Source organism: Daphnia pulex, chromosome 10 (assembly GCF_021134715.1).
Source record: "Daphnia pulex isolate KAP4 chromosome 10, ASM2113471v1".
NCBI lineage: Eukaryota > Metazoa > Arthropoda > Branchiopoda > Diplostraca > Daphniidae > Daphnia > Daphnia pulex.
The window spans coordinates 1,900,678-2,971,377 of NC_060026.1; the positions used below are offsets into that span (position 1 = coordinate 1,900,678).

The 1,070,700-nt window shown below is 41.0% G+C and overlaps 172 protein-coding genes, 41 long non-coding RNA genes, 6 other non-coding genes and 1 pseudogene across 361 annotated transcripts; 108 read left to right on the forward strand and 112 right to left on the reverse strand.

The window, feature by feature from the left end:
- Positions 1-5,669: 5,669 nt before the first annotated feature.
- On the forward strand, positions 5,670-9,161 carry LOC124206242. Its single transcript, XM_046603950.1, has 2 exons — positions 5,670-8,302; positions 8,388-9,161. The coding sequence occupies exons 1-2, from the start codon at positions 7,535-7,537 to the stop codon at positions 8,442-8,444; spliced, it is 825 nt and encodes a 274-aa protein (XP_046459906.1). The 5' UTR covers positions 5,670-7,534; the 3' UTR covers positions 8,445-9,161.
- A 5,387-nt stretch (positions 9,162-14,548) lies between these two features.
- LOC124206243 (coiled-coil and C2 domain-containing protein 2A-like) lies at positions 14,549-22,150 on the forward strand. Its single transcript, XM_046603951.1, has 22 exons — positions 14,549-14,785; positions 14,876-14,950; positions 16,456-16,522; positions 16,605-16,745; positions 16,844-17,139; positions 17,218-17,558; positions 17,621-18,047; positions 18,152-18,402; positions 18,473-18,724; positions 18,793-19,108; positions 19,172-19,378; positions 19,443-19,648; positions 19,714-19,889; positions 19,958-20,072; positions 20,137-20,212; positions 20,296-20,415; positions 20,486-20,620; positions 20,685-20,978; positions 21,040-21,294; positions 21,358-21,593; positions 21,661-21,775; positions 21,842-22,150. Exons 1-22 carry the CDS (start codon positions 14,744-14,746, stop codon positions 22,019-22,021), a joined length of 4,323 nt encoding a protein of 1,440 aa, XP_046459907.1. The 5' UTR covers positions 14,549-14,743; the 3' UTR covers positions 22,022-22,150.
- A 1,018-nt stretch (positions 22,151-23,168) lies between these two features.
- Positions 23,169-24,825, reverse strand: LOC124206244. Its single transcript, XR_006879649.1, has 6 exons — positions 24,670-24,825; positions 24,330-24,490; positions 24,118-24,258; positions 23,571-24,053; positions 23,360-23,496; positions 23,169-23,292 (listed from the first exon to the last, which is right to left on the reverse strand). It is a non-coding gene; the product is annotated as an uncharacterized LOC124206244 (long non-coding RNA).
- Positions 24,826-25,132: 307 nt separating this feature from the next.
- Positions 25,133-25,241, reverse strand: Trnai-uau. Its single transcript has 2 exons — positions 25,204-25,241; positions 25,133-25,168 (listed from the first exon to the last, which is right to left on the reverse strand). It is a non-coding gene; the product is annotated as a tRNA-Ile (tRNA).
- A 500-nt stretch (positions 25,242-25,741) lies between these two features.
- On the reverse strand, positions 25,742-29,429 carry LOC124206246. Of its 2 annotated transcripts, none has more exons than XR_006879650.1 (6): positions 28,726-29,429; positions 28,422-28,625; positions 28,208-28,348; positions 27,955-28,121; positions 25,978-26,070; positions 25,742-25,920 (listed from the first exon to the last, which is right to left on the reverse strand). XR_006879650.1 is itself a non-coding variant. In XM_046603959.1 (6 exons), the coding sequence occupies exons 4-5, from the start codon at positions 27,964-27,966 to the stop codon at positions 25,986-25,988; spliced, it is 1,776 nt and encodes a 591-aa protein (XP_046459915.1). In that variant the 5' UTR covers positions 27,967-28,121; positions 28,208-28,348; positions 28,422-28,625; positions 28,726-29,429; the 3' UTR covers positions 25,742-25,920; positions 25,978-25,985. The 2 variants fall into 2 exon arrangements, 1 of the variants encoding a protein (XP_046459915.1); XM_046603959.1 differs by having other exon boundaries at positions 25,978-27,749.
- Positions 29,419-31,556, forward strand: LOC124206247. Its single transcript, XM_046603960.1, has 7 exons — positions 29,419-29,603; positions 29,694-29,798; positions 29,967-30,180; positions 30,236-30,390; positions 30,456-30,657; positions 30,718-30,969; positions 31,033-31,556. Exons 1-7 carry the CDS (start codon positions 29,475-29,477, stop codon positions 31,524-31,526), a joined length of 1,551 nt encoding a protein of 516 aa, XP_046459916.1. The 5' UTR covers positions 29,419-29,474; the 3' UTR covers positions 31,527-31,556.
- LOC124206248 lies at positions 30,788-33,512 on the reverse strand. Of its 2 annotated transcripts, XR_006879651.1 has the most exons (6): positions 33,148-33,512; positions 32,995-33,048; positions 32,882-32,935; positions 32,660-32,813; positions 31,853-32,558; positions 30,788-30,915 (listed from the first exon to the last, which is right to left on the reverse strand). It is a non-coding gene; the product is annotated as an uncharacterized LOC124206248 (long non-coding RNA). The 2 variants fall into 2 exon arrangements; XR_006879652.1 differs by lacking the exon at positions 32,660-32,813.
- A 553-nt stretch (positions 33,513-34,065) lies between these two features.
- Positions 34,066-34,174, reverse strand: Trnai-uau. Its single transcript has 2 exons — positions 34,137-34,174; positions 34,066-34,101 (listed from the first exon to the last, which is right to left on the reverse strand). It is a non-coding gene; the product is annotated as a tRNA-Ile (tRNA).
- A 618-nt stretch (positions 34,175-34,792) lies between these two features.
- Positions 34,793-34,901, reverse strand: Trnar-ucu. Its single transcript has 2 exons — positions 34,864-34,901; positions 34,793-34,828 (listed from the first exon to the last, which is right to left on the reverse strand). It is a non-coding gene; the product is annotated as a tRNA-Arg (tRNA).
- A 1,602-nt stretch (positions 34,902-36,503) lies between these two features.
- Positions 36,504-45,359, reverse strand: LOC124206245 (vascular endothelial growth factor receptor 1-like). Of its 6 annotated transcripts, none has more exons than XM_046603954.1 (21): positions 43,999-45,359; positions 43,706-43,930; positions 43,492-43,649; positions 43,238-43,412; positions 42,997-43,163; positions 42,767-42,923; positions 42,528-42,698; positions 42,320-42,466; positions 42,098-42,204; positions 41,768-42,034; positions 41,513-41,657; positions 41,220-41,447; positions 41,005-41,146; positions 40,833-40,945; positions 40,652-40,764; positions 40,467-40,589; positions 40,250-40,379; positions 39,367-40,179; positions 39,119-39,261; positions 38,388-38,522; positions 36,504-38,335 (listed from the first exon to the last, which is right to left on the reverse strand). In XM_046603954.1, the coding sequence occupies exons 1-18, from the start codon at positions 44,339-44,341 to the stop codon at positions 39,800-39,802; spliced, it is 3,291 nt and encodes a 1,096-aa protein (XP_046459910.1). In that variant the 5' UTR covers positions 44,342-45,359; the 3' UTR covers positions 36,504-38,335; positions 38,388-38,522; positions 39,119-39,261; positions 39,367-39,799. The 6 variants fall into 6 exon arrangements, with proteins under 6 accessions (XP_046459910.1, XP_046459911.1, XP_046459913.1 ...); XM_046603955.1 differs by having other exon boundaries at positions 39,363-40,179; XM_046603957.1 differs by having other exon boundaries at positions 39,119-40,179; positions 40,845-40,945.
- A 1,452-nt stretch (positions 45,360-46,811) lies between these two features.
- Positions 46,812-48,402, reverse strand: LOC124206249. The gene is made up of 5 exons (XR_006879653.1): positions 48,333-48,402; positions 47,830-48,126; positions 47,662-47,762; positions 47,313-47,596; positions 46,812-47,238 (listed from the first exon to the last, which is right to left on the reverse strand). It is a non-coding gene; the product is annotated as an uncharacterized LOC124206249 (long non-coding RNA).
- Positions 48,403-48,731: 329 nt separating this feature from the next.
- Trnai-uau lies at positions 48,732-48,841 on the reverse strand. The gene is made up of 2 exons: positions 48,804-48,841; positions 48,732-48,767 (listed from the first exon to the last, which is right to left on the reverse strand). It is a non-coding gene; the product is annotated as a tRNA-Ile (tRNA).
- A 431-nt stretch (positions 48,842-49,272) lies between these two features.
- Positions 49,273-49,381, reverse strand: Trnai-uau. The gene is made up of 2 exons: positions 49,344-49,381; positions 49,273-49,308 (listed from the first exon to the last, which is right to left on the reverse strand). It is a non-coding gene; the product is annotated as a tRNA-Ile (tRNA).
- A 102-nt stretch (positions 49,382-49,483) lies between these two features.
- Positions 49,484-53,929, reverse strand: LOC124206251. The gene is made up of 2 exons (XM_046603967.1): positions 52,742-53,929; positions 49,484-51,563 (listed from the first exon to the last, which is right to left on the reverse strand). The coding sequence occupies exons 1-2, from the start codon at positions 53,265-53,267 to the stop codon at positions 50,317-50,319; spliced, it is 1,773 nt and encodes a 590-aa protein (XP_046459923.1). The 5' UTR covers positions 53,268-53,929; the 3' UTR covers positions 49,484-50,316.
- A 66-nt stretch (positions 53,930-53,995) lies between these two features.
- On the forward strand, positions 53,996-54,637 carry LOC124206256. The gene is made up of 3 exons (XM_046603973.1): positions 53,996-54,232; positions 54,298-54,461; positions 54,536-54,637. The coding sequence occupies exons 1-3, from the start codon at positions 54,073-54,075 to the stop codon at positions 54,635-54,637; spliced, it is 426 nt and encodes a 141-aa protein (XP_046459929.1). The 5' UTR covers positions 53,996-54,072.
- Positions 54,638-56,343: 1,706 nt separating this feature from the next.
- Positions 56,344-57,591, forward strand: LOC124206255. Its single transcript, XM_046603972.1, has 4 exons — positions 56,344-56,609; positions 56,675-56,838; positions 56,912-57,009; positions 57,242-57,591. The coding sequence occupies exons 1-4, from the start codon at positions 56,450-56,452 to the stop codon at positions 57,474-57,476; spliced, it is 657 nt and encodes a 218-aa protein (XP_046459928.1). The 5' UTR covers positions 56,344-56,449; the 3' UTR covers positions 57,477-57,591.
- Positions 57,592-60,422: 2,831 nt separating this feature from the next.
- Positions 60,423-61,466, forward strand: LOC124206254 (glycine-rich RNA-binding protein 3, mitochondrial-like). The gene is made up of 3 exons (XM_046603971.1): positions 60,423-60,508; positions 60,575-60,656; positions 60,721-61,466. Exons 2-3 carry the CDS (start codon positions 60,584-60,586, stop codon positions 61,311-61,313), a joined length of 666 nt encoding a protein of 221 aa, XP_046459927.1. The 5' UTR covers positions 60,423-60,508; positions 60,575-60,583; the 3' UTR covers positions 61,314-61,466.
- Positions 61,467-62,397: 931 nt separating this feature from the next.
- On the reverse strand, positions 62,398-63,920 carry LOC124206253 (transmembrane protein 33-like). Its single transcript, XM_046603970.1, has 6 exons — positions 63,545-63,920; positions 63,305-63,483; positions 63,165-63,229; positions 62,967-63,103; positions 62,644-62,897; positions 62,398-62,586 (listed from the first exon to the last, which is right to left on the reverse strand). The coding sequence occupies exons 1-6, from the start codon at positions 63,724-63,726 to the stop codon at positions 62,555-62,557; spliced, it is 849 nt and encodes a 282-aa protein (XP_046459926.1). The 5' UTR covers positions 63,727-63,920; the 3' UTR covers positions 62,398-62,554.
- Positions 63,921-64,004: 84 nt separating this feature from the next.
- On the forward strand, positions 64,005-66,457 carry LOC124206252. Its single transcript, XM_046603968.1, has 9 exons — positions 64,005-64,459; positions 64,532-64,668; positions 64,734-65,002; positions 65,058-65,216; positions 65,278-65,485; positions 65,551-65,706; positions 65,772-65,956; positions 66,026-66,182; positions 66,248-66,457. Exons 1-9 carry the CDS (start codon positions 64,308-64,310, stop codon positions 66,313-66,315), a joined length of 1,491 nt encoding a protein of 496 aa, XP_046459924.1. The 5' UTR covers positions 64,005-64,307; the 3' UTR covers positions 66,316-66,457.
- A 20-nt stretch (positions 66,458-66,477) lies between these two features.
- On the reverse strand, positions 66,478-76,077 carry LOC124206250. Of its 5 annotated transcripts, XM_046603964.1 has the most exons (18): positions 76,013-76,077; positions 75,726-75,774; positions 75,492-75,547; positions 75,227-75,299; positions 74,970-75,033; positions 74,664-74,797; positions 74,406-74,492; positions 74,113-74,178; positions 73,897-73,944; positions 73,636-73,712; positions 73,436-73,486; positions 73,210-73,257; positions 72,084-73,037; positions 71,062-71,973; positions 68,885-69,229; positions 68,149-68,231; positions 67,627-67,816; positions 66,478-67,294 (listed from the first exon to the last, which is right to left on the reverse strand). In XM_046603964.1, the coding sequence occupies exons 14-18, from the start codon at positions 71,966-71,968 to the stop codon at positions 66,981-66,983; spliced, it is 1,839 nt and encodes a 612-aa protein (XP_046459920.1). In that variant the 5' UTR covers positions 71,969-71,973; positions 72,084-73,037; positions 73,210-73,257; positions 73,436-73,486; positions 73,636-73,712; positions 73,897-73,944; positions 74,113-74,178; positions 74,406-74,492; positions 74,664-74,797; positions 74,970-75,033; positions 75,227-75,299; positions 75,492-75,547; positions 75,726-75,774; positions 76,013-76,077; the 3' UTR covers positions 66,478-66,980. The 5 variants fall into 5 exon arrangements, with proteins under 5 accessions (XP_046459920.1, XP_046459921.1, XP_046459918.1 ...); XM_046603965.1 differs by having other exon boundaries at positions 71,062-73,037; positions 73,636-73,709; XM_046603962.1 differs by lacking the exon at positions 72,084-73,037.
- Positions 76,078-77,123: 1,046 nt separating this feature from the next.
- LOC124206257 (neuropeptide F receptor-like) lies at positions 77,124-79,172 on the forward strand. The gene is made up of 2 exons (XM_046603974.1): positions 77,124-77,481; positions 77,564-79,172. The coding sequence occupies exons 1-2, from the start codon at positions 77,240-77,242 to the stop codon at positions 78,468-78,470; spliced, it is 1,149 nt and encodes a 382-aa protein (XP_046459930.1). The 5' UTR covers positions 77,124-77,239; the 3' UTR covers positions 78,471-79,172.
- LOC124206258 (C-type lectin 37Db-like) lies at positions 78,883-81,341 on the reverse strand. The gene is made up of 5 exons (XM_046603975.1): positions 80,746-81,341; positions 80,329-80,441; positions 79,966-80,074; positions 79,758-79,873; positions 78,883-79,471 (listed from the first exon to the last, which is right to left on the reverse strand). The coding sequence occupies exons 1-5, from the start codon at positions 80,810-80,812 to the stop codon at positions 79,340-79,342; spliced, it is 537 nt and encodes a 178-aa protein (XP_046459931.1). The 5' UTR covers positions 80,813-81,341; the 3' UTR covers positions 78,883-79,339.
- Positions 81,342-85,874: 4,533 nt separating this feature from the next.
- On the reverse strand, positions 85,875-86,982 carry LOC124206259. The gene is made up of 4 exons (XR_006879654.1): positions 86,789-86,982; positions 86,514-86,616; positions 86,113-86,325; positions 85,875-86,035 (listed from the first exon to the last, which is right to left on the reverse strand). It is a non-coding gene; the product is annotated as an uncharacterized LOC124206259 (long non-coding RNA).
- A 19,054-nt stretch (positions 86,983-106,036) lies between these two features.
- LOC124206260 lies at positions 106,037-106,668 on the reverse strand. Its single transcript, XM_046603977.1, has one exon. It carries the CDS (start codon positions 106,657-106,659, stop codon positions 106,135-106,137), a length of 525 nt encoding a protein of 174 aa, XP_046459933.1. The 5' UTR covers positions 106,660-106,668; the 3' UTR covers positions 106,037-106,134.
- A 4,686-nt stretch (positions 106,669-111,354) lies between these two features.
- Positions 111,355-114,430, forward strand: LOC124206262 (cytoplasmic dynein 1 light intermediate chain 2-like). Of its 2 annotated transcripts, none has more exons than XM_046603979.1 (9): positions 111,355-111,553; positions 111,904-111,977; positions 112,050-112,166; positions 112,254-112,484; positions 112,557-112,732; positions 112,814-113,043; positions 113,104-113,464; positions 113,521-113,641; positions 113,712-114,430. In XM_046603979.1, exons 1-9 carry the CDS (start codon positions 111,468-111,470, stop codon positions 113,921-113,923), a joined length of 1,608 nt encoding a protein of 535 aa, XP_046459935.1. In that variant the 5' UTR covers positions 111,355-111,467; the 3' UTR covers positions 113,924-114,430. The 2 variants fall into 2 exon arrangements, with proteins under 2 accessions (XP_046459935.1, XP_046459936.1); XM_046603980.1 differs by having other exon boundaries at positions 111,380-111,553; positions 113,536-113,641.
- A 438-nt stretch (positions 114,431-114,868) lies between these two features.
- On the forward strand, positions 114,869-123,219 carry LOC124206261 (tudor domain-containing 6-like). Its single transcript, XM_046603978.1, has 9 exons — positions 114,869-115,008; positions 115,072-116,571; positions 116,646-117,216; positions 117,280-117,876; positions 117,938-118,488; positions 118,554-118,802; positions 118,865-118,997; positions 119,067-122,402; positions 122,474-123,219. Exons 2-9 carry the CDS (start codon positions 115,078-115,080, stop codon positions 123,007-123,009), a joined length of 7,467 nt encoding a protein of 2,488 aa, XP_046459934.1. The 5' UTR covers positions 114,869-115,008; positions 115,072-115,077; the 3' UTR covers positions 123,010-123,219.
- A 1,243-nt stretch (positions 123,220-124,462) lies between these two features.
- LOC124206266 (rhophilin-2-like) lies at positions 124,463-149,336 on the forward strand. 5 transcript variants are annotated; one of them, XM_046603988.1, is made up of 17 exons: positions 124,463-124,566; positions 124,967-125,164; positions 125,268-125,734; positions 126,021-126,057; positions 128,927-129,153; positions 138,602-138,717; positions 141,928-142,141; positions 142,260-142,337; positions 142,579-142,703; positions 143,224-143,482; positions 143,606-143,716; positions 144,295-144,652; positions 145,114-145,308; positions 146,483-146,709; positions 146,784-146,942; positions 147,062-147,332; positions 147,444-149,336. In XM_046603988.1, the coding sequence occupies exons 5-17, from the start codon at positions 129,037-129,039 to the stop codon at positions 147,746-147,748; spliced, it is 2,535 nt and encodes an 844-aa protein (XP_046459944.1). In that variant the 5' UTR covers positions 124,463-124,566; positions 124,967-125,164; positions 125,268-125,734; positions 126,021-126,057; positions 128,927-129,036; the 3' UTR covers positions 147,749-149,336. The 5 variants fall into 5 exon arrangements, with proteins under 5 accessions (XP_046459944.1, XP_046459942.1, XP_046459943.1 ...); XM_046603986.1 differs by having other exon boundaries at positions 124,493-124,566; positions 124,818-125,164; XM_046603987.1 differs by lacking the exons at positions 124,463-124,566; positions 124,967-125,164; positions 125,268-125,734; positions 126,021-126,057 and adding an exon at positions 128,635-128,846.
- LOC124206268 lies at positions 148,987-151,017 on the reverse strand. Its single transcript, XR_006879655.1, has 3 exons — positions 150,705-151,017; positions 149,134-149,335; positions 148,987-149,067 (listed from the first exon to the last, which is right to left on the reverse strand). It is a non-coding gene; the product is annotated as an uncharacterized LOC124206268 (long non-coding RNA).
- A 606-nt stretch (positions 151,018-151,623) lies between these two features.
- LOC124206264 (mast/stem cell growth factor receptor Kit-like) lies at positions 151,624-179,314 on the forward strand. 2 transcript variants are annotated; one of them, XM_046603983.1, is made up of 25 exons: positions 151,624-152,313; positions 152,954-153,045; positions 153,280-153,456; positions 165,786-165,913; positions 166,262-166,455; positions 166,641-166,745; positions 166,924-167,101; positions 174,158-174,475; positions 174,547-174,771; positions 174,833-174,990; positions 175,066-175,240; positions 175,315-175,481; positions 175,559-175,715; positions 175,784-175,954; positions 176,013-176,159; positions 176,274-176,374; positions 176,443-176,706; positions 176,796-176,940; positions 177,007-177,234; positions 177,319-177,463; positions 177,523-177,623; positions 177,712-177,824; positions 177,889-178,011; positions 178,077-178,206; positions 178,277-179,314. In XM_046603983.1, the coding sequence occupies exons 7-25, from the start codon at positions 167,071-167,073 to the stop codon at positions 178,654-178,656; spliced, it is 3,279 nt and encodes a 1,092-aa protein (XP_046459939.1). In that variant the 5' UTR covers positions 151,624-152,313; positions 152,954-153,045; positions 153,280-153,456; positions 165,786-165,913; positions 166,262-166,455; positions 166,641-166,745; positions 166,924-167,070; the 3' UTR covers positions 178,657-179,314. The 2 variants fall into 2 exon arrangements, with proteins under 2 accessions (XP_046459939.1, XP_046459938.1); XM_046603982.1 differs by lacking the exons at positions 151,624-152,313; positions 152,954-153,045 and having other exon boundaries at positions 153,397-153,456; positions 174,547-174,777.
- LOC124206267 lies at positions 167,131-170,162 on the reverse strand. The gene is made up of 3 exons (XM_046603991.1): positions 169,409-170,162; positions 169,224-169,336; positions 167,131-169,168 (listed from the first exon to the last, which is right to left on the reverse strand). Exons 1-3 carry the CDS (start codon positions 170,012-170,014, stop codon positions 167,587-167,589), a joined length of 2,301 nt encoding a protein of 766 aa, XP_046459947.1. The 5' UTR covers positions 170,015-170,162; the 3' UTR covers positions 167,131-167,586.
- Positions 179,315-179,837: 523 nt separating the features above from the next.
- On the forward strand, positions 179,838-181,730 carry LOC124206270. The gene is made up of 3 exons (XR_006879657.1): positions 179,838-180,176; positions 180,328-180,430; positions 180,555-181,730. It is a non-coding gene; the product is annotated as an uncharacterized LOC124206270 (long non-coding RNA).
- Positions 181,731-183,655: 1,925 nt separating this feature from the next.
- On the forward strand, positions 183,656-192,207 carry LOC124206265 (vascular endothelial growth factor receptor 1-like). Its single transcript, XM_046603985.1, has 21 exons — positions 183,656-184,670; positions 184,739-184,945; positions 185,006-185,163; positions 185,236-185,410; positions 185,481-185,647; positions 185,720-185,876; positions 185,945-186,115; positions 186,187-186,333; positions 186,445-186,551; positions 186,616-186,882; positions 186,982-187,126; positions 187,185-187,412; positions 187,486-187,630; positions 187,697-187,797; positions 187,878-187,990; positions 188,051-188,173; positions 188,234-188,363; positions 188,434-189,344; positions 189,674-189,713; positions 189,920-189,959; positions 192,114-192,207. Exons 1-18 carry the CDS (start codon positions 184,280-184,282, stop codon positions 188,811-188,813), a joined length of 3,312 nt encoding a protein of 1,103 aa, XP_046459941.1. The 5' UTR covers positions 183,656-184,279; the 3' UTR covers positions 188,814-189,344; positions 189,674-189,713; positions 189,920-189,959; positions 192,114-192,207.
- Positions 191,640-249,982, forward strand: LOC124206263 (vascular endothelial growth factor receptor 1-like). Its single transcript, XM_046603981.1, has 46 exons — positions 191,640-192,401; positions 192,471-192,677; positions 192,736-193,023; positions 193,092-193,298; positions 193,359-193,516; positions 193,592-193,766; positions 193,835-194,004; positions 194,073-194,244; positions 194,313-194,483; positions 194,551-194,697; positions 194,796-194,902; positions 194,965-195,231; positions 195,331-195,475; positions 195,540-195,767; positions 195,854-195,998; positions 196,069-196,169; positions 196,258-196,370; positions 196,433-196,556; positions 196,624-196,752; positions 196,823-198,247; positions 198,436-198,597; positions 198,739-199,148; positions 209,906-210,003; positions 211,385-211,533; positions 211,999-212,145; positions 212,334-212,428; positions 212,633-212,812; positions 216,290-216,426; positions 216,841-216,979; positions 217,124-217,213; positions 217,414-217,575; positions 227,458-227,590; positions 227,997-228,145; positions 228,296-228,401; positions 228,602-228,770; positions 236,969-237,096; positions 237,193-237,245; positions 237,322-237,502; positions 237,613-237,693; positions 241,784-241,932; positions 242,399-242,529; positions 242,718-242,814; positions 243,015-243,188; positions 249,183-249,321; positions 249,521-249,689; positions 249,812-249,982. Exons 1-20 carry the CDS (start codon positions 192,059-192,061, stop codon positions 197,191-197,193), a joined length of 3,768 nt encoding a protein of 1,255 aa, XP_046459937.1. The 5' UTR covers positions 191,640-192,058; the 3' UTR covers positions 197,194-198,247; positions 198,436-198,597; positions 198,739-199,148; positions 209,906-210,003; positions 211,385-211,533; positions 211,999-212,145; positions 212,334-212,428; positions 212,633-212,812; positions 216,290-216,426; positions 216,841-216,979; positions 217,124-217,213; positions 217,414-217,575; positions 227,458-227,590; positions 227,997-228,145; positions 228,296-228,401; positions 228,602-228,770; positions 236,969-237,096; positions 237,193-237,245; positions 237,322-237,502; positions 237,613-237,693; positions 241,784-241,932; positions 242,399-242,529; positions 242,718-242,814; positions 243,015-243,188; positions 249,183-249,321; positions 249,521-249,689; positions 249,812-249,982.
- A 17,343-nt stretch (positions 249,983-267,325) lies between these two features.
- LOC124206269 lies at positions 267,326-270,069 on the forward strand. Its single transcript, XR_006879656.1, has 3 exons — positions 267,326-267,439; positions 267,629-267,721; positions 267,914-270,069. It is a non-coding gene; the product is annotated as an uncharacterized LOC124206269 (long non-coding RNA).
- Positions 270,070-277,684: 7,615 nt separating this feature from the next.
- Positions 277,685-301,207, forward strand: LOC124206271 (low-density lipoprotein receptor-related protein 2-like). Of its 2 annotated transcripts, XM_046603993.1 has the most exons (24): positions 277,685-278,445; positions 282,458-282,676; positions 283,223-283,354; positions 283,712-283,960; positions 284,192-284,446; positions 284,709-284,828; positions 284,919-285,118; positions 285,704-286,394; positions 286,462-287,495; positions 287,571-288,096; positions 288,171-288,757; positions 288,964-292,577; positions 292,653-293,001; positions 293,085-293,546; positions 293,708-294,215; positions 294,282-295,985; positions 296,064-296,639; positions 296,707-297,114; positions 297,176-297,745; positions 297,822-298,373; positions 298,446-298,760; positions 298,825-299,354; positions 299,419-299,560; positions 299,637-301,207. In XM_046603993.1, exons 1-24 carry the CDS (start codon positions 278,199-278,201, stop codon positions 299,804-299,806), a joined length of 14,160 nt encoding a protein of 4,719 aa, XP_046459949.1. In that variant the 5' UTR covers positions 277,685-278,198; the 3' UTR covers positions 299,807-301,207. The 2 variants fall into 2 exon arrangements, with proteins under 2 accessions (XP_046459949.1, XP_046459950.1); XM_046603994.1 differs by lacking the exon at positions 282,458-282,676 and having other exon boundaries at positions 277,686-278,445.
- A 126-nt stretch (positions 301,208-301,333) lies between these two features.
- LOC124206274 lies at positions 301,334-304,344 on the forward strand. Its single transcript, XM_046603998.1, has 8 exons — positions 301,334-301,893; positions 301,970-302,160; positions 302,245-302,334; positions 302,416-302,526; positions 302,607-302,690; positions 302,783-302,959; positions 303,086-303,259; positions 303,326-304,344. The coding sequence occupies exons 1-8, from the start codon at positions 301,607-301,609 to the stop codon at positions 304,039-304,041; spliced, it is 1,830 nt and encodes a 609-aa protein (XP_046459954.1). The 5' UTR covers positions 301,334-301,606; the 3' UTR covers positions 304,042-304,344.
- Positions 304,345-304,996: 652 nt separating this feature from the next.
- Positions 304,997-305,503, reverse strand: LOC124206276 (histone H3). Its single transcript, XM_046604001.1, has one exon. It carries the CDS (start codon positions 305,457-305,459, stop codon positions 305,049-305,051), a length of 411 nt encoding a protein of 136 aa, XP_046459957.1. The 5' UTR covers positions 305,460-305,503; the 3' UTR covers positions 304,997-305,048.
- On the forward strand, positions 305,469-306,140 carry LOC124206279 (histone H4). Its single transcript, XM_046604004.1, has one exon. It carries the CDS (start codon positions 305,770-305,772, stop codon positions 306,079-306,081), a length of 312 nt encoding a protein of 103 aa, XP_046459960.1. The 5' UTR covers positions 305,469-305,769; the 3' UTR covers positions 306,082-306,140.
- Positions 306,141-306,678: 538 nt separating this feature from the next.
- On the reverse strand, positions 306,679-307,126 carry LOC124206277 (histone H2B.3). The gene has a single exon (XM_046604002.1). It carries the CDS (start codon positions 307,090-307,092, stop codon positions 306,721-306,723), a length of 372 nt encoding a protein of 123 aa, XP_046459958.1. The 5' UTR covers positions 307,093-307,126; the 3' UTR covers positions 306,679-306,720.
- Positions 307,127-307,427: 301 nt separating this feature from the next.
- LOC124205078 (histone H2A) lies at positions 307,428-307,808 on the forward strand. Its single transcript, XM_046602394.1, has one exon. The coding sequence runs from the start codon at positions 307,428-307,430 to the stop codon at positions 307,806-307,808; it is 381 nt and encodes a 126-aa protein (XP_046458350.1).
- A 403-nt stretch (positions 307,809-308,211) lies between these two features.
- On the forward strand, positions 308,212-314,006 carry LOC124206281. 4 transcript variants are annotated; one of them, XR_006879658.1, is made up of 6 exons: positions 308,212-308,316; positions 308,542-308,646; positions 309,262-310,344; positions 310,415-312,177; positions 312,922-313,271; positions 313,363-314,006. It is a non-coding gene; the product is annotated as an uncharacterized LOC124206281 (long non-coding RNA). The 4 variants fall into 4 exon arrangements; XR_006879661.1 differs by lacking the exons at positions 308,212-308,316; positions 308,542-308,646; positions 309,262-310,344 and having other exon boundaries at positions 310,820-311,133; positions 311,254-311,371; positions 311,476-312,177; positions 312,911-313,271; XR_006879659.1 differs by lacking the exons at positions 308,212-308,316; positions 308,542-308,646; positions 309,262-310,344 and having other exon boundaries at positions 310,820-311,133; positions 311,254-311,371; positions 311,476-312,177.
- A 1,573-nt stretch (positions 314,007-315,579) lies between these two features.
- Positions 315,580-316,339, reverse strand: LOC124206284. Its single transcript, XR_006879666.1, has 5 exons — positions 316,310-316,339; positions 316,038-316,226; positions 315,866-315,967; positions 315,702-315,806; positions 315,580-315,637 (listed from the first exon to the last, which is right to left on the reverse strand). It is a non-coding gene; the product is annotated as an uncharacterized LOC124206284 (long non-coding RNA).
- A 383-nt stretch (positions 316,340-316,722) lies between these two features.
- On the forward strand, positions 316,723-317,326 carry LOC124206283. Its single transcript, XR_006879665.1, has 4 exons — positions 316,723-316,826; positions 316,899-317,000; positions 317,074-317,177; positions 317,258-317,326. It is a non-coding gene; the product is annotated as an uncharacterized LOC124206283 (long non-coding RNA).
- Positions 317,327-317,817: 491 nt separating this feature from the next.
- On the reverse strand, positions 317,818-320,442 carry LOC124206282. Of its 3 annotated transcripts, none has more exons than XR_006879662.1 (5): positions 320,129-320,442; positions 319,891-320,008; positions 319,085-319,786; positions 317,990-318,339; positions 317,818-317,898 (listed from the first exon to the last, which is right to left on the reverse strand). It is a non-coding gene; the product is annotated as an uncharacterized LOC124206282 (long non-coding RNA). The 3 variants fall into 3 exon arrangements; XR_006879663.1 differs by having other exon boundaries at positions 317,990-318,350; XR_006879664.1 differs by having other exon boundaries at positions 320,294-320,441.
- Positions 320,443-320,710: 268 nt separating this feature from the next.
- LOC124206272 (jouberin-like) lies at positions 320,711-330,808 on the reverse strand. The gene is made up of 9 exons (XM_046603995.1): positions 330,679-330,808; positions 329,786-329,840; positions 329,580-329,723; positions 327,341-329,515; positions 327,101-327,271; positions 326,290-327,003; positions 322,613-322,720; positions 320,918-322,000; positions 320,711-320,847 (listed from the first exon to the last, which is right to left on the reverse strand). The coding sequence occupies exons 4-6, from the start codon at positions 329,197-329,199 to the stop codon at positions 326,565-326,567; spliced, it is 2,469 nt and encodes an 822-aa protein (XP_046459951.1). The 5' UTR covers positions 329,200-329,515; positions 329,580-329,723; positions 329,786-329,840; positions 330,679-330,808; the 3' UTR covers positions 320,711-320,847; positions 320,918-322,000; positions 322,613-322,720; positions 326,290-326,564.
- LOC124205089 (histone H2A) lies at positions 323,454-323,834 on the reverse strand. The gene has a single exon (XM_046602415.1). It carries the CDS (start codon positions 323,832-323,834, stop codon positions 323,454-323,456), a length of 381 nt encoding a protein of 126 aa, XP_046458371.1.
- Positions 324,134-324,583, forward strand: LOC124206278 (histone H2B.3). Its single transcript, XM_046604003.1, has one exon. The coding sequence runs from the start codon at positions 324,170-324,172 to the stop codon at positions 324,539-324,541; it is 372 nt and encodes a 123-aa protein (XP_046459959.1). The 5' UTR covers positions 324,134-324,169; the 3' UTR covers positions 324,542-324,583.
- Positions 325,122-325,557, reverse strand: LOC124206280 (histone H4). Its single transcript, XM_046604005.1, has one exon. It carries the CDS (start codon positions 325,490-325,492, stop codon positions 325,181-325,183), a length of 312 nt encoding a protein of 103 aa, XP_046459961.1. The 5' UTR covers positions 325,493-325,557; the 3' UTR covers positions 325,122-325,180.
- LOC124206275 (histone H3) lies at positions 325,777-326,266 on the forward strand. The gene has a single exon (XM_046604000.1). It carries the CDS (start codon positions 325,803-325,805, stop codon positions 326,211-326,213), a length of 411 nt encoding a protein of 136 aa, XP_046459956.1. The 5' UTR covers positions 325,777-325,802; the 3' UTR covers positions 326,214-326,266.
- Positions 330,269-333,397, forward strand: LOC124206273 (carotenoid isomerooxygenase-like). 2 transcript variants are annotated; one of them, XM_046603997.1, is made up of 12 exons: positions 330,269-330,680; positions 330,741-330,962; positions 331,035-331,122; positions 331,197-331,343; positions 331,432-331,576; positions 331,641-331,991; positions 332,052-332,234; positions 332,321-332,546; positions 332,608-332,669; positions 332,749-332,791; positions 332,852-332,907; positions 332,977-333,397. In XM_046603997.1, the coding sequence occupies exons 1-12, from the start codon at positions 330,587-330,589 to the stop codon at positions 333,148-333,150; spliced, it is 1,791 nt and encodes a 596-aa protein (XP_046459953.1). In that variant the 5' UTR covers positions 330,269-330,586; the 3' UTR covers positions 333,151-333,397. The 2 variants fall into 2 exon arrangements, with proteins under 2 accessions (XP_046459953.1, XP_046459952.1); XM_046603996.1 differs by having other exon boundaries at positions 330,269-330,962.
- A 5,636-nt stretch (positions 333,398-339,033) lies between these two features.
- On the forward strand, positions 339,034-340,520 carry LOC124205348 (zinc metalloproteinase nas-14-like). The gene is made up of 7 exons (XM_046602738.1): positions 339,034-339,232; positions 339,303-339,464; positions 339,564-339,687; positions 339,763-339,950; positions 340,026-340,094; positions 340,166-340,275; positions 340,346-340,520. Exons 1-7 carry the CDS (start codon positions 339,034-339,036, stop codon positions 340,388-340,390), a joined length of 897 nt encoding a protein of 298 aa, XP_046458694.1. The 3' UTR covers positions 340,391-340,520.
- A 684-nt stretch (positions 340,521-341,204) lies between these two features.
- LOC124206289 (alpha-crystallin A chain-like) lies at positions 341,205-342,171 on the reverse strand. The gene is made up of 3 exons (XM_046604020.1): positions 341,891-342,171; positions 341,591-341,824; positions 341,205-341,524 (listed from the first exon to the last, which is right to left on the reverse strand). The coding sequence occupies exons 1-3, from the start codon at positions 342,092-342,094 to the stop codon at positions 341,399-341,401; spliced, it is 564 nt and encodes a 187-aa protein (XP_046459976.1). The 5' UTR covers positions 342,095-342,171; the 3' UTR covers positions 341,205-341,398.
- A 192-nt stretch (positions 342,172-342,363) lies between these two features.
- Positions 342,364-343,535, forward strand: LOC124206290 (alpha-crystallin A chain-like). Its single transcript, XM_046604021.1, has 6 exons — positions 342,364-342,515; positions 342,581-342,794; positions 342,877-342,952; positions 343,019-343,064; positions 343,126-343,235; positions 343,298-343,535. Exons 2-6 carry the CDS (start codon positions 342,588-342,590, stop codon positions 343,378-343,380), a joined length of 522 nt encoding a protein of 173 aa, XP_046459977.1. The 5' UTR covers positions 342,364-342,515; positions 342,581-342,587; the 3' UTR covers positions 343,381-343,535.
- A 1,930-nt stretch (positions 343,536-345,465) lies between these two features.
- Positions 345,466-365,627, reverse strand: LOC124206288. 2 transcript variants are annotated; one of them, XM_046604019.1, is made up of 4 exons: positions 365,441-365,627; positions 365,308-365,369; positions 365,129-365,245; positions 345,466-345,903 (listed from the first exon to the last, which is right to left on the reverse strand). In XM_046604019.1, the coding sequence occupies exons 1-4, from the start codon at positions 365,485-365,487 to the stop codon at positions 345,710-345,712; spliced, it is 420 nt and encodes a 139-aa protein (XP_046459975.1). In that variant the 5' UTR covers positions 365,488-365,627; the 3' UTR covers positions 345,466-345,709. The 2 variants fall into 2 exon arrangements, with proteins under 2 accessions (XP_046459975.1, XP_046459974.1); XM_046604018.1 differs by lacking the exon at positions 345,466-345,903 and adding an exon at positions 364,527-365,059.
- On the reverse strand, positions 346,033-354,245 carry LOC124206285 (platelet-derived growth factor receptor alpha-like). Of its 10 annotated transcripts, none has more exons than XM_046604015.1 (16): positions 354,114-354,245; positions 353,854-354,034; positions 353,636-353,774; positions 353,070-353,439; positions 352,525-352,725; positions 350,606-350,841; positions 350,255-350,513; positions 349,440-350,182; positions 349,204-349,369; positions 348,966-349,136; positions 348,760-348,906; positions 348,535-348,641; positions 348,203-348,469; positions 347,961-348,087; positions 347,661-347,888; positions 347,445-347,590 (listed from the first exon to the last, which is right to left on the reverse strand). In XM_046604015.1, exons 10-16 carry the CDS (start codon positions 349,132-349,134, stop codon positions 347,574-347,576), a joined length of 1,062 nt encoding a protein of 353 aa, XP_046459971.1. In that variant the 5' UTR covers positions 349,135-349,136; positions 349,204-349,369; positions 349,440-350,182; positions 350,255-350,513; positions 350,606-350,841; positions 352,525-352,725; positions 353,070-353,439; positions 353,636-353,774; positions 353,854-354,034; positions 354,114-354,245; the 3' UTR covers positions 347,445-347,573. The 10 variants fall into 10 exon arrangements, with proteins under 10 accessions (XP_046459972.1, XP_046459971.1, XP_046459970.1 ...); XM_046604014.1 differs by having other exon boundaries at positions 347,961-348,105; positions 348,966-349,199; positions 349,282-349,369; positions 354,114-354,244; XM_046604007.1 differs by having other exon boundaries at positions 347,961-348,105; positions 354,114-354,244.
- On the forward strand, positions 361,284-362,567 carry LOC124206293. The gene is made up of 6 exons (XR_006879668.1): positions 361,284-361,406; positions 361,474-361,667; positions 361,735-361,928; positions 362,054-362,148; positions 362,213-362,292; positions 362,492-362,567. It is a non-coding gene; the product is annotated as an uncharacterized LOC124206293 (long non-coding RNA).
- Positions 362,638-363,247, forward strand: LOC124206294. The gene is made up of 3 exons (XR_006879669.1): positions 362,638-362,684; positions 362,747-362,856; positions 362,929-363,247. It is a non-coding gene; the product is annotated as an uncharacterized LOC124206294 (long non-coding RNA).
- Positions 365,628-365,705: 78 nt separating the features above from the next.
- Positions 365,706-368,232, forward strand: LOC124206292. Its single transcript, XR_006879667.1, has 7 exons — positions 365,706-365,982; positions 366,049-366,109; positions 366,995-367,344; positions 367,412-367,605; positions 367,673-367,866; positions 367,992-368,086; positions 368,151-368,232. It is a non-coding gene; the product is annotated as an uncharacterized LOC124206292 (long non-coding RNA).
- A 63-nt stretch (positions 368,233-368,295) lies between these two features.
- LOC124206291 (protein lethal(2)essential for life-like) lies at positions 368,296-369,186 on the forward strand. 2 transcript variants are annotated; one of them, XM_046604023.1, is made up of 5 exons: positions 368,296-368,505; positions 368,579-368,624; positions 368,687-368,796; positions 368,869-368,972; positions 369,036-369,186. In XM_046604023.1, exons 1-4 carry the CDS (start codon positions 368,415-368,417, stop codon positions 368,949-368,951), a joined length of 330 nt encoding a protein of 109 aa, XP_046459979.1. In that variant the 5' UTR covers positions 368,296-368,414; the 3' UTR covers positions 368,952-368,972; positions 369,036-369,186. The 2 variants fall into 2 exon arrangements, with proteins under 2 accessions (XP_046459979.1, XP_046459978.1); XM_046604022.1 differs by having other exon boundaries at positions 368,869-369,186.
- A 1,280-nt stretch (positions 369,187-370,466) lies between these two features.
- On the reverse strand, positions 370,467-371,567 carry LOC124206296. The gene is made up of 4 exons (XM_046604026.1): positions 371,381-371,567; positions 371,248-371,309; positions 371,069-371,185; positions 370,467-370,999 (listed from the first exon to the last, which is right to left on the reverse strand). The coding sequence occupies exons 1-4, from the start codon at positions 371,425-371,427 to the stop codon at positions 370,647-370,649; spliced, it is 579 nt and encodes a 192-aa protein (XP_046459982.1). The 5' UTR covers positions 371,428-371,567; the 3' UTR covers positions 370,467-370,646.
- A 189-nt stretch (positions 371,568-371,756) lies between these two features.
- On the forward strand, positions 371,757-378,863 carry LOC124206295 (protein timeless-like). The gene is made up of 17 exons (XM_046604025.1): positions 371,757-371,922; positions 371,989-372,049; positions 372,935-373,284; positions 373,352-373,545; positions 373,613-373,806; positions 373,931-374,025; positions 374,091-374,152; positions 374,220-374,409; positions 374,496-374,792; positions 375,665-375,814; positions 375,888-375,945; positions 376,024-376,218; positions 376,296-376,500; positions 376,577-376,728; positions 376,793-377,562; positions 377,630-377,909; positions 377,975-378,863. Exons 5-17 carry the CDS (start codon positions 373,704-373,706, stop codon positions 378,436-378,438), a joined length of 3,021 nt encoding a protein of 1,006 aa, XP_046459981.1. The 5' UTR covers positions 371,757-371,922; positions 371,989-372,049; positions 372,935-373,284; positions 373,352-373,545; positions 373,613-373,703; the 3' UTR covers positions 378,439-378,863.
- Positions 378,864-378,978: 115 nt separating this feature from the next.
- On the forward strand, positions 378,979-388,947 carry LOC124206301. Its single transcript, XR_006879670.1, has 8 exons — positions 378,979-379,089; positions 380,198-380,350; positions 380,705-380,863; positions 384,058-384,196; positions 384,270-384,378; positions 384,793-384,970; positions 388,262-388,374; positions 388,448-388,947. It is a non-coding gene; the product is annotated as an uncharacterized LOC124206301 (long non-coding RNA).
- A 1,283-nt stretch (positions 388,948-390,230) lies between these two features.
- LOC124206302 lies at positions 390,231-391,056 on the reverse strand. The gene is made up of 4 exons (XR_006879671.1): positions 391,034-391,056; positions 390,828-390,916; positions 390,662-390,743; positions 390,231-390,466 (listed from the first exon to the last, which is right to left on the reverse strand). It is a non-coding gene; the product is annotated as an uncharacterized LOC124206302 (long non-coding RNA).
- Positions 391,057-392,055: 999 nt separating this feature from the next.
- LOC124206299 (ionotropic receptor 93a-like) lies at positions 392,056-392,787 on the reverse strand. Its single transcript, XM_046604029.1, has 2 exons — positions 392,645-392,787; positions 392,056-392,571 (listed from the first exon to the last, which is right to left on the reverse strand). The coding sequence occupies exons 1-2, from the start codon at positions 392,776-392,778 to the stop codon at positions 392,205-392,207; spliced, it is 501 nt and encodes a 166-aa protein (XP_046459985.1). The 5' UTR covers positions 392,779-392,787; the 3' UTR covers positions 392,056-392,204.
- Positions 392,788-396,109: 3,322 nt separating this feature from the next.
- Positions 396,110-397,914, reverse strand: LOC124206298 (ionotropic receptor 93a-like). Its single transcript, XM_046604028.1, has 4 exons — positions 397,725-397,914; positions 397,233-397,651; positions 397,005-397,153; positions 396,110-396,933 (listed from the first exon to the last, which is right to left on the reverse strand). The coding sequence occupies exons 2-4, from the start codon at positions 397,272-397,274 to the stop codon at positions 396,582-396,584; spliced, it is 543 nt and encodes a 180-aa protein (XP_046459984.1). The 5' UTR covers positions 397,275-397,651; positions 397,725-397,914; the 3' UTR covers positions 396,110-396,581.
- Positions 397,915-400,952: 3,038 nt separating this feature from the next.
- Positions 400,953-401,959, reverse strand: LOC124206300 (heat shock protein beta-1-like). Its single transcript, XM_046604030.1, has 6 exons — positions 401,894-401,959; positions 401,636-401,815; positions 401,498-401,573; positions 401,394-401,439; positions 401,219-401,328; positions 400,953-401,153 (listed from the first exon to the last, which is right to left on the reverse strand). The coding sequence occupies exons 2-6, from the start codon at positions 401,807-401,809 to the stop codon at positions 401,071-401,073; spliced, it is 489 nt and encodes a 162-aa protein (XP_046459986.1). The 5' UTR covers positions 401,810-401,815; positions 401,894-401,959; the 3' UTR covers positions 400,953-401,070.
- A 491-nt stretch (positions 401,960-402,450) lies between these two features.
- Positions 402,451-403,486, forward strand: LOC124206297 (small heat shock protein OV25-1-like). Its single transcript, XM_046604027.1, has 4 exons — positions 402,451-402,747; positions 402,817-403,050; positions 403,132-403,391; positions 403,423-403,486. The coding sequence occupies exons 1-3, from the start codon at positions 402,526-402,528 to the stop codon at positions 403,339-403,341; spliced, it is 666 nt and encodes a 221-aa protein (XP_046459983.1). The 5' UTR covers positions 402,451-402,525; the 3' UTR covers positions 403,342-403,391; positions 403,423-403,486.
- Positions 403,487-404,034: 548 nt separating this feature from the next.
- LOC124206304 (protein lethal(2)essential for life-like) lies at positions 404,035-405,203 on the reverse strand. The gene is made up of 6 exons (XM_046604033.1): positions 405,106-405,203; positions 404,769-404,969; positions 404,633-404,708; positions 404,512-404,557; positions 404,332-404,441; positions 404,035-404,259 (listed from the first exon to the last, which is right to left on the reverse strand). The coding sequence occupies exons 2-6, from the start codon at positions 404,961-404,963 to the stop codon at positions 404,174-404,176; spliced, it is 513 nt and encodes a 170-aa protein (XP_046459989.1). The 5' UTR covers positions 404,964-404,969; positions 405,106-405,203; the 3' UTR covers positions 404,035-404,173.
- Positions 405,204-405,537: 334 nt separating this feature from the next.
- On the forward strand, positions 405,538-406,477 carry LOC124206303 (small heat shock protein OV25-1-like). Its single transcript, XM_046604032.1, has 3 exons — positions 405,538-405,806; positions 405,883-406,116; positions 406,190-406,477. Exons 1-3 carry the CDS (start codon positions 405,618-405,620, stop codon positions 406,331-406,333), a joined length of 567 nt encoding a protein of 188 aa, XP_046459988.1. The 5' UTR covers positions 405,538-405,617; the 3' UTR covers positions 406,334-406,477.
- Positions 406,478-407,116: 639 nt separating this feature from the next.
- LOC124206305 lies at positions 407,117-409,876 on the reverse strand. 2 transcript variants are annotated; one of them, XM_046604034.1, is made up of 5 exons: positions 409,707-409,876; positions 408,197-409,639; positions 408,107-408,139; positions 407,885-408,037; positions 407,117-407,791 (listed from the first exon to the last, which is right to left on the reverse strand). In XM_046604034.1, the coding sequence occupies exons 2-5, from the start codon at positions 409,548-409,550 to the stop codon at positions 407,304-407,306; spliced, it is 2,028 nt and encodes a 675-aa protein (XP_046459990.1). In that variant the 5' UTR covers positions 409,551-409,639; positions 409,707-409,876; the 3' UTR covers positions 407,117-407,303. The 2 variants fall into 2 exon arrangements, with proteins under 2 accessions (XP_046459990.1, XP_046459991.1); XM_046604035.1 differs by having other exon boundaries at positions 407,158-407,791; positions 408,197-409,864.
- Positions 409,877-410,501: 625 nt separating this feature from the next.
- On the reverse strand, positions 410,502-412,887 carry LOC124206306. Its single transcript, XM_046604036.1, has 9 exons — positions 412,704-412,887; positions 412,556-412,639; positions 412,187-412,486; positions 411,974-412,121; positions 411,783-411,904; positions 411,580-411,714; positions 411,382-411,521; positions 410,910-411,303; positions 410,502-410,830 (listed from the first exon to the last, which is right to left on the reverse strand). The coding sequence occupies exons 1-9, from the start codon at positions 412,885-412,887 to the stop codon at positions 410,691-410,693; spliced, it is 1,647 nt and encodes a 548-aa protein (XP_046459992.1). The 3' UTR covers positions 410,502-410,690.
- A 50-nt stretch (positions 412,888-412,937) lies between these two features.
- On the forward strand, positions 412,938-426,128 carry LOC124206307. Of its 4 annotated transcripts, XM_046604040.1 has the most exons (24): positions 412,938-414,319; positions 414,390-414,560; positions 414,669-415,477; positions 415,949-416,245; positions 416,314-416,542; positions 418,203-418,388; positions 418,468-418,673; positions 418,736-419,125; positions 419,195-419,319; positions 419,388-419,510; positions 419,579-419,804; positions 419,880-420,484; positions 420,556-420,886; positions 420,955-421,048; positions 421,115-421,307; positions 421,921-423,047; positions 423,117-423,253; positions 423,318-423,466; positions 423,531-423,679; positions 423,965-424,080; positions 424,186-424,886; positions 425,273-425,498; positions 425,597-425,954; positions 426,047-426,128. In XM_046604040.1, exons 7-12 carry the CDS (start codon positions 418,617-418,619, stop codon positions 419,994-419,996), a joined length of 1,038 nt encoding a protein of 345 aa, XP_046459996.1. In that variant the 5' UTR covers positions 412,938-414,319; positions 414,390-414,560; positions 414,669-415,477; positions 415,949-416,245; positions 416,314-416,542; positions 418,203-418,388; positions 418,468-418,616; the 3' UTR covers positions 419,997-420,484; positions 420,556-420,886; positions 420,955-421,048; positions 421,115-421,307; positions 421,921-423,047; positions 423,117-423,253; positions 423,318-423,466; positions 423,531-423,679; positions 423,965-424,080; positions 424,186-424,886; positions 425,273-425,498; positions 425,597-425,954; positions 426,047-426,128. The 4 variants fall into 4 exon arrangements, with proteins under 4 accessions (XP_046459996.1, XP_046459995.1, XP_046459997.1 ...); XM_046604041.1 differs by lacking the exons at positions 412,938-414,319; positions 414,390-414,560; positions 425,273-425,498 and adding an exon at positions 417,367-417,400 and having other exon boundaries at positions 415,342-415,477; positions 418,468-418,552; positions 418,615-418,673; positions 423,531-423,844; positions 425,608-425,954; XM_046604039.1 differs by lacking the exons at positions 420,556-420,886; positions 425,273-425,498 and having other exon boundaries at positions 423,531-423,844; positions 425,608-425,954.
- Positions 426,129-428,862: 2,734 nt separating this feature from the next.
- LOC124204254 lies at positions 428,863-429,686 on the reverse strand. Its single transcript, XR_006878797.1, has 5 exons — positions 429,599-429,686; positions 429,425-429,526; positions 429,247-429,351; positions 428,985-429,166; positions 428,863-428,920 (listed from the first exon to the last, which is right to left on the reverse strand). It is a non-coding gene; the product is annotated as an uncharacterized LOC124204254 (long non-coding RNA).
- Positions 429,687-429,778: 92 nt separating this feature from the next.
- On the forward strand, positions 429,779-430,839 carry LOC124205090. Of its 2 annotated transcripts, none has more exons than XR_006879196.1 (6): positions 429,779-429,906; positions 429,972-430,107; positions 430,168-430,292; positions 430,450-430,553; positions 430,613-430,717; positions 430,782-430,839. It is a non-coding gene; the product is annotated as an uncharacterized LOC124205090 (long non-coding RNA). The 2 variants fall into 2 exon arrangements; XR_006879195.1 differs by having other exon boundaries at positions 430,191-430,292.
- Positions 430,840-432,851: 2,012 nt separating this feature from the next.
- Positions 432,852-436,305, reverse strand: LOC124205099. 8 transcript variants are annotated; one of them, XR_006879199.1, is made up of 6 exons: positions 435,738-436,305; positions 435,532-435,667; positions 434,923-435,038; positions 434,116-434,818; positions 433,024-433,371; positions 432,852-432,932 (listed from the first exon to the last, which is right to left on the reverse strand). It is a non-coding gene; the product is annotated as an uncharacterized LOC124205099 (long non-coding RNA). The 8 variants fall into 8 exon arrangements; XR_006879201.1 differs by lacking the exons at positions 435,532-435,667; positions 435,738-436,305 and adding exons at positions 433,481-434,010; positions 435,158-435,310; XR_006879200.1 differs by lacking the exons at positions 435,532-435,667; positions 435,738-436,305 and adding exons at positions 433,481-434,010; positions 435,158-435,310 and having other exon boundaries at positions 433,024-433,382.
- Positions 436,306-436,345: 40 nt separating this feature from the next.
- LOC124205100 lies at positions 436,346-438,344 on the reverse strand. Its single transcript, XR_006879205.1, has 4 exons — positions 437,901-438,344; positions 437,739-437,832; positions 437,480-437,672; positions 436,346-436,866 (listed from the first exon to the last, which is right to left on the reverse strand). It is a non-coding gene; the product is annotated as an uncharacterized LOC124205100 (long non-coding RNA).
- A 325-nt stretch (positions 438,345-438,669) lies between these two features.
- Positions 438,670-444,075, reverse strand: LOC124205095. 7 transcript variants are annotated; one of them, XM_046602432.1, is made up of 14 exons: positions 443,846-444,074; positions 443,563-443,668; positions 443,220-443,367; positions 442,456-442,745; positions 442,159-442,387; positions 441,298-441,331; positions 440,399-440,584; positions 440,235-440,319; positions 440,114-440,172; positions 439,662-440,051; positions 439,468-439,592; positions 439,277-439,399; positions 438,983-439,208; positions 438,670-438,907 (listed from the first exon to the last, which is right to left on the reverse strand). In XM_046602432.1, exons 9-14 carry the CDS (start codon positions 440,168-440,170, stop codon positions 438,791-438,793), a joined length of 1,038 nt encoding a protein of 345 aa, XP_046458388.1. In that variant the 5' UTR covers positions 440,171-440,172; positions 440,235-440,319; positions 440,399-440,584; positions 441,298-441,331; positions 442,159-442,387; positions 442,456-442,745; positions 443,220-443,367; positions 443,563-443,668; positions 443,846-444,074; the 3' UTR covers positions 438,670-438,790. The 7 variants fall into 7 exon arrangements, with proteins under 7 accessions (XP_046458388.1, XP_046458387.1, XP_046458385.1 ...); XM_046602431.1 differs by having other exon boundaries at positions 440,114-440,319; positions 442,456-442,559; positions 442,621-442,745; positions 443,846-444,064; XM_046602429.1 differs by adding an exon at positions 442,894-443,163 and having other exon boundaries at positions 440,114-440,319; positions 443,846-444,064.
- A 189-nt stretch (positions 444,076-444,264) lies between these two features.
- On the reverse strand, positions 444,265-444,645 carry LOC124205357 (histone H2A). The gene has a single exon (XM_046602750.1). It carries the CDS (start codon positions 444,643-444,645, stop codon positions 444,265-444,267), a length of 381 nt encoding a protein of 126 aa, XP_046458706.1.
- Positions 444,646-444,965: 320 nt separating this feature from the next.
- Positions 444,966-445,406, forward strand: LOC124205098 (histone H2B.3). Its single transcript, XM_046602437.1, has one exon. The coding sequence runs from the start codon at positions 444,979-444,981 to the stop codon at positions 445,348-445,350; it is 372 nt and encodes a 123-aa protein (XP_046458393.1). The 5' UTR covers positions 444,966-444,978; the 3' UTR covers positions 445,351-445,406.
- Positions 445,407-445,944: 538 nt separating this feature from the next.
- LOC124205096 (histone H4) lies at positions 445,945-446,369 on the reverse strand. The gene has a single exon (XM_046602434.1). It carries the CDS (start codon positions 446,318-446,320, stop codon positions 446,009-446,011), a length of 312 nt encoding a protein of 103 aa, XP_046458390.1. The 5' UTR covers positions 446,321-446,369; the 3' UTR covers positions 445,945-446,008.
- Positions 446,370-446,606: 237 nt separating this feature from the next.
- Positions 446,607-447,087, forward strand: LOC124205097 (histone H3). Its single transcript, XM_046602436.1, has one exon. The coding sequence runs from the start codon at positions 446,619-446,621 to the stop codon at positions 447,027-447,029; it is 411 nt and encodes a 136-aa protein (XP_046458392.1). The 5' UTR covers positions 446,607-446,618; the 3' UTR covers positions 447,030-447,087.
- A 445-nt stretch (positions 447,088-447,532) lies between these two features.
- On the reverse strand, positions 447,533-453,907 carry LOC124205092. 2 transcript variants are annotated; one of them, XM_046602418.1, is made up of 11 exons: positions 453,090-453,907; positions 450,592-451,049; positions 450,315-450,517; positions 450,035-450,227; positions 449,740-449,927; positions 449,488-449,650; positions 449,045-449,422; positions 448,826-448,965; positions 448,557-448,755; positions 448,138-448,494; positions 447,533-448,021 (listed from the first exon to the last, which is right to left on the reverse strand). In XM_046602418.1, the coding sequence occupies exons 2-11, from the start codon at positions 450,650-450,652 to the stop codon at positions 447,897-447,899; spliced, it is 2,007 nt and encodes a 668-aa protein (XP_046458374.1). In that variant the 5' UTR covers positions 450,653-451,049; positions 453,090-453,907; the 3' UTR covers positions 447,533-447,896. The 2 variants fall into 2 exon arrangements, with proteins under 2 accessions (XP_046458374.1, XP_046458375.1); XM_046602419.1 differs by lacking the exons at positions 450,315-450,517; positions 450,592-451,049; positions 453,090-453,907 and having other exon boundaries at positions 449,740-449,974; positions 450,035-450,208.
- Positions 453,908-454,003: 96 nt separating this feature from the next.
- On the reverse strand, positions 454,004-458,335 carry LOC124205094 (zinc finger MYND domain-containing protein 10-like). Its single transcript, XM_046602426.1, has 8 exons — positions 457,953-458,335; positions 457,721-457,829; positions 457,030-457,140; positions 456,561-456,829; positions 454,925-455,264; positions 454,596-454,855; positions 454,322-454,531; positions 454,004-454,227 (listed from the first exon to the last, which is right to left on the reverse strand). Exons 1-8 carry the CDS (start codon positions 458,021-458,023, stop codon positions 454,113-454,115), a joined length of 1,485 nt encoding a protein of 494 aa, XP_046458382.1. The 5' UTR covers positions 458,024-458,335; the 3' UTR covers positions 454,004-454,112.
- On the reverse strand, positions 455,607-455,680 carry Trnai-aau. Its single transcript has one exon. It is a non-coding gene; the product is annotated as a tRNA-Ile (tRNA).
- A 491-nt stretch (positions 458,336-458,826) lies between the features above and the next one.
- On the reverse strand, positions 458,827-468,633 carry LOC124205093 (uncharacterized protein DDB_G0271670-like). 5 transcript variants are annotated; one of them, XM_046602423.1, is made up of 6 exons: positions 467,249-467,366; positions 466,717-466,865; positions 466,419-466,579; positions 463,691-464,109; positions 461,993-462,214; positions 458,827-461,925 (listed from the first exon to the last, which is right to left on the reverse strand). In XM_046602423.1, the coding sequence occupies exons 4-6, from the start codon at positions 464,000-464,002 to the stop codon at positions 460,861-460,863; spliced, it is 1,599 nt and encodes a 532-aa protein (XP_046458379.1). In that variant the 5' UTR covers positions 464,003-464,109; positions 466,419-466,579; positions 466,717-466,865; positions 467,249-467,366; the 3' UTR covers positions 458,827-460,860. The 5 variants fall into 5 exon arrangements, with proteins under 5 accessions (XP_046458379.1, XP_046458378.1, XP_046458376.1 ...); XM_046602422.1 differs by lacking the exon at positions 466,717-466,865 and having other exon boundaries at positions 467,255-468,633; XM_046602420.1 differs by lacking the exon at positions 466,717-466,865 and having other exon boundaries at positions 467,249-468,633.
- Positions 468,634-471,296: 2,663 nt separating this feature from the next.
- LOC124205091 (U3 small nucleolar RNA-associated protein 4 homolog) lies at positions 471,297-474,515 on the reverse strand. The gene is made up of 11 exons (XM_046602417.1): positions 474,445-474,515; positions 474,259-474,388; positions 473,949-474,192; positions 473,804-473,888; positions 473,598-473,734; positions 473,358-473,538; positions 473,140-473,277; positions 472,947-473,017; positions 472,566-472,832; positions 471,835-472,431; positions 471,297-471,629 (listed from the first exon to the last, which is right to left on the reverse strand). Exons 1-11 carry the CDS (start codon positions 474,458-474,460, stop codon positions 471,336-471,338), a joined length of 2,160 nt encoding a protein of 719 aa, XP_046458373.1. The 5' UTR covers positions 474,461-474,515; the 3' UTR covers positions 471,297-471,335.
- Positions 474,516-478,109: 3,594 nt separating this feature from the next.
- On the forward strand, positions 478,110-483,401 carry LOC124205102 (tyrosine-protein kinase transmembrane receptor ROR2-like). Its single transcript, XM_046602441.1, has 8 exons — positions 478,110-478,600; positions 479,442-479,597; positions 480,335-480,492; positions 480,570-481,293; positions 481,484-481,605; positions 481,720-481,908; positions 481,989-482,147; positions 482,243-483,401. Exons 1-8 carry the CDS (start codon positions 478,570-478,572, stop codon positions 482,543-482,545), a joined length of 1,842 nt encoding a protein of 613 aa, XP_046458397.1. The 5' UTR covers positions 478,110-478,569; the 3' UTR covers positions 482,546-483,401.
- Positions 482,782-486,725, reverse strand: LOC124205101 (nuclear receptor coactivator 5-like). 2 transcript variants are annotated; one of them, XM_046602438.1, is made up of 7 exons: positions 486,599-486,725; positions 486,207-486,463; positions 486,038-486,145; positions 485,550-485,967; positions 485,192-485,478; positions 483,992-484,390; positions 482,782-483,904 (listed from the first exon to the last, which is right to left on the reverse strand). In XM_046602438.1, exons 2-7 carry the CDS (start codon positions 486,454-486,456, stop codon positions 483,453-483,455), a joined length of 1,914 nt encoding a protein of 637 aa, XP_046458394.1. In that variant the 5' UTR covers positions 486,457-486,463; positions 486,599-486,725; the 3' UTR covers positions 482,782-483,452. The 2 variants fall into 2 exon arrangements, with proteins under 2 accessions (XP_046458394.1, XP_046458396.1); XM_046602440.1 differs by lacking the exon at positions 486,038-486,145.
- Positions 486,726-486,889: 164 nt separating this feature from the next.
- LOC124205103 (transcription initiation factor TFIID subunit 2-like) lies at positions 486,890-491,974 on the reverse strand. The gene is made up of 21 exons (XM_046602442.1): positions 491,715-491,974; positions 491,585-491,637; positions 491,362-491,519; positions 491,088-491,304; positions 490,951-491,028; positions 490,718-490,878; positions 490,469-490,654; positions 490,153-490,402; positions 489,838-490,086; positions 489,568-489,776; positions 489,250-489,501; positions 489,060-489,186; positions 488,864-488,989; positions 488,643-488,783; positions 488,366-488,562; positions 488,084-488,295; positions 487,803-488,022; positions 487,572-487,740; positions 487,390-487,494; positions 487,199-487,312; positions 486,890-487,134 (listed from the first exon to the last, which is right to left on the reverse strand). The coding sequence occupies exons 1-21, from the start codon at positions 491,833-491,835 to the stop codon at positions 486,964-486,966; spliced, it is 3,516 nt and encodes a 1,171-aa protein (XP_046458398.1). The 5' UTR covers positions 491,836-491,974; the 3' UTR covers positions 486,890-486,963.
- A 219-nt stretch (positions 491,975-492,193) lies between these two features.
- LOC124205105 (venom allergen 3 homolog) lies at positions 492,194-494,917 on the reverse strand. 2 transcript variants are annotated; one of them, XM_046602444.1, is made up of 10 exons: positions 494,796-494,917; positions 494,611-494,712; positions 494,186-494,540; positions 493,894-494,072; positions 493,517-493,783; positions 493,206-493,382; positions 493,036-493,117; positions 492,828-492,966; positions 492,651-492,747; positions 492,194-492,586 (listed from the first exon to the last, which is right to left on the reverse strand). In XM_046602444.1, the coding sequence occupies exons 4-10, from the start codon at positions 493,948-493,950 to the stop codon at positions 492,437-492,439; spliced, it is 969 nt and encodes a 322-aa protein (XP_046458400.1). In that variant the 5' UTR covers positions 493,951-494,072; positions 494,186-494,540; positions 494,611-494,712; positions 494,796-494,917; the 3' UTR covers positions 492,194-492,436. The 2 variants fall into 2 exon arrangements, with proteins under 2 accessions (XP_046458400.1, XP_046458401.1); XM_046602445.1 differs by having other exon boundaries at positions 493,894-494,077.
- LOC124205365 (venom allergen 5-like) lies at positions 494,742-495,871 on the reverse strand. The gene is made up of 5 exons (XM_046602762.1): positions 495,779-495,871; positions 495,181-495,357; positions 495,013-495,082; positions 494,796-494,937; positions 494,742-494,751 (listed from the first exon to the last, which is right to left on the reverse strand). The coding sequence occupies exons 1-5, from the start codon at positions 495,869-495,871 to the stop codon at positions 494,742-494,744; spliced, it is 492 nt and encodes a 163-aa protein (XP_046458718.1).
- A 710-nt stretch (positions 495,872-496,581) lies between these two features.
- LOC124205104 (venom allergen 3 homolog) lies at positions 496,582-498,529 on the reverse strand. Its single transcript, XM_046602443.1, has 7 exons — positions 498,372-498,529; positions 497,871-498,266; positions 497,572-497,748; positions 497,403-497,484; positions 497,190-497,328; positions 497,004-497,100; positions 496,582-496,934 (listed from the first exon to the last, which is right to left on the reverse strand). Exons 1-7 carry the CDS (start codon positions 498,426-498,428, stop codon positions 496,785-496,787), a joined length of 1,098 nt encoding a protein of 365 aa, XP_046458399.1. The 5' UTR covers positions 498,429-498,529; the 3' UTR covers positions 496,582-496,784.
- A 483-nt stretch (positions 498,530-499,012) lies between these two features.
- LOC124205107 (venom allergen 5-like) lies at positions 499,013-500,516 on the reverse strand. The gene is made up of 7 exons (XM_046602448.1): positions 500,381-500,516; positions 500,228-500,302; positions 499,954-500,130; positions 499,782-499,863; positions 499,547-499,685; positions 499,365-499,464; positions 499,013-499,293 (listed from the first exon to the last, which is right to left on the reverse strand). The coding sequence occupies exons 1-7, from the start codon at positions 500,435-500,437 to the stop codon at positions 499,108-499,110; spliced, it is 816 nt and encodes a 271-aa protein (XP_046458404.1). The 5' UTR covers positions 500,438-500,516; the 3' UTR covers positions 499,013-499,107.
- LOC124205108 (venom allergen 3 homolog) lies at positions 499,013-502,540 on the reverse strand. Of its 2 annotated transcripts, XR_006879206.1 has the most exons (8): positions 502,453-502,524; positions 502,283-502,357; positions 502,011-502,187; positions 501,823-501,904; positions 501,612-501,750; positions 501,449-501,545; positions 501,159-501,378; positions 499,013-499,081 (listed from the first exon to the last, which is right to left on the reverse strand). XR_006879206.1 is itself a non-coding variant. In XM_046602449.1 (7 exons), the coding sequence occupies exons 1-7, from the start codon at positions 502,507-502,509 to the stop codon at positions 501,229-501,231; spliced, it is 777 nt and encodes a 258-aa protein (XP_046458405.1). In that variant the 5' UTR covers positions 502,510-502,540; the 3' UTR covers positions 501,090-501,228. The 2 variants fall into 2 exon arrangements, 1 of the variants encoding a protein (XP_046458405.1); XM_046602449.1 differs by lacking the exon at positions 499,013-499,081 and having other exon boundaries at positions 501,090-501,378; positions 502,453-502,540.
- Positions 502,541-503,181: 641 nt separating this feature from the next.
- On the reverse strand, positions 503,182-504,830 carry LOC124205106 (venom allergen 3 homolog). Its single transcript, XM_046602446.1, has 7 exons — positions 504,672-504,830; positions 504,401-504,583; positions 504,102-504,278; positions 503,946-504,027; positions 503,732-503,870; positions 503,550-503,646; positions 503,182-503,476 (listed from the first exon to the last, which is right to left on the reverse strand). The coding sequence occupies exons 1-7, from the start codon at positions 504,723-504,725 to the stop codon at positions 503,327-503,329; spliced, it is 882 nt and encodes a 293-aa protein (XP_046458402.1). The 5' UTR covers positions 504,726-504,830; the 3' UTR covers positions 503,182-503,326.
- Positions 504,831-514,439: 9,609 nt separating this feature from the next.
- Positions 514,440-518,340, reverse strand: LOC124205109. Its single transcript, XR_006879207.1, has 7 exons — positions 518,168-518,340; positions 516,838-516,959; positions 516,540-516,710; positions 515,419-515,601; positions 515,250-515,340; positions 515,104-515,174; positions 514,440-515,031 (listed from the first exon to the last, which is right to left on the reverse strand). It is a non-coding gene; the product is annotated as an uncharacterized LOC124205109 (long non-coding RNA).
- A 386-nt stretch (positions 518,341-518,726) lies between these two features.
- LOC124205115 (ectodysplasin-A-like) lies at positions 518,727-519,614 on the forward strand. Of its 3 annotated transcripts, none has more exons than XM_046602461.1 (3): positions 518,727-518,954; positions 519,040-519,291; positions 519,368-519,614. In XM_046602461.1, the coding sequence occupies exons 1-3, from the start codon at positions 518,771-518,773 to the stop codon at positions 519,427-519,429; spliced, it is 498 nt and encodes a 165-aa protein (XP_046458417.1). In that variant the 5' UTR covers positions 518,727-518,770; the 3' UTR covers positions 519,430-519,614. The 3 variants fall into 3 exon arrangements, with proteins under 3 accessions (XP_046458417.1, XP_046458419.1, XP_046458418.1); XM_046602463.1 differs by having other exon boundaries at positions 519,046-519,291; XM_046602462.1 differs by having other exon boundaries at positions 518,728-518,954; positions 519,043-519,291.
- Positions 519,615-520,616: 1,002 nt separating this feature from the next.
- Positions 520,617-521,672, forward strand: LOC124205114 (collagen alpha-1(II) chain-like). Its single transcript, XM_046602460.1, has 3 exons — positions 520,617-520,841; positions 520,925-521,134; positions 521,222-521,672. The coding sequence occupies exons 1-3, from the start codon at positions 520,658-520,660 to the stop codon at positions 521,491-521,493; spliced, it is 666 nt and encodes a 221-aa protein (XP_046458416.1). The 5' UTR covers positions 520,617-520,657; the 3' UTR covers positions 521,494-521,672.
- A 1,125-nt stretch (positions 521,673-522,797) lies between these two features.
- On the forward strand, positions 522,798-523,915 carry LOC124205113 (collagen alpha-1(X) chain-like). Its single transcript, XM_046602459.1, has 3 exons — positions 522,798-523,011; positions 523,137-523,367; positions 523,448-523,915. Exons 1-3 carry the CDS (start codon positions 522,831-522,833, stop codon positions 523,717-523,719), a joined length of 684 nt encoding a protein of 227 aa, XP_046458415.1. The 5' UTR covers positions 522,798-522,830; the 3' UTR covers positions 523,720-523,915.
- A 256-nt stretch (positions 523,916-524,171) lies between these two features.
- On the forward strand, positions 524,172-525,987 carry LOC124205112 (putative Dol-P-Glc:Glc(2)Man(9)GlcNAc(2)-PP-Dol alpha-1,2-glucosyltransferase). Its single transcript, XM_046602458.1, has 5 exons — positions 524,172-524,465; positions 524,537-524,725; positions 524,786-524,951; positions 525,015-525,160; positions 525,223-525,987. Exons 1-5 carry the CDS (start codon positions 524,289-524,291, stop codon positions 525,955-525,957), a joined length of 1,413 nt encoding a protein of 470 aa, XP_046458414.1. The 5' UTR covers positions 524,172-524,288; the 3' UTR covers positions 525,958-525,987.
- A 79-nt stretch (positions 525,988-526,066) lies between these two features.
- LOC124205367 (YEATS domain-containing protein 4-like) lies at positions 526,067-527,508 on the forward strand (the record flags this gene model as incomplete). The annotated part of the gene is made up of 5 exons (XM_046602763.1): positions 526,067-526,282; positions 526,606-526,691; positions 526,748-526,940; positions 527,009-527,189; positions 527,256-527,508. Coding segments are annotated over 5 exons (849 nt in total), but the record flags the coding sequence as incomplete, so codon positions are not given.
- LOC124205110 (5'-3' exoribonuclease 1-like) lies at positions 527,446-533,769 on the reverse strand. Its single transcript, XM_046602450.1, has 16 exons — positions 533,489-533,769; positions 533,293-533,424; positions 533,090-533,236; positions 532,871-533,032; positions 532,650-532,814; positions 532,415-532,582; positions 532,080-532,349; positions 531,679-532,019; positions 531,307-531,610; positions 531,066-531,240; positions 530,826-531,004; positions 530,433-530,761; positions 529,573-530,368; positions 528,324-529,500; positions 528,138-528,253; positions 527,446-528,070 (listed from the first exon to the last, which is right to left on the reverse strand). The coding sequence occupies exons 1-16, from the start codon at positions 533,561-533,563 to the stop codon at positions 527,621-527,623; spliced, it is 4,986 nt and encodes a 1,661-aa protein (XP_046458406.1). The 5' UTR covers positions 533,564-533,769; the 3' UTR covers positions 527,446-527,620.
- Positions 533,770-533,956: 187 nt separating this feature from the next.
- Positions 533,957-538,414, forward strand: LOC124205111 (uncharacterized RNA-binding protein C660.15-like). 6 transcript variants are annotated; one of them, XM_046602451.1, is made up of 8 exons: positions 533,957-534,822; positions 534,897-535,066; positions 535,136-535,279; positions 535,352-535,556; positions 535,634-535,987; positions 536,512-536,676; positions 536,777-537,487; positions 537,557-538,414. In XM_046602451.1, exons 1-7 carry the CDS (start codon positions 534,582-534,584, stop codon positions 537,475-537,477), a joined length of 1,980 nt encoding a protein of 659 aa, XP_046458407.1. In that variant the 5' UTR covers positions 533,957-534,581; the 3' UTR covers positions 537,478-537,487; positions 537,557-538,414. The 6 variants fall into 6 exon arrangements, with proteins under 6 accessions (XP_046458407.1, XP_046458412.1, XP_046458408.1 ...); XM_046602456.1 differs by having other exon boundaries at positions 536,512-536,637; XM_046602452.1 differs by having other exon boundaries at positions 533,958-534,822; positions 535,637-535,987.
- A 2,648-nt stretch (positions 538,415-541,062) lies between these two features.
- LOC124205116 (collagen alpha-1(I) chain-like) lies at positions 541,063-548,191 on the forward strand. Of its 5 annotated transcripts, XM_046602468.1 has the most exons (7): positions 541,063-541,257; positions 541,343-541,540; positions 541,619-541,756; positions 541,826-541,915; positions 541,980-542,015; positions 547,797-547,823; positions 547,908-548,191. In XM_046602468.1, the coding sequence occupies exons 1-7, from the start codon at positions 541,104-541,106 to the stop codon at positions 547,940-547,942; spliced, it is 678 nt and encodes a 225-aa protein (XP_046458424.1). In that variant the 5' UTR covers positions 541,063-541,103; the 3' UTR covers positions 547,943-548,191. The 5 variants fall into 5 exon arrangements, with proteins under 5 accessions (XP_046458424.1, XP_046458425.1, XP_046458422.1 ...); XM_046602469.1 differs by lacking the exons at positions 547,797-547,823; positions 547,908-548,191 and adding an exon at positions 542,080-542,320; XM_046602466.1 differs by lacking the exons at positions 541,063-541,257; positions 541,343-541,540; positions 541,619-541,756; positions 541,826-541,915; positions 541,980-542,015 and adding exons at positions 543,884-544,106; positions 547,149-547,355; positions 547,422-547,538; positions 547,608-547,733.
- Positions 548,192-548,457: 266 nt separating this feature from the next.
- Positions 548,458-549,290, forward strand: LOC124205149 (WD repeat-containing protein 35-like). The gene is made up of 3 exons (XM_046602512.1): positions 548,458-548,571; positions 548,645-548,769; positions 548,837-549,290. The coding sequence occupies exons 1-3, from the start codon at positions 548,491-548,493 to the stop codon at positions 549,003-549,005; spliced, it is 375 nt and encodes a 124-aa protein (XP_046458468.1). The 5' UTR covers positions 548,458-548,490; the 3' UTR covers positions 549,006-549,290.
- A 707-nt stretch (positions 549,291-549,997) lies between these two features.
- LOC124205142 (histone H3) lies at positions 549,998-550,504 on the reverse strand. The gene has a single exon (XM_046602505.1). The coding sequence runs from the start codon at positions 550,474-550,476 to the stop codon at positions 550,066-550,068; it is 411 nt and encodes a 136-aa protein (XP_046458461.1). The 5' UTR covers positions 550,477-550,504; the 3' UTR covers positions 549,998-550,065.
- A 142-nt stretch (positions 550,505-550,646) lies between these two features.
- On the forward strand, positions 550,647-551,146 carry LOC124205155 (histone H4). Its single transcript, XM_046602518.1, has one exon. The coding sequence runs from the start codon at positions 550,778-550,780 to the stop codon at positions 551,087-551,089; it is 312 nt and encodes a 103-aa protein (XP_046458474.1). The 5' UTR covers positions 550,647-550,777; the 3' UTR covers positions 551,090-551,146.
- A 617-nt stretch (positions 551,147-551,763) lies between these two features.
- On the reverse strand, positions 551,764-552,218 carry LOC124205154 (histone H2B.3). The gene has a single exon (XM_046602516.1). The coding sequence runs from the start codon at positions 552,184-552,186 to the stop codon at positions 551,815-551,817; it is 372 nt and encodes a 123-aa protein (XP_046458472.1). The 5' UTR covers positions 552,187-552,218; the 3' UTR covers positions 551,764-551,814.
- A 249-nt stretch (positions 552,219-552,467) lies between these two features.
- Positions 552,468-552,955, forward strand: LOC124205147 (histone H2A). Its single transcript, XM_046602510.1, has one exon. It carries the CDS (start codon positions 552,523-552,525, stop codon positions 552,901-552,903), a length of 381 nt encoding a protein of 126 aa, XP_046458466.1. The 5' UTR covers positions 552,468-552,522; the 3' UTR covers positions 552,904-552,955.
- Positions 552,956-553,305: 350 nt separating this feature from the next.
- Positions 553,306-557,921, forward strand: LOC124205157. The gene is made up of 9 exons (XR_006879218.1): positions 553,306-553,783; positions 553,968-555,046; positions 555,116-555,215; positions 555,308-555,619; positions 555,729-555,845; positions 555,949-556,087; positions 556,157-556,633; positions 557,371-557,747; positions 557,840-557,921. It is a non-coding gene; the product is annotated as an uncharacterized LOC124205157 (long non-coding RNA).
- Positions 557,922-560,114: 2,193 nt separating this feature from the next.
- Positions 560,115-560,473, reverse strand: LOC124205161. Its single transcript, XR_006879222.1, has 3 exons — positions 560,416-560,473; positions 560,233-560,336; positions 560,115-560,153 (listed from the first exon to the last, which is right to left on the reverse strand). It is a non-coding gene; the product is annotated as an uncharacterized LOC124205161 (long non-coding RNA).
- A 757-nt stretch (positions 560,474-561,230) lies between these two features.
- LOC124205159 lies at positions 561,231-561,933 on the forward strand. The gene is made up of 5 exons (XR_006879220.1): positions 561,231-561,288; positions 561,368-561,470; positions 561,543-561,644; positions 561,704-561,808; positions 561,873-561,933. It is a non-coding gene; the product is annotated as an uncharacterized LOC124205159 (long non-coding RNA).
- A 2,011-nt stretch (positions 561,934-563,944) lies between these two features.
- LOC124205146 (histone H2A) lies at positions 563,945-653,741 on the reverse strand. 9 transcript variants are annotated; one of them, XR_006879217.1, is made up of 11 exons: positions 568,295-568,543; positions 566,808-567,886; positions 566,639-566,738; positions 566,400-566,546; positions 566,008-566,124; positions 565,766-565,904; positions 565,220-565,696; positions 564,905-564,962; positions 564,592-564,820; positions 564,119-564,493; positions 563,945-564,026 (listed from the first exon to the last, which is right to left on the reverse strand). XR_006879217.1 is itself a non-coding variant. In XM_046602508.1 (2 exons), exon 1 carries the CDS (start codon positions 653,701-653,703, stop codon positions 653,323-653,325), a length of 381 nt encoding a protein of 126 aa, XP_046458464.1. In that variant the 5' UTR covers positions 653,704-653,741; the 3' UTR covers positions 652,700-652,728; positions 652,810-653,322. The 9 variants fall into 9 exon arrangements, 1 of the variants encoding a protein (XP_046458464.1); XR_006879216.1 differs by having other exon boundaries at positions 568,283-568,543; XR_006879215.1 differs by having other exon boundaries at positions 568,274-568,543.
- On the reverse strand, positions 568,891-569,384 carry LOC124205148 (histone H2A). Its single transcript, XM_046602511.1, has one exon. The coding sequence runs from the start codon at positions 569,329-569,331 to the stop codon at positions 568,951-568,953; it is 381 nt and encodes a 126-aa protein (XP_046458467.1). The 5' UTR covers positions 569,332-569,384; the 3' UTR covers positions 568,891-568,950.
- Positions 569,630-570,085, forward strand: LOC124205153 (histone H2B.3). Its single transcript, XM_046602515.1, has one exon. The coding sequence runs from the start codon at positions 569,668-569,670 to the stop codon at positions 570,037-570,039; it is 372 nt and encodes a 123-aa protein (XP_046458471.1). The 5' UTR covers positions 569,630-569,667; the 3' UTR covers positions 570,040-570,085.
- On the reverse strand, positions 570,705-571,206 carry LOC124205156 (histone H4). Its single transcript, XM_046602519.1, has one exon. It carries the CDS (start codon positions 571,074-571,076, stop codon positions 570,765-570,767), a length of 312 nt encoding a protein of 103 aa, XP_046458475.1. The 5' UTR covers positions 571,077-571,206; the 3' UTR covers positions 570,705-570,764.
- On the forward strand, positions 571,348-571,879 carry LOC124205144 (histone H3). Its single transcript, XM_046602506.1, has one exon. The coding sequence runs from the start codon at positions 571,378-571,380 to the stop codon at positions 571,786-571,788; it is 411 nt and encodes a 136-aa protein (XP_046458462.1). The 5' UTR covers positions 571,348-571,377; the 3' UTR covers positions 571,789-571,879.
- On the reverse strand, positions 572,564-577,322 carry LOC124205120 (WD repeat-containing protein 35-like). Its single transcript, XM_046602477.1, has 14 exons — positions 576,903-577,322; positions 576,577-576,839; positions 575,996-576,499; positions 575,632-575,914; positions 575,348-575,567; positions 575,171-575,260; positions 574,962-575,109; positions 574,668-574,881; positions 574,440-574,611; positions 574,012-574,348; positions 573,718-573,930; positions 573,283-573,651; positions 573,085-573,209; positions 572,564-573,017 (listed from the first exon to the last, which is right to left on the reverse strand). The coding sequence occupies exons 1-14, from the start codon at positions 577,219-577,221 to the stop codon at positions 572,849-572,851; spliced, it is 3,426 nt and encodes a 1,141-aa protein (XP_046458433.1). The 5' UTR covers positions 577,222-577,322; the 3' UTR covers positions 572,564-572,848.
- LOC124205117 (adenomatous polyposis coli protein-like) lies at positions 577,461-587,439 on the reverse strand. Of its 2 annotated transcripts, none has more exons than XM_046602471.1 (11): positions 587,347-587,439; positions 585,757-585,945; positions 585,562-585,673; positions 585,135-585,464; positions 584,807-585,044; positions 584,406-584,732; positions 584,031-584,341; positions 581,641-583,965; positions 580,827-581,555; positions 579,160-580,757; positions 577,461-579,087 (listed from the first exon to the last, which is right to left on the reverse strand). In XM_046602471.1, exons 2-11 carry the CDS (start codon positions 585,897-585,899, stop codon positions 577,623-577,625), a joined length of 7,578 nt encoding a protein of 2,525 aa, XP_046458427.1. In that variant the 5' UTR covers positions 585,900-585,945; positions 587,347-587,439; the 3' UTR covers positions 577,461-577,622. The 2 variants fall into 2 exon arrangements, with proteins under 2 accessions (XP_046458427.1, XP_046458426.1); XM_046602470.1 differs by lacking the exon at positions 587,347-587,439 and adding an exon at positions 586,722-587,095.
- Positions 587,813-594,826, reverse strand: LOC124205119 (maternal protein tudor-like). The gene is made up of 10 exons (XM_046602476.1): positions 594,670-594,826; positions 593,195-594,611; positions 592,850-593,131; positions 592,483-592,789; positions 591,858-592,415; positions 591,242-591,789; positions 590,930-591,178; positions 590,737-590,869; positions 588,146-590,678; positions 587,813-588,069 (listed from the first exon to the last, which is right to left on the reverse strand). The coding sequence occupies exons 2-10, from the start codon at positions 594,590-594,592 to the stop codon at positions 588,030-588,032; spliced, it is 6,048 nt and encodes a 2,015-aa protein (XP_046458432.1). The 5' UTR covers positions 594,593-594,611; positions 594,670-594,826; the 3' UTR covers positions 587,813-588,029.
- LOC124205130 (rhomboid-related protein 2-like) lies at positions 595,972-598,532 on the forward strand. Of its 2 annotated transcripts, none has more exons than XM_046602491.1 (7): positions 595,972-596,123; positions 596,397-596,572; positions 596,636-596,671; positions 596,739-597,068; positions 597,143-597,285; positions 597,362-597,575; positions 597,644-598,532. In XM_046602491.1, exons 2-7 carry the CDS (start codon positions 596,447-596,449, stop codon positions 597,947-597,949), a joined length of 1,155 nt encoding a protein of 384 aa, XP_046458447.1. In that variant the 5' UTR covers positions 595,972-596,123; positions 596,397-596,446; the 3' UTR covers positions 597,950-598,532. The 2 variants fall into 2 exon arrangements, with proteins under 2 accessions (XP_046458447.1, XP_046458448.1); XM_046602492.1 differs by having other exon boundaries at positions 596,005-596,123; positions 596,406-596,572.
- Positions 600,380-603,375, forward strand: LOC124205135. The gene is made up of 3 exons (XM_046602496.1): positions 600,380-601,001; positions 601,852-602,123; positions 602,530-603,375. Exons 1-3 carry the CDS (start codon positions 600,973-600,975, stop codon positions 603,216-603,218), a joined length of 990 nt encoding a protein of 329 aa, XP_046458452.1. The 5' UTR covers positions 600,380-600,972; the 3' UTR covers positions 603,219-603,375.
- LOC124205128 (nuclear speckle splicing regulatory protein 1-like) lies at positions 603,323-605,146 on the reverse strand. Its single transcript, XM_046602489.1, has 5 exons — positions 604,965-605,146; positions 604,611-604,788; positions 604,400-604,552; positions 604,122-604,329; positions 603,323-604,031 (listed from the first exon to the last, which is right to left on the reverse strand). Exons 1-5 carry the CDS (start codon positions 604,982-604,984, stop codon positions 603,391-603,393), a joined length of 1,200 nt encoding a protein of 399 aa, XP_046458445.1. The 5' UTR covers positions 604,985-605,146; the 3' UTR covers positions 603,323-603,390.
- Positions 605,978-607,527, reverse strand: LOC124205131 (ubiquitin carboxyl-terminal hydrolase 30-like). Its single transcript, XM_046602493.1, has 4 exons — positions 607,071-607,527; positions 606,719-607,008; positions 606,459-606,656; positions 605,978-606,391 (listed from the first exon to the last, which is right to left on the reverse strand). The coding sequence occupies exons 1-4, from the start codon at positions 607,384-607,386 to the stop codon at positions 606,047-606,049; spliced, it is 1,149 nt and encodes a 382-aa protein (XP_046458449.1). The 5' UTR covers positions 607,387-607,527; the 3' UTR covers positions 605,978-606,046.
- Positions 607,607-609,580, forward strand: LOC124205129 (sin3 histone deacetylase corepressor complex component SDS3-like). Its single transcript, XM_046602490.1, has 8 exons — positions 607,607-608,004; positions 608,074-608,140; positions 608,207-608,320; positions 608,385-608,586; positions 608,653-608,957; positions 609,015-609,125; positions 609,187-609,268; positions 609,337-609,580. Exons 1-8 carry the CDS (start codon positions 607,821-607,823, stop codon positions 609,430-609,432), a joined length of 1,161 nt encoding a protein of 386 aa, XP_046458446.1. The 5' UTR covers positions 607,607-607,820; the 3' UTR covers positions 609,433-609,580.
- LOC124205121 (unconventional myosin-XIX-like) lies at positions 609,586-613,437 on the reverse strand. Its single transcript, XM_046602478.1, has 11 exons — positions 613,029-613,437; positions 612,678-612,937; positions 612,310-612,615; positions 611,730-612,243; positions 611,518-611,661; positions 611,354-611,451; positions 611,066-611,284; positions 610,868-611,005; positions 610,603-610,799; positions 609,868-610,540; positions 609,586-609,808 (listed from the first exon to the last, which is right to left on the reverse strand). The coding sequence occupies exons 1-11, from the start codon at positions 613,081-613,083 to the stop codon at positions 609,710-609,712; spliced, it is 2,703 nt and encodes a 900-aa protein (XP_046458434.1). The 5' UTR covers positions 613,084-613,437; the 3' UTR covers positions 609,586-609,709.
- Positions 613,774-615,627, reverse strand: LOC124205126. Its single transcript, XM_046602485.1, has 2 exons — positions 615,523-615,627; positions 613,774-615,450 (listed from the first exon to the last, which is right to left on the reverse strand). Exons 1-2 carry the CDS (start codon positions 615,529-615,531, stop codon positions 614,152-614,154), a joined length of 1,308 nt encoding a protein of 435 aa, XP_046458441.1. The 5' UTR covers positions 615,532-615,627; the 3' UTR covers positions 613,774-614,151.
- Positions 616,891-619,380, reverse strand: LOC124205122. The gene is made up of 2 exons (XM_046602479.1): positions 619,235-619,380; positions 616,891-619,051 (listed from the first exon to the last, which is right to left on the reverse strand). The coding sequence occupies exons 1-2, from the start codon at positions 619,262-619,264 to the stop codon at positions 617,111-617,113; spliced, it is 1,971 nt and encodes a 656-aa protein (XP_046458435.1). The 5' UTR covers positions 619,265-619,380; the 3' UTR covers positions 616,891-617,110.
- On the forward strand, positions 620,724-624,721 carry LOC124205124 (rhodopsin-like). 3 transcript variants are annotated; one of them, XM_046602482.1, is made up of 8 exons: positions 620,724-620,780; positions 620,985-621,187; positions 622,557-623,088; positions 623,163-623,230; positions 623,289-623,380; positions 623,446-623,677; positions 623,737-624,166; positions 624,229-624,721. In XM_046602482.1, the coding sequence occupies exons 3-8, from the start codon at positions 622,765-622,767 to the stop codon at positions 624,658-624,660; spliced, it is 1,578 nt and encodes a 525-aa protein (XP_046458438.1). In that variant the 5' UTR covers positions 620,724-620,780; positions 620,985-621,187; positions 622,557-622,764; the 3' UTR covers positions 624,661-624,721. The 3 variants fall into 3 exon arrangements, with proteins under 3 accessions (XP_046458438.1, XP_046458439.1, XP_046458440.1); XM_046602483.1 differs by lacking the exon at positions 620,724-620,780 and having other exon boundaries at positions 620,882-621,187; positions 622,809-623,088; XM_046602484.1 differs by lacking the exon at positions 620,724-620,780 and having other exon boundaries at positions 620,882-621,187; positions 622,854-623,088.
- LOC124205123 (rhodopsin-like) lies at positions 629,786-634,118 on the forward strand. Its single transcript, XM_046602480.1, has 8 exons — positions 629,786-630,000; positions 630,247-630,693; positions 630,776-631,935; positions 632,017-632,084; positions 632,215-632,306; positions 632,377-632,608; positions 632,672-633,083; positions 633,149-634,118. The coding sequence occupies exons 3-8, from the start codon at positions 631,615-631,617 to the stop codon at positions 633,614-633,616; spliced, it is 1,593 nt and encodes a 530-aa protein (XP_046458436.1). The 5' UTR covers positions 629,786-630,000; positions 630,247-630,693; positions 630,776-631,614; the 3' UTR covers positions 633,617-634,118.
- On the reverse strand, positions 635,416-635,878 carry LOC124205141 (histone H3). Its single transcript, XM_046602504.1, has one exon. The coding sequence runs from the start codon at positions 635,864-635,866 to the stop codon at positions 635,456-635,458; it is 411 nt and encodes a 136-aa protein (XP_046458460.1). The 5' UTR covers positions 635,867-635,878; the 3' UTR covers positions 635,416-635,455.
- On the forward strand, positions 636,147-636,775 carry LOC124205138 (histone H4). The gene has a single exon (XM_046602501.1). The coding sequence runs from the start codon at positions 636,174-636,176 to the stop codon at positions 636,483-636,485; it is 312 nt and encodes a 103-aa protein (XP_046458457.1). The 5' UTR covers positions 636,147-636,173; the 3' UTR covers positions 636,486-636,775.
- LOC124205150 (histone H2B.3) lies at positions 637,154-637,601 on the reverse strand. Its single transcript, XM_046602513.1, has one exon. It carries the CDS (start codon positions 637,568-637,570, stop codon positions 637,199-637,201), a length of 372 nt encoding a protein of 123 aa, XP_046458469.1. The 5' UTR covers positions 637,571-637,601; the 3' UTR covers positions 637,154-637,198.
- LOC124205145 (histone H2A) lies at positions 637,849-638,893 on the forward strand. Its single transcript, XM_046602507.1, has 2 exons — positions 637,849-638,783; positions 638,865-638,893. Exon 1 carries the CDS (start codon positions 637,890-637,892, stop codon positions 638,268-638,270), a length of 381 nt encoding a protein of 126 aa, XP_046458463.1. The 5' UTR covers positions 637,849-637,889; the 3' UTR covers positions 638,271-638,783; positions 638,865-638,893.
- On the forward strand, positions 641,324-643,256 carry LOC124205158. The gene is made up of 5 exons (XR_006879219.1): positions 641,324-641,418; positions 641,512-641,822; positions 641,915-642,014; positions 642,086-642,405; positions 642,507-643,256. It is a non-coding gene; the product is annotated as an uncharacterized LOC124205158 (long non-coding RNA).
- On the forward strand, positions 646,113-646,790 carry LOC124205160. The gene is made up of 5 exons (XR_006879221.1): positions 646,113-646,151; positions 646,231-646,333; positions 646,406-646,507; positions 646,567-646,671; positions 646,736-646,790. It is a non-coding gene; the product is annotated as an uncharacterized LOC124205160 (long non-coding RNA).
- Positions 653,742-653,988: 247 nt separating the features above from the next.
- On the forward strand, positions 653,989-654,439 carry LOC124205152 (histone H2B.3). The gene has a single exon (XM_046602514.1). It carries the CDS (start codon positions 654,023-654,025, stop codon positions 654,392-654,394), a length of 372 nt encoding a protein of 123 aa, XP_046458470.1. The 5' UTR covers positions 653,989-654,022; the 3' UTR covers positions 654,395-654,439.
- Positions 654,440-654,814: 375 nt separating this feature from the next.
- Positions 654,815-655,510, reverse strand: LOC124205139 (histone H4). Its single transcript, XM_046602502.1, has one exon. The coding sequence runs from the start codon at positions 655,417-655,419 to the stop codon at positions 655,108-655,110; it is 312 nt and encodes a 103-aa protein (XP_046458458.1). The 5' UTR covers positions 655,420-655,510; the 3' UTR covers positions 654,815-655,107.
- A 195-nt stretch (positions 655,511-655,705) lies between these two features.
- On the forward strand, positions 655,706-656,168 carry LOC124205140 (histone H3). The gene has a single exon (XM_046602503.1). It carries the CDS (start codon positions 655,718-655,720, stop codon positions 656,126-656,128), a length of 411 nt encoding a protein of 136 aa, XP_046458459.1. The 5' UTR covers positions 655,706-655,717; the 3' UTR covers positions 656,129-656,168.
- A 1,077-nt stretch (positions 656,169-657,245) lies between these two features.
- On the forward strand, positions 657,246-659,070 carry LOC124205133 (retinol dehydrogenase 11-like). The gene is made up of 6 exons (XM_046602494.1): positions 657,246-657,591; positions 657,797-657,904; positions 657,980-658,153; positions 658,223-658,430; positions 658,496-658,697; positions 658,776-659,070. The coding sequence occupies exons 1-6, from the start codon at positions 657,480-657,482 to the stop codon at positions 658,965-658,967; spliced, it is 996 nt and encodes a 331-aa protein (XP_046458450.1). The 5' UTR covers positions 657,246-657,479; the 3' UTR covers positions 658,968-659,070.
- Positions 658,982-666,112, reverse strand: LOC124205127 (N-acetylglucosamine-6-phosphate deacetylase-like). 4 transcript variants are annotated; one of them, XR_006879209.1, is made up of 14 exons: positions 665,970-666,112; positions 665,697-665,896; positions 665,492-665,631; positions 665,298-665,432; positions 665,103-665,235; positions 664,953-665,041; positions 664,739-664,883; positions 664,481-664,657; positions 664,172-664,415; positions 663,833-664,085; positions 662,791-663,764; positions 661,859-661,920; positions 660,512-660,600; positions 658,982-660,421 (listed from the first exon to the last, which is right to left on the reverse strand). XR_006879209.1 is itself a non-coding variant. In XM_046602488.1 (9 exons), the coding sequence occupies exons 2-9, from the start codon at positions 665,893-665,895 to the stop codon at positions 664,198-664,200; spliced, it is 1,236 nt and encodes a 411-aa protein (XP_046458444.1). In that variant the 5' UTR covers position 665,896; positions 665,970-666,112; the 3' UTR covers positions 664,137-664,197. The 4 variants fall into 4 exon arrangements, 2 of the variants coding, with proteins under 2 accessions (XP_046458444.1, XP_046458443.1); XR_006879208.1 differs by lacking the exon at positions 662,791-663,764; XM_046602488.1 differs by lacking the exons at positions 658,982-660,421; positions 660,512-660,600; positions 661,859-661,920; positions 662,791-663,764; positions 663,833-664,085 and having other exon boundaries at positions 664,137-664,415.
- On the forward strand, positions 660,311-661,786 carry LOC124205136 (dehydrogenase/reductase SDR family member on chromosome X-like). Its single transcript, XM_046602498.1, has 6 exons — positions 660,311-660,444; positions 660,514-660,621; positions 660,721-660,894; positions 660,962-661,166; positions 661,236-661,437; positions 661,511-661,786. The coding sequence occupies exons 1-6, from the start codon at positions 660,333-660,335 to the stop codon at positions 661,700-661,702; spliced, it is 993 nt and encodes a 330-aa protein (XP_046458454.1). The 5' UTR covers positions 660,311-660,332; the 3' UTR covers positions 661,703-661,786.
- LOC124205134 (retinol dehydrogenase 12-like) lies at positions 662,317-664,177 on the forward strand. The gene is made up of 6 exons (XM_046602495.1): positions 662,317-662,533; positions 662,892-662,999; positions 663,070-663,243; positions 663,319-663,523; positions 663,587-663,788; positions 663,854-664,177. Exons 1-6 carry the CDS (start codon positions 662,422-662,424, stop codon positions 664,046-664,048), a joined length of 996 nt encoding a protein of 331 aa, XP_046458451.1. The 5' UTR covers positions 662,317-662,421; the 3' UTR covers positions 664,049-664,177.
- Positions 666,113-666,502: 390 nt separating the features above from the next.
- Positions 666,503-668,951, forward strand: LOC124205137 (glucosamine-6-phosphate isomerase-like). 2 transcript variants are annotated; one of them, XM_046602499.1, is made up of 6 exons: positions 666,503-666,639; positions 666,875-667,159; positions 667,296-667,353; positions 667,510-667,636; positions 667,755-667,928; positions 668,604-668,951. In XM_046602499.1, the coding sequence occupies exons 1-6, from the start codon at positions 666,516-666,518 to the stop codon at positions 668,676-668,678; spliced, it is 843 nt and encodes a 280-aa protein (XP_046458455.1). In that variant the 5' UTR covers positions 666,503-666,515; the 3' UTR covers positions 668,679-668,951. The 2 variants fall into 2 exon arrangements, with proteins under 2 accessions (XP_046458455.1, XP_046458456.1); XM_046602500.1 differs by lacking the exon at positions 668,604-668,951 and adding an exon at positions 668,132-668,208.
- Positions 668,873-704,495, reverse strand: LOC124205118 (serine/arginine repetitive matrix protein 2-like). Of its 3 annotated transcripts, XM_046602475.1 has the most exons (10): positions 698,501-699,226; positions 688,908-690,101; positions 680,559-683,106; positions 678,711-678,769; positions 673,291-674,060; positions 672,656-673,218; positions 672,303-672,430; positions 671,363-671,552; positions 671,014-671,286; positions 668,873-670,867 (listed from the first exon to the last, which is right to left on the reverse strand). In XM_046602475.1, exons 1-10 carry the CDS (start codon positions 698,581-698,583, stop codon positions 670,601-670,603), a joined length of 6,075 nt encoding a protein of 2,024 aa, XP_046458431.1. In that variant the 5' UTR covers positions 698,584-699,226; the 3' UTR covers positions 668,873-670,600. The 3 variants fall into 3 exon arrangements, with proteins under 3 accessions (XP_046458431.1, XP_046458430.1, XP_046458428.1); XM_046602474.1 differs by lacking the exon at positions 698,501-699,226 and adding an exon at positions 704,425-704,495 and having other exon boundaries at positions 672,303-673,218; XM_046602472.1 differs by having other exon boundaries at positions 672,303-673,218.
- On the forward strand, positions 678,604-679,665 carry LOC124205162. Its single transcript, XR_006879223.1, has 2 exons — positions 678,604-678,675; positions 678,844-679,665. It is a non-coding gene; the product is annotated as an uncharacterized LOC124205162 (long non-coding RNA).
- A 3,845-nt stretch (positions 704,496-708,340) lies between the features above and the next one.
- LOC124205167 (cysteine and glycine-rich protein 1-like) lies at positions 708,341-713,182 on the forward strand. 2 transcript variants are annotated; one of them, XM_046602529.1, is made up of 7 exons: positions 708,341-708,679; positions 709,578-709,735; positions 709,852-710,009; positions 710,139-710,280; positions 710,351-710,488; positions 710,554-710,667; positions 712,536-713,182. In XM_046602529.1, exons 2-6 carry the CDS (start codon positions 709,639-709,641, stop codon positions 710,628-710,630), a joined length of 612 nt encoding a protein of 203 aa, XP_046458485.1. In that variant the 5' UTR covers positions 708,341-708,679; positions 709,578-709,638; the 3' UTR covers positions 710,631-710,667; positions 712,536-713,182. The 2 variants fall into 2 exon arrangements, with proteins under 2 accessions (XP_046458485.1, XP_046458486.1); XM_046602530.1 differs by lacking the exon at positions 708,341-708,679 and adding an exon at positions 708,949-709,413.
- A 44-nt stretch (positions 713,183-713,226) lies between these two features.
- Positions 713,227-723,130, forward strand: LOC124205166 (homeobox protein DBX1-B-like). The gene is made up of 5 exons (XM_046602528.1): positions 713,227-713,338; positions 713,453-714,388; positions 715,442-715,861; positions 715,924-716,054; positions 722,597-723,130. The coding sequence occupies exons 2-5, from the start codon at positions 713,953-713,955 to the stop codon at positions 722,855-722,857; spliced, it is 1,248 nt and encodes a 415-aa protein (XP_046458484.1). The 5' UTR covers positions 713,227-713,338; positions 713,453-713,952; the 3' UTR covers positions 722,858-723,130.
- An 843-nt stretch (positions 723,131-723,973) lies between these two features.
- Positions 723,974-740,256, forward strand: LOC124205164 (broad-complex core protein isoforms 1/2/3/4/5-like). 7 transcript variants are annotated; one of them, XM_046602521.1, is made up of 6 exons: positions 723,974-724,442; positions 730,909-731,804; positions 731,877-732,727; positions 733,498-733,584; positions 733,678-733,729; positions 734,168-740,256. In XM_046602521.1, exons 1-6 carry the CDS (start codon positions 724,315-724,317, stop codon positions 735,061-735,063), a joined length of 2,910 nt encoding a protein of 969 aa, XP_046458477.1. In that variant the 5' UTR covers positions 723,974-724,314; the 3' UTR covers positions 735,064-740,256. The 7 variants fall into 7 exon arrangements, 6 of the variants coding, with proteins under 6 accessions (XP_046458477.1, XP_046458476.1, XP_046458478.1 ...); XR_006879224.1 differs by having other exon boundaries at positions 723,975-724,442; positions 730,909-732,727; positions 734,168-738,297; positions 738,369-740,256; XM_046602520.1 differs by having other exon boundaries at positions 723,975-724,442; positions 730,909-732,727.
- Positions 740,257-740,315: 59 nt separating this feature from the next.
- LOC124205165 lies at positions 740,316-747,886 on the forward strand. Its single transcript, XM_046602527.1, has 7 exons — positions 740,316-740,393; positions 744,394-744,568; positions 745,512-746,140; positions 746,206-746,292; positions 746,368-746,419; positions 746,487-746,686; positions 746,780-747,886. Exons 2-7 carry the CDS (start codon positions 744,538-744,540, stop codon positions 747,329-747,331), a joined length of 1,551 nt encoding a protein of 516 aa, XP_046458483.1. The 5' UTR covers positions 740,316-740,393; positions 744,394-744,537; the 3' UTR covers positions 747,332-747,886.
- Positions 747,887-748,884: 998 nt separating this feature from the next.
- LOC124205169 (glyoxylate reductase/hydroxypyruvate reductase-like) lies at positions 748,885-752,940 on the forward strand. Of its 4 annotated transcripts, XM_046602534.1 has the most exons (8): positions 748,890-749,133; positions 749,195-749,325; positions 749,380-749,569; positions 749,639-749,811; positions 749,889-750,053; positions 750,144-750,269; positions 750,364-750,452; positions 752,844-752,940. In XM_046602534.1, the coding sequence occupies exons 1-8, from the start codon at positions 748,961-748,963 to the stop codon at positions 752,871-752,873; spliced, it is 1,077 nt and encodes a 358-aa protein (XP_046458490.1). In that variant the 5' UTR covers positions 748,890-748,960; the 3' UTR covers positions 752,874-752,940. The 4 variants fall into 4 exon arrangements, with proteins under 4 accessions (XP_046458491.1, XP_046458490.1, XP_046458489.1 ...); XM_046602535.1 differs by lacking the exons at positions 749,380-749,569; positions 749,639-749,811; positions 749,889-750,053; positions 750,144-750,269; positions 750,364-750,452 and adding exons at positions 751,793-751,982; positions 752,058-752,230; positions 752,290-752,454; positions 752,536-752,661 and having other exon boundaries at positions 748,885-749,133; positions 752,755-752,940; XM_046602533.1 differs by lacking the exon at positions 752,844-752,940 and having other exon boundaries at positions 748,891-749,133; positions 750,364-750,694.
- LOC124205168 (probable serine/threonine-protein kinase nek2) lies at positions 752,657-755,451 on the reverse strand. Its single transcript, XM_046602531.1, has 5 exons — positions 755,138-755,451; positions 754,916-755,073; positions 754,632-754,848; positions 754,420-754,553; positions 752,657-754,351 (listed from the first exon to the last, which is right to left on the reverse strand). Exons 1-5 carry the CDS (start codon positions 755,282-755,284, stop codon positions 753,076-753,078), a joined length of 1,932 nt encoding a protein of 643 aa, XP_046458487.1. The 5' UTR covers positions 755,285-755,451; the 3' UTR covers positions 752,657-753,075.
- A 214-nt stretch (positions 755,452-755,665) lies between these two features.
- On the forward strand, positions 755,666-762,349 carry LOC124205171. Of its 2 annotated transcripts, none has more exons than XR_006879225.1 (5): positions 755,666-755,894; positions 756,764-756,932; positions 760,535-760,640; positions 760,698-760,823; positions 760,910-762,349. It is a non-coding gene; the product is annotated as an uncharacterized LOC124205171 (long non-coding RNA). The 2 variants fall into 2 exon arrangements; XR_006879226.1 differs by having other exon boundaries at positions 761,596-762,349.
- A 1,633-nt stretch (positions 762,350-763,982) lies between these two features.
- Positions 763,983-766,948, forward strand: LOC124205173 (calcium/calmodulin-regulated receptor-like kinase 1). 6 transcript variants are annotated; one of them, XM_046602542.1, is made up of 4 exons: positions 763,983-764,098; positions 764,331-764,407; positions 764,734-765,147; positions 765,218-766,948. In XM_046602542.1, exons 3-4 carry the CDS (start codon positions 764,757-764,759, stop codon positions 766,606-766,608), a joined length of 1,782 nt encoding a protein of 593 aa, XP_046458498.1. In that variant the 5' UTR covers positions 763,983-764,098; positions 764,331-764,407; positions 764,734-764,756; the 3' UTR covers positions 766,609-766,948. The 6 variants fall into 6 exon arrangements, with proteins under 6 accessions (XP_046458498.1, XP_046458495.1, XP_046458496.1 ...); XM_046602539.1 differs by having other exon boundaries at positions 763,986-764,098; positions 764,734-765,153; XM_046602540.1 differs by having other exon boundaries at positions 763,991-764,094; positions 764,734-765,153.
- A 381-nt stretch (positions 766,949-767,329) lies between these two features.
- LOC124205174 (histone H3) lies at positions 767,330-768,167 on the reverse strand. Its single transcript, XM_046602546.1, has one exon. It carries the CDS (start codon positions 768,125-768,127, stop codon positions 767,717-767,719), a length of 411 nt encoding a protein of 136 aa, XP_046458502.1. The 5' UTR covers positions 768,128-768,167; the 3' UTR covers positions 767,330-767,716.
- Positions 768,168-768,253: 86 nt separating this feature from the next.
- LOC124205177 (histone H4) lies at positions 768,254-768,744 on the forward strand. The gene has a single exon (XM_046602549.1). The coding sequence runs from the start codon at positions 768,418-768,420 to the stop codon at positions 768,727-768,729; it is 312 nt and encodes a 103-aa protein (XP_046458505.1). The 5' UTR covers positions 768,254-768,417; the 3' UTR covers positions 768,730-768,744.
- An 855-nt stretch (positions 768,745-769,599) lies between these two features.
- Positions 769,600-770,031, reverse strand: LOC124205176 (histone H2B.3). The gene has a single exon (XM_046602548.1). It carries the CDS (start codon positions 770,011-770,013, stop codon positions 769,642-769,644), a length of 372 nt encoding a protein of 123 aa, XP_046458504.1. The 5' UTR covers positions 770,014-770,031; the 3' UTR covers positions 769,600-769,641.
- Positions 770,032-770,347: 316 nt separating this feature from the next.
- On the forward strand, positions 770,348-770,728 carry LOC124205368 (histone H2A). The gene has a single exon (XM_046602764.1). It carries the CDS (start codon positions 770,348-770,350, stop codon positions 770,726-770,728), a length of 381 nt encoding a protein of 126 aa, XP_046458720.1.
- Positions 770,727-777,920, forward strand: LOC124205180. 2 transcript variants are annotated; one of them, XR_006879228.1, is made up of 11 exons: positions 770,728-771,229; positions 771,311-771,422; positions 772,045-773,162; positions 773,232-773,396; positions 773,490-773,744; positions 774,459-774,568; positions 774,673-774,833; positions 774,903-775,551; positions 776,292-776,645; positions 776,737-776,817; positions 776,882-777,920. It is a non-coding gene; the product is annotated as an uncharacterized LOC124205180 (long non-coding RNA). The 2 variants fall into 2 exon arrangements; XR_006879227.1 differs by having other exon boundaries at positions 770,727-771,229; positions 773,232-773,744.
- Positions 777,921-782,742: 4,822 nt separating this feature from the next.
- On the reverse strand, positions 782,743-789,765 carry LOC124205182. 3 transcript variants are annotated; one of them, XR_006879231.1, is made up of 12 exons: positions 789,278-789,765; positions 789,085-789,196; positions 787,345-788,462; positions 787,111-787,275; positions 786,763-787,017; positions 785,943-786,052; positions 785,678-785,838; positions 785,233-785,608; positions 784,961-785,158; positions 783,867-784,220; positions 783,695-783,775; positions 783,427-783,630 (listed from the first exon to the last, which is right to left on the reverse strand). It is a non-coding gene; the product is annotated as an uncharacterized LOC124205182 (long non-coding RNA). The 3 variants fall into 3 exon arrangements; XR_006879229.1 differs by having other exon boundaries at positions 782,743-783,630; positions 784,961-785,608; XR_006879230.1 differs by having other exon boundaries at positions 782,743-783,630; positions 784,325-785,608; positions 786,763-787,275.
- Positions 789,766-789,778: 13 nt separating this feature from the next.
- LOC124205377 (histone H2A) lies at positions 789,779-790,159 on the reverse strand. Its single transcript, XM_046602790.1, has one exon. It carries the CDS (start codon positions 790,157-790,159, stop codon positions 789,779-789,781), a length of 381 nt encoding a protein of 126 aa, XP_046458746.1.
- A 310-nt stretch (positions 790,160-790,469) lies between these two features.
- LOC124205175 (histone H2B.3) lies at positions 790,470-790,902 on the forward strand. The gene has a single exon (XM_046602547.1). It carries the CDS (start codon positions 790,494-790,496, stop codon positions 790,863-790,865), a length of 372 nt encoding a protein of 123 aa, XP_046458503.1. The 5' UTR covers positions 790,470-790,493; the 3' UTR covers positions 790,866-790,902.
- Positions 790,903-791,720: 818 nt separating this feature from the next.
- Positions 791,721-792,382, reverse strand: LOC124205178 (histone H4). Its single transcript, XM_046602550.1, has one exon. It carries the CDS (start codon positions 792,087-792,089, stop codon positions 791,778-791,780), a length of 312 nt encoding a protein of 103 aa, XP_046458506.1. The 5' UTR covers positions 792,090-792,382; the 3' UTR covers positions 791,721-791,777.
- On the forward strand, positions 792,369-792,874 carry LOC124205179 (histone H3). The gene has a single exon (XM_046602551.1). The coding sequence runs from the start codon at positions 792,380-792,382 to the stop codon at positions 792,788-792,790; it is 411 nt and encodes a 136-aa protein (XP_046458507.1). The 5' UTR covers positions 792,369-792,379; the 3' UTR covers positions 792,791-792,874.
- A 986-nt stretch (positions 792,875-793,860) lies between these two features.
- Positions 793,861-798,705, reverse strand: LOC124205172 (hemocyte protein-glutamine gamma-glutamyltransferase-like). Of its 2 annotated transcripts, none has more exons than XM_046602538.1 (20): positions 798,483-798,705; positions 798,217-798,258; positions 798,101-798,142; positions 797,798-798,022; positions 797,633-797,736; positions 797,324-797,549; positions 797,129-797,262; positions 796,926-797,061; positions 796,617-796,843; positions 796,367-796,544; positions 796,139-796,304; positions 795,973-796,076; positions 795,801-795,907; positions 795,642-795,733; positions 795,426-795,568; positions 795,021-795,355; positions 794,825-794,948; positions 794,591-794,751; positions 794,388-794,524; positions 793,861-794,322 (listed from the first exon to the last, which is right to left on the reverse strand). In XM_046602538.1, the coding sequence occupies exons 2-20, from the start codon at positions 798,251-798,253 to the stop codon at positions 794,181-794,183; spliced, it is 2,820 nt and encodes a 939-aa protein (XP_046458494.1). In that variant the 5' UTR covers positions 798,254-798,258; positions 798,483-798,705; the 3' UTR covers positions 793,861-794,180. The 2 variants fall into 2 exon arrangements, with proteins under 2 accessions (XP_046458494.1, XP_046458493.1); XM_046602537.1 differs by having other exon boundaries at positions 795,801-795,910.
- Positions 798,706-802,043: 3,338 nt separating this feature from the next.
- On the forward strand, positions 802,044-803,496 carry LOC124205380 (gustatory receptor for sugar taste 64e-like). The gene is made up of 5 exons (XM_046602804.1): positions 802,044-802,499; positions 802,564-803,076; positions 803,144-803,227; positions 803,295-803,384; positions 803,443-803,496. Exons 1-5 carry the CDS (start codon positions 802,044-802,046, stop codon positions 803,494-803,496), a joined length of 1,197 nt encoding a protein of 398 aa, XP_046458760.1.
- Positions 803,497-803,934: 438 nt separating this feature from the next.
- On the forward strand, positions 803,935-805,385 carry LOC124205381 (gustatory receptor for sugar taste 64b-like). The gene is made up of 6 exons (XM_046602805.1): positions 803,935-804,207; positions 804,253-804,390; positions 804,459-804,965; positions 805,037-805,102; positions 805,180-805,269; positions 805,332-805,385. The coding sequence occupies exons 1-6, from the start codon at positions 803,935-803,937 to the stop codon at positions 805,383-805,385; spliced, it is 1,128 nt and encodes a 375-aa protein (XP_046458761.1).
- A 25-nt stretch (positions 805,386-805,410) lies between these two features.
- Positions 805,411-809,104, reverse strand: LOC124205183. Its single transcript, XM_046602553.1, has 9 exons — positions 808,741-809,104; positions 808,382-808,540; positions 808,167-808,311; positions 807,859-808,093; positions 806,848-807,263; positions 806,602-806,778; positions 806,031-806,534; positions 805,819-805,969; positions 805,411-805,753 (listed from the first exon to the last, which is right to left on the reverse strand). The coding sequence occupies exons 3-9, from the start codon at positions 808,200-808,202 to the stop codon at positions 805,542-805,544; spliced, it is 1,731 nt and encodes a 576-aa protein (XP_046458509.1). The 5' UTR covers positions 808,203-808,311; positions 808,382-808,540; positions 808,741-809,104; the 3' UTR covers positions 805,411-805,541.
- A 6,607-nt stretch (positions 809,105-815,711) lies between these two features.
- On the reverse strand, positions 815,712-819,896 carry LOC124205184. The gene is made up of 7 exons (XM_046602554.1): positions 819,765-819,896; positions 818,643-818,745; positions 818,332-818,551; positions 817,261-817,694; positions 817,013-817,189; positions 816,437-816,940; positions 815,712-816,365 (listed from the first exon to the last, which is right to left on the reverse strand). The coding sequence occupies exons 2-7, from the start codon at positions 818,673-818,675 to the stop codon at positions 816,210-816,212; spliced, it is 1,524 nt and encodes a 507-aa protein (XP_046458510.1). The 5' UTR covers positions 818,676-818,745; positions 819,765-819,896; the 3' UTR covers positions 815,712-816,209.
- An 8,141-nt stretch (positions 819,897-828,037) lies between these two features.
- Positions 828,038-829,595, forward strand: LOC124205190 (nuclear inhibitor of protein phosphatase 1-like). Its single transcript, XM_046602562.1, has 7 exons — positions 828,038-828,113; positions 828,179-828,239; positions 828,325-828,414; positions 828,486-828,549; positions 828,615-828,838; positions 828,899-829,111; positions 829,186-829,595. Exons 1-7 carry the CDS (start codon positions 828,085-828,087, stop codon positions 829,588-829,590), a joined length of 1,086 nt encoding a protein of 361 aa, XP_046458518.1. The 5' UTR covers positions 828,038-828,084; the 3' UTR covers positions 829,591-829,595.
- A 474-nt stretch (positions 829,596-830,069) lies between these two features.
- LOC124205188 (carcinine transporter-like) lies at positions 830,070-832,703 on the forward strand. The gene is made up of 11 exons (XM_046602560.1): positions 830,070-830,321; positions 830,379-830,516; positions 830,576-830,679; positions 830,743-830,897; positions 830,997-831,165; positions 831,232-831,358; positions 831,440-831,576; positions 831,639-831,853; positions 831,923-832,104; positions 832,172-832,350; positions 832,427-832,703. Exons 1-11 carry the CDS (start codon positions 830,082-830,084, stop codon positions 832,626-832,628), a joined length of 1,848 nt encoding a protein of 615 aa, XP_046458516.1. The 5' UTR covers positions 830,070-830,081; the 3' UTR covers positions 832,629-832,703.
- LOC124205189 (alanyl-tRNA editing protein Aarsd1-B-like) lies at positions 832,619-834,612 on the reverse strand. The gene is made up of 10 exons (XM_046602561.1): positions 834,517-834,612; positions 834,318-834,446; positions 834,000-834,252; positions 833,804-833,922; positions 833,625-833,741; positions 833,423-833,553; positions 833,295-833,361; positions 833,081-833,221; positions 832,918-833,009; positions 832,619-832,842 (listed from the first exon to the last, which is right to left on the reverse strand). Exons 1-10 carry the CDS (start codon positions 834,553-834,555, stop codon positions 832,719-832,721), a joined length of 1,212 nt encoding a protein of 403 aa, XP_046458517.1. The 5' UTR covers positions 834,556-834,612; the 3' UTR covers positions 832,619-832,718.
- Positions 834,613-834,679: 67 nt separating this feature from the next.
- LOC124205185 (E3 ubiquitin-protein ligase Su(dx)-like) lies at positions 834,680-839,941 on the forward strand. The gene is made up of 16 exons (XM_046602555.1): positions 834,680-835,031; positions 835,113-835,312; positions 835,377-835,521; positions 835,583-835,739; positions 835,811-835,959; positions 836,039-836,362; positions 836,430-836,585; positions 836,649-836,757; positions 836,834-837,000; positions 837,081-837,209; positions 837,341-837,583; positions 837,693-837,852; positions 837,978-838,252; positions 838,328-838,553; positions 838,640-838,736; positions 839,090-839,941. Exons 2-16 carry the CDS (start codon positions 835,219-835,221, stop codon positions 839,260-839,262), a joined length of 2,604 nt encoding a protein of 867 aa, XP_046458511.1. The 5' UTR covers positions 834,680-835,031; positions 835,113-835,218; the 3' UTR covers positions 839,263-839,941.
- A 5,463-nt stretch (positions 839,942-845,404) lies between these two features.
- Positions 845,405-854,882, forward strand: LOC124205186 (TOX high mobility group box family member 3-like). Of its 4 annotated transcripts, XM_046602557.1 has the most exons (8): positions 848,670-848,930; positions 851,499-851,711; positions 852,131-852,700; positions 852,767-852,912; positions 852,980-853,115; positions 853,201-853,620; positions 853,654-854,060; positions 854,130-854,882. In XM_046602557.1, exons 1-8 carry the CDS (start codon positions 848,850-848,852, stop codon positions 854,197-854,199), a joined length of 2,043 nt encoding a protein of 680 aa, XP_046458513.1. In that variant the 5' UTR covers positions 848,670-848,849; the 3' UTR covers positions 854,200-854,882. The 4 variants fall into 4 exon arrangements, with proteins under 4 accessions (XP_046458514.1, XP_046458512.1, XP_046458513.1 ...); XM_046602558.1 differs by lacking the exon at positions 848,670-848,930 and adding an exon at positions 845,405-846,070 and having other exon boundaries at positions 853,201-854,060; XM_046602556.1 differs by having other exon boundaries at positions 848,511-848,930; positions 853,201-854,060.
- Positions 854,883-858,446: 3,564 nt separating this feature from the next.
- On the forward strand, positions 858,447-861,128 carry LOC124205382 (collagen alpha-1(I) chain-like). Its single transcript, XM_046602807.1, has 13 exons — positions 858,447-858,482; positions 858,539-858,671; positions 858,760-858,888; positions 858,959-859,012; positions 859,087-859,176; positions 859,240-859,500; positions 859,577-859,717; positions 859,780-859,824; positions 859,880-860,032; positions 860,098-860,283; positions 860,340-860,492; positions 860,560-860,631; positions 860,708-861,128. The coding sequence occupies exons 1-13, from the start codon at positions 858,447-858,449 to the stop codon at positions 860,974-860,976; spliced, it is 1,722 nt and encodes a 573-aa protein (XP_046458763.1). The 3' UTR covers positions 860,977-861,128.
- A 173-nt stretch (positions 861,129-861,301) lies between these two features.
- LOC124205191 lies at positions 861,302-863,164 on the forward strand. The gene is made up of 7 exons (XR_006879232.1): positions 861,302-861,730; positions 861,798-861,852; positions 861,915-861,997; positions 862,104-862,419; positions 862,487-862,746; positions 862,853-862,974; positions 863,044-863,164. It is a non-coding gene; the product is annotated as an uncharacterized LOC124205191 (long non-coding RNA).
- Positions 863,165-863,409: 245 nt separating this feature from the next.
- On the forward strand, positions 863,410-864,893 carry LOC124205192. Its single transcript, XR_006879233.1, has 3 exons — positions 863,410-863,521; positions 863,615-863,713; positions 863,785-864,893. It is a non-coding gene; the product is annotated as an uncharacterized LOC124205192 (long non-coding RNA).
- Positions 864,894-867,064: 2,171 nt separating this feature from the next.
- LOC124205193 lies at positions 867,065-867,423 on the reverse strand. Its single transcript, XR_006879234.1, has 3 exons — positions 867,371-867,423; positions 867,192-867,314; positions 867,065-867,111 (listed from the first exon to the last, which is right to left on the reverse strand). It is a non-coding gene; the product is annotated as an uncharacterized LOC124205193 (long non-coding RNA).
- Positions 867,424-867,720: 297 nt separating this feature from the next.
- Positions 867,721-868,942, forward strand: LOC124205195. Its single transcript, XR_006879237.1, has 4 exons — positions 867,721-867,835; positions 867,904-868,040; positions 868,121-868,300; positions 868,368-868,942. It is a non-coding gene; the product is annotated as an uncharacterized LOC124205195 (long non-coding RNA).
- Positions 868,943-868,959: 17 nt separating this feature from the next.
- Positions 868,960-870,921, reverse strand: LOC124205194. 2 transcript variants are annotated; one of them, XR_006879236.1, is made up of 5 exons: positions 870,811-870,921; positions 870,354-870,439; positions 869,980-870,075; positions 869,728-869,908; positions 868,960-869,502 (listed from the first exon to the last, which is right to left on the reverse strand). It is a non-coding gene; the product is annotated as an uncharacterized LOC124205194 (long non-coding RNA). The 2 variants fall into 2 exon arrangements; XR_006879235.1 differs by having other exon boundaries at positions 869,736-869,908; positions 870,811-870,916.
- Positions 870,922-872,218: 1,297 nt separating this feature from the next.
- LOC124205196 (pinopsin-like) lies at positions 872,219-876,715 on the reverse strand. Its single transcript, XM_046602564.1, has 9 exons — positions 876,584-876,715; positions 876,282-876,461; positions 875,830-876,218; positions 875,007-875,074; positions 874,850-874,941; positions 874,549-874,771; positions 874,347-874,479; positions 873,628-873,972; positions 872,219-873,555 (listed from the first exon to the last, which is right to left on the reverse strand). The coding sequence occupies exons 3-9, from the start codon at positions 876,202-876,204 to the stop codon at positions 873,283-873,285; spliced, it is 1,509 nt and encodes a 502-aa protein (XP_046458520.1). The 5' UTR covers positions 876,205-876,218; positions 876,282-876,461; positions 876,584-876,715; the 3' UTR covers positions 872,219-873,282.
- LOC124205383 lies at positions 876,645-879,810 on the reverse strand. Its single transcript, XM_046602808.1, has 4 exons — positions 879,724-879,810; positions 879,073-879,150; positions 876,779-876,883; positions 876,645-876,734 (listed from the first exon to the last, which is right to left on the reverse strand). The coding sequence occupies exons 1-4, from the start codon at positions 879,808-879,810 to the stop codon at positions 876,645-876,647; spliced, it is 360 nt and encodes a 119-aa protein (XP_046458764.1).
- A 3,575-nt stretch (positions 879,811-883,385) lies between these two features.
- Positions 883,386-888,007, forward strand: LOC124205197 (cyclin-dependent kinase F-4-like). Of its 5 annotated transcripts, none has more exons than XM_046602567.1 (8): positions 884,627-884,738; positions 884,803-885,047; positions 885,104-885,660; positions 885,742-885,892; positions 886,063-886,296; positions 886,374-886,864; positions 886,943-887,055; positions 887,135-888,007. In XM_046602567.1, exons 4-8 carry the CDS (start codon positions 885,762-885,764, stop codon positions 887,750-887,752), a joined length of 1,587 nt encoding a protein of 528 aa, XP_046458523.1. In that variant the 5' UTR covers positions 884,627-884,738; positions 884,803-885,047; positions 885,104-885,660; positions 885,742-885,761; the 3' UTR covers positions 887,753-888,007. The 5 variants fall into 5 exon arrangements, 4 of the variants coding, with proteins under 4 accessions (XP_046458523.1, XP_046458521.1, XP_046458522.1 ...); XM_046602565.1 differs by having other exon boundaries at positions 885,124-885,660; XM_046602566.1 differs by having other exon boundaries at positions 885,124-885,892.
- A 6,954-nt stretch (positions 888,008-894,961) lies between these two features.
- On the forward strand, positions 894,962-896,806 carry LOC124205384 (annotated as a pseudogene).
- Positions 896,807-897,149: 343 nt separating this feature from the next.
- On the forward strand, positions 897,150-897,622 carry LOC124205200. Its single transcript, XR_006879243.1, has 2 exons — positions 897,150-897,239; positions 897,399-897,622. It is a non-coding gene; the product is annotated as an uncharacterized LOC124205200 (long non-coding RNA).
- Positions 897,577-899,228, reverse strand: LOC124205199. 4 transcript variants are annotated; one of them, XR_006879241.1, is made up of 4 exons: positions 899,008-899,228; positions 898,856-898,946; positions 898,737-898,792; positions 897,577-897,681 (listed from the first exon to the last, which is right to left on the reverse strand). It is a non-coding gene; the product is annotated as an uncharacterized LOC124205199 (long non-coding RNA). The 4 variants fall into 4 exon arrangements; XR_006879239.1 differs by having other exon boundaries at positions 899,066-899,227; XR_006879242.1 differs by having other exon boundaries at positions 899,005-899,023.
- A 1,930-nt stretch (positions 899,229-901,158) lies between these two features.
- Positions 901,159-903,391, reverse strand: LOC124205201 (protein bicaudal C homolog 1-like). Its single transcript, XM_046602570.1, has 9 exons — positions 903,005-903,391; positions 902,722-902,934; positions 902,435-902,662; positions 902,174-902,371; positions 901,954-902,110; positions 901,768-901,881; positions 901,557-901,700; positions 901,380-901,490; positions 901,159-901,319 (listed from the first exon to the last, which is right to left on the reverse strand). Exons 1-9 carry the CDS (start codon positions 903,050-903,052, stop codon positions 901,174-901,176), a joined length of 1,359 nt encoding a protein of 452 aa, XP_046458526.1. The 5' UTR covers positions 903,053-903,391; the 3' UTR covers positions 901,159-901,173.
- Positions 903,392-904,008: 617 nt separating this feature from the next.
- LOC124205203 lies at positions 904,009-906,133 on the forward strand. Its single transcript, XM_046602572.1, has 8 exons — positions 904,009-904,263; positions 904,455-904,521; positions 904,605-904,724; positions 904,813-904,930; positions 904,990-905,133; positions 905,200-905,358; positions 905,425-905,653; positions 905,734-906,133. The coding sequence occupies exons 2-8, from the start codon at positions 904,467-904,469 to the stop codon at positions 905,950-905,952; spliced, it is 1,044 nt and encodes a 347-aa protein (XP_046458528.1). The 5' UTR covers positions 904,009-904,263; positions 904,455-904,466; the 3' UTR covers positions 905,953-906,133.
- Positions 906,134-906,295: 162 nt separating this feature from the next.
- LOC124205202 (vacuolar protein sorting-associated protein 13D-like) lies at positions 906,296-909,038 on the reverse strand. The gene is made up of 5 exons (XM_046602571.1): positions 908,735-909,038; positions 908,483-908,673; positions 908,221-908,421; positions 906,977-908,155; positions 906,296-906,910 (listed from the first exon to the last, which is right to left on the reverse strand). Exons 1-5 carry the CDS (start codon positions 908,829-908,831, stop codon positions 906,476-906,478), a joined length of 2,103 nt encoding a protein of 700 aa, XP_046458527.1. The 5' UTR covers positions 908,832-909,038; the 3' UTR covers positions 906,296-906,475.
- A 7,064-nt stretch (positions 909,039-916,102) lies between these two features.
- LOC124205204 (putative ankyrin repeat protein RF_0381) lies at positions 916,103-919,163 on the reverse strand. 2 transcript variants are annotated; one of them, XM_046602573.1, is made up of 8 exons: positions 918,631-919,163; positions 918,286-918,357; positions 918,155-918,212; positions 917,910-918,079; positions 917,544-917,837; positions 917,222-917,474; positions 916,906-917,153; positions 916,103-916,842 (listed from the first exon to the last, which is right to left on the reverse strand). In XM_046602573.1, exons 2-8 carry the CDS (start codon positions 918,355-918,357, stop codon positions 916,528-916,530), a joined length of 1,410 nt encoding a protein of 469 aa, XP_046458529.1. In that variant the 5' UTR covers positions 918,631-919,163; the 3' UTR covers positions 916,103-916,527. The 2 variants fall into 2 exon arrangements, with proteins under 2 accessions (XP_046458529.1, XP_046458530.1); XM_046602574.1 differs by lacking the exon at positions 918,631-919,163 and having other exon boundaries at positions 918,286-918,361.
- An 88-nt stretch (positions 919,164-919,251) lies between these two features.
- On the reverse strand, positions 919,252-923,472 carry LOC124205390. The gene is made up of 7 exons (XM_046602818.1): positions 923,462-923,472; positions 923,153-923,404; positions 922,905-923,083; positions 920,471-920,685; positions 919,854-920,400; positions 919,584-919,775; positions 919,252-919,507 (listed from the first exon to the last, which is right to left on the reverse strand). The coding sequence occupies exons 1-7, from the start codon at positions 923,470-923,472 to the stop codon at positions 919,374-919,376; spliced, it is 1,530 nt and encodes a 509-aa protein (XP_046458774.1). The 3' UTR covers positions 919,252-919,373.
- Positions 922,745-939,471, reverse strand: LOC124205206. Of its 2 annotated transcripts, XM_046602577.1 has the most exons (10): positions 926,192-926,296; positions 925,920-926,109; positions 925,645-925,861; positions 925,336-925,569; positions 925,119-925,279; positions 924,803-925,052; positions 924,233-924,732; positions 923,462-924,171; positions 923,153-923,404; positions 922,745-923,083 (listed from the first exon to the last, which is right to left on the reverse strand). In XM_046602577.1, exons 5-8 carry the CDS (start codon positions 925,266-925,268, stop codon positions 923,707-923,709), a joined length of 1,365 nt encoding a protein of 454 aa, XP_046458533.1. In that variant the 5' UTR covers positions 925,269-925,279; positions 925,336-925,569; positions 925,645-925,861; positions 925,920-926,109; positions 926,192-926,296; the 3' UTR covers positions 922,745-923,083; positions 923,153-923,404; positions 923,462-923,706. The 2 variants fall into 2 exon arrangements, with proteins under 2 accessions (XP_046458533.1, XP_046458532.1); XM_046602576.1 differs by lacking the exons at positions 925,336-925,569; positions 925,645-925,861; positions 925,920-926,109; positions 926,192-926,296 and adding an exon at positions 939,415-939,471.
- On the reverse strand, positions 927,287-931,911 carry LOC124205205. The gene is made up of 13 exons (XM_046602575.1): positions 931,531-931,911; positions 931,347-931,466; positions 930,063-930,211; positions 929,762-929,997; positions 929,477-929,694; positions 929,247-929,414; positions 929,057-929,178; positions 928,828-928,993; positions 928,493-928,755; positions 928,272-928,428; positions 927,816-928,205; positions 927,507-927,747; positions 927,287-927,428 (listed from the first exon to the last, which is right to left on the reverse strand). The coding sequence occupies exons 1-12, from the start codon at positions 931,643-931,645 to the stop codon at positions 927,590-927,592; spliced, it is 2,262 nt and encodes a 753-aa protein (XP_046458531.1). The 5' UTR covers positions 931,646-931,911; the 3' UTR covers positions 927,287-927,428; positions 927,507-927,589.
- On the forward strand, positions 930,501-931,326 carry LOC124205211. Its single transcript, XR_006879244.1, has 3 exons — positions 930,501-930,572; positions 930,628-931,053; positions 931,112-931,326. It is a non-coding gene; the product is annotated as an uncharacterized LOC124205211 (long non-coding RNA).
- Positions 932,919-934,760, forward strand: LOC124205209 (cathepsin L-like proteinase). Its single transcript, XM_046602579.1, has 4 exons — positions 932,919-933,048; positions 933,105-933,231; positions 933,364-933,519; positions 933,609-934,760. The coding sequence occupies exons 2-4, from the start codon at positions 933,142-933,144 to the stop codon at positions 933,813-933,815; spliced, it is 453 nt and encodes a 150-aa protein (XP_046458535.1). The 5' UTR covers positions 932,919-933,048; positions 933,105-933,141; the 3' UTR covers positions 933,816-934,760.
- Positions 934,327-936,297, reverse strand: LOC124205208 (protein PTCD3 homolog, mitochondrial-like). Its single transcript, XM_046602578.1, has 9 exons — positions 936,175-936,297; positions 936,011-936,108; positions 935,751-935,952; positions 935,617-935,684; positions 935,401-935,552; positions 935,221-935,329; positions 934,880-935,145; positions 934,624-934,810; positions 934,327-934,533 (listed from the first exon to the last, which is right to left on the reverse strand). Exons 1-9 carry the CDS (start codon positions 936,227-936,229, stop codon positions 934,384-934,386), a joined length of 1,287 nt encoding a protein of 428 aa, XP_046458534.1. The 5' UTR covers positions 936,230-936,297; the 3' UTR covers positions 934,327-934,383.
- On the reverse strand, positions 936,784-939,323 carry LOC124205391 (hemocyte protein-glutamine gamma-glutamyltransferase-like). The gene is made up of 13 exons (XM_046602819.1): positions 939,256-939,323; positions 939,139-939,180; positions 938,839-939,063; positions 938,674-938,777; positions 938,392-938,572; positions 938,197-938,330; positions 938,000-938,135; positions 937,910-937,917; positions 937,693-937,842; positions 937,443-937,620; positions 937,215-937,380; positions 937,049-937,152; positions 936,784-936,986 (listed from the first exon to the last, which is right to left on the reverse strand). The coding sequence occupies exons 1-13, from the start codon at positions 939,290-939,292 to the stop codon at positions 936,925-936,927; spliced, it is 1,527 nt and encodes a 508-aa protein (XP_046458775.1). The 5' UTR covers positions 939,293-939,323; the 3' UTR covers positions 936,784-936,924.
- Positions 939,472-939,529: 58 nt separating the features above from the next.
- LOC124205210 lies at positions 939,530-940,297 on the reverse strand. The gene is made up of 4 exons (XM_046602581.1): positions 940,261-940,297; positions 939,990-940,178; positions 939,719-939,931; positions 939,530-939,647 (listed from the first exon to the last, which is right to left on the reverse strand). The coding sequence occupies exons 1-4, from the start codon at positions 940,295-940,297 to the stop codon at positions 939,571-939,573; spliced, it is 516 nt and encodes a 171-aa protein (XP_046458537.1). The 3' UTR covers positions 939,530-939,570.
- A 452-nt stretch (positions 940,298-940,749) lies between these two features.
- Positions 940,750-943,045, reverse strand: LOC124205393. The gene is made up of 9 exons (XM_046602820.1): positions 942,897-943,045; positions 942,562-942,824; positions 942,340-942,496; positions 941,883-942,272; positions 941,572-941,814; positions 941,249-941,493; positions 941,054-941,192; positions 940,829-940,986; positions 940,750-940,779 (listed from the first exon to the last, which is right to left on the reverse strand). The coding sequence occupies exons 1-9, from the start codon at positions 942,916-942,918 to the stop codon at positions 940,750-940,752; spliced, it is 1,647 nt and encodes a 548-aa protein (XP_046458776.1). The 5' UTR covers positions 942,919-943,045.
- A 31-nt stretch (positions 943,046-943,076) lies between these two features.
- Positions 943,077-945,948, reverse strand: LOC124205394. Its single transcript, XM_046602821.1, has 7 exons — positions 945,567-945,948; positions 945,377-945,496; positions 944,100-944,248; positions 943,799-944,034; positions 943,514-943,731; positions 943,285-943,452; positions 943,077-943,216 (listed from the first exon to the last, which is right to left on the reverse strand). Exons 1-7 carry the CDS (start codon positions 945,682-945,684, stop codon positions 943,077-943,079), a joined length of 1,149 nt encoding a protein of 382 aa, XP_046458777.1. The 5' UTR covers positions 945,685-945,948.
- Positions 944,531-945,356, forward strand: LOC124205212. The gene is made up of 3 exons (XR_006879245.1): positions 944,531-944,602; positions 944,658-945,083; positions 945,142-945,356. It is a non-coding gene; the product is annotated as an uncharacterized LOC124205212 (long non-coding RNA).
- A 1,092-nt stretch (positions 945,949-947,040) lies between the features above and the next one.
- LOC124205213 lies at positions 947,041-952,668 on the reverse strand. Its single transcript, XM_046602582.1, has 9 exons — positions 952,529-952,668; positions 950,966-952,465; positions 950,350-950,890; positions 949,689-950,285; positions 949,433-949,626; positions 949,239-949,371; positions 948,259-949,169; positions 947,805-948,198; positions 947,041-947,679 (listed from the first exon to the last, which is right to left on the reverse strand). The coding sequence occupies exons 2-9, from the start codon at positions 952,457-952,459 to the stop codon at positions 947,444-947,446; spliced, it is 4,500 nt and encodes a 1,499-aa protein (XP_046458538.1). The 5' UTR covers positions 952,460-952,465; positions 952,529-952,668; the 3' UTR covers positions 947,041-947,443.
- A 443-nt stretch (positions 952,669-953,111) lies between these two features.
- LOC124205214 (cytoplasmic dynein 1 light intermediate chain 2-like) lies at positions 953,112-956,138 on the reverse strand. Its single transcript, XM_046602584.1, is given in 10 exon segments — positions 953,112-953,830; positions 953,900-954,020; positions 954,077-954,437; positions 954,499-954,624; positions 954,626-954,733; positions 954,815-954,990; positions 955,062-955,301; positions 955,401-955,517; positions 955,590-955,663; positions 956,023-956,138. Coding segments are annotated over 8 exon segments (945 nt in total). The 5' UTR covers positions 956,109-956,138; the 3' UTR covers positions 953,112-953,830; positions 953,900-954,020; positions 954,077-954,419.
- Positions 956,139-959,285: 3,147 nt separating this feature from the next.
- Positions 959,286-959,974, forward strand: LOC124205215. The gene is made up of 4 exons (XR_006879246.1): positions 959,286-959,434; positions 959,514-959,620; positions 959,699-959,802; positions 959,870-959,974. It is a non-coding gene; the product is annotated as an uncharacterized LOC124205215 (long non-coding RNA).
- A 3,365-nt stretch (positions 959,975-963,339) lies between these two features.
- LOC124205218 (histone H2A) lies at positions 963,340-968,328 on the reverse strand. Of its 5 annotated transcripts, XR_006879247.1 has the most exons (6): positions 968,098-968,328; positions 965,156-965,353; positions 964,235-965,096; positions 963,856-963,965; positions 963,635-963,780; positions 963,376-963,565 (listed from the first exon to the last, which is right to left on the reverse strand). XR_006879247.1 is itself a non-coding variant. In XM_046602588.1 (2 exons), exon 2 carries the CDS (start codon positions 965,064-965,066, stop codon positions 964,686-964,688), a length of 381 nt encoding a protein of 126 aa, XP_046458544.1. In that variant the 5' UTR covers positions 965,067-965,096; positions 965,156-965,356; the 3' UTR covers positions 964,382-964,685. The 5 variants fall into 5 exon arrangements, 1 of the variants encoding a protein (XP_046458544.1); XR_006879249.1 differs by lacking the exons at positions 964,235-965,096; positions 965,156-965,353; positions 968,098-968,328 and adding an exon at positions 964,048-964,228 and having other exon boundaries at positions 963,348-963,565; positions 963,635-963,783; XR_006879248.1 differs by lacking the exons at positions 964,235-965,096; positions 965,156-965,353; positions 968,098-968,328 and adding an exon at positions 964,048-964,228 and having other exon boundaries at positions 963,352-963,565.
- LOC124205219 (histone H2B.3) lies at positions 965,394-965,854 on the forward strand. Its single transcript, XM_046602589.1, has one exon. It carries the CDS (start codon positions 965,460-965,462, stop codon positions 965,829-965,831), a length of 372 nt encoding a protein of 123 aa, XP_046458545.1. The 5' UTR covers positions 965,394-965,459; the 3' UTR covers positions 965,832-965,854.
- On the reverse strand, positions 966,610-967,255 carry LOC124205220 (histone H4). The gene has a single exon (XM_046602590.1). It carries the CDS (start codon positions 966,996-966,998, stop codon positions 966,687-966,689), a length of 312 nt encoding a protein of 103 aa, XP_046458546.1. The 5' UTR covers positions 966,999-967,255; the 3' UTR covers positions 966,610-966,686.
- Positions 967,284-967,776, forward strand: LOC124205217 (histone H3). The gene has a single exon (XM_046602586.1). The coding sequence runs from the start codon at positions 967,301-967,303 to the stop codon at positions 967,709-967,711; it is 411 nt and encodes a 136-aa protein (XP_046458542.1). The 5' UTR covers positions 967,284-967,300; the 3' UTR covers positions 967,712-967,776.
- A 1,237-nt stretch (positions 968,329-969,565) lies between the features above and the next one.
- LOC124205216 (long-chain-fatty-acid--CoA ligase 4-like) lies at positions 969,566-972,949 on the reverse strand. The gene is made up of 13 exons (XM_046602585.1): positions 972,806-972,949; positions 972,585-972,720; positions 972,276-972,494; positions 971,895-972,215; positions 971,625-971,811; positions 971,418-971,555; positions 971,068-971,344; positions 970,812-971,002; positions 970,500-970,738; positions 970,241-970,430; positions 970,003-970,172; positions 969,886-969,917; positions 969,566-969,822 (listed from the first exon to the last, which is right to left on the reverse strand). The coding sequence occupies exons 1-13, from the start codon at positions 972,811-972,813 to the stop codon at positions 969,771-969,773; spliced, it is 2,160 nt and encodes a 719-aa protein (XP_046458541.1). The 5' UTR covers positions 972,814-972,949; the 3' UTR covers positions 969,566-969,770.
- Positions 972,950-975,055: 2,106 nt separating this feature from the next.
- On the forward strand, positions 975,056-999,191 carry LOC124205221 (Down syndrome cell adhesion molecule-like protein Dscam2). 5 transcript variants are annotated; one of them, XM_046602591.1, is made up of 35 exons: positions 975,057-975,291; positions 977,882-977,999; positions 984,511-984,900; positions 984,974-985,138; positions 986,000-986,161; positions 986,456-986,573; positions 988,426-989,003; positions 989,068-989,224; positions 989,315-989,577; positions 989,702-989,866; positions 990,015-990,353; positions 992,001-992,120; positions 992,199-992,417; positions 992,956-993,106; positions 993,190-993,268; positions 993,347-993,419; positions 993,497-993,531; positions 993,596-993,698; positions 993,782-993,882; positions 993,954-993,996; positions 994,142-994,298; positions 994,398-994,576; positions 994,650-994,961; positions 995,024-995,141; positions 995,707-995,921; positions 995,995-996,282; positions 996,366-996,550; positions 996,614-997,131; positions 997,210-997,268; positions 997,342-997,527; positions 997,600-997,703; positions 997,789-997,940; positions 998,007-998,176; positions 998,309-998,465; positions 998,535-999,191. In XM_046602591.1, exons 2-35 carry the CDS (start codon positions 977,912-977,914, stop codon positions 998,830-998,832), a joined length of 6,447 nt encoding a protein of 2,148 aa, XP_046458547.1. In that variant the 5' UTR covers positions 975,057-975,291; positions 977,882-977,911; the 3' UTR covers positions 998,833-999,191. The 5 variants fall into 5 exon arrangements, with proteins under 5 accessions (XP_046458551.1, XP_046458547.1, XP_046458548.1 ...); XM_046602592.1 differs by having other exon boundaries at positions 992,202-992,417; XM_046602593.1 differs by lacking the exon at positions 990,015-990,353 and adding an exon at positions 990,858-991,187.
- An 849-nt stretch (positions 999,192-1,000,040) lies between these two features.
- LOC124205223 (multiple PDZ domain protein-like) lies at positions 1,000,041-1,033,132 on the forward strand. Of its 8 annotated transcripts, none has more exons than XM_046602599.1 (34): positions 1,000,041-1,000,203; positions 1,000,278-1,000,340; positions 1,000,417-1,000,865; positions 1,001,391-1,001,506; positions 1,006,926-1,007,532; positions 1,008,675-1,008,809; positions 1,008,908-1,009,066; positions 1,009,657-1,009,890; positions 1,009,975-1,010,215; positions 1,010,292-1,010,767; positions 1,010,887-1,011,049; positions 1,011,183-1,011,571; positions 1,011,701-1,011,943; positions 1,012,078-1,012,353; positions 1,014,270-1,014,362; positions 1,016,544-1,017,004; positions 1,017,568-1,017,705; positions 1,018,516-1,018,536; positions 1,020,249-1,020,561; positions 1,020,643-1,020,795; positions 1,020,899-1,020,994; positions 1,021,172-1,021,297; positions 1,021,371-1,021,377; positions 1,021,417-1,021,634; positions 1,021,706-1,021,819; positions 1,021,908-1,021,998; positions 1,026,300-1,026,742; positions 1,026,857-1,026,958; positions 1,027,059-1,027,130; positions 1,027,205-1,027,301; positions 1,028,103-1,028,848; positions 1,028,942-1,029,343; positions 1,029,437-1,029,543; positions 1,030,612-1,033,132. In XM_046602599.1, exons 2-34 carry the CDS (start codon positions 1,000,325-1,000,327, stop codon positions 1,031,156-1,031,158), a joined length of 7,851 nt encoding a protein of 2,616 aa, XP_046458555.1. In that variant the 5' UTR covers positions 1,000,041-1,000,203; positions 1,000,278-1,000,324; the 3' UTR covers positions 1,031,159-1,033,132. The 8 variants fall into 8 exon arrangements, with proteins under 8 accessions (XP_046458555.1, XP_046458556.1, XP_046458552.1 ...); XM_046602600.1 differs by adding an exon at positions 1,029,854-1,029,894 and having other exon boundaries at positions 1,021,371-1,021,634; positions 1,030,612-1,030,716; XM_046602596.1 differs by having other exon boundaries at positions 1,021,371-1,021,634.
- Positions 1,013,954-1,015,780, reverse strand: LOC124205224. The gene is made up of 2 exons (XR_006879253.1): positions 1,015,326-1,015,780; positions 1,013,954-1,014,596 (listed from the first exon to the last, which is right to left on the reverse strand). It is a non-coding gene; the product is annotated as an uncharacterized LOC124205224 (long non-coding RNA).
- A 2,707-nt stretch (positions 1,033,133-1,035,839) lies between the features above and the next one.
- LOC124205225 lies at positions 1,035,840-1,037,309 on the forward strand. Its single transcript, XM_046602604.1, has 4 exons — positions 1,035,840-1,036,328; positions 1,036,393-1,036,456; positions 1,036,521-1,036,613; positions 1,036,679-1,037,309. Exons 1-4 carry the CDS (start codon positions 1,036,326-1,036,328, stop codon positions 1,037,290-1,037,292), a joined length of 774 nt encoding a protein of 257 aa, XP_046458560.1. The 5' UTR covers positions 1,035,840-1,036,325; the 3' UTR covers positions 1,037,293-1,037,309.
- Positions 1,037,310-1,037,713: 404 nt separating this feature from the next.
- Positions 1,037,714-1,040,258, forward strand: LOC124205231 (nucleoside diphosphate kinase 7-like). 3 transcript variants are annotated; one of them, XM_046602612.1, is made up of 11 exons: positions 1,037,776-1,037,911; positions 1,037,987-1,038,035; positions 1,038,125-1,038,238; positions 1,038,298-1,038,464; positions 1,038,536-1,038,697; positions 1,038,761-1,038,968; positions 1,039,035-1,039,128; positions 1,039,209-1,039,342; positions 1,039,403-1,039,498; positions 1,039,569-1,039,676; positions 1,039,781-1,040,258. In XM_046602612.1, exons 3-11 carry the CDS (start codon positions 1,038,131-1,038,133, stop codon positions 1,039,817-1,039,819), a joined length of 1,116 nt encoding a protein of 371 aa, XP_046458568.1. In that variant the 5' UTR covers positions 1,037,776-1,037,911; positions 1,037,987-1,038,035; positions 1,038,125-1,038,130; the 3' UTR covers positions 1,039,820-1,040,258. The 3 variants fall into 3 exon arrangements, with proteins under 3 accessions (XP_046458567.1, XP_046458568.1, XP_046458569.1); XM_046602611.1 differs by having other exon boundaries at positions 1,037,714-1,038,035; XM_046602613.1 differs by lacking the exon at positions 1,037,987-1,038,035 and having other exon boundaries at positions 1,037,797-1,037,911.
- Positions 1,039,737-1,043,909, reverse strand: LOC124205226 (5'-nucleotidase-like). 3 transcript variants are annotated; one of them, XM_046602605.1, is made up of 11 exons: positions 1,043,687-1,043,909; positions 1,043,075-1,043,608; positions 1,042,628-1,042,885; positions 1,042,234-1,042,445; positions 1,041,823-1,042,032; positions 1,041,555-1,041,756; positions 1,041,289-1,041,492; positions 1,040,955-1,041,221; positions 1,040,534-1,040,896; positions 1,040,327-1,040,470; positions 1,039,737-1,040,258 (listed from the first exon to the last, which is right to left on the reverse strand). In XM_046602605.1, the coding sequence occupies exons 2-11, from the start codon at positions 1,043,538-1,043,540 to the stop codon at positions 1,040,149-1,040,151; spliced, it is 2,436 nt and encodes an 811-aa protein (XP_046458561.1). In that variant the 5' UTR covers positions 1,043,541-1,043,608; positions 1,043,687-1,043,909; the 3' UTR covers positions 1,039,737-1,040,148. The 3 variants fall into 3 exon arrangements, with proteins under 3 accessions (XP_046458561.1, XP_046458563.1, XP_046458562.1); XM_046602607.1 differs by lacking the exon at positions 1,042,628-1,042,885 and having other exon boundaries at positions 1,043,075-1,043,603; XM_046602606.1 differs by lacking the exon at positions 1,042,628-1,042,885.
- A 133-nt stretch (positions 1,043,910-1,044,042) lies between these two features.
- Positions 1,044,043-1,046,194, reverse strand: LOC124205228 (dipeptidyl peptidase 1-like). Its single transcript, XM_046602609.1, has 8 exons — positions 1,046,011-1,046,194; positions 1,045,645-1,045,802; positions 1,045,416-1,045,559; positions 1,045,263-1,045,355; positions 1,045,025-1,045,191; positions 1,044,500-1,044,965; positions 1,044,296-1,044,422; positions 1,044,043-1,044,238 (listed from the first exon to the last, which is right to left on the reverse strand). The coding sequence occupies exons 1-8, from the start codon at positions 1,046,192-1,046,194 to the stop codon at positions 1,044,183-1,044,185; spliced, it is 1,395 nt and encodes a 464-aa protein (XP_046458565.1). The 3' UTR covers positions 1,044,043-1,044,182.
- Positions 1,046,195-1,046,321: 127 nt separating this feature from the next.
- Positions 1,046,322-1,047,600, forward strand: LOC124205232 (thioredoxin domain-containing protein 15-like). Its single transcript, XM_046602614.1, has 5 exons — positions 1,046,322-1,046,448; positions 1,046,513-1,046,778; positions 1,046,848-1,047,050; positions 1,047,112-1,047,242; positions 1,047,308-1,047,600. Exons 1-5 carry the CDS (start codon positions 1,046,391-1,046,393, stop codon positions 1,047,529-1,047,531), a joined length of 882 nt encoding a protein of 293 aa, XP_046458570.1. The 5' UTR covers positions 1,046,322-1,046,390; the 3' UTR covers positions 1,047,532-1,047,600.
- An 11,177-nt stretch (positions 1,047,601-1,058,777) lies between these two features.
- On the reverse strand, positions 1,058,778-1,060,692 carry LOC124205230 (rRNA N6-adenosine-methyltransferase ZCCHC4-like). Its single transcript, XM_046602610.1, has 8 exons — positions 1,060,499-1,060,692; positions 1,060,081-1,060,409; positions 1,059,827-1,060,021; positions 1,059,527-1,059,761; positions 1,059,356-1,059,466; positions 1,059,134-1,059,300; positions 1,058,928-1,059,074; positions 1,058,778-1,058,864 (listed from the first exon to the last, which is right to left on the reverse strand). The coding sequence occupies exons 1-8, from the start codon at positions 1,060,584-1,060,586 to the stop codon at positions 1,058,790-1,058,792; spliced, it is 1,347 nt and encodes a 448-aa protein (XP_046458566.1). The 5' UTR covers positions 1,060,587-1,060,692; the 3' UTR covers positions 1,058,778-1,058,789.
- LOC124205227 (protein PTCD3 homolog, mitochondrial-like) lies at positions 1,060,646-1,063,649 on the forward strand. The gene is made up of 13 exons (XM_046602608.1): positions 1,060,646-1,060,803; positions 1,060,874-1,060,997; positions 1,061,073-1,061,394; positions 1,061,452-1,061,596; positions 1,061,666-1,061,799; positions 1,061,866-1,061,963; positions 1,062,022-1,062,223; positions 1,062,290-1,062,357; positions 1,062,422-1,062,573; positions 1,062,645-1,062,753; positions 1,062,832-1,063,097; positions 1,063,165-1,063,351; positions 1,063,446-1,063,649. Exons 1-13 carry the CDS (start codon positions 1,060,745-1,060,747, stop codon positions 1,063,593-1,063,595), a joined length of 2,016 nt encoding a protein of 671 aa, XP_046458564.1. The 5' UTR covers positions 1,060,646-1,060,744; the 3' UTR covers positions 1,063,596-1,063,649.
- Positions 1,063,650-1,064,225: 576 nt separating this feature from the next.
- Positions 1,064,226-1,066,276, reverse strand: LOC124205233 (allatostatins-like). The gene is made up of 3 exons (XM_046602615.1): positions 1,066,104-1,066,276; positions 1,065,321-1,065,779; positions 1,064,226-1,065,233 (listed from the first exon to the last, which is right to left on the reverse strand). The coding sequence occupies exons 2-3, from the start codon at positions 1,065,767-1,065,769 to the stop codon at positions 1,064,858-1,064,860; spliced, it is 825 nt and encodes a 274-aa protein (XP_046458571.1). The 5' UTR covers positions 1,065,770-1,065,779; positions 1,066,104-1,066,276; the 3' UTR covers positions 1,064,226-1,064,857.
- Between the last annotated feature and the right edge of the window lie 4,424 nt (positions 1,066,277-1,070,700).

Sequence of the window (1,070,700 nt, forward strand, 5' to 3'; positions counted from 1 at the left end):
AAATTGGAAATTTTTGTATTTTCGCGGGACTCAAATTTTTCAAATGAGAGAAAAATTGCGACAGGCGGGAAAAAAACAAAATTCAAATATAATAGTTTGATATGCTGTGTGTGTGTGTGTGAATTATGTACACAGTGAAGAGAAATGAAATGAGGTAGTTATCACAGGTGAAACAAAATGAATCCGAATGGGATGGATGAGGTAGTCGAATGATGAGATGATTCCGGAATTCGGATGAATTAACAGGTCGGACAATCGGCCGACGAGGAGGTTTCCATGACGATGGGCAGAGCGCAACCGTTGACCAGGTTGTTGTTGTTGTTGAGGGCGGCAGCCGGATGCTGGAGCTGATCCAGGAGGGCCGTCTGGAGGTCGCAAATGTAGTCGATGACGTTGTTGATGACTTCCACCTTGGAGACTTTGCGGTTCTTGGGCATGTTGGGCACCAGTTCGCGCAGTTTGCTCAGGTACATCTGGATCTCCACTTGCTCGTGATCGGCCGGATGCTTGCGAACTTTGCCGTCCAGGACGGATCCGCTGGATGATGCAGACGATGACACTGGTTTGCGTTGGATAGCCTTCACCATTTTTGAGACTTTGAAGTTTGTTGAAAGGAGAAACTTGAGATACAAAATTTCACTCGAGAGAGTAGAGGAGAGTTGTGTAGTAGTCGACGGCTGGTCGAGTTCTGTGCTCAAACATGGCCAAGGGCCGGCCTTTTTATAGGTCGGCCCAGACCAGGGGGGGGACTGGAAGGAGGGTCCCTTTGCAGCTGTCGGTTTCTCCCACGGGTGTTCCTCCCTCGTCGTCGTCGGACTTGGTGGGAGTTTCATTTCTCTCTCTCGGTCACGGGGATTTTCCATATTGACACGACACAATACTCGCGCAATTGCACATGTCTATATCTCATAACATAACTAGTTCAGTCCTCCCCGAGTTGAACAACAAATTCCAATTTTTGATTTTACCATTTAATCCTCCCGAAAAATGCCAATCTGTTTCACATTTATTTGTTTTTTAAAAAATTTAAATGTTTTCTAAATTACAATTTCCCGGTAGACTTGGGTAAAAATTTCCATAGAAATGGACTTTTTTGAAATTTAACTATGTTACAGTAGTGCGAAACAAATTTTTTCCTTTCAAGAAAAAATAAAGAGTCCGTGCCCTATCCTTTTTTAGTCTTTTTTGGAAATATAAAAGAAAAGAAGAAAAAAAACAAGTCTGGGGCTGGCGACAGCCAGTCGGGTGCACACCTGTGTTGTCTGTTGCCTCCAGAAGAGAAGTCTGAGGAGAGCCTGGAGGCTATACAGTGACGGCGGCGGCGGTCTTATTCCCCTTCACCTTTTATATTTCCATTTATATATCTTTCTTTTTTATTCTTAGACGTACGTACATAGTATAGAAATATCAACCTTACAAGTTCTTATCTTTCCTTCGACTGCGAAAAAAAACCCATTTAACCAAATATCAATTTTGGCTTTTTTAATTTGAAAAAAAGATTCTCGGGATTCGTGATATTATAGGCCACCTAGCGTGAAAAATCAGCGCTTTGGCTACTAAACAGGATCTTTGATTTATTTATTTGCGTTAATTGCGCTTGGAGGAAAAAGAAAAAAGCCAAAAGAATGTCAAATAAAAAAGAATCAAAAAAGAGTCAGATAAATCGTTTTCCCACGTAGAGCGCACACCTGTGTAACCTTTTTTCTCCGAAAGAATATCGTAGAGCTAGCTTACTCACTCACACACATATCCTTCTCTCTCTTATTTTTCGAGTGTGGCAAACACAGGTGTACTAGACACACACACGGACATGATGTACCTTCTCGTCACGAACAGAACCTTTTTTTTTCTCTCCCTCCTTCTTTCCCTTTTTTGGTGGGGTGGGAAGGAACAAACACAAGAAAAACTGGAAGAAGAAGAAGAAACGGCACAGCCGAAAAATAAAAAACAAATTCTCAGACTACCAGGCGCCATCACACACACTTAAAAAAAGCTCCGCCCACGCGTCTATCCACCTTGGTTTTCAACTCAAAATAATGAATCAAATTGAAACAACAACAAAAAACGCTTAAGATTCTTTGGGATTCTCGGAAAGATTCTTTCGGAGAATCTCGCAAGATATTTGATTATAGATTAAAACTGTTCCTAGAATATCGATTACTTTTTATACACAGAAAATTTTTATCAAATTGTTTTATTTTTTTCTATTCCCAAAAACCAAAGAAGGGTGTGTACTATCCTCCCCCTTCTTCTTCTTTTATTTCCAGCCAGTCCCCAGTCCCAGTCCCCTCCCGTATCTATTTGTTTAGTTAGATAAGAATGAAAAAGTACTGGTGGTGGTGGTAGAGCGTGGGAAAGACGTTGTCATCGAGAGCTCCACTAGGGTTTGGCATGTTCCAGTACACACATATCGTTCCTCCTCTACTAGCCCGACCCCCCCAAAAAACCCATAAGAAGCACAAAACTACATACGTACTATATACTATGCAGTACTACACACCCTTTGCCCAGCTGTTGACCACCTGCACCAGCAGCACCACCACAAGAGAGAGAAAACCCGTTGGGCTTCTTCTTCTTCTCTTATTTCATACTGTACTACTACACCATTTAAGGATTTCTATCTTTCTCTCTTGTTCAAAAACCAGCCTCTTTTCTTTTCCTTATTGTTGGAAATCCGCGCAATCTTCTGCTTCTAGCTGTATGGGACCCGAGATTATTATGTACCAAATGGTGGTGGCTGGTGGTTTGCTTTTCTTATTCTCTGCTAACGGCCTTGAATCAGCCGGATTATTTATTCCAATTTCGGATTTAAAAAAAGAAAAATAAGATATAGTACTACGCGAACGGGTGTGTGTAACACCCCAGCACAGCACAGATGGCTGATGACTGGTCCTTGGAGGGATTCTTCCAAGAATCCTCGACCACCACCCGATTTAATTTTTCTGTCCAAACAAGAAAAGACAAGTCTTGACCACACACTTTCCCTTTCCATTTGATTGTTTCGCCTTGATAAGTGTCAGTTGTTGTTATCAATTTAAACGAAATTTGATTTAAACCCAACCAGGTGGTCGGCATTGAAAAATATTTTTTTGATTTTTCAAATTTTCGCGCGCTTCACACACGAGCGTGTTTTCACTTACGTTTGGTGAATAGGGGTGGTAATCATCCCCCTACAACAACAACCCCCCTCTCTCCACACTCCACCCAGTGTGTGTGTGTGGGAAAGTGAAGGTAGCGTCGTTCACATCCGAGGGCGTCGGTCGCCCCCAACATTTTCATCCGCAGCTGAAAACCCCATCCAGTGAAGCCCCTCCACCGAAAACCGATTGACCAAGGGAAAGAAAACCAAAATGGCCGCACTGTTGAATGATTTATCATTTGAATCTAATCATCATTCCATTACCCCTCCGTCCATCTTTTAAAAGCCCCCAACAACAACAACAACAACCGAGAAAATGAATTTTGATAAGAAGAAGAACACCTGTGTGTGTGTGTTATTTCTACCCTCAAGATGGCCGTTCTTATAACTTCAAATAGATTCATCATTTTCTTCCATCTCTCTCGTGGTAGTTTGCGGTGTGTGGTGGTGGTGGTCGGTTAAGGAAATTTCCCTTTTTTATTTGAAATATTTAAAGCGACCACCCTCTCGTCAAAGTCCTTGTACACATCTCTCCTCATTTGAATAATGCGCCGCAACAACAACAACAACATTCTGTAATGCAGGTGGTGTACAACTCCGTGAAATAGGAAAGAAAAATAAAACACACGAAGAAAGAAATGTTTGTGATTCCTATGGTCGAGTAAAATAAAATTTTAAAAAATATAAGTCAATAATAGCATGTGTGTTCCAGACATGTTCCAAAACGAACAAGACAAGAGACAAGACAGATGTGTGTGTCTTTTATTATGGGGGAAACACCAAGACAAGTTTCAAATGTAACCGAATACCCTTAAAAATTGAAACTCTACCGAAGAAGTGGCCATTTCGTTTAACTTTTGACCAGATGACCAAATTAGCATCTGGTCAAATGATTGTCGAGAAAACGTTTAGCGCGCGAAAATTCAAACGTCATAGAAGAGAAGAAATTCCTTTTTTCGTATTTTTTCAATAGGAGACGTTGAATAATAGCGTAGTAGACGAGTGTACATAGAAATACGCAATGGAATGTATTGTATATTGTGCCCCTATATAGAGCCCCATACAAATAGGTTGATCCGTGTCGCCCCCATTTAGGCGCTTACCTTCCATACGTGGCTCTCTGTGTGTTATATCCCCAGAAAGTAAAAATTGTATTACAACAATACAATAGCTGCATTCCCACTATACTATACACGTATATATGGTGTACAGCGTATAACCCCCCTCTGGCTGCGTGTTAAAAAGCCTATATCGTTAGTCAGCTGTCACCCACCAGGCCGGATGAAAATAAAAATTCCGTGTTAAACTTTTTCTTTCTTTTTCTATAGAGAGAAAATTCCTCAGAATCTTCTTCTTCTCCTCCTTTTAAACCATTCAAGAGATTTGTTGAATTCACATCCGACCGCGGCCAAGAATTTGAATATCACAAGGACTATTTTGTATAAATTTATAATATACATTTCCCCCAAAAAAATTGAATGTAAGAAAATTTAAAGAAATAAAAAAACCGGTCGGCCCGTTTCTCTGTTGTTTTGACACCTGGGGGATTTGGAAGCCGGACAAAAGCGGATGAGTTTGTCGCCACAGTTCAGTTCAGTGCAGCTCAAAAAGGCAAAGTTGTCGTCGTCTAGTCAGTTTGGCGGAATGACTTAGAATTTCGAATTTAAAAATAGGAAACTGGAACAGAGAGATAGATCCGTCCGTTATTATTATTGTATACTACTAGGCACCTTCATTCCATTATTGTCTGGCCTTATAAAGAATCCATCCGTTTTTCCACTGTCTCTCTGTGTATGTACATATACATAGTACACACGCAGAGACTATATCCTCGGCGCCAGACACTCGACGGGGTTTCGTCGCCTCGGCTCTGGCTTCTTGATACAATGAAGAAAAAAGGTAGAAAAAATAAAATAGAAATCAAAGAGGCTCTATATATGTATAGGTCTACAGAGTACAATACCTTTTACCCTCTCATCATCAGACCCCGGGGTCGGCCAGCCCCATCGTCTTTTAAGACCTTTTTTAGGGCTGGGACGAATTCCCATCTCGACCCGATGGCAAGGACAATTGCTTATTATTATTTAAAAAAGAGGTGCTGAAATTCACCTTTTAACAACAATATTATTTAAAAAAAAAAGTCAAATCGGACACCAAACATTGAAGATTATTATAAACGAGCCATTTCGTTTTTAACTTTGACATTTTTTAGGTAAAATTATTCCAACAAAATTTTTAGTCTGCTGGTTGTCCCGTGACGATTATCGAGCATCATCCGGCCGTGACAAACAGGAAGGAAGGGTGTAGACGGACTCTCAATTGTGTTGGACGTTCTTCAATTGTTTGCCGTTCGTAAAAAAAAAGTAGATTGCGCAACAGGATATGCAACACATTTCAAATGGGGGTGGAGTCACCGGGTGGGGCCTTTATTTTTCTATCGTTTACGGATTGCTAGTTTGTCCCGATTTCTTTGTCCTCAAGGAAAAATAAATAAAACAAATTGAATCGAAATCATTTTGGGGAATTTTTATATTCCGGCGGATTTTTTTTTTCCTGGGGTTGGGGGAAGTAAAAAGGTTTTGGAAAATTCTTCGTTTTTTATTAAATAAAATTTTTTTTTCGGGGTAAAAAATTCTCCGCCAGGCACTACTACCGCCGCCAATCAGGAATTTTTTGATTTAGAAAAGAAGAAGAAGAAAAGAGAGATGGGAAATTCCCGGATGGATGCGGATGGATGGATGGCGCCAGTAATAAAGACAATGGGTTTTCTTGTCGAGGGGGGCTTTCTAATTTCCAGGGGATTAAACAAGAAAAAAAATTTCAGTTTCTTCATGAAATTCGTAGAAGAAGAAGAAAAAAGTTCAAAATAAAAAATTCCAAATAATTAATTTTTATTCCGACTTGATGATATGATGATAAAAATAATTTTGACAGGATGGATCGGAAGTATCCGGATCTTTCACCTTTCGACCAACGTAATACCTTCCGGATTTTACAACGCCGGATTTTGTTTTAGTCGACTGACGCGAGGGCGTTCCTTGTAGGGGTTTGTTGTGTACGTGTACGGAAGAAGGGAGGGGAAGAGGATTGGACGGAATGAATTGCTGCTCCACACACCACACGTCGTCTAATTATACAGGTACACCCTTCCTCTAGCGTTGAAGGTGTTTGCATATCATTTCCGTGTCGTCGTCGTCATCGTCATCGTTCGCTATCGACAGCGAATCATCACTTCCCCCCTTTATACTATTTGTCAGGTGTTATTCAGAGTTGAAATCATTCCGGAAGTTAGTGCGTTTCCTTCCGGAGTCAACCGACCAGATTTTACGACCGTCCTAATGTTACATACCTCTCCCCACATAATTACAGAGTAGGAACCAGGCTGCTGCTAACTACCGAGTTGATTTATCGACTCATCTAACGTCACACTAACGTCATTTCTATTTGTGGAATTTTGAATCAAAAGTGGAACAACAACAACAAAAACTGAATTTAAAAAAAATGTTATTGTTCTAATTTCAAATAGATTATTGGAGAAAACAAATGTTTTTCATTCAAATTTCAATGAAATCCAAGAAAACTATTTTCACTAGTTAAATTATTAATCAAAATAAAAAATAAAATAAAATGACAAAATTCGAGAAAACTAAAAGTTTTGGTTACTTGAATTTTTAATTCAAATAAAAAAAAAATTCGAAAAATTCGATTGTTTATAAATACGAGAAATGAATTATTTCAAATTGAAACTAAAAACGACAAAAAAAACTAAAAAAGTCAATTAGATTCGAGAAAAACAGACGGGGGGTTTATGTCGTACGTGTCAAAAACACCTGAGCATTACCCGAATGCGCGTTGTGTAATCCGTCGTTCAAATAGTAAACGACAAAAACGACGTTGGCAGACGTGCCGATAACGCGTGAAATGACGTCTCTCTCTCTCTCTCTCGTAGATAAAACAAAAAAATAAAAGAAACTTTTCGGTTATACTTTTCTCTCTGTGTAATATTCCGACCGAAATAATAATTACCCGTGCGACTCACTGACTCTCTCTCTCTCTCCTCCTGTGTGAAACAGAAAATTGGGTCCCCCCCACCCAACCCGCCCGAAAAATGCACCTGCTCAATTCTCCCACGTTCGTCAACCGATTCCTTATCAAAACGACAAGACCCGAGGAAATCGTGAGAGACTTTTTTCTTTTTCTTTTTTCTTCATCATCGACAGATTTCTCGGGAGATTTTCATTTTTTTTCCCCCAAACCATTGAAAACAACAACAACAACAACAACAAAGAAAAAATGGACATTTTCCCGATCGACACCTGACCTACTACGTGAAAAAAAGAAGAAGAAGAAGAAAAGTGAACGGGCCCTCATTTTTTTGTATTTTTCATTTTCCCGATGATTAAACGAAACCCCAAAAAAGGCGATGGTTGGCAGCCGATGCCGCCAGAGTGGGCGGGGCTTCCTGCTGCCGTCGGTTCCACCCCTCCCCCTTTTTCTCTATATAAGAAGAGACGATTGCAGGGCACGAGACCCGTCATTCAGAGTTTGTTCGTGAGTGCAATCACACGTCGCCATTACAGCGGGAGACAACAAATAATTGACAACAGAAATTACCAACGAGATTTCACACGTTGGACAATTGATCGTCGAGGGATTATTGCGAGTTCAAGTGTAAAAACCGGAGAAAGTAAAAGCCCCAAAACAGAAAAGAAAATGGTGAAAGCCTCCAATCGTCACCCGACATCTTCGACGACGACGAGTTCGACTGCGACTGTGCAGCAGCAGCAGCAATCGGATCCGCTGCGCGGAGTGATGGCGACCAGCAAGGAGCAAGTGGAAATCCAAATGTACCTGTCCAAATTGAAAGAGCTGGTGCCGCACATGCCCAAGAATCGCAAAGTTTCCAAGCTGGAAGTCATCCAGCACGTCATCGACTACATTTGCGACCTGCAGAGCGAACTGGAGCAGAACCATCCGGCCAGTCTCAACCGGAACCGGAGGAAACAGCAGCACTCGGCAGCCGTGTTGGCCGCGCGGAGGGCCACCACCGACGCCTCCGTCATCGCCAGCGGTGCCAGTCTCTCGCATCCATCCGCCGCCTCTTCCGCCGTGCACAGACAACCCCTCGGCCTACTCACCTCCATTCCCAACACCTCCATCGAGGTAGAAATTTTAATTTCAAATTAAATAAAGAAAAAAAGGAAAACAGAAATTTAACCCAGAAAATTATTTGAATATTTTTCCCCAGGTGAATAACACGACAGGGGATAACAAGAGCATCAGTGACGTCATCGTTCCTTGTTAGGATTCTCCCACAGTGTAAAAAAAAGGGGCGGAGTTTCCCTGCAACATCCCCGCAAATTTCTTTCCAATGGACACGACGACAACAACAACAACAACAACACTAGTCCTCGATTTCTCTTTTTTTTAATTTTTTAGCAAACAAAAAAAGAAAACCATCAATCACACAAACACCTATAGGCTATTATTATATGACGTGGAGACAAGTGTTTTGTTTATTTCTCCCATTTTGATTTTGGGTCTTGAATTAATTTTTTTATAGAACAAAAAAGAATCCCCTCCACTTGCTACCAAAATGTCGAAAAACGATTTAAAAAAGAAAAAAAAGCTTCAAAAAATATATTCTATTATATATGTTTCGTCTGTGATACCTTCTCCACCAGCCCACCCAATTTAATCATTTTTTTTTATTCATTAATTATTGACTAAACAAATCTCCCACCCCCCATTTGTATATTATTACCACAACAAAAATAGTCGTCGACTCACACAGAATTATTGTTCCTTTACCCCCCTCACAATCGTGTCACATTTTCTTTAATTTAAAAATATTTTTTTTTCGGCGGGGAATTTGAAAAAAAAAAGTGGAAATTCTTTTCGATTATTATTTTGATGTGTCGTGCGTCTCTAATTTTGCTCTTTTCTTTTTCAAAACAAAAAAATCGAACATGTGACATAATACCTAACACCAATACAAAGAAATTTGGAAAAAAAAATTTTGTGTCTTTTGTGAAATTTTTATACAAAAAACATGTACAACCCCCAGGAGGTTTGTAACAGCTGGATTGCGCTTCATGTCCACCTGGGCAAAAAAAAAAATCATCGGCCTTCCTTCGATTGTTACACGACAATCGACCAAAGAAAACAGATGGACAAGAAAATGTTCGTTTGTCTTTTCTCTTTTTCCAGTTTTGTGTGAAAAATTTCCCCTGCAAATAATCAGAGAACTCACGACGCCCAACCAAAAAAACTTTCCATTGTCCGTGTGTGTGTGTTCCAACAAGGGGCCTTATTTCTTTATCGATTTTTATCGGTCGACCGGATATGTAACATACACACCACAACCGATTTCTATGTAATGATGGCCGTGGTGGTGGTGACCGTTTTCTCTTCTATACACACAAACAAATTAAATTCACCGCCGGATATGTGCGTAGTAAAAGGAAACAAAAAAAATTAGAATAAATAATATTACAGCTTGTAATATAGCGTAGAAAAAGCAGGGATTACCAATGTAATATCAGGAGAAAAAAGACGGTTAGTGGTGGGGGGGGATTATTGTACGAATCCCCCCCCCCCTACCCAACCGAGTAAATCTTTTAATCTTGGCAAGAGAAGAAGAAAAATAGCCCCCGATAAACATTTTTCTGCAACAATTTCCGGGGGGACCCCATCTCAGATTTTTATATGTGTACGTGGGACGTGCTCCCTGTCGACTTTGACGCATCTAACGCAATGCTGCTGCACTTGTGCATTTGGTTGCCCATCTATAGTCGCGCGTAATAATACCCGATGACCTCCCCCCAGTGAAAAAAAACCTCCACCCAAAAAAGGAATGGTTTGAATTTCCCTCCAAACTCAAATAACGAAAAAACTGGGGAAGAGGAAAAAAGGAAAAATTTCCGTTTGATTGTTCCAGTCACGTACATTTCTCCCAAATCCGCACGAAATTTAAAAAGAAAAGAAAAATTTTTGGAACTATCCAAGTTTGTCAAAGAGAAATCAATCGAATTTAGAAGATTGTACAAGCAACTTCATTAAAGAGTCGATTTTTGTTCAAATTCGGGTTAAGGTTAGAAAACATTTGGGTGAAAATTGGAACGAAAAATAAAATAAATAAATTTAAAAACACAAAATCCAGTTGTTATTCATTCCGGTCACGTAGGGGAATATAGAACGAGATTGCCATCGACCAAAAAACAACTTCTTTTTCTCAACCAAAATCAACAACAACCGTGATGACTTCTTCTTTTATAATACCAAATAAAACTTTGTCCGGCCGATTAGTCTCTTTGACATTTGGTCCAAGTTTCTTTTTCGCTTTCAAAAGAAATAATTTCCAAACCCAAGAAAAGGATGGCGTCCTTATTTAGCAAGGCATTTCTATATCATCTTGTTGATTGCCATTATCGTTCGTGTTTGCTCCGATTCAATCAACAGCCCCCAAAAAAAAAAAGCCGCCAGAAGAAAGAAAGAAAAAGCGTCGCCAACTTCTTTTTCCTTATTGATTTTGATTTATTAGCTGCGCACACCTGGGCTGCCAGCAAAATTGCCCAGCGACAGTTGCGCGCGCCCGTCTACGTTGCCTGTTGTTGGGTTTAAAGAGAAAACGCACGTGTTTTTTTCCCGTTTCCTTTTAAACGGAAAAAATAAAATAAAAACCTTTTTCCTTCCAAGACATCAACATTCCCACCCTTCTGCAATTGCCAACAGGATAGGAAACCCCACACACACACACCCACACAGCCGTCTTATTTTTCTTCCGGTTATCCAGCGCGGATCACCTGGTGTTTTTTTTTAATACAAAAATTCCTTATCGCCAAAAATCGATAAACTTTTTTTTCGACCCCTTTTCAAATTTCCCACCAAAAATTTTTTTAAAAATTAATTTTTTTGGGTTGTTAACAAATTAATTTCCGTTTTCCTCGAAAATTTATTTCCTACCCTACCTCCTACCTACCCACCCCAGAAAACTGTTCCATACGGAACAGCTGCGCCTTTGAGAAGCCTTCGGAGAGCACGTGCTGGAGGAGGTAACCAAACAGCACACCCGCATATCCGGAAACGGTTTTTTTTTTCTTTTTCCTCTTCTTCTTCTTCTTCACGCGTTTTTCTCTGTGTGTGTGTGACAATCACGTCTTGTGTGTAGCTGCTGTTTCTGCTCTGTTCAGCAGATGACGGGCACACTACTGGGCCGGCTGTGATTGTATTTTTTTTGGGTTGTTGTTGTTTGTCATTCTTTCCCCCTCTTTGGTCGTCGGGAACCTATCCGTTAACATTCACACATTTTCCTTCTAAATTTAGGAAGAAGAAGAAGAAGAAGATCTTTTTTGGTCGGATTGGATGTGTGATAACCGTTGGCGGAAATTATTGTATCAGCGGCCATATAGGTATAGTTGCAGTCTATCTCTCGGAGAAGAGCAGAGCGCCAGCTGGGCCGGCTCGCAACGACGACGGATGATGATGTGCCATTTTCCCCTCCTGCCCGTTGGCCGTCTGCTCCGCGGCAGCCGGGCAGATGTCCGCCAAAAAAAAAGGGACACACACACACAGAAGAGAACAGATCTGCCGAGTCAGTCGATCGAATAGAATAGACCCAAATCTTTTGATCGGCGCAATCGCGAGTATCAATTTGAAATTTCCCGCCAATTTTTCAAACAATTTGTCAAACGAACGGCGGTTGATTTTTCAACACTCGGCCAAAATCACCAATTCATTTCATCTTGAAATCATAATGGTGCGAATGCTACTTTTACTCATGTTCTTAGTAGACTACTACACCATACCATAAGTACCAGACGGCTGATTATTATTTATTGATGTATTTAAGCTCCCGACAGATGTTGGGCAATCCCACTAAAAGGGATACTGTAAGAGTCTATATTCCTTGGAATGGAGAGTGTGTGTGTGTGTGTGACAGACTGGGCGAGGGAGGGGACGACCCACACTCCGCCCGGAGTCTATTCCAACGGATTGACTCTCTCACGGACTCTTTATATAGATTGCAAAAGGGGCGACCCTGGCAAACACATGGGGAATACGTTACACACACACACAAGCAGCCGACAGACACGCCCAACTTTTTTCTTTTTCAAAATTCCAGCCGAAAATTAAAATTTTCGAAAATTTGATTTTTTGGAGGGAAATTTGAAAATTCAAAAATTTCATTTTAAAAACTAAAAAATTTTTAAGCTACCGCGTGTGTTCACACACACACAACGATTTTTTCGGGGGTATAAAAATATAACACGACTGGTGCGAGAGAGTCTTCCCCTCCTCCCGCTCACTCTCCTCTGGTGTGTGTGTGTGTGCGGGACAGATGGCCGCCACAACACAGCAATCCGCACACACGGCCGTTTTTTTCCTATTTCCTATTTGGGGAAAACCTTCTTGTGCTCCCCCGTACAGGCCGCGCCGTGTGTTACCGAACGTATCAACTGGGAACAGCAGCAGCAGCAGCAGCCCAGGGAGGAACCTGGGAGAGCAGAAGGTTCTCTCACGGAGGGGGGAGAGAGACAAGGTCGGGGTGGGCGATATGGTAGTGTTGTCGGGGGTTACGCTAAACTTTTCTTCTCACAAGTATAGAAATATATATAACAGCTAGGCCATCGTGTGTGTGTGTGTGCAGATGGCACGTTCGATTTCCCAACTGAATTTTCTGGCGGATTAATAGACAATTCCGATGATTGCTGCTGGGCCCCAAGTCCAAGACAAATGAGATTACATACCCCACCCACCCCAGGGTTATTTATTCATTTGCATACCTAACAACTTCATCTAGAAGTGGAGGGGGGGGGAGACAGAGAGAGACCAAGAGTCACGACAGGATCAATGATGATGGGATCGTGCAAAAAGCGCAGGCGCCGTCAATAAATCCCCCTTGAAACGTGAATGGGGGGGGGGGGGGTGTACAAAATGTCGACCAACCCCATTCGGCTTTTTTTTTTCAAAATGGCCGCCAAATTTTCCCGACATCAACCAAATCATAAAAAAATAAAATAAAAAATTCCCGATGAGAATTGGAGTGAACGGACAATCCGTTTCGCATTGAGTCTCTCCCGCTTTGACTGGGTCCGTGTGAATTGTGGAATATAGACCCTGATGCTAGACCAATGATTATCCAACAATTTGGGGTTTTCTCAAAAAGAATTCAGCCGATGATGGCCGACAAAATGTACATGACAAAAATCTATACGGGTGTGGTTCTTGTGTCTAGCGCTATAAAGAGAAAGAGAGCTCTCTATAGTCACTCACGGTGCCCACACTGGCGGATCGTTGTTACCATGACGACGCCAGAGTCAACAGGGGTGGAGCCGAACAAAAGAAGTCGAGTGAGTACGTTAAGCATTTTTCTTCTCTCCCATGAATGTCAATTAAGACAATGGAATGTGCGTTTTGCGCAATTCCAGCGGAATCTTTCAATCAAAAAAATCAAAATTTGTTTTTTCTTTTATTTCATCAAAATAACTATGGCGGCGGAACGGGCCTGGGCTGCATGGAACTTGTCCGTCATCGACAGTTTCGAGAGGTACAGATTCGAGCCTGTCCTTCTTCATCTTCTTTTCTCTGTTTCTAACCAGACAACAGCACCCAAAAAATAAAAAGGAACCAGACACGCCCAACCGCGGGAAAAAGAAAAAAATTCCAATCGATACACAAACAAAATGTCCAGCCAAAACTTATTTCGTGTCTGTGTTGTAATAGACATTTTCTAAGGCTGCATCAGTCGGGGGAAAATATAAAAAAGGCCGATGACTCACACGAGTATCGATCCCAAGACACAACCGAGTGGGTGGGGTGGGGGTGGAAAAGAAGAAAAATATTAAATAGGAGCCAGGAGCAAGCCAGGAGCCGCGGGACACGTGACTCTGGATAGTGCGTACGTCCGAGGGGGTTGTTACGGCCATCCGCACTAATGCCGGAAGTAAAAAAGAAGAGGAACTTTTCCTTCCAGGAGGGGGTAGAGGGTGGGGTGGGATGGATATTTCCAACAAATATTTAATTGGCCAAGACACGTGACTTGTGCGTATTATTTCCACCCCATTCAACGGGGCTCACCATAGTACGAGTGCGCAGCTACATACAAGTTTGATTCCGGCGGTTTTAATGAGACCTTTAATCCGGTCGATGGCTCATGGTTATAGCACGTGCCCAACTTAAACCCACCCAACCCCCACCCAACCCTTATTCCCTATAGATACTATATTTAAGTTTGATTCATTTTTTGTGTTCAGAGAATGATCAAAATCCAGTTGGCCATTTCAGTCGAGTCTGTGGGGCCTTTTCGAAGCCGCCCGGTCGCCATGACGACAGATTTGTTTTGAAAAGACAAAAAGCAGAAAGGCTGCTGCTTCTGCTGCTGCTGCTGCTGCTCAGACTGTTGTCGAGTGCTGCGCCCAAGTCCGTCAAGTTCCGTCTCTCTCTAGCTCAACTGAACTGCTGCTGGACATCGTCTGCAGAGACTCTCCGTTTAGTAAACAGTGCGGAATAGTTTCCATTAGCAACTTGAAAAACATCCAACATCCGAAAAATAAAAATAAAAAAGAAGAAGAAGAAGAAGAGCAGCCCCATCGACTTTTGCAGATGGAAGACCAGATACAAACACTCGACGCAGCCGAGACGATAGTAATACAGCCCCCAACTGCTGCCCAGCACTTGTATATATATAAATACTTAACTAACAGTTGATTCATTTCACACACAAAATACCAACAGGAAGATGAGGTCGCAGCTTCCGATTCGCCCAACGGCAATCCATGGCAGCGTCTTTTCAACAAGATGCGCCACCAGGTAAAAAACAAAAAGGTGGAAACTTAGTCCACATAGAAATAAAAAGTTCATTGTCTTTTTTTTTTAAATAAATTCTAAGACACAAAAAAAGGAATTTTGGTTGAACGGACTGGCAAAAGAAGGGGGGAAGTACTACAAGAAGAAGTAAAGCAACTGCTGCTGCTCTTGTTGTGTCCGGGGGATGAACGGTCCGTTGGATGTAGCGAGACACACAGCCGGCCGTGCCCAGCACCTTGATGTCTAATATACAAGACACACACAACTTGTTTCAAAAAGAAAAAAAAGAAGTGTCTTTTTTTTCCATCGTTGACTAATCAAGAGACACCTGCGTCCACGCAAGACTGGCGTACCGTAGAGTTTCTGGGGGGGAACCTTCTTCTTCCTCTTCTTCTTCTTGCAGAGTTAACATTCTAATCCGTTTACATACACACAGACACAACGGAGGTCTCTCAAACGCATCACGCAATTTTCAAAGAAACAGCTGGGCTTACAGAAAAAAAAAAACTCTTTTTTTAGTTTGGTGGCTGGCACAATCGATAATAGATATCGCCCGTCTATTCTAATTGTAGTCGGAAGTCAGTCGACTATGGGCCGTCCTCAAACAGACGATGACGGCCGGGACATCTGCCCAAAAAGTTGTTGCAGATGACCAAAGGGGCTCACAGCAGAGCGCACACAAGACGATGACCGAATATTTTCTTTTTTCTCTCCAGACAAATTGGGTGGTATAGAAGGAAGTTGGACACAACAAAAGGTGTCGGAAAGACGGCCAGAAGGCCGGAAGAAAAGAGCAAACGGCTGTCGATGCGCCGGCGTTAGACCGAGCGGATCAAGAAAAGAGAAGAAAAAAACAACATGGGTTGTGCTTGGATCAGTGGTAGTGGTGGCAGGTGGGTGCGCTGGGCACATCGGGCTGGCCGGCTGCACATCCAACTTTATTTTTTTATTTTGTAGGAGTCTATTCAACTTTGAGAGCAAAAAAATAAAAAAATAAAAAACGAAAATTCGAAATTTTGGCGCGGAAATTGTTTGAAAAATAATCGAATTGTTTGATTCCATATAACTGTTAACCGGAATTGTTTCGACGGGAGTGACGGGAAACGATGTCACGGAAAGAATAGAACAAAAAAATAAAATAGAAACCCGTTTTCATCATATCGTGAAAGTTCGTGTTGCAGTTGCGGTCGGCTGAATTTTCGTTTTTTTTTTTTTTTTTTTTTTTCCCCCCAATTCGTCACTTCATTCATCGCCTTCCAACGACGATAAGACTACTTATAAATATACTCTGGATATATATAAATAAAGTAAAGACTCGAATTCAAAATGGAGGACGACCGAGCGTGACTGTAAAGACCGGAAGTCACGAAAAGAAAAGCCGAATTTGAGAGAAAGACGTGATTCGTGGAGAAAATAAGCTTTCGCGTTGCCAATTTATTGACGATTATCGAATAACGGCGATTAGATAATAATGATTTTATCTTTTTTTATTTTATTTTTTTTTTTAGCCATCAACCACAGACGCTATAGATTTCTTCCTATCGCCAGCGGGGGTTCACTGTTCAACCGACAAAGGTAAAAAGTAATTTTTTAAAATTTTTAAGCAAAATTCAAAAATCCCGCCAATTTTTATTTATGAAAATGTGTTGAATGACAGAAGACGATTCAGTTGGCCAGTCAGATGATCCGAATAACGTCCGTCTCGACATCAGCGACTCGATTCATCATTACTACCAGCCGGCGTTTTACTATCCGGCCAGCTGGACAGGCCTGGTGACCATCACGTCACAAATTCCAGGTGCTGTTGTTACCAAGACATTTTGGCTCCATTCATTCATTTTTAAACATCTTTCAAAAAAAAAATAAAAATAAACGGGCGGGTGGGGATTATATTAGTGAGCCTCGATGAAAAACTGGACGATGTGACGCAATTGTGGTCGCCGGAAGAAGACGGCCTTTACGTCGGCTCGCCGCCCAAATGCTCCCGTCGCAGGTGGGAGATTCTCGAACGGCGTCTGGTGACGACGACCAGTCAACAGCAGCAGCAGCAGCAGCAAACCACCAAAACAAAATGGTTCCGCTCCGACGGATCGCTGGCCGTTCTACCTGATCCATTACGCCCTTATCTCATCCGCAACATCATCCCGGTCCTGGATTCTCCAGCCGACCAGTTTCGTCCAATTTACCTTCCCGTATGTTACAGTTACAATTTGTTTTTTTCTTCTCACGCCAATTTTTTAAAAATTAACCCGCGAATTTTTGAATTTCAGAACGGCAAATTAGTCGAGGGTCAAACGACGGCCGGTCCGTTTGCCGAGCGGCAGGTTTATCCTCTGCACGTTTTCATCAGCGGAATAGAGTTCCATCATCACTGGCTGTTTGGCGTCGAAAATGTTCTAGCGTCCCGACTGGGCCGACAGTGGGCCGATTACTCCTCGACCTCGGCCGATTCGGCGGCCATCACCGCCGCCCAAATGGACGTCCTGGCCCGCAAATTGCGGGCCCTCTACCAAGCCCACGACGAGGCCGTCGAACTGGTCGAGCGGCTCCAATTCAACGGAGCAGACGAGGCCGTTATGGCCGCCCAGCTCCAGCGCATCGCTTCCTACCGGTTCGAGAGAAAACAAAAACTCAAAAACTCAAAAATTCGTTTTGGCTGATTTATGACTTTAGGGAGGCCATTGGTTGGACCCGAGGGGACTACTACGCGGCCAGTGGCCGCCGAATAGCATTAGTCCGCTCAATGATGGCCGACTGGAAGCGCTTGAAAGACATGCGCACCAGTCAGGGATTCGCCTGCACCAGCTGTCAACTGTCGGACGGGCCAAAGAAGAAGAGGAAGAATAAGAATAAGAAGAAAATGACAAGTGCTGCTGGTAGACTGGCCGCAGAAGAAGATCAACACGAACAACAACCACCGCCACCGCCGCCACTCGATTGGGATGAAGAGATGGAGCGACAGATGGACGAATCCCGTAGACTCTTCCGCGAGCACGTCCGCTCAGAGTCTGATCGATACAAGCGTCAAAAGGCACAATGGAGGCACAAAAAGTCGACTCAGAGGACGAGTGCAAGTACCAGAAGTACCAGGAGGAGAAAAGTAAATTCTAACAAATCAGAAAAAAGTGGGAGGCGTATGAATGAATAATAGGACGATGAAATTTCATTTTTCATTTTTCCCCCTATTCAATTATAAAATTCCAGGAGATGACGAAGCGATCCGATTCTTCTTCATCTGAAGAAGATGAAGAAGAAGAGGAGAAAAGAGATGAAGAAAAAAGTGAAACTGACGACGAGCCGGAAGCGCCAGTGCAACGTCAATTTGACGAGGAACAGACACGAGCAGAGATCCTCAAAAGAATGCAAGAATCGCTCGTGCCACCTGGTGAGACGATGCCTAACCTTTTGTGGACTCCCAACACTACCGCAAGTCCGTCTGATGTCAGCGACGCTCGGTAGGTGTCTCGTTTTGGTTTTTAAATTTTGGCGCTAAATTTGAATTTGAAATTTTTTAAATCGACAAAGAGAACAGAGGAGGATCGACGCAATCAAGAAATGCGTTTACCAGGTCAAGATTCTAGTCAATCAAGAAGAAATGGCCGTTTCAGACGTCTTCCACTTGGCGGAAGACTTTACGGCGGATGAGATTCAACAGGCCTTTCATCTGTGGATCAGAGACAAACCGCGAAACATTTCCATCCAATTGTTCTACAGAATTCGGAACAATCAGAAAAAATGGAGTTTGCTGGCCGACGTAAACGTCCCCATTCCATCCGCGTAAGGAAAAAAACAAATTTAAAATTTTCATTTCCTAAATATTTTGAAAATTTCTGTATTCTGTACAGAAAGACAAGTTTCGCCGGACAGCCGGAAACGCCATTGAAATTCAAAAGTGGTTTGGTTCAGCAACCCATCGTCGATCTCGCCAGCGTGGGTTGCGGAATCAAACAACCGGGACGGGAAGAAGATGGCGAAATGTGGACGAATGGAACGCTAACAATCAAAACCGGATGGGGGACAGACAATCAGGGCAACGTTATGGCGCCAAACAACATCGATCATTTGCCAACAATCATTTCCGAGCCGTCAGAATGGGTCAATCCCAAAGTGCAACTGGATCCAAACGATCCTGCCAATGCTGAGACGTTGGACAAGATCGAAGTAAACAAATCAAATTAGTTTGAAGGGAATTTCTAACTTGAAAATTAATTCAATTATATTCAGAAAATGAACCGGCTGGAATGGAGGGCCGGCAAAACGGTGGGGGAAGTCATTAAAGAAGACGATGGGGACACATTCTGTTCCAAGGAGCAATTCGATTCCAACGTTCGTTTCCAGCTGCTCCGGCGACGGGCAGATGAAATTAAACCGTTCGGTCATTTGACTATGATACCCAGTCGACCGGATGAAATACCCAATCACTTGATTCACGTAATTTTCTAACACGCCCGTCACCATTTCAAAATTGATTCAGAAAATTAATTCAAACTTTCAGTTGATAGATGGCAGTGCTAAAACGGGTTCGTCATTCGATCGGCTGGAAACGGAAGAGTCCGTCAATCCGCTGGATGCATTAAGGCGAAGGGGTCAGCGAAAATGGCTAGAAATTTACCCAACAGTTGCCGATCGACTATCATCTTCCAGCCAAAAAAGGCTCCAATTAGCCGATTTGGTCATGGAAGATCACATTCCCGACATCAGGTAAAATCAAACTTATCCGCAATTGATAATTCATTCAATCAAACAAAATCGTGTCGTCCATCCAGCACATTTGGCGGCCAGTTGATGCCCGTCTTCTTCAAAGCGCATCGACCTCTACGTCCGGAAAGAAAAGAGCGAAATCCTGTGCCACTTCTGGCCGGCCTGGCCATCCATACGACGGAGCAAGTCAGCCTGAGAGTCAACGTCATCCGAGCGCTCAATTTACCTCATAAAATCGAAAGTACTTGACAAAAATTGAATTCAAAATAATAGCACGATTTTTAGTTTTAAATTTCCCGCCTAAATCAGGAGATTCAATGGTCCACCCGTTTGTCGAAGTGTCTTTCCAAAAATCCAGCGCTCGAACAACAGCTGGAAACGGTACCAGTCCCACCTGGAACCAAGAACTTTGTCTTCCAGTCAAGTATTTAAAAAAAAATACTCTTTTAAAATTCGTTAAATCTAATCAAACAAATCGAATTTGACAGTTTTGCGGAAGGAATTCGTTCACTGGCTTATTTGCAATCCATCCGAGACGATTTGTTCATTCAACTTTTTGACGAGGTTAGGCTACTTAAAAAAATATTTTAAATGGTTAAATTCAACAAGAGATAAACATCGATAAACATTCACAATTTTTTGAACAGGTTGTGGTCGATATTTTGGACGACGACCGTCAAAGGGATGTGAGCGTCCACCAGCGGTACGAGAGGCACTGGCTGGGTGGTTTTAAAATCCCGTTTCAAGTCGTCTGCAAGTGGAGCAAGGTTTAATGTTCTTTTCCTTATAAAAGCAAGTTGAATTCAAATTTGACCTGAATTTTTCAAATGCAAATAGATCGAGGGCACGTTCGCGCTGAATATTCCAATGGTGCCCATCGGCTACGAGTACAACCACTACAATCACGACGGACCACTTCTGACAGTTTTAATTTCAATTCACCCAGCCGTCAGTCCCCCCAGGATCAATCAGGTGAACAGAAAATTCAAAGAGCTGAGTGTGTCATTCAGGACTAGAACGCCTATCCATTGACTAGATCAACGGACCAAGTATGGAAGACCTGGGCTTCTTGGAATACGTCAACGGATGGCGGAGCGGATTAATCAAGGAATTTCCATTTCTGGACGGCCTCATCAACCCGTTGGTTGTCAACGAAAAAGCTTTGACCGTCTACATCGGTCGCTACCTGACTCCACTGGAACCGCCTGAACAACTCCAAGGTTCCAGTGACGAAGAGACTTTGAAAAACCTTTGCCAATTCGTGGCAGCCATACCGCAAGAACCAAATAACCGGCCCATTCTGACACCCAGGATTTGGTTCACCTGTCAAGTAAAAATTTTCAGAAAAAAATAATTCTTTGGAATATTCAAAAATGTAAATGTTGAAACAGACGGTGCTGGGATGGCTGGTGGGCGGGGACGAAGAGCGGGCAATACTTTTACACAACTACCTGGCCGCTCTCCATTACGAGGTGTACGTTATGCTGGGAATGGCAGTGCCCGAAGGAGAGACGGCCTTTGTCCTTTATCGTAATAAAACCAACCAGACGATGCGAGTCATCAATCCTTCAACCGGAATCACAACAAACGTCACAGATCCCACGGGCGCCATGCAACAAGTCTGGGCTTTATTCAACCAAAACGACGTAATTATTTACTAAATTCAAATGATCAATTTCAAAAGTAATTTCATAAGAAATTTGACACAGTTTTGGGTCAACACTCACACCAAAGTCCACCCGAGTCAACTGCAATATCAAGTGACAAAATCAGCCGATTGGCGGCCGTTGTTCTCACGCAAATTCCCCAATCCTCGACTGACAACCATTCAGACACCAGAGAGGCTGGTCTACCCAGCAACAAACAACAAAGACGTCCGGCAATTGGAAGAGTCCGTCGTTGACCATCTCAAACAGTCCTTCATGAAGTGGAGGAAAACTGTTAGGTAAACGGACTCAACAATATGAAAAGAGATTGGAAAAAAATCAAAGTTTTTTGAACAATTTTTGAAGGACGAAATGGAACAGACATGCCGGCCAAGTCTTTCGTGAAATTCTGACCCAAGCGGCCCAAGGAGACTTGACGCCCACATCAGACAACTTGGAAGAATTATTGGAAACGTACAAAGTAAATGTGACGGAATTTTCTCTAGTTAATGAAAAGCCAAATTAACTTTTCAATTTCTTTTTAAAGGTTTTTGGAGTCCCGCTCAAAACGGCCTATGTGGACTTGGAAGGACTTGGCGATATGCTCTATGCAACGGGCCTTCACCGACATCACGGCTACGAATTCGCCCTGTCAGTTTTCATCAAATCGTATCCTAATCATCTGCTACATGTTTTCATATTTGGAGCTTACTTGGAAAATCTCTAACCCACTAAATAAGTTCTTTAGCTAAAAAAAAAACGCAATAATAAACTTAAAATTCGCCGAATAACGAATTTTTCGTTATTTCTCGGCCAACAAATGGCATTTGGAATCAAGTAGCCTGAAAAGTTGAAAACTCACTTTCCCAGAACGTTGTGCACAGTCGAGCCCATTAATAAAACAAAAGTGGAAGGTCCTACCTTTGATGGCTGACGGTCATGTCTGGAAACGAACAGTTTCGAAGCTTGGTGTTTTCCTTGCTGGGCGTGATAGAATTTTTGTAGATGAAGAAATGTTCTTCTCCTTCTAAGGGACCACGAGGACGTCACGACAAGAGAAATTAACACAACAGGCGGACCACGGATGAAGATGCCTTGGAATCACGATAACTGCAAAGTAGAATTAATAAACATTTTGATTTTAGTTCTACGGCTGTGAATTGGACACTACACTTGCACTAAATAAGAAGCCGAAAAGAAGAAAAAGAAACGCTATTTGTCTCTCAGAAAAACTGCATTGTGAAAAACGACAACGCCCCCTTAATTTGAGAGAGGAGGAAAGGTTTGGAAAAGGAAATAGGGCCATCATAAATGATTTCATGCAGTAATCCTATGACCTCCATTCGTCCCAGGACAATTGTACAATTAGCTGTAACCTTTAAATAGGGTTAACCGCGAACATTTTGGAACAACAACAAAAAGTAGGTTCCTTTAATTCGCTAAATTTATTCAGGGAGGAAAAATGGTATTGCACCGTGCGCCTTTCAGTCTTTCAAGGGACAGAATGAGAATCGAATGTTTTTTTTTTTTTTTTAATTACATTTACTTACCTTAACTAGGAAGTGCGGTAACGATGTGCGATAGTACTACACAAGAACGGGGGATTCGCAGAAAAAGGGGGAAAGTGGAAGGGAGAAGAAGATGCATCGCCTTGAAGAGGAGAAATTCCGCTCGACATCTGTAATCGAATTGAAATACAACTTGACAGTGTTCACCAAGTCCACAAATATCATAGAATAATTTCCCAAATTACCTGGAGAATTGGAGATCCCGATTTAAATCATAAGAGAACTCATTGGACCTTAAGTTTGAAAAGAAAAATATTTTGTAATCAAAATGTATAATAGATGAATTAATAGCGAGAACATACAGGGAGAAATTCTGTAAGATTGTCTAACAGTCTCCAATAGAGTACGTAATACACCTATTGGATATCCAAACGGAATTCGTGAAACTGAGCTGTTGCTCCAATCCACCACGACGAAAAATATTCTAGACCTCATTTTTAAAATAAGAAGGGGAAAAAATCATGAACAATGCAGGTAAGAACGATGCAATTATCTACCAGCAGCGCAAATCTCGAAGAGCGCATATTTCTTCTAGAACTTGATTAGACGTCGATCTCCAATTGTAGCCCTCGTTGGATGATCTCACCAGATAGTGTTGTATCTTCTGCCTAGCTGCATGGTCACTACGAATGCTCTTTGGTGAACAAAATTCAATAGACTCATCAGTGCATTACTTCAATGAAAAAAGAGTAAAATTCGTTAACTTACTGGCTTCTACGTTACGTATGGTGTGTACGTTACGACACAACTGTCGATTTTTATTTTGCTGTCAAACGTGAGTTCGTGCCAGTTAGGAATGTACTGCATTATACACGTCCTCAATCTTGCAATAATCCCATATGGAGGGTTTCGAAAGCAATAACTTAATCCTTCTAGAGGAGCCAAAGTTTTGCAGCGAGTTGTTTAAAGACTGTTTCCATATCCGATTAATTGAACTTCCACGACTTCAACTTGGAGATGCGGAGCTGAGTTGATTAAAGCCGGAAAATTTTGTCCGATGAATACAAAACTTCGCAAGCTGTTACACGTTTCTATGATCCGTGAAAGGGCTGAGACGGTATCGAGGTGTCAAGTTTCTTTCGTAACCTCAGGAACTCGATGGATTCACTTCTCAGTTGCGTACTTACAGCTAATGAAATTCACCAAGAATGTTGTGTCGTCCTTTGGAGGGAAAGTCTTAAGTCACGAACACTGCAATAGAAATATGTAATTGTTTGTGAGGTATTGAGAATACTGAATGATAATGAATAATCACGGTATGTTGCTGGTATGGCGAACGAAGGCGATGCTGTTGTTGGTTTTCGTGACGCTACTGGCAGCTGAGAAGGCGTCAAAAGTAGGTTTCTCATTGGCAGGATGTTTTTCCATGGCTTTCACGGTGCAGCAGCTCAAAGTCCTTTTATCAAGATTGTTGCCGGAAGCTGATTATTTTCATCAATCAACTTCACACCTTAATGTTTACCATACCCATGCCCATGGGTGCGGCTTTCTAAGCACAATTCCCCACATGAACTTTTATGCAGCTTGTACTTGTTCACCAGCCAGAACATGATCCAGGTTCAACCATTAGCAAAAATGATGTTTGTGGCTACTCTTTCTCACGAGTTCTGCTTCAGTTCCAGGAATATCTAGGGTCAATACATAAATAATAATTAGAAAAAGGCATTTACGACCATGAACAGAGGCAATGGATCTCACGGACTAACACAAACTCATAGCCAACTTCAGACTTGGCTATAATTGGGTGTAATATAATAAATTAAAAAGAGTACCAACTGAAAAAGAAAACAATATCTACTTGAATTACCAAATCCCGTATAAACACAATTTTACACATCAAAAGATAAAAGAAGTAAGGCCCACGTGCGAATTACATTCTACGGATGTAAGCGGCAGATAATGACTAATGAAGCAGACGCCGATCCCGATAAAGCGATAAGATGAGATTCCGATTAGCAGTTCACAATTCCTCCACTAGGTGTCGATACTTCTACTCCGTTTTGATGGCGGCATTTTTGTTTTGGACTTTTTTTACGCTTATAATTCGGGTATTCCCGTTATCATTTGTTCGATCGTCCTCTGGGAATGGAAATTATAATTACAATATATCCTGATTCAAGAGCGACCAAAGGGCGACGGAAGACTTTATCTGGGCGCACTTGTACTAGGAGCAAGACCCATGGGTGGGTGGAACTTTCTTTTATTTGAGCAGTTTGCTTCCATTCCATGCCTATATTTATGCGTATTTTTTTTCTCATTTTCAAAATGAATTCTCCAGGCGAGGCTCGAACTCGCGACCTCGGCATTACTTTAAATTGCTAGCGTATTCGATTTACTGTCTTATAAGTACCATGCGCTAACCAACTGCGCCACTGGAGATATTTTTTCAATTTCTATTTCATTTCCCGTTTAAAAAATTTACGAAACTAAAAATTGAATTGAAACTTAAGTGAAAAAATACACTGAATCTAAATTCAACTATACAGAAAACACATTGCATTTTAATGACTTAGAAAAAGTGTGAAGCTGTACCAAGAATAACAAATAGTAGCACACCCAAAAAGTTGATATTGCAGGGGAAGGACTTCATGGATTTTTTCTCCCTACCTCTTCATCGGCGTAATACCCTTTAGTGTCGATTCACACTTCGCAAAACATTTGGATGGGATTTGTTTTTTGACAGTTTTTTGACAGTAGGTACTTGTTACCGCCACGTTTATAGGGCAACTAGAAACTAATGCGCAAGGAAAGAGATCGAAGTAGAACTAGTATTCTACGAGTCCCTTGTTTCAACGCAATGCAATGCATTAGGCATTGCTGAATACAGCTCAACGTTTTTGAAGAATGCAATGCACAAATGGAAAAAAAGAAAATAATTGTTAAGATCATTAATAGTTTTATTAGTTAGCTATCGATATAAAACTTAAAGTGTATTGAAAATCACTAGCTTCCAACAGCAGGGCATGTCGCGCATTTCTTTAACTTGGTACTGTTAACGTCGGTCCATGTGTGTCAGTTCCAGGTAGTACTGTAGTCATAAGACAGATTGCGTTGAATCCTGGTCGAGAGACAATATTTAATTACGTAGGAAGAATAAAAATGTTGAATTAAATACCTTTTCATTCATGTTTTTTTGAACTCACTGTGGAGTAGGACGAACGATTTCAATCTTGGAGGCAATTGATTTTCAAACGGGATTTGATTTTGTCTGATAAATTGCGCACAAGAGCACGAAAGCGGAAGAACAGAGTTAATAAAAGAGTCAAAATAAGGATCATGACGGAACTTGTCAAATCTCAATCTCCAGTCTTTCTTTTCTTTAATTAAACCGATAACCGTTTTGTCCGAAGAAGTCGCTTGATCGAGATGGCCTCCAGCATCCAACATCGCCTTGAAAACTGTTTTAAATTCCCAATGCGTAGATTCCCAGTGCGAACCTTGAAACAACCAGTGAAACGGAGTTCTGCCATAACTGCCGGTAGTTTGGGGATCCGCTCCAGCATCCAACATTAGCTGAATGAGTTGAACTTTAGTTGAAATAGTCGGACTCCCTCCATAGCCTATATGACATTCATGAACCGCCAGCTCAAGAAGGCCGGGAGATCCGTGATTTGAGTTATAAATGCGGAAAAACGGGACAAGGCTTTCCTTAACATTTTCAATTTGCTCTTTGGTTAAGCTGGATAGCCATTTTGATAAGAGAACGTAAATTTTCTTTTGAATATTTCGCTGCCAGGTTCTGTTAAGAAGTTGGAAGTGTGGACGCACCGACGACACGTTAGTTAAAACTGCTAACGTATACTTCACGGTTAGCACGAGACTTTTCGATGCTATTTCTCCCGTTTTCGGATGGCCCTGATCTGTCCATAATTGATAAAACAAGTCGAACAATCTATGAACTGCGGTAACGAAATGCTCAATGCATTCAAGCGGAGAAGATGAAGTGAACCCGTATGACTGATCCAGGATGAATAGACAAAGGTGGAATGTACGACTGCAACCAAATATAGAACATAGCACCAAATTTTTCAGGTGAAAAGAATTCAGGCCAATGCTGGTTTGCCTAGTAAAGATGCAATGACCAACGAGAAGGGCCTGAGCATCGAGGGGCTGGTAGGAACACCGTTGTTCCAATTGCTCCAGTGCTTCCACTGTCGTCATTTCGGCTACGTCCCCAAAAGCATTGCGTAACACTTCAGACTGTTCGCAGGGAACTTTGGGTATAGCTGGTTCACCATCTGCCGTCGCATTTCTCAGGATCAAGGCCTCTTTCCAACAACGTGGTCCACGCCAAAATCGAATTTCATTGAGCACGTTGAGATCTCGAATTTTTTGATGAATATTGTAACATGTTTGTTTGAAGATGAAGACGATTCCCATACATTCTAGCGCAACAATTTTATCTGGCCGGGGGATTGAACTTGCCATTATTGAGCGCAACACAAACTCTAACCATAGAGGCTCGTCATTCGTAACATCAACGATATATTCCATTAGTTTGGTAATTGGCATTTGATGGCAAATATCGCGAATGAGCGCAATGTCAGGCGACAGTACAAACGGCTCTGTATCTTCTTTGAAAGTACACGTTTCCCATGAAAATGGACTAAAGATTTCTATACATTTTCTCCATGTATTGTACAATCCACACATGATGCGCCCTTTCAATTGGAGCACTAGAAACTTGAGCACGTCGTAAAATTCGTTTTCAACAGCCACTTTAAGACACGTATCACCTTGTTTGTTGCAGGGAGTTTCCATCAAATTGGCAATGATTGCTTTTCGCCCGTGAATCTGACGTAAGCCTTTTAATTGAAGTACCGAACCCTCGCTGACAGCTTTGCAAAAGAGATCGGACACACTAGGAGCAGCCATAACGACTAACGACTAAGGAACACAAATAATGAAATGATTGAGAATGCAAACAGCACAGAAGAGAAAGAAAAAAACTTAACAGAACAAAAATAAGTGCAAGACTGTCGACATCTGGTCGACATGGTCATATTTCTGTCGTAGCATTAACGACGCTTTTCTTAATACACGACGTTGTTCATACTCCAACGTTGTACTTTCCCAAATTAGAAGGTCCTACCTTTGATGGCATCGGCGGTCATGTATGGATCGAACAGTTTCGAAGCTTGGTGTTTTCCTTGCTGGGCGTGATAGAATTCGTGCTGTTGAAGAAATGTTCTTCTCCTTTTAGGGACCACGAACGACGTCACGACAAGAGAAATGAACACAACAGAAGGATCACGATAGCTGCAAAAAAGAATCAACAAAAAAATTTAGAAATTGAAATTGAGTTAAGCACGACGTGGTGCAATCACTGTTGGTCACCAAAGTACCTGAGCAGGTGTAGCTGGTTTTGAAAGGGGTATACGCTTGTGGCGTGCTCGGTGGTGCTGTAGACCGGCTGTCGGCTGTCCAGTTAAACTGACACCAACTTGTTGAACGTAAGTGGCCGATCCGGTGTTGAGGTTGGTTACCTGATTGGTGTGAAAGTTATAAACTATAGAGACCGGTGGTACAGATGCCGATTAATATTTTTCGTTACTTAACCTGGTAAATGGGGTAGCCACTAGCCAGTGCTCGAAGTTCCAACTTTGAAGACGCACGGTGTTTGTGACAAGTGTTCCACAGCAAGTAGTTATGGGGGAAGTAGTTCCGCATTATAGGTGGAGGATGTGCTGTAGATAGTCGTGCCACTGGAGCTCACGCCGGTCTGTGTCACCTAAGTGGTGGTTTCGGTGTTCTAGTTAGTCACTATGGATGGGATTTCAAAAACCAAAATAATAATTTAAAAAGATTATAGTGATAAATAGCTGGAATTTTAAAAAAAAAAGTTGCAGTTTGGTTCACTTACAGCGTAAATTGGATATCCGAGGTCTATAGAGAAGGCGGCAGCCTAAAAACGCGGTAGCTAAATACCTATGGCTACTTACCTATTGTCACTTTATTCTTGTTATTGATTATTTCTCTATTGTAGCGTATCGGTTTTCTTATAACCTGATGTTGGGTAGATTCCCAACGTTTTTTCCCAAGCTATATTTCCGTTGATTGCTTATTAATTAGTGACCGAAAGCTACGGGAAAATGAACAAGATTCGTCCTCTTTGTTATTTTTTCTTACATTAACTTTAATTTAGAAGCGAAACTGCATTTTTTTAAAGCAAAGGCCCTTCACTGCCTGAGTAGCTTTATTCTGCGCTTTGGATTTGATTAGCAACACCACTGATTATTTCCATTCCAAACTCTATAAATGTGATACTAGTGATTGTTGAAATTCCGTATGCTTAGTGAACAAAGCTCACGAGCGAACAAACAAGATTCGTCCGTCCTCTTTAGTTTTGATTTCCTATTTTTACCTACAAATGGAAATAATATAATCGATTGAAACAGAAAGCATATTGGTTAGCAACAAGACTAAATATTTTGATTCCAAATTCCAAAAAAATTATATCAGTGTAGACTGATGGCCTTCTTTATCTTCAGAATCAATAGATTGCTCAATTCAAAAAATTTGGGTCGGCCTATATATTGAGATACGTGACAATGCGCCATAGACAGTTAACGCATTCGTCTAATACCATAGCATATATTCAGCACGAAAATAATGGGTAGATTTTCGACAATATCAGCATATTTCGCAATTAGTGTCTTAGTTTTGGTCAAACCAAATTTTTCCTCTGCTGCCACCGTCACCACAGCCGAGGAACAAATTAAACAACTATGGAAAAGCTACGTAAGATATTCTTTCAACTTTTACAGTTGTCTGATTTAACGTTATAAATACTAATAATGACATTTCTTACGTCCGTACTATACCTACCAGAACAATTTCAAGCAAACAGTAGAAACTAAAAATATTCAGCTTGAGATGAAAATTTCTCAACTTGAATTAAAGAATAAGCAACTGGAAGAAAAAATTCGACATCAAGTAAGCGCCTTTCTATTATTCCCAATTTCCATTCTAACGTTTACGTTAAGTACAGTCAATTGTATTTATTACTTTGGTAAAGAGCAGGCAAATAGTTCTACATATACACTTCTGAATCGATTTCGAATTATACTATTTATTACATTATTATATATATTTTTTTAATAGGACATTTTGGAAGATAAACTTACCCGAATGGAACTTGTCCTTAGTCTTGCAGAGAAGAAAACAACTCGACAGAGTGGGAGAAATGTTATTTCACGTACGTGCAGAGAGGCTCGCTTAACTGATCCATCCCTCAGTTCGGGAATGTACTGGATCGATCCCGATGGCGAAGGAGTTGGGGATGACCCGATTTACGTCCACTGTGACATGAAATCAGGTACGAAAAAAAAATTATTAAAAAAGAAATCGGTTTAATGACATTGTGAACACAGGAACGACATCGATCCCACACAATAGCGAGTCGTCTATGGATGTGGGACATTGCGCCGATCCCGGATGTTATTCCAGGGCAGTTAATTACAATGCCACAAGTAGACAAATGTCAGCATTGGCCGAACTCTCCGCCGAATGCCACCAGTCAATTAAAGTATAACTTACAATATTTCACAAATATTAAGTTCATCAATTATTTTCCAAAATTGATCGAAATAGTACGATTGTAATTTTGCGCCGTTGGAATTCAATTTAATATCCTACTCCTGGTGGAATGACAGAAATGGAAATTCCAAATTTTTCTGGACGGGTGGCAACACGGACGTTCATCTTTGCCAGTGTGGATTGGATGGAAATTGTGTCGATCCTTCCGTTCAATGCAACTGCGACTCCGCCGCTCCAGTGCCATTAGTTGACGATGGTGTTCAGATTGAAATATTTAAATTTTTGATCTTAATTTCATTTGATAATCTCTACCTAGGTACGATCACGGACAAAAATGTTCTGCCCATCACTCGACTGAACTTTGGCCGAACGCAATTGGAAACTTCGTCCGGTGTCCATACACTGGGCCGCTTCGAATGTACCGGACAAGTGGCCGTCAGTGGAATGCCAACTTCGTGTGAAGATCTATGGCGGATGGGGCACACCTTGAGTGGATTATATTCCGTTGTGGGAACTAAAATGGTCGAAAGCGTTTACTGTGATTTCACAAAGCTCCCTGCTGACACGGGTAAAGCTTAAGTGTGATGTAACGAAACGTTAAAAGGTGCATAACTGTATTTATCTCTAACAGGATTCCAGACCTGGATCGGTTTAGCAGATGTAAAGTCATCATCAACTTACTTTTATGGCCAAAGAAGCACGGTTTTTAATCAAACTAACACTCCGATTCCATTCGATGTTGTACGATTGAATGAAGGAGGAGCATTTAATGGAGCAACTGGAATTTTCACAGCACCCGCAAATGGAAAATATTTTTTCTCGTTCGCTGGATTAGCTTACATTCCAGTTACTTCATCATCGCATTATTTAGGAATATCTTTGTATTTAAATAGCGGTGAAATCGGAAAAGCGTTCATTGAAGAGGCGGGCAACAACCCCACTAGTGAACGGGTTCCTTTAACCCTTCAATCAACGCTATATTTAAAAAAAGGGGATCAAATCTGCCTCAAGATTTTATTACAGACAACTGGGACACTCCTGACCGACGACGGAAACCACTTCAGTCACTTTAATGGTTGGCTTTTAGAGGAAGATATTTCTCAGTCACTAAAAACAGTTGTATAGACCAGGAAATACATTTTGCGTACGTCTATACTTGATTGAGTTTCCGAATTCACTTATATGGAAGAGAAAAGAAACAAACAAGTTAATTATCAATTCTTAACAAATAATATTAACCCAGCGCTTGGCTTGCATAGATACCGATGTAAACAAGCAACACGCAAATTTCGCAACTTGACTTCTTAACTGAAAATACGCTATTCTACTCTTTCTCTGTGATCTTATAACTATTTACCTATGCTATGTTACTGTACGTTTTCTAATGAGCAAATTAAGTCTTTGAGTACTGTCGAAGCATTTAGTTGAATATGAGACAGATTTGGTTTTACCTTAGGTTTCTTGTTTTCGCGACAGAATCGGATGGGTGTGTTCTCTGTGCCTGTTGAATGTTGATACACATCATTATTGTTTTGATTTCTATCTCGTCTACACCTGTAAATATGATGGACTGTTAAATAAATTGAAATTCAAACTTCAACATTATAAGTTTCTGTTCTCTTGATTTCTTCTCTCTGGAGTAGTCCCAAGCTTTGTTTTCACAGCCATTTTATCAAGCACTAGTAAACTAGAAAGGCAACTCAAGACAATTATAATTACAAATCTAGTGGAATACTACCCAAAACAGTTCACGGTAAGACATCGAGTTAACAGAAACTGAACTTTGTAGACACTAGACCTCAGGCATCTTGGATTATTATTATTAATTCTCTTAAGGGAAATATTGATAATGATAACCATTCAGCTATAATGTCTAGTTTTCACTTTGTGCACGTAGTTGTGCTATAAGATTAATAGCTATAAGATTAGAGTGTTCAATAGCTGGAATTTTCACTAACAGCGTAAATCGGGTATCCGAGACTCCAATTTGGGTAACGCAGGAAGTTGTGCCGTCGCTGTTTTTCACTAAAATGGCCGAGCAGATGTTGCAATAGGTCGTCATGGAAATAGTAGCTAGTCACGCTGTAAACAGGTTGCCGTAAATGTTGTAGTCGGTCTGTGTCACGTAGCTGGTAACGGCAGTGGACAGGTAAGGACCTATATTTATTACGAAATGCGTAACAAAACGGAGAAAAGACAATTCGCTAGTAACTTGTTGGAACGAAATTTGAAATTTAACAAATTTTACATCTATTTACTTTAGAGATGGGCAATAAGCTCCAAGAATTCTCAATATTTGTCCCCATTTGAACACCGTGAAAATTCAAGAATTTCCAAATGTGTGAACTTTGAGATGCAATTTAAATATTCTGGTTCAATATTAATGCATCCAAGCTTGAGTGTTTTCAGATTCTTTAAATTTTGAAACACAAAATTGCATAATAACACAGATAATTTACAATAAGCAATTTATTTCTTACTTGACTTCTGATTGACCCAGCGTGCAAAAACACTGCCTTTTCTTCCTGTTGGCACTGAGATAGATCCAAAGTACAATGGTTAATGGATATTAGAAATTCCACACATGTTTTACCTAGACGGCAAGTCTCCAACAGCACCATCACAAGTTTGTCCAAAAGAAGAGAGGCTGGCAAAGTATTTTCCAATAAGTAAAAATATAACAATAAGCATATCAAACTGTTTAACTACTTATAAATATTGTTTTGGAAGAATCGGTAAAACTTACGTAATCGATTGCAGGGACTATCGCAAAGTTCTGCAACGTTTACGTCTACTTCGCCTAATTGCTTCTTGGCTGATTTAATACAAAACTTGTCTACATTTTTTACGATGACAACTAAACACTTTTCTGAAAGAGATACACTCTTAATTCAAGGCATTTTTAGCGAAATACTGTTGAAACATGTTCTAACTTTTAATGGACTGTGGAAGAATCACTCTTTCTCAGTAAATGGTAAATGATACAAAACGTCAAAAACTCAAAAAGTCAAGTGAGCAGACGAACAGCACTGCCATTTAAATAAAAATAAAATTCGTCAATTTCGTCGTTGGCAAACCAAAGAAAATAGTGAAAATAAGAATAGAAGGAAAAAACAAATAACCAGAGACCATTGCTTATTCATCTCTGTTATAAGCGAAGAAATTAAACCCAAAATGCTGGTCACTATCTACCAAGTTTTTTGTTTTTGTAAACATGTTACTTTACTGACCATAGACAACAAAGTTGTTGTTGTCCATTTGTAAAAATATCAAAAATATATTTACTACTAAAACAATATTTAAGAGATACGAATGAGAAGCAGCTTTTGCTTTTTTTCTCTCTTCCAAGAGAGGGTAAGAGGGTGATGATATCTATTCATTCTTTGAATGAAGAGCTCCATTGGTTAGCCGTTCGAGTGGCCGTATTCTCGTTACCATTGGGTGGTTCGATCGTCTATCACAAGGAATTATAATTACAATTTACCAAGTGCGACCAAACGGCGACGGGACGACAGAAGACTGTACCCAACTGAACTCGGAGCAAGACGGAACAATGCCCCGTTGCCCGTCTTGCTCTTGGGTGGAACATTTTTTAATTTGAGCTGTTTGCTTCTGTTTCCATGCCTATATTTACGCGTACCGTGTTCTTTATTTTCAAAATGAATTCTCCAGGCGAGGCTCGAACTCGCGACCTCGGCATTGCTTGTCGATGCTAGCGTATTAGATTTACTGTCGTATAAGTACCATGCGCTAACCAACTGCGCCACTGGAGATGTTTTGCACCTCTGCGGGCATTCACGAAACCGTAGTGGGTTTCTTGACTTAAGTCTGAAACAACAATTTGGAAAACAAGCAACATAAAATCCTTCTATGATGGAAGTCTATTTGGAAAAATTCGTTGCCGATTCGGATTCAAGTGCCGACCCGGAACTTGGTTTTTTTGCGTTTATTGGCTGAAAATGGTGAAACAACCGTTTCCCTTGGTCAGGACTTTGACTTTTCTTTCTACTAAATCAAATTTTTCATGAGAAGTGTTAAAGATACCAGATAAGTTAGAAATAAAGTCAAATATCCAGCTTACTTCATGATTACGAAGGTTAGTGTAGTTTAAACCTTTTCGAAGGATGAAATCGGATAAAAGATAATTTAGTTAAGAGCTTTAACTAAATTAATTAAAAACTAAATTACTACTTTTCACTAGATGATACATTTTCGTGCGTTCTGTATACATAGGGGTGGGTCAGGATTTAGGATCTAGTTGTAATTATATTTTACTTCAATCCAGATCAATATCTCTTCTACTCTTCTGAATTACTCAATAGTTTACCTTATTGCCCCCATGTTCATTCGAATCCAATTATCTATAATTCATCTGATTTATTACAAAATATTTCTCCAGGCGAGGCTCGAACTCGCGACCTCGGCATTACTTGTCGATGCTAGCGTATTAGATTTACTGTCGTAGAAGTACCATGCGCTAACCAACTGCGCCACTGGAGATGGTGACACACTTCCTAAAAACACGAAATAATCCATGCAAAAAAATAGGTAACCATGACGGAGATCGGGATTCCAATTTAGAATGCAACATTTTGGATGAGAGTGATAAAACAGCTCAATCTCCCGCTGTGAGAGTGTGAAAACTTACATAAGTCAAGATTTAAAAAATCACTCGATTTCAATAAAACTATACGCTTAGATATTGCATCCTTGAAACAGTGTGAAAACGTAATACAGATTAATAAATAATAGCACACCCAAAAGGTCTCCATAAAGGGCAAGGACTTGGAAGGATCGGCCATCATGGATTTCCTCTCCCTACCTCTGCATCGGCGTAAATCCTTTCAGTGCCGATTCACATTTCAGAAAACAATTAGGTGGGATTTCCGTTGGACTGTTCTTGTTACTAAGCTACAACGTTTACGGAAAGTCTGAAACGATACAAACGCGCAACAATAAAGAAATTGGTGGAAAACACTGTACTAGTTCATTGCATCTGGATGATAAAAATTTAGTTTACTGTTATCCATTTAGTCCGCATTTAGTTACGGTACGTTAAGCTACGTTGTAACTAGGCAACCAACCACCCACTCCGCAATAAGTCACAATAGCAATATTTTATTGATAACTTCTTAAAAAAACAACATTGCCAAACATTACTGATAGTCCCAAACACGATTAAGCCTACATTTATTTGGACAACTTTCTTGATGTAATATACATTATCTGCTTAACCGCACAAAGCAAGCGTGTCAGTCGGTTCCAGGTGGCGACACGAGACAGATTTCAAAGATGAACCGGTTGAATGCTAGTCGAGACAAATCAGACAATAACTATCATAAGATTTCATAACAATTATGAATAATTGAATTAAATACCTTTTCATTCATGTTACTTTGATCGCGCTGTGGCGGAGGACGAACGATTTCAATCTTGAAGGCAGATTTTCAAACGGGATTTGATTTTCTCCCATGACTTGCGCACAAGAGCACGAAAGCGGAAGAACAGAGTAAACAATCGAGTCAAAATAAGGATCACGAACGAGATCGCCAAAAGGCAATGTCGAGGTTCTCCAGTCTTTAATTAAACTGAAAGCGGAATCCCCATATTTATTCACTTGATCAACATGGCCTCCAGCCTCCATCAATGCCTTGAAAACCACTTTAAATTCATAGGGCTCATAGGCTGACCAACCTTCAAACAACCAGTGAAACGGAGTTTTGCCTTTTCTGCTGATAGTTTGGGGATCCGCTCCAGCATCCAGCAGTAGCTGAATGAGTTGAACCCCACGCCCACGACAGTGTCCAACGAACGACTGGCGAAGAAGACCGGTATAATTGTGGTGAAATGTTGGGTTTGAAATTCGAAAAAAAGGAATAAGGCATTCCTTAACATTTGCAATTTGCTCTTGTGTTAAGTAGGATAGCCATTCTGATAACAGAACGCGAATTTTAGTTTGGGCATTGGAGCTGTTACGGTGGAAGTATCGCGATATTGAAAACACGTTTGTTAAAACTGCTAGCGTATACTTGACGGTTAGCAGGATGTTTGGCGAATCTCGTGGAATATGGGCAAATTTGGCATATTCAAACAATACATAAATTGCTGCATCAAAATGCTCAATGTATTTGTGCGGAGAAGTTAAATTGAACCTGAACCCGTAAGACAGATCCAGGATGATTAGACAAATGTTGAACTTGCGAACACGGTATTGCTTTAACATCCATTCGCTGTCGCGAATGTGTTTGAAAAATAATACAAAATTTTCCAGGTGAAATGAATTCATGCCGGTGCTGAGTAAAGATTTTTGCTGAGTAAAGATCCGATGCCCGACGAGAAGAGCTTGAGCTTCGAGGGACTGGCGTAATCTTTGCCACTCTTCGAATTCTCTACGTAAGGACCACTGTTGTTCCAATTGCTCCAGTTCTTCTACTGTTTTGAATTCGGCTATGTCCCCCAACGCATTGCGTAAAATTTCAGACAATTCGATGGGAACTTTGGGTATAGCTGGGTCACCATCTGCCGTCGCATTTCGCAGGATCAAAGCCTCTTTCCAACAACGTAGTCCACGCCAAAATATAAATTCGTTGAACTGAGTTTTCCAACCAATATTGTAACACGTTTGTTTGAAGATGAAGGCGATTCCCATACATTCAAGCGCAATAATTTTATCCGGCCGAGGGACTGAACTTGCCATTATTGAGTTTAAGACGAACTCTAACCATAGAGGCTCGTCATTCGTCACATCAACGAGATATTCTATCAATTTGGTAATTGGCATTTGATGGCAAATATCACGAATGATGGCAATATCGGGCGATAGTACAAACGGCTCTGTGACTTCTATCAATTTAAACGTTTCCCATGAAAAAAGACTTACATTTTCAATAGAGCTTTTCCATGTACAGCACATTATGTGCTTTTTCAGCTGGTGCACCAAGAACTCGAGCACGTCGTAAAATTCGTTTTCAACAGCCACTTTAAGACACGTATCGCCTTGTTTGTTGCAGGGAGTTTCCATCAAATTGGCCACGATTCCCTCCGGTCCGTGTTTTCGGTATAACACGTTTAATTCATCTAACGAACCTTTGCTGACGGCTTTGCAAAAGAGATCGGTCACACTAGGAGCAGCCATAATAACTAATGATTAATCAATAAGGAACACCAATATAATTGGGATTGCAAATAGAATAGAAGAAAAAAATTTAACTCAACAGAACAAAAACAAGTGGAAGACTGTCGATACATTGTCGCATTTCTGTCGGAACGTTGTTTTTGCAAACTTGACGTTGTCCTACTCCGATTCTGAAAATCGACGTTGTCCTTTGCCCAACGTTTGCTCGCCACCCAAGTTGATATATTTCCCCGAAAATGGTTGCTGATGAAACCGAAGGCGAGCCATTAAGATCCACCCTCTTTATTTTCAAACAACCTCGTCATGGGAGGTATTTAATCCCTTTATTTTTTACAAAATAGGGGACAAAAGAAAACAAGCTAAGAAATGTTAGAAAGATTTACTGTTGCACTGCATGGAACAAGTGCTATGACACAGGGCGAGCTTTCAGTTTTGATTCTTTTTCGTGTGACTGTTGCAGCAGAAGGGCGGCATTCATCAAACGAACAAGATATCGAAATAAACATCAAACCCTAAACCATCGTTGGCAACTTTATCGACAAGGAATCCACAATCTTATCAAACTTCTACGAAAAAATGAAAAAAGAGCCAAGAGAAGTCGAAGTGATGACAAAAAAGTTGATGGACTATTTTCCATGATTGTTTGATTCGATGGCCCCAAGAGTTTATCTACCATTTAGATGAATAGTTATGAGAGATTTTATCTTACCTTTGATTGCTTGTCTTCACGAAGTGCCCCTTAGGCCAATGTGCTTGTAGATACAAATAAGTATTTCATTTCTGTCTCTGCCTTCTGCAACTATAAATGAGATAAATAAATTGAGCTGAAAATTGGCATCATAGACGAACACCTTTTGTTCCAGAGCTGATGGAGTAGATGGTGGACCCACTATGAATTCAGCCATGTCCTCAGATCTCTGCCTTTTGGCCTGATGGGGAGCTGTTCGATGTCTCTCTTTTTTAAGTCCTCACTATCTGTTAGATACCTGTATATAAAACAAAACACATGATAAAGGAATACAATTAAGACAAAGAACAAGTACAACCATTCAACTAAATAGCGTAACCCGTCCGTAAACTAAAGCATGATTCCATGATCGCAAACTAAAGCATGATTGAATCAGCTGTTTTTATTTTGTTGAGCAACATCAATAAAGCCACCTGGCGGACAATTTATTAACCCTGATATGAACGAATTTGATTAGCGCTAAGTCGCTAACTTCAATTTGTTTTCATTAGGCCTAAACCTTCCTATTCCCTTTCTAATTCAAGAAATATGAAAAGGAATCTAAAAATGTACACTCTTGGTAACGACTACGAGATAGGAATTCAATTTATAAAAAATAAACCCAGTGGTCACAGCTCCTATAACAGAAAAAGCTACGACCTGCAACCGACTACGACCGACTACTGGAAATTTGTCAACCCAATGAGTCAAAGTTAGTAATTTTAATAAAAATTTTGAAAATGAGCTTAGCTACGACATCAGTGATGTAATCATTTCAAATATGTGCCCTATGTTGCAATGAATAAATCGGGTCAATACATAAAAATTAGAATGAAAACCTTGTCAGTTTCATACCTTCAGGATAAAGTTGATGAAAAGGGAAGCTATAAGGATGGCGGTAAAACGACAAACGGAGACGCGACGACAGAAATAGTACCGTGACACGCTTGGTTGCTCCCGTTGTCACTGTGGTGTAGGCCATCGTCCCGGCCATCGAACTAGTAAAGATTTTAGATTTTTAAAATATTGATCTATTGTCGCTTGTCCAAACTCATATTCCCTTCAGAATTTTTCAACGATCTAAAAACAACAAATTTACCCACATTTAATCCAAATTCTGACACCTGACAGCTTCAATGAATCGATGAAGGAAGAACGGTTGTAATGGCCAACTCTCAGGATAAGGAATCAACTAGCCTTTTGGGGGGTTCGTAACCCAATACTCATTTGCAAATTTGTCTTGCCTATAAACCAACCAGTCACTGATTAACACACTTTGAACAGGATTTACGCAAAACTCTTAAGGTAAAAATGTCACTTTCTATACATATTTCAAATCTGATGACAAGTGACATCGTCAATTCCACAATTCGTCATTCTGGTGAACACGAACATTTTTTTAATGCAACAAATAAAAGGAAGAGACAGTAAAATAGACAAAAAGAAAATAAGGGTAGGGGTGACATAACAAACTACAAATGGGTAAAAACATTGTACTGGGACTACCGCCTGGACTCGGTGCAGCACATTGCCCGGCTACAGATCGGAATCCGCAATTTTTTTGGAAGATCGCATAGGAAACATTGAATTTCGTGGCGTGGCGTATTTTTTCGATTTAGTTCCCGAATTTTCTCTCAACAACTTGGCCAATCCAAAAGTATCCATTGGCGTTGCGTTCTCCTTTTCTTCGTTGAGCTTGGCATATGACGCGTTCATATTAAAATAGTCCGAGCTGACCGACGACTCCATGTGGCTGCAGATAATCTCCTCCATTTGACTGAAGGTGGGTCTCTCTTTCGGATCCGATTTCCAGCAATCGGCCATCATTTCACTGAAGAAGTTGGGCGCCAGTTCCGGTTTGTCCATCCGATATCCTCTTAGAATTTCTTTCATGAGTATGTGCCCGACGTCCATACCTAAATCACCAGAAAAATATTCGTAATTACATAGAATTAATTATGGATTAGGGAAACGTCAAATTCATACCTGGATATGGAACTCGGCCCAAAGAAAAGATTTCCCAGAGGACAACTCCGTACGACCAAACGTCGGATTGGCTGGAAAAGATACGGTCAACCAAGGATTCAATCGCCATCCACTTCACCGGCATCAAACCCTAACATTTAAAATATTATTTTAAAAAATAAAATTATTATTTTAAATATTATTATAAAGAAAGGTTATAAGTTTAATTTTCAATTACTTGTCCGCCTTTTTCGTAATTTTCATCGTAATACATTTTCTTCGCCATTCCAAAGTCGGCCACTTTTGCTATTCCATCGTCAGCGAGCAGAATATTTCGGGCGGCCAGATCACCATGGAGGACCTATCGGTAATAATGCGAGTAATTTCCAGTGAAGATATAGATATTTTTTTTATAAGACTTACTTTTTTGCTAACCAGGTAGTCCATTCCTCGAGCTATTTGAAAAGACCAAGATATGAGATCTGTTGTTGACATCGGCCGATCTAAGTTTCCGTCCAGATCTTGTAGGTTGGAATCTGACAGACAAACAGGAGGATTCATTTCATGCCGGGGTAATTCGATAATCATTTAAAATTAATCTGACATGTGCTTTTACTTGAAACGTCTAAAAATTCAGAGGATGAATTCACGCCAGGATGATCGTCAGCTTGCAAATCGCTCGTCTCGACTTGCGATGAGTTTTCTTCCCATTTTGACCTGTGGATTTTAATTCAATTAAACTTTTTTATTACGTCAAAATGAAGAAAGTTCTTTACCTGGTGAACTGGCTTTCTAATTCGTCTTGCGTTTTCAGGTTCCCAAACTCGTCCACCAAATTAACAAAGTTAGTCCTGTGGTTAATCAAAAACGATTGCAAATTCCCAAATCGACAATATTCAACGATCACTAAAAGTTTTCCTAAAAAAGAGAGATAACAATTTATACCTAAACAAGAAACATGTGTTTCAAACACTTGAGATTAGTTTATTACCTTTATGTATTTGTTTGGTGCAAGCTCCCAGCAGATTGACGACGTTGAGGTGCGATCCCAAATAGACGAGAATTTTCAGTTCACTGATAAGAGCTTCCATTGCGGTGACGTTGGCTTCCGACCGGACCATTTTGACGGCCACTGTTTTGACAGTTTCTTCAGACTCTTTGAGTCCCACTGCTTCCGCTTTGACTACACGACCAAAGCACCCAACTCCAAGCTGGCCTCCTAAAATTACAATGAGAATCATTATTCAGTTTTCGAAGTCATGAAACTAGAAAATAAGAACGAACCGAGTTTCAGTCGACTTCTTGGAAATTCCCAGCGTCTATCATAGGGAAGGAACTCTACCTGGTCTTCAATTGGTGACTGGTCATTAATTTGATTGGCATTTCCATTCAGCAATTTAATTAGCGCTTCCTGTGAAACTCGTTGGTTCTTTTGTTTGATATTTCAAATTTAGCGAAAGAATGAAAGAACATAAGTAAGATTCCATACACATACATGAGGCCTACTTGTTAATTAATTAATGCATAAAATATTTATACCTTGTCGTAATAAAATTTAACTCCAACGATGACAATTAGTACCAAAAGTAAAACTGCAAATGTTGTAAAAACGGCGATGACGACGGTCTTGTCATTTTCTGGAATTCTGTCAAGGTAAGAGACCGTGAAATTCCTGTATTTCACATCACCTGGAAAATTGACTTTCCACTGACAAGCGTAACGTCCATTTTCCTTTATATTCCCTTGCAGCGGCAAGATTGAAAAGGTGCTATCGGAGTAAACTTTTCCTGTATATTCTTCCCCATCCTGTAAATGTAATTCTTGGTAGATGTTTTAAATGAAAGAATTTATTGAAATAGAACCATTCACCTTAAACCATTTGATGCGAGTATTCTGAGATCCTTTGAAGCAAGTTAAGTTTTGGGCGATATCCTTTTCCAGTTGAACATTGTTAAGCATTGAGTCGCCATTTAATTCTGAAAGTTTACAGACATAGTCGATATTATAGTTAACGTAAACGATTTCATTGCATTACATTAACGACTGAAAATTTTCATTTCAAAAATTAAAATAGAAGGAGAAATCATCTACCTTTAGCGCGAAATGAAATATTTTCAGTGAATCCACTTCCTTGGCATTGAAACGTATAGGCATTTGGACTTATGTCGAAAATGTAAAGTTGATTTTCGTAAAGTGCCTTACCACCATAGTCAAATTTCTCGCTTGTTATTTCAATACCTGAATGATTTAAATTAATTTCTCTAGATACTGCGAATCAAGGAATCCAAAAATTTCGAACCTTCAGGTGGATTGATTTCATCAATAATTTGCATTTGTCCTTTTCCGTCGATTTGGTAGGACCATATTGGTGGTGTGGAGGACGCAGCATATTGGTAAGTTCGACAGCTTAAAGTAACGTTACTTCCTTCCAAAGGGTCACCTACGCCATCAATTCTCGCCAATTCCATTCCTATTGCATTTGAATTTTTTAAATTAATAATTTCGTATCGCTTTGTTAAAATCTAGAAACACGCCTACCAGCGATAAACAAAAATAAACCACTTGTATGTTTCTTATTTTTATAGGTCCCAATGCAATTGAAAATGCCATTGTCGTCAATCTTCGATTTCTTGAGTTTTAGTCCATTTCTTATTTCGAAAGACCAATTTGAATTTGGATCTGACAGCAAATCGCTCTGATAATAAATTAAACCCCATTATTAATTAATTGTCAATAGTTCGACAAAGAGCTTTTAAAAATGTGTTTACTTTTGGTTCCGGCAAGTTTTTAGCTCTTGCTGTATATTTTTGTTGGTAGATGAGAGAAACGTTGACATCCGGATGGTTTGATTTGCAATTGATAGGGTAATTAGAAACACCGAGAGGAATGTCGAAGTAATACTCATTAGCCTCGACTATTACAAGTTCCGTATCATCTAAAAAAACATAATTTAAAAAATGACAGTCCGTCAATGTAGTTTTTTTTTAATAATTAATAAAATTAACGAACTGAATACATAGACGTATTGATTCACTGTAAATGTGTTTTCAAAGCCGTAAGGGATACCCCTGCAACCGAAGTTTCCAGTGTCTCTGGCTCTTGTGTTTGCCAGAGACAACGTCGATGTCATGTGGGTCTCATTCCTTCCAAAAGTTTTGCGAAGGCGGTTGTCCAAGTCGCTCAACTATTTAATCAAATGAGAAATAAAATATTTTAGTGAAAAAAGAACGGCTGTAATCTGCATCGCAAATTGTTTTCTATACTTCCGCATTTTTGGATAAGTAATCTGGAATTTCCCACGAAAAATTGAAAGTGTTCCTTTGATTTTCGTTTTCAAAGGCGTAGACGCACGTCAACGTGAGGGTTGTTCCCGCGTCGATTATTCGTTCACCCCCACCAGGAATCATTCTAATATATTGGGCTAAAGTCAAATTAGAAGAATCAATTTATAGTTCATTTAACAGGACAACAAATTACTTTCTTTAGAGATCTCGGTGAGCTTGGGGATCTCCGGGCAACAAGATCCTGAACTTCCATCTGCTAATTTACAGGCTGTTGAACCATTAGTATGAAGAACCTGTTGGTACCAAAAGGAGCAATCTTTGGCCTGTCGGCACTCTGTCGTCAAAATCAAACTGTTGTTGCCATAAAAACCGCAGTTTTGAGTACCACTGCCGTTGATGGATTTCCAGTCATCTTTCCCTGTATAAGAAAAAAGGTGTTAACATTAATTTAGATTCAATTTCATTGTCATTTTTGCTAATAAATACCCGATTCAGATCCAAATCTCCAGGGAATGAAACCACAAATGTCTTTACCCTCATTATCGACATCTTGACGAGGTTTCGTCAATGGCGCCTTCTTCATGTAACAATTCTGTCCATAACCATATGCAAAATGGCTGCATTGCGGGTTAGCAATACAAAATCGACCACACTCTTCTCCGAGAGCAGCCGTAAGAGGCAATTGCCCTATATCGTCATGGTAAAAGTCACAGTTGGTCCGCCATTTGAATCCACCGTCGCCAGTGTTCCAATCTGTCGAAATCTCTGCATCCACTAGATTCATTAAAGATAACAATGCGATTCCAAGCAGAATGTAAATTGAAGACATTTTCACTTTTGTCGTACTAATTACACTTGTTTAGACCTGTACTCGCATCAATATTATTCAAGCTCATGATATCAACTCTAAAACAATGTCGGATGAAATGGAAGAGTCAAACTGAATGTTCAAATAAAATGTGAGATGACAATGCACTGGATTCCAAGTCACTCAATTCCCAACCGTTGTTTCACTTCAGGCAAAAATGGTTGCGAAATGAAATTTTCCAAGTCAGATTTCGCAGTTAGCTGCCGAATGGATTTTCCCACAGATAAATTATGTAAGGAAGAAAATTGTGTGTGCGTCTCTACGGATCTCCTTTCGTTCGCACACTGCCAGTTTTTATTTCTTTTCTTTCAAACTAGATTGCGACGGACGTGGAATACTAAGGTGGAAAAGATTTCACCTTCGGGAGCACAGCATTATTTGGCCTCTAAACAGAGCAACAAAAGTTCTTGCGTGGTTCGTCTAGTTTCTGCGATTTCTGCTTTTATGAATACTAAAAACCGTCTTTTCCTGTGTACATTTAACATTATCCTTAACCGATTTGGAACTTGGAAACCATATCCTGGCGTGTTGAAAGCAACAAGCCGAAACCGCAAATTGATTTTCTCTTCCTACTTTATTCTGAAAGAACAAGAAACTGAACGACCACAATAACACCACAAAATCACAACATGTAGTGAATTCCCGGGTTAGCAGTTATTTTTACTATGCTTTTGACGGTAGCAAAAACGTAAAGCAATTGAATTAATCTCCCGGATGAGGATGTGGATTTCCCTTTCTCCAATTGCACAATGGAGATAAGTAATTGCTGATCATCTTTTGAATCCATATGCAATACGTCAACATTGTTATCACTTAGGCTAGGTTGATGTTATCCAGTTATAACTTATAACCCATACTAGTAAAACTATCTTTTTGAACTCGGAGCAAGACGGGACGACGGGGCGAGTGGAACATTATTTCATTTGAGCAGTTTGCTTTTCTTCGATGCCTTAAATTATGTCATGGTTTTCAAAATGAATTCTCCAATTCTCCTTACTTACTGTTACTTTTCTGACCCTTGATTCTTTTCTGACTCAATTCTCGAACTGGACACAATTGAACAAATACGCTTAATACGTTTAAATTTTGATCATACATCTAGATGTCTATGAATTTCTCTGGGCTGACTGGGATACGTCATGTGATGACGCCATGGTTCCTCCTTCAGTTAACACCCATTTCCCTACCGCCAACGTTATTCCTTGACATTCGTTATCATTTAGCCTGATTAGTCTGAAGGGTGCGCTATTTCGTTTTTGCCTTTAAGTTGCGTGGAAATAAAACAGTTGGAATTTTAGGAACTCAATATCTTTGGGAGTTTGACGGACGGAAGAGGTTGTGGTTGTCCCTGATATTTTAGCTGGCGGATGGATAAAACCATTTCTCCATACTAGACAAAATGTATCGAGTCTGCAGTAATGGCTTTTAAGTGAAGATAGCAGAACAAATTCAAATCCATCGCGGGCTTTTTTTTAGAAGGCAGAAAATGGTTCCAGAAAAGTTTTGAATTCTTTGCCTTACCTCAGGTGAGTTTCAAAGTTTAAATTAGACTGTCAAAAAAGCCCAGAGCGCTGAAAAGTGCATCGCTCATACTTTTCCAAATATGTGTACTAATCGTTATGGCTTTTAACGAAAAATTCAAATAGTGATAGCACTGAAATGCAAACGGTTCAAAAGGTTCACAAAGAAGTGATCTTTGTGAACCGCAATTCCCATGTATCCCCGATCGCAATTTATAGGCTAAGAAGTGGTGACAGAACTACTGATTGAACTGACAGTAGATAACGTTGAACAATCTTTCGACACAACAGAAAAAGAGCACGCAGAAATTTTAGCCCATTTCCAGCGGATTGAAAGCGAATTGGAAGGGCAGAAGGAAGAACTGCAATCCATCAACAGAGAAATTAAAATCCTTGGCCTATCTGTCGGCTACTCCCAACCCGAAGAGAAAATCAAAAACAGTTTCCTGGCTCTGCATCAATATCTGGAATAGGTCATTGAATTTTTCACGCAAGAGGCGTCACAGTTGTCGCAGAGTCTCACTGCCATAGTCGACGGACTACTAGGCCAAAACGCTTTCAATCCGGACATCACGGCCGTCTTGCAAGACGCTATAAGAGTAAAAGAAGCTTAACAATTTTACTTCCAAACAGTTTAAATTCATTTCTAACCTATTGATGCTGGTAACAGTGTCATGGCAGACGATTGCATAAGAAAATCAAGCCCATCATGAAGATAGTAATGACTGGACTTTGGGTTCGCGGTGAATGCCAACGAATAAGGAACGTGTCAGAAAATGGAAGGTCTTATTGCTCAATATTTCAGTGGACCTTGACTAACAAAAATAAATGTAATTCGCAATTCCATTTCGCTGTTCAATTTTCATTGCTATTTTTTTTTAAATAAAAAACAGCAACAGATGCTAATTGGGTTGGAAAAAGCAGAATGTAACTATCCATGATGTACTTCACGATGGCTATTATTCCATGATTATTTCGATTTGATAGCGATAATATCCCCCAAGAGTTTGACTACCGTTTCGATAAATGTGTGTGGCAGATTTTGAATTACCTTGTCTTGGTGGATTAGTCCGCTCAATGATGGCCGACTGGAAGCGCTTGAAAGACGTCATGCGCACAAGTCCGGGATTTGCCTGCACCAGCTGTCAACTGTCGGTGCTCGAGGACGGAGCATAGACCCGGGGTTGCACATCTTTTGCGTTGGGGTGAACGTAGTGACTTCTACCAGCATTCCCGTTATCATTGCTGAAACTATCATTGTTGTTCGCTCTGACTGTTTTTGTTTTTTCGATACATTTTCAACTAGGACTGGTGCATGGTCACTGCACATGCTCTGTACTGCAAATTATAAAAAAAAAATTGCAAAAATCATCCATCAACGTCACTAAATATATACAAATGCCGATTTTTACCTTGCTTTCAAACACAAGTTTGTGCCAGTTGGGAACGGACTGTATCATACCCCCTTCATGGCCTTCAATCTTGCAATAATCCCATGAGAATTTCGAAAGCACGAAGTAAATTCTTCCAAAGATGCCAACATTTTGCACCGCGGTATTTAAAGACGGTTTCCATAGCCAATTAACTGAACTTCAGCATCGCTGACAAACTCTTTAGTCGAAATCACGAATTCGGTAGTTGTTTTTGTCTTCATCCCAATGGACCACGCCAAAATGCCCCAAATGGTTTTTCACGTCTGCATTGAGTAAGGAAGAGTTAGGATCGGTAGAATAAGCCATCGTTAGCGTTTAGATCCTTTACTAGTATCTGCTCGAGCTGTCAAAAAAAAATCCAGGCTCTTCTGGTAAAATGACTGGTAAAATATATCTCCATGAGCTATAGCTTAGCGGAGTGATATGCAACTAGAAATAAATAAAATAATATTGTAAAATCATAAAATGAAAATAGACCATGAAGATTCAAAATTACCCTTATTGCACACGATGGACCGGCTTTATGTAACATAGGTGGTGAAAGATTAAGGGAAACAGGCTGTGATGCTACTTGTAGCTGAGAAGGCGTAAAAACAGGTTTTTAATTGGCAGCCAGCTTGTCCATCATCTCACCCATGCTGAAAACTTAGTACTGTAGCAGGTTTGTGAAGCCATTCCAAGTGAGAGGCCAATGCTCCAGGTCCACCAGGCACAACCAAGCCAACAAAAATGATCTTTGTGGCTAGAGGAGGCCTATATCTAATGTGTTCTGCTGCTTCACTTCCAGGAACATCTAGGGTCAGTACAAAAAAAAAACTTAGCAAACTTAGGCCTTTACGACCACGAACAGAGACAGGGATCTCACGGACTATAAACTGAAACTCTTGACTGACTTCAGACCTGGCTATAAATGACTTGTAATATAATAAATTTTAAAAAAGAACTAACTCTAATAAAAAACAATATCTAGTTTAATCTGTGGTTTAGTTAGTTAATTACCAAATGCCGTATAAAGACAATTTACACCAAAAGATTAGTAGTCAATGTGCGGAGGAATTCGGTCGGGAATAAAGCAGACGACGATGAGAATTGAGATTCGAATAAGCAGTACGCAATTCCTCCGCTAGGTGTCGATACCTCTGCTCCTAGTGATGGCGGCATTTTTGTTTGGGACTTTTTTTACACTTATAATTCGGGTATTCCCGTTATCATTCGTCCTGGGAATTGTAATTACAATACCAAGAACGACCAAAGGGCGACGGAAGACTTTACCTGGACGCCATTTGACTCGGAGCAAGACGGGACCATGGGTCAGGGGGAACCTTCTTTTATTTGAGCAGTTTCCTTCTATTTAATCCCTAAATTTATGCGTACCGTAATTATCGTTTTCAAAATAAATTCTCCAGGCGAGGCTCGAACTCGCGACCTCGGCATTACTTGTCGATGCTTAGCGTATTACATTTACTGTCGTATAAGTACCATGCGCTAACCAACTGCGCCACTGGAGATGTTTCAATGCTCTGTCGGTATCCATGAAATGGTGGTGGGTTTCTTGATTTCAACAACACAGAATTTGTTGGGGGCATATTTGAAAACAAGCAACACAAACAACTTCTAGGAATAATGTCTGTTTGAAAAAATTTGTTGCCGATCCGGATTCAACAGACGACACGGAACTTGACTTCTTGGCGCTTCTTGGCTGGAAACTGGAACGTCGGCCTCTGTTTGGATAGCTTTTCTTCTACCAAGTCAATTTCTTCATGGAGAGTGTTAAAGAAACAAGATAAGGTCGAAATAAACTAAAAGAACCAGTTTGCTTCATGATTACAACGGTGATTGTAGTTCAGATTTTAGTACACCTTTTCGAAATGGGAAATGGAAAGATATATGTTTATTCCAATTCAATTATCTTGATGTTATCTATTTTATTACAAAATATTTCTCCAGGCGAGGCTCGAACTCGCGACCTCGGCATTACTTCACATTCGCTAGCGTTTTCAATTACTGTCTTATAAGTACCATGCGCTAACCAACTGCGCCACTGGAGATGGTAAATCAAATGTCATAAAAATTACCTAATTCAAAAATTAAATGAAACTAAAGTTAAAAAGAAAATACTTTATCTCGACTACCAAAAACTAACAAATAGCAACAGATCAAAAAGGTTATATTGCAGGAGAAGGAATTTGGAAGGATCGGCCATCATGGATTTTCTCTCCCTTTCTCTTCATCGGCGTAATATCCTTTAGTGTCGATTCACATTTGACATTTCACAAAACATTTGGATGGGATTTGTTTTTGTACAGCACTTCTTACCGCTACATTTAGAGCAAGTCTGAAAAGAAAGATACAAATGAGCATTTGCGCAACAATGAAATCGAAGCAGCACATTATACGAGTCCTTTGTTTCAAGAACGACCTATTTTTGGGGTACAAAATCCATTTAGTTTAGGTAAAGTTTAGCATATGCCCATAGGAATGCCCCCTCCTATTCACCAATGATTCAGATCTTGACACATTCTTAAAAACAGACATACAATTGAATTGTTAAACGTTATCATTACTAAACACATGTTTGTATTTATTCGGTAATTTTTTTGAGAGTACTTACTTTATCTTGTGCACAGCACAAGACACTGCAAATTTTATCAACATTCAAAATGCAGGCAATGCTGAATACATCTCAACATTTTTGAAGAAGGCAATGCACAAATGGTAAAAAGGAAAATAATTGTTTAGGTCGTTAATAGTTTCATTAGTTGGCATATGGATATAAAACTTTGAGTATCTTGAAAATCACTAGCTCCCAACAGCAGGGCATGTCGCGCATTTCTTTCACTTGGTACTGTTAACTCAGGTCCATGTGTGTCATTTTCAGGTAGTATTGCAGTCACAAAACAGATTTCAACGTTGAATCCTGGTCGAGAGACAATATTTAATTAACGTGGGAACAATAAAAATGTTGAATTAAATACCTTTTCATTCATGTTATTTTGACATCGCTGTGGAGTAGGACGAAAGATTTCAAACTTGGAGGCAATTGATTTTCAAACGGGATTCGTTTCTGTCTAATGACTTGCGCACAAGAGCACGAAAGCGGAAGAACAGAGTAAATAAACGAGTCAAAATAAGGATCACGAACGAGATTGGCAAAAGGCAATGTCGAGGTTCTCCAGCTTTTAATTAAACTGATAACCGTACGTCCTGATGAAGTCGCTTGATCGAGATGGCCTCCAGCATCCAGCATCGCCTTGAAAACCGTTTTTAAATTCGAGCGCGCACAAGTCCAAACCGAACCATCAAACAAACAGTGAAACGGAGTTTTCCCATTTCTGTCGGTAATTCGGGGATCCGCTCCAGCATCCAACATTAGCTGAATGAGTTGAACAGTGGTTGAGTAAGTAGTCATGTAAGTCGACGGTCGATCAAAATTAACCACCATGTGAAGAAGGCCGAGAAAGCCGTGATTTGAGTTATAAATGCGGAAAAACGGGACAAGGCTTTCCTTAACATTTTCAATTTGCTCTTTGGTTAAGCTGGATAGCCATTTTGATAAGAGAACGTGAATTTTCTTTTGAATATCTTGCTGCCAAGTTCTGTCAATTAGTCGGAAGTGTGGCGATGCTGACGACACGTTAGTTAAAGCTGCTAACGTATACTTTACGGTTAGAACGAGATTTTTCGATGCTATTTCTCGCGTTTCCGGGTGGTCTGTCCACAATTTATCGAACAAGATTAATAATCCATAAATTGTCCTAACGAAATGCCCAACGCATTTGTGAGGAGAAGTTGAAGTGAACCCGTAAGACTGATCCAGGATGAATAGATAAATGTTGAATGCACGGCTGTTTTGCTTGTTAAAGTTATTGGAAAATAACACCAAATTTTCCAGGTGAAAAGAATTCAGGCCAGTGTCGGTTTGTCGAGTAAACGTGCGATGGCAAACGAGAAGGGCCTGAGCTTCGAGAGACTGGCGTAATACTTGCCACTCTTCTAGTCCTCTAGGTAAGGACCACTGTTGCTCCAATTGCTCCAGTTCTTCTACTGTCGTTATTTCGGCTATGTTTCCAAAAGCATTGCGTAACACTTCAGACTGTTCGCAGGGAACTTTGGGTATAGCTTGGTCACCATCTGCCGTCGCATTTCTCAGGATCAAGGCCTCTTTCCAACAACGTGGTCCACGCCAAAATCGAATTTCATTGAGCACGTTTCTTCGTTGAAATAAGTAATGTGTGTTGTTTTTTAACCTTCTCTCTACTTCTGAGAATGTTTTCTTTCAATGTTGCTTCAACGTATTGTGTGATACGTATGTCAACGTTTGTTCTCCCCCCCTTTTCTTGAGTCGAGACTAGTGTCGTCTTGCTTGCTACTCACTCACTCTCTTTTGTCTCAACAAAGAATGCAGTTCATTCTTTCTTAGCACCAAAGTATTTCAACTAAACTAAAAGGTATTGCACCATAGTTTCTAATCTCAACAGGTTATGGGCCCAGAGATTGACGTTTATTTACCACTGTCGTATTTATAATCTGTACAAGTTCCCCAGTTGAACGGAATACTCAATGACACCATTGAATGCCCAAGTTGGACGGAATACTCAATGCACCATTGAATGCCCAGTACACATTCTGGATGACAACAAATGCCCCTACATTTAATGTCGAGGGAAGATCAACAGAGCAAACACACCCACACTTGCTGTGCTATATGGTGACCGAAAAAGAGTCAAACGTCCCAAGTTGAAGAAAAAGCTAAACGAATTAAAAACAGAGTCAACGTGTACGCACTTTTACAATCTACTGAACAAACAAGAAAGAAAAATGATAGCCAAAATTTTACTTGCTGAATCCATGTTTGATCATCGCGAATCTCAAGAGTAGGCCTAATCAGGACGTGAAATGGCTCTGTTTATTGCAGCACAAACGTCGACGTCCTCACAACTCACATTCGCAAGACTTAGCCTATGTTCTTTCTCTGGTTTAAATAATCATGTTCTTGCCAATTGTCACGAGCGTAAACGCGAACAAGGTGAATCTCACGAATCTCAGCATGTAACAAACGCAAACCAAGTTCAAAAACCAAGAAATCTAAAGTAAAAATTGGATTTAGTCTAAATCAAACATTGAATTATCGTTTCTCACGCTCCGTTCAGTTTAAGGGGTTGTGTTGTTTTTTAACCTTCTCTCTACTTCTGAGAATGTTTTCTTTCAATGTTGCTTCAACGTATTGTGTGATACGTATGTCAACGTTTGTTCTCCCCCCCTTTTCTTGAGTCGAGACTAGTGTCGTCTTGCTTGCTACTCACTCACTCTCTTTTGTCTCAACAAAGAATGCAGTTCATTCTTTCTTAGCACCAAAGTATTTCAACTAAACTAAAAGGTATTGCACCATAGTTTCTAATCTCAACAATGTGTTTGTTTGAAGATGAAGGCAGTCCCTATACATTCAAGCGCAACAATCTTATCCGGCCGAGGGATCGAACTTGCCAATATTGAGTTCAAGACAAACTCTAACCATAGAGGCTCGTCACATCCAACGTCAATAAGATATTCTATCAATCTGGTAATTGGCACTTTATGGCAAATATCGCGAATGATGGCAATGTCAGGTGATAGTACGAACGGCTCTGTGACTTCTTGAAAAGTGTACGTTTCCCATGAAAAAGGACTAACGTTTTTGATAGAGGCTTTCCATGTTTTGTACAATCCAAACATTATGTGCCCTTTCAATTGGTGCACTAAGAACTCGAGCACGTCGTAAAATTCGCTTTCAATAGCCACTTTAAGACACGTATCACCTTGTTTGTTGCAGGGAGTGTCCATAAAATTTGCCATGATTGCCTTCCGTCCGTGAATCTGACGTAAGACTTTTAATTGAAGTACCGAACCTTCGCTGATGGCTTTGCAAAAGAGATCGGACGCATTAGGAGCAGCCATAAGGACAAACGAATAATGAACCACAGGAATTGAGAATGCAAACAGCACAGCAGAAAAAAGACGACTCAACAGGACTAAAGTAAATGGAATACTGGATCTATAGATAGGGGTATTTCAAAACATAAATAAAGTGGGTCAAGGCAAAAGGCTACGCAGAAAATAACCTTGGCAAGTTTTCGATACTAATCACACATTTTTCTAAGCCATCTTTAATTACATAATCACCTAGGTCTCTTGAGGGGATCGTAAAATATGACCGGATTATATCCTCTAGGGTCTCACCTGAGCATTACCGTATCAAAATGGGTTCAACGAGTTCATACCTCAGTTGGATATTACTGCAAAAAGGGCGTATTTAATTTTCTTGGAAATCGGATAATGTTTTTTAAAACTTATTTAAACTTTAACTGCTGTAAAATTTTCCAGCTTATTTTGTTATAGGTTGCTTACATCATCGAGTCATGGCTTCCTGTTTCATTTAGCCAGTCTCAGCTCGGAAGTGCGGCTCTGGGAAATGTTTGTCGCACGAATCTCACGTCCAAATCAACAGTTAGACAAACCCAAACACGTACATAACATGACCTGTGACGTTATCCGTCTTGGTAATTATAAACTTGAAATGTTTCCTCTTCAGAATCACTAATTTCCCGTTTATAGGAAGACGATGTCAAAGCGGAAGGATCTAATGCGAGCCTATATTTTTGTAGCGGCCGTTACGGAGGCCCGAGTCGGCTTTAGTTTTATCCTCGCATCCTCGACGGAAGGGTCACTCTGTAACACCCCAAACAAATCAAACCAAATCACCATGGCCGTTGCTAATCTGTTAAAGTTGGCGGTACTCTTAATCGGTTTCTTTGGATACCTGACGGGAAGTCAACAACCATCAGAAGATACTCGATCTGTTATCCACAATTACAGAAACAAACGAAGCATTTACCTAAACTCTAAAGCCCCAATTCTAATAGGTAACTTGAGTAAAAATTGGAATTTAAAATTTGATTCTGCTTTACTGGTCATTTACGATTTACAGCTGCCTTTATTACGATTCCCATTTCTGTGGCTCTTCCGGCTCTAAAAGGCCGTAGCGCCCGATCGCAAACCAATTACAATGTGACCCAAGTTCCTTATTCTTACGACGACCCGAAATTCGCACCCCAACTGCAGAAAATCGACGTCTACATGGACTATCTTGAGGTACGATCGACATTTCTTTTTACGCGTTATCATTCTAAATTTTAAATGGTTTTTCTGATTGCGGGCGGATGCAGATTCCGGATGACATGTGCCGACAGCGTTTTATCTGCGAAGTCGCTTCATCTCCCACTGCCTATTCTCCTCTGTACAACGTCTTTGAAAAACAATTGAGGTAATTCACGTTTTTCGGAAATGTCTGGGAATGGTCCCAGTTAAAATCTTGGCTGTTCTAACGAAATTCCGGGTTAAACTGGTGTTAACTTAACTCAGTCTAACTGTATTCGGACGTGCCTGACGCTTCGTTAATTATTGTTACGGGGAGTGGCTTCTTCCGTAGGTCACTGCCGGTCTTTGATACTTTCCTATTAACCTTTCAATTGTGATTTCAATCAGCACCCAGTTGGAGGTAAAGAAATCCTACTCTAGCCGCTACTTCCGCTACTTCAACGCCCTGCAGGAAGGCAAAAGGTCGGCGACTGAACACGCGGACGATAAAAGCGCCGGTTGTCGGGTACTGTACGGTACGTGTCCCAACGACATTGAAGAAATGATCAATATGGACGTGTTGCACATCATGCAATTCTTGAAGCAAAAATTCAAAATCGAGTTTGCTGACACAACGGCCTAATAATTTTTGAAGTTAATTTCAACCTATTTATTTATTTATTTATTTGTGTTATTGCTGTTATCTCTTGCCTGCTATTTACACGCTTATTAGCCAATAATACATCGGTAAATATACCAACTTCCAACACCATTACATTTTGGGAAAAGAAGAGGAAGACGATAAGCTTTGTAAATTACCATAGATGATGTGAAGGTTGTCGAGTTCGCTGGATGTCACAAATGCTCCGACATTTCCGTAAACCTAACGGCGATAGTAGGTCATGATGACGACACCAGGGCGGACAACCGGAAATGATGTACACGAAAAACAGTCCAACACAATAGGCGATATGATAACAAACTGGAAAATATGTTCAAGAATAAGGTTCGCCAACTTTTCTCGGGTGTAAAATTTTGACCAACATACGTACTGTAATTTTGGAGATGAATGGATCTATAACGTCGCTTGATGCTGCTTCATTCTTTTGGAGATAAGTAAACTGTCTGTAACGGAACTTTTAACTGCAATTGGAGAAAATAAAGACCACCAGCTCCGATATCGGTTGATTTTCCTTCGTGTTCTTCATCTCCGTATTTCTTGGCTGTCTCTCTAAAATGGGTTTTAGGCTGATGCTGACGTAATCGTACAATCAAATTATGGAAGTATTTCACATGCTCTTGCATACTGAATAGGCAAGTGAGGTATCGACAGCGATTCTTAGCTGTTGTTCAACATGTCGTTTCCTCTTTGCTTATATACTACCAGACTGATAGTTAACTATTTCCAATAAGGAGGGAAGGAAAGGGGTATTTCATGAACGTTCAAAAGGTACAAGTTGGCGGACAATAAAACAATCTGTATTTTCTCTGGGATTTCCCTTCACTTAAATGTCACACGATTAAATTCTAGACATGGTTCGCGGTTATCAATTGATAGTACAGCTAATTGTTCCTTTCACCAGTTGATTATCTCAATCGGCACTACTAATCAGTCGTTCAAGGAACGAAAAAATTGCCGTTATAATTTTCTATTTTCCAATCGATATGTACGGTAAATTCATTTAACACTTTTGAAAGTTTTTTTTTGCTTGTTTTTAAAATGGGAATACTCAGCGCATTTCTACAGCTAAACACGTTCATAACATGACCTGTGACGTTATCCGTCATGGTAATTACTGTATAAACTTCTATGTTTGACCGAAGAGGGCCCTCCAGAATCCCTAATTTCCCATTTAAAGGAAGACGATGCCAAAGCGGAAGGATCTAATGTGAGCCTATATGTAGCAGCCGTTACGGAGGCCCGAGTCTGCTTTAGTTTTATCCTCGCATCCTCGGCGGACGGGTCACTCTGTAACACCCCAAACAAATCAAACCAAATCACCATGGCCGTTGCTAATCTGTTAAAGTTGGCGGTACTCTTAATCAGTTTCTTTGGATACCTGACGGGAAGTCAACAACCATCAGAAGATACTCCATCTGCTGTCCACAATTACAGAAACAAACGAAGCATTTACCTGAACTCCAAAGCCCCAATTCTAATCGGTAACTTGAGTAAAAATTGGAATTTTAAATTTGACTCTGCTTTAATGGTCATTTACGATTTACAGCTGCCTATATTACGATTCCCATTTCGGTGGCTCTTCCGGCTCTAAAAGGCCGTAGCGCCCGATCGCAAACCGATTACAATGTGACCCAAGTTCCTTATTCTTACGACGACCCGAAATTCGCACCCCAACTGCAAAAAATCGACGTCTACATGGACTACCTTGAGGTACGATCGACATTTCTTTTTACGTTATCGTTCTAAATTTTAAATGGTTTTTTCTGATTGCGGGCGGATGCAGATTCCGGATGACATGTGCCGACAGCGTTTTATCTGCGAAGTCGCTTCATCTCCCACTGCCTATTCTCCTCTGTACAACGTCTTTAAAAAACAATTGAGGTAATTCACGTTTTTCGGAAATGTCTGGGAATGGTCACAGTTAAAAGCTTGGCTGTTCTAACGAAATTCCGGCTAAAACTGGCGTTAACTGTATTCGGACGTGCCTGACGCTTCGTTAATTATTGTTACGGGGAGTGGCTTCTTTCGTAGGTCACTGCCGGTCTTTGATCCTTTCCTATTATTACCTTTCAAGGCTAAAGAGTAACGTGATTTCATTTGTAATTTCAATCAGCTTCGAGTTGGAGGTAAAGAAATCCTACTCTAGTCGCTACTTCCGCTACTTCAACGCCCTGCAGGAAGGCAAAAGGTCGGCGACTGAACACGCGGACGATAAAAGCGCCGGTTGTCGGATACTGTACGGCACGTGTCCCAACGACATTGAAGAAATGATCAATATGGACGTGTTGCACATCATGCAATTCTTGACGCAAAAATTCAAAATCGAGTTCGCTGACACAACGGCCTAATAATTTCCCGAGTTAATTTTCACCCTATTTATTATATTTATTTGTGTTATTGCTGTTATCTCTTGCCTGCTATTTACACGCTTATTAGCCAATAATACATCGGTAAATATACCAACATCACTACATTTGGGGGAAAGAGGAGAAAGACGATAAACTTGTCAATTACCATGGATGATGTGAAGGTTGTCGAGTTCGCTGGATGTCACAAATGCTCCGACATTTCCGTAAACCTGACGGGAGTGTAGGTCATGATGAGAAGACGAGGGCGGACAACCGAAAATGATGCACACGAAAACAGTCCAACACAGTAGGCGATATGATAACAAACTGGAAAATATGTTCAAGAATAAGGTTCGCTCGATTTTTCTCGGGTGTAAAATTTTGACCAACATACGTACTGTAATTTTGGAGATGAATGGATCTATAACGTCGCTTGATGCTGCTTCACTCTTTTGGAGACAAGTAAACTGTCTGTAACGGAACTTTTAACTGCAATTGGAGAGAATAAAGACCACCAGCTCCGAAATCGGCGAATTTTCCTTCGTGTTCTTTATCTCTGTACTTCTCGCCCGTCTCTCTGAAATAGGTTTTATGCTGATGCTGACGCAATCCTACAATCAAACTATGGAAGTATCCAGTCAAAAGATCACTTTGTCCTGAAAAAAAAAAATAAAGAAATTGATTTAATTTTACACGTGGGTAAAACCAAAAAACATGATTTTTAAATAAAGATGAAATCGTAAAAGGCACTCACCTATCGAATTTCCATTTCCCTTTAGTACATTTGCTGCAGCACTCTGATGAATCAGTATTATCATCAGCGATAATCGCATAAACAGCATCTTTAGATTGTCACCTGTTCAGCTTGAAATAAATTACGTACAATGTTAGTGCACTCGATCAATTTTGCAAGAAAATTTTCGCAGTGGAAAATTTAAGACTTAATTTATTCGGGACCAACTATTTCAACTGCTCTTGCATACTGAATAGGCATGTGAGGTATCGATAGCGATTCTTAACTGTTGTTCAACATGTCGTTTCCTCTTTGCTTATATACTACCAGACTGATAGTTGACTATTTTCCAATAAGGAGGGAAGGAAAGGGGAATTTCATGAACGTTCAAAAGGTACAAGTTGGCGGACAATAAAACAATCTGTATTTTCTCTGGGATTTTCCTGCACTTAAATGAGGCACAATTAGGACAAGCTGGTTCGCGGTTACCAATTGATAGTACAGCTAATTGTTCCTTTCACCAGTTGATTAGCTCACTCGGCACTACTAATCAGTCGTTCAAGGAACGAAAAAATTGTTGTTATAATTTTCTATTTTCCAATCGATATGTAGGGTAAATTCTTTAAACACTTTTGAAAGTTTTTTTGTTGGCTTATTTTTAAAAAAAGGGAATACCCAGCGCTTTCCTAGATCGAATACTGGCCTCCAGCGTCGAATAAAATAATAACATATGTAGCTTAGTTAATAAAAAAGAAAATTATCGAGACGTCAAAGCTGTTTGAAATTGACATGCTGTACATTTTCCCAAAAGATAATCGCTTATTCTGTTTCAAAATGTTCCTTGCATAGAGATCCCACAAAATGTTTAGCCTGATTCATCATTGTCGATAAAGTTTGTTAACTACTTTGCGAAATCTGTAATGACATCTTTCTATCAATTGCCTTACCTTGTACTTAAGTGTACTAAAATAAGTTGACTCCTGTATATAAGCTGACTGAGAAAGCAAACACTGACTGTGTTGAAAAGTTCAGAAGAAGCTGCTTTTATACTGGACACGCTCATCTGCTCATGATGGAGATGGTCAGAGACCAAGAGTTAATGGGATGGAAATGAAAGTCAAATGGACATGTGTGACGGTTAAATTCAGTCTCTAGTAAATATTTTTATCCGTCAAGTGTGAACTTTAACTTTCGCTATATTTTTACATGAAATATTACTAGTGTTTCTTACTTTACGCTACATTCTACGATTTTACGACCTTTACAAGGAATATCAGACACCCCATTCTAATATGTTAAATGACCAATGTGCGATGAAATTTCATTCAGCTGGAAGATAATAATGAAACCAAGCTTATTGTGATTCCATTGAAGTGCTAATTGAATTAGGTTAACGCATTAAAGTAACGCGCCGACTGCTGATAACTTTTAGAAAACTGTAGAGAGCGTACAAAACATTTAGAAAAAGTGAGACATTCAGTTTCTCGTAGGGAAAAGAAGGGGACAGGGTCTTCCCCTTGTCTGAGTCAGCCAAGCTCATCATCTCAATCATGTTATTAGTCTCGGAAGCAAATCGGGCCGGTCACTGAATCTTGATCGAGACAACGGCGAGTCGCAGAATTTTATAGCAAACAATAAAACTCACATAACTACAAGAAAATCGGTTTTCCTAGCCTCGTAATTTAATTGCTCCAAGCTATAGCCTCTTCCAGTCAGTTGTTACTTGTTAGTAGTAAACGGTAGTTAAACATATCTAGCCGATACATGCTATACTTGTGGCGGCTTTGGAAACTTTTTCTTTGTTACTCGTCATTATTTACAAATAATAGATTTGAAACTCTCACTTTTAACAAGACTACCTGCAGTGTTAGCCTCATCTATTTAAGCCTACAAAAAGATTTTTCAGCGAACTTGCTATGCAATCAAAATTTCACCATTCATAGAAAACTGGGTGAATTACGAAGGGTTTTTCTACAGGTTTTTCCCCCCGTCTGGATTCAAACAATTAAAAGGGAAAGGGTTGGTTCTTGGTTCGTCACGATGATACGTGGAATGATTTCGTACGCTAGATCCTTCGTACTTACGATTTATTAGGCTACTAAAAAAAGTTGAATCGTCACATACCTTCAGCTGACTTTCATTTCCATCCCATTGAGTCGTGGTCTTTGATTCTCCACCAGGAGCAGAGTGTGTCCAGTATAAAAGCGGCTCGGGGCTTATCATTTAAGCACAGTCAGTGTTCGCTTTTCACAGCAACTATAGTTTGTACAAAAGTAAACTTATTTTAGTACACTCTAAGGTAACACATATAGTTCCATCTTATATTAAGCGAATCAAAAATTACTAATTCAATTTAATCTAATAGATTATCGATATGAATTCCATTACCTATTTTCTGATGTTTTTGCTGGTCCTAGTCTCTGACATTGAAGCAACTAAAGGAAAAGGTAAGTAGTCAAATAATTTAATTAATAAGTTAATCAAACAAGTTAACTAAAAATCTCTGAAAAGGTGGTGGTGGCTATGGAGGTGGTGGCTTTGGAGGTATGAGCTATGGAGGAGGAGGAGGAGGTTTCGGAGCTGCTCCTCAGCAAGTAATTTACGTACCTGCTCCTCAACCAGTGTTCTATCACGTCCCAGCACCAAGACCAGTTTCTATTCCGGCTCCTTCTTATGGAGGTAGTCAAGGGGGATATGGCGGAAGTCAAGGGGGATATGGCGGAAGTCAAGGAGGATATGGCGGAAGTCAAGGGGGATACGGCGGAAGTCAAGGGGGATACGGCGGAAGTCAAGGAGGTCACGGTGGGGGCCAAGGTGGATACGCTCCTCCCGTTAGCAGCGGATATGGCGGTTCTTCAGCCGGCGCACCAGTTCACGTGCACGTTCATTCAGCACCGACCACAGTTTCATCGTCTTATCAATCAGCCCCGATCGCCCCATCTTACCAGCCAATTCCAGTAGCTTCTTACGGAGGAGGACATGGGGGCGGCCAATCCGGTGGATACCAAGGATCAGCAGGTTATGGTTCTGCTCCAATTTCATCTTACCATCAGGCGCCATCTGTGGACTCATACGGCCCTCCTCCTCAATCAGGAGGTTACTAAGAGATTCTTCTCTGCATACTAGTTGATAAGATCCTCATCTATAGGAATATTTCAAAGAGAGACAAATATATAGCAATATTATGATCATCCACATCTCCTCTCACTTCATGTAAAACTGAAAGATTAAATATACTGCATGTTTAAAATCTCAAATGATGACTGTGAATAGTTTAAGTTTAATCTAATGACTTTCGTACGAAATTATCAAATGTAATACCGATATTAAGAGGGAACTCCACACTCGGCGAAATAAGCATGGGAAGAACTCAATCTTGTTGACAAAAACACTTGTACAAATTTTGAGATCAGTCTTGAATACATACACACCTAAGGAGAAAATCCTCTTACATTTGTTAATTTCACACAATACGATGAAGTTTCTAAAATAAATCCTCGTTATCTCTAGGGATTTTCAAAGCTACAGTCAGCATATCGCGTAGTCTTAGTACATAGTCCTTCACATTCACAACTTAACCTACACTTGGCAATAAGCTTGACGTTACATAAAACATTCTTCGCTATAAAAAATTATTTTAGATTTTTATATTAATGAGATTGCGGAAAATTACGGTTTTCAAGAATCTAGGCATTTAAGTTTAACTAACTATTTTAATATGTCAACGCGCTTGTCGCTGTGAAAACCTTGTTATTTATAAAGAAATTTGTTGATGGAGAAATAATCGATCTGTTAGTCTTGACAGCCTATTTGCTAACGTCCGGAACCCCTCCATTCTTGTAGCCTTTCGTCGATGTTAGTCTATTGTATATGAACGGCAAAGGAAAACTTGAAAGGAATGGACCCATTTCCCGAGCTTATGCGCAATACAATCACTTTCCGACATCCCTAGACATATTGATCGGAATTCTCGCAACTGTTAAGAGCATAACAGTTCGTATTAAATGGTTCCCCTTCATAATCGATCCTTGGAAAGAAAGAAAAAAAAACTTTTTCATTATATGCGACGTGTAGGCAGAACACTTTCAAATATTAAAAAGAAGGTGGAAGAATACATGCATTTCAATAAGGGGCAAATAAGAAACCTCGGTATCGTTCTTTCTTACTTACAGATTCCTATAGTTCATCTTGCAAAAGGATTTTTCCTGTATTAAATTTTTGTTGTTATTTCAATTAACAATACATCCGTGTTTCCTCAAAAGTTAAATGTAGTATAAATCAAGGTCGGGTTTTTCCAAAACATTACTCAGCGGGGAGAAATTTAAAGTAGGAACGGTGGTTGCGTTTAAGCCAATCCCGAAAGGAAACTGTTCTTCCCTGCAGGATTAATATTAGGATTAGTAAAGATCAATGATGTCCAAAGTTTAATCTTACCAAACAATGGCTTTTCCGAACAAATAAAATGTTGCAGTTCGTTTCCACCGACTCGAGGCGTAAACAAAGACGTCACTTCAGACAACAACAGAGTGCGAAGAGTTCTTGGACAGGATGGTTCCAGTGCAATGTTTTCAATTTCGTCTCTGAGTTCACTCAAAACGATCCGAGTAAAGGGATTTAGTTTTGAATGAAAACGCATAGTCAAGAATTTGTGATACCAAAAGATGGTAAACAAGGTCAATTCAATATCGCTGAAATTTTAAATTGTTTTCATTATAGTTGAACAAAATTGTGTGTACATTATTGAAACTATCTTTTACCGAAATGTCCAACCCTGAAGATGAAATGGAATAAGAGCAAGTATCAATATTTCTGTGACGGCAATTATCCTCAATAACGCAATGCTCTGTGATTCCACAAATGATGTGATCCTCCCTATTAAGCCAGATTCATCCATCTGTGATGCAAAACACATAGTATACTGAATGGACCAATGGAAAAATTTCAAACATTATTACCTTGTCAAACCAAGGGTGATTAGCAACCTGTAGAAAAGAAAACAAAAAAATTGGCAGCCACACATCTAAAAAAAAAGCCGAATAATTACTTATGTTAAGTGAATATTACAGTGATGATGTTGTTATAAGACAAAACTTACATGGGAGTGGAGGGTAATGAAACAAAATCACGGAATATAGGGCGTTGTGAAAACGGTCATCTCGCAACATCCTTGTCAGGTATTGAGTTTCTGTACAAGACAATCGTAGTTGTACGCAAATAAAACTTGCTGCAGAGTTAGCCAGCAATATTTTGTAATACAAGTCTCCGAATATAGGCCTGTGCAGAAAAATATACCATTACTGAACTGACATCATTTTGCTTTGTTAGACAACTATACCAAGGGAGCATGTAGAATAAGACAAGGAGAATGATTTTCAATCGAGCTAACCACAAAGAAACTTCCACTTTGAAATTTTTACTAGGCGCCATTTTTGCATTAGCAGGGTGACCATGTGGGATTCCTCTATCCAAAACGTTATCACTGCCAAAACGATGGTTTCCATTTTTATTCTCACTCATTTTTCTTCAGTACATCAAACGAAAGAATACAAAGCAAAGGCTGTAACTGTTTAAGGAGCGATTTGCCCTGACAAAATGAAAAAACTTAACGAAATAGGGAAAAGAATTAAGCATGGCATGCAGCATGCTCTTGTTGGCTTGGCTGTGATGCTTCCTTCCCTTTAGCACAGCCTTTAGGCGCTTTAGGCTTTTCGAAACTGCCAACAGCGCCTCACAGCTGCAACGTCCAACTTTCAAACTACCAGTTTCTTTCAAAATATTTGTTCGTTACCCAGTCGTTAACCTCGTAAATAGTAAAACAAGCACTAGAAAAAGATTACATCACTCACCAATAAATAATTCGAGTGAAAGTTTCCAAAACAAAGTTTCCAACGGTTTTTTAAACGCCATTAAGGGCATGGCTTCTCAGTGGGGGACGGCTTTAGATCGAAATGCTGGTGTTCTATTGCCATGGAACAATCTAAAAAAGAAGCAAGGGAAGCCTTGCCGGCGTCTCTCAGTCAAAATTCTCGAGGCTTTTCCACGAGACAGTCTTCAAACGTCTGTGAATTTGTCGAAATATTTCAAAATTCTAAAGCAAAATGCACGATGAAAATGGTAATCAGTATACTGAGGGATCGTTTGTCGTTCCGACGAGTATTTTTCCGACCTCAGGACGTTCACTTAAACGATCTAAAAGTATCAGCAAACCTCGCAGCCCATGCATTGACTTGTCGCCAGCACCAAGCCCAGAGTAATAGCCTCCACTTTTATGAGCACTTAACAAAAGGTTTTATTCGTGTTTTGTTGTGTTTTTTGTTTACAGAGAGATAAACAGCAACCATGAATCTTCTCTGCCCATTTGTTTGAGAAGATCGTCTCAGCTGATAGGACTAACTCCTTGTGGATGCTTTGAACAATTGCCCACTGAACTCATCTATTACCTTCTACAATTTTTACCACGTAATATTTCTTTTTTACACTTTCAGTTAATGATGGTATTTGTTTAACTAATTACTGTCATCCAGTGACAAGCATAGGAAAGCTGGGTCAAACTTCCAAGGATATGCGAAACATCCTTATTCGTTGGATTGGCAGTTCGCGTATGCAAAGTCGGCTTATGGACACGATCTTATTGACGCCATTTACTTCTACGGAAAAAGCATGGAGCGGAAGGCTCTCATTGCCATATGAACTTCACCGTGAGTGTAAATGTACGGGCATCCTTATCAAGCAATTGACCTGCCTCTTTCCCACATCCCAAAGGCTGGGACTTTACCATCAGTTGATCACTGAGGTATATTTTTAAAGTTACCTTGTAACAATCTTAATGCCATTCTTGTTTTCTAAAGGTAAAGCAAAGTATCCTGCAAAAGCGTCCTGAATTTGAGCAACACTTAATCGCTGCAGCTTCCGGAGTAATCCTCCATTCAATGATTTCCGGTTGGGACAAAGGCGAGTGCATCAAGGTCCACGCTACCATATGCTATTGGAACAACATCACATTCCTGGTATTGTAAACAAGTTATCAAAATACTAGACGCAGTAATAATCTTAAGCTTTCTTTTCTAGCTGTCCGAGTACCTGAATAACCCTGTCTCGACAAACGTAAATATTGAAAGAACTTTGCGTCTATACATGCGCTCTCTTTTCTTGGATTTCTGCGCGTATTCTGACCGCCTTATCTGGATCGAAATCATCTTTGATTGTTCTCAACTGTCGCAACATCTCAATTTGGCCAAGTTACTTCTCCTCTTGTATACGCCTCTTCAAACTGGAGGTAAGGTTAAAATCTTAAGCCTTTCAGAAGATAGAAGATTCAGATTTTCTCTTCTTTATATGCAGGTTCTGTCATGTGGGATTTTTTCGAAGGGGATGTGGATTGTTCTTCTTATACGGAAGAATACAGGATGCTAGGCGAAACACTAGCTTACATTATTGCGTCTCCTCAGAGATGCTGCGCAACCAACGAAGCGGTGGACATAATTCAAACGATAACGAGTATACTACCTTGAAAATCAACTAGACTGGAACTTTTCTTTCTAATAATAGGCATTCTTTTCTAGAGATGCCAACTCACTGGTCGAATCGATCGTTGGCGGCCTTGTTACTCTGCATTCACTGTGTTGACAACAAACCTGTCATCTCTTATTTTAAACATCTTTCTTCCGACGCCGAAATGGGATTGGCTATAGAAGTGTTGGGCAATATCTTCTTCATGGCATCAGAGTTTATATCATCTAATCAGACGGTAATTTCCCAACAACTAGCATCAAATAATTCTAGGACTTTGATTAATGTTTGCTTAACTTACTTGAAGGACAATGTCGGATTTAATTATCGATCCGTGTTCAACCTTATCCGCAATGCTATTAATTGTGGCTGGGGGACTGATGAGAGGCGAACGATGGTGCAAGAGTTGTGGATTGATATCAGAGAAATGTGCTCAACCTTGCTGGACGATGCTGTAATGATAGGTAAATATCAGGTGAACCAAAATTGAATGAATTGAAACTTGGAGTTTTTCTGTTTTCTTCTACAGGGAACGCCAAAGACTTGCACAGTCTCATGGAGACATGGAAGGAGATTTGTATACATCTTACCTTTTAATGTTTCCTTTTATTTTTACATATTTTTCTTCTTTGGTTATGTTCCAAAAAGTGCAGTGAATGTTTTTGATTTCATTATCTGAAGTCCAGTTTCAATTTGGCGTTTGACAATATAAAAGCAATCCTCAAACTTCAATCATCGACTCATTCAGTGACAGTCACGTCCTTGTTGATTTAATTTGTATTGAGAACGGAACCAGATTTCATTCAGATAACTGAAAATAATTTCCCCCAAAATTGTTATTTTTAAGAACACCGAAAATAATTCTTAAGACAGGGAAATATTTAAATAATGCGATTATTATGTAGCCGATGATATCACGCCGTTCCCCAGAGAGCAGCTGCTTTTGCTTAAAAAAATATCAAAATAAAAAAATGGGTGATCCTTTTCTTCGGTCTTTAGGCCTACATATTATTGTCTTTTGAATAAACATTAACCATTTGCAGGAAGGATAGAATGGGGAAGCTGTTTACTTAGCTGTTGAAGGCACTTTAGCGTGATATAGAGTGCCTTCCAAAAAAAGAGATGACTAGAACTTCACTTTTTTTTTTTAGATTTTTCCACCGTTATTCATAATCTAACAGGCTTTGTTTTCTGAACGGGAGGTTTTTGTTTTTTGTTTGTTTTAAAAAGAAAACGCACACGGGAATCTTTTTTTTTCTTTTTCAAAGGACCTGGAAGTTTTCACAATTGGCGAGCTGATCGTCGTCTTTGCCAAACAGCCACGTGAACATTTGCTTGGCTTTCATGCTGGCTCGCACTAGACCCTTGTTCCGTATCCAAGAGCTGGAGGAGCCCTGTCCGTTGGCACCGTCGAGCGTCGATGGATCGACAAGCCCTTCCGCTATCTCTTTCTGGAGCTCTTCCTTCAACCGGATCTGTGTCAGGATTCCGACCAGCAGTTCGTCCACGTTGTGATTTATGACTACGGATACTTCCATGAATTTGGCTCGGTAGGCGCAGGCAAGACATTTTCCATCTATGAGCAGAGGCGATAAAATGTCATTCAGAGACGGAATGCAGCTTTTTTAAAAAAGTATTACGCCTAACGTGTCGTAAATTTAAACGGTAGGAGGAGAATCTATTTTTGAAAAAAAATTCTTTTGAAAATAGACAAAGGCTTCTGTTGTACGAAAGGAACGACATTGACAAAATGACGGTTCGTTTCAAAGTAACAATTGGGAGACTATAGAGGAGCGGTTGTTGACAGATGGCAGGGCCGATACTGTTTAAAACGTAAACAAACACTGGCTATAGCTAGCTAGACCAGACACATGCTGGTTCTGTGTGTAGTATACATTTTTAGTTTACCTTGCGTTGAAACGGCACGACTGCGAACGAGGTCAATCTTGTTTCCGACAACTATAAGTGCCCGGGAACGGAGTGCGTCCCAGTTCTGTAAACGTGCTAATTCATCTTCAGTCGTCTTGAAACTGGTTTTGTCAATAACGCTGTACATGATGAGAAAGGCATCGGGGAGTTCGTTTCGATTCATCTCGACCTACGACGACCCAAAAAAAGAAAAGAAAAAAAGTGAAAAGGTCTTATTATTATTATTATTATTATTCGTTGAAGCCCCTAAAATAGACAATATCAAAGGGGGGAAGTAAACAAGTCATGAAGCAGTCGGGGGTTCTTGATAGTCTATTGGTTTACATGAAAAGGAGGCTGTGATGTGGGGTTGTTACGGAACAATCACTCTGGCAGAAAGGAAGGGATGGTGCAGCCAACTGCATAATATTGGCAGCTACAAAGAACTACCGTGCTCTTGTGTAATATTGGGGAAAGAAAAGAAAAAGAGGAAATGTAATAAAGCATCTTTCTTTCGCTCACCTTGATGTTGTTGCAGAAGGTGAACACCAGTTCTGACTCCTCCCCGTTGAGCATGACAAATACAGATTCTGGATCAGTGTCATCTGCAAACAAGAAATATTTGAAAGACATTTAAACATTTTTGAAAGCTGACGTCATTCAATTCTGAAATTCACGCGCGATGTCCACCAATTGATTTGCGTCTTCAACCGCCAACGTTCCGCACGACCCAGTTCCGGCACAAGTCTATAAATAATGCGGCCCAGTCATCGTCTGGGAAAGTGATTTGACATCGAGCCAAAGAAAATCTGTCAAATGACCTGTTGACAAACTTGGGTCGACTCGACACCTATTGGACACAGACCAAACCTTGACCCAATTTTTTCCTCCCCTGCTGTCGCCTTGATTAGATTTCAAATATGTTTTCAAGTCGCAACAGAAGAACCAAATTTTAATGCGCTTCAAAGTCATTTGGTGGCGCAAGCAATTTCAACGTGACCTCGTTGGAAACGGTTTGTCACAGTTGGCACGGCAAAAATCCTTCTTCTTCCTTTTATTTACAGTCCACACAACACGTAGACAAGAAAACATCGATCGAGTCTCCTCTGTCCTAAATTGGCTGTTTCACCTTTTCCACCAGCAGCCGCAGGAGAGAGGTAATAAGCTCCTTGATTCCAGTTGCTGATTGTGTTAACCTTTTTCACTCTATTGGCCACTACTAGATGGATATCGATTTGTTTGTTGGGTAGGGGCTTACCGTTCCTGACTCGGTCGTAGGCGTTGATGCAGTCGGACGACATGAATTGTCCGACCAAGGCGGATTTGCCGACTCCGTGGGCTCCTATGATGGCCACACGGTAAGTCCTGACGTCGCTGTGATGGTGGTGATGCTGCAGCTGGTGCTGCTGTTGCTGCTGCCCACGCTGCTGCTGATCCGTTCCAGTGACTTGCAGATTGTCTCCCGTCGAGGCCCCGTTATTACCGGGAGCCGTTCGGTAATTTTTCGTGACATCACCGGTCGAGTCGTGTTGCACCGTTCCGGGGGCCAAACTGTTGCTGCGGGAGCGGCGTCGCCGGAACGAGTCACCCCTATTCACCACACCTGAAATGGAGAAAAATATTTAAAAAACTTTACACTTGACAAAACACATCACGTCTGCACGATTGCGGGAAAAGAAAAGTTTCGATTACCGTCTGCTACTACCCTCCCCAATATCTCATCAATTTCGATTCGGTTGTTGTTGTTGTTTTTCCCTTTTCTTTCACGCTATCAGATTGTCTCTCTCTCTCGTCAGATCTCGCAGAGTAGATTAAACCCCCCCACCCAATCTATATACTCTTCAGCATGGCTCTTCCTTTAACGGCTGCCAGCTTTTATTTGATTTGGGATTTAGTAGGAGGGCAAAAAGGAAGAAATAACGGAGAGAGAGTCGGATGCTATTTCGGTCTGCGACGACGACGAAGCGCACGCATCTCCTCGCGGCATAGTAGAGAGAGAGAGCTCCTTGTTTATTGATAGCTCGAGAGTGGTTTTCAAACTAACTTTATAACATCGGAAGAGAGAGAGCGGGGGATACCTTTCAATTATTTATTATCATTGCTGGTTATCAATTGACGTCACTTTTCGGAGCTACTCAAAACTCCCGCGTGTGTTTAAATGGATATACAAAAATCTTCTTCTTTTTATTATATTTTCCCCTAGCTCTCTCTATGTGTACAGAAACGAGTGTGACTAGCATCGCGGAAAATGTGTCTGAACCCAAGAGAATTCCGATTCGACTCGACGGACATGACTCGAATGGATAAAATAACCGGGCGCACACTACTACTGTATTTCGTTTCCTTTTTTATTATTTTTCCAACCATTTCTCTGATTCTCCAACTGTGTGTGGCGCTTGGTTGCCGACCGAGAGAGACCTGGCCACTGTGTGCTGTTAACAAGAATCTAATTTTAGCTGGTGGTGGGGAGAAGAAGAAGAAGAAGATTTGAAGAAAAAGAAAAGTGAAGCAAGCAGCCGCGCTCCAAGCCGATGATGACAAAAGAGTCAAAAACTAAGAAGCTAGTTTACTACTTTTGTGTTATTGCTAGGTGATCCGCTTTAAGATAAGACACACACACACAGTATATCTCTTTCTGGTGGTGGCTATTTCGCCGGCTGCAAAACAAAAGATTTTGTCCTTGATGAGTCGGACCAGAGAAAGCGGATCGATTGTCGTCAAAGGATTGGTTTTTTTTTCTCCTCTCTTTCCTGTTTGTTCTTTTCTTTCACGTGACGCGCTCCTGGAACGTATACACACAGAGAGAAGGGAGGGAGGGACGACTGGCGTTTGGCCGTTTGGCTCTGCCTCGCCGCTAAATTTAGACGACGGCCACAGAGAGAATAGAAAAGGCTCCTTATTCCTTTACTGTATACTACGCTACTTACTTTTTTCTTCTTCCTTCCTTACAGAGGAAAAGGGGAGGGGGCTATAAATGATTTCGACGCTAGTAAAAGACGGCCAGCTGCTGCTGCGTACCAGCCCTTGGCGACTGACTTTCTGTTGTTACAAGTCCCTCAAAAAATGTGGTACGTCTAAACTTTTTCGACGATCGCCTTGCAAAGTTTTTCCTGCCTCAAATGTCTTTTTTTGTTTTTATGGGAGAAGAAAGTCACGACGGAAGGATCGCATGTGCCGATCTGGTAACATCACAATATTTAGCTCGAGATTGGCAAACAAACCCTGGGCGATCCGTGTTGCAAAAGATTTTCGACGCTCAAGGAGGAGCCCCTGCGCTAGAGAGATTGTTTACCCTAAGGGGATCGTGTTCCAGGTGGCCATCGACCGTCAAAGCGGCCCGTCGAGTGACATACGATCCAGTTTTCAGTCATACATGTAGAAGGTAGGGGAGAGAGACTCAAATGTATAAATAGGAAAAGAAGGAAGGATCGAAACCTTTGCGAGTCAAGTCGAAGGAGCGAAGTCGGTAGGAATCCTCGTCCACGTTGCCCGTGGCGTTGTCTTCATCGTTGCCGGGACTGTCGGGCACGTCGAGGTAAGTCGATCGACGCAGCGACGAGTTGGTGACGTGAAACGCCGAAAAGGAGCTCGAATTACTGGCGCCGTGAGCGCGGACAGAGTTGGCCCGTTTGTTGAGCGGTTGATCCTTGTTGGCCGACGTCGAACTGCCGCCAGGCCGACCGACTTGCGGTGAATTGCGATTAGCCAATTGCGACCGGCTGCCACTTGCGCCAATGGCTCGCTGGACACCAGCAGAGTTGACTGTGGCCCGTCTAATGAGAGACGGCGATAAATCCGGCGTGGAAATGGCCGGCACGTTGCTACTCACTCCGAGTGGCGGCTTAGAGTTGCCGGCAGACTGGCGAACGGATCGCAAGCCTCGAGGAGATCCATCCGGAGTGTCGTTGAACGAAGAGTCGTTCATCAATCCAGCGCCGACGCTGGGAACTTTACGCAGAAACGATTGGTAAGGATCGTCTTGCTCCTTGTTTCCAGTCAATCCGCCGGCTAAGCTGCCACTGTTGGCCCGGTCCAGATCCAGCGCCAAATCCCGTCGCTTCACACGCGGCTTGTTGGCTCCTTGGAGCCGCTCGCTTTTACTCCGCCGGGCATTCTGCCGCGTTTTGCTACTCCCGGAAGGACCCGGTCTGCCGCTACCGCCGCCGCTGCTGCTGCCGTAGTTGCTGGTAATCACTTCTCGACGGACTTCGGGCGAATCCGATCCGGAAGAACTCTCCCGGTTGTTACCACCGACACTGGCCTTCATCGCGTCGAATGTCTGACTGCCGGAAAGACAAATAGATGACGAACGTTGATTCCTTCCCACGGCCGCCGCAGACATTTAGCCTTAACGAAAGAAAAGTTTGAAAACTAATTTGGGTTTGGCAATCAAGAGACAATTGGTCATCGACCAGCACCGGAAGTTAAGAGGAAGAGAAACAAACTTCGGTGCTCACCGACAAGAGCCAAAGATTTAGACTGACGAGTCACCAGGAAAGAACCTTCCTCTACTTAGCGTTCCACTGCCGAAATCCCTCCCCCTTTTGGTCCCGAACAGAAGAGGTGTAGCACACACAAGCACGAAGAGTGTGTAATAAGAGAAAAAAGCGGAGCAACGCTAGCGACATCCAGCGACCGTCACGACTCCTTTCACACCAGTTGCACAATCTCACAGAGGCCCTTCCGCCGCCTCCGCCTGTGTATCTCATCACGGAGTCGATCCACAATTTTCGACGTGAATCTTTTCAGGATTGTTATTTACTTTCTGAACCCTTCAGAGACCGGATTCAATCAGTTTTCGTCAGTGTCTTCCAGGAATTAAAGAACACAACACGGAAAAAATGTTTCGACGGCTCCGGCATTATCGATCGAGAACGTCCCGAGAAAAATATGCGATGACGATCGATCCTACTACTCCCCTCACCCCCCAAACCTTCGAAAACTTTACGGGGGAAACGGAATACGGTGGTAAAATGTTTGAGCGCAGCCGTGTGTTTTTACTAGACAGTTGCATACGGACAATTTACGCACAGCTGGCAGCGCGTACTAATGAGCAATCGCCCGTCTCTCAACTCCATCCACTGTAGGCCAAGACACCAATTAAAACAACCAATTACTGCCGACCGGGCCACTACTCGCCTTATCTCAAGACAACCAAGATTAATCATTGCGTTACGAGGCAGATGTCCAAATTCGATTACAAAACCCTTAATGTCGCTTGCGACAGACTAACAAATGATTGAGCACGTTTCAAAATTTTCGTCTAAAACATCCACCATTCCAACAACTTTGATTTAGCGCACGAAAATGTGTTTATTTGGCGACATTTAGTCAATAACGGAACATTACACAGAAGCGTTATTGAAGAAATGATGCAATCCCACGTCAATGTTGCGCAGCCCCGGTAAAACCTACGATACAAAAATACGAATTTGAGAAATTTCACAATTTCAAGAAACGAAAGCTTAGGGAGAAACACAAGTCATAGAGGATAAACCAATCTACACTGTCCTTCAGACTGGGGCGGTATATAAATAATCATTCGAAATACAGAAATAGAAAAGGCATTAGTCAGCTATATACCTGCAATCGGCTTGGCGAGCGAATATGATGAGTAATTTCAGACGGAACCTTAAAGAAAAAGAAAAACATACAATCAACACGGAGTTTTGACAGTAACTACATTTTCAAAATTCATGTTCTCAGAGAATGTAGGTAAGGATAAGTGATGCATCATTGTGCCTCAGAAATAAGTATTTCCATCATTTACTAAGTCGACCAAGATTAAGTTGTAGAGAAGGTATAGTACCTCGGAATAGATCCTAAGAAACCAACACTCGTTGCAACTGATGGAAAGAACCTAATAAAGCAACTCATTAGAACCAGTAAATTACTAACACATTTAAGACAGAAGCTCAGTATCCTCGTTGACTTCATAACCTTTCGGTATATCAGCCATATGCTTGAAAAGACATCATTGCTCCTTAAACTCTAGGAAGGAGAACTTACCAGCCAAGTTCGCCGTAACTACCCCGTTGCCTGACAATGTTTAGTGCAAGGACAGTAGACCGTGGCAACGTCATCTTCTAAAATAAACAAGGGAAATTAAGAGAAATTTCCAGACCAACCACTTTGTGAATCGTCATATTCGTATCAGTGAGGGCAAGTGATTTCACAATTTTGTTGCAGAGCCATCGCGTATAACGGTTGCATCAACGGAAAGCTATCATCATGTTGAGAATTTTTAATACAAATAAATCCACAACTTACCTAGTAACGACGGCACACCAACGTACGTCAGAACACCGAAATTCGAGTCTACAAGGAAAAATCAAACGCAATTAGATCACGTATAGACACACGAGCTTCGCACAGAAGAACTAACGTCATTGATGATAAACCAATCCACACTATCATTCAGACTGGGGCGGTATATAAATAATCATACGTGCAAAGAACACGAAAAAGACTCAACACAACCAGTACCTGATCGTTTCCTCTATGGTAAATATCCTCCATAGCCCAGCGAACCAGCAACAAGAGCAAACCAACCTATTCAGAAAAATTAAATATTAATTCGGTACTAGTGAGTTAGAATTAAGACTTCAAATTGTCGCCTCCGTTTAAGGCACAACCTATAGACTAGGTAAGATCTCGGTTGCTTCCTACGTGGCCTTTTAATATTCCCGTTCGTAATATTGGCACCTCAACTCCCATTGTTAGAGAAAGAGGCGTGGCGATCGGGACAGTAAATGCATAAAATTGAAATGAAATATTACCTCACACCATTTCTGCAACAGCACTATCCTCGCTCAGCAGAAGAACTACCAACACTTCCACAGGGGCAGTTGGACATATCCACCAAACTGAAAACAGTTGAACGCTATTAAAAACATACAACACTTTTTTTGAAGACATATACTACTAGATCTCAGAAATTTAAAGTTACCATTGTTAAATTGTCACCAAAATTTTGTATGACAGGGATAACAAATCATCATATCAAAAGAAAAGCAAGAAAATTGTTTTTCACACACCTCTTAATTAATTTCAAACATCCCCAACTAATGCAGCAAGTTGATAATCCTTGTTAATGTTGTCAGACAGATGGCAAAAGCTGCTTAATGGACAACCAAGCACTTTTAGGGAGATTCTTCTTTGTCCAAGTATCCTGTAGAAAACATAATATTGAGCACAGGGTCACCAGAGTAATAATAACAATCTGAGAAACAAAACTTCAGAGAATGTAGGTAAGGATGAAATTAATATACATCATTGAACCTCAGAGTGGATAAGTTTTTCCATCATATTCTAAAAAGTCTGCCAACTAGAACCATAAATACCTAGAGGATTTGCAGTGCTGAAAACCAACGTACAACTGGAGATTCAAATCCATACAACACAAACCTGCAGAGAAAATTCCTGTTAGTATTACTAGCCATTGAAAGATTAACTTAAATTATCAATTCTGAGCTCAGTTTAAAACAATTATCCTCATAACTTGTTACACAGCTAAAGTAGCTCTGTTAAGTTAATCAGACATATGCTTGTTAAGGAACATCATTGCTCACAAATCCAGATAAAAAGTGCAACAACTCACCCCAAGCAACCCCTTGTCAGATTTTTCATCCTAACTGATTGTGAACATGGAGATCCAAATCCATAGCGTAAACCTGCAGACAAATATCCGATTAATATTAATGGCCAGTGAAGGATTCACTTGAATCATCAGTTTTGAGCTCAGTGAAGAAAAATTATCCTCACAACCTGTTACAGAGCTATAGTAGCTCTGTTAAGTTTATCAGACATATGCTTGTCAAGAACATCATTGCTCACAAATTCAGGTAAAAAGTGTAACAACTCACCTCAAGCAACCTCATGTCAGATTTTCAAAGATGAATCCAGCGGTGTCAATGGAAATCTAATAGAAAAAGAAACAATTAGAAAAGCACAGCTACATATAAATCAATTTTTTTCCAATTTGGTCAGTGGGAGTTAATTGTGGAATCAGGAAATTGGCCTTGCCAACTCATACGAACGAGACTCGAATGCTCATCATTGCTTTATTAGAAGTAATGAAAAACAGCTGAATGACTCACCAGTTCAAACATGAAATAAATTTCATTCTAGCAATTCGAATCCAATACCCTGCAAAACAAAGAGAATTTTGAATATAAATGGAAAAATACGAATGCACAAGATTTACTCTGTTTCCCATGGGACTTATATATGGTATTCTTGGAAAACTAGTAATTTTTCAAATGCATAACATACAATCATCAAAAACTAAATTTATAGATACCACATTGAAAAGCTTCTACACAGTGGAGCCGATTGCAAAGTTCACTCAACGATTTAATTGGATATAAAATAAAATAAAACTTACCAAGACGAGAGTACACACTGCAGTAGAGGGAGTCGCCATGCTGGAATGCCATGTACACACGTCACACCGGCTTGCTTATATAGACCATTCAACATTGCCGAGTGTTTCTTGGAAAATTTAATTTAAAAAACCGAAAAGGACATATATTTTTTTTCTTTACTACACAAGTTGATAATATGCTTTTTATAATTACCTTATTCAAAGTAGCAACGAAAAAAAAAAAAAAAAAACATAAAATACACGCAGTAAATTCTGTTCAGATTCCATGTGCCACATGAATACGAACGGCAACGTTCAAGTAAAAAAAAAATGTCTAAGGGCGGAATGCTTGAATGTCTTGAATGGATGTTTCGATTCGGTCGACGAATGGATTGGTTTTTTCCTTTAGACAACCACTTTTAATCTTGTCCACTCTGTTCCCTAGTATCAGATAATAGTGGAATTCATCTTGGCCTATGGGCCAAGAGAAAAGAGCTTTGGTTCTGATAGACTTAAGAGTCACAATCAAGATTAAATATCGATCGAATTGTAGCGTATGTTTCATCTCTTTTTTTAGCTAATCAAAATGAGCAGAGAAACTAAACAGAGCCTTCCTGGCAATGCCATAATAGTATCAACCCAGAATTTCAATTCTAATCCATCTAGTTTTCTATTATTCAATAATGATATAAAAGCCAGTGTGTTGACTTTTGTATAGAAAGTTGGTTATTCTGGTTATCCGCACCAAGCATCAAAATAGAAGTCGAATCTATTATTCCACTGTGCAGTGTGTGTCAGAATGATATCCGCGCTTTCCTATAAGAGAGCTGGCACACATGCGTGGCAAACTGTCTGGCGCGCAAAGACTTTGATGCTAATTGGGAATTTTTGAACTTTCACTCGTATCTAAGCGGACTTGTATTCCTTTTTGGGAAATGTGGGGAATGACAAGTCATCTTAATCAAGATTTGGACGACACTGCATCGAATTTAATGTAATTATCAACTGCGGAGACAAGCAGAAAAACTTGCAAATTTGAAATCAAAGATTTGAAACTGCTCTACAAGAAATCTCTTTTCGGGTTGCCGGAACTATAAGTGCGCTTGCGCGGAACCGGCGCTCTACATGTTATATCCGAATAAAAGATGCGGATGGCATCTGGATGAGCTCCAGTCGCCGAAGAAACCTCCACTGTTCAAGGACTTGAGTTTCTCATAGTTGTTGGGGTTTATTTGAAAAGAAGAGAAAATGAAATCCGGAGATAAAATGGATAACTACAATAATCTCACGCAAGATCACTACTCACCTCTTCCGGAATTCCAGCCGAGAGTCGACATTGAGATGATGGAATGGCTGTCTCGATTGCAAAACAATCGCCGATTGCCCAATTCCATTTTCTATCCGCTTCTACTGGCCTACGCCGTCATGATCCTGTTTGGTGTCCTAGCGAATGGCCTCATCATCGCCCTGGTCCTCCGCCAAAGATCCAGGTGAGTTCAAAATAGCCCAGTTCAATCTATCAGCAAAATGTGTGTACTTAATTCGATGTGTGGACCAATTTTTCTGGAACAGGCACCAACTGCGTCACCTGTTGATGATTAATTTGTCCGTCTCGGATTTACTTTTGTGTCTGGTGACGATGCCGTTGACATTTATGGAATTGGTCTGCTTCAGTTGGCCGCTGGGCAACTACCCGCTTTTGTGCAAGTTGGCCGGCTCGATGGAAGGCGTGTCGGTTTATTGCTCGACTTTGACACTGGCAGCCATCGCCATTGATCGCTACCATTTGATCGTTTTCCCAGTCCGGCGAGAAGGTCCCATCGGATACTGGACAGTGTCGTGTCTCCTGCTCGGCATCTGGACGGGCAGTTTACTCTTCGCTTGCCCGCTCTTCTTGTTCCGCTCGTTGAAACACGTCCCCCTAAATGAGAAGTTGCTGGGCGTGTCGTCGATCGAATTTTGCGTGGAAGAGTGGCCGGAATCGTCGCCAGCGGCTCTCATTTACTCGGTGGCCAGCACTCTGTTTCAGTTCCTCATCCCGGCCATCATCATTGTCTTCGCCCACGCTTCCATTTGCGCCCGTCTGCGGCGTCGCTTTCAAGGCACCAACCGCCGGCCGGGCCTCCAACGACCCAAGACTCACCAACTCTTGTCGGCCATCGCATTGACGTTCGCCCTGTGCTGGATCCCGCTCAACATGTTCAATCTCCTCGACGCTTTCTTCTACGTTTTGTCCGGCGACCAGGAACTCAAGTTGACCGTCTACGCCGTCTGCCACTTGGCCGGCATGAGCTCGGCCTGTCTCAATCCCGTCTTCTACGGCTGGCTCAATCACAACTTGAGAGCGGAACTCGTCCGGCTCTTCCCGCAAATCATCCGCTACACCAAACCATCCGCTTCGGGCACCAACACGACCGGCAACAACAACACGACCATCCAAGCCCAGCTCACCTTGGCCGACGCCATTTCTTACGTTTGAAATTTTCTCTTTTTTTCTCTTTTGCCAATTTGGTGCGAATAGAATTTTTTGACACATGGCAGTCCCCCGGTGACTCCCGAAATTTATTTCATTTCATTTTGAAAGCGACTGTGTTAAATATTACATCATGTTGTCCATAAAAGTGTTTTATTAGAAAAGATGGTTCATATTTCGCGCGTGGTGACGGTGAAGTGACGTCAGACAAATTTCGCTGCCTTTCTCTCTCTCTCTCTAAAATCTTGGAAATGTTTTTTTGAAATCTGTACAAGACACACACAACTGCTCTCTAATCCTATCAAAGAAAAAATCGTGTCATTATATTACCGTCTATAACATTATATTCGTTTTTGGGTTTCTTATTTCTCAACTGATGGGACTAAAAAAGTAAAAAAATATGTTAACCGATCATATGTGAAATTTAATAACTCTTGTTTAATATCCATCCAGATGTGAAATCATTTTGTTATACAAAATAAGAAAAAAAATATTAGTGAACGATGAATTGAAAAAATAAAAGAATAAAATTTGTGGGTCAAACTTTTCGACGAATTTGAAAAAGTTTTTTCCCTTTTAAATCGATGAGGTGTGTTATGTGAGATGAGAGGAAGAAGAAAATATCGATAGGTTGACGACATCCATTCATTCTGCGAGTGTGCGAGTCCCGCTCTGAATTGAGCTTGTTTAGTAGTTTGTGTGACAAATTAAAAAAATCAGCAGAGATCAACTTTTTGAAGATGATGGAAAAAGCTGGGCCGGCGGGGGTGTTATTATTATTTAAAAATACCCATCAACTTGATCTCTGATAATATTTTTGTTTCTTTTATTTTTTGGGTTAGTCCGTGATTATTTTACTTCCAAAATTGATTCGTTTAGAGTGGCGCTTCACAAACAAAGTAAGTTTCAAACGAGCACGGACTATCGTTCCACTTCAATCCCTTGCCGTCACGATTCCACAGCTCCAGACAATGTTCCTCCTCTCCGTTCTCGTATCGGAAATTGTTCTGTTTCCAAAAAACCAGAAAAAATCAGAAGACAAACAAAAAAGGGAAAATGGCCATTCATTTTCGTCAAGTGACAATTGGAAAGTTAAAATAAAATAAAAACAAAACGCTGGCGCACGCAAGGAGAGTAGATTGCCTTGATTCTTATTCCGTGATTGACACTCGGAAATTTGTCGCCAGACGTTCAAAAGGGAAAACGACTAAAGAGTGTCTCGTGCTACTGCAGAGTCTGCTGCTCGCAATTGTCACGTTGTACACATTTGATTATAAAAATGTGTTTACGTACCGGTTCTCCGGCGTTCCAGTTTGTGAAGGTCACAGGCCGCCCAGTCGACATCCAGAAAAAGCTGCCCTCTTCTCCTTGATCGGTGCCGGCCGTCCAGAAATGTTCATTCCCGAAACCTTGGAATCGGAAAAAATGTTTTGAAAAATGTTTCATCGTACGGAATTTTATGGGAACAAACGGCCTTAAGTTCTAAATGGGACACACATACCGAATTCTTTGATGTGTTTCTCCAGCTGGTCGTTTTCGATTTGGCTCTCGATGCTGGCCAACTGCATGCCGTGGTAATTACAGAATTTGGCCGACTTGTACCAATTGGCCTGTTCGTTTTCCCGTTCAGGATGGCCGTCAAAAATGGTGGAAAAAGTAAAAGTTGGAAAAAAATAAAAACCGTTAATGAATTGATGTTGAAAAGTTGCGCTTCACTCGTCAGAGACGGGCTTCTTTGGCCTGGGCGTCACGATTAGAAAGGTATGAAATCATCGTCATGTTTGAAAAACTAAACATTCGTCTATTGTCGACGAGCTATTTAGAAGGGGGGGGGTTGCACAGACTGGCATCTGCTGCTGATTACCTTGAAAAACGTGCCAAGGTAGTATCTTCTTTCGCCCAGTTTACTCAACGGCATCGTCCAGTGGGCCGTCAGAAAACTGCTCCTCGACGGCTCTTCGACACAGTTCAAACATTCTGTATACGGTACAACCAAAAAGAAAAGAAAAGAAATGACATTCCTATGGTAATTTTTTGATCTATGGGTAAAGGTGTTGCGCACGCTCCTCTTCCGACTATGGGAGGAGTTCACACACGCAGAAAAAACTTGGAAGAACACGGAGGAACTCTGCGTGAAGATGAAAAAGGGAAATCTGGTAGAGACTTGATACGCGCACTCCACTAACCCACTGACCCTTTTCGGGTCGATCGAAAAATAGTCACGCGGGACTGTTGGGGGGGGGGAACTATAGGAGAAATGGCAGAGCGGGAGAAAACTTACTTTCGTCCCTAGGCGCAGACTGGCCGACGCAGGCGAGAGCCAAACACAAAACCAACAATTTGATCATGGCGGAATGGAAATGGAAATATGGGTCAGAAAGCCAGGACACTGTTTGCGAAGAAGAGGCGATCACGATCGACGAACGATAACAGACGATCCCGAAGACGAAGAGACGAATAAATCCGTAGCGTGAGTTAGTCCCGTTTAGGTAGCAATAACAAACTGGAGGTGCACTTTAAGAATTGGGAAATCAGAAAAGGAGAAGGACAAAACGAGTCGACTTTTCAGGACGAAGGTCTGCGGACCATTGGAGCTGACGGCCAACGATGGCGAGAACTTTTACCTGACACGCACCACACTCGACTATGGGCAGCACCTGCTGGAACACTCAGCTGGGCTGGCTTTGGCTGTGTGTGTAGTACGTGCGGTTATTACGTCAAGTGCTGCAGCAGCAGCAGCAGGGAAATTCGGTTGGTGTTGAGAGTCTGCCACTTTTTGAGGGGAACCAGTTTCTCCGGGCTCGTACATGCGCCCGCCTCCCGTCCCGCAACCGCGGCTGCACAACTCTCTCCTTCTCCTCTCTCTCTCCCGCCCGCCAACTGCACAGCGTAAGCGTGGTTCTTTTTATTCTTTTCTTTCTTTGCCTTTTCGTTCGAGGAACAAAGCAGCGCACACACAACATTCATTTAGACGAAAGAACCAACAGCAACAACAGCAGAGACCAGAGTTTTATGAGACTCGGTGGAAACGAATGGACAAAACAGCAGAGAAGAAAGTTGCCGAGAAATTCTTGGCCGATTCCTTTTCACTTTCACTTGACGCCAATGTTTTACGATGGGGAACTGGCCAACGATACGAGTGATCGATAACAGATGAATAGGCTGTAAACTCTCAAATAATGTCAGTTTGGCGAAGAATCGTGTCATTTCTTATTTTATTAAACCAAAAAGAAGATGATAAAGTTTAGCCTAGCGTGAAATCGACTTGTGTTTTTCATTTTGCTCGGAAACAAATAAAAAAAAGCTGGAAAACCCAAAGAAGCGAATGATTTGTCAACTTGTGACTAACAATTGAAAATGCAACAGTCGGTGACATAAACGAATTTGCCTTTTCCAGTTTTCAGTGCAACAAGTTCCATAAAAGGAACTTGGCATTTCAAACAACAGCAACAAGGCAAGGGCACACGAACTTAATATTATTTTCTGTTCCAGGAATATTATTGGTTATAGCAATGCTATGCCATGTCATACAATCCGTTTGAAAACAAAACATGGGTGAACATTGGGTACATGTAGAGTCAAGTTTCATAGTTGCAGAGTCGGTTCAATTGATTTCAACATGTTCGCCGCATTGTCGGGATTGACAGCGTCGATTTATTTCAATCGAAAAAGGAAATGGACGCGATTTTCTATTGGGTCGCTCCTACGGTTTCTTCGATTCCAACAAAAAGAAACCGAAATAATCGAAATAAAATTCTAAAAAGTCGATAATAGAACCCCACCCGAAAAAGTTAAACAAATAAAATGCAGAACCTTCCCTTCAGTTGCACTTTGCCTCATCCAAATCTTCAAAGGGAAAGTTATTTCTACATCAGTTTCCTCCTACGAACGGGTCGTTATCTTTTTTTGAAGGTTTTCTTTATCAACTATCTCTGATTGTTGTTTATGGAAGGCCATTGAAAGGAAGAGAACGGGACGAGGAGTTATTTGGAAATTTGAGTCAAGTGGCCAATTTTATTCAATTTTTCCCCCGTCATGTTGGTGGAACAATTTGAAAAATGTGTCAAAGTCAAAAGCTCAAAGTTTTCAGAGGCTTCATAAGGCTCAATGTCCTGTCACCACCAGTCAACTAAAGAAAAGGAAACTGAAATTGCCGGGTGAATAAATAGAACCAAATTGGAACGGTAAATCGATCACTTAATCTCGTCTCTTTTCATTACTCTGAGTATCACGGAAGGAGAAACCCAGAAGAAATTTAATCATCGCAATAAAATGGTTCACTATATGGGGACCGGAAACCAACAGCCGCTCAACTTTCTCTCCTCTCCCAACAACAAAACCGCAGCCGTTTACACGAGAGAAGAAGAAGAAGAACGTGAAAAAGAACTGAACAGTATGTTTGTCTTTTTTCCTATAGAGTTGAGTCTACTAGGGAAATAAGGACTTCATTCTGCTCCCGTCGAGTGTTTTCACGCGGGACAAAAGGGACTCTATCCTTTCGCTAGAGTCGTGAGAAAGTCTCAAACCGCTAAACTTCGGCAGAAAATGCGCTAAACCAGCGGAGAAAGTTTTCTGCGCCGGCATTATCTTTCCAACTTTGTCAGTTTTCCCCCTTGTAAGTTATTGGAACTGTTGAATGAATATAAAACAGCCGATGGGAATTATACGCATCTCCACGTGAGGCAGTTGTTCATCTGACATTTTTCTATTTGAATATTTAAAAAAGAATCACGAACGGGAAAAAGAAACGAACGAAAATCCAGCACATACAAAAAGTGAACATCCAAAAACAAAATTGTGTACACACATTGGGCACGTGTCACGAACTCACGACACGTCCCCAGTTCATGCAAAGCAGGTTGTTTCCAGTGCGATAGGTTATGCAGTCTGTTTACTTTCAGACATGTGCCGGATGTTTACGACGCTATTATTATTATTACGAAAATAACTAAACTGTTTCAACATTTTCTCAACTTTATTAAGGACGATAATATTTCTAATAGTGTTACTCGTACAGTACGGGGCCAGGAATACCCCAACGTCGTTACGCAACAACAACTTTTTACGAGCCAAACTTATTTCTTGTAAAAATATTTTCGCTGGGCCGTCAACAACTCGAGAAAAACATTACGCGCGATGACCCACTTTCTTCCACGTTTTATGGACACAAGAAGAGAAAATCGAATAAATAAAAAAAGTCCAACCCTTTTCCCTTTAGATGTTGCGGTGGCCTCGGCTGTCATTATAATCCGCTCCCGATCCATTTGCGATAGGACCGACCGAATTTATCCTCACTCACCCCAGCACAGGTATTCGATTCAATGTGACGTCCATCGAGTCTCAACCCAATTCTGGCTGGCGCATTACGTAATTCAGCCAAATCATCTCATCTTTTCTATCGAGTCGTTGCCTTTGCATTTGACTGAAATTGCAAAATGCACAGTTGTCCTTTTTACGTCAAATATTCATTTCATTACTGGCAGAGGAAATTAAAAAAAAAGGAATTTCGGCAATTCAGATGGGGCAAAAAAAGGGAAGATCTTCAATCAAACCAAGTCGAGTCGGTTGATTTTGGGTTGGTGTGGAGCAGGTTCGTTGCCAATGCGAATCCGCCGAGGGAAACAAAAGTCACGTCCTTATGCAACCACCGGGAAAAATAATGGGCTTCACTCAAGTTGACAAGACACGTCATTTGATTTTGTCTAGGTCTTATTGAATTTCTTCCGAACCTGCACATCGTCTTTCTTCTTATTTTCTGCAATCTTTTCCACAGCACTCAGAATAGTCAATCTGTAACCGACGAATAATAATAAAGGCTGCACCTTTTGGCCCATGAAATCCGATTGCGACGTCACAGGACGAATGACTCAACTTCTTTATTTAAGGCTTCTGCATTCAAAAATATGCGTTGGGTTGGGTGCTGCACGAATATAGGAGTACTTGATCTACTTGAAAGATAATAGCCCCCCCCCCATTCCAAAAGGCCAAATAAATAAAAGTGACAGGTTCTTTTTTCAAATTTTGTCTGAAATTTGTCTGAAATGATACCATCAAAAGAAAAGACTTTCTCGATTTTCTTGAACGATATCACGACGGAATGCGGTTGAAAAGGAGAGTCCCATAGCCTTTATGCTTTATAGTAGCTACTATAATAGACTCGGCAGCAGCAAATTCTTTTGTTCAACGTATAGACCTGAATACCTTTTGATTATTCCAGTCCGAGCAACCTTGTAACTTTGCACAAGGTCGCTCAAGATTATTTTTTTTTAACAATCTCCAGGCTGTCTTATAACATTCAGCTGGGGGTCCTGGGCGTGTGTATATAATAAGAGCAGGAAGAAAATGGTATTGACACGATTTTCTTTTCTTTTTTTCAAAAATGGTTATACTGGTTTTATCAATCATTCCAAGCTGCAGCGAACAAAACACCAAGACAGCTTTAAGGTCAATATCAAGCACAGCGTGCACAAAAGCCCAAGCGCCGCATGACTTGGGTTTCTTCCCAGTTCAATTTATGCGGGATGAAAACCGACACATAGATATATATAATGAGGGATAGCTCGGAGCAATGTTCTGTTTGGATGTGAGCATTTTTCAAAAAGGTTACACAAGCGAATAACCCACCCAACGATCGATAATTGAAAAATGATTGTCGCTATTAGACGCGGAGGAGTTTAAAAGGCCGTCTTGCGAGTGACGGAATCCCATTATAAAAATAACGAGACCCAAGCGAAATTGATTTTGACGTGAATGGGAAGGATCGCGGATGTGTTTAGAGCGCCATTGGAAATCAATAAAAACAAATGAAACTTATTGTTGATTTTAAAAAAAAAGAAAAAGTCCCGAATAACTCCGGAGAGCAGCAGGTAATGGAGCGGATGACTCACTACATGTAGAAATGAGTGGGGAATAAAAAAGCCTCGAATGGCCAAATGAAAATGGTGAAGGGGGGAAAAGATTACACAACATTTTCCGTTTAACTGGAAATTTTGTGGCGTTGAGAAAAATGGCTCCCTCGCGCGCTAACAGATTCGAGGGAAAACCGATTATCATTCAAACCGGTCTGTTCACGCAGAAACTCTTTTTTTTTTAATTTAAAACTGATAAGCTGCTAAAGGAATATCCCATCACAGTTGGTCGCAGGTGCAGCCGTGATTTCAAACAAAATAGTCAACCCGTTTGGTTTATTCACCATCAACGCAGCAGCTACTTAGCAGGCTGTGCGCGTAGGATTTATCGCGACAGATTTTCAGGAAAAAGAAATCATTAATTCAATTAATCGGACCCAGATAGATAAGTGAACTGAATCAAAGTAGCCAAACCAACCATGGCCAAACAAGTGAACAGGATTTACAATCTGAATTCTCGCGAATTTTTACGCTTTGAATGCATAAACGACGCCAACAAGTGAAATCATTTCACCGTGGAAGCATTAGAAGCTCATCAAATCACAAACAAGCAGCCAACACAGCACTCCCAGAATGATTTGGAACCACCAAGGTTAGCCATTTCAATGGACGACCTCGAAAGAGTGGATAGCCTCCTTTGCAATGTCCTGTCTCTAAAAGTTTCTATCGATATGGAGATGATGCAACGGTTCATAATCAACGCCACCAAATAACAGTGAAAAAAGGGATAATAGATGTACCTTTTCCCTACTTTTAAGCCTGGGAATTACGGCCAGGCATCCACAAGTGCTAAGTCAGCAGAAAAGTTGAAAACGCCAGGCGAGAGACGAGTCCCACGTGAATATACACCCACACTCAGAGTATAGGCGTGCACGAGGACAGACGGGATTCAGAGAAGGGGAGAAGAGATCCAGGCATTGTTAGATACTCCAGTCCAATGGGATGCTGATTATCTAAATAAAAAAAATAAAAGTTATGGAAACCACAAACATGGAAAAGTTGAAAATGAGACGGTGGATGTCAACTCAAATTTTTAAGAAACGAGAAAATGTGAATTTCCACGTAACCTGCACCTATGCAAGTCATGCATTACTAAAATATCTACGACAGATTCCAGGAATAAAAGTAACAAAATAATTACCCTAGCGATGATATACTGAGATTGTTGCTGATGGCAGGTTGATACCAGCACAAGTTAAACTTGCATTTCTGGTTGTTGATGTTGGCTGCCTCAGATGTCAAATCTGTAAAAAGTTAAGGGTTAACTTACTTTGGAAACAAACTTTAGAATGCATCGACAGGGAGCTTACATTTTTAAGTGATAACCATGAACCAACAAGTTTGGAACAGGTTTCTCCTCTTATTTAAGCTCTCATAATCACACTATTTGTTTTCTTAGTTTATTCAGTTATTTACCTGCTAACCAGCACGGTGTGTGTGTTTCAAGCTGTTCTGTTATGAAGAGACGCAATCAGAGATTCTAACACGACGGACGACCTGTCCTGTCGACCAAATTTTTGTAATTTTGTGCTGATTTTCGTGCAGCCATTAGCGCCGTTGCCAAATGTACTTGTACTCTTTCCCGCCAAAAAGGTAACAAACTCAAAAACTGTAAAAATAGTAAGTTAACAAATTTGAATCAAAATAAGATATCCGAGTTTTTAATTCAAATGAGCAAAAATAAAGGTGATATCCAACTAGTGAGCACATTAGATTGTGTTACAAGCACTCTATAATCCGAATTAGAACTTGTGCACGTCGAAAAAAGACGTAAATATCCGCGCAATTACATTTGATTGCTAGCCAAAACAAAAACACAAAACCCCCTATTGGCTTGGCCAAAATATCGTGAAGAAAAAAAAATCCACAGGAAAAAAAAAAGTGTCGATGATGGATGAGATCTGCGTTGTTCATACGAAGCGTGTAAAGGATCGTTGACTGATATATAGGCTTCTTTGCCCTCCTTACATCAATACATCCATGCGGAATATCTTTTTTTTGTACTCGATTGATCGATGGTCCCGAACAACTGACGTGAGGCGGATGTTGCTGGGATTGTTACTATCACTATCCGGTCAAGAAAAGAGTAGATATACCCATCCGCTGGATGTACACTCCGGACGTCTAGCATTTATCGATCGAAAGTGACATTGGAATCAACTAGATACTATAGCTTCGCGTGCTTATTACATGCTGTACAAATAAACACCTATATGTAGCTAAAAGATAACGAAATTATCTTTTATGTGGTGCATCATCAGTGAAATTCCGCAGCTCATCACTAATGGGGGTTCAAAAGTGGGGTATATGTTCTTACATCATCACCACTATCCAGCTAGCCTATTAATGAAACTAATTGGGGGGGCCATGTAGCTCAACTTTCTACATGTACACACAGCACACAACCGGTAGGGGGGACCGCAAAACCCACACAATACAACATCCGTGTATGTTGTTTGCTGGTGGATCTGTCTCAGTGATCATACCATCAATAAGCCACACACAAAAGATAAGATTTCTCTCTCTCTCTCTCGTAGTATAATAGTCGCCCAATTTTCTTGTTTTTAAAACCATAATAGCGGAACTATGACGGCACTTTCTGACGCCATTTTTAATGAAAGAAGGAAAAGAAACGAAGCGTAGTTATAGATGCACGCAGCTGCTAACAAACTGGCTCCTGTTTTTCCTTTTTTAAAATTTTGGATGGCCAAGGTAAAATGTTTTCACATGACAACAAAAAAGTTAAAAAAACACCCCAGTTATACGTGTGGTGGTGGTTGCCGTGATATGGATGTATAACTTTCAATGACTGCCCGAAAAAAAACCCAGGGAGAAATGGAATAAATAAAAAGTCTATACGTGTATTTAATACTTGGGCGTATCCCTTCGCTCTGTTTCACGATGGTAACTAGTCTAAGGGAAATCTGTTTTGGCGCGATGATCAAGTGTACATGTACAATCGAATGATCGATTTTATTTTGTTCTCGGTGAGCAATTGGGTCTGATGAATAAAATGGAGCATCATGTGCAATGATGCGTCCCAACGTGTACGGATATGATCTATTGTCAGTCTGATTAATCTAGGTCGACCAAACTTGCTGGGTAAAATAAAAACATAATTTATCGACTAGGGAAAAAAACAAACAAACAGAAGTGAAACCCGACACCGGACACTGAAAATCTCTCGTTGAAACAAGAGCAAAAACACCAGAAATTCAACTGGTTGAATTTATATCATTTGTTTGTTTTTTAGTTTTAGCTTTTTTAGCTTTTCACCTGGATTGGGTTTTTCGACAATTCACCGAATTTGTCACCGGTTGGATTTTTATTGACACAAATGACCTTAAAAGGAAAAGAATTGACAGCAGGCGGGTGTAAAATGGATTGGTGGGAACACACAGAGAAAATCCAAAAGTCTAACTTTCAATCCAACGATGGATTATATTTTCCGTCACCTGTATAAAATAAATCATTCATTTCTTTCCAAAAACAAACCAGCAGGGACTGTATACAACACTCTACTGTCTATTTGAAACTACACAAGTCCCGAAGGATCGATTTCCAGTATCACAAGTATACACAAAATAAAATGAAACACATTCTCTAAATATGTCTATTTCGACTTATATGTTTACTTTCACTTTATATTGTTATATTTATTGCAAAAAGAAGGGTTGACTTTGCAACTTGCAAGAGGTATGTCGACCGTGTTGTTACGTATGCAAAAAAGCCCTTTCATCTCCCATGCAAATATATATCTTGACTATTCTATTCCTATTTGGAAAATGTGTACAACCTTCATCATAACACACAGAATTCGGGTAGGCGTCTTCTTTTAGATTCTCCGACTATCTCGACTTGCATCTCTCTCCCGAATTGTGTATGTGTGTGTGTACAGAACACACAAACCGGTTATGGCTATAGTGTTGCTGTTTTGCATAATCAAGATTCTTGGGGGACGTCACACGCATTATTACTTGCAAACTTGGAGAATTTGTGATCATTAATTTCCTACGTCAGCGCATCGTTTGTTATTTCGTTTGCACTCAAAACTTTTATATATATAGACATATAGACGATCGGCGTAGGTAGATAAAAGACGTCAGCAAATTATACGTCATAGTCAAAATACCTAATTCAACTAGAAAAATGACGTTGATTAACTTAATATACCTTTTTTAAAATTATTAAGTGCTGCAATGTGTATAATAATCCTATTGGCATCATCCCAGAATTTTTCTATTTCTGATCGGGGATTTATATATATAAAACTGTTAACAGCCAGGCTTGGTTGCTTGGGAGTTGCAAAAAGTTTTTGTTTGAATGATTTAAAAGCATACGCAATCTGTTCGCAATCTATAATGATTAAGCGGAAAACTGGTGGGTGGCTCTTGATTTAATTGATGTTCGCATGCGTCATACTAGAGTAAGTAGGCGGTTCTCGAAATCAAAGTTGATTTTCTATAATATCTAATTCAAAATGCCTAATATAGTAGAAGTTGACGTAGAGTTCCTAGTCGAGTAGTTTTCAAGTACAAAGTTTAAACTTTTCTCAAAATCTCAATAAAACTGGAAGATGACGCATAGCTACTTTCGGAGTTCTCTTTTCCCATCAATAGCAGCCAGTTCAATTCCTGTTTTATTGAATCTATTTAACTCTATTTGGCCCTGGTTCCTTTTTCATACAGCTGCCAACATCAAAGTTAAAATGTAACGAATACGAATCGACTAAACTCAAAAGAGAGAAGAAGAAAAATGTTGGAGCGCATCAGGAGCCGTCGATCGATTTCACACAAGTCGCCAAGGATTCCATAATCCATCCTGGTTGCCTGGGGAGGAGGTGACATCGGAAGTCACCCACCGGAAACGAAGGAACTTTCCTCGGTCATCACTCTCCAGGCGAGACGACGAGTGTCGGGCTGCATCTCACATGACAACTCAGCTCAACACAGTCCACAAAGTCCTCACAGAAAGGAGCTAAGAGATCCGTCAAATGTTTCAGGATTGTTGCCACACCACCATCATTTGATCTCCAACACACAAAAGGTTGATGGTCTGATATTGTTGTCCAAAGTTTGGACGTGGGATGTCAACTTGGCTGTCAACTTGGCTGCCCTTTAGAACTTGATTTGTCCACCAAATAGAAACCGCACCGGCAGTTGCACATTTGCATAGACAAGTTCCCTCTATAGGACCGGTTTATTTGTTTGGTTATTTTCTGCTGGATCCTCTTGTATTGCTGTCCGTTTGGACACTTTAATAGTTCAAGTTGTTTATATCTCAAGAACTTTGATAACTACCGGCCCGTATTGCGTCTGTCGAAATTGTTTAGCAAAAATGGACCAGATCACCTCGACCCCGATTATAGCGTATAGTCCTTGGTAGAAGTCCCACACGGTTTTGGTCTTGGGTGTAATTGGCTGATGGGGGATGTTGCTCAGGGATAGACGCCATTGACTTACACGGTCATCAGCGGATAGCTTTACATGGCGTCCACCAAGGAGATGCTTTTATAATTTGATTGGACAGACACAGCCGAAAGCTCTTCCGTTATTTCCGGGCAATAAGGAATTATTGATCCGTGATCAACTGGCACAGCTGTATAGGATAACATGATCTATATGATTTATTTTGGAAAACATCTAAAACATTTCCATCAGATTTTGTTTTTCGACATCCGGTAGTTGGCCGCAACATCCGGATATCGCAAATTCTATTTTTTCATTCGCTACAAGGAATACACACAAAGACGTAACGATTGTTTATCCAATTGACATGGCGTAAAGGACTGTGCCTATTTAAGTTATGCAACCGCACTCTTTAAAAGGAAAAAGTCTTTCAAATTGCGCAATGTGTATATAAATGTAAATGCGACGTCTAGAAAAATCGATTGACAATTGATTTGTATAGCCTACAGTCAAGGCCGTCGCATTCCAACTGCATCCGGCACTACACTCGATTGCGGCGACGGGCAGACACTCGGCCGAAACCTCTTCAAACGTGATTGCCATAGTACAATGTCGCCAACAACTGGGGCGTGGCTGGTTGCCCAGGTGCAATCAGTCGACAAAAGTCGATCGACCGCAATTCCAGAAAAATCTCATCTCAATAACCCAAAATAAAATAAAAGACATAACAATTGCAATGATGGAACAAACCATCCGTCGCTAAAAGAATAGATCATATTCCGCGCTCTAAATTTGAAAATAAAAATCCTTTTTTGTTTTTGTTCTAGAAATTTTTTGTCTGGTCCATTTGCGCACCGACTGCTGCTGGACCGACTCAGAGAAACGCACGCAGCGGGTAGTAACATTACATCTCTGCTCTCAGACTGTGCTAGCACTGCTAGCTGCTACAGTAAACATTGATGATGTTTTTCACCGACCGGGGCAGCTCCAAGGAACCGAGACAATCTCGTGAAATCTTTCAAGAGAGCCTCTCAGATGGACTGTTGCGGCCGAGGTTTTCAATTGAAAGAAATTGATCCGCCGCGCGGATATTAGAAGATGCTGTAGGTACACACTTGCGTCACAACAACATCAGCCTCTGTGTTTCCCTTTGGTGAACTGAACCAAAAGATGATTTCACCTTCTGGCATATCGACAATTATATAAGGTACAAATATAGAAGACGACTGTTGGCGCATTTATACAAGTTTCAGTGAAATAGAAAATATTATACTTTTATCTAATAATAGATCTCGTTGGCCATTTAATCCTAATAGGCTTACACACAGGTGTGGCAGCAGCACGTGAAAGAAGCATTCAATGTCACATACAACATTACTGAGCGGTAATTACCTAACTGAAAGTTTCGTTGATGGAATCTACACTTGTATATTGCCTGAAGGGAACTTTGCGCTACTGAGCGCCAGTTTTATAAATTCAAAAGCGTTAATAAAAAAGGTGGGCTTTTCGTGATGATTGTTATGCAATATCGACCCGACATGCGAGATGAGTTTAAGTTTGAAACGATATGATGCATAAGCTGCGTCGTACAACTGGTAATAGGATTGCATACATGCATACAGCAGACGGGCGCAAGTTTCTATATTGTTTCGGCTGTATGAAAGGGCTCCTTTCCCAATTAAATAAGCTTTTCTATTGAAACTCTAACTCTATCTCTCTCGACAATAGAACAAATGTTCTGCATATTACAAAAGGCCTAGGGCTTGATTGTTGTTTCATGTATAGGATACAATGGCCAAAGATTTGGCATGGTATCTCTTTGATCGTCAGTATATACGGATGTAATTAGATCATTCGAGATGTTTTGTTTCCAAACCAATTTCCTGAGCGTCTTTAAATGCCACCGAAATTGCGTCAATTATTTATCAAACTTGATGATGAACAAATATGGAATGATTGGCCAGGGTCGATATCCCATAAATGGATGGGATGTTTCAAACCCAAGGATGTTGGTTTTTTGATTATCTGCCATATTGGCACAAAGCAAATGGTTGGGGAATCCCTGACATTGACATTGATTCAAAATCGCAACAGATAACACGCGGGGAGAGAACTGGAACAACACAACGCCCAGGCTTTTGAAAATGCCCTGTTCAATCTGACATTGCATCGACCTTGCATGGTCTATTACAATTTTCTTTTTAGCGCGTATCTAATTTATGTATCTTTATACTGGATGATAAGCAGCAGCCCCATGCATATTATAATGGCGATGCCAACGGATAAGACTCCCCTCTGGTTTGATTGTGCCATGGGGCTCTATTAATTAACTGATGCATATGTATGAACTTGATATTAATATTCAATCTACTGTAATCTGTGGCTTAATTTCTCCAAGAAAAGAAAGAATGCGATTATGCAGTCCTCTTAAATGATTGTCGGAATTTTCATCGTGCGTCATTGCGGACCCGAGACACAAGTCTGTTGGCTACATTTTGTAGGGTTCGTAAGGATTAGGTAATACAAGTTCGGTGTCACATCATCTCCGACGGAATATATTCGTATGATTTGGTTGTCGGAGATTAGGCGAACTGTGACAGGATTCATAAAAGATATAGCAAAGCCTTTTTTGTTGCTTAAATTTATATTTAATTTTATCTTTTCGACTAGCAGATGTGGAAGATAATCATGGCATTGTGTTGACTGCCAACAGTGTGGCCATGTGCTGGAAAAAAAACAATTTGAGCGTCGAGATGGAGAGAAATGGGTCAGCAGCAAGTTGCGTAAAGTGCGAATCACCCAAACTAACAAATAGAATTGTTCAACAAATACATAGTAGTTGATCTTATAACAATGGGCCCATCAAATATAATAAACCCGCAACGTCAGCAGTCCCGTTAAGGTTGCAATAACAAACTGGAGGTGCACTTTAAGAATTGGGAAATTGAAAAAGGAGAAGGACAAAACGAGTCGACTTTTCAGGACGAAGGTCTGCGGACCATTGGAGCTGACGGCCAACGATGGCGAGAACTTTTACCTGACACGCACCACACTCGACTATGGGCAGCACCTGCTGGAACACTGAGCTGGGCTGGCTGGGCTGGCTGGGCTGTGTGTGTGTAGTACGTGCGGTTATTACGTCAAGTGCTGCAGCAGCAGGGAAATTCGGTTGGTGTTGAGAGTCTGCCACTTTTTGAGGGGAACCAGTTTCTCCGGGCTCGTACATGCGCCCGCCTCCCGTCCTGCGACCGCGGCTGCACAACTCTCTCTCTCTCCTTTTCCTCTCTCCCGCCCGCCAACTGCACAGCGTGAGTGTGGCTCCTTTTATTCTTTTCTTTCTTTGCCTTTTCGTTCGAGGAACAAAGCAGCGCACACACAACATTCATTTAGACGAAAGAACCAACAGCAACAACAGCAGAGACCAGAGTTTTATGAGACTCGGTGGAAACGAATGGACAGAACAGCAGAGAAGAAAGTTGCCGAGAAATTCTTGGCCGATTCCTTTTCACTTTCACTTGACGCCAATGTTTTACGATGGGGAACTCGACATGGCCATCACTCGGTCGGATACGAGTGATCGATAACAGATGAATAGGCTGTAAACTCTCAAATAATTTCGTGTCATTTCTTATTTTATTTTAAACCAAAAAGAAGATGATCAAGTTCTGTTCTAGCGTGAAATCGACTTGTGTTTTTCATTTTGCTCGGAAACAAATAAAAAAGCTGAAAAACCCATGAAGAAGCGAATGATTTGTCAACTTGTGACTAACAATTGAAAATGCAACAGTCGGTGACATAAACGAATTCGCCTTTTCCAGTTTTCACTGCAACAAGTTCCATAAAAGGAACTTGGCATTTCAAACAACAGCAACAAGGCAAGGGCACACGGGCGGATTATTGTTTTCTGTTCCAGGAATATTATTGGTTATAGCAATGCTATGCCATGTCATACAATCCGTTTGAAAACAAAACATGGGTGAACATTTGGGTACAAGTAGAGTCAAGTTTCATAGTTGCAGAGTCGGTTCAATTGATTGCGACATGTTCGCCGCATTGTCGGGATTGACAGCGTCGATTTATTTCAATCGAAAAAGGAAATGGACGCGATTTTTCTATTGGGTCGCTCCTACGGTTTCTTCGATTCCAACAAAAAGAAACCGAAATAATCGAAATAAAATTCTAAAAAGTCGATAATGGGACTCCACCTGAAAACGGCGTGTACAAGAAACAAATGCAGAAACCTCAACTGATTCCAAACTCATCCAAATCTCCAAATGGAAAGTTTTTTCTTCGTTAATTTCCTCCTACAAACGTGTCGATATCTTTGCCAAGGTTTTCATTATCAAGTTTCTACTATCTCTGATATATGGTTGCTCATGGAAGGCCATTTGAAGGGAAAAGAATAGGTCGAGTCATTTTAAAATTTGAGTCAAGTGGCTAATTTTTGTACAATTTTTCTCCCGTCTTGTTAAAACTATTTTAAAAATATGTCAAAGTCAAAAGATCAAAGGTTTCCCTCCACTAATTTTAATATAACCAGCTCTCAGTTATAACAACAGAAAAGCTTAAAGTTTTCAGAGGCTTCATAAGGCACAATGTTCTGTCATCACCTGTCTACAAAGAGAAACTGAAATTGCCGGGTGAATAAATAGAACCAAATTGGAACGGTAAATCGATCACTTAATCTCGTCTCTTTTCATTACTCTGAGTATCACGGAAGGAGAAACCCAGAAGAAATTTAATCATCGCAATAAAAAGGTTCACTATATGGGGACCGGAAACCAACAGCCGCTCAACTTTCTCTCCTCCCAACAACAAAACCACAGCCGTTTACACGAGAGAAGAAGAAGAAGAAGAACGTGAAAAAGAACTGAACAGTATGTTTGTCTTTTTTCCTATAGAGTTGAGTCTACTAGGGAAATAAGGACTTCATTCTGCTCCCGTCGAGTGTTTTCACGCGGGACAAAAGGGACTCTATCCTTTCGCTAGAGTCGTGAGAAAGTCTCAAACCGCTAAACTCCTCGGCGGAAAATGCGCTAAACCAGCGGAGAAAGTTTTCCGCGACGGCATTATCTTTCCAACTTTGTCAGTTTCCCCCCTTGTAAGTTATTGGAACTGTTGAATGAAATATAAAACAGCCGATGGGAATTATACGCATCTCCACGTGAGGCAGTTGTTCATCTGACATTTTCCTATTCAAATATTTAAGAAAGAATCACGAACGGGAAAAAGAAACGAACGAAAATCCAGCACATGGGTAAAAAGTGAACATCCAAAAACAAAATTGTGTACACACATTGGGCACGTGTCACGAACTCACGACACGTCCCCAGTTCATGTAAAGCAGGTTGTTTCCAGTGCGATAGGTTATGCAGTCTGTTTACTTTAGACATGTGCCGGATGTTTACGACGCTATTATTATTATTACGTACATAATAACTAAACTGTTTCAACATTTTCTCAACTTTATTAAGGACGAAAATATTTCTAATAGTGTTACTCGTACAGTACGGGGCCAGGAATACCCCAACGTCGTTACGCAACAACAACAATTTTTTACGAGCCAAACTTATTTTCTTGTAAAAATATTTTCGCTGGGCCGTCAACAACTCGAGAAAAACATTACGTGCGATGACCCACTTTCTTCCACGTTTTATAGACACAAGAAGAGAAAATCGAATAAATAAAAAAAGTCCAACTCTTTTCCCTTAAGATGTTGCGGTGGCCTCGACTGTCATTATAATCCGCTCCCGATCCATTTGCGATAGCACCGACCGAATTTATCCTCACTCACCCCCAGCACAGGTATTCGATGCAATGTGACGTCCATCGAGTCCATCGAGTCTCAACCCAATTCTGGCTGGCGCATTACGTAATTCAGCCAAATCATCTCATCTTTTAGATCGTGTCGTTGCCTTTGCATTTTACTGAAATTGCAAAGTTCGCAGTTGTCCTCGTTACGTCAAATATTCATTTCATTACTGGCAGACTGGCAGAGAAGATAAGAAGAATTTCGACAATTCAGATGGGACCAAATAAAAAAGAAAAGATCTTCAATCAATCCAAGTCGAGTTGGTTGATTTGGGTTGGTGTGGAGCAGGTTCGTTGCCAATGCGAATCCACCGAGGGAAACAAAAGTCACGTCCTTATGCAACCACCGGGAAAAATAATGGGCTCCACTCAAGTTGACAGACATTTGATTTTGTCTAGCTCTTATTAAAGTTCCACCTAACCTGCTCATCCTCTTTCTTTTTTCTGTAATCTTTTCCAGAAAGCTGCGATTTTTTGGCTCATGATATCCGATTGCGACGTCACCAGAAAAAATGACTCTGGAAGTCTAGCGCCTTCAAAATATGCGTCGGGTTGGTTGTGTACGAATAGAGAGCATACTTGAGAAGATAATAGCCCCCATTCCAAAGCCCAAATAAGTCAAAGCCCTAATGAATTTCCATATTGTTTTCAGTTGGTTCGGCCCCTAATTTTATCAATTACCAGTAATTGCCATCATGGAATGTTTTGTACGATGCCGCAAATTAACAATTTCTTGTATTACAAATACCCACACACTAAGCTAGCAAAGCCAAAGAATTTTGTTTTTTGTTCCCATAAGTATAATATTGTTAGCAACTCGTGACAAGGTCGCTTATATGTTTTTTGTAGGTCGCCCTATCACTCCAGGACCCCGAGACTGGATGTCTGAAATACCCCAAAGAGACTAAGAATGCTGGCGCATTTGTATTATTGACATGATTTCATAATTGATTTTCTGGTTTTCATAATCGCCTTTGTATACAGTCAACCAATCTATCATCAAGCAAACAACAAAAAAGTCAAATATGCGAAAGAACTTTAATATATCTAGAAGGTCGTACACACATTATGTGCACACCGAGCAACCAGATATTGATTTCTCCTTTGATGTCTATTATACCGTTAACGATGCCATCATGCCAGATTACATAATACATACATCAAGGAGAAGAATAATAAAAAAACTAAATCGCTCAGCGCTAATGTTCTTTCCGTGTTTCGCAGAGGTTATACGAACTCTCGGGGTGGAAATGCATAATAGTTAAAGCCGTACGGCAGTCAAAAGATTGTAAATGCTTTAAGATGTTATTAAAGAGCGTAAATCCTAGCGAGCTTATAACGTCGCAACTGCTGGAATTCACGACGAAGCTGAAATCGATATCGTTCAAAATGTTGTCAACTTATTTTAAAAAAGATAAATCGGAATTTAAATAGAAAACGAAGGCTGGGATTTGGTATAGCCATGACTTCGAGAAACGTCGAATGAAATAATAACGTGGAAACTCAAGTGAGTCCGTACACGTCATTATTTGAATCGGCGATATAAACAAGTTGACTTGATTAAAAAATTCGTAAAGAAAATCCTGATTGGCTAATTTTTTAAGTTTTTAAAATTTAAAACAAACAAACCTGTCCTTGGTTATACACACATATTTGGTTTTCGGGAGTCGATTTGAAACTTTAATAATTGATTTCACTCCGCTGCGGGAATTTGTGAACGAACGACACCATTATCAAGTAAGTTTAATGGGTTTTTCCAGAAAAATGAAGTTGCGGGTTTATTCGATTGCCACCGAAACTTCTGGGTATTATTACGGACCCAGATAGATAGTAAGTCAATCAACAAAATCCTGGTGGGAAAGTAGATTGAGTGTCAAGCGTCCCTTTTGACATTCGTTGGCTTTGCGAAAGAGATTTTTGCCAAATAAAAAAGAAATTTGATCCGATATACGATCCAAAGTTCGTGCTCAAGGAATTGTAGCTACTCATCAGAAAGCTGCCGGCAGCACTCCCGCCGACTCCCGCCCCGATTGTATAGTTCACTGCTGAAAGGGGTTCGGTATTATATTATTATACATACCAAGGTCTTTTGTGTGTTTTGTCTGAGCTATTATTATTATTTGAGCGGCGACCTCGAACATTGTTGCTTTTTATCGGTACTTGGGATAGTTGTCGGGGATCTTGGGCGAAGGCGTATACACGAGATATCCAAATGTGATTGAGTAAGGGCCCGATAAATCCCAAGGGCACCATATGAATGAAGCAAATTCTTATATATATTTTGTTTAAGACCCTTTATTCATTTGGGTATGAAAGTTTTTCTTTTAAAAAACAAAAGAATGCGCTCAGTCAAAAAAGGGGAGTGCTGCAAATGGACCTCGTCATTGTCACATAACGAAGAAAAATTCAGAAAATTTTCTAGAATTTAAATTTTGCTTGAAGTGTTTAAAATTAAAATATCTTTGAATTCGATTGTTTAGACACCACAAACAAAGTTGTAAGGTACAAATTCAGGCCTGACCTGACCTGCAGTCGTTCTACAAATGAATTTTGAATGAACCCTGACTAAGTCAACAAAAACGGCAAGAGAAAACAGTTTCAACAGCCTAGCTCAGGAATAATCGTATTCCGTATTATCTAATCATTTCTAATCAAGGCCACCGCCACCCAGTAGTCAGCAAGAAGGAAGAACAGAGAATTATGTGTCCTACCTTTAAGCCTGGGAATTACAGCCAGGCATCCACAAGTGTTTTATCCATCCGCTAAAAAGTTGAATCTGCCAGGTGGGATAGGAAAAAGGGCGTCCTCGTGAATACACCCATACTCACATGGGCGTACACGAGGACATTATAAAAAAAAAGGGGAAAATGAGATGAGTCGTCAGATATATAGGTGGATTCTCCAATCCAACGGGATGCTGATTATCTAAATCAAAAATTTAAAAAAGGGGTAATGGAAAATATTGATGGAAACCACAAACATGGTAAAGTTGAAAATGAATTTTTAAAAGAGAATTGAAACGATTGATTGATTGATGAATTGAGATGAGAAAATTGAAAATTTCCACGTGACACACTGCATGCTAGAATGTCTCACTGCATTCATGGAAGTCATGCATCATTAAAATGTCTCAAACAGATCACAAGAATAAAGTAACGAAAATCATTACCCTTCAGCGATGATGCTGGGATTGTTGCTGATGACAGGTGGCCGTGGCTGGCTCAGGCCTCAAACCTGAACAATAGAAAAAAGGTTACATAGTGCAAACAATTAAACTGCCATGCATCGACAGGTGGCTTATCTGATAAATGCTAGTCAGGAACCAAAAGCTAAAGATTTCACAAACTTGGAACAAGTTTATTAACTCTGCTATTGAAGCTCCCATAATCATTCCTTTTTTTATTCCTAGTTTTAATTTTATACCTGGCAATCCATGAAGTTTGGAGAGCATGGAGAGCTGAAGGCGATCACATTTTTGTAAAATTTTATTCGTTTCAACTACTTTCAACAGCTATTTTTCGTGCAGCCAATGTCTCCACTCTCCAAACTTGTAAATTAAATGGAAGCAGACGACACTCATTTTCTAATTAGCTGCCAATCTTAAGATATCGATAGAAATTATTTTAAATAATCGAACATCAAATGTTACCACAGTTAGGATAAAATAAAAAATTTGCAGTACCTAATTGCTTTTAATAGAATCCTCCAGATCTTCTTGGAAGCCAATAAGAGGGAGACAAAGGTTGTTCACTCTTAAACACTGCGCGGCCGGTGTCATTTTTCCTTTCTATTTACAGGATATCCGATCGGCGATCAACCCACATTATATTACCAAAAGGTAATGTTATAGCACGCTATACAGAGGTAAATCGATCGACAGCGTGACATTTGAATCAAATTTCCCTTTTTTTTCCTGATCAGGATTTATTTGACCTGATTTGATGGACGATCCAACTGTAATTATATTGTGTAGATGTAACAACTATTTCTCGAGTATCACAGCGTTGATTCTCCACCATCAACTAATGGGATAAAAAGTATATGGATAAGATTTGGGCTCTTTTGCTACTACTACACACACACAGCTGGCTGCTGCTGCTATTAATGAATGTAATTAGAGCTCTCTCTCTCTGTGCTACTGTGATGCTATTCTCTTGTCTTGTATTGTACAAAGTACACAGACTATGTGTGTGTGTACATCCTTAATGCACATCTAACAAATAAAAACATCCGCACCGAAAGGCGTGGTTGTTGTATTGTATACTTCGTGTCTGGGTGGTATAGTAATTTAGCAACTTCATTATATACATGTATACATATACCCAAAGGATATCAAGGTGAAAGGTGAAATCTCTATCCCTCTCCTTTGGCGGCAAACTTGATTTCTTATAATTCAAAAAGACGGCGCCATATAAAATACACAGACAGACTAATAAAATGTAATAGTTTGATACCAATATTTGCAAGTTACTTTATTTGGTTTAGCTACTGATTCTGAAATGGAAATCAAGAAAACGAGTCTATTTAAAACATTCGGCAGCAAAAGATTTGACTGGTGAGTGAGCCGGAATCAAAGTTGTATGTACACAGCACAATCGTGCCAGCAGTGCGAAAAGTTTATTATACCGAGAAACATGTGATAAGAAAAAGTTGAACTCGGAGTTCTCCAACATGTGTAGATCGGTAGGTTGAGATAAGAGACTTGGGACAACTTTTCGGTGTGAATTCAAACACACAAAAAAAGTTGCGGGAAAAATCAAAAAGTTATTGCGACATTTAACTTCTTCTTTGCGGGGACTTTTTCCTGTTTCGCTTTCAGTTTTATATACTTCAGGGCGTGTCCCGTTACGGTTCTCTATACTTGGCGATGATGTAACCTGATTAGAAGAAGTGAAATCTCGATGAAGAAACCCAGAATCGTAAAATGATAGTAGACCCCCAACAAAACCAGGTAGCAATTATCTTTGATGGCAGTCGCTTAAGGGTTGCGCCACACATCCATCTGGCCGTCTGCTATTATAGAATCTAATTGAATTTGTTTTATATATTTTTTTAAACCCCCTGTCGAATAAGGAAAATAAAAAGAGAAAATATTTGTAGGAACTGGTCGCTAGGTGACGTTAGTTTTTGCGTGCCAATATTTGAAAACGGATATATCTTTCACAGCAACAACAGGTTATCAATTTCTATTGAGGTTTCTAATATTTTTCTGATTTGTCACGATGGAAATTATCGATACAAAATGGGTATAGTGAGAGTGTGTGTAATAAGTTGGACAAAGTATTACACACACACACCTAATAATTCTGGGTGAAGTGAACTGACCGAGTTATGAGAAAGTCTTATTTTGGGTATGTGAAAGCTGAAACATATATATTTTTCGGGTCCGGTGATTGTATATATTGACCAGTCAGCAAATGGCAGGCTTTAAAACAAATGGAAACATTTAAAAGGAAAAAAACGAGATGAGTCTGCATGAAATTGTGAAATGGAAAGTTGTTGTAAAGCTAGGACTATATATATATGCCAGACTACTTAAAGTTCTATAGGTTAATTAATGGCTGACCAGCAGCTAAACACATGTTCCGTGTAAGGGACTTGTGTTATATTTCTGATGACTTGATTTCTATCAGTTTTCCTAGGAAACTGAAGGGGGGGGGGTACACTTTCGCTTTCATTGATTAACAACTCCGGTGCACTTGTCGGTCGATCACCAAACGGACGGAATTGAAAGTTTTTTTAAAAATCCTGTTTCTCCACTGCTGTGTAAAATGAAAGTTCATCTATTTAATCACGTCGGTTCTCCTGTATATTTTTGGGGGAAAAGAATCCTTGATGGTTCCATATATGTATAGCATCGGTGGCATATAATAACTCGTCCAACACCCAGCCAAAAAGCCGTTTCAATAATAATACAAGAATAACCGGTTGCGCAATCAATTTTCGCGGGTTGTGTGACGACGATGTCCGCATAATAATGATCTCATTTGGGGGACACCACATGACTTATAACAATTTTGGCAAGTGCTGGAGATATCGTTAACAAAAAGGAAACTGCTGCACATTTGATCAATGCCATGTACATCTTTATAAAGGTAAAATAGAAATTATATTTCCTTGTGATTATTAAATCGAGCTTATGAGAAATAGTATAATGCTCATTAATTCAATGCCATGGAAAATGACGTCAAATTGCGCCGGTTGACGTCAGCCGTTTGTTTTATGCACAACCCGATCGACTATATTTCCATTGAATGTTTTGTTTTTGTTTTTCTTTGTTTTCCTTTATCCTATAGATACAAAATAACAATTTTCCATATTAATTTAGAATCGAGATAGAAATCCTGCTGAGAAAACAGTTTCTAGTTCCATGACGATATAACAACAAGTTCAGCCCTCCGTCAAATTGGGTTCAGTTTTCGCTGTTTGAAAAATAAGCGACCGGACGGAAATGTTTTTGTTTCCTGGCCCAAATCAAAAGCAATCTAATCAAAACAGCTGAGCCTGCACTATTATATTACATCGATATAGACAAAAGGGTATTATAGATATACGTGAAATAAGCGAATCACAAAAAGAAACGTCCACAGCATCGATTTCTCTATAATAGTCATATGTATCACATATCAGCGATGTATAAATCATTTTTGATGAATTCGGCATTCCAATCTGAGAAAACCAATCAAATTAGATTCATTGATATTACCGCTGTACCCTTTTACCTTTTTTAATTTGGCGAAAAAAAAGAAGAATAGAACGTCAAATGGACATGGACATACCCAACAATAAGGCTGCCTTTACGATGTCGTCGTCTATAACAAAAGATGAACGACCGAGAGAGTAGTATTATTACATCAATGACCTTTGCACATCTCTGTCCCCATTCAAAATGGTTTAGATCTAAAGATAATGATATAAATCCAATATAACGTCTATTTCGGTTAACCATTCGGCCTGGCCAACGAAACACATTCAATCCGATTGATAGGTTCTAAATGATAAATGTTGAGGTTTTTTTTTATAAAACAACTTTTGATTTGTCATAACCATGGCAACCTGTCGCTCTTGGTTGGTCACGTCCGCCATTCCCGATGAATAGTGCACCTATTCCAAAAGGATCGATTCATTTAGCGGAAAGCCGGAAGATTCCGATGTTGCCCGGCATTCCGTCGCCAGCAGCGCAACACACGCGCAGCTAAACAAAATTTTTTAAAAAGAAATGCTGTGACATCTCTTGTATACGTGCAGCGACTCTCATCGGGGATTATAATTTTCGAAGCGCGTGCTGTGCTTGTTATTATCAAGAGGGGGGGCAGGGCAATTTTATCCCTTTTTAGTTGGGTTTTTTGGAGCGTTTGCATATTATTCTAATTCTCCAGTTCAGTTCGATAATGTTGAAAGTTCACGCGACATTTCTCTTCTATTTCGTTTCACATTTGGCTGCTGCGCTCCGGCGGCGCGATGGAATATAAGAAATTGAAAGTTCACAGTCGGATATGTACGACCTATACTTTCGTGATTGGCAATCTGTCAACTCTCACTTGGAAATAAGGCGACGAGTTTCACGTCACAGCAGAGTTCGCTTTGCGGGAAAACACGTTCAAATAACGGCGCTCGAGTGTGTTAATCCATCAGCGGAACAAGTGTTGACAGTGCGTCTACAAATGTTGGCTTTGTATAGACCTTTTATCGCTCTTTGTTTGGCTAGACGAGGCGTCCAAAAAAATGCGAATAACATTTTCATGTTGTTGGGTCTAGTGCGTCGAGTCCGAAAGGTTATTAACGTAACAGCTAATTATTTTAATTCGTTCTACATCACCCTTTAATTATTTTAATAATTTTTAATTGTTGAATATAATAGATAGTTGCCAGGCTCCAGAGGAACATACCACTAATTGGATTGGAAATACGCAGATGAATGAATGATGTATAATACCCTTGACAATATAATATGTTTGATCAACGAGTTATATAACTCGTTTTACTACCCCAAAGTTTCGGTGTCTGCCGAGTTGGATGAGACGAACGAATAACTGACGCCTTTGAAATTCAATAATTAATGGGCGGGTCCTCTCTCCGCCATCTGCTGTCGCCGTTGTCTGCTGTGGTGTGCAGGTTTTCGGTCTTTTTGCTTCATTAACGGTGGGAATACTAAAGGGTCCCGCTCCCGCTCTATCATCAAAATCTAAAGTGAACCAGCTGCTGCTTTGAAGCACCATCTCGAATAGCTTATATAATTGCGCTATAGCCAAGCCAAAAGCGTCCACGAATATAGCTCACAATGTGTCGCAATTTTTTGACACAGCCACCGCCCAGTGGTTCCGCATAATAATAAAGGGACGAGAATAGCTATCCGGATATATCGTCGTCACTGTTTCCCATTCACAGTCAAGGAAATTGAATATTCTTCCGGGCGGAAAAAAGAGAGAGAAATATTTAACTTCAGCTGGATGCTGCGGATTCCGTCACGCGGAAGCCAAAGCTAAACTCGCACCAGGGTATGCTGTATTCATCTGTATACAGCTTCAATAGGACTTCCTGCTGCGGGTCCGGAATCGATCAGCTGTTGTGTGTACTGTGTACACAAGTTTATACCATTTGACTGCTGGCGGGCAGTCGGACCCGCTGGCCTCCTTTTTTGTAAAACATCCGCGTGTGTTTGCCAAGACAACTGGTTTGTTTTGGCACACACAGCAGAGAGAAATCCCGCATCCGTCGGCGATTCTTTTATTCCAACTAGACAAAAAGGGCGGATGCTGACCACTCAAGGTCACAGGAAATGAAAGAGCCTTAGATAACATATTTTTTAAATAATGGCACAATCTATAATAAGCGATTCGTAATCAAAATTGCCTATAGCCGATACAACACAAATGCATATTCATTTGATAGAAATATGAAAACCTGCTGACTGGATATTATAATTTCAAATTTTATTTTTTTCTTCCACCGGCGGATTGCGTATGTTATTCATCCGCATACATACAGCGGTTGTCCATCCGTCGCCATTTATTGCGGATGGATTTTCTCGGTATCTCATTTGTGGGATGACATCATATACCTATCCTTGACGAGAGATGGAAACGTTTGATGACACAAAGGAGGGGGGAGGGGTATGTCTTCAAAGTGCTTATCGTTTGTTTAGATCAATTTGTATCTCTTCCGCTTTTAACCGATAGACTCCCTGCTGCTACTCCCTGCTGCACTGAGCCCAAATAGACTGGAAGGAAATGGCTGCCGGCCATTTCGGAATCGTAATGAGAACATTATTGATTTGTTCGCCATGCATCCCATATGTTTTGAGTCACTCGAGCAAATCAATCGGAAGAAGAAAAAAACAATTCCGGACATCCGGTAGTGACAGGAATTTCTAATATGACATCATGATGGAAAACATTCGTTTCCTATACGTTTGACGTAATAAGCAAAAACCAACCTGTTTGATTCTCCCGTGGGCTTTTATTTGTTGAACATTGAACGTGATGAAAAAACGTGAGCAAATATAATATTGTATAACGTCAAAATTATTATTGATGTATTATTTTACAACGGTGGCAGAATTTGATCGGCTGTCGATTGGAAATAGTGCTGGAAGAGTTCATCTTCCGTGTATGGAGTCGTCGTCGTCTGCTGGGTGTTATCCTCAAACGGGCGGACATATCCGGCCGGAATGAAATAATCCGGAAAGACTAATTCCTCTTCCGTTTTGACCAGCGGATAAGGGACGTAGATGCGGAAGTTGAGCGACGATCGGATGCTGTGCCGGAACACCTTGAACGGCTCCTTGCACGTCGGACACTCCAACTTGATCCGGCACCAATCAACTAGGCACTGGTAGCAGTAGACGTGGCCGCAGTGCGGATGCGACTTGTTCTCGTGCGGATTCAAACAAATGGCGCACTGGCCGTCGTCGAACTTGTGCGGGAAATAAAATCGCTCCTTGTCCACCAGAAATTCGTAGATTTTCCGGCAAACGATGACCAGAATGGCCACGAAAATGATGATGCAAATTCCGACGATGAAACCAACGCTGATGGGGTCCATGTTCCTCGCTACTGACGACAACATTTATGCGATACAACAACTGAAATGAAGACTGAAACATCTCTCGTATATAATATCGCTCCATCTCCAACTGACGTTGGGAAATCGACATATTGATTCAACACCTCGTAAACGTTGAAACACAAGTGAATAACCCTGTATAACTGAGCTGATTGCTCCATAGAACAACTGATTATTAGTCGTTAAAAGAGAAAGGGTATAGACAGGAGAATCAGTCAAACAACAATGATTTGGAGAGCTGTCAACCTCCCCCAAGAGACGGCAAGGTCGTTTACCTGTCGAAAGAATCGGTTTTTGTGTTAGCTTTTTATGATTTGTTGGAGATGGAATTCCTAGGAAAAACAATCGAGGACATTTCAAAAAGGTTTGTTTCATCTGTCACGTAGGCCTATATACGCTCGACGAGCTTTGATATCAAATATAGGCACTCGAACAATACAGTCAAATCACGGGGGAAATTCATTTTTTAACATCACAGGACTATACTAATAATTATCTTTCCTTGTTGCGAGTGTTTCTAGGAATCATTTCAAATTTTCAAAGTCTACGCGCCAATTTTGAATGACAAGTTGCCAGCACTCAACGTCTTTTGTAAATTCAATTGAATCAATTATTTTTCCCACGATAACAATTTCCCTTACTCAATTCAATTATTGTATTATTCGTCGAATCTCTTGTCGTTGTTCTATTTCTATTTCCGTACGCGCGCATTTCTAATTATTTTACAACCTCCAAGTTATATAGATTTGAACCACAATATTATATTTGTTTGAAGTTGTGTATACCATATACATGAGCGTTATATATAGCAATAAGTCCCGAATCAAAAGTCTTATTGGATCCTGTCGAGCGACAGCAGGAGTGCGTACACACCAGAGATCAATGAAGCAGCAACAGCAGCAACGAGTCTGGCGCAATAATCTTAGCTGTTGGTTATACAACAACATCTTCCCTTATTCTCCAAAAACACATCAACAACTATGTCGAAAAATCCGTTCACCGATAGAAATGAATAATCTGCTAGCTGCTAATATTATGTAACTCACAAAGTTGATCAAGTTGATCAACCAAACTTTTGCGCTTTAATTAATGGCGGCTGGCAGCGACGTACATTCCCCGGGTTATTCTCGTGTCCTCCGTGACCGGACTCTGTCGGAAGAAACCGGATACGCACCGGCACTCCCGGAAGATCACCGGGAACCGGCCCACCCCCCAAAAAAAGAAAAACAAAACCCTCCGATAATAATGAGGGATAATTATATCGTTCTTAGAGGCTGTGATGCTAGTTGCATATCTAAACAAGCGAGTTCAGCTCACTTGTATTATATAGGTTCTATTCGACCTGAATTTCTGGTTTGTAATAAACGCAATCAGCTCTAACAAATGCAACACTTCGGGGCTTTTTCTTCTTCTACTACTGCCAGCGGCGGATCTTGTAACGGGATAACATTTGATACCAACGTGATTAGTAGCCAGTCGTGAGAGAGAGAGAGAGGCTAATAATCATCTAACCGGAATATAATGAGACGAGTGGATGTGTCTCTCTTCCGGCCGGCCAACAACCGTGTAATTCGGTCAAACAAGCACGTCTTGGGTTTATTTATTTTTTTCCTGATTATTATTATCAGGTACTCCTCCTAGAAACTCGTCTCCCAAACACACGGAATACCTGTTGCAGGATGCGTAATAGGATTAAATTCCTTTATTTCTATTTTTCGGTTAGTATTAGATGCTTATAATTCTATAAAAGCTGATGTCATATAGGAAAAACGATTGCTGGTAGTACATATCAAATTCAAATGGACGATGTATGACCTTGATGGGACTTGCATTATAATGCAGGATTGTTATTGAGTTTGGACTCGTCTGTTTGAGGAGTATTATTATTTCATGAAGCTACACAGCGTCAAATAATGACTAATTCGCAGAAAAGTATATTATTATTTAGCCTAGTCTACTACTTCATAACTTTTCGTACGCGTACACGCATCTATTGCAACCCCTGAAATGAATATTTCATGGGAAAATCCTGCAGGATTGATGACGCACAAAGGAGACCAGCCGGCACCAGCCTTCGGGAATATATGCATAAGAAGCTTATATCTATCACGAAAGTCTATAGAAAATTCGTGCAAACTTAAAGACAAAGTACAGTTATAGCTGAAATAGGACACGGAGTTGATTCCGTTTGGGTTGGCGAACCGAACCCCGAAAATTCCGGCGGAAGGCTCTCAGACTGATGATCTAAAGCAACTCTTGTCAGAATTTCGACTCTTCATTCCGTTTGATGTCGACAAGTTTTAGATTTTGAACTCGATGAAACAGTTCCAGGAAAATCATGTAAAGGTTGCCGAATAATCATTGGCTTATTACCGAGTGCTCCTGAGCGACAAGTAGGCGTCTTCCGGATGATGGAGGAGAGACTCAAACAAGATGTGAACTAAGTTGATGTCTCCTCTCAAGGATCGACGTCGATAAAATCAGCATTTTAATAATTATACAACAAAGTCAAACTTTGAATCCGATCGATCCTCGTTAGCGCGTTTGACGACCCAGCACTCCAGTTTGAATCCGCATCCAATGGCGGGGGTCCCACGGCGTTATTCGAAATGCCAAATTCAACTACTAATAATGTCTCGACCGATGAGTAGCACTCACGCAGCATTTCCTTCCAGCGGATTGTCGCAATGACGTTCCGGCCGGATGAGAACTGGCCTTTCTAGAGGACTATATACAGGAATAAGTCTGGCAGCCGGAAGAGGTAATTGATTGTCATTCGCCGTCATCTGATTTGATGGAGAATCATTGGGATGGACCATCAGAATCAAAATGGATCCCGGCCGCCGTTTTCCATCCATTAGACGACAGGATGACGACGAGCACCGGCTGATGATATTGGGCCGGATTTGATGGATGGAAAGTGATGATGATGGCCTTGTATATCGCGATGCAAACGGAGTGTGACAGATGTTCCAGACACTCGTCGTTATACAAAAATAAAAATAATCAAAAGATTTTCAAATAACGCGCCAAGCGATGCGGTGGTGGTGGCATATTGAATTCGTGCAGCTCAGTGGAACTTTGGTATACATACTAGACGCTTAGTTGGATGATGAATGGCTGTACACGTCTATTTGACATCCGCACTTCCCAGGACGGATGTGTTTTCGCCATATTGCCGGTCTTTTGTGAAGCTCTGATGAGCCCAGCAACTTCCGTCCTTCCGGGAATTATAGCAGCAGCAACTAATGAATAACTATTGATCCAGCAAAGCGACCAGACGATGTCCGTCGCCAACGGGTGTTCCCCGCCTCGGCCGCTATACATCAATCCAGTCAAAGTATATAATAAAAGTCGCAATAGAAAAATAGTAATCGCCCTTTTATATTTTTAAGGAGAAACTTGTTGAGTGCCGAAAGTATTAAATTGGAGACTTGATGATTTCTGGAGAGCTGTCGAATAATAAAATCACAGAATGCACCGGTTTTGACTTTATAAACAACTGAACTAGAGAATTAGAGTGCAACCGCTCGACCGGAATTAATACGAAGATATAATGGCATCAGCGTGATAGCGACACGGGCAGCTCTTAGTAACCGGACAATATAAGAGTCACACCCACACAATACTAGATTGGTTTACAGTGGTACACTATAAGTATAATCGAACCCGTTCATACTGGATTCTATTTACCAGTGTTTATTTTGGAATCCCAACTTTTCTTTTAAGTCAGACATTAAAGAAGGACCGTCAATGGACGGATTTGTAACGGGTCGCTGGACAGAAGATGTTTTTACACATATAGACGGACCGACTTGAGGGAATAGCCGCCAAGCCTTGCGCCACCCTTCCGCAGTAAGCCGAGGTCTTTCAATTCAATTCCAACATTTTTAACTTTGAATTTGTATAGAGGAGTTGATTTGAATTTGGTTTGGTCGATCGATCGCTTTCGAGAAATTCAAATGAATTTATAACATGTCAACAAAGTTCTTGTTGAATTTCTCCTCTTTCAAGGAAAACCTATTCAAACTGCTCTCTGCGCGCTGTAATCAAGTTCTTAATGCATTCGAAAAAGCTTTTGTCGTTAATTCAAGTGAATCATTTTGGGATAGTATTTGGTTGCGAATTAATTTTCTTGGGAAAATGTCACATGACTCATTAAAAACTAAATGAACAACCTTTCTATACGTGACTCACCTTGTGCGGGGCCGAAAACATGTTTATTACTACGTACCTATTGACAAATGGAATGCCAGATATTGGTGGAACACAATCAACCTGGCAACGATCTCCAGCTGCGTCTTTCTAGTCTACATGCTGAGTAAACATGTTCTTGATGACAGGTGCGCAGTATTATTATTACAATCTATTATTTCCCATTATACATTTTCCGAATTCAATCAAGAGGAATGCTCACAATCCAATCAAGCAATCAATTTTCTCGTGCATTATTTTTCGATAGTTATCAAGCAAACGATTTCATCAAGTTGCGCACGCGCCATGGAATGACAGAATTTAATAAAAAATTTATTGCCAGCGTTAATCAGAATTCTTCCACCTTTTTTTTTACATCGTGTTGTCCAACAGCGACTGTTTGTTTTGTTTGACAGAATTTACCGTAATAATTTAACTCTCTTTTGTAAATTTCTTCCGCGTTTGGCAACGCCTTTCAACCAATGCCAACGAGTTACACAATTGCTGCAGTGGCGCTAATGCCGGAAAACCCGTCAGCAGAGAGGGGAGGAGGAGAATGTGTGTTGTGTAGCCAGGGAAAAGGGAACACAGGGAATACAGTACGTCAATGAAGCAACATGGCTACGGCTAGCGACAGGAGCAGGCAAACGGCTGCTCAAATGAAGGACGAAAAAAAAGATGGCAATGAAAAGGAGAATATTTGGTAAGTTGTCGTTGAACGCTTTAGGAAATCGTGAGCTTAACTTGGCCGTCGTTGTCGAGCAAACCAGGTCTACTGTCATCATTTTATTTACTTTCAACAGTCATGGGTGTGACAATCCCTAAAAATTTTTTTTGTTTGACTTTGCTGCTTTTGTATTCTGTACAATCACAATAAGTTCTTTGGCTGGAAGTTGATTTTAAAAAAGTATTGCGGTCTTTCTAGTTCAATTAGTTTTTGTTTCTTTTTCTATCGTGTCATTTCATTTACTAGTGAAACCTTACGTTGACAGCTGTCTGAAGGATGATGAAATCACCATCTCATTTATCTTGATTTTGTTGGATATATTTTAGGGCATCTGTTTTGAGTGAAGTGCAACTGAAAGGAACCAACAAACTATCTCCAAATCAGCAAGTTGTTGTCATTGGTGAGTCATAATATCAATTATTGCTTCCTGTCTGCAATTTTTCTTTAACATTTTGGTAATGTCTCGTGGCAGGTGACCGAGAATCAGGGAAAACCACACTTGTTGCTAAGTTACAAGGCAATGTTGATCCCAAAAAAGGTTCTGGCTTAGAATATGCTTACATTGATGTTAGGGATGAATACAGAGATGGTAAGTCAAGTTTTGTCAAAATCATCTCACTAAAAACTCCCTTCGGTTTCTATGATTATTTATCTCAAAAATTATTCCGCTTTACAGATCACACCCACTTGGCTGTCTGGCTGCTGGACGGCGATGCGAATCACGCTCACTTGTTACGCTATGCATTGACGGAGGAAACCTATTCATCAACCCTTCTGATGCTGACCGTTTCGATGACAACCCCATGGGCTATGCTAGATCAGCTACAAGAGTGGGCTTCTCTATTACAAGATCATATAGACAAACTTCCCTTTTCAGCTGAAGCCATCAGGGAATATCAGCACAAATGTAACAATAGCCATTTTCCAATTTCTCCTTTGTGCTTGTCGAATTGAGCGTTTTGTTTTATTTCATCGGTAGATGTCCGACGATGGCAAGAATACGTGGAACCGGGCGATGAACTAGAAACGGCTCAACTGAGGCGGACATCTCGTCATGTGGATGGAGAAGAGGAAGGCATGGATCACCTGCTTCCTCTTCCGGAAGGAGTCCTCACGCGCAATCTCGGCTTGGATATTGTCGTAGTCGTCACTAAGGTAAAGCCATGATTCCCGGTTCAACATTACTTTTGGTTTTACGACGTTGTCGTAATAACGGCCACCATTCTTTTTATATAGACCGACTACATGGCGACGCTGGAAAAAGATCTGGACTATAAGGAAGAACATTTTGACTTTATCCAACAACACCTGCGCAAATTTTGCCTGCAATACGGAGCCGCCTTGTTTTATACGTCGGTGAAAGAAGACAAGAATTGCGACTTGCTCTACAAATATCTTGTGCACAGAATATACGGTCTGGTGTTTCCCACTCCAGCCCTGGTGGTTGAAAAGGATGCGGTTTTCATGTATGTTTTATTCATACCTTGCAGTTCTGCTTATTTTTTAACCGCAATTTCTTATGTTAGTCCTGCTGGATGGGATAACGACAAGAAGATAGGTATTCTTTACGAGAACCTGCAGTCCATGAAACCGGACGATGATTATTCGGACGTCATCAATCGACCGACGGCGCGTAAACCGGCCCCGCGAGAGGCCGAGCTCCACGCCGAAGATGAACAGAACTTTTTATCTCGTTTACTGCAACAATTGCAGCAGCAACAGCCAGCTCCTGTCGGCATCACGGGTGCAGTAAACGGTTCTACTGCGTCACCCACACCCGCTGGCACAGGAGTCAATTCACCTTCTGCCGGGACGCCCATCCGAGGCGGAATTCAAGTCCAGAAACCTGTCGATCGTCGTAGTTCCTCTTCGGCCATTCCTAATCAAGTACGTTGTCAACTAACTGATCGTTATTCTTTGATCGAATGCGGTTTAATCGATAGATGGATCCCACAAAGACTGGAATCAGCGGCACTTCCGAAGGCGTTTTGGCCAACTTCTTCAATTCGTTGTTGAAGAAGTCATCTTCGACAGCCTCGCCAACAGGAATGCTTCAACCTGGAGGTAATTTCTGTAATGCATCTATTTTTCGAATGAGACATTTTGATTGACTGAAACCAAAATTGAATTGTAGATCGAGTCAGCGTACCTAACTCTGGCGCTCCAGCGTCTGGAAGTGAAGGCTCTCCGGTTCCTGGTTCTCCCGACAAGCTGAACTTGGTCAGTCGACCGGGAGAAGTGGCCGCTGAGCTAGACCGGTTGGCTCAATCCGCTTCTTCCCGGCTCAATCCAATACCATCAGTGCCCGTCTCGACCAATGTGGATAACTCTTCATCCGACTGCTGATCTTGTTTAGCTGCACCTTTCTTTTTTTCGTTTCCCCTCTTCTCTTTCAACACCCGAAACTCAGATCGGCGTAATTGTTTATCCCCCCTTCCTAGATATTTTTTTTTTTTCTAATTTAATTCAAGTCGCGCTATTTTGGATTGGAAGCATTGGGTTCACAATCTTTTCCCTTCCATGTCTGCTCTTGTATTGTTCAATATTTTTTTTTAATTACGTGCCTAACCAACAAAGCCGGTCGTAATGCTAAAGGTAAAAAAAACCCAGACGCGAGCCAAGGGAGAGGTTAACTAATTAATTTAATAATTCTGCAGCTTATTCTATTCAACATTTCTGTAAATAACCAGAATGAGAAAACATCAACATGTCCTCAATCCTTTGATTTTCGTCTTGGATTTTTGTGTTGTTGCCGGTGAGTCCATGTAGTGCCACTCTCCGTGTAATTTGCTTGCAAACTGGCGGATGATCAAGTATTACGGCCCACTGAATATACATAGATAAACCAGTCTACACCAAACCAAATTCCCCATTTTTTTTTTCTGTAGATGGAAATCGAAGATGATTGGACGACAATTAATTTGTTTGTTTCATTTTTTGTTTCCAATTTTTTTTCCTGCTTGTTATTCAAATTGTATTGATTTAATTACTTTTTTGGGAAATTCAAATCTCAAAAAGGGTTAGGCAAAAAAAAAACTATCTTTGTTTACTTATTGATGGGCGGCCACATTGGCAGCTCCATCTCTATTTTCACACTTTCAGCTGCGGCAAATCTTTCAGACGTTGGTAAAAAAAAAGTTAGTGGAAATCAATGAATAAATTCTGTTTTGAATGGAAGTTTATTCTGAACGCTGTTTTTTTTATTTTATTTTATTTGAAATTTGAAACGATAGGGATTTTCAAAACTTGGCAACGTTGCATCATTCACCGGATGTTCCCCTTCCTCCTTTCGTAAACGTTTCTTTTCTGGCTTGGCTTTTCAGATTCAGCCATCAGTTGGTGAAGAGCATTTTTTCTCTTGGCTCGCGGAAAGTGTTAAGTCTTTTCTCATTCGAAGTGTTATCTAAGAAGGTTTGCCCATTTCACAGTTGGTAAGTTATTAGTAATTTTTTTGTTGTTGAGTCTGTGCTAATTTTAAGTTTATAACATTACAGTGTTTCATGCGAATACAGCAACTGTTGAACATGGCCGGAGCTAACATGTTGGTCCACGTGACGCACATTGACGATTCCGTTCGTGGACGGCAAGGCCCGTGTGTCTACTTTTGGGGTATGACCCACGATCGTAGCTTGTATTTGCTGATGGAAAAATATTTGGAGAGCATCAGGCACTATTTGGAAGCAATTTCACCACCGCTCAACCTTAATGTACTGAATCAAGTCTGCTGTGTACTCATTAATCACCAGTGGCATCGAGCAAAAGTGCTGGAACTTAAATTGAGCCATGCAGGGACAATTGATGTTTTTTGTATCGACTCTGGAGATACTCACACAGTACCCTTAGGTTTTGTTCGTACTCTTGACATCCCTGCAAAGGAAGCAGAGCACATCAGGGATTGGCCTCCTCTAGCCACTAAGTTTATTCTTGCTGATGTAGTTGCCCCTCGAGGACCTGGATCTCGTTCCCACTGGAGTGAACCAGCTGTGATGTTCTTGAAGATGCATGTGGAGAATCACACTTGGAAAGCTTCACCTATGGGCATGTACGGTGAACATCAGGGTGTAAGGTTGTTTGATTCAAATAATCAACTTCTGGCCACAACCATGATTCAGCAAGGACTTGGAGTGGCTGCACAGACCTATCACGAAGCTTTAAGCATGTGTGAGATGATGAACAAACAGCCTGCCTACATCCAACCTGCTTTTAACACCTTCTCAGGTAGATTAAACCTACCGACCCTAAACAACACCCTGCCACCTGCATTCGCAATTCCAGCAACATACCGTGACCATCATCCGGCGTACCCAATGGCAGCAGCTCGCTCTCCAAATCAGTCACCTATTCCTCCTCGAGCGTACGTGACTAACGACATTCCTTCCAAGGGGCGACACGACGTTATCGTCACACACATTCCCGATGGGCCTCATAAGTTCTACGTGCAACTCAAAAGTGAAGCCAGCGATTTTCTGAGGTTACGCAAGAAACTCGATTCGACAGCACCTCCCGCCTTGCGCGGAGTACCGAAACTTGGAACACCTTGCGTTGCATTGTCTCCAACGGACAAACTTTGTCATCGTGGATTGATCACGGCAGTGGGTGATTACGGCGATCAGTGTACTGTCTACTTCGCTGACATCGGGACCCAGGAGCCAGTAAACCTTGATTCGATTTGTGAGATCTCTGACGAGCTGTTGGTTCCGCGCTTGTTTGCGTATCGCGTTTCTTTGTTTGGCGTTGAAGAAGTCACCAAACTCGTTGGCTTGAACGAAATTTTCACGTCTTTAGTCAATTCAGCCCCGTATCTCCAAGTTGAAGTCGTGGAAGATGACGAGGGCAAACAAAAAGTTAATCTCTACGACAACCTTGGACGCAGTATCCGGGAAATGCTCAGCACGATTCTGGCTAACTTCGGAACATCGAGGGTTTGCTCGCCTGTTGCCCCAATCCCTTCGCCACCCAAATTAAATAAAGCAGCTACTGCATGTGTAACCGAGGTAATTTTGACCAGTGTGATGATTGTATGTTTTCAAATCTAACGGTTTTCTGTTTTATTCGATCAAATCTACAGATCCCCTCTGCTATTTTAGCTTCTGAAGAAATGTTGTTTGTCATTTTACCGGAAGAGCCCGGATGTTTTTTTGGACAGCTCGAGAAGATACCAGTAAAGGATCTAAATGTTATGGTCGCTGAGCTAACGATGGCTTACTCTACTGATCCCAACCCTCCCTTGCTGTATGCAGACGTCAAAAGCCACTTGGGGCATTATGCCGTGATCCATTGGGATGAAGACAACAAATTCTACCGGATTCGTGTAAATAAGGAGTTGATCAACGATGCTGAAGTTCAATTCATCGACTACGGAAACAGTCTGCTGATACCACGCTGCAAAATTTTGGCACCTCTAGAAGGGTTGACTTGCTTCCGAAATCCTCCTTACGGCATTCATTGCAAGATTGATGGTGGTGTGATGCAGTCTATTCCCAACTGGCGGGAACTTATGAATGAAAAGCAGATTAAAGTAAAAATTGGTAGTTTGGTAGACGGAGTCTATTCAGTGACTTTGACTGACGATCCTTGCAATAACGATATTGCAAAAGCGATTTCTTCAGTGAACCTTCAAAAAAAACCCGTTGTTAGCGGTAAGTTGACAAATTTTTTTTTGGCCATGGATGAATTAGTACTTAATGTTCTTTTATTTTCAGTTCCAGAACAGAGCACTCGTAGTGATAATGCACCAGTCCAAGTTGAAAATGTATCGGAACAAACAGCCAGAGGGAACAACGATCGTTTCAGGAGGAACACCGATAACGGCAATTCTGGTAGAAGTCACTACGTTCACCCCAACGCCAAAGATCCAAACTGGAGAACAGCTGGGACGGAAGATACGACGCAATCTGGGCAAGTGAGAACATCCAGCAAGGAATGCAATTGGAGATCGTCGTCTAATCAAGTTCAAGAGGTGATTCGCGCTCCTCGAGGACCTCCTCCCTCGACCGGGAATGGAGAGACTAAAGGTCCCATGGGGTTTCAGAGACTTGGACAGGTGAACAAATCACAACCTCCTTTGTTGAAGCCTATAATTGAAACTTCGCCACCTGCCGTGATACCCGAGAAGCCGAAGATGTCACCAACTTCAACTGTTCAAAAGCAGTATACTTATTTGCATCAAGCTCTGCCAGTTTCGAACAGTCAGGTGGAGATAACTTGTGCTGTTGACCCAACTAGTTTCTATGTTCAGCTATCAGCTAGCTCTACTATTCTTAATGAATTGGTTGAGAAATTGAATCTAGTTTACTCTGGTATGTTTATTTTTGCTTTTTGCTTTATTTCTTATATCTAAAATTTTTCTTTGTGATCTAGATGAACATAAACCTTTCATTCAAAACGCAAAGCCCGGCTCTGCTTGTGTGGTGCAGTATGAAGAAGACAACCAATGGTATCGTGGACAAGTTCTTCAGTTGAGCGACTCCCCTGCCACGATCCAACTAGTCACTGTGCTATTTGTTGATTATGGGAACACTCAACGTAGCTCTCTCAAACAACTGAAAGCTATCGATGAAGAATTCGTTCAGTTACCTCCACAAGCATTCCACTGCAGGCTCAGTGGAATAGGCAATTCTAAAACTTGGACGGTCGAGGACAGGAACAAATTGGAAGCATGCACCGCGGATAAACCTGTCGCCGCAATGTTCGCTGAGAGAGATTCTAATGGCAAGTTTCCTGTACGCCTAGTGGATGGAAGTAAGGTCATCAACGAAGCTTTTGGTGCCCCGAGCTCTACGTCTGTTCCTCCGCCTAGCGCTGGATATCAATATCTGCCCGTTACCCAAGCACCGATAGATGTCAGCATCGCTTGGTATTACAACCCTGGTCGAATTTTTACCAGCCCAGTGGACTTGTCAGCCTATCAGGTAATGCGCAATTTTTTACTCAGAATTTTCTATCTTTGTGTTGTTAACATATTTTTTCTTTCTAGAACGAACTAGATGAGCTCGAAGAGTTTTATTCTTCACTGTCTGCCGATGAATTACTGGAGGACCAGCCGGTTGTGGGATTACCATGTGTAGCTCGTTTCACCGAAGACGAGCGTTATTATCGCTCGAAAATCCTATCCGTTGTCGATCAGGTCGCAAAGGTTCTTTTCGTAGACTACGGAAATGAACAAGAAACACCGATTTCACAGTTGAAGCGGATGGTCCCGCGCTTCATGCAGTGTCCACAGTTGGTAAATTCAATTTCTTTCTTCCCTACTTGATGCACCACATCTTACACGTAATTTTGTTTAAGACTTGGCACTCGAGATTGAAGGGAGTCAAGAAGATGACTTCCGGACCTGTCAATCCGGAACCCCAGAAACACATTGCTGCCTGCTTTTTAACTGGACAGTCGCTTACAGCATTGTTTCATTCTACTAGTCCAGGTAAAAGTTTAGATTTTTTATTTATTTAGAGTGAATGCAAGTATTCAGTTCATTTTTCTTAAAATTTAGATGGAAATAATGGGGTGTTTGAAGCGGATTTCAAAGTTCCTGGTATTGGTGATGTTGCAAACTATTTGATTGAACAGAAAGTCCTGGACCGCGTCGTGTTAGATACTCAAATAACCTTGGCGCCACAAGATTTGAATTTTGTCTCAGGCCAGACGATTTCCACCAGCGCCATTGTTCCTTACTACGAATCACCTGCTGAATTCTGGATTCAGATTCAACCAAAGTTAGTAGACGTGATTATGGAACGCATAGAGAAATTGGCCCTCGACCCTCAATTTATCAACAAGAAGGACTTCAAAGCATCTATTGGCAAGCCTTGTTTGGCTTTCTTTGAAGATGATGGTTGCTGGTATCGTGCTCTAGTTGAAGCTGTCGACGGAGAAACTGCTAAAGTTTACTACATCGATTACGGTAACTGCTCCGTGGTTAAAACTAATGATTTACGAGAATTGCCCGAGGAGTTTGCTCAACAACCAGCCTTTGCATTTAAATGCTGCATTCATGAAGTGATTGTCTTCTCTGAATGTGTTGCCAAGGCTTTCGAAAATTGCGTTATGGATCTGGACTCTATAATGGTAAAGTGCTTCAACGTAGTCGATGGAGTCCTTCACGTCCGACTCTATTCTTCTGAGGCGATCGATCTTTATGAACAGCTTATTCCCAAAGTATCAGTTGAAGAAATTGTCGAAGATGCTATGCATATCCTTCCTTTGATCCCAGAAGATCCCCCCATTCAAGACTTTCCTGAGCAAGTGGATACCGTTTTACAAGAAGAAGTCAAAAGCCCTTATGTGAAAGTCTACATCAGTTACTCATTATCACCAAACCAATTTTGGTTTCAAATGAGAGAGAACGATGACAAACTCTGCGAAATGTCCAATCAAATGACGGAGATGTACAACGCTGATGTCGAGTCGTTCCGAATCGCGGAGAATCCAGTTGTTGGTCAAATTTATGGAATGAAGCACCCCTCTTATGATGGCTGGTATCGTTCACAGATTAAAGAAGTCGATGGAGACACGGTAGTTGCTCAATTCATTGATTACGGTGATACCCACACGATTCAAACTGGAAATATCTTCAACTTACCACAACGGTTTGCAGAAATCCCAGCAATGGCTATGCCGGGTACCCTGAAGACAGAAAGTTCGCAAGCGATTGCGGATAAATTCATTTCCCTGTGTTACGAGCCGAACAACATTCATTGGGTAGTATTTGGAACCGACGAAAACGGTGAGCAGTGCATCGAGTCCCTTTTCATCAATGACGACAACGTTCTCGACTTGTTGGCGGTTGAAACCGCCCAATCGGCCCCTACACTATGTGAAACGGTCAACAAGGATGCGGGTCTATCCACAATTTCGGAAGTTTTATTGGAACAGTCTTCTCGTTCCACGGAAGATGAGGGAAGCAAAATCATTTCATCGACCGGAGATTCTTCCAGTGTTTTCCTCCCTTATGAAGAGTTGTCATCCATTTGCCCTTCAACGCTAGGAGCAGAAGTGACCGTTGAAGAGTCGACAGCAGAGATGACAATCGAAGAGTCGGGGACAGAAGTGACCGTTGAAGAGTCGAGGACAGATGTGACCGTTGAAATGTCGGTAGCAGAGGTTACCGTTGAAATGTCGGTAGCAGAAGTGACCGTTGAAGAATCTTCGTTTCTGCCTCTGATGGACTTAAACTACGCTCCAGGCCAAAAAATGTCAACGTACGCATTGGCTCCATTCATCGAATCTGCCACCGAAGTTTGGCTACAGCTGGAACCTGCCGCAGTCGACAGTCTGATGGGAGAAATCGCAGGTACGGATGTGTCACAGTTTGCAGCTCTTGAGCCTCAAGATCTGCAGATCGGCAGCCACTGTCTGGCGCTGTTTCCTGACGATGGATTATGGTATCGAGCTCTCGTTAACAGCACAGACGGAGCTCAAGCTAACGTGACGTACATTGATTACGGAAACTATTCCTCGGTTAATGTTGGAGATCTACGGGTTTTGCCAACTCGTTTTGCTCAGCAACCTGGGTTAGCTCTGAAGTGCGCTCTGGATGGAACCCAGCAAAATGTGATGTCTTGTCCCACCCCCGACCAGTGTATTTCGACCATCTGTGAAGAAGTACTCTCCGTGGTTTTCGTTGGTCGGACGCCACAACATCTCTATGTCCGATTATTTGAACCCTCTGGATTGGATCTCAATGAGAAATTGGGGTTGCCGGAAAGTTTTAAAGTCGAGTCCGTCGCAAATAATCTTCTGGAATTCAACTCTCTAGATGACGTGGAAATGTCTTCCCCGATGTCCAGAACTTCTGAGCCTGCACTTTTCGATACTTTTGATGACGATGTCACTTTGCCATTGGAGGTGGAGGTTGTTCGCCAAGTAATCGAAGAACCTCTGGTTGCGATCCCGACTGTTATTGAACATTCTGAAAACGAGGAAGTAGAGCTTGCCGATCGGATGGAACAAGTAGCCGTTCAAGAAAAAGAGTTTTACCAATCTTTCGGCGAATCGGTTAGTTCTTTCGTCAACGAAGCGACACCGCCACCAATTATGGAACTGAAAGAAGCAGAAGTCATGGAGCAGTTGGCAATCCTCGATGAAGAAGTAAAAGTTGCCGGTGATGTTACTGAAAATCTAGTGCAGGAAATAGTGGATTTCGTGTCGGATGCTGGGAATGCAACCAAGGATTTAAATGTTTTAGAACCCATCGAGGGTTTAAACGTTTCCGCCCTCATCGAAGATCTTAACCTACCCGAACAGAAGTCGTCGGGCGATGACGTCAGCTTCAACTTAATCAGACAATTGACTGACGCCCCGTCATCTACATCACCTTTGGAGTCTTCTTTAATCGACGCGACACAGTTGATTGATGAAGATCCTGATGTCACTCTCCTCTCGGAAGCCGCTGGATTAACGGAGACCACTGGAGTGATGGAGATAGGAGAAGTTGAACAAATGCATGATGAACCCGTTCAAGAGGTTACCAGCGAAGTTGCAGATGCCTTGCATGATGAAAGAGTTGTGATGGAGATGAAAACCGAGATGATTTCCAACGAGGGAACCTGCAAAGTTGCAGATGTCTTGTATGACGAACGGGTTGTGATGCAGATGAAAACCGAGATGATTCCCAACGAGGGTGAAATGCCGAAAGGGTGCGTGTACTTGTACGTCTCCTACATTGTATCTCCTGGCGACTTCTGGATTCAGCTTGCCGAGGACGAGCATGCTATTGGAGATATCGATCGCAAACTGGTAGAACTGGGAGTTGAGAATTCGCATCAATATTTTCTGACTGATCCGCCTATTGTAGGCAAACTGTATGCTGCGAAACACCCCGAGTATGGTAAGTTAAAAAAATTGTGAGGCTCCTTAACTTATTCTTTCACTCATTATTTTTATTATTATTTTTTTAAGGCTATTGGTATAGGGCCAAGTTGTTGAAAATTGACGTCGATCGAGCCGAAGTAATATTCATCGACTATGGAGATAAGCAGATCCTGCCTGTCGCTTGCATTCGTCAGCTTTCGCGGATCCATCAATACGTACCTCCAATGGCGGTCCGGTGCAAACTTTCTGCTGTGCATTTAGACTGCTGGCCTGATAAAGCTACTGAAGTCATGAAATCTATTTGTCAGCCGGAGTATCGCTGCAAAGCAGTTTTCAAAGCTGAAACTGGCCCAATTCACGAAGTGGAGTCGCTTTCTTACGGCGACATTGATGTCGTTAATGCAGTTCTCTCGATCCTGGAATGTGATCGTCCAGTTGATGGATCCCCTCAAAAGAGCATTCCAACGGAGTTGCAACCTCTCTCGCCTCCCCAGAGTCAATCGTCCGCCGTATTGCCTCAGTTGGGTGCTAAACTGATCTTCATTCGCGTGGATCCCGAATCGGAATCCACCAAAATCAGTCAAGATCTCAGCGAGGACACTAACCGTCTTCCAGTTGACTGAGGTACTTTGTGGTGTCGGAAATTTCATCCCTAAGTTTTTTTTTTGTTTGTATCTTTCGCTTTTGTTTATTCATTTTCATCTTATTTCACAAACGCGAATTCTAAGAATATTAACTAAGCCTCAACTGTTAGGAGGCAATTTTGGCCGAATTCTGTTTCATAGTCGAGGATCATACAATCTTTTTTTGTTTTTGAAACCTTTGAATGCATACTCATCGTCTTTGTTCTGTTAACCAAGAGTCGACTCGAATAAAGTTTTCAAAAAAGTTTCGTCTCCCTTCCTGGCGTTTTGAAATGTTGTTTAAATTTGGTTCCTTGTCCAAAATTTTGAGCTTAGTAGAATTTTTTTTTAGGGTTTCAATGTTGGGTTCGGATCAGCAGGCAACATTTGGCGGACTTATCAATCAATCTGTCGTTATGTAAAGTGTTAATTCTAGGTTCTAGGTGTGAAACTATAGGGCTTATTATTTTTTTTTGGTTTAGGGATTCGAAGCTCACTGTAAACTAGAGCTGCCAGACATCTTAATTTACACTTGTTAGAAATGGCTAAGAGTACGAGAAGCTGCTTCAATGCACTTCTGAATGGGTCCGTCTACCGATGGTATTATAGACAGGATTAAACCCCTTTTCGAGAACATTCGATTTTGTAGTTGAAACATGCATGTGTGTGACTTGTGTTTTCGAGGGTTTCCCCTTTTTTTTTATAAATTAGCTTTGCAGTTTAATAGTGTGTCATGATATCAATGTTATGTGTTTTCATGGCGACCAATTTTCTTCTGGTAACTACAGTATACTAAACATTAAATCGTAAGAGACTCACGCTACAGCGAATTACTACACAAAGGGAGGTTGCTTGGAGTCGTGTCCGACCTCAGTGCACTTCTCATACCTACTTCATTGCACTGCATGCTGGGTACTGTTTAATTAGTTGGAACGCTTTGCGTTATCGAGATAACGGTAACGGTCCACGATGTTTAATCGTACGTCTGAACGACCCAACTAGCCGAGACACCGGGAATTTATGGGTTACGAATTTACGATGACATTATTTTCATTATTATTGAGAAGGAATTAAGAAGTTAAGAACAACCAATGTGTCCCCCGGAAAACCGAATCCTCAGCAACTGATTGAATTTCGTACCATTCCCGCATTCCGCAAATCCAAATTTAGATTTTAGATTTCTCAGATTTCATAACATTCAAAGCAGGTCGATCCTAGAAGGAAACTCGTGCGCGGTAAGGGATTGTTCCAAACATTTGGTAAAAGTCTTGTAGATTCTTTCTTTTTTGCTTCGTTCAATGTTGTTTTTTTTCTGTTAAAAAGATAAAGAATGTTATTATGTATTATCCACATAAAGAAAAAAAAATCGCAATCAATATTTTTATAGTATCGATCACTGAAAATGACCACGTGATCCTTAATCTATCGATTGTCATCTTTCGTCTGCTTCCTTCGTTTCTGACTTTTGAATAATTAATATCCCACATTGTGTTCACGTGCTTGCAGTGTAGCACATGTTTCAAGCTGCTTCTAAAGGTTCAGAGCACATGTTTCAAGGTAAAAAACAAACAAAAAGCATTTGTTTTTATGAATTTCTATTTACATTACCCTTTTTTCTGTTATTATTTAAATGTATTTTTCATACTTGGTAACATGCATGTGATTGATAGTTAAGACTTGAGACAGTGATTTATGTGATTTTTGATTTATTTTATAACAGTATGAAGTTTTCGCTCTAACACTGCTCATAAATAAGAAAACAAGGAGAGAAGGTGCTTTTCCTAACATTTTGTCATTGATATCCGTAGGGGCATACTATTTCAAACAAAAGATTTGATTAGATTCTTTCACACCTTTCCTGATACTTCGCAACATTGAAGACCCCTAAGATCATCAATTTAATAAAGGAAATGCTGATGGAATGCAACTCAAAGTCTTTTTAACTTGTGAATTCCAGTCGGCCTGAGCCTGCTAACGTGTACGTTTCTCACGTGGCGTCCACCGATGACTTTTGGATTCAGCGAACCGAAGATGAAGAAGCCATCATGATTGAAACGACTCAACTGGTCGAAATAGGAGTCGAAATGTAAATGCTCAACTCGAGAGAAGATACTCGTGGTGGTCCAGCTTTATGCAGTCAATCACCCCGATTGAGGTACAAAGTCATTTTCGCTCTCACGTCTTGGTTTCAACGATTAAATGATGTTTCAATAATTTGCATATTTTAAGATTTTATTTTTATTTTATTTCGTACATAGCCCATCTGTTGAATATCGACGGAGAACGAGTGTATAGCTTTTGTCGACCACGTACACAAAGAGATCGTGCCCATTGAATCCAGCATCCGCCAGCGATTCAGCTGTATACAACTCTCGTTCCATCCTTGGCGTTTCAATGTTAGACTCTGACTGTGGCTCTTCATCTGGATCACTGGCCTGAGAAGGCCATCGACGTCATGAAGGGAAGGCCATCTGCTCACCGGCCCACGTCTGCAACGCAGTTTTCCACCTAAACGAAACAACTAAAAGAACGACGAGGCCCTTCAGGTGGAATCGCTCTTTGTCGGCGACATCAACGTCGTCGTCGATGCCCCCTGCTCATCCAACTTGGCATGCAAACTTAGCCGTGTGATCCATCCTTTTTGGTTTTTTGAGCTGCAGCCCCCGTCAACTCAACGACCCATCTAGCCATGGCCCCCCTTCATCCATCCAAGTGACTTCCCAACGTAAGTAATTCTCCTCAAAGTTCAAGGCTTAATTCTCTTTTCAGCCCATCGATCCTTGTTCGTAAATTTCCCTTTTTATTTCAACCATTAGAATGTCAAGCTCTCCATGTTTAAATGGAAGTTTGGCTTAACTCGAAATAGTACTAAGACAAAAAACAAACGAACCAAGGTTGGAAAAATGTGTGCAATAATCTTAGCTCATTTTAACATTTTTTTAATGTCTCGTCTGGCCGTGTTTGGGTATTTACATGTCGTTTCTCTTTTTCTTTTTTGAAATTATTTTTAGGGTTTCGCGCGTCTGCCTCTCCTTCACAACAACACTGGTAAGTCTTCCGGTCGAATTGCGTTCGTGAATACCGAGTAACCTTCCCCCCCGCTCGCCCTCACGCCACCACCACCACCACCACTGCCTTTTTGCCTCTTGTTTTCTATTCTTTATTATTATTTCTGACAGCTCTTGCGTGGTGGTGTTCCCCCATAAAATAAGAAACAATTCCATCGGGAATGACGCGGAAGGGAAACCGAGAAAGGGAAAACATCTATTTTTACGGAATGAAAGCGAAACTTTGTTTTCTTCTTCCAACCCAAAAAAGTAGAAAGAGAAAATATTCCCTTGATTGTGTGTTATAGCCATTGTAAACTAACGATGGGAAGGGTGTTGTTCTGCCTGCTTTCCTTCCCCTTTTAAAAGCTCAACTGGCCGGAGCACGTTCACGTCAATTCGTGTCCGCTGGACGCATCATATTTCCTATACACCTTGACGTACGTACAACAAAACACACAAGACGAGAGGGGGGGCCTTCCCTATTTTACTCCTTTCTCTCTCTCGTTTCTCTTTCCCCCCCCCCCCCCCCAACTTGTTTCGTTTGCTTTTAGTCAGGGTTGTTAACATTGATGGCAACTTTGGGAAAAGCAACTCGGCGTGCAATTTACTTGCTCTGCCTATTGTCGCGGTGGAAATGACTTGTAAAAACTCTTCGGTTAGACCGCCGCCATCCACCCACCCATCCACACAATCGTAGACATGAGACTACTAGTACGTGTGTGTGTGTGTGCGCTCGACCAGGGCGAGTTCATTCGCTCCGGCTAATTGTTTTGAAAAAGGAGAGAGTAAAAGCAGATTATACACATCTACAGCGAATTTTCGAGGGGGGGTAATATGACACCACCGTCACTTCCACACCGCGGATTTTTCTCCGGGAAAAAAGAGAGTGTGTGTATGTGTTGTTTCTCTTTAATTTCCAGTAGTTAACGATTTTTGGGTTTTTTGGTTTCAAGCAGGAAAAAAAAAAAACGAAAAATGGTGAATGAAAGTGTCTTAATTGTTTCTAACCATTGTTGTGTTTTGGGGTTTTTTACAGCTTTGCTTTTTTTGAAAGGGAGAAATGTTTTTTAATGATGAGCTTCGGTCATTCGGCGGTCAAGTTTCGCCCACATACTTTTCTCGTGTTTCGTCGTTTTGGCGAGTTACGCCTTTCTCTCTCTCAGCGTTGGACGCGGACTTGATAGCCTGGCGGCCTGATCGATTTGTGTGTGCAAGCCCCTGTCGAAATAAGACGTCCAGTAGAGCAAAAGGGTTTCGCCGTATATGTTAATGGGAGGCAATGTCGGTAGTTATAGTGGTTGTAGTAGTTAAAGAAAAAGAAGACTTTAATGTGGATGACTCTCGATGTGTAGTTGCACGTTGGGTTGAGCCAATTAGCCAACTCTAGACCGGTTTTCTCTATGTGTGACACACGCGCGTGCACACACACGTACACACACACACTGTGTGTTTAGCTGTACGATATCTAGGGCTTTAACGAATGGCAATCGCCAAAGAACTCGATCTTTTCAGTCACGACTTTGCCTTTTTGTCATTTTTCTTCTGGGGGGGGACCTAGTAACTGGTCCACTGTGTTATCACCAAGCCCCCGAGGTCTCCATGAAAGAATGTGTGTTCCAAAACAAACAGAAATGTGTGTGTGTGTGTTGCCCCTCTGCACTTTTGGAAATTTAGTTTTTGGGACATCAACAACTGGTGACGTCTTTTTCTTGGAAATTTGACTTGATTGAGACGTGGAAGAAATATTTGAACCGAAATTTCTCTCAGGCATCTGGGCCGATTCGCTCCCGCACGAGAGAATGTCCAATTGCCGCCGTTGGGAGGGGGTTGGATGTGACAGGTGAAAACGACCTTGTTGGTTTTAGGGTTCCATGATCGATTTGATCATCGGTCATTCCTCCGGGTTAACATTATAAATTATTTGGTAACGTGATCTTCTATTATCCTCTGCGGGCGCATTGCCAAACGCATTGATTTGGGTAATTGACTTTGAAGACTAACCCATTTCGCTTTTTATTATTATTGATGAAATTCAAAAACAATTTCTGACGATGATGAAACGTCGAAATGTGCCCCCCGCAGTTCCGGCCAACCGAAAAAACTCTCAACATTCCATTTCATTCTCTCAATCAATTTCCTTTTTCTTTTCGATTGTTATATTATTCAAAAAAGAAACACACATGTTCCAATCCCGTGTGTATTAGGTAACATATGGAGGCGCCCAGATTACACACACGAAACACGCATAGAGAAATAGGAGAGAGGGAAGCACGACGAAGGGGATTCGGACTTTATTTTTTTGAAACTCCTCCTTCGTTCCCTTTCAAAATTCTCGTCTTTTTTTACCTTATTACACCTCCTCCTTATTTGTCCACCTCCTCCTCCTCCTGGCTGTGCATATCCAGCAGCAGCTGTGTGTGTGTTCCTTGTGTGTGTTTTTCGGTGGAAGCGCTTGTAAAACGAGGAAGAAAAGAAAGAAGAAGTAGTAACTAAGTAAAAATGAGGGGGGAGCTAAAAAAGCCAAAAAATGTGGAAGAAGAAGAAGGAGAAGCAAATACACATACAGAGGCGAGTGTGTGTGTGTCCCAAAGTGAAACGGCTGCACAACTAATACGGCGCTGGCAGTTGAATCTCTGCTGGACGACAGGTCGGACACACCTGAAAATCGATCGCCTTCATTAAAAAAGTGCAAGAAGACAAATACTATAGAAACCCGGTGTGGGGGCCGTTAGCCGAATAACCAATTGTTAATTAGCTATAGGGCTTGTCGTTAAAACTTATTCACCGGTGTGTGTGTGTGTTTTCTTTTGGTTTTCCTTGAGAGTTTTTTGTTGTTTTTCCCATTTAAGTTTCTGTTTTTCTTCTAGTTTTTCCGCCACTGACCGGTCAGCAATTGTTTTGTGAGTGTCGAATTCGACTGACACGATTCGGAATTAATTCTGCCGCCTTGAGGGGTGCGTTGGAATCATATCCCGGAATGGCTAGCGCCACGACGTCGACGTCGGCCACGGACCCGACGTCGTGCAAATACACAAAGTACAAGACCACCGGCCGGTCCGGCACCGGCGCCACAGGATATTTCGATCGTCCCAGGGTAAGTTGAAATCTGATTTTATTATTTCGTTTTGGGGTTTTGTTTTCTCATCGGAATTTTATCGGGGAGGGTAGAAAAAAAAAATTATTTCAAAGTCGTAAAAAAAAGGTGGCGGATAGCGAAACATTGGAAAAATGGATACGTGCGTGACGCGTTGACACAGGTGTGTGTGTGTGTGTGTGTGTGTGTGCGGGGATGATGTGCGCAGCACCTGCCAGACCACGGCCACCGTTGCGTGTGACTCGGAAAGGCACCCAGAACACCTTCCAATTAAGAAATTGAATGTTTGGCCTGGTATAATAAAAATTGAGGTCGACATTTTCGCGTGAAATAATTACATTTTTCATTGGTGAAAACTAAAAAAAAAAAATCTTCAAGGAAAAATCCGATATAAGCAAAAGTCGACTCGAATTTGGAATGGATGGGTCGTCAAATTGTTTTCAAACGAAAACGACAGCCACGCGAAAATGATGAACGACAAAATGTGGGCCAAGGATTTGGCTTATGACGAGTCTCATTTAATTTTGTTTTTTTTTCACGAAAGAAGTTGAAAACGATTTTGGAGAAGAATCGGTAATCATTTTTTGCCACCGCCTATCCTATATTGGCTTCGACAAAAGAAGAAGAGAAATGAAACATTATTTTATATTTTAACAAGGACCCCGACGTGTACGGTCACGTTCTTCGACGTTCATTTTTTTTTTAAACCTTCCACCTGAGAGTTTCTTCTTCAGGTGGAATAATTTAACAAAAAGAAACAAAAACATTTGAAAAATTCGCCGTCACGTTCTTTTTCTTTTCCTGTTTTTTCTTTTCTTTCCACTTTTACGTCATTCCATTGTTTCACCGTGTTATGGATCATTTTCACGTACGTAGTCAAGCAACGACTAGTGCTACTACTATACACAGCCCACACTGTGTGTGTGTGTGTGTAATCATATTCTTTTGCCTTTTTATACTTTGAAAGAAACGATGGTTAGTCGGCTGGAAAATTTTTTTGTTCTTCTTGCAAGTGCCGTATAGACGCCGCATCACGTTTCGACCTTGTTTTTCTTTTCTTATCCCCAAACAAATCTAACAGGATCTTCTTCTTTTTATCCTTGTGTGTGTGTCACACTCGGAGAGCAAATTTTCTCGTATATAATATATAAATGAACGGTTGTCCAGGCTGGCGGCCGTTGTTTAATGTTAAATTCTTATTTTTTTATTCAAGTGAAACAGACCGTGATGAGTTGCTGGATGCGACAAAATGTCTTTCGTGCGTCTATTTCTCATTTTGTCAAAGTCGCGGGGAACAGAAAAAAAAACCCAAACAGATTTTTGGTGTGTGTGTGTGTGTGTGACTCATCTCGTTTGAATTTCCCACCAACTGGGCGGGGGGGGGGACTGGTGGGAGGTGGTATATTTCGCATCTGGGCTTTTTCCTTCTCTTGCGTCATAACAGAAGGTAGAGAAAAAGGATCTAATTAAGTTAGATTGCTGCGTGGAAACAAAAATAAAAATGGTGGAACAAAAATCCTGGCGGATGACCCAAAGCCCTGCCGATGTTTCCACGTCCCGCCCCATTTGTTTCGTGACGTAATTTTTTTTATATCAACCAGAAGGGGGGAAGGAAGTCTTAAGAAGAAGAACGACAAAGTTAATCGCTAAAAGAATGGGGCTCTATAGCGTGATCGGACGTTTAGAGACCTTGACATTTTGACAAGCAAGACGAAGCCTCGGGACTTTGTGCTGCGTTGCGCCAGTGACATTCGTTTCTTTTTGTATTTTTTTCCACATCCGCAACGCATTCCGACATTTCCCCGCCCGACCCGCGTCCATTGTGCTGCAAATCGGGAGAGAGTTTGGTTCCGTCACGACACACGAAAATCTAAACTGTCGTCTTTCATTGAACCGAAGGATTTCGAATAAAATTCCTGAGCCTAAAAGGGTAGACTTGTACACATAATAAATCTTTTTCAATGAAAACATTGAAATTCCCTCCAGACGAGTGAGGGGGAGAGGCCAGTCTGCCCTGTGGATTTATATCGACCGAATTTCGTCGCGCATAATTCCTGGGATCAACTTCTTTTCCCCCTGGATTTTTTACCTGGAAGCTTAAACTCCCATTTGGGACGACGTGGCGGGAAGCTTAAAAGTCGAGTCGGGGTTTTTTCTTCTTTTTCCTGGTGACGGGTTATGTCACCGTGTTGTTTCGACTCTAGAAAACAATAGAGATGTGAGCCTCGAAGGACGTGAGGAGGGTCGAAATTGTTGTGGGTTAACCCCTCCATCCACCTCTTTTTCACCTGTACACGCCAATCGTGTTGCAATACAATTCCCCCCTGGGCTGGCAACAACTTCCATTTAAACCGCAAAGCAACAACACACCCCATGGAACAGAACAGAAAAGAAAAAACGGTCTCTTGTGTCTTTTATTTAAAAGATTTTCTGGAAAAGGTTTCGACCTTGCGACCTCTATTGCAGTTGTTTCTTCTTTTTGACTGGCGGGGAGAGAAATAGAAACGACACCGAGAGACTCTTGTTGTTGTTGTTGTTGCCTTTCATCACTCCCGCCTCCCTCCCTTTGGTCGTGAATCGTTTTTCCGTTTTTACCTGCGCGTCTTTTCAGCAGTGCCGACTGGTAACCGAGACGCTTCGGTTCGAAACCCTCATCTCCTTTTTTTTTAAAATTGATTTAAACCCCTCAAAAAATTGAACAATGCCATTCGTTTAACTGATTTTTTAAAAATACTCTGTTGCCATGGATAAACCGGAATTAGCCGCCGTCCTTCGCCGTACAAGTTTCGCCGTAAGTCAAATTTTTGTGTTTCTTTCTTTTGCCTTTTAAAACGAACAAAAATGGTCAACAAGATTGTAACAGCAACGCTGGGAAATGTTTAGTAAGACACAGAAAAGAGGGTGAAAGTAAAAATAATTCCGGAACAAAAAAGCCTCCGCCATAGGCGGAGAGAGTCGCGTCCTTTTTGTTTTGTATTTTTTTCGGCGATAAGATTAAAACTTGTGTCGAGCGACCCCCAGTCGTTTTGATTTTTTGTTTTATTTGAAAAACCAAATTTCGTGATGGCCGAGACGAGGGACACAATCTTTTAGGAGCTGCCGGGAAATGTAGGCCAGACGATGGTGATGAGCTGCAACGACAATCAAATGGTCGCTCCCGTTTTGTTTCGCTTTTTTTTTTGGCTGGCGCAGATAAACGGTGGGGTTAGGTGATGGCGGTTTTTAAATAGGAATACGGCAGGATCGCGTGAGTGTCGCGTGATGAATGGCGGTAGAGAAGGACGAGCTAATTTCAGTATTTTTGTCGCTGAATAAAAATAGAATTTTTTTTACGACATCTCGGCGCATCTCATTTTAAAAAGTTTAAAAAATAAAACCTGCTTCTTTGCTAATGTATAAAATTGTAAACTCTCTCTCACTTCTCGTATAGTGTCGATTCGGGATAGCGCGTCGGGTTTATTTTTTGATGTGGGTCACCCAAGCGCCATCTTGTAATCCGGAATAATCGCTGAACTCTTTTTATTTTCTTTCTTTTTCCCGACACGTCTAAAAGAACGTGGAAGTCGCGCTGAGAGTTGATGATGATGCGCCCAAATAGAGTGGCTAGATTTCCAATACATTTGCATACTATGTTTGATGGCGTTTGGCGAGCAGTGCGCGCACGGCGAGCGGCCGCCAACGAGTTGGTTTTTCGGTGTGTGGGGAATTATTTAAGGTCTGCCCATATTGCGGAGGAAACACGCTCTAAATATCCAAAAGGAAAAAAAGAAAAAGAAAATATAAAATCTCGATATTCCAGTTCTTATATTTTTGGCCATAGAATTTTTCTCTGGAGAAAATGATCTTTTCTCTCCCCATTTTTGAACAAGGCGGAACAGATGAATGAACTTGTGTGTGTGTGTGTCTTTTTTTCGCGCTATTTATTTATCGCTGCGCAACTTTCGTCGGCTGCTATTTCGGGAATGTTCTGCCCAAATCTTGTTTTTTTAAACGCCAAATGGTTTCACTCCAATTGTTGGCCTTTTTATTTTTATATCTAATTCGATTGTGCCCATTACTGGGGAATGGACGTTATGTATTCCGGATGGATGGGGAGAGAAACCATCAAGGAAAATGTTGGACAGGCTTCTTATTATGTGATTTGACCTTTTTGTGCTGTTTATTTTGTAATTGATTTGGCGATTAAAAGACATTTTGGGCGAGTCAACTTGGGCTTCTTCAACTTTGGGCTGACCTTTCTTTGACACGGGAAACGGCGCAGCACTCGGCTTCTTTCACGCGTCGTCCGGGTCGCGGGAGGGGGGAACAAGTTAACCCCCCCCCCCAACTCGACATACACGTCGTTCATTTCAGAGTCCTAGAAAACAAAACAAAACCGCAAAAGAAATTAAAAAAAAAAATATAAATTCATCCATCTTGTTTTTTGGGGTTTTGTTTTGTTTCCCGAATTCAAACGAATAAAGAATTTCCTTTTTTATTTTTGAATTTCTATTTTTGTTATTTTGACGTTTCGTTTTCATCTGACATTTCATTTCATTTAAATAAAATTTTTTCGTCTTCTTTCACCGTCTGACAAGAAAAAAAAGGGTCGGAATGTATTTAGCTCGCAGCAGCGGCCCGAACGAAGTATCGTGACCCACATTTGGTATTTTCCGAGGTTTCGATCCACGCGTGTGTTGCTGTTTTTGTTTTTAAGACGAGACGAGTTCGGAGAGTGTGCCACGCTAAAAAAGCCTAGAGGGGGGTTAAAGGAATCATCATCTTTTTATTTAAAGTTCATTTTTTGAAAAAAGCCAAAAACTTTCCCGCCACTACTACCAGTCGGTCGTAGAGGCCAATAATATTTCGCTAGCGATTTCTATAGCCCATCATCATCTTCATCATTATATTGTCCTTGTTTTCTCTCTCATCTTTTTATTTTTCTTCGTCTTTCCAACACGCGAAGATGACGACCATGGGGGACCCTTTTACTTCTACTGGACCGTCCAAAGTAAATTTTATTTTTCACCAGGTGGGAAAAAACGAAGAAGAATCTCGAGTGTGCGACTGAAAAGAATAAGAGACTCTCTCTCTTTCTCAACTTTCACCCGAGGAGAAGCTCGATGGAGAATCGGGAGTGGTTGTGTCGACGTTTATGTATACGTGACCCTCTAGGCGTTGGGAGAAGACAAAAATGTTATGGTGTATAGTACCTTCCTGCTTTCTCCAGACGTCCATCTTTGGGCTCTAGCTAGAAAAAGGACGACGACGCTATAGAGCCCCGTGAACGAAAGGCACGCACGCACACACACACAGGTTCTTCTTCTTTTCCCAATACCATAAAAAATACAGGATAGATAGATTGGTAGATATTTTATTTTCTTTTGCATACCTAACTGGAGGGGGGGGGGGGCACCCGTCCAGGATGAAAGCGAATTCCCACTTACTGGCTCTCTTCTGTCCGGTTTTCACTGGACAAAATTCAGGCCCAGTCAAGGACCTGGGTCGTCGTCGTCCATCATTGGATGAATCGTATTATGTATTCATAGTTTTAAGTTCACAACTGTTTTAAAGAGAGAAACAAAAAAAGCTAGAAGGAACAGCCAGCAGCAACAGCTTCCATATCTTTTGAATGATGAGAAACATTCACGCTGCAGCAGCCCTGGACAGAAAGAGATGCTGCCAACTGGGCATATTTTTTTGCACACGCAGTGAAAGCTCATAGGTATTTATTATTTTTTTACAAACTTCGTAGTAACTCTACAAACGACACACACACCCAGAAGTTCTTTCTCTTTTCACGGCAACTCTTACGACGACGACTCTGGAAGGATCAACGCACTTTAACAGCTGTAAAGAAATGTCGACACATTCCTTTTACCTCTGCCAAGAAAAAGAGAAAAGAGTTGCGCCATTTTTTCACGCGGAAATATTTGAGCTTAAAAGGTCTTTTTAACTTTTTATTCAATTATTTAATCGGGGGAAGACTTTGTGTGCGAGCTGCCTTGTTGATTGGGCGTCGGCCGCCATTGTTCAATGTAATTTCGGGCGTTGCTGGATGAAGAAGAAGAAGAAGGTGTACGAGTCAATTTTGCGATGAAGATGACAGGAATTACCAAAAAAAAAAGATTTCAACAGCAACCTGGTGGTGGTGGTGGTGTTTGAGCCCAAAGAAATATCTCATCTTCTTTCGGCCAGACAAAAAAAGGAGATGTCAAGTCACCGTGTTTGATCCTCCCATCTTTTTTTTCTTATTTTTCTTGTCAACAAATCTGCTGTTTGTCGGATGGCAACGAGGAGATTATAAAATCCCGTAATAACGGGATCGTCCCAGCCCAATACAATACTTGATTATACTCTACTCACACTCAGCCAGCCATCTCGGCCCCATTGAAATGTCATCTGGCGCTTGTCGCCGGGCCTCTCCTGCTGGCTCCAGATGAGATGACATTTTCAAACTTGTTTATTTCTTTTTGTCTTTTTTTATGAGATTTATAACAAGCCGGAAGAAGATGTTTTATCATCCGGTCTACCGTAAAATTAATATAATTGAATTTTGAACATTGAAAAGAAAAAAAACACTTTCCACTAATTTGTTGTTTCCACAACTATTTTTACCAACGGTTCAATTCACAAATGAAAGTTTTGCGGCTCTTCCGCTCATGCAACTCTACACACATTCGCGCGTGTGTGTTTGTGTGTGTCCTGCGGTTTCCCTTTGGACTTGACGCCACTTTTCTTTATTCCAGAAAACTCTGCGAACCGGATCGAAAATAGAAAAAAAAGGACGAAATAGATTACATTTGTTATTATTAAAAGGTGAAAGAGACGGCACAAACTCCGTCACGGTCCCCCCTCCTTGGGCGAACGTTCGATCCGTTTGACTGGCAATTTAAAGTCTATAACGGGAGTCGTCCAGCACGCCATCCATTTGAACGTAACTCGTCTCTTGTTCTTTTTATTCTATTTTCCAATTCACTTCTCCTTTTTTTTTTGTATTTTTTGATCCAAAAGGAAATGGAAAGGAAACATTTCCCGTTTTTTCTTTTTGATCGAAATGGATGCCATATTTCACAATCAACTCCGAGTTGTTATTTTCTCTCCCAACCTTTATTTGAGGGTTGATGTGGAAATTTTATTTTGGTCTTTTTCAAGAACATCCCGGGCACGTGTTTGAAATTGTTTTTCTCTGGAAAATCCAATTGGGCGATGAGAAATGAAAGTCACGTAAAATTAAATAACGCTTAATTCGACTGAGCTGGGGCTGCTGATTGGGAGCGAGGTGATTTGGGGGAAAAGAGTCGATTAATATTCTGCCAGCTTTTAGCTGCTGGATTCGGAATCTTGATGAATACGATGACGATCTGATGATCGCGTGATGCAATCGTATCGTGAGCAAACCAATTCTCGACCAAAGTGACCCAACACAATTTATTTTTTATTGTATAAAACACGCCTTGAATTCCATCAAGAGAAGAGAAGAGAAAAAATTATTATTGGGCAATAGAATCAAGTTTCATTCGGTTTGCAGGTATGCTAATGAAGTTTATGAGCCGCTAGATATATATTTCGTTAAGAAAGAAAGTGAAGTGGAATGAGAGAGAGAGAAGGTATTTTTCGTTCAGTTCTATGGTGTGCCGTGTTTACAATCAAATATGTTGATGATGACGGCCTCGGGTCAAATTTTGAAACGAAGAAAACGACAGGACTTTTGAAGAAAAATATTTTTTTTTTTGTAAATATGAGCGGTGGTTTTATTTAAAAATTTTTTTTTTAAACCCACAGCGGCAGCAGGCGGTTGCCGGTGGTTGCCCACCGGCTTGTGCCCGGCCGCTCTTGGCTACACAGTACACACCTTGCGTGTTTGCGCAGGTGGGGGCGGAGCCTCGTCGCCTTATTCGAAATGGTTTGGGCAACAAGTTTTTAAAATCTCTCGAACGTTCTTCTAATTTTTTTCAACGATAAAATATCTTCCGTCCGTTTCACAAGTTTCTGATTACTTTGATTAGCGATTCCGATTCATTCCCGGAATACGTTAGAAGGACGATATTTTCATTGCGGCCCATCATTAGCGTGAGCCGGCTGGAAATTCCAGGAATTTTCATAACTAAAAGATTTATTGGGTAACCTCATCAAGAAATAGTTGACCTTGTTCTTGTTTTGATGAATGCGATCATCATCGAGCATCATTAAATAAATATTCATCTCCTATAAAAAATACAAATCAATTGAAGGACGTTTGCCGAAATTTTTGAAAAAAAAGTTGCCGAACCCGATTTCATTCCTTCCTCTTCTTTTTGGTTATACACGCACACATGCAGAAGGGGAGGAGGTAAGGGGGGGGGGATTATTACATATCCAGGTAGTAAGAAAAAAAAGCCTGAGGCTATTCTCCTGGTTGGTTTTTTGTTGTTCAATTCTCTCTCTCCTACCTACCTGTGTCCCCTCCCCTTCTTTCTCTGTTTGTCTCGCGGGAAAAGAGAAGAGAGAGAACGAACGACGTAACAACGGAACGACGAGCGCGCCACACAGCCCCAGCCAGTATAACAGAGAGAGTTTGGTTGATTCGGTTTTTTTTTGGTGGGGAGTATAGTAGTGTATCTCTATCGCTCCCATCGGCGACTATCACGCCAGTTCAACATCGACCGCTGTCCGGCACAGCAGCAGCAGCTCCGACAGAAAAATTAAGAATTTTTCGTTTCAACATTTTTTTTTTTTGGGCCAATTGATTTTGGATTAAAATCCAAATCAATTCATTTTGAATTTGACCAGCCATCTCGACAATTGGAACATCTTTTGTGTGGCTGTTTGACTGACGTGTTCTTCTTTTTCGCCCAAGTTTTGTGAACTTGACGTACTCGTTTTTATTTCTCTGTGTTTGCGTGTGTGTGTTCCAGTGCAGAGTGTGTGTGTGTGTTTTTTTTTTCGGTTAAATTCCGTGTGTCGTTGGTGGGGTGTTCGTGACTGGGGTGAACTCTCACGTCCTCGTTTCGTTCCCTTTTTTTTCGCTTCTCCCAACATCAACGGGATTTTATTTTTTTCCGACGTGTGTTTGTGTGTTCGGATTTATCCGGTATTAACAGAAAATCTGAAAAGGCTCCTGTGTGTGTCTATTCACGCTGGACAGGAAAAAAAGAAACTAAAATTCCCAAACGTTGAAATTTGATTCGTTTTGAATGAAGTAGACAAAATTTCGATTCGAATTTTAAAAAATAAAAGATCTATCGGATCGTTGTCGAGTGATTCCGGAAATAGACACACGACATCATGGCTCACGTCGCCATATTGAAAGCCCATAACAAGGCCTACCATCGGGTATATATATTTCATGTTTAAATTCTGATAAATGTTTGTTTCTGATTTGAGGGTCTTCTCTTATTGCCACCGTGTCGACATGACGAATTGTCTTATTCACACGTCAACTAATAATTGAATTTTCTTTTCTCTTTTATTTTTGGTAAAAATGTAGGGCTCGGATCCGAGAGCCGCCACATGCCGGTCGAAACTGCAATCGAAAAGGGCCAAATTGAATCAAGAGATCAACAAAGAACTTCGTTTGAGAGCCGGCGCCGAGAATCTATTCAAGTAAGAAACACAACGACACTGTGACTGTGTGTGTCTCTCTATTCTTTTTTCTTTTCTATTCTTTTCTAAAGATCAAAAAGGAATTTTCTCCTCCATTTCACTTTTTCCACCCCCTCGTCGACCGAATTTTCTCTTCCATTCAATCGCCAATTGTTTTCATTTTATTTTTTTTGTTAAGCCCAAAAATTTATTTTTATTATTTTTCTGGAGCAGAAATTTCTCTCTGCAGATTCTTTGGTGTCATAACATTTCATTATCTCATTTCTACTCAGTTGGGGTACGTTTCCCCCCCCCCTCACATTTTCTAATGGTGAAATCTCATCGCTGGTTTGTTAATTCCGGATGGCGGTCGAGCGTAGATGAATCGACGATATTTTTATTTTATTTTTTCTTTCTTTGGGGGGTCTCAAACAGAATTTGTGAGTGGATGGATTGAATAACGCATAATACGTCGTAGTCGTCCCCCCCTCCTGTGGCGTCATGTCTCGTTGGTCAACTTGTCATCTGTTTGAATAATTATTTTCTTCTTCTTTCTACTTGACGTTGATGATGAGCGTCGTAGCTTGACTTGACACACCTGCTTGTAGTTTTTTTCTTTTTCTTTGGGCGGATTCAAAATTTTTTTAAAGAAAAATTTAAAACAACAACCGACGGTCACGGCTGGAACTTGTCTATTTCCAGTGGCCACCCACTGACACATCGGACTGTGTCAAATTCACAAAAAATGAGACGATTCTCTCGGCACTTGGTGTGAGTTTTTCGCTCACCTGGAAATGGCGTTAACGCGCACACAGTCAAGGTCGGAACACAAATCATCCCAGTGTGTGTGGTGGCGCAATCAACGAATCCGCACCCACATAACAACAAAAAAGTTTGTTTTTATTTCTGTCTCTCTTGTTTTTTCCCCCATCATTCAAATTGCTGGACACCGGATACCCCCCCAAAAATATCTACACCTGGATTTCCATCGCTGATTGTGTGTTGACAGTTGCTTCTTCCTTTCTTTTTTTACCTGCCCATTTTATAGGGTAGGGAGTGTCATTTGAATAGCGATAGGGGGAAAACATGTCGACGGTGACATTTTTCAGATTTCATCAAAAAGCAATTCTTCACTGTGGAATTAAAAAAAATGAATAATTTTAAATATTTGGTTGATTTCGAAACGTGTCGAGTTGGTTGTTATTCTGGCGTGTGAAGCGGAGGTGTTTGACCGTTTAATCGGGTCCGTTCAACTTCCTTTTTCCTATTCGATACTGGCCGAGAGATTCTTTTTTTGTTTGGTTGCTGTTTCATTGCTTTCCCTCCCCAAAAAATTGCGGTGTCGATGCGTGTATGGCTATCGACTGGCGCTGGCGCTGGACTGGCCGTCTCGTTGCTTTTTTCGCACGGCTCACCTATTTCATCGATATTCACAGCAGCACATGCCGTCGCGCAATCATCTGCCCGGCGACGAGTGTAGTGGGGAAAGAGGGGAATAGAACTCACTGCTGTAGATGCTAGTCTGGCTGTGGGAATTCTTCCATATCCCGCAGCCCAAAACCCACCGTCCCGTGTCAACAACCAAACATTTTTCTTTCTCACGTTTGGAAATAAGAAGAAGAACAAGCTTCTTTTTTGTGTGTGTGTGTGTATTTCTTTTATTTTTGGCAGCCGTTCCAGACGCTAGACACACTCTATGATACATGGATGGCTTGTATGCTACACTATTAGCGCTCTCTTTCTGTTTTGTAATTTTTCTATTTTATTTATAGAAATGTTTTTTTCTAGTTTTATTTTATTTTTTCCTTTCGGCGGGTTATTATGAACGACTTTAATTGTTTTTCCTTCCTTCCCTTTTTTTTTGTAGACAACGAAAAATGGCGAAGAGGAAATGAAGAATTTGGTGTGAAGGAGACGTAGTAAAAAAAAAGGTCAATGACGGCTTACGTATACACGCTGCAGTAAATCCGGCAAAATTCTTTTCAAATTTATTAGACAATTAAAGTTAAAAAGAAAAAAGTTTTCCCTATTTTTGAACGTGCCAAGTCGTTTGGAAGGATGGCGTCGTACCTAGTAGTAGTGTCGGGGGGGGGGGACTAACGTTGATAAGTGATGATATCCGGCAGCGATTTTCGTGTTATTCCGCTTTAGAAAAACGCACGCCGACAAAAAAAGGAGAGAGAAAGTAGTAAAAAAAAAAAGAAATGTACATCAGATAACATCGTAGAAATAAAGGGCTCCTTTATACAACTCTGCTAGTGTGTGTGCCACTGTCGTCGTCGTCAAACAAATTTTATTTGAAATTGTCTTTGGGTTATCGCCAATATCTTACGAGGTTTTTCACGGTTTGAATATTTTCGCGCGCCAAATTCAAATAGAATTAAAAAATACAAGTTGAATTATTTTTTAAATGATCGTTGTTGGGTCGAGAGAAAAAAGAAGATCGAGGTCTGCTCGGAATTAATCTTTCACACCTGGAGGGCTAAAGAAACTGCAGTTATGATCGTTACGTTGATGATGATTGTGCCACATCTGGCAAATGAGTTTTTTATTGGCCAATACTCGGTAAAACTTTTTTTTTCTTCCCTTGTGGGTGAGTGTCTTATTCTATTTGCTTTAGCGTTGATAAGAGTTCCAGATTTTGTGCACCCCCTTTCTTCAGGGTGTTTAACCTGAAGCCCCTTCTAGTCTACAAGACTGGAAGGGAAAATCACTGCTGCTGCGGTCGATCAACTCGACCAACAACAAAAAAAGAAGCCACAACCAATTTTCTAAATAGAGAAAAAGAAAAAAAGAAAAACAACTAGTTCACAAATCGTCCTGGATTTTGGTTTTCGGGGTGGTTCCGATGGTATTGTCTGCCGGATGATGATTCAGGTTGCGCTAATGTCGCCTGCATTTCAGATTGGGAATCTTTCTAGACTTTCGATGCAATCATCAGCCGAAAGTCGTACAACTACCGAATGATTTTATTCTTTTTCCTGGATAGATCGGAATGACTGGGCTGCTACAATCATGCGATTCGCTTGGCGTCTTTTACTCTTGGGTGCCCATTATTACCCTCATCTTCCTGGATAAGAAAAAAACCCCGTTGATTGTCCATCCCTCGTGGTTATATATTTCTCCTGGGGTGGCTCTTGTTGTTGTTATTGCCCCGCATGTGTGTGTCTGATGTCAAATGGCGTTTACAGTTAACCTAACGTGTCCGTTTTTTTATATTTGATTGTGTAGAGCCACGAGCAACAAGAAGCTGCGCGAGACGGTTTCGCTCGAGTTGAGCTTTGTCAACTCTAATCTGCAGCTGCTCAAGGAGCAACTGGCCGTTCTCAACAGCTCGGTCGAGGTCTACCAGGGCGACCAGCACGGCGGTCTCACCCATCACATCCCCATGATACCGCTAGGTCTCAAAGAGACGAAGGAAGTTCCATTTCACGATGCTCTACACGTACGTATTTTTTCAATAGGCTCCACGCTATTATTATTATTATTGTTATCCCCGTTGGATGCGGAATGGCCAATTGTTAATGGATTCAATTTGGGTCTTTTCTTTTCTTTGCCAACAGGAATTTATCGAAGACCATTACAAAGGCAAGGCGGATGAATACCTGGAAGCCATTGCCGAGTTGTCTGACTTGCGCCAGGTAAAGAAAAAAACCAAACTAGAGCAACCCAAACCCGTGTCTATTGGGGTCGTCTGCCTTTTATTTTTATTTTGTATTTTTAAAAAAAACTTCCTGTTAATAATGATGTTGACAAAAATAGTGAACAAACCTCAAAAACAAAATAGAAATCATTTTCTTCAATTTTCATTTTATTAAATAATTTTAAAAAATTTTGTTGCTCTTTTTGTTTTGGTTTCATTTTGTTTATTTTCATAATCAGGCCATGAGGACACCTTCCCGAGACGCCACCGGCATCGGTTTGTTGTACGAGTATTACAATCAGCTCTACTTTTTCGAACGACGATTTTTCTCTCCCGAACGAGGCCTGGGCGTCTTTTTCGACTGGTAAGTTTTTATGTTATTTGTTTGAATCTATTATTTTTCTATTTCTTTATTTTTTCACCGTTTCGCCCATTTATTTTTTTACTTCAGCTGTGAGACTTTGTACGAATGCAAATGCGTTGAATGGATATGTATTATTATGCAATTTCGAATAGTCAACGTGTCGTTTTACAGCGTGGCACTCACGACGGGTAGTAGGAGGTGTGCCGCTTTCAATCATTAGAAATAAAAAAAAAAGTCTGGTGGACTGTGGCCAATTTGAAGAGAAAAGAAAAATTGGAGCGTAACACACCTGCTGCTGCTGCTTATTCTCAGATCTATATTTGCATAATCTCTTTCAACAGAAGAAAACTTGGTCGACCGTCTCCCGGGCCTTATTAGAGTTGATTGATATCTTTATTTTTCTAGCTTCCTCCATTTTTGTTTTCTTTTTAATCCGATTCTTTGTCCTAATTGTAACGGTCCCGCGAATTTTCAAATTGTTCCATACTGACTTGTAATTTATTTTATTTTTTCTTTTCAGGTTTGATTCGTTGACGGGAGTGCCCAGCGCCCAGCGGACTGTGGCTTTCGAAAAAGCCTGCGTCCTCTTCAACCTGGGAGCCCTGCACACTCAAATCGGGACGAGACTGGAACGCGGGACGGGTGACGGGCTCGATGGTTCTGTGGATAACTTTTTACGAGCAGCTGCCGTCTTCCGCTTTATTGTCGACAACTTTACCAACGCTCCGTCCATGGACTTGGCCCCGCAAGTCCTCGAGGCATTCATCTTGCTCATGATTGTGAGTTATTATACATTTTTTTTTGGTTCGGTCCGTCCTCGACAGCGTGACGGACATGATTTATTTTCATCTGATTATTAACTTTTTCGGTTTGTTGTTGCTGTTGTTGTTGTTGTTGGCCAGGCTCAAGCTCGCGAGTGTCTCTTCGAGAAACTGTTGCTGAGCTACCGCGGAGAGTCGGCTCCTGCCCAGGACATCGACGCTTACCTGGAACAAGCCCAAGAGGCAGCCGAGGTAAAAACACAAAAACAACTCTATTTCCTCCCTCCTCGTGAATTTATTTATTTAAATTATTATTCATCACATGAGTGTGTTCGGCTCGTGGTTTTTTGGGTTTCCTTCGCCGCTGGTTTCCTTTTTGGGTTGGTCGGTTTCCCCCACTCCGCACAAAATAGCCCGGCAGTCCATTAGTTAACTGTATAAAACTCTGAACCCACACCGACAGACGGACAGACTTCACGGGCTCATTAACATACGAGGCAAACCCGAAAGAGAAAAATTGGAAAAGAACCTCATTTGCCTGGGCGATGATGATGATGATGATGATGATATGCGCGCACGTTTCGTAATAATTTGACATTGATCGTGACCAGCAAATTTTATGAATTTGGTCTCTACACATGAGGAAAAAGAAAAACGGGCGGCTTCTATTTTTGTCTGCCAATAAATTTTTGATTCCCCATTTCCTTGTGCGTGCTTTGGATTTGATGGCTTTCCCATTAACCTTGGCTTGTCTAGTTTGATTATTCGAATAATGTACGGAACTAATCGATTTTGATATTTTTCGATCCTTTTTTATATTTTTTGGCCAGTTGTCGGATTCGTACCAGCGAGTCTACGAGGCTCTGTCGATCGAGTTGGTCAAGGACTACGTTCCCGATTCGTGGATCGCTCTGGTCCAGGTCAAGAGCCAATACTACGAGGCGACGGCCCACCAGATGGTGGGCTCTGGTCTGGTGGCCAGCATCGACGGCCGTCCGCTGAGCCTCAAGACCAAAGAGACGCTGACGTTCATGTACACGGAGGACGAGAGGGGGGCGTCTGGCGGCGATGCCAACGCCTCGTCGACCTCGAATCTGAATTTCTCGGCCAGTAAAGCCAGCAAAGACAAAGTCAGCACCATCATCGACATTCGGGTCCCGAAGAACGGCGCCGAGCAGCTTCAATTGGGTAATAAAAAAACAACAACAACAACCGATTTTTTTTTGTTCTTTCTTTTTGGCTTAGATTCCGTGGGAATTGTCCAACCCACAGACACAGAGAGACACTAAACAAACAAACGGTCGTCTTAATGAAACGGGAGACGGAATATAATGACAGTTTTAAGAGTTAGAACTTGGTTCCGCCAAACGTTGGGAAAACTTTCGCCCAATTCTTTTTGGTTTTGTTTCGTGATGAACGGAGGGGCTGTTGTAGTAGCGGTCGTAGAACGTCCTTGTGAAACTTTCACAACAACAAGCGAAAAAATAAGAAAACGTCGATAATTTAGTGTTTTGATTCAGAGCGGGAAATTTGAAAAAATGCCCGTGCGAACTAAAACGCCGTTGGGTGTCTTTGTGAATTTTCTTATTCTTAGCCCAAACTGATTTTTTTTTGTATTTTCTTGGCCTTTTTATTTTTGAAAAAAACAGGTTTGAGTCACATGCGGGAGTCGGTGCTGCTGCACGAAGAGAGCCTGCGGCTGCAGCGCATGTGCCGCGATTTGAAGAAGCGCGACCACCTGTCGACCTTTTTGCGACGCGCTCACGACGCCGCTCTCAGCGCTTACACACGAGCCCTCGGAGACGACGAGTTTGGCGAAGCTCTCGACCCGCCACCCATTTTGGGTAGGTTTTCTCTTCTCTTTTCTCTCTCCTCTTCTTTTTATTCTCTTCTTTCTATGTACCAGCATTTCTAGTAGTAACAAAACTACGTGAGGTTGTTACTACCACACACAAATTCCTAGTACTACACTACGACTACGACTACTGCTGCTGCTGCTGCTGCTGCTCATTTGCATTGGAATATTTTTGATTCTGGACGTTGTGGACGTTTCCAGAACGCGCAGAAATGAGTTGAAAACGTCCGTTAGATCGTCCGTGTTTTGATAGCCGGCCCATAATGATTCAGTTTGAATTCTTTTGTTTTAGAATAACCAAAAAAACACCAGTTGGTTATATGTATTTCTTTTTCTTTCGAATGAAATGCGCTCAGTCCGATGGGCCCGTTTGTGTACGCTCTCCGAGTGTACTGCGGTACCGTTTGAGACGGTTATAATCGAACCGTTTAGTCGCTGGAGAACCGAGGCCGCGCGCTCTTAAAAGCCCGGGCCATTAAGAGTCGGGACCGTATCATCATCAACTTCTTTCTTGTGTATTTTTATGGCCAACAATCGAGTGCTGGGGGAACTTTGCGGACCTCGCCATTCCGAACACACGAAAAACAGAATGAACCGCAAAAGGTCTCTGGCGAGGAGGAAGAATGCAGCTTTTTTTGAAACGATCGTTTCTTTCTTTCTTCTTAGTTGTCCTTTAACGGTTGATTGGAAGAGTTTTTTTTACGACAACTCGGGCGCCCTATAAACTCACGATATTTATACCAAGTCATGTGTTAGTTTCATATTTATGCGATTTCCCGCTCGCTAACGGCACACTATACGCCGGGGTTTCTTTTGATCGAAAATGGGTTGTTCTAATAGCGTATAGAAAATAGAAAATAGCTCTCGGATGGATAGATGGATGGATGGATGGATAATAATTATCGGTATTATAGCACAGACAGTCTGATAGCCTAGTTTCTTTATAGCTCGGACACTATATACAGGAGCGCAGGGGGGTGTGTGGGAAAATGAGATCCCGCCCGGATGAATAGTTGTTTTTGATTACGATTTATGGCTTATATATAATGGTCGTATTAATCGTGTTTTTTTTTTAAGTTTATTTTGATTCGTCTGGGTTATTATCCATTTCGTGATTTATATATATTTTTTGGGTTTTTTTTTTCTTTCTTTGGAAATTGTAGCATCGACGAAATTGCAGCTGTCGTTCGGCCAGCCGGATTTCGGTCAGCATCCAGTGGATGATTTATTTCGTGGACTGGGTCCGCTGACTTTGTTCTCGGCCAAGCACAAGTGGAACCCGCCCCGATTGGCCAATCTCCGCAAATTGCACGACCAAGGCTTTGGATTCAGCGTTCGAGGCGACGGGCCAATCATCATCGCCGGAGTCGACGGCGGATCCATCGCCGATGTAAATTCCCACACCCCAATTTATTTTATTTTATTTCACCCAAATCAATCAAATATTTTTTTATCTTTTTTTAGTTGGCCGGAGTGAGAGAAGGTGATGTAATCATAGGAATCGGTGATGTCGATGTCAAGTGGTCCACCCACGAAGAGGTGGTCTCCCTCATCAAAAACGCCCGCAACGACCTCTCTCTCAAATTGATCCAGCCCGTCGAGAAACCCACCCAACCCTCTAAGGTATTCATCCTCAATTGATCATCGTCGTCAACTCCCCAATTTATTCTTTTATTTTTTTAAATCGTGTTATTTTCCCGCCATTCAAACTTACAATTTTTTTTAATTTTTGTTTTGGACAGTCAATGATGAAATCGATGGCGAAAACGCTGCCGGGCGGCCGTGGATCGACCTCGCCCACGTCGACGACCAGCTCCAGTTCGGGCGTGTCGTCGGCGGCCAGCCACAGTTTGTCGAGCACGCTGGCCGGAAGGAGCAGCAGTTCCAAGAACAACAGCAAGAGCTGCGACCGGATACACGCCATCGGGCGTAACCTGCCGGGCGTCAGGCGGCGTGACAAGAGCCTCGACAGTCACGTCAAATACAGGACGGACGCCAAATCTTCCAGCAAAGGTCAGCACCAGTCAACTGTCACACGACACTCTCGCACAATGACCCATCTCACTATCCTACAAATTTGAATAACTCATCATTTGAAATTAAATTTCAAAAATTTCAAAAAAGGTGGTCGAAGTCGGGACCGGACCATCACTGGGCGACTTAGTCTGGCCGCCGATTTCTTCAATTTGAGCCTGCACTCGAACAAGGATCGAGACAGGACTGTGGACAGCGGGACCAGCAGCCAGGCCCGTTCGACGACAGCCGGAAGCCGATTGACGTGGAATCCCTTCCGGACCAAGAGCCGGGAGCGCCAGAATAACCACAGCCACAGCCTCCACCAGCAGTCTCATCACATGATGGCCCTCAAGACGCCGGCCACGACGCCCGGCAGCGGAGAAGTCATCTGCAAGAACATTATCATGCGCTGATTTGATTGATTGACAAATGGAAATGACGTAAGACAATTTTTTTTGGTTTTCCTATTTTTGTGGGGGGAAGATTCAGCGCCACTTTTTGATTTCGGAATTATTTTTTTTGTGTGTGTGTGCAAGAAAGGTTTAAAATGATGATGATGGAATATCCATTTAGGTATATAGCAAGACGTATTACCCCTCATCTTTTAACACAAAAAAGAAATGAGAAAAAAAAAACACATTTGAAAGATAACAACTTTTTAAACCTGAGCTGCTGCGTGCCATATCGCTTTACAGTGTAACCGTAAAATGATTTTGACTTTATCTCTCTTAACTTTTTTTTTAAATTGTTGGTGAACCAGACAAAATATCTCCCCGATGTTTTCTTTAATGACTTTCATATTATATAAATATATAAATAAATTGACTGAATTTTAAAAAAGAAAATTACAAAAAAAAAATAGTTTCAGATATGGTAAAAAAAAGATAAGGCTAAAAAAATCTAATTCCTACATTTTTATCATTTTACGTCATTATTTTCCAAGAAAAAAAAATAATTTTGTGTGTGCCTGACTGTGTGTATGTGTACAAAATGATTGGAGACTTTTTGATTGGAAAATTAGAAAATTGGATATAATAACAAAATGAGAAAAATTTCACATAGCCCTCCAAAAATAATTTTACTGTTTGAAATTTATAACAACTTTTAACGGACTCTAATCTTTAAAGAAAAAATTAGATTGTGATTTTCAAATATTCCTTTTTTTTGTCTACTTTAGTTAAATGTTTGTCAAAAATTCCTCTTATAAAATTCCCCAAAGCTCATTTTATGTGTATATTACCTTTAATCTTGCATGTGACTGTGTGTGTGTGTAACATCAATAAACCAAAAGACGAGAGATAAATCGGAAACAATGAAACAACATTTTTTTTTATTGAATTAAAAAAAAGCTTTTGAGGGAATAAAGTAAAAAAAAAACGCGTAAATGTATGTTGATTTGAAGCTAAAAATAAGAAAAGGAAAAAAAAATTCATTTTCATTTTAATGGGTAATATAATGAATATATGATGTGTGTGAAAAATTGAAATTGTTGAATGGCAGTTTCTTTGTCTGCTGGGGGATGAGCCATCTGTTTGGTTGAAGCCCAAAATAACTTTTTCAAATTCTAAAATATTTTCTTCTTTTTAAAAAGGGCTGAAAAACACATTGATGATGTAGAATCTCCCCCAAAAAATGTCGTTTTGTTTTTTTAAAATCCTGATTTTCCGGCCATCATGTTCTCGGCGCAGGTTCTCGGGAAATGGAATCCTTTGAGCAGGATCTCTTGAATACCCTGGAGATGAAAAGAGAAATCGATAACGATGGCTTTTGAAAGGAATTTTTTAATTATTTTAATTACCGAGCATCCCTCAATGCAGACGGAGAAGGGCTGGAAGAGAATGTGGAAACCTGCGCAGAAACCGCCCAGCCAGAAACCGACAAAGATGAGAATCAGGAACCAGATGATGCTCCAAATGATCGATCCGCCGTCTCCACCAGCTCCGCCATTGCCTTTGCCTGCCATTTCCTTTTGAATTGAATTTTCTTTAAATTGGACGATCCTGTTGATCGAGAAATAAAAAAACCCGCACAAGAGAGTCAACAACAAGCCAACAGAGAGTAAACTAAACGAAATGGTCCGTGTGTCCTGCTGTTTTGACACCCGTTGGGCCTGGCGCTCCCTCACGTCGTTCCACCCAGTCCCGCACAACAAACTATTTTCGAGACATCTATTTCGGTAGATTCTTTTCGATCGGTCGCTTCATGTAACTTTAGATTTTGTTTCAAGAGAGGAAACCCAATGCTCTACAGAGACCAATACACTGAAACTGCCTAGCTGTGAGATTTTGTTTTCCATGTCTGCGGTCCGTCCCTGGTTGTCATAACAATCGCGAGGCTGAGCGCGCCAGCCAGTCGCACTTTGATTCGTATAGAGTAGCTAGCCATGGTATATAGCGGGAGCCAAGCCTTTGCGGGCGTGGCATTTTAGCGGCCAAGATGTCTCCCAGTCATACAAACATATGCTATACACACACCAGACAAATTTCCAAATGGTTTTTTAAAACTTAGACTTTGGTTCTAACCACCGCAATAAAATTTTATCTTATCTGTAAAAATTTGAAATTCTTGAACTCGACCGAATAAAATGTCAATCCTTTTACAAGTGTTGGACAAAAATTGGACAGAAATGAGTAGATGTGCCGCCCTGCTCAATTACTGTACAAAATACTCGAGTGATTAAGTTAAGGTATACAACCAAAAAATAATTCTAAGGTGTTGTGTGACCAACGGAGCGAACCTTTAGACTTCCGCTCTTTGTTTCCCCCCTCTGCGCACACAATCGCTTGTTGCGTTATCAAAGTAAAAAAACGGCTGACTTATCTCTGCTTAGCTAACTACACACCTGTGTGCTGAGGGTCTTGGATTACCTTGTACCTGTCGTTTTGACTTTTGGGTGTTGAATTCCTTCTGGAAAAGAGAGAAACGAACTTGTTGGCTTTAAACGAAACAGACGACCGTTGCCAACGCGTCGCCAACCTACGACTGTTTAGCAACGGACGAGAAATGTTTTAAAAAAAGACCTGAACTCTCTTCGTTTTCGATCGCATATGTGGACGACGCGCTGTTCACATGACGTCACGCCGAATAAATTTTGTTTGGGAGGAAAAACGAAAAAAGTTGAAAAAGGAACGCAACCAAGTGGCGGCACGGCGGACGCTTGGCGCGTTACTTGCGATATTTGAAAAATAGCGAATTCAACCGGAGAATTAAGCTAGGGAAATTATGTTGATGTCAATTTTTGGTTTCCCTGTTACTATACTTATATACTGTAAGACGTGCTCTTTTGTCGGATTCGCTTTGATGGGCGTAACGTTCAAATTCAGCGCCATTTCAAAATTCAAAAAATGGAAGAAGAAAAGTTCAACTTACCGAAAACAAAACTTATTTTGCGGTTTGAAACGATGCGCCTTGTTGCTTGCAACTTTCTTCTTGTACCGAAGATACGTATACGCAATGGAGAGAAACTGAGACTCGACAACAACGCAACACTGTGTGTTGTGTTGTGAGCGTTACGCCAGCGAAGGAGAGAATGCTGACCGGAGGCGGACTCTACTACGGAGTAATAGAAGCGAAGACTCGGCAGCACGGCACCGGGGTTCTTCTTAGCTCTCTCTATCGCATACGTTGATGTGACTTGTGTGGGCGCCCCAACCCTACTACCTCCGGGGCAAATGCTGCCCAGATATCTGTAGGTATAATACGTGTGTGTGTGTATATGGTGGATCTGTGTGTGTGGGAAGGGAGTTTTTTTTTGGGAGGGAATTTGGTTGTGGGTTTCAAGATAAGGAGTGTAAAAGCCCATAAGGGCATTGGGAAGAATAGTAGTTACTGTGAGAGGAGAGACCCTGGGTTGTGGAATAATAAACTTAGCAACTGCTGTGTGACGTCATGTCCGGCTTTTAGCTTGAAAAAACAAAAGGTGAGATAGAAGCAGGTAAGATTAAGTTGGTTTGGCGACAGCTAGATGGCTGTCACTTTTTGTGAGCGTGAGTGTAATAGCGTGACTGGCGGGATTGGAATTTAATTTTTTCAGATTGAAAAAATAGCTGAAGCCTATTTTGTTATTCGGAAGATTCATCTTTCATCCGCCCAAAAGACTGGACCGTTATAATTTTACATCACGCCACCTTGGGACGAGTGAATCTTTGGAATTGTTTTGGCGCATGTCCTGCGCATGTCTTATCGTGTTATCAATCACTGGCGCACTTGTGAGGTTTGACTCTAATCTAAATGGTGACGCACGAGATTTCTCGGAAAAAGGGGGAGAAGTATCATTAAAGGAGGTCATTTAAATGTTTCTCGATATAGGATGCAAATAATAAAAGTTTATTTCTTAGTATCTAGCCTTGCTCCGGCTCAAAATTTGATAGTTTGCTATGTTCTAACTTGATTTGTTGCCATTTTTTGCGGGTTTAAATATTTTTGAATGGTTTACATCATCTTCTGCTTCTCCCTTAATAGCCCATTTCATTTTTCTTTTTCTTTTTTAAAAGGGAAAAATACGCCCCATAATTGCAACCCGTTCCCACGGATATCCCATTCAAATATGCAAAAACACCCTTGGGTTGGTGTAACCAGGTAGTTCTAAATGGTAGCGTAACTATGGTAATCGTACCTTCCCCAATGAACTGGAAAAAAAGGGGGGAGTTATTACGACGGATTATAGCCTAGCCTCTTTTTGAAAAATTTTAATTTTCTACCAAGATGTTGTTCGATTCGCCCGTCACCGTTATTTTACTTCAGTGATTCTAGGTGTGGCTACAGCAGTGTACAATTTGTATATTTACAGAGTAAAGGAGGTGTACGTGTTCTAATGGGCAGTGAAACAGTTCAAAATGTCGGTGACGTCATAGCGATATTAAGTGTGTAACTGACTGCAGGTGTTTTTTTCCACAGTGAAGTGTGAATAATTATGATTCCTTTCACCACTATAGTCTTCATCAAGCCTTCGCCCGCCTTCACAGGGATAATATTCGAGGTAAAGTCCATTTATTCGTATAGTTAATGGGAAAACTATTAGAGTTAAACTTTTGTGTTATTCAAGTCAGGTAGAATTTTCTCAAAAATCCATTATCATATTTCTATAGCACATGCACAGATATGTTTCAGTCGAAATAAATTTTGTTGGCGTGTTTTTTTTAAGTATCGATACCTAACCTAATAATAAAAAAAAAAAACAGATGGTATTAGATTCCAATTAAAACTTATTCCCTCATCTTATTCCCTTATCGTTTTTGAGCGGTTTGGATTTTGAGGGGTTTGATTCTTTTTTTATCTTTGAATTTCTATCGATATCGTATTATTGTAAGCATGCTGATTAGAAGCATAGAAGAAAATAGGACAAGTGTCGTCTGCTTTATTCGTTTAGTTAAAAATTTCGAAAAAGTCAGAGACAAAGTTCAAGAATTATAGTGTTATGATTGTTATAGATTTAGTTGTCTTTGATGATCGTCATACTCCATGCTATATACCGGGTAAATAATACTACGAAGTAAGAATACTATTAGAATGATTGTGGGAGCTATGCAAGAGTGGAAACCATGTGATTGCTCTGCTGATGTATGGCAGTTTGTTTGTACTATTGGTACTATCACTATGTAACCTTTATTTTTTTTCAGATTTGAGGAGAGCCAGCCATCATAAACCCACAGTATGCAAGTTTTCTTGTGCAGGTGCTAGTCACCAGCAAAAATCTCAGGACATCACTTGGGTAATGATTTCGTTTACTTTAATTGACCTGTGACCTATAGATATTTTTATGCTGCATTACCTTTACCTGCATCAATGCAGTGTATTACATGTAAACCTTTCATTCTCATTCATACAAACCATTCATTCTCCCATTTATTAACAATTCGGCTTTACCCAGTGTCTCATTTCCAACTTTTCCTGACTTGTTGTTTCTGTCAATAATTTTCGTAACCCAATTTCTATTTTTAATTAGATGAAAACATCCCATTGCACTGGAAATACTACCAATGTCGAGTTACGGATCTCTTTTTCCCCTTTCTTCAAATGTTCTCGTGTACGCCCATGTGAATATGGGTGTATTCACGAGGATACTTGTCAGCGGATGGATGGAGCAACTGTGGATGCCTGACTTCATTACCCAGGCATAAAGGTAGGACAAAATTGATCTCAATTTTTCCTTTTTGACAATTTTGGGTGGTGTTGATTATAAATCAGTCACGGAGTCTTGTTTATTCCTGAGCTAGGCGTTTGAATGTACTGTTTTCTCTCTCCGTTTTTTTCTCATTAAGGGTTCACTAAAAATCTCGTTGTTTTTCTGTGGGTAAATCATCACATACGAAAATGTTTGAACTTTAAACACTTCAAGCAAAGTGCAACAAGACAATTTTTTTACCAAGCCGCCACTCCGGCACCTCCTCTTTGTTTGATTCGTATTAATTAACACTGTGATGCTAGACATCAGGTTCAACAATTAAACATGAAAACACGCTTTTCAAAATCCATTTAAAGGAGAATTTATTACTGCTGTTTGAATCAACTGCGTATCAATCACGCTAGATAACTGAGTCTTCCTTCGCCGATTTGAGTTTTAACTTTTAACTAGCGTTATTTAAAATTGATTTTCACCCGAGGTCAATCTTGCGTATATTTTTACTTCAGCGGTCTTCTCAATTTTAGTTCAATTCTCTCAGTTTAGTCTATTTTTTAACGTTGGGCTCGGCTTTCAAGTGACGATCAAACAATGTATCTTTCTTGGGAATAACAAGTTCTGCAATCAGCCCGAGGGTTGTTTATAAAATTTATTCGAAAATCAATTCGAAATCCGGTCAATCTGAACGGTTTTTGGGCTTCTATCTTTAACTTTAATAACATTTTGATGTCCAAGTCAATGAGCACGTCGTACTCGTGATGGTGCACTGGGTTTTTGGTATAATTTCTAAAGTAATTAACACCGTTGGTTAAATTTAGCGCTTAACAGGAGGGGGTTATTCACATCAAGGGTTGGCGATGACGATGTGCTTGTAAATGACATTAATTTTCTTGGACATTGTCTGGCGCTGTGTGGTTGCAGGTGGAAAAGAATGATTGAAAATTCAATTCTTTCAGAGTTTGTATTTCATATTTTTTTCCGAGCAGAAACTCGAGCGACTCAAATGACAACTTGTCTGGAATGAAACAACGTGAAATCTTTTATCCTAGATGAGTAAAGTCTATATGAACTACGAAAATCCTTGTCAACTATCTTGTTTCATGAATCGAAATAGTTTAGGACCGTGATTTTTTCTTATCAAATATTCAGCTTGGATATTATATGGGTGGTGTTCTTTAAAAGGAATTTAAATCTGATTATAACAAATGAACTGATACTATTTCATCTTGCAATACTGCCGTCAATCCGTTTTGAAGTTATTTGCGGTACTGAAATGGTTTCCCCTCGAGGCTCTAGAGCAAATTTCACGGGAAATTATAAAAAGCGCCGAACAGATGAGTGTCGTACGCAAATTTGAAGGGAAGTGGTACTGGAAATACCGTGACACATGAGAAATTCTTTTAAAACAGAAATGTTGGTTCATCGACAACGAAATTTGTTTTTTTGCCAAGAGAAAGGGGCGGTTTCATTCTTCTTCTCTGATTCACCCCAATCCTAATTTTCTTTTTCTCGATTTTTCTTTACTCTTTTGTCTTTTTTTATTGCGTCACAAAATTGTATCAAATCCACCTGAAATCACGCATAACAGCCAGTTGTGGTTTGTCAGGTTATTCCTTTTTCTATGGCTTTATTTTTCTAAATTTTAAAATGCAGTTCCATAAGTGCTTGTTTTTTTTTCTTACACTGGTACTTGACTGTTGCGGGTGATGGGCAGAGTTTTGATGTAGCCTAATATGCTATTGAAAACAGTCTGCACAATCCTCCATCTAAATTTTAATAAAAGTAGAATCGCTTAGTCCCGCTGAAGATTGAATAGTGGGTGGAATGTTTGTGCCTAAATCAGTACCCAATTAACAGAGCACCATTTATCTGTCATTTACGTCTTTCAGTCTTTGTTGCCATCAGCCTGTCCTTCGTTCGGGACATATTTACACCAAACATAACGGAGAAATTTTTCACTACACTGGCTGCCCGCACTTTGTAATAGGGAAGGGAATCCTAATTTACATATAATCGCAATGAAGTATTTTTTATTTTTTGTATCAAGCAGTTTTAAAATTTCATGCCATTTTTACCTTCCGGTTTCATGACAAATGTTGAACGAAGTTGGATCGGGGCAGAGGGCGGGCGAGGGCGGGCCGTTAAGTGTGATGATACCAATTTGTTTTATATCGTCATAGTAATAGCCGATGCTTGTGACTTATTCCAGATTTAATGAGTGAACATTAATTTGTTAATTGCAATTGACAATCGTCTTTTGTTTATTCTCAACCTTCGCTGATGCTTTCTGATGTTCCAAGCATTCTCGATTTGTCATTTTTGCTTCCGCCGCCTTTGCTACCGATGGGTTAAAATTCTGTGCTGTAACACAGTTTATTAAGAATTCCTTCTGCCTATACCACGCACTGTCGAGAAGCAGTTGAAATCGTGCTGATTAACATGTTCCTCACATAATTTTGGCAATTAAATCTGTGACGGCAAGGAATCATTACCAAAATTGATAAATTTAACTGGTTGTTATGGGCGTTGGTATTTAGAAGATGAGAGATACGATCTCTCAACCGCTTACTCGAAAATGACGTCACCAATGTTGGGCCAAAGCTTTGGAGCTAATCATATTTGTCTCGTTATGTGTCAATCTATGAAATTCATTCATTTATTCCGCGAATCTACAAACGGAGTAATTAATTCCTGGGATGAAACTCGCCAGCGACTTTCGTTTGCAGTTGCGCAACCGATACGATTCGTCCACAGTCGCGTTCTTTTCCCGTATTCATATCTTCGCTGTAATAATTGTCATTATTTCTCCTAGTTGTTCTATCGTCATATCTAGTCGCCGAAGCGTATTAAGCAGAGGGCGAGCCGTTAAGTGTGGTGATGCCCCAATTTGTTCCATATCGTCATAATAATAGCCGATGCTTGTGACATATTCCAGATTTAATGAGTGAACATTCATTATTTAAATGAATTTGACAATCATCTGTTGTTTAACTGGAAAATTCGCTATTGCTCTTTGGTGGTACGGGGTTTTTAATTTCTTGTTTTTCATGCCGACGACTTAGCTACCTATAGAGTTAATATTCTGTGCTGAAACACATTTAATTAAGACTTTTTTCCTGCCTACTTTTCATATTGCGATGATTCATTGGGCTGGCTCTTGAATTTCCATAATTCTATGAGACCGATGGTAATTGTTGAGAAAGGCGCAGATTAGTAGAAGGAGGCAGAAGGAAAAGGCAAAGATTAAGAATTAAGAAAATATATTTGCCTCTTATAGGCGTTTGCTTTGTAAAGATGAGAGAAGTGATCGCTCAACCGCTGGCTGGAAAATGACGTCACAAATGTTGGGCCAAAGCATGGAAAAGAATCAAATCTGTCTTATTGTGTGTCAATCTATGAAGTTCATTTATTCATTTTGCGAAAGTACCACCGGAAACTCTTGGGATGAAACTCGTTAGCTTCTTTCGTGTGCAGTTGCGTGATCCGATGAAATGCGTCCACAGCTGTGTTATTTCCCCCTTATTCATATCTGCGCTGTAATAATTGCTATTATTTATCCGAATTGTTTTATCGTTATATCTGGTCGCCGATGCTTGTAGCGATGTAGCGTATTCTAGTTTTGATGCGTGAACATTCATTAGTTAAATGCCATTTACAATCTTCTGATTTTTATTCGCAATATTCTCAATTGCTTTGTGGTGATTCGGGGATCATGAGTTTGTCATTGCCGCCGTCGCCTCTGTTAACTAGATGCTTATCATATTCTGTGCTGGAGCTCAGTCAAAATTTATATGCCTTCTTTCTAATTCATCTTCTTTTGATAACACTTCTTTTTAACCATTTCTTTGTATATATGGCAAACGGATGGCAAAGTATCTTGGAACAAATGAAGAAGGAAATAGGACCACTAATAATAAAGAAATGAAAATGTCTGATATGGGCGTCTGTAGGTGACGATGGCAGATGTGAAGTCACAATCGCTGGCTCAAAAGTGACGCCATAAATGTATGGCTGATGCATTTAGAGGAATCATTTCTGTCTCAACATGTGACAATAATTAAAGTTCATGAATTCATCTTGCGACACTATTAACGAAATAATTGACTTTTCAGGTGAACTCGCTAGCGCCTCTCGTGAGTACCGTTCCTGCACAGCTGCTTCGTAGCTTCGTAGACTAATCAAATCATTCTGGGCTGCTGCTTTAAGGTAGAAACAAGTAGCAACTGAGTCATTTCTTAATCGTGAACAATGATGTTTTATTGACAAAGAATCCGATGCAATTGACCGTTTTCCATAACTAATAGTTTTCATTATAGTCAGTACTCATTTCCCAGTAGTCACTTGTCAGGTGTTCAGCAGGTACGATTTTCTGCGGCTTTATTTTTGTAAGTTATAAAATGCAGCTCCAAAGTGTTGGTTGTTTTTCTTACACTGGTACTTGACTCAGTTGAGTGTTGCGGGTTGATGGGCGCGGCAGGCTTTTCGCGTAACACAATGGGGATATCGACGGCGTGCGCGTGCCGTGCGTTTAAATTTTAAGAAAAGTAAACTAGTTTTGTCCCGCTGAAATTTGAATAGTGGGTGGAATGTTAGCGAGCGGTAATCAACGCCGAATTAACTGACCAGCGTTTGTTTGCCATTTACCCCTCTGCTCGATGTTCCAGCTCTTTGAAAAACTTTTCGTTGTCGTGTCCCGGGACTGTACTTTCATATCTCCCAGCCCGTCGTTCGTTCGGGACATTTCACACGACGCACCGGTTTGGTAATTGAGGTGGACTTACTTTGATATGCCAATTCAATTAGCAAAATTATCGGCAGTTCGAAAATGTTCTGTGGATGGACATTGCGTAACAATATACTCGATCCTTCTTTCCTGATTCTCTACTTTTTATTCGTTTTTATTCTTTATATTTTTCCCGACTGTTTCTTTCTTGCTTGCGTCTCTACTCCGTTTAATTTTTCGAACGTGAAATTTTGATTGCAGCAATTGCTGTATGCGAATTCTGTTGAAAATGCCGACAGCAGTGACTATTGTTTCCCTACGCTGGTGATTAATGGACGGAGTGTTCAGTGTTCACGTGAAAAGATGTGCGTTTAGCCTACCGACACACCTCGTTTGGAGACATCTGTGAAAAGTGTCTTTTTCCGCTACTAAGTGAAGAGAGTTGATTAAATCTAGCAGTAATCGCTTTGACTTGACGAAAATGCCCTTTTCCGTTTCTGAACTGCGGTGATCAAGGTGTCCGATAACGATTGCGAGACTAAATGTCCACTCAAGTCATCTGTTTGATCATTTGCCATAGTCTTATCTTGTCGATATAAAACCACCGTCAATAGTAAGTGAGAGAGAGTTTTTATTCTGCGCAGAGACAGTTAGGAGGTCATAAATTCTTGTCCAGATTGCAATGAAGGAATCCGTTTACTTTTAGCTGTTTCTCGGCGCCTTCATTGCGATCGCTCTTTTGGGCTAAGCTCGTAGAGGACGACAAGAAATTATAAAACAATTAAAAATTTAACAAATGTTTCAAGGTCCCTTGTGCTTGATTCTAAATGATGATGTTGCTCAACAGCTGACTTGTACGGAATAGTAAAAATGGTATCCATTGCGCTCAAAGTAATAAATTCTGAAAAACGGTTCTTCACAAATAAAGCTCGTGGAAATTCGTCGCCATATTAATAAGGGAAAGCTTTTTATTTTCACCAAATATAACGAAGAAATCTTTTTACTGTACCGGTGCCCGCACTATTTAATAAGGAAGGGAACTTGATTGTATAATCGAACTAATTCTTTTTTTTTTGTGTTTAATTTTTTTAATTTTCTCATTTTTATTTTATCAAGCAGTTTAAAATTTTATGCCATTTCTATCTTCCGGTTACACAATAAATGTTGAACGAAGTTGGACCTTGGCAACAGGAGCGACCCGTTAAGTGTGATTATTTTATCCCCAAATGGTTCTATATCGTCATAGTAATTGACTAAATTCCCCATTCAATGCGTGAACATTCACTAGCTAAATTCGTTTGACAATCATCAGTTGTTTACTCGTTTTATTCTCAGTTGCTTTCTGATGACTCAGGGACTATCAATTCGTCATTTTTGCTTCCGCCGCTTTTGCTACCGAAAGATTTAATATTCTGTGCTAATGTACAGTTATACAAGGTTTTATCCTGCCCACTTCCTATATATATGCTATATATATACTTTCTGGTTCAAAGCAAATAACCCAAAAATTGAAAATTTCAGGCTATACGAAATATTCATAATGGGGAGGGCAAGGATTCACTAGAATAATGGATGAATTTAATTGCGTGTAATGGGCGTTTGCATTGTGCAGATGACAGATGTGATAGCTCAATCGCTGGCTTGAAAATGTTGTTATAATGTTGGGACAATACTTTTAGAGAAATCATATCTGTTACGTTGTTATTCAATCGATGTAGTTCATTCATTTATATCACGTATCACGAAACGATCCATGGAGTAATTAATTTTTTAGATGAACTCGCTAGTGAATTTTTTGTGCGGTTACGCAATCCGATGCGATGCGTCCACATCTGCGTTCTCTCCCATTCATATCAGGGCTAAAGTAATTGCTGAAAATTTGGGTTACGTCGTTACGGGACAGGATTGCAACTTGGCAAGGCCACGATTGTTCTGGAGTTTGTCATCTTTTTATTCTTGGGTGTGAAGACGGCTGATCGAATCGCCGATTTGACACTTGTAGGCCTACTTGTTTGAGAAATGTTTAACAAAGTTGAATAATGGCAAAAGGGGCGTGTTGTTTAATGTAATTTCTCAAAATTATTCTTTCGTTATATCTGTTCCCCGATGCTTGTTGTAGCGTATTCCAAAATTTGATGCGTGAACATTCACTGGTTAATTGCCATTGACAACCTTTGTTGTTTATCCGCAATATTCGCAATTGCTTTTTGGTGATTCGGGGATCCCCAGTTTTTCAATGCCGCCGTCGCCTCTGCTACCCAGAGGTTATTCATATTCTGTGTTGTGGAGCACAGTTATAATGTATTCCGTTCTCTCTCATCAATTGGAATAATTCATCATTTAACTTTTACGGAAAGACGTCTATGATGGTAGTCGTTCCAACGTTAATGAAGTTTGTTGGTGAAACCGGCAGAAACCTCAATGATGAAGAGATATTTGGGACTTACTAAAAGCTAAGAAATAAAAATGTCTGAAATATAATCGTCTGTAGGTGATGATGGCAAAGTGAAGTTGTAATCACTTCCTCTTAAATGACGTTCGTAAATGTTGAGGCAATGCATTTAGAAGAATCATTTCTGACACTTTGCGTGTCAATAAATAACGTTCATAGGTTTATCTCGCGATACTATTTCTCTTGGGGGTGGGGGGAGGGGAGCGAATGAAAACATGCCAGATCAAGCAGCTTTAAATTTGTTATGTGCCATTTTTACCTTCCGTTACATGAAAATTTTTGAACGAAGTTGGATAGTGGCAGAGGGTGGGCTGAGATTTTCTCCAATTTGCTCTATATCGTCATTGTAATCGCCGGTGCTTGTGACTTATTCCAGATTGAATGCGTGAACATTTATTTGTTAAATTCATTTGACAATGTTCTGTTGTGTACTCACAATATATGCAATTGCTCTCTGGTGACGCAGGGATTTCTTAAAAGTCGTTTTTGCTTTCTCCGCTTTTGCTACCGATACATTTATTATTCTGGGCTACAGCACAGTTTTTTAAGATGTAATCTCCTGCCCACTTACGTTTGAAAATTTGAATGTCTGGTAAACCGGTGTTCCCGCCGTCTACCACGATTCTTCGGATCCTTGGAACGTTTCGACAACATGTTTGTAAAAGAATTTGATGGGCAGGGATTCGTCATCGTTAGTAATAGAAAAAATTAATTGCCTCTAATAGGCGTTTGCATTATGAAGATGACAGACGTGTTGGATCAATCGCTGGATTGAAAATGTCGATATTTAATTTGGACCAATGCCATTAGAAGATTCATATCTGTCAAGTTGTGTTACAATCAATAGAGTTCATTCGTTAGTTTCGCGAAATTACCCATGGAGTAACACACTTGAAAGATTGCGATACAATGCGTCCACAGCTGCCTTCTTTCCCCCGATCCATAACTGCGCTTTAATAATTACCACTATTGAATATTCGGGTAATGGGACATGGTTTCAACTTGTCAAGGCCACGTATGGTGTCGAGTTTGTTATATTTTTATTCTTCGGTGTGAAGATGGCTGATTGAATGATGACTGAAATTTTACTGACTCCCTGCCTGTCCTTCGTTGGGAACATTTAACACGACGCTATAGTTGAGGTTTACATAATTTAATATGCCAATTAAATTGTCAAAATTCTCGGCAGTCCGAAAAATTTCTATTGGTGGACATAATTAACGGTGTAGCGTAACAGTTTACTCCATCCCTGTCTCTCAACTTTCAACTTTTTTTTATGTCGATCTTTCCTGACTCTCCTTTTCTTTAATGCATCACAAAAATTTACCACGTCCACCGTGCATCAAATTCATTTCTCTTCTGAGTTGAATTTTCCTGAACGTGAAATTTCATTTGCGGCAACTTTATGCGAATTTTGTTTCTAAATACTGACAGAGGTGACTGTTTCCCTGCACTAGTGCTAGTAGTATTAGATCGCTGTGCGTGATGGACGCAGTGTTTAGTGTTGTTCACGTGAAAAGATGTGCTTTTAAAATGTTAGACGTTGCAGCGGTTCGGGAGCATCCTAGACTCGTATAGTCCCGTTTAATGATGACACTGACCCACCTCGTTTGGGGACATCTGAGGAAAAAAATTCCATTCAGAACTTTTCCTTTTTTTTTCCGGCGAGTTCGTTAAAAAAGTTGAATAAATCGAGCAGCAATCGCGTTGTCTTGTGGAAAATGCCCTTTTCTGTTTTTGAAGTTTGAACTATGGATATTAATCAGTCCCGTAGCGATTACCAAATACAATTTCTACACAAGTTAACTGTCTGATTATTTTTCAAAGTCTATCTTGTGGATTTAATACCACCGTCATTAGTCAGTGAGCTAAAGTTTTATTCTGCGCAGAGACAGTTGTTAAGATGTGAAATCTTGTTTTTGATTGCGATGATCGAGTGAACGGTGAATGGGGCACAACACATCATCACTTCAATCATCCTCAAATCCAAAATGTGGCAAGATAATCCGTAATGAATGAAAATTTTAAGAAATATTTAAAGGTCTCTAGTGTATGGTTATCACTGATGATGTTACGCAACACCTGTTTAGAACAGAACGCTGGGTAAGCTATGAAAACGCTCTAAAAGTAATGAATTCTGAAAAACGTTTGACAATAGCTCAAGCTCATGAATATTCGTCGCCATATTAATTCATTGATTATCTTCTGTTGTTTATTCGCAATATTCGCAATTGCTTATTGGTCTTTCGGGTAATTTCAGTTTGTCACTGTTGCTGCCCGCTTGTGTTACCGAGAGGCTATTGGTATTCTGTGCTGGAGCACAAATCAACTGCGTCTTTTCCTCCTGTAGAACCCGTTCTTGTGAAACTTAAGTTCACTTCCTGCTGATAGCTGATAGGTGTTTCCTTCATCAGTCATTCTTGATGTGTGGAAATTATTAGAAGAAGACGGGAATATTTAAGAAGTGTATAGGTCTGTCAAAATCGGTCAAAATTGAGAAATTTTAATGTCTGATAAAAGCGTCTTCAGGTGATGATGACAGATGAGAAGTCGCAATCACTGGCTCTACAATGACGTTTCACAAATGTTGGGCCAATGTACAGTATTTAGAGGAATCATTTCAATCCCTCAATACAACGAACTTGAATCACGGCAAGAGGGGCGAGCTGTTTAGTGTGATTAGACCGCAAATTGTTCTATCGTCCGAATAAATAGTCGCCGATGTTTGTAGCGTAATCCAGATTTGATGCGTGAGCATTCACTGGTTAATTGCCATTGACAACCTCCTGTTGTTTACCCGCAATATTCGCAATTGCTTTTTGGTGATTCGGGGATCCCCAGTTTTTCATTGCCGCCGTCGCCTCTGCTACCCAGAGGTTATTCATATTCTGTGTTGTGGAGCACAGTAAAAATGTATACCCTTCTCTCTCATTGATTGGAACAATTTATCATTTACGCTTCTCAGATAGACTTCTTTGATGGTAGTCGTTCCAACGTTAATGAAGTTGTTAACCGAAGCCGCAATGATAAAGAGATAATTGGGACTTAACAAAAGCTAAGAAATAAAAATGTCTGAAATATAATCGTCTGTAGGTGATGATGGCAAAGTGAAGTCACAATCACTTCATCTTAAATGACGTTTGTAAATGTTGTGGCAATGCATTTAGAAGAATCATTTCTGACACTTTGTGTGGCAATAAATAACGCTCATAGGTTTATCTCGCGATACTATTTCTCTTGGGGTGGGGGGAGGGGAGCGAATGACGGCATGCCGGATCAAGCAGCTTTAAATTTGTTTTGTGCCATTTTTACCTTTCGGTTACATGAAAACTTTTGAACGAAGTTGGATAGTGGCAGAGGGTGGGCTGATGGTGAGATTTTTCCCAAACTGTTCTATATCGTCATTGTAATCACCGATGCTTGTGACTTATTCCAGATTCAATGCGTGAACATACACTGGTTAAATTCATTTGACAACCTTCTCTTGTTTACTGACAATAAACGCAATTGTTTTCTAGTGATTCAGGGATTCTCAATTCGTCGTTTTTGCTTTCTCCGCTTTTGCTACCGATACATTTATTGTTCTGTGTTAAAGCACAGTTATCTAAGATTTTCTCCTTACCACTTCCGTATAAATTCGAGTATCTGGCGAAAACGGGGCTGGCGTCCCACGCCTGCTTTTCCGATTTCCGGATATTTCTACGAGAATAGATTTGTAAGGAAATATGGTGGGCAGGAATTCGTTTCTCGTTAGATAATTAATAGCGTTTAATTGGCGTGTGCATTGTGAAGATGACAGATGTGATAGCTCAATCGCTGGCTTGAAAATGCCGTTGTTTAAGTTGAACCAATACCTTTAGAAGAATCATATCTGACACTTTGTGCTACAAGTAATTTAGTTCATTCATTTATATCACGAAACGATCCATGGAGTAATTAATTTTTGAGATGGACTCGCTAGCGACTCTTTTGTACGGTTACGCAATCCGATACAATGCGTCTAGCTCTGCGTTTTCTCTCCCTATTCATATCAGCGCTAAAATAATAATTGTTGAACATTAGGGTTACGGGACACGATATACAACTTCCCAAGGCCACGATTGGTCTGGAGTTTATCTTTTTATTCTTCGGTGTGAAAACGGCTGATTGAATCGCCGATTTTAACACTAAAAGATCAAAGAATCTTCTTTTGAGAAATGTTGATCGAACTTGAATCACGACAAGAGGGGCGAGCTGATTAGTGTGATTACCGCCAATTGTTCAATTGTCCTAAATAGTCGCCGATGCCTCTGAGTTATTCCAGATTTGATGCGTGAACATTCACTAGCTAATTTCATTTGACAATCATCAGTTGTTTCCTCGTTTTATTCTAAATCGCTTTCTGGTGACTCAGGGATTCTCAATTCGTCACTATTGCTACCGCCGCCTTTGCTATCGTAAGAATATATGTTCTCCCCCGAAACACAGTCATTAAAGAATACTTCTGCACAGAAATTTTCGTTTGTTTTCACCTGACTTCGCCTCAGTCAAATATTCCGAATCCCGGAATTTTTGATTTGAGTTGTCGTCAATCAAAGTGAGAGCAAGAATGGGTTAGATCAATGGATAAATTTTATTGCGCTTTGTAGGCGATGGCATTGTTAAGATGAGAGTTGTGATATTTCAACCGCTGGCTTGTAAATGACGTCATAATTGTTGGGCTATTGCATTTAGAGGAATCATATCTGACACGTTGTGTTACAACTAATGTAGTTCATTTATTTATATGGCGAAACTACCCATGGAATAATTAATTTTTGAAATGAACTAGGCTAGCGTGCGGTTACGCAATGCGATACAATGCGTCCATATCTGCGTTCTCTCCCCCTATTCATGTCAGCGCCAAAATAATTGTTGAACATTTGGGTTACGGTACGGGACATGATTGCAACCTGCCACGGCTAGATTGGTCTGGAGTTCGTTATCATTTTATTCTTCCGTGTAAAGATGGCTGATTGAATCGCCAATTATAACACTTTCAGACCGAAGAAATCATTTTTTGAGAATTGCTGGACGAAGTTAAATCATGGCAACAGGGGCTAACTGTTTATTTTTCTTAATAACAGTTCATAGATTCATCTTGCGACACTACTAATGAATTAATTGAATTTTTAGATGAACTCGTTAGCATCTCTCGTGAATGGCGTGACTGCACAGCTGCTGGTACTTGAAGACTTGTCACGGCGTAAATATGACTGATCGTAGCCCAGCAATCAAATAATTCGTGACTGCTGTTTTAAAAGGTAGGAACAAATAGTGCTAAATAATTTCCACTTCGTGAACAATGCTGTTCTATTTACAGTGTATCCGATGCCATTGACCGTTTTCCTCATTTCTTTTTTTGACGCGATTCAAATCTGTTAATGCAGATTTATTTTCGCGCTAAAAATATTGATAGGGAGATATTTAAAAATTGCTTGATATTAGGTGATATAAAGAGATCCAGATATTTCCATTAAAATGTTAAATGTATACTTTAATCGTGTTCTCCCTTTTTTAAATTCAGTTAATTCCTGTGGAGTTAAATTATGCATACTCAATATCGATATATTGTGTGGTTAATTATTTGTGTCGTCTGCTTTTTTTCACAGTTTCGAAACAGCAAAGACGAAGTTTCAGAGAGTTTCAGAAATAATATTTATTGAAGACTGAACGGATCTGGTTAGTAAACGACTAAACGTGTACGTGGCTGCATTGTTGCAAGAAAAATAGCAGAACAAAATAAAATATGGCTGTCGTGTGAACGTTAGTGTCGTGACTACTAGCTCCCCATGCTGTTTCTCAGGTAAGAATATGAATGGAATGATTTTGGGAGCTTATACACAAGAGTTAGTTTTAACCAGTTCTAAATTTGTGAAATGTTGGTGCCCGAATACAGAGACTAGCATAGACTTGCATTTATCATGTATGCTTGTTGTCGATGCATGGCAGAGTTTTGTTTACTCTATGTAACCTTTACCTTTTGTGTAGATTTCAGGCCTGAGCCAGCCATCGTGTTGCACACATATTGTAACTTCAAGATGTGTCCCAGTTTTGATTCTGACCTGTCATCGCTAACAATCTCAGCATCAATTGGTAACTAATGGTTTTTGTTATTTTTGTTAACCTGTGACTTGCTGTAGATTTTAATTGTGCCTGAAACTTGCATGAAAGGGTAAACCTTAAGTAATCCTAATTTCAACAATAAGAGGTTATACCCACTGTCTTCTTTCTAACTTGCTGCCTCTGTAACTCATTTTATATTTTTCTTTAGATAACCAGCTCCTATAGTTTAATTGGAAAAACTCTGTACTCAACTCCTCGTGTACACCAATTTGAAGGTGAATGTAGATATTCACGATGACCCCCTTTTCTTATCCTGTCTGGCCTCAACTTCATTGAGGATGGAGCACTTGCTGGAATGCCTGGCTGTGGATTTCCCAGGCTGAAAGGTTAGACAAATGTCTCTTCTCTTCTTTTTTCTTACTGTTTGGTGGCGTTGGTTTTAAATCGTTATACGGAGTACGATTATTCCTGAGCTAGAAGGTTGACTGCAATTTTCTCTTGCCGTTTATGCCATCAGGGTTAATTAAATTACTCATTTATAGAGGGATTGTACGTCAGGCTTGTTAAGTAACGCACAACTGTCTGCAGGCAAACATTCAAATTTAAAGAAAAAATTTAATGTTGTACACTTCAAGCAATGTGCAAACTGCAAAGTTTATGAAATTGTAGTCAAAGTCCAAGAGGGACCTGCCACCAAGCCGGTACCTCCTCGTTATTATTCGTGTTTGTTCAGTCGAAGTAAATTCTGTTAGCGTGTATTTCTGAAAGGTCGATAATAATCCTTGTTGCATAGTCTCTTAATATTTTTTTACAAAACTAATAATAAGATGTCATGATAAAATCTGGGTAAATTACATTTTGAATCAAATAGCTAATGCCAACGATGTTCAGGATCGTCTTTGCAATAATCGTAAACAACGTAGCCCTCTTTGTTGCTCACACTCAAGCAGTAACCCTCTGCGCTAACGATTTGGCTTTTCTCGTTGTACGTCCAACGTTTGGTCTTGTCGACTCCTTCACACTCGACTTGCAGGGCGTGCCAACCTTTTCCGGCCAAACATTTCCCGAATCCGTTTCTGAGTTGACCGTGAACGAATTTCCAATATTGTCCCGGATGATTACCCCAGGGTTTGTGGTACAAATAATCTTCACTCTCGTACACACTCAAATAGCGTCTGGAAAATTCCTTGCGTAGCGGTTGACTCCCGTTGTCTGAATAATTAATCCCGAAATCCTCGCAGTCCATATCCCAATCGTACCACAAGAACGGCGGAGCGAAATCACATTTTTCTAGAATGGCGTACATGGTGTCGTCATCTTTGCTACCCACAAAGGCTAGGCACATGTCATTTAAGAGTCTGGCTCTTAAAGGATTGATGTTATTAGTGACGATTTGGAGTCCCGTACGATGCCAGGTCTGCCTCATCTTATTATAGGCCGTGTAGGAAAAATTACAACTGCGCTGAAAGAGAAACGAAGACAAAGTAGAGACTGTCAGGCATTTTCCATGATCGTTTACTAATTGATTGTTGATAAATTTCCATCTCTGTCCGGAACTGTTTCTCCATTGTCGATCTAAAATCACGTAAGCCCCGTCTTGGCTGGAATCGCCCTGTACCGACAGGTAAGCTTGGCCGAATTCATTACGCAACAGGCCAACCTTTTCGCCGTTTTCATCTTCACAGATCAGAGAATTTAGCGTCGAAGAATTCTGAGCGGATGGTGAATTAACAGGTACAACTATCACCAAAGGATCGACGCACCATCCATTACTTTTCCCGTAATCGTCGAATTCGTCGCTCTTCCATTTCCATTCTGTTCCGTTGGAGCCGACGATAGTCACCAGTTCCTCGAATTCTTTTCGGGAGTTTGTGCACGGCGTCTCGATGACTAGCGACTCGAAAATCAATCGCTTGCGCACCGGTGCCAGAAACAGTTGCAGATTTTCGTGAATCATTAAAAGGCGTCGGTTCCATCGATTCAAATATCCTTGAGCTCGTTGCGGAATGGTACGCATTCCGTATTGGGCGGAGGTGTGTATGGGAAATTGGAATTTTTCCAGGTAAATGTCGACCAATTTGATCACATCGACGGCCGGCGGGTCGACTGAAATGGCGGCCACGAAAGATCCTTGCACGGAGACGATATGAAATTTACCCGAGTGAGTGAAATGCACTTTATGTGCCGAAAGGAATTCGAGATGAGATTTTCCGGTGGTGGTTCCGACATCCGGAAGTACCGCAACGATCCATTTTTTAGTGTCGTACTTGTCCTCGAGGAAATCCAGCAGATATTCCGCCAATTCTTTTTGATCGCGGTACGATTGGGTTTTCATGATGTACCGCATCTCTTCTTTAACGTTTTTCTCATCCGCTTGGCATTCGACGGCCATTTCATCCAGTCTCTTCGCCAGTTTAGTTGTTGACGTCATCATGAACTTCTTGAAATGCGAACTGCGTTTTTATTTGTTAGTCAATGTAGACATACATTTTGATCAATAAGACTCACCTGTCGCTTTCTGACACGTTCCTTATTCGTTGGTATTCACCGCGCACCCAAAGTCCGGTCATTACTATTCTCATGATGGGCTGGATTTTCTGATGCAATCGTCTGCCATGACACTGTTGCCAGCAAAAATAAATTAGAAATTTTATTTAAACTGTTTGGAAGTAAAATTGTTAAGCTTCTTTTACTCCAATATTTTCTTGCAAGATGGCCATAATGTCCGGATTGAAAGCGTTTTGGCCTAGAAGTCCGTCGACTATGGCAGTGAGACTCTGCGACAGCTGTGACGCCTCTTGCGTGAAAATATCTCGATTGCGTTCGTCCGGATGTTCCAGGTATTGATGCAGAGCCAGGAAACTGTTTTTGAGTTTCTCTTCGTGTTTGGAATAGCCGACAGATAGGCCAAGTCTTTTAATTTCTCTGTTGATGGATTGCAGTTCTTCCTTCTGCCCTTCCAATTCGCTTTCAATCCGCTGGAAATGAGCTAAAATTTCTGCGTGCTCTTTATCTCTTTCTGCGTTGTCGAAAGATTGTTCAACGTTATTTACTATCAATTCAATCAGTAGTTCCGTCACCACTTCGATGCTCTTCGTAATGGCTATTTCCATGACGAATCGTTTGCCTCTTGTTGGATTAATTGCGACCGAGGACATACTGTGGTTCACAGAGAACACTTTTTTGTTAAACATTCCTATGCCATCACTATTTGAATTTTTTGTAGAAGCCGCAACGATTACACATAATTGAAATATTATGAGCGATACACTTTCCAGCGCTACACATAGTCTGAGCATTTTCGGCAGTCTAATTTAAATTTTGAAACTCACTCAAAACTTTGCTGGAACCATTTTTTCTGCCTTCTAATAAAGAACTCGCTTGATGGACTCGTTCTGCCAACTTCACTTACAAGCCATTACTGCAGAGTGCAGACTTTATCCATTTTGTCTAGTCTGGAGAGATGGTTTTTCCATTCGCCAGCTAAAAAATGATACTCACGTATTTACGCGCAGTGCATATTTACGTGATCAAATTTCAGTTGATAACCCCTTCCGTCCATGAAACTCCAAAGATATCGAGTTGCCAAAAATTTCAACTGTTATTTCCACGCATACTTAAATTAATGATAACGACTATCAACTTCTACCAACGTCGGTATTTAGGCAAGGTCAGCACAACGAAACGAGGCAGCATTATTCCTTTAAGGGTTAAAATCAAATTGATAAATTCAGATGTGGTTTTTCTTATCAGAAATTTATTAGTAATACCACCACCGATATGCTGCGGAATCTTTACAGTAAGTATACGATACGTAACCTTCCTTATCGCCAACGCCCAAGCAGTAACCCTCAGCGCTAACAATTTGTCGTTTTTCGTTCAGCGTCCAACGCTTGGCCTTGTCACTTCCGTCACAATCGACCTGCTGGACGTACCAACCTTTACCGATCAAGCATTTGCCGAAACCGTTTCTCAGCGTGTCGTCGACGAACGTCCAATTTTTTCCCGGTGAATTGTTCCAGGGTTTGTCGAAAACGTACTCTTCGTCACTGTACACGCTCAAATATCGTCTGGAGAACTCGTTGCGGAAAGATCGGCTTCCGGCGCCGGAAGGAGGAGGAATTAGGTTAGGAGTGTCCTCGCAGGACGTATCCCAGTCAGCCCAGAGAAACGACGGAGTCGAATCGCAGTAATTCTGAACAACTCTCATAGTTCCGTCGTAGGTAACACCTTCGTAGTCTAGACACAAATTGTAACCGTTGACGATTTGTAGACCGTTGCGGTGCCAAATTTGTCCGACCCAATCACGATGGCAATCGTACTGGTAGAGTAAAGACGATCCTTCAGTCCAGGCCGTCAGACATTGATTGTGATCGTTTATCAGTTGGTCGTTGACGAATCGCCATCTTTGTCCGGAGCTGTTCCGCCACACCCGATCCAAAATGATGGGTAGACTTTCTTGGTTTCTATCGTCATAGACGGAGAGATAAGCTTGATTCCATTCGTTGCGCAAAAGACCGGGCTCATTTGAATCCTTCGTGAGACTGTGAGCGCAAATTTGTTGATTATTAGCAGCGGGAATAGAATCTGAATCGGAGAACTTGATTATGACCATCACCAAGTGACAGCAATTGAATTGATTAGACAGTCGCAAATATTCCGTTCCATTAGAGGCCGCGATAGTCACTTTGGCAGGATCCACTTCGACCACAAGAGTTTGGATGTCCGTTCGGCTCTTGGCTCGAAGTGGCAACAGGAAACGGTTGAGATGTTCGTGAATTTGTTTGGCATTCACGTAATATCTTGGAATTCCAAATAGTAAACCAGGGGACGTGCTTATAGGAATGTCGAATTTTTCTAGAAAATGACTGGCCGATTGGTAGGATAATGTTGACCAGTCGCTTTGATTCACCGAAACGGCCAGAGCGATTATTCCTTTTTCGAGAACGTAGTGCCATTTTTCGGATGTGATTCCAGACCAATTTCCATGTGTGGCGATCAAGTTTTCAGATAAATTTGGTAGGACAAGGACGATCCACTTTTTGGTATCGTATTTGTCTTCGAGGAATTGAAGCAAAGAATTGGCAATAGATTTCATAGCACGGGACGTTTGGCTTTTCATAATATTGCGCATCTCTTGGCTGACGTTTTTCTCATCCGCTTGACAGTCGATGACCATGTCGTCGAGCCTCTTAGTCAATTTAATCGTTGACGTCATGATAAAATTCTTGAAATGCGAACTGAATTTTTTAAAATTAGTCGACGAATTTAGTTTCAATTGATTCATGTGAAACTCACCTGTTTAGCTCTGTTAAGTTCCTCATTCTTTGGTATTCACCGCGCACCCAAAGACCAGTCATAACTATGCTCATTATGAACTTGATTTTCTTGTGCAATTGTCGCCCATGGCACTGCCCATAATTAGGGAAAATGAACCAAAAGAGAAATGAGAAATTTTGATCATTTAATTTTTATCTTGTACGTTACTTACTCCGATAGAGTCTAGCATGACGGCCATAATATCCGGATTGAAAGCGTTTTGCCCCAGCAATCCGTCGACAATGACACTGATGCTTCCGGTGAGATGGGTCGCTTCCCGCATGAAAATGTGTCGATTGTTTTCGCCAGGTTGTTCCAGGTACTGATGCAAAGCCAATAAGCTTTGCTTGATTTTCTCTTCGTGTTGGGAGTAGCCCATGAGCAATCCCGTCAATTTGATTTCTCTGTTGATTGTTTTCAGTTCTCCTTTGTGGTATTCAAATTCACTTTGGATCCGCCCGAAATGCGTAATCTTTTCTTTGTGATCTTTAGCGTCGCCCTCATTGTCAAATGATTGTCTGACGTTTGTCGTTATGAAATCGGTTAGAGACATCACAATTTGTATCACCTCCATGTTTAAATTTTGCCTTGATGTTAGACTTTGGTTCGAGGAGGAACGAAGCACCGACGTTAATTTGAATTTACCATAGCCCGAATCGGTCATCAACAGCGATGACGCTAGACAAGTTAGTAAAACCCACGCTTGAAATAGGAATAACGTAACTTCAGTTTGAATCACAGCCATCACTCTTGTTTTTATTCTAAATGCGTCAATACGTTCACTCGATATGCTTGGCGGTAACAGAACAACGAAATTTCTGTAGACTCGGACTGGACTTAAAGATAATGCCAACGTTTGTTTGGGTTCTGGGAAAGTAATCGGACGAGTTCATTAACACTTGTCGTGTTTTCTACAGGAGAAAAACTAAGGTAAATTATTCTCGGGGGCTTTTTGATGGAGGTCGGGTCTATCTTCTGCTGATTTATTTGAGGAAAGAAAATGATTGGGTTTTTCTTCTGAATTTGACATGACAGCGCGTGCCAAAACAAGGAAAATTGGCCGATATGTGTTGACGATTGTGTTGAATAAAACCGAATCAAACGATTGGTTCTGCAAACTCTTAATCAGGAAAGGAAATTTCCTTCCAATTCTGTTCCGCTTCCGATTAAGAACTCGTTTGTTCAAATTCACGCTTCTTTTTTTTCGTGGTTTCATATTCTAACACACTGCGCACAGTATTAATAACTGCAAATATTTCCGCCACTTGAGAACAACTAAACAAATCGAAAGTGTCAGACGAATGACGGACTCTAGTCGTCAAAATAAATTTAACCTTGAAGTAGGCATCTGTGGGAAACACAATCTCCCTGTTTACGTCAAACGAACTTTGCGGAAGTAGAATTTAAACTTTGAAAAGAACTTCCATTCAATTAAAGACACAGCTATTGTGGATTATGTTATTACGAACAAATAAAAGGGGAAGTAAATAAGGGGTATTCTTTTAATGAATTCATTTAGAAAAGCAAGACAAAAAGAAAACAACAAAAAATTAATTGGTTGATTTCAACCGCTAAATATGGTCGCCTAAGGAAAATATGAGGGCAATGGTCACAGTCGCTACCGTTTTAGTATTCAAAAAGGCACACAAGACACGACTCAAACTTGATAAAACACGCAGGAACTTGTTAAGTTTGGAGGCCAAATTCTGCCGCAGGAGAAACGACTACTTTCCATTTTTCCCGGCCCTATTATCTGAACTTTTTGGAAAATGAACAGGCACATACAGTGCGAAAAAGGAACGAGATAAAGTAAAGACGCTAAAAATTTTCTTCCGGATTATTTTGTCAGTCATTGTGGAGAAACTTATTTGGTTGGAAAATCCGACTTCGCTAAACACAATTCGTGGGTGAATCAACAGTTTAACTGATTTTAACTTAAATGGGAACCAGTGTACTGTCGGATAGCTAACATTTTTATGTTCAGTCATTAGACTCTTCATTCTCCAGTGTTGCTTAAAGATGATGGAAAGTGCTTGAATAAGATTTTATGCGATTAATTAAAGTGTAAAAAAGGATTGTCAGTCGTACAACGGTGAGAATGTCTTCGATGTACTTTCTGCTAGGAATCGCATTGTTATCTGTGATGCATCTAGTGGACGCCGAGATTTCGACAGATTGGAACATTGGCGACGGCGGATTCAAATGGCGGACCAATTGTGACTTCCCCGGCGACGACATAGGACAAATTCCTATTACGGTTGCAACCAGAGAAGAGTGTGGTCGACTTTGTATTTCCAACCCGCAATGCAGCCATTTTGTGTTTGGTTATTTGGAGAATTGTTACATGAAGAAGGCGCCATCAACGACAACTCGTCAAGATATCGATTATGAGAGTATAGCCATTTGTGGCTTCATACCGTGGAGATTGGGATCTGAAACTGGTATTTACAAGCATATAAATGAAAATGAATTTGAATCTAGTTAATCGTTATTATTTTCTTTTTCTGTTCAGGGAATGATGACTGGGAAACTGTCAACAGCAGTGGTGTTGAAAACTGCGGTTTTTATGGCAACGGCAGTTTGATTTTGACGGCTGAGTGCCGACAGGCCAAAGATTGCTCCTATTGGTACCAACAGGTTCTTTCCACTAATGGTTCAACAGCCTGTAAATTAGCAGATGGAAGTTCAGGATTATGTTGCCCGGAGATCCCCAAGCTCACCGAGGTTCCTAAAGAAAGTACCGGTAATTTGTTGTCCTGTTAAATGAACTATAATTGATTCTTCTAATTTTACTTTAGCCCAATATATCCGAATGATTCCTGATGGGAGCGAGCGAATAATCGACGCGGGAACAACTCTCACGTTGACGTGCGTCTACGCCTTTGAAAACGAAAATCAAAGGAACACATTCAATTTTTCGTGGGAAATTCCAGATTACTTATCCAAAAATGCGGAAGTATAGAAAACAATTTGCGATGTCGATAAGAACTTTTCCTTTTTGACCAAATTTCAACCTCATTTAATTAAATAGTTGAGCGACTTGGACAACCGCCTTCGCAAAACTTTTGGAAGGAATGAGACCCACATGACATCGACGTTGTCTCTGGCCAACGCAAGAGCCAGAGACACTGGAAACTTTGGTTGCAGGGGAATCCCGTACGGAATTTCTAACACATTGCCAGTCAATCAATACGTCTATTTTTTCAGTTCGTTAATTTTATTAATTATAAAAAAAAACTACAGTGACGAACTGTCATTCTCTAACATATTTTTTTTTTAGATGATACGGAACTTGTAATTGTCGAGGCTAATGAGTATTACTTCGACATTCCTCTCGGTGAAACTAATTACCCAATCAATTGCAAACCAACCAATCCGAACGTCAACGTTTCTCTCGTCTACGAACAACAATACACAGCAAGATCAAAGAACATGCCGGAACCAAAAGTAAGAACATTTTTAAAAGTTGTTCGGCAATCTAATAAGTTCCGTTAATTAATATTGGTTTTAATTTATTTTATCAGAGCGATTTGCTGTCAGATCCGAATTCAAATTGGTCTTTCGAAAAAAGAAATGGACTAAAACTTAAGAAATCGAAGATTGACGACAATGGCAAGTTCAATTGCATAGGGACATATAAAAATAAGAAACATACACGTGATTTATTTTTGTTTATCGCAGGTAGGCGTGTTTCTAGATTTTAACAAAGTGATACGAAATTATTAATTTAAAAAATTCAAATTTAATAGGAATGGAACTCGCAAGAATTGATGGCGTAGGTGATCCTTTGGAAGGAAGTAACGTTACTTTAAGCTGCCGAACTTACCAATATACCAGGTTCTCTACTCCACCAATATGGTCATACCAAATCAACGGAAACGGACAAATGCAAATAATTGAGGAAATGAATCCATCTGAAGGTTTGAAGTTTCATTCGATTGGAATCATTATTATTTGCATAAATTTAATAACATTCAGGTATTCAAATAACAAAGGACAAATCGGACTACAGTAGTAAAACACTTTACGAAAATCAACTTAACATTGTCGACATAAGTCCAAATGCCTATACGTTTCAATGCCAAGGAAGTGGATATACTGAAAATATTTCATTTCGCGCTAAAGGTAGATTATTTCTCCTTCTATTTTAATTTTAGAGATGAAACTTTTCAGTCATTAATGCTATGGGATCGTTTACGTGAACTATAATATCGATCGATTATGTTTGTAAATTTCCAGATGGCGACTCAAAGCTTAAATCTGTTCAACTTGAGAAGGATATCGCTCAAAATTTAATTTGCATTAAAGGATCTCAGAATACTCGCATCAAATGGTTTAAGGTGAACCGGTTTGATTCACAATTAAATCTTTCATTTAAAATATTAACCAATAAGACTTGCGTTTATAGGATGGGATAGAATATTCAGGACAAGTTCACTCTGATAGCACTTCGTCAATCTTACCACTGCAAGGGAAGATAGGGGAAAATGGAAGATACGCTTGTCAGTGGAAAAACATTTTTTTAGGTGAAACTGGTTACAGTAATTTCACGGTATTATACCCAGAAGTTCCAGTAACAAACAAGACTGTCATCGTCGCCGTTTCTATAACATTAGCAGTTTTACTTTTGATCCTAATTGCTTTCGGTGGAGTCAGATTTTATCAGGAAAAGGTATAAAAATAACAAATTTATCATTTAACAAGTAACGTGTGTCAAGAAAGTTGGGTGTTTTTCATCCTTGGCCGATTGTCAACTAAAAGAAGCGACAGGTTTCACAGGACGCGCTAATTAGATCGTTGAGTGGAAATGCCAATCAAATTAATAACCAGACCCCAATAGAAGACCAGGTAGAATTCCTACCCTATGATAGACGCTGGGAATTTCCAAGACATCGACTAAAACTCGGTTCGTTTTTATTTTCCATTTTCATGCTTTTCAAAAACGGAATAATGGCTCTCATTTTAAATTTAGGAATCCAGCTTGGAACTGGTTGCTTCGGCCGTGTAGTCAAAGCGGAAGCCGTGGGACTCAAAGGGTCTGAAGAAACTGTCAAAACGGTGGCCGTCAAAATGGTTCGGTCGGAAGCCAACGTCACCGCAATGGAAGCTCTTATCAGTGAACTGAAAATCCTCGTCTATTTGGGATCGCACCTCAACGTCGTCAATCTGCTGGGAGCTTGCACCAAACAAATACATACAGGTAGACAACGGTAGATAACGATTTCGAGATGCTCCAAATATCTTGGTTGTTTTTTTTTATAAATCGTCGTTTTCTATTTATTAGGAGAACTTTTAATAATCGTTGAATATTGTCGGTTCGGCAATTTGCAATCGTTTTTGATGAACCACAGGAAGAACTTTGTTAATTTGGTGGACGAGTTTGGGAACCTGAAAAAACAAGACAAAATGGAAAGTAGCAATTTCAACAGGTAAATAAGTTCCTTCATTGTGACGTAATTAAAAATGTAAATGGAATTACAATCCACAGGTTAAAATGGAAAGAAATCCCATTGCAAGTCGAATCGAGCGATTCGCAAGCTGAAAATCAACCTGGCGTGAATTCATCCACTGAAATTTTGGACATTGAAAGTAAAAGCACAAAATAAAATCCCAAAATAATTTTAAATGATTATCAAATGACGCCGGCATGAAATAAATCCTCCCGTTTCTCCATCAGATTCCAACCTACAAGATCTGGACGTAAATTTTGATCGGCCGATTTCAACAACAGATCTCATTTCTTGGTCTTTTCAAATAGCCCGAGGAATGGATTACCTGGTTAGCAAAAAGGTAAGAGTCTTATCCAATAAATATCTGTATCTTTACTGGAAATTACTCGCATTATTACCGATAGGTCCTCCATGGTGATCTGGCCGCCCGAAATATTCTGCTCGCTGACGATGGAGTTGCAAAAGTGGCCGACTTTGGGATGGCGAAGAAAATGTATTACGAAGAACATTACGAAAAAAAAGGACAGGTAATTGAAAAAGTTTAAATAATAATTCCTTCAATTCCGTCAAATAATATTTTGTTGAATGTTAGGGGTTGATGCCGGTCAAGTGGATGGCGATTGAATCCTTAATTGATCGCATCTTTTCCAGTCAATCCGACGTTTGGTCGTACGGAGTCCTTCTCTGGGAAATCTTTTCTTTGGGCCGAGTTCCATATCCAGGTGTGAATTTGACGTTCCACTAATCCATAAGTTTTTGAAGATTATTACGAATATCTTTCAAGTGATTCAGGCATCAACGTTGGTCACGTACTCATGAAAGAAATTCTAAAAGGATATCGGATGGACAAACCGGAACTGGCGCCCAACTTCTTCGGTGATATGATGGCCGATTGCTGGAAATCGGATCCGAAAGAGAGACCCACCTTCAGTCAAATGGAAGAGATTATCTGCAGCCACATGGAGTCGTCGGTCAGCTCGGACTATTTGAATATGAACGCGCCATATGCCAAGCTCAACGAAGAAAAGGAGAACGCAACGCCAAAGGATCAATTTGGATTGGCCAAGTTGTTGAGAGAAAAGTCTGGAGCTCAATCTTATAGACACGCAACTGCACGAAATTCATTGTTTTCTATACGATTTTCAAAAAGTGATGAGGATTCTTATTTTTAGTCAAAGGGAACTGAGCAATCTGCTAGCAATAATCGATTATTAATTAAGTACAGAGCAATTATTTCCAATATGAAATTATTGCGTATCATTTGCTTTTTTGGGTAGGCGGTAGGCCTAAAGTTATTTTTCCTTTATCGTGGGACAGCAGTTATGTCTAAGTTATCTTTTTACATATTTGAAAATTTTACAGCTTTATACATTTTTACATTCACCACCATAACTGATTATTCATGCTGCAATTTTGTGGTTTTTAACTTGTTATTCCATGGGAAAGTTGGCGTGGGTTGGGTAACAATATGGATCGCTTAATCGTGTTCAAACGGAAAAGGGGGCGTTTTGAGCCTATACACTCCTTCTCGACCATTTTTATTTTTGTCTGATTTTGCCAACGGTTTCCTCTTGACTGCTCCACTTAAGTTTTTCGTGTCTAGTAATGTGGCGTTTAGTTAGGTTTACTGGTTCAGTGACGTCGAGTGAAGTCAGTCTCATTCTCAATTTATTTCTTTTGTTGTTGATTGTATTTAAAAAACAATCCGTTGTGATAAATACAACGTTCGACAAATTGCTTTGCAGAGATATAATACTAGTATATACAGCAGGCTATCACTAACAGTATGTTTCAATTTGAAAAAAAAAAAAAAAAATATGGTTATTTGAATAACAACGATGACAACTTAGCAAATTTGCCATTGTATTATGTGTTGATTATAAAATTTATAGTCCTTTCTCTTCCGGATTTCACCGGATTTGACAGGCCAGTAGGAACTTACATGCATAAAATTAAAAGGAAAATAATCATGACAGTCAAACTATTTGTCACGATCAGTTGCTATAGGGGTGCAGCTGGTTTTCGGGTAGTTGCTTTTGGTTTTGGTGTAGTAGCTGCCTGTTTTCGGGTAGATGCCGCTGGTTTTGATGCAATAAGTCGAATATAAGTCATACAAATAGTTTCCCGGGAAACTGTTTCCCATTAGAAAAAATGGCGCTTTTCTGAGACGGCCGGGACTAGCCCTTAAATATTAGGCAAAACACCACAATATATAAAGGCAAGAAAAAACAGATTTCATAGGTACGAAAATTAGCTGAATATTATTTAAGAGTATATTACAACTTTTGTATCAAAATATTGAAAGATAAGCCCGTTTTTTATCGTTTTTTACTTTTTAGAGGTTTGGATTTATTTGGGGTTCGATTCAGATTAATGTCGTCTGCTTTCCTTAAGTATCAAGTTCACCAGTTTCCAGAAACACCAGAAACAGACAAAGAGTGAAAGATTTATGCTGGACAAAAGACATTCTTAATTCTGTGTTTAATTAGGCCAATGATTTGTAGACAAAGTTTAATACTTAAGAGTTGTAAGAAAACGAAACAATCGCTTTTTGGGGAAAATGTCGTAGCTGCACGAAAAATAGGGCAACTAATTAAATTACAATTACAAAAATGTGGCTGTCGTGTGTCACGGCTCTCCATGCTCTCAACCCAATGCTGTTTCTCTATAAAAAATAACTAAGAATACAAATGTAAGTACACAAGGATCACGGGAGCTTAAAGAGAAGAGTTGTAAACCTGTTCCAAATTTATGAAATGTTCATGACTATAGCATTCTTCATGTAAAGCGTCCATGCATGGTAGTTTGTTTGCACTGATGTAACCTTTTTCCTTTTTGCACAGATTTGAGGCCTGAGCCAGCCATCATAACAGCACGATATTCAAAGTTTGACTGGTGTGCTGGTGTTGACGTTTTATCAGCAACAATCTCACCATCATTGCTTGGGTATTATGACATGTTGTTACTTTTATTCCTGCAACTTGCTAGATATTTTAATGGTTTCATTTTCAACTTCTCAATGTTGTCTGTCAATGTTTTTCGTTTAAACCATTTTTTATTTTTCATTTAGATAAACAGCACCCCGTTGAATTGGAGAAACTACTGTTGTCGACTGAATTCTTCTTCTTTCTTTTAATCCCCTCTGTCCTCGTGTACACCCATGTGTGTGTGGTAGTATTCACGAGGACCTCCTTTTTACCCTTTCCCGCCTGGTGAATTCAATTTTCCTTTGGATGGATGGAGCACCTGCTGTGGATGCCTGGCCATATTTTCCGGGCTTAAAGGTAGGAAAAATGATTCTCTTTTCTTCCCTTTGAGTATTAGATAGCGTTGATTTTGAAATACGGAGTACAAATTATTCCTGAGCTAGGCGTCCGACTAAGACTGTCGGAGTGTCGGACTTGTCGTTTTTGTCGACTCAGTTAGGGTTCATTTTGAAACTAATTTTGAGAACAACAACTGCAGATCAGGCTTGTTTTGTTTTGTACCTCACAACTTTTGTCTGTGGGTAAACCAAACTATTTAAACTCTTTACACTTGAAGCAAAGTGCAGTAGGAAATTCAAAGACCAACCGTGAAATGCCGTAACGCGAGAGAATTGTGATGTCGCTCTGTAATATGCTGTGATGTCTATTACATGGTTGTTGGAACCATCAAGTATGTTGTTGCCTGTAGGGGCATTATATAGACGTGAGCTGAAGCCCAGCAGCACCTGCATGTGCACTCCAGTCAAACAATTCAATTGTATTCCACACGCATCAGCTTTAATAGAGTTTCTCAGTCTTTTTTAGTATGATGTAACAACCTCACGCCGACAATGTCAAAAAATGTTGTAGACCGATCAAACCCATTTTATTTAAATTTACTCAGATATATATTGCATTTGAGTTTGGCGGACGATGCAAATATTCATGTTGGTCGCATCTCACTGATGTCCACTCGGCCTATATCAAAGTCTTTTATACTTTTGAAGTGAAAACCAAAAGGAAATGGAACTGACAAGGTTGCTGCTGGACGAGGGCTGTGGAGCAAGTTTCTTCGTATTATAACTGTTTGAAGCAAATCCAGTTTTAACAATCAAGAGACCCAAGGCAGACGTGATGGAGCGTTGCGACATTTTTATAAACAAGGCTCTGATTCCTATAATTGAAACGTTTTTATGTGCATGGTCCTTATAGCGATAATCTCGTGGCCTTTCCCCCAGAGCATTTGGAGTGGCGTAACTTAAAAAAAAGTTAACAAGGAAAGTTCTAAATTGTTGTTGATTGTTTCCGCCTTTTTAGTCAGTGAGTACACGACGTGTACGTCGTAGCGAACAGCAGGGAAAATCCCATGACATCACCAGCGTGTTATCGGTGTTGCTCGATGAAAATAGTGTTGCTTTTCTCAATGAAAGCATAGACAATTTCCATAACAGTAATCCTTTAGCGGTTAGCGTTTTTTTTTTTTTTTAATTAGCTTCAAATAGATCTGGTTCTCTTCGTTCATATCCGCCGGTAACAAAAGACTCATTGGTGTTGGCTATCGTCTCCTCGTCCCAAAACTCTGATGAATCTTTATATTCTTCGATTGTGTCAAAATGAAAGCGAACCTCTTCCTGATCTTCCTCGTTCAGATGGAATCAACTAAAACAGGTCTTCTCGTCAATTTCGCCCGACGAATTTGCAGTTACACTACCCTCACCGTACTGCTGAAGGACTAGTTCTTTCACTTAATTGCTACCATTCTCGTGTTTCTCAGACACTATTTTTAAAAATTTGCCCATCCTTTTCGGCAGTGTTTTTGCTTTAAACCTGTCACAGTATTTGAAATAGTAGCTACAAATACTGCGTTTTTTTCCTGTCATCTTCATGTTTAATTTCCGTTAGACATTGGCCGTGATCGTTTATCAGTTGGCAGTTGACGAATCGCCATCTTTGCCCGGAGCTGTTCCGCCACACCCGATTCAAAATGATGGGTAGACTTTCTTGGTTTCTATCGTCATAGACGGAGAGATAAGCTTGATTCAATTCGTTGCGTAAAAGACCGGACTCATTTGAATCCTTCTCAATGCCATGAGAGGATTCCGATGAATGAGAGGCCATATCGACTATGACACTGATGCTAAGATCGTTGTCATGTGCATTGTCAGCACAGCACATAACACTGGTGATGAGATGGGCCGCTTCCCAGTTCCAACCCAACGTTTGCTTGGGTTCTGGGAAAATAATCGGACGAGTTCATTAACACATGTCGTGTTTTCTACAGGAGAAAAACTAAGGTAAATTATTCTCGGGGGCTTTTTGATGGAGGTCGGGTTATCTTCTGCTGATTTATTTAAGGAAATAATATGACTGGGTTTTGCTTCTGAGTTTGACCTTATAGGGCGTGCCAAAACAAGGAAAATTGGCCGTTATGTCTTGACGATTGTGTTAAATAAAACCGAATCAAACGGTTGGTTCTGCAAAAAGCAGGAAATTTCCTCTTCCAATTCTTTTCCGCTTCCGATTCAGAACTCGTTTGCCGAAATTCGTTTTTTTTTTCATTTTCAAATTGCTGAGAGAATCTTACTTTCAGAAAGATGATTCCAATTTTGCTGGTGGGATTTGCTAGAGCTCTACGCTTCTCTTTTTTCATGTTTTTTTGCTGAGTTGGTTTCATATTAACATGCTGCGCACAGTATTAATAACTGTGCACATTTTTCCGCCACTTGTGAACAACTAAACAAATCAAAAGAGCCAGACTAATAACAAACTCTCGAGTCGTCAAGTGGTTCTGCGAAAGAACCTTGGAGCCTGCATCTGTAGGAAACACAATATCCGCGGTTACGTCAGACGAAGTTGGCGGAAGTTTGATTTAGGTCAGTAAAGAATTTAAACTTTGAAAAAAAAAAAAACACAACTATTGCCCGTAGATTATAATATTACGAACAAATAGAAGGAAATGCAAATAAGGGATATTCTTATATCTGTGGTCGCCTAGTATAGGTGTAGACGATAAAGGAAAATATGAGGGCAAGGTCACAGTCGCCTATCATTTTAGTATTCAAAAAGGCAAAGGACACGACTCAAACTTGATAAAAACACGCAAGAACTTGTCATGTTTGGAGGTCAGATGTTCTGCCGCAGGGGAAACGAAAACTTTCCCTTTTTCCCGGTCCTTTTCTCTAAACTTTTTGGAAAAATCTGACTGCCACTAGCAGTGTGTGAACGGAAAGAGAAAAAGGAGAGACGCTAAAAATTATCATCCGTGTCGTTTGTCATGATTAATTGTAGAGAATCTCGCTTGGCTGACAAAATCCGACTTCGAAACACAATTCGTGAGCGAATTAACAATCTTAGTGATTTTAATTAAAGTGTAAACCAGTGCGCTGACGACTAACTAACTCCTCATTCTCCTGTGTTGCTTAAAATTGATTAGATGTGCTTGAATTAGAATTATGTGAGCAGTTGCGTTGTCCTGTTTGGAGACCAAATGCTGTGCCGCCGCAGGTAAAATACTTTCCCCCTTATTATGCCCCGTCCTTCGCTGAACCTTTTGAAAGAAAAGAAATAAAAACTAACAGTGTGTGAACGAAAGGAGAACCGCAGAGACGCACATAATTTTCGTCCTTGCATAATTATCTGTGGGGAAATTCAATCGGATGCAAATCTGACTTGGAAAATTTTAAATTTCGCAACCATTATTACCTAAAGGAAACAACGGTTGGGATTTGTAGTGAAGTGAAAACCAGTGCACATTTTGTTTGAACATTCAGTTTGACTCTTCCTTCTCCGACATTGTTTAGAGTTGATATCATGAGCTTGAATAGTATTGATGCGAGTACAGGTCCAAACAAGTGTAATTAGTACGACAAAAGTGAAAATGTCTTCAATTAACATTCTGCTTGGAATCACATTGTTATCTTTAATGAATCTAGTGGATGCAGAGATTTCGACAGATTGGAACACTGGCGACGGTGGATTCAAATGGCGGACCAACTGTGACTTTTACAATGACGATATAGGGCGATTTCCTCTTACGGCTGCTCTCGGAAAAGAGTGTGGTCGATTCTGTATTGCTAACCCGCAATGCAGCCATTTTGCATATGGTTATGGACAGAATTGTTACATGAAGAAGGCGCAATCAATGCCCCCTCGTCAAGAGGTCGATTATGAGGGTAAAGCAATTTGTGGTTTCATTCCCTGGAGATTTGGATCTGAACCGGGTATTTATTAGCAAAAATGACAATGAAATTGAATCTAAATTAATGTTAACATCTTTTTTCTTACACAGGGAAAGATGACTGGAAATCCATCAGCAGCAGCGGTGTTCGTAACTGCAGTTTTTATGGCAACAACAGTTTGATTTTGACGACAGAGTGCCGACAGGCTCTAGATTGCTCCTTTTGGTATGAACAAGTTCGTCCCACTGAAGGATCATCAGCCTGTAAATTAGTAGATGGAAGTTCAGGATCGTGTTGCCCACAACTCCCTAAAAGAAGTATCTAAGTTGCTTACCTGCTGAATGAACTATTAATTGATTCTTCTAATTTTACTCTAGCCCAATATATTAGAATGATTCCTGGTGGGAGTGAACGAATAATCGACGCGGGAGCAACCCTCACGTTGACGTGCGTCTACGCCTTTGAAAACGAAAATCAAAGGAATACGTTCAATTTTTCGTGGGAAATTCCAGATTACTTTTCCAAAAATGCGGAAGTATAGAAAACAATTTGCGATGCCAGTTAGAGCCGTTACTTAAAAAAAAAAATATTTCTTTTGATTAAATAGTTGAGTGACCTGGACAATCGCCTTCGCAAAACGTTTGGAAGGAACGAGACTCATATGACATCGACGTTGTCTCTGGTCAACGCAAGAGCCAGAGACACTGGAAACTTTGGTTGCAAGGGCCTTCCGATTGGATTTCCAAACACATTTACAGTCAACCAATACGTCTATGTTTTCAGTTCGTTTAATTGATTTTAAAAAAATCACTTTACTGAGTGTCATTCTCTTCTCTTAACAATTTTATTTAGATGATACGGAACTTGTAATAGTCGAAGGTAACGAATATTACATTGTCATCCCACACGGTAAAACTAATTACCCGTTCAAATGCAAACCAACTCATCCGGATGTGAACGTTTCTCTTATACACGGACATCAATACACAGCAAGAGGAGAAAATTGGTTGGAACCAAAAGTAAGAAAAATTTTAAATCTTTTCGGCAAACTAATGACAAACAACTTATATTGGGTTCCAATTTATTATCAGAGCGATTTGCTGTCAGACCCGAATTCAAATTGGTCTTTCGAAAAAAGAAATGGACTAAAACTCAAGAAAGCGAAGATTGACGACAATGGCATTTTTAATTGCATAGGGACCTATAAAAATAAGAAACATAAAAGTGGTTTTTTTTTGTTTATTGCTGGTAGGCGTGTTTCTAGATTTTAACAAAGCGATACGAAATTATTAATTTAAAAAATTTAAATTAAATAGGAATGGAACTCGCAAGAATTGATGGCGTAGGTGATCCTTTGGAAGGAAGTAACGTTACTTTAAGCTGCCGAACTTACCAATATACCGTGCACTCTACTCCACCAATATGGTCCTATCAAATTAACGGAAACGGAAAAATGCAAATAATTGATGAAATTAATCCACCTGAAGGTTTGAAGTTCCATTCGATTTGAGTCACTATGATTTGCATAAATTTCAAGAAATTCAACTAAATCATTCAGGTATTCAAATAACAAAGGACAAATTTGACTACAGTAGTAAAACACTTTACGAAAATCAACTTTACATTTCCGACATAAGTTCAAATGCCTATACGTTTCGATGCCAAGGAAGTGGATTCACTGGAAATATTTCATTTCTCGCTATAGGTAGCTGACTTAATCTTCTATTGCTATTTCAGATATGAAACTTTTCAGTCATGCTATATAGAATCGTTTTTGTGGATCATTTATACATCGAATCTGTCTACAAATTTTCAGAATTAAATGGCGATTCAAAGCATAAATCTGTTCAACTTGAGAAGGATATCGCTCAAAACTTAACTTGTTTTCAAGGATTTCAGAATGCTCGAATCAAATGGTTTAAGGTGAACTCTTTGATTCAGGTTTCATTCTTTTATTTTTAATATTTACCAAGAATTACATTAACAGGATGGGGAAGAATATACAGGACAAGTTTACTCCGATAGCACCTCTTCAATCTTACCGTTACAAGGAAAGATGGAGGAAAATGGAAAATACGCTTGTCAGTGGAAAGTCGGCTTTCCAGGTGATGTGAAATACAGAAATTTCACGGTTTCTTTCATCGATAGAATTCCAGAAAATGACAAGACCGTCGTCATCGCCGTTTCTACAACATTTGCAGTTTTACTTTTGGTACTCATTGTTGTCGTTGGAGTTAAATTTTATTACGACAAGGTATAAACATAAAGCAAAAATTATTCAACAAGTAGTGCGTGTCGGGAAACTTACTAATTGTTCTTTCATTCTTTCGCCATTTAAAATATCAAACAAAAGAACCAACGAGTTTCACAGGAAGCGCTACTTAAATTGCTGAATGGAAATGCCAATCAAATTAATGACCAGTCACCAATAGAAGACCAGATAGAGTTCCTTCCCTATGATAGACGATGGGAATTTCCAAAAAGTCGACTGAAACTCGGTTCATTTTTATTTTCCCCTTTCATGTTTTATATAAACAGCTCTTAATGCAACTTTAGGATTCCAGATTGGAGTTGGTTTCTTCGGCCGTGTAGTCAAAGCGGAAGCCGTGGGACTTAAAGACTCCGAAGAAATTGTCAAAATGGTTGCCGTCAAAATGGTTCGGTCGGAAGCCAACGTCTCCGCAATGGAAGCTCTCATCAGTGAACTGAAAATCCTCGTCTACTTGGGATCGCACCTCAACGTCGTCAATCTGCTGGGAGCCTGCACCAAGCAACTACATAAAGGTAATAAACTAATCTCATGTGTTTGAAACATATGTTTCTTGTTTAGGTTTAAATTGTTATTTCCCTTTTTTAGGAGAACTTTTAGTGATCGTTGAATATTGTCGGTTCGGCAATTTGCAAAAGTTTTTGATTAATCATAGGAACACGTTTATTAATTTGGTGGACGAGTTTGGGAACCTGAAAATGCAAGAGGAAATTGAAAGTAACAATTTCACCAGGTATAGAAGTTCCCTCATTGTGATTTGTGGCGTAATAAAAAAGTTTAATTGAATTATAATCCACAGGTCAAAAACGGATGAAATTCAATCGCAAGTCAATCCGACTGATTTGCAAACTGACGATCATCCTGGCGTGAATTCATCCTCTGAAATTTTGGACGTTTCAAGTAAAAACACATCCCAAAAAATTTTAAAATAAATATCAAATGACGCCTGCATTTAATTAATTCACCTGTTTATCTGGCAGATTCTAACCTACAAGATCCGGATGGAAATTTTGATCGGGCGATTTCAACAACAGATCTCATTTCTTGGTCTTTTCAAATAGCTCGAGGAATGGACTACCTGGCTAGCAAAAAGGTAAGTCTTTCTAGTGAAGACATAGATATTACTGGATATGACTCGCATTATTACGGATAGGTTCTCCATGGTGATCTGGCCGCCCGCAACATTCTGCTCGCTGACGATGGAGTTGCAAAAGTGGCTGACTTTGGAATGGCTAAGAAAATGTATTACGAAGAAAATTACGAAAAAAGAGAACAGGTAGTCGGAAAATAAAAATACAACATCCACGTTTCCGTAAAATAATATTTTAAATGTCAGGGATTGATGCCGGTCAAGTGGATGGCGATTGAATCCTTAATTGATCGCATCTTTTCCAGCCAATCCGACGTGTGGTCGTACGGAGTTGTCCTTTGGGAAATCTTTTCTTTGGGGCAAGTTCCCTATCCAGGTGTGAATTTGACGTTTGCCTCATTCATATTTATTTCTTGGTAATTGCAGATATCTTTCTGTTGATTCAGGTATGGACGTCGGTCACATACTCGTGAAAGAAATTCTAAAAGGATATCGGATGGACAAACCGGAACTGGCGCTCAACTTCTTCGGTGATATGATGGCGGATTGCTGGAAATCGGATCCGAAAGAGAGGCCCACATTCAGTCAAATGGAGGAGATTATCTGCAGCCACATGGAGTCGTCGGTCAGCTTGGACTATTTGAATATGAACGCGCCATATGCCAAGCTCAACGAAGAAAATGAGAACGCAACGCCAATGGATCATTTTGGATTGGCCAAGTTGTTGAGAGAAAAGTCTGGAGTTAAATCCAAGAGGGGCGGAACGAAACGAAATTCAGTGTTTCCTAAGCGATCTTCCAAAAAAGATGCGGATTCTGATCTTTAGCCAGACACTGAGTAAGAATTGTTTATGTGGGTTTGGATTACTTGGTCGAGTTTTTACCAAGAAAACGACGCGTTTCGCACCTACTCTCCTTTTCGACGTTTTTCTGTTTCAGTCGAATTTTATCGACCCTTCCATTCTTGATTGCTGTACAAAAATTAGTCTTGTTTGGAAATTTGACGCGCGGTTAGTCTTAGTTGCTGTCATAATACGAAATGTAAAGCAGATTTTTGTCCCTACGTTCAGTACGTACTCACTGTAAAATTTTAGATGAAATATTGATTACAAAATTAAACGGCATTTAGTGTTTACATTTCTGCTTTAAATTTTAACATAAAATAATAATAATTAATTCCGATTTCCGAAAACTGTATTTGAATTATGTGCAAAGTTTTGGCAACAGTGTCTGTATTTCTGCATTACTTCTTGATCGGTGTGTGTGTGTGATGGACGGGGTGAGTGGTGACAACGGTTTCGGATATTTTGGCAGGCCATGATTTTGGACATAATGGAGCTAGATCGATTTCTTCTTCGGTATGTTGTGGTTTGTTTAGTTTTTGTGAATGCCTTTCCCCCCCAAAAAAAATCCTTTATACATTGAAGTAGACGGTTTTGCTGAGCTTTGTTTATCTTGTGGAGTGGAAGACATTTTTGGTTGATTCACGAGAATTCTGACTATAATTTACCAAATGTTAGAAAAGATTGTTGTTGCCTTTGGTTGGTCATTTGAATTTGAATTTGAATCAATTTTTAACGAGACTCCATCTTTTACTTTTTTATGAGACCTTGTTTGACTAATTGAAATAGGGGCTTATAGTTGCTGAATTTAAAGACAGAAATAAAATATTCATTTGTATTTACAGACACACAAGAGCACCGTTTCATGAAAACAAGCAACCAAAGGTAAGGCAAAATCTGTTCACCTAAAATGCTAGTCGTATCCAGCATGGGGGGATGTTGTCATTATTTTAGTCGAATAATCATGGATTGATACTATTCATTGTGGATTGAGACTAGTTTGACTAATTAAACATCTGGATGGGAGATATTTAAATTATAGTCACAGAATGCAGAGACAGAAATGAAATACATGTTGTTTCTATTTACAGGCACACAAGAGTACTCCTTCGTGAAGACAAGCAACCAAAGGTAAGACAAAATCTGTCATATATCTCTCCCCTAATGCTAGCCATATCTATGGGGTATGTTATCGCTATCGAATCGAATAGCGATGGAATAATAGTCTATCCGCTTTTGCCACTCAGTGATTAATCTGTTGCTGTTTTTCGGCTTGAACCTCGTTGCAATGAAAATCGAACATTGGCAGGTTTCGAATTCTCTTCGTTGATTTCTACCGAGAACAAGATACTCATCTGAGCTTTTTATCGTCTCCTCGTCTCAGTAGTCTGATGAATATTCATATTCTTCGATTGATATTCGCTCCTAATAGGCTACTGCGCTTTTTCCTGTCATCCTCCTGTTTTTCTTAGTAGGGCGTCAACTATCAATGGTGACTGAAGGCTATATCTATCATTCTCCATTATAACGAGATCTACGATTGTCAGTAGCTATTAATCCTGACTTGAGTAATCTAAACCAACAGGAACTCGTTGCAGGAAAAAAGGACGGAGCTACACGCTCTTCATCACCGGGCTCGCCGACTTTTCCAGCTGACGTTTCTAACTTTGCACACAAAGACAGTAGCGCCCCAAGTGTTTGGTTACAGCGGCTGACTATTTTACTTAATAAGACGAACGTCCTGTGTGTAGTCGGCGCTCTCGGTCATTTGTTTATAAATTTTTCTCATAAAACCTACAGATTTCGTACTTTCAAACTTCATTTAACACTAATAACGCCACTTTGTGGCCGCCCTTCCAGATTAATGTGTGAATTCGTTCACTTTTCAGTTGTAAAAATGTAAGTGTAACTGAATATGTTGAATTCTTGATCAGGGCTGCTCTTCTGCGGTTTTTGCGCCAGATGAAATTGCAAATGAGGGAATTCCTTTTTTATTTTCTAGCCCCCCTTTTGCCCTCCTCCCTAAGCAGGTTAAGGGATTCCACTTAACTCTAATACGCTCTCCTTCCCCTCCCCAGAAGCTGGCCAGGGAATTCCCATTTTTTCCCCTCCCCACTTCAAAGGTGCATAGGGACTTCCCATTTCCCCTTTTCGTACACTCACCTGAGGTCTTGCTGTTCTGACCTTAACAGTTTGTTTTGTCGTTTGTTCATCCTTCGAGAAAGTTGAGCTGCATTGTTACTTGTTTGTGTTTTCAACTTATTGTTTATACAATAGCTTCATTATTACGTCGAACAAATGAAGTTCGTCTAGTAGGTTTTTTTTTATCTGGAAGGTTACATTTTTTAATTGCATGATAATATGATGGGTAATCGAATGTTTAAGTGAAAACAGTGTTGGTATATTGGATATGGATTCAAAAGTAAATCAACAATTACTTATCTTCATTGCGAAATCTGGGAAATGGAAATCCACATCCTAATCCGTGAGATCAATTGCTTCACGTTTCATTTGTTAGCAAAAAAACCTAATACCTGCTAACCCGGAAATTCTCTACGTGTTGTGATTTTGTTTCGTTATTGTGGTCGTTCATTTACTTGTTGTTTCAGGAAATCCGAGTAGAAAGAAAGAAATCAATTTGCGGTTTCGACTTGTTGCTTTCAACACGCCGGATATAGTTACCAAGTTCCAAATTTGTTATGGAAAATTTTTAATGCTCATAACCGAAAACTATTTTAGTATTCTAAAAGGCAGGAACTAGACGAAACACGCAGAAACTTTTGCGTTGCTCTGTTTGGAGGCCAAATGGCAAATGCTGTGCTGCCGCAGGTAAAATACTTTCCGCCTTATTATGCCTCGTCCTTCGCTGAACCTTTTGAAAGAAAAGAAAGAAGCTGAGCAACTGGCAGTGTGCGATCGTAGTGAGATCCGCAGAGACGCACATAATTTTCATCCTTGCATAATTATCTGTGGGGAAATCCATTCGGCAGCTAACTGCGAAATCTGACTTGGAAAAATTTCATTTCGCAACCATTTTTGCCTGAAGTGAAACAACGGTTGGGAATTGAGTGACTTGGAATCCAGTGCATTGTCATCTCACATTTTATTTGAACATTCAGTTTGACTCTTCCATTTCATCCGACATTGTTTTAGAGTTGATATCATGAGCTTGAATAATATTGATGCGAGTACAGGTCTAAACAAGTGTAATTAGTACGACAAAAGTGAAAATGTCTTTAATTTACATTCTGCTTGGAATCGCATTGTTATCTTTGATGCATCTAGTGGATGCAGAGATTTCGACAGATTGGAACACTGGCGACGGCGGATTCAAATGGCGGACAAACTGTGACTTTCCAGGCGACGATATAGGACAAATTCCACTAACGACTGCAACCAGAGAAGAGTGTGGTCGACTTTGTATTTCCAACCCGCAATGCAGCCATTTTGTGTTTGGTTATTTGGAGAATTGTTACATGAAGAAGGCGCCATCAACGACAACTCGTCAAGATATCGATTATGAGAGTATAGCCATTTGTGGCTTCATACCGTGGAGATTGGGATCTGAACCGGGTATTTACAAGCATATAAATGAAAAGTGAATTTGAATCGTTAATCGTTAATTTTTCTTTTGGTATTCAGGGAAAGATGACTGGGAAACTGTCAACAGCAGTGGTGTTGAAAACTGCGGTTTTTATGGCAACAACAGTTTAATTTTGACGACAGAGTGCCGACAAGCTCAAGATTGCTCTTTTTGGTATGAACAAGTTCGTCCCACTGAAGGATCATCAGCCTGTAAATTAGTAGATGGAAGTTCAGGATCGTGTTGCCCACAACTCCCTAAAAGAGGTATCTAAGTTGTTTACCTGCTGAATGAACTATTAATTGATATCAATGATACATTTAGTGGGCGTCGAGAATTTGACAGATTGGAACACTGGCGACGGTGGATTCAAATGGCGGACCAACTGTGACTTTTACCATGACGATATAGGGCAATTGCCTCTTACGGCTGCTCTCGGAAAAGAGTGTGGTCGACTTTGTATTGCTAACCCCCAATGCAGCCATTTTGCATATGGTTATGGACAGAATTGTTACATGAAGAAGGCGCAATCAATGCCCCCTCGTCAAGACATCGATTATGAGGGTATAGCAATTTGTGGTTTCATTCCCTGGAGATTTGGATCTGAACCGGGTATTTATTAGCAAAAATGACAATGAAATTGAATCTAAATTAATGTTAACATCTTTTTTCTTATACAGGGAAAGATGACTGGAAATCCATCAGCAGCAGCGGTGTTCGTAACTGCAGTTTTTATGGCAACAACAGTTTAATTTTGACGACAGAGTGCCGACAGGCTCTAGATTGCTCCTTTTGGTATGAACAAGTTCGTCCCACTGAAGGATCATCAGCCTGTAAATTAGTAGATGGAAGTTCAGGATCGTGTTGCCCACAACTCCCTAAAAGAAGTATCTAAGTTGTTTACCTGCTGAAGGAACTATTAATTGATTCTTCTAATTTTACTTTAGCCCAATATATTAGAATGATTCCTGGTGAGAGTGAACGAATAATCGACGCGGAAACAACTCTCACGTTGACGTGCGTCTACGCCTTTGAAAACGAAAATCAAAGGAACACGTTCAATTTTTCGTGGGAAATTCCGGATTACATAACAAAATATGCTGAAGTATAGAAAACCATTTGCGATGCCGATAAGAACTTTTCCTTTTTGACCAAATTTCATCCTCATTTAATTAAATAGTTGAGCGACTTGGACAACCGCCTTCGCAAAACTTTTGGAAGGAATGAGACTCACATGACATCGACGTTGTCTCTGACAAACGCAAGAGCCAGAGACACTGGAAACTTTGGTTGCAGGGGAATCCCGTACGGATTTCCAAACACATTTACAGTCAATCAATACGTCTATGTTTTCAGTTTGTTTAATTGATTATAATTTCAACCAGGGTGATGAACTGACAGTCTCTAAAATTATTTTATTTAGATGATACAGAACTCGTGATAGTCGAGGATAACGAATTTTACGACATCGTCATTCCACACGGTGAAATTAATTACCCAATCATGTGCAAACCAACTCATCCGGATGTGTACGTTTCTCTCATCTCCCAACAGCAGTACACAGCAAAAGGGCAAAACTGGCTCGAACCCAAAGTGAGAACATTTTTTATCTTTTCCGCCAATAATGACAATCAACTAATAATGGGATTCAATTGGTTTAGGTGGGTTTCAATCAGAGTGATTTGCTGTCAGATCCGAATTCAAATTGGTCTTTCGAAAAAAGGAATGGACTAAAACTCAAGAAATCGAAGATTGACGACAATGGCAAGTTCAATTGCATAGGGACCTATGCAAATGAGAAACATACACGTGATTTATTTTTGTTTATTGCTGGTAGGCGTGTTTCTAGATTTTAACAAAGCGATACGAAATTATTAATTAAAAAAATTCAAATTTAACAGGAATGGAACTCGCAAGAATTGATGGCGTAGGTGACCCTTTGGAAGGAAGTAACGTTACTTTAAGCTGCCGAACTTACCAATATACCGCGTCCTCTACTCCACCAATATGGTCCTACCAAATCAACGGAAACAGACAAATGCAAATAATTGAGGAAATGAATCCATCTGAAGGTTTGAACTTTGAAGTTTTGGAGTCTTTGATTCGCATTATCTAGAGAAATTCATTAAAATCATTCAGGTATTAAAATAGCAAGTGAGAAATTTGACTATAGCAGTAAAACTCTGTACGAAAATCAACTTTACATTTCCGACATAAGTCCAAATGCCTATACGTTTCAATGCCAAGGAAGTGGATTCACTGAAAAAATTTCATTTCGCGCTAAAAGTAGGTGACTTAATCTTCTATTGCTATTTCAGAGATGAAACTTTTCAGAGTCGTTTTCGTGGATGATTTATGCTCCGAATCTATCTAAAAATTTTCAGAATTAAATGGCGACTCAAAGCTTAAATCTGTTAAACTTGAGAATGATATCGCTCAAAACTTAACTTGCTTTCAAGGATCTCAGAATACTCGCATCAAATGGTTTAAGGTGAACGGTTTGATTTAGATTTCTTATCATTTAAAAACATTTATCAAGCGTAACATTTATAGGATGGGAAAGAATATTCAGGACAAGTTCACTCTGATAGCACTTTGTCAATCTTGCCGCTGCAAGGAAAGATGGGGGAAAATGGAAGCTACACTTGTCAGTGGAAAGTCGGCTTTCCAGGTGATGTGAAATACAGGAATTTCACGGTTTCTTACATCGATAGAATTTCAGAAAATGACAAGCCTGTCATCATCGCCGTTTCTACAACATTTGCATTTTTACTATTGAGTTTAATTATTGTCATTGGAGTTAAATTTTATTTCGACAAGGTACAAATTTGACGCATTTATTATTCAACAAGTAGTGCGTGTCGGGAAACTTACTAATTGTTCTTTCATTCTTTCGCCATTTAAAATATCAATCAAAAGAAACGACGAGTTTCACAGGACGCGCTAATTAAATTGCTGAATGGAAATGCCAATCAAATTAATAACCAGTCACCAATAGAAGACCAGGTAGAGTTCCTACCCTATGATAGACGCTGGGAATTTCCAAGAAGTCGACTGAAACTCGGTTCGTTTTATTTTCCATTGTCGTGTCTTCAAAAACAAAATAATGATTCTGATTGCAATTTTAGGAGTTCAGCTCGGAGCTGGTTGCTTTGGCCGTGTAGTCAAAGCGGAAGCAGTGGGACTTAAAGGGTCTGAAGAAAGTATCAAAACGGTGGCCGTCAAAATGGTTCGGTCGGAAGCCAACGTCTCCGCAATGGAAGCTCTCATCAGTGAACTAAAAATCCTCGACTACTTGGGATCGCACCTCAACGTCGTCAATCTGCTGGGAGCTTGCACCAAGCAACTACATAAAGGTAATTAACTAATCCCAAGTGTTCGAAACATTTTTCGGGTTTTCTTATAATTTTTTTTTTTTTTTTTTTTTTTTTTACATTGTCAGGAGAACTTTTGGTGATCGTTGAATATTGTCGGTTCGGAAATTTGCAAACGTTTTTGATTAACCACAGGCCCAATTTTGTTAATTTGATGGATGAGTTTGGGAACCTGAAAATGCAAGACGAAATGGAAAGTAACAACTTCACCAGGTAAAGAAGTTTCTTCATTGTTTCTTCTTTGTGGCGTAATAAAAAAATTTTAAGGAATTAAAATCCACAGGCCAAAAAGGGTAGAAATCCTATCGCTAGTCAAACCGAGCGATTTGCAAGCTGATGATCATCCTGGCGTGAATTCATCCTCTGAAATTTTGGATTTTTCAAGTAAAAACACCTCCCAAAATTATTTCAAATAATTATCAAATAACCCCGGAATGAAGTAAATTCTCCTGTTTGGCTGTTTCTCTGTCAGATTCCAACCTACAAGATCTGGACGGAAACTTAGATCGGCCGATTTCAACAACAGATCTCATTTCTTGGTCTTTTCAAATAGCCCGAGGAATGGATTACCTGGCTAACAAAAAGGTAAGTCTTATCCAATAAATATCGATAACTTCACTGGTCATGAATCGCATTATTACGGATAGGTTCTCCATGGGGATCTGGCCACCCGAAATATTCTACTCGCTGACGATGGAGTTGCAAAAGTGGCCGACTTTGGAATGGCGAAGAAAATGTATTACGAAGTCAATTACGAAAAAGGCGGACAAGTAATTGAAAATTAAAATTATAACCTCCACGATTCCGTAAAATAATATTTTAAATGTCAGGGACTGAAGACTGATGCCGGTTAAGTGGATGGCGATTGAATCCTTGATTGATCGCATCTTTTCCAGTCAATCCGACGTGTGGTCGTACGGAATTGTCCTTTGGGAAATCTTTTCTTTGGGCCAAGTTCCCTATCCAGGTTTGAATTTGACGTTTGCCTCATTCATAATTATTTCTTGTTAATTTCAGATATCTTTCTGTTGATTTAGGCATGGATGTCGGTCACGTACTCATGAAAGAAATTCTAAAAGGATATCGGATGGACAAACCGGAACTGGCGCCCAACTTCTTCGGTGAAATGATGGCCGATTGCTGGAAATCGGATCCGAAAGAGAGACCCACCTTCAGTCAAATGGAGGAGATTATCTGCAGCCACATGGAGTCGTCGGTCAGCTCGGACTATTTTAATATGAACGCGTCATATGCCAAGCTCAACGAAGAAAAGGAGAACGCAACGCCAAAGGATCATTTTGGATTGGCCAAGTTGCTGAGAGAAAAGCCTGGAACTCAATTTAAGAGGAGCGCAACGGCACGAAATTCGATGTTTCCTATGCGGTTTTCAAAAAGAGAAAACTGCTAGTAAACTTAGAAAACTGCTAGTAATAATCAATTATTTATAGGTACAGAGCCATTCTCGCTAATATGAAATCATTGTGTTATTTGCTTATCATTTGTTTGTTTTTTCCCTTTACGTGGGACGGTGGGAGAAGGGACAGCAGTTATGTCTAAGATATCACTTTACATATTTTAAAATTTACTGCTTGATACAGATATACAGTCGCCGACGTAATTGATTATTCACGCTGAAGTATTGTGTGCTTTAACTGATATTATTTTAAAATGTTTCATCAACGGAAAAATCGGTGTGGGGGTGGGCAACAATATGGTTGCGCTTGCGCTTTTTTGGGCCACGAAAAGGGAGCGTTTCACTTCTCGACGTTTTTTTTTTTGTTTTTGGTCAAATTTTCTGCGATTGCTTCACTTAAGTTTGTGAAGAGATATGAGCGTAGTTCTCATATTTTATTGTAAAGCTGATTGTTGTCTCTAGGCCTACGTACTGACTCTTAAATTTTAACATAACATAATTAATTCCGAAAACTGTATGTGAAATTGATGTGCAAAGTTTTGGCAACTGTTTCTGCAACAGTGCTTGACCGTTGCGTGTGATGGACGTGGTGACAAGTTGACAACCAGAGGTGGTGATTTCTCAGACATCTAATGGAGCGGGATCGATTTCTTCTTCGGTATGTCGTCATTTGTTCAGATATTGTGAATACTATCACCTTCCCCAAATAAATCTCCTTACATTGAAGATGAATTAGATGGTTTCGCTGAGCTTTGTTTAGCGTGGGCCGTGGGGAGTGGCCGAGTGGAAGACCTTATTGGGTAAAATCACGAGAACTGATTATAATTTACCAAATGTTAGAAATGTTTTCTTGTGCCTTTCATTGGTTAATGAAGAATAAGTTAGATTATAACCTAATGTGAACTACCTGATGCTGTTACAGCTAAGTCAATCTCAATAGTTTAATATTGAATTTATTTAAACTAATTAAAAATCTGGATGGGAGATATATTTAAATTATAGGCACAGAATGCAGAGTCAGAAATGAAATACTTGTTTCTATTTACAGGTGATTTGTTTATTTTAACATGAAATATTGATTACGAAAACTGTATGTGAATGATGTGCAAAGAGTTGGCATTGGCAACAGTGTCTGTATTTCTGCAATGCAGACTGCATACTCGTCTGCTTCGCTTTGTTTCACAGTTTCGAAAAAGCAAAGACGAAGTTTCAGCTTTGAGACATTTTTTATTATAGAAAACTCAAAACTTAACGGAAAACTGGTCCGGAAACGTGCACTTGGCTGCAATAGAAATCAGAGAGAAATAGCAGAACAAAACCAAATGTGGTCGTCGTGTGTGAACATTGGGTGTCGCAACTCCCCATGCTCTACGTGACTCCACTCATGCTGTTTCTAAGGTAACTAAAACTAAGCATACCAAAGTCGGTGCCTGACTACAGAGATTTTGAGCCAGAGTCTACGGAGACTTTATCATGTATGCTCGTTGTCGATGCATGGCAGAGTTTGTTTACTCTATGTAACCTTTACCTTTTGTGCAGATTTCAGGTCTGAGCCAGCCATCATAACCACGATATGTGCAAGTTTGGATACTGACCTGTCATCATCAGTGATCTCAGCATCATCAATTAGGTTATGGTATTGGTATTGGTATTGGTTATTTTGTTAACCTGTGGCTTGCCGTTGCCATATATTTTAATGGTGCCTGAAACTAAAAGGGTATTGCACGTAAACCTTAAGTAATCCTGATTTTAACATATCCACTGTCTTCTTTCTAACTTTTCCTTACTTGTTGTCTATGCAATATTTTTTTTGTAACTCATTTTTTAAATTTTTGTGTAGATAAACAGCTCCTAGCTTAATTGGGAAAACTCTGTCCTGCCTGGCGTCAACTTTGCAGAGGATGGAGCACTTTTGGGGATGCCTGGCTGTGGATTTCCTGGGCTCAAAGGTAGGACACACATTTCTCTATTCTTCCTTTTTGTGACTGATTGGTGGTGTTGGTTTATGAAACGTTACGGAGTACGATTATTCCTGAGCTAGGCTGTTGACTACTTGACTGTAATTTTTCTCTTGCCGACTTGCCGTTTCTTATCTCAATCAGGGTTAGTAATTAAATAATTCATTTGTAGAGCGACTCGTCCACATCAGGCTTGTTTTAAACCGCACAACTTTGTCTGCGTGCAAACAATTGAATTATTATTTTATTTTTTTTTTAGTTTTTAACACTACAAACTATTTTTTAAAGTCTCTAAAATTGTGTATGTCCAAGTCCTAGAGGGACTTGCCGCAACACCGGCACCACCTCGTTGTTCGATTCGTATTAATTAACACTGTGATGCTAAATATCAAGTTCAACAATTAAAAATGAAATAACTCTTAAAATCCATCTAAAGGAGAATTTATTATTACTGTTTTAATTGCTGAATTTACTGCGTATCAATTAAGGTTGGGGCGGGGGCTGTATTGGGAAAACAGTATGAATGATACTATTTTCAGTTTACATCACTGCCTTCAATCCGTTTTGAATTTCTTTGCGGGAGTGAAATGGTTTCCCCTCGGGGTTCAAATGTCGCTAAAGCCGCTTTCACGGAAGGTTATAACAAACGCCGAACAGATGAGCATGCACCGTACGCAAGTTTGAAGGGAAGTGGTACTGGAAATGCCGTGAAATGTGGAAACCTCTTTTAATAAAGAAATTTTGATTTCTGGCAAGAGAAAGGAGCGGTTTTATTCTTCTTTTTCCCTACCCCATTTCTACTTTTCTTTTTCTCAATTTTTTCCTTTACTCTATCTCTCTTTATTGCGTCACAAAAAAAATGTAAATCCACCAGAAATGACGCATTATTGTCGGTTGTCACTTGCTAGGGTGCAGCAGGTGCGTTTTCCTATGACCTTGTTTTTCTAAGTTTTCAAATGCAGCTCGAAAGTGTTTGCAGCATTGACTGTTGCTGGGGACGTGAAAGGGGGGGGAAGAGTATTCATGTAACCAAATGTAGGTCACGACAGTATGCCGATCAATTTCGAATATTCCGTGGCCTTGTGTGATTGGCGTTTGGTAAGTCTTACTGATTGGTTTATTAGCTATTGAAAATGCCCCGTCAGCACCATCCTCCCTCTAAATTGTATTCAAAGTAGAATCGCTTAGTTCCGCTGAAATTTGAACAGTGGGTGGAATAATGAAGCGTAACAATTTTTTTTCGATCCCGACTTCATGCTATTTTTTCGATTTTTCCCGACTCTTCCTCACTTTATTGCTTCAAAAAAATTGACCACCTTCACCGTGTAGCAGGTTTATTTCTCTACTCTGTTTAATTTTTTTGAACGTGAAATTTGATTGCGTTAACTGTGCGCGACGTGCGTGATGGACGGAGTGTTCAGTGTTCACGTGAAAACACATTTTGGATGTTAGACACGTTGTTGTAGCGTTTCGGGAGTATCCTAGACTCGTATCGTCCCATTTAAACATGACACTGCTGACACACCTCGTTTGGAAACACCTGTGAAAAAAATTCCTCTCATTGTTTTTTTTCTGCGACTTTGCGAAGAATGTTGAACAAACCGAGAAGCAATCGCGTTGTCTTATCGAAAATGCATTTTCCGTTTCTGAACTACGAGGAAAAGGTGTCCGTTAACGATTGCGAAACATAATGTCCACTCGAGTCACCTATTTGATCATTTGCCAGAGTCTTATCTTGTCGATTTAAAACCACCGTCAACAGTTAGTGAGAGCAAGTTTTTATTCTGCGCAGAGACAGTTAGAAGCTTATGATTTCTCGTCCAGATTTGAAGACTTTATTGCTGGGTATTGTATGGGACGCATCTTCATTTAGCATTCACTTTTTAGGGGATAAGAGCTCTAAAAAGAAGAACAGCAAGAAATCTGTGTAACAATAAAAAATTAAACAATTATTTCAGGGTCTCCAGTGTGTGGTTTCAACTGATGATGTTGCGCAAAAACTGACTTGAACAGAACGGTAACCTGGTATCCAATGCGCTGAAAGTAATAAATTCTATTGGTTTTGGTCATAAACAATAAAGCTCTTGAAAATTTATCGCCATATTAATAAAAGGAGGATTGTTATTTACATCAAATATAACGGACAAATCTTTTTACTGTACCAGCGCCAGCACTAGTTAATAAGGGAGAGAATCTTGATTATATAAGATTTCGAACTAAAGTTTTTTTTTTTTTTAAATTTCATTTTTGGATTGGACCCAGTTTAGAATTATGTGTCATTTCTGATTTCTATCTTCCGGTTACACTAAAAACGGAACGAAGTTGGATCATGGCAACAGGCGCGGGCAGTTTAATGTGATAATCCCCATTGTGTTATATCGTCCTAGTAAATCGCCGATGTTTGTAGCTTTTTCCAGATTCAATGTGTGAACATTAACTGGTTAAATTCATTTGACAATTATCTGTAGTTTACTCGCAATGTTCTCAGTTGCTTTCTGGTGACTCAGAGATTCTCAATTTTCCATTTTTCCTTCCACCGCCTTTGCTACCGAAAGAGTTTAAATTCTGTACTGAAGTACAGTCAGTTAAGATTTTCTCCTGCCCAGTTGTTTAAAAAGATAACAACCATCATCGCACCCATTACTATAAAGATTTCTTGGAATTCTTTTATGGTAAGCGGCTTGGCCAAGAGTAAAGTTAAAGATGATTTGATGAAGAAGAGATAGAAAAATTGATAAATTTAACTTTCTGTCATAGGCGTTTGCCTTGTGAAGATGAGGGATGTGATAACTCAATCGTATGTTTGAATATGACGTCACAAATGATGGACCAAAGCATTGAAAGGAATCATATCTGTCTTATAGTGTGTCAATCTATGAAGTTCATTTATTTATTCCGCGAAAGTACCATCGGAATTATTAATTCTTGGGATGAAACTTGTAGCGGCTTTTGAGTGCAGTTGCGTGAGCCCATACGATGCGTCCACAGCCGCGTTCTTTCCCCTTTTATCATATCTGCACTGTAATAATATCCACTATTGAACATTTGGGTCATGGGACATGATTGGTCTCGAATTTGTTATCTATTTATTCTTCGGTGTGAAGATGGCTGACTTAATTGCTGATTTTATTACTTGATGCGCAAAGAAATTACGTTAAAGAAATGTTGAACGAAGTTTGAAGTATGGTAACAGTCTGGGCGAGCTGTTTAGAGTTATTTCCCGAATTTGTTTTATCGTTATATTCGCCGATGCTTGTGAATTATTCCAGATTTGATGCGTGAACATTCACTGGTTAAATTCATTTGACAATCATCTGTTGTTTACTTGCAATATTCTCAGTTGCTTTCTTGTATTTCGGGCATTCTCAATTCGTTATTTTAACTGTCGACGTGTTTGCTACCGATATACTCAATACTCTGTGATGAAACACTTTTTATTAAACATCCGAATGTCGAGAAATCGACTTCTCGACTACGCTCCGATTTCTGGGGGTTTTTTCCTTTGGAATTCTCATCGAATTCAGCGATAGGACGAAACAGAAGTTTTTTTCGGTGAGGAATGGTTAAAAAATTGGATAAATTTAACTTTGTGTCATAGGCATTTGTTTTGTGAAGACGAGAGACTACGCTCAACCGCAAGCTTGACAACGACGTCACAAATGTTGGGCCAAAGCATTGAAAGTGTTTATATGTGTCTCGTTGTGTGTCTATCTACGAAGTTCATTCATTCATTTATTCCGCGAAAGTATACCATCCGAATAATTAATTTTTGAGATGAAATTCGCTAGCTTCTTTTGTGTGAGGTTAGGCAATCCGATAGCCGATACGATGCGTCCACAGCTGCAACTTGTCAAGGTCAGGATTGGTCTGGATCTTGTTATCTAGTTATTCTTCAGTGTAAAGATGGCTGATGGAAACGCCGATTTTAACACTTGCAGCCCAAAGAAATCATTTTTGAGAAAAGCTGTGAACGAAGTTGAATTACAGCAACCGCCTGGGCGAGCTTTTTAGTATTTTTTCTTCGAATTGTTCTACAGTCATATTTAGTCGCGTATTCCAGATTTGATGCGTGAACATTCATAAGTTGAATGCATTTGGCAATCATGTGTTGTTTATCCGCAAAACTTTCAGTTGCTTTCTGGTGTTTCGGGCATTCTCAATTCGTTTTTTAGCTGTCGACGTGTTTGCTACCTACATACTCATTAATTTGTGATGAAACACTTTTTATTAGACATCCGAATGTCGAGAAATCGACTGCTCGATCTCGACTCAGCTTCGATTTCTCGTGTTTTTTTCCTCTTAATTTTATCGGATTTTCCGAAAGGATGAAACAAGATGTATCTCGGCAAGGAACGGTTAAAAAAAATTGGTAAATTCAACTTTGTGTCATAGGCGTTTGTTTTGTGAAGACGAGAGACTTGATCGCTCAACCGCTAGCTTGAAAATGACGTCACAAATGTTGGGCCTAAGCATTGAAAGTAATCAGATTTGTCTCGTTGCGTGTCAATCTATGAAGTTCATTCATATATTCCGCGAAAGTATACCACCCGAATAATTAATTCTTGGGATGAAACTCTCTAGCTTTTTTTGTGTGTAGTTGCGCAATTCGATAAAATGCGTCCACAGCTGCGTTCCTTCCCCCTTTGAATTAATAACTGCCATTATTGAACATTTGGGTCATGAGATATGATTGTTCTTGACTTTTTTGAAATCTATTTATGCTTCGGTTTGAAGATGGTTGATTAAATAGCCGATTTTATTATTTAATGCTCAAAGAAATCATTTTTGAGAAATTGTCGAACGAAGTATGGCATCAGTCTGGTCGAGCTGTTAAAGAGTTATTTCCCGAAATTGTTCTAACGTCATATCTAGTCGCCGATGCTATTGAGTTATTCCAGATTTGATGCGTGAACATTCACTGGTTTAATGCAGTTGAATAACTTATGTTGTTAATTCGCATTATTCGCAATTGCTTTTGGGTCTTTCAGGTATTCTCAGTATGTTATTTACACTGCCGTCGTCTGTGTTACCGAGAGGCTATTCATATTCTGTGCTGGAGCTCAGTTAAAATGTCTATTTTGTCAATACCCGTGTTGTGAGGTAAAACTTTTAGTTCTTTTCCTGCTAATGGGTATATTGACGAAAGTTTCCCTTTCTCAATTTACTAGAAATTATTGGGGTAAATGTAGAAGGAAATAGATCTTATACAATCGAGAAATTAAAATGTCTTTTACAGGCGTCTGCAGGTGATGATGGCAGATGTGAAGTCTCGGTCGCTGGCTCTAAAGTGACGCAACAAGTATATAACAGATGTATTTAGAGGAATCATTTCTGTCACGCTGTGCGACAATAAATGAAGTTCATAGATTCATCTCTCAACACTAGGCCCTACTAACGAAATAATTGAGCTTTTATATGAACTCGCTAGCGTCTGGTGAGTACCGATCCTGCACAGCTGCTGTTACTTGAAGTTTCAAAAGTTGTCACGGCATAAAGATGGCTGCTTCGTAGCCTAATCAAATCATTCTGGCTGCTGTTTTAATGTAGAAATAAGTAGTTCTATACTCTGTCATTTCCAAATCGTGAACCATACTGTTCTATTGACAATGAATCCGATGCAATTGACCGTTTTCTTTATTTCCTTATTTGATGCGATTTAAATCTGTTAATTAGTATTTGACGCTGCTGTTTTAGTCATTTGCTTTTATTGAGGGAAAGTGGTACTTTGATAATGCCGTGACCGTGACACGTGTGAAAATCTTAAAAAAAATGGGAATTTTGATACAATGTCAACGTAATTTTGTTTTCCGCGCAAGAGAAAGGGGCGGTTCCATATTTCTTTCCTGACCCCCCTCCCCCCGGCCCCAACTCCACTTTTCTTTTTCTGGATTTTTCCTATACTCTTCCTCTCTTTATTGCGTCACAGAAAATGTGTCAACTTGCCGATTTTCCAATTGACGTCTCCCGGCTTTGAATTTTCTTTCGTGTCGATTTTTCCAACTCTTCCTATCTTTATCGCATCAAAAAATGTACCACGTCCACCGTGCAACAAGTGCATTTCTCTCTCCCGTATAATTTTTCCTAAATGTGAATTTTCGATTGCGAATTCTGTTTGAAATCCTACGCTGGTGATTGATGGACGACGTGCGTGATGGACGGAGTGTTTCACGCTTTTGAAAAGAAGTGCATTTAGAATGTTGGACGTTGTATAGCGTTTCGGGTGTATCCTAGATCTTGTATCGGTCCGGTTAAACATGGTACCCCTCACATCTGAGCGAATTCCCGATTTAAAAAAAAAAAAACAAACAAAAAACAAATTCCACCCAGCCACTCTTCCTTTCTTTTTTTCCGCTAGTTGGTGAAGAAAATTGAATCAATCTAGCAGTAATCGCTTTGTCTTAATGAAACTGCTCTTTTCTGTTTTTTGAGCCATGGGGATCTATGTGGCCCGTAGCGAGTTCATAGTAAAATATCACCACCAGTTTAATACCTGAATATGTGCCAAAGTCAATCTTGTGGAGTTAATACCGCCGTCAATAGTTACTGATAAAAGGTTTTTATTCTGCGCAGAGACAGTTAATAAGACATGATTTCTTGTTCAGATTACAGCAGTCCCCAACACAAATTTTTGAGTTGGGTTTCTTGATGTTGACGCAACTTCTGCACAACAATGACATCGAGTGTTATCAGTGTTAATATCTCGGGAGCTGTAAAATATGTGATCGTTCTCTTAGACTGTCGGAGCTCTAAGAGACCAGCAAGAAAATCTGTACAGAAATGAAATATTAACAAATAATTAATGGTTTTAAGGTGTGGTCTTAACTGATGATGTTGAACAAAAGCTGACGTGAACAGAACGAATAATAGCCCGTGTGCAATTGCGCTAAAACAAATAAATTCCGATAAATGTTTTAATAACAAATAAAGCTCGTGAAAATGTGGCGCCATATCAATAAGGGAAATATTGTTACTTTCACTAAATATAACGGAGAAATCTTTTACTGTATTACTGATGCCCGCACTTTGTAATAAGTAAGGCAATCCTGATAACATCATAATCGAGCTGAAATATATATTTTTTTCTATTTTTGGATCAAGCAGTTAACAAACCCTCCCAATCTTTCTTTTCTTTTACTCGATTTTTCTTGACTCTTCACCTCTGTATTGCGTCACTGAAAATGCATCAGATCCACCAGAAATGACGCAATATTGTCGGTTGTCACTTGCCAGGTGCGTTTTTCTGTGGTTTTATTTTAGAGTATTAAAATTTTGCTCGAAAGTATTTGCAGTATTGTTTTGTTGTTTTTTTTGTACAATAGTATTTTATTGTTGCTGGTGATGGGCACGGCAGAGTTTTCGCGTAACAAAATGTGAATATCGACATGGCGTGCCGATCAGCTACGAATTTCCCGTGATCTGGATTGATCGGCTCCCGGTGAGTCGCTTTGATTTGATTAGCTATTGAAAATGACCCGTCAGCACAGTCCTCCTTCTAGATATTAAGTAAAGTAGAATCGCTTAGTCCCACTGGTTAGCGTTGGACTCGGCCCTCAAGTGACATAACACCTGATAATTGTCGCGATGGTAGTTTAAAACTTTATAAATGTTTATTAATTTAAAATTCAGTCAATGTGAACGGTGTTTGTGCTTCTAACGTTAAGTTTAATCACATTTTGATGTTCAAGTCATTGAGCACGTCGCACTTGAGATGGTGCACTGTGTTTTTGAAATAACTTCTAAAGTAATTGACACCGTTCGTTTAAATTAGCGCATAAAGGATGGAGGTGTTCACACAGAGGGTTGGCAACGACGATGTGTTTTATAGAAGATTGAGTTTATTTGATTTATATCATGGTCAATGAGTGAGATATCAGTACACCAAAAAATCAAAGAATTCATATGAGATCTCTTTCTTTGCGATTTGGTGTTTTCCCTCACTCAACTTGTCTAAAAACAAATCAATTTGAATTATTTTTATTTGTAATGGAGAAATCAACATTTATTGCGAACATCACAGCCAATTTAACCTGTTATCTGTTTCCATATGTTAAGAGCCGTGATTTTTTATTATCGAATATTCAGTTTGTGTGTGATGTGGATTGTGTTCTTTGAAAGGAATTTGATTTGATTCACTAAACAATTGATCCTATTTTTATTTGAAAATACTTCCATCAATCTGTATTCATTGAATTTAGTGGCGGGACTGAAATGTTTTCCCCTAGGGGCTCAAAGGCCGCTAAAGCCGCTTTCACGTCCAAGAACAGATGAGCACCGTACAAGTTTGAGGGGAAGTGGTACTGGAAATGCCGTGACACGTGGAAACCTCTTTGATTGAAAAAATATTTAAATTTTGGTTCAGTGAAAACGAAATTTTGTTTTCTGTCAAGAGAAAGGGGCGTTTCTTTGCTGATCCCCCCTCCCACAACTTTTATCTCGATTTTTTCTTGTATCGAATCCTCCAGAAATGACGTATTACAGTCAGTTCTCAGTTGTCACTTCTCAGGTGTGCAGAATCTATAGTAGGTGCGTAGTTCTATGGCTTTTTTATAAGTTTTAAAATTTTGCTCGAATTGAACAAATCTTTCAAGGTCTCTAGTGTGTGGTTTAACTAATGATGTTGCGCAACAGTTGATATGAACAAACTGGTCGCCCGCACTTTGGAATAAGGAAGGGGAGTCTGATTTTTATATAATCGAACTGAAGTCTATTTTTTTTTTTTTTATCAAGCAGTTTAAAATTTTTGCCATTTTTACCGATTTTTACCTTCCGGTTTCATGAAAAATGTTTAACGAAGTTGGATCGTTCGTGAGATCGTGGCAGTGGGCGGGCGATCATAAAGTGTGATGATTCCCAATTTTTCTACATACAATCCAATTACACTACATCTGTTTCTGCGACTTCGTCAAAAAAGTTGAATAAACCGAGCAGTTAATCGGTTTGTCTTATCGAAAAAGCCCTTTTCCCTTTCTGAACGACGGGGATCAAGGTGTCTGTTAACGATTGCGAAGAAAAAAATCTACATCCGTTCTTTACCTTATGTATGCTAACGTCTATCTTGTGAATTTAATACCACCGTCAATACTAAGTGAGGGAAAGTTTTATTCTGCTCAAAGACAGTTAGCGAGACATGATATCTTGTCCGAATTGTGAGTACCCCCCCAACTAAATAAAATTTTACGACATTTCCTACAAACACTAGCTGTGAGGGAGACTCCAATAGGATAGCAAGATAATCTGTGAAAAGAATTCAAAATCTAATAAATCTTTAAAGTTCTGTAGTGTGTGGTTCCAATTGATGATATTGCGCAATATCTAACTTGAACAGAACTGTAAACATGGTACATCCAATGCGCAAGTGATAAATTCTATAAAACTTTTGATCACAAACAATAAAGCTCTTGAGAATTCATCGCAATATTAATTAAAAAAAGATTGTTATTTACACCAAAAATAACGGAAAAATATTTTTGCTGTACCGGCGCACGCACTACGCCGCACTAGTTAATAAGGAATAGTATCTTGATTATACAATCGAACTGAATTTTTTTTTTAATCATTATAATTATTTTCTTTTCTTTAAGCAGTTTAAAATTCTGTTCCATTTCTATCTTAAGGCTGCACAAAAAAATGTTGGAACGAAGTTGGATCGCGGCAACGGGAGCGGCCCGTCTAGTGATATTTTTAGCCCGTTTAATCGTTCTGCATCGTCATAGTAATCGCCGATGCTTGTAACTTATTCCAGAGTCAATGCGTGAGCATTGACTGGTTAAATTCCTTTGACAATTTTATGTTGTTTACTCGTCATATTTGCGATTGCTCTCTGGTGATGCAGGGATTTCTCATAAGTTATTTTTGCTTACGCCGCCTTTGCTATCGAAAGATTTAATATTCTGTGCTAAAGCACAGTTATTTGAGGATATCCCCTTCCCAGTTTTTCACTGTTGGACAAATACATTATGGTACTGATCACGACCGAGATTTCCGACTATCCGGAATTCTTGGTTATTAGTTGACCGGATCATAGGGTAAGGATAGCTAGAATGTCAAATTTAATTGCGTATCATAGGCGCTGGCGTTGTGGAGATTGCAGATGTGATAGCTCAAACTCTAGCCTTGAAAATGTCTTTATAAATGTTGGGCCAATGCCTTCTGAAGAATCACATCTGACAAGTTTGTTGGAGTCAATGTAGTTCATTTATTTATTTCGCCATGGTATAATTCATTTTTTATATGAACTCGGCTAGCGGCTTCGTGTGCTGTTACAAAATTCGATGTAATGCGTTCACAGCTGCGTTCTTTCCCCGTATTCATATCTGCGCTGTAATAATTTCCATTGTTTATCCGAGTTGGTCTATAGTCATATCAAGACGCCGATGCGTATTCTAGTTTTGATGCGTGAACATTCACTGGTTTAATTCAATTGATTAACTTATGTTGTTTATTCACAATATTCGCTATTGCTTTTGGGTGATTCTGGGATCATCAGTTTGTCATTGCCGCTGTCGCCGCTGTTACCTAGAGGCTATTCTTATTATGTGCTTGGATCACAGCTTAATTGTATTTTCCTTCGTTCCAGTTTAGTTGCTTGACCATCGTTTAATTTATTTTAATCCAACACTTGTCGGGTGTGTGTGCGGAAGCTAGAAGTTGCGTTATTCTATGGCTTCGTTTTTCTTTTTTTTAAATTACTGCTCGAAAGTGATGGCTGTTTTTTCTTACAGTGATAAAGTGTTACTTTGTTGTTGCAGGTGATGGGCACGGCAGAGTTTCCGCTCAACATAACGTGGATTTCGACGGCGTGCCGATGAGCTTCGGATTTCCCGCGACCTTGTGTGATTGGCCTTTGGTAAGTCCTGTTGATTTGTTTACCTATTGAAAGTTCCCCGTCAGCACAATCCTCCATCTGAATTTTGAGAAAAGTCGAATCGCTTAGTCACGCCAAAATTTAAATAGTGGTTGGAATGTTAGTGAGTTGTAATCAGGACCGAATTAACAGACCATAATTTATCTGCCATTTTACCCCTTGCTCGCCTTTGATCTTCTTTCCAACTCGTTGAAAAACTTTACGGTTATCATGTCCCGGGAATTGTACTCTCATATCTCCCAGCCTGTCCGGTTTGAATCAACTGCGTATTAATTGAGGGTGGGAGGGGCGGTACTGGGAAAACGGTAACAATAGATTTGGATACGGATGATGGTAGATTGTAGTTTTAAATAATCAGGCCCTAAATTTAAATTAAATTAATTTAGAAGTTCTTGCTTGATCGCTGGACATGACTGAATCTTACTTCGTCGCGATTCGTCGATTCGAGCTTTAACTAGCGTTGGTCGTTGGCCAGAATTGATTTTCACCTGGGGGGCAATCTTGCGCACATTTTTACGTCAGCGTTGAGCGTTCTTCTCATTTTTAGTTAACTTATCTCTGTTCGTCTTATTACCGTTGGACTCGGCCTTCAAGTGACGTTATTTGGCATGCCCGCTATTTTTTCAATTTGATCGCATAATGTATCTTTCTAGGGAATAACAAAGACCTTTAATTGGCCCGAGGGCAGGTTTAAAAATTTATTCGGTTATTAATTCTAAATCCAATCAATCTGAATAGTGTTTGTGCTTCTACTATTAACTATAATCACAATTTAATGTTCCAAGTCAATGAGCACGTCGTACTTGTGATGGTGCACTGTGTTGATGAAATAATTGCAAAGGTAACTAACAACATGCGTCAAATTAGTGCTTAGCAGGAGGGAGTTATTCATATCAAAGATTGGCGATGTCGATATACTTGTAAAGGAGATCAATTTATTTTGAATTTGTGTGAGACTATGTGGCTGCCGAAAGAAGGTAAAGAAATAATTAACAACTCTTTCATAGTGTTATTTTTTTCAAGGTCTTTCAGGGCCACTATAGACTCGAGCGACTCAAATAACTAATTGTCTGTAATTAAACGAAGTGAAATCTTTTATCCTAAATGAGAAGTCAATATGAACTACGAAAAACCTTGTCAACTATCTTGTTTCATGAATCGAATTGTTTTAGGGCTGTGATTTTTTTATCGAATATTCAGCTTGGGTACCATGTGGGTGGTGTTCTTTGAAAGGAATTTGAATTTGATTAACTAATCAATTAATACTATATCAGATCATAATACTTCCTTGATTCCTTCAATCCGTTTTGAATTTATTGGCGGGAGTGAAATGGTTCCCCTCGGCTAATAATTTACTTTTCAGATGCACTCGCAAGTGACTCCCGTGAATACCGTGCCTGCACTAAAGTGCACAGCTGCTGCCTGCTGGTACTAGAAGTTGCAAACTTGTCAGGACGTAAAGATGACTGTTCGGAATAGCCCAATCAACTAATTCGCAACTGCTGTTTTAAGGTAGGAACAAGTAATGCTACTCAGTCATTTCCAATTCGTGAACAAAGCTGTTCTATTAACAATAAAACTGATACAATTGACGGATTTCCTTATTACTCCACCCTAAATTTATATATATTGATACTGTGAATTATGGATATTTAAAAATGGCTTAATGTTTATTTGATTCTAAAGATCCAGATATGCCCATTAAAATGTTGGCAATCAAACCGCTTCTAATGTTTTTGTTTTTGTTTTTTTTTTTGTTTGGTTTTAGGGAAGGAGTTGACTTTCGATTTTGGCGGGTGGTGGGAGTTGGAGGGAGGGCGGTTTTTTAAATATCGATATCTTAGCGATCTTGTCTTAGCGTGGTTTATTGGAATATTTGTGTCGTCTGCTGCTGTCCTTTTGTTCTCATTCTCACTTTTCAGTTTCCAAAATGCAAAGACGAAGTTTCAGTTTTCAAACATTTTTTTTTTATTGTAGAAAACTGAACGGATCACTGATCAGGAACTGGCTGCAAGAGAAACCAAATCAGAGAGAAATAACAGAACAAAATCAAATGTTGTAGTCGTCGTGTGAACATATTTGATTTCGTGACTCCCCATGCTCTCCACTCATGCTGTTGCTCAGGTAATTAAAACTAAGAATGCCAATGGAATTATTTTGGGAGCTTATATTGTTATACAGAAGAGGTTAACCAGTTCCAAATTTGTTGAAATGTTGGTGTCTGACTACAGAGACTAGCATTTATCATGTATGCCCGTTATCAATGCATGGCAGAGTTGGTTTACGCTATGTAACCTTTACCTTTTGTGCAGATTTCAGGTCTGAGCCAGCTGTCATATTAAACTACAAGATGTGCAAGCTCTGATACTGACCTGCCATTACCAACAATCTCAACATCATCAAGTGGGTAATGGACTAACGGTATTTGTTACTTTTGTTTACCTGTGATCTGCTGTATATTTTAATGGTGTCTGAAACTAAAATTACATGTAAACCTTAAGTTATCCTGATTTTAACACTAAGGGGCTACCCACTGTCTCGTTTCTAACTATTCCTTACTTGTTGTCTATGCAATATTTTTTTTGTAACTCATTTTTTTATTTTTGTTTAGATAAACAGCTTCTAGCTTAATTAGAAAAACTATGTCCTCGTGTACAGTGTACACCCATGTGAAGGCGAGTGTATGTACGTGTATGTACGTTGACCTCCTTTTCCTGTCCTGCCTGGCGTCAACTTTACTGAAGATGAAGCACTTGTGGATGACTGGGCTGTGGATTTCCCGGGCTCAAAGGTAGGGCACTCGTCTCTCTATTCTTCCTTTTTATGTCCATTTTGGTGGCGTTGGTTATGAAACGTTACGGAGTACGATTTAGACGGTTAACTGCGAATTTTCCCTTTCTGCTATCTCAATCAGGGTTAATTAAATAACTCATATTTTGAACGACTGCACAAGATGTGCAGCACACCAGGCTTGTTTTATACCGCGAGGTTACTTTTCTTCTAAAATTAGATTAGAATGAGAAGTCCTTCATCATCCAATATTACTTTTCTATTTCTCGATTTCTCCTTACTCGTCCTCTCTTTTATATTGCGTCACAAAAATGAATAAAATCCATTAGAAATGACGCAAAACAGTCAGTGGTCACTTGTCAGGCGTGCAGCAGGTTCCTTTTTCTGTGGCTTTTATTTGTCCAAGTTTTAAAATTCTGCTCGAAAGTGTTGGCTGTTTTTATTACAGTGGTATACTGTTGCATTTAATTAAAAAAAAAGTAAAATCGCTTAGTCCCGCTGAATTTTGAATAGTGGGTGGAATGTTTGTGAACTCTGAGCTGTAGTGAGGACGGAATTAACAGACCACCGTTTGTCTGCCAGTTACGTCAATTGCTCGATGTTCCAGCTCGTTGAAAAACTTTTCGTTGTCGTGTCCTGTGACTGTTCTATCATATCTCCCAGCCCGTCGTTCGTTCGGGACATTTAACACGACGTTGTTGAATCGAGGTTGGGCAACTGAGGTTGACTTAATTTCGCTTGATTTGATAAGCTCATTCAATTAGAAAAATGATCGGCTATGCGAAGGTGTTCTGTTGATGGATATTGCGTAACGATTTACTCGATACTTCTTTTCCGTCTTTCACCTTTTTTTTCAATATATCCTGACAGTTCCTTTTTTACTTGCATTTAAAAAATTACCATACTGCAAGGTGGATATGGTAATCTGGTATATTCATTCTCTACTGCGTTTAATTCTTCGAACGTAAAATTTTGATTGCGGTAGCTGTATGCGAATTTTGTTTAAAATGCTGACAGCAGTGATTGTTTCCCTGCTCTAGGGCTATTAGATCGCTGTGCGTGATGGACGGAATGTTCAGTGTTCATCTGAAAATATGTGCATTTTTTTCTTGAATGCTTTTTTTTTTGAACGTCAGAAGTTGCTGCGTTTCGGGAGTATCCAAAATCTCGTATCGTCGCGTTTGAACATGACTGACTTACCTCGTTTGGGGACATTTCAGAAAACAAAATTCCACTCAGAACTTTTCTTTTTTTTCCCCCGGCGAGTTCGTGAAGAAAGGAATCTACCTAGCAGTAATCGCTTTGTCTTGACGAAAATGCCCTTTTCAGCAGCTTTTATGTTTCTGAACTACAGAAATCAATGAGTTCCGTAGCAATTATAAAATATGTCAGTTAAACTTTGTCGAATAATCAGGTAGACATCTTGTGAATTTAATGCCACCGTCAACAGTTAGTGAGAGAGTTTTTATTCTGCGCAGAGACAGTTACTAAGACATCATTTCTTGTCCAGATTCCAATGATCCCGATACAAATTAATTAAATTGATGTGCCGACGTAGCATTTGCCTTTTTTGGGTTGATTTATAAGAGGCCAGCAAGGAAAAAGGAATTAACTGGAATTAACAAATATTTCAGGGTCTTTAGTGGGTGGTTCTAACTTATGATATTGCGCAACAGTTGATTTGAACAGAATGGTGGGCAAGCTATGCAAATGCTCTAAAAGTAAGAAAATTCTGAAAATCACTTGACAACAGATGAAGCTCGTGAAACTTCTTCTGCATATTAATAAGGGACAGATCGTTATGGAGAAATCTTTTACTGCACAGGCCGCCCGCACTTTGTTTTCAGAAAGGAATTCTGATATTTATAGAATCGAACTGAAGTACTGAAGTATGTTGGTTTTTTATTTTTTTTTGTATCAAGCAGTTTAAATTTTTCTGCCTTTTTTTACGATTTTTACCTTCAGGTTTTATAGGTACATGTAAAATTTTGAACGAAGTTGGATCGTGCGAGGGATTGCGGGAGAGGGCGGGTCGCTAAGTGTGGTGATCGAGTGGTGATGCCCCAATTGTTCTATATCGTCATAGTAATAGCCGCCGGTGCTTGTGGCTTATACCAGATTTAATGCGTGAACATTCATTAGTTAATTGCAGTTGACAATCATCCTTTGATTATTTTCACTCCTCTAAATTGCTCACTGGTAGTTGAAAGATCCTCTATTCGTCATTTTGCTTCCATCGTCTTTACTAACGAAGGACTCAATATTCTGTGCTGAAGTTAATTTAATTACGGTACTCTCCAGTCTCTCCTGCCGACTCCAAGAAGTTATGGACTCAGCCATTCTTATAATTGAGTTTCCATAACTTATGGAGATGAGCCACCCCCTAAACAGCTGGCGGCAGGGAGTAGTTAGAATATTGTCAAAATTTAAGTGCGTGTTATTGGCGTTTGCTGTGAGAAGATAAGAGACGTGATCGCCCAACCGCTGGCTTGAACAAGTCATCACAATGCTAAACCAAAGCATTGAAAGTAATCATATCTGTCGCGTTGTGTGTCAATCTATGAAGTTCATCCATTCATTTCACGAAAATACCAACGGAATAATTCATTCATGGGATGAACTCGCTAGCGACTTGGGTGAGGTTATGCCATCCGATGCAATGCGTCCACAGCTTTCTTTGACTTCTTTCCCCCATTCATATCAGCAATCAGCGCTAACATAATTGTTGAACATATGGGTTAATACTGGACATGATTGCAACTTGTCAAGGCCACGATGGGCCTGAAAGTTGTAATCTTTTGATTCTGCGGTCTAAAGATGGCTGATCAAATCGCCGATTTTAACACTCGAAGCTCAAAGCAAATCACTATTGAGAAATAATGAACGAAGCTTAATCATGGAATCTTGGACGAGCTGTTTAGTGCTATTTCCCCGAGTTGTTTTATCGCTTTTAGCGTATTTGAGATTTGATGCGTGAACATTCATTAGTTAAATGCAATTCACAATCATCTGTTTTTATCCCTAATACTTGCAATTATTTTCTGGTGATTTGGGTGTTCTCAGTTTGTTATTTTTGCTATCATTGACTTTGTTACCGGAAGATTATTAATATTCTGTGTTGGAACACAGTGAAAATGTAATTCACTCCCGTTCAATCAATTTCCTTGAATCACCATTTGACATCACGCTCCAAGATATCTTTGACTGGAGTCTTTGATAGTGTTCGAGCTTGCTTGTTGACGCGATGGAGGAAAATAAGGAGTAAATAAGACTTCATCAACCGAGAAATTAAATTGTCTGATGTAGGCGGCTGTAAGTGATGATGGTAGATGTGAAGGTGCAATAGCTGGTTCAAAAATGACACCATAAATGCATGACAGACGCATTTAGAGAAATCATATGTTTCACGTAGTTTGGCAATAGATAACGTTCATGGATTCATCTCGCGACACTACTAACGAAATAATTTACTTTTCAGATGAACTAGCAAGTGACTTCTGGAATACCGTGCCTACACACTTGCACAGCTGCTGGATCGTGAAGTTGCAAACTTGCCAAGGCGTAGATGATGACTGATCGTAGCCTAATCAAATAATTCGTAACTGCTTTTTTAAGGTAGGAATAATTAGTGCTCAGTCATTAGCAAATCGTGAAAAATCATTATTTGATGCGATTTAAATCTGTTAATACAGATTTACTTTCCCGCTAAGCACATTATTGATACCAGGTAGGTAGGTATTTAAAAAAGGCTTGATATTTATAGATTTATATTCAGAGATCCATATATTTTCATTAAAGTTCGGGCGATCAACCGCTTTTATTGTTTGTTTTTTATTAGGTTTGGTTTTTGATAAGGGGTTGATATTTTTTAATTTTTGGCGGGTGGTGGGAGGTGGGGAGGGCGGATTTTAAATATCGATACTTTATTGTGGTTAGAATATCTGTGTCGTCTGCTGCCGTTTCGTTTCACAACTCACAGTTTCGAAAAAAAAAACAAAGATACGAAATTTCAGATATTTTTTATTATAGAAAACTGATCGAATCACTGGTCTGGAAAGACGTACCTGGCTGGGCTGCAAGAGAAATAGCAGAACAAAATCAAACGTGGTCGTGGTGTGAATTTTGGTGTCCTGTCGTTGACTCCCCATGCTCTTCAGCTGTTTCTCAGGTAAATAAAACTAAGCAAACAAATGGAATTATTTTGGGAGTTTTTCACAGAAGCGTTAAACCTGTTTCAAATGTTTGAAATGATGCCCGACTACATTTAAGGCAGAGTTTTCTTTGCTCCATGTAACTTTTATCTACTGTGCAGATTTCAGGCCTGAACCAGCCATCGTAACCACAAGATGTGCAAGTTTTGATACAGACTTCCATCATCAACGATCTCAGCATCATCAATTGGGTAATGGTTTTTGTTACTTTTGTTAAATTGTGACCTGCCATATAATGGTGCCTGAAACTTGCATAAAAGGGTAATTAATGCAAACCTTAAGTTATCTTCATTGTCAACAATAAGGGGTTACCCACTGTCTGCTTTCTAACTATTCCTTACTTGTTGTCTCTGCAATATTTTTTTCGTAACCATTTTTTCTTCTTTCTTAGATAAACAGTTCCCAGTTTAATTGGAAAAAAATCTGTCCTCGTGTAACCCAATGTGTTAAGGCGAGTGTATATTCAACCCCCTTTTCCTATCCTGCCTGGCGTCAACTTGACTGAGGATGGAGCATTTGTGGATGCCTGGCTGTGGATTTCCCGGGCTCAAAGGTCGGACAAACGTTTCTCTATTCTTCCTTTTTTTTACCATTTGGTTATGAAACGTTACGGAGTACGATTATTCCTTAGACGGTTGACTGCAGGTTTTTTATTTCCGTTTCTACTATCTCAATCAGGGCAGATCAGGGTTAATGAAATCAATAAATATTTCATTTGTAGAGCGACTCTACATCAGGCATGTTTTATACCGCACAACTTTGTCTGCGGGCAAACCCTCAAATAAAAAAAAAAAGTTTATTTTTAAACACTTTCTTCGAATATTTAGATCGTTGGTTACTCTGAATCAAGAAAGCAACCGCAATTTATTAAAAACGAGGTTGTTGGTTGAAACTCGAAAACGCACATTTTTAAATTTTCATTTGTGGTTTGACATTCTCCCATCGAAATCTGGTTCTTTTTATTATATTTACAGGGTTTTGCTTGATCGCTAGAGAACGGTGTCTTCCTTCGCCGATTTGCGATTTGAGCTTTAACTAGAGTTATTTCGTTGCCCATCAAAATTGATTTTCGCCCGAAGTCAATCTTGCTTGCATCTTGCACATTTTAAGTTCAGCGGTCTTTTCAATTGAAGTTCAATTCTCTCTGTTTAGTCTATTTTTTAGGGTTGGACTCGGCTTTCAAGTGACGTAATTTTCCAGTTTGATCGCTCTGAATTTTTCTAGGGAATAACAAAATTCTGTAATCAGCCCGAGGGTACTTTTTTTAATTTTTCGAAAATTTATTCTAAAGTTAGTCAATACGAACGGAGGTTGTGCTTCTACACTTAACTTTAATCTCATTTTGATGTTCAAGTCAGTGAGCACGTCGTACTTGAGATATTTCACTGTGTTTTTGAAATAATTGCGAAAGTAATTAACACCGTTCGTTTAAATTAGCGCCTAGCAGGAGGAAGTGAATCACTGAGTAGGTTGGCAATGACGATGTGCTTGTAAAGGAGATTAACTTTCTTGGACACTGTGGGTGCTGAACGGTTAACAAACTAAAGATTCTTTCGGGGATTCTTTCTTGGAAGCTTCTTTGATTTCGTTCTTCATGTTTGACTTGCCCAACTCAAGTGATAACTTGTCTGCAATGAAACAATATGAAATCTTTTATCCTAATTGAGAAAAGTCATTATGAACTACGATACCCTTGTCAACTATCCTGTTTAATGAATCAAAATGCTTCAGGACCGTGATTTTTTCTAATCGAATTTTCAGCTTGAATATGATTTGGGTGGTGTTCTTTGAAAGGAACTTGAATCTGGTTTTAACTAAACAACTGATACCGTTTCAGCTTACAATACTTTCCGTCAATCCGTTTTTTTATTGGCCAGTTGTTTTGTGCCAAGAGAAGGGGGTGGTTCTATTTTTCTTTCCCGACCCTCCCCCCTTCCCCTTTTCTAATTTTCTATTTCTCGATTTTTCTTTGCTCTTCCCCTCTTTTTAATTACGTCACAGACAACTAAAAATTGCCGATTTTAACACTTGGAGCCCAAAGAAATCACTTTTTGAGAAATGTTAAACGAAGTTGAATCATGGCAAGAGAGGCGTGTCGTTTAGTCTGATTTTTTCTACAAAAATTTTTCTATCGTCGTATATAGTAGATGTATGTAGTGTTTTGCAGATTTGATGCGTGAACATTCACTGGTTAAACGCCATTGACAAATTTTTGTTGTTTATCCGCTATATTCACAATCGCTTATTGGTCTTTCGGGCATTCTCAGTTCACTTATGCTGCCGTCACCTGTGTTACCTAGAGGCTATTGATATTCTGTGCTGGAGCACAATAAAATGTATTTTCCTTCCATCAATCCCATGGGCCCTTTCTGCTTCCTGCTTATAGATGTTTTCGTAGGAAGACTTATTTCAGCAGCGGCAGATACTGGAGATTGGTGGGGTTGATTAAGAAGAAAACACTCTGTCAAAATTGAGAAATTATAATGTCTGATGTAAGCTTGGCAGGTGATGATTACACATGTGAAGTCGCAATCGCTGGCTCTACAATGACGTTGCACAAATGTTGAGCTAATGCATTTAGAGGGAACATTTCAGTCATGTTGTGTGACAATAATCAAAGTTCATAGATTTATCTCGCAACACTACTAACGAAATAATTGACTTTTCAACTCACAAGCGTCCCTCGTGAGTACCGTGCCTGCACAGCTGCTGGTACTTGCAGTTGCAAACTTGTCAAGGCATAAAGATGACTGATCGTAATCTAATCAAATAATATACTGGCTGAACTATTTTAAGGTAGGAATCATTAGTGCTTCTCACTCATTTCTAAATCGTGAACAATGATGTTCTATTGACAATGAATCCGATGCAATCGACCGTTTTCCTTATTTCTTTATTTGACGCGATTCATATCTGTTATTGCATATATACTTTCGCGCTTAAGATATTGATGGGGAGATATTTAAAGGCGGCTTGATAATTATTTATAAATTATAGAGCTCCAGATACTTCGTAAATATGTACGTTGTACTTCCCCATTCACCTGTTCAGGATTGGCAACCTCAGCTGACAGATGTCTTTTGGAATCTGCTGGATACTCTGATTAACCTTGCAACTAAGTCCAGAATATCTAGGTAGTTTTCTCTGTCGGGTAATTGGTACACCAGACTTACTCTATGGGATGATCTGGGTGTAACTGGCAGTATACAAGTTATTTTTTGATTCGAATTATTCAACACTGAAGTGCTTGATTTAAAGTTCACCAATTTATTAATGAAATAACTTTTAAAATTAATGTAAAGGAGAATTAATAACTACAGTTTGAATCAACTGCGTATTAATTGAGGGCGGGAGGTTGGGAGGGGTGGCACTGGGAAAACGGTGACAACAAGCGATTTGGGGTACGGATGTGAAAATTCCATGCCAAATAAGGGAAAGATTGTTATTTACACCGAACATAATGGAGAAATCTTTTACTGCACTGGCCGCCCGCATTTTTGTGATCAGGGAGGAATTCATATTTTTACGAGTTTTTTTTAAGTTTTTGTTTTTTTGTATCAAGCAGTTTAAAATTTTTGCAATTTTTTCCGCTTTTTACCTTCCCATTACATGAAAAATGTTTGCGGGTCGTTAAGTGTGATTATCTCCAAATTTTCTATATTGTCATAGCAATAGCCGATGATTGTGACTTATTCCAGATTGGATGCGTGAACATTTATTAGTTGATTGTAATTAACAATCATCTGTTGTTTATTCGCATTCCTCGCAATTGCTTACTGGTGATTTAAGGATTCTCAATTCGTCATTTTGCTCTCCAACGACTTTGCTAACGTAAGATTTAATATTCTGTGCTGAGTCAGTTTTGATTACGGTTTCCTCCTGCCCACTTCAAGAAGTTGTGCATTACCTAGTGCCCATATTCTCTTAACCGTATCGTACACAAACCTTGGAGATGGGCGACCGGGCGAGCAACTAACGGTGAGGGGAAGTTAAATAATTGGCAAAACTAATGAGTCTTACAGGCGTTTGCTCTAAGAAGATTAGAGACGCGATCGCCCAACCGCTGGCTTGAACATGTCGTCGCAATTCTGGTCCAAAGCGTGCAAAAGTAATCATATTTGTCGCGGTGAGTGTCAATCAATGAAGTTCATTCATTTATAACGCGAATCTACAAACGGAATTATTAATTCTTGGGGTTAACTCGCTCCCGACTTGGGTGAGGTTGTGCAATCCGATTCAATGCGTCCACAGTTGGCTATTGAACATCCAGGTTATGGAACATGGTTTAAACTTTTTTTTTGGGTTCCTTCGGCAATTCGAGCTTTTATTTAACAAGCGCTAGTTCGTAAGCCAGAACTGATTTTCACCCGAGGGCAATCTTGCGCACATTTTTTTTTACGTCAGAGTTATCCTCAATTTTAGGTCAATTTCTTTGTTTAGTCTATTTTTAGCGTTGGACTCGGCCATCAAGTTCAAGTGCCGTAACTGTTTACTTTGATAGCAAAATGCATCTTTCTGGGGTGTAGCAAATCTAAGTAATCGCCCGAGGATAGTTAAAATAAATTATTTTTCCGATTATCAATTGTGAATCCAATCAATTTGAACGGTGTTCGTGCTTTTACAGTTAACGTTATTGACATTTTGGTGTTCAACTCAATGAGCACGTCGTAGTTACGATAGTGCCCTGAGTTTATGAAATAATTGCGAAGATAATTAACGCCGTGCATTTCAATTAGCGCTTAGCAGGAGGGAGGTATTTGCGCAGAGGATTGTCAATTACGCTGTGATTAAAAAGGAGATTGAGTTTAATTTGATTCATACCATGGTTAAATGAGTAAGAGAGTAAACAGGCAAGAAGAAAGTTGGTGTTTGGTATCTTGTGATCAACGACAAATTTAATGCGTTGTGCATTGTTTCTTCTCTCACTCAACCTGTCTGGTAACTAATCAATGTTAATTATTTATATTTGAAAAGGTTAAATCAACATTTATAACGAACATCACAGCCAATTAACCTGTTCTTTAGTTTCAGATGTTAAGTGCCGTGATTTTTACTATCGAATATTCAGCTTGTGTGTGATATGGATGGTGTTCCTTGAAAGGAATTTGATTTGATTCACTAACTAATTAATCCTGTTTTTGTTTGTTTTAAAATACTACCATCAATCCATTTTGAATCATTGGCGGGACTGTTTTTACCTCGGGGCTTAAAGGCCGCTAAAGTTGCTTTCACGTCCAAGAGGCAAGAACAGATGAGCACCGTACAAGTTTGAGGGAAAGTTGTAATAGAAATGCCGTGGCACGTGGAAACCTCTTTAAAAAAATATATCAAAAAATTTTTGTTGTCTTCCAAGAGAAAGGGGCGGATTTATTCTTCTTTCCTTATTCCCCCCTCCCTTAATCCTACTTTTCTTTCTCTCGATTTTTCCTTTACTCTTCCTCTCTTTATTGCGTCACAAAAAGGTATCGAACCCACCAGAAATGACGCATTTCAGTCAGTTCTTAGTTGTCACTTGCCAGGTGTGCAGCAGGTTCGGTTTTCTGTGGCTTTATTTTCTAAGTTTTAAAATTTTGCTCGAAAGTGTTAGTTGTTTTTCTTTCTTTGGTATTGTACTGTCTAAGTTTTCGCGTAACACAATTTGGATATATCGCCGGCGTGTCGATTAGTTTCGAATTTACCGTGACCTGTAAATTGTTTGGCCTCCGCCCTCCGGTAAGTTGATTTTAAGTTGATTTGATTTGTTTAGCCATTGTCAGCTCTGTCCTCCCTATACATTTGAACGAGCATTTCAATCAAAGTAGAATCGCTTCGTCCCGGTGAAATTTGATTAGTGGGTCGAAAGTTATTGCTTTACTCAGCACCCAATTAACAGACCACCATTTATCTGCCATTTCCGTAAATTGCGGTAAATTGCTCGATGTTCCAGCTCGTTGAAAAACTTTCGTTGTCGTTTCTTACCTCGCAGCTTGGGTTTCGTTCGGGACATTTTAGCACGACGCCCTGGTTGGGCAACTGTGGTTGACTTAGTTTGGTAAGCCAATTCGATAAGCTAAATTATCGGCAGTTCGAAGATGTTAGATGTTGATGGGCATTGCGTAACAATATGCTTCTCTCCTGACTTTCAAAATTTTTCGAATTTCCCGACTCTTCCTTTCTGTATTGCATCACACAAATTTTCCACGTCCACCTTGCAGCAAGTTCGTTTCTCTTCTCCGTTTAGTTTTTTCGAACGTGAAATTTTGATTGCGGCAACTGGATGCGACGTGCGGCATGGACCTGCTCAGTGCTCATGTGATAAAATATGCGTTTAGAATGCTAGACACGTTGTAGTAGCGTTTCGGGAGTATTCTAGAATTCGTATCGTTCCGTTTTAACATGACACTGACAACCCTCGTATGGGGACATGTGAGAAAAAATTATTTCACTCAGAACTTCTTGTCTGTTTCTGCGACTTCGTGAAGACAGTTGAATGAACCCAGCAGGAACCGGTTTGTCTTATCGAAACTTCTCTTTTTTGTTACTGAACTGCGGGGATCAAGGTGTTTGTTATCGATTGCGAAACAAAATATCGACATCGGTTAATTACCTAATATATGCCAACGTCTATTATTTGAATTGAATACCACCGTCAATACTTAGTGAGGCAAAGTTTTTATTCTGCGCAGAGACAGTTAACGAGACACGATATCTTGTCCGGATTGTGAGAACCCCCTCCCAACTTATGGTTGTAAGTGGAAGTCCAGAACAAGTTCCACATCATGCAAAGTCCGTGGGTCTGATTCCAAAGGACAGCAAGATAATCTGTGTAAAGAATTTAAAATCTAACAAATCTTTAAAGTTCTGTAATGTGGGGTTCCTATTGATGATGTTGCGCAACATCTGATTTAAACAGAACGGTAAAAATTGTACATCCAATGCGCAAATGATAAATTCTATAAAACTTTTGGTCACAAATAAAAAAGCTCTTGAAAATTCGACGTCACATTAATTAAAGAAAGATTGTTATTTACACCAAATATAACGGTGAAATCTTTTTACTGCACCGGCGCCCGCAAATAATAAGGAATGGTATCTTGATTATGCAATCGAAATGAAGATTTTTAAAATTTGTATTATTATTTTCTTTTGTTTAAACAGTTTAAAAGTCTGTGCCATTTCTACCTTCCGGTTACACAAAAAAATGTTGAACGACGTTGGATCGTGGCAACAGGAGCGGCCCGTTAAGTGTGATTATCCCCAAATTGTTCTATCTCGTCATAGTAATAGCCGATGCTTCTGTATATTCCCGATTTGATGCGTGAACATTCACTGGTTAAATTCATTTGACAATTTTCTGTTGTTTACTCGTAGTATTTTCATATGCTTACTGGTGATTCAGGGATTTCCAATTCGTCATTTTGGCTTCCACCGCCTTTGCAACCGAAAGATTTTATATTCTGTTCTGAATCACAGTTAATTAAGATGTTCTCCTGCCCAGATTTTGAAGTCGATTACATATCGGACTTCACACCCATATCTTCAATATCCGGATTTTCTTGAGGTGGACGATAGTGGAGAATGGTGAGGGCAAGGATGAGTTAGAATAATGGAGAAATTTAATAGCATGTTATGAGCGTTTGCTTTGTAAAGATGAGAGATGGGATCTCTTAACCGCTGGCTTGAATATAACGTCAGAAATGTTAGGCCAACGCATTGAAAGTAATCATATCTATCTCGTTGTCTGTCGATTTATGAAGTTCATTCGAACATTGAATTAGTTCGTTTCGCGAAACTAACAACGGAATAATTTATTCTTGGAATGAACTCGCTAGTGACTTGGGTGAGGTTATGCAATCTGATGCAATGCGTCCATAGCTGCGTTCTTTGACTTCTTTCCCCCTATTCATATCAACAATCAGCGCTAAAATAATTATTGAACATTTGGGTTAATACGGGACATGATTGCAACTTGTCAAGGCCACGATTGGCCTGAAAGTTGTGATCTTTTGATTCTGCGGTCTAAAGATGGCTGATCAAATCGCCGATTTTAACACTATCGAAGCTCAAGCACTATTGAGAAATAATGAACGAAGTTGAATCATGACATCAAGGACGAGCTGTTTAGTGTTATTTCCCCGAATTGTTTTATCGTCTATCTAGTCGCTGATGCCAGATTTGATACGTGAACATTCATCAGTTAATTGCAATTCACAATCATCTGTTTTTATCCGTAATATTTGCAATTATTTTCTGGTGATTTGGGTGTTCTCAGTTTGTTATTTTTGTTATAATTGACTATGTTACCGGAAGATTATTAATATTCTGTGTTGGAACACAGTTAAAATGTAATTCACTCCCGTTCAATCAATTTCCTTGATACACTATTTGACATCACGCTCCAAAATATCTTCGACTGAAGTCTTTGATCGTTTTCGAGCTTCCTTTTTGAGGTGATGGAAGAGAATAGGGAGTTAAAAGAACTTAAAGAACCTCGAAATTAATTTGTCTGAAGTAGGCGTCTGCAGACGATGATGGTAGATGTGAAGGTGCAATAGCTGGCTTGAAAATGACACCATAACTGCATGACAGACCCATTTAGAGAAATCATATCTGTCACGTTGTGTGACAATAATCAAAGTTCATAGATTCATCTCGCGACACTACTAACGAAATAATTGACTTTTTTTTTTTGAGAAATCTTTTACTCTACTGGCCGCCCGCATTTTGTAATCGCTAATCGGGAAGGGAATTCTTATTTTTATATAATCAAACTGGAGTATGTTTTATTTGATTTTTGCATCTATCAGTTTTAAAATATTGGGCGGTATTTTATGTTCTTTTACTTTCTGGTGATATGAAAAATGTTGAACGAAGTTGGATCGTGGCGGAGGGCGGGTGAGGGCGGGCCGTTAAGTGTGATGATCCCAATTTGTTTTATATCGTCATAGTAATATCCGATACTTTTGACTTATTCCAGATTTAATGCGTGAACATTTATTGGTTAAATGCAATTGATAATAATCTGTTTTTTGTTCGCTACCTTTGCAGCTGCTCTCTACTGGTTCAGGGATTCTTACTTTGTTATTCTTGCTTCCATTGCGTTTGCTAGCCAAAGGTTTAACATTCTGTGCTGAAGCACAGTTAAATAAGATTCTCTCCTGCCCACTTGCCCACTTGAACCCCAAAAACAAAAATTCAATAGACTACTCGTAGTTTTTTTGGGGTATTTGTTTTTCGGAAGTTTTCTTCTTCGATATAAGAAATGGAATTCGAAGAAGAGAAGGACCGGTGACGGCTAGGATTAGTCGGAATAATGGATAAAATCAATTGCCGTTATTGGCGTTTTTTTTAAGAAGATGAGAGATGTGATCGCTCAACCGCTGGCTTGTAAATGACGTCATGATGTTGGGCCAATGCATTAGGAGGAATTATATCTGTCACGTTGTGTAAAAGTCTATGAAGTTCGTTTATTTATTCGGCGAAAGTACCAAAGGAATAATGAATTCTTAGGATGAAACTCGCTACCGTAGCGACCGCGACCCTCGTATGTGGTTGCGCAATAAACTTTATAAAAAGTTTACAGCTGCTTTCTTTCCCCCTATCCGTATTTATGTGCGCTATGGTAATTGCCACCATTGAACATTTGGGTTATGGCCTTCTGGGACATGATTGCAACTTGTCAAGGCCACGATTGGTCTCGAGTTTGGTATATTTTTATTCTTCGGTGTAAAGATGGCTGATTGAACCGTCCATTGCTACACTTGTATCCCAAAAAAATCATTTTTGAGAAATGCAGATATGCTGAACGAAGTTGAATTATGGTGAGATTTAGTATGATTACCCCGAATTTATACTATTGTCATATGTAGCCGCCGATGCTTGTAGCGAATGTAGCGTATTCCAGATTGGACGCGTGAACATTCACTGGTTAAATGCAATTGAAAATCTTTTGATGTTTATTCACAATATTCTCAATTGCTTTTGGTCTTTCGGGTATCCTCAGTTTGTCACTTATGCTGCCTTCTCCTGTCTTACCGAAAGGCTATTAATATTCTGTGCTGGAGCACAGTAAAAATGTATTTCCTTCCATCACACCCATTGACGGTACACTCTAGTTTACTTCCTGGCGCTTCCTGCTGATGAATGTTGTCGTTCAAAGCGGTTTAAATGTTTGATGGAAGACACTTAGAGATAACCTCAGTGATTAACTGATTAATGAGGAAATGGAACTGTTAAAATTGAGAGATTTAATTGTGTGATGTAATCGTTTGCAGGTGATGATGACAGATGTGAAGGCGCAATCGCAGGAACTTGAATTACTTTTCGTAAATGTTGGACTGATGCATGTAGAGAAATAATTTCTGTAACGTTGTGTGTCAATAAATAAAGTTCATGGATTTATCTCGCGACACTACAATAAATCAATTGTTTTTGTTGTTTCTTTTTTGTTTTTCAGATGAACTCGCTGCCGTCTCTCCGTGAGTTTTGTGCCTGCACAGCTGCCGGTACGTGAAGTTGCAAACTTGTCAAGGCGTAAAGATGACTGATCGGAATAGCCCAATCAAATAATTCGTGACTGCTGCTTTAAGGTAGGAACAAGTAGTGCTAGTCAATCATTTCCAATTCGTGAACAATGATATTCTATTGACAATGAAACTGATGCAATTAACGGTTTTCCTTATTACTTCCTCCTAAACATATATTTTGATAGGTAGATATCTAACAATGGCTTGATATTTATTTGATTATTAATATTATTAGAGATCTAGATATTTGTATTAAGATGTTGGCGATCGAACCGCTTTTATCTTTTTTTTTTTGGTTTGGTTTTAGGGAAGGGGTTGATTTTATTTGATTTTGGCGGGTGGTTGGATTTTAAATATCGATATCTAAGCCATCTTAGCGTGGTTTATTTAGAATAGTTGTGTCGTCTGCTTTCGCTTTGTTTCACAGTTTCGGAAAAAAAAACGAAGTTTCAGAATTTTTTTGTTATAGAAAACAGAACGAAAAGTCAACGAATTAAATAACTAGTGTGAAAACGTGTAATTGGCTGCAAAAGAAATAGCAGAACAAAATCAAATGATGGTCGTCGTGTGAAGTTTGGTGTCGTCTGTCGTTGCTCTCCACTCCATGCTGTTTCTCAGGTAAATAAAACTAAGCATGTACAAATGAAATGATTTTGGGAGTTTATCTCAGAAGCTGTTTCAAATTTTTGAAATTTTGTTAACTGACTACAGTGGCTAGCATTTATGGCAGAGTTTGTTTGCTCCATGTAACCTTTACCTTTTTTGCAGATTTCAGGCCTGAGCCAGCCATCGTAACCAGAAGATGGGCAAGCATGTGCAAGTTTTGATGCAGACCTATCATCACCACACCAACGATCTCAGCATCATTAAATGGGTAATGGTATAGGTTACTTTTGTTAACCTGTGACTTGCCGTATATTTTAATGGTGCCTGAAACTAAAATGGTATTACACATAAGCCTTAAGTAATCTTGATTTTAACAATACTGGGTTACACATTGTCTTTTTTCTAATTATTGTTTACTTGTTGCCTCTGAAGTATTTTTTTTTCGTAACTCATTTTAATTTTTTTCAGATATTAAAGCAGCCCCAAGATTGATTGGAAAAACTCTGTCCTCGTGTTCACCCAATGGGAAGGCGAGTGTATATTCACGATGACCCCCTTTTCCTGTCCTGCCTGGCGTCAACTTTTCTGAGGATGAATCACTTGTGGATGCCTGGCTGTGGATTTCCCGGGCTTGAAGGTAGGACACACGTCTCTATTTTTCCTTTTCATGACTGTTTGGTGGCGTTGGTTATGAAACGTTACGGAGTGCTATTATTCCTGAGCTAGACGGTTGACTGTCATTTTCTCATGCCGTTTCTTATCTCAATCAGGGTTAATTAAATAATTCATTTGTAGAGCGACTCGTCCACATTAGGCTTGTTTTATACCGCAAAACCGTTCGTTGTTGTGTGTCCGGGACTGTTCTATCACATCTCCTAGCCTGTCCTTCGTTGGGAACACACGGCGCCAGTTGGTAGTCTGAGGTTTACATAATTAATATGCCAATTAAATTGTCAAAATTTTTGGCAGTTTGAAAATTTTAGATTGATGGACGTAACTAACGATTTTGCGTAACAATTTTCTTGATCCCTCCTCCCAACTTTCTACTTTTCTTTGATGTCGATCTTTCCCGACACTTCTTTTCTTTATTGCATCACAAAATTTACCACTTCCACCGTATTCATTTTTCTACTCCATTTGATTTTCCTGGACGTGAAATTTCGTTTGCGGCAACTGTATGCGAATTTTGTTAAAAATGCCGACAGCAGTGACTCTACGCTGGTGTTCAGTTTTCACGAGAAAAGATTTGCATTTCGAATGTTAGACACGTTGTAGCGTTTCGTGAATATCCTAGACTTTTATCGCTCAGTTTAAACGTGAGACTGACACACCTCGTTTGATGTTGGATCGTGGCAGAGGGCGGGAGAGGGCGGGCGAGGGCGGGCCGTTAAAGTGTGATGATCCAAATTTTTTGTATCATCACAGTGATCGCTGATGCTTGTGACTTATTCCAGATTCATTGCTTGAACACTCACTGGTTAAATTCATTTGACAATTTTCTGTTGTTTACTCGTAGTATTTGCATTTGCTTTCTACTGGTTCAGAGATTCACAATTCGTCGTTTTTGCTTCCGCCGCCTTTGCTACCCAAAGATTTAATTTTCCGTGCCGAAGTACAGTTATTTAAGAATTTCACCTACCCAGTTGTGACTGGTAACTCTCAATTGCTTTGGAATCCTCTTCTACGATTACCGGATCTCCCAAAAATTTTTGAGAGCGAATTGCGAGGGCTAGGATGAGTTAGAATAATTGATGTTATTAATTGCGTGTTATAGGCGTTTACATTGTGAAGATGGCAAATGTGATAACTCAACTGCTGGCTTGAAATTGACGTGCTGACAATGTTGGGCAAATGCTTTTAAAGGAATTTTATCCGTCACGTTGTGTAACAGTCTATGAAGTTCATTCATTTATTCCGCGAATCTACAAACGGAATAATGAATTCTTATAGGATGTAACTCGCTAGCGAGTAGCGACCTTCGTGTGCAGTTGCGCAATCGGAAAGAATGAGTCCACATATGCTTTCTTTCCCCCCTATCCGTATATATCTGCGCTTTGCTAATTGCCACTATTGAACATTTGGGTTAAGAGACATGATTATAACTTTCAAGGTCACGATTATAGTCTCGAGTTTGTTATCTTTTTATTCTTTGATGTGAAGATGGCTGATTGAACCGTCCGTTGCTACACTTGTAGCCCCAAAATCCTCTTAGTTCAGAAATGTTGAACAAAGTTTATTCTTGGCAACACGGCGAGCTGTTAAGATTTATTTCCCCGAATTGTTTGATCGTTTATTTAGTCGCCGGACGCCAATGCTTGTAGCGTACTCCAGATTCAACGCGTGAACATTCACTGGTTTTATGCAATAGACATCATCTGTTATTTATCCGCAATATTTGCAATTGCTTTTTGGTGATGTGGAAGTTCTCAGTTTGTCATTTTCGCTTCCATCGAGTCTGCTGGTGAAAAATTACTAATATTCTGTGCTGGAGCCCAGTAAAAATGAAACGTTTCCCTGTCCAATCAGTATTTTCATCAATTTTTTGGACTTCACACATGAAGGCCTTTTCGACGGAAGTCTTTCATAGTTCCCATCGATTGCACTTCAAGGTGTTTAAAGGGATTACGAAGTATTAATCGTAACTGAGGAATTTAAATATTTGACATAGTCGTCTGCAGGTGATGATGGCAGATGTGATTGCGCAATCGCTGGCTCGAAAATGACGCCATAAATGTATGACAGATGCATTTAGAGAAATCATTTCTGTCACGTTGTGTGACAATAATTAAAGTTCATGTTTTCATCTCGCCACACTGCTAACGAAATAATTGATTTTTTAGATGAACTCTGTAGCGTCTCTGGTACGTGAAGTTGCAAACTTGTCAGGGCGTTAAAATGACCGATCATATCCTAATCAAATCATTCTTGGTTGTTGTTTTCACTTGGTGATAATTAGTGCTACTCACTACTCAGTCATTTCTAAATCGTGAACAATGATGTTTTCTTTACAAAGAATTCGATGCAATTGACCATTTTCCTTACTTCATTACTTGACGCGATTTAAATCTGTTAATGCAGATTGACTTTTGTGCTAAACATGTTAATAGGGAGATATTTAAATATGGCTTGATATTTTTTAACAAATTAGATATGATCCGGATGTATCCATTAGAGTGGTTTTCGTACATTGGACTCCCAATGATTTCGACTTCCTGGGGATTGGAAACGTCTAATGTACGATGACAAACGTCTTTTGGATTACCTGATATTGGTGACTAGTTATAGTCACGTCTAATTTCAAATATCAATCGAGTTCAGAATATGTAGGTAGATTTCCCTGTCGCGTGTGTGATACACCAGACTCACTCTATGGAATGATTTGGGTGTAACTGGTTAAATAAATGTTATTGTGTGATTCATGCTAATTATCACTGTGATGCTATATTTAAAGTTCAACAGTTAAAAACGCAGTATTTCGTGAAATTAATTTATAGGAGAATTTATTGCTTCTGTTTGAAATGAATCAACTGCGTATTAATTGAGGTTGGAGGGGGGGTCGGTATTGGGAAAACAGTAGTCTATACTTTTTAAAATAATTAAGCTCACAATTAAAATTTAAATAAATCTATTTGCCGAAGAAGCGAAGTGATTCGTACATGCATCAGTATTATTTTTCTCCCTTTTACCTTTCTTATTAGTTTGACGCTTGTAGGCCTGAAATTTTACTTAAAAAACGCGGATTGGTTTGTGTTGCGCATTTTTTCCTGCAAATGAAATTAAAACGCCCTAGAGTGAAAATGCTTAATTTTCAACCGGGCAATACAAATGTATTGTGCCAATCTATTTTTAACGATGAACATAACAATTTCGCCACGATACACTAAGTTTGAGAATTCACCTTGATAGAAACTAAGTTTGTCTGAACATGAAATGAGATTCGCGCACATTTTTACGTCATTATTTCTTCCCAATTTTAGTTCAATTCTCTCTGATGTTAAACCTTTTTTTTTTGCTTTTGACTCGGCCTGCAAGTGCCGAACCCTTTTCAATTTGATGGCAAAATCATCTTCCTAGGGTGGCACAGTTTTGTAATCGTCCCGAGAGTAGGATTTAAAACTTATTCTGCTATCAATTCTAAATTCAGTCAACCTGAACGATATTGTGCTTCTACTGTTCTTTAAGTCAACGAGCAATTCGTACTTATAATGGTGCACTATGTTGGTGTAATAATTGTAAAGTCACGTAACACCAGTCGTCTAAATTATTGCTTAGTAGGAAGGAGGTATTCACACAGAGGGTTAGTATTGATGCGGCGCTTGTAAAGAAGATTGTTTTTTGTTCTGTTCTGATGGAGATAATAAGGAATCAAGACTGCACTGAGCTGATGATCTTGAGGGGTATTGACATTCTACTAGATCATTTATAGTTAGTATGTCATTTTCCTGTCTCTCCACTCTCTTAGTTAGTCTGCATTGGACAATATAAATTTTTTATCCTTATTGCAACATCAGTATAGACTACGAAAATTCTCGTAAACTGTCTTGTGTCATGAATTGCATTTTTTAGATTCGTGATTTTTTATTATGGAATATTCAGCTTGTGTGTCATAAAGTGGTGTTCTTTGAAAGGAATCGGAATCTGCTGATCCTATTTTTGCTTGAGACTGCCATCAATCCGTTTTGAATTTATTGGCGGGACCGAAATGGTTTTTCCCTCGGGGCTCAAATGTCGCTAAAGCCGCTTTCAGGAAAGGTTATATAAAGCGCCAAACAGATGAGCGTACCCAAATTTGAAAAGAAGTGGTACTCGAAATGCCGTGACACGTGGAAACCTTTTTTTTTAAATAAATATTGGTTCAGTGCGGACGACATTTTGTTTTCTGCCAAGAGAAAGGGGCGGTTTTATTCTTCTTTCCTAACCCTCACCCCCTCCCCCAATCATACTATTCTTTTTCTCGATTTGTCCTTACTCTTCCTCTCTTTATTACGTCACAAAAAAGTATATAATCTACCAGAAATGACGCATTACAGTCAGTTCTCAGTTGTCACTTGTCAGGTGTGCAGAAGCCAGCTGGTGTGTTTTTCTGCGGTTTCATTTTTCTAAGTTTTAAAATGCAGCTCCAACGTGTTAGTTGTTTTTCTTACAGTGGTACTTGACTCGGTTGACCGTGGCGGGTGATGGGCACGGCAGGCTTTTGGTCTGGAATTTTTATCTTTTTATTCTTGGCTGATCGAATCGATTTTAACACCTGTAGCCCAAAAAATTTTTGGGAAATGTTCAACGAAGTTGAATTATGGCAACGGCCTGCATGGACGAGCTTTTATAAGTGTCATTTCCCCCAATTGTTCTATTGTCATATCTATAGTCGCCGATGCTGGTAGCGTATTCCAGATTAGATGTGTGAACATTCACTGGTTTCATTCATTTGACCATTTTCTGTTGTATACTCGTAGTATATGCATGTGGTTCCGGCTAGTTCAGGGATTTTCAATTCGTCATTTTTGCTTTCGACGCTTTTGCTACCGATACACTTAATATTCTGTGATACAGCTCAGTAATTTGATATATTCTCCTACCGATTTCCAGATACACTGTCGTAATCTGGAAACGATTCGAATACCCGGGATTTCTGAAGACTTTTAGGACTTCCGAAATAACACGAGGTCAGCGATGTAGGAGCCGATATAATTGATAAAACCAATTGCATGTTATACGCGTTTTCATTTTGAAGATGAGAGATATGATCCCTCAATAGCTGGCTTGCAAATGACGTCATAATTGTTGGGCCAATGCATCAAGTGGAATTTTACCTGTTGCGTTGTGTAACAGTCTATGAAGTTCATTTATTTATTCCGCGGAATGGTTAGTTCCTGGTATGAAACTCGCTAGCGACTTTCGTTTGCGGTTGCGCTATCCGTTAAAATGCGTTCACATGCCTTCTTATATTACACCTTATCCCATATCCGTATATATCTGCGCTTTGTTAATTGCCATAGCGCAGTGCCACGTAAGTGCCATCTCCATAGAGGAGAGATCATCAGAATAGATTATCACCCGAGGGCAATCTTGCGCACATTTTTACGTCAAGAGTCTTCCCGTTACGTCTTCCCGCTCCCGCTTCTTTAAGCATCTTCTTGGGGAGGAATAAAGACCTGTAATCGGCCCGAGGGATGGTTAAAAAATTTATTCGAAAAGTTTATATCAATTCAATCGTCTTCTATCTTCTATCGAGTCAATCGGAACGGTATTGTGCAACTACTGTTAATTACAATCACATTTTGATGTTTAAATAAGTGAGCACGTCGTACTGATAATGGTGCACTAGGTTGATGAAATAATTGTGAAGTTAACTAACACCAGTCGTCTTAAATAGCGCTCAGCAGGAAGGAAGTATTCACACAGGGGGTTAGTAACGACGCGTTGCTTGTAAGGGAGATTGATTTGTAGCCTATATACAAATTGAGTGTTGATGTGTTGGAGGAATCCGGTGTTCACCTAAATAATTATCTTGAGGAATCTTAGCTTGGATTCCTTGATTAATTTAGTGATTCTGTCGTTGTTCCTTCAATCTATCCTCAGTACTTCCGGAATTAGAAAATGTGAATCATTTAGCCTTATTTTTACATCATTATCAACTACGAAAAGTCTCGTCAACTTTCGCGTGTCATGAATCGAATTATTTAGATCTGTGATTTTTTTATTATGGAATAATTAGATTGTGTGTGATGTGGGTGGTGCTCTTTGGAAGGAATTGAAATTGGCTGATTATATTGAAAATGTCCCGTCAGCACAATCCTCCATCTAAATTTTGAGAAAAGTCGAATCGCTTAGTCCTGCTGAAATTGGAATAGTGGATGGAATGTTAGTGAGTTGCAATCAGCACCGAATTAGCAGACCATCGTTTATCTGCCATTTTACCCCTAACTCGCCTTTGCTCTGTGTTTCAACTCGTTGAAATCCCGTGATTGTACTCTTATATCTCCCAGCCTGTTATTCGTTCGGGACATTAAACACGACACGTCCCGGTTGGGCACTTGAAATTTACTTAAATTGATATGCCAATTCAATTAGCTAAATTATCGGCAGTTTGAAGATGTTCTGTGGATGGACATTCATTTCCTTCTTTCTCAATCCTCTACTTTTTTATCAATTTTTCCCGACTGTTCCTTTCTTACTTGCAATTAAAACAATTACCATATCTACTTTATAGCAAGTTCATTTCTGTACTCCGTTTTATTTGCTTGAACGTGAAATTTGGATTGCGGCAATTGCTGTATGCGAATTATGTTGAAAATGCGTGTTACCGCGTTTCGGGAGTATCCTGACGATCATGACCTTGTTTGAGGACATCTGAGAAAAAAAAATTCCCCTCAGAACTTTTCTTTTTTTTTCTGCGACTTCGTGAAGAAAATTGAATAAATCTATCGGTAATCGCTTTGGCTTGACGAAAATGCCCTTTTCAGCTTTTCTCTTTCTGAACTACGGAGATCAATTAGGCTCGTAGCGATTGTCAATTACAATATCTACACCAGTTGAAGTTTGTCAAATATTCACGTGGCTATCTTGCGGATTTAATACCAACGTCATCAGGTAGTCTGAGAAAGTTTTTATTCTGCTCAGAAACAGTTAATTAGACATGATTTCTTGTCTGGAGTTCAGGAATTCCTTTTTAAATAATTGGAATAGATTTCCGGTTTTTTTTGCTTGTTAGATGTGTGTGTTGTCCACGAGTTGTCCATGAGTCCAACAAGGAAATCTGTAGAATAATTGAAAAATAACAAATATTTCTAGGTCTCTAGTGTGTAGTACTAACTAATGATGTTGCGTAACAGTTGATTTGAACAGATTGGTGCGAAAGCTATGCAAATGCTCTAAAATTAACAAATCCTGAAAACATTTGACAATAGATAAAGCTCGTGAAAATTCGTCGGTATAATAATAAGGGAAAGATTGTTATTCACTTCCGGTTTAACAAACAAAAAATGAGATTTCATGGATCGCTGCAACGGGAGCGGCCCGTTTAGTGTGATTATCCTCAAATTGTTCTGTATCGTCAATTCGTTATAATAATAGCTGATGCTTATGACTTATTCCAGATTTATTGAGTGAACATTAATTTGTTAATTGCAATTGACAATCGTCTCTTGTTTATTCGCAACTTTCATAGTAGCTTGCTGGTGTTTCATGCATTCTCGATTAGTATTTTTTGCTTCCGCCGCCTTTGCTAGAGATAGATTTAATATTCTGTGCTTAAGCACGATTTATTACGATCTCCTCATGCCTTTTTTCATCGTCGAAAATCTAATGATGTCTCACTGATCTAAAACATCATTTTTAATAATTTCCTTTGCAATTATCGGTTGCTGGAAATGGTGATGGTATGAAGTTGTTATCTAAAAAATAAATTTAACTTGATGTTACAGGCGTCTGATTATACAAGATGAGAGACATGATCTCTCAATCGCTGGCTTGACAATGACGTCACAAATGTTGGGCCAATACATTTAAAATAATCATATCTGCCTCGTTGTGTGTCAATCTATGAAGTTCATTCATTTATTCCGCGATATATTTCTGTTAAAAAGCTGGCAATCAAACCGCTTAGCTAATTTTTTTGTTTTGTTTGGTTTTAGGGAAGGGGTTGACTTTCTTTGATTTTGGCGGGTGATGGGAGTTGGAGGGAGGGCGGTTTTTTAATATCGATATCTTAGCGATCTTAGCGTGGTTTATTGGAATATTTGTGTCGTCTGCTGCTTTCCTTTTGTTCTCATTCTCACTTTTCAGTTTCCAAAATGCAAAGAAGAAGTTTCAGTTTTCAAATTTTTTTTATTATAGAAAACTGAACAGATCACTGGTCTAGAACTGGCTTGCAAGAGAAATCAGAGAGAAATAGCCGAACAAAATCAAATGTGTGAACTTCTTTGGTGTGACTCTCCATGCCCTCCATCCATGCTGTTGCTCAGGTAATTATAACTAAAAATGCCAATGGAATGATTTTGGGAGTTTATAATTTTTAATTTTATGCAGAAGAGTTTAATAAGTTCCAAATTTGCTCGCAGATATGTGAAATGTTGGTGCCTGGTGCCTAACTACAGAGACTAGCATTTATCATGTATGCCCGTTGTCAATGCTTGGGACATTTGGTTTACTGTATTACTCTATGTAACCTTTACCTTTTTTTTTTACAGATTTCAGGCCTGAGCCAGCCATTGTAACCACAAGAAGTGCAAGTTCTGATACTGAGCTGTCGTTACCAACAATCTCAGCATCATAAATTGGATTATGGCATTGGTTACTTTTATTAACCTGTGAACTGCCGCATATTTTAATGGTGCCTGAAAACAAATGGGTATTACACATAAACCTTAAGTAATTCCGATTTGAACAAAGAGGTGTAACCCACTGTCTTTTGTTTGAGTATCCTTATTTTTTGTCTGCAATTTTTTTTCGTAACACATTTATTTTTTATTTTTGCTTAGATAAACAGCTCCAAGTTTAATTGGAAAAACTCTGTTCTCACTCAATAACTCTGGCTGGCTTTAGATTTCCTGGGCTGAAAGGTAGGACTAATGTCTCTATTCCTTTTTTTTTTTACTTTTTGGTGGCGTTGGTTGTCGGAGTACGATTGTCGTTTTCCTGTCTTTTTCTACCCTCAGTTAGTCTGCAACTTTTAACTTGGACAATGTGAATATTTTGAGCATGGTATAATAGGTTTTGAGCCTAAATGAATACTTCAGTACGAACTACAAAAATTCTCGTAAACTGTCGTGTGTTGAATTGTTTGGGTCCGTGATTTTTTACAATGGAATTATCAGCTTGTGTGTGGTACGGTTGGGGTTCTTTGAAAGGAATAGGAATCTGCTGAAATCGTTTTAACTGGAGGAACCGCCATCAATCCGTTTTGAATTTATTGGCAAGACCGAAATTATTCCCCTTGGGGCTCGAATGCCGTTAAAGCCGCTTTCACGGAAGATTATATAAAAACACCGAACAGATGAAGCATCGAAAAATCCGGAAAAATCTGAAACACCCAGAGAGCCATTTCTAATGTCTGAATCAACTGCGTATTAATTGAGGGTGGGAGGGGTGGCTGGCGGCACTGGGAAAATCCGTGACGACAATAGATATGTGTACTTAAGATGATAAATTAGTCTACATCAATTTTTTCCTTTTCATTTGTAAAGAAACGCTTTGAGTTTGATTCGTACGCACCAGTTACTGTTTTGATCCATTGCACAGTCTGATTCACTTGGATGCGTGTCAATTTTGGCGCCCATTTCCTGGAAATGAATTCAAACGCCCAAGCGGGAAAATGTGTCTTTTGCAAACGCACGATACAAGTTTATCGTGATAATTTCTTTTCTGACGATGAACATTACAGTAACGACCAGAAACACAAAGTTGGAGCCTTGAACCTTGCCATACTACGTGTAACGGGGTTTGAAATTAAATTTGCACTTGGAGATATATACCACCCACAGAAGTAGCGGTATTTCGTATAACATCAATGTTTTTTTCTTCTTTAAATGAAACTCGGTTGCTATAAGTTGATAACCGGTAACAACATCAAAGAATTGAGTCACCTCACTTGTTTGTGTGTCCACCGTGGGAATCGACTATTTCATGCCAACTTTCCCATCTCAAAGAACGAATTTAGATCCTTGGTTACTCTAAATCAAGAAAGCAGCCACAATTTATTAAAACGAGGTTGATAGTTGAAACTCTGAAACGTGCATTTTTGTATTTTTATTTGTAGTTTGAAATTCTCCCATGGAAATCTGGTTCGTTTTATTATGTTTAAAAGTTTTTGCTTGATCGCTATAGAACTGCGTATTCCTTCGCCGATTTGGGCTTTAGCTAGCGTTTACATCGTTGGCCAGAATTGATGTTTTCTTTCCCAGGTTAATCTTGCGCACATTTATACGTCAGCGGGCTTTTCATTTTAAGTTATTTTAAGAATTTTAAGACATTTAAGACATTTTACACGACGCCCCGGTTGGGCAACTAAGGTTTACTTAACTTGATATGCTAATTCAATTAGCAGAATTATTGGCATTTCTAAGATGTTCTGTTGATGGACATTGCGTAACAATTTATACTCGATCCTTCTCTCCTGACTTTCTACTTTTTTTTCGAGTTTCCCGACTCTTTCTGTCTGAAGTGCATCAAAGAAATTACCATTCTCTTCTTCGTTAAATTTTTTTCGAACGTGAAATTTTGATTGCGGAAACTGGATGCGATGTGCGTGATGGACGTTAGTGTTCAAGTGAAAATATGTTCATTTAGAATGTTAGACACGTTGTAGCGTTTCGGGAGAATCCTAGACCCGTATCGTTCCGTTTGAACATGGCACTGACTACTGATAAACCTTGTTTGGAGACTACGTAAAAAAAATGCACTCAGAACTTATTGTTTTTTTCTTTGACTTCGTGAAAAAAATTGAGTAAAATTAGCAGTCACCGCATTGTCTTATCTCAAATGCTCTTTCCGTTTTTGAACTACAGGGATCAAGGTGTCCGTTAACGATTGCGAATAAAAAGATCGACATCAGTTAATTACCATTTATATGCCAACGTCTATCCTCTGAATTTCATACCACCGTCTACAATTAGTGAGAGAAGTTTTTATTCTGCGCTGAGACAGTTAACAAGACATGATTTCTTGTCCGGATTGTGATGCCAACCTTAATGAGCAATTCAAAAGTGACTTTTGGTAGGTTGGGCCTTTGATTGGCCCAAACAAATTGGTATTCCAATGAGACTGCAAGAAAATCTGTAAAGAATAAAAATTATTAACAAATATTTCAAGGGCTTTAGTGTGTTGTTTCAACTTATGAAGTCGTGCAACTGCTGTCTTGTACAGAACGGCAAACATGGTATCCATTTCGTTAAAAGTAAAAAATTAAATAAAACATTTAGTCACAAACAATAAAGCTCTTGAAAATTCATCGCCATATTAATAAGGGAAAGATTGTTATTTACACTAAATGTAACGGAGAAATGATTTTACTGTATTGGTGCCCGCCCTTTTTTATATATTAGGAAGGGAATTTTGATCATATACAGTAATTGAACTAAAGTTGTTTTATCTTGTTTGCTTTGTATTTATTTTTTTAATCAAGCAGTCTAAAATTTTATGCCATTTCTATCTTCCGGTCACGCAAAAAAATGTTGAACGAAGTTGGAGTGGCACGAACGAAGTGGCAACAGGAGCGGGCCGGTTAGGCTGATAATCTCCAAACTGTTGTGTAATATCGACATCGTAATCGCCGATGCTAATAGCTATTTCCAGATTCAATGCGTGAACATTCACCGGCTAAATTCATTTCACAATTTTTTGTTGTTTTCTCGTTATATTCTCAGTTGCTTTCTGGTGACGCAGTGATTTTCAATTCGTCATTTTTGCTTCCGCCGCTTTAGCTACCGATACACTTGATATTCTGTGATAGAGCACAGTTATTTAAGGTTTTCTCCTGTTCACTTCCTTTGAAATCTAAAAGTTCGGAAATGATGCGACTTCCCGTTTATTTTTAGAATTTCTTTCTGTCTGAAATTTCTTCTAGGTCAGGGATTCAGGCGAAAGGTGATAAATAAATTGATAAATTTTATTGCGTGTTATAGGCGTTGCATTATGAAGATGAGTGATGTGATAGCTCAATCGCATGCTTGAAAATGACGTCATAATTGTTGGGCAAATTCATTTAGAAGAATTATGTCCGTCACGTGTTATATAATCGATGTAGTTCATTCAATTGTTTCGCGAAACAACCCATTGAGTAATGTACATTTTTGAGATGAACTCGCTAGCGACTTTCGGTGTGCGAATACGCTATCCAATACAATACGCCCACGTCCACAGCTGCTTCTCTCCCCCTATTAACATCAGCGCTAAAATAATTGTCATTATTGAACATTTGGGATTTATGGGACATGATTGCAACTTGTCAAGGCCACGATTTGTCTCGAGTTTGTTATATTTTTATTCCTCGGTTTGAAGATGGCTGATTGAATCGCCGATTTTGACACTCGACTTGTTTGAGAAATGTTGAACGAAGTTAAATCTTGACCAAAGGAGCGTGTTGTTTAGTGTAATTTTTTCCATATTTTCCTATCGTCATATTTATTCGCCGATGCTTGTATCGTTTTACAGATTTGATGCGTGAACATTCACTGGTCTAATGCCTTGATAATCTTCTGATTTTTATTCGTAATATTCGCAATTGCTTATTGGTCTTTCGGGTCTTCTCAGTTGGTCACTTATGCTTCCTTCGCCTTTGTTACTGAGAGGCTATTTATATTCTGTGCTGGGGCACAATTTAAATGTCTTTCCCTTCTCTCACACCCACTGAAGTTAACTTCCTGTTGGTAGGTTTTTAACGTCAGTCATTCTAGATTTGGAAATTTCTAGAAGAAGTCGGAAACATGTGAGAAGTGAATAGGGCTGTTAAAAATCTGAGAAATTTTAATGTCTGATATAAGCGTCTTCAGGTGATAATGACAAATGTGAAGGCGTAATCGCTGGCTACAAAAATGACGCCATAAATAAATGGCAGATGCATTAAAAGGAGTCATTTCTGTCACGTATTGTGACAATAATTAAAATTCATGTATTCATCTCGCCACACTACTAACGGAATAATTTACTTTTCAGATAAACTCGCAAGCGACTCCCGTGAATACCGTGCCTGCACAAAAGTGCACAGCTGCTGCCTGCTGGTACTGCAAGTTGCAAACTTGTCAGGGCGTAAAGATGACCGTTCGGAATAGACTAATCAACTAATTCGCAACTGCTGTTTTAAGGTAGGAACAAGTAATGCTACTCAGTCATTTCATTTCCAATTCGTGAACAAAGCTGTTTTATTAACAATGAAACTGATACAATTGACGGATTTCCTTATTACTCCACCCTAAATTTATATATATTGATACTGTGAATTATGGATATTTAAAAATGGCTTAATTATTTATTTGATTCTAAAGATCCAGATATGTCCATTAAAATAATGGCGATCAAACCACTTCTAATGTTTTGTTTTCTTTTTTGGTTTGGTTTTAGGGAAGAGGTTGACTTTCGATTTTGGCGGGTGGTGGGTGTTGGAGGGAGGGCGGTTTTTTAAATATCGATATCTTAGCGATCTTATTATCTTAGCGTGGTTTATTGGAATATTTGTGTCGTCTGCTGCTTTCCTTTTGTTCTCATTCTCACTTTTTAGTTTCCAAAATGCAAAGACGAAGTTTCAATTTTCAAACATTTTTTTTATTGTAGAAAACTGAACGGATCATTGATCAGGAACTGGCTGCAAGAGAAACCAAATCAGAGAGAAATAACAGTCGTCGTCGTGTGAACATATTTGATGTCGTGACTCCCCATGCTCTCCACTCCATGCTGTTGCTCAGGTAATTAAAACTAAGAATGCCAATGGAATTATTTTGGGAGCTTATACTGTTATGCTGAAGAGTTAAACCAGTTCAAAATTAGTGAAATGTTGGTGCCTGATTACAGAGACTAGCATTTATCATGTATGCCCGTTGTCAATGCATGTCAGAGTTGTGTTTACGCCATGTAACCTTTACCTTTTGTGCAGATTTCAGGCCTGAGCCAGCCATCGTAACTACAAGATGTGCAAGTTCTGATACTGTCAGTCTGTCTGCAACAATCTCAGCATCATCAATTGGGTTATGGTATTGGTTACTTTTGTTAACCTGTGTCGTGACTTGCTTTATATTATAATGGTGCTTGAAACTAAAATTACACGCTAACCTGATTCTGACACCTCCTACTGATTTTAACACTAAGGGGCCACTGTCTTCTTTCTAACTTTTCCTTACTTACTGCCTCTGAAATATTTTTTTCCTAACTCATATTTTATTTATTTTTTCAGATAAGCAGCCCCAAGTTTAATGGGAAAAACTCTGTCCTCGTGTACAGTGTACACCCATGTGAAAGGCCAGTGCATCTTCACGATGACCCCCTTTTCCTGTCCTGCCTGGCGTCAACATTACTGAGAGGATAAAGCACTTGTGGATGCCTGGCTGTGGATTTCTCGGGCTTGAAGGTAGGACACACATCTCTCTATTCTTTCTTTTTTTTTAACTGTTTGGTGGCGTTGGTTATGAAACGTTAAGGCTTACGATTATTCGATTATTCCTTAGAGACTGCAAGTTTTCTCTTGCCGTTTTCTGCTATCTCAATCAGGGTTAATGAAAATAAGAAAATAACTCATTTGCAGAGCGACTCCACATCAGGCTTGTTTTATACCGCAAAACTGTTCGTTGTTGTGTGTCCGGGACTGTTCTATCACATCTCCTAGCCTGTTGTTCAAGACGATTGCGAAACAAAATGTCTATGCACAAGTCAGATAATTTGCCAATCTATCTTGTGGATTTGATACCGCCGTCAAAAGTTGGTGGGAAAAAGTTTTTTTTTATGCGTTTTTATGCAGACAGTTAAAAAGACACGATTTCTTGTCCATATTTTTAATGATGCCTTTGACAGGTATTTTTATCAGGGTCATTTCCATCATTCAATTTTAGGTCAATTTCTTTGTTCAGTCTATTTTTAGCGTTGGACTCGGCCTTCAAGTTCAAGTGCCGTAACTGTTTACTTTGATAGCAAAATGCATCTTTCTAGGGTGTAGCAAATCTAAGTAATCGCCCGAGGATAGTTAAAATATTTATTTTTGTGAATCCAATCAATTTGAACGGTGTTTGTGCTTTTACAGTTAACGTTATTGACATTTTGGTGTTCAACTTAATGAGCACGTCGAAGTTACGATAGTGCCCTGAGTTTATGAAATAATTGCGAAGGTAATTAACGCCGTGCATTTCAATTAGCACTGAGCAGGAGGGAGGTATTTGCGTAGAGGATTGGCAATTACGTTGTGATTAAAAAGGAGATTGAGTTTAACTTGATTCATGCTATGGTTAAATGAGTAAGAGAGCCAAGAAGACACTTTGTTATCTTCTGTACAACGTCTAACATAATGCATTATGTGCATTGTCTTCTCACTCAACCTGTCTAGTAACCAATTAATGTAAATAGTTTTTATTTGAAAGGTTTAATCAACGTTAATAACGAACATCATAGCCAATTAAACAGTTCTTTAGTTTCAGATGTTAAGTGCCGTGATTTTTTCTTATCGAATATTCAGCTTGTGTGTGATATGGGCGATGTTCTTTGAAAGGAATTTGATTTGATTCACTAACTGATTAATCCTGTTTTTGTTTGTTTGAAAATACTGCCATCAATCCGTTTTGAATTTATTGGCGGGACTGAAATGATTTCCCCTCGGGGCTCTAAGACCGTTAGAGCTGCTTTCACGAAAGATTATATAAAGCGCCGAACAGATGAGCATCGCACGCAAGTTTTGAAGGGAATTGGTACTGGAAATGCCATGACACATGGGAACTTCTATACAGAAATTTTGGTTCAGTGATAACGAAAATTTTGTTTTCTGGCAAGAGAAAGGGGCGGATTTGTTCTTCTTTCCTAATCCCCACCCCAATTCTACTTTTCTTTACTCTTCCTCTCTTTATTATTGCGTCACAAAAATGTATCGAACCCACCAGAAATGACGCATTGCAGTCAGTTGACACTTGTCTGGCGTGCAGCAGGTGTATTTTTCTATGCTTTTTTTCCAAGTTTTAAAATTCTGCTCGAAAGTGTTAGCTGTTTTTCTTAGAGTGTTATTTTACTGTTGCGGCTGACGGGGAAGTTTTCGCGTAACTAAATTCGGATATCGACGGCGTGCCGAGTAATTTCGAATTTCCCGTGACCTGGATTGCCTTTGGTAATTTCCTTTTGATTTGTTGAGCGATTGAAAATGCCCCGTCAGCACAATCCTCTCTCTAAATTTTAAGAAAAGTAGAGTCCAGCTGAAATTTGAATAGTGGGTGGAATGAATCAGTACCGAATTTACAGACCACCGTTTATCTGCCATTCACCCCTTTGCTCGGTGTTCCAGCTTTTTGAAAAACTGTTCGTTGTCGTGTCCCGCTGGACCGTACTATCTTCCCTCGCAGCTTGAGTTTTCGTTCGGGAAATGTAACACGACGCCCCGGTTAGGCAACAGAAGTTGACTTTGATATGCCAATTCAATTAGAAACATTTTCGGCAGTTCGAAGATGTTCTGTGGATGGACATGGCGTAACAATTTACTCGATTCTTATTCTTTCCCGATGCGGGCCTTTCGGTGTGACGATCCTCAAATTGTTTTTTTAACGTCGTAGTAATCGTCACTTGTCCCAGATACAATGCGTGAACATTTACTGGTTAAATTCATTTGACAATTTTCTTTTGTTTACTCGTCATATTTGCAATTGCTTACTGGTGATTCCGGGATTTTTAATTTGTCATTTTTGTTGTCTATCGCTTTGCTAGCGATAGATTAAATATTTTGTGCTGTAACACAGTAAATTGAGATTTCCTTATGACCATTTCATAACTGCGAACATCACACGTCAACACACTTGCCGTTAATTCCTGATAATTGCGTAATAACCGAATTAATAAGAAGTGCAAGTTGTACGCTTGGTGTGGACAAGGAAAAGATAAAATAATGTATAAATTTAATTGCTATTTATAGGCGTTCGCCTTGTGAAGATGAGAGATAGATGATTGCTTAACCACTGGCTTGAAAATGACATAAGATTTGTTGGGCCAGTGCATTTAGAGTCATATCTGACACGTTGTGTTACAATCGTTTTAGTTCATTCATTTATATCGTTAAACTACCAAAGAAATAATTAATTTCTTGGGATGAACTCGCTCGCGACCGGATGTGCGATTACGCAATCCGATACGATGCATCAGCAGCTGCTTTCTCTCCCCCCCCCCCCCTGTTCATATCAGCGCTAAAATAAGTGTTGAACATTTTGGTTACGGTACATGAATGCAACTCGAAGGCCGCGATTGATCTGGACTCTGGAGTTGACCTTATCTATTTATTCTTCGGTGTGAAGAGGGATCATCGAACCGCCAATTTTGACACTTGTAGTCCATTGTAATCATGAGAAATGTCGAACGAAGTTGAATAATCGCAACAAGGGCGGGTTGTTTATTGTTATTTCTCCGAATTGTTTTATCTCGTCATAGTGAGGGTTTTTCATGAGATTGATTTTCATTGACACTTGAAGAGCTCGGAAGGATAAGTGATGTCAGTGGCTGATAACTACTTGTTGGCCTAACGGCAGTTGGCGGCATGGTTGTCGCCCCAATATCTCACTACTCGACACTACTTTACACCGACTCTGCTGAAAAGTTGTCTGCAATGTGAAATATTTTATCCAAAATTACAAAAGTCTTTATGAACTACGAAAATCCTTCATCCTTGTCAACTATCCCGTCTCCTGAGGCGAAAGTTTATAGGACCTTGATTATTTCTTATCGAATATTCAGCTTGGATATGATATGGGTGCTGTTCTCTGAAAGGAATTTGAATTTGATTAATCAATTGATACTATTTCAGCTTACAATACTAACTTCCTTCAATCCGTTTTTAGTTTATTGGCGGTGCTGAAATGGTTAGGTTAGTCGACAGATTATAAAAAGCGCCGAATAGCTGAGCGTACGCAAATTTGAAGGGAAGTTGTACTGGAAATGCCGTGACACGTAGACACTTATAAAAAAAAAATTTTAGGTTGAGTGAAAACGAAATTTTGTTTTCTGCCAAGAGTAAAGGCGGATTTATTTTTCATTCCTGATTCCCCCCTCCCTCAATCCTAATTTTCTTTTTCTCGTTTTTTTCCTTTTCTCTTCCTCTTAATTGCGTAAAAAAATGTAACAAATCCACCAGAACTGACGCAAAACAGTCTGTTGTCACTTGTCAAGTGTGCAGCAGGTGTGTTTTTCTGTGACTTCTGTCCAAGTTTTAAAATTTTGCTCGAAAGCGTTAGCTGCTTTTCTTACAGCGGGTGTAGTGTTAGTGAGCCGTAATCAGTACCGAATTGATAGACCACCGCGTTTGTCTGCCATTTACCCCCTTTGCTCGGAGTTCTAGCTCCAACTCGTTGAAAAACTGTTCGTTGTTGTGGGTCCGGGACTGTTGTCACTGTTCTATCACATCTCCCCGCCTGTCCTTCGTTAGGGACATTTAACACGACAGCCTGGTTGGGCATCAACTGAGGTTTATGTAATTTAAAATGTCAATGAAATTGTAAAATTTCCCGGCAATTCGGAATTTTATTTAGTGATGGACGTAACTAACGTTGCAATTGCGTCACCATTTACTCGATCCTTCTCTCCTGACTTTCTACTTTTTCTTTTATGTCGATTTTTCCACACTCTTCCTTTCTTTGTTGCATCACAAAAATTTACCACGTCCTTCGTGCATCGAATTCATTTCTCTAGTTCGTTTAATTGTCCTGAACGTAAAATTTCGTTATTGGCAACTGCATGCGAAATTTTCAAAATGCTGACAGTGGTGACTGTTATCCTACACTAGTGATTGATCGCTGTGCGTGGTGGACGGATTGGTTAGTGTTCACGTCGAAAGATGAATGTTACACGTTTTAGCGATTCGGGAGTATCCTAGATCTCGTATCGTCCCGTTTAAACATGACACTGACACACCTCGTTTGGAGACATCTGAGAAAAAAAATTGCACTCAGAACTTATTGTTTATTTCTTGGATTTCGTGAAAAAAGTAGAATAAATCTAGCAGTAATCGCGTTGTTTCATCAAAAAATGCCCTTTTCCGTTTCTGAACTACGAGGATCAAGGTGTCCTGTACCGATTGCGAAGCTAATGATCGACATCAGTTAATTATCTTACATACGCCAACGTCTATTATGTGAATTTAATACCAACGTCAACGGGTGGGGAGAGAAAGTTTATATTCTGCGTAGGGACAGTTAAAAAGACATGATTTCTTGTCCAGTATGTAAAGAGTCCTAAGCATTGCTTCTGCTGCTTCTTCTTTGTTGTCTCCTTTTTAAGAAGGGATTTCTCAAAGAGAAAGATGGACAATAAAAGACTGCAAGAAAAATCTACAGAAATATTAAAAATTTAACAAATCTTTCTAGGTCTCTAGTGTGTGGTTTTAACTGATGATGTTGCGCAACAGCTGAAATGAACAAACGGCGGGCAAGCTATGCAAATGCTCTAAAAGTAAAAAAATTCTGAAAAACATTTGACTACAGTTAAAGCTCGTGAAACTTCGTCGTCATATTAATAAGGGAAAAATTGTTATTCACATCCGGTTACAAAAAAAATGTTGAACGAAAATGGATCGCGTCAACGGGAGCGGTCCGTTTAGTGTGATCACCTCAAATTGTTCTATATCGTCAATTCGTTATAACAATAGCCGATGCTTGTGACTTATTCCAGATTTAATGCGTGAACACTTATTTGTTAATTGCAATTGACAATCGTCTCTTGTTTATTCGCAACTTTCGTAGTAGCTTGCTGGTGTTTCAAGCATTCTCGATTTGTAATTTTTGCTTCCGCCGCCTTTGCTAACGAACGATTTCATATTCTGTGCTGAAGCACGATTTATTTCGGTTTCCTTATGCCTATTTCTGCAGTCCGTGTCGAACGACGTTGCACTGATTTTAAAGTTTCTGGTTGTTGTTCAGTTCCCCAGAATGCTTGGAAAGGTACAATTGCAGAAAATGGCGAAGGCAAGAAATAATGACCAATAATTATAAATTTGACTGGCTGTTATGGGCGTTTGATTAGAGAAGATGAGAGACATGATCTTTCAAGCGCTGGCTTGACAATGACGTCACAAATGTTAGGCCAATGCATTAACAATAATCATATCTGTCTCCTTGTGTTAATCTATGAAGTTCATTCATTTATTCCGCAAAAGTGATATTTCCAAAAAATGCTAGCGATCATAGCGTTTTTATAGTTTTTTTTTTTTCGGTTTGGTTTTAGGGAAGGGGTTGATTTTATTTGATTTTGGCGGGTGGTTGGATTTTTAAAAATATCGATATCTAAGCCATCTTAGCGTGGTTTATTAGAATATTTGTGTCGTCTGCTTTTTGGATTCACAGTTTCGAAAAAACAAACAAAAAGAAACGAAATTTCAGATATTTTTTTTTAATAGAAAGAAGAACGGATCACTGGTCTGGAAACGTGTACTTGGCTGCAAGAGAAATGTAGCTGAACAAAATCAAATGTGGTCGTCGTGTGAACATATTTGATGTCGTGACTCTCCATGATCTCTACCCTATGCTGTTTCTCAGGTAAATACAACTAAGAATACATATGGAATGATTTTGGGAGTTTATAATTTTATGCATAAGAGTTAAACCAGTTCCAAAATTGTGAAATGTTGGTGCCTGGCTTCAGAGACTAGCATTTATCATGTATGCCCGTTGTCAATGCTTGGGACATTTGGTTTACTGTATTACTCTATGTAACCTTTACCTTTTTTTTTTACAGATTTCAGGCCTGAGCCAGCCATCGTAATCTGATCGTAATCACAAGATGTGCAAGTCCTGATACTGCAGTCTGTCATTAGCAACCATCTCAGCATCATCAATTGAATTATGGTATTGGTTACTTTTGTTAACCTGTGACCTGCTAATGGTGCCTGAAACTAAAATTACACGTAAGTTATCTTGATTTTAACACTTAAGTTTACACTAATAACCCACTGTCTTGTTTCTACCTATTCATTACATGTTGTCTATACAATATTTTTTTCGTAACCATGTTTTCTTTTTTTCTTAGCCAACCAGCTCCCAGTTTAATTGGAAAATTTCTGTCTTCGTGTACACCCAATGGGAAGGCTGTATATTCATGATTACCCCCTTTTCCTGTCCTGCCTCGCGTCAACTTTACTGAGGATGAAGCGGATGGAGCACTTGTGGATGCCTGGTTGTGGATTTCCCGCGTCAAAAGGTAGGGCACTCGTCTCTCTATTCTTCCTTTTTGTGATTGGTGGCGTTGGTTATGAAACGTTACGGAGCACGATTATTCCTAAGTTAGACTGTTGACTTAAAATTTTCTCTTGGTCGTTTCTGCTATCTCAATCAGGGTTTATTAAATAACTTATATAGAGCGATTGCACGTCAGGCTTGTTTTATACCGCGAGGTTGATAGTTGAAACTCGAAAACGTACATTTTTCATTTGTAGTTTGAAATTTTCCCATCGAAATCTGGTTCGTTTTATTATGTTTAAAAGGTTTTGCCGGGGTTTGCTTGATCGCTAGATAACTGTGTCGTCCTTCGCCGATTTGAGTTTGAACTAGCGTTAATTTAAAATTGATTTTCAACACCCTAGGTCAATCTTGCGCACATTTTTACTTCAGCGGTCTTTTCAAGTGAAGTTCAATTCTTTTTGTTTTTAGTCTATTTTCAGCTGTTTGCTCGGCTTTCAAGTGACGTAATTTTTTTGTTTGATTGCACACTGTATTTTTCTAGGGAATAACAAAGTTCTGTAATTACCCCAAGGGTACTTCTATTGGCAATTACGCTGTGATTATAAAGGAGATGAATTTTCTTGAACTAGTGTGGGTGCCGATGGGTGATCAAGAATGGTTGATAAACTTACGACTCTTTGAAGTGATACTTTTTGATTTCGTTTTTTCTTGCCCAATCCCCCCCCTTTCCCCCAACGTTACTTTTCTTTTTCTCGATTTTTCCTTTACTCTTCCTCTCTTTATTGCGTCACAGAAAATGTATCAAATCCACCAGAAATGACGCATTATTGTCGGTTGTCACTTGCAGGGTGCAGCAGGTGCGTTTTTCTTTTTCTTAATTTTTCTGAGTTTTAAAATTATGCTCGAAAGTATTTGCAGTAATTTTTTGTTGTATTTTTTGTACAATGGTATTTAATTGTTGCTGGTGATGGGCACGGCAGAGTTTTCGCGTAACAAAATGTGAATAACGACACGGCGTGCCGATCAGCTTCGAATTTCCCGCGTGGGATTGACCTATGGGAGGTCCCATTTCATTTGTTTAGCTATTGAAAATGCCCCATCATCACAATCCTCTCTCTAAATTTTAGTCAAAGTCGAATCGCTTAGTCCCGCTGAAACTTGAATAGTGGGTCGAATGTTAGTGAGTTGTAATCAGGACCGAATTAACAGACCATCGTTTATCTGTCATTATACCCCTTGCTCGCCTCTCTGTTTCAACTCATTGAAAAACTTTACTGTTGTGTCCCGGGATTGTATTATATACCAGCCCGTCGTTCGTTTGGGACATTCGCAATTTTACACGACGGGAGTTGAGCAACTGAGGTTGACTTGATTTGATATGCCAATCAATTAGCAAAATTATCGGCAATTTGAAGATTATCTATTGATGGACATTGCGTAACAATTCATACTCGATCCTTCTCTCCTGACTTTCTACTCTTTTTTTAAGTTTTCCGACTCTTTCTTCCTGTTGTGCATAAAAGAAAATTACCATTCTCTACTTCGTTTAATTTTTTCGAATGGGAAATTATATTGCGGAAACTGGATTCGACGGGCGTGATGGACATTAGTGTTCACGTAAAAAGATGTTCATTTAAAATGTTAGAGGTTGGAGCGTTTCGGGAATATCCTAGATCTCGTATCGTCCCGTTTAAACGTGACACTGACACACCTTGTTTGGAGAATACGAGAAAAAAATGCACTTAGAACTTATGGTTTTTTTTTTGCGATTACGTGAAGAAAGTTGAGTAAACCTAACAGTAACCGCTTTGTCTGATCGAAAATGCCCTTTTCCGTATCTGAACTACGGGTATCAAGGTGTCCGTTAACGATTGCGCAATAAAAGATCGACATCAGTCGATCATATCTCATGGATGCCAACGTCTATCTTGTGAATTTATTACCACCGTCGATACTTAGTGAGAGGAAGCTTTTATTCTGCGCAGAGACAGTTAACTAGACATGATTTCTTGTCCGGATTGTGATGTCAACCTGCCTGAGGATTTCAAATTTCAACGCCTGTTTGGTTCGCAAAGTCTGGTTGATAATGATAATCCAGTAGGACTGCAAGAACATCTGTAAAGAATAAAAATTATTAACACATATTTCAAGGGCTTTAGTGTGTGGTTTCAACTTATGAAGTCGCACAACTGCTGACTTGTTGACTGCTGACTTTGTATCCATTTCGTTAAAAGCAAAAAATAAAAACATCTAGTCATAAACAATAAAGCTCGTGGAAATTCATCGCCATATTAATAAGGGAAAGATTGTTATTTTCACCAAATGTAACGGAGAAATCTTTTTACTTTTTCGGTGCCCGCCCTTTTTTATATTAGGAAGGGAATTTTGATCATATACAGTAATTGAACTAAAGTTGTTTTATCTTGTTTGCTTTGTATTTATTTTTTTAATCAAGCAGTCTAAAATTTTATGCCATTTCTATCTTCCGGTCACGCAAAAAAATGTTGAACGAAGTTGGAGTGGCACGAACGAAGTGCGGAAGTTGCAACAGGAGCGGGCCGGTTAGGCTGATAATCTCCAAATTGTTGTGTAATATCGACATCATAATCGCCGATGCCAATAGCTATTTCCATATTCAATGCGTGAACATTCACCGGCTAAATTCATTTGACAATTTTCCGTTGTTTTCTCGTTATATTCTCAGTTGCTTTCTGGTGACGCAGTGATTTTCAATTCGTCATTTTTGCTTCCGCCGCTTTAGCTACCGATACACTTAATTTTCTGTGATAGCGCCCAGTTATTTAAGATTTTCTCCTGCTCACTTCCATTTTCATTCAAATAGTCTGGAAACGATTCGATTTCCCACGAATTTTGAAGACTATTAAAACTTCCGAAATTCTTCGAGGTCAGCGATGTAGGAGCCGTTTCAATTGATTAAATTAATAGTGTGTTATACGCGTCTGCATTGTAAAGATGAGAGATTTGATCTCTCAACCACTGGCTTGTAAATGACGTCATGATGTTGCGCCAATGCATCAAATGGAATTATAACTGTTGCGTTGTGTAACAGTCTATGAAGTTCATTTATTTATTCCGCAAAAGTACCAACAGAATAATGAATTCTTTGGATGAAACTCGCTAGCGACTTTCGTTTGCGGTTGCGCAATCCGTTAAAATGCGTTCACCGCTGTTTTCTTTCCCCCTATCCATATATGTCTGTGCTATGGTAACTGCCATAGCGCAGTGCATAGTAAGTACCATATTTAGCGCAGTGCCATCTCCATAGTGGAGATCACCAGAATAGATTATCACATCTTGCGCACATTTTTACGAATAGAGTTCTTCCCGCTCCCCCTTCTTTAAGCATCTTCCTAACAAAGACCTGTAATCGGCCCGAAGGTAGGTTTACAAATTTATTCGAACAGTTTATATCAATTCAACCGTCTTCTACCAAGTCAACCGGAACGGTTTTGTGCTACTACTGTTAATTATAATCACATTTTTATGTTCAAGTAAGTGAGCACGTCGTACTTATAATGGTGCACTATGTTGATGTAAAAATTGTAAAGTTAACTAACACCAGTCGTCTTAACTGGCGCTCATCAGGAAGGAAGTATTCACATAGAGGGTTAGTAACGACGCGCTGCTTGTAAGGGAGATTGATTTTTACTTACAAATTGAGAGTTGATGGGTTGGAGGAACCCAATGTTCTCATAAATAACGATCTTGAGGAATATTGGCTTGAATTCCAATCGTTATTTAGTGATCGTTGGTTGGTCGCTTCTCTTTCAATCTAACCTCAGTTATTCCGGAATTAGAAAATGGGAATCATTTAGCCTTATTTTTACATCATTATCAACTACGAAAAGTCTCGTCAACTTTCGCGTGTCATGAATCGAATTATTTAGATTTGTGATTTTTTTATTATGGAATAATTAGATTGTGTGTGATGTGGGTGGTGCTCTTTGGAAGGAATTGAAATTGGCTGATTATATTGAAAATGCCCCGTCCCGTGATTGTACTCTCATATCTCCTAGCTGCTCCTAGCCTGCCCTTCGTTTGGGACATTAAACACGACACGGCCTGGTTGGGCACTTGAAATTTACTTAAATTGATATGCCAATTCAATTAGCTAAATTATCAGCAGTTTGAAGATGTTCTATGGATGGACATTCATTTCCTTCTATCTCGATCTTCTACTTTTTTATCAATTTTTCCCGACTGTTCCTTTCTGTATTGCATCACAAAAATTTTCCACGTCCACCTTGCAGCAATTTCGTTTCTGTACTCCGTTTAATTTTTCGAACGTGACATTTTGATTGCGGCAATTCGGATTCTGTTGAAAATGCTGACAGCAGTGACAGTTTCCCTATACGCTGGTTATCGATGGACGACGTGAGTGTTCATCAGTGTTCACGTGTAAAGATGAATGTTAGACTTTTTAGCGTTTCGGGAGTATATCCTAGATCTTGTATCGTGCCGTTCGATCATGACCTTGTTTGAGGACATCTGAGAAAAAAAAATTCCACTCAGAACTTTTTTCTTTTTTTTTCTGCGACTTCGTGAAGGAAGTTGAATAAATCTAGCAGTAATCGCTTTGGCTTGACGAAAATGCCCTTTTCAGCTTTTCTCTTTCTGAACTACGGAGATCAATTAGGCTCGTAGCGATTATCAATTAATATCTACACCAACTAAATTTTGTCAAATAATCAGGTGGCTATCTTGAGGATTTAATACCAACGTCAACAGGTAGTGAGACTAAGTTTTTATTCTGCTCAGAAACAGTTAAATAAACAAAGTTTCTTGTCTGGAGTGCAGCGATTCCTTTTTAAGTAATCGTAAACAGTATTCCTTATTGTTTTGGAATTTTTAGGTGTGTTGTCCGCTAGGCCAGCAAGAAAATCTGCAGAGTAATTAGAATTGAAAATTAACAAATATTTAAAGGTCTCTAATGTGTGGTTCTAACTGATGATTTTGCGTAACAGTTGATTTGAACAGAATGGTGCGCAAGCTATGAAAATGCTCTAAAAGTAAATATTTTTTAAAAACATTTGACAACAGTTAAAACTCGTGAAACTTCGTCGGTATATTAATAAGGGAAAGATTGTTATTCACTTCCGGTTACAAAAAAATGTTGCACGAGATTTCATGGCAACGGGAGCGGCCCGTTTAGTGTGATTATCCCCAAATTATTGTTTATGGTCAATTCGTCATAATAATAGCCGATGCTTGTGACTGATTCCAGATTTAATGCTTGAACAAATATTTGTTGATTGCAATTGACAATCTTATGTTGTTTTTTCGTAACATTTGCAGTTGCTTTCTGTTGTTACAAAGATTCTCAGTTGGTCAGTTTTGCTTCCGCTGCCTTTGCTACCTAAAGAGTATTAATATTTTGTGCTGGAGCACAATTCAATAGGATTTCGACCCGCCTCACTACATGTAGACGCCAATGGACACCTCAATTGTGCGTTGATTCTCGTTTTTACTCTGATTCTCTATTTCAGTGTATGAAACTCTGATGTTTCATTAAGTGAAGAGAATGGTGAGGGCTGGGATTCGTTAAGATAATGGATAAATTTAGTATCGTTTTATGGGCGTTTGTATTGGGAAGATGAGAGATTTGATCGCCCAACCACTGGCTTAAAAATGTCGTTTTAATGTTCGGCCAAAGCATTTGAAGTAATCACATCTGTCTCGTTGTTGGTCAATCAATGAAGTTCATTCATTTATTCCGCCAGAGTACCACCGGAATAATTGATACTTGGATGAAACTCGTTAGCGACTTTCGTGTGAGCTTGCGCAATCCGATACAATGAGTCAACAGACGTGTTATTTCCCCTTATTCATATCTGCGCTGTAATAATTTTCAAAATTTTTCCGAGTTGTTTTATCGTATATCTAGGCGCTGATGCTTGTAGCGTATTCTAGATTTGATGCGTGAACATTCATTGGTTAAATGTCATTGGTAATATTATGATGTTTATTCACAATATTCGCAATTGCTTTTGGTCTTTCTGGTATCCTCAGTATGTCACTTGTGCTACCGTCAAACTTGAAACCTTAAGGCTATTAATATTCTGTGCTGGAGCACGGTAAAATGTCTACTATTCCCTTTACAGCCCCATTATCAACAAACTATGGTTTACTTTTACAAAAAATGTTGTTGTAAATCTCTTCATGATTAAGAAGTAAATGGGACTGTTAGAATTGGAGAAATTGAAATGTCTTGTGTAGTCGGCTGCAGGTAATGATGACAGTTGTGAAGGCGCAATCGCAGGCTCTAAAATTACATTTCGTAAATGTTGGGCTGATGCATTTAGAGGAATCATTTCTGTAACGTTGTGTGCCAATAAATAACGTTCACAGATTCATCTCGCGATACTATTAACGAAATAATTGATTTTTCAGATGAACTTGATAGCGGCTCTCGTGAATATATCGTGCCTGCACAGCTGCCGGTACGTGAACTTGCTAACTTGTCAAGGGCCAAGGCGTAATCGAATAGCCCAATGAAATAATTCGTGACTGCTGCGTTAAGGTAGGAACAATTAGTGCTACTCAGTCATTTCCAATTAGTGAACAATACTGTTCTGTTGACAGTGAATCCGATGCCGTGACCGTTTTCATTATTTCATTATTTGACGCGATTTAAATCTGTGAATGCAGATTTACTTTCCTCCTAAACATATATTTTGATAGGTAGTGGTAGATATTTAAAAATGGCTTGATATTTGATTGAATATCAAATATCAATATTAATGAAGATCCAGATCTTTCTTTTAAAATGCTGACAAAACTGACAACTTAAAACCCTGCCGTCAAGGCCGTTAATCCGTTTTGAGTTTATTTTAGTTGCGGGACTGAAATGGTTTCTCCTCGGGTCCAAAAGCCGCTTTCACGGAAAATTATAAAAAGCGCCGAACTGAGATGAGCGTACGCAAGTTTGAAGGGAAGTGGTGCTAGAAATATCGTGACACATGGGAACCTCTGTTTAAAAAAGAATTTTGGTTCAGTGATAACGAAAATTTGGTTTTTTGCTGTATTTGTTTAACTATTGAAAATGCCCTCTTCAGCACAATCCTCCCTTTAAATTTTATGGAAATTAGAGTCGCTTAGTCCCGCTGAAATTTAAATAGTGGTTGGAATGTTAGTGTGCTTTAATCAGGACCGAATGAACAGACCACCGTTTATCTGCCATTTACTCAATTGTTGCGAGTTGTTGCTCGATGTTTCACCTCGTTGAAAAACTGCCCCGTGACTTTTCTATCACATCTCCCAGCCCGTCCTGCGTTCGTGACATTTAACACGACAAACCAAACTGATCACGCCCACCTTGCAGTAAGTTCTGTTTTCTACTCCGTTTAATTTTTTTGAATGTGAAATTTCGATTGCGGCATCTGTATGCGAATGTTGTTAAAAATGCCGACAGCAGTGACTAAGTGACTTGTTTCCCTGCGCTAGTGCTACGAGATCTTTGTGCGTGATTGACGGAGTGTTCAGTGTTCACGTAAAAAGATTTGCATTTAGAATGTTAGACCTTGCAGCGTTTCGGGAGGATCCTAGATCTCGTATCGCTCCGTTTAAACGTGACTTGGAGACATTTGAGGGAAAAAAATTGCACTCAGAACTTATTGTTTATTTCTTGGACTTTGGGAAGAAAATTGAATAAATTTAGCAGTAATCGCGTTGTTTTATCGAAAAATGCCCCTTTCCGTTTCTGAACTACGAGGATCAAGGTGTTCGGTACCGATTGCGTAGCTAATGATCGTCATCAGTTAATTTCCTTACACACGCCAACGTCTATTGTGTGGATTTAATACCAACGCCAACGGATAGGGAGAAAAAGTTTTTATTCTGCTCAGGGACAGTTAACAAGACATGATTTCTTGGCCAGCTGGTTTTGGGTCACCAACAAAACTGCTGTTTCCTGTTCTTGAGCTTCGTTGTTTTTCTGCCTTAGGAGTGGTCGCTCCAATGGGATAACTGCAACGAAAGAACAAGAACCAAGAAATTTCTGTGTGAAACTTACAAATTGAACGAATCTTTCTAGGTCTCTAGTGTGTGGTTTTAAGCGATGGTGTTGCGCAACAGCTGATATGAACAAACGGCGGGCAAGCTATGAAAATGCTTTGAAAGTAAGAAAATTCTGATAAACATATGATTACAGTTAAAGCTCGTGAAAATCCGTCGTCGTATTAATAAGGGAAAGATTGTTATTTACACCAAACATAACGGAGAAATTTTTTACTCACTGGTTGCCCGCACTTTGCAATCAGCAAGGGGAGTCTAATTTTTATATAATCGAATTGAAGTGTATTTTTGTTTTGTTTTTTTGTATCAAGCAGTTTAATGTTTTTGCCATTTTTATTGATTTTTACCTACCGGATTCATGAAAAATGTTGAACGAAGTTGGATCGTTCGTGGGATCGTGGCAGAGGGTGGGCCGTAAAGTGTGATGATTCCCAATTTGTTCTATCGCTAGTTACAGTAATCGCCGATACTTATGTATTCAAGATTCAGTGCGTGAACATTTATTGGTTAAATTCATTTGACAATCATTTGTTGTTTATTCGCAATATTTGCAATTGCTTCCTGGTGATTCAGGGCTTCTCTGTTCGTCGTATTTGCTTCACTTGCCATTGCTAGCGATTGACTATTATTATTCTGTGCTGAGGCACGTATCATTGCGACCTATTCCTGCCCACTTGCTGAACTCGGCAATTTATTTGGCTGGCGAAGTCGGTGTTCTTGTCTGCCATCTTCTGGGTGATGCGCTAAGAAAACATTGCCGGCAAAGAATAGTTTAAAAAGTCGATAAATTTTGTTGCGTGTTAATAGGAGTTTGTTTTGTGATGACGAGAGATGTGATTGCTCAACCACTGGCTTGTAAATGACGTCATGAGGTTGGGGCAATGCATTTAGAGGAATCGTGTCTGACAAGTTATGTTACAATGATATTTAGGTAGTGTTCTCCGTCGGGTAAATGGTACATCAGACTTATTCTATCAAATGATTTGGGTGCAACTGGCCAAGTAAATGTTATTGTTTGATTCGTACTAATTAACACTATGATGCTAAATTTAAAGTTCATCAATTAAAAACTCAGTAACTCATAAAATTAATGTTAAGGAGAAATTATTACTACTGTTGGAATCAACTGCGTATTAATTTAGGTTGGGTGGTGGTATTGGGAAATTTTTTTCAATAATTAGGCTCACAATTAAAATTTTAATAATCCAAGTGGTCAAAGAAGCGAAGTAATTCGTACACGCATCAGTCTAATTATTTTTCTCCACTGCACTTTACTTATTCAGATGCGTGTAAAATTGAACTTCAAAAAACGCGGATTGATTTGTGCGAGGATACGTATAACATCAGTGATTCTTTTCTTTAAATGAATTTGGGTTGCTCAAACTTGGTAAATGGTTACGTAACAAAAGTTAATGAGCAGCGCATCATACTTCGAACGTTTCCCCCGGGATCGGATTATTCCGTGCCACCCCTTGCCCCATCACTAGGAACTAAACGATAACTTTAATATTAAGATCCTTTGATACTCTGAATCAAGAGAAACCACCGCAATGTAATCAAGACGCGTTTAATAATTCAACCTCGAAAACACAGATTCTTTAATTTTAATTTGTTGGTTGAAATTTTCCCATCGGAGTCTGGTTCGTTTGATTATATTTTAAAAAAAGATTTTGCTTGATTGCTAGATAACTGTGTCTTTGTTCGCCGCTTTGAGTTTTAATCGGTTTTAACAAGCGCTATTTCCCTTGTCCAAATTTGATATTCATCCGAGGGCAATCTTGAGCACATTTTTACGTCAAGAATTCTTCCCAATTTTAATTCAATTAACTCTGTTTAGTCTATCTTAAGCGTTGGTGGACTCGGCCTTCAAGTGTCGAAACTTTTCGGCTTGATCGCACACAGTGTATCGTTCTGGGGAATAACAAAGACCTATCAGCCGAGGGTTGTTTATCTAATTGATTCGGTTATCAATTCTAAAACCAGTCAATCTCAGCGGAGTTTGTGCTTCTTCTGTTAATGATTATCACATTTTGATGTTCAAGTTAATGAGCACGTCGTAATTATGATACTGCACTAGGTTGATGTAAAAATTGTTAAGTTAACTAACACCAGTTATCTTAATTAACGCTTAGCAGGAAGGAGATATTCACACAGAGGGTTTGTATTGACGTGGGGGTTTTTAATGAGATTGATTTTTATTGACACTCTAAAAGCTCGGAAGGATAAGTGAAGTCATTGGCTGATCAACTGCTGTTGCCTCAGCTGCAGTTTGCTGCGAGGTAATCGCCCCAATTTCCCTCACTTGACCGGCTCTGCTGAAAACTTGTTTGAAATAGATAATGTGAAATGATTTAACCAAAATGAAAAAATCAGTATTACCTACGCCAATCCTTGTCAATCATCCTGTTTCCTGAGACAAAAGATTATAGGGCCGTCTGTTTTTCTTACCGAAAATTCAGCTTGGGTACCATGTGGGTGGTGTTCTTTGAAAGGAATTTGAATTTGATTAACTAATCAATTGGTACTATTTCACCTTACAATACTTCCTTCAATCCGTTTTGAGTTTATTGGCGGTGCTGAAATGGTTTCCCCTCGGGGCACAAAGGCTTTCACGAAAGTTGCAAGACTATAAAAAGCCTCGAATAGCTGAGCGTAAGCAAATTTGAAGGGAAGTCGTACTAGAAATGCCGTGAAACGTAGATCCTCTTTTTAAAAAATACATTTTTTGGTTGAGTGAAAACGAAATTTTGTTTTCTGCCAAGAGTAAAGGCGGATTTATTCTTCATTCCTGATTCCCCCCTCCCTCAATCCTAATTTTCTTTTTCTCGTTTTTTTTCCTTTTATCTTCCTCTTTATTGCGCAAAAAATGTACAAATCCATCAGAAATGACGCAAAACAGTCTGTTGTCCAAGTTTTAAAATTTTGCTCGAAAGCGTTAGCTGCTTTGCTTACAGCGGGTGGAATGTAGTGAGCCGTAACCAGTATCGAATTGATAGACCACCGCGTTTTTCTACCTTTTACGTTTTACCCCTTCGCTCGGTGTTCCAACTCGTCGAAAAACTGTTCGTTGTTGTGGGTCCGGGACTTTTCTATCATATCTCCCAGCCTGTCCTTCGTAAGGGACATTAAACACGACGCCCTGGTTGGGCGATTGAGGTTTAGATGATTAATGTCAATGAAATTGTCAAAATTCTAGGCATTTCAAAAATTTTCTATTGGTGGACATAACTAACGGCACTATTTCGTCACCATTTACTCGATCCTTTTCTACCTATTTTCTACTTTTTCTTTTATGTCGATTTTATCACACTCTTCCTTTCTTTATTGCATCACAAAAATTTACCACGCCCACCGTGCGTCAAAATTCATTTCTCTACTCCGTTTAATTTTTTCGAGCGTGAAATTTCGATTGCGGCAACTGCATGCGAATCTTTTTCAAAAATGCTGACAGTAGTGACTGTTTTTCCCTGCACTCGTGCTATTAGACCACTGTGCGTGATGGACGGATGGTTAAGTTAGACGTTGTAGCGTTTCTGGAGTATCAAAAATCTCTTATCGTCCCGTTTAAACATGACGCTTACACACCTCGTTTGAGCACATTGTGAGAAAAGATTCCACTCATAACTTTTTCTCTAATTTCCGCGACTTCGTGAAGGAAGTAGAATAAATTTAGCGGTAATCGCTTTGGCTTGACGAAAATGCCCATTTCTTTTACTGAACTACGGCGATTAATCAGGCTCATAGCGATTACCAAATGCAATGTCTACACCAGATAGCTACCTGATTATTTGTCATAGTCCATCGTATGGCTTTAATACCACCGTCAACAGTTACTGAATGAAAGTTTTTATTCTGCGCAGAGACAGTTATTTTTTCGTGATTTTCTTGTTAAGATTGAAACTATCTGAAAGAAAGGAAATTGAATTGATGAGGACCATTTCATTTAACTTTCTTCGCTTCTGTTCAAAAGCAGGAAGAATCTGTAAGCAGTCGAAAATTAACGAATAATTAGAGGTCTCCAGTGTTTGGTTCTAACTGATGATGTTGCGCAACAGCTGATTTGAACAGAACGGTGGGCAAGATGTGCAAATTCTCTAAAAGTAATTAATTATGAAAAATTGATTGATAAAATTTAAAGCTCGTGAATATTCGTTGCCATTTTAATAAGGGACAGATTGATACTTACATTTTACACCAAACATAACGGAGATATCTTTTACTGCACTGGCCGCCCGCACTTTGTAATAGGGAAGGGAATCCTTATTTACATATAATCGCACTGAAGTATTTGTTCTATATCGTCATAGTAATAGCCGATGCTTGTGACTTATTCCAGATTTGATGCGTGAGCATTCAATAGTTGAATGCCATTGACAATCTTCTGTCGTTTATTCGCAATATTGCTGCTGTTTTAGTAAATTGCTTTGATTGAGGGGAAGTGGTTCTTTGATGCCGTGACCGTGACACGTGTGAAAATCTTTAAAAAAAAATGAATTTCGATACATTGTCAAATTAAGTTTGTTTACCGTCAAGCGAAGGGGGTGGTTCTATTTTTCTTTCACGACCCCCCATTCCGCAATTATAATTTTCTTTTTTCTCGATTTTTCCTTTTCTCCTTTTATTGCGTCACAGAAAAATTATCAAATCCACCAGAAATGACGCAGCATTACAGTCCTAGTTCTCAGTTGTCACTTGTCAAGTGTGCAGAAGCCAGAAGGTGCGTTTTTATGCGGTTTCATTTTTTATAAGTTTAAAAAGAAGCCCCAAAGTGTTAGTTGTTTTCCGTTCAGTGGTAGGCTATTGTACTGCTGCTGGTGATGGGCACGGCAGAGTTATCGCGTAACACGATGTGAATATATCGCCGGCGTGCCGATTAGCTACGAATTTCCCGCGACCTGTGGATTGTTTGGCCATTGGTGAATTCCTTTTGATTTGTTTATCTAATTGAAAATGCACCATCAGCACAATCCCCCCTCTAAATTTCGAGAAAAGTAGAATCGCTTAACCGCTGAAACTTGAATAGTGGGTCGAATGTCGAATGTTAGTGAGTTGTAATCAGTACCGAATTAACAGATCATCGTTTATCCATTTTACCCCTTGCTCGCCTTTGCTCTTATGGTTATCGTGTCCCGGGATTTTACTCTCATATCTTGTATTATAGCCTGTCCTTCGTTCGGGACATTAAAGTTTAAACACGACACGGCACGGCTGGGCACTTGAAATTTAATAAAATTGATATGCCAATCTAATTAGCAAAATTGTCGGCCGTTGTCGGCAATTTGAAGATTCTCTGTTTATGGACATTGCGTAACTATTTACTTGATCCTTCTCCCCCTAACTTTCTACTATTTTTTTCCATTTTCCCCGGCCCTTATTTTCTTTATTGCTTCCAAAAAATTTCCCACGTTCACCTTGCAGCAGGTTCTTTTCTCTACTCCGTTTAATTTTTTCGACATCTGAAATTTTGATTGTGGCAACTGTATGCTGCGACGTACGGGTTCAGTGTGAAAAGATGTGCATTTAGAATGCTAGACACGGTGTAGCGTTTCGGGAATATCCTATTACACTCGTATTATCGCTCCGTTTAAACATGACACTCAACACACCTCGTTTGGGGACTTTCGAGAAAAAATCATTCCACTCAGAAGTCAGAACTTATTATCTGTTTCTGCGACTTCGTGAAAAAAGTAGAATAAATCAAGCAGTAATCGTTTTGTCTTGTCGAAAATGCCCTATTCCCTTTCTGAACTACGGGGATCAAGGTGTCCGTCAGCGTTTACGAAACCAAAGATTGACATTAGTTAATTACCTTTTTTCAATTGTTAGTGAGAAAAAGTTTTTATTCTGCGCAGAGACAGTTAAAAACACATTAATCTTTGTCCGGATTGTATTGACACCCTATGGATTGATTCAATCTTCCTCATTAATTGCATCCGACATCTTTGGGTGAGATATCAACAGGACAGCAAGATGTATGAAAACAATACTAATATTTAAAAATATATATCAAAGTCTCTAGGGTGTGGTCCTGATTGATGATGTTGCGCAACAGCTGACTTGAACAGAACGGCAAAGACGGTGTCCAATGCGCTAAGAGAAATCGATTCTATAAAACTTTTCATCACAAATGAAGCTCTTGAAAATTCGTCGTTTTTTTTAATTTTCTTTTGTTTAAGCAGTTAAAATATTATGCTTCCGGTTACAAAAGAAATGTTGAACGAAATTGGGGAAACAGGTGCGGTCCGTTTAGTGTAATTATCCCCATCCGCATTGTTCTATATCGCCATAGTAATAGCCGATGCTTGTAACTTATTCCATAGTCAATGCGTGAGCATTCACTGGTTAAATTCCTTTGACAATTTTATGTTGTTTAACCGTCATATTTGCAATTGCTTTCTGGTGATGCAGGGATTTCCTATTCATCATTTTTGCTTCCGCCGCCTTTGCTATCGTATGATTTATTATTCTGTGCTGAAGCTCAGTTATTTAAGATATTTCCCAACCCAGTTTAATTGGGCATGGAATAAACCCCTGATTCCCACCATTGACCCGAGACTTCCTGCCTTCCGGAATTCTTTGAGGTCAGCGATCGGATCATAGGATGAGGTTGAATGGTTAAATTTAATTGCGTGTTACATGCGTTGGCGTTGTGGAGATTACAGATGTAATAGCACAAACGCTAGCCTTGAAAATGTCTTTATAAATGTTGGGCCAATGCGTTAAAAGAAATCACATCTGTCTCGTTGTGTGTCAATCTATGAAGTTCATTCATTTCTTCCATGAAATTACCACCGGAATAATTAATTCTTGCGATGAAACTCGCTAGCGACTTTTGTGTGAGGTTACGCAATCCGATGCGTCCTTTTATTTTTGCATCTGGGTGAGCTTTTTACAGTTATTTTCCCCAAATTGTTCTATCGTCATATCTAGTCGACGATGCTTTTAGCGTACTCCAAATTTGATGCGTGAACACTCACTAGTTAAAAGAAATTGACCATCATTTTTTGTTTATCCGCAATATTCGCAATTGCTTTTTGATGATTATGGGGTTCTCAGTTTGGCATTTTGCTTCCGTCGACTTAGCTACCTAAAGATTATTGATATTCTGCGCTGGAGCACAGTTAAAACGTAATATATACTCCTGTCCAATCAACTGTGACTTGTCCAACGTTGTTTGTGTTAACGACGGAAGGCTCTCAGAGTTATTATTGCTTTCAAATGAAGGTGATGAAAGGAACAAGTAGATAGAGTTGATAATATTTGAGAAATTAAAATGTCTGATGGTTGATGGAGCCTGTCTGCAGGTGATGATGGCAGATGTGAAGTCGCAATTGCTGGCTCAAAAATCACGCCATACATGTATGGCTGATGCATTTAGAGGAATCATATCTGTCCCTTTGTGTGACAATAATCAAAGTTCATAGATTTATCTCGCAACACTACTAACGAAATAATTCACTTTTCAGATAAACTCGCTACCGTCTCTCGTGAGTCCCGTGCCTGCACAGCTTCTGGTACGTGTGTTGCAAAAACTTATCAAGGCGTGAAGATGATCGTAGCTTAATCAAATAATTTGTGACTGCTGTTTTAAGGTAGGAAGAAGTAGTGCTACTCAATCATCTCTAAATCGTGAACAATGCTGTTGTATTGAAAATGAATCCGATGCAATTGACCTTTTTACTTATTTAATTTTTTTGCGGTTTAAATTTGTTAGATCTACTTTGAGTACTTTCCCCCTTAAAATATATTGATAGGGAGATATTTAAAAATGGCATGATATTCGGTTGATATTATTACAGATCCAGATATTTCCATTAAAATGCCGGCGATCAAACCGCTTTTATCGTTGTTTGCGGTTTGGTTTTTAGTGAAGGGGTTGGGTTGATTTTCTTTGATTTTGGCGGGTGGTGGGAGGCAGGGAGGGCGGAATCTTACTATCGATATCTTAACTCTTAAGCGTGGTTTTTAGAATATTAGTGTCGTCTGCTCTGCTTTGGGTTTCTTTGTTCTTTCTACTTTCTCAGTTTCGTAAAAATCAAAGAGACGAAATTTCACATATTTTTTATTATAGATAACTGAACAGATCACTGGTCTGGAAATGTGTACCTGGCTACAAGCGAAAATTCTATTGCACCGTCGGGCTGACGGTGCTCGAATGGGGTTTTGCGCTATTGCACCGTCAGGCCGCTAGGGGCGCTCTGACGGCTGACGGTTGGGGGGTACCCCTCTCTAGTCTCTACATCTGACGGCTGGAGCTACCCTACCCCTTTCTGACGGCTGGGTGTAGTACGGACTCTTTCCCCCCTTTCCTGAACCGTCAGCCCGCTAGAGGCGCTGTGACGGCCGGGTGTGCCCTCACCCTTTCTGACGGCTGGGTGTACCCTCCCTCTTTCTGACGGCTGGGTGTACCCACCTTTCCAGAACCGCCAGGCCGCTAGAGGCGCTGTGACATTTAATCGGGAATACCTTATTCAAAATGTTGTTTTTTTTTAATATTTTTATGTTCCAGTTACCTATCTAGAAGTACTTTGCTCAGCGTTACGTTCGAGTAATTTAAGTAAAAGTAAGTCATTTTTAGAAAAAAATTGAATGAAATTGAATATGTTTACACAATAAGTACTCTCAAGTCTCAGCAGAGCTCTGTTTTCAGCAACATATTTAAATGGCTAATATTTAAAGATTTGGCTGATAGCACATCATACTTTTACGAGTTTTACATTTCGCAATCCCTATTCCAATTTCTTTCTTAAAATTCTCCAAATTATTACTTTACTGCAAAGTTCAAACACTATATTCTTCCCTCGACCTTACTGAAAGATTGTATTTCTACACTTCAGCTTTAACTACATTCTGTGCAGACTTGTGCTGAAATTGTACAATACAAATATTTACAAAAAAAACAAAAACATTATGAATAAGGTAATAGATCCCCGATTATATGTCACAGCGCCTCTAGCGGCCTGACGGTTCTGGTACACGGTACGGTACACGGTACGGTACACGGACACCCAGTCCCAGCCGTCAGAAAAGGGAAGGGTTATTCCAGCCGTCAGAAAGGGGTAGGGTACACCCAGCTGTAGAGAGGACAGGGAACTCCCCAACCGTCAGCCGTCACAGCGCCTCTAGCGGCCTGACGGTTCAGGAAAGGGGGGAAAGGGTCCGTACTACACCCAGCCGTCAGAAAGGGGTAGGGTAGCTCCAGCCGTCAGATGTAGAGACTAGAGAGGGGTACCCCCCAACCGTCAGCCGTCAGAGCGCCCCTAGCGGCCTGACGGTGCAATAGCTCAAAACCCCATTCGAGCACCGTCAGCCCGACGGTGCAATAGACTCGACCGGCTACAAGAGAAATCAGAGAGAAATAGCAGAACAAAATCAAATGTGGTCGTCGTGTGATCTTTGGTGTCGTGACTCCCGATGTTCTACATTCCATGCTGTTTTTTAGGTAAATAAAACTAAGAATACCAATGGAATGATTTTGGGAGCTTATACTGTACTAAAGGTTCAAACCAGTTAAAAATCTGGGAAATGTTGGTGTCTGACTACATAGACCAGCCTTTATCACGTATGCCCCTTGTCAATACATGGCAGAGTTGGTTTACGCTATGTAAAGTAACCTTTACCTTTTGTACAGATTTCAGGTCTGAGCTAGCCATCATAACCACAATATGGGCAATTTCTGATACTGCAGTCTGTCAATAGCAACCATCTCAGAATCATCAATTGGGTAATGGTATTGGTTACTTTTGTTAACCTGTGACTTGCCGTGTATTTTAATAGTGCCTGAAACTAAAAGGGTATTACACGAACAAGCCTTAAGTAATCCTGATTTTAACACTAAGACTTTCTTCTTTCTATTTTTTCCTTACTTGCTGCCTCTGCAATTTTTTTTTTCGTAACTCATTTTTTATTTTATCAGATAAGCAGCTCCTAGTTTAATTGGAAAAACTCTGTCCTCGTGTACACTCATTTGAAGGAGAGTGTATATTCACGATGACCCTCTTTTCCTGTCCTGCCTTGGGTCAACTTTACTGAGTGAGGATGAAGCACTTGTGGATGCCTGGCTGTGGATTTCCCGGGCCAAAAGGTAGGGCACGCGTCTCTTTTCTTCTTTTTTTGTGACTATTTGGTGGCGTTGGTTATGAAACGTTACGGAGTACGTTTATTCCTGAGTCAAGACGGTTGACTGCAATTTTTCTCTTTCCGTTTCTGCTATCTCAATCAGGGTTAATTTATTTAACTCATTTGTAGAGCGACTGCACGTCAGGCTTGTTTTATACCGTGAGGTTGTTATTTGAAACTCGAAAACGTACGTTTTTTCATTTGTAGTTTGAAATTCTCCTATCGAAATCTGGTTTGTTTATTATGTTTAAAAGGTTGTGCTTGATCGCTAGATAACTGGCCTTCCTTCGCCGATTTGAGTTTGAACTTGCGTTATTTAAAATTGATTTTCACCCTAGGTCAATTTCTAACATTTTTACTTCAGCGGTCTTTTCAATTGAAGTTCAATTCTATCTTTTTTTAGTTTATTTCAGCGTTTTGCTCGGCCTTCAAGTGACGTAATTTTTTTGTTTGATTGCACACTGTATTTTGCTAGGAAATAACAAAGTTCTGTAACTACCCCGAGGGTACTTTATGAAATTTATTCGAAAATTAATTTTAAATCCAGTCAAAATGAACGGAGTTTGTGCTTCTTCTGTTAAACTGCAATCACATTTTGGTGTTCGGGCACGTCGTACTTCTTAACTTCTAATGGTCCACCATGTCGATGAAATAATTTCGAAAGTAATTAACACCGTTCGTTTAAATTCAGCTTGGATATGATATTGGTGGTGTTCTTTGATTGAATCTGACAACTTAAAACCCTGCCGTTAAGGCCGTTAATCCGTTTTCAGTTTATTTTATTTGCGGAACTGAAATGGTTTCTCCTCGGGTCCAAAAGCCGCTTTCACGGAAAATTATTAAAAGCGCCGAACAGAGATGAGCGTACGCAAGTTTGAAGGGAAGTGGTGCTAGAAATATCTTGACACATGGGAACCTCTGTTTAAAAAAGAATTTTGGTTCAGTGATAACGAAAATTCTGTTTTTTGCTGTATTTGTTTAACTATTGAAAATGCCCTCTTCAGCACAATCCTCCCTTTAAATTTGAAGGAAAGTAGAATCGCTTAGTCCCGCTGAAATTTAAATAGTGGTTGGAATGTTAGTGTGCTTTAATCAGGACCGAATGAACAGACCACCGTTTATCTGCCACGATCTGCCATTTACTCAATTGTTGCGAGTTGTTCCACCTCGTTCAAAAACTGTTCCGTTGTCGTGCCCCGTGACTTTTCTATCACATCTCCCAGCCCGTCCTTCGTTCGGCATATTTAACACGACAAACCGAACTGACCACGTCCACCTTGCAGGAAGTTCTGTTCTCTATTCCGTTTAATTTTTTTTAACGTGTAATTTCGATTGCGGCAATTGTATGCGAATTTTGTTCAAAATGCCGACAGCAGCGACTTGTTTCCCTGCACTAGTGCTACGAGATCTGTGTGCGTGATTGACGGAGTGTTCAGTGTTCACGCAAAAGATTTGCATTTAGAATGTTGGACTTTGCAGCGTTTCGGGAGGATCCTAGATCTCGTATCGCTCCGTTTAAACGTGACACTGAGAAACCCGAGAAAAAAAATTGCACTCAGAACTTATTGTTTATTTCTTGGACTTTGGGAAGAAAATTGAATAAATTTAGCAGTAATCGCGTTGTTTTATCGAAAAATGCCCCTTTCCGTTTCTGAACTACGAGGATCAAGGTGTTCGGTACCGATTGCGTAGCTAATGATCGTCATCAGTTAATTTCCTTACACACGCCAACGTCTATTGTGTGGATTTAATACCAACGTCAACGGATAGGGAGAAAAAGTTTTTATTCTGCGCAGGGACAGTTAACAAGACATGATTTCTTGGCCAGCTGGTTTTGGGGCACAAAAATTCTGTTCATCCCCCTCGTTTTTTCATTCTGCCAAAGGAGTGGTAGCTCCAATGGAAAATCAGCGAGAAAAGACAACAAGAACCAAGAAAATTCTGTGTAAAACTTAAAAATTGAACAAAATTTTCAAGGTCTCTAGTGTGTGGTTTTAACTGATGATGTTGCGCAACAGCTGATATGAACAAACGGCGGGCAAGCTACGCAAATGCTTTAAAAGTAAGAAAATTCTGAAAAACATATTACTACAGTTAAAGCTCGTGAAAATTTGTCGTCATTTTAATAAGTGGAAAAATTGTTATTTACACCAACCATCACGGAGAAATCTTTTACTGCACTGGTCGTCTTCTTTTTACCGCACTTTGCAATCAGGAAGGGAATTCAGGGAATTCATTCAGTGTGATTACCCCAAATTATTCTATTGTCATATCTAGTCGCCGATGCTTTTGAGTTATTCCTGATTTGATGCGTGAACATTCACTGGTTTAATGCAACAGATAATCTTCTGTTGGTTATTCCAAACATCCGCAATTGCTTACTGGTCTTTCGGGTATTCTCAGTTTTTCATTTATGTTGCCGTCGCCTGTGTTACCGAGAGGCTATTAATATTCTGTGCTGGAGCACAATTTAAATGTCTTTCACTTCTTATAAACCCGTTGACATGAAACTTCTGTCAATTTCCTGCTCCAAAACGTATTCAATGGAAGTCTTTTGAGATGTGCGGAAGTTACAACCAAGAAGTAAAGGAGGCTTAAGAAGTGAATTGGTCTGTAAAATTTGAGAAATTTTAATGTCTGGTATAATCGTCCGCAGGTGATGATGGCAGATGTGAAGTCACAATCGCTGGATCTAAAATGACGCTTCACAAATGTTGGGCTAATGCATTTAGAGGGAACATTTCAGTCACGTAGTGTGGCAATAGATAACGTTCATGGATTCATCTCGCGATGCTACTAACGAAATAATTAATTGTTTTAGATGAACTCTCAAGCGTCTCTTTTGAGTACCGCTGCCGGTACGCAAGTTTGAAGGGGAAGTGGTACTGGAAATACCGTGACACAAATTGAAATTTTGATTCAGTGATGACGAAAATTTTGTTTTCTGCCAAGAAAAAGGGGCGAATTTTTTCTTCTCTCCTGATTCCCCCCTCCTTCAATCCTAATTTTCTTTTTCTCGATTTTTCCTTTACTCTTCCTTCTTATTAAAAAATGTAACAAATCCACCAGCTCGAAAGCGTTAGCTACTTTGCTTATAGTGGTATTTTACTGTTGCGGTGAAAAACTGTTCGTTGTTGTGGGTCCGGACTGTTAGGCCTAATGGCCCATATCATATCTCCCGGCCTGTCCTTCGTTAGGGACACTTTACACGACGCCCCAGTTGGGGCGTTCATTCATTTCATCATTCGGGCGTTTTGAATTCATTTCTCTACTCCGTTTAATTTTCCGTTGCTTGCAATTTCGTTTGCTGCAACTACATGCGAATTTTGCTCAAGATGCTGACATCAGTGACTGTTATCGTACACCAGTGCTTGATCGCTGTGTGTGATGGACGAATTGGTCAGTGTTCACGTCAAAAGATGAATGTTGCACGTTGTAACGTTTTTGGAGTGTGAAAAATCTCGTATCGTTGCGTTTAAACATGACACTGACACACCTCATTTGAGCACATGTGAGAGAGAAAAATTCCACTCGGAACTTTTTCTCTAATTTCCGCGAGTTTGAGTAGGAAGTAGAATAAATCTAGCTGTAATCGCTTTGTTGCAACGAAAATGCCATTTTCTTTTTCTGAACTACGGAGATTAATCGAGCCCGTAGCGATTACTAAATGCAATATTCACACCAGTTAGTTAACTGATTATTTGTCAAATTCCATCTTGTGGATTTAATACCACAGTCAACAGTTACTGAGTGAAAGTTTTTATTCTGCGCAGAGACAGTTAATTTTTCGTGATTTTCTTGTTGGGACAGAACCCCGATTAAAATGATGTGGCATCTTTTTCGGCTGTTGTTGCTGTGGTTGTGGCTGTCGTCCAAGAGCGTCCAAGAGCAGGAAAATCTGTAAGGAATGGAAAATTAACAAATATTTAAAGGTCTATAGTGTTTGGTTCTAACTGATTATGTTGCGCAACAGCTGATTTGAACAGAACGGCGGGCAAGATATGCAAATGCTTTAAAAGTAATTAATTATGAAAAATTGATTGTTCAAATTTAAAGCTCGTGAATATTCGTTGCCATTTTAATAAGGGACAGATTGATACTTACATTTTACACCAAACATAACGGAGATATCTTTTACTGCACTGGCCGCCCGCATTTTGTAGTAGGGAAGGGAATCCTGATTTCTACCCCAATTTGTTCAATATCGTCATAGTAATAATAGCCGATGTTTGTGACTTTTATCAGATTTAATGAGTGAACATTGACTGGTTAGTTGTGATTGACAATCATTTCTTGTTTATTCTTAACCTTCGCAGTTGCTTTCTGGTGTTTCCAGCATTCTCGATTTATCATTTTTGCTTCCGTCGCCTTTGCTTCCGAAAGAGTTTAAATTCTGTGCTCTAACACAGTTTATTAAGAATTCCTTCTGCCTTCTTCCCGCAGTCCAGATCGACATCGCGCTGTTTTTATGGCTTTCTGGTTTCCCAGAATTTTTATAAACCAACAGAAAAGATGATGACGGCAAGGAATAATCATCAAAGTGGATAAATTTAACTGGGTGTTATGAGCGCTGGTATTGAGAAGATGAGAGATACGATCTCTTAATCGCTGGGTTGAAAATGACGTCACCAATGTTGGGCCGAAGCTTTCGAACTAATCATATCTGTTGCGGTGAGTGTCAATCTATGAAGTTCATTCATTTATTCCGCGAAAGTACCAACAGAATAATTTATTTTGGGGATGAAACTCGCTAGCGACTTCCGTGTGCAGTTGCGCAATCTGATATAATGCGTTCCCCCGCCCCTATTCACATATGCGCTATAATAATTACTAAGCTGTGTAACCCCATAACTCGGGTTATGGGACGATTTGGGACATGGTTTCAACTTGTCAAGGCCACGATTGGTCTAAAGTTTGATATCTTTTGATTCTTGGGTGCGAAGACGGCTGATCGAACCGATCTCAACACTTGTAACCCAAAGAAATCACTTTTGAAGGCATGGCAAGAGAGGCATGTTGTTTAGTGTGAATTCTCTAATTCTTTCTATCGTCAAGTCTAGTCGTTATTCGCCGAAATTTGTATAGCGTATTCCAGATTCGATGCGTGAGCATTCATTGGTTGAATGCAAACGATTAATCACCGGTTTTACTCGCAAAATTATCAGTTGCCTTCTTGGCGATAAGGGCAGCCTCTTTGTCATTGCCGCCGTCGCCTCTGATACCGAGTGGCGATTCATATTCTGTGCTGGAGCGCAGTTTCAAATTATAATTTATGTAACTTCATTTCAATCAATGTGCATGATTCCAACTGTCTCCCTTCTGTGAATGGAGAATGTTGCAGCAACCTTTCACAATTCGAGAAACGAGCTGAAGTAATCACCATGATTGATATTAGAAATTACCAAATGCTGATAAGAAATCAAATGTTTGATATGGGCGTCTGCAGATAGTTTTGACAGATGTGAGTGCGCAATCGCTGGCTCAAAAATGACGCCATAAATGTATGGCAGATGCATTTAGAGGAATCGTTTTTGTTACGTTGTGTGACAATAATTAAAGTTCATTCATTAAAATTCTTCTCGCGACACTACTAACGAAATAATTGATTTTTGAGATGAACTCGCTAGCGTCTCTGGTACGTGAAGTTGCCAACTTGTCAGGGCGTAATGATGGCTGATCGTAGCCTAATCAAATAATTTTTGGCTGCATGTTTTAAGGTAGGAAGAAGTAGTGCTACTTAGTCATTTCTAAATCGTGAACAAAGTTGTTTTATTAACAAAGAATCCGATGCCATTGTCCGTTTTCCCTTATTTCATTATTTGTCGCGATTTGAATTTGCTAATGCAGATTTACTTTCGCGCTAAACACACTGATAGGGAGATATTTAAAGACGTCTTGATATTAATCATTTAGTAAGAATGTAGTAGAGAACCAAAATTTGATGTGGCTGGCAATGATGTAGTTCCTCGTCCAATCTCAGTTTCCTGAGGATTGGGTACGACTTCAAAAGTCACTTTGAAACCGGATACTCTGACTACTCATGTTCAAATTCAAATATCAACCGAGTTCATAATATATAGGCAGTGTCCTCCGTCGGGTAATTGGTACATCAGACTTACTCTATGGGGTGATTAGGGTGCATCTGGCTAAATAAAACTTTTTTTTTTATTCGTATTATTTAACACTGTAATGCTAGTTTTAAAGTTCAATCATTAAAAACGAAACAACTCTTAAATTCCATGTAAAGAAGAATTGATTACTACTGTTTAAATCAACTGCGTATATTAATTAAGGTTGGGACGGGGGTTGTATTGGGAAAACAGTATGAATGATACTATTTCAGCTTACATCACTGCCGTCAATGCGTTTTGAATTTATTGGCGGGAGTGAAATGGTTTCCCCTCTGGGCTCAAAGGCCGCTAAAGCCGCTTTCACGTAAGGTTATAACAAACGCCGAACAGCTGAGCACCGTACAAGTTTTTATGTATTGGAATTTCCCATTGCAACTCGGCCGCATCGTGTTATCGGTTTGGACTTTCGAAGTTTCGGTTTTGGTGGTCATTAATTCCGAATTGTAGTACTTAAAATAAAATAAGGCAAAGACTCGTAAAAATTCCCCGCTGCATGCATAATTTAATTCAATCTAAAAACATAATCGGCTTTTCTAAAAAAATTTAAATTTAAATTTCTTAAATAAAAATTTTTTTTTACTGTTAACAACTTGAAAGACCGGAAGTTTCGCCCCTCTTATTACCCCCGAGGAACTTAAAAAAAAAATCACAATTACGTCATTGAGTCGAAACCCGACGTCTATTATGCATAAACCGCAACGGTATTTCCCCCCTCAACCCTCCCCTAACCTGTACGTGTGCAACAGATTTTTCTGTCGTGTTCTCTCCATTTCCGTTCAATGAATTTCAAACCCATTGTATAGTTTATATTCTTCACCGAATGTCAGGAAAGAAAGAAAGAAAAAAACGACCGTATATAGTATTGTCTCCAAATTGCTCCGGGCGGACGAATAACTAAACAAAACAAACAAGTCACGTGAGGATATAAGGAAGACGGGATTTTTTATTTTTCAAAATTTTTCTAAAAGGGATTTTAGTTTAGTTTGATCAAGATTGTGTGGGTTTTTCCCGGCCGCATTAAAACCAACATTTTGTCCATTTGTGTTTTCTTTGTTAACCGTTTAAATGTGCCGTTCGAATTTTTAATTGCGTTCGTGTGAGAGTAAAGTAAAGAAAAAACAAAAAATTGGCTAGAAATTAAGTTGCCATCGTAAAAATTAAAGAGAACCCATCAGCCGCAGAAACAGATAACAAATGGGCGACGACTTGGTATTTTTATGTGCGCAATTTTTCTTGTTCAGTCCTTAAAGCGTCTAACGTATTTGGCACAGACGGAGTTAAGAGTTATTTCAATCAGCCGGCGTGACCGAAATTGGTGAAATGTCACAGCAGACACCTCGACTCCCCCCCTTTTATTTTTACAGTTATGAAAGGTGTTGAAAATCGTTGAACTCTTCAACTAGTTCAACGCACTGGCGTAGTCGAGATAATCATTCTAGAACGTTTTCTCTTTTTATTTTTTGGAAAAAAAAAAAGATTATTGCCTTATAATTGACGTCCTGTTATCATCAATTGAAAATTTACAACAGACGCCCTTGGGCGTCTGTTGTTTAGTCTATTTTCGGGTTGAAATTTTTGGGGCTGCAGACTATGCAGTATAGTCTGAGAGTTCCAAAAAACAATTAGTTCAATGCTAAACGTTGATTGGGAATTTTAAAATCACGCAAGACACTCTGTTGCAAGTCGTTGGCTGATACTGGCTAGCTGGCTAAAAATAAATGCTAATTTTCCAGGGCACTCCATCATTGTGAGTAATGTTGTAAAACCAACTGTCGTCGCCAATTGGGTTCCGAATTTGGCGCTCATGCAGTCATCTGTATAATTAATCAAACAAATGTGGTGAGAGTCCAAATGGAATAAATTTTACATCACTCAGCACTTTTTGGGGGGGGGGGGGATTTTAAATTTTTCACAAATTCCTGTTTCTCCCCCACTACCTGAAGAATGAATACGATTTTTTAAAATAAAATAGAATTTCAATGCGGGTTATTTGGCTGAGGTGTACAGCGTTGCGTCGCACACGGTTAATTATTTATTCGTGTCACGCACCTTGATGTTAGATTGCAGATGAATGCATTAAGGAAGGATGAGGTTGAGAAATCTGCAGGTAATTTATGCGTGTGCAAATTATCTGTTTTTGTTTCAACTGGGACAATTAATTGCGCAAGGGGTTGTCAGATAAAAAACCCCGCACATCAAAAACATTTTTCATTCGCGCCATTTATTTCAAATTTCCGCCGCTAGATGTCGCGGAAATTCTCAAACGCGGTCGTTAAATAAATAAAAACGCATTTCCCATTCAGCCGTGCATTGACATTCCTGCGTTTTTATTTAAAAATATTTATTTGGAAAAAATGTAGTCAATCGAGACCGTCATAACCACACCACACCACTTTGGTCTCCCACCGTCCCAAGGCCAGCAGAGTACATGCACATAATAATATTTTCGCACAAAACTATTTTTCCCAAAACCCTTATTGCACTTTTTTTTTTATTCGTCGGGAATGCTGTTGTGTGTGTGTTGTCCAGGAAGTTTGGGAAAACAACACAAAAATTGTTTTCAATGATCTAGAAAAATTCTTTCCTTTTTTTTAACTAAATATTTCAACAGACGAATCAACAATAAAAACACGTTCCTGCTAGCTGCGCACATCCCGAACAAAATCATTGCGCAACAAAAAAAAATTATGGGTGTCGGAAGAATAAACAAATTCTGACGATTCCACGAAAAATACAAAAAAATTTAAAATTTTTGGTTCATCACCTCCGTTTTTAAAAATGGTTTGAGAATGCAACGGCACGCCGGCCATTGCTCACCTGCCCCGGAATTTTCATGTGGTAATTTCTAATAGGGGAGAGAGAGAGAATACCTTCATCCCCCTCTTATATAAAATATCGTTGTATAGTAGTTCCGGTCTGCCAGTTTTTCATTGCTCATTAACATGCCCCAACTCCGCATTTCATTCGTTGAAAAAAGTCGCACGTTTTTATCAATCATCTTTTTTTACAATTCTACACGAGTTGTTTAGCAAGAAAAATGTGTTTGCTAGTATCGAATGTCTGATATTTGACATTGAGCAAGAAAGAAAAAGAACATTTTCTTGATGATGATGATGTAGCCCGGAGAAACGGGAAAAACCCCCCGGTTGCGTAACCTCTCGAATTGCGCTATTCCATTCAAGTCAAACATTTTAAATCAATTTTAAACTCATTCCCAATTTGTAAATTTTTTAAAAATCAATCTGAATTTAAATCATCAATTTTATTTCAATTTTGATTCTAAATTGATATTTATTTACAAAGGGGTGAAAAATAAATTAGTTGTATATTTGTCCGTCTGGTGTCGCTGTCTGGGCCACAGGTAAAAAAACGAAATAAATAAAAAGGTGAGTTTGTTCGGTTGGCTGAATAGCGGCGGCGCGCACCACACAGACACACACACAAACAACAAGCAACGGTGAAAATGTTTTAAAAAAAGAACCCAACCTTCTTCTTCTCTCCCTCCCATCAGCCAGCCCCAAAAAGTGGAGGTGGGGTAGGAGGAAGGACACGACGAAAAAAGGGCTTCTCTGTCGGCCAGCTCAGTCGGTACCAATCCGTGCCAGCCAACACAACACATACACCTGAGCTATTTTCGTGTGTGTGTTGTTAGTGCAGGAAAAACGAAGAAGAAATCCAACTTCCACTTCAACAATTTTGACTCGCCACAAATTCAATTGAAATTAAAGAATTTTTTGATTTCGTTTGAAATTTGAACCAAATCGATCGACAACTTTCGGGTGGGGTGTCGTGTGTCGTCCATTTTCAATTTTTTTTTGGTCAGGTGTGTGTGTGTGAATTGTACAACAAGTGTTTTTTGGGTTGTGTGTGTTTTCTTGGGTGTGAAATTTTGGCTTTTGGTGGTTTTGTTGAGCTGCTCGTTGGCAACTTGCAAGTTGAAAAAGTGTGCGGATGCGCGGAGGAGTCGGACCAGCAGCAGCCCGACCGATGCTGCAGCCCGAGCCCAGACGGACTGCGAATCATGTGGACCAGTGCGACCGGGTGGACCGTCACGAAATGTCGTCCAAATCTTCTAATTCTACTTCTACTTTTCGCTGTGTCTCCATGTTTGTGATATACGGAATATGTGCCGGCTTGTTGCTACTCTCACCCGTCACCTCGGCCACCAGCACTGCAGAAGAGGAAGGCGATCGACTAGGTAATAAAATAATATTCTTAAAATTCCAATTCGAAATTCAGACACAGTCTCACAGAGTGACGGACATTTTTTTGTCTGTGTGTAACTGGTACTAGGAAGTCTCTCATTTGGTACGCCCAAAAATTTTATTATTTTGTTGGAATTGTCGATTTAATTTTTAAGTTTTCTGGGGGAAATTCGAGTAGGACGTGTCAAATTATTTTTAGGTTCTCCGATTGTAAATCAATTTTTTTAACTTCTTCTTTGACTTGCCCTCCTTTTCTTTTTCTTGGGTTGGTAATACAAGTGCACATACAAGAAGAAGAAGAAGTCCACCACCCTCGCCACGTCGCTGGAAAGTAGGCGGGGCTTTTTTATTTTAACTTTTACGAAAAGAATAAAACTCGACCGGAGGGCGCCGCCCCTAGTCGAAAAAGAATTTTTCTTAAAGAAAATTTATTTTTTCTTTTTTTAAAATAAAAAATAAAGTCGATATATTTTATTATTTTGTTCGAGGGCAAGGCCAAGGACATGCATACAAAACTTAAAGAGCGAATTGGGAATTCAACAGGATTTTTCTAAACTTTTACCGGTTAATTGTTTTATTTTTTACCTTTTTTCTTTCGCTTAATCCTTTATTGAAAAAGACCCTGGATATTTATTCCAGTTCGTACCGAACAATAGAGGATGTTCCAGAGTCCCTGAAGAATGACGATTAACCCCCCAGAAAATGTGTATAAATTTCTTTAAAAAAACTATTTAAAAGTCTAGACTTGTTTGTATAGACTTCTTTTAAAAAATATAGTTTTCCTTGATTGGAGCTTAGACAATTAACCTTGCCCAGTTCCGACCGGATTCGCAATTAAAAACAATCCCCCCTCTCTCTCAGACGTCAGCACTATAAGATTTGATGGAAAATTTTAAAAATTCATTTCTTTATTTTACTTCGGGATCGATTGTGATCAATAAAATGTGTGCGTGAGTCTACGCATTCGTAAATAGGATTCCCAACTCGCTACAATATGCATGTGATGACTCTTGTGCTGTGTGTGTTTGTTGCCCTTGACGACCACCAAAAGGATCGATTTGTTTGGCGAATCAACCAAATATTTCAAGAGCGCACAACTTTATTCTTTTTGTAAAGAGATTTCGGATAAAAACTGATCGATGACTGACGAATTCTCCCAAAAAGAAACAAACATGGCGGATGTAGAAAAATAACAAAATAAAAACCGGTTATGTAATCAAGATGAGGAATAACCTCTTTTTCGGCTCTGCTTCACACCGAGAAAGAGTTTTACCTATTTCTTCTTATACAACCACCACCCACACTATGTGCAGAAGTTGTTGTTGTTGTTGTTCCGAATTTTTCATCAATTCCAGTTCGTTCACCTCAACTCCTCAGTGTTCTCATTTCCCCCTTCACCACCGAAGAAAATTTTTTTCTTTCCACACAGTTTTCTTCTTCTTCTTTCTCGTTTGTTCACTTGACGAGAAACAACCGCCGATTGCAGACGAATCGGTTTTTATTCCAGACGCACCTCAATTCAATTTTTTCCTGGAACGAACGTCGTGAGTTTTGAGCGTGAAAAATAAAAAATAGAGAGCTGCAAAAATCTCTTCGAGCAGATGAGATCATCACGCCAATAAGCCTAGTAACCTCAATCTGTTGATCACAAAATAAATGCAACGGAAAGATTATTTTATTACCGTACGTAGAGAGACACATTTTTGACGAATATAAGAATTTCTCCACAGCTGAAAAATAAAAATGTCTAGCGGGCAAACGAAATACTAGATGCCATATAGTAAGTCAAAAGATAGATATATACCTGTGTGTGTGTCTTTTATTATTTTCTTTTTTAATACTCCCCGGACGAAGGAGGTTTTTCTTCTACATGGTGGTGCCGCGGGCGCAACAAAAACCGGTGGTCGTTCACCTCTTCCATTTTCTGTTGGTTCCCTTTTTTCATCAGCACTTTTTTATTCTTCCTTCTTACCTTTCCATTTGCGACTTGTAGATTTCTTCTTCTTCTTCGTTATTCATCAAAAACAGGCAAAGAATTTTTGGTTAACTTCAATGGCCGCAGCAGCAAATGAAAGAGAATGAAAGAGGGAATGAAATGTTTGGTTGGAAAAAAAGAGAATTCACGGCTGATTGGATCAGCCGCCGTGTTCTTTTTTTTCGGGTGTGTTAATATAGCAGCGTCCTCTTCTGCCCGTTTGTGGAAGAATGACGCCGTAACCTTGAACCTTCCCCGGTCTTTTTTTCTACCTTAACAACAACAAACGTGGAAAGGAAAAAATAATTTAACATTTTTTCGAAATATTTGAACAATCTTGCGCACACACACGGAGTGGTCGCGGTCCCGAACGAAACACAAGATGGCCGCCTCGGCACGACACCTTGTTTCTTTTCTTTCTTTTAAAAACATTTTTTTGAATGAGAAATGACTGCGGGAAAAACCGGCCCCACCAAAAAGAAAAAATGGCGAACGCAACATGAACAAACGTGCACGTTTGGATGATTCGTTGGACGCCCGGAAGAGATGACAATCTTTTCTCTCTACATCTACTTGCTTTGGTTTATTTATTTATTGTTATTGCACTTTTCTTGAAAGACACAAACTAAAACAAGAGGGAAATGTGAGAGAGGGCAAAGTACCGTAAGATGGCTGCCGGGAGTGGAGGTGGTGTGCAGCTCTGTCTTCATTTACATCGAGTCACGATGAACCGGCACAAGGGAGACAAAAATGGCCGACAACAACACACCGTGGCATTAATTTCTTCACGATAGATTTTTTTTTTTTTTTTTCGTGGAGTGCAGTTATTAGACTCGCCCTCAAAAAAGGAAAAAAAAACAAAAAGAAAATGTCAGGTTTCTGCTTCAACGTCGGTCATCTTCTTTGTTTCGTCTCTAACATGGCGGATCTTGTTGTGGAATAAGAAACAAGATACACACACAATATTCGGTCACGACCGTAGAAGGAAGTTGTGTTTTTTTGTTGTTTTCAAACGGGGTTCGACCAATGCCTGAAACTCTAGTGGCTCTAATGTTTGCTTATCCAATATCGTCTGCTCTTGTCAAAATACGAGAAACTGGTTATTTTCTAACCACAGAATAAAAAACAAAAAGGATCGATCGTTGACTGTAGGTCGTGTGTAGACAGATTTTGCAAATTAATTTATGTATGGCCCTTTTTTTTCTGATGCAGATTTAAAACTGTAAAATCTTGTTTGGGAGCATTCTTGCTCTACTTAAAAATTCACTGTCTCTGGGACTTGTCATACTGCCCCCCCTCTGAGTCAACAGGTATAATATATTTCCAGCCACCTGAATTAACTTACATTGAATTGCTTTTAGAAGAACTGAATGGATGGAAAACTTTTTTGCATTTGTTTAACCTTTTGACTTGTTGACTCCATTTCCACAGCGAAACCCCCCATGTTTCTTTTGATGGTGTCTGCATTGATGAGCGAAAACCAAGCAGCATCAAGTTTGGCAGACTCAAAGAACTGTGTCATATGAATCTGGTTGAGCGATTCATGGGATTCGACAATGTTGAATATTCTGCTCTGCTGATCACCAGTGGGCCCACTATTTATCCGTTCCAGTCTGGGAATGTCAACTTGAAAGGCTTTGTCTGGTTCGCTAATCATGCTTTCACATCGAGCCATGTGATTCTTCTCTACCCCCCTTCTCTACTTTTTCCCACTGACGTCACCACACCTAACCGACCTAACCACGCTCGAAAAGTACCCAAGTACACGTCTCACGAGGAAAAAGAATGAGCCAATGGTTTGGGTGATATGTAATCATTAGACTCTACAGTCAAGAGTGATTTATTAGAGACTTTTTTGCGGCTCGATCACGTTGCAACGCTGCGGGGTGAAATATTAACACCAACGGTTCGTCGTAAATCATTTTATATCTTTTTTAAAGGACGAGCTCTAAGAAAAGATGTTGGTACCAATTAAACATGCAGTACTAGTAGTGCAACGACTTTATTTAGCCATGGCCATCAATTTTCAGATCCGACCACCATTCGATCCCGACCAACAACTTTGCGATTGCCCAGCACGCTCCGACCGTTTGCCAGGCGTCCGGCCGTAACGAATTCGTCAATTGCTGGTCCTCCAGCGTGCCGTCCGGGTCAGTTTCGCTGTCGTAACGGCCGCTGCATCCCGGATCGTTGGGTCTGCAACCACCAGCAAGATTGTCCAGATGCCGAAGACGAACCACTACGCTGTCGTGAGTCCCGCCGACTTTTAAACACACACAAACAAACAACCAACCCTACAAATGAGTTGTAGCGCGAAATTTTAATCGTCGTTAGTTTTTCGTGTGCGTGTTTTTAGTTGTTGTTGTTGTTGTCCGTCCATTGTCTCCGTCCGACTCTTGAAGTTGACCGATTGTGTGTGCTCACATCGCGTGAGAATTTCACAAAAGAAAAACACGTTCCGTTTTTTGACGCCATTGGCTACGGCTACAGTGACTGTGCGGCCAAGTCGTTTATTCGTTCGTTCGTCTTGGTATAGGAAATGAGCTGTCGTATAGTCATTGCCTAACTGTTGCGTCGTTTTTTACCTTTTGTATTCGATTAAACTAACGGATTCTTAGTCAGCCTTACGTGTACTTAGCTCATTATCTTCCCTCTACTAATTCAATTTCGTTTGTTGGTTTAAACAACATTTTGTCTTTTTTCTGTGAGGTTGTCGTCGTTAATTAGTCTTTTACTAGAGTGAATTGTGTACGTGATAATTTTTATTAATTCAATTTTCTTTTAACGAAATAAAGCTCCACCAGATTGCCCGACCGGGTCCTTCACGTGCGGCCGCTACGTCTTCAACCAGACCTACTGTCTACCGTCGTACCAACGGTGCGATAAGGTGGTGGACTGCATCGACGGCACCGACGAAGCGGATTGCGGTTAGTATAATAAACATCCCACCCCAAATAAAATTAACAAAAATTCTTATCAAACTTTCCTCGATCCAATCGGAGCGGATCGACTTTGCAAACAAGTTTTTTTCTGTGCGGAATCTTGTGCTTCTTTTATTTTTGCGGTTTTAGAATATTCGCTCCTTGTTTTTTTTTGTGTTCACAGTCGTGAATTTTCCGTGTCCGGGTGAGTGTACATCTGCGTGTGCACATCACCTTTGATCACGCAAGGGCGAATCTTCTACTCCTTTTTTAATTCAAATTTTTCCTCCTTCGCGGTTGTTTTATTTTTCAGATGAATTGAATCGCCAATTTATTTCTCATTTTGATCAATTATCTTTCTAGGCTACCGGAGCTGTCAGAGCAAAGATTTCAAATGTTCGAGCGGAATTTGCCTGCCGCCGGAGAAGAAGTGCGACGGATTTCTCGACTGCCGAGATGGCGCTGACGAGGCTGGATGCACTTTCGCCGCCAACGTGACGTCCTGTCACCTGGACAAGTTCCGCTGCGCCAACGGCTGGGCGTGTTTGGAAACGAGCCGCAAGTGTGACCACCGCTCCGACTGCGCCGACGGCTCCGATGAAGTTGATTGCAGTGCGTATACTCTTCCGTTTTCTTCTTATTTTTACGATTTCCACACACTCGTGAAAAAAATATGTTTTTCACGATTTTATTTGTCATCCTGTGGCTTTTTTCTTTTCTTTTCTTTTTCTTTCACACTCTCAACCCCTTTCTCTCTCTACCTCCTCCGGTCGTTAACTGTTGCTATATAACATTCCGGAATTTTATTTTATTTTATTTGATATTTTTTCTCTCTCTGTGCAGATTTCCCGGCGTGTCACAGCGGTCAGTTCCGGTGCGACAATGGACTTTGCTTCCCCAACCGGTGGCGATGCGACGGTTTCGCCGACTGCGGCGACAATTCCGACGAGGCCAACTGCACGTTGATCGGATGCCCCGACAACAAGTTTCTCTGCCCCCAAGGATCGCCCACCGGCGGACCCAAGTGCGTCGAGCGGACCAAACTCTGCGACGGACACGGCGATTGCTCCGACTTGGCCGACGAAAAAGTTGAATGCTGTAAGCTCCCACCCACGAAAACTACTTGTTATTTCTTCTTCTTCTTCTTCTTTTCCTTCTTGTGTTATATCTGAGAATTATCGGGTAACGGGCCGTGAAGGAACGGCCCTATTCTTCCTCCTCTTGTTGTTCCTGGTGTCCGTGTGGTTGTTGCGGCTTTCAAATGCTGAGCGTGACGGCCTGAATTCGTTTTATTTCAATTTTTATCCGTTTTTCTTTCTTTCTCTCTTTTTTTTGCTTATATAACAACAACAACAACCAGCCAACCATCTTTGTACCAGCATCGGCTGTGCCCATCAATGCCGGCCATCGCCCGAAGGCGGCATCTGCATCTGCGCCGAAGGCCAGGTCCTTTCCACGACGGATAATCGGACATGTTCTGGTAAAGTTTCGAAGCAACAACAGCAACAACAACCGAAAAATAATCTAAAATGGCAATTTGTGATGATATCATTTTTATGGCATTTTCCAGATCGGGACGAGTGCAAGGAGTGGGGATTTTGCGATCAAACATGCACCAACGTGGAGCGCAGTTTCGAATGCTCTTGCCAGGATGGCTACGAGCTGATTGACGGCAATCAGTGCGCCGCATCCAACGCCAGCCAATTCCGTCTCTACTTTGCTCACCATCAGCGGGTCGTCAAGATCGACGCCACCGGCCAGTCGATTGAGGTGAATTTTTATACACACACACACAATCGCCGAGTCCATCTAATTTAATATCTTTTCTTTTTAAAACAATCTCTCCGGGGGAAATTAGTAAATAATTCCGGCAACCTTGAAAGAAAATGTTGTTTGGCACGTCATTTTTCTTACAGTTTCTTGCTACCCCATTAATACCAGGGTTAGATCTCGTTGGCCGGACAAGTGAATCCGCCTCTTAAATGTTTTCTTTTTCCCTGAAAAAATTTCCATCCCGACATTAGCTGGGCGGATGCGATCACGACATTTAGAGTGCTGTTGTTGCATTTTGACCTTGGAACGACCCTCCAATTTTTCTCTAGTCTTATTTCAAAAGAAATGTTATTTTATTCCAGGATTATTTCTTTTAAAAAAACAAATTCCCAAGGATATAATAGCACTTCCGTGGAATTGTTGTTAAGTGTGATTCCTTTAACCTCCCAGACACACGTGGAAATATTCTAATTAACGACTGGGTTTATTTAAGGAATCATGGCAGATCGCCTTTCCGCATTTGATACATCCAAGGATTATTTTTGATTTAATGGCATATTCTTTTTCTTTTAAATTTTCCAGACGGTGTCCAATTCGACCAGCGCCGGAGGACTGGATTATCATTTCAGACGTGGAATGCTCTTATGGTCGGATCTGGAGACGCGGAAGATTTATTCGGCTCCGCTGGACAGCTCTCTGGGCCAGGATAAACCGCCCACGACGACAGGTGGCGGCGGCGCCAGCAGCCGTGAAAGTCGATCCAGTTCCAGTTCGGATATTTCGGTGCCGACAGCTTGGCTTCCGGTGGCCATTGCGGTCGATTGGATTGGCGACAAACTCTTTGTAGCCGACGCTCTCGGTCAGAAGATTGATGTCTTCGAGCTGGATGGCCGCTGGCACGCCATCGTCATCAGCAACAACATGTCGGAGCCGACGGATTTGGCGCTGGACCCCACCCAGGGCGTCATGTTCGTCTCGGAGAACAGCCGAATCTTCCGGGCCAACATGGACGGATCGAAAATGAAGGACTTGGTGACGGATGCCATTTACAAAGCTTCCGGATTGGCCGTCGATTTGCCCACCAAGCGCATCTTCTGGTGCGATTCCCTGCTGGACTACATCGAAACGGTCGACTACGACGGGAAAAATCGATTCCTGGTCGTCCGGGGAGCCGCCAACGTTCCGGCAGCTTCGCGTTTGGCCGTTTTCGAACGCTCCGTCTTCTGGACGGACGGCACCAAGCAAGGCGTCTTGTCCGTCAGTAAATTCAAGGGTAAACTTATTATCGATTGAAATTTTGACATTCGACTTTATACTAAAACAATTATCTTTAATTACAGGAGAATCGACGATCCAAACAATCTACCGGATGAGAAACGTGACTAGGGAACCGAAAGCCATCCGCGCTGTCCACCGGTTACTGCAGCCGCAGCTGGCCAATCCCTGCGGAACGAATAACGGAGGTTGCCAGCACATGTGCATCGTTTCGCAGCGGGCCGACGGCCAGGGTCTTGGATTCCGGTGTGCCTGCAACATTGGTTATCGGCTGGCCGACGACCGGATGTGGTGCTCGCCCGTCGAAGATTTTCTGATGTACTCGCAGCAGAAATTCATCAAGGGCCGAGTCATCCTGCCCGTCTCTGAAGGATTCGACGACGCCATTTCTCCCATCGTTTCCAGGACGGCCCGTTTTGTCGGCCTGGATTTCGACTCGTACGACGACCACATCTACTACTCTGACGTCATTCTGGATGTCATTTACCGCATCCGGCGCAACGGAACCGGCCGTGAAAACGTCCTGGCCTCGCAGAATGAAGGCGTCGAAGGTTTGGCTCTTGACTGGGCCTCCAAGAATCTCTACTACATCGACAGCCGCAAAGGGACGTTGAACGTCCTCAATACCCGCAACTCGACCTACCGGCGGACTTTACTCCGCGACCTGAAGCGCCCCAGAGCCATTGTCGTCCACCCCAACAAGGGTTTCATCTTCTACTCCGAGTGGGACAGGCCGGCCAACATCAGCCGGGCTTACCTCGACGGCACTCACTTGATGGTCTTCAAGAACATCCTACTTGGCTGGCCCAACGGTCTGGCCATCGATTTCGAGACGGACAGGCTCTACTGGTGTGACGCCCTGCTGGATCACATCCAGCATTCCAAACTGGATGGAACGGACGTCAGAACCATCAGCTCCCGACTTGTCCGTCACCCGTTTTCGCTGGTCGTCTTCAAGGACATTATCTACATCACCGACTGGCGTCTGGACGGAATCGTGCGGATGAACAAAACCACCGGAGAGAGCGAGAAGGTCATCATTCAAGTCCAGGAGAACAATCGCCTTTATGGCATCAAAGTCTATTCCAAACAAACTCAGGTATATTTTTTTGTGTGACATCACATCACATCCGCATTACCTAACATTCTTTTTGTCCGCCAAATTTTTTTCCAGAACATCATTGCCGGCCATCCCTGCGCCACGAACAATGGCGGATGCGAGAAACTTTGTTTCCCCATCCCGTCGAATTTGACGACTTCCGGATTGACGCCGGAATGTGGATGCCCTTACGGCGAGAAACTCTCGCCGGACCGGAAGACTTGCATTCTCGATCCGGGATCGGAGCCGCCCGTCCAGGCCTGCCCCAACATTTGGGATTTCACCTGCGACAACCAGCGCTGCATCCCCAAGACGTGGGTCTGCGACGGCGACGACGATTGCCTGGACAATTCGGACGAGAATCAAAACTGCACCAAGCCAACCTGCTCGACGGACGAGTTCCAGTGCACGTCGGGCCGCTGCATCCCCAACTCGTTCCGCTGCGACTCGGACAACGACTGCGGCGACTCGTCGGACGAGACGGGCTGCGTCAACGTCACGTGCGACGCTTCCCAGTTCACTTGCGACAACGGCCGCTGCATCCCGCCCACCTGGAAATGCGATTCTGAAAACGATTGCGGCGACGGAAGCGACGAAGGAGGTGAGACACAAAACTAAAAATGGACAAATTCCGGTTCCGTTTGTTCAATTGTTTTTTTTCTTTTCTATTTCCAGATTTCTGCGCCGAACGGACTTGCGCCTATTTCCAGTTCACTTGCCCGCGTTCCGGCCACTGCATCCCGCAGTCGTGGGTCTGCGACGGCGACAACGATTGCTTCGACAACAAGGACGAGGAAGGCTGCCCGCCCATCACGTGCTCTGCCCAGCAGCTGAAATGCGGCAACGGCAAGCAGTGCGTCCATGAGTCGTACAAGTGCGACGGCATTCCCGACTGCGACGACGGCAGCGACGAGGTGGGCTGCCCGTCGCTGGCCCCCGACCAGTGCAACGAGGAGAAGCAGTTCAACTGCGCCCGCTCTGGCGTTTGCATCCCGCGGGCCTGGCACTGCGACGGCACCAAAGACTGCGAAGACGGATCGGACGAGCCGGACACGTGCGGCGAGGTCAATTGCGGCAAGGATTACTTCAAGTGCAACAATTCGCGCTGCGTCATCAACACGATGGTCTGCAACGGCCAGGACGATTGCGGCGACGGATCGGACGAGGATGATCGACACGCTTGCTCTCGCCCACCTTTCCAATGCCCGGCTGGCCAGTGGCAATGCCCCAGAGTCACGGATCGCTGCATTAACGTGACCCAGGTAACCAAATTCGAATTCCATCACGTCCAAAAAAATTTGAAATGCAAATGAAATTATTTTGTCCGTCTGTTGTCCGGGGAAAAACCAGTTTTTTATTCCGTTTAATTCTGCGAATCTTTGAACAGATATCCTGGAAATCTAATCGTTTCTCTCTAAATGGAATTCCACCGATGAATTAATTCAATTTTCTTTTTATTTGGTTTCAGGTTTGCGATGGGAAACGGGACTGTCCCAGCGGATCAGATGAAGGGCCCGGATGCGATACCAAAGATTGCGAGGATCACGGGGCTTCCTGCTCCAACGGCTGCATGCAAACACCCGCAGGGCCGTTGTGCCTCTGTCCGCCCGGCGAAGTTCTTTTGGCCAACGACACGAAAGCCTGCGTCGACCTGGACGAGTGCCAATTTCCAGGCTCGTGCTCGCAATCGTGCCGGAATACCAAGGCCACTTTTATCTGCTCCTGCTCCGAGGGCTACCTCCTGGAGGAAGACAAGCACACGTGCAAGGCCATCAATTCCAGCAGCGCCTTTTTGCTCATCTCCAATCGGCGCTCTCTGCTCGTCTCGGATCTCAAGGAGAAATCCATCGAAGTCGTTCCGGTCGAAGTGGAGAACGTCGTGGCTTTGGCTTCCGACACCCACTCCAACGTCCTCTACTGGTACGACATGAAGACGAAGAAGATCTTCCGCAAGGAGCTGTCCGGCACGCCCAAGGTCATCATCAGCAGCGGTGCCGATCTTATTGAAGGATTGGCCCTGGACTGGATCGCTCAGAATCTCTACTGGGTCGATTCTAGGCTCAACACGATCGAAGTGTCGAGGGAAAACGGATCCAACCGGATGGTCCTCTTGTCCAAAGACATTGACCAGCCCCGCGGCATCGCCCTGGACCCTAGTCCCGACGCCAGGGTCCTCTTCTGGACCGACTGGGGAGATCACCCGCGCATCGAGCGAGTCAACATGGACGGAAGCAACCGGACGAGCATTTTGACGAGCAAAATCTTCTGGCCCAACGGCCTGACTCTCGACCTGCCCACCAAAAGGGTTTACTTTGCCGATTCCAAGGTGGATTACATCGACTATTGTAATTATGACGGAAGTGGAAGGCGTCAAGTCTTGTCCGGAAGTCACTACCTGCTCCACCCGCATTCCCTGGCCGTTTTCGAAGACACGGTGTACTGGACGGATCGCCAACTCAATCGCGTTTTGGCCGCCAACAAATTCACTGGGCAGAATCAGACGGTCTTTTCCCATTTGGTTTCCCAGCCGTTGAGCGTCCTGCTCCATCATCCGGCGCTGCAGCCTCTGTCTCCCAATCCCTGCGCCAACGCCACCTGCGGCCATCTCTGCCTCCTCTCTCCCGTTTCGCCCACGGGTTACACTTGCCGATGCCGGCCCGGATATCGTTTGAATCCGCTCGGAAACACCGGCCAGTGTATCGAAGAGGAATCGCCTTACTTGATTTTGATGAAGGGATCGCAGATTATCGACCTGGGCCTCACTCCCAACAGCGACAGCGACAGCCGAGGAGGCCGTCTGACTCCGGTGGTGGAAGTTGGCGCCGGAAGAGAGCTGGATTTCGACCGGAAGGGCGAAGCAATGTACTGGATCGAAGTCCTGGAAGGCGACGAGGAGAACGGAACGCTCTACAAGATGAACCTGGGCGGTGGCAACAAGACCTCCTTCCTCAGCGACCTGGACACTGGAATCGTTGGAGCTCCTTACACTTTGGCCTTCGACTGGGTCGGCCGCAATCTCTACCTGGGCAACAAGAAAGCTTCCAACATTGAAGCCATCCGAGTCGACGGCAAGACCAAACATCGGACGGTCATCCTGTCCAACGACGGGACGGACGTGTCCGTCGCCAAACCCCGGGCCATCGCTCTCGATCCTTACGAGGGCAAACTCTACTGGCTGGACGAAGGCGGTTTCGGCATCCCCCGCAAAATCTCCAAGGCCAACATGGACGGAACGGAAGTCCGCAACCTGTTCACCGACATTGGCCAGCCGCTGTCGCTGACGATTGACCTGGCCAACAAGCAACTCTACTGGAGCACCATCAACGAGGCCGAGATCGAAGCCTCTGACGTGGAGGGTAACAACAGGCGGAAGATCATATCCAGCGGAATCAACAAACCCGTTTCCTTGGCCGTCTTCGAGTCGAGAATGTACTACCTGGACACGGTCTACGAAGAAGTGGCCCGAGTCGACTTGCCCAACGGCGACAACAAGCAAATTTTGAAGAACAATCAGCCGGATCTCAAGACCTTCCGGCTCTATCATAAGCGATCCACTCCGGACAACCACCCCTGCGCCATCAACAATGGCGGATGCGAGCACCTGTGCATCCCTTCGGCGTCCAACACTCGAGTCTGTCGCTGCTCTTTGGGTTCCAGGAAGGACGGCGAAACGCGTTGCGTTCCTTACAAATCCTTCGCCATCGTGTCCCAGTTGACTCTGACCCGTGGATTCTCGCTGGAAGACTCGGCCGCCGAGGGAATGATCCCCATCACTGGATTGGGGCACAACATCCTTCACGTCGACGTCCACTGCGCCGACAACTGGATTTACTGGGTGGAATTCAACAAGGACAAGCTCAACGGAATCTTCCGCGTCCGACCCAACGGATCGGAATTGACGCACGTCGTTAGCTCCGGAATCGGTTCCAACGGCATTCGCGGTCTGGCGGTCGATTGGTTGGCCGGCAATTTGTACTTCACCAACGTTTTCCCGCACGAGACTTACATTGAAGTCGCCTGGCTGGACGGCAGCAAGCGGATGGAATTGCTGAGGAGCACCAAAGAGTCGCCCAGGGAGCTGGCCGTCAACCCCATCAAGCGATTCCTCTACTGGATCGATAACGGCCAATTCCCAGTCATCGGAAAGGCCCTCCTGGACGGCAGCCAGTGGACGCCTTTGGTCACTTCCGGAATCAGCAGCCCCAGGGATTTGACAGTCGACATGCAGACCCACGACGTCTACTGGGTGGATTCTCGTGAGGACGCCATCCAGCGGATTTCTTACACGGGCGGCAACCGGCAGCTCATCCGCCGCAACTTGCCCAACCCCATGGGCATCGCCCTGCTGAAGAACACGGTCTACTGGGTCGATCGCAATTTGGGCTGCGTCTTCCGGGCTTCCAAGCAACCCGGAAACACGACTCTGCCCGAAAAAGTGAAGACTGGGCTGGATAACCTGCGCGACGTTGCCATTTTCGACATTTCCAATCAGCCGCAAGGCGAAACTCCCTGCACCAAGACGCCGGAAACGGGCGGATGCGAGCAGCTTTGCTTCGCTTACCCGACGGATTCGATGACGCCTTCGCCGTCGCTCTTTGGATTCCAGTGCAAATGCGCCACCGGGTCGCTGCAGGAGGACGGGCGGACGTGCGGAACTCCCAAGGAGTATTTGGTCTTCGCCACCCGCACGGAAATTCGATCCGTTTCGCTGGACCCGAAAGCCCTGAGCGCCCCGTTCGCTCCCCTCGTCAATTTGTCCAACGTCGTCGGTTTGGATTTCGACTTTGCCGACCACCGTCTCATCTACACTCAAATCCGGCCGGATGCCCGGATCGCCTGGTACAATTCGGAGAATCCCTCGGCCAGCAACGCCACTCTGATCAAGTCGGGACCCATCAATCCGGAAGGCATCGCTTACGACTGGACTCACAAAAAGATTTACTGGACCGATTCGGCCAACAGCAGCATCTACGCCATGAACCTGGACGGAACCCAGGTGGTCAATATCGCCCGAGTCGATCGCCCTAGGGCAATTGTTCTCCATCCGTGCAGAGGTTACATGTTCTTCACCGATTGGGGAAGGTCAGTACAACTTTGAATAGATTTCCGTTTTCAATTCCATTGAAATTAATTTGTCTAATTCGATTTGCCCGACAGATTTGGACCGAACGGAAAGATTTTCCGTGCCACAATGGCCGGTACGATGAAGGAGGCCATCATCAGTCAAGATCTGACGCAGCCGAGCGGCCTGGCCATCGATTACGACGACGACATGCTCTACTGGACCGACGCCGTCCGAGAGAAGATTGAGCGATCCAACCTGGACGGCACCAATCGCGAGGTTCTCATCACGGCCACCATTTACCCGTTCGCCATTACGGTTTTCGGCAATTTCATCTACTGGACGGATTTGCAGCTGCGCGGACTCTACCGGGCCGAGAAACACACCGGCGCCGACATGATCGAACTGGTCCGTCGCCTGGACGACTCTCCACGCGATCTTCAGGTAAATTGCCATTTTACAAATAACAATAAAAACAAAATGGGTTTAATAAAACGTTCCGTTCCGGCCGGATTCTTTTTTCGCAGGTGTTTTCTCCCGAGCGACAGCGTTGCCAATTTAATCCCTGCACGTTCAACAACGGCGGATGCGCCCAATCTTGCCACCCGTCGACCAACGGCACGTCCGAGTGCAAGTGCGACGAGTCTACCAAACTGGTCAACGACAACCGGATGTGCGTGGGCCGGAATTTGACTTGTGAGGGCAACAAATTCTACTGCGCCAACGGCAAATGCATTTCGCGCCTGTGGGCCTGCGACGGCGACGACGACTGTGGCGACAATTCCGACGAGGACAAGGGCTACTGCTCGTTCCACACTTGCGGGCCCATCGAGTACCGTTGCGGCAACGGGCGCTGCATCTTCAAGTCGTGGAAGTGCGATCACGAGAACGATTGCGGCGACAACACGGACGAGGATGGATGTACCTACGCCAGCTGCGCCGAAGGAGAATTCACCTGCGCCAACCAACGGTGCATCTCCATGACTCAGGTACTAACCGCAACTCAATTTCTGTTTTTTAATCTTTCGAACCGATTCCGATTCGGCCGGATGAATTTTTTCGCGATTAAAATTTCGTTTCAGTTGTCTGCCAACGTGACGGGCAATTTTATTTTGTTTGATTGAATTGAATTTGAATTTTATTTTTGAAGGTTTGCAACGGAATTAATGATTGCAAGGACGCCAACACGACGGACGAGGCCAGCGATCGTTGCGCTAGGAACACGACTTGCCCGTCTAACCATTTCAAGTGCAACTCGACCAACATTTGCGTGGAGCCGTTCTGGCTCTGCGACGGCGACAACGACTGCGGCGACAATTCGGACGAGAACGACTCGGCCTGCACGCAGCGATCGTGTCCCAGCAACAGCTTCCGCTGCCCCAACAACAACCGCTGCATTCCGGCCACCTGGTACTGCGACGGAGACGACGATTGCGGCAACGGAGCCGACGAGCCGCCGGATTACTGCAAATCGGGAACCAAGACCTGCTTCGGCGATCTCTTCACCTGCGACAACGGCAACTGCATTCCGCGCATTTACATCTGCGACGGCGACAACGATTGCCTGGACAACTCTGACGAGGACAACCGACACCAGTGCGGAAGCCGCAAATGCGACTCTGAGACGGAATTCTCGTGCAGCGCCAACAAACAATGGGGTAAGACTAAATTTTTACAAATTTCTGAGAAATTAACTGATTCCGGAATTTTTTCTTCCGCCACAGGCAAAGCTCAATGTATTCCGCGCAAATGGGTTTGCGATGGCGATCCGGACTGTGTTGACGGAGCCGACGAGAACTCGACTTTGCTCAACTGCACCTCGCGCAACAGCTGCTCGGCGGAGCAGTTCACGTGCGGCAACGGCCGCTGCATCCACCGCAACTGGACGTGCGATCACGACAACGACTGCGGAGACGGATCGGACGAAGGGCCCGAATGCAACGGCAAGTACCGCACCTGCTCGCCGACGGAATTCGCCTGCCAGAACGCCAAGTGCGTGGCCAAATCGTATCACTGCGACAAGGAGAACGATTGCGGCGACTGGTCGGACGAGTGGAACTGCACCTACAGCGGAGGCAAAAGCGGAAGCACTCCGGTGGCCACCTGTCCGGACGGCCAATTCAAATGCGCCAACAGCAGCCAGTGCATCGACGAGAGTCTGGTCTGCAACAAAGTTTCCGACTGTCCGGATGACAGCGACGAGTCGCACCTGTGCGGAGTCAACGAGTGTCTCAAGGTGGAGGTCCACCAGTGCGGCCAGCTCTGCATCGACGCCCCCATCAAGTACAAGTGCGCCTGCAATCCGGGCTACCGGCTCATGGCCGATGGCAAAGCCTGCACGGATGTGGACGAATGTACCGACACCCCTGGAGTCTGTTCCCAGTACTGCGTCAACTCGCCCGGCTCCTACTATTGCAAGTGTAACGAGACGTACTACGAGCGGGAGGCGGACGAGCACACTTGCAAGAGGAAAGACTCTATCACGCCCTGGTTGGTTTTCACCAACAAGTTTTACGTCCGCAACATGTCGATTGATGCTAAACAGTACGCCGTCGTTCATCAGGACCTCCGCAACGTCGTGGCCGTCGATTTCGACTTCCGGGAGGACCGTCTCTACTTTGCCGACGTCAACGCCAAGACCATTTACCGGGCGTTTGTCAACGGGACCAGCACCAAAGAGACGATCATCAAACACGATTCCATGGGCCTGGAAGGCCTAGCTGTCGATTGGGTCGGTCGGAAATTGTACTGGCTGGATCGGCATTCGAAACATGTGGAAGTGTCCGAATTGGACGGCACTCACAGGAAGACGCTCAAGGCGGACGGTATTTCTGATCCCAGGGCTATCGTTGTCCATCCAGGAGCCGGATACCTGTTTTTCACCACCTGGCATTTGCAGGCTTACATCGGCCGGCTGGGCATGGACGGAAGCAATTTCACTCGCATCGTCACCTACGAACAGAGGCTCGCCTGGCCCAATGCCCTCACCATCGACTACATGACAGACAAGCTCTTCTGGGCGGATGCTCATTTGGATTACATTGCCTATTCAGACCTGGACGGCCGGAATCGGCGCTACGTGGTCCAGGACACCCTGAAAGTCCCACACGTTTTCGCCATCACCGTCTTTGATGATTTCATCTTCTGGACCGATTGGAACTTGAAGGCCATCAGCCGGGCCAATAAGTGGACGGGAGAGAATTACACGGTGTTGCGCAATACGACGCACAGGCCCTACGATCTCCACGTTTACCATCCGCTCAGACAAGCCGCTTACCCCAATCCGTGCGGAAAGAACAACGGAGGCTGTTCCGGCTTGTGTCTCCTGTCTCCAGCCAAAAACGGAACGGTCGGTTTCAAATGCGTTTGCCCCAATCAATTCATTTTGGCTCCGGATGGAAAAACTTGCATCGCCAACTGTACCGCTGGTGAGTTTTTTTTTTTTTTAAATGATGTAATTCCATTTATCTTTAATTCTAATTCTAATTTTTTTTTTTTTTTTGAAGGACAACATCGATGCGGAGGCAAAGACAATCGCTGCATTCCGCTCTATTGGAAATGTGACGGAGAAAAAGATTGCCAGGACGGAACGGACGAGCCCAGTTCTTGTTTGGAGCGATTCTGTAAATCCGGACAGTTCCAGTGTAAGAATCACAACTGCACCACGGCCACGACACTCTGCGATGGCGTGGATGACTGCGGCGATGGATCGGATGAAAAGGACTGCGACATTCCTTGCCCGGAGAACGAATTCAAGTGCAATTCGACCGGCCGCTGTATCCTGGGAACGTGGAAATGCGACGGCGACAACGACTGCCGTGACGGTTCGGATGAAGATCCGGCCATTTGTCATTCCCGCCCATGCGACACTGACACGGAATTCGCCTGCAAGAACGGAAGGTGCATCCAGAAATCGTGGTACTGCGACTCTGATAACGATTGCGGTGACGGATCCGACGAGCCGGCCCACATTTGCCGACAGAGAAACTGCACAGCCGGATGGAAACGTTGTCCTCAATGGGGCAACTACCGCTGCATTCCTCAGTGGCTCTTCTGTGACGGAAAAGACGATTGCCGAGACGGTAATGATGAAACATTCCGGATTCCGGAATTCCGGAATTATTTTTTTTTTTAATTTTCTTTTTACAGGCTCTGATGAATTGCCGGAACAATGTCCGAAATGCCACGAAACGGCCGAATTCCAGTGCAAGAACAAGCGTTGCATTCCGCGCCGCTGGACCTGCGATTTTGAAAATGATTGCGCCGACGGTGACGATGAAGACGAAGAACTCTGCCGCCACCAGTACCGCGAGTGTTCGGCCTCTGAATTCCGCTGCGCCTCGGATGGCAAGTGCGTTCCTGGCCGCTACCGCTGCGATCTCGACAGTGACTGTACGGACGGATCGGACGAGATGGGTTGCGAGGGCTTCACCTGCACCAACGGCACGTTCCAGTGCAAGAGTGGACACTGCATTTCCAAACACTTCCGCTGCGATGGAGAACGCGACTGCCACCTGGACGCCTCCGACGAAGCCGACTGCCCGCCTCGTTATCCAGGTAAATCAATTGTTCAAGGATTTAATTCAGACGGTTATTAACTCGAATGTTATCTGATTAGACGGAAAATACTGCCCGCCGGAACGTTTTGAATGCGACAATCACGTTTGCGTCAACGTTGAAAATCGCTGCAACGGTGTCAACGACTGCGGAGACAATTCGGACGAGAAGCCGGAAGAGTGCTCCGACAAGTGTGGCGGTCGGGATCGGTTCCAGTGCGACAACCGCCGGTGCATTTTGCGCTGGCAGATTTGCGACGGCCACAACGACTGCGAGGACGGCTCGGATGAGAACAACGTGACGCTCTGCGCCAAGCGGCCCAAGCCTTGCAATCCCAACGAGCAGTTTACGTGCGCCAACCGCAACTGCGTGCCCAAGGAACTCGTTTGCAACTTGCAGAACGACTGCGAGGACGAGTCGGACGAGCGCGGCTGCCACTCGGCCAGCTCGTGCACCGATTCCAGCAACGGCGGATGCGAGCACCGCTGCCAGAACTTGACGGGTGGCGGCTACATCTGCTCGTGCAATCGAGGCTACATCGCTTCCAAGGAGAATCCAAAGATTTGCGAGGACGTCGACGAATGCGCCACGCTCCAGCACAATTGCTCCCAAATTTGCATCAATCTCAAAGGTGCGTGCCAAATGTTTAATTTGAATTTGAATTCGTTTATAAATTCAAACATTTTTTTCTTTTTCGGGGTTTGTAGGATCGTACAAGTGCGGATGCCATTCCGGATTCGATTCGGTGGACAACGTCTCTGGCGTCTGCAAATCGCCTGGACCCTGGAATTTGCTCTTCTCGGACGGAAGTAACGTCATCTCGTTGAACACGACGCAGCGCAAGGAGCGCGAAGTCATTTTCGGCGAGAAGCGCATCCAGTCGCTGGATTTCGACCCCCATTCGCACATTGTCTTTTGGACGGACCCGATGGACCTGTCCATCAAGCGCTCTTACATTCCGGAGAGCAGCAACCAGGTGGAGATCGGCCATCCTCAAGTCATCGTCTCATTCACGAAAACGGCCGTACCTGTCGACTTGTCTGTGGATTGGGTGGCTCAGAATCTCTACTGGCTGGAGATGGACGGCCAGACGTCCAAGGGTCAAGTCGTCACTGCCAAAAACGACGGCCGTTACCGACGCAGCGTCGTTCCTCGAGGCATCGACACACCCACTTCCATCGTCGTCAATCCCATTTTGGGCGAATTGTATTGGACCCAAGCCGGATCTAATCCGCGTATCGAAATGTCCTGGATGGATGGTAAATGATACAGCTATATAACTTTTATTTCAATTTTGATTATTAATTTGTTCCTCTTTTTATTTCTTTAAGGTACGAAACGTAAAGTTTTGGTGTCTGAAAGATTGGCCCATCCGACGGCCATTACGATCGATTTCTCCATGGACAACACGATTTTCTGGGCCGATCACACGCTCAGCACGATCGAGATGATGAAGCGGGACGGAACTGGTCGGACGACGGTTCTGAGAGGCGACAACATTGACCGGCCGTCTTCCTTGGATGTTTTCGAGAGCACCCTCTACTGGATATCCACCGGAAAAGGAGAACTCAGGCGACAGGACAAGTTTGGCCGTGGTGTTATGGTCCGACTCGTCAAAGACATTGCCACGCCCAGTACCGTTAAAGGTATGAACCAATTTAATTCCGGAATTCCGGAGTCGATCCAGCTAATTTTTTTTCATTTAAACAGTTTTCAGCGAATATCGATACAATACGACGGTGAGCAATCCTTGCCTCAACAGCCCTTGCACTCACTTGTGCGTCCTTATTCCGGGCGGATATCGATGCGCTTGCCCCGACAGCACGATCCAGGTTCAAACTGGCGGAGAAGTGTCGTGCGACACGACTCAGGAACGACCTCGCCCGTCTCCGTTGCGCTGCCCTTGCCAGAATCGCGGGGTCTGCACCGGCGACGGCCAAGTCCAGTGTCAGTGCCCCAACGATTACGAAGGCGTCCATTGCGAGACCCACTTATTGCGCCGGCCCACTCCATCCGAAAGTGTGGCACCAGCTTACATCATCGTCCCTATTCTGCTCATCATCCTCGCCGGATTGGCCGGAGCCGCGGTTTACGTCTTCTTCTTCCGACGATCCGGCCGAGCCAAGGGTTCTGGCTTCACCGGATTCGGTGGAAGTCCCAGCGTCTCCTTCCGCCAAGGCACCAACGTCGAATTCGGACCGGCTTCTTTCTCCGGAAACGGCTCTAATGCCTCTACTATGGTATGTCATTATATGATCTATCCTTTTTTTTACATTTAATTATTTGATTAATAAATTAAATTAGGAACCGGTGGATTCTGAATTCAATGGTCGCGACGCCTCGATTAAATCGCGTGATTTCTCCAACCCCATGTACGACGCTGTGGGTGGACCTGTGGAGACTCCAAAGGGTGGCATCTACGAAGTCCCTGCCGAAATGATTAAAGGTAAAATTCCCCAACCAAATTCCAAACAATTTTAACAAATTTTAACTTTAATTGGTTGAAATTGAATTTTCTCAAGGTATGCCGTTGTCTTCGGACCCTGTTCCGGGCTCGGCCGTGATATCCCCGTCCAGCATTGTCCACCAAGCATCACCACAGATTCACATCCGCCATCGAGAACTGGATCCTAGCAACGTGGACACGGGCAAGGATACACAAAAGTTGGTGGAAGACACCTCCGACTGTTAAACAAACACAAACAAAAGTAACAAAGAAAAAAAAAGAGACTCCTGGATCACATTGTTGTCCGGGTGACATCGAGTGATAAGATTCAAACACACAAATTTTTGTCTGAAACAAAAAACAAAAACAAAACACAACACAAACTTAAACTAATTTTATGGCAATAATATGCTTGAAATGGTTTTTTTTTTTTTTAGTTTACACACAGACACACATACCGACCAAGTCCGATCTTGCTTTCAGCAAGATTTTCTTTTTTTATTTGAATTTTTACAAAATTGATGAATCGATTGATTTCATTAATTTTCATTGTTGTTGATTTATTTTCTACATTCCTTTCCTTTTTATTTGTCAGGACAAATTCCCTCCACACTCCCTCCTCAATGCTTTTGAAGTATCTCCACGGTAATTTTTTTTTTTCATTAATTGAATTATTCCCTCCAATTATTTACTTCAACTCCTCTGGTGTAATTGTAAGTTTTCTTATTCACATCTTCCCACCATCTTTTTTCCCGGGGTTGTTTAATTTTCTTTTTTTGTTCCGTCAATTCGGTACTGGAACAAAAACATCACAACGCAGAAAAAAAGCACAAATTTAAACAAAACAAAAAAAAAAGTGTGTACAGGATTTGTTTAACATTTTTAGTATTTTTTTTTTTTTAATTTACAAACACGATCAAATTTGGTCATAATTTCTTCTTCATTTTTAACCAACAAAAATATTCAATTTCTTTATCGACCAAAAGTGTTGTTGGAAGGAAAGCAAAGCCAAGTACAGTACATGGAAAACTGAGTGAAAAAAAGGGCGGGGCCAAATGAAAATGGTTGTTGTTGTGAAAGGAAAAAACGTCTTTTTTTTCTGCCTTGTAGATTTTTTCCTTTTTTTTTTGTTGTTGTATTATTCTGAAATGCAAATGAGGATCGAGTTGAAAGAAAAATTGACGAGGAGGAAAAAAAACAAAACATAATCAAGCTTAGCCGTCGGCTGCCTTAAGAAAGACGTATACACAGAAACCAACACACGGACACACACCTAGGGAATGATTGATTTCATTTCTTTCTGAAATTTCCCTTCGTGCCGGGTTGTGTGTGTGTGTGTGTGTAATAATAATCGAATATTTAATCTTTCCCTCCTTTTTTATCACCACACGCAAAGCGCTCCCGAATTTTTTTCTCCTCCAAAATTGTTTTTTAAAAAATTGTTTTTTTTTTTTTTCAGAAATTTCTGTCAAGTTTCTTTTGGAGTGTGAAATTCATTCTCTCTCTCTTCTTCCTCCTCCCTCCGTGTATCAATTTTTTTGCTCCCGCCCCAGCCCCTATCTCTCCCTATGGACCGAGCATGTTGAACTGCTATCAGATATGTTTCTATCTTAACTCTATATTGCAATAAACGGATTAAAGTTCTAATACTGGAAGGATTCTTTTTTTCCACCCCTGGATTATTGACTTTTATCCCTTTATAGATTTTTCACAGTTTACTTTGAACAGCCGAGAAAAACAACAGCCATCCGGCCGGAAGGATGTTAACCTTGCGAGAGATAACGAGGTATGCGCGTCGATTTTTACTATCTCTAGTCTAGAATTTGCTTTGGGGCGAATCTCTTTTTATTTCCTGTTGCATTGCAGATGCAACCGCCGGAATTGCGCAATGGCCATGCGCGATAAAAGCGGAGGAGATGACTTTTCCCGCCTGGATGAAGAAGAAAATGAATACCCTCGGGTTTTGTGCTAAACACATCTAGGTCTGATGTTCCTCGCTCAAGTGGCCTGTGTGGTGTCTAGTCCCGGTGTGTGTGTGTGTGTGAGATGCGGTTCGTTGAAAAGTTGTTGGCGCTGGCGACCATCTCGTTACATCATGAACAATTCCGCACTCATCACCGGACGGCCGTCGTTGTCCGGGCTGAAAAGCAGCCGCAAACTTGCCTCTACGAATTCCGTTCCACCGAGCTGCCCTACGGCAATTTCACGTCGCCCAACTACCCGGATTTCTATCCGGCCGGAACGCATTGCTACTACGTTTTTCACGGCCGCAAGTGGGAAGGCATCCGAATTCAGTTTCATTTTTTCGACTTGGAGTCGCCCTACACCGTCGGGTATCTAAATTTTGTTGGATCTTTTATTGATTTTCGTTTGATTGCCTTTTGTTTTAAAATCCCCTTATCTCTCAAGGTGCCTGTCGGATTTTGTCAGCATTACAACCGAAGACGTCAGTGGCTTAAGGACTGTGGCGGGCCGCTATTGCGGCCAGCAGACACCTCCTCCACTGCTGGCCATGCAACCCAAAGTGGAAATCCTTTTCGCTGCCAATTACGTCCACCATCACAGGGGATTTTCGGCCTCGTTCAGCTTTGTCGATGAAGGTAATAATAATAAGTCTACCTACTTTTGGGGTGATTGAAAGGAAAGATAATCAGCGATGATTTGCCTGGCGGGGGTTTTTGTAGAGTCGTTGACGCTTGCGCCGTCGAATACCGACTCTAATTCCGGATGCGGTGGCACAATTAGCGGAAGTGGTGGTGTTCTCCTCTCTCCTGGTGCGTTTTACAACCTGATGATTCCGCCGGAAGCCGGTGCAATATCAATTAACGTAGATACACTGACCATTTGATTCGCAGGTTATCCATCGGCCCTGCAAAGTTGGCTGGATTGCTCCTGGCTATTACGGGTCCCGTTCCAGCATCACGTTTACGTTCGACTCGAGTATCTCCAACTACACGGAGGTCTCGGTAAGTACAGTTTGAATAACTACCGGAACCGACCGGAACTTTGTCAATCCGTTTTATATTTTTTTAAATTTATTTTCCAGCCAGTTGCCCGTTGGCCGAATTATCGATTCACGACGGCTACGGACCCCTGAACGACCAAGCTCTGAAATTGCGGAGATTTTGCGGTACAATTTTTGTCGTTCTTCGCCCCTATAGAAATGAAATTGCATTGTGCACCTCAAATGCCTATAATAGAATGGTTGATATCTTTTATCAGGTGATCTTCGCTACTACAAATCCGTCAGCGACCGGAGCCTTTTGTCGCGTCGAAATCGATTGCTCGTCCGGCTGACTAGCGGCAATCTAACATCCGTCAAATCACTGGGATCTCGCTCTCCGGTTGTCCCGTTCGGTTTCCGGCTCATTTGGACGGCTGTCGATTTTCAAACGGAGCGTACGTATAGAGTAGTAGTAGTACCATTATTTCAACGTAATCGAGAGAAAGAGTGTGGCGTGTAATATAGCCCCACCACCTCTCTTCGCTGATCGGTTTTTCTGATTCAATTTTTATTGTTCACAGAGAATTGCTTGTCCCAGGGAAAGATTGTCTGCCGCGACTCGCAGTACTGCTTCAATTTCCGGCGCTTCAGCAGCATTTCCTGCGACTCGACTTTGCTCTTTTGTCTCGACTCGTCGCTGCGCTGCGACGGCGTCATGAACTGTGAAGACGGCGACGCCTCCGACGAGCTCAGTTGTATGTTCTATATCTCATTTTTCTATTCCCTGTTGAATTTAAACATTTGATTTTTTGGGGTTCCAGGTCAAGTGCCGTACTTGTTCGCTTCCATCACGGCCGTCTTGTGCGCCCTGTCGGTGGGGGCGTTGGTGTTTTGGTTCCGCCAGCGGATGAGAAACCGCGACAAAGTAGCGGAAGAACTCTCCTATTCATCGGCCGTCAATTACTGGGAACCGGGATCTTGTCCCCGTCACGACGACCGCGTTTTCCACACCAACAACGAGGCGCCCGTCATGGATGGACAAAAGAGGCTCAGCTACGGCGGAGGTGGCGAAAGGCGAGAAACGGTTCACAGGGAGGCCAGGCGAATCGCTTCGCTGCCGCTCATCAACTGCCAGAAAATCAGCCCCAACATCAACAACGGAGTCAATTTACTGAGGCGACACAACAGCCGCTTCGAAATCGGATCGGACGAATTGTATCCGTGCCAGATGAAAGCTCCCGTCGTCTGCCAGGAGCAACCGATGCCCGGCAAACTGGTTTGGGACAGGGGGGCTCGAACGGCGAGTACGTCGGTCAGAGGAAACAATTTCGTCGATAAGAATTACCTGCGCCAGAAGAAGATGACCAACCAGAGCAACGTCGAGTCGTACTGCAAAGAAACGGTGGAACTGACGCCGTTCAAACCGTACGCCTTGTCGTGTCAGGATCTGGTTGCCCGGCGTGAAATGAGACATTCAAATGTTGTGACTGTGACGAGCTTTGGACCGAATGAAACAATCAATACTGAATTGTGGTAGGTTTCAACAAAATCTTAAATTCCAAATATGAGGATTGTAAAGGGTTGGTTTTTGAAACATTTCTATTTAGAAATCGATTCCTTGATTGAAAAGCTTTTATTTTTGGGTGATTCGAATTATAGTACCAGTTTTAGCTGTGAGTGCGTTTTTATGAATTTCAAATTGGTTCCTAATCCTAATTTTACGTGGTTAAAAAGTAAGTCGATTTATGGCCTATTATATAGTGTTCGGTTTTTCTTTTGGATACTTAATTGCCTGAATGATGTAATGGTGAATATTGAATATATCAATAATCAACTGCCACTTCATGAAATTTGAATGTTAAGACCAATATTTCACGGTTATCTTTAACTAATTCAGATTCGACTTGTAAGCAGCTTTGGAATAGTTTGTTTTTTGCTACAACTCGAAAAACTGCTGTTAAACTGCCCATCGAAATAAATAGCTTAGCAAGTTGCACTTCGAACTAGAAAGATTGAAAGTTGTTGTCGATCTCCATGTGGATCTGAGAGCAGCGTACGTCTTTATTTCACCCGACGGCGATTCGTTATGTGTTGATTTTTATTGTTGATTCCATTTCTTCCGTACTCGGGTGCATAACCAAAAATTGCAATTGGTGATTTTATAATCTTTACGTCGATTTTCCAGAATAGAAACGTCATGCAGATTCTCGACGTAATTCTTTCTTGCCCTATTTCTCATCGATTCTTTTCGAGATATTAGTTTGAAAATGGGTCAGACTCGCGAAAAGAAGTCTGAACAGAAAGTACTTCAACGCTACCCGTATTCCGAACCTCATTTGTACTCAAACACACGTCAAGTGACAGTTGGATAAAATTTACCACCGTTATTCATTTCTTTTAATTTATGTGATATTTGTGGACGTATTTGTCAACATTTTAGTTTTCAACGTGCCTAGACTGGAGATGAGGTAAGCTTAACTTTTTCTTTATTTTTTTGGTGGCCCTGAAAAGGGCCGATTTGTTGGTAGAAGGGAATCAATCGGCTTAAGCACGTTCACCACGGATACGGCGGGCGAGTTGGATGTCTTTAGGCATGATGGTGACTCGCTTGGCGTGGATGGCGCACAAGTTGGTGTCTTCGAAAAGACCCACCAAGTAAGCCTCGCTGGCCTCCTGCAGGGCCATGACTGCCGAGCTCTGGAAACGCAAGTCGGTCTTGAAATCCTGGGCGATTTCTCTGACCAAGCGCTGGAATGGCAACTTGCGGATCAGAAGCTCGGTCGACTTTTGGTAGCGACGGATTTCACGAAGGGCGACGGTACCGGGACGATAACGATGGGGTTTCTTGACTCCTCCAGTGGCCGGGGCACTCTTGCGAGCGGCTTTGGTGGCCAACTGTTTGCGGGGCGCCTTGCCACCGGTGGATTTTCGTGCGGTTTGCTTAGTACGAGCCATTTCGAGCGACTGAAATTTCAGATGTCCTAACTAGTGAAAAGTGCTAGGTATATGTTGGGAACCTACGGACGTTGCAGAGCTGAGCGAGTTTACTGGCTAGGGATTGGTTAGTTCAAAAATGGGAGGGAAAGAATTGATAACGGAAATTCTCTCTTTGTCAGAATGATGGGCATTGAAAGAATTCCCTGCGGAGGTTCCCAACCAATGGACGTTCAGCTAAAGGGAACTGGAGGGATATAAAAGCTTTGTACTCTTCCACTGTTGAATCATTCAGTATTTTATCAAATATCTGTACGGAACTCGTTTCAAAATGACTGGTCGCGGCAAAGGAGGAAAAGGACTCGGCAAAGGAGGCGCCAAACGTCATCGCAAAGTTTTGCGTGACAACATCCAGGGAATCACCAAGCCGGCCATCCGTCGTCTTGCCCGTCGTGGTGGTGTGAAGCGTATCTCTGGTCTCATCTACGAGGAAACCCGTGGTGTTTTAAAGGTGTTTCTCGAGAACGTGATTCGTGACGCCGTCACCTACACTGAACACGCCAAGAGGAAGACTGTGACGGCCATGGATGTCGTCTACGCACTGAAACGCCAGGGCCGTACTCTGTACGGTTTCGGCGGTTAAACAATTATTTTCATTTAGACTCCGATCTCAATTCAATCGGCCCTTTTCAGGGCCACAAACATTTTACAGAATGAGTTCTCGTTTAACTTTCGGTCTCCATTTAAAATTGGCTTATTAAGCCATCTCGTGCGTGGGGTAGTTTTACGTCTTAGTCACTTATAAAGTATGTCATACTTGTAAAACTAATCCAGCAGGAAAAAAATTGACTGGTTTATGATGAATATTAAATCATTCCCCCAAAAGTTTCTCATTTTTCTTCAATAGTGTTTTCGGAAAATAAAGAGAGAAAACACAACAATTGTGAGAAAAAAAATTAAAGCCAAGCCAGAATTGCTAGAAAGATCCAGAATTGGATTAAATTTTATTTACAATCCAATCGTAGGTAAACCATACATCTTTTTTTTTAATTTTTTTATTCAAGTTATTCCAGTAATAGTGAAAACCTTAATAAATAACCAACACTGCCTGGGCTTAGGATTTATTCGTTTTGGAATAAATCTTGGCGATTTCATTTGTTTATTGAAGTATTATTTATCACTTAAGTGACATCTGTGTGGCAGTAAGGTTTTTTTCTTTTCTTTAAAAGTTTGGTGGCCCTGAAAAGGGCCGTTTGGGTTGAAAGAGAAGACCGGAGACAATTTACTTGGTGCTGGTGTACTTGGTGACTGCCTTGGTGCCTTCAGACACAGCGTGCTTGGCCAACTCACCGGGCAAAAGCAGACGGACGGCCGTCTGGATTTCCCGGCTAGTGATGGTCGAACGCTTGTTGTAGTGGGCAAGACGAGACGACTCTCCAGCGATGCGCTCGAAAATGTCGTTGACGAAGCTGTTCATGATGGTCATGGCTTTGGAGGAGATGCCAGTGTCGGGGTGGACCTGCTTCAACACTTTGTAGATGTAAATGGCGTAGCTCTCCTTCCTCTTGCGCTTCTTCTTCTTGTCTCCTTTGGCAATGTTTTTCTGGGCCTTGCCGGCCTTCTTCGCTGCTTTACCGCTTACTTTAGGGGGCATTCTAGGACTTGAGTATATCTGAGAAAGTAACGACCGTCACTTCAAATTTCGTTTTTATATTGAAGCTGGCTCCCCCTCACTACTTGATGGTAGCCAAAACTCGCGTCTCCAGAGACTTACGTGTAACAGATAGATATTCAGTTGGGGGCGGAGCTAGTGACACAATCAGGGGAGAGATGAAAGAAAGGCGGGGCAAATAAAAGTTTACTGTTTGGCTACCAAGATTGCATTCTGAATCCGACATCAAGCGACTATATAAACCCCGATTTTTCATATTATATACATCACTCGTTCCTTGATTTTAGGAACCGCGTTTACTTACTCTACATCTCAACATGTCTGGTCGTGGTAAAGGAGGCAAAGTAAAGGGAAAGTCAAAGACCCGTTCCAGCAGGGCCGGACTTCAATTCCCCGTCGGTCGTATCCACCGAATGCTCCGCAAGGGCTCGTACGCTGAGCGCGTCGGTGCCGGCGCCCCCGTCTACTTGGCTGCCGTCATGGAGTACTTGGCCGCTGAGGTCCTCGAGTTGGCCGGTAACGCCGCCCGTGACAACAAGAAGACCCGTATCATCCCTCGTCACTTGCAATTGGCCATCCGCAACGACGAAGAGTTGAACAAACTTCTCTCCGGTGTTACAATTGCCCAGGGTGGTGTTTTGCCCAACATCCAGGCCGTTCTCTTGCCTAAGAAGACCGACAAGCCCGCCAAGGCTTAAATATCCTGTTCCTCGTTTTTTAAACAATCGGCCCTTTTAAGGGCCACCAAACTAATTTGGAAAAAAGAAACTTGTTGATTGCTACATTTCAATCTGGTTCAACTTGTGCGAATTTCGTATAGTTGCAAGTGATTATTGAATTGGATTTGTTCAACCTAATTTTCTGTTTCTTTTGCTGGTGTTTGGTTTTTCCGACTGTGAAAGAACAACTTTCAAATTTTACAAGTCATTATTATTATTATCATAGCATAGATTTATCTATTATCGGGGTATCGAGACAGAGGGGCATTTTGTCTCAATAGTCCATACCCAAAAGAAAACTCATGTACTCTGGGATGAGTTTATGATCCACCTTGTTCAAATAATCAAATTCATCATGCAACCTTGAACCCTCCCCCTCAATTTTAGAGCTTCAAAATATTCAAAATGGCCGCCGCCTGGCGTATTGGTGATAGTGGGTAGTGTTGTGACAACGATCCCGATGATAATTCTTATTCTCAGGGATTTGGTAATCTATTAATAGTTTTCGTGGTTAATAGCACTATTAAGAGAAGCTGACATCTGCTATTGCATTTTTACTATGGAACCTTTTGACGAAATGTAAATAAGAGTTAACATCGATCATGCGATATTTTTTGTCTTCATTCCTAACGTTGGGTTGGATATATTTGATAGTTTTAATTGATAACACACTATTTAGATTCTTATTTCATTCTTTACTGAATATTTTCAGATAATATCTTCAGCTGAAGGCTTCATGTGATCTGCGTGCTTGTGACAGCGATAAAATGGTCCAATTCAAGCTGTCTTCCAAAACCATGGAAATACTGTTTGCAAGGTAGTTGTATTTTGACTAATATTTCTTTTTACTCCTGTGATATTTAAGACAGCATAGTGAAATTTGGTAAAAAATCTTTCTGAAAATCATGCTTTTCCACTCGTTGCTGGATGGATTGTTTTGGGGTTTGTTCCCATGTCTAAAGACAAATCTTAGCCCACACCTCACCAAGAGGATAGCATGGTTGCTCCTCCCTATCTGTTTGTAAAACACTAGTGGTCTATCAGTTGCTCCTTGTAGAGTAATTAAAACTCGTTTGTTATATTTGCATAGCAAACCTTATTATGGTCAAGATGTGGTGCCCATACAGATTTAACTATTTGGAAAGCCAGCTTCCTTTTTCATTCACTTAATAGTCTTATTTCCGTAATGTACTCTCTTGAGCAAATGAAACCGTGAATGAACTGGAATTTTCACTTGGTGAACATTTTGGTATTCTTTTTACATTTTTAACTGCCTAGTTTTGAACCTATCCTATAATGATAATTTCACTTGAGCGCTAAATGGATAAAAACATGATTCCTTCTTAATTTTGTAAATATTCCATTCATTTCTTGTTTACTGTTCTTGGCACATAGTTCTGTTATGTTTCATAACATTTAATTTTTCTTTTAGAACGCCAATATGTTCCATCGGGATATTCGGCCACATCATCAACAACCACAGGCTATTCAAAATATCTATGCATCACCTATTTATGTGCCAGTTCCCGATTCACTACCTTCACAAATCAATCAACCGCAGCCAGTGGAACGTTAGGATTCAAAAGAAGAGTTTCTCAGTTGGAAGATCTATAGTGGATGCTGGAACTACAGAAGAAGATTCAGGAATTGGAGTTTAGTTTGGAGGAAGCCAAAGCCAAACAGGCTGTTCCTCCCAGTGGAATTAAGAGCCAGCAGAGCGTCAACGACAAATCGATATCTGCAGCTATTTTTCACTGGAGCAAGAAACCAAATTTTGTGTGTTCCTGAAATTCTGAATGAAATCGATCTTCTGCAAGTCCGATTGAGCAATGTGATCGCCTCAACCGGAGCTGTCGTTGTCAACCGTCGTCGCATTGGAAAGATAACCGACAACTATCATGAGCCGATTGGGCGTGGAAAATTCGGTCAAGTCTTCAAAGGAACTTGGCATGGATGTCAAGCAGCCGTCAAAGAAATCCGCTCTCCTCGGCGTTGCAGCACAGTCGTCGAGGCTCGATCGTTCGCCAAGATGATTCAACGAGAGGTTGAAGCCCTTTCAGCTGTCCAGCACCGCAATATTATTGGACTGCTCGGTCTTTGCATGGATAACGAATCGAGTGATGGTGAAGCATCGATTAGAGTCTCGCTCATCTTTGAATTCACCAACGGAGGGACTCTTTTCGACTGACTTTTCGGCGGCCTAGCAAAAAATAGCAAATTCAAATTAGACGTGAATCAAATGATGCTGACCGCTCGCCATCTCACCGCGAGACTCTCCATCTACTGCATTCCACTCAGCAGAAGCCGGGCGGTTCAGTTATGGTCCACCGTGACGTGAAATCCGCCAATGTTTTACTGCAACGGGATGACGAAGGAAGAGTCGTGCGAGCTGTTTTGGACGATTTAACGTCTTCATTTGGATCTTAACGAAAGTGGCTCCCGCTCTGGCCTAGCAGCCAGTTTCATGACAGCCGTGGTAGGTACCCACGGCTATGTCGATCCTTTGTGTGCGGAGGTACTGTATATTTTCAACATGTTCCAACTGATGCAGTGTTTATTAATTATTTTTTCAATTACCATTGTAGCGTTTAACCTGCAGACGGGTCGGCCAGTTTGCATGTCCTTCACGCTTGAAGGTCGCGGGGAATATTACGTTAAACTGTCAATGCGGTGGTGTAGAGGTTGGGTGAGAATTGGACGTGTTGCATCATTATCAAGCAGGTATTCAATAGCCGCAAGGCTCAGCCATTTGGTATTCATTTTGATATTGCTTGTTGTAGACCCTTCCCCAGCAACGTCAACCTGTAGAAGGAAAGGCAAGTTTGCATTTTCTTTACGCTCGAAGGTCACCGAGATCTTAAAGTAAAACGTGTCATGCGACGGCGAAGAGGTTGGGTGAGGACGACACGTGTTGCATCATTATCAAGCAGGCATTCAATAGCCGCAAGGCTCAGCCATTTGGTATTCATTTTGATATTGGTTGTTGTAGACCCTTCCCCAGCAACGTCAACCTAAAGAAGGAAAGGCAAGTTTCCATTTTCTTCAATTTCGAAGGTCACGGAGATACCATTACGTTAAACTTGTCATGTGGAGTTAGAGGTTGGGTGAGAACGGGAAGTGTTGCACCATTATCAAGCAGGTACAATAGCCGCAAGGCTTAAGAGGTTAGGGGTAGAAAAAAAATCGTATAAAAGGAGAGAGAAAAGGCGTTTGAAATCAGTTGAGTGAGAATCTCCGACCCGGCAACTGCTGTGTCCTATTCGTCACTAAATGCATTTTTCATTTTAAAATCATTACGCAATAAGTAAATATCCTTTTAACTATTTGTGCCGATTTTTATTGTTTTTTTTTCTTTTCAATTGTTAATATGCCATTTATTGAATATATTTAATATTCAAATTGTTTATTGTCTGTCGTATTAAAGGAAAAAAAAAAGGCCAAAGAAATCAGTCGAGTGATCATCTCCGACACTGCAATAGCAACTGCAGTGCACTATTGATCATCAATTGATTCTTCACTGTGTAATCAGTTCGTAATCATGGGTAAATATTCATTTTTATTTTGAGTCATGAAACAATTCTATGTCATTCCTAGTTGATATGATGAGCTATAATTGAAATTAATTTTTAAATTGTTTATTGTACAGTTAATTATGGCGTTGTGCTGCTGTTGGGTCGACCACGAGTGTACCGATGTCTCCTGGATACGGTGGCCCCGAGTTACTTCACCAAAGCGCCTGAGTACTACACTGAGGCTCCCAAGTACTACACCATCAAAGCCCCAGAGTATTACACTGCAATCTACGCTGCCCCAGCTTACACCACCAAGGGACCGGAGTACTGCACCACAACCTACGCTGCCCCAGTTCACTACGCCGCCCTGAGCTACACAACCACATCTGAGGCAGCCGTCATTACTGCACAGCGGCTGCTTCTTAGTAACAACCTACGTTACACCTAGATGCTACACCGAAGCCCCCAAGTACTGCACCGGCAAGGCCGAATATTACATAACCACGTTTGCTGCCCCAGCTACCCTGCTACACCGAGAAACCCAAGTATTTCTCTGCTCCAAGCAACTATCGAACAGAGGCTCCTGTTGACTACACCACCCATGCCCCGGGGTTTACAGTACAACCTACGCTGCCCCATCTACACCATCAAGGCTCCAAAGTACTACGCAACCGAGGCACCCGAGCTACTACTTAGGCTGCTCCGACTTTCTGCACCGAAGCTGCGAAATATTCCACTGCCCCGAGTTACTACACCATCAAGGCTGTTACAATGTTACATCACAACCTACGCTTCTCCAGTTTACTATATAATGGTGAAGCCAGAAATGGAAACAGGTATGGGCCCAACGGGTCTTGCTTTATTCCTCTTGTGTCTCTTCTACAAGATTAACGTCTGGAATATTTTTTTTTTTTTTTTTTTTTTTTTTTATGTGAAGTAGTCAGGGTAGAGACAATATTTTGATAAAGGGATAAAAGTGCTTTTGACTTATTTTAAAGAAGTTCTACATAACACGTGGGGTTTTGTGTTGAGATTTGTTGGTATAGTTAAATGTGTGCGGCTCATGAGTTGCCAGGCTGAAGCTTATTTTCTGCTAGAAATCACTTGAATAGAATAACCAATGAAGCGTTGTTGACACTTAACTTGCATCTGACCGTGTGGAAGGCCTTTTTATTTTTTTCATGTTACTTCATTTTTTCAATCATTCTCATTACATTTCTCCAATGTCAATTGCTAATTTGAAGGTGACGGAGATTATTCCGTAAAATGTGCCATGTAGTGGTGTAGAGGTTGGGCAAGAACGGGACGTGTTTCATCATTATCAAAAATGTAGAATTGCTGAAAGGCTTGAGTTGAGAGGTAAATCGGGGTTAGAAAAAGTCGTATAAAAGGAGATAAGGAAGGTGATAGAGATTAGTCTAGTGAGCATCTCCGACCCGGCAACAACTGCTTTCTTCCAATTCTCAATCATGGATAATTCGTTTATTTTACATGGAGTTTTGTATAATAGACTTTCTTACATTTGTTCATTTGTCACTAATAGTTAATTATTTTAATGTTCACATCCAGTTAATTTATAGTCTAGTGCTGTTGTTTGGTGTATCGTTGACGGTCGAGTCGTCCACTGGTGTACCGGTGCTCCTGGGTGTGGCAGATACCAAACCGCAATGCTACCGTCTTACTACACAACAAACATACGCAACCAGTTACTACACCTAAAAGGCCGTATGTTACACAAGGACGTATGCTACACCAGTTTACTACACCGAGGAATTCAAGTATTACTCTTCCCCGAACAAATACCAAACAGAGGCTCCTGTTTACTACACTACCATCGCCCTCGAGTGTTACACTAAAACCTACGTTGCCCCCAACTACTACACTGTGGCTCCGAAGTGCTACACATCAATGCACAACCAATTCGCAATTGGTAAATCTGCTGTTTTACATAATTTGAATTATTCCATATGTTCTCTAATTGTTAATTAATAACTGAAAATGTTTATTTTATTCGTTTACAGTTTATTTTTACGTCGTGCTGCTGTTGGTTGTTCTATCGTTGCTAACGTGTTGACCACTGTACCGAACTCCACCGACTTTGGTTATTAACGACAAGAGATGTATGTCAATAGGTGCAATAGCCGTAAAGTTTAAAATGTGAAACAGGAAAAGAAAAAATCGGAAAAGAAGAGAGAAAAGGCGATTTATCAATTGAATGAGCATCTCCTACCCGGCAGCAATTGCATTCTTCCAATACTCAATCAAAGGAGTACTACACCACCAAGGCAGCGGAGTACTACACCACCAAGGCAGCGGAGTACTACACCACCAAGGCAGCGGAGTACTACACCACCAAGGCAGCGGAGTACTACACCACCAAGGCAGCGGAGTACTACACCACCAAGGCAGCGGAGTACTACACCACCAGAGCAGCGGAGTACTACACCACTAAGGCAGCGGAGTACCCAGGCTGCTGAATTGTGAATTGTTTGTTTTATGTTTTAGAGGTGACTACTGCCTTATTCATACGGACATGTTCTTGTGGTTCGACGATGATATTTCAAGGATTAGTTACGAAAGACACTTGTAACTGTAGATTTTATCAAATCTTATAAGTAATGGGGAAGTGGGTGACCTTTGTAAAAATGAAAGACTTTGAAGTTGAGAGAAATATATTGATACAATTCATAAACAAAACTTGGTATAAATTAGAAACAATGAACAAAAACTTATAAAAAGAATTGTGTTATATTGTCCCACCTCCTCCCACAATTCCTCCACATTTTACAGTCACATACAAACATACACATATACATACACTTAAGTTAACCCATTGGCTGCCACGCCATACAACCCGTAGGTTGCTCTCTACTAATCTAAGCGCCACGTCTGAAGGATCCATGACCAAGTAGGACTTGCCATTGCTGACAAGTCCGTGCTGAAAAGGGGGAACTATGGTGCATTGCCTGAAACAGGCGCCTTGCGGCAAATTTTGGGCTTGGCGACTCTCCGACCCCGCGGCTTGTAAACCACGAGACCGAACAGCGCGGCCCGTGCTAAGGAGCTAGGGGAAAACAAAGGCGTGGCAGACAACGGGTTAACTAACACTAACACAAACATATTACCAACAACAAATGATGATCCACGCTGACATTTTGGAGATACCGGCGACGTTTTAGTGTCCATCTTCTCGACGTTTCCTCTCATTACCTGAATAGAATAAAGAGAAAACAATTCTTTATTAAGTGACATGCCAATTAAAGTAACATAATAGTCACATAATACATATTAGGCTCATTGTTCTGGTGTTTTTGCTCAAAACTTTAAAGGCGCGCTTTAAATTGCTTAAAATCTACCTAACAATATTGAGAACTGTTCACAGAACAAAGCTCACATGCTAGTCTTCAAAAAAAAATTCCGGAAGTAGACCGGAAGTAACCACAGCGCCTCAACCATTGAGCTGTCGTCAAATTAAACCACATATTCGTGATCTCCATGAAATTTGGGGTCGATTAGATGTGATTTAAACGAAATCCAAAATTTGGCCAAAATCGAGAATTTTCCTGAACTATAGTTCAGGAAAATTTTCGAAACCGGAAGTACGCGTACGTAAAAAAGATAACATGAACTTTACCACAAATTCGACGAGGATTACGAATATGTGGTTCTTTTGCTCCTCGAATGAATATTTTCTGAACTACTGACTGAAATGAGCAAACCGGAAGTAAAAAAAAAGAGCAATTATCGAAAATTTTACAAGTGAGCTTTGTTGCAGGAATAGTAATCGTTAGTTATTACTCAATATTTCAACAAAATAACTGCCAATAAATGTTTAAATAGACGTGCAAAGTAACTGAAACTGACTGTTATGACAGCTGCAAATTATCAAAAGCCATCTAGCGTTAGAAAAAAGAAACGTCCAAGTAAAACTTCGTTGGCGCGTAAGAAGGGCCTGATTTTGAAAACTATTACACAGACAGAGTCTAACGCAACTAGACTATTAGTAGATAACCTACGCAAATAAGTCAATTGTTGGGTACCTGGGCATAATCCCTTGGTGAGTGACTGCAGGTGCGTAACAGCGGACGGAAGCGATCACTGAAGTGGTCCAGAAACTCGCCAGTGAAGTAAATCAAATTGTGTTTAGAAGCAGTGAAGTTAGATGAGCGTGCGTCGCGAAGATAAGGATGGAAATGAACGTTGATGGAAGTCCCTCTTCCGTCATGGACAAAGGTCAGCATTGGCACAAGAATCTCCGTGCCAGGACCACACGATTCCATAAAGAAACTGTGTGCTCTGTAAAATAAAACGTTTTACATTAATAAAATTACAACAAAGAATAAAGCATATCAATCTTTACCATTTCTAAGAAGCACACTTCAATTTTCATGATGAAAAAACCGTAAAAATGGAAATCACAGGAACAAACAGTCTTACTCCTCATGTTGAGATATATTTCCTGATGCTAAAGAAAGTGTCATAATGTGTTACAGTAGCATGGTGATAGGTGGTATTGATGCTCACCTATCATATGGGTGATGAATTTAGTAAGGCGTCAACCAGAACTGGAACATGTATGCATACACACGGCATTATTCACATCAGACTCTTCAAGTCACTGAAACTCTAAGTAGAAATGGGACAAGGATATTCTCTACTTTATTTACAAATTTACCAGTGAAAAATAAAACTCTACCTATCTCTCAGCTGGGATGCCTTCTAAACAGAAGTAGAAACAGCCATCACAGCAAACATGATGTTCCAGGTGGGAATGGGTAAATACCTTAACTCGGCAGATTTGTATTCAACTATATGTGAGCTTCAAACATGCTGCAAACATGAGTTTTAGGTTTTGACAGCTAAAATTGCGAGATTCAGAAAAGTCCTATGGTTCATGAACAAGAATACCTGTTACATGAAAATCTGAATTGTAATGGACTGTTACTGTTAGTAGTAATGGGAAAATACCTTAACTCGGCATATTTGTATTCCACTATATGTGAGCTTCAATTATGAGTTTTAGGTTTGGACAGCATTATGGGTCTATTGGATGGAAATTGACTGAGCGCTAAGTCAACTTGTTGGAATGAATGACAGTATGCATCTAAAATTTGAAGAAATAAGTTGGTACAGTATAAAAATAAGAAAATTAGGTCAAGATAAACCTTCATAAGATATGAAGTTAATTTCGGTACTTGAAATCACAGGAATATAAGTATAAATTAGCAATCATCCAACCAACTATTTCGCCCAACTTCGTTTCACGATGTAACAACAACAAAGGCGACACTAGCGAAATCTGGTAATAAGTTTTGAATCCTAAAGCGACAACTTAAGATTCAAAACTTATTACCAGATGTCGCTAGTGTCTCCCATGTTGTTGTTCTTTAATGGTGAAACGAGGCGAAATGAGCGAGACAAATTGTTGCTTATTTATACTTATATTCCTGTGATTTCAATTACCAAATTGAACTTCATATCATATGTAGGTTTATCTTTACCTAGTTTCCTTATTTTTATACTGTATCATTTTATTTCTTCAAATCATTCCAACAAGTTGACTTAGCGGTCAGTCAATTTCCATCCAATAGACCCATAATGCTGTCAAAACCTATGTTTGAAGCTCACATATAGTGGAATACAAATCTGCCGAGTTAAGGTATTTTCCCATTACTACTAACAGTCCATTACAATTCAGATTTTCATGTAACATAGGTATTCTTGAACCATAGGATCTTTTCTGAATCTCAGAATTTTTATGGCGTACCCTGCAATAGCATGTTTGTTGTTATGGCTGTTTTATTTGTGTTTAGAAGGAAACCCCGCTAAGAGATAGGTAAAGTTTTATTTCTCACAGGTAAATTTGTGTAAATTTGTAAATAACATAGAGAAATTCCTTGTCCCATTTCCACTTAGAGTTTCAGTGACATGAAGAGTGTGAAGTGAACCACCTATCACCATGCTACTATAACACTTCATGACACTAATCCTTGAAATATCATCGTCGAACCACAAGAACATGTCCGTATGAATAAGGCAGTAGTCACCTCTAAAACATAAAACAAACAATTCACAATTCAGCAGCCTGGGTACTCCGCTGCCTTAGTGGTGTAGTACTCCGCTGCTCTGGTGGTGTAGTACTCCGCTGCCTTGGTGGTGTAGTACTCCGCTGCCTTGGTGGTGTAGTACTCCGCTGCCTTGGTGGTGTAGTACTCCGCTGCCTTGGTGGTGTAGTACTCCGCTGCCTTGGTGGTGTAGTACTCCGCTGCCTTGGTGGTGTAGTACTCCGCTGCCTTGGTGGTGTAGTACTCCTTTGATTGAGTATTGGAAGAATGCAATTGCTGCCGGGTAGGAGATGCTCATTCAATTGATAAATCGCCTTTTCTCTCTTCTTTTCCGATTTTTTCTTTTCCTGTTTCACATTTTAAACTTTACGGCTATTGCACCTATTGACATACATCTCTTGTCGTTAATAACCAAAGTCGGTGGAGTTCGGTACAGTGGTCAACACGTTAGCAACGATAGAACAACCAACAGCAGCACGACGTAAAAATAAACTGTAAACGAATAAAATAAACATTTTCAGTTATTAATTAACAATTAGAGAACATATGGAATAATTCAAATTATGTAAAACAGCAGATTTACCAATTGCGAATTGGTTGTGCATTGATGTGTAGCACTTCGGAGCCACAGTGTAGTAGTTGGGGGCAACGTAGGTTTTAGTGTAACACTCGAGGGCGATGGTAGTGTAGTAAACAGGAGCCTCTGTTTGGTATTTGTTCGGGGAAGAGTAATACTTGAATTCCTCGGTGTAGTAAACTGGTGTAGCATACGTCCTTGTGTAACATACGGCCTTTTAGGTGTAGTAACTGGTTGCGTATGTTTGTTGTGTAGTAAGACGGTAGCATTGCGGTTTGGTATCTGCCACACCCAGGAGCACCGGTACACCAGTGGACGACTCGACCGTCAACGATACACCAAACAACAGCACTAGACTATAAATTAACTGGATGTGAACATTAAAATAATTAACTATTAGTGACAAATGAACAAATGTAAGAAAGTCTATTATACAAAACTCCATGTAAAATAAACGAATTATCCATGATTGAGAATTGGAAGAAAGCAGTTGTTGCCGGGTCGGAGATGCTCACTAGACTAATCTCTATCACCTTCCTTATCTCCTTTTATACGACTTTTTCTAACCCCGATTTACCTCTCAACTCAAGCCTTTCAGCAATTCTACATTTTTGATAATGATGAAACACGTCCCGTTCTTGCCCAACCTCTACACCACTACATGGCACATTTTACGGAATAATCTCCGTCACCTTCAAATTAGCAATTGACATTGGAGAAATGTAATGAGAATGATTGAAAAAATGAAGTAACATGAAAAAAATAAAAAGGCCTTCCACACGGTCAGATGCAAGTTAAGTGTCAACAACGCTTCATTGGTTATTCTATTCAAGTGATTTCTAGCAGAAAATAAGCTTCAGCCTGGCAACTCATGAGCCGCACACATTTAACTATACCAACAAATCTCAACACAAAACCCCACGTGTTATGTAGAACTTCTTTAAAATAAGTCAAAAGCACTTTTATCCCTTTATCAAAATATTGTCTCTACCCTGACTACTTCACATAAAAAAAAAAAAAAAAAAAAAAAAAAAATATTCCAGACGTTAATCTTGTAGAAGAGACACAAGAGGAATAAAGCAAGACCCGTTGGGCCCATACCTGTTTCCATTTCTGGCTTCACCATTATATAGTAAACTGGAGAAGCGTAGGTTGTGATGTAACATTGTAACAGCCTTGATGGTGTAGTAACTCGGGGCAGTGGAATATTTCGCAGCTTCGGTGCAGAAAGTCGGAGCAGCCTAAGTAGTAGCTCGGGTGCCTCGGTTGCGTAGTACTTTGGAGCCTTGATGGTGTAGATGGGGCAGCGTAGGTTGTACTGTAAACCCCGGGGCATGGGTGGTGTAGTCAACAGGAGCCTCTGTTCGATAGTTGCTTGGAGCAGAGAAATACTTGGGTTTCTCGGTGTAGCAGGGTAGCTGGGGCAGCAAACGTGGTTATGTAATATTCGGCCTTGCCGGTGCAGTACTTGGGGGCTTCGGTGTAGCATCTAGGTGTAACGTAGGTTGTTACTAAGAAGCAGCCGCTGTGCAGTAATGACGGCTGCCTCAGATGTGGTTGTGTAGCTCAGGGCGGCGTAGTGAACTGGGGCAGCGTAGGTTGTGGTGCAGTACTCCGGTCCCTTGGTGGTGTAAGCTGGGGCAGCGTAGATTGCAGTGTAATACTCTGGGGCTTTGATGGTGTAGTACTTGGGAGCCTCAGTGTAGTACTCAGGCGCTTTGGTGAAGTAACTCGGGGCCACCGTATCCAGGAGACATCGGTACACTCGTGGTCGACCCAACAGCAGCACAACGCCATAATTAACTGTACAATAAACAATTTAAAAATTAATTTCAATTATAGCTCATCATATCAACTAGGAATGACATAGAATTGTTTCATGACTCAAAATAAAAATGAATATTTACCCATGATTACGAACTGATTACACAGTGAAGAATCAATTGATGATCAATAGTGCACTGCAGTTGCTATTGCAGTGTCGGAGATGATCACTCGACTGATTTCTTTGGCCTTTTTTTTTTCCTTTAATACGACAGACAATAAACAATTTGAATATTAAATATATTCAATAAATGGCATATTAACAATTGAAAAGAAAAAAAAACAATAAAAATCGGCACAAATAGTTAAAAGGATATTTACTTATTGCGTAATGATTTTAAAATGAAAAATGCATTTAGTGACGAATAGGACACAGCAGTTGCCGGGTCGGAGATTCTCACTCAACTGATTTCAAACGCCTTTTCTCTCTCCTTTTATACGATTTTTTTTCTACCCCTAACCTCTTAAGCCTTGCGGCTATTGTACCTGCTTGATAATGGTGCAACACTTCCCGTTCTCACCCAACCTCTAACTCCACATGACAAGTTTAACGTAATGGTATCTCCGTGACCTTCGAAATTGAAGAAAATGGAAACTTGCCTTTCCTTCTTTAGGTTGACGTTGCTGGGGAAGGGTCTACAACAACCAATATCAAAATGAATACCAAATGGCTGAGCCTTGCGGCTATTGAATGCCTGCTTGATAATGATGCAACACGTGTCGTCCTCACCCAACCTCTTCGCCGTCGCATGACACGTTTTACTTTAAGATCTCGGTGACCTTCGAGCGTAAAGAAAATGCAAACTTGCCTTTCCTTCTACAGGTTGACGTTGCTGGGGAAGGGTCTACAACAAGCAATATCAAAATGAATACCAAATGGCTGAGCCTTGCGGCTATTGAATACCTGCTTGATAATGATGCAACACGTCCAATTCTCACCCAACCTCTACACCACCGCATTGACAGTTTAACGTAATATTCCCCGCGACCTTCAAGCGTGAAGGACATGCAAACTGGCCGACCCGTCTGCAGGTTAAACGCTACAATGGTAATTGAAAAAATAATTAATAAACACTGCATCAGTTGGAACATGTTGAAAATATACAGTACCTCCGCACACAAAGGATCGACACAGCCGTGGGTACCTACCACGGCTGTCATGAAACTGGCTGCTAGGCCAGAGCGGGAGCCACTTTCGTTAAGATCCAAATGAAGACGTTAAATCGTCCAAAACAGCTCGCACGACTCTTCCTTCGTCATCCCGTTGCAGTAAAACATTGGCGGATTTCACGTCACGGTGGACCATAACTGAACCGCCCGGCTTCTGCTGAGTGGAATGCAGTAGATGGAGAGTCTCGCGGTGAGATGGCGAGCGGTCAGCATCATTTGATTCACGTCTAATTTGAATTTGCTATTTTTTGCTAGGCCGCCGAAAAGTCAGTCGAAAAGAGTCCCTCCGTTGGTGAATTCAAAGATGAGCGAGACTCTAATCGATGCTTCACCATCACTCGATTCGTTATCCATGCAAAGACCGAGCAGTCCAATAATATTGCGGTGCTGGACAGCTGAAAGGGCTTCAACCTCTCGTTGAATCATCTTGGCGAACGATCGAGCCTCGACGACTGTGCTGCAACGCCGAGGAGAGCGGATTTCTTTGACGGCTGCTTGACATCCATGCCAAGTTCCTTTGAAGACTTGACCGAATTTTCCACGCCCAATCGGCTCATGATAGTTGTCGGTTATCTTTCCAATGCGACGACGGTTGACAACGACAGCTCCGGTTGAGGCGATCACATTGCTCAATCGGACTTGCAGAAGATCGATTTCATTCAGAATTTCAGGAACACACAAAATTTGGTTTCTTGCTCCAGTGAAAAATAGCTGCAGATATCGATTTGTCGTTGACGCTCTGCTGGCTCTTAATTCCACTGGGAGGAACAGCCTGTTTGGCTTTGGCTTCCTCCAAACTAAACTCCAATTCCTGAATCTTCTTCTGTAGTTCCAGCATCCACTATAGATCTTCCAACTGAGAAACTCTTCTTTTGAATCCTAACGTTCCACTGGCTGCGGTTGATTGATTTGTGAAGGTAGTGAATCGGGAACTGGCACATAAATAGGTGATGCATAGATATTTTGAATAGCCTGTGGTTGTTGATGATGTGGCCGAATATCCCGATGGAACATATTGGCGTTCTAAAAGAAAAATTAAATGTTATGAAACATAACAGAACTATGTGCCAAGAACAGTAAACAAGAAATGAATGGAATATTTACAAAATTAAGAAGGAATCATGTTTTTATCCATTTAGCGCTCAAGTGAAATTATCATTATAGGATAGGTTCAAAACTAGGCAGTTAAAAATGTAAAAAGAATACCAAAATGTTCACCAAGTGAAAATTCCAGTTCATTCACGGTTTCATTTGCTCAAGAGAGTACATTACGGAAATAAGACTATTAAGTGAATGAAAAAGGAAGCTGGCTTTCCAAATAGTTAAATCTGTATGGGCACCACATCTTGACCATAATAAGGTTTGCTATGCAAATATAACAAACGAGTTTTAATTACTCTACAAGGAGCAACTGATAGACCACTAGTGTTTTACAAACAGATAGGGAGGAGCAACCATGCTATCCTCTTGGTGAGGTGTGGGCTAAGATTTGTCTTTAGACATGGGAACAAACCCCAAAACAATCCATCCAGCAACGAGTGGAAAAGCATGATTTTCAGAAAGATTTTTTACCAAATTTCACTATGCTGTCTTAAATATCACAGGAGTAAAAAGAAATATTAGTCAAAATACAACTACCTTGCAAACAGTATTTCCATGGTTTTGGAAGACAGCTTGAATTGGACCATTTTATCGCTGTCACAAGCACGCAGATCACATGAAGCCTTCAGCTGAAGATATTATCTGAAAATATTCAGTAAAGAATGAAATAAGAATCTAAATAGTGTGTTATCAATTAAAACTATCAAATATATCCAACCCAACGTTAGGAATGAAGACAAAAAATATCGCATGATCGATGTTAACTCTTATTTACATTTCGTCAAAAGGTTCCATAGTAAAAATGCAATAGCAGATGTCAGCTTCTCTTAATAGTGCTATTAACCACGAAAACTATTAATAGATTACCAAATCCCTGAGAATAAGAATTATCATCGGGATCGTTGTCACAACACTACCCACTATCACCAATACGCCAGGCGGCGGCCATTTTGAATATTTTGAAGCTCTAAAATTGAGGGGGAGGGTTCAAGGTTGCATGATGAATTTGATTATTTGAACAAGGTGGATCATAAACTCATCCCAGAGTACATGAGTTTTCTTTTGGGTATGGACTATTGAGACAAAATGCCCCTCTGTCTCGATACCCCGATAATAGATAAATCTATGCTATGATAATAATAATAATGACTTGTAAAATTTGAAAGTTGTTCTTTCACAGTCGGAAAAACCAAACACCAGCAAAAGAAACAGAAAATTAGGTTGAACAAATCCAATTCAATAATCACTTGCAACTATACGAAATTCGCACAAGTTGAACCAGATTGAAATGTAGCAATCAACAAGTTTCTTTTTTCCAAATTAGTTTGGTGGCCCTTAAAAGGGCCGATTGTTTAAAAAACGAGGAACAGGATATTTAAGCCTTGGCGGGCTTGTCGGTCTTCTTAGGCAAGAGAACGGCCTGGATGTTGGGCAAAACACCACCCTGGGCAATTGTAACACCGGAGAGAAGTTTGTTCAACTCTTCGTCGTTGCGGATGGCCAATTGCAAGTGACGAGGGATGATACGGGTCTTCTTGTTGTCACGGGCGGCGTTACCGGCCAACTCGAGGACCTCAGCGGCCAAGTACTCCATGACGGCAGCCAAGTAGACGGGGGCGCCGGCACCGACGCGCTCAGCGTACGAGCCCTTGCGGAGCATTCGGTGGATACGACCGACGGGGAATTGAAGTCCGGCCCTGCTGGAACGGGTCTTTGACTTTCCCTTTACTTTGCCTCCTTTACCACGACCAGACATGTTGAGATGTAGAGTAAGTAAACGCGGTTCCTAAAATCAAGGAACGAGTGATGTATATAATATGAAAAATCGGGGTTTATATAGTCGCTTGATGTCGGATTCAGAATGCAATCTTGGTAGCCAAACAGTAAACTTTTATTTGCCCCGCCTTTCTTTCATCTCTCCCCTGATTGTGTCACTAGCTCCGCCCCCAACTGAATATCTATCTGTTACACGTAAGTCTCTGGAGACGCGAGTTTTGGCTACCATCAAGTAGTGAGGGGGAGCCAGCTTCAATATAAAAACGAAATTTGAAGTGACGGTCGTTACTTTCTCAGATATACTCAAGTCCTAGAATGCCCCCTAAAGTAAGCGGTAAAGCAGCGAAGAAGGCCGGCAAGGCCCAGAAAAACATTGCCAAAGGAGACAAGAAGAAGAAGCGCAAGAGGAAGGAGAGCTACGCCATTTACATCTACAAAGTGTTGAAGCAGGTCCACCCCGACACTGGCATCTCCTCCAAAGCCATGACCATCATGAACAGCTTCGTCAACGACATTTTCGAGCGCATCGCTGGAGAGTCGTCTCGTCTTGCCCACTACAACAAGCGTTCGACCATCACTAGCCGGGAAATCCAGACGGCCGTCCGTCTGCTTTTGCCCGGTGAGTTGGCCAAGCACGCTGTGTCTGAAGGCACCAAGGCAGTCACCAAGTACACCAGCACCAAGTAAATTGTCTCCGGTCTTCTCTTTCAACCCAAACGGCCCTTTTCAGGGCCACCAAACTTTTAAAGAAAAGAAAAAAACCTTACTGCCACACAGATGTCACTTAAGTGATAAATAATACTTCAATAAACAAATGAAATCGCCAAGATTTATTCCAAAACGAATAAATCCTAAGCCCAGGCAGTGTTGGTTATTTATTAAGGTTTTCACTATTACTGGAATAACTTGAATAAAAAAATTAAAAAAAAAGATGTATGGTTTACCTACGATTGGATTGTAAATAAAATTTAATCCAATTCTGGATCTTTCTAGCAATTCTGGCTTGGCTTTAATTTTTTTTCTCACAATTGTTGTGTTTTCTCTCTTTATTTTCCGAAAACACTATTGAAGAAAAATGAGAAACTTTTGGGGGAATGATTTAATATTCATCATAAACCAGTCAATTTTTTTCCTGCTGGATTAGTTTTACAAGTATGACATACTTTATAAGTGACTAAGACGTAAAACTACCCCACGCACGAGATGGCTTAATAAGCCAATTTTAAATGGAGACCGAAAGTTAAACGAGAACTCATTCTGTAAAATGTTTGTGGCCCTGAAAAGGGCCGATTGAATTGAGATCGGAGTCTAAATGAAAATAATTGTTTAACCGCCGAAACCGTACAGAGTACGGCCCTGGCGTTTCAGTGCGTAGACGACATCCATGGCCGTCACAGTCTTCCTCTTGGCGTGTTCAGTGTAGGTGACGGCGTCACGAATCACGTTCTCGAGAAACACCTTTAAAACACCACGGGTTTCCTCGTAGATGAGACCAGAGATACGCTTCACACCACCACGACGGGCAAGACGACGGATGGCCGGCTTGGTGATTCCCTGGATGTTGTCACGCAAAACTTTGCGATGACGTTTGGCGCCTCCTTTGCCGAGTCCTTTTCCTCCTTTGCCGCGACCAGTCATTTTGAAACGAGTTCCGTACAGATATTTGATAAAATACTGAATGATTCAACAGTGGAAGAGTACAAAGCTTTTATATCCCTCCAGTTCCCTTTAGCTGAACGTCCATTGGTTGGGAACCTCCGCAAGGAATTCTTTCAATGCCCATCATTCTGACAAAGAGAGAATTTCCGTTATCAATTCTTCCCCTCCCATTTTTGAACTAACCAATCCCTAGCCAGTAAACTCGCTCAGCTCTGCAACGTCCGTAGGTTCCCAACATATACCTAGCACTTTTCACTAGTTAGGATATCTGAAATTTCAGTCGCTCGAAATGGCTCGTACTAAGCAAACCGCACGAAAATCCACCGGTGGCAAGGCGCCCCGCAAACAGTTGGCCACCAAAGCCGCTCGCAAGAGTGCCCCGGCCACTGGAGGAGTCAAGAAACCCCATCGTTATCGTCCCGGCACCGTCGCCCTTCGTGAAATCCGTCGCTACCAAAAGTCGACCGAGCTTCTGATCCGCAAGTTGCCATTCCAGCGCTTGGTCAGAGAAATCGCCCAGGATTTCAAGACCGACTTGCGTTTCCAGAGCTCGGCAGTCATGGCCCTGCAGGAGGCCAGCGAGGCTTACTTGGTGGGTCTTTTCGAAGACACCAACTTGTGCGCCATCCACGCCAAGCGAGTCACCATCATGCCTAAAGACATCCAACTCGCCCGCCGTATCCGTGGTGAACGTGCTTAAGCCGATTGATTCCCTTCTACCAACAAATCGGCCCTTTTCAGGGCCACCAAAAAAATAAAGAAAAAGTTAAGCTTACCTCATCTCCATTCTAGGCACGTTGAAAACTAAAATGTTGACAAATACGTCCACAAATATCACAGCAAATTAAAAGAAATGAATAACGGTGGTAAATTTTATCCAACTGTCACTTGACGTGTGTTTGAGTACAAATGAGGTTCGGAATACGGGTAGCGTTGAAGTACTTTCTGTTCAGACTTCTTTTCGCGAGTCTGACCCATTTTCAAACTAAATAATATTTCGAAAAGAATCGATCAGGTGGTAATTTGAAACCAACGAAACACGAATTACATTTTATTTTTCCAACGATTTTTTATGCGAGTCGGACCAGGCCATGACTAGATCAAGTTTTTTGAAAATTCTTTCTAATTTATCCAGCGTAGGTGTGCAATTTCCTCCTTGTGAGATATTATTCTTTGAAATATTCTCGATCGGGGAAACGGCGCTTTGCACTGTACGAGGAAATGTTATCAAGGAAAACCCTTCAATTCCAGTATCGGCTGCGTTAAATTCCAAAACTGAAAGACAACATTGCGAGCTCAATGAACACAAGGCTATGGCGTGACAAGTGGGGTGGAAAGCGACCGCCATGACGGGATCAATTGTAGACGTGGGCAAGGTTGTAACGGCTACAAGATCACCCCGCTCCAAATCAAACCAGTGAACAGAACCATCCTCACTGCCGGATATCACGTAACCACCGCACGGACTGATGCTACTTGCCAGTCTCAGCCTGCCAACAACATTTCCATATCAAATATTGAATATCAGTTTAAATGATAATGCTTTTCGCCAGAGCTAGACTATGCCTGTATGCTATTAGACTATACCTTGGGTTATAGATGCCACTGTACGAAATCAAATTAAGACCAGACTTTGGCTCGAGCAAACACATCTGACTTCCTCTGTAGTGGACTAGTAATCTGCCTCCAGAAGGATGAAAGCAGAGGCAGTTGATGGGAGTTTCATTGCGATATTCTTCACTAGATTCGTTGAGGATCCTGTTGATTGAAGAGGGAAAAAAAGTCTAATAGTTATCACGTCATATTACAATAAAAAATAACAAATACTTTTCAAAATGTAAGCCAGAAATGGTCGAGTTCCAGACACAAATGGAACCTTTCGCATCTGCGCTAAATAATCTTCCATGGGAGTCCCAGCAGAGGCTGTTGATCGGTGCCCTGTGCTGGACATAGGTGCTTATTAGACGAGGTGTCGATGAATTTAATTCCCATAACCGGATCAGCTGATCGAAACATCCAGTGACTACACGGTCGTCGGATTCGCCGAAACGGGCGCTGTACACGTAAGCTGGATGAGGCAAAACCACGTCATTGGAATCGTTCCAAACTCGAGCAGTGCAGTCCGCACCGCAGGATAGTAAACGCCAACCCTCCCCGCCTTCATTCTTGTTCCATTCAAGATCATACACATTGCCCCGATGTCCTTTCAGGTGCAAAGGAATAACTGAGTTTTGATACACCATGATATCTCCAGTTGACAAAGCGAAGGCTAAAGATGATCCATCTGAGCGGTAACAGGCAATTAAGGCTCCTGCCGCAGCAGACTCGTATGTAAAGCCTCGTCTGGTGGGAAGTTTGAATGGCTGTCCGCTGAGCCGGCCTCCTCGTAATGGACTGGTTACGTTGAATCGACTTTCCTCCGTCACGGTTGAACTTTTAGAACTGCCGGAAGATAGCAGCGTGACGTAAAGAGTTGCTGGATACTTTTCTTTCTCTGCGCTATTAAACCAATTGAAGAGGTCGCTAATAGTCGGCCTAGGTGTTGCGTGTCCGAATAAGCAACGCGCAGGCGTTTTATACAGCTGAAGTTGAAGTTTCTTGCCTATGTGTTTGACGCCAGTTCTTGACATGGGGCGCAAAAACCCCCAAGCCAATAAAGAGCTAACTGTCGTGTTGGATTCACTCACGAATTCGAATAAGAAAAGGATTTCTGATAAATATTTGTCTGCATCCAAGTCAAAAACCATTTCTTGATTCCATTCCGGCAGAGCATTGGACTTATTGGAGACTTGATGAGGACTATGGGCAATACATGATCCTGTACATTGCGGTGAAACGGGGACCTTATTGTTCACCATGTAACGACCTGTCTTGCAACTGACGGCATGGACCACAATCAGTGGTTGACTTTTAGGTTGATCTAAAATCAATCTGTCACATTGGTGGACAACAATTTTCAAGATACTGTGCTCCAATGACAGAGTTTCATTTGATTCTTGATAACCAGCACTGTTCTCTTCTTCTATATTGTGATCTGATGATGAACTTGCTGAACTGTACAGGTTTTTCACTGATGTTTGTCTACTATTCTTGTGACTTTCTTTATTAGAATTTATCTTTGCTGGATGAGATGAAGAAATTGAAGTTCTTGTGTGTTGGCTACCAACAGAAGGTGCCACACTTAAAACATTGTCACTATTATTTTCATCGTCACTGCTGTTTGTTATTGCTGGTGAAGCCCTTCTTTCATGTTGTATGGTTGCTCGCTCAACTGAAGATGAATGCCCAAGTTCTGGAGAATTACTGGAACTTTTCACTTTCTTAAGCTTTTCAGAATTTAAAGAGCTGGAGCAGCTGCCCATTTCATTCTGCTGCTCATCTTCGTACCAAAAAGAGGGGTTGGTATGGGATTTCACTTTCACTAAATTTTGTTGAAGGCCTACATTGATGATGGTTTTGTTTTGCACGGAAGAAAGCTCACGTAGTTCTACGTGTTCCTTCACACTGTTACGGTGTTTTTCTTGTTTCTTGAATCGATGCCTCTTGGATTGATTTGTTTTTCTTTCCTGAACTTCTTCGCTATACGAATTTGCACTTCCCAGTAGAGCTTCAAAGTCTTTACGAGTGCTCTCAAGCACTGAAATGGGCGAGGAGGGTAAAATTTGCAATCTGTCTTCAGGCTTCATCTTGCTAAAGTAACGAATCACTGAATCAAACACTGACTACCGCAGGTTTGTTATGATGTTATTGCGCGTTGCTATGGCAACGCCAAATGGACCATGACAACAACCGGAAATCCCTATAGCTGTATGATAACTTTCTCTTGGAAGCAAAGCAATTATGTATTGCAACTCAAAAAAAGGAAACAAAATTCTATATTAAATGAACGTTTAAACATATTAATTACGTAAAAAATGTGTTAATTGTTGGTGGTGCCGGAAACACAACGTAGAACGAAGGTGACATTTTCCAGCGCCGATCCTAGACAAACGTTCTTTCAAACTTTTTGGAATAAAGGAACTTTAACAAAAATGAAGCGAAGAATGCAGATGAAATATTGAATTACCTCAAAAATCCCTCTACTGAAGGGTTGTCCGAAATGTTGCCAATCCGGTTTTCGTGCGATCGACGGTTTTGTGCGATTCTTTCTTTTTGTTGCAAGGAGTGCCAAGCTGACAGTTCACAGTCGCGATCATCATTTATCAAGTTACTAGAAAAAAATTCTCGTTTTGTTTTCCGCGTAGCAAGAACAAATCAAATTCCAACAAATACCTTGTGGCAACTTGGGACATTATGAAATGCAGCGCGTCAAAACAAAGGCAAATATCTAAGGATTCAAAAATAATAAATTATTGTACACAGAAAGATCTGAAATTTAATTAACTAAAATGTAAAATGGTTATTTTTGAAATGACATAGAAAACAATTTTTTTTACTAGACCATGTTGTTATTGTTCAAACCTTCGACAGAAGAAAAAACTCAAGTTAACATTTTAAATTAAGAACAACGTCAGTACAACTAGTTGTCGTCTACTCGTCTGTCCTGTTCGACAAAGTTCTAATCTTTCCAACTGTGCTAAAGTTTACAAACCTCTTGACAATTAATCATTTGCTAGGTATAACTTTTGATCAGCCCTTACGTCGGAGGATGCAACTCTTTGAAAACGTGACACCAAAGTAATCGGAGCTTTAAAAAACAAAAAAAAACAAAAAAAAACAGTAGACGCTTGTAGCTACGTGATTTCCGACGAGCAATTTAGCGACTGGGAAGTGACCGAATGACCATCTCTTCTTAATCGGCCTCAGTATCGAATGGCAGGCGACATGCACGCGCTTCAAAATCACGTTTCGACCGAGACAGGATGACTGACTACGTGCGGAGCTCCAAGAATAAGCTGGCCTTGATATCAATACTAGGACTCGACTAAGAACTGTTTCCGTCGAATGTTTTACCGAAGCCAGCAAGTACGAGGGTTTCACGACTGTCACGTGTTTAACACACAATAAAAACAGTCTCAAATTCCCAGTTTGGGAATAGTTCTTTCTTAAAGGAAGAGGATAATATAAAAGCTGATGTCGGTCGGATGGAAAGTCATCACATCGGCACCGACCGTTCCAGTGACAACTTCACCGAAGATGGAAGGACTTACAGCTACTAAAAATACGAGTTTGTTTGAAGGCACGCTGAAAGACGTTTGTGAAAATTTTCATTTTTGGTCGATCGCAGAACACGAGAAGAATTCCGGAACAACTATCATCGAAGAATCGTACGGCGACGACGCAATTCTGGACGGCAGCAATGGACCAACCGACTTGAAGACGACCAATCCACCAACATCCATGGCGTATCCTAACTGTGATTTGAATATTTGGTTGCGGTCCTGCGAGATAGAAGTGATCAATCCACTGGAAGGCATCACTACTGGAGCCATTCCATTATGGGTCAATGGTAATTTGATTTCAATTTTTTTTAAAAGCTATTCCACAATTGTATCAACTAAAAATGCTTTACCTTTAATAGGAAGCTTGTACAGAAATGGGCCCGGAAAGCAAGACTATGGTCGCCAAAGAGTCAACCATCTTTTCGACGCTGCTGGGCTTCTGCATAAGTAAGAATTCCTGTATTTAAAATTGCATCCTGATAATATTAGACTACGGTTTCACGTTGTTACACCTTTTGCAGATTTAACGTCCGCAATGGCAAAGTAACCTACCAGTCCCGCTATGTCAACTCGACGTCTTACGTGCTCAACACTGCTGCAGGGCAATTGGTAGTCCCGGAATTCACTACTCCAGCAGCTCCCGATCCGTGTAAATCCATATTCCACAGGTAAATAGGCAACACCTCTGTTTTGAAAATATTCCTGTGTATAAAAGCATTTTTTATTTGTGTAAATTTGGTTTTGAAACTCACTCAGGATCAGCTCGTTATTCGTTTTGGATCAAGTCGTTTCAGACAACGCGATGATTAGTATTTATCCGTTGGGCAAGGATCTTTACGCCTTCGCCGAGACTCCGTTCATCCATCGCATCGATCCTGTAACTATGGAAACGACAAGACGAGTAAGTCGAGCGAGTAAATCAATGAAGCAATTGAAATATTTACCGGTGATCGTTTGACGTACAGGAAAGCCTTCACGAGACGCTGAGTGTCTTCAATCAATCGTCTCATCCGCACATCACAGAGAGCGGAGAAGCTTATCAACTCGGCCAGAAAATCGGAGCCAAAGGACCGAGTTATGTCGTTATTCATTACCCTCCAGACGATCAAGAGTCCAAGGCAACCGAACGAGCTCGCGTCGTGACAACTGTTCCGTGCCGTTCGCTCAAAGAGCCGAGCTATATGCACAGTTTCTCAATCACAGATTCCTACTTCGTCCTGATCGAACAGCCGTTAAATGTCTCTTTCAAGACGGTTTTGAGTAGTTTTCTATCCGGCAAACCTCTGGTTAATTCACTGAAATGGCGTCCAAACAAGGTATCAAACAGAATATAGATTATTATCAGGTGATTTAAATCACAATTTTACCTAACGCAGAAAACGAGGATTCGCGTGATATCCCGCAAAACGGGAGCTGAATTACCGGTGCAGTACGTGACGGAAGCCTTTTTCTTCTTGCACACTGTCAACGCATTCGAAGCTGACGATCACCTGATTGTCGACATTTGCTGTTACGCCAATGCTAAAATGTTGGACTGCATGTACATCGACGCTTTGGAGGTAAACAAAAAAAAATTAAAAATCTGCGAATATGGTCATGATTAACAACAACACAATCAACTCTTAATAATTCCTTGATTCAACAGAACGCCCAAAGCGATCCCAATTATGCTTCGCTCTTCAGGGGAAGACCGAAGCGCTTCGTCATGCCGTTGAATCCTAAACAGGGAAAGGAAGGAAATCTGAATACGTACGCCCATTCGTTATCTGAAGCCAAATGGATGAACGGTGGCTCATCAATGTACATCAAACCGGACGAACTTTGCCCGCTGGGCTGCGAAACGCCACAGATCAACTACAACAAATACAATGGTATTTACTGGAATCAAGTAACGGTGAATGTCTTTAAAAAATGACTTATTTATTTGTGCAGGGAAGCCGTACCGTTATTTCTACGCCATTTCGTCGGATGTGGACGCAGAAAATCCAGGCACTGTAAGAATCATTATTTAAATTATTGTACGTTGCTTCACTAATCATTTATCCAATTCTATCATACCATTTTTGATGAAAGCTTATTAAAGTTGACACCATCGAGAAGAAATGCCGGACATGGGGTAAGTCATTCTTGAATAGATTTCGAAATAAACAAGACTAATTTACAATGACATTTCCAGCCGAGAAGAACGTCTACGCTTCGGAACCAGTTTTTGTCCCACATCCAGATGCTAAAGTACGTTTCAAAATTACTTATCCTTATACAGGTGAATTTTAAATAACTTCTATTTACCTTACTCTGCAGTCGGAAGATGACGGTGTGCTGTTGTCGTCGATGATATTTGGCGGACACAACGAAAAGCGGACTGGCCTTTTAGTGTTGGATGCGGCTACTTTCAAGGAAATCGGTAGAACAGAATTTCACACTCCTAGCCCCGTGCCGAAATGCCTTCATGGATATTTCTCTCCTACAAAGTAAAATAATATTCTTTGATTCCCCAAAAGTTCGGCCATCATTTGTAAGAGGAAATTGCTTTTGATAAGGCTCGACTATATTCTTCGTTTAAGTTTTCATTGTTCAACGTTCGTTTGACATATTCATCACATGCATATACACAAAAACGAAATATAATTACACATATTGCACTGTCATAGCACGTTATCGAGTCATGTGTCAAGTCTTTTGATTTAAATAAATCGAGATACAATACAGTATTAACAAAATATTATTGACAATAATTTCGCTTAAAGTCGCTTAAGGACTATACCTTCTCCCCGTTTTCCTTGAAAATTCGCCACAATACTCCCTCTTAAGTTCTCTGAATGCAAAATCTGAAGGAGAAATTCAATTCCAATTTTTATTTTTAGCAATAAGAGAGCGCAACAACCAATTGAAATATTTTCTATGAAGGAAACGATAGCAAACCAAGCAAAATATCGACTGGAACCTGAAAATAACAATCTTACACTTTTCTTTTTTAAAAGGCGGCTTCTTTTCGAGCTTCCAATGATCTTCCAAATAGTTTACGAAGCATCTTGGGGAATTAAACTTTGAGAATAGCTGTTTCACCATCTGTTGTCGCATTTCGTAGGATCAAAGTCTCTTTCCAACAATTTAACCCACGCCAAAATTTGACTTGTTTAAACACAACGTCTGCAAAGTTGCAGACGATGCCCATACATTCAAGCGTAAAAAATGTTATCCGGGCGGGGGATAAACCTTGCCATTATTGAGATTAAAACAAACTCTAACCATAGGGGTTCGTCACACTCAACGTCAATATCCTATCAACCTGGTAATTGGCATTTGATGGCAAATATCACGAATGATTGTAATGTCAGGCGATAGTACAAACGGCTCGGAATTCTCTTTAAAAGTACACGTTTCCTATGAAAAAGGACATAACATTTTCAACAGAGGTTTTCCATGTATTGCACATTATGTGCTTTTTCAGCTGGTGCTCTAAGAACTCGAGCACGTCGTAAAATTTTCTTTCAACAGCCACTTTAAGACACGTATCGCCTTGTTTGTTGATACAAGTGTCCATAAAATTTGCCACGATTGCCTCCCGTCCGTGATTTTGGTATAGTACTTTTAATTCGTGTAACGAACCTTCGATGACAGCTTTGCAAAAGAGATCGGCCACACCAGGAGCAGCCATAATGACTAGTGAATAAGGAACACCAATATAATTGGGAATGTAAACAGTACAAAAGAGAAAAAAGATAACTCAACAGACAAAACAAAAACAAGTGTAAAGGTTCTGCAAATTTCTTTTTACATAAATTAAAACTGTTCCTGTCGATATTATTATCGTATTTCTGTCGTAACATTAACGATGTTTTTGCAAACTTGCGATTATCCGAGACGATACTGCGATTCCTCACCACCTAAGTTGATGATTTCCGCGAAACTTGGTTGTTCACGGAGACGCGCATAAGCCACCAAGACCCGCCCTCTTTATTTCCTACTACTTCCTTCAAACAGCCTTCCCATTCGTTAGGGGAATTAATTAAGTCGTTTTTATCACTGCGTGTGTTCAGCGTGTGTTAAGTTTCATGCGTTAAAAAAAAAGTCTTTTTTCCTCTATTACCTAATACTACTAACTTCATTTGGGAACCCAAATACCGGGATTGGGCGGGAAATTTGATTTTCAAATAAAGTTTAGTGAAACACGGCGAAGTTGCGGTAGATAGACAAAGCGAGCGATACCGTTACCTACAGGCTAAACATAAACCAAATGATAAATCTGAAACAATCACGGCAGCTGACCTTCTCCAAGACAACAATGGAGAATTCATTAAACCGAAATATTTTCGTTCGTACTACCGTGATATAATTAAACGAACTGAAGGAATTCTCCCGGAAAATGTTTAGGATTGCATCATCTGCACCAACATTGGCTTCGACAGTGAGCAGAAGCTGAAGAAGAGCGGGATCGAGCTGATACTTCACGATCAAATTTTTCCTTCGACGAGAAAAGAGCGAAATCCTGTGCCACTTCTGGCTGGCCTGGCCATCTATACGACGGAGCAAGTCAACCTGAGAGTCAACGTCATCCGAGCGCTAAATTTACCTCATAAAATCGACAGTACTCGACAAAAGTTGAATTCAAAATAATCGCGCGATTTTTTTTTAAATTGCCCGCCTTAATCAGGAGATTCAATATTCCATCCGTTTGTCGAAGCGTCTTTCCGAAAATTCAGCGCTCGAACAGCTGGAAACGGTACCCCTCGAACTAAGAACTTTGTCTTCTAGTCAAGTATTTTTCAAAAAAACTACTCTTTTAAAATTCGTTAAATGTAAAACAAATCGAATTTTACAGTTTTGCGGAAGGGAATCGTTCACTGGCTTATTTACAGTCCATTCAGGACGATTTGTTCATTCAACTTTTTGACGAGACTACTTTTTAAAGACAAATTGGAATTGGAAGTTAATTCAACAAGCTATATTTACGGAATAGGTTGTGGTCGATATTTTGGACAACCGACCGTCAAAGGGATGTGAGCGTTCACCAGCGCTACGAAAGGAAGATGTAAAAATGCTGTGACGATGTAAAAAAATACCAAGATAAACTAGAAAATTCGTCAATCGAATAACGGAATTTTTTGTTATTTCTTTGCCAACGAAATGGCATTTTGAATCAAGTAGCCTGGCCAGTTGAAAACTTAATTTCCCAGAAACTTGTGCACAGTCGAGCCCATTAATAAAACATAAGTGGAAGATCCTACCTTTGATGGCTAACGGTCATGTCTGGAAGAGAAGAGTTTCGAAGCTTGGCGTTTTCCCTCCTTGGCGTGATATAATTCTTGTAGTTGAAGAAATCCTCTTCTCCTTCTAGGGACCACGAACGACGTCAAGTGTCACGACAAGAGAAATGAACACAACAGAAGGATCACGGATGAAGTTGCGTTGGAATCACGATAACTGCAAAGTAGAATTAACAAACAATTAGATTTGAGTTCCCACGGCTGTGAATTACTGAATTGGACACTACACTTGCACATGTTAGAAGCCAAAAAGAATAAAAAGAAACGTTATTGTCTCTCAGAAAAAGCGCACTGCGAAAAATGACAACACCCCCTTAATTTGAGAGAGAAGAGGAAAGGTTTGAAAAAGGAAATAGGGCCATCATAAATGGTTTGATGCAGTAATCCTATGACCTCCATTCGTCCCAGGACAATTGTAAAATTAGCTGTCACCTATAAATAGGACTAGCCGCGAACATTTTGGAAAAACAACAAAAAAAAAAACCAAAAAGTCAATCCTTACTAGGGGTGCCAAAATTTTGCAGCGTGGTATTTAGCGACTGATTTCCATAGCCGATTAATTGAACTTCAGCATGGTTGGCCAACTCTTTGGTTACACGAATCCGGTCTAAGTTTTTATCTTCATGCCAATACCAACGCACCAACAACAACAATAGACCACGCCAAAATGCTTCAAATGGCTTTTGACGTCTGCACAGAAAGGAAGAGTTGGGATTGTAGAATAAGCCATCGTTTGCTCAGCGAGTCAGCGACCATGTCAATTAGATCCTTTATTACTGGGATCTTCTTGAACTTTCCCAAAAAACATCCAGGCTCTTTAACTAATAAGACATCTAACATTCCTTCATGAGCTAGGTTAGCGTAGGGTTATGAAACTGGAAACAAATAAAAGAAAACCATAAAATAAAATTAGACAATGAAGGTTCAAAATTACTTCTGTTGCATATGCTTGAGTAGGTTTAAGAAACATCAGTGATAAAGGATTAAAGGAAACAGGCTGTGACACTACTTGCAGCTGACAAGACGTAACAGCAAGTTTCTTATTAGCAGCCAACTTGTCCATCATCTTACCCGCTGAAAACTTAGTAGCAGGTTTCTGCAGCCATTCCATGTCCTTGCTGCTAAATCGTTATTGTGGCCGGAAGTTGATTACATGAATAAAAGCCTTACAACCGAATTTTCATTTGACATGTAGAATGGGTGCAGCTTTCTAAGTAAAATTCTCAAAATAAACTTTTAGGCACCTAGTTGACAAGTGAGAGCAAGATTCAGTTACACGAGGTACAAACCATATCATTAAAGATGATCTTTATAGATGGGTAGATGAGACCTGTATCTCATGTGTTCTGCTTCAATCCCAGGAATGTCCAGTGTCAATACAAGAATAGACCTTAGCGAAGGCTTTGACGATCGACGAAAGATCAAGTGGACTAGCTCAAGAGTCGTGACCAACCTTAGACAAATTGCTATAATAAATCGGATGTAATATTATACATAAAAAAAATCTCTAACTCATAATGAAAAAACGATATCTAGTTTAATTACCAACTTGCAACATGAAGAGAAATTGACACATCAAAGACAAAAAAGCCCATGTGCAGAAAATGCGGTCGGGAATGAATAAATCATAAAAGCAGAGACCACCGAGGCGCCGACAGTTCGACACGCTGATACTGATAGGATGAGATTCCAATATGGAGTGCATAATTCGTCCACTAGGTGTGGATACCTGCGCCTGGTGATGGCGGCATTTTTGTTTTTTTCAACAAGGAGTAATTTATTTTATACATTTTTTTATCGTTTGCTTTTAGCATGAATAAATTTTAAATTTTTAACGTTTATTCTCTAACTTAAAAATAAGTAGAAATATAAAAATAAGCATATTATACTAGCTTTTAAGTTTTAACTACTTATAAATATTTGTTTGGCAAAATTGGTAAAACTTGTTGAGTCTTGGCTGATTTAATACTTCTACATTTTTTACGATGACAACTAAACACTTTTCTGGGAGGGATACACTCTTAATTCGAGGCATATTAGTGAATTCTGGAATTACAACTTAATTTATCTTGAAAAAGTTTGTCTAATGTCCCGTAATCCCGTTTCTCAATAAAATGATACAAAAAGTCAAGTGAGCAGACATTCCAGAAAAACCAGAAAAACACCGTCCGTAGTCCGTTGTACGAGCAGCACTGTCATTTAGATTAAAACCGATTTTTAAAAGTTAAATTCATCAATTGCAAACCAAAGAAAATAGTAAAAATAGGAATAGAAGAAAAAAAAATAACCAGAGACAATTGATTATTCTTAACAACAAATTTAGGTCGCACCGGGTCACGCTATCCACCACGTTTTTGTAAACATGTGACTGACCATAGACAACAAAATTGTTGTTGTCTATTTGTAAAAGAAAAAATATCGTTAGTTAGTTACCTAACACAGGATGTATACAAACCAACCATAGGTTAGTCAACTGCTAACAGCCTCTATGTAATAGCTTTTCACACGCTTTTATCACTCAAATGTAGGTATACCCAAACACGGCAGGCTGTAAATGTCACGCGACTGCAGGATATATCAAAATTCATAGACTTATCAGTTTAACACGACTGAACCGCTTTGACTCATTGGGGATATAGTCGCATCACATTTCCGGTGCAGTAAATAGACTGGCTTGAACATGTTTGAAAATACGCCAGCAAAGTTTAACATAACAACTGATGTTCCGACAAGTAATCGGCCAAGTCGTAGTTGTCAATATTGAATGTAAGTGTGACTTTGTGATGTAATTTGTCAAACATATGATGTATGCATATCATAAAGTATTTCGTCCATCGATTTGTATTGCTCCCTTCTGTAGAGTGATGGGGCCTAGAATTCTTGGACCTATATAAAGAGGTGACTTTAGCAGTTAGAAACCATCAGCTCACAACCAGCTCTCAAGTACAGTCATCTGACTAAACCACAAACCTATTCAACGTTTAATTTTCTGTAAGTCTAATATTTAATTTTCACGATCTATTAAAATTGTCGAATTTTGTTTCACCTTAAGTAATCAAAGAATATGATGTCCCAACGACCTTTATTCATCATGGCGATTTACGCGGCTTGCCTTTGGCTGGGATCTGGAGTCACATCGTCGCCCATCGTTTTGACATCGAATGGAGATGACGATCTTCGTTCAACCGTTCCAGTTCAAACTCTGCCGAGTGGACCGACAGATCCATCTGAAATCGGACAGCCGCTCACCGAAGAAGAATTCCACAGCAACATTACAACTTACAAAGATGGTGCTGAGAATAACCAAATTATTAAATTGAATTTTCAATTGCCTTACATAATTTATAAATTTTTTTAAAGCATCCGAATTGGATTCGTCGGAGAAGAAGATTCCCGATGAGCTGCTGCATCAGCTTTGGGGTGGTGACATTATGACTCTATCAGGTGACAAAAACGCTGTCGTGGATCCCAATAGTCTTTGGCCCAATGCCCAAATCCCTTACGTCATTTCTGCAAGCTACAGTAAGTCATTAAACATGAACGATGGGGAAACATTACATCATTAAAATTAATTATTATTCAAAATTTTTCTCCCTCTGTTATCTAATGGGGAAAAAACAGCCCCCGACCAACGCAGAGTCATCGGTTACGCCATGAACGAGTATCACACCAAAACTTGCATCCGCTTCGTTCCACGGACCAATCAAAACAATTACATTTACATCCGGAGAGACCTTAATGTTGGGTAAATATCCCCGGACTTTCAAAAGTTATAATCGACCAATAAATATTACATAAAAACAATTTGGATTGAAATCAGATGCTGGAGTTACGTCGGCATGAACGGAAACGGTGTCCAAGATGTGAGTCTACCAGACTATTGCGTCAGCTACAGTTACCCCGGATCGGTTATTCACGAACTGATGCACGCCACTGGATTCCAACACGAACACCAGAGACCCGACCAACAATATTACATCAACGTTAACTACCCCAACATTCGTCCAGGTATTTACTTCTAGAAATCAGTGTGCGTCATCAGGATGTTTATCAACTAAAATGGTTCCTCACTTCTCTCAACAGATAATCGTCAATTCTTCAATCCATTCAAACCTAACGTAGTCAACACTTTGGGTCTCCCATACGACATCAGTAATTCGATTCCACGTTTGACCTTATACCAGTTCAGTTTAATGACAATTTTATCTGTGGCTTGACGATAGAATCGGTGATGCACTACCCCAGCTCGTTCATGGCAAGCAACCCATCGATCCCGACTATGGTAGCCAGGAGTGGCGATTTGAACTTGGGAAATCTGAAGGGATTTACTAAGGTACTAATGCTATTCTTTTTAATTATTTTTACAAAACACCGCTTAATATTTTATTCAATCGGAAATGCAGTTGGACACCCAGAAGATCAACAAGTTGTACAACTGCCGTTACTAATTGGGTCGTAGTTATTTTTCAATTCACCCCCTAATCTTTACCGTAGTATATGTGAAGCTGTTAAATATTAAGCTTAGTAGATTGTTTATTGTCGGTTGATTACTCTAATACACATTATATTTTTTCCTTATTTTGGGTGCATTTTTGTCTACAAATATTTTTTAAAATTTCGATGAATTTGATAGCTTTTTTTTAAAACAAAATTCTTGCGTATAGAAAAGCAAATAAATAAAATGCAAAGCAGCTACTGTATGACTCTCATATTAAAATGAAGGAGCTGGAGTCCAAAGTGCAATTCATCAAATTTAAAAAAAAAATGTCTGGACACATCCACACACGCTGAACCATAAACCATTTGATAACGAAACCACACCAGTCAGATAATTAATGCAAGTCGATACATGAAATGGTTTGTGGTTTCAAGAAATGTTAATATATAAAACAGCATGTTCTGGCGAGTGTACCATGGTTTCTTCACATTCTCTAAAAAACTACAAATTGACGTTTCGTGTGTGGAAATTGTAGTCTGCAATCTGGGATGACTCGGTTTGGCATTTGCCAGATTGCGAAAATGAGTCGAAAATTGATTCGAATCGAATTAAACCGGATATTTAACCGGATTAAATAAGATTTTGGCCAAACTGGATTTGCAACATCCAACCAGATGTTATTAATCATCTAATTTCCAATATTCTTGTGGCTGATAGCGTCGAATTATCTGTCATAAAATTTTCTCTCGAATTTTCTCTTCGGCCTTGTGAAATGGAAAAAAATACGCCAACGATGAGTTATTTAAATATCAGCGTTACAAAAGTTGTTTCAAAAATGACATTCTTTATTCTCATTTCTCAGAAGCAGATGCAAGCCCTACGACGAGACTCCAATAATTTTCAACACAATAACAAGCACACATTTCTTGATTAAAATCTTAACGATTCCAAACGAATCACAACACGCTTCGACGATTCAAAAAGCCTTCAAAGATGGGAATCCATTTTCCAATCTGCTTTAGTTTTTGCCGGCCTCACGACTCACGGGAATGTTGACATTTCCCTTCTGCGTCTCCTGCCCGGATTTCACGGACTGCTGGGATGTAGGCGGAAGCTGCTTCACTTCAATTTCACGCTCCTTCTCCTGGTAAAAATACATCCACACAACATTTTAAAACACGAATTTAAAAAATATTCTATTGCCACCAACCGGTTCAACCGCCTTCTTCTGAGCGCAAACCACCAGAGTTCCGTCGTCCGACAAAGTGGCATTCAGATTCTCAAAATCCGCGTTACGAGGGAGAATGTAACTGCGTTTGATGTTGCGCGAGATGTGGCCATGCTCGTCGGGCTTTTCTTTGTGTTCGGCGTGAATCACGAGATTGCGATCAACCAGCTTGACGTTGATCTCGTCGGACTTGAAATCTCCCAGGTGAAGAGTCACCTTCATAAACACAATAGAATTAAATATGGAAATGAATAAGAGCGATATAACGGTTGGGAATTTTACCTGATACTTGTTCTCGTCGCTGACGACTTCCCTGATTGGTGAACGACGCCGGGTGCCGGTGGGAGCGAAGTCAATTGCTGACAAAACCGAAGGAAGAGACGATTCCATCCAACGAGTCAGCGGGTCCTGGCGATAAACGGCCCAAGGATCTCTAGGCCAGCCCATGCCCATATCAAAGAAAGGATCGATGTTCCAGAGAGCCATGATTTCGAACTGGAAAAAGTTGGAGAGAACACGTCAAAGAATTGGCAACGTAAATTTCTCGACTGAGGCTCGGAACGGTTTGTCCAAGGGCTTATATAGGTTAGCTATCGATTCCTAGAAGGTTCTCTACTCAGCCATTCAAACGTTGATTTTCGAGGTAAATGATTAGTAAATGAAGTGGAACTTATACTTGGTAATTGGTATTTTGTTAAAGATAATTTTCTAACGATGGCAATACGATTTATTAGTCTAACGATTACTAGTGACAAATGCTTTTTAGTTTTTACCATTCGTGCAGTTAAAAAAAAACGTTGCAATCTCGTCTACAGCGACAAGTATAAAACGATTCCCAATTTGTCCAGCAAATTATTGCAGAGCCGTTCGCTGTTGGTGATTGATCTCCCCCATCTTCCAATTATTTGTATTTTTAGCCGTTATGTTTTTTACTTCATGTTTTAATTATTCATTTTGATTAAATGTTTTTAGGCTTATCATGTCTCTCCTACCTTTTAACGATCCCTTCGACAGCATGATGGATCCATTCAATCAGCTCACTCAGTTCGAGCCGATGCAAACATTGGATCCTTTCTTGAACCGATTCAACATTGTTCCGCGGTCAATGAGGAGATCGATGCGTCACATGGATCGTGAACTTGGAAAACTTTTATCCAGCGTCAAGGAAGACGACAAATCGTTTCAGGTATATAGTCAAATTGTTTGTTATTAATTTGAGTGTGTGGGTGTGTCTGTGCTCTGTGAACTAAAAATTGTTTATTATTCAGGTGATGGTCGATGTTTCGCATTTCCAGCCAAACGAGATCTCTGTGAAGACGACCGACAATAACATCATTGTCCACGGTGAGTCTAATTATCAATTACATTTCCTTTAATGTGAGCTATAAAATGGGTGATTATTTTTTTTAGCCAAGCATGAGGAACGCAAGGATCAATTCTCACACGTCTCGCGGGAGTAAGTTATTATTTCATTAGGTGTAATTTAATCTTAAAAGCTAAATATTTTTCTTAATTAGATTTCGTCGTCGTGTTACCATTCCCCAAGGCGTAAATCCCGAGACGGTGACGTCCACTATGTCGCCCGAAGGAATTTTGACCATTATGGCTCCAAAAATTATGCTTGAAGGCAATTTCAAAATTAAACTTTTTATCGTGCAGAAGTCTAATTTTTGGATTGTAATTCCTCAGGTTCTAAAGAACGAGTCATCCCAATTACCATGACTCAGACTGCTGGATCAACTAATCCTCCGACTCCAATCCAAGGAAATTAGGACGTTGGCGCGTTTGTTGTCAAAAGAAAAAAGAATCGTCTATTTTCATTTTTCCTTTTCGAAAAAAAGTTGCAGTTATATAGGTGTGATGGGTATGGGTGATTGTGTTTGTTGATATATGTTGTTCGGCTTAAAATACAGATTTCAATAACTAATTGTAATTTAATATTTCATGTTAGAAGCGTTCATGAATACAAACCTTAGCTAACGAGAAAATCAGATATAATTTCAGCTCGAAAAATTTTGACATGATTATACATTTTGTTTCCATTTCACAAGAAAACAATAGATACTATACAGTACATATAGTAAAAAATGTCCATTTCTTCGATGAACAAAAGAAAAAGTATGGAGATAGAAAGATACCATGGCATCGAATATGGTGGGTAAACTTACTTTACTCACTTCCAAGAGTCGTCGACTACGGCTTTAACCCGGGACATGAAATCCCGGGTCACTGCCCGGGTTGAAGCGTAAAAACCCCAAAAGTGTGGCATTTTTTTACCGAACGGGCTCAAGGATGTCCGGCCAATCCGAGCGGTGGCGCCATCTAGTAGTCGTATGAGAAGCTCGTTATGCAATAACGGCTGGGTTCGTTAAATGACAATCGCAAATCAGTGTCGCACGATTTTCAGGGTTGCCATACTTTTATTTTGTTTATGCTCACAATTCCAAGCTGTAAGACAAAAATGAGAGAAACTGTTTCATCCTCCTTTGTTATTGCTGGAATATTATTGCGCCTTTGTACTTTCACACAAAGAAGGTAGAGTTGCCAAATTGGTTTTAAGTCTTCGAAAATAATAACCCTTTCTACCATTACCCCTTTCATCGCAGGCATTCGAGACACTGACGTGAAAGATGAAAGTTAGCACGATTTTGCGGGCGCCTTAAAATCCTTCATTGGTGGAAAGGGATGGAAAAGGATTGTCATCCTTATATGCCTTGCTTCATCTTCAATTACTGCTACGATCTCTGCAGCTATTTCATCCATTAGCAAAAGGAACACATTATATGCCTGCCTTATGCATGCAGCTCAGTGTATAAAACTAGGTATAAATTTTGGGTAAAATGTTACAGCCAAATGTTAAAATTTTTACAAAGTAGGGGGGGGGGGGTAATGCGCCATCAAAAGTTGGAAAATGAATAGTCATTAGTCAAGGCTTATATCGGAAAAACAGTCAGACCTGCCTTTTTCTTCCTTGATTTTTTTTTCGCCTTCAATTACTACTCCTACGATCTCTGCTAATATATCATCAACGAGTAACCTGTAAGAGAGTATCCTCAAAGATTGCGTCATCACGGCGACGCTATAGACATCTGGTGGTAATTGGCATGTTTGGGCATGTTTTGACATGAATAAGCTCCTCCCCAAAATGTTCGTGACATTATCCGTGACATTATGCGTGACATGAATAAGCCTCTCCCCCAAAAGCTTGTTCTTTTATTATATATGGATAGATGTACATGAACACGAATTCATCATCACAACTGCAGTCTACAGAAAATTTTGAACCTAGCTCTTAACGAAGATGAAAATTTGCTTACTCTTCAAAAGGATGCTGTTGACCCTATCATAAAAAAGAATGGTCGTGGCCAGAAAAGAAAACTTCACAACAGCAATGCAAAAAGCTGACTTTAGAAAAATTAAAAGAAAAGAAAAAACAAAAGCAAGAGGATTTGAAAAGAGAAAAGCCAAATATGCTTCTGTAACCACTAACCAGCACCGACCCTATGGCAGAAACGATTCTCTAAGAGCTCATCCATCCATCTATATATAATAAAACAGCAAGCTTTTGTGGGAGGAGCCTGTGTCTGTGTCAACACAGGCTCCTCCCCCAAAATGGAACATGCCCAAACATGCCCAACACCAGATGTCGTCGCCGTGATGACGCAATCTTTGATGACGCAACAACCAGCATCACCACCAGATGTCTCGCCGTGATGACGAAATCTTCAAGTAAGGTACTGGGCAGATTTCCCACGGTAAAATCTATTACGGGCAGATGATTAAGCTACAGAAAAGCGAATAGCAAAACAGTCCGACTTTACGCTAGACAAAAGTTCCCCGGATTTGAGTGGGGCTCAGGTTACTCGTATAAGTATAAAATTTTGAGAGTAATGTTGGCCAAATATTAAGAAATTTTTCATAGTAGGAGGGGGGGTGCACAAGTTGCTAATCAAAGCTAATGTCCGAAAAAGAGTCTGACATATCATCTTTATCTGCCTTGCGGAGTGTTTCAACAATTTCACCCATTAGTAAGGAGAAAATCCTCTGCAGTATTGCTGGTGGTAACAGTGGAATCTGAATTAGCCATTTCTTTTTGTTTTTTCAACTCTTCTTCTTTCTTCTTCTTCTTGTCATTCGCATCAAGCTTTCGATCCTCTGCTTCTTGCACTGTTGTTGAAACTTTTTGTAGTTTCTTTTCTTTTTAGTAGGCCCTTCAGTGGTAGGCTCCACCACTGCATCCTTTTCAAGAGTGAAATCCGAGTTTCCATGAACAATTTCTATGTTGTCCTTAGACCCTGCATATATCGATAACTTTCTGTAGTGCTAATAACATACCACAACAAAAAATGAATGAATAAAATAAGGCTGTAAGAATTTAAGCACAAGTCTTCGCTATACATGAAGTGTCTTTAAAAAAGATCTGATCAATTTGATTTGCAAATTTACTTGGCCTATCCAATCAATAACGTTAAACACTGATTTTCACGATTAATCAACGAAGAAAAACAATCAAATTAAAACGAGTTTTAATGTTATTTTTCAAATCGCCATCTAATCACCAGCCCTCGTATATGTTTCTGAACAGAAAAAGGAATTTTCGTAGTATTCCGCTTCAGCGCATAAGAAAACTTGTAACTCAGTGCGGCGCATTGTCCGGCTAAAGATCAGAATCCGCAACTTTTTTGGAAGATCGCATAGGAAACATTGAATTTAGTGGCGTGGCGTATTTTTTCGATTGAGTTCCCGACTTTTCTCTCAACAACTTGGCCAATCCAAAATGATCCTTTGGTGTTGCGTTCTCCTTTTCTTGGTTGAGCTTGGCATATGGCGCGTTCATATTCAAATAGTCCGAGCTGACCGACGACTCCATGTGGCTGCAGATAATTTCTTCCATTTGACTGAAGGTGGGTCTCTCTTTCGGATCCGATTTCCAGCAATCGGCCATCATTTCACCGAAGATGTTGGGCGCCAATTCCGGTTTGTCCATCCGATATCCTTTTTGAATTTCTTTCATGAGTATGTGACCGACGTCCATACCTGAATCAACAGAGAAAAATTCTTAATTACCAAGAACTAATTATGGATTAGGAAAAAGTAAAATTCACACCTGGATAGGGAACTCGACCCAAAGAAAAGATTTCCCAAAGAACAACTCCGTACGACCACACATCGGATTGGCTGGAAAAGATACGATCAATCAAGGATTCAATCGCCATCCACTTCACTGGCATCAACCCCTAACATTCAACAACAAGTAACTGTAAGGAATCATTGAGGTTATAATTTTAATTTTCAATTACTTGTCCTCCTTTTTCGTAATTTTCTTCATAATACATTTTCTTCGCCATTCCAAAGTCGGCCACTTTAGCTATTCCATCGTCAGCGAGCAGAATGTTGCGGGCGGCCAGATCACCGTGGAGAACCTATCCGTGATAATGCAAGTCATGACCAGTGAAGATATAGAATGGACAAGACACCTCCACCTTTTTGCTAACCAGGTAACCCATTCCTCGAGCTATTTGAAAAACCCAAGAAATGAGATCTGTTGTTGAAATCGGACGATTAAAATTTCCGTCCAGAACTTGTAGGTTGGAATCTGCCAGAGAAAACAGAAGGATTCATTCCATATCGGGGTCATTTAATAAATTTTTTTAAATTAATTGGGTCTATGCTATTACTTGTCAAAATGTAAAAAATTTCAGTGGATGAATTCACGCCAGGATAATCGCCAGCTTGAAAATTGCTCGTTTTGACTTGCGATGGGATTTCTGACCTGTGGATTTTAATTCCATTTAACTTTTCTATTACGTCACAATGGAGGAAATTATTTACCTTGTGAAATTATTACTTTCCATTTCGTCTTGCATTTTCAGGTTTCCAAATTCATCCACCAAATTAACAAAATTGGTCCTGTGGTTAATCAAAAACGTTTGCAAATTGCCGAATCGACAATATTCAACGATCACTAAAAGTAAAGTTCTCCTAAAAAGGGAAAAGACAATTAGTAAGAAAACACGCAACATGTTTCAAAGACTTTGGACTAGTTAATTACCTTTGTGTATTTGCTTAGTGCAGGCTCCAAGCAGATTGACGACGTTGAGGTGCGATCCCAAATAGACGAGGATTTTTAGTTCACTGATGAGCGCTTCCATTGCGGAGACGTTGGCTTCCGACCGGACCATTTTGACGGCCACTGTTTCGACAGATTCTTCTGAGCCTTTAAGTCCCACTGCTTCCGCTTTGACTACACGGCCGAAGCAACCAGCTCCAAGCTGGACTCCTAAAATTACATTGAGAGAACCGTTTTGCTTATTCTTTTTTTTAAGACATGAAAATGGAAAATAAAACGAACCGAGTTTCAGTCGACTTCTTGGAAATTCCCAGCGTCTATCATAGGGTAGGAACTCTACCTGGTCTTCTATTGGTGACTGGTTATTAATTTGATTGGCATTTCCATTCAGTAATCTAATTAATGCTTCCTGTGAAACTCGTCGTTTCTTTTAGTTGACATTTCAAATAGTCAAGATGAAAAAAACGTCGGTAATTTTACCGACACGCACTACTTGTTGAATATGAAATGCGTCATGTTTATACCTTGTCGTTATAAAATTTAACTCCAACGACGATAATTAGAATCAATAGTAAAACTGCAAATGTTGTAGAAACGGCGATGATGACAGGCTTGTCATTTTCTGGAATTCTATCGATGTCAGAAACCGTGAAATTTCTGTATTTCACATCACCTGGAAAACTGACTTTCCACTGACAAGCGTATCGTCCATTTTCCCCCATCTTCCCTTGCAGCGGTAAGATTGAAGAGGTACTATCGGAGTAAACTTGTCCTAAATATTCTTTCCCATCCTGTAAATGTAATTCTTGGTAAATGTTTTGAATGTGAAGAATTAATTTTTAATTATATCGTTCACCTTAAACCATTTGATACGAGCATTTTGAGACCCTTTGAAGCAAGTTAAGTTTTGGGCGATATCCTTCTCCAGTTGAACAGATTTAAGCTTTGAGTCGCTATTTAATTCTGGAAATTTACAAACATAATTGACATTATAGTTCACGTAAACAATTCCATAGCATTAATGACTATGGACTTGAAAAGATTCAACTATGAAATAAGTATAGAAGGAGAAATCATCTACCTTTAGCGCGAAATGAAATATTTTCAGTGAATCCACTTCCTTGGCATTGAAAGGCATAGGCATTTGGGCTTATGTCGGAAACGTAAAGTTGATTTTCGTGAAGTGCCTTACCACCATAGTCAAATTTCTGTCTTGATATTTTAATACCTGAATGATTTTATTGTATTTCTTTAGATTATGCGAATCAATGACTCCAAACTTCTAACCTTCAGGGGGATTAATTTCATCAATTATTTGCATTAGTCCGTTTCTGTTGATTTGGTAGGACCATTTTGGTGGATAAGAGTTTTTGGTATATTGGTAAGTCCGGCAGCTTAAAGTAACGTTACTTCCTTCAAAAGGATCATCTTCGCCGTCACTTCCGGTCAGTTCCATTCCTATTTAATTTAAATTTTTAAAATTTATAATATCGTAACGCTTGTGAGAATCTGAAAAATCGCCTACCAGGGAAAAAGAAAAAGAAATCAGAATATAGTGAAGAAGTTTTCTTATTGTTATAGGTCCCTATGCAACTGAACTTGCCATTGTCGTCAATTTTTGCTTTCTTGAGTTTCAGTCCTTTTCTTTTTACGAAAGACCAATTGGAATTAGGATCTGATATCAAATCGCTCTAAATAAATTTAAATCCAATATTAATTAATTGCCATTAAATTGCCGAAGGAGTTCTAAAATGTTCTTACTTTTGGTTCAGTTATGTTTTTAGCTATTGCTGTGAATTGTTGTTCGAAGATGAGCGAAACGTTGACATCCGGATGGGTTGGAATGCACTTGATCGGGTAATTAGTTATTTAGTTTCACCGTGTGGAATGACGATGTAAAATTCGTTAGCATTATGCTGGAAAGACAAACTAATTTTACACCCCCCAACATAAGAGTCTCCAATGATCTTCCATATGCCATGAGAAGTGGAGCCACACCTCCATCAAAAGTAATAGCAGTTTCGCCTGTTATAAGACAAAATGAAGAACCGCCGATTTCAAGTTTACGAAGCATCTTGATCGACAATAAGCACAAAAGATCACTATCTTTCAGTTCCTTGGTTACACAAATTGAAACCTGATTAACTAAATGGCATAAAGGGAGGGCTAGTGGCAGACTATTACTCCTTAAAGGCGTATCAGGAGATGTGTACAAGGTAGAAATTGAGAACGTATTATTATAAAAGCCGGGTTGCTTAGAATCTATCGCTGATTGGGCCAACTCTGCCAATGCATCTACAATATAACAATTTTCAAGGATACTCAAGAACAGGAAATTTTTCAGCGCAACTTGAATTCCTTTCTTAGTAACACTTGTGTGAAGAATACTTAATTTTTGGATGGTCTTGCAAAGTCTTGATTTTCCCATTCCCGGAAAATCCACCCCACAAAGCCATCGAATTCCATCGTCTGTCACGTCAGTGCAACATTTTAAATTCAGCGACCTATTTTCCAAATAATAATTAATAAACCGCATTCTATGGAAAAATCAAATCAAAATTAATAGCCTGAAATACCTTAACTGGGAACAGTAAATTCCAATGCTTTTTAAAGAGTCATCTTTCACTCCAGTTTTTCCAAGGTCCAATGTTAGTAAATTTTCAAGCTTGGGGAATAAACCCAAGTAACCCCCATAGTAATTAGAAAAACTTAAATGTTGAATTTGTGGAGTGAGGAGATAATGAAGGAAATATGGATGTGGGAGCGGCATTTGTCCTCTGTCTCTCATTCGCCTCATTGTAAAAGCAAAAATGATTTCCTCCAGGAGCGCAACGGCTAAAAACATTTGGTAAAACATTTAAAACAATTAATGCATGCATCATCTTGAAGAGATAAAATAAAATGTTGCTTTTTGTTGATAAACTTACGTAATTGATGAAATGCATTGGGGAAAAATTTAGAATTGATAGCGGTCATATTACAATTCCGCATAACTGCTGGAATTTTATTTGCAGATCTACTCCTTGCATTTGTTACGCACTTGACACACAGTTTAACGAGAGATTCGGGTTGAGGCAATCTAGGCATGGTGACGTTTGAAAATGATGTAGGTTGGCAAAGAAGTATCTTAATGAATGTTGTTCGAAGGATTCATTCATAGAGACTGGATTAAAAACAAAACAATAGCCAGTTATATAGGGCTCATGCGAATATTTGGCAACGCAGCAGCTTATGTCACAGCGCGAAAGCTGTAGACAATTTTAAGGTAAATTGCGCAAAGTAACTCCCCGCCCTAACGTGTGGATTTTGCCACCCCAACAAAACCCCTTTCGCTCACTTTTTATTGGCTGGCACTGGCAGATTTCGCGCTGAATTGAAATGGCAGTGATTCGATGAGACTGTAGTTTAAGACTCTTTACTGAGAATGAAAAGAAAGGAACTTATAAGAAAGAAATAGTTGATGGAGAGAATTTATTCGAGGTAATCTGTTAAGATAATCTGTTTCATTCAAGTGAAAAGGGGAACAAAAAAATGCAAGGGAACTCATCTATAAGCGTCTTATCTCGTCTTGTTTAGTTGTTGGAAGTGGCTGTCAATAGACGTCACACGGAAGGGGGAGCTACTTTTATGGCGGATGAAGACGATCGTCTTGTAAATAGAACGTCACAACATGAAACAAAAAATCTCTTAAACCTAATGACCGGCCCATTCTGACAACAAAGATTTGGTTTACCTGCCAAGTAAAAATTTTCATAAAAAATAATTCTTTGTGATCTTGAATTAGTTAAATGTTTAAACAGACGGTGCTGGGATGGCTGGTGGGCGTGGACGAAGAGCGGGCCATCCTTTTACACAACTACCTGGCCGCTCTCCATTAGGAGGTGTACGTTCTGTTGGGAATGACAGTGCCCGAAGGAGAGACGGCCTTTGTTCTTTATCGGAACAAAACCAACCAGACGATGCGAGTCATCAATCCTTCAACCGGAATCACAAAAAACGTCACAGATCCAACTGGCGCCATGCAACAAGTTTGGGCTTTATTCAAGCAAAACGACGTAATTATTTACTAAATTCAAATGATCAATTTCCAACGATATTTCATAAGAAATTTGGCGCAGTTTTGGGTCAATGCTCACACCAAAGTCTACCCGAGCCAACTGCAAAATCAAGTGACAAAATCAGCCGATTGGTGGCCGTTGTTCTCACGCAAATTCCCCAACGATTCAGATACCAGAGAGGCTGGTCTACCCAGCAACAAACAACAAAGGCGTCCGGCAATTGGAAGAGTCCGTCGTTGACCATCTCAAACAGTCCTTCATGAAATGGAGGAAAACTGTGAGGTGAACGAGTTTAACAATTTGAAAAAAGATTGGAAAAAAATCAAAGTTTTTTTTAAAAATTTTTTAATGACGAAATGGAACAGACATGCTGGCCAAGTCTTTCGTGAAATTCTGACCCAAGCGGCCCAAGGAGACTTGACGCCCACATCAGACAACTTGGAAGAATTATTGGAAACGTACAAAGTAAATGTGACGGAATTTTCTCTAGTAAACGAAAAGCCAAAATAAGAAATTCCCAATTTCTTATTAAGGGTTGTTGGAGTCCCGCTTTTGGAGCTTACTTGGAAAATCTCTAACCCTCTAACACAATTCTTCGCACAAATGCTATGAAGATAAAAAAAAAATAATAAACTTAAAAATTCGTCAAACGAATAATGAATTTTCTTTTGTTTTTCTTGGCCAACGAAATGGCATTTTGAATCAAGTAGCCTGGCCAGTTGAAAACTTAATTTCCCAGAACTTTGTGCACAATTGAGCCCATTAATAAAACAAGTGGAAGGTCCTACCTTTGATGGCTAACGGTCATGTCTGGAATAGAAGAGTTTCGAAGCTTGGCGTTTTCCCTCCTTGGCGTGATAGAATTCTTGTAGTTGAAGAAATGTTCTTCTCCTTTTAGCTTAGGAACCACGAACGACGTCACGTGTCACGACAAGAGAAATGAACACAACAGAAGGATCACGGATGAAGTTGCGTTGGAATCACGATAACTGCAAAGTAGAATTAACAAACAATTTGATTTGAGTTCCCACGGCTGTGAATTACTGAATTGGACACTACACTTGCACATGTTAGAAGCCAAAAAGAAGAAAAAGAAACGTTATTTGTCTCTCAGAAAAACCGCACTGCGAAAAATGACAACACCCCCTTAATTTGAGAGAGAAGAGGAAAGGTTTGAAAAAGGAAATAGGGCCATCATAAATGGTTTGATGCAGTAATCCTATGACCTCCATTCGTCCCAGGACAATTGTAAAATTAGCTGTAACCTATAAATAGGATTAACCGCGAACATTTTGGAACAACAACAAAAAAAAAACAAAAAGTCAATCCTTACTAGGGGTGCCAAAATTTTGCAGCGTGGTATTTAGAGACTGTTTTCCATAGCCGATTAATTGAACTTCAGCATGGTTGACCAACTCTTTGGTTACACGAATCCGGTAAAAGTTTTCATCTTCCTGCCAATACCAACGCACCAACAACAAAGGACCAAGCCTAAATGCTTCAAATGGCTTTTGACGTCTGCACAGAAAGGAAGAGTTGGGATTGTAGAATAAGCCATCGTTTGCTCAGCGAGTCAGCGACCATGTCATTTAGATCCTTTATTACTGGGATCTTCTTGAACTTTCCCAAAAACCATCCAGGCTCTTTAACTATTAAGACATCTAACATTCCTTCATGAGCTAGGTTAGCGTAGGGTTATGAAACTGGAAACAAATAAAAGAAAACCATAAAATAAAATTAGACAATGAAGGTTCAAAATTACTTCTGTTGCATATGCTTGAGTAGGTTTAAGAAACATCAGTGATAAAGGATTAAGTGAAACAAGCTGTGACACTACTTGCAGCTGACAAGACGTAACAGCAAGTTTCTTATTAGCAGCCAACTTGTCCATCATCTCACCCGCTGAAAACTTAGTAGCAGGTTTCTGCAGCCATTCCATGTCCTTGCTGCTAAATCGTTATTGTGGCCGGAAGTTGATGAGACGAATAAAAGCCTTGCAACCAAATTTTCATTTTACATGTAGAATGGGTGCAGCTTTCTAAGTAAAATTCTCAAAATAAACTTTTAGGCACCTAGTTGACAAGTGAGAGCAAGATTCAGTTACACGAGGTACAAACCATATCATTAAAGATGATCTTTATAGATGGGTAGATGAGACCTGTATCTCATGTGTTCTGCTTCAATCGCAGGAATGTCCAGTGTCAATACAAGAATAGACCTTATATAGCGAAGGCTTTGACGATCGACGAAAGATCAAGTGGACTAGCTCAAGAGTCGTGACCAACCTTAGACAAATTGCTATAATAAATCGGATGTAATATTATACATTAAAAAAAATCTCTAACTCATAATGAAAAACGATATCTAGTTTAATTACCAACTTGCAACATGAAGAGAAATTGACACATCAAAGACAAAAAAGCCCATGTGCAGAAAATGCGGTCGGGAATGAATAAAAGCAGAGACCACCGAGGCGCCGACAGTTCGACACGCTGATACTGATAGGATGAGATTCCAATATGGAGTGCATAATTCGTCCACTAGGTGTGGATACCTGCGCCTGGTGATGGCGGCATTTTTGTTTTTTTCAACAAGGAGTAATTTATTTTATACATTTTTTTTATCGTTTGCTTTTAGCATGAATAAATTTTTAATTTTTAACGTTTATTCTCTAACTTAAAAATAAGTAGAAATATAAAAATAAGCATATTATACTAGCTTTTAAGTTTTAACTACTTATAAATATTTGTTTGGCAAAATTGGTAAAACTTGCGCAATCGATTGCAGGGAGTCTTGGCTGATTTAATACTTCTACATTTTTTACGATGACAACTAAACACTTTTCTGGGAGGGATACACTCTTAATTCGAGGCATGTTAGTGAATTCTGGAATTACAACTTAATTTATCTTGAAAAAGTTTGTCTAATGTCCCGTAATCCCGTTTCTCAATAAAATGATACAAAAAGTCAAGTGAGCAGACATTCCAGAAAAACCAGAAAAACACCGTCCGTAGTCCGTTGTACGAGCAGCACTGTCATTTAGATTAAAACCGATTTTAAAGTTAAATTCATCAATTGCAAACCAAAGAAAATAGTAAAAATAGGAATAGAAGAAGAAAAAAAATAACCAGAGACAATTGATTATTCTTAACAACAAATTTAGGTCGCACCGGGTCACACTATCCACCACGTTTTTGTAAACATGTTACTGACCATAGACAACAAAATTGTTGTTGTCTATTTGTAAAAGAAAAAATATCGTTAGTTAGTTACCTAACACAGGATGTATACAAACCAACCGTAGGTTAGTCAACTGCTAACAGCCTCTATGTAATAGTTTTTCACACGCTTTTATCACTCAAATGTAGGTATACCCAAACACGGCAGGCTGTAAATGTCACGCGACTGCAGGATATATCAAAATTCATAGGGGGATAGTCGCATCAAATTTCCGGTGCAGTAAATAGACTGGCTCGAACATGTTTGAAAATACGCCAGCAAAGTTTACCATAACAACTGATGAACCGACAAGTAATCGGCCAAGTCGTAGTTGTCAATACTGAATGTATGTGTGACTTTGTGTGTTATGAAATTTGTCAAACTTTATGATGTATGCTATTTCTCTGTCGATATTATCAACACGATAACCTGATAGACATTTTGCAAATATTAATTAGTATGAATGTCGACGTCAAGGGTCAATCCAGCCGAAGTCAACGAATCGTTGGCGCGCTCATATTTTAGAATTGAGCGAAATTTGGACAGTAGGTTTATACTGCCCTAAACAACTTATTTTCCAAATTTCGCCCAGTTCGGACAATTAGTTTTTAAAATACAGCGAAATGAAAATTGATTTTTTTCATTTTGCTGTAGTCCACTTTTCCCGTGCGTTTTTTGTTTTTCTTAATTTATTTTATAGACTCATTGTTTAAAAATCACATTTTTTAAAATACATAGTTTTAATCAGATTTTCACGGGCTATCTTTTGGTTTAATTTGTTTTTAAAAAATATTTAGTTTAAGGTTACTAATTTAAGGACAAAGCTTTGATACCCTCCCCTCTTTAAAAATCAATATCTTCCCCGGCTGCAAAAATTTTCACAAGCCGTTTTCATAATTATATAGAGGAGATATTGATTTATGCTATGTATAACAATGAAAGGGGTGTTATTTCTCGTTTGTCTGATTTAATTATTCAAATTTTAAGGTTTTTGGCGAAAACTAGCGTCTTTTTCGTCCACTTCGACCTTGGGGGTGGAGCTTCTTCTCTTTCCTTTTGCCCTAGGCTAACGAGGGGAGCTCTCAATTCAGAGCCTAGGGCAAAAAAGGGGTTGAGAGCGGCGAAAGGAAAGAGATGAAGCTCCACCCCCAATTTGATCGACATTATTAAAATATTCATCGACGGAAAATTTAACATTAATTGTAAGAAAAATGGTTGGAATGCTTTGCTGTTTTTATGTCAACACTATTCCAACAGAAATTTGATTGAAATTGTGCAATTTCTGGTAGAAAATGAGATAAATGTTAGCTGTAAAAACGAAGATGGTTGGAATGCTCTACTGCTCCGGTGTCGTCATTATTCGCAAGATAATTTGATCGACCCAATTCAAATTTTGATCGATAAGGGAATTAATCTTAACTACAGGAACGACGGCTGGAGCGCTCTCCTCTTATTGAGTCGATATTATCCGCATGACAATTTACCTGACATTATTCAAATGTTGACTGAAAGAGATATTGAAGTTAATTGTCGACATGATAACGGTTGGAACGCTCTACCCATTTTGTGTCAGTATTATAAGCACGAGAACTTAATCGAAATCGTCAAAACTTAGACAGACACAGTTCAAATTTAATACAAGTGTTTTATTATCGGCAAACACAGGAGTTGTTACAGTAACGAGACTCAATGGGTCATCGGCTCCGAAGCTAAGTCGAGCTTCTTCGCCGCCTCTTCGAGCGTATCGACCGCTTTGTCCTGTTTGATCGAACTCAGGGCAGCGTTCTTTAGGGCTTCTTCTTCTTTCTCCTCCGCCGTGACTATGAGTTCAGGCTCTGACTCGGAAGATGAGTCCACTAACCGGCGGGATCTTCGAGGGATCGGGCCGGGCAGCTCGGTCGTTGCTGCTGCGGTTTGCTCCTCCGCTGGAGTTGGGGCCTGAGTCGGGGCCTTAGTGGGGTCGGTGTCTCCTTGAGTAGCTCCTCTTCGGCGCTGTCCGTATCGAACAGCCCCTTCAATTCGCCCTTCAAGTTCACACACAGTGGCGGTATCCTACTTTCATGTAACTGCTACTCGGTACCCAGCCTACTAACCAATTGATTGAAACTACTTCTCAATTCTTCTACCTTTTCTTACTCGCCTTACTAATTTTATTAGAAACCCCTATCCGGTGTTCAACTTACTAAGGATAAACTAAACCACTTTAAATTCTTTCCTGCTTTTACTACCCACCCATTACTTAAAAAGTTTTGACCACTTCATTTACGGCATTGGTTGTAGGAGATTCCTACTGATATTATTCGGCACCAAGCTACTAACCAATTGTATCCTACTAACCGACCATTTCGATTTTATTTAACTTGGAAAGAAGACTTGATTTATTCGGGAATTGAACCCGGACCTTTGGCGTGACAGTCTAGTGCCTTACAGGCACGCCACATTGATATATACAAAAGCTACTATCCTAACGAATACTACTTATTCCTTGTAAGTTGTAACCTACTAGTCTAAGGTACTGAATTGTTCACACTACTTATAACAAAAGTACTAAATTTTTGTAAACTACTAGCTATAACCTACATTGCTTTTATTATTGATTACTTTTTAAAATCAAACTACTAACCCTACCTGAACATACTGAATTTTTCAGACTACTAACTAAATCTTTATAAACTGCTGGACCAACCTACTGAACAGAACTATGCCTACTAACAGTTTCACTAGGAATAACGTAAAAAGTAGGCAAATGAATGGTTAGTAGAGAATTTGTACTTAAGCAAGTACAGTAAAATACTGAATTGCGTTTCAGTACCATATTGAAGGGTACTGAAACTGTTAGGGGTGTGTAGGTACTGGAAATCGGTAAAATAAGCAGTTTAACGCGGCTGTGCAGGCTCAGTTCTGGTAGTCTTCCCTTTGCCTGGCTCAGGATCTTTGGCAGATCTGAGACTATTGCGTTTCGCCGCCTGTTTTCCTGCCGCTTCTACCAACTCCTTTGAGGGAGGGTTGATGGCTGACTTTCGCCGGGCCTTCGGGAGTTTCACCAGCGTAACGCCGGGATTCTCGTCGTCGAACCTTTTGAGGATCAGCTTCAACTATTTGGCGGGCGTACTTTTGGCGGCGGGCGCGTCTTTCACCACGGGCTTCAGCCGGGATATCGCCTTGCCTTTCGACGGCTTGGGCTTGGGTGGGCTGTTCTTGGGCTTGGCTTTCGACGGCTAAACTTGTCAGCCAAAGGAGGAGACTTCCGGATGTGATCTGCCTCAATTCCAGTAATGTCCACATTGCGTAAAAAACACAAGGGAGTAAAATGAGTTTCCCCAGTATCAATACAGAAAACTTTGATGGTTCCAAGTGGGCTGAGTTCTGGTTGAAGGACTCTGGCTCGCAGCCACTCTTGGTTGACGAGCACACAATACAGTTGATAGATATCCAACTCGTTTACATTCAAGGGTGGGGACCTTGATTCTAATTTCTTCTGTGTGGCTGTAATGTAATTTTTCATGAGCAGACTCAAATGGTGTGTCACACCCCAGAAGTACACACACGGCTCTTGACGACCACGAAGAGAATCATCTACGTGGGTAACATGCAGCATCATTCTGGATACAATTTTCACCAGAATCTTCTCTGTGTTATAAAGAAAAATTCATGAGGCAAAACCAATATTTGTAAGTGTTTGATAATATCACAAAGCCCAAAAATACTAACCTCAATCGAAAAAAGGAGTAATATGTATTACAACTGTTAAAAGTTTGTTGAAGGACAATACCAAGGGACCATCAGCTACACTCGCGAGTCGTGACTATACAAATTACAAAAAGTCAAAAACGTTGACCGTTCATTTTCGAAATTTTCGGACGTTCATTCGACAGCACTGCCAAATAATTCAGTGGAAACAAACGTTATGAATACAAAATGAAATATGAAAATACATGAGCTAATACTACTCCCACTAACCGGCGGGATCTTCGAGGGATCGGGCCGGGCAGCTCGGTCGTTGCTGCTGCGGTTTGCTCCTCCGCTGGAGTTGGGGCCTGAGTCGGGGCCTTAGTGGGGATCGGTGTCTCCTTGAGTAGCTCCTCTTCGGCTCTGTCCGTATCGAACAGCCCCTTCAATTCGTCCTTCAAGTTCACAGGCTCAGTTCTGGTAGTCTTCCCTTTGCCTTGCTCAGGATCTTTGGCAGATCTGAGACTATTGCGTCTCGCCGCCTGTTTTCCTGCCGCTTCTACCAACTCCTTTGAGGGAGGGTTGATGGTTGACTTTCGCCGGGCCTTCGGGAGTTTCACCAGCGTAACGCCGGGATTCTCGTCGTCGAACCTTTTGAGGATCAGCTTCAACTCTTTGGCTGGCGTACTTTTGGCGGCGGGCGCGTCTTTCACTACGGGCTTCGGCCGGGATATCGCCTTGCCTTTCGACGGCTAAACTTGTCAGCCAAAGGAGGAGACTTCCGGATGTGATCTGCCTCAATTCCAGTAATGTCCACATTGCGTAAAAAACACAAGGGAGTAAAATGAGTTTCCCCAGTATCAATACAGAAAACTTTGATGGTTCCAAGTGGGCTGAGTTCTGGTTGAAGGACTCTGGCTCGCAGCCACTCTTGGTTGACGAGCACACAATACAGTTGATAGATATCCAACTCGTTTACATTCAAGGGTGGGGACCTTGATTCTAATTTCTTCTGTGTGGCTGTAATGTAATTTTTCATGAGCAGACTCAAATGGTGTGTCACACCCCAGAAGTACACACACGGCTCTTGACGACCACGAAGAGAATCATCTACGTGGGTAACATGCAGCATCATTCTGGATACAATTTTCACCAGAATCTTCTCTGTGTTATAAAGAAAAATTCATGAGGCAAAACCAATATTTGTATGTGTTTGATAATATCACAAAGCCTAAAAATACTAACCTCAATCGAAAAAAGGAGTAATATGTATTACAACTGTTAAAAGTTTGTTGAAGGACAATACCAAGGGACCATCAGCTACACTCGCGAGTCGTGACTATACAAATTACAAAAAGTCAAAGACGTTGACCGTTCATTTTCGAAATTTTCGGACGTTCATTCGACAGCACTGCCAAATAATTCAGTGGAAACAAACGTTATGAATACAAACTGAAATATGAAAATACATGAGCTAATAATTTTAATTCAAAGTTTTTATGACTTGATTAAAATAATTAAAATTCTAAAATGCGAAAGTAATATTATAGCTCTGGTAAAATTTCAAGGACAAAAAAATTTATTAGATCGACTGGCTCGATCATTTTTCAAGATGGCAACTCCCCAGAGGATAAATACAGCCGAAAATGAAAATTGAAAATCTGATAGATTCACTTTCACTAGTTCCACTGCATCACCATTACATCGTTTTACTCAAATCAGTGTCGTTTTTCATTTTTTGCCAAATTGTGTAAAAGATGAAAAAGAGTGTGTAATCTGTGCAGATATTGTGTTCCGTTCGTATGCTGCGCAGACATGTTGATGCTTGTGTATAGTTCACTTTCGTACTAGCGAGTATACCAGTCTCACGAGTGCGTTTTTTGCTGGGTTCCGTTTTGAACGAGGCGTAGATATGCGCGTGTTGTTAACTACACTAGTACAAGTGATCTAAGCCCTCCCTTCGAAGGGTGGTCCCGCACAGTTTTTCAGTGTCTATTAAGCATGGCCTACTATAATTACGGCCCATCGGCTGGCTACGTTGCCGAATGGTTCCCAGCCCCTACCCCTTCCCATCCCCACTTTTCATAGCCAGAGGGTCGTAATCAACTTCAGAAAGTTCCACATTCCATGTCATCTTTCCGCGGTTTAAATTTTTTTGATCGTCAGTCTGTTTGGGCATGGTCAGAGTCAGTTGAAAGTAAGCGATTGGCAGTCTATTGGGTATAGCGGTGGATTTCCATACGAGTTGTAATAGGTTCAAATCTTTGCAAGTCTTAATCAATTTTCATAATTTTTCCTTGTTTTTCCTATATTTTTAAAGCGAATTAGATGGAATGCCTAGATTCTGTAAAAAATGCGAGTTTTTTCACATTTTTCAAAACAAAATCTGAATTTGCTTTTTTTCTAAGTTCTTGCCAAAGAAAACTGACTCTGACCATGCCCAAACAGACTGACGATCAAAAAAAATTTAAACCGCGGAAAGATGACATGGAATGTGGAACTTTCTGAAGTTGATTACGACCCTCTGGCTATGAAAAGTAGGGGATGGGAAGGGGTAGGGGCTGGGAACCATTCGGCAACAGGGAGATAGCCAGCCGATGGGCCGTAATTATAGTAGGCCATGCTAGTATAAAGAGACGAAAAACCCCTCAGTCCCTCTACTTGTCATCAGTTAAGACATTGCTATGATGGGTGATCTTCAGTTCCCCCCATCTCATACATTTCCTGCGTGAGTCAAATAGTCTTCCACATTTGAAGAAACAAAAGGATTTCACCAGTTTGTGTACGATCAAATTATTGATTATTATTAACTACACACGAATTTCCTTTTAATTTGTACTTCTTTTCAGAGATCGAAGCGAAGATACAAGATAGCTATCGGAAATATTTCTTCAATTTAACCGTTATATCTTGCGATGTCGTAAAATTCTGTCTTTGCAACCCCATTTTCCACCCTACAATTTTGCAACCGCTTCATGGAGTTGCGAAAAGAGAGATGCTCAAAAGGCAGTCTGGTGTCAGGTCTCTAGCAAGAAAAGAGAAGGTAATCTCCATCTGTTTTTGAACAAAATCTCCTCTTTAATTAATACCCATATTTTCCAACATTTCAGTGTCGTAATCAGGTTTAATAGCCTACTTATTACGAATCAGTTTGGAACACTGTGATGAGTTATTTACTGGCAGCATTTGAGTCGATTAAAAATAGATCACTGGATCAAGTTAAGTGGAGAGGTCCCTTGTTTGTCCCTCATCCCATTGGGGAGTTTTCACAACAACAAGTACTGCATGGACCCTGAATGTTTGAGTGAGTATTTAATGAATAAACGTCATCGTTTAATTATATAGACAATGCAAGGCGATTTCTATTGTTGTTTGTCGATCGATTCTGTCATCCGCTGCTATCTGAACGTAAACTTTTTTTCTCGAAAGATAACCTCAAAGAAATTAACGCCAAATTAAGTTGTGAGGAACCCAATACTCGCCCACTTCGACACGCTATCGGCTTTTTCAACGTTCTCAACGAGGTATAAATGTTGAAGCAGTCGAAATCAAATCAAGAAATAATTAATTGAATTTTATTATTTACAGGATGTCATTCCCATCCTACTCATACTCAGCAGCAAGGATCAGCCCACCATATTCCCGAGCATATTCCGTACAACAATCAAGTAAGTGACATCATCATTTTTGTCTGAGCAATTATTTTATTGTTGGTTTTGACAACAAATGTTTTTTATCGTGCAGTTAAAAAAGAAACGTTGCAATCTCATCTACAGCGTTTAAAACGATTCCCATTGATCTGACCAACAAATTGTTTGTTATTCAATTATTGGGTGTGTCTGTGAACTAAGAATGTTGTTTATTCAGGTGATGGTCGATGTATCGCATTTCCAGCCAAACGAGATCTCTGTGAAGACGACCGACAATAACATCATTGTTCACGTGAGTCTAATTATAACAATAACATTTCCTTTAGTGTAAGCTATATTGTGTAAATTTTTTTTTTTTTTTTAGCCAAGCATGAGGAACGCAAGGATCAATTCTCACACGTCTCGCGGGAGTAAGTTAGTATTCCATTATAGGTTTAATTTAATCATAAAAGCTAAATATTTTCTTAATTAGATTTCGTCGTCGCGTTACCATTCCCCAAGGAGTGAATCCCGAGACAGTGACGTCCACCATGTCGCCCGAAGGAATTTTGACCATCATGGCTCCAAAAATGATGCTTGAAGGTTAATTTCAAATATAAATTTTTGTTGTGCAAATAAGTCTAATTTCTCCCATTGGATATGTATAATTCTCAGGCTCAAAAGAACGAGTCATCCCAATTACGATGACTCGGACTGCTGGATTGACCAATTCTCCGACTCCAATCCAAGGAAATTAGGACGTGGTGACTTTTGTGATGGTAAAAGAAAAAAAAAAGGATCGTTTCTATTTTCATTTTTCCTTTCCTCCTTGAAATTTGCAGTGATAGGTGTGAGTGTTTGTGTTGGTTGGTGTCGATCATGTTGATGGGCTTAAAATTCACATTTCAATAAGTAATAAAATTATTAATATTCCATTGTGAATGGCGGAAATACTGTATGTACAAACTTTATTCACCGAATGGTTAACAAGCAAATCAGATAAAGGTAATTTCCGGTCATTTCAGCTCAAAAAATTTCGACGTGCTAAACATTTTGTTTTGAAACAGTACCGTTGGAACGACTCTCCTTTTAATGAGTCGATATCCGAAAGACAATTTGCCTGGATTTAATCAAATTTTGATAGAAAGAGATATTGACAATAATTATTTTAATTGATGGCAAACCATAGCCTACTCTACTGCTATGCACGAAACATAAACACTTCGCCTGAAATGAAAAAAACAAAACAAAAAAACTGTCGAGTGTCGTCTGCTAATCATGAGAATCGATTCGAAAAAAAAATTCTGTTAATTTTTTGTTTTTGTTTTTGAATCTTGGACTCTATCAATATAGCGTTATTCTATGTAGGATAATGAACTTCTTAGAGATCCAGAAAATAGTTAGGAAAAAAAGCAAATTCAAATATGTCTAAAAATGTGTACTAAAGAGGACGCCCATGCTCTAGTGGTTAGCGCGTCGGCATTTACTGATACAACATGATAATCAATCTGATGAATGGAATAATGACTAAATGTGATCATTTGCCCTCCATGACTACACAAAGCGCATGGCTATGCGTGGTAATTTCACAGTGTGGAAGCCCTGGACTCATAACCCGGTACGTGTATCTAATGGGAACCTGTTGGGTTAATTATTAGTTGTATTTGTTATTTATTTTAAGTTAATTTTCCAAAAAATACGGCACTACGGGAGTTTACGAAAGTATACACATCATCAAGATTCCTTGTCAGTGGCTCAAATGCTATAACACGCTAAATTTTTTTAAAGCGTAGATTTCTTTAAAATCATTTTTTCTTTGCTTTTAAGAGGTACATAGTCTAATAATGAATAATTAAGTTATTCAAGTCATCACTTGATTACCAATTCAAATTCAAAAGTAATTTCTCGAACACAACAAAGATGTATTAGATGGACTGGCTTGAATTTGAATATTTTTCAAGAAGGGAACTCCCCACTCCCCAAAGGATAAATATTAAATAGCCGAAAATCTGACTGATGCCCCAAGAAACAAAAGAGAAGAATATACGTAGGCCTACACATCCGGTGCTGAGGAACTAAACACCAGATGCTGTCTACTATTCCGGCTACGCCAGATCCATGGACCATGGCAGACTCACCTACGCATCACATCATCTCATCTGATTGGTAGATCATTAGATGTTAGGTATAATCAAATCAGAGCAATAATGCATATAGCATTATAATTTTGATACGTATTAATTTGACAACCAGAGAAATAATAGCAAATGCAATTCTTATAAATCATTTTATTACGTTTTCCTATTAAATGTCTGTGCCTGAGAAAAAAACATGCGACTATTTAAATACGATGAATTCGTGTTCATGTACATAAGTATAAAATTTTGAGACAAATGTTGGCCAAATATTAAGAAATTTTACATAGAAGACGAGGGGGGTGCACCATCAAGTTGCTAATCAAGGCTAATATCCGAAAAAGAGTCAGACATATCATCTTCATCTGCCTTGCGGAGTGTTTCAAAAATTTCACCCATAAGTAAGGAGAAAATCCTTTCTGCAGTATTGCTGGTTGCAACTGTGGAATCAGAATTAGCCAATGTTTCATTTTGTACTTTCAACTCCTCTTCTTTCTTCTTCTTGTCATTCAGCCTCTCGATCCTCTGCTTCTTGCACTGCTGTTGAAACTTTTTGAATGTTTTGTTTCTTTTCTTTTTAGTGGGGCCTTCGGTGGTTGGCTCCACCACTGCATCCGTTTCAATAGTTAAATCTGAGTTTCCATGAAAAATGTATAAGTTGTCTTTAGACCCTGCATATATCGATAACTTTCTGTTACTGAAATTATGCACAACAGTTAAAATAGAAAGAAGTCAATTACCTCCTGGTTCCTCAACAACAAAAAAAAGTTCGTCTTGTTCTTCTGGGGATATTTCTATTTGTAGAAATTCATCGTCTTCAATCTCACTTGCAGGTTTCACATCATCATATAAGCCCGCTGTAACAACAGAAATAAAGAATTACCTTTCAATAAAATGTAAAAAAAAAAAAAATACGTACGTTTTTTGGCTTTTCCACATTCCCTGCACACAGTTCGCTTGGCAAAGTTCATAAATGAGCAGCTAAATTGCAATAGAGAAAAAGCGTTATTTACGTAATTCCAGCAGTCTTAACATCCAGATCCAGTTATTACCCAAACCGTGAACAAATCCAATCTCCGGGAACAACTGGAACTTCCATTTCAAACTTAAACACGCCGGTAATTTGTTGACATAACTTCACCACTCAAAACCACTGTTCAAAAGCTGAGCCTGCTGAGACTTATTTTGCTCACCCTTCCTCTATTTTAGGTCAAGTAAAGCCGTGGTTGCTCGTTTGCCATCTAGTGGCGATATTAAAAACTGTCCAAGAGGAAGGGCAGAGGAAAATTGATTAAAATCGGCTGTAATTCGGCTTCAAGTGTGGGCTAATAGAATGCCAAAATTGACTTATGATGATTTGTAATTCCTAACAAATGTGAGCAGCTTTAGAACGGAGGAACTGACTATTAGAGATGGTCTAACGGGCCAAAAACGTATAGTCTGCTTCTGCTAGCAGAAGACGTGGGACGACAAGAAAAAGAAAAGCAAAGCAAAACTCTAAACTCCGAAACAGATTTTGTGTCATCAACTCATCAATCATCATGATCAATTGCGGATACAAAACACATTTACGATGGAACGTGGAACTATAGAGGTTTTCTGTATTGATGAAAGTACTATAAACATAATTCTCACCTCTGTTTGTAAATTATTTATGCAGGATGAAACGAAGAAAACCTAAAACTGTATCCACCTGCTAGTTATAATTTTCTAAACAACAGGTATGCTATTTATGGGTATGATAGTCATCAGTGGAATGGGTTTTTTAAGAGATTTCATGTTTGGAATCATAACGGGAAATAAATATAGTTGGGCAACCACCAACCATGAAAAATCGTAATATTTCTGCTTGGTTGAAATAATGAACTACTGGCCACCAGTGATTGAATGAAAATTGTAACCATTAAAACAGAAAATGCCTGTATCGTGTTTGTAAAACTTGTGCATATAATATTCTAACCAAAAGCTTTACATCTGGAAACAAGCTACTGATTCTAGATGCCAACCGGCCAAACCCTGGCTACAGCTATTTTTGGTTTAAGAACTTGAGAACATAGAGCACTCTAATAAGTATATTTAAGGTAATCATAGAACTTTTAACATTTTTTTGCTATTCAATAATTAGGCTATAAAGAGATCTGTAGCTAGATGCGTATCCTCTCTAGGAGGTCCTCTCTAGGAGTCACCGTGCTTTTCGTCGACGCAAAGTGGTCCTACCAAACACAAAGTTGTTGTCCTGTAAGAAAACGTGATCACGTCAAAGATTCCAAATAAAAAATTGTTTAATGAAAGCCCACAATTTTTACAACCGTTTCACATGTCAGCAAACCAGTATCAACGATTTCGATTAACCAATTAGATAGTAGGTGTGATCCATTCACATTTTTTCTCAGTCCAATCTTCATTGTTAGCGTACTAGTTAAATGCTTTTACAAATTTACGGTCTCTAACTTGAAAGTTATCTTGCAAATTTTCTGTCTTTTTTTTCTAGAACTAATTGAAGGTTTAAAAGAAGTTCTATTTGTCGCTTTTTTGCAGATGTAGTTGTTTGTCCTAATTATACAGAAATGATTTTTATTGATAAAATGACCGAATTTATTTTGTAGATTATGGAAATCAACAGAATAAGACGTCCGTGGAAGTCTAGAAAGGTTTGCTACCGACGAAATTTATAAACCAGTCTCAAGATTGCAGACTCTGCTGTGTTCCGTTTTGAACGAGGTGCAGACATGCGCGTGTAGTTAGCTATACAAGTGATCTAAGCCCTCCCTTCGATTGGTGAACTCCGCGCAGTTCCCCAGGTCTATAAAGAGACGAAAAACCCCTATGCTTGTCAATTTGTTAATAAGACATCGCTATGATGGGTGATATTCAGTGCCACTCATCTCTTAAATTTCTTGCGCGAGTGGGATAGTCTTCCACTTATTCAAGAAACAAAAGGATTTGACAACTTTGGGTAAGATCAAATTATTGATTATTATTAACTACACACGCATTTCTTTTTAATTTATACTTCTTTTCAGAGATCGAAGCGAAGATACAAGATAGCTATCGGAAATATTTCTTCAATTTAACCGTTATATCTTGCGATGTCGTAAAATTCTGTCTTTGCAACCCCATTTTCCACCCTACAATTTTGCAACCGCTTCATGGAGTTGCGAAAAGAGAGATGCTCAAAAGGCAGTCTGGTGTCAGGTCTCTAGCAAGAAAAGAGAAGGTAATCTCTATCTGTTTTTGAACAAAATCTCCTCTTTAATTAATACCCATATTTTCCAACATTTCAGTGTCGTAATCAGGTTTAATAGCCTACTTATTACGAATCAGTTTGGAACACTGTGATGAGTTATTTACTGGCAGCATTTGAGTCGATTAAAAATAGATCACTGGATCAAGTTAAGTGGAGAGGTCCCTTGTTTGTCCCTCATCCCATTGGGGAGTTTTCACAACAACAAGTACTGCATGGACCCTGAATGTTTGAGTGAGTATTTAATGAATAAACGTCATCGTTTAATTATATAGACAATGCAAGGCGATTTCTATTGTTGTTTGTCGATCGATTCTGTCATCCGCTGCTATCTGAACGTAAACTTTTTTTCTCGAAAGATAACCTCAAAGAAATTAACGCCAAATTAAGTTGTGAGGAACCCAATACTCGCCCACTTCGACACGCTATCGGCTTTTTCAACGTTCTCAACGAGGTATAAATGTTGAAGCAGTCGAAATCAAATCAAGAAATAATTAATTGAATTTTATTATTTACAGGATGTCATTCCCATCCTACTCATACTCAGCAGCAAGGATCAGCCCACCATATTCCCGAGCATATTCCGTACAACAATCAAGTAAGTGACATCATCATTTTTGTCTGAGCAATTATTTTATTGTTGGTTTTGACAACAAATGTTTTTTATCGTGCAGTTAAAAAAGAAACGTTGCAATCTCATCTACAGCGTTTAAAACGATTCCCATTGATCTGACCAACAAATTGTTTGTTATTCAATTATTGGGTGTGTCTGTGAACTAAGAATGTTGTTTATTCAGGTGATGGTCGATGTATCGCATTTCCAGCCAAACGAGATCTCTGTGAAGACGACCGACAATAACATCATTGTTCACGGTGAGTCTAATTATAACAATAACATTTCCTTTAGTGTAAGCTATATTGTGTAAATTTTTTTTTTTTTTTTTAGCCAAGCATGAGGAACGCAAGGATCAATTCTCACACGTCTCGCGGGAGTAAGTTAGTATTCCATTATAGGTTTAATTTAATCATAAAAGCTAAATATTTTCTTAATTAGATTTCGTCGTCGCGTTACCATTCCCCAAGGAGTGAATCCCGAGACAGTGACGTCCACCATGTCGCCCGAAGGAATTTTGACCATCATGGCTCCAAAAATGATGCTTGAAGGTTAATTTCAAATATAAATTTTTGTTGTGCAAATAAGTCTAATTTCTCCCATTGGATATGTATAATTCTCAGGCTCAAAAGAACGAGTCATCCCAATTACGATGACTCGGACTGCTGGATTGACCAATTCTCCGACTCCAATCCAAGGAAATTAGGACGTGGTGACTTTTGTGATGGTAAAAGAAAAAAAAAAGGATCGTTTCTATTTTCATTTTTCCTTTCCTCCTTGAAATTTGCAGTGATAGGTGTGAGTGTTTGTGTTGGTTGGTGTCGATCATGTTGATGGGCTTAAAATTCACATTTCAATAAGTAATAAAATTATTAATATTCCATTGTGAATGGCGGAAATACTGTATGTACAAACTTTATTCACCGAATGGTTAACAAGCAAATCAGATAAAGGTAATTTCCGGTCATTTCAGCTCAAAAAATTTCGACGTGCTAAACATTTTGTTTTGAAACAGTACCGTTGGAACGACTCTCCTTTTAATGAGTCGATATCCGAAAGACAATTTGCCTGGATTTAATCAAATTTTGATAGAAAGAGATATTGACAATAATTATTTTAATTGATGGCAAACCATAGCCTACTCTACTGCTATGCACGAAACATAAACACTTCGCCTGAAATGAAAAAAACAAAACAAAAAAACTGTCGAGTGTCGTCTGCTAATCATGAGAATCGATTCGAAAAAAAAATTCTGTTAATTTTTTGTTTTTGTTTTTGAATCTTGGACTCTATCAATATAGCGTTATTCTATGTAGGATAATGAACTTCTTAGAGATCCAGAAAATAGTTAGGAAAAAAAGCAAATTCAAATATGTCTAAAAATGTGTACTAAAGAGGACGCCCATGCTCTAGTGGTTAGCGCGTCGGCATTTACTGATACAACATGATAATCAATCTGATGAATGGAATAATGACTAAATGTGATCATTTGCCCTCCATGACTACACAAAGCGCATGGCTATGCGTGGTAATTTCACAGTGTGGAAGCCCTGGACTCATAACCCGGTACGTGTATCTAATGGGAACCTGTTGGGTTAATTATTAGTTGTATTTGTTATTTATTTTAAGTTAATTTTCCAAAAAATACGGCACTACGGGAGTTTACGAAAGTATACACATCATCAAGATTCCTTGTCAGTGGCTCAAATGCTATAACACGCTAAATTTTTTTAAAGCGTAGATTTCTTTAAAATCATTTTTTCTTTGCTTTTAAGAGGTACATAGTCTAATAATGAATAATTAAGTTATTCAAGTCATCACTTGATTACCAATTCAAATTCAAAAGTAATTTCTCGAACACAACAAAGATGTATTAGATGGACTGGCTTGAATTTGAATATTTTTCAAGAAGGGAACTCCCCACTCCCCAAAGGATAAATATTAAATAGCCGAAAATCTGACTGATGCCCCAAGAAACAAAAGAGAAGAATATACGTAGGCCTACACATCCGGTGCTGAGGAACTAAACACCAGATGCTGTCTACTATTCCGGCTACGCCAGATCCATGGACCATGGCAGACTCACCTACGCATCACATCATCTCATCTGATTGGTAGATCATTAGATGTTAGGTATAATCAAATCAGAGCAATAATGCATATAGCATTATAATTTTGATACGTATTAATTTGACAACCAGAGAAATAATAGCAAATGCAATTCTTATAAATCATTTTATTACGTTTTCCTATTAAATGTCTGTGCCTGAGAAAAAAACATGCGACTATTTAAATACGATGAATTCGTGTTCATGTACATAAGTATAAAATTTTGAGACAAATGTTGGCCAAATATTAAGAAATTTTACATAGAAGACGAGGGGGGTGCACCATCAAGTTGCTAATCAAGGCTAATATCCGAAAAAGAGTCAGACATATCATCTTCATCTGCCTTGCGGAGTGTTTCAAAAATTTCACCCATAAGTAAGGAGAAAATCCTTTCTGCAGTATTGCTGGTTGCAACTGTGGAATCAGAATTAGCCAATGTTTCATTTTGTACTTTCAACTCCTCTTCTTTCTTCTTCTTGTCATTCAGCCTCTCGATCCTCTGCTTCTTGCACTGCTGTTGAAACTTTTTGAATGTTTTGTTTCTTTTCTTTTTAGTGGGGCCTTCGGTGGTTGGCTCCACCACTGCATCCGTTTCAATAGTTAAATCTGAGTTTCCATGAAAAATGTATAAGTTGTCTTTAGACCCTGCATATATCGATAACTTTCTGTTACTGAAATTATGCACAACAGTTAAAATAGAAAGAAGTCAATTACCTCCTGGTTCCTCAACAACAAAAAAAAGTTCGTCTTGTTCTTCTGGGGATATTTCTATTTGTAGAAATTCATCGTCTTCAATCTCACTTGCAGGTTTCACATCATCATATAAGCCCGCTGTAACAACAGAAATAAAGAATTACCTTTCAATAAAATGTAAAAAAAAAAAAAATACGTACGTTTTTTGGCTTTTCCACATTCCCTGCACACAGTTCGCTTGGCAAAGTTCATAAATGAGCAGCTAAATTGCAATAGAGAAAAAGCGTTATTTACGTAATTCCAGCAGTCTTAACATCCAGATCCAGTTATTACCCAAACCGTGAACAAATCCAATCTCCGGGAACAACTGGAACTTCCATTTCAAACTTAAACACGCCGGTAATTTGTTGACATAACTTCACCACTCAAAACCACTGTTCAAAAGCTGAGCCTGCTGAGACTTATTTTGCTCACCCTTCCTCTATTTTAGGTCAAGTAAAGCCGTGGTTGCTCGTTTGCCATCTAGTGGCGATATTAAAAACTGTCCAAGAGGAAGGGCAGAGGAAAATTGATTAAAATCGGCTGTAATTCGGCTTCAAGTGTGGGCTAATAGAATGCCAAAATTGACTTATGATGATTTGTAATTCCTAACAAATGTGAGCAGCTTTAGAACGGAGGAACTGACTATTAGAGATGGTCTAACGGGCCAAAAACGTATAGTCTGCTTCTGCTAGCAGAAGACGTGGGACGACAAGAAAAAGAAAAGCAAAGCAAAACTCTAAACTCCGAAACAGATTTTGTGTCATCAACTCATCAATCATCATGATCAATTGCGGATACAAAACACATTTACGATGGAACGTGGAACTATAGAGGTTTTCTGTATTGATGAAAGTACTATAAACATAATTCTCACCTCTGTTTGTAAATTATTTATGCAGGATGAAACGAAGAAAACCTAAAACTGTATCCACCTGCTAGTTATAATTTTCTAAACAACAGGTATGCTATTTATGGGTATGATAGTCATCAGTGGAATGGGTTTTTTAAGAGATTTCATGTTTGGAATCATAACGGGAAATAAATATAGTTGGGCAACCACCAACCATGAAAAATCGTAATATTTCTGCTTGGTTGAAATAATGAACTACTGGCCACCAGTGATTGAATGAAAATTGTAACCATTAAAACAGAAAATGCCTGTATCGTGTTTGTAAAACTTGTGCATATAATATTCTAACCAAAAGCTTTACATCTGGAAACAAGCTACTGATTCTAGATGCCAACCGGCCAAACCCTGGCTACAGCTATTTTTGGTTTAAGAACTTGAGAACATAGAGCACTCTAATAAGTATATTTAAGGTAATCATAGAACTTTTAACATTTTTTTGCTATTCAATAATTAGGCTATAAAGAGATCTGTAGCTAGATGCGTATCCTCTCTAGGAGGTCCTCTCTAGGAGTCACCGTGCTTTTCGTCGACGCAAAGTGGTCCTACCAAACACAAAGTTGTTGTCCTGTAAGAAAACGTGATCACGTCAAAGATTCCAAATAAAAAATTGTTTAATGAAAGCCCACAATTTTTACAACCGTTTCACATGTCAGCAAACCAGTATCAACGATTTCGATTAACCAATTAGATAGTAGGTGTGATCCATTCACATTTTTTCTCAGTCCAATCTTCATTGTTAGCGTACTAGTTAAATGCTTTTACAAATTTACGGTCTCTAACTTGAAAGTTATCTTGCAAATTTTCTGTCTTTTTTTTCTAGAACTAATTGAAGGTTTAAAAGAAGTTCTATTTGTCGCTTTTTTGCAGATGTAGTTGTTTGTCCTAATTATACAGAAATGATTTTTATTGATAAAATGACCGAATTTATTTTGTAGATTATGGAAATCAACAGAATAAGACGTCCGTGGAAGTCTAGAAAGGTTTGCTACCGACGAAATTTATAAACCAGTCTCAAGATTGCAGACTCTGCTGTGTTCCGTTTTGAACGAGGTGCAGACATGCGCGTGTAGTTAGCTATACAAGTGATCTAAGCCCTCCCTTCGATTGGTGAACTCCGCGCAGTTCCCCAGGTCTATAAAGAGACGAAAAACCCCTATGCTTGTCAATTTGTTAATAAGACATCGCTATGATGGGTGATATTCAGTGCCACTCATCTCTTAAATTTCTTGCGCGAGTGGGATAGTCTTCCACTTATTCAAGAAACAAAAGGATTTGACAACTTTGGGTAAGATCAAATTATTGATTATTATTAACTACACACGCATTTCTTTTTAATTTATACTTCTTTTCAGAGATCGAAGCGAAGATACAAGATAGCTATCGGAAATATTTCTTCAATTTAACCGTTATATCTTGCGATGTCGTAAAATTCTGTCTTTGCAACCCCATTTTCCACCCTACAATTTCGCAACCGCTTCATTAAGTTGCGAAAAGAGAGATGCTCAAAAGGCAGTCTGGTGTCAGGTCTCTAGCAAGAAAGGAGAAGGTAATCTCCATCTGTTTTTGAACAAAATCTCCTCTTTAATTAATACCCATATTTTCCAACATTTCAGTGCCGTAATCAGGTTTGATAGCCTACTTATTACGAATCAGTTTGGAACGCTGTGACGAGTTATTTACTGGCAGCATTTGAGTCGATTAAAAATGGATCACTGGATCAAGTTAAGTGGAGAAGTCCCTTGTTTGTCCCTCATCCCATTGGGGAGTTTTCACAACAACAAGTACTGCATGGACCCTGAATGTTTGAGTGAGTATTTAATGGATAAACGTCATCGTTTAATTATTCGGACAATGCAAGACGGTTTCTATTGTTGTTTGTCGATCGATTCTGTCATCCGCTGCTATCTAAACGTTAACTTTTTTCTCAAAAGATAATCTTAAAGAAATTAACGCCAAATTAAGTTGTGAGGAACCCAATACTCGTCCACTTCGACGCGCTATCGGCTTTTTCAACGTTCTCAACAAGGTATAAATTTTTGAAGCAGTTGAAATCAAATCAGGAAATAATTATTTGAATTTTATTATTTACAGGATCTCATTCCCATCCTACTCAGCAGCAAGGATCAGCCCACCATATTCCGTACAACAATCAAGTATAAGTGACATCATCGTTTTTGGTCTGAGCAATTAAATTGTATTGTTGGTTTTCTACCCTTTTAGACTGTTGGCTGAACTTACCACGCCCACAGAGTGTTTAATATGCATAGATGCATCCAGCAGCCGGAGCTCGACGTCGCAGCGAATTGTCATCCACGAATTATCCCAGCTTCTCTACAGTATTAAAGAAGCCTTCTTGGAACCCAGCGCCTTTGAAGTGGTTATCGATCATCTTCACGAGCTCTTAGAGAAGGTGACTCTTTACCACTTTCACTTGTTACACACACACACTCGCGGGTTTACATGTTTAGATAATGTGCATGTCACTCGCATATACAGAAAACGACGTTGTCAAGAGAAGACTGCGAATGTGTACAGCATTCATTGTTGTTGGTACGTAACATCCTGCACGTGCCTCAACGACCCCGAAACACTGTCGTCGATGTTGAGTCAGCAACTTCGAGTGCAGCACGGCAACCGAGTAATGCACAAACTCCGCACCAAGTCCCGGCTCAATCCAACGGCTCCAATTGTATAACAGCTGACTGCAGCCAAGAAAATCAAAGGCTTTTGTGGAACCTCTTTGCACAAAGACTCGATCGACTTCTCATCAACTTACTTGCTTCCCCCCAAAAGGTAATAAATCTATTCAACTTGTTAAATTAACTTTGGTCACGTTGACTTCTTCTTTTCGTGAACGAGCGGGGTCTTTAAAAGTTGGATGTCATTTTCTTTTGACGATGCAAGTTTCAGACTTTTTTTTGTGAAAAATCAGGGCAGATTAATATGGCCAAAGCCGAAAAACATATACCATATTCTTACAGATGATTAAAAGTTAAAATCTTTAATATTTAAGAGCTTTTTAGACTTTTTATTTCCGGGGATCCTGCTGTATTTAGTTTCTTTTTCTCTCTCCATTTCCTAAGAGACGTTATATACAGCTATTATTGTCGTATTAGACATGGGTACCGAATTGTTAGGGCTAGGTTTCCAAGAAGAGGCTTTAAGTATATTTTATGTAAGGCGCTCTTTTATACGCTCTTACATAAAGGAACGGCTGTAGTTGAAGAGGACGCAAGGCGGCGTATGAAATTCTTTTATGTCGAATGACATCCAATATCCTTATTCACTATTGTTAAACTTACGTTTTTTCAACTAAGAATGCGCTCAACTTTAGGCCTATATTGTGCTGCAATGATTGGTATATTATAAGTTCTCTCCTTCTCAAAACGAATTCCGGTTTTATTAAAGAAAGTTATCGATTTTCACTTTTTCCCATGAGAGAGAGAGAGTCACGGACACGCGGCGGGAGCCCATCCGCCACGTGCCCCTAATATGCTTGAAATGCGTCGAAACATCCGTGTTTGGTTACATAGTTGTTAATAATACGTCGACCGACAACATGGATTCGCTTACTAATTGCAATTACTCCTGTGTATAAAGTCATTTAGCTTGTGTAATCAAATGTTTGCTTGTTTTCCCCCGGATGTTGTTTGACATTTACACAGGGCGATTGGATAGTCACAATAACGCAACTGGTTGCTCTATTCTACAAAGATCGTCATTTCGAGGACATGAAGAAACTGATGGAAACGCATCCGCCCACGTTCGAGTCGAGTGATGAGCATAGCGACGCAATCAATAACACTCCCCCTATTGTAAACGCCGACGCACACGACACAGCCATAATAACTTAATAATTGTCGACTGATTCCTTTTGAACAATTGCAGTACTCCCCAAGCAAGAATTTCCAGTTCCTGTCTCTGACGTCAAATTCGACCCCTTCGGGTATCAATCCAATTTTATTTGACCGAATTTGTGTGATTAATCTATTTAACTTTTGACGTTGATCTCATTTATGAATAGGTGAACAGTACGGGCCAATCACAAATTATGGGTCGCAAGTAGGGACCACCACTGCCATGACGACAGCAACAATCGTATCGCCGGGAGTAACGACTCCAGTGACGGGCAAATCCGGCAGCAATAAACGCCGCATGGTTTCTCCGGAAACGACGCGTTCCTTCAGCTCGGCCTCCTCACAATGCAGCCATCATTCCGGTTGCGACCTTCTTTGTTCTCCGCCGGAGTTTGATTACAGTCCTAAATATTTACATTCACGTATACTTATAATTTAGATACTTCACGGCACTGCAGCCGGTACAGCACATCGAGCGGTTTTCATTCGAACGAGTCCGGAATTCAATATGACAAGCATCGGCTTAAAGATTCTGAAAGTCGTAAAAAGAAATCATTAAAGCGCCGTTGCCATGGCAACTCCCACAAGTCCTGGGAGAAAACCAACGCAGATGTTCCGTCTCTGCTTACAATCGACACAATGAGGTACTATCACGTATTAATGTGTTTATTGATGGGTAAATTTAAGTGACCCTTGTGTTTCTGTCTTCCTGCTGTGGAGTATGAAAGAGATTCCGGAAAGATTTCCGAGGAAAAAGCTACGACTGATCAACCGGACAGCGGACAACAAAGTGAACGACAATAACTACACGCCTACGGAAGAAGACATTTCTCATCTTTTGAAAGATTTCATCCTCGACTTCCTTCTCGACGGTAACAATACTTGTTTTATACGCCAAAAGAGTACGCCAATCTCACTATTAAAGTTTCTATCAAGGCTACAACACGCTGGTGGGCCAACTGCATCAGAAACTACTACAAGACAATCACCCGCGTTTGGACAAGTCTCACTTTCTCTGGCTCATCTGCTACTTTTTGCCCTTCATCCCCCAGCTGAAACTGGAAGTGGAGCACTATCCTGACGTCTTCTCTATTGATCTTCTTTGCTACCTGACGTGGGAGGCTGTATGCCAGACGGAAGAGTTAGAAATCTATTCCTTTCAGCCGTCTGTCGACGTCAAGCCGTGCGTGAGGCGTCTGCATTTGGTCGTGAAGGCGATCGGTGAATATTTACAAGCATTGTCCAAATATTCCGAGGCTGATTCGTCCCAGATCAAAGGATTGTCGCTAAAAGGCCACGAAGAAAAGCGGATTAACCAACTTTGTCATTTCCTTCCGGCTATTCGAGACCTTCGGCAAGTCTTTCTGCTCCAATTGCGCCACTTCAATCCCATGATTCAGAGTCGGCGTTATCTCCACGACGTTATCACAACGAATCATATCTTATTACTCACGCTCGAAAAGGCCGCCAAGCAGTCGGGAGCAGTGGGCTTTGAGATAAATCAACATTTAAATCAGTTCTGCTCAAGAGCGATTCTCGATCGATACGGCAACGCCCTCGAGGATTTCAAAACTAATGGCGCTTTTGTCAACGATTGCATCCTGACTATACTTCATCATGTCGGAGGTGATTTAGGTCGAACTGAGCTCCTGTTTGAGCCGGATATCCTTCGTCCTTTTACCAAAATATGCGACGAGGATTTCACCGTGAGATTGAATTTTAAATGCACCTTGTTATTATGTATTCATAAGACATTTTAATTGATTTTTTTAGATGTGTGACGATTGGACCGATTTGATTTCGTACGTTATTCAGAAATATTTACGTCAAGTTCACGTAAGCAGTCGCTTCAAGACGGATTGGTCTCAAAAGAGCTCAAACGGACCTCACGATCAAGAGGATTTAATTTGTGTAAAATCGGAGAACTTGATGCAAACTGAGGAGCGATTCAATAGAGTCCTAGATAAACCAACGATTTGCGAAAATGGCGATCCTGTAATTCGAGAAACTCGCACCGAAATTGAATCACTCATTAGTCAGCTTTTGAATTCCGGTTTGTTATATTTATATCTATTTTACGGCATTGGGTTGATTTTAAAATGTTTGAATTCGTTGCAGGATTCCGGAAACAGCTTGTTTGGATTCAATCTTCTTTATTGACTTCCTGTTCAGCCCGTTTGGGAACTTACTTCGGCCAAGAATATCGGCACCCCATCACTTGTCTAAGTCTTAAAATGAATTGCCCCTGTCCGATTGTTCCGTGGACGGAAGAAGAAGCATCCGCACTACGTTCAGAATTTTTTCTTTGTCTGTTGGATCGCCTGAGTCTCCTCCCTTCCACCCCGCTGGCGCTCTATCCACGTATCCCGCGTGAATGGTCGGCCAGTACCATTTACAGCATCGCCCTCCTTTTCGGTCCCATCGACCAGCAGAAAATCGACTTTGACACGACTCGTTTGGGCAAAATCGAGTCTCCTATTTCCAATTTGCATCAGGTTAATATTCCCGTGGACATACAGCTTTGCACAGCCACCAATGAATTTCCTATTTGTAAAAATTCAAATTCATTTGAGAGTCCATAGTCCAAGTCAGCATTCAAGTCAGAATATTCCCCCTAATTCTTGGCTGTAGAATAGTCTTTCATTTGCATTAGATTGCCCTCGACCAATACTATCTCAGCTTTATATAAAATAATCGATTAACTGTTTTTACAATTCTGGCTCACATTGCTTGAAAACAGCAGCATTTAGATTGACTGGATTACTCTCATTTTGGTTTTGTTTTTAAATTATTGCTGTTAGAATTTTAATCGTAAAGTATAAACAACATGTCGTTGGAATACTACTACGTACTGTGCTAAATTATCTAAATCTAAATGTGTGATTGATGTATCGATGTTGACAGTATATTTTGAGAAAAAAGTACGCGTGAGTGGGCTGCGTAATGAATAAATATTTAATCACAGATGAAGACCATCGTCTTTATCTATGATTTAATTATCAACGTTATCGATTAATAAAATACAATAAATTATTTGAGTAACGTCAGAGGATACTTCGGTAATCCGTTATGCCCGTAGTCTCATTAGTCACCACCCCTTTCCTCTGCCAGTCTGCCTTCATTGTCACGTTTGGTCACGTGCCGGTGACACAGGTCTATCTCTGGTGAAAACTGAAAAGATTCATAGGTGAAACGCTACAAAGTTTCTCTCTCCTCTATTAATATCATAAATGGTCAGTTGTACTTTTTAGTCTTTTACAGATTCGTTTTTTTTTAAACATCTAAATGTGCACTTTTATTTGCCATTGATTATTCGTAAAGCCAAAGGAGAGCAAACAGTCCATATTTGGGTACTGGTAGGGTTTGCAATACCCAAATGATTTAAATTTAACAATTGAAAATGATTATATGTACACCCTGTGGAAGTGTTTGCTGCTGTGCACAGTGCTGTGTTATATTAATGACTTGGTGGTTTCGAACACCATATTTAAATCTTGGAACTATATAGCTCTTCTCTTGTGTTTTAGTCAGATGCAACAACATAAGTTGTCGGAAGTATTTAACTTGTTATCAGACTTGAAAACTTCTGGCAGGGCTTTCATTTCAGGAACCTCCGTATCCATTATCAGGTGATCGATATGAGCCAGGGCGGGAAAACGGTGGGTTTCTATCTTCGCCATTTAGCCCGCCATTTAGTTCCGTCGACAGTTATATTGTTAGTAAGTTCGTAGACAATACTCAATCGTAAAATTCTCAGTCACAATTATGCAGTAAGAGAATGCAAGTCTCTGTTGCGAGTTGTGTGTTTTTGACAGATAAAGCTATGAGGTATCCCAACAATTCCTGCACGAAGTCTTGCACGAAAGCTTGCATAATCTGAAACAGACACGAATTTTCACTGCGTCTACTGCAGTAGTCTACGTTACAGTTCTCTGCGTCTACCTTTGGAAAATATTAATGTCTTCGCTGTCTGGTGATGCTGTGGCAATTTCAAATGTTACTGTTTATTGAGTGTTTGGTCTGTTTTTAGACTGTATGCACGTACTCGCAATTTAACATTCTTCAAGTAAAGATCGCGTGCCGCCTATGTAGGAAAATCTACTCATAAATATAAATGTTCAATGTGCCTAAGCATTCAGCCGTTTAGAATCCATAAAGTTCAATCGATTTTTATCAGTCATCGACTTTTTAAATCAGACTAAAAGAAAATACCCTCTTATTAATCTTTTTAACGCTTTTTAAATCCATTTTCTCGCGGTTGAAGTGGTGAAAACAAGACTGATTGTTGATTTATCCTAATTATGTATGCTGGTTAAATTTTGTCCTCATTTTCCTTTTCAGTATGGGAAATAAACACCTGGTGATCGTGTTAACAGTGCACGATATCCTAGTCTGATTCCCGACTGCTGAATCGACAATGAACTTTGAATTATGCAGATGACTTCGGGCCAGAGCAGACGGAGAAATCCTTCTCTGGAGTCACAAGTCGGTAAGGTATGTACAACCTGATTTCTGTTCGCTGATCTGAATACGGAGAAATCATGTCGGGACTTTTTAAATAATAGTTGCACAAAGGCTGCACTTTAGAAGTTCATAGATAATTAATTTTATTCGTTTCACAACACTTGAGATAGATTGTCAACGTGCTGTACAACATCGCGTGATTCTAGGGCAGAACTGAAATATTAAAACTATAGTGTGCAGAGTAGTAGTACAACAACTTTTTGTCTGAGTCTCCTGCTGGAGAGAAAATCAAACTTAAGCTTTCCTAAACTATACGTATATGTTATGACGATAAGGGTCAGTGCCTAAGCATTAAAGTTTTAACGAATTTTTTTTATATTGCAGGTTAATTGTCATCTCCTTGGTGAAACTTCTCAGTTCCAGAACTTTGTCATCCAGCAACGTGAAACCTGAAGTGCACATCCAAGTTGCTGCCCATCGTTAACAATGTTCTGCTAGACTGAATCCATGGACTGGGAATCGATATCTCAAACACCAACCAAGGTAATAAAACTTAAGGTCTTCGTTATAAAGGAACTGTGTCTTTTTTAAAAAATGGCTATAGTTTCAATATTTAATGGCTGTGGATGTCAACTGCAATCATTTTAGCTTCTGAATCTCTTACGTTTTGGTGAATGTGGTTTGCTTGATTTAGAAACTCGTCGTCGGTATAGATTTTGACTGTACGACTTAATGCATTATTTTCGTGGTTTTCGTATGTTTCTGTCCACCTCAGCGTTGATTGTCGGCTTGTTTCGAGCATTTCTAGCGACATTAATTGAATTGCCCCGGGCATTTTGCAAAAGACGATTGTGTCGATTAGAAATCGAAATAATTAGCTCGCAAAGGAAAACTAAAAATGAGATACTGAGTCCAAACAAGAGTACGGCAAAAGCCCCAGTCAAATTGCTGATTGTCAGAGCAGGCGATTTGTTATTAGTTTTCAGGGTTTTGCTGCCGGATGGGTTGACACTACTTTTGATATTTCCTTGACATTGGGGTGGCATGGGTCGAAACCACACATCCCAGTAGTAGACTAGTCCAGCTTGCATGATCTCCAACAGCCTTTGAATGTTTACACCAGGAAATATTAACTCTTTAGTAATTTTCGAATGGGATTAATTGTGAAACAATTATTTGGTTACCCTTGATTCACAGTTTTTGTGTAGTCACTGTATTTTGGCAGGGCAAATGACCCCATGACATTTGAGAAGCCGTCCTTTGCCAATATTTCCAAGTTGCATTTTTTTGTCTTTTTAAATTCCGCCCTGACGATATCCTTGTGATAATTGAACGCCTAGAAGTGTATGCGTAAAAGATAATCAATTTCTTAAATTGCTATCTTGCTTCCACGAAAGAACAAAAGCGTTAATTAATTTTTCAATATTAGCGAGCCATACATCCAAGTAGACGTTATTTGATCCAGGCGTTAACATACTGATGCACTGGGTCACGGGGTAACATCGAGAATCCTTAAAGCTGTTTAGTCTTTCTCCTAGTTTCTTGTACAGTTCCTTCGTGGCATTCTTAGCCTATTTGATAAAATTAATGAAAAACGGTAAATGTGACATTTCTGTGAAACTGTTGACAGCCAAACTTGCCGAAAGCGTAATGTCCATGGGACTTCCTTTTCTAACAAGCAATTGAACTTCTTTTCTTTCGGGTATGTCGTAAGGAGAGTTAATGAGTGAATGTTTAATTGGGGTCACTAAGAAAGTGAAGAGGGTCGATGTATAGGCTTGAACGAAAACGAAAGCGGCTAGACACCAAACGCCAGCAACGATGCGAAATGGCAAGCGCTTCGATGTACAAGGTCCCCCTGGATTAATTATTTTTTTGAATATTCAACATTTTTATTTCTATTTCTTCCTTCCAAACATTTGCTAAAAGCCTGTTGCATCTTTCATTACCTTGTGACATTAAATTACCAAACACGTAAAGATAATGCCCTTCAGTGCGTTTTCTGCGCGGCAATTTAATTCCATTACCGTGGTTGGTTGCCGTTTGGAATAGTTTTTCCTGATATCGTTGTAGAAACTTTAAAACGAATATCACGCAAATAATCGAAATACCCACTCCCAACCATATCTATAACATATAATTGAGAATAAGCAAATGAGATTTATCCCATTATGTTAGTTTTCGTACCGGCCATTGAAAAGGCTTGATGATAGCGTTGACATTGAACGAGTTAGCAGCAGGAACGGGCATTAATAATGAAGCCGTGGTGTAAACCCAAGGCACCGTTGTATCAATTTGCTGTTGATATAGATAGGAAGGTACGATGTCCTGGAGTAGCAGATCACATTCCTGCAAGTATTGGTTTTGGCTTTTGGGTTACTTAAAATTACGTCGTCTTTGATGTTTATAAAAGTAAGAAATCCATTGGGACGACACTCGACTTGATCCCACAAATAGTTGAAAAGTCCTTTCTTATTTCCCTGGGGTTCCAACGTACTATCATTTATGCGGATCATCTCGTACCTACAAACCACGGGAAAGAGTGGAATGATGTTAAATTTCTGAGTTGTTTCGTTTAGGTTCAATATTGTACGGCAATATTTTTCTTTTGATTTTGTATGAATTGACTTACGTGAAATTGAAACGGCTTGCTAGGCATTCGAGAATGATGCCTCCTTTTAGCGGTCCTGGCAGTCCTTTGGGGTTGCCACTCCACCCTGGCTTAGATACAAATTTGGAAGGCAAATTTAATGCAGGTCAATTATTTTAGTAGCTACTTTTCAACAGTAATTGTATAGAAATAGATACCCAAATAACACGAAGGTGTTTGCCGTTTAGCGGATTTGAGGGTGATTGCATTGCTGTAGAGTAACCCATTGTCCAAATTTGAGAGAAAAATATCAAGGGGGATAAAGTGTTTGCCATTGTAAGCCAACAGTGTCTACCGTCTACTCCTTGTTACTCGACTTCTCGTCTATTTCTGAAATTCTAACTTATTCGAAGCAACATGTCGACTCCCGTCGTCACTGCTTGGTGTTTTACATTTTAAACTACAAATGTATTGCCTAGCAACGTAAACTCTTTCCTTATTCCTCAACTGAATGTTTGCAAACAACCTTTTCAGTATCTATTCGTAGACCAGATTGTTTTGTCTGTCTAGGCCGTATCACCAGCTCCAGCTAATAGGTTAATAATTTAATTTAGTCACGGAATAAATTCCATTGTTTTGTTACAAGTTTAATCGGAACAGGGTCAAGGAATTAATAATGGTATTGATCACAAGATCTCTCATGATTCATTCAAAACCTTTTGGTTTGCTCGTGTTGTTCATGTAAAACCGCTTATAAATATCTGCGTGGTGATTTTCCTGACTTATCCTTGTATTTTGTCACATTGAGTTGAGGAGGTTTTTCCCATGGGAAAAATTCATATTGGTGGGAGTATTTGACTGTGAATAGCTTTAAACTATTAGCGAAAGTTACGAAACCGTTTATTGGCTCTGTGATTTCATAAAGGTATTACGTAAAACCAGCAAAATTTTAAGGCAAAGTCGTGTAGTCTATTTGAAAGTAAGCCCATTTTAATAATCCATAATGTATTCCAGCATTGCTGCACGATCACTATACAGTCGCGTGTTGACAGTCAGTATAGTTAAGCGCTCTAATTCATTTGAAATCTACAGAATGAAAATCAACAAGCATATTTATCGAATCCATTTTTCTCTCCCAACCTTGTAGGTACTACAAACTTCCAGACTATGTATCAGCTGTTTGATGGACTCCGCTGATTCCTGTTCAGCATCCAGCCCAGAGTCACCAAAATAGAACGCTAAGTAACCTTTATCGTATAATGAGCAGCTCAATCTCAAATCTAAATGTAAATGCCAATTAAATTAAATGACACTAAATTATCTACAAACAGTAATATTTAAAAGTCCTTTCTGCGTTAGGTATTAGCTCACGTCGTGCAATCTAAAAAAAAACTACTGGGGCATGAACAATCAAAACTAACTTCCTGGCAATCCTTCGGGCCAAATCACGGGAAACTGCACGACTAAAGTAAGTAAACTTTTTGACTTCACTTTCCCGTAGTTGCTTTTGTAAAGTAGAATTTAGTTTCAACAACGCAATTTAAAATGTGTGGGTGGCTACTTGTATATGTATAGACGAGTGAGGCGGCGTAGTTAAGCTTGGCACAATGTGAAGTGAAAAATATTGAAGAGAAAATTGAATAAATGCGTGTACACTTAACTTTTCAGATAATGTTTTTGATATAAAGAAGTTTGGAAATAGTAACCAACGTCGATAATAATTATACTACACTTTCGTTTTGGTTTGGTACTGCCACAATTAATTGTTTTATATTTCTGTATGTAGCCCAAGCATTCCTTGACGAACGACACTAAAAGGGGCGCAGCGTCTTAATTAGGGCGCTGCTAAATCTTAATTGGATTTCTTGTTTTTTTTTGGCAGATATTTGGTCACCTCCATGGGTAAAACTCCTCTAATCCAAGGTCTTCGTCATCCAGATCTGTAATCTAAAACTCCTAGAGTTGCAGCCCATCACTAACACTACCCTATTTCTGATAGACTGAATGCAATGGCTTCACAGAGAGCTTCCAGAGGAATCTAATCAGAACCAACACCCAAGGTAATAAACTTTAAACATTCAATACTAAGGAACATAGACACTTTTTTATCGTAATGTTTATACTGATTGTGGATGTCGGCTGTAATAATGTTGGCTTTTGAATTGCTCGTGTTTTGGCGATTTTGGATCGATTGGTTTTACATACTCGTTCTCGGTATAGATTGCGGGTTCGTTTTCAATGCTTTTGACCGTGCGATTTGAGGCATACTTTTCGTGGATGACTGCTCGGGCTTATTGTCTTGAGTACTTAATGCGATTTCAACTGAATTGATCCGGGCTTCTTGCATTATTAGACGGTTGGGTCGATTAAGAAGCGAAGTAATTAGCTCGCACAAGAAAACTAAAAATGATACTCCGAGTCCAAAACACAGGACGATGAAAGCTCCGGTCAAATTTCTGAGTGTCAGAGCAGGCGATTTGTTATTAGTTTTCAGGGTTTTAGTGTTGGGAGGGTTAACACTTTTGATATTTCCTTGACATTGAGGTGGCATGGGTCGGAACCACACATCCCAGTAGTCGACTAGTCCAGCTTGCATGATCTCCAACAGCCTTTGAATGGTTACACCAGGAAATAAGAATTTTTTAGTACGTACTTTTTCGAATGGGATTGATTGTGAAACAATGATTTTGTTACCCTTGATTCACAGTTTTTGTGTATTCAGTGTGTTTGGGCAGGGCAAATGACCCCATAACGTTTGAAAAGCCTTCTTTTGCCAATAATTGCAAGTTGCATTTCCTCGTCTTTTTAAATTCCGCCCTAATGATATCCTTGTGGTAATTGAACGCCTATAATTTTAGTGAATAAGTTTATCGATTTTTTAATTCATATTTTGCTTTCTCGAAGTCGAAACAGAAAAAGCCTTAATTATTTTTAAAATAATTAGAATTTAGATGTAGTACATCCAAGTAGACGTTATTTGATCCAGGCGTTAGCATACTGATGCACTGGGACACGGGGTAGCATCGAGAATCCGGGAAATAGTCAACCCTTTCGCCTAGTTTCCTATTAAATTCGTTTGTGTTATTCTTAATCTATTGAAAAAATAGATGAAGAATATGAAATGGGATTTTTTAAGTGAAACTGTTGACAGCCAAACTTGCCGAAAGCGCAATGTCCATAGGGCTTCCTTTTTTAACAAGCAGACGAATTTCTTGGCTCTCGGGAATGTCGTAAGGAGAGTTAATAAGTGAATGTTTAATTGGGGTCACTAAGAAAGTGAAGAGTGTCGAATTGTATGCTTGAACGAAAACGAAAGCGGCTAGACACCAAACGCCAGCAACGATGCGAAATGGCAAGCACTTCGATGTACAAGGTCCCCCTGGATTAATTATTTTTTTGAATATTTAACATTTTTATTTCTTTTTCTTCCGTCCAAACATTTGCCAAGAGCCTGTTGCATCTTTCATTACCTTGTGACATTAAATTGCCAAACACGTAAAGATATTGCTTTCCAGTGCGTTCCTTGTGCGGTGGGCGAACTCCATCACCGTGATTGCTGGCTGGTTCGAATAGTTTTTCTTGGAATCGTTGCAGAAACTTTAGAACGAATATGACACAAACAATTGAAATGCCCACACCCAACCATATCTATAACATATAATTGAGAATAAGCAAATGAGATTAATCCGATTTTTTTGAATTATGGTACCGGCCATTGAAATGGCTTAATAAGAGCATTGATATTAAACGAACTATCAACAGGAACGGGCATTAATATTGCAGACGAGGTGTAAACCCAAGGCACCGTTGTATCAATCAGTTTGTGATATCTGTATGAAGGCACGACGTCTTGGAGCAGCAAATCACATTCCTATACAAGAAATAGTTTCGGATTAGTTAGCCTATACTGCGTCGTTTATACAAAATCTTTTAAAGTGAGAAATCCATTGGGACGACACTCGACTTGATCCCACAAATAGTTGAAAAGTCCTTTCTTATTTCCCTGGGGTTCCAACGAGCTATCATTTATGCGAATCATCTCGTACCTACAAAGCATGGGGAAGCCATGATGTTCAAACTTTCTTGTTTGTTTTTTTTCGTTTCAGTTCAATTGTGTTAGGTATTTAGATTGTTTTCATCTCTTTGTTAATTAACTTACGTGAAAAAACGGTTGGTCAGGCATTCGAGAATCACGCCTCCTTTTAGCGGTCCTGGCAGTCCCTTGGGGTTGCCACTCCACCCTGGCTTAGATACAAATTTGGAAGGCAAATTTAATGAAGGCCAATTTACAGAGAACTCTTCAAGAGTTGACATAAAAGTTGTGCGGAAATACTGACAATTAAAAATATGATACCCAAATAACACGGAGGTGTTTGCCGTTTAGCGAATTAGAGGATGGATTCATTATTGTGGAGTAACCAAAATTTGCAAGAATGTAAGAACAAAATAGAAAAAAGAATGAAGATTTAGCCATTATAAACCAGCAGTTTCTATAGTCCTTGTCACTCGACTTCTCGTCTATTTCTGAAATAGCAGACATACTGCAACCAACATTTCGTTTTGCACGATTTTCAGTTTAAACTACAAATGCACTGCCTAGCAACGTAAACTTTTTTCAAATGCATCAAGTATGTCCAAACATCTGTCGGTCTGTCTTTCAGTCACCGTTTAGTTTAGGCTGTGTCATCAATATTCAAGCCTGTTAATAATGGAATTTCGTCACGGAGTAAATCCTGCCGTTTTGACAGATAAAACGGAGCAGTGGCCAGGAATTAGTAATGAGATTTGTTGCAGAGATACGGCAGATACCCAGTGTTTGGAATCAAAAACTATTTGACCGGTTTGCTCTTTATGTAAAATCGCCACAAAATCCGCTTGAATGCCAGCAGCATCACGCTAGCCTGCTGCTTATCCTGACATTTGATGTTTAGTCGTCCATCATATTGTGGTGATGGCACTATATATTGCATTTAATTCCTCCTCTCTTTCCAGAGAAATGCAGCAGCTTAGCAACTAGATAAGATGAAATCATAATTTTAAATAAGCGAAGATTGCACATTGTCAAAGGATACCATGTGTGTGCTTTAAAATAATAGTGAAACAGCATTCTAGCAGTTAATTTGCCTGTTTTTGATTGGTTTTTTAGTTTTATAACGTATAAAAACGCATCAGCTCAAGGCTAAACGAGTTCCAGATGTTGCTTATATATAGCAAATTAGCCTTAATATTGACGCGCTATTGCACTGTTCGATCATGTTTTGTATTTAAGTGCTCTAATTCATTCAATATCGACATAATTGAAATTTTATACTTGTGTTTATTGAATTCCATTTTCTCTCTCCACCTTTTAGATATTAGCCTGCAGACTTATCAGCTGCTTGATTGACCGCGTTTTCTGTTTCAGCATCCAACATGGAATAAGAGAAACGAGAGCGTTTTCCAACATCGTAACAAACAATCAAATGTAAATGCCAATTAAATCAGAAAGTAATATAAAAATTACCTCGTCATCAATAAAAAAATACCTTTGGCAATAGGTACTGTCGCACAGCTAATGCCATCTGTCACACTACTGTTAAGACAAGAACAGCACAAAAATACTTCCCGGCAGGCCTCCAGGAAAATCACCCGAAACTGCAACGGCTAAAGGTAAAAAACTTTCGACTTTCATTCCGTAGTTACTCTTTTATGGTAGGAGTGAGTTTGAACAACATCACAATTGGAAACGTGTGGTTTGGTACATGTTTAATCAAATATGTGCGAGGCAGGGCTTGTTGCACTTGGCACAATGTGTGAGGTGAAACTCATTAGAGTGGATATTAAATTAATGCCTAGATTAACAGCTACTACAACAACAACTACAAAATCCTTGATAATATTAAAGCGTTACTATGTCGATTGGTTGTGGATATCAACTGTAATGATGTTGGTTGTTGGTTCCGGTTGCTTGATTTTGGCTGTTTGATTGAATTCGTTATTTTCGTGAAAATTCTTTTCCACCTCAGCTGTGGCTGCGGACTTATTTTGAGAATCGAATTTTATGGCATTGTTTCCGGCTTTTTTTGATCGACGACTTTGACGGTTAGGATTATAAATTATTTTCTCGCAAAGAAAAGCTAGTAAGGATAGGCTAAATCCTAAAAAAAGGACAATAAAAGCCCCAGTCAAATTCTTGAGTGTTAGAGCAGGCGGACGGTCTTTCATTTTCAGTGCTTTACTATCGGGCGGATTAAAACTTTTGATGTTTCCTTGACACTGAGGTGGCATGGGTCGAAACCGCTCCTCCCAGTAGTCTAACAGTCCTGCTTGCATGATCTCTAATAATCTTGGAAATAACAAATCTTAAAATGGTTTTCAACTGAAAATTCTTACGGCTATTTCTTTTTTCTTACATACCCTTGGCTTACAGTTTTGGTGTATTCACTGTTTTTCGGCAGGGCAAATGATGACATTATGGTTGAGAAACCCTCTTTTGCCAATAGTTGAAAGTTGCATTTCCTCGTCTTTTGAAATTCTTCTCGGATGATATCCTTGTGATAATTTATCCCCTAGAAGAAAAGAGAAAAATATCCTCTATTAATTAAAATACTATTTGGCTTCCCTGAAAAAAGCGATCCCCAAATTTTGTTTTACGCCATACATCCATGTAGATGTTATTTGATCCGGGTGTCAACAGACTGACACACTGTGACACGGGGTAGCAACGAGAAGCCGAGGAGCTGTTTAATATTTCGGCGAGTTTCTTGTACAACATAAACGATGTGTTATTGGCTGTGATATTCTGTTAGTCAAGCAGAAAATTTTGAAATTAAATTCCTCTTTTCGTTTCGATTAATATGATTGCCGCTATCAACTTGCCGAAAGGAAATTGTCTGTCGAACCGCCTTTTCTAATCAGCAAATGGAGATCTTTTCTCTCGGGAATATCGTAAGGAGAGTTGATCAATGGGTTTTTGATTGGTGTCACTAAGTAAGTGAAGAGTGTCGCATTGTAAGCTTGAACGAGAATAAAAGCGGCCAGTATCCAAGCACCAGCTACCAGACGGAACGACAACCGACTTGATGTGCATGGGCCACCTATGTTCATGGAATTCAGAATAATTATCACCGCTTTTTATTTTTATTTCTTTCTTCTTGGGGTGGAAGAGTTACGTACCTTGCGACACTAAAGTTCCGAAAACGTAAATGTATTGCGCTCCATTACGTAGTTTTTGCGCGAGACGATTATTTCCTTGTTTGGCCCCCGTTTTAAATTTTTCTTCCTGATGTTGCAGAACATTCAAAGCGAATATGACGCAAACAATCGAAATGCCCACTCCTAACCATACCTTTGATGACAAAAGGTATTGGTATTACCAATTAAGATAAGCCCAATTTTACCGATTGTTGTACCGGCCATTGAAAGGGTTTGATGACAGCTTGGATATTAAGTGAGTCATCCGGAATATGAGTAAGTATAGCACCTGTGGTGTAAACCCATGGCACTGTGATGTCAACAACCTGTCGGTTCCCGTATGCAATCGATGACACCACGTCTTGAAGCAGCAAATCACATTGCTGCTTACATAATTTTTTGATTGCGTTAATCTTACTAGATGTTTCATCTTTCGAAAAATGACTGGGTGGTGACTTAGCAACTCAAACAGGGTTTTTGAAAAAGTTGGAAATAATCAAATCAAGATCAACGTTTGATTTGACCAAAAATGTCTAAATTTAAAATAATCAAAGGAAATTCAGTTGGAATGACTCAACTTGATTCCGCAAGTAGTTGAAAAGTCCTTTTCCATTTGTCGATGGCACCACGCTGCTCTCCGTAACTCGGACCATCTCGTACCTAATGAACCAGCTCAAAGATGTTAGGAATTTTAATGCATTGTGTTGCAGGCGGTAATAATTGCCGGATCGATCCATTTAGTACGTAAAGTTAAAACGTCTAGTCAGGCATTCGAGAATGACGCCTCCTTTTAGCGGTCCTGGCAGTCCTTTGGGGTTGCCACTCCACCCTGTCTTATAGATACAATGTTGATAGCAAATGTAATAATGCTGGGCAGTTTTCCGAGTCTCTCCTAATCCTTTTCTGTAATTAACTGTCTAGAAATAACGCTAATTTAAAGTTATAAATACCCAGATAACACGGAGGTGTTTGCCGTTTAGTGGATTAGATGGCGAATGCATTGCTGTGGTCGAATAACCCGTTGCCCATACGTGAGAGCAAAATGTTATAACGAGTAAAGTTACAGCAATTGCCATTGCAACTCAAAGTTTCTAGTCCAAGTCTTTCGACTTCCTGCTTATTACTGGAATTGTGTGCATACTCGAGACCAGCATGTCGACTCCGTTGATAGTTTTCCATGACCAGCAGATTTTGTTGTAAATGTATCGCCTAGCAACGTAATATCCTTTCGTGCTTGTCAAATAGATGTGTGTCAAATGTCAAAACATCGTTCGATCTGTCACCTACCACGTCGTTTTCCCAATAACCCTACAGGTTGCAACACCAAATATTCAAGCTTGTTGATTAATAATGGAACGATATCACGGAGCACATTCCCGTGGCTTGTCAGAAAGCTTCATTTTGGGAGAAGGGGAGAGGGATTAATAATGGGCAATAATTATATGTGCAGATGTGCTCGAACTAACATGTCGACTCGGTGACGTTTCGTTTCCCTGACATTTACTTGTTCTTTCCTAAATGTAATGCTCTTTCCGAATTCCTCGACTGGATGGCCGTCAAAACATAATTTATTATACACCAGAGACCGATCCATATCGCCTTTATAGACTCGGCAAAGAATTAATAATGAAATATGCGGGAATATGATATGAGATGCTTCACATGTTTTATTCAAATGGGTCGTATGCTCGTTTGGTCTATGTAAATCCGCCGCACCAACCGCTTGAGTGTTTTGTATTGAATTTTCTTGTTTGTAGCATTCAGCTTGATTTGATGAAAAGAGGCGAACCATTTGTGTATGAAGTTAAAGGTTCAGGTAAAATTGGAAAGCTGTTAATGACTGGAACTATTGATGTTTACGACGTCATTAATTTTCTTTGATAGTATTTAGTTTCGCCATCTTTGTTACTAACTCTATTGTGAAAACTGTACTTTCGAATTGACATTCACAAGTTAAATTTGTTTTGCTGGGCACTACGACAAATATGTGTATTGATTAAGCCACAAAATGTTTTGTGTTACGTGGTGTGATGTGTTCCAACATTCTTTGGATTTTTGCGTGTTTCAGTATAAGCGGGCGAAGGTTGCATCTAAGAAAAAGTAAGAGGATGAATCAAATAGTTATTGTTTCATTGGTGCGGGTGTTGAAATGGTTTCTCCTTTTATTTTGATTGCCGCAGACTTTTCTTGAAAAGTGTTTGCCGATTTATTGACGAATTTCATTTTAGCTTGTTCCAAGCGTCGGCGATTGCGGCTAGGCATTGAAACGATTTTCTCGCAAAGAAATGCCAATAATGAAAGGCTAAATCCCAACAGCAGAATGACAAAAGCTCCAGTCAAATTCTTGAGGGTCAGAGCCGGCGGTTTTTTACTCTTTAATTTCAACATGTTGCTGCCTTTTCCGATATTTTTCAAACACTGAAGCGGCATAGGTCGGAGCATGACATCCCAGTAGTCGACTAATCCAGCCTCTATGATCTCCAACAGCCTTTTTTTAAAACATTATTAGCCAAAAATCGACAAAAATGTTAGTCAAAATCAATTTTGATTTATCTAAATACCCTTGGTTCACAGTTTTTGTGTATTTGCTGTTTTTCGGCAGTGCAAATGATCCCATCACGTTTACCAGGCTTTCTTTTCCCAATTGCAAGTTGCATTTCCCCGTCTTTTTGAAATTTTCTAAAATGATGTCCATGTGGTAATGTAATCCCTAGAAGTGAATGCAAGAGTTGCTTAGTATGTAGAAAGATTTTTCTTGCTTTCATACAATTTTTAAATCTTGCCCTACATCCAAGTAGACGTATTTCGATCCTGGCGTTAACAAACTGATGCATTCCGATAGGTTGCACCGAGATTGTGGGGAGCTATTCAACCGTTCTCCTAGTTTCCTGAACGCTTTATTCGTGGAGTTTATATCCTGTTGATTATCGATTGAAATGAACGAAGGTAATCAGCAACAAATCTCTCGTCAAGTAAAAATTAAAAGGTATTGAAACTTGCCGAAAGATAATAGTCTGTGGCACCTCCTTTTCTAACAAGCAATTGAACATCCTTCCTTTCTGGTATTTCATAAGGCGAGTTTACCAGCGGATTATTGATTGGCGTCAACACGTAGGTAGATAGCGTCGACGTGTAAGCTTGGACGAAAATGAAAGCGGCCACACTCCAAGCCCCGGCAACAATTCGAAATGGCAAGCGATTTGATGGGCAAGGTCCAGCTGTTTTAACAATTCAATAAGAGTAATAATCTATTTCTCTCTCTTGGGCTATTTGGTGTTGGACAAAATATATCTCGTTACCTTGCAACAACAAATTGCTCAACACGTAGATAAAGTGTTTTCCCAAGGTTGCTGTACACGCTAGATGACTACCGTCACCCTGTGCCTTTGTCTGCAAGGTTTTAACTCTATTAGGTCGTGTAAGTGAAGAGCTTGTTTTGAGTCTATTCTCCTGGAAATATCGTTGCAGGAGATACAAAATGAATATGACGCAAGAAATCGAAATCACAAGTCCCACCCAGATCTGTGGCATAAAATAATTGAGATTAATTGAGATTTTGCCGATTAAAAAAAAAAAAGAAAGAAAAGAAAAACCACTTTACCGGCCATTGAAATGGTTTAACGACAGCGTAAATATTGACACTTTCATCAGGGACGTGCATCAGTAAAGAAGCTGAAGTGTAAACCCACGGCACTGTTATGTCGACAATTTGCTGGTGTTCTTGTGTGGGCATAACATCTTGAAGCAGCAAGTCACATTGCTGTAATCAATGATTTTGAGATAAATTATTAGTTGGTTAGATTACTGTATATACTTGGACTTTTCTAGTGTAAGACTTAACAAGATCAAAAATTTTTTGTTGCATTCATTGGGTCAATATTCAGCCATAACTACCACATTCTGCTCGAGTTTGATCTATCAAAATAAATAAATTAAGAACGACTCAACTTGATTCAACAAATAGCTGAAAAGTCCTTTTCCATTTTCCGATGGTTCCAACTGGTGTTCCGTTACGCGGACCATTTCGTACCTAAGAAAGAAAAATCATTATTTTCCTATTAGCTGGGTTATTCAGATAACGGTGGAATATTAATTGCTTGATTGATTTTTAATAGATTACGTGAAATTAAAACGGTGTGCTAAGCAATCGAGAATGACTCCTCCCTTCAGCGGCCCTCTTAGCCCTTTAGGGTTTCCACTCCACCGCGGCTAAAATGACATTCAAATTAGTTTTCTTAATATAATTACAAGTACACTAAATTTGATAAATACCCAGATAACCCGGAGGTGTTGGCCGTTTAGTGGATGAGATGGCGAATGCATTTGTGTGGAGTAACCAATTGCCCAAATGTGAGAGAAAAATGTTAAAACGACTAAATTTAAAGTTATACCCATTGCGTAAGCCACAAATTTCTTGTCCGTTTTCCCTGAATTCTGGCGTCTTTCTGAAACCTGGTAGCGTTCTACTTGTACCTTGTAGCCTACTTCTACCTGGTACCTTCGACTTGTAGTCGACTCTTCTCTCGTATCGTTTATCTCTGTGACATTTATAAGTTATCCTTAAAAATGTGCTGCCAAGCAACGTGAAGGGCTATCACATCCCTTTAAAACTGATGTGTGTCAAAACAATCTGTAAGCTATTAAATATGAGAAAACGTTTTGTCAGGTTGAGTTCCGGGGATAGAAGACGCCGACCGACGGCTTGACTTGATTTGAAAATCTTTAAATTATTTGTTATAGATCAGAATGATCGGGGTCGTTTGATTCGTTTACTTCAGTTCGTAAAACGCACCCCAACCAACAGGTGTGCATGTTTCAGGTTGGGCGACATATTCTAGCACGGGCGCATTAATATTAATGCAATCAGTTGTTGACTGTTGCAGTAAAGCGGTCATACAATATTTTTTTAAACTTTTGAAGTTCTATTCGAATGCATCGAATTTGAATTGATTACCGTTATTTTAATTTACGGTCGGTCGGTAAACGTTGCCATCCGAAAATTTAATTGCATTTAATTCGTTAAATAACAATATTTTTTAGAAATAGAATAATGTTACAAAAAAGTCAGTTAAATTCCACTAAGATTTCAGATATAATTTAACAGAATTAATATCAAATACTTTTGTTATCGAATTATTTAAATTTGGCAAACATAGAGCATTGTGGATAGTTATTGAAAGCTGTCACCGACTCACTGTCTTTCGTAGAGAAAACAAGAGTTTTTGTGATATGTTTAATGGATGCAGGCCCCTTCTGGCCTTCTCAACTGTTACTGCAGAAAAACCACAGCTTCGTCTTCTATAAACTTAAATTCTTTCTGATACGATTTCTGACAAGTTGTTTCGGTAACAACAACAAATAATTTCATCTTTTCATTCTGTCACTTGGCTGTTTATGTTTGTTTTTTGTGTTACCCACTATTTTACCAATCTATAATGTCCAAACATTCATGTATAAATGTTTTGTGTGCTCAGCTATGGTTAAAAGTACTTAGCCTAAACTGACGGGTCACTCACGTAATCTTCTTTATGGATTCCTCATAACAACTGGGTGTGTAGTCTTAATGGGAATGATGGTAGCAAAGTTGGGTTCAACAGTTTCGATAAACATTAGAAATCTTAGCATGTTCTATATTGCACCATTAAAGGAATCCAGCCAAGAATGAATCTAAATTTTTGTTAACCTTGTAATCTCCCTATCAGCCCTTTATCGTTTAGTGTTTTATGATGGGGCATTACTGAGCAATTGAGCATTGTGTGTACAAAAAGTTGTTTATGGTTTACAGCATTCAAACACTCTTTACAGTATTCTTTCTTAATCTTAACAGATGAAAATCCATACACCTATTTATTGTTTCAACTTTTGTCTCCATTTTAGAGATCCTAAGATGCAATTCTTAAGCTGCTGCTGCTCCACGGTTCTACTCCCACATTCCAACCCGGAATTAGTCACGTCCAGCTAGTCCAATTAGAACTCCCACCAGCTTATCCAAATGGACAACTGAATATGTAAGTGCCAAACAATTTCAACTATTATGAGTTGTCTTTTGTGGTGTATTTCGTTTCGTATTTGATCTCGTCGACTACGCTAGGAAATATTTGTGCGGAGAATGTAGCATTACTGCGGTACAGTAGTTTTGCACCTGTACTTTCAATGCGTCCCAAGAATTGTTTTTTTTTTCTTCATTTATTTGGCTACATTGATTTTTGTAAACCAATCTATTTTTCCGGTTTACTTATTGATTAATATTAAATGAACACTGTACAGCAAAAGTAGGATCGTAAGTGAGGATCAAAGAGAACATGGATTGCTAAAATTTTCGCTACAAAACCGAAAGAGTATTACAATTTTATGATTCCAAATATACTCGGTTTGGATCTCAACCGTTATGTTGCCGTCTTCGCAACCGCCCATATTTTGATTAATTAATATCGATTGATTTCCAAACTCGCCTTTACTGTTGACTGTGCCCACTCCTTTGTGGTGATTTTTGGCCAATCATTTTTCATGTTGACTCTCGTTCTCCATTTTGACTATGGGCTCTCTTTGGTTCTGCGAATTTCCTGTATTACTGCGGGATTTTTGCAATTGACGACTGCGGCGGATAAGGATCGAAATTATCTGTTCGCACAGGAAAGCCAAAAAGGATAGACTGAATCCAAGCAAAAGGACAATAAAAGCCCCGGTCAAGTTCTTGAGGGTCAGTGCAGGCGGACGATTTTTCATCTTCAGGGTTTTGCTGTTTTGTGGTTTGTAAACGCTTTTGATGTTGTCCAGACATTGAAGTGGCATCGGTCGGAACCACAAGTCCCAGTAGTCGATAATGGCAGTTTGCATGAGCTCCAACATCCTTTTTTGATTGAAATTCCCCGAGCGTTAGATCCATTTAAATTTCAAGTATTAATAGTTCAGATTTCTTACCCTTGACCAACAGTCTTGGTGTATTTGCTGTTTTTCTGTAGAGCAAATGAAATAATTGCATTTGAGAAGCCATCTCTCGCCAGTTGCAAGTTGCATTTCCCCGTCTGTTTGAAGTCTTGTCTGATCGCGTCCCTTAGGTAAGCCGATGCCTATAGGGAATTGCAAGGTTGTTGTCAATCCAATCAATTGTTATGTGACTAAACTAAAAAATATTCGAATGTTTATTACGTCCACCAAAATGTTTTTCGATCCTGGTTTTAACAGACTCATGCAGTCGGACACGAGGTTGCATCGGGATTGCGAGAAAGAGTTGATTTTGTCCCATAAAATTGAGTACAGCAAGTCTGATTTGTTTTTCTTCTATTAATAAATTGAATCGAATGAAATTCAGGAATTTGTGGGAAGAAGAAATTATTTTCAGGCACTTGCCGAAACCAAAATATCTATGATTCCTTCCTTCCGGACGAGGACGTTAACATCCTCTTTGTCGGCCAAGTCGTAAACGGATTTGACTAGCGGAGGGTTGACTGGAGTCACCACGTAAGTGAAGAGAGTCGATGTGTAGGCTTGAACGAAAACGAAAGCGGCTAAACACCAAACGCCAGCGACAAGGCGATACGGTAGGCGATTCGATGTGCCATGGCCACCTGATTAGTGTTTTGAAGTTAGCTCTTTGTAAATGAATGAATTACTTCTTCAGCTATTTTATTGGTATCAAACCTTGCGAAAGCAAACTGGCAAACACGTAGATGTATTGTGTTCCGGGGTGTACAGTTGCAGTAGGACCGCCGGTTTCATCTTTTTCATCGTCTTTTGGATTTCTTGATTGTTCTGATGGGTGGTGTGCCATATTCCGTTGCAGTACAATCAGGACTAGTATGACGCAAACCATTGAAATGACAAATCCCAACCACACCTGTGTATAGTACGGAAGCCAAAGGAGGATATCAAATCGAATGTTTTATCATTGCAAATGTCAATTGTATACCGGCCATTGGAATGGTTTGATGACAGCGTTGATGTTAGCCGAGTCATCCTGAACGGGCATAAGCAGAGCGATGCTGCTATAAACCCAAGGCACAGTCATGTCGACTAATTTAAATCTCTTGTCCGTTTGGACCACATCGTGGAGTAACAAGTCGCATTGCTGCAAAGAATTTTAATTCGTTTCTTATTGATTTTACGACTTGCGACATCGATTAATTTGCATAGTGGAAATTTAAACTAAATATGTGATGAACCTGATCAAACAAATAACTGAAAAGTCCCCGCCCGTTTACCGGTGGCTCAAACACAATTTCGTTTACTCTGACCATCTCGTATCTGCATATTTCCAAAATTTCAATAAGTGTAAGGCGCTTAATGATATTACAATTTTTGAAAAGTTAAATAATTTACGTGAAATTAAAACGGATTGCCAAGTAATCGAGAATGACTCCACCCTTGAGCGGCCCCGGCATCCCTTTAGGGTTTCCCCTCCAGAGCGGCTAGAAATGAATTAAAAATAGCAAATAGTCATTAACCTTAAAACTTTAAAGCTTACTAAAAAAAATGTATTTCTGAAACAAATAGCGACAGTTATCAATATTTTTACCCAGATAACATGGAGGTGTTGGCTGTTGAGGGTATTCGATGTCGCTTGCAACGACGACGAGTAACCAATTGTCCAGAATATGGAACCGACGACTAAAATGTAAATTAAATGGGAAGTTATGGCCATTACGGACCGACGATTTCTAGTCTTTGCCAGAAAAGAATCTGACGCCTCCCCCGTTTGTTGCTCTTCTTTACATACACACCCGACCCACCCAGTTGACATCAATGCCTATACTGTCACGGAGACTTGATATTTCAAGTAAAGAAAAAAAGAAAATAATAATAATACGAGTCGCTTAGCAACGTCAACCCGGTTAGCCTATGTGTCTAAAAACAGCCGTTATCCGTGTCTAATCAATTGGTGAATATAATCTTTTTCTATTACCGACCTGCATAGTTGATGTTCGTTGAATCTTCGGTTGCGCACCCGTGTATGTCGGTCAGCGACATTCCGCGACATCCTCTTGTATCCGGACGATAGTTCCGCCAGAATGACAAACATAGTAATAATTTCCGCCACGGATCACGTCAAGTTCCCACACACTATAGCGTTCCAATTAATCTATTTCGTTCTTCCCGCATTTAGTATGCAACATCTATTGCAACAGTTGGTTGAATTGATGAGGAAATAATGCAAGTGCTATTATATATTTTTTGGGGGGTTCATGTGATAGCATGGGATGAAGGCCCTTGAGCGTTTTTTACCGTTTTTATGCACAGCGGAATTGCCATGTCATTATCTAAAATTCTCTTCGAATTTTTTTTGAACGAGTGTTTACACGTTCAATGTCAAATCAGAAACCGGGTGCAAATCCAATTGGAGGTTTGCACGTGCACAGTTCAAGTATTCAGATGAGAAAATTGCTTTTGCGTTGAGCATGAGCAGCTTTTGTGCTTGATGTGGAGGAGGTATTGTTGCGCATCAGTGAACTATGCAGAGTGTCCTTAGTAATGCTAATTCTAAAATTAAGCCGAGCCAACGTCGTTTTTACGCATTGATATTCTTCAGTTTGTGATGCATATCAATTAGATATGTTGCTAGGCAAGCAGTGCCAATAACCCGCTATTCGCAAGAGTATTTGAGTATTTCCTAAGAAATTAAGGAATCCGGCAACGGCTATGAGCAGACGAACAAGGCACAAAGTAAAAACAGGAAGACACTCGTTTTCTTCAAAGAAAATGACTAATTGGATTCTCAGAAAAGTGTAGCCTGGTTAATAATTAACCGAGTTCGTTCAATCAAATAATATCGGTGACTGACGATGCCTACATGGGTTGGTGGTCTTCTTATTAGTTGTTTGATCTGTATGGGTCGTGCATCAAATTTCCTCTAATAAACTACCCCTTCCGATCGATAACAGTGTATTGAATTCTTATGGTTCTGCCGAGAAACAATCATGGGATTGCGTGTTTGATAGATGACTTTTAGTTTCTCGTCATGCTTTTCGCTAGTGATAGCTACACATATACCGTTGGAATTAATGACGACAATTGTTTAGCATAGACACATGTTTGCGGGAACTCTCCAAAATCAGAGTTTCCACCAAAATATTTAATAATTTATTACTACAAAGAATTTCTGAGCATTTCATTTTACTGTACTAATGAATCTCTTTGCTAACTGTGCCAACTTTTTTTGTTAATTTTCAGGCTGCACTTGTTTGTCGACCTTTGTTCTCCGAGCTTCCTCCAAGCGTCGGCGGTTACGACCGGACATTGCGACGATTTGTTCGCAAAGGAAAGCCAGAAACGAAATGCTAAACCTAACCAAGAGGACGACGAAAGCTCCAGTCAAATTCTTCAGCGATAGTGAAGGTGGGTGGTTTTTCTGCTTCAGCGTCGTGCTGGTCTCTGTCGTATGAGCGTTTCTTATGTTTCCCATACATTTACGTGGCATGGGGCGGAACCATAAATCCCAGTGGTCGATGATTCCAGTCTGCATCAGTTCCAACATCCTGTTAATTGAAATATCAACCGCGTGTAAATACCCAATCAGTTTCATTTTCAAAAAAGTTTGATTATTACGCACCCTTTGCTAATGGTATTTGTGAATTTGCTGTTTTTCGGTAGAGCGAATGATACCAGCGCGTTTGAGAAGCCATCTCTCGCCAATTGCAAGTTACACTTGCCCGTCTTTTTGAAATCTTCTCTGATGGCGTCCATTATATAAGACGATCCCTGCGTAGAAAAATGTTTTATCCGCCGGAGTATAAATAACACGATCATAATTTCAATTCATACATCTATGAAGACGTTTTTTGATCCCGGCGTCAGTAGCTCAGTTTGTTGCTCTATAGATTTATGTTGAACGTTTAAATCAGTCAATGGATGAAAAAATGTTTTGTTCTTTTATGTATTTGAAACATGAATAATTCAACATATTCGAGTCATCATTAACACATTTCACATAGGATTAAGAAAGTGAAATGAAATATTTCTTCTTAATTAAAGGTAACACATTAGATTCAGCTTAGTTCCCTGGATTGGGAGTGGGGACATTACTTGATCCAGCTGAAGGGGCCATCGTGATGGGAATAACACGCTCATTCGAACCTAGAATTAAATAGAACACAAAATTAGGGTCCAATTAATTTCAATTTGTTTACAATATTTGTTACCTTTCAACATCATTTTGGGAGCCATGATGGTCAAAATTCCTTCCGGCGACATGGTGGACGTCACCGACTCGTGATTCACTCCTTTAGGGATCGTAACTCGACGACGGAATCTGAAAACGGACAAAAATAACCATTAAAAACTTGATCGTTTAAAATCAAAGCAAAACGAACTTACTCCCGAGTAACACTTCCAAATTGATCCTTGCGTTCTTCATGCTTGGCTGTACAGAAAATCGAATTAATACCGATGCATATTCCAAAATTATTCAAGCACCATACCATTAACGATGATATCCGTGTCCGTCGTCTTCACAGAGATCTCGTTCGGTTGGAAATGCGAAACATCCACCATCACCTTTTAAAATCATTTACAGGATGAGACGTTATAGGCCTTTTTAAGGAAATTCAAATCATTACCTGAAACGATTTGTCGTCTTCCTTGACGCTGGACAAGAGTTTTCCAAGTTCTCGATCCATGTGACGCATCGATCTCCTCATTGACCGCGGGACGATGTTGAAGCCGCCAGCTGAGAACGGGTCAGCCCAGGGCTCCAAAATCGTGTCCATATCGAAAGCAGGTAGAAGAGCCATAATTGTCTACAGCAAAGATAACAGTCGAAATTTAAAGGAATAGTTTAAGATCGATGAAACAGTGATGGAATCGAATTAACTTACAATTAACCAGAGAGTAATCAAAGACTTGTCACTAAGAGCAAGCAGTCAGCAATGAACGTCGTAGCGAGAGATGGTCTTATTTATATTATTTTGTTTAACATGACTAGAGCTCAACGTTTTGGCGACGAGTAAACGTTGTTACACGGAAAACATTTTCACTTGTACCAAGAAAATCGATTTCTTTGAATCTGATTCGTTTCTCCCCATGCAATCCGACTCGGTGAAATCAGTGATTCGATTTTTTCTCAGATTACAATATCATTTCACCAAAGAAGAACTGTCGAAATTTAAACATTAAAAATCTTATCCGTTAAAAATTCGTATCATATCGCACCCCCCTCACAATTCCCATTGCGCTACACAACATTTTTTCTGTTCAGGGAATTCGACAACTTTTTAGCTCCCAAATCGCTAGGGTATTTATTCAGACTAAATTCGTAAGCTGCTATTGATTCAATTAACGTTGATGAATAGTATTTTAAAACTTGATTCGACGTTTTCAAGCCCTAATCTCCCAAGAGATAACGATTTCCTTTATAAGGCGTCGGCCTTCGTGAATAGCTCAGTCGAATTGTTTGGTATTACGAGTGAACATATAATCATTAACGTTAATAATTTCTTTCCCATTGATTATGGCTCTGTGGTGTTACGATCCTTCGTCCGACTATTGTTGCATGGGTAGACCTTGTCCGTGGAGAGATAGTTGGCGATGTTTTCAACCGGAGCCTCTGTTCCGCTGGGCGGACACGTCCCCGCTTCATTCTCTCTTGTCGCATGGCTTTTTGCCCAGCACTCCGGCCGGAAGGACATCAGGAGCGATTCGAGAAGTTGAGTGCGACAAAGAAAAGTATCAGGTAAAACAAATCGAAACCGTTTTTGCTCAAATTATACACCAAACATAATTTGCGATTTTATCTATCAAGGTGACTCTTAACCTGGGAAACTTCAAGTCGAACGAGATCAATGTCAAATTAGTTGACCAGACGTTGGTGGTTTGCGCCGAGCATGACGAAAAGCCGGACGAATCTGGCCACATCTTCCGTCGCCTGAAGCGTCGTTATTACCTCCCGCCGAACGTGGACTTTGATAATTTGAATGCAACTCTGTCCGATGACGGTACGCTGGTAGTCTGTGCGCAAAGGAAGGCCATTGAAGCGGTTAGTAGTACAATTTATTTTATTTTCTATTAGCGCTTTGCTCTGGAAAATATTTTAATTTGATTTTTAAAAATTTGATAGGGAAATGAGCGTGAAATCGAAGTTAAAAAGCTACCCGCAGAATCCAAATCGCAGCCTCAAGTATCCGAGAAAACCGAACAAGTTACAGCTGGCACGGAAAAATGTCCAGAGAAATGTCAAGAAAAATGCGCAGAACAGGAAACTGGCAAAGGGAAAAGTGAGAAAAGTACCAACATCCCCGTCGGTCGCGAGGTTGGCGACAAGAAGTGAGAAAATGTTGAAGATGGAGCCAAAAATCAAGTTTAGAAATTGGTTGTAACATTTTACTTAAATTTAAGTACTGGTTGTAACATTTTACTTAAATTTAAGTACTTGCTTACGCTCGGCGTACCCTTTAATAAACATTAAAAGCCTTGATTTTTTAAAATTTGGTTTGAATTACAAAAATGATCCGCTCAATTGAGGCAATCGGGTTCTTATCTCTTTTTCACTCTTGGGATGAAGCTTTTAGTAAAACGTATTCGTCAATCTGGTAAAAAGTTGCTTATTTAAAGATGTTGGCAACCTGAGTTCAGCGAATTTTCACGCCAGTAAAATGGATGATCATTCACCGATATCTTGATTTAACGTAACTTTGTTGCATGCAAGCTGAATTTTTTAATGTTAAAAAAAAAGATTACTAGTCTCATTGATCGGTCGATATTTCCGCGTCGGCTAAGTTTGATGATAACCAACTGATTTTTTTTTAGCCGATTAAAGAATCTTAAACGTAGCTTATAATCCGCATTTGTTGTCAGCTCTTTCGCATTCCGCTTAAAGCTTATCGTTAGCTAGCGCAATTGAATTAAAATGTCTTTTTCAACAAAAGCGTAGGGCGAGTTAACAGCCACGCAGTCTATCGGAAATGTATATCGGAAATGTAATATAAGCATAGTCATTAGTTTAATTTTAAAAAGACGCTGCTATAATTCCAAAATTATTTCTGTATTTCAAAGTTCAATCGGACAACATGCCGTATGAAACAAAACAAACATTAAACACAACCGGAAGAACAAGAAACGGTATTAAACGTTTTCGTAGTGGTTGAGAATTCTCCCCGAATCTATTTCTTGGATTCAATTGGAGTGGCCGTACTGCTTGATCCAGCTGAAGGCGCCATCGTAATTGGAATGACTCGTTCTTTAGGGCCTGTGCATAAAAAAAAAACAATTTGGCATAATACTTTGATCAGATAAATTTAAAAAAAGACTCGCTTATTACCTTCAAGCATCATTTTCGGAGCCATGATGGTCAAAATTCCTTCCGGCGACATGGTGGACGTTACCGACTCGTGATTGACTCCTTGCGGAATAGTAACACGACGACGGAATCTAAAATCAAAGACAAAAAAATAGGCATCAGTTAAATTTAGCGACACTGTTTTAAGGAACAATTACTTACTCCCGTGAAACACCGCCAAACTCGTCATTACGTTCTTCGTGCTTGGCTGCATAACAAAAATTTGATAAGATTAAAAACACAAAATCAAAAATTGAAATAGAGAAAATGGAATCTATAATACCTTGTACAATGATGTCCTTGTCAGTCGTTTTAACCGAGATCTCGTTTGGCTGGAAATGCGAAACATCGACCATCACCTAGAGAAAATAACAAGCGTAAGTCACGAAATGACGAATAAATAAAATTAATTACGGTACCTGAAATGATTTGTCGTCTTCCTTGATGCTGGAGAGAAGTTTTCCCATTTCTCGGTTCATACGACGCATCGATCTCTTCATCGATCGCGGCATATTCATGTTGAATCTATTCATTGCGAAGGGATCAGCGACCGACATGATGGGGTCGAACGGTTCCAACATCGAATCCAAGTCGAAAAACGGCATAAGGGCCATGATTGTCTAAACACACAATGAGAACAAACAAAAATTCAACAAATCAAGAGAAACAAAACCGGACGCTATTATTTGTTTACACTCAAAATAAATGTAAAGAAAGACAAAAATATTACAAAAAAATGCGCAAAAATTAACTTACAGAAAAACCGGGAAGATGAATTCGAACTCGATCTGAAGAGCACAGAGAGCTTTCTGGTGTTTGTCGAGGACGCGGAGTCGTATTTATACCGCTGTGTGATCAACGTTGTCGAAAATCTGTCCTTGATGTTCCCAACATCTTGGAAACGACAAGATGTTATTTACCAGAAAGCGAGAAATCTCGGAAACGCCAATATTCACGAGAAAAAGAGAAAATAACAATAAGATTGTTCTAGACCGCCAATTCAACGTTCCCTAATTCACTGATTCGTTGGCTAAACGGTCTCTTAATCGAGTCATTCTTGTTCCCATTCTTCTCAGAATTACTAACGTACAACTTACTATATTTCCCACGAAAAAGGAAATCATATCAACGTTTTCGTGTATCCAGAGGGTATCTCCTTCCAGACCTTTAAATACCCTGCGCAAATATCACAAGTTGTTAGTCTTGCATTGGCGTTGCTGCTGAAACCATTTCAACTCGCACATTTCTCGTTCAAACTTTTTTAAATCATGGCCCTTTCGTACTACGACCCTTTGTCGGACTTGTATTTGGGTGTACCTTGTCCTAGAGATCCTTGGGGTGTTTGCCAATGGAGTCCAATGGCCCGTTGGGGAGAATCGCTGGTGCCGAAGGTCTTGAGCGTTCCTCTCGTAAAATATTCAGCGAATGAAATTGTCAGCGATAAGGAAAAATTCCAGGTAAGTCGTCATTTTGAATTTAGCAAGTTAATTATGCAAATTGTATGGTCTAATATCGCTATCTCTTACAACGTAGGTGACTCTCGACCTTGGTGACTTCAAGTCCAACGAGATCAACGTGAAACTGGTCGACCGATCCTTGGTGGTTTGCGCCGAACACGAGGAAAAGCCGGACGAGTATGGACACATTTATCGTCACATTAAGCGCAGTTATTTCCTCCCACGTAACGTCGACTGCGATAAGTTGAACGCAACTTTATCGGACAACGGAACTCTGGTAGTCTGCGCTCAAAAAAAGGCGATTGAAGCGGTGAGTAACGATTTTGATTCCATCATTTTTTTCTTTAAATTGTTTCTAATGATTATATGTTTACCGTGAATAGGGAAGTGAGCGTAAAATTGAAGTCAAACAGCTGGCGCCCGAGTCTAAATCGCAGTCGCAAGTTTCTCAGAAGACCGAGAAGGAAACTGGAAAGGCTAAGGGGACTAATATCCCCGTGACTCACGAAACCGGCAAGAAGGCTTGATTAGTGAAAATCGACTCAAATCGTACTGTGGATCGAAATGTTGTGATCAAAATTCATTCATTAAAAAATTAACTTGGAAATGTATTCTGTTTTGTTTTGAAAAGGAGACGGAAGAATGGGAAATAAAATTCTGAATTACTCTAATTTTGACTTTTGAGACCTAATTTATTATTGCCTAATTTATTGTGAATTGTGATTGCTTAATTTTCTCGTAATTGACAAATTTGACAACCCCTAAAAAAAAAATTACTTTGCAGACGCGAAACGAAACAAATCACGATTTCGCAATAAAATGGCGCGTCACGAACGGCGAACGCATTGAGAGTTGAGACTATTTTATTTTGTGGGCCAAACCGTAGCTTGTCAATAAAAAGTCATCTTCATTTAGTTAATAACGTTGGATTTCCATACATTCGGCTTGGTGAGCAACGGATTTTAAAACAGTGTTCAAGGGTTCCATTATGACGAAAATGGAACACTCTGCTTAAGGATTGGATTGTTATAGTTCACACACAAATTGATTTTCAGTTACTAATGAAATTATACATTTTTTTCCAGGATGTTGCTTATCATGTGTGAGGACTGAGTAGTTGAAGAAGGTGTGTTTGAAAATAAGTAAGGAACTTGCAACCCAAATTTTCGGTGAGTTAAGTTAACTATTCAACTTGTTATCCTTTATCTAGACATACTACCGTGCCTGTTATAGTTCACACATTTAAGAAGCACTACGTGGCTAGGCTAATATGATTGACCATTTATTTCTAAGTTATTCTAAACATGGGTAGTGACATACTGTAATACTTAGCAAATTTTTGAAAACAGCAGCGATAATAACCACAAGTCTTTCGTAGTAATTCAATTTTGGTGACTTAAGCAATTCAAAGCTTTCTGTTAATCATAAAAATCAAACTTTCAATTTGTCAGACATGTTTGCCATACATCAGACAAGTTTATTCGACAGACATGTGATTTACAGTGACTGAGAAATTTCTTCTTCTAGTTGCCACCCATTGAAATGAGTATAAGCGCCTCCACTCAAGTAAACCCCATGCGACATGCCATTTATCTGCAACCAAATGCTGTCTCTTGCTTGTAGATGTAAAATCGATTGCAGTGAAAACGTTTCGTATCCTCGATCTTCGATGTTATTCTCGTCAGAATAAGCACGCCCGACGTAATCTTTGATCAAATCACTCTCCTTGTACAAAACCACGTTGAAGTAAGCTCGACTAGATGAATGCCCAGGCAAAAACGCCAGACCCGTGAAGGAGAAAAAATATTTTCCGGTTCGAGCGGCCGTGAAGATTCCCGATGTTAAATTCATAGCTCCTCCGACGTTGAGCACTTCACGGTCAAATGGAATGGGAGTCTCGGTCTGATCGAAGCCATAGTTTCTCTGAACGTAAAAATAGCAGGGCGCCGATTTGACGTCGGTGTAACCAATCCATTTTTGGAATCCTATTATTGCAATAGTTAAATAATTACGTATTATTCCAGACCATTTTTTTTTCAACGTCGTATTGCAGTTTAATTTTTAGATACAGTACGTACCGGAGTCATCTGGTTTCGTAAAGTTGCAGTAAACAGTCTCAACCATTTCATTTCCCATGACCAAAAATAACCCGCTTTTAATGTGTCCAATCCGACGTAGATCCGCACAGGACGTTGGTATTTTATCGATGGTCTCCATTCGGCTCGTTCTCGCTAAATTTCAAACAACGAATTAATTGCTACTGATTCTTAACGTAGGAATTGATTTAACCTTTGCCCCACCTTGTAACTCGGATGTAAGATTCGCCCTCGTTTCTGTCCAGAATTATAAATTAATCTTTCATTTTCCGTAAATGATTTAAAACTTATTACCGTTCAACTCCCTTGTCAAATTCGCAACAAGAACCTGGAGATTATGCCACTCGTCAGTGATGGTTACGTTAGCGTGCTGAACAAAATTGATGGGGGCGGATAGGACGGCGGTCGAGTAACGGACGCTAATGCTACGATCTTGTAACGAGTTTTTATCCCGACATTGCGTTAAATTCATTTTACTGAGCGTCAGTAGCTTTGGTACAAATTTGTCTCCGTCCCACTCGACGTGGTCTTTACTCTCTCGATAGAAATTCGCCAAATCTTCATTTGAAGTGCATCCGTGACGGGTAAATTCACTTTTGACAGATGCTGTTGTTGAAATTAATTCCAGGAAATTTACTTCTCCTTCAGATCCCACCACGCCGAAATTTTGATATAGTTCCGACATGTTTCGCTGGGCTTCCGCGTCCAGCTTTTTAAATGTTTTGTTCAAAGTGTAGGACATTTTATCCGGTCGATAATTGTTGTCGTTCCAAAACACCGATTCCCACATTTGATTGTTTTGCTCTTTGACGGTCATCATGGAGAGCATCTCTTTCACCGTGTTGTAGATTTCCGATTCAGAAATGGAGGAAACCATATCCGAGTCTCCGAGCGTGTCGATTAGAATGTTGGTTGTCGTTTCTGTTAGGAGTCGCTTCTCATCGTTGGCCGTCAGAAAAACTTGTTCGTCAAATTGTTGCAGTAGATTTTGAACCATTTCACCTGAAACCATATTAGCGATGCGAATGCTGATATCTTTTGTTTGCCACACCTGTGATGTCAAGCCAAAAAGCAGTTTAAAATGGCCAAACTGTTCGGGGTTGGAGCGCATACCAACTGCCAGTTGGTCGCAGACTTTCCGTTCAAAACACAGTAGGGAAAATTGAAGCGATTTTTGGAGCTGATATGGTAGCCAGTGGGTCGTCAAGTAAAAGGCTGTTGAAGGCATCGTGCTGGTCAGGATGACCTTGTCTAAAGGAATGATTTGCACTTGATGATCATTCACTTGATGGCCGACTATTTTGCTCAAATATTTTGCCACTTCATTTTCGACTTTTTCGTTCCACATTTCAATGCGGAATCGGACCTCGGCTTGTTTTCTCACGTTGTTAAAGCCACTGACGGCGCTTTTATGGTCCAGTAGAGCGATGGGTGCGTAGACATACTTTTTATCGTTGGGATTGGCCGTCTCTAACTTGTTATTTGCGTGTTCGTAAATGTTGACACGGAAACTTCCGTACGGCATTGAGCAAAGTTCATTGGGTATGATGCGCAGTTTTTCCCAAAGAGTGTCGCTGTCGGATGAACACACGAACGTCATCAAATGCGTTGCGAATAGCGCTAGTCTCGCCATGAATAGCGGGTACATTTTGATTCAAAAATTAATGACGTAACCGGACGTAACACTTTCTTGAAAACCTTGCGATTTTGCTGTCTCTTACGTTGTCGATATTTTATCTTTACACAGACAATTTCAGTTGAATTAAATAATGCCTTGGGCCTAGATGCAGGTGAAATGTCTTACCTTTCAAATGTGATTGTTCTGCGGCGATTGACTCACGAGAAAACCTCTGGATGATATAACTAAAGAGTCGACAGTTGCGAAAATGAAAAATAGACTCGGGCGATGCTACGTCACGAATGTTTGCCCCCAGAATTTTTGGCACGTCTGTGTTACTTTGTGGAAAATCCTACTACGTAGGCATGTAGCAATCGCAGCGTGCAGTATTGCACAAGGAGAAACTGCGAAGCTGAGATAGTCTGCGTACAATCTTTTGTAAAAATAAACCGTCTGGAAAGAAGGCTAGTTTGGTGTAGCGCTAGAAATAGACATGTCCGTTTGTCTATAACACACATGTAAATCCTGGCCAATTTCGCTTCGCCGATAATAGAAGTAGTTAAAAAGCCTAATAGCTTTGATGTATAGCGATCGTAAAAAACCGTCTTCAACATTCTAAATTTTCTTCTTTATCTTATTTATTTCTTTATTTCTTTTTATTATTATTTACAGGAGGCCCAATCTACTAGTGCCAGAGAGATGGGGGGTAATCGACCGATTACGTTTGTGGCGATGTACAAGATTGCTAAGCTGGTGGCGGCTGTTAGTATAAGGTAAGCCACCCAACGTTTTGTTACTATGCGTCAAGTATCGACCAACTTGCTTCATTTCTTGCCAATCATACGGCCAATTGAATAAGAGTCATTGAGATGGCTCTCATTGCGAACACGTTTTTTTTTACACACAATTTTGAGTTTTAAGAAAGTGAGTCTAGCTAAAGAAGAATATTGGGTACACAATAAGGAAGTTCAAGAGTAGTTCTATATCGAATTAATTTATTTTTTCAGAATAGGGTTGATCCTAGTTACATAATTATAAAATTTGATTTCAATTCTCAAAACAATAGTACTCTAAATCCGACTACATGCATGTATAAATTAATTGATTGTGGTCTCGATCGCCGAAAGAAAACGTCCAACAACTTTTTCCAAATGTATTCCGCCGGATTTCTTATCTTTCTTGGTAGTCGAGGCAAAATCCAGTGTTGCTAACGTCGGCCAAAGCTCGAACGGTATTTGTCGTAAGGTCCTCAGTCACTGCAGTTTCTTGGCCGTCAGTTCGATAGGTGAGCTTAAACGGTTTGATGGGAGCTGTGATTATAATTAACATTAGTCAACTGCTGCTTGCATTTCACTCAGTAAACTTAAAAAAAATCGTCTAGGGACTTACTGCACACTTGGACACTGGGTTGAGTTCCGGATATGAAAACTCCGGGTTGCCGTACTGTATTGCCCTCGCCGCATGGCACATTTGCAAAAATGACAGAGCCAGGTGATGGGTTCAGTTCGTTTCCGCAGTAGCGGTCGGCTTCGACGTTATTGGCGTCTCTTCCGCCGGGGATAAGAAGATAATCGTACAAGCAGGTCGCAACAGTTATTCCCGATAGGCGGGTCTGATCGGTGTAAGTTGTGCCCACAGCGGAATTGAGTGCGGCATCAGGGTTCGGGGCGAATCCAATTGAATTAGTACCAGAACCCACGAGGTAAACAGCGGGCGGAGTAGTGATGGAGAAAGCGTCGCCATTCGTGACCGTGCAAGGTGACAAGCACATCTTGGTCGCTTTCTACTTAATCGTACCGCAGATAATGAATTCGCAATTTTAAATTTTGTTTGAATTTGAATCACCAAAGTTTATTCTGACCTGTGATGAAATCAGTTCAGTCCTGAAGCAAATGTTGTAATTTTGACTGTTGAGTTGGCGAGTTCCAGCGACGTCCATCCAGTTAAACGAGCTGACTTTGCCGCTGATGGCGGTAAAATACTGGAGGCAATCGACGGGAGCTAAAAGAGTCAACAAGTCAATAATTGGCTTTTTTCAAATTTTTTCTCACAACTTTACCGAGGTATTTGGTCCCGCACGGGAGCATTGCGATTTTAATGTTCCACGTACGGTTGATTGTCGTCCCACTTGCAAAATTGAACATGAGCTGGACGTCGATTGGGTTATTTGACGACGTAGGAACATGAAGGTACACTAGCGCATAAATATTTAAAGTTTTATACCGACCAACTTATTTAATTATGATCTGATATTTTGCTTACTGTGTTGTCCCGTATTGTCTCCACAAATGGTAGGCACCGCATTTGATACACCACCGACCTGAAATGTATCAGTGCACGTTCCAGCTGTTGGTTGGGAGGTGGTGAAGGACACGAAATCCAAGCTGAATGGAATAGGAAAACTTAATTCTTATTTTTCGACAGTAAATGACTAAGGTAGAATTCATTTATACCGAATTTGACAGATGGGTTTTAACGATTGTTCCACAAACTTGGGGTCCATTCGGACAGTCAGCGAGCAAGGATTGCGTAAGGCCGTAGTCGGTGTTTGCCAGTAGGTGTTGTTTAGAGTAACGATTGCGCCACACGAATTAACCACGTCTATTCAAAGAATTTGTTTGATATCTCATTAAAATCCTTTTTTGAATTATTTTTTAGTGGCTTACTGATGCAACAGACTTGTCCCTGGTTGCAGGAACTACCAGGCCGGCCACCGAATAAAGAACAAACGGCCCCGGGAGTGCAAATTCCTTCATCCCCACTGGGTGACGTGCAGGTATTGAAGGTGCCGAGTGGATTATTGGAATTCGGATTCACCGAAATGGGTACTAACTTGGCGAGGGTAACTAAAGGCCTCCACGTATTTGCGGGTGTGAATCTGTTGTTGAAGAGGCCGGTGTTGACTAGACTGGCACCTAAGCCTCCCAACCGACCTTCTAGTGTGTTCTCTTCTTCATCTGCTTGATCTGTTTAGAATTGATTAATTTCAATTGATTCCATCAGGACCTGTAGGAAATATCTCAAGTTTGACTCACCTCTGTTGAAGTAGTTTTTAAACGGGTTTTTACTGGGTCGCAACTTGTTCAATGGCGTTCTCCCCTCATAAAGATTTGCGTAATCTTGTTTAAGATGATTAAAATTTGTGTTATTATTTTTATTTCACGCTTGACATTTTCTTCTTACCTGGGAGACGAGGGCTAGGCTTGTTGTACAGAGCGTTCCACGTATCGGCGGTGAATCCGTACGCCTTGGCAAAGTACTCATCTGATTGCTGTCTGACTAATAGCTCTTCTTCGTTATCGTCCTCACAAGCTCTGCTGGCTTGCAACATCCAAACGACCAAAAGAATTAGACAAAATTTCGACATGATTTTTTGGTTAGTTAACACTTTTCACTCTCCACTTTGTTCTAAGCTGCTGTAGAGTCTTGCCGAAGACTTGAACATTTTTCCGGATTCCCATGTCTTATATACTCCGGCCCAGTTATAGGTGTGGTTAGAATCGTTATATACCTGTTTCCCAATCGCTTACCTTATTTCTCTCGCCGACCTGGTGCTCCGTTGAAATCAAACACTCGACCCCTCCGATGGCCTTAAAATGGCTTTTCCCATCAATGCGGGCGTGTTACACTATATGGCCGCCGCTGTCAATAGTCGGGTGAAATTTATGGGCGGGTTATTAATTATACGACCTATCGTTATGACGATAAGTTGGAGGACGGCGGTCATCATGCCATCTGGGTCAGTCTGTGTCGGCTTGACTGCTTTAGTGTGATGGCAATATGTCGTAAAAGAAGATGAAGTCATTGGGAAGTCCTTTTCTGACGTACAAGACATTAAAATATTTCGAACAAATTTTCAAAAGATTTTTACGCGCGTTTATATCAGTTCCGCATTTTGACAGTTCAAGTCGAGTTTGTTGACCGCAACCTTCGCTCAAAGAGTCAAACGGAAAATGAGAGCGATCCATTTATGCCAATTTTTATCGTACGAAAATCCCAGTAGTTGGTACATGTTTAGTCCAAAACCCATTTAACTGCTTGCTCCGATTATTGCAGAGCGGTCAAATTTTATACGTAGGAATAAAAATGAACGATGAAACAAATTTGCATAAATGGCACCACGTCGTTTTTCTTTTTTAGTCGAGAGAATTCCAGTTTTGTCGGCCGACCGGCACATTCCGCAAGTTTACACGCTATAGTGTGTGTGTGTGCGATACATTCCAGCAAGCTGATGGTTGCCGGACATCGGCGGGCATTGACCGATACAGTTACTACGCGGATGTAAAATAATTCCTATCGTTTAGGAAAAACAAGCTTAGCTTTTTCTGGGACTTGATAGACGAATCATTTTTAGCCTTATTCGCTTTGTCAACTGGAGATATCATGGTGTATCAAAACTCAGTTATTCCTTTGCATCTGAAAGGACATCAGGGCAATGTGTATGATCTTGAATGGAACAAGAATGAAGGCGGAGAGGGTTGGCGTTTACTTTCCTGCGGTGCGGACTGCACTGCTCGAGTTTGGAACGATTCCAATGACGTGGTTTTGCCTCATCCAGCTTACGTGTACAGCGCCCGTTTCGGCGAATCCGACGACCGTGTAGTCACTGGATGTTTCGATCAGCTGATACGGTTATGGGAATTAAATTCATCGACACCTCGTCTAATAAGCACCTATGTCCAGCACAGGGCACCGATCAACAGCCTCTGCTGGGACTCCCATGGAAGATTATTTAGCGCAGATGCGAAAGGTTCCATTTGTGTCTGGAACTCGACCATTTCTGGCTTACATTTTGAAAAGTATTTGTTATTTTTTATTGTAATATTACGTGATAACTATCTGACTTTTTTTTCCCTCTTCAATCAACAGGATCCTCAACGAATCTAGTGAAGAATATCGCAATGAAACTCCCATCAACTGCCTCTGCTTTCATCCTTCTGGAGGCAGATTACTAGTCCACTACAGAGGAAGTCAGATGTGTTTGCTCGAGCCAAAGTCTGGTCTTAAATTGATTTCGTACAGTGGCATCTATAACCCAAGGTATAGTCTAATAGCATACAGGCATAGTCTAAATAGCTCTGGCGAAAAGCATTATCATTTATCATTTAAACTGATAATCAATATTTGATATGGAAATGTTGTTGGCAGGCTGAGACTGGCAAGTAGCATCAGTCCGTGCGGTGGTTACGTGATATCCGGCAGTGAGGATGGTTCTGTTCACTGGTTTGATTTGGAGCGGGGTGATCTTGTAGCCGTTACAACCTTGGCCACGTCTACAATTGATCCCGTCATGGCGGTCGCTTTCCACCCCACTTGTCACGCCATAGCCTTGTGTTCATTGAGCTCGCAATGTTTTTCAGTTTTAGAATTTTTAAGCGTTTTCCGTGTATTCTAGCTACTGTATTTTCAATAGCAGTGTTGGCTATATAAGAAGTTTTATTTGTCATCGTTCCAGGTTACTCATATATTTTCTTACTGGATTACTGGAAGGAATGGGAGAGTGGAAGGAGTAGAAGAAGCGTCTGGAGAATCAGTGGAAAAGCCATAATCCGGGAACCAGTTAGAAACGAATCATAAAATGAAATTAAGGACCACCAGGAGTACCAGGAGCACCAGGAGCACCAGGAAGACCAGGAGGACCAGGAAGACCAGGAGGACCCGCTGCTCCGTCAGCACCTGCTGCTCCGGATTATTATCCTGTTTATTCACAATCAGATTAGGGCTTATCCACTGTCTCATTTTCAACTTTTTCTTCCTTGTTGATTCTGTCAATATTTATTCGTAACCCAATTTTGTTTTAAATTTAGATAAACAGCATTCCGTTTGGAGAAACTACCGCGATGTCGGTCGAATTCTTCTTAATTTCTTTTAATCCCCTCTATCCTTGTGTACACCAGTGCGTGAGTGTATTCACGAGGACGTCCTTTCTTGTGGATGCATATTTTCCAGGCTTAAAGGTAGGAAAAATGTATCTCTATTCTTCCTTTTTTAATATTTTGTGTCGTTGATAAAGCAATGTGCAACTAGAAAATTTTCCGAGCAAGAGGGACCTGCACGCTACACCTGTGCACCTTCTCGTTTATTAAGAAAATGAACAGTAACTTTAAACTTGAATTCTCCCCCGTGCATTTGTTTTTCTCTTTTGATGTTCATCAAACGGGTTGGATTCTTACACAAGGATCTTGGCGTTTCTGACTCATTTTTATTGAAAATTGGACGTTTCCATACTTTCCAAAGTGAGTGGACTAGTAGTACACCTTGGAGTGAAATCGATAGCATGGTAAAATACCTCTAAGATAATATACCAAGTCGATAATAGCGTTGTTAGGTGTCGTGCATGTATCACCTCATATATTGTCTATGTTTGTGTGTGTGCTGTTCAACATCAGCTGGTTCTTTCTTCACGTTTGACAGTTTGTTTTTCTTAGGTGTTGGAGGTATATTGGAGGTATTCGTTTATTCAAATGTGACCACAACTCGAGACAATTTCCTTAAATAGAAAATAGGATCAACTGTGCGGAGCTGTTTTCCCTTTATTCGTTTTCTTTTTCCGTCAGCAGGTGACACATTCCTTTTTACTCTGCTAGGATTTTCATTCTTGTTTTCTTTTCTTTTTAAAAGGGCGTTTCCAAGATGAATTGGCTGGTTCAACAGGTGAAATCTATCGGCATTCCTGCACCTGTTTACCTCCCACATGGTCTCGGAACGATAGGAATAAGTGTCACGTAATAATGATCCCTACTTCTTCGTCTATACAACGTAATTGAATAACTGTGTATTGTTTACTGTGTAGGTGAGAGCTGTAGTGAAAACAACACTTGGATAAGGCAAACTTGTTTGTTCAACAAGCTTCTTCGCCTCGGAGGGTGCGGTGCAACACAATTCACGCGTAATCACGTAATCGAGTGATCTGGTATGGAAGCGCGTAATAAGATGAAGGAAATAAAGACGGTAACCAACAATCTCTTCGCCAACTGGTTTCGACTGCTTCGAGAAGTTAAACGCCATCATTTCCAAGACAGGTGAGCAGACACTTCGATATCTCATAAAGCCCTTAACCGCGTGACGTTAGTTAACTAAAACATCACAATTTGACTGGAAGATATCCAGACAAATTTGATTCATTGTGTATTGTTAGAAGCCATAATTTCAGTTGAGGGAAGGTACTTGATGTCATTTGACGAATTTGGGCGAAATTTGGGCTGATTGCGCCTTTCATTTAGAGGAGGAAAATAATCCCTTAAAATGCCATCATTTGCTTTGCCCGCACCGTTTATTCTTTCATTTCAATTGCCTTCAGGTATAGATATCAATCACTAATTTATCGTGCGAATAATCCAAGTCGAGGCAAAACGAGTCAGTGACTGGAAGACGTTAGACTATTCGATGAGATGGAGCTGGTTTGGTTTAGCGAAAATTCTGAATGAATTCGTCGGCCGAGCAGCCAAATTTATGTATTCAAATCATAGCAAATGTGTCATAAAATCGAATGCACTTTGATTTAGACGGCCACTAGTCGTCGCTTTATGTACCTTCAATATGTCGGCCACACTTTTATCGACATCGTCTTCTTCGGGTAACCGATCCAAGGAGACCAATAGTTGTCGAACGCCGCAACTTTGAGCATGCTTCAATGCGATATAGCGCACCCGACTTGCTGTAAAAACAAACGATTTAAATCGGCAAATGAGAGGATATCGAAGCAGTCAACATGATATGCTACTTTACCTTATCTCTTGTTCTCAATCAATGTGACATAAAGTTCTACGTGTAAATCATTTTAACCAAAAGTCTGGCTGCCTGCCACTATGCTCATTCGTTTTTTTTTTCTTCTTTTTTCATTTAGTTTTTCTGTTGTTTTTTCGGCCCGCCATGACCAGGTAAGTTCCCTTATTTTGAGGTCATAGATAAGTAAGATAGAGAGAGATTAATTGGCTTTAATGTTATAGTGCATATAGTGTTGTTATTGAATTTCCACAGCTAAGAAATTAAAGACCAAATAACAAGCCATCCTAATAGGTCTCCGTCGGTAACATATAGTCCAGCGGGTATTGATTCGCGATAAACAAATCATATCAGAACTAGCTGAAACCAAATTATTCCCAAGTCACTCTGTTTGACATTCGGCAGCGCGTGCGCTTTTTCATTTTTAGAGCAAATGCTTTGTTTTCACTCAAAAATTCTAAAGTTTGTCGCGAGTTTTAAAAGTTATCCGCGTTGATTAAAATTCATTTTTGAAAGAAAAAAAAAAAAAAACTTGAAACCTTTTAAAGAGAAAGCAAAATACAGCGAATTGTGTACACACGCAAGGACGTAATCACGTGACTTATGAACTTGGAGCAGATCGCCTTTTGCACTCTACACGCTGCACGTGTAGAGTCCTTGCCGATTTGAAAATCGGAATATCATCTGAGCTGCCCTTGTTATATGGTCTTACACGTCCTACACAACTGCAATGTGAAGCATGCAAGTTGAAGAATGTCTTGACTCGTAAGCAGACTTAAAACAGTAATGACAGAACCCAATGACTTGAATCAAATTTTTTGACTCTTCAAAATTACGAGCCAAATCTCAAATGGAACAAAATCAAAATTATCCGAGGCCACAACTTTTTATTTGCTTCTCTATTATAATAATTTGTCGTAGTTTTTAATGAAAACGCAAAAATTAATTCAATTTCAGAACACTGCAAGAGATTATACGTGCAATCAAGTACAACCAAACAAACCAAATGGTAGCCTATAATGAAATTCGAAAAAGGATGCCAATCTAGCCAAAAAATCTATCAACCACCAATCTGAGATACAAACCAAACGTGCTGGACATCACGTAGTTCCTCTCCTGTGGCAAAATATGGGGATGCATAGAGTAAAAATAAATAACCCGATAGTTGAACGGTTCAGATGTCAAAGTCTAGCCACTCACATTCACTCATTTGCGCATGCAGATCATCACGTGAGCCATTACAACTGTCTGCCATCTCTCTCTCTCTCCCAGCCGAGAGTCTGTGACTATAAAAGGCAACTGGGAATGTTAGAGAAGACATCACTTAGCTGACTGATACTTCCAGAGCTAAACTCTTCTTAACTCGCAGCAATGGCTTTCAAACTAGCCCTTCTCTTCGGCGTGATCGCTTTCGCCAGCGTTTATGTGGTAAGTCCAATTCACTCGTTTATACAATTAATTGATGTTCATTAGTTTGAAATATTTTGCAGTCTGCAACCACGACGACCACCGTCACCACTTCCGTCACCACCGTCTCGGCCGATGATGACAGCGAGGGTGGACTCTCGTTGAGCTCTCATGACCGCAGTGTCATCCGCAAGACCTGGGACCAGGCCAGGAGAGACGGCGATGTTCCTCCTCAGATTCTCTTCCGCTTCATCAAGGCTCACCCCGAATACCAGAAGATGTTCAGCAAGTTCGCCAGCGTTCCCCAAAACGAACTGTTGACCAACGGAAACTTCTTGGCCCAGGCCTACACCATTTTGGCCGGTTTGAACGTCGCCATCCAGTCCCTGTCCAGCCAGGAGCTGATGGCCAGCCAACTCAATGCTCTCGGTGGAGCCCACAAGCCCCGTGGTGCTACTCCCATCATGTTCGAGGTTTGTTTAATCAAAAACTGTTTTCCAATCAAGACAAATTGAACTAGAATTTAACCCGAAATGTTTTAGCAATTCGGTGCCGTCCTCGAGGAAGTCCTCGCTGAAGAGTTGGGCAGCTCCTTCAACGCTGAGGCCAAGAGCGCCTGGAAGAACGGACTTACCGCTTTGGTTGCCGGCATCTCCAAGACCCTGAAGTAATTCTAAATTGTCTCTTACATTACATCACTGATGCCCATTTAATATGATTGCATTAACTTGATAGGAACCCACAAGATTTGGCTGATCCCCAGACCAAATTGTCTGCCCGCCAAGTTCGTGACGTCCAGAGGAGCTGGGAAAACATCAGAAGTGGCCGCAACGCTATGGTCTCTTCCATCATGATCAAGTAATTCGTTAAATTAGCCTATACTGTAATTTAATGTTATCATTTTTAATAACTCTTTTTGATGAAAGGCTCTTCAAGGAGACTCCCCGCATCCAGAAATACTTCACCAAGTTCGCCAATGTCCCAGTGGGATCTTTGAGCGGCGACGCCGAGTACAACAAACAAGTCGCCCTGGTCGCTGACCGTCTGGACACCATCGTCTCGGCTACCGGCGATAAACTTCAACTTTTGGGCAACATCAACTACATGCGCTACACCCACGCCGCCCGTAGCATTCCCCGTAGTGCTTGGGAGGTGAGATATGCATACATTTCATTGCTATTTACCAACGAAACTAACTTATGCACGCATGTGCATGTCTTATTTCAGGACTTTGGCCGTCTTCTGATGGAGTCTTTGTCTGCCAGCGGTGTCTCCTCTGACGATTTGGCTTCCTGGAAGGGCGCTTTGGGTGTCCTTGTCAACGGAATCTCTCCCAAGAATTAAGACACATTTTCTTGGGTCCGCATTCAAGCAATGACACGGAATGGAAGAGAAATCATTTCCCGCCCATTTTATTCATCGATGTTCTTTTCTTTTTCAAATACAATTAGTTAAGCAATCCAAAGTTGGCTGTTGAATTCGCGGATAGAAATTGGGTTTACAAAAAAATTTACAGTCTGATAAAACTTTTTATCTGGCTCGGTCTGCTCCAAGGATGGAGTTGTTGACTATTCAGCCAAACTGAATTAAGAAGAAGAATTATGTTTTACTTTTAACAATAATTTTAGAGTGAACTACCTGACCCATGGGTATGCCATCGTTATTATTTTCTTACAGATTCAATTCAACCTGATTTAATTACTGTCTTCGCTCTTGCCGATGAGATTTATTAACTGGCAGCACCGCTTTCCAGTTTTCAAGCCAGTTCGTCTGCACTCTGCTAAAATTCACATTACAGTCATTCACGTCGGTAGTAGGTTACCTGTAACGAGGTATAAACCTTTCATAATATTCAATAGATATTCAATGTTACTGGGAATTTGCAATATAACTCCGTTCATAGGAAGTAGTAAGTTTCCTTCTGTGTCACAATTGACCAATTGTAAACTTGTGTTTTTCATGGATGTGGGTGATGGTCTCTGGCTTACGCGTGACGGAACAATATATTCAATTCAAGAAAATGTGTAAAACATTTCAGTACTCCCAGAAAGTGAGGATCGATGGATTGTTTCTCCTGCACTGGAGAAATGGATATTCAATCTCTTAATGTTGAAAAGGAGTGAGTGCCGTTGTGCCACAAGAAAACTTTTGTTTTATTTGTAGTTCTCGGGCTCATGTTAAATTGGTTCCACAATATCACTTACCCAAAAGAAATGTGGGACTTCAAGTACAGTGTAAAAGTGAATTCATTATTGTACGCATTATCATTTGCTAAAGAATGCATTTTATTTTCTGACACCAGACAGAAGAACACGAAGTCTGTGACCTCCAGAGAAGCTGGGAAGCCATCAGTTGAGTTGCCGCAACGCCATGGTCTCTTCTATAGTCCTCATCAAGTGAGAGTTGATAAACCAATTATCTTGTACTGTTATCAAATCTTAATTTTCTTACTCTTTTTTAAGAAATGCTCTTCAAGGAGACTCCCCGCATCCAGAAACACCTTAACAAGTTCGCCAGCGTCCCCGTACGATCTTTAGATGGAGACGCCGAATACAACACACAACTCTGCTTGTTGTGTTATTGTAGGACTTTTGCCGCCTTTTGATGGATGCTTTGCCAGCCGAGTGATATTTAATCCATGTGATGTTTAAGATGGTATAGTATAAATACTTAAATAGGTATAAATCTTTCTGGGAAAAAAAACAAAACAAAAAGAAAAACAAACAAAAAAAAAACCTGCTTTTCCACTCGTTGCTGACTTGCTGGATGGATTGTTTTGGGGTTTGTTCCCATGTCTAAAGAGAAATCTTAGCTCGCACCACACTAAAAGGGATAGCCTGATCGCTCGTTCCCCGTCTGTTTGTAAACGCAAGTGGGCAACCAGATGCTCTTGTAAAGAAATTACAACTTATTTGTTATAATTGTATAGCTAACTCAAATAGTATGGTTAATTTAATTTTGTGCCCCAGCTGCATTTAATAATTTGGAATTAAGACAACTCAATTTTCCATTCATTTAATAGTGTAATGTAATTGAGGGAATGTAACGGTGAACGAACTGGAATTTTCGCTTGGTGAACATTTTCGTATTCTTTTTCTATATTTAACTGCCTAGTTTTCAATCTATCCTATAAATGATAATTTAACTTGATCGAAAACGGATAAAAACATTATTCCTTCTTAATTTTGAAAATATTTCATTCATTTCTCGTTTACTGCTCTTGGTACATAGTTCTGTTATGATTCATAACATTTAATTTTTCTTTTAGAACGCCAATATGTTCCATCGGGATATTCGGCCACATCATCAACAATCACAAACTATTCCAATATCTATGCATCACCTATTTTATGTGCCAGTTCCCATTTCACTGCCTTCACAAATCAATCAACTGTAGCCAGTGGAACGTTTGGATTCAAAAGAAAGAGTTTCTCAGTTGGAAGATCAAAAGCGGATGCTGAAACTACAGAAGAAGATTCAGAAATTGTAGATTAGTTTGGAGGAAGCCAAAGCCAAACAGGCTGTTCCTCCCAGTGGAATTAAGAGCCAGCAGAGCGTCAACGACAAATCGATATCTGCAGCTATTTTTCACTGGAGCAAGAAGCCGAACTTCGCCGAACTTTGTGTGTTCCTGAAAAGAATCATTCTACCTCATCTTGTGTCTCTTCTAAAATTCTGAATGAAATTGATCTTCTGCAAGTCCAATTGAGCAATGTGATCCCTCAACCGGAGCTGTCGTTGTCGACCGTCGTCGCATTGGAAAGATAACCGACAACTATCAGGAGTCGATTGGGCGTGAAGAATTCGGTCAAGTCTTCAAAGAAACTTGGCATGGACGTCAAGAAGATCCTTGGCGTTGCAGCACAATCGTCGAGGCTTGATCGTTCGCCAAGATGATTCAACGAGAGGTTGAAGCCCTTTCAGCTGTTCAGCACCGTAATATTATTGGACTGCTAGATCTTCGCATGGAAAACGAATCGAGTGATGGTGAAGCATCGATTAGAGTCTCGCTTATCTTTGAATTCGCCAACGGAGGGACTCTTTTCGACTGTCTTTTCGGTGGCCAAGCATAAAACAGCAAATTCAAATTAGACGTGAATCAAATGATGCTGATCGCTCGCCATCTCACCGCGAGACTCTCCATCTACTGCATTCCACTCAGCAGAAGCCGGGCGGTTCAGTTATGGTCCACCGTGACGTAAAATCCGCCAATGTTTTACTGCAACTGGATGACGAAGGAAGAGACCGGGAAGAGTCGTACGAGCTGTTTTGGCCGATTTTGGTTTGGCACGTTTTCATTCGGATCTCAACGAAAGTGGGGCTCTGGTCTAGCAGCCAGTTCCATGACAGCCTTGGTAGGTTACCCACGGCTATGTCGATCCTTTGTATGCGGAGGTACTGTATATTCTCAACATGTTCCAACTGATGCAGTGTTTATTAATTATTTTTCAATTACCATTGTAGAGTTCAACCTACAGACGGGCCGGCCAGTTTGCATGTCCTTCAACGCTTGAAGGTCGCGGGGAATATTACGTTAAACTCTCAATGCGGTGTTGTAGAGGTTGGGTGAGAACTGGACGTGTTGCATCATTATCAAGCAGGTACAATAGCCGCAAGGCTCAGCCATTTGGTATTCATTTTGAATTTTGATATTGGTTTTTGTAGACCCATCCCCAGCAACGTCAACCTAAAGAAGGAAAGGCCAGTTTGCATTTTCTTTACGCTCGAAGGTCACGGAGATCTTAAAGTAAACGTGTCATGCGACGGCGAAGAGGTTGGGTGAGGACGACACGTGTTGCATCATTATCAAGCAGGTACAATAGCCGCAAGGCTCAGCCATTTGGTATTCATTTTGAATTTTGATATTGGTTGTTGTAGACCCTTCCCCAGCAACGTCAACCTAAAGAAGGAAAGGCAAGTTTGCATTTTCTTCAATTTCGAAGGTCACGGAGATACCATTACGTTAAACGTGTCATGTGGAGTAGAGGTTGGGTGAGAATGGGAAGTGTTCCATCATTATCAAGCAGGTACAATAGCCGCAAGACTTAAGAGGTTAGGGGTAGAAAAAAAATCGTATAAAAGGAGAGAGAAAAGGCGTTTGAAATCAGTTGAGTGAGAATCTCCGACACGGCAGCTGCTGTGTCCTATTCGTCACTAAATGCATTCTTCATTCTAAAATCATTTCGCAATAAGTAAATATCCTTTTAACTTTTTGTGTCGATTTTTATTGTTTTTTTTTTCTTTTCAATTGTTAATATGCTTTTATTGAATATATTTAATATTCAAATTGTTTATTGTCTGTCGTATTAAAGGAGAAAAATGGCCAAAGAAATCAGTCGAGTGATCATCTCCGACACTGCAATAGCAACTGCAGTGCACTATTGATCATCAATTAATTCTTCACTGTGTAATCAGTTCGTAATCATGGGTAAAATATTCATTTTTATTTTGAGTCATGAAACAATTCTATGTCATTCCTAGTTGATATGATGAGCTATAATTGAAATTAATTTTTAAATTGTTTATTGTACAGTTAATTATGGCGTTGTGCTGCTGTTGGGTCGACCACGAGTGTACCGATGTCTCCTGGATACGGTGGCCCCGAGTTACTTCACCAAAGCGCCTGAGTACTACACTGAGGCTCCCAAGTACTACACCATCAAAGCTCCAGAGTATTACACTGCAATCTACGCTGCCCCAGCTTACACCACCAAGGGACCGGAGTACTGCACCACAACCTACGCTGCTCCAGTTCACTACACCGCCCCGAGACACAACCACATCTGAGGCAGCCAGTATTACTGCACAGCGGCTGCTTCTTAGTAACAACCTACGTTACACCTAGATGCTACACCGAAGCCCACAAGTACTGCACCGGCAAGGCCGAATATTACATAACCACGTTTGCTGCCCCAGCTACCCTGCTACACCGAGAAACCCAAGTATTTCTCTGCTTCAAGCAACTATCGAACAGAGGCTCCTGTTGACTACACCACCCATGCCCCGGGGTTTTACAGTACAACCTACGCTGCCCCATCTACACCACCAAGGCTCCAAAGTGCTACACAACCAAGGCACCCGAGCTACTACTTAGGCTGCTCCGACTTTCTGCACCGAAGCTGCGAAATATTCCACTGCCCCGAGTTACTACACCATCAAGGCTGTTTCAATGTTACATCACAACCTACGCTTCTCCAGTTTACTACATAATGGTGAAGCCAGAAATGGAAACAGGTATGGGCCCAACGGGTCTTGCTTTATTCCTCTTGTGTCTCTTCTACAAGATTAACGTCTGGAATATTTGTTAATTTTTTTTTAAATGTGAAGTAGTCAGGGTAGAGACAATATTTTGATAAAGGGATAAAAGTTTATTTTAAAGAAGTTCTACATAACACGTGGGGTTTTGTATTGAAATTTGTTGGTATAGTTAAATGTGTGCGGCTCATGAGTTACCAGGCTGAAGCTTATTTTCTGCTAGAAATCACTTGAGTAGAATAACCAATGAAGCGTTGTTGACACTTAACTTGCATCTGACCGTGTGGAAGGCCTTTTTATTTTTTTTTCATGTTACTTCATTTTTTCAATCATTCTCATTTCATTTCTCCAATGCTAATTTGAAGGTGACGGAGATTATGTCGTAAAATGTGCCATGTAGTGGTGTAGAGGTTGGGCAAGAACGGGACGTGTTTCATCATTATCAAAAAGGTAGAATTGCTGAAAGGCTTGAGTTGAGAGGTAAATTGGGGTTAGAAAAAGTCGTATAAAAGGAGAGGAAGGTGATAGAGATTAGTCTAGTGAGCATCTCCGACCCGGCAACAACTGCTTTCTTCCAATTCTCAATCATGGGTAATTCGTTTATTTTACATGGAGTTTTGTATCATATAGACTTTCTTACATTTGTTCATGTGTCACTAATAGTTAAATATTTTAATGTTCACATCTAGTTAATTTATAGTCTAGTGCTGTTTGGTGTATCGTTGATGGTCGAGTCGTCCACTGGTGTACCGGTGTCCCCTGGGTGTGGCAGATACCAAACCGCAATGCTACCGTCTACCACACAACAAACATACGCAACCAGTTACTACACCTAAAAGGCCGTATGTTACACAAGGACGTATGCTACACCAGTTTACTACACCGTGGAATTCAAGTATTACTCTTCCCCGAACAAATACCAAACAGAGGCTCTTGTTTACTACACTACCATCGCCCTCGAGTGTTACACTAAAACCTACGCTGCCCCCAACTACTACACTGTAGCTCCGAAGTGCTACACATCAATGCACAACCAATTCGCAATTGGTAAATCTGCTGTTTTACATAAATTGAATTATTCCACGTGTTCTCTAATTGTTAATTAATAACTGAAAATGTTTTATTTTATTCATTTACAGTTTATTTTTACGTCGTGCTGCTGTTGGTTGTTCTATCGTTGCTAACGTGTTGACCACTGTACCGAACTCCACCGACTTTGGGTATTAACGACAAGGGATGTATGTCAACAGGTGCAATAGCCGTAAAGTTTAAAATGTGAAGAAAAAATCGGATAAAAGAAGAGAGAAAAGGCGATTTATCAATTCAATGAGCATCTCCTACCCGGCAGCAATTGCATTCTTCGAATACTCAATCAAAGGAGTACTACACCTCCAAGGCAGCGGAGTACTACACCTCCAAGGCAGCGGAGTACTACACCACCAAGGCAGCGGAGTACTACACCACCAGGGCAGCGGAGTACTACACCACCAAGGCAGCGGAGTACTACACCACCAAGTCAGCGGAGTACTATACCACCAAGTCAGCGGAGTACTACACCACCAAGGCAGCGGAGTACTACACCACCAAGGCAGCGGAGTACTACACCACCAAGGCAGCGGAGTACTACACCACCAAGGCAGCGGAGTACTACACCACCAAGGCAGCGGAGTACTACACCACCAAGGCAGCGGAGTACTACACCACCAAGGCAGCGGAGTACTACACCACCAAGGAAGCGGAGTACTACACCACCAAGGAAGCGGAGTACTACACCACCAAGGCAGCGGAGTACTACACCACCAAGGCAGCGGAGTACTACACCACCAAGGCAGCGGAGTACTACACCACCAAGGCAGCGGAGTACTACACCACCAAGGCAGCGGAGTACTACACCACCAAGGCAGCGGAGTACTACACCACCAAGGCAGCGGAATACTACACCACCAAGGCAGCGGAGTACTACACCACAAACTACGATTCCGCAATTTTCTACATGGAAATTTCTAAATACTAGAGCCGAAATTTCTATGTCAGGTTATTTATATTTGTCGGTTATTTTCATGGTCATTGGTCACTGGGAATTAATTATTGATCTTAAAAGAGAAAATTAAAGTTTTAACACGTGTAATTCTTTTGTAATACTTTTGTTAGTAACTGTAAGTTTGTCAACTTTGCGTCAGTTGTCTATTGGTGTTGGATTTCTTCAAGACCGGGATGCTGAATTGTGAATTGTTTATTTCATGTTTTAGAGGTGACTACTGCCTTATTCATAAGGACATGTTCTTATGGTTCGACGATGATATTTCAAGGTTTAGTTACGAAAGACACTTGTAACTGTAGATTTTATCAAATCTTATAAATAATGGGAAAGTGGCTGACCTTTGTAAAAATGAAAGACTTTGAAATTGAGAGAAATATATTGATACAATTCATAAACAAAACTTGGTATAAATTAGAAACAATGAACAACAAACTTATAAAAAGAATTGTGTTATATGGTCCCACCTCCTCCCACAATTCCTCCACATTTTACAGTCACATACATGCATACACATATACATACACTTAAGTTAACCCATTGACTGCCACGCCATACAACCCGTAGGTTGCTCTCTACTAATCTACGCGCCACGTCTGAAGGATCCATGACCAAGTTGGACTTGCCATTGCTGACAAGTCCGTGCTGAAAAGGGGAAACTATGGTGCATTGCCTGAAACAGGCGCCTTGCGGCAAATTTTGGGCTTGGCGACTCTCCGACCCCGCGGCTTGTAAACCACGAGACCGAACAGCGCGGCCCGTGCTAAGGAGCTAGGGGAAAACAAAGGCGTGGCAGACAACGGGTTAACTAACACTAACACAAACATATTACCAACAACAAATGATGATCCACGCTGACATTTTGGAGATACCGGCGACGTTTTAGTGTCCATCTTCTCGACGTTTCCTCTCATTACCTGAATAGAATAAAGAGAAAACAATTCTTTATTAAGTGACATGCCAATTAAAGTAACATAATAGTCACATAATACGTTTAAGTTCATTGATATGGTTTTTTTGCTCAAAATCCACCTAACAATGTTGAGAACTGTTCACAGAACAAAGCTCACATGCTAGTCTTCAAAAAAAAATTCCGGAAGTAGACCGGAAGTAACCACAGCGCCTCAACCATTGAGCTGTCGTCAAATTAAACCACATATTCGTGATCTCCATGAAATTTGGGGTCGATTAGATGTGATTTAAACGAAATCCAAAATTTGGCCAAAATCGAGAATTTTCCTGAACTATAATAGTTCAGGAAAATTTTCGAAACCGGAAGTACGCGTACGTAAAAAAGATAACATGAACTTTACCACAAATTCGACGAGGATTACGAATATGTGGTTCTTTTGCTCCTCGAATGAATATTTTCTGAACTACTGACTGAAATGAGCAAACCGGAAGTAGAAAAAAAGAGCAATTATCGAAAATTTTACAAGTGAGCTTTGTTGCAGGAATAGTAATCGTTAGTTATTACTAAATATTTCAACAAAATAACTGCCAATAAATGTTTAAATAGACGTGCAAAGTAACTGAAACTGACTGTTATGACAGCTGCAAATTATCAAAAGCCATCTAGCGTTAGAAAAAAGAAACGTCCAAGTAAAACTTCGTTGGCGCGTAAGAAGGGCCTGATTTTGAAAACTATTGCACAGACAGAGTCTAACGCAACTAGACTATTAGTAGATAACCTACGCAAATAAGTCAATTGTTGGGTACCTGGGCATAATCCCTTGGTGAGTGACTGCAGGTGCGTAACAGCGGACGGAAGCGATCACTGAAGTGGTCCAGAAACTCGCCAGTGAAGTAAATCAAATTGTGTTTAGAAGCAGTGAAGTTAGATGAGCGTGCGTCGCGAAGATAAGGATGGAAATGAACGTTGATGGAAGTCCCTCTTCCGTCATGGACAAAGGTCAGCATTGGCACAAGAATCTCCGTGCCAGGACCACACGATTCCATAAAGAAACTGTGTGCTCTGTAAAATAAAACGTTTTACATTAATAAAATTACAACAAAGAATAAAGCATATCAATCTTTACCTTTTCTAAGAAGCACACTTCAATTTTCATGATGAAAAAACCGTAAAAATGGAAATCACAGGAACAAACAGTCTTACTCCTCATGTTGAGATACATTTCCTGATGCTAAAGAAAGTGTCATAATGTGTTACAGTAGCATGGTGATAGGTGGTTCACTTCACACTCTTCATGTCACTGAAACTCTAAGTGGAAATGGGACAAGGAAATTCTTTACGTTATTTACAAATTTACACAAATTTACCTGTGAGAAATAAAACTTTACCTATCTCTTAGCTGGGTTGCCTTCTAAACAGAAATAAAAACAGCCATAACAACAAACATGCTATTGCAGGGTACGCCATAAAAATTCCGAGATTCAGAAAAGATCCTATGGTTCAAGAATACCTATGTTACATGAAAATCTGAATTGTAATGGACTGTTAGTAGTAATGGGAAAATACCTTAACTCGGCAGATTTGTATTCCACTATATGTGAGCTTCAAACATAGGTTTTGACAGCATTATGGGTCTATTGGATGGAAATTGACTGACCGCTAAGTCAACTTGTTGGAATGATTTGAAGAAATAAAATGATACAGTATAAAAATAAGGAAACTAGGTAAAGATAAACCTACATATGATATGAAGTTCAATTTGGTAATTGAAATCACAGGAATATAAGTATAAATAAGCAACAATTTGTCTCGCTCATTTCGCCTCGTTTAACCATTAAAGAACAACAACATGGGAGACACTAGCGACATCTGGTAATAAGTTTTGAATCTTAAGTTGTCGCTTTAGGATTCAAAACTTATTACCAGATTTCGCTAGTGTCGCCTTTGTTGTTGTTACATCGTGAAACAAGGTTGGGCGAAATAGTTGGTTGCTAATTTATACTTAAATTCCTGTGATTTCAAGTACCGAATTTAACTTCATATCTTATGTAGGTTTATCTTGACCTAATTTTCTTATTTTTATACTGTACCAACTTATTTCTTCAAATTTTAGATGCATACTGTCATTCATTCCAACAAGTTGACTTAGCGCTCAGTCAATTTCCATCCAATAGACCCATAATGCTGTCCAAACCTAAAACTCATAATTGAAGCTCACATATAGTGGAATACAAATCTGCCGAGTTAAGGTATTTTCCCATTACTACTAACAGTAACAGTCCATTACAATTCAGATTTTCATGTAACAGGTATTCTTGTTCATGAACCATAGGACTTTTCTGAATCTCGCAATTTTAGCTGTCAAAACCTAAAACTCATGTTTGCAGCATGTTTGAAGCTCACATATAGTTGAATACAAATCTGCCGAGTTAAGGTATTTTCCCATTCCCACCTGGAACATCATGTTTGCTGTGATGGCTGTTTCTACTTCTGTTTAGAAGGCATCCCAGCTGAGAGATAGGTAGAGTTTTATTTTTCACTGGTAAATTTGTAAATAAAGTAGAGAATATCCTTGTCCCATTTCTACTTAGAGTTTCAGTGACTTGAAGAGTCTGATGTGAATAATGCCGTGTGTATGCATACATGTTCCAGTTCTGGTTGACGCCTTACTAAATTCATCACCCATATGATAAAGGTGAGCATCAATACCACCTATCACCATGCTACTGTAACACATTATGACACTTTCTTTAGCATCAGGAAATGTATCTCAACATGAGGAGTAAGACTGTTTGTTCCTGTGATTTCCATTTTTACGGTTTTTTCATCATGAAAATTGAAGTGTGCTTCTTAGAAAAGGTAAAGATTGATATGCTTTATTCTTTGTTGTAATTTTATTAATGTAAAACGTTTTATTTTACAGAGCACACAGTTTCTTTATGGAATCGTGTGGTCCTGGCACGGAGATTCTTGTGCCAATGCTGACCTTTGTCCATGACGGAAGAGGGACTTCCATCAACGTTCATTTCCATCCTTATCTTCGCGACGCACGCTCATCTAACTTCACTGCTTCTAAACACAATTTGATTTACTTCACTGGCGAGTTTCTGGACCACTTCAGTGATCGCTTCCGTCCGCTGTTACGCACCTGCAGTCACTCACCAAGGGATTATGCCCAGGTACCCAACAATTGACTTATTTGCGTAGGTTATCTACTAATAGTCTAGTTGCGTTAGACTCTGTCTGTGTAATAGTTTTCAAAATCAGGCCCTTCTTACGCGCCAACGAAGTTTTACTTGGACGTTTCTTTTTTCTAACGCTAGATGGCTTTTGATAATTTGCAGCTGTCATAACAGTCAGTTTCAGTTACTTTGCACGTCTATTTAAACATTTATTGGCAGTTATTTTGTTGAAATATTTAGTAATAACTAACGATTACTATTCCTGCAACAAAGCTCACTTGTAAAATTTTCGATAATTGCTCTTTTTTTCTACTTCCGGTTTGCTCATTTCAGTCAGTAGTTCAGAAAATATTCATTCGAGGAGCAAAAGAACCACATATTCGTAATCCTCGTCGAATTTGTGGTAAAGTTCATGTTATCTTTTTTACGTACGCGTACTTCCGGTTTCGAAAATTTTCCTGAACTATAGTTCAGGAAAATTCTCGATTTTGGCCAAATTTTGGATTTCGTTTAAATCACATCTAATCGACCCCAAATTTCATGGAGATCACGAATATGTGGTTTAATTTGACGACAGCTCAATGGTTGAGGCGCTGTGGTTACTTCCGGTCTACTTCCGGAATTTTTGTGTGAAGACTAGCATGTGAGCTTTGTTCTGTGAACAGTTCTCAATATTGTTAGGTGGATTTTAAGCAATTTAAAGCGCGCCTTTAAAGTTTTGAGCAAAAAAAACCAGAACAATGAACCTATATGTATTATGTGACTATTATGTTACTTTAATTGGCATGTCACTTGATAAGAAATGTTTTCTCTTTATTCAGGTAATGAGAGGAAACGCCGAGAAGATGGACACTAAAACGTCGCCGGTATCTCCAAAATGTCAGCGTGGATCATCATTTGTTGTTGGTAATATGTTTGTGTTAGTGTTAGTTAACCCGTTGTCTGCCACGCCTTTGTTTTCCCCTAGCTCCTTAGCACGGGCCGCGCTGTTCGGTCTCGTGGTTTACAAGCCGCGGGGTCGGAGAGTCGCCAAGCCCAAAATTTGCCGCAAGGCGCCTGTTTCAGGCAATGCACCATAGTTCCCCCTTTTCAGCACGGACTTGTCAGTAATGGCAAGTCCTACTTGGTCATGGATCCTTCAGACGTGGCGCTTAGATTAGTAGAGAGCAACCTACGGGTTGTATGGCGTGGCAGCCAATGGGTTAACTTAAGTGTATGCATATGTGTATGTTTGTATGTGACTGTAAAATGTGGAGGAATTGTGGGAGGAGGTGGGACAATATAACACAATTCTTTTTATAAGTTTTTGTTCATTGTTTCTAATTTATACCAAGTTTTGTTTATGAATTGTATCAATATATTTCTCTCAACTTCAAAGTGTTTCATTTTTACAAAGGTCACCCACTTCCCCATTACTTATAAGATTTGATAAAATCTACAGTTACAAGTGTCTTTCGTAACTAATCCTTGAAATATCATCGTCGAACCACAAGAACATGTCCGTATGAATAAGGCAGTAGTCACCTCTTAAACATAAAACAAACAATTCACAATTCAGCAGCCTGGGTACTCCGCTGCCCTGGTGGTGTAGTACTCCGCTGCCTTGGTGGTGTAGTACTCCGCTGCCTTGGTGGTGTAGTACTCCTTTGATTGAGTATTGGAAGAATGCAATTGCTGCCGGGTAGGAGATGCTCATTCAATTGATAAATCGCCTTTTCTCTCTTCTTTTAACCGATTTTTTCTTTTCCTGTTTCACATTTTAAACTTTACGGCTATTGCACCTATTGACATACATCTCTTGTCGTTAATAACCAAAGTCGGTGGAGTTCGGTACAGTGGTCAACACGTTAGCAACGATAGAACAACCAACAGCAGCACGACGTAAAAATAAACTGTAAACGAATAAAATAAACATTTTCAGTTATTAATTAACAATTAGAGAACATATGGAATAATTCAAATTATGTAAAACAGCAGATTTACCAATTGCGAATTGGTTGTGCATTGATGTGTAGCACTTCGGAGCCACAGTGTAGTAGTTGGGGGCAACGTAGGTTTTAGTGTAACACTCGAGGGCGATGGTAGTGTAGTAAACAGGAGCCTCTGTTTGGTATTTGTTCGGGGAAGAGTAATACTTGAATTCCTCGGTGTAGTAAACTGGTGTAGCATACGTCCTTGTGTAACATACGGCCTTTTAGGTGTAGTAACTGGTTGCGTATGTTTGTTGTGTAGTAAGACGGTAGCATTGCGGTTTGGTATCTGCCACACCCAGGGGACACCGGTACACCAGTGGACGACTCGACCATCAACGATACACCAAACAGCACTAGACTATAAATTAACTAGATGTGAACATTAAAATAATTAACTATTAGTGACAAATGAACAAATGTAAGAAAGTCTATATGATACAAAACTCCATGTAAAATAAACGAATTACCCATGATTGAGAATTGGAAGAAAGCAGTTGTTGCCGGGTCGGAGATGCTCACTAGACTAATCTCTATCACCTTCCTCTCCTTTTATACGACTTTTTCTAACCCCAATTTACCTCTCAACTCAAGCCTTTCAGCAATTCTACATTTTTGATAATGATGAAACACGTCCCGTTCTTGCCCAACCTCTACACCACTACATGGCACATTTTACGGAATAATCTCCGTCACCTTCAAATTAGCAATTGACATTGGAGAAATGTAATGAGAATGATTGAAAAAATGAAGTAACATGAAAAAAATAAAAAGGCCTTCCACACGGTCAGATGCAAGTTAAGTGTCAACAACGCTTCATTGGTTATTCTACTCAAGTGATTTCTAGCAGAAAATAAGCTTCAGCCTGGCAACTCATGAGCCGCACACATTTAACTATACCAACAAATCTCAACACAAAACCCCACGTGTTATGTAGAACTTCTTTAAAATAAGTCAAAAGCACTTTTATCCCTTTATCAAAATATTGTCTCTACCCTGACTACTTCACATAAAAAAAAATAAACAAAAAAAAAAAAAATATTCCAGACGTTAATCTTGTAGAAGAGACACAAGAGGAATAAAGCAAGACCCGTTGGGCCCATACCTGTTTCCATTTCTGGCTTCACCATTATGTAGTAAACTGGAGAAGCGTAGGTTGTGATGTAACATTGTAACAGCCTTGATGGTGTAGTAACTCGGGGCAGTGGAATATTTCGCAGCTTCGGTGCAGAAAGTCGGAGCAGCCTAAGTAGTAGCTCGGGTGCCTCGGTGGCGTAGTACTTTGGAGCCTTGATGGTGTAGATGGGGCAGCGTAGGTTGTACTGTAAAACCCCGGGGCATGGGTGGTGTAGTCAACAGGAGCCTCTGTTCGATAGTTGCTTGGAGCAGAGAAATACTTGGGTTTCTCGGTGTAGCAGGGTAGCTGGGGCAGCAAACGTGGTTATGTAATATTCGGCCTTGCCGGTGCAGTACTTGGGGGCTTCGGTGTAGCATCTAGGTGTAACGTAGGTTGTTACTAAGAAGCAGCCGCTGTGCAGTAATGACGGCTGCCTCAGATGTGGTTGTGTAGCTCAGGGCGGCGTAGTGAACTGGGGCAGCGTAGGTTGTGGTGCAGTACTCCGGTCCCTTGGTGGTGTAAGCTGGGGCAGCGTAGATTGCAGTGTAATACTCTGGGGCTTTGATGGTGTAGTACTTGGGAGCCTCAGTGTAGTACTCAGGCGCTTTGGTGAAGTAACTCGGGGCCACCGTATCCAGGAGACATCGGTACACTCGTGGTCGACCCAACAGCAGCACAACGCCATAATTAACTGTACAATAAACAATTTAAAAATTAATTTCAATTATAGCTCATCATATCAACTAGGAATGACATAGAATTGTTTCATGACTCAAAATAAAAATGAATATTTACCCATGATTACGAACTGATTACACAGTGAAGAATCAATTGATGATCAATAGTGCCCTGCAGTTGCTATTGCAGTGTCGGAGATGATCACTCGACTGATTTCTTTGGCCTTTTTTCTCCTTTAATACGACAGACAATAAACAATTTGAATATTAAATATATTCAATAAATGGCATATTAACAATTGAAAAGAAAAAAAACAATAAAAATCGGCACAAATAGTTAAAAGGATATTTACTTATTGCGTAATGATTTTAAAATGAAAAATGCATTTAGTGACGAATAGGACACAGCAGTTGCCGGGTCGGAGATTCTCACTCAACTGATTTCAAACGCCTTTTCTCTCTCCTTTTATACGATTTTTTTTCTACCCCTAACCTCTTAAGCCTTGCGGCTATTGTACCTGCTTGATAATGGTGCAACACTTCCCGTTCTCACCCAACCTCTAACTCCACATGACAAGTTTAACGTAATGGTATCTCCGTGACCTTCGAAATTGAAGAAAATGCAAACTTGCCTTTCCTTCTTTAGGTTGACGTTGCTGGGGATGGGTCTACAACAAGCAATATCAAAATGAATACCAAATGGCTGAGCCTTGCGGCTATTGAATACCTGCTTGATAATGATGCAACACGTCCAATTCTCACCCAACCTCTACACCACCGCATTGACAGTTTAACGTAATATTCCCCGCGACCTTCAAGCGTGAAGGACATGCAAACTGGCCGACCCGTCTGCAGGTTAAACGCTACAATGGTAATTGAAAAAATAATTAATAAACACTGCATCAGTTGGAACATGTTGAAAATATACAGTACCTCCGCACACAAAGGATCGACATAGCCGTGGGTACCTACCACGGCTGTCATGAAACTGGCTGCTAGGCCAAGGCGGGAGCCACTTTCGTTAAGATCCAAATGAAGACGTTAAATCGTCCAAAACAGCTCGCACGACTCTTCCTTCGTCATCCCGTTGCAGTAAAACATTGGCGGATTTCACGTCACGGTGGACCATAACTGAACCGCCCGGCTTCTGCTGAGTGGAATGCAGTAGATGGAGAGTTTCGCGGTGAGATGGCGAGCGGTCAGCATCATTTGATTCACGTCTAATTTGAATTTGCTATTTTTTGCTAGGCCGCCGAAAAGTCAGTCGAAAAGAGTCCCTCCGTTGGCGAATTCAAAGATAAGCGAGACTCTAATCGATGCTTCACCATCACTCGATTCGTTTTCCATGCGAAGATCTAGCAGTCCAATAATATTACGGTGCTGAACAGCTGAAAGGGCTTCAACCTCTCGTTGAATCATCTTGGCGAACGATCGAGCCTCGACGACTGTGCTGCAACGCCGAGGAGAGCGGATTTCTTTGACGGCTGCTTGACATCCATGCCAAGTTTCTTTGAAGACTTGACCGAATTCTTCACGCCCAATCGACTCATGATAGTTGTCGGTTATCTTTCCAATGCGACGACGGTCGACAACGACAGCTCCGGTTGAGGGATCACATTGCTCAATTGGACTTGCAGAAGATCAATTTCATTCAGAATTTTAGAAGAGACACAAGATGAGGTAGAATGATTCTTTTCAGGAACACACAAAGTTCGGCGAAGTTCGGCTTCTTGCTCCAGTGAAAAATAGCTGCAGATATCGATTTGTCGTTGACGCTCTGCTGGCTCTTAATTCCACTGGGAGGAACAGCCTGTTTGGCTTTGGCTTCCTCCAAACTAATCTACAATTTCTGAATCTTCTTCTGTAGTTTCAGCATCCGCTTTTGATCTTCCAACTGAGAAACTCTTTCTTTTGAATCCAAACGTTCCACTGGCTACAGTTGATTGATTTGTGAAGGCAGTGAAATGGGAACTGGCACATAAAATAGGTGATGCATAGATATTGGAATAGTTTGTGATTGTTGATGATGTGGCCGAATATCCCGATGGAACATATTGGCGTTCTAAAAGAAAAATTAAATGTTATGAATCATAACAGAACTATGTACCAAGAGCAGTAAACGAGAAATGAATGAAATATTTTCAAAATTAAGAAGGAATAATGTTTTTATCCGTTTTCGATCAAGTTAAATTATCATTTATAGGATAGATTGAAAACTAGGCAGTTAAATATAGAAAAAGAATACGAAAATGTTCACCAAGCGAAAATTCCAGTTCGTTCACCGTTACATTCCCTCAATTACATTACACTATTAAATGAATGGAAAATTGAGTTGTCTTAATTCCAAATTATTAAATGCAGCTGGGGCACAAAATTAAATTAACCATACTATTTGAGTTAGCTATACAATTATAACAAATAAGTTGTAATTTCTTTACAAGAGCATCTGGTTGCCCACTTGCGTTTACAAACAGACGGGGAACGAGCGATCAGGCTATCCCTTTTAGTGTGGTGCGAGCTAAGATTTCTCTTTAGACATGGGAACAAACCCCAAAACAATCCATCCAGCAAGTCAGCAACGAGTGGAAAAGCAGGTTTTTTTTTTGTTTGTTTTTCTTTTTGTTTTGTTTTTTTTCCCAGAAAGATTTATACCTATTTAAGTATTTATACTATACCATCTTAAACATCACATGGATTAAATATCACTCGGCTGGCAAAGCATCCATCAAAAGGCGGCAAAAGTCCTACAATAACACAACAAGCAGAGTTGTGTGTTGTATTCGGCGTCTCCATCTAAAGATCGTACGGGGACGCTGGCGAACTTGTTAAGGTGTTTCTGGATGCGGGGAGTCTCCTTGAAGAGCATTTCTTAAAAAAGAGTAAGAAAATTAAGATTTGATAACAGTACAAGATAATTGGTTTATCAACTCTCACTTGATGAGGACTATAGAAGAGACCATGGCGTTGCGGCAACTCAACTGATGGCTTCCCAGCTTCTCTGGAGGTCACAGACTTCGTGTTCTTCTGTCTGGTGTCAGAAAATAAAATGCATTCTTTAGCAAATGATAATGCGTACAATAATGAATTCACTTTTACACTGTACTTGAAGTCCCACATTTCTTTTGGGTAAGTGATATTGTGGAACCAATTTAACATGAGCCCGAGAACTACAAATAAAACAAAAGTTTTCTTGTGGCACAACGGCACTCACTCCTTTTCAACATTAAGAGATTGAATATCCATTTCTCCAGTGCAGGAGAAACAATCCATCGATCCTCACTTTCTGGGAGTACTGAAATGTTTTACACATTTTCTTGAATTGAATATATTGTTCCGTCACGCGTAAGCCAGAGACCATCACCCACATCCATGAAAAACACAAGTTTACAATTGGTCAATTGTGACACAGAAGGAAACTTACTACTTCCTATGAACGGAGTTATATTGCAAATTCCCAGTAACATTGAATATCTATTGAATATTATGAAAGGTTTATACCTCGTTACAGGTAACCTACTACCGACGTGAATGACTGTAATGTGAATTTTAGCAGAGTGCAGACGAACTGGCTTGAAAACTGGAAAGCGGTGCTGCCAGTTAATAAATCTCATCGGCAAGAGCGAAGACAGTAATTAAATCAGGTTGAATTGAATCTGTAAGAAAATAATAACGATGGCATACCCATGGGTCAGGTAGTTCACTCTAAAATTATTGTTAAAAGTAAAACATAATTCTTCTTCTTAATTCAGTTTGGCTGAATAGTCAACAACTCCATCCTTGGAGCAGACCGAGCCAGATAAAAAGTTTTATCAGACTGTAAATTTTTTTGTAAACCCAATTTCTATCCGCGAATTCAACAGCCAACTTTGGATTGCTTAACTAATTGTATTTGAAAAAGAAAAGAACATCGATGAATAAAATGGGCGGGAAATGATTTCTCTTCCATTCCGTGTCATTGCTTGAATGCGGACCCAAGAAAATGTGTCTTAATTCTTGGGAGAGATTCCGTTGACAAGGACACCCAAAGCGCCCTTCCAGGAAGCCAAATCGTCAGAGGAGACACCGCTGGCAGACAAAGACTCCATCAGAAGACGGCCAAAGTCCTGAAATAAGACATGCACATGCGTGCATAAGTTAGTTTCGTTGGTAAATAGCAATGAAATGTATGCATATCTCACCTCCCAAGCACTACGGGGAATGCTACGGGCGGCGTGGGTGTAGCGCATGTAGTTGATGTTGCCCAAAAGTTGAAGTTTATCGCCGGTAGCCGAGACGATGGTGTCCAGACGGTCAGCGACCAGGGCGACTTGTTTGTTGTACTCGGCGTCGCCGCTCAAAGATCCCACTGGGACATTGGCGAACTTGGTGAAGTATTTCTGGATGCGGGGAGTCTCCTTGAAGAGCCTTTCATCAAAAAGAGTTATTAAAAATGATAACATTAAATTACAGTATAGGCTAATTTAACGAATTACTTGATCATGATGGAAGAGACCATAGCGTTGCGGCCACTTCTGATGTTTTCCCAGCTCCTCTGGACGTCACGAACTTGGCGGGCAGACAATTTGGTCTGGGGATCAGCCAAATCTTGTGGGTTCCTATCAAGTTAATGCAATCATATTAAATGGGCATCAGTGATGTAATGTAAGAGACAATTTAGAATTACTTCAGGGTCTTGGAGATGCCGGCAACCAAAGCGGTAAGTCCGTTCTTCCAGGCGCTCTTGGCCTCAGCGTTGAAGGAGCTGCCCAACTCTTCAGCGAGGACTTCCTCGAGGACGGCACCGAATTGCTAAAACATTTCGGGTTAAATTCTAGTTCAATTTGTCTTGATTGGAAAACAGTTTTTGATTAAACAAACCTCGAACATGATGGGAGTAGCACCACGGGGCTTGTGGGCTCCACCGAGAGCATTGAGTTGGCTGGCCATCAGCTCCTGGCTGGACAGGGACTGGATGGCGACGTTCAAACCGGCCAAAATGGTGTAGGCCTGGGCCAAGAAGTTTCCGTTGGTCAACAGTTCGTTTTGGGGAACGCTGGCGAACTTGCTGAACATCTTCTGGTATTCGGGGTGAGCCTTGATGAAGCGGAAGAGAATCTGAGGAGGAACATCGCCGTCTCTCCTGGCCTGGTCCCAGGTCTTGCGGATGACACTGCGGTCATGAGAGCTCAACGAGAGTCCACCCTCGCTGTCATCATCGGCCGAGACGGTGGTGACGGAAGTGGTGACGGTGGTCGTCGTGGTTGCAGACTGCAAAATATTTCAAACTAATGAACATCAATTAATTGTATAAACGAGTGAATTGGACTTACCACATAAACGCTGGCGAAAGCGATCACGCCGAAGAGAAGGGCTAGTTTGAAAGCCATTGCTGCGAGTTAAGAAGAGTTTAGCTCTGGAAGTATCAGTCAGCTAAGTGATGTCTTCTCTAACATTCCCAGTTGCCTTTTATAGTCACAGACTCTCGGCTGGGAGAGAGAGAGAGATGGCAGACAGTTGTAATGGCTCACGTGATGATCTGCATGCGCAAATGAGTGAATGTGAGTGGCTAGACTTTGACATCTGAACCGTTCAACTATCGGGTTATTTATTTTTACTCTATGCATCCCCATATTTTGCCACAGGAGAGGAACTACGTGATGTCCAGCACGTTTGGTTTGTATCTCAGATTGGTGGTTGATAGATTTTTTGGCTAGATTGGCATCCTTTTTCGAATTTCATTATAGGCTACCATTTGGTTTGTTTGGTTGAACTTGATTGCACGTATAATCTCTTGCAGTGTTCTGAAATTGAATTAATTTTTGCTTTTTCATTAAAAAAACTACGACAAATTATTTAATAGAGAAGAAAATAAAAAGTTGTGGCCTCGGATAATTTTGATTTTGTTCCATTTGAGATTTGGCTCGTAATTTTCAGTTGTGTAGGACGTGTAAGACCATATAACAAGGGCAGCTCAGATGATATTCCGATTTTCAAATCGGCAAGGACTACACGTGCAGCGTGTAGAGTGTAGAGTGCAAAAGGCGATCTGCTCCAAGTTCATAAGTCACGTGATTACGTCCTTGCGTGTGTACACAATTCGCTGTATTTTGCTTTCTCTTTAAAAGGTTTCAAGTTTTTTTTTTTTATTTTTTTCTTTCAAAAATGATTTTTAATCAACGCGGATAACTTTTAAAACTCGCGACAAACTTTACAATTTTTGAGTGAAAATAAAACATTTGCTCTAAAAATGAAAAAGCGCACGCGCTGCCGAATGTCAAACAGAGTGACTTGGGAATAATTTGGTTTCAGCTAGTTCTGATATGATTTGTTTATCGCGAATCAATACCCGCTGGACTATATGTTACCGACGGAGACCTATTAGGATGGCTTGTTATTTGGTCTTTAATTTCTTAGCTGTGGAAATTCAATAACAACACTATATGCACTATAACATTAAAGCCAATTAATCTCTCTCTATCTTACTTATCTATGACCTCAAAATAAGGGAACTTACCTGGTCATGGCGGGCCGAAAAAACAACAGAAAAACTAAATGAAAAAAGAAGAAAAAAAAAAAAAACGAATGAGCATAGCGGCAGGCAGCCAGACTTTTGGTTAAAATGATTTACACGTAGAACTTTATGTCACATTGATTGAGAACAAGAGATAAGGTAAAGTAGCATATCATGTTGACTGCTTCGATATCCTCTCATTTGCCGATTTAAATCGTTTGTTTTTACAGCAAGTCGGGTGCGCTATATCGCATTGAAGCATGCTCAAAGTTGCGGCGTTCGACAACTATTGTCTCCTTGGATCGGTTACCCGAAGAAGACGATGTCGATAAAAGTGTGGCCGACATATTGAAGGTACATAAAGCGACGACTAGTGGCCGTCTAAATCAAAGTGCATTCGATTTTATGACACATTTGCTATGATTTGAATACATAAATTTGGCTGCTCGGCCGACGAATTCATTCAGAATTTTTGCTAAACCAAACCAGCTCCATCTCATCGAATAGTCTAACGTCTTCCAGTCACTGACTCGTTTTGCCTCGACTTGGATTATTCGCACGATAAATTAGTGATTGATATCTATACCTGAAGGCAATTGAAATCAAAGAATAAACGGTGCGGGCAAAGCAAATGATGGCATTTGAAGGGATTATTTTCCTCCTCTAAATGAAAGGCGCAATCAGCCCAAAATTCGCCCAAATTCGTCAAATGACATCAAGTACCTTTTCTCAACTGAAATTATGGCTTCTAACAATACACAATGAATCCAATTTGTCTGGATATCTTCCAGTCAAATTGTGATGTTTTAGTTAACTAACGTCACGCGGTTAAGGGCTTTATGAGATATCGAAGTGTCTGCTCACCTGTCTTGGAAATGATGGCGTTTAACTTCTCGAAGCAGTTGAAACCAGTAGGCGAAGAGATTGTTGGTTACCGTCTTTATTTCCTTCATCTTATTACGCGCTTCCATACCAGATCACTCGATTACGTGATTACGCGTGAATTGTGTTGCACCGCACCCTCCGAGGCGAAGAAACTTGTTGAACAAACAAGTTTGCCTTATCCAAGTGTTGTTTTCACTACCGCTCTCACCTACACAGTAAACAAAACACAGTTATTCAATTACGTTGTATAGACGAAGAAGTAGGGATCATTATTACGTGACACTTATTCCTATCGTTCCGAGACCATGTGGGAGGTAAACAGGTGCAGGAATGCCGATAGATTTCACCTGTTGGACCAGCCAATTCATCTTGGAAACGCCCTTTTAAAAAGAAAAGAAAACAAGAATGAAAATCCTTGCAGAGTAAAAAGGAATGTGTCACCTGCTGACGGAAAAAGAAAACGAATAAAGGGAAAACAGCTCCGCACAGTTTATCCTATTTTCTATTTAAGGAAATTGTCTCGAGTTGTGGTCACATTTGAATAAACGGCCCAATATCTCCAACACCTAAGAAAAACAAACTGTCAAACGTGAAGAAAGAACCAGCTGATGTTGAACAGCACACACACAAACATAGACAATATATGAGGTGATACATGCACGACACCTAACAACGCTATTATCGACATGGTATATTATCTTAGAGGTATTTTACCATGCTATCGATTTCACTCCGAGGTGTACTACTAGTCCATTCACTTTGGAAAGTATGGAAACGTCCAATTTTGAATAAAAATGAGTCAGAAACGCCAAGATCCTTGTGTAAGAATCCAACCCGTTTGAACATCAAAAGAGAAAAACAAATGCACGGGGGAGAATTCAAGTTTAAAGTTACTGTTCATTTTCTTAATAAACGAGAAGGTGCACAGGTGTAGCCGTAGCGTGCAGGTCCCTCTTGCTCGGAAAATTTTCTAGTTGCACATTGCTTTATCAACGACACAAAATATTAAAAAAGGAAGAATAGAGATACATTTTTCCTACCTTTAAGCCTGGAAAATATGCATCCACAAGAAAGGACGTCCTCGTGAATACACTCACGCACTGGTGTACACAAGGATAGAGGGGATTAAAAGAAATTAAGAAGAATTCGACCGACATCGGTAGTTTCTCCAAACGGGATGCTGTTTATCTAAATTTAAAACAAAATTGGGTCACGAATCAATATTGACAGAATCAACAAGGAAGAAAAAGTTGAAAATGAGGCAGTGGATAAGCCCTAATCAGATTGTGAATAAACAGGTTAATAATTTAAGGTTTCCATGTAATATTAGTGCAAGTCATGCATCATTAACAAATCTAGCATTAAAGTAACGAAAATCCTTACCCAATCCCAAAGTGATGATGCTGAGATTGAAGCTGATGACTGGTCAATACCAGCAAAAGAAAAACTTCATATCTTGTGGTTACGATGGCTGGCTCAGGCCTCAAATCTGCACACAGGAAAATGTTACATAGCGCAAACAAAATGCCATCAACAGGGTCACAACAGGGAGCATAATACATGATAAATTCAAGTCAGGAACTAAAATTTCACCAATTTGTAACAAGTTTAACTCTTCTATTTAAGCTCCCACAATCATTCTATTTGAATTCTTAGCTCTCTTTACCTGCTATGAACAGGATGGAGTGTGTGTTAAGCGATTCTATCAAGAGACGCCGGCAGAGTACAGTTGACACGCCGACCAGGCTTTTGTATTTGTATACGATGTGCTATTTTCCTTGCACCCACGAGTACGTTTCCGTCAAAGTAAACGTCCTGTTTCATTATGCATTTTAAAACATTGTCTTTTTCGCAACTTGCAACAAACAAAAGCAGACGACACTAATATTTTAATTGGCTATGCTAATAAGGTTGAATCAAAACAATTAAGAATGCCACCTTGCGATGAATCAGTGAACGTTATCATTATCACAACTGGATTGAAATGCAAATGTAGCACAGCAAGTCAGCAAGTTCCTTTTTTTCAAAATAGTTTGGTGGCCCTGAAAAGGGCCGTTTGTTTATAAGACGATAGGAAAGGGAAATTTAAGCCTTGGCAGGTTTGTCGGTCTTCTTGGGCAAGAGAACGGCCTGTATGTTGGGCAAAACACCACCCTGGGCAATTGTAACACCGGAGAGAAGTTTGTTCAACTCTTCGTCGTTGCGGATGGCCAATTGCAAGTGACGAGGAATGATACGGGTCTTCTTGTTGTCACGGGCGGCGTTACCGGCCAACTCGAGGACCTCAGCGGCCAAGTACTCCATGACGGCAGCCAAGTAGACGGGGGCACCGGCACCAACGCGTTCAGCGTACGAGCCCTTGCGGAGCATTCGATGGATACGACCGACGGGGAATTGAAGTCCGGCCCTGCTGGAACGGGTCTTTGACTTTCCCTTGACTTTGCCTCCTTTACCACGACCAGACATGTTGAGATGTAGAGTAAGTAAACGTGGTTCCTAAAATCAAGGAACGAATGATGTATAAATTTGAAAAATCGGGGTTTATATAGTCGCTTGATGTCGGATTCAGAATAAAATTTTGGTAGCCAACCAGAAAATTTTTACTTGCCCCGCCTTTCCTTCTGCTCTCCCCTGATTGTGTTACTAGCTCCGCCCCCGAGTGAACATCTGCTGTTACACGTAAGTCTCTGGAGACGCGAGTTTTGGCTACCATCAGGTAGTAAAGGGGAGCCAAAATCTGTATAAACAAGAAATTCGGACAAGCGGACTTCACTTTCTGAGATTTACTCAAGTCCTAGAATGCCCCCTAAAGTTAGCGGTAAAGCAGCGAAGAAGGCCGGCAAGGCCCAGAAGAACATCGCCAAAGGAGACAAGAAGAAGAAGCGCAAGAGGAAGGAGAGCTACGCCATTTACATCTACAAAGTGTTGAAGCAGGTCCACCCCGACACTGGCATCTCCTCCAAAGCCATGACCATCATGAACAGCTTCGTCAACGACATTTTCGAGCGCATCGCTGGAGAGTCGTCCCGTCTTGCCCATTACAACAAGCGTTCGACCATCACTAGCCGGGAAATCCAGACGGCCGTCCGTCTGCTTTTGCCCGGTGAGTTGGCTAAGCACGCCGTGTCTGAAGGCACCAAGGCAGTGACCAAGTACACCAGCACCAAGTAGATTATCTCCGGTTTTCTCTTTCAACCCAAACGGCCCTTTTCAGGGCCACCAAACGTTTAAAGAAAAGAAAAATACTTAACTGCCACACAGCTACCTTTTACTTAAGTGATAAGTTCTACTTTTCGGTAGAAAAATGCAAGCGCATGATCTTATAAAATGAGAGAAAACGTTACCCAGACTTTTACTTTAACGTCAAGTAACTTTCATATTTTGCAAGGGAGATCGTATGATTGAATATAAATGATATCTTAAGTTTGTCGTCCATTGATTGATGGTACGGCGTGGTACTGAATGAATTATAAATGCTGGATGAAATGTTGAAATTCATGTTCAAAAAGTCGATCCAAGAAAAACTTCATATCCATTCATTTTCCAGACCAGAGGATATCACTTTACTTTAATTATTCTGCATTGTAATCCCGATGGCATAAATATTTTTGTATCGGTTGGCGGAAATAGAAATAAATTGAACAATTAAATCATGAAAGATTAAATCACAATAGCTTTTTACAGCATATGCTTTCGTACGAAGTATATTAATACATATTCAAATGTAACAAAGACAAACGGAATTAACTAGATCTTTCTTTTAAAAAATGGTGGCCCTGAAAAGGGCCGATTGGTTTGAACGATCGGAGTATGAAAATCAAGATCAGATTTAACCGCCGAAACCGTACAGAGTGCGGCCCTGCCGTTTCAGCGCGTAGACGACGTCCATGGCCGTCACAGTCTTCCTCTTGGCGTGTTCAGTGTAGGTGACGGCGTCACGAATCACGTTTTCAAGGAACACCTTCAACACACCGCGGGTCTCCTCGTAGATGAGACCAGAGATTCGCTTGACACCACCACGACGGGCAAGACGACGGATGGCCGGCTTGGTGATTCCCTGGATGTTGTCACGCAAAACTTTGCGATGACGTTTGGCGCCTCCCTTGCCGAGTCCTTTTCCTCCTTTGCCGCGACCAGTCATTTCGATTAAAGTTTCTGATGTTTTAGAAAACACAGAATGATTGAATTTTTTAAAAGTACAGAGTTTATATACCCCTCCAGACCCCTCTAACGGAACGCCCATTGGTTGAACCCTCCCCCACGCCATCACACAAACAAAGAGATAAGAGAATTTCCGTTATCAATTTTCTTTCCCTCCCATTTTTTGAACTAACCAATCCCTAGCCAAAGAACTCACTTAGTTCCTCAACGTCCGTCGACTCCCTACATATACTAACCGCTTTTCTGTATACATTATCCCCAAATTTTAGTCGTTCGACATGGCTCGTACTAAGCAAACTGCTCGCAAATCCACCGGTGGCAAGGCGCCCCGCAAACAGTTGGCCACCAAAGCCGCTCGCAAAAGTGCCCCGGCCACTGGAGGAGTCAAGAAACCCCATCGTTATCGTCCCGGCACCGTCGCCCTTCGTGAGATCCGTCGCTACCAAAAGTCGACCGAGCTTCTGATCCGCAAGTTGCCATTCCAGCGCTTGGTCAGAGAAATCGCCCAGGATTTCAAGACCGACTTGCGTTTCCAGAGCTCGGCCGTCATGGCTCTGCAGGAGGCCAGCGAGGCTTACTTGGTGGGTCTTTTCGAAGACACCAACTTGTGCGCCATCCACGCCAAGCGAGTCACCATCATGCCAAAAGACATCCAGCTCGCTCGCCGTATTCGTGGTGAACGTGCTTAAGCGACCTATTCCCTTTTGACTTACCAATCGGCCCTTTTCAGGGCCACCAACATTTCACTGAAAAGAAATTTACAGACCGATAGTTGCCATCGATTCGTGGATAGCGATTTAAAGTTAAAAAAGCCCCGCAATATCTGAATAATCATCTACATTTTCAACATGTTGCCTTTCATTCTAACAAGATATTTAACAGTTAAATTCGTTCCGTAGTACTTCAGTTTCTACAATCCACTTACCTTTGCTCACAGTTAATCCATCAGTTCTTTAATCCCAACAGCTGGGCAAACTAGTCGTAATGCAGCACACAAACACAAGAAATACCATTGTCACTTTGAGCCCACTATTCAGAGTAATCACTACACTGCTACAAAGTGAAAATCATTGGTACTACGGGAAAATAAACATTTTAGTTCGAAGTATCGTCTGTTGACAATAATCTAGATAAGAAGAAAGTCTATAATTCAAAAGATTTCAAACAACCAGGCACGTAGACAACAGATGCATTGCTTTAATATTGAACTAGATTGTTTTTATTATGTTACAACTAATTATAGAGAATTTAACTAAATTTCGTTTTTCAAGACAAACATTTTCGTCAATTGTTAGCTCTTTCCTAAAATGATTTAAATCATCATAATTTCGAATGTCAAAATTCTCCCTCGTCAAAGACACAAAAGAAAACGTTATTTTGCCAGGCAATAAACTAAAAGTTGTGGTAAGCAATTTCGTTATCGTCAATAACGACAAGAGGTAAAAATGTCATTTATCAAACGAAAAGTAAAAGGCGACAGAGATAAACTCAACACGAGAAAGAGCTAGAGCTATATCGTTCTGTAAATAACCGACATTGGCATTAATGGGCTCAGACTAATAAATTTTCAACAGGACCACGATGTGTGTTACAAACCACATGCCCTCGGCGGTGAATAAAGAGTCTAGACCGCAGAGCAACCGACTGTTACCATTCTTCAGTTGTTGTCCATCGCTGGCGGCTGTAACAAAACAAGGAGAGAAAATCGTTTAGTATTTTTACTTGGATAATTTACTGTTTCTCTCCTTCCTGAATTCGAGCCGTTATTTATGTTTGTTTGTTTGTTTCTAGACGTACTTGACACGGCCAAAATGTAGGAAGCCGAGACACCCGATTGTTGGTGAGTGCACTTGTAAGTGCCAGCTGCTTGGCTGGAAATATTAGTCCAGCTCAAATGACTTAGACCGTATCCATTCCGCCTAGTTGACTCCGCAATCCTCCCCACTCCGTCCGGGCCGGGACCACCGCCGCCTAATTCCAAAGTGACGGAGACGTTTTGCTCATCACGCCGAGTCCAATGCCACGTCAGATTCGGGAGATTGTCTCGATCCTGCTGCTGCCATTCTTGACTGCGGCAAGTCAGTTGGACAGCATCTCCTTCCGCAATCGTTCCGGCCTTGTTGCCGTCGCTAAATGACATTGTCAACTCGATCCCTTTTTTTCCAGAAAGTCAAATGAAGACACTGACGTCAATTTCTGTCATTTGAAATTGATACCTCGAACCCTTAGGTACAATTCGTGCGTAACGACTGCCGATCGATGCCTGGACGGGCCTTCCAGGTAATTTTTACGGCCGACGCATAGGTAGGTGCCTTCCGTCTCCCACGAAATCCTTTTAGTGTACTTGAATCCTTCAAAGACATTGTAGGACCAATCGCCCATGTCCTTGTTGCTATCCTTACCAGGCGAGTAAACCTACATTTTAAATGATTCATTTTTTTTTAAAACTCTTGATTGATTAAGAGCGCGGGTCATTTTGATTTACTGTGACTGGAGTTCCATCATCGGCTATCCGCTCGAGAGACATTTGAACGGAAGGATGAGTTGGTCTGCAACCAATCATGGCTTCCTCTTTGCCAAATTCCAAATATTTGTTCAATGGGGCAGCGACTAACGCATTCCAGTCTAATGTCAATTTCAAAAAAGTTAATCGTTAATTTACAGTTGAAGTGATTATCGAGTGAAATGTTTAAATGTGTCTGACCTTGAATGAAGACGTATTGTCTGACTGAATTGCTGTCATTATCGGCTCTGTGACACGTATAATAGCCCGTGTCCAAGTGGCTGGCGTTGGTGATGGTCAGGACGGAATAGTCCGACTGTGAGCTCCTGCCGTTGGCTTTGGCCAGCGTGGCGACGACTCGCTGGCCAAGATTCTTGACTTGGGCCGTGTCGTAGTCGTCGTTGTGGAAGGCGAACGGCAGCCGCCAATTGACATTCCACTGGTGAGCGGCCAAAGCGTCCGTTTTACAGAACAAACTAAAAGTAGAGCCCGACGGAAAGATGAGAAACGGCGTAGAAGTCGGCCTAATGCGGGGCCGCTGGTCCTTGTCGTCTTCAACGGCTTCCTTCTCCACCGATTCTATTTTAAAAATACCAACAGAAACAAAAGTAAATAAGAATTGATTTTGTCATCATTCCGTGTACCTTGGACGATGAAAAAACTGTAGAGGGACCATTTGGGTACGGGGCACGTGCTGTTGAACGTGACGGCCCCGCACCTGTACTCGCCGCTCTTGGGATGACGGATGGCGATGCCCTTGTAATCGGCGAATGACCAGTTGAAATAACTTTTCGCCGAGAGATCAACCTGTGGTGAGAGAGAGAGTAAAAAATGGCAGCATAAGCGGCTGTCGAACGTCGAATGATTCCGCCCAAAATCTCAAGACATTGTAATACCGATTCCCATAAAGTGTCTGGCGAACCGATTTGCGGTAGTTTCCTCTTCTGCAGAGCCAAATCCACCATGGAGAAATGCTGGCTGGGGAAATAGTTGAAGCAGGGCACGACAAACAGCTGCTGCGAAGGGTTGCCGACGACGTAGACGCTCTTCAACGGATTCAGCTCGACGCCGACGGCTCCTTTCCCTGTGTGCAGCCAAGACACGGAGGTTGACGTCACGAGAGTCAATGGTCTGACATTTGAAATTGGATATAAACAAAGGAGAGAGAACCAAAGGGGTAAGTGTGCGTACATGAGATGAAGATGTGTACACATGGAAAGGTTTCAGATTGAGCCTTCAAGTCGACTGGATCGACGCCAACGGGGTGACAAGTGTAACGTCCCGAATCGGATCTCTTGGCTTTCACGACGCTCAGAACGGCGACAAAAACATCTCCTTCGCGTAAAGTCGTCAGATGGGCACGTTTCTGTAAATCCTGTGGCATCTTTTGTCAAACAAAAAAGAACCAGAAACAAAAAAATTCCGGGGGATTAAAAATGAGTGTAACAAAATTAAAATCTGTTTGATGTACCTTGATCTGGATGTTATCCAGTTCGTCGCTGGAATGAACGGGTAGAGCCCAGGTGACATTACCTGGACGACTGGAAAAGCACGTCAGATTGAACGAAGTGTCTTCGACGAAGCCCGCTGCTGGGCCAGACGGCCTGATGGTGATGCCACCACCATCGGTCCATTTCGTGGACAGGACAAGGAGCAGTAGAAAAGCTGTGCTCCCTGGAAACACAAATCAGAGAGGTCCTGACACGAGCAATAAGGAAAATTTGTGTAAAAACATTTCAACAATTTACTTCGTGTCCAGATGTGTTGGTACTGGGCGACGATTGGCGACGACGGCTCTCTGGTGGACATGATGGGCTTATAAATCTCACAATCAAGAAAACCAAAATCCGAGAGGGAGCCGTTGGATGAGACGTGCAAAATGGATCGCCATCAAAGGCGTTGTGTGAACACGCGCCAACATATCTTTTCCTTGTGATTATAAACCATTATGACATCACTGTGGTGCAGCGATGGTGAAGCGATATAACAAAAATTGTCCATCTGATGGGACGTATCCGCCTTGATTGGTGAGAAAAAGGGGAAAGGATGAAGAGACTCTGGCCAATCAGACTTCCATCAACACCCCGCAGAGAGCGGACGTTGTCATCAAATCATTAACTATTGCATTGATGCGAGTGTGATCTTTTCGGTTCCATGATAGCGCCCATCCGGGTGGAGGACCCGTACTCTTCGAAATAATTTTAAACTAGACAAATAAATAAATAAGATTTAATACAAATATTTTAAAGTTAAACGACAAAATTGACATGGTATTTAAAATTAAAATTTTAGGCTTAAACCAAAAGACCCAAATGAATAATTCTAGACATGTATATTGTAAATTTATGAATTGAATTCAAATGTAAGAAAACAAATTGAAGCGCCATGCGATATGAAACCGGAAACTTCTATGATTACTAAACAATTCCAAGAAATATTATGAAATCGAGTTGTAATGTTTGACCATTTCGCTATTACGTCAGCCGTCTGTCCGGTACAATTCGATCCAATATCCTAAATGTTCATTCTACGATAAGGCCGGCATGTGCAATACGTAGGTTTCCTTTCACGGGATAGAGAGAATATGAACAAAATCATCACCAACTATTAAACGCGAGGGATTTGGGTTTCAATAGATTATTGGGAACTGGAATATATTTCCCAGGCGGTCACGTCCGCACATACTCGCACGTTTTATTACGACGCGCCTGTAGGTGAATAGGACACGCTTGCCCTTGACTTGGTCAAAAGAATGGTTTGATTTTTCACTCGTTCCTTTTTTAAAAAAGCCATCGACGTCTAAAGTGGAAAATTCTCTTTTGGTCAATCAGGCGAAAATGTTTTCAAGGTGGGTATATTACATAAGATAAGGTGATATAAAAAATACCTCTGCCCTATAGTACGATTTTCCAGCATTAGATGGCGACTCGATTAAAATTGACGCAACAATTTCCAGGAGATTTAAAAAATAAAAAATAAACTCAAATCGGTTTTAAAAGATGAGTGGGAATTCACTAAATATGGTGTCATTTGAATAAATATTTGGAATAAGGATTTTAGGGTTCGTTCGGGACTGAACTAAAACTGTTGGAATGAAAGAAAGAAAAAACGAAAAGGATTCGGCGCACCTGAACGAAGAGAAAAAAACAAAACAAAATAAAAGAAAATTCTTTTCAAAAGTGCCGGGTGCCGGCCGGCTGGTGGCATCCAGCTGTCCGGCCACGAATCCTTTTAAAGTTGGACGTAAAAGGAAAAGTCGTTTTCAATAGCGTCGAGATCTTGCAAGAAAGTTCCACGATTTTTTCGTTGTTGTTGTATGTAGTTGTGTAGACCCATCCGTTATATAACAGGTGGGAGGGACCAGGCAGCAGCCTTATGAAAGAAATTTTAGCCCCCCCCCGATTATTTTTCCAAACATTTATTTATGCTGGTTGTTGTTGTTTTGTATTCTTTCAAAAAGGCAAGGAGAGAGAGAGAGGGGAGAAAAATCGTCTAAAAGGAGCGCTGAGTCGCTTATTGCGAAACCTCGCATCCGGGTGAACAAAAGAAACCTCGCGGCTGCTCTCTCGCCACTGAGAGAAAAAAAAAGCGTTAGACGATATACACACACACAAACGGTGAATTCACGAAAACGTCAAACCATCAAAGAAATCCTCTAGGCTAGTCTCCCCCCAGCCCATTCAGCCGAAATAATACTGACAGAAACTAATAAGCTTCTGCGAGTTGAAAAAGTGTTTCGAGCGAAAATCAAAACGTCGGTCTATTTGGCTTGGATCGATCTCGATGATTAATGGAACCCCAAAAGAAAAAGTATGAACTGAACAACCAAGAGATTCAGCCATCAAAGCGAATAACTCAATCAAAGTTGATGTGGGCTGAATAACTCATTGGACCGTTGCAGGTTTCCCCAAAAAATTCCAGACCCAGACTTCTGGTTTACAGGTTACTTGACATAAACAAGCAAGTCATAATAGATGGTGGAACAAAACAAAAAAAAAGCAAACAAACAAGAAAGCTATAAAAGTCTGGAAGTAAACAAGCAGAGAGCATTAAAACGGAAAATCATTTTTTCCCAAAAGCTTGAAAAGAATGTTTGCCTAATTCATTGGAAAAACCGATAAAGAATACCCAAAGCACGACTGATACCGTATTTAGTGCATGTCTATAAAAGAAGAATGTCAGCCTTGCACTGGAATTTCTTTTTGAAAGACATTTCGAGAGATAGTCACATGTTATTTATACAGACCTCTAATGACTAATGGCAGCCTCACGATCAGGTAGTCGCCATCGAGTCAGGGAAGAAATCTAGAAACTCGTAATCGGTCAGTCTAAAAATAGCCATGAATAATACAACTAAATAATATCTTCGAGGTCAATGGGTATATAATGCAACCCTATTGCGTTTCCTATCGACTCTAATCAGTTCCAAACGAAAAAACTGACATTTCGTCGTCTGCTAAAATGTCAAACCCTAAACAATCTCTGTTTACATTTTTCTTCCGCTTCACGATTGATTACTTTTATTAAAAATTAGTTGGACAAACTGTAATAGCATTTGCGTATAGTCAACTCTGACCTAAATTTGTTTCGACAGCGATAAAGAAAATTTAAACAAGTCGTTGATTATTGCATCCAATAAAAATGAGCCTGGGCAGATAATGAGAATGGCTAACCAACTAAGTCCAAATGATAACTTTTTTAAAGCACACACACTCGTATCTGAAAGCTGTAATTTCTCTCTAGTGCGACATCAAAGTGAGAGATTATAAGAAAACCCGGCACAAATGGGCAAGCCAATAAGAACCCCGGCACGTGTGCTGGAAGCTAACAGTAGTGAGTCAACAAAACCCGACATATTGAAAGAGCCCAATGGTATTATACGCAGCAGCAGCAGAGAAAAATAAAATCAAATATCCGGTGCTGCGCAATAGCTTCTGGCCATTGACACAAGCGTCCGAATTTTCTCCTTGCAAGTCAAATATTGGCCGCGTGCAGAGAGAGAGGGTCCAGTATTATACACAGCACACCAAAATATCGAACGTGTCACTTAATCTTGTGGGAGGGTAAAAGTCCAGAGAATAAAGACGCAATATAAGATATATATAAGATGGGACGTGCCAAATCAGATTGGCTTTTAAGAAGAAACAAAATAACAACACACACCCTTGACTCTTAAATATATTTCGGCTTCTCTCTATATATTGCAATAAAGAAATCCGCGGTTTACACTACTAGATAGCAGCCTGCTGGAAGTTAATGCGATGATGTGTCAGTGCTGCTGCTGGAGTAGAAGGTTGAGGTGGCCTCCATCCCGTCGAGTCAGGGGTTTCAGCGCCGGCTTGCAATCCGATTTGTGGTTCGGCCAATCCGCTACTTGGCATTCCCTGTAGACAACCGCACAGTAGAAGAAGAAGAAATCGATTCAATCAGTGTGGAAGAAGAAGTCGGGAGCGAGAAACTTTGTCCTTTTTTTTTTACTTGCTGCAATAATGCTGACGGCGGCAGCGTGAGCAGCGATGGAGGGCCGGTTTGGCGCACAAAGTGCACGTACTACTGCCGGCAATATTCGTCTGTCGTCCTGCTGCTGCTGCTGATGTTGTTGTTGTTGGCTCGGTTGTTGTTGTATGACGACTTGTGCAATGGTCGAAGGTGGCTTCCAGGTGTTCCGGATCGTAAATGGCCGCCAACCTGAAATAATAACGACGACATTAGCATGTCATTAGCGGAATATGATGAGAGTTGACACAAAAACCGATGGATAGTTTCGGGTGATTCGTCGCTGAGAAACTGTCGTTGGCCATCCAGGATGGCAGTCCATTCGGCGGCCAGTTGCTTGAGCATGAGCTGTCTCATTTCGGCCACTAGTTCCAGGATGAAAGGCTTCTGCAGGCTGGAACCGGAATGACGCCAAACTTGATGGGCACCGACAATCGAGAGTTGGACCAGCCATTGTTCAAACTCAGCCAGCGGAGGAATTTGATCGATGACGTACGGATTCAAACTGGAGCGCAACTTTCATTCGTAACAGAATAAAAATAGTCATTTTAAAAAATTAGATTTAAAAAATAATGAATGGCTCACTTTGAGTAACTGCTGGCACCGGAAGTCGTTGAGGTCGTATTTGCGTGGGGCCACGGGACTCATCAGGAGGGACAATAGGAGGAGCCATAGGTGGGCAGCGACTGGATGGATCTGGCCACCGCTTGAGCCGGATGCTTCGTCGTGAGAGCAGCGACGCCATTGACCGTTGTCGTAGATTTCCAACATTTCGTCGTCGTCGTTCCGGCTTCCGCTTTTATCATCACCGTCGCTTTGGCGTCTGACCCGCCGGATCCACGGTTGCTGGTCCATCAGTAGCTGGACCGCCAACAGCGGCACGTCCGTCGTCGTTAGCATCCGGGATGTAACGATTTCGGACAAACTGTAGGCATAAACCCAAAAATAACACGTACCCTATCAAAAGTCATTTTAAAAAAAAATCATAATTCTAAATCAACACACACACACGACGTCAGGGGGGGGGGACTTAATTCTTTTATTTTCAAAAATGTTTTAAAAATGAAAAGTCTAGCGAGTGAGATTTACTGCGTCATTCCTTTATTCGATTGTCGCCGACGTCGTGTAGAACCGGTTTTTTCTTTTTCGTTATAGTTTTTTTTTTAAACAAGAAAAAAAGAAAATTTAAATTGATGTTATCAGTTATAGTGCATAGTAACAGGTCCTTGAGACTTGCGTCCTTGTAGCGACTTCAAAAAAAGTTACATGGCCCGTAAGAGGATCGAACTCATGACCTCCGCGTTATTAGCACGGCGCTCTAACCAACTGAGCTAACAGGCCGTTAGTTCCGAGGGCTTGTTGCACGACAAAATTTTCATAAAAATAATAAACAGAAAATGGAGAAAGAAAGAAGAAAAATTTAATTGTTACGCAAAAAGAAAATGTGCCAACAGCATCCCAAACGGTCACCCCCAATCCAAGTGAATAGTAGTAACGGGACTGTGGAGCTCGACTTCCGGGAGGGTTAAGTTCGTTCTACATGGCCCTCGTTGACAATGCGTCGTATAATTTAATTGAGTAGTCTCGGGATCTCGGCTTTATTCTTTATAAAATATTTTTTCGTGATTTTCGAAAAAAAAATAAATAAATAAAATGAATATTTTAACTATTTTTTTTATGCGTCACGAGACTGCCAGACACACTGGGAACCGGGCGCAGATTGGCACCGATAACAAGAGAGTCTGACAGGACGATATTGATTCATAGCCCGAATTCCGCGATAAATCAACCAAGGGACCAACAGCACACAGCTCGTTAAATCGAAATCTGATTGTCTTCATTATTTAACAAAAAATAAAATAAATAAATAAAAAAAAAAAAGTCCCCCCACTATATCTGATTACTCATTAGTAGGTTGTTATTACAGTTTCTATTTTGACTTTGTCGGCTCTTTTTCCCGACGCACTATGTCATTTGCACACAATTTGTTTTAGATACAAAAGAATTAACTCTGGCGCCCCCCTACCAACCAGCGCCCGGTTATTCAAAAAAAAACAAAAAAAAAAGTGTCTGAATATATAAATATAGTCGCTACTCACATGACGCCGGGCGGGGGCCACAGTCCTTGGTATAATACCAAACCCCGGGAATTTATAATGACCAGGGAGAGGACTTCCCCGTTCATTATATCTGATTTATTTGAAGTTGCGGATTATATTACTTGTCTGCGTGACCGGCGAGAAAGCGTAGAATGGCGATGCAGCGGATGGCGATGTTGGCCTCCAAGTGGCTGACGTCCAGGTGCTTGAGGATTGGGCTGTCGGCCAAGGACGGGTGGTTCCTCGACGACGCCGAAGCTGCTGCTGAACGCAAGAGCGTGCGATGGCAATAGTCGAGTAAATCGACGATTGAGTCGCCCAGGGCTTCGCAGGCCGCCGAATGGTACAGCAATAGCTCCAGCAAGCTAATGACGGCTCCTTCGTGGTACAGCTGCCAACAATAAGGTAAAAGGGGAATGTGGGTTTGTTTGAGACAAAAAGGAAAGGCTTCTCTCTCTCTTTTTTTTATTTATTTCTGTGTTGTCGTTAGGTTGGGAGAAGAAAAGAAAAAAAGGGGGGTCTTTTGTTTTTGTGTGCAACCCGGGCTGGCTGGCTGGCTGGCTGGTTGTTATTCATATTTTGACAACTCACCACCGAGTAAATCATTAAAGGTGAAAGGGAAGACTCGGTCTTGAGCAAGTGAGGCAGGATCTCCTCCCTCCATATTTCGATCAGGATGGCATCGTAGACCAGCAGGGAAACCTGAACGGGGAATGAAGTGACAAAGAAGAAGTGTAATCGTTGAGCTGAGCCATGACTCCCACTCTTTGAAAAGCCCTGCAAAAGATCATTGACATCGTAAAAAGGAAAAAAAGAAGTGCACAACCACAATCAGCACTTTCAATCATACACCGAAAGAAGGTACAATAAGGCGGTTTTTCGAGGAAAGAGACAGTATAGTGTGGGTTAGAGGATTGCAAAAGTGATTGCAAAACAGGTCATTCTACATTTCTTTTTCGAGGAAATCCGGCCTATTATTTACGTCATCCGACCAAAGGGGCGGCAACCAGAAAGAAAAAGAATTAGAAAAGAAGATTTCGTCATGTCTGACGAGCGAAATTTTGTTTAGACTAGCTTGACGGAGCTCTGGTTGATGTTTTGTCTACAAGTCTAGGGGGGGTTGATGTAATAAGTTGTCAACAAAGCAGACGACTTAATGAGACGAAATTCTCGTCGCTTTGGCAACGACATTAGAAATCAATTTCGGCTGTGCACAGGGTTATGATTTGAAATCCATGTCATAACGGCGTGTTATAATTTCTTTGTCTTGGCGTATACATACTTTCTCTGCTTCCATTAGTTTGGCGTAGACGGTTTCTTCACGGAGCTGAGCAGTCTGGGAGACGGCCTTGAGCGATAACTGGACCACGGCTTGATGATGCAACAACCATCTAATGAACACAAAAGTGGGGCATTGAACGATACGAATTCGAGTCTACGTGATTCGTTAATAAGAGCCTACACGGTCGATTGATAAACCGCAAACCAAATAAATATCTTGAAAAAGCTTGTACCTGTCAGAAGCCAATTCTTCCAGTTGACAGAGTCGAGTCTGTTCAATCAGTTGATCTTCTTCGTAATCCATGACGATAAATAATGAGCTTCAATTTTTAATTTGAAAGGAATTTAAAAAACAAAAAGGAAATAGACCAGATGTCAATAACCGACTAATATGCGACTAAGAATTTCAACGCGGAGACTCTGAATTCCACGGTCAGGACGGGCTCTTATTGTTTGAAAGACTAAAGCGAAATGTTAACGGTTAATAACGGGATAGATCTAATAAAGTCGCGGATCGATTTAACAAAGTTTTCCCAGTCTAGAAAGAAAAGGTTACGCGAGCCATGGCAACCGGGGCTCCCCAGAAACGATCGATTCACGCAGACTATGTGTGTGTGTGTGCTTCGTTCGTTCGTTCGTTGGTGTGCCGGGGCTATATGTGTAATCACGGATCAAAAAAAGGCCCCATGGAAACAGCTCTACTGTTTAAATCAAGTGTCTGACTTGCATCCGGTGTTTATTATCACGTAGAAAACACAATTAGAGTATATATATATATATACATTTTAGGTTTGTAATTTTGTATGTGCCAAATTGACTAATAAATCGGAATGATTCAATCAACGAATGAATTGAAATTAAATATTTCATTGAACATTTGTATTTTTTTTTTGTTTTGTTTTGTTTTTTCTTGTGTCTTTTTCATGTACAAAGAAGGTAATAATAATAAGAGAAGAAAAAAAAATTGATATAGGCTGTACTGGTCTACATACACACACATAGGCACACACAAATACATTTTTTAGTATTTTTCTTGACGTTTTGAAAGTTATGATTTTATTTCACGAAAAAGTTTTTTTGTTTGAATTTTTGTTTTTTTCAGGGGGGGGGGGGAATTTTGAGGTTTTTGAAGGATAATCCAAAAAAATAAAAATTGGGGGAGGGGGGATAAATAGGTTCGATTTATACAAAAGTTTTAATTTTTCTTTTTCTTTTTAAAATTCAGATGGATCGTGTGGCTGTGTGTGGGGATGACGTAAAAATGATATATATATAAGTAATAAAATCACATTTCACAAGTGCGGATTGTATTATTATTATTATTTTAGAAATTTTTCTTTCCTTTTAAATTTCGAAAATTGTTTTTTTTTTATGAACACAAAAGACAAGAAAAAAAAATTCCTTATTTCGTTGAAAAAGCCAAAAAAGAAGAACAAATATTTTTTCCGTAAGAGATTACCATGATTACAAAATGGTGGTGTGTGTGGTCAGTCCAATTTTGATGGGGGGGAAGAGAGAATTACAACGGGGGGGATAAAAATGCGTGTGGGTAAGGAGGGATGTGTGTGTGTGTGTGTACACCGAACATTATTTTTATCCCAACAAAACCAAAAAATGAATTGACACAAAGGAGGGTGAGAGATGGGAGGGGGAGGAGTCAATATTTATCACAACAAATGATCCAGTATTCTTCTCTTCTTTTAACAGCGCAGCAGCTGACACTTTCTTGTATGGTCTCGTCGAATCGAAATTTTTGAAAAATTATTTCAAAACGAAAAAATAAACAAAAACAAAATGTCTTTCTGTTTTTTCGATTTCCAACGTCTCCGGACGGAACCGACACTGGACAAATTGACGACAACAAAATCAAACACAATTCCTTCCAATCAAATAACATCGCTGTCGTCTTTGATTTTTTAAAAAATAATATTGTCCACCCATGACCATTTCCCACACACGAAAAAAAAACCGCGAAATTTCAAAAAATTAAAATTCGCGCCAAAAATTTCAAAAAAAAAAAATTTCCTCAAATTTGTTTTTTTTTTAAATAACAAGAGGTTGTAAAAAAATAAAATGGCCGGAAATACACACACACAAAATTTAAAAAAAAGGAAGAGGAACAACATAATAATTCCTCCTGGTTTTTCCCCCATTGGAGATGACACACACAACTAAAGTCGAAATATTTCGTCTTTTCTCTTCTATAGTTCCTTGTCTCGACACACACACACAGATAAACACACACGATCACGCTTGCAATCACGGCTGGTCCCGAGCTGCTTGTTTTCTTCTTCATTTTCAATTTTTAAAAAAATTTGTTTTTAAAAACATTTCCAAGATTTGATGAATTTTTTTTAAAAATCACATCATGGGCGAATCAAGACAAAATACACAAATGCTGTGATAATAACAAATAAAAAATGCGGGAGGAGGGTGTATAATATATATGACCGGCCGAAAAATTGTCAATTTAAAAAAACAAACAAAAAACAAAGAAAAGAAAACGTAAAAATTGGTGTAGAAAGCCCGAAGGTATATATAATAATAATAATAATAATAGAGGCCTATATTTCTTTTTCTTCTTTAAAGATGTCGCTTCACAATTGTCCAGCATTTATTTTGCGTCCATTTCTTTTTACTGCGGCGCAATTTTTCTTCGTTCGTCTGCACTGGGGGGAGGAGGAAAGGAGGGAGGAGCCACACAAAATGGGCACCACCCAAAAAAAAAGAAAAATGTTGGCCCAAAAAAGGCGAAAACAGAAAGAAAAAGGAGAGACAGATAGACAGAGAGAAGGAAAGCACAAAATGGGTGTGTGTTGGGTTTGTTTGTTTGTTTATCATTTTCTTCTTCTTCTTCTCCTTTTCTTCTTTTAAAAATTGTCTCGAACGCTCCAATACTTGCACACACACACACACACGCACACAATGAAAGACTTTGAGATACTCTCCATCAGCTTCCGGTTCCAACCCAATAACAAAAAAAAAATTGTTAAATTCTTCCTATTAGACTCACACACACACACTCACACACACGCACGTAATCCTTGTTGTTTACACATCCAAGAAGAAGAAGAAGAAACATTTTTATTCCATCAAAACAAAAAATTTGTTTTTTTCGTGTCCGTTTTGTTGTTGTTGTTTTCATAGGTCCCGTCTGGTTTGACTCGGAGAAGTGGAGGCGGCCGAAGCGCAGGGAACGACCGGCAAGTTGGCCAGTTTACTCCGACTGCTGCTACTAGATGGCTCTTCTGTCGCATGCGAATTGTTGTTGTTGTTGTTATTGTGTTGTTGTTGCTGTTCCGGCAGTGTCGTCGTCGCACTGGGCCACCTACTACTGCAACCACTGGCACTTGCACTACCACCACCCGCGCTGGACTCGACATATCCTGCATTATCCACACCGCCCACCGCTCCTCCCACCGGTGGGACCAAACAGCTGATTGCAGGAGCAGCAGGAGCGGAACTCTTGCCCGCCGGGTGGACTCGATCACGAAACGAGCGGACGCAGGATTTCACCGCCGATTCCAGCGTTTTACTGGCGCAAGAAGTGGCCGCAGGAATAGTCAACTGTTGTTGTTGCTGTTGTTGTGGCATAGGAGGAGGGAAAGGAACCATGACGGACAACAAGTTGCCAGAAGACGACGACGAACTCGACGAACAAGGAGCTTCTTGTTGTTGCAGGCTGCTGCCCGTGCTCATGCTTTTACTCCGCGTCACAATCGGCTGGCCGTGAATGTCCAGCAGCAACCGAGTGCCGGACGAAGGAGGAGGAGCCGATGAAAACAGATCCTTGCCGTCGCTGCCGTTTTCTCGCTCCTGTTGTTGTTGTAGTAGTGGCTGATGTTGTTGTGGTTGGCGGAGATTGCGATATCCGTAGCCGCCTCCGCTGCTGCCGTAACTGTTTGACGACAAGGAGCTGGTGGAACTGCTGTAAGACGCACTAGTGCAGCAATAGACGGCCATGATGGAGGAAGATGACGATGAAGACGACGACTGGGAGTTGTTGGTGGTTATGGTTGAAGAGGAGGAGGAGGAGGACGGACCGGCCGTTTTAGAATGTCCGACACGGCCGGAACCGTCAGACGTAGGCAGGTGACCCGTCAGAATGCTCTCTGAATTGCAGCGGAATGGTGGAAAACTGGTGGAAGTTTCGTGAACTGTCCGGTTGGGTGGCGGCCGGATGCATTCCCGGTAAATTTCGCTCTCCTAAATGAATTCCGCCCAGTTTATTAGTATAGATGGAAGAAAATGTGATGTCAAAATAATAGCGAACCTGGTCGTGGTCGCGAATGCGGAGTCGAGTCGAGGAGCCGTAGGGTTTCTCCTCTCCATCCGGTAGGGTCGGACATGTCGGCAAGTCCAGGGCCAGGTCCCGTCTGACCGACAAGTTCCTTTCGGCTCTTTGGGCCGCCGCGGCCACAGCCGCTTTGGCCGTCGCCACGGATTGAGGCGTCAGGTCCAGTGGCTTCTTCGTTCCTTCTCCAGTGACCGGAATCTGTTAAAATTAAAATCAAATCAAAAATTAATAAATTTAATTAACTTAATTGTATTTAAAAACAGAACAAGGATCGGGAAACACTTGAGGGGGGCTAACCGGAATGGATCGCCGGATCTTTTTCGATCCTGTCGATTTCTTCATCAATCGATTATTAGTTCTCGATTTACAAAGTTGTTGTTCCTGGTTGTTGTTGGACTCTTTGTTACGCGACAAAACTTTCAAAACGGCCATCCAAAATTCCTGCAGGATCCTCGGTCCCCCCAGTTCCAATGACGTCACCACTCGCATTTCACTACGCCCCAGTCAACACACGACGACACCGAGAGACAACAACAACAACTGGCAGCCAAATGTCCAGCGACCGTCCGTCTCGAGCGACACCTTAGCAATGAATGTGAGCGGGTACACACACACACAAAGTCCAGCACCCACTTAGGCCTCCTGTGTCTGAGTCCGAGTGACGACGACGACGACCTTTGGATGATCCAGCGACGGCACACACAACACACAGAGGACTTCCTCCTAATTCCCTCCTTATTTATTCTCCTTCTTTTTTATTATAGACTACTATTTTGGAATTTGCTCGTCTGGGATGGGCCGACGGCGGCGGCGGCGTCAATACACACACAACAGACAGACACAGACACTTGCATGTCTGTGGGTGTAAAAAAGGACGGGCGGATGGGAGGGAGAGCAATGCACGTGTACTGTGCTGCTCTACAGCCCAGACACAGACTCAGACACACACAGACACAGACATAGTACCTAGACGGCTGGGTTCGGTTGGGTGGGGTGGGCGGGAGTATTTTTCTTTTGGGTGGGTGGGTGGATGGGGTAGGATTTTTCTTTTCTTACACGAAAATGAAAAAATTGGCCAGAAGAGCGTCGGGTAGACATGGACGTCATCCCGTCTCAAGAGAGACGAGTCTTTTTCATTTTTTCAATATTAAAAATCATCGATCGATCGATCCCCCCCTCCGCAACATTGTGCGTGTAATCCCGCCGCCAATATCTAAAGGCCCGTGAGGAAGAAAAAAGAAAATGTCTAATATTTTGGGTGGTGGACTCTCTCGGCCCGGGTCCCGACATCCTCCCCACCCTCCAGGGGGAAGAGACGGGAGTCTAGAAAAGTAGAAAATGTGGGAGGAGTGAAGAGCCAACGCCCCTCCCCAACCGTCTAGACATTCCCAGCCGTCGGTCGGTCGGTCGGTCGGTAAAAAAATAAAAACGAACAGAGGGGAGGGAGGGAGACAGCCGGGACTTTTTAAAATAAAAATAAAAAATCCGCTGGAAAAAGAAGAAATTAAAAAATAAAAATAAAAAAAAAACAGGTCTGCCCCCTTCCTCTTGTTAATTCCCCCGGTACATAATACTATAACGCACAAGTCTGGAAAGGGCATATAGGCAAGGTCAGGGAACTGGAAAATAATGTTTAAAAATAAGAGAAAAAAAGGAAGAATTTTGTTCATGTACCCGAAAGAAAGCGTGACGCTCTGATGTTCTTGTCGGTTGTTGTTTGGCCTGTTGTTGCAAGTGGTTGTAGTGGTGGTGGTGGTGACGGTGTTTCTTGCCGCCGGTGGGCGATGGCGAAGAAGACGATGGCGGCGACGAAGAAGGAGATGATGAAAGTGAAGATGAAGAAGATGAAAAGAAGGGCCCGGCTCCTGGCTCCTGGCCTGTTGTTGTTGCCGCAGTCGAAGAAGAAGAAGACGATTGGTGGTGGTGGTGCTGGTGATGAGATGACGGAACTGAAGGGGCGGATGACGACCACGACCGAGCCCCCATCTCTTGCCTATTTCGTATCTTTTTCTTTTTCAATCGATCCGAACGCCAGATGAGAATATCAACGTTCCATCAACTGGGAGCCGTTCTGCAACCTGCCAATCCTCCTCCTGTCGACACACAAATAAAAAAAAACAGCCGCACACATTAATTTCACATTCCACCACCGTCTGCTCAAATTCTCAGCCGGATACTCGAAAAAATTGACTTTTTCGCATCTACAAAAGGGGGGGCCTCCTTCTCCAGGGCTCCTAAACAACACAAAGGCGTTCTCCCAAGTCTGTGCGTGTTGTTGTTGTTGGCAACGAAAATTACACGGAGAAGAAGCAGAAAAAATGGTGGGCGGATGAAGGAAAAAGAAGAGAATGAAAATTGGTATAAAGGAGAGAGAGAATAAAGAGAGAGAGACGGGCCAAGGCCGTCCTCCCCCGAACACACACAAGGCTGTTTGAGAGAAGCTGCCTTTTGCGATGGCTGGCCCCGCACGCGCTCCGAGCTGCTGGCCCTCACAAGTATTTCTTTTTTCTACCCAGATTGACTCTCTTTCTCCTCCTGGGGCCAGCAGCAGCACAGCAGTCCAAGTCAGGAGCAAAGATATCCCCTTTTGCTAACTGACTAAATATAGCCACACACAAACGACGGCCAGGAGAGTCTAAGAAGCTAAAAAGTTTCAGAGATAAATAAATAAAAATAAAAATTCTTTCTTTTTTTTTTTGCTTTCCTACAATCTCCCAAGGAAATTGAATGAATTCGCACAAATTCCACCGGGAAGTTGTAAAACAACATTTTAGAAAATAAAAATAAAAAATGACCTCATCGATGAATCATCAACACCTGTCACTCTTTTTTTCCAAAGCCATTTTCTTTTTATAAGAAAAATCTAATTCAAATTAATAATTATCGGCGGGAATTTCAAATGACATAGTTTTTTTGGAGGCGAAATTCAATTTTTTGAAATCAATCTGGGCACACCGTTAACTATTTAGGAGACGAGCGACAGAGAGCCAATGTATTTTTAAAACACTACACCCAACCTCCTCCTCCTACAAGTTGAGACTCCCGCCGGTGCTCCTCCTCCTCCCCCCATCGAGTTTTAGCGTTTTCGTCAGAGGCAAAGAATTTTTTGGGTAACACGAAAATAAAAGATGAAGTCGGGAGAGGTTCGGGAAAAAGGCGTCGCCAGTTTAAAGAAAAAAAGAGAAGAAAAAGAAAAAAAAAAAAACATTTTTTTATTGATTTTAGTCCATCGTAAAAAAAGAGGACGAAGAAGAAGATCAGCTGGTTAGGTCGAATCGAATCCACTGGAACTCGTCCAGGAGACACACACGGCATTCGCATTCTTTCGAGTGTGTCTGCGTGTGACGACTTTCGGATGGGGGCGGGACCGACGACAATCCCAACCCCCATCAAAAAAATTTAAAAAAAAAAATTTTAAATTAAAAACTTTTTCCCAATAAAAAACAATTTGGCGCCGTTGTAATACTCGCATTTGTTCCTCGTTAGATTGCCGTAGTACACACACGGCACTGTCTATACCGACCGGAGGGCATTACACCGACATGAATAGAGATTTGAACGTTTTCTTCTTTTTTGTTTTGTTGAGTATCTAGTCACACATCCGCATACCTCCGGATTTACAATTTATATTTCACGAAAGTCTTGCATTAAAGAGTGTGGGGGGGGGGGGGGAGTCTCTCGGCAACCTGCACGCTCTTCCGGAATGGATCGATACTTTTGGGTGTCTGCTGCTACACACACATGTTTAGTGAGTGGCCAAAGAGACAAAGACGGACACACACACACAAAAAGAAGAAGAAGAAGAGGCGTATGTCTGGTGTCTCGTCTGGCATCATTGCAAAAGGAGGGGGGATGGTGTCCTCTGATCGATAAATGCCCAAACCACAATCGACCCCACAACAAAGAAAAAAAATGTTCCGCTATTTTCATTGAAAACCCGAAAAAATCCAATCACCAAAACGCCAATTTCGACCGACAAAATTTCAAACGTCAATTTTTTTTTCCAAAACAGTCGCCAGGAGTAGCTCCTTTTTTCGTTATTTGTGTGACTCTGCTTGGTTAGTTTCGGTTGGTTAGCTGTGTGTGTGCGGCTGAATGCGCCGTGACGTCATCCGGCCGTGACCGTCTAGACACTCGGCCGTCAATACACACACACACAATAAGGAGACCCTCTCTCCTTTTCTCTCTCAAAGGAGCGCACGCGCCTCCGATGCCTCCAGTCACACACACACATTCAAGAGAACGTATGTATGTGTGTGTGTCTGTTATTTTTTGTGTTGTGTGTGTGTGTCCTTTTCCGCTGGATTAAACTGGAAATAACCGGCTCTCCTTTTTAGTCTTAATTTTAGATTTGGTGGTGGTGGGGGGGGATGAAACACAAAAAAATTGTTAAAAAATTTACCAAAATGTCGACGAGATTCAATTGGTGCTCCTCAGGAGCCATGATGCAGCAGTCGTGTGTCCAGGATGACGACACGGTCAGAGACCATCGTCCACGACCCGCACGTCTTTTGCACAAAAATGTCGTCGTCGTCGTCTGCTCGAGATAAAATAGACAAATTCCTGTTTAAGCCAAAAACAAAAGAAAATAGTTAGACGACAATGTCTGGTTGGAAATTCTTTTACACACAGTGCCCACAAGCCATTAAAAGAAACTCGGATTATTATATTATTTTTTAAATATAAAAACTAATACACACAGCAGACAATGTTGTTGTTGTATAGATAAAAACTTTCTTTCACTTGGCCGTTTTTTCCCAATTGTGGTTTTTTGGGGCATCTGTGTGCGAGGGGCAACTTCGTATTTTTACGGGGGTCTTTGGGTACACATTTTCTTTATATGCCTACACTATGTGAAGAAGAAAAACTAATAAAAATGGAGGCACACACACATGATAATGGCCATCAAACGGGCCAACGAACTTTTCTCCTTTTCTCTTTTAGAAAATGTCTGTTTCTTTTAAAAGAAGAAAAGACACAAAATTTGAACCGCAAACCTTTAAAAGGAACTCGTGTCCGTCGGCAAGGTTGTGTCTTTTTTCTACACACCCAAAAAATCTCGGAAAAGATAATTTCACGCCATTTTTATTTCAAGCCAAAAAAGAAATTCTCCAAACTAACCCAGGCAAAAATGACCACGTGTTGACTAGACAAAAATCCATCGATTTTTGTGCTTACCCCCACCACCTACCAAGAAAAATCAAAATGGCAGACGAAAAGAACAAAACTTACACGCACACTTTCCAACAGAATCACAAATTTTTCTGTTTTGGCTAATGTCCTCTGTGTGTGTTTAACACGAGGACTGAAAAATCACACACACACAACACACACACGAGTGTAGAAAAGAACCTTACACACACACACAGCAGCAGCAGCAGCTGCTGTTCGTCAAGAAACTTCTTCTTCTTTTATTCAATTTCTTTTTTTCAATTCTTTTTATTTTATTTTTTCCCTTTTTGCGCCGCACACACACACACACAACACAACACACACAACCACGGGAATGGGGCGACTGCACGACCCGAAGGTTCTCTCACGAATGAACTTCTTCTTCTACATTCGCCGGGGCCGCCAACGGCTGTGTGTGTGTGTGTGTGTCTGCTGGGTTCCTTTTCTTTTCCCCGAGACCGAAAAATTCTTCCCCTTTTTTTCTTTGTCGAGTTGTGTTGCCTAGCGCCACCGCCGCCACACGAGGTAGCGATGCCTCGCCTACGACGCCATCTAGCGGCGAATTCCACACTCGTTCGTCCCCGCCCCCTCAAATCCCTCCTTTTTGTGAATCGAACCACACGGACGCATTTGAATAAAACGACAATCAAAATGGAAAAATATGTGAAGAAAAACCCAAATTCTCCAGCTCCAAAAAGTAGAAGAAAATAACGTGGTACGATAGCTTGCAGAATTTAAAGACGACGACGTCACGGCGTCGTCCATGTTTCTTTTCTAGCCCCACGACAGAATCCTTTCTCTCTCTCTCACACAAAACCCAAAATGAAAGCCCTGCCAATGGTTTCGCCTCGGTCTCTCACCTCCTTTTTACGACATGTTTTTATTTCTTTTCTCAACAAGGGGAGAGAAAGGAAGGAACCTCTTCTTGTTGGTAGGCCCGACCCATCGCCACAAGTCCTTATGTCTAACGACAGTTTTGTACACAACGAACCTACACGTTTAAATCATCACGGCCTCGTTTTGAGTTGGCTTTTTTCTTCCACCATTTTTTCACGAATTACCAAACAAAAGCCGCAAGGCGAAGTCGGGAAAAAAATAAAAATGTTCAACTTTTTTTTTCTTTTTCCATCCTGACCATACCGTCTAGACTGCGGTGTGTAAGACACCACACTTGTAACCGTATGAATTTATGGCCTGTCAAGTTCCACTGTAACGAAAAGGAAAAAAAGGGGGGCGAAATTGCGACATTTGTATACACTCGACAATGGAATTTGTTGAACGGATTTGTATACATCTTCGAAACTACACAAAGTTAATCTTGCAACTTATTCCGCCAACGTCAGTTCCTTCTTTTTGGGGGAAATTTATTTGAGCAAAAAAAAAAGAAAAATGGCCGTTACGTCTCGAAATAGACCGAGACTCTTTTTTTTCTCCTTTTCGCCATTATGTGTGAACTACATTCCAGTCATGTTGAATAAGTCTCAAAAAGATACGACAAAAAAAATGTCCAAGGGAAAGAAAAATTGACGTGACATTCGAACACGAGACACGTTTTATTATAAAATTTTTCGTTCGTTTGGCCACAAATCTGTAAAACTCACACACGGTCATCTCGGCCAATCGAATTGTTGACAAAGTCTGGCGTCGCATCCGACCGTGACTTTTTGTTCTGTGCATAACTAAACGAAATCGACCGACATTTTTCTTGTTTCCCCCCCAAAAAAATAAGTGTACATTTTTTTTTGAAAAAAATCTGCGCAACGATATCGTGACGTGATCACACACACACATTTTTCTCTGTTGAAAAATCGAGACCAGACATTGTCGAACTGCCGCGCCGTCGATCAATGACTTTTTCCCCAGACAAGACCAGACAGATCATCGTCCCTCTCGGGGGCCCCTTTGTCTCGCAATCGCGTCGTCTGCACAATCATCACGTGGTGGTTGGTCCGTCGTCTGCGTCCTAGACATACGGGGGAAGGGACCAATGGCGGGGATGAAAATCTCACACACACACGCACAATGTCTGAAACTATTAAAACCACTCCCCCCCTCGTAAAACTTGTTTCAGTTTTCGGGCGGGTTGGAATCCGCGGATCGTGACACTGTCTAGTACGACACACGTTCTTTCAACTTTTATTCCACCACGTATTTTTTAAAAGCATCGGGGTCTGAGAAAAAACCAGACATTGGTTCTCTCTCTTTCCTTTTTTTTCTTTTTTACTATGTACATTACAACAACGTTGCCGTTGTAAAACCAGACAAGTCTACGATATTTCAACTTGTCTGTTATTCACACGCACAACTACACACAGAAGAATTTCCTCCTTTTTTTTTCTTTCTTTTTTCTTTGTCTAATTTTTATTATTCAATTTCGCTGTCGGTTTAGATTTTCCGAGCTGTCTGGAGTGAAGACGACAACTAGCAGACGACCTTGTTCTGTCTCCGTTTCTCTATCGCCGTAGACTGGCCATCACGCCGATCCACACACGCACACATGTATCAAATAATCATGGCGAAAATGTGTCTGGGTCTGTTGTCCCCGATACACATCACCTTCCTCCTATCTGCCGGACATGAAAAATATATCTCTTGTTTTGTGTTTTTCTTTCTCTCGGCATAATGAATCATGTACAACTTTCCGTGACATCTGGCGGGACTCTGAAAATTTCCCCCCTCTTTTTGACTCATTTTTGATTGGACGTCGTCAATCAAAACAAAAAAGGCACACACACAATACGATAACAACAACAACAACACACGGCCAGGAACTTGTCGCTTTTTTATGGCACATGTGAAATTTCACACATTGTCTCGCCTCATAATCACCGGAAATGAATTTTGATGGACTGTCCAGGTGAGAGGACAGATAGGGAAAGTTCTCCCATGCACCGAAGAATGAAACAAAATCCAGGACGACAACAACAACTACCGACAACTTATTTTTCCTCTTTCTTTTTCAGACACGGGATGGATATGATGGATGTTGTCCGGTATCGTGAGTCTAACGGCCATTCATCTCTTAAAAGAACAAAAAATAAAAACCCAGGGGCCTGGATTATCAAGAAAACGTGCAGGAAATGAATCAAACTGTCAACATAACCTCCCCCCCCCCTTTGTTGAGCCTCACCGTCTAAACACTCGAATAGAAGAAGAGGATATTGATAAGGAAAAAGAAAAAATCCGGGGTCTGACCGGATGAAAAACTGTTCCACCAGACAATATGGCGTCGTCGAGACGTGAAAAAAAAAAAAGTCCCAAAATATAAAAATGGCCAAGAATTTTGTCCAAAAAAGAAACGGGAAAACCGGCGGTGTCAAGGGGAAATAAAAAAGAACCCCGGAAAAAATAAAAAAAATCAGGTTGACGTTCAAGAGTTCTTTTTTTCCGACGAGTCAGACAAGAAGAGAACCAGTCGACGACGGCCGTCCAATATACAAAGAGACGGGCGTAGTCGCGGTTTTATTTTCGGAGCCCTTGCTGCTGGCGGGAGTCTTAAAAAGAGAACCCCGCCAAACAAACTTGAAGCAACTTCTTCTTCTTCTTCTTCTCCACTCTCTACTCTGAGCAGAGCAGACGGCAGCCAAAAAGGCCAAAAAGAGACTTGACTTTTTAAGGTGGCCGCCGGCACACTGTGTGTGCACCTCATGGCCATTCGATGCCGCCAACCATGTCTTTTTGGTAGTGTCAAAAACAGCTAAAAAAGAATAGAGAGAAAAGAAAAACTGTTTTGACTTCTTCTTCTTTCTCGTGCATATTTTGTCCGCTTTTTCTTCTTTACAGTTCTTTAATGGTGACGGAGGAAAAGCTGCTCGAAATAGAATTCACCACCTACCCCGCCCGTCGTCCACTCTTCTTCATGCCACCAAATAAAATAAAAAAAAAGGAAAATTTACAAACGTCATTTCAAAGTAACTCAAGTGTGCACTGCTACCTCTCAGTCAGTCACACACAAATGTCTCGGCCGTGTATAAGAATAGGGAAGACCGACGCTGACATCTAGCGGTGGTGGTTGACACGCACTTGCCCCGACTTATTATTTCGGGTTAAAACCAAATAATAATAATAATGAATGAAAAAAAATCGATGGTCGACCAAAACAGGGAAAATTTGTTGTTTGATTATTATTTTGTTTTTGCAGCAGTACTCAAACTCCGAATCGTTTCTTGTACAAGGCCGGAGGCAAGTGTTTCTCCAGCGCCAAAGGACTGACTTCGACGGCCACCAGTTCGCCGCCAACGTCAAGGGCACCAAAGTAGGCCAGGTGTTTGTATTTCTTCGACATGCCAAAGCAAGAAGACGACGGTCCACTGCCGGCCGCCGTCGAGTTCAGTTTCTGTTGCTGGGCTGAGGGCGCCTTGAGCGCGGCGGGTGGAGCGTCCAGGCTGTCCTCCGTTCCCGTATCGAATTTGGTAATCTTGGCATCCGGCTCAGAAAATTCCTATTCCAACCGGCGAAAGAAGAAAGAAAATAAAAAGGGATAAGAATAATAGAAACTCTCCACTGGCCAGTCGAGGGGTCATGGGGAACTGTTACCAAAGCGGCCATCAACTTGTTTTGCCTTCCCAGGAAAGAAAGAAATCAAACAAAAGAAAGCCAAACAACAACCGTCGATGACAACATACCGAAAAGGGTCCCATCTTTACCTTGTTCTTGTCGATCGTGTAGATGACGCTGTCGTCGTGCAGGATGATCACGTCCGGGTGGCGGACGTCGAACGTGATGTGCCGGACGGCGCAGGATCGACTCAGCCACTGGACGGGCAGCTTCTCCGAGAGTTTCTTGGAGAAGGGCGTGTACTGGCGACGGATGACGTCGTACTCGACGATCTTGTGATCGGCGTACGACACCACCAGGAGATGCGACGACGGATGGAAGGCCAGCGCCGTCGGGTGACTCTTGTAGCGCGGCAGAGTGGCGTGCACTTTGTAGGATTTCAGGTCCAGGATGACGACGTTGCTCGTGTGATCGGCCACGACGGCCAGTCGACCGTCGGCCGAGCAGTCCATCAAATGGATGCAGTCGTCCATCGTCAATTGGCCGCTCTCGCGGCTGAACGTGTGAACCATTTTCATCGATCCCGAGCTGCCAACGTCAACCAACTGGAGCGTCAATTTCGGCGTGGCCAGCAAGAGACGGGCAGAAAGGTCGGGCTCTGTCGGGTGATGGATGAACATCATCCGGTGGCAGGTGCCGACGTCTTCCGGCGGTACCAACTTTTTGAGTTGCAATGTTCCAGCCGACTGGGGGGAGAGAAATAAATGAAAAATATAAAAAAGAAAGTCGTTTTCACATTTTTCACGTCAAACGGAACAAGAAAAAGCAATTCGTGAAAGGCCGAAAAATACGGGACCAGAAAAAATAAATAAATAAATACCTGAATGAAATGATAAATGTAGACGTTGGACTCGGTGGCGTAGGCCACGTAATCGCCACCGGGTGACACGGTAGCGCAGACAATCCATTCGTCATCTTTAGCCTTCAGCTGCAAGAGACGGGCCGGCTCTTGGGATAGTTTCAAAAAAGTATTGGCGCTGAGCTGGTGACCGCTCGGGGCGGCCGCGCCCAGCTGCCACACATCCAGCGACGTCGGGTAACGCAGCAGCAGCTGTCGCTTGCCTTGAGCCATCTGCACGCACGGCGCCTGTGTGTTGTAGACGAATCCCCAAAAGACAACAACAACAACAACAACAACCGCGAGCCATCATTATTCAAGTCCGTTTCTCATTTTTCTTTTTCGATATTTTTATACACATACCTGAGGTAAGGGTGGGTATCTATTTAACGCCTTTGGAGGATATGATGAGATGCACAAATAGGCATCCACGCCTTGAAAGAAAAACCCAAAAAGAAATAAATCATCAAAAAAGAAATATGACGGAATTCATTTCGAGATGATTGAACATTATTCTTTTTGCAATTTAAATGCATGATTTTTCTTTTCGACATACCTCCGGATATTAATTTGGAACCGGCCAGGGCCAGACTGCGTACGTCGTGGGAGTGGATGGCACGCTGGACAGATCGAATCCACTGATTCCGGACTCCGGCTGTGACGCGAGCAAAGAGCACTATGACCGGATCGACTCCTGCGATTCAATCAAATGTTGTAGAGTGGGCCAATGATGTTATCTATCCGTTTTTAATTGAACCAATGAATTGAGTTTACCAGCCGAGTAGAGAGTCTTTTGATCTTCAGATAGACACAGGCAGAGTACGTCGGCTTTGTGGGCGTTCACTTCGTCAATCAGAGTGCCCAATTTACCGTTCCAAAACGATGTCATGCCTCTAGAGTCGCCACTGATGATGACAAAGTCGTCTGTGATGCAGACACACCAGACGAGAGTTTCCTATTAAAAAGAAATGGAGTCAGAACTTTGAATGGAAAGTGGAAGGCAAATGGTTTTACTTTAAAACTGTCGGCACGACCGAGAGATAGACGATTGACGGCGTGACCAGTTTTCACGTTCCATACTCTTATCGCGTTGGATGATCCTGTGACGATAAAGTCGCCTGAGCTGTGCCAGGACAGAGAAAGAATACGACCTAAAGATTCAAATGTGCACCAAAAGATAAAATTCCACTGCAATCGTCAAAACACCTTCAAGTTCTAACCTTCTTGTTTGTCGAAAACTTTATAGTACATCAATCCTTCTTCAAAGATTTCAAACAAGCAGACATATCCTTCTTCAGAGCCGGCCTGCAGACAACAACAAAAATTGAATTACAAATACTTTTGCTGTAATGTAAAACAATTTACCGCCAAGTGTGTGTGTTCCTTGTTGACTGCAAGACACCATGCAGATCCTGATGTGACAGCGTAACTTGCTTTGGGCGAAAGAGCAACCAAGTCATACTCGACCACAAAACCATGCAAGCCGGTGGAAAAGAGCCTGCCTTTGGACCAAACTAACGCTTCGATTGAGCCTTCTGGGGAACCAGGAATCAACTTTTCAATGTGAGGAGAATGTTCCAAATTCCATATTTCTATACTGTTGTCTGACCTTTCAATTTTTCAATACAAAATGAGCAACATTGTCATGGGATAAAAGCTTTCATTTTTGAATTACCTGGAAAGAGCTAGCCGGTTAGACTCGTAAGCCATACTGTGTATCGCTTTTGGTTCTACATCGTAGAATCTGGTGCTGTGAATTTTGAAGAGGTTCTTGTCCATTTTACGAGAAATAATTGCAAAAGCAGCTAAGAAAAAAACAATATCAATCAACCGTCAAATTTACTGCAACAAAGAAAATAACTTGGTAAATTGTTCATCAAAAGTCATAACCACGTTACACGCTTTGCTAGCAGACGACCACGTGTTGCCAGTGCACTGAGTCCATCTACCGTTCATTTCCGAAGCTTGTATCCTTATCCATCGAAATTCAAAAATAATCAATGAAAACTCAAGTTGACAGGTACGCAACAGTGTATTTGTATTTTGTAATCGTCTTTATATACAAAGAAAAAATCAATACATTTTCGCCCCCACAAAAAACAAAACCTTTTCAATATTAACACAGTCCCACGACAGTTGACATCAAACATACTTACCCTGCACACACAAAGGCAACTTCTTCAATGTCACACAATGATCAAAAAGAGTAGACTACTTACTTTTTAATGCTCTCTCGTCGTTCAGTTCAAGTGGAATGGGGACAGTCAAAACTTCTGAAGGCCGGGGCCAGGATTATATTAAGAATAAAAAAACCCAAAACAAGAAAAATGTCTCTTCTTGAATTCTGTTTTGTCCTTGGCCATGAAAACGATTACCAAAGCTCGCCGAGTGACGCAGTTGCGGTCGTCTTTCTTTTCGTTTGATGTTTCGGTATACTCCATCGTCTACGACTGTGTGTACTACAAGTAAAAACCGTTGCTTTATTTGATTTCTTCAAGTACAATTTCTTTCTTCAGGGCTGTCGAAGTAACCCGACCAATTGCCTAAACAAGAAAATAAACCCCTCCCAGCTCCCTCCACTCTTGATGGGCTGTGGTACAAATGACGTCAGATTGACAAAAGCTGCGTGGGTACCAGAGACGTACGTACGTACATACACACCACAGTGGCCGCGACACTTCAGCGTGAAACCAGAGTTTGTTTCAATCCCAAAAGTTCAGCGACAAATAATAAACAAGACAAATTCCTGGGCTGCTTTGCTTTGCTTTGCTTTGCTGCTGTCGGGATGGAATTGGAGTAAGGCGATCCACCCGGGCGAAGTTTCTGGTCCGTCATTCCCAACTCATCCGAATGGCACGACGGAATCTGATGACACCCACCACCAATCCAGTAAAGGCAGCAATCGGCTGTCCTGAATTCGAGCGGTTGAGGATTTGCATGTCAAGGAGAAATTGGAAGACTCTGTGATATTACTCCAAGCCCCAAAAAAGAATAATCGATACGTTTAATGCGGAAGAGCTCTAAAACATTTAGAAAATTCGTTAAACTTTGATCAACAGTGTGTGGGATGTTTGGTGCTCATCAAAAGCGACGAAATCCATGCCCATCCGGGAAAATGTTGGAAATCTAATTGTCGCTGATTGCATTCAGGACCTTTTTTCAGTCCTAAAATGTCGACCCTTTTAAGAGCTGACGGGGAAAATTCGATTCCGGCGGACATTTTCCACATGTTGATCATCGGCTGGCTGGCCCGCCATGGCCCGACGAAGAAAATTGGCAATCCATCCGGTAGCTCGTCCTTAATCAAATTCTTGTATTTTTGATTGTGTCCATCGACGAATAGTCGGACATGAAACGGCATCGGTAAACACGACATGTCCGAGCGGCCCCTCCTGATTGCTTAATTGATCGTGGAGGAAAAAAAAAAGTAAAAATCTTTTGGCGCTGCCGGAATGGCAAATTGATGACCCTCTTCGAGTAGTTTTCACACGTCTAATCTCTGGCGGCCATCAATTTGTTATCAGCAACTCAAATGAAGGCCCCCCTTCTTGTTTTATTTGGTACCGCCTCCCCCACCCAACAAAAAAGCAGCCGGATCAAATTGAAGTGGAATTTCTCTTAGTGTTGTGCAACGCTCCCGCGTGTGCGTGTGACTGATCGGCCGGGCATTTCCAGCTTTAAAGAGACACACACACACGGCCACTCTTCTTGTTATGTTGTCAAAGGGCAAAAAGAAAAAGAAGAAGAAGCGCTGATGGAGCCAGCTGTCAACAGCTGGGCCCGTCCCGCCCGAAATATAACAGCGTGTGTTTTGATAGCCCGACCAACCAGCAATCCTCACATGAGACACGTCCCCCCCCCCTCCAGCTCCTTTCACTCGGCAAGCCGAAAAATCTCCTTCCGTCTCTCTTTATTTTGTTTTACAACGAAGAAGAAGAAGAAGAAGAAGACCCCGACCGTGTTGTCGACTCTCTCACAAGCTGTAACAACCTGTTATATTTCTTTCTTTCCCCCCTTTTTCTTTTTTTATTTTCATTCTTGGAGGACAAAGTCCTTTCGAAACTATGCGTTGTTGTGTCTTTCGTCCTTTTACCGAACTTATCGGAATGTCATTTGCTAGCGGGCCATCATTAATGAGAATTTCTAATCGGATCGACTATTTCAACCCAATTTAAATTTCCCGCATTTTTTTTTAAATAAAAAAAAAGTCATCGCCAGCTGGAAGATGCCTGACCTCTTTGGCCGCTCCACTTCCTCTCGGAAGAAGAAGAGAGAGAGTGAAGACACCAATATCAAGTGTTAAAAGGTCCTTCTTCTTCTTTGACTTAACAAGGGATATGTATAACGACGCATAAGTCGGGAGTGGCCGGAAGGTTTCTTTCCCACCAGCCAATCGGAAACCGGATGAATCTTCCCCCCCCCCCAAAGAGACATCCGCAGAAGACAAAAATAACATCAATAATAAAGTTTTCAAAAAATTTCGCCAAATTTGAGCGTAAAATAAAAAATAAAATAAAAATAAAAAAACAGCTGTCTTTTGTTAAAGAGCCGCACCGCGCAAAAATACGAAAATTATACAGCCCCCTCGGCCAACGCGCCTCCTCTCTACCACCGTTATGTTTCGCGACTCGTCGTCGGCCCTCTTCTCCTTCTCCTAAAAAAAATGGAGCGCCTATTCTCGGGGATGCTGTTTTGTATATCAATAAATAAATAAGGCCATCGCTGGAACACAAGTCGCGCCAAAGAGGAGGAATCATAATAATAAAAACAACCAAATATAAGACCAGAAAAACGAAAGAAAAAAAGGCGCAAAACAGTCAAACGAGGGTGGAAAAGAAAAGAAAACGAGCCAATTGACGTCATAAAAATCAAGGGTGCCCCTTTTTGTGAGAGCCTCCGAACGAGTGGCAAACACAACAACAAACTATTGATGCCTTGTTAAAGCCAAATAAAAAATAATAATAAATAAAAATCTTAAAACAGCTAAACTTTTCTCTTTCTAGAGCGGAGGAAAAAAAAATTAAGTGTGAACCATTGCCGCTTTATTTTCTCTCTACTCCGGAGAATAATATTCAAATGCGCAGAGTGACGTATAACAACACAAAGTACGGTAGGTACTACAAGTCCAACAAAAAATACCTCATTTGAGATGATTGTTTATCGGAGAAGAAAAGAAGAATAATAATAATAAAAAAAAGGGGCCGACTACAACTAATATACACACGTATAAGACGTCATAAATAACCAGTTGATTGCCCAATTATTTGCTTCGGTAACGATTGATCCTCCCGCCCGCCCCCCTTTTACACGACCGTTAAAACGTCTAATGAAATTCGGGACACGGTGGGAGAAAAGAGTTGTGTCCCGACGGCCTGTGAACTCTCCTCCAAAGTGGTCCAGCAAACACACCACCCACCAAAAAAGAAAGAAAAAGAAAAAAAGAGATTGGCGTTTGACTAGTCCAACAGCGACAACAACTACAACAACTTACTACTACTTTGGTTGTTGTTGAACAACGAGCTCGCCATATGTTTCCAGCTGTGGTGCCGAGAGGGAGACGGACCAGCTTCTTTTTCTTCGTACAACTCTCCTTTTAACAAGATCCTGGCGTCACTCCGCCCTCCTCCTCCTTCTCCTTTTTCTCTCACTCACATACGTTTCATGTGTGTGTGTGTGTGTGCTGTACACACACACACTGCGCCATAAAACTATCGAAGACAGCCGAGCGGACCGACAGTCTCGCCCAATCTGTCGAGCCGGACAGACGGAACACTCGAAAATTCGACCAAAAACAGTTTCAAACATTTGGTTTTGTCCCCCGCCAATAGTGTTTTCTTTGAGTGCTGTGTTGAACAAATCGGATTGTGTTATAACTTCTTCGCGCGCGCTAAATTTGAATTGCAAAATTTCTCAATTGTGATTCGTTTTGGGAATTCATTTCATTACATTTTTGTTACTCCGAGGGAGCCGAGTGTTGGTGATCGCCATGGCGCCACAGAAGATCGTCAACGCAACAGGTAAAACTGGTTTAGATTGAAATAGATGAAAAAAGAAAAGAATGGGACCTACAAATGTGTGTCCAACATCAGTAGAAAGAAACAAGAGCGACTCTTTAGTGCTAGTTAAAATTTTTGGTTTCTGTTCTCCTGGTGATTTTCTTTTTCTATTTGGTCACTCCCGAGGCTAACGTACATATAGTCATCATCATGAGAGAGAGAGAGAGACCGTCAATCTCGTACATACATCGGAGCGTGACCGGTTCGTGAGCGCTAACACGCGTTCGCCGCCAGCTCTGAAACGAAATCAAACAACAAAAGGGAACCCAAACGAATTTTCTTCTTTTTATTAAAACCCAACTCGCTTGATGAACTGGCAAACATAATTTGTGTTTTTTTTTTCGGGGAAATAACACGAAAACTAACGAGCCGATATGTACATTTTTTACAGCTGCTGCGCAACCATTAATAAATGACAAGTTACGCCCCGTAGCGTAATTAGTCGGTGCCCAGCACAACATTATATACCAACCCCACCGACATTTTGCCCAGGGATCCTGTTTTTCTTTTTTTTTTTGGAAAAATATTAACACGGAGCTCGTTATTACACGAACACAACGTTAACTGACCGAAACTTGTTCTTGATATTGTTATGGTCGACGCGGTGAAAAATGAAATTCAATTTCAAAAACAAATCTTTGATTGTTTTTAAAAAAATCAAATAAAATGACACAACCCCGCTAAAACCATTTGGAGAAATGGGCGTTCGAATAAAAAAAATTTTAAATACGTGATGATGTAATCAATTAAAAAAAAAATTCATTTTAACATTTTCTTTAATTTTATTTTTTTTTTCGTTCAGATCCGAACCAGGGACGGGCAGGTGCTCGAGATTGCGATTCGGCTCGTTGCGGGATGGACGCCGGCTGTCGTCAGGTGCCCGACGGCTCATGGATTTGCATCTGCACTCACGACTTGTCACTTCAAAGGCCCGACGGATTTTGCCCGCGCGTTGTCGGTCAGTTTCAATTTTGTTTTTCTTTTTCCTCCTCTCATTTCTTTCGGGCCACCAAAATCAAGTTAAAAAGGAGATAATCAACACGTTTCACACACATCCTGAAAGTCCGGCTCCGCCCCGATCTGATTATTGTCCGTCACAATGTGCAGGGGCATATGCGACGAGTCTATCTATAGGTGCGAGCGGAATACATTAGCGCTGCTATACTGTGTATGTCATTCAAAATAAAAAGGGGGGAATATTAGAGCCCCTTTTCGACAGAGAGATAAGATAAAAAATAAAAAAAAACGATTTGATAATTGACACTTTGATAGTTTTGCCTTCGGGGGTCCGACCGGCTACACAGACAAAAAATTATCAAACGAATAAATCAGGAAAAAAAGATTCCGTTTTTTTCTTTTTCTTTTTACACGTCGTCCAACAGCAAATATTTCTTTTAGACGATTTACTGGCCACGTATTATTATTAGTGCGTCAAACTTCTTTTTTATCAGCTCAATCAACGACTTGGCTGCCGGGCTAAACTCTCTCTCTCTTCGCTTGCGAAATTTTTCCACCTGAGCGATAAAACATTCTCCGGCCCAAAGGCAACATTCTTCTTCTTCTTATCTTACACCAATAAAAGATTTAAAAAGTGAAGGAAAAAGTTTCACATTTCTCCGAAGACTAAACGGTGGCCATCAATTGCTGCTGATTAAAGACGCTTACGTGTTATATGATTATCTCTCGTTATTATAGTTACTGGACCTCATCATCCGAGTGCAAACAAAAAGACCTTCATTAGCATCCGCAAACCAGCATCAGCGGCCGGAGTCAACCAGACGGCCCAGCAGAGCAAACAGCAGCCACTCATCGATCCATCCAGTCATCCCAATTCGATTCCCACCTTGCCAGGGGTATGTTAAAACCCACCATTATGTTTTTATTCATCTAAAAAACTTAATAATAATTACATTCGTGTAACCGATTTCAGTCTCTTCCGGCTCTGGACGGACAGCTGAACGCTTCGGCGACGGCGGCCATCACTTGGCTGGTCCCAGCGCTGGGAATCGTCACGATCCTGTCGATCCTGTTTTTGCTGAGGCGTCGGATGCGCAACAAAAAGAAATCGCGACGGGCCGCCAGCTCGTCCGGCGTCGTAGAAAGTCGACACCATCACCACCATCATCATTATCCATCGCCTGGCAAATTGACGGGCAATTCGCTTCTGCCGGCCGCCGGGGAAATGCCCGTCTGTCTGACCAAGAACGTGTTGCACCAGGAGCGATTCACCAACAATCCGGAATACGACTGGAACGCGGATAGAGGATCGACGGGCAGCGGAGGCGATACGAGCCAGCTCCTGCAGGCCAGCGGCAGCAGCAGTGGAGCAGGCGACCAGTTTAAACCATTTGTCATCATCCGGCCAGAATGGATCGAATTGAAACAGGAAATTGGAGAGGGCTGCTTTGGCAAAGTCTTTCGTGGATCGCTGCGACGGCCATCATCGGCGCCCAACGCCCAACCAGACGACGACGAACAAGAAGAAGAAGAAGATGAAGAACAAGAAATTCACTTTGATGATGAAGCGGTGGCTGTCAAAGTTTTAAAAGCCGCAGCTGGACCAGCTGCCCAGGAGGATTTGCTCCAGGAAGCTGAAATTATGGTTTCCTTCTCTCATCCAAACATCCTCTCGCTCAAAGGCATCGTCATCAACGGTATATAAAACAGACAAGTCGTCATTAGTCACCCCCCATACAACTGTCCAAACTTTCCTCCCATTCCATCCATCCGAAAATAAGTTCAACTTTAATCCACCCCCTCCCAGCAAAACCCCAAAAAAAGATAAAAACCAAAAAATGGAACACATTTATCACAAAGTTTGTTTCTTTTTTGATTGGATTACAGAGCCCAATATTGGACCATGGCTCGTGTTCGAGTACATGGCGCTGGGGGATCTGGCCCAGCTTCTACGGTCCGCCAATGGCAATCTATTTGCCAAAACCAAAACTGCGCATTGTTTGAATCAGGTAAGCTTCACCTCACTCCCGCCGAGAGGAGAATAAATCAAACTTAAAAAAAACCCAGAGACACGTACGGGATTGAACCTACAAAAATCTAAAAATTCAATCGATCGATAACAGGAGGATCTGCACTCGATCGCGGCGCAAATCGCAGACGGGATGGCCTATCTCTCGTCGCAGCATTTCGTCCATCGCGACTTGGCGTGCCGCAATTGTTTGGTGGGTGAACGACCCCGAGGCGGCGGTCTGGCCGTCAAAATCTCCGATTTCGGAATGAGCCGTGACGTCTACACTTGCGATTATTACAAGGTATACTCGACACTCGATTGCTTCTGCTGAATAAAGATCAAATTGATAACTAACACATTCGATTGAAAAAATAAAAAAAGATTGGAGGTTCTCGGATGCTGCCGGTGCGATGGATGGCTCCCGAATCGATCCTCTACGGTAAATTCACGCTCGAATCGGATGTCTGGAGTTTCGGTGTCGTCCTGTGGGAGGTCTTTGCCCTGGGGGTACAGCCCTATTACGGCCATTCAAACGAACAGGTAATAGAAAAATTCGAAAATTTACAATTTGGCGGGAAGGAAAAAAATTTCAATTTTCTAAATAAAAAAAATGTGTTGGCATTTCTTTTTAAAAGGTCGTTAAACTGATCCTACAAGGGATCCTCCTGACTCCTCCTTCTTCAGCCCCGCCCCTCATTTGCCAGTTGCTAAACGGTTGCTGGAAAACACAGCCGGGGGATCGGCTAACGTTCGCCGAAATCCATTCCAAGTTAAAGCGTCGCCCACACTCAAACGACCATCAGGGAACTTGGACGACGCAATCGACAACCGTCACCTACGTCCATTTGAGACACAACGAGGACAACAACGTCGATTCCAACGCCGAATACCTTCAAACGCTACCGGACCTGCCCGTCCACCACTACTCCAACACATGAAAATAGAAAAAGAGATCCTTTTTTTTCCTGCTTATTTTTCAAAAATCCAAAAGAAAACTTACAAATAAGAAACCCAGTCATTTTCTCTTGAAATTTTTTTACAGACAAAAAAAAAAGTTAAAGAAAAAACTTAATTTAAAAAGAAAAATTGTCTCAATGTTGTTCATACGTATTTTACCTGATTTGTGTGTTTGTGTTTTAATTTTTGTGTCGAGGGAAAAAAGAAAAAAAAAATGTTTCAAAAAAATGACGCACGACGTGCACAGTTTTATGTCGATTTGGAAAAAAAAAGAAACGAAAAAAATTGGATCAAGACACGAAAAAAAAGGGGGAATCAAATTTGATGTTGGGCAATGAATCATCATCATGTGGGGGGGGAAGTGAGAGAGAAAAAAAATAAGAACCTCGTTTTTAAACTTATTCGATTGGCTCTGATTGCGAGAGTGGGTGTTCCTTAAATCATTTTTAGTTTAGCTGAAAGAAGAGAAAAAGATGCAAAAAAAATATTTTCTGGCAAATACAAAAACCGAGTTCAAAAAAGGAGAGAAAAACGGGCGATGACACACACAAAAAAGACCGAAAAAAAAAAGAGTTTGGTGAATTTCGATCCTACCAATTTTCCGGGAAGTTTTTTTTTTTTTGAATAATTAATAAAAAAATTGACAATGACGAAAAATGAGAAAAAACATATCGGCCTATGTCTTTTTTCCGTGGAGAATCCCGGGGCACACAAAAAGAAAAACTCTAAAGGTAAAGTTCGTCCTCTTTTAATTTTTCCTCGAATTAAATATGATTCTATCTTCTTTCTAGATTGTTTTTTTCCGAGTGTTATTTTTAATATACCGCGCATCTTCTATCCCCCATCGTCATTTGTTTTGGTTTTGTTGTTGTTTGTTTGTTTCTTTTTTTAAAAGCGTTTGCCCATGCCATAATATCCGCCCGGCTGTTGTTGTGACTGCATTGGCCGGTGGGAAGAGTCTTGCTGTTGTTGTTGCCTGGCGCCTCCTGGTCCCGATTGGTTGTAATGTTTCAACATGTTGGGCCCAGTGGGTAAGAGACCGTCAACTTTGGGTCCGTCGGAATGACCGGCCGAGAGGTCGTTGTTGGAACGCTGTTGCTGCTGCTGCCCCGACGAGCTGACCTCACCGCCCGCGTTCCATGACGAGTTCAACGCAGAAGAGTTGAGATGCGGAGCCGGAACGGGGGCGGGGACTGGACCGGCGCCCACAATGCCAGCCCCAACTCCGCCCGCGCTCGAATTCAAAATGCTCAGTATCCTCTGCTGCAACTCCATCGGATTATCTTGACCACCACCACCGCCACCGCCCGGAGCAGCTCCGCCAGAATTGTATCCTCCGCCTGAAATGTAAAACAATTCCAATAATTAATCAATTGATTATTATTCAGACAACAGAGAAAAGTTGTTCTTCTTCTTTGCTACGTTACCTAGAAGATAAGCCGGTTGGCTGCCGGCCAGACCGCCACCGCCGCGAGCATCTTCGGCCATCTGTCGGTCACGTCTGTCGCTCAAGTAGCGGATGAGACGGTCGTACTCCATCACCGACAGCGGCCGATTTTCCTGCAACAAATTGATGAGCCCTTGCATGTTGGCGTGGTGAGGCTCCGGTCCGGCCTGCATCTGCATTCCGCCTCTGCCTCTGGAATCGGGGGCGGCAGAGTCCATCAAACCACCACCACCACCACCGCCTCCGCCGCTGCGCTGTTCGACTCCGCCACGACCTCCACCACCACCACCTCCTATTCCGCCTTGTTGCTGCTGTTGATAGCGCTGCAAGGACGACGACAACAAGGCGAAAGCATCCTCCACCGGAATGTTCCGGTGCTCTGATATATACCCCACGCACACACGAACACACAGTTGATTTTGTTTTAAAACTTGGTTATCAAAAATCATCATTCTCTCCGACACACATAGAAACACAATTTTCAGCAATAAAACAACAAAACGAACACTTTTAAAAAAGCGAGAAATTTTCAAGGGCGAAAATAAAACGGTCGTCGTAACGTCGCACCGAAAAAAACACCCGAGTCGGGCGAAAAATAAAATAAAAAATTGAGCGTTTGTTGAGAGCATGGCTCATTTGCGTCGTGTAGAAAGGAAAAAAGAAAAAGGCGAAATGCGATCCGTTGTCGAAAAAAATGAAAACAAAAATAGGAATATGAAAACCTTAGACCCTACTTAAGGGAAAAATGACCCGAAAGACTGATCGAATTTCATCGCTGACCAAAAGAGACGCTATAGGGATTTTTTAAAAATAAGTGCCCAGCAATTGGGGGTGGAGAAAAGCACGAAAAACAAAACACTCGAGTAATTTGAACAACGCCAACCTTCGTACTCTCTTCTTTCGCTCTCTCCACCACTCGTAAAAAAAGAAAAAGCCTTTGCACTCGGTCGAAAAATACGGTTAACGAATAATAGTTGTGTAGGCGTTGGACGCTGTTTAACCCTCACGACCTCACAACGTCAAATGATTTTTGGAGACGAAAAATACGAAAAAAATACGAAAAAAATAAGAAAAAATCGCCCCCTATCCGGAATGAAATTTCAGTTTGACTTAACATCGATGACAGAAGAAGAAGAACCTGAAGATTTTTTAAAACGGTTTTTCAATCGATAAGACTTACCTTCTGGCTGGCCAAACAAGATGTTGAGGGTGATGCTTCCGTGCTCCGGATTGATTGGAGAGAGAACGATGCCGTAGAGAGTGCCTCGAGACGACAAGTCGGCCAGGACTTGGCGGATGGGAATTTCTTCGTGGGGGAAAAGGACGTCGACGGCCAGACCCTGAGATCGGATGCGGCTCTCGATCCGCTCGGCGTACTGCCTCAGCGGTCCTGTTTTGGAAGTGACGACGATTTCGACTTCATTGGCCATGTTCATACCACTGGGTTTCGGACCTGGCCCACCACCACTGCCGATGGAAAATGCAAAATTATTTAGAAAATGTTAACTCTCGAATGGAAGATTGAAAATGTTCGTTACCCGAAATTGCCTCTGTGGTCACCTAGCGGAGGAATAAACGGCTCTCGCGGATGCATGTCTCTTTCACGATCCATATTGTAAGGAGATCCGTGGTAAGGATCCATCATGTCCATCTGGTCTCTGCCCCAGTCGCGCTGATCTCTACCGTCAAAATCGCGTGACGGACGATCCATGTCGCGGTGAGAAGGACCTCCACGCATCATCATCTCGCCATCTCTCCCTCTGGGAGGCATGTCGGGCTCTCTGCCACGCATTGGCATGTCAAATTCTCTTCGTCTGATGGGTGAACGATCACGGTAATTGCCGGGATCGGGTATTCCTCCTCCTCCACCTCCACCTCCACCACTTCCTCCACTGACACTACTGTTGCCTGGCATAGGTGGAAGACCGTCTTTGCCAGACTTGACATTCTTGACATCTAGGATACATACATACTAAGTGTTAGGCACAACTGGCTCCACATGTTTTCACTCTCGACTGCAATTTACCCATTCGGTGAGCAAGGATTTCCATGTTCTGAGCTCCTCTAATGGCATTCTCTGCACTGATTTCATCAGCGTATTGGATGAATCCAAAGCCTTTCAGAATGGATATGCCTAAGTCGAAAGCAACATGCATGATCTGACATTTACAGACAAACTAAACAACAAATCCTACCCATAATGTGTCCGTATTGACTGAAATTCTCTTCTAGCAACTCTTTGGTGAGTCTAGGGTCATTGGTGGGCAGGTTTCCCACAAAGATTCGGGCACTGGCCATTGATGCGTCAGAAGTGTGATTTGAAAGCCTGTCTGCTCCTCTTGGTGGGCCACTATCTCTGCCTCCACCTCTTCCTCGTCCGCTGTCCATATCTCTGCCACCGGAAAACCTTCCATTGCCAACACCACGTCCACGCCGAAAACTCATTTCGTTTCTGATTTTCAAAAAAAATGACAAGTTCAACACACACGTAATTTTCGAGCAAAATAGGTAGTCAAGGTACTCAAATGCAACTAGAGTGAACACTACAACATCAAGTCGAGCAAAATGCACTAAAATGATAGCATACCTGTTTTTAAAATAGTAAGATTTTACACTTCGAAATGAAAAGCCGGGATCTTTTTATGTTTGTTGCCTTGTGAATGGCGTCCAAAAAAGCTTCTCGCGACGCTGCCAATTCTCACCAAAGATTTCTGATAGCGAGAGCGACTTGTCGTTGAGTTATCGCCCTCGGGACTTGAATTGGGGTTGGTCGATTTTTATTAAAATAAAACGCCGGTTTTCCTCCTCAGTTTCGACGCCTTGGGGCTTAGGTTTTTATACATAAATTATATTAAAAATAAAAAAACCGGCTACCAGAATTTAATGAAAGATTTTATTATTTTTTTTTTTTTTCAATTTCATAATAAAAAACAAAAAAAGAACACACAATTTTTAAAATGTAAGTCCCATATCGGGTGAGGGAGGTCCCGAGCTTTCGGAACTCAATGCCGTCACATCTTCCTTGTGGCGATCTTTGTCCGCCTTTTCTTTTTCCTTCTTTTCACGGTGGTGCTTGTGTTTGTGTTTATGCTTGTGCTTTTTCTTTTCCTTCTTCCGTTTTAACTGCGGGAATATCAAATTATCATCAAATTAAAAATAACGAGTGAAATTAGTACTAAATTCACACCTTCTTAAGGCCATCAACACCTAGTCCGGGCAGCGATTGCGAGGTATCCGAGAAGCCACCGATATCCAACGTGGTGGATTCCGTATCGGTAACTGTTTGGGTAATCAAGACTTCCTGCAAACGAAATTAGCATAATCCAAAGTCATGAGAAAAGCTAATAAATAAAAGTTATTATCGGCTATTCGCCGAACCTTGGGTATGCCGGCCACTACTTCCACAGAAGCAACGGACATTCCGTCTTCGCCGAATCCCGAGCCTGGAACGCTGACTTCCATATCCATATGAGATAAGCTGTCCTGTTGTGATTCAAAATAAAAACATTCATGTTAATAAATGTTAACCAATTTGCTGTTGGTTTATTAAGAAGTCTTACGCGGTGGGTCAACCCAGGAATTTCAGCGCTCTCCAAAGCGGTGGGTGGAGCTTCAGCCACTCGTTGATACATGGCGCCGGATAGGCAAGGAGGCTTACGGCGACCATAGAGGCAGTTGTACAGGTCAACGACATCATTTCGAAGCATAGCATCGTGCGATAATTCAACACTACCAGACAAATTCCACGATTATTTATAGTTTAACAGTGCGGATGAATCATCAGTAAATACTTCATTAGCTTCCACAGACGTTCCATTACGGGAATAATGTCCAATCGACTGCCTCTACCACGCTCAAACGGCGGATTGCTGGCCAGAAGTGTCAACAGCTCGTGCCTAACTCGAGGCTCAGGATCGTTTTCGATTATTTCAAGAAGAAATTCCCAGTCTGTCATGCGGGAATCTGCTTTGACAACTTCTACCAAAGCTTCAAGGGCTGTCACACGAACATCTAGAAAATTTCAAAATGTCCATAAAAGGTCTCGTCATCGAGTTAAATGAAAAATATCTACCATGGAACTGCCCGTACTGGGCGTAGCTTTTGAACAAATCCGATTTGCTGGGCAGTTGCCCACATTTCTGCAGCTTGCGGATCGCTTTCAAACATCCGACTGTCACCGCAAACTTGTAAGTAGGCAAAAGCTTTTCCAAGTTTAGAGCTCTAGCCACTTCTTCCAGCACTTGGTGTGTCTCCTTAGTCACGGATTCCGGGGTCAACGCCGCTCTGTACATTTATCAATTTTCCAATCAAAATTTCTGTTTTGACACGGTCTATTTTTAAATGTGTTTCTTACGCTGACTGCGCAACAACGGCAACCACGGGCGAAGCGGTGTTGCCCAGAGCCTCGATCAGCGCGGCTCGGTACCAGCAATCTGACAGGCGATTCTTCGTGTTGTCATTATACTTGAACAAATCTAAAAGGAATCGTAAAACTTCCTGGGGGCAGACACCTAAAGCATTCCTGAGCTGTGCCATGGCGACAGGAATAGTCTAAAGAATAGATACCATAGTTACAGGATTACAGGGAACATACAGAGCAATCTTGATTTTAAGGTTAACGCATCTATTACCTTTTGCAAAAAGTAGTGCTGAAAGTTGGCAAAGTTATTTTGGCGAACAATGTGCTGGCACGAAAACGAACCGAACAGTTTGCGAAAAATCATGAGCATAGCGGGAGGTCCTGCCCAGCTTGACACCATTCCATTAGCCACCTGTCACCAGCAGACGAGCCAAAACAAATTGAGATTTGAGCATTCTAAATATAAAAATGGCGTCAATAAGGAAATCTTACTTTCGCAAGACAATAGGCGGCATCGCAACGGACTTTGTAAAAACAATTCTCATTTTCGATTATGTCTGTCAGCGCCAAACGGGTGGCCGGAGTGGCGAAACGCTCCAGTGCCATAACGGCTTCCATCTGTTGCAAGTCAAAATGACTTTTTCTTTTAAATAATAAACAAACAAACTATAAGAATAGCGCTTCGAACCTGTGCAGTTACGTCTCTTTCATGACGAAGTTGGTACTGCCATTGGTAATCCGGCTGGGAGATTTCAACTGCCCTCAGCAGTGACATGTCCGGATCCAGACGTATCCACAAAACAGGCGAATCGGCACTAAAGGAATTGAACAGAAATTATGTTAATACAATTTGGCAATAATTAGCGAGGATTACTCACTCCATGGCTGAGAGATCCATGTCGACCTCTTCTCCTGTGCACAACGGAATCTTCTTTTTCTTGTTTCGTCGGGATTTCGAGTGGCAAGTGAGATCGTTTTTGGCAACCGAGGACTCAATTTGCAAGGTGTGACGGAAAGTGCCGTCGAGTTCCTGCAATGCCACGACCAGAGGCCCTACGTAACGACGTAGACCTCGCGCCGGTTGAGCTCCGCTAGCCGCATCCTGTCGAATCTCCAACTCGACCGTGTTCCTACACTCACCCAAAATAAATCAAAATGTCCATCAAGATTCTAGGATGTGATTAATAATTACAAACCTTTTTCGATTGAAAACAAAACTGAGCTGAAATCGAGCATGGCCTCCTTGGCGGACCCAGGTATCAACAAAAACGCCAATGTCTTTGCCCGTCACAGTGAAAATAGCCTTGGCAAAAGTGGCGGTCGATATCAACATGGCGCCCCATTGATTGGCTTGGCATTTCTGCTGCGACGCTTGAACCGCAAGTGAGAGCTGCTTATTAAACACCTAATGGAAGCAAAGATTACATTAGTACACAAAATAGTCAAAGAGAATTTTTATAACAAACCTGGATCAAAAGTGGTTGACCGATTCGCAACTCCAGCATCCGCAATACCAGGTGAGCCTTCTTCCGCATCATTCTGGCGTGTCGTGGAGTTACTGTGTGGGCCGAATGGGGCCAAAAATGAAACGAATCTGGACTGCGGATGGGCTGTTGGCCGCCTCCTGAGGTAGGAACAGCACTACCAGGCGGTTTACTGGCATCTAGAATGATTCCACCAACTTCTTCCTCGTATTTGATGACTTCATCCAGCTCCTACAAATAATTGCATTGAAGACATTTTAGTTTGAGCATGGGCTTGATGAGACAATATTAGCAAACCTGGTGAATCCAATGTCGGTATTCATTGTTTCCAAAGAGTTTCTTGAAATGAAGTCCGGATAAATAGGACGAAATGCCTTGCGTCAGCCAAGCATCATTCCAACCCTGGCGGGAAATAAAGCACGTGTAGAACTGTTCGGCTACGGAAATAGAAATCACGTTTCGCGAAGCGTACGTCTGCTCCAGGTAGGGAGTAGATTGTAAAAGTTCCATGTTCATGATGGATAAAGTTGAAAAGGAACTGCAATCCCTGTGAATCGTAAAATAAAAATTAGATCATTGAATTTTGAAAAGGTAACAAATGATTTTCAATTACTTGGAGGCTACATCGACGTATACAGTTTTGCAAAACGAATATGGGTATCGGGTACCAAGTAGCTCTTCGTAGAACTCAAAAGTTTCATGTACGTAACGAGCTGTTGAACGCAGAAAAGGCATCAGCGGAGGAAGGCAAAAATGAGTCAATTCTTGCATGTACGGATCCACTAAAATTTCAAATGGTCTGATACAAAAATTTTTATTAAATTACATAATCGAAATTTTCTAACATATCATTTAAAATTACCCAACAGCTAGTCCGATATTAGGTGCCGCAGTCGGCATGGAAAGAACGTAGTGAAATGTTTTTCGTCGAAGGTCTTGGGTGTAGACTACCTCCGTCAAGTCACCGCACGAGACGGCCGTCATGGAAGCATCTACAGTGAACTCGAGTTTCCACGTACAAACCTGGCGTTCAGAATGTATCACGATATAGAAATATGCTTACAATCAAAAATAAGAAATTATTTACGTTCTGACCTCTGAATATGAGTCGATGCAAGGAAACCACAATCGTGCTGAGTTCTCCCAGCCGTAAGAAAACATATGGGCGCATCGCTATGATAAATTATTATTTTAGGTACATGAATTTGCAATACAAAAGTTTGAATACACACCTCTGCTAAAGTCCCTTCTCCAGCAGGCACAACAAAATGAAGCCCACCTGCAGGTTGTTCCAGAGAAAATTCGATACCAATTCTTAGTGAACGGCCCTCTGTCATCAGATGCTGTGCTTCTGGAGGTATTCTGATAACAAGTTCACCCAAATTTGCATCAGGATCAGTGGAAGATACCGCTTCCTGATGTGCTGGTGTGAAAGCATCAAGACTTTTTCTACAACAATATGAACATTAAAGCACATTAAATGGGATGATGTGAGTCAAGACTTACGTGGAGGAATCTGAGCAGATTTCTTGGGTTGGATCGAAATATTGAAACTGTAGTTCCACATTATCGTTAAGGGTGATTTTATATATTCTGCATTGTTTTGCATTCAGAAAGACTTGTCGGAATTCTTTCTGGGGCAATAATGTCAACTCCACAAATCCCTACAATCAAGAGACTGAATTAGTAAGGTGTAGGTGGTTGAAACAGAAAGATTGATTCAACATACAATAACACTCTTTGTTTGAAGATTGATTCCAGTTAAGCTCAATATTTGATGAGCTGCAAAATGAGAATTATGTTAGAACTTAAATTCACCTAAAAAGTAATCTTTATTTAACAACAGTATGAGAAAATACCTAATTTGTATGGTCTTTGAGGAATAGTAGGTCCTGTAATGCTGATGGAACTCGAGTTGGACACATCATTGTCTCTTTCGGGCACCTTATCTCGCTTTATCTTGGGTATTTTCTTGTCCATTTTTCATCGAAATCTCCAACTTATTCGACGAGTCTAATTTGTTTCCCATAAAATCAAACAGCACTAGCGATTTCACAAAGTTGATCGAGCCATTATCGTTGATTGAACGAGCTGACGCCAAATCAAAAACACGAAATGCTGTCTGCTAGTTTCGTTGCTATGCGACCATTTTTAAACGTCAGAATTTTCTTTGAAAAACTTCGCTTAAAATTTGACTTTTTTGACTTACCAATAATTTAAATTATCAATTTTCTCTAAGAGTCAAATTTCAAAGTCGTATTCAATTAATCAATGCATAATAGTAGATTCAGTCAGTTTAGTTCGCGCGCATATTTCCAATGTAATGCAAATGAATGAATGCTTGCTGATTAGATGTATTAGTAGGTCCCAGATTTTATATGCTGGTTAATAATAATATTAAAAAACTTCAAAAGCTAAGTTCAGCAAAGTTTTCAAATAGCTACATATTAGGCATACAGTTCATCGAAAACTAGCGAACAAATGTTTTGCTTGAATTGTGCATCAATTGAAGTTGAAAAAAAATGATAGTATAAAGGTGGAAAATGGTCCATTGATAAAGCGCTTGGGGAATATCACTTTCTCAAGCACACAAGCCATCGTTGTTTGCGGTTCCTGTGGGGCAGGCGGAACCGGCCGTCCCTTGCTTATAAACAGCAGAGCCGAGCCAATTGCCAGTTGGTCCATAGTTGCAAACGTAGAACCTGTTATAGGAAAAATCTGGTCCAAACTCCTAAACAAATAAACAAATTCTTAGCACAAAATTTTTTAAATGCGCTTACAATCAAATTTCTTACGGCCGTAGATTGGTAGTATGCAACTGCACAACCCACAAGATAAGTGTCAGCCCATACTACTTGCGTGTAGTGTCCAATAACGTTGGGTGGGCTTCGACTATCCAGAAAAAAATATAGATAAATTATTCAACACTATTTAGTAACACTTATTAGATATTAAATTTAAAAATCACTTACGGAAAGCTCGCGGCATAAGTGGTGTTCATGTCTTTAACTTCATTGTACCACTCGGTTACTGCTGCATTCCAGTCTGAAGTGCCAAGGTTGTTGTCGGAAGACGAGCTAATGTAAATATTCTGACCCACTTGAAAACGAGCTATCGAAAAAATAATGCAGATGTACAATAGTTACTAATTTTTCATCGTTTTAATGGAAATTTACATACGAACGTTTCTGCAACTGTCGTGTTGGAACACACACTGTTGGGCGTGGGCTGCAGCCATGACAGCAAGTTCCTGATCCCATTTCTAAAAATTACCAAATCATTCTGAGATTTTATTACAATTCTGACTTGATGAATCGGAGGAAGGATGAATTTTTGGCAAGTGGACGTACCAACTCTCTCATGTTGGACGCAGGGGGTTGAGGACCTGGACTTCCTTGGGTCTCAAGTCCCTGCGCAACTTTACGTCGGTAGTCGTTGTGCACACTCAAAATGGTGACGATATCTGCAGCGCTGATGTTCGATTTTGCTGGATAGGCCGGTTGGCAAGCCGATCCCCAAGTGGTATTCTACCAAAATGACAGGAAAAGTATCAGTTTCAATAAATTCTTTGTTCAACACACTACGCATCTCGATTGCATGTTTGAGCTTTATCCTTTATCAAATAAATTGATTCCTAGTTATTGAATTGGATTATGTGTACCGTATACTTGCAGAGCGTGTTATCAGTCGGCACGGAGCATGTATTAATGTTGCAGTAATTGGTACCAGGAGTAGGAGCAAGAGTTGTCGTGCTAGTTGGCATCAGTGTAGACACGCTAGCGGGTTTAAAAGTTGTCGTCTCCGGATTACGCGTTGTTACAGTTGATGGATTCAAGGTAGTTGCATCAGTTGGCTTCATAGTAGTCGGCTTCACAGTAGTCGGATTAATATTCGGCTTCCCAGCACAACCTGCTTTCACTGTAGTTGCCTTAAGAGTTGCCATACATCACGTCGAAAACAGAAATCATATTTATTCCAGAAAATTATCAAATAATGTAGCTAGCTGTGTGGGAAAAATAAAGAGAACAATATTCTTACTGAAAAAACCAAGAAGCAAGCGGCTGCAACCAGGACTGTAGCGGTAAAGGTTCTCATTTTGAAGCGTCGCTGGAATGGCGGATGCCCAAAGTGGAAAATCAACTCCGAATGTGTCGTTATTTATACACATCACCCTCGCATTAGATTGCACTAGCGTTTCCAAAGAACGTTCACGTTGGCTATACTTTTTCAGCAATACAAAAAAAAAAAAAAAAATAAAAAAAAACAGCTGTCAATAGAAACACGCAAGCATATAAGGTATTCAAATTAACGGTAGCTGATTTTGACAAACCGAATTAAGGCGGTGTCATTTGAAAGCATATGGATCCACGAGAAAGGGGTTCAGATATCTAGTTTCGACATGCAACCTTTTCGTATTCAACGGATAGTTCTAGATGCCACATGTTGTAGTTGGCACACACATACGTGTCGGTATTCTGAAGGATTTAGTCTGAAAATATGTTTTGAAAATAAGCAGGAAAATCCTGCACTTGTGCTTGCCACATGGTCTTAGTCACGGCGTATAACAAAGACAGAAACTGAAGGAAAGCTGTCCCTTGAGAATAAACAGGAGAACCGAGCCAATTGCCAGTATGTCCATAGTTGCAAACGTAAAACTTATTATAGGGAAATTCTGGTCCAAAGGCCTAACAAATAAACAAAAAGGCTTAATAGTCTATAATTCAAAACAAAAAAAAATGCGATGAAATTTCTTACGGCCGTAGATTGGAAGTAAGCCACTTCACAACCCACAAGATAAGTGTCCGCCCATACTACTTGTGTGTAGTGTTCAATAACTTTTGGTGTGCTGGGCTTGCACTATCCAGCAAAGAAAAAATATAGATAAATTATTCAACACTATTTAGTAACACTTATTAGTTACTAAATTCAAAAACACTTACGGAAAGCTCGCGGCATAAGTTGCGTCAATGTCTTTAACTTCACTGTACCAAGCGGTTACTGCCGAATTCCAATTAGAAGTGCTATTAAGGGTGTCGGCGGAAGACGCGCCAATGTTAATATTCTGATCCACATTGAAACGAGCTATCCAGGGGTTAATGCAGGATATGAACAAAAGTTACATGTTTTCGTCGTTTAAATGGTCTTAATTCTACTTACGAACGTCTCTGCATGTGTCGTGTTTGTACACACACTGTCGGGCGATGGTTACAGCCATGACAGCAAGTTCCTGATATCCAATTTCTAAATAACAAAATTATTCTGAGATGTGTTACAATTTAACTCTATGAATCGGAGCAAGAGTCAATTGTTGGCAAGTGGACGTACCAGCTCTCTCATGTTGGATGCGGGAGGTTGAGGACCTGGATTTCCTTGAGTTTCAAGACCCTGCGCAATTTTACGTCGGTAATCGTTATGCACTTTCAAAATGGCCGCGATGTCGGCATCGGCAACGATCGTTTGATCTGGATAGGCCGGTTGACAAGCCTCTCCCCATATGGTATTCTAATACAAAATGACGAGGAAAAGTATTAGTTTCTGTCTTTTCTTGTTTATAACACACTACGTATCTAAATTGAGACAAACTTATTGAAGTAGATGTCTAATACTGAATATTTGCAGCAACGTGTTATCGGTGGGCACGGAGCATGTATCAATGTTGCAGTAGTCGGTAGCAGGAGATGGAGTAAGAGTTGTCGTCTCCGGATTAAGGGTTGTTACAGTTTCCGGATCCTAGGTAGTCGCATCAGTTGGCTCTAGAGTAGTTGCTGGATCTAAGGTAGTTGCATCAGTTGGCGCCACATGCATTTAGTCGCCTCGTACAACAAAGTACCAGAAACTGACAAATCCGGCTTCGATAACCTGTTGCTTACCAAATGTTTTTGTGGGTACAACGGCCTTTACCATACTACTTGTGTGTTTATGCCAATGGATTCTCCTCGCTGCTCATTTGAGTCGTGTAGATTTTCGTGCAAAAAAGGGTGGCGGTGGCCGGAGTGGCCAAACGTTCCAGTGCCATAACGACTTCCATCTATTGTAAGTCAAAACAGAGTCAAAATAACTTTTTCTTTTAAATAACAAAGAAACATTGAACTATAAACTCTAAAAATGACATTTCAAATACAATTTATAATTAACGGTTAGGCTAAACTTACTTAAACATGGCTGAGATCCATGTCGACCTCTCCTTCTGTGCACAAGGGAATCTTGCGCAAGATGACCGCAAGTGAGAGCTGTTTATTATAAACACTTAATGAAAGCAACGAAACTACGGGAAATTGGAGAGTCCGGATAAATAGGACAAAATGCCTTGCGTCAGCCAAGCATCATTCCAGCCTTGACGGGAAATAAAGCACGCGTCGTTGACTTGAAATGAAATTGTTATCACATCTCATTGAATGCTACGCGTTGAGATGATCTCAACGCGTAGCATTGTTACAAGATTAGCCTACCATTCCGAATTTCCATGTGATTTAATCTTAAGATTCATATTTCAGGGTTGTGGTGCACTGATACCAAAGGTAAAAAAGAGGGGTAAAAACCTGCTGGCAATGGCAGCAGATGATGAAAGCGGGCGACTTCAGAGAGAAGAATCGGCGAGTCAGACAGAAATTGAGTTGCGAATAAAGAGATTTAAAGCTTTTGCATAATTAATCAATGCATAATAGTAGATTCAGACAGTTTAGTTCGCGCGCACATATTTCTAATGTAATGCAAATGAATGAATGCTTGCTGATTATATGTATTAGTAGGTCCCAGATTTTATATGCTGGTTAATAAAAAGGTTAACATGAAATAACTGCATATTTTGCCTGTAGTTTAAAACTAGCAAGCAAATGTTATGTTTTGAATAGTGTATCAATTGAAATTGAGAAAATGGTTAAAGAAGAAAAATGGTTCAGTGATGGAACGCTTGGGTATATATCGCTTTCTCAAGCACACAATCCACCGCTGTTTGCGGTTCCTGCGGGGCAGGCGGAACCGGCTGTGCCTTCAGAATAAACGGGAGAACCGATCCAATTGCCAGTTGGGCCGTAGTTGCAAACGTAGAACCTATTATAGGGAAATTGTGGTCCAAAAACCTAAACAAATAAAACAAATTCTCAGCATAAAATTAAAACGAAAAATTCAATTTCAGCCAAATTCCTTACGGCCGTAGATTGGAAGTAAGCAACTGCACAACCCACAAGATAAGTGTCCGCCCATACTACTTGCGTGTAGTGTCCAATTACGTTTGGTGGGCTTGCACTACACATAAATAAAAACAAAACAGAAAAACAACGGAATAAATCATTGAATATGTGAGTTCACTTTATTTAAAAATTAGAATCGCTTACGGAAAGCTTGTGACAAAAGGTGGTTCCATGTATTGAACTTCATTGTACCACTTGGTAATTGCGGCATCCCAGTCTGAAGTGCCAAGGTTGTTGGCGGAAGACGCGCTAATGTAAATATTCTGACCCACTTGAAAACGCGCTGTCGGGCACAAGTTGCATACAGAATGAGTAATAATTACAACATTTCGTCATGAAAATTGAGATTCAACTTACGAACGTCTCTGCAAGTGTCGTGTTTGTATACACACTGTTGGGCGTGGGCTGCAGCCATGACAGCAAGTTCCTGATCCCATTTCTAAAAATTAAAAAATCATACCAAGATTCTTTAGAATTCCAACTTGATGAATCAGAGCAAGGGTCAATTGTTGGCAAGTGGACGTACCAACTCTCTCATGTTGGACGCAGGGGGTTGCGGACCTGGACTTCCTTGGGTCTCGAGGCCCTGCGCAACTTTACGTCGGTACTCGTTGTGCACTTTCAAAATGGTCTTGATGTCGACATCGGTCACGATCGATTCTTTCGGATAGCCCGGTTGGCAACCCTTTCCCCAAGTGGTATTCTACCCAAATGACGAGGAAAAAGTTTCAGGCCTTTCTTTGTAACACACTATCTTGACTGCATCTTTTGACTTATACATAAAAAACCAATCGAGACAAAGTTATTGAAGTGGATGATACTTACCGAATAAAGGCAGAGCGTGTTTTCAGACGGCCTTTTACATGTACGGATGCTGCAGTAGTTTGTAGTAGTGGTTGGCTTAGTGGTAGTCGGCTTGGTGGTAGTGGTTGGCTTAGTGGTAGTCGGCTTGGTGGTAGTGGTGGGCTTCGTGGTAGTCGGTTTAGTGGTAGTCGGTCTAGTGATAGTGGTTGGTGGAGTCCGTTTGGTGGTAGTGGTTGGTGGGGTTGGTTTGGTTGGTAGGGTAGGTGGGGGTTTGGTTGGTGGGGTTGGTCTGGTTGGTAGGGTAGGTGGGGGTTTGGTTGGTAGGGTTGGTTTGGTTGGTAGGGTTGGTGGGGGTTTGGTTGGTAGGGTTGGTTTGGTTGGCTTCATGGTAGGTCTAGTAACAGATGTCTGAGCATCCTGAATTTATTATAAGACAGTAAAAGAAATTACATTTATCCTTCAGTCAAACTTTAAAATAATGTACAGTAGCTGTGGAAAAAATGAAGACAACAATATTCTTACTGCAAAAACCAAGAAGCAGGCGGCAGCAACCAGGACTGTGGCGGCGAAGGTTCTCATTTTGAAGCGTCGCTGGAACGGTGGATCTCCAAAGTGGAAATGAACACCCAATGTGTCGTTATTTATACACGTTTTCTTTCCCCTAGATCCAATAGAATGTCCATGTTACCTATGCTTCTCCGGCAAAGCAAGGCAGCTGCCATGTTGCATTGACGCAGGTGCTCACAAGAGCTAGCCGAATTAACAGTAGAATGATTTTGAAAAACACAAATTAAGGCGGTGTCATTTGAATGCATATGGATCCACACATGCCGGTCTAAGTTCGGGCATATGTCCACGAGAAGGGCTTCAGATCTTTCGTAGAGCTCGCACATACGTGTCGTTGTTTCGACGGATTCTCTCTGAAAATATGTTTTTGAAAATAAGCAGGACACACCTGCACTTGTGCTTGCCACATGCATTGAGTCACGGCGAATAACCAAGACAGAATCTGACGGAAAGCTGTTGATAACCAAATGTTTGGCGACGACAACGGCCTTTACCATACGTGTGTTTTTAAGCCAACGGAATCTAGTTAATAGTTATACTGCCCGTTCAAGACGTGGAGATTTTCTAAAATTTCGTTTTTTACAAGCAAAAGTTGCTGCTGACTGATTAAATGTATTTTCAAACTACTGCACTAGGATTTTATAGGCGCCAAAAAATCAGGGGGATTAATGTCCACGACAGATCATTAAGCTCAAAAACAAATTGAGCCCAAATCACCACAACGATTGCTTGTTTCCAAGTTACACAAGCCGTTGCTGTTCACAGTACCTGCGGGACAGGCAGAACCGGCTGTTCCTTGCTTATAAACAGCATAGCCGCGATAATTGCCAGTTGGACCGTAATTGCAAACGTACATTCTATTATAGGGAAACGAAATCTAAATAATCAAAGAAGCAATCGTCTTAGCAATGAATTTTAAAATAGGGCAAATTCAAAAACATTTCTTACGCTCGTCGTAGTTTTGAAGTAAGCAACTGCACAGCCAACAAGATACGTATCCGCCCATACTGATTGCGTGTAGTGTCCAATTACATTTGGTGGGCTTGATCTGCGCAGAAAGAAAAAAATGAAACAGAATTTACAGCAGATGAATTAACTACCATTTTTTGTTTTAATTCAAAGTCACCTACGGGAGGGATTGGACATAAGTGGTGTTCATGTATTGAACTTCGTTGTACCAAGCGGTTATGGCTCCATTCCAGTCTGAAGTGCCAGCGGTGTCGGATTGAGACTTGAAAATGTACAAATTCTGACCCACTTGAAAACGAGCTATCACGTGGAATTACGAAGATTATTTTCATAAGACATGAGTCATAACTCAACAATACACATAAGAATTATTTAAAAAATTGAGATTCTACTTACGAACGTTTCTGCAACTGTCGTGTTGGAACACACACTGTTGGGCGTGGGCTGCTGCCATGTCGGAGAGCTCTTGGTCCCATTTCTAAAACAAGTAAAAACATTCGGATTCTTTTTTAGACAATTCTAAATTGATGAATCGCATCAAGGATCAGCTGTTGGCAAGTGGACATACCAATTCTCTCATGTTGGACGCAGGGGGTTGAGGCCCTGGACTTCCTTGAGTCTCAAGGCCCTGCGCAACTTTACGTCGGTAATCGTTGTGCACATTCAAAATGGTCACGATGTCGGCATCGGTCACGATCGAACTAGTTGGGTAGGCCGGTTGGCAAGCTGCTCCCCAAGTAGTGGTCTGGGAAGGAGAGAAATTGTGTCACTTTTAGGTCATTCTTTATCGCCTTAATTCCAAAAATTTTGAAATGATTAAAAAAAAAACTTGAACTGTTTACCGAGTATTTGCAGAGCGTGTTATCCGTTGGCACGGGGCATGTGCTGATGGTGCAGTAATCAGTTGTCTGGGCTTCCTGAATTTCATCACGTCAGAAAAAAGAAATAATCAACTAGCTAGACAAACTATCAAATAACATGAAGACAATTCTTACAGGAAAAATCGAGAAGCAGGCGGCGGCAATGAGGACTGAGGCAGCCAAAGATCTCATCTTGTAATAAGCGTTACTGCTGAAGTTTTGGATTTCAAATTGTGAATCAACTCCGAATCGTGTCGGTATTTATACAGATTTCATGTCCCTTAAATCCAAGGTATTCTTAGCGAACATCCTTGCCTGCACTTTTTGAACAAAGCTGGGCATGCACCTGCTGTACGGAATCGGACCCAAAGTGACCGCGAAAGCTGTCGTATATTGGCACAAAAACTTAAACGGTGTCAACTGATGAACGCGGAGGTATCCAAATACATGGTCTACCTGAGGTACGTCAACGAAAAGGACTAGAAATATCTATTGGTTGACCAAAAACCAATTCTCAATTATGAAATACACATACTTGTCCTCGTTCTGAACGATTCAACATGAAAATACGACTGAAAAGAAAAGGCAAAATAAAACCTACACTTGTGTTTGCCAAATGTGTTTCGTCGGGTCGTACAACTAAGTGCCGGAAACTGACGAATTCGCCATAGCTTTTATTTCTAACCACCATGTTTAATGTCCTCAACAACCTTTACCACACTTGTGGTAAAGGGTACTTATATGTGTGCTGTGTATGCAAACGGAATCTGCTCACTGTTCGTTTGAGAATCGTGGCTTGTACATAAATGTTTTTTTTTTTTTTTTTGTTACAAGCAAAACTTGCTGCTGATTGATTAAATGTATTATCAAACTACTGCACTAGGATTTCATAAACGCCAAAAAATCAGGGGAAATAATGTCCACGACAGATCATTAAGATACTGGCTGTGGTACAAATTTTAGGGAAAAGTAACAAACTGTGTTCAAACACACAAGCCGTTGCTGTTCACAGTACCTGTGGGGCAGGCGGATCCGGCTGTTCCTTGCTTATAAACTTGAGAGCCGATCCAGTTGCCAGTTGGTCCGTAATTACAAACGTACATTCTATTATAGGGATACGATGGCCCAAAAACCTAAACAAACAAACAAAACCTATTAGCAATGAAATTCAAAAAGAGGAGCAATTTTAGTCAAATTTCTTACGGCCGTAGATTGGAAGTAAGCCACTGCACAACCCACATAATAAGTGTCGGCCCATACTACTTGCGTGTAGTGTCCAATTACATTTGGTGGGTTTGCGCTATCCAGAAAACATCAACCAAATTTATTGCGTAACAATTACCCTTTTTAACTCAAAGCCACTTACGGGAAGGATTGGACGTAAGCGGTGTTCATGTATTGAACTTCATCGTACCAAGACTTTACTACTGCATTCCAGTCTGAAGTGCCAAGGTTGTTGGCGGAAGACCCAGTAATGTAAATATTCTGACCCACCCGAAAACGAGCTATCACGGAGAATCAGATTTAAGAGGTTTGAGCCATAACTCATAATTATTTTTGAATGAGATTCTACTTACGAACATCTCTGCAACTGTCGTGTTGGAACACACACTGTTGGGCGTGGGCTTGTGCCATAACCGAGAGTTCTTGGTCCCATTGCTGTAACAAAAACAAAATCATTCTAAAATCTTGTACGTATGATGAGTCAAAGGAAGGATTTCAAATGGAGATGCTGCCCTCATTTCTGGCAAGTGGACATACGTACCAATTCCCTCATGTTGGACGCGGGAGGTTGAGGACCTGGACTTCCTCGGGTCTCAAGGCCCTGCGCAACTTTTCGTCGGTAATCGTTGTGCACATTCAAAATGGTCACGATGTCGGCATCGGTCACGATCGAACTGGATGGGTAGGCCGGTCGGCAAGCTGCTCCCCAAGTAGTGTTCTAGGAAAAGGAAAAGTGCGGTGCTTTATCATCTCGGTTGCATAATTTAACATCACTTAGTTTCAGTAAAAATGATTGAGTTTTAAACTATTTACCGAATATTTGCAGAGGGTGTTGTCCGATGGCACGGAGCATGTGCTGATGGTGCAGTAATTAGTTGACTGGGCTTCCTGAATTTCATCACGTCAGTAAAAGAAATAATTAATTACATACACTACCAACTAACATTAGTGTGAAGGGAAAATAAAGGCAACAATATTCTTACAGCAAAAACCGAGAAGCAGGCGGCGGCAATGAGGACTGAGGCAGCCAAAGTTTTCATCTTGTAAGCGTCGCTGTAACTGTGGATATCAGATAGGGAATCAACACCGAATGTGTCGATATTTATACAGATTCCATGTCCCCTAGATCCCTAGCTGCACTTTTAGAACAAAGCTATTTTGCCATATGGAATATATGGAAGCAAAGTGACCACGAAAGCTGTCTACTGTAAAATGATTTTGCATCGACACAAAAACGGGGGTCATCTGAATACAAAGTATCCACATATGCTGGTCTACTTCCAAGGTTTTCCACGAGTGCGGTTGAAATGTCTTGTTCCGTTGTTCCATTTTGACATTCAGTTTTTGTCCGTGTTATTCAACGGAAAGGTAGTACGGATGCCACATTTTCTTAAATAGAGTCCACACATACGTGTCTTTGCCGTTCTCCATGATACCATAAGAAAAAAAACCTTTGAAAAGAATAAGCGAAATAAACCTGCACGTGTGTTTGAATAATATTTTTCGTCAGGTCGTAGCTACCAAAGTGCTGGAAACTGACGAATCCGCTATTGAATAGCTTTTACTAACCACATGTTTTAAGTTCTCAAGAACCTCTACATATAATATACTACTTGTGGTGTTCGTGCCAACAGAATCTGCTCACTGCCTGTTTGAGAAGCGTACCTTGCACAAAAATATGTTTGTTTTGTTTGTGTTTATACAAGCTAAAGTTGCTGCTGACTGATTAAATGTATTGTCAAACTACTACACTTGGATTTCATAGATCGGCAAAATCGGGAAAAAATAATTGCCAAGACAGATCGTCAAGATACTGACTGTGTTACAAATCTTAGGGCAAAGTCACACGAACTGCGTTCAAGCGCACAAGCCGTTGGTGTTAACAGTACCTGGCGGGCAGGCGGATCCGGCAGTTCCTTGCAGATAAACCGGAAGGCTGATCCAATTGCCAGTTGGGCCGTAGTTGCAAACGTAGAATCTATTGTAGGGATACGCTGTTCCAAAAGTCTGGATAAAACAAACAAGCAAACAAAATCTTAGCTCAAAATTCAGAAAATGCAATTAAACTGAAATTCCTTACGGCAGTAGATTGGAAGTAGGCCACTGCACAACCGATGAGATAAGTTTCCGCCCACACTACTTGCGTGTAATGATAAATAACATTCGGTGAGCTTGCTCTGTCCAGGGAAAGAAAAGAAAAACAACCCCAAAGAGAATATTATATCGCACATAGTTGCCCTTATTCAATTTAAAATCACTTACGGTAAGCTCGTAACAGCAGCGGTGGTCATATATTGAACTTCATTGTACCAAGAGGTTACTGCCGCATTCCAGTTTGAAGTGCCGAGAATGTCGCCGGAAGATCCGGCAATGTAAACATTCTGACCCACCCTGAAACGAGCTATCGGGAGAAAATGTGTCGTAATAACATGTAATAATGACATGTTATCGTCATATGAACTGAAACTGTACTTACGAACATTTCTGCAAGCGTCGTGACTAAACACACACTGCTGGGCGTGGGCTGCAGCCATGACAGCCAGTTCCTGATCCCATTTCTAAATAACAAAAAAACAAAAATTTGTTTTTGACTTGATGGCAAGCAAATTAACATGATGTCACAACAATTTACCATTTGTCTCATGTTGGAGGCGGGAGGTTGAGGCCCTGGACTTCCTTGGGTCTCAAGGCCCTGCGCAACTTTACGTCGGTAATCGTTGTGCGCTCCCAAAATGGTCGCGATGTCGGCATCGGTCACGATCGATTTATCTGGATAGGACGGTTGGCAAGCCGATCCCCAAGTGGTATTCTAATACCCAAATGACAGGAAAAGAAAAAAAGTATGAAGTTTAAATTCAGCGTTGGCGACACTCCATTTCAATTAATTACTTCAAAATTATATTTTTAAATGGAGTACACAGTATAGTTTACCGTATATTTGCAGAGCGTGTTTTGGGTCGGCGTGGGGCATGTACTAATGTTGCAGTAATTGGTGCCAAGAGTAGGAGCCAGAGTTGATCCAGGCGAGGTTGGTTTAGGAGTCATTGTCGACATCGGAGACGTTCCGGCAGTACAGGAACATCCGCAGGGCTTGCGTGTCGTTATCTGGGCCTCCTGTTGTAGTTAGACAAAAATTTTTATTGACTAAATCAAACAAAAAAAAAAACTTCAACGGGATTGCAATGTATTAAAACCAACTCACCGCTAAACCGGAGAAGCAGACGACAATCAAAACTGAGGCAGCGATAGATTTCATTTCTGAGGTGATGTTGGTCCAACGTCACCGAGTGAAGCTTTGGATAGCTCATGGAGAATGCCGTCCTTTATTTATACTCAAAACGGTCAAACAGTTTGAAAACTGCTTTCCATGTTATTACTGGGCTGCAGCTACGTGTCCGAAAAATGTTGGACACGTCTGCATTTCATCCACCAAGTTGCACACAGCGGCAAGCTGCGTCGGTCGAATATGATTTTCATGTCTTGTATGCTTAGGTGTCGGTGTACATTTATTGGCTGTCGGAACGAGCGTCGTTGTGAATTATGTAGTTTTTAACAACATTTTTTGGAATATCTTGTTATTCTGGCAGTGGGAAAATAAGAGTGCAATATGGCCATTTTATTGGTGTGTTTGAACATTTTTATATGACGAGCTAAAGTCGTTCCGAATAAACGACACTCATAAACAACGCAACCTGCACTTGCACATCTGCGTCTGTGTACAAAACACATGATAAAAATTCGTCCATAGTTGACGAAAACTTTTCGGGGCAAAAAAAGACTGTCGCTAACCAAATGCTTGCGTGTTTTCACCGTGCATATTTTCGTAGCTTTAGTTTTCTGAGTAATCTATAACAAATGAGACATTATTTTGTGATCGAGTCATAATTAGAGTTATCCAGTACCCTATACTATAGCCAAAATTGCTAAATGCATTCAAGCCTAATACTAAAAGGTTCAAATGAGTCTCAAACTACGTATAGTTAACAGTAACAGTAGTTTATCACCTCCAAATGCATACTGTAGATAAACATATGCATACACGTCATAGCAAGCGGATCTGAACTTACATTGCAACGGAGGGGAAAAAAACTCTCCTAGCCTATCTATGTTAGCCTGGGTTTAGTTGACAGGAATATTAAAAAGTTTTTGAGGGTGCCATTGACTTTAATAGGACATGAATGACGAACACGTAATCAGCGAGAGAAAGATCTCGGATCTGAACGGAACTAAAAAGTTTGAAAGTTGACTAGACGGTAATTTATATATAGCCTCTATCATGCTATCAACTGAGAAGATAAGACATGGTTATACCTACACCCGCTCTATCTAAACAAAATAAAAAAATCTTGTTGAAGTCAATTGTTCAAGACATAGGTGTGCTGTCTAGTGCGAGTTCACTTCAAAATTTAACGAACAAAAGTTCACTGCAAATCTGCAACACCCAGTGAAAATGGCGCATAAAAGACGAAACACTAACGAGGATACGTGCCCAACACTTTTAAAAAAATCAAGAAACAATCAACCTTCAACACCAGTTTCATATACGACGGATACAACGAGAGAAGAAGCGGCTCAGGGATTGAGAAAAACCAACCACGGAATTATTTTCCAACTGAAGTTGTTGATGCTCTTCTTAATCCGTGGAATTGAGGCCGGATACATGTTCCAACTGGGAACTGAAATGGAGCAACTCGGAGGTAAATTTGACGATTTAATTTTCAAGTACGAAGTTAAAGATAATACACAGGCCGGAAAACACTATCGTTATCGATACCTGCAGGCCAAGCACAAACAAAACGAATCGTTCCAAATCACGGCAGCCCAGCTACTAAACGACAATGAAGGCAATTTCAGTTTGCCGAAATACTTTCGTTCTTATTGCGACATCATTTCAAGGGGTGAAGACATTGAAGATTGCATCATTTGTACGAATGTCGGTTTCAAAAAGAAAAATTTAGACAAGAATGGCATCCAGTTGGTATCCTTCAAAACTAAAGACAAAATGTTTGCTTTTGGCAAACACTCTCTTAATCATTACAAAATTAAAGTGAAATCAAATCATAAATTATACGCGATCTTGCAAGCAGTCAAAATTAATGACCCTATTAAAAATAAACCAAGAAATGTAACCAGTAAAGAAATTGAAGCCTTTTTCGAAAAATTAGTTTTTGTGGCCAACGCGCCCAACGAAGTCGATCTTGGTAGAATACTAACCGACGAAGTGGGAAAGTATTACAATATGAAGGAAGCTGACTTCCAATCGGATTTTTTCTTGAGGAATGTGTTGGACTGGTTCAAAAAGAAAGAATCCAATTTCATGACGTCAAACGAGGCAATCGACTTGTTCCGGAAAGGCAAAGAGAAAATGAAATCGCTTCGAATGACGTCCGTTTCCATACATTATCAGAGGCAGCTAAAACAAGCACTAGAATTTAACCGTGATGCCATTCATAAAATGGCAGATAAATTAAAGTCATTTTTAATTTCGACTAAAAAGATTAAGCGCATTTGGACTCGATTACCGAGTCGGACTGCGGTTAAAGTCATCGAGGCACTAAAGGAACTCTGGAGAAACATTCCCAATAAGAACACCGATGCCGTTGCACCAGAAGAGGTTTATTTCCATCGAAAGGACAGCTACTTAATGACGTCATTCGCTGAGAAGAAAGACCACCAAAAATTCAAAACGTTACTCAAAGCGTCGGACCTTTCTCACAATCTGCTCATATTTGTTTGCGATAATGAATCCTTGATGGAAAATCAAGTTTACTATGAGAAACTGGTCAACAATTCGGGAAATAAAAAAGTGATTTTCATTAGTCAAGGAGATGCTGTCGAGGAAACCAAAGAAGATTTGACATTCGCCGATTTGAGCGCTAAATTCAAAAAGGCCCTACTTTCCAAGAAAGTATTATTTCAAGGGAGTTGGCTTACAGTGGAAAATCTAATTAGAAGAAGCTTCCAAACTGCAGACGACTTCATTGAAAGTGGTGCTTCAGAAATAATGAATTCGAATGTTATAGAGGAGTTGATCGAAAAAGAAAGGCTCGAAATTGCTTCCTTCACTTCATCTCGATTCGAAAAATCCCTTTACATCAAGAGACAATTGACGTCTGCTTTTCCATTCGACAAAAGTTTTTGGAGTGAAGTAGCTAAAGAGCTAGGATATTCCACAGAATTGCTCGAAAGTAAGTGCCGAATAAGTTTGCAAGGAGAAATCGAGTGGTTTGTCATCGGCGAAGAAAAAACCAAGATCTGGGAAAAGATAAACATTATTTTAGACAAGAATAAAGCCGATCAACCATCTAAAACCGTAGCCGAAGATGACCTATTGAATAACAGAAATCACCAAGAGGACAAACCCGATGTCGTTATAATATCTGGTGTCGCAGGATCGGGAAAATCTAGCATTCTCTCCCACTATTATGAGGTGATCAAAGAGACCAACCCAGAGCACTGGGTGATCGTGATAAGTCTAACGGATCATTCAGAAGCATTTTCAAAGCTGAAATCGACTGAAGTTAACAAAACAAGCGTCACCGATTTTCTGTTAAATTTAGCTATTGTTAATCAAAGCCCTTTCGCTTGTTCGCTACTAAAGCATCGCCTGGAGACCGGTGACCGGATGGTAGTTATGTTGGATGGCTTCGACGAGAGTCATCACCAGGAAACCGTAATCGAGATGATTAAAATCTTTAAAAAAATGAAAATAAACGGACTGTTTGTGACTACTCGATCTCACATGACGAGTCAAATTCAATTTGAATTGTCCCAGTTGAGTTATAATCTCAAAAACTTCAGTAAACAAGACCAAGTTGAATATATAATCTCTGTGTGGCAACGTGATTTCAAGAGTAACGTCGAAAAGGATCTTCGCAATTGTGCCAAATCGCTAGTGGACCGAGTGTCAAAAACTCTAAGAGACGAAGAAAGGGCCTTCATAGGCATTCCACTGCAGTGCCGCATCCTGGCCGAATGTTTCCAGTCTGAGCTTCTAAAGTCCTTTCAACAAGACAACACATTTGGTCCTTTTTGCAAGACAATTCAAAATCTAAATTTGAGCCTGGCTAGCCTGTACCGATTGCTCATGGAAAAGAAACACGAAATTTATCGACAAGAGAAAAAGGCTCAATCTTGCGCCAGTGATCTCGCCAGTTCTCACGCTAAAGAGGACATTGATCATTTGGAACCTTTCCTGAGAAAACTGGCTATCGAAACGATTGTTTCGTTTAATGAAGATGTTGTTGCTTTGTTAGGAAAGGAAAAATCCATGACGCCCAAAGGCACACTCGACAAGAAAAAGAAAAAGATGGTGGAACATTGCGCTCGCTTTGGCTTATTGGATAGAGACGCAAAGGGCAAGGTGCGGTTCTTGCACCGAACCTACGCAGAGTACCTGATGGCCGAATATCTTTACACCGGATTTCTTCTCGACGAGGAAAAACGCAATCAGCTACTGGAATACAAATCAGCTCGAAAGTTAATCATTAGCACAATTTTGGTGAAAAATCAGTACGACGGTGTTCAAATCTTTTTAGATTCCATGTTGAAAGAAATGGTTGATGACAATAAAGAGTGGCGCAACAGAATCATTCGGCGTGAACTACCGGACGGATTGCATAAAGTAGCCCAAGTCTTTTTTACTCGAGTCGTTCACTTGAAAATCAAAGAAAATCCTCTTGAGCTATCAGTTGCGAATAAAAGAGAAAAGATATTTAAATTCCTGTGCGATTGTCTCGACGCAACGTTTGATAAACCACAAGTTCTGCGGGCTATACGAGCTTCTTTTACACATCCTTATTCATTCAAAAACTTCTGTCACCTAAACAGTGAGGTGTTTCAAAGATATATGGATTATTTCGACGATGTACCGATCACACACAACGTTAATTTGTCGCTCAAAGAGAAAAATCATGTACACACAGTTATGAATGGAATAATGTTCGGTTACCATGACGAACTTCCTCCGTGTGGTTTTAAATATTCTTTTTGGAACGGAGAGGAACAACAAAAAATGGTGCATCGTTTGCTTCACTTCATGGACAATCACCGACAAGTTTTAAATGAAATCATTCCAAAGGTGGAATATCAACTAGGATCCATGTTGGCAATGTTGATATTTAACAAAAACTACGACAGTCAATTGGAATTATTAATTAATCTCTTGGCAAAATCAGATTTGTATTCCGACGATATCGCCTTCGCCAGTTTTATGAAGAACGTTTTCCTCTCTGTTAAACGAAAGTATCGGATGGGCTTAGATAACCGACTTAAAAAGACATTGGCCATCTTCAAGGAACTCGATGGACGTCAAGACCTTCTGAACATGATCTTTATTCTGGTCCTTAAAGTTGAACCTAACGCGTTTAAAATGATTTATCAGCCATGTCAATTGCTGGAGGACGAACCGGAAGGACTGCCAACGGATTTTCACTTGCGACTGGAACGAGATTCATTTCGCTTCTCATGTTTTCACAGAGCGGATATCCACGGCGGTGGGGAACAGACGGTTTTTGTAGACAAATTATTAACAGTTGACTGGACACCAGATACGAAAACGAATCAAATTGCAACCGAGTGTGTCAATTATTACGATTTTACACCGTTCTACGTAGCTGCCACTTGGGGCCACGAAAAGATTTGTTGCAATTTGCTGGCCTATTTAAAAAGACATCTTCCTGACGACAAGTTCAAAAAAGGATTGACTGATATTAACGGATTCGTCCATCGTCCTCTGTCAGACGCGATTGCATCCCAAAACACTGAAATGTACATTTTCATATTAAAGACTGTCAAGAAAACCTTGGGACATGCAGACCTAATTGCTTTACTTAAATCGACGGTTCAGGAGGAACTTTATACAAATAATAAAACTTGGAAGAAAGATTGGACTAATACTTCGATGTTTACTGTCGGGTGCCAATATAAGATGTTTCAAACTATAGCCGATATAGTCCTCGATAGCGATATCAAAACCGAGAAAAGATACGTTGATTTGAACGATTTGATATTTGACAGCGACTCCTACAGTCAAATGTATGCATTGAAAGACTTCAACGTTACAACTCTCCAGGGATTGATGTCATTTAAGGGTTCTGATGATTGGACGAAATGTTTTCTAAATTTAGGTGTCTACAATGGATTTACTTTGTTGGTTAAATATTGCCTCGCATTTTTCAGTCAAGATCAACTCTTGGAGTTTGTCACCACCATAACTTCTAAAGGCGATAGAGAATGTAGTTACTGGAGTACTGTAAGCTTAGCCGCTAACGTTGGGAACAAGAAGTCTGGGATTGGAGACCTAAGGATTTTGAAGTTCTTGAAATTCATTTTGAAAAAACTCGGCGAAACAATTGCAATGAAACTTTTGCTACACGACGAAGGGGACGAAAATTCCTTCCACAGCTACATTCTTTCACAATCACTAGTCAACATTCTGTCAAATAATTTATCAAAGAAAGGCAAAGAGAAAGTGAGACATCATTTCAGAACAAAGGTGCCTCTTATGATTGAGGAACTCTTTTTCAATCCCGATTCTCAGCACTACTGGCATATTTGGAAATCTGAAAATTGGATAAGCATGACCCGACTTTATCTAGATTACGCAAACGAAGATCAACTCAAGAAATTTGTCAATTTCATCACTACTAATGTCAAAGATTTTCGAGGTAACGAACAAAGTATTTGGAGCTACGTCTTCTTGGACAGCGAAGCGGAGAGTAACGAAATCTTGAAACGCGTGTACGAAAAACCTTCGACGTTCGGTCAAAACGCCGTGAAAACACTGCTGCATCACGAATTGAACAACTTTCCCGTTATACTTCATGCTGCATTGAAGAGCGATTTCAATGACCGAATAGTCGGACTGCCAAATCAGATCCAAGACGAAATTCAAACTTATGTTGCGAAACACACACCTCAATTGATTGAAGAATGCTTTCGCAATCCTATAACGCAACCGGGAATAGGAATATCCTGGCAACATTTCAATCTGCACAAATTCATATGCGTTCTCAACTATTGCAATTCCAATCTACTTGAAGAGTTCATAGCAAAATTCACATGTTTGAGCGATGAAACTGACAATACTTCCAGCATTTGGGGCATTATATTTGCTGATTCCTACGTAACCGAAAGCAGCATTCAGACCATGCACAAGTTCTTGAAATGCGTCTCAGAGAAACTCGGCCAAAATGAAGTGATGAGGCTGGTACTTCACAATGACGGTGATGGCGCCATCATATGTTCTAAAGCACTACAGGATCAAGAAAGTTTGATAGAAGCGATGCTTTCTTATTTGGACGCCAAAAATAAGAAAAAGGTTCAACGTAAAATCAATGGCTATTTAGCCGAAAAACTCAAGGATACGGGCGCTACAGAATACAAGATAAAATAATGCTTTAAATGATACTGTGTTGTCATTAAAATCAAATTTTCATTCCCTTAACCTTCACAGGCGAAGTAATGTAGTCTGATTTCTCAGCATGCTAATAAAAAAAATTAAAATGTTGCATCCATTTTTTGGCGATTATCTCATTTACCCGAACCCCACGAAAACCCCAATCCGTTATAAAAAAAGAGATAATAAAAACTAGGCCATAAGCCTAAACTCACCCACCGAAAGTCAAGATCATCTTTTTGCTTTGGTCGACTTGAAATTATTTTACAAATGACAGGGGAAAACTTGCCTAACCTTAAGGAGATAGAAAGCGTTTCCGAGTCGACGTTCGTTTTTATATGGAGGAACTTTGTTTAAAAGTGATGCCAAGAAAAAGGTTCGAGTTATTTGTGGTAAGAAACTGACGAAACAATTACAATACCCTCAAAAGCAAGTTTGAAACAACAGAAATTTTTCATTTAGAAATAACGACGAAATCATAAAAGATTACCATACGGAATTGTCGGTATGCCCAGCACTTTATCGCATGAGACGATCGAGGGAAATAGACTATATCACTATCCTTTCATAATAAAATTCAGCCTTTTTTTTCTAGAAATAAAATTTAATGAGGAAAAATTTGCCGCTATCAATTTTAATGTCCATCTGTTTGCTCGTTTCGCTGTAAAAACTTTGGAGACGAGCTACAGGATTGGCATCGCACTGGACGCATTCTACTATATGTAATATCATGAAACCTAGCTCACTTCAACAAAAACCATACAACACACACAAATTAAACCTTTGTTACAACCTGGCCTCTCAATGGCTAACTTCAATTGGAGATTTCCTAGTTTTCTTACCGACTGGAAGACTTTAGTGAACAAGGTCAAATGCTCCAATCAAAGTGCAATTTGAATGAGTATTATGATTAGAATATTCAATTAATCGCCGCCGAATCGAAATCCAACAATTACGACAATCTTTTCTTAAACAAAGAGAGATGTCGACCTTTCGTTGGGAGGGAAGAAACCGTTATATTTTAGTCTCTCGTCGAACAGGATGAGAAAAAAAGGACTGCAATTGTGTTCAATTTAGTTGCATTAAAAAACTAGCGCGAAAAAAAAAAGAGAATGGTGGAGACCTTTTGCTGAGTATTTCATGGCAACAAATGATTTTTCCACGGAAAAAAGCCTCACTTTAAAATTGGTTGGTGTTTTAAAAAAAATTGCTCAGCAGAAAATCAATTTTACGGTGTCATCGTTTGTACATGTTGTACGTCAACGGACATCGTCAAAATCAAAAGGAAAAATCTTTAAAGAATCAGTGGCAAAAGTTTTGTAACCTTGATTTCAGTGCGTTTTGCGGCGAAACGCACTTAAATCAAGGTTACAAGTAGGAACGGAAAGTGTAAAAATTTTTTCGATGCTAGATTAAACGAATCAGAAGTTCTCAAGGCTATGACAACCCCTTACATAATTCAAAATCAACTCGACCAAGATATTTTTGTCATCAATGGTAAAGGGTTTCGACGATTCATACTGCATTCTAACAGACTGTGGTTTTGCTAAGCACCAGTAGAAAGCTACGAAACATTTAATGGGCCAATCGTCTCCATGTGACTTGAAATGTTCCAATTGAAACGAGGGAAAAAAGGGAAAAAAATTGCGAATTGCGTTTTACTTCACTTCATGAAAAAGCAGCCACATTGGAAAATTCCGCCGTTTAAAATGCTTCCCATGTTACTGCTTTAACTTTTTAATTACGCTATTGACTTACAATAATGTGCATGAAGATCCTATTGTAATCAAAATTGCATTCGAAGAATTAAAAGATGCCTAGCGTAACCTTGATCAAAATACTATGCTGATATAAATGTGTGGGTTAGCAGCTAGCAGAGCATGACGCCTTGGGCATGTACAATGTACAATGTACAAACATGACTCGTCTATAAACAAAAATGTTGTGGACTCACCAGTAGTGGATTCTCGTTATCTTCTTGAAAGAGATTTGTGTCACATGAATTGACTTCATCACCAACACTTCTACAGTAACACAGAAGCAGTCAAGCAGATGCAGATGAAGAAACTCTGAAAACTGATTGGGGATGTCTGACTGGTGGTGATCCTGGAAATCAAGAAAAATTAGTGAAGAACAATATTGAATGAAAGCATGTTTTAAATGGATTCATATCATCTTTTAAGTTTTGCCACACTGACTGGCATCGTAATTTCATCGATCCAGAAAACAAAAAGAAAAACGAACTTATCAAAACGGATAAACAATAAACTTTGTGAAAATAACAAGTGATCTCAATGACATCATCTACAAAATGGTTGCCCAAGGAAGCTAAAAATATCAGCTACATGCTTATTGCTTACCTCATTTGTCATGACTTCGAAGCAAGACGAACTTAAAGGGCGCGTTTTCGCGTCAACTACTCAACTGAATAACTGATGAAGTTGAATTGATCCCGGAAATCGATGGCGCCACCGTCCACTGATCGAAAACAAAAAAATTGTTCTAATCAGAATCCCATTTTTGTTTGTTTTGCATTGTTTGTTTGTTTTTTTTTTTTTTGCTGAATAAATATTTTGGACCCTGAGAATATCTAAAGGGACATTTCAAAAATTCACAAAAACATACAGAAATAGATCCCTTGCTGGGAGATTGTGTGAAGAATTTGCACCAAGATGCTGTGCTAGAAAGATGAAATTTAACAGTGACTCATCGACAATATAACTATAAAACTGAACACACTAGGAACAACATACCTGTATGAAATATATTGGATCATATCAATCAGAACTTTTGACATGTACTTTTTTTTTCTTTTGTCGGGCTGTATCGCTGCATCGCTCGGATAAGATCGATACGTGCAACAATAAAACTGTTTTTGTGTAAAATAGTCTGGAAATGTACAAATGTCGTCATTTTTTTGCGTTCCGTGTTTTTGGCTTTTGGGCAAGGAAAAAAACCGAAAGGTGAAGGTCGGCAAAAATCGTGAAGTTCACGCTCCAACATGTTGAATTCCGTTGCTAACTGCTTATCTTAGCCAAGATTGAGTGAAGTCCTCCGCTGGTCTGTGTCTGGCCAGCTGTGTGACGTAGGCCCGAGATGACCGATGAGATGGAATTTTTAATTGTTTTCTCTGTACATTTTTTCCTGATGCATTTGGTATAACCTGTAACGTATTTACCAAGAGTCTGGAGAAATTTCGAAAAATTATTATTCAAATCATTTTCGTTTACAGTACCAGGATTTCGCCTTCCGGCTAATCCCGCTGAAAGTTTGATTAAGTTTGAAACCGCTTGTATAATTTGGTTGCTGTTGAAAAATTCGTGAGCTTGTTATCGCGTGATTAAATACGCTACCGGTTTTTCAACTTAAACACATGTATACCTGGCTTTTCAATGGAATAAAATGGCTTCATTAGACGTTCTCAGTGTGCGCGGTTGCAACCCATTCATGTTTCGCAGTAGTGAGAAGCAGTCTGAAAATGAAAATGGATGGGAAAATAGGTGCGAAAAAGTTTTAAAAAAATTCTCTGCGATCAACGTAACAAGCTTACATGCGGACTATTATTGATCGCACAGGGATCATCACTCATTCACAATGTAGCCAGCGCCGTCGTGTTGTGGAGCATCAGTCTTCTTATACTGAATCGCCGCAGGAATAATTAAAAGGATATTCGCAGGATGTTGTTGCCACATGTGTTTTTTTGATGGATGATGCGCTGCTCCTATAGCCAACCCTGCGTTGAATATTACAAGTTAAAAAATACAAGAAATAGGCGGCAACACTGAATTAATTGCGTTGATGCATAAACCTGAAAAAAAGGGGGTGGTAACTTAAACACAATTTGTTTGGGCGTATATGCATTTTCTTAATTGTTTAATTACATTTCCGTCTTATTTGTTAATAGATATTTGTTTGTGCGCAGTAAATAGCTATATTACTGGGATAAGCTTTATAAATAACGTTGCTATTTGTCATTGACATTTTTCGATTGGCTTTCCAGTACAACACGGAATCTTATTTCTTTTTCGTCCGGATGTGGAATGTTGGCTTTCCCCTATTCCTTTATATAGTTAATATAATCGGTCACCATTCAGAATCGTCTGTACCGTCGTGTCTACTCAACATTACAATTTATTCATCTCTGCATCCAGCACTTTTCAAGTTCATCCAACGACTCGGAGGAGAAAACAAAAAACCGGCGGTATACTTTTGGGTCGTTGTCCGGCGGTCGTTGCCATTTAAGGCGGGTCGCCAAATAGATTAGCCAATCGATCTTCTCCATCCCAAAACTTGGAGGAGTGAGGACGTCGGCCTTTAAAAAAGAAACGAATTCAACTGTTTACACCGCGACCTTCATACGTACACAAACAAGCAGTTGCTCAACAAGAACGATGACGAGGCTAGTGGATGGGATTTTTTGGTCTAACGTATAATCGATCGATCACTGCAGGGTTTTTCGGCAAAACATTTTGTGTAGTTGTGTCACTCTTCTGTGAAATTACTTTTTTAAATTCTACCGAGATAGAGCTTCTGTACGCTGTCTGCTACGCTACCGGTTGGATTTTGAAATAGTTCACAGAAAAAGCGCTTGAATAGTCAAAAGACGAATATGATTTGTGCATGTGAAATTCCTATTTTCTTTCCTCCAGCCATTTTTAAAATTAAGTTCACCTTTTAAAAATTGTAAGTCCTCCCTATATTCCGGACGCTGTTGGAAGTTGACAGGGAGTTCCCCGTTGTTGTAGATCAACTGCCAGGTAACCGTATAGGAAGTTCGTCTGATTCGAAAATTGGAGCAAACTGCAGGGGAGAAAAATTTTTTGGTATCCATTCCGAATTTTCCTGGCAATGAACAAATAAAACTATAACAGTTGATGGGGAATAATTAAAAGATGAGGAAAATAATTAACAACATAGTTTTAATTAGATACTAGTTTTCCAACATGGAATTTAAAGTTACTTATTTTACCTTTTTGGAATATTACGGCGATGGTTAGGAAAGATCGATCCATCGTGATGGGGTAAAGCCAATTCCGGATTCGCTTTATTTCCGAGCAGATTAAAAAATTTTCCATTCTCAGCTTTCAACACCTAATAAATGAAGATGACGGAATAAGAGTGAGACTGTCAAAGTTAACGACATTTAGACTTTTGAACAATCTTCCGCATTTCCCTTTGCACTGTGAAAGCGGATCTCGAAAGTCAAAGAAGAACCCAGACAGTAGACAAATCGGTGAACGCGAATAGCTTCAACCATCAGCTTGCGCAAGATGCGCCAGACAAGGTCATTTTCCAAGGCGATGAACCATGCACAGACGAGGTATGACAATTTTGTTTGCTGTTCACGGTCGATGCAAATGCAACTGTGCATCATGCTGTGTAAAGTGAACGTGATTGATCATTCGAGGGGGATCAACCTCCGCGCGTGTGAATGAAATTTCCTAGATGCGATTGAATGTTCCCTGTGCACATGTTTTGCCTTTACGCAGCGATTGCTACACGACGAAGAAAGCCATAACAAAAAACAAAAATATGTTTTCCGAAATACGAAAGCAACACCAAACAGTTGAGAATTTGAGATTCGTTGGTTAGGAGATCCGAGTACGTAAGGTCTTTGAACTCTTTCTAATCTATCCATGACAAGATTTTAAAAAACAATTTCATTCTTGTGGCCATCGCGGGTGTTCATTTACCCCAAATAGCTATCACACATCCCGGCTTTAATGCAGAATCTAACGAGTAGAATTGATTGTGTCGATTTACGTGCAATTAAAGTTTTCCTATCTTTATTTTTGACGAGAATAACGGAGTTTCAGCAGAAGCGTTGGAAATTGAGTAAAAAATAAAGAAGTAAAACTAAATTCAATCATTTTGCTTTTTGAAAAACATAATACAATGAAATTAAAATTGAGTTTTATGCCTTAAACAAGATATTAAACTAGATAATATTTGGTTTGTTATACAGTTTTATCTTGTCTTTAAACTAAGTCATAAACTCTTTAGCCCTACATGCATTGAAAAAACCTGTCTGTAGTTATTCGTGTTTAAGTTCCCTAACCAACGAGAACCACCACCAAGTGACTTGCACACATGATTGATGTTGGACAAGAAAACTCTAGGATGCCTGAAATGAAAACTTCAACATTTTCTTCCAAGTTTCCTTCTAATTCGTCCACGGTGACCTCAACCTGGCCTCTGACAAGAAAAAAACCTTTGTCTGTGTTTGCCTGCCAGCTTTTTTGCATTGCAAAATAATTCACACTTTGGTCCTTTGGTTTGCAAAATTAAGACAAATATACCTGCCAAAATAGTAGAACGTCCGTTTGAAGTGCACAAACTATTTATTTTTAGATTGTCTCTATGATTTCTAGTATTTTCTCAAAAATTAAAAATGAACTCATGTGTCGTTCGCTATCTAAATTTTAGTCTGCAACTCTGCAATCTGGGATGGCTCAGTTTCGGATTTGCCAGTTTGTTAAAATTGAGTAGAATATTGACTCTAAATTTTTTAAAATAACAAGTTATATTTATCGAATTCGTGTTTTAAAAAATATTTAATCACATAAGACATTTTTATTCATCGCGGGTGGTCTTGTCCTACCAAACATAGCTATCGTAAATTCACTGCTTTAATGTAAAATATAGAAGATCCGTCACCTTCAGAGAATAATAAACAGGTTTGCAATTTTTTTTTTCATTGGCAACAAAAAAACGAGCCCTGTTCTGCCAAGTACACCTACGACCTACGCCTCCTCAAAAATGAAAGAAAAAGAGACTGAAATGAGCGACCCAGTCTCTGTGGGAAAACCAGCACTTCAAAACTGCATTCACGAAACAAAAAGAACATGTATAAAAGAAGGCACATTATCGATAGACAAACCAGAACTCAACCGGCAAACAAAATGTTCACTTCTTTGCTCTTCTGCAGTTGTTTGGTCGCCTTTTTGTCCACCGGCTCGGTCAGCACCGCCAACAGCCAGGTGGACCCCACGACTTATGCAAATCTATTGGCGCTATTACTTACCGGAAACACGGAATTGGCATCACCTGCTCAGAGACCGTATCAGCGAAGGCTTCCACAGCAAGGTAAATTATGTGTAAAATAAATAAATGTTCGCCAAAGACTCGAAAGAATATGCATCTTTTTCATTATTTTTTCGGTTTATTAAAGCAGCAGCAGCCCCGTCTTATTACGGTAACCCAATCGTCGACTATCAGCCGTACTATCCAATGTATCCCAACTATCCCATGCAGCAACCAATAGGCCCCAACATGTACGACCTGGGAATGGCTCAATACGCGGATGAATCAGAGTTTGTTCAGCACTATCGGTCTGGACCAGATGCTCGTTTGATGGGACTAAAGGCGACTGCACTCAATGCTTTGGTTGGTTCTTTGGCAACCACTTTGAGAGGACCACCAGGTAAATCAAATTGCTTCTTTCTTGGCCTGCTTTAATTTGGAAGAAATTAATTATCGTTTGATTGTGTTTGCTATAGGCCCTCCAGGCCCACCAGGCCCACCAGGTCCAGCAGGTCTACCTGGACCTCCTGGACCTTAAGAAACGAACGTGTTATTTAAATATGTTATTGGCGCCAAAAAAGGATTTTGAATGTTGAATGCATCTGATAGCGGGTTACGTAATTTATGTTGTTGGGTACAAAGGGAATCGGTGAAACTGGCTTGGAACTTACTTGTTGCATTGATGGTGGATTCTGTTTTCGAAATATACATGTTGATTTTATACAACAGTCTTTGCGCGAATTTTTAATTCTAATCCCATATACAAAATTAAACAAGAATGCCGCTTAGAGTATAAGCATCGAAAGAGTGGTTCACGGTATATTTTATAATACAGAATTTGAAGGGAATAAATGGTGAAACTTACTTTTGTTGCAGAACGCAAACATTTTATTAATTTGCGAATCGCAAAGAAAGTGAGCTTGGGATCAATCGGAAAATTGGGAACCAATTAATGATACAAACTGATATGCATGGTCACCATAACAGGCATAACTCCATGCGACAGATGAAGTATGAAAGCCTACATAATTAAAAATTTTCGATTACAACATGAAACCAATGGACTTTCAAGCCGAGAAAAAGAATTTTACTTTATTTCAAGTGACTTATTATCTCAAGGAGCAAACGGAATATACTGAGCACCACATTCTTAAAAAATTTATTAATTCCGATTAATTCTAATAAATTTTATATGGCTTATTATAATTACGATAGAATGCGGATTATGATCCATGGACAGTTAATAATATTAAATGTACTGTGGGTATCTTATACTTGATGGGCCATTCACCGTTCATTTTGTTAATAACTCCTAAAAGCTTTGTCTTTTATAATATGCTGATTATGGCGCTCCGTTTAGCCTATTCAACACAATACAGGATCACCAGACATACTATATTCATTGATGATGCCAATAATGGATAGGCTATCCGTGAATCCAGCAGCCAGAAGAGTAAAAATCCATAAATGTGAAGATTGCATGGGAAATGGAATGAATCGGTCACCGTCAACAAATCCCATAAGCATATAGTTTTCTTTTTCTTAGCAGTGTTGGAAGTAGACAGACCGGGATTGACCTTGGAAGAGCTCAACGGCTTCCTATACGCAATTCAACAGGGCCAATAAAAAAACGAGTTTGGTATACGTGCTTTAGCACCGTGTGTAGACAAGCCGCTTCAAAACTGTATTCACCAACGGACGATAAGAACAAGTATAAAAGGTGGTACATCGTCGACAGACAAACCAGAACTCAACCGGCAAGCAAAATGATCACTTCTTTGCTCTTCTGCAGTTGTTTGGTCGCCTTTTTGTCCACCGGCTCGGTCAGCACCGCCAACAGCCAGGTGGACCCAACGGCTTATGCCAATCTATTGGCGCTATTACTTACCGGAAACACGGAATTGGCATCACCTGATGATAGCCCGTATCAGCGAAGGCTTCCACAGCAAGGTAAATCATTTGTAAAATCAAAAATGTCACTATAGATTTGAAACAATAAGAAATTCTTTTTAAAATTCCTTTTTTTACAAAAGCAGCAGCCCCGTCTTTTTATGGTAATCCAGTCATTGACTATCAGTCGTACTACCCAATGTATCCCACGCAGCAACCAATGGGCCCGAACATGTACGATCAGGGTATAGTTCAGTACGCAGATGAATCAGAGCTTCAGTATCGCACAGGAGCAGTCCATCCTCGTTTCTTTGGACTGAATTCTTTGTTAAGTTCTTTGAGAGGACCACCTGGTAAATCAAATTGCTTCTTCTTAACTTTAACTACTTCGAGTTGGGTGGTAAATAACTTTTATCCATTTGATTTTCTTTACCATCTAGGTCCTCCAGGTCCCCCAGCTGGAGCATCGATCCCAACTGGCCCTCCCGGCCCTCCAGGTCCTCCCGGTAATGCTGGCGCAGATGGTAACCCCGGTCCTGATGGTAACCCCGGTCCCGATGGAGCTGCAGGTCCTGACGGAAATCCTGGTCCCGATGGAGCTGCAGGTCCTGACGGAAATCCTGGTCCTGATGGAGCAGCAGGTCCCGATGGAGCAGCGGGTGCTGATGGTCCTCCTGGTCCAGATGGCCCACCTGGACCTCCTGGGCCTTAAGAAATTTTCTTCATATTTTTGTTTTGACTAAAGAACTCCACTCTAAAGAGTGATGAAAAGCAACCGAATTCGGTTGACGGTATTTATATTATTACAGGGTTTGAAGGGAATGGTGAAACTTACTTGGAATTTTGTGTTTTCAGTATTTCAATTGAATAAACAGCATCAGTTAAAAAATATTATCTCTCTTCGTTCCGTATTAGCTACTTTCTTGTCAAGAAAAATAAAGACTTGAGAAATATAACTATTATATAGTTGATTTGCGTGTTCTTCAACTGTTTTATTCATTTGTTTTTGGCGAAAATAATAAAGTGTATTAGCACTTGATAACTCATAATTTTGCCAAATTACTTGCCCAAAAATTAACTTTACTTTCTGACTCACTGAATTTAACAAATAACGATGAAAGAATTTGACTATAATTTTAGTCCGGGAAGATTTCTGATTGTGCGCATCAACTTTGATCACGGACATGATGTAGGCCTATGCTCATCCTTGAACCTTGAAACATCTGTGAACAATCATTTGAAAAGAACATCATATAATATGCATTGAAGTGCAATAAGACTTTATGTAGGAAAAGCAAATTTAAAACATCAAATTTAATTCTTTAGATGATTCTAAAACTGGTAATACCATCCGGCGACAATATCAATTCGTAATGGTTTAACATAATGGCGATAGACGATGTAGAATTCCGCATTGCAATTTTCGGCAAATTTCTTTGTTAGTTGTGATAACATTAAATAGTGATATGTAGTATGCTTAGGTAGGCCACCGTTAATCCTTGATAGAACACAGCAAAACCTTTCAATAATGTTATACTAATCCTGATATGCACACTCCTTCCAGCAGCCTATTAAACACCAAATACCAGATTTTAAAAGACATGTATTCATTCGATGGTGTGTCAATGGATGTCCGTGAATTCAGACGCTGAGCATCCACAAATGTAGAAATTGCATGTAAAATGGAATGGATCAGTCACCGTCAACCACACTATATAGCTAAATCCTAGGTGGGTTTCTTTTGATCAAACTGTTATAAGCAGGTAGAAGAGATTGACCTTGGAAGAGTTCAATGACAGCGTATGCAAAGAATGGCTTTTCTAGTTATAATGAATTCAGCAGTGTTGATAATAAAAAAAACGAGTTTGGTATATGCTTATTATTCCTCAAACAAACGAAACTGTCAGCAGCGACTGATGTGAGCGCTATGTATGTACCCGGTGTGGTAGACAAGCCGCTTCAAAACTGCATTCACCAACGGACGATAAGAACAAGTATAAAAAGTGGTACATCGTCGACAGACAAACCAGAACTCAGCCAGCAAGCAAAATGTTCACTTCTTTGCTCTTCTGCAGTTGTCTTGTCGCCTTTTGGTCTACCGGCTCGGTCAGCACCAACAGCCTGGTGGACCCTACAGCTTATGCCAATCTATTGGCGCTACTCACCGGTAATACGGAGGTGGCATCACCTGCTAGGGTACCCTATCTGCGAAGACTTCCTCAGCATCAAGGTAAAAATGTTATTGCATATTTCTTGTAGTATTTAAACAATGTCTTCAGATGCATCTAGTTGGTAGAGATCTTGAATCATTTTATTTATATTTTAATTACGTTTTTTCGGCTTTACGAATCCTAGTAGCAGCACGGCCTTATTATTCAGCCAATCCATTCGTCGACTACCGTCCCGCATACTACATGACGCCGCAACCAGCTGGCCCAGCACAACTTTTCGACCAGGGATTTCCGTATGCGGATGAATCAAAGTTTCAGTATCGCTCTGGAGCAGATCCTCGTTTCTTCGGACTAAAGGCGACTGCCTTGAATGCTTTGGTTGGTTCTCTAGTGAACCAGTTGAGAGGACCACCTGGTAAATCAAATTAACTTCTTCCTTGGCTGCTTCTATGATTTGGCAAAAATTGACATTCATTTGATTGTATTTAACCATAGGTCCCCCAGGTGCTGCCCCAATCCCGGCTGGCCCTCCCGGCCCACCAGGTCCTCCCGGTCCTGATGGAAATCCTGGTGCCGATGGTAACCCCGGTCCTGATGGAAATGCCGGTCCCGATGGAGCCGCAGGTCCTGACGGAAATCCTGGTCCCGATGGAGCTGCAGGTCCCGATGGAAATCCTGGTCCTGACGGAGCTGCAGGTGCCGATGGAGCAGCAGGTCCACCAGGCCCACCTGGTCCAGCTGGCCCACCTGGACCTCCTGCCGTGTAGACGTTAAGAAAATAGAGTGTTTTCTTAATATGTTGGCGGCTAAAGAATTTTACTCCTAGTATTGGTTATGAAGGCATCATCCGAATGTGGGTTAAGGTATTTATGTTACTGGGTATCAAGGGAATCGGTAAAACTTGCTTATGATTTACTTGTAAAATTGCAACATTTTCTAATACATGTTCAATTCCATACAAAAGTCGTTGCGCGAATTTCTTACCCCTCCTCCCCCTTTGAGGTAAGTTAATGTATTATGGACGTCATGTCTAAGGAAATAATTGGTGAATATTTTATAAGAACAAAGGCTATATTATAATATGTTATGTATTATATTCCGAAGGTTTCATCGGTTTATAGTTACCAAATTATTATTTTAGAAATTTTTTGATTTTGATTTTGAAGATACGCGAATAATAATAACAAAGACACGGCAACGCTACATTTCAAAAATGTCTTCTGCTAAAACTAAGTTGTTTTGATTTTTACTGTTTGACTCAACTTCTGTTGAACTGAATTGTCAATATTGCCACACATTTAAAACGCCGTCGTTCTTTTAAAATAGATTTAGAAAAATGAATGGCAAGATAAATAGTTTAGCTCTTTCTGTGCTGGTTTGTGTATCGGCTGTGTATTTCGCTGCGCTGTTGATGGTATCCAGTCAAATTAACAAGATTCAACCTGTCCCTTATCTCGACGAGATCTATCACGTGCCACAAGCTCAAGAATATTGCAGAGGAAACTTTTCATATGTAGGGTTTCATGTTCTATTCTTATAATTTACCAACAAAATATTTGAAAAACAAATTCATTTTTTTCGCAGTGGGATAATAGGATTACTACTCTTCCCGGATTGTATCTGATCTCTGTTGGTGTCATTACACCATTATCTAGCTGGCTTAGTAAAAATTTGTGCGAAACACATCACCTACGACTTACCAATGTTGTCCTCAGTTTGAGCAATTTTGTGCTATATGTTTGGCTAACCAAAAAAATCCATCACGATTCTGGGGTAAGCTAAAGTGTGTTGCATTATTTTCTAGTAAAATAATGTTTTCTTTCAAAAATCCAGAAACACAGTACATGGAAAGGCATTGCATCAGCACTAAATGTAGCCCTCTTCCCACCTCTTTTCTTTTTTTCGTTTTTGTACTACACTGATGTAGCTGCGTCGTTCCTAGTTTTTCTCATGTATGGTCTTCATATGTACGGAAAGAATGCATTAGCGGCTGTTGCTGGTACAAATTTCCAATTCGCAAATTGAATTGCCTTTGTTAATTATTTTCACATTTGCCGTATAGGAATCGCAGCCGTGGTGGTAAGACAAACGTCTATCGTCTGGGTAATCCTAGTAGCTGTTGGATGCTTCGATTTAAGTTTACAAAAGCTACTGTTGACAGCCAAAGATCGTAAATTCCACATTCTTTCAAGCTGGCATCAAATTCAAGTAAATCAGAATATGATTAGAATTTTAATAAAACAAATTTCTCAATGAATTTTATATTCCAGGTCGTTTTGAAAAAGTTTTTTAATTTGGCTCCGGCCCAAAAAAAAATCCAACTTGTTGGCCAACTCATTTTGGAACTTTTTCCATACATCCTAGTGGGGCTCATCTTTGCCGCTTTTGTTGTGATCAATAACGGACTGGTGGTTGGTGATCGTGATGCTCATCAAGCCACGATTCACGTTCCCCAGTTGTTCTATCTGTTTGCTCTAGTCACCTTATTCGCCGCACCTCACTGGATTTCTCTCGTGTTACCATTCTCCAAAGCTTGCCTTAAAAATTGGTATGTGATTTTAGTCGCCGTAGGACTGGTCGGTCTCATTGTTCGATACAACACCCTTGTGCATCCCTATCTTTTGGCTGATAATCGTCACTACACGTTCTACATCTGGAAAAGAGTGTTCGAGTATCAACCTTGGGGACGCTATGTCATCATTCCATTGTATCTCTTCGGTGCATTCGCGACCTACCGAACAATGTCTACGAGTAAGAGTTTCATATTTGCTTTGGCATTTATTGTCTGTTGTTTTGTCGCTCTGGCGCCTCAACGACTGCTAGAGATCCGCTATTTCTTCATCCCTTTTTTGTTTGTAAGATTGCATATTCGGCCTCGTTCTTGGATGGCTTTGTTTTTCGAATTCTCAATGTATATCGCCATTAACGCAGCCACTATTTATCTGTTCATCACTCGTCCATTTTATTGGGCGGATTCACCATTAACCCAACGCTTTATGTGGTAAAGGCCTCTAAATACAACGGGTATGAATTAAGTCGGAAATAAGTTTGCAATTCATATTTTATATATTATTCAGAAACGTTTAGATTTAAAATGAGAGTAAGAATTGGTCAATTGGACTTATTTCCTTACTTTTCTACGAGGTAGTTTTTATTCTGTTGAACTGGCAACATTGCATTAGTTGTTTATTAAACAAATGTCAGAATCTCTTCGAATCACACAATCAAATCCTCCTAAACATTTTGCATAAATTCTTTGTTCTTTTTAAGGAAAAACTAACACAAATGTCTAATTTCGAGTATGGACCTGATTCGGGTGGAAGGACCAAGGTAAGCATATCTTAAACTTTTAGTCTATGATTAAAGAAAACAAATGGGTATTGTGAAACCGGTAGTAAAAATGTTTACAAATATTGTTACATACTGTGTAACATTAGCTTAGAAAGTTAAAGTTTGCTGGGTAACTGGTAGGGTTTACTAGTTATTTGTATTGCACAGTTTATTTTCTTATTTATTATTTTAACATGCAATTTCTTTGTGCGTTAATGCATACTGAACTGAAAATGTTTACTAGTTGCAAATTGCTTTTGTAATGCTTTGTGAAAAATGCACAGCTTTATTTTAATTGATGCATTTTCTTATTTTTTTTAAAGGGTGTCATATTGAAACCAGTAGTGTATGGTAATGTTGCAAAATACTTTGGCAAGAAGAGAGAAGAAGATGGCCATACACACCAGTGGTAATAATATTGTTTACTTTTGTAATTTATTAATTGATTGAATGTGTTGTTGTTAGGACTGTTTATGTTCGTCCATTTGAAAATGAAGACATGTCAACTTATGTGAAAAAAATCAATTTCAAGCTACATGACAGTTATGCTAACCAAAACAGAGTACTTACCAAACCCCCGTATGAAGTTACAGAAACCGGTTGGGGTGAGTTTGAAATAGTCATCAAAATCTACTTTCAAGATCCCAATGAAAGACCTGTGAGTCCATTTATTAGTTCTTCATGAAAAGAAATGGTAGTTTAATGTCTCTTAAATTTTACTTTCAGGTTACTTTCTACCACATACTCAAGCTCTTCCAAAATTCACCTGAAATTGTGGTGGGCAAAAAACCGGTTGTATCTGAATTTTACGAAGAAATTGTATTTCAAGAACCAACTGTAATGATGCACCAGTTATTGACAAATATTCCCCAGCTTTCTACTTCTCCAGTCAAGCACGACGCAGATTGTAAGGCACAATTTAAATGTATTTCTTAGAAATTTTTAAAAAGTCAGTTATGTTTTCTTATGTTAGTCGAAGAGAAGAAGGTTTCCACACTGGACAGCATCGTCAAAGCAAAAGCAAAGGTGAAAAATGAACTCTCAGAATTAAAAGACCGCCTTCAACTAGCAAAGGAAACTATTCAAAAATTTCGCGACGAAGTTCAAAATCTTCAGCTCGGCAATCCTGCTTCCACTCCAACATAGTGTTTCTCAAAATGAAATAAAATTTGTCGCCATTGTATTATTTCCATTATATTGAATCAAAGTGAAAGAAAAACCACAAATAACCAAAACAATTTCTTGTACTAGAATAAGATCCGTGCGCGTTCAAATTTTTAAAATGTTTCAAACAAATCTTAAAGTGTGACGGTCTTTTAAGAATCACCAATCTTATTTTTACGGCCCATTGAATCGAATAGCCAATCGCGATCCGGGTGGTTTTGACGTAGAAAGAGGTCTTTCTTGAATTTGAGGTTGACTTGTAATTTCAGCTGACACAGCCGGAACAGACTGTTGATCCGCTTTGACAGGAGCGACTTTCTCTACTCTCTTCTCAGGAGCCTTTTGCACTTCGTTCTTTTCTTTTTTCGGTGCCAAGTTGGAAGGTGTAGAAGGAAGTGGGTGAGCAACTTGCTGAGTCCTAGGTTGGTGGTGAACGGACTGGCGAGTAACTTGCATTGGCACAAAACTGTTGGATACGGGACCTCGTATCGGTTGAAATTGCATATTGGGAGACTGAGGGACAAACATCATATTGCCAGGATGAGGAATTGTAGGGGGAGGAGCAACCATGGGCTGCATAATCATGGGGTTGTGCAATGCCATGGCAGCTGCTTGTTCTGCGGCCTGATTAGAAAACAAAATGTTGCAGTCAACCTGTCAATCGATTGACGAATTGTCAAATAAATCTCACCTCGTTCTTTGATTTTGCAGCACATCTCCCAACGACTCCCAGCGGGAGGACAGAGACCTCTGCCATCACACTACCATCTTGAAGTAACAAGTAGTTGTAAACGGGAAGCCCACATCCTATTTACAAGTCGACGATTAATTAGTACTAGTAAAATCACACATCTTAGGATAGGGTGGTACCAAATACCTTTCTGTTGCATGACATCCATCAACTGAAGGCAGAAACTAAATACAGCAGGAGGTGGTTGTCTAGGTATGATTGGATTAGCAATCACAGCTTGGCTTGCCATGTCAAATAGTTGTTGCACAGACAGCGAAGGCCCCAAGGGAACAGAGACTCCAGCAGGAAGTGGTGGAGGTGGGATGGCCTGCATGAGAACTTCAGGTGGCGGAGGTGCCGCACGTGGCAATGGTCCCGGAGGCACTGCAGATGCTCCCTTGGGAAGTTTGGTAATTTTTGGAAGATTGCGAGCAGCTTCCTGAAGGGATGGTAGTTTCGGAGCCACTGGAACTGGAGGTTCTCTGGAAGTTTTGACCTGGGGCGTCGGCTGTTTGTTTTTAGACGGTTCTTGAGCGGTAACATGTGTAGTTGTGATTAAACTGGTTGCTCCTTGTTGTTGTTGCTGCTCATGCTGTTGAACCAAAGAGTTCCAAATATCCATGAAAGGAGAAGGAAGACTCGAAGGACTGGGAGCCGATTTGGCCGGAATGCGATTGACTGAAGAAACAGGCTTATTTTCAGGAGCGGCTGCAACAGGAGCATTTTCTGCTTTCTTTCTCGTCAGCAATTTGGGCTGGGTCACTTGCTTGGCTTGCGCTGGCTGATGTTCTAGCGATGCTTTATATGAGCTATGATTCTGCTTCGGCGGATTCCTGCTAGCCGGCTCGGTTGGCTTATTCAGAGCGCTGCCGGACGGCCGGACCACTGCCGTAGGCTTCCCTTGTTTTTCTCGCTCAGAGTGCTGCCTTATGCCATGAGTCAAGTTGATCATCGCCCAAACAGGAAGGTGGTAGATTCTGTTGGGTACGTCGGGCATTCCTTTGATTGGTAAAGCGCCAGCGAATTCTTCGTCGAACAGGATTTCGTAGACCACATCCATCACTTTGGACGCATTTTTTATGCCGACGACGGTTCCTCGAAGACCCATAGGAACCGAGTAGCCTTGACGAACGTTCACAACTCGGTCTAGGAGCTGATAGTTGGCACTAGGGTCTGGTGGAGAGGATCCGGACATCAAATCCGGTTTGAATAGCAGATGGGGACGCACTTGCATGACTAAAGGTCTCAGTTTCATCAATTTAGGAGCGCCCAGTTTCGCCAGGTACGACAAGGTGTTGGCATCTATTCCTTCCGATCCCCAAGCCTGAAATGATAAATTAAAGTAAATATTTTGTGACAAAACGAAATAAACAGTAGTCAGTGAACCAAGAATTACCCTTCGTTCAGCATTTATACACGGAAGTGTCTGGACAAACTCGTGAAGCTTGGAGGCTCGTTCAACTCCGTCTTCACCAAACACTTGCTGATCGGTAAAATCATCCGAACCCGAGTGCTGCGACAAGAAATCAAAGAAGTCGGGGAACTCGTTGATGTAGCGGTCCAGGACTTTGATTGTATTCGCCGAGTAAAGCCAGCCGCTGTCAACCTTCTTGGACCAACCAGGGATCTCTTCCTTTGACTTGTTGAACTTTAAGGATAGACCGACGTTGACTTTCTTTGGTCTGCGAGGCCTGTCCGAGTTTTTCTCCTCTTCGGTCGGACTTAAAAGAAGATAGATGGTCCCAGTGATTCGTGAAATTAAATGCGTGCTGATACCGAGCCGCTTGGCTCCAGCATAGCCAGGCATGTAATGGGCCTGTGAGGATCGTTTCTTAACTTCTTCGACTTCTGGTTCGTGAATGTTGTCAAATTCAATGCGGATTTTTCCTTTGAGGTTCTTGTCAGCTGATAAAACTTTGCCCTGTAGACCGTAGCCAGGATGGCCTAACATGAAACAGGCCGAGTTCTGTGAGAAGACTTCAGCGAGAGTCGAAAACTGGTGGCAAACCGTCTCCTTGACTTGCAGTTCTTTGACAGTGGCCTGGAAGGCGTAAGGGACTGGGATAGGGCTCCATTGCTTCTCCAAAGTAACACGCCCGTTTTGAGTGTAAACATATTTTCGCCCGGTAATTGGTGCGGCGTAAACTAAAATAGGCGTAGTCCCGATGTCAACACCCCATCGATTGGCATATCTATAATTGCGAAAGCGGCATTAAGCAAATTTGCACACCAGCAAATGACACCAGTCAGACTCACCGCGTACGAATTTCCTTTTCTTGCAAGCGCCAGTCGTCCACGTCTCGCGGCAACATTGGCATTTTGCGAATTTCTCCATCCAATTTGTAGGTGACGCTACCACCTTCACCAAACGATTCAATTTCGAAGCTGTATTTGCACTCTGTATTGGCAACAGCCACAACCCGAGCTTCCTGCAAGTGAGGCCAACTGACGAAGACAGTCTGCCCGCAATAGCGATTCCCGATGTCGTTGATATCAGGCACCGTTTCTTGGACCAGCGACAAAACCTGCGACTCATTGAGGGTGTTCATGTTGAACACACAGATGGAAGACTTCTTCAAACTTGCCTAAATGGATATACACTTTTATAAACATGTACTTGAATATTAAAAGATTGTCAATCAATGTTACCGTATACGGTAGATTTCTCATCGAGGGGAACCCGGGAATGTATCGATCGGGATTATAGTTAGGGTGAAGACCCTTCACAAGTTGATCGGATGAGATGACGAATGCGTCTCTGGTTATCTCCTTGCATCGGCAGTGATTGTGAGGGATAGTAGGAAAGTAAGCAGGTGCAACACACTCTCCTGCAAATACAATTTTACCAATTAGTGATTATCCCTACTCAGAACGATAATTTAAACTTACCAAGATCCTCTTCACAAAACACATAGACTTGCATGGGGCCGTGCCGATTGCGATTTTTCTCTTGGTCTGATAATCGCGACTCGCAATCTTTCATGGCCGATATAAGTCGCTTCTCGTCGATAAAAGGAATCAGCACTACAGCCTCCCACTCTTGTTGTTTCCCATTCTTGTCCGTCTGCAATAAAAAAATAAATGATTAATGCAAAATTACTGTTCAACCCATTTGCGCCAAAATATTTACACTAAAATTAGACGGGTAATAATCGATAATCGGACTGTCGATGGAGGACATCAAACTGTGATGAGCAACCGGTAACAGGGCTTTGCTGGCTGCAGGTAGTACTCCCAACAGCTGCTCGTAGGGCAGGAAAGGCTGGCCGAGATCATATTTCAACTTGAGGTTGGCGAAATTACGGACATCAGAAACGTAGGGAGCATAATGATGTGGGTAGTACCAAGACCACGAGCACACACCATTATAATAATAGTGAAGGATCCATTGAATGGCAAGAACGTAACCCTCGGCTTGATCCCGAAGGACATCACTAAAAAAAAATTAGTTGTCAATTTAATGTCAACATTGTTATTCGACATTTAAAGAAATACAATTTACCTGTCGACTTCGCTGTATTCCATTTTTTCCATGTAATAATTCCTCTTGTGGGCTTTGAATTCCAGCTGAAATTGCTTGTCTTCGTCGGCCGACGTGTACTCGTCATCGTCGGAAACGTAACTTTCTCCTTCCTCATCATTGGTTTCCTCGTCAATATCAGGTTCCGTTTCTTCTCCGCTTTCCGTGATACAAGCTGAGGCGTCGACAAGCTTGTCAACAACAATCTCATCAGAATCGGCGCTATCTTCTCTCAAGAGATCGTCAACTTCAGCAGCCTTGGCAAGCAAAAAGCTGGCAGTATCAGAGGGTCGTACAGTAGGCGGTTTTTTTTCAAACTCGTACTAAAAATAGAAAAAAGGAATGCAATCGAAGATGCTAAAATTAATCTAAGATGCGGCTACCTCGACTAGTTTCTTGCGACCGTGTCGACTCTCCAGCCATTTGACATCAGCGAAGGTGTCATTAAAATTTTCGTAGTCTATGAGCGCTAGACGTTCCATAAACTTTTCGAACCGTGGCAAGTTCAGCTGACCGTTCTCGTTAATATACCCATCCAGAGTGGGTAGAACTTCCATGTAAGCCGAGTAGAGTAGCGGTAATGCGCCTTTGTTGATATGGAAATGTGGAAGATTAGGAATGAAATCGTTTCCAACCAAAAATCCCATCAAGACCTACAAGGAAAATTTCACTTAAATTATGCGTGAATTTTTTTAAATGGGTTTAAACTATAGCTTACCCAGTCATCAATAATATGCTCCAAGTCGTAGGGAAATTTCAATTTAGGCTTCACAGAGGCAAATTCAAGATCCAAATATTCACGGAATAGTGACAAATGCAGTAAATGAAATGTAGTCTCCTCAGGAGTCGTAATCCTCTTTTCATTTTTCTTTCCACCAAATCTAACCTATTTCGGTGCAACAACAAAAAATTAGTTCTCGACTCGTTTTAAAACAAAAAGCAGACCTTCGTACTTCTTCACGGAGCAAGGAGAAATATGGTTCGTGAGAGCACAAACCCAACATCATGAGATCAGCATCTAACCCATAAAGACAGTGACGAGTCTCGGCGTTGTAGTCTGGTTGACTTCTTTGAAATCGAATAAACTCCATAATCTTGTGCTCACCTTCTCCAGGAACCTGTGAAAAGTGAGTTGAGCAAGATTTCATGTTGTGTAAATGGTTGACTAAATTACCTGATGTCCAGACAAAATGACTTGCGTATTTTGCCACAGAGGATCAGTAGATACTTTATTGGTGACAAAAAATTGCAACTGTTTTTGCAGATTGTCCATGAATTCAGTTCCAGGAGTGATGCAATTGGAGTCAAATCTTTTCTCTTCTGGCAAAACCTCACCCTAAATTAGATCAACTTGTTAAAACATTGTTCATAGATGATTGATCAATTTATATACCTTTCTCAGAGCTTCTTTTTCTTTATCCTCAGCTTCCTTAGCTGAGCGGAACCTTCTACCACGCTGCTGGTTCATTTTGGCACGAGGGGCAACTCCATCAATTGCCATGAAGAAGACCTTTTGGGGTCTAATGAGGCGAAACAGGACCTGCATGAAAATAAAGTTTAACAGGTTGTCACACAAAACTACTGTCAGTAACTTACCTCCAAATAGTGAAATATGTCAGAAACAATTTTTTCTTCAGAGATTCTGAAGTGAACATCTTCGTCGTTGGGGTGGGAGCAGTTGTGAATAATTCCATTCATGTCCAGGTATAAATTGTCAAATTCAGGTATCTAATCATTCAGAAATTTATGAAATACAACACATTTATATTGCTAATTTAAATCTTAAGCATACCTGATATTCTTTTACTGTTTCACTTAGGCAAGGATAGCGTTCGCTGATCCACCGGTAAAACTTGGGGACACCCATATTGCAAATTTGTAAGAAACGACTGAGAAATTAATATGTCAATCAACACAATGCAATCTTTATAACTTTATATATCTCGGACAAGTTCTCGTAGTGAGTTTTACGGCGGCTATAAGTGATGAGCTACGAGCCTACGATATGAGCTTTTATTTAGCATACAACCATACAAACACCGAGACAATGCAAAACCAGCCAAAAGCGACATTGCAACATTTTCTCATAGGATTCCGACCGGTTATTTATTTGTTTATTTTTTAAGCTCTTCTTTTTTATTTTACCGTTAGATAAAATAATAAAAAAAAAGTTCTTTGATTAGAAGATATTCCGAATTTTGCAGTGAAATTGAAAACGCATCAAGAATGTAAAATGTCATTTTCTAAAATCTATTGCGCTGCATCAGCAAATGAGAATGACCCTCGACTTTATTTACAATCGTTTCTTCTATTTTGATATTAAAAATGGGATGATCCGATAGGAATTGGCAGTGAGTTTGAAATAATCGGAATATTTATGCTAAGCTCAGCCTTCCAGCAGCGACAATGTCTTCAAATGTCAAAATAATAACATAGTGACAATGAGTTTTGGCTGTGACGTTTTTGTTCCGGGTCCTAGGGGGTTGGGGAAGGGAAAAAAATCCAGAATGGCGTCGACTGCTTTACCTTAACTTTCGTATGGAATGGATGGATGTGTTGGGTTGGCCGTGCAAAAGTTTGATGCCTGAGAGAGAATCTGGCTGTAAATGGTTGAATGTGATGAACTCTAGAGTCAGGTTTTGTAATTAGAGGGTGTGCAAAGTGTGGAATTGAGAGTGTTGTGTGTGTGTTTCTTTCCGAGTGTAAAAAAAAAATCGGCTTCTTCTCTCCCCCCCCCCCTCCTTCCTGGTCCCAGTTGTGTACAGCTAGAGTCGGCGTCGATGGAAACGATAGCATTCATTCCCCGTTTGCGATGATCATATGCCCGTACGATTGGTTGTTGTAAAAGTCGTGAGTATCTCGTCAGTTTATTTAGTCGCCCGAAAATGAGCTGCAGCTACATTCAAGTTGCTGAGGATGAGACTGAGGAGCCCATAGAATTACCCACTGAGGATGACAGTGCGCTATTGCTCAGCACCTTGGCTGCCCAATTTCCAGGTGTTTCGGGCCTCAAGTACAGAGCCCCAGAATCTCGCTCAATGAGAGGTGTCAGACTTCTAGAAGGAAGGTTCCAGCCGCCAGAGGATGGCTGGGGGAACCACGTCTACATATGTGTTTTCCCCAAAGGTAATGATGCATGTCAAACTTTGTTTGGTTTTTCAACTAGACTAAGACGGTTTCTTGTGTGCATTTCAAAACAGAAAACAAACGAAAGTCAGATGACCATCCAGAAAACTCCACAGCCAAAACCAAACGGATGGAAATGAGGCTCAAGTGCTCTGACCTCATTGTGCTTGGATTGCCATGGAAAACATCCGAGCAGGACTTGAGGGTGTATTTTGAAAACTTTGGTGAACTTTTGATGGCACAGGTACGATTCAAGACCACTCCTGTAAACAAAAAGAGTTCACTCTCTTACCCAATGTTTACATGTTGACAGGTCAAGAAGGATGCAAAAACTGGCCAGAGCAAAGGTTTCGGCTTCATACGATTCGCCAATTACGATTCTCAAGTCCGCGTCCTTTCTCAGCGGCACCTTATCGACGGCCGATGGTGTGACGTGAAAATTCCCAACTCGAAAGCGGTGAGATCTCATTCTCGCCTTTAATTCAATTCCGGACGAAATCTGACTGACTTTGTCCCTTCATTAAAACAGGGTGGCACCCCGCAGGTCCCGTGCAAAGTATTCGTCGGCCGGTGCACGGAGGACATCACGGCGGACGACCTGCGCGACTATTTCTGCAAATTTGGCGAAGTGACGGACGTGTTTATTCCCAAGCCATTCCGGGCGTTTTCGTTTGTCACCTTCCTGGATCCCGAAGTGGCCCAGTCGCTCTGCGGAGAGGATCATATCATCAAAGGTAGTAGATGTGCTTTGGATGTCGACTCGAGTCCGAGACGACCGTGCTTGAATGTCTTTCTCGACTTCGCTCCCGAGCAGGTACGTCGGTGCACGTAAGCAACGCCGCACCCAAGACGGACATTTCTTCGCGCTACACGACCTATCAGCAGCCTCCTGCCCACCATCAACACCATGCCCACCATCAGCAACAGCAGCATCATCATCAGCAGCACCACCATCAGCAACAGCATCACCATCACGCTCAGCAGCAGCAGCAACAGCACCACCATCATCACCATCACCACGCCCAGCAGCAGCAGCAACAGCAGCAGCAGTACGGCCACCAGCACCAACAGCATCACACTCCGCCACACAGTCACGGAATGGGACCGCCGGGTCCGTCCAGAGGACCGCCAGCTATTCCCTACACCGGAGTGCTCCGTGGCCCAGGTCAGGGATATTCATCGTAAAAAAAAAACAAAAAAAAAAAAAACAAATAAATCAATAAAAGAACAAGGGGGGCAAACAAATGAAACAAAAAAGGGGGGTTCATTCTTCCTACTTTTTCTTTTAAATAATAATTTCCCATCATCATCTTTTTTTCTTCTTTCGAGTGTGGGTGTGGTGTGGGATCGGAGAGTGAGTGGGTGTGTGATTGTGTGTGTGAAAGAGATAAGATTTGAGTTTTCGTTCTGATAAAAGTCTGACATCGATAGAGATTATCCAGAAAGTTGTTTCTTCTTCCCCCACTATTATTTGATTTTTTTTTTCGTAGAATTTATTATTTCTTCCCCTTTTCTTCGTGAAGTCGAAAAATAAAATTGTTTTTTGGGCATTGTAAATCGCCTTCTATCTTTCTATTTTTTTATTATTATTTTCTCCTTCAAGCCAAAATAATTTGAAATGATTCGATTTAGAACTTTAGTGTAAATTTGTTCGTTTTTTTTCTCGTTTGTTTTTTTTTTGCTTCACAGGCATAGGAGGAGACGGAATGACGTCTAAAGGGGGTCCATGGGGTGCAACTGTAGGTCCGGGTGGGGCGTCGGCCGCTGCGACGGTCAACCCGTACCACCACCAAGGACCCAATCCGTTTCACCAAGGTGCTGCACCCGGTACTAACTCGGACTGGTGGCATTCGAGTAGTTTACATTCTCTTGTTCTATTAAATTATATTCATTTTAAAAAATGACGGACACTTTTACCAATTCACCGATGTCGTTTTTTTCCCCCTACTTCCAGGTGGAGGTGGACCGTCTCCCTATCAGCCGTCATCCGTCGGAGGAGCTTGGAGCGGCCAGCCGCCGCCTCATCAACACAACAATCGACCGCATACCGAACTGCCCAATTTGGCCGCTCTCGGCTCGTCTCTGGGACTGACTGGAGCCACGGCAGGTAGTCCAGCCCCGCCGGGCGCCGCCCAGCTGGGAATGGGGACCCTTAATTTGGGAGCTCTTCCGGGCGGATCGGCTCTAGTCGCCGCTCTCAGCTCGGCCGCCATGAACTCGGCCGCTCTGAACACGGCCGCCAATTGGAGCGGCTTGTTCAACAGCTTGCAGGGACCACAGGCTCCTCCCCCTCAACAACAACAGCAACAACAACCGCAGGATGGATCCGGGGGACCGGGTAGTTATCCGACAACTCAACAGCATCAACAACACCAGCAACATCAAGCCATGGTCTCGGTCGGCATGCCCTTACCGGCTCCTAACAACGGTCCCGGCGGAGGAGCTTCGGGATTGCTCGGATGGGGTGAAAGTCCCGGTCCAGTGACTGTAGCTACACCCAGTGGCGTCCAGCAACAACAGCAACAGCCCCAACAGACCGGCACCCCACAGTCGCAGCAACAACAGCAACAACAACAACAAGCTCCTTGGGGCCAGAGGCAACAGCAAGAAGGTCCGGGTCCCAAAGGACCTCCCTACAACATGAAATACGATTAATCGAGAGGCAGTAAGTTAAATGAATCAACTTTTAATTTCTACCGAATCAAATTATTTATTATTTACTTTCCCAATTCAGGAAGAAGACGATCATTTCAAAATGAAACCAAATGAAGAAGAAAACAAAAAAACAGTGCGAATATGACGGAGGGACATTTCAAAAGGCTCTGATTTACGCGCCAAAAATGTGATCATGAAATCTGAATGTGCGAGAGCGAGTTTTTGTACGTGTCGGTTGGCCGCCCGAATTAGCGAGAGAGTCTGATGTGGACTGAAAGAGAAAGCGAAAACTTTTCTTTGACTGACTGAAAGTGAATTCAATCGAGAGAGAGAAAAAGAGAAACAAATAAGGAAAGGTTTGATTGATTTTGATTGATTGTGTGGTTACGTATCCTGTGTGCGTCTAAAAACATTTCTTTCTCCCCCCAATTTTTTTCTCGTGGCAAAAGAAAAGAAGAATTTGTTTTTTAAATAAGTTGCGGTTGGTGTTTGGTTTAGAATTTCCCCCTCCCTCCCCCATTTTTTTCCTTTTTGCTTCCGCCAATTTCTATAGGGTCTGTTACTTCACGTTGGACTTTTTTTTTTGTATTGGATCCTGTTGAAGGACTGGAAAAAATTCAAATTTCGATAGAGGGGGGTGGGGAGATATTATTAGTTGCGTGTGTATGTGTGAGTGTGTTAATCTTTTGATTTAGATCGTTTCTTCTTCCTTGCAACAAAAAAAAACGCGTTTGCTTGGGCTTGATTTTTAATTGTTTCTTTCCCTTTTTTTTTTAAACCAATCCTTAAATCAAGATAGAAATTTCGTGAGTGAATGTAGAATTTTTTTTTTTTTTCAGCATTCTTCCGGTTCCGGTGTTCCTTCTTTCTAAATTTCCCTTTTTTTTCGGCGGGGGAGGGAAGCTTCTAAATTCTCTCGTGTCCGGGTGGTTTTTAATAGTCGTGAAATGAATTAATCACCCAACCCTCCCTCTTAAAGGACATTCTGAACTCGCTGGTAGTTTAAGGATCATCATCTATCTCTCTCTCTCTCTAACACACACACTTTATAAAATTGGGGTCCCCATTTTTCTTTGATTGGCTTTGACATTTTCACGGGAAAGTTTGTTTTTTTTTCAGTTTTTTTCTTTTGGTTTCTGTGTGCGCGTGCTTGTTAGAATTTGGAAACAAAAATTTGAAAATTTAGCCCCCGCCACCGCGAAAAATTCGGTAGAATGAAGGGAGAGAGAGAGAGACATTGACATTAACTAATTTTGTATGTGACTCGTGTGTGTGTGTGTGTGTGTTTGTGTGTGTGTACTTGTGTGTATAAAAACCAACAAAACAAAAGAAAAAAAGCAAAACAAATTATCTAGGCTACAACAAACAAAACTAAAAAAACGTTAAACGGGGTGTGACGTCAGAGTCGATGTGCTTTGCAGGTGCGATTGCATAAAACATGAAAGAGAGAGAGAGAGAGAGAGATTTTTATTTATTCTGCGCCAATAACGAAACGATTCAAACATTGAAAAGAGCATTTATTTAAAATAAAAAGAGTTGGGAGGAGAAACGGAATGGCGTCAAGTGAAACCAAAATTGACAGTTCGCCGTGTGATTGGGTTCGAAGAGGAAAAATAATCAAGTCGTCGTCATCGCCCAGGATTGTAATTAAATTCTCTTTTTTTTTTTTTCGTTTTAAAATTTCCTCGCGTGTGTTTGTGTGTGTGTGTGTTTATACTCCCCCATTTTCGGTTTTTGTGTGTGTGTGGCATGTTTGGCTCTTTTTTCTTTTGACTGCCCATCTTTTTTTCTGTTTGGTTATATATAGTTCTCTTCTCTTTCTCTCTTTGATGGGCGACATCGCAGTGTGTGTGTGTCTTTGTTGATTGTGTGTTAAACGATCCTCCCCGGGAACCACACCATAAATTTGTCTTTTTTTTAAATGTCAAATGAAGAAGGGAGCCAGAGACGTTATAATACCGCAGAAAATGATGGTAGCGACAAACATCTGTGGCGCACCATTTATACCCACCACCAGAAAATAATGAAAATAAAATCAACAAAAAAAAAACAAAAAAGAGTCCCCCCCTCCTCCCCCCAAAAATCTTCTCTTTCGTGTCACTATATATCTATATTGCAATACACACCATTTCGTCACACGTCAAGAATTGTCTTATGATCGATTCCCCTTTCATTTTGTTTTTTTGGTTTCTCAAGTCTTGGTCGATTTGATGTATTCGGACAAGAAATGATTGATTGCTTCGAACTTGATAAAAAGGTCAAGCGTTATTCCGGCATTTCGCCTTGAAATAACACAAAATATAGAAAAGGCGGATGGGAACACCTTGGCGGATGGCCCCCCGACTGGGACCAATTTAGAGGTCGATATCCTCGCTCCGTACACCGGCGGTCAAACCGCTATCAACTACTTGGCCTCAAAAATTTTCCTTTTTTTTTTTTCAACAAGAACGAATTACGTAAGATTGCCAAGTTTTGAATTGGTGAACTTGGAATGTTAGTTTGGAAGGGATTTTTTATTCATCGACCTGATTCATATCGTCAATATGATCTAGTCGGCGGTTGTGTGGTTTAATAAATGTGAGAAGATTAATTCCATCAGCATCCGTGATGAAGCATTTCTGGACATGCAACTCTATCACATTCAACCGAAATGAATAATTTTGCTTAGCTAATGGGCTCTCATCAATCTCAATGTTTGTTTTGTTTTTTAATGTGGTTAGATAGCAGGGTGAGTTGAATCATTTATTCTAATTTTCTTTTGCCAATTCAGATTTCTACCATATAAAACAAGGTCAATTAATTTTTATTCCGATTCAAGTGAAATGGTTTCAATCAAATTTTCAATCAGATAAAAATTCTAAACTAAAGACGGTGATCATTGTTATAGACGGAATATTTGAATCCTGATTAAATTATGATTGCAGTTAACAAGACCGAATGGTTAAAATATCATAACTTGAAATGAAATTTGATACGCCCATTGCAACAATCGACCGTTTTTGGATAGTTCATAATTTCAGCATTGTGACTCACTCAGACAGAGAGAGAGAATAAGAATAAGAAGCCGGCCGGCCGGGACTCACGCCAGAATCGGTTTTCTATTATTGGTAGGAAATTGTTGAAAGACGTCGAGTGGCGAATCCCGCCGGGATACCGAGAACCCGACCTCCGACGGAACACATTTCTGCTCTCCGCTGTGTCTGACGATATTAAAATAACAATCGGTCAGCGTCAACGCAACAATCACGAATATACGAAAACAAAAAAAATGGCGTTTGAACGGTTTGTACTTTGAGACGCACCTCCGAGAATGAAAAAAAACAACCGAAAAACGTCTTGATTAGAAATGCAAATTGCGGCACACGCGTTATTCTCACGGCCAATGGGGGGAGAGAAAGAAAAAAAAAATCCCGAAAGCGCGTGAAATCGGATTTTTTTAAAAAATAATCAACGAGGCAGATCCAATGAAATCAGGAGAACAATACGAGGCGGGCAAAATTTGTCTTTCATAAAACATGTGTGCTGTCCTCATCACACATATGTGCAACCGATGCTGGAAAAGAAGTATAAAAGGAGGTACGCCGCCGAGCAGAAGACATCACAAATCATCCAGCAATCGAAACAAAATGTTCACTTCTTTGCTCTTCTGCAGCTGTTTCGTGGCTTTCCTGTCCATCGGCTCGGTCACCACCGGCAGCCAATTGTTGGATCCCGAACTGATCGTCGACAATGCCGACCTGTCCGTCGCCGAGAGTCAGTACCAAAGACATCCCAAAAACGGTTTAACTCTATTTCTATTTTTTGCCATTCAACAAAATTGCATTCAATTTGATAGTATACTAACTTTGTGTTATATTTCTTTTAGCACGCTATTTTGCTGGACCGGTCGCTCGTTATCCTCAGTATTATCCGGTGTATCCACCACAGGCTGATATCTACCGTCCCGATCAAGTGCAGGGAGATGAGCCGGAAGCCGATTTCTTCCGGTCCGGATATGAGCCCCGTTTCTTTGGACTCAGACCATCTATTGCTGACCTGATCACTGCTTTGAGAGGTCCTCCTGGTAATCAACTTGGAAATTTACTAAGGATTTTTTATTCAGATTTAATTTAATTTCAACTTCTTCTTTTTTGCGTATTAGGTCCTCCTGGCCCACCCGCACCCGCACCCGCTCCGGCACCCGCCCCAGCACCTGCTCCAGCCCCATCTCCAGCCGGAACTGCTGGCCCTCCTGGCCCCGCTGGACCTCCTGGCCCACCTGGTCCAGCTGGTGCTGCTGGTAAGTCCCTTAATATACATTCAATTATTTAATTCGATTTTGTTACAATTATTTTTTGACCATTTTCAGGTGCTCCTGGTCCTGCTGGTCCAGCTGGAGCTATTGGTTCAACCGGCCCTGTTGGTCCCGCTGGCGCAGATGGTGCCCCAGGTCCCGCAGGTAAGTCACTTATTACATTATATTTTTATTTTATTTTATTTTTATTATTTTTGACAATTTTCAGGCCCTCCCGGCCCCACTGGCCCCGCCGGTCCAGCAGGTATTTAAACATATTTAATTGAACATTTCATCAAGCTGGAGTTATTCATGTCGATTTTTCACAGGTCCCGCAGGTCCAGCAGGTCCAGCAGGCCCAGCTGGCGCTGGCCGTTAAGAAGTTTTGCACTTCCGGCTCCGAAGAATTCACTAGAAATTAATAACTGCAATCCGTGTTTTGGTTAGTGGTATTTATGAGCGGAGTGGGTCCTATAGTGGAATAATAGGTGTACTTAATTAGAACTTGATTCTGTATTCTCTTGATATTTGAAATTGCATCTTGAATAAACAATGTAGTTTAGCGGCAAATTATTTGTCTATACTTTCTTTCAAGCATTTCAACCCTCATATTACAAAAATCACTGTTTATAGGAGAAACTTATCGAGCTAAACACAGGTTTAGCACAAATATGATAAAAGTAATTAAAATTATGAGCAAATTTTGACTATGTATATATACATTTCAGTTCTAGGCTACTAAATGTTCTCACAAGCACAATACAGAACAAAAGGGTCATAATACGGGGTCATATTAAAATACCTATAGCTTTAAATAAAATTGATGATTGAAAAAAGATTGAAATGCGGAGATTGCGGACAATATATCTATTCATCTCGTCTTAGTGCATTCCACTAAAGTATAATGAAGGCAGATAGGACCGCTGTATAGATCAGAACACCTCATACGAGGGCGATGAAAGCTTTGAAATTTAAACTTCACCTTGAAACGGAATGCTCGATCCTTATACTGCATAGAAATACGTATTTGATCAGTGATGATCGTTTTGGGGTCAACATCCGCTTTCGCCGTAAAGGTCAAAGCCGCACCAGCAACGTCTGGGTTTCCATCAAGACCTTCATGCAATTTCACATGTTGGGTTGGTGGCCGAATGTATAGGCCCCGGCTATGGCGAATGGTCAAGGATAAGGTAATTCCTCAATATTCTCCAGATCTTTCCAGCCAGTCACAGCAGCGGCCCATCTGAAACCCCCCTTGGATAGGCTGTGGATGGCGATCACGCTGAGTGTGATGTATGGAGCCGAGTCTGCTCAATCATTTAAAAAATCAGTCAAAATAAAAAAAAAGTTTGACTTTCCAATGTGGGCGTGAAAGTGGTTGGAACTGGGGACTTCTTTAGTTCCGTCTTTAAGCTAATTCGGCAAAATGTTCGTATCTGGATGTTCCAAATTTCCAACGGAGGTCAGATCATTGAAATGGAATGACAAGGATCTATTTAAGGATTTAATCCCACTGTTACGTATAACTCATGTGAAAAACGTATCCAACATACTATTCAGTTTTAAATTCCCTTTTTTTCTAAATCAGAGCATAGGCTTGTGCGTGGTGGAAATTTAATACAACAGTTAACTCTAAAGTCAAACTGATATAGGTTTTAGTTCCTCCCGTAAGTCAATCTTGTTCATTGAACTCCTGAAGGCTATCCATAAAGACCAGAATGCCAGCAGCAAACATTGGCCGGCTTCAGTTAAATCCGTAGTGGGGGTCTATATATATTCGTGAATCCCGAAGAGAGATGATCTACAACAGCAGGCTACATTTTGTGTATTCCGATAAATGATCCGTCACCGTCAGGGAACACCCACGAACAGTAATCCTTAATTCTGAAAAGGGTTGCCTTATGCTCGGCTTGACTGTTGAGACGGACCCTAGATCTTTGTTTGAAAATTAAGACAGACGTCGAATAATTGTTGGAATTTTCCGTGAATTTCATCGTAGAAACAAATAAAAATCGGACCCCCCGTCACAACCAAGTAACGGCCCAGAAAAGTCGCTACTAGACTATACCATCATCGTCCACAAATGATGGACGGATGAAGTATAAAAGGAGGTAGACCATCGAGATGGAACAATCAGAAACCGACCACCAAAGAAAAATGTTGTCTTCGCTAGTGTTTTGCAGCTGTTTCGTGGCTCTCATGACCATCGGCTCGGCCAATGTCGATCCTTATTACCGCAATTCCGTCCAACAGGTAGACCAGACTCCGTACTCTACTCTGTTGGCGCTATTACTGGCCGGAAATTCAGAGCAAACACTCGCCGAAAGCCAATATCAACGAAGATATCATCACCGAGGTAAATTTAGCCTAGTATATAATAATAATGATCAGTGAATCAAGAAGTAAAGTCATTCTTAATCTACACATCGCAGCTCGACCTTATTATAGTTCTATGGGATCGTCGTTTTACCCTTCCTACTATCCAGTATTCTCCCCGCCATCACAGGCTGATTATTACCTTCCCAATCAACAGCAAGGAGATGAATCATCAGCATTGTTTCGTTCAGGATCAGAGCCCCGATTCTTTGGATTGAAAAAGGCTACACTTTCTGGATTGATTTCTGCCCTGAGGGGGCCACCAGGTAATATAGCATCTCTTACACTTTTCTTATGATAGCTATGTAAAATCGATTCATCATAATGATTTTTTACCACAGGCCCACCAGGTCCTCCAGCCCCAGCCCCAGGGCCCGCTCCGGCTCCAGGCCCAGCTCCAACCCCAGCTGGTATTCCGGGTCCTCCAGGTCCTCCTGGCCCACCAGGCGCTGCTGGCCCAATAGGTGCTATTGGATCTGTAGGACCAGCTGGAACGGCTGGAAAAGATGGACCGGCTGGACCAGCTGGAGCAGCCGGCGCAATTGGTCCTGTCGGACCTCCCGGCCCAGCAGGCCCAGCAGGTCCCGCAGGTCCCGCAGGTAAAATTTGACATTTTTAAAAATTGGAACCAAGTTTAGAAAAAATAATTTCTTCAAATTGAACTTTTTTTGAATTTTTCCAGGTCCAGCAGGTCCAGCTGGCCCTGCTGGTCGTTAAAAAGGCTTGTTAGCTGGTAATAGCATATACACCACGAGGACGGGAAAGTTAATTGCAATATTGTCTTATTTCAAAAACATTGTTGGTACTGGTATTTGTAAAAGGAATGGGATCTGGGGGATATAGAGGCACTTAACTAACATTAACCATTCTCAAATAAACTTGAAGTTGTATTAACTCTTTAATAATGGATTCAATAAATAAACCGCAATCAAATATGACTATTGTTTCTTATAACGGTATTGATCGAATTATTTTGTGACTTGTTATAGTCACTAGTTTCCCCGCAAAGCGAAATACCTTGTGAAGGAAATGTTGCCTTTAGATGCCCGAAAGAGTAGGCCTATCTCAAAGACATGCAACACTAGCTACTGAAACATGTTCAACTATATAATATGTGGATTCTATTATCTTAATCGCCATTGTTATGTGAAAACGTGAGATCAAATATAAGCCCTTTGAATATACTGAACATCAAATTCTGAATACGAAAGATTTCCGAAAGTTAAATCGTATTTTCCAGCCAATCGGGCGAGTTTTGGATTTGATTAAACAGTGTGTCAAAAGAAGTTAGATCTTTGTCGTTTCTTTAACATTTGGAAGCCCTGAAAAGGGACAAGACGGTCATGGTTTTTGGGTGAAATATGCTATTGTCAGGGTGAACCTATTTCAACACTTTGTAAATGTCAATTTCGTATCATTAGATCGGATCGCTTAATAGGCCTACATCCACGTATAAGCGGTGATGAAAGCTTTTAAATAAAATTCTCCTTGAAATGCAACTGATCCTTATACTGTTGAAACACGATACAGCAAAACTGATGAGATGTTCTTTTTAGGGTCATCATCCGCTTTCACTATCACGGTCAAAGTCGCATGAGCAACGTCTGGTTTTCCAAGACCTTCGTGTATTGCACTTATTGGGTTGTTATGGTCGAGCGTGTAGGATCCGTCCGGCTATATGGCGGAAGATCAAGGCTAAGGTAATTCCTCAATATTCTCCCGATCTTTTCAGCCGGTCACAGCGGCCCATCTGAAACCCCCCTTGGATAGGCTGTGGATGGCGATCACGCTGAGTGTGATGAATGCATAATAGTGCCGAGTCTGCTCAATCACTTAAAAATTCAGTCACAATATAAAAGAAAAGTTAGAATTTCAAATCTTGGGAGTGAAAGTGGTTGGGATCTTTAGTTCCGTGTTTCAGCTAATTCCGCAAGATGTTTGTAAATTAAGTCTTTTCAGTTTCTATTATTCAAAATTTCCAACGAAGGTTAGATCATTCAGTAGATTAGCGAGAATTTCATGGAAGTGTCCACACTGATTGTCATATGAATATAACAGTAATAGCATCAAGTACACATTCTATCCCTATACAAAGCAACCCTTAAACGCTTTTTAAATTCGCTTTTGAATTTGGATGTATGCAATAATAGAAAATTACAGACTTCTAGTATAAACATGATGCCGTTGTGCTGGATACCGTGTTATAACTTACAAGTTCCTCCTCCACTCAACACCGACTCAACAGGAAATTCTCGTATGTAAAAGCGCAAAAGTCAGTCTAGTTCTTTGAACCCCTGAAGCCTATCCATCAAGACCAGAAGGTCAGCAGCGAACATTGGCCGGCTTCAGTTGTCCGCAGTGGGTCTATTCGTGAATATCATAGAGATTGCGTAGCTTACGACAGCAGATTGCATTTTGTTCAATCCGATAAATGATCCGTCACTGTCAACGAACACCCACGATCCCTAATTCTTTCTGAAAAGGGTTACGTTATGCCCGGCTTCACTTTGAGACGCACCCTACATCTTTGTATGCAAATCGGGAAGGACGTAGAATAATTGTTGAATTTCATCGCAGGAACAAATAAAAATCGGACCCCCCGTCGCAACCAAGTAGCGGCCCAGAAAAGTCGCTACCAGACTGCCATCATCGTCTACAAATGGACGGATGAAGTATAAAAGGAGGTAGACCATCGAGATGGAACAATCAGCAACCGACCACCTAAGAAAAATGTTGTCTTCTCTAGTGTTCTGCAGCTGTTTCGTGGCTCTCATGACCATCGGCTCGGCCAATGTCGATCCTTACTACCGCAATTCCGTCCAACAGGTAGACCAGACTCCGTACTCTACTCTGTTGGCGCTATTACTGGCCGGGAATGCAGAGCAAACACTCGCCGAAAGCCAATATCAACGAAGATATCCTCAACAAGGTAAATTTAGCCTAGTAATACTACTGAACTTTAATGGTGGATGTATCTGTACAGTAATACAATTTCATAACGTCTTTCTGAACATTTTTGCAGCTCGTCCTTACTATGGCCCAGTTGCTGGATCATCTTACTCTTCTTACTATCCAATGCATCCACCGCAGGCTGATTATTACCGTCCTACTGAACAGCAAGGAGATGAATCAGGACTCGAAATATTTCGATCAGGATCGGAGCCCCGATTCTTTGGACTGAAAAAGGCTGCACTTTCTGGATTGATTTCTGCCCTCAGAGGGCCACCAGGTCAATAGATAGATTTTAAATTTCTGCCTGGCATATCAATTCAGCATCATTATTATTTTACCACAGGTCCTCCAGGTCCTCCAGCCCCAGGACCCGCACCAGCCCCAGGCCCCGCACCAGCCCCAGGCCCCGCTCCAACCCCAGCTGGTATTCCGGGTCCTCCAGGCCCTCCTGGCCCACCAGGTATTTTGAACATTTAAGTTTTTCCCAGTTTCTTCTTGGCCATCTAATCTTCCAGGTCCTCTCTTATAGGTCCACCAGGTCCAGCTGGAGCCATCGGAGCAGCTGGGGCAGCTGGTCCTGCTGGAGCTGACGGAGCAGCCGGTCCTTCGGGTCCGGCTGGCGCAGATGGTCCCCCAGGCCCCGCCGGCCCAGCAGGTATTTTGAACATTTAATTGAACATTTATTCAAGCTGGAGTTATTCATGTTCATTTTTTACAGGTCCCGCAGGTCCCGCAGGTCCAGCAGGTAAAATTTGACCTGTTTTAAATTGGAATCACAGGTTAGAAAATGGAATTTCTTTAAATTGAACTTTTTTTTGAATTTTTTCAGGTCCTGCTGGTCCAGCTGGTCCACCCGGCCCTTAAAAACTAGACAGCTGCCCTTTAAAATGTGTTGGGAAGGCAGTATGGGGGCCGACAGGTTTATTACCGTCATTGCCCAAAAGTTTATTCCGAAAACGTAGTTGGTGCTGGTATTTGTTATAGGAATATGGGATCTTGGGATATAGATGTACTTAACTAACATTAACCGTCTTCAATCAAAATTAAGTTTGTATTAACTCGTCAATGATGGGTTCAATCAACAAACGGCAATAAAAAACCTCAACAAGTAAATTGTTTCTCGCAACTTTATTTATTTTTCGTATTCTTGAAACACTACCTAACTGCCATTGACAAGTGTATTCAAACAGAAACTTGAAACCACAAGAAGATGTTTGTCTACCTCAGTAAAAAAATTGCTATTCCAAACAGCATTTTGTTAAAATGTATTAACTGGGACAAAGAAAATGGATATTTAGCTTGTGGGGGTGACGATGGTCTCTTGAAAATTGTTCGGTTGGATTCCAATCAGAATCAAAATGTACCTCATTATCGATTACACCGATATCCTTGACGAAGAGACCGTGTTCTCAATGTTGGCCCTGGCTAGCGCTCTCAACAAGTGTTTCAACGTTTGTTCAAAAGCTTTCACTTGCCTGGAATCCATTCCTTCTGTAAGGAAAATTGTAGACATTCTGTGTTTTCAATTAATAATTATTTCTATCTTGAAAATGATATCTTATACAGTTAAGTCCAGCCGACCGCGAGAGTTACAGCCTCTTGGCATTGGATATTTTCACCAAATATCCACCCAAAGATGGTCGATCTAGCCAGATTGAATGCCCCCACTGCGCAACTGATATTCAAGACTGGTACTCATCCAAAATATCTAGATTACTCGATTGTAAATTAATTCAAGCCGTTTCTTTGTGATTATAGGTCGAATAACTGCCCGGAATGCAACAATCGATTCTCAAGTTGCGTGGCTACAGGGAGACCTTTAATGGATACTTCGTTGATTTGGACTTGCAGAGTTTGCAAGCATAGCGCTGCAGAGCACGACGTGCTTACAAGAAATTCTTGTCCACTTTGTCATTCCCCTATTTAAAACGCTGGATTTTCCACCATGAATGTATCAAAACTGTTAATTTAATCCGTCCACACATTCGTGTCATCCATATCAAAACAGATCTCAAAATGATTTTCATATCAATGATCGTGGTTGCATAATAATGCAGATAGAAACACATTTACGCTCTGTGTAATGATTCGCCCTTTTTTAAGTCGGATTTGTATTTGAAACCGACAGTATTTATTTATTGTTTGTCTATGCTCGTTAGGTCGTGCATTTTTTTTTGTGATTAACGTTGAAATATAAGGGAATCTTGCTATCGTTCTTTACGTATTAGTACGTGCACTCGCTCTCCCCTGCATATTTTAAGTCACATTTTGACAAAAACTAGGATGGCACTTACTATTTATTGTTCAGTGTAGAAAATTCAGATAGACCTAAGAAATGCGTCATTTGAAAATCAATATTGTATGAAGTAATAAAGTTTAAGACAAAGGAAAATGGTCTGAAGCAAAATTGAGATCGTCAATTTGGCAACTCGGTGCAGTTGATGTAAACATTAACTTGTGAGATTCGATGTCGGATTAAAATCTAAATTTTGAGTGAAAGAGCAGTGAAAATATCTGGAATTTTTCCTTTAGTATGTCAATGTATTGGCTGTGAAACACCAAGTTGGTGAAAAGAGGCTGCTAAATTCAAGTGATTGTTTCCTGTAGTAACTGAAGTCAGATTCGGAAGGACATTGAAATTGTAAGTTTGAATTGAATGTTTGTTTACTAAATTAGAGATAACCTGAACTGTAAGTATGTCATAGTAATATTGAATTAGTAGAAATTAATGTTAAACAAGAAAACAACAGATGTTAGAATTGCTAAAACAATACTTGAAATAAATAAATTTTAGAGAATCGTTACGTTCAATCGACGTAGACTAACAATAAAAAACTTGCGTAAACATTTACCAATATAACAATAAGAATAACGAGACTTAACTACATTGTTGAGGTGAGGGATCATTCAGATTAAGAATCGATTAATTTTCTATAGTAAGTAGTGGCCCTGAAAAGGGCCGATTTGTTAAAAGGGGCTAGAGTCGTTTACGCTCGTTCACCACGGATACGACGGGCGAGCTGGATGTCTTTAGGCATGATGGTGACTCGCTTGGCGTGGATGGCGCACAAGTTGGTGTCTTCGAAAAGACCCACCAAGTAAGCCTCGCTGGCCTCCTGCAGAGCCATGACGGCCGAGCTCTGGAAACGCAAGTCGGTCTTGAAATCCTGGGCGATTTCTCTGACCAAGCGCTGGAATGGCAACTTGCGGATCAGAAGCTCGGTCGACTTTTGGTAGCGACGGATCTCACGAAGGGCGACGGTGCCGGGACGATAACGATGGGGTTTCTTGACTCCTCCAGTGGCCGGGGCACTTTTGCGAGCAGCTTTGGTGGCCAACTGTTTGCGGGGCGCCTTGCCACCGGTGGATTTACGAGCGGTTTGCTTGGTACGGGCCATGTCGAACGACTGAAAGTTGAGATTATGAATCGGTGGAGGGATGATGGGTTTATATAGGGGGGACGGAAGACGTTGAGGAATGTATGGGATCTCTTTTCAGCAATTGGTTGTTGGGAAAATGGGAGGGAAGTTGAGGAATACAAAGCTTGGGGTTGGGCTTTGTTGACCTGAGTTGGGGTGGCTGTTAAGCTCAACCAATGCGGATGGATTTCCCACCGGATTGATTGGTATATAAAGGGGCCCTGGTGAAAACATTTGACATTCAGTTTGTTGTCAAACTCGTTCTGAAACTCTTTCGAAAATGACTGGTCGCGGCAAAGGAGGAAAAGGACTCGGCAAGGGAGGCGCCAAACGTCATCGCAAAGTTTTGCGTGACAACATCCAGGGAATCACCAAGCCGGCCATCCGTCGTCTTGCCCGTCGTGGTGGTGTCAAGCGAATCTCTGGTCTCATCTACGAGGAGACCCGTGGTGTGTTGAAGGTGTTCCTTGAGAACGTGATTCGTGACGCCGTCACCTACACTGAACACGCCAAGAGGAAGACGGTGACGGCCATGGATGTCGTCTACGCATTGAAACGCCAGGGCCGCACTCTGTACGGTTTCGGCGGTTAAATCTTTTCTAGCTATTCATACTCCGATCTTTCAATCCAATCGGCCCTTTTCAGGGCCACCATTCACTTAAAGAAAAAGATTTCTCAACCACTTAAACCATATTCTTGTCATCTTTATACAAGCTCGAAGAACAAAATCCTTGAATTTATCGTTATTCTATTTTATCTTGCTTATTTAGATTTGATATAGCAGACTTTGAAGCAATGTAAAGTGATCATGCGTCCTAAAAGATATTTGTATTGTGATACGTAAACTGTGTTTAGCCAAATAACTCCAATCGAAAAATATCCAGATGGAATTGTTTTCTCCGGTTTTCTCAGATTTTACAGCATTTTTATTTTTGACTTTCGGTCATATTTAACAAAACAATGATTTATGGTAAGAGTTCCTTAGTATGTAAAAGAAGTTGCTGCGGAGATCAATTTTAATATCACTGAATCAAATGAATAGGGTGATAACAACGCATTGAACCGGATATGCCAATCTTAAAATGCAACAGTAGAGAAAGAAATTAAGCACAACGTCGAACTACACTGGAGATATATAGAGAAAAACTCAAGATAACAGTATTTCATAAAGTTCCGTCGCACTAATGAACAAATTAGGTTGAGTTTAGAACCCGATTAGACAAGAAATGTTAAGAGCAGTTAATGTTTTTCATTTCTTGAAAATTTGGTGGCCCTGAAAAGGGCCGTTTGGTTGGTAGAGAGATCAAGATGAACGATCTACTTGGTGCTGGTGTACTTGGTCACTGCCTTGGTCCCTTCAGACACGGCGTGCTTAGCCAACTCACCGGGCAAAAGCAGACGGACGGCCGTCTGGATTTCCCGGCTAGTGATGGTCGAACGCTTGTTGTAATGGGCAAGACGGGACGACTCTCCAGCGATGCGCTCGAAAATGTCGTTGACGAAGCTGTTCATGATGGTCATGGCTTTGGAGGAGATGCCAGTGTCGGGGTGGACCTGCTTCAACACTTTGTAGATGTAAATGGCGTAGCTCTCCTTCCTCTTGCGCTTCTTCTTCTTGTCTCCTTTGGCAATGTTTTTCTGGGCCTTGCCGGCCTTCTTCGCTGCTTTTCCGCTAACCTTGGGGGGCATTCTAGGACTTGAGTAAATTTGATAAAGAAAGTAACGACCGTCACTTCAAATTTCGTTTTTATATTGAAGGTGGCTCCCCCTCACTACTTGATGGTAGCCAAAACTCGCGTCTCCACGAGACTTACGTGTAGCAGCAGATGTTCACTTGGGGGCGGAGCTAGTGACAATCAGGGAGAGATGAAAGAAAGGCGGGGCAAATAAAACTTTACTGTTTGGCTACCAAGATTGCATTCTGAATCCGACATCAAGCGACTATATAAACGTCGATTTTTCATATTGTATACATCACTTGTTCCTTGATTTGAGGAACCGCGTTAACTTACTCTTAATCTAAACATGTCTGGCCGTGGCAAAGGAGGCAAGGTAAAGGGAAAGTCAAAGACCCGTTCCAGCAGGGCCGGACTTCAATTCCCCGTCGGTCGTATCCACCGAATGCTCCGCAAGGGATCGTACGCTGAGCGCGTCGGTGCCGGCGCCCCCGTCTACTTGGCTGCCGTCATGGAGTACTTGGCCGCTGAGGTCCTCGAGTTGGCCGGTAACGCCGCCCGTGACAACAAGAAGACCCGTATCATCCCTCGTCACTTGCAATTGGCCATCCGCAACGACGAAGAGTTGAACAAACTTCTCTCCGGTGTCACCATCGCTCAGGGTGGTGTTTTGCCCAACATCCAGGCCGTTCTCTTGCCCAAAAAGACCGACAAACCCGCCAAGGCTTAAATTTCCTGTTCCTCTCGTCTTTAAATAATCGGCCCTTTTAAGGGCCACCAATCTGCTTTGGAAAAAAGAAATTTGTTGATTGCTACATTTCGTACATTTCAATCTGGTTCAACTTGTGCAAATTTCGTATAGTTGCAAGTGATTATTGAATTGTTTCTGTTCAACCTAATTTTATGTTTCTTTTACTGGTGTTAGGTTTTTCCGACTATGAAAGAACAACTTTCAAATTTTACAATTATTATTATTATCATCGCATAGATTTATCTATTACCAGGGGAGAGGGACATTTTTTCTCCATAGTCCATACACAAAAGAAAACATGCTATTACTCTGGTACGTATGAGTTTATGATCCACCTTGTTCAAATTCATCATGCAACCTTGCCCCCTCCCCCTCAATTTTAGGTTCTTCAAATAATTCAAAATGGCCGCCGCCTGGCGTATTGGTAACAGTGGCTAGTGTTGTGACAACGATCCCCATGATAATTCTTATTCTCAGGGATTTAGTAATCTATCATAGTTTTCGTGAATAATAGCATTATTAGAGTATCTGACACCTGGTATCGCAGTTTTACTATGAAACCTTTTGACGAACATTGAATGGCTGTAAAGAAGAGTTTACAATTTACATCGATCATGCGATATTGTAAAACGAAAGTGAGCAATCAGGTGCTCCTGGTAGTGAAATTAAAACTTGTTTGTTATATTTGTATAGCCAACCTTATTATGGTTAAGATGTGGTTCCCACACGCATTTAACAATTTGGAAAGCCGACTTACTTTTTCATTCATTTAAAAGTCTAATTTCCGTAATGTACTCTCTTGAGTCTTGAGCAAATGAAACCTTGAATGAACTGGAATTTTCACTTGGTGAACATTTTGGTATTATTTTTTCTATTTTGAACTGCCTAGTTTTCAACCTATCCTATAATGATAATTTCACTTGATCGCTTAATGGATAATAACATGATTCCTTCTTAATTTTGTAAATATTCCATTCATTTCTCGTTTACTGCTCTTAGCACATAGTTCTGTTATGTTTCATAACATTTAATTTTTCTTTTAGAACGCCAATATGTTCCATTGGGATATTCGGCCACATCATCAACAATCACAGGCTATTCAAAATATCTATGCATCACCTATTTATGTGCCAGTTCCCGATTCACTACCTTCCCAAATCAATTAACCGGAGCCAGTGGAACGTTTGGATTCAAAAGAAAGAGTTTCTCAGTTGGAAGATCTATAGTGGATGCTGGAACTACAGAAGAAGATTCAGGAATTGGAGTTTAGTTGGCAGGAAGCCAAAGCCAAACAAGCTGTTCCAGCCGGTTGTCATTGACAAATCGACATCTGCAGCTATTTCCACTGGAGCAAGAAGCCGAACTTTGTGTGCTCCTGAAAAGAATTCTTCTACCTCATCTTGTGTCTCTTCTAAAATTCTGATTGAAATTGATCTTCTGCACGTCCGATTGAGCAATGTGATCACCTCAACCGGAGCTGTCGTTGTCAACCGTCGTCGCATTGGAAAGATAGCCGACAACTATCAGGAGCCGATTGGGCGTGGAGAAGTCTTCAAAGGAACTTGGCATGGATGTCAAGTAGCCGTCAAAGAAATCCGCTCTCCTTGGCGTTGCAGCACAGTCGTCGAGGCTCGATCGTTCGCCAAGATGATTAAACGATAGGTTGAAGCCCTTTCAGCAGTCCGATATTATTGGACTGCTCCGTATTTGTATGGATAACGAATCGAGTGATGGTGAAACATCGAATAGAGTCTCGCTCTTCTTTCAATTCCCCAACGGAGGGACTCTTTTTTGAATGTCTTTTCGGTGGCCAAGCTAAAAACAGCAAATTCAAATTAGACGTGAATCAAATGATGCTGATCGCTCGCCATCTCACCGCGAAACTCTCCATCTACTGCATTCCAGTCAGCAGAAACCGGGCGGTTCAGTTATGGTCCACCGTGACGTGAAATCCGCCAATGTTTTACTGCAACGGGATGACGAAGGAAGAGTCGTGCGAGCTGGTTTGGCCGATTTAACGTCTTCATTTGGATCTTAACGAAAGTGGCTCCGGCTCTGGCCTAGCAGCCAGTTTCATGACAGCCGTGGTAGGTAGCCACGGCTGTGTCCATTTTATGCGGAGGTACTGTATATTTTTAACATGTTCCAACTGATGCAGTGTTTATTAATTATTTTTCAATTACCATTGTAGAGTTCAATCTACAGACGGGCCGGCCAGTTTGCATGTCCTTCACGCTTGAAGGTCGCGGGGAATATTACGTAAAAGTGTCATGCGACGGCGGAGAGGTTGGGTGAGGACGACACGTGTTGCATCATTATCAAGCAGATACAATAGCCGCAAGGCTCAGCCATTTGGCATTCATTTTGATATTGGTTTTTGTAGACCCATCCCCAGCAACGTCAACCTAAAAAAGGAAAGGCAAGTTTCCATTTTCGTCAATTTCGAAGGTCACGGAGATACCATTACGTTAAACGTGTCATGTGGAGTAGAGGTTGGGTGAGAATGGGAAGTGTCATCATTATCAAGCAGGTACAATAGCCGCAAGACTTAAGAGGTTAGGGGTAGAAAAAAAATCGTATAAAAGGAGAGAGAAAAGGCATTTGAAATCAGTTGAGTGAGGATCTCCAACATGGCAACTGCTGTGCACAATTCGTCACCAAATGCATTCTTCATTCTAAAATCATTTCGCAATGAGTAAATATTCTTTAACTTTTTTTGGCGATTTTTATTGTCTTTTTTTCATTATATGCCATTTATTGAATATATTTAATATTCAAATTGTTTATTGTCTGTCGTATTAAAGGAAAAAAAAAGGTCAAAGAAATCAGTCGAGTGATCATCTCCGATACGGCAATAGCAACTGCAGTGCACTATTGATCATCAATTGATTCTTCACTGTGTAACCAGTTCGCAATCATGGGTAAATATTCATTTTAATTTGAGTCATGAAACAATTCTATGTCATTTCTAGTTGATATGATGAGCTATAATTGAAATTAATTTTTAAATTGTTTACTGTACAGTTAATTATGGCGTTGTGTTGCTGTTGGGTCGACCACGAGTGTACCGATTTCTCCTGGATACGGTGGCCCCGAGTTACTTCACCAAAGCGCCTGAGTACTACACTAAGGCTCCCAACTATTGCACCATCAAAGCTCCAGAGTATTACACTACAACCTACGCTGCTGCAGCTTACTATACTGATGCTCCCAATTACTATTTTGTTCCCAGCTACTACACCGAGGCTCCAGTTTATTACACCACTAAAGCAATCGAATACTACACCGAAGTGCCATCGAAGTACTACACTGCAATCTACGCTGCCCCAGCTTACACCACCAAGTGACCGGAGTACTGCACCACAACCTACGCTGCCCCAGTTCACTACGCCGCCCTGAGCTACACAACCACATCTGAGGCAGCCGTTATTACTGCACAGCGGCTGCTTCTTAGTACTACATTGAACCGGAATACTACACTGATGCTCCAGTTTACTACACCACAACCTACGTTACACCTACCGAAGCTCCCAAGTACTACACAACCAAGGCACCCGAGCTACTACTTAGGCTGCTCCGACATTCTGCACCAAAGCTGCGAAGTATTCCACTGCCCCGAGTTACTACACAACAAAGGCACCTGAATGTTACATCACAACCTACGCTTCTCCAATTCACTACATAATGGCGAAGCCAGAAATGGAAACAGGTATGGGCCCAACGGGTCTTGCTTTATTCCTCTTGTGTCTCTTCTACAAGATTAACTTCTGGAATATTTTTTTATTTTTTAAGTGAAGTAGTCAGGGTAGAGACAATATTTTGATAAAGGGATAGAAGTGCTTTCGTGCCTTTCGACTTATTTTAAAGAAGTTCTACATAACACGTGGGGTTTTGTGTTGAAATTTGTTGGTATAGTTAAATGTGTGCGGCTCATGAGTTGCCAGGCTGAAGCTTATTTTCTGCTAGGAATCACTCGAGTAGAATAACCAATGAAGCGTTGTTGACACTCAACTTGCATCTGACCGTAAGGCCTTTTTATTTTTTCATGTTACTTCATTTTTTCAATCATTCTCTTTTCATTTCTCCAATGTCAATTGCTAATTTAAAGGTGACGGAGATTATTTCGTAAAATGTGCCATGTAGTGGTGTAGAGGTTGGGTAACAACGGGACGTGTTTCATCATTATCAAAAAGGTAGAATTGCTGAAAGGCTTGAGTTGAGAGGTAAATCGGGGTTAGAAAAAGTCGTATAAAAGGAGATAAGGAAGGTGATAGAGATTAGTCTAGTGAGCATCTCCGACCCGGCAACAACTGCTTTCTTCCAATTCTCAATCATGGGTAATTCGTTTATTTTACATGGAGTTTTGTATCATATAGACTTTCTTACATTTGTTCATGTGTCACTAATAGTTAAATATTTTAATGTTCACATCCAGTTAATTTATAGTCTAGTGCTGTTGTTTGGTGTATCGTTGACGGTCGAGTCGTCCACTGGTGTACCGGTGCCCCTGGGTGTGGCAGATACCAAAACCGCAATGCTACCGTCTTACTACACAACAAACATACGCAACCAGTTACTACACCTAAAAGGCCGTATGTTACACAAGGACGTATGCTACACCGGTTTACTACACCAGTTTACTACACCAGTTTACTACACCGAGGAATTCAAGTATTACTCTTCCCCGAACAAATACCAAACAGAGGCTCCTGTTTACTACACCACCATCGCCCTCGAGTGTTACACTACAACCTACGCTGCCCCCAACTACTACACTGTAGCTCCGAAGTGCTACACATCAATGCACAACCAATTCGCAATTGGTAAATCTGCTGTTTTACATAATTTGAATTATTCCACGTGTTCTCTAATTGTTAATTAATAACTGAAAATGTTTTATTTTATTCATTTACAGTTTATTTTTACGTCGTGCTGCTGTTGGTTGTTCTATCGTTGCCAACGTGTTGACCACTGTACCGAACTCCACCGACTTTGGGTATTAACGACAAGGGATGTATGTCAATAGGTGCAATAGCCGTAAAGTTTAAACAGGAAGAGAAAAAAAAATTGGATAAAACAAGAGAGAAAAGGCGATTTATCAATTGAATGAGCATCTCCTACCCGGCAGCAATTGCATTCTTCCAATACTCAATCAAAGGAGTACTACACCACCAAGGCAGCGGAGTACTACACCACCAAGGCAGCGGAGTACTACACCACCAAGGCAGCGGAGTACCCAGGCTGCTGAATTGTGAATTGTTTGTTTTATGTTTTAGAGGTGACTACTGCCTTATTCATACGGACATGTTCTTGTGGTTCGACGATGATATTTCAAGGATTAGTTACGAAAGACACTTGTAACTGTAGATTTTATCAAATCTTATAAGTAATGGGGAAGTGGGTGACCTTTGTAAAAATGAAAGACTTTGAAGTTGAGAAAATATATTGATACAATTCATAAACAAAACTTGGTATAAATTAGAAACAATGAACAAAAAACTTATAAAAAGAATTGTGTTATATTGTCCCACCTCCACCCACAATTCCTCCACATTTTACAGTCACATACATACATACACATATACATACACTTAAGTTAACCCATTGACTGCCACGCCATACAACCCGTAGGTTGCTCTCTACTAATCTACGCGCCACGTCTGAAGGATCCATGACCAAGTGGGACTTGCCATTGCTGACAAGTCCGTGCTGAAAAGGGGAAACTATGGTGCATTGCCTGAAACAGGCGCCTTGCGGCAAATTTTGGGCTTGGCGACTCTCCGACCCCGCGGCTTGTAAACCACGAGACCGAACAGCGCGGCCCGTGCTAAGGAGCTAGGGGAATACAAAGGCGTGGCAGACAACGGGTTAACTAACACTAACACAAACATATTACCAACAACAAATGATGATCCACGCTGACATTTTGGAGATACCGGCGACGTTTTAGTGTCCATCTTCTCGACGTTTCCTCTCATTACCTGAATAGAATAAAGAGAAAACAATTCTTTATTAAGTGACATGCCAATTAAAGTAACATAATAGTCACATAATACGTTTAAGTTCATTGATATGGTTTTTTTGCTCAAAACTTCAAAGGCGCACTTTAAATTGCTTAAAATCCACCTAACAATGTTGAGAACTGTTCACAGAACAAAGCTCACATGCTAGTCTTCAAACAAAAATTCCGGAAGTAGACCGGAAGTAACCACAGCGCCTCAACCATTGAGCTGTCGTCAAATTAAACCACATATTCGTGATCTCCATGAAATTTGGGGTCGATTAGATGTGATTTAAACGAAATCCAAAATTTGGCCAAAATCGAGAATTTTCCTGAACTATAGTTCAGGAAAATTTTCGAAACCGGAAGTACGCGTACGTAAAAAAGATAACATGAACTATACCACAAATTTGACGAGGATCACGAATATGTGGTTCTTTTGCTCCTCGAATGAATATTTACTGAACTACTGACTGAAATGAGCAAACCGGAAGTAGAAAAAAAAGAGCAATTATCGAAAATTTTACAAGTGAGCTTTGTTGCAGGAATAGTAATCGTCAGTTATTACTAAATATTTCAACAAAATAATTGCCAATAAATGTTTAAATAGACGTGCAAAGTAACTGAAAATGACTGTTATGACAGCTGCAAATTATCAAAAAGCCATCTAGCGTTAGAAAAAAGAAACGTCCAAGTAAAACTTCGTTGGCGCGTAAGAAGGGCCTGATTTTGAAAACTATTACACAGACAGAGTCTAACGCAACTAGACTATGAGTAGATAACCTACGAAATAAGTCAATTGTTGGGTACCTGGGCATAATCCCTTGGTGAGTGACTGCAGGTGCGTAACAGCGGACGGAAGCGATCACTGAAGTGGTCCAGAAACTCGCCAGTGAAGTAAATCAAATTGTGTTTAGAAGCAGTGAAGCTAGATGAGCGTGCGTCGCGAAGATAAGGATGGAGAAGAACGTTGATGGAAGTCCCTCTTCCGTCATGGATAAAGGTCAGCATTGGCACAAGAGTCTCCGTGCAGGACAGCACGATTCCATAAAGAAACTGTATGCTCTGTAAAAACGAATGTTTTACATTAATGAAAATAAAACAAAGAATAAAGCATATCAATCTTTACCTTTTCTAAGAAGCACACTGAAATGCTCATGATAAAAAAACCGTAAAAATGGAATCCACAGCAGGTTATTCACTTCACGCTCTTCATGTCTCTGAAACTCTAAGTAGAATGGGAAAAGGAAATTCTATATGTTATTTACAAATTTACACAAATTTACCTATGAGAAATAAAACTATACCTATCTCTCATCTCGGTTGCCTTCTTAACAGAAGTAGAAACAGCCACAACAAAAAACATGCTGTTTCAGGGTACACCACCAAAATTGCGAGATTCAGAAAATATCTATGTTTCATGAGCAAGAATACCTATGTTATATGAAAATCTGAATGGTAATGGTCTGGTTGCAGTAATGGGGAAATACCTTATCTCGGCACATTTGTATTCCACTTCATGTTGACTTCAACCATGAGTTTTAGGCTTTTGAAATCATGATGGGCCTAATGGATGGAAAGTGACTGAGCGCCAAGTCAACTTGTTGGAATTACTGACTGTCATTATGCATCTAGAATTTGAAGGAATAAGTTGGTACAGTATAAAAATAAGGAAACTATGTCAATATTAACCTACATTAGTTATGAAGTTCAATTTGGTAAATGAAATGACAGGAATATAGGTATTAATTAGCTACAATTTGTTTCGCCCAATTAGCCTCGTTTATCGATGTAACAACAACATGAGCGATACTAGCGACATCTAGTAATGAGTTTCTAAAGTTGGTTGCACAGCCACAGCTCAAATTATATTGGAGTTCTTATTGTCGCGTAGTGGAGTTCTATTTTCGGATAATAAAAATATTGGGGTTCTATTGTCGGTGTCGGTGACAAACGACAATAGAACTCCAATAATTGGACCACATTTAGCTGTGACTGTGCATCTAAGGATTCAAAACTCATTACTAGATGTCGCCAGTGTCGCCTTGTTGTTGTTACATCGTGAAACGATCGAGGCAAAATGGGCGAAACAATTGGTTGCTAATTTATACTTATATTCCTGTGATTTCAATTACCAAATTGAACTTCGTAACATATGTAGGTTTATCTTATCTAGTTTCCTTATTTTTATACTGTATCATTTTATTTCTTCAAATATTAGATGCACACTGTCAGTGTCAGTCATTCCAACAAGTTGACTTAGCGCTCAGTCAATTTCCATCCAATAGACCCATAATGCTGTCAAAACCTAAAACTCATGTTTGAAGCTCACATATAGTGGAATACAAATCTGCCGAGTTAAGGTATTTTCCCATTACTACTAACAGTCCATTACAATTCAGATTTTCATGTAACATAGGTATTCTTGTTCACGAACCATAGGACTTTTCTGAATCTCACAATTTTGGTGGTGTAACCTGCAACATCATGTTTGCTGTGATGGCTGTTTCTATTTCTGTTTAGAAGGCATCCCACTGAGAGATAGGTAGAGTTTTATTTTTCACTGGTAAATTTGTAAATAAAGTAGAGAATATCCTTGTCCGATTGCTACTTACAGTTTCAGTGACATGAAGAGTGTCATGTGAATAATGCTGTGTGTATGCATACATGTTCGAGTTCTGCTTGACGCCTTATTAAATTCATCACCCATATGATAAAGGTGAGCATCAATACCACCTATCACCATGCTACTGTAACACATTATGACACTTTCTTTAGCATCAGGAAATTTATCTCAACATGAGGAGTAAGACTGTTTGTTCCTGTGATTTCCATTTTTACGGTTTTTTCATCATGATAATTGAAGTGTGCTTCTTAGAAAAGGTAAAGATTGATATGCTTTATTCTTTGTTGTATTTTTATTAATGTAAAACATTTTATTTTACAGAGCACACAGTATCTTTATGGAATCGTGTGGTCCTGGCACGGAGATTCTTGTGCCAATGCTGACCTTTGTCCATGACGGAAGAGGGACTTCCATCAACGTTCTTCTCCATCCTTATCTTCGCGACGCACGCTCATCTAACTTCACTGCTTTTAAACACAATTTGTTTTACTTCACTGGGGAGTTTCTGGACCACTTCAGTGATCGCTTCCGTCCACTGTTACGCACCTGCAGTCACTCACCAAGGGATTATGCCCAGGTACCCAACAATTGACTTATTTTCGTAGGTTATCTACTAATAGTCTAGTTGCGTTAGACTCTGTCTGTGTAATAGTTTTCAAAATCAGGCCCTTCTTACGCGCCAACGAAGTTTTACTTGGACGTTTCTTTTTTCTAACGCTAGATGGCTTTTTGATAATTTGCAGCTGTCATAACAGTCATTTTCAGTTACTTTGCACGTCTATTTAAACATTTATTGGCAATTATTTTGTTGAAATATTTAGTAATAACTGACGATTACTATTCCTGCAACAAAGCTCACTTGTAAAATTTTCGATAATTGCTCTTTTTTTTCTACTTCCGGTTTGCTCATTTCAGTCAGTAGTTCAGTAAATATTCATTCGAGGAGCAAAAGAACCACATATTCGTGATCCTCGTCAAATTTGTGGTATAGTTCATGTTATCTTTTTTACGTACGCGTACTTCCGGTTTCGAAAATTTTCCTGAACTATAGTTCAGGAAAATTCTCGATTTTGGCCAAATTTTGGATTTCGTTTAAATCACATCTAATCGACCCCAAATTTCATGGAGATCACGAATATGTGGTTTAATTTGACGACAGCTCAATGGTTGAGGCGCTGTGGTTACTTCCGGTCTACTTCCGGAATTTTTGTTTGAAGACTAGCATGTGAGCTTTGTTCTGTGAACAGTTCTCAATATTGTTAGGTAGATTTTAAGCAATTTAAAGCGCGCCTTTAAAGTTTTGAGCAAAAAAACCAGAACAATGAGCCTATATGTATTATGTGACTAATTATGTTACTTTAATTGGCATGTCACTTAATAAAGAATTGTTTTCTCTTTATTCTATTCAGGTAATGAGAGGAAACGTCGAGAAGATGGACACTAAAACGTCGCCGGTATCTCCAAAATGTCAGCGTGGATCATCATTTGTTGTTGGTAATATGTTTGTGTTAGTGTTAGTTAACCCGTTGTCTGCCACGCCTTTGTATTCCCCTAGCTCCTTAGCACGGGCCGCGCTGTTCGGTCTCGTGGTTTACAAGCCGCGGGGTCGGAGAGTCGCCAAGCCCAAAATTTGCCGCAAGGCGCCTGTTTCAGGCAATGCACCATAGTTTCCCCTTTTCAGCACGGACTTGTCAGCAATGGCAAGTCCCACTTGGTCATGGATCCTTCAGACGTGGCGCGTAGATTAGTAGAGAGCAACCTACGGGTTGTATGGCGTGGCAGTCAATGGGTTAACTTAAGTGTATGTATATGTGTATGTATGTATGTGACTGTAAAATGTGGAGGAATTGTGGGTGGAGGTGGGACAATATAACACAATTCTTTTTATAAGTTTTTTGTTCATTGTTTCTAATTTATACCAAGTTTTGTTTATGAATTGTATCAATATATTTTCTCAACTTCAAAGTCTTTCATTTTTACAAAGGTCACCCACTTCCCCATTACTTATAAGATTTGATAAAATCTACAGTTACAAGTGTCTTTCGTAACTAATCCTTGAAATATCATCGTCGAACCACAAGAACATGTCCGTATGAATAAGGCAGTAGTCACCTCTAAAACATAAAACAAACAATTCACAATTCAGCAGCCTGGGTACTCCGCTGCCTTGGTGGTGTAGTACTCCGCTGCCTTGGTGGTGTAGTACTCCGCTGCCTTGGTGGTGTAGTACTCCTTTGATTGAGTATTGGAAGAATGCAATTGCTGCCGGGTAGGAGATGCTCATTCAATTGATAAATCGCCTTTTCTCTCTTGTTTTATCCAATTTTTTTTTCTCTTCCTGTTTAAACTTTACGGCTATTGCACCTATTGACATACATCCCTTGTCGTTAATACCCAAAGTCGGTGGAGTTCGGTACAGTGGTCAACACGTTGGCAACGATAGAACAACCAACAGCAGCACGACGTAAAAATAAACTGTAAATGAATAAAATAAAACATTTTCAGTTATTAATTAACAATTAGAGAACACGTGGAATAATTCAAATTATGTAAAACAGCAGATTTACCAATTGCGAATTGGTTGTGCATTGATGTGTAGCACTTCGGAGCTACAGTGTAGTAGTTGGGGGCAGCGTAGGTTGTAGTGTAACACTCGAGGGCGATGGTGGTGTAGTAAACAGGAGCCTCTGTTTGGTATTTGTTCGGGGAAGAGTAATACTTGAATTCCTCGGTGTAGTAAACTGGTGTAGTAAACCGGTGTAGCATACGTCCTTGTGTAACATACGGCCTTTTAGGTGTAGTAACTGGTTGCGTATGTTTGTTGTGTAGTAAGACGGTAGCATTGCGGTTTTGGTATCTGCCACACCCAGGGGCACCGGTACACCAGTGGACGACTCGACCGTCAACGATACACCAAACAACAGCACTAGACTATAAATTAACTGGATGTGAACATTAAAATATTTAACTATTAGTGACACATGAACAAATGTAAGAAAGTCTATATGATACAAAACTCCATGTAAAATAAACGAATTACCCATGATTGAGAATTGGAAGAAAGCAGTTGTTGCCGGGTCGGAGATGCTCACTAGACTAATCTCTATCACCTTCCTTATCTCCTTTTATACGACTTTTTCTAACCCCGATTTACCTCTCAACTCAAGCCTTTCAGCAATTCTACCTTTTTGATAATGATGAAACACGTCCCGTTGTTACCCAACCTCTACACCACTACATGGCACATTTTACGAAATAATCTCCGTCACCTTTAAATTAGCAATTGACATTGGAGAAATGAAAAGAGAATGATTGAAAAAATGAAGTAACATGAAAAAATAAAAAGGCCTTACGGTCAGATGCAAGTTGAGTGTCAACAACGCTTCATTGGTTATTCTACTCGAGTGATTCCTAGCAGAAAATAAGCTTCAGCCTGGCAACTCATGAGCCGCACACATTTAACTATACCAACAAATTTCAACACAAAACCCCACGTGTTATGTAGAACTTCTTTAAAATAAGTCGAAAGGCACGAAAGCACTTCTATCCCTTTATCAAAATATTGTCTCTACCCTGACTACTTCACTTAAAAAATAAAAAAATATTCCAGAAGTTAATCTTGTAGAAGAGACACAAGAGGAATAAAGCAAGACCCGTTGGGCCCATACCTGTTTCCATTTCTGGCTTCGCCATTATGTAGTGAATTGGAGAAGCGTAGGTTGTGATGTAACATTCAGGTGCCTTTGTTGTGTAGTAACTCGGGGCAGTGGAATACTTCGCAGCTTTGGTGCAGAATGTCGGAGCAGCCTAAGTAGTAGCTCGGGTGCCTTGGTTGTGTAGTACTTGGGAGCTTCGGTAGGTGTAACGTAGGTTGTGGTGTAGTAAACTGGAGCATCAGTGTAGTATTCCGGTTCAATGTAGTACTAAGAAGCAGCCGCTGTGCAGTAATAACGGCTGCCTCAGATGTGGTTGTGTAGCTCAGGGCGGCGTAGTGAACTGGGGCAGCGTAGGTTGTGGTGCAGTACTCCGGTCACTTGGTGGTGTAAGCTGGGGCAGCGTAGATTGCAGTGTAGTACTTCGATGGCACTTCGGTGTAGTATTCGATTGCTTTAGTGGTGTAATAAACTGGAGCCTCGGTGTAGTAGCTGGGAACAAAATAGTAATTGGGAGCATCAGTATAGTAAGCTGCAGCAGCGTAGGTTGTAGTGTAATACTCTGGAGCTTTGATGGTGCAATAGTTGGGAGCCTTAGTGTAGTACTCAGGCGCTTTGGTGAAGTAACTCGGGGCCACCGTATCCAGGAGAAATCGGTACACTCGTGGTCGACCCAACAGCAACACAACGCCATAATTAACTGTACAGTAAACAATTTAAAAATTAATTTCAATTATAGCTCATCATATCAACTAGAAATGACATAGAATTGTTTCATGACTCAAATTAAAATGAATATTTACCCATGATTGCGAACTGGTTACACAGTGAAGAATCAATTGATGATCAATAGTGCACTGCAGTTGCTATTGCCGTATCGGAGATGATCACTCGACTGATTTCTTTGACCTTTTTTTTTCCTTTAATACGACAGACAATAAACAATTTGAATATTAAATATATTCAATAAATGGCATATAATGAAAAAAAGACAATAAAAATCGCCAAAAAAAGTTAAAGAATATTTACTCATTGCGAAATGATTTTAGAATGAAGAATGCATTTGGTGACGAATTGTGCACAGCAGTTGCCATGTTGGAGATCCTCACTCAACTGATTTCAAATGCCTTTTCTCTCTCCTTTTATACGATTTTTTTTTCTACCCCTAACCTCTTAAGTCTTGCGGCTATTGTACCTGCTTGATAATGATGACACTTCCCATTCTCACCCAACCTCTACTCCACATGACACGTTTAACGTAATGGTATCTCCGTGACCTTCGAAATTGACGAAAATGGAAACTTGCCTTTCCTTTTTTAGGTTGACGTTGCTGGGGATGGGTCTACAAAAACCAATATCAAAATGAATGCCAAATGGCTGAGCCTTGCGGCTATTGTATCTGCTTGATAATGATGCAACACGTGTCGTCCTCACCCAACCTCTCCGCCGTCGCATGACACTTTTACGTAATATTCCCCGCGACCTTCAAGCGTGAAGGACATGCAAACTGGCCGGCCCGTCTGTAGATTGAACTCTACAATGGTAATTGAAAAATAATTAATAAACACTGCATCAGTTGGAACATGTTAAAAATATACAGTACCTCCGCATAAAATGGACACAGCCGTGGCTACCTACCACGGCTGTCATGAAACTGGCTGCTAGGCCAGAGCCGGAGCCACTTTCGTTAAGATCCAAATGAAGACGTTAAATCGGCCAAACCAGCTCGCACGACTCTTCCTTCGTCATCCCGTTGCAGTAAAACATTGGCGGATTTCACGTCACGGTGGACCATAACTGAACCGCCCGGTTTCTGCTGACTGGAATGCAGTAGATGGAGAGTTTCGCGGTGAGATGGCGAGCGATCAGCATCATTTGATTCACGTCTAATTTGAATTTGCTGTTTTTAGCTTGGCCACCGAAAAGACATTCAAAAAAGAGTCCCTCCGTTGGGGAATTGAAAGAAGAGCGAGACTCTATTCGATGTTTCACCATCACTCGATTCGTTATCCATACAAATACGGAGCAGTCCAATAATATCGGACTGCTGAAAGGGCTTCAACCTATCGTTTAATCATCTTGGCGAACGATCGAGCCTCGACGACTGTGCTGCAACGCCAAGGAGAGCGGATTTCTTTGACGGCTACTTGACATCCATGCCAAGTTCCTTTGAAGACTTCTCCACGCCCAATCGGCTCCTGATAGTTGTCGGCTATCTTTCCAATGCGACGACGGTTGACAACGACAGCTCCGGTTGAGGTGATCACATTGCTCAATCGGACGTGCAGAAGATCAATTTCAATCAGAATTTTAGAAGAGACACAAGATGAGGTAGAAGAATTCTTTTCAGGAGCACACAAAGTTCGGCTTCTTGCTCCAGTGGAAATAGCTGCAGATGTCGATTTGTCAATGACAACCGGCTGGAACAGCTTGTTTGGCTTTGGCTTCCTGCCAACTAAACTCCAATTCCTGAATCTTCTTCTGTAGTTCCAGCATCCACTATAGATCTTCCAACTGAGAAACTCTTTCTTTTGAATCCAAACGTTCCACTGGCTCCGGTTAATTGATTTGGGAAGGTAGTGAATCGGGAACTGGCACATAAATAGGTGATGCATAGATATTTTGAATAGCCTGTGATTGTTGATGATGTGGCCGAATATCCCAATGGAACATATTGGCGTTCTAAAAGAAAAATTAAATGTTATGAAACATAACAGAACTATGTGCTAAGAGCAGTAAACGAGAAATGAATGGAATATTTACAAAATTAAGAAGGAATCATGTTATTATCCATTAAGCGATCAAGTGAAATTATCATTATAGGATAGGTTGAAAACTAGGCAGTTCAAAATAGAAAAAATAATACCAAAATGTTCACCAAGTGAAAATTCCAGTTCATTCAAGGTTTCATTTGCTCAAGACTCAAGAGAGTACATTACGGAAATTAGACTTTTAAATGAATGAAAAAGTAAGTCGGCTTTCCAAATTGTTAAATGCGTGTGGGAACCACATCTTAACCATAATAAGGTTGGCTATACAAATATAACAAACAAGTTTTAATTTCACTACCAGGAGCACCTGATTGCTCACTTTCGTTTTACAATATCGCATGATCGATGTAAATTGTAAACTCTTCTTTACAGCCATTCAATGTTCGTCAAAAGGTTTCATAGTAAAACTGCGATACCAGGTGTCAGATACTCTAATAATGCTATTATTCACGAAAACTATGATAGATTACTAAATCCCTGAGAATAAGAATTATCATGGGGATCGTTGTCACAACACTAGCCACTGTTACCAATACGCCAGGCGGCGGCCATTTTGAATTATTTGAAGAACCTAAAATTGAGGGGGAGGGGGCAAGGTTGCATGATGAATTTGAACAAGGTGGATCATAAACTCATACGTACCAGAGTAATAGCATGTTTTCTTTTGTGTATGGACTATGGAGAAAAAATGTCCCTCTCCCCTGGTAATAGATAAATCTATGCGATGATAATAATAATAATTGTAAAATTTGAAAGTTGTTCTTTCATAGTCGGAAAAACCTAACACCAGTAAAAGAAACATAAAATTAGGTTGAACAGAAACAATTCAATAATCACTTGCAACTATACGAAATTTGCACAAGTTGAACCAGATTGAAATGTACGAAATGTAGCAATCAACAAATTTCTTTTTTCCAAAGCAGATTGGTGGCCCTTAAAAGGGCCGATTATTTAAAGACGAGAGGAACAGGAAATTTAAGCCTTGGCGGGTTTGTCGGTCTTTTTGGGCAAGAGAACGGCCTGGATGTTGGGCAAAACACCACCCTGAGCGATGGTGACACCGGAGAGAAGTTTGTTCAACTCTTCGTCGTTGCGGATGGCCAATTGCAAGTGACGAGGGATGATACGGGTCTTCTTGTTGTCACGGGCGGCGTTACCGGCCAACTCGAGGACCTCAGCGGCCAAGTACTCCATGACGGCAGCCAAGTAGACGGGGGCGCCGGCACCGACGCGCTCAGCGTACGATCCCTTGCGGAGCATTCGGTGGATACGACCGACGGGGAATTGAAGTCCGGCCCTGCTGGAACGGGTCTTTGACTTTCCCTTTACCTTGCCTCCTTTGCCACGGCCAGACATGTTTAGATTAAGAGTAAGTTAACGCGGTTCCTCAAATCAAGGAACAAGTGATGTATACAATATGAAAAATCGACGTTTATATAGTCGCTTGATGTCGGATTCAGAATGCAATCTTGGTAGCCAAACAGTAAAGTTTTATTTGCCCCGCCTTTCTTTCATCTCTCCCTGATTGTCACTAGCTCCGCCCCCAAGTGAACATCTGCTGCTACACGTAAGTCTCGTGGAGACGCGAGTTTTGGCTACCATCAAGTAGTGAGGGGGAGCCACCTTCAATATAAAAACGAAATTTGAAGTGACGGTCGTTACTTTCTTTATCAAATTTACTCAAGTCCTAGAATGCCCCCCAAGGTTAGCGGAAAAGCAGCGAAGAAGGCCGGCAAGGCCCAGAAAAACATTGCCAAAGGAGACAAGAAGAAGAAGCGCAAGAGGAAGGAGAGCTACGCCATTTACATCTACAAAGTGTTGAAGCAGGTCCACCCCGACACTGGCATCTCCTCCAAAGCCATGACCATCATGAACAGCTTCGTCAACGACATTTTCGAGCGCATCGCTGGAGAGTCGTCCCGTCTTGCCCATTACAACAAGCGTTCGACCATCACTAGCCGGGAAATCCAGACGGCCGTCCGTCTGCTTTTGCCCGGTGAGTTGGCTAAGCACGCCGTGTCTGAAGGGACCAAGGCAGTGACCAAGTACACCAGCACCAAGTAGATCGTTCATCTTGATCTCTCTACCAACCAAACGGCCCTTTTCAGGGCCACCAAATTTTCAAGAAATGAAAAACATTAACTGCTCTTAACATTTCTTGTCTAATCGGGTTCTAAACTCAACCTAATTTGTTCATTAGTGCGACGGAACTTTATGAAATACTGTTATCTTGAGTTTTTCTCTATATATCTCCAGTGTAGTTCGACGTTGTGCTTAATTTCTTTCTCTACTGTTGCATTTTAAGATTGGCATATCCGGTTCAATGCGTTGTTATCACCCTATTCATTTGATTCAGTGATATTAAAATTGATCTCCGCAGCAACTTCTTTTACATACTAAGGAACTCTTACCATAAATCATTGTTTTGTTAAATATGACCGAAAGTCAAAAATAAAAATGCTGTAAAATCTGAGAAAACCGGAGAAAACAATTCCATCTGGATATTTTTCGATTGGAGTTATTTGGCTAAACACAGTTTACGTATCACAATACAAATATCTTTTAGGACGCATGATCACTTTACATTGCTTCAAAGTCTGCTATATCAAATCTAAATAAGCAAGATAAAATAGAATAACGATAAATTCAAGGATTTTGTTCTTCGAGCTTGTATAAAGATGACAAGAATATGGTTTAAGTGGTTGAGAAATCTTTTTCTTTAAGTGAATGGTGGCCCTGAAAAGGGCCGATTGGATTGAAAGATCGGAGTATGAATAGCTAGAAAAGATTTAACCGCCGAAACCGTACAGAGTGCGGCCCTGGCGTTTCAATGCGTAGACGACATCCATGGCCGTCACCGTCTTCCTCTTGGCGTGTTCAGTGTAGGTGACGGCGTCACGAATCACGTTCTCAAGGAACACCTTCAACACACCACGGGTCTCCTCGTAGATGAGACCAGAGATTCGCTTGACACCACCACGACGGGCAAGACGACGGATGGCCGGCTTGGTGATTCCCTGGATGTTGTCACGCAAAACTTTGCGATGACGTTTGGCGCCTCCCTTGCCGAGTCCTTTTCCTCCTTTGCCGCGACCAGTCATTTTCGAAAGAGTTTCAGAACGAGTTTGACAACAAACTGAATGTCAAATGTTTTCACCAGGGCCCCTTTATATACCAATCAATCCGGTGGGAAATCCATCCGCATTGGTTGAGCTTAACAGCCACCCCAACTCAGGTCAACAAAGCCCAACCCCAAGCTTTGTATTCCTCAACTTCCCTCCCATTTTCCCAACAACCAATTGCTGAAAAGAGATCCCATACATTCCTCAACGTCTTCCGTCCCCCCTATATAAACCCATCATCCCTCCACCGATTCATAATCTCAACTTTCAGTCGTTCGACATGGCCCGTACCAAGCAAACCGCTCGTAAATCCACCGGTGGCAAGGCGCCCCGCAAACAGTTGGCCACCAAAGCTGCTCGCAAAAGTGCCCCGGCCACTGGAGGAGTCAAGAAACCCCATCGTTATCGTCCCGGCACCGTCGCCCTTCGTGAAATCCGTCGTTACCAAAAGTCGACCGAGCTTCTGATCCGCAAGTTGCCATTCCAGCGCTTGGTCAGAGAAATCGCCCAGGATTTCAAGACCGACTTGCGTTTCCAGAGCTCGGCCGTCATGGCTCTGCAGGAGGCCAGCGAGGCTTACTTGGTGGGTCTTTTCGAAGACACCAACTTGTGCGCCATCCACGCCAAGCGAGTCACCATCATGCCTAAAGACATCCAGCTCGCCCGTCGTATCCGTGGTGAACGAGCGTAAACGACTCTAGCCCCTTTTAACAAATCGGCCCTTTTCAGGGCCACTACTTACTATAGAAAATTAATCGATTCTTAATCTGAATGATCCCTCACCTCAACAATGTAGTTAAGTCTCGTTATTCTTATTGTTATATTGGTAAATGTTTACGCAAGTTTTTTATTGTTAGTCTACGTCGATTGAACGTAACGATTCTCTAAAATTTATTTATTTCAAGTATTGTTTTAGCAATTCTAACATCTGTTGTTTTCTTGTTTAACATTAATTTCTACTAATTCAATATTACTATGACATACTTACAGTTCAGGTTATCTCTAATTTAGTAAACAAACATTCAATTCAAACTTACAATTTCAATGTCCTTCCGAATCTGACTTCAGTTACTACAGGAAACAATCACTTGAATTTAGCAGCCTCTTTTCACCAACTTGGTGTTTCACAGCCAATACATTGACATACTAAAGGAAAAATTCCAGATATTTTCACTGCTCTTTCACTCAAAATTTAGATTTTAATCCGACATCGAATCTCACAAGTTAATGTTTACATCAACTGCACCGAGTTGCCAAATTGACGATCTCAATTTTGCTTCAGACCATTTTCCTTTGTCTTAAACTTTATTACTTCATACAATATTGATTTTCAAATGACGCATTTCTTAGGTCTATCTGAATTTTCTACACTGAACAATAAATAGTAAGTGCCATCCTAGTTTTTGTCAAAATGTGACTTAAAATATGCAGGGGAGAGCGAGTGCACGTACTAATACGTAAAGAACGATAGCAAGATTCCCTTATATTTCAACGTTAATCACAAAAAAAAATGCACGACCTAACGAGCATAGACAAACAATAAATAAATACTGTCGGTTTCAAATACAAATCCGACTTAAAAAAGGGCGAATCATTACACAGAGCGTAAATGTGTTTCTATCTGCATTATTATGCAACCACGATCATTGATATGAAAATCATTTTGAGATCTGTTTTGATATGGATGACACGAATGTGTGGACGGATTAAATTAACAGTTTTGATACATTCATGGTGGAAAATCCAGCGTTTTAAATAGGGGAATGACAAAGTGGACAAGAATTTCTTGTAAGCACGTCGTGCTCTGCAGCGCTATGCTTGCAAACTCTGCAAGTCCAAATCAACGAAGTATCCATTAAAGGTCTCCCTGTAGCCACGCAACTTGAGAATCGATTGTTGCATTCCGGGCAGTTATTCGACCTATAATCACAAAGAAACGGCTTGAATTAATTTACAATCGAGTAATCTAGATATTTTGGATGAGTACCAGTCTTGAATATCAGTTGCGCAGTGGGGGCATTCAATCTGGCTAGATCGACCATCTTTGGGTGGATATTTGGTGAAAATATCCAATGCCAAGAGGCTGTAACTCTCGCGGTCGGCTGGACTTAACTGTATAAGATATCATTTTCAAGATAGAAATAATTATTAATTGAAAACACAGAATGTCTACAATTTTCCTTACAGAAGGAATGGATTCCAGGCAAGTGAAAGCTTTTGAACAAACGTTGAAACACTTGTTGAGAGCGCTAGCCAGGGCCAACATTGAGAACACGGTCTCTTCGTCAAGGATATCGGTGTAATCCTGTAGCTTGACAGAGGTGGCCATGACAGCGACGAGTTTGCCTTGCTGGAACTGCTGCTGAGCTAGTATGAAGTAGTGCCAAGCTTCCGCTGGACGCCAAGGAGCATCTAGAAACTTTGAAACGCGTTCCATTGTGAGTGAATTTTGAGTGGTGACGTTTTTAGCCTCTTCGGTAAGCAAGGCAGCCAGAACAAACAACTTTTTGATTTTCAAAGGATCGTTCCATTTTTTAATTGCTTGCTCGCCAACCTGGATAGTAAACGCATCAGTGTGATGAGACTTCAATTAACCACTTGAAAAGCTGCATTCTCCTACCTGAAACAATAAGTTGGAGGCTTCTTTGTGGCAGTTGGCTTTGCGAAAGAGTTCCACAGCGTCAGATATCTTCCCGTGCTCTAGAAGTCGATCGGCATGAGAAACCAAACGTGAAGCTATTTCCGGGACCTGAATTTGCCGAGAAAGTTCAACTGCCATATTCCATTGGTGAAGTGTAACGCAGGTGTCCAGCGCTGCTTTCATTTGATTGCACTAGTAATAGTACATTTAAAGCATTAAAAAAATGCCCAACTGTTGGTTTATAAATTAAGGAATTTGTCATGCAAAACATACTTTTAGGTAGCATTGAACAGCTTGCTGACACAGCCCAACCGAAGTGAACATGGAGGCGATTTTCGAAATAAGAGGATCCCTTTCCTCCAACGAGTCTACCAACTTTTCCAAATTCTCGTAGTCTTCCATGTTGTAGTAGCAGTCAACCAACTTTTCATTGTTCTCGGCCAACTTGTAATAGCGAGAGGCTTGGGTGTATTGATGACGATCGCCAAAGAAGTTGCCCATCTGATTGTAAGTGGACTTGTTCTCTAAATCAGTCGAAGTGGCTGCGTTCTGCAATTCGGAAACTCGCGCCCAGTCACCTAGTTTGCGGCGGAGTGCCATAGCCAAGTCTCTATAATGGAAACAAAATAATTTTCATTATGTTTCTTTTATATATTTTTTTACTCCGATAATAATCAGATTATAAAAAGTTCAAACAGTACCTCCTGTCGTTTTCTATGTAGATACTTTCAGCATCGTCAAATTTGTGAAAGTAAGCTGCCACTTCTGCTTTAACCAATGCAGATCCAGTGGGGAGATTTTTCAGCCGGTGCAACAACTGCAACGAAGCAAAATCAGCACATCGCACAAAGGCAGATTCGGCTGCTTGTAAATCTGAAATTTAAACATTTTCAAGTTAGTTGTTTTAGAAAATATATCTTATTTCTAACCATATTGCTGAAGAGCTGATTCCGCGAGAAGTCTCCACAACCGCGGGTGAGAATTTTCTTCTACAAACTGATAGGCTTCGTTTGTTCCTACTTTCTCCAGAAGGTGCCTAGTATCCCTTAAAGATTTAGTTTCCATCGCAACTAAATCATCTTTCGAAGGGTTTTCAGGATCTTTCAACACATCTCCAAGTGAAACGGCGAAAATTTCTAAATCCTAAAATAAAATTGGTAAGCACGTGACATTATATTTAACGAGTTTCTCCTATGTAGCTTGCGCTTGAGGGAGTTTATCACCTTGAAATGGCAAAGATATGCGGAACAGACAACCGGTTCTTCAGGTTCTAAATTGCGAAATATGTACATGCGTGTTTTCTCCATCAACGCAAATAGTTCAGGGTTGTCCATTGCCCAACACAAGTCCCATACATCTCGTCGTTCAAACCTTAAGAAAAAACCCTTCCAGTAAGAGCAGTACCAAACATTGTTATCTGAAGAGAGCTTACGACAAAACGCTGCCAAGTGTAAAGGATGCCCCGTCGACTTCCAGTTGGAGAATATGCAATATTCCGTTGTGATCTAAAATTGCCAGTTTCCTGTCAAAAACACACCAAGTTTAAATTCAGTAAGAAAAATATTTCCATTATTTTCGAAATTAAAAGTAAAAGTAAATAATGACTTACGTGCAATTGGAATTGAGAGACATTTTCACTGGTTCGAAATTCAGCTGAATATCACTGACAAATTGGACAGTCGTTGAGCTGAGATTGAATCCTAGCAATTTGCGGGAGTCGGTTCCAAAAATTAACACATTGTCTCGAGCTGTGACGCACGATAAGGAATGTTCACCGCTCAAAAACGTCTCTATACTGTAGATTTTTTCTTTGTTTTCTCGCTTGATGCCTTAAAAAAATGAAAGTTCAATTTTCAAATGCTTCATGACCTTGTCATATGTATAAACTAGTACCTGCTAGGTCTATCGTAGTTTGAGATCGTGGTGTACGATAATGCCAAAGCATGAAGCTTCTATCAGAAGCAGTGATGACGTGACTGGAAGTCATTGCCACCAAACGTGGTTCCAAACTGACATATTTGCTGTCGACAGGAGTGCCTAATGCGTTGCAGAGGATAAGTCCGAAGTCACACTGAGTGCTTATCTGAATCTCTTCATCGTCAAGTCGGGTAGCTAGAACGCAGTGATCTCCACAGGAAGCAGTACCAATAAACTGACGAACTTGTTTCACGTAACGCTAAACCAAAAATAACATGAACATGAAAGCAACGTGAATGAATAACCGAAAGATAAATATGGTTGACAAATTCAGGTTTACCTCATTATTTTTGGTATCCCAGAACATGACATAGCTCTCTGGCTTATTCCTTTTGTGGAAATGATAAACTAGGGTATTAGAAAAGCAAGTCCACATGTAGTCATGTTTGACCTGAGCCAAGTAGATGAACGAATCTATGGCAAAAGCTAGACGGAGAGAGTGACCTTCCCAGCTTAAACCAGCAATTTGGTTTCCTGGTAACTTCATGGTCCTAATTAATTTTCCGAGAGGAGTATAAAAATTGATGCTGTTCTGGTTCGGTCCAGGATTTGAATCAGATGAACGGCCGGCAATAGCTAATATTGTGCCATCATGATTCCACTGGCAGTCAACTGGTTTAAGTTGAGTATTAATTAAAATAGGGTTGTCATCTTGGTCGCTTTTCATCAATTGTAGAGTGCCGTTGGTAAATAAAATTGCTAAAGATGGATTTTCTGGGTAGATGGAATACTTGAACCATTTCAGCGCAACCAGGTTACACTCTGCCTTCAAACCGAGTTTCATCTGCAAATGTAGTAGCAAAAGTAAATTTATTAAAATCAAGCTATTATCTGTCCATCTGTCAAAAAGGGAATACATACTATGAATGTCCCTGCACTGTCATAAAGGTGTACTTCCCCATTGCTTATTCCAAATAATATCATTTTTGAGTCTGGTGACCAGTCAACTTGACTAAGTTGGACATTCTTCAGGTCACGTCCCCATAAACGGTTACCATCGACACTTCCTACAATAACAGCACCATCTTCGTAAACAATGCAGATTTTTTGGCCATCACCATTCCATGTCATTCCTGTTACCACAGACTTGTTTCTATTGTTTATCATTTCTTCGTGCCAGGTTCCTGAATAAATAAAGCATGATATATAGAAACATAATTATTTTTTACCTCAAACACTGTTAAAACCTTTAAAGAAAACCCAGACGATTATCAAGCCATTCTGGTCACTGGTTGTCAACTTCTGGCTAGTTTCATTCCACACTGCAATGCTCACACATCCATTGTGCCCTTCTAAGGTTTGATTTGCAGAAAGATTGGACTGTTGTTGTTGGGCTTGACCAATTGAATTAGGTACATTCTGATTCTGATTGGAATCCAACCGAACAATTTTCAAGAGACCATCGTCGCCCCCACAAGCTAAATATCCATTTTCTTTGTCCCAGGCAATGCATTTTAACAAAATGCTGTTTGGAATAGCAATTTTTTTACTGAGGTAGACAAACATCTTCTTGTGGTTACAAGCTTCTGTTTGAATACACTTGTCAATGCCAGTTGCCAGTTAGTGTTTCAGTCCTGTAACCATGGAAATATGTTTTGAGGGCTTGTCAAATATCTGCAGTTGCTCTAATAAAAGAAAATTAAACCCACCTGTCACTCCTGTCGTCCTCGTCCTCCGGCCACCTGTTTGTTTACTGTTTTTAAATTCCACAAAAAAAAAACGAATAAAAAATACTAAAGTAGTTCTTAGTTCTTACATTTTGTATTGAATCGAGACGACAAGAGAGAAATAAATGAAAAAGAAACAGGATAATTAAGTAAAACGGCTGAAGCTGAAGACATGGGAGTATTGTGGGAGGTTGGGAGGGATAGTGATTATTTATGTGATTATCCATTATACTGGAAGCTTTAAAGAGCAGTGACCCGGAATTTCCTTTTGTCTTCCGTTTCGGCACTAGAAGAGGAATTTGAGACATCAAAGCTTGGTGATGGAGGAGTAGGAAGAGTAGGGGTAGTCGGCGTACTCGACTGGCTGCTGGAACGCCCGAAACGCGGAAGCCGGAAAGGTAGCCGACTCGGTGGGGATCGTTTATCACTAGACGGGCTATTGACGGTGGCCGGGGAGATGACGGGCACCTGCTGAGTATTGGAGAAGGAACTCAATTTCTCGAATGTTCCACTTGACACGATGGGTCTTGGCGTTTGATCGGGACTGCAACCCGTACCGACGGATTTATCTTCTGTACTCGGTTTGGCATTGTCTCCTCGGCTGATCCACTTTCTGACGTCCGGCTGATCCGATTTCTGTTTGCTACGGCTCTCTTCAACTTGCTTCCACAAGCTGGCGATTTTACTCGTCACCACCTTTTTCGGCGGCGTACGCTTCTGCGGCGGGGTTGACGACGACGTCTGCTCGTCCACTCCGCTCCACGTTGTCGTCACCGACGTCGAATCCGAACCGATGCTAGCGCTGCTGACCGAACGTCGGCTTAATGCCGGGCTGCCTTTCGATCGGGGGGACGAGAGAGGGCTCGGCCCATTGTTGAAACGACTGGGTTTTTTAGGTAGAGCCGGTTTAGCTGCCGGGGCGACTTTCGGTTTGGGCGGAACTTTGGGAGGGATTTTGACCGATTGCTCTTCTTCCTTAGCAGCTGCACCTTCAGGAGATGAAGACTTCTCCTTGGTGAACGTCCCTTGCTTGCCGAGAACCGCCAATGGCGGATGCTGAGAATCAATGACGGGGACACTCTCCGATTTCGGCGGGCTTGACTTGAGCGAAGCTACCGAAGACCTAGAGGCCATTTCCAGCGAGCGTCTCTTAAGTGGTTGAGTGTCCTGCTCTGCCACCGGAAGCTGCCGAGGACTGCACGGAGCGCTGCTGACTCGTGGACTTTTGCTGTTGGATCGCAGTCGGACTTGGGATTCGAGAACGGGAACTGAAGGGTATTTGGATTTCTGTGACTGGGTCGTGTTTTGGCGTAAAGCTGACGTTCGGTTAGGACGGACAGGGCTCGGACTAGCAGGGCTGGCGCTTCGACCTCGAGACTGAGTTGCTCGCGAAACTGGTGTGGTCTTGGTTCCATTCATTTTAGCCGGTGAAGGTGTCATTGCTGTATGAACTTGTTGTTGTTGTTGTTGTTGCTGAGGTGGAGATGAGTTCACGACTGGGCGGTTAGGTCCGTTAACAGGAGCAACGCGAACGGGACACAAAACCCGACGACGACCACGAATTCCTTTGACAGTATTGGGATCTTCCAGGAATTTCTGATCATCGGGTCGAACGATTTTAGTCTTGGTCCGCATTTCTCCCATTTCGTTGTTTTCTAATCCATCTTGATGCAACGCCATTTGCTTGGCTCGATGGCTCAGGGATCTGTCAACGGGATTAGAGTTACAATTAGAATTCGAATCATTCTTAGGCCATTATTTTCAATAACAATTTTACCTTTCCGATTCCGACTCGTTGGATACCAGACTAAGCGTTTCGCAATCCAGCATACAATCTTCACTAATCAATTCGGATGAATTGCTCTTCTGCCGGTTCAATTTCACCTCCTCTTTCAAGGTGCGAATGACAGCTTTGGCATCCATCTCTAAGGCGGACAATTCAGAGGCACTCATACTCTTCTGGTTTGCGGATTCCGTCGTTTCGATTTTCCCTGTCGACGTTTCTCCATCCGATCCGGTCGTGTTGGACGAGGAAATGGTTTGCGTCATGAAACGCTCCCTTTCCAAGGATCTGCGCTGTTTGGCCGTTTTCTTGACCTCGTCGCAGTTATTCAGAGTCGAGTTGTCCGGATGGAATCCGTTTCCCACGCTCTCCTCCACCGGATTGGCGTTGAGGGTGTAAGTCTGGTAGCGTTCCTTTTCGGCCTGGCGCCGGTCGCGCGGCGTAAGCTTCCGTCTCTCTCCGGTCGGCGACGATGACACGCTGCTGTCCGTGTTGGCGTTCTCGTCGACCGTGTGTTCCATGATGGCCAGCTGAGTCAGCAGTCCTTCGCGGCGCTGCTCGTCGTCAAAGTAGGAAGGATCCAGGACGCTGCAGGTCAAACTGGCGAAAGAATCCGTCACCTTGGAGACCATCAAGTCAGCCGGAGGTTTTGTGTTCTCGATGCGGAAGGAAGTCGAGGTGGTCATATTGGACTGCTCGGTAGCAATCACCAAGCCGGAAGAGAGAGCTTGCTTCAGTAATGGATTAGCTCCGTTGACTGGTGTTCGCCCTCGATTGCTCTCCGTCTGACTCGATTGTTGGGTTTTTCTGGTCAGCGAAGGCGACTTTCTAGTCGAGTCCGTCCAGCTTGCGGCTCCGTCGATGAAGCTGGATGTTAAAGACGGGAAGTGCTCGAGATCGTTGCACTGGGACGATCCATCCAGCGAGTCTTGGCTCTGAATCTGAGCAGCTACCTGGTTGGCTTCCATGCGAATGAGTGACGAATGCGTCATGGATGGAGGGCCGTTCGGGTCCGATTCTTCTAATTTGACCACAACGTCTGACGGATCGATTGCGTGGCCGGTATAGTTGGAAGCTGAAGCAGAGAAAGCGGAAAACGAGCTGCTGGTTGTGACTGTCACAGTCGATGGAGAAGCACTTGCTTGGCCGTCGCCAGCTCGTCTTACTCCACCGCTCCAGCTCTGACTGGTGGGAATTTTGGCTCCAGAACTTTTGGTCGCTTTGGTTTTCTTGGTTTGGTCCGAGCGGCCATCGAGGTAGTCGCTCTTGGATTTCGGCATTCCCCAGCTGATGCAACTGTCCAGCAAAGCTTGGTCTTCCGCCGATGGCTCATCCTCATTCGAATTCACACTCAGTGAGCTCAGGGAGCTATTGCGAGAGAAAGTGACTGGCGTGTCCTCCACTTTGTAAGAATAACGGTAGTCCAGGTCCACGCTCGTGTTATTGCTGCATCCGCTGGCTCCCATTCGGCTCGAGCCTTGACTCGAATGACGAGAACGTCGACCGCTCGTCCGGGCCACTTCGGACGAGCTCTTGACGCGCGTCGCCATTTGCCGGACGTTGGTAAACGGCCCATGAAGGGGTGGTACTCTCTACAGAGACAAACGAAACCAATAAAATGAATGGCAATTTCAGACTACTTCATAAATGTCATCTCTTACTTCTTTGGAGGAGGCGGAAGAAGCCGATTTTGGAAGTTCCATGGGTGGGCGAGAAGAGCGACTCTTCTGCACTCCGTTGGATGGCGGCGGAGGAGGAGCTGATGAGGTAGACTTGGAGGAAATGCTCGAAGTTCGAGGCGGAGGTACAGGTTTGGCCGTTGGTTTGGCCGACCTGATACAGGCGTAGAGCATTTCGTCGTCGTCATCGTCGTCGTCATCTTCGACATCACTTACAATGTCACGGACGTTGCCTTTGGACAGGCAGGAATCAATACTGTGACTGGGTGGGATGCTGGATGATCGGGCCGCCGGCTGGGAGAACTCTTGAACGCTAGCCGATTTGGGAACATGTGGGCGAAAGACGGGCGGAGCAACTGTTTCCGTGGTGGCGGGTTTACAGGATTTCGCCGGTTGCGGTGCAGGTTGTCGACTCGTTGGCTTTCCTTGCGTGATGATTTCCAGGAGTAAATCATCTTCGCTGCCGCTCTCTTCGCTCCACTCGTTCGACTCGATCGGTACAGGATCGGAAGCCACGGCCATCGACACCACCTCCACTTTGACAGTCTGCTCCAGTTTTCTTTCCGTCAAGTGGGCTGAATCCAGATTGCCAACTCCGTGACTGGGTGGCAGTAATTTGGCTGTGCTAATGACTTCGCCATCAATATGCAACGAACTTAAACTGGTCCATCGCGTCAGAGCCGGGCTGTCTTCTTCGTTGAAACGGCGAGGCTGCATAGACAATTTCAATAGGAATAAGGAAACGATTTCAAAACAAAACAAAACAAAACAAAAATATTGTTTAAGCATTTCATACCTCGTCGTAATCAAAAGTGCTGCGAAAATTGACCTCCGACGCGGAACGAATGACTCGGTTGAACGTAGGATTAACAAGCTGGCTACTAGCTGAAGAAGCGCTGGCCGGCACGGAAGACGGGGCAGGCATCGGAGGTCGACTAGCGATTACAACTGGAGGAGGAGGAGGTGGTGGGGGTGTAGGATTCGTCGGTGACGAAGGTTCGTCATCGAACGACAGCTGACTAAGTGGACTAGCAGCTCGGGTGAAAGCTGGAGTGCCTTCCATTCCGAAATTGTTGGTGGTGTCTTCAAAGACACCTTCGGCATGCTGGACGCGTTGCAGGGGTTTCGGCAACTGTTGTTGTTGTTGCTGCTGCATCTGATGTTGTTGGTGCTGCATCTGGTGTTGGTGTTGCTGTTGTTGTTGTTGATCCTGCTGAGACTGCGGATGATGAGCCTGCGGCCGACGGGGGCTTGAAGGCATGGTTTGCCCAGGCGAATCAGGCAGTTCACTGGGCGAGACGGCTCGACTAGTCAATCGACTAAACTCGCTAACGACCGATCCCTCGTCGTGACAGTTTTGCTGTTGATCTAAACTGTCGAGCGATTCCAGGGAACTGGAGCGAGAGAACATGAGCGGCGTCTGCTGTTCAGAGTAGTTGATTTCACAGTCGGCTGTCGTGTTGAAAGTCACCGTCTTGCTTTCTTTGTTGGCCGGCTGCAAGCGGCGAGGCATAGGCGGCGTCTTCCCTTCAACTTCTTTGTCGCCTTCCGCTTCTTCTTCCTCGTCGGCGTCTTCTTCGCAATTGGGTTTAGCTTCGAGTCCGTCGACTTTCTCAACCGTGTCGTCTGGCTCCATTTTCGGACTTTCCAGCCCGGCTTCACGGAGATCACTGAGTGAGGCAGCGCTTGACCGGGTGAAGGGCGTTTCGTAGGGGGTGCCCTCCATGCAATAAGTTTGCATCGTGTCACTATCGGCAGCGTAATCTTCATCTTCATCCGGATATCGCAAACTGAAATCGGTGGGACGTTCCGGTTCGTCCAGGTCGGTTTCTCGGTAAGCCGACAACACCATGGCTTTCTTGACCGTGCTAGGATTCATCTGATCTCCACTCTGAAGAATCGGATCCGATCCTTCAGTATTATTGTCCCCATCCACCGGAGGTTTGGTCGGCCTAGATGGCGTCCAGTGAGTAGCCACGGGGACGGAAACCACTTCTTCTGTGTACTTGAGGCTATAGTTGACTGGTTGGTCATCTTCCTCGTAGTTAAGTGATGTATAGCTGATCTCGTTCTCGTGAGAGTGCCAAACCGTTCGAGTCGCTTGCAAACGAGATCCCATGGCAGCTGAAGGGCCGGCAGCTGCCGCTGATGAAACTGATGGAGTCATTGTTCTTGGGCAGCCTACGCCACCACTCCCACCGGAAGCATTGGCAATGGCATCGACGGCGGCGTTCTTGCGTTCTAAACTTGAAGAACGGATTGGCCGGATGGGCGTCGATCCGCTTTTTGGCACCAGAGTCGGTGCTGTGGATGCCCTGCCATATAGACTGGTAGTGTTGTGGCCGCCCAGGGAGCGATACATCCGCCTGTCGAAGGGGCTTACTCCAGCCGGTTCTTCCAGTGGGCTGAGAGGATCAATATTGTCACACATTTCCGTCAGCGTCTGATCGATCTCCTGTTCCAGAGCTTTTTGCTTCCGGGCTTGCAGGGAAGTGTTGTGACTCGATGCGTTGCCGCTGTTAGTCAGTGAACCGTTACTACTCCCGAATCCGCCCGATTCCAGATTTTTGAGAGCAGCCGATGAAGCCGTCGCGATCATCTTGTGCCTCGAATGAACAAGATTGCGCAACATGGGAATTGCGCCGAGATCGCGCAGCGTCGACTGATCTTCCTTGCAGCGGGCCGACAAGTTCCAGAGCGTTCCGCAGGCGTTGCTCACCACCGTCAAGCTGGGCGAGCGCAGGTGATGCAGCAGAATCTGGAAACATCCGTGCCGTCGCAGAGTGGCTCGGTAGTCGTCGCGAGTTGCAATGTGACTGGAGATGTTCCTCACGATGCCGCCGCCGGATTCAACTATGGACAACGTCTTCGACTCTGATTTATAAGTCAACGTGCGGACGAGAAATTCCAAAGATCCTGGAGTGGCGCAAATGGTGGCCTTGTTGCAGCTGGAATGCGACGACAAGTTCCACAGGGCCGACAGCATCGACTTGAGAGTCGATTCTCGATGCGTCTCCATCGACATGGTAATCAACGACTGAACAACATTCGTCTGCTGTAACGCATCCTTGCTGGCACTGTCTGCCCGCCACGAAAGATTACGCAGCACGCTGGCCGTCACCTGTGCAAAATCAAATTAAATTGTCAATACGCAAAACTCCATGTCAAAAATGTGGTTCAAGTTACTTGTCTCAAATCGTCGTTAGGCGAAGCTAACTGGTGAGAAAGGACGGCCAAGAGCGGCCGCGTAGAGCAAAGTAGGGTCTTGTTGGGTCCGTGACCAAAGGTGAGATTGGTCAGTGTCATGCTGGCGTAGCGGCGCAACGTGGTACACTGTGCATCATCACACAGCGACCCGTGGGCCAATTGATCCAGGTGTAGTAACTCTGACAGACCCTGAAGAGCTCCTAAATGGCTCATGGCTTGGCGGTGGTCATCATCAAACGACAGTTTCATCAAGTTGGTCACCACAGCGCACGGGTGGCTATCCATGTCATCTAAAAATCAATGTCATCCATTAAAAGTCCGGGTTTAAAAGCTGTGACAACTAATTGCAATTACCATCCAGGAGCAAAGGAAGGCGATTATCAATTTCCTGGTCGTGGTGATGCAGTTGATGCAAAATGGCATCTCTGAGACGATCGGCGTAGGAACGAATGAGTTCGAGCAGTTTGAGAATTCTGATCTCCCTCTTGACTTTACGATCGTCGCAGCTGTTGTACACCAAGTTATGAAGGGCCTGGGCCGCACTGGCCCTCGTCTCTTTGTCTGCTTCCGTCAGCATCCAGCTGCTGGCGGTGGCATTCGCTAAATTGGTTCGATCCTGGTTGGCAGCTTCGCCTCCGCCGTCTTGGTTATAAATCAACTGAACCAGCAACGGAATACAGCCTGGAAAGATTTCAAAAGACAATTACAATTTGGCAAATGATCCGGTTGGCGGACCCGTTTCCTTTCCAACTTACCAACTTGATGAAGGGTACTCCTCGTTTCGGGGTTGGCTGACATGTGAAGCAGCTTCTGGCTGACGTTGTGGCGATCGTGGGAGAAGAGCATTGTTAACAAGTTGTAGACTACTTCTACTTTTGGACCCATCGAAGGTTTCTGCGCCCTGTCTGATAACAAACCACCACTGCCGCCGCTACCCGAGATACCGTGACTCGAGTGGATACTCGAAGTGAAACTCATGACGCTGGCCGTATCCTACAAAACCAAAAAAGAAATCGAGAATTACAAGAAAACTGAAATTTTCTAGGTCAGCTGGACAGCTTCCAACTTAAATTAAAGTCTCACCGAATGTCCATTCTTGTCTTCGTGGTGAAGATCAAGACTGGAACCGCTGAGCCAAATGTCCTTGTCATTTGTCCAATCCCCAGGCAAGGCCGGAGACGTCGATGTGGTATGGCAGAGATCACTGGCAGCCGCTTCACTTTTCCCAACGTGATTGACAATCAATGTGTTGATTTCGGCCAATTTCTGATCCAACTTTCGGAGATGAAGTATACGCTCTTCCCGACGGCGAACTACTTCACTGGTCGGACCCAAAGTTTTAAGCATCCGATCCTGCATCCGTTGTGTTTCCAACTCTAGCCGTGTCCGCTCCAGTTCGTATTCTAGTGTTGGCTATCGACAACAAAAAAAGGGGGAGAAAGGATAATGAACGGATTGTGTCAACGCGTAGCAGCTCTAAATCAATGACATTGATCGATTGAATGTATACCGAGTCGGTTGGCAAAGGCAGTTCCCTCATTTGCCGGGCCAAGTGTTCCAACTGTGTGAAGTAACTGTGACGATCTTTATCCTCATGTTTCAGATGACAAAGCACTTCATTCCTACGCACAATAACACACAAAAAAAAACAGTGGGCATTAAAAAATTTAATCTGAAATTTCAAAGTGGTAATAGGCCAACTTACTTTTGACGCTGGATCTCGTGAGCGATGGACTGGAGGTCGCTCAGACTGCGAGGAGTGTCGATGGACGGAAGATTGAGATTCAACTTTAGCTGGGCCCGACTGAATGCCCGTTCAGCTTCCGCATTGTTGGCACCGGCTGCCATGGTCCTTCCTCTCTATCACTCAGTGTTGTTCTTGTTTCAGCACGATCTGTGGGCGAGAGTCATGAGTCAACTACTGTACTTCATCACAAAAACGGGACTCCACACAGAACGAAACCTTTCATGATGACAAAGGGTGGGGTTCAGGAAAAACAGTAAAAGAGAAGAAAATATATAGATATAAATGAAAAAAAAGAAAAAAATAGAGGGTCGTGGGGGAAGGAGGGCTGCGGGTTCTGTATAGACAAGGGGTGGAGTGGAATAGAGTGCGTAGGGTGCAGGCGCATCGACTCCCTCGCCAAGCGATCAATACTTGGCACCGAGTAGCCGACTAAGGCTGAAACGGAAGGGGGGATCATGATCACTTCTATTCCATTATGTATTACAAATAACTTGATCAACCTCAAACCAATATAGGATTTCCTAACAAGAAACAGAACCTGGCAATTGGAACGTAGTAAAGCCTGTATAATGTTACAGGAAATTGGAAAGCAGGAACCAAATTCAATCATGATAATTAGTTTAATTACCAATATTCAAAAGCCAACTATTGAAATTTGAAAAGACATTCAATATTTACAAGACTATTGCAGTGTAGTTAAATCTTGTCTCAAGGTTAAATTGTTTATTGGTGAGGTTCTATATGTCTATAAACGAGACAAAGAATGTACAGCTAAATATTAAAACTAGCACAACTCTGACACTTGGTTGAGTCTTCTTGACATTTAAATAACAACAATTGAATTAACATCACTGATACCAGACGAATACATAAAATCCCTTAAATTATCTGGTAAAGAAACATTACTGAAAAACAAGTATTACCTTAAGACAACCATACACGATTCTTTTGGAAGACTTAATACTGCAAGCTTCATTTTTGACAGGACTTCATGACTCAATTTGCAAGTGTTGGTGATATCACTAGATTTGTAACACTGTTAATTGGATGACAGACTCAAACTTCTTGAATGGCCGTCACGTTCGACAAAGTAACTTAAGGGAAAAACACACTTCATACAACTTGATAACTGGTGTGAAAGCTAAAATAGTTTAACCAGGTTCAACAATAAAAGACAACAATTAATATCGAGAGTTTGGACCCTACATCAACCACTATTATGAAGGGAATTTGAAAAGATTTAAGTTTACAACAAGGCTTCCAAATACTGCGTGTGTTACGAAAAGAATGACTATTCGACTGCTTGAACAGAGTTAACATTACGAATCGTAGATGGCGCTAGAGTAAGTAAATTCCCTGAGGGTTCGTTTTGAAAACAAAAAGCCAAAGATTTCAAATAATTTTGAGTCGGATCTGCTGCTCTACTTTACACATCAACCCAGTTTCAATCATTCCTGTCAAAGCATCCATCAGTTTTGATGGATTTTTACTAAATTCCTAATAAACAACAAAATATATTTTTTCAATGAAAGACATTTTTGCACTAACCTGTGACGATAATATCCGATAGTACTATAATAAGTTACAAAATTAGACTGGAGATTTTTCGAATATCAACTCCGGAGGAAAAACAGCGCACACACAATGGAAGAGTTCCAGTTCTAGACTACGCTGCTTTCATTTTTTTGTTTTTTTGTTTTTGTTTTTGAGTCACTCAACGCACTAGGCCACTCCGCTTTCTTTCAGAAACATTCGCTCGCTTCCTTTACTTTTTACGGATACTTGCTCTTCACACCGCCGACGCATTGGCCGGCGATGGAAGCGTTCCAATTTTAACCGAGATTCCGCGTCTTTTCTGGCCTCGAGATCGAAAAGAATGTGCCTGTTATTACCCAACAATGTTAAAAGAAAAAGAAACTTAACAATCCTATCGTTAAAAAGATCATAAGCCATTCACGCTCGACGAGGAATTCCGAGGAATAAAAACTCGGGTGACAGCACACTCGAAAACAGCTTTGAAAACGGAAATGATGTATTAAAATTCTGGGTCCAACACAGAATTGGGACGAGGAATGAACAATTTTGGATGCAAAAGATAATCGGAGGAATGAAGAATGGATTTTGGTTCCAACACATAATTGGGTATATACGTAGTAATGAGAATCAACAGCACATTTTTTTATTGTTCAAAAAAACAACATAAAACTTCTGAAATCATCAACTTTTTTTTTTCAAAGCCCTCTTTGCTGTTTGCTGGGGAATAATGGTAAACTAAAACGCATAAAAAAAAAGAACGATTTTTGTTTTTACCCGTTAGTTAAATTGGTTTGGACAAAATGAAACTTACTTGCCAAACCCGCCCGACGTTCCTGATTGTGGGGCGATTGACGAAATCAAATTATAAAGGAGATTGCCCACATTGACGCCTTTGGCAAAAAGCGATTCGATGCACTGAATGCCTTGGCTCGGTTGTGGACCGCTGAAAACAGCCTGACAGACAACGCCTTCGGTTGCATCACTGAAAGCTTTCCGAATCTCTTCGCTGTACTGATCCGGATAGATGGGCGATCGAAACGTGCATTCGTTGGCCATGGCTGGAATGTACTTCAAAATAGCCGGGCAGGGACGAATGCTAGACAGCGGGACCCAATCGGTGTATCCAATATCCAAGAAATACACCTCGGCACAGTCTCCGTTGATTTGATTAGCTCGGGCGCGGTAGAAGCGGTTGTATTCCGGATGCATAACCGCGTAGAGAACGTTTTCTTTCACGCTGAGTGGTGGCACATTCGGCGAGTCGTTGCTGTCCAATGGCCTAAGAGTGTCTCGGATTTGTTCAATTTCTTCACAATTGCTCTCGCGTTGGATCCAAAACATGCCAGCCGACTTGATGTATGACACTCTGACATCTTCTGCTCCTGGAATAGGTCGCGTGCTGACTAGGGTCGATGAAGCATTCGTTCGTTGATTTTCCAGTCTCACATTGGTGGGTGCAGTAGGTAGACCCAGTTTCTCGTTCAAATCGTGACCATCCGAATCCCGCAATCTCACAAAGATGTGCTTCTGCGTTTTCTCAACAAACGTTACAGAAAGTAATTGATCGAAGAGAGCATCCTGACATTTTTTAGTGGACGGCAAATTGTCCGTTACTCTGTCAGCTCCATCCAGCGCGCACTTGAACGCCAGTGCAGGTTTCACCACGAGCGCTGGGGGAATAGGTCGAAGTTGGTCCCCACCAACAGGCGATGAATTTCCAAAGTCGACGTAATTGACAGTGACCGAGCTTTGATCCACAGATTCGACAACAGCGCGATACCAAAGTTGGTCGTCGGGGAAAAGAGCCAAACAAGAGACTCCTACGACTGGTTCGAGCGGGCAAATCTGGGCGAATTCCGGCTGCTGCGTGTATTGTTTGATGGAGTTCATGATGTCATCGGCAGCAGAGGGATCCAAATGAAGCCAAACGGCAGTGGGTGAATTCAGGCAAACAACAATGGCTTTGGACGAAATGACTTGACCGGGAATTCCATTCATATCGTTGATCAGCTCCGTGCTAGGTCGGATTACTGGATGCATCTGCGTTTCTACTTGTTTCAAAGATTTAGAAACCGATTCCAGGATGCCAAAAACTCTTCCAGTTTGCTCCAATTGAGACTGCTTGATTTTGGAATTCAACACTTCGATGACGTTTTCTTCCTGAGCTTGCAGCGAATCAATTTGTTGAATGCCGTCAGCTTTAACTCCAAGTTTGGCTTGAAAGACGATTTCTGGAGAGCAAATTGAGATGAAGTACTTCAACGCCTCTTCTGGCCAGTGCTTCGGTCTCGATTGAAGGTTCAAGCAGGATTCGAACGACATGGGCGGGATTTTTTTCAAATTTTCTGGCAGATGGAGAAAATCCTTCGCGGAAACTTTATGATCATCTCCGTAGTCAACGAACTGAATTTCAGCAAGTCCAGAAAAGCTATCGAAAGACTTGACAAGAGCTCGATACAAGTTTTCATAAACCGGGTGGAAGACAGCATACATTTGTCCAGCAACCGGATGTCCTTGTAGCTGGAATGATCCCATATTTGGCCCCTGCAGCTCTAGTCCGAGTTGATTCTGAATCTCTGCTATTCTGTTCTCGTCTTCCTTCCGCTGAACCCAAAACCTATCTGGAGAAATTGAGTAGCACACGTAAACCTCCAATTCTACCGGTTTGGTGGGCAGCTGAATCTTCTCTCCCAAGTCGACACCATCAGCCGTGTTGCAGAGACGAACATGCAAAATCTCGTCGACCACTTTGACCACCTTGACGGTGGCTACAAGGTCCAATGCAAGAGCAAGAAAAGCTTCCGTAACTTCCTTGGAAATGGGAGACTCGGCTCCAGCCAAACAGCACTTGAAAGCCATGGGTGGTTTCTCCGCAAGTAATGGTGGCAGATCTCTCAGGTGTTCCAGTCCAACGCTGTTAGTATTTCCATAGTCTACATAGTAGACAATGGCCGAGTTTTGCTCCAAAGATTCCACAGTAGCCCGATACCAACGCTCATCTTCAGCAAAGAAAGCGAGGCAGGATTTGCCAACGACCGGAACGAAGTTGCTCTTGTTATTTAGAAAGTCGGGCTCAGTGGCGAGTTTATCCGATTGTTCCATGATAGCTTCGACCGATTCCGATTCCAACTGGATCCAAAATTCCAGCGGTGTTTTGACAAAAGGCAAAAAGGCAGTAGTTGAGATTATCTCGTCTGGAACGAAATCAAAATTCTGTGGAGGAAATTTCACTTCTTTTTCTTGACCCATGCAGGTATTGTGACGACAAAGAACTTTGTTTTTCACTAAATAATTAGCGGCGTCTCCAATATCTGGTACGGCTAAATCCACAGGATAAACACCGCCTGTAGTACGAATAAATTTAAATTGTGATTCAATACGAAAATATTAATAAAATAAAACCTGTAGGTTCATGAAAACGAGCTCCAAGGATAAGTCCTTCAGGAAAGCAAGCTTTTATATGATCCTTCAAATCTTGACTGTAAAAGATTTCCGAATCTGGCATGATGACGTTGTTCAATCTACATTGCCAAGTCTGCATTGAAAAATAAAAACCATCAATGAATTGCTAAATAAGAGGCAACACAAAACTTACCAATTGAGGAAACTTCAAGAAACGTGGATGAATTCGCTTTAACTCTTTCAGGGCAGTTTCCTGCTCGTTGCCGTAATCAACAAAAATCACGTTAGCGAATGATCCACGGATCGATAGAATTTCAGACCGATAAAAGCGTCCATCGTCTTTGAACTTGACAACACAGGGAAGGCCGACGCACGGTGAATCCTCAACGAGCTCATCACCAGACAAGGCCGAATAATGTTCTTCTAACTGGTCTAAATCATGCTGTGAACAAAGAAACAAAAATGATATTTTAAAAACCCTCAATAACACTGGGGAAAAAATTACCTGATACGATTCGAGATTGTCAGGACTTAAGAAGAAACGACCAACATTGGAAAACCAAACAACGTTGACATTCGTCAGATCAGAAGTGGGAAGCGACGAATAACTGAAAACATCAGGAACAGGAACGATTTCGCGAGGCGGAGCGAAAAGATCGTTGATCACGACTTGAGGACGAGTACTTTCATCCACCAGGCGGACGAGGTATTTATCATTTTCACGGTGATCAGAAACTGTAGTTTTGAGCGGTTTGCCCATGCCAGCTTCCTCCAAAAGCGTCTTATCTTGTAAAGTCCAGGAACGTGAGCAGTCTTGAACGCCCGCCAAGGAGCAATGATAAGCCTGAGCCGGTAGTTTGACAAACTCCTGTTCAATCGCTTTCAGTAGAGTTACGGGGGTACGCTGCTTGTTGCCGTAGTCTACAAATAGCACTTCAACTTCCGTTGCTCCAACGTTCAAAATTTGGCCGCGGTACCAGTTATTATCTTCGGTATACTGGGCGACACAGGCCACACCCACTTCAATGCAACCAAGAGGCTCTTTAGGAGCGGCTGAAATGTAAAATAGAATTCGTATTCAGTGGTGATCCTTTTTTAAACAAAAATTCTTTCAAATTTACCCAAGTACGCAGTGGCCAAATTGTCCATTAACTTTTCGAGAAGTGGAACAGCCTCGATTAAGTGGCAGTAAAAGCTGTTCGGGTCCTCGACGAAAACAATTTCAAGGTTTTTGGTTGCGCCTTCCAATCCTGTTTGATGTGGATAAACAAGTTTTGTGGGCTGTGAAATTGGCATAACCCGCTTGGGGATTTCAAGTGGCCGAGAGATGGGTGTAGGCTCCCTGGGTAACTCCTTCGGCTCAGCGCTTTCCCAATCCATTTTCTCTTCTGGATTCCGGCCGGCACTGGAACGAGTGGAACTCACCGAAGAAACACGGTCACTTTTCTGCCGGGGTGGTTCCACTGTTATAGCCTTCGTGGACTGCATCGGTATACCCCATGAATCTTCAAGAACATTGTTTTTAAGAACTGGAATACCCCACGAATCTTCTAAGAGGCTGTGATTGGGCATTTGGCCATTTTCCACGACAATATTAGGGATGGCATTCCGCAACCCTGACTGGCCTGGAGCATCAAATTCAAGTTTACGATTCGTGACCTGTGGCACCGCACCTCTAACTATAAAATAAAAGGTAAGCAACTAGGTAAATTTTTGAAGAATTTTTACGGGAATAACATATTTTACCTGGATCAAATTCTTGAGCTATTGGTGATAGATTGGAGCATGCACTTAGTGGGCGGATGACGTTATTGAAGGACATATTCACGAAGGTAGCCGGATAAACTTTATTATTGGGCTGGCCGAGCTTAACACGAACTGATTTGTCATTGACCAGGAGAGCCCATTCGTTTTCAGTTAAAGTTATTCCAGGAACGATGCAATTGATTCCAAACGATGGTCTGGAAAACCACTTAAGGCTGCTAGCCGGGGCCCAGATTTCCTGACGACAAACTCTGATATTGTTCCCGTAATCAACAAAAGTGATGGCCACCTGCAAATAGATTTTACATTAAATTAAAATGTCGCATAAAACTGACTATGAAAACATTACATCATGGGCGAACTCCTCGACAATCTGGACTCGATAGAAATGGCCGTCGGATGACCATTTGATAACCCCGTAGTCTCCAATGTGACTCTTGACGTCAGCATAGAGCAAAGGAATCTGTGATGGCTGACCTGGAATGCAGCTTGAATAGGTGGACTCTAGTTCGCTCTTAAGAGCATTCAACTCTACCACGGGACGTCTTTCAAACTGGCCAAAAAATTTTCCAGGAGAACCCACGCAAGTAACGAAAAGATCTTCCACTGCCCCGACTTCCACTGTGGCAACCTACAATAGAAAAATACTATTAATATAGAAATGTAAAAATGTTGTAGCTAAACTTAAAATCACCTTGATATTCCCAGCAGCGGTAATAGGAGATAGTGGCGCTGTTTTTAGTAATTCAGAAATGTTGAGTGGTGGTCTGGAATCTGCTACTGATGCAAGGACTAAATCTTTGACGGTACGACCAGCATCATCCATAAGAATGACCGATTGCGGCATAGTTTCTCTGGTCACATGGCATTTAAAGGTTTGGTACAAAACCAATCTTGTAAAATTTTCCGAAACTTTGTCGAAGGTCAAGCTTGCGGCATCTTCCAGCGCAACGCGATAAGCGAACAATTCGATGGAGATGAAGTCGGCTGGGATTTCGAACAAAGATTGCAGATCAACCAGTTCAGAGTAGCCATAATCGACGAAATACACATTGGCGTATCTGACGTCTTCGACCAGCGTAATTATGCCGCGATGGAACAGCTTATCTCGAGAGGAGATTGCGATGCAGGGGGTGCCACGATCGACATTTACCAGAGTTTTGGAGTTGAGAGCGGCAAACTCGGATAACTTCTTTGAAAGGTTGGTCAGTTTTTCCACAGCGTCACTGTTTTTGCGCTGAATAACGAATTTGTGTGGTCCGTTCTGCACAAAAGTTACCATGACTGTGTGGATCACATTCATCTCCAAACAGGAAGCCGTGTACGATACACCAGGAAATGCTTTGCTTTGAGATGAGGCAGCGTTCAGCATCTTGTGACTCACCGACATCACAGAGCGTGCCCTGTGGTGCGAATTCGTCATGGGAGGTGGTGAGATTGATGTGACGGAAAGTTGGCGGTGATTAGGTACAGGTTGTTTAACAGCATCAATGTAAGTAGCCGCTGGAGTTCCGAGGAGACTTTCCACCAATAGCTTTGCAACAAGCACCTCATATGAATAGATTCTTACTCCCTCAAAGTCATCTCGGATACCCAGGGACACAGCTTTGACATTCTTGTTAGCTATGTTTCTTTGTAAGTACTGAAGGACTGGTTCTTTTCCCCGTATACCCTTTTCTATCACAACATCAGCTAAAAGAAACTTTGTGGCCAAAGGATGGCAGGAACTGATGAAGGGCAGGGTGGAAGGAATAAGTTTGATGCAAGCCAGCGGAACCATGACAGTATGGCCATAATCAATGCAGAATACTTCGAGGTTCCCATTTCTATCAACAGAATAATCGCTGATGGTGGCTCTGACCCAACTGTTGTTAACTAGGACACAGAAATGCTTCTCTTTCTTGAGATCAGTGAGCAAGGGTCGAGGGGAAGCATCAAAGTTGCATGCTGCAATCTGTTCTTCCATCTTAGCTGATAATCCGCGATCTTTTTGACCCCAAAAAATGAGGTTGCAATAGTTGGGTTTCTCCTGGCATTCCACGGTTTCGACCACGTGCGTTACGTAGACGTTGAAGTAACTAACGCCCGCCATTCCGGATGAGAAAAACACACTAAAAGAAACGAACAATAAGGCTACAGATATCGACATGTATAGATTTAAGTGCTTACCCCAAATAGTTAAATTAACTCAAGGGCGATCTTGAAGAACAAATTTCTAAGACTCGGTAGACGTTGTGTTCAGAGGAGGGATAAAATTGAACAAATTATGGCAAAATGCAAACTGAGTGAGCAGTGAGCAGGGAGCAGCCGAAAGAAAAGAGGCGAAAGTCCGCGAAACCATTTTGCGGCATAGCACAAGCAATGTTGCCATAAAAATTCCTAAAACAAAATTTTATTTCATTTCCCAATTAATTTTAATTCATAACAAATTATATGTTAAGTAATCTAGAGATATAGCTCTGACCCTCTGAGTAATATTTTTTTTCTGATAACTAATTTCGTCATTGAATTTTGTTGAACGAGATAAATATTTTTTCATTGAATTTTTTTTTCGAACGAGAAATCCAGCCGGAAATCAGAGTAACGACTTACAAGAAAAACCGTTTATTAAACAGAACAATTTTTGCAGAATGTAAGTGATTTAACGTTCTAAACTTTAGTATTTATACGTACAACACGATATGGCTTATCGTTCCTTCTTTCTTGCGAAATTGTTTTTCGTGCCTATGGACAGTATCTATTATCTAGAAAACGTAATCAAAATTTAAATTTTACTTTAATATACTAAATATTAGATTATTTTGATGAATAACCTGAATGACAACGAGCAGTAAAGCGATTCCAGAAAGACAGCCGGTTTTTGGCTCCATCCGGCGGGCAAATACTTCGGCGCAACCGTTTGATTGCAGTTTGCCATTTGCTGTATTGCGGCACTCATCTGGAACAACTCTATTGAAATGTTGATAGTCTTGCCAAGCCGAAGGTCCGCAACATTCGATCTAATAAGTTAATAACCCATTAATGCATATAGCTGAAACTAGTGAACTGCAGTAGAATTTGCTATTACGTCTTCTTGAATTATGCGCAAGCAGATCTCTCATTGCAATCCGCCTCGTGAAAGAGAACCCAAAAGCGATCTTCCAGCCATGGAGTCAAGTTGTGGGGTCCGTCACGTAACGAAAAAGCAGACGGAAAGTCGTGGCAATAGACTCAACCAAATGCAAACGTGAGCAGAAAAAACGAAAACATATCATGAGCAAAATTCCGCACTCCGCAATCCATTTGTTATACCTCGAAGCCATCTAGCGTTCAAGAAATACAACTGGTTTTCCTATAAGTTTGTTATGTTTAATCTTTTTTGTTACTTAAGGTTAAAACGGGTTTGTAGGTGTTTATAGATGAAGAAAGCAAAAGATTATGTCTTTTCATAAAGAAATAAAACTTAATTTAAAATAACCTGTTGCTTTGCTACACCTGTCGCGTTTCCATAGTAACCGAAGCAAGCTGTCTGCTGTGGTTTCACAACAGGGGCGAGGACGAGGAGGTGTTTGGCCGTTTTGGGTGCTCGGGAGCTTTATTTTATTTATAAAAAGAGCTCCACACATTTGCTGCTTCACCGTTTGGTAATTGTTTCGTTTATTTTCAAAAATGTAGATATTCACATTGGAAATTTAATTCTATCGATGGCGTCAATCGCACCATTTTTGCCGATTGTTTACAATATAAGATGTGCCTTTGTGTACATTGGTGGTGACTCATTGATTACAAATTCGTCACACCAACCGGATATCCGTGGGTTTCGATCGTTCACGCTTCGTAAATTCTTGCGGCGGGCAGGCGTACTTTTCTTTTCTTGCTCTATACTTATCATACGTCTTTGTGACTTCACCGCTTAGGGCTTGCAGTTGGTTCAGGCTGAAAGTAAGCAGCACCCAAAGAAGTCAACATGCCCACTACAGGCAGGCACTACTCATTTGGGCGGCAGACCAGCAGTCGCAGTGAGGGGGACAATCAGCTCTACCCCAATCTTACCGGAATGGATATTGAAATGAGTAACCTAGAAGAAGACAGGGTAAGTCCTCGATTACAAGCAACATTTGGCTAACCTAAACATTACTTTACTTTAACAATTCAGGCGTTGTTGCAGAAATGGAAACCCATTTTCGATCAAGTAAGTTTGCAATTTCCCACACGAGTTGTAATCTGCATCTCACCTATATGTTGATATTGTTTTCTAGTTTGACCAAGACCATGACGGTGCTATACCACTAGGGGAGCTGGCTTCCCTACTGAGACGTGCGGATTCTACCATTCCCGCTTCGGTGATCAACGAGATTGTCTGGATGGCCGACAGAGATCGCAACGGCGTGCTGGATTTCCGCGAGTTCATGACTCTAGTCCGCACTCACGATTTGGGTGTACTCTACCCGAAGCTAAATATGATGATGAGGACGGCTGCCTACGTCGTCGTGCCGAGAGGCGAACGAACCAATGTCGTAAAATCTGGTTTGGAAGAATACAAATGCTGCCCACCTCCAGTGCTCATGCCACTGCTTAGCCTTATCGAAGTAACAAAAAATCAAGTTCTTCTTCTCGCCCATCATTCAGCACATTTAAAGTCTGATTTTGCTTCTATTAACAGTTAGGTGTGTTCATCTATTACGCCATCGAAATGGGCGAAGTCGGACCGAACGGACCAGTTCCGTTCAAATCTCCTCTGATCTACGATCCTTACAAGAGATACGAAGCCTGGCGCTTCCTCTCTTACATGCTGATTCACGCCGGGTAATAACCCCAACAACACAAATATTAAAGTGAAATCAACTTGTGATTTTTATCTTATTGTTCTTTTCAATGATAGATTTATCCATATCGGTACCAATATTCTGGTGCAAGTCGTGCTGGGTATTCCATTGGAAATGGTTCATTCTTGGTGGCGAGTTCTCATCATCTACGTAGCGGGAGTGATTGCCGGCTCCCTGGGCACTTCCGTTCTCGATCCAACCGTTTATCTGGCAGGTGCATCGGGTGGAGTCTACGCCTTATTGTTGGCCCACCTGGCCAGTTTGATTCTGGTAAAAACGATATAAATCATTCGTCGTGTTTTGCATCCGAGTCTAATCCGTTTTGATCGATTTCCCAGAATTGGAAAGAAATGGAATTCGCCATTTGGCGTTTATTGTTCATCGTCATCTTGGTGGTCGTCGACGTTGGCACTGCCATTTACTACCGCTACGTCGAGAATGTCGACACGAAGGTGGGTTACGCCGCCCATTTAGCCGGTGCCATTGCGGGTCTCCTGGTCGGCGTCAACGTCCTGCGAAATTTGCAAGTCGAAAGGTGGGAGAAGGTCGCCTGGTGGATCTGCTTCACCGTATATGTCGCTCTCATGGCCGCAGCTATCGCCATCAACTTCCTCTGGGACGTCCACTTCCCACCGCCACGTTAGACGAATTTTACAATTCATCAACTTTTTCTCCCGACCGACGAAAAACCAATCAACCATCGAGCTGCTACCAATTATTTTTTTCTTTTCAAGAAAATGGCACAATAAACCCAATCCGTCTTGGGACTACGCCATTGCCTGCCAACCCGGAATTACCAACGCGCACACACACAACCGACAAGACAATGTTGTACGGTACACGCACCAAACAAAAAAAAGTTATTGCCCTTAAACCAACATGTGCCTGTTCTCTCTATTTACTGTTGTATTTCTCTCCCAACCCGCCTTGCCTCTCAGTTCAACACCATGACATTTGAGTGATTGAGATTGTGCATTTACCCATTACCTCTTTTGAAAAAAGACCCAAGAACGCATCAAATTCTGCTGGAAAACACACAAGTGCAAAATTACCTTTGTTCTCTCTATAATATGCTCTCGTTATTTTTAGATGTGTTAGTTCATATTTTGGGGGGGAAACTCGATTCATTCAAATTCTTTTCTGTATTTTGACATGATCAAAAGCATTTATTAAAATCATTCAACGAGATTAAAAATCAATAAAAAAAAGAAACTTTTTGAAACATTTGATACACTTGTCACGTCTTGCGTGTTCATTTGGGCGTGAATAGTCTCTTCCCCCCTTTTTATTTTGATTTAATTCCCAGGATATTGTCCATGCCCTTTTTTCATTTTAAAATCTAACTGTCTGAATTCATCACACGAGACACCGAATGAATGCAGCTCGTATAAACAGATACGCACCAAGAAGAGCGAACGACCGACCGAACGAACGAACGAAAAAAAAGTATACTCAGTATATTTAGAGAGAAAGAGAGGGCCAATGCCGAGTGTTCACCCGGCGGCCTGGAGGTCGTTTGCCTCTGTAAAGGTTTTTTTTTCTCTTTTTTCTTTCTGCCTCGCGGGAATGTTTTTTTAAAAACACATCGCTGTATTGATTCATCTGGTATTATTTATACTATGAATCATTTTGTTTGTAATCGTTTTATTATTATGGCAAAAATCAAAATTAATTTTTTTTTATTTTGAAATTTCCAATTTGGGAATTTGATTCAATATTTCCATACTTAAAAAATTTGAATGAATAAAATTAATTTATTCAAAAATTCAACAAAATATGTTGTGATAAAGAAAATGAGCAATGACGTCGAGGAAGTGAGCCAAACAAATAAACACCGGAACTGGCGGCGAGTATACATACTACGTAATTAAACTGAAATTATTTCCCCCTATTTAAAAAATCGCGACACCGTTCAATTGCTAATAACTGGACGCGAGCAGTTAACGAGTCTAAAGAAAAATGAGTAGCGAGACTATCTCAACGGGACATGTGTGGCGCGCGTGTTGTTTATTATTGTTGTTATTATTTCAAGAAATGTACTTATCGCGCACAAGAAGAAGAAGAAACAGCCGCCTTTGAGCGTGAGTACTGGATATAGCTGCTTACAGTAGTGGTCGTGGTTACCATATAACATGGCACCATAATGATAACCAATGTGTGTAATGCTTCCCTGTCGTCGAACTCGGCGCCCGACAGCTCAGCGGAGTCAAGGTATATGTACAGTAAAGTTATCGGGTGGTGTAACTTTTTTTCTCATTTTTTGGCAAAGTTCCAACGGTGTGTCCGAGTCCGTTTTTCTTCTTTTAATATTCAGCAGCAGTAAAAATATGTTGCACATTGTTTACATGCGCACGTTTTTCTTTCCTATACTTTACGGCCAGGTTTTATTCTCTTTTTCTTAAAAGACTACAAACAAATCAAAGAAATCTGTTTTGATGGACATTGTGTAGTTTTCGAATCTGCTGGCTGTATACTTACAGCTGGTAGAGACAGCGAGCTGCGCATGAATGTTATTATCGTTGATAATGATGAGAGAAAAATCTTGTCATTTCTATTTTCATTCGCATAATTTCCTTTTTTTCTTTTGAAAAATAAATAAAAATAAAATTCTTGACTTGGATATTTCGTGCGTGTGTGTGTCGTGTGAATGAACGGGCGCCCGGTCACGTCCCCGGCCGCACTGCGCGTTCAAGAGTTCAAAAGACGAAAGTTACAAAAGGGAAGAAGACAAAATTCGTGGGGTTCGACTTTTTCGAAATTGCGCGGAAAAATTCAAATTAAAAAAAAAAAAAAACAGTTAAAATTTAAAAAAAAATTGACGTGTATCTTTGGATAGAATCAATGAACCAGGTAAAATCGGCGATAAAGCCAAAATCCGGATTGATTCGAGTTCAATGCGCTTCCATTCACGAGACAATGAATTTTTCGATCGAGTGTGATAGTAGCAGTACTCAATCGTCTTTTTCTTTCGTGTTATATCTATAGGAAAAAAATAGTTATCTCGGGGTGGCTGACTTGGCTTGGTCGGTCATCGACGATCGGTCAATGAAATGAATAAGTAATAACGATCGTGGATATTACATAGTATACATACCCTATCTTGATAATAGAAAAGAAAACGGGATAGCCGCGGCAGATCGACGGTAACATAATCAACGGTACAGTTCTACGCACTTGTGCCAGCTTTTAGCTATAACAGTTTTCATTTCCCCCCCACCACCACCAGCTCACCAGAAAGAGATATATCCCGACCAGTTTTCGGTCGATGTCCTATCGGCCACTTTCGCTGCTGACGAACTCTTGGAAGAAAAAAAAGGAATTGAAAAGACAAAAATTACTGTTGTTTCTTCTTCTTCTTGGACTTCTTTTTTCCACTCCGCCCTTCGTGGTTGTGCCGTGTTGTTTGCACCGTATATAGCGACGAGGAGCGAGTCAGTGATCTTTCAGTCGCCTCCGGTCGGCCGACATCGCCCGTTGCTTCTTCTGCTGCTCTCTCGTCAGACTGTGCATTTCCAACGTGTTTCTCCAGTTCTACAAATTCAACACGTTTTGTTCTTCTTTCTCCGCATTTGAAAAAATTTAACTTGCATCGATTTGTGTTCCGAGTGATTTTTAAAAAAAAATTTTAGTCGTGAAGTGAAATTGCCATTCGAAAACGTCAAGAATAATGCACGTCAAAAACGACTTTGGCCACAGGTAGATATAATCTAAAACGCTATTTCAGTAGTTTGCCATTATTTCTTATTGATTGAATTAAAGTGTGTGGAACTGAATCAAACAAAAAGGAATTTGGATATTTACCTTCTTTTCTGTTTCGGTTGTGCGTGTTTTTTGTTTTGATTGCAAAAGGAATCACGAGCGTCGGGAGGGAAAAAGAATCTCGGGCATCGAACGACCTGGTCAATGAACGCGCGTGCGCTTTCACAGTGTGTACACACACACACACACAACACATCGAGTAGGTAGTAGAATTTAGGCGTCACAACGACCCATCCGTGACGTCATCAACGACGGCGCTGGGTACGTGTGCACACACACACCTATAGAGGGGAAAGAGGGAGGAGCCCTGTTGCATAACACAGACGGCAGCTGAGCTTTGCATTCCGTTAGGCGCATTGTACCTCATCCTCTGCCAGCAACAAACAAGACAACTAAAATCACGGTGCTGCTCAACATTTTCAGAGAGGCTAATGACACCCTGGCCTCTCTTGTTCCTTGTCAATTCGTCCTGCCGTCGGCTGTTTTGATTTTCTTCCTCTTTCGGAATTCCACTTTTTTATTTATTTTTCGAGCTCTCCAGACGACCGGAAGTTGATCTATAAAATTATTAAATCAAGGAAATCAGTGAAGTCACATGAATGAAAATTGTTTGTTTGAAAACAAAAGAAAAGAAATAGTTTTAGTTATACCGTTATTTACAACTAGGTGGTTAAATTTGCATAATCGTTGGAATCTCACAATTGTCTTTCCGGTTTTTTTCCAACTTTGAAATAGTTTTTCGTCCAAATTAGGCCCCTAACATTTTTCTGGTCTTGTCTCCCAATAGAGACGGTGAGCGATACGCGACTTTGGAGAAACTCCAGTTGGTGTTGGCATTGGAATCCAGTTCGGCCATCAGTAAACCTTCGATGGGCGCATCGGGTGATGGTGCCCAATCGACTGCCGTCATTTCTGTCGAGGAAGAATTACATTCGTGTTGCTGTTTGTTGCCCTGCCCGCCTGAATGTTCCAGGAACCGGAGCGCCAGCAAAACACAATCCGACTCCCATTCTTCCAGCAGCAGCAGCAGTCTATCGGCTCTACACGCGGTTCTTCTCGGTATAATAATCCGTTTTTAATTGGTCATCTCGAAAAACAGCCATGACGAGTGTGAAAACAAAAATCTAAATTGGATAAATGAGACTCTTTTCTGGGTCTATTGGCCCAGCTCGGGTCGTCGTCATTACAATTGCACCACCACACAGCAGCAGTAGAGTTGAATGAACTGGGTCTCCCACCAGGCCACCACCAAAAAACAATCTCGCTGACACACAGACAGCAACAAATGCGCCGTTGTCCAAACAGATTTTTGCCCTACAATCTGGTCCTCTGTGTGTGTATCGATTTGCCCAGTCACTGACCTCTCTCTCGCGCTCGCTCCTTTGGCTTTTTTTATTTTAATGTGTCCACATTTTTCGACGAGTCATCAAACTCATCAATTTTCTTTTTTAAATTCCCCAAACAGAAGCCGCTGACCGACATGCAGATGAACAGCGGGCGGCCATCGTTCTGGTCGGCAGGATCGACGATATCCTGGGCGGCGGGGTCGACGTCAACGTGACCGATGAGAGAGGCGAAACGGCTTTGTCTTACGTCAAGATCCTGTTGAGAAAAGGATGCTTCCGGCTGGCTCATCAAGTGGCTTCTCACCTGCTGGACCACGGGGCTCTCGTCGATGCTGAAGACAACGGCCAGCAGACTCTGCTGTCGCATTCGGTGGCGGCCCTGGACGGGGCGTCCGATTTGACGCGATTGCTCCTCAATCGGGGGGCGGACGTTTGGCATCGCAACGGAACCGGAGGCGACAGTCCGTTCGGCTCCTTTTTGCAGGCCATTGTCAGGTGCCGATGCGTTTCCGGGGCTACAATCACGGCCGATTTACTCGGGCGCACCATGGGCAGTCGGCCGGAAGCTTTCAAGGCTCTTGTTCTGCGCTCCATGTTGCGTCACGGCCGGTTTATCCGCGTCCTGGGACCCGTTTTCGTCCAGCTCAAATCCATTCTATCGCCCTACTGGAGACAGCCGCAACCGTTACGCTACGCAGCCTGGACGGTCATCCGCCGACACTCGTCGCCGGTCAAAAGCTGGGCAAGAGAATTACAGCAGATGGGGCTTCCCCCGTCGGTCCTACGTTACTTGACAATGGAGGATTAATTCCACGTGCAACTAACCAGAAGAAAACTACTGCTACTACTTCATGGAAAATCTTGTTGATTGTTTGTCCAACTGTTGTACAATAAGAATTAAAAAGAAAAATGTCAATTTGTAAATAGCCGTTAATTGTATGAAATAAAAAAAAAGAAAATTTTAATTGTATTGGGACACATTAGTTCATCTCTCTGGCTTCTTTCCTCGCCAAATATCGTTGAATGGCCTCTTCCAGCAGGTGGCCAGTGGTCCGTTTCTTCCAGATGTCGATTTTGATTTTCGGCGGAGCGGCCACCTCTTCGGGGGGCGGTGAATGGATCGAACGCTTTTCATCATCATCGTCGTCCGATTCCGAATTTTCTTCCTTAATGTCTGGACGATTGGCCCTAGGTTTTTCCACGTCGTCGGAAGCAGCGGTTTTCTTGGCTGCACGATCGGCCGTGGCTGCGCGATCAGTGGCAGCGGCCGAAACCAAAGAAGCAGACGCAGCCGGCCTGCGGTCCTCCTTCGATCGGGATTTCCCGCCTTCGGCATTGGAAATGCTTTGGTCACCGGGAACTTCTGGTTGTTCCGTTCCCTGTTGGGGTGAAGGCTCTTCTTCTTCTTCTTCTTCCTCATCCACTTCTTCTTCTTCTTCCTCTTCCCTGCGGGAACGGTACTGGCGCCGGCTCTTGACCTCCGACTCAACGGCCTCCTTTTTGAACGTGACTGGTTCTTCCGGTTCCTCGACTTTCTTCGGCTGGTCTTCTGAGAACGTCTGCTTGTACAAATGGCGATAAAAGCCGCTGAGATCCTGCTGTTTTGTCACGTCCAAACTAGCTGTATTTCGCATTAGAGGTAAAACAACATTTATAAGCCAGTTTAGTAAGATAATTCATCAAAACATTAACACCCGTAACGCAGTCTTACCCTCTCTGAGCTCTCGTAATCTCTCTTCCTCTTCCAATTTCTTTAGCTCGGCTAATTTGGCTCGGTAGGCTGGCGTAACGAATGATTCCTTGTCGTTGAACATGTCACCCTCGGTTTCTCTCTCCTTTTGCACCTTCCTCTCCACTCTTCTTTCCAGTTCTACTTTACGTAACTCGGCTGTTTTTAGGAGGTTGCCAATATACTTGGGCTGATGGGTGAGAAAACAATTGGTTTTTTAGAACAATCGTACTGATTTTTTCATTGATTTTTACACTCACTTTTCTCTCCTCTTTGGGCGGCTTCTTCTCCTCCTTTTTCTGCTGCATTTCGTCATAGACCTCATCGTACTGGAACACTGTTGGGTCTTCTGCTAGTGCTTTCAGTGCAACTTGTCTTGCTTGGTTTTGCTGCATGCTCTTCTCTGCAGCTTTCTATTAAAACAAATATCATGAGGCCAGTTTTTATCAATGGAATTGTTTGGAAACTTACAGCAACTGCCCGACTCCTCCAGTCCAACGCTTTAGCTCCATCCTCCTCATCTTCTTCCAGATTATCATCACTTGAGCTACCATCTCCCCCAAACACTTTGTTGGGTTTCCTCATTTCGCTCACATTTGAAAGAAAGTCTTTGGCTCCTTTGTTTTTGGAAGGGATAATCAAACCATATCTAGAAAATATTTGTAATTAGTAAATTTTGATTTTAATTAACATTATTTGACATAGACAAAAAGACAAAGCAATTATGGAATTCAAAAAACACTTCATTTTTGACCACCATTCAAACTATTATATAGACTACAGTCAAGCCAATCATAACATCTAAACTTAAACTCAAATATTTACTTTTTGTTTTTAGGATCCATGACTGAATTATGTACTTCAACTGCTATACGATGTATATATTTAAACTCGTTGTCTTTATCGGTTAAGACAAAAGTTCAAATGAATTTGTTTCGAGTAATTATAAAACACAAAAACTGATGGCGAGTTTTTTACTTTTTGTTTAAGCTTTGAAGCTTCAAGTAATGTAGTCTGCTATGGTAGGTAAACCTGTTGCCGTTCCATTCAAATAAAATCTACACGAACCGCGATTTTCGCAACATTTCTTTTGTTTTCTCTTTTACCAGCTTTTAGTTTTTTAAAATGTATAATTGAATAAAGTGTGAAATAATTTCAGTGTTGATTAATTCTTGTAGTCTAATAAATTCAAAGTGAAATAGTTTTCGAAAACGAGTGGAAAACGAGCCAAGATCTGTTTGCTGATCGAACAATTTACTAGCCAAATCTATATAAGCATGTTCCGAACTAGTATACGTGTTAGTAATTCACTGGAGATAACTCAAACGAAAATGGGATTTTTCAGAACCTTCTTCGCGAGTATAAAGAGGAAATTTGCCAAGTTCTTTCGCATTGGAAAATACAAGAAGTCTAACGGAGGACGCAATAAAGGCAGTAATCAAAAAATGACCGACGAGGACTATGCCGACATCAAAACATTGGAACTGAACAGAAATGCTACATTAAGAGAAATCAGACAAAGTTACATGAAAAAGGCGTTGGAACACCATCCGGATCGTCACGTGAACGCTACCGATGATGAACGGGAAAGGCACGAAGAGCAATTCAAGATGATTAACAATGCTTATTCTTCTCTGTGCCAATATCCGAAAAAGCGCAAATATCGCAAAAAAGGCAAACAGTCGAAATCCAAACAATCCAAACACGACGGGGCGAAAAAATCCGCGACTGTGGACACCTTGTGAATGTTCTAAGACTGGAAAAATTTTCATCCTGAGATAATTGTCGTCGTGAATTTAAATTCGTCAAGATTTCAAATAAAAATGATTTTCTCTAAATTAGTTTTGCTCTTTTCTTATTACTTCACCTTCTATACATCAATAGGATAATGTATTTTATCATGATTCTTATGTACATCTTTCGTAAAAAAGCATGTAGGGACTTGATTTAAGAACTTCTTCTAGGGTAGCTGTCCGAATGTATGTGTCGGAAGTGTAGAACCATTTTGCGCGGCCGTCCACGGCATTCCGCCGGAACGTGACAAAATGGCCCGAATCTGCCATTCCCAAATGCTCAACGACAGCCCGCAATCGATAAGTGACGGGTTTTAAATTTCCAGAGAGTCGATTAGTGTAGACAACATTACCAACATTTAATTCTTCGCTAAATTTGACTAAATCCTGACGTTTCGTCAGTTGGCCTGCATTGGTCCAGTCGCAACGCTGAATGTGAAGACAAAGACATTGGGGTAGCTAAAATATGTAAAAACAGTAGCCATTAGAATATTTAAATTATACATCAATAAGTTTATGACGATACCTTGCCGAGGCTGAGCTGCTTCATAAAAACACTCTTTCCGTTCGTTACTGAGCAATTATCACACTGCACCTCACCTACAGTTTCTGCGGCCAGAAATTGCTTTAATAATCCTTGGACGTTTAGCATCGTGAAGGCGTTTCGCATGTCCAGCTTTGGCAAAGGAATCGATAAACATTCAAACGCATCGTAGCGGACAGACTATAGATAAAGACATGGAAAATTAGTTATTGGGAATTAAAATTTCACCATTTTTAAATTACTTTGTGCCCACATGTTAAGCAACAGAGTTGACTAGCCAAGTTGCCTCTAAATGGTGAAGATGAAATTGAATGGCATACAGTAGTAGTATCCTGCTCATCAATTGATATGCCTTTGACAATTTTGCTTTTCTTGTTGATCTCTTCATCAATGGTGGTAAACAACATATTAAAAAATTCATGTGCATCCTGTTCTTCTGACTTGAGGTTCCAGCCATGCTTCTCTAATGACTGAATTAATTGCCTTGTGTTGAATAAATCAGCAGTAATTGTTGGATGCTGATTGTTTATGACTATTAATTCAAAAGATGATTATTAACAGGTGTGTGAAGATTGGGGAGAGAACAAAACTCACCAGCCATTGTCAAATTTAGGCTAGAAGTAGTTTCCAGGCAGTTTCCTGTAGCATCTGATGATGGTTTTGCCAAAATTGAATCAATCCACCAAATGAAGATGGGGCAGGACGCTAATGCCTGTAATGTGGTGTTGATGAAGCAAGTATTTCCCTCATTCACTAGGCCAGCTAATTTGTTTCGTGACTTGTTCTTCGGCTTCTTCACATTTTGAAAGTTGTCTGGCTCACCAATAGCCACATAATATGCCGCTGATGCAACAACTGCAATTGTAGCAGCCCCAGTTAACCAGTATTGTCTTACAAATGACTTTAACATTTCAGGAGTGAAACATTTTTTTAGATCATTGTATGTACACCAAACTACACCATACCATTTACAGCTCTTAATTATACAAACACTCAAAATGGGAAACAAACTTAGAAGTTAGAAAACAATTTAATCCTACGATTCAGAATTTTAGAGCATTTGTTATGAAAACGAAATATCGATTAGTTTTGCAATCGATATTTTCTCAAATCGATTCGTTCGCTACTAGCAGAAGCAGCTGTTTAGAAAGCATAGTGTCGGTTGGACTGGGGGGAAATTCGTTCGTTTTTGTTGTAAAAGAAAAAGGTATTTTGGGGAAATTGTGACAAGTTAGTGTTAGTGATTGTATGTTCATTTCATAGGAGATTTACAGCTGGTCTGCTGGTTGGGAAAAATCAATATAGGACACGTTTTGTTCAGTTTTAAGTGTGAGAAAGACTGTTATGGGAGAAATGGCATACGTGGGGTCTCCATCACGGGGATCGTCCAGTTTCCCCTACAGTCGCACAGCTCCAAGCCTTGTCGAAGAAATCAGTGCTGCACAGTTCTCTAATGTTAGAGGTATTGAAGAAGATCTAGCTCTCATCAGGCAAGGTGAGAGAGCGCAACTACAGCCTAGTGATGAAGGTGAGTGTAAAACACATTTCCAAGTATATGCTTTGCTTGCATTGTTCTAAACCACTTTTGTGAGTTTAGATACTGAAGATGCCAGTGAAACAGACCAACAGAAAAAGGAAGATGAGTACACGGAAATGAGAGAACAGTAAGTTTGAAATATCTCTTGTCCAAAGAGAGAGATTGGTTTTAAAATAACTCATCCTGTTTGTAGGATTTACCGTGACAAGTTGGCCTATTTGAAACAACAGTTAGAACAACTTGAACAAGGCCTTCATCCTGATTATCTGAGAAAATTAAAGAAGCTGGAAACAGTCTACAAAGACAGGTAATTGATTGCTTGAAGCATTTCATGTGTGACTCATAATGCATTATTCAAATCTGTAATTTAGACTGCTGCTAAATGAAGTGTGGAAGGACTATGAAATGGTAAGAGCAGAAGAGGAATATATCAGCGAAAAACAGTCGGCTTCCCGAGAACTGGAAGATAAAAAAATCGAGCTTCAAGAAAATCTTATTTCCGAGCTGGAAGAGAAGAAGCGTCACGTAGAAACGGAACGAATTACCATTGAGCTCACAGGAGACTCCATGGAAGTGAGTAATTTGGCTGACATTTCTTTTCTTTTCCATTCTTTATCCTTTCACTTTTCGTTCCAACAGATCAAAGCGCCAACAACAAGAAAACTACGTCGTCGTCCTAACGATCCTGTCAACGTCAACTCCTCCTCAGGCACTTCTGACAAAAGAAGGAAGTTAGCTCCTGCTCAATTGGCTTATCTTCTTGATGAGAATGATGTTGTGGATGATTTAAGAGCTATTGAACGTGGTGCATCTGGAGCCGCACCAACCAAGACCTCGGCAGGTGGAAATGGACCCTCGACAGTTCGAGGAACTAACAATGGCATTTCAAATAGACGGAGCAATTACAGTTCCCCAGCTAGACAATCTGACCAGTCACCATCAAGGTAATTTGATTGAATAGTTCAGAAAGAAAACAGTGAGTAAAAATTCATGTCTAATAGATCCCCAGTGCACGGCCAATCTTACGGCTACTCTGGTTGGAACAGCGGAGAGAATCAAGCAACATTCGAGGCTCGAGTTGAAGATGGAAAGCTTTTTTACGAGAAAAGATGGTAAGTTTTCCCTTTGTACTGTTATTCTCACCCTCTTGTTAATCCGCCTATGTTTTAACAGGTACCATCGAGGGCAAACGGTTCAAGTTGAAGGCAAAAAGGCCCGTTTTGCAGGTGTAATTTCCGCAATCGGAACCGAAGCGGTAATGCCAGTTTTTAAATTAGTATTTCGATTAAATGGAGACTCAATTTTAAATTTTCCCTGTTGTAGGTTTGGGTGCGTCGTCCAGCAGATGGAGGCAAAGTGAAAATTTCCATCTGGCAGCTTTGCCGAGGAAAATATACCCTCGGCCGCAAAGCTCCGTAAACTAATTAACAACGGCATCATCTACTCATTTATTTTGCGTGTATGTGTGTGTACGAAATTGTTAATTGTGACTTTAATTCCCGATTACAAAGGACAGCGTTTTGTTCCGCGCCTACGGTATCTATTTAGACCGAGGAAAGCAATATCAGACACTCGTATTTTCATAATTTATTATCACTCACTCGTCCTACACCATTTATTAAGACTAGGGAGTTTTGTGGTCCCTTTGATGTGTGTGTTAAACGGAATTATAATTCTATAGTACATGCATTTATTTTTATAAGTAGGCGTCTGTTAGTCCTGTAGGCAGTTGTGTTTTAGGCGGAATGAAGGAGAATGGAAGGCACGTTTTTCGGGTTATAAAACGGGCTCGGACCTGTCATTTAAGTGAAACATTAGAAAATCGATCGATTCTTAGAGAAAAGAATAAAATACCGATGGAGGCCGTCGTATCGAGATGACTCCGACGCTGTAAAAATAGTTAAGGCGTGAAAGTTGTAAAGAGATTAGACTCGGCGACTGGGTCGGTTTGGCACAATTGTTGTTCTCTGCCCAATTAAGGCTGACTACTTTCAACGTAGTATTTGAATCACACCAATTTTCATCAATTTGAGCGACAGGAGGAGGACAAGAAATCTGAGCACGTAGCTGCTTGATTGCTCTGCGCGCTCTGACACGGGCGAGCCATCGACGGACGGTTCGTTGAACGACGCGAACGGAATTACTTATCTGTCCGACTTTCAATAGAAGCTGCGCAGCGGAACGCTTCCTCTTCCACCAGCGCTTCACTTTATTAGCTGCACGTACTACAACGATCGTTCGCCACCAATTCTGGATTGTCACGGCCGCTTTTTGCCTGCGAAGATGTTCACGCCACCAACGCTGGACGATGCTGGCCGCTTGATTACGAACCTGAAGCTTCCACCTTTCGGCCATCTCGATCCCCTTCTCGGTGGCGTACATTTGAGAGTTGCCAACGCGGACTTCGCTTGCCATCTGTGGATAATTTTCAGAAATTCGGCGGCAGATCTCTTTGGCGTCGAGATTGCGTTTTCTACGACTGCTCGACAGGTATTGGTAACGAGTGGCAAACTCTTCGTGGCTCATCCTGTGAGTATATCGAAAACTGGATAATCTTTTGGTAACCATTAGAAACGTATTTAAACCAACCTGATTGGATAGCCAAAGGACGACACCTTGATTGTATCGATAACACCACAGGCATTTAACTGGGCGTCAACGTAGTCTTGATCCCACCGCTGACTTGGTGATGACGTATAATGTATCTCGCTCACGGACGGACGTATACAACGGACATAATGGACATCGCAGGCATTCAGAATTCTCATCAAATTGTCCAGTGAATTCTGCAGAAGAAAATTGTGGCTGTGATTAGATTCAACTTTTTACCCAATTTATGTCACCGAATTTTTACCTTGAATTTGGCTAGAACCGTATGCCTTCGGCCATTCATTGTGTGTGTAGCGTTGAAAATTAGAGCATCTTTTCCCAACAGTAACTTGATGAAAGGACTCTTGCTTTTTGAGAGCAAGGACATCATTTCTCCTGGAACCTGGGAAGCAAGCAATAGATGAAAACCTCAAAAACCAAATTGTGGCAAATGTATTTTTACCTGATCACGATTTTTGTCCAACATGGCGACGGTAGAATAAGATACGAGGCCGGCATAATGACTAATAGCAAACTCGACGGGTGGTGCTTTAGTCCTCGACACACGAGGCATCCTAGGACTTGGCGGCATGCTTCTGACCCCTTTAGTTCTTTCGTTCAAACTAGACTGGATCCTGATGCACACTTGACTATCATCGCAACCACGATTAAGATAACACTCCTGCAATTAAAATAGAATTAAACATTTAAACAAGAATGTTCCCTGATTAACTAAATTACAGGTACATACCTCGTTCAAAACTCCGAAAACCGAAACTGGACCATCGAGAAAACTGATTAGATTATGTTTGTCCAAAACATTTTCATCCAAATCAATTGAATTCAGACCTGTAGTTCAATGGAAGAAAAAGATTATTGGGTGAAAAGAGAATACATTCTTGAATTGATATTTACCTTCATTAGCTAAATGAACTTGTTGTTCTTTAAGGTAATTAATAGTGAAATAGTACTGCAACCTTTCATTTGCATAATTAATACAAAGCTGCTCCAAACTGTTGCCATATTGGAATGACTCGAACCCATACAAGTCCAAGATACCTGTTGAACACAGCAAGGGTTATTTGAATGAGTTTTGCACGTGTGAGCCAAAATATTATTGTTATTACATAGATATTTGGGTGTAAAAAGCCCTTGATCATTGAAGTTTGAATGTTGAAGTTTTTCATTGACGCTTCCCAAGACAGTGTCGAACATCATGCGATACAGAAGCTTGATTAGTGTATCGCGACGAGCAGCACATTCATTTTGAGAGCTACAAGGCCGCACAACTGCAGGTGACTTGGTACCCGCTTGAAAGTTTCGCACAGTAAACACTTGAAATAGTTCGTTGCTGTTCAGACCCAAAAGACGAGCGGCAGATTCCATATGATGTCGCTGATTGGTAGTCCAAGTCTCCTGGGTAACTGTGAATTTGATGTTACCCAAGTGTAGTAAAGCAGCCAATAGTTTCCACAATTGATTGGCGGTATCTTCGAGACTTAGCTTCTCTAAAGCTGCTACTGTTGCGTGAAATTGAGCTTCATCGACTGCATTGCAATCTCTTTCGGATGCAATCTCCCATATTGGAACATCTTTCAATTCTAGTTCGGTTTTTAAGCTGTCTGATAATCCAGCAAGCATCTGAAAGCAATAATGAAAGTATAAGCAACACTATTAATACTGGGTGGTTTTTCTTTGCAAAATTACCTGATAAAAGATGTGAAAATTTCTCTCTCCTGCTGCCTGCCGAGCAACTCGGGTTGATTCCAACAGGTAGGTTTCGATGTGAGCACTGACTAGCTGCGTACTAGCTCCTTCGCCGAGATAAACTAACCGGATTAATTTGCCAAAACGGCTACTGTTTTCGTTTTTCAACGTTTGAGCATTCCCCAAAGCTTCCAACAGTGGGTTAGATTGGCACAGCAGTACCTCGATATTACTTGAATTTGGTACTTCATTGTTGTTGGTCTCCATTGCGGCCAAAAAGGAAAGGAGATACAGGGCATTACACGTCTGTAAATAGAAATAAATGAGTTTTAATCATACTAGAATATATTCAAGATGGACTTTAATACCTTTCCGGCACCACTTTCACCATTGACAACGATAGCCTGGTGTGTTTTGCCTAAACCCCATTGTAAGTGCCGTAGGGTTCTCTGACCAAGTGCAAAGATGTGTGGTGTTTTGTATGTAAAAGATTCATGAGCAAACAAGTGCATCATTCTTTTTGAATAAAGATCTGGCACATCCTTTAAGGGGTTCAGTGCCACTAAAGTGGGTCCTGCCCATGTGTAAAACTGTTTCTGCTTGTACCGTGATTGGAGGCATTGCAGGACTAAAAAACAAACACAATAACTAGTTTAGCACAACTTGCCCAATTGTAGCGAAACGTGAATAATCACGCGTTGGACGAAAGTGTCATATACCAGTGCTCGAATCAAGTTTTTTCAGATGTGTCAAATCCTCGATGTTTTCGTGCATTTTAGGCACGAGATGGAGCACCAATTTACACGTTTAATTGTACACCAATCGAGAAAAGGAAGTAAATAAATAATAGTCAAAAAGGGATCAAAAAGGGTAGGGCCAACTTAGAATATAGCACAAGTCCAAACGGTCATATGTTTTGAATTATCTCAAGTCCCAAGGTGGACTGGACCCCAAGGTGGTTATTTTAGTAAACAGCATCTACATACGGAAAGCGTACCGAGGGCTAATTCGGGAATCGTGTCACGCAACACGTAAGCATATAATCCTGTTATTTCTTAAAATACCTTTACCTGCCAAATGAAGACAGTGTAAATAGATTTTCAACAGCTGTACTTGATTTTTTAACGCAATCATCTACGAATTTTCAATGCAGTTTTCCAACAAAGACGATGGGTTCAGCAACCACCTCAACGTCAACTGACATTTCACGTGCTTCTGCACCTCTGTTTGAAAATTTCTGGGCAAAACTAGCCTCTGTATAATAGTTGGCTACCAGATTGCAATAACAATGTGTCATGAGAAATTTTTCATTAACAAATTCGTTTAATTTTAGAATCATGTGTTCGTCGCATACCGATGATGTCTGCTCATTTTTAGTTTTTACCTGATCGCAAAATTCTTAAAAAATCATAGATAATTTCCATAAAACCCTGTAACATTTTCTTCTTTTATAACAAAATATTTTCCTGGTAGTAAGTAGGTTATTTTAATTAAGACTCAATAATTGGGTCAATCCGACATCATAGAAAAAAAGTTTAGTAAAATTTCTTTCTGCGTCAGATTTGTTTAAACATTGATAGACGCACGTCATTAGTGACACTTAGTGACTAAATTAAAAGTTCCCCGTTTGATAACATCGAACGATTGAAACATTGAAGTTTGAACTGATTTGTTGACGATCAGTTACGTATGTACGTCACGTATGTTTGTAAATGAATTGCTTCATGTTTATTTTTCATTGCTTTAGCCTAAATATAATAACACAAGCGAAGCTCCAAATTATAAATTTAAATTCAACCACACAGTTATATGATGTAAAAAAAAAAAGACAAAAATGAACAATCAAATCATTTTGTCTAACTTGGAAATGATTTCAGTGGCGGCCTTCTTACTTTCGGCAGTAATATTGAACTCGACAATGTCTCGATTAAAAAACGACGTCATCTCCGTGGAGTTAAACGGGAATTGACCCAAAACGCCGAAAGCGTGACGGAGGGCGTCTTGGCCCAGCCAAGTATTTTCATCAGGTCGATGACACAAGTGCATGTAACGGAATAAACAAGTCTTGAGAACATAGGTGGTCAAGCTGGATTTCCTTGGAATTTCTCGTTTCAGATTATCCCTGGAATGGTGGAGTGCGGCTAGAAATTTCAGCAATTGATAGACCCTTGAAACGGAAGCATCCGCCTTCAACAACATGTCACGCTCCAAAGTTGGATAGGATAAACGCCACTGCTGACTACCAACCGATCCGGGTCGTTGGGGAACTAAGACGACGTCACTATTTGCATTATTGCCAACCACTTGAACTCCGATGGCGATATCGATGCTGATTTTCATCGCATCCGCAGGAGGTTTCCGGTGATAGAAGAAATACATGGTGACTCCCGTTTTACCGAGGATGACCGTTGGTGCCGATAAATAATCGCTGTGAATCAATTCAACTGCCTCGGCGATGGACTTTTGGAAAATGCCCAGTAATTTACTGACGTTAATCGGCCACTCTCCCGTTACATTCACGTGAGCTGGATCGTTACCGGTGTAGGTGATTTCATTAGGATCCGATCGGGATTGCCTGAAATTCGCCAAAATGGCCAGATGGTCGAATTCGCTAGCTCGAAAAATGTTGGTCTTTTCAGCCGAACTGCCAGTGTGAATCAGCTCATTGATGGCGAAAAGTGAACAAATGGATTCTACCTTTTTCATTAATCGGTTCAGGTAATGCTCGACGTGGCCTCCGACACGACACCAATCGCAAGTCTCCGGTGACTTGTCGCATCGTTCTCGAGAGTGAGAATGATTGTCCAAATAACCAATAATGGACCGGCCGAGTTGTTGCTGGACATTTCCACCCGATTCCGGATGATGCCAAGCCGCGTGAATGTTTCTCCATTCTTCATAATGCGGCAAGCAAATGCTATTTTCGGTTGTGTTGTAATAACAAATACCATGCTGTACGTCAGATGTTTCATTCAAAGTAGTACTTTGGTCCTGATGGATGTTGAAATCCTTTATCGCATTGTCTGATGACGGCTGACAGGATTGAACTTGGGAATAAGCTGACGTGATGCCCACTGATTTGGCATCAATCTTCGTTGAGAAAATCACGGTAACAATAAAGATTTTGAAAATCCCGCGAGCCTTAAAAATGATTGAAAGCCTTGAATATAGAAGACAATTGATTATATACTAATCATCTTTTAAAATTTATACCTGCAGCATGTTGACAATCGCAAAATGTTTTGGATGGGAAACCTTAATAGGAGATCCTTATTCCAGTCAGTGATTTATACGTATGGCAATCAATCCAATCGTTCTATTTCAATATATCCATTCAGTTCAGGTGAAACAGCCATACAAGTTGGCTGGTGTACGTGCTCTACGTGACATACGATTGCACCAGGTATCAATATTACGTGTAGGTGTATGAAGAGGTGTATATACGCAAGTCGTAGAAAGAAAACACGCGCGTATTAATCTGAGCGTCCGGAAGAACAGCAACCGGAAGTCGTGGAGTAGCTAGTACGTATAACTCAGCACGGCGATCGTTATTTAGCCGTGCGCTTTCGTCTCTGTTTGTTAACGGGTCGCTTGTCGCTCGAGTGCGTCGGATATTCTTCTTTCAACAAAATGAAACGATATACCATGTTTTGACGTGTACCTGGGTTAACCATGGCAACCATTAAAACTTATGTGGGTTGTTCTTTTTCGTTCGACTGGCTTGCAACTAATTCGTCTGGGTGCTGAATCCATGTCAGGCCTAATAGTATCATAATATAGTTTCAAATTCCAGGTATAATGTATTCAGTGCCAAAGTAGACTAGTACACACGGCTGTTCTTTCTTATTCTGAGCTCTACCGCCTTGTTGGATTACGTACAAACTTTTGGGGTTTCTCGAACTTGTCCAATCTTTTATGTATTGAACCGTCTCTGTTGCTAATTAATTTTTTAATGACCGAAGCGACAAAATGTTCAAAACTAAATGAAAAACATGTTACCGAAAGTCTATAGAATTATCCCTATTTTCCTTTCATGTGTATTTCTCTTGGCGAGCAAACCCGTTTGCTAATTTAGATGTCAACCATTTTGTCAGCCAATCACATATTCTGGGTATTTCAACCCACCGTTTCCGCTGTATGCGGTTACTCTAAAGACCGAAATAACACCCGTCTCCTAAAATGAATCGTTAACTATATGTCAGTCGTGATAACACATAGGCCTCATAATGAACCAAACAATTTCGGGAAAATGAACATACAGCTGGGAAAAGTTGAAAGATAAATTGCGCAACACACTGCGATTTCCAAAACCAGTCAAAACAGGATTGTGATTTCTAGGTTAAACTATTATAAATTCAGTCGACCAGATCAAATATTGCGTTCCAACCGATAACCACCGCTATATTGAGTCGTCTCAACACATTTTGTAATCTTTTGGTCTGAAAGTATACGCCATGTTGCGAAATATCTTGGTAGATGTGTGAGCGCGGCAAATCTAACATGTTTGAAAACTACACAGTTATCCACTGATGACAGTCTGACACGATAAAACTGCTGAAAGGTGGAACAAACGAATGAGTAGCTTAACACGAGTATATCGTTTATTGTTGGCGCTCGGTGTGCTGAGCGTGTTGACAAACAACGTCACCGAGAAATTCTCAAGCGATCAAAAACTAAAAAACAGATAAGCCCAACAATTATCAGCTCGACACGTATTTAACAGGCTAACTGATTAACATATTTTATTTTATACATAGCGCTTTTTAAAAGTGGCACAACAGTTTGACATTAGTTTGTTTTTTTACACGGCGACAGTTAAATATTTTCGTTCGATCGCCGATCTGGCGAAATAATTCCGAGAGCAATAATTCTGCGATTCGAGCAATTGATTCAACATGGAAATGATTTCGGCAACGGCCTTCCGGCTCTTGGGCGTCACGTTGAAGACGACGATTTCCTTGTTGAAATAAGACGTCATCTCGCAGGAATTGACGGGGAACTGGCGCAGGATGCCGATGGCGTGCCGGAGTGAGTCTTCCGGCTGCCAGGGCGGAGGCCGGAAGTGGTGGCGCATGTATCGGAACAGGCACGTCTTTAGCGCGTAGGACGACAGGCTGGACTTCCTCGGGATTTCACGTTTCAAATTGTCCCGGGCGTGATGGAGAGCCGCCAGGAATTTGAGCAACTGGTAGACCCTGGCCACTTCGACTCCTGCGTGAAGGATCATGTTCCTTTCCAGGGTCGGGTAAGACAGTCGCCATTGATCGCCGATGCCTTTGCGGTGCGGGACCAACAGGACGACACCCTCCGTGTCGTCCGAGATGTACCAGCCGTTGGTGATCATGACGGGCTGCTCGGCGGCCTGGACGGCGATGGTGATGTCGACGCTGACTTTGACAGCCGCCGCCGGGTGTCGCCCGCGGTACAGGAAGTAAACGGTGACGCAAGTTTCGCCAAAGGCCACCGTCGGTGCGAAGACGTGGACGCTGTGGACGCGTTCCACCGCCTCCGTCGTGAATTTCATCAGCAAACCGATCAACGTGCTGGAATTGATGGGCTTATTAGGCTCACCGTCCAGTTTGAGCGCCAGGTAATTAGGATCGCTACCGGTGTAGACGATCTGATTGGGATCGGATGGCGATTGGCCGAAATTCAACAGGACCACCCCGCGGTCGAATTCGCTGGCCCGGAAGATGTTGGTCTTCTCGGCCGAGCTCCCGTAGCGGACGAACCGTTTGACCGCAAAGAGTGAACACATTTCTTCCACCTTGTCCATCAACCGGTTCAGGTAATCGTCAACATGGGCCCCCACTCCGCACCAGTCGCAACGGTTTGGCGATTTATCGCAGACCTCACGCCGGTGCGAATGCTCGTCCAGGTATTTGAATATCCACTGATCCAGGGGTCCGGTTTTAGCGCTCGTATCCGGCCGATGCCAAGCGGAGTGAATGTTTTGCCATTCCCGGTAGGCCGGCAGGTAGATGCTGTTCTCCCGTGTGTTGAAACTCAACAGGCCAGACTCTTCGGCGTGATCGATTTGGTGGTTGTAGATGATCCTACCCTGATGCGAGTGGATTTTCAAATGGATTGTCGTCCGGCAGGATTTCAGGATCGATCCCAGTCGAGACTCCAGCAGAGATTCTTCTTCTACGACGTCGTCGTTCAGTTTGGAAAAGATGTTCTCAACATCCTCGGTGATGACGTTGATGCTGTCGACCGAATCGCAGTCCATGCGGACGATGTCGATCCCGAATTTCGTCAGGGCTCGGACGCGATCGATGAGATGGTCGGCGCCGCCGATCCGGCAGAGACGGACGAGGGCGTCGCAGACGTGAGTGGAAAGTTTGTCGTGCCGGACGAGGGTCCTCATCAATTCGATGTAATTGTAATTGTAGTAGCAGCAGATGAACGAAACCGATTGCGATCCCGTTCGGGTGTGGAGGATTTCGACGCCGTGCTGGACCAGCAGCCGGGCCGATTCGGTCAGTTCGTTGAATGTTGATTGGCGACACAGTGTGAAGATGGCGCCAGGGAAATCCAGGCCTTTCTCGATCCTAGTAGCAGCCGGATCCTGCAGGAGGATTTCGAATGAAGCGTAGACGCGGTACTTGTGGTTGCTGCGAGGGCGAGATGTGAGCTGATCCTGGACACGATCGTTTCTCATCTGGTGATGACGCAAACGATCGACACGGCTCTCGATCACGGCGGGATTAGCGCACAAGGCTACAAATTCGTCGTAACCCTTTTGGGTGAAAAGAAAATATTAGTTTTTTAAAAACCTTTTTTCAAATCGATTTGAATGTTGAATAAGGAAAGAAGTTTTTTAATCGAATTTTTTTTAACGGAATAATAACAAAAAAAATAGGCGTGAAATCAAATAAAAAAAGACGTGCGACCTATTCCTGCTGCCTGTATAAAAACTCACCTCTGACGCATAAACGAATTCCAACGACATGGGGTATGCAAATCAGGTCTCTCTCGAGAGAGATGCGTTAGACATTCCGTCACGTGTAACATGGAAGAAAACAAGAAATACAGTGAGAAACGACGGCCCAGGCTGACCAACTTTTGAAGAGAAAATGTGAGAAAACGATTTGATAAATGAAATGAAAGGCTTTGCACCTCTTTTTCTTTTTATCTCTCTCAACGCGCATAGTTATTATTATAGACTCAGTGATAAGACATAGAATCGTCGTCACCAGCGTCCAATCAACAAACATTGTGTGTGACTATACACGACACAAAAACATAAATTGGTGGCCATGACATCTAAAAATTTTAAAAATAAAACTTTTACTGGCAAGGCAATTCATTTTACTGCTCCGGGTTGGGTACAGGTGAGACTGTGAATTGTTTCGTGTAAATGAGAGAGCTGACGAAATGGAAAATGGTGAATCAGATAATCTCGTTCTCTAAATCTCTTGTGCACACTCATGGGATTTTCCAACGTTCTGATCCGTCTTTTTGTACAGAGATATATAATCACGTTGATACTGCGTGACTGTTATTTGACATCACAAGTCTTGGTAAATATAACTAACGGGAAAATAACTAATCGCAAAGAGCTGTTGCGCACCGGGAACGTGATCATTGATGTTTCAGCAGCTACGGCGGCACTCATTGAATGTTTTAACAGACAGTCTTATCTCGTAACACACGGAGTTATGTCATTTGGATTAAAAATGGTATATTGCATAATTAGTTAGTGGCCTAGTGGGGGGATGTTACTTGTGACGGGGTTCGGTCTAAAAAGTAATTATTTGCGGGCTTCGTGCAAAGGCTGTGGTAGGGGGGAGGGGCTCAGTGTAACTTGTTGAGACGAACTATTACATACCAAAAAGTAATCCTGATTCGTTCAGCGGATGTCGACCCTGAGTGAGAAATTGCGCATTTACGTTTAAATCCTTTGGATTTGGGGGTCGATTTATTTCTATCGATTTAGAAGATTAGCGTCGTCTGCTTTCATTTTTATTACAGGATTCGAAAAAAAAAAGACCGAAGTTAATTTTAAAAGTTAACATTAAAATTTTACAAAGAAAACTAAGCAATCACTATTTTGGATACGTACGTGGCTGGACGAAAAACAGCACAGCAAATAAAATAACAAAAATGTGATCATCGTGTCAACTTTGGTCACGTCTCTTAATAGAATCACGTAATCTACACACTCCATGCTTTTTACCAGGTAAATAAAACTGAGAAGACAAATAGAATGAATATGGGAGTTTAAATAGAAGAATTAAATCTTTTCCAAATTTGTGAGATGTTATTTTGTTAATTCCTGACTAGCATTTATCATCACGTAAGCCCCCTGTTAATGCAATGATAGTTTGTTTACACTGTCTAATCTTCTCTTTATTTGTGTAGATTTCTGGCCTGAGCCAGCCATTGCAACAACAGGATATGCAAGTTTTGCTTGTGAGCTGGTATATTGATCTGCCACCAGCAACAATCTCAGCATCAGCACTTGGGTAATGATTTTCGTTACTTTCATTCCTGTGACCTGCTAGACATTTTAATTAGGCATGACTTACGTTGATACAGTGTATTGCATGGAAACCTTAATATATACAATTACGGTTTATCCACCTGTCTCATTTTTGAACGTTTCATTACTTGGAACTTGGTGGTTCCTGTCAATATTTTTCGTAACCCATTTTTTATTTGTTATTCAGATAAACAGCATCCGGTTAGAAACTCCCGATGTCGTTCGATTTACGGATCTCTTCTTCCCCTTTCTTCAAATCCTTTCTGCCCGTGTATTGTACATCCATGTGTGTGTGTGGGTGTATATTCACGAGGACAAGGTCCGTTTTCCTATCTCCTGGTGGATTCAATTCGTCCGTGAATGCCTGACCGTGTTTTCCCAGGCTTAAAGGTAGGAAAAATTTATCTCTATTCTTTCTTTTTTAAAATATTTGGTGGTGTTGATTATGAATCTTTATGGAATACGATTATTCATGAGCTATGCGATTGACTGTTAATGCCGATTTTTTAGACTCAGTAAGGGTTCATTAAATAGTATGTAATATATGTAGAACGACTTTAGATCAAGCCCGGTTTTGTACCTTACAAACGTTGTCTATGAGTAGAGAATTAAACTAAAAAAATATTTGAACTTTAAACACTTCAATCAAAGTGCAACTAGAAACTTTATAACCAATACGGTCCTAACGCCACTCCACTTCCTACGTACAATATCACGTTTATTTTCGGGCTATAGATCTATCTTTGTCGCTCAAAAAATTACAAAGGTGTAATCCTGTAATCCTGAAGTAACGAATTAATTATGTACGCATTTAGCGCAGCCTCCATCTTTTTGTGCACTTTCTTATTCCGGCAACTGTGGGAACATTAATAATCATTCACTTCAACAGACGGGGCCACAACGAAAAATGGCGTATAGGCCACCACCATATTGTCGTCTATTTGTTTGGGGAATCAATAACGTGCTAGTGTAATTTGTTGACATGGCCGTTCCATAAAATTCTTGGAAAATAATCAAAAGCGGTAGCCTATGACGGGTGAGCTGTCGCGTCGGTTAGAGACAAGAAGAAAAATAGTCGCCGTTGCCATGGCAAGCAGTCAACTGCCAAATTACATAGCAAAGCGCCATAGAGATTGGGGGAAAAAAGGGAAAAATGGGGCCGGGCTGGTGACTCTCTCTCTGCTCGCTTCTGAATCAATATTCAATAGGGGATCCTGCCTGCGGTAGATATCTAAAGAAATATAGAATGTCTGCACCATTTTCTATTTATTTCCCGGCACATTGAATAGCGCCCCAAAAAATCGTTCTATTCTGGTCGATACCGTGAACCGCTACTTTTGGTGTAATTTGTTATCGTGATTGTGGGCGGCGGCTAAATTATGTGATGGGCGTGGTCGGTTATATGCTGCCGACCTTGCAGAATAAGTTTAAAACAGATTGCGGTTGTTGCCCACGTCAAAAGCTGTATTACTTGACTTACTTAATTGCCAGGCGACGATCATTCAGTTATTGTCAAACCTCAACTTGGTTGGTCCAATTATAAGAGTTGTGGGTTTACCGATGCAAGAAAGACCTTACTATATATCCCATTCAGTTGACTCAGCTATTAATAATATATGTCTGTCATTACCATATGTTGCTGATGTACGATCTAAATATAGTACACACACACATCAAAAGTTCAATCGATGGCGGCAATCATGTAGACGTAGAGAGTATTATTTATTCCATTATACTTTGTCATGTCTCGTCTCATCAGACATTACGGGGATGCTGGCGCGCGTGGGACGCAGATGCCGTGCTATAAAAGTCAAATCAACATTCGACAGGACTTGCTATTAGTCCGCGGGTCATGGCACGCTCACATCCTCTCCAAACATTGCGCTATACTCGTCGCTTGTTGACTCGCTCGAAAAATTTCATTCCCTTCTAGTCTAGACAACGACAGCAGCACAGATTAATTGAAGATGGCGTTCGTCAACAGCAGCAGTAGCAGGGGGAGTAACCGGAGTATTCTCTTGATTGTGTTGACGAGCTTCTTGTTTTGTGTGACTAGTGAAAGCCCGGGAGGAATAAGGAAATCGTTGGATGGATACAGTTATTCACGACAAGAGTACTACGACATGTTATTGTCCGTCGCAAATTACTCAGAAGATTCAACCTCAGCCGGCCATCGTCTGTTGATGCCCGTTTGGGCTTACAAATCAGCCGCTGGTTATCTTCTTTTCATTAGCGTCATGGGATTGGCCCTGAATATAATGGTCGTCCTTGTTCTTCTCAGCGATCAACAGGTATAATCCAATTTGATTGTTTTAATTATTTTCTAGTCAAATTTTAAAAAAATATTTCTACTGGAATTGGACAGAAAATGACACCTTTAAATTGGATGCTGCTCAATTTGGCTTGCTGCGACGGGATTAGCGCAGGTTTCGGGTAATTCATTTTGATTGTGTACTGTAGCGATTCATTTATTATTATGAATTTCTAAAAGGGCACCCATATCGATTGCAGCTGCTTTCCATTCCGGTTGGCCATTTAGCCAAGAATTGTGCGCTGCTTACGCCATGATTATATCAACTGCTGGTTATTCGTTTTTTAAATTATTTAGTGAACACATTTAACCGTTTAATATTTCATGGATAATTTAGGCATCGGATCAATCACAACGTTATCAGCTCTGGCCATTTTGCGATGTAAAATCGTCGTCCAAAATCACGTCTACTCAGCCAATCGGTTCAGCGCTTTCACGACTCGCAGTGTCCGTCTCGGATGTCACAAAGCCACACTCCTTTTATCGCTCATCTGGAGTTACGTCCTGCTGGTCACCTGTCCGCCCATGTTTGGATGGGGCCAATACGACCGTGAACCTGCCCAGATAAGGTCCTCTGTCCGTTGTATACATTCAAAGATTATATAACATTTACGGTTGATATCCATAGTTGTTCGGTGAATTGGGAATTGCAAATTGGTAGCAACCGATCCTACATCTTCTACATGTTCACATTCGGATTGATCGTCCCAACGGTGGTCATTTTCGTCTGCTACTCCAACATTTTACGCGAAGTCAGAAAGGTCAAGACTGAAATCAATAGGGGAAGCAGTCTGATGACTAGTCGTCGTTTGCATCAAAAGCAACTGAGTTTCCAGAGCGAAGCGGCCGAGAAACGATCGACAGTGATGGTGGCCGTCATGATCGGTGCCTTTTTGATCGCCTGGACTCCTTATTCCATTCTGGCGCTCACCGAGACGTTCAACGGCAAACATTACGGCAATTCCTCCATTTCACCCGTGTTGGCCACTGTACCCAGTCTCTTGGCCAAGACGTCGTCCGTCCTCAACCCCATCATTTACGGATTCTTAAACACTCAGGTATTTATAGGTTCAATTATAATTTTAAATGACGGAAATGAAATTGTTGAATTGTTACGCAGTTCAAATTGGCCTGGAAGAAAATGGCGTTGCGGTTTCTCCGTCGACATGGCCAGAAACTGGGCAAAGAACGTTCCTTCACTGCCGGACTGACAACAACGTACATTACTGTGAAACCTTCCATCATCTATCACCTGCCAACGAAAGAAATTACCGAAGGATATCAAATTCAGGGAATTGTCAATAACGTTTCTCCCCAACATCAATTGCAGCCAGTCATGCTGATCCCCGGGAATAAGTCTCCGTCGCTATCAGCCGCAAGCCTGGAAGAGTCCAGTGCTGGAATACAAGAACAGGAGCAGCAGCAGCCCGTTTTGTTGGTGGTCGTCCGCTACGTGTCTAGCAGTATCATCCATCATTTGCATACACATCCGCAGGAAACTCAGGAAACTGGACAATTACGTAAATGCAGTCACAGTTCTCTATACTTTTAATGATATTTGTATTTGACAAAAAAATATAAAACTCTTTTTTAAAAAGGTGAGCAATAAAGTTAACGACGAAACAAGTCTATATGAAAGACTTTCAAAACCGTGAATTACATGTTCAAGGCATAGGGTGTATTTATAATTGGCTACATTGGGATGAGACGGGAGTCTATTACTTTGTAGACCCTTGTAGTCTCTACACACTTTTCGGTAAGGTGAGCGGAAGTTTCATGACGCCACCACAGCAACAACTCGGTGAATCCGGCAGAAGACGTATATACAAGGGTTAAGGCTGTGGTTGCTATAGACAACGGACGCATAAATTTGGTAGGCTTACCGTGATTTCATTTGTCAAACCATTGATATCATTCCGTGCATAACAGGGAAATTGTGCTGCACGTGGCAAGGTTATACGCGCAGTGCATTGTTGAATTTGTGACAATATATATGTCAGTTTTCCTCATTGGAAACCAAACGCCACAATGATATTTAAGCCAAACGTCAATCTCTCTCGTCCCCAAGTTATTAATGTCATCGTTGTCAGATTTAGTCCAGATGATGTCATCTGAGCATGAAATAACATGATGCCTTTCCGCCTTCTTTTGTTCATCTAGAGAAAGTTTCCATATGTCACTGGCTGTAAATAAAACATTTCGTTTCTATAGAATAGTGAACGAAACTGGTGGCCAATGACCGTATGGCATCAAAAATGCAAATACATATGCCCAACAGCGGCCGTTCAAGTGCCGTGACTCCGGTGAAAGGCCAACTTATTGAACTTTATATCTCCTGCCGCGTTGGTGTGTTTCTCTAGAATTCGTTGGAATTGAGGAAGCCATTACGTAAATAATTCTTCCAAAAAGTTGGAACTATTTTTAGTTCAAGTAGGGAATAAAAATGGGGAACTAGTTGTCTTCTTATTTTATTTTATCGACTCTTTTCAAGAAAAAATGTTTTATTACCAAACATGAGAAACGAAGTTTGTTAATTTTAAACCGAGATGAGTCTAGCAAAATTTCAAAAATTTACGACGCACCAAACCAACGCTGCAGCAAATTAGAAATTACGTCACAAATTTTGGGGCCTCGCAGGACTCTTTGTTTTGCGAATAGTATATATCGTATGAAAATCTGTGCAAGCTGTGTAGGCTATTTACTTTTTGAGAAATCTCAAGTGTGAAGTCTCATTATTATTCATCTAAATTGTGTCAGGTGTCCAATTAGTAACAAAAGTGTGGGTGAGAAAGAAATTAAAGTGGCTGGTACAGTGTTGGCAAAGGAGCATGCTGCTGGTATGTTACAGTTGCTCAGATATACACTAATTTCACCTTTCAATTGCTGACTACAACATTATTATTGTTTAACATGTAAGTTTTGCTTAAGTAAGTTCTTGATTTTCCATTAAAATATCCAGTGAACTTAATGTAAATTTGTCTAACCAATATAGCAGTGTCACCAGCAATGTCATATGTGAACGTTTTAAGCCTAAGCGTTCATGATTGGTATCTTCAGTTGCTGGAACACCCTAATACAAACTACTTAGCTGTACCTAGCCTAGGATCATCACCTGTAAGTTCTCATTTTTATCTGGTATTCTTAGGCTGGGATTAAGAAAAATATGTGTAGACTAGGCCACTTCAAGCTAGGCGAACAAAGCTTTCCTTATTTATCCTGATCATGTCACGTTAACATCTTATCCAAATAATCAATGTTAAAATCAATAGCAATCAAAAGCCAATTTACCCCACACTTCCAGATAGTTGAGACAAGTAGGCTGATATTTTTCCTTTTGTACATTTCCCTTCTTATAAGAAACCAGTTCCTGTATAATTGAGAAGACTTTGCAATCGTTGTGTAGAAAACCAACAGAGGAAACCTTTTTAATGGGGTGAAAGAAAAAATAACAAAAATAATAACAAAATGACCCTGACATCTAAAGCCCTTCTCTCCCCTAAAGTCGTAAACGTTATGAATCGTGATAACCAAATCCAAGCCACACTATATCAATTGCGTCCCTAATTTTTAATTATCCATCTTAAATTCTTAATACCATAATTGCGTAACCTGTTCATTCGAAAACAATTATCGTCAAACCTTTCTTAATTGGCGTTAAAAGCCAGTATAGCCACTTAATACCTTTTATCACGTTAATGTTTGCAAGAGGGAATAAAAATCAGTTCTAATGAGGTTCCAGGATTAAAATTAGGCTAGTTTAGCCTGTCAATGGGCCTGTTACACTGCCCATAGTAAATTTGGGAGGTTTTCCGTCCCAGATCGTACTCTCTCCTTTTCACGGTTCACACTCCTTTCCCGGGCAAAGCTCGGATTTTGAGTTGGCCGTGAGCAAAATGTAGCCGTTGACAACTTTAATACAGATTTCAATTATTCAAAAACACATAAACGAAATCATGAATTGAAAACAAAAGTGGTACGTATAGTCTGCATCAGCGTTCGTGATTTACAGTACAGTCATCACAGAGGGGACTGAAATCATGGACGATGTTAATACCATCCTTAATTATAGCCGTAAATTCGTATGTTGAACTATAAGCAGAATAGACATATATAAACTCCAACATGTATACGCAGTTCCAAATGCTCCTCACGCTCGCTGTATTTCAATGTCGAATGGAATCAGAGCGGCGCATCTAATTTTCTAGAGGATTCAAGGATTTTCATACAATGCGTATTATTATAACGACACTGATTTGACGCCAGTGTACGTAATCCGTTTCTGAGAGTTTCCGTCATAAACGGGTGGGAATTTCCCCGAACTGCGCATACGTCTTTCCGTAAATAAAAAAAAGTTAACACAATGGGTGCACACGCCATCTGTTTTAAAAATTTTGATAAGAATACCATGTTGACGGCCGAGTCGGGCGCTTCAATCGAAAATTATGACTTCGCATTTAAAAAAAAACATGATAAAAGTGTGCAATATTTTTCTTAGCGGTAAACTATGAGCGCATTTCGTTTTATCCAATCAGCATTTATACCCCAAAATGGTTGCCGGATCACGTAGGATTTTCATCAATGCAGTTGCTAACTTCTTTATGAACTATTGCGATTAATCGTCATTCTAAAAAGCTTGAAAATCTCGAGGGTTAACTTTTTTAACCTCTAAAAAGTGTTAAAGGCCTTCGTCAAGGTGAGGACCAAAAATGAATTTGATTAGACAAAAGACTTTGCTGGCAAAAGATTTTTATTCATCAGCCGACATGTCTCTGGAGAGATCCTGCAGTGAAAAAGGCTTTGTGTGATTTTGATGGGGGGGGGGGGGCACGGGAATCGCGAGTTGAAAGGAACTTTTAATGTATATTCTTGATTCGATCCTGCCTATTCCGGCAGGGTACATTTGTTAGCCCGATCCATCATATTTCTATCACAGATCTTGCCGTCAGGTTATTCCAATCGTTTTTGATAGACGTTTCCTCTTCCTGCCCGGTGTTTCCGATTTTGAATGTAGCGGCCTCCTGCGCTACTCTATACACACAAGCCAACGGAAAAATGTTTCACTATATATCCTATAATGCTCTTATGCTGTATAAAGAACGGAGACATAAGAGAAAATGCTTTTGTCTTCCGTGGCATTATAGGCTCAAATTTGGATATACTTTACCAGGAAGCACTATCTCTTTGTCTTTCTGGGAAAAGATGGCTCCTCGATGTAATTGCATAACGTCATGCTCTAGGCTATAAAAGGGAGAACAAAAGTGAAAGATAAGTGACGCTGAATCAATAAGAAATCTAATCGGAGGAAATTGTATTCATTCTCGAAAGGAATAATAATAATAGGTTCAGCCGCCAAGTAGAATCTATAACTTTTCAAAGTATAAGTATAACAAGTCATTTTTATAGACGGCGAATGAATATTGATCTTTAATAAGTGAAGTTGTAGTCGCAAGTGGGGTCAGCTCGTCAATGCCAAACATTGCGCAATGTCTAGGATTAATCTACTATGTGTGGAATCGCGATTATTCATCAAAGAAGTGGGTGATTTAATCGGGGGGAAATGTATCTAGTTACATCCAGTCCCTGTTTGAATTTCTTGTTTAAATGTTTGCAGCATTCTTGACTGTGCAAACACTCGAGAAACGAATCATGTAAATTCCGCTCGATTGAATCTCGTGCGTCTCTTTTAGACGTCCGCATATAATTGCAAACTGTCGAGTTTCTCTTTTGATGCGTAGGAAGCAGCAGATATGCGCCTGGATGAGATCCTCATAGGCTTCATTTTACTCCTGGCATGTCATGATGCCATCAGAAACTTCCCGGACATTATAACCCGCTTATTTATTTTATTTTATTTTTAAGACTCTCCCCGTTTACTTTCTTTTTCTACTTCTAAACCTGCAATCCTAACCGGCTGTCATTCAAGATCGACGATACAGCGAAAGGAGTTGTCCAAATCCCAATTCAATTTATACCGAGACCGAAATGGCTTTCATTCGTCTCAGTTTGTATTTCGTTTTGTTCGTTTCAGTTGCGCTAGAATTTCTTCTGTTGCTCTGATAACATTTCTCTTGTGCTGGGTAAATTGTACAAGTCCAGGAGGACCATCGCTAGAAATTTTGTCAATGGAATTCGCTTTAAATCAGCAGTACGCAGCAATGGCTGAAAACGTTTCTAAAAACGATCCTGGCCATCTGTTGATGCCAATTTGGACCTACAAGTCAGCCGCTTGTTATCTTCTCTTCATCAGCGTGATGGGATCGATCCTGAATTGTATCGTCGTCGCCGCTGCCTACTCAGTAACCAGCAAGTAATAACACGATTCAAATTTTTGCGGGAAATTGAGTGAGACGTGAAATCTAATTTTTGTTTCGTGTTCTGCAGAAGATGACTCCATTGAATTTGATGCTGTTAAATTTGGCTTTCTGTGACGGGATCATCGCTGTTGTCTGGTATTTGTTTTATTCGTTAAAACTTCAATTGTTAAGACTAAAATGATTCCGTTTTGTGTTTGACAGGACGACGATATCGATGACGGCAGCGTTTCATTCCGGCTGGCCTTTTGGCAAAGAATTATGCATTGCCTACGCCATGATAATATCAACCACAGGTTGGCATCAATCGGAATACCATATTAAAAGGAGCCTGTTTAAAACGGTGTTTTATATGCAGGAATCGGATCAATCATTTTGGCCATGCTGCGATGGAAACTCGTCGACCAGAAATACACCCACCCACCGCATCGCATCAGTTTGCCCTTACCGAACCCCGGCATCCGGATGGATCGTCGTCGAGCCGCGCTCCTTTTGATTCTCATTTGGAGTTATTCCCTGGCGGTTACTTGTCCACCCCTGTTCGGATGGGGTCATTACGATCTTGTAGCCGCCCACATAAGGTTTGTGGAGTATAAATCTAAATAATGCACTTACATTCATTTTCAGACAAAAAAGCAACTACATTTTCCCTGTGACAGAGTTTGGTTCTTATTCGTTCATGTGTGATCCTGCTCCAACCTTCAAATAATTGAATATGGGACTTACATTGTCTTTTTGGCTGTCCTAGAAGTTGGGGGATTAAGTTGTTGTTCACAAAGAAATTGAATATTTGATTCCACACATTTGCTTTTCATGGAATGTGCCAGTTGTTCCGTGAAATGGGAGTCGAAGAAGAAGAGCAACCAGTTGTATATCATGTACATTTTCATAACGGGGCTCTTGATCCCAATGCGGCAGCAATCGTCGCCTCCTACGGCAACATTCTGCGCTCCGTTCGAAATTGGAAGGCAGAAATGATGAGCTGCAAGACGGAAACGAATCCGCAGCCAATGGCTCAGCTGTTGCACAGCCCAGCACAAAAGAAGGCGAGCCGGCAGAGCGAAGCGGCCGAGAAACGGTCGACAGTGATGGTGGCCGTCATGATCGCTGCCTTTCTGATCGCCTGGACTCCATTCTGGCGCTTATCGAGACGTTCACTGGCGGAAACGACGGAAACTCATCCGTTTCACCCGTTTTGGCCACTGTACCCAGTCTCTTGGCCAAGACGTCGGCTGTTTTCAATCCCATCATTTATGGGTTTTTTTAATACTCAGGTATACTGCGAATTTCGACTGTTAAACCAATCAGCTAGAATTTAGTTTATGTAATAATATTTGCTTTTCCAATTTCCTGCAGTTTAAATTGACTTGGGATAAATTCTCACTACGGTTCCTCCATCGATCCAGTCGCCCATCAGCCTCAGCCAATGAACATTCCCAGCCGGTCCAATTTCTCGACTCTTCTGGCTATTATTCAACAAGGAATTTGACTCGAAATGTTACAATCCCACCATCCAAAGAACATCAGAAACATCATCGACTTTTGTGTCGAGCAAGTACATCAAGAAAGTGAAATAATTTAGTCGCATCATGTCGTCGCTTTAATGCATTCAAAAAGTCGACTCGTTCAGAATTCACAACTTTAGAGCAAGAATATCACCTTTTTCTCTAATTCCCCACCAGATTTGTAATTCAAACTCATTCAAAGTAACGAGTTCTCCATCCTCTCAACTTTGAAGTTTGAACCACTGTTAAAAAATCAGTTGAAAAGTTTTGAGCCGAGTCTCACCGAAAAGTTAATAATGACGTACAACATTTCTAAGCGAGACTTAATAATTAATACAGAAAGATGTTCTTACTAAAAAAATTGCGGGACCGGATTTTTTTACGTGCACCAAGAAGACGATCGATCGTTGCGCAACGTAAAAAAAAGGGACTCGCCTGTGAACCTCGCTCACTGTCATCCCACACTGTATACGGACTTTACAGCTGTTGCGTAGGATGCCGTCGCCGTCGCCGTCGCCGCCGTCGCGCTCTCTATAAAAGAAGATCAATTCTTCTAGCCAAGGCTGACTTTTAGTCTGAGTGCCACGGCACACGCAGTCTCCCACTTGTGTTGGTTCTAGTCCTTGAAGATTCCAGCCTTTCTGCTCTAGCGAACATTTATTATCCGTTTTTCTATTACGTCGAAGTGAAATGTCGACCGTCGTGTTCGAGACGAGCGACGCTAAAGTTCTTTGGGTCGTTCTGGCGACACTTCTATCGTGTGCTAGTGCTTCAAGTTGGGATGGAAGGAATGTAGTAGTCTTTGATGACTACGTTCCACACCAGCAATACCTGATGGTCAGTGCCAATCAAAATGTTTCGGAATATTCGGTGGACGACCCCGGCGGTCATCATCACCTGTTGATGCCAATTTGGGCTTATCAGATGGCCGCCAGTTACCTGTTCTTCATTTGCGTGATTGGATTGATTCTCAATACCATCGTCGTCATCGTCCTTATCAACGATCCAAAGGTTAGTATCTGTGATCATTGTCATGTGCTGTCGAAATTCAAATAATCATCTACTTTTACTATTCTGTTATTGGCGTCGCAGAAAATGACACCTTTAAATTGGATGCTGTTGAACCTGGCCTGTTCCGACGGCATCATCGCTGGATTCGGGTATTTAATCTACTTAAATGTCTCTTAAATATTATGCTATTGGTTGTTGGTGTGTCACTGGCTCAGTTGAGAAGGTTTATTGACGAAGGGATGTTTTGTTGTTTGGGGGATAATAATTGACGAACGGAAGAGCACCAATATCAGCAGCTGCCGCTTTCCATTGCGGATGGCCTTTCAGCCATGAATTGTGCGTCGTTTACGCCATGATAGTATCGACGACAGGTTATATTATTATACTACTTTTTCTGACGAATCAATTTCCCCGTGTTTAATCGATTGTAATAATTCGCAGGAATAGCATCGATTACCACTTTATCAGCTCTGGCCATGTTGCGATGCAAACTCGTCGTCCAGAAGCACGTCCATCCGCCAAATCGAATCAGCGCCTTTACAAACCACAGCGTCCGGCTGAAACGTCACCAGGCCGCGCTCCTTTTGACGCTCATTTGGAGTTACTCCCTGGCCGTCACCTGTCCACCCTTGTTCGGATGGGGCCACTATGACCGTGAAGCTGGTCACATCAGGTTTTTAGTCGAAGAAATAAGTTAATAGCTTTCTTTTTTTTTTAAATTTATAATTTCACTTAGCTGTTCGGTGAATTGGGAATTGAAGGTGGTTAATAACCGATCCTACATCTTCTACGTGTTCGCCATGGGCCAGTTAGTCCCATCGGTGATCATCGTGGCCTCCTATTTCAGCATTTTACGCGTCGTCCGAAAAGTCAAGAGGGAAATTGAACAGAGGAGTCTACTAGTGAAGCTGCAAACTAGCATGCAGAAAAATCGACGGCGTGACGCGGCCGAGAAACGATCGACGGTGATGGTGGCCGTCATGATCGGGGCTTTCATCATCACCTGGACCCCGTATTCGATTTTGGCGCTCATCGAATTTTTCAGCGACGAGCATACCGTTTCGCCGGTTTGGGCCACTGTGCCTTGTATTTTCGCCAAGACGGCGGTCGTTCTCAATCCCATTATTTACGGCTTTTTAAACACTCAGGTATATTTCATTTACTATAATTAGAGACATTAATTACGTTGTTAATTGATTTTCCTGTTGGGCAGTTTCGATTGACTTGGGAGAAATTCTCAATCAGATTTCTCGGCCGGCCCGGACGCCCTTACAGTGGCCAGTTGGCAGGCACGTCGAGCAACGAGCATCCGCAAACGAGACAGCTTGCCGACTTTTCCCCTGCTGGCCGGCTGACAAAAATCTTGGCGCAGAGCATCAATTCATCGTCGAAAACCCGACAGAATCTCAGCAGTCCTCCTTGTCTAGTTGAACGGCAACAACAACAAGAAGAAGGAGAGGAGAAACAAGAAAGTGTTTTGATTGACGACCCAAACCAACTGCCATCTCCGTCTTTGATAAGCCCAGCATCAGAAGCGACTGCGACCAGATCGAGTAATCCTTGTGTCAGAATGGAAGGAGACCAACAAAAGGAGCAGCCCGTTTCGCTGGAGATCGTTCGGTACCTCCCCAACGCCGACCTTCACCAAATTCGGATGCTGCATCCGCTGGGAATGCATTAACGAATCAGTAGACAATAGATTTCTCTTTCAATCCCAAATAACTGTTATTTTGCGGAGCCCATCAAGCTCTATTGGAAGGGGGGACGAACGTATTACATTTGATTTTTGGATAGTTTGTTCTTCGACGGGGTGCAACGCTTCCGGACTTGGTATATTTTGGGCGATCCGGTTGGAAATCATTCCGCTACAAGATTGAACTATATTGTATTTTGCGGTGTGCTTTTGGCGACCCGAATTCTTTCGATATTTGATTGAAAATGTGAACTTGTACATCTAATTAGACCGTTTTGTATTGTTTCTCGGTAAAATGTTATTGACAAATCTCGGCAATTCGCTTAGCAACGTTTCCTCATCCGTAAAACATCAAGGACGGGAAATCGATTTTGATGTACAGACTCATAAAATGTAGTCCATGCGCAAACATTGTATTTCCAAAGTGGCAGTATAAAAAAACAAAAAAACAATTCGATTCTAAATACATTTCACGAGAAATTACAGTCGATAATTTTTCTTTTCAACAAAACAAATACGCAAAGAAAATGTGTTGGAATTAGCAAATAGAAGGTTTTTGTTGACTTATACTAACAACGAGTTGAAGCTCTGGAAAGTTATCCGCTGAGTGATGGGCCCAAGATGAAGATATTTACGGCGGGAAATTTGGAAAATTCAATTTTACATTTGCGTGAATAGAAAATTTCGTCAAGTAAGACATCATCAAAATAGAAAATTTGGTTTTTGAAGGGTCGCGCCATAACAAATGTTGGAATGAGCTCGACATTTTGGCCACCAGGTGGCTTAATTTGTTTACTTCGTCGTTTGCATAGATTTTGATTGTCGTCTGTGTTGTTCTTTAGATTGCTACTCTTATTTGTGTCTTGGAATATTTAAACAGATAATTAGGAATTTGGAATGTGGTTGTGCATTTAAATAAAGTGCTGGGATTGAAAGAATGAGTGGCGAAAATCACAAGGATAAACCGACTGCCAGATCTTGTTTGTAAATCAGGTTGATTCAAACATTTTCAGTTTTCCCATTCGTATCCTACTTCTTACTACTGTTTTCCTGATTTGGGCTTTATTTACTTGGGTGGAGTTCCAAAATAGTGCATAATTATTCAAATGTCTGTTCTATGTTTACCAAAAATTGAGACCGCATACCAGGTTTTGTTTGTGAAATTCTGACATTCCGAAGGAAACCATAGTGAGTGATGAGTGGAGTATTCCTTATTGTAGGCCATTCCCATTCATGGACATCAGTCTGTGACAGCAAGACAAATTCACAAAAATATTGAAATAAAATTAAAGAGGGATAGATAATCTTTTCTTTAGTAATTGGTGGCCTGAAAAGGTCTGATAGAAAGTAAAAGTGAATAAAAAATAGTTCCAAATTCCATGTCTGTAGAAGAATAAAAAGGTAGTTAAAAGTCAAACTAAAAGCTGCTTAACGACAAGTGATTTCCAAACAAGTTCTTGTAATACTTGTTCTCCTTCTCGCGTAACCTCATCTTTTGCTGTGAAAGCTACATGTTTGTTTCTGAGTAATTATTGAAATCAGTACCTTGGAATTGATGAACCCAACACTAGTTGTCCAAAACATGCCAAACAAACCAAAACATAATGAAACAAAAAAATAAGCTTATCCCTTTGTAGAAAAGCGTAATGTAAATTATTTTCCATAAGGTTGTTTAGTTTATGAGGTATAAAAGGGCTTAGAATTACTTAACAGTTCAAAACTAGTTAAATCCAATTCAAGAAAATATTTAGTTGGTAGATGTCTTTTCTATAAAATGATGGTGGCCCTGAAAAGGGCCGATTGGTAAGTCAAAAGGGAATAGGTCGCTTAGGCACGTTCACCACGAATACGGCGAGCGAGCTGGATGTCTTTTGGCATGATGGTGACTCGCTTGGCGTGGATGGCGCACAAGTTGGTGTCTTCGAAAAGACCCACCAAGTAAGCCTCGCTGGCCTCCTGCAGGGCCATGACGGCCGAGCTCTGGAAACGCAAGTCGGTCTTGAAATCCTGGGCGATTTCTCTGACCAAGCGCTGGAATGGCAACTTGCGGATCAGAAGCTCGGTCGACTTTTGGTAGCGACGGATCTCACGAAGGGCGACGGTGCCGGGACGATAACGATGGGGTTTCTTGACTCCTCCAGTGGCCGGGGCACTCTTGCGAGCGGCTTTGGTGGCCAACTGTTTGCGGGGCGCCTTGCCACCGGTGGATTTGCGAGCAGTTTGCTTAGTACGAGCCATGTCGAACGACTAAAATTTGGGGATAATGTATACAGAAAAGCGGTTAGTATATGTAGGGAGTCGACGGACGTTGAGGAACTAAGTGAGTTCTTTGGCTAGGGATTGGTTAGTTCAAAAAATGGGAGGGAAAGAAAATTGATAACGGAAATTCTCTTATCTCTTTGTTTGTGTGATGGCGTGGGGGAGGGTTCAACCAATGGGCGTTCCGTTAGAGGGGTCTGGAGGGGTATATAAACTCTGTACTTTTAAAAAATTCAATCATTCTGTGTTTTCTAAAACATCAGAAACTTTAATCGATTTAATCGAAATGACTGGTCGCGGCAAAGGAGGAAAAGGACTCGGCAAGGGAGGCGCCAAACGTCATCGCAAAGTTTTGCGTGACAACATCCAGGGAATCACCAAGCCGGCCATCCGTCGTCTTGCCCGTCGTGGTGGTGTGAAGCGAATCTCTGGTCTCATCTACGAGGAGACCCGCGGTGTGTTGAAGGTGTTCCTTGAAAACGTGATTCGTGACGCCGTCACCTACACTGAACACGCCAAGAGGAAGACTGTGACGGCCATGGACGTCGTCTACGCGCTGAAACGTCAGGGCCGCACTCTGTACGGTTTCGGCGGTTAAATCTGATCTTGATTTTCATACTCCGATCGTTCAAACCAATCGGCCCTTTTCAGGGCCACCATTTACTTGAAGCAAAAGATATCTCAACCACTTAAACCATATTCTTGCCGACTTTATACTAGATAGAATAACAAAATCCTTGAATTTTGAATTCATTATTATTCTATTTTATCTTATTTGATATAGCAGGAAGCAATGCCAATTGTTCATGCGTCTTAAAAGATATTTTTCTGTGATACGTAAACGGTGTGTTTAACCAAATAACTAAAATAACAATAATCCAGATGCAGTTTTCTCCGGTTCTCATATTTTACAATATTTTCATTTTTATGTTTGACTTTCGGTCATATTTAACAAAACAATGATTTATAGTTAGAGTTCCTTAGTATGTAAAAGAAGTTGCTGCGGAGATAATATCACTGAATCAAATTAATAGGTAGATAACAACGCATTGAACCGGATATGCCAATCTTAAAATGCAACAGTAGAGAAAGAAATTAAGCACAACGTCGAATAGTACACTGGAGATATGTAGAGAAAAGCTCAAGATCACAGTATTTCATAAAGTTCCGTCGCACTAATGAACAAATTAGGTTGAGTTTAGAACCCGATTAGACAAGAAATGTTAAGAGCAGTTAATGTTTTTCATTTCTTGAAAATTTGGTGGCCCTGAAAAGGGCCGTTTGGTTGGAAGAGAGATCAAGATGAACAATCTACTTGGTGCTGGTGTACTTGGTCACTGCCTTGGTGCCTTCAGACACGGCGTGCTTGGCCAACTCACCGGGCAAGAGCAGACGGACGGCCGTCTGGATTTCCCGGCTAGTGATGGTCGAACGCTTGTTGTAGTGGGCAAGACGGGACGACTCTCCAGCGATGCGCTCGAAAATGTCGTTGACGAAGCTGTTCATGATGGTCATGGCTTTGGAGGAGATGCCAGTGTCGGGGTGGACCTGCTTCAAGACTTTGTAGATGTAAATGGCGTAGCTCTCCTTCCTCTTGCGCTTCTTCTTTTTATCGCCCTTGGCGATATTCTTTTGAGCCTTACCGGCCTTCTTCGCTGCTTTTCCGCTAACTTTAGGGGGCATTCTTGGACTTGGAAATCTCAGAAAGTGAAGTCCGCTTGTCCGAATTTCTTCTTTATACTGATATCGGCTCCCTTTCACTACTTGATGGTAGCCAAAACTCTCGTCTCCAGAGACTTGCGTGTATCACGTAGGTTTTCACTCAGGGGCGGAGCTATGGAAAAGGGAAAGAATTTCGGGGCAAGTGAAGATTTACTATTGGCTACCAAAATTGTATTCTGAATCCAACTTCAAGTCCCTATATAAACGTCGATTTTTCATATTGTATACATCACTCGTTCCTTGATTTTAGGAACCGCGTTTACTTACTTTACATCTTAACATGTCTGGTCGTGGTAAAGGAGGCAAAGTCAAGGGAAAGTCAAAGACCCGTTCCAGCAGGGCCGGACTTCAATTCCCCGTCGGTCGTATCCACCGAATGCTCCGCAAGGGATCGTACGCTGAGCGCGTCGGTGCCGGTGCCCCCGTCTACTTGGCTGCCGTCATGGAGTACTTGGCCGCTGAGGTCCTCGAGTTGGCCGGTAACGCTGCCCGTGACAACAAGAAGACCCGCATCATCCCTCGTCACTTGCAATTGGCCATCCGCAACGACGAAGAGTTGAACAAACTTCTCTCCGGTGTCACCATCGCTCAGGGTGGTGTTTTGCCCAACATCCAGGCCGTTCTCTTGCCCAAGAAGACCGACAAACCCGCCAAGGCTTAAACTTCTTCCGTCTTTTAATAAACGGCCCTTTTCAGGGCCACCAATTTAATTTTGAAAAAAAGGAATTTGCTAAATGTTTTATTTCGCACATTATTTCGTTTCTGACTAAGTGAAAAACTTTATTAACAATTTTACATGTTATTGTACAGATTTATAAATATCTTAATCAATGTCTGAATTCAGTATGAGTTTATGATCCACCTTGTTAATTCAGGCAACCTTGCCCACTCCCCCTTAGTTCTAGTTGAAATTCAAAATGGTCGCCGTTTGGCTTGTTGTTTGTTGGTTGCGGGTGGTGTGACAGCGATTCTGTCGATAATTCTCATTCTCACTGATTCGGTCTTTTTTTTTTGTTTATTTTTAATGGAAAATAGCACCAATCACTAGCACGAAGTATCTGTCTGTCTGGTATTGCATTTTACCACGACACCTTTCGACCAACTTGAAAAAGAACTTGAATGGCTGTAAAGAAGAGTTTACACCAATTGAGAAATGGTTTTCTTCATTCTGAAGGTTGGGATGGATACACTTTAAAAGATTTAATAGATAACACACCATCTGGATTCTGATTTCATTCTTGATTTAATTTTTCAGATAATTCCTTCAGCTGAATGTTTCATGTGACCTGTTCGCTTGTGACAATAGGGATAAAATGATCCAATTCAAGCTGTGTCTTCCAAAATTTTAGGAAATTCTATTTGCGAGGTAGTTATTTGACAAACATTTCATTTTATTTCTATGATATTTAAGGTTGTAGGCCTAGAGTATAATTAGGTAGAAAACCCTAAAAATGCTTTTCCTGTTGTTTGCTCACTTGCTGGATGGATTTTTTCGGGGTTTGTTCTCATGTCTAAAGACAAATTCTAGCTAACACCCAACTAAAAAGGATAGCCTAATTAACCTAACTCCTCCCCTGTCTGCTTGTAAAACACGAGTAGGCAATCAGATGCTCCTGGTAGAGAAATTAAAACTGGTTTCTTATATTTGCATAGCCAACCTTATTATGGTCAAGATGTGGTTCCCACACGCATTTAACAATTTGGAAAGCCGACTTCCTTTTTCATTCACTTAATAGTCTAATTTGTAATTTCCGTAATGTACGCTCTGGAGCAAATGTAACCGTGAATGAACTGGAATTTCACTCGGTGAACATTTTGCTATTCTTTTTCTATTTTTAACTGCCTAGTTTTCAACCTATCCTATCATGATAATTTCACTTGATCGCTAAATGGATAAAAACATGATTCCTTCTTCATTTTGTAAATATTCCATTCATTTCTCGTTTATTGCTCCTGGCACATAGTTCTGTTATGTTTCATAACATTTAATTTTTCTTTTAGAATGCCAAAATGTTCCATCGGGATATTCGGCCACATCATCAACAATCACAAACTATTCAAATATCTAATATGCATCACCTATTTATGTGCCAGTTCCCGTTTCACCGCCTTCACAAATCAATCAACCGGAGCCAGTGGAACGTTTGGATTCAAAAGAAAGAGTTTCTCAGCGAAGATCTATAGCGGATGCTGGAACTTCAGAATAAGATTCAGGAATTGGAGATTAGTTTGCAGGAAGCCAAAGCCAAATAGGCTATTCCTCCCAGTGGAATTAAAAGCCAGCAAGTCGTCATCGACAAATCGATATCTGCAGCTATTTTTCACTGGAGCAAGAAGCCGAATTTTGGGTGTTCCTGACCTCATCTTGTGTCTCTTCTAAAATTCTGAATGAAATTGATCTTCTGCAAGTCCGATTGAGCAATGTGATCGCCTCAACCGGAGCTCTCGTTGTCAACCGTCGTCGCATTGGAAAGATAACCGAAAATCCGCTCTCCTTGGCCTTACAGCACAGTCGTCGAGGCTCGAACGTTCGCCAAGATGATTCAACGAGAGGTTGAAGCCCTTTCAGCTGTCCAGCACCGCAATTTTATTGAACTGCTCGGTCTTTGCACGGATAACGAATCGAGTGATGGTGAAGCATCGATTAAAGTCTCGCTCATCTTTGAATTCGCCAACGGAGGGACTCTTTTCGACTGTCTTTTCGGTGTCCAAGCAAATAACAGCAAATTCAAATTAGACGTGAATCAAATGATGCTGATCGCTCGCCATCTCACCGCGAGGCTCTCCATCTACTGCATTCCACTCAGCAAAAGCCGGGCGGTTCAGGTATGGTCCACCGTGACGTGAAATCCGCCAATGTTTTACTGCAACGGGATGACGAAGGAAGAGTCGTGCGAGCTGTTTTGGCCGATTTAACGTCTTCATTTGGATCTTAACGAAAGTGGGAGCGGTTCTGGCCTAGCAGCCAGTTTCATGACAGCCGTGGTAGGTACCCACGGCTGTGTCCATCCTTTGTATGCGGAGGTACTGTATATTTTCAACATGTTCCAACTAATGCAGTGTTTATTAATTATTTTTCAATTACCATTGTAGAGTTCAACCTACAGACGGGCCGGCCGGTTTGCATGTCCTTCACGCTTGAGGGTCGCGGGGAATATTACGTTAAACTCTCAATGCGGTGTTGTAGAGGTTGGGTGAGAATGAAACGTGTTGCATCATTATCAAGCATTTACAATAGCAGCAATGCTCAGCCATTTGGTATTCATTTTTATATTGGTTTTTGTAGACCCATCCCCAGCAACGTCAACCTAAAGAAGGAAAGGCCATTTTTCATTTTCTTCACGCTCGAAGGTCACGGAGATCTTAAAGTAAAACGTGTCATGCGACGGGGGAGAGGTTGGGTGAGGACGACACGTGTTGCATCATTATCAAGCAGGTACAATAGCCGCAAGGCTCAGCCATTTGGTATTCATTTTTATATTGGTTTTTGTAGACCCATCCCCAGCAACGTCAACCTAAAGAAGGAAAGGCAAGTTTCCATTTTCTTTACGCTCGAAGGTCACAGAGATCTTAAAGTAAAACGTGTCATGCGACGGGGGAGAGGTTGGGTGAGGACGACACGTGTTGCATCATTATCAAGCAGGTATAATAGCCGCAAGGCTTAAGAGAGGGGTCAGGGTGAGAAAAAGTCGTAGAAAAGGAGAGAGAGAAAAGGTGTTTGAAACCAGGGTTGTTGAAATCAGTTGAGTGAGCATCTCTGACACGGCAACAACTGCTGTGCACTATTTCTCACTAAATCGCAATCATGAGTAAATATTCTGTTACTTTTGTTTTTGTATCAATTTCTATTGGTTTTAGTCAGTTATTATTGCATAGTTATGTTCAAATTATTTATTTTCTAGTAAATTATGGCGTTGTGCTGCTGTTGGGTGTTGAATCGTTGATGGTTGGGTCGACCACTGGTGTGCCGATGTCACCTGGGTATGGCGGATATCAAAGCACAACACTACTTTCTTATTACTCAACATCAACCAACGCTGCTCCAGCTTACTACACCAAGGCTCCAAAGTACTACACCACCAAGGCTTCAGAGTATTACAAGTTTTATTCAAGGAGAGAATAGGCGAAATAATCAAGCGAGTGATTATCTCCGACACGACAACAACTGCCGTGCACTATTTGTCACCAACTGCATTCTTCATCGTGCATAGAGGTAAATTTTCAGTTTTCTACATGGAATCGTGATCAATTCTACTTTTTGTCAGTTATTATTGCATATTTATGTTCCAATTATTTATTGTATAGTAAACTGTGGCGTGTGCTGCGGTTGGTTGTCAAATACCTCAAATACTACACCACCGACACTTCAATTTTTGCTGCCCGAGCTGCATCACAAAGAGCCCGAGTACTACATCGTGATTCCATTCGTTTAAAGCCATAACCATTTGGTATTAATTTTAATATTGTTTGTTGTAGACCCATCCCCAGCAACGTCAACCTGCAGAAGGAAAGGCCAGTTTGTATGTCCTTCAGAAGGTCACGGAGATCATTACGTAAAACTGTCAATGCGGTGGTGTAGAGGTTGGGTGAGAACGGGATGTGTTTGCTTCATTATCAAGCAGGTAAAATAGCCGCAAGGCTTAAGAGAGGGGTCAGGGTGAGAAAAAGTCGTATAAAAGAAGAGAGAAAAGGCGGTTGAAATCAGTTGAGTGAAAATCTCCGACACGGCAACAACTGCTGTGGACTATTTGTCACCAACTGCATTATTCATCGTAATACCGGTTCGCAACCAAATGGTAAATATTCTGTTTTTACATGGTTTTGTATCACTTTATAATTTTGTTTGTTAATATGCTAGTTATATTCAAAATTAATGTTGAATTTATTTACCGTCCAGTTAACTATGGTGTCGTACTGCTGTTGGTTGCTGTATCCTTGATGGTTGGGTCGACTACTGGGGTACCGATGTCTCGTGGGTATGGTGGATACCAAACCGCAACGCCGGCGTCTTACCACACAACATCACACGCAACAACCAGAGTACTACACCACAACTTATGATGTCCCGAACTACTACACCGAAGCCTCAAAGTATAATTCTGCCTCGAATTACACCACCGGAGTACTACACCACCAAGGCAGCGGAGTACTACACCACCAAGGCAGCGGAGTACTACACCACCAAGGCAGCGGAGTACTACACCACCAAGGCAGCGGAGTACTACACCACCATGTATGCTGCCCTTGCCTTTTAGACCGAGGCTCCCAAGTACTACTCCGTTCCCTGCTTCAGCACCGAGGCTCCAGCTTATTACACCACCAAATCGGTTAAATATTACACAGAAACGCCCAAGTACTAGTATTTTGTCAACTTCGCGTCAGTTGTCTATTGGTGTTGGATTTCTTCAAGACCAGTATGCTGAATTGTGAATTGTTTGTTTTATTTTATGTTTTAGAGGTGACTACTTCCTTATTCATACGGACATGTTCTTGTGGTTCGACGATGATATTTCAAGGATTAGTTACGAAAGACACTTGTAACTGTAGATTTTATCAAATCTTATAAGTAATGGGGAAGTGGCTGACCTTTGTAAAAATGAAAGACTTTGAAGTTGAGAGAAATATATTGATACAATTCATAAACAAACCTTGGTATAAATTAGAAACAATGAACAAAAAAAAAAAAAAAAGAATTGTGTTATATTGTCCCACCTCCTCCCACAATTCCTCCACATTTTACAGTCTCATACATACATACATATATACATACACTTAAGTTAACCCATTGGCTGCCACGCCATACAACCCGTAGGTTGCTCTCTACTAATCTACGCGCCACGTCTGAAGGATCCATGACCAAGTGGGACTTGCCATTGCTGACAAGTCCGTGCTGAAAAGGGGTAGCTATAGTGCATTGCCTGAAACAGGCGCCTTGCGGCAAATTTTGGGCTTGGCGACTCTCCGACCCCGCGGCTTGTAAACCACGAGACCGAACAGCGCGGCCCGTGCTAAGGAGCTAGGGGAATACAAAGGCGTGGCAGACAACGGGTTAACTAACACTAACACAAACATATTACCAACAACAAATGATGATCCACGCTGACATTTTGGAGATACCGGCGACGTTTTAGTGTCCATCTTCTCGACGTTTCCTCTCATTACCTGAATAGAATAAAGAGAAAACAATTCTTTATTAAGTGACATGCCAATTAAAGTAACATAATAGTCACATAATACATATAGGCTCATTGTTCTGGTGTTTTTGCTCAAAACTTTAAAGGCGCGCTTTAAATTGCTTAAAATCTACCTAACAATATTGAGAACTGTTCACAGAACAAAGCTCACATGCTAGTCTTCAAAAAAAAATTCCGGAAGTAGACCGGAAGTAACCACAGCGCCTCAACCATTGAGCTGTCGTCAAATTAAACCACATATTCGTGATCTCCATGAAATTTGGGGTCGATTAGATGTGATTTAAACGAAATCCAAAATTTGGCCAAAATCGAGAATTTTCCTGAACTATAGTTCAGGAAAATTTTCGAAACCGGAAGTACGCGTACGTAAAAAAGATAAAATGAACTTTACCACAAATTTGACGAGGATCACGAATATGTGGTTCTTTTGCTCCTCGAATGAATATTTACTGAACTACTGACTGAAATGAGCAAACCGGAAGTAGAAAAAAAGAGCAATTATCGAAAATTTTACAAGTGAGCTTTGTTGCAGGAATAGTAATCGTCAGTTATTACTAAATATTTCAACAAAATAACTGCCATTAAATGTTTAAATAGACGTGCAAAGTAACTGAAAATGACTGTTATGACAGCTGCAAATTATCAAAAAGCCATCTAGCGTTAGAAAAAAGAAACGTCCAAGTAAAACTTCGTTGGCGCGTAAGAAGGGCCTGATTTTGAAAACTATTACACAGACAGAGTCTAACGCAACTAGACTATTAGTAGATAACCTACGAAAATAAGTCAATTGTTGGGTACCTGAGCATAATCCCTTGGTGAGTGACTGCAGGTGCGTAACAGCGGACGGAAGCGATCACTGAAGTGGTCCAGAAACTCGCCAGTGAAGTAAAACAAATTGTGTTTAAAAGCAGTGAAGTTAGATGAGCGTGCGTCGCGAAGATAAGGATGGAGAAGAACGTTGATGGAAGTCCCTCTTCCGTCATGGACAAAGGTCAGCATTGGCACAAGAATCTCCGTGCCAGGACCACACGATTCCATAAAGATACTGTGTGCTCTGTAAAATAAAATGTTTTACATTAATGAAAATAAAACAAAGAATAAAGCATATCAATCTTTACCTTTTCTAAGAAAGCACACTGAAATGCTCATGATAAAAAAACCGTAAAAATGGAATCCACAGCAGGTTATTCACTTCACGCTCTTCATGTCTCTGAAACTCTAAGTAGCAATGGGAAAAGGAAATTCTATATGTTATTTACAAATTTACACAAATTTACCTATGAGAAATAAAACTATACCTATCCCTCATCTCGGTTGCCTTCTTAACAGAAGTAGAAACAGCCACAACAAAAAACATGCTGTTTCAGGGTACACCACCAAAATTGCAAGATTCAGAAAATATCTATGTTTCATGAGCAAGAATACCTATGTTATATGAAAATCTGAATGGTAATGGTCTGGTTGCAGTAATGGGGAAATACCTTATCTCGGCACATTTGTATTCCACTTCATGTTGACTTCAACCATGAGTTTTAGGCTTTTGAAATCATGATGGGCCTAATGGATGGAAAGTGACTGAGCGCCAAGTCAACTTGTTGGAATTACTGACTGTCATTATGCATCTAGAATTTGAAGGAATAAGTTGGTACAGTATAAAAATAAGGAAACTATGTCAACATTAACCTACATTAGTTATGAAGTTCAATTTGGTAAATGAAATCACAGGAATATAGGTATTAATTAGCTACAATTTGTTTCGCCCAATTAGCCTCGTTTATCGATGTAACAACAACATGAGCGATACTAGCGACATCTAGTAATGAGTTTCTAAAGTTGGTTGCACAGCCACAGCTCAAATTATATTGGAGTTCTTATTGTCGCGTAGTGGAGTTCTATTTTTGGATAATAAAAATATTGGGGTTCTATTGTCGGTGTCGGTGACAAACGACAATAGAATTCCAATAATTGGACCACATTTAGCTGTGACTGTGCATCTAAGGATTCAAAACTCATTACTAGATGTCGCCAGTGTCGCCTTGTTGTTGTTACATCGTGAAACGAGGCAAAATGGGCGAAACAATTGGTTGCTAATTTATACTTATATTCCTGTGATTTCAATAACCAAATTGAACTTCGTATCTTGTGTAGGTTTATATTTACCTAGTTTCCTTATTTTTATACTGTATCATTTTATTTCTTCAAATATTAGATGCACACTGTCAGTGTCAGTCATTCCAACAAGTTGACTTAGCGCTCAGTCAATTTCCATCCAATAGACCCATAATGCTGTCAAAACCTAAAACTCATGTTTGAAGCTCACATATAGTGGACAAATCTGCCGAGTTAAGGTATTTTCCCATTACTACTAACAGTCCATTACAATTCAGATTTTCATGTAACATAGGTATTCTTGTTCACGAACCATAGGACTTTTCTGAATCTCACAATTTTGGTGGTGTAACCTGCAACATCATGTTTGCTGTGATGGCTGTTTCTATTTCTGTTTAGAAGGCATCCCACTGAGAGATAGGTAGAGTTTTATTTTTCACTGGTAAATTTGTAAATAAAGTAGAGAATATCCTTGTCCGATTGCTACTTACAGTTTCAGTGACATGAAGAGTGTCATGTGAATAATGCTGTGTGTATGCATACATGTTCGAGTTTTGCTTGACGCCTTATTAAATTCATCACCCATATGATAAAGGTGAGCATCAATTCCACCTATCACCATGCTACTGTAACACATTATGACACTTTCTTTAGCATAAGGAAATGTATCTAAACATGAGGAGTAAGACTGTTTGTTCCTGTGATTTCCATTTTTACGGTTTTTTCATCATGAAAATTGAAGTGTGCTTCTTAGAAATGGTAAAGATTGATATGCTTTATTCTTTGTTGTATTTTTATTAATGTAAAACATTTTATTTTACAGAGCACACAGTATCTTTATGGAATCGTGTGGTCCTGGCACGGAGATTCTTGTGCCAATGCTGACCTTTGTCCATGACGGAAGAGGGACTTCCATCAACGTTCTTCTCCATCCTTATCTTCGCGACGCACGCTCATCTAACTTCACTGCTTTTAAACACAATTTGTTTTACTTCACTGGCGAGTTTCTGGACCACTTCAGTGATCGCTTCCGTCCGCTGTTACGCACCTGCAGTCACTCACCAAGGGATTATGCTCAGGTACCCAACAATTGACTTATTTTCGTAGGTTATCTACTAATAGTCTAGTTGCGTTAGACTCTGTCTGTGTAATAGTTTTCAAAATCAGGCCCTTCTTACGCGCCAACGAAGTTTTACTTGGACGTTTCTTTTTTCTAACGCTAGATGGCTTTTTGATAATTTGCAGCTGTCATAACAGTCATTTTCAGTTACTTTGCACGTCTATTTAAACATTTAATGGCAGTTATTTTGTTGAAATATTTAGTAATAACTGACGATTACTATTCCTGCAACAAAGCTCACTTGTAAAATTTTCGATAATTGCTCTTTTTTTCTACTTCCGGTTTGCTCATTTCAGTCAGTAGTTCAGTAAATATTCATTCGAGGAGCAAAAGAACCACATATTCGTGATCCTCGTCAAATTTGTGGTAAAGTTCATTTTATCTTTTTTACGTACGCGTACTTCCGGTTTCGAAAATTTTCCTGAACTATAGTTCAGGAAAATTCTCGATTTTGGCCAAATTTTGGATTTCGTTTAAATCACATCTAATCGACCCCAAATTTCATGGAGATCACGAATATGTGGTTTAATTTGACGACAGCTCAATGGTTGAGGCGCTGTGGTTACTTCCGGTCTACTTCCGGAATTTTTTTTTGAAGACTAGCATGTGAGCTTTGTTCTGTGAACAGTTCTCAATATTGTTAGGTAGATTTTAAGCAATTTAAAGCGCGCCTTTAAAGTTTTGAGCAAAAACACCAGAACAATGAGCCTATATGTATTATGTGACTATTATGTTACTTTAATTGGCATGTCACTTAATAAAGAATTGTTTTCTCTTTATTCTATTCAGGTAATGAGAGGAAACGTCGAGAAGATGGACACTAAAACGTCGCCGGTATCTCCAAAATGTCAGCGTGGATCATCATTTGTTGTTGGTAATATGTTTGTGTTAGTGTTAGTTAACCCGTTGTCTGCCACGCCTTTGTATTCCCCTAGCTCCTTAGCACGGGCCGCGCTGTTCGGTCTCGTGGTTTACAAGCCGCGGGGTCGGAGAGTCGCCAAGCCCAAAATTTGCCGCAAGGCGCCTGTTTCAGGCAATGCACTATAGCTACCCCTTTTCAGCACGGACTTGTCAGCAATGGCAAGTCCCACTTGGTCATGGATCCTTCAGACGTGGCGCGTAGATTAGTAGAGAGCAACCTACGGGTTGTATGGCGTGGCAGCCAATGGGTTAACTTAAGTGTATGTATATATGTATGTATGTATGAGACTGTAAAATGTGGAGGAATTGTGGGAGGAGGTGGGACAATATAACACAATTCTTTTTTTTTTTTTTTTGTTCATTGTTTCTAATTTATACCAAGGTTTGTTTATGAATTGTATCAATATATTTCTCTCAACTTCAAAGTCTTTCATTTTTACAAAGGTCAGCCACTTCCCCATTACTTATAAGATTTGATAAAATCTACAGTTACAAGTGTCTTTCGTAACTAATCCTTGAAATATCATCGTCGAACCACAAGAACATGTCCGTATGAATAAGGAAGTAGTCACCTCTAAAACATAAAATAAAACAAACAATTCACAATTCAGCATACTGGTCTTGAAGAAATCCAACACCAATAGACAACTGACGCGAAGTTGACAAAATACTAGTACTTGGGCGTTTCTGTGTAATATTTAACCGATTTGGTGGTGTAATAAGCTGGAGCCTCGGTGCTGAAGCAGGGAACGGAGTAGTACTTGGGAGCCTCGGTCTAAAAGGCAAGGGCAGCATACATGGTGGTGTAGTACTCCGCTGCCTTGGTGGTGTAGTACTCCGCTGCCTTGGTGGTGTAGTACTCCGCTGCCTTGGTGGTGTAGTACTCCGCTGCCTTGGTGGTGTAGTACTCCGGTGGTGTAATTCGAGGCAGAATTATACTTTGAGGCTTCGGTGTAGTAGTTCGGGACATCATAAGTTGTGGTGTAGTACTCTGGTTGTTGCGTGTGATGTTGTGTGGTAAGACGCCGGCGTTGCGGTTTGGTATCCACCATACCCACGAGACATCGGTACCCCAGTAGTCGACCCAACCATCAAGGATACAGCAACCAACAGCAGTACGACACCATAGTTAACTGGACGGTAAATAAATTCAACATTAATTTTGAATATAACTAGCATATTAACAAACAAAATTATAAAGTGATACAAAACCATGTAAAAACAGAATATTTACCATTTGGTTGCGAACCGGTATTACGATGAATAATGCAGTTGGTGACAAATAGTCCACAGCAGTTGTTGCCGTGTCGGAGATTTTCACTCAACTGATTTCAACCGCCTTTTCTCTCTTCTTTTATACGACTTTTTCTCACCCTGACCCCTCTCTTAAGCCTTGCGGCTATTTTACCTGCTTGATAATGAAGCAAACACATCCCGTTCTCACCCAACCTCTACACCACCGCATTGACAGTTTTACGTAATGATCTCCGTGACCTTCTGAAGGACATACAAACTGGCCTTTCCTTCTGCAGGTTGACGTTGCTGGGGATGGGTCTACAACAAACAATATTAAAATTAATACCAAATGGTTATGGCTTTAAACGAATGGAATCACGATGTAGTACTCGGGCTCTTTGTGATGCAGCTCGGGCAGCAAAAATTGAAGTGTCGGTGGTGTAGTATTTGAGGTATTTGACAACCAACCGCAGCACACGCCACAGTTTACTATACAATAAATAATTGGAACATAAATATGCAATAATAACTGACAAAAAGTAGAATTGATCACGATTCCATGTAGAAAACTGAAAATTTACCTCTATGCACGATGAAGAATGCAGTTGGTGACAAATAGTGCACGGCAGTTGTTGTCGTGTCGGAGATAATCACTCGCTTGATTATTTCGCCTATTCTCTCCTTGAATAAAACTTGTAATACTCTGAAGCCTTGGTGGTGTAGTACTTTGGAGCCTTGGTGTAGTAAGCTGGAGCAGCGTTGGTTGATGTTGAGTAATAAGAAAGTAGTGTTGTGCTTTGATATCCGCCATACCCAGGTGACATCGGCACACCAGTGGTCGACCCAACCATCAACGATTCAACACCCAACAGCAGCACAACGCCATAATTTACTAGAAAATAAATAATTTGAACATAACTATGCAATAATAACTGACTAAAACCAATAGAAATTGATACAAAAACAAAAGTAACAGAATATTTACTCATGATTGCGATTTAGTGAGAAATAGTGCACAGCAGTTGTTGCCGTGTCAGAGATGCTCACTCAACTGATTTCAACAACCCTGGTTTCAAACACCTTTTCTCTCTCTCCTTTTCTACGACTTTTTCTCACCCTGACCCCTCTCTTAAGCCTTGCGGCTATTATACCTGCTTGATAATGATGCAACACGTGTCGTCCTCACCCAACCTCTCCCCCGTCGCATGACACGTTTTACTTTAAGATCTCTGTGACCTTCGAGCGTAAAGAAAATGGAAACTTGCCTTTCCTTCTTTAGGTTGACGTTGCTGGGGATGGGTCTACAAAAACCAATATAAAAATGAATACCAAATGGCTGAGCCTTGCGGCTATTGTACCTGCTTGATAATGATGCAACACGTGTCGTCCTCACCCAACCTCTCCCCCGTCGCATGACACGTTTTACTTTAAGATCTCCGTGACCTTCGAGCGTGAAGAAAATGAAAAATGGCCTTTCCTTCTTTAGGTTGACGTTGCTGGGGATGGGTCTACAAAAACCAATATAAAAATGAATACCAAATGGCTGAGCATTGCTGCTATTGTAAATGCTTGATAATGATGCAACACGTTTCATTCTCACCCAACCTCTACAACACCGCATTGAGAGTTTAACGTAATATTCCCCGCGACCCTCAAGCGTGAAGGACATGCAAACCGGCCGGCCCGTCTGTAGGTTGAACTCTACAATGGTAATTGAAAAATAATTAATAAACACTGCATTAGTTGGAACATGTTGAAAATATACAGTACCTCCGCATACAAAGGATGGACACAGCCGTGGGTACCTACCACGGCTGTCATGAAACTGGCTGCTAGGCCAGAACCGCTCCCACTTTCGTTAAGATCCAAATGAAGACGTTAAATCGGCCAAAACAGCTCGCACGACTCTTCCTTCGTCATCCCGTTGCAGTAAAACATTGGCGGATTTCACGTCACGGTGGACCATACCTGAACCGCCCGGCTTTTGCTGAGTGGAATGCAGTAGATGGAGAGCCTCGCGGTGAGATGGCGAGCGATCAGCATCATTTGATTCACGTCTAATTTGAATTTGCTGTTATTTGCTTGGACACCGAAAAGACAGTCGAAAAGAGTCCCTCCGTTGGCGAATTCAAAGATGAGCGAGACTTTAATCGATGCTTCACCATCACTCGATTCGTTATCCGTGCAAAGACCGAGCAGTTCAATAAAATTGCGGTGCTGGACAGCTGAAAGGGCTTCAACCTCTCGTTGAATCATCTTGGCGAACGTTCGAGCCTCGACGACTGTGCTGTAAGGCCAAGGAGAGCGGATTTTCGGTTATCTTTCCAATGCGACGACGGTTGACAACGAGAGCTCCGGTTGAGGCGATCACATTGCTCAATCGGACTTGCAGAAGATCAATTTCATTCAGAATTTTAGAAGAGACACAAGATGAGGTCAGGAACACCCAAAATTCGGCTTCTTGCTCCAGTGAAAAATAGCTGCAGATATCGATTTGTCGATGACGACTTGCTGGCTTTTAATTCCACTGGGAGGAATAGCCTATTTGGCTTTGGCTTCCTGCAAACTAATCTCCAATTCCTGAATCTTATTCTGAAGTTCCAGCATCCGCTATAGATCTTCGCTGAGAAACTCTTTCTTTTGAATCCAAACGTTCCACTGGCTCCGGTTGATTGATTTGTGAAGGCGGTGAAACGGGAACTGGCACATAAATAGGTGATGCATATTAGATATTTGAATAGTTTGTGATTGTTGATGATGTGGCCGAATATCCCGATGGAACATTTTGGCATTCTAAAAGAAAAATTAAATGTTATGAAACATAACAGAACTATGTGCCAGGAGCAATAAACGAGAAATGAATGGAATATTTACAAAATGAAGAAGGAATCATGTTTTTATCCATTTAGCGATCAAGTGAAATTATCATGATAGGATAGGTTGAAAACTAGGCAGTTAAAAATAGAAAAAGAATAGCAAAATGTTCACCGAGTGAAATTCCAGTTCATTCACGGTTACATTTGCTCCAGAGCGTACATTACGGAAATTACAAATTAGACTATTAAGTGAATGAAAAAGGAAGTCGGCTTTCCAAATTGTTAAATGCGTGTGGGAACCACATCTTGACCATAATAAGGTTGGCTATGCAAATATAAGAAACCAGTTTTAATTTCTCTACCAGGAGCATCTGATTGCCTACTCGTGTTTTACAAGCAGACAGGGGAGGAGTTAGGTTAATTAGGCTATCCTTTTTAGTTGGGTGTTAGCTAGAATTTGTCTTTAGACATGAGAACAAACCCCGAAAAAATCCATCCAGCAAGTGAGCAAACAACAGGAAAAGCATTTTTAGGGTTTTCTACCTAATTATACTCTAGGCCTACAACCTTAAATATCATAGAAATAAAATGAAATGTTTGTCAAATAACTACCTCGCAAATAGAATTTCCTAAAATTTTGGAAGACACAGCTTGAATTGGATCATTTTATCCCTATTGTCACAAGCGAACAGGTCACATGAAACATTCAGCTGAAGGAATTATCTGAAAAATTAAATCAAGAATGAAATCAGAATCCAGATGGTGTGTTATCTATTAAATCTTTTAAAGTGTATCCATCCCAACCTTCAGAATGAAGAAAACCATTTCTCAATTGGTGTAAACTCTTCTTTACAGCCATTCAAGTTCTTTTTCAAGTTGGTCGAAAGGTGTCGTGGTAAAATGCAATACCAGACAGACAGATACTTCGTGCTAGTGATTGGTGCTATTTTCCATTAAAAATAAACAAAAAAAAAAGACCGAATCAGTGAGAATGAGAATTATCGACAGAATCGCTGTCACACCACCCGCAACCAACAAACAACAAGCCAAACGGCGACCATTTTGAATTTCAACTAGAACTAAGGGGGAGTGGGCAAGGTTGCCTGAATTAACAAGGTGGATCATAAACTCATACTGAATTCAGACATTGATTAAGATATTTATAAATCTGTACAATAACATGTAAAATTGTTAATAAAGTTTTTCACTTAGTCAGAAACGAAATAATGTGCGAAATAAAACATTTAGCAAATTCCTTTTTTTCAAAATTAAATTGGTGGCCCTGAAAAGGGCCGTTTATTAAAAGACGGAAGAAGTTTAAGCCTTGGCGGGTTTGTCGGTCTTCTTGGGCAAGAGAACGGCCTGGATGTTGGGCAAAACACCACCCTGAGCGATGGTGACACCGGAGAGAAGTTTGTTCAACTCTTCGTCGTTGCGGATGGCCAATTGCAAGTGACGAGGGATGATGCGGGTCTTCTTGTTGTCACGGGCAGCGTTACCGGCCAACTCGAGGACCTCAGCGGCCAAGTACTCCATGACGGCAGCCAAGTAGACGGGGGCACCGGCACCGACGCGCTCAGCGTACGATCCCTTGCGGAGCATTCGGTGGATACGACCGACGGGGAATTGAAGTCCGGCCCTGCTGGAACGGGTCTTTGACTTTCCCTTGACTTTGCCTCCTTTACCACGACCAGACATGTTAAGATGTAAAGTAAGTAAACGCGGTTCCTAAAATCAAGGAACGAGTGATGTATACAATATGAAAAATCGACGTTTATATAGGGACTTGAAGTTGGATTCAGAATACAATTTTGGTAGCCAATAGTAAATCTTCACTTGCCCCGAAATTCTTTCCCTTTTCCATAGCTCCGCCCCTGAGTGAAAACCTACGTGATACACGCAAGTCTCTGGAGACGAGAGTTTTGGCTACCATCAAGTAGTGAAAGGGAGCCGATATCAGTATAAAGAAGAAATTCGGACAAGCGGACTTCACTTTCTGAGATTTCCAAGTCCAAGAATGCCCCCTAAAGTTAGCGGAAAAGCAGCGAAGAAGGCCGGTAAGGCTCAAAAGAATATCGCCAAGGGCGATAAAAAGAAGAAGCGCAAGAGGAAGGAGAGCTACGCCATTTACATCTACAAAGTCTTGAAGCAGGTCCACCCCGACACTGGCATCTCCTCCAAAGCCATGACCATCATGAACAGCTTCGTCAACGACATTTTCGAGCGCATCGCTGGAGAGTCGTCCCGTCTTGCCCACTACAACAAGCGTTCGACCATCACTAGCCGGGAAATCCAGACGGCCGTCCGTCTGCTCTTGCCCGGTGAGTTGGCCAAGCACGCCGTGTCTGAAGGCACCAAGGCAGTGACCAAGTACACCAGCACCAAGTAGATTGTTCATCTTGATCTCTCTTCCAACCAAACGGCCCTTTTCAGGGCCACCAAATTTTCAAGAAATGAAAAACATTAACTGCTCTTAACATTTCTTGTCTAATCGGGTTCTAAACTCAACCTAATTTGTTCATTAGTGCGACGGAACTTTATGAAATACTGTGATCTTGAGCTTTTCTCTACATATCTCCAGTGTACTATTCGACGTTGTGCTTAATTTCTTTCTCTACTGTTGCATTTTAAGATTGGCATATCCGGTTCAATGCGTTGTTATCTACCTATTAATTTGATTCAGTGATATTATCTCCGCAGCAACTTCTTTTACATACTAAGGAACTCTAACTATAAATCATTGTTTTGTTAAATATGACCGAAAGTCAAACATAAAAATGAAAATATTGTAAAATATGAGAACCGGAGAAAACTGCATCTGGATTATTGTTATTTTAGTTATTTGGTTAAACACACCGTTTACGTATCACAGAAAAATATCTTTTAAGACGCATGAACAATTGGCATTGCTTCCTGCTATATCAAATAAGATAAAATAGAATAATAATGAATTCAAAATTCAAGGATTTTGTTATTCTATCTAGTATAAAGTCGGCAAGAATATGGTTTAAGTGGTTGAGATATCTTTTGCTTCAAGTAAATGGTGGCCCTGAAAAGGGCCGATTGGTTTGAACGATCGGAGTATGAAAATCAAGATCAGATTTAACCGCCGAAACCGTACAGAGTGCGGCCCTGACGTTTCAGCGCGTAGACGACGTCCATGGCCGTCACAGTCTTCCTCTTGGCGTGTTCAGTGTAGGTGACGGCGTCACGAATCACGTTTTCAAGGAACACCTTCAACACACCGCGGGTCTCCTCGTAGATGAGACCAGAGATTCGCTTCACACCACCACGACGGGCAAGACGACGGATGGCCGGCTTGGTGATTCCCTGGATGTTGTCACGCAAAACTTTGCGATGACGTTTGGCGCCTCCCTTGCCGAGTCCTTTTCCTCCTTTGCCGCGACCAGTCATTTCGATTAAAGTTTCTGATGTTTTAGAAAACACAGAATGATTGAATTTTTTAAAAGTACAGAGTTTATATACCCCTCCAGACCCCTCTAACGGAACGCCCATTGGTTGAACCCTCCCCCACGCCATCACACAAACAAAGAGATAAGAGAATTTCCGTTATCAATTTTCTTTCCCTCCCATTTTTTGAACTAACCAATCCCTAGCCAAAGAACTCACTTAGTTCCTCAACGTCCGTCGACTCCCTACATATACTAACCGCTTTTCTGTATACATTATCCCCAAATTTTAGTCGTTCGACATGGCTCGTACTAAGCAAACTGCTCGCAAATCCACCGGTGGCAAGGCGCCCCGCAAACAGTTGGCCACCAAAGCCGCTCGCAAGAGTGCCCCGGCCACTGGAGGAGTCAAGAAACCCCATCGTTATCGTCCCGGCACCGTCGCCCTTCGTGAGATCCGTCGCTACCAAAAGTCGACCGAGCTTCTGATCCGCAAGTTGCCATTCCAGCGCTTGGTCAGAGAAATCGCCCAGGATTTCAAGACCGACTTGCGTTTCCAGAGCTCGGCCGTCATGGCCCTGCAGGAGGCCAGCGAGGCTTACTTGGTGGGTCTTTTCGAAGACACCAACTTGTGCGCCATCCACGCCAAGCGAGTCACCATCATGCCAAAAGACATCCAGCTCGCTCGCCGTATTCGTGGTGAACGTGCCTAAGCGACCTATTCCCTTTTGACTTACCAATCGGCCCTTTTCAGGGCCACCATTTACTAAAGAAAAGATGAACAAATATTGCATCGTAATCCTCTCTATTATCTGGTAAAATTAAAATCCTTTGTTGTTCATGCTCGGCTAAGGAGTTCTGCTCAATAGTTTAGTTTACATATGATTGTTAGTTACAGTTCTCCAAAATTCGCTTATTCTAGGTACTGTTTACAGTACTTCAAATTACGAATTGAAGGAATTAAATGTACGATTTAAAAATCTCGCTCTTTTCTCGTTAAACCTAAACTATTAAATGCAACATTAACCAAACCATGATGACCAACAAATGATCTCTAGTTACTACACGTCAGAATGACAGAATACATCTGAAAATGGAAAAGAATGTTTTCGAAAATAAAACATGAAACTTACAATTTCAGTGTCCACTTCAGTAACTACAAGAAACGATCACTTGAATTTTGCAGTTTCTTATCAACAACTTGCTGTTTCGTGTTTCGCAGTCAATACATTGAGATATTAAAGGAAAATTCCAGATATTTTCACTATCTGTTGCACTGTTAAAGTTTTTGTTTTCAATTCTTCAATCAGTTTACTACTGCACAGAGTTGCCTAATTGACAATATGCTCATTTTTCGTCACATGTGCTGTTTCCCACTTTCCCCTACTTTTAAAAATACTTCACAAAATTATTAATTTCAAAAATGTGTTGCTTTTCCTTTTGATGATTTTTTTGAAATTATTTTCATTGCTGGTTTAAGCGCAAATTACAAATTTTATAATGTTACGAATGTATCAGCGGACCTCGGTAAACTGAATTTAAAATAATAGTATTAGCTACAGTATCCTTAGTTTTTCACGGTATCTAGGCAAACCTTATCGATATTTATAGCAATGACATGTGTGTTGTTTTCTATAAAAGATTACAATAAATATGTTTCCGTTAATTCAATATAACGAAATAATTGAATTCGAAATAAAAAAATCATTCATTTAAGTTAAAAGCACATTTAGGGTTTTAACCCATCATGCTTCATAAGACAGAACTTTCCTTCGTGGTGTTAACGCTACGCTTTCCAGAGAAACGCTGCCTCTGTAATATCCTTAAACATCTGCGTTCGGTTTCTCTTCACCAAGCTCCCTTTACCTGGTTGAGAAAAATGAAAGAGAAACTGGAAAGTTCTAAAAAAAAACTTTCTTTTCAACAACATGACTCCTCAGGTGCTTTTCCCACTTAGCCTGGGGGTAAGGCTTCACGTTTGACAGTGCTTCTCTCATGCCACCACTTGCATTCCGAGTGAACGAGAAATAGGACGTGGATTTGTACCCACCCAATCCTACAAAAATGAGTTGCTGTAGCCAGACTTTCATCGATTTGTTTGTGTTTATTAAAATGTTAATTCTTAGTACGAAGTTTTTAATTTCTGAAGCTTGCAGTTCTATACGACCTTTGCAGAGTAAGCGATTACATTTTTACCTATTTTTAAAAAGTTGTTCCTTCGGGCTAGAAAAGCAGTTTGTGCAACCTATACTCGACTAGTTGAAAGTGTAACAGACGGTGACGTCAGTTGCAGAACCTAATTTACTGCTGTCAAATGGAGCATTTGTGTTGTCATTTGGATTATTAGCAAACACTTTACGATTTTATTTGATTTTATACAGACCCTTTAAAAAGAGAAAAGGAATATGCTGTCATCACAGGTGGAAATCGCGGAATCGGATGGTTTACTGTTAAAGGGCTGGTTGAATCTGGAATGAAAGTGATTGTTGGTAAGTGTTTTCAATTTTTCATTGTTATGACTCAACATTTTCGTTCAAGTAATATAAAAAGATGTCTGTTAATAGGTTGTAGAGATGGTCCCAGCAAAGATCTACTATACAAATCTGTTGAACAAGCTGGGTTTCCAACTGGGTCTGTAGAATGGATCAACCTAGACATGTCATCTATGGATTCTGTTCGAGCATTTGGACAAGCCATTCTTGATAAGAATGTCCCCATCAGCCTGTTGATTAACAATGGTTTGACTTTAATTTGAATTTAAATCAATTCTGAGTTATAATTATTAATTATGTGTTTTTTTTTAATAGCTGGTATTATGTTTACTCCTTATGCCTTGACTAAGGATGGTTTTGAGTCACAGTTTGCAGTCAATTATCTGGGCCATTTCCTGTTGACTCATCTTCTTATGCCCCGTCTTCTAACTGCTGGGACCAAAGACCAACCAGCTAGGATTATCAATTTGTCTTCAACAGCTCATGCTTTTGGGTGGTTTGAAATTAATGATCTTCAGGCTAAGTAATGAACCTAGAAACAAATTTTCAGAAAATGAAGTTATTACTATTATTGTTATTTTCATTCAGAACCCACTACAACAAAATAGGAGCCTATTCACAATCTAAATCTGCTCAAATTATGTTTACAAAGGTCTTGGATGAGCAATTGTCCACTGAGAATAAACCAGTCAAGGTCTATGCAGTTCATCCTGGTTTTATCAGGTCCAATCTGTATAGTCAAACTTGGTATGCCAAATTTGTTTCTCTTACAATGGGATTTTTGTTCAAGGTAAGAAACAACCAAACACAGAAAATATGAGGTAGTCTCCAAGCAAATATTGCTAATCTACTTTTTACTTTTCTTTAGTCTGAAGAACAGGGTGCTCAACGTGTTGTTTACTTTGCCTTGTCACCACAAGTTGAAGAATTGAACGGAAACTATTTCGAAAACTGCAATGTGGTCAAGCCGATAGCGCTGGTTCGTAATCGAGATACCCAGAAAAAATTGTGGGAGACCTCTTGTCAACTTCTCGATATTTCCAAGTTCGGTGGATTGTAATTTCCCACAATTTATCCATTCTGTTTTCCCTGTTTTTCCAATTTTAATTGGTTATAATTCAGTATACTGTATCTGGGATAATCAATAAACAGAAAAAATTTTATCGGTTCTTCAGTACCTACAATATTTACACTGCACATCAATAATTTAAAATTATGAAGCTTCATGCCAAATGCTTAAGATATCTTATTAAATAGCTGAATGATGTAATTCATGCTGAAAAAAGATAAAACATTTTTAAAACATACGGTTTGATTAATGACTCAAGGTCTTGATAAAGGTCTTTGAGGCCATTGGGCTGAGTGTTGCTGGCCTGAATCGGCTGAATGTCTGAGTCATGTATCTATTTGCAAAGCTTTCCAATTCAATGACCACAGAGGTATATAATATTATAACTACAGAACATGTTCATACATTTTGAGTAGTTGTCTAATCAGATCGGTCTAAATGGCCTGTTCGGTTCAACTAAAGGCTTAAGAACTTGCATAAACTTAAAAACAAAATGTCTAGGGATGGCGGAAAATGGAAATTGATTATAAAATGTGTGCATCTTACCTACATAATGTTGCAACTTCACTGATGGGTAAATATTAAAAACAGGTCATTTTCATGGTAACCATAACCACGTCGATTTACGCTGTTATAAGCAGGTTATAAGAGAACAAATTGAAATTCTACTAATTTTCAAAGTCAAAACTCGAAACTATGTAAAAACATAAACATGAAAACACTGTTGCCAGAGAATGGAAACAAAACTTTAGATTTCAGGTTAGTAAAAAAAAAGGAAAACAAAACGGGAACGAGAATATACAAAGATATTTCATATATTTACTGGTTTTATAGGAAGAAAAGCGTCACCAATAAAAACGCAAAAATGCTTAAATCAAATTTCGTTAATCCAAATTGACAGCTCCGCAAGCAGCTCAGTGAAACTTGATAATTAGGTTTATGAAATAGCAACACTATCAAAATAATATCGTTAGTTGTCCTTTCTGGTAGAAAGAAGCGAGAACATCTGGAGTTTGTGCCGTTTCATATTTCTTAGACAAACGATAAAGAAGAAAAGCCCTTCTCATAATCTCATTTAAGGAAGGCAACCTTCTCGTTTGCTCTGGTCATTTTTCATTTTCGGCCTAGGGGTTAGATTTGAAATAGCTTCCGAGAAAACATTTAACCAAGCGAACAGCACTCGGAGCTTACCAGTGATAGTAACTGAGCAGAATATATTGGACATTTGATTCCAGCATTCATCTCTTGAAACACTAGGTCTGTCTCCGTACGTTGAATTATTAGCAATATTTAAATTTTATCCCAGTCTTACCGCCGGTTTTTTTTTTCTACAGCTAGATCTGATTCTTTTTGAAAATGAATTTCATAAAAAAGATTTTTCTGGATTTCTACATATTTCTAAAAATGCTAATCCTCGGCAGCTGTAGTTTGATTTCTGAAATGTGCTGTTTTGTCCAGCCAATAAAAAGTAAGAAATAACTATCAAATCTATACAAACTAAAAGCACAATTAAACATGCGCTTCATTTTTCTTACAGATCCTATAAACAGAGAAAATGAATACGTCGTCGTCACAGGTGGAAATCGCGGGATAGGATGGTCCACCGTAAAGTCGTTAGCGGAATCTGGAATGAAAGTGATTGTCGGTAAACTATACAAATTATTCAGAAAATGACTTAAACTTGATCGCACATATTATTGAAATTTACGCTAACTATTAAGTCTTAATCAGTCTTAATCAATAGGATGTAGAGATGGCCCCAGCAGAGACCTTTTATACCAATCAGTTAAGCAAGCAGAACTTCCAACCGAGTCTGTAGAATGGATCAACCTAGACATGTCATCTATGGAATCTGTACGAGCGTTCGGACAAGCCATTCTTGATAAGAATGTCCCAATCAGTCTTTTGATAAATAACGGTGTGTGTAATCAATTCATCTTACAAGGCTGAAAGCCTGAAAATCATTTCTTATTTCCGATTTCCAGCTGGAACCATGGCATCATACACGTTGACTAAAGATGGCTTTGAATCTGCATTTGCAATCAACTATTTGGGCCATTTCCTATTAACTCATCTCCTTATGCCACGTCTCATAGCGGCAGGAACGAACGACAAAGCAGCAAGGATTGTCAACGTGTCTTCTTCGGGTCAAGCTTTAGGGTTTTTTCAAATAAATGATCTTCAGGGAGAGTAATTAACCACAGAGAAACTATGAAACTTTTCTGTTTTTGTAAAAAAAAAACTTTCTTTTTTTTTTAGATCTTACTACAACAAATTCGGTGCCTATTGCCAATCCAAAGCTGCTCAAATTATGTTTACCAAAGTCTTGCACGAGCTACTTACTTCGAAAAATAAGCCAGTAAAAGTCTATGCTGTTCACCCCGGAGTTATCAAAACTAACGTATGGAGTAAATATTGGTTTACTCACTTTACTTCAATATTTTCGGGTTTCCTAGGAAAGGTAAGACAGCTATTTAAAAGAAATTTAGAACGAATTGCGGCTTTTAACAAAAGAATTCTCTTTTTTGACGTAGACGGAAGCGCAGGGTGCTCAACGCGTCGTGTACGCCGCCTTGTCGCCGAAAGCGGAAGACTTGAGCGGGAATTTTTTCGAAAATTCCAAAGTGGTCCAGCCAATAGCGCTGGTCCGTAATCGAGATATGCAGACACAATTGTGGGAAAAGTCTTGCCAGTTGCTTGACATCTCCCAATTTGGTGGTTTATAATACTGGTTCTTACATGTTCCTTTCTCTGATACAGTTTTCCGAATTTTGCGTAATGTTTCAGGAATAATAAACAAATTGAATAACTTTCTTGTTTTCTTAAAACAGTGCTTAATACTAAATTATGAAAAACCGTTAAATTTTGATAAATTGTAGTACCTTTCTGATTTTCCGCGTGATCTGATTTCCCACGTTGCATCCGAATTTTCAGTAACGAAATTCTGCAATGAGAAGAGAAGAAGAAAACTTAATCAGTTGAATTTTATAGATGTGTTTGGCTTGGCTAGAAAATTGAATTTACAACTACATCTTTCATCGGTCTGAGAATTACGTTCTTTAATAGTTAAGTGGTATTCTTTGGAGTTTATTTTTCAAATTTAGCGCATTTATTCGTAAAGTTGCCGAAACCAATTCTACCAGATGGCGAGATATATGGCGCTTCGTGAGTGAAACTTTCAAAGCGTCTTTTCTGTTCGTAGCTTTGTACCAAAGTCGAGAAAAAGATTAAGAACATGACATAATCACTGTTTGATAAATACCCCATGTCTGTCAATTGCCAGCCGAAACTTAAGTAAAGTAAAGATAACTATTAAATATTAATAGATACAGGACAGACGTAGCGTCGACGCGTAAGTGAAAGTGACCAGCAACCGAACCAACCAGTTAAGTTACTTCAGTCATTCAGTGCAGTCGCATTAAGAGTCAGTTCCAAGTGTTTCAGAATGGGATTTTGGAAAAAAAATTTCAGAGATTTCATTATTATTCTTAAGTTATTGGTCCTTGGAAGCTATGCCATGTATTTGGAAACTTGCAGTACCGTTCTTCCATTAAAAGGTAAGCTAGCTGCCTGTCCTATACTTGAACCGCGCAATAATTTTTTGTACCTTCTAATACCACCTCCCATATATTTGATACTACTTTCAATAAATTTAAAATCGGTAAACTGAATTTTTTAACAACAATAGTCCATATGTCCAAAGCCCGCGAGCTCTATTTTCTTGAATTTTTCGGTGCAGAAGTGAAAGGTAAAAGAATGCGTCTGCTAGGTCGAGTGGTAGACTAGATTTGAAAAAGTTCGTTTCCATAGTTACCGTGAATAGTACTGGAGTACTGCTCTTGCTCCGAGTCCAATCACTGTTATCTCTAATTATATTTTACTAACGTCTTTTGCGATTTTTTTACTTTCATGCAGACCCTTTAAAAAGAGAAGAGGAATATGCCGTCATCACAGGTGGAAATCAGGGAATAGGATGGTTCACCATAAAGGCGTTAGTCAAATCTGGAATGAAAGTGATTGTTGGTAAGTGTTTTAAAAATATTTCGCCACTAAAGATTCCTTTCTAGGTGCTAATAAAAATCTTCCGTGATAGGTTGTAGAGATGGCCCGTGCAAGGATCAATTATACGAATCAATCAAGGATGCCGGATTTCCAACTGGATCTGTAGAATGGATTAATCTAGATCTATCGTCGATGGATTGTGTTCGAACGTTTGGGAAGGCGGTTCTCGATAAAAATATCCCCATTAGTCTTTTAATCAACAACGGTTAGACTCTGTCTCATTCATTTTAAATTATACGGTTTACTAAATGTCGGATATAATCCATCTGTTGTGCTTAAGCTGGAACCATGTCACCTTACGCCTTGACAAAGGATGGTTTCGAGACGCAATTTGCTGTGAACTATTTAGGCCACTTTCTATTAACGCATCTCCTTTTGCCACGCCTCATAGAGGCAGGAACGGAAAATAAAGCAGCAAGGATCGTTTGTCTTTCTTCGATAGGCCATGCCTTCGGGTGGTTTGAAATAGACGACCTTCAGGCCAAGTAATCACATTGCTGGATCATTTCTGGATAATAATTATTATGTTTGAATTCCGTTCCATTCAGGTCTTACTTTAACAAATTATGCGCCTATTCTCAATCGAAATCTGCAATAATCATGTTCACCAAGGTCTTGCATGAGCGCTTGTCTCTTAAGAATTATCCCGTAAAAATTTATGCCATTCACCCTGGAATTATAAGATCTGCTTTATGGACTCAACATTGGTTCGCGAATATTGGTTATCTGACGACGAAATTGATAGCTAAGGTAAGAAGGCTACGTAAATCCAGGGATACTAAATAAATAGTTACCTTTAACTGTATTTTATGTAGACTGAAGAACAGGGCGCTCAACGGGTGGTTCACGCTGCTTTATCGCCGCAAGTGGAAGACTTGAGTGGGAATTATTTTGAAAATTCCAAAGCAGTCGAGCCGATAAAACTGGTTCGCAATCGCGACACCCAGAAAAAATTATGGGAAAAGTCTTGTCAACTGCTTGACATCTCTCAATTTGGTGGCTTGCAATAACACTGAACTGCATACCTCTCCAAAATCCCAACTAGCCCTTTGAATTTTTGTTTTGTTTTGTTTACAGAATGTAATTAATTAATGTGAATCACCATTTGACAATTTGAATATATTTCTATTTACCAAAAATAAGACTAAAGTAATTAAACCTATTGCTTGGTTATTCTCCGAGAAGTCAGTTCCACAGCGGCAGGATTTTGATAAACTTTCTGTGAGGCAATCCAGGTGGAAACGACATTGAGGTCGTGATCGAGAATGACAAAATCGGCATCGCGCCCAAAGAGAAGAGACCCTTTGCGATCGTTAATGCCTAAGGCGCAAGCTGGATGCAAAGTAGCTGCTTCCAGAGCTTCAACAGTAGAGCACTCTGATTGATAAAATTGTAATTACTTTAACAGTTGAACGGGCAATAATAATTTTTTCGAGTAACACCTGTAGCGCGCTTCAAGTGACGGACGCATTTATCCATCGAGGCTATCGCTCCACACAATGTGGTGGTCCCAGCCAACACGGCACAGTTTTCCTTGACATCAACGTCCTGGTAACCGAGTTTGTATTGTCCAGGTTGCAAGCCGAGCGCCGACATCGCATCGGTTACTAAAACGAGTCCTGCATCAATCACGCAAAAATGACATTTAGGTCGCAATAAAAGTGGAAAAGGAAAAATATGAGGAGAGGTTGCTATTTAACCTTTAGGATGAGTTCTGTAGGCAATGCGAAGCGCTGCTGGATGAGTGTGGATTCCATCAGCGATAATTCCGTAATAAACAGTTTTTCCGGGTGGAATTTTCGAAGAGGCTAGCAACCCGATCAGCCCAGGATCTCGGTGATGGAACTATATATATTTAAAATGCTTAAATTAAGAGAGACGAAAACTATATCAACATACTGGAATTACTCTTACAGGCAACATGGCGTTAAAAAGATGAGTGATAAAGGAGGCACCATTTCTTACTGCTTCTTCTCCCTGAATAAGGCTACCCATTGAATGGCCTGTAAAAGAAATACAACAGTTAACAAACCTCTAAACTGCAATCATTTACGCAAGACATACCCAGCGAAACTGTCACACCATTACTGGTTAAGTATTTAATAACTTCTGTTGAATTTTCCAGCTCAGGAGCTAGAGTGATCATTGAGATATTCCTCCAGTGCTTTCCATATACTTCTTCAATAGAACTGGCTCCCTATTCCACATAAAAAGACAGATAATTCATTGAATGGAAAATGCAAATTAATAAACCCTTACATTGGTGAACTTGTGAATAAATTGCAAGTCATGTGCACCCTTTTTATCATTATTGATAAAAGGTCCCTCAACATGTATGCCAAGGATTTCTGCTCCGTCAGAACCTCCTGGAGTTTTCTTAATTTTTTCTACAACCTAAATGGTTCATGGTTAAATATTTTTCTGTAAATAACAAATGCACAGAGTAAAATTGCCTGGTGATAATATTTAGGTGATGAGGTAACCAGTGTAGGACAAAATGAAGTAGTACCATAAGCCAAAAGTCCTTTAGCTACCACTTTCAAGCCTTCCTCAATGGTTTCACTATCGTGAGAAAAATCCACACCAAAGCCACCTACAAAAAATCACAAGAAAAGTGTTTAGTAAACCTACCCGGAACTTAACTTACATAATAATTACCATTTACTTGTACATCTATGAATCCTGGAGCAATCGTAAGCCCTTCACAATCAATTTTTATGTCAGCGTAGTCCTTTTGGTCAAAGAAAATGGGTTCTGGATTGACAATTTTGCCATCACAGGTCCACAGGTCCTCTTTAATGATTTTCCCATCTCGCAAAATGAAGCAATTGTGGAACTGGATTATTTCATTCCCCATTCTGCTTTGAATAACAGACAACAACAACAGTAAAGAAGGACTGCCACGCAAAACTATGACTTTACTTGTCTTACCTGTTGGCTGTCAGATGACTGTCTCTCAACACAAATTTCTAATTCTGGATTCTGGATTTGTTTTTGTTCTTGGTTCGGTTTTTCCACCAGTCTCTTTATATTTCCGTTTTTGAACGGCAAACCAAATATAGAGTGTAGGACAGCCGTAGAAAGCTGAGCATCAGTTCTGCAGTTTCTGCGTTTTTGGCGATGCAAAATGAGGTCTTCTTTTTAGAAAGTAGTGTTTCACTGAAATATTAAACCTCATACAGATTGCAGATAAGGACTTTGAGATGTTGAACTCATTCTGCGCTCTCATTGTTGCAACGATCTAACCAGTTTCGTCCGGGTTGGAAATTGGGGTTGCTAACCGAAGACTTTTTGGGTATCGTGAACTTTCCAGCCACTGAATCTCAGCAGTCGACAACCGTCGAGCTTGGCGTCAACAACAATAATAAAAGATTGCAGCAGCAGGGTCGCCGTTTATTTGTTTTTCTAATTCACCGTCCCGTCGCCAACTCTGCACATCACATCTCTAAAAAACTTAACTCGAGTAAAAAACAAAAAATGCGTTTAGTAATTCAAGACAATGCCGATTTAGTGACCGACTGGGCTGCTCGATATGTTCTCAAACGGGTCAAAGATTTTAATCCCGGGCCTGACAACTTTTTCGTCCTTGGCCTGCCAACTGGTAATTTACAATCATGTTTCGTTTTTATCTAATCTCTCTCTTTTTGTTTTTTATTAAACACACACGATATACCGTACGTGCAAAGTATAAGCTAAGTTTGGCTTTCATAAATATGCTAATGTCTTAGATATACAATTGGAATGTGAAACAATGACCTGCTTCACTGACTGTTATACCAATACTCAATGATTTGGTTTGTTTGGATTTCTTTTGATTGAATGATGACAATCGATAGGAAGTACACCACTCGGCATGTACCGCAAATTGATTCAATTCCACAAGCAAGGCAGAATTTCGTTCCGTTACGTCAAAACGTTCAACATGGACGAATACGTCAATCTGCCGCGTGATCACCCCGAATCGTATCACTACTTTATGTGGAACAATTTCTTCAAGCACATTGATATTCTGCCGGAGAACGTGCACATTCTGGACGGCAACGCCAGCGATTTGCAGGCCGAATGCCTTGCCTACGAGGAGAAGATTAAAGGAGCTGGCGGAGTCCATCTTTTCATCGGAGGTATAGCCTAACATAATTTATGATCGACTAAATATTCAACTGTCAACTGCACGTAGTAGTTATTTGTTCATTTGAAAAAATGTTAATTTTCGGAAAACTAATTCGTTGCCGTGTTGCTCGTATATTATATCCAAAGGAATCGGCCCTGACGGACATATAGCTTTCAACGAGCCCGGCTCTTCCCTCGTATCCAGGTAGTATTAGAATAATTTAGTGCATAGTACTAGCTGTTTGGCTGCTCGTTTATTTTATTTTCCGAGATGGTTATCGTCCCCCCTTCTTCTTTTAACGGCGTTATGTTTGTCCTACTTCTTAATTTTCCTTTTATTTTTATTTTTTAAAATTGGTAGAACCCGTTTGAAGACTTTGGCACAAGATACCATCATCGCCAACGCCAGGTTTTTCAACAACGACCTGTCAAAAGTTCCAAAACAAGCGCTGACGGTCGGCGTGGGCACCGTAATGGACGCCAAAGAGGTAAATTATATTGTTGATGCGGACAAAAAGCCAAATAATAAATTTGGTGTTTGGGTTTGGAATAATCCCACGGGTTCGGTCCCCTATAACTTACGTCGAATTTGTTTCGCCCCTCCAGGTGATGGTGCTAATTACCGGCGCCCATAAAGCCCTGGCCCTCTACAAGGCTGTGGAAGAAGGAGTCAACCACATGTGGACCGTCTCGGCCATCCAGCAGCACCCCCGTGCTCTCCTCATTTGCGACGAGGACGCCACGTTGGAACTCAAAGTCAAGACGGTGAAATATTTCAAGGTATCAAAAAGGAATTTCAACCGTAAACTTGAGGAATAAGGTCCTGGGAATTGGGTTTTTCTCTTTTCTTTTGTGTCTTCAATTACTTTCATTCTCGGCCTTCAATTTTATTCGGTTTGACTATTTGGGGGGAAAAACACTCACGACGACAAAACACCAAATATCAATTCTCATTTCCTGTTGGTGTCCGTTTCTACATCAAGGACCTGTGGGAAGTTCATAATGAGCTGGTGGAAGATGTCCCCAGCAATCTTGATCTCCTTCCTTCTTTAGGTTAAAACAAAACAGAAAGGTACAAACACACAAAGTGGTCCAGCCAGAACAACAAAATCAAAGCATGTCTATATACCTCCTCTCCCTTGTTATGTGTGTGCATTGGCTTGAAGGGGGAAAGAAAAATACCTCCCAACTCATTTAGGGAGGCAGCAGCACAATTTCTAGCATCACCTTTTAATCTTTGAAAAATTAAAAAAAGTCTCTGCCCAATAACAACACTCAACACTTTTGTGTGTGTCCATGCCGTTTGTCTCGCGTGATATGTTTTCTGTCGTGTGTGTGTGCCAGTCCAGACGTCTGTGTCATTTCCATGTGATTTTTGTTTTTTCCTCCTGTCCGCAAAAGATTTTCTTCTTCTAACGAAAATAATTTTGTTTTTCTCTTTTTTTTGGTTTTTAGAATTTGTGGGACGTTCACAGCAAATTAGTCGACCCGCTAGACGACGTCAAGACTCCAGATGGAACCCAGGCCTAAAAGAAAATAAGACAAAGAAATGATGATGATGACGATATGGAAGTTTCGCGACTCCGCCCGGAATTCTGTAGAGAAATTTATATATGATCGGTCCAGACAGCCTTTGTGTGTGTGTGTGTGTGTTCGCACCGTATCACATCCAGATTTGTTTTTTATTCATGTTTTTTTTTATTATTATTATTATTCTTTTTTAAATTCAAATCTCTATATTGAATGTTTTAGATGTGATGTTACAAAAGAATTGGAGAAGGACAACATTTTTTTTTCTTTTTATGTCGTTCTATTATTTTCTCTTCGTTTTTTTTTGGGAGTTTTCATCCAATAATAAAAAAAAACATCAATTTCAAAAAAATTCCGCCAAGCACAGAAAATAAAACAAAATTGTCGATTAATTATGTATAGAATATATAAAAAAAAGGGGATTCGCCCTCCGTCGTCCAGTCTCACTCAATCGCCCCTCCCCCATTCGGTAATTAAACAATTTTTTCATTGGCAGGAAAGACCAAAAAGAAAATTCGAAAATTAAAGGAGGAGGTGAAAAATGGAAAAAAATCAAAAACATCACTTGCAAGAATTTTTTTTTTCCAGTCAAAGAAAGACACTTTTGAAAAGATTTAAGGCACGTTATTCTTTCCTGACAATTTTTTTTTCCAAAATTAAAAAAAAAAATTAATAAAAAAAGACAATCAATTTTCACATCCGTCATTTGAAAAGAGAAAAGAAAAACAAATATTATAAAAGCAGCATAGTAGCAGCAGCAGTAAAAAAAAAGAGAGAGGAGCACGGGATCCGCCATTGGAAAATTAAAAAATTGAAGAAGAAAAAATTAAACCCTCCCCACATATTTTACGGTTAATAATTTTTTTAAAATATGATATTTAACAAAATTCCAAGGACTTGTGTGTCTGTGTGTAAAGAGAGAAAGAAAATATGACCCAATTGAGAAAAGAGAGAAACAACAGTGGAGGCCTGGCGAGTGTGTGTGTGTGATGTAAGGGAAAATAATTTTGTTTGGAAATGAGGAAGCGCGGGCGAATATTTTTCCCACAAATCTTAAAAAAAAAAAAGGTAATAAATTTGTCCAATTTAAGAGATAAAAGAGATGAATGAGGAAATCAAAAAATTAAGAAATCAGAGTATAGAGGAGGGAGGAGTAAGGGGGATTGAGATCGCCGTTATTTTTTTTTTTTAACAACCGTTACAATTGAGGACGTTGAAGGAGGAGATGAAGGTTACACAAACATTTTTCTTTTTTCCTTTCAAAAAGATAAAGAATTTTAAAAAACCCAGTCCGGAACGGCCCTGGGTTTTTTTTTCTTCTTCTTCTTCTTTCTACGTCATGAACTGTACACACACAATGAATTAATATAAGAGTACACACACGCATTATATAATCAGCACGAATAAAGTGTTGCAGATTCCGGCGGAAATTAAAAAAAAAACATGCCAAATAATAAGAAGAATCGATCACCAATTTTCCTTTTTTGTTTTCAAAGGGAATTTAAAATAATAAAAAACAAAAATGTCGAGGGGGAAGGTAAAAATTTACAAAATATGGACATACAAAATGGCCCAGCGGAGAGCGTTAAGGGATCGTCAACAACACATGACACGAATCAACGATAACGGATTTCGGTCACACAGCTGACGAGGCCAACAAGTCCAGCCCGAATGCTTTTTTAATGAGTGTCCAGCGACCAGAACGAAAATTTAAAAAAATCAAAATCAAAATTTGTGGGGTGGAAAAGGGGGGAATGAAGAGAATTGAAAATTAAAAATTTTGTTTTCAATTTCTTTTGACTTGAAAAGGAACAACAACAAAAAAAAATTAAAAAAGAAATCAAACAAAACATCACTAATTTCTTTTTTTTTTCGTCGTGGGAGAAAAAACATATTTGAAAAACAAATCGTTTTTCCCGCCATCAGACTCTGGGTCGAAGATGAAGCGTTTCTCGGAGAGCGGCCAGCTGTTCATCACCCAGCTTGATTTTCTCGTCGATTTCTCGCTGATCAATGACCAATTTGGCTTTCATCGTGACAAAGTGGCTGTAATCGGCAAACTCTTCTTCCGTCAAGTATTTCGAGAGCAGGCCCGACACCTGGCGCGACCGCCGGTCGATATTCTCCTTCAAACGTTTCGCCTCTTCCAGCTGCTCCAGCAGCTTGTCCCGCTTCCCTTCCAACACCATCTACACGCCAACGGCCAACGAGAAAAAGAAGAAAACGTTATTTTTATCTGATTATGCGTTTGGCCCGTTTGTTTCCTTTGAACTGGACAGGCGCCCGCGGGGCGGCCAGTTAAAAACAACATTTATCGGCACCACCACCACGTTACCTTTTCTTGGGCTTCGGCTTGGTTGGGAAGTGAAAGGAGGGCGTTTTGGGCTCGGGCCAATCGGCCGGCCAGCGCCAAAAGCAGGGCCGTGATCTTGTCCACCTCGGCGACGTGGAGGAAGACCTTGTTGGTCTCGGCCGGCGTTGCTACGCAAGCCACTCGGCTCGTCACCGAGCGACCCAGCAATTCGTTGGCTTCCACCTCCTCCTGGATGGCCTCGCGCTCAGAGCGGAGCACGTCCAGCTTTCGGGCCAGTCGCGACACCAGCTCCTCCTTCAATTATACAAACGATTTTGGTCATTTTCACGTTGTTCTCCTTAAAAAATTAAAAATAAATTTGTTGTTTCACCTTTTTCTTAATGAGTAATTCGGAATCGACGGGTTCTCCGTTTCTTCCGTATTGCATTCCGCCGCCGGATTCACTGCCGTCGAGGCTGTTGAGAATGTGGTTGCTATGGTAACGCGTCAGCAGTTTAGCTCGAGGCTCCGACGTCGTAAAATAAGCCGAAGTAGCCGGAAGAGGTGCGCAACTGTTGGATCTGGCGGAAGGAAAAAGAAAAAAACCGAATGAGTTTCAAATAATTGCAATCCGATCCAAATAAAAACAAAATGCCGCTGGGCTATTCAATTTCAATGGCCGTCTCATGCACAACATGTAGTAGTACTTGATATCAACAAAGATATGGTGACTGACTCCGGAAGCGACGGAGCAGCTGCCAGCGCTGGCAACCGACGAGAACGAGACGACTGAATCGCAATCGTCCGATAATAACAATTCCGTCCGGTCCATCACACAGTCGAGCACGCCACTGCCACCAACGACAGTCAATTCACGTTGACAAATCAAACAGACTGCCACTCATTTGGCACCCCCCGCAGAAACTTGCGTCAAACCAACAACAACATCAAGGAGCCACAGAGAGAGAGAAGAGACCCGGAAGTGGACAAAAGAAAATCTCGACACCGAAACGGATAAACTTCCCCCAAAAAATAATAAAAGATAATTCAACAAAAAACTCTTGTCCTTACGCCCCCCATCCGTCTGTGGGCAACTGGAGCGCGTCAACCGTTGAGAAATTGTTGATCCAGCGAATAAGAAATTTTAAAAATAAATTCAGTGTGATATCTTTCGACCCCAAAGTTGTCAGAATGGGGTGAAACCCGCAAACCGTGACCGACGTCACACACTCTGCCCGGCGCCATTTTGCACGCAGATGAAATAACAAAGAAGAGAAATGGAGCAACGGGAAGCCAAAAGAAAAACTGTCGGCCGGCCGGCAGGCACTTACTTTGGCGAGGTGGATGAGGTCATCGGTGACGTCACAGGAGATTGCGGAGAGGCGAGCGACGAGTGACTGGGCGAAGTCGGAGTGGTGGCAGCGGGGCTGGGAATCGACGTGGGGGTGGTGACTTGAAGGGAGACGGGCGAAGAGGAGGAAGCGGTGGCGGGCGGAGGAGTCACTTCGAGGAGGCCCTCGGTGCGGAGGCAGGCGGCCGCCTGGGCCGGATCGGGGACGCTGAGCAAAGCGTGAAGTCGTGAGTCGGATGGCAGCAGGTGGTTCATCAGATCCTTGCTGAGCTGGTCGCATTCCACCTCTTCCGGCCGCTTGGGTCTCGGCGGAGGGGCCACTTTGGGCGGCACCGGAGGCTTTGGCGGTTGGATGGAAGCCGATGCCAACGAAGGGCTATCGCTGTCCGAATGGCTCCTCTGGTGCTGGACGCCGGAAGCGGCAGCTCGCGACAAGTTCAAATCCATCAGCGATTTAGGCGGACCGGGATCCGACAGCTTCGAATTGCCCGCCGTCGATGACGACGAGGTGGAAGACGATGGATAGGGCCGGCCTTCGCTCACTTGGCGGAGGTAATTGAACCGCTCCGCTTTGGCGTTCATCAGCGACCGGTACGTGTGCTGCGGAGTGGTGGGACGAGCCTCCGGTTGCTGGGCAACTGGGAGCGTCTCCGTCTGCGGCACGGCGCACGTCTGGATCGTCAGCTCAGAAATGTACGTCGATTTGGCATTGGACTCGACGGCCGATCCACCAGCCGCCGGAGGAGGAGGAGGCGACGGAGTCACGTTCACTTGACAATTCGAAGCGGAAGATTCCGCAGCGGAGCTCGACTGGATGTGAAGGGCTTCCGCCGATGAGAAAATCAACGTCGTGGCGGCCGAACTCCCCTGCCGGACATTGTAGTGCTTCTCCCAGGCTGGAAGAAAATGAAAAGAAAAGAAAATGATGAATAAATGGATGGATGGAATAAAGCGGATTAGGAACGTACCGTGAGAGTTCAAAGAAGACTCGAGAAGATTATCGGCGGATCGCCTGTGATATCCGCCGTTGGGACTGTGGTGACTCTTGCGGTGCGCCATGTAAGACTCTTGGTGGTAAGTCGAGGCAGAAGCATTGGATTGCGGAGCCGGAAGCGACGGTGGAGGCGGCGTCGGAGGTGCGGGCGACGGAGTTTTGTGTTGCGGCGTCATTGCCGACGACGGATCGTCCAGCAAAACAATGTGAGGCGGAGGCGGAGGCAGCGGGTCCTCGAAATCGGCCACTTCGGCGCAATCCGCCGTCGGCGGCGGAGGCGGAGGTAAATCCGGACTGGAACTCCGCACCATTTGAACTGGCGGCGGAGACACCGGACTGGTCGATGATGCCGGGGAGACTGGGCAGGCCCGTTGAGGAGGCGACATGGGCGGATCAGGAGCCGGAGGTTTCCTGGTCGTCGGAAGCGGCGGAGGAGCCACCGACTGTCTGGTTTGATGTTGTTGCTGCTGTTGTTGCTGATTCAAATTCATCAATTCCTGGACAGAGGCTTCGATCCGGCGCATCTCCTGATCCGGGCTGATCCCACCTCCGCCGGCCCTCAAATGCGGTTTCTTGGGCGGACGTTCCGGCGGAATCAATCCCCTTTCGGGTTTCTGCTGCTGTTGGTGGTGGCTGTTGTTGTTGGCAGCCATGGGCACCGCAATTTCACCCGGTTGACTCTTGCGAGTGGAAGCCGGAGGCAACAAACCACCGGATTCGACCGCTACCAGCGCCGCATTCGAACTAGAAAAGAGAAAAAACAAAAGAGAAACGTTTTTTTTTATTTGATTTGAGTAATGGCCGGTTTTGATAATGAATAACATTCCACAATGTCTAATCAAAGTCAACTGTTTTCAAGGTTAATGGGCTCTCCGCGCTCGTTATTTTATTAAAGGAAATCAGATAAAAATGAAAATAGAACATGAGCCAAAATATTTTTCAATTTGTGTCGGTTTTTGCTACTCAGATCCTTAATTATTCAAAAAGGTTCGCCGATGTCACCGAGCACTTTTGTGATTGCCAAAAAGAGCCCCAGTTGTAGATATGTTGTGACGCAAGTTAATAATCAAAATGGCGACGTCCAAAAGTCCAAAATCCCGAACACATGAACGCCGCCGCCGCCGCTTTGGCGCCCAGCCGGTGATTTAAAAAAATAAAAACTTTTTTTTTTTTAATTTTCGTTACAAATTTTAAATTTTAAATTTTTCCTACTCCACTGCGCAGTTACTTTGGTGTGTTTTTCTTTGCTAGATGCGTCAAGCCTTTCACCCGAGAAGGGGGGACCAGCATTTTCTAAAATTAGCAAAAGAGCGAAATGGAAAGGGGGAACTAGTGGCGAGGTGCATTCCAGTTTTATTTTTCCTTTTTTCGGTGGTTCTCTAATCTCGATCCAGCTGCCACTCACGATGGTGGCGCCGGATCGAGATAAAGATCCCCTTTCAATTTTCGCCTCCGGCCCAGGGCCATGCCCTCACAGCTGTGCCAGGCCCTTTTTTTTTTACTCTATCGCGAAAAGCAATTCATCGTTCAATCGAGAGACGTGATGCGACCCGTCGTCAACTTTTTTATCTTTCCGAAATCCAGGAGGAACAAACTGGAAAAAGTGAAAGTGCAGAGCCATCTGCCGGAGTGTCGGAATCTTGTCGGCTGATGAAACGCAATCAAAACGGGAGAATAGGGGCGAAGCGGAATTGAATTTCATCCAAAGAAAAGAAAAACGAGTTTGGACAGGGACTGGACAGACTGGACAACCTGCACATGTAGAGAGGATTTTGGGCCATGTCGTTGACGCACGTCAACGGCCGGCGCCTTTGCTGCTGCAGACTATTGCCGGCCGACGTGACGTAACAAGAGGACGAAACGGAAGATGACGGACGTGGTGGAAGGGCGGCCGGCGGACGGACGGATGGCGGAGGTCGAGGAAAAGGTTTCGGCGGAGGTATTGGCTTGACACCAATCGCCGGTCTCGTTCTGTTGTTGTTGTTGCTGTTGTTGTTGGATGCAACGATATCCGGCGGAATCGGCATCATGGCTCTAGCCGGATGATAATTAATCCGACTATAATCAGAGCCCGACTGTTTCTTCTGCTCCTGCTGCTGCAACATTGTTGTCACCCAAACAACACTATTCCGGTTGTAAAAATCTCTCTCCCCCCTTTACTGTTGTTGTTGAGGGGTAGAAGAGTCGATGACAATCAGCTGATGAGGCCTCCACCAGTGGCACAACCCAGAGGAGATAACCAAAACAGACACTCACTCACTCACTCACTGCGCCAGAGAGACTGGAAATTCCTGACTAATTACCAGCGCCACTCTGTCGTTATCCTGTAAAAAGAGGCTCCTGACGCCACCACACACAACGACAGACGACACACACACACACACGATCGACCCGATGCTCTCACTGGAGCCAACTCCCGCCGACCCGGTCCCTGGGCTGGCGGTTCAACCCACGACAAAATGTTGGACGTGTGCAGAGACCAAACAACACACACACAAAAGAGTCCCGGCTCTCTCCCGTCTGATATCGCCACACGCATTTGTGAGAGAGAGGGGGGGAAAAGTTAAAGAAGAAAAAAGAAGGAGGAGGAGGAGGCGTTTACCAAACGCTGGGCGGATTTCGGGTGGTTTTGGATACCCGCCACATGACACAAACAGGAGATCACGGACCCCCAAACGTTCATTCGGGTGGGGGTGGGCTAGTCGGGAGGAGTTTTCAAACGGACTCGTTTTTTCTTTTGACTTCGGTCAAAAGATAAAAACAAAAAACAAAATTTGAATTTAGAAATTTAAAGAAAAAAAAAGGAGACCGTTACAGAAAAATGATGAAATGGCCAATCACGCAACGGATTCCCGACGAGTCACTGCCGTCGATTATTCACACAAGACAAAATCTTTTTTTTTTAATTAAATACTATTGAATCTCCAACTAAGAAAAAAAAATGTTTCCCATTCACACCTGTGTGCTGAATGCACGTTAAGGGAGCAGCAGCTGGACGTGAAAAATCTCCCGAATCGTTGGGAAAAAAAAAAAGCGAAGGATTTTTTGAAGTAGGTCGTATAAATAATAAGTAAACCCCATTCCTTTCTTTCTTTTTTTTTAAGAACTGGGTGTGTGTGTGTGTGTTGGCGACTCTGTGTACGTATGCGCAAATGATATTCAAAGTACGATGCGTGTAATTTGGGCAATGAGCGTGTAAACGGGCCATGACGACATTCCGGGCCGTCTCAGCTGCTGCTGCTGGTAGTCCCCTGGCAGAGTGACGGAATCGACTAAAAATGGCGCCATTTTTTATTTTATTTTAAAAAATAGATAAATAAAAACGAGAAGAAAGTATTTGTTTTCTGGGAAAAAGAATTGTTTTGGCGCTTAGTTTGAAAAAACATTTTCCAGCAGCCTAGCCCATTTTTTGGTGTTGTTTGGTTCCGTTTGGATGACGTCAGCTGCTCATTATTGTTACACACACACACACTTGGATTTGAAATCAAGATAACTGGCAAACGCTGTAGACGCAGTCCCACCACCACCCCCTGACTGTGTGACGCCACGCATTCCGGATGTGAGATGGGTTTTTTTTTGTTTCTTCTATTTCTTTTTCGGGTTGTTGTTGTTGTTGGGCAGGGGAAGTTGAACGACGGTCATTCGAGCCGCTTTCTGTTTACCTTGGGTGCCCGAGCTCCAGACTGTGTGTATGTGTGTGTCCAGTTTGCCAACCCAAAACACGAACTGGCATCGGCCACAAAAATTCCTGACGGAAATTGCGCAAAACTATTTGAAAGTTTCCGACACTCGAAACGATCCATTCAAGGTTTCCCGCCGTTTTGATTTTTCAAAAATTAAACATTTATTCGATTTCTAATTAAAGAATCAAATTGAATTTATTCAAAAGAAAAAATAGAGGTGAGCAGACTAGGCAGAAGTCCACGTTCTTTGTTTGTTGGTGGAAAGTGAAAGACCGGATGGAGCTGGGCGAACCGGAGAATCGTGACCAGAGAAGCGCACACGTTTCTGTTGTATATATGTGACGCAACAAGTTCTCTCTTTCTATTTTAAAAAACTCGGACGGCGTGTGGATTCAATCATCAACAAAATAAGAAAACTTGTTTTAAGTGGGAGGATAGTGCGCCATGACGCACCAGAGGAATTACAAGTGAAAGGTTTTCTTTGTAACTGGATGGAATCTGCCCGTCACAAAAATCTCTTCTTTTTTAACAAAATGCTGTCCAGGTATTTGGAAACGAGGCTCTCTCCCCCTTCAAGTGAGATAGATAAGATAGATCCTGGCGCAACAGCAACAAGCAGCAGCTGTGCGTGAAATACAAATGAAATCATTCCTCATGCTCTTTTAAAGATTTGATACACAACCCAAAGAGAAAACCAGTCCCGCGCCGAACGTTCCGGAGAGATTTGTACAAGAGAAATAAAATACTACCAGCCTGGGGTTTTGATAACCAGATTTTTTGACATCGTTATCGGGGGAGGCCCCCGCCAACACCACCAACACACGGGAAGAGATAGGAGGAAAAACAACAACCGACCGACCGGAGGGATTATAGTAACTACCTCAAATTTTTCTTTTTTCTTCCCTTCGTTCCAACCGTGCGGAATCGGATTACTTACGCTATCCAGCACGCTATCCGTTTTCTCTAGCTACGTTCTCTGGCACACATAACGACGAAGGAGGAAAAAAGCGTAAAAGAAGAAGAAGAAGAAGAAGAGAGAAAAATTAAAAAAAATATGAACATTTTTGCTCGTACGCAAGTCGGACGGACTCGGATCCGGTTGGGAGGTGGAAGGAAGAAATGTTTTTTAAGGCTTCGGATGACGGGTGGCTTTCGAAACGGTTGTTTGTTATAATACTCGCAACCCGAGACTCTCTTCAATTTTTAAAAAATAAAAAAAAAAGGAGAACGAAAAGAGTGACATTTTAAACTTCTTGACTTTCGGTTCTCCACTGGCACACCGACCGACCGACCAGACCGTGGAATAATAATCAAAGCTGTCAAGAGTTCTTTTCTATGACCAACTTCATAAGTTACAACAATAGGAGGAGGAATAAAACTAAACAGAAATCTCGGATGAAAGAGGCCGACGGGGCGAAAGTTCTCACGACACGCTCAGTGGAATTTGGAATCGAGAACGTCCGTTTAGAATTCCGTTTCAACTCGACAAAACGAGTGGGTTATCAACGCCATCTGAACTGAACTGGCGTAACCACGCCATTATTGGCGTCATTGCAGACGCAATCAACAAAAGCCCAAAAACAATAAACAAATCCCAAGATCTGATAAACAAATCCCAAGATCTGATGGTAAAGAAGATTAAACTGAAAAGGAAGAAGAATAAGAAGAAGAACAAAGTAAGACAAAAAATCAAATTTGCATTGATTCTTACCTAACGAGTTCGGGCGAGTTTGAAGAATTGTTGACGCTCCCAGCTGGTTGGACGTCATTCTAGATGATGAGATAAAAGTAGAAAAAGGAAAAAGAAAACAAAATAATAAGTCATTATCTTCTTTGAATGTCAGGTAATCCATCAAGAGACTTTGGGTGAGGAGGGGAGAAGAAAAGAAGGGGAGGAGGAAAACTGGATAACATTAGAAAAGAAACTGAACGAGAACACCAGAGATAGAAATATGTGTCAAGTCGAGGAATAGCTGTTGCAGGGGAAGAATGGCTCTTTTTAATAGGACTCTTCACATGGAGCAATTTGACACGTGTAGAACCTCAAGAGATGAAGACTGATGAGGGGTGGGTTTCTGGTGACTCGGGGACTCACATCATACCACCAGCCCTGCCACAACAGATTGAGCTATGCCAGATTGACCGGTTTTCTGCATAACTGGGACCGTTGCCAGCCAAACCCCCAAGACATGAGACAAATGGGTTATGACTTGTGCATTTCGCTCTCCCCCCCTGCACACACACACACACACAACTCATGGCTCAGCGAGCAAATCTCCTGTGCAGCACTCCCTCCCACACTGCCACTTGTGGACGGTTTCAGACTCTGCGACTAATCCAAAAGAACTTGAGACACATCCAACAACTCACCAAGCTGCATACCAGAGCTCTCAACAATTTGATTTGACTTCACAATTTCTATTCATTTCTACACAACTTTTTCCTCGTTTCTCTCTGGCCCCCACCAAACTGCGCACACATTTCCATAAGAATTGCCCCACGATTGCGTGGCTGGGGGTTCAACCTTGGACTTGAGAGAGAGAGAGAGAGCAAAGGACCTGTTGATCAACGGCCAAGATTGGACATTTACAACGAGGCATTGTGTTTGCCTTTTTTTCTTTCTAAAAATACAACAAAAAGTTAAATAAAAGAAATTCTATGGACAATGGAACGGAGCAAACAAAAGGTCTGCTGCTGTATTCAAGGGCGGAGGTTTTTATTTGAACGGACAGCCCCTAAACAACTATCCCCCCCCCCCATGTGTGTGTGTGTTTCTATCTTTTTTTAACTACCACACACACGGCCAACTCACGAATCTCCGATAGAAGCTTTGGTTGTTGATGAGGTAGTGGTGACACTGACGGACGAGCCAGCGGATGGGCGATCGAATGGCCGTCCACCAGGAACGCCACCCGTTCACCATCTTCCAAACTCCCAGTGCAAACAAACAAACAAACGAAATTTCACGGAATAAATACGGCCAACTTGGGTTATTTTGTTTTGTCTTATTCGGGTGGCACAATTCGAGTAAACAGAAAACGCACCGTGATCCAACAACGTCAACTCGCCAAATGACCCGAAAGGCGCTAGGATCTACCCCCGAGGGGACCGTGTGTGTCGAAACAGAAACAAAACTGGGAATGGGGCCATTCGCTAATTATAGATCTTGGCCGTCTCCAAACACAAAAAAAGTTCCAAAAGTAGAAAAAGAAGTCCCGGGATGCCAACAACAACAACAACAGTAGTGTAACCGAATCACGCAGTCTTTAAAAAAAAAAAGACCCGGGTAAATGACCCCTCTGTCGCCAAGTCCCGAAACTGCACGATCACGACCGACAGTCGCTATTGGTGGTGGTGGTGGTGGAGGTTTAGTGAGGATAATATAAGATAAAAATCATCATTGAATTGTTGTTGTTGTTGTTATTTGAGGGGGGATTGCACGACAGCGCGTGAATCCGGCCCCTTGGCACATCCGTTAGGGTCGACAATTCAATCGTGTGGGGTTAGATTCAGGTTTAAAAAAAAGGAGGAGGTTTCTTTATTTTGATTTGTTGTGTACCTTGGCTGGATGAGTAGGTGAAGTGGATGAGGCCATGGTCCTGGGCAGGGCCGGAGGTGGCGGAGATTTGGAGGCATTGCTGGACCGGCCGGCGTGTCGTTCGTAATACGACAAGAGAGCCTGCTTCTGGATGGCTTTCAAGGTCGGATCGGCGACCCGCATCCGCTTGTCCGGGTCCAGGTAAGTGTACTTGCTGCGCAGGGGATCCGAACTCTCCTTTTCCGGCGATCCGCCGCTTCCGCCATTGTTGCCCGTGACACTACAACTGCTGGAACTCGAACTGGAACTGCTCGAACTACTCCGGCTGCCTCCGGTAGATGGAGAGAGCGGGTCCGAGCTGTTGGCCAGGAGGGAAAGTCCAGTGGGTCGAGTCGGCGGAGCCCCGGAATGGGTCGCGTTGTTGCGCTGAGGTGAAGATTCTAAACCTTTGGTCAAATTGGGCACGGAGCGAGACTGCCACTCCAGCTGATGGATCCTCTCGGCCACAGAGAGCGGGGCCGGAGTTCCGTCCACGGCCGAAGTCAAACAAGAAGAAGACACCGATGACGACGACGACTCTTCCGGCAGAGTCGCCTGTTTACTCGATTGCACTGCGTTCCACTGGTTCTTGCGCTCCACTCGCTGGTTCCATCCGCCCATCCGGTTGATGGTGTTGGCAGAAGATGAGGGGCAGACGGGCGAAGGAGCTGGCGGCCCACCGGTGGCCGGATTCGTCGTCGACTGCTCGCGTTCGTAGTAGAGGACACTCTCGGAATTGTGACGTTGCGGCGCCTGGACCTTGGCGCTGTGGACGACCAGGGCGGCCGCAGCGGCCGCTTCGCTCTGGTGGTGGACGCCGGCCATGGAAGAGCGGCCGGACAGGACGCTAATGTCGCTGTAAGAGCCGTGCCAGCGCAGAGTTTCGTTCGAGCTGTTGCTGGAACTGCTGTGAGTCACCACCGTCGAGACGGAATCCCTTCCGCCGCTTTGAGCCTCTTTGAATTGTTGGCCGGGTCCTCCTCCGCCACCATGGCCGTCGTGGCCGTTGCTGCGCTCGTCGTTGTCGCAGCGCCGGAGCTGGTCCAGCAGTGGAGTTCCGCTAACGCTGACGTAACTCGATTCGGATGGAACGTAACTGGAATATCCTTCCGAGTGAGAGTACTGCTGGATGTCGTCGTATTTGGCGTAGTCGCCTCCGCCCGAGCCGTCCGAAGTCGATCCGGGCCGGTCAGTCACCATCACCACTCCGCCGCCGCTGCCCGTGTTGTACAGGGTCAACCGGGGGCCGCTAATGTCCCGTTCCGGCGGCGAGGGGATCGTGTAATCCTTGTCGTCAATGTTTCGCCCGTCGCAGTCGTACGAGGGCAGAACGTATCCGGCGCGAGGGTCCAGCATGTGCGACATGTGGTCGCCACCTGGCCCCGACCCCTGGGCCGTGGCTTGGTACACTTCCGGCGGAATGCGCTCGCAATTCTCCATGACCGTCTTCAACTGTTGGCTGTACGCCGGACGGACGGATGGAACTGGGCGAGCATAGGAAGCCGCCGGCTCTTTGGGGTAATCCGTCTGCTCCGTCCACGATTTACTCCGCTGACTTCCGGGTTGTTGTTGTTGTTGTTGCTGTTGGGGAACGGCTTGGTTGTTGCCGGACGACGAGGAAGGGCTAGTCACTCCGCTGTTGTTGGGCATCGGCCACGACGGATGCTTCTCGTGGCCCGGCCCGTACTTGACATATTTCAAGCTGGAAGCGTCTCGAACGGGCGGAAGTGGAGGAGGTGGCGAAGACGACGAGTTGGCGGCCGCCATCATCACTGGACTGACGGCCGCATTGTTGTTGTTGTTGTTGTAATTGCCGTAGCATCCGCCGACATCGGCGTACGTCTCGTATCCACTTTCAGAGGCCGGCGGATGATTGTTGGAGGCGTAGTTGGTCCTTGCGGAATTGGCGACGGCGGCCGATGGCGAGGGGATGCCCAGGGTGGCGACGATGGCGGACGAGTCGACGGGCGAGCGGAATTCGTCGGAATAAGAAGAGAAAGTCGACGAAGCGTTGGAGGCCGTCGACGACTGGCGGATGTGGCCGTGAAGGAGGGCGGCCATCGAGGATCGCAACTGGGAAGCGTAGTGGGTCTCCTCCTCGTCGGCCTGGGCCTGGGCCGTGGCGGAAGAGACGGAACTGGAGCAGGCGCTCGGGTCCGGCCATTGCCACGACGGCGACGACATGGACAGGCTCTGCATTGGACTGACGGGGTAGGGCGACTGCTGGTCCTCTAGCAGGGCCGCCTCGGGCAGCGGAGCCGGAGGCCTCGAGTAAGGGACATATCCGCCGGAAGAAGAGGAAGAAGAAGCTGCTGCTGCTGCGGCTGGAAAGTGTTGCATGTTGACGTAACTATTGCTGGATGATGAAGTTGGAGAGAAAATCGATCGTGATCGATGATCCGCCGGGGACTGGGCATCTCTGCCTCCCAGTCGTTGTTGGCCAGTCGGCGGAATCACCGCCAACGCAGCTGGATACGACGACGACGACTCCTTGGTGTTGCGGAATCCGTGGTGGACTTCAGCCGATCCACTGTGAAATGAAATGAATAAAAAAGAAATTAAATTTGAGAAGATTTGGCGAGAGCTCGGATGACGATCCAGCAACAAACAAAATGGAATCGAATTTTTTCTAGACGGGCAAAAAAGCTCCTATCGGGTTTCTCTCTAATCCCAGTCAGTTTTTTTTTAGTTTTTGTTTTAAATCCCCTGGAGGGGGGAGTCTCGTTTTTCTGCCAACGTCACGCGGGACCGATAATTTTGTTTCCGCCAAACGACTCCAGCCGACGAGCACTTGAACGGAAGAAAATACACAAGACAAGTCGACCGACTAATCCCGACCCGATCCCTATTAGCGAATGTTACGCGAGCGAACACACAAAGTGCAGACGACGACAACAACAAAGAGAGGGGGGGGGAGCACCAAAATTTAAATTGGATGAAACAACAAGAATTTCTGCTTCTTCAAAAGGGCGTTGTCTTTTTCGTGCAACCGGCGGCGGAATCGACCGTCTGGTTATTTTATTTTGAAAAGAAAAGAAAATGACCCCAATGGGATTATTATTATCATCATCATCATCATCACGATGAAAAACTAAAGGGTCCCGCGTTACCCATCAAGGTCGTCTGCAACAACAAGAGGGTGGCAGGTGGATGATCCGCACCTTTTTGATTCTCCTTCGAATAAATTCAAATTTTTTGGTTTCACCTGGTGGCCACCACCACCACCAGGTGCCAAAATGAAAGACACAAAAACGTCATCGTCCAATTCAATAGAATCAAAAATACTGCTGTGGGTCTGAATGTATATCAAAAAATAAAATAAAAAGAAAGTATGGCATCATCCATCTGTTGCTTCCAGCTGCAAGACCCTCCCTCCTCCTCCTCCCATGACATATCCGTCCATCTTTTATCTTCCTAGACTCTCCCACCCCGTTTTTCTTCACTTGAAATATTAGCCTCATCTAGAACGTGAGTTGTTGCAATCCGAGCTTCTCCCCTACGTATCTGATTACACGCAATCATTCAACAAAATCTTGCAGCCGCCATTTTGTGTGGTCGCGCCATTTTTTAAAAAAAAAAAAACTTTTTATTATTCCGCCCGGAAATCCGAGATCGACTGGACAAGAAGAAAAACTGAAACTTTTTTTATTTGACTTTTTTGAAGGACTTTTTTACTACTGGGTGTCTTGGTTTTGGCTCAAGGAAGTCTCTACTACACACACACCGACATTCCAAAGTGTGTGAGGGGGCCCCCGGAAGAAGGCGGATGTCTATTAAAAAAAGCTAGCCCCCTTCTTTTTTCTTCTTTTCCTTTCCTATCCACCACCACCAGCACTTTACACAATTAGCCTGGTGTGTGGTTCAACAGCGTGCATTGCACTTCCTCCTGCTGGGCAAGCGGGAGGAGTCCCGATAAAGTACCACCACCGACCAGAGCAGCGATTTTTGGCTTAACCATTTTTAACGATCTTCCCGTTAAGTTTAGAACACACACACAACATCTTGTCTCTCTCACAAAGGAGAATTTTTTTTTTTTTTTTTTTTCCTTTGTAAAGAATCACGTCTGCCCGCGGCTAGATTGTCTTATTGGTCGTGTGGGAGACATGTCCTTCTTCTTTTGTTTCTTTTTACCAAATTTAATTGAGCTATACGACGACGACGAGCGGGTACGGTACCACCACTTCCCATTTTTTCTGTTTTTTTTTTTGTTTTAACGGCCGTGAACTCGATTTTCAACCCAAAGTAAAAGTCATTTAACTATTATTCACGATAGAATCAACCGATCCTTATTTTTTTTTTTAAATAAACCGCCAAAAAATGTCCACCCAACAAATTTACGATTGACGAACAACAAGATGGTTAAAAACCCGGAATTTTACTTAAAAAAAAGATGAATTTTTGATTAGAGGGTCGTTAGTTGTTGTTGCGCATAGGGCCATTTCGTTTTTGGTACCGTTGTTCTTTTCGCTACGCAAACTGGAACGAATCACGCGGGACCCTCCAACGACACACTAAAAAGAAAGAAGAAGAAAAAAACAATTTCCGATAATCATCCAACCACTAAAAAGTTTCGGGTATCATCTCACGGACGAGAGAAAAAAGCTCCGTGATTGCGCGGGCATACAACAACAACAACAACAACATCATCCGAGAAGAGACCCCAAAAGTGGGTCAATGTTGTTCCGTATCCTCCCGACACACACACACACACATCTGCTGTGTGTGTGTGGCGGGTCACGACGACCAAAGCCAAACATGGACCGAGAAGAAAACCCGCTTCAATCACGACAACAACAACAACCCAAAAAGTATAACAACAACCGAAAGAAGAAGAAGAAGATGAGACAATGGTGGGCGAACGGAAAAAAGTTGAATGACCAATGAAGAGTTTGGAGATGGGGTTTGAGCCTTTTGCACACAAGGTTCAACAGCAACAGCAACCAGAGACGTGATCTCACGAGAGTTGTTGTTGTCTATCCTACCCAGCAGAGCCGCTCCCACATGTACCGTTGCCAGCAGCCAGACACTCTTCTTCTTTTCTTTGTGTGTGCAGATGACAATTTAGGGTGTTGGTGGGGAGGTCATAACCTTCTTTTTCTATCTTTCCTCCTCCCATATGTTTTCATTGGAAAATCAAAACAGGCCGGACATGAATGAAAATGGCTACTACCCCTTGGTAAAAAGGTAGGCCAGCACCCTCTCTTGTATATGTATATATTCCCCCGGAGGAATTTTATTTCTATCAATATGGGGGTCTTTCTTTCTTCTTCTTCCAGGTTTTCATCTTTTCTCTTTCTCTCACCTTTCTTCTCGCCAGGTGATAAGAAGAAGAAGCATCTGCGTCTCTGATCTCACACACACACACACACAATACAAAAGAAGATTTTCTTCCATTTTGAAATGTTTTACGACCAATCAACAACCAAGGAGACCGTGTGTGTGAGTGTGTCGCATTGGTCATTGGGCAAGGCCAACGGATCAAACAGTCAAAGGTCACCGCTCTACATTTTATTATTACTATTTTTCTGAGGGGGTAAACTTTTTAAAAAAGATTTAAAAGAATAAAATAAAATGCCATTTGGAGATTTTTACAGACTTGTGTGTGTGACGGTTAATGATCCTTTCAGGTGACCTGTTGACCCTGATTTTGTCCCTACTTGTTCAATTCAACTCTCTGTACGAAAATAGCCAAAACATTTTTTGGAAACACACAAATGCGATTGGCCGGTTGTCTTTTTTCACGTGAATGTTTTTTTTTGTGTGTTCTTCTACTTGTCTAGTCACGACCCAACCCGCGTGAATTGGCAACTTGTTATATCTCGGTGTGTGTCGGTCGGAGGAGGAGATTTAATATTCACAAAATCAAAGAATGTTTTCAGTTTCTTTTTAAAATGATTTTCGCCATTGGGTTTGACGAGGTGCAACTTGTTCACACCAAACCCTCCCACCAACCCCCCAACTAACCAGAAATAGAAATGAAACAAAGATGGCGTGAATAAAAAAAGAGTGTTCTCGGGAAATGAATTAACGATTCATTTCCAACGGTTTTTCCTTTGACCGATAACTCACCTCAAATGGACGGGGTGGTGTCATGGCCACCCCACAAGATTCTCGCACAAGTTTCTCTCCTCCACTCCAACCAAAAATCCACCGAAATTATTCAAAACAAAATTCTTATAAAATCACTTGAAGAAACAACAACACACACAACAACACAACACAAACTGCCACACAAACGTCCAACGTGAACAGACCGGCCTCGTGGTCAACTACAAACTGAGCAGAAATTTGTTCAAAACTCCCAACCTAAAATAAAAACCCCCCACCTAACGAAAAGGCCTTTTCTCTCTCTGTGTAAGTTGGATGGGTGGTGGGGGGACTAAGAACCCGAGGGGTCTAGAATAAGGCAAAGGGAGAGGCCATAATAATATACATATGTATATATGTACATGGTAGAAGGGGAGGAAGAGAGGGAAATAAAGGAAGAAGAAGAAGAAGAGGAAGAATAAAGCCCTCGAGGCTTCACACAAGGTCGTCCAATGCTTAAAGGTTGGAAAACTTGGAACAAGAAGAAGAAGAAAAATAGGAGTTCCTATCGAAATCTCCTCCTACCCGCAACAACGACATGGCGACTGTGCGAGGTCGATCAAATGAATCGAATAATACATTCCCACTCAACTTTGATCTTGATCAAAATAAATATTGAATTAATCACGTTACGCTCCCGATTTTTTTATAAAAATTCCCGTTCGGTTATATTCCCGAAAAAATGTCTGGCAAACATTTTCGTGTCACGTAACATAGTTTCGTGACGCCCAACATCTTTTTGATATACCCCCGAAAAAATTTGATTTTTACTAAATAAAAAGAAAAAGAAGAAGAAGAGACACCACCCATCGTGAGCCGCCAGCCGAACGGAGCGCACGCGCGTAATATGATTTGTGCTCCGAGGGATTCTTCTTTTTCTTCTTTAAAACATTTTCTTTTATGCCCTTAAGTTAAATAAAAAGTTTCTTCGATTCGTTGGTGTGTCTGTGTGTGTGTAATCATCTCTAGAAAGAAAATAGGAGGACCCAGAGATAGATGTTAATCACAATTTACTGCCCTTTAGCGCCGTGGAATGAATCTAATTCAAGTTGAGTCTTTTCTTTTTTGTGTGTGTTTACACACAACTATCGCCGCTGATGATCAGATTCACAAAAAAAGATTTTTTGGGGAGAATTTCTCTTTTTTTGTGTGACGTCGTGATCGTGTCACGAAGGGGCGCAGAGGGCCAAGAGTGTAGGGACCAAACGATTTGGCGGGACCGGACCATAAATCTTTTTGGCCAGGAGATTTAACGACGACAGTTGCAGCAGCAGCACTGCCCAAGACAGTCGTCAACGTTTTCCCTTTTCATTTCGACGAAAAAATGTTTCTTATACTGAATAATAATAAAAATGGCCGGAATGAAATGAAAAAAAAGTACTACAAACACCGACGACGACCAGAGTACACATTTGACATTCTTGGGGTTCCTTAATTTGAATGAAAACTTGTCTGTCCCCTTCAATGAATTATTGTCTTCGTAGTCGTATTTTTTGTGTTGTTGTGTTATCTATCCGAAAGAATAAAAAAGACATTTCTCAATTTCACTTTGTTTTTCAACTTGTCCAGACTTGTGCCGCCGCCCTTTTTGTTTTTCTATTTGAATTTGTTTTTTTTTTAAATTTTGGAAAATGACGTCACTGGATCAATAGTTGAACAGTCTCGCTAATTTTTGTCGGCGTTGATATCAACAGGTGAGAATGACGTCACTTGTTAACATCCAATGAATCATCGAACCCACCGAAGAAAAATACAAAAAAATAATTCGCATCGATTCGGTCGTGAGCTGCAAATTTTTTTCCCAGTTAAATATTTTTGTTGCTTTTCTTTTCTGTTTGTTATTTTTTGACTCGGGGGTCGTGTGTGCATATTACAAGAGTTCATTATTATGAGCACCGCCCCCATTCTTCTTCTTCTTCTTCTCCTTCAACGGAATAATAAACAATCTGAATTGCAAATTTGACTTTTTTTTGTTCGGCCACCATCCAGCGTTATCAAAAGGTTAAACATATTTTCCTTTTTTAAAAAGATAAATATAAATAATCTTTTGTCTCCCAACCAAAATTTCTTAATCCAGTGCCCATTTATCAGCTAACCTTTGGTTTTTTTTATTTTTGAATTTTTCAAAAATCCCGCCAAAAAATTCCTTCAAAGATGTGGGGGACTAATTTTTCATCCGTATGGAAATGCGGAATGATACGGGAAGGAATTTAAAAAAAAAAAAATAGTTTGGATTTCCCTTACCTGGGATGAACGCGGTTGCTATGGCGATGATGTGGCGATGGGTTGGCTGTGATGAAGGGCGCGTTGCCCGGCTGTTTGGCCGGGCTGTGGCCGTTGACAGGAGCCGCCACCGTCGATCCCGATTGCTGTTGTTGTTGTTGCTGTTGTTGCTGGTAGGGTAAATTGCGGATGAGATCCGGTTCCAGCTGTTTCTGGTGGTTGGACCAGCTGTACTGGTGCGAGGCGAACATTTCATAGTTGACGTAATCCGCATCCGCACCTCCGGATGATGAAGTCGACGCGTAATAATTCACCACTCGACTGCTGCTACTGCTGCCCACTGTCGTTTGTGCCTGGCCGTTGCTGTAGATGGGCTCTGACGGACTTGTACTGCCGGCCTGGTGTTCCTGCTGCTGCTGGATGTGAACGCCAGACGAGCGTCCATCGACGACAGTGGTTGAATCGTGGATGCATTTCTTTGAAGGGCTTTTGTTATTGAAATGGCCGCCAGGGAGGTGATGGAGTTGGCTCCAATTGTTTCCAGCCGCCGGCGGATTATTTAGATTAGTACAAGGTGGCGGTTGCTGTTGGCTCGTCGACACTGTTGTTGTTGTTGTTGCCGATGGATTGTCTTTCCCGCCGCTAGATGGCAGCCCTTCTGATTTCGTCCGAGTCAAAGGAGGGGGAGGAGCTCCCGAATTGTTGCCGGCCGGCGATTTGCCCGTGTCGCCACCTTTGGGCGGATGGTCAGACGAGATGGAAGAAGATTTGGAAGAGGACGACGACGATTTGCTGCTGCCGAAGCGCCAGCGGAACGATTCCCGCATTCCGGAATTCTCCTTGAAGGGCGTGCGGGAAGCTCCTCCTGCTGGTCCGCCGGAAGCATCCGGCTCGCTGAAACTGTGACTCCGTTGCGGGGCATTGGAGTTGGCCGCTGGGCGTTGAGCGACGGCGGATGCAGCAGCAGCAGCAGCCGGAGTGGCCGGATCGTTGCCGGAAGGAGCCGGATGATCGGAATTGGTCGTCAGCTGTCGTTCCGAGGCCCAGTTGCGTCTCTTGCGCAATCCTTTGCCTTCGCTGTGATAGGCCGGATTGTTGCGATCCGGCCGGAAGTGTTTGAGAAACCTGGCAGCAGATGATTCGCGCCGCTGGACAGGATTAATCATGGCGTCACGAGCTTCCGCATCGTCGCCATTTTGGCTCATCACCGCTTTCCTGCAATGAAAATTTCAAAATTAATTAATTGAATTACAATTTTTTAAATTATCCTTCTGAATAATAAATAACTGTAAATACAGATAACATGTAATGATGATCAAATTAAAATTTCGAAATGATTTTAAATGAATTAAAATGAAAGAATCAAATCAAATTGAAATGATTTAAAATTGTCAAACATTTCCTTTCTCCTTTCTAATAAGAATTGGTGAAAATCGGAGACAATGCGACCGCATTAGATAAAACGATCAAGTTTAAACGACTTGGGATCCGGTGATTCGCTCAACGGAATTCCCATGAAAGAAATAAGAAAAGAGAAAGAAATTAAAAAACATTTCCTTCCTTTCTCTGACATAACAACAATTTCCATTCTCCTATTTCTCTTTTTTATCTCAAGACTGTGTGCACTAAACTACACAGCTAGACAACAACATCCACCAACCATTCACAAAAATGAAAACTTGCTCAATAGAAAACCTCATTAAAATCGCATTATCAACATTCTCTTTGGAAATCATTAAGCCAACTCGATTTTCTTTTGAAAAAAAAATCTGTTCATTCATTCATTCATTCATTCATTCCGGATTTGAAATTTTTCCAATGTAAAAAAACAACTTCCCAAAAGAGCAATACAGAATTTGACATACTTTTACGCCCGGAGGGTCTTGGTTACTTTGATTCCTACACCTGATTTGCATATCAAGTACTACGCATAGGGTAAACATGAAAGTTGTTCTATCCTCTTTTTCCCATAGATGTACAAACTTGGGAGAGAATAAATTCGCTCTACATATCAAATAGCCGCGCCCTTTGAATTTTATATATTTTTCTTGTTATTTTCTCGGTTAAATGATGTGTCGGGATTAGCCGGGAGAATTAGAAAGAAAAAAAGAAAAATGCCTAAGGCCCAAGTCGATTTCTTGCGAGATGAGAAATCGTGCGGAAGCATATTCCGTGAATTAAAAAAGAAAGATGAAGGATATGTGGCCAGGTGCGATGCTGCAGTAGTAGTAGTAGGCTATCGCCACACCATCAGGCAATATTTAATCATATAATATATACACACACGCCATTCAAAGTTTTCCTGGCTGTAGAGAGAAAAAAGAGGCAAAAATTGTTGATGACGAGCGAGAAAAGTAAAAAAAGAAAAGAAAAAAAATGGGTGATAATGATGAATGATGATGACTATAAAACCGGCCGAGAGCCGTGCTTCAGCTCTCGTTCGGTACACACACATCCCTTGGCCACCACCAAATCCCCTTCAAATAAAAGAAATAACTCTGAAAATTTAAATATTCAAAATTGTAGAGAGGGGGGGGGGGGCCTGGGATTGTGATGATGCCCCCCGGAGTCTATTCGGACATTGAAAGACTAAAAGTGAATCAAAAGAAGAAGATGATGAATATGTCTGGACCAATAATAAGAAAAAGAAAAAACAAAAAATGGGAGAAGAGAAAAATAAAAGGGGTCACTTCTCCCGGAGTCCAAGTAGCTCAAACGTAAAATCGCACGATTTTTTTCTTCATTCCAGGTGCGTGAGCCACTTGGGGGCCGCGCCAGGGCATGAAAAAAATAATTTTGATGAAGAAGAAGAAGAAGAAAAACTAAATCATCATCTATAATTATTAATAATATTATTCCCGACTACAAGTTAAAAATCTAACGGTTGTTGGCGAGAGCACGCGCGCGCCCAGCCAAAGGAGGAGCGACACGAGAAAAAACCGCACGAATCATCAGAAAATCTTTTTTTTTCTTTTTTCGTTTTATTTTTCGGAATGAATGTGTGAATATAAATCACGGAATTATTAAGATATTTTTTTTATTTTTCTTATATTTTTTACATTTTTCTCCAGAAATTTGGATTTTTCCTTCCAAAAATAAAACAGAAAAATAAATTGAGCTATTACCAAGGTAATTGGCTCATTGCGTCAAATAGGTGGGGACACAGACAAAAGCGGGTCGACCTTTTTCGAGTGACGAAAAGTTTACAATTATTTTTGGGTTGTTGTGTTTTTAAAAACGACTTCATTCGGCGCCATGGTGGAAGACTCTCTCGTGATTTGTTCCGTCCTCCTTTTCTGCCTACATCTCTTTAATGTCATGTCCCCGATCCCTCCCTCCCCCCCCCACCCCCGTTATTATTATGCAATCAGCAAAGACGGTCCCCAGCAGTGTGCGACAGACTCGAGAGTTGACCTCACCGGTAGTAGTATAGTAGGTAAGGGAAAGTAGTTAAGCTTTAATATTCATTTTCCTAGAATAAATAATAATATCAGGTTGTTGCACTCTGATGTAAATAGTCAAAACATTTGAATAATCTTTTTTTCTTTTAATTTCTTCCCGTTTTTGGTCGCCAGGAAAAGGCGACCAGTTTTTTTCAAGTGTCCCGCGGCCACTGCCCAAATGTGGTCCGTCTCTGTCCAAGTATCCAACAACCCAACAACATATATAGAACACAGACGGACATGAAAAAGACAGAAAGTGAAATGAAACAAGAAGAAGAAGAAAATCCTGTTTTTCTCTCTTCTGACGGTGGGGGGAATAATTTAAATAAACTTGAATAAATAAATAAAGCACTACATTTATTATGCAGGCACAACCAACCTCTCCCTTGAAAGGTAGACACACACAAAAAATGGGAGAGATTCTGTACGATTCCCAGTATCCGATAAGAGAATTCGAACAGCATCACCTTATATGTACATTTTCTTTGCCTATCCTCGGTTGGGGTTTAAAGGGGGAAGACCCTACATCTACCCAAAAATAAACCCAGGGGGCATCACAAAGAAATAATGTTTCAGATGGCCAAGCCAAACCTTTTGTTTAAAACATTAGTTTGGGCGTGGTAAAAGTCACTTGGGGGTATACCCCATACACACATAATGTTTGCTGGAGAAGAAGAAAACAAAAATTGAACGCCAAACTGTTTGTCGTGATTGAACTTTAAAAAAAAAGTTATTTCTTATTTAGTTGTTCCATAGAAAAAAGAGTTAACCTCATTTTTCTTAAATTTAAGTGATCCCCTTTCAAATCCAGTCCCGACCGGTTTGAATCTGGAAAACAACAATGGCGTCCGTTTGATTAACAGCAATCCACCATTAAGAATTTGATTTTTTTCTCAATTTTTTAAATATTAAAAAAACAGGACGAGTGAGCGCTCATAAGGAAAATATATAATTTCCGGTTCGGAATTAATGAGAAAAGTTATCAAAAAATCTAAGTCGACAGATGAATGACGGGAGGCCCATCATCATTTTTCACGGAATTTAAAAAATAAAAAATGATCAAAAACCGGATTGTTATTCATTTAACTTCATTTGTAACGACAGATGACGGTGTGGAAAAAAATCGAAAAATCTCGTTAGATAATTTTGATAAAAGATGTGTCCATCTTTTAAAATAAATTATTATTTAAATCAAAAAAAGTGAATCGAAAATGGACGCCCTTCACGTCGACGCTTGTCATATCTGAACGCGACAAAAAAGGTGGGCGGAAGAGAAAAAAAAAGAAAAAAAATATTCCGGGTGGATTTGGATGCAGCAAGCTGGACAAGAAAAGGTGGCCATCATCATCATCACGCCCCCATTGAAAGAGGTATATATAACCCGAGGCCATTTCAGACTCTCTTCTCATCTTCTTTTCTTTTAATGAATAATGATGTGATGGTCTCCTGCTGCTCCTGCTGCTCCTGTCACGCTACTCTGGTCAGCACGTCCTTGACAAGGTGACAGTCAGGGGTCTCTCCTCTTTTATTTGATGACCAAAAAGAAGAAGAAAAATCTGCGCCATTGAAATTCTCGATGAAAAGAGAAGGAAAAAGAAAACGTAAGAAAATTACACGGAAAACTTAGAAAGAGAAAAATGACACTAGTACAATAGCCGCCCAGGGATGACTGGCCTCGCGCCATTATGTAGAAAAATACAAATTATTCAATGGACAGAAGAAGAAGATGGAATCAAAAAGTTTCCCATTTTTCCACTTCAAGGGTGGAGCAGCAAAAGTGCGCGCCATCCAAGTATATAATTAAGAAATGAATAAATAAAGCCGGCCAACGCTATCTATGCAGAGAGAGTACTACAGTGAAAGTTGCGTCAGAAAAATTTACTTGTTTCTTTTTTATTTTATTTATTTATTTTTCCTGGTGGGTGAATCGATCAAACGTTCAAAGGAGCTCCCCGTGATGGATCGTTTGGACCTTTCTCCTCCCCGTACGTTTTATTTTTTAGATTTTTCTTTTAACAATACAAACATCAACTTAAAATATTATTTCCACCCCAATCAAGAAGAAAAAAAGAAAAATGTTTAAACTTTTGTCCCTAATATTTTATTTTATTTTAAAAAATTTGTCGATAGAAAGATACTGGACTTTTTGATAACAAAGACGCCTATTGTCTGCTTCTATTTAGAAAATAGGCCGGGATAATCGGAGGGGGAAAAAATATTTTTTTCTTCTTCCTTCTTTCAACTCAAAATAGGATATCATCTATAAAAGAAAGGGGGGGGGGGAGATTATGCTAAGGGCCTGTGTCTAGTGTGTAAAAAGAAGACGCGTGAGCATAATATCATCATATCCACGAGCCGGACCTGCTGGCCGACCGGCCGGCCGGGGGGAATTTTACCCAAATAAGGTTCAAAACATATGGACAGAGAGGGGGGGGGACCCTATTTATAAATTATTTCTTCAAAATAAAAAATATTTCTTTCAGGACTATTAACCTTAAATTTATACACACAAATGATTTGGGGAAGAGTCAGCCACACACACATATGGTTGTGACCTAGCCCCCGGGGGTTATTTATTTAAGGGGTCGAATACATAACAATAAAAATTATTTCGGGGTTTCTTTTGGTATTTTTATTTTTGGTCATTTTTTTTATTTTCTATAAAATAAAAAGTTGCCACAAATTTGTTTTCATTTTTCTTTCCAAATTCTCATCCCGTTTATCCGCTCGTTTACGTGTTCAATTGAGCGCGAAACCGAAAACTGTTGGGCGCATTTGTGAGGATACGGCCGATTAAAAAAATGAAAAAAATAAAAATAGACGTCAGTAAGTTCTGAGATTAGCAGACCCTCAAAAAATAAAAACGAATTTACAAGAAGAAGAAAAGTAGGAAAAATATAACTCTCCACACTATAACACCCCCCGGAAGGTTTTAATCCAAGAGAGAAGAAAAAAAAATAAAAATTTTGATAAAATAATTTGAATAAAAAAGGAGAAATACTATACATCACGACGAATCATCTTTTCTCTCGCTGTTCTTAGAATAAAATGAAAAAAAAAATGCTTCTTCTTCTCGACTATTTTCCTCGGGTTTCGTTCGTGAGGTGTTTTTTTTTCTACCTTGTCGTGTGTTTCACCTTGCCAACGGGCACACACACACAGCGGATGATGCTCTCCGTTGTATTCATCACTGGGGGTGGAAGGAAAAAAAAGAATAGAAAAGGTTTGGAAGGGAGAGAAAGAAGGGGGATGAAAATGTGGAAGAAGAAAGAAAAGAAGAAGAAGAACGACGACATGCAATCAACGGTGGAAAAGGGAGGGGAAAGGTCACGAACGAAAAAGAAACCCGGAGAGAGAGAGAGAAAGAATACATATACAAAATATATACGTAGTATAGACTCCGGGAATTTTCAACCACAAGACGACCCCAAAAAATATATAAAAGAAATAAATTATTTTTTCAGTGTGATGGAAGAGATGCTTATTATATCATAGGGAGAGAGAAAGAAGAGATTTTTTCCTTGTCGATAAAAATTTTTAAAGGAGACTTTCACTTTATCTCTTATTTCTTTAAGAGCTTTAGTAGTAGTATAGCACTTTCACCCAGCATCACGGAATCTTTTTCAAGAAAATTCTCAAACTGCTACAAAAAAGAAAAAGATTTTTATTGCCTTTTGTGTTCGTTCACCGAGGGGGAAAAAAAGTGAAATCTTTCGGGGGTTAGACTCTACTAAATATAGGCCACATACACGATGTATATTTGTATCGAATGTAATTGGCGAAGATGTATTATTAGTTGCGTTATTTATATCATAAAACCTTGGACCGAATATTTGATTCCCATATCCTTGGCCACCAAAATAAAAACCAGTAAAATTCAACGGTGATTTGCACAATCCAATGAAATCCCCCCCTCATTTTTTCCAATGTCGATTCGATTGAATAATTACATTAATGATTCATTCGAGGGAGAATTTCATCGTTGGACAAGATTCGTGGGAAACCAGGGTCGATGCAAATTTCCTACCCGCAAAAATAGAATTCTAATTCGTTTTATAATCGCCCAAATACAAAAGGGTAAAAAAAAATAAAATCAAAACGTGAAATTTATAATTGAACAAAAAGAAAATAGGAACAAGTCGGGACCAGTTTTAATACACTCCCCTTTTAATATGTCCATATTATTTCAGGACGACTCGTTTCGCTTAGTAACTAAACCTGTTTTCTGTGTGTGTCTTTCCCATTTGATGAATCAAATTCGCCCATTTAGACTTGCCGACATTTGTGTCTACTTCATTTCGCTTTCGATAGTTTCGATAAGGCCAAAGTGGTCCCGATAGAGGCGAACACACGAGCAGAGGAATCGAATAAAAGCTTTTCATCGACATTTTTCAGAGATTCTCGGGACAACCTTGATTGTTGTTTGTTGCAGAAACCACTTTTTTCCACCCAACTTTTGAAGGTGAAACAAACACAATTCACTTGCGCAAAAAAAAAGGAAGAAATGTTTCCAAGGTCTCTCATCTTCATCTCACGAAATATAACTAATTTAATGAGAACCTAAATTCAACTAGATAGAGACTAAATGAAGAAACAAGAGCTGTTCATTAAAAAGTTAGTCGGCCGCCGCTGCCGCCATCGAGGGGGTTGGAAAAAGAGGAGCCGCCTATACAGCAACAGAATTTCTTATATATATTTAGACGTTTTGTGCGTAGCTGTGTGTGTTCTTCATGCGGTGATGTTCGATGGGGTTACCCTTTTATCTATCCTACTCAAAAAAAGAGGGTTGGTTGAAAAAGGAGGGGGCTATCGGAATTCCAAAAACTTTAACATCTTTCTTCTCTTCGAGGTTGTTGTACTCCCCATTCTCATCTGACCGTGAAAACAAGGGAGATAAATAGGGGGGTATAGGTGTGTGTGTGTCTATTGTGGCGGCAAAAAAAAACCAAATAGAAAGGTACACACAAGGGCTAGATATATTCCTGGGCGTGCGAAACTAATATATATCTATATACCACCCTGTTAAGTCGGTCCGGAAAGACATTCCTTCTTCCTGTTTCTTCTTGAAAAATTTTAAGTGTTGATGATATAAAAAAAATAGTTGTTTTTTTTTTTAAAAAAAGAAGATGATGATCTTAATTCCTGTGCTCCTGGGGGGAATTGACCAATGATCCCGGCTTGAAAACTGGACAATTTAGTTGTTAATGATTCGAAAGTTTTTATTTTTTTTTACGACAGGAAACTTGGGTATGGGTCCTGGGATGCTGATTAGCCATATAATGAGCTGTGAACTCAACTCTACACTTGGTTAGTTGAAGGTTATCATCTGAGCAAGTCTCTAACCTTCTTCCATCGGATCATATCCGGCCCGATTGGGAGAGGACAAAGACACCGTGAAAAGAGGTGGGGGGACAAGTTCACGATAGCGAATCACCCCCAAGGGGGTTAGAAAAAGTGAAACGTGTGTGTGTGTCTCTTATAGACTTGTCGGTCGTTTCAAAACACAGAGGTTCAAGGGCGAGTCGAACGCCAAAATGGCGTCATGTGCATACACACACAGTAGTGTAGTAACGTTAGAAATTTCCCACGGAAGCAATTGAGTTTCAAACAACAATTTTCTCCCTCTTTAAAATGAAAATCAACTTTAAATGGAGCCACCAGGGCTCGGCGTTTAAAATAGGTGACGTGATCGATCAACCCCCCTACAAGAAAGAAAAGTTTGTCCAGGGAAAAGATCTGTTTTTGATGAATCATGGATATAAAGAAAAGTTTCCAGTAAGGGTCTTGACATGGAAAAAGAATAAGAACAAGACAAAAGTTTTTCTTTTGGTCATACGTCATTGACCCTCTCTGCGTTTAAGTAAAAACCAGCATCTTTTTTTATTCTTCAGACCCTTGTTACTAAGTATGCCCGCTAGCCTTTTTTGAGAATAAAAACGTGTTTTATATGGATAGGGGGGTTATAGAAATCTCTCGCCCACCCACAATGGAAGGGGGATCAACCGAATCCCGAAACTCTAAAAGATTTATCGGTAGATTGAAACGGTCTAGTGCCAGAGGGTTCATCAATTTCTAGACCCAGTAAAACATTTTTCAAACGAAAATAGGAAAAAAACCGGTTTTTTGATGAACAGAACAACCCCGGGACTGATGTGAACGAACACCACCCACCTGTACTGTTGGACATCTTTCTTGATGCTGCCCTTAGGCTTGATGAAAGGGAAGGCCGTTTTGCGATCGCGTTTCGTCGCCATGACGACCGCCGATCAACAACTTGTTGGTGGAAAATTCGTGACTTCTTCTTCTTCTTCTATTCGGTCGATTTCTATTTTTTTGAACCGAAAACGCCTCAACAAATGACGGGCCCGCCCATCTCGTTCGACTCTTCTTTCTTCGTGAAAAAAATATATAAAAACTGCACTGCACACTGCACACACACACACACCGAAACACTATTTTTTAAATACCCAAAAATTTCAATGTGTAAAAGATGGTGACGCCATTTTGGTTTCTCAAACGTGACGACGCATCATCGACCCGACAAAATTATGTTTCACCCGTGTGTGTCTGGCGAATCATTAACGACTCTAAAACATCACCTGATGATGGCATTCCATCATCTTTAAATTTTGAAAAACACACATACACACACACCAGCAGACACAAAGGAATAGCACGACACACTTTTGATATTCCACCACGTGGCGATCACGAATATTCACAATCACCGAGTGTCGTTACCATTTTTCTTTTCTCAAATAATAATTCGGCGGAAATTTTGATAGAAATAATTTAGTTGTTCCTTTATGTGAATTTTGTTGGGTCTTTTTTGTTGAATTTGAACGTTGAGACGGAAAATGGGACCGTCCCGCTCGTGTTGGTGGCCGAGCCTCGACTGACTGTCGGAACGGGTGGCGGGGCTCAGGTTGGTGGGGTGGGTGGAGATGCAAGGAGGAGGGAGGTGGCCTACTCTTCCCCTCTTTCTCTGGCTCTGTTTCTCAGGAGATAGAAACTCGTAAAAATCAAAATGGCGGTTTCACCTTCGGGCGCATTTAGATGTTATTATTATTATATTTTGTGTGTTGCCGACGACGACGCAAGGACACACATCATTTGGCGAAACAAAAATTTTGTTTCTTTTTTTTATTTTTAACGTCGTTCACACGAAGTTTATTTCTTTTTGAGAGAAAAAGAAAATTTCGAATCATTAGCGGATCTTTTCAAGTGGCCACCACCACTAGCAGACGACGTAGCACAAGGTGTCGTGACGGAAGTGGACTCTTGAAAACTTTTGTAAAATCCCACCTGGCCTATACTACTGGGAATTGACACAGAGAAAATAAATAAAAAGTTTTAATTCACTTTTATTAACTGGAAATAACATTTCTCTATGATGATGATGAAATGCCTTGATCACGACCAGGGCTTTTGGTGCTGCAGACGACATTATGACTGTTTTTAGGTAGTACCAGAAAGGTTAGACCATCATTTTAATTTCCAACCGGATAAGTTTGTTTTATATCCTCCTCCCACCTGATTACATTATTATTCTCTTTCCAGAGATTTTTATTTTTAAAACCAAGACCACACAATGAACATAAATCTTTTTCCTTCTTCTTCTTTGCGGTCGTTCGTCAAAAGAAAAAAACAAAATTCACGGTCGGCTGGAACATCCGTGATAATTTATTATATTCTTTTTTCTTTTGATCGAATTTGGATTTTTTGGATATTTTTTTATTTTTCTCGGTCGAGTTGAGAAAAATTTCACTTTCGAAACATCACGAAAATGAATTTCATTGTGAAATTCGTGTTGAATTGCGAAGGCCGTTCATCAGTGCAGATCTCTCTCTCTCGTCGTGAATGTGTTGCCATCCCCCTCCTTCCACTCCCAAATGGAAGCTAAATTAAGAACGGGAGTTTAGAAATTTCGTGCAGCGTGATGAAATGATTTAAGAAATAAAAAAAGAGAAAATTTATCTCGTCAAGATCAAGTTCATTTTCTTTCTTAATTCTTATTTGTGCAACATTTATAATGAATTGATTTTGACTCAAATTTTATGTATACCGAAATTTCAATAAAACTGACGAAATATTTAGCCTTGCATTTATTTTCGGAATGCAAATAACTCGCATATCGTATTTCTAAAAATCAAATAAATATACCCGCCGAAATCTTATCCATCAAATAATATCAAAGAAAAATTCCAATAACGGCGAATCGGTTGACAGTAACGGAGAAAAAATAACCAAACAATTCGATAAGAGAAGAAAACAATTTTATCAAACATCTTTTTTCCCTCCATAAAAAACTTCCGGATATCTTTAAAATATAAAATAAAACATTCAATAAATATGTTTTAAAAAATTCGTTGATCTCGAAAACAATTTATATAGTAGCCTATAAGCCTGACAGCAATGTTTGATTTAAATTTAATGCACTGAACTGCTGTAGTCTACAACTAACTATATGGTTTATTTTTAAAAAACCAGGTGCCCATATTATATTCTTTTATTCAACAGAATAAAATATTATCTTGTGTGTCGTATTTTCTCCCACGGGCGAGAAGTAAAAGGGGTCGTCGTTTTTCCGGTCTTCTGCCACCCCTTCACAGTCAATTGCTCTTCTTTGTCTCTGAATTTTCTTGTATATTTTTAAACTCAGTAGTGGCCCTTTTTCTTGAATCATATTTTACCTAAATTTTTTGGTGGGTGAAAAATCTATCGGAAGTTGAAAAGGAGAGGAAGCAGCTGATGATGCACCACCTTGTGTGTAATGAAGGCGATGTACATTAGTGGGTCTTCTTCTTGGTGGGGGGAATAAGGTTTTTTGGATTTCCTCAATTTTGTTTGTGGAAAAGAGAAAGAAAAAAAGAAAAAAGAGTCGAGTCAATTATCGGCTAGTTTATATAATGCCAGGACTCCGGAGAGACCGTGAGACACAATCATTCTGTCCCTCCACGCTCTTTTTTCTCCAACTGTTTATGGACGTTGTTCTTTAGCTCTCTCACAGTCTACAACATTTTGTTTTTTCTTTTCTTTCGTCGCTATAATATAAAGAAAAAATATTTAGAATATCTTAAAGAAATTTTATTTTTCGCCCTCTTCCATCTCATTTGAATATAAGCAAATTTTGTCTGAACGATCCCGGCCAATAATAATATTCTTGCCCATTTTGTTATAGTTTGATTTTCTAGTCATTTAGTTTTTTTTCTAGCTCGTCTACTCCGTGATACTGCAATAATAATAAAGTAGATGCACACAGAAAGCTCATCTGCATAACGGCTAACGGGTTGATCATCATCTCGCTGGTATTTATCAGGAAGCCGCTCGTGAGTAAAGTTTTATTTGATTTTTTTTTTTGGCAGCAGCAGCTGTTATGGGGAGAGATCGCGCTGATTGGGAGAAAATTCGATCGTCTTAAGAGGAGAGATAACGAGCTTCCATAAGACTTATGACACACATCGTTTATCATCCAGTCGATTTTTACAATAGCCAAAAAATTTCTCTATTCTCCCGATCTGGCGATGATCGCCGCCGTGATTTTTATTAATTGTAATTTAATTTCTTGTTTTTAAAGATTTGAAAAAAAATGTATAACTGTTTCTTTTTTCAATAAAAATCAAATAAAACAAAACAAAATACCGTTTCCCCATATCTTGTTGGACATAAATCCGGCCGTGATCGACCGTCTAGCGACTCACGACTTTTTATTTTATTTTTTTTTAAACAAGAAATCCACCACGGGGCGTTCGCGCGCTGCATTCCACCGAGAAAATGTATTTAATTTCTTTTGATTATATTATACAACACACAACAGCGTCCAAAAAAGAAAAAAAGGGATTCCTCCCAGTCTCTTTTTTCGGGATTTACAACTCTCGGCCAATAATAAAAAAATAATATAAATAAATATCGTGAGAGGCGGCAAAAGATGTATAAGAAAGTTCGCGACCTAGCTTTCTTATACTTGCAGCTCGATCGATCTATATTTGCGTAACATAATTAGAATCAATTGCGGCGCACACTGAAATTTATTTCGGGACTAATTTTGTTTTTCTTCTTTTCGTGTGATGTAAAAGAAGTTTATTTTTTCACGTATACACGCCTGAATAATTTTTACAACAAACTTTGTGTGTGAGGGGCTTCGGGTGTCTCTTGTCCTCCTGTTGTTATCCCCCCCTTCAAACTCTGACGAACCAACTTTCTGATCCAATTGTTTTTTTTAACCCCCCCCCCCCCTTTTACCTTTTTATCAACAACAAAACATGAAATACGAAATAACAACAACATTGTTGGCCGTGTGTCTCATTATTTCCATTTCATCGAACCCAACCAACCAACCCACAAAATTTAATTATCAAATTCGAAATTTTATTCGTATAATTTAATTTAAAAAAACGGGCGGGAATTTCAAATTTAAATGGGCGGGAAAATTTCGAATTTTTTAAATGGGCGGGAAATTTGGTTGGATATAATAAGACAAACGAGAAGACAAAATCTTAGCCATCCGGTTGAAAGCAAAACAAAAAGGGCGCCTACGCGTTAGATTCGAAATGATTATTACATCTCGACTCGATCACCATCATATCGTCGTCGTCACTTTCTCTTTGCCGAATTCTCGACCGACGACGACGAAGGATCACGGCCGATATCAAACGCTCAAAAACTCGGCGGGGGGAAATTGCCCGCGTGAAAGTATCTAAGCAACACGACGACACACCCCAAATTGGGGTTCCCCTTTTTTTTCGTGAAATGAAAAAAAATAAAATAAAACCAAAAGTAAAAAAATGAGTCGACCTCCGCCATCTGCAGCAGCACAGCTTTCTATTATGAACGCGGTTCACGAAAAAGTTCACGACAAAAAATTTGAATGTCCGCGCGGGCTTTTACTTTCTCTCTTCTTCTTCTTTTCATTTTTATCGCGCGGGGTTGAACACGTTCACGATCTCTTCGTGTGTTGGCCTCCCGAAAGGAACCAACCAGCTAGCGCCAGCAGAAGATATGGCCGATAAAAATATGACCATCGATCTCTCACGGTGGGGAAATCACGAACCATCACGAAAAAAGAGTCTATACACAGTCGAAATTTATTGAACCGGAGAAATGTGAAATAATCAAATCGCGTCGTCTTTTTCCACGAAAAGTAAAAAGTGTCTTTTCTTCTTTGTTGTTGTTGTTGTTGGGATCACTACCCCCCTTGACAGGTAAGAAGGGGGAAACAATGGCACTCTAAACAGCAACCCAAAAATTTGACAAAACAAAAAATTTAAAAAAAAGACGAGATTCTCTTTTTGATTTTATTTTTCCTGTTGATCGTGTCATCGACCTAAAAACATAATGGACGCTTGACGGTGTCTAAATATTCTTTTTATTTATCGAAATCAAATCGACGTTGAAAAATAAAGAAACGGGTCCTCCCCACTCTCACCGAAAAAATTAAAATTTTAAAATTCAAGGTTTTTGGTATCATCTGGAATTTTTAATGTGCGTGTGTCAAAGTGCGTCATTATTAATGGCGGCAATTTTGAAAACCCCCCCGAAAAAAATGTCTTCATTCAAACGTATTCAAAAAAATTGGACAAAATAAATAATTCAGTCGGCTGCTGCTGCTGTTATTAGCGTGTCTGTGTCATCTAATGACGGTCATTATTATTAAAAGATGTCGGGGGGGGGGATGACTCTATTTCGGACTGACGACAATGCGGCGCATATTTCTAAATAATAAATCCATTATTATTTTTTTTAAAGATTTTATATAAGCGCACCTGAAAATAAATACAAACGACGCTGTTTTCATCGTCGCTATTTTTTTTAATGTGTGCGCACACACACACACACGATTCACGCCGCCGGCGTCATAAACGCGCCTTTATATATACCAGCCGAGAAAAATATAAGAATCGAATGGATTATTTTATATCTATTTTTCTCCTTTCGATCGGACTATCACGCACTTGACCTTTTGTCGAATCTCGCACACACACGCCATTTCGATGATGATGATCTCACATATAAAAACCCACGCGACGCTTCCGTTTTTTCCCTATGATTTTTTAAAATTATTTTTATTTTATTTTATTTCGTACGAGTTCACTCACCTTTTCTTCTTGTTGGGCTGCAGAAGACGGACGCTGCTGTGGATAAACGTCCACATTTTGTATATTCTCCCGAACGAACTTTTGATTTGTTGGTCACCAAACTGTTTATATTTGAAATATTATTTCCCTTTTTTTAAAACATTCAATTCAAACCGAAAAGAGATATTATACAGTCTGTTGTGTTCATTCGCCACCAAAGTGAACGGACGAACGAAAGCGACTGGTTATACTTTTTTCTGTTGGAAATCCTAAATACTTTTTTTTTTTTCGGCCCGCTCCTGCCGGTCTGTGGACGGTGTAATAAACTAAATACCTAGCGAACCCGCACCACCGTCGATAATATGGATTATTTACAGCTGATGGATATCCCCTCCGTCGAAGCTTCTTTTTTGTTGTTGCTGTTCAAGAGAAGACCTTCGTTCAAAATAGATCGGGAGAAAAAAAGAAAAAATCACGATTTTTATTCTTATTTTGCTTTTCCTTTTGTGTGTTGAAAACCTTTTGGACCTTTTAGCTTTGAAAAAAAGTTGGTTGAACTGCTGCGCTTCACAACACAGTGCGTATGCGTCTAAACGACTCTCTCTGTGTGTCGACGAGCTAGAGTAGTCTATTGAATAACATTTCTTTAATGTCTACAAGTCGACTTCTTCAGGTGCTGCTGCTGCCGATGGAAGAAGAGAAAAACGAACAGTCACGACTCTTCCTTTTAAATTTATTTCTGACGAATTTTCTTGTCCTTATCGAAGCTCTCACCACAAAAACTGACAATTCCCAAAAAGAAAAATAAATAAATAAATACAAGGGATGGTGTTGTTCCAGTTGACCGATTTGAATTTAGTCAGAGTGGGAAAATTTCTTCTTCTTCACTTTTATAATTCTTTTGAACCATTTAGCGAAACATTCTTCTAAACTACTACAAGAGAGAAATTTTATTTTATTTTCAAGGGGGTTTTCTGATTTCCTGGTATATACATTTACCTATAAAATATCGACCCGAGAGAGAGAGTGGCTACATGTTCCTGTTTTTTTTTCTCTCTTTCATAATGGGATTAAAGTTTCGTGCCATTGTAATGGAGACCTCTGGAACGTCGTCCTTTTTGGATAGTTACTAAGTGGCCAAAAGGGAGAAGAAGAAGAAGCTCGAACATTTTCTTTATTCTGGGGAGGGGGTTATAGAAATAAAACTAGAATAATATATAAAGTTCTCTGCGCTGCTCAGCTTTGTTAAAAAGGCATTTAAATAGAGAGACACACTTCACCCCCAGTGTGTGTTTGACTGGCATGGATTTATTTTCTCGGGTCGCACACACACAGCTGGGGTGTATAAAATTTCTCCTTTTAAAAAAACTGGACGACACACATGTATAATAGAGAACTACTTTACTATACCCGGCCAGCACGTATACGTGACATTGATCCCAACTGGGAAGCTTAAAAATATTAAGAAAAAAAGAAAGAATACATATACAGGTAGTATAATATAACACAAATTCCTTTTCATTGATTTTATTTTTATTTTTATTTTTTTAAAAGGAAATTTATCTTTTTTTCCCACTCCAATCGGATTATATATTTATTCCGCGATATTTTTTTATTTCCTCAAATTAAAATGGTAAATTTTTTTTTATAATTTTTAATATCTAGATCCATTTAGAAAACATTTGATTATTTTTTTTCTGCGTGAAAAAAAACAAAAACAAGTGAAAAAATGTTTTGATTCGAATAATTCCAGTTGCGGGAAAGCAGACAGACAGAGTTGTCAAACTAGATAGAGTTTCAAACTGTAAGACCTATTTTACTAACTAACTAACTACCGAACTGGCTTTTTGATATGTATGTTGGCAGTTGAGTTTAAATGTGTGTACACGGAACGCTCTGTCTCGGTTTGTCTCATTGAAAAAAGCAGCAAAAAATAAAAAAGCAGAAAAGTTGAAATTATTCGAGAAAGAAAAACAAGTTCCTTTCAAAGAGACTAAGTAGTCACGAAGAAGTCGTTATCGTTCGTTTTTTTTTCTTTTGGCTTCTTCTTCTTCTTTTTGACTCTTTATTTCTAGTCGACTAATGTTAAAAAACAAGAAAAAGTATTAATATAATACTAAAATGTCTACACGGTTGGTACTATTATACTCCCACAGCTTCAAACCAAACATATATTATTTCAACAGATGTGTGTTAATGATGATGAGCACCGGTCATCACGACCACCACTTCTTTTAATAATTTAGCGTTAGACGACAAAATAAAAATACATTCCGATCAAACACATTAAAAAATGTCGTCCTTGGGAATAATATATTTTCTTTTTCTATCAAATTAAAAAAGAAAAATAATAAAAATGGAAGATTTATTTTTTGGTGGGTTATTTTTGTTTAAGAGCCTTTTATTTTCTAAACGCTCCGGAGCATTCGAATAAAAGAGCATCCATCAGCAATGGCGAGACGTTGTGCAAGAGCAACTTCGGTTTGGCCACGCTCCAAGTGCTTCGACAAAAGACGACGGAAAAATACACACAGCACAATAACACTTTCTTCAAGCTATAAGACATCGCCCTTCTATTCTTGACTTGAATTTTTTATTTTGCGAATTATATTTATAAAATAAAATAAAAACTTCAGGGTTGACTGAATTATTTCTAACCGTTTCCAACGGTTAATTTTTTTTTACTTTTACAAAATTTGACTGGGCTGCATTGTAAAAATCTACGAAATACCCAAACTGAAAAATCATCTGTCGGAATGTTTAGTCTTATTTCCAGGTGGTGTAATTGCACTCGGACACTTGTTATTGTCCAGGTGTCAAATGTCATTTTTTTTTCATCCCTACAACAATGGACAGTTTCTTTGTGTGAACGTATCGTAAAAATTGTTGCGAGGAGTTCAGGCACGTCTCGGTCAACCGATTATACCTTTTTATTTTCCCGTTCAATCTGCGTGTGTGTAATCCCGTTTTTCTTTTTGATTTCAGACGGGATTCTTTTTTAAGAAACAAAAAAGATTCAATCGTCACACTGTACAGGTATGTCGTCGTTTATAATAGTTGGTTTCGTGAAGCTTTCCGGTTTGTTCAAAATCCAAAATCGGAATTTTTGCCCATCGAGACAATGGCGCGGGGGGTCTATTGGGACGTTTGACAGTTCAACGTTCGCCATCTGGCGGCTGGCGTTTCAACTGTTATCGCCATCCGCATCGGAAAAATATTTTTCAAATGGGCACAAAAAAAAGGGAAACCCAAAATCACATTGAACCGATGTCATAGATATCAATAAAGACTCAAAATTCCTCTCTCTTGCTATTCGTTTCGCTCCGTGTTTTATTACATTACCGAAATCCAATCCGAGGAATTCGAATTTCAAAGCCTAGTTGCAGACAGCCAACCACGCTGTCATATGCAAATTTATCGATTGAGAGAAGCTTTACCGTGGTGGAAGACGAGACTTATATATACATACTAGCACCGGTATAAGAGCAGCAAGAGATTTACATTACGAAAGAAGGTTTCTGAACGAACTGTGGCAAAAGACTCGGGACATTATGTCTTTCCATCCCCCCGAAAACAACACACATACTTTTTATCGGATTTCCGACCGTGTCAAACGTGAGCTAGTGACGTCACCAGTGTGCCGTATCATTTCGTTTTTTAATTCGTCTCGACAGCCCCCCTCTCGAGAGACACAGCCGTTTCCATTACGAAAACAATCCAACAGGAATATCAGCTGGGGTGGAAAGAAAAGAATAAGAAAAAAAAAGGACAGTCGAAAAAATGGCCGTATCGTATTTCAAGATCTCCCAATTCGACACGCACACACAACGTCGATTGCAAGATGACGGCCGGTTGGGGAACTAAACAATGCCGTGTGCACATCACGCTATCGTCGAATCGTATATACTATTCTCTTTGTTATAAGCCCTCCCGACTTCTTCTTCTTCCTTCACTGTCGACTAGTTTTTCATTTGAATTTTTCTTGGGGTTTTTTTATTTTTCTAGTACCGACGGTCTCAGTCGAGAAGTTTTTCCGTCACAGTTTAAGAGATTCCACCAGGGCGGCGCTGTCGTCGTTTGCCCTTGAGGCCTCTCCCCCTCACACACTGCACATCAACTCGGCCGCATGGTCTTAACTTTTGCGTCTCTGTGGGTCGACAAACACTCGAGCGAAGCGAAACGAACAACTCGTGACTCTATTTTTTCCACCACCGTTATTATAGAGAAGAAGAAAACCGACGTTTTGCATCTAGAAAAATCGGAAAGGAAAAATAAGGTACTGTACTATTTCTGTTTTCCCACATTTTCTTTTCTATCCAGTCAGAGACAAATTTTCATTAAGGGGGATGGGGGTTGAAAAATTCTTTGAGGTGGCGCCAACAAGTGGTCGTCTGCTGTCGTCCATTTCTTGATAGAATTTTTCTCTCAGAAATTAAATTAAAATGAATTCGAATTGGAAATAATAATGTGTTGGACGTTTGAAAAGAGGAATTTTGCCTCGTGTTGTATTTTGGTCACGTGACGAGCGTCTGCTAGAGTTGTCAACTTCTTCGCCCAGTGGTTTTTGTGTGGGAAAAAGATGGTAAACCACTGATTAGAGAGATATGTAGTATATATTCGGTACTTTTCGACACACCGCGTGTGTGTGATGTAGAAAAAACGTGAAAACAGAAGTAGAATTGGTTGTCGGATTGTTGAGTAAGACTTTTGCCAAACAACCCACCATACAGGTCTCGTGTAATCCAATTGAATGTCGTGACGGGAAATCTCGGGTCACGCTGTTTGATCTCATTACCGGTTACCTTCACCCGAAATGCCGTTTCACGTTGGTGGGTCTGTGTTGTTTTGATCAAGGTTCTCCATCTATTCCATATGCAGTTCTTGTCTCCCTCCATTTCGATGGGTTTTCAATTCTGAAGGACAATTAGCTCATTGTATTTCCGATGGAAGGATGTTGTGAATTTTTATTATTTCTGCCCTGAATGGAAGGGCGAGGCCTCTGTGTGTTTGGTAACAAAAAAAAAGTTTTGTTTATTATTGTTAGTTGGTCTGTGAAATGTTTGCTAGTCCCGGATGTCTGTACGCGAGATATGCACATGTTTATCATCTTAACGATGAAATAGCGGCCACTCTGCATCTTGAATGACAATCATTTTGTGTTTTTCTTTTTTCAGGAATCCGAGTCGGACTGCCATTTGTTTATTTAAAAAGTTGATTTTTTTTCTGCCAGCCAAGATGCCCGGAATTTGCCCTCGTTGCCAAAAGAATGTTTACTTTGCCGAGGAGAAAATGGCTTTGGGCAAATCGTTCCACAAGATGTGCTTCGCTTGCGGTAAACATTACAGACATGTTTTTATTTCTGATTTCCCCGAAAATTCCATTTTTCTGTGTTGTTTTAACGGTTATTCTTTTTTTGTGTTTGTGACATGTACAACAACGACAATGCAGCCAACTGCAAAAAGATGTTGGACAGCACGAACGCGACCGAGCACGACGACGAGCTCTTCTGCAGGTCCTGTTACGGCAAGAAATTTGGACCCAAAGGTTACGGTTACGGCGGCGGTGGAGCTGGAGTCCTATCCATGGACGACGGAACCGGATACATTGTACCAATATTTATATTGTCTCTTTTATTTTTTCCTTAAAACCATTTTTGGGTTTTATTTTCCTTTCCATGAATCATGGGACGTGTCCACTCGAAAATATGATGAATCACGGATGCGGACCCTTGACAGAACGGACCCCCAACATCGAATATCCCGCAATTGGCACAAGCTCACGTAGCCCCACTTCTAGCCAATGGAGGAGTCAACGTCAAAAAGACGAACGGAAACGGATACAGCAAATTCGGCTCGAGGATCGACTGTCGCCGATGCGGTACTTGTGTCTGAAAATAACATTAGTCAAGAGAAAAAAAAACCTCATTTATCACTTGTTTATTTTACAGGCAAAGTGGTTTTTATGGCGGAGAAAATGATGGGCGGAGGTTCCTGTTGGCACAAGAGTTGCTTTACCTGCCTGTCGTGCAACAAGCGACTCGAATCGACGTCGCTGTGTGAACGCGAAGGCGAAATTTACTGCAAAAGTATTTCCCTCCTTTTTTTAAAAAAAATGAAATGTAATAATAACTTTTGAAATGTTTTATTTCAGGCTGTTATGGCAAACAATTTGGACCTAAAGGCTATGGTTTCGGACTAGGAGCCGGAGTCTTGCAAATGTCTGAATAGCTATTTTTTTTCTTCTGGGGGTGGAACGGACGTGCAGGTAAATAAATCTAAAGTTTTGATTGTTATTCATAAAAGCATGACGTCGAAAAAGTTGTTTTGAAAGCAATCTCGAATGTAGGCCGCTCTGCTTTGATGTGTGAACATTCCCGGGTCTGATTTGGTCTGGGAATCTCTGGTTTGAATGACATATCCGATATCATCTTGGCAGTTGTGATAGTTGCTCGTAATGGAGACGGAGAAGGTACTCTGTGGGGTAGTACTTTCTAATTTTTTGACGATTGTTTCAAATCGAGTTGAATGACGCCGTGAATGTTTGAAATTCCTGGGTTTGCGGCGCAATACCGTCTTCAATTTCATCTGATCCGAATTGCGCTCGCCCTCAATTTTGACTCATTTTCTTTTGTTCTTGCGTGATATGATGATGAGGAAGTGGGGGGGGGGGGGAAGGAGGTGGCGGCTCAAGGGCGGCGACCTGGATCGTTCCAACGACGTCGTGACGCGCATCAAAGTTTTGTAGGCGCCTGGGCGAGTTGTTTTTTAGTTTTTTTTTTTTCTCGGGTGACTTTCTTTGTTTTTACCGTTTCCTTTTTTTGTTTTGAATGTTCCGTGTTAACATCTTCCTTTTCCCACGGCTTTAAATCGCCGCATTTCTATTTTTTAATTCTTTTTTCGCTTGTGTAACGGAATGGGTTCATCTTCCGTTAGATGGCGTTACCCATCGACTTAAAAATTCAAACTTTTTTGTAGTTATTGAATTTTATTGTAACAATTTATATTACATTAAAGTAGTTTTATTGAGATAATAAGAGAAATCGATTTGACAGCTGTTTCCTCAAACATGATTGGCTTGTTTAATGGACCAACTAACCGGTAGCATATTTTTCATAACCAGTTGTGTATGAAAGGAAAAAAAGTTACAGTTAATGTAATGGTCATTTTCTTTTTTTTACCCCGTTCTTGTTTTTTATTAGAATAACAGGCTTAATCCCGCCTACCCCTCACCCCCTTTTCGTAAAAATCAGTTTTTTTTTTCAAGAAAAAAAATGGGTGGGGGTTGTTATTATTATTATGGAAAATGGAAATGATCGCTATTTTCCCAACCGTTTCCACCCTCTAGTAATTTTTTTCTTTCCTTTTTTTGAGGAGAAAAGGGTGTTTTCGGCACCATTTTTCCGATCCAACTTTCACAGCTCGTTTGATATAATGGACGATCACAATACGCCCAATTTCCAATAAAAAAAAGCAGAAAATAATCTAGGGATGGAATAAAAAAGGCTAATCCTCTTGGTAATGTGTCTGACTCGTGTTTTGTGTCGCCCAACATGACGGTACTTTATTATTTTTTTATTTTTATCCCAACATACACAAAAAACGGCCTTTATTATTATTTCGTTTTCCCTACATTTTTATTTATTTTAGATTTCTTTGGAATCAACTTCTTACCGGCTAGTCAATACAACAAACAGGGTGACAGAGCGTGTAACAGACCTTTACAAACGTCAAAGCGCGTGTCTGTCGTTATTTTTTTTAGTTTCCTTTTGTTTAACTCTTGCGGTGGAACCGGGGGGATGTCCCCCCTTTATTTTTTTTTCGGTTGTTGGCGTTTTGATTTGTCGTCCCTTTGAGAGAGAGAGAGAAAAATAAAGGGAGGGAAGAACCAACCGCTTCTTTATAGAGGAAAAGAGATTTGAACGCGTGAAATAGGCTTTTGTCTATACAGAAAGGGAGGGGGGAGACACACACTGCAGATGCGCCAAAATGTCTGTGTACGATCCTTTTCATTGGCGGGGATCCCTATTTTCTATCCAGGGGTGGTCTAATGCCCTTTGATTTACGATTTGCGTTTGTTTGTTTGTTTTGATTCAACACAAATGATCTGATGATTATTATTCTTCTTTTATGCAGATTCGAATGAGAAACTTTAAAGAACTGGTTCCAGTTTGAAATACCCCCTTTTATCAAATCCCCCCCACCGAGACGTGGTACGGAAGGCCTCCCAAATGGCTGACGACTTGTGTGTGTGTGTGTGTATGTTGCAGACAAACAAAAGGAAGAAGAAAATGATGATCTATCTAAATAACCTATTTTTTTTCTACCCAGCCCATTCATTGGCTAAGTATATCCGCCTCCCCTCTGTAAGTTCACTTTATCAACGAGCATTATATTAATTTTTTTTTTAAATTTCAATCGAGTCGACATCCGCATAAACATTCCCTCCGTTCCTGCTAATCTTTTCTTTCGTGTTTTTTGTTTAAACTTTTTGGTCTTTTTCCTCTGCTGATCCTTCGATACGGTACCCATCGCCATGTTATGTTATCCCTTGAAATCCCGAGGCATTTCGTGAACTCCTGTTTTTCTCATTTTGAATGACGCGCCGTTTTCAAAAATGTTTCAAACCCTCCGAATTTTCTCGACGCGTTAAATGACCTGAATTTATTTCACCTATCCATTCCACTTGCCCAATTTGCCTTAATCCGACTCGCGAAATCATCAAGTGTCTTATTGAAACATGAACATGTGTGAATCGGTGCCAATATACTATTATAATTGCATTTCAAACAATTTGATTGGATGTCTCCTGTCATCCACCAGTCCGGTTTGTATATTTTTCACATTTTCAAAATTTTAACCGCCATTTCTTTTTACTACTGTACAGGGATTGGCGGATGCTTTGAAGGATTATGAACTTTGAAGTTGCTCTCGAAACGGTTTGTACTCAAAAGTTGTTTTTATTTTCATTGCGATTGAATAATCTTTTTTATTTTTTTATTTTCGTCTATGGGAACACGACGACGACGGATGAATTTGCTATAAATATCCAGACGACGATATTTACGGCTGCCGGCTGCTGCTGCTCACTTGGACCGTGTTTTATTCCGCACACACACACACATAAGGATCGGGGGTAACTTTGGCCCCGCCCTCGCAGTCTCTGCTCTTGTGATGCTGTGTGTGTGCACACTCAGGAGAGCTCCTCCTTTTTCTCTCTTGAATAACAAATCACTCCCCTCACCCACCCACCTTTCTTTCTCTCTCCCCACCCGAAACTTTTATGATAGATATATAGTTGATAGATATGGACTCGACTGGGCCTAGATCTTATCCGGCAAGGTTAGAGTGTACACATGTATATCCGCCAGCGTGTGTGCTCTGTGTGTCAATTTTGCAATCTGTGATCGAGTGAAATTTGTCATTTTCTATTCATTTTTCCAAAGCGCTAAATTTAAAAAATTCAAATTTCCCGCCGTTGAATTAAGAAGTTAAAAAAGTAGCGGTTTTTGTATTTTTAAATTGAAAGTGATATTACAGGCCTGTCCTAGTCATGTTGGATGTGACGAAAGAAGAGCCGGAGCAAGTGGCGGAAGATTCCGTCAGTTGCGATCCGATTAGCGGATCATCGGATCGTCACCACCACCACCGTCACGAGCCGACTATAATGAAACCTTATTTGAAATTTGGTGTGAGCGCTATCTTGGGACTGGACATTCAGCCGCGGACTCCGTCACCAATAGACAATGGATCGTCTCCTCTGCTCCGGCCGGAAGAGTCGCCGCAGCCGTTGGACATGAAAACGGAACTGTTTCATCACCACCACATCCCCCACCTTCACCACCACCATTCGTCGTCGTTGGTTGGCGACCCAAAGGCCCCAAATGTCACGACATTTCATCCCGTATATCATCTGCATTCCTATTTCCATCCGCTCATCCAGCAGCAGCAGCAGCCAGCTCATTCGGCCAACAAGCCCAACTACTCAGGTATTATATAAACTGGATTTTTTGAGAAAAGTCGTTTATAAAAAGCTGAGCGACTCGATCATAGTTGATTTTTTCTCCTTCCGTCTTTAACGAGTCGAGAGTAGCTCATCAATTTCATAACGAGGAGAGCTAATCACCACATTCGTTGCTATGGCGCCAACTTTTTTCCCCCTTCTAAAAAGGTGAAAATTTCGAGCGAGTTTTCATTGCAAGTTTTTCTCTCCTTCGTTACAATCAGACTTGAAACGAGACAGAAAAAAAATGGCTAGCATGTATTTTCATCATCATCAACAAAGTCTCCCTTTTTTAATGAGCTCGTTTGTGCATGCGACTCTTGAGTCTATCTGTTTTGGAAATCGTTAAAAAAGTCCTTTTATTTTTCTAATTATTATAATCGAATGAATTAAGACACAAAGGGGGGAGGATCGTACAAGTAAGACGATATGTACCAAACGACTTAATTGTTTCCATTTTGTCGAGATTTAGGCGATTTAGGGTGGCGATTGATTTGTTTTTCGGGGTTGACACATCGGCAAACAAATCTTTCCCGATAGCCAATGAATGGGGTGGGCTCCTGGAGCAAGAGAAAAAAAAAAGGAGCGGGAAATCTGAAACTGCTGAGCAAACAACAGAAAAGGGGGGAAAAAAGAGAAAGAAAAATGTTTGGTTTTGACCGAAAGAGGGGCACTAAACGGTGTCTATATGCGAGTTTATTAGGCTTATTATATGTATATACACATACTAGAGTTACTCCTACGCCGGAGGATGTCACATGTGTATCATCCGATTTTGGGTACTCCTGGGGGAGGGACGTTGAAGGAGAGCAAACAGACGAGAGAATGGACGAGTCTGTGTTTACTTAGGGATGTAAAAAAGATTTTTCTTTTTTTGTGTAAATTGCCACTTAACCCCCATTGGTTCTGTTGTATAGGATTGGGTTACTCATCCCCTCCTGGAAAATGTGTGTGAGGGAGAGAGAAAAATGAATTCGATAAATAGGGTGAATTAATTATTATTTATTTTTGACAATTTATTTTTTTCTTTCCTAAACAGATCGGCTAGAAATCCGGGCTGGATTGAGTGGTGATCCAGTGGTGACATCAGCCCGTCACCACCACGCGTCCAATTTGGTGGCATCCACTTCTTCATCGACTTATCCGTGGCTGCAAGCGGCGGCCGCCGCTGCAGCCGCTGCTTGTGTCACTAGTCATATGGCTAATTCCCTTCCGGTTTACAATCCATCGATGGTTCAGCAACAATCACAACAGCAGCAGCAGCAGCAACAACAACCTCAACCGCCACCACCTCCTCCACCGCCCCCTCAATCTTCTTCGGGATTGAATCATTCGTCACCTTATTACAATTTCAATGTCATCAACCTGGCGGCCGCCGTGTCTGGAGTGTCCGGCAACGGCGGAGGAGGTCCAGGCCCTGGAAACATGAACTCCACCAATCGTCCAAGAGCCCGTCGAGGTAAAATTAATTTTTTTCTCCCTCTAAAATATTTGAAAAACTAAATAGAATTTTCCTTAAAGGAATGATGAGACGGGCAGTGTTTTCCGAACTGCAACGCCGCGGACTGGAACGCCGTTTTCAAATTCAAAAGTACATTTCCAAACCGGAACGCAAGAAATTAGCCGAGAAATTGGGACTCAAAGATTCTCAGGTAAAAGATTTTCAATCAATTTTCTTTGTAGTCAATCGCCGGCCTTTTCATCGAATTGATTAGCGCCTTCTCTCCCGACCCCCTCTCTTTCTATTTGGGTCTTGTTTGCATTTATTGCATTGTCCAGCTAGAAATTCCCCCCCCCCCCCCCCACCCCACAATGGGACACAATAAGTTTCGCCTTTCTTGTTTGCGTTGGCTAATGATTTTAAAGGCCTGGGCCGCTCTCCAAGTCTTTTGAGATCGAGAAAACGTGGCCCATTCTCCGGCCTATACTTTTTCTATATATATTGTGATGGAGCAGCAGCAGAAGCAGAGTCTTAATATATATCTCTTTATATTATACTGCATACATAATACGGGGGGGGGGGAAAGGGGTGGTGGAACATCGCGGTGCTGCCAGTGACGTGATTTGATGATGGGGGTGTGAGTCAAGATTTTTCTTCTTTTTTTCCTCTTCACATTTTTTTTTTTCGTTTGTCGTCGTCAAAGGACGAACGACGTCGGCCTATATAATATAAAAAAAGGGGGAGGGTACAAGTCCGGAGACGGACGGACCCAAAAGGGGGAGGTGGATAGATGTCTGGCCCAGCTGGTGCCAGCCAGCCGCCAGCCTGCTTCTGCTGCCGTCTACTTTTTTTTTTCCTTCTTCTTCTTCTTCATCTTCATCCTACTCTCCACTTCTATTATTATTATTATTATTATTATTATTATTATTATTGTAGTATGACGTTGCGTGAGCTAGTACTGCGGGAATTGAGTATTTGGGGTGCATCATTCGAGCCGAAATTGCCGGGACGATATGAATGAGACGAAGCCGGAACAATGCCGAAATCATTAATAATATCTCACACAATGATTTTTTCATTAATTTGATTGGGGGAGAAAAAAAACACAAATTTGCATTTCAATCCAATTGACGTCAAATGGCTTCACCGTCGCTAGGAGTTAATTGGCGATAATTTCTGGTGATGATAAAAAAAAAACAAATTCATTTTTTATTTTTTCACGGTAACACACAACGACCCTTAATTCGTTTGTTAATTTTTTTTTAAAAAGTAATCAGCCTTGGTTATTATTTCGAAACCCAGAAAATAATAAAAAATGAAATTGTCAAAAAATATCACGAAGAAAAGCGCGTCGGCGTCGGTTGTATCGAAATAGGAAGCAGGAGAAGCCCCTGTTGCGTCTGCTTTGGTTCAAGCTGTTACCCCGGCAGCAGCGGCGGTAGCGGCGGCAACATCGGGAGTATAGCACAGCACATTTATATACATTTGATTTGTTATTATTATTATTATTATTATATAAATCTTATTATTGGTTTGTGTTGTTCGCCATCCTACTACTATCCCAGGCTAGGGTAGGGTGCGATATATACGAGCAGCAGCAGCAGCAGTCTGGCGTAATACAGTTGCAATGGAGGCAACGACGACGAGTGCCGTCACGTTGCCACTTTATTGGCGGCCATCAAGCGTGAAAGAATATCGCGCTCTAGCGCGACGCCTGCTGGCTTTTCATTCGCTTATTACATAACGGACGAGAGAGCTTTTTTTTTATTTTTATTATTTTTCCTTCAGTCTGCCAGCGATTAGATCTGTCGGGGAGGAAAAACAAAATTTGTTTGTTTGAAACAAAAACAAATAAATTCCGATTGACATTATGTCGATTTGCCCCAGTCTGCCGAGAGTTTGTGTATCGGGACAGCGAGCCAATCGGATCATATCAAAACATTCGATGCATGAATGGTTGATGTCTTCTATTGGACGGCCGTGTTCTAAAAAAAAGTAAAAATAAGAAGACGAGTTTTTACTAGGAGAGGTCGAAGAGCAATTTCATTTCTTTGAAGTGAGAGAGAGGAAAGTAGTCAAAGTACGCAAGAAAGGAGCTGGATGGGTGAACGGGTGGGGGTCTATAATAATCGCCATCAGCTGTCGTCGGCAGATGTCACCTTTTTTGGCAGTGCGGAAGGAAGGAAAGGCCATGTTCTTTTACTCTATATCATCTTCTTCTTCTTCTTCTTTGGACCGAGCTATTATTTATGAAAAATAGAAAAGAGAGGCCTCCCCTTTTATTCCATCTCTCGACTCACTTTTGGGAGAAAAAGCTAATGAATAAAACGGCGGCCGGTGGCGTCAGATATAAGAGATACAAGGCAAACGGCCAAACCCTTTTTAAGAAGGACCATCTTCTTCTTCTTCTTCCGGGAAATAAGCTTTTCACGAGTCGCTCTCGTCATCATCTGTAATAATAATAATCATCATCATCATCATAATAATATCCTCACTCGATCTCTATTCACGCGCCGTTGGCTCTCGGGAATATTCGCCGTGTCTGGATGTGACAAGTTCCACTTTTCTCGGGTGGTGGTGGTGGGGGGGGTGGTGTTTATATAAAAATCACGGGGGGAATAAAGGGGGAGGTGGGGGGTAGGAAATAAATAAAAAATCGTTCAATCACAGCGCACAGCAGGGCCTTGCGAAAAAAAAATGGGGTGGGAGGAGAAATAAATATAAAAAGGGGGAAATATGCGCGTTCACGGTAGGAGGAGTGGGTGGAGAGACGTTGATGGTGGCACACGACGCCGCCTGTTCGTGAAAGTTTTTGAAAGATGATTGCATCAAGGAGCTCCTGAGACTGGAATAGCTTCGGGGCCCACCCGTGGTGTTTTGCCAGTTGTGTGTGTAGCTGTTTTTCAGTAGGCGCCATCTCTGATTGTGCGGGAGCAATTCGAATCGCGCAACTGCTGCGTCTGCACGCTCTCTCTCACGCGCGCGCTCACGAATTTTGTATTTGTTCATATTAGATTATTTTATTTGACGGCGACGTGGTTCAATGCGCGTCACTTGTCTCTCTCTTCGTTTGATATTAAAAAATGGATTTTTATTGCCGTCAAAAATGTCTATCGATTTTCGTTCGATATTTGTTACAATCGTCACTTGTTATTTGTTTCAAGCGTAGCGTGTTGAGGAATTTTATTTATTTTTTAAAAAATGAAAATGACTTCATTTAAAATCGGTTTTTATGGGCCATCAATGTCACCGTCTATTTGCAATAGTTTTGGTTTTTTTTTCTTGGTGCTATAAAATAACTATGCGACGACAAAAGAAGAGGTTAAGGCGCTGTAAAGCTACAAACCGGAGAAGGAAAAAAAAAATAAGAAAATGATTGTAATGAGTTAACAAGATCGTAAAAATGTTTTTTTTTTCTTTCTTGTAGAGTCGCTGCGGTTTTTTTTTTTTTCTGAAAGTGTGTCCTCCCCTTTTTATTTGTGGCTTGTGAGAAAAAAAAATAACCGTTAAATTTGAAATTAGGCCTTCTATACGGTGGCGCCACCTAGCGGTCGAATTAAGAACTTCTAAGATTTTAAATTTCGTTTCGCTTGAGAAAAAGGATGACGAATCACCATTATACTTGGCAATTTCGCCTTATAATGCTTGGTCATCGTTTCATCAGCCTTGATTTGTGAAATTCGAGAATTTTGGCGAAAAATTGCGTCACACCAGGACGTGAAACAATTTGTTTTTCCCCCTTCACGGTCGAAACGAAACGTGAGGTCATCCGCCTCGAATTTTTTCCTTCATCCCCAGTTCCTGTTTATGTTGATATCTCCCCCCCCCCCCCCTCTCTATAGTCATCACCCTGTTCTCTCCCCTTTTTTTTCGGGATGGAGAAATGAGTCGATGGCGTGAACGGTTCAACCTGCCCATCCATGAAGAAAAAAACAAAAGAGGGGTGGAAGATTTTTTTATTTTTTTCGACCGACTCTCGTGACTGAATAATTGGCCACTCGGCGCAACTTTTTTGTTTTCCCTTTTTCTCTTCTCCTATTTGATTCACCATACATATATATACACGTATATCGCTTCCTTTTCGGCGTGTAAAGGTGGAATAAAACAATTCCCGTACGTTTGAGAGGGGATGCCCCAGTCAATTTCGCGTGACTCGATTTTTCTTTTTTGTTTTATTTGGTTTGATTCCGTTAACCCCCACGAACGAACGAGCCAGCACGACAATGTCGCATCAATTTAGATGACGTGACTTTGTATAGGTGCGCGTAGTAGGGGGGGGGGAACGTAACAAAAAGGGGGAGAGAGAATAGGGGGAGAAATGACGTGAACGTTCCCGAAAAATCTCGAATCAAATAAAAGATGATTTTGAACAATTTTGGCCGAGAGATGGCGCCATGGCGTAGTAAATGTGCCAAAGCAAATGTTGTTTTTTCCTTCTTCTCTCTTATATAAATCAACACACAAAGTTGCCATGTTCCATCGGCGTACTCCCCAACCTCTGACACACACTTTTACAAGGCGCACAGACAGACACAGACGCCGCCAACTAGCCAGTCGGTGTGGTGGGGTGGGGTAACTTATTGACGTTCATGTCGTCATCTTTTTTTTTGGCGATCGAATCCAATTGACGTCGTCGTGAATGGCGCATAGAAAAGAAAAAAAAAACGTGGAAAAAACACGCACGACACGACAATAACTGCTGCTGCCGACTACTAGCGTCGGCTGGCGCGTCACCTGCACCTTTGCAAAGCCGCCCCAAGGCCCCCTCCCCCCTCCCAACCCCACTATACTACTAGAGAGTTTTGCTTCGCCGATCGTCCGGACATTGACGTCAACCTTGTAGAGGAGAGACGGGACGGGAGGGCTAGACTATAGAAAAGACGCAAAAACAACTTGGTGAAGAAATCGTGACGACATTTCGCAGCGTTCACTAGCTTTGCAATATAACGTTCAAGGTTGTCGGCGGCCGTCAGCGATACTAGTGCGGTTTCGTCCGTGACTGTGTAGAGTCGACTACTACTACAGTTGTTTTGTTTTTTTTTACACTACACACGCCAGAAGTTGCGCAACCAGCGCCCTTGGCGTTTTTTTCTCATTTTATTTATTCGTTGCTCTCCACTGTACAATATTAACTGCCCGCGTGAATATCCGTGGGAGTGCAACTATCCAAATTAAGAATTTTTGCTCATTTTTTAAAATTTCCTTTTCTCGTAAAAATAACAGAAAAAAAAAGTAATTAATTTTTTTTTCCTTTTTCGTTTAAAAAAAAAAAATTTGAAAATTAAATGGCGCGAATGTCAGGTAATATGACAAAATATCGTGAAATGTGTCGCATTCGTCCCCTTCGATGAAAACTCTTCCGAGACACAAGAGTCGCTAGACAAGTTGTTAATTAAAGCCAATCTTTTTTGATGAAAACTTTGCATAATGGGGCCACTACTGCTACTACAGTTTCAACTAGGGGCGCCAACTTTATTTGACAGCATTTCGGAATAGGTTGTACACGAGCTCGCGAGCGTGTATTCGTTGGGTAGAGAGAAAAAATAAAGGAGGAATCTCATTTTCCTGCGCCGTTCGTTCCCGATTCATTAATGCACGAGTTAAGCAGAACTTGGTATATATAGGTGGGTGTGTGGGGGGGCTTTGACAATATCTCGACTATCGATCTCTATATAGTACTATGCCAAGTGGCCGGCTCTACTTAACGAGCGTCTTGTGAAAGTGATGATCAATTTTTCCCAAAAATAAATAACCGTTTGATTTATTTTAGCCACCTGTCGGCCGATATTTTCAATCATTTTTTCATCATTCACACCTGAGGCCGATTTTTTCGGTTATCGAAGGCATGACCGGTAGTAGATAATCCATTTTTTATTCTCGGGTGCGGTTTCACGGACTGTTGATCGGTAACCGAAAAATAAAATATGAATTTTGTTGTTTGGGTTAGTGTCATTGCTCGCCTTGGGTTACGTGAAATGTAGGGCGCCCTAGACAATTTCATTTTCCCTGGAACAAGTCGAAACTTAGTCGAAGCAAATCAATTCATCGGAACAACATGCCGTTGTATTTTCTCTTGTCTATTTAATTATTTTTCTTCTTCTTCTTCACAAACGTCAATGTTGAAATATTTACAGATTAATTTTGTTCGACTTACGAATTCAATTTCCACGCACCTTTATGCCCGGGGGCGCACACATTGCGCGTGCAAGAAATCAAAAGAGATTCGACTATTTTTACTTTTATTTAGTTCGAATTACTTGATTCTCTTAATACCTTTGTGAAAACTTGATGAGCTTCTTCTCCGTGACTAGGGGAAATGATAAGAATCCCACACAACAACAACAACAACTGCGCAACAGCTTGCGGATGCATCCAGGACGGAATATTGACATCATCATTAAGGCGAAAGAGAGAGAGGGGTGGCCAGTGTGTGTGGGTTGTTAGAGGGAGGGAATTTGGCAATATGTCGAGATAGAAAGAGGGGTTCTTGTTTATTGTTTGCTGCGCCTATACCTGGGAAATCAACTGCGTAGTATAGTTTACCTGGGCCCAGGTGGATATACATACACACATGACGTATGTGGGTCATGTCGTCTATTTGCCCATCACTCGGGGGGACAATTTGTCCCGTAGCTCCGGTTTCCAACCTGCTCTTTCGCAATCTGGGAAATTGAGAGAGTCTAATTCTTCCTTAATCCGATTTTTCATTTGAGTGATGGATTTTTATTTTGGGGTTGTTTTTGATTATTCCAGGTGAAAATCTGGTTCCAGAATCGTCGGATGAAGTGGCGTAACTCCAAGGAGCGCGAATTGCTGGCCAACGGCGGATCGAGATCGCAGACGCTTCCGACCAAAAACAATCCTCATCCGGATTTGAGCGACTCGGAGATTGAAAGAGCCGCTCGCCATACGTCGTCGTCGTCGTTCCATCACTTGAAGTCGACACAACAACAACAACCTACGCCTGCGAACGAATCGATTAGCGCCACCTGTTGCGCCGATGAAATCCGTTAAAGTTTTTTTTTCATTTTTCCACTTTTACTAAAAAGGGAAAAACAAGAAAAATTGACGACAAACAACATCATCATTTCTCTATTCCCCCCCTCCTATTGTTGTCCCGAGGCTATTATTTATTATTATTATAAATACAATTTAAACCCAAGTGTCATTTGCGTTTCTCTCAATGTTTTTCCCCCATATTTTGTTCATCATTTCAATGTGCCAATAATTTCCCTATTCAAAATCTAGTAAAAAAAAAGTCAACGTCAAATAAAAGAATAAACAGTATGAATGTGGATGATATATAAAAGTTGTTGTTTTACTTAATTGTGTTTGTTACGGAATGATGATGTTGGCCGGTCATGGGAAATGCCAGCCCCGCCACGTGCGACAGAATTTTGTTCGGTTTCAAAAAAATTATTTTATTTTTTATTTTATTATATTATATTATTTCCATGGCGTTCAAGGTCGACTACTTTTTTTTTCCACCGGTCCGGTTATTTTGTTTAAAAACATTTTTGTTGTTGTCTCTCGTTCGTCTGGAACTCGACGGTGAGAGCGCATGTCAGTTATCAAGAAATAACTTGTTTATATGTGTGTGCGCGTCTAAATTTATTTATTTCTATGCAGACTCGGTGGAAACACAAAAAAATCCAATTAATATAAGGTAGTTTACAAATGATTCAATTAATTGCCAAAAATGTTTCGAATCATTAATCAAAAGTCGATTTTCAAATTTTGGCGTTTTGTTAGTAGAAAAATTGTCGCCGGTATAATTTAACCCGAATGATAACAAATTCATATTATATCCCGTGTGGTTAAATATTATATATTTGTGTGTGTGTGTGTAGGCAGGAGGGAGGGTAACAAAAAAACAAAACACGAGCGGGGATGATAACGCAAGGCAGAAAAGTAGGGGAATGGGAAAGAAAAAAAGGAAAGGGAAGAAGATGGTGGGCGGAGCCTCTAGCTCTTATAGAGTCCCCCCCTATGCTAGAGAGACTCGTCGGTACAACGGTCGTGAAACAGCGAAACGGTAGACCCCTACCTCCCCCCCTACCACCCACTCTGCCCACCCACCTCCCAACTTTCGGAAGGAAAAGGAGAAGAGAGAGAGAAAAAAAACGCCGACGCCCGTCAACGTTTCGTTCACTAAGCCAACAGACGGCAGCGTGTAATGATGTAATACAGTGACACCTGGTGGTAGAAGATTTTTTTTATTTTTCACACTCGAGCCTGGTCAAACTGAAACACCAAAACATTTTCAACACTCGGACCAATTGGTTCGGCAATTTTGATTTTAATCGGTGTGTGACTCATTTTCTACTCAATCGTGTCGTGTGTGTGTGACAGCATTTGTGAGTGGGTGGAAAAATTTAAACTAAATCAGTAGTTTTCTCTGCTCACAACTTGTTAAAACTATTTTCAAAAAAAAGACAATTCGGTCTCTCCCGAACGACGATGACATCCGCATGTCTGCTGCTACTCGACTAACGCTGATGTACGACAGCAGACAACACTGCGCGCCACCTTACACCGACAACGTGCACGACGCTGCATCTGCTGCCCGGTTGGTGAATCGCCACCAATCCGACAAAAGGTAAATTACATTTAAAAACAAATTAAAAATAAAATTAGCGAAATATGTGATGGTGCCATTTTGTTTTGACGGGCGATTTTTAACTCGTTTTGTTCAAACGGTCGAAAAACTGCGCACGATTTGACCGTGACATTTTCCAGTCGGGGCAGAGTTCGTTAGCTCTCGATTCGCAGAATTCCTACACACAAGTTGGAAACCTGATTCCCCGTCTCGACATGTTTCTTTTTTCTAATTTTAATTGGATCAAATTTGAAAAATAAAATAAAGTCTGTGAATAAAAAGAAACTTGCCGCTTTCAGATGATAGTAGGGGGGGCTAGTAGGGTGTTGTATAACGTCTCCTAGGAAACCAAGCGGCCACATTTTTATAATACGTATTATTTTTTGAATCATTTTCTATAATATTTCCACCTGGGGAGATTGCCAGCCCCTTCGGGGGCCACCGCACTCACCTTTCATTATTCATCCGAAAATCCTCTATCCCCCCCTCCTCGTGATATTCTCACTTTCTAGCAGCCCCTATATATATACACGTTATTCCCCCCCTCTTATGGAAAAAATTCCGTCGTCGACGAACTTGCGCAAATGTAGGCCGTTGGGCCTACTCCAAGGGTGAAGTGGGCGGAGTCTAGTCGATCACCTACCCCGAAAAAACTTGTGGTGTTTTTTCTACCCTCTTTCATCCTTGACCAAGGAGGAGGAGGTAGGCCTCTCCACGTGGAGAACCCCCCAAGGTAAAGACGTATACACACGAGGGGATTAGCAAACCTAACTTCTTTACCCTTGAGGCAGAATTTTATTTAAACACATAAGAAAGAAAGAAGAAAATTTTGTTTTTTCTCTCTCCCCCCCTCGAGATAGAAAAAAGATGTCCATGTCATTGGCGATTGATTTCTTTTCTCTTTTTATAAACCTGTTTTTTTTTACTTTTTAGAGGGGTGAATCGGTCGTTCATCTGCGGTCAATCTTTCTAGACTAGAAAAAATTTTGTTCAGGCTTTTTTTTTTTTTCATTTTGTGTGCACACACGCTAGCTAGGGGTGGTAGAATCACCTTATTTGGCGCTACCCCGAAGGGGTGAGTTTTTAAAATGGCTGCCAACCAGCGGCAAAACTTTTTTTTTTAATCCCGAGTTTCTGTTGAATTTTTCACGTGGCTGCTTTCTGTCATGGCGAATTCGACTAGCGACCAATTATCTAAATATTTCACGGTTGAATTATTTGAATAAAAAAAAAGGAGGGAGGGACAACAAAGAGAAGCGGCGCCGGGATAAACTAAAAAAAAAAAACGACGTCGTCGTACAGGTGAAAAAATAATAAAAAGTCTGAAAAAAATATGGCGTAGTATTACGCCAACCCCCGCAGTGTGTACTCGTAGTAGTAGTAGTAGTGGCGACGTTCGGTTTCCTTTCGTTACTTCAGTTCGTTGGCCTCGCCACCGCCTACCGTCAAATCTGATTGGTGAATTTTTCGGTAATATCTTGAATTTCGTCGTCAAACGGCAGTTGCCACCGACATTTCGATTCACGAACTCTACACAACAAATTACAGAGAACAAAGTTCACTTGTCGTAATCTCTTTGTTATTAACAAACAAACGAAACGATTGAGAAATTTTAAAACAAACTGACGTAAGGTAGATTTTTGCTGAAATCCTGTGCGAGTTGCGTACTCGCCCCATGGGGGGAGGTGGGCGTCGCGAGTGGGCGGTGAGGGGGAGACATTTTCACGTGGCCTTCGTAGATGGAGGGGGGAGAATATAGTAGTAGCTCGTAGTAAGAGGAAATGGCGCGTTTCACTGCGGAACTCGACCAAAAAATACAAAAACCGCCATTTGTTCTTTTTTTTCTTTTCCAGCCGTCGCCATCTTGTTATTTTGCCTTTTGTTTCCGTTTCGTTGATTACGCAACTTGTTTGGGAAATGTCTCGATTCGCTAATCAAACAGCTGTTTCAACTTGACTTTTTTTTGTTACATTGTTTTTCAAACATAACAACGTCGGTGACGACCAGAAATCGAAGGGATACTTTTTAAGCTCCGCCTATCAGGTCCAGTGAGGGGTTCCCAGGGGTTGTTGACCACCACTCCCCAACGCCAAAAAACGTTTTACTCCCCGACTTTTTTAATTCCAATCACATCACACATAAAACAAAATTAAAAATACTTTTTTTTTTAAATTTTAATGGCTCATTTTGAAATTTTTTGCTACCATCGTAGGTATCGATACAGAAAATATATTTGCGGTTGATACCTTCCCAAGAGATTTTTCTCATGGTCATCTCGACACATTGAACGAAAAACAAAAAAAAAATTTCCCCATACCTTTCGGGATCTGGTATTGTATAGTTGGAAGGATAAAAATATATTTTGCACGCAACATGGTGCATTTTTCCCTTACCATGACGGTTACCTTTTGTTTCTTTACGATCGACCACGGATGGCGCCATTAAAAAAAGAATCAAGACCTTCCATTTTGTTTTTCTTTTTTAAAGAAATTTCGCGTCATCACGACGATTCACGGTAGACAGAGAAAACCACGTTTTTTTTCGCCAGATGCGTAACTCCCGGAGGCCATGTAAAAAAAAAAAGGAATTCTCACGTTTTGTTAACGTGCGGATATATATTTAGTGATGGGCGATTTGTAGGGGTGTTTCTCCCGCCGCTAGGGGGCATTGACGTCTGCTATTGAAAAACAGAAAAAATTCTTCCCGATTTTTTCCTTATTTCGCACAGGGCTCAGCGCCATCAAGCGGGACTAGAAAAATTTTTCTTTTCTCTCTCTCATTCTCCCTGTTTTCGGTAATCCAGGGGGCGCTGTTACACCACACACACACACGCATTTTATATGTGTGTTTACCCCATAGGCCCAAAGTTGCTCTCTCTGCCTCTCCTTGGGGGAGGAGTGTGTGTAGGGGCGAAAAAGTGTGTGTAAGGGGGAGGAGAGAGACTCGTGTGGTGCCTTTCCACCAGTGCGTTTTCATACACGTCGGGGCGCAGTGCGTGCTAAAATTCTTTTCCGACCGAAGGGAAAAGAACTTATATATTCCGAGTCAATGTGAAATTTAAAAAAAATAATATTATTATTAAGTTTCCCCCCTTCCCTCGTGTATGTGTGTGTGTGTGTGTCAGTGTTTGTGTGTGTTTGTGACATTGCCACACCGAAATAAAGGTGAGCAAGTTTTATCTATATAATTGAGTGTGGTACAACCATCTTGAAGGGGGGCAAATTGTCAATTGCGCAATTCGCATGGCGGCGGCGCTGTCAACGTGCGTGAATTTATACTCTCTCGCTATTTCGGCAGTCGATATTGAGCGAATCATCGATTTTTCGTTACGCACACCGTAGAGACAAGTTGCCAAATGTGTGTATGCGAGTGGGAAAAAGTTGTCCTCCCGAACGGTTGCGTGTGTCGGCACACACACACGTTTGTGTGTGTGCGAACGTGCTGCCATCTTTCTAGTGCCATTTTTAGTTGTAGGGCGGGTGGAGTAGGCCATCGTAAATACGTCGCCAATATTTAACCAGTGGTAAAGGTCGCGGTTTTCTAAGTTGCCCATTGTAAAAACTCAAATGATAAAAATCGGCCATTTTGTTTTTTTGGGGTTTTTTCGTACGAGGGAAAAAAGGACAAGACAAATAAAAAAAGGTGAGGGTAAGATAAAAATGTAGGGGTGGGGGGGGAGACGCCATTGGGCACATTGATCGCGGTGGTGGCGCCACAATCGCCGTGCAAAGTGTGTGGGGGTGGTGTGTGTGTGTGTGTAGGCCGGTTAGGAAAAAAGGAGGGTTGGGAGGGGGCTAAAAACCACCACCACCCTCCAAGCCCGGCTGCCAACAAGAAAAACGGACCAATGAGAAACGTCCGGTCCCGAAACTAGGCCTATACACGTGTCTTTTTTATGAAGGGCTTTTTCGCCAAAGGCAGCAGCAGCAGCGTGCTAGAGAGGGGCCACCGAACCCTCCCTAACCTCTCCTCACGTCGTTCGTCTCTTCTTCTTTTTCTTCTTCCCATCTTCGGTTTTTCTTCTTTTTTATTATCATTTCCTTTTTCTTTCCTTTTTCCACCCTCACATAGGGGTGGTGGGAGGGGGGGTGAGGGCCATGCGGGTTACGCGCTTTTACGTAAGGAGCGGGTGGGGGGATGGTGGTGCTGGCTATCTTTTCTTTCATTCTCCCACCATTCCGAGTTTTCGGGCAGGGCTCATTGCGAATGAGCCCGCTAAAGGGAGAAGGTCTGATGAAAAGTCGGCCCAAAAAGAGGATTAGGAATACAAGGCCTAGAAATACGCAATACATGAGAGAGGGGGGGAGAAAAAGCCGGAGGGGGAGTGAGGCACTGACGGGAGGAGGATCCGCCTGGGTTATATTCACATTGTCGAAAAAATAGACGAGGGTGGAAAAAAATAAAAGAAAAACTTCGAAATTCTTTCCAACTTTTTTTTTCATTTTCAAGGTGAGATTTCATCCCCCCTCCATTTTTTTCCAACCCCCATTTTTTGGGTTTGTTACGACAGACGGTTTCCCTATATAAAAATTTCTCTTCCCCCCCCCCATCTTGCGATTATGATGACCCCCCCCCCCCCTACTAAGTAGGGAGAAAAAAATCTTTCAGTATTTTATGGCTGGGAATGATGTCGCTCGTAAATTTGTGATGATAACTTCCGCTATTTTTTTTTAAATCATAAAACACGATATGAACTTTGTTCTCATCATTGTAACAATCAATGTTCATTTTTTGAAAATAGATTAAAAATGCTGTTTTTTCGTGAGTCTGGTTTAGTTCCAGAGATTTTTCAAACGCTAAAAATTCAACACATTGGAATGTTTGTTTCCTTCTTGTGTGTGTGTGTGAGCCTCTCTCCCCCCCCAACGTCTAATCTCCCGGGTGTGTAAAAGCTTCGGGTTTTCAAAAGTTGCGACACACACACATCTCTCTGTGAGGGGAGGGAAAAAGAAAAAAAAGTTTCGTCTCGGTTTTCTTCTGTAGCCCCAGACAAACATAGGCTGGCTGGCTCTTTTTCTGTTTTTATCATTTTCAAACGAGTCGAATAACTTGAGGGTTTTTATATTTTTTGTATTTTTTTTTAAATAAAATAAAAACTTGTTTTTCTACGTGACTCGAGTTGGTGGTGAACTTTCATCGTCTAGAATCTACCCTTAAAAATCGGAAAATTGTGTCACGTCTCGAACGATGAAAATCGTCACAAATTTTTCTTTTTTAGTTGAAATAGAAAATTGTGTGTTTGGAAATGGCGTCGATCCCGGTACAATGTCGAAAGATGATTTTTCTGTTATCTCTAGTGAGCTGTGTGGTGGTGATGACTCGAGATTATTTCGTACATTTTGCCGTTTCATAGCCGATAAGAAGGAGAAAATAAGGAACAAACGTTGAAAAATCAACATGTTTATTGTTTGATTATTCGTCAAATCAAATAAAAATGTTTGTGAAGAGAAAAACGAAAAAAAAACGGTTGGCAAAAATGAGAAAATTTCATCCCCTATGATCGTGTGGCCATCTGTCGGCTGAAATTGTCAAAATTTTCTTTTTTAGATAGTGATGGGCGTTTCCTCATTAATGTAAATCACGGTGACATAAAAATTAAATGACAGTTAAAAAAAATCAGTTGAAGAAATTTAGAAACAGGTTTAAATATTTTTCATGCAAATTTCTCCATTTGTCTGGTTCGCAACTTTTGTGGTATGCAAATTTTTGAACGGTTGCCAATTGCTTTTAAGAAATTTTCAACCAAACATTTTTAAAAATGAGACTACATCTCGCTAATTCTAAAATAAAAAAGAAAATTATGCCTAAATCGGGTTCGAGGTTAAAGGAAAGTTGGTGTAAAATAAAAGGAAACGCCAAAAAACTGGGAGATTGGTTCGTGTGGTTTTGCCCGTGAAACGATAACACGTCATCAAAACAGGAAACGAAACATGAAATGTTTCGGCAATGTGGCGAAATTCTTTCGCCATGTTTGATTATTTCTTGTCTGTCGCGGTTTTCTCTTGTCAGACAAATACATCCTGTCGCCATTTTTATTCTCGACTACAATAATCTATTCTCTCTCTTTTTATTTTATTATTATATTTTTTCTCGAGAAAACAATTCACACAATTTCCCGGAATTGAAACAAACGAATGCGAGGGGGAAAAAAGAAAAAGGCCAAAATGGGGCGCGATGGCAGCGCTGCTCGGCCAACCGACACAACAATTCGATTAGCAATCAAAATGACGTGTTGCAGCTTTTTTGTTCATTTCTTGCACAGGAGTTGAATGGAGCAAGTATAGGGTGGGTGACTGGGTTGTTTTTTTTCTTTCCAGTGTGTGTGTGCTAGACAGGTTTTACATTTCATTCAAGGCACTTGCTTGTCTTCCTTGCCACCGAACGGGTCTCTTACATTTTAATTTTATTCAAATTCAAATTTGGCGCATTTAATTTCAATTTTTTGATTATTTTTTGGTGGACGCAGGAACGTTGTGAGTGGAGTTTTGGAAGGTGGATCGAGCAGAACGCCGGAAGAGGAAGAAGAAGAGGAAAACGATTATTACCAGCATCGGAGACGGTTGCATCTGCTGGACAAGAAGAATCTGTCGAGTGGCCGGCGGAGTAGTAGCAGCAGCACTGTCGAGCAGCAGCGGAATTGTTATCCAACCGGCCAGGAGAAGAACCAAACAGCCGCCGAGGAGGAGTCGACCAACAGGACTACTCCTGGCGGGCAGGCCGGCAGTAGTAGTAGGCGGAATCCTCCACCACCAGCAGCACCAGCAGCCGTAACAATTCCACCTGCCGCCACAATGTCGACCAAGAGCATGGGTGGCGTTGGTGTTGGCCGGTCCAGCAGCAACAACAACAACAACAATCCGACGACTGGATTGTCGGACGACAGCCAGCAGTATTGCCTGCGCTGGAACAATCACCGCTCGAATTTGCTGACGGTTTTCGAGCAGCTGCTGCAGACGGAAGCCTTTACGGACGTGACGCTGGCCGTCGGCGGGACTTCGATCAAGTGCCACAAGATGGTGCTGGCCGCTTGCTCGTCCTACTTCCAGTCGCTGTTCCTGGAGAACGCCTGCCCGCACCCCATCGTCGTCTTCAAGGACATCCAGTACGCCGAGATCCGGGCCATCCTCGAGTACATGTACCGCGGTGAGGTCAACGTCGCCCAGGAGCAGCTTCCGTCGCTCCTCAAAGTGGCCGAAGCCTTGCGAGTCAAGGGGCTCTTTGAGGACGACTCGCTCAATGCTTCCGGCGGAGACCGAGAGCCGCTCTATCCTCCACCGGCTTCTTCCGGCCTCTTGTCCAGCACGTCGGTCAACGTCACGGCAGGTGGCGGTGGTGTCCATCACGCCGGACCCGGCAGTCACGGTAGCAGTTCAGCCTCTCCTCCTCAGTCTACCTCAATCAACGCTCATCCACCCATCATCCGATCTACCTCAGGTCACCATTTGCCCGTCTCTTCCTCGTCGAGCTCAGCCGCAGCCGCCGCTTCATCCGCAGACCGGAATACCCCGTCACATCGTTACCCGGGCAACGCTGCCGCCGGCGCCGGATCGGCCGAGAACCACCACAACCATCACCATCATCACCACAGTCGCAACAAGAGTCCCAGCCCGACTAGCCCGCCGGAACGATCCAGCAGCAGCAGCCACATTCGAGGCGATCCGGAATCATCCTATTCGCGTCATCCATCGTCTTATCTCTACAAATCGCCGCTGCTGAGCCCACAGGGGAGCGAGCAAGGCGGAAGAGATGATCGCCGAGATGGCGGCAGCAGCACTACCAACCGGGATCGCGAGAGCGCCGGAAGCGCCGGAAATAACAATCCGCTGAGCATGTGGCCGCCGCTGGTGATGCCGCTCCATTTGGGAGCCTTTGAAACGGCCCTGCGTGAGCGCGAGCAAGCGCTGGCCCTGTACGGAGCCATCCAGCGCGGAAGCGGTGGATCGAACGCTGGCGGAGACGATCGTGAACCCTCTAGCGGCAACGGACGCGGCGGCAATGACCATCACTTTGACAGCCGCCACAACGACAATGGCGGAGGAGCGTCGAAGCGCAAGCGTTTATCGATCGCATCCGGCGACAGCGATCAAACTCCGTCGCTACTCCGCACCGTTCTCGGCCCCCATCACGGCTCGTCGAAACACCACCATCACGCCGACATACCGGGATTGTTTCCCTTCCGTCTGAGCGCCGCTGCCGCAGCGGCTGCAGCCGCCGAAGGATCGGGATCGGCCGATGATCGCAATCATTTGAGCAGTTACCTTCCCATGGCCATGGCTTACGCCGAGGTAAATAAATAAATAACTTGGACGGACAAATTTAACCAACCTAGGAGATGGATATATTAACGGGATCCGGTTAGATTTCCCTTTCCCCCTCCCTTAGACTCATCCATCCATCCCCCCCTATATATATGTTCACTCACGGTCATTGGATCTTGTCTTGTTTTTCGTCGGGTTGCCAATGGCTTCCGAGTTCATGCACCCCTCTCCCCCCCCCCTCTTCTCTCTGTTGGCTGCACGAGCGGAGCCGGGGGATGGGAAAGATTGGCTCCACGTGTCGTGAAATGGAGTTGAGGGTTGGTGCTTATCGTTCGCTACCACCACCACTACCACCCTACCACCCCCTCCCTAGAAAACCCACCCGACCAGTTTCCTTTCCTTCTCTCCCTTCCTTATACACACTCACACACACACACCATCTTTCTTTTTTACCATGTCTCGCCCTTGTGTGTGTGTGTGTGTTATTATTCCGGGAATAGTAGGGGGGAAGGGAAGGGCGAATAGTTAAGACGTAGAAAGAAATACGTCAATGACATTAGTATAGACTAGCAGTATACTCTATACACACACACACGCACGCTCACGATATATTATTAGCCTTTTAGCTCACACTGGGCCCAGCCGGGGCTCTTCTTGGTACCTCATTGGGGCTTTTTTGGCAAAGGCTTTCGCCATCTAACGGTGGCGTCTGGCACGACTCTTTGCGCTAAATTATTTCGGTTAAATCGTTTTGAAAAACAATTAATTAATTAATGGAATTAATGTGAATTTTGCAGAGACAAGCTGGCCGTGATCGCGATCGTGCCGATGATGATTGGACACAGAATCCTGACATGAATTCGGAAGACGATCCCAGCGAAATTGTAAGCGCGAAATTTGAAACATGTCAATTAATTAAATTATTATTTGACTTTTAATTCATTTCTAAAAAAATGTTTTGTTTTTGATTGTTTCAGAGCGGCGAATATGGGCACCCTGTTCCCTCATCGCCCTTGTCAGATAAACGAGGTGAGTTTCTTTTTTACGCAACTTGTTGTTGTTGTTGTTGAAATCAAGATTTTGCGGCTGTCTGAAATTGTTTGTTAACCTTGACTCGAGCTGTTATCTGCCAGCGATGATGCCAACATTGGCCGTCGGATGGTGAAATGGCGCAAATGTGTAAAGGTCGTTTGGGATTTTTGTGACGGCCAACAACACACACACACTCACACACGGAGAACAAAAATCAACCAAGGCTAAATGATGTCTACTGTATAGTAGTAGTAGGGCTCGTTATCAAAAGTCGCACATCAGCCTCTTGTGTAAAAAAAAGTTTATCAAGGTCGTAGACTATCGGAATCGCAGCCGCTTCCGGATTTCAAATTCTTTTTCGGCCATGAACGTCTACAATTTTTGTGTCAAATCTTTTTTCTTTCTCATTTTTCTTTCTTATTTTTCTTATTTTAGTGGACGCCTCTGGTGCTCGAATTGCGGCTTATGTGCCGACCCAGAAACTGGAATGGAAACGCTACAAGCAGTACACCAACAGCGACATCACGGCGGCCATTGAGGCCGTCAAGAGCGGAATGAGCGCCTTGCAGGCCTCTAGGAAATTCAAGGTGCCGTCGCGCACTCTGTACGACAAGGTGAAGAAGCTGGGCATCGCCACGACGCGGCCCTACAGTCGAGTGTCGTCGTCGACTTCATCGTCGGCGGCGGCGGCGGCCAACGCGGCCGCCAATTCGGCAGCCGCCGCTGCCGCCGCAGCCGCCGCTCTCAACGCGGCCAATCAAAATAATTTCGCCGCTTCGACGGCGGCGGCCCTGACGTCGGCCATGGCGGCCGCCGCCATGTCGCTGGTGAAACGCGAGCGCGGACCCGTCATCCAGGTGGCCGGAAGCAGTCGTCACGAAGCGGCAGCCGCCGCGGCCATTGTGGCGGCCGCCGCCAGCTCTGCGGGCAATCAGGATCGCGAGGAGGATTTGCCGGAATCGAATTGCGGTCCGGCCGACTACAGCGAGGACAGCCGCCAGGAGAGTCCGGAGAATTTGACGATTGGCTCGTCGAATCTCTCGACGTCATCGCCCGGATCTCACGGATCGACGACGGCACCCACGCCGTCCTCTAACGGTAAGGACATGATCAAGAAGGAGACGCCGGATTCGACTCCGACGCCACCGCCGGCCCCGCCATCGCCTCCTCCGCGCCAGAGCAGCAAATTCAGCGCCGGGGCTCGAGTGGGCGGCGCTTATTTCGCCGTCCGTGACGATCTCAACTCTACGACGACGACGACGTCGTCGATCGCCGAAGTGGTGATGGATGATCGCGGCGGAAGCGCCAGTCCTAACCCCAGTACCACGTGAATGGAGAAAACTAAAAACTAAAAACGAAACAAAATCATTTTATTTTTCTTAAATGATTTTGATTACACACAGAAATTATTCACGCCAGAATAATTTTGGGCTATAATTGACGGAAGCCACAGAGAGAGAGAAATACGATTGGATTGAACGGGTCTACAACCCCCCCCCCCTTATTTTGTTTTCTACTCCCCACCCCAATATGATCCAGTCCCGATTCAAAAAGACAAAAAACTCAGGTTTCGTGTGTCTTGGTAACGCACGTCGTATCATCTTCTTCTTCTTTCACTACTTCTTTTCCCATGTCTTTTTTTGTATGGTTGTCTGAGAGTAACAGAAAACAAGAGTTTGAGTGTGTGCGTGTGTGTCATTTGTGTGTGTGTGTGTGTGCAAAAGTGACACACAATGAACTCCTCCCCCCCATTTCCCTCACGACAACTCTACCTCAGCAAAAAACCATTTTTTTTCCCTCTTTCAAGTAATTACGTAACAAATAATTACATTTCATTGGCTTTCCGGCACACTGCCCGGTCATTTATAAGACTCCCGCCATTGTTTCAAGTTTTTATGAGCGGGATCGTAGAAGTTTTTTTCTTAATTTTCTACATAAATAGCTCCTCCCTTCTCCCTTTCTCTTGTGCTTGTTTTTCATTAATTTTCTTTTTTTTTTTTTGTGGATGGCACCGGTGATTCATCCCCCATACTACTCCCAACCCGTTGATTTTTGCTACTACTACTACTGCTGAGACTACGATGGGTGATAGTAGTAGTAGTAGTAGACACAGACACAAAACCAGTGACTAAATAGAAAAGACAAACGTCTAGGGAAACATAAAAAACCAGTTACAACACAATTTTTGTTTTTGTTTGTTTTCGTAATTTCGCTTTTTTGAATTTTTGGAACAACCCAAAACCCGGTTTTAATTTTTTTTTGCGGAATCGAAAACAAAAATTGGCGGTTCTGACACTTCCGGATGCTAATATAAGGTTTTTAATTTACAGACTCGTTTAAACCCCCGTGAATCATAATTTTTTTTTAGTGGAAAAGAGAAAATAGTTAGTTAGTGTGTGTGCAATACGAGGGAAAAATTAACAGCGTTCTTTTTTTGAATTAATTGTCTTTTTTTTTCCTAGTGTGTATGAGTGTTGATTTCTTTATTAACATTTTTCTTTCCTCCCATCCTTTTTAATTTTAAAAAAGAAATTTTTGTGATTGGTAAATGTTTCATTTTTGGGCGTCAGGCTTGTTGTTTTTCTTCAATTTTGTTTTGGAAATTATTTGTTTGCTGATTGGCAAAAAAAAACGACTTTTGATTGGATTTTAAAAAATAATTGATTTGGCGCGAAAATTTCAAAATGATTGGAAATTCAATTCGGTCAAAATTGTTTACACATACACACACAAGGTATCGGATTGACTTCCGATTTCGTTTGAAAGGCCCTCCCCCCTAAGAACGAAAAAGTAGAACGTTCTTTCTTTTATATTTAGTAATATTTTAGATACATTTTTTTTGGTTCTTTTCTTTCTGTGAGCGATTTCAAAATGATTAAGAAAAAAGAAAACACATTTTGAAAAAAACGATTTGGGTATTTTCTTTATATTTTTTTATCTCGGAATTCCACACACAAAACAATCTTCGCCTTAATGTGTTTTCTATAATGTTCAGAATCTTTGTTTTTTTTTCTCTCTCTCTCTTCAAACTCTTCCGTGTGCGTGTCTCGTGTGCGTGTCATTGTCCAGCGTGTCAATACTTTTCTCCTTTTAAAATTTTTTTTTAAACAAAATTTTCTCGTGTCAGTGTTTCGGGATTTTTCTAATTTTTTTTTTATTATTATTTTTTAACATTAAATTCTATATATTATACATAAACGACCGTCAATCAAATCATCTTGGGTGATGATTTAAGTTTTTTTCGAAAAGAAAGTAACAATTTCCAAAGTATTTGTTGGGTCTCTTTTTGTATCGTTGCCGAGAAAGAATTAACTTTTTTTTTTAATTATTATTATTTAATTTGTTCAATTTGAAAATACCGCCAATGACGTACACACTAACTACAAACACAACACCGAATTTCCGGCCAATCTCTTGGAAAATTTTCTTTAATTGAGTGGATCTCGCTCATTTGAATAATTTTATTTTATTTTTAACATGGTGCCTTGTTAACCCCCCCCCTCTACACAAGTCATTGACAGCAACCAGTTACCTCTCTTATTGACTGTCAATTCATTGTTTAGAAACGAGAAAGAAAATAATCTTTTCAAAATCTTTTTGGCACTCGTAAGACATTTTTTTTCCAATTTTCTAAATTTCAAGATGATTCAAATCAACACAGCTCAGGTGGCATAATATATAGATTTCCCCGGACAACCGGCTACAGTCAAATCACACAAAACTTTTGGGTCCATTTCATCAAATTTAAATTTAAAAAAAAAAGTAAAAATTAATTTTGAAAAGAAAACATGTCAACTTTCTCTCTTAATGTAATTATAAACAATTTTGTTTTTGTTTTTTAAAACTTTCAATTAATAATATTGTCTTGATTATTAATAATAATAATCTTTTTTTGGAATTGCGCGCTGGTGCGTATGTTTGTTGTAATTGCACTGCGGATGATTGACTCTGCTGTTGCTGCTCTAATTTGACGCTCTGGGACATTCAAATCGAGACGATGAACGGACGAATTTAATTATTAAATTCTGTTTTTAAATATTAATTTTGTCGAAAGAAAAGAGGCAATGTTAACGACTATGGAAGCACCTCTTTGCTCATGTCTACCTCAGGAAATGATTTTTTCCAAACTATTGCTCCTCTCTTTTTTAATTGTGCGCGCGCCTCTCATTTTTCTTGAAATTTCAGTTGTTTCACAAGTTTATTTCAAATCTCGCGCCAAATCAAGACATCGACACTTTCCCCACATCATTTCTGTCAAAAGTCCCGCCGTTTTGTTGACTAGCGCTGCCACCTGTGGGTAAGATGGCGAACTGGTCATTCAAAAAGACAATTTATTTTATTTGAATTCATCAAAACCCATCATACTATAAAGCAAATCCAGTTAATCAGTTCAACCTTTTTCTTTAATTTCCCCCATTTTTTTGACGTTTTTTTTTTAAACGAAATTAAATAAAAGTTGTACAATTCAAACAAAACCAGCGCTAGACTCAGGGTAAACTTAAAAAAGAAAAAACATCAACTGTCCGTCGAAACTTGATATACCTCCCATCAATTCTTGAAGTCAGGTATATTAGCAAACCAATTAGTTTTGATTTTATTTTGTTTTATTCATTTTTTGATCTTTTTAAAAATACAGATTTTAATTACACATATTATAAAACGTTGCGATGAAGATGGTCCAAGCATGATGTAGCACACAGTTCCTATATTAGCAGATTTGTTTCTTCTTTGCCTTTTCTCTCTTAGACCGTTCAACCACACAGCAAAATGAAAACCATTCATATTAATAATTAATCGCCGCCATACAATACAAACCCACTACCACATATTTTGATAACAGTAATAATATCTCCATCCGATATCTCCGAATCAATCTACAAGTATCTATAATAATAATAATAATAATAACTTTTATATTTTTTAAGAAACATACTATATATTTGACATATATTCATATAAGAACTATCTCAGGTGCAAAACTCAATCCAATCTTTTTATTCATTATTATTTTGTTTTGATCATTTTTTTTCGAATGACCCATTTCACGCAGACGTTGAAAATCCACCCCATCCTATTTAATAAGTAAAACAAACAAAAAATAATCCCATCGAATTCAAAGCGCAAATTTTTTCATCCCCAACAAACCCCACAATTATTTCGGCATCAAAACAAAATGAAGACACACCCTCCCGCCCAAATGAGAGACGAAGAAGAAGAAGAAAAAATAATTTGATTCATTTTGATACGCGAGAATGAAAGAGAAAAAAAATACCCCATAAAATTCGTACAGATCAGCATTTGGTCGTTTCAGACTTGTTTATACGTAAAGCAGACCAATGAACTATTTGTAATGACAGAATCAGAAGAAGTTAGAGAACACACACAAAAAATACCCGAAATACGCGACCCGTTGAAAATAAAATTCCTTCTCTCTTTTTTTCCCCCTTAAAAACTCCTTCCCTTTTTTCGTTGTGCATGTGGCGAGTACGTCAAAAATTATACCTCTGATTGTGTCGAGTTGTTGATGATGACAACCAAAATTTGGAAAAAAAAACGAAAAGGTGTGTGTTTTCTTATGAATTTCTTTTTTTTTTTAGATGACTGTGCTACCATTATTCACACATGTTTCGTGTTCTCCCCCCCCCCCAATTGGACACTCCCATTTTGTTTGTTTTCTTCTTTTTCAAAAAATTGTTTTTCATTTGAATTTTGATTGGCTTGAAAAAAAAGGAAAAAAATGTTTTTTTTTTGTTTTGTTTTCACAAAATTTCCGACCCGGTTTCACTTATTTCTCTTTATTCTGATTGCGTAACTAAAAAAAAACACATTGGCGTTTAAATCCCTCCCCGGTAAACATGTCTCGGTTCGAAATTTTTCAATTTTTTTGGTTTTCCCCCCCTTTTATTTTATTATTTTTTTGCCCAATTTTTTCACCTATTTGTTTGTTTATTTTTTCCTCCAAATTTCCGGTAGTTAAAAAAAAAAGAAAAAACAAAAGAAAAACAGACTATGAAAAAAATTGTCGCTCTTCAATCGTCTCTCTTTCGCGTCTGCACCTCATCAAATTCTCGTTGGATTTTTCAATTCGTCTCTTTTGTTATTTCGTCCTATTTCCTTCAATATTTGTTTTCATTTTTTTTTGTTTCTTGATGCGAGAATTAGAAAAAAACTTTGAAAAAAGAAAAAAAAAGTTTCGACGAAAAACAAACTTGAACGAATAAAGTTTAAAAACAAAAACAATTGAATGATTCAAAACTACATGAATTCGACTGTCGGAATATTTTTGCTGTTGAAAATGTTGATTGAATTGTTGGCCAGTTGTTTTCTCCCCCCAAATTTGTTCTGTTCGGTTTCGGTAGTCGATACATTTTTTAAAATTTTTCAGACAAAAAAGTTTCTTGTTTTTATTTTTCCCTCTTCAAAAAATCCACTTTTTCTCTCTCCCTACCCCCCTATACAATTTGTAGTTGCTTGACTGTTGACGTAAAAAAAACAAACAAAAATACACCCTTTTTGATGTGAAACATTTTTGTGTGTCAATTATTTCATTCACGGCAACGTGGGACCCCCGAAAAAATGTCGTCTGCCTGCGTCAATTGATTACGTCGTTATAGTGCCATCACCTGGGAGATGTTTCAATCCAGTTATCACAACAACCAAGGCAAGTGCAATATTTCCTACTTTGTTTTACCAATTTGACATGCCAAGATTCTCTACGAGTGGGTTGGAATAGACAGAGAAATGTACAAAAACTTTTGTCCCAACTAATTAGCAGACGAACCAAAAGTTCGAAACCTGGTAACTCTAGAATATTGCCAGGAATTATCTTCTCTCCTGGGGGAACGACAGTTTGAATTTGATTATAACGAGTACATTGGAATCTTTGGGTGCCAAAAAAAAAAAGTCGCGTGCTGCTGCCTGTGTGTAGGTATTGTGACTGGAAAAAAACTACAAATCAATGTGCAGCAGGAAATGGTTCGCTCGCGCCTTCCAACAGTTTTCGAAAGTAAAAGTGGAGACATCACTTGAAATGGTGTGGCCACTGTGTTGCATCCGAAATTGCCTGGACAAAAAAAAAGCCATCCCTTATACTGAGAAAAAAAATATATATATTGCATTTTAACTGCTCCGGTTTTTTTGGAGAAAAAAAAAGGCCATTAGTTTCGCCCACAAGTTTTTTACCCGGAATGGTTTTACAACTGGTCATTGCGCGCGCGGCCATTTTCAAATTGCCCTTTTTGCCCAGTTTCTTTTTTTCCCCCCTAGTCATATAACACCCAAAACGCAACTGGCCATGACGTCAACACACGTACACAGTACAACTGTCTGTACAGGGGTAATATCGACTTGGCGTATATATTCTAATTGGGTGTCTATATATCGAAATAATTTTTGTTTCGTCTGTACAATGAACTTTTGAATCGATTCGATCGACAGCCAAAGTTCATTGGCGTCGTCGTATTTTTATATTTCACCTGTGTCCAATGTTGTGCAATTGTTGCAAACATCATTTTAATGTTACCACCACTCGAGATTGGAACGTGTGTGTGTGTATATATATCTGGGAAAAGAAAAAGGGGCCGGGTCCTGTGACGATCCAAGGGACCGAAAAACTATTTGAAGGTTGAAACCTTTTTTACGGTCTATTACAGAGTTGTCTCTTGTTATCTTATTTTATTGCAACCCTTTTGCCCTGCTGAACTTGCAACCGATGTTGTTTTTTTTCTTTCACGGTTTCACTCTCGGTTGTTTCGTAACTCTTGGGAAAAAAATGGCATTAGATGGGGTTTGTAAAAAAGGGGGGACTAGAAACGGTCATAAAACTAAAGCGGGTCTTATAGTATATACTATGGAATGCGTGTTATACATATAACACTGTTTAGTGTTGGATAAAAAAAAAACTAAAACTTTTTTTTTCTCATGGGAAAAAAAATTTGAACGGAAAATCCTAGTAAGAAAAAATGACGTAAAAAAAGTGAGGTTTTCAAATATTAGGGGGGTTTGATAATCAGTACCGAATAACCGAAAAAAAGGGTTGGAAACTGGAGAAAAAAAAATGGACATAAAAAATTTAAACGTCAAATTTTTTTTCTTCTTGTTAGCTTCCAATTTTCACCGTGTAAACAGGTAACGTGTAACACGGTAGTATAGTTCCTTATGCCGTGACGATTTTTTTCTGTCACTTTATTTTTTTAGAAACGGTCGATTCTTTTTTTTTTTTTTTTGCATTTGTAATGATGTGTTAACGCCATTAGTGCCGCCCACCGGGCCAACGATAATGACGAAATTATAAGGTCATTAAACCTATACGAGAAAGGAAATGAATAAATGATGACAACTTTTGTCTTTCATTTGCATACGCGCCGGTGTGTGAATTATTGGAAAAGAAGAAAAAATCCAATCGTGTTTTTTTCTTCTTCTTCTTAAAAGTAAATTCATAATATTAGTAAAGTGACATTTATTAGTACGACTCTATTCGTGAAAGCTCGCTCGCCAGACACACACACAAAAAAAACACATTTCGCTCGTATTAAAGCGTTACGGACGTTACAACCGAAAATGGTGTTTTATGTTTTGTTGTCAACTTTTTTTTATTTTTTAGCGGCTTTTTTGGGGGGACCTCCGCCATCTGTACGAGGGTGTCGCTTCTTTCTTTTTTGAAAGAAGAAGAAAAAAAAACAGCGCAGATCTATGCCGGGCGTGCGCCCACTCTCTACGGAGAAGAGCCAATAATCGTTAAAAATGTCCAACTCTATAGTAGTAGTAGTAGGAGTAGTAGCAGCAGCTAGGAGGGGAGAGAAGATTTTTCGAGAGCAAATTGTCTGAAAAATTGAATAATACGCAGGCCGTTAAAGAGAGAGAGAAAGAGAAAGGTCCTTTTTCTTTGGGAGAGAAAGAATATTATTGCGACTTGAGCTATAAAATAATGGCGCGCGCGACCAGGTAGTTTCAAGATGCTGAATCCAAACAGACACCGATATATATATAGGCTAGATGTACTAGTACAATATAAGATGCTAGGTAGAAAAAAAAAGAAATAACACACAGAGCGAAAAAAAGGTTGTCAAGTAAAGTGAAACTTGTTTTTTTTTACCTTGTTGTTTTCGCCGACTGGAGATTTTTTTATATTGGATGTGTCTGCGCATCTTTCGGCCTTGATCGAAACGACTTTGTTTTTTGGCACGACCTGATTTTTTCTCTCTACGTTGTTTTTTTACGGGGGCTAACACGCAGACTGAATAATAAATTTATCTAGGTCTAAGGATCAAATGTTTTTTTTGGGCCGTTAATTCAAATTTTAAAAATTGATTTTTTTGTAGGTCAAATTATTTCTCAATTAATTTTCAATTTTTTTACCCAAAAAAATAGTTATTATTTGTTTCTGTAAATAATAATTTTTTTTTCAGCAGTTATTATATTTTTAGTTAAATAAATTCTTAGTGGCTTGTTTGAGTTGACACAAAGCTTGGCGGCATTCGATGCAAGTCTCATGTGTAAAATCCCGCCGTTTTGAAATATTTAGATCGAATATTATACTCTGCGGCGTAGTATATATACAGTCTGCGAGTAGACTTACGTCACCGGTGTATTTCGATATATACAAGGTAAAATAAGAAAAAAGAGCCGTCTGTAGATTTCAAATTGAATTGTGCAGTCGAGTGACTGCTGAGCAGAGCCGACAGTGATCCACAACGTCAATGAAGAGCGGCGGAAATCATTCCCCCAGCAATCCCCAGGCTCAACTATTCTACAGGCGAACCCATCATCTTCATTACTATCCAATTTCAATCTGAGAAGAAGAAGAAAAAAAATTTTTATTCATGACGCCATACCCGAAATTTTGTTTACCTTTTCCCAATCGCCCTACTTTTGTTATTTTTTCGCCCAGGCTCTACATAAACCAACGCGCAAAAAACAAAACAAAATCGAATCGGTGGTCACTTGTTTTATATGATGGGCCGACACAGAGCCGAAACGAAAAAAAAAACACAGAAAATTTAGGCCACAACAACACACATTATATTTAATGGTCGAAATTGTTATAAGATGAAAGTAAAAAAAAAGGCCGCGCTCGGTGGTGATCTTCATAAAAATCTTGTAGCTCGCTCAGCAGCGCTGGCGGTGTGTCTGCTGCCGAGCGCCAAACTCGCCATCGTCCATCGTAGGTGCAATAAAATTTTATACTATGGCGAAAGAGACTATGGCGTTAGTTTCGCGATGGCGGCTTCCCTTTTTGAACCGAAGACGGCGAATACACATAGGGGGGGCGCGCGCAAACCTTGCGAAATGGGTGGGAGGGCTATAATAATGTTTATGCGTGTGGCGAAATCGACTCGGATTTTTTAAGACCCCCAAAAAGGCAAAACACCGACACTTGTGTGTGTGTGTGCGGAGTTGCACTTTGCATCACCTTAGAGTGTGCAGACATGTTTGACATTGAAAAATTTTTATTTTTGGATGAGGGGAAGGGAATGAAGATCCATCCACCATTTTATTTTTATTTTAAAAAAAATGTGACGCAATTTTATTCCATCCGGTTTTTCTATATGGTTGAATTTGATTCTGTTATTGCCCACCTTGTAATGAAATTTTTATTTTATCAATTTTGTTTATTTTTTGTCACACAGGACGTCCATTTTATTTTATTTTTTATTCTATAGGGGCGCCAGCAGGAAATGGGAAAGAATATAAAAATCAGCGTCGTATACTAGACAGTACACACACACAATATCTGTACAGCACCGCCACCACCGCAATATAAAGTTTGGCCTACTTTAACAGGCTGTGGCGTCATCATTCGGCATATGTTCATCCCTAAGGGAAGGGGGGAGCCAGGTATATACTACTATGCCTATAATGTCTAACGACAGGTAGTTAGCCTATTGCGTCGGTGACATGTGCATCGTCGTCGTCGGCCTTTTTTTGGCCGCTCTCTCTCTCTATAGAGATTAAATTACGTTCTTCTTTCCATCCACCCCCCTTGGGTTCCTCCCCCCTCTTCACCCAATATCAAATTTGTATTTCCTCTTATAATAGAAAAGTAGGCCGTGAGAAAGTTGCGCTGACCTGTGAAAAAAAACAACTCAAAAATCCCCTCAAAAAAATTGCAATCGACCAAATTGTTCGAATTTGGATGATCAAAAAATTCAACACATTTATTGATCGCGCGTAGACAACGTCGCATTTCGACTTTATATGTACAGCACCGCGCTGTCTGTGCGCATTTGCCGTCTGATTTATTTCCACCGAAAAAATAGCTATTATACTTGTGTTGGTGGTACAGTATGTAGGGCTGTCTATAGGACCAGAAAAAGGTTCTTTATCCATCGGACGTAACCGAAGAAGAAGAAAGCGACCAACAAGAACTTTTTTCTTAGCTGTCGTATTGTAAAAAAAAGAAATAAGATTGGAGGGTTGACATTGCACCCTCCCTCCCAGCCAAAAAAACATATATACTGTGACCTGGAACCTTTTTTTTTCGGTCCCCTCCTTATGGCCCATGGAAAGTTTTTTTCTTTTACAACATCTTCTGCCCTCCTCATCCAGCAACCCTCCGGTGAGCCGGAGGGTGGACCAACTTGTGCCACACCACCACCACCACCACCGGGTTGGATGTTACAAAAGGAGCCATCCACCCGTTGATTGGCGTTCAGTTGCACAAGTGAAGCGATCGAAGAGAGACCTCTCTGCACGACTCTCTCTCTCTCAGTCTATTTTTTTTTTAGTTTGATTGAATCATTTTTAATTTTTATTTGGGGAAATTTTGAAATTGTTGAAGTGATCAAAGAAATGGGTGGAAGTCCGCAACAGCAGTACTGCCTCCGCTGGAATCAGCACCGTTCGAATTTATTAGGAGCATTTGATCATTTACTGCAGACGGAAGCGCTGACGGATGTGACCCTGTCGTGCGGAGGTGCTTCCATCAAGTGTCACCGGATCATTTTGGCCGCCTGCTCCGGTTACTTCCAGTCGCTCTTCGTCAACGACAACCTGTACCTTGGCTCGCCGCAGCAGCATCCCATCGTCGTCTTCAAAGACATCCAGCTGGCGGAATTGAAGGCCATTCTCGAGTTCATCTACCGGGGAGAGGTGAGCGTCGCTCAGGAGCAGGTCGGCGCTCTCCTCAAGGCCGCCGAATCGCTCAAAGTCAAGGGACTCTACTCCGAGGACAGCGCCGGAAGTCCGGCCGGATTGTCCGGTCTCAGCTTCGAGCCCACCTCCGGTCACGCCGCCAATTCCGGATTCCTTCCGCAAATTCACACTTTGCCGGCTGCAGCGGCGGTGGCCTCGCACATTCCTCCGGCTCCTCCGGTTGTCCAGCAGCAGCCTCAGCCGGTCGTTCAACACCTTCCGGCCAGTCTACTCCAGATGCCCCTCTTCAAACGTTCACCTGCCAAAACTCCCGAGGTACATTTCAACATTTGACAATTTTCTTTGAGCAAAAATTTCAATCGATTGAATTTCATTGACAGAGGACCAATAGCAGTTTAGATAAGGAAAGAGATGGATCGTCCAGTTCAGAAACCAATCCGCCTGAAGATGACCGTGAAGAGCCCATGGTATGAATCAAATGAATTCAAATTTCATTTTTATTTCCGTGATTAATTAAATTTGTTATTTGATTGCTTTTACAGGTGACTGATCGAATCAAATCCAACCATTCTCCCGTCTTCAATCACGTCAAAGGTAATGCATTTAATTACATTCTAAATGAAATTAAACTTAAATTGAATTTTTAAAAAATTCGATTTAGATTTGGCGCAAAGTTCTTCACTGTCCGAGTATCACGTCAATAACGGCAAAAGCAATAATGGCAACCGGCCGGAATTGAAGCGCTACCGACAGTACACCCGTCACGATATCGCTGCCGCCATCGAGGCCGTCCGTAGCGGGCAAAGTGCCTTGCAGGCATCGCGACTCTACGGCGTTCCGTCCCGCACTCTTTACGATAAGGTTCGTTTCTTCTGAACTTATTACGATTACAATCGTTGCGAAATTTCCCGTGTAAAATCCAACATTCCGTCATTTCCCTTTTGTTGTCTGCAGGTGAAGAAATTGGGAATCGTGACTGGCCGTCCGTACCGCCAATCCATCGCCGTTGCCGTTTCTTTAGCTCAAGGCGGAAATCTCTCATCCGCCGGATCTCCCGGATCGCGGATCAACGGCGGAGGCAACGACGACGACGACTCGATGGATGTCGTCCATCCGCACCACAACTTGCACCACCACCACAACGGCCACTTCCACCGCCGTCCCAACACACTGGAAGAGTTGAGCCTTTACTTTGCCGCTTCTCCGGCGGCGGCCGCTGCCGCCGCCGCCGAGCTGGCCCTCAGCCAGCACGTCCTGGCCGCCCAAACGGCCCGCGGTGTCGTGCCCCCGCAACCGCCGTCGACGACGGACGACGACGACAGCGGAACGGGAGGCTTCCATCCAGCGCCGATCGATTTGTCGCAAAACTACGAGCGGATGATGCGCAATCCATCCGGCGGCGGCGAGGTCGACCATCAGCCGCCGACGGTCTCGGTCCGAGACGTGGTCGCGGTAGACACGTCCAATAAAACCAGCGAATTGCTGCTGGTCGACAAAAGCGCTTGAAACGCCATCTCTCGGTGCTCCCAATTGCACTTCAACAAATGTCTCACACGTGTATACGAAAATAATAATAATAATAATTTAAAGTCAGGACAAACTTGTGTGAAAGATTTTTAAAATAACTCGGATAAACATTTTGGTGTGAGCCGATATACAGTAAAAAAAAAAATGAAATGTCGTAAATAATTTTTGTTTTTGACTCTCAGGAGACTGATTTTGATGATGTGAATTGACAATGTTTTTTTGCGTGTGATTTTATTCATTATTTTGTATGATCATCCATGTTGCGAGGTGCGTACCTGCATATTAATACCATGTCGACGTAACTACTACCTCTCACGAACTCTCGATATTGATGCTGTTCGCTCAACACAATTTTTAACGTATACGAATGAGTTCTTCCGCAGAATTAGTCACGATTCAAGAGTTGCAGATCTGTTTCTGTATAAAATTATATTTGCCCATTTTCTTATTATTTTTTGGTAACCTTTTTTCTCAATTTTTGTAATTTTTTTTGGCTGTTCCTCCTGATGCCAATACATGTTAATATGCCCATAACTAAATAACCAGCAGCCCCCGCGAGCGTCAGCCCGAGTTTTGATGAAAATCGATTTGCGTCCCACCAAGTTGGACGGCCGTGAGATGAGATTCTTTTCTCCCGAAAAATAAGAAAAAAAACCGGGTCTATTAGTATCTTAATGGCGTGCAGGGTTAACCATCGGCACAGCACAGCACAGCACAGCAGCTGCGCAGTAACGGGAATTGCATATCTTTAATCTGAAATGATGATGACTATATGCCTACACGACGATGTTGAGAGGGTCTTTTTCCCGTTCATTATTCACGTCACGTCGAACTTTGCTGACAGCCAGGGGTTCACCACTTATTGGGTTTTAGGGTGTACTAAGCAAAAATTTCTTTTGCTTACAATTTGCGTACTTTTGGATTAATTTTTGCGGACTGCTTAATTAGCATACTTTTTGTTTTTTTTGCTTCGGTTGCGTAATTTTTTTTGCTTCATTTGCATACTTTTTGCTTTATCGACGTAATATTTGCTTCATTTGCGTATTTTTTGGCATAATTTGCGTGCTTTTTTGGCGTCATTATATTTGCATACTTTTGGCCAACTTTAACCACGATAAGTTGTAAAAGTCATGAAAAACGAGTAAACTTGGATTCAATTCGATAAACTTAACTTGAGTTGTACTTTTTTTTACTTACTTATTTTCATATTTTGCTGAAAATGTTCATGTTTTACTTAGAAATTTGCATTTTTTGCTTAATTTGCATACTTCAAATTTGCTTAAAAATAACCTCTTTCGGGCAAGGTGTACCACAAAGTCACGAACATCATTTTTTAAATGGTGAACCTCCTTTCTCTTAGCCAATATTGTGCTGGCAGGGTTTTCAACAGATAGTAATGTCTATAAATATGAAATTCCATGTCCGCAGGGTTTTATTACAAGCAAATCTGAGGCTGAGCGGGAGGGATATTAAAATTCATCTGTTGATTTCGTAGTAATTGATTTTCGAAGTAATTTGGCATCGCTGTTTGAGTTATTTAAAAGTAGTCAAACAACAAGTCAACAACAAGTCATTTACTGTTGACAAGTCGATCAAGCCTGAAGCCGAATGCTCCGCTATTTTCACAAGATATCTATTGCAAGAAACGTTGTCGATAGCTGGGTTTTAAAACCAACTCATGTCAGACGTTTTGCGACTACAAGTCAAAGAATGAACAAACCCAAGGTTCTCGTCACTCGTGGGGACATACCCAAAAGCGCCATCAGTATACTAGAAGAAAAGTATACCTATATTGGCATTGTGGTTGTTAATTTTACATTTTGTATGTTTATTTCTTGCTAGGTGTGAAGTAGAATTGATGCCAGATCATTCCCCGATTTCCAGAATTGACATCCTGAACAAGATTTCTGGAAAGGATGGTCTTTTCTGCTTGCTTACCGATAAGATAGACCATGAAGTCTTAGAAAAAGCAGGTAATGAAGTTGAATTGAGTTAATGCTTCTAATATTGTAAATGTTTCAGTTTAGGTCCACAGCTGAAAGTCATTGGGACAATGTCTGTCGGTTATGACCATTTGGACATGAACGAAATTAAAAAAAGAAAGATATCTGTGGGCTATACCCCCAACGTACTTACCGCTGCCACAGCTGAATTAACTGTTGCGTTAACGTTAGCCACCACAAGGAGGCTATTTGAAGCCCATGATGAAATCACAAAGTATTGAAAGCAAAAGTTTTATTTACTTTGTTCAAAGTCTGCTTAAAAGATTTATTTATGTGTAAACAGTGGTGGGTGGGCCAAATGTGCTTGGGGACCTTTGTGGATGTGTGGAGGTGGACTAGTTGGAGCCAAAGTAGGAATTGTTGGACTAGGTAGTATTGGTCTGGCTGTGGCCAAACGATTGCTACCCTTTGACATAGCAAAGATCATGTACTGTGGAAGGCAAGAGAAACCTGAAGGTATGAACTCCACTTTCTCTCATTCATTCAATCAAGTGAAAATATTTAAATACGCTTATCTCCCAATCTCTATTTAGCTGCTCAAGTGTCTGGAGAATACGTGACATTTGACCATCTTCTCAGTGAATCTGACGTGGTTATCATCACCTGCCCTTTGAACGATACGACAAGAAATATGTTTGGCCCAGCTCAGTTTGCCTCAATGAAATCGAACTCTGTACTGATAAACACCAGCCGAGGAGGTTATTTGCATTAGTTTCGTATATGGAGAACGTACTTGAAACAATGTCATTTCAATATCTTTAATTCTTATGTATTTGTACGCTTGACAGGTGTCGTGGATCAAAGTGCTTTGGTGCATGCTCTGAAAACGGGACAGATAACAGCCGCAGGACTTGACGTGATGACACCCGAGCCTTTACCAGTGGACCATGAACTGACACAACTCAAAAATTGCGGTAGCCAATCATTCGTGTATTATTCCATTGATAACACTACCACTAAATATCTTAATGTCTCTATAAATTTTCTTTTCTTTTTCGATCATCTTAGTGCTGATCCCACACATTGGAAGCGCGACACTACAAACGAGAACTACTATGGCAACGATGACTGCGCAAAACATTGTCAATGCATTGGAGGGAAAACCCATGCCGGCCCAGTTATGTTAAAAGCAAAAGTGAGAGAGGAGTAACAGAAAAAAACAATTAGGTAACATTTCAAAACGCCACGGGGTTAGTATATAAACGAATGAATATGTAAATGCAAAAACATAAATGATAGGAACCAAACAGCCTCTCTTAAAAGGGTGGAAAACCTTCCTTGTTTTTAATAACCTTAAAAGAAAAGAGAATATAAGAGAAATATATTCATATAACGTAAACCGATGCTATTCGATTAATTCAGCGGCTCAGATTGCTTCAACATTTCTCTGATCTGAGTCTCCCACAAGTGAAGTCGTTTCTCTTTATGAGCCAGCTCCTGTTCTTTCTCTTCCAACATTTTAGCCCACCGCTGCAGATGTGATTCCTTTAGAAACAACTCGGTGACGATCGCGGACGCCCCATGGATTCAATGACGTTCTTGATAATAGGAGATGGCATGGGGCTGGCATGAAGAACGCTTGATGTGGCTTTGGGATAGGCTGTTCCATTCTCAATGGATTGGATGTCCACGTCATCGATGTAAGTCGCCGAAGCTTCCTGGTCACTCATCATCGATAGGTACTGATTGAGGGACAGGTCGGAGCAGTCGGCGATCGAGACTTCCAATGTATCTTCAGCAATGACGGTAAGGTTTTCTTTAGACGAGATGGGGAAATCAGTTTCCAATACTCTTTTTAGTCGTCTACTCTCCTTCCACCTCCTTTCCTTGCTATAATTATTGAGTGATGGAGAACCATGAGAGGAGAAGGCCTCGTTTCCTCGTCTGGAGTCAAAATAAATCGTAGAATGGAGAACAGGTCGCGGGAATAAATCTTTGGAATTTACTTTTCTGCAGCAACACCTAAAGTTTGAAAACAATAGTCGATCAAGCCTGATGCCGATCGAATGCTCCGCTATTTTAGCAAGATGTTATGCTATTGCACGAAATGCTGTCGATATCTGGGTTTTGAAAGCCAACTCACGTCACACGTTTTACGATAGTCAAAGAATGAACAAACCCAAGGTTCTCGTCACTCGTGGGGACATACTCAAAAGCGCCATCAGTATACTAGAAGAAAAGTATACCTACAGTATATTGCCCTTGTGGTTGTTTATTTCACATGTTTTATGTTGTTTAATTTCTTGCTAGGTGTGAAGTAGAATTGATGCCAGATCATTCCCCGATTTCCAGAATTGATCTTCTGAACAAGATTTCTGGAAAGAATGGACTTTTCTGCTTGATTACTGACAAGGTAGACCATGAAGTCTTAGAAAGAGCAGGTAATGAAATTGAATCATGCTGTTAACGCTCATAATAATTAAATATCTCAATTTAGGTCCACAGCTGAAAGTCATAGGAACAATGTCTGTCGGTTATGACCATTTGGACATAAACGAAATCAAAAAAAGAAAGATATCCGTGGGCTATACCCCCAACGTCCATACCGCTTCCACAGCTGAGTTAACTGTTGCGTTAACATTAGCCACTACAAGGAGGCTGTTTGAAGCCCGTGATGAAATCATAAAGTATTGAAATCAAATATTTTTTTTTTTACTTTGCTGTTCAAAATTTACTTTGAAGACTGTTTTATATGTGAACAGTGGTGGGTGGGCCAAAAGTGCTTGGGGACCTTTATGGATGTGTGGAGGTGGACTAGTTGGAGCCAAAGTAGGAATTGTTGGACTGGGTAGTATTGGTCTGGCTGTGGCCAAACGATTGCTACCCTTTGACATAGCAAAGATCATGTACTGTGGAAGGCAAGAGAAACCTGAAGGTATGAACTCCACTTTCTCTCATTCATTCAATCTAAATTAAATCCTAGTATCTATTTAGCTGCTCAGGTGTCTGGAAAATACGTGACATTTGACCATCTTATTAAAGAATCTGACGTGGTTATCATTACCTGCCCTTTGAACGATACGACAAGAAATATGTTTGGCCCAGCTCAGTTTGCCTCAATGAAATCGAACGCTGTACTGATAAACACCAGCCGAGGAGGTTATTTGCATTAGTTTCGTAAATGGAGAACGTACTTGAAACAATGTCATTTTAATTCTTATGTATTTGTACGCTTGACAGGTGTCGTGGATCAAAGTGCTTTGGTGCATGCTCTGAAAACGGGACAGATAACAGCCGCAGGACTTGACGTGATGACACCCGAGCCTTTACCAGTGGACCATGAACTGACACAACTCAAAAATTGCGGTAGCCAATCATTCGTGTATTATTCCATTGATAACGCTACACTAAATATCTTAATGTCTCTATAAATTTTCTTTCCTTTTTCGATCATCTTAGTGCTGATCTCACACATTGGAAGCGCGACACTACAAACGAGAACTACTATGGCAACGATGACTGCGCAAAACATTGTCAATGCATTGGAGGGAAAGCCCATGCCGGCCCAGTTATGTTAAAAGTGACAGAGGAGACAAAAAAAAAGAAAAAAAAAACTATTAGGTAACATTTCAAAACGCTAGGAGGTTAGTATATAAATGATTGAGTATGTAAATGCATAAACATAAATGATAGGAACTAAACAGCCTCTTTAAAATGGGTGGAAAACTGTCCTTGTTTTGAATAACCTTAAAATAAAAAGAAAGGGGGAAATATATTCATTTAACGTAAACCGGGCAAATTATGCGACTTGAGCTTAGCTCGCAATTCGTTCGATAAAATTTTGGAATCATTATTTTTGATGCTGGTTGGACGGGTAGGAAGTGGAGGGCCTTTTGTGGACGGGTCATATCTCAGACTCCCGCCGTGGTTCTCCTTGTCGGCTTTCAATAGGTGTGATGGCATTTCGAATTTGTTTCTTGGCTCACTCGACTTGCCCGTTCGAGTTTTCGTAGCTGCAATAGGGATGGATTTTTCCTCCATGAAAATGTAATCCGTTTCGAGTTTGGGTGGGCCACTCATTTTAGGTGGCAGAGGTGGTGGTGGTGGTGATGATTGCGCAAGGTGATGTTTCTTCCTCTTCATCTCAAGCCAGTGGAGTCGCTGTTCGGCAAACATTTTGGAAGCCGCTTCGCTCCTGGCCTGGCCACCACTGTCGTCGTCGGATCGCTGGAAACGAACTTGCCGGCCTGCCTGATACCGTGTGAAAGGATTCGTTATTTTGGAAGGGTCCATTCGCACTGTAGTCGGCTCCAAAACGGAATCTCCGGGGTAGGCGCTGATTGTACTGTCCATGTCAGTCTCTACTCCACTGCTTTCGTTGGTCAGGTGTGGTTGAGCATAGGAATTCTGACTGCTGCTATTCGACTGATTCAGCGGCCCAGATTGCTTCAACATTTCTCTGATCTGAGTCTCCCACAAGTGAAGTCGCTTCTCTTTATGGGCCAGCTCCTGTTCTTTTTCTTCCAACATTTTAGCCCACCGCTGCAAATGCGATTCCGTTAGAAACAACTCGGTGGCTTTTCGAGACATTTGCGAATTATCGGCTGACGATCGCGGACGCCCCATGGATCCACTGAAGTTCTTGGTAATAGGAGATGGCATGGGGCTGGCATGGAGAACGCTTGATGTGGCTTTGGGATAGGCTGTTCCATTCTCAATGGATTGGATGTCCACGTCATCGATGTACGTCGCCGAAGCTTCCTGGTCACTCATCATCGATAGGTACTGATTGAGGGACAGGTCGGAGCAGTCGGCGATCGAGACTTCCAATGTATCTTCAGCAATGACGGTAAGGTTTTCTTTAGACGAGAGGGGGAAATCAGTTTCCAGTACTCCGTTCCTTCCGTCTACTCTCTTTCCACCTCCTTTCCTCGCTTTAATTATTGGGTGATGGAGAACCATGAGAGGAGAAGGCCTCGTTTCCTCGTCTGGAGTCAAAATAAATCGTAGAATGGAGAACAGGTCGCGGGAATAAATCTTTGGAATGCTCCCAAATCTAAACGAAACAAAGTAAAATGGGTTAGAGATCGTAGGAAAACGTAACTAGTTAAGAGAATAACGTACTTCCAATCTGTGATTTGATTTTTAGAGTCGTTTTCTACTCTAAACGGCGTCTTCAATGTACACATTTCGTGGACGATGCATCCCATCGACCAAACATCAGATTTTTCATTGCACAATCCCAAATTTTGTAGCTCCTTAATAATAGGTTAAGAAATAATCATGAGTATTTGCTCTTGCAAGAAAAATGGAATGCATATACTGTGTGTACTCACAGGGCACATGTAGTAGGGTTTAGATATGAGACCAAGTCCGAAATCTCCAATCTTGATATTGTGTGTTTGAAAGTTGAAGTATACACTTGATGGCCTCAAGCAGCGGTGAAAGATTTGGCTTCTGTATGGGTCTTGCACTAGAGAAAGCGAGTGTAAAGCTTGGGAAAACTGTAACAAAACCGTCCAAACCAAATCTTCTTTAATAAATGTCTTTGACCTGTGATATATGATTTAGCAATTAGCATGCAAAGCACACATTATAAAAAAAATATTTACTCAATTACCTTCTGTGATAATCAATCAATGTCTGCAAACTGTCACTGCCACCACATTCAGTTATTAGATACAGAGTAGAAGATCTCCTTTCAACGATGGCATCTTCGTGGTGGATAATGTTTGGATGCCTTAATTTCTTCAGTGTGTTGATTTCATATATCACCATCTTAATTTTTTTTTATGTGTTAGCAAGCAAACACAGAAATTAAGTAAAGATAACCAATTATTACCTCTTTCAGTGCATCATCCATAGATTTGTAATTTATTTCGCGTCGTTCAAACAAGCGACCGTCAGATCGAGATATTTTGTGGCGTACACCAAATTTGCTGTCGTTTAACGTTTCTAAAACTTGATAGTCATCCATTTTGGAAGTCATCTTTGAGATTTGCACAATGCCCAAAAGCGGGAAAAATAGGCGAAATCGATTGTAATTCAGAAGTTTGACTAAATACAGCGATTTGACAGCTTGTAGGCAAACTGACTTGCTACTCTGAAAGCTTGTTTAAAAAAACAAAAGTTGACGGTTAGAGGCCAATGCAGAAGAGATTGCAGTGGCGCCAAGAAAGCGAAGCCATGAAGCCATAGAACGCTATCATTTATTATTTTTTCTAACGGTTTTTCTTTTGTCTTCACTCTTCACTAATCATTTTTCTAATAATAAAAAAAAAATTATTTTTGGTAATAATAAATAATTTTTTTTTTTTTATTTTTTAAATAAAAGGTCAGTTTTTATTTTTGTGTCGGCTGCTAGTGGCTACAGTTGGTTCTGTTGTTCTAACGTGAACATTTTCTCTGGTTTTTCGCTGCCTATTTTCATTATAAGATGCCAACTTTTTCACAACTGATAACGCTGAATGCAGCAGTTGAGAGATTGCGAAAGATTGAATTCATTTCTAAACAACTGAAAACCTCTGAGGTACTAACGTTCATTATCAGCTAGAGTCCTTCCAAGAATCCGAGATGAAAAAATTCGTCGAAATATGAAGGTATTAAGATATTGTTTTGTTTATAATTCGTGCAACTACTTTCATATTGTGTTAATACGGAAGTTTGGAATGGTTTTGCGAATCGTTTATCTCATTCGGAGAAGTTGTTACTGTAGAGGCAATTGCGAGTTGGTAACGCTACACTTCGAATCGTTTATTCGTTTAGCAACCTCCCATTAAAACAGCCTTAAAGTTATGACATAATTGTTTTAGGTACTTGCGAGATAACTTGAATGTTGATTAATTGGCTAAGAGAAACATTATCTTTTTTGTCACACGTAGTTTGCAATCGTTTATCGATTGTTAAAATTCACTGGAAGCTCTGAACGCAAGAAGGATAAAACGCGCGTTTACATCACGTGTTTTAAAGCTGTTGGTTATCCAGGTTGCGGTTGCCATTGTTTCCTATAGGAGTAATGAAAAAAAAAATTGTTTCACTTTTTCAAACAAGCCTCAGCAAACAAATAAGAACAATTCTAATTTCAGATTCAACGTTTTGATCTCAACCTAGAGAAAAGTTTGCGTTCGCGCGTTTTATACTCTTTCCTGCGTTCAGTGCTGCATTCAACCATTTTATTTTGAAACCTCGGCCCCGCTTTTTTTCGATGACTATTAGACTGCAAAATTTGTCGTCCAGCTGGAACGCCAGTATTCTCAGTGGGAACAGCGGAAAGAACATTAATCGTATTTGGCTGTTGCAGCGTCGAGTCTTTTCGGATGGACGAAATTTCATTAAATTTTTTCAATCTGAAATGTATCAATTTCTACTAATATTCTTGCGTGTTTTTTGCGAAATTAAAAGAAGTATATTTAATTTTTAAAAATATATTGTACCAAATAACAAAACTGGATTACCTTTTCTCTCATAGAATTTGCAGATGTTTTGGTGACACTTTGCGGCTTGCGTTCCCGATGCCATTGATTATTCTACGCCGTTCTCCAAATACGCTAGCAGCCTATTGGCGGAGATATCTTCCAGATGGTTCGACACATCCGCGTTTAGACATGCAAATACTTGGCTGCTATTCAAATAATACGGTATTTATGCTTACCCTTTACCAATTTAAAATCGTTTTGAGTTGGTCAGCGCGTTCATTGAAGTGCCACTGGGTCAACTGTTGAAAGAGTGAACTCGGAGAAGAAGCTCTTTGACCTGCGTTCACTATTTTCCACAAGTTTATTTTTTTTTTAATATCGTGATTCGTGATGACTTTGCTGCAATGGTAAAAAGAGCGTCAACGCTTTTGCCATCATCATACTTTTCTCAAAGTTGAGATCGAGCACATTTTCAGCGGTTAGTTTGCCTTTGAATTTAAGCAAAGTTCTTCGACTTCGGTAATTCAATCGGTTCTTTCTCTCATGAGTAATACGGGAGGGCAGACAATTATAATTAATAGGTTCTTTTTAGCATATCCGTGTTCGTGTCAAAATGGTGACTTGCGTCAGTTGCGCCCTGCGACAAATTTAAATTGATTCACATCATAAAAACATTTTTATTTCCAGTTGAAACAAACGAACAATGTTTAAAAATTAGGCAGATCCTTGTTTTTGGCTGACTTTCATCGTCCAATAGAAAATGCTGCGAACTAACAAGATCATGGCGACGAGAAACAATCCGACGTAACCGGCGTACATGACTCCTTTCGAAGTTTGCTCCACGTAGATAGCTCCGTACGCTACACCGGCAGCCAGGGCAATAAACATGGTGCTCAAAATCAGGAAAACGATGGCCCATTTCCTAGCGAGTTTGGGTCCACCGATGGACGTCATGTTCTTGCAATGAAAATGAGGGCACCGCACCAATACGCCAGCCGGATCTGCTGGCTGGTCAGTCCGGAATGGGTTGGAACAATAGGCGCAGGTGAAGAGCGTACTGGGGATGGCGTTGTGGGCCTTTAAAGTAACGAGATGAGTGGTCCTCTTGCAGCTGGATCGTGGGCAGACAATCTTAAGAGCCGATTCCCTGCAGATGATCAGACAGTTGCATGGACAGCGGACGTATTTCTTTCCGGCCGGAGCGGGTCGTATGGGTATGCCTTCGTGGCACTTTGAGCACTGGAAAACACTTTGATCGTTCGTGTCGAAAATGTTGATTTCGCTTCCGCACACTGTGCAGCTGATCAAGGGGAAATTCACAGTTGACACAATGGACGATAGACTGACGTATTTGGTACTTCCATAATCGCGAACAAGTTTACTCGGCTCGGAATGCATTTGTAGTTTTTGGTAAATCACAAAGTATGAAGCAAATATCATCTGTTGTTCGATTCGAGTATTTCACTTGTTTGCTCAACGACTGACACTTGGTAATTGGTGAAAAACTAAGAAGCTGTTGCATATATAGGTGATTCAATATGACCAGGCGAAAAGCATTTCTCCTCCTATGAGTCATTAAAGAGCCACTTGATTGTTTTCCTAGTATTCGGATTGTAGTACGATCTCCTGCTGGTCTCCATTCGCTAATCGAATGGACCGGACAAGTAATCCTTGTTGCTTGACCTTCGTCCTTAGCTGGAAATGAATTTGTTAACGGGGGTGGGGATTCCTATTTGATTTGATTTCTTGGAGGTGAATTATAGTCATAATGGCATTCCAAGTCTATTTATAAATTTTGAAAACCTTGCAGTTTATTCTTGCAGATTCACGTTAATGACAAATGTGTCACTGTTTTAAAGTCGCTTGACTTTATTACGATTTTCCGTGACTCATAACCTTCAAATGCTTCATCAATATTAAAACTAGTAGCTCTTGTTATAAGTTCCCATCAATTATATCGGTTTTGGCTGTGCCTAACCAGGTTAAATTAACGGGAGCTTCAATATTTTTCAAAAGGATAAAGTAGCTGAATGCTTTAATATTGAAACTCATGGGCTGTACGGATTTTGTAGTCATTTAAACACCCTGTTATTATTATCGACTTATCCAAGAGTACCAAGACAACATTGACTTCTTTGATTGCATCGTAACGAATTGCGTGATAGCATGCAATATCATACAGTGGGAGTTCTCGTGAGAATTTGAAGTATAAACTACCAAGCTCGAATAAAGGTCAAGCACATCGTTTACCTTATTAATTATACTGCAGTCGAGTATTTTATTTTGTAAAACGCTTTAATTTGAATGATTGTGACACAAAAAAAGATATTAAGTAGACCCTTGTATTAAGCTAACTTTCATGGTCCAATAGAAAAGACTTCGAACGAATGACAAAAAAGCAATTAGAAACATTCCAACGTAGATCACGTAAATCCCTCCTTTGGTAGATTCTTCCGTGAAAGTCGTGGTGCAAATGAGGCCGACAGCAGCACCTGTGAAGACGAGGCTCATAATCAAGAAAATGATGGCCCATTTTCGGCCGAATTTCGGGCTGCCAATGGACGAGACTTTCTTGCAATCGTGATCGGGACATCGGGCGTACGTGCATCCGCTTAGAGCACTTTTGGGCAGGTTAAACAGAAATTGATTGGAACAGTAGGCGCATGTAAAGATGGGAAGAGAATTGGGTGTCTGGAAGGATTGCTTTGGAGCCAAGTTGATGATCCTTCGGCATCCAGGTCTAGGGCAGGCGATCTTGGAGGCCGATTCGTGGCATATCAACAGGCATTTGCAAGGGCATCGCACGTACTTTTTGCCGGCCGGTGCCCGGACCATCGACGTGGCTTCGTTGCACTGATTGCACCTGACCAGACTCTGGTGCCTTTGCTTGGAAATGTCGAAAAGAGTTTGACAGGCCGCACAGCGGATGAGCTGGAAACCGCCAGTCGATTGCTCAGCTCCGATGCTTTTCCACGGGCTAGCGGCCTCGGCAACTGTTGCTCCGTAATTTTGCGTAATAGAAGTTCCAGTTTCCATCTGCGCCGACGCCTCTCCTGTTCCATCTTCGAGAATTGCAAGTAGTTTCCGTTGCTCTTTGTCCATTTTCGGGATGTCGAGGAAGAGATTTAGCGAAAGAAACTGCTGAATAGGTGAGCTGGCGGGTTGCTTACACAACTGTCTCTGCAGAAAGAATTAGGGTTTACAAGTGAAGCTGTATACTTATATAGGACTGGTCAAACAAGGGGGTGAGTCTTATCTTGTTTCCCATTGGTTCCTGAAACGGAATCGATGGGGTTTTGTAATCCGTCCTTGTAACCTTCTTAAAGCCTCTTTGCTCATATTGACCAAGGTTGTTAATTTAACGGGAACCGTTAATCGTTTAGCCAATTGGGGTTGGATATGGTCAAAGTGTTTATCTTGGCACTTGTGTTTTTTCTGAAGAAAGCTAAAGATGGGGGAGTGGTCCACTGGGAGTGCTGCTGATTGGAGTAAACTCAGCCTTTTGTTGTATAGTGTGGTGATCTAGTTCTTTCTAAGTTTAATTGATTTTCAGAAAGAAGTTTTTAAAGAAGTTCTTTTGCGGTTAATAATAGAAAATGACGTAATTCAAAAGCAACATGGAGATTTTTTTCAACCGTTATTTTTATTTTGTAAGTAACAAATTCCAGTTTGAAGATTCGCGTCACGGAGAAAGAGTTCCAGTTACCTATTGTTTTGTTTTTTCACGTAAAAAGCGAGTTAAGATCAATAAAAAAAGGACACTATGTTTGGGTTTGGCAAAACAAAATATTATCTATTACAATACATTTTTTTTTAAATTCCAGATTACAATCGTCCCCTCGCCGCAAAATCTGTCAGTTTTATTCATCACATTTTGTTCTTCTGCTGCGAACGTAACGCGGTCGCTTATTAGAACAAAATGCATACAAGGTAAATGATTGTATCTACAAATTGCTTAGATTGAGTTATCGCATTCGAATTTGATAGTGAACCTGTTTTAAGAAGTTGGAGTGCGCCCATAAAAGCCGCAAAAAAGAGCTGCAAAACTTCGTGACTCGATAAAGGACGACAATCGCCACCTCAGAATATCGATGATCATTCACGATCTTGATGGTACGTAACGTTCCTTTCCTCAATCTAACATTCTGAAATATGAGATAGAAATAGGATTTTTAAAAATCGGCACGATATGCTTACAGATTTACCCAACAAGCGGATGATATTACATGTCTGTGGATCCTTTGAAAGAAATGACTCCCTTTAAGGATATTGACAGTTTGATATAATTTCAACATTCTATTGTGGAATTATGTATTTTTTCAGACGGAGAAAAATGATGCATTGTTATCAGTATTCAATTAAGTGCAAGGTTTTTTAAATATTTCATAAAGTTTTAAGAAATTTGAAAGTAGCGACGCCAGCGTCTTATTAAATTAGCTCAAATTTTGTAACTGGTCCAAAAGGGGAATTTGATATTTGTTCAATCGCCAGCAACAGCAGTCTCAGCTCAATTTATGACTGTGAGAAAGGAATATCGAAAATTTGTATATTATAACTTCTTGCTAATCAAGAAAAAATTAATCGCAGCCATGTTTTTTTTTACTTACAACAGTAATAGTCTCGGAGGAAATATCCCTGTAAATTAAAGCATAAGCCTCAACTACTGTGGCTCTGTGAGTTATAAAGATTCGTTAATTAAGTAATATTCGCTTTAAAAAAATCATAGTAGATTCTAACTAACTTCATCGTGACTTTTCCGGTAAAACTTGCTGGCGGAGTCCATTTAAATGACTGCTCAGTTTTAGTAGTAGCGTCCTTATGAGTTACAGCGTTCTAAAAAGATGTTCAAGAAGAAATTCGTTAATGTTCTACAAATTCTCGATAGATTTTCATTTCAATAACAAACCGCAGTTCCCTTCGGGCAGTCCAGTGTTTTCCCCGTATTGGTTCCTTGTGCAACATCGAATGTGCCAAGAGCAGTCTTACTATTTCCGGATCGAGCTTGAACCAGGAAACCTTTGAAAGTGGCCGCAGTCGTGGATTTCAAAGTCACTGTAGAAACAAAATGGCCAAAAACATTTACAATTCAAATTCTTCGTCCGTCATGTCTAAGGTATTATATAATATAAAATATATATATATTTTTTTTCTTAATTTTGGTCTAATTGCCTGTTATGGGAGAGCCAACACTGGCTGTCGCGCTGCTGACTGTTAAAGTAAACGGGGAGTTTGGCTGAGCGAAGAAAAAAGGCACGTGAAGCGGCTTCATGGATCCGCAGGAAGCTGCAGGGGCTCCATTGGGAAGAGCCGTTACTTGAGTTGCAACAAGGGCGCTCAGAAATACGAGGTAAGAGTTTAACATTCTATAATATGAATAGGATAAATTAGATTAACTACATTATTCCTTCTAGGTAGATTTTAAAACATTTCAATTCAAATACCTGTTGGTTGTTAGTAGTGACCGCAGTGACTGGCGAATTGGAACTGAGAGCAAAGCTGGAGCTAGGCGTTGTTTTATTAGCTCACCATAAGATTATGTAACTTATTAATGTCAGGAAACGGTGTGTAAAGGGATGGTCAAAGTGAGAGGCAGGCGCCAATGGGGGCATGCTAAATATTGAGTACGGAATTTAGTCAAGTTACTAATGTCTCATTTGTTTTTTTCCCCAAAAATTAATTCTAGAGTACGAAGTGGAACAAAAATAATGATAATTGGGGGCACCGTTTGACGTAGCAAAATTGGGTTCAATCCAAAAGCCAAGATGTTGATGGATCCAAGAAAGAAAAAGTCTCATCGTATTAGCATAACCTGAACAAACCGCGGAACGAACGACTTTTTTTAGTAGACTTTTTTTTTGAATGGCTTTTCATCCGCAGTTTTCAAACTAGCGCCAGCTAGTCAGGTGTTAGGCAACACACCTATAGCGTTTGAATGTGAATCAAACCGGTAGAACGAGAGTAGAACTACATCAAGATAGATAGCGTTTATTTCTGGGGCAGTAACCTGTCAGGAATTACGTACAAGGAAATCAAAACTACGGCAGAATAAAAGTACTGTATACGTATATACTATATATTTTTTAATGAATAGCATTAGGTAGGAAAAATTTAATTCCGTATCCGCATACATCTGTAAATTAGCGATTTCACTTTTGCTACTGATCCAATGCAAATGAAATTAGATCGATAGACCAGCATGATTGTCGCTTTATCTTATGTAGTTCATATCCTTTTTTTTCAGTTTAATCGGGGTCATTATTTTCCGATGGCGTTCTACTAACACACTTTCTTGGCTCATAGTCGTCATTTTATTATGCACCGCACATACCGTTCGTTTGCATACCCAAATTTAACGGCATTGAAATTCATGAGTAATTTCACGTTTGTCAACTCACAGCGCGATCTGTCCACTCAAACTGGTGATTTGGAAAGCGTCCTGTAATGGTAGGTGGTTAATTCCATTTCAGGAATCTTTCAAAGGAACAGCTAGGTCTCTCTTTGTAACACAAACTGGAAATTCTTTGTACTACTTTGTCTAACGCAGCGAGAAATTCATCCGATTCTTAATCATTTTAAGGATACTTAATCGTATAATATAATACTTTTTAGTTTTTAAATCCTTGGTAGAATCGACTCAGCCGGCGGTAGATGTAAAGCGTGGTGATTGTTAATACAACGACATGCTACCAATATCTTTTCTGTTTCTCGTCTCTCGATAAGCCTTGAAATGGTAGTCTTCAACTTCACAAGACAATCTAATCAAAATCCAATACACAATAATCCAAGGGATTATAAAGAACAATGGCCTTTCAAGCTTAGTGTAAATTAAATGCTCCGTGGATCTCAAATCTGTGCTTCTTGTATTCAACGAAATTGAAATCACATTCGAAGATGGCTTGTTATAAAAGTAATGGGACTTTTAAGGAATTAACATATGTTTTTTTGTTCGTATATGATATTCTATCGATATCCAGGCTTCTTTTGCTGATTTTCCCTTTGACTTTAGTTTACGCAATTGACTGCTTAGTGCTGACGGATAAAGTCTTGCACAATCTAGCGTTTTTAAATTTATTTTGTCGAGCTTCAAATTTAAAATAATATATGGATAGCATAGCTAATAATATTAATAAATAATATTAATCTTATGCAGGCCATTGTTTTTACATTTATAATTTAAAAATAGCAAAATGAAAACACATTTTATACTGTAAATTACTTAATTAAAATGGAAGATGGCTCTGCAGTCGATTTGTTTAATTAGCTCTGTGGAAATTCTGCATAATATCAATTTCGTTACAGATCATTCGAGTCAACTTCAGTAGGAATAGGCTCGTTTTGTTGGCGTGGTGGTTCGTGGACGTGCTGGCTGCTGGCAGTTACTACCGTAGGTAAATTGTGGAAGGGCGAACCTCTTTTGCTTATTTGATCTTTTATTTTTGGACAATGAGCTGAGTTAAATTGTTATGTGTGAGTAACTCTAGCTGCATGAATACTCTGAGAATAACTTTCACATTTTCTGTAAATCATGAAACCAATCTTCCACCTGTTATATCACTTTCAACCACATACATTATTGAACATTTGAAGAGTGAATTATATTAATTGCTATACTTTATGCAGGGAGTATAAGTATACTTGTTGCATCGACTGTTTGCAGAAATACAATATTATTGTGCATATCAGCTAGCTGTTACGTGGTGAGTACACCACTTTTATTTTATTTCTGTGTTGACTGTCAACATATAATTTTGTTTAGATTTTGTTTCCTCATTTTGTGTTGCTTCACTTGCTTATGCGTGGATGCTTGTTAGTTATAACTTGGAAATTGCTGAAATAGTGTAGACCTACATCACCTTCGTTGTCATTATTTCAAAACAAACTTTCTCATTTTATCTATGCAGCAAGCACTAAAAGCTATAGACATATTTTCTGAATTGGTTAACATTACTTGTATGTTGAAAATTGATATAACTTCAATTATAATATTCATAATAACTATAAATTCTTCCATTCTCTATTGCAGTTTGCTTGTATTAAAATTCTACAATGGGTCCACCAGGTCCGTTACGAAGCGATGGGTGCCCTGATATGCGATACAGCTGCAACCGTTCTTGGGCCTCTAGTTCGGGTTCTAGTGTTCCTCTTTCCACTGGTGGTTTCTATTCATCTACCGGTCGAAGCAGCATTGGTGGTAGTTCTGCAAGTCCCGCTTATTCTAGTTCATCGAGTGCACCTCGTCAATCTTCCTTGCAACTAAGAGCTGTGGCAGAGAACGCTCCTGCCAGACTAAGAGCAGATGGACTGCCAGACATGCGTTATGCGGCTAACAAAAGTTATGTCGCCGAACGAAACATGGAAATTCCTCTCACTACAACTTCGCGTCGTAATTCAACGGCTGCTTCAGCATCCAAAACAACAAGCCAAACAAGTACTTCAGGTACTGGTAAACATTTATTGTTTGTTTGTTCTGTTGCCAATATTTCATAACATTAATTTTTGTTTTTTAGAACGCGAATATGTTCCATCGAGATATTCGGCCACATCATCAACAATCACAAGCTATTCAAATATCTATGCATCACCTATTTATGTGCCAGTTCCCGTTTCACTGCCTTCACAAATCAATCAACCGGAGCAAGTGGAACGTTTGGATTCACAAGAAAGAGTTTCTCAGCTGGAAGATCGATTGCGGATGCTGGAACTTCAGAAGAAGATTCAGGAATTGGAGATCAGTTTGCAGGAAGCCAAATCCAAACAGGCTGTTCCTCCCAGTGGAATTAAGAGCCAGCAGGTAGTCATCGACAAATCGATATCTGCAGCTATTTCCACTGGAGCAAGAAGCCGAACTAGTGTTCCTGCAAAGAATCTTTCTACCTCATCTTCTATCTCTTCTAAAATTCTGAATGAAATTGATCTTCTGCAAGTCCGATTAAGCGAAGTAATCGCCCCAACCGGGGCTGTTGTTGTCAGCCGTCGTCGCATTGAAAAGATAACCGACAACTATCAGGAGCTTATTGGGCGTGGAGGATTCGGTCAAGTCTACAAAGGAACTTGGCATAGACGTCAAGTAGCCGTCAAAGAAATCCGCTCTCCTTGGCGTTGCAGCACAGTCGTCGAGACTCGATCGTTCGCCAAGATGATTCAACGAGAGGTTGAAGCACTTTCAGCTGTCCAGCACCGCAATATTATTGGACTGCTCGGTCTTTGCACGGATAACGAATCGAGTGATGGTGAAGCATCGATTAGAGTCTCGCTCATCTTTGAATTTGCCAACGGAGGAACTCTTTTCGACTGTCTTTTCGGTGTCCAAGCAAATAACAACAAATTCAAATTAGACGTGAATCAAATGATGCTGATCGCTCGCCATCTCACCGAGGCTCTCCATCTACTGCATTCCACCCAGCAGGAGCCTGGCGGTTCAGTTATGGTCCACCGTGACGTGAAATCCGCCAATGTTTTATTGCAACGGGATGACGAAGGAAGAGTCGTGCGAGCTGTTTTGGCCGATTTTGGTTTGGCACGTTTTCATTCGGATCTCAACGAAAGTGGCTCCGGCGTTGGCCTAGCTGCCAGTTCCATGACAGCTGTGGTAGGTACTCACGGTTATGTCGATCCTTTGTATGCGGAGTCGAGCCAAGTGTCGCCCAGTCAAGATGTGTACGCTTACGGTGTCGTCCTTTACGAGATGCTCTGGAAGGAAAAACCTGAAACTGTGCTGGCCCGTCGAGTTCGTCAAAGCACGTTGGAGAATTGTGTTCTTAAAGCCAAATCCGTCGACCCAGAGGACAGATTCGGGTCTGCTCGTATCCAATTGTTGGCTTCGGTAGGTAGGCAATGCGTTGGCATGGAAAACAGACCCACCGCCAAAGACATTCGTAAAATGCTCAATGTTGAATAATTCGTTGCTTCAAATATGTTCCGAAAAAATCACCCCCATTCAAACTAAGACTGTTGTATTTCCTTCCTTTTTATTCGTTGTCTGAAAATCCGGAATCCTATCTGGTTACAGCTAAACACTGTTTCAGAATGGTGTATTTAATTACATGAAAAAGTTAAGCATGGAAGTTTTGTTATACTGCCTTGTCTTGGAAATATCAAAAATGTTCGAATGTGTTATCCCTTGCAAATGTTCGTGAATTTATCAGTGTTCATTTGGGCATATGTTTCTTAACCAAGTTTATATTTGTTCTTCCAATTCACAAAGTCGTTGAAGTGAAAATACAGAAAATTTGGAAGAACATCATTATTTTCAAATGAGTAAATGGCAAAATACATCAACAAGAGTTCTCGGACGGTCAGCAATCAGTATCTTAGATCTGGCAACAGCTGTCAAATACAGTTGAAAACGAGTGTGAATTTTTAATCAAGTGAAAACAATGATGGACACAAGATTCGTGAAGATTATGAGAGCTGGTAACAGTTAAGAAAAAACTGTGACAAACAAACAAAAGGTGTTTACAATTTACAGTGCTACTCTACGATCGACTAGATGGGGAATCCTGGTGCTGTGGAAAACAAACGGTTCCAAGTTCCATGGCTGCTAGAAGAATAAAAGGTAGTTAAAAGTCAAACTAAAAGCCGCTTAACGACAAGTGATTTCCAAACAAGTTGTAGTAATACTTTTTCTCCTTCTCATTACCTCATCTTTTGCTGCGAGACCTACATGTTTGTTTCTGAGTAATTATTGAAATAAGTACCTTGGAATTGATGAACCCAACACTAGTTGTCCAAAACATGTTACTGCTGGGTTATTTCTTAAAAGCCTTTAGACTAAATAATGAAAAGAAAAAAAACAAGCTTATCCCTTTGTAGAAAAGCTTAATGTAAATTACAAATTTTCCATAAGGTTGTTTAGTTTATGAGGTAAAAAAGGGCTTAGAATTACATAACAGTTCCAAACTAGTTAAGTCAAATTCAAGAAAATATTTAGTTGGTAGATGTCTTTTCTATAAAATGATGGTGGCCCTGAAAAGGGCCGATTGGTAAGTCAAGGAGAATTAGGTCGCTTAGGCACGTTCACCACGGATACGACGAGCGAGCTGGATGTCTTTTGGCATGATGGTGACTCGCTTGGCGTGGATGGCGCACAAGTTGGTGTCTTCGAAAAGACCCACCAAGTAAGCCTCGCTGGCCTCCTGCAGGGCCATGACGGCCGAGCTCTGGAAACGCAAGTCGGTCTTGAAATCCTGGGCGATTTCTCTGACCAAGCGCTGGAATGGCAACTTGCGGATCAGAAGCTCGGTCGACTTTTGGTAGCGACGGATCTCACGAAGGGCGACGGTGCCGGGACGATAACGATGGGGTTTCTTGACTCCTCCAGTGGCCGGGGCACTCTTGCGAGCGGCTTTGGTGGCCAACTGTTTGCGGGGCGCCTTGCCACCGGTGGATTTGCGAGCGGTCTGCTTGGTACGAGCCATTTCGAGCGACTGAAATTTCAGATGTCCTAACTAGTGAAAAGTGCTTGGTATATGTGGGGAACCTACGGACGTTGCGGAGCTAAGCGAGTTCACTGGCTAGGGATTGGGTAGTTTAAAAATGGGAGGGAAAAGAAAAATTTATAACGGAAATCCTTTTTGTTGACAAGTGACGGCTGGAGCTGAGTTCCACCAATAGGAGTTCAGCTTGAGGATCCGGTAGGGTATATATTGGGACTATAGTGAGTTTAACATCATTCGATATTTTTTAAATTTCTGAAACTCATTCGAAAATGACTGGTCGCGGCAAAGGAGGAAAAGGACTCGGCAAGGGAGGCGCCAAACGTCATCGCAAAGTTTTGCGTGACAACATCCAGGGAATCACCAAGCCGGCCATCCGTCGTCTTGCCCGTCGTGGTGGTGTCAAGCGAATCTCTGGTCTCATCTACGAGGAGACCCGCGGTGTGTTGAAGGTGTTCCTTGAGAACGTGATTCGTGACGCCGTCACCTACACTGAACACGCCAAGAGGAAGACGGTGACGGCCATGGATGTCGTCTACGCATTGAAACGCCAGGGCCGCACTCTGTACGGTTTCGGCGGTTAAATCTTTTCTAGCTATTGATACTCCGATCTTTCAATCCAATCGGCCCTTTTCAGGGCCACCATTTACTTAAAGAAAAAGATTTCTCAACTATATTCTTGTCGACTTTCTATAAGCAAAAAAGAACAAAAACATGATTTCATACAGCCGTTGGAGCAATGCTTTAATATTATTTAAGTGTTGGTGCACCTTAAAAAATATTTTTGGAAATATAAAGTTCTTATGATACGTATTACACGGTGTTAAGCCAAATAACTTAAATCGTAAAATATCCAGAAGCTATTTTTTTCTCAGATTTTCCATACTATAATTTCTTAATATTTCCTCTCTATTCTGCCTTTAATTCTCGTCAATTTCTGGAGTTGCTCTTAGCTACTGAAACATTTTTTCGCAACTGTCGGTGATTCTTATCTTGATTACTATTTGAATTAAATTAAATGGCTGTGCCATTTATAAAAATTGCTTAGATATGTTGATTTTTGAACTCTTTCTTTCAACTTCTACTTTTAATCGAATCGTCTGTCTGATCTGAATCTAAAATATGTAATAACTTCCCATCGTATTTAACAACATTTTTATAATATTTGCTTAGTACGTAAAAAATTTACGTGATTGCTTCGGAGACCAATTTCGTGATCCCCTTTTCTCTGTATTCACTATTCAACATTCAACGCATTGTGTCAAATCTGGCAAACGTGAACTACAGAAGAGCTATTGCCATGTAGAATAGTAAACTGGTGAAAAGAGACTATAAGCTCTAGATACAAAGCAATTCATAACGTTCCGTCTCACAAATTGGGTCGAGTTTAGGATTCGACTAGACAAATGTCAAAAGCAGTTAGATATTTTTCATTTCTTGAAAATTTGGTGGCCCTGAAAAGGGCCGATTGGTTGGAAGGGACCGAGATGAACAATCTACTTGGTGCTGGTGTACTTGGTGACTGCCTTGGTGCCTTCAGACACGGCGTGTTTGGCCAACTCACCGGGCAAGAGCAGACGGACGGCCGTCTGGATTTCCCGGCTAGTGATGGTCGACCGCTTGTTGTAGTGGGCGAGACGGGACGACTCTCCAGCGATGCGCTCGAAAATGTCGTTGACGAAGCTGTTCATGATGGTCATGGCTTTGGAGGAGATGCCAGTGTCGGGGTGGACCTGCTTCAACACTTTGTAGATGTAAATGGCGTAGCTCTCCTTCCTCTTGCGCTTCTTCTTCTTGTCTCCTTTGGCAATGTTCTTCTGGGCCTTGCCGGCCTTCTTCGCAGCTTTTCCGCTTACTTTGGGGGGCATTCTAGGCCTTGAGTAAATCTGAGAAAGTAACGACCGACTCTTCAAATTTCGTCTTTATATTGAAGTTGGCTCCCCCTCACTACTTGATGGTAGCCAAAACTCGCGTCTCCAGAGACTTACGTGTAGCAGCAGATGTTCACTCGGGGGCGGAGCTAGTAACACAATCAGGGGAGACATGAAAGAAAGGCGGGGCAAATAAAAGTTTACCGATTGGCTACCAAAATTGCATTCTGAATCCGACATCAAGCGACTATATAAACGTCGATTTTTCAAATTGTATACATCACTCGTTCCTTGATTGTAGGAACCGCGTTTACTTACTCTACATCTCAACATGTCTGGTCGTGGTAAAGGAGGCAAAGTCAAGGGAAAGTCAAAGACCCGTTCCAGCAGGGCCGGACTTCAATTCCCCGTCGGTCGTATCCACCGAATGCTTCGCAAAGGATCGTACGCTGAGCGCGTCGGTGCCGGAGCGCCCGTCTACTTGGCTGCCGTCATGGAGTACTTGGCCGCTGAGGTCCTCGAGTTGGCCGGTAACGCTGCCCGTGACAACAAGAAGACCCGCATCATCCCTCGTCACTTGCAATTGGCCATCCGCAACGACGAAGAGTTGAACAAACTTCTCTCCGGTGTCACCATCGCTCAGGGTGGTGTTTTGCCCAACATCCAGGCCGTTCTCTTGCCCAAGAAGACCGACAAACCCGCCAAGGCTTAAACTTCCCCCGTCTTTAAACAAACGGCCCTTTTCAGGGCCACCAATTTATTCTAGAAAAAAGGAATTTGCTAAATGCTATATTTCGCACATTATTTCGTTTCTGACTGAGAGAAAAACTCGATTACAAATTTTACATGTTATTGTACAGATTTATAAATATCTTAATCAATGTCTGAATTCAGTATCAGTTTATGATCCACCTTGTTAATTCAGGCAACCTTGCCCACTCCCCCTTAGCTCTAGTTGAAATTCAACATGGTCGCCGTTTGGCTTGTTGTTTATTGGTTGCGGGTGGTGTGACAGCGATTCTGTCGATAATTCTCATTCTCACTGATTCGGATTTTTTTTGTTTATTTTTAATGGAAAATAGCACCAATCACTAGCACGAAGTATCTGGTATTGCATTTTACCACGACACCTTTCGACCAACTTGAAAAAGAACTTGAATGGCTGTAAAGAAGAGTTTACACCAATTGAGAAATGGTTTTCTTCATTCTGAAGGTTGGGATGGATAGATTTTAAAAGATTTAATAGATAACACACCATGTGGATTCTGATTTCATTCTTGATTTAATTTTTCAGATAATTCCTTCAGCTGAATGTTTCATGTGACCTCGTGACTTCTGGTCGCTTGTGACAAAATAATCCAATTCAAGCTGTGTTTTCCAAAATTTTAGGAAATTCTATTTGCGAGGTAGTTATTTGACCAACATTTCATTTTATTTCTACGATATTTAAGGTTGTAGGCCTATAGTATAATTAGATAGAAAACCCTAAAAATGCTTTTCCTGTTGTTTGCTCACTTGCTGGATGGATTTTTTCGGGGTTTGTTCTCATGTCTAAAGACAAATTCTAGCTAACACCCAACTAAAAAGGATAGCCTAATTACTCCTCCCCTGTCTGCTTGTAAAACACGAGTAGGCAATCAGATGCTCCTGGTAGAGAAATTAAAACTTGTTTCTTATATTTGCATAGCCAACCTTATTATGGTCAAGATGTGGTTCCCACACGCATTTAACAATTTGGAAAGCCGAATTCCTTTTTCATTCACTTAATAGTCTAATTTCCGTAATGTACGCTCTGGAGCAAATGTAACCGTGAATGAACTGGAATTTCACTCGGTGAACATTTTGCTATTCTTTTTCTATTTTTAACTGCCTAGTTTTCAACCTATCCTATCATGAGAATTTCACTTGATCGCTAAATGGATAAAAACATGATTCCTTCTTCATTTTGTAAATATTCCATTGATTTCTCGTTTACTGCTCTTGGTACATAGTTCTGTTATGATTCATAACATTTAATTTTTCTTTTAGAACGCCAATATGTTCCATCGGGATATTCGGCCACATCATCAACAATCACAAGCTATTCAAATATCTATGCATCACCTATTTATGTGCCTGATCCCGTTTCACCCCCTTCACAAGTCAATCAACCGGAGCCAGTGGAACGTTTGGATTCAAAAGGAAGAGTTTCTCAGTTGGAAGATCTATAGCGGATGCTGGAACTGCAGAAGAAGATTCAGGAATTGGAGATCAGTTTGCAGGAAGCCAAATCCAAACAGGCTGTTCCTCCCAGTGGAATTAAGAGGCAGCAGGTCGTCATCGACAAATCGACATCTGCAGCTATTTCCACTAGAGCAAGAAGTCGAACTTAGTGTGTTCCTGAAAAGAATCCTTCTATCTCATCGTCTGTCTCTTCTAAAATTCTGAATGAAATTGATCTTCTGCAAGTCCGATTGAGCAATGTGATCGCCTCAACCGGAGCTGTCGTTGTCAACCGTCGTCGCATTGGAAAGATAACCGACAACTATCAGGAGTCGATTGGGCGTGAAGAATTCGGACAAGTCTTCAAAGGAACTTGGCACGGACGTAAAGCAGCCGTCAAAGAAATCCGCTCTCCTTGGCGTTGCAGCACAGTCGTCGAGGCTCGATCGTTCGCCAAGATGATTCAACGAGAGGTTGAAGCCTTTTCAGCTGTCCAGCACCGCAATATTATTGGACTGCTCGGTCTTTGCATGGATAACGGATCGAGTGATGGTGAAACATCGATTAGAGTCTCGCTCATCTTTGAATTCACCAACGGAGGGACTCTTTTCGACCATCTTTTCGGCGACCAAGCAAAAAATAGCAAATTCAAATTAGACGTGAATCAAATGATGCTGATCGCTCGCCATCTCACCGCGAGACTCTCCATCTACTGCATTCCACTCAGCAGAAGCCGGGCGGTTCAGTTATGGTCCACCGTGACGTGAAATCCGCCAATGTTTTACTGCAACGGGATGACGAAGGAAGAGTCGTGCGAGCTGTTTTGGCCGATTTAACGTCTTCATTTGGATCTTAACGAAAGTGGGAGCGGCTCTGGCCTAGCAGCCAGTTTCATGACAGCCGTGGTAGGTACCCACGGCTGTGTCCATCCTTTGTATGCGGAGGTACTGTATATTTTCAACATGTTCCAACTAATGCAGTGTTTATTAATTATTTCTCAATTACCATTGTAGAGTTCAACCTACAGACGGGTTGGCCAGTTTGCACGTCCTTCACTCTTAAAGGTCGCGGGGAATATTACGTTAAACTGTCAATGCGGTGATGTAGAGGTTGGGTGAGGACGACACGTGTTGCATCATTATCAAGCAGATACAAAAGCCGCAAGGCTCAGCCATTTGGTATTCATTTTGATATTGATTGTTGTAGACCCTTCCCCAGCAACGTCAACCTAAAGAAGGGAAGGCAAGTTTCCATTTTCTTCAATTTTGAAGGTCACGGAGATACCATTACGTTAAACGTGTCATGTGGAGTAGAGGTTGGGTGAGAACGGGAAGTGTTCCATCATTATCAAGCAGGTCCAATAGCCGCAAGGCTTAATAGGTTAGGGTGAGAAAAAAATCGTATATAATGTGAGAGAAAAGGCGATCTTAAGTAGTCGAGTGAGCACCTCCGACACGGCAACAACCGTAGCGCACTGTCACCAACTCCCTCCTTCCTCTCATCGTACAACCAATTCGCAATCATGGGTAAATATTCTTCAATGTTTTATATTAAGTTTTTTATAAATGCTACTTTTTGCTATTGGTTAATATGCTAGTTAATATTGAATGTAGACATATCAATAACACAATCGATAACGAAAAATTATGCCCATTAAGCAGCGCTCCCTTCAAATTAGTGACGTCTTGTCTTGTCACAATTTTTTGATTTGTTTTATCTTCATTTATTTATGGTCTTAAGTTAATTATAGTATTTTGTTAGTTAAACATGTACAAGCACAGCAAATTCTTAATCGATATTTCGGGGAAATGCTTCGTTAATTAAAAAAATCGACCAGTATCAGTTCCTATGAATTTGGTTGTAGGTCATATGTAACATAATTACGTAAAAGTGTCATGCATTGGTGGTAGAGGTTTGGTGGGAGCGACACGTGTTGCATCATTATCAAGCAGGTACAATAGCCGCAAGGGTTAAGAGGTGGGTTAGGGTGAAAATTAAGTCGAAGAAAAGGAGAGAGAAAAGGTGTTTTAAAATCAGTTGAGTGAGGATCTCCGACATGGCAACTGCAGTGCACTATTCGTCACCAAATGCATTCTTCATTCTAAAATAATTTCGCAATGAGTAAATATTCTTTAACTTTTTGTGTCGATTTTTGTTGTTTTTTTTTCTTTTCAATTGTAAATATGCCATTTATTGAATATATTTAATATTCAAATTGTTTATTGTCTGTCGTATTAAAGGAGAAAAAAGGCCAAAGAAATCAGTCGAGCGATCATCTCCGACACGGCAATAGCAACTGCAGTGCACTATTTTTGTCATCAATTGATTCTTCATCAGTTCGTAATCATGGGTAAATATTCATTTTTACATTGAGTCATGAAAAATTTCTATGTCATTTCTAGTTGATATGATGAGCTATAATTGAAATTAATTTTTAAATTGTTTATTGTACAGTTAATTATGGCGTTGTGCTGCTGTTGGGTGTTGTACCGTTGATTCCTGAGTCGACCACGAGTATACCGATGTCTCCTGGATACGGTGGCCCCGAGTTACTTCATCAAAGCGCCCGAGTACTACACTGAGGCTCCCAAGTACTACACCATCAAAGCTCCAGAGTATTACACTACAACCTACGCTGCTCCAGGTTACTATACTGATGCTCCCAATTACTATTTTGTTCCCAGCTACTACACCGAGGCTCCAGTTTATTACACCACTAAAGCAATCGAATACTACACCGAAGTGCCAAAGTACTACACTGCGATCTACGCTGCCCCAGCTTACACCACCAAGGGACCGGAGTACTGCACCATATTACGCTGCTCCAGTTCACTACACCGCCCTGAGACGCAACCACATCTGAGGCAGCCAGTATTACTGCACAGCGGCTTCTTCTTAGTACTACATTGAACCGGAATACTACACTGATGCTCCAGTTTACTACACCACAACCTACGTTACACCTAGATGCTACACCGAAGCCCCCAAGTACTGCACCGGCAAGGCCGAATATTACACAACCACGTTTGCTGCCCCAGTCTACTACACCGAGATACTCAAGTATTTCTCTGCTCCAAGCAACTACCGAACAGTGGCTCCTGTTGACTACACCATCTATGCCCCGGGGTTTTACAGTACAACCTACGCTGCCCCCATCTACACCACCAAGGCCCACACAACCAAGGCACCCGAGCTACTACTTAGGCTGCTCCGACCTTCTGCACCGGTATTCCACTGCCCCGAGTTACTACACCACCAAGGCACTTGAATGTTACATCACAACCTACGCTTCTCCAGTTTACTACATAATGGTGAAGCCAGAAATGGAAATAGGTATGGGCCCAACGGGTCTTGCTTTAATCCTCTTGTGTCTCTTCTTCAAGATGAACCGTCTGGAATATTTGTTTGATTTTTTTAAATGTGAAGTAGAGAGGGTAGAGACAATATTTTGATAGAAGAGGAAAACAAGTGCTTTCGACTTATTTTAAAGAAGTTCTACATAACACGTGGGGTTTTGTGTTGAAATTTGTTGGTATAGTTAAATGTGTGCGGGTCATGACTCATGAGTTGCCAAGTTGAAGCTTATTTTCTGCTAGAAATCACTTGAGTAGAATAACCAATGAAGCGTTGTTGACACTTAACTTGCATCTGACCGTGTGGAAGGCCTTTTTAGTTTTTTTTAATGTTACGTCATTTTTATAATCATTCTCATCTAATTTCCCCATGTCAATTGCTAATTCGAAGGTCACTGATTATTACGTAAAAATTTTGCCATGTAGTGGTGTAGAGGTTGGGTAAGAACGGGACGTGTTTGATCATTATCAAGCAGGTAAAATTGCCGCAAGGCTTAAGATGAAAAAGGTTAGGGTGGGAAAAAGTCGTATAAAAGGAGAGAAAAGGCGATAAAGATCATTCTAGTGAGCATCTCCAACACGATAACAGCTGCTTTCTTCCAATTCTCAATCATGGGTAATTCGTTTATTTTACATGGAGTTTTGTATCAATTAGACTTCCTTACATTTGTTCATGTGCCACTTATAGTTGGATATTAATGTTCACATTCAATTGTCTAGTTAACTATCCGTGCTGTTTGGTGCATCGTTGATGGTCGAGTCGTCCACTGGTGTACGGATGACCCCTGAGTGTGGCAGATACCCAACCGCAACGCTACTGTCTTACTACACAACAAACATACGCAAACAGTTCCTACACCCAAAAGGCCGTATATTACACAAGGGCGTATGCTACACCAGTTTACTACACCGAGGAATTCAAGTATTGCTCTTCTCCGAGCAAACACCAAACAGAGGCTCCTGTTAACTACACTACCATCGCCCTCGAGTGTTACACTACAACCTACGCTGCCCCCAACTACTACACTGTAGCTCCGAAGTGCTACACATCAATGCACAACCAATTCGCAATTGGTAAATCTGCTGTTTTACATAATTTGAATTATTCCACATGTTCTCTAATTGTTAATTAATAACTGAAAATGTTTTATTTTATTCATTACAGTTTATTTTGACGTCGCGCTGCTGTTGGTTGTTCTATCGTTGCTAAAGTGTTGACCACTGTACCGAACTCCACCGACTTTGGGTATTAACGACAAGTGATGTATGTCAATAGGTGTAATAGCCGTAAAGTTAAAAATTTGAAACAGGGAGAGAAAAAATCGGATAAAAGAAGAGAGGAAAGGCGATTTATCAATTGAATGAGCATCTCCTACCCGGCAGCAATTGCATTCTTCCAATACTCAATCAAAGGAGTACGACACCACCAAAGCAGCGGAGTACTACACCACCAAGGCAGCGGAGAACTACACCACCAAGGCAGCGGAGAACTACACCACCAAGGCAGCGGAGAACTACACCACCAAGGCAGCGGAGTACTACACCACCAAGGCAGCGGAGAACTACACCACCAAGGCAGCGGAGTACTACACCACCAAGGCAGCGGAGTACTACACCACCAAGGCAGCGGAGTACTACACCACCAAGGCAGCGGAGTACTACACCACCAAGGCAGCGGAGTACTACACCACCAAGGCAGCGGAGTACTACACCACCAAGGCAGCGGAGTACTACACCACCAAGGCAGCGGAGTACTACACCACCAAGGCAGCGGAGTACTACACCACCAAGGCAGCGGAGTACTACACCACCAAGGCAGCGGAGTACTACACCACCAAGGCAGCGGAGTACTACACCACCAAGGCAGCGGAGTACTACACCACCAAGGCAGCGGAGTACTACACCACCAAGGCAGCGGAGTACTACACCACCAAGGCAGCGGAGTACTACACCACCATGTATGCTGCCCTTGCCTTTTAGACCGAGGCTCCCAAGTACTACTCCGTTCCCAGCTACAACACCGAGGCTCCAGCTTTTTACACCACCAAATCGGACAAATATTACACAGAAACGCCCTAGTACTAGTATTTTGTCAACTTTGCGTCAGTTGTCTATTGGTGTTGGATTTCTTCAAGACCGGTATGCTGAATTGTGAATTGTTTGTGTTATATTTTAGAGGTGACTACTGCCTTATTCATACGGACATGTTCTTGTGGTTCGACGATGATATTTCAAGGACTAGTTACGAGACATTTGTAATCTTATAAGTAATGGGAAAGTGGCTGACCTTTGTAAAAATGAAAGACTTTGAAGTTGAGAGAAATATATTGATACAATTTCATAACAAAACTTGGTATAAATTACAAACAATGAACAAAAAACTCATAAAAAGAATTGTGTTATATTGTCCCACCTCCTCCCACAATTCCTCCACATTTTACAGTCACATACAAACATACACATATACATACACTTAAGTTAACCCATTGGCTGCCACGCCTTACAACCCGTAGGTTGCGAAACAGGCGCCTTGCGGCAAATTTTGGGCTTGGCGACTCTCCGACCCCGCGGCTTGTAAACCACGAGACCGAACAGCGCGGCCCGTGCTAAGGAGCTAGGGGAAAACAAAGGCGTGGCAGACAACGGGTTAACTAACACTAACACAAACATATTACCAACAAAAAATGATGATCCACGCTGACATTTTGGAGATACCGGCGACGTTTTAGTGTCCATCTTCTCGACGTTTCCTCTCATTACCTGAATAGAATAAAGAGAAAACAATTCTTATTAAGTGACATGCCAATTAAAGTAACATAATAGTCACATAATACATATAGGTTCATTGTTCTGGTTTTTTTGCTCAAAACTTTAAAGGCGCGCTTTAAATGGCTTAAAATCTACCTAATAATATTGATAACTGTTCACAGAACAAAGCTCACATGCTAGTCTTCAAACAAAAATTCCGGAAGTAGACCGGAAGTAACCACAGCGCCTCAACCATTGAGCTGTCGTCAAATTAAACCACATATTCGTGATCTCCATGAAATTTGGGGTCGATTAGATGTGATTTAAACGAAATCCAAAATTTGGCCAAAATCGAGAATTTTCCTGAACTATAGTTCAGGAAAATTTTCGAAACCGGAAGTACGCGCACGTGAAAAAGATAACATGAACTTTACCACAAATTCGACGAGGATTACGAAAATGTGGTTCTTTTGCTCCTCGAATGAATAGTTTCTGAACTACTGACTGAAATGAGCAAACCGGAAGTAGAAAAAAAGAGCAATTATCGAAAATTTTACAAGTGAGCTTTGTTGCAGGAATAGTAATCGTCAGTTTTCACTAAATATTTCAACAAAATAACTGCCAATAAATATAAAAAGAGATGTTCAAAGTAACTGAAACTGACTGTTTTGACAGCTGCAAATTATCAAAAAGCCATCTAGCGTTAGAAAAAAGAAACGTCCAAGTAAAACTTCGCGCGTAAAAGGGCCTGATTTTGGAAACTGTTACACAGACAGAGACTAACGCAACTAGATTTTTGGTAGATAACCTACGAAAATAAGTCAATTGTTGGGTACCTGGGCATAATCCCGTGGTGAGTGACTGCACAGCGGACGGAAGCGATCATGAAGTGGTCCAGAAACTCCCCAAGTCGCCAGTGAAGTAAAAAAAATTGTGTTTAGAAGCAGTGAAGCTAGATGATAAGCTAGATGAGGATGTTAGAGGATGTCGCGAAGATAAGGATGGACGTTGGTGGAAGTCCCTCTTCCGTCATGGAAAAGGTCAGCATTGGCACAAGAATCTTCGTGCCAGGACCACACGATTCCATAAAGAAACTGCGTGCTCTGTAAAAAAAAGTGTTTTTCATGAATTAAAATATAAAAATGAATAAAGCATATCAATCTTTACCTTTTCTAAGAAGCACACTGAAATGCTCATGATAAAAAAACCGTAAAAATGGAATCCACAGCAGGTTATTCACATCACACTCTTCATGTCTCTGAAACTCTACGTGGAAATGGGACAAGGAAATTCTCTACGTTATTTACAAATTTACACAAATTTACCTATGAGAAATAAAACTATACCTATCCCTCATCTGGGTTGCCTTCTAAACAGAAGTAGAAACAGCCATAACAAAAAACATGCTGTTTCAGGGTACACCACCAAAATTGCGAGATTCAGAAAAGATCTATGTTTTATGAGCAAGAATACCTATGTTATATGAAAATCTGAATGGTAATGGTCTGGTAGCAGTAAGGGGGAAATACCTTATCTCGGCACATTTGTATTCCAATATATGACTGCTTCATACATGAGTTTTAGGCTTTTGACATCATGATGAGCCTAATGGATGGAAAGTGACTGAGCGCCAAGTCAACTTGTTGGAATTACTGACAGTATGCACCTAGAATTTGAAGGAATAAGTTGGTACAGTATAAAAATAAGGAAACTATGTCAATATTAACCTACATAAGTTATGAAGTTCAATTTGGTAAATGAAATCACAGGAATATAGGTATTAATTAGCTACAATTTGTTTCGCTCAATTAGCCTTGTTATCGATGTAACAACAACATGGGCGACACTAGCGACATCTAGTAATGAGTTTTGAATCCTTAGATGATTGCACAGTCACAGCTAAATGTGGTCCAATTATTGGAGTTCTATTGTCGTTTGTCACCGACACCGACAATAGAACCCCAATGTTTTTATTATCCGAAAATAGAACTCCACTACGCGACAATAGAACTCCAATATAATTTGAGCTGTGGCTGTGCAACCAACTTTAGAAACTCATTACTAGATGTCGCTAGTGTCGCCCATGTTGTTGTTACATCGATAACAAGGCTAATTGAGCGAAACAAATTGTAGCTAATTAATACCTATATTCCTGTGATTTCATTTACCAAATTGAACTTCATAACTTATGTAGGTTAATATTGACATAGTTTCCTTATTTTTATACTGTACCAACTTATTCCTTCAAATTCTAGGTGCATACTGTCAGTAATTCCAACAAGTTGACTTGGCGCTCAGTCACTTTCCATCCATTAGGCTCATCATGATGTCAAAAGCCTAAAACTCATGTATGAAGCAGTCATATATTGGAATACAAATGTGCCGAGATAAGGTATTTCCCCCTTACTGCTACCAGACCATTACCATTCAGATTTTCATATAACATAGGTATTCTTGCTCATAAAACATAGATCTTTTCTGAATCTCGCAATTTTGGTGGTGTACCCTGAAACAGCATGTTTTTTGTTATGGCTGTTTCTACTTCTGTTTAGAAGGCAACCCAGATGAGGGATAGGTATAGTTTTATTTCTCATAGGTAAATTTGTGTAAATTTGTAAATAACGTAGAGAATTTCCTTGTCCCATTTCCACGTAGAGTTTCAGAGACATGAAGAGTGTGATGTGAATAACCTGCTGTGGATTCCATTTTTACGGTTTTTTTATCATGAGCATTTCAGTGTGCTTCTTAGAAAAGGTAAAGATTGATATGCTTTATTCATTTTTATATTTTAATTCATGAAAAACACTTTTTTTTACAGAGCACGCAGTTTCTTTATGGAATCGTGTGGTCCTGGCACGAAGATTCTTGTGCCAATGCTGACCTTTTCCATGACGGAAGAGGGACTTCCACCAACGTCCATCCTTATCTTCGCGACATCCTCTAACATCCTCATCTAGCTTATCATCTAGCTTCACTGCTTCTAAACACAATTTTTTTTACTTCACTGGCGACTTGGGGAGTTTCTGGACCACTTCATGATCGCTTCCGTCCGCTGTGCAGTCACTCACCACGGGATTATGCCCAGGTACCCAACAATTGACTTATTTTCGTAGGTTATCTACCAAAAATCTAGTTGCGTTAGTCTCTGTCTGTGTAACAGTTTCCAAAATCAGGCCCTTTTACGCGCGAAGTTTTACTTGGACGTTTCTTTTTTCTAACGCTAGATGGCTTTTTGATAATTTGCAGCTGTCAAAACAGTCAGTTTCAGTTACTTTGAACATCTCTTTTTATATTTATTGGCAGTTATTTTGTTGAAATATTTAGTGAAAACTGACGATTACTATTCCTGCAACAAAGCTCACTTGTAAAATTTTCGATAATTGCTCTTTTTTTCTACTTCCGGTTTGCTCATTTCAGTCAGTAGTTCAGAAACTATTCATTCGAGGAGCAAAAGAACCACATTTTCGTAATCCTCGTCGAATTTGTGGTAAAGTTCATGTTATCTTTTTCACGTGCGCGTACTTCCGGTTTCGAAAATTTTCCTGAACTATAGTTCAGGAAAATTCTCGATTTTGGCCAAATTTTGGATTTCGTTTAAATCACATCTAATCGACCCCAAATTTCATGGAGATCACGAATATGTGGTTTAATTTGACGACAGCTCAATGGTTGAGGCGCTGTGGTTACTTCCGGTCTACTTCCGGAATTTTTGTTTGAAGACTAGCATGTGAGCTTTGTTCTGTGAACAGTTATCAATATTATTAGGTAGATTTTAAGCCATTTAAAGCGCGCCTTTAAAGTTTTGAGCAAAAAAACCAGAACAATGAACCTATATGTATTATGTGACTATTATGTTACTTTAATTGGCATGTCACTTAATAAGAATTGTTTTCTCTTTATTCTATTCAGGTAATGAGAGGAAACGTCGAGAAGATGGACACTAAAACGTCGCCGGTATCTCCAAAATGTCAGCGTGGATCATCATTTTTTGTTGGTAATATGTTTGTGTTAGTGTTAGTTAACCCGTTGTCTGCCACGCCTTTGTTTTCCCCTAGCTCCTTAGCACGGGCCGCGCTGTTCGGTCTCGTGGTTTACAAGCCGCGGGGTCGGAGAGTCGCCAAGCCCAAAATTTGCCGCAAGGCGCCTGTTTCAGGCAATGCACCATAGTTCCCCCTTTTCAGCACGGACTTGTCAGCAATGGCAAGTCCCACTTGGTCATAGATCCTTCAGACGTGGCGCGTAGATTAGTAGAGAGCAACCTACGGGTTGTAAGGCGTGGCAGCCAATGGGTTAACTTAAGTGTATGTATATGTGTATGTTTGTATGTGACTGTAAAATGTGGAGGAATTGTGGGAGGAGGTGGGACAATATAACACAATTCTTTTTATGAGTTTTTTGTTCATTGTTTGTAATTTATACCAAGTTTTGTTATGAAATTGTATCAATATATTTCTCTCAACTTCAAAGTCTTTCATTTTTACAAAGGTCAGCCACTTTCCCATTACTTATAAGATTTGATAAAATCTACAGTTACAAATGTCTCGTAACTAGTCCTTGAAATATCATCGTCGAACCACAAGAACATGTCCGTATGAATAAGGCAGTAGTCACCTCTAAAATATAACACAAACAATTCACAATTCAGCATACCGGTCTTGAAGAAATCCAACACCAATAGACAACTGACGCAAAGTTGATAAAATACTAGTACTAGGGCGTTTCTGTGTAATATTTGACCGATTTGGTGGTGTAATAAGCTGGAGCCTCGGTGTTGTAGCTGGGAACGGAGTAGTACTTGGGAGCCTCGGTCTAAAAGGCAAGGGCAACATACATGGTGGTGTAGTACTCCGCTGCCTTGGTGGTGTAGTACTCCGCTGCCTTGGTGGTGTAGTACTCCGCTGCCTTGGTGGTGTAGTACTCCGCTGCCTTGGTGGTATAGTACTCCGCTGCCTTGGTGGTATAGTACTCCGCTGCCTTGGTGGTGTAGTACTCCGCTGCCTTGGTGGTGTAGTACTCCGCTGCCTTGGTGGTGTAGTACTCCGCTGCCTTGGTGGTGTAGTACTCCGCTGCCTTGGTGGTGTAGTTCTCCGCTGCCTTGGTGGTGTAGTTCTCCGCTGCCTTGGTGGTGTAGTTCTCCGCTGCCTTGGTGGTGTAGTTCTCCGCTGCCTTGGTGGTGTAGTACTCCGCTGCCTTGGTGGTGTCGTACTCCTTTGATTGAGTATTGGAAGAATGCAATTGCTGCCGGGTAGGAGATGCTCATTCAATTGATAAATCGCCTTTCCTCTCTTCTTTTATCCGATTTTTTCTCTCCCTGTTTCAAATTTTTAACTTTACGGCTATTACACCTATTGACATACATCACTTGTCGTTAATACCCAAAGTCGGTGGAGTTCGGTACAGTGGTCAACACTTTAGCAACGATAGAACAACCAACAGCAGCGCGACGTCAAAATAAACTGTAATGAATAAAATAAAACATTTTCAGTTATTAATTAACAATTAGAGAACATGTGGAATAATTCAAATTATGTAAAACAGCAGATTTACCAATTGCGAATTGGTTGTGCATTGATGTGTAGCACTTCGGAGCTACAGTGTAGTAGTTGGGGGCAGCGTAGGTTGTAGTGTAACACTCGAGGGCGATGGTAGTGTAGTTAACAGGAGCCTCTGTTTGGTGTTTGCTCGGAGAAGAGCAATACTTGAATTCCTCGGTGTAGTAAACTGGTGTAGCATACGCCCTTGTGTAATATACGGCCTTTTGGGTGTAGGAACTGTTTGCGTATGTTTGTTGTGTAGTAAGACAGTAGCGTTGCGGTTGGGTATCTGCCACACTCAGGGGTCATCCGTACACCAGTGGACGACTCGACCATCAACGATGCACCAAACAGCACGGATAGTTAACTAGACAATTGAATGTGAACATTAATATCCAACTATAAGTGGCACATGAACAAATGTAAGGAAGTCTAATTGATACAAAACTCCATGTAAAATAAACGAATTACCCATGATTGAGAATTGGAAGAAAGCAGCTGTTATCGTGTTGGAGATGCTCACTAGAATGATCTTTATCGCCTTTTCTCTCCTTTTATACGACTTTTTCCCACCCTAACCTTTTTCATCTTAAGCCTTGCGGCAATTTTACCTGCTTGATAATGATCAAACACGTCCCGTTCTTACCCAACCTCTACACCACTACATGGCAAAATTTTTACGTAATAATCAGTGACCTTCGAATTAGCAATTGACATGGGGAAATTAGATGAGAATGATTATAAAAATGACGTAACATTAAAAAAAACTAAAAAGGCCTTCCACACGGTCAGATGCAAGTTAAGTGTCAACAACGCTTCATTGGTTATTCTACTCAAGTGATTTCTAGCAGAAAATAAGCTTCAACTTGGCAACTCATGAGTCATGACCCGCACACATTTAACTATACCAACAAATTTCAACACAAAACCCCACGTGTTATGTAGAACTTCTTTAAAATAAGTCGAAAGCACTTGTTTTCCTCTTCTATCAAAATATTGTCTCTACCCTCTCTACTTCACATTTAAAAAAATCAAACAAATATTCCAGACGGTTCATCTTGAAGAAGAGACACAAGAGGATTAAAGCAAGACCCGTTGGGCCCATACCTATTTCCATTTCTGGCTTCACCATTATGTAGTAAACTGGAGAAGCGTAGGTTGTGATGTAACATTCAAGTGCCTTGGTGGTGTAGTAACTCGGGGCAGTGGAATACCGGTGCAGAAGGTCGGAGCAGCCTAAGTAGTAGCTCGGGTGCCTTGGTTGTGTGGGCCTTGGTGGTGTAGATGGGGGCAGCGTAGGTTGTACTGTAAAACCCCGGGGCATAGATGGTGTAGTCAACAGGAGCCACTGTTCGGTAGTTGCTGGAGCAGAGAAATACTTGAGTATCTCGGTGTAGTAGACTGGGGCAGCAAACGTGGTTGTGTAATATTCGGCCTTGCCGGTGCAGTACTTGGGGGCTTCGGTGTAGCATCTAGGTGTAACGTAGGTTGTGGTGTAGTAAACTGGAGCATCAGTGTAGTATTCCGGTTCAATGTAGTACTAAGAAGAAGCCGCTGTGCAGTAATACTGGCTGCCTCAGATGTGGTTGCGTCTCACGGCGGTGTAGTGAACTGGAGCAGCGTAATATGGTGCAGTACTCCGGTCCCTTGGTGGTGTAAGCTGGGGCAGCGTAGATCGCAGTGTAGTACTTTGGCACTTCGGTGTAGTATTCGATTGCTTTAGTGGTGTAATAAACTGGAGCCTCGGTGTAGTAGCTGGGAACAAAATAGTAATTGGGAGCATCAGTATAGTAACCTGGAGCAGCGTAGGTTGTAGTGTAATACTCTGGAGCTTTGATGGTGTAGTACTTGGGAGCCTCAGTGTAGTACTCGGGCGCTTTGATGAAGTAACTCGGGGCCACCGTATCCAGGAGACATCGGTATACTCGTGGTCGACTCAGGAATCAACGGTACAACACCCAACAGCAGCACAACGCCATAATTAACTGTACAATAAACAATTTAAAAATTAATTTCAATTATAGCTCATCATATCAACTAGAAATGACATAGAAATTTTTCATGACTCAATGTAAAAATGAATATTTACCCATGATTACGAACTGATGAAGAATCAATTGATGACAAAAATAGTGCACTGCAGTTGCTATTGCCGTGTCGGAGATGATCGCTCGACTGATTTCTTTGGCCTTTTTTCTCCTTTAATACGACAGACAATAAACAATTTGAATATTAAATATATTCAATAAATGGCATATTTACAATTGAAAAGAAAAAAAAACAACAAAAATCGACACAAAAAGTTAAAGAATATTTACTCATTGCGAAATTATTTTAGAATGAAGAATGCATTTGGTGACGAATAGTGCACTGCAGTTGCCATGTCGGAGATCCTCACTCAACTGATTTTAAAACACCTTTTTCCTTTTCTTCGACTTAATTTTCACCCTAACCCACCTCTTAACCCTTGCGGCTATTGTACCTGCTTGATAATGATGCAACACGTGTCGCTCCCACCAAACCTCTACCACCAATGCATGACACTTTTACGTAATTATGTTACATATGACCTACAACCAAATTCATAGGAACTGATACTGGTCGATTTTTTTAATTAACGAAGTATTTCCCCGAAATATCGATTAAGAATTTGCTGTGCTTGTACATGTTTAACTAACAAAATACTATAATTAACTTAAGACCATAAATAAATGAAGATAAAACAAATCAAAAAATTGTGACAAGACAAGACGTCACTAATTTGAAGGGAGCGCTGCTTAATGGGCATAATTTTTCGTTATCGATTGTGTTATTGATATGTCTACATTCAATATTAACTAGCATATTAACCAATAGCAAAAAGTAGCATTTATAAAAAAACTTAATATAAAACATTGAAGAATATTTACCCATGATTGCGAATTGGTTGTACGATGAGAGGAAGGAGGGAGTTGGTGACAGTGCGCTACGGTTGTTGCCGTGTCGGAGGTGCTCACTCGACTACTTAAGATCGCCTTTTCTCTCACATTATATACGATTTTTTTCTCACCCTAACCTCTTAAGCCTTGCGGCTATTGGACCTGCTTGATAATGATGGAACACTTCCCGTTCTCACCCAACCTCTACTCCACATGACACGTTTAACGTAATGGTATCTCCGTGACCTTCAAAATTGAAGAAAATGGAAACTTGCCTTCCCTTCTTTAGGTTGACGTTGCTGGGGAAGGGTCTACAACAATCAATATCAAAATGAATACCAAATGGCTGAGCCTTGCGGCTTTTGTATCTGCTTGATAATGATGCAACACGTGTCGTCCTCACCCAACCTCTACATCACCGCATTGACAGTTTAACGTAATATTCCCCGCGACCTTTAAGAGTGAAGGACGTGCAAACTGGCCAACCCGTCTGTAGGTTGAACTCTACAATGGTAATTGAGAAATAATTAATAAACACTGCATTAGTTGGAACATGTTGAAAATATACAGTACCTCCGCATACAAAGGATGGACACAGCCGTGGGTACCTACCACGGCTGTCATGAAACTGGCTGCTAGGCCAGAGCCGCTCCCACTTTCGTTAAGATCCAAATGAAGACGTTAAATCGGCCAAAACAGCTCGCACGACTCTTCCTTCGTCATCCCGTTGCAGTAAAACATTGGCGGATTTCACGTCACGGTGGACCATAACTGAACCGCCCGGCTTCTGCTGAGTGGAATGCAGTAGATGGAGAGTCTCGCGGTGAGATGGCGAGCGATCAGCATCATTTGATTCACGTCTAATTTGAATTTGCTATTTTTTGCTTGGTCGCCGAAAAGATGGTCGAAAAGAGTCCCTCCGTTGGTGAATTCAAAGATGAGCGAGACTCTAATCGATGTTTCACCATCACTCGATCCGTTATCCATGCAAAGACCGAGCAGTCCAATAATATTGCGGTGCTGGACAGCTGAAAAGGCTTCAACCTCTCGTTGAATCATCTTGGCGAACGATCGAGCCTCGACGATTGTGCTGCAACGCCAAGGAGAGCGGATTTCTTTGACGGCTGCTTTACGTCCGTGCCAAGTTCCTTTGAAGACTTGACCGAATTCTTCACGCCCAATCGACTCCTGATAGTTGTCGGTTATCTTTCCAATGCGACGACGGTTGACAACGACAGCTCCGGTTGAGGCGATCACATTGCTCAATCGGACTTGCAGAAGATCAATTTCATTCAGAATTTTAGAAGAGACAGACGATGAGATAGAAGGATTCTTTTCAGGAACACACTAAGTTCGACTTCTTGCTCTAGTGGAAATAGCTGCAGATGTCGATTTGTCGATGACGACCTGCTGCCTCTTAATTCCACTGGGAGGAACAGCCTGTTTGGATTTGGCTTCCTGCAAACTGATCTCCAATTCCTGAATCTTCTTCTGCAGTTCCAGCATCCGCTATAGATCTTCCAACTGAGAAACTCTTCCTTTTGAATCCAAACGTTCCACTGGCTCCGGTTGATTGACTTGTGAAGGGGGTGAAACGGGATCAGGCACATAAATAGGTGATGCATAGATATTTGAATAGCTTGTGATTGTTGATGATGTGGCCGAATATCCCGATGGAACATATTGGCGTTCTAAAAGAAAAATTAAATGTTATGAATCATAACAGAACTATGTACCAAGAGCAGTAAACGAGAAATCAATGGAATATTTACAAAATGAAGAAGGAATCATGTTTTTATCCATTTAGCGATCAAGTGAAATTCTCATGATAGGATAGGTTGAAAACTAGGCAGTTAAAAATAGAAAAAGAATAGCAAAATGTTCACCGAGTGAAATTCCAGTTCATTCACGGTTACATTTGCTCCAGAGCGTACATTACGGAAATTAGACTATTAAGTGAATGAAAAAGGAATTCGGCTTTCCAAATTGTTAAATGCGTGTGGGAACCACATCTTGACCATAATAAGGTTGGCTATGCAAATATAAGAAACAAGTTTTAATTTCTCTACCAGGAGCATCTGATTGCCTACTCGTGTTTTACAAGCAGACAGGGGAGGAGTAATTAGGCTATCCTTTTTAGTTGGGTATGAGCTAGAATTTGTCTTTAGACATGAGAACAAACCCCGAAAAAATCCATCCAGCAAGTGAGCAAACAACAGGAAAAGCATTTTTAGGGTTTTCTATCTAATTATACTATAGGCCTACAACCTTAAATATCGTAGAAATAAAATGAAATGTTGGTCAAATAACTACCTCGCAAATAGAATTTCCTAAAATTTTGGAAAACACAGCTTGAATTGGATTATTTTGTCACAAGCGACCAGAAGTCACGAGGTCACATGAAACATTCAGTTGAAGGAATTATCTGAAAAATTAAATCAAGAATGAAATCAGAATCCACATGGTGTGTTATCTATTAAATCTTTTAAAATCTATCCATCCCAACCTTCAGAATGAAGAAAACCATTTCTCAATTGGTGTAAACTCTTCTTTACAGCCATTCAAGTTCTTTTTCAAGTTGGTCGAAAGGTGTCGTGGTAAAATGCAATACCAGATACTTCGTGCTAGTGATTGGTGCTATTTTCCATTAAAAATAAACAAAAAAAATCCGAATCAGTGAGAATGAGAATTATCGACAGAATCGCTGTCACACCACCCGCAACCAATAAACAACAAGCCAAACGGCGACCATGTTGAATTTCAACTAGAGCTAAGGGGGAGTGGGCAAGGTTGCCTGAATTAACAAGGTGGATCATAAACTGATACTGAATTCAGACATTGATTAAGATATTTATAAATCTGTACAATAACATGTAAAATTTGTAATCGAGTTTTTCTCTCAGTCAGAAACGAAATAATGTGCGAAATATAGCATTTAGCAAATTCCTTTTTTCTAGAATAAATTGGTGGCCCTGAAAAGGGCCGTTTGTTTAAAGACGGGGGAAGTTTAAGCCTTGGCGGGTTTGTCGGTCTTCTTGGGCAAGAGAACGGCCTGGATGTTGGGCAAAACACCACCCTGAGCGATGGTGACACCGGAGAGAAGTTTGTTCAACTCTTCGTCGTTGCGGATGGCCAATTGCAAGTGACGAGGGATGATACGGGTCTTCTTGTTGTCACGGGCGGCGTTACCAGCCAACTCGAGGACCTCAGCGGCCAAGTACTCCATGACGGCAGCCAAGTAGACGGGGGCACCGGCACCGACGCGCTCAGCGTACGATCCTTTGCGAAGCATTCGGTGGATACGACCGACGGGGAATTGAAGTCCGGCCCTGCTGGAACGGGTCTTTGACTTTCCCTTGACTTTGCCTCCTTTACCACGACCAGACATGTTAAGATGTAGAGTAAGTAAACGCGGTTCCTACAATCAAGGAACGAGTGATGTATACAATTTGAAAAATCGACGTTTATATAGTCGCTTGATGTCGGATTCAGAATGCAATTTTGGTAGCCAATCGGTAAACTTTTATTTGCCCCGCCTTTCTTTCATGTCTCCCCTGATTGTGTTACTAGCTCCGCCCCCGAGTGAACATCTGCTGCTACACGTAAGTCTCTGGAGACGCGAGTTTTGGCTACCATCAAGTAGTGAGGGGGAGCCAACTTCAATATAAAGACGAAATTTGAAGAGTCGGTCGTTACTTTCTCAGATTTACTCAAGTCCTAGCATGCCCCCCAAAGTAAGCGGAAAAGCTGCGAAGAAGGCCGGCAAGGCCCAGAAGAACATTGCCAAAGGAGACAAGAAGAAGAAGCGCAAGAGGAAGGAGAGCTACGCCATTTACATCTACAAAGTGTTGAAGCAGGTCCACCCCGACACTGGCATCTCCTCCAAAGCCATGACCATCATGAACAGCTTCGTCAACGACATTTTCGAGCGCATCGCTGGAGAGTCGTCCCGTCTTGCCCACTACAACAAGCGTTCGACCATCACTAGCCGGGAAATCCAGACGGCCGTCCGTCTGCTCTTGCCCGGTGAGTTGGCCAAACACGCCGTGTCTGAAGGCACCAAGGCAGTCACCAAGTACACCAGCACCAAGTAGATTGTTCATCTCGGTCCCTTCCAACCAATCGGCCCTTTTCAGGGCCACCAAATTTTCAAGAAATGAAAACTATCTAACTGCTTTTGACATTTGTCTAGTCGAATCCTAAACTCGACCCAATTTGTGAAACGGAACGTTATGAATTGCTTTGTATCTAGAGCTTATAGTCTCTTTTCACCAGTTTACTATTCTACATGGCAATAGCTCTTCTGTAGTTCACGTTTGCCAGATTTGACACAATGCGTTGAATGTTGAATAGTGAATACAGAGAAAAGGGGATCACGAAATTGGTCTCCGAAGCAATCACGTAAATTTTTTACGTACTAAGCAAATATTATAAAAATGTTGTTAAATACGATGGGAAGTTATTACATATTTTAGATTCAGATCAGACAGACGATTCGATTAAAAGTAGAAGTTGAAAGAAAGAGTTCAAAAATCAACATATCTAAGCAATTTTTATAAATGGCACAGCCATTTAATTTAATTCAAATAGTAATCAAGATAAGAATCACCGACAGTTGCGAAAAAATGTTTCAGTAGCTAAGAGCAACTCCAGAAATTGACGAGAATTAAAGGCAGAATAGAGAGGAAATATTAAGAAATTATAGTATGGAAAATCTGAGAAAAAAATAGCTTCTGGATATTTTACGATTTAAGTTATTTGGCTTAACACCGTGTAATACGTATCATAAGAACTTTATATTTCCAAAAATATTTTTTAAGGTGCACCAACACTTAAATAATATTAAAGCATTGCTCCAACGGCTGTATGAAATCATGTTTTTGTTCTTTTTTGCTTATAGAAAGTCGACAAGAATATAGTTGAGAAATCTTTTTCTTTAAGTAAATGGTGGCCCTGAAAAGGGCCGATTGGATTGAAAGATCGGAGTATCAATAGCTAGAAAAGATTTAACCGCCGAAACCGTACAGAGTGCGGCCCTGGCGTTTCAGTGCGTAGACGACGTCCATGGCCGTCACCGTCTTCCTCTTGGCGTGTTCAGTGTAGGTGACGGCGTCACGAATCACGTTCTCAAGGAACACCTTCAACACACCGCGGGTCTCCTCGTAGATGAGACCAGAGATTCGCTTGACACCACCACGACGGGCAAGACGACGGATGGCCGGCTTGGTGATTCCCTGGATGTTGTCACGCAAAACTTTGCGATGACGTTTGGCGCCTCCCTTGCCGAGTCCTTTTCCTCCTTTGCCGCGACCAGTCATTTTCAAATGAGTTTCAGAGATTTAAAAAATATCGAATGATGTTAAACTCACTATGGGCCCAATATATACCCTACCGGATCCTCAAGCTGAACTCCTATTGGTGGAACTCAGCTCCAGCCATCACTTGTCAACAAAAAGGATTTCCGTTATAAATTTTTCTTTTCCCTCCCATTTTTGAACTAACCAATCCCTAGCCAGTGAACTCGCTTAGCTCCGCAACGTCCGTAGGTTCCCCAGATATACCAAGCACTTTTCACTAGTTAGGACATCTGTAATTTCAGTCGCTCGAAATGGCTCGTACCAAGCAGACCGCTCGCAAATCCACCGGTGGCAAGGCGCCCCGCAAACAGTTGGCCACCAAAGCCGCTCGTAAAAGTGCCCCGGCCACTGGAGGAGTCAAGAAACCCCATCGTTATCGTCCCGGCACCGTCGCCCTTCGTGAGATCCGTCGCTACCAAAAGTCGACCGAGCTTCTCATCCGCAAGTTGCCATTCCAGCGCTTGGTCAGAGAAATCGCCCAGGATTTCAAGACCGACTTGCGTTTCCAGAGCTCGGCCGTCATGGCCCTGCAGGAGGCCAGCGAGGCTTACTTGGTGGGTCTTTTCGAAGACACCAATTTGTGCGCCATCCACGCCAAGCGAGTCACCATCATGCCAAAAGACATCCAGCTCGCTCGCCGTATTCGTGGTGAACGTGCTTAAGCGACCTATTCCATTTTGACTAACCAATCGGCCCTTTTCAGGGCCACCATTTACTAAAGAAAAAGATTACCAACCACCCATAATTTTCATTACAATATTCTTGGAAATCTTTCTTGATGTCACAGACTGATGTCAATTAAAAGGACTGGCCTACAATAGAGAATACTTTACTTATCACCAACCAACTACTGTTTCTTTCTAAATGTCAAAATTTTTAAATACTAAATCTGTTCTGTGATTTCAATGTGCCTATGAAAACGGTTCAATTTTCTGTAAACAAGAACAGACATGGAATTGTTATACAATAATTTGGAACTGCATCCAGATAAGTAAAGTACAATATATGAAAGCTGTAGTGGGCTTAGAGTTTAAATAATGGGAAAATTGAATTTTAGAACCAACCTTGTTTAGTTTTAGTGGTTTTCAAATAAGATCTGGCAGTCGGTTTATCATTGTGAAGTTGTGATCCTCGCGACTCATGCTTTCAATCCCATTACTTTTATTCAAATTCACAACCACAGTCCAAATCCCTTACTATTTGTTTCAATATTCTGAGAAATAGATAAAAATTGCAATTTGCAAACAAGAACCATGCAAGAACACAGACGACTGTAACAAATCTACGCAGACGACAAAGTAAACAAAACAAGCCACCTGGTGGCCAAAATTGCGAGCTCATCTAGCATTTTTGACGGCGCGACCCCTCAAAAACTTATTGCGGATTGCTCTCTCCACTTTTACGAAAGGAAGCAAAGAAATAGAAATGGGTGAATAAGAGAGATTTAAGGGACGAGAGACTATTTTTACATCGATAATTGATCTCAAAGTAATTGATTCAGTTCTGATTACTTTTCTTTTCCTTTTACTCTACTTCTTAATGGGCTCCAAAGAAACTAACAAATCTCGTCTTCGGACGTCACCTTTTCTTTATAAAAAAATTTCTCTCAAACTTTAGTGAAGACCCGGTAGGCCGTGATAATACCTCATTTCCACGACGAGTACAATAACATTACCTCTATTTAAGAAATTATAGCACATCGATGCCGTTAAACAAGTCAATGCACAAGGAATCTGATTGATGAAATTTATTCTGGTTGACTAAAACCATCACCCAGAAAGTATATAAGAAGATTAGCAGTAAACCAACACCATCAGTAAGAAGAGGAGCATAAGAAGAGTGGTTAAATTGGATACAATAATAACGCAAATGGTTCATTTTTGGGTTTATAATATGTAAATGAAATAGAGTTGTAAAAAGTGCAGAGAAAACGAGAGTTACTTGACTAATTTGCAACACTTTTCCATGGGCAAGTCCAAGTCCGTTTCAAGGTCCAGATTGTCATGTCGAAGGAGTTTACGTGGTAGTCGGGTTGCTTCGATGAGAAATATCTCAGTCACGAACGTGAATCGGACGAGAGCCAACAATGTCGCCCAATTCGCGAGAGTTGAAAGTGGCAACCAATTTGCGCTCACCGTTGAATCGAGGAATGAACTTTTGGGCGAAACTGATCATCTCTCCCGGTTTCACGTCACTGGCGAACAGAATTACTTGAAATAAATGAATATTACATTAAAAAAATAAATAAAAAAATCTCACCGGTATTTCACAGTTTGTGGGCGAACAAGGCCGGGTCCTTCGAATGTGAACTCGCACTCTGTCAGAGTAACTGACACTGGGTTCATGAAGCTGAACGTAGCGAAGCAATCCTGACCCACCTGCGGGTTTCCTCGGATCTAAATTAAATTCAAATATTTAACATAAGAGCTGCGTAAGACCACAGTAACGCTTAAGAAAGCTACCTGGACATCCAACTTGGGTTTCTCCAGCTGGAAGTCATCTTCTTCGCTCCACGACTGCTTAGTCTCTTGCACAGAAGCCATGGCAAAGATCTTGATATGGCCATAGTCGACAATTTTGTCGCGATATTCGTCCCAGCTGATGCGGACTTGCAGAGTTTCTCCTGATGTTTGAATTGCAACGAGATCAGTCGGGAAAATTTCATAATCAAAGTAGGCAGAAACAAAAATACTTACGGCCTCCAGGTTGAAGAACAAACTGACGATCGCTGCGACCAAGACGACGCGCAGTAACTCCGGTGTAATAAACGGAGTTTGCAGATAGGATCGTCGTGATGGTTCTCATTTCTTGTGAACGATTCTAAAATTGAAATCGAGCCAATAACATTTTTAAATCGAGGAAAGTGCGGGAATTTCTTGCGGTTTAAAATACCTGGACAAGAACTTGGAGATTGAAAGGCTGTCCCCAGGCAACTTTTTCTTGCTCGATCAAGTCAAAGTAAACATCTTCGTTGACTGGTCGGTTGTCAAACATCGGCTGAGTTCGTTCAACACTGCGAGATGCGTTCATGGCTGAGACGCGTTCCGCTGCAGAGCTACCGGAATCGGTAGGATGACGTGATTCATCATACCAGGGTTTGCGAGCGATATCGACTGAACTCAATCGACGCACAGATGTTCCAGGGTAGTGCATCATATCCCTATTGTTATCTCTATCCCTCATATTCATATCTCTCCTTTCCAGATAGGGTGACGACATTCCCTGATCTTTTCAATCACAATGAGATACAAATGTTAATAGTGGCTAAATCGATTTGACATTGTTCTAGAGCCTTACTGAAGTGACAGTTGAAATCGCCTTGCTTCTGGTAGCGGGACATGCCATCAGGGTTCTTGTAAAGACTCGTGATATCTTCTGCGTCGGCGTCGCTGACGTCATCGTCCGCTCCCGGTCGCTTGGTTAAGATCATGCGGCCGACCCTGAAAATTTTGAATGGAATGAGCTCTAACTATTGACACGCAAATAGCTAAAAAAAAATGTTTTAAATGTTACTGGTAGTTGTTGACGTGAATTTTCCTGTATCCCCAGTGTGAAGTCTCGTCTTCCTGGAAGTGACTCACTTCAGCGTTGACCTCAGCAAACAGCTGCAATTTTCAGTTTGTCATCAATCGTCACTTTTAAAGGTAATAATTTCTTCTTTTAAAATCTTACATATGGCGTGTCGAAAGCGAATCCAACTTCGCCACGACGAACCGACTCGACGGAAGAGGGTCCACGACGGAAAGCTTCAACGGCCAACGGTCCACGGCTCTTTTGATCTACTAAATGATTAAATGTGATTAAAACATTTCACGATTTTAATTAAACAGTTTGGGTAACAAACCTCCCGTGTTCTTCTGCCAGAAATGAGGAGGGGGAGTGGGATCAATAGCCTGCCATCCATTGCAATTGGCTTGGAGATCAGGTCGTGACATCCAAACTTCAGTCCTTCTCGGTCAATCATAAAATTAAAACGAAGATGAAGCATCTAAAGAATAAAATATTGTTACCAAGCGTGGAAGTTCCAAACGGCATCCTGATTGTCGCCATCTGGGCCACCTTTCATCTCATCGCCAAAGATGTCAAAGTACTTGTCGACGGACAGGGTGTGGTTGGTATCACGTGCGGAAACGAAATTGGTCACGGGACGAGATGGAATACCCAAAGCGCGGAAGACTGTCAACATTTATAGAGGGGATTATTACGGAAGCATGAAACTCGGTCATAGATTTAATTACTGGAAGTGGCCACGGCGGCAAACACCCAGCATTGTCCGTATTTGACTGGCTTGGATCCGTTGCGCAAGTAGTGCTCGAAGATTTTGTTGCTTCCAGTCCACACCCACGGGCAAACACCATCTTCGAACGAGCCTTCCCATTTGCCTTCCAATAATCCAAAGCCTTCGTTGGCGTTAATCTGTTAGTTCAAATGAAAAATAATCAAGAAATCGTTCACCAGCCTATGAATAATGAAATGTCATTTGATTACGATGGAAGCAATGGCGCGGACGACTTGGACAGGGTTGCCTCTCTCGGTCGGGTTGAGACCAGACTGTTCAAGCAAAAGTTGGGCAGCTGGCAGAGCAACGTCGGAGAACTGTCCGTAGACCCAACGGCGTCCTTTCGGGCGATGGTGAGTGCCTACAAAGACCTTGCCAGTCTCGTTCATGAGATACTCCCTGCGAAGCTCCTCGTTGTCCAAGTAAACTGGGTCGTCTGTTAAATGTCATGGTGTAAAATAATCAAAATTTTGAATAAGCGATTCTAACATAAAATGGTGTCTAAACGAATAACGCACCTCGGCAGAAGGGGTTGAACAAGATGTAAATGTCATCCTTGAAACGGAATTCGTCAACGCGCGCACCGGGTGTCGTTGTCGTCGTTTCAATATTCACTCGCCATAATCCGACGAGCGCGTTGGCGGGGATGTGAACCTACCAAAATCGAAAGACATTTAAATTTAAGGCACCGCCAAGTAATTCAGATTTTGGATAGTTTTACTTGGAAAGTGATGTTGAAACCCTCCTGTTGATGGAGACGCATGTCCCACTTTTGCGGGGCCCGACTGAATTCGCGCTGATTCATGCGGAAAGGCAAAACGACTTTGGTTCCCTTGGTCACTTGAGGATTGGGTCCTAAAATTCATAATATTAGCGCTGAATTCTACTACTATCCATTTCGTGACTGTCTGTTTACCAAAAGTAAACGATGCCCGCAAGATGTCACGGCGTGGATCAAAGTTACGATCCTTCATGCGGATAGCCATGAAGAAAGGCTGGCCACGACGGAGAACGGTAGTCGACGGTGAAGAAGATGAACGGTAGTCCATCGACAACATTGGGGACATTGGTGACATCGAAGACATGGAAGCCATATTTGTCACGGACCTGGACATAGCCATGGATGATGGAGATCCAATGTCCTGTTATTAAAGTTTACAGTCGACAATTAGCGTACGAAATTAGCCTTATCACAAATAAGTATCATCATTTTTATAATAATTACGCGGCCGTTGTCGAAAACCATCTCGTAGCGATCAGTGCGATGTTCTCGGGCGTTGTCTCGTGAGAACAGCTCAACAGATTCGATCTTCAGGTTATCGGATGGCACTAGATAGTTTTTCAAATTTCAAATTTGCTGTAGAACGAATGAAACTGAGAAATGTATTACTTCCATCGGTACGAATCTCTTCGACAGCTCGTTCAGCGCGACGACGTCTGTCCAAATCTTCGGCGTAGTGCGAGACCAATGAGGCGCGGTAAGCGGCGTTGCTGCCACCGGGACTGACTCCGGCGTTGTTACCCATTCCATCGCGATCGTTGTTACGGCGAACGAAGCTCGACGAATGGGCCAAGTTGTTCAAACCGGAATTGCTCATTGAACGATGCAACATAACTACGGATATTTTTGAAAAAAAAAACAGCATGACAAGATTATGGAAAATTTAGTATTTTGGAATGTGCTGCTATTTACCTGGTGATCCTTGTTGAGTCATGTTCGAACGACGCAACATGCCTAAGTCAGATTTAAAAGAATTTCAATCAACATCGCATTGGATTAAAGAGGGAAATATTTTCAACTAATTATACCTGGAGATCCGGGTTGATTCAATGATGAAGAACTCATTGCGCCTAAAAAATGAAATGAATAAATTATAGAAACGAAATAAATACTCATTTTGAGCATAAAACATATTGCATCGTAGCGGGTAAACCCCTTTTAAGAACCATTTAGATAAATAAGATACTAAAAAGTAAAATGAATAAATAACGAACAATGAACGAAAGAACAAAAAAATACAAAATTGGAAAACACTTAAGTAGATTTCCTAAAAATTAGCAGTGAAATAACTTACCAAGATCAAATTGGTTTCTTTGGTCAAAATCAGAGAGGACGCAGCAAGACAGACCGGAGCCCGTGGTTTAACAAACGTGTCTACCTTTTTGGGGAAGACAGGTCTACAGCACAAATGTCTCAACTCAAAAAGAGACGGATAGGCTGAATTGGGTATTTAACTCGACGTTCCCGCGATCCAACGACGTGTTTACGCAGCTAATGCAAAACCAACACGAATTCATTCGGCATCTTCCTTCGCTATTTATCCCCATCGCATGCATCGTTGAGTTTGTGGTTCCAGACATCCTAGTTACAGATACGGAACTGGAACAAAAGCAGATGGAATTACTTTATAGTCACAACTATACCCTTTCAATTATGTATACTCACAGTCACGGGTATTCAATTTCGAATGAAATTGGAAACATTTCTCATAATTTGTATAATAATTACACACAGACAATGTCGAAATCCATCTCGTAGCGGTCACTGCGATGTTCTCGGGCGTAGTTTCGTGAGAAAATTTCATAAGAATAATTATTATCGGTTCCATACACAACTTCAAATACGACTTGAAAATGGAAAAGAAGTAAGGACGTTTGCATTGCATGCAGATAGCCATGCCAATAAACGTGCTTCGATATGCAATGATGATAAAAGCAACCAAAATAATGCTGAAATCTGTTGTGATGGAGATGACATGAATTTCTGGGAGGCTTACACAAACAGTTTTAATTAGAGTGGCTAAATTCAGCATTTTTAATAGGCGATCGTCATTGTGGACAAAAATTTGTCGTAAGAAATTTGTGCGCGGCAGCGCTGTGCTTGCGTGTTCATCAAAGGTCTCCCTGCCACCACGGAGCTTAGAATCGATTGTGTTCCATTAGACTTTGCTTTAAGGAAAGAAAATGATTTCCTATAAGAATGTAAAGCAAACGAATTTTAAATAAACACTTCCGAATTACAGTATGTGCACTAGGATACATCAGGGCAAGAACGGACCGAAAGGAAAAACGGCGAAAAACGGGGTCGTGCGCTAAAAACGAAACGATCTGGAAACAACTTGGGAAACATTATAACGTCTGGCAAGTCTATCGTATCATGGTTTTTGTTTGAAGAAACGAATTATTAAATTTCAAAGCAGAAAGGGTGGAAGGCAATGGAGCGAAAACGCCAAGTGGGGTCGGCCTTCGAGATTTTATTTCTTCTGCATAGAAAATGAGTGTTGTTTAGTTATAGTTATAAAAGTAATTTGAAAATGGAAAAAAAAAATTATTTTAATTTTGCATGAAATCCCTTACCTTATGTGTTTCCCCAGATTATTCTTAAACTCCAATTCTCCAGAAGCGTGGGAAAACTGCCAATGTGATATGAGCGGTGGCAGCCACATCAACGACATCAACTTTAAGCAGTTCAGACAAGAAGGGCATGGCAAACGGGATTGAAGCCACGTAACCTTGTTCAAGATTCGAGACGAACGCCGACAACGCAGAAAGTGATCTCCGTCGAACGTGAGGCGAGTTGCTTCTTCTCTTCAGCAGCAATTGGTAGTCAAAGTGCCTTCCATAAACAGTCATCGGTCTCAGCAACGGCCATCTTAATTATGAATGGGATGAGGAGATCTTTGACGTCGCTTGACGGCATCATCTTCTCCTATAGCTGATTTTCGAGCTGATCCACCATAGACTCCATGAGAGTTTCAAATCGTTCCTTGTTGAAGAAATTCTCGTTATCGTGCAAGCAAACGCGGTAGAGGCAACGCAGCACGTATTCGAGTAGCATCAACGTGTTCCCTTCGGCATGGGGTCCGTTGAATGGTAAGGATCCCTTCTGAGTGAAGTTGGTGTCGACAATCACCTGGGCTGCATTTCGGATAAAGTGGCCAGCAAAGACGACAAAGAGACCCTTCAACTTTTCGGCCAACTGCATCGCAAGTTGTAAAAAGTAATAAGACGCTCTTTCCCCATATTTCGTGTAGCCCAATCGTACAGCTGGAAATAGAGCGCCCGGATCCTGGTCTCAGGGAGTTTAAGTGCTAATGAAACCAAAGCCGATCGACTGGTTCTTCTGCCGCATTCATCTGTTCAACAGTTGCTTGCTGAACGCTCCTCAGTAACAACCCAGCAACGATCCCGTTTCACGACTTGAATTTTGTTCAACGATGAAATTTTTCAAAGCAGCGAGTTGGATAGTGAGCTCTTCGTTGCTCATGGCAGCAAAACTTCCTGACAGGATGGACATCAAAGGTGTGATGGAAAGTGTCGGAATGAAAAGTTCAGTTTCAATCATGGTCACTTCAGCGTATACTTGAGAGACGCCATTAATTAATAACCGGGGTAGGCTGGCCGTTGCTAGGATTTGCTGAATAGACTGATAACTTGACTGAAGTTTTGACGAGTTCCTCCGATCGGGATACTTGCTGACGTGTCCATTTAGAAGGGACGGGAGAAGAACAGCCAATAATGTGGTTTTTTGCAGTGCAACTTGGATTTCTGAAGGGGACACTGTCATTTTCTAAACTGGTTCTTCAATCCAATCAGTTGAATGGCTCTGAAGTGTTGTGTGTTGTGAAATGACAGCAAACACATAGGCATCAGAAATTCAGAATTAAACTGCAATGTGAAAAAGCGATTCAAAAGCCATTTCTAATGCTTTATGTTAACTTCTCAGGTTGAAATATGGGCCAACTAACAACAACAACTTCATTAGCTGTTCTTTCTAGTGCAACTGTATGAACAGATGTGTGTTACCTTCCGATGAAAAACCTAATGTCCAGTTTCTCCAGCTGGGCAGTTGATTGAGACCAGATAAATCTATAAAGGAGAATAAAATAACCCATGTTTCTAACATTTTCACACTGATTCAGGAAACAAGAATATATACCTTTTCATAAACTGCATCTTTGTTCAAATTTGCTGAACTTCAAGATCAACAGGAGACTGAGATTTTTACGTGCATATATTGTCGTCTTCACATAGTGGTTGATGAAAAGTAACAAACGTCTATGTAACAAACTAAGAAAGTAAAAAAACTATAACTATTAACTACCTGGAAGAATGAAATTAACTGCTTAAGTGCTCTTACTTTTAGCATTATAGATTATAAAATAGGGTTATTAACGGATAATGGGAAGAAGAATGAAGGATTGACGAAGCCGCCAAATCTAAGTCCCTCTGGCGGCGAATGCATATGGTAATGGTGGTAACCATAGCTACGGGGTGCAACACATATTCTGATATTTCTAAAAAAGAAAATTGCTGTAAAAAAAATTTTATAGGCCTACTTGGACAGGCTCTCAATTTAGTTAAATGTAAATAAACAAAACTATTGATATGCACTTTGCTCTATGTTTACATAATTGAAAATTGAAATGCATGTGTCACATGGGAAATGTCGATATTCCATTAGTGAAGTGAACAACACAATCCATGTTGGGCATTTCTGTTGCAAATGGCAAGTTCCCCAAGTCAGTAGAATTCAACAAAATAAATACAGCACTTAGTAGGTTGTAGGACGTCCAACTAATAACTTGTTCATACTCTGGTATATAGTTAACATTCAAAACAGCATTATAAGCTAAATGGCGAAAAAACCTGATGTCATTCAACTGTGGAATCCAGTGATTTCTTTCCTTCGTTGCTATGGAGTCGTTCCATTAAAGCAGTGCGACAAGGATCCATACTTTGAACGCAGCTCCGGCTCGTTCTGTTGGTGTCTGTCCGTTGCTTTGATTTACCTTTTCACGTTCGCCATCTCGGTTTGTCTCGTCATTGACACGTTCAATAGTTCCTCGAAGATGATAGCCGACGCTACTTTCTACTTAATTTACTACGCCCATTGCGAAATGACCCTGGTATTCTTCTTGTACTATTCCGGAGAACTCGTGTCCCTATTTCAGCACTGGGTCGAAACTGAACGTCAACTTCATTTGAGAAAAATCTTCATTGGAAAAATCACAAAGGCGCAGTGCTGGCTGATTTTCATTGCCACGGTTATCTTGTCCAATCTTGAAAACGGTTTCTACATCACTGGTGCGGTATGTAAGAATGAATTCTGCAAAACATTTGCGCTTCTATTAATTCAGAGAAAATATTTATTAGGTAATGGACGCAAAAAATATGACCGAAATCATTTACCTTTTGGTAAATCTGGCCGGAAAGGGAACAGACTTGAGCCCTTATTTCGGTGGCTATAAAAATGTTTACGCATTCGCGCTGATTTTCGTCGAGTCGTTGAGCGAAGTCGCTTGGATTGCCGGTGATTTGATCATTGTCTTGATCTCTATTCTGCTCCGCCGCTATTACGAAGTGTTAAACAGACAACTACCTTCTCAACAATGTGGTATCATCTCCTTGCGCCAACTGGAAGAGATCCGCCGGGTGCAATTGGCCATCTCCACTTTAGCCCAAAAAATAGCTGAAGTTTTCTCACCACTGATTCTCATAACGATCGGCTGCAATGTCGTTTACATCCTGACTTTTCTGTACTCCGGACTGGAGGCCGATATCACTAGCCCAAGCTTCTTTGTTCGTTTCGTTTTCACTTATTCGTTCATCTACATTGTGCTTAGGCTAACATTCTCCGTCTACCTGGCGAGCCTTCTAAATGAAATGGTGAAATTATTTGCCAATATTTAGCAATAATTAGGAAATGTAATAATTAATTAATTCTTTTTCACAGCCACGGAATACCATACATTACCTGTGTGGTTTGCCGTCCATAGTCGGGAATAACACTGAGCAACAAAGGAGGAGATTGATTAAGGTAATAATACCTAAAATTAATTTCATGTGTCGAGAATTATTTCAACAGTCTACGACGAATTTGACAGATGGATCTGATTATAGAAGAAATACAAAGCGAATCAACAGCTCTTGGCGGAGGTGGCTTCTTTATTCTTTCCAAGTCATCAGCCGCATCGGTAAAAACATTAAATATTATTAGACGAGGATTTCTGATTGATATTCTTTCTTATCTAGCTATTCAGTTTAATCGTTACATATGAAGTTGTCATGCTACAGTTGCCTCACTAATAAGAACTTAGCTGACACGTTGCTTTACATCAAATGAATAATGTATCGGAATCAATAATATATTCAAAATCTAAAAAAATAATCCGTTGGTTACATTTGTTTGACTATGTAATGCATTTCCCTTAGTTCCAGGTTAGTTTCTTCAGAGTAAACACTCTGACGTGTTTGTAGAAGCTAATGGAATGAATGACAGCAAAGGACTTTAGCTAGGAAAACTTCGTTGCTATGTCCATACAGCAGAAGTAAACAATACGAAACGATTGTGTTGTGTTGCTACCCATATTGCCACAAGTATCAATCCAATAATGAAACAAATATGGGGTAGCAACATAAGGCGCATGTTCTGTTGAATACTCGGTATAGGTTCAAGGCTGAGCCCATAGAATTTGTTAAAACGTAGTGGCATTCACACCTTCTGTTTCTGCCATTATTACAACAATGAAGAAAAAGCCAGATTTCATTCAGCTTTGGAATCCAGTCATTTCATTTTGTCGAATTTACGCGGTTATCCCTTTGAGACAATCCGACAAGGAACCCTATTTCGAGCGATGCTCCGGTTCACTTTGTTGGTGTCTTTTAGTCGCCTCGATTTACCTTTTCGGCTTCGTCCTCTCCGTCATTCTCGTCTTGGACACTTTCAGTAGCTCGTCAAAGATTATCGCCAACGCCACTTTTTATTTGATTTATTACGTTCACTGCGAAATGACTCTGGTATTTTTCATTTATCGATCTCAAGATCTCTTGGATCTATTCCAGAATTGGATCCAAGTTGAAAATCTTTTGATCAAGCACAAAATTCATCTGGGTAAAGTCTTGGTAGCTCAGTGCTGGACCATTGTTATTGCTACCTTAATCATGTCCCATCTCGAAAATGGCTGTTACATCATTAGTGCGGTAAGCATTAGTCTTTTTGCACAATCAATTAGCCATATTATATCGATCGAGCGCTTAATTTTATTTAGGTAATCGACGCTGAAAGCCTATCCGATACTATTCACCTCTTCGTAAATTTAGCGGGAAAAGGGACAGATTTAAATCCTTATTTCGGTGACTATAAGGATATCTACGGTTTTTTCCTCATTTTTGTCGAGTCGTTGAGTGAAGTCGCTTGGATCTCTGGCGATTTGATTATTGCTTTAATCTCAATCATCTGTCGTCGCTATTACGAAGCGCTACAAGAGAAATTGCTTTCCGATAATCATCATTCCTTCCGACAGCTGGAAGAGCTCCGGAAGTTACAACTGGCCATTTCTACGTTGGTCCACAAAGTGGCTGAAGTTTTCTCGCCACTAATTCTCATATCTGTCGGATGCAACGTCGTTTACATCCTTGCCTTTTTGTACTCCGGACTGGAGGCTGATTTGTTCAGCCCAAGTTTTCTCGTCCGTCTCATTTTCACCTATTCTTTTATCTACGTGGTTCTCAGACTAATATTCTCCGTTTTCTTGGCTAGTCGACTAAGCGAAATGGTTTACATTTTAACTAATAAATTTCGAATGGCCGATAAGACTGTTAACATCTTTTTACTTATAATCCACAGCCGGAGAAAACCATCGACTACTTGTACAGTCTACCTTCGATTGTTGGTTCCAACTCTGACGAGCAAGTAAACAGAGCTATAAAGGTAAAAACAATCTAAAATCAATTGGAAAAATTAATTGTCACTTTTTGGGGGTATTTCAGATGATAATGATTGTACAAGAAATTCAAAGTAATCCAGTCAGTCTTGGTGGAAGTGGATTCTTCGTTCTCTGCAAATCATCTGCAGCGGCAGTAAGAAACATTTTTTAATAACTAGATTTTAGTCATCCTCTTTACCTTCCATGTTATTACAGTTATTCAGTTTAATCGTGACGTACGAGGTCGTCATGCTACAACTGCCACGCTAAGAAATGTTGACGAATGGACTAGTCCTGACCCGCATGCAGTCCTCTGTATTTAATATAGAATCAATACAACCGAAACTATAGTCCAATTACGTATAAGCTTTATCATTCAATGGAGCGAATCCGGCGTTCCAAAATTTCAGATTAAGAAAAAAAGATTTATGGCTTGAAAGCAGATGACGAAAAAGAATGGAAAGTCGAACTTAACGGGTAGATGTTCTCCGCTCCCAGAGCGATCGAACGAATTTTCACGCAGAGCAATGCCGTTATGATGCACGACATCACCAAGACAATGAGAATGACTACCAGGCCACTGATAAAGTTAATCAGCGGCATGCAAATTTCTTCTTCGTCAGTCGTTTGATGATTGTCTAAATAATAATCAAACGATTCAGTCAGAAGAAATTGGATTTCGTTTAATCGGAATTGGACTTACCAGGAGTGGTGAGTGTCACGACCGAGTGGGAATCCGGCTTGAAGGCAATATCGTCGCTGGAAATGACACGAAGCGATCGACGCAGACGGACGTCCGAAATTTCTGACGCCGACGAGTTGACACTTCGACGTTTGCGACTGCTTATGTCAAACTGAAAATCGACCATAAAATTGTTTAAAACATTTCTGAATCTCAAAGTATAAATTAATTACAAGATTAGCGTCTTGGGGGCAGACGTCGCATCCATTTTTGCACAATTCGACGTTGCATTCGAGGAAGACTTCCATCTGGTCGGGGAATTTGAAGGCCTGGAAGAAGGCGAAAGATAAGAGAGACACTCCGGAGCGGTCGGTCCGCGTAGTTTTCTGCCACGGTCCCATCAGTTTGTTCATGACGACACATCCGTTCTTGTCTGACAGTGTCACGGCGTTGGCTCTATTTCCATCGTGAGCGATACATTCCTGAACACGGAAATCGAAGCCTGGGTCACCTTCGATGGCGACGACCATCGTCAAAATATCGCCAATCTTCACCAATCCGTTGACACTTGGAGCGTTGGGTCCTTTTCCGGTTTGGACGTCCATGCTGGCCGTGGCCGAATCGCCGCTGAAACTGACATTTTTGGTGTCCAGCATATCGATGTTGAAGGCATAAGAAACGGTCTTGTTCAGTAAACCTTCCCAGAAGCAACAAATTGAACGAGAAATGTCCCGAATCTGAAATTGCGTTTTAAAATTTAATAATTTTCCGTTCGAATTAAATTTGATTCGTATTTGTTACTACTTCTTGAATGCCCTTCTGATTTTGGATGATGATGACATTTTCAAGGTAAGCCTTTTTACCACTGGTCAAGGCATCCACCCAGTGGGATCCGCAAGTGTCCAGCCGGATTGTAAATTCATAAAAGTCGCGGTTTGTTCCGTACCGGACGTGATGACAATCCAAGTTGCTATGGAAACCCTTTTGTGTTTTACATTTTTAATCTTTATTTTAAGTCAACAGTAATAGTTATTGCATCAATTGAATTACCTTGGAGTAGATAAGGCCATTAAAAGGGCGATCGAATTTGATTTTGACGAGCATCGATTCTTTTGCGCAGTCGACATCCAGTGAAATAATCTGAGCCATTTGGAGGGTAGATGATTGAGGCATCAGTGACTTATTCGTGTCCACTGGATCGTCAGTGGCAGGTCCGTCATTCCGGCTAGTTGGGTAGGTAAGAGCAAGCGGATTGGAATTGACGGAACGCGCATGAGGAATCGAATATGTTTCGACCGGGGTGATGACAGCCGGAATTGTCACCGGTACATTTCCTTCCACCAAGGCGATTTTTGGCGGAGAGGAAACAGTTGGTGTTAAAGGTCGAGTAGCTGGATTGAACGTTGTCGGATGTATTGGCGATATTCCCGGTGAAAATGGTTGATGTAGCGATTTCAGTGCGTGTACTGTCTTGGTTTAAATCAAAGTTGTTATTAATTTCATGTTAAATTAAATGATTTTTGATTTAGTCAATAGAACAAATAGAAAGTTTGCCTTTCAGTGGCGAAAAGGTAAAAATGAGCAGCTAACTACTATCCCCCGTGGTGTTTATCCGGAGTCGGTCAGTCGGAGTTCCCATGGCCAACAATATTATCCTGCTCTCGTTGTACCTCGTCCCTGCGCCAGCATTAGTAGAACCAGTTTAACCGTTTCCTTACTACGGCAATTTTTGTTCCTTTTCTTCTCATAACAAGATCTTCTTGTCTTCTCTGCTCTAATAGTCACTGACTTACTTATTATACCGGACTTTGTACTAAAACTACCTGATTCTCCAATTCCCACCTGTTTTTCAAGAGCTGGAATGTGTGTTATTCGTACATCGCTCAAGGACCGTGCAAATTACTGACAGAATACTTAATCCGATCTCAACATGATTGAAATTATACGGTCAATTGAATCATAACATATAAAAATACTGTTGGTACGAATAGAAAGATAGCTGACAGTTTTTTAAAAGTATACCAGTTGAATAAATGAAAAAGGTTCAGTGTGAACACAGACCTGAATTTTCCGGTAGAGTTGACACGAAGACGGATGAAGATGATGATGGTTCTTGATCCTGGTCTCCGGCACCTGCGATCGCCAATAATTCCCGCAGAATACGAATGCTGGAGTCCGGCACGTTCGTTATTTTGTGCTGAACCGCAACAGTCCCGAATTGCTCGTTGTGTTTCACTTTGTCAGCATTAATCAGTTCCGTGAGGCAAGAGATATTCAACTGTCCGGCCAAAACATGCTATATTTTAAATACAAATGAATTAATATTAATCAAAAATCTTTTAATAATAGTTTAATAAATCAATTCTTACCCCAAAGATGAAAAGAGTTAAGACAAAGGACCTCATTGCGTAGAAACACAGAATGTGTACTGATAGCGGAATCTCAAACTCTACGCTCACGACTTGGCGACCAAGGACGGAGGACGAACTGGACTGGTTGTCATTAGTCTAACAACTGAAGATGAAAAGTTGGTTTCCCAACATGTATATTCGTTACATGTTAAGCCTAGCCAATGAATACTCACAGAGAGAAGAGGAGGAAAAAACATGGCGTAAATCCTGTTGCGATATCCAAGCAGGTAAATAGGATATTCGCGTCGTGAGAAACTCGAAACATTTATGGGTGTGTGTGTTCTTGTTATACAGTTTGTTTTAAAAGCCAATGCCAATGCTGGTCATTCTGCCTAAGATGAAATGTGAAATGGAGATGTCGATTATGTAATAGTGACCAAGATAGTGACTGGACTTTGAACAAGGGAGGGAGAATAAATCAAATGCAATGTGCAAGTGTGTGAAGGAAAATGAATGATTTGGTAGGAAAAATTTCCAAAGCCACTTTTCCAAGCCAGATTTTCTTATATGATAATGTTATTTCAATATTTACCTTTTTGATGGCTGGCTAACGAGATCATGATGGGTAGATGTGTTACATCTGCGGTTACATCTTGTATACGCCTGCTGTGGAATTTGCTTCTATTAATAACAATTCAATAACCTCAAAAACCGGAATGTCCATTTGAGTCCACGGTGGACGGGTGAAAAAGAGAATCGTGACCACTGACATACCGTGGAACATTCAATTCAATATTTGAAAACTGACAGGAAAATGCAGAAGATACTACATACCAATGTTGAATAGTCATTTCCTTAATAATACTTGGAATGCGATTAACATTAACATAATTTCTTTGGCTCACAATTTCACTGGATGTCATCTTCACTTTAGAGCTAATAGTCGAACTTTTCAATAAATTACTGCCACGGAAAGTACTTCGCTTGTTTAAACTTTAAACATTTATTTGAATGTGAACAAATTGCTACATTTAAATGAATTGGCCAACTATAACAGGGATAGTGAACCCTGCAGTGTTAAAGTACCTTATAACAGTTGAAAAAACCATTATTGCACAATAGTTATGCGATGAAAAGACAATCGATTGGGATCCATTTTAAGTTCATTAACTACAATTACCGTAAATATGGGTTTGATGCTTGAATACATCAAAAAAGACATCTTGGAAAAATTCCGTTTGAGATTCCAGACGTACACTAGAAAGAAAGGCCAGGAGAAGATTACCAGAGGCATATTTTGGCCTGATCAACAATATTTCAAGCGGCCTAGATAATTTATGCGAATAAGAGGAAAACATTTCAATTTCAATGATTTATGAATATGAATATATGAACGTTGTACTTGAGACAAACCAGATGAGTTATTTTATTTATTTTGATTTTTAAGTTTGGACCTTATAAATCGCGAAGCTAATTTTCCTGTAGCATTTTACAAGTTCAATCAATCAGTAGAGGATTAATAAATAATTACATTTTCATTATAAGTTTATCTAACATCGAGAATCACTTATCAGAAATATTTCTAAGATTATCTTCCGTTCTCCTTCATCGAACGATGCAAGAACTGGTGAAAAAATTCTACAGAATCACTATTTTTAGTGACATCAATGATACTCAAGTATAAAATAAATAGAAAACTATGTAGGAATAGCCTCACCATAACTTGGGCGGTCAATGCTAATAGCTAATAATACGTTATTTCAGCTGAAAATGACATAGTTGCACTATAGTTGTGCAATAGTTAGACAATTGATTTGGGTAATTTAAATGTTCATTCACTATAAATCTACAATTATTGTAACCGCGAGTTATAAGGGCTTTTAAATACGAGGGATATGAATAACACCCAATTATTGCTTTGTAGTTAATGTCCATAGGCATAATTGTTAGACAAATCGGACAAATTGTATGCAAAATACTTGGAATGCGATTACCTTGTTGCCGGTTTGATTTTGAAGCCAGGTGTTGTGGAGAGTGGAGGTCGTTATTCATACCACAAGTCCACAACATGCGCCATGCGCCTGTATGAAAGGTTAACAAAATCCATTATCATTTTACCTTACTACACCTACGCAACTTCATTGCTGTATCAATCGTTTCTGGTTAAAATAATAAAAAATTACCTCGTCATGATTTGCTTTGAACGCTTCAAAGAAGACATCTTGGAATAATTCAGTGTGAGAATGACGTACCGCCGTTCCCAAACGCAGAAAGATGACCCGAGGCATACTTTCGGCTGATCGACTAAATTTTGTTCGGTCTTGATAATTGATTAGAATAAGAAGTTAACATTTTAACTATCGACGATGGATGAATAATAATAACACACGAACTTCAGACTTGAGACATATCACAAAAGATTAGTTAATGATTAAGATATGAACATTTCTGTGAAGACATCGTGATGACTAAAATTCTTATAACACTCCACAAGTTCATGTATTGAAGAGTATGGATATAAATTGTTATGTTTCATGTTACATTTGTAGACATCACTCATCACCAGAAAAACCACGACGAATTTGCATCGTAAATAACTAGGTAAAATTTGTGATTTACAAATTTTCTTCGTCAGCCTTACTGGGATGCTGATGAGTGCTCGCCACTACAGAAAAATTTTAACAAAATAAAAAATTATATTTCGATAAGCCTACCATACGCGGCTGGTAAACTCTCCTGGGAATAAGTAACCTGTTTTCAGCTTAAAGTCGCATTGTTGCCCACCACTACGTAGAGAACAGACAATTGATTAGGGTAGTTTTCTTGTTCATTAACAATCTTTAACGTAAAGGTAGATCACAAGTGCTTATTCGTCGTTTCTTTCTTTTTTCTTACTCCTAATTTGCACATGGGAGATACGAATAACAACCAATCGTTGCCTTGTCATAATGTCTGCATTGTGCATACAAAATTGGAATAAATAACCGAAAAAAATAGAAATTCGTCATTATTATTCAAACGTATATAAAATTTTAGTTATTATCGATTAATGATACATGAACATGTACCTTGAGACATTGCGCAACAGTTGAATTACTAAATAGGGCATACTTATTTATATAAATTAGATAAGGAGAGAGATTCGTTTCCCACATTTTACACATTCAATTATTTAGGACGCTAGTATAAGAAGCTTTTATTTTTCTGATCAATGACTTAAAAGTCATTCAAATATCTGAATCGGTTTGCTCGATTTTCTTGACTGCCTTCCACTCTGATTTTGATGGATCGGAATTGATGAAGGTGAACGCTTGTCAAGGGAATAAGCAAGACTTCAGATTTATATGATTAACTTATAACTTAATAAAGATAAAAACCATGTTTATTAGTCTGTTTCATTCCCGCACTTTTTTTGATTTTCATATGGGCCTTTTTGGATCGAGGTTACTCATAGGTTGAAAAACTACCCCATTTTTTTTTTCTTAAAAAAAAATAAAATCTAGACCCCCCGCCAAGTCATAAAGTGTCAAAATGGGTGTTTTTTGACGGTTTTTCGGCACGCTTGGACTGCGTGTTAGTTTTAAAAATCGAGCCTTAACATAAAATCATTGTACTAGTCAAACTACATACATGTACCAAGTTTGAAAAAAATTGAAGTAAATTTAGACCCCCCGCCATAAGGTTTAATAAAAAAATTAGGAAATCGCATAATTTATAACATTTACTTAGGTAAAATGATTTTTTGGATTATGAACTTTGAAGTAAACATAATAATCTACAAAGTTCACAATTCAGAAACTCATTTTTCTCAAGCAAACCCCCGAAACCCCCCCAAAAATACGTTTTTCAATTTTTCCTTCGCGTTCAGTGTTACCTAGTTCTCCCTTAGATACTTTTTTATTGATTTGACTTATGATAAATTGAATAATGACTATTATTTAAGTAACAGAGCAAGATGAACTATCATATAGACCAAATAATACATTCGTAAAAATATGAGATATGACTTTTTCAGAAACGGATGTTAATGGCGTTTCTTAAAAAAAGTCAGATATATGATAAAGATAACGTGGTCTATATGATAGCTCATCTTGCTCTGTTACTTGAATAATAGTCATTATTCAATTTATCATAAGTCAAATGAATAAAAAAAGTATCTAAGGGAGAACTAGGTAACGCTGAACGCGAAGGAAAAATTGAAAAACGTATTTTTGGGGGGGTTTGCTTGAGAAAAATGAGTTTCTGAATTGTGAACTTTGTAGATTATTATGTTTACTTCAAAGCTCACAATCCAAAAAATCATTTTACCTAAGTAAATGTTATAAGTTATGCGATTTCCTAATTTTTTTATTAAACCTTATGGCGGGGGGTCTAAATTTACTTCAATTTTTTTCAAACTTGGTACATGTATGTAGTTTGACTAGTACAATGATTTTATGTTAAGGCTCGATTTTTAAAACTAACACGCAGTCCAAGCGTGCCGAAAAACCGTCAAAAAACACCCATTTTGACACTTTATGACTTGGCGGGGGGTCTAGATTTTATTTTTTTTTAAGAAAAAAAAAATGGGATAGTTTTTCAACCTATGAGTAACCTCGATCCAAAAAGGCCCATATGAAAATCAAAAAAAGTGCGGGAATGAAACAGACTAATGTTTATATGTACTGGCTACGTATAATGAGGATGGTCTTCATTTCAAGGAAAAAGTACCTCATTTCTGATAAAAACACCATTGTTGCACAACAGTTATGTAATGGACACACAATCGATTGTGATAATTAGTGTTCGTTAACTACAATCACCGTAAACATGTGTAATTAGTGCTTTGACGTACAAGAGACGTGAATAACAACCAATCGTTGCCTTGTATTGAGCATAAAATATCTGAATCTATATTCTATACAACCGAACAAAATTTATATAATTCTTGCATTATTATTCACAGGTATAATATCAACGGTTTGATCGCACTCGGCGACCCAGAGCTTGGGAGAAATAATTGATTCAAATTCACGATCTTTAAACCAAATAAAAAATATACTATGTTTGGTTATTACATTTTTTTCAAAAAACGTCGCCCAAATTCTTGTCCAGGCTTTGGAAGCAGACGACGAAAAAGCGTGATAGGTGGAACTCGGCAACATTGAGACATAGCACACGTGCACACCATTTAACAGTTAGGCATGCATATCATAGAATGTTCAACATGATGCATGATTTATTCCATTGGTTTCACTCATTCAATTCATTAGGACGCGGGTTTTATCTGAGATCCCAGTAGTGTTGTACTGTGTTTGATTAATCAAATTAGTATCGGACGTCCTCTTAGGTTCATCGTGTACATATTCGTCATTTTCTTTGGTAAAATTATTTTTCCATGAAACACATCGATGAACAGCGACATTAGAGTTTTTAAAAAATATAGCTACATTTAAAGGAATTGGCCATGAACTAGAAAGACGATGGTCAATTCTACTGGGATAACCTCATATCAGATGATATCATCATTGTTGCACAACAGTTTTGAAATTGACAGACAATTGATTTAGGTAGTTTTTATGTTCATTACTGTATATAGAAATCTTTCATTAATATTCACACGTGTCATATCAAGAAATGAAGACATCTTGGAAAAATTCAGTGTGAGTCTGTGAGAATGACGTACCGCCGTTCCCAAACGCAGAAAGATGACTCGACACTCGAGGCATACTTTCGGCCGATCGACTAACTTTTGATCGGTCTTGATAATTGATTATATTAAGAGGAAGAGGTTAACATTTTAACTATCGACGATGGATGAATAATGACACGCGAACTTCAAACTTAAGACACATCTCTAGAGAATAGTTAATGATTTAAATATGAACGTTTCAGTGTAGTTATCATGATGACTAAAATCCTTGTAGTAGTAGCACTTCACATAATCATTCGATGAAGAGGAAGCATATTAATAATTAAGTTTCGTGTGTAGTAATATAATCAGGCTTCACCAGGGAAACGATCACAAAGAAATCTGTTACTTCAAAACCACATTATAATGTTTTTGAAAAACATTCAATTTTCTTCAAATTTCCTGGGATACTGATGTTGATTTAATACAATGTGATAAAATAAAAATATATATATCAATAGGCCAACAATACAGGGTTTGTCAACTCTACCGGGAATAAGTACCTATTTTCAGCTCAAATAGCCTTAGTTGCACACCGTTACGTAGAGAACAGACAATTGATTAGGGTAGTTTTCTTGTTCATGAACAATCTTAAACGTAGGTAGATCACAAAGTGCTTATTCGTCGTTTCTTTTTTCTTACTCATAATTTGCATGAGAGATATAAATAACAACCGAAAAAAAATGGAAATCCGTCATTATTATTCACACGTATATAACATTTTAACTATTTTCGATTAATGATACATGAACATGTACCTTGAGGCATTGCGCAACAGTTGAATTACTAAGCAGGATATACTTATTTATATAAAAGAGATAAGGAGAGAGATTCGTTTCACACATTTTACGCATTCAATTATTTAGGACGCTAGTATAAGAAGCTTAAATTTTTTTTATTATGTTTAAGAAGAAATTCAACATTCTGAATCTGTTAGCTCATTATCCTTGACAGCCCCATCTCTGCTTAAGATGATTTGATGAAGGTTAACACTTGTCAAAGAAATGACGCAATTTTTCAGATTTAATGTTGGATCTGTAATTTAATCAAGTTAAAAAGCACATTTATGTGTACTGGCTAAGTATATTGAGGATGGTCTTCATTACAAGGAAAAAGTACCTCATTTCCGATAAAAACACCATTATTGCACAACAGTTATGTGATGGACAGACAATCGATTGTGATAATTAGTGTTCATTAATTACAATCACCGTAAACATTTGTAATTAGTGCTTTGACGTACAAGAGACATGAATAACAACCAATCGTTGCCTTGTATTGAGCATAAAATATCTGAATCAATACAACCGAAAAAAAAAATTATATAATTCTTTCATTATTATTCACAGGTATAATATCAACGGTTTGATCGCACCCGGCGACTCAGAGCTTGGGAGAAATAATTGATCACGATCTTCAAACCAAATAAAAAATAGACTTTGTTTGGTAATAAAATTTGTTCAAAAAACGGCGCCCAAATTCTTGTTCAGGCTTTGGAAGCAGACGACGAAAAAGCGTGATAGGTGGAACTCGGCGGGTAGATGGACTCGGTCCCGACGGTGGCCGAACGAATTTTCACGCAGAGCAAAGCCGTCATGATGCAAGAGATGACCAAGATGATGAGAATGACCACCAGGCCGACGATGAAGCTGCTCAGAGCCATGCATACGTCCTCTTGATTCGTGTGACGATTGCCTAAATCGTTCAAACAGATAATAAAATTATCATTTCCCGTTTAATGTTTATTGCGTAATTCGACAGTTTTGCTGACCGATTGATTGATTTATGGCATTTATGGTAGTAATGGGATGAATAAAGTGCAGTTGTATTTTATGTATGTAGGTGAGTTTGTTTTATTTATTGTTCAATTATATTGTGCAAATCAGACGACGTGATGAGACATATTTCTTTTTATTGCTGTTCCGAATTTCGATTTCAAAAAAATAATCCAGCAAGGCTATGTTGTTATTAGGAAATGATTAATTGCGATGGAGTGGGTATAAAAATGGCGATTGCACATGTGTGTGTGTTTGTCTATCTATAGAGAGAGTTGAAGATAATAGTTGTCATCTCGTTGTCTTTCAAGAGTAAAGAGAGAGAGATTCATTTGAGTATAAGGAAAAATTGAAAAAGACATTCGTTAATGCCCACATGACACACAAAATAATACTGGCCGCAGGTAAGTCAATAAAAAAATTAAATCCTCGTCGTTATTACCATTCAAACACAAAAATCAGTCAATCAGTCAACTCTTATCTTTTTCGTCCAACATTTCATTCATCAAATTTTTTTATCGTGCGGAAGCGGGTGACCGTTGGAAAAAGGTCGTGAGCGGATTTCACATTTCGTTGCTGTTGTTGTGCTCGTGTGCAGTTGATTTGCATATTTGTTTACTCACCTGTGGTGAGTGTCACGACCGAATGGGAATCCGGTTTATAGGCGATGTCCTCGTTGGAGATGACGCGCAGCGATCGGCGCAAGCGGACGTCCGAAATTTCAGTGGCGTTGTTGGCGCTACGGCGGCTGCGGTTACTGCGGATGTCGAACTGAAACCACCAAAATTTTCATTCCGTTAAATTTCTATTCGTTTAATTTTAATTGGCGGTAACAAATTTACGAGACTGGCGTCTTCCGGACAGACGTCACATCCGTTTTTGCAGAGTTCGACGTTGCATTCGAGGAAGACTTCCATCTGGTCGGGAAATTTGAAGGCCTGGAAGAAGGAGAAGGCGACCAGTGACACTCCGGGCCGGCCGGTCTGTGTGGTCTTCTGCCACGGTCCCATCAGTTTCTTCTTGAGAACGCAGCCGCTCTTGTCGGTCAGCGTCACGGCGTTGGCACGGTCGCCGTCGTGGGCGATGCACTCCTGGACCTGGACGTCGAAGCCTGGGTCGCCCTCGATGGCGACGACCATCGTCAACGTGTCGCCAATCTTCACCAGTCCGTTGACGCTGGGAGCGTTGGGTCCCTTGCCGATTTGGATGTCCATGCTGGCCGTGGCCGAATCGCCGCTGAAGCTGACGATCTGAGTGTCCAGCATGTCGATGTTGAAGGCGTAAGAGACCGTCTTCTCCAGCGATCCTTCCCAGAAGCAACGGATCGAGCGAGAAGTGTCCCAGATCTGATGGCGGGAAAATTCAAATATTCGAATTCAAAATTTCGCGCGCTTTTGCCAATGATGATTGAATTCAACCTCTTGGATGCCCGGCTCGTTCTGGATGATGATGACGTTCTCAAGGTAAGCCTGTCCACCGCTGGCCAAGGCATCGACCCACTGAGATCCGCAGGATTCCAAGCGGATGAGAAATTCGTATGAGTCGCGGTTCGATCCGTACCGGACGTAATGGCAATCCAAGTTGCTATGGAAACCCTGTTGGACATTTTTTTTATTGGACTGCTCACAAGGATCGATCCTTTTTTGTTTTTCCTTTTTAAATATACCTTGGAGTAGATCAATCCGCCGAAGGGGCGATCGAATTTGATTTTGACCAGCATCGATTCTTTGGCGCAGTCGACGTTCAACGAAGCGATTTGGGCCATCTGGACGGTGGGCAATTGCGGCATGAGGGCCATGTTCATGGCCGGCGGATCGATGACGACCGGTCCGACGGTGGGTCGTGGCGGGAAGGAAAGGATCGTCGGCTGGGTGACCGGCGGCAGAGTAATCGGCGCCGTAGTGGCCGGAGCGATGAAAGCCGGAATGGTCACCGGTCGAATAGGTTCAACAATAATCACCTGCGGCGGAGCGGCCGTCGTTGGTTGCGGGGTGGACGGCGGCAGGTAGGCCGTCGCCGGGTAAGTAGTGGCGGCCAAGGTTGGCGGAGGAGCCGTCGACGCTGGCAGCAATTGCTGCGGCAACGTCACAGCCGCTTGGACTTTTTGATCGAAATAAAAATTTCAACTTTGAAAATTTCTTTGAAGAAAGATGACGAAGTAGAAAAAGGTGAAAGTTGCTGCCGGGGGAAATTGATGTAGGAGGAGGAGCAAGGGTCTGCAGTGAATCAGATTCTTTTTTGTTGCGTCGTCGTGAATGAGGCAACGACCTCATTTCTCTACTACAGCAGAGACGACACGGTACGGTTCAACAGCCCGAACCAGCGGCGGGGAAAATCCTATCTGCAGCGCGTGATATCCTCACTCTCTCTTATGATACTACCCTCAAAAAAAGATCATCCATCATATTCGAGTCACGACGTGAAAATCTCCACGTGGATGTCTGTCTGTAGGTCTCGGGAATCACGACGGACTTCCGTTACACCAGTAGCACAGAAAAAACACCCGCTCGGATTATTCATGAATTGAATCAGAAATATGAGCCTCGAGTTAATCGGAATGGTATAAGCTCATCCATCCTCACGGGGGGAGAAAGAAAAATGTTGGATAAGTCAAAGTGAGCAGCCCCTCCAGCGGATGTAGAGAAACACTCTCAATTGAGGTCACGCGCATAAATCTTCTTTTTATATCAGATGATATTATAAAATAAGGTGAAAAATGAAATTTGGGGATTTTTACTTTGATTGCTGGCCTGGGTCGGTAGGAAGAAGGAAGGTGTCGGTGGCTGCTGGTATTGGTATCCGGCCGGCTGCTGTCGCAGAATGCGGACGCCGGAACCCGGAACGTTGGGCGTCTTCTGCTGGACGACGATCGGCAAAAGTCGATCGTTATGTTTCAATTTGTCGGCGTTTATCTGGGCCGTCAGCTGCTGGGAGTGTGGCACACCAGCCAGGGCGTGCTGTCAAAAATCAATGACGCAACCGAATTCAATTTCAAACATTCTCGTCTCATTTAAATTAATTTAAAAAATTAAGAAATGAAACTCTTACCCCCAAGATGAAAAGTGCTAGAAAGATCCTCATGTTGTGGTCGCACTAATTTCGGCAAATCACTGGAATATCTCAAAAAATGGACAAACTGGGCTGGCACGACCTGTCGGAACCAGACGAACCAAACAGGTTGTCATTAGTCTTACAACTGACGAGAAAAAAGGAATCTAAAAAGGAAGTGCTGGGAAAAAGTTCTTTACAGCCTGTAGCTACTTGAGTAGAGAGAAACTCTCCGTTTCTTCTTCCATTCTCTCTCTCTCTATCTACTACCCGGCGCGCCAAAAAAGCTCAGGAGGAAGCGAAAAATGGGCGGAGGTATAAAAACAAAAGAGGAGGGACTGCCTATAGCTGAGTGTAGTAGTACACTGACCTACATTCACGCTCATTCCCCCTTCCATCTTATGTATAGACACCGCATCGTCACGAACTCGCTCATCTCTCATCGCTCTTCCGGAAAAAAAAAATAAACGAAAAAATATAAAATAAAATAAAATGGCAACGTTTTCGCTCGAGCGATGCTGCATGGAACAGAAGAAAATAATAAAATAAAAATTATTTTCTCTTTTTTGGCAAGCAGTTAGATTGTTTATGGCAAGACATTTTAAAAAAAAAAAAGAAGATAGTTTTTTCCCGATTTTTTCGTTCGGGAATGTGCGTGGTGATGGGGGGGGCCGTGCACAGACCGCAAAATGAATTAAGACAGAAATTGTTTTTCTTTCTGAAGAGGAGGAGATGATACTCGGTCGGTTAACCACACGTAACCGGTTTGCAATTGTTTTCTTCTCTCAATTGTGTGGTCTGTGACTTTTTCAGATAATCTTAACGATAGTACATCTGCACGTTATCTGTACGTTTTCCTGAATAATGACACTTAAAAGGAAGGAAGGAAGATCGGGTTTCCGTATTAGGGAAATCCTAGAACGCCCGGAGCAATGGGTCAGTACTGTCCTCGGCTAAACGCAAGTGGGAAGTCAAATTAATTAGGAAACAAAAAAAAACAAAATATCCCGTTATAGATTTATCGCTGGTCCTGTTCAATTAAATTCACGGGGAATAATAATTTTTAAAAAATCAAATTTGGCGGCAAATCGAATATTTTAAAAAATAATAAAATATACTCACGAAATAAACTGAATCCAAATTTATTTTGGACTCTTAAAAAATTGTATTCGAGTGGTAGAGAGAGAAGAAGCGCGTTGAGGAACTCTTGGGAGCTGCTGAGTTTCTGAGTTGTCTGTACCGAGAGATGTCGGTTGGTATTTATAGGCAAAAGGAGGCCAGCAGCGCAGTTTGCTGGGGCCTGTGCCTGAGCTGCTGGTTATTACATGTGAGGCACTGCTGTGAGCAGAGAGAGAGGCTTGATCCCCGCCCTCTTCTTCTTTTCTCTTGTTGAGCTCTTCAACTCTCATTGCCGCCTAGCTCTTCTCAATAGAGTTTCACTTGCTCCATAGAAATGTATTAGCCACACTCCATAGCACCGTACATGTAGTACCAGCTCTCCCATTTTCGTCGAGGTCGACCAGACGGATGGTGTATTAGCTACTCACGTGTCGTTGAAGATGACAATCTTGAGCAATACAATATACAGTTAACTATGTCGAAGAAAAAAGTGGCGATTCTTATATCCATAAAATTTTAAAAATGTCCTTTCTCTTATTGTGGTGGTGATGTGAGTGTGTCACCATTTCGGGACTGTAGGCTATTATAGACGAGCGATGTCCTTGTGTGATTGAATGAATTGTGCAAATAATTGCGTAACCTCCGCGTATAGAGGTACAAATTCGTGCGCAATCAAACGTTACCTTGAGTGCGGATGAAAAACTTTCTGAATGATATTTTTTTGGAGGACCATCTGCTGTCCGACATCAATTCGTCACAAAGACATTTTTTGAGGTGGTCCGACTGTAGTTTAAAGTTTATGCGTTCGTACTTTGTCCGAGAGTCAGTATGTGAAAATGAATTGAATATTTAATGAAAGCTAGACGAAAATTGAGGGCGGTGCTTTTTTAAAATCTAATTTCTGTGCGTCTTAATTTTTCACGTCGTCGTGATTACGATATGATAAAAAGGACCGCGCGCACCAGATCTACATTAGCGTCTCAGTTTCTTTATTTTTGTGAGAGTCCCCACAAGTAAAAAAAAAAGAGAATAAATTAAAATTAAAATCCCGAGAGAGTCACGCATATCCTGCGTTAATGAGGGACATTCCATCGTGCTGCTGCTGCTGCTTTTATGATTCCATTTCGTGATATTCCGATAAATTACGTATTCACTATATATCTCATCGTCATTTATATCTTTGATTTCATAACAAACAATCGCCGTCGGAGAGAAATGGCTGCCGATATGACAGAAATTATTGGAATCAAAAAAATTTGAGAGAGAAATTGAAAGCGCGCGCATTTTTGAAATGAATAGCCGTATATCTAGTCACCTCTGGCGCTTTCACTAATCATCTTTAATCACGGCGGCTATTGTATTTAACGACCCCATACGCGACAAAATGAAAAAGAAAAAAAGTCACACCACATCTGCGCGTGTTGGTGGGATGACGCCATCACACGTGCGCACTTTTACCGCGAAACAAAAAAACCAAATTTTCCTTTTTTTTTTCTTATTGTCCACACCAATGAGACAACACAAAGAATTCAAAAATGTTTACCCTGATTCAGTATCAGAAGCACGAAGCAGCAGCAGCAGGTTGACGTGTGGTTGGTCGAAGGGAAAGTCAGTTGGGCACTTTTCTCTTTATTGTTATTGTAGATTTCATTTCGCAATTCAAGAAGGAAATGCATGAAATTATGTACAATTTGAAGTGAGAACATTATTCTCTATATGAATATTGCATAGGAATCCGCATGATCAAGGTTAAATTAATATGTGTAATGTTAATAATACGGAATTTAGTTTAATATATTTTACCATCGCAATGATGGAATGGGGTTCTTTATATTTTAGGCCAATCGCCTGTAACAATTATCCTACCTAACCTGGAAAATGATCAGCTAACACGACATCACTAGATGAATGTCCTAACTAAGAATTATTTCATGAATGAATGAAAATCTTATTTAAGACGTAGATCTGGAGAAGTTACTGGATCTATTTCACAAGTTACGTTGTCCTAACTAAACCATCAAATATCTTCTATTAAAAACGTTATTAAAAATTATTATAACGTGGTGAAACTCAACATCTAACATGTGACAGATTCGATCACAAATCTACTAATCGGCATAAATGTTTCTTAGACTCTAGTCAACCAGAGTTGAAGAACAATGTTCATTTATTTGAATTGGCCGCACCGATGAGACAACACAAAGAAAATAAAAATGTTTACCCTGATTCCTCATATCAGAAGCAGCAGCAGGTTGACGTGTGCGGTTGGTCGAAGGGAAAGTCAGTTGGGCACTTTTCTCTTTATTGTTATTGTAGATTTCATTTCGCAGTTCAAGAAAGAAATGCATGAAATTATGTACAATTTGAAGTGAGAACATTATTCTCCATATGGATATTGCATAGGAATTCGTATGATCAAGGTTAAATTAATTTGTATAATGTTATTAGCATGGGGTTTAGTTTATTATATTTTACCATCGTAATGATGGAACCATGGTTCCTTATATTTCAGGCCTAACGCTCGTACAATTTAACTTACTAATCTGGCAAATACTCAACTTATTATAATCTGATAATATGCAATGATGATTCCATTCTTCGAGTGACACCATGACTGGGAGCTCAAGAAAAATCACTATTTCTAGGTCGGGTAGGTGATCTCCGTAATTTGCACAAGTGTAGTTCACCTAGATAATTAATAAATTTAAACATCTACTATCAATATTGTTATTGAAGATTAGTATTACGTAGTGAAATTCATCTTCTATCATGTGACAGATTCGATCACAAACCTACAAATCGGCACAAATGTTTCTTAGACTTTAGTCAACCTGAGTTGAAGAACAATGTTCATTTTTTTGAATTGTCCGCACCGATGAGACCATACAAAGAAAATTGTTTTTCAAAAAATGTTTACCCTGATCTTCAAATCAGAAGCAGCAGCAGGTTAACGTGTGCGGTTGGTCGAAGGGAAAGTCAGTTGAGCACATTTCTTATTATTATTATTGTAGATTTCATTTCGCAGTTCAAGAAGGAAATGCATGAAATTATGTACAATTTGAAGTAAGAAACTAAGAACATTATTCTCCATATGGATATTGCATAGGAATTCGTATGATCAAGGTTAAATTAATTTTTATAATGTTAATAACATGGGGTTTAGTTTATTACATTTTACCATCGTAATGAATGATAGAATCATGATTTCTTATATTTCAGAGGAAACGCCTGTAGAATTTAACTAACTTAACTGGCCAATTCAAAACTTATATAACCCGAAACAAATCAAAGATGATTCTATTCTTCGAGTTAAACCATGACTGGGAGCTCAAGAAAAATCACTTTTCCTGAGTCGGGTAAATAATCTCCATAATTTACACCAGTAAAGTTCACCTAAATAATAAATTGAACATCTACGATCATAAATGTTATTGAAGATTAGTATTACGTGGTGAAACTCAACTTCTATCATGTGACAGATTCGATCACAAACCTACAAATCGGCACAAATGTTTCTTAGATTTTAGTCAACCTGAGTTGAAGAATAATGTTCATTTATTTGAAATGTTATTTATTTACATAAGTATCTATGGAGAGATTATATAACATGGGGCTCCGGTAAAGCGCTCCAGCCATCCGGCGCACAATCGTATCATTGTCATCAACACGGAATCACAAGAGCATAATAATTGAGCGGAGAACGTTAAAAAGGAATTTGATTTGCTTAGATAGGTCACTTGTGACTGTTAAGTACTATTATATCAAAAGTAGGATAAATATTACTAAATATGCGGGGAAAAAAACGGTTAAACTTAAATTTGGTCGTGTTTTTAAATATGTGGTCAAAGACTGTGGATCTTAACCAATCTGAAATGAGAACGTTATTCTTTACATAGAATTGCACCGGATAATTCTGAATGAAAAGGGATATTTTAATTAGTCATTGGTCATTTACACGGGCTGGGTTTATTTTATTTTACCATCGTGATGATGTAATAATAATTCAATAATTCGTTATTTTTCAGGCCATGCGCCCGTACTTCTACATCTACATCTATGTAAATGGAGTGATTTTGGCGATTACATGGTTGTTGAAGATTGTGAACGGACACAAGAACTTTCGACAGCCAGTTGTGAAATTTAAAAGCTACCCCTAAGTATAAATTAGTGGAGTTCATAAAGAAAATTAACAGAAGCAACTAATTAAAACCTATGAAGTCCCGCACGGTTGCCACCTTCCTCTCAACTGTTTATGCAAATTAAATCTGAATGACATCATATAAAATCTCGTGAAAACAAGACAGTAAGAGATGAAGTATAAAGAAGGTCATTTTTGCGCTGGCCCATGTCCGGTAGAGATTTCTCTTCTCGAGTGTGTGTGTATGCGCTCATCTTGGACTGTTATTGTTATTCTTTGATCCACCAAAACTCAAATTTTCATTTATTTGTGTCTGCAGTGTTTCGCTTTCGGGACTGCGCGTGACTTGGCGAATAAGAAACAAAATAATTTCCTTGACATCCACTCGAATGAATGAAAAATATCAAAAAGTCCTTGGCGGCCATTTCTTATTTTTTAAATTTTTATTCGCTCTCATCACGATCGATTCATTATGCCCAAAAATGTTGACGCGAGAAAGTCATTTTGTTGATTTTTGGAGAAAACATCACAATAAGAAAAGAAAAGAAGAAAAGAAGATGGTCCCCTCCAGATAAAAATGGAGTGCTGGGCCGGTCCGTCATGTTGTCGTAATGAATGGCGGAAGTCTAACTGCGTGAGAACGCGTATAGTGTCACTTTTTAGAAATCGAGAAAATTCCCTCTCTCACCCAGCGTGAGTCACAGTCAGTCTCTCTCTCTCATCCTGAAAGAAGAGAGATTAATTAAGTTTTTTATTTTCGGGAATATCATATCCTTTCATGTACATATAGAGATGTGGAAGAATGATTTCCTGGACGAAAGTTGGCTGCTGGTATAGGTCCTATATGCTGGTGGTGATGGACGACCATTTTCATTATCATTATATGGTCCACCATCCACCACCCCCCGATGGTGCACCCACAGCCATGGTCGGAAAGAGCTGTACAGCTGTCGTAACAACATTTTCTCCTTCTATATATAATACATAAGAATAAGATGAAATTATTACACATGAGAAAGTCTTCTATAGACTGCGACTGGAGAAAATGTGTGTGTTTTCCCAGCGCATTTCTCCGACCAAAGTTCAAACCTTCAAACGAACAAAGGTTAGACTTATATATAGAGGACCAAATGACATGTACTATAAAGTTGGTTATATGTATACAAAAGGCGCAAGGTTAATTCTGTGTTGAGAAAAAAAATGGGAGGCTTTCTATCCACACAAAATTCAATCCCTAGGTATATTTTATGTGTACACTTTCCATTCGAACCAGATTTTCGGCTGCTGTGTTCCAGGTAGTCGGATAATCTCTCGCAGCAATTGCAGAAAGACTATCGAATTATCTGCTGTTCAAACAATTGTGAAAATTTCCGCACCAAAAGTCAATAAAAACGAGTGCATATAACCAGCTAGAGAGAATCTATATAGATTTTTCCGGTCACGTTAGAAAGTTATTTAATAATGGGTGTTGTATATGTACCCAGTGTACCTGTGGGACTCATTTTTCTACCTGTGACTTTCCACAGACGGAAATTTATTTTTCTTCTACGAAAAGAAGATGAGGAATATAACACACAAGATCCTTATACAAGCTTTTAAAAAAAGGATTCCCCTTCAGAAAAATGTTTTTCAAGTCGTGTAAAAATCGTGACACGGCACAAAATGTCCTTGGTACACTAATACTCTCTCTCTCTCTCGGCCACAGAGACAGAATAACACATTTTCTTTATTAATTAAATAAAGCAAACATTACGGGTTGTTGGCACTTTCGTCTTAGCGGCGGAGAAAGCAGCACAGATATCGGGTCAAGCCTCTTCGGGAAAAAGTGTCTTTTTTGTATACCGTGACTGTCGTGTTAGATTAAATTGCGTCATGTGTTTAACACAGACCCGAAAGAAAAGATGGTTTTGGAGATAAATGTTTGAACCGACAACAACACCGTCTAGGAGATTTGGATGTTGTGCATCTGCTGCTGATGAAAATCGTCCGAGATGAAACACAAAGAATGTACATGGTCGAGCCATGCGTGACGGCACGTTTTGTAACACTTTCCGGCTCTTGATCTCATTCATATCGACCACACAACTCACAAGCGCGTGTATAGCTACAGATTGAAAAATCTTTCATACCAGTCATTATGTGCTCATTACATGTTATAGACATTCCGCCGATATACTTTTACCAGCACCAGCTGGAAAGATTTTTATATTTTTTTAAAATGTTGCGCAACAACAAAACTGGGGGGAATTTATTTTTTCTTTTGAAAAGAAAAGGAGAAAGGGAGCAAATTGGCAACTCTCGCCAATTGCTCCTAATATTCACGTGTGCCTAGGCGGTTTTTTGAGCTTCTATATCCCCCCCCCCCATCCTTTTTTGAATGTGAACAAATCACGCTCTTTGCGGTTATTTCGCCGTGCGGTTGTACTGTACGCACAACTACTGTCATTGGCAACCCACCAACAAGCAGGTGCCTATTAGACCGTTGGTAGCCTACACCAAAAAATAAAAAAAAAGGAAAATGAACGCAGAATTCTTGATAAAACTTTTGTGCGACGTTATTTGTTATATATTCAACGAGCAGACGAATATACACAGGGAAATGGGTGCCGGGATATTATTGCGCTGGGCCCCGCCATCGTGTCGCAGGCATCAGCCCGGAAATCGTCCGTGACTTCCTCTTCAATGTGTTACATTTTTTTTGTTAGTTGGACAGGGCGAAAGAGAAACTCTTCTGTTACATACCAGAACTTTTCTTCGTATTGCTGAGAGACATTCCAGCGGACTTTCCCCAATCACCGACTGACAAGACGAATGGACAATAATTATTTAAAAATAAGCACCCCACCAAACACAGTCCGTCTACACGAGGACAGTACTTATGCAACTTTATTAGCTCTTGGACGATTTCAAACGACGTGATTTCCCAGTCAAAAAAAAAATTCTTTCTCTTGAATTTAGTTTTTGTTACGAAATGTGTGAGAAAAGCCATTTGGACTAATATTTTCTAATCTTTATGGTTCTATTTATAATCCATTCAAACTCCTTAGTCAAATTTACATGGGCGGTACATAAATCATATCTGGTGGGAGGTTTAATGATGGACACTAAAGAAAAATTTTGTCAATTAAACGAAGAAGAGATTACGTCCGGAATCAAAGTTTTAACGTGACCTAGAAAAAGCCTAAAAACTGAAATGTCAGGTGAACATTAAATTGTCTGACAGTCAACTTGTGACATTAGCTGAACCTGTGAGTGCTGCTCACTGTTCATACTGACATGAGTAACATCACCTGAACGCTGAGAATTTCCACTTGGGTGAGTTCTCAGACTTTAGGGTTGTACAGTATACACAAAACACCACGCACATGTGATGCATATGGAAATCCAAGTCGGGAATGAGGTGCTGAACTATTTTTTGGTGTCAAGCAAAGATTTCCACAGATTCGTAAACTTTTGTACTGTTAATTTAGTTATTCTAAATCTGGTGTTTTGAGCTTTTTAGAATCTGGACATTTCCACTGTACAATTAATTTTTTTTTCGTTTTTTTTCTTTTTATAAATGTAGGTTATTGTTCATTGTAAATTATAGTAAGAGTAAAAATATAAATGTTCTGGATTTAAACCAATTACGCAGTTCGCCAAGTCGTTAAATAAAACGAGCAGCCAAATGGTTTAATTAGACTCTGCTCCTCCTCCTTGACAGATGTCTAAATATATAGGGCATCATTCGTGTACTGCTGCTGGCTCAGTTTTATTTGACGGTATAATTTATTTCGGCGCAGAAAAGGAAAGGTGGTTCACCTGTTCTTTTCCAGTGTGTATTTATAATGCATTAACATCACATGTTGAAATTGACTCAAGTAAGGTGACGAATTCTATTTTTTGATAGGGAAAAGAGAAACTCCCGACCTCTTTGAATGTTTTTAAGCGCTTTCCACAATCATCGTTGACCAAAGAAAAGTTTTAAACCCAGCGCAGTATTATATTCAGTCTATACGACGCCAATGCTGAAGGTTTCATTATGTCCCATTCGTTAGTAACAATGTAGCACCATATTACCCGAGTGTGTTTGAATGCTTTACGACTTTGCCGCCTCTTTTACACGTATGTAGGTTATTATTTAATAAATCGCGCAATGTTGCAGCGTGCTGCCAGAAAAAAAGCTGTCAGAAAAAAAACAAAAAAATGGCGAATCACTATGAGATTCCAAATTGGTATTTAAACGCTTTAATAGGAAATGTGTAACGTACTGAAATAACCCCGATTTCTTTTTCTGCAGGGCTGGTAAACCGACGACTGGACTTCACCTTGATGTGACCAAAGATGGTAAACTTATCCAGGTAACATGCGTTTGTTAATTGCCGGCTTTGTTGATGGTTTTTTTTACCGGCTTGTATTTGTTTTTGTTCTTCGTGTTTCTTACAGAAATTGATGATAGATCAGAAGAAATGCTACCTCTTTGGCCGGAATCCTCAAATGTGTGATTTTTGTATTGACCATGCATCCTGCTCCAGGGTATGTTGTATCCTTCAAAATTATCACTTTGCATCTTTCGTTAATTTGTCGTCTGTCTTCATGATTCAAAGGTTCACTCTGCACTTGTGTGGCACAAGCATCTGAACCGTGCATTTCTTGTTGATCTGGGAAGCAGTAAGTTTATAACTTTGTCAAAAATTAATTGTTCATTGATCTAAATATTGTTTTCAAATATCCAGCCCATGGAACCTATATTGGTACTATGAGGATTGAAAGTGAAAAGCCTACCCAACTGCCAGTCGACAGCACTTTTCATTTTGGTGCTTCAACTAGATATTACATTTTGAGAGAGCGACCACAAAATGCCCCCAGACCGATCTTGGAAGAACTAGAAGAAGAAGCCAAAAGTGTTCACCAGGATGGAGGGAAACTTGGGCTTCCAGAATCAGAAATGGAGTTGGATGTGAGAGCCTTTTTATATTCAACTTTTTATGAAAATTTCACAAATGTTTGCTTTATCTAGAATCTGACTGAATTCAACACAGCTCATAATCGACGGATCTCAATGTTGGGTATTGCCGACGATGACGCAGGCAGCAGAATTGCCGCAGGCAAGAGAAAGAAGAGGTCGATCACTTTCAATGACGAAGAAGAAGTTATCAATCCGGAAGATATTGATCCGAATGTGGGAAGATTCCGCAATCTTGTTCACACTTCCCTCGTTATTCCTACTAAAGTAAATATTAAATAGTCTTCTAAATTCTGTTAAGTGGTGATATTAATTGTAAGTTTTCTTTCGTGACATTATAGCGGATTAAAAGCGAAACTTTAGCCAGTGGAACGATGTCAAGAGAGAACCAGTTCCACCGTTCTTTGTCAGCCTCGTCTGGAGGAGAAGGGCTGTACGGAGGCCTACCCCCTGAGATGGGTGAATCATCCCAGTCTCATTTAACATCTCAATCCGCGTCTTCTGGGCTCTTCTCTTCGACTTTAGCTTCAAAGTTGGGGCTTCCATTGATGCCTAACCCTGCCCCTGATGTCGATTTGTCCGCCCCAATGGAGCCAGCTGCCGCACCGGTCACTTCCCGGCTCAATGTCGAGTTTACACAACCTCCTGCGGTAGAGTCTGATCCTTCCTCCAACGGGCCCAAGAGAAAGAAATACGCCAAAGAAGCTTGGCCGGGTAAAAAGCCAGCACCCTCACTTCTTATGTAACGACAATTCACACCTCTACAACTTGTCATGTCATCACGTATTTTCCTCCTTTTTTTTTAAATAAAAGAAATTAACAAAAAACAACAACGAGATTTGAAATGATCGGCGACGTTGTAGGGATTCCTTGGAGAGAGTCATCGAAGGTGGTGGTCCTTTAGCCTGTTAAAAATTTTGACGCACGAGACTAATGTACTTTTAGGGATTCCACTGCTGCTGCTGCTGCTGACCGGATATAAGGGGAAGTCGGAGCCTACCCACGCCCTGGATTGCCTCTGTAATCAGCATGGGTCCATCGGCGACTGACGTTGATTTGCGGGTCTGGTTATTAGTGAACTTTGGTGTCTGAACTATTTCTCCCAATTGCTGCCGTACAGAATCCGATCGTGTGAAATCCACAAAGAGGTGAGTCTCTTCTGAAAAAAAAAAAAATCACATCCAGCGGATTGAATAGTTTACACGCGCCGGAATTTGAGCCACTGACGTGTCCGAAAATGGACGAGAAGAAAAGTTGGGATTTCGATGACCTACTGCCCTTTGTAGGCGAATTTGGACGGTACCAGAAGTTGCTTGTGTGGCTGGTTTGCCTTCCGGCATGCATTCCTTGCGGATTTCACGCTTTTAATCAGCTCTTTATGGCCAACGTTCCCGACCACTGGTGCAAAAGTCCGCCGGATGTGGATTCCCAAAACTGGAATTCCAGCGAATGGAAGATGACCAACATTCCTTACACGGTAATTACGTTAATTGAGTGAATTTACGAAGTGTTTAATCAATTTTGGGATTGACAGGTAAATGATGGAGTAATGGAGTTCAGCAAATGCACCATGTACAATTTTACGGAATCGGCCGACGGCAATAACGTTACCGAGTGCCTGTACGGATGGGAATTTGACAAGTCCATCATTTCTTCGTCGATTGTCATTGACGTAATGATTTTTATTTCCCCCCTACATTTTCTTTAAAATAATTAAATTTGCTTTTTCAGTTTGAACTAGTTTGCACTCGTAATCTTTACCCGACGATTGGACTTTCACTGTTAAACGTCGGAGGCATCATTGGCGTTTACATTTTTGGTGTTATTAGCGACAGGTAATTGGAATAGATTACGTAAATCAAGTTTAACCTCATTCGAAACTTTTTTAATTTCTCAAGGGTTGGAAGAAAGACGTCGTTCTTTCTTTGTCTGAGTGTCGAACTCGCCGGTGGAATACTCACAGCACTTGCTCCTAATTTTTGGCTTTGGGCCGCTTGCCGGTTTATGGTTGGAATTACAATTCCGGCCATCTATCAAATTCCATTCATCATAGGTATACGAATACAGTAGCAGTATGGCTGGTTTGCGTATCTAGGACACTCTAAGGATTCGTAATCTTAATCCAATTGTTGTTTCAATGACGTCTTTATAGCCTTGGAACTAGTCGGCCCTACCTATCGGACCTTTATCACCGTCATGACCTGTCTATTCTACACGATGGGTATGTTACTCCTGTCTGGAGTAGCTTATGTTGTCCGAGACTGGACCCATCTCTGCTACGCAACTACCCTTCCGTTTCTCGTCTTTTTCATCTATCTCGTGTAAATTCACAAAAATTGCACAATGAAAATCGCTGCGTCATATTTGATAATGATGTAATTTTTTAGATATCTGCCAGAATCTCCTCGATGGTTAATGTCACAAGGTCGTTTTGCCGAAGTGAAAGCTATAATGAAGACCTGCGCCAAGATTAATGGCAAGGAATTTCCCGAGCATTTGTTACCACAACTGGAAGTAATCAAAGTTGATTTCTTTAGCCCTCAAATCTAATAACAAAAGTGATGCAATTCACCACAAGACTTTCTTGCTTTACAGAGAAAAATGACCGAAAACCGCAATTCGAGTTTGACACGAAAAACGGCCCCAAAAGAACCCCACAAGGTCGTAGGCGTGACCAGTTTGTTCCGCACTCCGAATATGCGGCTTAAAACTATACTCATCACTTTCAATTGGTATCAACGTTATTCGTCTTAAAGGATTTCTAGTTTCTGAAACTTTCATTTTAATATTTCAGGTTCGCCAACAATACGGTTTATGTTGGGTTGAGTTATTACGGACCAGTGATGGGTAGCGATGAATACTTTTCCTTCTTTCTCTCCGGATTGGTGGAGATCCCTGGCTATCTCTTCTGTTGGGCCGTCATGGATCGCTGGGGGAGACGTTGGCCGCTCTGCATGCTAATGGTTGTTGGCGGACTCTTTTGCGTTGCCACTGTCTTGATGCCGGCGGGTCTGTGTCCATTTACTAGTAGCTGGGAAAATAATATTGTAACTTTGAAATAATTATTTACTTTTACAGAAGCTGTTAACGAGACATTAATCCTTTATTTGATCGCAAAATTCGCTATCGCCGCAAGTTTTCTCATTCTGTATCCTTTTGCTGGAGAACTCTATCCGACCGAGGTTCGTGGCATCGGTATCGGCTTCACCGCTTATCTGGGGGGTCTCGGTTTAGCCGTCATTCCATTCGTCAATTATTTAGTAATTTTCTAAAATAATTTCTTTTCGATGGATACAATGAATTTAATCCATTTGAAATTTTAATTAGGGTTCGGAAATGCTAGTTTTACCTTTAGTTGTCATGGGCATCATCTCGGCTATCGGAGGTGTAGTAGGATTACGCCTTCCGGAGACTCTACACAAGAAGTTACCGCAAACGATGGAAGAGGGCGAGGAGTTTGGCAAGGATTTCGGTATGAGAGATTGCCTACAATGCATCCCTGACAAGTATTTTCAATGAAGCTCTCGTTTAAAATGTGTGTGTGTGTGTAAACCAACAGTATTATTTTCCATCCAATAAAAGGGCTGACGAGTCAATTGAAATGCATGAAATGTCGGGACCCGTCGACAATGAAGAGACGCCTCTTCGAGTGGAGAACACTACCCCTTTGTCGACACCCCTGGCGAATCGAAAATCAATGCGCAAGCTTCTAGTCCACCGAATGAGCTCGCTAGAGCTACCAGTCGACAAATCCGGATTAGTTAAATTACATTATTGGTATTAACTCGTTTCGTCTGTATTCACATCACTCTTATTGCCAGGCTTTGAAAGGTTCAAGTACAAAATTGAGTTAATTGCACCGATGTCTTGTTTCTCACTGGAAGTAATCACGAAGGATCGTTTCCGCCTCTTGCCGTGCTGATGGATTGAGTTGCGTAACCTTGGCTTGAAATCTTTTACCCTTGCCGGCGCCTTTTCCGGCTAAACAACTGCAAATTCTAAAACCAAATATTTGCGAGTTAGTTTTAAAAAGTTTGTTCCGATAAGGAGATCTCTGTCGCAATGGAACGTACTTTGGACCAAGAGAGCTGACCACATCCTCTTGACCAATAAGAGTCATTTGCCCGTTGTTATCTTCTCCCACAGTAATAAGTAATGTGATGTCCTAAAGAGAGAATATTAAAAAGAAAATTTTAATGTTAAATAAGGACAATTAAAAACTAATAATCTAGATACCTCAGAAGCCAGTTCTGAAATTAGAGCACTTGCATAATCGGCATCGCCGTCTTTGCGGTGAACAATCGAAAATTTCGGTTTCTCGGTTTTAATTTTCTCTGCCTGATTGACAGCTAATTCTTTCATCAAAGTTTGCAAAGTCTTAAAAGAAAAGAAAATTTTTAAATTAATCTACAGTCGATTAGGATACGGAGAAGTTCAAAAGTTGTTTTACCTTTTGTGATAACTTTACTGAGGCTTGTAATTTATTAGCTAAATCGACATGATCTTCAGGTCCGTTTCTGAAACGAGCAAATGAGTTAATCACTTGTCATTTCAACAATTATTTTAAGCATTTCATACTTCAGAATTTTAGTCAACTGGCGCTCCCTGTCAAGTGAACGATTGATGTAATCTAGCACTCGATTTCCACTTATAAAGAAGAGGTTGGTCTTATTTTTTTTACCCTTTTCAGCATAAAGCAGCTTTATGAACTAAATGAAGTATTTTAATCGATGGTTAATTATTGCTTGTACTATTGGGGGTAGTAAACTGCGTACAATACCTGTAAATGACTAAGGTTGGAAACGTGAGTTCCACAACACATGTTGCTGTCTACACCTAAAATAGTTACGACGCGAACAGGACCAACGTGGTCATCGGGAAGACCTCTAGAACGGACCTACGAACCCAATATGGTTTTCTTTAATTTAACTTTAATGTCAATTAAAGTAAAATTCTTACTTGGTCGGGTATCGCATCTCCTTCGTATACTTTTACTTCCACAGAGACAGCTTCCCTGATTTTCTCATTCACTTGGCTTTCAATGGTTTTTAGTTGGGCATCAGTCAGATTTACAGTATCTTGTAATTTAATATTAAGTGTCAATCAATGATGCTACAGAAAATTCTGAACACAAAGTTAAGAAGGAAAAATTTACCTAATTCAATATGGGAAACAGATTCCCCAAGCCACCAAGATGTTGTTTTGAAACCAAATGAAGCATCAGCAATTGCAGTGATTAGATGCTGCCCAGAGTGTTGCTGCATATGATCCCACCTTCTCTCCCAATCAATGACACCTGTAGCTAGAGTCCCAACATCCAGGCTGTCTTGTAAAAAATGGATGGCATCCTTCCCTCTTCTTTTGACTTGAAAGACAGGGATTCCGTTCAAGAAGCCTCTGTCATCAGGCTTTTGACATTTGAATTTTTAAAACCAATTCTATATGAGGATGTGTAATTTAACGTAAAAATTACCTGGCCTCCACCTTCAGGAAAAAAAACGGTATCTTCCAATAAGACTTCAAATGCTTGTACTTTCTCCTTTTTCCCCTGGACGAGCCTCTCGATCTGACACGGCGAACAAGAGACGACTTTGCTCGTAAACTACGAAACACCATACTGATCATTAATAGGATAAGAAAATACAAATACCAAAAAGGAAAATTTATTGAACCTCTTTCTTGTACGGTGATTTTTGACATTCAAAGACCATCGTAGACTTTTGGCAAATTTTGCACTGTTGTTATTTTTTTTTTCTTTCTAGCAGACAAAAATACAATCCATCTGTTGGCAATATTTACAACTTTGAAGAAAACACTAAGAGAAGAAATTGGCAACAGTGTTTTAAGCCAAGAAAAAATGGTGACTTATTGCAAAGACTTGTAGTCTTGTACTTGTGTTTTGTGTGTTTGCTATAATTGCAGCTATAATTTTATCTCGTTCAACGGGAAATACCACCAGAGTTTCTAATCTTTATACTGCCTGCTTGTATTTCGGTTTATTGACATTTTAAAGAGATAATTTTACTTTCGCGCTAATACTCAACTGAGCCCTGTAGGTGTATTTTTTTGCTGTTTTCACTTCACAGTGACATTTTTCTAAAGTCCTAAAGCCTGGTTGTTATAAAGATTATAAATTAATTTCAACACCGAAACATCATTCATGTTCCATGTAGCAGTGTGGATGCAGGTTAGTGGTTTGCATAGCAAAATCTTTATCAGTGATGACGTCAAAAATCAGTACTCATCTTATCTCTTAAATTTTTTACAGGTTCCTGTTCTGATTATGGGCTTTGATAGTATTGAAAACACCAGATCAGTTTAGTATCTGGTGTAGTTCTGAACTACAGCAACGTCCAAGGTCTGACCTCCATGAAATGGCTGAAACTGTTGCAGCTGTTGTAACCAGTTCCAATAGCGCAAGCTCTAGGAACAACAATGACTCCCACTTTCATCAACTAAATCTCTCAGGTTCAATGCAATTGATATTTAATCTTTACATTGGAAAAGTTCTAATCTGATTTATGCAATATAGTTCTAAAGGCCACTGTTGACCCAGTTTGCATAACAAAAAAGCCTTCACCATATGTTGAAATCTTGGTTGATGGGAAAGTGGTTTGGAAAACTGAGGCTGTGAAGAACACACATGATCCCACTTGGTCTTGTGAATCCTTTACTGTGTATGTACAGTTGCTATGATTCAGCACATTTGCAAGTGTCTTATCTTATTTATTTTTCTAGTCTTGTGAAAATCAATTCAAAATGTCTACTGAGGCTCTACAGTCATTCAACTTTCAAGCGAGATTTGGTTCTAGGAGAAGGCAGAATAGATATCCAAAAACAACTAGTACGAGAACAAGGGAAATTTGATAAAACCAGTCTTGTTCTGGATGTTAAGGTAAGCCTCATACTTGATTACTAGAAAAACACAAAACAAACAAAATTATTCAATATTTCTGGCATCAATAGGGAGAAATAAAGAATACTAGCATTGCATCAACGACAGAAGCAGCTAACGGTCGCAGCTCTAAAGTGAAGATTGGAGAAATTTTTATTGTGATGGACGGAATGAGGGTAGATCCAAAATTGTTGACAGGCAGTAGTCGAAGCGCAACGAGGTAATAATGTGCAGCGTTCAAATGGAAGCGAGCGATTCATCATTATAAATCTGTGTGCTCCCATTTTTTTAATCATCAGAGTGAACGGAGAAACAGGTGAATCCAGCTCAACCGCTGAGATCCGGACGAACGGTGCAGCAGTAGCTCCTGTCACGAATTTGACCACGGGCGAAAATGGTGGCGGAGCTCGTCCTCGTACCCGATCGAATGATGTTGAAGCCGCCCCCATTCCAGCAGTAGTAACTGGTGTTCCATCCAGGACACCCAACGGAACACCGCAGCAGACGCCGTCCAGGACTCCCAACGGGACAGTGGCAGCACCGGCTCCGAGGACTGAAACTACCCCAGCCACGACAGCACCTCCGGCTGCTCCACCTGGCCCCGAAGAACCTCTTCCGCCAGGGTGAGTTGATGCTGTTGTTGTATCACATCCATTTGAAATGTAACTGACGTTATTTTGTCTTCATTAGATGGGAAGTCCGTTTCGATAAATACAACCGGCGCTACTACGTCGATCATAACACGCGGAGTACGACGTGGGAGCGCCCGCAGCCTCTTCCGGCCGGATGGGAGATGAGAAGAGACCCTCGTGGTCGAGCCTACTACGTGGATCACAACACTCGATCGTAAGTTTATTTAATGGTTTCAACTTTTTCAATTAAATTAATTCGTATTTGTAAATTAACCAGGACGACATGGCAAAGACCGAATGTTGAACGTCTGCAACATTACGAACAGTGGCAAGGCCAGCGAGCGCATGTTGTTCAACAGTGCAGCCAGAGATTCCTATTTCCACAGGTAGTTGATTCATTGATCATTGAGCTAATCGTGACGTCACTTGCATTGATGTTGTTGTTGTTTTTTTCCTAACTAGGGTGGAGGAGTCAGCACCGGAACGGCGGTGGTGACGGGTACGGAAGAGAGCGATCCGCTTGGACCTTTGCCAGAAGGCTGGGAGAAACGTGTCGAGCCTAATGGCAGGGTCTACTTTGTCAACCACAAGAATCGCACCACACAGTGGGAGGATCCGAGAACCCAGGGGTGTGTCTCTCACTTGTCAATTCATCGAAATCCCTCAATCAATCTATATCTCATTTCTTTCTTTCTCTGATTCATTTCAGGATGAACCAAGAAGATCCTTTGCCTCCCGGCTGGGAAATGCGAATCACGGACGATGGTGTTCATTATTTTGTGGATCACAATACCCGGACGACCACCTTCCAAGATCCTAGACCAGGCGCAACTAAAGGGTATGATTATGTTGTCCATCATTACTGCCACAACGTGTTCTATCCAGCTCGCCCGCTACTTGAAAGTGCTTTTATTGCTTTGTGTGTGTTAATTGCTTGTGTTTTTTTTTTCCTCATTGCGCTGGACGCAGTCCGAAAGGTGCCTATGGCGTTCCCATCGCTTACGAGCGCTCATTCCGCTGGAAGCTATCTCAATTCCGCTATCTGTGTCAGAGTAATGCCTTACCATCACACATCAAGATCACTCTCAACCGGTCGACGCTCTTTGAAGATTCGCACCATCAGATTATGCGCTTGCCCGCCTACGAGCTCCGCAGGCGGCTGTACGTCATTTTCCGCGGCGAGGAGGGCCTTGATTACGGAGGAGTGGCTAGGTAAAATTATTATTAATTAAATACCCCCTTTGCGTCCCTTGAAGTGTGCGCTAATTGGACACTGAAGAGGAAACTGATTTTTCTATTCATTTTTTTTTTGTTTTGACAGGGAATGGTTTCTCTTGCTGTCACACGAAGTGCTAAATCCCATGTACTGCCTCTTTGAATACGCCAACAAGAATAACTACAGCCTTCAGATCAATCCGGCGTCCCACGTCAATCCCGATCACCTGCACTATTTCAAGTTTATCGGTCGATTCATCGCCATGGTATGGATGATGGCCGACAAATCTCTTTCGGCTTTACAGAATTTGGGTCGATCGAGGCCGGAATGACATTCACGATCCTTTCTTTTTGTTTGTTTTTTTATTTGTGTCCTTGCACACGACAACAGGCTTTGTATCACGGACGATTCATCTACTCGGCTTTCACGCTGCCGTTCTACAAGCGCATGCTGAACAAGAAGCTGACGACCAAAGACATCGAGTCGGTGGATCCGGAATTCTACAATTCGCTCCTGTGGGTCAAGGACAACAATCTGGAAGAGTGCGGATTGGAGCTTTACTTTTCGGCCGATTTCGAGGTCCTCGGACAGTTGACTCACCACGAATTGAAGCCCGGCGGCGATAACGTTCGCGTCAACGAGGAAAACAAGGAAGAATACTTGCGGTGAGTCATTTCCAATTCGAAATGATTTTTCCCTTTTTTGATTTCATTAACCGGATTGAATTGGCTTGGATTTAGATTGATGACGGATTGGAGGATGAACCGAGGCATTGAGGAGCAAACGAAGGCCTTTTTGGACGGCTTCAACGAAGTGGTTCCGCTCGAATGGCTTCATTACTTTGACGAGCGCGAGCTGGAGCTGATGCTCTGCGGCATGCAGGAGATCGACATCGACGACTGGCAGCGCAACACGGTCTACCGCCACTACACCCGCAACTCGAAGCAAGTCCAATGGTTCTGGCAGGTACTAATTTGGGTTGAAAGTCCACTGTTTGGTGTGTCCGCTCTCTTGATTCATCTCAATCTCCCTTTGCGTTGTTATTATTACAGTTTGTACGCGCCATGGACAACGAGAAGAGGGCCCGTTTACTGCAGTTCGTCTGCGGTACGTGCAAAGTGCCCGTCGGAGGATTCGCCGAGCTCATGGGTAAGACAATTTTTTCTCACTCTTTCTTTCTTTTATCTTTTCCCCCTTCAATTTCGTTGTCCAGATTCGATTTTGTCTTGTGTTGTTCTTTCACTTCCGGCGACGTCCCGTTATGGTGTGAACCGACTGTGTTGTCTTGTGTGTGCGGTTACGTCAAAACCGTACCCACAACCACGCGCCCATCTGTCGATCCGCATCATTCTTTCATTCTCTCTCTAAAACTTTGCGGTGGAATGAATTGTTCACTTTTCCGGCTCGTTGATCTCCTTTTTTCTCTAGTTGTTTTTTGGGTACTTTTTATTGTTTAATCAACCATTGAATTGTTTTTTTTTTTTGTTCTTTTTCCCTTTCAGGGAGCAATGGACCCCAGCGATTCTGCATCGAGAAGGTGGGCAAAGAGACGTGGCTGCCACGCTCGCACACCTGCTTCAATCGGCTAGATTTGCCACCCTACAAGAGTTACGAGCAGCTTGTGGAGAAGATGACGTTCGCCATCGAGGAAACGGAAGGCTTCGGTCAGGAATAATAAAACAAATATCAGAAAATGAAATCGTATGGTAGCGAAATGTTTCGAGTGGGGAGATAGGCTGACCTTTATCCTTACAGAAAAATAAAAAAACTGTACAATAGATTGTGCATAATTAGGCCACTACTATTCTTTGTTTCACACATTAGTACCTTTCTACCTACTGCCCCTCTATATCTCCCCCCAACCCGATCCTCCCTTTATACTATAAAATATTTCTCCCATCTTCTTCTTCTCCTTATAATATATCGTGTCGACGTCGGCCTATCTCTTGTTAAAAAAAAAATAATTGAACGACGTTACTTTCGACGCGAATGTGAGAATCGTGTGAGTGTCTGTGTGTTTTGACAATAATATGTTGATTGTTTACGTACTAAAAAGTGAGCAATCCCCCCCCCCTTAGATTTAAAACGAAAAGAAAAAAACCCAACAAAACCAACAAAAAAAAATCGATAGAGTTTATTATTAACTTTTTTTTTTGTTCTTTGTGGGAGCGAGGGTGTGTGTGTTATTTCACGCGTTTCCGTCATGTATAACCCCCAACCGCCGAGGCGACGCTGGACGTGTTTTTTGTCCGTTCAATTTTTCTATCATTCTGAATGATGTACTATTTCTGTTGATTTTTTTTTTTTTTTTTGCATACCGCACTGGATGAAATAAAAATAAACTTCTACTATAAGCGAAATAAAAGAATTGAGTTGTTGAGTTCATTGACGTTAGGTGGCGTTGAATTGAAAAGTGAAATTTTCCCGCCAGATGGACTGGGAAAGATTCGTCTGCATCGTTTGGCAGCAGGCGTGAGTATATTTTCGCGCTGATATTGGTCTAGGATGCGTGTCTGATTCGAGATCAACCAGTTTACAGATTCCTGCCCCCATGTTATTAGAAGATTTGAAATATCCCTTAACGGCCCCGTTTCATCTACGCAGCCACCGCCTGTAGCGAGAGCAACACGTAAGTCGATTCATCTTCTTTCTTATAAACTGGCCATAGTTGAGTTATCATTAGGCTGCATCACGCGATCTATTTCACATGCAACTCTTGCTTGAAAACAAAAACAAACCTCCATGACACAGTGGGTCTTCAATTTGGACCGACTAAATGATTTGGAAGGACTTTTGAATGCTACCACTCTCTTCGCAGGAAAGCCCAAGGTTTTTTGTTCTTCAAATATTGAATCACATTTCAAACATTACATTGACTGACCGAGTCCCACATGAGTATTTGATCAGCCCTGATTCGAAAGTAGTTGCCCACAGGTTCCCATGGAGCAGGAGTGCAGTGCAGCATAGCAGTCCAGGCTTCGTAATTTATTTAGAAGGTCTGCGAAACAGATATTTCAACCCCCCAACAGAAGTAAAGAGGGGAATGGATCAATTTTAAGCAAATATAAAGCACGCTCACGCGGGAGGGGTCGATCGATTGGTTTCCAGGGAGAGAGAGAAAGAGAATGAAGAGCAGGAGAGAGAGAGAGAAAACTGGAGAGAAGTTTTGGACGGATAGAGGGGCTGTGCGTTTAGAACGCTTGAGGGGAATGAAAACTTTGGGGTTTTGAATTTGCTTTTGAAATTCAGTTCCTTCTTGCGCATCGTCCATGCTGTGGAGCAGAAGGACGACGATGTGGTGGGTCCTGCAAGTCGCAACTTTTTTTAGCCCAAACACTGAAACTGCTCGGCCCCAGAGTTTTGAAACATTGAGCATATATATTCAATCAAAACCTTTAGGGTAGAGCAAGAGAGAGATTATTGATTTATTTTTTCTTCCCCCCTATTCTTTCTTCGAAAACACTCTGCTCTGTGTGTGTGTGTGTGTGTCTGACGCACTTGTTTGAGTCGATGAAACTTTCATGAATAGAGAGCAGATTGGATTGGTTCAGCAGCACAGGACCCCCACCACCACCCATCTCTTTACAGTTTCGTTTGAAGTTTCCCAAAAGGGTGGTGGGTGGGAGGTAGAAAAGGGGATTAAATAAAAAAAGACACACAGAGCTCTCCGCTCAGAATAGGCAATGCAATTCATTAATGTGAAATTAGTCTGATGGGATTCTGTTGTTCTGTTTCATAACCAGCCTCAACCATCTCTCTCCTATTTTCAGCTTCGATTTTTTAAAAATTATTTTGGTAAAAGTTTCGTCTGCTCTTGTCAGAAGATTTTTCCTTTTTCTTGATTGTCGTTCTGCATTTTTTAAATGCCATTTTTCTCCCCTTTAAATCAGCTGTTAATCAGCACTGCTTTTCATTGCGGATGACGGGACTTTAATTGGAATTAGCAGCTTTGAAAAGGAGGGGGGATTGGCGGTTTAATAAAGATTCGGGTTACATCACGTCTCCCCCCGTTCCTTTTGAAGTTTTGTATAAAACATTTGAAAAATTTAACAGCAATCTTCTTTGCCAAAGATTGGATATAGAGGGCGAGTAGCAGGAGCATCTCTTGTTTTCTATCTGTGTGACATGAAGAAGAATGGCATCGATATTCTAATCAAGTCCCCCTTGGCCAACGGGGGATATTATACCGAGCTCCAGCAGCCCCAAAAGGATAACAAAATGCAATTCCGACTATCTCCCAACGATCCCTTAACCATTGAATCATTCTCTATATATTCCAAACCAGACTGTGTCTCTCTTAGCTAGCTAGCTATATAGCTGTGTGTGTGTGTGCGCAATGTATAGTACCGTCATTATACATGGGTGGGAAAAAGAAGCGATCGATAGCCGGGGTAGTAGTAGATGTAGTATTCCTCCCCATCTTCTTCTATATGTATATATAGTTTCCTTGCCCTTTCTAATATTGATTGCGAGTTGTACAAGGCAACTTAAAGCTCTTTGATCTAGCTCTCCTTTTTGATTTTATTTTTGATTTCCTTCTCCCCTTTTTTTACTGTGTAATTCAATCGAATTTGAGTGCATCTTCTGGCAAACTCGTTTCGAAAAGGAAATGTGTTTTGACGTTTATCTCTAGCAGACGAAAAAATAAAGAAAGAAGGTTGTTGTTGTTGTTGTTGAGGGGCGGTCGTTTGAAACATGACGAATGGAAAAGAAAAAACAAAAATTATTATTTTCCAGTGAGGTCGTGACGTACCGTTTGTGTGTGTGACGGTGGTGGGAGAATGTCGCATCATAGTTGTTGTCGATGTTGTTGTTGTTGTATCCGTTTTCATTAAAAACGATTGGAATGTGTAGCGTGACTGGGTTTGGAGGAGGAAGAGGTTGCTGGACCCGCTGGGTGGAATGTTTAACTGGCGTACATGATGGGGTTACTGTTAAAACGTTCGGGAGAAGAAGTGGGAGGAGCTAGACTGGTAGAAAAAGAAGAAAAAAAAAGAGTTCTGACCCCGTGAGCCATTTGACCCTTAAACAAAACCTTTTTTGGGGCCATGGTGGAATGGTGGTAAGAAGAGGAGGAAGAAGAAAAACACACACAATTTTGTTTTTTTCTTCTTCTTTTGACTTGTTTTCCGTTTCTTCTTTCATTCTCTTCTTCTTCTTCTTCTGTAGCTTCCAGCGTCATCCGGGCAACAGGTGGTCCAGCACAGATGTGCAGCTCTCTACCACCACAACTACCCCCCATCTTCAAAAATGGGGGGGTGATGATGATGATGGGGGGTGACTTTTTTTTTCCAGAAGGTAAAAGAAAAAAAAAAAGATAATTGAAAGTTAAAAAAGAAATCATTTTCTTATAAGAAACCCTAGATACATTTAAGAGGGGGGTGGTGGTAAGGGGGTCAAAGCGTCAGGTGCGTGAGTTGGGGGCTGGATCTGACCTGTCGCGCCCTTCCTCCTCCTCTTTTATTTTTTGTCGGTTGGAAATTTTTATTTTATTTTATAAAAAACGAAACAAAACAATTTGGGATATTACGATGATGATGATGATTTGATATCTGGTAGTATACTATATAAAAAACCCGCCATTGTTTCATTGCCATCCATGTGCAAGTTTTATTGTGTAACGTTAAAAGAAAGAAAATGTGACATCCGGCCGTCAATTTTTCTTCTTCTTCTTTTATTTTTTTCGTGTACGTTCCGACATAATGATCAAATTTTGGGGGAAAAATTCCGTTCCTCCTAAACTTTATTTTTTTAAAAGTCAAATGATTATTATTATTCTAAACTTTGTTTTAAAAGAGTAAACTATTTTCCGAAATACTTTTCCATTCTCCAGTAAAGTAATGAAAAATGATAATTAGCCGATTAATAATGGACATTCTCTCTCTCTCTCTCCCTTTTGTGTTCTGGAAAAGTCATTGAAAATTTCATCATGATAATAACCTTGGAATATTGAATAAAGTTCTCGGTAATGAATTCCGCGTGACGTAGACGAGCCCAGCCAACGAACGAACGACAAAACAGGGTGGGGTAGGGTGGAAGGGGGTCGATTTTTTTATACTGGCATTTCTCCTTCTTATTTCTTTTTTTAGGAGTAGTAGTAAAGTTATTAGATTTTCTCTCGTCCAAATTACTCAAATGTCTTGTGTAGATTGGGTTCTACTGCTGCTGGCCCAGGATTTTCCAGGAAAAGAAAAAAAAGCGGCACTGGGAAATTGTTCCAAGGAGCTCCTAACAACAATAGGAGCTCTCATTTAGGGCCAGTAACTAGTCGGGGGGAAAGAGATAGATCCTGGCGGGTTCTCTTATTGTTCTTACATGATTAAGAGTTTAATTTGCTTATTATTATTATTGTTGTTATAATATATATCCAGTGAACAACAAGATTTATTTATAGCCGAGAAAAGAACAGAAGGGAAAGCTAAAAATGTTTTTGAGAGGGGGGCGGGTATTTCAAGGAGGGGGGAAAAGAGAAATAGATTAAAGTTAAAGAAAATATTTAGAGGGGGAAAGAAGAAGAAGAAGAAAAGAGACAGATGGTGAAAAAAAGGTCGACTCACTCACCAGCAGTAAAAATAACTGTTTTTCCTCCATACACACACACAGAGAAAAAGTTGAAGGGGAGTGTGTTTTTAATGATTATTTCCACATTGTGTATCCACCTTAAATGTACCGAATCAAAAATTATTGATGCCAAAATCCAACTGGTAGCGTCCAACCGGTTGATTTTTATTTTTATTTGTCCAACCAACAAATTCAATTGCGATTATTTCGGCCATTTTTTTATTATTATTATTAATATATTTTTTTTTATTTTCCGAGAGTTGAAACTCGATCCATCATCAAGTTCCATCCACCTCTTATTATTGTTGTATACACACGGCGCAACCCCGTTGGTGGAAATCATTCACCGCGGCAACCCTGTTATTTGGTGTATACATTTTTAGAGTTATTTTCATATTCTCCCGAAAAAAAAACAAAGTGTACATAAAAATGTAGGAATTCTTATTATTATGATAAAAGAAGAAATTGGAAAAGATAAAGGCTAATTACTTTTTTTTTTAATTTTATTTTTTTTAAAGAAACAAAAATCCCAAACGTGAAAATTTGTAATTTTGTATTTTTCTTTCAAACCCAAAAACATGCGAGGAATTTGTCTTTTTTTTTTCTTCTTTCTCTCTCCTCCTCCTCCTTTGAAAATGTTTTTTTACGGTTCGGGAGAAGAAGAAGAAGGAGGAGAAAACGGGAGATCATCCGATAGTCACGTGCGTTTTTCTTATTTTAACGACTTACGTCACAACCTTGAAAAGAGAGTTTTGTTGAGCTGATTAATTATTCATCCATTTTCCCGACTAATAGAATCAAGAATTAATGCACAGACACACACACACACACAACTCTGAAAATAAAAATCTAAATATTTAAATGCGCACAGGAATTTAAATAGAGAAGGCCAGGTGGCGCTTCGAAGCTTTTTTCTTTCGTTCGGGACACACACTCGACAAATCTTTTAATGATCCAACAAACAAAAACAACCGAGAGAAAAAAATACATTTTTTTCTTCTTCTTCTTCTTCATCCCTTAAAAAAATCTCCGATTGGTTAAAATGGGAAAAGATTGCCCGCGGGAGAAAACAAAAAATATCTAATTCTTTTTATTTTTTCAAAAAAGTATAAAAGCCCACCCATGGACCTGGTTTTTTTTTCTCTCTTTTCCCTTTTGTATTTATTCCCCTTTTCTCTTTTGTGCTCAGCTTTCGTGGTCGAAAAAAAGAAAAGAAAAATAGTTTTGGGGCCACCACCAACAACTCCATTCGGTTTCGTTTTCAGTCTGTCCCAAGTCTCCGTTCGAGATTGTTGTTGCCCAAACTCTCTCTCTCCAACAACCAAAATATTTTTGTCGGTTTTATTTTTTGAAAAGTTTTTGAACATTTTTATATTCGACTGGTGTGAATTATTTGTCCAAGTTTCGCGGTGGATTTTTAAATTTTTGAAATAATTTTGGGTTTGGTGAAATTTTGTTTCATTTCGCCGAGTTTGTCGTCTGCAGCGCCACGCTGTCGTCTGCGGACATTTTTGCATTGCGCAGGACGAGTTTGTTTGCTGCTCACGACTCCCGCGTGCGTTTATTTTTTTCCAACTTTTTTTGGCCAATCGAGGACTTTCTCTCCCACGAGTGTTTGTGTGTGTGTTGTGTGTGTGTGTTTTTATTCTTCTTCTTTCTGACGGATAATTTGCATAACTTGTGTGTGTGTCGTCTGCTTTCGCTAACCAACCGGATTTTGGGTTCCCAAGTTGAAATTGACTTAAGTGGAAATTTTATTTTGAAGGATAGATAAAACAAAAGACAAACAAACGAGAGAGAGAGAGATAACTTTTAAGAGTTATCTCCCAAACAACTATTTCCTACTTCCTCATCCGGGAACAACACGCCACACATATTTAAATTGGAAAACCCCAAAAACAAATTTTCCCGAAACAAAAATGGTCAGTAAAAATAATCAAAAATCTTTTTTAATTATTTTTTTTTAGTTTTTGTTATCTTTTTTTCCAAATCGGAATTATTATTTATTTATCAAAGAATTTTCATTTCCGTTGGAACACATTTTTATGTGAAAGATGGCGGGTGGTATAGTGGGGGTTGGAAGATGATAGATGTTGGGTTATTATCGCCAAGGCTTTTTTCTTCTTCTTCTTTCAAAAAAGGGATGGGATTTTTCTTTAACGACTCCCCCCCTCCTGTCCTTGTGTGTTTGTGTGTTCCACATTGGTTTGTTTGTTTTATTTTAAGAAAAAGAAAAAAATAAAATAAGGAGGAGGAGGAGGAGGGTTTTTTGGGTGGGGAATGTTGTTGTGGCCTCAATCTGATTTCTCCCCCCCCCCTTTTTCTCTCTGTGTGTCTGACATTTGGGTTAAATAAATGGGAAAGTGAGTGTGTTACACACACACAGGAGGAACCATGTTGTTGGGTGTGGTCCCTCCCCTAGCTCTCTGAAGAATTTCTCTCTGCAAACTCCCGACGTGTACAAAAACCCCCCCTTGAAAAGAAAAATCAATAACATCAAAGTAGTATAGTTGTAGTTGTAGTAGTAGTACCGGGTGGTGGGTGGGTGGGTGGGTTGAAGTTTCGACATGTTTCCCGTTTGATTTCCCCACCCTATTTATTTTTATAAACATTTCGCGTCACTTTGTTTTAGAATATTTGTTTTATTTTATTTTTTCAGAGTTTTATTAATGTAATGAAATAGGAAAAAAAAAGGAGTTGCCATGTGAAAGTTTCTTTTGTTTTTGGCCCCAAAAAGTGTGTTGTTGTTGTTGTTGTTGCCATTTTGGTTCTTTTTATTATTATTTTTTTCATAATTACCGACTCACGGTTGATTGTAAATGATTTCTCTTTTCTCTCTGTGTGTGTTGCGTATAGACGTCGTTAATCACGCGACTGGTGCGTTCAAACTTCTTTTTTTTTATTTTCAAATAATAATCAGGGCTCTCTCTCTCTGGGTAACGAGCATTGCACGAACTTGTCGACTCATTTAATAATCGTTGATTTTTCAACAGGGGGAGGAGGAGGTAGGGGATGGAATTGACGTCATTTGGGTTTTCAAAGGAGGAGGGGGGATGCAAGCTCTCCTTGATGGAGGATGTGATCGAGTTATGCAATCGATATTCTCCACTGTAGTTGTAATACCTACCCGGAGAGAATCTGGGAGTTTGGTTCTTAATTGGATCGCTGGCGCGCGCTCTATCTAATATTGTACTACACACAGAGAAGAGAGGGGGGAGGGGGGTTGTACCGGTAGTAGTAGTAGTAGTAGTTGGTATACGTCCGTTTGATTGAATTAGTTCAAACGGAAATGGCAAAGTAAGAAGACGAAAAAAGATAAATTTTTTTAATTATTTTCCAGCGTTGCCATTTTGTTCGATCGCGCTCGTTTTCTTTTTCTTTAGAAGAATGGAGAGAGAGTTACTAATGACGATGTTTATAGATTGCATTAACCAGAAACTTCTACAGCAGCTGATTATTGATTGGTTTCAAAAAGTCCCCTCCCTCCCATTCTATTACAAGGAATAGAAATCAAATAACTCTTTTTCTCCTTCGATCATCAATTTTCCTTTTTTTTATTTAAAACATTTTTCTTTTTTTCCAGCTTTATTATTATTTCAAATTTTAAATATGCATGGAAAAGTGAATAATGACGTTGGGTTGGGGGGGGAATTGAACGGTTTTCTTTCTTTGCGACGGGGTGGTGGTGGGGTGGTGTATTGGGAGAAAATGGCGAGATATGGTAATAATAATAGGAGAGAGACGGTAGAAATTGATGGGTTGGTTGTTGTAGTGTGTTGTTGTACTACTCTTGTTGTCGTCCAATAGGATGTGGCCGTTCACCGTCGGTTGGTTTTTCTCTTCCCCCCTCCTCCTCCTCGATCTTGCGCATTGAAGACTTTTTGAATATTATTATTTTTTGATATTTTTATTGGGAAAAATAAAAAGAATTAAAAAAATAAAAAAGTTTTCTCCCCCTCGGGCAACAAAAAAAAAAACATGGCGGATCCTTCCAACTTTTTTTTATTTAAAAAATAAAAAAATAAAAATTATTTTATTTATTTATTTTTATGTAAATCAAGAATTAAATGAAGGAAAAATAGTTTTCTTAAATGTATTTTGTCTAGTCCCGGTCCCCCCCCCCCCACTTTGGTGGTGGGGGGTTGGGAATCTGCGCGGCGCACGACATTTTCGCTGCAAGTCCCGCGCAGGGCCATTTTTTTTCTTTCTCTTCCTTTTTCTTTCTTTTTTTGGGGTTCCTGTTTTGTTGGCTCCTGGATAGGAGCCCCCTCCTAGGCAACACAACATCGTCCCGTCTGAGGAAGAAACGTGGGGTCCCCCCCCCCCCTCCTCAATGTTTTCGGGGCTGGGTCCTGGGCTGCGCGCGCCAGGAGCCGCCGCCCCGGCAGCTAGGAGCCAGGAGCTCCTCTTTTCCTCTGCTCTGTGGAGTCCCGTCTCTTAACAAAGCCACAAGTTCCGATCAATTCGCTTCCGAAAAACGGCGGATCGTTTTGTTTCCTTTTCTTCTTTTATTTTCTTCTCGGTGGCGACTATTTTCCAGGGTCCCGGCCGCCCCTGGGGCGTGTGTTTAAGTGAGCGTGTGTGTCTTGTGTGTCGGTGTGTAAGTGTGTCTATCTCTCTTATATCCCCATCCGATTCAATAAATAACCAGCGAATCATCAAAAGATTTTTGAATTTTTCCCAAAATTTTGAACAAATAAAATGGACGGATTAGTTTGTAGTTCGGTGCTGGTGAATTCATCCGACTTTCACGACATTTTCACAGATCCCGTTTGGTTCAAGGTAATGAACCTTTTGGAATTTGGTTGTTTTTGTAGAAGATAAAAAAAAGGGGGGAGAGATGAGAGTGGGAAGTCTAATGATAATAATAACCCGAGAAAATAGAGAGAGACTTGATGAGCTTTTAAGTGTTTTGATTCCCGTTTCTTTTTTCACTGGAAAACACAGACGGACGGTTGTTGTTGTTGTTGTTGTTGTTGTTGTGGATGGGAGCCAACCCCATCGACTGGCTGTTTTTTTTTCCTATTTTTTTTTTATTTTTATTATTATTCAATCGGAAATGTTGAGAATTCCAACAGGTTCAAGACATTTTATATTTGTTGATTAAATTGTTACGGCTATGACAGAAGGAAAGAAGAAAAAGTTACGCGGGATGAAATCATTTCCCGTCGTGCGGTTTTCCAGGTTTTTTTTTTTTTATATTTTAAATGCTGGGAAATTGCCGGTTAATTCCCTTTTCCGTTGCGTACGCGTCAATTTTCCACTTTTTTCTTTCTTTTTCTTTCGGTCGAAAATGATTATCATTTCAGTGTACAACATTTCTTCTTCTTTTTAAAATAATTTCTGGCGGTTCACTCACACCGAAAAAATTCCATTTTGCGGTTATTACTTTTTTATTTTATTTAACGGAATTTTTTTATTTTAATAAAAAAATAAAATCACGCCGGACTCCCGTTTTTTTTTTTATTTTATTTTTCCCGGTGGTGTGTGTGTGTGTGTTTGAATGATACGCCACACAAACACACAGAAGAATGAAAAGAGATTTGTTCCTCCGGCCGTTACCCCAAATGGCGTCAGATGGCGCAAAAAATAAAAAGAAAAAAAAAATCTCTAGCGTGAAAACGAGCGTGAAAAAAAATCTTTTCCCCTCCTCCTCTTCTTTTACACACTTGAGAGTTGTGTGTTTATGGCCCAGTCGACCGCGTCCAACATTTTATCCCGTGTCTTTTCTTATTTTAATTTCATTATTTAACTATTTTTTTTTTTTGAATAATCATTTTTAATTAATGATTAATTAATGATTAATTCGAGAATTAATTTCTTCTTGTTTTTTCTCGGCGTTACCGTTACCGAAGAAAAATAAATGTGTACACACACACACACGTCGTGAGCGAGTCGTAAATGAGAAAATATCTTTTGTGAAAGATGAAGGAGAGAGAAGCGCATTAATAAGAATTAATAAGATGAAAAAAGAAGAAGAAGAAGAAGGTCGACCAATGACGTTGCAGCTCTTTTCTTGGTTGCTCCTCCTCTTCTTCTTCTTCTTCCTCTCTGTGTGTGTGTAGCTTAACGAAATTAGGAATTTTGATTTATTCCGCCAGCGCGCACACACATACACACATACACACAGGACCGTATAAATACATTCCGGGCTCCCCCCTTCCTCCCTCTCTCTTATATTCCATCCTTTTCTCTTTTGGGTGGAAGAAAGAGGGTGGTGCCAATGGGTGGGTGGGTGTTTTCCTCCCCCTTTTTGCTGCTGCGCAAAGAGAGCCCAAGACTTTTTGTCGGTGGGGTGAGGTGGGTGGGAGGAGGGTCTCGATCGATTAGTTTCTTCAGTGCTCTTGTGTGTGTCTCATTCTCTCACTTTTCATTAGATTCTCTCTCATTCCACCCGTTTTCTTGTTTCTTTTCTTTCCCTTTTTTCTTCCGGCACCACCACCACCACCACCGAATGGAAAACGGTTACACTAGTCAAATCTCTCTTCTTTCAGTTGCCCGGAGGGCGAAAATTTGAAAAATACAAAAATTTATTTTTCATTAAAAATTAAAATTTTTTATTTTTCCAAATTTTAAATAAAAAACATTCGAAAAAAAATTTGTTTTGATGTCGAATGATTTATTTTTCTCCACAAAATTTGTCTCGAATGTTTTCATTACGACATTCAACCAAATCTCCCAAGGACGGAATTAGATCTCTCTCCTTCTCTCTCTGGTTGTTTATTTTTAAATCGAAACGTTCTTTCTCTTTTTCTCTCTTCTCGTAAATTGTGTTAAGTCGTGCCCTACTTTCGGGGCTGCTCCCGCCGACCAATAGAATTACTCGTCTCCCAACTCTCTCTCTCTCTTGTAAATATATATCGTGCAATGTCGTGCGGGAATAAAAATTTATATATTCCCCGACGTTTGTTGCGCAAATTTTATTTTTCTCTGAATTTTATTTCAAATAGAAAAAAAAAAGAAAAAAACTTGTTTTGTTTTGTTTTTCCAAGTAGAGAGAGAGAGAGGATCTTATTTGATGATGAAATTAGAGTCGAAACTGTGTGCAATGGCGGTTGGGTGGGGTTGGGTGGTGGAGGGGATTTGGGTTTTGAACCGGAGGAGTAGGAGAAGGAGGAGGTTTTTCGGTTGCAACTTGAAACTCACGGATGACATTAGCATTTCGTCCGTCTGTTTGTGTGTCTGTTTATCTTTTTCCAACCAACTTTATTATACATCATAGCCGAGCAGTTGAAGGGGATCTTTTTGCTCGTTCACCATAACCTAATTTGAACAAAGTTAACTTTTTTGAATTTTATTATTTTCCCGGGGTTTAAATTTTGAATTTATTTCTATTTGGTTTTTTGGTAGAATTCCGAACTGGTGGCTTCGTCGGCTCATCCGCTCCAGCCGCAGCACCACCATCTCCACCTGCACCACCACCAACAGCATCAACAACAACATCAACAGCATCAACAACAGATCCAGCAGCATCAGCCGCAACAACAACAACAACAACAGGGCGGCCTTCAGCAGATCCATCCGGACTATAGCGGAGCTCATCGATACAACATGGCCGATCAGGTATGCGCTGCTGCTCCGGCCCCCCAGCTCTGCCCGCCAATATATATATATTCTCAAATCATCAAAGATGGCCGCTTTTGATGTTGGCCGTTTGTTACTTCTCTTCCTCCTCCTCCTCCCCCCCCCCCTTTCCCTTTTCCCCCATTCCTCTCTTCTTCTTCTTCCGACTCTAATCAATACCCAACCCTCCCTCCCGCCTCCTCCTCCTTTGCCACCCTCTTTTTGCCCTTCCCCCCCAACTAGCAACAGAGAACTTGCTAGTTACTGGCCCGGAGCCCGCCGGCCCGGCCCGGCCCGGCCCCCTTCGACATGTAAATGAAGTGGGGGAGAGAAGAGAGAAAATTTTGAAATATTTTAATTTTAATTGAATTTGATTTAATTTAATTCTTTTTTCAATTTTTTATTTTTAATTCAAAAAGTTTCAACCGCATACGCCGAGTTTCGGTGACGACGAGTTTGATATCGGATCCATCGGTCTGATGGGCGGAGTGCCCATTGCCGAGCAGCAGCATCATTTGCATCCGCATCAGCAGCACCAGCAGCAACAACAGCCGCAACAACAGCAGCAGGGCATGTACCATGGGAACCCTGCGGCGGGTGCCGACATGTCGTCACATTATCCGCTTTACAATCCGCATTCCATGTCGGATGGAGGAGGCTACACGCTGCAGACGCTGGGCTCGCCGCCCGGCAACAATCCAATGGCTTCCGTCAACAGGTACTCGCCCCAGCAACAACAACAACAGCAACAGATTCCGCAACAACAGCAGCAGCAGCAAGTCGGGCGGATCACGGTCGAGTGCCGGCCACTTCAGACGGAAGCGGAAATGCACAGGATCTCTGCCACGACCATGGCGCCGCCCAACTGGACGGGTCCGGCCCTCATGCCCGGAGTCAATACTTCGCCGCTGGGCTCTAACGTGTCGGCCACTCCGCCCAGCGGCGACACTAGCGAGGAAAGTGGCGACGATTGCCATTCCATCGCCCAGGTCCGTCCAATACAAATTTTGTATCAAATTTCAATAGAAAAATTAACTAATGTTTTGGAATCACAGATCAATGCCAATAAGCGCCCATCTCCGGAGCCCATCGAGACGAATCCGGCCCGTCCAGTGGGCGGAGGCGGCCAGGCGGCGGCCAAGAAAGCCAAAGTCACTCAGCAAAAGAAGAAGAAAAGGAGGGATCCGCACGAGCCACAAAAGTAAATTCAAAAATTTCATTTCCCATTGAATGACGAATGAATTTATTAAAATGTTTCATTTTAACAGGCCCGTCTCTGCGTACGCTCTTTTCTTCCGGGACACCCAGGCCGCCATCAAAGGTCAAAATCCCAACGCTTCGTTCGGTGAAGTGTCAAAGATTGTCGCTTCCATGTGGGACGCCCTGGACGCCGATTCCAAGAACGTACGTGGTTGTTGTTGTTGTGGTTGACTTCAACCATTTTAATTCCGGCCATTGTTTCATTTATTTTTATTTTATGAATGTCCAGGTGTACAAAAAGAAGACGGAAGCTGCCAAGAAGGAATACTTGAAAGCTCTGGCCGCTTACAGGGCCAGCGTCGTCTCCAAGGAGGGCAACAACGGGCCGGGCAACAACGAAAGCGTTCCCATGTTCCAGCCTGGCAACAATGCCCCGGCTGCTGCCCAGCAACAGCAGCAACAACAGCAACAACAACAACAACAGCAGCAGAACGTGTCGACGCAGAATTTTGCCAATTACCAGAGCAATTACAACATGCCACCTCAGCAGCAACAACAACAGCAACAACAGCCGCAATACACGGCGACGATGGCCGTGACGTCGGCGCCGATGCCCCAACAACCCGCGTCGCCCATGTCGAAGAAACCGTCGCCTCTCTTGAATTCCTTGATGGTCGACCAGCAACAACAACAACTACACCTTCACCAGCAGCAACAACAACAGATTCAACACCAACAACACCAGCAGCAGCAGCAACAACAGCAGAACATGATGAATTATCCGATGCAGAACAATCGCCCGGCCTACATGAATCAACAGCCGCAAATGATCCAGACGGGTCCAGCACCTCACCAAGTCCAGCAGACTGGCATGAATTATTCACCTCACATTATGCAACAACAGCAGCAACAACCACCTCCTCAGCAGCAGCAGCAACAACAACCGCAATCTCAGCAGCAGCAGCAGCAACAACAACAAACGCAGAGGGTGCAACAACATTTGAGCCAGGTGACGACCACGGGCAAACCCGTTCCGGGCACCAACGTTCATCCGCACTGCATCCGCTCCGGATGCCCCAACGCAGCCATTTCCAGTCCAGACTGGGAAAACGAGTACTGCAGTAACGAGTGCGTCGTCAGCCATTGCAGGTACTAAAAATTTAAAATAATCATTTTTAATTGAATTGAATTAATTTTGATTTTATAAAAATTAAATAGAGACGTCTTCTCTGCATGGGTCGCTTCCGGTCAAGGTGCCCCACCCGGTTACCCGCCACCGGTCAAGTAAAAAATTTCGAAAATTTAAATGGCAAATCATCTCTCTTACATCATCATCATCATCTTTAAAGGCTATGGAACGTAAGAAAACAGTAAAGCATCAAACACACTCGAGGAAAAGAAAGAATGAAAAATAGGAAAAATCATTACACAATTTTTCTGAGAAATACTTGAAAACAAAGTAATAAAACAAAATTAGTAATGGGATGACGCAAGCGAAGCAGCAATGTTAACATAAAGAAATGAAATCAACTTTTTTTTTCTGTTTTCCTCTTTAATTTTTTAAAAATGAAAAAAAATTCCTTTTTGCCAACCGTTGATTGTATAATTTCCCGCTCCATGTAATAATAATAATAAGAATTAATAAGAATTAATTAATAATGATCATAATAAAAATAATGGAAAAAAAAAAGAAAAACAGCAACAACACATACACACACACACACACATGACAACACACACACACACGTTGATGTTACTAAAGTTCAATTTGTGCCACTGTTCAAAAAATTTCAAATTAAACAAAAATTACAACAAAAAAAAGAATTTTTAAAAAATTATCCCTTATTGCCCGGCTCCCGTTGTGTGTGTACACGGAGGGTATATAGGTGGGTGTGTGTCGTCGTGGACTCGTGTAATTTTTTGTCCACCCCAATTTTTTTTTTATAATATAAAAAGAATTAAAAGAAATTCCCCCCAAAAAAGTTTCCTCTCCACTTTTTTCCATCAAACGATATGCTCGCGTTTATATATTTTCAATGCCATATGTTTGTTTTGATTTTTAAAATTCATCCATTTTTTTTTTATTGGAAATTTCTTCGAATTTTCTCGAGTGGAGAAAAGAAAATTTTGTCAAATGGGCAAACAAAAAAAAACAAACCAAGAAAAATGTTTTTGTTATTTGATTTGTTCGATCGAAGAATTTGCTATTGAAAGGAAAGAAAAAGAAAAAAGTTGAAATGGTGGCGAAAAAAAAAATAAAAATATACCTCTTTGTGTTTCATCAGTTTGTGATTTTAAATTAATTCGATTTAAAATTTAAAAAAGGAGATGAATTTTTATTTGAAAAACTTTTTTAATTTACCGAAAATTTTTCAACTATTCCTTTTGTCAACTTGTGTAAATATCTACTTAAATGAAACGAATAAATATCTAAAATAACATCAAATAAAAATTCTGGGGGACAGGGGGGTGGATTGTTGCGCAGTACATACAATCACAGTGAGTGTAGCCCGGAGCGAGTGAATAGTTTGTGAGTTGGCAATTAAAACTTTATATTTCCGACAAAGTTTACTATTGTTATTGTACACATTTATATAGGAGTCAACTTTGAAGGAAATGAAAAACTTCCCCCCCTCTGTGTGTGTATACTATATAGTCAACTATTTAAATGATGTAATATTCATTTGACACAAAGACGTCACACACGACACACAAATGACTCTGCTGGATTATTTTTCTTTTCTTACTGATATTATTTAAATATTTACCGGGCTAGATTTTATATAGACTCAATGGAGATTGCGCCGAGTGTAGTTGGTGTATTTATATGAAGAGGGCATTAATTATTCATGATTAGACTTTGGACATATATATATAACAGCAGCAGGGCCGGGCAGCAGCAGCCGTCTAATATATCCCAGGGTCGCCCAGGGTTCTCGTTTTCAACAACAGCTGTCGAGGACACACTGTCTGGTTCAATAATGATGTTATTAAAATTAAATGTAGATTTTCCCATCGATTTTTCTGATCATTTTGAACTAACTAAGAGAGGGGGAGGGGAGAGAAATGAACTGGAAAGCAGAGCTCTGCTGGCCAAGTTCGATCACATTTGAAACTTGACTATTTCGATTACATCAGAGTAGCAGCAGAGAGTTACGGGGTTCAAGTTTCCCAGGTGATGGAGATCCTTCCCCCCTATCCCGTTAAGGATTATACACAGGATTGGATGGGAGAAAAATGCCGAGTAAATGATCAAGTTTTAGATCTAATGGTATCCCGTCCGCTAATCAACTGATGCTGTAAATCAGTCCGAGTTCATTGTTCTCCCCGGTCGGCTGTTTTTCAATTAGTAACAGACAGCGCGTGAACTCATTCCGTTCTCGATCAATATCCGGCGGCTCTCTCTCTCTAGCTCTTATATAGGACGCGTTTTGATTCCTAATGGGCTTCGTTAATTCCTTGTTAAAACAGCATGTTCGCAATTGCAGATTTAATCAGAAATTTATAGAAAATTAAGTTCAAAGTAATACAAATCCCAGAGTCGGTGATGATGAGCTTCGGGAACCAAAACATTTATATGGAAGGAGGAGAGATTGAATTTCACGAAACTCGCATCGAATTGCGCATCTGAACGAACATGGTTGTTGAATTATTTTTTTGTTTTTACTGGTGCTAATGAAGACCGCTAGATGGCTACGAATTTTCATTAAATTCCAAACGAATTAATTATTTTGAACGCCGGAGGCCATTTGTCGATTCTAGGAAACCATTTTTAAAACATTTATTTGATTAAATGCGGAAATGTACAAATTTAAGGTTACGCCACATGTGAGTAAGCGGATATCCGGTCACAGCAACAATCAATACAAATCAACTGACAATTACATCACGTATAAGTAACCAAGGCTTTTTTTGCCACGTAACACAACGCTCAGTCCCATTTACCGATGAAATCACCTGGAAAAGAATGCTGTTGCTGCAGGCTATATTTAGTTCCGGCGGATGAAAAGCGGATGAGAAGAATCACGAGCAGTTGCTGGGTCAGCGCATTGTTTATGGATTTCCATGATGGACACGTAATATAGGTACGATCGATATGTTCAATAGTGACACGTACTATACTATACAACTGCGCGGGCAGTGTAGCCAATAATCATATCAGCGAGCTTGTATAAATTCGTAGATTTTCTCAACTGTTTCTCAACCGGAAATTTCGGGAAATGCAAATGAGAATTCTTGCGACGATTAATTACGGCCGAGTTGATTGAACGTCAAGGGCTATATATACTTAATTATAATAAGTGACTCTCGAGTAGACGGACCAAACTCTACTCTCTATATATATGTATATACACATATAATATAGAGCTATAGGGTAATAACTCTCTCGCTCGTATATTGATCGATACCTAATTACCGGAGAGTACTTTGATATAGGCCTTGGGAGAAGAAGAAGAAGACTTGACGTCGTGAATTACACGCAAGGAGAGAGCCCAAAACAAATTAATCAACCAGTTCTAGTATATTAACGTCAAACAATCTCATTTATTATTTATCTTTCAATCTCCCCTTCCCCTTTTTGTTCTTGGAAAGGATTTAATTATATAACCTACTTTTTGGATTTTCAATTAGAAATGATTTGGCACGCGGAGATTAAGTTTAGAAGGCCATGAATAATTTGTTTAGTTTTGATAGCCTTTCCTCTTCTATCGATTTCTCTCTGCCTGAAATGATTACATCCCCCATCCCAGTTTTCTACGTTTTATAAAATGGTTACCCTTCCTCCGTCATTATCGTTTTTCATTTTATTCTTCCTTTGTTTTTTCAGTATTAGACGAGTTTAGACATGGCTGAAGATGGGGGCGGTTTATTGTTATTACGAATGTTAACGTTTCATCGGTTACTTTTCGTACTCACCTTCAATTTTTTGGAATAAGGTAATTATGACTTATGAATATATATCAATACAATTAGTTCCAAATAACGGTATGCCTATGTTACAAGGATAACTTTGTGCATTTCAATACCGGAAAAACGACTTTGTGTCTGTTAAAGTTTAAAAATAGAAATTGTGTCTACGTTCGTACTTAAAATCCTCCCAGTTGAGTGAGACACGTGTTTGACATTACACACCTTTATTATCTACTACTACTAGGCTGTTATATTTCCCGGTTGCAAGGCTGAAAAAATTTAAATGCAAATAAAAACCGCTATAAGGCGTAAGGTACATTCCATCAGGCCCCATCCCCCTTTCATCCACAATAGTTAACGAAGTGGAAATTCGCGGTAGTTAACCGATAAACTGATGCATGTCGAGCTAAAAATAGAAACTGGAGAAAAAAAAGGTCGTTATCTTTAACACGAATTCAGTGACAAACGGAAATGCACAAGAGTTTATATAAAGAACTGGCCCTCGTTGAATGGATGACCATTTCACTCCGCATCATCTGAAAAAGATGTTGTCGCCTTATTTCTTGTTGCTGTTCACTTGCTTATTCTTATTCTACTTTCATACCTATTTTTCAGTCCAAAAACATGCGACTCATCGGAAACCCAGGAGTTTACATCCAGGTATTACCACCGATTTCAATTTCTGTTTGAATTAATTAAAAAAATTAATTAATTAGATGTTTTTTCTTTTCATCCTCTCAGAAGTTGATCCTGTGGACGGAAGCGGCGGAATATCTAAGCGAGAAATAGCCGAAGCTCATGGTCCTCCAGTGTCATTCTTCCCGGAAGATTTTGCAGATCCCAATCACGGTGGCTACCATTGGGAGATTTCGAATATTGGCGCGATTTCTTATTAATCTACATACGTTTCACTTGTTTTTCATGATGAACTGTTAAGGCGCATTTGATGTTGCCTCGTTTCGTAGCCATCCGCTGTACGATCCTTGGAGCAAAGCTTCGAGATACATCAATCATCAACTGCGATTCATCAAGACAAAATTTGTTCCTCTCATACCTGGACCACCTGGTAGGCTTTTAAAATTGCATTTCAAATAAATAGTTGAATTTTTAATTTAACTTCCTGTTTTCTTATGAAGGACCGCAAGGTCCACCTGGAATAAACGGACCAACTGGACCACAGGGGTATAATGGTAGGCTAAGACGTTTAATGTTTGCGAAATTTGAATCAAAATTTTTATTACGAAATTTCTTTTTGAATTGAAAGGATCTGCTGGACCTACTGGACCACCTGGTCCTATAGGAATGATTGGAAATCCGGGTGCCAACGGTGCCAACGGAGCGAATGGTGTAAACGGTGAGTCCTAATTCATTTAGACAACAACTAAATTAATGAATTTGGTGCTGTAATGGTCACAAGGTGTTTCCGGAGCGAACGGAAACCCTGGTCCAGCCGGATTAAGTGGATCTCCGGGGACAAATGGAGTGCCTGGGGCAGCGGGACCAGCCGGAGCAGCGGGCAACGGAAGCTCATCGTCTTCCTCTTCCGGCGGCGGTGGTGGCGGTGGAGGGGGTGGCAATGGAACGGGTGGCGGCGGAGGCGGCGGAGGAGGCCGCTCTTTCTTCTCGGATGATGATCTATCATCAGATCTTTTCAATCACAATCATGTCCACAATAACGGTAATAATAAATTTTGGGAGGGTTTTTATTATTTTACCTTATTTCGTGTTCAATCATCTTCCATAATTTTATGTAGGTCAGAGGTACCAGCACCAAATTGTTAAACGAGAAGACCCTAAAGAATCTGAAGGGTACCCTTGGTACTTTTCTTCGAGATATATTAGCGAAAAAATCCGATTGGTTACCAAATACATCTCAGTTGCACCTGGGCCACCCGGTAATAGCTACAATTAAATTTATTTTGATTTGCCATTGAATGGTTTTATTTGCGTCTACAAGGCCCTGAAGGAATGCCTGGACCAGATGGGCCGCCGGGACCGAGAGGTAATGAATCGATCCACCATTTTTCCATTCGGGTTTTTATTTGGTGTCTGTTAAGGTCCTAATGGCGTGACTGGGCCGACTGGATTAGTTGGAACGACTGGTCCAAAGGGAGCGAATGGCACTGATGGAAAAGTCGGCCAAAAGGGCATTGACGGTATTAACGGAACAGCCGGAGTACCCGGAGCACCTGGTGCGAATGGAACATCCGGTAAGTTATCAAAGTTGTATGTTGGATAAAATAGAATTTGATTTCATCTTTTATGGGGAAAAAAGGTACGAATGGTGCGAATGGAACAGCTGGACCACCCGGAGCACCCGGCGGTGGTGGTTCCTCATCTTCCTCATCTTCAGGTGGTGGTGGAGGTGGTGGAGGAGGAGGACGATCTTTTCGTCTTTACCCCTTGGAATACGACAGGAAACCAATGGGCCCACCTTCGCCCTATGAGGACAATTCTCTTAGTAAAAAGTTCTTTTATTTGTTAGTCATTTGGTCTTATAATGTCGATTATCCACAGGTACAATGGACCGACTATTTGAACGAGGAGAAAGAGCTATTGTTGATATATTTAGGCAACATTCTGGATTGGATCCTTTCTACCAAGCAGGACATTATATTGGCAACAAACTGAGATTTTTCCAATACTATTTCCCACTCACAGGGCCAGCTGGTATGAAAATCTAATATTTTTAATGTGATTTGCTTTTTTTTTTCGATTCTGAAAATGTTCTATTTAGGACCTAAGGGGCCTCCTGGAATTCCTGGATTAATGGGGCCACAAGGGCCAGCTGGATATGATGGACCACCAGGTTTGAATGCATTAGAGATAAATCTATGCAAACAGACATAAATCAATATTTTAATTTTGGGGGTAATAATTGACAGGTCCTACAGGGCCAGCTGGCCCACCTGGTCCAAACGGACCTCCTGGAAATGACGGTATTCCTGGCGTGCCTGGTGTCAGTGGAACTAATGGATCGCCAGGGCCAAGTGGGATTCCTGGATCAGATGGTGTTCCGGGCGTTCCAGGCGTTCCAGGTCCGGCTGGAACACCTGGAGCTGGTGGCGGATCGTCTTCGTCTTCTTCCAGCGGCGGAGGAGGAGGTGGTGGTGGTGGCGGCCGTTCTTTACATTTGCCACATATTCCAGTCTAAAGTTCATTTAAAGACTTCAATTAATTCGTTCAAAATTTTATTATTTATTTAAATAACTCAAACGTTTGTTTTTAAATTATTCGCTCAGATACAGTTTATGTTACTCTTTAAGATTTATGAAAAACATATATTTTGATCAATCATGTCTTGTTATTTCAGGTAAAAATACTAGTATTATTATTATTCTTATTTTCTTCTTATTAATCTTTAATTAGAACTAAAAAGAAAGTGAATGAATTAAAACAAAATAATGCGGGCTTTTTATTGGCGAACTAACTGGCTAGAAAATTGGCAACATCACACAATCTAAACAAGTAAACAACAATAATGGCCGCCTCAAATCATGCTCAAATCGCGTTCTAAAAATATTTGTTCGAAAGAAGAAAAGTGCTTAGTTTCTTGTTTTCTTTGAATATCAAGAATTGTGTAGAAGGGAGATAACTTGTGTCACAAAGATTAGCTACAAAATGCAAATTTGAGCGTACGATAAGCAGGGAATTAACTAAATAAATGTGAAAGAAAAGTAAGCTTGACTGAACTTCACGACTTTTTCTACGGCATTGGAGTTCTATGACAGAACAAGTGTCATGCTAGACAGGATGGCCTTTGGTTCAATGTCCTGCTAAAGAGAATTAGGCCAATATAATGTACACCTACCTGGAGCAACTAGTAGCCAACTACTTTCAAGTTTCAATAGCCTGTCATTGTCATAAAATTAAGAAAACATTTATTCTGCTCATACCTGGACCACCTGGTAGCTACTTTATTGCTTCTAATTAGTTATACATTTCATTTTGCTAATCTCTTGCCGTTTTATCAAGGCCCGCCTGGTCAACCTGGATTAAACAGACCAATTGAACATCCTTGGTTATGATGGTAGGTCCATGATGGTTTCTCTCCGCTGTTGAAACAAAATTATTAATTCATCTCTTTATTAGGACCTGCTGGATCGCCTGGCCCTGTAGGAATGATTGGAATGCCGGGTGCTTAAGGGGTTATAACGGGATGAATGGTGTGAACGGTAAGTCCTCATATTTTCACGAAGCAATTGATACACACAGGCACTAAATTCCGGCTTACTATTGATATTTCTATCTTCTTCTATCTTCCTCTGTTTCTCTCACAAGGTGTTAATGGAATGAAGGGAAATCCTGGTCCAGCCGGAGCTAGTGGGATTCCGGGGAAGAATGGATTACCCGGTACGGCGGGAGCACCTGGAGCAGCGGGCAGTGGAAGCTCATCATCCTCTTCTTCCAGCGGCGGTGGTGGAGGTGGTGGGACCAATGGCACGGTTGGCGGCGGTTGCGGAGGCCGCTCTCTTGACTGGAAGCATCAACATCAAATTGTTAAACGAGAAGAACCAGACCCCGAAGACTGTGAAGAGGATCCTTGGTACTTTTCATCATTTCATTCTCATACCTCGATGATTGGGCATAAAATAAGGTAAAATAATTAAAACCCCGAAAAATGTATTATTAACGTTATTGTGGATATGATTGTGATTGAAAAGATCATCATCCGAGAAGAATGAGCGGCCTCTTCCTCCGCCATTGCTACCCCCTTCACCTCCACCGCCACTTGAAAGTCACGAGAAACATTACGTAAAACTGGCATGCTGTGGTGTAGAGGTTGGGTGAGAATTACACGTGTTTCATCATTTTCAAAGCAGGTACAATAGCCGCAAGGCTTAAGAGGAGGGGTGAGAAAAAGTCGTAGAAAAGGCGAGAGAAAAGGCGAACGAAAGTATTCAAGTGAGCACCTTTGACATGGGTAAATTATCTGTTTTTACATCAAGTTATGTATCAATTTCTATTTAATTTTTATTTGTTAACATGTCAGTTATTGAATATGAGTGTTCAAATTATTTATTGTCTAGATGTATAAAAGGAGAGAGAAAATGTGAAAGATATCAGTCAAGATCTCCGACGCGACATCAACTGCAGCGCATTATTGGTCAACAGCTGCATTCTTCATTGTATTATCAGTTCGCAATCATGGGTAAATATTCTATTCGTTTTTTTTACATGGAGTTTTGTATAAATTTTTTTAAATATGTGAATTTGATAGTTACCATCGAAAAAATTGGATGTTCACTTTCGAAGGTCACGGAGATCATTACGTAAAACTGTCAATGCGGTGGTGTAGAGGTTGGGTGAGAACGGGAAGTGTTTGCTTCATTATCAAACAGGTACAATAGCCGCAAGGCTCAGCCATTTGGTATTCATTTTTATATTCGGTTTTTGTAGACCCATCCCCAGCAACGACAACCTAAAGAAGGAAAGGCCAGTTTGTATTTCCTTCACGCTCGAAGGTCACGGAGATCTTAACGTAAAACGTGTCATGCGACGGGGGAGAGGTTGGGTGAGGACGACACGTGTTGCATCATTATCAAGCAGGTACAATAGCCGCAAGGCTTAAGAGTGGGGTCAGGGTGAGAAAAAGTCGTATAAAAGGAGAGAGAAAAGGCGTTTGAAATCAGTTGAGTGAGGATCTCCGACACGGCAACAACTGCTGTGCTCTATTTGTCACTAAATCGCAATCATAAGTAAATATTCTGTTACTTGTGTTTTTGTATTAATTTCTATTGTTTTTTGTCAGTTATTATTGCATATTTATGTTCAAATTATTTATTGTCTAGTCAATTATGGCGTTGTGCTGCTGTTGGTTGTTGTCCTCAAATACTACACCACCAAGACTACAATTTATGCTGCCCGAGCTGCATCACCAAAGAGCCCTAGTACTACATCGTGATTCCATTTTTTTTAAGCAACATCCATTTGGTATTAATTTTATTATTGTTTGTTGCAGACCCATCCCCAGCAACGTCAACCTGCAGAAGGAAAGGCCAGTTTGTATGTCGTTCAGAAGGTCACGGAGATCATTACGTAAAACTGTCAATGCGCAACAACCGGATGTTACACTACCAAGGCCGCTGAGTATTACACCACAACCTATGATGTCCCGAACTACTACACCGAAGCCTCAAAGTATAATTCTGCCTCGAGTTACACCACCAAGAAGCGGAGTACTACACCACCAAGGCAGCGGAGTACTACACCACCAAGGCAGCGGAGTACTACACCACCAAGGCAGCGGAGTACTACACCACCAAGGCAGCGGAGTACTACACCACCAAGGCAGCGGAGTACTACACCACCAAGGCAGCGGAGTACTACACCACCAAGGCAGCGGAGTACTACACCACCAAGGCAGCGGAGTACTACACCACCAAGGCAGCGGAGTACTACACCACCAAGGCAGCGGAGTACTACACCACCAAGGCAGCGGAGTACTACACCACCAAGGCAGCGGAGTACTACACCACTGCGTATGCTGCCCCAGCCTTTTAGTCCGTTCCCAGTTACTACACCGAGGCTCCAGCTTATTACGCCACAACGTGGTCAAAAACTACACCGAAGCGCCCAAGTACTGCTCTGCCCCGAATTACTTCACACGGTTGCTCCTTCGTACTACGTTGGACCGAAATGCTATTCTGAGGCTCCAGTTTACTTCACTACAACTTAAGCTGCACCTTGCTACACCTAGCTAATACATCAAGGCACCCAAGTACTACATCGACGAGTCCGCATGTTGCACTACAACCCACGCTGCCCTCAGCTACCATACCGAGGCTCCGCTCCAATACCGATGCTTCCAAGTACTACACAACCATGGCACTCGATCTACTGCACCGAAGTTGCGAAGTATTCCACTGCCCAGAGTTACTACACCGCCAAAGCACCTGAATGTTACATCACTACATTCGCTTCTCCAGTTTACTACAGGGAGGTTTTACATACCAGAGCCGAAATTTCTAATTTATCTTGTGTTCATAATTGTTGGTCATATCTCAATAGTTACTAGCGACTGGGAATCGTTGTTGATCTGAAATGAGAAAATAAATTTTATAATGGTAACTATCTTCTACGAAATCTCTTAACACGACATATTTCTGGTGCTTGGACGAACTTATTTTCAGGGTAAGTAACGAAAGAAACGTATTGGTTAGTGTTAACTCTAAATTTTTTAATTCATTTTTAACTTAAGTTGGCGTAATAAAAGAGTTGCAGATAATGTTGGATTCTTCATAGAAATTTCGAGTATGGAAATAAGTACTTGGAAGTATGTAACAAGTCACTTGCCAAAACTTATATGTAACGTATAAATTTTCCCATTTTGTTACAAGTGTCAAGAGACAACAAAAAACTTCAAAAGGAATTGCTTTATTGTCCCACCTCCACCCACAATTCCACCACATTTTACAGTCACATACACACATACATATACATACACTTAAGTTAACCCGTTAGCTGCCACGCCATACAACCCGTAGGTTGCTCTCTACTACTCTACGCGCCACGTCTGAAGGATCCATGACCAAAGTGGGACTTGCCATTGCTGACAAGTCCGGGCTGACACGGTGACAGGAGAAGATGGAATGCACGCCTCTAGAATCCATCACCGTATCGACAAGGGGGAAGTCCCTATGGTGCACTGCCTAACGGGGCCTTTCGGCGAATCTGGGGCTGGTGCGACTGTCCGACCCCGCGGCATGTAAACCACGAGACCGAACAGCACGGCCCGTGCTAAAGAGCTAGGGGAGAACAAAGGCGTGGCAGCCAACGGGTTAACTAACACAAACATATTACCAATAACAAATGATGATCCGCGCTGACATTTTGGAGATACCGGCGATGTTGTGTCCATCTTCTCGACGTTTCCTCTGCATTACCTGAATAAAGAGAAAACAATTCTTATTTAGTGACATGCAAATAAAAGTTACATAGTACAGATAGAAACAATAGTCAGGTTTTTTAGCTCAAAGATTTAAAGATGCAATTTTTAAAACTTAAAATCAAGCTTGTAATATTGAGAACTGTAAACAGAACAAAGCTCACTTGCTTGTTTTTTGAAAATTTTCCGGAAGTATACCGGAAGTAACCACAGCTCCTCAACCATTGGGCTGTCATCAAATTAAACCACATATTCGTGATCCCCATGAAATTTGGGGTCGATTAGGTGTGATTTAAACGAAATCCAAAATTTGGCCAAAATCGAGAATTTTCCTGAGTAGTTCAGGAAAATTTTCGAAACCGGAAGTACGCGTACGTAAAAAAGATAACATGAACTTTACCACAAATTTTACGAGGATCACGAATATGTGGTTCTTTTGTACGTCGAGTGAATATTAACTGAACTACTGACTGAAATGAGAAAACCGGAAGTAGAAAAAAATAACACATTTTTAAAAATCTAACAAGTGAGCTTTGTTGCAGGAATAGTAATCGTCAGTTATCACCAAATATTTCAACAAAATAACTGCTGATAAATGTTTAAAGAGATAACTAAGTGCAAAGTAACTGACTGTTTTGACAGCTGCAAATTATCAAAAAGCCATCTAGCGTTAGAAAAAAGAAACGTCCAAGTAAAACTTCGTTTGCGCGTAAGAAGGGCCAGATTTGGAAACTATTACACAGACAGAGTCTAACGCAACTAGACTATTAATAGATAACCTACGAAAATAAGTCAATTGTTGGGTACCTGAGCATTATCCCGTTGTGAGTGACTGCAGGTTTGTAACAGCGGACGGAAGCGATCACCGAAGTGGTCCAGAAACTCGCGAAGTCGCCAGTGAAGTAAAAAAAATTGTGCTAAGAAGCAGTGAAGCTAGATGAGCGTGCGTCGCGAAGATAAGGATGGAGAAGAACGTTGATGGAAGTCTCTCTTCCGTCATGGACAAAAGTCAGCATTGGCACAAGAATCTCCTTGCCAGGACCACACGATTCCATAAAGAAACTGCGTGCTCTGTAAAAAAAAATGTTTTACATTAATGAAAATATAAAAATGAATAAAGCATATCAATCTTTACCTTTTCTAAGATGCACACTGAAATGCTCATGATGAAAAACCGTAAAAATGGAATTCACAGCAACCAACAGCATTACTCCACATGTTGAGATAAATTTCCTGATGCTTAAGAAAGTGTCATGAAGTATTGCAGTATCGGTGTAATAGGAGGTATTGATGCTTACCTTTGTCATGTGGGTGATGAATTTAGTTAGGCATTTGACTTTCATCAAGCAGATCTGGTACATACATGGCAGGTCACTTCACACTCTTCATGTCTCTGAAACTCTAAGTAGAAATGGGACAAGGAAATTCTCTACGTTATTTACAAATTTACACAAATTTACCTATGAGAAATAAAACTGTACCTATCTCTTAGCTGGGTTGCCTTCTAAACAGAAGTAAAACAGAAATAACATCAAACATGCTGCGGCAGGGTTTACACCACCAAAATGGCGAGATTCAGAAAAGATCCAATGGTTCAAGAATACCTATTTTACATGAAAATCTGAATTATAATGGTCTGGTAGCATTAATGGGAAAATACCTTATTTCTGCACATTTGTATTCCACTATATATGTGCTTCAAACATAAGATCTAATGGATGGAAATTGACTGAGAACTAAGTAAACTTGTTGGAATGACTGACACAGTATGCATCTAGAATTTGAAGAAATAAGTTGGTGTAAAAACAGTATAAAAATAAGAAAACTAGGTAAAGATAAACTTACATATGATACGTAGTTCAATTTGGTAATTGAAATCACAGGAATATAATTATAAAACTATAAATTAGCAACAATTTGTTTCGATCATTTCGACTCGTTTCACCTGTTCACCATGAAAGAACAACATTGGCGACACTGGCGACATCTATGAATGAATTTTGAATTTCAAGTTAGTTGCACAGTTGTCAGTCACAGACAGACATGACAATGACATAAGACGTCGTCACTTTCTTAAGTTACTTTTTAAACAACGGAGATAGGATAATAAGTTAACTGTTAATAAGTAATAGATCTCACAATCCTTAGCTAATGATTCTTACCGCATTCTTTACTAAATGTTTTCACTTTCAGATAATTCAGCTGAAGTCTTCATGCACCTGCCTACCTGGCCAACTAGCCCTAGGTGCTCATCGTGACAATAGAAATAATCTGGTCTAATCCAACAACGCTACCTATGTCTTCTGAAGCTAAATAATTTCTGTTGCAAGGTAGTTATTTTATCAAAATTATTCTTAATAGCTGTATTCTTTAATGTTTGTAATATTCACATTAACTTTTCCCTGTCAAGTTGTTGTAAAATGTAAATCTTCAAGATATCCTTCGCCTTCGTCAATTGGCCAATTGCCAGATCCAATTCTTTGCTGCTATCTATTTTGAGGGCAGCAGCGAGAAAATGCTGCTACTCAAGATTATGTGGTGTTCACCACTCAGTTCTAATTTAGGACAATGTAATATTGATAGATTTGAGGTATTGCTTTCTGTCACTACAATATGGTTAGAAATAACCAAATTATCTAAATATACTCTCCTTTCAGGTTAATCCCTTTCTGCTGTCATAGCTGTTTTGAAACTGACGAGAGATTGCTGGAATTGAAGACTGATAAATTGTGTAGTTAGCTAATTTACAAATGCATATCTGGGCTCCCTTCTTTTCTGTGGCCCCGTTTCCCTAACTAACCACTAATCAACGCCCGCCGGTGGTCACTCACCCGCTGTGATAACCAGGAGGAGGGGAGGGCTCTGGTCGAACGGGGACTTGGAAGACCCATGATCTGATGAAAACTCTTGGAGGATCATGAGTCTAGCCCGGAAGCTTAGTATGACTATATCTCCCCGGAAAAACTAACCTCGTACTTCTCTCTTCTTCCCGGTCCAGATCTATATCTGGGGGCCGTAGACTAATTTTGCTAGATGTGCGATTTAAAACAAAGCAATGCGCAGGTCATGTGCCACAAAATGAGACAAAAAGTGATGATTTGTTTTTGCAATTAGTAACATTTTTAACTTGACCGACGGAGATTTCTGTAAAAATAAATCGTCGCTGTTTGTCTCATTGTGTGGCGAATTGCTCGCTTAACTAGCATTAAATAAGAAAAAGTATTGAACCAGACGCTTTGCCTATTGAAATAGTTTATTAATATATATACTGAAAGAAATATATTTCGTTTTACTGTAATCAAATGTTTTATAGTGCAAACTCTCAAAATACAGGGTTAGGGCATATAAATGGTTTTGAGTTTTCAGGTGTTATGGAAATGGGATTGGTAAACAATTTATTTGTATGTAAGTGTTGGATTAATAGGTTATATCAAATCCCTATTTCATGCATCAGCCGACTATAAATGAATAATAACCATCAACTACTTTTATAATAATAATATCTATTCCCCCCCCCCACCTTATTCTCGTTGCTTTCACAACGCAAAGAGCTGTTTATTATTTGCTGGACCTAAAATCTCCCCATATTTTTGTTGTTGTTTTGTCCTTCTTAACATGTAAATGGTAAACTGCAAACATAAAAAAAATCTAACAAAATACTGGCTGCAACTTCCGTACACGATCCAGGCACCAAGGAACAGCCGCAGGTAAACTTGATACCAAATAATCTTTCACCAGCAAAGGCTGCAACAGAATGCCACAGTGGACAGCAGCAACTATGGGAACATAAACCTTTAACCAAAATGAAATTAATCTTTTGTATCAATGGAAATGCTGTATAAAAATTAAAAATAAACAAATATCATTCAACAAAGCAATCCAACAGAATTACTTAACAAAGAAATCAACAGTTGGCAAGCTTATGTAAGAGTCTTAACTGAAGTCAAAAGAAATAAAGCAAAGAACTAGTCATCAACAAAGTAAATGTGTAGCCTTGCTTTAAAAAAGTTTACCAACATAATTACTTTAAGTTCTCTTTTTCTGCATGTGATGTAAGCTACAACTGGTACTGGTACAGGTAGCAAGCCGGCATGAGGAACACCTATCACCAGCTGGCAGCAACAAATCCGTGTTCACATTGGATGCAATGAAGAAGCTCAGACTTCACCAGGTCCATTGTAAATTTTTTTTGAAAATTCTAAAAAAGAGTTGAAGGATAAGCTATTGGAAGACCCTCAAGTCATCAAATAATTAAATATGTAGCCTTACAGCTAGAGACTTGATTGACACATTTACTATTGTTTTGAAGTTCTGCATCTGCATGTAACAAACTGCAACAGGGAAAGTCCCGACTTCACCTGAGTCCTACTTGAGAAAAAATCAATTACCATCAAGAAAGGATGTGACAGAATCCATCATAAAGACTTTAGATAAGTTATGAAGGAGTCTACAGTTGACAGGCTTTTCTAACATAAAATGTAGTGCAATCAATTTAAACCAATGGACATGAAATCATGTAAACCACATTCCCTTTCTACACTAAACCGAAAATTCTGCAACAGAGAAGCAAAGTATAGTAGCACAGTCATCAATTCACTATTTCTGTAGCCTGCTGGTTGCAACTTGAACAAATTTGTAATTACTTTAATTGTTCTGAAGTTCTCCATGTGACAAAATGAATTTGGACAGCAATGAAGGAAGTCCCGACTTAAGCAGGCTGTTTATCCTACTGAAAAAAAAAATCAATTACTATTGTGCAACAAAATCTTATGTGGCATTACAAAATTGCAAAATGACAGAAGTTAAGTGAGACCATGCAGTTGCAGTCCCTCAGAATTACTTTACAATTGCTCCAAAAGAATCTGAAGATAGCAACCTTTTCCAACATTAAAAACAATGTAGTTCAAACCAATGGACTTGCAGTTAAAAATTTGATCAATATAATTACATCACTAATTTTCTAAGCTAGTCTCACATTTAGCACACAGCATAAGATTTCTCATTAACTGGCACCTACACAATAAATTTCGGCTTTTACATTTTTTAACTAGTATGCATAGGAAAAACATGATACGTTAAGCGGAAATTCTTTCTACAAACCAGGACAATGGTCCATTATTCAGGGAATTCGCAATTACTGTCGCTTCTCGATGAATGCCAGCAGCCATCTTGAAAGCAACACGCAAGCCACAACATTGCCATTTTCAGCTTTGCAATTAAACACGTCCGCATCTGGCGCATTTTCTTCAAACTGCAATTGCAAAGAGCCAATCAGCCAAGCGGAAAAAGTCCGACTGTGAATACAAAATGTTCAGCTTGTCGACTAATTTTAAAAGTTATTAAAACGTAATTGTATTATAATAATGAATAAAGAATAATCCGTACCAGATTCGAAATCGACCCGACAAGGCGACAAGTCTATAGAATGTCTATGATTAACAAATCAGTGAAATCACGCCAAGTTTCAACACGACTTCTTAGCTTTATTGATGCTCCAGTTCCGGTAGACTGTCTTTTTAATGTAGACTTTTTGTGCAGAAAGAAGAATCAAAAACCAAGAGACAGGATAATTAAGATTAGTTATTGCGATTTGGGTTTGAGACTTTCTTTATATCGTCACGCAGCATCAGAGACCAGATTGCGATTTTTTCGGTATCGACGTGCCGTGTAATTAATTTAAATTGATCTTAACAATCAGGGAACTACTATTTTATAAATGACACGTGAAACCTTGTGTGGAGCGACGCCGACGCGCGTTATTTAAAAACAAATACAAACCCTTTTAGCTTATTTAAGCGCAGTTTTTTTTTTTTTTTAAATAACTCTTTAGAGTATAGAAATGCAACGATAAAATGGCGTATAGTGTCGAATCGTGTCGTGCCGAGTTTTTTTATTGGAATAACCCATTTGCTCTTGCGCAGGACGTGAAAACGAAGATCCATAGTCCGTGAGTTAACAAAGAAAGTCGAAAGATTGGAAAAAGCACTACGCTACACATAATTATTTAAATAAAGAATGAGTAACAGTCCCCAGAATCAAACCAAGGCATTCTAACTCTTCCTTTCAAAGCCAGCACCGCATTTGAATTTCCTTTCATGGGAAACGTGATTGCATTATTACGCAGTAGAAGTGAGCGATCGGTGCTGACATTTATTGCGCTTCCGAAATGAAGCACGTTCGCCAACAGGCCAAGGTCTATTTCAGCCAAATACCACCGACTACTGAGACAAGAAAATCAATCGATCAGGAAAGCAATTATGCAGATTCGCCTATAACGAATACAAACGAGACAGCATCCCTTGTTACAGTGACGCTTCTGTTGGATTCGGTGAGTATAAATCTGAATTTGCTTCATTGAATGCCAGGGAACTGTCAGCCTTTTTTTGGTTTTTAGTGTAGCTAAACTATTTAGATGTAAAGGTAATCTAGCTTCTCTATCAGATTTAAAAATGTTTCCTTAACCGTTGTCGGTGTCTGTGCTAGGGCTATTTACAGATAAAAGATGGTGGTTGGTATGCTGGTAAGTCTTGATCGCAGCCAATTTCACGTATCATTGAAAGGAGGGGGGCATTAAACGTCATGAGCATAAATAGAACGATGAAAGTTGATTGAATCGGAGCTGTGCACATCGGTGAATGCCGATTCTCTTGTGCATTTCACGGTGGACCTAAGCTAACAAGAACTTGTTGCGTACACAGAGAATCTGCAGGGAATATTAAATTAGAACTATAAGCAGCCCACGCGAAAAAAAAAACCACTATCCCGTCTCGGCGGTATCTGAAAATAGCAAAACAGACCAAAAATAAATCGTTTGAAGGAAATGCAATATTGAATCAAAAGGGTACAGACCACTCTACGTGATGTTCAACGCCATTCTCCGACTCAATAACCGAACCCAGCATGAAGTAAATTCCAATGCTCTTAATACATTTTTGAACTCCCTTTTTCATCTTTTTTTTACATTATTCCAATTTCCTTTTCCTCAGATGGAATTAAATTTTACATTATTTTTTATTCCACTCAACATCCATGTACGTATAGAGGGAAGCATAATTCATATGTAATGATGCACAATATAAACATCAGATGTTGTATAACCTGTGAAATTGTAAATATGTCTTAAATGCTGTTGCAGAAGAGAAATTGAAAGATTTGATATGCACATTGCACACTGAAAAGGACACATAATTAACTTTAAATTTAGTATAAGAGGAGAGTACAATATACTTATCTGTACATAATAACAAACAGTTGAGCTTGTCAAATATCACACGCTGCAATACATGTACATATTAAAGATTAAAATGGCTAGTTGCAAATCAATAAACATCACATAATAACTTTAAACTGCCTTCCAAATAACGAAGGCTTACACAAAACTGTAAAATGTGACTATGTGTCTATGAGCTGGGAAATGTTTGATTATTAGTGGCCCAAAAGGAGCTATTGGTAAGAATAATTTGTACATCTTTCGCAAAGGTCGCACACCATACATACCACACAATCGAGACGGTTGATTCAGGTGTCCCATACACAAATCGTTCCAGACACCACGGTACACCATGCCAGACACTATTCATCGTTGACGGTTATGCAAGAATTGTTCGGAGCCCGTGGGATGTCAAGGTTGCTGACCACAACGCCGGAAACGCCTTGCGAGGAAGCCATTTCTTTTGTTGACGGGTGCTGGACAATGGCCGGCTCGTCAGATCCAGGACGATTGAGTAATGTCCTCAGGTAATCTCGACGACGTTTGTGGCTAACGCCCATCGCCATCTGGCTGCGTTGATGGCGTTTCTTTCGACCCAGGAACCTGGACGAAAATTTCTCCCAAGCCGTCCGGAACTGTGTACACATTCAATTCAATAAAAATAGATTTGAATTTCTATATTGGGATTATTAATCCGCAGATCCTACCTGGGTATTGAGGAGTCCGTAGATAAGAGGATTGAGAACAGCTGACGTCTTAGCGAACAGGGAGGGGACCGTCGCTACAGCTGGTGAAATAGTTCCGGCATAAAATTTGGTTTCCGATGAAATCGAGTCATGGGTAACATTGTCTTCGATGAACGTTTCCACGAGTGCCATAATGGAGTAGGGAGTCCAAGCGGTAAGAAAAGCTCCAATCATGACGGCCACCATGAACGTCACTCGCTTCTCCACCGTGTCGCTATTGTTGCTGGTCTGTTGACTCTGTCGTTGGGCGTTGTTAGTCGTCGTCGTCTGAAGAGTCGTCCTCAGCTTCCTCCTCATTTCGCTCGTCTGTCGATTTAAAATGAAGAAATATAATGATTAGATTTTAAGGGGCATAATCTTGTTGGGCTGTGGAGGATTGGTCGACTTGCGCCAGACATTTTACTGGCGGCAATAATATAACAAGTCTGGAGAAAACTTTTGATTTGCTTCTTTCGACGAATCTTGGTGACTTTCTTTAAAAAGTAATGAGAGTCTCAGGCTTATAGGTCCCCCCAAACTTAATTGTGTAAAGATGCGACAAAGCAACGAGTGTGCTTCTTCTTAACTTCGAACCCAACAACTTATGCAACTTTCATTATTATGCCCTTTGTTTTACATAACAGTTGACAATTAAATTTACGATTCTTTTCAAAACTTGTTTCGTCGCTTGTCATTATTACCTTGTGGATGAAAAGTACAATGCTGATGTAGGAGACGAAGATGGCCAACAGCGGAATAAACAGTCCCATGGCGAACATGTAGAGGATGTAGGAGCGATTGTTGTCCATTTTCGATTCCCAGTTGACTGAGCAACTAAAACATTTGATAATCAATAATTAGAAATGAAAAGAAATTGAATATTAAAAAATCATCTCTTTGCACCTGATGTGAGCTGCTTCGCGATCGTAACGGCCCCACCCGAAAAGCGGAGGGCAAGTGACGATCAGGGTATAAGTCCAGATGAATGTCAAAAGGAGAGCTCCTTGACGACGGTCCAGTCGGCCGTTTGGATCGGTGAAGTTGCCATTGCGATTGGTAGGACACCAGACGACGTGCTGACACCGCCATAAAGCCAATACTGTTAGAGTGGTGATTGATCCTATTCCTGCAATAACACGAACACAACTCCTCATTAATTAGGGGGAAAATCGATTGATTTTTTCGTTACATCACACAAAATCACCTGCAGTTGACATAATCATGGCGTAAGCCACACATAATTCGTGACTGAAAGGCCAAGTAAACTTTAATGCGGCGGCGGCTGATATGGGCGTCCTATTCCGTCCAGAGAAATGAAATTGTTGAATCATATAAAAAAGAAACTTTGGACAGAAATTTACCCGAAACCGGCGATGGCTCCGTCGGAGCAAGCCAAGTTGAGCAGCATCCAGTTCAAGGGTGTCATCTTCTGCGAATTGTACCACGGCGGATAATGTTGGCGTAACACGGCAACCGGCCATTAGCGTCATAATAAAAAATATTAAACGAATAAATTCATGTGCATTGCATTCTCTGATTACACAATAATATGACAGTGTCTAGCGGTATCTAGGAAACCAGTATCACTTTACAAACAAGGATAATAATTTTACTTTATTTTTAAAAATTACTTTGCTACTTTTCAGGGTATTGCTGCTCGAGGGAATATTACAGCTGCTATTATCGATTGGGCACGATCCGCCAAACCGCAAGATGTTCAAAAACGACGAAGTAAAATTTGGAAACAAAATTTTTTGCCGGGAAATAACGCGCAACATATTCCGCTTCGACGACGACTCGCGCAATAATTGGCGGCCAATTTAAATTTTAGACCCAAGAGACTGGCAAATTCGACAGCAATTGAAGTAAATTACCGAATTTTTTTCGACTTTGACGTGCGTCATTGTATGAAAACGCTTACGGGGAAGATGTAATTTCATCAACAAGAATGAGACACACATAATAGTTCCCTTGATATCTGAACCTTCGTTTAGACATGAGACGCAGACGTAATTAACTTACTGGCAATCTGCCTGTCTCTTTGGCATAGGTAAATGAACACCGTCCATGCAATTTCAATTTCAATTCAACAAAGATACAAAAAAAAACATCTTACTTTTACATAACGACAGATAGAGGCAGTTGAGTAATAATTTTTGAGAATTCAAGGAATTTGACAATTACCTGCGAGTCGTTGAGGATGATGACGACGACGACAATGTTCATAAACAGTCCGGCGATGCTGATGAAGAGCAAATAAGCGCTGGCCGACCAGTACACCCAAACGGGCATCAGAAAATATTCCACCGTAGGAAGGGTGAGATTTTCTTCCGGGTTGAACCTTCCGCTGCTGTTGAGAAACGATTCCTTCTCGCCTTGGACTTGGGGGATGCCCATCAGGAACCCGAGCACCGCTCCTGAATTATCGAAGGAATTCGACTCGTAGTCCACCCATTCGATCCCGTTAATCGCCAGCGATCCGGCGCGCCCGCAGAAAATTAGAAGGTAGACCCCAATGCAGTAGGGAATCCCAGCACTGATGACGGCTGAAATGGACATGCTCCTAACAGGATCTGCGATTTGAATCAATAAATTATTTGGTCGGGGAGGCCACGTTTAAATTCTGAACGTCGTACTGAAGTCAGATGTTGAGTGATGGAGGGTCTTATATAGCGGCGACAGCTGTAGGGATGTCCACGTGTGTGCAGCGCAGAAGCGCAGGATTTTTTGAAATGACCTTTATCCTTTTCATCACGGCTGTCGGCGCAAAGAAACCGCAACGGGTATTACAGTTGCCCATATTTTCCAATTGGCCTCTAAACTCGGAAATGTTTTTCAAATTCAGGATTTTTTTTTCCAGAAAATTCCAATTTGTCCAGGGTATGATATCCTGAACATAAAGTGGTAGCTTTTCGCCTTTATTTCATTTGTAGCATACCGCCGAGTATAGAAGTGTAGTGACTGGAAGTGGACATGAAATCGGACAGCGTGTAATCCGATCAGAAGCCTTCGGTTGCTGAGCACGAACGGTAGCAAGGATCGCCTATTGCACCTATATGAAATTTGGCAGAATCAGAATACAAATAAACCTGACAGGAATAGGCTGTTACAGTTATAATTAATATGTAATCACCAATGGACGGTTCGCAGCAGATGATGACGTCATTTTTTTGCACAAATGCATTTCGCACTGACAGCCCGAAATCGTCGTCGGTGGAATCCTCGCCGAACAATCGCCCTACCGCAATATCAAAGTGTGAATTCCACAAATAAGCAACTCAATGCGCACATTCAAGTATAATTGCTTTTCATTCACGGCCAGTCAACTTCCCAATTCTTTCCTTTTCAAGGGGGAAACCAAGTATCGTCTACAGGCAAATGTCAAGTTGGTTATTGCACGAAACGAATATCACATTCAAATCAATATGCAAATAAGACCCGTCGAAATGTCACCAACGACTGTGTACAGACTTTGATGACTTTTGCAAGTTTAGCTGCCCGTCAAATCTTGATTGGATGAGGGGGAAAAAAAGGATTTCAAATTTCAAGTTCGTCTGCAACGATTGCTTTATGAATTTGAAAAAAAAAATACAACTTTCGAGGTATAACGTGTGCTATATCCGCAGTAAGTTTTCGTTTCCATATAGTTAGCCCGGACAACGTCTACACATTAACTATTCGTCAAAGTGTAGTATTATATTTTTGATCGCGGAGAAATACCGGGAATAAATCTCACGTTCCCCATCCTCGTGGATATCAATGTTATATAAGATAACAACTCGGTTGCCATGTGCCGTCGGCATCACGCGACGTTACGCGAGCATAAACACATAGTAAAAGTTCCACTCAATTTCTTAAAAAAGAAATGAGGAGACGTGCATATATCGATCGTCACGTTTTTTCTCCGCACGACACACGTGTGCGCTATCTGGAAAACGAATTAAGGACTCGTGATTAATAAATAAATAAAAAAAGATTGGATCTCAAATCTTCCAAACTAATTGTTTTTTTTTTTCTTTTTTTCTGTTAATCTTGAAAAATATTTTTTTATTCCAATCACTGAACATGATGGAGACGCAGGCACAGAGCGAACCGGTAAATTATTTATAGAGAGAGGTACAATAGAGAGCACCTGTGGCCATTGTTCTGAAGGTCATCCCCATACGTACGTAAAAGAAAAAAACAATAAAAGCTGGTCCTTATATTAAAAAAAAAGTACCGACCGGGAGATTCGACTGTTATTTAGATAAAACGTCACCGGAAGTCACCGGAAGTTTAAATTTAAAAAGTAAAATTATCATTAACGACTACCCCCTTTTCCCACGTTACCTTCATGCGTCACTCGGTGGTTCCCTACGTTGCAGATGCCATTGTAATTCCAATTCAAACATCAATTCGAGAGAGCTAGTTTGGTTGTCATTTTGAATGACTCGAACGTCAGACTTTTCACAAAGACAATGGCCACCACCACCAAATTATTCAAGCCAACAATCTCAACTGACTTTCGGCCAGAAGAATAGAATTTCAAAGTTGTCTCGACGGGTGAAGGGCGTCGATCGAAGGAGACATAGAAATGACCGTCTTGAATCATTTAAACAATAGACAAATGTCAAAAAAACAAAACAAACAAAACAAGTTGGAATAACAAACGAGAGCAAGTGCACAAGTTGCCGGATGTTGTGCGATCAATATGAGAGAGACACTACAGCATTTCTTTTGTGTGTGTGTGCTGTGTGTGTGTGTGTGTAAAGACGTGCTGTCGCAGCTCGGAAAACATATTGTATAGCCTTAAGATATTCAGTAATTGGATCTCTTCAGATAATAGACTTTTGGGTTGGACGATGATACAACACACGTGCACAGTGTGGCTTTTAGAGCTTGTTATTGCGTTTCTTTTCAAACTCTTAATTGGTACTTTGCAGTTGACTTTTTAATAGCTGATATTACCAAAGTTTTATTCGCAAATGACGCACGAGCTTCGCATGCCAATCAGTCGATCCTGTCACACAGGATAAGCATCAAACGAAGGAAGGAAATTGAATATCTGCAATCTATGATGCGGAATTTTCGTTGTACGTCTTTTGAAAAATAATTTGGCGATTCATTAAAAAGATCTAAAGCTTATATTATCAGATATTCAACACTAAGTATCCCCCCCCCCCCACCCGCTGGTGCTGTTTAGCTACTTCAATGTATTCCGAGATCATTCGTTGCTATAAGCTCGTTTATAACAGAGCTTCAGGTTATTGCGAGCTTTGTGGCACACTGTCCGATCCGTCTGGATACGTCCATGTTATACCGAGAAATGTTTGCTTACGTATACCGGCCCCTGAACAATGCAACAATCAACCGCACATTGACGTAGGTGGACAGAAATCGTTTTTTAAAAAACAGATTGCAAGAGAAATGAAATTCTTTTGATCTTACCTTTGTCCGGGATTTTACTTTCTGCTGGGCCGCAACCCCTTCAACTGGAAACACGCACGTCCCACGACCGGCTTCAGACTGAAAATGAGGAAAAGAGAAACAAGTGAATAACATTTTTGCGAGGCGGGAAAATGGCATTAATTTCGGCCATTTTGCATCGCTATTGTCGCTAGGGTAAAAAAACCGTCTAACCCCGCTAGATAAAATGTAGAAAAAAAAACTTAATTAAAGAATCCTTTTCTACGAAAAAATTTAAAATGTAATCAATTTTTTTTATCCTGGCGACAACAAAGCCCGTTTCAGAGAATCAGACCCGAGAATTTACAATCTAAAAATCCAACAAAAATCTCAATCTCAGATATTGTTATGTTTCCACTGAATTTTGATAAGAAAACTTTGCTTACGCAAACAACGGCTAACCTTTCCTGTTCGTGACAACTCTCCGTGTGCACATAGAAACACTTTTCCTGAATAGATTTCTATTTTTTAAATCTCAATAACGCACAACAGAATAACATTAATTCGATCCCTTTCTGCAATTTGAAACAATTCCTCTGCAATTGAATTTCACTGTGGCAATTCGCAAGTAAACGTTGAAGTTGCAAGGGCGGAGATAAATGATATGAAATTACCAGAAAACTATACACTTACTAATATTGGAGGACCCATAGTCTTGTTGGAAATGTCGTTCGTTTCTGGTCGGATGGCGCCGGGTGGAAGCAAGTCGTCCGTTATCATGATCTTTGAAAACGCGTTGAAAAATTAATGATCATGTGTACATACAGAAAAGAACTACCAAACACCACATAAACAAGTCGACCGAATAATGGGAAGATATTCAGAAAGGTTTTAGATATTTTATGGGTGAAAGAGAGTGATTAGTGTAACAGACTCGTCGTTCAGTATTCTTTCTCGAATATACTGAAAGGACGTTGCCAAGCAACTGTGATTTAGGCTACTAGCTATGCTCAATATCAATATAGAGGTCCGTAAACGGCGGGTGGAAGTAAACCATATAGCCTAGGCCTCTAAATGATTTCCAATGTAACGTCAAAGCTCCGAAGGAAAGTGAAGAAGTCAGACGCTTCGCTGGCATAGGTGCCCCAGAAATGGATATCAATTTAACTGTAATTATTGTGATGATTTGGTCCAACTATTGGACAGTTGGCTACTCATCAAATTCTGTCTCGGAGAATCCGCTCAATGGCCAACATTTCCGTGTTATCTGGGTAAGTTTGAAAAAAATCTTCAATTATAATCAACTATGGTTTTAGCTTGTAATAAAATTATCAGAAATTTTTTAAAATTTGCAATTCCAGCCTTTGTGGAGTGGTAATCCTAAAGGAATGCTTGGACCACTCAAAGGAGGTGTAGCGCTCGATTACCTGGCAGCCCGTTTGAACTTTACGTAAACATTAAAACAATTGTTGAATAATTAAATTCCAAATGACCATTGCACGAATCTCATGAAATCCAAATGATTCCAGGTACGAGATGGTCCGCGTAACGGAAAACAGATTGGAACCAGCGGGGAAAGAAAAGGGACTTTTCAACTATTTGTGGGATCAGGTCAATCATTTTGAATTTCGCCAACGCTATCAACAGGAAATTAATTACATTAAAATTAAAATTTTAGAAAGCTGACTTTCTGATTCAAGATGTGGTGCAAACATTCGATCGCCATAAATTCGTTGATTTGACTGTGCCTTGGATCTTCGGCTCGTTTGCATTACTTATGGCCGTCCAGGACGACACGGCCAATATCGACGCTGTCATCAAACCGTTCCAATGGCCGGTATTTGCATTGAATATTTTACATTCAACGATTTGGATGAGTAGAAACACTATTACCTCATATTACAGATATGGTTAGGACTTGCCATTGCAGTTTTTTGCGTCATCTTTGTTCTAAATCTTTTACAACGATGTTACGCATATCGTTCTCCATCTCAAACGACTCCAACGTCAATAGAACTTTCAGACACAAATCCAAACCTGTTGAATAACCGTCGTGCCCCACTCATTGGACAGCAATATCTCTACGTGCTTGGCAATTTGTTGTCGCAAGGTTTAATGAATTAATTATTCAGGATGCAAACCGTCTATCTATTTGAATTAACACAGGTGTTCCTGACCCATCAAATCGCCTATCCTTTCGCCTTGTGGCTGGCGTTTGGAGTCTGGCCGCTTTCATCTTCGTCCAAGCCTACACTTCGACGCTCATCACCTACGTCGTGACTCCGGTGAATCCCCCGCTAGTCAGTTCGGCTTACGACTTGGTTGACAAGAAGGATATCAACGTACTCGTCAGGAAATCGGGGGCTTTAGACATCATGTTTTCGGCATGCATTTCAAATTTCGTTTCAGTCATCTGTTTTGTTTTCATTCGCTGTCATTGTTGCCCTGTCATCTCCCATAAAAACAGAATCCGGACAATTCAAAGTTACTGGGGAGGACTCTACGCGACAGAATCAATTCTTTCCCGCAATCTCGGTGCACGTCGACATCGGAATGCGTCAAGTTACTTTCTCCGGGGTCAAGAAACATTTTCATAGATGTAAAGTGTTAATTTTCTCCTTTGAACCTTAAAAATAATCCGGAAGCGATGAGAAAACAAGGTATCTGATTGAATTCCTCTAGGGAACAGCTTACCTGATGGACGCCATCAGAGAAGATTTTAACAAGACAAGGAAATGCAATTTGCTTTTGTTAAAAGACGCCATTGTTGGAAGTACTGTCGAAATCTCTCTAATAGCCTTGCCCAAGAACAGCAAATACACGAAAACTATCAGTAAAGCGTAAGTATATAAAGATGAGGCCTAAATAAAATGTTCTTATAGAAAATGAAACTAAAATTTTCAAAATTTTCAAAAAGAATGTTGGAACTCATTCAAACTGGCATTATAGACCACTGGGATTTGTGGTTCCGACCGATGCCTCTCCAATGCCTACCAAATTTCAAAAGCGTTTACAAACCGAAAAACAGCAAAACCTTGAAAATGAAAAATAATCCGCCGGCTCTTTCGCTCAAAAATTTGACCGGAGCTTTTATCGTCCTGGTTTTTGGATTCAGCATTTCACTTTTGGCTTTTCTAGGAGAGCAGATCGTCTCGATGCCCGAACGCCACCGTCAACGATTACAGCGAGCCCAGAATAAAGTTGTAAAACAGTCGAGTAAAATTGATAAGAAAGAAGAGCCTAGTAATGAAATGGATGTTGCTGGAGTAGATAAGACAGGCGATATTGAAGTCAAATTAAATCGTCAAAAGATGTTTACTTCATAAGAGGAAGTTTTAGAGTCGGCAATGTTAGACTGACGTGTGAAACATAATTTAAAAATTCTTGGGCTCATCTTTTTTAAGTAAAAACGCAAACACCTTTTTGTCCCTCCCAGTTGAGTTTTGCACTTACACACGCCTACAATATCAAAGTAAATAAATGATGACAACACAAGACTTTCATCTGCAAGTTCTTTTCGTTTGTTATTCTAATCTCGTATTACTTTGTCTGTCTGAGTACTAAAGAACGTTCGAAAGTAAACTTTAAATTCCACCGGTGTCGTTTGGTGCATCGACATTTTCTTTGACATATTGTTATGTGTATAGGATTGATTCATCTTTGGACTTTAACTTAGTAAGGGGACCTGTTTTAGTACAGTTACAGAAATAAGACTAAAATAGTCAAACGTGTTTGGGCTGGAATAGGGAGAAGAAGGAAAAAATAAACATGTTTCTTGAATGATTTTTTAATCCTGGGCGGAGAATGAACACCATTGAGGACGTTGCCGGAATCATTCTTTAGACGGAATGACGGAATCATTTCTTCTTTGAAAAGGATCCTCGAAAACCGTTTGATTCACGTTCAGTCGTTCAGCATCATTCAGAGTGACGAAGCGATTCGTTTTTGTGGTTTTTGTTCTTTCGATTCTATTCATCTGAGGCATTAAAATTTGGGCTTCTATCTCGATAAACACATTTCCGCTTGATAGGAAGACCATGGCATTTCCGGTGAACTTTTCACATAACCACGTCGCAATATGATAACCAAAATATGTTATTATAAATTTTACATTTATGGATTTCGATTTTTTGTTTTTCGCTTTGTTGACTTCATGCTTTCTGTGGTTACTCTTTTCCCTAGTTTTTGACAAAAATCTTGGTCGCAAAGTGCTTCTTTATCGGTTTTATGGGGGAAAAAAAAGAAAGGGCAAAACATGCGTAACCAACGTCAAACACACAATAAGTGGCAGAATTGCGACGCTGCAAGCACTTTTGTTTGCTTGACGAAGGGCTGGAGACTTGATGTGTGCTGTGGACACACTCCTTAATAGGTAATAGCTGACAAGCTCCCAGACGGGAGCACGTGATCAACACGACATCCAAACAGATCGTCTGGAAACTGACCTCTAGTCTGTGCCCGCAAGCACAGCCACGTCAGCATCTCTTGAGGAGTACTTCAGCAGAGTCTAGCTCACTAGCTGAGACTCCACAAGCACTCTACTACGTACACTGCGTGCAACAACTATCATTTTTGTGTCGTTACGGCTTAATACAGGCTGTACCTCCACGTAACACCAGTACTTACATTTTTCTCATCTGATTGTGGCTTACCAAAATCCTGAACGCAACTGAGAGGGAACTCTTGTTAACAGACACATCGCAAAGTGAAGAACTACTACGAGTTAAGAATAATTTATTGAAGAAACCTTCTAGCGCCAGTGGCTTAATACACACCAAAATGAAATTCAGTTTTGATCCTTCTGAAGTATTGGGAAGGGGAGGTTATGGAAAAGTGTTTAAAGGGTTCTGGGGAGATCAGCCAGTGGCCGTGAAACGAATCGAATTAACAAGCGACGAACAAGAGGAAAAGAGTTTGCGAGAGCTTGATCATGAAAACGTGATAAAACTTTTCTACGCAGAAAGTGATGAAAATTTCAGGTAACATATTTACTTTTATGCAAAGATGATTACCTGTTTTTTAAATAAAATAACATCTCTAACGCAGATATTATGTCCTGGAATTATGTGAAGCTTCTTTAGACAAATTATTCTTGCCATATGGAGATCCTAAAATATACTTAGGGCCCATCCCTTCGCCAGAGGACGTTCTTAGACAGATGGCCATCGGACTGGCATACATTCACGAACAGGAGCTTGCTCATCGTGATGTGAAACCAGAAAATGTCCTTATCTCATCGACTAAGGATGTTGTACTGATGAAATGGGCTGATTTCGGGTTAAGTAAAACCATCAATAAAAGAGAAGATGCAACGCGTGGAGTTCAAGGAACTAAGAAATGGCTTGCACCCGAGTTATTGGAATCGTCAAGTGGAACAACACTATCGAGGTATCAAAGAAGTACAGTAAAGAGAGATGTCTTTGCAGAAGGTTCCGTCTTTGCTTACTTCCTTACTGATGGCGAACATCCTTTCGGCACTGAACGTTCGGAAATATCGGATAACGTTAAAAAAATAATCCAGTTAATTTGACCAGTATGTTTTACTGTATTCTATCAGATTTAAATGCGCTAATCAATTTCTTTGACGGTTTCTAGGTATTCGGTCTTCACAGGCTAAAAAGTTAATTGGCAAAATGTTGGCCAGAAATCCAGAAGACAGAATAAATTCGTCCGATGTTGTTAAAGAACTCGCGGATATAAACGACCAGGTAAGTTAAGACAAATTGATGCAAAATACTCTGATTGATCTTTTGTTTTCCAATTTTGCTTCAGTTAAAAGAAGATCTCAAATATGTAGATAGCATGGTGCCATCAGTTTATCGAATCAAAAACGAACTGGGATCTGGAGGTTTTGGGAGCGTCTGGGAAGGAGTTTGGCGACGTCAGAAAGTGGCCGTTAAAAAAATGATAATTTCTGACTTTACAAAGTTATGCCGTGAAAGAGAAGAAAGCTTGCTAAAGCTTAATCATCCTAATGTCGTTAAGATGTACCACATTGAAAGTAATTTAGATTATAAGTAAGTCTATAAATAATATATTGCAATATCATAGATATTTGGGAATTTTTTTAAAGTAAGTTTTTTAAATGCTTAGATATTTCGCCTTGGAACTCTGCGATGCCTCGTTAGACAGATTATTCCTAAAAGGTGTCGAACAAGAAAAATACAGGGGGCCAAGACTGCAAGATATGCCTTTACCACAAAATGTGTTTTCCCAATTGGCCGAAGGAATGGCTTACATCCACGAAAAGGGTATAACTCACCGATGTAAAGCCTGCAAATGTGCTTTTCTACGTCAGGTATAAGAATCAAGAATCAGAATCCGATCAGAAACAGATCGATCAAGTTATTTTCAAATGGGCTGATTTTGGAACAAGCAAAAAAGTGGACAGATTAACAGGAAATTGCTCAACGACTGGATGGAAATTTTCACTGATCTGGTGCGCACCTGAAGTGTTGAAAATTGTCGCAAACGAAAGCTCTCCGTCTGCAGGAATTAAAAGCGACGTTTTTTCAGAGGGCTTGATATTTTCATGTTATTTACTTAAAGGTGAACATCCTTACGGAGATTTGAAAGACTTCCTAGGCACAGGAAACAATCTGAGGAAAAATGAACCGCAAAAATTAAATAGTAATGTCCCGATATAACTGTTGTTTCCAGCAAATATTTACTTAACAAGCAAATGGTCATTTACTCGACCCTTTTATACAGAAATACCTACTGAGCATAAAATGTTTAAAGAGTTGATCGAAACAATGTTAAAAACGGATCCTACTAAAAGGCCTTCATCGGAAGAAGTGGCCGAGAAACTTGCATCATTTGTAAACCTAGCTGCGCTTGATGCTGCTTCGAATTACTCAAGGTAGGACACATTATCACTACATAATATCGCATAGTATCAAACACTTCATTTATCCCTGCATAAAATTCAATTTTTATCAAATTATTAAAGAGGTTTAATATGCTAAGTTGGTGTGTAAAAAACCACCATCGCAAATTTTCTTGATTTATGTGTTTAATATTTACTTCTAGTTCATCGAGAAAAATCCCAACAATAACATTCGATAGAAGAACAAAACTTGGAATTGGGCGATATGGGACCGTATTTAAGGGAAATTACGGTAGTGTGGGACCAGTGGCAGTTAAAAGAATTCAACTGGATTATTCTAATGACCGAGAAGAGTCGCATATGATTTTAAATCATCAAAATAACACTTGTCAATACCTCGTCAAACTTTATCACGTTGAAAACGACGAAGATTTCAAGTACGTCATTTAATCCAAGACATCATCTTGTCTCGGTAAAATATCATTGATGAGTACTTGATGCATTTTCTTACTAGGTATTTCGCATTGGAATTATGTACCGCATCACTGGATCAACTGTTTTTGCCTGGTAACGATCCCCGAAAGTACAATGGGCGAAAACCAAACATTTGTGAGGTTATTTACCAGTTAGCTTTTGGGCTGGAGTATATCCATTCAAAAAATATTGTCTACCGAAATATTAAACCCGAGAATGTTTTAATATCCGTCGACACTACTAGCACGAAAATAACAATGAAATGGGCAGATTTCGGATTCAGCAAATCCAAAAGTGAACAGGGAAGTTGGTCATTTTCAGGAAAAGTTGTTAACCAAACACCGAATTGGTTGGCACCTGAGTTACTAGACCAATCCTATGAAGAAAGAACAAAAGAAAATACAAAAATGAGTGATATATTCGCAGAAGGGCTTCTCTTTGGCTACTTTCTTTTAGAGGGCCGACATCCCTTTGGCTCACGTTTTGAAATTACGAGAAACATACTCTGCAACGACAAAGTTTATTTTGAACGTAAGACAAGAATTTTTCCAATAGAATTCTAATTCCAGGAATTGTTTTCCACGTTACATACTTCGCTTTATTTTACAGAGATTGAATCAAGCTGCTACCGTGACATAATTTTGAAAATGTTGGAACCCAATCCTCAGGATCGAATTACATCATCAAACTTGGTAGCATTTTTTCAATCAAAGGAAGAAGACGTAAGATAATTTACATGCTTTAAACGATTCTATATATAGCTAATAGCGTGAATATTAATTATAATGTTTTGGAATGCAGTTGGAAAGAAAACTATTTGTCTTATTGGAGAAAACGCCTCTAAACTTGAATGAAATCGGAAATGTTATTCGCGAAGGCGTGAACATCAATTGCGTCAATGAACATGGATTGACACCACTCTTTTGCCTCACACAGAAGGAAAAGGATGATTTGATGCAAGTTATTCCACTTTTGCTTCAACACGGAATCGACGTTAATCACAAGGATGAAGATGGATGGAATGTCCTTTTTTTCTTGTGTCGCTACTATCAGAAAGATAACCTGATCAAAATCATTGAACTTCTGTTGGAACATGGCATCGACGTTAATTGTAAAGACAATAACGGGAAGAACGTTCTCCATTTGTTATGCAAATATTATCAGAAAGAAAATCTAGTCGGAATTATTAGACTTCTGACAGCACATGACTTTGACGTTAATTTAAAAAACAAGGAGAACATTCTTCATTTCTATGAGTATGAGGGAGAAAACTTCATTGATATTGTCGAAGTTTTCATCGAAAAAGGTGTGGAAGTGGTTTCGGGAGGAATCAACGCAAGACGCATGGTTCGTAACAAAAAGTATCCCAAAAGGTCGAATGTCGAAAAAATAATTGAATTAATGGATAAAAAATGTTAAAACGTCAAATTATTCAATTATCAATTCAGAAAATATACACTACAATATACACAATATACACTATTTGTATGTGTGTACGCGCAATATTATCGCAACAAAATCTTTTTTTTATACATACAAATTGTACAGCAAATTCTGGCGTAGTACCTACGGATATCTATTTGACAATATCGTCTTTGCTGTTAAGATTCAAAATTCGAACTAAATGCAATTGTGAAACAACTTTGGAATAGCAAGAATAAAATTTTGGGCAAACAAAACATTTCACAGTTGCAAGTACAGTCTTTTTTGGTAGTTTCATCTAATCGCTTCGAGTAATTGAATGAAAGAGAAGGCTTAAAACGACATAAAAACAAGTATGCGTCACCTTCTATTGCTTCTATCCCATATTTCCGTTGCTTGTAAAGAAAAAGTTTAGACTGATAACTTTGTCGTAACAAAAGAAAAGGGGAAAAAAGAAAATTCAGTTGAAAATTTAAAAAAAAACCGGAAACAACAAGTCATCTACCATCGCCTTATTCACGATGACTCGATCAGCTACGAGCATTTAAAAGATACAGCACAGACCGCTATCCTCTCAAAAAATTTCCAACATGAGCTTTTACAGATATCGCACCGAAAAAGAAAAGAAAGAAAAAAGAACGTATCTTTAGAAATGCAACGAAAGTCAAATTAAGCAGTGGTTAAGAGCTACAGCTCTTGTCATTCGTATACTCCTACGACAAACTGTCGGGCAAAGTCTTCAAGACATATTCCAAATGAAAGATAGGGAGAGGTAGTGGGTAGAATTGAAAATAAATTAGTGCTATACTATAGTAGACATTAGTCGGAACGAAGTGTTGGTAGAAATATCTCATCTAGTAACTTATACATAAGCCACAAAACATTTTCTTCAAGGGGGATTTCTTGGAAATGACGAAACAGAAGTTTTACCGACAACTACTGACCTGCTGCCCATTTGAGATATGTACAAGAGTCAGCAATTTTTCTGCAATAACACGGAAGCTGTCGACTGCTTCCGCAAAAGTTTGTCCCCCTAGCTAAAACCAGCAGCACTAAAGCGAACCGAATTTCCAAGGAAGTGTCAAAAAAAGTCAAGCTGCAACCCGATGAAGGCTTCAACACCAATCAAAAAAATATACTTGGCTGCAAGAATGAAGAGAATCATTTTAGGGTTCCCTGGGATACAACTGAATTATATAAATCCTAACTTTTCAGGTTATTCCTATGACTGCGAAACTGTTCTGATTTCAAGTTATTCAAAACGATGTCCGATATTGTTATTCTCGATCGATGAAATGGCCTGGTTTATCCGAGATAAAAATTTCTTCTTTCGCTTAACATTCGGACATGAGGACATTTTCAAGAATACGCAAATGGCAAAAGAATCTGTGGTGGCTTTAAAAAAATGATATTCATTTGCTCTCCGTATTTTACTGTCAGTTGAGCAACTTGCCAAACCAAACCAGCAGTTGAGGGATATTTAACGGAAACGAAAATAGGGAATTTTAATATAGGTAACTGTTCCAACCTTGAAGCCTGGGAAATACTGCAGGCTGCCAGGCATCTCCAAGGACTCCTTCCGCAGAAAAGTTGATACGTCACACGGGATAAGGGGAGCGGCGCCCTCGTGAATGCGTTCCCAAACACATGATTGTACACGAGGAAAAGAGGTATAGCCCGACATCGGTGGATTCGCCATCAAACGGGATACTATTTACTGCATAAAAAAAGAATAAATGTTATAGGAAATATTTAGGAACCAGCACAAACAACGAAAAGTTGAAAATGTGGCAGTTAGTAACATTCATTTTATTCAATGAGAGTAGTAGTAGTAAGCAAGTCATCCAAACATACATATAACAGATGAAACATACCACATCGATGAAGCTGTGACTGCTGCTCACGACAATTTTTAAACCAGCACATGCAAAACTTGTGGATGATGATGATGATGACTAGCTCAGTACTCAATTCTGCATAAAGATGAAAAGGTTATTGAGAAATTAAATTAGGAACAAAGTAAATGGCAAACCATGTTGCCATGCATTGTCTGGGACTCTGGGGGCTTACATGAAAAGTACTAGTAAGGAACCAAAATTTTAAAAGTTTGGATCAAGTTACTCCTCTCAATGGATGGACTGTGGGGATCAAAAGGGAATCATCCTTTGCAATCTTGGCAATCAAGAAACCAAGAAAATGCTGAGGCCAGAAGCTGACCTAGACGTACACTTTCAGACTGGACAGGAAATCACACTTTATTCGGCCAAACTTCACCCCGACGACGAGGTCACCAATAATCTCTACCAAACGTTAACAATTCATTTGTCGGGTTATGAGTTTACTGTCTAGACAGTCTTCTACTACTCTACTACAGAGACCTCTATTGTTTGTTTACACGAAAAATTCTAATAATCAAGAAATTAAAATACAACTTAAAACCTTGGCAAAAATGCATTTCATTTCGTTTATAGTAAGAAAGGGTACACAGGCAAAAATTATTCGCCTGATTAAATCTGATTATGAATAAAATTATTTACCAAATGATTCGAGCGTCAATCAAGGACGGTATTACGAGTCATTGTAGAATCGGTTCGGAAAATTAAAGAAAATTGTGAAATATTTTTAAACATTAATCTGTTTATTCATTTTTCGGCAACGATTGATCCATTTTTTTTGTGATGTGATTTTTAGTTAATTGCCTGTGTCTGGTTGCAAATCCTGAAAAGTGTATAAATCCAACACAATAAACGGTGTCATACAGCAAAGGCAGAAAACGAAAGTTGATAACAATTTGTCCGCATAGACATTAATGCTGTTCCCAATCTCAAGAATTTCTTGGTGTAGTTGTTCATCCTCGTCAACATTGAAATTAAACAAAGGGAAATTGAATGGGAAGTCATCTTTTGGTTTCTGCTCCGATTTTATAGCGGAAGGGATGATCTGTTCCTTGCATAAAGGGCATGTGGACTTAACTTGAATCCAACTCCAGAGGCAACTGTAGCAATAAGTGTGGCCACAGCGAGGTCGCGACGCGTTGACATGGGGACCCAGGCATATAGAGCATACTCCGTCGTCGAAAATGATCGCGTTTTTCTTTTTCTCTTCTTGATTTACATTTCTGTTCATGTAATACAATTTAATCTTTTTGAAGCAGTTTTCGGTTATGAGAAGGCAGACGAACCAAATGTGAAAATGGTAAGGACTTGAAATTTTGTGAGACAACGTGATTCCTTCGATGATATTCAACCATCGTAACAAACACTTCAGGCAAGCTATAGATGTAATGATTGCGAAATAAAAGTCGAAAATCCAACTGTAGGCGTCAAACACAGATCGAGTTACTGGCCGACTTAGTGGAATGAAAATGAAAGTCAGACCAAGAGTCATTAAAGCAGGAATGCAGGCAATTGAGCCGATCCAAGAAAATTCGTAGAGAAGTTCGTAGAGCCCGTGCCAAAAGACTCCGGCGATAATCGAAATCAAAATCTTCATCACAAGCAACGTGAAAGTACTTATTTGAATCATATCGTTTGTAGATGAAAATGCTTCAAGATGACAAGATATCGTGTTATCCCAGAGGGTAGTACTTGCAGGGAGCTGCGGTAAAAACCACATTTTGATGAAAAGTTAATAAATTAATGGAAATAAAAGAAATGTAGAAAAAAGTGTGTAATACACCACAAAAGCCCCAGTCAAAGAAATGAAACAAAAAAATACAAAAAAAACTAACACTGCTTGAAGTCAACTGTTGTACATTTTTGTTTGACTGTGTATGAGTTCTGATGTGCCATTAAGTGGGCAACCAGAACCATAGTTCCGTCATTTGATATTACTCCTTTATGTTTGATGGAGTCAGTAGCTGTCTGAACCGAAATCGGCAAAGTCAACTCTATCTCGCCTCGAGGGGTGGAGTCGATTGAATCCCGGTGGAATTGCAAATCATTTTTTAGGGAAAGAATCAGGGGGTGACAAGACGGAATTTTTTTTGCGTCGATCTCCTCTTTGAAGATAGCTGGAATATCAAACGATATGGGGGGCCAGTCATATGTAACTTTGGCTACGTTACTGCCGGGACCAGTGCCGACTACTTCAAATTTCACATGGGAAACTCCTCCAGGCATGGTCACCAAAACACACAATTTTTCCTCCTCGGTGTCCGGATCTTTGTACACCGACATCAATACCGGTTGATTTTTGGAGACAACGTTGGCATCCATATCCTCCTCTTCGCTGACATTTTCTGGGTCGGACGGCCTGGAACGCTTAGTGGTGCTGCCAGAAACATCAGCACTGCTCCCGGAGACCCCACTGGCTCCTGATTGGTTTGTTTCCACTGCAAATGATAAAAATGTATACCTTTATAATAAGAAAATGTTTTAAATTATTCAAAAAAACTTACATCCAAGTCCATATTTGCATTTAAGCTCGTTGAACACACCTCTGAAAACTGGCAGACTGAACTCCATAAATTCACGATCTAGCTCGAAAATTTTATGAGGCAATGCATCGGGGGAAATCAGTCCTTTTTTGAACAAATCTTCAAGTATTCTGTGAGCCTTACATGGTGGAATACGTTTCCATATCTTTTTGGGCGGCATGTTAACACGAATATGGAAATTAGGTCGATTCAGTACGATTATGCAACAACAAATCAACACTTTTCGTCGTCTGCACTCTCGACCTTGTTGCCAATTTTATAATTATTTGAATTAATTGATGATTAAGGGAAATAAAATTCAGTATTAGCTAATTAAAGCATTATACAGTGGAGAAGTATTGGTTATTCCCATTACAATGTTATGAACCATTTAAACAGTTAAGAATGCTGTGGGGATCGAACCACATATCCATTGATTTCCACACCGGTACTCTACCATTGAGCTACGGAGTTATATGATACGTGTTGATTTATCTATTATATTAAATGCGCCCTATTGTTCCGTTGCAACTGTCACCACAAGTTGCGCTTTCTGTGAAACCTTAGCTATCCTTTTTCACAAACGCAACCTGCGCAAACTTTCTTAATCGAACATCTTTCGCCTCGATTTTTGCGAATGTATGATCGCCATACAAACTTTCACCAATATGCGCAATAAAACCAGCGAAAGTAGTTAAATAAAAAAACTTACGCACCTACAAGAACGCAAGTTTTGTTCTAGCAGAAGCGCAAGTTTTTAATAACTTTTAAATAAATCGTGTTTATAATATGTCGATGTAGCTCAATGGTAGAGCTCTTGCACAGCGATCAATAGATCGAAGGTTCGATTCCGAGAAAAATCAACAGTATTTGTTAAAATTATTTTTGACATTAGCTTTCGCCGTAAGTTACGTATAAGCGCATCTGCGCATCTGCGCAAGTTGCTAGAACAAAACTTGCGTTCTTGTAGGTGCGTAAGTTTTTTTATTTAACTACTTTCGCTGGTTTTATTGCGCATATTGGTGAAAGTTTGTATGGCGATCATACATTCGCAAAAATCGAGGCGAAAGATGTTCGATTAAGAAAGTTTGCGCAGGTTGCGTTTGTGAAAAAGGATAGCTAAGGTTTCACAGAAAGCGCAACTTGTGGTGACAGTTGCAACGGAACAATAGGGCGCATTTAATATAATAGATAAATCAACACGTATCGTATAACTCCGTAGCTCAATGGTAGAGTACCGGTGTGGAAATCAATGGATGTGTGGTTCGATCCCCACAGCATTCTTAACTGTTTACATGGTTCATAACATTGTAATGGGAATAACCAATACTTCTCCACTGTATAATGCTTTAATTAGCTAATAATACTGAATTTTATTTCCCTTAATCATCAATTAATTCAAATAATTATAAAATTGGCAACAAGGTCGAGAGTGCAGACGACGGAAATTGTTGTTTTTGTATTTTTTCGATTATTTTGGTGTATTTTTCATCCATGGCATCCGTTGAAACATTCTGGGAAGCTGGGCACAAGATAACTGGACATGACGTTGACGGAAGCCTAAGTCTAGGTTATCGTCGATTTCGAGCGTTTTTTGGAACGTCGCCCTTAGTGTGTGTTGTTGCTTGGGACATCATGTCTATAGCTCGTCCAAGAACCTCAAGAGCAGAGCATCTGTTATGGGCTTTGCTGCTGTTAAAACGATATAGTGTTGAGGAAGTTAATGCGGCTTTAACCGGCGTTAGTGAGAAAACCTTTCGAAAGTGGTCTCACATATTCACGAGGGGTTGTCAACTCGATCCGAAGGTGTACGGATCTTAAATCCAAAAATCATTTTTTCAGATTTTTGGGATTTTTTCAGATTTTTTCAGATTTTTTCAGATTTTTTCAGATTTTTTCAGATTGCTATAAAGTCTTATTTTACCAGATGGAACCCCATTGATTGACGTGGCTTTACTTTACAGGTAATTGTCCAGCGCTGGACAATTTCTTTGCAAACCTCTGACCAAATTTGGAATGTAACTTTGTGCCCAGGTGAAAGTTTGAACTTGGACGGGCACCGTGAAAAGATAGATCAAAATATTTGTAGTTTTTCTTCTTTATTCATAATTTCGAGAACATCAGGATCACCAAGTACATCTCGGATGTACTCTTCAATCATGACACTTGACTCATTTACTTTAGCCAACGCACGAATTCCACTAAAATTGAGATCGTTAAGTATTTTTTTAATACTTTCAGGTACAATGACCTTGTTTTCTTTTAACAATTCCCATGTATCGTCATCCTCTCTAGAAATACCAGAATTTATAGAAGTCATTTTTCCCATCAAAAATTCCTAGCATGGCACTGACAGCAGACAGACCAAGAGACAGACAGAAGCCCAAGGGGAATTATTAACACAGTAAGGGGAATTAGAATCGATAACGAAAAAAAATCGATTCTTGTAAAATTTTGTCGATTTATTAAACCAAAATTCTCGGAATTTTGGGATTTTTGGGATTTTTTGATTTTTTGATTTTTTTGATTTTTGGGATTTTTTAGGGATTTTTTTGAAAAAATCCGAGGGTGTACGAGGATTTTTTTGAGTTGACAACCCCTCGCATATTCATCAACCTTCTTGCAGACATGCCCGTTGTAGGTGAAACATGTCATATTCAAATTTTTTATCAGTTTATACATTTTCTTCAATTCTTTTCAATTAACAGCTTTGCTGGGAAGATCGTTTCCGAAGCGCTCCAAGAGACGCATCTACTTTTATTTCTCTTGATGGAACCGATTTTAAAATCATGGAACCATCAGACTTTGATCCAAAATGGTGGTCCCACAAATTCAATGGCCCCGGTTTGCGATATGAGGTTGGCATTTGCATACGCACCGGGGATATTGTTTGGGCTCACGGAGGACTTCCGTGCGGCGAATGGCCGGATCTTCGGCTTGCTCGAAATGCAATTATTGCAGCCCTTCAACCAGGAGAAAAAATTATAGCCGATCGTGGTTACAATGACCAAAATTTTTTTGACGTTCCTAATGGAAATGCAGATTTGCAAAAAAAACAAATATTGGCGAGACATGAAACTGTTAACAAACGAATCAAACAGTTTTGCTGCCTGAATTTCAGATTTCGCCATTCTTTACATTTACATCCTCGATTTTTCCACGCTGTTGTCAATTTAACTCAGCTGATGAACCAAAATGGCGAACCCTTGTATTCAGTTAATTTTTAAATTGCAATAACAAATCATCAATACCGATTTCAGGGTGTAATTTGTTTATTTCATAGTTTATTTTGGTTCTTCATTTATAATTCATAACTGCAAATGTTAAGCTTATTGCGCTATTTACCGCAGCTCCCAGAGCAATAGATCCCTGGTCGGTTCTCGGCTGTGTTGGCTTCCCTATCCCGGTTTCAGGGTAAACGTGGTCCGATTTGGAAACATGGATGAGCGCCTCTAGTGAGTGTGTCAGCTACTACGTGAAGCCAGCCAATCAGGAAGGGTCTATGAAAAACTCATTGGCCAATCACAGCTTACTTTTCTACATGAAGTGAACAATAATAAAAAGGTAGAAATATCCAACTGTCAAACCTCTAAGTTTCAAGCCGAATTTATATTCGATTTTGAATAGCCGGTTGTTTTCGCACAATCCTAAATTAATTTGCCGTAATTTATAAAATGTTGTACTATTTTCAATGAATGTTTTTACTTTCCAACTATTAGGCTCGTAACTTCAGCACCAGTTCATCATCCCAGCAGTTGGTGAAGGTAAATCATGTGAGTGTGGTACAGGTACATTTTAACCTAATTGTGTAATTGTTATAGGCTCCAGTCCAAGTTTTTGGGTTGTATGGTCGCTATGCCTCAGCACTCTACTCTGCTGCTTCCAAACAGAAATCTTTGGACAAAGTTGAGAGCGAGTTGAAGGACTTTCATGCAACTATTGCCAAAGATCTCGTTTGGCAGAATTCATTGCCAACCCCACTTTGAAGAGATCACTTAAGAAAGATGCTCTTATTTCAGTTGCCAAGAAATTGAAAATGAGTGCTGTTACAGGCAACTTCCTTGGTAAGTTTTTCTTTTCTATTGGTTTTCACTTCATTCTAATTGTTATTCATATGTTTATGATTACAGAACTCCTTGCTGAGAATGGAAGACTTAACAAATTGGATGTTGTCACTGGCCATTTCTTTAACATGATGGCTGCATTCAGAGGTGAAGTTGTATGTGAGGTCACCTCAGCCAAGGTAAAATATAAATCTAAAAAACATTAAACAATTACATGTTTAAAAAAATCTATTCTTATATCAAGGCCTTGGATGCTGCTACATTGAAAGAGGTTACTGCCGCTCTTTCTGGATTCTTGCAGAAAGGACAGCCTCTCAAGATTTCAACCAAGGTGGATCCCTCCATTGTTGGTGGACTTGTAGTTGTCCTTGGAGATCGCTACATCGACATGAGTTTGGCATCAAAGATTGAACGTTACACCACTCTCCTTAAACAACCCGTCTAGAAATTTTAAGTTGGCTGCGTTATAGTGGGAAACAAATATGTACATCTAATGGCAAAGATATGCTGTAGTGGATATGAAAAATAAAAGAAATCGTATCACGAGGTTCTCCTTGTATGCAAACAAAATTGTCATTGTTATTTCAAACACCACATTCAGCTAAAGACAATAATTTGTGCACATTATATCTGGTTGAAACATTTGTCTCTTCTTGGTCCATAAGTTCTCGCATATACCTGTGTCTTCGTTCCCAGTTTCGACTAAGTTCTGTTGGGCAAGCCGAGGATTTCTTTTTGGAACTTTCAACTACTGCCAAATGATCCTTTAGATCGGGAAGATTACTCACAAAGCGGGATGAGACTTCAACGAGCTGTCGCATCAATTTAACATTCAGCATGCAGGGAGGGGTAACAAACCAGACGGTCTTCAAATCCTTCTCCTGAGCTGCTTGAATGATGCTTTTGGCGTGAAGTGAAAGACAGGAGAAACAACGACGTACTAAGAGTTTGATATCATGCTGAAGCCGGCTGGAACTAAACCGCTTGGCGGCGCTGAGCGGTGGTAGGGCAGTTTTACTTTTTGTGTTTACAACATTAGTAGAAGTTAGCTACTGTAGCAAAGTTTTATTGAATTTTCAACATAGCTTCAGTGAATTTATTTTATGAAGAAGTGAATTTATGTTCTCGAAATGCCTATTTGAATCTTTATTTCCCTTCCCAGTTCCCACTGCTTTGCAAAACTGCCCTACCACCGCACAGCGCCGCCAAGCGGTTTAGTTCCAGCCAGGCTTCAGCATGATATCAGATTTTGGTCTGTTAGCCTATTCCGTTGTTTCTCCTGTCATTCTTCTTCATGCTTTTGGATTCGTGAATGTGTGAAGCGACGGAGCATAATACTCGGGCGTATTTGTTAAACGTAGCATAGTTTGGCTCAGCTTCATAGAGTACATGCCACAAATTGACCATCAACTGCATTAGCTCACACATGATCCAGGGAGCTTCCACTATAATATATATTCAAGAATTGTTATTTAACAAGCAATCCACCACTCAAGTGCACCAAATCCATGGACCCCACTTTTTTTCCCATTCCGCTATGGGACCTAAAAATCTGAAATAATGCAGGCATATCCAGTTTTTTACTCCGGATTCACCTGTGTTTGCAGAATTTAAATATTCCCTGCCGTTTGGGAGATATTTAATGTTAAAGTTTGGGTTTTTTCAAATTTTAACAATTTTGGGGGGTCTTTGGTATCGCTTTATGGGTAAATGCTAACCTTTAAAAAAAAACAAATTCTCCCAAAAGTTTGCTCGTCCATCCCTCAATACGAATCCAAAAGGAATTTACATTCTAGACTAGATTGGCCGAGTTATTCCCAATCTAGTAAAGTGTAATTTTTACAAGTTTCCCACCAAGCCTAGTCGCCATTTTTTATCACTCTCCCTCGCGTTCCTGGTGGATGACAGCCGAAGCATACGAGTTCTCTGCACCTCGGGCTTCATATTGCCGGCCACTAGACTATATGAAAGGGCCTACAGTATGTCCCCCGGTCTAAAGTGAAGGCCAGGAAAGCGTAGCTTGGGCTGTCATCCGCCAGGAACGCGAGGGAGAGTGATAAAAAATGGCGACTAGGCTTGGTGGGAAACTTGTAAAAATTACACTTTACTAGATTGGGAATAACTCGGCCAATCTAGTCTAGAATGTAAATTCCTTTTGGATTCGTATTGAGGGATGGACGAGCAAACTTTTGGGAGAATTTGTTTTTTTTTAAAGGTTAGCATTTACCCATAAAGCGATACCAAAGACCCCCCAAAATTGTTAAAATTTGAAAAAACCCAAACTTTAACATTAAATATCTCCCAAACGGCAGGGAATATTTAAATTCTGCAAACACAGGTGAATCCGGAGTAAAAAACTGGATATGCCTGAATTATTTCAGATTTTTAGGTCCCATAGCGGAATGGGAAAAAAAAGTGGGGTCCATGGATTTGGTGCACTTGAGTGGTGGATTGCTTGTTAATATTAAACAAAATAAACATATGTAAAAATACCACTTACGTTATTTCTCCATTTGAAAACATCAACATTTTGCATTACTTGTTGACTAGATGTATCTAAAATGAAAATGGTTCGGTTTCTGTGCATTACAGATTGTACAGAACATACAATATTACTACCATTTAACAGAAAATGTTGGTTTCCAGGGCATTGCTCCAGCATTAAGAGTCCACCGTTTGTAAGGATGGAACACGTTCAAAATTTCAATCCCTGTTTGAAAGTCACTTTCGTTAAAATGATGGGAGCAAATATGTACTCGTCAAATTACTACATGGAATTAGTTCTCGTCATTTTGATAATGAAGTTTTAGGAAATGCAAACAGGGTAACCTCGTTTTCTTTTTGATTTCCTTTGAAATATGTTGATTTACAACCAGGAACAGCACACCTGCCAACCATTTTTACAGAAATTATGGTTAGGCTTCATTCACGTAATACACGATGATGGCGAACGTATTCACATATTACACAAAAATGGCCGCCGAAAGTATTATTTGAAAGTCAACGTCTTATCACTAGATGGCGCTGATTCATTTTTCCACTTCACAACTTCTGACAAGCTCCGCCCTAAAATGTCTGAAAATCGGGGATACGTTTACCCTGAAACCGGGATAGGGAAGCCAACACAGCCGAGAACCGACCAGGTATCTATGGCTCTGGTTGTGGGGATAGTAGAAAGCGGGTTTTTTATTATTTAAGCATAGAATTACTTATCTAATCTTAGAAATGTTCAGGATTATCGTTGTTTAGAACATTCTGCGTTTTATAGAGTAATTTTAAATGTATAATTCAGCTTAGTTTACCCATTAAAATTAAAGAAAGTCCAATAATCCAATAATTTAAATAATATTTTTTTAATTAATTGGACAGCTTTGCATATTACCGAGTAAACGAACGGTTTAGAATAATGGCTGCACCTGCACATCTCGATGTAAATTTAGCAGAATACAGATGCAACCGATTCACGCACTATTTGGATGAACGCAGGATCGACTTGCATTCAGTATGATATAATCTTCGTTTATCTATTGAGTCTTTCGATTTAATTCTTCTTGTTTTCAATAAAACATTACTTTTTCTGCTATTATGTATTAGGGGGCACCCGGGGTTGAACTGAGGACATTCCGATCTGCAGTCGGATGCTCTACCACTGAGCTATACCCCCTGAACATTTGCATAATTTGGCTCTTATTCAAATTCAATATTTGATTAATATTTATGCTCAGCTGCCTATATAATACAAGTAAAATCAATAGTGCAATGCGCATCCTTGTATTGATTGAATAATGCGGTAACCTGAGGCAGATGGTTGCAACTTTAGCACTCTTCTAAAAAAAAAATCTGTTGCCATATATACTAGTGACATTGATAAATACATTCCACTTGCTATAGGATGCGAATGGCATGTCTGATGACCTTTTTCGCGTAAGGACTGGAATTTTGCATCTTAGGAACGTGGGTTTGGTCAAGGCTAGATCGATAAACGATAGAATTAACAATCTCACTGAGAACTGAAACTTGACGTGAGTCGGTTGGATGCAACAAGATGCTGTGAGATAATAAAATATTACCGAGCAATATATTGCGATAAGAAAGAGAAAACGTTTTCTCTGGATTATATAGGTTTCTAATTTGAGCGGGAAAGGTGAAATGTTCGGCGTGAAAACTCCTCGGTCGAGCTGGTGGAGAACGACCACATCCTGCCCATTCACCGGATGTTATTTCCTTGTTTCTTCATGCAGTCGGCCATTCCTCCTTCGTGCGTGAACTGTTACTGATGAACCTGCCCAGCATTTCAAGGCAACGTGAAAACATTTTGGCGACCTTGGGGCCCGTATGCAAGCTGTTAATCGTGAAAGGCGCCGTGCAAACTATTTATTTATTATAACATGTGACTTAAGAGCACAACATCAAGTCGACAACTTTCAAAAGATTATCAGAACGCGGGAATCTGTTTATTACGTTTACTTGTTTCTCCTTATAAAGCATTATTTTTAAAAGTTCTTTCAACCATGTAAGAAAGGAATTTGGACTGTGCGAACCCATCAGCTAAACACGATTGCATTTCTAGAAATTTCATTTAATTTAACCTCATTTTTAGCTTTAAATATTAAATGAATGCAGAGAAAAGAGAATTTTTTTGGTCATGCTTGTAATGAAAAATCATAAGTAAAGTGGTCGTATATACAAAGAGAATCATGGGAAAAGTAGTAAATAATCCTCAAGACACACATTGGACACATAATCGACAGGGTCACAAGGGTTTAAAAGTGAGGGAGTAATTTAAAAAAAGTCCTGAATTAGGAAAGAATCAATTATACGATAAAAACACCCGATCAGGTAATAAGGCCGCGACTTCATTTACCGCGACGATAGCGATCAGCGGCGTAACTCTGATTAAAGAAATAAAAAGAATGAGTTAATTGATTAACTCACATTTATAAAGGGGGAAAGATTAAATTACCTTGAATGGCATTCAACATAATTTTTCTGGCACCAAAGGAACGGATTCCTATGCTGATGAAATCCTCGTCCTTCAAGGTTGTAAACATCGCCAGATCGACTTCGTTCTGGACAAATAAATCTGAGATAAAAAAAAAACAGAATTACAAATAATGCAATCAATCAAAAAATAAGTTTCTACCTGCGTAGTGAGAGAGTCCGACAGTGTCCAGCAACTGCGACAAATGACGAGACGAATTCTGGTCGAATTGCGAGGCAGCCATTGATGCTGGTATACAGGAATCTGCAGCACCTGTCAAATAAATTTGATTTAAAAATAATACAATCAGAGAAACAAGTATGTTTTAAAGGGTCTTACGTGGAGATGACAAACTTGTAGCTCCGGAATCCGAGCTGGAAGTGCTGGACGATTGAGGAATGTCAACGCCGATTACGCCCAGCTGCTGCTGTGCTGGGCCACTTTGACTAGAAGACGATTCCGCCAGTTTAAGTGAAGACAGAACTGCGGTGAAGAAAATTAAAATTCTAAGTTACAACCAACATGTAAAGAAAAAAACGAATTAACTTACTGAAAGTATTCTGGGTGAGTTCAGCAAGCTCCAACCAAATCGACGGTAAAGATGGAATGACAGTCTGATCGCTGGGAAGCTCTAGACAACGTCTCAGCATTTCATACAAGTTTCCTGGAATACAAAATAACGATTACTGTCAGTTCAAGAGATGAATAAAGAAAACATGAAATGTTATGAACATACGTGCGTTCCATTCGTAGGAAGTGAATCGAATAGTCACAAGGTCCGAAGTGGTGCGCTCAACACGAATCATCACGTCAGCCTCTTTCGCATCAGCCAAAATGCAACGATTGAAACGATCAGATGGAACTTGAACCATTAACTGCATCGGCAACAGTCCCTTTAAAATCAAAATGAATGATAAGCCCAAATAAATAAAAATGAAAGACGAATCAAAACTTACATTCAGCATGGTGCTGGCCTTGTCAACTTGATCCAAAGAGCCACGAATCCAAACGCAATACTTTTTGGGCAGCTCCTTCAGAATAGAAACATCCGGGCAACGAATTCCGGCACCTGTGGCTGTGGTGATTTTGTCGACTTGGTCACGAAGAAGCCACACATGATCAAAAGAAGTCTCCACTTTCACCACAACCGCATCCTACATTACAAACACAATGAAAATCAATGAAACAAGAGAAAATTATCAGAGACTGTTGCTTACAATAAGAGTATCCGTTAAACGTCCAAAATAGACGACCGAGTCTTTAAATTGTTGAAGGCGATCCTGATGGCCACGGATGTTAACCTGGCAGCTGATTCCGTCAATTTTGGGGTAGAATCGCAACAGGACGCCAAATGATGACGAGAAGTGGTGGGTCACATTTGTCTGGCCGACTGAGCTGATTCTTTCAATGTTGCAATCAACGATAAACTCGACCGGAACATCTGCCTTTAAATAATAACAAACATGAATACAACGAATATTAACGGTAAAAAAAAAATACTTACTCGAATACGTTGACGAGCGTTTTCAAGATTGGCAATTGGACCACGAATGACGACGCTGTTACTCTTGGATTCGCCGGCGATGCGATTGCGATCCGGAAAATGAATACGCGTTTCAGTGTCTTCCATCACACGGTTAATGTTCTGTCCAGATCTGCCAATCAGGTGAGAATGGAACGTGTAGCTCACTTCCATCGATAACGTGGCTGACTGGCCCTGTATACATGCATAGCATATTAAATCAAACATTCACACAAATCAAAATTACAATTTATTGGTAAATTACCTGAGATTGGAGAGAAAGAGCCGAGAGCGACTTGTTAAGAGACTGCATGATGTTGCTTGACTAAAAGATCTAGAGCGAATGATGACTCAACACTGGAAGCTCCGGGCTTATATACGGTTACTCGAGGTCAAACGTCCTGGGTTCACCTCGCACATTCTTCAAAACACTTCTCCGAAAGAAGAGGGGCGAAACTATAGAGAGATGCCGCCGCACTATGCACCGGTAATTCCCATAGAGACTTTTTAACATCACTGGATGCGCTATCTCGATTTCTTTTGGTTGCACGGTTGGTTTCCAAACAACTGGAGCAAAAGCCAGTAAAAGTCTAGATTGGAAAACTCGTTTGCGCAAACACACATAATAAACTGAATCAACAAACAGAATTTCCAGAACTTTGGCGATTTAACGAAAAACAACACGAATCTGAAAGAAGCTGCGTTGCCACAATGAAGGACAAAACACAAACAAATAAATGATAAACAAAAATGCGTTCTGAAAAAGTTAGCAACACAATTCATTGTGATGAAGAATGAAATTTTTGCTATCAAATTCTTGTTCGTAAAATTATTTGCAAGTCAAATCAAGCCCTTGATTATAGGTGAGTCGCATAGTGTGAGTATCACTGTAGTATACATCCAGAAAACTTCTCTATTTTACCTAATACCTATGTACATGGACGCCGAGATCGCAGGTGGAGGTAAGGGGAAAAAAGCCAGGGCGGGATTTCTCTGACGAAAAACCAAATCAACTCGCAATTGGTTGTTATGGGACTTTGTAAATGGCGGCATTATCATTCCATTTGGAATTTTCTCTCTAGCCCATTGAATTATACTTGGCGATCGTTTTCTTTCAAATGGCCCATATTTTGTTATTTTAACGGTTAAGTAAAATTCTCGTTTCGCGTTTACAAATCGCGTGTGACAGCTGACGTAAACAAATCAAACGAAGAAAGAAAACAAACACTCTCGAAGAGGCGGTGGCGCTGATCCCTGCACTACTCACGTGTTAGTTACCATTGGTTACCAAGGGAAAGTTGACGCTAAATTCCATTAGTGTTGTTGACAGCTAGTTAACTACATCACGTTTTAATTCATCCACATTCTTTAGTTTTGATATTGAATCAGGCTAATTTTCTTTGTATTCGTCTGATCCTCATCACTTAGTTCATATTTAACGTAAAAAATACGTTTCATAAGTCTGCACGTGTATGATCTTATCCACAATTGAAACTATTCATCGTATTACGTCCTATCAACGAGGTATGATTTGTAATGCTAGTGAATAATTTACTTGAATAATGGATAGCTTTTTACCAATATGCGTTTCCTATTTTGTGCATCAACTTATTCTTTTTACTGACTTGATGCTGTAGTCAAATATAATTAGCTAACTTTTCACAAAAAATGCACAACTTCTCACATCTCACATGTAATGCATATTTTTCTTGCAGGCTTAACGAAACATGGCTTCGAATTCGAAAACTGAAATAACAGAAGAAGAGATTAAAGAGCTTGTTGGTAAGAAAATAACATTGAACCAAATTCCTTTGTGCATGTGAGGCATTAATAATTTTTTTAATTTTATATGATTGTGAATTTAGAAAGAAAATATAAGGCAGCAGATATGGCGGAACATTTTAATGTATCAGTTGGAACTATTTATAGACATCTGCGCTTAATGAAAATTTCATTAAGAGTACATCGTAGATCTATTCAACAAGGTTCATTAATTTTGTCACATAGTTCATATAAAATAGTAGTATTAATATTCAATTTGTTTGTCTTCATGTAATGATTCTAACATACTAGGTGAAATGCAGGGTAATGTTAGTGGATTGCTAAATCTATCTTTGACAGAAAGGAATGATCAAAATGTTCTTGCTCCTTTGTCTCTTTTCCACATTGGTGGATTTTACAAGCTTTCTGGGTATATTTTCATTTAGTTTGAACTTTGATTGAATAATTATAGTTAATTTTATTATACAGATATGGCTTTGTTATCCATGCTTGTATAGATGTGTATTCACGCTTCATTACCTATCTTGACGTTTCTAACAATAACAATCCATCTACAGTATTACGTTTATTTCAATCTGGTGTTGCCGTACTTGGATTACCTACGCGTCTTAGGTATGTTGCAATAGTTTTACGGCTGTGAAATGAGGTCTTGTGCTAATACCAGTTTTTTACTTATAGATGTGACAATCAGCTGGAAAATGTTGGCGTTGTTCATTTCATGGACATTAATCGTCCTCTAGTCAGCGACAGAATTGTTTACCAAAGATCAGGAGGCCGCTTGAAAAACGTTTTGAATAAGGTCGGCAGTTGGCTTCAACCTTTCATCGATTTAATTAAGTAAATATTTAAAATATTAATGGATGAGATTTTTATTTTCAAAATGTCTTCTTTATGAATTTTAAGAGATTTAGAATCTAATTGCAATCTGGATCAGAACTCGAACTTTGACCTTTACTGTCTTCATCTTTGTTTCATTCATTTAATGAAATCTCATCTCAATGAATGCCGCGAAAATTGGAACAATCAGGAATCGATTAAAACTACCACTCCCCGTCAGTTATCTCTCATTGGATTAATGAGCTTAAAAATTCGCGCTGGAATTGACAAAGCCTATTACCCAGAGTTGGATCAGGTGATGACGCGAATTTCCAGTTTGACATTATCGAAACTTATCTTGTATTACTATTTACTAATGTTCTCTTTATTTCGTAGCCCAAATTATTGGATGTAGAGCAACAAGATTGGGAGACAACTGAACCGCCGATGGACCGTGCTAATGTTGATGTGCGTGAAGTCAAGCCTATAGTTGAACCTAATGCTGAGATTGTCTTGGGCCAACTTTTCCAACTAAAGGCTGTTACCATTCACACAGTTTCCGAAGTGTACTTGCAAATGCGTCGTTATTTGCAGTCTATTCACAATTCGGAATGAACAGCGTTTAGCTTTAAGAAGTGATACGGTAATTTATGGTTAGTGATTATGAAGATTTTGAAGCTTTTTAGTAATCCTGACATTTAAATTCATTTTTATTATTTGGTAATTGTGTTCTGTTTTAGTTAAACTTTTCAACAGCTTCAACTAATACAGACAATCAAGTTGTGCTTTTTCTTTACTTCTTTTTCTATTTGTTATAATTAATCTATAGATTTTAGACGGGAATTATCAATTTAATTTAAAGATTATTACTGTTGACTGTAACCTATTGACCATTACGGGATTTAAATTCGTTGATTGATCATCTGGCCAACAAAAATTTCTGAAAACGACAAACAAATAAGGAAAGTTAATTGTTTAATATCGTGTCAGGGACATCCAAAGTGAGGGGAACGAACACAAATTTAGTGGACAGTTAAACAGAAGAAGAAGGAACACAAATGAAGAAACGAGAATTTGAAGACACACCGTGCATGAGTGGCACTAAAAACATTTCAATTAAGAAATAACTGAACACTTTTCAAAACCCCGATGCGAATTCTGCGTTTTCGTTTAACGTTAAATAAGAATCCAATTCAGCGACAACACTACCAACATTGGTGGGAGTCACATGAAAATGACCGAAATCGACAGTTAGTGGAACCGGGCTGAATGGAGATTCAACAATCTGGATACGAGGTGCCGTAACATTGACAAGCAATTCCCATGACTCCTGACTGGTGAATATCGCTGCAGTCTGTTGCAAAACTTTCTTAGCCTGTCGTTTGACCATCTTATACCGCGAACGAGCTTCCTTACGCACACTTTGTCCAAACAAAGAGCGCTCTTTTCGGGGAAGAGGGAAACTGTCTTTGATTTTCAAGAAAATAGAGTGTTTGTAAACAAATTCAGTAGCCATAGCGTTGACACGCAGTCGGTGGTTCCAGTCGCTTTCAGGTGGTTGGATTTCGTAGACCTATTAAATTCAAATAATACTGGTTGACTTCCATAACTAAAGGACACAAAAGTTTGTTTTACTTACAAAATCAAACAACGGCGCATCGTTGTGTGGGACGCTACCATGAAGGATACTTCTTTGAAAATAGATGGTGGAGCGATCACGAAGCAAAACATTTCCAACGCTCATTTGCAATTTAAGCCAATCTCGTAATGAATTTGATTTCCAAACTTCGACGACAGTATCAAGCAACTCGAGTTCCAGTAGAGTGTTGGACGGCGCGGAGGTGGTTTCAGTTTTGGGACTAGAAGACAAGCGGAAGCATCCATTTTTCAACGTGAAAATTAAATGAATAGAGAGCATGTCCTCCTTCCGAATCATGCTTTCCTTTCTAGCTTTGATCAACATTTCGAGAATCTCGTGTTCTGGTTTTTTCTCACGGACAGAATGGGCCTTTTTAAATTGGTTCCAGTGATCCTCTGTAGACCACCATGACAAGAAATCGTTGTACCAGCGCCGAAAAAAATTTTTCTCTTTGGAAATTTGCTGCATCGAGATTGACCGCAAGACCAGGAGCTCTTCTAGTTCAAAGTCGGATTCCATTCTGTCGAGTTCCGGCTTAATCACTGCGGACCTAGTCGGATTTGTCAAGTGCTCTTTGTAATATCGAACGTACATGATGATTTCTCGAGAACGTTGGATGACAAACGGCCAGTTTTCAACTTTCCTCTTCTTCTTGATTTCTGCAATGATGCAATCTCCAGCGAATTTCCATTGTCGTCGTGGCTTAAACTTGCGCCGACCAAACTGAGACAAATTCTCGAGCACCTTGCAGCATTGGACATACTGGGCATGACGAACTTCAACTTCGAGACGATCAATTAGCAAGTCGCAGACAATGCGAGGCTGGTTAAGAGATTGCAGAGACGTGGCACTGCAATTTCGCTTCAAGTGGACACGCAAATTGGAGGGCATCAATATGAACTCATGACGCTCAGTGCCGGAATGTTTCATCTTCTTGCGTAGATCAATCAAAGGCAAGTCCCTGTAGATTTCAGTGTCTGTGTCCCAGTAGACGGAAAAGGCGCCAAGCTCCACAAGTTTAAACATCTCGTGAGCAGAGGCCATACCATTGGATGGCTTCCATTGATCGTCACACGTTTGGGCAGTAAATGATTCAAAGTTTAATCCAAAGGCATATTTTTTTTCAGGGCACGACATATCAGCATCCTCGAACCGAATATGAACATCTTTGACTTTCAGCTGAAAGCAAAAAAATAGTTTCATCAACTTGAAGACGAAAATGAGAATTTAAATGTGAAGATTACCTCAATGTTTTGCACCACATTGGTCAATAGACTTGTTCCATGTCTGACCCAAGAAGAACATGTGGAACCGTAGACAAAGGAAGTTAACCCTTGAAAACCTATTTCTGATCTCCATTCGGCTTCCATCAAGTCCAGGGCAGCTTTCTTGTGTTTGAGGGATTCTATGTCTTCAACGACCTCTGGTGATTCCTTGGTTTGAGACTTAAGTTGGAAACACAAAATTAGTTTACGAAAATTTATAGTGAACAACTTGGTTTGGTACTTCATTCATGTTTTTTGGTCCAGCAACCAAGTAAAATTGTTCCAACAATATCACCCATGGTCGACTGGTCATTCGTGTTAGAGGTATGTCAATGGAAACTTTCCCAACAAATCCAGAATGAATCTCAAGTGGAAGACCAAGATTGGCTAGAGCATTTTTTTTAAGAGAAAGATTCCTCAGTTCTGCCTTCCCTATAATAATCAGAAAATAGATGTACAGTAATTCCCTTTAGATTATTTAAAAGAAACACACCTTGCAGGAGAGAAAAGGAGAGCTGATTAGTGTCTAAATTTTCAAAGTAACGCCCCAAAAAGGTGTTACAGAAATTAGCGATTAGGTTAGTCAGCATTTTGATTGTGAAAACCAGAGAAAACACAACTTGTTCTTGTGAACGATAATTTCCAGATACGACAGGATCATGAGACGGTATAATCAGAATTAGAGATTAGTTTACAAACTTCTCAAGTTCAACCGGATCAACTGAAAGCATGCAGAAAAGTCGGGAGCAAGAGCTATTTTTAACGAGTACGAGGCCACGAGCGCCATGAGCATGCATGCAATCATATATCGATATCGTGGATATATCGTCGATAGATCGTCGATATCGATCTTGGGGATATTATATCAGCTAAACCGTACGTGCTGGTCTAAGATTTAAAGTTGTATTTTTATTATAAACTCTTCATAAACTTACGGTCGGAATATCACATTTAATAATTTCTAAGTAATAAACAAATTTGATAGCTGGTAGGAGGAGCCAACTTTGTTCCCTTCCTGTCTGCTATCTGCAACATGGCGGCCATTATTGTCCTTTATTAGTCTGCAGATACATTCTACAGTCTGCACATCTCATCTCAAACTTCTGCGTGAATCTCGTTTGTCTGAAGTCTGAAAACCAAGGAGCCGAAGAAGCGAAAGTAAAAATAACTTTAAAATGTGTGTCCGTTTTGTCTTAATAATAATGCAAAGTAGACTAACAGGAAATAGACTAATGGAAATAAGGTTATCATATTTCGAATTTCGATGCAACGTGTTTACCTTCAAGAATTGAAGGTCAAGTTGCTGGATAGCTGAGTAATGATATCAATTATACCGGCACGTGGATCCAGTTTAAAAGAACCTACTAATTTTATTGGATATACTTTGTTCGTGAAACTATTTCAGTCACCCATTCAATGTGTCGATTCTGTTAAAGCTGAAGTCTACAAACATCAAATCTTGTCTGTAGGATTGTTTATGCAGGAAAAACGTGTTCACTTTCTGATTTTTGTATTTCCTTATTATTTAAACAAAGCCTTTTTTTAAATAGTAAAGTGTATTTACAGAACAATGAGCTCTCTTAATGTTCTTTGTTTTCTCTATTCTAGATAACGACAAAAGTGGTGTCAAGGTCCCCAGTCCCCACTTCCAGTTACCCTCCAACAAAGTTAAAAAAGGTAATTGAACTTTAACCTTCATTGAATAGATAACTTTTTTATTGAAATCTGTGTGCATGGTCTCTTCGGGGTTCTAACATAATTCACACTCAGTATAGACAGTTTAAATCGGTTAAATGTAAGTTTAAGCATTATCATGGTTAGATGAGTTATATTTGAACTCCTTGTAAGCTTGAAAGTATGACGTAATTATTAGGTTGTGTACAGAAAAGACACTAGACTTTAGAAAAACAGGTTAAAGCAAGGTATCCATGCATTATTGAACATCATATATACAAGTATCCTCACACAAATTAAACTGCACTGTTAAATTCCAGTTTTTTTGGAAACCTTGCTTGTTCCAGTCTAAAACATTTTCCTCCGTCACATTTTCACAAGAAAACAAGTCAAGCAATTTGAGAGAGTTACTGTCAGTCATTAACACATCTATACCATCTTTTGACACGGCATTACAGCGTGTTAATTCAAGACTTCTAAGTTTCAGAAAATTGTTTAATTTTGCGGCTTTCTGTAACACATCATTAGTGAGGGTGTCACAGTCATAAATGCGGGCGTCTTCAAGTGCAGGAGAAGACAAAAGAAAAAGAAGAACGTTAGATGGAACATCGTAACTGCTAAAGAAATACTTAAGTTCTTTGAAAATAGATTGCTTCTTTCTATTACGTTCGATTTGAAAATAGTCTCTTTCGCTTGCAGGCAAGTCCGTTACACGGCCACAATGATTACTGATAGTCAGGGATTTTAAATTAGGACAAAACTCGGCTATAGTGGATACTTGTACCAAATTTAAACACATAATGTTTAAAACCATCAATGATCTTCCAGTTACTTTAAGAAGTGGAGCCACTCCACCACTAAAAGTGATTTTTGTGTTATGTAATAGGCCTGCGCATGGACAGCTCCAGATTTCGAGTGCGCGAAGCATCTTAATTTGCTTTAAACTTAACAAATCCCTGTTCGTTAACCCCTTTGTTGCATAAATCACGATACGACTAATTGAATGACACGAGGATAGTGCCTGTTGCAGACTACCACATTTATAGGGCTTATCATAGGGCGTGTGCAAGATTGAAGGAGAAAAGAAACCGTTGAAAATGCCTGGACGCTTTATCTCTATCGCCATCTTAGCCAATTCTATCAAGGCATCAAAGGTGTGATGACTATCAAGGATAGTCAGGGTTGGTATATATCTAAGAACTAATTGAATTCCTTCCCTTGTAATGTTCGTATGAAGAGTATTCAGTTGTCTGAGGGTCTTGCATAGACCTGGTTGTTTATGTCCCGGAGTAATAAGAGTCCTAAATATTAATTCCGAATCAACACCAAGACACAACCAGTTAATTCCACTGTTTGTCACATGAGAGCAAAACTCAACATTTAATGATCTGTTTAAAAAAAAAAATAATTAACAACCATACATTACAAATAATAGTAAATACTGCTTTGGTAGATATTACCTTAATTCGTTACAATAAATTCCGATGCTTTTTAAACAGCTGTCTCCCGCTGCAGTACGCCGAAGGTTCAATACTCGTAGTTTTGTAAAATTGGGAAATAAACTTAAGTAGGCGTCCGAGAAACTAGCAAATCGCAAATTTTGAAGATGTGGAGTGATAAGTTGTTCAAGGACTCTCGTCTCCATTGGGTTTCTATGCTTATCATTTATAGGTGATATGATTTCTTCTAAGAGTGATGTGGCTAAATAAGAAAGGGTGCGATTAACGAAAAATGTGTCAATAATGCTACGTCGAAAGACCATATGCGTATTATGTAACTTACGTAATTGATGAAATTGATTGCAGCTCTTTTTTGAAGCGATGACAATAGACGCTTCACTGCTACGCTCATTTGCTGATGTTTCAGCCAAACAAATTTTAGTTTCTAGACTTTTCTTTATTAAGTTTTTGCACAATTTGAAAAGAGATTTTATTTTCTGCACTTTAGGCATCTTTGCAAAATTTAAAGCAGCGTGTTAATCGAGTAAAACAACTTAATGAAGGGTTCGACAGATCTCGTGGACAGACTAAGAGATGCACAAGAGAGTAATGTTTGGCTCGAGTCTCACCTACTGACTGGTTGGAAAAAATAAGTATAGTCGACTTATATTGCTGTCAAATTGACATGAAGGGTGGCCTATTGGATAAGGTGAAAAGGGTGGATTGATTCGTTTTATCGCTTAGTAGGATAAGGATGACTGTTCAGTTTTCACATTAAATTTATAATCCAATAGATATTAAATGGGTAGTCTCAGGGTTATATGGGTGACACAAATAAGAGGTCAGGTTGAAGGTTAATCCAATTCTCAGGAGGAGATTCCCCAAAAAACAATTTAATTTGTATTATTTTCGATTAGTTGTGTGTTAAAGGGCAGTTATTTCTGCTGGTCTCTAATATGCGTGATTTTTTAAATATAAATGAATCGCTAATCCTTAAGAGTAAGACTTGATTGACCTGACCGATGATTTCTATCACGTTTTCCACCATCTTTTACGAGTAATAGTTAGAGGTTGGATTCTATGTTTCCTTATCGTTAGAGTAGTTCTCGTTAATTTTTTTATTACAAGATACAGGAATTTTAATTCCGTTTAATAAATTATTTTAATTGTCTTTTTTCTTGTGTTTCTTGTGTTCAGTAATTATATAGGGCTAGTATACAACGACATGTTAATGTTCATTTCCAATTTGATGCTTCAAGTAATTAGATCAAATTAACTAAACCTACTGAGTAGAGCAAATGTATTCATATTTCCAAAGCCATTTATTGAGTAACTAGGCATTTATAGTAAATGGCTCTGATATTTCTCTTCATATTTAAAATCCGGCATAACCAATTTAAAATGTAAATTCTTGTATTGAGTTCTGTTTATATGTCTACGAAAACGTTCATTTCCATCTTGATTGTGGTTAACGTGGACGTGTCTTTGTTTTTTTCCTTTTTTTAAAGAAAAAGCGGATGACTGGAGAAAGTGAGAAACCACAGGATTGAAAATCCTGTGGGCTGTGGCATCTCTGCAGTTTTTGTCTTTTTCGTCTGTCTGAAGTCTCAACACGTCTTTCGACAGGTTGACTGCTTTCGATTCTCGTAAACTAGAACTAGGAGCAAGAGCATGGATCAGCAATTAAATTAAATCAAATCCCTTGCCCGGATTATAGTTTATCATTCCTAATTTGTTTCTTGTATCATAGATCAAGCCTAATATTTAATATGTGTAAGTGCGTGTGTAAGAATCGAGCAGTGAAAACTTGTACGATAATCATTCATTCATTCTTTTTTAGTTAATAAATCACCATTGCAATCATCCATGAGTTCTCTAATTGTTTTTCTTTTACTAGATCACAGTGATGTCAAAGTTGTTCCCAACAATACCCTGCAACATCATGAAAAGACGGGGACTGAACTTGTATAAAAAGGTAAGACTTTTGGCATGGCTTCTAATGTAATGTCTGTTACGGTCTGTTACTCCATTATCTCTTTAAAAACAAGTTCTGCAATATTTTTCTATACTTCTCTATTAGAAAACAACCTGAATGCAACATGTTTAGATCAGTTAAGGGGTATATGTAAGCTAAGTTTATTTGTTTTATCTCTCAAACTTGCAAAACATGACATGTAGGAATAATAATAAATTAAGAAATTGCTGTTCACTTTTACCATTTTCAAACATTGTTGTTCATTATAGATACTGTGATCGTCAAATAAGTTAAACTCCACTTTTAAATTCAAGTTCATCAACAATAAAGACACAATCGTTGAATTTTTGGCTAGGATCATCGAATACTAGGATTGGAATAATGCTCTTCTTGTTGTTGATTACAATTTCCACTTTTATTTCCCCTATATATGGCTTAACGATTCGATATGACGTACGATTTGTTTTAGTATTTATTTTCGGTTTTCCTATACTCTTCCAAACGTTGTAATGGACGGCTGCAAGTTTATAATCATAATCCCATTTATTCTTTAAAAGAAACGTTTTCCCATTTATTACGCATTTTTCTACAGTTGGATTATTTTCTAGTTCTACCTGCTTCCGCTGTTGAAATTGTTTTTTTACCGGGGATTGAAGGCCTAATGATTTCTTAATATATTGTCTAAAAGACTGCTTTTTTATCTCACCCACCTCTTCCTGTTCCACCTTCGGGTTTCCCAAAACCGTCTGTTGTCGTTGCGATTCCGGTTTCAGTAATTCGGTTTGCAAATTTTCCTCTCTGTCACCTTTCTTCTCTCGTTGATTGTCTTTTTGAAACATCAAATCGGGGTTTTCTGGATTTTGGGGCAATGCATTCTCTGCATGTATGTCTTCTGGTTTATGTTTGGGGTTGGGATTGTTAGCTGCAGCGTTCAAATTATTTTGGGGAAAAACATTTCGGTCTTCTTGTGAAACTTGGGGCTGATTGTCTTTCTTCTCAAAAAAATCAGATTTTTCTAGATTTGGGGGGAGAACATGTGGTTCTTCTGCTTGACGTTTACTGTCTTTTTTCTCCAGCAAATCACATTTGTCGGGGTTCGGTGGAAATGCATGAGGGTCTTCCTTCTCGAAAAAATCAGTTTCTTTGTTAATTGGAGGCAAAACATTTGAGTCTTCTGGTTTCTCTTGTTGGGCTTGCTGATAGTCTCTCTTTTCCATCAAATGACATGGATTAATTGGAGACCTTCGGTTCGATCTAACTTCTTCTAGAAGTGACCACGGATATGTCCATCCATTTTGATTAAGCACATCATCCTTGGCCTTTAGTACCGCATAAGGAGGGCGCTGATCCACAATAGCCGTCTCGGAATGGACTTGATTGGCTACCGCTGCTGCTGCTTGAGACTGGGTGAAACTAAGTCGGGGAGCAGGGTTTGGCACACCGTTGCTGATCGGCTTGTCCATCTCTCTAACACCCTGTAGACTGGAACTCGAGCCGATAGACATTCTGGGAGCCGGTGGTACTGCAGAGGGCTCTGATATCAACGGCGAGGCGGGCTTTTCTGATTTTGGCTGTTCTTGTTGTCGCATCTGCTGCTCCTCCTCTTCGCCTGCCGGCGGAACAAGTCGAGTCACCTCTCTGATGAAGTGCACCACCAGACTAGGGCCGGCAGCTTTTAGAATGACCACCGCTTCGTAGTAATGAACGTCAATGCATGACATCCCATTGACGGCCACCAGTTTGTCACCCACTCGCAATCCTGCCATTTCGGCCGGCCCACCTTCGGTCACTCTAGATATGAAGATACCTTCGTCGTCACCACGATAAGGAGTGGACCCTTTTCCGCCGGCGATACTCAGTCCCAATAAGCCACTTGTTGTCCTTTCGATGTGAATCTCTGTTGTGTTCGAATTATGCTGTAGATGACCATGACATTTTTTAGGTTCAAATAACGTCCGATGAGGTGTAAATTGGACGGGATCCCCTTGATAGTCTTGTAAGTTCTTCCGGTTGGGAGCTGAAGGCTCTTCAATTTTTTGCTTTTTCGAATCTTTGTTTGTCGAGCGGAGAATCTCTGCTGTGATGTTAGCAAGGATGCCAGTAATGACACTTTTCTTTTTTTCGAGTTCGCTTTTGGTGATTGCTAACTCGTCGTGTACGTTCTGCAGCTTGGCGTTGGAGTCTGTCAGTTGGGATTGAAGCAGACTTACCTCATTCGCCAAGCGTTCTTTTTCCAATAAAATCAGGTTTTTCTCATCGATTACTTTCGCCATCAAACGAAGAAAACTTGGTAGGTTCAAGTTCAAATCATCTTCGCTGGTAGTCGAACCATCGTTAATTACAGGTTTTGCGCAATTAACGTCAGGTTCCATCTTCTTTGGGTTAACAGCTAAAAGCTGAGTTCGGGTTATGGTCGATCGATTGAATAAATCCATGATCCTCCAGCAGTTCAATGCAAAAAGGAAAAAGCCAATGTAGTGACTGCCAAAATGTCTAGGGTGTTTGCAATTGACACTGCTACGTAAGCTATTGCCGTTGGGATGGCCTTTATGCATAACTTTTTGATTCTTACCCTCGAACAGCATCCCCCCTTTATGCTTTCGTGCAGCGAGTCGCCGCGTTCGCACATCTCATTGCGCCTGATTTAAAGTGGTTTTACCCAAATTTTATTATTAATTCAAACATTTTTTTAACTTAAATCGATTCATTTGATTTATTCCAACATTTTTCAGTAGAAATTTTTAATTAAAGTGTAATACTCTGAGCTCTCTGATGATGATTAAACTTTTCTTTTATTCATGCATTATAATCAATCTTACTTCATTATTGGGTTTAACAGGCATAGGAGAGCAGAAAAATTATGTTTCAGTTTATTCATTGATTTCAGAAATTCCTGTTGAGAATTTAAATTTTTTTTTCCATTATTATTTATGACTGTAGTAGCAGCTAAATGAAGAATCAAAAAGATTTCGAATCCTCAAAACATTTTTTCTTTTTAATTTACTTTTGTATTTATCCGCTCGTATTCCTTCAGTAATAACGATATTTTAATCTCAAAACTGGAATTTGTTTGCAAATTCCAGTCGTTTCTTGTTTTTTAAAAAGTACGATTGCCCAAGACGAGCGTAACATTTGTACAATTGAAGAGAAAGGACAGCAGTGCGGTGCATATATAGTAATAGCGCGTGCGATATTAAACTAACTGATTTCAAAAAGCAGATAGGATTGCAGGATTGTGGGGATTTCGAGCAAAGGTACTTTAAGGTGAATCTTGGGTTGCAAGTGCTGGCGCAGGAAGAATCGGCACTGCTGCTGGAGGGAAAGAGGTTTGGTGGCGAGTTCGAGAATAATTTCTTTGAATTCAGGCGGGAAGTTGTTGAGGCGCTTGAGCATGACGTTATCGAAACTTTCGGCTGCATCCATCATATTCAAAAAGACCCGTGGATGCTTGGCCATAATCGGTAAGACAGAATACAGTCCCAGAGGATGACGGTGCTGTGTCTTGAGGACCACCTGAAGCCCACAAACAATTATTAATTTTCTTTTTTCTCTTAATTTAGGAAAAGAAATGGATACCTGAGCCCCATGGCGTAGAAGCAAGTCTACAACATCGTGGCTAAGTTTATCTTTGTTGCCATTGGAAGTGATGTACTCGGCCAATACTGAAGGATGAAGCAAACCCTCGTCGCTCCTGGCTGCAATGTTGGGATCAGCGCCATTTTCAAGCAAAACGCGGATGATATCTGCCCGGTTGGCTATGTTGTCAGCGCAGGCCACATGTAAGGCTGAGCCCAGAATGGACGAAGTGTTGTTGACATCAGCTCCTAAATTAACATGATTAATATAAACATTTCTTTAATCCTCTATAGGCATCTCTCAAACAATTTCATACCGGCTTCAATGAGCATCTTGACGAGTTCGACGTCCCCTTTCAGCACAGCCAAATCCAATATCGAAGGCTTAGAGAGCGCCGGATCACCAGGTAAAGGTCTGACTCGGGCTCCTTGTTTCAATAAAAGACTGACCATTGAACGATTTCCCGATAGGACGGCATAGTGAAGCACCGATCTGTAATCGTTTCGCTCATCCGCTTGGGCATTCACATCGGCTCCATAGGAAATGAGTTTCAAAACAGTTTCTGTAGCCTGTCGGTAAGATATGCAACTGTGAATAATATTCGTGTGTAATTTGAAGTAATTTATCTCTCGACTAACCTGAGGATTTCTGCAGGCTTTCATCAATGGAGTCAATCCGGAACGATCCCTTGAATCGGGATAGGCACCGTACATCAGTAAAAGTTCCATGGCTTCTGGGTTTAGCGCTGAGATGAGACTGATTTCACAGCCGAAAAAGTAACGAGCATTGACGTTAGCTCCGTTTTCGAGCAGCATTCGAGCTGCTTCGTAATGGCCATTTTTGATCGCCAAGTGCAGAGGTTCGTCACACAGGTTGGGTTTGTTTGCATCTACCTTGTCTTCGTCGATTTTATCAGAGAAATTCACTTTGGCCTTTTAGACGACAACAATAAGTAGACTGTAAGTTCAATCTGCGTTTATTCTTATGTTTCTATTAATTCTCACTTGGTATTCCAGGAGAAGGCTCATGATTTCAGTGTAGCCGTGTTCGGCACTCAGGTGTAGAGCAGTGTATCCACAGTCATCCCGAGCATTGACGTCGCTCCCGCGGACGAGTAAGAATTGGACAGCTTCGAGGTAACGTTGCCAAACCGCATAATGAAGCGGACGCAAACCTAAAAGAAACAACATTTTTGAATTGATTGTTTTTAAAAAAAGCTTCTATTTTGACGTTTTACAGGGTCATTTACCTTGTGTGACTTGATCATTAGGGCTGGCACCACAGGCGACGAGTATTCTCAGATCATCCTGAATAATATGGGCGGAAACAGCTCATCAATCAAATCATCTCGTTTCGCCTGAACGTTTTGTTGTTACTCACCAACGGAGAGAATCGGATGATGCTGTCGGCCAATTCCCGCTGGAGTGGATTGGCAGTGCACTCGGTAGGCATCTTGATTTGGTACATGATTGTGCAAATGATTAAAAGTTAGCTGATTTCAGTTTTCCAACACAAATGTCGTCTTTAAAAAATGAAGCGAGAAACAGACACGCGAGACGAAACGCCACCGTGTACAACTTGGCACTATGTCGACTTTAAGACTATTTTTAACTGATTGCACAGCGCATGACTGCAACAGTAGAAAAGGAAGAGGGTGGGGGGTGGAGAAGAACAACAATAATAACCCACATGTTGCCAAGTCATTGAACCGGCCAGTGAACTTACTTTTTTTTTTAAAACGGAGTAAAGTTGAAATGTCCCAAAATCTTGACAATGTGCGGTGATTTTTCCGAAAAGATGTCAAAGAAGACTTTAAAAATAATTCCCTTTTGTAGAAATTTGACGCCAGTCGCTCGTTGTCAGTTGAGAGAGAACAGTTCCAGTTGCTATGGATGCGGGTTTTCAATTGCGACGTTACCGGAGTTTCCGCCGATTTTTATACTGCGAAAACAGAAGGGCGAGCGTGTGTTTATGTTTCTTTGGCAATGTTCCAAACTCAGATACGCCTGAAAAAGTCCTTTTTTATTTTTCATCTTTTTATTTTTTTTTATTTTAGTGGGGCAAATGACGTCGTCGTCTTTGTTGTCGAGAGGCATCCGCCGTGTGCAATTCTTCACCGAATCTGCGCCACCACACACACACTGCAGCTACGCTGTGTTTATTCTGTCCAATGGTTATCAGCGACGAACGTCCCCCGTGACTTTGCACTTGCTCACGCGTGACCAGAAACTCGTGTTCACTCTCCGACATTTCAACTGGAACCACAGCGTCGTAGTTTTGCCCTTTCTTCGCCAGTTCGTTCTGTAAATATTTTTTCTCGTTGACGCAATCAGAGGAATTCGTCAATTCATTTACGACACACATTTTGTATTAGAAACTATGAGGCGGGTATCTGACAAAAACACGGCGGGAATTATTCCTGACGAGATTTAAAAAACGGTTATCAACAAATTCATTTTGATTCTGTATTATTTCGGTAGGTTGGCGTTTCTTCGGCGTAACATCATTGGCAGCGGCGCCCACAAGCAGCAACAAAGGATACAAATGCCGCCGACAATGTGGAAACATATGGAAAAACTTGCGGTTAACACTTGGATGTAGCCTGTCAAAAAGCCAAACGGTGTTTGCGGTTTTTATTATTTTTATCGCCGTTTGGACGTCTTTCTAAGCGGACTTACCGATGATAATGATTCCTGGGAAAACCACTAGTCCACCAATGAAAAGATTGAGGCCGAAAGCGGAGGCTAGTTTGTCCATTCCGAGAGTTTGGACGATGACGACGACTTGCAGGCCAGTGATACCCCCAATACCGATTCCGTAGATGACGCAACTAATTACCATACCGACGAAATCGGATGATAATGCGATGGCTTAACAGGTGGGGGGAAAAATGAATCCAATTAGAAATTAGACGAGCGGAATTGAGACATTTGAATTTTTTTACTTACCAAAACTGCCAACGGCACAAATGGCGAATTCGATGAAAAAGACGGTGAGGGTCGTAATGTATTTGGAAAATTTGTCGGCCAGGATCGGAATAGCAAGGCGGGCGACGGTATCTGAGGCAGCCAAGATGGTGACGAGAGATGCGGCGGCCGTCGGTGGAACCCCAACACTTTGAGCGAACGACGGGACGAAAACGTTGAACTGTTGGTAGGACAGACGACCCAACGCCATAGCGACGGACATGACGATGAAGAAAGGATCCTTAATCAAGTTTAGATCGAGGATGCTGGAAGCCTTTGGGCATCGTGGCATAAAGCGGAGCCATTTGGGTCGTTCGTCAACCTGAGTCCTGGTTTTGAGTTGTCCCCTCATCTTTGACAGGGACATGGTGACTGGCAACTCTTGGGACGTTCTCTGCTCCAGAGAAATCAAGGAGCCTACGCTACCCAGGTAATTCAGGACATGCATAGATGGTGGCCTGGAATCACCGGCCATAGAGTCGTGAATGCTACCCCGTCCACTGATTACTGATCGCGATCGCAATCTGCTCTGAAAAATGTCCAAATCATTTCATAAGATTTTTTATTTTAACGAAAATTTGCAGGTGAAATTGAATTACTATGTCTCCATCCATCTGTTGAACTCGCCGGATATCGGCTGATGCCTTGACCATGACGTTACCAGTCCAGCTGGTCGGTCGACTTTTACCAACAGCCGAAAGAGTTTCCACTTTTCGTAGGACCGGAGGTGTTTCGGGCCGCTTCTCAAGCAATTCAACCTCAACGTTTGGAGTGTCGTCTAATTTCCAGTGCCAGTAGACTATTAGTAGATAACCTACGAAAATAAGTCAATTTTTGGGTACCTGGGCATAATTACGTGGTGAGTGACTGCAGGTGTGTAACAGCGGGCGGAAGCGATCACTGAAGTGGTCCAGAAACTCGCCAGTGAAGTAAAACAAATTGTGTTTAGAAGCAGTGAAGTTAGATGAGCGTGCGTCGCGAAGATAAGGATGGAGAAGAACGTTGATGGAAGTCCCTCTTCCGTCATGGACAAAGGTCACCATTGGCACAAGAATCTCCGTGCCAGGACCACACGATTCCATAAAGAAACTGTGTGCTCTGTAAAACAAAATGTTTTACATTAATAAAAATACAACAAAGAATAAAGCATATCAATCTTTACCTTTTCTAAGAAGCACACTGAAATGTTCATGATGAAAAACCGTAAAAATGGAAATCACAGCAACCAACAGTCTTACTCCTCATGTATAGATAAATTTCCTGATGCTAAAGGAAGTGTCATAATGTGTTACAGTAGCATGGTGATAGGTGGTATTGATGCTCACCTTTATCATATGGGTGATGAATTTAGTAATGGTCAAGCAGAACTGGAACATGTACGCATACACACAGCATTATTCACATCACACTCTTCATGTCACTGAAACTGTAAGTAGGAATGGGACAAGGATATTCTCTACTTTATTTACAAATTTACCAGTGAAAAATAAAACTCTACCTATCACTCAGCAAAAAAAAAAAAAAAAAAAAAAAAAAATTACATAAAAAAATCAGAAATTTAATTCTGATTACTTTTTGTTTGAAGTGTTTTTCAAAAATATTGTAAATAACCCCTGCTATTAAAATATGTGACGTGTTTACACTATTCTCCTACTGACTTCGAGAGAAAGTTATGACTGACCCGGACAGCCAGCGCACCAAGCGGATGCCCCAATTTTATTTTCAAGAATTAGCAGACGAAACGTCTAGCAGACTACAGTTCGTAGACCTCTTATTTATAGATCATGATATAAGTATAAATTAGCAACCAACTATTTCGCCCAACCTCGTTTCAAGATGTAGCAACAACAAGGGCGACACTAGCGACATCTGGTAATAAGTTTTGAATCCTAAAGCGACAACTTAAGATTCAAAACTTATTACCAGATGTCGCTAGTGTCTCCCATGTTGTTGTTCTTTAATGGTGAAACGAGGCGAAATGAGCGAAACAAAATGTTGCTAATTTATACTTAAATAATTTATACACATATAGCAATCTATAGTATAGGATAGTATAGTAGCAATCTATTCTAAACAAGAACACAGACGACATCAAAATCTATGTAAACGACGAAGTAAACAAAACAAGCCACCTAGTGGTAAAATGTTGAGCTCATCCAACATTTTGAATTTTTGACGGCGCGACCTCTCAAAAATAGAAGCGAATTGCTCTTTCCGCTTTTACGAAGGGAATTGAAGGAAAACAAATGGGTGTAAAAGAGATTTGAGGGATTGAGGACTTATCCTTTAGAATAAATTTTTGCGTTTGATAACTGATTTCATTTCTGATTACTTAAATTTTCTTTTCCTTTGGCTTTCTAATGACCCTAATGACCCTCCTTTCTTCTTTGAGTCAAATCATGTGTCTATAGTCTATACTGAGTATCTCCCAGTCCGTAATTGCAAGAGTTTCGTAGTCCCTAGTCACCCATTTCGGGTTCTTTCCCATTGGAAGTCAGCGGTCTGTAAAAAGACTATCATTGGACTTCAAAGAAATTAACAAATCCCATCTTCGGACGTCGCCTTTTTTTTCTAACAAATTTCACTCGACCTTTATTGAAGCACCAACAGGGGACAAAACCTGATTTTAGAAATTAATAATGCTAAGCATTTTTTTCCTATAGTTCAAATTCAGCCTACAAAATAACAAAAAATATAAAATAAAATGAACTCGAAAAGGGTAGCATCCGGAATAAGTCTGGAAACAATTGAAAGCCTCTAATCTTTTATACCTTTCTTTCAAGGAACATACAGTTTGCATTTTAACAATGACCGTTCAAAAACAAAGAAAATAAATTACAACGAAAATGACTAGAAGCAAAGGGACTCTGGGATTAGTTAATTAGTGGATATTTGACCAACAAATTGGGCACGGAACATTCTCAACGGGCCATAGGGCAATTCAGTAACGATCGACGAGGTAACAGATAAGGCAAGCATCAATTTGGCGTCATTAGAAATCAGTTGAAGAAACTTCGCTCCGGGAACTCGGACTAGTGTCGTGTTGGAATTGCAAAAGGCCTCTCCAAACGTAGACGGAAACATTGTCAACACCGTTAGTCTGAAGAACCATTAATGTTAGACGCCCGTCCGGCAATCGAGAGAATTTAGCGTCGATGGGCTCAGAAAACGTGATTCTCTGTAATCTTGTCGGAGGTCCAACATAATTCAAACTAGGGATAGATTTGACAAACAGAATTGATTACATTGAACTTGTTTACCCACTATTTCTTCTATATTACCTCCAAACAATAACTTGACCAGGAATGGCTGCCGGTTTAGAAGGTGCAACGGTGACCAAAAGACATTGAGCCTCGTTGCAGACACAATCCAAGGCAACTATCTGTAAGGTGACTATTGTTTTCCAGGGTTGAAACCATCCGCTTGTAACATTGAAATTCCAGACTGTAATGTGACCGTATCCTCGCTTTGCTACGCTTGCAATGGTCAGTAGAGGTAATCCCGTGCTGTCTGTAATGGTAACCGACTGTAACCTGCAAGAAAAATACTAGTATTCTATCAACAGATAATTTTTAAAACTTATATCATACCAGTCGGCCATCAACAGTGGGTAAGCGCTGAAAAAAGTCGTAAGTTCCGTTAGACCCCAACGATCGGCAATAAATAAGTGAATCAGATGTCAATTCAAGAAACAGGTAGCAAGAACTGTTGGAAAGCAAAAATGCAGTACCGCCAATAGGGAAATCGGTAGGGATTGTTTGCCTCGCAAGTTCGCCCGAAGCTTTGGGGGAAAAGATAAACGAATCGTGGCTTTCTTGTGAACTAGAACTGCGGTTCAGCCGTTCAGGGCTGTCACAGCAAAATCTTCAGCATCTCTGAGATATGCAACGCCACTTAACTCAACGCCCTTCATTAACGGGGAGGTTGATGAGCTGTAAAATAACTCTCCCAGCTCTTCATCATAGGAGCACAGTTCAATTTCGCCGCCTCGAGTTTCCCAGGCATAAATGTAATCCGCTGACCGTGGTATCGCTCCAGGTACTGTCATTTCTTCAAAGAACCTGAGTTCAACTGACTGACGTGAGACAACGCGCTTGATTTTCTGGACCAAAGAAGATAAGGAGCGTTGACGCATCTCTGGAGGAATAACAGGACTATCAGCGACGTGATGGGTAGCATTTAACGGTAGCGTAATAATATCGCCGATGGTAGAATTGGTGGAAGAATCTTGGAAATTCCTGGCAATCAAACTCGACAAAACCACTGGCTCTGAAAACACCATAATTGTATCACGTCGAACCTGGAAGATTGTTCAATTATTATTTCACTTATTTGAAATTTTAACATTAAATAAAATTTACTAATTGATCGTAGAAATGTGGCAAGGAAATGCCGTCATATAATCCATTAACTTGAAGCTTCGTAAATTTCCCAGCCACTTTGAATCCTTCTGTTGATTGTTGATAAAGTGGTACTTGCTCACTTGAAAACAACATGTTGTGAGGAAGCAATGAAGAAAGTGACAGGGGTCCGTTCATCTCTTGCTGGTCGGAGAGAGTAAGCACATGATCACGGCTAACTGCGACGTTGTTAAGTGTACCATTCAAATTCAAAGGCTGTTGAAACACCAGGGATTCGAATTTTGCTCCTGGAAGTGTAAAGTTGCCTTTACGAAGCACAGCTCTCGAGGCCCAGTTTGATATGTCGAATGTTCCAACTGAACAATTGTTGCACACATCGATGGACCCTTGTACTGAAAGTGTCTTCACAGATTTCTTGCCAGTTACCACATTTCCCCGATCGATTCTCATGAGAGTTGTGTTGACATCCACTTCGTTCAGCAAGCCGCTCATGGTTACGTCTGATATTCCCAAAAAAGGAGTTATGTTAAACAAAATAAACGAAACCAAAATTGTCTCTTTAACAATTACTCGATGCGATGACATCCTGGAACTTAATGGGATTTGAAATGTTCTGCTCCGTATCTCGGAGCAAAACAGCGTGCGTAATATGATTGACATCAATATTGTTTATCCGGGAACTGTTTAACGACTCGACTGTGATGTTACTAGCTTGCAGAGATTGGAACCGATGAAAAGCGTTAATGCGTTGCTCAGGAAGAGACGAGAGTTTGACTGATCGTCGATTCAAATCCGTGAAATTCACCTTGTTAACTATTCTCTGCAAAGTCGAAACAATATTATTCTCGTAATTCATTTCAAACGTGTGCTGCTTCATTAGAATTACCTGTGAGAGAACTCCATTCATAATGACATCTTTAAACTTCTGTTGAGGCTTGATGTCAACATTAGCTTCTTTGAGCCATAGATGACGTGTTGTTTCACCAAGCATTAGATCATTGACCTTTGATGTGTTCAGTTTGGTATCTCGCTTCATTAATACATTACCTAAAGTCGATCATGCTTAGGGCATTTCACAAAAAATTGTAAATAAACGGTATTACCTTAAACGATCCATTTCGAGGTTTGGGGAGGTATCGGGTTCTGACACACTTGCTTTGGATCCACACTATTCAGATCTTTTACCACGCGAAGCGAGTCTGAAACGAGGGGCCCAGCGAACGATTTAACACCCGAAATAGTTCGATGAACATCAGAGTCTTTCAGAACGAGTTCTTCAGTGACATTATGTCCTTGAATAAGGCCTTCCACTTTCAGGTCATCTATAACAATATGATCTAAAAAGAAACACAAATGAATATGTTACATATTAGCTTCAGATAAAGAGTATAGATGAATATTATGAGAAATACCAAATTTAAGGGAGGAAAACTCTTTAAGGTCATTAATACGAACTGCATCTTGGAGCAATACGTTCAAATCGACACCGTTCACCATCCAAGAATCTTGTCGAAAGTCACCTACATCCAGCGATCCTCGAACTTCAACATTACCGGATAAATTTTGATTTACTCCATAGCGTAGCCAGTTCAATGGAGCATTGCTGTTTGAACACTCCATCGATATTACCTAAATTTTAGATCTTTTTTGAAGATGATCCGCAACTCATTTTTACATACAAACTTACCATTTACGACTATTCCATTGGTGAAAACCGTTCCGTTCAGCACTATGTCGGAATAAAGGGTAGCAGGTTGATGGACCAAAACTACATCCACCAGACGTTTAATGTTAAGATTTTCCATCGCTACTATTTCGGCATTTTGAGCAGTAAGAGAAATTAAGACTTTTCTGTGAAATAATAGTTTGATGTTCTCCTGTAACAACAAAATTATGATTTTTCAGTTAAAATGTAAGCTAAATGAGAACTAGCGATTTTTTAATATTTAAAAAACTTACCAGTTTTAAGGACTGTATCACTTTTCCAGGAACTCATATCCACATCATTAAATAAACCAGCTACGTTTAGTGTGTCAGCAAACCAATTTCCTTCGATGTGTAACTTTTGGAAGTGCTTACTGCCAGTCAACACAGTATGACGAACGAACGAACGAAACAAGTTGCGAGTTCTGGGCCTTGATCCTGTGGAAAATGTTGGAATTTAATCGCTGCAACATGAAAATGAAAATGAAAACGTCTGAATTACTTGACTATGTCGACGTCATTCTTTATGAGCAAGGCGCCCGGAAGCATCTGGTCACCATCAATTTTCAGAGATCTCTTCCACAAGTCTCTCAAATCATAACCATTAAGGGTATACAGGAGCGTGAAAGTATGATTCATCGATACCGGATTGCTGAACTCCTTTCGACCATTAAAATCGAATGGGATTCTTCTATCTTTGGTAATAAAATCAGACACAAGCACCCCATCCAATTTTACGGGGGTTAGATCATCGCTGATCTAAGATGGAAAAAGAAATCGTAATTGAAGATTTAAGTTTGATCAAAGAAATCAAGTTGTTTCTTACCCTGACATTGTCCTTGAAAGTTATCGACCTAAGTGGTGGGAAATCTTTTGTTGACAACAAAATTCCGTTTTCTTCCAGCATCTGAATGCCAACACCTTCCGTGTCATTCACAGAAAGAGGCTTTTCAAACGTGACATCTCCTTGTACTGCCACAGAATCTGTAAGAATTTGACACAAAAAAGTGATAAGACATCGTTTTAACGGTGATCAAAATTTAAAGTCAGACCGTAGGTAAGTAATTCTTCAGTGTGTCCGTACAGGCTGCTGTTTGTTGTAAAAACATCCATTGGGCGTTGATTGAACGTCTTAGAGAAAATGTCCCAATTTGAATTGAGATTTTCGAATCTTTTTTTTCCAGTGACCACCTTGGAAACAGAAATGTGGTGAGTAGACAAAATAAGCCATACTATTCCGTTCCTACCTGTTTTTGAATGCTTGATTTCTTGAATAAGTTAGTCCCCCAACTACCGTTCGTTACACGCATGTCGTCAATGTTCTCGGTGACTGTTAAGCGAACCATCGTTGCGTCTTGAGTGAGTTGCAACTTTTTAAATTTCAGTTGATCGTTTTTGCCAACAGAAACGAAATCTGCCGGAAACTGTTTTCCATTTAACGAACCATTCAGAACGGCTCGCCCAAGGTGAGCATTAAGGTATCCGTGGATGCCTATAAAAATAACAAATGGAAAGGAATAAATTAAGAACTCGATCAGCTTCTACTCAGCTTATTAATGTAAACGTCTACCTGTGACAACTTGATCTCCAGCTAATTTCATTGAATTACTTTCCAAAGTTGTGAGGTTGATTTGATTGATTATTCCATTTAGATTAAGCTTGGAAACGGAAAGTGACGAGAAGAATTTTGGCTGAAGCAAAGTGAAATTCCCTGTTTGAAATGGCGTTTTGGTATAAATGACTAATATTTCTTCCGTTAATAGAATGGGCCTTCAGATTTTTAAGATGAACATCGGTAGTCTTCAGCGTCCCTAAAACAGAAAAAATAAATATTTAGCTGAGATAATTTAATAAATTGGCATTTATGTGATCGACTTACAGTTAAGATGTTGAATGCCTTGCCGTAAAAGTAAAGAATTAGGTGAAATCTCGCGTTCGTCAACCAGTCCTTTGACGCCGAGATGGCCATTCACAAGCAAATTTCCTTCAATTCTAATTTTGTCTGGGAAATTAAGATCCTCGTCCACTGTGATGTATTCTTTGATTTCACGGCCGGATAAGGAAACTGTTGGGTGTCCATTGCGAATTTCGAGACGCTTTGTTTTGAGAGAAGAAATTGGCTTGTCGGAGTCTATGACGGCCTGATGGTAGGTATCCGCGATATCAACGGAGTTGATGGTTTTTGCGGTAACATTTTCAAAAACACATCCTTCAGATAGTTTATCCGAGCCTCGACATGTGCTTACGAGGGATTTGAAATGAACGTTTCCTATAGAAAAGAAATATTAGTTGTTAAACAAATAGTAAGTGAATCAAGAGAAGAAATATTATATACCATGAATGACATAATCGCCGTTTGTTCGCATGGCTTGTTTAAAGCGCTTCGCCAATGCCTGAAGTTTTACGCCTAGCTGTTCCATTTTATTACTAAGTCTTTTCAGCTGGATCACTTGAGTAGCTCCCAATCTCAACATATTTGATTTCAGTACCATCTAATAATTAGACGCTCATTTTAACAATGCAAAATGTTTACATCGCATTGAAGTACACACTCACCTGGTTAGTCCAGACGTGACCAGCTTTCAAAGAACTGAAATCGACCTTGCCCAACTGGATAACAGTGTCATTCTTCTTAACGGCACGTGGATACAATTCTGTTATGAGCCTCAAGGGATCAACTTCAAGTTCAGATCTCAGTTGATGACATGTTGACATGCCCTTTGAGTAAACGGTAGATAGGGTGGCGTTTAATTGATGAGAGAATTTTAGTGAAAACAAGTTGTCATTGTAGGATTTTGCTGGATTAGAGTTTGCAACAGCTAAAAGACGACGCAGAAAAAAAACACCGGTTAGTATTTTTCCTCTTTGATCATCTAAATAAATATTAATACTTATAAAAGTCTCCTTATTCATCTTCAGAGTTCCAAGAGTGTTGATTCCAGAACCGAGAGCGAAGCTGGAATACTGGACGACACTTACAAAGCGCCATCCATTGTATTGATAAACATCTACCCCCCACCATGTGGAAAATATTAAAGCCGATTTTCCACCGTTCTCCTAATACATTGAAATGCTCAAATGATGAATCATTTACTTTGAATTTCACAAAAACAAAATTACCTGAAAAGCAAGGCATCCCGTCGTTTTACTGTCAATAGCAATAGACTGAAACGGTTCGAACCTTTCGCCAATAAATTTATAAACATGCGATGTGGCATCGTTATTGGCCTTTCCTGTGGAATCTGAGGTTAACCGGATCAGAAGTTATTAACATTAATACGTGGCATTTCCTTAATTGAATCTGTCATACCGAAAGCAAGCCTATTCACAACCACGAGGAAGTGGAGGGTATTCAGTCCCGTACCAATGTCTAGGAAGCACAAATCAGATGCACCCTTGGTTGGCAAAAGCTGCAATAGTTTATACATTTTTGAGCCAAGATCATATCGAAGAATTTCAGTGGGGACATCTTCAGCCACTAAAATTTAAAAGACAGGGAATTTAATTTAGTTGGAAACGTAAAGTCATTTCAATCTGTACCTGTTTCGTTAGGGTAATTGGCAACAGCTAAATAGTGCTTGGAAAATATGCGGAAGTGTCGGATCGCCTTCGGAAAGTGTGTCTCGATTTCGCCGCACCGATCAAAATAGCCTCCACTAGCACAGTAGATATACGACTTTGCCCAGTAGCTTTCAATTCCTCTAAAATCCCGATTCTTGCCGTTACAAATAGCGACGTGTGGAATTCCAAACTGTTCCCTATTCAAGACGAAAACAAATAATTATAAGATGGATTTGGTTTTGAATGCAATTAATAGTAGACAACCAAGTAGTGATGCAAGTGGGATCTTCACTGCGAAGCGCTTCTCTTCTGTTGGCGCTGATGGTCCCATTACTGGCGAAGTTAATGGTGTAAACTGAAGATCCAGTCCGTTTGTGTGGGTATTTGGCTGGGGTTTTCTCCAAAACGACTATACGAATGACGTCATTAGTGCGGACGACCTCACAATCGAACGCCTGGCGGGTCGGAAGCGTTTCGAGTAATTTTTCACATCCGTTTAACTGTAAAAAAAAAATGATTAGACCTTGCGCAAAAAAAAAGCAGAGTACTTTAAAAATATTTATACCGCAGAAAATGAGCAAATTTCTGTGTTGTTTTCCACCGCATTGGTAGCAATCACAGCGTACCAATTTTCAACATTTTGGAAAACCTTGAATTGTTGTGCAGCTTTCGGACAGCTCCGGAAATTCTTGAAGCCTTGTACCACCCAAATATCTTGAAAGAAAATCACATATATATGTTTAGTCCAACTGAAGTACTGAACATTATTTTCAATTGTTATCAATAAAATGCAACTTTTCTTCAGATTAAATAAAAGCGGCAACAACGCATCTTACGTCAATTGAAAACGTAAACAAGACTACAAAAAAACGAGAATTTTGATGGATTCAAACAGTGATGTAGAAAATAATATAGAGCTCCAGCTTTCTGAGCTGGAAATGCTGGGTTCTATGTTTCCAAACAAGGGCGAGCTTGAGCTTATTGATCCTGGAGTTATTTCTGTTTTTTGTCGGGTAAACTAGGAAGAGACATAGTTCCAAAACTGGAATACAACATCAATCTTAATATTATGGAGGTAAGAATATTTGAAACAGAGAGAAATATTTCTTTAAACTGTCATCCATTTACAGGCAAAGGTCAATGTAAGTGTATCACTTCCTAATTCCTACCCAAGTACACCAGCTCAAATATCGGTGCACAGTGGGCACCTAGGAAGAACTAATCACAATGGGATCAATTTGGAACTCTGAAGTTTTTAACATACATTGGAGCCAGGATCAATCTATATTGGTTCAGTAGTAGAATGGGTAAAGGATAATCTTCCTGCTTACTTGACCTTCCTAGAGGGAGATATTCTAGCCCCTATGTCCAAAACTGAAGACAAGAAAACTTTCAGAATGTGGATTCATTCTCACCACATTTACAGCAAGTCAAAAATGAAGAATATTGAAGACTGGGCTAAATAATTAAATATCACTGGTTTCTTTTTACCTGGGAAACCTGGCTTAATGTGTGTGGAAGGATTGGAAACAAATTGCAACATATGGTGGCAAAGGGTAACATTTTGAAAAATCTAAAAAATCTTGCACACAATGAAACCTAGATTTTTTCTAGATTCGTGCACTAAACTAGCAGAAGATTTCCTGTATATTAGAAGAACATGACAAAGTCCAGAAATTTCAAAATTTCTCCAATATTGCAGATATCAAAGCCTCATCAGATTCCTCAGGCATGAAAGCATTCTTAAACTATTTAGAGGAACATCATAGCTCACATGTTTTCAAAGAATACTTTGGTTTTGATGGGAAATAAACAGCAGCTTGTACAGACTAGATTTGTCATTACTCACCACTGTGATCCATATAAAGTTTCCCTGAATCAATTTGCCTAGGGTTTCGAATATGGCTTAATTTCTTTAGCTGATCTGCTGTCGAAGGAAAGAGAGCTGCTGTGTTGAATTTTTCAGAACCTTACAAAATGAAAAGTGACAAGGTTAAAATTTATCAGGGAAATCAAACAAACCTTTCATGTACCTGTAATTGCATGATTCGAATCCTGCCTTAGAGGACTTTGACTCAGACCCGACACGATAAAACCAAAAATAGGAAGTACGTAATAAAGCAGTGCCTTGGAAAAGGCTTTGACCATGTTGAAGAAGCCTTTCCGTTTTTTGGTGACTAATTAATAGCCACGTGATGTTAGTCCACAAACGAATACATATACCAGAAACACGACTGAATTCAAGCACTCCCACTTCTTGTGATTTTTCTTTAAGTTCCGCAAAACGTGTTCTTTTTAGACGAAAAGTTCTAAGGAAAAGGAAACTTAAAATGTGCAGGGGGCGAGTTATTCAACTGCAGATCCGACCCAACCTGCACCTCTGCTACAGCACAACCAGACGTGTTGTAATTGACAGGAACGATTTATTGTTTCCATTTCTAGCCTTGATCCCTCTTCCCCTGGCTGCCTGATTTTTCATTTTCTTTTTTTTTTTTTTTAATTAAAAAACAAAAAAAAACAAACAAACAATTCGATTAATCTAATAAATTTGAATGGCTAATATTACCATATTGTTTATTAAGAAATTTTTTAAAATTTAGATTTGTCATATTTTTGTCTTTCATTTTATCATAGTCCGCATTATTGACGAGAACGATAGGGTTCTAATTTCTTCTAAATAAAAAAAGCATTTGCAATTGTTTAATTATTAAAGAATTACGTAATTTCAAATTCCAATTACAAACGCAAAGGAATCGTGGGAGACTATATAGCACTGCCGACTTATTCGAAAGGTTTTATTTTTAAAAGCCTTTTTGGTTATAAAATAGTTGGCATTCTATTCTTCGTGTTGGTCTCTGAACAATTAGTCAAATTTTCCCGATTAAATAATGCGAAGAGTCCCTTTTTTTCGTAGCAACTTTTTCTAGTTTAGCCATATGTAGTTCAGTGCCATTAGATTCCCAGGAAAGATAGCTTTATGCAAATAGTAGTACATGGCCGTTGGCCGGTTTCATCCTTTACTACCTTTAACGGCCGTCTGAAAGGCTATCTGGTTGCCGAGCTGCTGAAAATTAGTAATTAGATGCCAATTCGTTTTCTTTGCCAAGAATCAAATCCGTACGAAAGATGGGACCAAAAATCATTGACTCCCAAACATAAAAGCTTCGGGTATTTTAAATTAAGTCTTCGCTCGTAGCTCGTGAACTGACTTTGATAAACATAATTATTTTGAAAAATAACGAATTGCATTAACATATAATAAAACCGGTTGTCTGGAGACGGAACGAAAAAGAAAATAGCCATCAGGGTATAGTTGAATCGGGGCAATAACGGGTCCAAGAATTTCGAAAATGATTATAAAACTATGGTAGATATTTCAGCAGATTAAATTTGGCTCGAAATTTGGTTACATGCCCACTCCTCGAATGGAGATGGAACGAAGAAGCGGACAGGTCGACACGCATAAATTTATTCTTGATTTGGTAGCCACTTCTATATAAAAAGGGAGCTTGCTAGATTTTCTCGATCAGTCGGATCGGATCAGTTTCTGGGTAAGACTTGAGTGAATTCTATTTTTGCACATTCGTGTCGTAACGATCAAATTTAGTTAATATTCTATAGGTCATAAAACTAGCGCAGCCACAATGAGGTTGCTGTTTGTGTTTGTAGTTATTGCCACCGTCGTAACTGTCATTAAAAGCTATTCCGAGGATGACCACTGGAAAGATTTCAAGGTAAACAAGCCTATCCCAAAAGACAAGCTTTTGGTTAAGTTTAATTATTAGAAACCGATATCTAGGGAATTCTCTGACCATTCTATTAGGCGTTTCAAATTGACTTGATCATTAAATATATTTCAAATGCAGAAAAAACACAAAAAAGATTACAGACCTTCTTCTGACGGGGGTAAAAACGATAAAACCAGGAAAGAACTTTTCCGGGCCAGAGATAAGCAAATCAAGAAGCACAACAGCGAAAAGGCTGGAACCTTTCGAAAGGAACACAATCAATTCTCCGACCTGGTAAGAGAGATAAAGTATTCGTTTGTCAGCAGAGATTTAAATTCATTGCGCTAATAATCGATTACGTTTTGGTATTTTCTTTTCTTCAGTGGCCGTTGGAGTTGAGAAGTTATCTCGGTGTCAATGCCACTGCAGTTCCATCCCTGGCGTTTATGAGTTCCGTTAGCGTTGACCTGGAAAGTCGTGCAGTCCGTCGTGCAGTCCTTCCACGCGGAGTCTCCAGAATACTCGCGACATTTACAAACCGGTTCCTTATTATTGCGACTTTTCACTTTTGGGAGTGTGGTAGGGGGTAATGTACGTTGTCTTTGTAAAAAAAAGCGCCAGGTTCATCTTTTATTCGAGAATCATACAAACGGGAAACTCTCGGTGGCAAAAGTGACGTCACGACGCCTCCTCATGTAAATGTCTCACAAGTTTTTGTTCAAAATGTTGGAAACTAGTTCGGGTGTTCCGACTAAGTGTACATTCGGATAAAACATGGAAACAACACTTTCCCGCCGCAGCTTCATTATTTTCTAGCTCAAAGGGATTTGACAATCGATTGAAAATTTCCAACGCATCTTTCACCACATTACTTATCCGCCGTTGAGAATAAAAGACCGAGCTTTGTGCCTAATAGAACAGGAATTAAGTGCTCTCCAATCAACCAAACGATAATTGCGGCTTCTAAAGAGCATATTGTGAATAACGATAAGTCGTAAAAGCTTTCCTACCTTCAAAGGGCGTGCTTGGCTGCATCGTTAAAAAAACAAACAATTGAGATCACTTGATATACTCGTTTCTAGGCGAAGACGAACCGCAGTCTTTAACACGCTACGACCGACCTCATTTGTATTGATAGACCTGTGAGAACAAAGTCTGTTAAGATGCCTCTGCTGGAGCGGGGGCGTTACTAAGGATGCTGCTAAGCTTCTGTTGCTGCTTCTCGTCGAGCTTTAATTGTTCGCTGATTCTCTGCGCCATGGTCGGGAGGTTTTCGTATCCCATTTCGGCGGCGTAGTCGATCGCCATCTATTTCCCAGATAAAAGGTGTATTTGTTATATGTCAGTTTTAATTTTTGGGGATTATTGCGATGCATAGAAAAGAAGTGGTGGGCATACCAAAGTTGTTGCGGAATTCTGGCGCTCAATACATTTCTCAATAAAAATGTTTAACGATGCCAACGGGAAGTAGGAGGACAACTGATTCTTCAATTGGTTGACTTTGATCATAACTTCATCCGCAGAGTCCAAGTCGCCGTATTGGAGAAAAACTTTCATCAGATTGCCGAGCATCGATCCAGTCCACCTTTAAATGTAAAAGACATTTTTGTTATCATATTGCAAGTTAATGAAGAAAGTTCTTGATCAAGAGTACCGCAAAGAAATTGTTCGATCCTTCTCTTCGGCTGTTTTTAGAACTTGATTGACGTGGGACATGATCGCTCTAGCTGTAGCTAAAACAGGATCGACGTCATTTTTATTTATAACGATCGTAGGGTCAGGTCCTGAACCGCAGGTCAAAGCCTCCAGAAGAGCTTCTAGAACCGAATCCCTTTCAGACAATTCAAAATAACGGGCGTCGCTCCACAGTTCGGGAACATATTGGATGGCCGAGGAACTGGATATGGACTTGATGACATTCTATTGGAAGATTAAAATTTTTTTTTTACTATTCACACAAATAGCCGGTGAGAAATGCAACAACAGAAATCTTACCTCAAACACGTTCTGTTCGGGCGTGTAAATGTGGGGGACCAGATGACGGTACATTTCCATAAAAGCTTCTGGACCTTCAGCTCGGCTGAGAAGAAGCAGAAAGCTGCGACTAAAATGTTCATAAAAACAGAGAGGTTTGAGCAAAAAAGAATTATTTTTTAAATGTCTTTCAATCCATACTAGTAAACAGACTCCTTGTAGGAATCTCCGATGAAAACTTGATTCTGAGATGAGGAAAGAAGGCTGTGTAGTCTTTTGGCTAATTGCACGTCGTCTAAATGATAATTGCAATTTTTCATAGCCTCGCTAAAGAAAGTGACGTCTTCTACGTCCTGAAACGTCAAAACATTTGCCTAATGTAAAAGATGTATTGCGTTAAAAATGTAATTTTCTCACTTGAATTGGTGGCATTTCGTTTTCAATTCTGCGAACAATGTCTATAAGAATGTTACTCCTTGGACCCTCTGTTTCGAGAAATGAGAAAGAATCGTTAAAATTAATTTGATTAAACCATTATTATTTCTGTTTACTATCTCGACAGAAGATCTTGAGGAGGGAGGTGTAAGTTCCTAAAGATGGTTTAACTCCAATAGACTTGAAATCTGACATCAATCTTGATGCCTTTTCACGAGCTACTCGGGTTATTGGCATACGAGAAATGGACTGCAAAGCGGCATTCAAACTACGGACGTCTGGCTTTATTCCAGCATGAGCTATACTTGTAAGAATATCCTGAGAAGACCAAAACATTACAATTTTGTAACTTGGTAATTTTTAGACTTAAACTCACGTCAATCAATGTAATAATATATTCTCCATCTTCTCTGATGATTCCGCTTATTTTCAAAATACTATTGTAGGTCATTAAATCCGGTTGGAAACCGTCGGCTAACCATAAGAAAAACAAATACAATTACGATTGCTTTTAAATTTAAAAAATTTCCACAGGAATACCTAGCATTTGTTTATAATGCTCCCATGCACCCACAGCTTGTCCGTGCTTTACCATTCCACAAATCAGGGCATGATAAGCCTCTGGGGTTTTTGCGTCCAAGCCACTGAAAATTCTTTCTGCCAGTCCATTGCTCCTAATTATAGATCATAAATTTTCATTATTTCCAGCACATCATTTTCATTTGTAGTTGATGTGTACTAACTTCCATGTACTCTTTACTTGGTCCCCACTTCTGAACCATCTTTCTTCAATCAATTCTTCACTTAATTGATCCTCTTCATTATAAAAGGAAATAAACTCCAAAAAAGATTGCTTTGTTGCTGAACTAATTTCTGGAGAAAAAGAAATAGATTAGTTATTTGCTTAAAATTTCCCTAGTTTAAAAATTACCTGATGAATCAAGCTTTCCATAGACATGGATAGCATTTGCAACTTGTGAGGTTCTAATATACTTCTTTAACAAGTCTTCTGTCATTGGAGTAGTTTCGGTAAGCTTTTCAACTGGGGAAAAGGCTTCAAGCTTCTCTTCGAGCTCCAGTAGAGTGTTGGACAATTTTGAATGGAATGAGCTCTAACTATTGACAGGCAAATAGCTAAAAAAATATATGTTTTAAATGTTACTGGTAGTTGTTGACGTGAATTTTCCTGTATCCCCAGTGTGAAGTCTCGTCTTCCTGGAAGTGACTCACTTCAGCGTTGACCTCGGCTCACAGCTGCAATTTTAAGTTTGTCATCATTCGTCACTAGAGTCACGAAGAGGGTCTACGACGGAAAGCTTTAACGACCAACGGTCTACGGCTCTTTTGATCTACTAAATGATTAAATGCGATTAAAAGTTTTCACCATTTTGATTCAACAGTTTGGATAACAAACCTCCCGTGTTCTTCTGCCAGAAATGAGGAGGGGGAGTGGGATCATTAGCCTGCCATCCATTGCAATTGGCTTGGAGATCAGGCCGTGACATCCAAACTTCAGTCCTTCTCGGTCAATCATAGAATTAAAACGAAGATGAAGCATCTAAAGAATAAAATAATGTTACCAAGCGTGGAAGTTCCAAACGGCATCTTGATTGTCGCCATCTGGGCCACCTTTCATCTCATCGCCAAAGATGTCAAAGTACTTGTCGACGGACAGGGTGTGGTTGGTATCACGTGCGGAAACGAAATTGGTCACGGGACGAGATGGAATACCCAAAGCGCGGAAGACTGTCAACATTTATAGAGGGGATTATTACAGAAGTATGAAACTCGGTCATAGATTTAATTACTGGAAGTGGCCACGGCGGCAAACACCCAGCATTGTCCGTATTTGACTGGCTTGGATCCGTTGCGCAAGTAGTGCTCGAAGATTTTGTTACTTCCAGTCCACACCCACGGGCAAACACCATCTTCGAACGAGCCTTCCCATTTGCCTTCCAACAATCCAAAGCCTTCGTTGGCGTTAATCTGTTAGTTCAAATGTAAAATAATCAAGAAATCGTTCACGAGCCAATGAATAATGAAATGTCATTTGATTACGATGGAAGCAATGGCGCGGACGACTTGGACAGGGTTGCCTCTCTCGGTCGGGTTGAGACCAGACTGTTCAAGCAAAAGCTGAGCAGCTGGCAAAGCAACGTTGGAACTGTCCGTAGACCCAACGGCGTCCTTTCGGGCGGTGGTGAGTGCCTACAAAGACCTTGCCAGTCTCGTTCATGAGATACTCCCTGCGAAGCTCCTCGTTGTCCAAGTAAACTGGGTCGTCTGTTACATGTCATGGTGTAAAATAATCAAAATTTTGATTAAGCGATTATAACATAAAATGGTGTCTAAACCAACAACGCACCTCGGCAGAAGGGGTTGAACAAGATGTAAATGTCATCCTTGAAACGGAATTCGTCGACCCGTGCACCGGGCGTCGTTGTCGTCGTTTCAATATTCACTCGCCATAATCCGACGAGCGCGTTGGCGGGGATGTGAACCTACCAAAATCAGAAAGCTTTGAAGTCACCGCCAAGTAATTCAGATGTTGGATAGTTTTACTTGGAAAGTGATGTTGAAACCCTCCTGTTGATGAAGACGCATGTCCCACTTTTGCGGGGCCCGGCTGAATTCGCGCTGATTCATGCGGAAAGGCAAAACGACTTTGGTTCCCTTGGTCACTTGAGGATTGGGGCCTAAAAGTCATAATATTAGCGCTGAATTCTACTACTATCCATTTCGTGACTGTCTGTTTACCAAAAGTAAACGATGCCCGCAAGATGTCACGGCGTGGATCAAAGTTACGATCCTTCATGCGGATAGCCATGAAGAAAGGCTGGCCACGACGGAGAACGGTAGTCGACGGTGAAGAAGATGAACGTAGTCCATCGACAACATTGGCGACATCGAAGACATGGAAGCCATGTTTGTCACGGACCTGGACATAGCCATGGACGATGGAGATCCAATGTCCTGTTATTAAAGTTTACAGTCGACAATTAGCGTACGAAATTAGCCAAAAGTCTCATTATTTGTTACGTGGCCGTGTTCGGAAACCATCTCGTAGCGATCAGTGCGATGTTCTCGGGCGTTGTCTCGTGATAACAGCTCAACAGATTCGATCTTCAGGTTATCGGATGGCACTAGATAGTTTTTCAAATTAAAAATTTGCTGTCGAACGAATGAAACTGAGAAATGTATTACCTCCATCGGTACGAATCTCTTCGACAGCTCGTTCAGCGCGACGACGTCTGTCCAAATCTTCGGCGTAGTGCGAGACCAATGAGGAGCGGTAAGCGGCGTTGCTGCCACCCGGACTGACTCCGGCGTTGGTACCCATTCCATCGCGATCGTTGTTACGGCGAACGAAGCTCGACGAATGGGCCAAGTTGTTCAAACCGGAATTGCTCATTGAACGATGCAACATAACTACGGATGTTTTTGAAAAAAACAGCATGACAAGATTATGGAAAATTTAGTATTTTTGAATGTGTTGCTGTTCACCTGGTGATCCTTGTTGAGTCATGTTCGAACGACGCAGCATGCCTAAGTCAGATTTAAAAGAATTTCAATCAACATCGCATTGGATTAAAGAGGGAAATATTTTCAACTTTATTATACCTGGAGATCCGGGTTGATTCAATGATGAAGAACTCATTGCGCCTAAAAAATGAAATGAATAACAAAAATTATAGAAACGAATCTCGCTTCATTAATACATTACGTAAAATCGATCATGCTTAGGGCATTTCACAAAAATTTGTAAATAAACGGTATTACCATATACGATCCATTTCGACGTATGGGAGGTATTGGGTTCTGACACACTTGCTTTGGATCCACACTATTCAGATCTTTTACCACGCGAAGCGAGTCTGAAACGAGGGGCCCAGCGAAAGATTTAACACCCAAAATAGTTGGATGAACATCAGAGTCTTACAGTACGAGTTCTTCAGTGACATTATGTCCTTGAATAAGGCCTTCCACTTTCAGGTCATCTATAACAATATGATCTAAAAAGAAACACCAATGAATATGTTATTAGCTTTAAATAAAGAGTATAGATGAATATGATGAGAAATACCAAATTTAAGGGAGGAAAACTCTTTAAGGTCATTAATACGAACTGCATCTTGGAGCAATACGTTCAAATCGACAGCGTTCACCATCCAAGAATCTTGTCGATAGTCACCTACATCCAGCGATCCTCGAATTTCAACATTTCCGGATAAATTTTGATTTACTCCATAGCGTAGCCAGTTCAATGGAGCATTGCGGTTCACTCCATCAATTTTACCTAAAACTTCAATCTTTTTTGAAGATGGTCCGCAACTCATTTTTACATACAAACTTACCATTTACGACTATTCCATTGGTGAAAACCGTTCCGTTCAGCACTATGTCGGAATAAAGGGTGGCAGGTTGATGGACCGAAACTACATCCAACAGACGTTTAATGTCAAGATCGTCCATCGCTACTATTTCGGCATTTTGAGCAGTAAGAGAAATTATACTTTTCTGTGAAATAATAGTTTGATGCTCTCCTGTAACAACAAAATTACGATTTTTCAGTTAAAATGAAAGCTAAATGAGAACTAGCGATTTTTTAATATTTAAAAAACTTACCAGTTTTAAGGACTGTATTACTTTTCCAGGAACTCATATCCACATCATTAAATAAACCAGCAACGTTTAGTGTGTCACTAAACCAATTTCTTTCGATGACTAAATTTTGGAAGTCCTTACGGCCGGTCAACACAATATGCGAAGTCAACGAAACAAGTTGCGAGTTCTGGGCCTTGATCCTGTAGAAAATGTTGGAATTTAATCGCTGCAACATGAAAATGAAAATGAAAACGTCTGAATTACTTGACTATGTCGACGTCATTCTTTATGAGCAAGGCACCCGGAAGCATTTGGTCACCATCGATTTTCAGAGATCTCTTCCACAAGTCTCTCAAATCATAACCTTTAAGGGTATACAGGAGCGTGAAAGTATATTTCATCGATATTGGATTGCTGAACTCCTTTCGACCATTAAAATCGAATGGGATTCTTCTATCTTTGGTAATAAAATCAGACACCAGCACCCCATTCAATTTTACGGGGGTAAGATCACCGCTGATCTAAGATGAAAAAATAAATCTTAATTGAAGATTTAAGTTTGATAAAAATAAATCAAGTTGTTTCTTACCCTGACATTGTCCTTAACCGTTATCGACCTAAGTGGTGGGAAATCTTTTGTTGACAACAAAATTCCGTTTTCTTCCAGCATCTGAATGCCAACACCTTCCGTGTCATTCACAGAAAGAGGCTTTTCAAACGTGACATCTCCTTGTACTGTCACAGAATCTGTAAGAATTTGACACAAAAAGTGATAAGACATCGTTTTAACGGTGATCAAAATTTAAAGTCAGACCGTAGGTAAGTAATTCTTCAGTGTGTCCGTACAGGCTGCTGTTTGTTGTAAAAACATCCATTGGGCGTTGATTGAACGTCTTAGAGAAAATGTCCCAATTTGAATTGAGATTTTCGAATCTTTTTTTTCCAGTGACCACCTTGGAAACAGAAATGTGGTGAGTAGACAAAATAAGCCATACTATTCCGTTCCTACCTGTTTTTGAATGCTTGATTTCTTGAATAAGTTAGTCCCCCAACTACCGTTCGTTACACGCATGTCGTCAATGTTCTCGGTGACTGTTAAGCGAACCATCGTTGCGTCTTGAGTGAGTTGCAACTTTTTAAATTTCAGTTGATCGTTTTTGCCAACAGAAACGAAATCTGCCGGAAACTGTTTTCCATTTAACGAACCATTCAGAACGGCTCGCCCAAGGTGAGCATTAAGGTATCCGTGGATGCCTATAAAAATAACAAATGGAAAGGAATAAATTAAGAACTCGATCAGCTTCTACTCAGCTTATTAATGTAAACGTCTACCTGTGACAACTTGATCTCCAGCTAATTTCATTGAATTACTTTCCAAAGTTGTGAGGTTGATTTGATTGATTATTCCATTTAGATTAAGCTTGGAAACGGAAAGTGACGAGAAGAATTTTGGCTGAAGCAAAGTGAAATTCCCTGTGTTTGAAATGGCGTTTTGGTATAAATGACTAATATTTCTTCCGTTAATAGAATGGGCCTTCAGATTTTTAAGATGAACATCGGTAGTCTTCAGCGTCCCTAAAACAGAAAAAATAAATATTTAGCTGAGATAATTTAATAAATTGGCATTTATGTGATCGACTTACAGTTAAAATGTTGAATGCCTTGCCGTAAAAGTAAAGAATTAGGTGAAATCTCGCGTTCGTCAACCAGTCCTTTGACGCCGAGATGGCCATTCACAAGCAAATTTCCTTCAATTCTAATTTTGTCTGGGAAATTAAGATCCTCGTCCACTGTGATGTATTCTTTGATTTCACGGCCGGATAAGGAAACTGTTGGGTGTCCATTGCGAATTTCGAGACGCTTTGTTTTGAGAGAAGAAATTGGCTTGTCGGAGTCTATGACGGCCTGATGGTAGGTATCCGCGATATCAACGGAGTTGATGGTTTTTGCGGTAACATTTTCAAAAACACATCCTTCAGATAGTTTATCCGAGCCTCGACATGTGCTTACGAGGGATTTGAAATGAACGTTCCCTTTAGAAAATAAATATTAGTTGTTAAGGAAAATAGTAAGTGAATCAAGAGAAGAAATATTATATACCATGAATGACATAATCGCCGTTTGTTCGCATGGCTTGTTTAAAGCGCTTCGTCAATGCCTGGAGTTTTAGGGCTAGCTGTTCCATTTTATTACCAAGTCTTTTCAGCTGGATCACTTGAGTAGCTCCCAATCTCGACATATTTGATTTAAGTACCACCTAATAATAAGACGCTCATTTTAACAACGTCAAAATGTTTACATCGCATTGAAGTACACACTCACCTGGTTAGTCCAAACGCGACCAGCTTTCAAAGAACTAAAATCGACCTTGCCCAACTGGATAACAGTGTCATTCTTCTTAACGGCACGTGGATACAATTCCGTTATGAGCCTCAAGGGATCAACTTCAAGTTCAGATCTCAGTTGATGACATGTTGACATGCCCTTTGAGTAAACGGTAGATAAGGTGGCGTTTAATTGATGAGAGAATTTTAGTGAAAACAAGTTGTCATTGTAGGATTTTGCTGGATTAGAGTTTGCAACAGCTAAAAGACGACGCAGAAAAAAAACACCGGTTAGTATTTTTCCTCTTTGATCATCTAAATAAATATTAATACTTATAAAAGTCTCCTTATTCATCTTCAGAGTTCCAAGAGTGTTGATTCCAGAACCGAGAGCGAAGCTGGAATACTGGACGACACTAACAAAGCGCCATCCATTGTATTGATAAACATCTACCCCCCACCATGTGGAAAATATTAAAGCCGATTTTACTTATTAATCAATTACTGTGAATTTCACAAAAACAAAATTACCTGAAAAGCATGGCATCCCGTCGTTTTACTGTCAATAGCAATAGACTGAAACGGTTCGAACCTTTCGCCAATAAATTTATAAACATGCGATGTGGCATCGTTATTGGACTTTCCTGTGGAATCTGAGGTTAACCGGATCAGAAATTATAAACATTAATACGTGGCATTTCCTGAATGGAATCTGTCATACCGAAAGCAAGCCTATTCACAACCACGAGGAAGTGGAGGGTATTCAGCCCCGTACCAATGTCTAAGAAGCACAAATCAGATGCACCCTTGGTTGGCAAAAGCTGCAACTGTTTATACATTTTTGTGCCGAGATCATATCGAAGAATTTCAGTGGGGACATTTTCAGCCACTAAAATTTAAAAAAAAATGGAATTTAATTTAGTTGGAAACGTAAAGCCATCGATATGTACCAGTTTCGTTAGGGTAATTGGCAACAGCTAAATAGTGCTTGGAAAATATGCGGAAGTGTCGGATCGCCTTCGGAAAGTGTGTCTCGATTTCTCCGCATCGATCAAAATAGCCTCCACTAGCATAGTAAATATACAACTTTGCCCAATAGCTTTCAATTCCTCTAAAATCACGATTCTTGCCGTTACAAATAGCGACGTGTGGAATTCCAAACTGTTCCCTATTCAAGACGAAAACAAATAATTATAAGATTGATTTGCTTTTGGATGCAATTAATAGTAGACAACCAAGTAGTGATGCAAGTGGGATCTTCACTGCGAAGCGCTTCTCTTCTGTTGGCGCTGATGGTCCCATTACTGGCGAAGTTAATGGTGTAAACTGAAGATCCAGTCCGTTTGTGTGGGTATTTGGCTGGGGTTTTCTCCAAAACGACTATACGTATGACGTCATTAGTGCGAACGACCTCAAAATCGAACGCCAGGCGGGTCGGAAGCGTTTCGAGTAATTTTTCACATCCGTTTAACTGTAAAAAAAAAAATGATTAGACCTTGCGCAAAAAAAAAGCAGAGTACTTAAAAATATTTATACCGCAGAAAATGAGTAAATTTCTGTGTTGTTTTCCACCGCATTGGTAGCAATTACAGCGTACCAATTTTCAGCATTTTGGAAAACCTTGAATTGTTGTGCAGCTTTCGGACAGCCCCGGAAATTCTTGAAGCCTTGTACCACCCGAATATCTTGAAATAAAATCACATATACATGTTTAGTCCAACTGAATATTATTTTCAATTCAATTATCAATAAAATGCAACTTTTCTTCAGATTAAGTAAATCGGCAACAACGCATCTTACGTCAATTGAAAACGTAAACAAGACTACAAAAAAACGAGAATTTTGATGGATTCAAACAGTGATGTAGAAAATAATATAGAGCTCCAGCTTTCTGAGCTGGAAATGCTGGGTTCTATGTTTCCAAACAAGGGCGAGCTTGAGCTTATTGATCCTGGAGTTATTTCTGTTTTTTGTCGGGTAAACTAGGAAGAGACATAGTTCCAAAACTGGAATACAACATCAATCTTAATATTATGGAGGTAAGAATATTTGAAACAGAGAGAAATATTTCTTTAAACTGTCATCCATTTACAGGCAAAGGTCAATGTAAGTGTATCACTTCCTAATTCCTACCCAAGTACACCAGCTCAAATATCGGTGCACAGTGGGCACCTAGGAAGAACTAATCACAATGGGATCAATTTGGAACTCTGAAGTTTTTAACATACATTGGAGCCAGGATCAATCTATATTGGTTCAGTAGTAGAATGGGTAAAGGATAATCTTCCTGCTTACTTGACCTTCCTAGAGGGAGATATTCTAGCCCCTATGTCCAAAACTGAAGACAAGAAAACTTTCAGAATGTGGATTCATTCTCACCACATTTACAGCAAGTCAAAAATGAAGAATATTGAAGACTGGGCTAAATAATTAAATATCACTGGTTTCTTTTTACCTGGGAAACCTGGCTTAATGTGTGTGGAAGGATTGGAAACAAATTGCAACATATGGTGGCAAAGGGTAACATTTTGAAAAATCTAAAAAATCTTGCACACAATGAAACCTAGATTTTTTCTAGATTCGTGCACTAAACTAGCAGAAGATTTCCTGTATATTAGAAGAACATGACAAAGTCCAGAAATTTCAAAATTTCTCCAATATTGCAGATATCAAAGCCTCATCAGATTCCTCAGGCATGAAAGCATTCTTAAACTATTTAGAGGAACATCATAGCTCACATGTTTTCAAAGAATACTTTGGTTTTGATGGGAAATAAACAGCAGCTTGTACAGACTAGATTTGTCATTACTCACCACTGTGATCCATATAAAGTTTCCCTGAATCAATTAGCCTAGGGTTTCGAATATGGCTTAATTTTTTTAGCTGATCTGCTATCGAAGGAAAGAGAGCTGCTGTGTTGAATTTTTCAGAACCTTAGTCAAAGGAAATGAAAAGTGAAAAGGTTAAAATTTATCAGGGAAATTTAATAGACCTTTTATATACCTGTAATTGCATGACAATTCGAATCCTGCCTTAGATGACTTTGACTCAGACCCGACACGATAAAACAAAAAATAGGAAGTACGTTATAAAGCAGTGCCTTGGAAAAGGCTTTGACCATGTTGAAGAAGCCTTTCCGTTTTTTGGTGACTAATTAATAGCCATGTGATGTTAGTCCACAAACTACCAGAAACACGACTGAATTCAAGCACTCCCACTTCTTGTGATTTTTCTTTAAGTTCCACTAAACGTGTTTTTCTTTAGACAAAAAGTTCTAAGGAAACTTAAAATGTGCAGGGGGCGAGTTATTCAACTGCAGATCCGACCCAACCTGCACCTCTGCTACAACACAACGAGACGTGTTGTAATTGACAGGAACACCCCCTATTCATTGTTTCCATTTCTCTAGCCTTGATCCCTCTTCCCCTGGCTGCCTGATTTTCCATTTTCTTTTTTTTTTTAATTAAAAAAAAAACAAACAAACATTCACAAGGAAATGTTCTTCTCTCACTGTCAACACATTGAAATTAGAGGCCATCAGAAAAGGCCTCAAATCTTCCGTGGCAAAAGGTTTTTTTCTGAAAAAGTCAAAAACAAATAAGGAAATTACTTGTTTAATATAGCGTGTCAGGAACATCCAAACTGAGGGGAAGGAAAACAAATTTAGTGGAACAGCACTAAAAACATTTCAAGTAAGAAATAGTAATGAAAATAATGCCATCGTAAATTCGTAAACCATAAATTCCCGGTGTCTCGGCTAGTTGGGTCGTTCAGACGTACGATTAAACATCGTGGACCGTTACCGTTATCTCAATAACGCAAAGCGTTCCAACTAATTATTAATTAAACAGTGCCCATCATGCAGCGCACTGAGGTCGGACACGACTCCCAAGCAACCTCTTTTTGTGTAGTTCGCTATAGCGTGAGTCTACTACGATCTAATGTTTAGTATACTGTAGTTACCAGAGGAAAATTGGTCGCCATGAAAACACATAACATTGATATCATGACACACTATCAAAATGCAAAGCTAATTAATAAAAAAAAAAAGGGAAACCTCGAAAAATATGTCACACACATGCATTTTTTCAACTACAAAATAGAATGTTATCGAAAATGGGTTTAATCCTGTCTATAATACCATCGGTAGACGGACCCATTCAGAAGCGCATTGAAGCAGCTTCTCGTACTCTTAGCCATTTCAAACAAGTGTAAATTGGTATGTCTGGCAGCTCTAGTTTACAGTGAGCACCGAATTCCTAAACCCAAAAACAAAATAATAAGCCCTATAGTTTCACACCTAGTACCTAGAATTAACACTTTACATAACGACTTATTGATTGATAAGTCCGCCAAATGTTGCCTGCTGACCCGAACCCAACATTGAAACCCTATAAAAAAAAATTCTACTTAGCTCAAAATTGTTGACAAGTAACCAAATTTAAACAACATTTCAAAACGCCGTGAAGGGAGACGAAACTTTTTTGAAAACTTTATTCGAGTCGACTCTTGGTTAACAGAACAAAGACGATGAGTATGCATTCAAAGGTTTCTAAAACAAAAAAAAAATTTTATGATCCTCGACTATGAAACAGAATTTGGCTCCTCACAGTTGAGGCTTAGTTCTTTTTGTTAGAACTCGCGTTTGTGAAATAAGATGAAAATGAATAAACAAAAGCGAAAGAAATAAACACAAGCTAAAGAAAAAAAAAAAAAAACAAAAAAAAAAAGGATGAAATTTCCGACACCACAAAGTACCTCAGTCAACTGGAAGACTGTAAGTGTCCTCGCTGAGATCTTAACTGATTTTGATGGATTCCGATTCGGGATAATTCCCGGGACACCAGTTGGTGGGTGTCCCGGGGTCACCCGAAGCACTTTTATTCGCCCCCCACGCCTGGACCATTTGGTTGGCCTTGTGTCTGTGGCCTGTCAACTGTGGGGGGTTCCAGGTGAGCAACTGAATTTTTGATGTCCTCTAGTGCCTCTAGGGCCGCCAATTGCTGACTGGAAAGTTGTTCAATCGCAATATTCAATATTTCTGGTTGAATAGGGGTTAGTGGAATGGCGTCGGTTTGTTGGGCATCGGTTTGGTTCTTGTGGAAATAGTCATTCCCTGAAAAAAAAAAGCAAACATATAAAATTTATTTAAATAAACCTTGCTCTATAGACCTTCCCGGGACACCAGTTGGTGGGTGTCCCGGGACACCCGACGCACTAGACATAAAAACTGATACTTACATATTTGAACCATTTTTTCCCAACAATACTTCTTAAACAATGGCCACAACATGTATTTCGTAACTGCGATTAGCACCAAGCCGAATGTTCCCTCCAACCACGGCAACCCGCTGTTCAGTACCACCTTTGATACATCGGCCGCAAGGCCGTTGATATCCACGTCGACTAATTTCGGCTCAACTGGCCTTGCCTCAGCAAAAGGCAGCTGAAAGGAGCAGCCTGCCAAAAAAACAAACTTTCCTAATCGATCTCCAACGGATAGGACTTTCGAGCGATAATAACGCTCGTCTTCGGTGAAACGAGCTACACATGGTATTCCAACAACCGGCTGGTCCTCCAGTGCTTCATCGGCCGACTGCGAATCATAAAACTCTTCCATATCATCCAGTTCGATCTAGAAAGAAAAAATATGTTAAACACACAAAAGATCGATGAGTAAAAGAATACGCATTACCAGATCGTGGAATTCATCAATATCCTCGATCACTTCTGTTGTCTCCGTTACTGCAGCGGCTTCCGAGAGGAGAGTGACATCAGGATCTTCATCTATATACTGTGTGGCGTCGATTAAAGAAGACTCCAAAGGTGATGTAGATGACGGGGCGTCCGTCAATTGTCTGATTAAGTTGAAGCTGACGTCCTCGCCCGACGACTTCTTTTCGGGAAGGTTAAGATCTTCGATGTGGGCGGAAACGTTTAAATCCTCGATGGGTTCTGAAACATTTAAATCCTTGGTTGCATTCTCAGCCGACACGAAATCCACTATTTCCTGCGCTAGATTTTCAGTAACATCACCGGCAGCTTTTACTTCTTCATCGAGGATTGCCAACTGCTCCATGACTTTTGCTTCTTTGAGTACCATAATTTGTGGCAGTGTCTCTTCGTTGACGAAAGAACTAACCGATTCGCCGAAAGATTGGTAAAACTCTTTTTCTTGAACGGCTACTTGTTCCATCCGATCGGCAAGCTCTACTTCCTCGTTTTCAGAATGTTCAATAACAGTTGGGATCGCAACCAGGGGTTCTTCGATTACTTGGCGAACCACCTCCACCTCCAATGGTAAAGTGACATCGTCATCAAACGTATCGAAAAGTGCAGGCTCAGAAGTTCTGGACATCGGGGAAGACATTTCCCCGTCATCAAGAGAGTTGACTTCCAGAAGATTAATTGCGACGGACTCGACTTTAAAACTTTCCGGCAACCCCAATTTCTCATTGAGATCCAATCCAGAGGGTTCAAATAATCGGACATAAAGATGTTGTGGCGTATCTAACACGACGCGGTCCAGGACTTTCTGTTCAATCAAATAGTTTGCAACATCACCAGGAACATTGAAACCCGCTTCAAACACCCCATTATTTCCATCTAAATTTTAAGAAAAATGAACTGAATACTTGCATTCACTCTTTATAAATAAAAAATCTAAACTTTTACCTGGACTAGTAGAATGAAACAATGCTGAAAGCGATTGTCCAGTTAAAAAGCAGGCAGCAATGTGTTTCTGGGGTTCCAGATTGACAGGTCCGGAAGTCATCTTCTTGACTCCCTTCAATCTCGAGTGCCAAGTCTTAAAGAAAATTACGTTTAAGATGTGGTGCATAAGTATGGAAGAAAGAAATTGAATTTACCAACTGAGGACACTGCATGAAGCGCGGGACCATTCGCTTCAACTGTGAAATTGGTTTTACAGTGACTAGTTGGATCGTGGCAGGGGGGTCGCTCAACTGAAGAACTTGTCCACGATTCCATTGGCTGTCTTCTTCATACTGCACCACACAAGCAGAGCCGGGCTTTGCGTTTTGAATGAATGGTTTAAGTTCATCTAGATAAAAAAAAAAAAAATTTAGATGGACGAAATAGAGTAAACAACAGAAATAAACATACCACAGTCAACTAGATTCAATTTCTCAACCAATTCATTAAGAATAGTAGAGTTAGCTGATAGCTGAACATAGAAACTGGTTGGGTCAACAACACAAGTTAACTGCACTTGACTGTTTGCAACTGGCAGAGCTTGATGCATATAAGTATACTGCTTTTGAACAGTTGAAGTTGGTGACATCTTCGGCTCCTCGGGTATCACGGCAGGTGGCGAAGTTTCAATTATAGGCTTCAACAAAGGAGGTTGTGATTTGTTCACCTGTCCAAGTCTCTGAAACCCCATGGGACCTTTAGTCTCTCCATTCCCAGTCGAGGGAGGAGGTCCTCGAGGAGCGCGAATCACCTCTTGAACTTGATTAGACGACGATCTCCAATTGCATTCCTTGCTGGATGTTCTCACTTGCCCAGTTTGCGTCGTATCTTCCGTCCCAGCTGCTCTCCAGTTTGTATCCTTGGCTTTGGGGTGAACGTAGTGACTTCTACCAGAATTGCCGTTATCGGTGTTCCTCCTGAAACGATCGTTGTTCCCTCTGGCTGTTTGTTCCGATACATTTTCAACTTGGACTGGTGCATTATCACTACAAGTGCTCTGTTCTGGAACTGAAAATAAAAGAACATTAATTACTAATTCATCCATAGCCAAAAAAAAAATTTGTCAACTTACCGCTAACAACGGGTTTTTTTTGAAGGTTCCCCGAAGAAATCGCTTTTGCAATATCGTTATTGCAAGGATCGTCAGTCAAAGTCACTGAATAGACTCCGTCTACCAAACTACCAATTTTTACTTTAATCTGCTTTTCATTCATAAGTTCCCGCCAGTTGGGAATAGACTGCATCACACCACCATCAATCTTGCAATGAATGCCGTAAGGAGGATTTCGGAAGCAAGTCAACCCTTCTAGAGGTGCCAAAATTTTGCAGCGTGGTATCAGCAGACTGTTTCCGTAGTCGGTGAATTGAACCTCAGCATCGTTGATCAACTCCTTATTTACACGAATCCGGTAGAAATTATTGTCTTCATCCCAATGGATCACGGCATAATGCCCCAAGTGGCTTTTGACGTCTGCATACAGCAAGGGAGGGTTGGGATCGGTAGAGTAAGCCATCGTTAGCTCAGCGACCATAACATTTAGATCCTTTACTGGTATCTTCTCGAGCTGTCCAAAAAAATATCCGGGCTCTTCCGGTAAAACAGCAGAGGGGATCTGTAGATTTGATCGAATTAAAACAGAAAACCGTTAGATTTGAAAACATACAATCATCACACTGATCAAATTTACCTCGGTTACACATGCTGTAGCTGCTTGATTTAATTTGGGTGGCGAAGGGATTGGGGCAACAGGCGAGCAAACCCTCGATGTTCCGAAGTTAGCCAGAATCGTGCAGAGCATTTCCCAGATACTGCGTCCAAGGTTGTCGTAGAGATTTACTTTTTGTTTGCCCTCATCATCTTCCACGACTTCAACTTTGAGATACGGGACTGAGTTGACTAAAGACGTGAAAATTTCGTTCAAGCCCACGAGTTTGGCGACTTCTTCAACGCCAAACAAAGAAACTCGATAGGCAAACAAGCGCGGAACCAACAGCTCGTCAGAGATCTCACAAATCGAATCAAGGTTTACTGGCTCCTGGGTCCCGATGTCAGCGAAGTAGACAGTACACTGATCGCCGTAATCACCCACTGCCGTGATCAATCCACGATGACAAAGTTTGTCCGTTGGAGACAATGCTACGCAAGGTGTTCCAAGTTTCGGTACTCCGCGCAAGGCGGGAGGTGCTGTCGAATCGAGTTTCTTGCGTAACCTCAGAAAATCGCTGGCTTCACTTTTGAGTTGCACGTAGAACTTGTGAGGCCCATCGGGAATGTGTGTGACGATAACGTCGTGTCGCCCCTTGGAAGGAATGTCGTTAGTCACGTACGCTCGAGGAGGAATAGGTGACTGATTTGGAGAGCAAGCCGCTGCCATTGGGTACGCCGGATGATGGTCACGGTATGTTGCTGGAATTGCGAATGCAGGTGGCAGGGTGTTGTTTAGGGTCGGTACGTTTAATCTACCTGAGAAGGTGTTAAAAGCAGGTTGGATGTAGGCAGGCTGTTTGTTCATCATCTCACACATGCTTAAAGCTTCGTGATAGGTCTGTGCAGCCACTCCAAGTCCTTGCTGAATCATGGTTGTGGCCAGAAGTTGATTATTTGAATCAAACAACCTTACACCCTGATGTTCACCGTACATGCCCATGGGTGAAGCTTTCCAAGTGCGATTCTCCACATGCATCTTCAAGAAAATCACAGCTGGTTCACTCCAGTGGGAACGAGATCCAGGTCCTCGAGGGGCAACTACATCAGCAAGAATAAACTTAGTGGCTAGAGGAGGCCAATCCCTGATGTGCTCTGCTTCCTTTGCAGGGATGTCAAGAGTACGAACAAAACCTAAGGGTACTGTGTGAGTATCTCCAGAGTCGATACAAAAAACATCAATTGTCCCTGCATGGCTCAATTTAAGTTCCAGCACTTTTGCTCGATGCCACTGGTGGTTAATGAGTACACAGCAGACTTGATTCAGTACATTAAGGTTGAGCGGTGGTGAAATTGCTTCCAAATAGTGCCTGATGCTCTCCAAATATTTTTCCATCAGCAAATACAAGCTACGATCGTGGGTCATACCCCAAAAGTAGACACACGGGCCTTGCCGTCCACGAACGGAATCGTCAATGTGCGTCAAGTGGACCAACATGTTAGCTCCGGCCATGTTCAACAGTTGCTGTATTCGCATGAAACACTGTAATGTTATAAACTTAAAATTAACACAGACTCAACAACTAAAAAATTACTAATAACTTACCAACTGTGAAATGGGCAAACCTTCTTAGATAACACTTCGAATGAGAAAAGACTTAACACTTTCCGCGAGCCAAGAGAAAAAATGCTCTTCACCAACTGATGGCTGAATCTGAAAAGCCAAGCCAGAAACGTTTACGATAGGAGGAAGGGGAACATCCGGTAAGCGATGCAACGTTGCCAAGTTTTAAAAATCCCTACCGTTTCGAATAAAATTTGAAAAAATAAAATAAAAAAACAGCGTTCAGAATGAATTTCCATTCAAAAATCAAAACAGAATTTATTCATTGATTTCCACCACTAACTTTTTTTTTACCAACGTCTGAAAGATTTGCCGCAGCTGAAAGTGTGAAAATAGAGATGGAGCTGCCAATGTGGCCGCCCATCAATAAGTAAACAAAGATAGTTTTTTTTTTTGCCTAACCCTTTTTGAGATTTGAATTTCCCAAAAAAGTAATTAAATCAATACAATTTGAATAACAAGCAGGAAAAAAAATTGGAAACAAAAAATGAAACAAACAAATTAATTGTCGTCCAATCATCTTCGATTTCCATCTACAGAAAAAAAATGGGGAATTTGGTTTGGTGTAGACTGGTTTATCTATGTATATTCAGTGGGCCGTAATACTTGATCATCCGCCAGTTTGCAAGCAAATTACACGGAGAGTGGCACTACATGGACTCACCGGCAACAACACAAAAATCCAAGACGGAAATCAAAGGATTGAGGACATGTTGATGTTTTCTCATTCTGGTTATTTACAGAAATGTTGAATAGAATAAGCTGCAGAATTATTAAATTAATTAGTTAACCTCTCCCTTGGCTCGCGTCTGGTTTTTTTTTACCTTTAGCATTACGACCGGCTTTGTTGGTTAGGCACGTAATTAAAAAAAAATATTGAACAATACAAGAGCAGACATGGAAGGGAAAAGATTGTGAACCCAATGCTTCCAATCCAAAATAGCGCGACTTGAATTAAATTAGAGAAAAAAAATATCTAGGAAGGGGGGGATAAACAATTACGCCGATCTGAGTTTCGGGTGTTGAAAGAGAAGAGGGTAAACGAAAAAAAGAAAGGTGCAGCTAAACAAGATCAGCAGTCGGATGAAGAGTTATCCACATTGGTCGAGACGGGCACTGATGGTATTGGATTGAGCCGGGAAGAAGCGGATTGAGCCAACCGGTCTAGCTCAGCGGCCACTTCTCCCGGTCGACTGACCAAGTTCAGCTTGTCGGGAGAACCAGGAACCGGAGAGCCTTCACTTCCAGACGCTGGAGCGCCAGAGTTGGGTACGTTGACTCGATCTACAATTCAATTTCGTTTCAGTCAATCAAAATGTGTCATTCGAAAAATAGATGCATTGCGGAAATTACCTCCAGGTGTAAGCATTCCTGTTGGCGAGGCTGTCGAAGATGACTTCTTCAACAAGGAATTGAAGAAGTTGGCCAAAACGCCTTCGGAAGTGCCGCTGATTCCAGTCTTTGTGGGATCCATCTATCGATTAAACCGCATTCGATCAAAGAATAACGATCAGTTAGTTGACAACGTACTTGATTAGGAATGGCCGAAGAGGAACTACGACGATCGACAGGTTTCTGGACTTGAATTCCGCCTCGGATGGGCGTCCCGGCAGAAGGTGAATTGACACCTGTGCCAGCGGCCGTGGGTGACGCAGTAGAACCGTTTACTGCACCCGTGATGCCAACAGGAGCTGGCTGTTGCTGCTGCAATTGTTGCAGTAAACGAGATAAAAAATTATGTTCATCTTCGGCGTGGAGCTCGGCCTCTCGCGGGGCCGGTTTACGCGCCGTCGGTCGATTGATGGCGTCCGAATAATCATCGTCCGGTTTCATGGACTGCAGGTTCTCGTAAAGAATACCTATCTTCTTGTCGTTATCTCATCCAGCAGGACTAACATAAGAAATTGCGGTTAAAAAATAAGCAGAACGCAAGGTAGATGAATAAAACATACATGAATGAAAACATCATCCTTTTCAACCACCAGGGCTGGAGTGGGAAACACCAGACCGTATATTCTGTGCACAAGATATTTGTAGAGCAAGTCGCAATTCTTGTCTTCTTTCACCGACGTATAAAAACAAGGCGGCTCCGTATTGCAGGCAAAATTTGCGCAGGTGCTGTTGGATAAAGTCAAAATGTTCTTCCTTGTAGTCCAGATCTTTTTCCAGCGTCGCCATGTAGTCAGTCTATATAAAAAGAATGGTGGCCGTTATTACGTCAACGTCGTAAAACAAAAAGTTCTGTTGAACCGGGAATCATGGCTTTACCTTAGTGACGACTACGACAATATCCAAGCCGAGATTGCGCGTGAGGACTCCTTCCGGAAGAGGAAACAGGTGATCCATGCCTTCCTCTTCTCCATCCACATGACGAGATGTCCGCCTCAGTTGAGCCGTTTCCAGTTCATCGCCCGGTTCCACGTATTCTTGCCATCGCCGGACATCTACCGATGAAATAAACAAAACGCTCAATTCGACAAGCACAAAGGAGAAATTGGAAAATTGCTATTGTTACATTTGTGCTGATATTCCCTGATGGCTTCAGCTGAAAAGGGAAGTTTGTCTATATGATCTTGTAATAGAGAAGTCCACTCTTGTAGCTGATCTAGCAGGTCTAGCATAGCCCATGGGGTTGTCATCGAAACGGTCAGCATCAGAAGGGTTGATGAATAGGTTTCCTCCGTCAATGCATAGCGTAACAAGTGAGCCTGATTCGCATCGCCGTCTAGCAGCCAGACAGCCAAGTGAGTGTGATCTGTAAAGCAGAATAATTTTTGAGATAAATAATCATAGAAATCGAAGGGAGTTGTCAGTGAGACAAAAAACTCTTGACATTTGATAAAACTTGACTTACCATCTCTGTATTCATCCCTAACATCAATGTAAGCATATTCTAAGCCAGAACCTTTTTTGGGAGCAACATTGCCTTGTAACTTTGCAACAAGTGTGGTTTTCCCTGATTCTCGGTCACCTGCCACAAGACATTTTCAAAACATTAAAGAAAAATTGCAGATAGGAAGCAATAATTGATACTATGACTCACCAATGACAACAACTTGCTGATTTGGAGATAGTTTGTTGGTTCCTTTCAGTTGCACTTCACTCAAAACAGATGGCCTAAAAATAAATATATCAAACAAAATCAAGATAAATGAGATGGTGATTTCATCATCCTTCAGACAGCTGTCAACGTAAGGTTTCACTAGTAAATGAAATTACATGATAGAAAAAGAAACAAAAACTATTTCAACTAGAAAGACCACGATACTTTTTTAGAAATCAACTTCCAGCTAAAGAACTTGTTGTGATTGTACAGAAGACAAAAGTAGCAAAGTCAAACAAAAAAGTAAATTTTTAAGGATTGTCACACCCATGCTGTTACAAGTAAATAAAATGATGACAGTAGACCTGGTTTGCTCGACAAACAACGGCCAAGTTTAGCTCACCATTTCCTAAAGCGTTGAACGACAACTTACCAAATATTCTCCTTTTCATTGCCATCTTTTTTTTCGTCCTTCATTTGAGCAGCCGTTTGCCTGCTCCTGTAGCTAGCCGTAGCCATGTTGCTTCATTGACGTACTGTATTCCCTGTGTTCCCTTTTCCCTGGCTAAAGTCCTCCTCCCCTCCGGCTGACGGGTTTTCCGGCATTAGCGCCACTGCAGCAATTGTGTAACTCGTTGGCATTGGTTGAAAGGCGTTGCCAAACGCGGAAGAAATTTAACAAAAGTGAGCTAAATTATTACGGTAAATTCTGTCAAACAAACAGTCGCTGTTGGCGATACAAAACATTGTAAAAATAAGGCGAAAGAATTCTGATTGACGCTGGCAATAAATATTTTATTGAATTCTGCCATTCCATGGCGCGTGCGCAACTTGATCGTCTTCGTTTGTTTGATAACTATCGAACAAAAATGCACGAGAAATTTGATTGCAGGATTGTGAGCATTCCTCTTGATTGAATTCGGAAAATGTAAATGGGAAATAATAGATCGTAATAATAATACTGCGCACCTGTCATCAATAACATGTTTACCCAGCATGTAGACTAGAAAGACGACGCAACTGGAGATCGTTGCCGGGTTTGATTGTGTTGCACCAATATCTGGCATTCCATTTGTCAATAGATACGTGGTAATAAACATGTTTTCGGCCCCGCACACGGTGAGTCACGTATAGAAAGGCGATTCATTTAGTTTTTAATGAGTCATGTGACATTTTTCCAAGAAAATTAATTCGCAACCCAATACTATCCCAAAATGATTCACTTGAATTAACGACAAGCTTTTTCGAATACATTAAGAACTTGATTACAGCACGCAGAGCAGTTCGAATGGTTTCCTTGAAAGAGGAGAAATTCAACAAGAACTTTGTTGACATGTTATAAATTCATTTGAATATCTCGAAAGCGATCGATCAGCCAAACAAAATTAAAATCAACTGCACTACACAAGGATAATTCAAAGTCCGTTGCTAGTTAAAAAAGGTTGTGTCCAGCGACCCGTTACAAATCCGTCCATTGACGGTCCAATAGCTAATTTGATGTCTCGACTTGAAAGAAAAGTTGGGATTCCAAAATTAAACGCTGGTGGATAGAATCCAGTATGAACGGGTTCGATTATAGCTTATAGTGTGCCACTGTAAACCAATCTAGTATTGTGTGGGTGTGACTCCTAGATCGTCCGGTTAAGTTCAGTTGTTTATAAAGTCAAAACAGGAAGTTGTGCATTCTGTGATTTTATTATTCGACAGAATCTCGAAGAAATCATCAAGTCTCCAATTTAATACTGTCGCCACTCAACAAGTTTCTCCTTAAAAATATTAAAAAGGGCCATTATTATTTTTCTGTTGCGACTTTTATTACGTATACTTTGACTGGATTGATATATATAGCGGCCGAGGCGGGGGAAGGTCTGGTCGCTTTATGAATCAATAGTTATTCATTATAGTTGCTGCTGCTATAATTCCCGGAAGGACGGAAGATTCTGGGCTCATTAGAGTCTCACAAAAGACCGGCAATAAGGCGAAAACACATCCGTCCTGGGAAGTGCGGATGTCAAATAGACGTGTATAGCCGTTCATCATCCAACTAAGCGTATAGTACTATATACCAAAGTTCCACTCAGCTGCACGAAATCAATATGCCACCACCACCGCACCGCTGCATGGCGCTTTATTTGAATCTTTTGATTATTTTTATTTTTGTATTAACGACGAGTGTCTGGAACATCTGTCACACTCCGTTTGCATCGCGATATGTAAGGTCATCATCATCATCACTTTCCCATCCATCAAATCCGGCCCAATATCATTTGCCGGGGCTTGTCGTCATCCTGTCGTCTAATGGATGGAAAACGGCGGCCGGGATCCATTTTGATTCTGATGGTCCATCCCAATGATTCTCCATCGAATCAGATGACGGCGAATGACAATCAATTACCTCTTCCGGCTGCCAGACTTATTCCTGTATATAGTCCTCTTAGAAAGGCCAGTTCTCATCCGACCGGAAGGTCATTCCGACAATCCGCCGGAAGGAAATGCTCCTTGAGTGCTACTCATCGGTCGAGACATTATTAGTATAGTTGAATTTGGCATTTCGAATAACAACGTGGGACCCCCCACCATTGGATGCGGATTCAAACTGGAGTGGGTCATCAAACGCGCTAACGAGGATCGATCGGATCCAAAGTTTGACTTTGGTTTTATTTTAAAAATTCTGATTTATCGACCGTCGATCCTTGAGAGGCCACAAACCCTTATAGTACTAAGTTCACATCTCGTTGCAAGTCTCTCCTCCATCCATCCGGAAGACGCCTACTTGTCGCTCAGGAGCACTCGGTAAGCCAATGATTATTCGGCAACCTTTACATGATTTTCCTGATGGAACTGTTTCATCGAGTTCAAATCTAAAATGTGGCGACATCAAACGGAATGAAGAGTCGAAATCTGACAAGAGTTGCTTTAGATCATCAGTCTGAGAGCCTTCCGCCGGAATTTTGGGGTTCGGTTCGGAAACGGAATCGACTCCGTATATATAGCTATTAGTTATACACTTTGTCTTAAAGTTTGCACGAATTTTCTATAGACTTTCGTGATAGATGTATAAGCTTCTTATATACATATTCCCGAAGGCTGGTGGCTGGTCTCTTTTTTGCGTCATCAATCCTGCAGGATTTTCCCATGAAATATTCATTTCAGGGGTTGCAATAGATGCGTGTACGCGCGTACGAAAAGTTTTTCTGCGAATTATTCATTATTTGACGCTGTATTAGGCCTGTAGCTTCATGAAATAATACTCCTCCTCGAACGGAGGAGTCCAAACTCAACAATCCTGCGTAAATGCAATTCCCATAATAAGGCCATGTATACAGATAAACCATATGATACGAAGTTCAATTTGGTAATTGAAATCACAGGAATATAAGTATAAATTAGCAACAATTTGTTTTGCTCATTTCGCCTCGTTTCACCATTAAAGAACAAAAACATGGGAGACACTAGCGACATCTGGTAATCAGTTTTGAATCTTAAGTTGTCGCTTTAGGATTCAAAACTTATTACCAGATGTCGCCAGTGTCGCCCTTGTTGTTGTTACATCGTGAAACGAGGTTGGGCGAAATAGTCGGTTGCTAATTTATACTTATTATCCTGTGATTTCAAGTACCGAATTTAACTTCATATCTTATGTAGGTTTATCTTGACCTAATTTTTTTATTTTTATACTGTACCAACTTATTTCTTCAAATATTAGATGCATACTGTCATTCATTCCAACAAGTTGACTTAGCGCTCCTGAGTCAATTTCCATCCAATAGACCCATAATGCTGTCAAAACCTAAAATTCATGTTTGAAACTCACATATTGTGGAATACAAATCTGCCAAGTTAAGGTATTTTCCCATTACTACTAACAGTCCATTACAATTCGGATTTTCATGTAACATAGGTATTCTTGTTCATGAACCATAGGACTTTTCTGAATCTCGCAATTTTGGTGGAGAGTTGACCTGCAGCATCATGTTTGCTGTGATGGCTGTTTCTACTTCTGTTTAGAAGGCATCCCAGCTGAGAGATAGGTAGACTGGTAGAGTTTTATTTTTCACTGGTAAATTTGTAAATAAAGTAGAGAATATCCTTGTCCCATTGCTACTTAGAGTTTCAGTGACATGAAGAGTGTGATGTGAATAATGCTGTGTGTATGCATACATGTTCCAGTTCTGCTTGACGCCTTACTAAATTCATCACCCATATGATAAAGGTGAGCATCAATACCACCTATCACCATGCAACATTGCTACTGTAACGCATTATGACACTTTCTTTAGCATCAGGAAATGTATCTCAACATGAGGAGTAAGACTGTTAGTTGCTGTAATTCCCATTTTTAAGGTTTTTTCATCATGAAAATTGAAGTGTGCTTCTTAGAAAAGGTAAGGATTGATATGCTTTATTCTTTGTTGTATTTTTATTAATGTAAAACATTTTATTTTACAGAGCACACAGTTTCTTTATGGAATCGTGTGGTCCTGGCACGGAGATTCTTGTGCCAATGCTGACCTTTGTCCATGACGGAAGAGGGACTTCCATGTTCCATCAACGTTCTTCTCCATCCTTATCTTCGCGACGCACGCTCATCTAACTTCACTGCTTCTAAACACAATTTGTTTTACTTCACTGGCGAGTTTCTGGACCACTTCAGTGATCGCTTCCGTCCGCTGTTACGCACCTGCAGTCACTCACCACGGGATTATGCCCAGGTACTCAATAATTGACTTATTTTCGTAGGTTATCTACTTATAGTCTAGTTGCGTTAGACTCTGTCTGTGTAATAGTTTTCACAATCAGGCCCTTCTTACGCGCCAACGAAGTTTTACTTGGACGTTTCTTTTTTCTAACGCTAGATGGCTTTTTGATAATTTGCAGCTGTCATAACAGTCATTTTCAGTTACTTTGCACGTCTATTTAAACATTTATTGACAGTTATTTTGTTGAAATATTTAGTAATAACTGACGATTACTATTCCTGCAACAAAGCTCACTTGTAAAATTTTCGATAATTGCTCTTTTTTTTCTACTTCCGGTTTGCTCATTTCAGTCAGTAGTTCAGTAAATATTCATTCGAGGAGCAAAAGAACCACATATTCGTGATCCTCGTCAAATTTGTGGTAAAGTTCATGTTATGTTTTTTACGTACGCGTACTTCCGGTTTCGAAAATTTTCCTGAACTATAGTTCAGGAAAATTCTCGATTTTGGCCAAATTTTGGATTTCGTTTAAATCACATGTAATCGACCACAAATTTCATGGAGATCACGAATATGTGGTTTAATTTGACGACAGCTCAATGGTTGAGGCGCTGTGGTTACTTCCGGTCTACTTCCGGAATTTTTTTAAAAAGACTAGCATGTGAGCTTTGTTCTGTGAATAGTTCTCAATATTGTTAGGTAGATTTTAAGCAATTTAAAGCGCGCCTTTGAAGTTTTGAGCAAAAAAACCAGAACAATGAACCTATATGTATTATGTGACTATTACGTTACTTTAATTGGCATGTCACTTAATAAGAATTGTTTTCTCTTTATTCAGGTAATGAGAGGAAACGTCGAGAAGATGGACACTAAAACGTCGCCGGTATCTCCTAAATGTCAGTGTGGATCATCATTTGTTTTTGGTAATATGTTTGTGTTAGTGTTAGTTAACCCGTTGTCTGCCACGCCTTTGTTTTCCCATAGCTCCTTAGCACGGGCCGCGCTGTTCGGTCTCGTGGTTTACAAGCCGCGGGGTCGGAGAGTCGCCAAGCCCAAAATTTGCCGCAAGGCGCCTGTTTCAGGCAATGCACCATAGTTCCCCCTTTTCAGCACGGACTTGTCAGCAATGGCAAGTCCCACTTGGTCATGGATCCTTCAGACGTGGCGCGTAGATTAGTAGAGAGCAACCTACGGGTTGTATGGCGTGGCAGCCAATGGGTTAACTTAAGTGTATGTATATATGTATGTTTGTATGTGACTGTGAAATGTGGAGGAATTGTGGGAGGAGGTGGGACAATATAACAATTCTTTTTATAAGTATTTTGTTCATTGTTGCTAATTTATACCAAGTTTTGTTTATGAATTGTATCAATATATTTCTCTCAACTTCAAAGTCTTTCATTTTTACAAAGGTCAACCACTTTCCCATTACTTATAAGATTTTATAAAATCTACAGTTACAAGTCTCTTTCGTAACTAATCCTTGAAATATCATCGTCGAACCACAAGAATATGTCCGTATGAATAAGGCAGTAGTCACCTCTAAAACATAAACAAATAATTCACAATCCAGCATACCGGTCTTGAAGAAATCCAACACCAATAGACAACTGACGCAAAGTGGACAAAATACTAGTACTTGGGCGTTTCTGTGTAATATTTAACCGATTTGGTGGTGTAATAAGCTGGAACCTCGGTGTTGTAGCTGGGAACAGAGTAGTGCTTGGGAGGCTCGATCTAAAAGGCAAGGGCAGCATACATGGTGGTGTAGTACTCCGCTGCCTTGGTGGTGTAGTACTCCGCTGCCTTGGTGGTGTAGTACTCCGCTGCCTTGGTGGTGTAACTCGAGGCAGAATTATACTTTGAGGCTTCGGTGTAGTAGTTCGGGACATCATAGGTTGTGGTGTAATACTCAGCGGCCTTGGTAGTGTAGTATCCGGTTGTTGCGCACGTTGTTGTTGTGTAGTAAAACGGCGGCGTTGCGGTTTGGTATCAACCATACCCACGAAACATCGGTACACCAGTGGTCGACCCAACCATCAAGGATACAACAACCAACAGCAGCACGACGCCATAGTTAACTAGACGGTACATAATTTGAACATTAATTTTCAATAATAACCGACAAATTAACAAACAGATAAAATAATAAAGTGAAAACTGATACAAAACTCTATGTAAAAACAAAATAAAATTTACCATTTGGTTGCGAACCGGTATTACGTTGGAGAATGCAGTTGGTGACAAATAGTGTACAGCAGACAGTTGATGCGGTTCCGTGTCAGAGATGCTCACTCAACTGATTTTTTTGGCCTTTTCTCTCTCGTTTTATACTACTTTTTCTCACCCTGACCCCTCTTTTAAGCCTTGCGGCTATTTTACCTGCTTGAAAATGAAGCAAACACTTCCCGTTCTCACCCAACCTCTTCACCACCGCATTGACAGTTTTACGTAATGATCTCCGTGACCTTCGAAGTGAACGACATTCAAACTGGCCTTTCCTTCTGCAGGTTGACGTTGCTGGGGATGGGTCTGCAACAAACAATATCAAAATTAATACCAAATGGATTTTGCTTAAAAAAATGGAATCACGATGTAGTACTAGGGCTCTTTGGTGATGCAGCTCGGGCAGCATAAATTGTAGTCTTGGTGGTGTAGTATTTAAGGACAACAACCAACAGCAGCAGTGCAGCACAACGCCATAATTGACTAGACAATAAATAATTTGAACATTAATATGCAATAATAACTGACAAAAAACAATAGAAATTAATATAATACATAAACACAAGTAACAGAATATTTACTCATGATTGCGATTTAGTGACAAATAGTGCACAGCAGCAGTTGTTGCCGTGTCGGAGATGCTCACTCAACTGATTTCTTAGATCTTTTCTCTCTCCTTTTATACGACTTTTTCTCACCCTGACCCCTCTCTTAAGCCTTACGGCTATTGTACCTACTTGATAATGATGTAACACGTGTCGTCCTCACCCAACCTCTCCTCCGTGACCTTCGAGCGTGAAGGAAATGAAAACTAGCCTTTCCTTCTTTAGGTTGACGTTGCTGGGGATGGGTCTACAAAAACCAATATCAAAATAAATACCAAATGGCTGAGCCTTGCGGCTATTGTACCTGCTTGATAATGATGCAACACTTCCAATTAATTCTCACCCAAACTCTACAACACCGCATTGACAGTAATACTCGTTATGTTTCCCGCGACCTTCAAGCGTGAAGGACATGCAAACTTGCCGGCCCGTCTGTAGGTTGAACTCTACAATGGTAATTGAAAAATAATTAATAAACACTGCATCAGTTGGAACATGTTGAAAATATACAGTACCTCTGCATACAAAGGATCAACACACATATGTCGAAAGAATCCTCTTGGTGAGGTGTAGGCTAGGATTGGTCTTTAGACATGGGAACTAACCTCAAAACAATCCATCCAGCAACGACTGGAAAACCATGTTTTGTCAGAAAGGTTTTCTACTTAATTATGCATTAGTACCATCTTAAATATCACACACAGTAATAAAAATAAATGTTAATCAAAATAACTACCTTGCAAATAGAATTTCCTTAGTTTTGTAAGACACGGCTTGAAATGGACAATTTCATCTCTATTGTCACAAGCACCCATGACACACGAAACCTTAAGTTGAAGATATTACCTGAAGATATTGAGTCAAGAATGAAATGAGAATATAAATAGTGTGTAATCTATTAAACCATTTAAAGTTTAACTAACCCAACCTTAAGAATAAAGACCAAAAAATATTGACCAAAAATACATATGAAGTAAACTCTTCTTTACACTTTACAGCCATCCAAGTTCTTTTTCAAGTTGGTCGCAAAGTGTTATGGTAAAAATGAAATACCAGACAGACAGATACTCTAATAGTGCTATCATAGAACAATCCAAGAAAAATATAACAATTACCAAATCACTGAGATAAGAATTCCATTCCATCAGCACCAGCAATCCAGGCGGCGACCATTTTGAATATTTTGGACTGAAATTGAGGGGGAGTGGGCAAGGTTGCATGAATTTGAACAAGGTGGATCAGAAAAAAAGAGAAGAGTTAACTAAAAAGAACAGAAAAGAAACAAATGAATTTATACGAAAATAACATGTAAAATACATCCATTTCATCGAAATATCATGAGAAATGTTTTTCTCTCACAGTTGGACAAACGAAATACCAGCAGACGAATTAAGTTGAATTAAAACAATTCAAGAGTGCCACCTTGCGATAAATCAGAAAATTTGCGCAAGTAATCATTGCCAAAACCAGATTGAAATGTACGAAATGTAGCACTAAGCAAATTCTTTTTTTCAACAATAAATTGGTGGCCCTGAAAAGGGCCGTTTATTTAAGGACGGGATAAGTTTAAGCCTTGGCGGGTTTGTCGGTCTTCTTGGGCAAGAGAACAGCCTGGATGTTGGGCAAGACACCACCCTGAGCGATGGTGACACCGGAGAGAAGTTTGTTTAACTCTTCGTCGTTGCGGATGGCCAATTGCAAGTGACGAGGGATGATGCGGGTCTTCTTGTTGTCACGGGCGGCGTTACCGGCCAACTCGAGGACCTCAGCGGCCAAGTACTCCATGACGGCAGCCAAGTAGACGGGAGCACCGGCACCGACGCGCTCAGCGTACGATCCCTTGCGGAGCATTCGGTGGATACGACCGACGGGGAATTGAAGTCCGGCCCTGCTGGAACGGGTCTTTGACTTTCCCTTGACTTTGCCTCCTTTGCCACGGCCAGACATGTTAAGGTGTAGAGTTAGTGAACGCGGTTCCTAAAATCAAGGAACGAAATGGTAAAGTTTGAAAAAGATGTTGAGGGTTATATACTCACCAGGATCGGAGTGAGATCATTTTAAACCAATCGGAAGGGCAGCTGTAAAACATATTCCCGCCATTATTTCCTGTAACACAAGGAAGATTGTGTTTACTACCAGAAGCTCCTCCTCCTTCTGCGCTGGAACACGGAACAATTGGAACATCTGTCAAACTGGGGCTACCCGATTGGTCCTCGGGTCGAAAGAATTGGCTTCTGTCAGGTAAAGAGGGTGAACAAGATTTGAAATAAATACCTTCGACAGTCTAACAACCGTCACTGGTATTTGCCTAGTAATCTCAGATTTACCCCAAGTCTCAGAATGCCCCCCAAGGTTAGCGGAAAAGCTGCGAAGAAGGCCGGCAAGGCCCAGAAGAACATCGCCAAAGGAGACAAGAAGAAGAAGCGCAAGAGGAAGGAGAGCTACGCCATTTACATCTACAAAGTCTTGAAGCAGGTCCACCCCGACACTGGCATCTCCTCCAAAGCCATGACCATCATGAACAGCTTCGTCAACGACATTTTCGAGCGCATCGCTGGAGAGTCGTCCCGTCTTGCTCACTACAACAAGCGGTCGACCATCACCAGCCGGGAAATCCAGACGGCCGTCCGTCTGCTCTTGCCCGGTGAGTTGGCCAAGCACGCCGTGTCTGAAGGCACCAAGGCAGTGACCAAGTACACCAGCACCAAGTAGATTGTTCCTCTTGGTCTCTCTACCTACAAACCAAACGGCCCTTTTCAGGGCCACCAAACGTTTAAAGAAATGAAAACAATTAACTGCTTTTGGCATTTATTGTCTAATCGAGTTCTAAACTCAACCCAATTTGTATGACGAAACGTTATGAAATGCTTAGTATCTAGAGCTTTTCGTATACCTTTCACCAGTGTAATATTCTACACAGTGTCTACACGCTCTTGCGTTGAATAGAGAGAAAAATGGATCACGAAATTGGTCTACCCGTAGCGATAGCCTAGCGTAACTTTTACATACTAAGCAAATCGAAATTTATTGTTAAATACGGATTCAGTTTTTAATTCATTTAAAAGTAGATGTTGAAAGAAAGATTTGAAAATCAACATTTCTAAATAGTTTTGATCTATGCCACAGCGTTTTCATTTCATTCAAATGGTGTTTCAGATGAAGATCGACCGATTGAGACGAAACAATTTTTCAGTAGCTAAGAACAACTCCAGAAATTGACGAAAATATAAGTAGGAAACATTTAAAAATTGCACTCCGTAAAATCTGAGAAAACATCTGGATATTTTCCGATTCATGTTATTTGGCTGAAAACAGTGAAATATCTATCATACGAACATACAGTAATATCTAGAAAAATATTTTTTATGATGCACGAACACATATTTAAAAGATAGTACGTACTTCTCCAAAGCCTGTATAAAATCGGATTATTTTTGTTATTCTTGTTAATAAAAGTCGACAAGAATATGGTTAAAGTGGTTGAGAAATCTTTTTCTTTAAGTAAATGGTGGCCCTGAAAAGGGCCGATTGGATTGAAAGACCAGAGTTTGACTACTAAAATCAGATTTAACCGCCGAAACCGTACAGAGTGCGGCCCTGGCGTTTCAGTGCGTAGACGACGTCCATGGCCGTCACCGTCTTCCTCTTGGCGTGTTCAGTGTAGGTGACGGCGTCACGAATCACGTTTTCGAGGAACACCTTCAACACACCGCGGGTCTCCTCGTAGATGAGACCGGAGATTCGCTTGACACCACCACGACGGGCAAGACGACGGATGGCCGGCTTGGTGATTCCCTGGATGTTGTCACGCAAAACTTTGCGATGACGTTTGGCGCCTCCCTTGCCGAGTCCTTTTCCTCCTTTGCCGCGACCAGTCATTTTCGAATGAGTTTCAGAGAGAGTACAAGAACAAACTGAATGTCGAATGCTTCCACCAGGGCCCCTTTATATACCAATCGATCCGGTGGGAAATCCATCCGCATTGGTTGAGCTCAACAGCCACCCCAATTCAGGTCAACAAAGCCTAAGCTTTGTATTCCTCAACTTCCCTCCCATTTTCCCAACAACCAATTGCTGAAAAGAGATCCCATACATTCCTCAACGTCTCCCTTCACCCCTATATAAACCCAACATCCCTCTACTATTTCCTTATCTCAAGTCTCAACTTTCAGTCATTCGACATGGCCCGTACCAAGCAGACCGCTCGTAAGTCCACCGGTGGCAAGGCGCCCCGCAAACAGTTGGCCACCAAAGCCGCTCGCAAAAGTGCCCCGGCCACTGGAGGAGTCAAGAAACCCCATCGTTACCGTCCCGGCACCGTCGCCCTTCGTGAGATCCGTCGCTACCAAAAGTCGACCGAGCTTTTGATCCGCAAGTTGCCATTCCAGCGCTTGGTCAGAGAAATCGCCCAGGATTTCAAGACCGACTTGCGTTTCCAGAGCTCGGCCGTCATGGCTCTGCAGGAGGCCAGCGAGGCTTACTTGGTGGGTCTTTTCGAAGACACCAACTTGTGCGCCATCCACGCCAAGCGAGTCACCATCATGCCAAAAGACATCCAGCTCGCTCGCCGTATTCGTGGTGAACGTGCCTAAGCGACTTTTAAAATCCCTTTTGACTTACCAATCGGCCCTTTTCAGGGCCACCATTTACTAAAGAAGAAGATTACCAATCAACCATTGTTTTCATTACTATATTCTTGTAAATCTTTCTTACCGTCACAGATTGATGTGAATGGCCTAAAAAAAAGAATACTCTACTCATCACTAACCACGGTTTCTTTCTAAATGCCAGAATTTCACAAGCATAACCTTTTCGATGGTTTCAATGTGCAATGGAAAACTGCTAAATTTTGGTAAACAAGGAAAGATATTGAATCATGCCCTATTTTAGAACTGCACCCAAATAAGTAAAGCCCAAACCATGTAAACAGTATAGACTACAAATTAGTATCATGGGAAACTGAAAACTTTGAACCAACCTGGTTTGCAAACAAAATCAGGCAGTCGGTTTATCCTTGCGGTCCTCAGCACTTATTTTTCAATCCCAACACTTTTATTCAAATTCACAAGCACATTTCAAATCCCTAACTATTTGTTTCCATATTCCTAGAAACAGATAAGAATAACAATTTTTAAAAACAGAAACCATGCAAGAACACAGACGACAGGACCAAGTAAACAAAACCAGCCATCTGGTGGCCAACATTTCAAGCTCATCCAACGTTTTTTATGGCGCGACCCTTGAAAAACCTATTTGTAGAATCGGATTGCTCTCTCCGCTTTTACGAGTGAAGCAAACGAAAACAAATAGGTGTTAAGAGAGATTTGAAGGATTGAGAGACTTATTCAGTTAATATAGATAAGATAGATGATAGATATAGTCGTTTATGATTTATCTAAATCAATATCTAACAATAATTCAGTTAACTATAATTCTAATAATTCAGGAAACACATTTGCATTCCATCTGCGTAAATTCTGCAACATAAAATGTAAGTTTTTTAACCGGCATTCAAGTTGGTTGTACAGTTAAAGATAAAATTGTTTGAAACATTATTCTTATTATTATTCCAAATGAGTGGCATGATGATGTTTAAATTAAATAGCTGAAGAGTGAAGACAAGGTTTACTAAAGAAATTCTCAGAAAATTAAGTTTCAGGTAATAATAATTTATTATCACAAAAACTAAAAATAATAACACTTACTGAACTAAAACAATAAACAATGATGTCAACTCAAAGGGAAGAAAAAGCCCCGTCGGCTCGTTATTTCGTTAAATGTTTTTTGTTATTTTAGGAGGGAACTTGCTCACCTTGGTGGGTTTTCCCGGATGTCTTAGTCGTGGATTTTACAAAGAAAAGACACGTTGCTGGTTTGTCTATTAAGTCAAATTTGGACATCGCTTCAAGGATTTGGATGGACACGTGTCTTACGAAGGGGCGGGGCTAGTTGGGAAATCCCATCCCTTGGGAGTACTCTTTCGTGTACTTCATGGCATTATCACGGTTTTAGATTCAAAAATCAAAACAACTGAACTCGCTACATCTGGCGTGCGACTGCAAAGTGAGAAAAGAATAACAAATGTTTTTTACTTGTCGGTGGAAGTTTTAAATGCACACCATTTACTTTTGTGGTTCGTTAGGTGTTTGTAATTTAATTTTTTGTTGTAGATAAAGGCATAAAACTGTTGATCTTTAGAATATCGGTTACCTTTGCAGAAGAAGATTTAGATTGTTTCTTCTCAAAAATACACTTCTTAACTTAGAATCCTTCAACACAAACCATATGTTTGGCATTTTCTTTCCTTGAAAGTGAATCTTCTTTGACAAAGCTCTGCAGCTCACATTTGTGGGCATAAAGAACTGCTGTTCCCCAAGAAACATTAATTTTCAATAGGAAACAGCCAACAATTTTGGCACCAACCTATTCTACAAAACATTTTTACATACCGGGTTTCGAAACATTTATTCCTTGTCCTGAATATTAAATAATAAATATCAATTTTTTTAAAGCAGCAAAAAAAATAAATAAATAAATAAAAAATGGAGCAATTAAATGGGAATTAACTTAGTGCATTAAGTACTGCAATTAATTTTGAGAGCAAAATCTGCATTAGGAATGATGGCAATTCTTAAGGAGTGTGACTGGTATCTAGGAATACATTCGATTGATCAGGAACTGATAGTGGTCTTGAATATTTTTCCTATAAGTAATAATTAATTACATTATTACATCATATTGTTGTTTTATATTATTACAATCTTACCGCTTCAGTTTGAAAGCAGCTGTCACAAGACCCTAAGAATATAAATCAGACTTTAGTCCAACTAAGCCTTTTTATTTAATGCATTTATAAAATAAAATAAAAATAGAAAATACATACCGAATCTGGTGTCCAAATATCAGAAAGAAGCGTGAGAGCTTGTGGGACTTCAAACTTTTGAAGTTGACATTTTACTGCGTGTTTCTGGAGTTCTTTGAGTACCAGCTGTTCCATTTGCTGTCTTCGTGGATGATTGCAAACATCTTCAATGGTGGCCAGTTCAATTCCACCTAAAAACGGTTAACAATAATTATCTAGTCCGAACATCTGAAAGAAACAATAGGCTCGTGAATCTTACTTTTTTCGGCCAGATTCTTCAACTGATCGAAATTGGGTACCAACAATGCTACAGGGAACATTTTAGTCGGGTCTGCGTAAATGCAAATATTATCCACCAACGAGTTAATCTTCAATTCCGATTCGACTTTGCCCAGCGAAACGTATTCACCGTGCTGCAGTTTGACTAGATCTTTTTGGCGGTCGATTACCTTCATTCAAAAATACAAATGTCAAATAAATTGTAGTAAAAAAATGTCTAACAAAGGGAACCAATTTACTTTCAAAAATCCTTCTTGAGTAAATTCGCCAATGTCACCGGTACGGAACCAACGTCTTCCGTTTTCTTCGTAAAATGCTTTGCTCGTCTTTTCGGGCTGTTTAAAATAGCCGACAGCAACATTCGATCCTCCGATGTGAATTTCTCCACGCGGGTTGGGCCAATCGTTGATGCGGTAATCTCCTTCTATCCAAGAAACTAACTTGATATCACAACAAGTGAGAGGCCCTCCAGTCGTACCTGCGATCGAAAGACGTGAATTAAAAAAAAATTATTTTCATAGAAATGTACCGGGTATTAAATCAATAAATACCCCACGAGTTGTCATCAAAATCCATCAGGGTCGTTGCGGCGCAGGTTTCCGTCAATCCGTACCCTTGCAAGACGGGACAACATAGCGTCGTTTTCATGAATTTGTGCGTTTCGGGTGCCAGAGGAGCTCCGCCGGACAAGACGAACCTGATGCGACCCCCAAGGAATGCTCGAATCGGCTTGAAGAGGGTCCTAAAATCAAACGATCGATTGAAATTATTGATCCCACACGATAAAAAAAAATCCAATCAACTCACGAATTAAGAATGGGAGTGTCGTATCCGTGATCAATCCATTCATTCTTGTACTCCATTGCCAAATTGAAGATTGCCTTTTTGTAGGCAGGGCCACCTTCGATTTTCTCTTTGATTTTCTTCTGGATGCGATCGAGAACGAGCGGGACGCAAGCGATGATCGTGGGTCGAAGAACAGATGCGTCACCTTGACAGCCGCGTTGAATTTTACTAGACTCGTCCGTCATTGTCAGCGGAGTCGAATATCCGATTGGAATTCCAAACAGCATCCATAAACTTTCTGTAAACAAAGCAATATTAAATCACATTATTTTCTATAAAAGGAATGGCCAGAAAATGTGATTTGAACGTACCTGAAATAAATTCTAGGACGTGAGCTAACGGGAGGAATGCCATGTATACGTCGTTTTTGTACAAAGGCCCGACATCAGTGTAACTCAGCATAGCGTTGACGATATTCTGATGGCTCATGATGACTCCCTTTGGCGCTCCTAAACACACAAATTCCAGGGTGTTATAAGGGAATGCAAAATCAGAAAAATCAATCGAACATTTGGTACCAGTTGAACCGCTCGTGTACATGATGATCGCCGTGTCACCGGGTTTGGGTGAGTGCAAAACGCCAGAGAACTTTCCAGATTTGCTTGCTTCACTGCCGCGTCGAATCACTTCCTGGTAAGAACGGACTCTAACTGCATCGCCATAACCTTCTAATTCTAAAGGTTTGAGTGGGTCTTCCATCACAATCTGCATTAGATTTTCAAATAGTTGTAGACGTTAGCAAAATCTGTTGGAAGAAAGAAAAAAATGACGACGATCAACAAGTATACCAGTAAGTTGACGTTTTTGGTGCTTGGAAGGATGTTTTTGAATTTCTCCAAAAGTTGCTGGGAAGTGACAACACAGGAAACATCTGTTTCATTGATTCCATGAATGAGTGCATCATCCCCAAGAGAAGCATAGAGGGTGACAATCGGCATGTTTTGCTTCATGCATCCATTGGCAGATATGAGCCATTCAGCTCTGGTCTCAGCAAATATGACAACATTTTCAAATGGTTTCAAACCCAGCTCCCTCAACCCACGTCCAAAGTTTTCTGCTTCATCATTCATCTGGGTGTAGGTCCTCCATTGAAAACCACCCAAAAGGAACTGATGAGAACAAACTGTTGTTAGAATCATTTGCTGAATAGATTAGAGAGAGAATGTTACTTTTTTGAATATTTTTCCATCAGGTTGCATTTCGTCTTCCTCAGAAATGATGACTCTGGTTCCAAGGGCAGGTTTGTTCTTGTGTTGACTGACAGCAGAGCAAAACACTTTCTCCATAGTATCCAGTTTGTCCTGGATAAACTTGGCGTGGACATCACTAATTTTAGTGACACTTCTGTAGACCACAAAGTCTTCTTCTCCATGGTTCAATGGTCTAGCCTGTAAAAATCAATAAATGGAGCCCAAAAAAATCAATAATTTGACAGCTCGTAAAGTCTTGTGATAAAACGTAACCAAACTTTGACCCACCCTAAGTGTGCTGTAATTTGCTTTGACTCTCCATGGTTTCTGGATGACATAGTACAATGGCAACGTAATGAAAGTGTATGTGCTAACGAGACAACGAATCAGCAGCACTAGTGCTTCTGAAGCACTGGAAAGTACACTGCACATGGGATCAAAAACATTCACAAATGAATTAATAAATAAACAGTACAAAAGTGACATGTTAACAACAGCAAAGTTCATACCTCCTCATGACTAGATTCTTTGTTCAGGAAGATCTGAAACAGACCAAGCTGGATGACAGCTATCCGTCCCAACCGAAAAACCGAACCCTTCTGATTCTTCGACCAACCCCGGCGCCCAGTATTGCCATATATCCGGTTTGTTCCATCCCCAATATGCTAATTACTGATTTCTTCACCGATGAAAATAGAAAAAAAAGAAAACCGGTTTGTGTGGAAACATGTGGGCGTTGTTCGTGAAGAACCTCTGTACCGTTTATACTTTTTTATTTTTTTCCAAAAATAACTTAAAAAAAAAACCACAGCGATTTACGCCATACTTGAGGCTCGCCGCAGGCGATTCCTTTCGTAATAAATAAATAAAAAGACGCCGATCACATGAACGATGAGACCACGGGATGCTCGAATTCCCCGGTGCGTTCAAGCGAACCAGATTTTTCCACTCAGAGTTATATGGACGAATCGTGCAATATGGCCCGAGGGGAATGAGTTGACCAGATCAGATGACCGTGAAAAAAGCATGATGATGACCGCGTGACGAAGTACACAAAATAATTACATCGTAAATACCTGTAAACAATTAATTTCGATTTAAAAAAAAATTACTAAAAAATGATTCGAATGATTTAAGCGCTCAAATCATCATGTAGGCTGAAATAGGCCAATTCACGACAAAGAGATATTATATAAGCTGGTTGATACATAGTTCGTCTAACCTCCGGTAGATTGCTACACCATTTCCTACTACCCGACATAATCCCCCAACCACAGAAAAAAGAAATAACTCGATAATAAAATATAATTCACTTGATGTTGCAAAATCGTCCATCTCGAACACAAGAAAGACCGCCCGCCCGTCTCTCTTTGATCATTGTCCACACGATATATAACAACGAATAAGAACATGTGTATCAATAACGAGAGCTGCTGCTGCTGTCTAGTTACATCATAATATGTGCAGGCATTTTCATGAACGGTTGGTCACGTCGTCGTGCCGAGAGAAAATGTTCGGTCACGGACTATATAGGAAATGATATGATGGCGAGAATTCGCTACACTGCTCATATGTGTACACGCAGTCCAGGAGCTAGGAGCCAGGAGCCAGGAGCAGCGAGATGATGATGATGGGGTTTAGATCATTAAATTGACACGCTAGACCCACCCACCCGCCCAGCAGCGGTCCGTTTCCGCCCGCTAGTCACACGACATGATTGTGTGAGCTGCCTTGCATACGTATATATCACAGTGTACTACTCTAACCATCTTATTAGTGCGTCTGCTCTCTCTTCTATTTCATTTTTATATTTCTGTCGTAAAATACTAAACCCGATAAATGAATTAATACAAAATTCAATCGGCGAGTTCCCGCAAATTGCAAACAATCACGTCATTTTATCCCCAAAAGTTTTGCATAATAACCCCGATGAACTTGCCGGGCTAAATCATTTGGCGGGTATAGAATATATTATAATGTCTATACAGACGAGTTGATGGAGCGTATGTATAGAATAGGCTCTCCTTTATATAAAAGCGCTCCCGCGCGTTGGCCCAACTTTCTTGTTGCATCATTGTCTATGTGTGCACAACCTTGCTGTGGCCGCTCTATATAGACAGAGCTCTCGTTTTGTTCCAGTTCACGCTGTGGTGTATTATAGTATATAGTCGATATTATTATTATATATATATCTGTGGTAACTGTATAGGCATATAAACGAAGAGAAAATGATGAAAAGAAATTTATCCTTTGGCTGCTGGTATATACTGCTTGGTTCTGTGTTATCTGTTTTACACCAGCCAGCACAGGCGTGGTTCTTTATACAGAAAAAAGGTTTCGCGCCGGGGTGCGCTGATTTGACCAATTGTTTTCGGAATTTTCTTTTTTATTTGGCTGTATAGGTCCCATTCGGACGCCAATCAACCGCGCCGTCAAACGACGTTAGCACAGTCAAGCAACCACGCCCTTAACACGCGAAATAAAAAATAAACGGGGATATAGATGCTTCTCCTATATATATATATATAAATTACACATCTCTGATTTGAGCATGTGTGTAAAGAAAGAAAGAATATAAAAGAAACTATATACTTATTCTTTTAACTTGGCCGGCAAAAAAAGAAGAAGTTATATGGGCTGCTGGTGATGTTTATCGGCGCGGGCGCAGCATCTTCTTTCGTATATATATATGTGTGTGCTGCGTGTGCGTGTGCAAGGTGTAGTTACAATCCTAGCTCCCGACGACTATATACAGAGTCTCAGTGTTGTATAACCTCGGGATCGTTTGGCTTCCAGCAGCAGTCGACGGTCCGTCTCCCTCGTGGATGGAAGCCGAACGAAAACCCCCATCACAGACTCGCACAGCTCTATATAGTCGCGGGAGCGTGATTTTTTCTCATTATTTCGAGTTTGGGCGGGAAAAATTCAAACTTGAAAAATCAAAAGTGAAAGTGAAGCAATCGAGACGCACATCACATACAAAAAAGAGGAAAAGGTAAAATTGGAAAAAAAAAGATTCTATTTCTTTTTCTTATTTGCTTATTTGATTTTTGATCGGTTGAGAAAATTCAATTGGTGATGACGTCCAGCGTTCGCTTATTGGTTTGTAAAAAAATAAATTCCCCCCTCCTCAAAAAAGAAATTGAAGTTGCCGCCTGAAATTGGCCGATAGGAAAAACATTTCAATAACATCCATCCATCGTCCCGACAAAAGAGGAGATAGAAAAAATAAATAAATAAATAGATAAATATAAATGTAGGAAAAAATAAAAGTTCGTGACCGGGAATTCAATCACGTTCGCTGCACTCCCGTACCTACATATAGTAGGCCTCGACACTTTTTTTTGGGAGGGGATGAGCGAAAAAAGGAAAGAAGGAAGAAGATCTACTTGCAGCTTTTCGGGAGAGCGTGCCAATTCAATATTATATACCCGCCCTTTGGCTGTTTCCTCTCTCAGACAGTTTTCCCCTATCTTGTTTTATTTCAAAAAATAGAAAAGAAATGTGTGTGCTTTTTTACCTGAACGATTTAAGGCTGTTTCATCCTTTTTTCCCTCCCCATTTCTTGTATCGATTCGTTTATTATTATAACAGCCCCGGAATTTTCCAAGACTTTTATTTTTATTTAGTTTTCTCCAGGCCTTGGGGCTGGTGGTGGTGGTTGTGGGCGGGTTAAACGCACACACAGAGACCGTTTTCCCCCAACTGATTGAAGTAGACGGGCGTTGATGATGTCTCCGGGAAAAAAAATCATTATCAAACATCCCCAACCACCCGACCGCCGCCGGTCTTTATAAGAAAAGAAATCTGGTGGTGTATAGTAGATCCTCTCTCTCTCCCAATGCAATTACCTGATCGAAGCTTTTATATAAACTCTACAGGCACCACACCAGACACCAGCACCGATCGTATATATAGTACATATATCTATCTATCTAAAATAAACATATATAAGCCAGCAGACACCGCCATCATCGATTGAAATGTCTAACCCAATTACGACCAAGATTTTCTTTTATAGAATAAGATGCGCACGGCCATTGTGTGTCTGTTGAAGCTTCTTTTATTTATCTTCTTCTTCTTCGCTCCTTCTTCTTTGCCCTGGCCTCTTGATTGTGTTTGAAATAGGAAATGTCAGGACCGTCTGACATGTGCGAAAAGAAGAAGAGTTTCTCGTCGGGCATCAATCTATTCGATTCTCGGGATATAAATATCAAGTTCAGTCTGAGACTAGCGAAGAAAAAGCGACAATTTTCGAGTTCAGGAATATAAATAATAGTTTTTTTTTCTTTTTCTTTTAAGTGTATGCAGAGGCCCTGCCGTCTGAATCGATTTTGTTCTTAAATGTTCAAAAAATAAGAGCTAGAGAGAGTCTTTTGTCTACAGCCATTCCTGAATCTTTTGAACAATTTCCTATTACAAACTTTTTTCTCTTTTGTAATCTTTTTTGGTTCAGACAAAGTTGATGTAGGCTTTTCTCGTTTCTTTTGAGGCAATCATAATTATGTATCGAGATAATTATCACAGATTGATCTGTATTTAGTATTTTATATAATGCATAGCATTGGGCTTGTGTCTTATCTCAATAGTTTGAACATCAAAGAGAAATAGTTTATACTGAATAGACTAATTGATTTGTGTGTTTCAACATGTATATTATAATACATCGAATCATTAAAATTTCGACATATAAGTTGGAGATGGATCTGATGATCACGTTTCGACCTCAAAGGAAATCACAGATCAATCCAGACTTGCTGTCGTCTGTGTCTACCCATTTGATTAAAAAATAATGGAAGCATTTATTTCGTTTGACATTTATCCATTTCTTTCCCGCTGACGAATTCACGCAACGACGGAAAACATCCGTGGGCATTATGATATAAGATATAGACAAAATGTGAATAAGAGAAATTCTTTTCGGGAGATTTGTGTCTGTTTCAAAAAATAAAAATAAAAACTGTATAGACAAAAGAATCCTTCAGCATGTTTGCATAGCAAATTGGGTGTTTTTCTTTTATTTCTTTATATCATTCGCCGGCTTTGCACAGACGTCAGAACTGAGAAAAGACGAGCGAGTCATGTGTGATGCATGTAGAATTGTAGATAGATCCCGACGACGACCAACTTACATCATCGATTTCGACAGGCGAATGAGAAAGATCTTTCTTTGATTCAGAGATGATAGTAGGCCTTTATAGATATTCCGCACAATACGTATGTTCCCGCGACCACTTATAGAGCAGCAACATCAGGAACTATTCTTTTTTTTCTGTTGAAAATATCCTCGAGGAGTTATAGACGCACATCAGAAAGAAAAAAGAAAGAAAGAAAAAAGTTGTAGGCCTATTTTTCTGATTTGTGTGTACACAGCCCCCCTTGGTGCATCTTATGCGCGCTGGGTTGAGACTGCTGTATATATTTATCTAACTGCTTGCGCTGAATAAACACCGACGTCGCATTATTCCGATATGAATGCGGATGAGAGAGATCCTGCTGCTGGATATTATACAGTCCCGCGACCCATCCGCAGTGTGATGAAATCTAAATCTATAAATCTATATTCTCATTTCATTTTTGATAAGGTACACACATCAGCTGATGGCGCTTATTTGATGATCGATTTCTCGCCAATTGACACAATGAACTCGACGACGACCATCAACCAAAGGATTGTCATCCTCTTCCTGTTCATCATCTCCAGTAAGTTCATCATGTTTTCTGTCGAGATCCATTGATTGAGAAATTCAAAAAAAAAAAGAAAAAATTGGTTTCACCACTTGATCACGACCGGTGCGGGGGGGGTATATAAAAAAGGGGGAAAATTGTGAGCGGGATAGAAAACGGACAGCTGTCAAGGATCGCGTCTGAATAGAATCCAGCGGCGGGCGTAGAGGCACGTTTTGTGTCTATTTGAAAAGCATTAGTTAAGCTGGATTATGAGTGCGGGAGGGAGAGAGAGAGACCTCGACATATATAGGGGCTCTCTCCTAACGGCTCCTGACCGGCTCCTAGCGGCTCCTAGCCGCGGGGCGGGAAAAAAAAGGAGTTGAAGTGGGGAAAAAAGAGCAGAGTAGTTCGTCTATACTAGTGTAATATAAATGGCGGTGCTGCTAAAGTGAAAATCCTTTTGCACCCCGCGCGGCTAAAGAAGAAAAGATGAGAAGAGAGCGGTCGTGATTGGGTTCCTCCCGCAAAGTCGTTTATTGAACCACCGCCGCTTCAAATGTCCTTTTTTATTTTTTGGGTTGTGGGCGTTGGCGGCGGGGTCTGACTTGGATCGATATGTTAACGGGCCGTGTACACATCCAACGGGAAATGAAGCTAATGCGTTTATAAGAGTTGTTGGGTGAAGGGGAGAAAAAAAGACCGGGAAATTCAAATTGTAGCTACTGTCTATCGACTGGGCGGGAGATTTTAAACGTGTTGGAGATATATAGACAGTTGGGTTGTATATTAGATTGGATTGAGATGGTTGATCTTTGGCGTGTTGTACACCTTGAACTTTTTTCAATTGTCTTGTCAAGATATCTGTACACGTAAGTTCAGCCCGTTCTTTTGTCAGACGAGATTCCGCGCGGCCAAGTGGGATTGAATAGAGAGAGGGAAATGTTCAACACAACAGACACAGTTGAATCAGTGGCCGATTGTTTCCGGACGGAAACGATCGATGCGCCCTTGTATCGACCCGCTTTGATTTCGATTTTGGTTTTGCCCACAGCGGGAAATTCAAATTCCTTAAAACAAAAATGTTGAAAATCAATCAAAACATTTCAAACCGAATTTTTTTAAAAGGCGGTAAATTCAAAAAAAATTCTAAATACAGTGGGTACCGAAAGTATCCGTACGGCTGAGAGGATCAGTAGGGAAAACGCGTTTTTCAAAACGCTCCCAAAAATAGAATTCTCGGTGGAATTCAATAAAAATTTTTTCAAAGGTTAACATTAAGGCGGGGTATCATGTGATTTTTTTTTGGAATTTTTCAACAACGCGATAGGTGGTTTTTATCGCGTTGCGTAAGTATCCGTACGGCCGAGAGGCCCAGTAGGGAATGGGCTTACTTTGGAGGCCTGTTATTCAGTAACTACGTAATATTATAGGGTGGGAAATTTCTTTAAAAAAAGAGCTGTATTAGCTCTATCTGTGGTCATAAGATCACATTTTTTAAGTTTCATTTATAGTAATGAAATCAAAAATGAAAACACGAATTATAAGTTTTCCGTTTTCTTCCCCTCGATTCCCCATCACCAGTGTTGCCATATCAAAAAATATTTACCCTTTCTCTTTCTCCCTCTTCCGTCCAAGGGAAGAAAGAGATTTTGGGATATGGCAACACTGGTGATGGGGAATCGAGGGGAAGAAAACGGAAAACTTATAATTCGTGTTTTCATTTTTGATTTCATTACTATAAATGAAACTTAAAAAATGTGATCTTATGACCACAGATAGAGCTAATGCAGCTCTTTTTTTAAAGAAATTTCCCACCCTATAATATTACGTAGTTACTGAATAACAGGCCTCCAAAGTAAGCCCATTCCCTACTGGGCCTCTCGGCCGTACGGGTACTTACGCAACGCGATAACAACCACCTATCGCGTTGTTGAAAAATTCCCAAAAAAAATCACATGATACCCCGCCTTAATGTTAACCTTTGAAAAAAAATTTATTGAATTCCACCGAGAATTCTATTTTTTGGGAGCGTTTTGAAAAACGCGTTTTCCCTACTGATCCTCTCAGCCGTACGGATACTTTCGGTACCCACTGTAAATTATTTTAAATGTTTTAATATGGAAATCAACATTAAAAAAAAAATAGTATAAAATTAAAAACATACAAATCATTTGAACGTTTTAGAATTTCTTCTTCCCTTTTATGTGGGGGGGGGTTGAGTTTGGGGTTTTTGATATTATTGAGGGTGGAGTAAGCGCCTTGCGCTCGGATGACTATAGAAGAAGACGATGCGATGATTGGGTTCATTCCGTCAGCATCAGCTTCTTCTTCTTCTACTCCTTGCTGCTGGCGGCATGAAGAAGAAGGATCGATCGATCCAGCAGCTAGAGCGGACTCCGCCCGCCCGCCATCGTTTATTTTATATATATATTTATTTATTTATATATATATATATATAAAGTGTCTGCTGTGTGTGTAGAGGGATAGATAGTATACAGTACGTGGTGGGTCGTGTACATACGATTGACGTTCGGATTTCTCTCTTCTCTGTCCATGTATTTTCCTCAAGGGAAGAGGTTTATATGGCCGTCGAAAATCTCATCTGCCTTCGCATCCGCACGTCACCCGTCTCTCCTCTTTTCTTCTAGAGAGACCACCCGGTCGTTCCATAAAGAAAACTATATGCTGGATGTAGGCTACTAGCTATATAGCCTACTAAGTTCATGGGAAATGTATCAAAACGAAGATTAGATTTATCCGGCCATAGCTCCCATCCAAGGAAATCATGTCTAATATGTATTTATATTTCATTCAAATGAGGGCCGGCCGATTCTTAAAAATTTGAATTTTTCGGCGCGTAAAAAGGAAGGAAAAAAAGGGGCGGATGCGCTCAGCAGACGGACCTGCTGCCGAGCGTATAAATAAAAAGGAATTTCTTTGATCTTTTATGTGTGCGGGGGTATAGTTGGAAAAAAGGGAAACCATTTGTTTTCTTCGGTCGTTTGATTTGTTCTCTCTGCGGTCGGGTATGTACAGCAGCCTACTGTAACATCTAAAGGCCGGGTTCGATTGATGGTGTGCCCAGCAACCCCCCAGCAACCCCCAGCAACTCCCAAAAAATTAGAGACAAAGAGAAATGAACAATAAAGATCATGATGTAACACAGGAGCGGATTGCCAGCACGCAAATAATTCATTCGAAAATCTATTGCCCATCATTAATTGATTAATAGGATTTCAATATTCTTATTTAATACCCACCAGAAAAAAAGAGAAAAAGTCTATAAGACCCAAACATTTGAGGGATCGAAGCGGAAATGTGATCCGGTTGATGTTTTTGTCTCTATGGTGATCCCATCCACCCTTTTTTCTTTTATATTTTCTATATTCTCTTCTTTGTATATATATAAAAGAGCCGGCTTATATCATCTAGACGGTATAACGTCCGATAGACCAGCAAAGAAATGGAGATCCCCTGGCGGATCATTGAACCATCAACACTGTCAGATGCGTTTCTATCGTTCTTTCTTGTGTCGACAATCAGATTTCCCTTTTTTTCCCATTTTTCCTTCTTCTTTTTGTCCGTCTCTTTCGATCTGTATTATATAGAAACGATTCTTGATCCCTGGCCGCCATTTTTTAGATTTTTTTTCCCTTCTTTTTTTAAGAAAAGGACGGCCAGTTTTTTCGGACATTTGCTGATGGTCTATTGATTCTTTTTCTTTCGGTTTATCAACGGTGCAATCGCCCGTCTAACACACACACACTAGTGGTCCAAGTGGCCGTGAATGTTATATACCTATACTATACTACCGGACAGAGCCGGCCATTCCGGCGGGCTGTAATGGGCCACACAGCCAGCCAACGCGGTCGAGTGGAGAAATATTTATATAAGTAGCTCGGCGGTAGGATATAGCTTTACAGGGGGGCTACACCCCAAAAATTTATGGTTCTATTCACTCAGCAGACTTGCCGGCCATGGCATATCTAATCGAGCGGTGAAGTCGAAAAAGAGGAGCATCCAGCAGGATCTATCCAGCAGACGATCGATAAGTTAATGCTCTCTTCCATGTACTTTAATTGTTCGGTGCCGGGCAGAAAAGTTCGTTTATGCATCAGCAGGTAAACACAAAAAAAGCTCAAGGAAAAATATAAAATCGATCCTTTTCTGATCCTTTTTATCAGGAGCGCTTGTTGTAGTATAGACATAACCGATTATTATTTTGTATAAATTCTTTGATACATGTTCCGCGGTCCAGTCGAAAGCAATTATTACGTGCGCCAAAAGAATAAAAGAGAACACAGCAGAACCTTATTTCATTCAGGATCGCGCTCCTGTTTGATATATGAAAGGCAGACTTATACTATACATACATAGCTAGGATTGGGTATATACTGTAGGCAGAAAAATGGATGGAATTCGCCGAGATGTATGCTGTTAGGGGGCGGGACGGGCATGTTGCAAACAGTTTGAAAAGCCAAAGAAGATTGGAAATGGGAGCAAAAGAGAGAAAATATTGATTGCCTTTGCTTTTCTCCTGCTCCTGTCTTCTATATATAAGGGATAGATCCTATTTCTATAGACTTTGTGTGTGTGTGTGCATATATATAGGAAGAGCTATATTCTTTTATAAGATAGAGCCGGGCATTCCGGCAGACGGCTCATCCGCCGCTGCCGCCGTTCCATCATGAATACCAAAGTAGACACATGTATGTATCTCTTTTTTTTTTTGCTGCTGCTGCTGCTGCGGCTAGGAGTGATCCTGGCCGCCTCGTGAGCTGTGCTGATGCAAACACATCGTTATTTGTGCTCTACTCGAGAGGATAGAGGAGGCCCCCCGGCACAGCACCGGCCGCTCACAGCCCAGGGTCCGGCTCAAGAGAGATGGGGATTGTGCCAAATGGTATAGACACACACACACAAGGAGAATTTCAGCTGACTGCTGACCTCTTCTTCTTATTTCCCGTTTGCTCCTTTTCGTCCATCACTCGTCCCGACATTTGAATTACCATTTTCGGGGGGGATTGTCGGCCCGTCTCCACATCTATAGAGAGAGAGATTGGCCGAAGCTATTGACAAACACTCGGCCCACCAAATAATCCCTTTGCTCAGTTGAAGAATCGAAGCAGAAAATGTTAACACATTTCTTTTTTAAATACAATTTTTCAATTTTTTTAAATTTCCCGCTGAAAATTTTGAATAAAAGTTTCAATTTTTTTTTCAAATTTCCCGCCGAAAATTTAAAAAAAAATTCGTTTTGAAATTTTGATTGGAATTTTTTATCCGATTTGGTTTTTGAATTTCCCGCCGAATATTCCAGTTTTTGATTGAGATGTTATTTTCTTGGCCACTTATATCCGGTGGTGCCTACAGATTGATGTGAACATGTGTCTGGTATACATACTTATTACATATACAGAGCTCAAAAGCTCGATGTAATATGCCGAGCTTGATATATATAATACCCATGTAATCCCCCGCACACACCCGAACGTCTTCCCCTCCATCCCATCCATGCTGGGCGGACCTTTTCTTTTTTTATTTATTTATATACATAATATATATACAGGGCGGACATCTTGATAGGTGTAGTTTATAGGGACCAATAAATAGAGTCCACAGATAGACTCTTCCCATAGGCAAGGACGAGGCTGAAATGATGATGATAATAAAGCCGGACACACAAGATCCCTCCCAACCGACGGCTGGACTGACGCCGGCCTCATTGCTAAACCCTGATATGTTGTCCGCTGCCAGACATACGCGGTCTAAATAATATATCGTGTCGAATTAAGACCCCCCTACACACACACGAGATAAAAAAGAAAAATATAAAATTATCCGGCCGGATGGAAATGTGTTAACTCTCAGCTGATTAGGTTTTGGGGGCCCGGGGATTTTTATTTTGCCCGGTGAACTGCTGGGATGTTCTGATTAGATTTAAATATATAAATGACGGGCCTATATACTTTGCGGAAGACGGGCCGAAAAGTTTTTTTGGGCCAACATATCAAAGGCATCTGAGAAGAGCTGGCCGGCCGGCCGATCGATGTGTTTATACACACACACACGGACTGTTGGGATTGTTTGAGCACAGCGGCGGTCCAGCATTCAATGTCTGGTTTGGTCTTACAATATTATTTTCCATGTGGCTGGCCGGCGAGTCGCAGTCAAAGCCACAAACGGACAAGTTTGAACATAGACGGACTACAGAGAGAGAGAGAGTCAAGCGGAAAGTTGTCGGTTCCCAAACTTGGTCCAGCGCCACCGCAGAGTCAGAGGCCAGCAGCAAAGTTTGGCTGGATCAAAATAAAAGTTGGACAGAAGGTGAACACGACGGACCGCGGCGTCCAGCAGCTATTTCTTTTTTCTCATGTTATTATTATCATTGAATTGTCTGTCCTACATAGTGTGTGTACCGTTTTATTTATATTTTTTCGCCCGGTAATTGAATGTCATAGGCCGGCCAGCAGCAGGCCGTCCAGTGGTGTTTGACTTATCAATAAATAGATCCGGCTCTTTTTAATTTATTTTGCGGATGCAGAAACTTACGGCAGGATCGAGCCGGGCGAGACTCTACTTCCGGCTGACGGAACTCGTTTCATCCAGGAGCCTCCGCCCTTGCTGGAATTCACAAATCAAACGGGAGCGGCCGTCTGGTGCGCCGCCACTGGGCACCCGCCGCCGACGGTGATGTGGGTGGCCGCTTCCGAGCTGGGCGCTTCGGCTGCATCCACTTCCGGCTCTGCCGTCCCCGAAACGGCCGGATTGAGAAGAATGGCCAACAGTCCGGCCGGCCCTCATAACATCTCGTTAGTCTTCCCACCGTTCCCGGCCTCGGCTTACCGGCCCGACGTCCACTCGACGGCCTACCGTTGCCGGGCCAGCAGCTCCAGCGGAACCATATTGAGCCGGGAAATGAGACTCAGGGCCGGTAAAAAAATAATTGTCCGTCTTACAACCAAAAAAGACGGACTTGAAATAATCTTTTTTGATAATTGTATCAGTTCTGGTCCAGTCGTACGAGACTCAAGCGACGGGCGGATCGGCGGTTAAAGGCGGAGTGGCCGTCTTACGATGCGCCATCCCGCCGGCCATCAAGAACGACATCCAGGTGACGGCCTGGATCCAAGAGTTCACCGGCCTGACCATTTTCCCATCTCTACAAGGCGGTAAGTTTGAATTTGATTCATTTCAGATTTTTTAGAGCTGGGCGAATGATTAAAGTAATTGGCTGGAATAAAATCTCCACCGGAAGAAATTACCAGCGGCACCATCCAATCCCCCCTCAGCTCCTCCTTGATGAATCAATAAGGACAAGCTTCCCCCCACCCTCCGTTTATCCACCCAACGAATCAAAAAAATAAAAAATAAAAAATAAATTCCGGTCGGATGTAATAGCAATCATGACTTTTGACACGGATCGTTAATCAAAAAGCCCCTCCCCATCATCTCTCTCGTTTCCTATATAATAACGGGTGGCGTCTGCTGTTTTTGTGGCCGGCTGGGTGATGATGAACGATGCAACTAACAACCTCCGCCATCTATCTATCCTATCCTATCTATTCCACCGATATATATATTTTAATGCGCAACTCGCTCCCTTTGAACTGGACCAGCAAGATCGTCTCTACAGATATTTCCAGGAAGATGATGGTGAAATATATACGTTCTGGTTCCATCCAAAGTTTCTCGTACGTGTCGGTTTGTGACAAATGGTGTCCCCTTTTATGATATTCTCCGGTCCGATCGATAATGTCTAACATGTATAAAGCTGCTGCTGGGCGGAGGGAAGAAAGAAGAAGAGCTGGGTGTGATTGTTTGAGGGGTAGACAGCAGCTGGACATTTGTGTTGTGTGTGGCTGTTAGTGGAGGGGGGGAATAAAAGCAATCATCTGTACAACTACGTGAAAGATGTTTTGGGGCTAAATTGCGTTTTGCTTTCGTTGATGAGCGGGGAGCCGTAAACGGTTTGTTCTTTTTCATATTTATTTTTTTGATTTTTGGATTCAACCGAAATCACCGGAGCACAGATGGAAAACACCACATGTTACCGGGGTCGGGAGACCTTTATCTCTACGGCGTCGACAAGAGCGACATCCGGGCCGCTTATCGCTGCCGGACACAGCACCGATTACACGCCGCCGGTTTCCACCAGCAGCTCAGTTCCAACGCCGCCTCTGTCGCCGTCTCTGGTGATATACACATTACATTTATTTATTTTTTCAAATTTCCCGCTTTTTTTTAATGTCAAAATTTTTATTTTTTTAAATTTCCCGCTTTTTTAAATGTATTTTTTTTATTTCCCGCATTTATTATGTAAATTTTTTTATTTTTCAAATTTCCCGCCCTTTTTAAATGTGGAAATTTTCACTTTTTTCAAATTTACCGCTTTTTTTAGACGTCAAAATTTTGTATTATTTCATTTTTTCAAATTTCCCGCCTTTATTTTTAAATAAATGTCAAAATGTTATTTTTTGTTCAAAAAGAGCCCTTAAGCGTCGCCGGACCGAGCGTGACCGTCAAAACGTCGAGTGTCCAAGTCTTGTTGAACGACAATGTCGCCCTTCCATGTCTGGCCCAGGGCTATCCAGTTCCGGAAATAAGGTAAAAAAGGCCATATTTCTATGTAGAATATAACGTCTAGAACTTATAGAGCGTGGGTGCGTTTTATTTGGCCACAAAGTTCCGCACTATATATATACGTGACGTATCGGGAGATAGTTGGGGACCAATGAAACACATCTGTCGATATATGGCGTACGTTTGCGTGTACCAAAAGAGCTGGAACGCCGAATATGATTCCTTTGATGTCTGTCGATGAATAATTGCGCAGTTCAGCGCTATCGTGTAATCGCCCGACCGATATGATTTCAATGACTATATCAAAAGGCAACTTGAGATATTTGTACATATAGACGTACGTACATACCTAAATCGACATTTTCTTGATCTTACAAACAAAAAAGGAGCTTATCATCTTCATCGTCATCGCATCATTTATTTAAATACAAATTTAGACTACTACCTCTTGGCTTTTTTCATTGGTTTGAATATGAATTAGAATATCAAGTTTTGACTTTTTGATCTTGTCTGTACTGGTAGTAGGAGGAGCTTAGTGTCCTACTTGATGAGGCAAACTATTTGAAAATGATTACTGAAATAATCCCGAACCGGATGTCAAGTGCCGGCGGGAAAATGTAGCGATAGGGGGTCGATTTGAAATGGTATCGATTTCTTAAGCATATGATTAATTAGAAAGAAAGTGTCGTCTGCTTATTTACAATTTACAAAAATGATTTGAGATTTAGAGTGATGAAATTCCAAATTAAGGTAATCAATTCAATTTGAAACGGTTTAGTGTATGTTAGTAAAGAATGATTAAAATGTTTTAAAGTCAATCTGGAAAGTAATCGTGCTGATGTGGGAAGACTGATGTTAATTGGCAAACACAACATTTCCTATACTTTGCTCTTTGCTTTGCTTTTAGAGATTATAAAGTTAAACCATTTCGGGGGAAATCATTTATTATTCCAAGCCAAGTGGTTTGTCACAGAGTCATTCCACAGTTTAGTTCCTCCAAGTTTACGTTGAAAACAATCTCATGTTGGTGTTCATGATCAACATAGAAATGCCAGATTTTCTCGCAGGTTTTCATTGCTCACTGCAATATAAATCATTTTAGTTTCATCAGCTATACTTTGCCAATATTTCATTTTTAAACGATTGATTTTCCTGGAGAAACAAGACTCTGGAATGATTTGACGACAAACCACCACTGTTTCAAAATCACAAGATTGCCAAATGATTGCCAAATTCCACCATGTTTCAACTTTTAATTTCCATAAAATCAAAAGTGAAACTAAAAAAATTGTGGGAACCACACCGGCACAGCACCCAATAAGGTTTTGTAAAATTCCTGATTTTAACCCGCAATTTTCATTTTGAAAATCAAATTCCGTACCGACCGACCGACCGACCGGGGGGGGGGGGGTTTCTCTGTCGGTGGGTGGGGGAAATCGATAAAAGAGCGCGTTAGGAGAGCTCCTGGGCGGTGCGGTACGGTGAATGTGTTCATCCATATCCAGGGCACGGCAGACGGACGGGTAGGGGGGGGGATGCCGAATGGATCGTTAGAGCATCTCTTTCCCATTGCAAACCAGTGAACCACGTACACGCTCGAGTGTAATATATTTGCTGAGCTTCTGCTTCCCAATCCGTGACTTTGATTGGCTCTCCATCCCCCCCACCCCTCCCCTCCCATCCTCTCCTTCGTCAAGTCTAGGAGCTTAATCAGGAGCGGGTGCTGGGCATGCCCGTCCCGTCTGTGATGTAGTCGTCATGGGGACCCCTGGCGTTGATTGCATATCCGTCGCCCGGAATTTATTTCCTTCTTCTTTTTCTTTTAGATGGATATAAAAAGTTAATTGATTTGGATTGAATGTTCTTATATTATTAGATGGTATCGATTGGAAGTGGACGGCCAGCCGACGCCAATGGACGAGTCGACGGCCAGTTTCGGCGTTTTGGTGCTGGAGAATGTCCAGCCGGAAGACGGAGCCACTTACCGCTGCACGGCGGCCAACAGCGTCGGACAGAGTTTGCCTTACGACGTCCGGCTGGACGTCGTGGAGCCGCTGAGGGTCCAGCTCAGGCCGGCGGACAAGTCCGTCATGAGGATCAATCAGGGCCAGACGGCTCAGATGGAATGCTCCTTCCAGCTGGACCAGCAGAGCCACTACAATAACGGACTGTCTGGGCACTCGTCGACCGTCCGGCCGGTCATCAAATGGCTCAAAGACGGGCTGGCCATCACCACGTCGACAGTGGTGGCCAACGCCAACCCCGGAGGCAATTCCAAGTACCAGCAATCGGCCGTCATGTCCGTCTCTTCCAAATCCGCACCTTCCGGCAAACAGGAGCAGATCTGGTCGCTGGCCGTCGCCAATTTCCAGCGGGCCGATCAAGGGATCTACCAGTGTTTCGTCTACACGGAAAGAGAGTCGGCCCAGTCGTCCGTCCGTCTACTGCTGGGAGGTATAATTCAATTGGATATTTAAATTCCGGGCTGGAATAGAAAAATTTGATTTCAAAATGACAGAAGCGGCCCCGCAAATGGTCCACACGTTCAACGAGCAGACGCTGGTTCCCGGCCCGTTTGTGACTCTGAGGTGCTCGGCCGTCGGCAATCCAGCGCCGGACATTTCTTGGCTGCTGGACCGGCAGCCCATCGCCTTCCAGCAGCTCAGCGACGCCAGGTGAGTTTGGAATTTCTTGGAAATAAATGGGGAAAACGGGCCAATGGATTTTGTCTGAACGAATTCCGGTCCGTCTGTGTCTGTGTGTAGATTGACGCAAAATCAAGTGGTGTCTTCCGGCGGTGAGACGACGGGCCATTTGAACATTAGCAGCGCTCAAGTGGAGGATGGCGGTGAGTATACGTGCGTGGCCAAGAATTTGGCCGGCCAGGCCACCCACTCGTCACGTCTCAACGTCTACGGACTGCCTTACATCCGCAACATGGCCAAGATGACGGCCGTGGCTGAAGCCGATGTCTCCATCAAGTGTCCAGTCGCCGGATATCCCATCATGGAAATCGCCTGGACCAGAGGTGAATTTTTCAAAAATTTATTCTAAACAATTTGAATTTCGCGCTTAAAAACGAAATTTTTGAAATTTAAATTTTAGAAATTTTCGCGCTAAAAATTTTGAAATCAAATTTGTCCAAATTTCAGGTGAAGAAATGTTGAGATCTGGTAGTAAGTACGTGCTGGACCACCAGACGGGCGTGCTCATCATCAAATCGGTGAGTCAGGCAGGTGACAAGGGCGTCTACACCTGCACGGTCCGCGATCGACAGGGTCACACGGCCCGTCGCGATTTCACGCTCGACGTTGTCGGTAAGTTGATTCAAACCCCAAAACTATTTCCCGCCAAAATTTGCCGGACTCAATTTTTCAAAACGATCGACAACATTAGAAGATGATAGAAATGTACATCAAAGTTAAGTTTAGTATTTACACAACAAAAATGTTTGGTGGGGTCCAGTGGCCCCCAAGATGACGCCGTTCCAGCAGACGGACCCTAGCGGACTGAAGCTGGGCGAGCGGCTGACGCTGACGTGCGCCGTCACCAAGGGCGACCTGCCGCTGTCCTTTAGGTGGACAGTGGACGGGCGGCCGGTGGTCAGCTCACCGGGCGGCTCGCTCAAAACCGTTCAGATCGATCCGTACACGAACCTCCTGAGCGTCGACTCGCTCCAGCCGGCCCACAGCGGCAACTACACGTGTTCCGTTGACAATTCGGCCATCACCGCACATTCAGCCACGACGCCGACGACGGCCAGCAGTACCGGGCAGCGCCAATCCCAGCTGGTCCTCATTCAGGGTATTTTTCCCATTCCAAAACCAACCAAAAAGAACAAACGCAACTTTTTCAATCATCTCCGCACCCCAGCGCACTCGGAAAACAAAAAATTGTCCAGCATGTGATGGGCCAATTATTTTTTTAAGTTGGAATTTGGATATGATTGCACACACTCACTACTGGCCAAAAATGATGTGCTGATTTGTTTGTGTGACCAACTAGACACCGCACTTATAGAGATTATTTGCACCGATATCATTTGAATCATTTAAATTTAAGAACTTTTCCCGCCGAAAAAAAAGGAAAGAAAAAAACGGCGCCAGAATTTGAAAATTGAAAGTTTTGGGAAATCGACGGGGAGTTTGACGGGCGAATTGAAACTTTCAAGGAGTCGACCGGGGGACTTGGGATGGATGAAACTTGGTCATTAGTCGTCGTTAAATATGCAGATTCAAGCGGGAAATCAGCTGGAAGTAAAAAGAAAAAAAAACAAAAAGATTACGTGTGTGTGTGTGTTGGAAACAGTTCCGCCCAGGATGGACGCGTTCGCCCAGCGTGAGGAGGAGCAGGTCCTGAAACAGGGGATCCGCACTCGTTTGCTGTGCGGAGTGAGCCAGGGCGACAAGCCGCTGGATTTCAGCTGGACCAAAGACGGGCAGCCGCTGAGCGCCTTGTTCGGCAGCCGAGGAGGCGGCCCAGGAGTCGTCCTGCCGGCCGTCAACGTCCGCGAAGTGGACGCCGATTCCAGCGCCCTGACCTTCACCAACCTGAGCGCCGTCCACTCGGGCCGCTACGAATGCGCGGCCCGTAACGCCGCCGGCGTCGCCCGCCAATCGACTCTATTGTTCGTTCAAGGTATACTGCCCCCAGCCCAACATCCAGCCAACCCCCCCAAAAACAGCTGGACCACTAAATCCCACATCAAAAAATATTTTTAAAACCAAAAATGGCGCGTTCAATACTACTCGAATTTTTTAAAATTTTTTTAATTTAAACCAATTAAAATGGCAGGGGGGGACTACGATAGGGTGAGATAAATAATGTACATACAAAAATAGTTATTGATTGATTTTCAGCACTGAATCCATCGTCACTTTTTGCACTGATTGAAACACCACACGCCCTTTTCGATAATCGATAGTTTTGCAAATTTGTGTCTTGCGCATCCCAATTGATTTCCACTCACACATTTTTCGACTATATTCGAGCACAAATTTCTTTTTCAGACCGAAAAAATTTGAATTTTTCTAGAAACATATTTCCAACTTTTTTATTCTTACGTTCATCTTTCACTCGGCCTTTTATCTCTACACACTATATAACCTCCCCCCCTTGCGCCAATCCATTATGCAAACAGCCGGAAAACCATCAAGAGAATGGGGGGACCCCCCCCCAAATCCTCTTATGATGATGATGATGGGGCTATTTGCATATTGGAATTGACTGCCAGCTAGTCATGTTTTTCGGCTGCTGCACTGAATGCGAGTGTGTCTCTGTGTGCTCTCTGTGTGTGTGTGCGTGTTGCCATTGATTTTTTTTTCTTTTAAACCGCCCGCCTCTTTTTCTGAGAGACACGCCCACAATATCTTTTGGAGCGGGACTCTCTTCAAAAGCGAATGAATGTTTGGGTTTATCTTTTTATTTTTGATGATTTGCGTGGGGGTTTAGTGCCGCCATTTTGGAGTGTCGAGCCAAGAGATGTGAGCGTGTTGGCCGGCCAACCTTTGACTGTCCACTGCCAGGCCGATGGCTATCCCAAGCCCAACGTCACGTGGAGCTGGACATCCGGTAACACAAAACAAAAATAAAAATAAAAGGAAATAAAAAAAGAAGCGGGAAATTTGATTGAATGTCGGATGATATCAGCAGGAGGTTCCAGTCCGTCGTCTAATCAAGAGCCGACGACGGCTTCATCTTCTTCTCATCCGTTAACCAACCGGACGTCGCCCGCCTTTCTCCGGGTCATGGACAATGGGACGCTCATCATCCGCTCGGCCCGCAAGAGCCTACAGGGCCGCTACACATGTCGGGCCGTCAACCGCATCGGCCAGGATCTGACGGCCACCATTTCCATCAGTGTTCACGGTACATCTATTTCTCTTTCTCTTTATCTTTTGTGGGGGGGGGGGGGATCCTGCCGGGCAGGATTTCAAAAGAAATGTTTCATATTTGGGCGGGAAAATTCGAAATTTCAAATATGGGTAGGAGAAAGATCAAAAGATTAGATTCCCCGTTCGAATCAATTAGTCCCGTCCCGTTCCGTTCCGTGTTTCTTTGTCGTCTGGCCGGCCCGCCCGTCCGTGAAAGCTTGTTATGCATCCAACTCACACAAGACAATATTTCGGTTGCCGGCCCGGGTTTTTAGTAGAAAGCCGCCGGGCTGATGTTTTCGAACGCGGAAAAGTCAGTCAGCCGGATGACGTCCTCATCTCTTTGATGGCCGGGCGACGGCCTGGTTGGCTGGCTGGTTGGCTGCGGCTTTTGTCTTTCATTCGCTTCGCTGCTCGCCCGCCTCACATTAATTTTTTGATAATAAAATGACAATCATTTTCCAGGAAAGAGAAGATAAGAATTGATTTTTTCTTTTTTTTGACTTTTCTTTTGACTTTTCTGCCCGGCTCAGTCGGCCCGAGATTTCGTGATTCGCTTAGCCGACTGGCAGTCAAACGGGACGTCCAGGCCTCGCTCAACTGTCGAGTCGACGGAGACGGGCCGCTGCATTTGGCCTGGAGGCGGAGCTCCTCATCGACTTCTCTCTTGTCGTCTAATTACAGGTTTGAAATTAAAACTTTGATGCAATTATAAAAACAGACGTGCATTGTGGTTGGGTGTCGTCACGAATCTGTGTATTGAGCAGGTTACGGATCCAGGAGAAGGAGGCACCTCCCAACGGAGTGATTTCCACTTTGACGATCGCCGCCACCCAAGTGGAAGACGTCAGTTGATTACGTCCATTTGAATTACATTTTTATTTTAATGCGGGAGTGGATTACATCTAATTGAACATTATACAGGCGGGAATTTACATCTGCATCGCTTCCAACAGTCACGGCCAAGTGGAACGCGATTTCCAGCTCACCGTTCTAGGTGAATCCCGCCCCCCAAATAAAAAATGAAATTTTTTTGAAAATTTAAACAATTTGAATTTCCCGCTCATTTTTCAGAACCGCCTGAACAGCCACGACACCTTCAAATCCAGGTATAATCAAAAATAACCAATTTACCCATCGACAAACCGATTCAAATGCCCCAATTGGCGGTAGGAGACGTCCAGCCGTCGAGTGGCCCTCTCGTGGTCGGCTCCGTCCAGCTCCAACGCTCACAATCCGCTCATCGCCTACATTGTCCAGTACCGAGAAACCAAACGTGAGTGTCGTCATCATTGTCTTTTCTCTTACAGTGTCCAGCCACTCCACCAATATGCTTTGTGTGTCTTCTCCAAATTACAGATGGCGGCACTTGGCAAGAGACGGACAATTTGTCCGTCTACAACACCAACTACAGTCTGGAGGGTCTCCAACCGTCCACTTCTTACCAGGCCAGAGTCGTGGTACCTATTTCTATTCACTCTGTAAAATTTGTTTAAGAATGAAAAGCTATTCATCTTGTTTTATTATCAAGGCGGAGACGAGCGCCGGAAGGGGTCCGCCATCCGATCCTGTCGGTAAAATATAAAATTCGAATAACGACTGGCCATTAAACGAAAACATTTTTATTTTATTTTATTATTTTTTTGGGACGAAATATCGATCGTTTTTATATTATATTTTTTTGTGTGTGTTATCTTTTGATATGTTTCAATCAAAAAGCAATAACGACTTACGGCGAACCCCCTGGGACTTGCCCGTCCGACTTGAGAGCGGTGCCCGTTTCCTCGTCGAGTATCCGGTTGACGTGGACGGCAATCAACGGCAACAGCTGGCACAGCAGCTTGATAGGCTACCATTTGGGCTTCCGCCAAGACAAGTTAGTGTATCTACTTTGTAGATGACAGCCGGCCGGCCCTGGCCGTCTTCTTTTTAGTTCATCTTTTTTTATATTTTATTTTCTTTCTCTCCTATTCAGCGCCATGTCGTACAACTTTACGACCGTGCCGCTGATGGACCAGCAATCCAACGGACAGCTGGAATTGACGCTGGGCCAGCTCCGCAAAGCCACCAAGTTTCTAATCGTCGTCCGGGCTTTCAACCGCTACGGCGAAGGACCTTTGTCCTCACCAGCCACGGCCGTCACCTTCGAAGATGGTTGGCTTATTCTCATCTTGTTTGGTCCGTTTATCGTGTCCACACCTTGTATACTTAATGGGCTCCTTTTCAGTTCCGTCTGCCGGACCACAATCGCTGAGGTGTTCGACGTCGTCGTCGCAGAGCATCGAAGTGACGTGGCAAGCGCCGCCGGCCTCGGAGCACAACGGAATCATTCAGAATTATCGACTCCACTATGAGATGATGGGCCCGGTGGTGACGGACAACGAGGCCGTCGCACCGCTAGTCAAAACGGTGGACGGAATCTACGCCACCCTGGCCGGATTGTCGGCCCATTCGGCCTATCGCATCCGAGTCGAGGCCGTCACCCGCATAGGAGCCGGCCCATTTTCTGCCTCAGTCACCTGTTTAACTGATGAATCTGGTAGAAATCAACTGGGCCAATTTAATTTAAATAATTTTTGAAATTGAATTATTTTCATTCAGTTCCCAAAGCTCCGGCGGATGTGAAAGCTTTCAGCAGTGGCTCCAACGCCGTTTCCATTTGCTGGTCGATTCCGTCACAAACCAACGGCCAGATCCTTCACTACACGGTCAATATTAAGTAATCAAAATTGCCCAGCATTCCTTCCCAAATGCCCAGCTACTTTGATTCAGCGTCTAGAAACCGCAATAACATCCGTCTAATCAATTGATTTGTTTCATCCCCAAAAACAACCGGACCCAATCACGAGTCGGGAACTAATTAATCACCATTGGGCGGGTTAACTCGCCTAATGAACGGAGGGGGACGGACTCGTCAATCCGCCCGGTTGTGTCACCACCCAAATAAGTCGAGAGTCTCATGTGTGTCTAGACTGTGTTGTTCGGCGGTCGCTAGGGGGGAGATTGGCAGACATTGATTTGACGTTATCCGACTCGGCCATGTATATCCAGCATTCCGGAATGGGGAGTCTGAACACACACACACACACACACCCACGGACACACTCTTGTGCGGATTCAATTGTCTCTTTGATGGAAGGTTTCTCTTGTCGAGAGTGGAATAAGGGCGACTTGTTATATATATTGGATTCCGGAAATTAAAAGCATTCCATTCCGTAGTTGTTACACATCCGGACGCGCTGGAGAATTTGGGAAAACTCATTTTCTTTTGATTCTCTCAAAAGGGCTGGAGGGCAACAACACGGATCGGCTGCCAACGTCCAGCGCCACACGGTGCCCGGCTCGCAAACTCACTACCAGGTCGAGTCTCTGTTGTCCGGCAGTAAGGACTCGACGACGGCCCAGCAGACGACTTTCTACGAGATTTGGGTGACGGCCGCCAACAGGGCCGGCGTCGGAGACAAATCCAAAGTCCTCCGCTTTTCTCCAAATTCCAAAGGTGAAATTTTAAAAATGAAATTTGAGATTATTTGAGGTTGTTTCTCTTATATAACGGTTTGATGGTGCGACAGCCAACAATGTGGCCATTTGCTCGTTTGGCCGGCGAGTTGTCCAACTATGGAGGTCCAGCGTCGATCTACCCTGCCGTCCGGTTGGCAATCTGGTCCAACCGAATTGGACGTATAACGGGAAATTAATGGACGATCGAAAGCAGTTGGCCGGCAACAACAACAACAACAGCAAATCGAACGGGTATATCAGCTTGACGGACTTGAAGCGGAGCGACGCGGGCAATTATACCTGTTCCGTCACAACCGGTTTCATAAGCGATTCCATCACCTACCAGCTGGCCGTTCTGGGTAAATAATCAATCGATAATTTCCCAATTTATAATTTAATTCCATTAAATTAATGGCATTAATGGGCAATTGAATTTTTGCAGTTCCTCCGGTTCCGCCGGCCCTCCACGTTTTCCAGACGACCGTCCAGCAAATTCAAATGCAATGGAAAGCGGAAGACGATGGCGGAAGTCCCGTCCGCGGATTCCTGCTCCACTGGCGACTGGCGGACGGTGGCGACTGGGAAGAGCGTGAGCTGGACCGGCACGTGACAATCGCTCAACTCGACGTAATTTTTTAATTCATCCAATAATAATTGAATTCAAATGATCCGGTTTGATTGAAATTTTAGAATTTGCGGTGCGGAACGAGGTATCAGGTTTATTTGACCAGTCACAACGCCGTCGGCACTAGCGGCCCTAGCAATTCCATCACGGCCAGGACCAAAGGAGACGCCCCGCTGGTTCCGTCGGCCGTTTCGGCCGCTCTGATCGCCAACTCGTCGCACATCAGCGTCTTCCTCAACGGCTGGCAGGAGCGCGGATGTCCCATCCGCTCCTTTGGCGTCGATTTCAAAATGGACGGCGAAGCTTACTGGACCACCGTCTCGGATGACGTTCAAAATCTGCCCGTCATCTTCATCGAGGACGTCCAGCCGTCGACGGCCTACAATTTGAAAGTTCGCGCCAAAACCAGCGGCGGAACGGTGGCCGTCGAATACGACGTGGTTACTTTGGATCACTCGGGTTTGACCCCGACTCCGGATCGAATCAACCGGGCAGGCCGGCAACTGGTCCAGCCCAGCAGTAGCAACAACTCGACAGATGGCAGTCACGTCGTTTTACCTTGGTGGCTCATCGGTGCCGTTAGGTACAAATTGAAATCAAATTGAATTTTGGGTTAATTTTTATCATTGGCCATTTTATTAAATTTTTTGAATTTTATTAGCGCCGTGGGAACGGCATCGCTCCTGGGCCTGGTTGTGGCTTGTTCCTGCCTGTACAAAAGTAATTTTTGATTTTCAATCCAATCAAGGCCGGCCAATTCTAAAAATAAAATTTCGATTATTTTTATGGACAGCGCGGAGTGAAAGTCGACGGCTGGTGGCTTCCGCATTGCCGTCGGAATCGACTCTGGCGGACGGAATGAACAACGCCACCAACACGTGGAACAAGACCCACAAATCGGGATCGACCATGGCCGATCGCAGCAGCTCGAAACGCAGTTCCACCTACGAGCTCCAGAGTATGGCCGATAAAATGTCCAGTAAGAATTTGATGGCTGTCTCTAATTGAAATAGAATCAAAGTTCATTTTAAAAATAATTTGTAATCGTTAGATTATTCGGCGGATCAGCATGACGACATTTACCCGTATGCCACTTTCGAATTGCATCGGGACCACCATCCGCGGTCGCCCGTCAAGATGCTCGACAATCCGCCGGTAATTATTTTTTTTGAAAGTTGGCGGTTTCCCGCGCTCATTAACGATACTGTTTTTCGCTTTTCTCTTTATTTCCCACCGCCAGGATTTCACCCGACTCAACAAGTACGGGCACCACCATCACGGCGGTCTGGGGACCCATTTGAAATTGCCCCTCAGGCCGCCGCCCACTTGGTCGGAGCTGAGCACGATCGAAATCGAGCGACATTTTCAAGGCTCGCCCACCGTTTCCGATTCGTAATTTGATTAAATCAAAATTGCCAATTGAATTACAAATTGAACGTGTTTTATAAAAATATCCAGGGACTTGGAGAGTCTTCCGATAGCGGCGGATTACATTCACGACCGGCCGGGTCAGCAGCAGCAGCAGCGTCCGTCCCGCCATCACGGGACCACCAGCAGTTTCGCCAACGGCCCGCCACCGGGCGGCTGCGGCAGCAGCGCGAGAGTGTCGACGCTCAATAAACGCTTCAGTAAAACTCTTTCATCTACATGATTCCGTATAGACCTACTACTACTACTACTACTACACAATTGCGCAAGCGCTTTTGCATTTGAATGCGGGGGGGCAGCAAAGATAATCATCTCGTCATGCACAAAACTAGGCGCCAGCAATTCCATCACCAACAACACCAACAACACAACCAAAGATGCCTCATCTTATTATTCCGCCACGTCGTCTACATCCGCCTTGAAGGAATTCTCCGGCGAGCCGTTCTCATCATCCCGAATCCATTGCGGATCGCAGCGCCAAAGACCCAGGTCTAATCAATTTAATACCATTTAAACGATTAAATTGAAAAATTGAATTTGACAAATTCCAATGAAAAGTCATCCGGTGCCGAAGAAATCCGTGCCGATAGGACTCCGGCTGGTGGATCAATCGAATTTATGGAGTGGCGGCCATCAGCACAAGTCGTGGACGTTGAATCCTTTGATGGAATCGGGCGACAAAACATTGGCCAGCTCCTCGTCCAGCAGCAGCATTGTCCACCGCCCCAAAGCCAGCCGGAATGGTGGAGGTCCGACCCATTCCATCGGCAACAACAATAAACAACAACGTCAGCCACAGCAGCAGCAGCAGCATTCAGCAGAATCCTCGCCTCCGGATCATTCAATAGCCGTCTAATCTATCGCCGGACACATTTCGCCTCTCCTCCAACTCCTCCGCCGGAAATCCTCTCCTCTTTGTGTGTGTTTGTATTTCCCCCCTTTTATTCCCGAGCTGTATATATATTCTCTCAACACTCGACACACACACAGACAGACAAAGATATGCACTTTTGGAAATTGAAATCGATTTATTTGGGGGCCTGTTGTTATGCCTAGAGCAGCGCCCAAGGATTATGGAAACGCGTCAAATACACACCAAACTGACTGTACACAAGTCTCTCTATACATTCCGCTCGCAAAGCACACAATGGCTTATCTTTCTAGATCCATCGCGCTCCCCTTTTATATATTTATATAATAATAAATACATAAATGGATGGAAGATAAATCTACAGATTTATTCCTCGCCCGTGAATGCCTGTGCCAAATGGTCCACTAGGGCGAATCGGCTTTATGTGAATAACTTTTGGCCGGAATAAAAACGTGAAAAGAATTTCAAAGAATGTCAAAATAAAATGTACTGTCGTGAGTGCCGGACTTGGGAGCTTCGGCACGACTCCTCCGGTTGGTATTAAGCTGCAAGTGTGTGTGTGTGTGTGTGTGTGCCGGACGAGCAAGTTTTTCGGGAACGATAGGAAACACGCTCCAAGTGCGCACCGGGAGAGAGAGCGTGTAGTTTAGTTTTGGAGGAAGGGAAGGTGGGGGGGTGGGGGTGGGGATAGAATAGTTAAATACAAAAGTGGGAGGCCGCGCCGGGAGGGAGTGCTAACGAGATTAGACACGGAGGTGATTTGTGCAGCCAGTCCTGTGCACTGTTGTGTTGTGTATATGACAACGTCGGAGCCCGAATGGAATGCGGGAGACTAGACCCGCCTTTTTGATTGGGTTTCAGGCCCTAGCCTAGTCTGGCGCCCAACGATTTTGGTCGGTTTCCTTCAACCAACGCCATCTGGTGGCAGACATTCACAACTTTTATTTCATTCCAAATCAAATTTCTTACGATTGAGTTGCGAATAAACTTGAAAATCAAGTGGATTGAATGGAATTTAATTATTTCAATTCTTTAGTAAAGTGAAACCCGATTAAAGTTGATTAAATTGAAATTCTTATAGAAAAAGGGGGCTGGAACAGTGTTGCCAAATTCGGCCGCAGAGCGCTGCGTGAGGTGGGGGCCCAGCATTGGAATTCGCATTTAAAAAGTCGGACCTTCGCCTTGCCATACGAAAAACAGGTGCATTTTGTGTTTCATTCACTCCCGTGTGTGTTGGCTTTTTTCGAGGGGAGGGCGATCTTATGTTGGAATTCAAGTCTGTTTGATTTTTTCGTTCCTTTTTCCTTTGTCACCTTATTTGCTTTTCGTTTTCGGTTTAGTTGGCTTTTTTCGACGGTAAGTGTGACTCGTTTTGACAGCACGTTTTTTCGTTTCCCCATTTGAAATTGCGATTGAATTCCTTGTTCAAGGTTTCGCGGAGGTGAATAGCCGCCTCTGATTATAAAACGCTGTGGGAATGCCCGTGACTTCAGGTGAGCTCAACGAGTGTAGTAACCATTGTTGGAGTGAGCTAATTTTTCTTGTTCGTTTTGACTCTCTTGATCGCAGATGCCAAGAGGGCTCTGGCTCTTCTTGAGCGAGTACAGCAAAAAGTTACAAATAACGATGCAGGCAATGGTGTGGCTTCCCAGGTCCAGACGGACTTGGACCTCCTCACGAGCCTCCTGCAGAACCCTGTGCTCAGGAACATCCTCAAGCTGGAAGACTCGCTTGAGGAATTGAACCAACATCTGATGCACCACCCGTCCCTGCTGCCAAGTGATTTTGACATCGACAAATCAGGGACCCTGGTTGTCAATCAAAACATCCTCCAGACTAATCGTTCATCATTCAAGACCAAAGGGGGGAAGTCGAGCCCTTCCCTGAGCAACACCAGCTCGTCCAAGCAATCCACAGTCTCACCAGAGACCCACAAGAGAGATGTGGCCAAAACTGGAGCCGCATTTCAACAGTCCATCCTGCAGGCAGCTGCCAAGAGAGAAATCATTGCCATTCAGGTATAAGAGAAAACAAATACTATTGAGACATCACAAGGCATTTTGGCCCCCATTGCGGTGCCGTGTTGTGCAACTCGTCCCTTTCATATTCGCCAAGTCAATTGTTCCTTGAAGATTGGAGCGCCCTTACTTGGTGGCTAGTAAAAGAAATGAAAAGGATTCACGCACACACAAGACAAAAAGCGAGTTGTATCCAATCTCCTTTTTGCGGTTTCCTGAAAGAGGAGGAAGGAGAGGAGGGGGGCGCGTGCTTTTCGGTTCGAAACATTGATCAGCAGAATTTGATCGAAACAGAGCGTGTAATTTGGTCTTTTGACGTGGTGCGTGAAAAGAGTCCCCAGAGTTTGAAGTGAGATGAAGAGCACTCGTCCTCCTTGGTCCTCGACCTCCATTTCAATTGAATCAATAAGTCTTTCTTCTCTCTCTCTTTGCCTTTGTTCCCCCCTCCTACCATCTTTTAAAAAACATGGGGAAAAACACAATTTTTTAAAAAACCTTCTTTTTTTCTTTCTTTCTCTTTTATAGCTGAACAAGCCGGAAGGACAAAGCTTGGGATTCAGCGTCGTTGGATTGAGATCAGATCACAAAGGAGACTTGGGTATCTTCGTTCAAGAGATACAACCAACCGGAATCGCTGGAAGGTAAGAAAAGATCTTATTTCATCAGTCGTGTGTACATCCTCCTTCTCCACCACTCAGCAACAACCGCACCAATTTCTTTTTTGATCTCGACAATGAAATTCCGCTACACATTTTTTCTCGGGAATCAACACACACAAACTCTTCCGAATTTTTCCCCCCTTATTTTTGTTATTTACTCCGCGCGTTGGCCAGAGTAAACAGGAGCCTTGTCTTTTATTTATTTATTTTTCAACGGATAAGATCCAGCGGCGTCTATTGACTCACACACACGCTTAGCTGCTGAGCTGCTCCCTTTTATTTTGAGGTCGAATTCGAGTAGCGGGAAAATCCTGAGCGTACACAACATTCAAGTTTCAAATCGTCCAACGTGGGGCGCTGAGGTCGGCCTCCTCCATCGCCGGATGAAAAAAAGGAAGAAAAGGAGTTGAGAGGCGACGAGAGGGGAAGATTGGCTTGCATGGCGCAGACTCGGCGGACGCAGCCATCGGTCTGGATGGCAGTCGAGCTCCAAGTTCTTGAGCGATCGGGCTCTGCGATAGCGTCGACATGCCGACGCCCGCCGACGTCCTCGCACCGCTCACATCTCACGGATTGTTGTTCCCCTTGTGATTTTTTACCCATTTCCAAAAAAAGAGAAAAAAGAAGGATTTCTCCTTTCCCTTTTGTCGTGTGCCCAATCACCACCAAGTGAAAAAGAAGAAGAAATCGCCAGAAAATAACTGTGGAGAGCCTCTTCGATCGCCCTTGACTCTTTTGTGTGTGTGTGTGGGTCTGTGAGCGTCTAGAGAGTCGTGGTCTTTGACGACCGTCTCGAGTGTTGGGTTTTATTTTTCCTCGTTGCGGAAGAGATAAAATTCGTCGTCCTCCTCCTCATCGTCGTCGTCGTCGTGTGTGTCATTGTCGCTCCCCCCTCGCTGATAGCCTGGCGCCAAGTCTTCCCAACAAGCTCCTTCATCTATTGATCTCACGGCTTTCTCTCTCTCTCGTCTTACGGTCAATGGCGTTGAGAGAACATCGCAGGCCGTCCTCATAGCGGCCAACACACATCCTCCTCTCTCTACCAAAGAGACTCAGAGTTCCTCCAGGGGGGACCGTGGGAGATTGAACAGCCCCCCGTCTCTTTTCAAATCCACGCGGGGCTGAATCCGACAGTGTCATCATCTACAAGGAAGGAGAAGAAAAGAAACACACACACACGAGCCCCAGAGTTCTTCTTCTTCTTCTTCCTTTTAACACACACAAAAAAACTCGTGTTCTGTTCTGCGCTCACCCCCATCCAACAACTGGTGGAAAGGCAGAGAGAGAGCACCGATCGATAGGTATATTCTTTTTCTTCCTCCTGTGGGGGACCGGGTTTTTGTTGCAACTAACAGAAGCAAAAACTGGGAGTAGTAGTTGTACACGAGCGTCTATTTTATTTTAATATTTTTTCGGTGTGTGTGTGTCGCGGGGGAGTCGAGTTGGTTTGTCACGACCCGCTAAACTTTGAGAGACAAGAGTCGTTTTTGTGCTGGCGGTTATTTGGCGATTTTCGCAGGCGAGCGCGATGTAACTTGGCTTTTTTTTAGACGACTGTTGGTGATGACAGTTGTTTCCATTCCGGGTCCTAGCCCGGGAGAGAGAGGACCGGAGTCTTAACGAAACGCAGGCGCAAAATGAAAACAAAACAGCCCATCCACCCACCCACACGCACGCACACATCACCAGCTAGAAGGTCTCTAGTCGATTTGTTGGCGATGGCTTTTGAAACGTTTTTTGATCGTCTGTTTCTTATTGTCAAAAGGAAGGGCCGGAATGAGGTGGTGGACCAACGGGATTGGTCGGACTTTAGTATCGTGGGAAAAAAAAAATACAAGCGTTGGGCAACACTGGTTTCCGCAATGGGCGCTACAAGTTGTGAATCGATTTGTACGTGGAGACCGCGACGTTGTAACCGGTCGGCGGTCAGATCCGGTCCACGTTTGAATTTATTTTCCAAAGTTAAATTCCGATCGAGATTTTTCTAAATGGCTAGACACACACACACACAATAGGGGCGTGGTCGAATCAAGATGGTAGGCTCTCCCCAATAAAAAAAAAAACAAACAAAAAACTTTTAATTGAAAAGAAAAAGTTTTTAAAGTAGAAAAATCCTACCGGAATAAAAAAAAAGGATTTTTGATTTTCCTTTTTCCAACTAACTTTATTGATTACCATTTTTCTTTTCCACCCCTCCCGTCCCGAGCGGATGGTTCACATTGGCTGTTGAGCGAACGTGATGCATTGAGCTGGAAAAGCCAAACGGACAATACCCGACGACGGAAGATAAAAAAAAAGGAAAGAGGCAAATTTGGTTGCTGATGATTTCACAAAATAAAATGTTAAAAAGAAAAGGGCGGATGCAGTTCTTCTCTCGGTTGGAGAAAGGATCGTGCTTCTTTATATGGTCGACTGAATGATCCAGCAATTCCGTTTGCTTGATCAATAACTCCTGGATATGTGTGTGTGTGTCCTACTCCGTTTCTATATTTTTCATTCCCCCCCGAGTGTGTGTGTGTGTGTGCGTTCGAGTTGAGCCATGGCCCAGAGAGAAAAAAGAGGCTCTTGTGTTTGTGTGTGTGTGAGGGTCTAAAGCTACTAACGCAAAGGGAATATAATGACCATTGCCATATTTACAACAAGTCCCTTTGTTGTTTGTGCTGTGCCCCTGCCATGGCAAAATGGCGGCCAGTCGGGGGGCTATGTTGTTATATGTTGTGTTTCGAGTGGAATTGAATTACACTGGGAAATTGGATTTGATGCGCACACGATCCTCTTTTTATAGACGGGAGAGTAGTAGAGAGAAAGGGAGATTGCCGGCAATGTTATTACCTTGTTATATGGGTGAGTCTGCGTTTGTGTGTGTGTGTAGGAACAAACTCCCTCTCTTCCTCCATCCATCCCCCTTCGATAAAAAAGGAAGAAAAAAAATTGTTTGATCGTCATTTATTTTTGCCGGAAGGGCTTGCAAATGCGATTCCGGTTTGCCAAGGATGGACGTGTCCGAGCTGATGGATAATTTCCCTGCCGACCCGAAAAGAAATTTTTGATTTGCTTTTTTTTTTTCGACGCCATCGTTTTTTTTGTGTGTGTGATTTATTGAAATTAGGTCTGTCTCGCCAAGGTTCCTTCACTCATCCGCACACGCTCCATTCCGCATCGGATGCCTAAAATAGAGCTAGGGTTAGATATTCTTATCTCTCGTCGGTGGGCGGGATGCGTGTAACTCTTTTTCGGGAGGGGATTTTGATTGCTTTGCTCTCTCTTTTTTCTTCTTCTCTCTCTCTGTCTGCCTGTCATATTCTTGTCTGTTGTATAATAACTAGCCTATAGCTATAGCTTTACTTCTTCTTCTTCTTTCCCCTTTTGTCGTCTTGATGTTTGCGCTTGCTCCTTTTTCCCTCTTCCGACGCCGCATCGTCGATCGATATAGCCCCGCTCTCGTCGTTGCTACCACCAGTCAGTCGGAGGCTCTTCACCCGAGGAAGGAGATCAAAAAAGAAAAAAGGGAAATACAAGATGAACCAATGAAGAGTTGGAGGATCGTCCTTCTTCTCATTCCTTTTTTTCTTCTTCTTCTTTGGGTGGGTCGTCCTACCTTATTTATGTTCTCCTGGAGGAGGTGGATGGATGGGGAGGTAACTGGGTTGGCTTGAGGCTACCACTTTGAAACCACTCGTGTTTCATGTATAGCTCAGTAGGATCTGTAATTGGATTCGAGGTCCCTACTCTTTATTTTTTCTTTTTCTCTCTGGTCTTCCGCTCAATTACGAAAGGAGCTGAAAATAATCCATTTCTCCGTTTTCACATGGATCGAGATTTCTCACTTTCTTTCTATTTTTTTCTTGTCCGGAAAAAAGAAGAAGAAACAGTTACGACGTCTGACTGGGGCTGGGTCTCTTTAGTGGCCGCCTATCGATCCGCCCTGCGTTGGAGTAGGAGTTACCGCAATGAATCGATCCAGCAGCGGCTCCTTTTTTCTGTTTTTCCAGCCGTAGACGGAGAAGAAACAACAATTGTGCAAAAGCCCATTTACTGATTGAAAATGGCCAACCACTTTTCCCATGTCCATTTCGGGATGTTTTTGTGTGTGTGTGGACTGTGCCATTGTTTACCTTTCGCCCGTCTCTGCCCGTCGCTGCTGGGTGGGTGGGTAGGCATGTGGAAGATGGATGATGATCCAGCAAGAGACGATGGACGGCCCACAGTCCTTCTTGCTTGCCTGCCTGCCTTGTGTTGTTGTTGGATTCGAACGTGACCGGAGGGGGGGTTGGTGGATGCTTTTGCTCTGATTGCTCTCATTCCGTCTTCTTTTTGATTTATTGACGAGTTAAAAAGAGATCTCCCATGTATATGCACATTGTTTGTTTCTCCTCCTACTGCCCAGGTTTTTTTCTTTTTCCTCTTTTGAGCTGGACCCCCACCCCATCCAGCTGTCTGTGGGTGGCAATGATCCCTCACTCCCGCCGCCTCCATTCCGAAAATAAAGGAGAAAAACTCGTTGCAATTGGAATGACGGACAAGTAGATTACACGGGATTTCTCTTTATCTCGTCCCGAAAATGAAAGGGGAGGAGGAACTATTTCGTCTTCTCTACTGGCCGGCCCTGTGTGTGTGTGTGCGAAGGGGGAAAACGAGAATAGCCACCGGATATTCCGTCGTTTTCGTTTCCATTTTCCCGGGGAAAAAGGATGTGACATGATGCGATTTCGGAAGGATCCATCACGTCCGAACGAAGGACACAAAAATGGGGTTGGGAAATAAAAATAAAAACACACACACACACACAGCCGGACGGGCGGAAGAAGAAAATGTCCGATCCAGCAATCGTGGAATGTTTGGAAAGACTGGAAGCCCATCTTCTTCTTCTTCTTTCTCCCCCCATTGTCTTCCGCCGAGGTTATTGTGTGCGGTCGGCGAAAATGGGAGAAAGAAGAAGAAGAACCGGGACGTGAGAGAATTTCGACACGCTCCGGCGTTCAGAATTATTATTATTATTTATTCTTTTTTATATTGCGCCAAGAAATCCGATCCGGGTTCCTTTTTTGTCTCTTTCTCTGTGTGTGTTTGCTCCCTTGGTCCCCTGGATCAAGAAAGAAAAAGAAAATGTCGTTTTTTCTCTTCCGCCTTAGCCAAAGACACAGTGAGAGAAAAAGAAAGAGAAGAACAAAATACAACGGGATCGATAGGCCGCTGGGGAGTGTCAAGGAGGGGATTTTTTTTTGTTTTTTTTTTTCGGGATATAGAAGGAGGTTGTGTGTGTTGGTATATACAAAGATGGAGGACCTGGTGGAAGACAATTGTCTTTTCTTCATTTGTTGACACGCAACTATCAACGCGACGGATCCCAACTTTAGTATTTGATTTGATTTTGTATCTGTTTTTCTTTTTCTTGTTGCAGAGATGGTCGACTGGCCGAGGGCGATCAAATCCTGGCGATTGACGGACAAGTGCTGGAAGCGGCCATCTCGCACCAGGCGGCCATTGGCATCTTGCAGCGGGCTCGTGGCGTCGTCGACTTGGTAGTGGCCCGCGGTGTCAACCCAGAAGTGCCGCACATCCCGCTCATCAGTTTGCAGCAGTCCCAGCAGCCGTCGTCTATCGTTGAATTCGCCCAGCAGCAGCAACTGATCCAGCAAGAAAAGACTCAGCAGCAGCAGCAGCAGCAGCAGCACAAGTTGCAGCAGCAGCTGTCATCGCCGGCCAGCAGCACTCGAAGCCGCAGCAGTCAAAGTAGTCAGCACAGCGCCGCTGCTGCCTCATCTTCTTCTCGATCGGCTTCGCCTCAACCACCAGCGCTGCCGCAACAACAACAACAGCCACCGGCGGCTCCTTTGTTGTCCTCGTCGCCAACGTCGTTCACCACTTTGACGACAACAGATCCAATCAAGAACAACAACGGTGTCGACGTGGTTGAAATCATCACCACCGCCAGTCTAGCGGCCCCATCTCTCGGCCGTTCACCTTCCGCCTTGAGTGACGGATCCAAGACTGGAGGCGATATGGTGGTGTGCAATACTACTCTCTTCTTTTTTCTTTCCTTTCCTTCTTTATTTTTTGGCCTAGCAAAGTGGGTGGGGGGGGGGAAGAAGGGAAAAAGTTTGTAGGCCCCCCCCCCCCCCACCCGCCACTCTTGAAAACTTTTTCTTATAGCAAGTGCTTGCAGCTCGACTAATTTCGCTCAACTCCCTTTGTGTGTGTGTCTGGGCTCGTTTCCCCCTTTTGGCCTGGCCGGAAAGAAGAAAAAAGTTGGTTTTAATACCGTCTGAACGTGTTGCTGCTGCTGCTCGTCTCGTCTTGTTCGCAGAAGATGTTTCTCCTCGTTTTCTCATTTTCGATGGGAAAAAAAGAGACTTGGAGTACGTCCTACTTAACAGTGTCAGCTCGTTAGCTAATGAATGCGCGGCGCTCATCTCTTAATTACAAGTTTGTGCAACCCCCACCACCCCGCCAGCGTGAATGGAAGGAAATATCCACCACCACCACCACCGCTACCCCTTTTCTTTTTTGATTAAAAACTGCCTTTGGCTGGGGAATGACATTTATTCGCTCATCGATCCAAACCATCATTTCTCCCTTCTCCGGGGTTGATATTTGAGCTATCGATAGGAACCAAAGATAGAAAAAAAGGCTTGAGTGGATCTACCGCTGTGAGATTATTGTCCAGCTGCTGCTGCTGCAGGTTCGCCCGCATTGTCGTAAAATGTCGTTGCTATAGTAACCCACGATCGGACCTTTGTTTTTTAATTTGACGCTCCCCCCTGTTGGTCCACCCCACCCCGATTCGCATTGTCGCTTTCATCGTTTTCTCCTTATGCGTCTCGATTGTGTCTTTCCACATCCCTCTCGTCCACTTGAGGCACTTGCCAATGAGGCAGATTAGTCACGCCTCGTTGCCTTCGTCCATCTTCTTTTTCTTTTGGACGTCCTGCCACCAGTTTGAAATCGTTTCACTTGTCAAAGACTTGGGCTCCTCCGTTTTTCTATTTTTGACAATTGGTCCCTTCTCTCTCTCACTCTTCCATCTTGATTGTCGTCCGGAGGTTAGGATGTCCCAGTCTTTTTTCATCTTTTCTTTTTTCTTTTCTTTTCTTTTCTCATTTCAAAATGTCAAATGATTTAATTGATTTTCATCCATCACTTTTGACAGCTCAACACAGAGTGGGCCCAGGTTGAGGTGGTCGATCTAATCAACGATGGATCCGGACTCGGTTTCGGTATCATTGGTGGGCGGAGTACTGGCGTTGTCGTTAAAACCATCGTCCCCGGTGGAGTTTCTGATCGGGTATTATTCTGAAATCTTTTGATTGATTGTCGATTGATTTCTTTGGGGGAGCAATGTTTTGGGCGTGTGTTAATTGAATTTCTCTTGCGCTTTCATAGGATGGACGATTACAGAGTGGAGATCATATCCTTCAGATTGGCGAAGTCAGCCTGCGCGGTATGGGCTCGGAGCAAGTGGCGGCCGTTTTGCGCCAGTCTGGCACACAAGTCCGTCTGGTCGTGGCCCGACCCATCGAACCCACATCTCCCGATTATCAGGTAACACAAAACATCCAATCTATTCAAATATTTCACCATTTGATTTTCAACTTCAGACGTCGGTTGTTTATTTTCGGGCCGGTTGCCAAATAGAAACCGACAAAAAGTTGTCGAATTGAAATGGTCCGAGCGGAGATTTGGCGATCTTAAAAGAAGGACAGAAAGAAAGGAGAAATCATAGTTGTCGATTTCCGGCTTCCTCTTTTTTTGTTTTTATCACTCGCGATAACGGAATGTTTTTGGCGCGTAATGGGCCCGCTTCCAAACCTATTTGAAAGCTCCCCCTCCGGCTCTTTGAATCGTTTATTGTCACTCTTCCGCCGTAGTTGCGAACGTTTCCGATGGAAGAAGAAATCGCAGTTTATACAGTCGAGTTGATAAATATCTCTCTCTCCCGATAGGAGCTAGACTCAGCTTCCACACGGGTAGGCCCTCCGCCGGAATAGATAAAAAAAGAAGAAAAGTGTGGGGGTGTGGGAGAATTGTTTAAGATCGATGCGAATCATTCTGATGTTTTTATTGCAAATCTTTTATTTTATTTGGTTCCATGTTTCTTTAACTCTTTGCATTTATTTGAAAAAATAATCCAGGGCATGAGCAGTAGCGCGCCGATCGTTCCCACCAAAGTGCTGGGCGATCCGGAAGAGCTGGAAAGACATTTAGCCATGCATCAAAACGGAGCCTTCCAAGTGGTTGACCCTTTCGTCGGCGCTGCCGTCGATCTGGAAAACAACGCCGCCATGCTGTCCATCGACGGATTCGATGACCGGTTCATTTTCACTCCGCCGACGCTCGAATTGCAGCAGTCGGACGTTCAACTCCATGCAAGTTTTTTTCCCTACGATTTCACCTTATCCATTGAAATAATACGAGACGGGAGCGGCTAATTTTTGGATTATTGATGGCAGGTTACTTCCAGTGTGCCTCGGGGTGAATCCGTCATCCAGTTGAGCGGCTCCCACCTGAGTGCCTCGACGACGGAAGAGACAGTGGAGATGGAGACTATCCAAATGGTTATTGGTCAGACGCCAGATCTGACGGCCGACATGAATGTGGATTACCTGCCGGAAGTGGAAAACTTTGAGGTCCAGCTGAAGAAGGATGCACAAGGATTGGGCATCACGATAGCTGGATACGTTTGCGAAAGGGGTAAAGACTATTTAGTTGGCCGGAAGATGTTCCTTGTAAAAAATTTTGATTTTAATCCGCCATTTGATTGACGCAGAGGAACTGTCGGGCATCTTTGTCAAGAGTATTAATCCGGGCAGCGTTGCGGATCTCTCTGGCCGGATTCAAATCAACGACCAGATTGTCGAGGTCGACGGCCAGTCTCTACGCGGATTCAACAACCACCAGGCCGTTGAGGTGCTGCGGAGCACGGGCCAGGTGGTCTGCCTGACGCTGGCCCGCTACTTGCGCGGACCCAAGTACGATCAACTCCAGCAGGCCATGGCCGAGAGCACGATCGCCTCGGTGACGCCCGCCGTTCCTTCGTACCGGCCTCCGTCTCCGCCTCCTGCGTCACCACCTCCAACGATCCCGCGGTCTCCTCCGCCGGCCCTGCCAGTCGTCTTTCAAGATCCCAAACCAGATGTTCCTTCCGTCTTTCTCAACGGCCAGGAGCAGAAGCCGCCACAGCCGCATCATCATCACGAGCGCGTCGACAGTCTCGACGCCAGCCCTCGCCTACCCCAAGTGCCTGTACGTCTATAGCCAATCAGATCATTTCAATATGGTCCGCCGGGCGAATGGGAAAAAAAAAAAGAAAAAAGTTGTTTGACGATCTCTCTATTTACTTTTTCTTTCTTTGGGACGCATAGGAACCCGAGTCTGACCAATTGATGGATCTGGATCGATTCGACCCTCTCGCCTCGCCAAGTAACGCTCTGGATTATTCATCGCTGTCGCCGGAAGAGCTGGAGAAGCTCATCGATCACGTCTACTCTGCCCAACTCTCGCCGCAATGCGAGGCCGCCATTATCGGTAAGGTTTCCCCTTTTCCAATTTTCGTTTCAATTTGATGAAAAGAAGAAAAAAGGAAAAGAAAAAGAAAAAAGTCTGTGGGCAAGAGAGAAAATACTTGAAAGAAAGTTCCTTTTGACATTTTTCCCAACAGCCAAATGGCGATCGATGGTGGAGGAGGACGTGGACATTGTGGTGGCGCAGCTGTCCAAGTTCCAGCCTTCCGGAGGACTGGGCATCAGCCTGGAAGGCACGGTCGATGTGGAGGAAGGCCGCGAAGTTCGACCGCATCACTACATCCGCTCGATCCTGCCCGAAGGGCCCGTCGGCTCCAACGGCATCCTGCACAGCGGCGACGAGCTGCTGGAGGTCAACGGACGCAAACTGCTCGGCCTCAGCCACGTCGAAGTCGTCTCCATTCTCAAAGATCTTCCGCAGTCTGTGCGGATGGTTTGCGCCCGCCGCCAGACCCACCTGCTGCCCACCCAGCTGCCTTCACGGCCAATCGATGCCACCCAAGATCGAGCGGCCTTCGCCTCTAGGGTAAAAACAACAAAACAGAACATGCGGCTGGACTGGACGTTCATTTCCGGAAGCCGGAATGATGATCCGCATTAAAAGTGCCTTTTTTTCTGTTTTGATAATTAACTTTTCTCTGTCTGTCTGTCGCAGAATATCCTCGGAGGTAGCCTGCAGAGCCTGATTCCGCCTGGCGACCGATTGGTGAAAGCCAAATCCGACGGTTCGCTGGCTTCCACTTCGGTGTCGCCGGCTGCTGACTCGCCGCTCTCAAAGAGCCATCGATCGCGCAGCTTGGAGCCGCTCAGCGGCCTCGCCACGTGGAGCTCTGAACCGCAGGTCATCGAACTCGTCAAAGGCGAGCGTGGACTAGGTTTCTCCATTCTAGACTATCAGGTACAGTACTTGTTTTCTTTTTCCTTTTTTTGGCCCAGCAGCTCAGTAGTCATCATCCATCGCCAGCATTTCCCTTCTTTTCTTTTTTATTTATCTCTTCATTTGCTTTGATTTGATTTGCTCGTCGGTCGCAGGATCCCATGAATCCCAGCGAGACCATCATCGTCATCCGCAGCCTGGTGCCTGGCGGAGTTGCGCAGCAAGACGGCCGTCTCATCCCCGGGGACCGGCTCCTCTTCGTCAACGACATCAACTTGGAGAACGCTTCGCTCGACGAAGCCGTCCAGGTTTTGAAGGGCGCGCCTCGCGGCCTCGTTCAGATTGGCGTTGCTAAGCCGCATCCCGTCTCGCTCAACGAGAGCGGCTCCAACGGCGGCCCGGCTGGCGCTCCAGGGGCTTCCGAGATGCAGGCAAGTTGATCCAACCAACCAACCAACCCACCCAAGTTGTTGTTGTTGTTGCTGCTGCCCGTCACAAATGTCGACGCTATATTGTTAAACTACTACTCATCCTGACCGCTAGAGTCCGCGCTTGGTTTGGGGGGTTATTATTATTTTGTTGTTGTTGTTGTTGTCGTTTCTCGATTCTTTTTTTATTTATTTATTTCCTGGAACATTTGATCCTCCCATCCACCAACCCCCGGTACAGGCTAATACGATCCGTAGTTGGAAGTTTTTCGGGTCCCAGTAGGTATAGTTTGGCGCTCGTCTGGTGTAGTTAAAAACAAAAACGTATCGACAACTACCACTTCTACTTCCGCTACTATACTACTACTACTACCACCACTACTTCCGGCAAAACAAATCAAATCGAAAATCCTCGTCTATCCGTATGAAAAAAAAAAAAAATCCTTAGAATTTTTATTTTGTTTGTCCTCTGCTCCTCGGCCTGCCCCACGACCAAACTCTTCGACGATTTGCTCTGTTGTTGTTGAACTTGTCGTCGCCTCGCAGATAATTGACGAAGTGGAGCTGTCGGAGGACGACGTCGTCGACGGCGAAGGCAATTCCGGCCTTGACGACGATGACGACGACGATGAGTTACTGGTCCCGAAGAGTCCCACTCCCGTCCAGGACGAGTTCTGCTCGTTCGACGACACGGACGACAACACGGACTTTGAAGACGTTGAAAGCGGAGCGGGCGGAGCTGGAGGAAGAGGAGGTTTAGGCTTGGGGATGACGAAAGTCTTTGCATCCGTCCTGGATGTCGACGACGGCGAGTCGCAGGAAGATGACGAAGACGACGACGACGACGGCCAGCCGCCCTCGCTTCCGCCCACTTTGCCCCCGGTGCTGATTGTGACGGACGACGCCGACGTCGGCCCGGCCGCTTCCGCTTGCCCGTCGCCTCAGCCGTCCATCATCAGCCGGCCGGTCTCTACCACGGGTGTCGTCCTCCACTCGTTGGTCTACGCTCCTCGCCCTTACTCGGCCCCCAAGAACATCAATCCCTCCTAATTTCTAATAACCAAAAACCAAACAAAAATCAAATTTCAAATAATCGTAGCGAATTTCAATCAGAGCCTCTCTCTTTAATCTCATCATATTCTTCTTTCTTATTCTATTCTTCTTTTCTCACATTGCCCTGATTAATAATAATCATCCGGATGTCGTAGTTTGAAAGGATTTTTCTTTGTTTGAATATTTTCTTCTCTTTCTTTTTACCCCTTTTGAAAAATTTGTCTCTTAAAAAATCGATGAGATAGAATTGAGAAAAAAAAACCAAATTTATGTTGCAGCTTCTCTTAATAATCCCGTCGGGAACCGGATGATATACAGAAATAAAGAAAACAGAAAATTGGAAAAACGAAAATTGAATGACATTTGGAAGACTCAAAAGAAAAGGAAAAACCGGTTCGATGGCTGCGCGGAAGAGTTGGGGCATTCGGTGATTTTTCGAATGGAAATGTACTCCACCCACCTTTGTGTTATTTGCGTTCACCTTGACGGCAATCCGATTGAGCATCCGCCCACTGTGCGATCGTGAAAAAATGAAATCAAAAACCCCCGGTCGTTTTAAACATTTATTTGAACGGGTCGTTTATGTGGACGACAATTTTTCGGGGAAGGAAGAAATGATTTTTTTAAGACTTCCAGGCAAACCTTTTTAATCTCAGACTCGTGTATTGGATATAAATATTAAGATTCTACTTACCTTATTTTATACGATTCCGGCAGGATGAATTTCTCTCTCCCATTTTTCTATATATTTTTTTTTTACGAAACAATTTGAAGACACACAAAATGGTTGCAAGTGTATTTGTTTTTTTTTTCGAGAATTGTTTCCGTTATGTTTATTTTTTTTTTTCTCGACATTTTTTATTTAGAGACACGATATCAACCGTTCTTCCAGTAGTAGGAGTAGTGAATGTAGTAGCAGCAACAGCAGCAGCGAGGACGAGTACGTCTACCAAGTCCAGGTGAGTTCATTTACTCCACTTTTTATCTCTACTTTTGACATTTTGGGACCCTCGTTTTTATTATTTTATTTTTTTCCGCCGATCGACTGGCCCGTTATCCTCGACGTTTCTCACGTGTCCTTTTCGCAATGGATTCAATTAGGAAATCCAACAGCGACAGGCCCCCCCATTTCAGGCTAAAAGAGTCAATTCCGTTAATAGACGCGCCATCGTCATTCGTCCGCCCCCCCTATCCTGTTAGAGGAAAAAGAAAAAATAGTTAAATGATGAAATCAACAACAGCTTTTGTAGTATTCCCCCCTTGGAAAGTATCTCACAAAAACTACTGAAAATAGAATCCCCAAAAATAGATTTAAAGAAAAAAAGAAAAAAATCAAAAAGCCAAAAGGAAAGGTGGGCGTGTCGGAATGGAAGGAAGCCGTAGCGCTACCGCTGCCGCACTTCCTGTAGAAAATTATGTGTGTGACACACACACGGGGTTCTTTTTTATTGTCTTTCTTTCTTTCCCCGTGACTCTTTTTGATTTGTTTCTAATAACGTCATAATAATGATGATGAACCAGGAAACCAATTATTTTTCGAAAGCTTGTTTCCCGTCGATGAAAAAGAATCAAAGAAACAGAAGACATTCAACCAAAAATTCAATTTTTGAAAAAAAAGAAATCAAATAGTAACCCAGGGGCCAACGGTAAAACTCAAAACTAGCTCTTTCTGGACAATCCGGTAACTTTTTTTTTGTTTTTTGTTTTGTTGCCGGCCGCAATCAAACCGGAATGAAAACAAGTATTATCTACATACAGCGTGGGAATACGAGATAGGAATTGAAATTAATTGTCAAAGGTTTTAATCTTTTTTTCTGTGGGTTTTGTGGGTGCGAAATTTAAGGTAAATTCCCGTCCGATTTGATTTTCTTTCATCACATTTCTTGATAATCGAATAATTTAGAAAAATGGTTCCACGTTACCTGAGTACTTTGGCGTCGTTCCCGTCTCTCCATCGGCGTCCTCCCTGCTCGACGTCCCAAGTGGCAACTGCTCGAACAAAATTTTGAACGAAAATAAAACAACAGCGGAAATATCTCCCATTTTCCCGAGTTTGGAAGTTCTCCGAGCTAAGAGCCACTCGCGCTCTGGCGATGAATCCCTACGACTATCTTAAACAACACCCGACGCTGTCTGTAACGAATGAGCGAATGCCAGTTGGTTGCCTGGATGTAATACGCACTCTGAGAGGGCGTTAGCCGCAGAGAAAGAGAGACAGGTAATCCTCGCTCCGGGGCGAAATTCCGTGTCCGGTTGGAGAGAGAGAGACGGGCCCCCTCACTCATCAACAATTGTGGGTGTACTACATTTTTCGTGTATACATGTTCATTCGAGATAGAGATGGATAGGATAGTAGTAGCACAATGTCCGTTTTTTTGTTTTTTTTTTTTTTTCATTTCGGGGAGTGCGGAGCGATGGATGAGGTCTATGGTTCCGCCAGGCTGTTGTTCAACAACACAAATGACGGACAGCAGTCGGAGCTGGGGGATGTCATGGGAAACTTTTTCGGGGGAACTTATCTCGATAATGAGGCGACAGAAATAGAAGAGAATCTTTTATTTTCTCAGAATGGCGGTGGTGGCGGTGGTGGTGGTGGTCCGACCACCAAATATCACCGGCCGGCAACGAGAAAAGAGAAAAAGGCATCCAGATTCCGTAGTGATGTGTGGGAAACGTTTCAACTCCAGCTGCTGCTGCTGCTGCTGCTGGCAATCTTTAAAAACTCTTTTGTGTGGTGCTGGTTATATTATTGATGATGATGATGACGACGTCGTCGCCCGGCTGACTCCCGAGTCCATCATCCTTTTCCGTTTCACGAACCAAAAGAAAAAGAAGAACCGGTTTTTAGTTTTTCTTAAAGAGTCACGTCCCCTGCGGGCCTTTTCTAATAAATAGCGGAACAGTGTGGCCGGGAACTTGCATCTGCCCGCTAAAGAATCTCGTCGGGACAAATCAAAAATTAAAACGGGCAGTTTAGTTAACGTTACGGGTATGACTGGACCCCGGAAAAGAAGATACTGGAAGAACATTTTTGTTGGTTTTTTTTCCGGTTTTTCTGGAACTGCTACTGGTCTTACCCACTTAGCTCTTTCTGGTCTCTCGGCAGCTGATTTGTTCATTAAATGTTTTGCTGTTTTCAGGAGCAGTCGGTTTTACCGCTTCCTCCACCTCCTCCACTACCGCAGACGGAGCCTCCTGATACGGATTCGTCTGAATCTGAAATGCCTAATCCGCTTTTGGTGAATGTGGCCACGGAGCGGCTTCTGCTCAGCTCGGGATCGTCCGCATTCGATCACCACCACCATCACCATCCGGGCGGAGGAGGAATGTCGGATGGAGGGCCGCTGCCGTCGGCCCTGGAGCGGACGGTCCGGATCAAGAAGGGCGGCGATCCGCTGGGCATCAACGTGGAAGTGGTGGACGGCGGGGCCAGCGGCGTCCTGGTGACTTCGGTGGCCAAGGGCGGAGCCGTCCACCGGGACGGTCGCATCCGCACGGGCGACTTTCTCGTTTCCGTCAATCACGAGACGATGAGGTTCGCCACCAACGCGCAGGCACGCGCCATCTTGCGGCGGACGCAGCTCGTCAGCACTGACGTCAGGTAAAATAAAAATGATTAAATATGCAAATTGATTATTTAAATTTAAATTGATACACAATTTTGAATGATTTGCCTTAGCTGCAGCCAATTGTAATTGTTTAACGTTCGTAAATCGTAACGTCATTAGGATGTTGAACGCAAGGAGTGGCGGTTAACTGCCGCGTTAAGAAGTTTTCCGCATACATTATGTTGTTGCCATCCCCTCTGGGGATTTTTGGCTGCGATTGAAAACTTTTCACTCTAAAGTTTGACTTTTTGGTAATGAGGAAAAGAAGCTTAAGATACGAACGGGGGGATTGAGTAAGCGAGTGAGTGGGAGGATGTTTTCGCGACCCTAAAGTGGAGTTGTTGTTGTTGTACACGACTCAATTAGAAACGGACATACTGGCCGAGTATCGATTTCCTCCGCTGAGAAAAAAACTAAAAAGTTGAACAGAACAAAAATTCAGGCAAAACAAACCAAACAAAACTGCTGATTGGACTCGAGTTTGTTGTTTATGTTTGAAAAATCAAGAAATGAAATCGAGTTCTAATTATTATTTGTCTGTATTTTTGATTTGCAGTATTGTGTACATCCCGGCCGGCGACGCGGCCATCTACCGCCAAACGACGCTGATGACGCAGCTCGCCCAAGACATGGATAGTAATGCCTCTGTTGTCAAACCCTCTTCCTCTTCCTCCACCACCACCACTATGACTAGGTAATCAAAACAAAACAACCTCTACCCAGAATTTCTCCTTGATAGACGGAACTTTTATTTTTTTTTTAAATTTTAAATACTTACCACTTACTACTTCAACAACACCAAAACACACACACACACACACTTGATTTTTTAAAATTCTTTTTTCGATTACTATTCACACAAATTACGTCTTCCCTCTTCTTCTTTTTATTACACACTTTTTAAAAAATGATGCAAAGAAATCAATTTACAATAAAAAACATCTGCACCGCCTTCGGCAAATTCCGAAAACAAAACAAAATCAAACCATTTTGCAGTCCCTTATTTTAATTTTAATTTCATTCACTTTTTTTGACTGGTCAAATATTTTGCACATTCTATTTTTTTTTTCTTTTCTTAACTGAGAGCGAGAGAGGCAAACACACACACACACGCACACAGAGACAAAAAACCAAAACAGATGTATACAACAAAACAAACGAAATTGTGAGAATCGATCATGCGCTAAAGGAAAAAGGCAACAGAAAAACAAAACAAAAAACGAACGAAGTCGAGGAGCGCAAAGAAATGAATGTTGAAGTGGTGTAGATTTGACAAGGACATAAAAATGGCGACCGTGACCGGTCGCGTGCGTGAATATTCAAGTCCTTGTGAGGGGGTCTGTTTCTTGTGTCACGGTTGTTCTTTTTTCTTCTCTTCTCCGGGTCATTTCTCTTCATTTTCTTCTTTTTTTCTCGTTTCTTTCTTTCTCTTTTTTTTTATTCCATTTCATTTTCACGCTACTACGCACGAATGGCAAAACTGTTATTCATTTCCATTCGCCAGGATATACCCGCAATATTATCGGTAAGAAGAAATCTGCACTAGGCAGAGAGACTAAAACAAAAGAGTACGAACGATCAAAGATTCCAGTGTCATATTTCCCCGTTCTAGAATTTTTCTCCTTATCTATATTTCGGCTCCTGTCTTTTCTACTGCTGCTGCTGGCCGTCGCATGCGCATGTTTCTGTCTCTTCGTGTATTTGTGTTTGCATGTCGGGGAATTCGCCATCGCGTGTCGCTCCGATCGAACCCAGCAATCACCCAAACTTTTTTTCTCTTTTATTTCGCCTTTTTCAAAAAGGTTAAAATGATTCCCACTTTTTGGCTCCTTTATTCGGTTGTTGACTGGGCCAGGGTTGCGCTTGCGCTCGATTGTATACGGACGCGACACTCTTCTGTGTACCTCACTCTCTCACTCACACACACAATTCAATTATGAAGAAGAGTGGGAGAAAGAGAGAGAGAGAGAGGGAAGAGCCCTTAAAAAGGTCTAGAGTTGGGAAACCCGGCGAAATACTTGACGGAAGGCCCAGCAGTGTGCTGCTGTGTCCATGTGTTTGCCATTTTGGGCGGTCGAGCTGGGCAAGTCTTTCCCGACTCTCCTTTTTTTCCCGATATCAACTTATTCCGCGGGCCTCCATTTTCTCTCGCTGGCCGTTTGGCGACGGACGAACACCCGCACGGCTGTTCGGCAAACATTTCCAACAAATTTTTCGCTCCCCTCTCCCAATGTGCATGTCATTGCCCGCCCTATTTTGGTTTATTTTTCTTCTACTTCTCATTTGAAAGAAGAAGGAGAAGAAGCGAAACATTTTCTCTCTTTGTGTTTGTGTGTGTGCGCGTGTGTGTGTGTCTTGAGAGAGAGAGAGAGATCCGACTTGTTCCGAAGGGCCGGAGCGTGAAAACTTAGACCTAATAACGCTGCCCGGCTAGTTGCTAACAGACACACCACAGGTGAAGTTGCTCGACACAATTTTTTGGGTGAGGAAAAAATGCTGACACCCCTCCGCTGAGCTCTCGTCTTTTTTATTTCTGTTTTTGTTTGATTTGTCGCTTTTTTTATTCATTCAAAATTCCGGTTCTTCTTTGCTTTTTGACATTTTAAAAAACTAGAAGCTTTTCGGTATATGTCAATTTTTTTTTTCCTCTTTTGGAATTCCTCTTGCCCTTCCCCACCCAATCCCACGGAATACAAAAGGAAAAAAGCCAAAAAGGGAGGATTGTAATCCAGTTACCTTTTATTAAATCCGTTTGCTATACGAATGGAGCGATGAAAGCGAAAGAGATAGAGAACGAAAAGAAGCCCTTCTATCTCTCTCTCTCTCTCTATCTTTTTTTTTCTTCCTTTTTTACACTCTCCATTGGCTTTATTATTTGTACGGATGTCAATATTTTTACACGGAATCGAATTTTTTCCTTTTTTCTCCCTTTTCTTTCATTGCCGGTTGTTTCTCGCCCGTCTTGTTCTTTGTACTCTGCACTCTCCCCCTCTTGTGTGTGTGTGTGTGATCTTTTTGAAGTTTTTGAATTTCGCGCGCTCTCACCGACTTTTGCTATTTGCAGTATACTACGTAATTACTTATCATAATAATATAGTGCATTTTGGTTGATTTTTTTTCTTCTTTTTTCTTTTTTAAATTGTTGTTTGTCGCTGTTGTTGCGCTGTTGTTGCGTGTGCGCTGGATGAATTTTGTTTATTGCCAATCTTGTCTTTAAACACGGTCCCCTCTGTTCAGCTCGCCTTCGGTGACGGTGCCATCGCCAAGAATCGACCCGGAAGTGCAAGAAATCAACTCGGCGACGCTGCCACCGACGCCGTCAGGAGCCCAAGGAGCTGAAGGAGCAACAGCTAGCGAGCACGAGTCCAAGGACAGCCGACTAGAGGAGCCTGAGCTGCTGCTGCTGTCGGAGGAAGAGGAGGAGGCCCAGCCGGAACTAGGAGACGGTCTTCCAGCGTCGAAACGAGTCGAGTCGCCGCAGTTGCCTATCGATCCAGCAGTCCAGCAGGAACCGGCTGTTTCGTCTTCAATCTCTACCACCATCGCACAGGTATTTACTTAATTCTTTAGACTTTTAGAGAGTTTTATTTGTTTTGTTTGATTCAATTTGAAATTTGATTGAAAAAAACAGGTGGCGTATCCCAGCGCCAATCCCCCCGTGGCCGCCACGAACGGAACTAGCGGAATGATGGCCATCTATTCACGGCACTGGGGCCCCGAGCGGAGTGTGCAAATTCTTCGCGACCCCACCAAAAGCCTCGGCATCAGCATCGTAGGCGGCAAGGTATATTCAAACCTAAATAGTCGACTCTTGAGACTAGACGGACGCTATTCGGCTCAAAAGTTAACTTTGATCTCCTTGAAAATGTGTTGCCCAACAACCCCAGGTCGACGTGGCATCGGGAAGTGGTGCGCCCATTACCGGCATTTTCATCAAGAACGTTTTGCCTGAAAGCCCAGCCGGACGCACTGGACAGTTGAGAGTAAGAGAGCTAGAGAGTACAAACTTACTTAAGTAACCACCTTACTCCGCCCGCCCGCCCCCACCCATCCCAAACCACACACCTTGCTATATACTACCCCACTGTGTATCGATTATTGCATTTGTTATTTCACTTTTTCTTCTTTTTGTTTTTTTGCTTTGATTATTAAATCAATAGACGGGCGACCGGATTCTAGATGTGGACGGTGAAGACTTGCGTGAAGCCAGTCACGAGAGAGCCGTTGAAGTCATCCGCAAAGCCGGAAATCGCGTCACTTTCCTGGTTCAATCCCTCGTCGATTTTGTGCGTTTTGATTTTTTCAAGTTTGTTTGAAAAGTTTGTCAAAACGTTTCAATTTTTCTTTTTCTTTTGACAGGAACAAGATCAAAATGGCATTACGGCCACCGGATCGCTGGCCGCAGATCAAAATGGCATTACGGCCACCGGATCGCTGGCCCCGTCTGTCTCCTCGCGGTACCAATCGGAAGGAGCTGAAACGCCGACGACGGATGCCGAGCACCTGACGCCGTTGCCATCGCTCCTGAACGGCGACTTGAGCCAGAACAACACGATAGAACTGCCCAAAGTGGCTCCTAGCGGACTTCCTTCCAGTGATACGCCCATGCCGGAAGTCATCCAGGTACAAAAAAAAAGTTGAATTTGAAACAAAATCGGATCTTTTTTAAAACTTACCGACCGGAATTGATTTAGAGCGGATTCGAACCCAAACCGGTGATCAATCGCCAGCAGACGGAAGACGATGACGAAGATGACGACGACGGCGGAGACACTCAAGGGCGGACCATCACGGAAGCCGGCATGGAGGTCTGACGTCATACTCATTATAACCGGCAACCCCCAAAACTTTTTCCAAACACTTTTATTTTATTTTAATTTTTCTGACTTGGTGCAGATTGAACGGGCCAGCGCCGGAAACATGAAACTCACCTCGTCGGAAAAGGCGTCCGATCCGGACCAGCCGGATGATTTCGGTTACACGCAAAGTAAGTTTACTCCGCAATGCCTACATGGGGGAACGACTTTTAGGTTGGCAAAAGTTGTTTTGTTTTTTTTCCATTTAAAACATTTAAATTTCCGCTCGCACGTGTGCGAAATTTCGCTGCGCTTCCGAAGGTTGTAGACGGTGAGGAGAGGCGCAGGCGCCGTTGCGTCTCTCTCTTTCCCTTTCCTTCAATATAGAAGGTCCCCACTGAAATCTTGTCCGTTCAATACCGGAACGAGCGCTGCAAACTGCGATACCCTCCCGTCAGCAGCTGTGGGATGTTATTCACATGTTCTCTCATCTCTTGTTCGCCTTGGCTCTTTTTCCCTCCTCTTCCTTCCTTCTTCTTCTTCTTCTTCTTCTTGTTCGTCTCTTTCTTCCGTCTCCGTAGAGACTTTGGGTTGTGTGGAGTTAGTTGGTCGGACTCTTTCCCGCCGTGCGGATGCGACCGCCAATCACTCCCGTCACTCTCGGCATTTGAGTCTTACCTTGCGTCAAATATTTTTTTTTTGCAATTCATCCTCGAGCGACGGAAGAAACAATTTTTTTGTTAAACTTGAAAAAAAAATTTTGGCGCCAAATTTTTAGTGATTTTTTTTTTTTTTTTTTTTTTATTCTCTGTGGGTGAACGGAAAAACGGAAACCAAAACAAGAAAAGGGATGCGGTGAATCGACGATCTCGATTTCTCTGTGTTTGTGTGTATTTTCTTTATTTTTATTTCGTGACAAATTGCGGATGAGTTGACTCGACGATCCTGCCCGGAGGAGGAGGGTAAGGGCGAGGGCTCCTTAAATCGTTTCCATTTTTGTCCGCGTTGGATTCGACATTTCGCGGTAAAGCCGCTCGATTCCTCCCTACTACACCGCTGGTTGTCGATAATTAATTACACCAACAACCAGAGACGCCCCTCAAGTATATCCCATTCTCATTCCTGTTCACTTTGAACTCTTGACGTTTTTGAAAATTCCTAATCGCAATCTCCTCCCTCCCTCCTGCTCATATGCTGTTAAATTAGTGCACTATTCGGCGACACAGTGACACACAGTCATTTATAGCGCGTGATCTCTCCCATCGTCATGGAAACGATTTTCGAAGCTCCCGAACGTGAAACAGGTACAGTGGTACACACATTTCTTCTTCTTCTACTTGTCTAAGATGAATTGCATCACAGTTGTCTCTCGTCTGCCAAATTAATTAAAAAAAAACAAAAAGAAAAACCCTTTGTTGTGGAAGTGGGTGGAAACTGTGCGAATCGTTACGTCGGAGGGTAAGGGTAGGGTAGATGGTGGGGGATTTCTTTGTCGGCTTCCATAAATAGTCGGACGCCCGAGACAATAAAGGAGAAACTAGAAGAAGAAGGAAGAAGAAAACGGTTGGCTTTTGTCTCATCGTCGTGAATTCTTAACATGTCCCACAATGTCGAATGGCGATGGGTGGGAAAAAGAAAAGACCCTGCCCTTTTTTCTTCTTTTTCTTCTTCTTCTGCTTTGGCGATGGTGATAAAAGGGTAAGGCCGGCCAGTGGATGGATATCTTTGATCGATATGGTCGAGAGACCTCCTAGCAGATTGGTATGCACCCGAGCTAACTGGGGCCGTCTAGCACAGCCTAGACGTCGTGGGGGGGGGGGGTCTCGTGTACTAAACGTTTGATTGGATTAGTGGAGCAGAGCAATCAGATGAAAAGAAATGGATAGAACGGACAGCTCTCTTTCTCTCTGGCCCGTCATCACCTCGTCAGGCCGAGTGGGTGGCAGGGGGAGGGGGTGGAAACATGAGGTCTGGTCGAGTGTGTGCCAAATGGTGGCGTCCAATCTTGACACGGACCGTCCGTCTTGTTGCAATTTCGTTTCTTTTCTTCTATTTCTTTTTCCCCCTTTTTACTCGGCTGGTTGGGTCGTGTACAACAAAGCTTGATTGCATCTGACTAAGCTCCTCCCACCACCACCACCACCGCCGCTGCCACCCCGGTTTGAATACACACACAGCAGACGGGCAAAGGGTTGGGCCGATTTCAAAGTTTCCCAAGCGCTTCTTCTTCCCTTATTCTCGACTCGACTTCTTCTTTTGTGCCCATCGCAACTCTCTCTTGACTCTCGGATGCTGCCAACTCAAATCCCCTCCCGCCTTTCACGTGACTTTCTTCTTCTTCTTCTCTCCCCTCCTTGTTTGTAGTGGGAGGAGGAGGAGGAGGACGATGTCTACTAGCAGATAGACCCGAATTTCTTTTTTCTTCCCTTCCGTGTTTTATGAAGAGGCTCCCGCCGCGCCCCTCCCACTCGTCGACTCGTTATTCATTCCCGAGGAGCCCACCCGACAACGACAGCCAAAGACGACGACGACTCGGTTTACTTTTGCCTTACATTTTCCATATAGAAACTAAGAAAAAGAAGAAGAAGGAGTTCTAAGGCAGTTTTATTTTTTTTATTTTTTTTATTCACTTGTTTATGTACACAAAATATGCTCCCGCTGTTGCTGGATGCCGCCGGAAGGGTGTAACAGAGTGGAGGAAAGGAAGAAAAAAAAAATGAAACAAATTTTTCTTTTTCTTTTTCCTTATTCCTCCTCCTCCTGTGTGTGTGTGTGGCTTTTCATTTCTCTCCTCGATGATTAGGTTTTTGTGTGCGTCTCTGGGCGGCTCAATCGAACGCGGTGGAACTTCCTTCCAGCCGTTCCAAAAAAGAAAGAAAGAAATTAAATTAAAAAAGTAAAAGAAGAAGAAGAAGATTATTCGAAATGGATGAAAGCAAGTTTTTCTTTGTCATCGGCAATCTTTTTTTTGCTTCTTCTTCTTGCTGGCTGGCTGGGAGGGGGCCCAGCTGCTTTATAATAAGACTAGGTACTCCGTTTATCTCCGCCAAAAATACGAAGAGTGAGGGGTAGATTTGAGAGAGAGATTGAACGGATAATCAGTTTCTTTTTTTTCACTCGCTGAGAATTGTGCGTGTTTTTTTATTTTTCAAACATTTTTCTCGCTAGTTTTATTTTTTATTTTATTTTCAACCCAGTCGTCCCGGTCGATATCTTCGCTCTACGGTAATAAGATCTAGACCGGAGCATGTCGGCCGAGATTTGAGAGAAACAGACAGTGTGTGCAATATTTTTCGGCCGTTTTTTACCATCTTATTCTTCTCTGCGCGAGTTGGTTAGATAATACTTGGCGAAAAAACATTTACCGAGAAACTTTTCGTTTTGTTTCCCAAAGTTGCGTTTTATTTTGATTTGTTTTTCCCGCCATTGCGCTGAAACGAAAAAATAAAAAAATATAAAAGGGAAGAAGTTTGAAGATGGAAATGATATCCGTCCCCCGCGTTGTTGATCCTTCCTCCGTGTACATATCAGTCTTGAACCAACAGTAATAACCAGTAGTAGTAGAAGAAGAAGACTGTTGGTTTATTTTCCCCTTTTCTGGGTCTCTTATTTGAGTACGAAATGGGAAAATATGAAAATCGTTCCGGGGGACCCCGTTTCCAATCATAACCACTCTCTTCTCTCTTCCGCCGATGGATGTTGTACCACCAGAGACCCTTTTCTTGTTTACACTCGGGATCGTTTCTACCCGAGAAGAAAATAAAAATAGACACCGTCGAAAAAATGTCAAAGAAAAAATAATTTTCACTTGGATCGATCGAGGACGGACTTCATTTAACAATGTATCCAAGAACCCTGGGTACAAACTGGGGTAAAAAAATCCCGGTGTAAGTCTAGTGGATATTGAACTCCTTCTTCTTTTGTTCATGAGACTTTCTCTGACTTTGGTAAAAGATAAAATAAAAATAAAAGAAGGAATCGATAATCGACGACGGTTCAATGATCCTTTCTCCCTCCCCCTTTTGTTGGCCGAACCCCAACTTTGACGTCTTGATGCCCATATCTCTCCTATTCTTGACTGGGCAATTTGTCTTAGCCCCCCCTGTAACTACGACGACTACTGCTACGACTACAACAACTAAACTACGGACTATATTTATGCGCCTGTGAGCCTCCTAACGCACGGAGAAAATCTTTTATCCTTTCCAATGTTCAGTTTGATGGCCATCAAATTTAAAAGCTCGAAAGAAGAAAAAGAGAAAAAAGCTTTTTCTTGGACGGGGGGGAATAATAGCCAGCAACCGGGCAATATAAATAAGGTCGCAGCGCACACGAATGTAGACATAATTCTTTTTCGATTATCTGAGCAGTGAGAGTACTTGTATGCCCAGCTGGCCGGTTTCGAAAGAAGCTTTATGTGTTGCCGTGCATTGTGTGGTGATTTATGTTCTTCTTCTTATTCTTGTCCGGCTGTTTGTTATTTCTTGAACAGAGAAAATCCATAAGAAATGGGGAGACCTCAAGGGCGAAATTGTTCGAGTCGATTTGGACCGGACGTCGCCCGGCGGCGGGGCCCTGTCGACGGTGAGTCTGGGCCTCAGTCTGGCCGGACACAAGGATCGAACCGTCATGGCCGTTTTCATCTGCGGTCTCAATCCGAGCGGCATCGCCTTCAAGGACGGCCGTCTCCAGGTGGGCGACGAGCTGGTCGAAGTCAACGGCAACGTCCTGCACGGGCGGTGTCACCTCAACGCCTCGGCCATCATCAAATCCATCGGCGGAGCCCGCGTCACCATCATCGTCCTGCGGAGGGAAGGAGCCCTCCAGGAAGTGGCCGTCCCGCCCATCACTCGATTTCCCATCTCCTTGGAGGAACAACCGCCGGAAGAGCGATACTCGCGATTCAAAAACCTCCGCATCATCACCCTCAAAAAGGTTTTTTTTTTAATTATTATTTTTATTATTTTAACGGCCCGGATTAAAAAAATTCCGGTGATCCTTAACGCTCATTTTCTTGGCATTTTTTTTTTTTTTTTTTTTTTCCTTTAGGGTTCGGCTGGACTGGGCATCATGATCATCGAAGGCCGTCACGCCGACGTCGGTAGCGGCATCTTCATTTCGGATATCCAGCGGGAAAGTGTTGCGGAAGAGGTGAGTTATTATTTGAATGATTATTGATTTGCCGCCGAGTCGATATGATCCAATAACGACAACGATTTTCGCTCGCTGATGAAATGTTATAACAATCCAGGCTGGACTCGCCGTCGGCGATATGATCCTCTGCGTCAACAAGGACGAGCTTCTCGGTGCCGATTACGATACGGTAAGGGACATTGTTTGATTTGTCGTGGCCCGTTTGTTTGACGACTCGGTTTTTTATGCCCGTCTCAATATCAGGCGGCCGGTGTCCTCAAGAAAGCCGAGGGTATCCTGACCATCGTTGTGTCCAATCCCAAAACGGCCGATCCCATCAAAAAGGAAGAGCCCAAGCCAAGTAAGTCGTTTTGTCTTATTTCACTTTTTGTTCGATTTTTCTTTAAAAAATCTTTGGTGCTGCCCAGTGGGTTTCTCTCTTTTTATTTCAAATTCATTTAACCGGAATGACTCTCGGCATGTTAACGTTTCTTTGTCCGTGCATGGTCCATTTTTTTTCCCGCCTCTTCTTTTTGAAACAAAACCAAAATTTGTTGTCCTCCTCCTCCTCAAATGTCTTGACTTGCACGCACTGCTCCCGAGAATGCTGCTGTTTGCCTGGGGGTGGCCGTCACACAAACTCCATTTTCCTTCCCAATTCTTTCTACTCCGTCCGTGGCCGCATGTGAGTACATCTGGATATCCTTTTCTTTCTTCTTTTCTAACGTGTGGTAGAAGTAGATGTGGTGAAACGCCAAAATTCTTTTTTTTATTTTTATTTTATTTTCTGGATGATGATATGATTTTTCTGGCCGTCGTGACAGTTGATCCACTGGCCCGTTATGGGCTGCTCTCTTTTCCCTCTGCTGGCTCTTTAATTACTTTTGGCTTCCTCCTTCTTTCTCGGCTTTTTCCATCTCGTTGGCCGTTTTTTTTTTTTCCTTCTTCTTCTTCTTCTGTTTGTAATGAAAGACACAACTCGTGCGCAGCCCCTGTCGCTACGAATGAACTTGTCCGCTCAATAACAAGTCAACCGTAGAAAATCAAAGTTTACGCTTGTCCAGTTTCGTTAGCCGTCCAGCTCGCTCGCTGGATGGGTTGAACATTTGATTTGAAATAAGTCTAATTTGATTTGAATTTTTTTTTGGCGGGAATTTCACAGAATTACCTCCGAAACCGGCGATTGCACCGAAACCGGCGTCCATGTCGGCCGGCCGGCTGGGCTTGAATTCGAGTTCGGCGTCGCATAACGTGTCGTCGACGTCGTTGCCGTCCTCGTCGGCCGTCATGGCCGGACTGGACGTGCATTCGACGACGGTGTCGAGCCAATCGGCGCCGCAGTCGCCGCTGAATGCGCCCGGCCTCCTCCCGTCCTCCCGTCCCGTCTCGTCCTACTCGCCGTCTCAGTCGCCGTCGCCGTCGATGGCCGCCATTTCGGCCTCGTCGCTCGACGCCAACGTCGTCAGCGACTCTCTGACGTCGACGATGGCCACGGCGACGGCCACGCCCGTCGATCCTTTACCTTCCCTTTCGGCTTCCTCGTCCTCTTCTTCCTTCCTGCCGTCGGCCTCCCTGACAGCCCCGGCCGTCGTCACCGCCGCCGGACGGACACCTGGCTCGGTTCCGGCCTCTTCCGGCGGCGGCGGCGGCGGAGGAGGGTACAAGGGCGTGGCCATGGGCGGCAGCGCTGGCGGCCACCAGGGCAAAGCAGTTCTCCGGCAGCACGGCGGCCCGTCTTCGCACTCTAAATCTTCTGTTGGCGGCAATTTAGTTGTCAAGGTGCCGGACGAACCGCTGCCCGACCCCACCGTTTGCGAAGTCAAGCCGGGCAAGGAGACGACCATCGAAGTCAACAAGGACAAACTGGGACTCGGTTTGAGCATCGTCGGCGGATCCGACACTCTTTTGGTAAAAAATTTGAATTAAACTTTTCCATTTTCCCGGCAAAAAACTCCGGCCCGTCGATCAAATGAAAAAATTCAATTACTTGATCCATAACAGGGAGCGATCCTGATCCATGAAGTGTATCCGGACGGTGCGGCGGCCAGGGACAAGCGCCTCAAGCCGGGCGACCAGATCCTGGAAGTCAACGGCGAGAGTTTCCGCAACATCACCCACAGCCGGGCGCTGGCCGTGCTGAGGCAGACGCCTGCCAAGGTCCGCATGATGGTCTACCGTGACGAGACGTCGCTCAAGGACGACGACATGCTGGACATTATCGAAGTGGAGCTGCTGAAGAAACCCGGTCGCGGTCTCGGTCTCAGCATCGTCGGCCGTCGCAACGGTCCCGGCGTTTACATTTCCGACGTCGTCAAGGGCGGAGCCGCCGAAGCCGACGGCCGGCTAATGCAGGGTGACCAGATCCTGACAGTCAACGGCAACGATTTGCGAACGGCCTCGCAGGTAAAATTTTGAAAATTTGAAAAATTTGAAAGAAGAAAAAAGCGCGCGAAAATTGAATTGAATTGTTTTTTTTTAAATTTTCTAACCCGTCAGGAGCAAGCGGCAGCCATCCTGAAGACGGCCATGGGCAAGATTGATTTGAAGGTGGGCCGTCTGAAAGCCGGAGCCGCTAGTCCCCGTTCAGCCACTTCGGCCGAATCGTAAGTTTCCCATTTCCAATCATTTTCCTTTTTTATTTTCTCAATCTTGTGTGTATCTTTTTCTTCTTTCTCTTCACTCTGAGACGACGACGATATCCGTCGTCTCATTGGATTGGATGGTGCAAAGTAACCAATGACAACAAACAAGGAATCCTTTTCTCTCAGCTCGAGATTGGATTCCATGATTGATCCGATCGATGATTCAATCGTCTTTTATCTATTTCTGTCTTCTCTGTGTGTTTATAACTCTTGAAGAAAACAAAAAACAATTCTTTTTCATTTATCGCTGGCCCGATCGTGTCACCACCAGGATTAATAATAAGAAATAGTCATCGACTCTCTGGTGTCCAGGTAAAAACATAACAAAAACAAAAACAATACGATCATTTGAACTGTTTGACACTTGCGCATGAGCTGCTGCTGCTGCTGGAAATGTTTTTAGAAACGAAATTAAGTAGAGTAACTCGCTCTCACGTTGAACATGATGATTATTTTTCATTTGTGTCTATTCGGCTTGATTGTGTTATCGGATAGACGTCATCCCCCTTTTTTTTGTTTTTAATTTTATTTTTTTTCCGACGCAACGTAAGACCCCCCTCCCTCCTCAACCAACCAATTGCCGGAGCAACTTGGCATCCAGCTAATTAGTTCGACTTAATTCTCTCTATCCTATTGTTCCGTTTGCTGATGTGGCGAAAAAAAGAGAAAAACAAAAGAAACTTTTGTTTCTGTGTGTGTACATCTCACACTCAGTTTTTTATTTTTTATTGACAGAACCCTCCCTCCATCCACTCATCCGGCCGGCCGGAGTTATTAGTGTGTAGTAGCTTGTTAGTAGTTTGCCTTGTCTCTCCGGCTTTTCGCTCTCTGTGTGTAACTAATTGATTTGCATTTTTTGTCTTGCGACTATCCGTCTGTCCGTCTCTCTCGGCTAATGGGCCGTTGCGACGACCTAACTCGAAACAACTAAAGCGTTTGCTTGTTATGTCCTACTTTTTTGGTCGATGGATTGTGATCATCTTTTATTTATTTATTTTTATTTTTTCCCCTGTTCCGGTTTTCTTGTAGAAGTCCCGCCTCGTCCCACCTGCTCCCGCCAGCACCACCCATCCGCGAAGACAGTCTTCCCTCAATGTTGAACATTTCCGCCGCCGCCGCTGCCGCCGCCGCTTCGTCGGCCAACGATCCGCCATTGGTGCCGACGCCGACGACTCCGCCACCTCCGCCGCCACCTCCTCTGCCACCCGTGCCCGTCCTGCCCGTCTCGCTGCTTCAGCTGGACCCCGTCAACGCTCTTCCGTCGCCGGCGGGAGCCTTGGCGGCGGCTGCTGCTTCTTCGTCGACGGCTCCGCCCACTTTCACGAGGATCGTCCTGGAGCGAGGAGCCGACGGCCTGGGATTCAGCATCGTCGGCGGACTGGGCAACCCACAGGGTGACCTTCCCATCTTCGTCAAGACCGTCTTTGAGCGCGGAGCGGCCGCCCAGTCCAATTTGAGGCCGGGCGACCAGATCCACGCCGTCGACTCTACGCTGCTCGACGGCAAAACGCATCAGGAGGCCGTCGCTCTGCTCAAGAACGCCAAGGGAACCGTCACTCTCACCATCGTCTCCTAAGTTCACCGTTTTGGTTTTTTTTTTTCGTTTTTCGTATTCGCCGATTTTTTGGGTTCCAGCTCTGCCCCTTCCATTTGTTATTTTTCATCTTCGCCCAACCCTCCCGCTCAACGTCATATCAAAAGGGGAAAACCAAAAACCAAAACAAACAAAAAAATTTTTTTTTTACAAAGAAAATTTGAAGCTGCTAATCCTATACAACCAAATTTTGAAGAGACGTGCTGAGAAATTGCGATGCGCGCGCGCGGTGGTGGTGGAGAGAGAAAATGTTTGGTTGGAAATCGATCGAATCTACTTCCTCCGTGACAACCTGACTTTTTGATAATTGTTTAATCCAAAGATTTTTATTATTTTTTTTCTTCTCGTGGCAGCGTGCGGAGTGCCGGAGTCCCACCCCAAACCCCCCCCTGAGATTCCTATTCCTCTCCCACCATTTCTTACCTGCTGGATCAGAAACGGGATGAACGCTAGGCGCGGTTGTGGTTATTTTTATTTATTTTTTTTTTTCAAATTTCGCGGGGATTAAAAAAAAAACGAAATGAAGACTCGACATTTGAATTTCCCGCGTTCTAATTAGGATCCCCCCATCGAGTCTTTGGCTGCCACGTTATTCTTGAATAAGGAAAAACGATAATCGTTTCTGGTTTAAAAAAGAAGAAAAAAAAAGAATGTGCATTTTTTTTCTTTGGTTTAATGACGACTTCCTCACCACACAGTCACGCTGCAACAATAAAGTATGTTGAGTGTGCGTGCGTGTGGGTGTGTAAGTGTGTGCGTGTGTGCTCTACTCCTTCCCTGTACTCGTCGAGTGACCCGTTTTCTGTTTTTTTGAAAAAAATTCGGGAGTCCTTTTTCTCCACAAAACCTGATTTATCATTTGTGCTGTAGACTTTTCGCGGCGGATCCAGTCGATTTCATTTTTTGTTGTTGTTGTTGTTGGGTTTAAAAAATGGGGAATGGGAATAACAAAGGTGGCGGTGGGATTTTTATTTTCTCCCCGTAGACGATCCTTGATTGTCGATCCTTAAAAGTGATTGAATTTTAAAAGGAAAAAGAATGCGAACGGGCATAAAAATTATGATTTTAGAGCAACTAGTTGACGAAGAAGTATTTGTCTACCACGGCAAATTCTATGCAAAAGTGCCCCCCCTCCTCCTCCTCCTCCTCCCTGATTATATATACCGATTATCATGACGCTCTCTCTCTCTCCTTTGATGACATTTACCCGCCGTTGTATTGACTTGATCGATTGATAATTGTTATGACATATTCCCTGCACTCTCTTCAACTCTTATCTTTACTCTATTATTCTATTCCGTATACTTCCTCGTCTGCCTGTTATGAATCGACTTGTTTTCCTCAATCAAATCTACTCCCCCCCCCCTCCCCCTCCCTGTTTTACATACATTTAACAATGTCGAATCTTTTCTTGTTTGTGTCTGAAAGAAACGGAAAAAGGTGAAGAAAACACCTTTTACCGTTCTAACCTACTTATATACATCTTTTTTTCCGGAAGGAAAAAAAGAAAAGAAAGAAAAAATTATCCGAAATTGAATTTTTTATTTTCGTTTCACGATGATTTTTCGAAAAAATCAGAAAAAAATGTCGAAATTTCAGTTTGAGGGGAAAAAAATTTAATAAATTGTGTTTGTTTTTGGATGAATCGAACAATATGATATGACAAAAGAAATGCGATATCCGTTGAACCATTAACTCTCTCTCTTCCTGATTATTATAATTAAGTTTCAACTTGAAAGAAGAAAAAGGAAAACCAGCTTAAAGAAAAGAAGTGCTCTCGTTATTTTGTTTCCCAGTCTTGAATTGCCTCCTCCTCTTTATCTCTCCTTCTCTCTCTCTCTCTTAACATTATTATTATAATGAATTGAATTGCCCTTTGATTTTGGTACCTTTACTCATTGACACTACCGTGCATACTCACTGTAGCCTGTTAAAGAAATATATTTGCAATAACAAGAACGTTTCCCGTGTCCGACACTAAAGCTCCGGAGAATATTCCGCCGGATGGAAAGCCGGAAAAAAGTTTTTTGGGTTTTTTTTGGGGGGTTCCAGCCTCACTCTCCCGACTCTTTTGGTTAATCAATCCGAATAGAGTAGGAATAGAGAACGGCAAAAGTTTTTGTAACAGTCCATCGTCCATTGGAAGATGGATCGGATTACTCGAATCCATCGCGGCCCCTTGTTCTTCCCAGCCGAGCCGGAATAAAAACCAAAATACTAGCAGGAAAGACTCTTTTTTTCCCTGGGAATCGATACATCAGAATCTCTTGTTTTGAGCTTCCGTTCGATCCTGGGCCAACGAGATTGTACGGTGCGAGAAAGTGTGTAAGCTAGAGGACTCTCTCTCTCTCTATGTAGGGTCTATCGTTTATTACACTCAAGGCCCTGGGAGATGGATACAGCCAAAACAATGGGGGTGACCAATCACAACAACGGGAGGGAACTGTTGTGTGTAATATCCCGGAATAATGGAAATACAGGAGCGCCAGCGAGATCCTGAAAATTTCTTTTGATTGGATCTTGTTCTATCCCTACGTAGATGTATATAGACTCAATCCTCCCGTCTTATTCTCCACACTGCGAAAGGAAATTGTGTAAGACTCCCTCGACGCCTTAACGACTGTCAGGATCTCCCTTTTTTTCTTTTGTTTTCTTTCCTTGGTCCATTTAATCCCGATGGTCGTTATTTGAAGAATTTAGTCGAGTCCACGGAATATCTCGTGTAGGATTACGTGGGCCAGCCAACTCGACAACAAATGAGAATAAATCTGCCAACAACTTTGCAGCATTAAAATAAAAACCAGCGCGAATTTGAACGTTGGGTGGGAGCTAGATATAGGACATTGTCCGCAGGATCAAAAAGTCTATAGGTCGTAAAACAGCCAACAATTGTGGAATCTCTTTTTGTGTGTGTGTGTGTTATTGTCTGTGTTAAACTCCGGGGAAAATGGCAGTTTTACGAGTTTGATGGAAAAGTTTACACCGCGCGTGTCCCAAAGTTTTACGACCGGAATCGCGGATCATTAGTCGGATCGTGTGAATAAAACTATCGAATCTAAAAAAAGAAAGTCAACAAACAAAATCTCTATTCAAAACTCACGTTCCCATTTTTATTACTTGACTTTTTTTTTTATCCCGTCCATAGCCTCACGCGTCATCCGCTCCCGCACATTCGTGGGTAATTACGGGAGGAGGGGGGAGTGAGTCGAAAAGATTATTCCTTGGCAGGAGCTAGCTGGAGGGTGCTCCCAATCTGGAACTGCGATCATCATCTAACTAATGATGAATTGAGTTTGGTCTGAAACGAGTCAAATGGTGGCTTGATGATCAATACCCTCCGGCAGTTGCCGTTCGCGAGACTATCGAAAGGAAATAAAAGAGCCACGGATGAGTGGATGAGGAAACCGGAGCAGTCGATGGATGGGATGAAGGAGGGGTAGAGAGAAAAAGGGGAGGAAGGGAAATGTGCTTTGAAGATACAAACGTGGTGGAGATGGATGGATGCATCAAAAGAATCGATCGGGTCGGACGTGAGTCGTGCCTTTTGCGCTTTCTCATCACGCCACTGCTGCATTAATGTGGCTGGGGTGCCTTTCATCAGTGACGTGATAGACCGCCATTGGATGGCCGACGATATTTACTCGTCGCTTTCCCGCCCCCGAATCTCTTTTTTTATTATTATTATTATTATTAAAATGATGTATGAATTATATCATCTAAGCGAGAACACCTTCCAGGTTTTCTATTTCTGGATCGAGTGTCCGGTTTAGTTGGTTTTTAACCATCAATCAACGAGCTCGTCTCGGATGACGGTTGATTGATCAAGAAAAAGAAAAATGGGACCGGCTAACGCACAATAGGAAATAAAAATAAAAAACAAGGATGACGGAACCGGATCCAACATTGCTGGCTCAGTATGTTGACGCTGCAAGAAGTGTTGTAATTCAATCGGACGTTCGGTTCGGTGGCAGCACGCAACTCCCAAGCGACCACCCAGGCCCCCAACAGCAGAAGCGGCTAGAGCGGAGTAATATTGTTGAACGTATAGCACACACAGACTATATATACGTAACAGCACTATGGAGAGTGATGTGTTCTCTACATTCGTTTTTTTTTTTTAAACAAACAAAACAGCTGGCGCTTTTTTATTATAGTAGCTCAACAAAAAAAAAGCTTCCGGAATCTTAATGGATTCGATGTATGTATACCAAAGAGCTCTTTTCCATCCCGTTGGGAGAGGTTTGTTCATGTCACCTGATCGTAGGAGAGATATACGCTAATTCTTATACGGCTGGTTGAAGGATAAAAGTCGATGCGATTTACTTTGATAAATGGGTGGTTTCTACTGAGATAAAATGGCGGTGTTTTGTCTTGTCAGTCTAATAAATAACCGCTATTCAAAATACAAAGATAAATGTTGTCGCTAGATGCAACGAATGCGTTTGGGTGGAAAAGAGTAATTCGAAACTGAAATAATGCTAGGCTTTCCATGTAGGCTTGATAGGCGACTAAAAGACCTGATTGCATGTCGTGTGAATTTCACCGGAAACGAGTCGTATATATTTTTATTTTCGTCTAATTGTTGGGTAGAAATTGTAGAAAAAGGAAACAAAGGTTGCTATGGTCAGAGCTATAGATACCTGGTCAGTTCATGGCTGTGTTGGCTTCCCTATCCCGGTTTCAGGGTAAACGTAAGCCGATTTTCAGGGGGTTTTAGGGCGGAGCTTGTCAGAAGTTGTGAAGTGGAAGAATGAATCAGCGCCATCTAGTGATAAGACGTTGAATACTTTCGGCGGCCATTTTTGTGTAATATGTGAATACGGCGGCCATCATCGTGTATTACGTGAATGAAGCCTAACCATAATTTCTGTAAAAATGGTTGGCAGGTGTGCTGTTCCTGGTTGTAAAACAACATATTACAAAGGAAATCAAAAAGAAAATGATGTTACTTTGTTTGCAGTTCCTAAAACTTCATTATCAAAATGGCAAGAACTAATTCCATGTAGCAATTTGACGAGCACCTCACGTATTTGCTCCCGTCATTTTGACGAAAGTGACTTTAAATCAGGGATTGAAATTTTTAACGTGTTCCATCCTTTCCAACGTAGGCATCTTAATGCTGGAGCAATTCCCAAACATTTTCTCATAAATGGTATGTATTTCCTTTCCTGTAAAATCTTTAATGTCACACAGAAACTAAACCATTTTCATTTTAGATACAATCTAGCCGACAAGCAATGCAAAATGTTGATGGTTTTAAATGGAGAAATAACCTTAATGGTATTTTTACATATGTTTATTTTGTTTAACATCAAATAACGCTATTCTTAAATATGTATTGCAGTGGAAGCAAATGCTAGCAATGCATCAGTAAGGAAACGACCAAAAGTAGACAAACCACCTACTACGTCAAAGAGAAAAAAAGTTGACAGTACAGGTATTGATAATAGTTCTCTTTACATTTTATTTTGAAGAGCAATTGCTTTAATTTTAATCTTATAGCACCCTCCATGGAAGTTACCTCTACTATTCAAGAAACAATCGACATTCACCAGGCTGCTGAAGAAGGAATTGTTGATCCACTTCCTGATTCAATCAAAGAAAATCTTGCTGTTGTCATTGAAGATACGACAGTTGCATCGCCTTCTATGGAAGCTACCTCTACTATTCAAGAATCAATGGACATTCCCCAGGCTGCTGAAGAAGCTATTTTTGATCCACTTCCTGATGTAATGAACAAAAATGTTGCTGTTGTCATTGAAGATTCGACAGTTACATCACCTTCTATGGAAGCAAGCTCTACTAATTTCAAGTCTAATTTTGTGACATTTCAGTCACTAGTAACTTTATCAATGATACCAAAGAATTGGATATGGTCTTTTGATCAAATCAAACAAATGATTTATTGCATTTCGATGGATCAACTACCAAATGGAAATTATAATGTGAAAAGTGTACATTTTCAAAACAAACAAGAAGTAATGTATTATGTCAACAGAAAGAACATTCCATCAAGCACTACTGCTTTGTCAAACCATTTCACAACAGTTGAAAATATAACGCAATTGATAAAGGATTTCAACGATCGAAAAATTTGTTCATGCATTCCTCATTAAAGGTTCATAAATATTAACCTTTAATCTCGTCTTTCTGGTATATTGGACTCAGCTGGCGTGTTAAGATCGAAATATTGCAGAAAGAGAATAAAATTCAAAGTAACTAAGAATAAAACGTACCATGTATTTACACCACATTTTTTTTTTACACAACCAAACAATAAAATGTAAAAATGTGAGGACACTTAAAAAGATTGGACACTTTGAAGTTAGATAAAACTTAGAGGTTTGACAGTTGGATACTTCTCCTTTTTATTATTGTTTACTTCTTGTAGAAAAGTAAGCTGTGATTGGCCAATGAGTTTTTCATAGACCCTTCCTGATTGGCTGGCTTCACGTAGTAGCTGACACACTCACTAGAGGCGCTCATTCATTCTTCCAAATCGGCTTACGTTTACCCTGAAACCGGGATAGGGAAGCCAACACAGCCATGAACTGACCAGGTATCTATAGCTCTGCTATGGTTGCGTACTTGCTTTAACTACTTTCGAACACAAATGCGTTTTTTAAAATCCGGCAGCGTGGCCCTGTCAGACCCAGAAAACGTCTAAGCGGATTATTTGGACACGAGAAATTCGATAGAATTCGAATGATTCCTTAAACCAACCAGCAGTTTACGGTTTTATTTGTTTGACGTTTATTCGTGTTTTTAGATTCATTATTTGACCTTAATGTTTTACCCTTCTCGTACCAGTGTACTTGCTTTTGTCGCTCTCATTGCTGGCCTCTACCTCGCCCAACGTGTACGAACTTTTTTTATTACTTCTCTGTCACTTTGGCTGTGCTGTTGTGCTGCAAACTGATTGACATATTCATTTGATTTTCACTGTAGAACACAATGGAGGAAGAAAAATTCACCATCAGTGTAGAGTGGTATGATGACATATCTTCACTGGTGCGTCCATTTGTCTTGTTTTACTACCCCTCAGACAGGACAGTTGAAATGGTAAACACAATTGAAGTATACAAATAAAACTTTTAAATAATATTTCTTTTATTTAATAGTATGACAGCAAGCAAAAGAAAACATTTTTGAAGAGATCATTCTGTGAGACAGTGGCAGAAATCGATTTGTACATTGGGAACAAAATTTCAGTTTTTGGAAGAGAACTGAAGCTGATAGAATACCTCGACAATACAACCAAAACTGAATTGGCAAAGAAATCAGAAAGGTATGTAAAATGGTTATCTCAGTTCAGTGCAATTTTGTGATCAAGTGTAAATGAACTATAAATGTTTCCAGGACTTATGCCATGCTCAAACCTGAAGTCATTGAGCAGATGGGAAAGGTCCTATCCTTTATTGAAGGAAAGGGATTCAGATTCAACAAACTGATGCTGACCAAAATTGGTGCAAATAGAGCAGCGGAATTTTACAAGGAACACCAGGGTCGAGCATTTTATGAGTACGTGTGCAAATCACTTTTGTTAAATACGCTTTGATCATTTATCGTTTATTATCTACACAGAAAACTTGTAAATTACATTTCGTCCGGTCCTGTTCTCGCCATGGAACTGTTGGCCCCGTCAGCCATCAGGTATTGGCGAGTAAGTTTAGGACCAACCGATCCAGATGTGGCTCGCAGTGATGCACCCAACACACTTCGGGCCCTGTTTGGAAAAGATACTACATATAATGCTGCTCATGGATCGGATTCACCAGAAGCTGCTGCAAGGGTAAACTGTTGGTCAAAGAATCCATTGTGTGTTTCTTAATATTAAGGCATGTATTTCTCTTTCTAGGAGCTCAACTTAATATTCAATAATTTGAATAGCCATTACGAACCTTCCTACATCAAAACTTTGTGCCTTGTTAAGCCACACATTCTCCAAGAAGGTATACATTTTAAACTAGTGTTTTGCCATTCGCTATGGGAAACCAACGACTTTATCTACGTGTACCAATTATTTTTGCAGGGAAGTTGGGCGCACTCATCGCTGCCATTCAACAAAATAACTACAGAGTTTCTAGTCTGAAGCTTCACAGAATGAGTTTAACTGAAGCTGAGAAGTTCTTTGCTGCTTATAAAGGAGTTTGGGATGATTACCCGGTAATTCAATTGATCCTCTCTCCAATATTTTATCTTTAATCGAATTTATTTTCTTATCAGGCCCAAATCAAACATTTCACTTCAGGACCAGTCGTGGCATTGGCTGTAGATTCTGATGTCAATACATTCAGAGAATTTGTCGGTTCATTTGATCCGGTTAGTTTCATTTAAAAAATTTCTTAATTCTAAGTATTTTATTAACATCCGTTTTGTCTTTACTCTCTAGAATACTGCGCGGAAATTACATCCGTCGTCCTTGCGAGCCCGATTCGGACATGACATTACACATAATGCAATCCATTGTACCGACCTACCCGACGATGGTGTACGAGAGGTATGTAAATTTAACTTTTTTGTAATTGTGTAATTGTTATTGAATGTATAAATATTTTTATTTGATGATTTAAACAAATGTTTTTTTATTTCAAATTGATACAGGTTGAGTTCTTTTTCAAGGATGTTGGTGGGTTCCAGTAAAATAAAGGCAATATTGTGGACCATAATGCAATAACTGAACTCGTAAGCACCAAAACGGGAAAATTTCGGAATCGGGTAGAAGTAGGATAAACTAATGAAATTATGTGGGTGATGAACATCTAAGTGGGTATTGAACTCATCCTATAAAAAATTTGGGGGAAAAAATACAGCAATAATAATAACAAATATTAGTCTCTCTTTTTCCTGTAAAATCATTTAGGCTATTGGTGAGCATTGTGACTCAAAGCTTCAGTCAGGCAAAAAGAGTGCAGAAGATAGTGAAAGAAAAAACCCGCGACCGATTTGTTAGCCACACATTCTCACACAGCCTACCGAACCAACGATAAGAGGGATCCTCTTCTGTCTCGCAGTTTTGGCCATAAAAATTTGTAAGCGGCAAAAGCCATACCAGAGAAGAGCAGCGTCAAGAAGATAGTCACTGTTGGGTGAGATAGCAGTAATTAGTTAGGTTAATTAATAATAAGCAAAAATGGTTGTAGCACTCACAAAATACTGTTCCAGTGACGTTCGTATTCGGGCAAACCGTTGGGTTGTCAGTGTTTGAGATAAATTTCACTCTCCCTTCGTTTCCGTAAGTCAGTGGTGTTAATTTTTTTATGTACTCTCGGAGAAAAATTTCATCGCGAACGCCTGCCGAAATCAATTGAAAGTTTAGTTTATGATTACAAAAGATTACGAATGATGTCGACTGACCAGTGCTGTTTTTCAAAGCAAAATCTTCCATGGACGAAAATCTGCTGCCACCGTTGGCGATAAACGAGGGCATACCAATTCTGTAAACTTGGTTGTTTACAATTGGAGCCATCCCTCCTTGCGGGTTGTTCGTATCGCGGATGTAGATACTGGCCACACGCGAACCGCTGGGTTTTGATAGATCGTACTCGACTCGCATGCCGGACACGTGAAGAAACTCGCCGCGGTTGGGTGTAGTCGTGTCGTTATAGTAACTGACCGATTCTTCAAACAGTGTGATGATTTGCTGACCATACATCAATGCTCTCACAACAACATTGGCGTAGGGGAACATAGTCAAAATGTCTCCGAATGTGATGGGACCTACAATAAATTATTTTAGTTTTTTATTGAAATGACTAATCGTTTTTGGGTTTAATACCTGCACCGATGTCAAGATCGGTATCTGATAGCGCTCCTCCATGCCAGACAGTTGCGGCCACTGTTTCGGACCATCCATTGCCAGCAGTCGTGTTCTTTTCCAAAAAAGCGCGAGCCGCATCGGCCATCAAAGCTCCACCGGTGCACTCGGTGTACCAGCAAATTTTCCGATCGCTAATAATTGGGATTTTAGTATAACCGATGATCTCATTCGCCTGGGTCAATACTTCTCGTTCCCACTGATCAACCTTGTACTGCAGATCAGGATCTACAGAAATTTTCAAATAGTCAATTCTGATCTACAGTAAAATAAATAAAACATGGTGGTAACGAACTTTTTGTCACGCTTGAATCCAAAAGAAATGGATTAGTTGCCACATAGCTGTTGATTCTACCCTCGTCGTTGATATTCATTTCGATTTTACCCAAATATTTGCCATAACGTGATGTCTGAACGAATAGTCTTTTCGAGCCTTGGCTGTAGCTCTCAATTGGGTACCGCCCTGCAATATTCTCATTAAGAGGCCCAACAGCAGCGTCTGCAAGACCACAAGAGTTTAATTTCGAATGACAATGGACAGATTTTAAGAGATGCTTATACCGTTATATAGGAAAGTATTGCTGCCACCATTAACGAACAAATCGACGCTATAGGCTCTGTCCATCCAAAGTTTGGCATTTTCAAATCCGGCGCTACCCAGCGCAATGACGAAATAAACCTTTTGATTATACAGCGATGTGATCTCAGCTTCAATAGCGGCAACTGGATCTGTAAATTTGATTTTTCCCGTGTCCGCCATATACTAAAAAAATAAAATAAACAATGACTTCAATGTTTTAGTGACATATTCGTGATGAAATTGACTCACGTCTGCATCCTGCCCAATGTAGCCGATAATTCCAATTTTCCTGACACCATCTATGTTGATTACCATGGATTTCTTGTACAAATCACGCATCGAGGGTTCACCGGAAATGTCCATGTTGGCGCAGAGCACCGTGACACCGGCGTCCTTCAACGCCTGGAGATATTTCACGGTTTCAGGTACGCCATCTTCGAAGTCGCGATAGCCCAGTGCCTTTCAGTAAAAATGCACGACATGTAACGACGGCCAATTAAATCACTGAGACCATAATCTTTGTTCGTTAACTAAATAAACACACGAATCTGTCGGTTAGGCTATGACAAAATAACTGATACATCGCCATAGCTACGTCAAAGATAACAGTAAGGTATTTGAGTAAGTGCGAAAGATAAGACATTGTGTATAGATTGTTACCACCGCATTATAGTTGAGCGTTTTTATGGACTCGACTGCCGGGCCTGCTCCGAGGATTGGGTACCAGATGTAACCACCCAACATTCCACCGGCGTTCAAGTGCAAGAAAACTTTGCCGTTCGATTCGCTCTCCGTCTTCAGCTCTGTGACTTTTGTCAGGTGTCGAGGAACTCCGCCGTAGCATTGCCGGGACGCTTTTGGACTTTCGAAGTCTGTGCATGAATAATAAAAGTATTTTAGAATGTGGGCTGTCGCTCAATTGATTATCTGTTCATTAATTGTATAACAAAGTAACACATCACCGAATCCAAACAATATAAGCAGCTGTAGATGAGAAGCCACGACACAGCACAAAGAGCACACAGATTTCATACCTGCACAGCTGTTGACTCACTTGGCTTTGAGGTGGTAGTGCTTAAGACAGTGCTAGATGTTAAAGTAGAAGTTTCGTTTCCGCCGGGGGAAAGAGTAGGGACTGTAGTGAAATTGACCTGATCAGCATTTGATGGAATAGTTGAGTTGGCAAAGTACGAGGTGGTAGAGTTGATTTGGGGAAGACTATTATTGTGTGAATTAGTTGTTAGTGGAGATTGACGGAGTTCCCGAACATTCGAGCGTGTCGCTTTCGTTAGTCTTGATGATGTAACAGGTTCTGTTAAAGGAAGACATTGAAAGCAAACGCCAGACAAAGACAGTGAGCATAAATATCAGACATAGGATGACTGGATGATAACAACGCACAGAACTTTGAACAAGGATTAAGCTACACAGACAGACGCCTAAACCTAGACAGGTCAATTCAACGAAGTATTAGCATACTTCCAGTAAGTCATAAAAGTACCTGAAATTGATCTTGCATTTCTTTTTTGTTTCGCTTCAAATGCTTGTTCTTTCAATGATGCCAGTTTTCCAGTTCTTGATTTTGCTGTGGGCGGTTCCGTAGGGGTTGGCCCTTGTGTAGGGGTTGGCCCTTGTGTAGGAACTGTCGTTGTAGTTGTTTCAGTTGTAGTGGTAGGTGTGGTAGGTGTAGTGGTAGGTGTAGTGGTAGTAGCGGTAGTAGTAGTGGTAGGGGTAGTTGTTGCCGTAGTGGTGGTGGTAATTTCTGGCGGGACTGTTGTGGTTGTTGTGGGTGGTTGTGTCGTAAGTGGCGGCAGATCCTCGTAGCAAGGAGTATTGTCTCCCTGGATCTCATCCAGTTGGTACCACAAATCATTCGAGTGCGTCACAACTAAAGTCCAATCCGCTGAGGTATGTAACGGAGCATGCAGCATCAAAATGGCTAACGCAATCCCCCACCATTGTGCCATTTCAGCCACAATTGTTTTCCTGTCTTAGCCACGCAAGCTGGTAAATAGTACAATACGCCAATCCTTTTCTAGTTAAAATAACGAAATTTTATCATTTTGCTTGAAGAAAAACTCTTTTCTTAAAACCAAACTACTTTATAATTTACCTGACTATTAAAAACTGAATTTGCTCGTGACGAGAAGCTGCAATCCGAAGTGACTTGACTCCACCGGTGCCGTGGATTGACTGCGTTACCTGAGTGTTACAGGAGACGGAAGGAACGAAAGCGATAGCAGATCTGGTTGGCCCAGTTCGCCCTTTGCCTGGTGACACATTTCATAGCGCACATGTTATCTGTACACACACGTCTGCTCTATCAATTCTCGCATGATAGAATTGTGTGCGTTTCTCCCTCTCTTTGTACCACCTTTCATTTTTCTTTCTCTTTCCACCCGTCTCGTTTACACGCCATTTCAATGCCTCAAACCACACGTACAAATGCAGCCAGTCTGCTTCAATAAATCATTGATGTAACTCGTTTATTTAATGGCACGACTTTCCATTTCATTCAGTTCACGATAAACTGATTTAAGTAGGAAAAGAGAAGTCGGGGATCAAGGTAAATCTATATCTTAAAGAACAAGGCAATTTAAAATTTTTCTTTACGGAATTGGTGTAACCTCCACAGCGATCGATTCAATACCACATTCGTCGACGCCTAAATTAAAACCACAATTAATTTTGTGAACAGTAAATAAAATGTGGGAATACGTACCGCGACGGATGCGGAAAAACCCATCTTCACCCCATTTTGTACCCCAGCTGTTTTTCACAATCCAATAATTCTCTTTAGTTTGTGAGTCAGTTCCGTATCCGACCAAAAGAACCGCATGATTGGTCAACTGCATAAAACATGTATGGGGAAATACAAATACAATTAGTGCTGAGTAATCAAATTGTGCATGCGAGTATCAGTTACCTCAAATGGATTGAATTCGTTGATTTTATTGAAGAGTCCGTCAGTGCGATGATAAACACCACCGGCATAGTGCATAAAGTCAGAATAAACCTCGAACGAGACTGACAAGGGGCCAGATTCAACCAGAGACATCTTCATCAACTCTTCGTTGCAGGCACCGTAGTATCCGCCAACGTAACGGTACTTGGCAACGTAACTGCGCTGGCATTTTTTAGCAGCACTGCAGGCAGAATCTCGACCAGTGTAAGGATAGCACTCTTCAGCTACAACGCCGTGATCTTGAGCATATTTTCCAGCAATCAAGTAAGGGAAACCGCCTTCACAACCCTGACTGTAAGCTGAACAGCTGACAATATCTTGGGGAGACAGGTTCACCTGCACCTGATTCTTAGTAGCAACTCGTAGACGTGACTCGAGCATGCCCATAGAGGAGAAAGCATAACAACTGCCACAGCTACCTTGATTCCTACAATACATGTTTCAATTATATAGAACTATTTATCTAAATACCAAGGAAAAACATACTTGACAACGGGAACGTAGTTGACTCCACTCACATTGCGCCAGTCCCATTCTTCGGGAAGGAATTCAGCTTGACGGCGAACAAATGGAGAAGCAGGTGAGACAGGTGGTCGGGAATGAATCTTGGATTTAATTCCGCCGCGCATCTTCAGCAAGTCCTCATGGCTCATCTGTCAATAAAATTGGCCAACATTAATCAGAACAACTTTTGACATCCCTTGATGTTTCATCAATCACTTACACCCTCCATCCATGAGTAAGCTTTGGCTGTCCAGGATTTCTGCTTCTTGTTGAAGCTGTTGATTAACTCGGTATTGCTTACATAGATTCCATTCTGTTTTAACATCATAATCAGTTTATCAGGTAACTTATAGAATGATTTATATTGGCTTACCAGGTTTTGCCGCTTCTCAGTGTGAATTTTTGGTGCTCGCTGTACCATGTTTTTGCCTTGGAAGCAGGCCCAATTATGAGTCATTGTATCATGGGACCATCCAGCCAAAGTTTTATCACAGTAACTAACAACTTCAGATCCATTCTGAGAAAGAAAAGAAATAATACATGTGAACATCATATACATTGACAACACCAGTGCATTGACAGCACCAACACAACCAATATACCTGTGCATAGCTGGAGAAAGCAAAGTAAACCCGCTGGTTCACAGTAATTTCAAAACCTTGATTATAGATCAAAGTCCAATGACCTTTGTTTCCATATTGGTCAACAGCAACATTAGGTCGGAGTAATTGCAACTGAATCTTACTGACAGCATTTTCCTCTGAAAACCACGATAGAAATGGAAATGTAAAATACTTTATGAGAACAATTACACAACATAATCAAGTGTATAATCAAAAATATTCCACTGACAATCAGCAGACAAATTTCAAATTTGCACAAACACCAAGGTCACTTTAGGTTTGGGGGAGTTGAACAACCTTTATTACGTAAGTAAGAGGGCGTATTTTAAAATTTTCGTTACTTACTATTATTTAGACAGTCAATTGAATGATCGCCGTTTCTTGGTGTTTCATACAAAACCCAAGTTCCAGCGATGTCCTCGAAAGTGCAGTTTGCAGGAGTGTCAGCACGAACTGGTGATGTAATAAGACAAAAAATCGACACGAAAATGAACGCTTTAACAAGCGCTACTTCACTTACTCCTGCCATCTTGAGCTGTTAACTCTTCGAAGGCTAGAATTACAATGCTCGAATCGAAAAGGAGAGGCGTATTAAGTCGACAAACCAACAGGAGGAGGGGTTTAAAAACCAAAACAAAAGAAAATCAAACGTCAACCTTGGTTGCTAAGCGATTGAGTTTCGTCTGCTATACATTCAGAAAACAAGATTCAATGTTATTGGTGTTATGTTATTAAAAATGAAGATTTCTTTACAAATTTTACTAGTTGGACACTTCATTATAGGTACATTTAATATTTCAATGAAGATTGTACATTTTTACATTTATTTTTTAAATCAAATGTATAGAGGTATTCGTTTTCGGGTCCTTGTGTGAAGTCATTGGAGAAGGACTCGACGATGCTGTTCGTTCTGATGACAATATTTCAGATCCAATTATGGAAAGTTTGAGTAGTAGCTATCTGAATTCTTCGCTACTTAATAATTCTATCGAAATCACGTCAACCGGGAATGATTCTATTACCAATGACACCACAATTTCAAATGCTACACTGATAAAAAAGTTTACCTGTCTTCTGGATGACGCACCAGCTGAAGGAAATTCAACATTTCAGGTTTTTTTTTTTTTCATTTACTAAGGAATGTATCACTTCATTTCATTTGAACTTTATTCAACTGTTTAGATTGTCAATGGAACAACTTTGTTGTCTGTACTGAAACAAAATCAAAATATCACTTCAAGAACTCAACCAGCAACATGTCAAATAGTGGTGTTCTTCGCTTCATGGTGTCCATTTAGTATACAGGCTGCTCCCCACTTGAATGCACTGCCTCGAGGATTTCCCATGCTTTCTTTTTATGCAATTGATGCCTATACCTATAATAGGTGAGTCAATCAATTCATATTATTACAAAATTAGTAATGTATATTTCACTACTTTATTTAGTTTGAGCACTATGCAAGGTGTAATGGCTATCCCAAGTTTTTTCTTGTTTCATAATGGTAAAGCAGCAGCAAGATACAATGAAACAGAATACAAAGTAGATCTCTTTTCCAGCTTTATCACACGTTATACAGGTAAGAATCGTTATCCAGATCTAACACAACAGTAATCTGTATACCTAATTTTCTAATCTTTTTAGGAATACAGCCAATTGGAATATTGAATCGCACAACAGCTGATTATCAAGGACCGTTACCAACTAATGTTTTAGAACAAACAGACCAATGGTTGATCCTTGCTTGGATTGTACTCTTGCTTTCGATGGTGTATTGGTTTACTAGATCGAATCTCTTTTGGACATTAATGGAGAATATCCGAAATACGTGGAGAGAGGCAGAAGCACAACATCAGCATATCGATTAGTCCGATATTATTTAAGGTCTCTTTAAGTGTTGTATTTTGTTTGATTAAATTACACATTTTTAACAATTCCGCCACTATTTTTCAATTATTGGTTTGTTAAGTCGTAGTTCTTAGCGATTGTAAGTACTTTAGATAAGTATAGACTCGAATAGAAAGGTCGATTATATGAATAATTTGAGGAAGCCGCAATTAATAGCGATTTTTTTTTCGAAATAATACTTCTCAGTTATAAATTTTAACAAAAGTTTAGATAAAAAAAATTTTCAGCCGTCAAACTTGTGCTGCTTATCTTTCAAATTAGAAATACTGTAAGTGTTGGACAGATTGTGGCCATTAGATGATTAGATAAGCCCTTTTGCGACCATAGGGAGCGGTAGTTTTTCTTATAAGTTCTGTTCAGTTAACATTCGCTTCAATAGAATTCGGACGTTGTAGTGTAAAATGTCAATCGACTGGAAAAACCGTTTACCGCAATAGAGCTATTTCTCCCCATGCAATTGAAATAAACATACTAAATTTCAGGTAAGAGAATTAGTTTGCTATAGATTGTGTGTCAATACGTAAGCAATAAGCATATATAAGGATGGTACCGGTAATGAAACTGAGAAAACCGCAACGATATGCTAAGATGGACCAGACAAACGCTGCATTCTCTTTTGCCCTGCCTTTGTCGTTGGTAATCCTTGAATGATCGTGAATAACCAGCGAACAAAAAAATTTTAAAAAAATTTTAAACCGTATTTTAAACTATAAATCCGTATTCATTATCAAGGTACAGTTATTATTACTTATCATGTCGCTGAAATCAGATATGAAATCTTATCACGTAGAAATTAGTTATTAAAAAAAAACACCAGTCTCTTCGCATTCTCCATCGTCTGTTGAAAAAATTTCAGATATTTAAAAAATATTAACTCAACATAATGGGCTGACAAAGTTAAAATAGTAAAGGTTTTAAGACTTATAGCAAATATAAAATACATTTATAGTAAATAAAAATACATTGATCTATTTATATGGATAAAAAGTTACAGGTACAGCATTTGGAAACAAATTAATACAATGGAAAAAAGAGTCGCAACCTCGGCTGAAGCTGCGAATGAAGCACCAACTGCTAGAAAGAAACCACGTCAAATTGCGGGCAACAGTTCCGCAAATGATGCAACACTCCTAGCTGTATCCGAAAACCCATCAGGAACTGGCATAAGAGGCTCAATGCACGGTGATATCTTTCAACTCAAGTTGCTGATGTTATTTTTAGTTAGAGGGATCACCTCGAAGTACAAATTCCAATTGAGCACAGAAATGCCCGGACAGGGTGGCAAATTCGACGATCTCGTTTTCCATTATCAAGACGCTCCTCAAGGTGAATATCGCTATCGATACGTCCAAGCCAAACACAAACAGGGAGAAGACAATAAGATCACAGCCAGTGATCTACTTAACGAAACCAACGGCGATTATAGTTTGCAAAAATATTTCCGTTCCTACCGCAACGAAATTGCCAATCCAGGACAGAACGTCCAGGATTGCATTATTTGCACAAACATTGGTTTCGACGATAATGTGCTTGGATCGAAGGATTTCAACTTAACACTGATCAACTCAGACGATACATTGTTGGGAATTAAACAATACCCAAATTTTGACAAAGTACCAGCTCGATATCAGCTTAACATAACGCGTTTGGACGAGTCCAAAATATTTGAATTACTCCATGAAAGTTCAGAGATCCATCAACTGGCAAAGAAGCTACTCGAGTACGCCAATCCTAAAAATAAGAAAAAAATAACAAATAACGTAGCAATTTTCAAAATGTATCAGGTCGCTTTGGTAGAAGAAAAAGTAATTGATAGGGAAACGTGGAAATTTCACCAAGATTTCATTACAAATAGTGATCTTTTGCCAAAAACAGCAACCAAATTTCGCGACGTCATTTTTAAATTTTGGAATAAAGACAAAAAAGGTGATAGGCCTGCTCATGAATTTAACGATTATTTACAAGGCTTGCAATTTAATTGCAGCAAAGATTTCGGCATCAGCAAAGAAAAATCGGATAAAACATTTGACGATGTCGTAATTGACGAGCAAATAGAATATTTTCTGAACAAGCTGGTGTTTGCTGTTGACATGCCAAACGAAGTCCGCCTGGGCAATATTCTCACAGAAGAAGTGGGCCAGCATTTTAATTTGCGCGGGTTTGACTTCCAATCAAGTTTCATGTTGGAGAAAATGTTGGACTGGTTGAAAAAGAGACAAGGCACTGTTATGGTAACGCTTGATGGTAACAACTTGTTTGAACAAACTCGACAGAAAATGGTGGCACTTCGGGCTACAGCGTTTTCCATCGACTTCCGCTCGAAATATTTACCGTCCGATTTCCTAAATTCCTTCCAATACCAAGAGGAAACGATTTCAGAAAAAGCCAATGCGCTGAAAGATTTTTTAAACTCGGCAGACAGCAAAAAAACTTTACGAATCAGTACGCGATCCTTCAGATGCACGACCGTCAAAATCCTGTCGGCACTTGAAACGCTACCAGGCTTCAAAGATTTAGAAGACGGATATTTGCTGATGGAATCCCAACATCTTGCTGAGAAACACATGAAAGATTGGGTGAAGGGAGCGATGAAAGAAGAAAATTCCCACCGTGTCCTTATCGTAATCGGAGAAACTCCCCTTAAAGTCGAAAGATACGAAGAAGATTTTATGCCTGTTGACCGACCTCGCAAGAAGATGATTGTCATCTGCAGCGAAGAAAGCGTAACAGACGGGACCAACGAGTTTCAGAGGGACGAATTTGACTGCAAAATGCTGAGCGATGAAACGATAAACAAAATTATTTCGACACAAGTCGCATTCCAAGGGAATGAGAAAACCTTGGAGGATTTGGTTGGCGGGAGAAACGGACTGAGCGAGATGTTGGACTCGTCTTCAGTCGAGGAAATCTTATTCCATCGAAGCAAAGTGAATATTCCTTCGTTCAAGCCACATGAATTTGAAAAATCCCTCTGGATCGAAAGATTTCTACTGCCACCTCCTATTAAATTGGATGAAGATTTTCTACATGAGCTTACCAAGGAACTTGGCTACACAAGGGATAAGCTTGATAAGAGCTGCAAATTTAATCCTCGGACAAATCGCATCAAGTGGTTGATCGATGGCACAGTCGAAAAGTCGAACATATGGCAACAGGTGGAGAAATTATTATTAAAGAAGAAGGAATCTTTAGACACAATACCTGATTCAGAGACACCAATGATCTGCGGATCAATTCCAGAGATCAAATTGGCAACAGGAAGCGAATTGAAATCATGTTTCATAATAACTGGAGTGGCGGGATCGGGAAAATCGACGGCTTTGTCACGCCACTACGAACACGTAAAAACGGCAAATTCAAACGTGTGGGTCATCACCATTAATTTGATCAAACATTCGAAATATTTGTCCAAACTAGCAATCAACACCGCCAGCGATGCTGTCGACTTCCTTGTCAATTTCCCCGGTGTTACTGGTGACGGAGCGTTCGCACGATCGCTGCTAAAAAATCGATTAATCAACACCGGTGGAGTTGTACTCATGTTGGACGGTTTCGACGAGATCAACGACCAGTGCAAAAATACCATCATTCTTCTAATAAAAGCCATCAGTAACGGGAAAACCAAATTGGACCGATTGTTGATTACTACTAGACCACATTTGGCGAAGGACCTTCAAGACCAACTATGCCAGTTTGCCTTTAGCCTGGAAAATTTAGGAAAAGGGCATCAAGTCGAATACTTGATGAAATACTGGCAAAATAAGATAACCCTCAGTAAAGAAGAGATTGCCAGAAAGTTTGCCAATGATTTAATCGACCGGGTGACAGAGGCTCTGAAAGACAAAGAGAGAACTTTTATCGGGATCCCATTGCAATGTCGAATTTTGGCAGAATGTTTCCAGCCACAAATTGAAAGCCTCACGTCTTATTCGGCTCCAGAAATCGGTTCCAATTACAACGTAGCCCAACTTTACCACATGTTGTTCCAGAAGAAGCGCGATATCTTCCAAAACAAGAAAGCTACCGGCTCAACGGATTTCGATTTGATTGTCAAATGGGCATTGGACGAATTTCTCCAAACGATTGACTCGTACCATTTCAAGTTGGCGATCGACACCATTTTCGAGGAGAAGTACGCCAACCTTTTGTGGCCGCCACAGCAACTGTCTGACCGCCAAAGTGATGAAGACAGGAAAGAAGAGAAAATGAGACGATACGCCCTCCAGTTCGGGTTAACGTCAGTTGATACGCAAAACACTCGAAAGCTGCAGTTTCTTCACCGAACATTCGCCGAGTATTTGGTGGCCGAGTTTCTTTATAAAGGAATTCTGTCAGACGACAACAAACACAAGGATCAAATTCGAGATTCTGACGGACCTCTTCTGGATTTCGTGATTCGTGACATCTTTGTTGAGAATTACGAAGGTGTCCGAATATTTCTGGATTCCATGTTAAAGGACATGGCCATTACCAATCAAACATGGCGCGACACGATACCCAAAAGTATCAACGAATCGCAGCCCAACCAACTGCAAAGATTCGCTCATCATTTCTCGTTCAGTATGTCCGATTTCTTGTCAAGTGGCAGTGGTGCCGAAGCATTTCTCAAAACCATCCAAGAAGGAAATGTGGGCATATTTGATTTCATGCTCGATTGCCTTGGAGCAATCTACGACAGACATTCCGTGCAAGAGATGGTCACCAAAGCCATAGACATTGGGAGGTCCCACAAATTTTTCGGCCGCAGTGTCGAGATTCATCAACGCATCGTCAACTTTTTCAGCGACGCCGAGCTAAAAACCGTGAACGTATTGCTGAATTTAATGGTGGAACATTTCCCTTTTGCGAGGGCACAGGGTTATTCCAATTTCCCGCCGAAAGCCCGGAAAACCTATTTAGCTTTCTTACTCGACTTTATGGAAAAGCACCAAAAGAATTTGGCCAATTTACTCAATCTAGAATTTCTCTCGTTTTACCTTCTCGAACCCAAGGGACATTTCGTCTTTGACCCATACTACGACGAAGAATTGCGCCGATTCCTGAAACTGGTGATAACGAATAGATACACCACCCCATCGTCTGTTAATTATTTCGAGGAAAACTTGGATTATGGTGGCAAGGCGATGGGCGGTCGACATGAGAACTGGGTGAACGGGAGCATTGAAAAGATCTTGACCATTTTGAAAGATCTCCAACAAGACAAAATGCTGGCAAAAATGTCGAGAGCCGTGCTGACGTCAAATCCTAACCTTTACGAACGGATTTACAGGCCGTGCATTTTTGAAAAGGACCGAATGTCAGAATTGCGTGAATCTGCGTTGGGAGGTGACAAACACGCCATTTCAGAAGTGAGATGGCAGTTTCTTGCGGCTGCCGTGGTTGGAAACGAAGAAGTTTGCGAAAATATGCTGCGAACTTTATTTTTGATTGGCAACGACTGGAAACAGCACAAAGGATTAATTGAGCACGCCCTGAGAATTGCGGAAACGCAATCGGCCGACATGTGGACTCTGATCGTTCGAGTTGTACGGCGACACTTTGACCGAGAGGGGAACAGCGGACAAGAAGCACTACGCGATGTTTTGACGTGGCAGTTTGATGTAATAAATGGTATGTTGATAGAGTCGTTCGACCCCGTCATCTTACAAAAAGTTGTCCAAATGAAAGTCACGCAAGAGGAAGACGGGGCGGATTGGTTTCGTGAGATTCTCCTCGGCACAGACTCGCCTACGCGAATGGCGAAGCATTACGAAGAGGGTTTCAGTTTGCTCTTGAAACACGTTTTGGGCTACTTCAATCAACAGCAGTTGATCAAATTCACAAGACTCATCACGTCCCAAGATTACAAAATAGAATTTCAGGGAGTTGGCTGCTCTATATGGGCTGCTGAAATCGCGAGATCAGTAATATTCTCAGCTAAATACAATAAATATGTTGATCACAATTTGAGTGGGAATTTCTGCAGTTTCTTGCAATTGGTAGCCAGTCGATTGGATCAAGAAAGCGTCATAAATCTCCTAAAACACCAAGAGGATAACGTCATTGTCCTTTATCACACCGCACTGACACACGGCCAAGAAAATTTCGTCAACAAAATGTGTAGTCGCTATTTGTTGCCAGAAAATCGTGACACGGTCATCAGCGATTTTAACGAAAAGGCACCCTACATCATCCTAGACTTGTTCGATCGACATTCTAGAGAAATGCTACCATACGAAACCAAAATCACGGCTTTGATTCCTTTCTTCGTGGATCACGCGACAGATGACCAATTGTTACAATTAGTCGATATCATAACATCTAGCTCCTACTGGGAATATCTGTTCGACCATTTGAGCAACGAAGATGTTCTTCAAATCCTAACACGAGCATCGAAACTTCCGGTGGGATTTGAAGAAGTCGTACGAAAGCTGCTCTCGATCGACGACATACGAGGGCACGATGCCATCATCATTCGAGCTGCACAGCAAAGAGGAGACGATTTCATTCAAACGGTGTGTGCCTTACTTCCAGAAATCACCCAGATAGAAATCGCAAACTTTTTGAAGCGCCACGCAACTCAGCGGATCGAAGAAATCTTTTTCTCTGGGGAGCTTGATTGGTTTTGGGAATGCAATTCAGAGATCCGTTGGAATACTTTAAAGTTCTTTCTAAATCACGGCAACGATAATCAACGATCGGAAATGGTTAACGTTCTCACGGCCTTACGTCACGCCGATGAGAGAGTTTGTAGCATTTGGAACAGATGCATAGAAGAACTTGCGAATACTAAGGTATTTTTTGTAAAGGATTGTCCTAGAGTTCAAGTTTGCCGAAAATTAGAGACGTTTTTGGAGAAGGTTAACGAGAAAATCGGAGGGGATGCTGTAATTAAATTACTACTTCACAAAGAAGGTCAAGAGAATAAAAGCGAAGTCGTTCTCATTCGAATCGCATTGTTATACTTGGGTACTTTATCTAACGATCCCTACGAGTTCACGAGTCGCTTTACCATTAAAGATACTGTGCTGTCTCAAGAGAAACAAGTTGAACTTCGTCAGCTTTTGGAACCCGCCATCAACCAATTTAAACGAGAAAAATGCGACGTCAACTCACCGTTTTGGACAAGTGCCAGTCTGAAGGACTCCCAAGCTGATCACTGGACCGGCGCGTTACATTTTTATTTGGATTATTCCACGGGTCCTAATCTATCGGCCGATTTCTTTCACATCATGACCTACAAGCGTCCAAGATGGAATAAAACCAAAACTAGTATTTGGGAATCTTTTTTCGGTGATCAACCCGAGGAAGTTCGTGAGTGTTTTCATCTACTGCGACACGTTTCGGAGAAACTGGGGGAAGACGTTGTAAAAAAGCTGGCCCTGGAGAAAGACGGAAATGGAAGATTCCTTCTAGGCAAAGCTCTAATGGAACACGCTCATCAACACAGTGTAAAGAGCGTGTACGCCTTTTTGTCGACACAAGCTAGGAACGAAGTAATCAAAGAATTGCTCAGCGATCCCTACATTAGCAGCAAATTGGACGTCGAAATCGGTTCACGCTCTTTCTCTGAAAACACAAAGGGAGAACTGTTAATGTATTTAGAGCTTGTCAAATCTGTACGACAAATCGACGGCAAGAGTCGCAGTATTTGGACAAACTATGTCGGTAAAATGGAGCTTATTAACACTGAGAAATTTGAACAACTACTGAAATTGGTTTTAGACAAACTGGGCGAAGACTACCTCAAACAACTCATACTCCACGACGACGACGGTGACGGGGAATCGATTATTTCATTGGCAACATCACAAGAACATTTTTCGACAATCGACGCAATTTTTTCGTTTCTATCCCCAGCGTCTCAAACAGAAGTTCGTCAAAAAGGGTACACTGCCACTGGGTTGATTGAACGTATGGTGTCCAACAAAGGATCGGATTACTTGATTATACGCCACCTTAACATAAATTCCGCTGATGGAACGGCATCTAACCTTCCAGGCGGTTTCGACGTGTTAGCATCGTATTTTCTGGATAAATTCAATTTGGATCAATTGAAAAGCTTCGTCAAACTCATCACGTCCCTCAATAAAGTAAAAAGAGAAACTCGAAGTATTTGGGGTGACTACATCAGAAAAGTATGCTCAATTAGGCCCTTTACTAAACAAGAAGAAGAAAATCAAAAATTTTCATTAAGTTCAATCGAACACTTCTTTAAAGTCGTTTCTAATAGATTAGGTTCAACAGCGGTGGTTCAACTATTGTACCATTATGACAGCAGCTGTGTTGTCATAAACTATTTTGTTTTGAAAGACTGTCCAGAGATAGCCAACATGGCCTTCTGTCAACTGGAACAACACGAGAAAAATGGGAAAATTCGATTCTGTCCAATCAACGGTCGACCTATAGTAGAGCAGCCTATCGAGCTGTCTCTGCATCAACAACAACGAGGAAAGAAAAAACGAGACAGAAGAGCTAATAAGTAAATTCCAGTACCTGTTTCCCATGTTTGTGTAACGGTTTGGTTTGTGCTTCACTTTGTTGACGAAATAATACCACACATCTGGTTTCTGGTTATACCTGCAAGTATCAGTGAACAACATTTTAATGTAGTATGATTAGGGGGAAAATCATTAGAAAAACTTGCATTAGTTTAAAATTAGAATTACATGTTATCCAACTACCTGTAGCAATGCAAACTTTAGCAAATGTAGTGAGTTTTCACGCTAGACCAAATCTTAATACAAAATTGCAGATACTTTGGGCAGCTTGATTCTGTTTAACTTCTTCTGAATTTGAAATAGAAATATTTTGCTTCGTATCAGTGGTGTCATGGTAAACTGAAAACGTAGCTTTTTAACCAACCTGGTTTGCAAAAAAAAGGTGTCTTCACGATCAATTCTTTTCAAGCTCTTTACTCTTGTTATCATTCACAACCAAATATCGAAAAAACAAAATCGCAAATGAGTAATAACCACAGAATAAGAGACCATCAAAATCCATTGGCACGACGAAGCATGGACGAAGTAAACAAAACACCTGGTGGCAAACTATTTCGAGACGAATTTGCCCGCCAAAAGAAATCCAACTCGCTTGCCGTATCCGCGTTCAATTTTACCGGATATTTCCCGTGCACTTTCAATTCTTTTCCGGGACACCACAAACTTTGTTGCAAAATTTGTCACTTAATTTTCAGTGTGACACTCATGACACCTATAGAATTTCCCCTGCGTAAGTTGGCAATGAGAAATGTGATTAATGAGAAATAAGACCGCTTTGGCGCTAGTGGGAGTAGAAATACCATTGTAAAAGCACGTAACCGCGCTATATTTAAGACTTTTTTTAAGATAATTAAAATTTGAAAAAGAAATTCGTTAAAAATCTGATTGATTATTATCGGTAAAAATATTATCTTTGATTATTTCTTACGCTGAAACATTTTTTCAAGAAAATTGTTTCAAAAAACGAGAGATTAAGGGTTCAAAACGTCCTTGCCAATGATTAAGGCGTACATGCAATCCTTATAAGGAGGCTAGTGTCTGGCTAAGATCAATTCAAACTTAATCGCATTAGAAATGGTTTCAATGGCAACATCAGTACTCATCAAGATGAAATTGAATCGCATTGTCAAGATGTTGGGTTGGGGAAAGATCAAGAACGACCCCACCAAACCTGTTCAGACTGGAAAAACATCGGATGAAATAAATCCCAGCCCCTCCCATCAGGTGTCGACACCAGAACCCGAACCGATGGAAGACAAGACAATTGCTCGGGAGGATTCAGCGAAGGAAGGATCACGCGAGAAACCGAGAAAACAGTTTCGATTTTCCATGAAGTCTGCTAAACTACCAGTAGTGCATGGCGAATCTTCGTGCGTACAGCTTCTCAAATTTCGCACACTTACTGAGATCGAGATCGGAGATGAGATGGAGACCCCGGAAATGGAAGACCTTCCATCAGAATTTAAAGACGAGAAAAAATCGAATCGGTGGAGCAAACGAAAAAGCTACAACCTTAACACACCTGCTGTCAAAACACCTGCTGAGAAATCGTCCAAAGTTGTACTTTCCAAATTTTGCCGTCTCAGCGAAAATGCAATGGAGAATACAGCCGTCCAAATTCACAAGGAAGAAGAAGTAAAGTCTACGACCGTCACGGAATTTCTTACTCAAACCGGATTTTTGTTGGAGAAACCTCAGAAAAAGCCTGGTAAACTCCAACCGAAAAAAGAAAGCTATTTCTCTATCAAGTCTCTTCCGTGCAACCAAAATCTAATCCACCAACGAAACCACCATCGAAACGAACGACGTCACCTAAAATACGGAAAAGGGTTCCAAAAGAAGTGTCAGTGCATTTTCTGTGATTCCGCCTCACCGCTGTCACCCAAATGTCCCGAGTGCAGATCCGTTCCAGAATCTTCCAAGACCGAAAAGCCGACGCAGATACCCTTTGTGTGCAAGTGTAAATGGTGTCAAACGAAAGCATCCGTATGCAGCATGTGCGGGAGACTGATTAAGAAAACGGAAACAAAAGACCCGACGAAGATGCAAGATAAAGTGACAAAACCATTGGTGCAGCCAGACGTTGTCGAAGGTCGACTGCAAGAGGGGACAGAAGAACAGCGCAATTAATGCTTATGCGTATCTCCTTGTAACCATTCTACTAAACGGATCGTCAACGCAGTTACAACACGATCGTGAACGAAAAGTAGAGCTTCACAGTGCTATTTCTTTTGGCTTCTTACAAGGACGACTATATTGGATAGGTGCTGTTGTTCTGATCTTCACGATTATGAGTATGTAATTGGTTACTATGGAGATACTCTCAAGCAACTTTTAATCCGTCTTAATTTTCATGATATCATTCAATTAACTTTTCTGGAAAAATAAACACGATTCTTTCTAAAAAAAATTTTCCGCGCATTTTTTAAATTATTTTGAATAAGAAGTCTATGAAGAAAATTTTAAATCCTAGCAAATCTACATTAGTCAGCGCAATGTAAAAAAAAATAACAACCCTTTCAAGGACAATAACTATTAATGACCAATAATAGAGCGATATTATCCACCACTCGTAGTTGAAGGGTTACGCCTCAGGATTCTTAATCTTATACAACGGAGTTTTGGTTAAATGAATATTGATTAAAATACGCTATTATCTTAGTTTTTACGCTTACCTCCCACAGTTCGATCCAGATGAATAGACTAAGAGGATTGTAATAAAATCGAGGACAACTTTATTATGTATTTCTATGCTCGGTCACGGTCCATTTGGTTGTGGATTTCGCAATAGAAAAACTGTCCGTCTTTATTTTCTGTAATAAACATACGATAAGTTCTATTAGATTAATTCCATTGTAAATTTAACCAAGTTTTACCTTAAGATTAGCTACTTCTTTGGTTCGCTCTTGAAACAGCATACACGGATGTTCTGCTAAAGCGCATCTGTTGCATTTCACACAGTGAATCCAAGTGGGTTTCACGCATCTTTGGCATTTGACGCAATGTACATAGGTCCTTCCATCCTATGTAAATAAATTCTTGTGAAACAGGTGTTTTGAATTTTGCATCTTATTATAGTTACCTTAGATGTACACGAATTACAGCTCGAGCAATGTTTGTTTTCGGGACTTATCCATTTTTTACAAAGACCACAGTAGCGATATCCTTCACTGGCAGGTAACTTAAGTTTCTGCAAGTTGACGTTTGTAAATATTCGGACAGGAGATCCTTGCTTTCTCCCTTTAGGACCTTAAAGATGGAGTTAATAAGGTTCAACTTTAATACTATTTCAACCTATCGGTACCTTTCTGAAATTGGCTGTGATTGGTGTACTCGATTTTGTAGTCGAGCATAGCAAAATTTGGTAATTTATTAAGAATTTGAGACTCCATGAAATAGGGAAATATCCAAAAATCTGTTAGGAAGAAGTTATTAAGTGAATTATACTTTTAAATGAGAACAATAAATTAATTACTGGAGATCTCAGAAGACTTTACTCCATTCAGACGTTTGTACTCGCCGTCAATTTTTCGCAAGGTGTGCGCGATAATTTCCACTTTACCTCCAAACGGTGGGTCCATTACCACAGCCAAATTATTTTTAGCTTCTTTCAAAAACTGTTCATAAATGGAAAACCCTTCAATACCATTGAAAAAGTGGTGATTGAACATGTTGTAAAGTAAATATTCTTGGGGACCATAAAATTGACGCTAGAGAAAATAAGAAAACATAAGCAAAAAATTGGGATAAATTTTTTCTGTATAGAAAAACTTACAAATCGAATATCAAGGTCAAGCATCAAACATTTCTTGGAACCATCATTTCTCAGTCTTTCAAAGATTGTTGGGCAAGCAATGCAGAGTACATGATTAACTTTTGCATCTTGAAGCAACCCTAATATTACATTTATGGAGTTTTCAGAGAAAAAATACTGTGCTTCCTTTTTGGAGTGATCTAATGGATCTAAAAACTTGATTTAAAAATCTGGAATTCATATTAAGCAATATATCAAGAAAACATTTGTAATACCTGAGAAGGTTTTTTTAGTAGATCTTCTGAGATTCTTTTTGTAATTTGGTGATTAACATGTTTTTCGTCATGAACAAAAAGTTCCCCACATGAGTGACAATAGCTTTTATACTCCACAGACGAATCTGGTTTGTCCAAAATGTTTTCCCTGATGTAGTCTAGTTTCCTTGAAGTTGAGAGAAGTTGACTTTCCTTTGGCTCCTTTTCCTTATCGTTCTTCCAATCTGTTTCCAAAACATAGGCAGAACACAACTTTCGATCTCGATATGCCGAACATGCAAAAAATCTTTTGTCCACATTTGAACTTTTTTCAAATAGTAACATCGGTCCTGTCATAAAGTTGTTGAATACAAATTAGCAAAAAATTTTCGGAAGGTAAACAACTAGAAGAATACATCACTTTTCAAGAAATGCTTACCATGGTCACAAGAAGGCCGTTCCCCTAAAAAATCAAGCTTAATCTGAACTGAATCTCTAAACCCGTTGTCACATTGATTGTGTTTCATGGCAATAAATTATCGAAATCAATTACGTTTAAGCTTTTTAAAAAAACTGTAACTGGCTCACTACCTCTGCTAGACGACACGTGCAATCTAGCAGACTGATTTTACCGCGTCGTCTGCTCGGCAATAATAGTCAGCTCAAAATTGCCCGAAAATTTGGAATGATGTCTTGCCCGAACTTAAATTCATTAATTGTGCAGCATTTATTTAAGAATGGGAGGTAAAACTCTAAAGATTCTATTTCTACATCGTTTTTTGCATTTCATAACTTTTTTGATTGATTTTAAAAGATTTCATTCTGTATGGAAATCTGGTCGACCGGTAGTCACGAATAACAGACATTCTTTTAGTTCTGAGGCAAAAGAGATTGTAATACCTAAATATATTCCGCGGGGTCCCACAGACATATTAGAGGTATTTAAAATAAAATATTGCCCTCTAGTGTATTGTTTATTTATTTATTTATTTTTTTTTCATTTTAACATTTAGGCTTTGGCATCAACGGTTAAGAGAGACCCTACTGGTCCTCATTACAAGTTCCATGATGATCCATATTTGATTCCTGCATCAAATCATGCCAAGCGTACTTATGCACTGGCACAGGAAGCAGGAAGGAAAGCTGCCAGTTGGATCAAACAGGAACATGCCGATTTGTTTAATCAAAGAAATGCAGAGCCTTTTATTGAAGCCTTTTCCCCAGTTGAAAAGCTTACCGAAAGTACTCCAATGACAGAAGACTTGTTAAAGAAGTATATTAGAACCTCACAAGTTGCAAATGCTATCCATGTCTATGGAAAGCTTGATTCATCAGGTAATTTTTGGACTAGGGAAATTTTAAGCAAATAACTAATAATTTTTTTTTCTTCAGAAATTAGGTCAGCAACAAAGCAATCTTTTTTGGAGTTTATTTCCTTTTATAATGAAGAGGATCAATTAAGTGAAGAATTGATTGAAGAAAGATGGTTCAGAAGTGGGGTGAAAGGCATGAGGGACCAAGTAAAGAGTACATGGAAGTTAGTACACATCAACTATAAATGAAAATGATGTGCTGGAAATAATGCAAATTAATGATCTATAATTAGGAGCAATGGACTGGCAGAAAGAATTTTCAGTGGCTTGGACACAAAAACCCCAGAGGCTTATCATGCCCTGATTTGTGGAATGGTAAAGCACGGACAAGCTGTGGGTGCATGGGAGCATTATAATCAAATGCTAGGTATTGCTGTGGAAATTTTTCAAATTTAAAAGCAGTCGTAATTGTATTTGTTTTTCTTATGGTTAGCCGACGGTTTCCAACCGGATTTAATGACCTACAATAGTATTTTGAAAATAAGCGGAATCATCAGAGAAGATGGAGAATATATTATTTCATTGATTGACGTGAGTTTAAGTCTAAAAATTACCAAGTTACAAAATTGTAATGTTTTGGTCTTCTCAGGATATTCTTACAAGTATGGCTCATGCTGGAATAAAGCCAGACGTCCGTAGTTTGAATGCCGCTTTGCAGTCCATTTCTCGTATGCCAATAACCCGAGTAGCTCGTGAAAAGGCATCAAGATTGATGTCAGATTTCAAGTCTATTGGAGTTAAACCATCTTTAGGAACTTACACCTCCCTCCTCAAGATCTTCTGTCGAGATAGTAAACAGAAATAATCATTGTTTAATCAAATAAATTTTATCGATTCTTTCTCATTTCTCGAAACAGAGGGTCCAAGGAGTAACATTCTTATAGACATTGTTCGCAGAATTGAAAACGAAATGCCACCAATCCAAGTGAGAAAATTACATTTTCAACGCAATACATCTTTTACATTAGGCAAATGTTTTGACGTTTCAGGACGTAGAAGACGTCACTTTCTTTAGCGAGGCCATGAAAAATTGCAATTATCATTTAGACGACGTGCAATTGGCAAAAAGACTACACAGTCTTCTTTCCTCATCTCAGAACCAAGTTTTCATCGGAGATTCCTACAAGGAGTCTGTTTACTAGTATGGATTGAAAGACATTTAAAAAAGAATTCTTTTTTGCTCCAACCTCTCTGTTTTTATGAACATTTTAGTCGCAGCTTTCTGCTTCTTCTCAGCCGAGCTGAAGGTCCAGAAGCTTTTATGGAAATGTACCGTCATCTGGTCCCCCACATTTACACGCCCGAACAGAACGTGTTTGAGGTAAGATTTCAGTTGTTGCATTTCTCATCGGCTATTTGTGTGGATAGTAAAAATAAAAAAATTTTTATCTTCCAACAGAATGTCATCAAATCCATATCCAGTTCCTCGGCCATCCAATATGTTCCCGAACTGTGGAGCGACGCCCGTTATTTTGAATTGTCTGAAAGGGATTCGGTTCTAGAGGCTCTTCTGGAGGCTTTGACTTGCGGTTCAGGACCGGACCCTACGATCGTTATAGATAAAAATGACGTCGATCCTGTTTTAGCTACAGCTAGAGCGATCATGTCCCACGTCAATCAAGTTATTAAAACAGCCGAAGAGAAGGATCGAACCATTTCTTTGCGGTACTCTTTATCAGGAACTTTCTTCACTAACTTGCAATGATAACAAAAATGTCTTAAACATTTATAGGTGGACCGGATCGATGCTCGGCAATCTGATGAAACTTTTTCTCCAATACGGCGACTTGGACTCTGCGGATGAAGTCATGATTAAAGTCAACCAATTGAAGAATCAGTTGTCCTCCTACTTCCCGTTAGCAACGTTAAACATTTTCATTGAGAAATGTATTGAGCGCCAGAATTCCGCAACGGCTTTGGTATGCCCACCACTTCTTTTCTATGCATCGCAATAATCACCCAAAATTATAAATTGACGTATAACAAATATACCTTTTTTTTTCTGGGAAATAGATGGCGATTGACTACGCCGCCGAAATGGGATACGAAAACGTCACGACCATGGCGCAGAGAATCAGCGAACAATTAAAGCTCGACGAGAAGCAGCAACAGAAGCTTAGCAGCATCCTTAGTAACGCCCCCGCTCCATCAGAGGCATCTTAACAGACTTTGTTCTCACAGGTCTATCAATACAAATGAGGTCGTAGCGTGTTAAAAGTCTGCGGTTCTTCTTCGCCTAGACACGAGTATATAAAGTGATCTCAATTGCTTTTTTAAACGATGCAGCCAAGCACGCCCTTTGAAGGTAGGAAAGCTTTTACGACTTATCGTTATTCACAATATGCTCTTTAGAAGCCGCAATTATCGTTTGGTTGATTGGAGAGCACTTTCCTGTTCTATTAGGCACAAAGCTCGAGTCTTTTATTCTCCAAGGCGGATAAGTAATGTGGTGAAAGATGCGTTGGAAATTTTCAATCGATTGTAAGAACGAAACAATAGACGTCAAATCCCTTTGAGCTAGAAAATAATGAAGCTGCGGCGTGAAAGTTTTGTTTCCATGTTTTATCCGAATGTACATATAGTCGTAACACCCGAACTAGTTTCCAACATTTTGAACAAAAACTTGTGCGACATTTACATGAGGAGGCGTCATGACGTCACTTTTTCCGTTTGTATGATTCTCGAATAAAAGATGAACCCGGCGCTTTTTACAAAGAAACAACGTACACTACCCCCCTACCACACTCGCAAAAGTCGCAATAATAAGGAACCGTTATGTAAATGTCTAGCGAGTATTCTGGAGACTCCGCGTGGGAGGACGTGTATATTCAGATATTATTTCACCCTATTATTTTTATCAATGGGAAGTAGCTTTTTCGTGTTTCACATCACACAAGTCGACACACACAAGTTCCTTTTTTGATAATGTATGCAGTCGCAACGTTTTTTCTCGGTCAAGAAGCTCAAAGTAAAATACCAAGCGTTCAAATATTATAAATTCGGCAGAAATTACGGAGAGTGGATAGGACAGAAGCAAAGCAAGCCTATAACATTCTATGGGATAAAAAGGGAGGAAAATGTCAAGGATATTTTTAGGTGTTGGTTTTTTTTTTCAACATTGACGTCGGATATGTATTTTTTAAATAAGACTCCTATTTTTTTTCATTCAATGTTTTTGATATATTCACATGTTGGAATTATCAGCAGATATTAACGCAATTCATGAAGAATGATGTTAGGAGTACAAACTTTTAGTATTTTCCTTCAATATTTAAAAATGATGAAATCGGGAAACGGATAAAAGAGAAAATGGATAGTATTTAAAAGACTCGTAGGATATGGCCGTCAATCCTTTTTTTTCTTTTTTCGTGGAGCGGCTCATTTCATCTCGGCGCGTCGTTTTGTTTTTTTAGTTTATTCTTTTTCTACTTGCCCAGCCCGAAATTGTAGACTGGCAGCCGTTTACCGAGATTTGGAAGATCGTGTGCTGCAGCCTGTTGATTAAAAGTGCGTGACTTGCCGAAACCGTGAGTATTCGCCCTCGCCAAATTGGACATGAAGGGCCCGCCGTAAAAAGCCGATTGCAAGTGGCTGGGGAAAAAGGCCTGGTGTTGTTGTTGCTGCTGTTGTTGTCCCGCTGCCATTTGAGATCGTTTATTGACATCCATGATCTCTTGAGAGTCGTCCTCTCTCCCTTCGATGTCTTCCTCCGTATCGTCGAATTGCGAATATTCTTCGTCGTTCTGCCACTGATCCAAATCGTCGTCTTTCAAGTTGCGTTTGCCCAGTCCGAATCCGAATCTGTAGAGATACTACCGTTAAATCTCTTGCGTCTAGAATACGTAAGAAAGAGCCATTTGTCAAATTAGCGAAATATATAATAAGTACCTGTCGGGTCGTTTGCCCAATCCGAAGTTGTATTTGGTAGGATTGCGCTTTCCCAGTCCGAACGAATAGGGAATTTGCTGCGGATAACTCTTGGCATTGCCGGCTCGTTTGCCCAGTCCGAAAGAATAAGGATTGATCGAGTAGCTTCTGCTTGTCCGTTTGCCAAGTCCGAAGGAGTAGATGTTGAGATTGGGATCGCCGGTAGGATTGCCGCCAAAGGATTTGAAGTAGCGGGCTCGTGTAGCCATTCCATCAGCGGTCAAAGCCGAAGACAGCTTGTCTTCGGTGGAGGCAAGACTCTCAGCTTTAGCCTGAGAGTCACCAGCACCACCCACGGCTTCGATTACCGACGAATCGTTGTTAACGTCCGTGCATTGGGAAGACTGAAGGAGAGCCACCAGCAGGAACAAGGCGGTCGACAGGAAGAGCATTTCGTTTTTCGGCCGCATCAATTCGAATCTGCGACAAATTAAGAATTTATCTTTTTTTTTAATTCTAAATGAAGATCTTTTGTTCTTCCTTCAAGAGTTCTCCTACGTCACAGTCTTTTCTAAAAGCCGTCAAAGACTTACGACGTTAACGAGATGTATAGAATCATCAATATGGCTTGTTGTGACGTCTATAAAGGTTAGCAAATTGGACTTTTCCCGCCCCCCGTTTGACAAATGAACCGTATTGACGAAAACCAGGAATGCGTATCACAATCAAAACGCCCTTGTCCGCCTCCATATACTATATCACAAATCTTATAGCCACACATTGAAAATGTCTATATAGCCTTACCGAGAGAAAGTGTAGACGATGACACACGAACGCGTACAAGATTGCAATCACTTTTTGGAAGAAAAGGGCGGAGGGGTGATAGAAAAGAAGAGACGAATGATGCCGGAATTCCTTGACACGCCGAGGTTTGTTGTATGTATGGTTGATCCTGAAAACGACTCGGTTGGCCCATGCCAGCATCCGGGGCTTTTATACCGTGCGAGTCGCGTGCGGATGGTCTATAGCAACGCCTCCTTCTCTATCGAAGATTTCCCGGGTGGTTTCAACCTGCGCGTTAAGCGTCTCCCGCCGTATCGTCAGCGTCTCGGGCGCTTAATTGCCGGTGACGATGAGAAGAAGCAACTGCTTATTGCACAAAAAGAACTTGTGTTTGCCACACACATCTTGATGCCTGTGTATGTGGAGGACGAGCTGAAAGTGGATTCGCGTGTCGTGATTTTCAGACGATTCTCTTAAATTGACTGTCAAACAACTCTTCTTTTGACTCGGTTATTCCTTTCAAGTATAGAGACTTTGACCTCCAATGTCCAAAAGAAAATTGTTCCTAACTTTTTGGGCGAATCCAACAGTTTCGCCATTGGGAAACGCGCAAAAATTCGGAACATATAAACGTCGTCATTCATCTCACTTGGTAACAAGTTAGGTAACCAAGTCTGGCGAAATTTTGTGTCCTCCATCTCAAGTCATATTTCATCTTTATTTTAGCAACGATCGAATTTACTGTGCTTACATAGACTGTTGGAAATATCCTGGACTGAACGACGCCTATAATATGGGCCTACCAATGTAAACGTCTATAACTAATAACGCTTTTCTCTTGTAGAGAGTCGTCGTCGCTTTGAACTTTTTCACTGGTCAATAGAAGCCGCCGTCCAAAGTCGAACTCGGTTTGTTTGGCCGGAAACTCTTCCAGGCTATTTGCATACGTTGTTGAATAAAAAAAAAAGACAGAGAATAGGTTTATAGTACGGATTAGAAAACCACGACGAAAACGCATAATAGATATTCCGGGGAAAACGTGCCGGCTGAGTCAACATCAGAAATGATGACGCGCATAGAGAACGACTGTATCTACGGACTTTTATTTTTATTTTATTTGCTCTGATTTAATAGAAGAAGAAAAAAAAGGGTACTACTGTTAAGTGGGCAATTCGTGTATCACGAAAGGTCCGTTGATGGCATTATAGCTAATAATCGGATGTCACGTCTACAACATCCCTACTGAATAATAATTAGGAAGAACAGGCACCTCGACATGTCCACCATGTTCTGCCAATTTGGCTGCCGAGATGCATTTCAGAATAATGCAAATCAATTTCTCGGAGCGAGCCTTTAATACGATCAAGGCAGCAGCAGCAGCCAAACTGACTTTGATTGATGAACAGTATACCAGCCGGCTGCCGCATTCAGCCGCGACTTTTATTATACCGAAAACGAGATAGTTGAGATTGACAGACGGGGGTCTTATTTACCACCTCTGACATGCAGCACACTATAGCCACGCATAAAACGGCATCGTTAACAAATTCTATTGACTATATACTGGGTGTGTCCTTTTTTTATTTTTTTGTCACCCGCGCTGGTCACAAATTGGCTTGAATAATAAGATTTCCCAGCTGGCCTTTTAGGCCTATACGTACTATCCGTTTCATCCAAACGCAATCCACGTGAAAGAGTTTTTACGAATATCAGCTGCTATCTAGTCTTTTTGGTACGTCACGACCCATCGCCTTTTGTTTTTTCCCCATCACAAACAAATTCCCGATAGCCGCGCTCTTTGATGGCCATCAGGGGATTATTTGTTTAGAGTTTTTCATTACGCAAGAGTATAGCTAAAAGAAAGGGGAGAGAAATTCGCGCAGCACTCTGGAAGGTTTATTTAATCAAGTTCACTTAAACTTTTCGAGTTTGCTCTTGTTTGAACCCACGTGAAACTACTCGAACATTGAACGTAGATGAAAGACGCGTCGTCAGAGTTTCGGTGTATTCCATCCCAAATGGGAGTCCGCAAAAGTTAGACTTCTGCGTGTACATCTGTACCATTTGATGTTTGAAAATAATTTGAATATTCGACCCTTAGGATACGTACAGAAAAGACTGCGTACTTATGTATCAAAGTTGGTGGTCGTCGCCCTGTTGTATATAGTCAAAGTAGTAATGTCGAGTGAAACTTCGTGACATGTTGAATGCTCGGGCGTATATCACTCCAAGTCGTCAAGTCATCGTTAAGAGGCGCCGTGATGACAACTTTTGTAATGCTAGACAAAAGACTAACTATACCACTGACCTTTTTATACTGTTGATAATCCAAATTCCCTTTTATAGATCAAAACATTTGTGACATTTTATGAAATTTTGCGGCTATAGTCGACAGTCAGATGACTTGTTGGTTTGACGTCAAACTCGGGAGGTGCAGTTGTAGAAATTAGATTATTGAAAACTTATTGGCTATCGAAGGTTGTAAATCGCTCACGGCCATAACGTTGAATCAAATGCAGTTTATAGCCTTGTATAGTGATTTATACGTATGTGTCAAGATTTCTTGACTGTATATCTATTGACCTCGTCGATCACATTCACTGAGACTGGCGTAATTCAATAGCTCATCGTTGGCGGTCGGCGGAGCTTTTGACAACCTTTGTCGTTTTGTCATGTCGAATAGCCCAGGCTATATCGACGTCAACCTCCGCACATCTTGCCATCTTGATTAACGTTATTCGATGAAGAGATGACAGCCAAAAAAGGCGGGGGTCGGTTAAACGATGCGACGCTCAAGACTTGTTGTGCTCCAAGCCATCGGAATCACTACATGACGTCACGCACGAGCCTGAGCATTTTATCACGACGGTAAGTTTCGTCCATTTTTCACGCTTCTGATGTCGGTGATTGCTAAACTATTTGTTAATTAGATTCTAAATTTGCTCCGTCTGTTTCATTGATTATAAGCTTTTTTACCAAGTGATTCTCATTTCCATTTTCTTCCACGAGTTAATAGCCGCGGCTGATGTGTCGCCGTTTAATCGGCTCAAGTCAATTACAGTAGCTGGGAATCGTGGCGTGAATAATGGCGGTAGAAATTCTGGCGAAATAATTTATTCATGTACACTTTTTCACGACTCGTTTACATTGACACCCACGTCAAATCAGATATCACCCCGCCGTTCTATCAATCCTTTTTTTCGAAATTTCCTCACAAATTTTAATAATTAGATGGTGTATCAAGTTATAAGTTCACGGTCAAGCCGAATGGTCGAGAAATTCGGTATTACCACGAATAATAATAGGAATACCATAGGTTACAGTGTACAGTACACGTACGCTATCTGATAGGCTGCACTTGTGTAGACTATGAAACATCAATAAGTCACAAGGAACCATTTTGAAAGGTGAAATGTTGAATGGTGTTCCACTTTAGTAGCATTGGTTTTGATTGATTTAGAATCGCATGACTTCATGGGACGACTGTATACACACTCGATTCAATTTTCGTGGAGTTGACGTGATATAAATATGTCGTAACAGAGATTACGTCTGCTGATGTCGCAGATACCATTGAGGGATTTATTTTGAATGTTTACTAAATAAAAAAAATTAAAAAAAGTAAAGCTTTTAACAAGCTGTCACTGTCAGGAACAGTAGGCCTTGGCTATACGTCGCGTGATTGTGACTACATTTCTTCACAGCTATAACATAAAACGTCGCCTATGATTTTCTCACGTGGAATGAACAAGTTCTTACTGAAAATGCAATTAGTTTGAAGCGCTGAGTGTAGCGCGGTGGTTGGGTCTTGTTAAGATTTCCCAGTTGAGTGTTAAGACGCTGTTGACGAATTATTTTCATGTTCAATTTTCGGCGTCATTATAAACAAAAAAAAATGACTTGACTTTAGTTTATGGCTGCCTTTTTGGATGATATTGAAGAGCTCATCGTTATTATTTAGTTACGGTAAGCTGAACGAATTGCCTTTCATAAAAGTTGATTTACGTCGAACACTATGCACGGATGGAAGCGAAATGACGTATATTGATCCATTTTCAGACACCACTAATTTGTCCGAAAGTGGCGTGGTTAAATTATGCAACCCGGTATGAATCTATGACGACAATTTTGGTATACCCGTGTCGGTGTCGCTAATGAATTCGGCTAGGGAAGTTGAAAGCCTTTGAAGATGAATGCAGACAAGTTCGTAATTTGCGCGCCAGAGAAAAAATTCAAACCAACGCAGGACAGGTAAGGATACTACGGGAGAAGTGGCTGTTAAAAATAGTTGTAGTGCTGCTCAACGACGTGTTTCAAATTGGGATTGCGTGTTTTCTTCTTCTACATTCCTTTTTATAAGACTGCAAAGTTCAATGTGGCTATTATGTTCGATCTACTGCTGCGAATTGCGTATTTAAGTGCTGTCGATTTGCCCTTTGGAGTTAACTCTATTTCGTCTCAATATAAATTTCACTCACGCACGAGAAGACGTTGTGCAAAGTGCATGCATCACTATCTATCGATCGTATCCAAGCTAACATCAATTTGCATTTACACAAAGAGTACTTGAAAATAAAGAAAGGCGTGATATCCAAGTTTCAACATTTCTGTTTAAGTC

What these genes read in the sequence shown, in the direction of transcription:
- LOC124206242 (XM_046603950.1), top strand. Translation starts at nt 7,535, where the DNA reads ATGATTAAACGAAACCCCAAAAAAGGCGATGGTTGGCAGCCGATGCCG. An exon ending in TTCCCAACACCTCCATCGAG is followed by an intron (nt 8,303 to 8,387) that starts GTAGAAATTTTA and finishes ATTTTTCCCCAG; the next exon opens with GTGAATAACACGACAGGGGA.
- LOC124206243 (XM_046603951.1), top strand. Translation starts at nt 14,744, where the DNA reads ATGGAAGACCAGATACAAACACTCGACGCAGCCGAGACGATA. An exon ending in GAACTTTGTCTTCCAGTCAA is followed by an intron (nt 20,073 to 20,136) that starts GTATTTAAAAAA and finishes CGAATTTGACAG; the next exon opens with TTTTGCGGAAGGAATTCGTT. An exon ending in GTCCCCCCAGGATCAATCAG is followed by an intron (nt 20,621 to 20,684) that starts GTGAACAGAAAA and finishes TCCATTGACTAG; the next exon opens with ATCAACGGACCAAGTATGGA.
- LOC124206247 (XM_046603960.1), top strand. Translation starts at nt 29,475, where the DNA reads ATGGGTAGATTTTCGACAATATCAGCATATTTCGCAATTAGTGTCTTA. An exon ending in AAGAAAAAATTCGACATCAA is followed by an intron (nt 29,799 to 29,966) that starts GTAAGCGCCTTT and finishes TTTTTTTAATAG; the next exon opens with GACATTTTGGAAGATAAACT. An exon ending in AGTGCCATTAGTTGACGATG is followed by an intron (nt 30,658 to 30,717) that starts GTGTTCAGATTG and finishes ATCTCTACCTAG; the next exon opens with GTACGATCACGGACAAAAAT.
- LOC124206245 (XM_046603954.1), bottom strand. Translation starts at nt 44,341, where the DNA reads ATGTCTTCAATTTACATTCTGCTTGGAATCGCATTGTTATCTTTAATG. An exon ending in AAAACTTGCCGGAACCAAAA is followed by an intron (nt 42,924 to 42,996) that starts GTAAACACATTT and finishes ATTTATTATCAG; the next exon opens with AGCGATTTGCTGTCAGATCC. An exon ending in AAGAAGTCGACTGAAACTCG is followed by an intron (nt 41,448 to 41,512) that starts GTTCGTTCTTAT and finishes TTGTAATTTTAG; the next exon opens with GAGGCCAGCTTGGAGTTGGG.
- LOC124206251 (XM_046603967.1), bottom strand. Translation starts at nt 53,267, where the DNA reads ATGGCTGCTCCTAATGCGTCCGATCTCTTTTGCAAAGCCATCAGCGAA. An exon ending in CTTCATCTTCAAACAAACAC is followed by an intron (nt 51,564 to 52,741) that starts ATTGTTGAGATT and finishes AAAACAACACAC; the next exon opens with ATTACTTATTTCAACGAAGA.
- LOC124206256 (XM_046603973.1), top strand. Translation starts at nt 54,073, where the DNA reads ATGGCCGTTGCTAATCTGTTAAAGTTGGCGGTACTCTTAATCGGTTTC. An exon ending in TAAAGCCCCAATTCTAATAG is followed by an intron (nt 54,233 to 54,297) that starts GTAACTTGAGTA and finishes TACGATTTACAG; the next exon opens with CTGCCTTTATTACGATTCCC. An exon ending in TCTACATGGACTATCTTGAG is followed by an intron (nt 54,462 to 54,535) that starts GTACGATCGACA and finishes GGGCGGATGCAG; the next exon opens with ATTCCGGATGACATGTGCCG.
- LOC124206255 (XM_046603972.1), top strand. Translation starts at nt 56,450, where the DNA reads ATGGCCGTTGCTAATCTGTTAAAGTTGGCGGTACTCTTAATCAGTTTC. An exon ending in CAAAGCCCCAATTCTAATCG is followed by an intron (nt 56,610 to 56,674) that starts GTAACTTGAGTA and finishes TACGATTTACAG; the next exon opens with CTGCCTATATTACGATTCCC. An exon ending in GTCTTTAAAAAACAATTGAG is followed by an intron (nt 57,010 to 57,241) that starts GTAATTCACGTT and finishes AATTTCAATCAG; the next exon opens with CTTCGAGTTGGAGGTAAAGA.
- LOC124206254 (XM_046603971.1), top strand. Translation starts at nt 60,584, where the DNA reads ATGAATTCCATTACCTATTTTCTGATGTTTTTGCTGGTCCTAGTCTCT. An exon ending in TGAAGCAACTAAAGGAAAAG is followed by an intron (nt 60,657 to 60,720) that starts GTAAGTAGTCAA and finishes ATCTCTGAAAAG; the next exon opens with GTGGTGGTGGCTATGGAGGT.
- LOC124206253 (XM_046603970.1), bottom strand. Translation starts at nt 63,726, where the DNA reads ATGAGTGAGAATAAAAATGGAAACCATCGTTTTGGCAGTGATAACGTT. An exon ending in TTATTCTACATGCTCCCTTG is followed by an intron (nt 63,484 to 63,544) that starts GTATAGTTGTCT and finishes TTTTCTGCACAG; the next exon opens with GCCTATATTCGGAGACTTGT. An exon ending in TCATTACCCTCCACTCCCAT is followed by an intron (nt 63,230 to 63,304) that starts GTAAGTTTTGTC and finishes CTTTTTTTTTAG; the next exon opens with ATGTGTGGCTGCCAATTTTT.
- LOC124206252 (XM_046603968.1), top strand. Translation starts at nt 64,308, where the DNA reads ATGCACGATGAAAATGGTAATCAGTATACTGAGGGATCGTTTGTCGTT. An exon ending in TTATATCATCTAATCAGACG is followed by an intron (nt 65,957 to 66,025) that starts GTAATTTCCCAA and finishes ACTTACTTGAAG; the next exon opens with GACAATGTCGGATTTAATTA. An exon ending in GGACGATGCTGTAATGATAG is followed by an intron (nt 66,183 to 66,247) that starts GTAAATATCAGG and finishes TTTCTTCTACAG; the next exon opens with GGAACGCCAAAGACTTGCAC.
- LOC124206250 (XM_046603965.1), bottom strand. Translation starts at nt 71,968, where the DNA reads ATGTCTGCGGCGGCCGTGGGAAGGAATCAACGTTCGTCATCTATTTGT. An exon ending in CTTCGACTTGACTCGCAAAG is followed by an intron (nt 69,230 to 71,061) that starts GTTTCGATCCTT and finishes TCTCCATTTCAG; the next exon opens with GTGTGGTGAATAGGGGTGAC. An exon ending in CCTTCTGCAACAACATCAAG is followed by an intron (nt 67,817 to 68,148) that starts GTGAGCGAAAGA and finishes GGGTCGTCGTAG; the next exon opens with GTCGAGATGAATCGAAACGA.
- LOC124206257 (XM_046603974.1), top strand. Translation starts at nt 77,240, where the DNA reads ATGAAATCCGGAGATAAAATGGATAACTACAATAATCTCACGCAAGAT. An exon ending in GTCCTCCGCCAAAGATCCAG is followed by an intron (nt 77,482 to 77,563) that starts GTGAGTTCAAAA and finishes TTTCTGGAACAG; the next exon opens with GCACCAACTGCGTCACCTGT.
- LOC124206258 (XM_046603975.1), bottom strand. Translation starts at nt 80,812, where the DNA reads ATGATCAAATTGTTGGTTTTGTGTTTGGCTCTCGCCTGCGTCGGCCAG. An exon ending in GTCTGCGCCTAGGGACGAAA is followed by an intron (nt 80,442 to 80,745) that starts GTAAGTTTTCTC and finishes TACCGTATACAG; the next exon opens with AATGTTTGAACTGTGTCGAA. An exon ending in ACCTTGGCACGTTTTTCAAG is followed by an intron (nt 80,075 to 80,328) that starts GTAATCAGCAGC and finishes GAAAACGAACAG; the next exon opens with GCCAATTGGTACAAGTCGGC.
- LOC124206260 (XM_046603977.1), bottom strand. Translation starts at nt 106,659, where the DNA reads ATGTTGTCGTCAGTAGCGAGGAACATGGACCCCATCAGCGTTGGTTTC.
- LOC124206262 (XM_046603979.1), top strand. Translation starts at nt 111,468, where the DNA reads ATGGCTACGGCTAGCGACAGGAGCAGGCAAACGGCTGCTCAAATGAAG. An exon ending in AATGAAAAGGAGAATATTTG is followed by an intron (nt 111,554 to 111,903) that starts GTAAGTTGTCGT and finishes GATATATTTTAG; the next exon opens with GGCATCTGTTTTGAGTGAAG. An exon ending in TCAGCAAGTTGTTGTCATTG is followed by an intron (nt 111,978 to 112,049) that starts GTGAGTCATAAT and finishes GTCTCGTGGCAG; the next exon opens with GTGACCGAGAATCAGGGAAA.
- LOC124206261 (XM_046603978.1), top strand. Translation starts at nt 115,078, where the DNA reads ATGCGAATACAGCAACTGTTGAACATGGCCGGAGCTAACATGTTGGTC. An exon ending in TGGACTTGTCAGCCTATCAG is followed by an intron (nt 118,489 to 118,553) that starts GTAATGCGCAAT and finishes TTTTCTTTCTAG; the next exon opens with AACGAACTAGATGAGCTCGA. An exon ending in TCATGCAGTGTCCACAGTTG is followed by an intron (nt 118,803 to 118,864) that starts GTAAATTCAATT and finishes ATTTTGTTTAAG; the next exon opens with ACTTGGCACTCGAGATTGAA.
- LOC124206266 (XM_046603988.1), top strand. Translation starts at nt 129,037, where the DNA reads ATGGCTAGCGCCACGACGTCGACGTCGGCCACGGACCCGACGTCGTGC. An exon ending in AGTTGTCTGACTTGCGCCAG is followed by an intron (nt 142,338 to 142,578) that starts GTAAAGAAAAAA and finishes TTTCATAATCAG; the next exon opens with GCCATGAGGACACCTTCCCG. An exon ending in CGCCGAGCAGCTTCAATTGG is followed by an intron (nt 144,653 to 145,113) that starts GTAATAAAAAAA and finishes TGAAAAAAACAG; the next exon opens with GTTTGAGTCACATGCGGGAG.
- LOC124206264 (XM_046603982.1), top strand. Translation starts at nt 167,071, where the DNA reads ATGCCTGGCTGTGGATTTCCCAGGCTGAAAG. An exon ending in GAGATTGGGATCTGAAACTG is followed by an intron (nt 174,476 to 174,546) that starts GTATTTACAAGC and finishes TTTTCTGTTCAG; the next exon opens with GGAATGATGACTGGGAAACT. An exon ending in GGGCCGAGTTCCATATCCAG is followed by an intron (nt 178,207 to 178,276) that starts GTGTGAATTTGA and finishes CAAGTGATTCAG; the next exon opens with GCATCAACGTTGGTCACGTA.
- LOC124206267 (XM_046603991.1), bottom strand. Translation starts at nt 170,014, where the DNA reads ATGCTCAGACTATGTGTAGCGCTGGAAAGTGTATCGCTCATAATATTT. An exon ending in TCTTGCAAGAAAATATTGGA is followed by an intron (nt 169,337 to 169,408) that starts GTAAAAGAAGCT and finishes TGCTGGCAACAG; the next exon opens with TGTCATGGCAGACGATTGCA. An exon ending in AACGTGTCAGAAAGCGACAG is followed by an intron (nt 169,169 to 169,223) that starts GTGAGTCTTATT and finishes ATAAAAACGCAG; the next exon opens with TTCGCATTTCAAGAAGTTCA.
- LOC124206265 (XM_046603985.1), top strand. Translation starts at nt 184,280, where the DNA reads ATGCGAGTACAGGTCCAAACAAGTGTAATTAGTACGACAAAAGTGAAA. An exon ending in CCAATACGTCTATGTTTTCA is followed by an intron (nt 185,411 to 185,480) that starts GTTCGTTTAATT and finishes AATTTTATTTAG; the next exon opens with ATGATACGGAACTTGTAATA. An exon ending in CTCGAATCAAATGGTTTAAG is followed by an intron (nt 186,552 to 186,615) that starts GTGAACTCTTTG and finishes TTACATTAACAG; the next exon opens with GATGGGGAAGAATATACAGG.
- LOC124206263 (XM_046603981.1), top strand. Translation starts at nt 192,059, where the DNA reads ATGTCTTTAATTTACATTCTGCTTGGAATCGCATTGTTATCTTTGATG. An exon ending in GGAAATGAATCCATCTGAAG is followed by an intron (nt 194,484 to 194,550) that starts GTTTGAACTTTG and finishes AAAATCATTCAG; the next exon opens with GTATTAAAATAGCAAGTGAG. An exon ending in ATTACCTGGCTAACAAAAAG is followed by an intron (nt 196,371 to 196,432) that starts GTAAGTCTTATC and finishes TATTACGGATAG; the next exon opens with GTTCTCCATGGGGATCTGGC.
- LOC124206271 (XM_046603993.1), top strand. Translation starts at nt 278,199, where the DNA reads ATGCGCGGAGGAGTCGGACCAGCAGCAGCCCGACCGATGCTGCAGCCC. An exon ending in CACCGACGAAGCGGATTGCG is followed by an intron (nt 283,355 to 283,711) that starts GTTAGTATAATA and finishes TTATCTTTCTAG; the next exon opens with GCTACCGGAGCTGTCAGAGC. An exon ending in CTGCCCGCCTCGTTATCCAG is followed by an intron (nt 297,115 to 297,175) that starts GTAAATCAATTG and finishes TTATCTGATTAG; the next exon opens with ACGGAAAATACTGCCCGCCG.
- LOC124206274 (XM_046603998.1), top strand. Translation starts at nt 301,607, where the DNA reads ATGCGGTTCGTTGAAAAGTTGTTGGCGCTGGCGACCATCTCGTTACAT. An exon ending in CCAACTACACGGAGGTCTCG is followed by an intron (nt 302,527 to 302,606) that starts GTAAGTACAGTT and finishes TTTATTTTCCAG; the next exon opens with CCAGTTGCCCGTTGGCCGAA. An exon ending in TGTCGATTTTCAAACGGAGC is followed by an intron (nt 302,960 to 303,085) that starts GTACGTATAGAG and finishes TATTGTTCACAG; the next exon opens with AGAATTGCTTGTCCCAGGGA.
- LOC124206276 (XM_046604001.1), bottom strand. Translation starts at nt 305,459, where the DNA reads ATGGCTCGTACTAAGCAAACCGCACGAAAATCCACCGGTGGCAAGGCG.
- LOC124206279 (XM_046604004.1), top strand. Translation starts at nt 305,770, where the DNA reads ATGACTGGTCGCGGCAAAGGAGGAAAAGGACTCGGCAAAGGAGGCGCC.
- LOC124206277 (XM_046604002.1), bottom strand. Translation starts at nt 307,092, where the DNA reads ATGCCCCCTAAAGTAAGCGGTAAAGCAGCGAAGAAGGCCGGCAAGGCC.
- LOC124205078 (XM_046602394.1), top strand. Translation starts at nt 307,428, where the DNA reads ATGTCTGGTCGTGGTAAAGGAGGCAAAGTAAAGGGAAAGTCAAAGACC.
- LOC124205089 (XM_046602415.1), bottom strand. Translation starts at nt 323,834, where the DNA reads ATGTCTGGTCGTGGTAAAGGAGGCAAAGTAAAGGGAAAGTCAAAGACC.
- LOC124206278 (XM_046604003.1), top strand. Translation starts at nt 324,170, where the DNA reads ATGCCCCCTAAAGTAAGCGGTAAAGCAGCGAAGAAGGCCGGCAAGGCC.
- LOC124206280 (XM_046604005.1), bottom strand. Translation starts at nt 325,492, where the DNA reads ATGACTGGTCGCGGCAAAGGAGGAAAAGGACTCGGCAAAGGAGGCGCC.
- LOC124206275 (XM_046604000.1), top strand. Translation starts at nt 325,803, where the DNA reads ATGGCTCGTACTAAGCAAACCGCACGAAAATCCACCGGTGGCAAGGCG.
- LOC124206272 (XM_046603995.1), bottom strand. Translation starts at nt 329,199, where the DNA reads ATGAAGCCTGAAGACAGATTGCAAATTTTACCCTCCTCGCCCATTTCA. An exon ending in TCTGGCTTACATTTTGAAAA is followed by an intron (nt 327,272 to 327,340) that starts GTATTTGTTATT and finishes TTCAATCAACAG; the next exon opens with GATCCTCAACGAATCTAGTG. An exon ending in AGTGGCATCTATAACCCAAG is followed by an intron (nt 327,004 to 327,100) that starts GTATAGTCTAAT and finishes TGTTGTTGGCAG; the next exon opens with GCTGAGACTGGCAAGTAGCA.
- LOC124206273 (XM_046603996.1), top strand. Translation starts at nt 330,587, where the DNA reads ATGTCGGTCGGATGGAAAGTCATCACATCGGCACCGACCGTTCCAGTG. An exon ending in TGTAAATCCATATTCCACAG is followed by an intron (nt 331,344 to 331,431) that starts GTAAATAGGCAA and finishes AAACTCACTCAG; the next exon opens with GATCAGCTCGTTATTCGTTT. An exon ending in ACGCAGAAAATCCAGGCACT is followed by an intron (nt 332,670 to 332,748) that starts GTAAGAATCATT and finishes TTTTGATGAAAG; the next exon opens with CTTATTAAAGTTGACACCAT.
- LOC124205348 (XM_046602738.1), top strand. Translation starts at nt 339,034, where the DNA reads ATGGCGATTTACGCGGCTTGCCTTTGGCTGGGATCTGGAGTCACATCG. An exon ending in CGTCATTTCTGCAAGCTACA is followed by an intron (nt 339,465 to 339,563) that starts GTAAGTCATTAA and finishes GGGAAAAAACAG; the next exon opens with CCCCCGACCAACGCAGAGTC. An exon ending in GGGTCTCCCATACGACATCA is followed by an intron (nt 340,095 to 340,165) that starts GTAATTCGATTC and finishes GCTTGACGATAG; the next exon opens with AATCGGTGATGCACTACCCC.
- LOC124206289 (XM_046604020.1), bottom strand. Translation starts at nt 342,094, where the DNA reads ATGGCTCTCTGGAACATCGATCCTTTCTTTGATATGGGCATGGGCTGG. An exon ending in GCGACGAGAACAAGTATCAG is followed by an intron (nt 341,825 to 341,890) that starts GTAAAATTCCCA and finishes GTGTTTATGAAG; the next exon opens with GTGACTCTTCACCTGGGAGA. An exon ending in AGAAGAAGGCGGTTGAACCG is followed by an intron (nt 341,525 to 341,590) that starts GTTGGTGGCAAT and finishes TATTTTTACCAG; the next exon opens with GAGAAGGAGCGTGAAATTGA.
- LOC124206290 (XM_046604021.1), top strand. Translation starts at nt 342,588, where the DNA reads ATGTCTCTCCTACCTTTTAACGATCCCTTCGACAGCATGATGGATCCA. An exon ending in TTCTCACACGTCTCGCGGGA is followed by an intron (nt 343,065 to 343,125) that starts GTAAGTTATTAT and finishes TTTCTTAATTAG; the next exon opens with ATTTCGTCGTCGTGTTACCA. An exon ending in TCCAAAAATTATGCTTGAAG is followed by an intron (nt 343,236 to 343,297) that starts GCAATTTCAAAA and finishes GTAATTCCTCAG; the next exon opens with GTTCTAAAGAACGAGTCATC.
- LOC124206285 (XM_046604013.1), bottom strand. Translation starts at nt 349,134, where the DNA reads ATGGAACTGACCGGAAGTGACGGCGAAGATGATCCTTTTGAAGGAAGT. An exon ending in TTAAATTTTATAACGACAAG is followed by an intron (nt 348,106 to 348,202) that starts GTATAAACATGA and finishes GTCAACTAAAAG; the next exon opens with AAACGACGAGTTTCACAGGA. An exon ending in AAGAAGTCGACTGAAACTCG is followed by an intron (nt 347,889 to 347,960) that starts GTTCGTTTTATT and finishes ATGTAATTTTAG; the next exon opens with GAGTCCAGCTTGGAGCTGGT.
- LOC124206288 (XM_046604018.1), bottom strand. Translation starts at nt 365,487, where the DNA reads ATGGAAGTTCCAGTTGTTCCCGGAGATTGGATTTGTTCACGGTTTGG. An exon ending in ATGTGGAAAAGCCAAAAAAC is followed by an intron (nt 365,246 to 365,307) that starts GTACGTATTTTT and finishes CTGTTGTTACAG; the next exon opens with CGGGCTTATATGATGATGTG. An exon ending in TGTTGTTGAGGAACCAGGAG is followed by an intron (nt 365,060 to 365,128) that starts GTAATTGACTTC and finishes CGATATATGCAG; the next exon opens with GGTCTAAAGACAACTTATAC.
- LOC124206291 (XM_046604022.1), top strand. Translation starts at nt 368,415, where the DNA reads ATGTTGTTTATTCAGGTGATGGTCGATGTATCGCATTTCCAGCCAAAC. An exon ending in CAATAACATCATTGTTCACG is followed by an intron (nt 368,506 to 368,578) that starts GTGAGTCTAATT and finishes TTTTTTTTTTAG; the next exon opens with CCAAGCATGAGGAACGCAAG. An exon ending in TTCTCACACGTCTCGCGGGA is followed by an intron (nt 368,625 to 368,686) that starts GTAAGTTAGTAT and finishes TTTCTTAATTAG; the next exon opens with ATTTCGTCGTCGCGTTACCA.
- LOC124206296 (XM_046604026.1), bottom strand. Translation starts at nt 371,427, where the DNA reads ATGGAAGTTCCAGTTGTTCCCGGAGATTGGATTTGTTCACGGTTTGG. An exon ending in TGGATTTGTTCACGGTTTGG is followed by an intron (nt 371,310 to 371,380) that starts GTAATAACTGGA and finishes ATTGCAATTTAG; the next exon opens with CTGCTCATTTATGAACTTTG. An exon ending in TGTTGTTGAGGAACCAGGAG is followed by an intron (nt 371,000 to 371,068) that starts GTAATTGACTTC and finishes CGATATATGCAG; the next exon opens with GGTCTAAAGACAACTTATAC.
- LOC124206295 (XM_046604025.1), top strand. Translation starts at nt 373,704, where the DNA reads ATGGATCACTGGATCAAGTTAAGTGGAGAAGTCCCTTGTTTGTCCCTC. An exon ending in TTTTCAACGTTCTCAACAAG is followed by an intron (nt 374,026 to 374,090) that starts GTATAAATTTTT and finishes TATTATTTACAG; the next exon opens with GATCTCATTCCCATCCTACT. An exon ending in TACTTGCTTCCCCCCAAAAG is followed by an intron (nt 374,793 to 375,664) that starts GTAATAAATCTA and finishes ACATTTACACAG; the next exon opens with GGCGATTGGATAGTCACAAT.
- LOC124206299 (XM_046604029.1), bottom strand. Translation starts at nt 392,778, where the DNA reads ATGGACATCATTTTAGAAAATTTCAAAAAGACGGGGAAATGCAACTTG. An exon ending in ACAAAAACTGTGAACCAAGG is followed by an intron (nt 392,572 to 392,644) that starts GTATTTAGATAA and finishes TTTTAAAAAAAG; the next exon opens with GCTGTTGGAGATCATAGAGG.
- LOC124206298 (XM_046604028.1), bottom strand. Translation starts at nt 397,274, where the DNA reads ATGAGTCTGTTAAAACCAGGATCGAAAAACATTTTGGTGGAC. An exon ending in CGAAAAACATTTTGGTGGAC is followed by an intron (nt 397,154 to 397,232) that starts GTAATAAACATT and finishes AATTCCCTATAG; the next exon opens with GCATCGGCTTACCTAAGGGA. An exon ending in ACCAAGACTGTTGGTCAAGG is followed by an intron (nt 396,934 to 397,004) that starts GTAAGAAATCTG and finishes CAATCAAAAAAG; the next exon opens with GATGTTGGAGCTCATGCAAA.
- LOC124206300 (XM_046604030.1), bottom strand. Translation starts at nt 401,809, where the DNA reads ATGGCTCTTCTACCTGCTTTCGATATGGACACGATTTTGGAGCCCTGG. An exon ending in CACGGATATCATCGTTAATG is followed by an intron (nt 401,440 to 401,497) that starts GTATGGTGCTTG and finishes TTTTCTGTACAG; the next exon opens with CCAAGCATGAAGAACGCAAG. An exon ending in TTTGGAAGTGTTACTCGGGA is followed by an intron (nt 401,329 to 401,393) that starts GTAAGTTCGTTT and finishes GTCCGTTTTCAG; the next exon opens with ATTCCGTCGTCGAGTTACGA.
- LOC124206297 (XM_046604027.1), top strand. Translation starts at nt 402,526, where the DNA reads ATGGCTCTGTGGTGTTACGATCCTTCGTCCGACTATTGTTGCATGGGT. An exon ending in GCGACAAAGAAAAGTATCAG is followed by an intron (nt 402,748 to 402,816) that starts GTAAAACAAATC and finishes TTATCTATCAAG; the next exon opens with GTGACTCTTAACCTGGGAAA. An exon ending in AAAGGAAGGCCATTGAAGCG is followed by an intron (nt 403,051 to 403,131) that starts GTTAGTAGTACA and finishes AAAATTTGATAG; the next exon opens with GGAAATGAGCGTGAAATCGA.
- LOC124206304 (XM_046604033.1), bottom strand. Translation starts at nt 404,963, where the DNA reads ATGGCCCTTATGCCGTTTTTCGACTTGGATTCGATGTTGGAACCGTTC. An exon ending in CAAGGACATCATTGTACAAG is followed by an intron (nt 404,558 to 404,632) that starts GTATTATAGATT and finishes TTTGTTATGCAG; the next exon opens with CCAAGCACGAAGAACGTAAT. An exon ending in TCCGAAAATGATGCTTGAAG is followed by an intron (nt 404,260 to 404,331) that starts GTAATAAGCGAG and finishes TTTTATGCACAG; the next exon opens with GCCCTAAAGAACGAGTCATT.
- LOC124206303 (XM_046604032.1), top strand. Translation starts at nt 405,618, where the DNA reads ATGGCCCTTTCGTACTACGACCCTTTGTCGGACTTGTATTTGGGTGTA. An exon ending in GCGATAAGGAAAAATTCCAG is followed by an intron (nt 405,807 to 405,882) that starts GTAAGTCGTCAT and finishes CTTACAACGTAG; the next exon opens with GTGACTCTCGACCTTGGTGA. An exon ending in AAAAAAAGGCGATTGAAGCG is followed by an intron (nt 406,117 to 406,189) that starts GTGAGTAACGAT and finishes TACCGTGAATAG; the next exon opens with GGAAGTGAGCGTAAAATTGA.
- LOC124206305 (XM_046604034.1), bottom strand. Translation starts at nt 409,550, where the DNA reads ATGTACCCGCTATTCATGGCGAGACTAGCGCTATTCGCAACGCATTTG. An exon ending in TCTTACATCCGAGTTACAAG is followed by an intron (nt 408,038 to 408,106) that starts GTGGGGCAAAGG and finishes TTTGAAATTTAG; the next exon opens with CGAGAACGAGCCGAATGGAG. An exon ending in TACGAAACCAGATGACTCCG is followed by an intron (nt 407,792 to 407,884) that starts GTACGTACTGTA and finishes TTGCAATAATAG; the next exon opens with GATTCCAAAAATGGATTGGT.
- LOC124206306 (XM_046604036.1), bottom strand. Translation starts at nt 412,887, where the DNA reads ATGTCGAAATTTTGTCTAATTCTTTTGGTCGTTTGGATGTTGCAAGCC. An exon ending in GCCTAGCCCTCGTCTCCCAG is followed by an intron (nt 412,640 to 412,703) that starts GTAAGAAGAAAA and finishes ATCTTAAACAAG; the next exon opens with ATTACGCAAATCTTTATGAG. An exon ending in TAAAAACTACTTCAACAGAG is followed by an intron (nt 412,487 to 412,555) that starts GTGAGTCAAACT and finishes AATTCTAAACAG; the next exon opens with ATCAAGCAGATGAAGAAGAG.
- LOC124206307 (XM_046604040.1), top strand. Translation starts at nt 418,617, where the DNA reads ATGGCTTTCAAACTAGCCCTTCTCTTCGGCGTGATCGCTTTCGCCAGC. An exon ending in GTCTCTTCCATCATGATCAA is followed by an intron (nt 419,511 to 419,578) that starts GTAATTCGTTAA and finishes TTTTGATGAAAG; the next exon opens with GCTCTTCAAGGAGACTCCCC. An exon ending in TTCCCCGTAGTGCTTGGGAG is followed by an intron (nt 419,805 to 419,879) that starts GTGAGATATGCA and finishes GTCTTATTTCAG; the next exon opens with GACTTTGGCCGTCTTCTGAT.
- LOC124205095 (XM_046602433.1), bottom strand. Translation starts at nt 440,170, where the DNA reads ATGGCTTTCAAACTAGCCCTTCTCTTCGGCGTGATCGCTTTCGCCAGC. An exon ending in CTTTCGCCAGCGTTTATGTG is followed by an intron (nt 440,052 to 440,113) that starts GTAAGTCCAATT and finishes AATATTTTGCAG; the next exon opens with TCTGCAACCACGACGACCAC. An exon ending in GTCTCTTCCATCATGATCAA is followed by an intron (nt 439,209 to 439,276) that starts GTAATTCGTTAA and finishes TTTTGATGAAAG; the next exon opens with GCTCTTCAAGGAGACTCCCC.
- LOC124205357 (XM_046602750.1), bottom strand. Translation starts at nt 444,645, where the DNA reads ATGTCTGGTCGTGGTAAAGGAGGCAAAGTCAAGGGAAAGTCAAAGACC.
- LOC124205098 (XM_046602437.1), top strand. Translation starts at nt 444,979, where the DNA reads ATGCCCCCTAAAGTTAGCGGTAAAGCAGCGAAGAAGGCCGGCAAGGCC.
- LOC124205096 (XM_046602434.1), bottom strand. Translation starts at nt 446,320, where the DNA reads ATGACTGGTCGCGGCAAAGGAGGAAAAGGACTCGGCAAGGGAGGCGCC.
- LOC124205097 (XM_046602436.1), top strand. Translation starts at nt 446,619, where the DNA reads ATGGCTCGTACTAAGCAAACTGCTCGCAAATCCACCGGTGGCAAGGCG.
- LOC124205092 (XM_046602418.1), bottom strand. Translation starts at nt 450,652, where the DNA reads ATGTCCACCAGAGAGCCGTCGTCGCCAATCGTCGCCCAGTACCAACAC. An exon ending in TGTACACATCTTCATCTCAT is followed by an intron (nt 449,928 to 450,034) that starts GTACGCACACTT and finishes GGCTGCACACAG; the next exon opens with GGAAAGGAGCCGTCGGCGTC. An exon ending in CTACATTTTGGCCGTGTCAA is followed by an intron (nt 448,022 to 448,137) that starts GTACGTCTAGAA and finishes GTTTTGTTACAG; the next exon opens with CCGCCAGCGATGGACAACAA.
- LOC124205094 (XM_046602426.1), bottom strand. Translation starts at nt 458,023, where the DNA reads ATGGATTACGAAGAAGATCAACTGATTGAACAGACTCGACTCTGTCAA. An exon ending in GAAGAATTGGCTTCTGACAG is followed by an intron (nt 457,830 to 457,952) that starts GTACAAGCTTTT and finishes TGTGTTCATTAG; the next exon opens with ATGGTTGTTGCATCATCAAG. An exon ending in TCACCCGAAACTATCCATCG is followed by an intron (nt 454,532 to 454,595) that starts GTTTTTGTGTCA and finishes TTATTATTTCAG; the next exon opens with GTTGGCGGCCATTTACGATC.
- LOC124205093 (XM_046602422.1), bottom strand. Translation starts at nt 464,002, where the DNA reads ATGGGGGCTCGGTCGTGGTCGTCATCCGCCCCTTCAGTTCCGTCATCT. An exon ending in AGCGTCACGCTTTCTTTCGG is followed by an intron (nt 462,215 to 463,690) that starts GTACATGAACAA and finishes TAATTTTAACAG; the next exon opens with ATTCCGGTCACTGGAGAAGG. An exon ending in GCATTCGCGACCACGACCAG is followed by an intron (nt 461,926 to 461,992) that starts GTTCGCTATTAT and finishes GAATTCATTTAG; the next exon opens with GAGAGCGAAATTTACCGGGA.
- LOC124205091 (XM_046602417.1), bottom strand. An exon ending in AGTTTTCGACAAACAAGAAG is followed by an intron (nt 473,735 to 473,803) that starts GTTAGAACTTGA and finishes TTGAATCTTTAG; the next exon opens with GTCGTATTCTTTCTCTGTCC. An exon ending in TTCCAAATTAATATCCGGAG is followed by an intron (nt 473,018 to 473,139) that starts GTATGTCGAAAA and finishes TTTTCTTTCAAG; the next exon opens with GCGTGGATGCCTATTTGTGC.
- LOC124205102 (XM_046602441.1), top strand. Translation starts at nt 478,570, where the DNA reads ATGGCGCCACAGAAGATCGTCAACGCAACAG. An exon ending in GAAGATCGTCAACGCAACAG is followed by an intron (nt 478,601 to 479,441) that starts GTAAAACTGGTT and finishes TTTTTCGTTCAG; the next exon opens with ATCCGAACCAGGGACGGGCA. An exon ending in ACGGCCATTCAAACGAACAG is followed by an intron (nt 482,148 to 482,242) that starts GTAATAGAAAAA and finishes TCTTTTTAAAAG; the next exon opens with GTCGTTAAACTGATCCTACA.
- LOC124205101 (XM_046602438.1), bottom strand. Translation starts at nt 486,456, where the DNA reads ATGAGTTTTCGGCGTGGACGTGGTGTTGGCAATGGAAGGTTTTCCGGT. An exon ending in TCAATACGGACACATTATGG is followed by an intron (nt 486,146 to 486,206) that starts GTAGGATTTGTT and finishes CTTTCGACTTAG; the next exon opens with GCATATCCATTCTGAAAGGC. An exon ending in AATCCTTGCTCACCGAATGG is followed by an intron (nt 485,968 to 486,037) that starts GTAAATTGCAGT and finishes TATGTATCCTAG; the next exon opens with ATGTCAAGAATGTCAAGTCT.
- LOC124205103 (XM_046602442.1), bottom strand. Translation starts at nt 491,835, where the DNA reads ATGGACAAGAAAATACCCAAGATAAAGCGAGATAAGGTGCCCGAAAGA. An exon ending in TTCAAACAAAGAGTGTTATT is followed by an intron (nt 491,520 to 491,584) that starts GTATGTTGAATC and finishes TCTTGATTGTAG; the next exon opens with GGATTTGTGGAGTTGACATT. An exon ending in TACGTCGATGTAGCCTCCAA is followed by an intron (nt 490,403 to 490,468) that starts GTAATTGAAAAT and finishes TACGATTCACAG; the next exon opens with GGATTGCAGTTCCTTTTCAA.
- LOC124205105 (XM_046602444.1), bottom strand. Translation starts at nt 493,950, where the DNA reads ATGAGAACCTTTACCGCTACAGTCCTGGTTGCAGCCGCTTGCTTCTTG. An exon ending in ACACGCTCTGCAAGTATACG is followed by an intron (nt 493,383 to 493,516) that starts GTACACATAATC and finishes TCATTTTGGTAG; the next exon opens with AATACCACTTGGGGATCGGC. An exon ending in CGACAGTTGCAGAAACGTTC is followed by an intron (nt 492,967 to 493,035) that starts GTATGTAAATTT and finishes TTTTTTCGATAG; the next exon opens with CTCGTTTTCAAGTGGGTCAG.
- LOC124205365 (XM_046602762.1), bottom strand. Translation starts at nt 495,871, where the DNA reads ATGGCACTGGAACGTTTGGCCACTCCGGCCACCGCCACCCTTTTTTGC. An exon ending in CATCCAACATGAGAGAGCTG is followed by an intron (nt 495,083 to 495,180) that starts GTACGTCCACTT and finishes ATTGGATATCAG; the next exon opens with GAACTTGCTGTCATGGCTGT. An exon ending in CGACACATGCAGAGACGTTC is followed by an intron (nt 494,938 to 495,012) that starts GTAAGTAGAATT and finishes ACCCCTGGATAG; the next exon opens with CTCGTTTCAATGTGGATCAG.
- LOC124205104 (XM_046602443.1), bottom strand. Translation starts at nt 498,428, where the DNA reads ATGAGAACCTTCGCCGCCACAGTCCTGGTTGCTGCCGCCTGCTTCTTG. An exon ending in CCTTTTGTCACAAGCTTTCC is followed by an intron (nt 497,101 to 497,189) that starts GTAAGCGATTCT and finishes ATTTATGTGTAG; the next exon opens with TGCAAGCCCACCAAACGTAA. An exon ending in CTTACTTCCAATCTACGGCC is followed by an intron (nt 496,935 to 497,003) that starts GTAAGGAATTTG and finishes TTATTTGTTTAG; the next exon opens with GTTTTTGGACCACAATTTCC.
- LOC124205107 (XM_046602448.1), bottom strand. Translation starts at nt 500,437, where the DNA reads ATGAGATCTTTGGCTGCCTCAGTCCTCATTGCCGCCGCCTGCTTCTCG. An exon ending in CCTGCTTCTCGATTTTTCCT is followed by an intron (nt 500,303 to 500,380) that starts GTAAGAATTGTC and finishes GATGAAATTCAG; the next exon opens with GAAGCCCAGACAACTGATTA. An exon ending in CGACAGTTGCAGAAACGTTC is followed by an intron (nt 499,686 to 499,781) that starts GTAAGTAGAATC and finishes TCCACGTGATAG; the next exon opens with CTCGTTTTCAAGTGGGTCAG.
- LOC124205108 (XM_046602449.1), bottom strand. Translation starts at nt 502,509, where the DNA reads ATGAAAACTTTGGCTGCCTCAGTCCTCATTGCCGCCGCCTGCTTCTCG. An exon ending in CCTGCTTCTCGGTTTTTGCT is followed by an intron (nt 502,358 to 502,452) that starts GTAAGAATATTG and finishes GATGAAATTCAG; the next exon opens with GAAGCCCAGTCAACTAATTA. An exon ending in ACACCCTCTGCAAATATTCG is followed by an intron (nt 502,188 to 502,282) that starts GTAAATAGTTTA and finishes TCCTTTTCCTAG; the next exon opens with AACACTACTTGGGGAGCAGC.
- LOC124205106 (XM_046602446.1), bottom strand. Translation starts at nt 504,725, where the DNA reads ATGAAATCTATCGCTGCCTCAGTTTTGATTGTCGTCTGCTTCTCCGGT. An exon ending in TCTGCTTCTCCGGTTTAGCG is followed by an intron (nt 504,584 to 504,671) that starts GTGAGTTGGTTT and finishes TAACTACAACAG; the next exon opens with GAGGCCCAGATAACGACACG. An exon ending in CCTACTTCCAATCTACTGCC is followed by an intron (nt 503,477 to 503,549) that starts GTAAGGAATTTC and finishes TGTTTTATCCAG; the next exon opens with ACTTTTGGAACAGCGTATCC.
- LOC124205115 (XM_046602461.1), top strand. Translation starts at nt 518,771, where the DNA reads ATGTTCACTTCTTTGCTCTTCTGCAGTTGTTTGGTCGCCTTTTTGTCC. An exon ending in GCGAAGGCTTCCACAGCAAG is followed by an intron (nt 518,955 to 519,039) that starts GTAAATTATGTG and finishes GGTTTATTAAAG; the next exon opens with CAGCAGCAGCCCCGTCTTAT. An exon ending in CACTTTGAGAGGACCACCAG is followed by an intron (nt 519,292 to 519,367) that starts GTAAATCAAATT and finishes TGTTTGCTATAG; the next exon opens with GCCCTCCAGGCCCACCAGGC.
- LOC124205114 (XM_046602460.1), top strand. Translation starts at nt 520,658, where the DNA reads ATGATCACTTCTTTGCTCTTCTGCAGTTGTTTGGTCGCCTTTTTGTCC. An exon ending in GCGAAGGCTTCCACAGCAAG is followed by an intron (nt 520,842 to 520,924) that starts GTAAATCATTTG and finishes TTTTTACAAAAG; the next exon opens with CAGCAGCCCCGTCTTTTTAT. An exon ending in TTCTTTGAGAGGACCACCTG is followed by an intron (nt 521,135 to 521,221) that starts GTAAATCAAATT and finishes TTTACCATCTAG; the next exon opens with GTCCTCCAGGTCCCCCAGCT.
- LOC124205113 (XM_046602459.1), top strand. Translation starts at nt 522,831, where the DNA reads ATGTTCACTTCTTTGCTCTTCTGCAGTTGTCTTGTCGCCTTTTGGTCT. An exon ending in AAGACTTCCTCAGCATCAAG is followed by an intron (nt 523,012 to 523,136) that starts GTAAAAATGTTA and finishes TACGAATCCTAG; the next exon opens with TAGCAGCACGGCCTTATTAT. An exon ending in CCAGTTGAGAGGACCACCTG is followed by an intron (nt 523,368 to 523,447) that starts GTAAATCAAATT and finishes ATTTAACCATAG; the next exon opens with GTCCCCCAGGTGCTGCCCCA.
- LOC124205112 (XM_046602458.1), top strand. Translation starts at nt 524,289, where the DNA reads ATGAATGGCAAGATAAATAGTTTAGCTCTTTCTGTGCTGGTTTGTGTA. An exon ending in GCAGAGGAAACTTTTCATAT is followed by an intron (nt 524,466 to 524,536) that starts GTAGGGTTTCAT and finishes TTTTTTTCGCAG; the next exon opens with TGGGATAATAGGATTACTAC. An exon ending in TGCATTAGCGGCTGTTGCTG is followed by an intron (nt 524,952 to 525,014) that starts GTACAAATTTCC and finishes TTTGCCGTATAG; the next exon opens with GAATCGCAGCCGTGGTGGTA.
- LOC124205110 (XM_046602450.1), bottom strand. Translation starts at nt 533,563, where the DNA reads ATGGGTGTCCCCAAGTTTTACCGGTGGATCAGCGAACGCTATCCTTGC. An exon ending in ACATATTTCACTATTTGGAG is followed by an intron (nt 533,237 to 533,292) that starts GTAAGTTACTGA and finishes ATTTTCATGCAG; the next exon opens with GTCCTGTTTCGCCTCATTAG. An exon ending in ATTACCCGTCTAATTTTAGT is followed by an intron (nt 531,241 to 531,306) that starts GTAAATATTTTG and finishes TTTTTATTGCAG; the next exon opens with ACGGACAAGAATGGGAAACA.
- LOC124205111 (XM_046602451.1), top strand. Translation starts at nt 534,582, where the DNA reads ATGAGCTGCAGCTACATTCAAGTTGCTGAGGATGAGACTGAGGAGCCC. An exon ending in GTGAACTTTTGATGGCACAG is followed by an intron (nt 535,067 to 535,135) that starts GTACGATTCAAG and finishes ACATGTTGACAG; the next exon opens with GTCAAGAAGGATGCAAAAAC. An exon ending in CGGAGTGCTCCGTGGCCCAG is followed by an intron (nt 535,988 to 536,511) that starts GTCAGGGATATT and finishes TTTGCTTCACAG; the next exon opens with GCATAGGAGGAGACGGAATG.
- LOC124205116 (XM_046602465.1), top strand. Translation starts at nt 546,824, where the DNA reads ATGGAACAATCAGCAACCGACCACCTAAGAAAAATGTTGTCTTCTCTA. An exon ending in TGCCCTCAGAGGGCCACCAG is followed by an intron (nt 547,356 to 547,421) that starts GTCAATAGATAG and finishes ATTTTACCACAG; the next exon opens with GTCCTCCAGGTCCTCCAGCC. An exon ending in AGGCCCCGCCGGCCCAGCAG is followed by an intron (nt 547,734 to 547,796) that starts GTATTTTGAACA and finishes CATTTTTTACAG; the next exon opens with GTCCCGCAGGTCCCGCAGGT.
- LOC124205149 (XM_046602512.1), top strand. Translation starts at nt 548,491, where the DNA reads ATGTTGGCCCTGGCTAGCGCTCTCAACAAGTGTTTCAACGTTTGTTCA. An exon ending in GCCTGGAATCCATTCCTTCT is followed by an intron (nt 548,572 to 548,644) that starts GTAAGGAAAATT and finishes TATCTTATACAG; the next exon opens with TTAAGTCCAGCCGACCGCGA. An exon ending in GCAACTGATATTCAAGACTG is followed by an intron (nt 548,770 to 548,836) that starts GTACTCATCCAA and finishes TTGTGATTATAG; the next exon opens with GTCGAATAACTGCCCGGAAT.
- LOC124205142 (XM_046602505.1), bottom strand. Translation starts at nt 550,476, where the DNA reads ATGGCCCGTACCAAGCAAACCGCTCGTAAATCCACCGGTGGCAAGGCG.
- LOC124205155 (XM_046602518.1), top strand. Translation starts at nt 550,778, where the DNA reads ATGACTGGTCGCGGCAAAGGAGGAAAAGGACTCGGCAAGGGAGGCGCC.
- LOC124205154 (XM_046602516.1), bottom strand. Translation starts at nt 552,186, where the DNA reads ATGCCCCCCAAGGTTAGCGGAAAAGCAGCGAAGAAGGCCGGCAAGGCC.
- LOC124205147 (XM_046602510.1), top strand. Translation starts at nt 552,523, where the DNA reads ATGTCTGGCCGTGGCAAAGGAGGCAAGGTAAAGGGAAAGTCAAAGACC.
- LOC124205148 (XM_046602511.1), bottom strand. Translation starts at nt 569,331, where the DNA reads ATGTCTGGCCGTGGCAAAGGAGGCAAGGTAAAGGGAAAGTCAAAGACC.
- LOC124205153 (XM_046602515.1), top strand. Translation starts at nt 569,668, where the DNA reads ATGCCCCCCAAGGTTAGCGGAAAAGCAGCGAAGAAGGCCGGCAAGGCC.
- LOC124205156 (XM_046602519.1), bottom strand. Translation starts at nt 571,076, where the DNA reads ATGACTGGTCGCGGCAAAGGAGGAAAAGGACTCGGCAAGGGAGGCGCC.
- LOC124205144 (XM_046602506.1), top strand. Translation starts at nt 571,378, where the DNA reads ATGGCCCGTACCAAGCAAACCGCTCGTAAATCCACCGGTGGCAAGGCG.
- LOC124205120 (XM_046602477.1), bottom strand. Translation starts at nt 577,221, where the DNA reads ATGTTTGTCTACCTCAGTAAAAAAATTGCTATTCCAAACAGCATTTTG. An exon ending in ATCAGCTCTTCAGCAATATG is followed by an intron (nt 574,612 to 574,667) that starts GTTAGAAATAAG and finishes TTTAAATTTCAG; the next exon opens with ATTTACAAGCAGCCGAATCT. An exon ending in CTGTTCAATGCTACCTAAAA is followed by an intron (nt 573,931 to 574,011) that starts GTATGTTTTGCA and finishes TACTATTACTAG; the next exon opens with TGCAATCAAATGAAAGCAGC.
- LOC124205117 (XM_046602471.1), bottom strand. Translation starts at nt 585,899, where the DNA reads ATGGCAGCCGGTGCCAACAATGCGGAAGCTGAACGGGCATTCAGTCGG. An exon ending in CTAACGACGATTTGAGACAA is followed by an intron (nt 583,966 to 584,030) that starts GTAACTTGAACC and finishes GATTTTGCACAG; the next exon opens with GTGACGGCCAGCGTGCTGCG. An exon ending in CTTCCGCCTCCTCCAAAGAA is followed by an intron (nt 580,758 to 580,826) that starts GTAAGAGATGAC and finishes TTGTCTCTGTAG; the next exon opens with AGAGTACCACCCCTTCATGG.
- LOC124205119 (XM_046602476.1), bottom strand. Translation starts at nt 594,592, where the DNA reads ATGGCGGGCGTTAGTTACTTCAACGTCTACGTAACGCACGTGGTCGAA. An exon ending in AGCTCAAGAATTTGATCCAG is followed by an intron (nt 592,416 to 592,482) that starts GTAAAATATGTT and finishes TTTATTTTATAG; the next exon opens with TTAGAGGTGCGGTGCCACAG. An exon ending in TCGTTTTCATGAACCTACAG is followed by an intron (nt 590,679 to 590,736) that starts GTTTTATTTTAT and finishes TTCGTACTACAG; the next exon opens with GCGGTGTTTATCCTGTGGAT.
- LOC124205130 (XM_046602491.1), top strand. Translation starts at nt 596,447, where the DNA reads ATGCCCACTACAGGCAGGCACTACTCATTTGGGCGGCAGACCAGCAGT. An exon ending in GGAAACCCATTTTCGATCAA is followed by an intron (nt 596,672 to 596,738) that starts GTAAGTTTGCAA and finishes ATTGTTTTCTAG; the next exon opens with TTTGACCAAGACCATGACGG. An exon ending in CACTGCTTAGCCTTATCGAA is followed by an intron (nt 597,069 to 597,142) that starts GTAACAAAAAAT and finishes TTCTATTAACAG; the next exon opens with TTAGGTGTGTTCATCTATTA.
- LOC124205135 (XM_046602496.1), top strand. Translation starts at nt 600,973, where the DNA reads ATGCACGTCAAAAACGACTTTGGCCACAG. An exon ending in AAAAACGACTTTGGCCACAG is followed by an intron (nt 601,002 to 601,851) that starts GTAGATATAATC and finishes GTCTCCCAATAG; the next exon opens with AGACGGTGAGCGATACGCGA. An exon ending in TCTACACGCGGTTCTTCTCG is followed by an intron (nt 602,124 to 602,529) that starts GTATAATAATCC and finishes TTCCCCAAACAG; the next exon opens with AAGCCGCTGACCGACATGCA.
- LOC124205128 (XM_046602489.1), bottom strand. Translation starts at nt 604,984, where the DNA reads ATGGATCCTAAAAACAAAAA. An exon ending in ATGGATCCTAAAAACAAAAA is followed by an intron (nt 604,789 to 604,964) that starts GTAAATATTTGA and finishes AATATTTTCTAG; the next exon opens with ATATGGTTTGATTATCCCTT. An exon ending in GGAGGAGTCGGGCAGTTGCT is followed by an intron (nt 604,553 to 604,610) that starts GTAAGTTTCCAA and finishes TTGTTTTAATAG; the next exon opens with AAAGCTGCAGAGAAGAGCAT.
- LOC124205131 (XM_046602493.1), bottom strand. Translation starts at nt 607,386, where the DNA reads ATGTTAAAGTCATTTGTAAGACAATACTGGTTAACTGGGGCTGCTACA. An exon ending in GCTTAACATGTGGGCACAAA is followed by an intron (nt 606,657 to 606,718) that starts GTAATTTAAAAA and finishes CTTTATCTATAG; the next exon opens with TCTGTCCGCTACGATGCGTT. An exon ending in AGCAGCTCAGCCTCGGCAAG is followed by an intron (nt 606,392 to 606,458) that starts GTATCGTCATAA and finishes TACATATTTTAG; the next exon opens with CTACCCCAATGTCTTTGTCT.
- LOC124205129 (XM_046602490.1), top strand. Translation starts at nt 607,821, where the DNA reads ATGGGAGAAATGGCATACGTGGGGTCTCCATCACGGGGATCGTCCAGT. An exon ending in CTTTTTTACGAGAAAAGATG is followed by an intron (nt 609,126 to 609,186) that starts GTAAGTTTTCCC and finishes ATGTTTTAACAG; the next exon opens with GTACCATCGAGGGCAAACGG. An exon ending in CCGCAATCGGAACCGAAGCG is followed by an intron (nt 609,269 to 609,336) that starts GTAATGCCAGTT and finishes TCCCTGTTGTAG; the next exon opens with GTTTGGGTGCGTCGTCCAGC.
- LOC124205121 (XM_046602478.1), bottom strand. Translation starts at nt 613,083, where the DNA reads ATGCACGAAAACATCGAGGATTTGACACATCTGAAAAAACTTGATTCG. An exon ending in TTTTACACCCAAATATCTAT is followed by an intron (nt 611,662 to 611,729) that starts GTAATAACAATA and finishes TGTGTTCAACAG; the next exon opens with GTATCTTGGACTTGTATGGG. An exon ending in CGGTTCTAGCCAAATTCAAG is followed by an intron (nt 610,800 to 610,867) that starts GTAAAAATTCGG and finishes TTTCTTCTGCAG; the next exon opens with AATTCACTGGACAATTTGAT.
- LOC124205122 (XM_046602479.1), bottom strand. Translation starts at nt 619,264, where the DNA reads ATGTCGTTGGAATTCGTTTATGCGTCAGAG. An exon ending in AATTCGTTTATGCGTCAGAG is followed by an intron (nt 619,052 to 619,234) that starts GTGAGTTTTTAT and finishes TTCACCCAAAAG; the next exon opens with GGTTACGACGAATTTGTAGC.
- LOC124205124 (XM_046602482.1), top strand. Translation starts at nt 622,765, where the DNA reads ATGGCGTTCGTCAACAGCAGCAGTAGCAGGGGGAGTAACCGGAGTATT. An exon ending in CATGATTATATCAACTGCTG is followed by an intron (nt 623,381 to 623,445) that starts GTTATTCGTTTT and finishes TGGATAATTTAG; the next exon opens with GCATCGGATCAATCACAACG. An exon ending in CGTGAACCTGCCCAGATAAG is followed by an intron (nt 623,678 to 623,736) that starts GTCCTCTGTCCG and finishes TGATATCCATAG; the next exon opens with TTGTTCGGTGAATTGGGAAT.
- LOC124205123 (XM_046602480.1), top strand. Translation starts at nt 631,615, where the DNA reads ATGTCGACCGTCGTGTTCGAGACGAGCGACGCTAAAGTTCTTTGGGTC. An exon ending in TCCTTATCAACGATCCAAAG is followed by an intron (nt 631,936 to 632,016) that starts GTTAGTATCTGT and finishes TTGGCGTCGCAG; the next exon opens with AAAATGACACCTTTAAATTG. An exon ending in CGTGAAGCTGGTCACATCAG is followed by an intron (nt 632,609 to 632,671) that starts GTTTTTAGTCGA and finishes AATTTCACTTAG; the next exon opens with CTGTTCGGTGAATTGGGAAT.
- LOC124205141 (XM_046602504.1), bottom strand. Translation starts at nt 635,866, where the DNA reads ATGGCTCGTACTAAGCAAACTGCTCGCAAATCCACCGGTGGCAAGGCG.
- LOC124205138 (XM_046602501.1), top strand. Translation starts at nt 636,174, where the DNA reads ATGACTGGTCGCGGCAAAGGAGGAAAAGGACTCGGCAAGGGAGGCGCC.
- LOC124205150 (XM_046602513.1), bottom strand. Translation starts at nt 637,570, where the DNA reads ATGCCCCCTAAAGTTAGCGGAAAAGCAGCGAAGAAGGCCGGTAAGGCT.
- LOC124205145 (XM_046602507.1), top strand. Translation starts at nt 637,890, where the DNA reads ATGTCTGGTCGTGGTAAAGGAGGCAAAGTCAAGGGAAAGTCAAAGACC.
- LOC124205146 (XM_046602508.1), bottom strand. Translation starts at nt 653,703, where the DNA reads ATGTCTGGTCGTGGTAAAGGAGGCAAAGTCAAGGGAAAGTCAAAGACC.
- LOC124205152 (XM_046602514.1), top strand. Translation starts at nt 654,023, where the DNA reads ATGCCCCCTAAAGTTAGCGGAAAAGCAGCGAAGAAGGCCGGTAAGGCT.
- LOC124205139 (XM_046602502.1), bottom strand. Translation starts at nt 655,419, where the DNA reads ATGACTGGTCGCGGCAAAGGAGGAAAAGGACTCGGCAAGGGAGGCGCC.
- LOC124205140 (XM_046602503.1), top strand. Translation starts at nt 655,718, where the DNA reads ATGGCTCGTACTAAGCAAACTGCTCGCAAATCCACCGGTGGCAAGGCG.
- LOC124205133 (XM_046602494.1), top strand. Translation starts at nt 657,480, where the DNA reads ATGAGTTGCTGTAGCCAGACTTTCATCGATTTGTTTGTGTTTATTAAA. An exon ending in CAGCCTGTTGATTAACAATG is followed by an intron (nt 658,154 to 658,222) that starts GTTTGACTTTAA and finishes TTTTTTTAATAG; the next exon opens with CTGGTATTATGTTTACTCCT. An exon ending in ATTAATGATCTTCAGGCTAA is followed by an intron (nt 658,431 to 658,495) that starts GTAATGAACCTA and finishes ATTTTCATTCAG; the next exon opens with AACCCACTACAACAAAATAG.
- LOC124205136 (XM_046602498.1), top strand. Translation starts at nt 660,333, where the DNA reads ATGAATTTCATAAAAAAGATTTTTCTGGATTTCTACATATTTCTAAAA. An exon ending in ATAAATGATCTTCAGGGAGA is followed by an intron (nt 661,167 to 661,235) that starts GTAATTAACCAC and finishes TTTTTTTTTTAG; the next exon opens with ATCTTACTACAACAAATTCG. An exon ending in TTTCGGGTTTCCTAGGAAAG is followed by an intron (nt 661,438 to 661,510) that starts GTAAGACAGCTA and finishes TTTTTGACGTAG; the next exon opens with ACGGAAGCGCAGGGTGCTCA.
- LOC124205134 (XM_046602495.1), top strand. Translation starts at nt 662,422, where the DNA reads ATGGGATTTTGGAAAAAAAATTTCAGAGATTTCATTATTATTCTTAAG. An exon ending in TACCGTTCTTCCATTAAAAG is followed by an intron (nt 662,534 to 662,891) that starts GTAAGCTAGCTG and finishes ACTTTCATGCAG; the next exon opens with ACCCTTTAAAAAGAGAAGAG. An exon ending in ATAGACGACCTTCAGGCCAA is followed by an intron (nt 663,524 to 663,586) that starts GTAATCACATTG and finishes CGTTCCATTCAG; the next exon opens with GTCTTACTTTAACAAATTAT.
- LOC124205127 (XM_046602488.1), bottom strand. Translation starts at nt 665,895, where the DNA reads ATGGGGAATGAAATAATCCAGTTCCACAATTGCTTCATTTTGCGAGAT. An exon ending in CATAGATGTACAAGTAAATG is followed by an intron (nt 665,632 to 665,696) that starts GTAATTATTATG and finishes GATTTTTTGTAG; the next exon opens with GTGGCTTTGGTGTGGATTTT. An exon ending in CACCTAAATATTATCACCAG is followed by an intron (nt 665,433 to 665,491) that starts GCAATTTTACTC and finishes TGAACCATTTAG; the next exon opens with GTTGTAGAAAAAATTAAGAA.
- LOC124205137 (XM_046602499.1), top strand. Translation starts at nt 666,516, where the DNA reads ATGCGTTTAGTAATTCAAGACAATGCCGATTTAGTGACCGACTGGGCT. An exon ending in AGTCCATCTTTTCATCGGAG is followed by an intron (nt 667,160 to 667,295) that starts GTATAGCCTAAC and finishes TTATATCCAAAG; the next exon opens with GAATCGGCCCTGACGGACAT. An exon ending in GGCTCTTCCCTCGTATCCAG is followed by an intron (nt 667,354 to 667,509) that starts GTAGTATTAGAA and finishes TAAAATTGGTAG; the next exon opens with AACCCGTTTGAAGACTTTGG.
- LOC124205118 (XM_046602472.1), bottom strand. Translation starts at nt 698,583, where the DNA reads ATGGCGACGAAACGCGATCGCAAAACGGCCTTCCCTTTCATCAAGCCT. An exon ending in AACTCGCCCGAACTCGTTAG is followed by an intron (nt 674,061 to 678,710) that starts GTAAGAATCAAT and finishes TCTCTTTTCTAG; the next exon opens with TTCGAATGCGGCGCTGGTAG. An exon ending in GTCTTCTTTGAACTCTCACG is followed by an intron (nt 673,219 to 673,290) that starts GTACGTTCCTAA and finishes ATTTTCTTCCAG; the next exon opens with CCTGGGAGAAGCACTACAAT.
- LOC124205167 (XM_046602529.1), top strand. Translation starts at nt 709,639, where the DNA reads ATGCCCGGAATTTGCCCTCGTTGCCAAAAGAATGTTTACTTTGCCGAG. An exon ending in ACGACGGAACCGGATACATT is followed by an intron (nt 710,010 to 710,138) that starts GTACCAATATTT and finishes GACCCTTGACAG; the next exon opens with AACGGACCCCCAACATCGAA. An exon ending in GATCGACTGTCGCCGATGCG is followed by an intron (nt 710,281 to 710,350) that starts GTACTTGTGTCT and finishes TTTATTTTACAG; the next exon opens with GCAAAGTGGTTTTTATGGCG.
- LOC124205166 (XM_046602528.1), top strand. Translation starts at nt 713,953, where the DNA reads ATGTTGGATGTGACGAAAGAAGAGCCGGAGCAAGTGGCGGAAGATTCC. An exon ending in CAACAAGCCCAACTACTCAG is followed by an intron (nt 714,389 to 715,441) that starts GTATTATATAAA and finishes TTTCCTAAACAG; the next exon opens with ATCGGCTAGAAATCCGGGCT. An exon ending in TGGGACTCAAAGATTCTCAG is followed by an intron (nt 716,055 to 722,596) that starts GTAAAAGATTTT and finishes TGATTATTCCAG; the next exon opens with GTGAAAATCTGGTTCCAGAA.
- LOC124205164 (XM_046602520.1), top strand. Translation starts at nt 724,315, where the DNA reads ATGTCTGCTGCTACTCGACTAACGCTGATGTACGACAGCAGACAACAC. An exon ending in TGGCCATGGCTTACGCCGAG is followed by an intron (nt 732,728 to 733,497) that starts GTAAATAAATAA and finishes TGAATTTTGCAG; the next exon opens with AGACAAGCTGGCCGTGATCG. An exon ending in AAGACGATCCCAGCGAAATT is followed by an intron (nt 733,585 to 733,677) that starts GTAAGCGCGAAA and finishes TGATTGTTTCAG; the next exon opens with AGCGGCGAATATGGGCACCC.
- LOC124205165 (XM_046602527.1), top strand. Translation starts at nt 744,538, where the DNA reads ATGTTCATCCCTAAGGGAAGGGGGGAGCCAG. An exon ending in CACCTGCCAAAACTCCCGAG is followed by an intron (nt 746,141 to 746,205) that starts GTACATTTCAAC and finishes TTTCATTGACAG; the next exon opens with AGGACCAATAGCAGTTTAGA. An exon ending in CGTCTTCAATCACGTCAAAG is followed by an intron (nt 746,420 to 746,486) that starts GTAATGCATTTA and finishes AATTCGATTTAG; the next exon opens with ATTTGGCGCAAAGTTCTTCA.
- LOC124205169 (XM_046602532.1), top strand. Translation starts at nt 751,351, where the DNA reads ATGCCGATCGAATGCTCCGCTATTTTAGCAAGATGTTATGCTATTGCA. An exon ending in ATCAGTATACTAGAAGAAAA is followed by an intron (nt 751,536 to 751,605) that starts GTATACCTACAG and finishes ATTTCTTGCTAG; the next exon opens with GTGTGAAGTAGAATTGATGC. An exon ending in GCCCGTGATGAAATCATAAA is followed by an intron (nt 751,983 to 752,057) that starts GTATTGAAATCA and finishes ATATGTGAACAG; the next exon opens with TGGTGGGTGGGCCAAAAGTG.
- LOC124205168 (XM_046602531.1), bottom strand. Translation starts at nt 755,284, where the DNA reads ATGACTTCCAAAATGGATGACTATCAAGTTTTAGAAACGTTAAACGAC. An exon ending in TGGATGATGCACTGAAAGAG is followed by an intron (nt 755,074 to 755,137) that starts GTAATAATTGGT and finishes AAAAAAATTAAG; the next exon opens with ATGGTGATATATGAAATCAA. An exon ending in AATCAAATCACAGATTGGAA is followed by an intron (nt 754,352 to 754,419) that starts GTACGTTATTCT and finishes TGTTTCGTTTAG; the next exon opens with ATTTGGGAGCATTCCAAAGA.
- LOC124205173 (XM_046602539.1), top strand. Translation starts at nt 764,757, where the DNA reads ATGGGTCCACCAGGTCCGTTACGAAGCGATGGGTGCCCTGATATGCGA. An exon ending in AACAAGTACTTCAGGTACTG is followed by an intron (nt 765,154 to 765,217) that starts GTAAACATTTAT and finishes TTTGTTTTTTAG; the next exon opens with AACGCGAATATGTTCCATCG.
- LOC124205174 (XM_046602546.1), bottom strand. Translation starts at nt 768,127, where the DNA reads ATGGCTCGTACCAAGCAGACCGCTCGCAAATCCACCGGTGGCAAGGCG.
- LOC124205177 (XM_046602549.1), top strand. Translation starts at nt 768,418, where the DNA reads ATGACTGGTCGCGGCAAAGGAGGAAAAGGACTCGGCAAGGGAGGCGCC.
- LOC124205176 (XM_046602548.1), bottom strand. Translation starts at nt 770,013, where the DNA reads ATGCCCCCCAAAGTAAGCGGAAAAGCTGCGAAGAAGGCCGGCAAGGCC.
- LOC124205368 (XM_046602764.1), top strand. Translation starts at nt 770,348, where the DNA reads ATGTCTGGTCGTGGTAAAGGAGGCAAAGTCAAGGGAAAGTCAAAGACC.
- LOC124205377 (XM_046602790.1), bottom strand. Translation starts at nt 790,159, where the DNA reads ATGTCTGGTCGTGGTAAAGGAGGCAAAGTCAAGGGAAAGTCAAAGACC.
- LOC124205175 (XM_046602547.1), top strand. Translation starts at nt 790,494, where the DNA reads ATGCCCCCCAAAGTAAGCGGAAAAGCTGCGAAGAAGGCCGGCAAGGCC.
- LOC124205178 (XM_046602550.1), bottom strand. Translation starts at nt 792,089, where the DNA reads ATGACTGGTCGCGGCAAAGGAGGAAAAGGACTCGGCAAGGGAGGCGCC.
- LOC124205179 (XM_046602551.1), top strand. Translation starts at nt 792,380, where the DNA reads ATGGCTCGTACCAAGCAGACCGCTCGCAAATCCACCGGTGGCAAGGCG.
- LOC124205172 (XM_046602537.1), bottom strand. Translation starts at nt 798,253, where the DNA reads ATGAGTTCTTCATCATTGAATCAACCCGGATCTCCAG. An exon ending in GTTCAACCCCTTCTGCCGAG is followed by an intron (nt 796,844 to 796,925) that starts GTGCGTTATTCG and finishes GACATTTAACAG; the next exon opens with ACGACCCAGTTTACTTGGAC. An exon ending in ATTCACGTCAACAACTACCA is followed by an intron (nt 795,569 to 795,641) that starts GTAACATTTAAA and finishes CAAAATTTTCAG; the next exon opens with GGTCGGCCGCATGATCTTAA.
- LOC124205380 (XM_046602804.1), top strand. Translation starts at nt 802,044, where the DNA reads ATGGCGAAAAAACCTGATGTCATTCAACTGTGGAATCCAGTGATTTCT. An exon ending in GTTTCTACATCACTGGTGCG is followed by an intron (nt 802,500 to 802,563) that starts GTATGTAAGAAT and finishes AATATTTATTAG; the next exon opens with GTAATGGACGCAAAAAATAT. An exon ending in AAAGGAGGAGATTGATTAAG is followed by an intron (nt 803,228 to 803,294) that starts GTAATAATACCT and finishes CGAATTTGACAG; the next exon opens with ATGGATCTGATTATAGAAGA.
- LOC124205381 (XM_046602805.1), top strand. Translation starts at nt 803,935, where the DNA reads ATGAAGAAAAAGCCAGATTTCATTCAGCTTTGGAATCCAGTCATTTCA. An exon ending in TTCACTGCGAAATGACTCTG is followed by an intron (nt 804,208 to 804,252) that starts GTATTTTTCATT and finishes GATCTATTCCAG; the next exon opens with AATTGGATCCAAGTTGAAAA. An exon ending in GCAAATCATCTGCAGCGGCA is followed by an intron (nt 805,270 to 805,331) that starts GTAAGAAACATT and finishes ATGTTATTACAG; the next exon opens with TTATTCAGTTTAATCGTGAC.
- LOC124205183 (XM_046602553.1), bottom strand. Translation starts at nt 808,202, where the DNA reads ATGAGGTCCTTTGTCTTAACTCTTTTCATCTTTGGG. An exon ending in TAACTCTTTTCATCTTTGGG is followed by an intron (nt 808,094 to 808,166) that starts GTAAGAATTGAT and finishes TTTAAAATATAG; the next exon opens with CATGTTTTGGCCGGACAGTT. An exon ending in ATGGCCTTATCTACTCCAAG is followed by an intron (nt 806,779 to 806,847) that starts GTAATTCAATTG and finishes AAAACACAAAAG; the next exon opens with GGTTTCCATAGCAACTTGGA.
- LOC124205184 (XM_046602554.1), bottom strand. Translation starts at nt 818,675, where the DNA reads ATGAGGATCTTTCTAGCACTTTTCATCTTGGGG. An exon ending in GACCCAGGCCAGCAATCAAA is followed by an intron (nt 817,695 to 818,331) that starts GTAAAAATCCCC and finishes TCGATCAAAAAG; the next exon opens with TCCAAGCGGCTGTGACGTTG. An exon ending in GCGGATTGATCTACTCCAAG is followed by an intron (nt 817,190 to 817,260) that starts GTATATTTAAAA and finishes AATGTCCAACAG; the next exon opens with GGTTTCCATAGCAACTTGGA.
- LOC124205190 (XM_046602562.1), top strand. Translation starts at nt 828,085, where the DNA reads ATGGCGAATCACTATGAGATTCCAAATTG. An exon ending in ACCATGCATCCTGCTCCAGG is followed by an intron (nt 828,415 to 828,485) that starts GTATGTTGTATC and finishes CATGATTCAAAG; the next exon opens with GTTCACTCTGCACTTGTGTG. An exon ending in CCCTCGTTATTCCTACTAAA is followed by an intron (nt 829,112 to 829,185) that starts GTAAATATTAAA and finishes GTGACATTATAG; the next exon opens with CGGATTAAAAGCGAAACTTT.
- LOC124205188 (XM_046602560.1), top strand. Translation starts at nt 830,082, where the DNA reads ATGGACGAGAAGAAAAGTTGGGATTTCGATGACCTACTGCCCTTTGTA. An exon ending in TCAAATTCCATTCATCATAG is followed by an intron (nt 830,898 to 830,996) that starts GTATACGAATAC and finishes ACGTCTTTATAG; the next exon opens with CCTTGGAACTAGTCGGCCCT. An exon ending in ATACTCATCACTTTCAATTG is followed by an intron (nt 831,577 to 831,638) that starts GTATCAACGTTA and finishes TTAATATTTCAG; the next exon opens with GTTCGCCAACAATACGGTTT.
- LOC124205189 (XM_046602561.1), bottom strand. Translation starts at nt 834,555, where the DNA reads ATGGTCTTTGAATGTCAAAAATCACCGTACAAGAAAGAG. An exon ending in TTCCTGAAGGTGGAGGCCAG is followed by an intron (nt 834,253 to 834,317) that starts GTAATTTTTACG and finishes AAATGTCAAAAG; the next exon opens with CCTGATGACAGAGGCTTCTT. An exon ending in TGTTTCCCATATTGAATTAG is followed by an intron (nt 833,923 to 833,999) that starts GTAAATTTTTCC and finishes TTAAATTACAAG; the next exon opens with ATACTGTAAATCTGACTGAT.
- LOC124205185 (XM_046602555.1), top strand. Translation starts at nt 835,219, where the DNA reads ATGGCTGAAACTGTTGCAGCTGTTGTAACCAGTTCCAATAGCGCAAGC. An exon ending in GTCTTGTTCTGGATGTTAAG is followed by an intron (nt 835,740 to 835,810) that starts GTAAGCCTCATA and finishes TGGCATCAATAG; the next exon opens with GGAGAAATAAAGAATACTAG. An exon ending in GAGGATCCGAGAACCCAGGG is followed by an intron (nt 837,001 to 837,080) that starts GTGTGTCTCTCA and finishes GATTCATTTCAG; the next exon opens with GATGAACCAAGAAGATCCTT.
- LOC124205186 (XM_046602556.1), top strand. Translation starts at nt 848,850, where the DNA reads ATGGACGGATTAGTTTGTAGTTCGGTGCTGGTGAATTCATCCGACTTT. An exon ending in CAGATCCCGTTTGGTTCAAG is followed by an intron (nt 848,931 to 851,498) that starts GTAATGAACCTT and finishes GTTTTTTGGTAG; the next exon opens with AATTCCGAACTGGTGGCTTC. An exon ending in TGGACGCCGATTCCAAGAAC is followed by an intron (nt 853,116 to 853,200) that starts GTACGTGGTTGT and finishes ATGAATGTCCAG; the next exon opens with GTGTACAAAAAGAAGACGGA.
- LOC124205382 (XM_046602807.1), top strand. Translation starts at nt 858,447, where the DNA reads ATGCGACTCATCGGAAACCCAGGAGTTTACATCCAG. An exon ending in TCTCATACCTGGACCACCTG is followed by an intron (nt 858,889 to 858,958) that starts GTAGGCTTTTAA and finishes TTTCTTATGAAG; the next exon opens with GACCGCAAGGTCCACCTGGA. An exon ending in CAATCATGTCCACAATAACG is followed by an intron (nt 859,501 to 859,576) that starts GTAATAATAAAT and finishes AATTTTATGTAG; the next exon opens with GTCAGAGGTACCAGCACCAA.
- LOC124205196 (XM_046602564.1), bottom strand. Translation starts at nt 876,204, where the DNA reads ATGTCCATTTCAGCCGTCATCAGTGCTGGGATTCCCTACTGCATTGGG. An exon ending in CGCGAAGCAGCTCACATCAG is followed by an intron (nt 874,480 to 874,548) that starts GTGCAAAGAGAT and finishes CAAATGTTTTAG; the next exon opens with TTGCTCAGTCAACTGGGAAT. An exon ending in ACGGACTCCTCAATACCCAG is followed by an intron (nt 873,556 to 873,627) that starts GTAGGATCTGCG and finishes ATGTGTACACAG; the next exon opens with TTCCGGACGGCTTGGGAGAA.
- LOC124205383 (XM_046602808.1), bottom strand. Translation starts at nt 879,810, where the DNA reads ATGATAACGGACGACTTGCTTCCACCCGGCGCCATCCGACCAGAAACG. An exon ending in CTATGGGTCCTCCAATATTA is followed by an intron (nt 879,151 to 879,723) that starts GTAAGTGTATAG and finishes CCTCATTTTCAG; the next exon opens with TCTGAAGCCGGTCGTGGGAC. An exon ending in AAGTAAAATCCCGGACAAAG is followed by an intron (nt 876,884 to 879,072) that starts GTAAGATCAAAA and finishes ATATTGCGGTAG; the next exon opens with GGCGATTGTTCGGCGAGGAT.
- LOC124205197 (XM_046602567.1), top strand. Translation starts at nt 885,762, where the DNA reads ATGTTTAAAGAGTTGATCGAAACAATGTTAAAAACGGATCCTACTAAA. An exon ending in GCTGCTTCGAATTACTCAAG is followed by an intron (nt 885,893 to 886,062) that starts GTAGGACACATT and finishes ATTTACTTCTAG; the next exon opens with TTCATCGAGAAAAATCCCAA. An exon ending in GAAAACGACGAAGATTTCAA is followed by an intron (nt 886,297 to 886,373) that starts GTACGTCATTTA and finishes TTTTCTTACTAG; the next exon opens with GTATTTCGCATTGGAATTAT.
- LOC124205201 (XM_046602570.1), bottom strand. Translation starts at nt 903,052, where the DNA reads ATGCAGTCTCTTAACAAGTCGCTCTCGGCTCTTTCTCTCCAATCTCAG. An exon ending in ACGCTCGTCAACGTATTCGA is followed by an intron (nt 902,663 to 902,721) that starts GTAAGTATTTTT and finishes TATTATTTAAAG; the next exon opens with GCAGATGTTCCGGTCGAGTT. An exon ending in TACAAGTTTGTCATCTCCAC is followed by an intron (nt 901,491 to 901,556) that starts GTAAGACCCTTT and finishes TTTATTTGACAG; the next exon opens with GTGCTGCAGATTCCTGTATA.
- LOC124205203 (XM_046602572.1), top strand. Translation starts at nt 904,467, where the DNA reads ATGGCTTCGAATTCGAAAACTGAAATAACAGAAGAAGAGATTAAAGAG. An exon ending in AGAGATTAAAGAGCTTGTTG is followed by an intron (nt 904,522 to 904,604) that starts GTAAGAAAATAA and finishes TTGTGAATTTAG; the next exon opens with AAAGAAAATATAAGGCAGCA. An exon ending in GGATTACCTACGCGTCTTAG is followed by an intron (nt 905,134 to 905,199) that starts GTATGTTGCAAT and finishes TTTTACTTATAG; the next exon opens with ATGTGACAATCAGCTGGAAA.
- LOC124205202 (XM_046602571.1), bottom strand. Translation starts at nt 908,831, where the DNA reads ATGCTGACTAACCTAATCGCTAATTTCTGTAACACCTTTTTGGGGCGT. An exon ending in CTCCTTTTCTCTCCTGCAAG is followed by an intron (nt 908,674 to 908,734) that starts GTGTGTTTCTTT and finishes TGATTATTATAG; the next exon opens with GGAAGGCAGAACTGAGGAAT. An exon ending in ATGTGGTGCAAAACATTGAG is followed by an intron (nt 908,156 to 908,220) that starts GTAATCTTCACA and finishes TTTTGCTTTCAG; the next exon opens with CTGAAAGTCAAAGATGTTCA.
- LOC124205204 (XM_046602573.1), bottom strand. Translation starts at nt 918,357, where the DNA reads ATGCCTACCGAGTGCACTGCCAATCCACTCCAGCGGGAATTGGCCGAC. An exon ending in TAATGATCAAGTCACACAAG is followed by an intron (nt 918,080 to 918,154) that starts GTAAATGACCCT and finishes TGTTTCTTTTAG; the next exon opens with GTTTGCGTCCGCTTCATTAT. An exon ending in AAGCCTGCAGAAATCCTCAG is followed by an intron (nt 917,475 to 917,543) that starts GTTAGTCGAGAG and finishes TCTTACCGACAG; the next exon opens with GCTACAGAAACTGTTTTGAA.
- LOC124205390 (XM_046602818.1), bottom strand. An exon ending in GGTCAAGTTATTGTTTGGAG is followed by an intron (nt 923,084 to 923,152) that starts GTAATATAGAAG and finishes ATCTATCCCTAG; the next exon opens with TTTGAATTATGTTGGACCTC. An exon ending in GCAATTCCAACACGACACTA is followed by an intron (nt 920,686 to 922,904) that starts GTCCGAGTTCCC and finishes TTATTTTCGTAG; the next exon opens with GTTATCTACTAATAGTCTAC.
- LOC124205206 (XM_046602576.1), bottom strand. Translation starts at nt 925,268, where the DNA reads ATGAAGCGAGATACCAAACTGAACACATCAAAGGTCAATGATCTAATG. An exon ending in TGAATGGAGTTCTCTCACAG is followed by an intron (nt 925,053 to 925,118) that starts GTAATTCTAATG and finishes TCGACTTTGCAG; the next exon opens with AGAATAGTTAACAAGGTGAA. An exon ending in CCAGGATGTCATCGCATCGA is followed by an intron (nt 924,733 to 924,802) that starts GTAATTGTTAAA and finishes TGGGAATATCAG; the next exon opens with ACGTAACCATGAGCGGCTTG.
- LOC124205205 (XM_046602575.1), bottom strand. Translation starts at nt 931,645, where the DNA reads ATGGTCAAAGCCTTTTCCAAGGCACTGCTTTATTACGTACTTCCTATT. An exon ending in GAATAAGGAGACTTTTATAA is followed by an intron (nt 928,756 to 928,827) that starts GTATTAATATTT and finishes GTCGTCTTTTAG; the next exon opens with CTGTTGCAAACTCTAATCCA. An exon ending in GTCACGTCTGGACTAACCAG is followed by an intron (nt 928,429 to 928,492) that starts GTGAGTGTGTAC and finishes TCTAATTATTAG; the next exon opens with ATGGTACTGAAATCAAATAT.
- LOC124205209 (XM_046602579.1), top strand. Translation starts at nt 933,142, where the DNA reads ATGAGGTTGCTGTTTGTGTTTGTAGTTATTGCCACCGTCGTAACTGTC. An exon ending in ACCACTGGAAAGATTTCAAG is followed by an intron (nt 933,232 to 933,363) that starts GTAAACAAGCCT and finishes TTTCAAATGCAG; the next exon opens with AAAAAACACAAAAAAGATTA. An exon ending in ACAATCAATTCTCCGACCTG is followed by an intron (nt 933,520 to 933,608) that starts GTAAGAGAGATA and finishes TCTTTTCTTCAG; the next exon opens with TGGCCGTTGGAGTTGAGAAG.
- LOC124205208 (XM_046602578.1), bottom strand. Translation starts at nt 936,229, where the DNA reads ATGGTAAAGCACGGACAAGCTGTGGGTGCATGGGAGCATTATAAACAA. An exon ending in ACGAAATGCCACCAATTCAA is followed by an intron (nt 935,553 to 935,616) that starts GTGAGAAAATTA and finishes TTGACGTTTCAG; the next exon opens with GACGTAGAAGACGTCACTTT. An exon ending in AGAATTCCGCAACAACTTTG is followed by an intron (nt 934,534 to 934,623) that starts GTATGCCCACCA and finishes TCTGGGAAATAG; the next exon opens with ATGGCGATCGACTACGCCGC.
- LOC124205391 (XM_046602819.1), bottom strand. Translation starts at nt 939,292, where the DNA reads ATGAGTTCTTCATCATTGAATCAACCCGGATCTCCAG. An exon ending in GTTTGGAACTTCCACGCTTG is followed by an intron (nt 937,153 to 937,214) that starts GTAACATTATTT and finishes TTGACCGAGAAG; the next exon opens with GACTGAAGTTTGGATGTCAC. An exon ending in CTGGCAGAAGAACACGGGAG is followed by an intron (nt 936,987 to 937,048) that starts GTTTGTTATCCA and finishes TTAATCATTTAG; the next exon opens with TAGATCAAAAGAGCCGTAGA.
- LOC124205210 (XM_046602581.1), bottom strand. Translation starts at nt 940,297, where the DNA reads ATGAGTTCCTGGAAAAGTAATACAGTCCTTAAAACTG. An exon ending in TAATACAGTCCTTAAAACTG is followed by an intron (nt 940,179 to 940,260) that starts GTAAGTTTTTTA and finishes TTGTTGTTACAG; the next exon opens with GAGAGCATCAAACTATTATT. An exon ending in GTTTTCCTCCCTTAAATTTG is followed by an intron (nt 939,648 to 939,718) that starts GTATTTCTCATC and finishes GTTTCTTTTTAG; the next exon opens with ATCATATTGTTATAGATGAC.
- LOC124205393 (XM_046602820.1), bottom strand. Translation starts at nt 942,918, where the DNA reads ATGAATAAGGAGACTTTTATAA. An exon ending in AGGCATTCAACATTTTAACT is followed by an intron (nt 941,815 to 941,882) that starts GTAAGTCGATCA and finishes TTTCTGTTTTAG; the next exon opens with GGACGCTGAAGACTACCGAT. An exon ending in CGGTTAAGGACAATGTCAGG is followed by an intron (nt 940,780 to 940,828) that starts GTAAGAAACAAC and finishes TCTTCAATTAAG; the next exon opens with ATTTATTTTTTCATCTTAGA.
- LOC124205394 (XM_046602821.1), bottom strand. Translation starts at nt 945,684, where the DNA reads ATGGTCAAAGCCTTTTCCAAGGCACTGCTTTATAACGTACTTCCTATT. An exon ending in AAATTTACTCATTTTCTGCG is followed by an intron (nt 944,035 to 944,099) that starts GTATAAATATTT and finishes TTTTTTTTACAG; the next exon opens with TTAAACGGATGTGAAAAATT. An exon ending in CCCACTTGCATCACTACTTG is followed by an intron (nt 943,732 to 943,798) that starts GTTGTCTACTAT and finishes CGTCTTGAATAG; the next exon opens with GGAACAGTTTGGAATTCCAC.
- LOC124205213 (XM_046602582.1), bottom strand. Translation starts at nt 952,459, where the DNA reads ATGCGAATACAGCAACTGTTGAACATGGCCGGAGCTAACATGTTGGTC. An exon ending in CTACAGCATGTGTAACCGAG is followed by an intron (nt 950,891 to 950,965) that starts GTAAATTTGATC and finishes TCAAATCTACAG; the next exon opens with ATCCCCTCTGCTGTTTTACC. An exon ending in ATTGAATCTAGTTGACTGTG is followed by an intron (nt 949,627 to 949,688) that starts GTATGTTTATTT and finishes TTTTTTATCTAG; the next exon opens with ATGAACTTAAACCATTCATT.
- LOC124205218 (XM_046602588.1), bottom strand. Translation starts at nt 965,066, where the DNA reads ATGTCTGGCCGTGGCAAAGGAGGCAAAGTCAAGGGAAAGTCAAAGACC.
- LOC124205219 (XM_046602589.1), top strand. Translation starts at nt 965,460, where the DNA reads ATGCCCCCCAAGGTTAGCGGAAAAGCTGCGAAGAAGGCCGGCAAGGCC.
- LOC124205220 (XM_046602590.1), bottom strand. Translation starts at nt 966,998, where the DNA reads ATGACTGGTCGCGGCAAAGGAGGAAAAGGACTCGGCAAGGGAGGCGCC.
- LOC124205217 (XM_046602586.1), top strand. Translation starts at nt 967,301, where the DNA reads ATGGCCCGTACCAAGCAGACCGCTCGTAAGTCCACCGGTGGCAAGGCG.
- LOC124205216 (XM_046602585.1), bottom strand. An exon ending in GTACACGAGCGGTTCAACTG is followed by an intron (nt 971,556 to 971,624) that starts GTACCAAATGTT and finishes TTGTGTGTTTAG; the next exon opens with GAGCGCCAAAGGGAGTCATC. An exon ending in GACACTCCCATTCTTAATTC is followed by an intron (nt 971,003 to 971,067) that starts GTGAGTTGATTG and finishes GTTTGATTTTAG; the next exon opens with GACCCTCTTCAAGCCGATTC.
- LOC124205221 (XM_046602591.1), top strand. Translation starts at nt 977,912, where the DNA reads ATGATCGATTTCTCGCCAATTGACACAATGAACTCGACGACGACCATC. An exon ending in CCGCCACCCAAGTGGAAGAC is followed by an intron (nt 993,269 to 993,346) that starts GTCAGTTGATTA and finishes AACATTATACAG; the next exon opens with GCGGGAATTTACATCTGCAT. An exon ending in TCGCCCACCGTTTCCGATTC is followed by an intron (nt 997,941 to 998,006) that starts GTAATTTGATTA and finishes AAAAATATCCAG; the next exon opens with GGACTTGGAGAGTCTTCCGA.
- LOC124205223 (XM_046602596.1), top strand. An exon ending in TGGATACGTTTGCGAAAGGG is followed by an intron (nt 1,010,216 to 1,010,291) that starts GTAAAGACTATT and finishes TGATTGACGCAG; the next exon opens with AGGAACTGTCGGGCATCTTT. An exon ending in TCTCTACCACCATCGCACAG is followed by an intron (nt 1,020,562 to 1,020,642) that starts GTATTTACTTAA and finishes TGAAAAAAACAG; the next exon opens with GTGGCGTATCCCAGCGCCAA.
- LOC124205225 (XM_046602604.1), top strand. An exon ending in ATGGAGAAATAACCTTAATG is followed by an intron (nt 1,036,457 to 1,036,520) that starts GTATTTTTACAT and finishes TATGTATTGCAG; the next exon opens with TGGAAGCAAATGCTAGCAAT. An exon ending in AAAAAAAGTTGACAGTACAG is followed by an intron (nt 1,036,614 to 1,036,678) that starts GTATTGATAATA and finishes TTAATCTTATAG; the next exon opens with CACCCTCCATGGAAGTTACC.
- LOC124205231 (XM_046602611.1), top strand. Translation starts at nt 1,037,964, where the DNA reads ATGTTTTACCCTTCTCGTACCAGTGTACTTGCTTTTGTCGCTCTCATT. An exon ending in GCCTCTACCTCGCCCAACGT is followed by an intron (nt 1,038,036 to 1,038,124) that starts GTACGAACTTTT and finishes TTTTCACTGTAG; the next exon opens with AACACAATGGAGGAAGAAAA. An exon ending in CACCAGAAGCTGCTGCAAGG is followed by an intron (nt 1,038,969 to 1,039,034) that starts GTAAACTGTTGG and finishes TTCTCTTTCTAG; the next exon opens with GAGCTCAACTTAATATTCAA.
- LOC124205226 (XM_046602605.1), bottom strand. Translation starts at nt 1,043,540, where the DNA reads ATGGCACAATGGTGGGGGATTGCGTTAGCCATTTTGATGCTGCATGCT. An exon ending in AAATGCAAGATCAATTTCAG is followed by an intron (nt 1,042,886 to 1,043,074) that starts GTACTTTTATGA and finishes TTCCTTTAACAG; the next exon opens with AACCTGTTACATCATCAAGA. An exon ending in CGCTCAACTATAATGCGGTG is followed by an intron (nt 1,042,033 to 1,042,233) that starts GTAACAATCTAT and finishes TTTTACTGAAAG; the next exon opens with GCACTGGGCTATCGCGACTT.
- LOC124205228 (XM_046602609.1), bottom strand. Translation starts at nt 1,046,194, where the DNA reads ATGGCAGGAGTAAGTGAAGTAGCGCTTGTTAAAGCGTTCATTTTCGTG. An exon ending in ACGAATTCAATCCATTTGAG is followed by an intron (nt 1,044,423 to 1,044,499) that starts GTAACTGATACT and finishes TGTTTTATGCAG; the next exon opens with TTGACCAATCATGCGGTTCT. An exon ending in GTTTTTCCGCATCCGTCGCG is followed by an intron (nt 1,044,239 to 1,044,295) that starts GTACGTATTCCC and finishes GTTTTAATTTAG; the next exon opens with GCGTCGACGAATGTGGTATT.
- LOC124205232 (XM_046602614.1), top strand. Translation starts at nt 1,046,391, where the DNA reads ATGTTATTAAAAATGAAGATTTCTTTACAAATTTTACTAGTTGGACAC. An exon ending in AAGGAAATTCAACATTTCAG is followed by an intron (nt 1,046,779 to 1,046,847) that starts GTTTTTTTTTTT and finishes TCAACTGTTTAG; the next exon opens with ATTGTCAATGGAACAACTTT. An exon ending in CTTTATCACACGTTATACAG is followed by an intron (nt 1,047,243 to 1,047,307) that starts GTAAGAATCGTT and finishes TAATCTTTTTAG; the next exon opens with GAATACAGCCAATTGGAATA.
- LOC124205230 (XM_046602610.1), bottom strand. Translation starts at nt 1,060,586, where the DNA reads ATGAAACACAATCAATGTGACAACGGGTTTAGAGATTCAGTTCAGATT. An exon ending in AAAGTCTTCTGAGATCTCCA is followed by an intron (nt 1,059,467 to 1,059,526) that starts GTAATTAATTTA and finishes TCTTCCTAACAG; the next exon opens with ATTTTTGGATATTTCCCTAT. An exon ending in AAGAAGTAGCTAATCTTAAG is followed by an intron (nt 1,058,865 to 1,058,927) that starts GTAAAACTTGGT and finishes TGTTTATTACAG; the next exon opens with AAAATAAAGACGGACAGTTT.
- LOC124205227 (XM_046602608.1), top strand. Translation starts at nt 1,060,745, where the DNA reads ATGATGTCTTGCCCGAACTTAAATTCATTAATTGTGCAGCATTTATTT. An exon ending in CAAGTAAAGAGTACATGGAA is followed by an intron (nt 1,061,597 to 1,061,665) that starts GTTAGTACACAT and finishes ATCTATAATTAG; the next exon opens with GAGCAATGGACTGGCAGAAA. An exon ending in TACAAGGAGTCTGTTTACTA is followed by an intron (nt 1,062,574 to 1,062,644) that starts GTATGGATTGAA and finishes TGAACATTTTAG; the next exon opens with TCGCAGCTTTCTGCTTCTTC.
- LOC124205233 (XM_046602615.1), bottom strand. Translation starts at nt 1,065,769, where the DNA reads ATGCGGCCGAAAAACGAAATGCTCTTCCTGTCGACCGCCTTGTTCCTG. An exon ending in TTGGGCAAACGACCCGACAG is followed by an intron (nt 1,065,234 to 1,065,320) that starts GTACTTATTATA and finishes GTATCTCTACAG; the next exon opens with ATTCGGATTCGGACTGGGCA.